The sequence below is a fragment of the Triturus cristatus genome, chromosome 9 (genome assembly GCF_964204655.1).
Source record: "Triturus cristatus chromosome 9, aTriCri1.1, whole genome shotgun sequence".
Classification (NCBI taxonomy): Eukaryota; Metazoa; Chordata; class Amphibia; order Caudata; family Salamandridae; genus Triturus; species Triturus cristatus.
Window position 1 is genome coordinate 1131419174 of NC_140592.1, and position 1037125 is coordinate 1132456298.

At 46.3% G+C, this 1037125-nt stretch overlaps 2 protein-coding genes across 3 annotated transcripts; one reads left to right on the forward strand and one right to left on the reverse strand.

The window, feature by feature from the left end:
• Positions 1-40173: 40173 nt before the first annotated feature.
• FANCM (FA complementation group M) lies at positions 40174-837447 on the reverse strand. 2 transcript variants are annotated; one of them, XM_085627037.1, is made up of 23 exons: positions 836566-837447; positions 776247-776419; positions 698254-698331; positions 662224-662382; positions 539920-540051; positions 538449-538581; positions 513663-513794; positions 495064-495162; positions 432257-432444; positions 427996-428202; positions 398922-399135; positions 289154-289311; positions 279137-279289; positions 178453-180673; positions 165789-165871; positions 165618-165689; positions 124326-124457; positions 121335-121491; positions 118947-119059; positions 103709-104293; positions 84441-84828; positions 46061-46352; positions 40174-40433 (listed from the first exon to the last, which is right to left on the reverse strand). In XM_085627037.1, the coding sequence occupies exons 1-23, from the start codon at positions 837146-837148 to the stop codon at positions 40304-40306; spliced, it is 6582 nt and encodes a 2193-aa protein (XP_085483163.1). In that variant the 5' UTR covers positions 837149-837447; the 3' UTR covers positions 40174-40303. The 2 variants fall into 2 exon arrangements, with proteins under 2 accessions (XP_085483163.1, XP_085483164.1); XM_085627038.1 differs by lacking the exon at positions 662224-662382 and having other exon boundaries at positions 836566-837440.
• Positions 584865-640095, forward strand: LOC146799481 (heme-binding protein 1-like). The gene is made up of 5 exons (XM_085627036.1): positions 584865-585255; positions 604151-604242; positions 619019-619160; positions 631950-632133; positions 637790-640095. The coding sequence occupies exons 1-5, from the start codon at positions 585033-585035 to the stop codon at positions 637959-637961; spliced, it is 813 nt and encodes a 270-aa protein (XP_085483162.1). The 5' UTR covers positions 584865-585032; the 3' UTR covers positions 637962-640095.
• Positions 837448-1037125: the final 199678 nt, after the last annotated feature.

Below are 1037125 nucleotides of genomic sequence, written 5' to 3' on the forward strand. Positions count from 1 at the left end.
AGAACAGAGGGGTGAGTGGATCAGGTCCCTCTTCGACCACCCGCTCAAACTTTAATCACAGAAGAGGGAAGAAAAATATATATAGTGATAATAGGTGTCCAAAAGTGAGTGAAAGGGAAATGCACCTTGCTTTAAAAACTTCCCTCACACACAGCAAGCTGTGTCATGCTTCATCATAGAGCTGTTAACACACCTCCGTGTTAACCCAACACTGGAGGGGGAGCAATAGGGGGGGGGGGAGACAATACAACATACAATGTGAAATCCAGGGTGAGTAATGGTGCAGAAAAAGAGATATAAAAGCTGATCTCAGGGAATCCTTATTACAATTTTAATATTAGGTCCCCTGTCCAGGATTAAAAATTATAGCAAAGTTTGTGGATGCTAGGTAGAGGAGCTCATGAGACTCCACCTGCTCCACTCTGCATGGGTGTCGACATGTTTCAGCCGGCAATTGACAATGCCCTGGCTTTCCTCAGGACTCTCACCTCTGTGACCCTGGGTGCTCCCCATCCCCTTCTTTAAGTTCAGAAGTAAAAAGGAGGAAATCACCTTTCAAAGATCCCTTCTGAAGAGGAACCTGTATAAAATAAAAATAAAAAAGCCAAAAGACACGTGACATATTCGGTGTTGGTGCCCCTTACCTTAAACAAAGACATACTAAAAAATAATAATAATAATAATGGTGCATAACCTCCAATCACTCTGATCACGCTATTAAAATCATGGGGGGCACTCCTACTCCCCATTGAGGGGTCGTGTGCTCTATTTCTTGTAAATTTAATTAATGCCCCAGTCATAATTGCATGACATATATCAGTTCAAACTAACATGATAAACGTTATTACCATGTTAACTCTCCAGTATATGATGATACTTTGATATTTTCCATCTGTGAGTACTGATTTATGCAAACAACCATCGGAGACGCCACATTCATCCAAGCTACTTGTCCCAACAATTTACTGAGTTTATATTAATCTAAAACTCAATGTGGCGGGGGAGGAGAACAACTTCCTATTAGCACTCTCTGTAAAGGTAGCAAAAAGACTCATTAAAGTGGCTCCCCTTCCTTGATGATGTCAATGGAGGCCTTCTTTGTTGTTGACGGGAATGCCTAAAAAGTGTATTTATAATGGCATCATCCCTTCTCATATTTAGCCGTAGCCTACAGTGTTAATCATGAAAGAGTACATAAAGACAGGTCCTTGATCATACGTCTATTGCTGAAGGCAATTTTTCACTGACTTGCGTTCAACAAGACATGTCACCGTGTTTATTGGCGCACTCTCATAATAAAAAAACGTCTCATTCCAGCTTGCGGTCTCGGAAAATGAATAGCGAAGCAATCAGTCAGTCAGAAAAACTTTATTTCGGCTGTCAGCCATAAAAGTTCATAACCACACAAAAAACATAAAACTTATACAATAAATACAAAGACACTAGTACATAATTGAAAATGTATGTATAAAAACATGCAAACATGGTCTAAAAAGGCACTAAGTTTAGGATGGATCACTAAACGCAGTGATGTTTAACATCTTACTCTTTATTGTTTTTTTAAAAAGTGATGGTGTCGCTATGGAATAACCTGAAACACTCTGCCATGATCTGCGGCTCAAAACTCGCCGCTATTATGCTACCTTCTCTGACAAATTGACTGGAAACTCAAAGGCGCTCCTTCAAGAAATGTACTGCTTGCGAGGTAAGCTGTTATCGCTCAATGTCGTCTCTCTGGTCCGCCGCGTAGAACACTTCCCTGTGTTCAAAGCAGCTTTCTTGAAGAGACGAGGCCACGCCCCCAAAGTGCATTGTGAACCACGTGGACAGCGTCAGTTTAGCCGGAAATACTTGAGCACTAGAGCGCTATCCCTTCCACAATGTAGGGTAATAATAGAATCCATTTTTGGCCACAATCTGTTCGATTCCAAGACAACTGATTAGTAATCCATTTAGCCTGTCAATGTGGATTATTAATATTAATAACTAATGTGTGATTCTGTGACATATTAATGCCTTCATCTAAATAAAAGTAAGAGATAAAAAGGCGCTCACTGTCAATAGAGGGCTTATGTATGGAACTAATCTGGTTCTGTTGACAAAATCTACTGGTATTCAAAAGGAATAGTGTTTCTGTCTACCCCACAAGTGCGGTGGGAGGAAGGGGACAAGGGCAGTCAATATAATTTGAACAGTCCTGCATCCTTATTTAAATCCATTCAAATGTAACCTCTTTCAATCAGTAATTCCTGATTGTGACCGATACAATCAACTTCCAGTTGCAGGCAGATATCCTATGATGTTTCAAGGGCTATTTAGAGTATTCCAGGGAATGTCATCATTCAATCCCCTGGAAAAGCTCCGTACCCTATAGATTCATTTTTGCTCTTTAACAAACAGTGCTCTTTCTGGATTGCCCCCATTCATGTTGATGTTAGGTTTTTTCAATTACTGTCCAAGAAAAATCCTCAGCCGAGTGATTTTGCTCCATAAAGTGGGTTGTCAGTTTGCTCACATTCCGTTGGCATCTAAATGTGGATCTATTCTCCATGATTCTTATTTTTACCTTCCTGGTAGTCATTCCCAGATACATTAAATCACATGGACATTTCAACATATAGATAACGAAGGAGAAATTACAATTAGTATGCCTCTTTTGCTCCCAGGGATGAGTTAATCCAAAATCTATCGCCTTGGTGTTGACTGTCAGGTGGCATACATCACACATTCCACACCTTGTGTGACCAGTAACTGGGGGGAGGAACGCCATCGGGTTTCCTTCTCCTCTGCCCATCTGTGTTCTGTTTATTTTCGGTCTAGTATGTACCAAGATATCTTTGATACTCTGACTCTTTTTAAATGAAAAAAGGGGTTTAGCCAAAGCCAGGCCATTGGAATTTAAAATTCGCCAATGATGTAGGATGATCTTCTGAATGCTACTGGAGGCTGTGTTAAAGGTAGTGACACAGACTGTTCGTTCCAGGGATGATTTTTCATTTGCCTCTAGGAGAGCTTCTCGATGGCAATTGATTGCTCTTTTCTTTGCCCTTTTCACCACCCGTGGGGGTAGTGTCTTTGTAACAGTTTCTTTTGAAGGGACTCTGCTTCTTCCCGGAAGTCAGTAATTTTGGAACAATTGCGCCATAGGCGCAAAAATTGTCCCACCGGGAGATTTGCCCTTAAGGATTTGGGGTGAAAACTTTTAAATGAAAGTAAACTGTTCCTATCTGTGGGTTTGTAGAACATTTTTGTACTTGAACCACATCCCTCTGGAACGATCGTCAAATCCAGGAATGGTAAACATTCTTTGGTGATCGTGGAGGTAAAAAGAAGGAGGGGATTTCTGCTGTTCAGCCAACCCAAAAAGGTATCCAATGACTCTCTTTCCCCCTTCCACACCAGGAGAACATCATCTATAAAGCGCCTCCAGACCTTGATGTGATGGAACCAGGGGCCCCCATGGGTGTAGATGTATTGGTCCTCAAATGCGGACATATACAGTCCAGTCAGACTTGGCGCAAAAACACTCTCCATGGAGGTACCATGGGTCTAGAGGTAAAAGGTTCCTTGGAACTCAAAAAAGTTTTTCGTTAGGGCAATTTCACCCAGATGTAAGATAAATGGTCTGGGCGTAGAATACTCACAATCCATTGCATACAAGATGTCTTCCACCACTCTCAGTGTCTCCATTTGTGGTATATTCGTATACAAGGATTCCACGTCCAGACCTACCAAGAAGTATTCAAGGGGATTGAAGTCCAAGTCCTTAAGTAACAGCAGGATCTCAGTAGTGTCCTTCAAATATGCTGGTCTTGATTGGACTATTGGTTTAAAAAAGAAGTCACAAAATTGTGACGGGGTTCCACTAATGATCCCATTCCTGAAACAATAGGCCTCCCTGGAGGGGGCCTCGTTGGTTTATGGACATTAGGGAGAGTGTAAAAATACAGAGTTACTGGTTGAGGTTGACACAGAAAACTCCCCTTCTTTTCTGAGATCCATTCATTCTGAACGGCTTCTTCCACCACCGATATTATTTCTATTTTGATGGTCTCTGTTGGATCCTGTCTCATCTGTCTATAGTTTCTTCTGTCAGCCAATAGTCTCAGGCATTCAGTTTCATATGCAGTTCTACTTTGTAACACCGTAGCTCCCCCTTTATCAGCCTGCTTTATCACCAGATTTTCATTATCTCTGAGCTCCTCCAAAGCTCTTCTTTCTTTTTTAGAGAGATTCATGAATGTTGTGGTTCTCTCTATTGAAAGTGTTTCCACTTCACGTATGACTGCCTGTTCGAAGGCCTCAAGAGGAAGTTGCCCTAGGGAAGGGGTAAACTTGGACTTCAAGCGGAATTTAGTATCACCCCTCTCTGTCTCTTTCATGATCTGGTTGGCAAAGAAAACTTTTAAATGGATATTACGAAAAAAGCTAGCTTGCTCTTGTCTTATTTTGAAGTGGTCTGGTGTATTAGTGGGTACATATCCCGGACCCTTCTCTAAGACCTCAACTTGTGTATCTTTCAATTCTATATCCGTTAAATTGATGATAAGGGAGATCATCCCAGGCTCATCCCTGGAGTTGGTTCTTTGGCCATACTCCTGATCACTCTCTGTTCCAATTCCTCCCATTGCACCCCCGTCATGCTCTTCTGTTTGCCCCTGCCCCTCCCTCGGCCCCTCCCTAAAAAAGGATTAGGCATTGGGGGTATTGTGTAATAGGGCCACCTGTCATTCCTTGAAATTGGGTTTGGTAAAGTGGGGGCCAACCAAAGTTGTTGTTAGGAAAGTGAGGGCATGGGTTATTAAACTGGGGACGGGGACCTCTGAAGAAACCCCTACCTCTCCCCCCTTCTGCGGAGCTTCCTCTCATAATCACTATCCTCACTGCTTGAGCTGGTTCTATCTGATGTTCTCTGTTCTCTATTAGTACCCTTTTTCATGTCATCAATATTTCTGTGTATATTCCTCTGTAATGTAGGGGTAGACCTTCTCCCTAGAGAATTTCTTTAAGTCCTTCTGTAATTTATCAACTTTGGATCTTAATAGATAGTCCTTGTGTTCGGCTATGTCATTGTTTATCTCCTCCAGTTTCTTTTTGAAGGTGGCGGAAAGGATTGTTGTCTTAATTCCCTGTTCATTCGCCTGGATCTTAATGTAGAGGGCATCGGCTCTTCTCTTAGCTGTATTTATAATGAGAATCAGCCAATCCGTCGTACATTTCCAGGCGATTAAAGACCAATCCTTCCTAAAAACTGGGTCCTCTAGAAAAATCAGAGGTTCGTTTGTCACCAGCAGACCTCTCGGTGCTGCGTTCCCTCTCAGGTATTCTGTTAAAATTGCCCCATGTAAGATGGCTTTTACATGGGACTTTTTTAGTTCTAACAGTGTGTACCAACCTTCCCCTTGGGTTAACACTTGATTGATTGTGGGGTCTCCGAGTAAAGATGGCCCTCTGAAGATTTCTGCAGCTGCTTCGTCCCCAAAGGACAAACCCTGACCCTCTGCCATATTCTCAAAGTGGACTACCCACTCAGTTCAAACCCATTTGGATATTTGGCTATAAGGTTGATTTAAATTAAAAATATTACCCCTGCGGCTCAGCGGCCGTTCGATACATAAAGAACACACTAGAACAAAGGAATGAGAGGATCAGGTCCCTCTTCGACCTCCCGCTCAAACTTTAATCACAAAAAGAAGAGGGGAAAAAAATATATATAGTGATTATAGGTGTCCTAAATTGAGTGAAAGGGAAATGCACCTTGCTTTAAAAACTGCCCTCACACACAGCAAGCTGTGTCATGCTTCATCATAGGGCTGCTAACACACCTCCGGGTTAACCCAACACTGGAGGTGGAGCAATAGGGGGGGGGGGGGGGGGGGAGACAATACAACATACAATGTGAAATCCAGGGTGAGTAATGGTGCAGAAAAAGTGATATAAAAGCTGGTCTCAGGGAATCCTTATTACAATTTTAATATTAGGTCCCCTGTCCAGGATAAAAAATTATAGCAAAGTTTGTGGATGCTAGGTAGAGGAGTTTATAATGAGACTCCACCTGCTCCACTCCGCATGGGTGTCGACATGTTTTAGACGGCAATTGACAATGCCCCGGCTTTCCTCAGGACTCTCACCTCTGTGACCCTGGGTGCTCCCCCTCCCCTTCTATAAGTTCAGAAGTAAAAAGGGGGAAATCACCTTGCTGAGAGTCCTGAGGAAAGCCGGGGCATTGTCAATTGCTGGCTGAAACATGTCGACACCCATGCAGAGTGGAGCAGGTGTAGTCTCCTTATAAGCTCCTCTACCTAGCATCCACAAACTTTGCTATAATTTTTTATCCTGGACAGGGGACCTAATATTAAAATTGTAATAAGGATTCCCGGGCAGTTTTTAAAGCAAGGTGCATTTCCCTTTCTCTCACTTTTGGACACCTATTATCACTATATATATTTTTTTCCAGCAAGGATAAGTGGCTGAAATGGATTTCCTTGCTTTTCAGAAGGAGGACTTCTCCCTATATGTATGGTGAAACTTTCGGCTGTTTCACCATCTCGATGGATGCAGCAGTTGGTTTCCAATATAGCTTCTTCTGCTTTGATCTTACGAGCGTGTAAACAATGTGCAGGGATGAATGAAACGTGGTCCCTCAGTGCTGGCTACTGCCCCCGCCTTCTGCATCCAGTTCTGCCTACGTAGCCCATATTGCTTGGCGTCTGCCATCCTCTTCCCCCCTCACCTGCCAATGTTCCACTTGGCACTCTCCAGCCTCATTCATTTGGTCTACTACACCAGACGGAGCTCTGCCCCTCTCCACTTACCTCTCGCCTGTGTCGTGTCGCCCCATCCCTTCACGCATCTCATTCAGCACTCAGTCCGTGTTCCATTCAGAACAAGGCCACCGGAATGTCCCCAGTTCCAGACCCTCATTCGATTGGTGCCTGACCCCTCTCTCCTCTGCCCGTCCTCCTCTTGACCACTGACTCGCACCCCTTGCGTGTATCCCGTTAAGTACCCCCACGCCACATTCCAGTGTTCTGTTCCTCACCCCCAGTCTGTCAGGCTCTAGGGAGGAACCTGTGTATCTCAGAAGACCCTGAACGTCTAACCACGTGCTTAGTTTTGTTCCCAATGACTAGGTGGTGCACACAGGTGAATGTTTTAGACACTTACGGTGGAGGAGCCAACATCTGTGGGATAAAGGTTGAAATCCTAATGGGGCTGCCTTAGTCTTGTATCCTTCTAGGGTTGATATCATTGTCAAGCAGGGCTTTAAGTGGGATGAAAAAAACTGTGGGGTCTCTCAAAAGGGCGTGCCAATGCAATTAAGGGCGTGGATAAAAACCTGTGCTTAGCATAGTGTTCGGCCCAACTTGTATTTTGCGGTTTCTGACATTGCAGCCAGAAACAACAAGTAACTTCATACCTACAACAAGTCAGGACTATTGGCTTGGTCAATGGTTGTTAGTTGCACAGGAACTAAGGCTTGTATATAATATTGAAAAAGCTTCCACTTAAAGCCCTGGTGACACCACGACAATGTTGCTGCTCCTGAGTTTCAAAAAGAGAAGGGAAATCCAGAGAGTAAATGACTCAATTCAATTCAAAAACTTTATTCGATCATAAATTAATGATCATAAAAGTACATACATACATAGGTATAAAAACATGAGGATTCAGCAAATTTTAGATTAATCATATGTCATAAAAATGGTGCTTTTCCCCAAACATATCGATTTTAAAATATATACAGCAGTAAAATAGCAGATGTCCTGTGAATTAAGTCCAAATAAAAGCCCCATGGCTGAAACAATATTGAATACATTGTATTTTTTAAAAAGTGGTTTCAGGTATATTTTTCGAAGATGGAGATAAAGAGGGCACAACAATAAAAAATGCTCCGTACTTTGTTTAGTAGTCCCGTCACACGGACAAGGGGCGGTAGTATAAGTCTTCATTACAGGATACGCAACAAGCAAATGAACAGTCCCCATCCGGAGTCTTGTCAACACAAATTGGTGAGAACGAATAGTAACCAGTTTAAGGTATCCTGGGGGCCCCATTTCTTCCTTATTATATTTGTCATAAAAGACATGTGAGGAGAACTGGACAGTAGCTGCATTACGCTTCATCATGCTAACCCTCAAAAATTCATGTTTAATCTCAGTCTTCGTGATATCTAAAACACAGGAAGGGTTATCACAAACCCTAAAATTAAAAAGAACATCAAATGTTCGAATAATATAGTTAAGCCATGGGATACGGGAACATTTATCCAAGTGAAGACAATCAGAGATTATCTTTCTTGTAAAACCAGTCTGTTCCTTCGACCAAATAGATCTCCATACTAACAGAGGTCTTAGTCTGATCAGGTCAGATAGATGTTCTAGACCAGACTCTTGATGGATCAACTTAGTTGAGGAGGAAGATGGCAAACAAAGAAGTTTTTTGATAAATTTGTTCTCCTCTACCTGGAGCATGTTGTTATTACAATGGCCCCACACTCCTGAACCATATAGTGCCAGAGCAACACATTTATGTCGATATAAATACAACATGTCTAATATCCGTCTTGAGCCTAGCTTGGATGCAAACCTAAATAAGCCAAAAGAACACCTGGCCATTTTGGCTCTTACATTTATCATTTCGGAGGTCCACATCCCCCCACTATCAAAAGTGATGCCCAAATAACAAAATTTGTCCACCACTGTTATAATTTGGTCCATTACTGTAAAGGGCCTTAAATTCTTAATTTTCTTCCCACAGGGCATTATAAAAGTTTTTGAATTATTAATTTTTAATTTTCTCCCCTTAATAAAATCTGCAAATTTATTCATTAGTTTTTGCAACCCTAAAGGGGTTTGTGAGAGCAGAACCGCGTCATCCGCATAAAGCAAAATTGGGATGGACAAGCCACCAGCAGTCGGTGCATCTGCACTTGTGGACCGTAGTTCCGACTCAATTGCATTAATAAAAAGGGAGAAAAGGAGAGGTGCAAGGACGCATCCCTGCCTAATACCGGATCCAATTTTAACACTGGGGGTGCACTCCCCCGATTGCCCATATCGTATCTTAGCTGTCAGATTCCCATAAAGTTGGGCCAGGAAATAAATAATATCTTGAGGGGCGCCCATGTCCAACAAGGTTGACCACAGAAGACCATGGTCAACCAAGTCGAAGGCACTGGACAGGTCGGCAAAACAAAGAAACAGCGAGCCTTGTTTGGCTCGAGTATATTTACATATAATAAGGTCTAGGTTAATGCACTGTTCTATAGTGCCCAACCCCTTGCGAAATCCATACTGTGAATCTGCAAGGATCCCTTTATCTTCTGCCCATTCCTCCAGACGACTCAATAATACTCTACTCATAATTTTTAGGGAAGCAGTAAGGAGGGAGATCGGGCGATAGTTTTTTGCCTCACCCCTCTCCCCTTTTTTATATACCGGAATGATGATCGATTCCCGCCAGGTCTGTGGAGCCGCGATCGTCGCAGCTGCATTAAAAACCTTTGTTAACAATGGGCTCCAAATGGAAATCTCGGCTTTATAAAGGTCAACGGGTACCCCGTCCGGGCCCGGCGCCTTTCCCCCCTTACTAGCCCGAATGGCTGCATCTACCTCTAGGACTGTGATATTGAGAGGTATGGGGATTAGAGCCATGGTTTCATTTTCCCCCCCTACAGCTAGTCCTTCGGGGTTAAAAATACTATTAAAATGAGACACCCATTGTTCCTCAGATACCTGGGCTGACATTACCGGGACTTCTTCATTTTGGAGGAAGGGACTATTTACCGTGGACCAGAAAAGCTTGGTATCCTTAAGGTCCACTGCCTTAGTCAAATTGTTCCAAGCCTCTTCCCTTAATTCCTGTTTCCTGTCCCTCAGATGAATTGTGTATTCCCTTCTGAGGGTATTAACTGCTTCCTTATCTCTGGGTTTTCCCTTGAGAGCAGCTTTGAGTCTTTGTAAGGATTTGGTACATTCTCTGTTAAACCATCCCCCATTAATCCTAGGGCTCTTTTTTTTCCTTCCAGTTAAAATTTCAGCAACATTTTTATTAATGATGTCGAAACTAGCTAGAATATCAACATTATTCTTTCCGGGTTCTAGACAGCATTCCACCTCGTCTATACAAGCAGACACGATAGTACAAAGTAATTGTTCCTCGTTTTGCCTACCCCATTTAATTCTAGGGCCATTAGGTCTATGTGGGACTAAATCTGTCACTACACCATGTAACGCCTTTTCTTTGTCCCCCCACAAGGAAAGATACATTGTTAAACAATTATGATCACTTAGGGCCGGATCTACTATTACAGGTAAAGAACACAGAGCTGCAATACTGGTAGAGACAATGAGGTAATCGATAACCGTGGCACAGTTCCTACCAGTAAAGGTTGGTACCGAATTACCCTCACTGTCTACCCTAGGTAACATAATGCATAAATCCATTTTAAGCAAAAAAGTGTTAAGGGAATCCCCATAAACCGAATGCATAAAGTGGGTCTGATCTTCCCCCACATCAACCCCATGCCCACACACCCTATTGCCACCGAATGGGCACATGTAAATGTTAAAATCTCCACCCCATAAAATATCAAAATGCACATCACTGCACCCATATAGTCTTTCCACCTCCGCTTCAAGTTCATCAACCATATCTGTATTTGAGTAGTTAAAGGCATTGTTGTAGTGATTTATAACTAAAACATTTCGCCCATTCCTATTTTGTAACCACAACAACAGTAAATGACTCTTTTACTTACGCCCTGTCCTTGTCTTGCCCATTCATTCCGACTCTGTTGTGCTGTCCCTTGTGCTGTCCCTGTTCTGCCACGGCTTGTGCCCGTTGAGCGGAGGAACATCGCACTTCGTGGTCATTCCTTCTTTCCCATGTCCACCGGATGTAGCCTGCACTACCTGATCAGCGATCTAGTCGCTGCCGCTTCTCCTCCCCCGCCCTCCTCCTCCTCATAAGCCAGGACTCATAACGGACGCGCAGCATAAACCGGGCTACAGAAGGTCAGATGCGACGCTGCCCATTACAAAGCGCGTCTAACCTTTTTTAACCATAGTCCATCTTGAATTGTATATTTGTACATTTGTATACCTGATTCGATTACTTTTAAATGTCGAATAAGGCTCATCAAAGGCAAGCCTGTCTGCGCCAGTCCGACGCTGGACACTCTGTCCATTATCCCTGCTGTTTTCTTCTTCACCTTGACACTTCTTTCCCCACCTGTTTTATTCTTTCCCTGCACTCATGGTCATCTTAAAATATTCGAGTACTTAACTCAGAGCCTTAAACAGGGCCAGTCCCTGTGAGAGGTTCACTTCATCCTCCCTGCCATCACGCCCTTCTACTGAAAAGGCAGGAAACGTTTTAATTACATCATCCCCTCACTTTATAAAATCACCTGATGAATTCCGGAGGTAATTTGATAGACCATTCCAAACAACTAAATGAGGTTATATTGTAACGCCCGTTCAACCCCTAAACATACTCTTGGAATATGGAGTCTGCTCGACTCCGAGAAACCCACCTTTTTTTCGTCACTGAAACCTGGCTTCACGAGTCTGCCCTTCCCAACGTTGCGATCGCTTTCCCTTTGGATTATCAGCTGATCAGAGTCGACACGGGCAATAAGAGAGGTGGCGGCCTAGCAATTGCATTCAGGGCCCGTTCTAAGATTAGCAAATTAAAAACCTTTCTCCTTGAATGGGGCGAACTCTGCGGGCCCGATTCACAGAACTAACTTAAGACAAAATCCTAAACTTACTACCATTTTCGTATTCACAGAAGGCACTTACTTATTTTCGTACTCACAGAAGACACTTACTCACTTCAGTATTCACAGAAGTTAGGAGTTCTAACTTTAGGACTCCTAAATGCCTTCTGTGAATACCGAAAGTCTTAAAATTAGGATTTTTCTCAATTTAGAATGGAGAACCCTACTAAGGGAACTTGGAGAGGTGCCTTAGTCTATCGGCCCCCCGGCGCTAAAACTAATTTCAGCAATCACTTGATTGAGACTATCGTGCCTCATGTACTAGCAGCCGACATTTTCTTTTAATCGGGGATTTTAACTTCCATGCGGAACTCTTATCTGACACCAATACCAGCCTACTGATCTCTAGCCTAAGTACTTTGGGTCTCCACCAGTTGGTAGCGGGACCCACCCATTCAGCTGATCATACCCTTGACATTCTGTTTACCATACCCCTCTAATAAAAGTGAACCCCCCATCCCAGTCCTTTGGTCAGATCAACATTTATTAAAGTTCTCTTTACAGTGCGCGCCCACTCATAGCAACCCTTGTAAAGAACAGATGTGGAGCAGGCCCTGGAAGAAAATCAGCCTAGCCCCGTTCTCTCACAATTTCAGCACTCCGCTCCTTGCTAACACACACAATTTAAATTCCGCAGTCGAAGCCTTCGAAAAGGCAACTTCCTATGCCCTGGACATTATTGCCCAATTGACTAAAGTCAAACGCGATCTTAAAATCTCACCTTGGTTTACTGCTGCCTTAAATACTGATAAGCTAGCAAGTAGGAAAGCTGAACGTAAATGGAGAAGCTCTAAATGTACAGAGGACAGGCAAGCCTATAAACGTATTCATAGGCGTTATCTTGATCATATCTTAAGAGCAAAAAAAGCTTACATAGGCGACAAAATAAATAAGGCCTCCAACTCTCACAAGGAACTTTATAAAATATTAAATTAATTTACCAGTCCCATATCCTGTCAGTTTGAACACCCTGCCTCACAGGATTGGGTAGACACTGTTCACTTTCTTTGAGGAAAAAATCACTACCATCTACAGCCTTTTTCCAAACCAGCAATGCGAACATTTGCACCATTGGTCCGATTGTGATCACACATCCTCCTCACTATTTTTAACGAAATTCACTTAACTTACACAAGAGGATGAAAGTACTGCCCTCTCTAAGATCAAATCAGGTTCCCTTGCTGACCCAGTCTCACCTCTCATTCTGTCCATTACTGGACCAGCTCTTCTTACAGTCCTTACTGATCTCTTCAATTTATCCTTATGTCATTCAATGGTTCCCATAAAATGGAGAGCGGCTATGGTTAAGTCTATTTTAAAAAAGCCCACTTTGGACCCCAAAGAACCGAATAGCTATTGGCCCATCTCCCTCCTTCCTTTTTTCGGGAAAGTCTTGGAGTCACTAATTAACAGACAATTCTCACCTTTCCTAAAAACTAATAAACTGTTGGACCCTTCTCAATCTGTGTTTCGGCGGCTCACAGTACGGAAACAACATTGATAGAGGTAGTTGCCAATATCAGACTTTCCTTGGACTCCGGCCAGTCAGCCTTGCTGGTCCTACTCGATCTATCAGATGCCTTCGACACCATCTCCCATGAGATGCTTGTGAATAGCCTGTGGGAGATGGGAGTCAGGGGTATGGCCTTGAACTGGCTTAGTAGCTACCTGGCTGATCGGTCCTCAAGGATACATATGAGTTTCTTTGTCTCTCGCAGTCAAGTGATAGACAAAGGAGTTCCCCGGGGTACCATTCTGAGCCCCACACTTTTTAATCTATACGTGGCACCCCTAGCTGCAGTGACTGGATCGCATGTTTTTGACACCTTGTCATAGGCAGACGACACACAAATACTCATTACTCTTGGCCCTGATCCAACTGATACCAAACTCCGATTCATGAATTGCATGATTGACATCAACATCTGGATGAAAACCAATCATTTGCAACCTAATGCCAGTAAAACGGAGATCATTCTCTTTAAGAAAGCCCAAACTCTGTGGTCTAATGATTGGTGGCCACCCAACCTTGGCCCTAGTCCATCTCCCAAATCTGTAATTTGTAACTTAGGGGTGTTGATTGATCACGACCTATCCATGGTAGACCATGTTAATCATGTGACGGGCATTTGCTATGGACTGATGCGTAGTCTCCGTATCCCACTTGCATCTAGGATGCCGCTAGTCCAGGGACTAGGTCCTCAACCAAATATCTTCTCACTCCGTTTAAGATTCTTTCTCATACATTGCCCCCTCCCTGTGGAACTCACTTCCATTACAGTTACGTATGGAAACAAATCACAGACAATTTCGCAAACCTCTAAAAACCTGGCTGTTCTAATCTTTTCTTCTCCCTTACTGGCACTCTTCCGTCTCTTTCCTTCACGTTGTTAGGGTTTAGACAAGCACTCGGTGATATGTGTGCTCAACAAAATCCTATGGCTAAAGGATTTCCCTCCCCCTATAACGCTCACTTGGCATGTCCTCATGCCGTAACTTCTCCACAAGTGAGTAACGAGTAGTGTGAGCGCGCGCACATCGATGTGCCTGCACTCCGGAAAAAACCGGACCGCCTGTGGCGGGTACAAAACAGAGCCCGATAGGGACCGGTTTCGAGGCCCCCTTTAAAAAATTGCCAGTGCTCAGCACCTATGAGACCCGGCCCACTTAAAGCCCTGTTGTCACCATTGAATTGAGTCTTAATAGATTTATTTTTTGAGCTGCAAGGCAACATAACTGTGCCAGCAAGCACTACATAACCCATGTGTCAAATTACTTTTATAACACTTAAAATGCCTGGAAAGTTAAGGTTGGTGGACAGCAACATAATTAAAAAGTTCCCTTGCGTTCAGTAAAGAAACAACTAATGGTTACATTGTTTGAATCCTTGGTGCATGGATTTGCTCTCAAATTGTTATAAATTGGCGTTATAAATGCTTTGCTTCACATAAAAGGGTTCTTGGAAATATTCAGCCCATTCTTTTGCACAATTTTGTTACAATTTGAAGGGGTTCCTGTCTTTGTAGCATATATTTGTCCAGAATATATGTTTACATTGAGCGGGAACATCCTCTGGAATTGTACCGGCCTCTCCAGTACTGATATTTGGCACCAAGTCACACTTTCACATCCAGATACACACACATCTTACATACATCTCTCTGTCCTTCACAGATACACGTCACACGAGCACACAGCCAATCCCCATCCCTCCAACATATGCATTGATAGGATCACCCGTCATTAGGTACCCCTGTGCACCATCATGTTAACACGCTTACCATTACACACACATCAAACGACTACACAAACATGGGGGCACATGTACCGTCTCACCAACACATACCATAACTTACAAATAACAGTCACACACAAAGCATCTCTAGCCCATAAAGCTCTCTCTCTCACACACATACAGTCACACACATGGTTGCACATGGCCACCGATATTAAAAAAAAGCTTGCACTGCTGGTGGTTCGGTACCGTTGCAAGCACACGAGGGATGCTTGCACCGCTGATGCATAATCTGTGCCGGTACAATTCTGTGCAAGAGAACGTGCACTTCTGTAAATCAATAATCTTTGGGCTCCTCTCGCTGCTGGTTTCTGCTTCAAAGAACTCTGCTCTTCAGTAAAACTGTTTTGAAATACTTTGGGTTAGTATACCCATACTCTGCTTACATTGTCTCGGTCCCAAAGCATAGGCAAGTGCCACAGTTTGTCCCACTAAAGACTTTTTTTTAAAGAAATTTTCTATAACATTTTCCTAAGATAATATAATGTAGTTAATGCAATTTATATAGAGTGTCTGCCCCTTTTAACCCTTACCTTGTTCAGTCACTCGCTTGAGACTTTGTCAGTCACATCCTGGCACCGCCCAGAGGGGCATTTGTCTCTCAATGTTTTTGGCATCTTAATTATATCCTGTCTCCATTGTATTAAACTGCACGAGGGGCTACTTTACAGCCGTAGCTTTCTCTGCCCTGCTGTCACTCTCTTCTGTGTATGACAAAATTTGCCAGGGTTGCTTTGGGTTTTAAATCCGGCCTTGAGCACACCATATAATACACCCCAGTTACGCGAGTTTAAACTATTGGCATTGTAAACAACAATGCCTTTTATTTAGATTCTTAAAAAGAAAACAAAAAGAAAAGGCATTGTTATTTGCAATGTCAATAGCTTAAACTCGCCTAACAGCGAGACCTATTGCATTGCAAATGCTTGTTTATTTAAGCCTCCTGCTGGGCCCATAAAAAAGGCCGAATGTGAGGGGTCATCAGGCCTCCTTTTGTTTGAGTCTCTTGGCTTGGAGCAATCAGGAGCCTCACACCTGATGCAAATGAAGTGGAGGGGAAACAAAGGCTCACACCTTGTTAGCACTTCACACATACTTGAGAGGTAGCCTTTCCCTTTGTTCAGTCCATTTTTAGGAGATATGCATGCACTGTAAGAATGTCAGATGTGTTGGTCTTTCCCAGTATTTACACAAAGCAAATTGCATTTATATAGAGCTTACTACACCTGAGGAGGCGTTGAAATAATTTAAGTACCACTATTTTTTCTTGTATAGCCCTACTCATCCCAATGCAGGGTGTTGGAGCGCTTTACATCAACACGTGCATATTACATGTACAATAAATGATATATGTTTGTAAATGAATGTACAGGATGTGTTACATAAAACTGGGGGACTGCAAGGTGTAGAAGTCACATATCTTCCATAGCTCACAGTGCTATTAGCCTTGCAATGCGCTCAAACGTACACGATAGACCTGCTAAACATATATGCGAGGGCTTTAGATATGATGTCACTTCTTGTGATGCCACTTCCTGTAAAGTCGTGGCTTGTGATGCCACTTTCTATGATGTCAATTCCTGTGATGGCTTGTGTGATGTCATGCGCCGTGATGTTGTGGCTGTGATGTTGCGCGCAATGATGTTGCGCGCCGTGATGTCACTTGCATAGGGCAGGGGTGACAAGATATTTTTTTACCCACCAAGCCACCCCAGGCAGATGCCAGCCGTATACAAGCACAAAGAAAAACGGAGTATGAAACAATGTCTTCCTCACTCTTTGTCTTCTTTTTCTAGCTCCATTATTCCTCGACCTCTTGTCAAGCCTGCCCCCTTTCCCATCTTTCATCTTTTGCCCCTCCATTCCATCTCCCCTCTACCCTCTCCTTCTCTCTCGACAGTTCTCACACCAACGTGAGCGTGCCTGCAGTTATTAATTTTGCTGATTGATATATGCAGCCTTTTCTGAAATTTCCCGAGTTAAGAGCCTGTACACCAGAAGAAATATTTCTAATTTCTGCGTAAAATACAAACATGTTGCATTCTGTGGAAATAATTCCTAGTTTCCATATTGTTACCAGAAAACGTGCCTAAAACCTCGACGTTTCCCGTCGTTGTTCAAGGCTGTACATCCAGTTCACAAATAATGAACACATCGTGACGGATTAGACGTGGCTTCATTTGCATTTGTTTCTATGAGGACTTATTTGTTCAATAAAACCATTTGTGAATCCTGCTGTTACCCATTGGCGACCTAGATAAATAGTTATGATGTAAGATGGCAGATGACTTAGGTGTGTCTTTAGAGTTATAGAGCGCTTTCAGCACTCTATTTTGTATGGGTGCATTATAGTCATGGTTGTCATGCACCTACGCACATTTATATCGTTTGCAGTGTTTTATGATTATGAACATGAATCCAGTAGACTCATTTACACATCCAATGTAGTGCAAGGTTATAATATGATCATGTATGTATCGTCATGCCTGCATATACAAAAAGCAGGACAGCTTATAGCCATATAATGTAACCGTTTCTTGTTTAAGTAGCCCGATTTCCTAGGCCCAAGACTGTGCTTGTTTTTGCACCTCCTTGGCATCTCGAGATATAGATTATGAAATGCATGTTTTCAAGAAATAGCAGTGTTCTCATCCTACTGCAGGTACTGGAATGCCAACTCGTTATTTTCAGATTGGAGAAGATACAAGAAATGCTTCGAAGACAGTTAGAAGCGAGAAGAGAGGATGTCTTTCGTGTCTGGCTGATCTGAGAACCAAGGTCAACTTGTTGAACAAAGGAATACTAATTAAAAGAGCGTGAACCTCCCCATATAGAAAAAGTTGCAATGGAAAATCTTACCAGTATGAAGCAAAGGATCGAATTCTATATTGTATGACGTGCAGGAACAGAGACCCCAGACTTCTGCTAGCTTTTGGAGAGAAAGGAGCATCTTAGAACTCGCTCCTAGCCTTAAGCATTTTAACCCATTTGACGTGAGTACTTCTCAGGAAGTCAACACATGCTGACACCTTTGGGAATAGATGGAAGGGTATTAGATAGCATCTCCCATTAGTATAGTGTAGGGACAGATTTGTTTTATTCCTAATGAGAAGAGATTTGGACTCTGCTTCTATTCTGAGTTGTATCCGGATCCTTGAATTCACCATTGTATTCATGTTATGCCAAATTACTTATATTCGGAGAATCAGCTCTGTATTGATTTTTCTACATCTATACATGCTAATCTTACGATGTTTATACATCTTATTATTCTTGGCCTTATAATAAATTGACAAACTTAAAGACGGAGTCTGTGATATTTTCAGGTATGATATTGCCATCCTGTTATGAAGTGTTTTTCCCCTCTACTACTTTTAGTAGGTAAATAAAAGATCCTGAGCGCTAATTGTAGGAGGAAGACAAGGGTGCAATTTAGCGTAATCAAATGGTAGCAGAGGATGGTTTACCTCTAAATGGTGAGAGGAAAAGAGAATTATAGGGCAGAGTAGGAAGAATCGAGGTCCGGATGCAGCAGATGGAACATCGACGAAGAGTGGCGGAAACTGGCGGACGTTGACAGTGCAGCGGAGCTAAAAGGGCCGCGTGAGTATGAAAGGTTTTGTGAGGAGTGTTAGATTGCGGTGTGTTTTATTTGTGTGATGTTTTGCGGAGTTGAGATGCATGTTGAATGATTGTGGTCATTGGTACTGGTTTGAACACTTGCGGATCAGGTAATTTGGTGAATGGGCTCAAGAGAAGTCCAAGATCCCGGGATAGTATTGTAATGTAATTGTCTGAGAAATTGTGGGAGTCGTGAAGCGCTATCGACTGTTCACTTGTGTCAGGGACCTTTGTGTGAGTGCAGGAGTAAAACGGACTGTGAGACACCCCAGGTACCGGGGGTGGATCGCAGTGAGTAGGTAACCAACGCAGGTCAGAGGTCATAGCAGATGCGTGTTCTTGTGTGAGAGTTCTATCGATCTCTTAGCGGACAATTACTTGTTGTTGTAACTAAGTTATTGAGACTGTGGTAGGACCGATTACTTGGTTAATAACTTTGGGTTATACAGTTACTTGTAGAAGCGAATGTGTGAGCGAGTGTACGAAGCGCAATTGTAAAGGCGAGTGAGCCGCTGCAAGCAGTGACGTCAGTGCGCGCCGCGCTGGGATTGGTCATTGGTGTGACGCCGCGCTGGGATTGGTTGCTCTGTGTTTGTAGTCGCATATTGGATTGTGAATTGCAAATCGATCAATGTTCATGATGCGTTGCTTTCGGGTGTTGAGAGATTTGTGCAGAGGTGACAGAGGGGTGGTGACTTGGGCTGGAGAGGAAGCTCCCCCGGAGGATACCCCTGCACATTATATGGCAAAGAATGTGGGCTTGCATACAATCGTTTGGCTTCAGAATTGGCATAAAATGACAGGAGGAAGTGGAATTGGATTTCCCTCGTTATGGGTCATTTCGCATGGAGGTTTTGTACCAGCTGAGGGGGGTGATGTCTACCCTTAAACCTCCACCCACACAATTTGAGGCACTAGATGCTTGTATGAGAGCCGCGTTAGCAAAGAAACGAGAGACATCACAGGGACGAATGAGGAGAGCAATGAAGGCATATCAAGATGCCAGATGGGATGCGCAGTTGAAACGATGGAGAGTAGACACTATAGAAGGAGAGCTTTTGTATCCCTTTCGATTGTTAGCAGACGAGACAGAGGGAAAGAGTAAGAAAGATGAGGATAGTGATACAGACGATAGTTTTCTGGAAAGGCTTTTAGCAGAACAACCTCCACCTTGTGACTCTAAGTCAGAGACAGAGAGGTCACAACCACTAGAGGAGACAGTAGGAGCAGGGCAGGTGGGATTAGAAGAACAGCCAACAGGAGTCAGGAGACAAATAGACATAGTACGGATTCCAGGAGGGTCAGGGGGAATGAGATTCCCCAATTATGAACCGGCTCAACCTGCAGGGAATATGCAGTTACCAGATGCTCTGTCAGTGCCAGTTACCATTGGACCAGTAGTCCCCATAAATACTCCTGAAGAGAGACAAAATGACAGTCAACAGTACACATGTGATAGGGAAGAGACAATATCTGGGGGAAGCCTACCCAAAAGAGAGCAGGTCTAGGACGGGTACCCGTGGCTTATAGTACTCCATTGCCTGCTACTGCAGATCCATCACGAATAGACAGTGGGTCAGAAAGGAGACCAACAGGAATCTTGGCGAATTCTAGGTCAGACCTCCGAATGTGGGTTCAACCGGTGAGAGAGTCAATGTTGCCAAGAGAAGAAATAACTAGGGCAGAACCATCCCGAGTACTGTTTGGGCCACAGGTTGTGTGTGCAGGTAATCATTGGAGGAGTAGGAGCTGGGATAGAGAAGATCGTTCAGCAGAGAAGAAGGAGCAATACCAAGTAGAACACAGAGTTGTGACAGAGAAAATGTAGAAAGGGAAAGAAACCAGAAAGTGTTGCAGAGTGCAATAAAAGCACCAATGTTGGATGTAGTTCGGTTGAAGGTGGAAATAGATTAAGTGGTTGAAGGGAATTTGCCTTTGGAAAGAATTGAGACATATGACCCAAATTAATTGTTATTTGTAGCCAAAGACATTACGAGAAAGGCAAAGCGGGCTTATGATGCCCTATGGCAGCTAGCACAAAGGTATGATGTTGATTTGACAAAGACCAAGATGATGAAGGGTGCTTGCAGAATAAATTATACAGACAAGGAGTTGGAGGAAAAGCGAACCGTTGGGTTGAAAGCCCAGATTAGAGAACTGGTATTAGGCATGCGAGCTTGGAAAGCACTAGATAGATGGGAAGAGAGATGGACCAAAAAGAAATGTGCTAAGACCGGAAAAGGTACCTCCTCACCTCAGGGGGGAGGGATGGAAGCCACTGGCAATTTTCCTTTGAGAGAAGTGCAGAATGGAGGGTATGTACATGTGCCATGGAGCAGGGGTGATTTGGCTGCTTTTACAAATGATTTTTCTCGGCTGAGGGAGAAACATGCAGAATGGTACAAGCAGATAGACCGATTTGTCAAGATCTCGAAGGTGTTGTGGATCGATTTGAACACTTTGTTTGATATAGTGGATCCAGCAGATTTGTGGGCGGCATGCAAAATTGCTATTGAGTGGCCAACAGCAGAGCCACCTAGAGACTCTGTAACGCATGGTCCTTCACCTGATGTCATGAGGAAATATGAGCAAGTAATTGCCTGGTTGCAGTCTAAGGTAGCTCCGCAGATTGTTGATTGGCTTAAAATCGATCGTACGACTCAAGAGCCTAAGGAATCAGTGCATGATTACTACGAACGATTGCTATTGGCGTTCAAACAGCATAGTGGATTGGATACTATTGATCAAAAGGATATGGGACAGTTTGTCTCCAAGTTTGTGTTAGGTTTGAAATCTGAAATTTGTTTGATGATACAACACCACCTGATATGTTGGCAGAATAATTCAGTGGGGAAAATACTGCGGTATGCCGAATATTGAGTGATCAAGTGGAATCAGCACAAAAGAAATTGCAAGACAAGGTGATGTTGGCTCAATTGAGAAGTGCAGACTACATGCAGGGGGTTGGAGGAGGAATAGGTTGAGGCAGAGGAAGTGGCCGAGGTAGGGGTCAACAAATGGCAACCCAACCAGGTCAGGGATGAGGAAGAGGCACAGACATGAGTACAAGTGAGTGGGTGGCACAACAGAAGAAGGTGACTGCCTGACATTATTGTCACAAGACGGGGCATTGGAAGCGCGAGTGTCGCTTGAATCCTGCTAATCAGACTCAATACGAGGGAGAGGGACACATGTGCGAGACTCTAAAGACAGTGACTAAACCTAGTTCCATGTATGGAGGTTGTGAGCCACAAGTACAGGTGCCACAGCCTTCTAGAATACCCACGTATAATCAGACCTATCAGCAGATGCCGTATTTTGAAATACGAGACAGATACGATCAATCTCAGGGCCCTCTAGAGTACCAGAGGGGGGTGCAGGAAAAATGCCCTCTCGATACCATATTAGAGGTAGAACAGAGTGGGCCATTCGTGGATGTGGATATGAATGGATATCCTGTCACCTTTTTATTAGATACTGGAGCTGCGCGTTCCACAGTAAGGACAAATGTGGTCCCTAATTTTTTACTTTCTGGACAATCGATTCAAGTAGTGGGTGTCAGTAATCAGAGATTGACCAACCCATTAACAGTTGCATTACCTGTCAGAATAGGGCCGTTTAAAGATAAGCATCAGTTTGTGGTGTGCAATAAAAGTCCGGTCTGCCTTTTGGGCCGTGATCTTTTGTGTAAATTAAATTGCAACATCTCATGCACTCCGAGAGGCGTAGAGCGGCAGACCTATGATGACAATGCTGATTTCAAAATGTGTGCAGAACTGTTTGTGGTTCTTACAAAAGCAGAATTGCCGCATGATTTGAGCGACTCAGTTGACCCTCAAGTGTGGGATTTCACAGGTGAGGAGATAGGGTTAATCCGAGGTGTGAAACCTGTGAAGATACAGGTGAGACCGAATGTTGAGTTTCCACGAACCCCACAATATAATTGGTCTGTGGAGACAGTGGCTGGAATAACTCCTGTTATTGATTCAATGATTGCACAAGGCATCCTAAAAGAGATACGAGGAAGTCCCTGTAATTCACCGATTATGGGACTACAGAAGCCTAGCGGCAAGTATAGGATAGTACAAGATCTGCGCAGGATTAATTAAATTGTGATTCCCTGTTGTTCTGTGGTACCGAATACAGCTGTCATTCTCTTTCAAATACCATGTGAAGCAGAATGGTTTACTGTCATAGATTTGTGTCAAGCATTCTTTTCCATACCTTTACACGAAGACAGCTAGTATTTATTTGCATTTCGGATGGGTGACCCTGTCTTAACATGGTGTAGAATCCCTCAAGGGTATACAGAAAGCCCCTCCATCTTTAGCCAGTGCCTGAAAAAGAATCTTGAAGGGCTGGTGGTGCCTCAGAAATCAGTTCTAGTTCAGTATATTGACGACCTTTTGGTAGCCTCAGAAAATAAAGATGCGTGTAGGATAGACACAGTGGCTTTGTTAAACCATTTAGCAGAGAATGGACATAAGGTGTCTCCCAATAAACTACACTACTGTTTGCCGGAAGTGCAGTATTTGGGACATCGCATTGAGAAAGGAAAGCGAAGAGTGTCACCAGACCGCATAGAGGCGATCTTTCAAACGGGAACTCCGAAAACACAGAAAGAAGTCCGCATTGTCGACAGTGGAAAGGTACCTAAGAGCAGCATTTGCTGTATGCACCATTACCAGAGTAGTATAAGCTGCCTGTTTGAATAGAGTATTCTCTGCTCAGGTAGCGGAAATCATTGCATTGATATGTGCCTGTACTATTTCACATGGAGTTCGAGTGACGATCTATACGGACAGCCAATACGGGTTTGGTGTAGTTCATGATTTTGGTCAGCTATGGTCTCAAAGGGGATTTCTGACATCCTCAGGGTCTCCGATCCGAAATGGTGAATGTGCGCCAACTATTGGACGCTTTGCAAAAGCCCAAAGCTATAGCAGTTGTGAAGTGTGCTGCTCACGGAAAGGGAGAAGATTTTGTCACAAAAGGCAATAATTATGCTGATGAAGTAGCTCGTTTTTGTGCTATACATGCATGTTTTTTTAATGGGCAATATACAGGAGAAAGCACAGAAGAGACCGAGCTCAGCATGATGTTAGCTGTAGCTGATACATGGGATGAGGTGAAGCGGTTACAGGATGAGGTCTCAGAGGAAGAAGCTGCTTGATGGGTCAGAGCAGGCTGTGAAAAGAGGGACGATGGCATTTGGTTGTCAACTGATAAGAGAGCAGTACTCCCTGTCTGTTTGTTGAGCCCAATGGCAAGGCAAATTCACATAGCAGTTCATCTGGGACGAGATGCCATGGTGCGAGTTTTCAGACAGACATGTTTAATCCACTCTTTCGTGTAATTGCTGAAGAAGTGTGCCATAGATGTGTTACGTGTCAGCAAATGAATGCAGGAAAAAGAACCGTGGTTACAATGAGTCGCATTGGGAGATCACGAGGTCCTTTTAACAGGATACAATTGGATTTTATTGAGATGCCAAGATGCAATGGGCTGAGATAAGTTTTGGTGGTGGTGTCTATTTTTTCACATTGGGTTGAGGCATATCCAACTCGGCGATGTGATAGTCTCACTGTGGCAAAGCTGCTGTTGAGAGAACTTAACCAGAGATACAGATTTCCGACTTCAGTGGAAACAGATAGAGGAACTCACTTCCATAGTGAACTCATGAAACTGTTGTGGGCTGCTTTAAACAGACCAGAGATTACATTGCAGCTACAGGCCTGAAGCATCTGGTCTGGTGGAACAGGTGAATGGCACGATCAAAATGAGAGTGGCTAAGGTTTGTTCATCGACTGCATTGAAGTGGCCAGACGCTTTGCCTTTGTGCTAATGAGCTTGCGTAGCACTCCTGATAGGAGGACAGGGCTATCCCCTCATGAAATATTGACAGGGAGAGCAATGAGATTGCCTATGGTGCCAGCTACAGCATTGATTAATATCACTGATGATATGGTGTTAGACTATTGTAGGGGACTGGCTGATGTGGTTAATTCTGTATCCCACGAGGTCGAGGCTGTGACTGCATCCACCTCAAGAGACCTGCTGCATGATCTAAACCCCAGAGACTGGGTTCTTGTACGCAAGCACGTGCGTAAGAGCTGTCTGGATGCCTGCTGGAGAGGACCATATCAAGTTATATTGGTCACAAGTACAGCAGTGAAGTGTGGAGGGCTGCCACATTGGATTCACGCTTCACACACCCGCAAAGTTCCGGAGCCTGTGGAGGAATCACCCATTTCCCAAGTTGCCAGAGGAACAACTACCTCTGAAGACTTACAGAGAGAACCAGAGCAGGGAGAAAGAACTGCCTGCGGAGGAGCAGACTACAGAGCCTGAAATTGACGACATTGTGGAAGTACCCTCTGAACCAGACCCGAGGGAACGGCCTGGCGTAGAAGGAACAGACAAAGAGGAAGAGCAGAGAGCAGTTGCCAGAACAGAAAAGTGGCCAGCAAGAAAAGAAAGGCTTAATATAAGACTTGCATCTGAGAAAAATCTTGCTCCGTTTCCTGAAACGTCTGAATCTGAACAAAGTGAGCAAGAAGATAATCCAGATGATCTAAGACGCTCAAGAAGAAAAAGAACACCATCTCAGAAGTACGCATCTCCTGAGTGGTCATATCTGGTTGCAGATGCAGAGCCCGAGGAATTCTGGGAGACTCAGAACTGGAACAGTGAGCTACGGAGGGGACACCCTCTCAATTGATATTCAGTTGTTAGTCCCGGGGGTTGAAGCCTTTGGAACCCTGACACTGCAAGTTCTGTATCCACCCAGATTGAGTGGGCTGTGATTTTTGGATCCTTATCAAGTTGTTTTCCCTTCTTTTGGTCGACAGCTTACTGCCTTGGAATTGGGAGAAATTTGTGCTGAAATCCTGCAAATGGTTCTCCAAATACTCAGCTCTAACCTCATTAGAGATGAAGCTTGGACTGTGATCAAAGAACTCATTAGGCCTTAGAAAGAAGATAACCTAGCCCGAGTGAAAGAAGATTTAAAATTAGGGTCCCTTCAATATAGAGAAGAATTCAGGATTAGGGCTGACTACTTCTCTACAATAGGCTTAGTATTGATGGATAAATCTGAAAAAATTCGAGTGAGAAATTAAATAAGGACATTGTGATTTGAGATTAAAGGTACAGAAAAGGAAAACAGAGACTTTCAACGTTTCTTTGGTGTGTCAAATACAACAGTGGAAACATGGCTTCCGAAACATCTGAACGAAAACAAAAATGTATTATTGGAACTCTCATAGCGATAGTGTTGCTTGTCATAAGCATGGTGATTGTCACATCTTTGAGTGGACACTCCCAATGATGAAAAGAATGGGGAACAGCCTACCCTCACCCCACCCAGTTCAGATGTAAATATAGAAGAAGGTCCATCTAGGAAAGATAAGGAAATGATTAAGGAAACTAGCTGTAGATTGCATGTGGATTTGTCAAAGAGTGATTTCACGCTGAATGCATATGCACGTTTGTTGTACGAGTACGTAGACACAATGGAAGCGAAAGATTGCTGTGTACCTGCAATTAACAGCATCAGTAGAGGAAGGCATACAATACCATCACTTGCTAGTGACTTATGGCATTACATGAAGTGTATTATTAAGTATGTTTTATAGTAAAGCCCACTTTGAATATTATTTTTCGAATTATGATGTGGTACTCTCTGAAGTTCCAGTCCTAAAATACATGAACAAATATGATTATTACAAGAATGTAGAGCGCATGTCTAAGTACTTTGTGCCTACTATCACTTTAGATACGTCCTATACACATGGACATAATTTGACCTGTATGTTAACTGACACTGAAAAGAAATTTGTGGATCAGATAGAAGATCGACATAGGCAAACTTTGTTTCGACCAGATCCGAAGCATAAGGTGCTGCCATGGACCAAAGAATTAGATCACAAGGCGAAGGGAAGTTCAGGACCCATAGCTTTAGACTTTCAGCAGAAAGGAAAGTTGTGCATTAGACATCCGTCCACAAATTACGATAAGATATTCGTGGGTAAAAGTGATTGTGAACACATTTTTCTGATTGAAGAGTCCATAAGAAAAGCATTATTGGATACATTGACCATAGTGCCTAGTGTTTACTTTGTATGTGGTAAGAATGCTTATGTAAAACTGCCTAAGAATTGGTATGGGACATGTTACCTAGCCATAGTATTTCCCAAGATGTTCTATGTGGAAGATTTATGGCCTTTGGAAAGAAAAGAATCTCACAGAGGAAACCGTGGTGGAAGAGCTGGAGAAATCATTGGCGATGTGTTTGCAGCTATGATACCTAGTCTAGGTGTGGTTTTGAATGATGTAAAAATTCGAAAGCTGGCAACAATAGTGGATAAACTTTCCATGAATACAGCACAAATCGTCTTATTAGTGGATGGTGAGATGGTCTCGATAAGGGCTATGGTTCTTCAAAATCGTCTTGCTTTAGACGTACTTCTAGCAAAAGCTGGAGGAGTCTGTAAACTTTTGAGAGTCCAACAGTGCTGCACTTATATTCCTGACAATAGTCGGGATATAAGGAAATATATTGCCAATATTTCAGATATTCATCAAGAATTGCGTAATTTGTCTGCTGAGGGAATCTGGGATCACATTGGCAAGGGTTTCGGACAAATTGGAAGTTGGTTTGGCAGTTTGGGACAGGGAATTATGGGTTACATCTTGAAACCCATCATCATAACTGTCATTTGTTTAATTGTATTATTGGGAGTCACCAAAGCATGCAAATGGCAAAGGGCCAGACATCAGGAGATTATTTTAAGAAAACGAGAACAGCAAATGGAAAGACTGCAGGACAGTCATTACCAGCACCTTAAGGGGTTAGAGAGATTAAGACACGGACAGCAAGCTACATCTTCTGTTTAGGTCGGTCTTTTCTACAAAGAGGAAATTCTGAAAGAATGTAATTTGGTGTTATGACACTAGTCATAAGAGGGGGGACAGATAGAGCACTTTCAGCACTCTATTTTGTATGGGTGCATTATAGTCATGGTTGTCATGCACTTGCGCACATTTATATCGTTTGCAGTGTTTTATGATTAAGAGCATGTATCCAGTAGACTCATTTACACATCCAATGTAGTGCAAGGTTATAATATGATAATGTATGTATTGTCATGCCTGCATATACAAAAAGGACAGCTTATAGCCATATAATATAACCGTTTCTTGTTTAAGTAGCCAGATTTCCTAGGCCCAAGACTGTGCTTGTTTTTGCAGCTCCATGGCTTTTCGAGAAATAAATAATGAAATGCATGTTGTTTTCAAGAAATAGCAGTGTTCTCATCCTACTGCAGGTATTGGAATGCCAACTCGTTATTTTCAGTTTGCAGAAGATACAAGGAATGCTTTGAAGACAGAAGGGAGGATGTCTTTCGTGTCTGGCTGATCTGGGAACCAAGGTCAACTTGTTGAACAAAGGAATACTAATTAAGAGAGCGTGAACCTCCCCACATAGAAAAGGTTGCAATGGAAAATTTTTACCAGGTTGAAGCAAAAGATCGAATTCTATATTGTATTACATGCAGGGACAGAGACCCCAGACTTCTGCTAGCTTTCGGACAGAAAGGAGCATCTTAGAACTCGCTCCTAGCCTTAAGCATTTTAACCCATTTGACTGAGTACTTGTCAGGAAGTCAACACGTGCTGACACCTTTGGTAATAGATGGAAGGGTATTAGATAGCATCTCCTATTAGTATAGTGTAGGGACAGATTTGTTTTATTCCTAATGAGAAGAGATTTGGACTCTGCTTCTATTCTGAGTTGTATCGGCTCTGTATTGATTTTTCTATATCTATACATGCTAATCTTACGATGTGTATACATCTTATTATTCTTGGCCTTATAATAAATTGACAAACTTAAAGACGGAGTCTGATATTTTCAGGTATGATATTGTCATCCTGTTATGAAGTGTTTTTCCCGTCTACTACTTTTAGTAGGTAAATAAAAGATCCTGAACGCTAATTGTAGGAGGAAGACAAGGGTGCAATTTAGCGTAATCAAGAGCATGCAGCAAAATTGTACGTCACGAAGGCATGTGGGAATATGACGATAAGGTATTAGGCGGTGTTCTAAATATTCCTTCCACTTCCGCATACAACAAAGGTGTTCTCTACTATGTTCTGAACACAGTCAGGGCACACAAGCAGTCAAAGCGGTTAACTGTAAACAGACTGTGATCTTGGGCAGATACCATCGCCCTCCCCATTCCTCCACTTTGGCTCGGTCTCCATACCTAGCAGAATGGGGAATCCTTACGAACAGTATGTGTAGTGTTGTTAACAGCATTTATGCACTTTTTTTACGCTGAGAAGGCGTCCGCTTCGCAGCGCTGTGCTTAAGGTGCAACCTATGCTCTTAGAATCGAAAGACCGTCGAGGCGCTTGTCGACAAAAGCGTGCTAGCTGCTGACATGGCATTTCTTGTTTGTAAACTGCGCCCCCGGCTGCCCCTGTGTGCTACAAAACACATCTAAACGCTTGCTGACAAAGTACACTTCCAGGATGTAGGCTGCCTACAAGCTTTGATTCCATCTCCCCAGCAGGCGTAAGTGCCTTCCTACTCATTCCTGCTTTTTTTCCTCCTCTGACCAGCGCTTGGGGGCAGCCTGTGATGTTTCGGAAAGCAGGACATGGTTTCACACGGAGAGGAACTCTTTAATTCCCTCATCATTTCACGGTTCGCTCAGAGGGGGCGGCAGGGTTGGCCACTCTCCTTCCCACCTCAGACGTTTAGTTTCAGCTCACTGAACAGCTTGCAAACCCTCGGCGGGGAGCGGAAGGGTTGAGTTATTCCAAAGGAAGAGAAAAAACGCGTAAACTTTTCCTCTCCTCCCCCGCCCGTTCCGGCAAGAGCTGAGGCTGGCCGGGATGGAGGCCGAGTCACTCCGGGGCTCACAGGACTAGGTGGACAGGTAGGGGGCGCCGCTTTGTTTTTAGCTGCAAGTGCAGAGAGCTGCTAGTGCGTGCGACGTGCGTGAGCTACTGGGCATTCAGTGCACGACTGGAAGCCACGCTGGAGAGAGAAAGAGTGACCAATGCTGACTCTGCAAATGTGCCCTCATATTGATATATAATTTTAAATAAAAGTGCACAAAAGCCCGTGCTACAAAACCCGCGCAGTCCATCAAGTTGTCTGCCTGTAAACAATAGGTTATGCTACATTTAGGTTTTCGTGCATTTATATATGTTGTATGGACGCACTGTTATATAACGCACTCGCGAATGAAATAGCAGGGTCGAGTAAGCTTAATGTACGGGAGGTCCACATTGCGTAGGAAATGCACAATAAACGTGGTCCCCGGTGTGTCTGCTGTCGGGGAAATGAGCATCTGAAAATACTCTGCACGTTAAAGTCACGAGCGGCTGCTTTTTAGCTCGTGTTTGGTCACATGGGTACAGTGTAGAAAAAAAATGTTTGTTTTTCCTAAGAGATCACTTTTCAACCAGCACGAAGTAAAAACCCACTGGATAAACTGAAGCGATTTTGTGAAGAAAATGTGGTTTCTTTTTTTATTTGTTCATAGATCAAAGGCCCAGAAGCATGAGAAAAGGCTGCCTATATTTATAAACAAGCGCGGTCCCGAAAGTGAAAGAGAACCTCGCTGCAGCCAGAGCATAGGGCTCTCTTATCTTTATGGGGCCATGTGTTTCTAAACACATGGCCCCATAAAGATAAAGTGCTTTGCGACAGCAGCAAAGCAAGCGAGCCAGTCCGGCTCGCAGGCCAAAGGGCGTCTACAAAAAACCCTCACTTCTAATGGCAGGCCACAGTTTAGCATAAACTCCTTATCTGCAATAAACCTCGCTGAGCGAGCTACGCATGTGCCCAGCAATGCTAGGCGAGACTTAAAAACGAGGACTGCTGAACCAAAGCCAAGCTGCTGCAAGAAGGGAGAGGCAAAACAGAAGCTAGCATTCTATGAGCCAAGGGAAAGAGGGACTGAGCAGGAGCCAGGACGTTGCAACATTTCGGCATGTCCCGTTTTAGGGTCAGGCCACCACAATGTGTACCCACAACAAAGAAATTCGAGGGGAATATTAAGATCATGCTTGAATCCTCATAACAGGTCTAAAGAAAATACTGCACTCACATGACCAGAAATTGGAGAACGGCTCACGTTGAGAAGACATTAAATGTACAGTGAGTTTCTGTTACAAGGAAGTCACCCTACACAATAACAGTCCACTGTAAGTAATTAACCTTATGATAATTCTGACCTCTTCCCCTCAGGTATTATCCAGACTTTGTCATAAAGGTGGATTATCGACACATAACTCTGTAGATGTTAACAGAACTTGCTCTGTGCACATTAACAGAAGCACAGCCCCCACTTAGGTAAGCACAGCCAATTAACCACAGTAGCCCTCATTCATTTGCATCAATTCAAAAGATAATAATCTTTTAAGATAGCTCTAATTTGGCGCACTTTATAGTCCCCAGGGTATTCATGTCCTGAAGAGACCCTCACATTTCAAGAAGGGTCAAAATGTCGTCGACAACACCTAAGGGTAGTCTAATAAAGAAAGCACCAGAGAACAGTCTGGTTGATCTGTGGAATTAAAAATAAAATACTTGGACGGACATCCTTGTACATACCAATAACTCTTTACCGATTTTAAGTCACTGTATTGTCATGTTCAAAATTATATGTTTGTTATGGTCCCTTCCCTGGGGGTTCATACTGTATTGTATTGTAATTGCATTGATATAGTGCTTACTACCCCTGACGAGGCGTCGAAGCGCTTTTTCAGCAAGTAGCACGCTACTCCGGGACCCATAGAGTATTAGTGTTGAATTAGTATAGTGAAACATGCAAGTACATTTTAAGTGGTGGATAGGTTAGTCAGTTATTTGGATTCGGAAGGATGGCAGAAGGATAGAAGAGGGGAAAAAAAGGTTTGTATTTATATAGCGCTTGTTACTCCTGATGGGGTTTTGAAGCACGCTACTCTGGAAACCCATAAAGTATTAGTGCTGAATTAGTATGGTGAAATATGAAAGCAATTTGAGTGGTGGATATTGGTCAGTTATTTGGAGTGAGAAGGGTAGCAGAGGGACAGAAGGGAAGAAAGGTTTGCATTCATGTAGCACCTGTTACCTCTGATGGGTGTTGAAGCTCTTTTCTGGTGAGTAGGACGCTACTCCGGAACCTATAAAGGATTAGTGTTGAAAATTAGTATGGTGAAGTATGAAGTAATTTGAGTGGTGGATATGTCATTCAGTTATTTAGATAGAGAAGGGTAGGTTGCGGGATAGAAGACTGAAAGAGGTTTGTATTTATATAGCGCTTGCTACCCCTTGATGGGGTTTTGAAGCGCTTTATTGGCGAGTAGCACGCTACTCTGGAATCCATAAGGATTACGGTTGAATTAGTATGGCGAAACGTGAAAGTAATTTGAGTGGTGGATATGTTAGTCAGTTATTTGGATTGAGAAGGGTTGGAGAGGGTAGAAAAGGGAAAAGGTTTGCATTTATATAGCGCATGTAACCCTGATGGGGTGTTGAAACACTTCATTGGTGAGTAGCACGCTACTCTGGAACCCATAAAGGATTAGTGCTGAATTAGTATAGGGGAATATGGAAATTGAGAAGTGAACATGTTAGTCTGTTATTTTGATTGAAAAGAATAGTGGAGAGACAGAAGAGATTTTTTTTTTAGGTCATAGCAGTAGGTGGACGCTTTTGGATAAGTAAAAATGGGTTTTTGAGGGGGAGTCAGAGGGAAGAGTTTATGAAGGTTTGTTTCGGGGGAGTGGTATAGTAAAAAGAGGTGTCAGGTGATGCAAGGAGGGGTAGAGTAGGATAGAGTCTAGAAAGGGTTATTTTGAGGATCATAGTAGTGGTATGGGGTTTGGGATAAATGAGAGTGTGGATTTAGAGGCTATATTGATAGATGTATAGGGTGTGAGATAGGGTAGTGCATTGGAAAGTGTAGTAGAAAGAAGTTTGAGATGAGTCAGAAGGTTGGGCCATAGGATATATTGAGAGAAGTATAGGCTGAGAAATAGGGTAGTGCATTTGAAATGCTGAATTAGAAGAAAGTGATAAATATATAGATACATACGTACATTGAAAGTATATAGATGCATAAAGGAGGTAAGTATATATAGATTAAAGTATTGATAGAGGTACAGGATGAGAAATAGGGTAGTGCATCGGATATGCTTTTTCAGGAGAAAGGTAACAGACACACAGATCCAAGTACATGGAAGGTACATAGATGCACAATGGAAGTAAGTACATGTTGACCAAATATGATTTTTATTTATTTACAACAACATAATTATTCTACATGACTATACAAAGCAATACACAAAGATAGGTACATATCTATAGTGAAAATAAATACTTATATACAGAGGAATATGCTGTAAATTTCTGTTTGTGTATGGTGCTTATGTGGGAAAGAGCCAATTCTTGAGTAGATTTCTGAAGATAAGGTGGTTGTCAGTGGATCTTATGTTGGAGGGTAAAGAGTTCCATAGTGTGGCTGCTTGAACAGTGAAGGGTGTGCCACCCATTGTTTTTTTCTTGTATCTTGGGATTTTGAGGCGACATGCCCCTTTAGAGCGTAGGTTCCTTTGTTGAATGTGTTTGGTGATTTTATTCCTGATGAGCGGTCCCATTCCATGTATTGCTTTGTGGGTGATACAAAGTAGCTTGAACGTGGATCTTCTGGCAACTGGTAACCAATGCAGGGCTTTCAAGGCAGGTGAGATGTGGTCTCGCGGTTTGATATGCAAGAGTAGTCTGGCAGCAGAGTTCTGAATCCGTTGTATTCTTTTGATGGTCGTTAAAGGTGATCCGTGGTAGAGGCTATTGGCGTAATCAAGTTTAGACAGAACAAGGGAGATGGTAGCTTGGACCTTGTGTGGATATCCCAAATGAGGGAAAATTCGTCACATCGTTTTTATAGTGACAAAGCTTGATCTTGCTAGTTTGTCCACTTGGGCATTCATCGACAGCTTGGAGTCCATGGTCATTCCGAGGTTTCTTACTTCTTTAGGTGGTGATCCCAGTTCATCAGGCCAGGCGGCAAGCGGGTCGTAATGTTTGCAATCGCCACACGTGAGTATTTCCATTTTTGAAGCATTCATTTTGAGATGGCTGCAAGTCATGCACTGATCCACGGCTCTGAGACAACTGAAAATTGGGTATTTTCCAATGTCTTTGGGGCATTCCAGTTGAAGGAGTAGTTGCATAGATGCATACTTATAGCACGTGAGGTGAAACTGATTGATCAGTACCGGTAATGAAGTCATGTAGATGTTGAAAAGAATGGGCGAGATGATAGAACCTTGAGGGAGCCCTGCTTTTGTGGAGTATGGTTTGGACGAGAAAGGTGGGGTATGGATGACATTAGTTCTGTTTTGAAGGTAGGACGCGATCCAGTGTAGAGCAGTTCCATCTATGCCGGCTTCCTAGAGCCTTTGTTTCAGAGTGTCATGGTCAACTGTGTCAAAGGAAGCCGAGAAGTCCAAGAGGAATAGCGCAGCAACCCTGCTACGGTCAACTGTATTCTTCAAGTCATCCAAGATGGCATGGAGGGCAGATTCAGTGCCTCTTCCCGGACGCAATCCTGTTTGGAAGTCTGAGAGTATGTCATTTTCTTTAATGAATTGTGACATCTGGACGAACACTGCTCTTTCTATCAGTTTGCCCAGGAAAGTTCCATTTGCAATGGGTCTGTAGTTGACAGGGTTCAGCGGGTCCAAGTTTGTTTTCTTCAGTAAAGGGCGTATGTGTGACTATTTTTTTTAGTTATTCTGGAAATATTCCAGTAGTTAAGGAATCGTCGATGATTCTTCTTACTGGAGTGGCAGCAGAGGTTGTTAAAAGAATTGCCTTGAAAGTTTGTGGTGGACAGGGGCCAGAAGGGCTGCCGGCAGACCTGCTTTGGCCGGGTCCATAAATTCATTGTGTGAAATGTGTTGGAAGGAACGGAGAGGCTGGGTTAGAGTATTCTTGGTTTGTTGTTTTGTACAGGGGTTAGTGTTGGTGCTTTGTTTTGTTTTAAGTACGAGTCCAATGTGTCTGCTTTGTCTGTGTAATGATTTGCCAGTTTGTCTGTGAAATCTTGAGTAACAGGATGAGTTCCTTCTAGGCAATTTGGTTTGCGAAATTCATTGTGTATTTTATAGAATTCTTTATTTGCACATTTAGCACCACTCACTGAATTAATTTGCGTCATAATTAAAATGTGTTCTATTAATTGAAAGCATTAATTAATAAATATATAACTCAGTTCGGCTGAATTGAGTGTAATGTAATACATCCAGTGGGCTACTTACCTTCATTTGAAAAATATCTAGATTAGTGTTGTTAAAATTACTTTGTGGCAGACGTATCTTGCTTGTTTATTTCTTTTTCCTTCCCTGATTAAGCCAACACAGAATAAGAATTTGTGACAAAATTAGATTGTTCTGAAGATGAGTTCCATGTGAACACTTGTTTCAATAAAAGCTGGGCTGAGGAATTCTGCACTAACTGCAGTTTTCTCAATTGGTAAGCCCTGCCGGCAGCTCCCAAGGCAGAGTGTACTGAATGAAATCCTCCGTCCGCAACCGGAGCCAGAGGTTCCAATAGGGTCCCCATGAAATTCACTCAGTATCCTACAGAGGTCCATATGGTTCATCACTGTCCTGCTTACTCTTTAACATTTACTTGAGTCTTCCTGGCTCAGCGCCTACAGCAGTATCAGATGACCCTCCAAGTGTTTGCCGACAATACTCAAATCCATTTCCAGCTGGAAAACATGGCTGTGAACCAGGTTGACATCTCCGTGGGCCTGGTCCACGTTATCGCTGGATGCAGGAGAGCTTCTTTTGTCCTAACAAAAGTAAGAGGCTTCTGGGTTTTGGGTGGAGCAGATCTCAAAGCTCCAGACTTCGACTGATCACCCACCCTAACCTGACCACATTCAACTGCATTGAAAGTATTGAACTTTGAAGTCATTTTGGAACAGTGCTTGTCCTCATCCTCCAAGCTAAGAATCAACCTGCAACTCTTGCTTCATCAAACCAAACTACTGGATGGGGTTTAAAGTACTCTACATAATCCAGAAAGCTTACTGGGGCAAATGATCTAGATACCTACAAAGACTAACACCTCACACACAGAATCCTGCACTCTGCACCTGCACAATTATTTAAAGAGCATTCAACTGGATTGAACATGGAAGCAAGATCATTGGAGCTCAGGACCACAAGCTAGCAGCCTAAATCTGCGGACCGTGAGGAAGTGTATGTATTTGAGAAGGGCCTGAAAACTGACTGTTCTGGCTTGCTTTCAACTCGACCTTCTGCACGTGGGAACTGCAATGAAGAATAATGGCCTGGGCGCCACTTTAAGGACTGGAATCTTGCTACTCCGTTACAACTAGCAGTACTTTGATATAAGGGAAAGGTGACATGCAGCACTCTACAATGCATAAATAGTAAAAATGTAAGAGCTAAACAGAAGGAAGCATACAACAGGTGTTCTGAGCGTGGTAAAGCTACATTTGTGGTGCCTCCTTACTCTGAAAACAGCAATACCAAAGGGGATGATGGACGGAGCGTTTGAGCGAATCAAACACTCACCCCCAGATAACTGATCTGGGTTTAATCCATCATTCTTTAGCTCACTCCGGTTTCGGGTTCATAACCCTCATCAGCCAGGTTATCTTGAATCCAGTGGCAAAGTGAGCAGAGAGAAAGAAGATGGGGGGGAGAAGACTTTACCTAGTCCATCTTGGCCTTCAACCAAATACAAAATGCTCATTGGCCAGAGTGCACACCCGCGCAGGAGATGGGGCATAGCGGAGTACGACGCACAATCACATGCCTGCTGCTAGGAAAACAAGCTTCCTGGGACCGGTTCATAACCCTCATCAGCCAGGCTATCTTGAAACCAGTGGCAAAGTGAGCAAGGGCAAGGAAGAGGTACATATGATGGAGAGAGAGACGTGAGACAAAGGACAGTGGAAAGCTGGCATGGGAGAGGAAAGAAAGGGCAAGGGAAGAAAGAAGACATGGATTAGGAGTGATACGTGGGTGAGCAGTCACACTGAACAAAAGGTGAATACGAGCGACGAAGGGTCGGGAGAGACAGATTGAAATGAAGAGACGCACACAAGGCAACGAGTTTGCAAAATAAATGCCAGACTGGGAATAAGAGAGAGACCCGAGAGATGAGAAGAGAAGAGAGAGAGAGACCCAAGAGATGAGAAGAGAGAGAAAGAGAGACCGAGACAGAGAGACACGGCTGGCTACACTCTATGCATAGCTATGCATGTTAATTACATGCATGCGTACTTTGCATAAAGGAGTGGATATATTCCTCGCTAACATGTGATGCCCGTGTATTCTGGAACTGCAATAACCTGTACTGTTTTATGATGTAAAAAGATTACCACACATCAAAGTAAAACAATTAGTGCAAATGTCATGATAAAATGAACTGCATATTCTTTAGTAGAACATTGGAATGTTGGGAGCTCCATTGAAGACAATGGAGTGCTCCCTGCTTCTACGGGCCAGTAAAGGCCCGCAGAGCAACATTCCAATGTTTTACAAAGGCCTCTCAGAGCCCGAGGGGATTTAAATCCCCTCGAGCTTCGAGAGGCCTTTGTTTTATTTGTTAGAACATTCTGCCTTCTAGTGGCAGAATGTTCTAATAGCCTTATAGCCCTTCGTAACAGGGCTATCCCGGCTATTAAAGTCCCGCTCCCTTTGTTAAAGTCCCTCGCCTTTGGCTCAGGTCTTTGACGTGGGAGCGGGTCTTTAATAGCCGGTATAGCCCGCTATGGCGGGCTATAAGGCTCTAGTAGTATATGATAGAGATTGATTTCTTTGGGCATTAAGTTTTATGGGTACAACACAGAGCAATTTAGTTTTGGTGGAGGAAAACTGGGAGGTGTTCGTTGCTTGCCATTAAAAATAATCCATCTATTTTCTCATCAGGAAATTATTTTGTCTAGCTTATTATTGTTTTTTGGGTCGCCCAGTAGACTTGCACCACATCAAGAAAGTGGAAAGGAATGTTTTCACCTTACTTTAAACATTTCAAATTCAAAATACTTTTTTTTAGACAATTAAGTCTATCAAAGTGCATTTGTGTCAAGTAGAATTAAAATAATAGACAATGCCACAATGTTTTCAAAAGTGTTGAGGATTTGACAAATAAACCATAGATCTTTGAGCAGGTTCCATCATTGGTGGTACTGTTAATAATTTAAAATGGAATTCAATAAGCAACTAGTAACTTGGTAAAATAATCTTTGGTTAAAATGTTGCCATGCAAAGCTTGCGATTACTGTTTCGTCTGGCTGGATCAAAGCCAATACTTTAAGCAGCAATTATATATTTCTATGTGAAGGTCTTTGGGGCAGCTAGAATTCAATGTTCCTCCCCTTCTTCATTTTGTACTTCTGGGTTATTTCTAAGTTGCTTGTCTATCCTCTCCAGGAATTATACAAGTTTAGTGAACACTTGCTGCTCCGCATTGTACAGTAGGAAGCTAATGGAAGCTAGGAAGCTAATGGCAGATGGTAATGTCAGTGACCCCTCCTTAGTCCACAGGTCCCGAAGAAATCTTCTGCGGTCTTCCAGGAGTGAAGGGCATATGCAGAGTAAGTGCGTTATTGATTCCTGGAATATATGGCATGGCCGACATGTTTTAAACTTGGGTTTAACTGCCCATGTAGGATATACATCTAATGTCAAAAAAGAGCCAATCCGAATCTGTAGGTAATACATTTTATAATATAAACCTTTACCAGCACTAAATTAAATCAAATAAAATTCAAACGTGGAAAATAGATGTCATTTGATATCAAGAGATTTTTTAAATCCGTTTCTCAGTGAGATAATTATAGCTTAGATGATATTAACAGCGTTCTTCCATTTTATCATGAGAATCATGTAAAATTAAGCAATTTTAAAAAGTGTATATTTTGTACCTAGATATCCTTGACGGTAACAAGAGTGACACCTTTTTGAAAGGAAAATGTGTTTCATTTTTTATAGTTTTTTTTTAACAAGAACACCATAGACAGACATTACTCCTGCAAGGATTGACTGGATTTACTTTCTCCTTATGGCCAGCTCTTGTTCACTTGTTTCTACTTGGACCCGCTTTCCTCCTCCTCTTCCCAACCCACCGTATACTTTTTTTTATACTGTTCACCGGTTAACATTCATGCCCCTTTAGTGTTGCCAGGGAGTCCAAATCGTCTCCCATTTTTTTCAGGCATCCCCTTCCTACATAGGCTTGTTTCTCCGCCAGCATGCACAAGTTCATGTCGTCTGCCCAAGTGTTAACCCTTGGTATGTCTGGTTCTTGCAATATTTTTCTTGGCCACGGAAAGCCCTAACATCAGTAGCAGCTTGGTATATTTTGGCAGGGTTTTATCCCCCCACACATTAAGTACCAGTAAGCTGTCTAGTTTAGCACGAGTGGTTGCATACCAGCTGCTCCTCACTTCCTCCCGACAGCCTTGTCCACGACCAGCGTGTATACAATCACCTATTTCATTGCATCCTCTCCATCTTGTACAGTACCTCTCTGGTGTAGTATGATCAATGCAGTATTAGAAGCTGCACTAGGCGAAACTCTGATCGTATTGCAATCTCTTGTGGGGCCCGCAGTGCTTCTTCCCACTGCCCATCCTCTAGGGGCCCACAACTCTCTCCCAGTCTATTCTGAGTTTACCCATCACTTCTGGCGAGTTGTCTTCTATGTCAGGGAGAATGCTTTTTTGTTTAGAGGCACTTCCAGTACCCGGTCTTCCAGTGGTGAGGATGCCTGTATTGTATCTTTTTAGATGTAGGTGCAAATATGTGTCTTAGTTGTAGGTACCAGAAAATTTCTGTGTCTGCCACTTGGTGTTCCTGTTTAAGCCTCTTGAAGGACAGAAGGCTATCCTTGTTTCAGATGTCTCTTAGTGTGGAGATTACTATCATGTCCCAATCAGCAGATCCCTCCAGCCGCCCCACTTACTCTGAGGTGATTAGCGGTCATTGTCATTGTTCGTCTCCTAGCATTCCTTTTAACCACAAGCACTGAATTGTTACGTTACTTAGCCAGTGATTGTTACATTTTGTATGCAAAACAAACCAGCACTCCTATTCTTTTCTGAAAGTCGGTTTATCAGGAAGGGTGCCTTTGAAAGCAGTCATCGTGTTTGAATTTTCTCAAAATAAAAGGATTGCAGGTCTAGGGTGGGCTGGTTAGGAGGCTATTTCCACCAAAATAAACCAAGGAAGAAATACCCAGCAGAAATCTTAAAGTCCTTGTTTGTAAGGTGGTCTGAGAATAGAATTATGGTAAATGATTTAGTGAATTTCCATTGCCCTGAAAATGTGGATTATTCTATTTAAGAGAGGCAATCAAACACACTAACTGGTTCCATCATTACTATTTGTTTAAAGATCTAAATAAAAATAAGACGTCTGTGTAAATATTTATTTACATATTTTACAATATGGACGACATACAGTATATACAGAGAGGTATCTAATAAAGTGCATTCATTAAAAAAGAGCAGCCATTTAATAGTCCGCGGCAACTAGGGTGGTAGATGCTATCTCGCTTTCCCACTGACTGAGGTTGTTGGCAACATCTGAGAATCAAAGACATAATGGATGTAGCGGTAGATTTCTTCTGCTTTTTGTTGACTGACTTGTGCGCAGGATGCTATATCGGTTACCGAGCTGTAAAAATACAAAAAAAAATGAACTTATATATCACATGCAATAGTTGCAACCTGTATTTATTTTTGTTCTGCTGGAATACATTGTTACTTTGTCCTGGAATATTGTCCCAGTGATATTCAAATCTGTCTTGACCTTGCTCCGAAAGGATTAGTCTAGCCCCGTGGTACTCATAGTACGGACCGTGAGCGGCCCGGCAGGCCTTTATTGGCGGTCCACAGAACTTGCCTTGCTGTGGCTATGTTTTTAGTGAGGCCGGCAGTAAACACAGAAGATGAATGCATGAGCATACGTAGTGATTATGTATTAAATAGGTATTCACTACTCATGCTCCTGCAGCCCTCTTCTGTGTTTACTGATGGCCTCTGTGACTTCACGGCACCCTTGGAAAGCTTCCCAAAAGGCCCTTTAAAGATCAGCTGTAAGCACTTTCAAAGCTGACTTTTAAAGAGCCTTTTGGGACGCTTCCTGTTTGGACAGAGACATTTATAGACAGAGAGAAACAGATAGAGACAAGGACAGATGGAGACAGGGACAGATAGAGATAGAGACCGACAGAGATGGAGACAGACAGGGACAGATGGAGACAGAGATCGAGTCAGACAGATAGAGACAGACAGATAGAGACAGCTAGAGATAGAGACAGACCAATAGAGACAGATGGAGACAGAGACAGATAGAGAGATAGATAGACAGACAGATATCGAGAGAGACAGAGATAGGTAGAGAGAGTGTTAGATAGAGAGAGAGTGTTAGATAGAGAGAGAGAGAGATAGATGTGTGTATATGCCGGGTCTGGTGGCTCAGTGGACGTATGTGTCTGCTGCAGGGGCCTGTGTTCAACCTCATGGTCAGTTTTATTTTTTTGCTCTAGCCCCGTCCCCACTGACCCCGCCCCTACTGGTGCAGCCCTCGGCCATAAACCACACTGTAAATTTGGCCCCCGATGGAAAGTTTGTGAGTACCCATGGTCTAGCGCCGAACTGCAAGGCCAGGTCCTCTATGAACTGAAACACAAAACCCCAGACCGGTTTCACCTTGATTGGGCTCATCCGTCAGGTGTAGTTTGGATCCAGTGGCACAGAGATTATGGGACCCATGTCTGACCATATACCCTTGCCACCTAGAGAATTGCATTAAACATACAAAAGGTGATGGGAGGAATGCTTGCAAAAAATCTAACCATTGTCAATTGATAGGGTTGTGAGATTAATTCAAGAATTCCATCCATCACCTTTTTGCATACTTCAGTACAATGCCATTAAGTGTGTCCATTATGCAGAGCCATGTGCTCACTGTGTCACTTGAACCAAGGTCCACCCAGTGGCGTCACTATGGGGGTGCGGGGGGTGCGGACCGCACCGGGTGACACCCTCACATGGGGTGACACCCAGGGGCTCAACACAGGCCCCCCGCAGCCCCCGCAGTGCGGGGCATGGGGGCCCCCTCATTACATTGCTCGGGTCGGGAGTCGGGCCGGACGTAGTGTAAAGTCGAACAGTTCAGTTAACATTCCTCTGCAGAGGCATGTTAACTGAACTGTTAGCGCCGTTTTCTATTTAAAGGGTGTTTGCGTCACTGTTGTCCTCTTTCAAATTGGCTGACTGAAGCAGCGGTAGCTGCGCGCGCCGTGGCAGAACTGTTCATTGACGTCACAGCCAATGGCTACTCCTGAGACAGGCACGAGCCTGCGCACTCTGCGCAGGTTTGATATTAAGTTGGCTGCTGGACTGGGAGGCAATAATGGCAGCGCTGATCACGGTGCATCTGGGCCCAGCAGAACTAGAGCCCTCGGGCTGATCATTAATCATGCCCGGCCATTCTGTTGTGTTGCCGCTGGGGCCGTATTTGCAGACTTACACGTGCCACTAGCTGCCAACTCTACAGGTAGCATGGTTTGGCAGCACCCGTCGGGTCGGAACTTAACGGACACAAGGCACCGCGCTGGTATTAAGGTGATTTAAGTAGATACATCTTAATTTGCAAAGCTGTTGCTCTCTATATATTTTTTAATAGCTGGTTGAACTGAAAATATTGCTATATTGTGTGCTAAAGCTCTGTGTTAAATGAAATGTTATCCTCTGATACTGGGTTGAACGATAATTAGTGTCTAACGCCCTTAATCTATTGACTTTTTTCCAAATTCGGTCCGAGCGAACATTTTCTGTGTAGAAACGCACGTATTCTGACTGTACCGGCTTCTTTCGCCTCCTGCTCCTGCCTCCGGTTAGCTTTATATTTTCTAGTTTCAGCTTTTTCCTCGGGACACTGTTCCCCTTTTACGGCCTGTTAGCCTTTGGAATATTCCCTATGGTTGACTTCAGAGCCATATTTAAATATCCATTTATTCAGTAGATTTTTACTTGATTTTTTTTACGTGGCTCGACCTCTAGAAGGTAACTATGGATGGCTGTACTTAGTCAATGGAGCACGATTACAATCAATTAGGAGCTAATACGTTGTTAATGACTACAAGTAGTGTTCGCCGTGTTTGCAAGTATTTTAGTTTTAAAAGCACCTGCTGCCGCCTTCCTTTCCTCCATAAATAATCATACAAGAATAAAAATGTCACGCTAACTGTGATTAATGTTCTTCCTGGAATGTGCTAATTTTGTCTAGTGGAAGTTCTGACTGATAGCAAAGCAAAGGGTTAATATGCTTGCTGCTAAGTACGTGTTCCATGCAGATCAGGAGTGCATATAATGTAAATAGGTCAGTGCTTTGTTCCAAAGATACTTTTTAGGTCTCGCAGACCTGCGTTGCTTTGCATATATATTTTAAGATCGTCTTAAGAGTTTCTCGTTGCTCAAATGGGTGTCGTTTCTGATAATTGTATGTTTCCCATGTCTTCATTGCTTGATTTTGCTCGTGAGAAAGTGTCACTTATAGTAATTTAAATGTCACTCATAATTCCACTGAAATTATGACAATGTCACACATAGCAATCTGAAACCTTGACAGTTATGCAGAGAGCTCCTGATTGAGTTGGGAGGCAGCGGTTTCTGGGAGTGGGCAGGGGGGCTCCGCCCTTCCAATTAATTAATGTACGATATGTATGGTAATTATAAAAGCAATTACCATCCTATTTTAAAGTATATCAAAAGCTTTTTTGGACGTCAGGCTAAGTCATCACAGCGCGACGTCTTGGAAAGGGAGGGGGTTGCAGCATTTGGAAAATGGCCTGACGTCAGAGCGGTCATGTGCTCTAAACAGTTACACGGCACATGCTTCTGTGCCTTGTGTTTTCTGTTTAGAGCTGTAATTGAGAGGCGATTTCTGGAGTTGCAGCTGGGCCTCGTTGAAAGGAAGTACCGTGGACTGTTCTGATGAGACACTAACACCTGGCAACATGACTACAAGTGACGGGTGACTGCTTTTAGTCCTCCTTGGGTAACGGAGTGTCTGTATCACTTTCCTTCCCTAAACCCCTTCCTGTCTTCCTTTACCCTACTGCCCTTGGTCGCTCTCTCCTTTAACCACTATTTCCTCTCGAGTAGCAGCAGTGGGGACGATTCATTCTACTACTTTAAATTAAGTGCTTTAACTGAAGTGTCACTGAGCACGTCTCCTGCGCTGTAACCCCAAGGCCTGGCAGACAGTGTGCCTAAGTTCTGCCTGAAAGAAATGCAAATGTAGCCTACTAGTTAATCTGCAAAGGGGAAGGGAAACATCTGAAAATGTAAAGGATGCTTGGGAGTTAGTAAGTGTACTGGCTTTAGTTGATCAAAGGTTAGTGATGGCAAATTCTTTTTGAGTGGTAGTGCAAAGAGTTAACAAGTGAGCTGTGCAGTGAGAGTTTTTAATTGGCATGGTGTTGAAGGGATAGTAATGTAAAAAAAAATTACGTACAGTCTCAGTATTATTAAAATATATATTTTGGAAACACCATTTTATCTTAACCTTTTAAGCATTTTGTAGCAGTATATCTTCTACTGCGTGTACTGCAAGTTTAAAAAAGTGAATTACATAATCTCAGTGCTTTCTGTCACAGACTGACCTTGTGGCACTAGAAATGCACAAGTAACTATTCTCCACTGCACTAAGATGTAATTCTGTGGCTCTCTGCTTACACACAGACCTCTGCAGTGTATTAACTAATAGACTTTCATAATGTACTACAGTGCATTTGCCACTATCATTTAAAAAAAAAAAAAAAATTCATTTAAGTTGCAAGTTATTTTATGTGTAGCTACCTGACGGTAAAGCTATCATAATATTTTGGCTTTTTTAGCCACACCTGTTGTACTTCTGATATTTTGAACGAACATATTTAAAAGTGCACGCATACGTGATAATGAAGAAAATTGAGTTTTGGCAAAATAAAATATTGGCCTAAGATCACACCATTTAAGTGGGGTAGCCATGATTTATCAATATTTTCTGGTTTCGCTTTGTACAAATCGGCCACTAAAAGAGTATCAAATTGTCATTCATTATGTTAAGGCTTTGTTTTCAACCTCTTTTTGCAGTTTTTATATACCGCAAACTCGACCCGAAGTAATAGAGCGCTTTATGAGCATCAGTTAAATTACACAAGGTCACATTTATTTTTTATAGTCACATGTGAAATGAATTGATATGCCCAGAAATGCAGACAATTCAAGTAAGAATTAAACCTGGTTCCCCAGTTCCTAAATAGGCAGCTCTGGCCGTAACATCACATCCTGGGTGTAGAAAGGTTGGAGTCTGAAGCCAGTATTAGAACTCTGGGCCTGATTCAGACAGGGCCTCATCACTGTATGGGGCTTTGGAGCTCGAATTTGGAACTGTAAGGCACATCGAAGGTTCACAATTAAAAGTCTTTGTAAATATAGGACCTACATTTACAAACGTTACTAAGGATTCTGTATGGTCCCGTTATTTGCTAACTGTGTCCACTGGCAGACTTGGAGCGGAGGAGGTCCATGCGGTAAGTCGTGAGGGGGTGACACCATGAGTTACCCGCACCAGGTGACACCAACCCTAGTGACGCCACTGGGTCCACCCAACTGACAAGCCCCAATCAGGGTGAAACCAGACTTGGGTTGCTTGTGTTGCAGTTCAGGGAGGACCTGGCTTGACAGTTCGGGCTTGTTTGTACCTATTGGAGCAGGGTCAAGAGCGATTTAGTCCAACCGGAGTGACCTGGTGAGCAAAATATCAATGGACTGGGATGTAGCCCGAGTAAATACCATGTGGTCCACCCATCACTTTTTTGTATACTTCAGTGCGATGCTGTATGTGTGACGGGAATGCCCAGACGTGGGTCCCATGCTCACTGAGCCACGGGAACCAAGCCCTACCCAACTAACAGGTTCCAAACAGGGTGAAGCCGGTCTTAGTTGCTTGTGATGCAGTTCAGGGACAACCTGGTCTGGCAGTTCAGCTTGGACTGTACCTGGTAAAGCAGGGTCGTGACTAATTTTCATATGGCTGGGTCTAAACTGAAGTGGTATGTTATGTAAAATAATGACGGACTGGGATGCGGCCCAAAAATGACTAGTGACTGAGATTAATGTAAGCATTTCATCGAGCACTTTTTTGTATTCTTCACTATCTACAAAGCAACAGTATCTCAACCAGCATCTACTGCATGTGTTTTGGTACTAAATATAATACATACGTTTGTTGAATGCATCCCTTCTTACCTGTTAGTCATCTGTTTCACAGTACCAAAACGGTGGCACATGTTTAGTGCAGTGACATGGTTTATATTAGGGATGCTGAGGTAGAACTGAAGGGCATCTTTTTTGTGAGCTGTAACCTCTGTTGGAACCAGAATACCAGCCTTCTTTCTTTGCTCCACCAAAGCGAGTTCTTTGAGCAAACCAGCGGTTTCCTCTTGACTGGAACTGAAAAGAATTCGGATCCCAGCAGCAATCAGGGATGACAGCATGCAATCATAATACTTGGTCCTTTGAAATGATCTCGAGGTTTCGCCTGGATAATGGAAATCAAACAAAAGCTCAAAAACGTATTCCTAATCACACTGTCAAAATTTGCATTACAAAAATATTTTTTGAATGCATGAAAATAACTGTGATAATAGAAATAAAAATATAGAGCTCATATTTATTTTTAATAAAAAAATTCCGATATACCTAATTTACACACCACACAATAAAACGGTATACAATGAAGTTACATTACAATTATAGTGGAAAAGAGCAAACAGACATGTTGACATGCGGGCTCACCGATCTAGAACAATGGGACATTAAACTACTACAACGCCAGCTCTGGTTGGTTAGTAGTGAGAAGATAACATCCAATAGGATAATGATTAGTAGTAGAAAACGCAGTCTCTCGCTTGTATGCTTGCAACTCTTATTCCTCAGTCAAGCTACTGGCCAACGCTGGCATTATGCATTGGCAATGCAAATCGGGTTTGCCTTAGTAGTGCTGCAACTGGAAAAAAGTGACTCTGGGAACCCATAAATTGGGGGTCAAGGTGAGGCAACAAAAAAGGGGGTGCAATCACTAGTGGCGAAATCACGGGGAGCAGTCTGGCAGTCAATTTATACTTTAAAAAAAAACTGTCAAACAAGGAGAAACATGGCAGTAAATCTGTTCTGTCTTACTTGGTTGCAAAGGCTGCATTTTAAAATATCTTATGGGGTCAAGTCACCTGCTGCTGAGTGTGTCCAGTAAATCTCAGGGAATAGCAATAATGGTCAGATAACTCTGGGGGTGAAAGCCCTTGCTGGAGAGATCTATGTTTTGTCATGTCCTCGTTTTCACTCAAAGTAGAATAAGGGCTAATGTCTCCTGTAGAGCACATTGTGCAACATGCATAGTTTGTTATAAAAGGCTGCTAAAAAGGGTTGCTTTGGGTAGTATTAAAGTCCTATCAGTACAGGCAACCCCAAGCACTGGGTTACGTTTTAAATCCTAATTTTGTGTCTCTCCCAGCCATGCAGTTTTAACATATAACCCATTCAACCAAACGCAATGTCCACACCTAGGCTCATATAACAAAGACTCATAAAACAAATTATTCACACACTAGTATGATTAATTGTCAATGAATAGTGAGTGTGATGAAAAGCTCTCTGACACTCTACACTAAGAGTAGTAATAAAAGTATTAAATAAAAAACTAGTAAGGGCTATTTAAATTGTTAATCGATTAAATAATCAAACATACTGATACATCTGACATCCTTACAGTGCAAGCATATCTCTTACATATAAGGTTTGTACAAAGTAAAAAATCAGCCTCCCAATCCTAGTGTCCCTTAAGTACTTGAAGTGATAAAAAGATGTGTGCCTTTGTTTCCCCCTTGCATTGGCATCTAGGAGTTAGGCTCTAGCTAGGATTATACTTGGATAAAAGGAGGACTGGTGGCTCTTTAATTTCACATTTGTTTTGGGCCCAGCTGTACGAGAAATTAAAACAAGCACTAGCAAATGCAATAGGGCTCATCTAAGTGAGCGCTATCAGCTTTGCTAATGTATTTTAGCCATGTTGTACAGCAGCTAAACAAATAGTGGCATGGAGGAGTGGTGTAGAGAAGAGTAGAGTGGCATAGACTGGAGTGGCATTGTGTAGAGTAGTTTAGAGTAGAGTGGCATAGAGTGGAGTAGAATGGAGTGGTGTAGAGTAGTATACCTGCGAGTGTAAGTAACTAACGCGTCAATAGAGACGACAGATATTGGGAAAGCAAATTAAATAAACTGTGTGTCTGTGTTAAAAAGAAGGAAAGCACATTGCATGTCCAGGAAACGCTTATAAAATAAAAAAAATAACGCATTGCAAGAATCCGAGGAGGAACACATGTACTTGGTCTATGCGCCAGGGAGGAACTAACACAAGAAAGCAAGGGAAGCCAATGGGAGATAAGCAATCCAAAGATTGCAAAAGAGAGTGACAACAAAAACAACCGATTGTGTGCAGGTTGTAAGCCCACTGAATTGTAAAAAATGGGTCTTGCAGCACAGCATACTTGATGTGTAGGGGATACCTAAAAAAGCCCCCTTACTGCGTGCAGGCGGTTGCTTATGCTGCTGAATTGTCTCCTCTTCGGGCGGGACCAATTCTTCATATTTCACTGGGGCCAGACGGATAATAGCTACCGGATCTGGGATCTGTCTGGTTCCCTCTGATTTCCAGCACTGGGCCTTAGTATACTGAAAACTTTTTGCAAGCTTGAGCAATACATACAGGGAGTCCTTGACTGTTGTCGGGTTTGTTTGAAAAGTGCACATTAGAGTCACTGGCTGTTGTAACAGTCCGTCATGATGTTTGGATTTTCTTTCCTCACTATTTCACTGGAACAGTGTTTGCATGAGTTTTCCAAGGGAGGGGCGACCAATGTTTTATTCTTTTGTGTTGCAGGCCTGTCCATGGATCCCTAGACAACTGCAAAGGAATTATAAAGGCTGGTAGTCAAAGCTAGAAATCATTTAGAAGAAACCTTTGAGAAGTCCTAGAAATATATTAAGTTTCGTCTCTGGGTAACTCTGCCTGTCCCTCTAAGAGAATGGTGCAACGGCCTGAAGCAGCTGTAAGGCTCAATAAACATGACAATGGGTGTGCTGCAGGTGAGTAGAGTCCTTCACACGAGTGCAGCTTCTGGAACACCGCCAAGAGCCACTGGGGCCATAGGTATGGCGCATTATTGGACACAAACTGCAGCTGAAAGTCTACTCACCACTTCCGTTCCCACCAAACTAGCAATTTCTTCGGAGCAGCTGATGGTGAAGGGCTCAAACAATTCAGGGGTCTTAAGTCTTCATTCGATTAGAAGTTATGCTACCCACTGCAGAGACCCGCACGGGCTGCACTAGAGTTTCATTCCAGATATTTCACTGTGACAACCCTGAATTATTCGAGCCACTCTACATCTGCTGCTATAAAAGAACCTTACTGCTTGAGTAGAGATACTTCTCACCCTGCAATAGCCCTGCTTCATCTAGAGGCTCTACCCTTAAGCTCTTTTGGCTGCCTATGCAATCTCTGGTGCAAACAAATCATTTTCTTTCTTCCTCTATCCTACAGTGATCTCAAGTAGGCATTTGTAGAAAATATATATATATATTTTTTAAAGGATCCACTTGAGTGGGATCTTTCTTGTTCCCTGCCTCCACACCGGTCATTGGGAACACTCCAACAAGCCATGACTTTAGTCACATTGTGGCTCCACAAATGTTTCACTCACTTATACATTGATCATAGTGGCTCATCTGCGTCTGAGATTAGGCCGCACAGGTAGCTGGAACAGTGGCCTGAAATCCCAGGCCTCCACTGACTCCTTCTCCACTGTCACAGATGGCAGCTCTGAGGCTCCTGGATGGCAGGAACCTCCTTTCATGTCCGCCAATCTTTGTGTTGGGCTCTCACTCCTTGCATGGTGGTGTGCCCAAGGCCAGGGACAATGACTGCTGCATCCAGGGGAGCCTCTGAGGTGCTTATATCTCTTAGTTTCATCACCGTCAAGGAGTTTGCCAGACCCAACAGTGAAACCACAGATGTCTCACCCTCCCAAGACCTCTAAAACACCACAAGATCAGGGCGATCTATGACAGCTGTGACGCCCCAGACCCCGACACTACATCCGCCACAACCATACGCAACTACACCACACCCCAACAGACCGTCCTCAGATGGACCCCGATAACAACAGAGGACACATTCAAGACCATAAAGAGCATCCACTCAGGAGCCCCGTCGGATCCTTGCCCGTACCGCATCTTACACAGAGCAGCCGCCACCATTAACCCCCAGCTTCATCGCATCATCAACTGATCCTTCGAAACCACCACCTTCCCTGACTTGAAACACGCCAAGATCAACCCCCTACTGAAGAAGTCGTCTTCAGACCAGACAGACCTCAAGAATTTAAGACTTATCTCACTCATCCCCTTACCAGCCAAGGTCAAAGCCCAACTCCTCACAGAATCCAGAAACTACTGCCATACACGCACTTCACCAGCAGACTGGACTACGGCAACGCACTCTACGGTGATGTCACCCAGAAACAGCTCAAGAAACTACAGAACGTTCAAAATGCCTATGACAGACTGGCCCTTTTCCATGAACTTATTAAGACCCCTACTTGCCTCTCAAATTACGGGAAGATTACCTAAAGGTTCCTGACCTTCTGCTTGCAAACTATGTAAAAAATAGGGCTACTTTTCTATCCACTCCCATATATTTGTGCCACACCCTTTTTTCCACTTACACCATCTCATAGGTGGCTCTCCAAGATTGCACAAAAAGAATGGCAGAGAGGTGATATTTGCATTTCCCACTTCAGTCCTACCAGGATGTAAACACTCCTTTAACAAGATTATAATATGGAACAGGAAACTTGCCAACATTTAAAGGCATGATAAAAAAGTACAATCATTTTCTAATTAAAAAGGTGAGCATGTTAAAGGAGTGTAACTTTTAGTAGGTGTGCCTATCACTGACAGACTATGGTGCAGATTTGTTCTAACCACAAAACCGGCATCTCTTTGGTCAAAAATGACCCAACCGTCCCTTTGAACTGGTCAGTGGAATGCTGGTAATCCTGAATGTGTACCCATCACTGATAAGCTAGAACCAAAGTTTGGGAGGTCAATGTAGCCTTCCGCCAGATACTCCAAAACGCTCTAAAATATAAACTAGTGTACCATAAATTCTGTCCCTTCATTCATCACGTTGAAGTTTGGCACAGGAACTATATTTTATTCACAAATCTCCCCCATATACGGGAATGAAATGAAAATCATAACACTTCTTTCTCCTTTTTACTGTTGAAGAACACAGTAGCTAACAAATGTATTTCAATTAAGTCATAGTTGATGACGCTTTTCTCCTGCCGGTGCCCCATGGAACGCAAGTCACTTGTGCGTTACAATGACCTCTTCAACAGTCTCTAACGTATCCAAATACATTTGTGCTCGCTAGCCTACAGTAGGAAACACTCTGCCACAATATCCATTATATTCATGTTTATTAATTATAACAGAAGAGTAATGGAAGGCAAGTCAGCACTCTACAGCCTGCAGTCTTCTGTGCTCCCACAGAACACTCCACGCATCACCAGAGGCTACATTCCTTATTCGAATATATCACATTCTATTACATCAACAATTCCATTACATCGCCAAGCCCATAACACATCCCCTCCCTTCAAATTATACTATAATACAATAAAAAAAAACTTATAACAGCCATAAACACTATCCATAACAACCTCTCTAAGCTCACCTCTCATACTGTAGAGCCAACACACAAACTATTACATCACTCCTTTCTCTCCACAATGTAATCTTTCAACCAACCAGGTGGCCTTCTTTCCCTCTTGACAGCAGAAATCACAGGTTCATCGCTCATGCTGCTGGGTACCTCACTTCCCATACTGGAAGATTCCTCCATCCCTTCATTTGTGCTCGTCATAGGTTCTCCACTCTCATTGTCGAGTACTCCACCTTCCTAACCAGACCTTTCACCCACCACATTGTTTCAACTCACCCATGCACTGGAACCCGATCATTTTGCCACTGATGAATCACTGATCGTGGGGCCCTCTATCCAGTCACGATCTCTCCCAGAAATCACTTAAAAATCCTTTCCTACAGCTACATACTTTACCACTTTGTTCTCTGACTGCATTCTGCAATACGTCCACTACCATCTCAGGATAAAAATACTGACTCACCCATTTGGGTACCTTACCAGGCTTCTCGATACCAACCTAATCCCCTACTTCTACATTCACTATTTTAGCACCATACTTGTCATCGTAATAATGTTTACTTTTGCTCAGTTGACCAACTATCTACGCTCGCATCATTGAACCAACCAGGGTTAGCTTTTGTCCTAGGATTTCTTCCTCCCATCTTTACAAAAGGTGATAATACAGTGACATAATTAGTTGTTACTCTATAAGCCCACAACGCCTTCACCTGTACCTCCCAATCACTGTTGCATGACATGGCTGACTGAATCACTCTCTTTATGACTCTGTTGAATCTGTCACCCATGCCATTACTAGTGGGATTGTACTGTGATGTGGTCCTATGGATAACTCTAACTCTTTAAAAATATTCCCAGGACATCTTGGATAAAAATTGCACACCATTGTCACTCAGAATGGTGTAAGGAATTACTTCAGAATTAAAAAATTCATCCCAAAAAACTTTAAAAATGATTCAGTGTCTGCCTTGTCTACAAATTCTACAACAGGCCATCTGGTAAAAAGGCCTATTAACACTACAATACATTTGTGTGTCTCTCCAACCGAGCCAAACACTGATTCCCAAGGTTGTTTGGAATACAACAATCACTAATGGGAGGCCTTGAAGTGTGTAAAGATGTGTCAGCGAAATGCACCTAGGGCATTCCCTGACAAATCTTTCCACAACCAAATCCATCTCTGGCCACCAAAACTATTTCTTCACCACAGATTTGGTTCGAACAACACCGAAATGGCCTTTCATGACACAAAATCAAAATAGTTTCATGGGACCCCCAAAGGATGAAAGATCCTGCCCCTCTAAAAATTAACTTATCAATGGAAAGTTCTGATCTAAGTTTCTCAAAATGTCTCACATCCTTGTTCAGATGCTCAATTCTAGACCAATCACCACAAATGAAACTAGACACTTCCTGCAACACACTATCCTTCCTATACTCCACAGCTGATTCATCTCTCTTGATTGCTGGTGTACAACAATCATGAAACCGTGCAACCTGAAAATCATCCCATACATCACCCATATGTTCCTCTAATGAAGCAGGCATACGAGAAAGACAGTCAGCTACCACGTTGATCTTCCCGGGCATACATTTAATTTTGTAAACATAATCCTGCATTTGCACAGAAAGTCTCGCCATTCTGGCCAAAGCTTTGACGGTCCCTGCTGTTGTCAATATCCATAATTAAAGGCTTGTGGTCACACTGTATGATCAACGTTTTTCCCCAAATTAAAGCTCTAAAGTAGTCCAAAGCCCATGCGCATGCTAATGCTTCTTTCTCAATTATGGGGTACATTTCTACCCCTGGGGACAACGACCTGGAAGGAAAAGAGATCACATTCTCCACACCCTTCATATCTTTTTGTGTTAAAAATGCACCCAGACCCTTATTACTTGCATCAATTGTAATAACATTATCTAATTTCGGATCACACCTGCTTAAAAAAGCCACATTGTTAATACAAGCTTTGACTTTCCTGAAATCCTTTTAACACCTAATCTACAAATCAAATTTCGGTTTGTTTTTAACAACTGCCCAATATTTTAAGTGATCTCTGCAAGCCTTGGAATAAATTTAGCACAGCACTCAGACTCAGCCATCCCTAAAAATGACCGAACCTCCTCCCTATTGCTATGTGCTGGAGACTTTTCAATCGCACTGATCAGAGAGTTTAAGTTTAATGTCATCTTTATTGATCCCAGGACCAAAGTAAGTTACTGTATGATCAGCAAATTTGCATTTGGAAAATTCTACAGTTAACTTGTGTCTTTCAAGAATTTCTAACACCCTCTTTAATCTGACATCAAGCATCTTCCTGTTTTCGCCAAAAACATGGATGTCATCCTGAAATAACAACACTCCTCACTGAATAAATTGTGCAAGCATCTTTGAAACACTGTTGCAGTTGATGCTAAGCCACAGGGCATTCTTTTGAACTGGAAACAACCAAACGGTGAAATAAATGCAGTTAACTGGTTAGATGTCTGTGCTAATGATATATGGTGGTATGAGGATGATACGTCAATTGTTGAGAACCACTTCGTGCCTTTTAAACTTATTACCATCTCATAATTTTTGGTAATGGAATTGATCCACTACAATTTGTTCACTTAAATGACAGAGATCCACTCAATTGACACAGTACATCCGCTCCTACGGTGATCCCATTATCCACCACGAACACCTGCTCTTCACTGTTAGGATCCAGGATGATGTGTAAATTTCCTTGGTCTAACGATCCTAACAATGACAGCCCTTTTTGTTTTAGCGATGTAGAGGTTTCCGTCAGTGACTCTGTATTTAAACCAGAAAATTAACCATCGGAACCCCAACAAGTCTGTTTTCTCTTCACTGTAACCTTCCGTTTGTATGTATGGCTTTTGAAGATGTGTACCAATACTATTAATAAACGTATCTTTCTGTACATCCTCGTTTACGATTGTATATGGTGATCTGGAATCTGCATACATTTTATGCAAACTCCACCTATTGTCATATTATATTCTGATTTGTTCTTTATTACTGAATCACTTATATTCAGAAATAGATTTCCACGAAGGTCCATTACAATGGAAGATGTCTTTGCCTAGACTGGAGTGGCTCAATATAAACCGCCTCAATGCTTATTCAACGTTTATTTGAGAGTTTGCACAACTCAGGTGTATTGAGGTGCATACTTGTCACATGCAGATCTTATCCAATCATCAACATCGTAAAATCAAGGTTGTTAACATACTATAGCTTGGCATGAAATTAAAATTTCCTTTACCCAAGGTTTATTTGGTGTAAGCAACTCAAACACAGCCTAACAACTGATTCTCAGAACCGAAAGGCCAGTTCAAGCCCACACATTCCACATAGGAATGCCAGGCCTCGAGGATTCTGAGATACCACTATTAAACTTCGGGTGAATGCTGTGCTTCCTTGCTCTACTACATTACCCCTCTGGAGCATTCTGAGATACCACCATTACCCTTCTACCTGAACTGTATTAACTGTCTGGTCAGTGATGTGCTCTCTTTCTCTAATGCATTACCCTTCTCTTGCCTCTGCTAGAGCGGCTCTCCTTTATCAGGACTCCGCTCCCTTCCGGCACTAGCTTGGCTCCACAGCTGCGCTTTATTGGAAATTACCATCTTTTGCGTGGTATTCCTACAAGTGGGCTGCGACACTCACTGTGCCGCCTACTGAAGAAACACTGTAAAACATGTCTCCAAGCCTGTCCTTGCGGCCTGTGTGTGAAGTTTTAAAATGCCACTTTGACCTAGCAAAAGTAACCTTTTGCCAAGTCTTCCTTTTTAGTACTTATAAGTCACTATGCCTCATGCTGATGCAGATAATAAAACTACACAGGGTGGGGGTGGTGACCAGGAGGCCGGTGTTTTTGGAGAACAGGACCACATTCTGTGAAGTGTGAGTAAAGTTTAATTTTCATTAATTCTGGAAAACATACCATTATATCTAATGAGGCAACTTTTTTTTTTTATCATACAATGCTAACGGCAGCACAAAACAGGACTGAAAGCAAAAAAGGAGACGAAAAATAACAGCAAAAGGGAAGTACACAGTGGCATACAAAGTGACACAGAGCACAGTCAATTCCAAGGATATCAAGGGATGTACGATGAACATGGTGCTGGCGGTAGCTAATGCAACAGTGTATGCAACTTGTTAACACATTTTTACGAGAAGTGGACATGTAACTGTTGTAAATTATTTTCTGCAATGCTCCTTTTTGATGAAAATGTTTTAAGTATTTTTTAATTAAAACCACACAACACTACGAATTTATCTTATTTACAGTATAATCAATAACTAGATAAATAGGAAAACCTGTGTATTTAGCATGCAAATACATTGAAACCAGAAGACAATTTGTATTTCTGACTGGAAGGGAGAAGATGAGGTGTAATGGCCAGGGCTGCCAACTTTGGAGTTGGGGAACCAGGTTTGAGTCTCGACATCGGCTGAACATATCCAGATTCTGATCAAATCCTGCCTACACAAAACTGAATGTGTGCAATGTAGCTGGTGCTCATGTATAGTGCTCTGGACCTTTGGGTTCAGTTTAAGCTAAAAAAAAAAAAAAAAAAAAAAAAAAAAAGTGTTCTGCCAAGGCGCCCGCTACGCTTACAAACATCTATGACATTCTCCCATTGCTTATGCTGCGACCTGACATGCAAACTTGCGCTAGGCTACGTACAGGAAGACTATGTAACAAGAGGCTTATGCAACCGTATAGTGCGTAAATGGAAAATTATATAATCAGAAACTCGTAAAACATGATCAGATTTTTGAACCATTATTATTTATTTTAAAACAGCGTGAAGAACACTTTGCTATGAATAACTCATTTTTAATACCATAGTATTCGGTGCTCGCTGATTGAAATATCTTTGAAGTGCCTGCACATGGATCGTATTTCGCTCAAACGCAGAAAGGCACACGTCATATAACATATTCAAAAGTGAGTGATACCTGATATCTTCAGGCGCAGGCTGAGTGGGGGGAGAAGAAAGAGACACAAGGGCAGTTGGAGGGAGATATAACAGGCAAGTGGAGGAGCGAGATGAAACAGGGACGGTGTGTGGGGAGTATGTGGACAGGAGATGAGAGGGAAAAGAAGCAACATTGTTAAACAGCCTGAAAACACAAGCACCCATATGGAGCGCCTGAACACAAACAAAACAGTAGGTTCTAAAACAGTAGCAGTGGAAGGTCACACGTATTTGGTCCACGCTTCAGCGGGGGGCGTAGGACATGACGCAGGCAGACGCAGGCATGCTGAGACAAACAGGTACAAAGCAAATGAGAGCGATGCTGAAGCTAGCTAATGGTAGACTAAAAGCCCACTAACTGTAAATAAAATGTCACAAAGAGACAGCGCATGCGCTGCCTATGGAAGACCCGTAAAAATGCACGATGACAAGGGGAACAATGAGACTGCAGGAGAATTAAAGTAAGAGAAGAGCAATCCACTTTGGGTTCTGGAATAGCGTGTTAATTGCAGCCGAGTCCGGCATGGGATCGCACGTGGGGAGGGGGCGTTATTTGTTTTAAAAATAATTAAACTTCCCTTTCCGATGGACGGGTCCTGTGTCTTCTCTGCTCCTGCTCTCAGGAACAGGAAGCAGAAGCAGGCAGCCAGGCTCCCTTCCCTAAACTCATCACAATGCTGCATGCAGCGTTGTGATTGGTTGGGATGTCGCCCAGCCAGCGGCTTATAGGGAGGCCATCTTCTCCGTGCAAGCTGCAATGCATGCTATATGGAGTAGGGTACAGTCCACATGACTGGTTTGGGCGGCCCCATGGGGGCCGAACAAACAGTAATTGTGCACTCAGTAGTAGGCAGGCACACCACTCCTCTCCTGCATGCTCACAGAGCAGCCCCGCCCACCCGCAACTAAACATAAAATGGTAATAACTGAGTTATTACCATTTTTTATGTTTCTGCTTCTCGCGCTGCTAGAAAGCAGTGGGGCGACGCTCCTTCGCCCTAGTGGAGGAGCCGCCCCTGGTTAATCGCCGAAAAGCACTACAATGCCTTGACCGGAGAAGTAAGCGCTATATATATACAATTACAGTATTGTATCAGGGCAGTCAAACACTGAGGTGTAACTTCATGTCCTAGAATGGAGATGCAGTGGCTACACAGTGCCTAAACAGAACAGCGATGAATCGGGTTAGTGAGCAAAAAATGTTCCCTTCCACCGAATATTCACCCGAGCAGTGTGCCCTGTGCTTTCTTTATTTGTTTAAGATGGCCATGTTACCTGCTTCTCTGGTCTTCCCTGCAATGTTCTAAGGCAGTGCAGGACACCCGGTTTGGAAAAAGAATGAATGATAAATTACCTAGCGCTTTTGTGAGAGTCTCTCACCTATTTCCCACTCTAATGCATCCTTGCTCATTGTTATTTCTAGTGTTTGACTGAAAAACCTCTCCAGTCCAGTGAGAGCGGCCCATGGCACTTCACCAGCAGAGCAGCAAAGGCAGCAACCAACATTCTATAACAAGAACACTGCATCAGCCTGCACACTGCTAGCAGTAGTGCACAGTACTGGGCACTTGGCAGTGTGAGAACAGTTACTGGCACACAAGACAATGCGGAGTGTCACTGGGCTGCAGCAGCATCACATTGGGTGCCACCTATTATTTCACAGTTAATTACAGAACAAAGGCTGCGAGGTGCACTCCCTAAAGAAAGCAAATATTAGCAAAGCCAGTAAGCCTGGCATTTGCCCTCAGACTTTGGCTTTGCCAACACCTGTTTTGTCATGGTTTTACCAATCCTTTATTGTTGGGGAAGTTGATGGGCCTGCATCAGTCAAAAACAAAGCATTAGCTAAAAGCAAATTTAAAAAAATGTAGATCTAAAAAAGCTAAGGATATGCTCTTGGTGAAAGGGGAAACACTGTCATTCACACTGAGGTCAGGCAGTGGCCGAAGCAGGCTGACCCAGCCCCATGCTGGATGCTGCAATGGGTGGAAGAAAAATGTGGAATGATACAACAAAACACCAATGGATGAAGAGAGCTGCCTGAAACCCTCTATAAATATATTAAACATGTATTGTTAGTAAAATCACAATGGCTTGGCTAAAACCATACCTAAACAAGTTTGGAGCTAAGCCATGTGGCATGTCAGGAAAATTGTGCAAATCCAGGCATAGGCTAGCGTGCTTTGCTGCCCTCGTGTCAAGTAGCGTACGGAGACGTGCAGGGGCAAAGAGTGGAGGTTGTATTGGCCTAAACTTAAGAATAAAATGAAAACAGAAAGTACTAGTACTGTGCCTTTAGTTTCGAGTTTAGACACAAAACAGGTTTTATCTGCATGGAAATTGGATTACATATAGCTAGTGTTTTTTTTCTTTTAAATATAAGTATTTACACTTACAGGATGGTTTAAGTATGCAGATCTGCATTGACAGTAGAAAACTGATGTTGTCTCCAGAGTGAAATGTTTTAAGATTAGGAACCAGTTTCACAAATGCATTTTTAAGATGGATTTACGCCTGCTAGATATTGACAAAATAACAAACAGGTGTAAATCCGTAAATTTATACCAAGGCTGTACCTTAGCCTTTCCATCCTGGAACCCTTTCCAGCATACTTTGTGGAAGTATATGGACAGGGTGTTTCTACAAGGAGGGAAACGTTTTTTCCCAATGGAGAAAAAAAAGTTTTAAAAAAGTGCAACGAGGAACTGTTCTCTGCACACAGTTCAGTATTGGGAAAATGCCTGTGCCAGAAAAAAACAGCCACATGACGTTTCCATGCGAACGCCTGGAAATGGTGACGCTTTACACGCATAGCATTGGAAAGGGTTGTGAAAGGGAGAAACGAATAATGTAGTACTTTCAAGAGACTCTGTAAATCCCATTTGATTACCACTCTTTTCAGGGCTGTTGCACAAGCAGCATTAGTGACCTACTTTTTTTTCTCTCGTGCTGGAGCCATCGCTGCCACTAACAGTGCATGATGTGTAGAAGAGATAACACTGTACAGACTGCTCTGGCAGTTGGTGCCAAGCCCAATGAGGAAAATAGGCACAGGCAGTCATAATATACTGCATTTCATGATTTCTGTAGGATTTTCCTATCTGCATGATGAGGTACCAAATTGCTTTGCAGAACAAGTGTCAACGAGAAGGGTGTTCAAAGCAGTGTCCTCTGGTAGTACTGAGTACGGGTGTCGCCTGTGATACTCAGAAAGAGTGCACCAAACTTGACACAAAGCATGTGAGTTTGTTTTATGCAGGTGGCAGGAAAGCAAATGGCTCTTCTTAATTGCAAATGATTGTTGACAGCTTTGATTTTCTTTGACAATTTACATGTCTGTTCTTGGAACATTTAATGAGAAATCATCACAGTTACATGGATTGGGGCAGTTTCTAGCGGCCAGATCACCTATTTTGGGACAAATAATGAACGAAGGGTGAGCCAGCAGATTGGGTGAACTAGTGACCAATTGGTGGACACGCGTCTTCCCTGCTGGAGTACAAAGCAGACCTGACCTGGTGCTCGTTTTCTGACCTTAATGTTGAGGTGCCCTGATGTACAAATGTTCTTGTGACCATTAGAACATCAGCTATTGAGTCTAGAATGGTGTAGGTGAAAGCAGTGTTTGGGAAGAGGTTGGTAGTTGAGGATGAGGCTGATAAGTTAAGCGATGAAGAGCAGCAGACTAGGTCGGATTTGCATTCCTAAACAGTAAAGTAATTTACCTTCAGTAATGCTCTTTCTGGTAGAGACTACCTAGCTGCAGATTCCTCACTCTTTAAGTATTCCCCATGCGTCAGACTGGATCTGGAAACATTTTTCGTAGTACCTCTGCTTTCAGGGGTGGTGTCTCTGTTGGGGCGTCGCCCCACTCGTTATTTCGGCCCCCTGGCCCTCAATAAATGTATTATAAACCTTTAAAGTGCTGCTTCTCACTGCAGTATATCTGAAGTGATCGAGCAAGGAGTGCTCCAGGCGGGTCCTGGAAAAGCCAAGCCCCCAGTGCGCCTGAGGGGGTGGGGCTTCGAACTGAAACAATATTGCCAGCCTCAGTCCGCTGTGACTGCCGCTATAGTAGTCCCCAGCACACTTGGACTGCAGCCTGAGACCTAGTGCACATGTCAGGCTAACCAGAGATTTCTCCGGCCAGCCCGACACGCACACTAGGTCTCCAGAGTCATACGGCAACAGTGCGCATTGAGACAAGGGGGTGACTCAAACCGGTCCCAGTAATGAGCAGTGACCTCCCCTGCCTGAACAAATACTGGTGCTGCAGCAACAGCAGGAGCAGCGTCAGGATTGGCAGCTTTGTTACTAGGGGCCTCTGGATCAATGAGTAAATGCACATCGTGACATGGCGAGGCTGCGCAGGGGGTGGGAGGATGCTGTCTCTCTCCTCTGGCATCCCTTTTTGAGTGGCAGGAGGAGAGATAGGTGGCAGGCCACAGGCGCGGGTTCAGTTGCAACTAACTTGCTATTGTAAAATCTATTCCAAATGACTGATTCCTGACTGAAACAAAAGCCGTAGGCTGCAGCGGAGCTGAGTTTAGCTCAGTTTTCCCACAGGTAAGTTTGTTAAATGAGTTGGTTGGTGAAATAATTCATGCCGTGCATGAGTAGGTCCATTAATTCACCAACTTAGGGCCAATGAATGAGAAATGGTCTGATAAAGCCGATATACCAAGGAAAAACAAAAAGATACACAGATACGTTAACTTAACCCATTGTGAGAAAGTGCCCTCTCTCTGCATGGTTGCCCCCACTTTTGCTGAATTGCTGATGTACTTTTACTGAGTGTGCCCTGGGCTCCTGCTCATTAGGTACCCAGGGCCTATGTTCTTTCTCTAAGACTGCATTGAATTCTAAACCCTGGCATCTCTGGCCACAGGTCAGCCCCTGGTAAATGGTACCACAGGTACCCAGGGCACTGTGACCAAAGAAGGCCTCTAATGGTTGCAGCACTTATTGTGCCACCCTTAGAGGTCCTGTACCCTTACATTCACACACTGCCTTTGCAGGCTGCGTGTTTTAGTGCAGAACAAAGTGAAGAGTCGACATGGCACACACATCTGTGTGCCATGCCTACAACCCACTGCTCTGGCATAGATCAGTCACCCCTCTAGCTGGGTGCACTATACCAGTGGTGAGGGTACAGGTGCATGAGCCCTGTACCCCTACAGTGTCTAAGTCCATTCTTAGACATTGGAAGTGCAGTGCTGCCATTAAGAGTATATGGTGCTGCGAGTTTGTCATTACGAACTCCACAACACCATAATGGCTACACTGAAAACTGAGAAGTTTGTTATCAAACTTCTCAGCATATTAAACACTGATGCCAGTGTGGGATTTAAAGGAAAATGCACAGAGAGGGCATCTTAGAGATGCCCCCTGAAAACTAACCTACCACTAGTGTCCAGGCTGAGTGGCTGCTTTCAGTTGCCACCACCAGACATGTTTCTGGACCCCTGGGTCGAGAGCCAGCTGCTCTCTGGGGCCTGAAACAATGCACATCCTGGGACGAGTTGCCAAGCCTCCTCCCCCCCAGGATGGGCAGGGTTCACCAAGGGGCAGCTTCCAAGGCTTGCCGCCTTTGTGAGCTTTTCCAGGCCACTTGCTGCTTTCAGCAACTGGTCCCCACTGGTTCTGACCCCCACTTTGGGCGGGAGAACCGGCGGGAAAAACAAGTGAGAAGGGAGGTGTGCCCACCTCTGCCAACTCCACCCCTCAGGTGGGGGAGGCGAGGTGAAGCACAACTCTCAGTCCCCGCCATCTTACAGATGGGGGGACACAGCCAACCAGGTATAATAGGGGTTGTACCCAGCCCAGGGAAGGGACCCATTGGTCCCCACCTTTTACCTACCTGTAACACCCCTAAATCTAGTATTTAAGGGCACCCCTGAAGCTTGCTTCCTCAGACAAGAAGAAACTACAAGGAGAAGAAGAAGAAGAAGGACTGAACAGCCGTGCAGCAGCTAACAAGAGGATGACGCCCATTGACTTGGCCCCAGTCCTAATGGCCTGTCTCCACCTTGAACCTGCTCCTGCGAAATCCCGGTGTGTCCTGGAGCCAGCAATCTCGAACACCCCGGAGGACATGCCTGCCTTCAACTACAAAGACTTTGTCTTCCGTGAACGCCGGATTTGTTCATCTGCAACCTCTGGCTCCGGCCGGACACTGCGAATCCGCCCCACTCTGCACCAGCCGTCCACGGCCTGAGCTTGAGTGGGCAAACACCACGAGGAAGTCACCCCGGTGATCGTGACCAGAGATCCGGCGAACCCTGACCTACCTCAAGCCTCCAGCCGACGCCTGCAGCCTAAACCCGGAAGGTCCCCCCAACCGCGACCAGGAGCTTCTAAGAAGAACCGACCCCAAAAGGCACTCCTGCACCAGACGCCCCATGGCCTTGGGTGAACAAACCAACGGTGCCTAACCAAACCCTAACTTCCCAACACACCCAAAAGACCTTCGTCCCCAAGCATGCAGTGTCTTTGCAAACCGGAGGTTCCCCATTGCAACCAACAGGGCGCCCGACGTTGAAACATCACCCTGCACCCGTCCGCCCTAGTGCCGCTGAGGGTGCACCTTTAGTGCTACTTTGTTTCCCCATTTGCCCTGAGCTAAAGTCCAGGGGCTTTGCTCCCACAACCAAGTGGCCTGCTCGTCAGCAGCTACCATCAGGAGCCCCCCTACAGCACTCTGCACCCAGCCGCCCTAGTACCGCTGAGGGTGTAACTAGAGTGCATCATTGACCCTGGGGGACCCCTAAATACTTACCTCAAAACCGATAAAACTATTTTCCTCCATAGGATAACATTGACTGTCTTTCTGTGAAAAGTTTCTGAGTGTGGAGTTTGAAAACCTAAAGAAATTCTTTAAAAATGGTACTGTTTAACAAAAACGATTTTACTTACCTGTTTACAGGAAATGTCCAAGAGTAGTAGTCAGGTATACTACTCTGTGTAAGAAAAGTAATCCCAAAAGTAATTTACCTCTAATCTTACTGAAAATCCCATTCAAAGTAAATGTACTGTATGCTAAAAAGCATTGCATTATCAGTAACACTACTGTAATCAATTCAAAGTACATTTGCAATTGCAAACCAAAGTGTGTTACAATCTGTATATTTACTGCAAAGTACTTTTCACTTACCTGTGCCAGGCTTGCTTGGTACTAGGAAATAAAATAACTAAAAGAATATTTTTGATACAAAAACAATTGGTCTGAAGTTCAGTCTTTGAGTGTGTGAATTAATTTGCTGACCGAGTGCAAATGCTTAACACTGTCCTCTGATACTGCCTTACTGCTCGACCACACTACCACAAATAGAGAGTGAGGTGCTATCTAACTTTACCTCTGCCTACCTTTGGGGATCCACTGGACTCTGTGCACACTATACCTCCCTTTGGTATAGTATATACAGAGTCAGCTTCCTACATTCATATATTTTTATTCCATCTTTTCCTTTTTTCCAGAGTGTAAAACTTAACTACGGACTCTGATTATTTAAGAGACTGACAGCAAAATGGCCGATATTTTTCAGCTGTTTTTGTATGTATGAAACACAGTTTTAGGGGAATCTATGGAAGTTTGTATTGCGAGAGTGATGTTTTGAATCAGTGATTTTGTTTGACGTTGCTATTATGATTATATTGACATGTATGCTGCAGCGAGCGGGTTGAGATGAACGCTGAGCCCCGCTGCAACATTTTATTTGCTTGCATCAGATAATCTGTGGGTGGCAGGAAGGGAACTGCCAGGGTCGCCTTTTTTCAAAGCTGCCTAGCTGTCCCATTTCTTGCATTGAACAACAGGAAGACTGTCACTTTAGGGGCCCACCCAGGGCCCTCATGGACCCCCCTTTGACTACGGCCATAGGAGAAGGGCTGAACGGGGGGAGCGAAGAAGGGATATTAATAGAAAGAAAACAAGGGAAGGGGAGCGTTGAGAAAGAGGAGATGGTCCATTGTGGAACTGGAAAATAAACATTTTCTGATACCTCTCTTCCCCTTCTAAAGGTCTGCTGGCCCCAGATCGATATAAAGACACCTTGATGGTGACAGCCAGACAGTGTGAAGGATGACTGTGCCAACGACAGACATGTTAAACGGTGTCTGTGCCAACACCAGATAGACACCTTAAAAGTGACTGCATCATCAACAGGCAGACACCTTCAAGAGGAGTGTCGGCCACAGAGAAGCACACGCACTTTAAATGTGACAGTCCGCCGCAGACAGACATGCAGACAACTTAGAGGTGACTATATCAGCCACGAGCAGACATCTTCAAAGAGGACGGGCAACTCAAATGCAATCTTTTCGGTAATGTTTTAGTTGCTTCAACTGCGCACGCGCAGCATGTTTACTGTATGCAGCCCGGTGTGATCCAAGTATGTGCCTGCCCATGAGTACATGTGCTACTTACCACATGGGGAATGGGCCTCGGCAGCGCTGGAAAGCGATTGCATCTGAATTTGAAGACAAACTGCCGCATGGCGATGTTATGCCGCTGTCTGCCTTGTGCTTGAAAAGCAGGCTTGATGGACTGACCACAGAGATCAGATTTAAACGTAAATTTAGCATACTAGGTATAAACAGCTTTGTCTTATTTTGCAGACTGTGTGAGAAATGACAAGCATAATTCCACAAGTAGATAATTTGTCGGTGCACTTTAGCATATTTGAACATTGTTAGATGCCAACGCACGATAATGAAAATAGCTGAACAGAGTTCTTTTTCTTTCAGCAGTGCATAGTAAACAACTCAGCTGTGTGTTGCATAGTTCTATTTTGTCAGTATATCCACATTTAATTAAAATGTATTGGTGGTGCATTATGCCAACCATGTTACAGTTTTCCTCACTGGAGGTTTTCAGACAATTGCTCCTCTTATGTTTCCTAACAGCAGTGGAGGCTGGTGACATGAAGTTCTGAGATTATACTCAATAAACAGCTATCTACACCATTATCATATGAAATCTCTTTATGTCATAACTACACTTTCACAACCGCCTTATTAACTTTCTTGTTTTTCCAAATTTGCTTGAAAATGCAATATTTGCCCACTCTTTTTTTTAAGGGTTTCTGGGGGAAAACCCCTCAAATGAGGGTCAGGTTTGCTAGCTTGCCATAGGTCAATCATCGCAAACTTTTATGCCTCACAACTTTCAAATGTCACCAGCTGCCACTGGGTGCTGTGCGGCTCAGCAGTGGCGCTGTTCCACTCTGGAAATGACCTGAGGGACCTATGAAGTTGCCACTCCAGTGAGCTGGCTGATGTCAGTTTCTTTCAAGACTTTCCGCATCTCCAGACATGGAGCCCCAAAAGCAAATTAGTTCATCGGTGTGCAGATTTTGTGACTTGGGGTCTTATAAAAAGGTACAGCACAATGACAGAACGGGGAGGATCAGTGCGGAATCTGCGGCTAGGTAGAGTCTCTAACAGAAAGAGCATTACCAAAGGTAAGTAACTTGATCTCCTGATAGAGACTCCTAGCCACAGATTCAGCACCTTTTGAATAGATATCAAAGCAGTACATATTTGGAGGTGGGTCTGTGAGAGGACTCCAACCAGAAAGTCCTGTAGGACAGAGTGAACAAAAGTCTCTCTCAACTAACCTCACTGTCCAGACAATAGTGCTTTGTGTACATATGGAGGGACGCCCACATAGCTACTTGGCAAATGTCTATGACAGGGACTCTGCACGCCAACACCGTGGTAGCAGCCTTGGCCCTGGTGGAATGGGTGAGTATCTTCTTCAATGTGTAGCAGATCTTAATGCAGTGCAGAAAACTCAGCTGGACTCAGTTTTGACACTGGTCGAATTCAGACTGGCGTCAGAAAGGACAATCCGGGCCAAGTCTTTATGCAGCGAAGTCAGCATCAACATACCCAGGCTTGGGGTGGGTATGGGTTTTGGTACTGGAGTAGAGGGTGAAAGTGGGTTCAAAGGGTCCAGATGATGCAGAGTGCAAAGTACTGGCGGTAATCCAGGTAATAGGACTCTCAGCTCCATTGGGCCCAAAGGTGCGCCAGAGGGAGTTGGCAGAGATCTGAAGAGCCAGAGCATAGTGGAGTGACTGAAAGCCCCAGAAACGTAGGTTGTGCTGGAACCAGCAGCGGGATTGTTTCTGAAGTTGGTCGACTTCAGGAGCAGGAACGGATGGATAGTTAGTGTCACACACACACTTCATCAGGGGAGTGGGAATGCCACAAAGGAGTGGAACTTAGCTTTGACTTCTTATATTTCTTGTGTTTACATGAAGATTTAGAGCGTGACAAAGACTTTCCTCGAGAGTGGCTCCGGGAATGGCACTGGGAACAAGCTTTAGACTTGGAGGGGTTCCGGCGCTGCGCCTTCTTGTGCTTCGCTGTAAGGTGAAGGCCTTCGTGTTCATTGACTTTCAGTCTCTGCAGCTCTTGGAGTTGTAGCTCGACCCAAGACACCAAAAGCAAACCTGGTGGGAATCTGTCACAGACAACTGTTTGCAACAGCCCCTAAAGGGCTTACAGCCTGTTCTCTTAGGGTGTGGCGCCCCTTGCACACTGTTGAAAATTTGTAAGAAAAACAAAAAGCAGTTTCTGAGAGACAGAAGAAGGTCCAGATCTGCGTCTAGAGGCGCAGAAAGAAAGAAAATGACACGAGTGAGTTGGACTGGTGCTTTTATAGGCCCTGCACATCACTTCTGCAGTGGAACGGAATCAGTGCGGAGCCGCACAGGGACACCTTCCAGCTCGCAGAGGTACTATAAAAAATCCAGGAACGTCAGGATCCAGTCTGACGCCGGGAGAATATTAAAAAGTGAGCAATCTGCAGCTAGAGAGGAATTCGGATGTTGGCAGGGTATTTGTGAGGACCACTGCTTGTCCTCTGCCAGTCTTGATATGAAGTTGTCTTATAACAGCTGGACACCTGTTGGTTTTCATCCTACCAACTTTCCTTGTTGCTTCTCTCAATAGCCACGGGACCCCCTTTGTATGGGTATTTGCACACTTTACAAACATGTTATTAATTAATTCAGGAGGAAGCATTCAGTGTTATGGAAGTTAATAAAGATCCCAAGAAGCTCTCACTTATTCGCACACCAGAATACCATGAATAATAGAGCAGTGAGGATTTGCTGCAACAATGTTCACTCATAATCGTTCTCAACTCTGAAGAGCCATATAGGAAAGTCCATCTATCACGTCAATGAACAGCTGACACACAACACAGGGCATCTGAGCGTGCCCACAAGCATAAAAGATTATCACGTACACTCTAGAAACACTATAAACCAATGAGGCAGCCACAATGTGATAAAATAGTCCACACCACAAAGCTATGAAGTGCAAGGGTTGTAGCGAGGTATATAGTACATGAAAAACAGCAATGTGCATGAGTTCATGCATGCTAGTACACGACAACATTGAGAGATGAGCGAACAAAAGTAAATGAAAGCAACTGCCTTCGATTAAGAGTGACAAAAAATTAAGATGCATTGATGAAAATTCCCATAAACTGCTTAAGAGTAGTACGCCAATAAGAAGAAAAATAACTGTCCAGTAAATTGGGTACTTCGGCATTAAGGCCACAAGTTCTTGCCATACCGATTGCCAGTGCAAAAATACACCATACACCGGAAAAAGAAATAACCACAATTTTAACAGGTTGCTTACATGGAAGGACTCTGACCAAAGTAAGCAACCAAAAATCTGGTCTTCGGAGTGCAAAGATCCAATTTAGTTTTAACTGTAATAGAATGCATCCAGAGGAGCACAGTCACACAAACCAAACTGCACACTATCTGTCACTGAGCATCTGGTTCACATTCCTCATGCCTAAATGCACAAGAACCGGTTCCCTACAAAGCCAGAAGGCGCCTCAGAGAGTGAATGGCCCTCAATCGGCATTGTAGGGATATGCAGGACACAAAGTTAAATCAAGACAAGGCGGCCAGAGGGCAGAGCAAAGCCAACTCAGCCTTCTATTCCTTTCAAAGTCAGTAATTGAGTATCACTGGATTGCGGTAGGTACAGTGCTTAGAAATGTTAGAGATGTGGTGCAAATATTTTTTAAACAATTTGATTGATTCTTCTAAGGAATACTATGGATGCCAAAGTACCACCCTCTATCGAAGATGAGGTTGACACTATGTGCCTATGTGTACTATACAGGTCGTCTCATTCAGATGACCTTTTACTCACAGGGTGGGCAGTTTCAAAGAGCCTAGGAATGAAGCTATTTTTCTCAATCTCCTGCTTCTCTGAGAGAGAGAGAGAGAAACAGGGGAAGCGAGAACGAGATAAAGAAAGAGAAGGTGGCTTAAGGAGCGTACACATCCTTCAATGGAGGATACAAGTTTGGAACAACTACTGCACATCCCCACACACTTCCCCACACACTTTAAAACCAGATCCCTCCCTCCGACATGAAAGGACTGCGGAAGGGCAGGTTGTTGTATCTTGGAAGTTGTAATATGATGTGGCACACGGTTGTTGCTGTGCATTGTTGTATGCGGGCACCATGAAATCTATGCCTCGCACCATTTGTACATGAGCATCTTCTAAGCGCCGTTTCAAATTCTGTTCCTCTGCGTGCTGACTTACCGTTGCCAGTTTGGCGAGTCAGTTGCAGGACAACAGAGTTGAAGGGACCCTGGAGAATGGGCTCTTCGATTGAAACTTAAAAGGAATAAACTTCATTGTGGATTATCTTTTACCTTGGACTTGCTTCATTTATTTCCGATGCTTCCACTACCTATTTGGCAAGAATTATGGTTTTTACTCTTCTCTAAGCAATGGAAGCCCACCGTCTGCAGTTCCAAGGGTCTTGTTGGATTGTCTTTGTGAATCGTTCAGCTACTCAAGCAGGATTCCTGCTGCTGTATTTGGCGAACATGTATGTCAAATAAAAGATCTGGAATTTCAATTGTGTGCCATAACTGTGTCTGCAGCAGCACCAATTTGGAACGGCTTATCTGTTACTGGGCCAATCAGAGTGCAGCATTGTGTTGACACGTCACTCATGCAGGTGTGCAGTACTTGTATGGCGAGCATGCCGCCTTATTGATTCAGCTGTTCTGACAAGATGGAGTAATAGTAAAGTGTGCAGAGCTCTTGTAGATGTAAAGGTATTTTCTACAGTTAATTACTTGCCGAAGCGTCAGATTGGGGGGGGAGGGTTTTGCCAATTACACTATAGTTTGGAAGATTAATAGTATTTTTGAAAAAGTTTGGATAACATTGCATTACAGTTTATTGGAACACGTAATTCATAATAATGAAGCTACTCTTCCTATTATTTTTTCCTCTTTGTTGGGCTTTTTAAAAAAAATATGACATGTCGGTGGTGGAAATGTGCAACAACCTAAACATTTTCTTGACATTCCTGAAAAACCTTATTTAGAATTACTTGGTGGCGATTGATGGAGTGGGTTATAGCCCTGCAAGGAAACTGGCAATTTTGTACAATTCTTTTGGTACTTAGAGGTAGAAGAGTTTGGACAACGTACCAGAAGTCCAAGCTCCTGGGGAGGGTGCTGGAGGTGCATGGAACATATGTATAGAGGCTAAAAAAAAACTAGCGCAACACTTTTCCAAAAAACCTACTGTGGTTTTAGAACAATGTAATTTTTATTCTAGGTTGCAGTCCTCGGAGGAGAACATGGAGCAGTACGTTGCTGCCCTCCGAATTGTAGCTAGCACGTGTTGTTTTGAGAATGCAAAAGACCAATACTTGCGGGATCAAATAGTGTTGAAATGCTATTCTAAAAAAGTGCCAGTGCATCTACTCTGTTGTACTAACCCCACATCGGAGGAGGCAGTCAAAATTGCTAAGTGTATTGAGCGATCCGCTCTTTCGGTTAAAGAGTTAGCTGGTGCGGCTGGCGGTGTGTCCTGGGTTGTGGACAACACCAGTGTGAATGCTGTAAAGAATGTTAGGAGTGGAAGGTTCAATAACTCAAACACATGTTATAGGTGTGGGTCATACAGCCACATGGGTAATAGTCCCAAGTTGCCTTGCATAAGGAAGAACGTGTAGTAAATGTATAAAACGGACATTTTATTAAAGTGTGAAAAAATACCAGTGCTGTTAAGATCAATTGTGCACCTGATGTGGTACAACAGTATTGACCTTAGGATGAAGAGTGTTAATACTGTGACTATATTAACCTTACAAGTGGATCAGTCCAACAATTGCATGCAAACTGTTGGCTGACAAAAGGGATTGTTCAGTATGGTTGGAATAGGCAGAGTGGATTTACAAATTATGGTGGATTCAGGGTCACCAGTAACTATGCTGTTGGAGGAAACTTTTAAGTTGCGTTGGAGTACAGCTTTGCTAAAAACACCTGATATCAGAACTGTTGCATACAGAGAATCAGATATTGTCACTAAAGCATATTTTGAGCATATGTAGCAATTTTCTGGTAGATCAATATTAACAAAGATATATGTGGCAGTTAATGGTCATGATATAATGGGTTAGGTGGATCAATAAAGATTAGGCATTGTGTTGAGACCAGGGACGACCATTCCGGTTATGTTGACTGAGAGTGATTTTAGTAGTGTGGAGGACATTTTACAGATGTTTCCCACAGTGTTTTACAATTGTATTGGAATGGTCAAAGGATTCAATCATAATTTTAAAGCCAAGTGCAGTGCCTGCTAAGCCCATCGTTAGGGATGTTCCACTATACGTCAGGAGCGATTTGAGGAAACACTCAGATCAGCTTTGTGCGGATAAAAGTAATTGAACCTATTAATGAAGCTGAGTGGGTCAGCGCTGTAGTTATCGCAAAAGAAACAAAAAGAATGGTCAGATCCATTTGTGTGTGGATTTACACTCTCTGAACAGAAACATTTGTTGTGGACTGTCATCCTCTTCCAAAGATGAAGGAGTTGTCTACTTCGGAAGGGGCAAACGTTTTTAGTAATATTGATCTAAAAGCAGCGCACCACCAAATTCTGCTTAACAAAAGAGTCTGTCTCTTTGTGCTTTCATTACTACTTTTGGAGCTTTTAAGTATCTGCGCTTGCAGTCTGATCTTGCATCAGTGGCAAGTGTATTTCAAAAGCTCATGTTTACGTTATTTAAGGATGTACTTGGGTTGCTAGCGTTCCAGGACGATATCCTGATTTTTGAGAAAAACATCACTGAGCATAACAGTATACAAGATAAAGTTCTGGACATTTTGTATAAGCATAGTATGACCATGTCTAAGGACAAATGTAAATTTTTAACAGACAACGTTGAATATTTGGAACTTTGTATCACTGCCCAAAAAATCAAACCAAAGGGGAATATCGTTAGAGCTCTGAGAGAAGTTCCTGCTCTAATATTAAGATCTAATTAATACTGTTCCTTGGACTAAGCGATTACTACTCCAGATGTGTTTGCGAGTATGCTCCTCTTATAGAGCCACTTAAGAGGATATTACATAAAAAGGAGATATTATTCTGTGGTACATTTAAGCAAAACGTTTTTCTCAACATTAAAAATATTTAGTCCAATGTCCCGCCGTTAAAAACTTGTCAGGGGTCACAAATGCTCACAGAAAAAGATTCCTCTGATTTCTTGGCAGATATTCACCTACCGGCCCTCTCTGAGCAAGACAGCAAAAATTTGGAGGGAGATCTCACAAATGACGAGTTAGCCAAAGCAATAAGAGACCTCAGCACGGGCAAAGCACTAGGCCCCAATGGCCTCCCCATTGAGCTATACAAGCTCAAGCCAGATAAAGTAGCGCCTCACCTGAAAGCCATGTATGAGGACAGTAAGAAAATAGGGAAATTGCCAAGAGACCAACGTATAGCCACACTGGTTACCATTCCCAAGGAGGGGAAACCAAAAGACTAATGTACTTCATACAGACCGATATCCCTGCTAAACGCGGAACCCAAGATACTCGCTAAGCTCCTGGCCAATAGACTCCGGCTGATTATATCTAAGCTGGTACACCCAGACCAATCGGGATTTATACCCCACCGTAATACGGCCCTTAATCTGCGGCGTCTCCATGGAGTACTGGGACGATGCCCCGGTATCCAGGAAGACGCGATAGTGGTCTCACTGGACGCGACTATGACATTCGACACTCTGGAGTGGGCATACCTCTTTGCAGTCCTTAAAAAGATGGGCTTCAGCCCCAAATTTATGGGGTGGATACAGCTGTTATATGCGGAGCCACTGGCCCAAGTGGTGGTCAACAACAAAATCTCAGACGTATTCACACTAGGCAGGGGTACCAGACATGGATGCCCGCTGTCGCCACTTCTGTTCGCACTCTCCCTTGAGCCGCTCGCGGCCTGGATACGGAGTGATGCTTCGATCCGGGGACTTCAATGGACCGAGGGGTGAGAGGATCGGATCTCATTATATGCTGATGATATCCTTCTTTATCTTGCCTCCCCTCCACGATCGCTGAGGGTGGTGTTGGACATCTTTGCCAGTTTCGGAAGAAACTCGGGCTTCCAAATTAACTGGAGCAAGTTGTTGCTCTATGTCCTCCATGGGAAAACCCCAACCTTACCTAGGAACTGCCCAATCCAGATAGCTGTCGAGGGATTCAAATACCTTGGCATATTCATCACCACAGATGCCAAGACTCGATATGAGCGGAACCTCATTCCGCCCTTGCAGAGGCTCAGAAGGGACACCGACACCTGGAAAACGCTGCCCCTATCCCTCCTCGGGAGGGCAGCACTTTTCAAAATGATGGCATTACCCCGATTTCTATATGCCCTTCAGAACTACCCCGAACAATGTCAATATGGAAACGGGGATGACCCAGCGTACAGTATGGATAGATGGCTGCTACCGGGAGGGGATTTTACGAGAGCACTATATACTAGGCCGGCTAGGTTTCCGCTTACTGGACCTACCAAGCATGTGGTGCATTTATGGCACGTGGTTAATCGTGCTCTGGGATGGGCCAACAGACTCACACTAGCGACTCCCCTTTGGGACTCAGAACGGTTGGGAACTCTAGGACGTACTAAAGGGTTTGATAAAAGGGATCTCATAGGTATCTCGCATATAAGGGACCTCTGGGGGCGGAATGGGGTGGCGGCATTCACCTCACTACAGCAGACATACGAGATGGCCGACTCAGAATACTTTAGATATGCACAGGTCAAACACTCGCTACAGGTCATCATTCCGGCTGGGACGTCACTACCGGAGTCCTCCCCTCTCGAGGATAGACTCCTTGATTGACACCTACCAGAAAAAAGTATATCCCTAACATATAAAAAACTCGTTCACCATACTCCAGACCCTTTGACAACACTTAGGGAGAAATGGGGGAGGGACGGTTTGGAGATTGACGATGAAGAGTGGCAAGAGGCACTTTCCTCATCTAAAGAAGTCGCCATTTCGGCAAAACTGAAATTGGTACAATTAAAAATTGTACACGGGGTTTACCTCTCGGGCGGCAACTAATGCTCATGGGTAGAAGTGAAGATGGGATGTGCAAGAGACAATGCGGGCTGGAGGGTACCTTCCTGCACATACTTTGGGAGTGTCCACTGATTCAAGACTTCTGGAAGAAAATCCTCGAGTGTGGTCTGGGGGGTGACCCTTCGGCCGAAAGCTAAAAGATACCTTTTGAACATCTGGGAGCCCACAGACTTAAATGTAAAGGGAAGGCTCTGGGTTACACTCGGGCAGATGATTGCCAAGCACAACATAGCACAGCTATGGGGGGCTGCGACACCACCAACAGTGAAGGGATGGAGGGAGGACATGTATTGGTGTATGACAAGAGAGAAAACAGTATACGTTGCCCGTGGCTGCCCCAGGAAATGGATAGCAATCTGGACTAAGTGGAATGTATACCGGGGAGGAGTGTGCGAACCCCCTATTGTTCCCTCCCCTGACGAACACTTGACGATCTGAAACCAACTGCATGTGATATTGTTGCAACCTTGATAACATGAGGCGAAACACCAACGCTTGTAATGGCCCTGTTCCCCGTAATACGCTAAATGATTATTTGTATTGCATGACCCCGTTATTGATGTTTAATAAACAGAATTTATAAAAAAAAAATATATATATATTGTCTAAAACATCCTTCTAGTAGGCCTGTATCGCCCTACACTCCCACAATATATGTACCAGGGTGCCATACTCCCCACAGCCGTGCCAGCACAGGGGACAGCGCGCTGGGTTCCCCCTGTGCAGGCGGGGTCAGATGCCAATACATGGCCACCTTAACTGCTGACTCTCTGCTGGCTATGTTACGCACTGTATGATTTGCTCGGTAGTAAATGTCTGCCCATTCTTTATTTGTCAGGTCCTTCCCTAGTTCTCTTTCCCACCTCCGCTGGCCTGCAGTGGGCGCCGCAGGGGCCTCACGTCGGAGCATATCATAAATGTCAGAGATCAGTGCTTTATCAGTGTGGAGCCACTTCTCGAACTTAGTGAGTTTTCTCGCGACGCCTGGAAGAACCTCGGCGTGGAGGAGTCAGTCCCGGAGCTGGAGGTAGCGAAAGCGCTCAGTCTCTGGAAGCCCATAGTCTGCTTTGAGATCATGGAAGGGAATGATGCCCTCCAGAGAGAAGAGATGACCTGCCGATCACCAGTCGGCTGCCCGCCAGAACGAAAACGCTCTCGCATCCATGCCCGAGGAGAATTACTTGTTGTCAAAAATAGGGGTCATGGGGGAGGGAAATGTCGTCAGGCCCCTGTGGATCGCCACCCCGTCCCATGCCTTAAGAAGCGTCCTGGTGATAGGGGAGCCCCGCAGGCCAGGAGGTGTGTGCCCTGTTTAAGGAAGGGGACCTTCCATAGGTCCAGTTGAGCTAACACCCTGTCCTGGAAAAGCCAACTCTTCTCGGATTTGGGGCGTTTCCATTCGACAAGGTACCGCAGCTGAGCTGGACGGAAATATTCAAGAACGTTAGGCATTCCCAATCCCCCAGCGTCTGGTCTCATATAACTTAGGTCTTTTTTTAAAAATTTTTTACCAACACCTGTATGATGAGGAAACACGGGATGGTAATCAGGGGGGTGAGGTTGTGGATATTGGCCCTCGTCTTAATTCCCTAGAAAAGGAGGAACTGGACAGAGATATCAGTGGGGGAGAGATTATAGAGGCTTTGCATGAGCTAGCCTCCGGTAAAGCCGCTGGCCCTGATGGGATCCCCCTGGAGGCTTATAAATGTCTGGAATCAGTGGTTACACCATTATTAGTCGATTTGTTCAATGGAATAATGCTTACTGGAGTGGTCCCAGCCTCATGGCAGGAAACCAATATTGTGGTTTTTCATAAGAAGGGGAAACCCCTGGAGAAACTTGGCTCCTATCGCCCAATATCGCTTATCAACGCGGACGCCAAGCTCTATTCAAAGGTTTGGGCTAAGAGGCTTGGCAGGATCATTGGCGGTCTCGTCTCCCCCTGGCAACATGGATTTATTCCGGGTCGTAGTACTACCGATCATATTAGAAGAGCTATAGCGTTATTTGATGCTCAGGTTGCAGGGGGAGGCGAGATGGCCATGATCCTGCTAGATGCGGAAAAAGCCTTTGATAGGGTTGTATGGAACTTCCTTTGGGGTCTTTTGGAAGGTAGAGGATTTGGGGAGATAGTTATTAGAGCTCTCAAAGCAATGTATGTGAATCCGGTTGCAAGGGTGGTAGTTATGGGTGAGAGCTCGGAGAGGATAGATATCAGGAGAGGTACTCGGCAAGGCTGCCCCTGCTCCCCGATTCTCTTTGCCTTATACATTGACCCTCTAATCCAAAAAATGTTGGGGTCTTCCAGGATCAGTCCAGTGGTTTGTAATGGCCATACCAGTAAAATTTTGGCCTATGCCGATGATCTGGCAATTATTACAGTTAATCCCCAGCAAGCACTCATGGTCCTGATCGAAATAGCAGAAGAATTTGGTAAGCGGTCGGGCTATCTTTTAAATGAGTCCAAAACTCAAATAATTTGTACTAGGAATATAGTTAAAAGTGACTCGAGATATGTTGATTCCGCAATTTATCTGGGGATCAAGATCAATGCATCAGTTAAGGAAATAATAGTCGAAAATTACCCTCCCCTTATGAAATCTATAGTGAAAGAGTTAAAAAGGATAGATGTCCTGCACCTCTCCTTGATTGGGAGGGTAAACGTTTTAAAAATGTCTTTTTTTCCTCGAGTCCTTTACCTGTTTAGAGCTATACCATTATTCTTGGATGAATCTACAATTAAAGGATTGGAATCTATCTTTATAAAATTTATTTGGCAATATGGTAGGATTAGACGATCTACTAACCTTATGTCACTGCCTAGGGAAAGGGGAGGTTTGGCTCTCCCTAATTTGAGATTATATCATTGGTCATGTCTCATGACACAAATGTCTATTTTGTTTCAACAAGAGAGTGATTCTGGTGTCATCACTTCATCAGCTCAGGATTTACCGTCCATTTTTGAGGTGTTAATTGGGGAAAAGGCAAGGGGGTTGATGTGGCGGGAAGTGGACCGTAGGTATTATAAAAGGCCCCGCCTGAAGATTCTGGAAGGGGTCTGGGAGGTCTGGAAGGCTGCCTCCAAATTTTGCAAAATTCCAAAAGTCAACCGTTATCTCCACCTGTATAACTCAAGTTTACTCCCGTATGTCGGAGCCGATAGGAATTTATTGCTCTGGAAGAATTATGGCATTAGGACCCTCGGGGATATATGGGGTGTTCAAGAACCATTGAGTTTTGAAGAAATCCGACAAAGGTTTGGCATCCCGGTCACGCATTGGTTTTTGTATGGCCAAGTCGCTCGGTGCTTAAAGGCATTGAGACCAAAGCCTTTGTTAATGGAGGAGGCCCCATTATTAGAACTGCTATTGGTCGGGTGTAAAAAAATTAAAGGGGTTTATAAGCAATTCGTATTGGAACTACAAGACGATCTAGAAAAAATGGAGGTAAGCTTAGCTCGGAAATTGGGAGATCCGGATGTTGATCTAGACTTAGCCTTATCCCTGAATAAAGAAGTTTTTAGATCTACCAATTTGAGGGCCCAACATTATAAAACAGTATTCAATCTTTATTATTCCCCTGCAAAACTATTCGCATGGGGGGTTAGGGGGGACGATAGATGCCCCAGATGTAATGCTGGGCAAGCTGACCTTTTGCATATGTTTTTCTATTGCAGCTCATTGTCTCTAATACAGAGAGAAATCTGTAAGTTCTGGGAGGGGCTGCTAGGTCATAAGATCGATCTATCTCCTACCTTGATGTTATTGGGCTGCGATCACAAGCAGAAATTGGTTCAAAGTGAGGAAGCGCTGGTTTTTATGTCGGTGGCGGTCTTACGGATTTTAATTTCGTCAGGCTGGAAAGATACTCTGGCCCCCTCCTTCCAAATGTGGCTCGCTAGACTGCTGAGTATCCATAATATAGAGAGTCGTTTATATGAGCAGAAAGGCAAGAGAAAGAGAGATTTTGGTAGGAAATTGTGGGCCCCGATTACAACATGGAGGGAGGTGACGGGTAGCTCTTCGAATTAGACTCAAAAAAAAAAAAAAAAAAAAATCTGTTTTTATAAGTCTTACTGGTTGGTATTTTATCCTTTTGTACTCTGTGCTGATTTCTTCATGTATTTTTTTTTTTTTTTCATGTATATATGCTGATGCCTTTTCTATTGATGTATTCAAACTGCAAACAATAAAAATTATTATAAAAAAAAAAAAATAACTTAGGTCTTTGCGTATCCTGGGTCGCTTCCCTCCCCAAATGAAGTGGTTGATGGCTTGCTGCAAAGCCTGTAAGGTACCCGAGGGTGGCCAAACCGGGATTGTTTGGAAGAGGTACAGCGCTCGAGGCAGAAGAGACATCTTAACTGCTGCCACCCTGCCCAGCAGGGAGAGCGAATGACGTTTCCAGTCGTTCAGGTCTTTTGTGGTGCGCTGGAGGAATTTGGAATAATTTAGGTGGAGCGTTTGAGATACCGACGCCGCTAGCTCTATGCCCAGGGAGGGGATAGAGGAATACGTTGGAATACCCGCATAGGTCGCACCATCGAGGAGGGGCAAGCGGTCGTCTTCGTGAAGCCTAATGATCGAGGATTTCCCCCTATTGACTCACAGTCCCGAGGCCTGGCCATAGTCCTCAATTCTTTCAGGAAAGCTGGGACCGATTGGGCTGGTGACTCCAGAGAAGCAATTATATCATCACCGTAGAGGCTGACAGTGTGTTGTTCTCCCCCGAAAGGGATGCCTTTTATCTCTGGATTGTCCCTGATCCTCTGAGCCAGTGGCTCAATATAAAGGGCGAAAAGGAGTGGTGACAGCGGGCAACCCTGATAGGTGCCCCGCTGAATCTCATAGGGCGTGGAGGTCACCCCATTCACCCCGATTGTGGCCTTGGGGTTATTGTAGCAACTCGAGACCCACGCTCTAAACCTGTCCCCAAAACCAAAGTGCACCAGGGTCTTGTCAAGAAAGCACCAGTCCACCCGATCAAACGCCTTTTCCACGTCCACGGACAAGAGGAGGGCGTCTAGCTTGGTGCGGTGAGCTTTATCTATAAGATGGAAGATGCGTTTGGTGTTGTCGCTACTCTCCCGGGAGTGTATAAACCCAGATTGATCTGGGTCGATGATGCCTGGCATAAGGGGACCCAAACGTGTCGCTAGTATACCGGTAAATAGTTTAAGATCGACATTAAGCAGCGATATTGGCCGGTAGGAACCGCATTTGGAAGAGTCTTTGCCCGGTTTGGGAAGCACTACTATCGAAGCCGAGAGCATCTCCTGAGGTATGGTGCCAGGGCTAGTGAAAGAGTTGAAGAGCCTGGTGAGTACTGGGGCTAAGGCTGGGCAGAATGTCTTATAAAACCCAGTGGAGAATCCGTCCGGGCCCGGAGCTTTCAAGGGCTTGAGGCGGGAGATAGCCCCCACCACTTCCTCAATGCGAATTGGACTATCGAGCGTTTCTCCGTTATGATGGTTCAATGCCGTCGTGTGTGCACCCTCAAGGTATGTGTCTATATTTGGGAGGGACGGTGAGTCACCCGCGTAGAGAGCTGCATAGAAGTCCCGACAAGTCTGTGCTAAGGCGTCGTCGTCGGTGAGCATGACGCCCTCAGTACTTGTAATTTCTTTAACTTTACACTGCTGCGTCTTCACCCTTAGACTGCTAGCCAGCATCCGCCCGTGTTATCCCCTCCTATATAGTATGAATGCTTAAGGCAAAGGGCTGCATATTCTGCCCTAAGTCGAGCCCCACCAGCAGGGCCCGTGCGTTCTTCAATTGCCGCCAAATTCGAGGTGCCCCAGTCCGACTATGTACCTTCTCCAGCTCCAGCACTTGGGCCATAAGCTCCTCCCATTTGGCCATGCGCTCCCTGTTCTCCACTGCCGATAGAGCTATGAGTTCGCCCCACACAACTGCCTTATGCACCCCCATAGCGTGGTTATGTAAGTGTCGGGAGTGTCGTTGATCGCGAGGTACTCCATGATGCGCTTGAGGAGTTGTTCCTGGACTGCCGGTTTATGGAACATGGCCTCCCTCAACTGCCATCTGCCCGTCAGCCAGGCCATGTGGGGGACCTCCAGGGTTACCACTACCGAGTCATGATCTGACAGGGCAGCCGCTGTGATATATATATCTTTGATGGCTGTCTGAACCTCCGTGGAGCCAAGAAGATAGTCTAATCTAGCATAGGTGTGGTGTACGTATGAGTAGTAGGAAAACTGGGAGGCCTGAGGGTGAGCCGCCCTCCAGAGATCCACAAACCCCCTTTCTGCCAGCCACTGTTTGCCCTCTACAGAGACCGCCCCTGTCTGGGAGTATCTACTGCTAGACCTGTCTGCGGTCGTATCCATGACTAAGTTCAAATCGCCTCCCAAAAGTATGAAACGATCATGGGAGTCCAGAACTTCGGATAGGGCAGTTCTAAGGAAGGACTCCTGGCTCGAGTTTGGCGCATAAATAGACCCGATTGTTAGAGCTAGGCCTTTGATCCAAAAGCGGTATGCCAACAATCGCCCTTTCAGTTCCGCCACTTTATCCCCCACCGACCCACTAAATTTCTGTGACACTAGAATCGCCACCCCCGCCTTCTTATCGTGCATGGAAGAGAAATATTGGTAGGGGAATACCCTGGATCTCAATCTATGCCAATCCCGAGCCAGCAGGTGGGTCTCCTGTAGCAGACAGATATCCGCGCCCGAGTTTTCTAGATAAGCTAGTATGGCGCGTCTCTTATTGGGGCTATTAAGCCACTTAGCGTTAAGTGTGATAATGGTTAGTTCCGAATTAGGCATGGGTAGACGGGGGCATGGGTAGACGGGGTAAGCCACGCGCTCCCAGTCCTGTGCTGCTGACGTGTAAACTGGGCCCCAGCACCCACCCAAGTGAGAACCCATCCCCCAAGCGCCATCTCGTGAAATCGTAGTCCCTTCTTGAGCACACCAGTTTCCCTCCCTTCCCTCCCTAACGCCAACTCCCATACCCATCCCCCCCATTTAGTCCTGTGCACATTGAACCAAGCAGTGTACCCGTGGTGACATAAGGCAGTCCAGGGCATCTTGTGGCGAAGGGGCAAGACCTTCCGTCTCCCCCCCAACCCCTCCCCCGGCCCGACATCTCAAGCAGCCGCAAAGCCCCCTTGAGCCCTCTCAGGACCCATCCTGTGAGGACGCATCATTGGTAACTGCGTCAATCGCTGCTCTCTGCTCCTGTGCCAGCGTCTCCGGTTCGGCACTCTGGAAGCCCCCCACCGTTTGCCATCGTGCTGGGGATTGGCATTGCCTGGACAGACTCTCTGTCTCCGGGTGCCGATGTGTGAGGCCCAAGAGTTTGTTGGCCTCGGAGCGTATTTGGTGCAGTCTACGATGCCACTTAAATATGATCCGAAAAGGGTGCCCCCAGGAGTACGCGATGCCAGCTTCTCGCAAGTGTGCCATAACATATTTGAATTCTCTTCGTTTCTGTAGAGTGCTAGCCGCTAGATCCTGATCTAGGGTGATGGTGAGGCCTTGGTATCGAACAGGATGTTTCAATCTGGCTTCCCGTATGATGCGCTCCTTTAGTGGGTAATCCGGAAGGAAAGCCAGTATGTCGGGCGGCGGTGCATTGGCCCCCTGCCGTAGGCCCACCCGGTGAGCCCCATCGATGTGGATCTCCATCTCCAGGGGGCCAGCTACAATGTCTCGGAATAGGCCCTGCAGGAAGGTGGTGATGTCAGTTCCTTCTGCGTCAGATGGCACACTGCGGACCTGAATATTGATCCGCCAAGAGCGGTTTTCAAGGTCCTCGGCATGGGCCTGCAGGTCGAGCTGTTCCTTCAAACGGATCACCTCCTGCTGTAGCTGTGTGACTTCTTCCTCTTTGGACCGCTCTTGGTCCTCTATGCCCGCTACTCTATCTCCCAGAGTGTCCACTTCTCTCCGAAGCTCACGCACCTCACCCACCACCTCACTTTTCAGAGTGTGAAAGTCCTCCCGAAGGGTATTAAACAGTGTCTCCAGAAAAGACTTGGTAATAGGAGTGTCCTGATCATACTGGCCAGCTCCAGCCTGGGAAGGTTTAGTCAGCATCTCCTTGAGCGTGCGCTCCTTCTGTCCCCTTTGAGTCGACATGTCACCACGTGCGCCCCAGCCAGGAAGGGCAGTGCCCTGGGGAAGTTCCAGGGGGCACCTGGACCGATGTCGCAGTTCTCAGGCGCAATACAGGGTTGGTAAGGCGCCGCTAGCCCTCAAGGTGACGCCAACTAGGGGAATGTGCCAAGACCCTTCGCTCTGTGCGCTATGCCCCCTGATGTAGGTCTAGGAGATGTGTGGCGTCTCCGAAGCAGGGCAGTCTACCTACATGGTGGATCGGGGTCCCCCCCAGGCCTACCTGCACCTCTTTCACAGAGAGTGTCAAGGGAAGGTCGGAGATCGGTGGGTATCGCCTCTCTTCTGAAGCGACAGCCGACTCACCCTTGCCGATGCTCCTCGTCGCGCCTCCTTTCCCCGTCCCACCTACGCCGTGGTGCGCCAGTGCTCCCCGGGCTCAGCCCACCTTCACAAGCCACAGTCAAGGCCCACATGGGCCGCCGGCGAGTACCCCACTTGGCGTCGGCCTCCGCATACCGCCTTCACGTTGGGCTAGCAGCTCTCCGTTGATCTGCGGTGCACCTTCTGCTCGGCAGTCAGAAGGGATTTCCAGGCAGGCTGCAGCTCCAGGACACCGCCCTGTGCACCGCGGCGAGTGCTTCCAGCCGCCCACCTACGACCAGTACCGCCAGTCAAGCAGGGATGTTATGGCCGCTCGCCGCCCTCAAGGCGTCCCTCCGGCCGCAGCGCCATTACGCGGACCCCGTTCACTGCCGGCTGTCTCTGGAGTCACTCCAGGGGCCCGCTTATGGTCCGTCAAAGCTGCGCCACTCGCCGGTGTCGTCTGGGGCACACTCGATACTTCGGGTAAGGTGGTGGCCGGGCTTCGGCACGGCAGAACTGCGCGCTGAGCTCTGGCAATGCTCCGGAGCAGACCGCCATCTTAGGTTCCTGCGGGCTCCGCCGTCTGCTGCCGGTAAGGGACAAAATGCAGCCCCCAGCCGCTAAATTATCACAGCAATGTTGCGCCACTCAACGGTATTGTCAGGGGTACCCTCGATGCTTCCCAGTGAGGTGATGGCCAGGCTCCGATGCGGCGGATCTATGCACTGAGCTCTGGCAACGCTCAGGATCTGACCGCCATCTTAGGTGCTGGCGGGCTCCGCCGTCTGCCACCGGCAAGGGTTAAAATGCAGTCCCCAACCGCTAAATCATCACTGCAATGCGTCCCGGCGGCTGGGGAGCAGCTCTGCTACCTTTTGGTTGCTTCTGGGGGAATTAGCTGTTATTTTGGGGCCAAATCAGGCATCGGCGGCTGGGGAGACGAAGCAACACAAGTCCTACCCGCTCGCCACCTTGGCCACGCCCCCCTTAAGGGGCATTTTAAAGTGTCTAAGGTTGCAAGTTCTTCTGTCCAATTGGAAGATGGCCGTTGGTGGGTGAGAAGGAATATTGTGTTAGTAAATGAGTTTCAAAGCACTGTGGTGAGGGACAAATTGCAGCAGCAGCAACCTTGTGAGTTATTGCTTCCATCCATGAATACAATAACTGGTGATGTGGGCCGGTCACGGCCTTGTGTTGCTGGTGATAACCAGTTACAGCTTTGTGCTTCTGGTGATGACCAGTCACAGATGGGTGTGGTGGGTAATGCTCCTGATATCAGCCAGGGGGATTCTGTTGGGGTCAGTTATATTGTGAGTGCATGTGCCAGAGATGTTACTGTTTGTAATTATTGAGTTATCGCAAGGAGCGGCAGAGCATTAAAAAAAAACCTATGTATTTGCAGGGATTTTCTAATTGATTTTAAAAGGCTTCTTTGTGTATTTTTTTTTTTTTTTTAAATTAAAGGTGAAGATGTGTTGTATCTTGGAAGTTGTAATATGATGTGGCACGCGCCTGTTGCCATGCGTTGTATGCAGGCGCCATGAATTCTATGCCTCGACCCATTTGTATATGAGCATCTTATGAGCGACGCTCCAGGTTCGGTTCGGACTTACCGTTGCCAGTTTGGCAAGTCCGTTGCAGAACAGCAGAGTTGGAGAGACCCTGGAGAATGGGCTCTTCGATTTAAACTTGAAAGGAATAAACTTCAATGTGGATTATCTTTTACCTTTGATCTGCTACATTTATTCCAAGACACATCCACTGCACAGGTCAATCTGCATTGCCAAGTAATGAACAAAACCCTTTTAGGCCAATTCAACATCATTAAAAAATACCGATATAACATCACACCACAGGCTCCAACTTCTTAAGTAGCCCCATATTACTGTGAAAAACAAAGTGGGGAGGGAGAAGACATACAAAGCAAGAGTTATAATTAAACACTAACCTGGTTTAATCCGATCCTTTTCCACAATCAAACAAATCCTTTCAAATAAGTTCTGCAGATGCTGAATCCGTTCGATCAGTTTATTCCTGTTGTTGCAATTTACAAATTCCGATTGCAGTTTCCTTTCTACTGCCATACGGTTGCTCACTATATAATCACAACCGTTCAGAGAGCAGACCTCTACTTTCACTGCATGAGTCATCTTCAGGCACGAGATGATTTCCGACCCAGAAGCGATCTCGCGGCTATCCGCAAGAACGCAAAGCATGCTGGGACTTTCGGTCAGTTTAACTGATGAACTTGACAGAGCAGGAGCCATCCTGTTGGAAGTGGATGAGCAAGAAAACGACGAGTTCCCTGTATTGCCCCATGTTAATAAATTTACTTCCTGGAAGAGAATACAGAGATTTTCACAATATGACTAGTAAGAGAAGTCCAATGTACTGCGTTTTGCACAATTAAAAAATACGTCATACAGATTTCTTCAGCCACATTTTTTAGCCATCAAAATGTCTTTGGCACAACCCACAGATGAAACTGTAAAGTTAAACAGGGTGGCTAATGACGAGCAGAGGTTATGATGGAGGAAGCAAAGACTAGACACATTTCTAAGCCTTTTTTTAAGAGGAAAAATTAGCAACTATGAGAAAGAAGTGCCCCAATTACAAATAGAACAACCTACTTACCTTCAGTAAAGATCTTTCTGGTGGATACCATAACCACAGATTCCCCACTTTTTGGAACTCCTTACTGTTATCTAACTGCAGATTCATTTCTCCCGCACACTGGTAGGTGGGCTATCAGCTTTTGTCACAACTTTGGACATGATGACTCAGAACCACATATAGGTGCTGGAGCAGGGTTTTCTATTGAAAATTTATTGAGATTTGAACTCCAGTTTATGTTTTTATGTCATAATTAAAAATTACTGATAACTAATTATTAATTATTAATCTTGTTGAAGTTTCTGATTAATCAACTTTACTAATGAAAGAAATACACGCGGGATTGCATTTATGTTGCTTTATTAATACGTGAACTAAGTTGGTGAGCAAATTAATTAAATATGTGTGGCTAAAGTGTTATTTGTTATGTGTTTGCGCTTTAAAAATAACGTGCTTTAATGCTTCTTTGTGTTGCAGATGGCTAGTTAATTACATACACATAAGGGTATTAGTGGGAATTAACACTGTATAATCATTATGATGTGGTAACGCTGTTTTGTGTTTCTTTTAATTAAGATGGTCCGTTTTGGCCTAGACAAAGATGGCCGATATTTACAGCCTGCATTTGTGTAGATGAAATACGACGAGAGGCCTCGCTGAATATGGTTGGAAACCACCTGACCTCGGCCTCTGACTGTATTAAAAGTTTCCGTGAGGACAGCAGCTCCGGACTTGATGCCAGTTGCCCTTGGAAAAGAATAAAGCCACAATGAACTCTGATAAACTTGCGGTGGCTTCACTATGATTCCGAGGAAGAGCATCCATGGATGTTACATTTTTTAGTTTGAGCTTCCTTCTTCCGTGTTTTTATTTTTGAGATTTTCGAGAGCGGAGATTTTCTAAATGTTGCGAGTCAACATCCTTTCCTGCTCGCTCTGCTCAATGGCTCAACGGACGTTTAGAGTTTGTTTGTTACTTTCAATGTGTAAGTTTTAGTATAAATACTGTTAGACTAGGAAGGGTCTAAGGCCACTTCTTCCCGAACCTATGCTCGAGAGGATCGACGCTGATTGAGAGGACGGCGACTCGGGAGACTTTACTGAGAGACCTGTCCTGACCCAAATACATCATTTAGCTAGAATAGGTAACTATGAGAATAATGATTTTGCTATTGATTGACTTTCATTTGAACTAATTTAGATAAAATAACCTTTTGTTTGAATCACAGTGTCGGGTGATTATTTCTTTGTCATTTATTGAGTTTCCAAATGTATTTCTTATGGTTTAAATCATGACTCAAGACTGATCAATTAGGTCGCATTGACCTCAGTTTAGATGCAGATTGATTAGGATTTCTCTCGCATATTCAGTGTGGATAGAGTAATAGAATGAATGTTAGTGTGATGGGCCCTAGTGTATGATGAGTGTATGTGCGTATGACTGTGGAATTACTCTGTCCGTGGAAGTGGGGAGAATTTATATGCTCCGATCTGCAGCAGTTTTCCTGGTAGCAGTATGATGGTTTTGATTATTGTCTTGATCTGATAGATTGCTTGTACATAGGCTTTTGGATTCATTGATTTATTGATTGATGTTGATATGTGTATTAACACTATATGTTGAGGTCGTCGTATTGAGTTATATGTAGTGTGTACGGCTTCTGGAACGTGGGGAGCTGGTGACGGTTCCGTAGTAGGGCAGAGGGAAGTGAGTGCTGCTCTCGGGAAAGACGGGATTGTTGGCCCTGTACGTATGCAGGGAAAAGCGTGTGACAATTGAAGTTGCGCGTCGCATTGTCTGGGTTCGGAATCAGTGACATTGTTGTGTGTTACTATTAGAGACATATTTTCAGTATAAAAGGAGTGTGTATGGTAGCGAAGGTTATCTGTGAAACTCTGGTCTTAAGTCCCAGGGATCCGTAAGGTTTGCCGTTAAAGCTTACTGCTGGAGAAGTAATAGGTATTCTCTGAGCTTGTTTGAAGGACTGGGCAGAGGTAAGCGCTGCTTGGTTAACGTGTGTTATAATTCTGTAGTGGGACAGACTGTTCGCTGTTCTCGGGAAAGGCAGGATTGTGTGTGGATGTACTACATTTTCTGGGGTGAAAGTGCGTGAATGTATGAGCATTTAGTTGATTGTGAGACTCTTTGGAGCATTCCTGGAGGAAGCAGTTAATGGATGCATGATAGAAGGGCAGGGTAGAGGGATGTGCTACTGTGTCAACGAAAGTAATAATTCCGTAGTGGAGCAGAGGTAAGCGCTGTTCTAGAGAGAAGCGGGATTTTTGTGAAAAACATTCTTTACTATTCTGTGGTTAGCGAAGCAGACAATGGAGATGTTTATATGTTGTAACTAATAGATTTTGTAGAATCTGAAACGAAGTCTACTGAGAAGGTTTTGTAAAGGAGGGGTAGACGAGTGACAGGAGACAAGAGTAGAAGCGACTGCAGCGACTACTGACGTCAGAGAAAGACCGCGCTGTGATTGGGCAGTGGATTAGAACAGTGCTCGCGCTAGGATTGGTGCGTTAGTGTGAGTCGTGCTGTTATTGGACACAAGATCGTACAGTTGCGGAAGGGATTAGAGAGTTGTGGTAAAAGCTAAAATGTATTACCAAACGGAGGAAAAGAAGAAAAAATCCTTGTTCGGTAAAATTAAAAGGTGGTTCGACAAGGATAAGAACATAATACCTAGAGAAGGTGAATTGCTACCTCCGACAAGAACTCCTGCATCCTTCATGGTTGCGAAATATGGGTATCATACCTGTATATGGTTAGACAATTGGGCTAAGTACACTAAAGACGATGGTGTTTTAGCGTTCCCGGAACATGGTTCATTTAATTTGGCCGTGTTGAGAAATTTACGGGAAAAGATGATGTGTCTAGAGCCTAGACCAAGGCCGACACAGTTTGAGGCGCTGGTAGAATGGGAAGATGAAGTGCATGAGCGAGAAAAGCAGAGGAGTGGAGGTAATTATAGGTATATTTTCGGGAGGAAATATGATCGTGAAACTCATCATGATCGAATGAGGAGATGGCGAGATGCTAGTATGTCAGAGGGATTATATCCTATGAGAACTGTTGAAGAGACGGAAGGGAGGAAGGGTACGGAAAAGGTACCGGATACAGAATTGAGAAGGTATGGGGCTAATGATTATGAGGATGAAGTCTTGGATGACATGATTTACCAGAGACCGCCACCATATAGACCAGAACCAGAAGAGAGAACACCAGTTGCTACTCCCATAAGAGATACTTTGCGAATTGTTAAAACAGAAATTGCGACACCTGATCTGAAAAGTGGTAGCTCTTTCGCAGAAAGGAAAGAGAGAGGGAGCGAGAGAGAGAGAGAGAGTGCAATTGGGGATGAGAAAACAAGAGAATTAGCCAGAACGACATCTGAGTTGACTGAGAAAATTAGAGAACTAACAAAGAATCTAGAAGCTGTTACAGTGCCTGTAACAATAGGTCCGGTTATGCCTATTTTTGATAAGCAAAGAATGGGTGAAAATGGTTTGACAGTTCCCTATGTAGGAAATGGATTGGTTGGTTCTGTGGAAGAATCAGGAACGAGGACGGGAGAAAATAATTTGAGACAGCTGAGACATGACACCTGTGGTGGAGGGTCAGATGTACAGCCTAATTCAGGATTGAATACTGGTTGTTTAGGAGGATCAATATTGGAACCACAGAGGATGGCAGAGCAAGTGGGTGCAGTGAAAAGGTCTACAGAAATAACAGCTGAGGATTTGAATGATTGGTTGAAAGTTCTTCAAAAGAAGGATAAAGATTCACAGGCAATTGATGTAGCCAGGTTGCGTATAGAATTGGAGGAGCTTATTGCGGGAACAATTCCTACAGAAATGTTGAAAAATCATCATGATGGTGAGTTGTTATTCATGTGCAAGAGTATTACCTGGAGGGCTAAGAATACACATGACAGGTTAAAAGGAATAGCGAGTGAACTAGGAGTTGATATGGTTAAGGTGAAAGCTTTGCAGAAGCCTTACAGGGTGGATTTCTCTGATAAGGATATTGAGAATCTAAATGATGTTGGCAGAACAGGGCAGATTAAGGAAATGATCTCCTTATTACAAAAATAGGGTGATGTGGAAAAGTGGAAGGATAGATGGTATAAGAAAAGAGAAGATTCAGTGGACAGGACGTACTCAGCATTTCCTATGAGAGAAAAAGAAAAAACTGTGGATGCTTATCCTATGAGAGAGATTCCTGGAGGAGGATATGTACATGTCCCATGGACTAGACAGGATATTTTGTCGTTCACGAATGATTTCCCTCGACTGAGAAAAAAGCCCGTCGAGTGGTATAGGCAGGTAGATAGGTTTGTGAAATTGCCAAAGGTGCTGTGGATTGACTTAAATAGTCTGTTCGATATAATTGTTCCAGCAGACTTGTGGACAGAGTGTAAAATAGTTGTAGATTGGCCTGCTAAGGAATACCCAAGGGATCAGAAAACGGGAGCTCCAGACCCAGAGGTCATGAAGAAGTATGAGCAGGTTATTGTGTTTCTGAAGAATAAAGTACCCCCTAAAGAGACAGACTGGGTTAAGATAGATAGGACACATCAAGAAGCGAAAGAATCAGTTCATGCTTTTTATGAAAGGCTGATACTGGCTTTTAAACAGTTTAGTGGAGATGAACACCTGGGTGATAAGGATTTGAGTCATTTTGTATACAGGTTTGTATATGGCTTGAGACCTGAAATCAGTGAAAGGATTCGTGAGTACACAGTTGATTGGCAGAGTAAAAAGATTGATGAGATTTTGAGACATGCGAAATACTTCAGTGATGAAATTGAGGCAAAGCAAAGAAAGCTGAAGGAGAAAGCAATGTGGGCACAGGTGAAGGTTGCAGAAAGACAAGAAGCACAGATGGTGGAACAAGCAAATAATCCAGGAAATAGGCCCAGATATGGTACAGGAAAAGGAAAGGGGAATTTAGAGGAGGCCAAGAAGAAGTTCCCATGTCACAACTGTGGACAATTGGGGCATTGGAGATCCGAGTGTACCAATCCACCATTAGTGAGTAATGAGAATAAATCATTGAATCAACAGGTGCAGAACGAGGGGTGTAATCATCAGCAACAACAGCAGAAGGTTGTCAGACAGCAGAGTCAAGAGCCAAAACCGCCCTTGCCGCAGAATAGAGGTTCTCAGAAATATAACCAGGACTCAGGATTCTACAATGATGAGCAGGTAAACAAACCGAGACGTACAAACCCGGTACAACAGTACTGGTTAAAGAATGAGGGGAGTGAGTCTGAAGGTGACTATTGACGGTGCCGAAGAGAGGAAGAAGAGTGCATACTTGGTGCAACTCTAGAAATAGACCAGGCAGGACCATTTGTAGATGGGAAAATAAATGGGGAAAGTGTTACTTTTTTGGTAGACACAGGAGCGACGAGATCAACTGTCAGGTCAGCAGATATAAGAAATCTTCCTCTCTCGGACAAAGCAATCCAAGTGGTTGGTGTAGCGAATACACAGATTAAGACTCGTCTTACTGAACCAGTAAGGGTAAGAATAGGGAAATTTTCAGATATGCACAGATTTGTAGTCTGTGACACCAGTCCAGTGAACTTGTTAGGCAGGGACTTATTGTGTAAAATGAATTGCACAATTTTCTGTACTCCGGATGGAATAGCTTTTGAGACACCAGATGAGGATGTTTTGTACAGGATGACTCTAGATAATAGAGAAAGTGAGATTGTTGGAACATATGCTGTGTTTAATCCACATGATTTGCCTCAAGAGTTGAGACACAGTAAAAGCAGCGGTTTGGGATTTTACTGGAGAAGATGTGGGATTAATGAATAATGTAGATCCAGTGAAGATTTCAGTGAAAGAGGGAATCACTTACCCTAATATCCCACAGTACAGGTTGACACCAGAGATAATTGAGGGAATAACCCCTATAATTGACAAAATGATTCAACAGGGTGTTTTGAGAGAGTTACTGAGTAGCCCATGTAATTCACCGATAATGGGGCTGAAGAAACCTAATGGGAAGTTCAGGATCGTACAAGATTTGAGAAAGATGAATAAAATTGTGGTAGCATGTTGTCCCATTGTGCCAAATCCATCAGTGATTTTATATCAGATACCTCATGATGCTGAATGGTACACGGTAATTGATTTGTGTCATGCTTTCTTTTCAATTCCATTGCATCATGACAGCCAGCCGATTTTTGCATTTCGGTTTGGACAGCGTATTTTGGCATGGTGTCGTATCCCACAGGGGTATACAGAGAGTCCTTCAATATTCAATCAATTGTTGAAAAAGTCTTTAGAAAGTTTGATCATGCCTGAAAGCTCAGTACTAGTGCAGTATATCGATGACCTACTTGTGGCATCGAAGACACGTGAAGCTTGTGAAGTAGATACCATAGCTTTACTGAATCATCTGGCAGATGGAGGGTTAAAGGTATCTCCAGCCAAATTGCAATTTTGCAAGAAAGAAGTACATTATCTTGGACACAATATTGAAAAAGGTCTGAGAAAAGTGACCAATGACAGGATCAAAATTATCAGAGGAATGAGAGCCCCAAGAGAAGTGAGGATGTTTCTGGGGATGGTGGGTTATTGTCGTCAGTGGATAAGTAATTTTTCCCTGATAGCAAAGCCACTGATTAAATTGACTAAAAGTGAGGTGAGAGACCCATTGGAACTGAATGCAGAACAAATGGCAGCATTTGAGGAGTTGAAGAGCAGAATGTGTGAAGCTCCTGCTTTGGGAATGCCAGACTATGAGAAGGAGTTTGAATTGTACTGCAGGGAGAGAAATGGATGTGCACTTTCAGTGTTAATCCAGAAACATGGGCGATTGAGAAGGCCAATTGCATACTTCTCATCAACACTTGACACCGTAGCTGTGGGTTTGCCAGGTTGCCTGAAAGCAGTAGCTGCTACATGCAGAAGCTTGGAACAGAGTGAGGGTATAATAATGGGATATCCTGTAAGGGTGTTCGTACCTCATGATTTTGCGATTCTTTTGACAAGGAGCAGGACTCAATATATGTCACATAGTCGGCTGACTAAATATGAGAAAATCATTCTGGGAGCATCAAATGTGACTCTTGAGAGATGTGTGAATGTGAATCCAGCAACTCTGTTGCCAGATGCTGAAAATGTGAATGTGGGGGATGATGTTGATCATGATTGTTTGGATGTGCTTGACTACTGCACAAAACCCAGACCAGACATAAGAGATCTGCCACTGCCTGAGAGTGATCATGTGTTGTTTGTGGATGGATCATGTTTGAGGACTGATGATGGTGTGCTAAGTGCAGCATATGCGGTGTGCAAGGTTTCAGAAGTTATGGAAGCTTCGCCTTTGAAGGGAGTTAGATCTGCACAAGTAGCTGAATTGGTGGCATTGACGAAAGCTTGCAAGATTGGGAAGAATTTGAGAGTGACTGTGATGACTGATAGTCAGTATGGATTTGGAGTGGTTCATGATTTTGGCCAACTTTGGCTGCAGAGAGGTTTCTTGACGTCGAGTGGAACCCCTATAAAGAATGCTGAAGTGATTGGAAAGTTGCTTGAGGCGATACAGCTGCCTAAAGAACTAGCAGTTGTAAAATGTGCTGCTCATGGACAAGGAGATGATTTTGTTACTCTTGGTAATCGTTTTGCAAATGACATAGCACAATATTGTGCAAAGAACAATCATTCGATTAACCGGGGACGAGAAAGGGAAATGTCTTTTTGTTCTGTGATGTTTACTAATGTCCTGGAAACATGGGACGAAGTGAAACAGTTGCAGGATGAAGCAGGAGATGAGGAAATGAGGGATTGGATCAAGGCAGGTTGTGCCCCAAGAGAGAAATATCATGTTTGGATCTATAGAGATGGAAGACCAGTCATGCCTAACTCAATGCTATCAACAATGGCAAGAATGTATCATGGTCAGGGACATCTGGGGAGGGACGCTATGATTAGGTCCTTTAAGCAAACCTGGTACAATGCAAAGTTCAGGCTGATTGCAGAGAGCATCTGTCAAAGATGTTTGATTTGTCAGCAGTTCAATACTGGAAAGAAGACAGTGGTGAGCCTAGGAACAATAGGCAGGGAAGGAGGTCCTTTTACCAGAATGCAAATTGATTTCATTGAAATGCCCCAAGTGAATAGATTGAAGTATGTTCTAGTGGTTGTCTGTTTGTTTTCAAGATGGGTGGAAGCATATCCGACTAGGAGAAATGATGGAATAACAGTGGCCAAGTTACTGTTAAGAGAGTTGATTCCTAGGTACGGGTTCCCAGTGACAATTGAGTCAGACAGAGGTGGACACTTCTATAATGAGCTCATGGGTTTAATTTGTGAAGCATTGAGCATACAGCAGAAGCTACATTGTGCATACAGACCAGAGGCTTCTGGTGTTGTTGAACAGATGAATGGCACAATAAAAAATAGAATTGGTAAGATGTGTTTAGCCACTGGAATGAAATGGCCTGATGTCTTGCCTCTAGTGCTAATGACTATTAGGTCTACTCCAGATAGAAATACAGGGTTGAGTCCACATGAAATACTGATGGGACGAGCAATGAGACATGCATTCGTGCCTGTCAACAAATTGAGGACAATAACTGATGACATGATTTTGGATTACTGTAAAGGCCTGGCTGACGCAGTTCATTCTGTGTTTCACCAGGTTGGAGGAGACGCCACCACACTTGAAAAGAAGCAAGCCCATGATCTGAGTCCAGGGGACTGGGTGAGAATAAAAGTGCACAGAAGAAGAAATTGCTTGGTTCCAAGGTGGGGAAGGCCAAGACAAGTCATTTTGATTACGACAACAGCAGTAAAGTGTGCTGGTGTGAAAAACTGGGTTCATGCAAGTCATACTCTGAGAGTTCCAAATCCAAAGGATGGGACTGGTAAGTAGTACTTTGAAGAATCAGATTCCAGTGATGATGCGGAGACTGAACCAGTGAGAAGAAAAAAGAATCCTGTAAGGGGGGGAAGGAGAAAGAGAGTCAGGTGATTCTTTTTTCTTACCAAGAGAGGCTTCAAGTGGAACATTGAGAGCCTCAGGAGAAAGTTCAGATTCTGGAAAAGTGCCTGAAGTTTCAACAAGTGGTGAAAAAGAAAGAGGAGAAAGAAGCAATTCCACAGAGACTACACATGAGTCAGATGAAGAGATTGAGAATCCACTTGAGATTACTCCTGAAGAAGTAGGGTCAGAAGAAGATAGAGAGGGACAGATTGCGGAAGACCCCCGAGGAGGTGTAGGGAACATTCCTGATAAGCTAGGTGAAGGGACAAGTAGACAGCAAGAAGATTGCGTGTCGGAGACTCGAGGAGGGACAGTAGTAGGGAAATCTCAATTGGTGGAGAAGAAGTCTGTGGAGCAAGAGAAAATTGTTGATGAACCAGAGGCAAATGAAACAGAATCGGATGAGAGTGAGAATGGGAAACCAGAGGGTCGAGTTCTGAGAAAGAGAACTTGGATTGGAGAAAGAAACAACAGAGAAGTGAAACAGAAAAAGAGCGTAAAAGGAGATCTTTGGCCTAACAAGATAAAGAGGCTGAGGTACAGACTGACACGAGCGAATTCATCGAAAGCTGAACAGGTGAACGAGGTGTCGAGTCAGAATCAAGCAAAGGGTGAAAAACAAAAGGAAACAAAAGAACCAGAGGAAATCAAGAAAATCAGAAAACCTAACCAGAAGTATAGGTCACTGGAATGGACGTACGTGGCACTGTCTGAAGAAGAAGAGGCAGAAAGTCAAGGAAATCCAGAGGGGACCTTACGAGAAGTGGTTGAGGAGGAGAAAACTGTTGGAATCCTGAAAGTTATCTTGACTGACATTGGAGAAGAGTCAGATGCTCAGGATATTGAAGATCTGATACAGTTTGATGTTGCTGAAGAAGAAGTGAAAAGTGATGAAAATCCAAATTGAATGAATTAAAGGAGTTACTTGGAGAAGAGTGGAAACAAAAAAGAAATCTAAAATTAGTTGTTTGAAATAATCTAGTATTCTAGAAATTGAGTAGTGGAGTAGTAGAGGCTAAGTCAAAAGACACTGCCAGAGTAATAAGATGGCTAACACAGAAAATAATCAAAGTAGATGTACTTTCTTGAAAAGATGGTGTAGAATATGCTGCTGCTGTACAGGATTATTAATGCTACTATGGAGTTTACTTGCTTTACTAGTTACATTTAGGGTTACAATAGACCCCTTTGGAATACATAGTGAGAATATGACTAACATAGGGAAGAGTTCACAGAAAGTAGTTCCTACTAGAATTAGTAACATATACATACATAAGGATAGGCCAATTAATGATTTCTCTAGTAATGTTTTTTCAAAGTTGTTGTACGAATACGTAAAGACAATGGAAGTAAGGGATTGCTACGTATGTATGCAATTGCCTGCATCCGTTTCAGAAGGAGTTACTTATCACCATCTTCCAGCTACGTATGGGATTTCATGTAGTGTGTTAAGTAGTGTTTTTTATTTGTTAGGGAAAGTAGATTATGAGATGTCTAATAAAGATAACATTTTTGGGCAATTGCCTATGGATGAGAAACTGAACCCTGCTAAAGAAGCTAACATTTTTGGTGAGATTTTTATTGAAACAGAAGAATTAACATTAGATTACATTTTTAGAAATAATTTAACTTGCAGTTTGAAAGAAGAAGAAAAGGCTTTCCTAGACATGGTAGAGAAAAGGAGAGTGAGCATGCATGAAAAAGCAGAGGAATATAAAATGAGTGAGACAATATGGGACATTGAAATGGGAAAGGAGTTGAAGAGAGGGGCCAGTTCAACTTTGGCTTTAGATGCACCACAGAAGGGTAAACTATGTATTGCCAGAAGGAAATCCCAATATGATAGCTATTTTGTTGGGACTAGTGAGCGCCATGATACATACTTTATTGCAACAGGATGGGGATTCAAGGGAGGAGAAGATCCAGTTTTCCCGGGGGTGTATTATATTTGTGGGAATAAGGCTTATTACAGGTTGCCTGACCATTGGTATGGCACATGTTATGTAGGCCTGGTCTTTCCAAAGATTTTTCATATAGATAAGATAGAAGATGTAGAACAAATTAATCTACTAACACGCTTTAAGAGAGAAACTTGGTCAGAAATCGTAGGAGATATTTTTGGAGCTTTAATTCCAGCAGTGGGAATTTCATTAAATGCATATGGGATTCGGAAACTGTCAACAGTGGTAGATCGCTTATCGACAAGTACCGCTGGAGGGTTTCTTTTGGTAAATACGGAAATGGTTGCCTTACGCGCCATGTCTATGCAAAATCGACTTGCCCTTGATATTCTATTGGCCAAAGAGGGTGGAGTCTGTGGAATGCTAAAGGTTCAACATTGTTGCACTTACATTCCTGACGAAAGCAAAGATCTAAAGATCTATATTAAAAATATTACTGATTTGCATGAGGAATTAGTACCACTAGAAGCTGAAAGTATCTGGACTAAAATGGCTAATAAGATGATTGCTGTTAAGGACTTTATTGCTAAAATAGGTAGTACCATGATTGGTAAGATATTGTTTCCTTTGACATGTGTGATTGTTGCTTTATTGATACTAAGATTAGGGTGTTTGTGTTGTAAAAACAGGGGAGGGAAAAAGAAAATGATAAGAGAAAATACTGAAAAGAAACAAAAGAGGTCAAAAAGAGACCCACAAGAAATTGAACTAGAAGAATTAAGGGAGAGTGTTTACTTGGAGTCGAAGAGGGATGATGAAAGAGAGTCTGGTGTGTAGTGTCATAAAAGACATTTCAATTTCTCCCAAGAAATGGGGACTAAATTTTGTTTTTGGGTTGGTTTTTGTGGTGATAATATATCACCAAAGGGGGGATTGCTGGAGCAGGGTTTTCTATTGAAAATTTATTGAGATTTGAACTCCAGTTTATGTTTTTATGTCATAATTAAAAATTACTGATAACTAATTATTAATTATTAATCTTGTTGAAGTTTCTGATTAATCAACTTTACTAATGAAAGAAATACACGCGGGATTGCATTTATGTTGCTTTATTAATACGTGAACTAAGTTGGTGAGCAAATTAATTAAATATGTGTGGCTAAAGTGTTATTTGTTATGTGTTTGCGCTTTAAAAATAACGTGCTTTAATGCTTCTTTGTGTTGCAGATGGCTAGTTAATTACATACACAAGGGTATTAGTGGGAATTAACACTGTATAATCATTATGATGTGGTAACGCTGTTTTGTGTTTCTTTTAATTAAGATGGTCCGTTTTGGCCTAGACAAAGATGGCCGAAATTTACAGCCTGCATTTGAGTAGATGAAATACGACGAGAGGCCTCGCTGAATATGGTTGGAAACCACCTGACCTCGGCCTCTGACTGTATTAAAAGTTTCCGTGAGGACAGCAGCTCCGGGCTTGATGCCAGTTGCCCTTGGAAAAGAATAAAGCCACAATGAACTCTGATAAACTTGCGGTGGCTTCACTATGATTCCGAGGAAGAGCATCCATGGATGTTATATTTTTTAGTTTGAGCTTCCTTCTTCCGTGTTTTTATTTTTGAGATTTTCGAGAGCGGAGATTTTCTAAATGTTGCGAGTCAACATCCTTTCCTGCTCGCTCTGCTCAATGGCTCAACGGACGTTTAGAGTTTGTTTGTTACTTTCAATGTGTAAGTTTTAGTATAAATACTGTTAGACTAGGAAGGGTCTAAGGCCACTTCTTCCCGAACCTATGCTCGAGAGGATCGACGCTGATTGAGAGGACGGCGACTCGGGAGACTTTACTGAGAGACCTGTCCTGACCCAAATACATCATTTAGCTAGAATAGGTAACTATGAGAATAATGATTTTGCTATTGATTGACTTTCATTTGAACTAATTTAGATAAAATAACCTTTTGTTTGAATCACAGTGTCGGGTGATTATTTCTTTGTCATTTATTGAGTTTCCAAATGTATTTCTTATGGTTTAAATCATGACTCAAGACTGATCAATTAGGTCGCATTGACCTCAGTTTAGATGCAGATTGATTAGGATTTCTCTCGCATATTCAGTGTGGATAGAGTAATAGAATGAATGTTAGTGTGATGGGCCCTAGTGTATGATGAGTGTATGTGCGTATGACTGTGGAATTACTCTGTCCGTGGAAGTGGGGAGAATTTATATGCTCTGATCTGCAGCATAGGCGCCACCCCAGCCCACTAACATCAGTTCATCAGCAGATACTTCCTGTGCCTCTTTACACAAAGACAAATGGACAGTGTGTCAACGCTAGCTCAGAACACTTTTAACTACGAAATCCCACCCCTCAGAAAGGAGAGGAGAGTGGGCAGTGAGGAATTTGCAGTAAATAGCATATTTATAAAAAAGTAAATAACTTGTTCTTCTGGTGGATACCACAGATTCTTCACATTTTGGATAAATAAAAAGGCAGTACCTTCACAAAGGTGATGGGTCAGAGGAGTGAGTACTAAACCAGGGAATTCTGCAGAACAGAGGACAACAGGGTCCTCCCAGCAGACCAAAGAGTCGAAGAAATGTCAGGTGAATATATTGTCGGATGCTCATGTAGCAGCTTTGCAAATTTCCAAAAATACCTCTTGTCAAGGTGGAAGCGGCCTTTGGCAGGGTAGAATGAACCCTAAGGCCCTCTGCAAGTTCCTTTTTTGGCCAAGGCTAAGCAAATCTTGATTTCCACTTCTCCCAGCTGACCTCTCCAGAACATTGTGGATGTGTCTGTTACTACGGTCAGGTCTGGCTGAGGCAATAAGAATGGCCTGCCCAATGTCAGGTTGGCATCAGCCAATAACATTAAATTTCCTGGCGGCTTTTTCCAGAATACACATCTTGTGCAATAGCATCGCCCAGTATAGCAGGGGATCCAGTGCCAGGAGACCAAGAAGCCTAAGAATCATCCGAGCCAGAGCAAGGACTCATGCCTGAAACATGAGAATCATACCCTCAACAGTCTGAAGATGAGCTATATTTTTGTTAAACGAAAGCCCCAGGGTGGACAGGAATGAAACTTTTGCCTGTAGGTGGTCTGAGGCAAGCCCACCTCAGCAGCCAAACGTCCAGGTAGGTTTATAATATGTTGAACAGTGACCTCTGAACCACTGACATCACCTTTGTGAACACCTGAGTGGCTGAGGTTAAGGCCAAAGGGAAGGCCGGTGAATTGCAAATGTTCTGACCCCATCACAAACCAAAGGCCGTGCCTGTGGTATTGCAGGATCACACATGAAAATACATGTTCTGCAGTTCCAAAGACATTATCCATTTTTTGTAATCCAAGGTCAATAGGACCTGGTCCAATGTCAGCATCTTGAACTTTTCTTTCCTGAGGGAGCTGTTCAATCGAATGAGGTCTAGTATTAGGTTTGGCCCTCCATCTTTCATACGCACCTGGAAGTGCTGGGAGTGGCATGTGCCCCTCTGAGCCGTGGGCATCATCTCAATGGGGCCCTTGCAAATAATGTCTGAACTTCTCTGGAGAGAATATCAGCATGATTTGCTGATGTTTGGCTACAAATAGGAGGAACATGGCAAAGGGTAGACAAGAATAGTCGGAAAAAAGCGAAGTGGACAACCTGAAGGATCAATTGGACCCTAGTTAACTGCATGCATGCCGGGGATGCAAAAACGAATTCTGCCACTTATTGTGCTAGGAGTGTACCTTTGGATGAGAAACTAAAGCAGCCTTGCAGCAGCTGCAACAAGAGAGTGGGGAGAAAAGAAGATAGAGGACATCTAAATCTGTTGCTGACCACATCCCCCACTTTGGGCTGGACTGTTGTGGAAGGTGTGAGGGCTGCCTCTGATTGTATACAAGGCCCCTTGAGAACCCTCGAAATTTCTATGTTGTTGGTGGACCTGGTGAGTGGGAGAAAGAAGACATAAAGAGCAAGCTTATCTCAACTGTTCTTAAGCTTCTCTGCTACTGCTATCACGAAAGAGCCTGGCTCCATTGAAATGCACGTTCATAAAGGAAACCTGTATGTTTCTGGAAAACCTGAAGTACGCACCCAAATGTGGTACCGAATGATGACACTATTGCTCATGGCTCAGGTGACCCCAATTGGTATTCAGACCAGCTCTCAAGATGTATTTAGCCAAATCCTGGCCATCACATACAGTCTAGGCAAAGGAGCAGTGCTTAATTTGAGCTGGTGGTTTCTGGTTCTCCGATTTGTACCCATCACTAACTTACACCTCCTTCCTTTACAACGACTTCCCCTTTAGAAACCAAGATGGACGTGCCAGCGATCTATACCTTTGTTTACATTTGGTAGGTACCATAGGCCATATATGGGCAATTGAAAAGAACTCGCAAAAATATGTGAAAAGTGGAGGACTGTTACACTTCCCAATGAGCAGTCATTTTGGTAAAATGAACAAAGATATGGAAATGTCTCACTGCAATCTGTGAAAGAGCCTTTTCTCCACCACAGATCACTGCTTTTGTTTCTATTTCAATATTATTCGACATGGACTTGGTTCTAGTGGAATGCTTTTGGCACTTATTTTTATTACAATTGTACTATTTCATACAAATAGGCATATATAACCCATGAAAGTATGTTTTTAAGATTGGACAGCTGTTAAAATTCATGAGTGTATAGGCATTCAGATTCCTGCACCACGTGACTTGTGTGATATTGTAGTGATTTCCCATTTTAGGTCCACAGCCACACAATCCATTTGTTTTTGTGACGTGATATTAATTTAGAAACACTTTGCACATATTTGTTATTCAGTGATTTCTTGGGATTTAGTCTGAACATTTTGTGCAAGGTCGAACAACATGGTGTACTGTTTTCATGTGCCCGGTAAGCAACATCTCTTAACGTTTTTAGACATAACATCATAGCACAGCTGCAGTTTTGTAACACAGTAGTTCTTATTTTATAAACTGTGTGTCTCTCCCTCTCGGGGGGCTCAGAGGAGAATTCTAGCAGCGAGACCGGTCCTGGAACGGAGGCAGCAGCCTTACGTAAACTGAGTTTACGCCTATGAAGCAGACCACCTAACTACCACACCAGGTATGGGGTCCGACGTTATAATATAGCCCTCTGCTCACATTGTGAGGGTAGGCCTAGGTAGAAATATTAGTTGCTGTGGTTGGGCTGTTCATTCTATACAGCCTGCTAGTAATGTTTATTACGTTGCTCTGTTGTGTTTGTTTACTCATCGCAGCACACTTCCTTCATAATAGACTATGATCATTTCAATAATTATTTTATATTGTAAACTTCCTTCGTGTCTTTCTTTTGTTTACTATGGGCATGCATGAGTTAGAAACAAAAAGTGATTATCCGTTTCCACCGTTCCCTTGGGGACTGGAGGTTCATGTTCTAGGTTTGACGAAATCACCTGCTACTCTGGAAAGGTTAAGAGTTCAGGTGAGGCACTGTGAGCTAGGTGAATTTGGGCCTACAGATAGTGATGTGGTGGAGAGACCCAGTTCCTACCTTCTGATGTCCTGTTCTCTCAAGGCACAGTTCTGCTTCCAAGCAGAATCCCTGCAACAATATGTAAGCAAACAATCAATTTAAACAATAATGCTAATATTTTGACAGGCTTACGATAATCAAGTGGACAGACAAATTACTTGTTTTTGTTGAATAGTCTTATGTATTCGTTTTGTTTTATATACACCCACTGAGGATAACATAGTCCACAATTATTTTTTTTTTTTGCATGTACCTCATTGACTAATTGCACATCTCCGATAATTGGACTACTGGCGCACCAACTTTAAAAAAAACTTTGCATAACTACATGTGTGCTGGCTTGAGGACATTTGCTCCAAGTTGTATGGTAGGTGATGTGTCTTGACTCAAATACCATTCTTTGGTCACGTGTTTTGTGATGAAATACATCATCGACGGTTGAAGCAGTGTCCTGAAAGACGTTCAAGTCTTTCATCCTAGCTAAGGGTTGCTTTGTGTAGCAGCTTAGACATCCCGGTGTGAGTCACTGGTGTAACATTTCACTGAACTGAACAGAACAAATTGTTTGTGTCCTGAAAAAAAAAAGTTAGGGCCTCTCATCCTGACCAGCGTTAACTTGAACTGTAAATATACAGACACCTTAGTAATTTATCTTTATGGCATGGCATGGCTTTACTTGACAGAATGTCTGATTTCTTGCACTTTGTGCAGGGTGTTATTTACTTCTTTGGCGCTTTAACTTTTTATAAACTTGTGGAAGCTGATGAATCGCATAATGAGGGTTCTCGGCTGGTAGAAGCCTATCTTGTCGTATGTTCATGCTTCTTTGCTGATTTTGTTACTTCAAGATATTCACCGGACTTCCAAACCACATTTGGTAATACAGAGTTTGTTGATCGCTTTTTCAACATCATCCTTAGTTCTTTTCTAAAGTAACCTAAAAGTTCTCAAATAATGTGTGGCATACCATTGTTAGGACTGTCCATTGTGGATCGTTTAGCAAGTTTTCGATTTCTGAAATTGACTTCCAAAGGAGCAGTTGGCATCCCCAGTCTGATCTTAGATTTGTGTTAATTGTTTTGGATCTCTTGGTTGATTTTGCCTATGAATGCCAGATTGCTATCAATAATAAGATGCCTTTTCGGAGATTCCAAGCTCTTTTTTAGTGATCATTTAAGCAGTGTTCTTGTATAACCTCTGTCGGACAGTTTTCCCAATAGGGCTTCTACTGATAATAAAGTTAATATTTCTGTAGCAGTTGTGCATAAATGTACAAGTTACTTACCTTCGGTAACGATGTAACTGGTAGAGACGATTCTAGCCGCAGATTCCTTAACATAGAATTATCCCCAGGCGTGAGACTGGATCCGCAAAATCTTATTCCAAAAACAAAGGAGCCCAGTTTTTTGTTTTAGCCATTTTTTTTTTTAAGATTGATGAGTGCTCGGAAGCTTCACTAACAATAACGTTTTGCACAAACCATGACAAAAAAATTGACAAAGTCAAAAGGCTGCCAGAATTGCCAGACCTATTAAATTTGGCAATGCTTCTGTCTGCACAATTTCCTATGGATTACAATGTAGTGTATCCTTTCATCCTCTACTTCAATAAACATAGACAAACCAATTATTTTCTATAGCAAATCAAAATTTCAGTGTTTGCACAAAGGCACATGGGGATGATTTGAGGATAAACCAGACATAACAGGGGAAGTCTGCGTTTTGGGATGATAGGGGTAACGCCAATATGGCATACTTGTTGCATTTCTAATTCTCTAATGACAGTTGCTGCCGTGCCACTTTCCAGGTGACAAAAAATAAAATAAGCAAATAATATACATTACGTAAGTCCGTCTTGGTATAGGTGAATTAGTATAGGTAAATAGTTATCTTTAGGTTCCATAGTTAAGACCGTCCCTTGGAAATACGATTAATTAATATATATATTATGAACTCTATGGATATTTGTGGCCATCACATATTGGTGTGCAACTTTTCAAATACAATAAATTATGTAATTTCTAAAAGCAAATACATACATGCACATATTCTGCAATACAAAACTTGCCAGCAGCTAGGCTGGCAGCAGTCTCAAAGTCCAGCTGATTTAACGCCACTTGACTAGCATTTTTAGAAACACACAAAGCATTCATTCGTTTAACAACAAAGCATACCGTGTATGGTGTCTGTGCCTTCGAATGGTTCTTCCGCAAGCTAGCACTGACCAGCATAGCTGCGTCTTCTGGCTGAAAGTCCAAGACCTCAGAAACTGAAGCTTTCATCTGAAGTCGGGCCTGGCACCGGTCCTTCAGAAGGAGATTGCTGGAGCTCCCCCCAGGGTCCGGGGGCTTTTTGAACCGTATAGTGGGACTAACAGGTAGGGGCTTCTGGAAGGTGGCCTGCCTCTGACCCAGTGTTTTGGAGTTTGCTTTCAAGTGCACTACAGGTGTCACTTTACTGGTGTTTTTGGGTTCCGTCTCTTCTTCACTAGAGTCATCTGGGACAATAATTCGGGATACCTTCTTTTTCGGATTTTCAATTTCACAATTTCGCTCTGCCTGTGCTTGTTTTATTTTCACCCTGCGTCGAGTGCAGTATTGCTTTCGCCCACCAATAAAACTATCTTGATTAAGAAGGTCAAAATTAATAATGGCGGCATCTTCCTCGTCACTGGATTCCATCTTGGACGCAGCTTCCTCTTCATTGTCTTCTTGAACACAGAAGCTGTCCTCCAAGTACGTCTCATCCTGTTCAGGAACCTGGAAAGAAAATAACATTGCATTTTAAACTACAACTGCAGTTTCTTTCTGTGCCATTTCCATACTCATAGCTCCTTTTTTGCCTTTTAAGGAAAAAAGAAGAAACTCTTAAGAACATCTTGTAATCTGACGTTCCTCTGACTTTATTCCATGCATACATCTGAGAGCTACAATGCTAGCTTTGCAAATTGCACGTTATGAATAAATACAGTAGAGTTCATGGCTATAATAAAAGTATTATTATTATTTTTTTTTTTTAAATCAAACCTGGGAATGAGCAGGCTAGCATTCAAGTGTAATAACAGACTATAATTTCAAGCATCCAAGGAGAAGAAATGTTAAGTTTATATGTATATATATATATATATATATATATATATATATATATATATATATATATATATATATATATATATATATATATATATATATATATATAAAATGGATATGCAACGTATGCCAAAAGGGCAGGATCCAAGCTAGAATCAGGATAACTGCATAAAATACATCTTACAAAACTGGAATTCATTTATAAATTCCAGTGATCATCTTGAAAATCTGGTTACTGTCCTTCAGGAATTAAGTTGGACACACCTTCTACAAATATTTTTCTAATTGCAATGCACAAGAAACCACCCCTAGTAAACAAACATGGCAATAGTAAGGAGTACTTCCACTGAGGAAAGGAGCATGGATTCCACCTCCTGATCAGAGAAACATGAATGATGAACGAAAGGATACATGCTTTGGATCCAGGGCATCATACTTTGTTACAAACAAACCAAACAAAAGTTATGACAATGGAGGTTTATTGTGTACAATATTTATGGTATACACATTTGGTCAGTAGGGGTTTCTATAACTTTATATACATATTTGTCTTTTGTATCTATTTTATTGACTATTTATGATGAATTTATGTATATTGATATAGTATGCACAATAAATTAAGGATATATATCCTAATAAAATGAAAAATTATTAATCATGAAGTAATACTTAAAAGTCTTTTCTGCACACTGTTACAGCTCTAGTGTGATGAGGTGACTTGTTCCCCTGTGTTCTAAATCAAGATGTGACGCTTCGTTTAAGAAATGTTTTTTAGGCAGTTGGGTTTGGTTTGTTTGTAGATGTTTTCCCCTGCACCCCGCCTCAGTATCAGTCCAGGGGCCCCCTTCTGCGTGACTTTTTATCATACTTTGTTACGCAAGACAGTCCGCCCACTGATAACATTTTCTATGACTGGTCCCCACCAGTCAATGATAACAACATCCCAGTACTTTCAGGCCACAGGAACAAGTGCCTCCGTCAACTACAAGACAGACGGTACTGCATACCACTACAGGAAGACCCCACCACACGTCTCATGATGCAGATCAAGGCCACAGTGACAGATGCCTTAAACCATGAATAGATTACCAAACATGAGGCAGACTTTCTTATTAATGACAACCCTAGACTGCCCTACTTTTATACGCTCCCCAAGATACACAAAGGGACTAGTCCACCTCCTGGAAGGCCTATAATGTCAGGCATAGGGTCGACCCTGGAACCCCTTTCCAAATTCTGTTATCACTTCCTGAAACCTTTGGAGAAAGAGACCCCTTCCTTTGTCCAAGACACATGAGACGTCTTGAATCTCATTGAGGCCAAGAATACAGAGGGTCCTCAGATGGATCATCTTGTGTATTTGGATGTAGAAGCACTCTACACAAATATACCCCAACAAGCAATGCTAGGAGTCCTTGAGGAAATCTTAAGATCAAAACACTGGACGGAAAAAAAACCATCAGTTTCATAATGGAATGTGTAGCCGTAGCACTCACTGAAAACTTCTTCCAGTTTGAAGACCGTCTCTTTCATGAGATACAAGGGGCATCAATGGGCAGCACATTCGCCCCAAGTCTGGCATGTCTGTACACATACTCACTGACACAAACCCCTACAAAGAGAATATCACCTTGTGGCGTCGTTATAGCGACGATATCCTTATCTTCTGGAAGGGTGGTCGAGAGATAATTCGTCCCTTCGTTGACTAGGTAAACAGCCTCAACCCGTACCTGAAATTCACAGCGAACTGCCCTTCCTGTACTTGATGATCAGTCTGGGTTCTGACAAATTGGAAACAAGAACCTACAAAAAAACCTACTGACAGTCACAGCCCCCTACTGTACAGTAGCTTCCATCCAAAAGCCCTACAGGACAATCTACTGTTATGGGCAGTTCCTACGCATACAACGTAACTGCAGCAAACTGAATGACTTCCAACACCAGTCCTCTGAGCTCACAGACCACCTAGCCAGACAAGTATATCTCATGAGGAACATAAACACAGCCCAGAAAAGAGCTTGAAACAATAGCAGAGAGGCACTTCTAGAAGTACATCCCAAACCGGAGTCGATTAACCTAACCTGTGAACCACGTACACGCCTGAGTCCAACATGATAAGGAGGGTAATAAAAAAGCACTGGAGGATTCTTCAAATCGGCGAACTATCACCGAGCCCCCACGAGATTCGCTTTCAAAAGAACAGCAAATCTTAAAGTAATGCTGATCAACACCAGACCCAAACGGAAGGGGCCCCAACTACAACTGTGGAACTTGCTCCCAGTGGTTGGCCACTATCCCTGTGGGCAATGGACATTCTGTCTACTTACCAGTGCAACCAAATTGGTGGCTCTGACTTATACACTCACATGTACATAATCCAATGATACCAACTGCAATGCACACAACTGCATCTACCTCATCACCTGCCCCTGACAACTCAAGTATGTGGGTATGACAACTCGTCCCGTGAAAACCACGATAACAGAGCACCGCAGTAACATCAGGAGCAAAAAGACCTATACTAAGATGTGTGCCCATTTTACATCAATGTGCCACACAGCCAATGACTTACATTGGTCCATCCTGGAGTCCCACCCTCAAATACATAAAGAAGTCCTCTTCAGGAAAGAGCAAAACTGAGTTTTCAGGCTCGCATCCCATACTATGGGTCTGAACGAGGACATCCCCTGGGGTGAGCTAAACTAACCAGGAGAATCAAGTCCTGCTCTTTTGTGTAGACAGTTAGGGGTTCCATCCACAAACCACATACTACAACGACTTTAGGTGTTTTACACAAGTCGGAGATAATGCACAACAACCATACTAAGCATTCTTACCTCAAACTACCTTTGGAGCAACATCCCACAACACCGCAGTGTTGCGATTCTCTTAACAAGCCTCTGATATATTACATCACTATTTCAGGTATGATTCGACAGACATTGGTAATGCACAATTATCTGAGTGCACGTCCACAGAGAATCCACACTACCCAAGCAGAGCAAGGTCTGCTCAAACCACATCTATTAGCATTGCCTGCATGCATATGAACAACATCCCACAACACCGCATTGTTGCTACTCACTTACGTAAAGCATGTCCTTTGTGTTCTACCTTACTAGCCCCTAATATACCGACATCGGGTTATTGGGGCAAGTCGTTGGTAATATACAACATCCTGTTTAGACCTGCCCACAAAAAATCTGCATTCGCCAAGTGCAGTCAGTGCCTCCTAATTGATATCTCGCGATATCACATTTCTGCGACCCACTCAACATGGCCGCCTTGTTATATTTCATATCGTTACCCTAATATAGGTCCAGGGAACATCTTACACTTTCCCTACATCAGCTCCCATTATTTCATATGAACGAGCCTTATAAGGACATAACTCCAAATAAGGACAGAATGCCTTATAGGAACATCACGCCTTATAAGCACTGCAGCCTTTTATTGACTAAACCTTTCACCTAGTTCCATGCTGAGGGTGGGATTTTCCCCAATCGATATTGCTAAGACGTCATCCTTAGCACATATGAATAATTGATGAGTACACTCTCCAGGAGGTATACTTCACCTCTCCCACTGACGCACAAGGTTTAATCCCCAACGTCATCCTCATTCTGAACAATGGGTAACACACGTACATAGACTGTATAAATACAGCACCTCTTGCTATCAGAAAGCAGGAGAGAACCAAGACTTCGAGGCGGACACACTGACCAGAGACGCTGCAGCTCCGGCATACCATCGCTCCAGCTGACAGTGGTATAACCATCCCTTGCGGGGTGTCCAGCTCAAGTCCAGGATGAAGTCCCACATACTCACTATTCAGGTATGGGAGTTTGACTAAATCCTAGTTGGATTCTTGGCTCATAGGCGCTTAGGCTCTGTAGCACCTACCCACATGCTAGGTACACTTAGGTACATCTAGTCAGGCATCTTAGGAGTACGCTCTTTATTTTATAAATGCATTTCATATTCATGTATGTGTTCATGACTATTGCAAAATGGTAGAACAATACTATTTCTTTTTATTCACTGTACTGCTGGTTCTATATCTCTGCTACTGTGTTAGTCGTAACAGCGCACTTATTCTACATGAGAAGAACAACGGTACAATAAATTCTTATTGTAAACACGCTCGATTGTGTCTTCTCTGTATCTCTCTGAGAACAAAACAAGCATATACGAGTAACTGGGTGAAAAGTAGTATATTGTTTCCATGAGCCTGAGATTATTGTGTTCTAAGGTTGCCAAAAACTAATCTCTCTGATAACAGGAGATTTTAGTGGCATGGCACTGCGAGCTAGCTAATGCAAACCATAGGCTAACATATGCAGCGGGAGTGTACAGAGTCAGTCTGCCACCAGACCCACAGTATGTGTTATCCGTTAACAGCGTAGGTCCTGCATGACAGGGTACTATTGGGACTACACTACAGCCTAAGTTTCCACACTAGTAGTTTCCCACACTGACAGGAAGTACGTAAATAAAGACCTGCCACAAGCGCGTCCCAGTACGGAAAACAGAGCCGGGGTAGGAGAAGGGCTAGTCGCCTCGCCGCCTCTCTGTGAGTATGCAGCTTGGAAGGTGCACACTGCCGCTCCCGGTAAGTACACACCAGTCTAAATATGACGTTTTGTCGTGTTTTAGATGTTTCTATACCCCTCACAGGTAATGAGTGAAAGTCAGCTCAGACCTACTGTAGTGAAGACAGGGTTTTGCCTGCACACATTGCTATGTTAGTATAAGCGTTTCAGAAGTTAAACGCCATCTTGCCGCTTTGCTGCTTTTGCACATGACACTACAGGTAGCTGTTATTCTAAGTTAAACTGCTTGCTTGCTTTTCTTCACATGGGAACGGTCTGTAGTTCACATCCCTAGACGTGCACCGCGACCTTAGTCTGAACACTGTGTGCAGAAACCGTCAAGGTCAAATAACAATGTATGCTGTTGAATTCAGGTTGATCGGCCCACGCTCTAGACACAACAAGCCCACAGCTGCAAATAGCTAAAACTCGGGTGCCTTTATTATTGCATTTGCATGCATGATTCAGACACTTGGAGAAAACCTTTCCAGACACAGAGAGCAGAGCTGATCCTGTGATGTGATTCACCTAAGCTGATCTTTGAGGTATGGAGTTCGCCATTCAAACCTAGAGACCTTCTATTATTATATAAAACTAGCTTATTGGGCAGGGGAGGGTGGTACACAAGGTATTATAGGACCTATTTCCACCATCATTGTAATATGATTTCTCCCTTTGCTTTCTATGATATTGTAACAATGCTGATGGTTTTATTTCTAATCATTTGTCTGCTTATGTTAGCCAAAGTACGCACCTTAGAGCACGTAGTTAAAAATAAACATTTTAAACTTTTCCGTGTCTCTGATTACTCACGTTGTGGACTGATATGAGAATAACAACGAAAAGGTATTTCTGATTCCCACCATTCCTGAGAGTACTCTAAGTCGCTTGTTCTGGGTTGTCTAATCATTGGTAGCTTCGAGATGATACAGAGAACGAAAGAGACACTGATGCTAGTTGGATAGGGGTTCTGGGTACTGAGGTGAGTTTTTTGGTACACCACAATTCACTGAGGTCCTGGTTTCCTGCGCATAGTTCTGTGCATGAGCAGAATCCCTGCAACACTACCAGTGTGGGGAGAGTGCCCTCTCCTGGTCTAATACGGGCAACTCACAAGGCGCATTTGCCACAACCGTTTCTTGTCCATGTCAACCACTCCTTCTGGAGATAGGCACTTATGGCAGTACGATGTGCTGCACTAAACTATGTGTGGGTGTGTCTTGTCTGGTTTTAACTAATGAGTGTAACACATGCAACCTCTGCCCTTAATGTCACTTTTACCGGGACACCACCCACATCTCGGGGATGTTCCCTTTCTCTGCACGTAAACATTTTACTCCACTTCGGCACAGATCCGACGAAGTATCATTGCTCGATGGACAGTGAAATTGATTGCCAGTTATAATCTTATCATGCGCTCGAGTCTTTCTGTCACGCCTTTCTACAATGTTTTCCTTGTGTTGCTTTCTCTTTCAGGTCAACTAATTCGAGGTTAAACAAACTTGCATGGCAGGTTACTACAGCATTTCTTCTCACCTAAGGCACCAGCCCTGCAGTATTGTAAGAGTTTGGATATTTTCCTAATTACCCGGTCCTGATGAATTGCCTAGAGACCCCTTAGGGGCTAACAATGGCAAAAAACATTTCGGCCTTTGCTCACAACACACACACACCCTATAGGACCATTGCACCCAGATAGGGCATACATTGTTTTTAGTTAGGTTAGCAAGTCCCATGAATAAAATGTAGGCAATAGGGCCTTCCTAAACATATTTTAACGCACTGTTGTGCACTTTACTACACTACACACTTCATTCCACACACCTCCACGCACCATATGGCTTCATCAAAAAGATCTCCGCCAAAGTGCCTGTCGGGCATTGCAGCGCCGGCCCGACGAGGAGCAGGGTCAAACGATGAAGCATGACACCTTTCGCGGTGTGTGAGGGCACTTCCTCCAAAAGGATGGTATTCCACAGACCTGAACACTCTCACTTCGTCTTCGGAACGGCACTCAATCTTTATAAAGAAATAAATGCAGAAGAAGAATGTCTATTTTGTTTACTGAACCACCATCTAAACAAGACCGTTTATTCATGTGATTTGGTAGATGGCTTTGACTCTGGAGTGTCAAGGAGATTTTCTAGCATAAGGAATATAAGTCCCCAAGTGGTAAAAATGTGGCTTTCCCAAACTCTTTTTGTTGATTTTTAAAGTTCAAAGTGGTATTAAATTTAAAACTCCTTCAGTTTCTATTAAAACACTGTGTTTTTTAACTAAGAAAATAACCTTGGTAGCTGTGATTGATGTTTTTTTGTAAATTTCGTATCAATCCTTTAAAGAGTAAAATGTGGGGTGTGTCCAAGATGGAACGGGTGAAACGTGCTTTTCGGTCTCTTAACTGGGACGCCAAGAGAGGAGCGTTCCGAGGGCCTGTGCGGAGGACGGCCACAAGGGAGCTGATCAGCGGTGGCCTTTGTCGACCAGTAAAGGCGGGTCAGCATGGGACAGGCCTGCCAGGGACGGCCCAGGCCCAGCTCCGCGAGGACTCCGCTGCAATGTGTGAAGGCCCTGACGTGGACACCTGAGGGGTGGACGACGGCAATGGCCTCCCCTGCCACGGATCGCCCTGGGAGGGTGGCCAAGAGCGTCAGGAGGCACCGAGAAGAGGGGCTGGCCTGCGTCAGGAGGCCCTGAGGAGTGCCTTGAGAGCTGCGATCCCGGCAAACGGGAAGGTGAGGAGGCCGGACTGTGCACGGGGGAGCGGGTTGATCTGGTCTCCCTTACCGCCACTGATCCTGGGAGGTAGAGGTCGGACCCCACGAGGTTTGAACATGGGGCTGACACCTAAAGCAAGGCCTTCTTAAGCCGCGTGCAAAGCGAGATCCCCGCCGCTGGAAAGTGAACAGGGATCGGGGGCATCCAGTTCCACGTGAGCACCCCACGACTGGGGTCCTGAGAGTACGGTAGGGCCCGGCAGGAGGGACGGCTGGCTGGGCCCTGCCCTTGTTATGACTATACCTGTGACTGCTACTCCAGGGTCTGAAGCACCGACATACAACCAGAGCCCCCTGGCACACCGCGCTGTGAGTGGGATTGAGACTGGTGCGCCGACGGGGTCCCTGTGAACAGAGAGCGCCTGATCCTGAGTGGTGAAGAGTGGTGAGGGGGCAGATGTGGCTACCCTCCAGCAACTGGTGGGTCTGAGAGAACTATTCGCCTGCCCCTCCACGTCGACGCAACATGCATATTGGGAGAAGACGGCGAGGAAGAGGGACGGACAGGGGCCCGTGCCTTCATCCCCTGGCTGAGAGTGAACAGCCTCGCAGGACTAGACCGCCTTACAGAGAGCAATGTAAGAAGGACCCTTGCGGTCTCCCCCATCAGCTTCTGACGGCGGCTGGATCTCGCCACTGGGACAGGACCAGACAAAGAAGGCTAAGACACTAGGGCCCCTCGGCCTGCCGACTGCCGAGATATTGCAGTTCTGCCTGGGTTGATGTAAATGTAAATTTGATACTTGTATAGCGCACTACTCACCCGCAAGGGTCTCAAGGCGCTTGTACGAATACCGCTGTGGAACCCATCCTGGCTTTCCCTGTGAGGCGTCCACTCCTGGGCACCCCCAAGGTGGAGGCCAGGCATCCTTAGCGTTGTGGGGGCCGTTGTGGAGATTAAGCAAGCTATTGCCCAGAGTTGCAGAGTGGGACTTCATGATTGGAATAGGCACCGAGGCGAGAATTATCAGGTCCGTGGAATTTTTTTGAGCCCAAGACCCGCCGAGGCGGGGAATTGAACCCTGGTCCCGGGCTAGACCTCTGCATCAGGGTCTGCCGCTCTAATCATTGAGCCACACTTCTCCACTTGATGAGGCTAGGTCCGTCGCCGGAGAGCTCCACTGCGCATCAAATTCCAACTCCCATAAGGAAGGCGGCGACGGGGAGCTCACCAAGGCCGCTGGCCCTGTTTTTGCCGCTGGGGCGGATCTCTTGGCTGCGCACTCCAACAGGGTTACGCCATGTCCATGAACCGAGCAAAAAACAGACCGGTCCCTTAAAAACATGTTTGTGAAACAAGGGGAACCAGCGTCAAATGAAAACTAGACAGTGACCGGGGGTGAACACAAGGTGGATTCTGACGATGGGGAGGGCCCTGTCATGAAGTCCTTTTGGGAATAGCTCTTTGCTTCACTTAGAGGAGACCTCCAATCCACGAAGATAAAGTTGGGGGCGGACCTTCAGGATATTCGTCGCGATTTTGAGGAGGTAGGGGAGAAAGTGGCCGCACTAGAAGACCGAGAAACAAGTCGAGGGGAAGAGATGGAGAGGCTGCAGCAAGAAGCCCTGCGTCTTAAGGAGCAACATCTGGATCTACAGTCGCACAACGAGGATTTGAAGAATCGTTCCCGCAGGAATAATATTTGCATCAGGGGAGTGCCGACGAAGGCTGAGGGAGTTAACCTCCGAGTATACGTTTTAGAACTCTTTCGTCACATACTTGGTCAAGCAAGTGAGACAAAGCTGCAGCATAACCGTGTCCTAAAGGTAGGACCCCCCAAATCAGGAAAGAATCCCCCCGCTGACATCCTGGTGTGCGTACATGATTTTTAAACAAAAGAGGACATCCTAAAGAGAGCCAGAGAGGCACAACCGCTCCAGTTCCAAGGCCACTCTCCGGTGCTCTACTTGGATCACCCTGCAAAAACACAGAGAATTCCGCCCGGTTACTGATCACTTGCGGAAAGCAGGCATAACATACTCATGGGGTCACCCCTTCTGAATCATCTTTCGCCATGATGGAACGCTCCACCAACCGAGATCCCTTAAGGAAGCCTGCGCCCTGCTCCATATTGAAGACCCAGTCAAAACGCAGGGACAGTTACACTCCCCCGACCGCATAAGGTAGAAGCAGTAAGACTGGAAGCAGGTCAAGAGTGCCCATATCAGAACGAAGCCGGACCCAAACACCACCAAAGAGTTGCAATCGGTGCTCCAATAGCTCTTAGGAGAATCCACCCTCATGGAAGCGTCTTGAAACGATGGGAATCAGTTGAAGCTGCTTTCAGATGAGGGGCTGTCAGAAGATGGAGCGACTGCAGCGGGGAGAGCATGACACTGTGGGACTGCTTCTCCTAATGCTCTGCCTGATACGTGACTGTGGTTCTCTGCATTTCTTTTCGGCACCCAATGGATGCCGCGATTGGACAACATCCCACACAAACAGGCTTTTGACGAACTCTGGTCGTACTCTGTTGTTCCAAATGCTACTAAATTGTGCTCCTTGGGGTCTTTTCCGTCTTCTTTCATTTCTCACTCCTCCACACCTCCGCTATTGCCTAGGCACTGTGTCTCGACAGGGCTCCCCATCAACGCGCCCTGCGTCCTACCTATAAGACCCTGGAGGGGGGTGGAATTAAGTACGCAGTTTAGGCCTCAGCCCCATGACCTGGGCATAGTCAGTCTAAATGTTCAGGGCCTAAATAGCCTGGTAAAGCGCAATGCGGTGCTATACCTCCTGGTGCAGTCGGGTGGCGATATCTGCTTGCTCCAGGAGACACACTTACTTGCCAAAGATACCCCCCCATGCAATTGCCCAGGTTCCCCCAACAGTATGGATCCTCAAGCCCGACGAAGAAAAATGGGGTGGTTATCCTTCTCGGCCAGAAGTTCCACGGCAAGTTAATTTTCACATTCATGGAAGATAAGGGGAGGGTCCTAGTGATTAGATTGCAATGGGGCGCCATCCCCTTCACTCTTGCCAACATATACGCACATAACGACAAGCAAGAACCCTTCATTAATAACCTGGTGACGGCCCTTCTTTCCCCTGACTCGGCCAGTTTAATAGGGGGAGACACTAACCTAGTGACGGACCCAGACATGGACCGCCCTAGCCAGTGTTCCTCCCACACGGGAGCCTTCTTAAATGTTGGCCTACAATGGCTGGCGGATGGTGCGCTTTGTGATATCTGGAGACATCTCCACCCCTCCGCTAGGGACTACACATTTGACTCTGCAGCCCACAAGTCATATGCCCAAATCGACCACTTCCTCATGACCGCAGCCCTCGCGGCCTGTGTTGGAGAGGAAAGCATAGAGCCCTGATCTCTGTCAGATCATGCCCAGATCACATTGATGCTACAATTGAATAGCGCACAAGCCCGCCATTCACAGTGGCGATTGCTCGATGCCATGCTGCAATCCACTCAAACGGTGGCAGCAATCTGCTTGGCTATAGAGGACTACCTTGGTAATAATGATTTTGAGGGGACCTGTCTTTCCTCAGTGTGGGAGGCGCTTAAGCTCATTCTTCGGGCAAATTGATAGTAATTGTGGCAGCTGAGAATAAACGGTGTTGGGAAAAGCGGCAGCAGTTTGAACAAGCAGTCTCCAAGCTCGAGTCTATTCACACACGCACGGGGTCCCCTAGGGTCTGTCGGGAACTTGAAAAGCAGAGGCTTCTTTTAAAACGCCTTGATCTTGATCGGGCGGAATACGCCCTCTTACAACTTAAGCATAAATTCTACATTAGTGGAGTTTGTTGCAGTCCCATGCTAGCGCATAGGTTGGTTGGGAAGGCATTGTCTGGATCTGTGGATTCTGTTAGCACTCTGAATGGGGAGGAGTTCCATACAGACCCTGAAATAGCTGAGGCTTTCAAGTCTTTCTATAACACCCTATACGTCGGTGTTAATGCCCCGACCGGAGACTTCGAGGCCTACCTGTGTGAGTTCCCACTGACATGCCTCCCTTCGGATCTTGCATTCCAGCTAAACCAACATATTCAAGTAAACGGGGTGGTGGAGGCAATTGCATGCCTTAAACCCTCCAAGGCGTCGGGCCCAGATGGCTTCACCCCCCCCTTTTATTTTTTTTAACCTTCTGCCAAGAGCTAGCTCCCACTGTTCAGTTCTTTCCTAGAATCCAGCTTCCTTACCGATACGATGTTAGAGGCATCCATCTCTGTGATTCTCAAGCCCCAGAAGGACCCTAGGGATTGTGGGGCCTGTTGTCCCAGCTCCTTGCTCAACACTGATGCCAAACTTTTTACAGGCATCCTAGCGGTGTGACTCAACCCCATCATGCGGGCCTACTTAACCCCGAACAATCAGGCTTTATCTCAGCGAGGCAGTATGGGGCCAATACAAAACGCCTCATCCATCTTACTGACCTTATCCAGCGATCACTGAGGGAGGCTCTCTTCCTCTCCAATGACCCTGAAAAGGCGTTTGACCGAGTCCACTGGCCTTACAGGCTTGCCACGTTCCACTGGTTTGGATTTGGGGACAGATTCATAGCATTGATACGCTGCATTTACAGCGCCACCAGTGCCTCGGTCTGGGTCAATGGGACTTTGTCCTCCTCGTTCCCCATAGCACAGGAAACCCGCCAGGGCTGCCCCGTCTCTCCGCTCCTTTACGCGCTCTACATGGAGCCCATGGCGCAGAGTTTAAGGGACAATCCGCAGGTCGAAGGGATCTGCCTCGGAGCGGACACGCATACGATTAGCCTCTATGCTGATGATATTATCGTGCCCCTGACAAACCAGTCACCCTCGCTCCTATGCCTACTTGAGGGAGTTAAGCGAAGTATTGGGTTCAAAGTTAACCTCCAAAAATCTGAGATCTTAAACCTCTCGGTCGCCCCACCCCAAGTAGCCACACTGCAGGCACAGTTTCCATTTGTGTGTGCAGCAGAGACAATACCATGCCTAGGTATACTAGTGGCTTCCGCGCCGGCGAAGATGCTGGCAGCTAATTATGGCCCCTTCTAGTCCAGACCAACAAGAAGCTCTCTGCATGGAACCGTGCGGGGTTGTCATGGTCCGGCCGTAATCCTGTGCATTCTCTTTATATTTTGGACCATACCACTAACCCCATTGCCAACGATCCTCCGTAACATACAACTCGCCATCAACCGGTTCATCTGGGATGGCAAGAACCTGCGCCTTCGCCAACAGCAAATTATTCGACCCAAGCCAGAGGGAGGTCTGGCGCTTCCCCTAACCCGCGGTATTTCCAAGCTGCACAGTTGCGCTTTATTGTAGAGTGGAATTGACCGCTATCAGAAAACCACTGGTCTTTCACGGACCAGACGATAGCTGGAGCCAATATCTGCCGGGAGATCTGGCTGCCTTGCAAACATTGGGTATGGGGGCTTTACTCCTCGCCGGTAACGGCCACAGCTTTGAAAATCTGGGATGCGGTGGCTCTGAAACACAAACTAACAACGTTCCCCCTTGCTGATGACGCAGATTATTGGTGACCTGGAGTTTCCCCCCTGAGATGAGCTCAGAAGTTTTTCAGCGCTGGCGTGAACAACGTTGCGAATGGGTGGGCTCGCTCATTGACCCCTTGGGGGTCATTGCTTTCTGGCTGCAACAGGATTACTCATTACAGGCGACAGACTTGTTCAACTATGCGCAGTTGAGGCACTGAATGACCTACCCGAGCTATGAATGCGGATCCTCTCACCCTCTAAAAAAAATGGCGAGTATGCAAAGACGGAGATAATCATCTTATTTCTGAACTCTAAGCTTTCTTCTAAGGCGAGGCCAACGCTTCCAAGACCAAGGGCCAGCTCTGCTGGGAGGTGGAAATGGGGCGCCCCCTTCTCCAGCAAAGAATGGCAGGATATATACTACAGAATACACCATACAGGGCATAACATGTCCGGCACAGAGGCAGCTTATAAAATTGCCTCCTACTGGTATTTAACTCCCGCACGAATACATGGCTGGAATAGAGGACGTTCCGAAAAATATTGGCGGGGTTGTGGGTAGACTGACTCCCTCATACACTTGCTGTGGCACTGCCCCAAGCTTGCCAGGTATTGGGATCGGGTTCTGAATGATATCGACCAAGCCTTTGACACGACTATACCGTTTTCCTGCATACACGATCCTGGGCTCAACTAATCCCTGACCTTTCCCCTATGGTCGATTAGAGGCAGACAAATGGTGCTTGCTTTGAACACCTCCCGACAGGTCCTCCTGGCACGTTGGGGCACGGAGGAGATCCTAGACCATGTGGCGTGGCTCCATAGATTATGGGTTTCGCTTGCACTGGAATGCATGTCACTGATGGCAGACAACAGGGAAGACAAATATCCAGAACTGTGGGCCCCGTTCATTATGATACTGTCAACAGAGTTCCCAGGAACCGCCCTGCCCAAAATATTTGCAAATCTTGAGACTGCTGCCCGGAAGGGATAGGAAGGGCACCCAGACTGTTGCCTGAGAGGTCGATTGCTACACCACTCATATAGTTTTCATCTTTCATCCTAGGGAATTGGGACAGTGGAATCTTGGTGAGGAGGAGATGAGGGGAGTGGCTGGGTGGGTTCTTTTTTTTCTTCTTTTTTTCTATTACTGTGATATTTCTTTGGGTCCTTTCCTTTCTTCTTCCTTCTCATGTTTCTGTAACAGTTAAAATTCAGAACTATGCTGACCTCCAGGTTGTGGGCAGAGAGCTGTGTATTAATTCATACATTTTTGCACGCTGCTGGCCAATGGTTGTAGGCGGAAAGCTGTGTTGATGTTCAGCGGACTTTAATAAAAAATAATTGTTTTATTAAGAGTAAAATGAGAAGTTAAGAAAATCCAAAGAGAAAGGAAAAATAACTGAACCAAAATAAAAGAAAAAATGTTTAAATAATTAAACATCCGGATTAAAAAGGTAAAATGGATAGAAACATGTTCTCCCAAAAATGATACCTTCCTGGAACATATACCTGTGAGAAGATAGTTAGGTCATTTTTTCTTGCTCTGCTGGGCACCAATTTTAAACGATTTCCGAATGCCGGACTCCGAACAGATTTCATGTAAATACCATGCATCTCCGAATCTATTTGAGAAAGTAATCACAACTGGTAGTAAATTTGTCACAGTAACAATTTATAGCATTACAAAGCTGATTAACAGTGGGGTAATACCTCCCTAATGAAAAAAGTGAGGGAATTCTGTAAATGAAGGTGGAGTGTGAGAGGATGAGATCCAACTACAAGCACTTCATTTATCAACCAACTCATTTTTGCGCATTGTTGCTGTAAATTAAGAACTGCTTTAGTCTACTAGTTATGTCAGATTTTGAAAAGTCACTTAATAATCAAATACATTTTGACACACAGTTATGTCACAGATTATGACAGTGAGTTCCATGTTGAGGGTGTGGTTTTGCAGAAGGTGTCACAATTGTAGACCTCCTCCCTACATTGCTACAGTGGTTGATTAAAAGTAAAGATATGGGGGAGTCCACAATCATAATCAGCTAAGGCACTCCTACAAAATGGAAATCATTATATTAACAAAGAAAACGTGAAGTGAATGGACAACCTATAAATACAACTTACACAAAGCTCAAATTAAGTAAAATTTGCCAAAAAAGGCTATGTGAAGGTGCAGTACAGTCGTCCCTCTTTAAATGGCGTTCACAATAAAAGAAGGACAGCAGTGTGTCTGTAAGTAGTGCAATTAAAAATAGGATGGCCCAAGGAATTTTGAGTTTGTACTGGAAAGATCCTTAATTCAGTTTTCCAAATTATTTAGATTAGTGAGACATCGGAAGCAGGTGTTTGCAGCAAGAGAAGAAGCAAGTAGAGGACAGAGTTTGTTCACCTGAAGCTTATGGGACGGAGTGAAATGATACTCAAGTTGCGCCCTACCTGGGAAGGGGGAGAACCAAAGTCCATTGTGCCAGGCCACCATGTATCAGGCCAGATAGTGAAGGTGCTGTCTAACGCAAGTACCTCTATTTTTTCAGTATTATTAACTTTAAGAGAAATGTTAGACACCCTTGAAAACAAAACTATGCAGAAGACACCTACTTATCCAGTCATCGGCTTTTCACATGAACAGGTAAAAAAAACCAAATAAAATCAAAGGAATGTTTTCAAGGAGCGATGCAAATGTTGAAACGCAAAGCCCTCAGAGATGAGCCCAATGAAACCACACAAAGGAGTAAAGGAAAAGGAGACAGAGGAATGGAAACTGTTTTAGTGATTTCTTGGAGAAGTGATCTGAACCACACAAGAGAACTGTCCCTTAACCCAAGGCTTCAAGACGATGCAGCACAGTAGGGGGATGGCCAGTGTTAAAGACTGAGGAAAGGCCAAGGAGAACGTGGGCAGCACAACTGTCTACATCCAGTGTCCTATGAAGATCATTTCAGACATCCACAAGAACTAACTTTATCCTGTTAGAAGGATGATAGCCAGTTTAGGCTGGATCAAGAATTCTCTTTATTTCCAAGATCTGAGTTAGTTCCAGTTTAACAGAGCTTTCAATGAACTTTGAAAAAAATGGCACCACTGTTTTCAATAAAGGTGGAACTAGTAGATAACCAGATTTAATGGAGAGAAGCTTGGTATTGGTAAATGTAGTAGAAAGAGGTTTAAAAGAGATTATTGTAGAGGTAGCAGAAGACAACACTTCTAACACTAGGAGACCTGTCACAATGGATGAAGGGACAACTAAACTATGACCTGGTGTATTCAATTTTAGTAAAGAATACGTCAAAGTTCCATGCAGATATTCACAGGGACTTTAAGTGGTTACAGTTGATCTCCCTAATTTACTAATTTGGTTCAGTGGCTACCTCTGTTGATGTGCTCAAGGTGAATGGTACAAATTGGTGGAGATTGAGAGAAGTAAAGAACACCAGGTGGGCTGTACAAGTAACTTCAGAATGTTTCTTGTTTTTCAGGGGCACAATTCTGAATCTTCTTTCTATTCTTGCCTAAGTGGATGTGGCGTTGCAAGAGATGCATAGGGAGAAGTGGTAAATGTACTGTCCGGTGTAAAGTATTGTCAGAGGATGTTAATGTAATAACTTGTTGTCTTGTATGTGCTCAGTTTCTAAAGCCAATAAAAAAAAAATAAGAATTGGAGAAAGTAGTACCCACTGCAGGACTTGGTGCAAGGACTGCTATGTAAATAGAGACAACATGGACTTAATTGACCATTTTGACACACACTTGTTTTTACCTGCATCGACAATCAGAAATATTTCCTATGAGACGTTAATAATTGAGAAAATAATAGATTCAAAAGATTTTTTCATAATTTCAATCAATGTTATAATTTTGGCTTAGGGCTTGTGGCTGCATTCTGAATACATTTACCATTTAAAGCCTGTGAGAGCTCCGTATTGTCATTAAGAAACTCCACCAGTGAGGAATGTCCCTCATCTGCTGAATCAAACGTTTCATCAGATGACACTTCATCGGCACCTTCTGAGGAGAGTTCAGCTTCCACATCGAAGAACTGCTGTGCTGCTAGCTACAAAAAGAAGAAACAACTCACTGTCAAAAGGATCAATTAGGAATAGGTGACATGTATCCAACTTCTTCCTGATGACTGCACATAAGACAAATCAGACAGCATTCTTTCATAATAAAGTGCAAGTTACTTATTAAAGTGACTTTAGTACTGATAGCCTTTACTCTTTACGGGATGAGTGACAAAGGACCAAAAATAGGAAAAAGTCAACAGGCGAGTAATTTGAACCTGCTTATGTCCAGTCTCCTTCCTACCAGAGTTGTAAGAAGACTAAAATGCACAAAAGTCTGGCAGCCTTTTTTTTAGAAATTAGTTACTTTGAAAAGGTGGATATCAAAACGCAATGCTCTCATCCATAGTTAGTGTGTGTACAAATAGGTATGCAGCAGACTAATTCATTGCTTTGCATATAATGTTGAAAGGAACATCTAAAACACCAAATACTGCTTAGGTTCTCGCTACATGTATATAGGTACCTTTCTGATTAGGGGACCATATATGTTGAAACACTGAAAATAACAGCCCACCCAACGAGCAACAGATATTTCAGGGCCTGTCTGCAAGATGGGCTCACCAGACCTGAATGGCCACCCTTTGCCCTGCCTAGACAGCACCTGAGGCATCACCAACATTACAAAGTTATTTTTGAATTAGACAACGTTTTTAAACAGTGTGAGAAGCGCGGTCTCCGTGATAATTCTGTAGAGCTTTGAGAAGGATTGAAGGATGCTTACAAAGCGCAGGTTGGCCTTGAAGAAAGCTGTAGAAGATTTGCAATATAAGATAGTGTTCAATAAAGTCAACCACTTGCTTTTATAATCTAACCTTGTATATGGCCTTTAAGCTTCTTGCAAGATTTCAAAAGTTGTTTTTGAAAATCATACATAACTGTAGGCAAAGGTTTCAGGACCCAGGTGACTAAGTTCAAGAATCCAGTAGAGTGTGTAGAACTACTTCAGCAACAGCAGGTCAATTTGCCACGTGGGACAAAACAAATCTAGTTGTGTGTTGGTGGCCCCTTAAAGTCTATTCCGTTCAGTCAAAGTCCCTGTTCCACAGTCTAATTCCACAGATCAATGGCAATATGACAAGTGACAGCTGCACTATTCTGTAGAACATTACCATCAAATTGTCTGCAAGGATGAGGGTTGTTCACCTTCTGAGGATGGCCGAAAGGACTTGAGGGTTTAGAACACTGTTTCAACTCCAGAATGTTCAGTAGACTGACATATGAAAGATGGCAAATAAGAGTCATAAACGGAAGGTCCATAGCCATTACCCAGTCGTGGTGATACTAACTTGGATTTTCAGAAAATAGGGTGCCCACAAATAAGAAGGCCTCCTGTCACTTTCCAAGAGATTAGACTTCTGACAGACTAAGAATTAAATTCCCGGCTCCCTGGGACTCAAGATGAAGTTGTATCCTACACATTGTGATATGGACAAGTGGTACTATCTATATCCATGGTCTTGAGGCTTTTAGAACAACCACACTACAGTATGAGACCTATCACAGAAATTAGACTTAATTTGCAGAAGTGATGGGGTCATCTGAAGGCGGCATAAGGTAAGCAGTATCTCCAGCTGAGTATTTATCATAGCGCCAATAAATGTGTTCTGCTGCAAAGAACCAAGAGGATCCCTTACATCCAGATGGTCAAAATATTCTGTAATAGGAATATTGAAATATCCACTCTGTAAATTTAATCAGTGGCCAGATACATTTGCTAAATAGCGAGCATTGTAAAAGTGTCATTAAATAAAAGGATTAAGTATTTTTTTTTGTTAAATACTAGATGTCATCTCTGAAATTGAAACAAAAATGCAGAGGAGACTGATATCAGAGTGACTGAGAAACCATCTTCGCTGAGGCAGCAAAAGGTTCGTTTTTGGAACTAAATGTGAATATTTAGAGACACCTGAAGGAGCTCCACTGCTCCACATTAACAAATGAGCACAACTCGAGCGCCTTGTGCACACGTTCAAGACACTACATAATACTAGTCCAGCATACCTCAACAAGTGTGGCCATTCACTTCACTCTGGCCTTCGATCTGTCATATAGCAGTGTGACTAATTTAATATATTTCGGGCCAAAGTCCATCTTGGGCAGGATCTCCAAAGAGATGTGGCCAGTCCACAGAGTCAAAGGCCTTGTTAGCAACGAGCCAGGCATTCCGGTCCTTATTCGAAGCCGCTGTTGCAGCCAAATGGTTATTCTGTCTCCTCAGGTTCAGTCTGGTCAAATGAACCGGGATGGTCATGGGTGCACTAGTTCAGTTACCACTGGTCGAATTTAGTGACTTTTTGTGGTTCACCAAACAAGGATTGTGGCTGTTGCTTGAGTAGGGTTTCACCCCCTCGAACAACAATCCAATTTATCACAGTTGCAAGAAGAGTGGGTAAAATGAGAAGTGGAAGAGAAAGAATGTGAGGATGTGGCTTGGGGCCAAAAAGAAAGAGAAGGATATATTCACTCACAGCCATTCGGAGGTAGTAAGTAGCCAAGAAGACAGAGTGAGTTTTAGAGTATGTCAAATGTGGCATGGAGTAACAAAAAAGGGCGGTTATGGGGATTAAGGATGGTAGGCTGAGAAAGTGTGCCTTGAGGAGGCGGGTAAAGGGAGACAAATTAAAGGCGATAAGGCGAGAATAGTCAGAATGTTTGTGATGCAGATAAGAGAGGGCCGTTGGGTCTAGGTATGAGTAAAAATAAATCACTTAAAGCATTGATAAGAAACTAAAATAATATTTTTAAAGTTGAGTTAGAAAGAACACAAGAAAAACTATACAGCACTGCAAAACAACTACAGGACACCAAACATTAGGTTTACCTTTCGTTTCAAATGATGACTGCTTTTTTGTCTTTTGACACCAGCAGGTTGTTTTCCAGATGTCAAGGTTTCCTTTGTAATGCTCTTTTTGGTATTATTCTCAAAATCCAAGTCATCATCGCATAAGTCGGACTACAATACAGCATAAGATAAATTATGACAGGTTTATACTACAATACAGCATAAGATAAATTATGACAGGTTTATCAACTCAAAATAGAGTCACCGATACAATATTTCTTTGAAATAATTCACTGGCAATATGACCCTTAAAAAGAAGGGAATGCTTAAAAAATGTCCACAAATCAGCATATTTTAAATGCGGCTGTATGGAATGGAAAATCTGGGAATCCTCTTACTTACTGAGACTAAAAATCAGGGATAACCTTTCATTTTTGAAAAACTGTTTTGCTATTGGCTAGAACATAAAACAGTATCTTTAATACAGGGTCTTGTAAATTTTATGAGCTTATGTGAGAATGTTTACAAAAATCTGTTCAAATACTTTAGGGGGGACCAGCATAATTATTGTTTTCACCTCAGAGGATGCTACATATGGAATATAGTACCGTCTGCCGTATGGTATAAGGATATTGCCAGTTATCATCACCTTCATAAACGTTATTTGATGTTATCAATAAAATCATACAAGTACAATAAAATCAATAGTACAGCAATGCATAAAAACTGCCATGATAAAAAGCAAGAACATATAGTTTCATCAGACATCCTAATTCATCATTGTACCGGACGAACAGCTTTATAAACCCCCACAAGATACTTTGACCTATCGTAGCAAACTGATGTGAATCTAAAAGTTGCAAAAATAAAAGTCTGGTCTGCCCTGATAAAAACCATTAGTTGGAAAAAAACGGTTTTAAGAGCTTATGACGAAGATGTGCATACAATGGGCAACTCAGAACAATGTGCAAAGTATTACATTTAAAAGGCAAGTTGAAAGTACATAAAGGAGGCTCAGTATACTAACGAGATATAACAGCTGGTGGAACAAACCTAATCTAAAAAAGGTAAAAAGACAACGCTCAAAAATAGGCATGTCAGAGAATAAATATGGCTCAATCCCAGGCACTGATTTAACCATAATAAAGCTGCAAACTAGGGGCTTGGTCAAGGATTTTGTTTCCCTCTCTACTGTCGATCTAAGGAGAGAAGTCTCCTTGAGCCCCGCAATATCATGTTTGGTGATGCTGGCAAGATTAAAGTAGAATTCAAGTCTGCCAAGGTGCATGAGATGCTCTAGAATATATACCAGCCAGGGAATTGTAGATGCACGATCCAGTTTCATGCAATCTAATATAATTAATCTGTTCAAATTTAACACATCCTTTAACCAGACATTATGCTAAAGCAAGAGAGGGAGCAACCGTATATAATCTACTATGCACGGCAGAGCTCATCGTGAAGAATTTAGGTGGGAGTCGATTGACCCAAAACCAAAAGCCCGCTGACAATTGTATTCTCTGCAATCCCTAGAGGCTCGATATTAACATAACCGCAAATTTTGCTGCCAAAGGTTGATATCGGAATACACTTTTTCAAGGCAATTAACATACATAATAAAAAGAAATGGGGGCAAAATCCAGCCCTGCCGGTTCCCCTTCCTGAGGGCAAAATGCTTAGTACATTCGTCATTACCACCATAGCGAACTGAAGCGGTCAGACCACAATGTTGATCGCTAAGAAAATTAACCAGACACCCACCCACCCCCATGGATCTCAGCTGTGCCCAGAGTATCTCGCTGTTAACCAAATCAAGTGCAGACCTGAGACCAATGAAGACAAGATGAAGAGAACCCTTCTTTGCCCTAAACATTTATTAATAATAAGATGGCGATTAAGGTTCTGCTAAACAGTACCACTCCCCTCATGAAAGCCATACTGAATGTCTGATAATATATTCTGTGCCTTAGACCACTCAGTTAACCTGTTCAGTAGAAGTTTGCCTATAACTTTTACCTCTATTTCTATTAAGCTAATGGGACTAGAACAGGAAAGATTGCTTCTGCTCCCCTTTTTATAAACGGGAACAATAATTGTATGTCGCCAAGACTCCGGGATAGAAGTACTAAAGACAGCATTAAAACAGAGTTAAAAGTGGGGCCCAGCGATCCACATGTGTCTGAAACAGGCTACCAGGGATCCTATTGGCTTCTAAAGTCTTACCCTTTGGTAAGGATACAATTGCATCTCTAGCCTCTTCTTATTCCATGACAATTTTTCATCCTGACCCACAGGAGGTGATTCGGCATCAGGGCAATCTTCCTGATACAAAGCGGAAAAATGATCCACCCCAAACCTGGGCTGGCATTGAAGCCACTAAGTCAGTCCCTTTATCTTCAACCTTCCAGAACCAGGTACCATCTTTTAATGAGCTGGCCAAGATTAAATCCTCCAAGAGTTCCTGTTAAATTCTAGCTTCCTATTATTGGTAGCTACTTTGTAAGCCACCCTACATTCTCTGACTTGCTTCCCATCACGTAGTTTTAAAATAAATAATCAGCAAGAAGTGTCTTACGTGCCCTGGTACAGGTGTTCTAAAACCTGCAGCAAAGGGGTGGTGGGCCGGACCTAGGCTGTGTCAAAAGGGCCTTACTGATAGAACGTCCGACCTTTTCATTCGCCAGCCAAATACTGTGACTTGGAGCCTCTTCATTCAGGCAGGTCGGAAATTCTATGCAACAGGAATTGACTAACTTCTTGCTAAATATTGTGGGAGAGATATTTAACTATTTCAGTCTCCGCACCCGATTGGTCTTAACTGGGGTCTTAAAGAGGTGATAAGATTCAACTGGATCACTTTCCCACCAGAGTCAAACAGATATAACCAAAGCTCCCCTTACTGCTGAAAGAGACCTTGCGCCAACTCCGGATGGAGACGCCACTCAGGATCTGCTAGGTATCAATGGCTGGGTTAGTCTACCCTAGCATTCAGGCAACCTGCTAGGTGTTGAACCACCAGGGATATGCCCTGCTGTTCCGGCCATGTCCAGAGAAGCAGAGCCTCTTGCTAAAGAGTCCACAACCCCACTCTGCCCTATTTGTTGCAGTACAACGTGGCAGTGGGTGTTGTCTGTGAACACTTGAACTAGCCTTCCTTTGATGGAGGGTAGAAAGGCTTTCAATGCCAATCGGATCACTTGGAGCTCCAGCATGTTGATGTGCAGTCCGGATCCCTCTGGAGATCAAAGAACTCTGATCTCCACCTCTCCCAGATGGCTGCCCCATCCCAGAAGGGATGCATCTGTCTCTACAGTGAGATCTGGTTGGGGAAGGGAGAGGGGTCTGCCTCTGACCCAGTCGCAGATCGTCAGCCACCACTGCAGGTCTTGTGCAGTTCCTTTCGAGATCTGGACCATGATGGAAAGTTTACCCTGATGTTGCACCCACTGGAACTTCAGGTCCCACTGCAGAGCCCACTTTTGCCATCTGGCATGTCACTAGCAAGCCGCAGGAGGCCCTGAGACTCAGCAGCCTCACCAAAAATCAGGGTAGAGGCTGAAACATCTGTATCAAAGCCTGAATATCCTGGGCTCGCCCTTCAGGAGGATAAGCCCGAAATTGCACTGTATCCAGAACGGCTCCAATAAAAGGCTCGTCTGTGAGGGAGTCACGTGTGACTTTGGCATGTTGATAGTGAACCCCAGTGAATGCAGGAGGTTCGCTGTAGTCTGGAGATGGGAGACGATAGCCTGGGGCGAGCCCACCTTAAGCAGTCAAGTCCTCGAGATCTCGTGGACTACCGTAAACTGCAGGTAGCGACTATGGGCAGGCAGGACGGGAATGTGGAAATAAGTATCCTGCAAGTCCAACACTACCTGCAAGTCCAACACTACCATTAAGTCTCCCAGGTCCAGGGCAGGCAGGACCTGAGCTAGTGTGAGCATCTTGAATTTTTCCTTTTTGAGGAAGTAGTTGAGGGCTTGTAGGTCTAGGCTAAGACGAAGGCCTTCGTCATTTTTAAGGACCAGAAATTAGCAGGAATAGCAACCGCAGCCTACTTTTGGCTCCGGAACTCTCTTTATGGCTCCCTAGGCCAAGAGAGTCATGACTTCCTCCCAGAATAATATTAAATGATCCTCCATCACCCAGTTGTAGGATAGAGTCATGAGGGAGGGGTGGTCTTGAAGGGGTGGGAGTAGCCCCTTTAGAATATCTGGAGGACCCACCTGTCCAATGAAATGATCCGCCAGTCGTAGAGGTGAAGGATGATCCTGCCACCAACTGGATGTTCATGGTCTGGAAGGGCGAGACTAGGAGGATTTGGAGGCTGAAGCTGCTGGGTGGTGGTGGTCGCTGGGGTATGGCTGGTGTGGCTGAAAGCCCCTTCTGTACCAATGAAAGGGGTGAAAGGCAGACTGGGGGCTTGCAGTCACTGAGAGGCCCAAGCACTTGGCCAAAGCTCGTGATCCCTTAGAGCGCTCCAGCACTGTGTCTGCCTTATCTCTTTAGAGACAAATGCCATCAAATGGCATGTCCATGTGCAAGGCCTGGACATCCACTGAAAAACCAGATGTGCGCAGCCAGGTGTGGCATTTGACAGCCACCGTCAAAGAAATTGCTCTGCCCAGTGAGTCAGTCGTGTCTAGACCACATTGAATGACAACTTTGCTGCATATTCCCCATCTGATATTTCTTGGGAAAGGACGGCCCGGGCCTCCTCTGGGACCTATATATAGAGCATCACAATTCCAGGAAATTACCTGGCCAATATTAGATTTGACAGAACATCTAGGGTTTAGAAATTATATATATGTATATTCATATAAACAGATTTAAGAATATAAATTAAACTACACATAAAATATATATATACACACACATATATATATATATATATACACATACACACACACAGATATATAGATACACAGATATATATGCACACACACACATACACACACACACACACACACACACACACACATATATATACACACACACATACATGTACATGCGCATGTGCAGTTCTCGCAAGATGTTCGTCCGACGTAGGAGAGAGACAGCGAGGAGGAGGAGGGCATCTCGGGGATGCCGCAGTACAGGTAAGTATGTTCTTATTTCTTTTTAAATTAATTTGTAAATATTTTTTATTGGGGGGGCGGTGGAGGCAGGTTGCGGAGCGGAGTTCCACTGAGTTTTTCCGCACTCCGTGGACCTCTGCGCAGTCGCAATATGCTAGCTCCGCCCGGTGTTAATATATACACACACACATATACATATATACACACACACACACAAACATACACACACACACATACATATGTACACATAAATACACACAAACATACACACATACAAATGTACACACATATATTCATATATATATATATATACACACCTTTTTTGACACAGTTTTCACACACACTATGTTTGATAGAGTGGGTCTTGCAAACTGACCATTCTCTATGCGAATTTGCTAAACTGAGAGTGGAGAGGTGGTTATGTCGCAGGTAAAGCAGGCTGTTACAGTGTGTGTAAACTTGACTTTCTGCCATGGGTTTGACTGGAGATCACTCCAAGGATATGGGGATATTCAGCGCTGCCTACTTCAATATAGCTAGACCCTCTGAATTAAAGATTCCTGTGCTGGACTAGACGTCAGGGAGCAACTTTCAGGGTATTAGCGAGCCACTAGTAGCTACCCGTTTGAGACCCCTGGCTTAGATGTTTCGGGACCTAACATGAAGCCTATTGGTACAGTCTATGAATGACAACACTCTGGAAGCCAATACACTGTGATAGAACACATGGTGAGAGAAGATCTGTGTAGGATTCACATGTCGAAGAATCCATTGTTGGTGCCTTTTTTAGGTCTCGCCTGAGGTAGCACATGCGCTGCACTGCGAGACATTTAGTAGGTGGGTTTTCGAAGTGCTACCCACATTTTTGTGCTGGCTACAAGCTTGAGTGCACGATGGCGTGCACGCGCACAGCTGCTCCCCGCATTCCCCCCTCCCTTCTCGCCCAGTCATCTGCCTTTCCTGCGCCAGCCTTCAGCACCATCTCCGCCCCTCCCCCGCTGCTGCGCGCGCAACCCTAGCGTGCTTTAGCGCATCATCGCGATCACTTTCGCTTTCAGAGTGATCGCGATGACTTTCGCTTTTACTGCCGCGCGGCCAATGAATGTTTGATCTATGGTTGGAAAGAGGTTGAACCACTCTTTAACTATTCACTTGTGTTAAGATATTTGGTGGTTAGGCCTTGGAGAACCTCTATTTATGAGGTGTTTATCTTGAGGTAGTTCTGCAACATCTGAGTGTTGTGTTGCTTTTAAACATTGGCTAAGTACCAACATGTGTCAGTCTGATAGTGTTTTCCAGATTTACGGTGATCTTCGTTTCATCAGGGTAGTTTTAACCAGTAAGTATGAAGTGTTGACAAATTTCTGGGAATGTGTACAGATGCACACTAAAAAGCAAAAGGGTGATCGTCGAGGCTTAGGAAATAACCTGGTTAGCAAAAGGAAAAGTGTGATGTTTTGGATCTTAATCCAGTTAAAAACATCAAGTAATTTCAGTTCCAATATCTATCAGTCTTTGGAACCATGGTAGGTGGTCCATGGTGCCAAATGCAGATGACAGGCCAAGAAGGAGAAGGACAGCCATGGCAGAGGAATATATTGTAATAATGAGGTCAGCCTAGACCCTGATTAAGATTATTTCGGTGACAAATCAAGGATGAAAACTAGCCTGAGAGCAAGTTATTTTGTTTGAGGAAATGAGAAACGTGTGATGACTGCCTTTTTATGAGTTTCCCTAGGAATGGCCCATTATTATTGGTCTGTAGTTTATCGGGCAGATTCCTCAAGTCTTTATTTTCAAAGAATTTGTTTTAATGCAAAACATTTTCAGTTTGTTGAGGATCTCTCAGGTTGAGAGGGGTTAATAAATGATTTCTGGTGACTGGAATTAAAGCAGGAGACACTAGGAGAATGTACTTAAATGTGTTTCAGTAGCTTGGTTCAGCTGGAGATCCAGTTTTTGGTTTTGGAAAATAGCTGAAAGAGTCCTCATCGATTGTCCTCGACTTTGGCTGATCAGCCAGCAACTTGATGAGCTCTACTGAGAAGTTCTAAAAGCTTGAGTTGTAATTTTTGCTTGGTAAGTGTTGTGTTTTGCTCCACTGTCTTTCTATGGTTGTGGTTTTCTTTTCTTTTTTTTTGCTTTAAATCTGTGTTGAGCCAACACACCACTTGAAGATGTCATTTTCATGTGGTTTCAGGGAAAACCACTTTTTCAAAGATTTCCGAAGGCAATTGGCAAAAATGAAAAACTAGTCATCCAATGATCATTTAGAAAACTGCTCTATTCCATATACATTCAGGTTTATTTTTTTTTGTTAAATGTGCTGGACTGAGGATTTCAGTGAGAGGCTAATAAAGGTTAATGATGTGATGCTCACTCTAAATAATGGGTAGGTAATGGGTTAATTTCCTGTGACAAAGGTCCGATCCTTAGGGGTTGTAATTACATCAGAATTATGGAATGCGGAGTGATTTGCTTCCTTGATCAGAGGGTAGAGTTTTAGAGATGACATGTGGTATCGACAGGGCAGTTCTGGTTTATCAGACTAAGTGTCAAGGTCATCCAAGATGCATATATTTTGGTATTTAGTAATGTCTGAGATGCAATCCAGGAGGGCATTTGTAAAGTTGTCATAAGGGGGTGCTTTGCCATGAGCACGAAGGAGATGTAAAAAGTTGAACTGAGGAAAAAAATGCAACAGTAAGTACTCCCACTCAAATGTTTGTGTTCTCTTTCATAATGGCAGCTATTAAACTGTTTCTTATAGACAACTGTTTTTTTGGAGGTTTATTTTATAGAGATAGGTGCCCTTTAGGAATGAGCTGATGTATAGTCAGTGCGCATTTGCTTTAAGCCAAATTTTCGTGATGAAGAGGATGTCTGGTTTGAGTTCCGGTAATAGGTCATAGATGTGGCTCTTGCTATTCAATGACCTTGCATTGGCCAAGGCACAGAAGAGGTTTGAGGTTCATCTATACCTCAAAGGGGGTGGTTTCAGTGAGTCCTATAGCTAGTGAGACTGCAGAGGTTTAAAAGAAAACTTTACATTGTTTTCCTCTTCTGATGTCATGGATTTCCAAGGAAGAATCCGTTTTACTGGTGGTTGCTCTGCCTGGAGCTCAATCTGGGGTGTCGGCTGATTCAGTAGACCGTGCTATACATGTCATTTTTTGGGGGTACACAGTTGCTTCTCAAGTAGCCGGAAGGCTACTAATGGAGCAAGTGGTGGGGGATGGTTGTTTGCTCAAGCATTTGGTGATAGCTCTATCTGGTACAGCTACACAGGGTGTAAGTTTTGCAACTTTTCTTGACAGAGGGGAAGTGGCAGTAGTGAAGGTATGTTCAGTTGGGCGTTGTGTGGCGATGCATTGACTGGATGGTAACTTGTTAGCTGTTTAGAAGATTACATATTCTTCCGATTGTCACTCTTTCACCTATGGCAGCAGAAACTGAAGGTTTATCCAGTTGGTCAGATGAGGTAAGGATTTTGCAGCATTATGCTAGGTAGGTGAAGGTAAAGGAACTAGAGCAAAGAGTGCTGAGTTTTTTTAAAGGCCAGTCACTAGATAGGTTTGAGACAAATATGGGATACAGATTCTTTGAAGAGTTGTGATTTGCTGGTGGTACTGCTGGTAGGGCGAATAGGTAAAAACATTTGATAGATCAATGCACAAAGCAGTGTTTGTGACTGACATATGGAAGATCAAAGCGTGTTAACTTGGAAACAGATTAATGTTTATATAGTACAATACATTAAATATGAACAAAATAAAAAATACAAATTAAAACCTTTTGGTGGGTGTGAGATTTGTTGGACTTCACAGCCGCCACACTCCTTTGGAGCTCAAGAGCTGTAAATATTAACTAGGGTTCTGAGTGGCGTTGGAAACAGGTATTTTGGCTCAATGGAGTGTCTGGTGCTATAGGAGGTCTCATTCAATGTGCCGGGGAGTATCTGTAGAGGGTCAGGGAGCTGCAGGCTGAAGGGAAAGTCGAGACGGGCTCAGTGTGTGAACCCGAATTAAAGATGGTGAGAGAAAACTTGCATGGGCAGGCCTTGCTCTGGAAGGTTGTGATAAGCCCTTACGTAGGAAACACACACAGGTGGCACAGCACACATTGTCAAGGAGAGGAGATAGTGTACATGAGCTGCCGTCTTACCACCCCTTAGGTTACTGGGGCATGCGTTGCAGGAGAAGTCAAGGAGGTGGTGCTTTGGAAACCTGATTTGCCTACTACCCACACCCCCAGGTCATCACAGTCCTGATGAGACCCTCATATTCCTGATACGGTCGAAATGTCGTCGACACAATTGAAAGGACAGTCTTTAAGCAAAGGCACCTGAAATGCTCTGGTCGCTCTTTCTTTATTGTCTCAACATGCATTAGACGTCCTACAATATACCAATTACCTTATAAATTAAATGTATTTGTTATGTCACTTCACTGTCACTTCTTCTAGATGTGTAGTTATGGTCACTTTTATTTATCACTTATACCTAAAAAGTGTTTCTAATTGACAAAGTATGCACCGGTGTAGATCTATATATGCAAATACTTTTCTTTAAAATCTTTTGGAATAACAAAATAAATAACTTCTGAACAGAGAGTTGCAAAAACTCAAGATCAGACTAAAATAAGTATTAAGAAATGTTCTAATCTTTGTAACAGACTACTGTTTTACATTCAGAGTTCCTTTATTTATTACATTCAGAATTCTTTTATTTTCTTTTGATATCATTCTACATGGAAATTTTATGTGATAATAGGAGAGTGTAATTACAAATGAGTTGCATGAGAACACTTGTGAGCCTATGCTTGGTACCCTGCTCACATGGATATATGGGTTGCTTTTGTTCTTTAAAATGTTCTTAAAGATAAAGCGAGTGTGACGTGCTGCTTTACTCAGACATATCACCAGTGTTGTTAATATGAAAGTGAAAAGCAGGCGCGAAGCTGAAACCTAAAGTGCGGTACCTGGGGGCGGGACGGTGATAAGGGGCTGTAAGCCGGGAGCACCATTGTTAACTGTGTTGATTGATTTGGGCGAGCCGCCCATAATAAAAGAAATGCGCTGCCGCTGTTCTGGAACCAGAAGCGTGTCTCGCGCTTGGAAAAAATAACACAAAGCGAGTCTTAAAACGACGGTGCTTTAAAGAAAATATATTATGGCGTGAGAAGCATTAATAGTGCAGCTCCCATTCTAGAATGAAAAAGACATAATTTAAAACGCAGCCACGCTGCTAAAAAAACCCAACAAAAAAACGGTTGCAGGAAAGCATGTTGTGCGTTCAATAGGAGAAAGCCCTTTAACCCCTTCAGCGCTGCGCGGATTCCTCCGCGGTGCTGAAGGGTTCGAGCGCGGGCGGGGCCATGACGGAACGGTTCCGTCATGAGCACAGCTCAACCGATGCTCATGACGGAACCGTTCCGTCATGAGCATGGAAGGGGTTAACAAAATAGTCCTCACAGACTGTAAATAAAACATACCGAGTAACAACACACATAAGAAAGCCAGTCCTCATGGGAGGTTACATCAACAGAAAAGGTGGTACTAAGGAGGGACTACTAAGCCTTTTGACCAATGAAAACCCACCATTTACAAAGGACAATAACAGGAGCCAATTAAAAAGATGGGGGGAAAGTGGGCACGACTTAATGCCCATGTCCTGAATACAGCAAACACAAGGAGAGGATGGACAGAGCGCTGGAAGTTTTCAGACACTCACCCCCAGTCACAGATCTGGGTTGAATCCATCATCGTTCTTTAGCTCACTTTGCCACCCCAGTTCAGACACAGCTATATGCAAATCAGTCTTGACCCTGTGCCTCATGGGAACAGTCCAGCAAGAACTGCCAAGCATTCTGGGACCGGTTTAGGGCTAACAGCCCTCATCAGCCAGGCTAGCTTGAATCCAGTGGCAAAGTGAGCAAGGGACCCACGTCTGGGCATACCCTGCCAACTTAGGGCAAACAAAGCAAACACAAGGAGATGATGGATGGAGCGCTGCAACTTTTCAGACACTCACCCCCAGTCACAGATCTTGGTTGAATCCGTCATCGTTCTTTAGCTCACAACGCCACCCCAGTTCAGACGCAGCTATATGCAAGTCAGTCTTGACCTTGTGCCTCATGGGAACAGTCCAGCCAGAACTGCCAAGCCATGTCTTCCCTGGACCGGAAACAAGAATCCTGGGACATAGTTCTGCATTCTGTCCTCAACTGTTCTTTTTGCATTTGTTACCCCGAGTGGGAAGGGTATGCTCAGACGTGGGTCCCGTGCTCTCCATGCCACTGGAGTCAAGCTATCCTGGCTGAAAAGGGGTGAAACCCAGAAACCAGTCCTAGGATGCTTGTTTCCAGTCCAGGGAGGACCTGGCCTGGCTGTTCGGGCTGGACTGTTCCCATTGGGCATAGGGTCACGACTGATTTGCATAAGCCTGGGTCCAAACTGGAATGGCATGGTGAGCAAAAAAAACATGGATTTAGGCTCAGATCTCTGTACGGGGGTGAATGTATGACATTGTTCTGCATTCTGTCCATCAATTGTTCTTTTTTCATATCCTGAATACAGCATGTCTTGAAGAGATAAAGCAAGCGCTGCCAAGGCGACATCTAAAAAACAATGAGTAAAAGGTCACTTCCATTGATGCCACCCCTGTATCAATGGAAACAAGGATCTCCAAAGTGGAAGGTGAGTTTGAAGGGCAGTTCAACAGATTACATGATTAGAGACCGCTGTTGCTGAATTGGACTTGGCTGGTAAGGAGCAACAAGAGCTTAAAGCAGCTTAGTCCCAACCTCGTCCGAATGGAAATGCAGATGGGCTGGAAGTCAGCCTGAAAGCAGCAAGCATACTTCTTTTGGGAAGGCCAGAATAGGGAGTCTGCTGACGGTCTCATCAGGCAAGTGAAGGAGAGATTTACTTGCAGACTTCCCACAACAGATAACGGTACAGGACATATAGGCTGCCTAAAAGGAGTTTGAGGACGTCATCTGTGCCTAATGGTACAGTCATTGCTAAACATAGCTGCTATACCAAGAGAGAGTTGATATTATATGTAGCGCATAAAAAGAGAACTCCAACCTTTCGATCCTGATATTTCCAGACTACAACCAGGCCACACAGAGCAGAAGACATCTATAGAGTATTAAAGAGAACTGCTGCAAATTAAAATTGATGCCTCATTATGGCACCAAACAAACAAGACTCAAGGTCGCGTACAACAGCAGAAAGCTTGTACTGATGCAGGTTGCAACTGCACAGGTCTTCTTGGAGATACGGTGGGTGCAAAGAGTTTACAAATATTATAAGGATTTATACCTGAATATATATATATCAGTTTACTCCAGCTATTTGAGATGCTCCTACTTTAGCCAAAGAAGATTGTTTTCTATATTTGTACAATCATGGATGTTTGACCAATGTCTCGATCACTGAGGTCTGACCCATGTTTAGAGCTTTACTTTATCTCCTTCCTGCCTCTCCTCCCAAATACTACCCCGCCCATCTTCTCTCCCTTCTGGGTTTACACTAAGAGGTAGGGATTAGAGCTTTACAAATAGTATAAACTGCGAAATGATTATATGTGCTTATTTGGGATAGTAAACAATAAGTTGTATGAGAATGTATTGTATTCTATAACGAGTTCCACTAATAAAATATTTGAAACTTAACACAATCCTTTAAAATGAACTTAACAAAACCCTTTGCAATCAAAAACCAAAAAAGGATAACCACACCAAAAGTGCGAAGGTTGAAAATCCTCAGAAATCCCTTTTGATTCCAGATCCTGGATGAAGCTGCAGCTTAACTAGCAGAGTCACAGCACTACAGAGAGAGGCCCCAATTGGTAAGATGTATTCAGAGAAAAGAAGGACTGTTAGACAATGATTAATCAGCTTGCTGACTAATGGGACACCACTTGTGGATCCAAAGAGGCAATGGATGAACATTCTGCAAAGCCAGGCACAAGATATTAAGTTCAAATTGCAGCATGGCACTAAGCCTGGCAGAAACATTTCCCCAGGTAAGAACCAGGGGCTATTTTAAACACCTTTCATGCCCGACAGCTGATGGGAACGAAGGGAGGGAAACTGAATACATCCCTTCTACACATACTAGTAACACACCCTTCAATAGGGGTTTAATCTCAGAGGTTATCAGGCACTGAGTTTCTGAGCTGGGTCACGAACAGCCTATGACACAGCTGCAAAGATAATCGTAACCCCAGTATAAAATAATCATGGAAACAGAGTGTCTATATGAGCACTATATTAACAGCAGTTTGAGGTACGTTGTACTCAAGCTAAGGCAGAAATTAGAGAAGAGTCTCCTGCAGTCAGCTACATCCATCCAGAGGTCTTGTATAACGAAATGGGGGTACATTCGATTTCAATTTATGAATACCTGCCAACTACAAGGATCTCCCGAAATCTTCAGGACATGCTGCGAAGGCAAGTAACTTATAGAGGCACTCCAGGCCACTCGCGCTCATCAGATGTACGTTTGGTGGGCCCCTTTTTTCCCTTGGCTCCTTGAAGTGCTTAATCCTCATCTGTACAGGTAATAGCCCTCTCAATATTTGCTCTTGGACAGGGTGATGTATTGACACGTGACAATACTCTGCTGGCTGATTCCACATTTTGACACATCAGTTGCCAGACACCTAAGGTCTCACACTACCCAGCCGTTCCACATTACACTACCTAAACGGAAATGTTTTGAGGGAAAAACATTAAATCCCATCCCTTTGAAATTTTCTCCCAAACCCAATATCACTTCCTTTCTAAATAATCTTAAGACCTTCTCTTCACTCCCAAGAGTTCACACATGGACTACGTCATGCAGCTTCCTTGCATTTACTTTTTTCCTCACAACTTCTGCGCTTTATAGCATCTTCTTGTCAGCTGAATGCATTATAAAAAACATTAAATAAATATAAATAAATAAACTTTGAGTGTGGGGATATCGCTGAAAATGTTCATTTTAATTGACCTTAACTCAAAGAGGGTTGTGTCGCAGGTGACTATTGTACATAGCTTTTAGGTCTTGCCTACCAGACAGCACAAGTTGTCTGGTTGCAAAAGCCCTATTATGGTCTTACAAAGAGCTTACATCCCGCAAACTGCCTACCATTTGTTGGCTTTTTTGTTACTCTAATTTGCTTGCTTCTCGTTCAATGTCTTTCCTTGTACCAGTTTGTCTATCTTGTGTTTGTCCCTCCTCTTTAAAACATAGCATCTTTACCATATCTTTGACTGCTAACTTGTATCCTTTCAAAGCTCACATTAGGGAAATATTTATCCTTTTTAGGTCGAGCCTATAGCAGCGCGCATGCGCTGCTCTGTCGAGTCTTATAGTTGGGGGCTTTCAAAGCTCACCACACGCTCGTGCGTGTGTGGCCTATTGCTTGGGGTTACCCGCACGGGCGCCATACGTTTTGAATTATCGTACCCAGTCACGGGCGTGCCGCTGCTCCCGCTAGTTTATTTTTACTTGGTGCCCGGTTTTGCGCGCCACTCGCGGGTCGTGCTGTCGTCATGGCTCATTAAGCGCATCGCTCACGTGCACCCTTACAGCTCGCGCACATGGGCCGCGCGCCGCTGCTCCCGCTAGTTTAATTTTTATGTCTCCCACTTTCCTCTTCTTAAAGGTTTGCACTTGGCTTGTGCTAGAAGACTTCCTGTCGCTTTGGGCAGCGGCTATATCCTCGGCGCACACAATGCAGCTCCTCCTATGTCTCTGCCCCCACAGCTTCCCCCCCCCCGGACAGAGACCCGAGCCCGGACCCATAGCAAAGAGACACGCTGAGTCCCGCACAGGGAAAACCCGCTAAACTGGCTTCTGAACGGGTCACTCTTTATTCATATAGGGCTTGAAGCTTTTAGGAGTTTGAGACTCACAGCATCACGGGTCACATTTATTTATGCATATGGAACTCACTGCTTAATAGTTTACCTTTTAATTTACGAATACTGATTAGCGACTCATCGTTAGATCTCGTCTGCAACAGCGCACCAATTGCATGCGCTCTCACTTGCGTCTCTCGTCCCCTAACCTCTCTCCACTGTCTGCCGGTGAAGTACAGAGGGTTGTTTACATCTCTCTGCCTAGTACATGAAACACTTTTTAATGCTTGTTACACACCTTTGTCAGTTTGCGGTCTTGCTATAAACCCAGCAGTTGCTTGTGGTCTATGGATGTTTTCCTTCTGTCAGTACATCAGTTTCTCCATTCCACAATTAGTGGCAGAGCGTTTTCGGGGGCAACTGCCTCAGATTTGACCTTGCTTACTCTATCTTTGCAGTAACAATTATTTCTTCTTAACATCAGGAAAGCTCTGAAGACCTAGCCTTTTCTCTCTCTGTTAAAGAATTGTAATTTAGGCACTATGCCCTTGCACCCTTTCTACTGTGAACCTCCCTAGTGAACAGTTACCTGCAACAATCTTAAACTGTGCAGTGTGCCCCCGCATGCTTCTTGATGTTGGCCCTTAAGCATTTTAATGAATTGTGATCCTCTCAATATCTGCACTGCTCCCTCACAGCCTTCTGTCTGTGGAACTCACGAGTGCCAGTAAATGGTGCCCTGCGCCCTTACAATGCAAACAAGCATTGGCATAGCCAATAGGTCTCGCCTTTCGGACCTTATAAGTGTTTAGCAATGCAACAGTTGATGTTGTTGCACCAAGGATATTGTGCTGCATAAATAAATACTTATAAGGTCCCAAAGACGAGACCTATTGGCTATGCCAATGCTTGTTTAGTTAAGCACTCCATGAGAGTGCATGTGGTTTCCAGCTCTCAATCTCGTGATCACGCCTGTGCCCACCTCACACTTCGTGTTGCTCACTCACACGTGCTACTCTCGTGTACTTCTCCCACCCTGTGCTGCTCTTGCTCTTGTGTGCTTCTTTATCTACGTTGATTTCAGGCTCATTTGCTTATCTTACCTCCTGTGTTCTTCTCACTCGCTTGTGCTTTTCCCCTGCCCAGCGTTCTTCTTTCATTCATGGACTTCGCTCTCTGTGTTGCTGTCCACCTTATACGCTACTTTCCCTCGCTTCCCCTGCCTACTTCTTCATCGTCACCACATCCCCAACGTCTTTTTTTTTTACTTGCTCTTTTGCACTAAACATTTAGACATTTATTTTTTAATTTATCAATTGAAGTGGCATTTGCCATTTTGGATTAGCAAATGAAAAACCAAATGCAGTGAGCCCGTATCAATCGGTAGGTGTGCATTTTTTCCCTTGTAAATTTTTGATTATCTTGAAGGTGTCCCAGTGAATCTCTGACCTTTAAATGAGCATATTACTGGCATCTTTCATGAATGTTCACCTGGACACATGTTGCCTTGCATGGATGAGAATAGTGAATCCTAGGGCTGATTAATACCAACCAGTCCTAGAGATGCAAGTAACAAAGCGGGTAATCCCATTCAGATGAATGCGCACACAAGTCAAACAGTCCACCAGCAATTCCCTCTATTAGTAGTTGTCTTCATTATACTTCAGAATTTTAAAGAGTGGAGTAGTCCCAGTTAATTAGTTATTTAATTTTACAAATACACAGTGAAGATAAGGTAGCAGGGAAGAGGTAATTAATGTAAATGAGTCCCATGATGCATTATTTTTGAGATTTGTTACTTCTTCATATTTTTTGGGCTCTCTAATTTGTGTGATATATTAACATAGGACATTTTTTTAGGACCCTACTTAAGCCAGAGTAAATAAAGGTGCCCTATGACATGAAAAAAGTCACTGGGCTTTTAAGAGCCTCAACAAGTTGGGCTGAGTTAAAATAGTATACTGCAATTTTTCAAACCTGCAATGATCCATGATAAAGACTGCTGTCCTTAAAGACCATGTTGTTTTCCCTTCACGGCATAACTTACATTGAACATAGGATTGGGAGGTACGGGGGGGTTCCATAAGGCACACTGTAGCCATGTTCACCTCAGATATCTAACTTCCAGTGAGAATTCGTGGATCACAAAGGATACTATAGATGTTTTCCTCTTACACAGTGAACAGTCTACTTCTATGACTAAGTTGTATCAAAAGGGAAAATGTGTACCTCATGAACATGCTTTTCTAGAGGGAAAGTCAACATGAATAAGACTTTTGTTATGCATTTTCTTACTCTGAGTCCCAAAAACACTCCAAGTGAATCTGTTAAAACCACATTGTTTTTGTGGTAATCCAATGACATTTCTCCTCCACTTCAGTAGCCAAAGGAGAAAATCAATCATCAGTGAGTGGACGGTCTCCAGAGAGATCACATGACAATGAAGGCAGACAGTCTCTGGACTCCGTCTGGAGTCTCCAATTCAGACTAAATCTATAAAGACTCAACCTTTCTTGGGTTTGTCCCCATCTACAAGAGGTAAAGTGAATGATAGACCAATTAAACATTTGTTTTCTTCCAGATTGGATCTGTTGAAATCCTGCCAAAAGTTTGTATTAAGGCATGTGTGTTTTGAGTGAATCCAATGCTCACTTATAAAAATGACACTATCAGTAGAATAAAGGTGCCAGGAGTAAGTCAGGACTGACTGTGAAATCATCTCTGCTCCTCTTTATGCTGCTCAGGTTGAGAGCAGAAATGTGTGGACAGAAGGGTACGACAATCCATACAACCCAGTTTAGTGAAAATAATGGGAAATAAACGTTTTTCCGCATTCCTTTTGTGGCATGATGGACCCTGCTTTGTCCCACACAATGCGGCATTACCGACATTTTATTGGGTACGTCATTGATTCCTGAATATAAGCTGCACTGCAGCTGGATGGAAATTTGTGCACAATATATTCAGGTTGAAAAAGAGATTTAATGCCTAGGGCAGGAGCCGGTGGTTCAGGATTAGGTAAAAGATTAGATTCCTGTTGGATCAAAACTCTTCAAAATCATGAAACATTGCATTTTTTTAAAAATGTTTTGTCTATGTCCAGTGCACTTCGCACCCTCATTAGTTGGAGATCACTGGGAGGGGATCATATCTTCTCACTCTCTATAGATAAAGAGGGATGCAGAGTCGGAGAACACCAACAAGCAATTCAGTGTGCTTTACAGGTACTATAAAAAGACAACTATTTTCTTGTGAAACAAACCAACTGCAGAAGTAAAACATTGAAATAAAAAGCATAAAATTCAATGAAAAAGCCACAAAATAAAAAAAAGCATGCATAAACCCTTACAATACCACAAGATATGCAGTTAATACTGCAAGAATGAACACTGGTACAGGCCATGTTCGTGTACTCAGAGAAGCATTTTAAAATGAGGGCTCACTCAACTAAGGATAGTTAGGCTGAAATCAGGCACTGCTCCAGTCACTGATGCCTATATAAGGTAAGATAGCAAACTATGGGAAGGAGGGAAAATAAGGGGACAAGACAAGACCTATCATCTATCTCTCATTTCTAAGCAAATTTGTAAGGAAAGGCCACAAACAATGCTAGTGATCCAAACTGTAAGGGACTAAAGATCTGTCTTATCCCTGTATTTCCTTAACTCATGTAAATATGTGCAGCACACAGTTGGTAACTTGCTTTGGAGAGCATGGAAAGTAAGTCATGACTAACACCTAGATTAATAGTTTAATTCAATTCAACAATCTTTATTTGATCTATACAGATCATAAAAGAGAAATAGAAGAGAAAAAAGAGAAATACACAAATACTAATATCATTAAAAAAAACTCTGTATAACAGTGACAATACAATAAAAAGCATAGTTAATAGATCATAAATAATCAGAAACACTCAAAACCAGTGCATTAAACACATACATATATAAGAATTCATAACACTATACAGCTAATTATTCCTCAAGTACTAATTAAATATATGTATGCATACAAAGCTAATTGTACACTCTAATCTATGATTCCTTTTTTTAAATGAATAGCCCGTTTCAGAAAACAGACTTCAGGCACACTTAAGAATTGTACATAAAGCAGAGCTACTCTGCATTGGTACAATCCAATTTTTCTTAGCAGCGGTTTTTAAAAGTAATTACGTGGTAGACTATATAGACTACAAAAGAACATAAAATGCAATACTGTTTGCTCAGACTCATTATCGCAAGGGCAGGGCACAATAACATTCCCATCTATAAACAACACTCTTTTAAAATATAGGGACCAATATATAGGACCTGCCCTGAAGCGAAGAACAAGTGAGCGCTCTCATTGAGTAAAATCTAGAGTTAAAAACAGAACAGGTTCTCCCGAAGCCAAAGATTGATAAGTCAAAACTGTGCTTTTAGTTAATTAATTTTTCAGTCTTGAATTTTCACAATGCTCCATAAATATTGCTTTTACCCTGTTCTCGTCTGTTTTAACAATAATTGAGAGCTCCATAAACAAGGTAGACCGATCCACCATGACAAAAGTATCTTGAATATATCGTAACCATGGGATTAAAAAAGGCCCTGTCCTGATTAAGACATTCAGAAATGATGTCCCTACAAAGAGTAACAGCCGGATTTGACCAAATACTAACCCACAGTAAAAGAGGGGCCAAATGGACCCGGTCTTGATAAATCCTTGCCTCAATTCAGAATGGATAATAAAAATCGATATAGATGGCGGTATGAGTAGCAATCTACGTAGAAAACGATTTTCCGCAGTCTGTATTGAGCTGCTTTTTGTAATACCCCATACTCCTGCTTCGTGTGTGGCAGCACTAACACACTGAGCATTATACACCTTTAGAGCTAGGTGAACTGCCCCCCATACCAGATCTAGTAAGATTACAAACTGCTCCAGCAGTTCTACAAAGTTTGAAAGTGGAATTGTTAATCTGTGGGTGACAGGTACCTGAAGAGCTCAAATTCAAACCTAAATAACAAAAAGTATCAACGCTAGTCAGTACTTGGCCCTCAATTATGATTGATCCGTTTGAGCCTTTTTTTACACTGGGCCTTAAGACATAATATGCGATTTGGTATAATTAGTAGCTAAATCAAGTTTGAGCATTAAAACAACAAAACGATCCACTAGTCTCCTCATAGCATGTGGTGTGAGGGCCATAAGAACGGCATTATCAGCATATAATAAGGCAGGCACCAGAGTGCCTGCCATTCTCGGAGTGTCCACTTCAACTGAAACTAGTTGATCAGTTAGCTTATTAATACAAAGAATAAACAACAGGAGTGCCAATATACACCCTTGCCGCACTCCTCTCCTCAACTGGACTGACGGTGAAAGTTCGCCAGAAACATTTATTCGTACTCTGGCTGATAGATCTGCATGCAGGGAATAAAGAAAGTTCACTATAGAGTGTCCCACTTCTAAATCCAACAGCATTAGCCACAATTAGATCCATGAAAGCCAAAGAGATGGGAAACCGCCTTGCATAGATATACTTACTTATAATCAAGTTTAGATTTAAACACTGCTCATTGGTTCCTAGATAGGGCCTGAAGCCACATTGAAAATGTGAGAGTACACCCTTGTCACCTGCCCACTTAACTAGACTCTCCTATATCACCCTGCCTATAATTTTAATGATGCTGTCCAGAAGAGATATAGGGCGGTAGCACTTAGGGGACATACGATTTTGCCTTTTTTTTTTTTAATGGGCACAATCGTCTATAATCCCCCAAATTAGGGAGTATCAAAAGCTAGACACTGATTAAAAACATTGACGAATAAAGGGCTCCATAGGTCAGGCAAACATTTCAACAGGTCGATGGGGACGCCATCTGGTACTGAGGCCTTCCCACCTATACTATCCTGTATGGCCAAATCCACTTCCAGAGTAGATATAAGACGAGGCTGGGAACTCTGCAATCTTCTGTGTAATAGAGCAGACAGGGTTGGGTCTTCCTCAATATAATAAATAGAAGTAAAATGGGATGGCCAATCTGTCCCAGAAATACTGTTAGGCCTCAGAGGGTTAAGCGAAGATGTCCTAGTTGTTATACGTTTGACAAGAGACCAAAAATTCTTGCTATCCTCCCCAGATGCTGCACATTCCAATAATTCCCAATCCCTTTTTATAAAGTTCCTTTTTCCTACTCAAAAGAGCAACTTTATATTCTTGTTGCTCCTGTCAGATCTTAGAAGCTACCCTGGTATGGGCAGTCAATGCTTTTCTAAGCCTGCGACTGGCCATGGAGCAAAACCCATCAAACCACTGAGGGTTCTCATCACGTAAAGAAATTGGCTTTAACAGACACTTCCTAATGATATATGCCGGGCTGTTATAGTACTGCATTTTCATCTCATGGTCACCGTCGGACATATAGTTTAAACATATACCTAAATGAAAATGTATCAGTGCAGTCAATGTTTCAATTGGGTTACTGAGCCGCCAGACCAATCTTAAGCCATCCGTGGAGTGCTGGGTGATAGAAGGTAAATTAGCGTTTCACTGTTATCTATTAATTCACAATGTAGCAAAGGGTACACAGAGCACTGTGATCCCCCCAGTCTGTGGGTACAATCTCTCCTTTAAGAAACGATGATACAAAGTCGGAACTGACAAACATATAATCAATACCTGAGGCTTTCCCAGCCCTTCTATATGTGGGTAAAGCCATATCAACCCCTCCTAATGCTTCAACTACATTAACCAGCCCATTAGCAGCTAAATATTTAAAAAGTTCGGCCCCCCTGGAGTCTAAAACAGTAACGGTCCCTTTAGTTAATTTGTCTGGGTCCCTTAGACACCCATGTAGCTCAGCATTAAATTCCTGGCACAAATAATAATGGTTGTGTGTGCTTATTAGCATCAGAGGCTTGCAATTTAGCAACAAAACTAAATAATTTGGTGAAATGGGTAAAGACCGCACTACTAAAATCAGTATTATAAAAATGTGGCAGATAATAAAAAAGTGTGTCCGGGAATACAGTTTCTTATTGCCAGAAAGGAAGGAGAAGCAGATTTGATAAGTGTCACCTCTACCTGAAGGCTTAGATTGATTTTTAGAACTAAACCATCCATAGCTCGCCCCTTTGTGATGGAGTCGCAGGGCAAGAGTAACAAGCATATCCTTCAAAGTGTGGTGCATCTGTAAGCCAGGTTCCCTGTAGTGCTTTTATACCGTAGTTGAAACAAATGTCTGCCAGTCTTTATAATCAATTTTGCTTCTTAAAACTGCTACATACCAACTCAGTATGGAGATAATACTATATTGTTTGAATTCAGGAGAAGGGATTCTATCTTGATACTGCAGGGTGCCCTCATCGATGAAAGGGCCATGATCCCCTAAACTCGGTGGTCAATCCAAATCGGAGAGCACTTCAAATCTATTAGCTATAGGTATTGCACAAATGCTAGCAGAATTCGCTAAAGGACCCATCGAAGCAGTGCCAGTATGGGATCTATCTCATGTTGGTGTATTGGAACGTACCAGGGGCAGTTGGTTGTTTCAAAGTGAAAGAGGGAGACAAGTATTCAGACTACCATTTGTCTGAGGGAGCAGGGAGGGACTAGGATGTTGTATTTGAGAGAAAAAGGGGTTTATAAAAATATCCTAAAGGATCAAAAACAATAGAGCTTCTAGACAGAGTGCTACAATCACGATTAAATAGGATTTGGTGAACAAGCCTTGGGTACCTAAAATTCACCAAAATACAGTCACCATGAATTTCTGGGGAATTTGGTCCCACCCATGCACATCTCCTGACCATCCGAATATCTCCTACATTGGAAAAGGACAATTCCCTAGTATGAACTAACCAGTCCAATGTTTTATTAAATAGTTATTCATAAGATTTATGCTGGTCTTTTCTCAGTGTAGGAACACCTGTCATTACAACCCCATACGGACAGGCAGCAGAGGGACGAGATATAACTGGTGGATTCATAGATGACTGTGAAATATTACTATTGTCCTTACTCACCTTCTGCAAAAGATGAACTGATGGCCCATAAGAGCTTGGGTCCTTTTTACATAATACACAGACTTTGCTTATCTGAGCCTGACCCACAGAGGTACCAAGGAGAACAGGAGGTACACACACAGGTGCGCTACCGACCTTCATTGTAATGTTATTTCATGGCATCAGACTAACAGGTCGTGTAGGGTCACTATTAAAAGTGTCTGTATATGGTGTCAAAGAACCGAGTTTAAGAGTAAGAGGAGTCAATTTAGCTTCAATAGCCTAAATTCTGAAAATCAGGAGAGATCATATCAGAAAGTTCCGTTTTAAATGCAACACAAAATTTTGCTAAGAAAGTTTCTAACAGTGATTCTAATAAATCACCCATTGTGCTGGACAGCAAATTCTTCTCAAATGAAGGCAACAAAAAAACAGATGGAATACTAGTTACAATTGATTCTGGTGTTTGTGCTGAGTCAATGTAGTGGGGTTTCATTTTTGCTTACACCCCTTGCCACGTCTAGGATTTTGCAGCGAAGCCTTAGCAACATTGTGAACATCCTGATTACTTGCCATAACAACTGTAAGTGGTACACCTATACTAGGGTCTGGGATTAAGCCAATATTGGTAGTGGCATTCGGGGATACAGCTAAAATCACAGGCGTAACATTAGGGGAGGAAGAAGATAACCAGAGACCCAGACCCGATCTACCTTCCCCTCCAGGGTTTATAGAAAGCCTGCGCTCAGTCAGTGCTATTTCATTACTGATAGCCGTGACTGCGTGTTCTAACATACTGTCTATTGATGATGTTTTTACGGGGGGGTGGAAACCGGACCACCACACACTACTTTCTTTCTGCCCATGTCCAGTTTCCAACAGTCGTATATAGTCCGATAAACTCCTGGGGTATAACTGGCCCAACCTTCAGCAGCACTTCAAATGCAGTTAGATACAGGCCTAAAACACTGGGAGACAGTACCTCAGACTTGTTGGGTCAGCCACCATCCGGTCTCAACAGTGTATCCTCTACAGTATCAACTAAATGTTCACGTAGGCTTATAAGATTGAAAAGCTTAGCGAGGGCCCAGCCCAGCATCGTCCCGCGGCAGCTGGGCGCAGACTGACCCGCATTTGCCCTGGTCTTCAGCCGGGCATGCGGCCGGGTGCTTCGCGCACAGCGGGATCCCCCCGAGAATTAGTAGGCGCCTCCGGGCGCTGGCAATGGTGGTGGCTTCCTGCCGCAAAGAGGACTGGGGCTTGGAGTCCAGCCCCCACCACCAGCAACAGTCTTCTCCCTGTGTTTCGCTTCGCAATTTAGAAGGGTGGTTTCATGTTCTTTTCTATGCAGTAGTAAAGCCGGGTTTTTTCTTAATAAATTAGCCTGTTAACAGCTTTCACTAAGGTAACCATGAGGTAGCATTAGGCCCCAGCTTGGCCTGCACAATAAGGATGACAATAAATAGCTAGCCACTGAAAACAATTCACCCCATTTATTTTCTTCTTTTTATCCCCTTTCAGGGCAATATTCAGGGCAATAACACTGGCTGAACTGGTCGATGCAAACAGTTAGACTATTTTTTTTTTCATAACAAAATTTAATTGTCAACAGCCATAACGAGCCTGGCATGACCAGGTTTCCCAGTAGCACAGTATACATAATAATATCACTAGGGATGTTGACGTTTTGGTTCCAATAAAACAATTGAAGATCAATTACAATTGAACATATTATTCCAACAATTAACTGTAGTGACGTATATCCGGTACTTAATGCAGATCCATCTGGATCGAAGAACTATGCATTTACAGCCATAATCATCCCACATCATTTCATCTTATTTATTGCTAATCTATTGATACCGCCGGAATAGGCTCTAGGTACAGTCCCCAGTATTCTGCCCATCTCTTCCAAATCTTGGGGTGTTTCTGGGGGTATCCTCTTGCTTTATATATAGGTACTTCCAAACCCATCCAACAATCTAGACCCTTCGTCCATACCCCAACTAGTGGCGGGGAGGCATCTTTCCATTTTTTCGCTATGTCCCGTTTCGCCAGTGTGAGGCCCAGGAGAAGTAAATGGCGTTTATAAATGTTGCCGCCAATGCCTTCAGTAATGTGGAGCATGGCCAATCGTGGTGAATATGAGATGTCCCACCCCAATACCTCTGACAGACATGTAATTACAACCCGCCAGAACCTAGAGTGTTTTACACTGCCACACAGTATGTATAAAGGTGCCATCTGTTTATCGGCATCGCAGGCAGAGAGGAGACTCAATTAGCCCAGCGCGCCAGAGCCAATATCTTGTGTAGTAAACCCTGTGAAGGTATTTGAATTGTATAAATCGTAATCGTGTTGCAATGGCCACGCCACGCGAGGACTCCAATGCTTCAGCCCAGTCTTCGTCATCCAGGGGGCCCAGATCTTCCAGTCAAGGCTTGCGCGTTTTGCTGAGTGTGGTGAGGCTATTTGTTACAAGTTTGTGATATATCTTGGTGATCTTATGTTGTCCAAGTTCCCCCATAAATACTTTAGCTTCAATAGGGTTAAAGTCTGGTATAGCCTCTTGGTGCGTGAGACATGGGGAAAAGGCATGGCGGAACTGGAGGTATTTGTAAAATTGCGATCAGGGCATTTCATATTCTTGTTGTAGTTCTTGGACGGATTTTAAGGTCCGACCGTGAAGAACATCACCCACTGTAGATATAGCTATAGCCTCCCAGCTGGAAAAACCAGATAACCCTGCCAGCTGAGGCAGAAGACCATTATGCCAGAGGGGCGCTTCTTTTGTCAGTCTGCCCCACCACCCCATTTGGTGCAACGATCGTCTCCAGATCTTAAATATCGTGGCAGTTGCCGGCAACAGCACTTTCAAAGGCGGGCCTGCATAAAGGATCGTGTGTAGTGACATATTGCCCATCAGCCAGCGTTCAACCGCATACGCGAGATCGCATCTATCCATACCACCAGTCATTCAGAATAAGGAGATGTGAGGCCGCATAATATGCCTGGACATCTGCGGTTGCCAAGCCACACAATACGTAGACTGGAAGGATGTTTTCAATGCCACCCGGGCCGTGCCCCCACCCCAAAGAAAGTGTTGAAGAGTTGCATTTAGTTGACTGAACCAGATAAGTGATATTAGGTATTGGTGGTATTGAAGTTGATATAGAAGGCGGGGCAGGAAGACCATTCTGAAGAAGGAAGATCAGCCAAATAGAGAGAGCGGTAGGTGTGACCATGGGCGGGTCTGCTCCTTAATCTGCATCCATAACGGGGCTAAATTATTTTCCCAGGACACAGGTTGGGACGATGACAGAAAAATCCTCAAATACTCAAACCCGTCCCATACCACCGTCACCTCGCATGCCCACCTGCCCATGCAACACCTGCCCCGAAGAGGCCACAGGTAGGACTTCCGAGTATTCATATACAGCCCAGACATCTCACCAAAAAGCTGCATAATCCTGAGCAGTCTAGGACCTGACCAGTCAGGTCACGTGAGAAAAACCAGAACATTGTCCGCATAGAGTGCAATGCGGTCGGAGACCTCCCTGGACCATTCAAAACCATGAAATTGTGTGTCTATCTGCACCCGGGTCGCGAGAGATTCCATGGCTAATGCGAAGAGATATGGAGAAAGGGGACAGCCCTGGTGAGTACACCGCCCTATGGGGAAGGTACGTGATGTGGAGTCTGCGATGCAGATGCGGTAATATCAGTATAAAGAAGTTGAATGTACTTAAGGAGGCGGGGGCCAAAGTTTAGTTAACTCAGGAGTGCAAAGAGGTAAGTCCAGTTGAGAGAGTCGAACGCCCTGTCAATGTCGGCCAGTAGGAGTGCTGCCGGCTTCTCGAGACGGTCCACAGTTGCAATAGCATTGTGTGCACAACGGATGTTATGTCGTGTGGCACGGCCTGGCATGAAGCCAGCTTGGTCAGGGTGGACTAGATCCGTAATATACAGTACTATCAATCAATTATGACATTTGTATAGCGCGCTACTCACCCGGAAGGGTCTCAAGGCGCTGGGGGAGAGGGGTCCGTTACTGCTCGAAAAGCCAGGTCTTGAGTTGCTTCCTGAAGGAGAGGTGGTCCTGGGTTAGCCGAAGGTGGATGGGGAGGGAGTTCCATGTCTTGGCTGCCAGGTAGGAGAAGGATCTTCCTCCGGCGGGGGCTCTGCGGATGCGTGGGACAGCGGCGAGGGCGAGGCTGGTCGACCGTAGCTGCCGGGTGGGCGTGTAGAAGGTCAGGCGGCTGTTGAGGTACTTGGGGCCCAAGTCGTGGAGAGCCTTGTGTGCGTGGGTGAGGAGTCTGAACGTGATCCTCTTGCTGACGGGGAGCCAGTGCAGGTCTCTCAGGTGGCCGGTGATGTGGCTGTGTCGGGGGATGTCCAGGACGAGTCGTGTGGAGGCGTTCTGGATGCGTTAGAGTCTTTTCTGAAGTTTGGCTGTTGTTCCGGCGTAGAGGGTGTTTCCGTAGTCCAGTCGGCTGGTGACGAGTGCCTGGGTAACCGTCTTCCTGGTTTCGGTGGGGATCCATCGGAAAATCTTTTGGAGCATGCGCAGGGTGTTGAAGCACGATGATGAGACGGCGTTGACTTGTCTGGTCATCGAGAGGGAGGAGTCCAGGATGAAGCCCAGGTTACGTGCGTGGTCCGTTGGCTTGGGGGTGGTGCCCAGGGCAGGGGGCCACCAGGAGTCGTCCCAGGCGGAGGGCGATGATCCCAGGATGAGGACTTCCGTCTTGTCTGAGTTCAGTTTCAGGCGGCTGTTCTTCATCCACTCGGCGACGTCTTTCATCCCTTCGTGTAGGCTTGTTCTGGCAGTGGCTGGGTCATTGGTGAGGGAGAGGATCAGCTGGGTGTCGTCGGCGTAGGAGATGATGTTGAGGTTGTGTTGGCGTGCGATGGCTGCGAGGGGGCTCATGTAGACGTTGAAGAGGGTGGGGCTGAGCGAAGATCCCTGTGGTACGCCGCAGATGACTTTGATGGCCTCGGATCTGAACGGAGGCGGACTCTCTGGGTTCTTCCGGCGAGGAACGAGATGATCCACTCCAGTGCCTTCTCTTGGATTCCGATGTCGCTGAGGTGCTGCACTAGGGTGCGGTGGCAGACCGTGTCGAACGCTGCGGAGAGGTCCAGGAGGATGAGGGCCGCTGTTTCCCCGTTGTCGAGCAGGGATCTGATGTCATCAGTGGCTGCGATGAGGGCTGTCTTGGTGCTGTGGTTGGCTCGGAAGCCGGACTGCGAGTTGCCGAGGGATCCGTTCGTCTCGAGGAAAGCGGCAAGCTGTCTGTTGACGGTCTTCTCGATGACTTTGGCAGGAAAAGGGAGGAGCGAGATGGGGCAAAAGTTCTTGAGGTCGGAGGGGTCCGCTGTTGGTTTCTTCAGGAGGGCGCTGATCTCGGCGTGCTTCCAGCTTTCCGGGAAGGTGGCGGTGTTGAAGGAGGCGTTGATGATGTCCCGGAGTTGGGGTGCGATGATGGAGTCGGCCCTGTTGAAGACGTGGTGGGGGCAGGGGTCGGTAGGGGATCCGGAGTGGATGATGTTCATCGTGAGGGTGGTGTCTTCGGTGCTGACCGGGGCCCAGGCGCAGGGGGTGGTGGTGGGGGGGCGTTGGTTCGGTGGTTGGGTGCAAGTTTGGTGCGCCGAAGCTGTTGTGTATTTCGGCGATCTTGCAGTGGAAGAACGAGGCGAGTGAGTCGCAGAGGTCTTGTGAGGGAGTGATGTTGTTGTTTCCGGCGCTGGGGTTGGAGAGCTCTTTGACGATACTGAAGAGTTCCTTGCTGTTGTGGGCGTTGTTGTCCAGACGTTCTTTGAATGCTGTCTTCTTGGTGGTGCGGATCAGCTGGTGGTGTTTGCGGGTGGGGTGCTTGAGGGCAGTCATGTTGTCTGTGGTCTGGTCTTTGCGCCATGTTTTCTCGAGGGTGCGGCAGTTCTTCTTGGAGTTCTTAAGTTCGTCGGTGAACCAAGAGGCTTTCTTGCTGCCGGGTCTGCTGGGAGGGGTCTTCAGAGGTGCGAGGAGGTCTGCGCTGTTGGTGATCCACTGTGTGAGGTTGCTGGCTGCTTCGTTGGGGTTCGTTGTGCTGGCGGGAGGGTTCTGGCTGAGGGAGGTGGTGAGCTGGTCTGCGGTGATCTTGTTCCAGTTCCTGCGAGGGACCTGTTGCGGGTGGTGGTGGGTCGTGGTTCTTCTGAAGCTGAAGTGGATGCAGCTGTGGTCAGTCCAATGTAGTCCGGTGGAGTGGCTGAAGGAGATGTGCTTGCTGGAGGAGAAGACTGGGTCAAACGTGTGGCCAGCGTAGTGGGTGGGGGTGTTGCTGTCCTTGTTGTTCTCCAGGTGGAAGTTGAGGTCCCCTAGGAGGATGTAGTCAGCGGAGGGGAGGGCGTGCGGGCTGATGAAGTCTGTGATGTCTTCGCTGAATTGTGTGCGTGGTCCCGGGGGTCTGTAGATGAGGGTGCCTCTGAGTGTGGTCTTGGGGTCGGTGTGTATCTGGAAGTGGAGGTGTTCGGCGGCGGTGAAGGTGTCGTCGGAGCTGGTCGTGATGCGGATGGTGTTCTTGTGTATGATGGCGATGCCTCCTCCAGTTTAGTTGACGCGGTCCCTCCGGGTGATCTTGTATCCGTCCGGGATGGCGATGGCGATGTCGGGCGCTGAGGAGGCGTTCATCCAGGTTTCCGTCAGGAAGGCGACGTCTGGCGATGTTGTGTCGAGCAGGTTCCAGAGTTCGATGGCGTGTCTGTGGACGGAGCGGGTGATGAGCAGGATGCACTTGAGGTGGTTGCTGCTGGTGCTTGGCTTGGCGGGTGCGGTGCAGGTCCGGGGGCAGGTGAATTTGCAGGCTTGGCAGGTGAAGGGTCCGTGTGTGCGTTTCGGGGTGGCTTGGTAGCAGGCGGGGGTTCGGCCGGCGTTGAGTGCGTTGAGGGTGGCGGCGTCGTAGGTCCGTCGTGTGGTCTGGCGTCGGAGAGGACCAGGGGTCCTGGCGCTGGGCGCTGTCCAGGCGCGGACGGGCGTAGACGGGCTTGCCTTTGGTGCGCCTTCGGCGCACAATCGGCACGCCCGCTGCGCGTACGCACGGTCTCCGCCATAAATGGCGTAGTGGGAGGGAGGAGCAGCTGGGAGGCGGGAGCGGGGTGGCGCGGGGAGGGGATCGAGGTACAGAAGGCAAAAGGGGGGGAGGGCCGCAGGGGAGCAGCAGCAGGGAGCGGGAGGGCAAGAAAAGACGGAAAAACGGCGAGAACGAAACAAAAACAAGCACTGGTAGCGAGCAGGTAGAGGCAGGTAGGGAGACCGGGCACACTCACGGAGAGCCGCGCGGCGGGTGGAGCGACCGTCACCGACCAGGGCCAGGTTAGGTCACAGCTCCCCGTCGCGCTGGAACACCTTAAGTATCCGGAGGGAGGGAGGGAGGAGCAGCTGGGAGGCGGGAGCAGGGTGGCGCGGGGAGGGGATCGGGGTACAGAAGGCAAAAGGGGGGGCGGGCCGCAGGGGAACAGCGGCAGGGAGCGGAGAGGGCGAGAAAAGACGGAAAGACGGCGAGAACGAAACAAAAACAAGCACTGGTAGCGAGCAGGTAGAGGCAGGTAGGGAGACCGGGCACACTCACGGAGAGCCGCGCGGCGGGTGGAGCGACCGTCACCGACCAGGGCCAGGTCAGGTTACAGCTCCCCGTCGCGCTGGAACACCTTAAGTATCCGGAGGGAGGGAGGAGCAGCTGGGAGGCGGGAGCGGGGTGGCGCGGGGAGGGGATCGGGGTACAGAAGGCAAAAGGGGGGGCGGGGCCGCAGGGGAGCAGCTGCAGGGAGCGGGGAGGGCGAGAAAAGATGGCGAGAACGAAACAAAAACAAGCACTGGTAGCGAGCAGGTAGAGGCAGGTAGGGAGACCGGGCACACTCACGGAGAGCCGCGCGGCGGGTGGAGCGACCGTCACCGACCAGGGTCAGGTCAGGTCACAGCTCACCGTCGCGCTGGAGCACCTTAAGTATCCGGAGGGAGGGAGGAGCAGCTGGGAGGCGGGAGCGGGGTGGCGCGGGGAGGGGATCGGGGTACAGAAGGCAAAAGGGGGGCGGGGCCGCAGGGGAGCAGCGGCAGGGAGCGGGGAGGGCGAGAAAAGACAGAAAGACGGCGAGAACGAAACAAAAACAAGCACTGGTAGCGAGCAGGTAGATGCAGGTAGGGAGACCGGGCACACTCACGGAGAGCAGCGCGGCGGGTGGAGCGACCGTCACCGACCAGGGTCAGGTCAGGTCACCTATGCGATTGGCTATCACCTTAGCAAGCTTAGCCTCCACATTGAGGAGTGATATTGGGCGATAGGAGGCAACATACTTATCTTTGGTGCTTTGTCGTGCTGGGGAGTTTATCTTTAGTCATGATATAGATACTGACGAGGGAGTGATTCCTGTGAGTATATCTAGTATGAATCTATGCGGTTGGGCCAAACCAAGATGGCGGCTCGATCTTGTAGAACATTTGGGGCGTGGTTGCTACCACCGCATATCACTCCAGGGCCACTTGTATCGACTAAGTGAGAAGCCTCGATTGAATATAGATACAGATTTCAGTGCAGAATCTTCAAGATCAGGCCACCACAGGTACGGTCAATGCAGGATATCCGTATGACAGTGATGGTGCTGAGGCCAATGGTCCGGCCCCCTCTGCACACCCATCCCCAGATTTGTGGTGTTATAGTCCTGAGGGCGCCAGATGTTTCTGTGGCTGCAGCTTGCTTCCTCTATGGGGAGATGCCGATGGCCCGATGTAGCGAGTCCTGAGCGAGCCCCTCGCGGCACTCCCAGTGTCTCTGCCATCTGCTGCCTCACCACAGAAATGCCTTTTAGCCGCACTGCGGTTCCGACACAACGCCGTATCTTCGCAGCAGCGGTGCATCGCACACTCCGGCGCCACCTCACTGCGAGGATCAGGGACACTAGTCGGGCCCTCATGCCAGGCTAGGCCGTTCAGACTGAGAGTGGGCCGCCGTGGCCCGATGTAGCTGCCGAGTCCCGGACAAACCCCTCGTGACGCTCCCCGTGTCCCAGTCACCGGTTGCCTCATCTCCAAAATGCCTAAGAGCAGCACCTCGTCTCCCACACTACACCGGGTACCTGTCGCAGTTGTGCGTCGCTCGATGCTTCAAGCCTGAAAGAGGATGTCTTGTCCATGAGAACAATGAATAAGAGAAGTGCATGAAGGACAAAAAAAGCTCCAGTGTCAACAAGGGGGCACTTCTCTTCTTGGAGAGCAAAACAGGTGACCAGCCCCCATCCTTATAAGGTCTCCTCCTTTGAGCACTGATGTGTCAGGATCAAGCTGCTTTGCAGGAGGCGGCGCTTCCTAAAGTCCAGCCAGGGGCAGACACATCAGATTCCAATCCAGCAGCTGGAATGGACCCCCGAACCGCGCATTCTCTTTTTAGGCGTCAGTGCGTCTGATCTCACCAGCGCAGCTCCTCCTGTCAGGGTTAGTTAGCAACGGCCAGGCCTCCCAGTCTTGTCCTCCGGCGACCCAAGGACCAAGGTCGGGGGCACCGTGGTCCGATATGGCCGCCGATCCTCAGCCGCCCGGTGCCCACAAGGCGGGAGCATATGGCCCTGATATGTTGCGGAGTCACTTGGCGCTCGCGGGTCACCCCAGGCAGCAGATTCGGCCGCAGCGCCGCCCCAGCCGGAAGATAACAGCAGGGGTCACGCACCACCTGTTAGGCCCGGAATCTACCGGGTCACTGCCACAGCGTGGTCCGAGATGGGCGCCGATGGGGACACCCGCCGGAGGCGCGCCACTCATGGGGAGGCCCCCACGCTCGTCCCGGCAGGGAGCGGCCCCCAACAGCGACACAACGCGCCGCAACAGACACTGCAGCGCTCCACCCGCCCGGGCACGCCAGTCACGCACCGGGCCTCAGCTCATCCGCGGTCACGGCCACCCAGCAGCGCCAGTCGGTGTCGCAGAAGGGCACATTAGCTGCCCTGAGGTGTCTCGAAGGGCGCAAAAGGGTATACATGAAAAGCAGGTATGCCGATGTGGCAGGATTATTGCAGGATTTCGCTGGGCTACAGGAGCTTCCCTAAAGCGCGTCCGCCATGCTGGACCACCAGGCCACGGCCCTCACATTTGGACTATTTTAGTGCTACCCAATGAGATATAATTGAGGGCTGCTAGTTTTTTTTCATTACGTTTGAGATTAGTGTGTAGTTTATAATGCAATATAAAATGTATGACTTTTGCTGACAAGATTGGATAGATATCCGAATTCTTTATTGTAATCCAAATATGGATGCTTATTAACCTTGTGACATCAACTATTTCCTTCATTTAATTATTGCAAATTAATATTTTTATTATATTGCAGTAAAACGTGTTGGTGATTTCTTGTGTGGACTTCATAAACTATAAAGAAAATGGGAAGCCAACCTTTTCCCTTTTATTTTATCAAAGATATTGGAAACCGCAATTAAAAGCCTAGACAAAGGAGGTCGATTTGAAGTTGGTTTCTCTTTTTAAAGGACTCTGTGATTCCCTCCTTTCCAGCTACAACATGGAGTTTAGCTTGGTGACTAATTTAGTCACTGGATGAGACCTACATAATATTGGCATGAAGCACAAGCGCAGGTGTGAAGAGTGTAACCTTAACTTACTCTACTAATTATGTATGAATTAGACATTATCTTGTGTGATTATTCATAATTATACATCATGTACTTCATTAAATAATTAATGTAATGTAATTAAAGCAGCTATTGAAAGCTTGATTATGAAAAGGAGCGTGTGATAATGCACATCTCCAACACAATCTCTACTGAGCCAAGAAAAGCTTATTTACTCAGTATTTATTTATTAATCAGCCAGTATGTGCACAGTAACTGATCAGGGCCGGCTTTAGGGCTGTGTGAGTGGTGCGCCGCAATGGACGCTGACCTGGGGAGGGGGGCACTGACCTCAGAGGAGAGGGCCGCTGACCTTGGGGAAAGAGGGCCGCTGACCTCGGGGGAAGAGGGCCGCTGACCTCGGGGGAAGAGGGCCGCTGACCTCGGGGGAAGAGGGCCGCTGACCTCGGGGGAAGAGGGCCGCTGACCTCGGGGGAAGAGGGCCGCTGACCTCGGGGGAAGAGGGCCGCTGACCTCGGGGGAAGAGGGCCGCTGACCTCGGGGGAAGAGGGCCGCTGACCTCGGGGGAAGAGGGCCGCTGACCTCGGGGGAAGAGGGCCGCTGACCTCAGGGGAAGAGGGCCGCTGACCTCAGGGGAAGAGGGCCGCTGACCTCAGGGGAAGAGGGCCACTGACCTCAGGGGAAGAGGGCCTGCTTTTAGAAATAACGGACGATTTAAAAAAAATATGTTGCAGAGTTCCGTGTGCTCCAGCTTTCAGGCAGCAGTAAAAATGTCAAAATAACTTGTGATTAATGTTCCTGCTAGAGAGAAAGAGAAAGAGAGAGAGAGAGAGATCGGAGTTTTTTCAAGAGGCAGTTTTGACGTCTTGCTGAACCGTGTTAATGACTTGCCCTCCGTGGAGTATGAATCTGGGGTCCCACTACTGATTCTATTGCAAAACTGTCACGGAAACAGATGAATACTTGTTATACTTCTGACCCCCATATGCTAAAGCCAGAAGTAGGTGGATAGTGCATCCATGCTTAGCTCTTAGTCTAGCAGAAAGAGGAGAAGCCTATAGAATTTGCAAAAGCGACACATTTACGATAGCGGTAGTGGTGGTGTAAAGGTTTTTGCACACAACCTGGATAACAAGGCAAAAGCTATCAGGTAACACACCAGGTTAAGTTTACAGGGTGGCTGATTTGATGAATTTATGTATACAAGTACTTTTAAATGTAGTATTTACCACTGGTTTATGTCTGCACCAACCTGGCATACTTTCACCTTTTGGTTTTAAATTGTTTAAAAAAATTATTTTACTCGTGATTGTCTTATGTATTGATGGTTACATTTTTTTGTGGAACTATCAATAAACTTGGACTCGCCATAAAGTAGCGAAGACGGTTAATGTGCCTGCTGCAAAGAACGCGTGCCGTGCAGACCACAGTTCTGTATTGTATGTAGATAACTGAGTTCATTACTGATTTTGTCACAGAGATCCTTTTGTTACTGCAGTTTATAAGCTACAACCCTAATATAGAACAGTGAAAGTTACAAACTGTCATCAAAGAGCTGCATGCAAACTGCATAATATTGATTAGGACGTTATTTTGTTTCCTCAGTCTTTCATTATCTGTTCCTAATGTTGCTAAAAGGGTTCGTTTGGGTAGATGTACGTTCTTGTTAGTTAAGCCAGCCTTTACCAGTGCTTTAAAACAAATGCAATGTATGGGAGAGAGGCGCTATGGAAAGATGAGGGGCACTTTTGCCCGGTGGAAATAAGGGAATCCGAGGAGGAGGTCATGGAGGAAGAGGAGGGGACAAAAATAATTGTCGCACAGGGCACCACCAGCGCTAAAGTCGTCCCTGCTGTAAATGATAGTCATACTTGCACCAGTGTAATGGTGCTATCTGAACAAGTCAGATTCTCAAACTTAGAACAATTCCGCACTTGCAACTAAGAACACACATTTGTATGTAGAGATGCACGACAGAAATGCTGCTGAAAGGCACACAAAAAATCGTCTGAAGGAAAAAAACGCCCGTTTTTCATATCTGATGCCCACAGCACCCAATACAATATCAATGATGCGTGTTAGTTTATTAGCTTAACATCTATCTACTCAAGGTATACAAAATACATTTAAAACAGACCTAGTAATAATACAGACTAGGAGGTAACCCACTGTGCATAACTGGGAGTCTAAAAGTGCCATCAATAATGCAGTTCTGGGGGGAGGAGCCAAGATGGCGGACGGACAGGACGTCTGAGCTCCCGGCTCCGCAGCCCGTTTGCTGTTTACATGACATCCTGATCTTTAATCCTGCCTACGGCGCGAGTAAATGTAACCACGAATGCCCTGATACTTTCCGCATTCCTCCGATGTCCCCGCCGGCCTTTTTGGTCGAGGATTCATAGAGTTTGCCGACTTTGGACTTTGCCCACGCATTCTGGCCCGACCACCGCCACCGGACACCGCTCACACGTACGGTGAGACGACCTGGGGCTGGACCGGCGCCTGGGGAAATGTGACCGGGCGTGGAGTGGGCGGCCTGGCGGAGCCTTCTTCGCTACGGAGAGAATTCCGGTACGATTGGGTCCGGGCTGGCGAATCTTCCATTGTCCTCCTACCAGCGGCCAGAGCGGTATCCGCTTGAGATCGCCCACCACCCGCATCGCAACACAGCCGAGGGCTCTCCCATTGTGTGAGCCCTGTATAGCGAGCAGCAACTCCTCTTGCCTTAACTACTGTTCCCCCGTCCTATGGCGTCGCCCTCACCCCTCCGAGGTGGGCTAACGACATAAATGGTACCGGTGCCGGTCTACCTCGCCGGAAAGGCGGAAGCCGCCATATCCCTGACGCAAGCTTCCCTGCCTACCGTCGAGCTGGAGGGTGTCCCGGTGGCGCCTTTACATACTGTCGGCATGCTGAAGCAGGGAGCAGACCTGACCTATGGTGATATCCTTCTAGCCCTGCGGGACTTGCGGGCGACATGTTGCCAACGCACTCGAGAACTGGAGCGGAAGATCGATGCCACTATGCCATCCAGGGAACTACTGCGGTTGTCTGACCCCCCCATGCCTCTTATTCCCTTCGAGGCGGATACAAATTGGCGACAGGGGGATACTGTGGAACGTCCTCTCCCTGGTTGCAGTGTCGAGGGTTCTCTTAAGGACAAAGTTGCAGATACAAAGCTCCCTTCCACTTTACAAGCTGAGACTCTGCCTCTGCAAGTGTTGCCATGTCTGCCTCAACATCGCCGGAGTGTGTGCTGTTCTGTGGGGAAAATTGTGTTTGTCACTATCGATGTGGTGATGGTCTACGACTGGGAACTCTCGCTTCTCCTCCCTCTGCGTCTTCTTTGCCGGGAGCGGCCATCTTGCTCCTTTGTTCTGCCTGAGGTACACTCCCAGCGGCGGCCATGTTTGGTGAGGTCTCCGCGTTCAGGCCAGGGTTGATGTTGCCTCCCTCGATGATCCTGCCTGACCGCCTGGCATGACCCGGACTAGAACATTTGTTTATGTATCGGTTGATCCGCATGTTTGTAATTCGCTACTGTTTATTGCGGGGGTGGATCTGTGGGGCCGCTTAGGATCGGGCCGGGGCTGGGCGATTCCCTTTAGTTTGCTGTACGTATTGGCGGGCGGGGACTAGGATGAGACTGCCAAGTGTCTGCTTTACTCGCACATTTGTAATGGAGTTTCCCCACCTGCCGCTTTGCTTGCCACTTCAGTTGTGCTGCTGATATTCAGGGTGGGGGATGCGTAAGGGGCTGTGGTGACCGGGAGTATATAAAATTTCCTCCTCCTGTCTTCTCTGGGAGTCGGAGACTGGGAGGTTATTTCCCACTCTCCAGACTCTCTTTCCTACTTGGGGTTCATTTGGGGCGACAGGCATGCCTAATGGGGGGGGGTGGGCCGTGGCCTTCCGCTGGTATGCAGGGTGGGGGGATGGGATGTGTTCTATGTCTTCTTCGTCTCTATGGCCCTCTTTCTCTTTCTTTCTCTCTTCCTCTTTGGTTTCTTTCTCTTTTACGTTTCTTTGTTTCTTCGGGGTTGGGGTTCAGAGTTAGCAGGGAGCTTATTGTGTTCCATCATTCTGTGGTATAGTGTTTGCTTTTAGTTCCTGGATGGTGGCCACCTGTTTTCTTATTAATGCCTTCCTATATGACGCCTCCTTCTGGGTGCTCCGTGAATGGTGCTGTCTCTCCTGGTCAGTGATTAGCTTCGAACCTTTTCGAAGTTCACTACATCGTACTCGACGAAACCATAAAATCAAAACCTTTTCTTATCCTGACATGATTGTTTTATGTTCTCCGATGTCATAGCGGCCGGCCCCGAGGGGTTGTAGGCAGACGCTGTGTATTGTGCAACTACCGAAATAAAGGTTTTTAAAAAAAAAAAAAAAAAAAATAATGCAGTTCTGTATAAATGTTACAGAATGGCCATTTTTTATTCCTTCAAAATGCTAAAAGGGATTTAACCCGGGGCTTTAAGTGGGCCGGGTCCTGCCGGTGTTCTAAAAAGCAGGTGCCGAGATGGGTCCCTATCGGGCTCTCCATTTTTAGGTCTCGCCAGAGCCAGCACATGCCCTGCTCTGGCGAGACATTTAGTGAGTGGGCTTTAAAAAGCCTACCACCGCTCTTTGATTGGCATACTGCGTGCGGTTACGTGCACAGGCACGAGCAGACGCGCCATCTGGCTTTACTCTCGCTCTCCCAAGTGCGCCCGCCTCGCTCCGCCTCTGTCTTCCTCGCGCTTCAACGCTCCTCCCCCACCACAGAGCGCGTCTCAGAGCCGCGGGTCTTGTTGCTCCTTCTCTCTGGCTCCCTTACTTGGCAGTGGAAGACGGTACTTGAAAGCGCTCTTGTTCCTCTTCTCTCCCGCTTCCCTCGCTCGTTGTCTTTCCTCTTCTTTTCTTGAACGTTCTCTACTCTGTTCTCTATCAGTTTTCTTCCCTCAGCCCCCCCCCCCCACACTTCTGAACATTGGCTGATATGAAAGCTGACAGCGTGAAGTAACATTTTTCACAGCCGTCCTGCGCTATCAGTGCTCCGGTGACACCATGCACGCGCTTCCCCCTTTCCGCAACCGGAGATCACGGCGAGGCACCGTATCTGGGAGGGTGCTTAATCGTGCTCCCTCTGCTTCCTGCGATGCTTTTCGGCGATTAAAGTAGATTTCAGATTCGTTCAAGGTATTCATCCGTTTATTCTGCATCCGAGTTGTTTCCTCCTTCATAACTCTCCATCTCTGTTGCAGTTTCCGCCCGTACTTCTCGCAGCTTCCCTTTGTTACACCTTGTTACCTTAGCTATTCATAAATATCAGATAACGCAGACCGCCCTTGTACTTCGTCTTTACTGACCCTTTTGATCAGACTAAGTTAATTTTCTGTTCCTACATTCATTTAAGCGATCGTGACAATGCGGATGTTTTTATTACATTTGAGCATTCTCCCCGTTTAAAGATTTTCTGAAAATACCTCTGTTAGTGAATACCGTCCGGTTACCCCAGCATTAGCACAGTAACTGCTCTGTAGCAGGGTTGGTTTGGTAAGGTGAGCGATGGGCCGGTATCTGAGTTGAAGCTGTGGGCCTCTGACTGTGTTTGTGCTGTTAAAATGCTCCCAGCGCGGACCTTAGCGCCCTTTCCGGAGGCCGATGGGACACTATTACCTCGCTTTTACCCGCAGGTAGTAGGTATCAATCAGCCTCTCGCCTGGTCGTCCCATAAATGTATTCAGATTGAGCGGGGACCCTGAGCATGTATATTCAGGTGTGATTCACCAGTGTGAACTCATCCATGTACAAAGAACCCTGGTAATATCTGCATTTTTATTATCTCAGTGAAGTTAAGAAAACATGCCTCTTTTAGAGACCCCCCCCCCTCTTTTCGTAATACTTAAAACAAAAACATTGTTTTGCGAAAAGGCGCAATTCGCAAATATGGTCCGCTTTTTTTTATTTATAGTGCCCGTGCCTATTTTTTATCCCAATCCAACTCAGCTCTGTAGGGTCTAGGCTGTCCATCCTAGTGTTGTACAAAGACTAATTTATCCCAGTGTTAGTTTACTTACGATCTAAATTTGCAGCAACATCATAACTGTTGCACTTTATCCACTCTAATTACCCACATTTTCTTGATCTTCGTTGAAGGTGATTTTTTGTGAAGTGACCAAGAAAGGTGAAATGTTTTTGTTATTTCGAAAACAATGGCTGTACTTAAAACGTTCCAGCTGTCTGGTTTGCTAAAAACATCTTCAGGGCATTCAGAAAGCTTCCCTGGGTTTGTGTTCTGCTTACCATTGGTATTGTGGTTTGTAACTCACATTTTTGGCTTTCTATTTGATGGCTTTATTTGCTTTAGGCTGTCCAGAGTGAGTTTGTCTCTCCCAAAAAGCAAATCCTTTTCACACTACCTCCTTGTATTGTTCCACAAGTGCTCTTTTCTGTAAACATGTCACATTTTCTGTTCTTTCAAAGACCAAGGTAAAATGTCAGGCTCTTTCTTCGAGTGAGATTAATGGTTACTTTTCTCACTCTCTCTGACTTCAAAGTGAGAATATTTATGTGACAATCTTGCTGGATACTGGGGGTAGTAATTTTTTTTCTAGCACACATTTAAATGAACTGTGTAAGTATTTGTAAACTATCGTTTTCTTAGTAAATCTGGATGCTTGTGCAAATGTAATAATCATATCAATTTTAAATGTGTTGTCTGTAATAGTCGTGGGCTACCACACCATGCATACTCTACGTCACTGCTATCTACTCTGCGCCACTCTACACTACTGTATGCCATTGCACTCTTACTATGCAACACTCTAATCTACAAAGCTGTATTCTGTGCCGCTGTATTCTGTGCCGCTGCACCCTAAGCCACTGCACTCTACGCCTCTATACTCTGCAACACTCTATGCCTATGTGTTCCACACCAGTCCACGCCACTACAGTGAACGCAACTTAATGCCACTCCACTCTTTGCCATTCACTCTGACACTCCATGCCACTCTCCTCTGTGCCACTAACTTCTATTCATACTGAATAGCAGCCATGCTGGTATACAACATGGCTAAAACACATTGGCAAATCCAGTAGGTCTCGCCTTTGGGGCCTTTTAAGTGTTTAACCATGCAACAGTTAATGTTGTTGCACCAAGGCTATTGTGCTGCATAACTAAATACTTATAAGGTCCCAAAAGCGAGATCTATTGGCTATGCCAATGCTTGTTGCCCTCGCTCTCAGGGTGAAATAAATTATCTCAGCTCTGCAGCAGTGCCACCCTTCACTGCATGTGATGTAACTTAAAAGAGACACAGTAAAGTTCTTTCACAGCCTCATCATTTCAGAACTGAAACATTTTCAATACTATATACAACGAAGCCACAGTTGTTGCTAATTTATCTTATGCAAATAACAGCCCTTGGTAAAGTCAATAGACCTAACTTGTCGTAGGTGTAATGTTACTTGTATTATATAACTGGATGCAATGACAGAAACAGCAAAATACCAGTCGGGCGGCGCACCAATCTAAACGCAGATTTTTAGTTTAGGTGTTTTAAGCCAAGCCCTTACTTAGATCGGCCACGACCCTTTGAGGTCCCCTCAGTTTTTTTTATCCCACTTAAAGCCCCGATGCAACCATATGGTCTCAGACAGTCTAACAACTGTAGAAGGCTATAGCCAGAAAAACAAAAAATCTCGGCTGTAGTGCTTCTGACGTCAGCGCCTGCTCAAACCATCAACTTCTTGTTAGAAAACGAAACAAAAGCTTTTGCATTAGTCGCCATTCTTCAAATCTAGCAGCGTGCACTCACTGTGTCCAGGAGATGTCGGCGTTTTTTGACCGCTTGAATAGGTGAATCAAGTTCAGGGTCGCTGGGTGTCACCTGGGGTGAGGTAACCAAAAAAAACGTCACAATAAATCACCAGCTAGAAGGCGCATTGACATTTATTTACTGCTGTCCTCGGGCGTATCCAACACTCACCTGTGGAGAGTTGAAAACATGTTCATTTGCCTTTTTCCTTTTTCTGCGAAAAACAACCTCGTCCTCACTTTCGCTGTCGTGTCCTGTCAGAAGACACAATACAACGACACCAGTGAGAAGGCGACAGCACATGGCACATCAATAACTGCATTAAAAGACGGCCTCTGATGCCAACAGAAAAGACGCACGCTTACAGCTGTTTTCACTGCAGTGTATATGTCAACACAAACCTGACACATTGCTTGAATAATACGCTGCATCCAAGCAAGAATGGTGGATCATATACAAACATATTTTCCACTACGTTCAATACATTCAACTTTTGTAGAACAAACACAACTGCCCTGTAAAGCTGTGAACGCAGATGTAATAAACCTATATTTGCATGTAAATGCAGCTGTTGCTGTTAAATTCGCATTCGTATCGCACAATTGGTCTGTTTTTTGGTCTTCAGTCTTACTAGGCGCTTTTGACTGAGAGCAAAGGTATAAATGGTTCCAGATGAGTCCACCCGATCAGCAGAAGGCTTTTCACTACCTACAAATCAAATCTAAAAGTCTGGGGGCGTCAATCGTCTAAAAGATTCATGAGCTAACCGTACTTAATTTGAGCTGGGGGTTGAGAGTGGGCAAAGGGACTTGTGTCATTTATTAGGTGTTGCTTAAGACAGCGCACCTTGGGAGACCTTTTGTTACCTTATAGGGGACTTGGAGACTCCCCTTTGCTTACCATTGGCTGACGTCTTTGTCACGTTAATTTGCTTGCCTTTTTATTCATCATCGTCCTGGAGCATCGCCACATTACTGTGCCCTTCCAATGCTTGCTTTTTCACAACCTACTTTTTTCTTTTTCTTTGAGCATTCTACAAGAGTGAGTATTTCAGCTGTCTCCCTCACATACGTCTCTCTCCTTCATGTTCTTCCCGAGTCTCTCCCACTCACCCTTCACAGTTTTCCATTAATTGCACCACCCAATCTTCTTCTGGTGTGTATCTGTTGTCCTTCTGCTTGCCCAAGTCCCTCCCTCCCTCCGCCCGGCGCCCCCCCCCTCCATTTTCAGGGTGTGCTTCCCCCAGTCCGTTCCACTGACTGCAGTTGTCTGTCTGCTTGCCTCCGGCCCTTTACTACCACCCACCCTCCGTTTTAAGACTGCTCTCCCTTTACCACTCACCTGTCCTCTTCCCCTACCCACACACTTCTCTCCCTCCATGTTGCCTTGGAAAAAAAGCTATAGGGTTACAGCAGGTGAAGGAAACAGAAAAATGAGAGTGGGTAAACAAATGAGGCTTTTAATAGCTGGGAAAGAAATTATGTCTCATATGATAGATGTTATTTGAGCCGGCACTCACAGAAGTAATGCTTTAACAAACCTTTCTCTGTCAGTCATTAGGGGCAAAGTGTTGGGCTGGCTTGAGTGGACTGGCGATACAGCACTTGAAGCTCTGGAAGGAAGCGCTAATATTGTTTTCTTTTTAGAGATGAGACTGTGTGAGCAGTGTGCACTTATGAATGCGCCCTGCATGCTATCTTGCATTGTATACAAAAAATGGCTTGGATCCCGCCCACTGCTTACCATTCGTTGGGCTACAGTACCACTCTTCTTTACTGCCTCCTAATGGGACAGCGTTCAAAGGAGACAAGGACCACCCTACACACACGGAACCAGGGTACATATTACAATACAGAAAAATAATGGTACCTGTGGAATTGGTATGAGAATGAACTTTGTTGTTTATAATAGTGATACAAATGGAGCACAATGGAATTAATCTAGGATAAGGTTTTCGGATTTTTCAAAAAGGAACAAATAGAGCTCAGTAGCAAAATGCATTGTGATTTGTATTAAGTTAAAAAAAGTCTTAACAAGGGGGCTTAGAGAACCGTGTTCGGCGTCCCAAGTGAAAGGTGAAACCTGTAAACTATAGTGACATATAGAGACATAAATGAAGGTTTCAAGAAGATACAGAGAAAGTAAAAAGCGACCAACTAATCAATTTACAATAAACATTCACAGTCTCCTGTGACAATGACTGAGGATGTGTACAATAGTTCGCTTTGCAATAGTGTTAATGACGTTTCGACCTCTTAAGAATTATGAGGTCTCATCAGGACCTAAGATTTTGGGGGGGGGGACACCTGGATTAGTATGGATGTATTGCCAGACGGTAGTGCATGCACCCAAAGGAAGCGTAAATGAGGGAAGTGGTACTTACATAGGGCCCAGCGGGTGCCCTGTAAGTTAAAGGGAGGGTCTGACAATGCCGACTGCGTGTGTCCAATTTACACGTCTGTGTGGCACCAGGATGAATTGGGAAGTCCTAAGCAGCAAAAAGCGTTGCATGTGAGAAGCAGTAATAATTACCGCAAGGTATCAGCGGGTGCGCAGCATTAAATGTCCGAATTGTAGAGGGTGAATTGCTGCTGCGTGGAGAACAGCGTTAGTTTCCTTCGTCAACGAAAATCCAAGGACGGCATTAGTAGTCGGGTAGAGGAGGTGATTACATTAAATTATGAATCACTATTAAAGAGGGTGGTTGCTAAATTGCGCAGTTGGCACCGCCTTCCTCTTAGTATAGTTGGTAGGTGCAATATTGTGAAAATGAATATTCTCCCTAAGTTTCTGTATCAATATCGTACAATTCCTCTGAGGGTACCGTTGGCATTTTTTAAATGTTTAGATAGTATAGTGCAATAGGCAGTTTCATTTGGAGTCATCGGCGAGGAAGGAGACCAGTATATTAAGTTGTGATATAAACAGGGCGGTTTTAAGTTACCAGATTTTAAATTATCCTTTTGGGCTGCATCTGCCGGTTGAATTCAAAGTTTGCTTCAGGGACCTGATTTTGGTAAAACTTGGTTTTCTTATCAAGCGGCCTGCAGCCTTGATACAGGGTTTTTGTTATATAAAACTGCCGACTCGAACTTCTATAAGAGGGTTCGATTTAAGGTAGTTAGGGACATTGTTAGGATATGGCAGGACGTTTCTAAGGCATATTCTTTTCCAAAGTTACATGTGTATATCAGGTTATGGGGGAACCCCATATTACCTGAGATATTTAATGACTCTGTTGGGAAAAGGTGGCAAAGGGTTTAGTGCAGCTTGGGCAGCTGTATGATGGGCAATGGTTTTGGTCGTTTGCTGCTCTGAAAGAAGAGTATGGGGTATCGCATAACACATTTTTTAAGTATTTGCAATTTAGAGATTACCTTATTCGCGGACTTGGCCAATTACAAATGCCCTTTTCATCAGAGGTTTTGTCAGCATTCTTTCAGATTTTAGGTCAGGGGCTTATAGGCAAAGTAAATCAGAAACTGTTAGCCAATGCTAGTAATGATAGGATGCAGATTGCACTAAAGTTAAGTCGGATGTTCAATACAGTCCTGACTAAAGAAGTAGTACAGGAATCATTGGAAACCATAGATTCAGTAGTAGCATCGATGAATTTGAAATTGCAGCAGCATCGGGTTATATTTAGGCTATATTATAACCATGAGTTTAATTCGAAATGAGCTGTGAACCAATCATTATTATCTTGATCATATTGCCCGAAATGTCAGTAGTTTGCCGCCAATCTACAGCATATGTTTATTACCTGCCCAAGGTTGAGCCTATTTTGGTCTGTTGTTAACTATGCTCTTTCTAAGTTAGTGGGTCATGATATTCAGATGACTGAAAAGGAAATAATACTGGGAGCAATACAAGAACGGGGTTGTTTTACTGGATTATTTGTTTCAATTATAAATGTATATGCTCGTTTGTGTATTGCTCGGTCCCGGATTGAAAAAAAAAGTCCCAGTATTAAAGATTTTTTGGGTCCTGTTGAGAGATATATATGAAATGGAGATGGCACTTGCTAAAGCCAGAGGCCCACACTCTTGGCTAAAATGTAAGCAGGTGTGGTCCTATGTTCAGTGGGATTAGAATTTGTGTTATATTTTAATTTGGTTTGTGCTTATGTTAACAAATTTACTCTCCATGTCTACTTCTGATGGAGTAATGCAAACTTTATCCCTTGTGCTCTCTTGTACCGATGTTGGATTGTGTTCATTGTATTTACTTATGTGCTTGTTTGTGGCGTATTGTATTATACTTATGGCTAATAAAATGGAATAATAATAATAAAAAAGAAAATCCAAGGACGGTGTCCTTGGATTTTCATCAATGGTGTCCTTGGATTTTCATTGACGAAGGAGACACAAGAATGACTTGGGCCCAGACATTCTTTTTTTTTTTTTTTGAAACCGTTTATTGCAGTTTGAGAAAGTTACAGGTATGGGCCTACAACCACTCGGCCGGCCGCTAGATTGCAAAAGCATATTGCATACATACAGTAAGAGTCTCTTGGCAGTGCAGATTAGCAAAACAGGAGAAATCAATGTTGCAGGCCGCATAGCTCCATGCCCACAGTACGGTTCCCTTTTATCGAAACAAAACAACACAAAAAACCACACCCGCAAGGCCACCCGCGATCCAAAGTGACAGCACGTGCTCCATAAGTGGGGGATCCCAACCAGCAGCAGAACTCTGGAGAGGGGAATGGGAATAGATCAGGGACTGGGGGACCGCGTGCCCAAGGCCGAGGGAGGGGGGCCATCTAGGGAGACGGAGCAGGCGAGGCAGCCGGTAGCTGTGGCGGCTCACAAATACCCCCGCGGTAGGCGTTCCAGGGGCCCCAGATTTTCACCCACGCCCCAGGCTTACCCCTCGCCACATACACCACCTTTTCACGAAACATACACCAATCCATATGCTCTTTCCAGGCCAACACCGCAGGGGGCCTCTGGGATCCCCACAATTGAGCAATGTCACGCTTAGCTATCATGTATCCCAGAGTCACCCACCGCGTCTGCGGGACCGAATAGTCATTTGGTTCCCACACATTCAGCAAGCATCTCCTCGCTTCAGGCAACAGCGCGACACGCGTAACCACACGCAGGACCTCATGCACACCACGCCAGAATCGCTCCACCTCTGGGCACTCCCACAGTATATGCATGAAAGTTGCCAACGCGCCACAGCCACGCTTACACATTCCGTCACCAGCAAAGCCCATACGTAGAAGCCTTGGCCCCGTCACGTAAACCCGGTGAAGGATCTTAAGCTGGACGAAACGAAGGCGAGCCGGGATGGCCACCTCTTTTGGAGAGGCCACCGCGGAAATCCAATCCTCGTCGTCCAGCTCTAGCCCGTCGGCAACCCAGGCCTCGCGGAGACTAGTCAGCAGGCACGATCTGTCGTTGATCAGTTTCTTATATATGAGGGAGATCGTGCTGTCTGGGACATGGCCATCCAGCACTCTGTCCTCCAGGGGGGAAGACTCCGGAATGGTCGCGACATCCTGGAAGACGGAGCCCAGCGCATGGCGGACTTGCAGGTACCGAAAGTACTCACTGCCCTGCAGCTGAAACTCCGTCTGCAGCGTCGCAAAAGTCTTGAATCCCCCCCTCGTCCAGAGATCTCCCACAGTGCTGATTCCGATCGTGTCCCACTTCTCAAAGCCCCTCGATGTCCATAGGGAGCCCAACCTCTCAGACGCATATAGCGGTGACGCCCGGGTCAAACGGTCCTTCCACCCCATAGCTGCATTAGCCGCGTGCCAGACACGCACCATGACACGCGTCGGTCCCGTCAGACGGGGGTCGGGCGCGGCAGAGTAAAGCGCTCGATTGTAGTCGCCACCGGGCAGGAGCATCTTGTCCATCTCAAACGCCGGGTTCAAGGCGGGCCCGTAAAGGCCATGATTAATTGCAGCCAGTTGGGTGGCCCAGTAATACCGTTTGATGTCCGGGAGGGCGACCCCCCCATCGTACCACGGGAGCGTCAATTTAGCAAGAGCAATGCGCGGCCTCCCATCCCAGAACAGGCGCCGCTGGAGGCCCTCCACCTCACGGAAGTAGCGTGCCGGAACCAAGTCCATAGTATTCTGGAGGGCGTAAAGGAAGCGCGGCAAGGACATCATTTTAAACAAGGCCGCTCGGCCGAGCGGCGAAAGCGGCAGACGCCGCCAGCGCACCACGTCCTCTTTCAAGCGCTGGAGGGGGGGCAGCAAATTCCGCTCATAGCGGGCCTCCGGGTCAAGAGTGATATATATCCCCAGGTACCGAAACCCCTGGGAGGCAATCTGGATCGGACAGTCCCGTGGTAGGACCGGAGCCTCCCCGGAAAGCACATATACACAGGATTTCGCCCAGTTGATGACAAGGCCTGAGTTGCGACCGAATGAGCGCAAAACATCAACCAGGACGATCAGTGATTTACGCGGGGAGGCGAGATACAGGAGGATATCATCAGCATAGAGGGACACACGGTCCTCATGCTCGGGGGTCCAGCGGAGACCACGGATGGAAGGGTGCCACCGCAGCCACTCCGCCAGGGGCTCCAGGGCCAGTGCAAACAGGAGAGGCGACAAGGGGCAACCCTGTCGCGTGCCCCGCCCCAGCGCAAATGGGGCCGAGACTCGCCCATTCACCACCACCTGCGCCAAGGGGCCCGAGTACAACAATTTGACCCAGCTAATAAAGCCCGGTCCAAATCCAAATTTCGCCAGCATCGCCCAGATGTATGGCCACTCAAGCGTGTCAAACGCCATGGTGGCGTCCAAGGACGCCAAGATGGCCGGCTCCCGCACAAATGGGACACGCGCGAGCACACCGTGCAAGCGCCGTAGATTGAGCGCCGTGTTGCGGTGTGGTATAAAGCCAGATTGGTCTTGGTGGACCAAGTCGCCCACCACGCCAACCAACCGGTTGGCCAACACCTTGGCGAGGATTTTGGGCTCCGCGTTCAAGAGCGAGATCGGCCTATAGGATGCGACCCGTTCACGGGGCTTCCCCTCCTTGTGGATCACCACGATTGTAGCCAGACGCTGGTCCGGCGGGAGGGAACCCTGCGAGTGTGCCGCCAGGAACATCGCGCGCAGGTGGGGCGCCAACACATCCGGGCGTAGCTTGTATAGTTCGATGGGGATACCATTGGGGCCCATGGCCTTGCCGGATGCAACCGAGCGAATAGCCAAGGCAATTTCGTCCGAGGTGGGAGGAACGTCCAGCGAATCCCTGTCCTCCACCGTAAGGGAGGGCAGTGCGATGTCCCGAAGCAGGGCATGGGAATCTTCCTCCGAGCAGGGGGAAACCGGGGAGTAAACTTCGCGGAAATAATCCGCAAAGCAGGAGACAATGGCTTCCGGCTCGGTGACACACGCACCATCCGCACTCTCAATCAAAGGAACCACGCGACTCGCTCTCTCCCTCTTGTCCAACCACGCAATCAATTTGCCAGCCTTATCACCCACATCATACAATCGCCCCTGCTGCTCTCGACTGAGGCCCCTGGCCGCCTCCGTGACGAGGGCCCGATAGGCCGCCTGCTTTAGGTGTAGAACATGCAGCTTGGCATCTGTTACCCCGCTCCCCAGGTCACCCTCCAGTTCTGCAATCTCGGCCTCTACCCGGGTCACCTCCTCCCGCTCGCGCCGCCGGGCATGGGAGATAAAGGAGAGGGCCTCCCCTCTAAGAACTACCTTAAAAGCCTCCCACAGGGAGATGGCCGAAGGGACCGACCCCACATTCTCGTCGAAATAACGCTGTAAGGATTTGATCAAATCGGCACGAATGGTGGGGTCGCGCAAATACCATGCATTGATTGGAGCCACCCTGCCATCCCCCCTCGGGAAGACATCGAAATGTAACAGCAATGGGGAGTGGTCTGAGATACCCCGCGCCAGATGGCGCACCTCCCCCACCCTCCCTGCATGGGCCGCCGGGACAAGGATGTAATCAAGCCGCGAGAGGCTACCATGGGCACCCGAGTGGAAGGTGTATTGCCGCTGTGCGGGATGCTTTAGTCGCCAGCAATCCACCAGGCCCAACGTGTCTAAAAGGCCGGGCAGCCACGCCTGTGCCCGGGGGAGGTCCCTGGGGGGATGGCGATCCATAGACCCAGAAGCTACCGCATTAAAGTCCCCTCCAACCACCAGCAGGCCACTCGGAAGGTCCAGGAGGAGGTGCCCCAGGTCCGCAAATGTGGTGGCTTGTAACCCAGGCGGGACGTACACTGATATCAAAATAAACACTCTACCCTCCATTCTTCCCACCAGGACAGTGTAGCGTCCCCTCTCATCATGGCGCACCTCATCGATCTCCAACGGGAGCGAGTTCTTGATCATAATACCCACCCCCCGCGAGCCCGAAGTGAAGCCAGAATGGGCCGCCAAACGATAGCCCCGCCGATTCATTGCCTGAAAGGAGTTACCTATAAGGTGTGTCTCCTGCAGGAAGACAACATCTGGTGAAATACGTTTCAAGTACTGCAGGACCACACCACGCTTAATCCTATCCCCCAGGCCGTTAACATTCCATGACAACACAGTCAAATCCCTACCCCCCATCATACATCGAAACAATCGGTCGTCCCCCACAGAGCATCTTAAAAACAACGATATAGTAGCGGGTTTGCCTTGCGGTGCAAACAAACAACACACCCCCCCCACCCCCCCATCCCAACAGAACTCCCCCCTCCCTGCACCCCTGCATGAGCCCAGACAGCCCCCCCAAAGTGCAGTGTGCCTGTCGCCCCATAGCTAAGAACTAACTAGTCCCCCAGAGGAGGAGGGAAGCCCCCAACAGACCCCGCACGACCTCCATAGGAGGGGAACATATGCAATCAATAAATGGGGAAGGAACATCGTCCAGAGCAAGGCCTATTCAGTCACCCCTCAATTCTGATCCGGCGGGCCCTCCTCGCCAGCCGCGCCCCCCCGCCCCCCCGGCCCCGATCTCCAGGCAGAGTGTCCAACCAGTCCGCAGCCGCCTCGGGCCGGTCAAAGAAGTGCGTGCGACCATCCACCTCCACCCTCAGCTTAGCTGGAAAAAGCATTGAGTACTTAAGGTTCAGGTCCCGTAGGCGACGTTTAACACCAAGAAAGCTCTGTCTCTGCTTCTGAACCGCCGGAGTAAAGTCTGGGTAGAAATGCACATCCATGTTGTCAAGCTTGACCGGTCCCTGTTGCCTGGAGGTCTGGAGGATAGCATCTCTGTCCCGAAAGTTAAAAATCCGGGCAATGAGAGGCCGCGGCGGGGCACCGGTCTTAGGTCTGCCCCCAGGGACCCGGTGAGCACGCTCCACCGCAAAAAGCTTACTCAGCCCCCGGGGCTGGAGATGGGTAAGGATCAATTCTTCCACAAAAAGATCCGCCGCCTCCGCCTCTCGTCCCTCCGGCACCCCCACAATACGAACATTATTCCTCCGGGCCCGACCCTCGGAATCCTCCAGTCGCCGGTCCATCAGGGCGCTCGCCTGGCCAAGCCGGCGCACCTCCTTCTGGAGGGCCACCACATCCGTCGTGAGGCTCGTTGCGGTGTGGGCCAGGGAATCAACCCGGTCGTTCGTTTTGGACAAGTCTGCCCTCACAAGGCTCACATCCACCAGGACCGAGTCTATTTTTTGCGCTAGGGTGTCGAAACGCTGGTCCACCGAGGCCTTCATCTCTGCGATGGCGCCCATGACGTCCCGGAGGGTCAGATCTACAGGCTGAGCAGATGCCTCCGTCGGGCCCGCCGGGGATGTGCGCGATGTCTCCGGTGAACCCTTCTGGAGAGTGTAGCGGTCCATACTGTTAGCTTGGTGCGCCGTGCCACGGCGGGTCGTCTTCACCTTCGCCCGGTCGCCATCTTGTTTGGTGGACATGCTTGCCCTCCCGCCGTCGTGCCAATCTCCTCGAACGGGCCGCTATACCAATTCACGGGCTCCGGGGGGGGGGGGCGGGGGCGACCACCGAACCGCAGGTCAACCCACAGCCGGCAGGTCCGCCGGGCACTTTGACAAGACCACACCACCGCACCCCGCTCCGCAACCCTACCTCGCTTGAGGGCAAGGAGGGCGCAAAAGCGAAAGTGAAAGTGCGGGGTACGCGAGTCGCCCAGCCTTGCCCGCCGCTGTTGTTCACTTTGTCCCCGGATCGCCCCACTACTCCAATCCGGGGGGCCGGCGAGGAGAAGGCCGCAACCTTCGATCGGTGCTCCCACCGGTGTCCGGGGTCCAATTCGAGCCCGAAAAACGGGTGGCGCCTCAGCTCGGGTTCCCCGACACAGTCCCCTCAACAAGGACAGGATATCGCCAGGATTAATACAGGAGGTCGCGGAGGTCCTCGGGAGCCTCGCACCTACGCGGCCATCTTGGTTGCGCGCTAGGCTCCTCCCTCGGCCCAGACATTCTTGATCTTCTTGAGAACTCTGGGTCGGAGTGGTAAGGCGTACAGGAGGCCTGAGCTCCACTCAAGACCAAAAGCATCTCCGAGAGAGAGCCACCATGGAAACTCCTGCACACAAAACTGCTGACATTTCGTGTTCTCTTGGATGGTGAACAGATCTAACCAAGGCTCTCCCGACTGCTGAACGAGACCTTGCACCACGTCTATGACAGAGACGCCATTCGTGATCGGTGAGGTATCTTCGGCTGAATTTGTTCACTCTGGCGCTCTGAGAACCTGCCAGATGTTGAACAACCAATCAATCAATCATTTGTAAAGCGCACTACATACCCGTCAGGGTTTCAAGGCGCTGAGGGGAATGGGGGGGGGGGGGGGGGGGAGGGTGCTGTTGCTACTGGTCGAAGAGCCAGGTCTTGAGTCGTCTCGTGAAGGTCAGCAGGTCTTCGGTTTGTTGTAGGTTGAGGGGGAGAGTGTTCCAGGTCTTGGCGGCGCGGTGGGAGAAGGACCTGCCTCCGGAAGTGGTTCTGCGGATGCGCGGGACCGTGGCCAGGGCGTGGTCAGCGGAGCGGAGTTTCCTGCTGGGTACGTAGACGGAGAGTCGACTGTTGAGATAGGCTGGGCCGGTTTTGTGGAGTGCCTTGTGTGCGTGGACCAGGAGCTTGAAGGAGATTCTTCTGTCGACGGGGAGCCAGTGCAGGTTCGTCAGGTGGGGGGTGATGTGGTTGCGGCGCGGGACGTCGAGGATTAGGTGTGCAGAGGCGTTCTGGATACTTTGTAGTCTGTTGATGAGCTTTGACGAGGCTCTGGCGTAGAAGGCATTTCCGTAGTCGAGTCTGCTGCTGACTAGGGCCTGGGTGACTGTTTTCCTCGTGTTAGTCGGGATCCATCTGTAGATCGTGCGGAGCATGCGGAGGGTGTTTAATCAGGAGTATGCCTTGCTGTTCCAACCATGTCCAAAAGATCCACGACCCTACACCCGCCTGGTTTGTTGCAGTACCGCATGGAGGTGGTATTGCACGTGAACACTTGCACCAGCCTTTGCTGGATGGAGGGTAGAAAGGCTTTCAATGCCAATTAGAAGTCCAATAGGTTGATGTGAAGTCCGGATTCCCCCAGAGACAAGAGTCCTCTGATCTCCACCTCTTCCAGATGGCTACCAAATCCCAAGAGTGAAATATCTGTCACTACTGTGAGATGTGGTTGAGCAAGGGATAGGGGTCTTCCGCTGACCCAGTTGCTGTTTGCTAATCACCAATGCAGATCTTTTGCAATTCCCTCTGAGATCTGGTCCACGTCAGAGAGATTCCTCTAATGCTGGAACTTCAGGTCCCACTGCAGAGCCCACATATGCCAACGGGCATGTGTCACCAGGAGGATGCAGGAGGCCATGAGACCCAACAACCTTAGAGTCTGTCGTACCGAAATCCAGGGCAGAGGATGAAAAATGGTATCACTGCCTAAATATCCTGGACCTGCCTTTCGGGAGTATAGGCCCAAAACTGCACCATGTCCAGAACAGCTCAGATGAAAGGAAGCATGGGTCAGAGGCACTGTGCAGGGCAACTGGATACATGGGTGGTCGACTTGCCTTCAACTGCTAATGTTATATATTTTTTAAACAGCTAATCATTCAAAAAAGTGACACTGTGGTTCCAAAGAAAACATAACACATAGTAATAATGATCCACCAGAACTAGCGTAGTTGCCATACCCTGCTGCTGACCTACAGTAGTATCAAGTATCGATACACATTATGCCCATTTGGTGTTCAGTCTTAGAAACAGGGCAAGATATTCTCAAAGGTTACTTTCTCAAATAATAATGCATTGGGATGGGGGTGTATGAGCCAAAATTGAAATAACGATGTAGACCATGAATATGAACTATATTGTTTGCCAACACCACCATTTTATGGAGATGCGCAGAGATACAGAATATCATCACTCGAGGCAAATCCCCTCGATTCCGTCAACAATGGTAGGAAATAGCATATCTTTCTCGGCACTTCTGCGCATATAGTTTATGCTATGCTGCTTTGTAATGAGTAGGAGTTATAAACAAAGGAATTTAACTAGAACCAGGAAAAAAAGGGTTAAACGTTTGAACTGAGACAAAACGATATGGATTGCAACTTCGGACTATTAGCAGAATTGTTTTCCTCTGTCAAGTTATTATAACATTCAATCCGTGAGACAATTAGCAGTGTTCTCTTGTCAGACATCCTATCCTGTGGTAATACAATATAATTGACCTTTACTTTAGATAATTTGTTTTTATTAGTACGCTTGATCCAAATAACCTTTTATGTATTATTTTTGTGTGTTTTCACTGGCACAGTATAAATATTCTTACATACCTAAATATATTTATGCTGTGCAATACAATACATGTGGCCTAATAACGTTTAATAAAACAATACTGTATGTTTGCTACAGTAATTGCTGAAAAATACGTTACCGTCGTTTGGACCACTTGGGGAGGTGCAGGACTTTTTCTTTTCACTGCTCGAAGCCACTGCTGGAAAGCTGATGCTACAAAATTCCGAAGTTAGCAATTTCTTTTTCACAGCGTCAGCATTTTCTCTACTTGTTTTTCTAAAAGGAGTCAATGCTGCCCCTTGGTCTGAAGCCAAAATCTTGGATGATCTTTGGCGGACTTCAGCGCTGCCCCGCTTCTCCCCTAGTGGTGTGAAAATTGATCCACAAAGATCAAAATTGACAGGTGATGCATATTTATCTTCCCTGGTAGAATTCAAAGGAGACAATGCTGAACCTTGATTCGACTTTGCAAATCGTACGTTGCAGCTCGATGACACGGGTGTGGAGCGCTTTTCCTCAGTCAGCCTTGACTTGACATTGCTTGGGAGAGGTGTAAAGCCGCAATTGTCTAGGTGATTTTCAGCTTGCATCGACATATCTTGTAGAGGGCTGTAAGATATGCTCTCTTCTTTCTCGATGGCACTCTGGTTCAGAACATCTAAGTTCTCACCATCAGATTCGTCAATGGAAAACCCAAGTTCGAAATTAACAGAAAACAATTCCTCTGAACAGTCAAACATGGCGTTCTTGTCTACCGATCCCTCCAGTTCAGCTGACATGCTGGTGCGAGCTGGAAGTCGCAGGTGAGACTCACTGAGGTCTCCCTTGCTTTGGGTATGCAGCGTGGAGATATCTGCAGTATGCATCTTTGCTACTTCAGGTAAGCCAGAGACAGGTCCTGATCTGCTAGTATCAGTTTTACAAGGTCTTCCATTGTCAATTAGTGAAAATGGCTCTTCTTCAAATAAATCTAGACTGTCCTGGGTGCCAAGCTCTGTATTATGCTCATCACCTGTAAGGTCTGTGTTGTGCTCATCAGCCGCAATTTTCATGACATGCCCTTCATCCACGAAGCCTGGGATATCCTCATCATTAACGCAGACTGTGATATGCTTATTGTCCGCGAGGTTTTTCATATGTTTACTGACCTTAGCACACTTATCTTCAACCAGAGCAGTATTAGAAGTACCCTTTGTTGAACGATTCTGCATTTCTTCATGTGTATTATCATCGTCACTGTCATTATCAAAAATGTCGTGCCAGTCTTTGTTGTTATATCTGTTAACAGCAGCACACTCTATTTGTGATGACTCTGAATGTTGTGGGAGCGCATCAGGTCCCAGCAAGTCAACTTTTGCCAACTTCGAATTTGATTTCACCGAAAAAGTCATAGATAATTCATTTTCCGCAGGAACACATGCATCACTTGTAAGCTCTCTTTCAGGCTTGATCACTTCATTGTAATTGTTCAAACAAGACAGAAATTGAGTCTTTTCTGTAGATTTTACTACACAATCGGGTACTAGTGTGTTTAGACGATTACCAAGCTGAGCCTCATCAATCTGGAACATTATATCCTCAAGCCGGGTGAGTTCTTCAAACGGAGGGGGTGAACGCGATAAAAACCTCTCCACATTTGTAAGAATTGATTTTACTGTGGAAAGACTGTAAATGTTAAATTGATTTTTATGAGTGTAGTAATCCCATTCCTCTTCAGGTGGGTAAAACATGGTACATGAAACAACTGCACTCTCTTCAGTAAAACTATTGTAACCAGAGTCTGCATTAATTCTAGTACAACCCTCGGATGTCTTTTTGGTCAACAGTTCATCTGAGTTACTTGCCATTTTTCCAAAAGGTTCAGCTCTAAAGACTGTGTTCTGTTTTGTAGGAACAGGATGATCCACTAAGGATAACTCATTGCACCCTTCCACATCAGCGCCGTGTGTTAAGTTGTCTATTTCTTCAAGAGATGCATCTTGATTGGCAGGCGTGACATCTATTTTACCGTGGCTGGTTTGTCTGTCCCCTGAACCAGAATTTCCCAGATTTTCAGTCAAGTCTTTGCCAAGAGAATGATCCATTTCCATTTTAGCTTCCGAGTTGCGGGATATTGATTTTTTGTTGGACTTTAAATTAGATTGTTTAAAAAGAGATGCACATTCATCATCAGACTCAACAAATGAACGGATATGTTTTCCTTTTGCAGAATTTCCTTCTTTTTCCTTTTTAGAATTGAAAATCCTTGCAGTGAATTGCTTTTCTTTTCTATCAGCGGGCACACTTCTCGACTTTTTCAGCATAACAACATCATCCTTGTGCAAGTAAGGCATCATTTCCAGTTCATAGTTGCAACCATCCTGAGGGAAAAGCAAACAAAAAAGAGATTACGATTACATCGTAAACAGAACATTTGTACTGCATTTTTGAAGAGTTGTTATTTACATCAATTTGACAGAGACCAACATAGTACCAGATATACCTTTGCTGCAGGTTTAGGGTACTCTAAGGGAAGGAAAATAGGATTTGCTTTCCTGGTTACCCCCACGTTTTGTTGGCGTTGTTGTTTTATGACTAGTCTGACTGGGATCCTGCTAATCTGTCTGCCTAAATTTGACTATGGTAAGTACTTTGGTACCTCCAAAATTGGCTACTGGTGTAGCCTTGTAAGCCCCTAGTATATGGTACTAATGTACCCAGGGCATCGGTACACCAGGGGTCTCCCATGGGCTGCAGCATTTATTATGCCACCCATCGGAGTCCACTTAAATTGTGACTACAGGCCTGCCATTGCATCCTGTGTAAGTTGGTGTCAGCACCACTTGCAACAGATATACGTTTTCTTTTATCTGAGGTCACTGCACTTTAAGCCTATGAGTCACCCCTTTGGCAGGTTCTTCAGTCCTGAGGGCAGGGTGCTTGGTTATAAGTGTGAGGGTGCCCCTACATGAGCAGGACAGTGCTACAAACCTCAGAGTCAATTCTCCAGTGTAAGTGTGGTCAGCCGTTTAATAAGTATGGAGGACATCAAGTCGTTCACGTGAAGTCTAACTATATATTGGCTGCACTGAAACCAGTCATGTTTGGTATCAAACATTTCGGAATCCTACCCCAACACCAATTGCAATGTTGGATGTATGATCCCATCTACTGGGGGTGCCACTAGGGTGCCCCCTGTATTCCCGGTAGCAGGCTTTCAGGGTCTAACAGCAAGCTAGTGCTGCTGCTGACCACATACACTTTTCTGCCCTCCTGCTGCTGAGCTTGAGCAGGGAAAGGTAGAACAATAGGTTTCCTGTCACAGGGAGGTGTGACCACCTCCCAGATAGAAATTAGTGTATTGGGCTGGGGTGGGGGGCGCTTTCCAGAGCCATCAGACTGCTTTGAAGGGCACATTTCAGTATCCTCCCCTCTGTCCAGCCCCCTTCTGGGAGGGATCCATGAATTGTTCCAACCCTTTCTTTAGGGCACTTAAGGGCTTACCTGTAGGTGGCTCTTCAGATTCGTTGTGGGACAAGATTCAAACCCAAAACCACTTCAACTTCGACTGTCTGGGCACCTGGACTTCACCTGGAACCAAGACAGCACCAAGGAAGACTCCTGCTGCTCCTGGTCTCGGTGTTCTGCAAGTCTTCTTCGTCATCTATGCCTGTGCTTCTTCCAGGTTCCTCTCTAGGCCTGCAGGCATCAAGGATGCCCAAAGTAATCTCCCTTGAAGTGAAGGAGTCACTCCCCTGCATCTGTAGGCACCGCAACTAAGTTGACCGGTCTGCTGCTCCTGACAAAAGGCTCAGCAACACAGATGGTGGTTCTTCAACTGCCTTGAGGCTTGACCTGTTCTCTCAGCAAGTTTGAGGCCAGTACCCATCGTTGGAACCGCTGGAACAGAGTCCCTGTGCACCGGGTCGACTTGCTGTTGCCAAGGCTTGTTGGCTCTGTACTCCAGAGATCTTTGGGCTACAAGAAGCTCCAGCATCTCTTCCTACCAAGGTCTCCATCCTCATCGCATCCTCTGCACCGTGGGCCTGCCTCTTTGGTGAGCTGCTTGAGTTCATCTTGCAACTCCTGTGCTTTCTACTTGTGGGTCCTCTGAAGGGTCTTCTTTGGCTTCAGTGGGCTCCACTGCCTGCTCAGGGCCTGCTCAGACTCTCCTGAAATTGGTAAGTTCCTTGGACCTTGTTGGTCCCAACGTTGCTCCTTTTTTGTTTACCAAATCTGTTGCTGCTGCCAAGGCTTGTTGGGCCCCCGCCAGACTCTGCCCTCTGATTCTCAACTTCTGACGCAGGACAGCTTGTGAATGGCTCCTGGTCTTCCACAGCCTCGCCTGGTGCTCACAGCTGCAGCGACAAGGTCACAGTCATCACTCCTGCATCTCCAGTCATCAGCAGTCACTGCTCTTCCGTGGCTCCTGGTCACCTCAGAGTGGCATAGACTGTCCCCTCTGCTTGTAGGTTCTTCTCTTCAAGAATCCGCTCGGAGCATCATTGCACAATGTCAGTAACATTCTTGGTAGTTTAATATCTTGCTGTGGTTATACTTGACCAATGAGGCATTACATGCTTCCTTCTGGTTCCTCCATGGAGGTTACTACCCAGAACAAGTTATGCCATAATCATTCGTGAATCCAAAGCCTCTCTGGGCCACTCGGACCGCAACTCTTCCTGTAAATGCAGCCGCCCACGAAGGAGAGCGAGACCGCGTCACTGCTCACATAGGCCCACTCACACACAGTACCTTTGTGGTGACAGGACCAACCTTGGGAAATCTGTAAGAAAAGACTCTCTGCGCATAGCAGAGGAAGCAAGGCTGCGGAAGGGTTGGTGGATCTTTGAATTCAGGAACTTCCAAGAGGCGGGTCGAAGCAGCGCTCACGTTGTTTGGAATCTCAATGTTACCTTGACAGCGAGTCCCTGGAAATGCAGCAAGCCGGTTTGGCATGCACTGCCTGTGTGGTGAGAGTAGAAAGGGGGACCCGCTGATCCCTGGTGCAGCGCTGTTGGCTCGGCACGCACTGCCTATGCGGTGCGAGTCGGAAGGGGGACACACCTGTCCCTGGTGCAGCACTTAACCTTTCGCTGGAGAAAGCACTTTGCTCCAAGTAGAGCAAAGTGTCTGATTTGGCCGCAGCCCCGCTGCCAGACTTACCAGCTGCAGAGTCCCACGGCAGAGGTGGACAGGAGATGTGCCAGTTTAGAGCCAGCAGCGTTTGGTTACAAGTCCCACGCAAGGTCAGATTTGGTAGGGCCAGAGCCCTAGTACTTGTACCCACAAGTGCTTTGATGTAGGGGGTGAATTTAAGGGAACCTTCTGAAGTGCACAAGGATCCCTTTCGGGCCAGCCCTGGCTTCAGACTACCAGTAAATCAGCCCTTTGTGTGAGAGCAGGACACAACCTTTTCAGATTAAGTGCGAGCTAACTCTCCCCCTTCCTGCCCCGGAAGGCTATCAGTATACAGATTAATGCAGATGAATCTCCTATCACATCCAGCCCTTCGTGTGTTGTGGCTGTCTAGAGGGAATGCACAAAGTGTAGCTGTCACCCAGCCCAAACGTGCATTGGAGACAGGCACAAGGAGTTATAAGCACAGAGAAATGTCCACATTCTAAAAGTGCAAAAAGAACAAATGGTGGACAGAATGCTGAACAATGTCAAACATTAAATCCCAGTACAGAGATTTGGGCTTATATACATCATTTGTTTGCTCACTATGTCATTCCAGTTTGGACCCAGCCATATGCAAATCAGTCTTGACCCTGCTCCCCATGGCAACATTCCAGCCCGAACTGCCAGACCAGGTCCTACCTAGACTAGAAACAAGCATCCTTAGACCTGTTTCGGCGTATTACTCCTCATCAGTCAGGCTAGCTAAACTCCAGTGGCATGGCGAGCACAGGACCCACGTCTGGGCATACCCGTCCCACTCGCGGTGACAGATACAAAAAGAACAATTGATTGATTGGACAGAATGCTGAACAATGTCAAACATTCCCCCCATTTCAGAGATCTTGGCCTAAATCAATAGTTTCTTTGCTCACCATGCCATTCCAGATTAGACCCAGCCATATGCAAATCAGTCTTGACCCTGCTGCCCATAGGAACAGTACATCTGAACTGACAGGCCAGGTCCTCTATGGACCGTAAACACGCATCCGGTTAGGGATAGGAGGTGACTGGGGGTGAATGTCTGATTTGCTTAGCATTCCGATCAATTAGTTATTTATGCTTTTGTCGCCCTAAGTGGGAAGGGTATGCCCAGCCATGGGTCCCATGCTCACTGCGCCACTGGATTCAAGCTAGCCTGTCTGATAAAGGGTGGTACCCTGAAACCGGTCCCAGGATGCTTGTTTCCGGTACACGGAGGATCTGGTCTTGCAGTTCGGGCTGAACTGTTCCTATAGGGAGCAGGGTCAAGCCTGATTTCCATATGGCTGGGTCCAAACTGGGGTGGCATGGTGAGCATTAAAACGATGGATTGAACCCAGATCTGTGAGTGGGGTGGGAGGGGGGGGGGGGGAGATGTTTGATTTGTTCAGCATTCCATCCATCATTTGTTCTTTTCACTTTCTAAAAATGACATTGCTAAATTAGTAATGTGAAATCCAACTTCACCAGTAAAGAGGATTTATCATTGCCATTCTGAACATGCCAAACATAACAAAGCTACTCCTTTCTGATCAGGAATTACCACATGAAAGTAAATAGGGTAATTCCCAGTGCTAGTCTATGAGAGGAGTAGGCCTCACAGTAGTGAAAAACGAAATAGGCTCTTTGTCACGACCAGGACATGTCAAATATAAAAGTACATGTTCTACCTTTCACTTACACAGCACCCTGCCCATAGGGCTACCCAGGGCTTACCACACAGTTGACCTATGTGAAATAAAAGGAGAGTTTAAGGCTTGGCAAGGAGTTTTAAATGCCAAGTCAAAGTGGCAGTCAACTGCACACACAGGCCCTGCAATGGCAGGCCTGAGACAGGGTTAAGGAACTACTTATGTGGATGGCACAAGCAGTGCTGAAGGTCAACTAGTAGCATTTAATTTACTGGCCCTGGGCACATGTAGTACACAGTACCAGGGAATTATAAGTAAATTAAATATACCAACTGGGTATGAGTCAAGGCTACCATGTTTTAGGGAGAGAGCACATGCACTTTAGCACTGGTTAGCAGTGGTAAAGCACCCAGAGTCCTAAAGCCAACAAAAACGAGGTCAGAAAAGTAGGAGTAGGAAGGTAAAACATATGGGGGTAACCTTGCAAAAAGGACCATTTCCAACATAATCTTTTTGTTGTTTTATTCTATCGGGCTTCAAAGTGAAGTTGTGTTTCAGGCAACAAAACATTTTGAGAAGAGTTTCAAGCTGAATGAGAGCAGGATGGCTAACCCATAAGCTACTTGACTGGCTAATGTGTGATTCTCTGAGAACTGAACCGGCGTCAGAGACTTGGTCCAGAGTGGGTGAAATGTGGGTTTAATAAGTTACAACAGAATCGCAACAACCAAAGAGGTCCTGCCCACTCCCCAGTCACCTTCAACTGCCATTCCTTCCATGAACATTCCATACGGATGACATAGTGAGCAATCTATTACATAACAGATGACATGATTTAGTAATCAAAACATAACTTCCCCTTCTCCAGACAAAAGAGAACAAAACTCAAAAGAAATTCAACAAAACCCAATGAGAACATTTGTCTATAATGAAAACCGAACACAATAGAAATAAAACTTACACCCAACTAAAAACTGAGAATGAACTACTCCTTACAATAATCTTTCATCCATACTGCAGCACAAAGAGTTCTTTGTGGTCGAACACACTATCTTGACAGGTGTTTCCAGCAGATCTTTGTGTGCAAACAAATATTTCTCGACACTTATTGTCTACAACATCCTTCCCCTCATCCTTCTGTCTCACACTAACCAGCCAGGACATACTCCACCATTCCCCTTTATGCAGACGCACAACACTGAGCTTCCCCTCCGTGACTTAAAAAGGTCCAAAAAATCCACTCATCTCTTTGGCATGGAACCATGGCTTCTTGATACACACTTTGTCCCCCAAAGACCACACACTCCTCTTCACACAGTGTATGTTGCCAAACCTTTCCTTGTACTTCACTTGATGCTTAGCAATTTTCTCTTTTACTTCCACACTCCATTCTTTGTGATCTGCTTTACCACCCTTTAACCACTGGGGATTCCTCTTAGTGGAAGCCCTACTCCCTCTCAATACACGAAGAAGGAAAAGTCAGTAATAGCATTCGGCGTGGTCCTGTGCGCCCACAATTGTTCTCTTCAATGAAACTCTAGAACGCACTGAATGCTGAGTACATGCTTCAACTAACCTGTTCATTCTGTCTACCAGCCCTTCAGCTTGGGGAAAGTAAAGTGCAATCTACGGTGTTTGACTCCCATGAAAATTCCACCATCTGAGAAGAAATGAACTGTACACCATTACTGGTGTCAACACTAGACCAAAGGAGGAAAAGGGCTAGCTGAAAGTAGGGCTTTCAGCTAGCCCTCTTCATCCATTGGTCTGGTGTTGTGTCAATCACATTTTGTTTGCCACTACAGCATACAGCTTGGGGGAGTGGGTCAGCCCACTTCAGATATTGGCTAACCACTATGAGTGTCGATAATCTGCTCTTTCAAAAGGAGCACAACTCCACACAAAGTGTTTCCTTTCAATGTAGAACCTACTAACGCAATGTGTTATATTAGAACTTTGTATTTGCTTTTTAAAATGTTTCTTATATTGGTGATGGCCCAGCAGCTCCCCCAACAATGTTTCATAAAAATTGTAGCTGAACAAAAAAAGCACTGATAGCCGAAAGGTTGCCAGCCAATGCCAGGCTGATTGGCTTTGCCAACGCTTGTTTGAGATGTTAGGAGTGGAAACATTGATTTTCTCTACCTTATGTTCTTTTTCTTTCCCCTGGAGACAGTCAAGGGAGTTCGTCGGGCTTTGAAAGGGGCTTTCTTCGGTAGGGGCGTACACAACGCGAGCACCTATGCACCCCACACACAGCGATGTTGAACCCCAGAGCTTTCAGCTGTTTTCGGCTTCGTTAACCGAGGCACGTTGTATTGTTGAATTCAAGGGTACCTGTGTGCATGGGGAGTTTTTGTCCTGCTGTCACAATTAACCTTTCTTTGTGTAGTGACCCCAGCATGTTTTAGTCTAGAAAATAACATACTGTTCACCAAAGAGAATTTAGTGAATGTTTACAAGGCCAGCATTCAGCAGCTCTGAATAGGATTATTTGTAAAATGCGGAACGCGGCCTACTTAGCCGCGCAGCCAATGTGCTCTGGCAGCGAGCACCCCGGTTTTATAAAAAGGACTTTACTTTTTTCGATGATGCGCCTGGTGTTTCTGCCCCTTCCCTGGCCGCCGCTGTACATATACTCGTGGGCAGCAGACCCCGCCTTCCGAGTCTCTTGACTCATCGAGCTTACACACCTAAGCAAACTTCTGGGAAAACTTTTCAGCACTGAAGTGTCCGGGTCTCCGCACACAACCTGCGACACAGACTGGTCACGAGGCCTGGCGCACCCTGCTTCAGTCCTTCTTGAGAACCCCTCACAGTGCCCTCAACAATATATGTATGTGTCGGTGCTTCGTTCGTAAAATCCAACGCCGAGTGCTCTCAAAAATCAGTCCGACCAAACAGACTTTATTGGGGTTTTTGTAGTTTTTTTAAACGGGTCCTTAGATCTGTACATTTTGTTATCTCACAGTCCCCTTAAACTATTCGATATCATTAAATAACATGGACTACAATTTGGAAATTGAAAACCGCCTATATGTATTCAACAATAATGAAACTGTGCATGCACAACGAACGGCAGTGCATAAACGCACAGCGTGTTCCCTGCGAAAGAGTGTACCTGGAACCAATTACAGGTGATAAATGCACTGCAAACGTCCACTGAAATGGTCGCTCAAAAGGGCAACATAGGTAAACTGCTACTGGACTCAGTTACGACGCTGCTCTTCGGCTGGAGTAAGACGCCGGCGCGTGACATTTTCTGCTGTGCGTAATTCAGTTGGGGTGCACACTAAATATCGGTCAAAAAATCGATGGCACTAAATATCGAGTTAAAAATATGGAAAACTAATATCGACATGCAAGTCTAGATTTTCTATACCTAACTGCACCTATATGTACCTTGATGTGGAACTAGGCATAGTAAATGTATACTTTCCTATATGCACTTACCTGTCAATATTTAGTGCCTTGATAGTCACGTGGCTTAAGAAAATACACTTCTGCAGCCGTCAGCCTAGGGTTGCCACCTGACAAAAAGTCGAATAAAAAGGTGATGCCAAAAATTGGTTGTTTTTTTCCTAGATCTTTGGCTTTGAGGCCAGTTAATGGATGCAATGACTTTAGCCAGGTCCAAGTGTTCGCTCTGGCTGTTGGTTGAGAGCATTGTAAGCTGTATAATACAGGAAGAAGACAGATGAAGCTTTGAAGCGGATGGTGACAAATGGGGTTGTCTAAACATATTATCCAGTCAGCATTTGATTCTGTTCAGTCCATTTTGAGGCGCTGGAGAGCTTCATTGGCCAAAAGGACACATTATCGGTTTGGTCCATCAGGATTTTTATCAGATGTGCAGTATAAACCTTTAAATCTACCTTTTTACCAACAGTTGTCCTATCAGCGATACCCACACCATCTTAGGCAGGACAACAATACATGTCTACACCTCTGACTACACAACAGAAACACAAGGCTGGAAGAGGCCATTCTTTTCCAAGACCACTTTAATATGATAAAAGTCAGAAACCTGCTTAGAGACCCCCATTACATCATGAGACATCAGCGAGGGTAAAAGGTAGGGCCAATGTGCTATTCTTCGAGATTTGACGGAACTTGGGCCTGTCTGTCCTGAAGAGCGCAACAAAAAGGTGACGCCAATTTTTGAAGCGGTTTACAATAAACTTGTAGCAACCACATGCCTCCACAAAGCTACAAAGTAAATGTTTTATTCATTTTAACTAATATTGCACTAACAGGACTCAGAATGTGCATTTTAGTCGGAATAGCTCTAGAGGAGACTTTTCTCAACATACTATTTCACCCGACCCCCTAAAAAGCTAGGAAATAGGATAGCCATGTTCAATCTCTGATAACTCATCCCGTTTAGGAGAAAATAAGCAGTCAGGTTGGTATCTTTGGCAAATATTTCAACAGTGTTTTAAGAGAGCGATGTTCCAAAGCAGGTGGAATGCATTAGAAAGACGATTTCAACTTCTGATCAGAGAAGATACGCAGTACTGTAAAGTTAGGCCTAGAACTGTTGGCTTTATGGCCTCTTACATCTTTGCCATGTACTAAGTGAACTAGTGCGAAGAAGCGTGTGTCTTGAAACTTTACAGAAAGGTATGGATGTGCTAGCAATGGGCAATACTAACAACAGTTGTGGTCATACTGCTTGTTTGGAAGGATATAGCCATGTTCATGCAGATATTCTTGTCAGATTTCAGATAACTTTGCATGAATAGTTTGTAACCCGATGTAATTTTTTTTTTTTTTAAACATTTTTACAGTAAGTATCCCCAGTTCATTGCATCGATCACTAACAGATTAAATACCCCAGGTTCTCTCTGTACATGCCCAGAAGAAGGGGGCTCTTGACAATGTAATGTTGATTCCATGGGCGCTTGATCTGATATATGCTGCCCTGCTATTTCCATTCGGACAAGGCATTGAGCAAGTTCATGAGGTTTTGAAGGGACAAGATAACTACTCCAAAGGAGTATCTGGTACATACGTTTCTATCTAATAAGCTGGAGTAGGTATTAAATATTGCAAACATTCCCTCTGATCTACAGTACATTTTAAAGTATTTTTTTTTCATTATGCATGATTAATTAAAACCGTTGCTTTCAGAACATTACAGGGTACATTTCAGAAATTTTGCATTGGTAAAACAAATAAAAATAAAGCACAAAGTTTAAAATGCTTTTGTTTTGTGGTTAAAAGACATTAAATTGTTTTGAATGTGATAGCACCACTGGCAAAGATTTACGAGCCTGTTTTAAAGTCAATTATATAAACTATATACATCTTCTGGACCTCAGAATTCTATATTTACGCTATTGGCTACTGGAGGCTGGGGGATGTTTTCAAATCAAGGCCCATCTGATGAAGGTGGACCAAAATATAATAGTATGAGATGGTTGAGATGTTGTCGCTGATGTGATGACAACCTAGTAGAATCTTTCATGACACCATCACTGTATGAAGCACTGAATTCAGCATTGCAATAAGGTAGGAAGTACTGCAGGTTTCTACTTTGATGAAGCCTCAACGGCTTCCACTTGTTGAGATCCATGTGATTATAAAGGAATTGATGAAAAAGTTTCCTCAAGCACAACATACTCCCATGCAATAAGATGTGAATTAATAAAAGCACAAATTAAGGCCAAGATATTTGAGTTTTTGCAAAATTGTTATGTAAATATCTCTCCCTAAAGACTCATTCAGATGGCAAGGAAAGTAAATGAGCAGTTACCTTATACTAATTTCTCAAACATTAAAGTGAGCAGTGTCAACAGTTCCACCTAGAACATCATCAGGGATCCACATAAACCACAGGGATGTATGCCAACACCAGGCCAGTCTGTGAGGGAAGGGAGACTCCACAGATTACAGCTCAGACTCACCATGTTTCAAAATCGGTCAAAGGGCGTAAACGAGACGCAAATGTCCGTTGCTGTGGATTCTCTTCGACAGGTGTAGGGGTAACAAAACGGACTTTCTCGATGGTCTTACACTTGTATCAAAGAGTGCTATAAAGAAGCCATCAACTGTCTACGTTATGGAATTATTGCATATGCCAGTGGGGCACAGCAGCATCCAGTGAATTTTGTAGAATAGTGCTTTTGACAGAGTTTTTTTAAGCCAGCTGCTGTCTTTTCTGAACATATTTCCTAAGCCATCTTGCCTATATATAGATGTAAGTGCGGAGATTATGGGATGCTTGCCCACCTGGTCTACCTATCTACCCATAGCTATCCTCCTCATTAAAGTTTATCTTTAACGAACCTCGTTGTGCCGCCTTTTTCTTTTCTCTCCTCACAAATACATTCCTCACCCACAGCACTAGGGCAAATACTTCTTTCAGATACTTTCTTCATTTATTATATCTCATCGGGCCGAATACAAATCTTAACCTAAATATTAACACTTATCCAACACTGGCACGTCTCTCTCTACTGCGAGAATACAATGCTTCACCCTTTCTTCTAACTTCGGCACACAATTAACAGGGCTCTTCACCTCTACTGGACTCTCACTATAGCCCTTCCAATGACTTTGCAAGAGACCAATCTCCTCACTCCCATTATTGTCTGGATAACACGATTGTGTGTAAAAGTGACCAACCAGAAATCAAATTAACGTAATCCATGCAAATTTAACACAAAAAATGTTTAAAAAAAATTATACAGCTTATATCGAAATATTACAAGTCCTTATATTTTATATAGCTAATATCACTGTATTAAAATTTAATTTCTTATTAATTTTAAATAATGCTGATTTCATTATAGTCCCATTAGTCTTGTTACGTAAAGTAACATGGTTAAAAGACAACTTGATGTCCTTCCACTTTCTTTTCAAATTGGGACATACATTTCATAAATTGTGTGTTTAGAATTATGTTGTTTCTATTTAAACCTTCCATCAGAGCACGTCTACAAGTCTGGATGCCCAATTTATATAATGGATGTCTCAACGGCTTCTCCTCTCGTTTGCTAGCTCAGGGCATGTACACACAATCTGAATGATGGTCTCGACCACATGCTTGCACAGGCTGCAAATGTTGGAGGACCTCTATTTAATTCATACTGGGGTGAGGTCCAGCGTTATTAGACCAACCAGCCTTAAAAACAAGAGTTTTTGTTTAAAAAATTGCTAATCGCATGTGTCGAGATATGTTTGTCTTTTAGCTGGCAGGTAATTATTCGGGGTCATCTCGGCATGTAGACCCTTTGAGAAAACTATTTTATGCTGGAAGCAACGTAGCGCCAGAATATTTTTATTCACAACTCTTTTAGATGTATTTAGCAAGAGTGACATGTCTGATTATTCTTTTATTTGCAGATGTTTTAAAGACGCTGCCAGATAGGATTGAGATGAAGATTTTTCCTCAGAAGACTTGATCTCTGTCCAAATTAAGTAGTATAGTTTGTCTACGTCTGATTTCCCGAATTTGAAATACATTGTTGTGAATGTCCCTTTGTTTGGATATTACTTGATTATTATGCCGAATTCCAATCAAATTTGCACCTGTCTGACATTTCTGGCAATAGGAACGTTTCTTTAACTGTATTGGCTATTATCGTGTCCAAGAGTTCAGCTTCTCTAACAAGGAGAAATTTGCATCCATAAGAAATGGTAGGGATTAACTTTACACATATTACTTTTAAAGTAGGTGTCAATGACAGCTCCCCACCCCCCATGTTCTTATACAATGAGCGAATGGCCAACCCAAGACCACTGGCTTTTGTTTTAATAGACAGTTTATGAGCCAAAAAAGTGCTGCCCTTATCAAAAAAGGATGAAGAGGTATTTGTATTGTTTCCTTTGCTACATATTTGACGTTTAGGAACCAGATGCCTTCTTTCTGGCGACCATTTTTTTTTTTTTTTTACCAAGGACGACCATTTTTTATTTTGTTTTAGTTTATTTCCAGCTTACTCTGTAAAGAGTAGTCATTTATCTTGCTTAACATTTGCTGCAGACTAAATTTAGTTTTATTGAATTAAACCATCATATTCTGCGTAAAGTAGGCTCAATATCAGCTTTGTACAACATTTTGGGGAAATAAGCATCTACCTTGCAAGTTCGGCCCTGAGAGCAGAAGTATATACATTGAATAAAAGAGATGCTAGGACGCTTCCCTGCTGAAGGCTGGTCTTTGTGCACACCTTTCTCGATACTGATTAGACTGTCTCCTAACTTAACTCGGATCAAAGTGTCGGTGTACAATAATAAAATGCTGCTCAGCAGGTTTGGTGGAATTCCCCAACGTAACAGTTTTACCCGAAGGTCTTTTCTTGGATTCAATTGACATCAACTATGAAAGCCACAATGAGTATAAAGAGCCATGGGTTGTGAAGGTTTTGCTCATTCATGAAGATAGAGCTATCAAATTGGAGGCAATGCCCATGACTTGGCGGAAACAAGTTTGCTTAAATGGGACTGCTCCAGGATTCCAACCCTTGGAGCAGCACAGATGCAAAATATTTTGCCTCTATATTTAGAGGGACTATCAAACGAGAATTCTCTGGATTGGTTTTTTTGAGCTTTTAAACCTTACTTTGTAGACTGTAATTATATATGGCGATTAATTTTGTTCCTAAAATTCAGGATGAGAGATAAATAAGGCTTGGGGCAGGCCTTTTGGCCCCAGGGAACAGTCTAAGCAACTTCTTAAAATTATTTTTTGAAGCAACATGTAGTTGTAATTTAATGGGTTGCTGACATAGGGATGGATTGCCCCTCTCTCCTGAACAATCCTCCTAAATGCTCAGAGCATGGCAGTTTATACCTGGTGATGTATTATCCTCGGACCTATTAGCCAGGGTGGCAGTTGATGAATTTTCACCATATTGTTTCTACAAGCAGAAGAACCATGTAGGTTTAGATTTGTATTATTTGTTGTACATCTGCCCTGTTCAAGATTATTTACTCTATGCCAAAATTCCTTCAAATTCTTATTCCTAGTGACAAAGAGGAGCTGTGCCCCAAATTGGTTATGTTGGTAATTTTTTGCAGCTAACTGTTTCACTTGTACTTGCAGACTGGCCAAAGGTTTTTTCTTCTATTGTCTTAGTTCACCGTTTAGAGATTTGTTTTCCATTCTAAGGGTTTGCAACATACAATCTCCTCTGGACCTTAGAGGACCAACTGAACAAGCCATATTGGAGTTATTTGGAAACTTTGAAAGGAGTTTTTCAACAAATTATTTCCACTCTTGTGAGAGAGTATCATTGTTTTATGTCAGTGGTCTAAAAGAGACACATTACTATTGTGTGGCATGTTTCCTCTCCATTTTAACTTCTTTTGAGTCTCTAAGTATAGTCCCACCATCAAGGTATTACTTTTTCTATTTTGAGGAATTTGCGATGTTGTAAGTGGTCACTTCTATTTAATGGTTGATTTTGTAACTTACAGTGTACAGTGACATGCTTGCCATTATGTAATCTGAAGTGGTGTTTCTATTGGTGGAAGTATGGGTACAAGCAGGCAGTTGGTCCTCCACAAACCTTCCATTAAGGATTGTCAAACCGTTTGTGTTGCACAATGTAAAGTTGTTTTCAACTTTTTTGTATAGTCTCTTAAAGGAGGGTGAGGACTAAATTGGAATATTCCAGTAAAGATTTTGATGAGCAAATTGCTTGTCTTAATTAGCTTGCGAAAAAAGATAGATGTAGAAATCACCTGTTAGTAGTAGATAGGCATCATTATATTCATGTTTTAAGTCCGTAACTAACGTAGATAATTTAATGACTGTTTGACCCTTCTCCAAAGACGGATTTATGTAAATGTTTACTATAATTAAGATAGTTTGATCATCAAGAGATCAGTTTAATATGTTAACCACAAGCACCCATGGCTCATTGTTTGGAATTATAGAAACGTTCAGAAATAGATCTGCTTTCTAAATTGTCTTTGTCTGAATACTTATTGAATTCAATGTAACCGATTAATGTGGTGGACTGTAATGATCAAATTTCCTGGAAACTTGAAAATTTAAATTGTCGTCAATTACATTATCACTTTCATATCATTGATAAGATTCATTAGATCTCCCACATTCCATGAACATATTTTTTTTAAAGTTTGAAACTGGAGATCTGCTTTCCGGTTCGGAAGCTGGTTTTATTCTTCAGTTCGTATTAATATTAGTTAATGTGACCTAGAGCCAACTCCAGTCGTCTAGTGGTCTTTATTGGTCAACTGAGATGCCCCTCTGTCTTCCTAATTTTTGACTCTAAGAAATGTTTTAATTTGCTGGTCTGCTCAATGGAACGTTGATAGCTTTTATGAGTAGATATTTTTAACATTGATGTGGTGGTGGCTTTCTTTTGTAATGTAGTTGGTTGAGAGCATCAATTAGACTGTGTTGCTTGTTTACATTCTAATTAAAATAGTTAGATATGCTGTTTTCATAATATTTAGTCATTTTAACTCCGCATTTTATTTTAAAGGTGGCTTTTCTCAGAAGACATTCAAATGCCATTGCCAGGGGTAGTCTAAGTAACTAATGTTGGGTCATTTATGTGTGTCGCACATACTGGTAAAAAATAAATTGTGATGATACTAAATGTGTCCAAGTGTGCCATTTCTTTGTGAGCTTGTAAATGTTTGATGATATTACCACAATTAAGAATGCCATGCCTGCATTTTCTATTTGCTTCCAAGGTAAATTAGTAGTTTTGCTGTGCTATGTTCCTGACTTTCTTGAAAATTGTTATTGACCATAGTGCTTGGATGAGGCTGCAGGTCTGGATAATTCAAATTCCCTGATCCAACAGGGTTAAATGTACTAGTTGTCGTTAATCTAGCTTCACAGGTCATTCATTCGAAGTTGTGCTGATGTAATTGGTGTAATTTATGCCTTAATTAAACAGGGCTCTATGTCTCTTAATAGGAATGATTAACTCCGGGTTAATTCTCAACTCCTAGGAAGGGGTGCAACGGATCATCCATTTCAGTTGCGTAGGTTTTTTTTCTTTGGGGTGCTTCTAGTCTACTAGGTAAATGCACTTCTTCAGCGATAATTGTAATTATCTGTGGCAAAACCTGGTTTGACTGCTTCATATTTTGGGTTTGCTTCTGGTTCGATATAATATGAGAGTTGGACCTTCTTTACAGTAATGTGGGATTCTTTTTTACATTCTTTGGTCCCGAATTTACCCATTTGTGTCAATACAGGGAACATTTTTGTAGAATATTTTATTCCAAGTGGGCTGACTGGTCTTACGTTTTTAAGTGCTTTTCACTTTCTTTTTCACTCTCTCTTGGATTAGGGTATCTAAATCCTAACTTGATCCTTTTGAACTAGGTTCTTAGTTGTCGCTAGAGAGGCTGGAAATACCAAATCGGGAATGTCCTCTCCAATTGGTGTGGCGTGTTACTGCACTGTATGCCTGATTTTCTCTTGTTGAGAGGCAACCTGGTTCAGCTCAATGTTCATTTGGACTGACTGCATCTTGTCCTTTAGAGGATGAGATCAAACTATAAAATTGGATTCACAAGCAGGTGCGTTATGCAGCAAAATGTGTTTTCTTGAGTAATCTTTATTTTGCTTTTAAAGGATGTTACTATTTGTTTTACTCAAGTTAGAAATAGGTTAAGAATGCATTTTGTTTAGTGCATCCATAAGAGTATTCAAGAAAGATGGTCTAATACAAATTCTCAGTACACTGATTATTGGAGAGCATGGACATGATTTGGGTTTTGCTTCGGCCGGACTCCTCGCCCAGAATAATAAATTGTTTACATTTTTGAGTCTGGTGTCGATACTTGAACCAGATAGAGCAATCGTATTTCAATGGTCTACTTGGATATCTAATTAGTTTGACATGTAATGAAGAGCAGTTATTGTAGTGTCCAATGTAACCAATAATGGTGACCAGCAAATGTTAGTCGGTTCCAGAAAACGGTGTTATAATAGTGTTGGTTAAAGTACTCTGATCTTGTAGGGCACAAAATTGATCTAAACCACTTGTGGCGGTGTTTACTGGCTTCCCCTTGCCTTCATTTATCATGCCGCTTTTTAGATTACCAAGTCGTTTCCCCCCTTTTTCTAGTATATATTGGTTGGGCCCAAACAATGTGTGGCATTAAAAAAACTTCTGCATGGGCTGTCCAGTTCTATCTCCAGGTTGTTACGTGTTTCCATTTCATACTTTCGAAAAGTGAGCAAGGTAGTTTCAAATGCTTCATGTTGGTTTGACTGCTACGTTTCTGTTCTTAGGTTGATTAGCTCTAAATGGTTGAGTTTCTTGCCCATTATGATTGTGAGGGCCTGGATTTGGACTACATCAAAGATGCCTATTGGTGCTTGCGAGAGGATGTGGCGCGTTGGCGGCGTCTTCCGCTCTCGCCACTCGGCCGAGCGGCCTTGTTTAAGATGATGTCCTTGCCGCGCTTTCTGTACGCCCTCCAGAACACTATGGACTTGGTACCAGCGCGCTACTTCCGCGAGGTGGAGGGCCTGCAGCGGCGCCTGTTCTGGGACGGGAGGCCGCGTATTGCTCTAGCCAAATTGACGCTCCCATGGTACGATGGGGGGGGTCGCCCTCCCGGACATTAAACGGTATTACTGGGCCTCCCAGCTAGCTGCAATCAATCATGGCCTTTACGGACCCGCCTTGAACCCGGCATTTGAAATGGACAGGATGCTCCTGCCCGGTGGCGATTATAATCGAGCGCTCTACTCTGGCACGCCCGACTCCCGTCTGACGGGGCCGACGCGTGTCATGGTGCGTGTATGGCACGCGGCTAATGCAGCTATGGGGTGGAAGGACCGTTTGACCCGGGCGTCACCGCTATATGCGTCTGAGAGGTTGGGCTCCCTGTGGACATCGAAGGGCTTCGAGAAGTGGGACACGATCGGAATCAGCACGGTGGGAGATCTCTGGACGAGGGGGGGTTTCAAGACTTTTGAGACGCTGCAGACGGAGTTTCAGCTGCGAGGCAGTGAGTACTTTCGATACTTGCAGGTCCGCCACGCGCTGGCCTACGTCTTCCCGGATGTTGCGTCCATTCCGGAGTCTTCCCCCCTGGAGGACAGGGTGCTAGATGGCCATGTACCAGACAGCACGATCTCCCTTATATATAAAAAACTGATCAATGACAGATCGTGCCTGCTGAATGGCCTCCGCGAGGCCTGGGTTGCCGATGGGCTGGAGCTGGACGACGAGGACTGGATCTCCGCGGTGGCCTCTCCGAAGGAGGTGGCCATCCCGGCTCGCCTTCGTTTCGTCCAGCTTAAGATCCTTCACCGGGTTTACGTCACGGGGCCGAGGCTTCTACGTATGGGCTTTGCTGGTGACGGATTGTGTAAGCGCGGCTGTGGTGCTTTGGCAACTTTCATGCATATACTGTGGGAATGCCCGAAGGTGGAGCGATTCTGGCGTGGTGTGCATGAGGTTTTGCGTGTGGTTACGCGTGTTGCATTGCTGCCTGAAGCGAGGAGATGCTTGCTGAATGTGTGGGAACCAAATGATTATTCGGTCCCGCAGACGCGGTGGGTGACTCTGGGATACATGATAGCGAAGCGTGACATTGCCCAATTGTGGGGATCCCAGAGGCCCCCGGCGGTGTTGGCCTGGAAAGAACATATGGATTGGTGTATGTTTCGTGAAAAAGTAGTGTACGTGGCGAGGGGTAAGCCTGGGGCGTGGGTGAAAATCTGGAGCCCCTGGAACGCCTACCGTGGGGGTATTTGTGAGCCGCCACTGCTACCGGTAGCCTCACCGGCCCCATCTCCTTAGCCGACCCCCCTCCCTCAGCCGTGGGCACGTGGCTCCCCAGTCCCTGCCATACTCCCATTCCCCTCTTCAGAGTTTTGCTGCTGGTTAGGATCCCCCATTTACGGAGCACGTGCTGTCACTTGGTTCGCGGGTTGCCTTGCGGGTGTGGTTTTTTGTGTTGTTCTGTTTGACAAAAGGAAACCGTATTGTGGGCTAGGAGTTATGCGGCCTACGCCATTGGTTTTACCTGATTTGCCAATCTGCTCCGCCGAGAGACTCTCACTGTATGTATGCTGTATGCCTTTTGCTACTCTAGCGGCCGGCCGGATGGTTGTAGGCCCATGCCTGTAACTTTTTCATCGTGCAATAAACGGTTTCAAAAAAAAAAAAAATAAATAAAAAAAAAAAGATGCCTATTGGTATCTGCAGGTGTAATTCCACTTTGACCGGAGTCATTCTAAGCTACTGTAATCTGCGGGCTTAGTAGCCTCCTAAAGTGATAGGTGGAAATAGCCTTTTTTTGTTGTTGTTTGTTACCAACCAAGTTGCTGGCTGGCTTAAGCTGCATGTGACACTCTTATTTAATTTAAAGGGCTTCTTGGAATTTTCTTTTCTTCTGTGTTGAGGGAGTCACTGTTTCTTTCTAGCCTGATCTCATTTTATATTTCAGGCATTAACTTGCAACCCCAAATGTGTAAACGTTTTAAAAATGTTACGGTATGGGGAACTAAGTGGCCATTTGTATATTGTTGGAATTCATTTTGAGAAAACTCGTCTGCAGTTTATCCCAAGATAAAAAAGAACCACCATTAGGTTGCCTGTTTGTAATCTTTAATCTTTTTGAAATTCACTTTAGTAACAAAGAGCCAGCGTCTGATTCCAGACTTTAGATCGCTACTATTTTTAATGCAACTAGTACTGGTGATTCTTAACACCTGTATGGATGTTTCTATTTACGCTTTGGGAAATAAAGATAAATTCAGTGTTAATAAATTGGGGCACCAGAGACCTGCGTCTGAAAGACCAAAAACAGGTTACCGGAGAACTAGGAGAAGTGCATGGATGCAAAGTTAGCATGGCTAATTCTTCATTACCGCCATGCTGCTATTGGTGCCAGACTCCAGCCACCTGCCCATCCTGAGGATTCACCAGAATCCTTTGCGGCTGGCCAATTCCTCCTGGGAATGGTTTGGGGAAAGCAGAGGGGCAGAGGGGTCCGCACCTGAGAAGGTGATGGGGGTACAACGAAGGAGGGCTCAACATACCAGGGTCCCATTTGACAGGGAGTTGCATTTTGCAGGGCTCAGCGGGAGCACTCCGGTCTAACTCTGGGGCACTGCTTTGTAGACTAAACGCTGCACCTATCGGCTCCTCCTCCTAGCTTGCATTCATACTCCCTCAGTGTTCTCTTGGAACTAGTGTACTGTTAGGTGAACAACTGTCCTGCAACCATGTTATGTTATTAAAGCTTTTAAAGCGCGCTTATACCCAAGGGTGCCCTGGCGCTGAGCACTGTCTAATCGGTGTCCATGGGTGCAGAGGGTTATCCAGAGAGCAGACATGTTTTTAACCCCTTCCTGAAGGAAAGGAGCTCAGTGGAGTTCCTGAGCTGCACTGGTAGGTTGTTCCAAGCTTTTGCGGCACAGACTATGAAACTGCTGCCGTCACAATTCGCTTTTTTCACTCGGGGAACGATCACTTGTTTTCCTACCAACGAGTGCAACATTCTTCCAGGGACATACTATTTCATGCAACTTTTCAGATATTCTGGACCAGTGCCCACCAAGGACTTAAAAACCGTGCAAAGCGATTTAAATTGTGCACGCTGTTTAACTGGAAGCCAGTGCAGGTGTTGAAGTCCATTTCTGAGACGAACCTTGGCGTGCCCGTTAGCAGCTTGGCTGCCGCATTTTGCGCCAGCTGGAGTCTGTTCAAGTGCTTCTTTTGAATGTTTAAGTACAGACTGTTGCAATAGTCCAGCCGTGACAAAATGATGGCTGAGACTGCAGTCCTAAAGCTGTCCTCTGGTAGAAAGAATTTTATTTTCCTCAGGATTCTGAGGAGGAAAAAGCACGTCGAGACCACCCCGTTGACCTGATCGCCAAAGGTAAGTTTATCATCCATAATCACCCCCAGATTCTTGGCTTTCACAGATGGTCCTGTAGGTTTACCCATTTCGATGGGCCACATGTCTGGCGTCCAGAGGTTAGGGTTATTCCCAAAAATAATAACCCCTGTTTTGCCAGCATTAAGTTTCAGGCAGTTTGCAGACATCCACCCAGTTATTGTTTACATACAATCATGGCATCTTGAGGCCATTTCGGCTTCTTTACCTCGCTGTAAGGACAACACAATTTGTGTGTCGTCCGCATAGGATGCAACTTGCAGCCCGAATGATCTCATCAGGGCTGACATATATGTTAAAGAGCGTGGGACTAAGGGAGGGCCTTGTGGCACCCCACAAGGAAGGGAAAAAGGCTTCGAACTATCCCTCCCCAAGTCCACCGTTTGCGTTCTATCAGTCAAGAAAGATTTTAGGAAGTTCCAGGCCTTACCCTGTACACCCGCCATCGACAAACAGTCCATCAGAATTTCATAATGGACCGTGTCAAAGGCCGCTGACAAATCCAGCATAATCAGGATCTACCATCATTTTTTATTTTCTTTATTTCAGTTTCACAACAAAGGGTCTGAAATTGTATATCCTCCTTTCACAATGAAAACCAAATGCAGCCCATTTGTCACCAACTCCTTCTTGCTACCAGCAAGTTCCTCTTACTCCTCGCTGGTCCTTTTTTTATTTTCCTCTTTCTGCACATAAACAACTCCCCATCTACCCTCAACAGATTCTATTTGCTGACACACCTACGCATAATGTTCATATTTTCTAGAGCAGGGTCTCACTTGTACCTATATTCCTAAAACGGTGTTCCTCTTTTCAAGTATACCTTCAGTCTCAACTCTTACACTCACATTTTTAACATACTTAACTTCACCGCTTCTAATCCTTTACCACCACAATCTTTTACTTGCCTTCATGTGTCACCATACCCACCATATTCCCATTCTTCTCGTAATGTATCTACTTAACCCGGTCTGGAAACTGTTCTACAGATTTGGCAATCAGCACAGCATCATCAAATGTCAGCTCCTTAGTGATGCACAACTTACTGCAAATTTGCTTTTAAACTTATGAGGACCTTAAACCGACCCCGCATGACCTGAACGAAATACAAAATTGTAATTCTGAGCCAAACAGCCTAGCTGTGATTTATTCATCAAATGTTTTCAGGTTCTCTCCCACATGCATGCGGTACTGCTCTCTTCACGTCATCATCATCTACTTTCCATCACGTTTTGCTTCATCCCCAAAAACCCCAGGAAATGCAGAGAGTGCAACAGTAGAGAAAACGTTGGATAGCGGGAGAGTAAAAATTATTACCACTCCAGAGAGTGCAACAGTAGGGAAAGCATTGGATAGCGTAGGTGTAAAAATTACTATTCCCACGCCAGAGAGTGCAACAGTAGAGAAAACGTTGGATAGCGGGAGGGTAAAAATTATTACCACTCCAGAGAGTGCAACAGTAGGGAAAGCGTTGGATAGCGTAGGGGTAAAAATTACTATTCCCACTCCAGTGAGTGCAACAGTAGGGAAAGCATTGGATAGCGTAGGGGTAAAAATTACTATTCCCACTCCAGAGAGTGCAACAGTAGAGAAAACGTTGGATAGCGGGAGGGTAAAAATTACTATTCCCACTCCAGTGAGTGCAACAGTAGGGAAAGCATTGGATAGCGTAGGGGTAAAAATTACTATTCCCACTCCAGAGAGTGCAACAGTAGGGAAAGTAATGACTTAATAAGTAAATAAAAATAACTTAATTATCAATATCAATTTAAAATTAATTAAAATTAATTACCAAATACAAATTAATTACCAATTAATTAATTATCAATACATATAAATAAAAATACATATTTAATTAATTACAATTACATTACTTCCCACCCTATTCCCCTATAAAACACAACCCACTCCAAATAATAAATTAAAACAATTAACAATTATCAATTAATCAATTAATTAAAATGAATTACCGATTAATAAAAATTAATTACCAATTAATAATTATTTAACAATTAATTATCAAAACATACAAATAAAAATACCTATTTATTTAATTACAATTAAATTACTTCCCACCCTATTCCCCTATAAACCCACAACCCGCTACAGAACTAAAACACAAAATGAAATTAAAAATAATTATTAATTTATAAAAACTAATATTTAATTTACTATAATTAAATTACTTCCCACCCTATTCCCCTATAAACCCACAACCCGCTACAGAATTAAATTACGCAAAAATTAAATAACATAACATTCATTACTTTAAAAATATTAAACATACATTACAAAAATAATATATATATATATATATATTTTTTTTTTTTAAAACCTTTATTTAGCACTGTGTACAAGACAAATACGGGCCTACAACCATCCGGCCGGCCTCAACACTTCTGAAGCTTGATAGCAAAGTATACGTCCACTCGGTGGCACGGCAGCACATAAAAGCATACGACCTATGTTACAATAAATCCACGTGCACCGAGTGGCAGGAGACAGTAAGGTTAATTTTAAAAAATTTTATGTAAGGAGATACAGAAGCTAGAACGGATCAGTGTACAGAACAGACGATCATATGATAAATGGGTAACAGCCAACAGGAGAGTCAACTAACAGTGAACACATCTAAAATGGCGGCACGAAACTATAATACCAGGATATAGATACGCAGCGAAGTGTGCCTCCCAGCCGCTACCCTCCTAACACCAGTCCCCCCCACTGACCCTAGAAAAAGACGTAAGAAAAGGACGGAAAAAAGAAAAAGAAGGCCCATAGAAACAAAAAACGTACCGAAGAAGACCGCCCACCCTACACGCATGCCGAGGCTATGGCCTACCCCCCCCTAGCTACGTGTCTGTCGCCCCATAGGAACCCGAAATGTAGAATTAAGGAAAGAAGAAAGGAAAAAGGACCATAAAATCACGGTTGAACCCAGGGAGAAAAAGAAGAGTGCACTACCCTACTACTCCCAGGAAAAGGAAAAGCGGGGAGGAGCCCACCCCAATGCCGAACTCCCGGACTCCCGCGCCGCCCATACATCCTGCGCCATGTACAGCACAGTATCAAAAGACCCACGTAAACCCGGTGGTCCCGAATCAATACCACCCAGCACTTCAGCACTTCACAAGTCCTCCCCCCGGCAGAAGAAGGAAACAGGAGGCGAAATCACAGCGACATGCAGCAAAAAACAGGTCATTAAAAACTACTCAGCCAATATTGCAAAACGTGTATCAGTCCAGGTCCCCGTCTGCCGATCCAACCAAAGCGACAACGAGCATGCCATCACCCCTGTCCGGACCGGCAGACGTGGTTCAGGCCCGTCCATTGCTGCGAGCCACCTTCAGCCAGGACAAAGAGACAAGATGGCCACTCTCGAGGAAAGGGGACAATGAAGATGTATCGTACCGCAGGGTCCCAAACGCAGCAGTAACATGCCATAGAAGCTCCAGCGATAGGTGCATTCAGGGTAACATCTGGCAAGGGAAGTGAAAGGCTAGGTCTCAACAGGTAGTTCGTAGGCAGAGTCACAGCGTTCAAAGTGAAGGGTGTCCCTACAACTGTATCCGTGTCGATGGGTTGACGCGTTACATTGTAGCCAGGAGGACTCCGCGCCACCGTCCCTCCGCTCTGCAACATTGTTTCACCTCCAGGAGAAAACATGGGCGGCGGGGGATCCTTCAGCCGGGAACGTCCCGTTGCAAACAGTGCCTCATCGAGTCTCCGGGTCAGCGCCCGGCAAGTACTCTGCATTGCCACTTTTAACGCCACGAGGGCGGCCAATACATCCCCACAGGTCGGGTCTCTCTGTACCAAGCATCGGCCCGCACTATCCCGCTGCTCCTCCGATGCGGCAATCAGCTCCGGGGCACATGGGCGCGCAGACACTGCGAGTCCAGGGTCAGCCGGCGTCTCCGCAAGAAGAGCAGGCGCCATTGTCATCTCCACTGCAGGCAATTAGTGGCGGGACAAAAGTGACTATGTATACCGGAGATCCGAGGATGTAGACACCGGAAAAGCTTCGTGCTCCACTCGGGAACTGCACAGGGCGAGAGCGCCCCACGGTTGCCGTGAGGACCGGCCGTTCGCCGCAGGAAGACACTTCAAAATGGAGTCCGCTCGCTTTTCTTCAGGGTGGCGGAGGAGAGCTAGTATTAGGGGGCTCCAACGTCGTCCACACCACTGCCAGCGCGAGGGGGAGTCCGACCCGGACGTAAGGGTCCGACTCCAGTCGCACAGCCAGCGTTTTCACCCCCGCGACCACCCGCAGTATTCCAGCTCAGCACCCCGTCCACATCCCTCGGCGTCCAGCGGCGGCCATCTACGCAGGGACCAGGGGGAGCGCCGGAGGTCGAAGCAAACACCGAGTCTGCTACCAAACCCGCCGACAAAGGTGTCAGGAGAACGCCAGTCACTTCAGTGCCGGTAATCCGCGGCGGTAGAGCGGCGCAGGTCAGGAGAATTGATCAGGATTAACAAAGGAAGCCAGACGGTCCACGGAGCCGGGAGCTCAAGCGTCCGTCCCGTCGGCCATCTTGGCTCCTCCCCCAATAATATATATTTTTAACACATATACTAACATACATAACACTAAATTTATTTTCGATATTATGGAAAACGATATTTTAAATTCGATATTATAGCAAATCTTTATTTCTTACCTTAATTTCGATATTCTGACCTACTATATTTTGGTAATTCGAAATTCTGTCCACTCTATATTTTAACTTCGATATTCTGGGCAGTCGATATTGCTGAATCGATATTTAGGGTGTTCATCCAATTTTACAAATACTCTAAACACAGGGCCAAAGTGCATCGCCTCCAAGACTCCATGCAGTAAGGATCAATCCACCAGAAAAACACGTTTCCAAGGTCAATTAATTGTATCGCTGTCGGGTCGGAAGTCTGCTCTACAAACACCAATGCCACTTGCAATCATGTAATGTAGTGTCTCGTCCCCATGCCTGGCATAAAACCATTTCGAAGATCCAATTACTATGATAAATCTGTTTGCCAACACCTTTGCAAAAATGTTGACGTCCATGTTAATAACGGATTTAGGCTTGTAAGATGCACAAATCCATCTGGGGCTAGTCTAGAGTCATTACGATCAAAGAACTTAAGTGAGAACCCAATTGGGCCCAGTGTCTTCCCCGCGGGCATGTCATTACTGGTTGCCAGCATCGCCTCTTCAGTTATAGGGAGTTCCAGGGCCTCTACATCGACTTCCTGCAATTTAGCCAATTCGAATTCCTGTAGAATAGAGCTCTATAATACTTGTCTCTGTGCAACTTACCCGGCATATAAATTAAAATATTTGATGAAGGCATTTGTGATCTTTTGGGAATTAGAAGTCAGTCCCAGGCGCGGGTCTTGAATACAGGGACAAACCTAGCTTCTGCTTCTCTATTAGCCAGCCCATAATCAAATTTCTGTTTTTTGTCCCTGGCCTCATATATTCTATACTGCAGGTCCAGCAAGCCTCCCTCGCAGAATCTAGTGACTTATTTTTCAGTGAGTCTTTCTCTGCCTCCTGCCACATGATGAAGTCCTCGCCTGGTGACTCAGTAATTTGGTTCTCTAGCGTGATACAATCGGCTACGCTTTCTTTTTTTTCAAGGTTTGTCGCTTACAAAATGATCTCGTCCCCAATGACTGCTCTGAGAGTCTCCCAAACCACGGATTCGGACGATGCTTTATTGAATTAGAAGAATTGGTACATTTCTTCCCTCAGGAATTCATGGAATTTCTCATCTAACAGATGCCATCCCTTCAGCCATCATTGGCAACTGTTCTCTCTGTCTATTGCTAGCTCTACTAGACAGTGATTGGAGATCCATCCCAGCAGGATTGGGGAGGGTGGGGATCGGAAGGGGGGGAGTTACTGAAGCTCGCAGCGTCTGCTGCACATACAAAAACAAAAAGTATAATGCACACTGTGTCTGTTGTATCAGCAGTGAGTATAATTTGGGGCTTGCTAAAGCATCACTCACCAGATATGTCTTAGCCCCATTGACTGTAACTATTTGAGGAGTTGTACTTCTTGCATGAATGGGGGACCAGGTGGAGTCCAATTTGGCATGCATCACTGATATAAAGTTCACCACCCCAGGACTATTTGTTCCAGTTTAGAAGGAGGTTAGATAGCCTCAATAAGCTAATGTCAATTAGTGTTGGCAGTACATATACTAGCGATGGTCCAGGGCCTACCTTCTAAAAGCCAGAGATCCAAACCCATTGACGCAGGGCTTCATGATGAGCTTCCATTTTTGTGAAAGGGAAAGATTTAAAGAGAAGGATAGCTACCACTTTGGTGCCATAGTGAGCCCGGAATGAAACAGCCTGTTGTACTCAAGCTTCCCCAGGAGATGTGTCTCTTGTAACTGAAAGATCTGGGAACCTAATTTCTTAGCACATTACAAAACTGCCCTTTTTAAAACTTATTCTTCAAACCATTCACATTCCAGGATACTATTCTGTGAACTTGCTGCTGGAGTCAAGTTATCTCATGCCTGTCCATGCAGAGTATAAAATCATGATGGATGAAGATAAAGATGGCTGCAAACCAACATTTAAACAGTAACTTATCTCAATTCCAACCCCCACCACATCCCACTGGAGTGTTAGAGGCACTCTTGTGGTCTGACACCCAGTGATGACCTTTGACTTTTGGGAGCATATCGAATTTTGGAGTAAACGGAGGAAGAAGTACGTACCTGGGGTCCCATCTGATTGTGGCAGGAACCCCCACGCTGTGTGTGTATCGCTGCCGCCGAATCCTCATCCACGGCGGCGGCGCAGGACTACACAACCCAGCCTGCCTAGCGTCACTGGGGCACTTCCGCCCGTCGTCGCGCCCGGAGGCGCTAAAAACCGCGAGGCTCCCTCCGAGGAGCGGGGCATATCGAATTTTGGAGTAAACGGAGGAAGAAGCACGTACCTGGGGTCCCATCTGATTGTGGCAGGAACCCCCACGCTGTGTGTGTATCGCTGCCGCCGAATCCTCATCCACGGCGGCGGCGCAGGACTACACAACCCAGCCTGCCTAGCGTCACTGGGGCACTTCCGCCCGTCGTCGCACCCGGAGGCGCTAAAAACCGCGAGGCTCCCTCTGAGGAGCGGGGCATATCGAATTTTGGAGTAAACGGAGGAAGAAGCACATACCTGGGGTCCCATCTGATTATGGCAGGAACCCCCACGCTGTGTGTGTATCGCTGCCGCCGAATCCTCATCCACGGCGGCGGCGCAGGACTACACAACCCAGCCTGCCTAGCGTCACTGGGTCACTTCCGCCAGTCGTCACGCCCGGAGGCGCTAAAAACCGTAAGGCTCCCACCGCGTCACGGGACGCGCACGGGTGGTGCCGGGAGAAGCCCGGGACAAGGGCGGGACCGTCTGTGGCCGTCGGGGGCCGGAGGAGGCCGGGCCGGGCCACCCCTCGTTGCTGCCCCACAGAGGTACGTCGAAACTGTTTAGGTTCCAAGCCCAAACTGCTGCATATGGACTGGCTGATAGTGACTGAATGTAACAGACTTTTATATCAGTCATTATAAACTGTGTTACATCGTGCAATTTGTTCCCTTCCCATTGTACAGACCTTAAACCCCGAAAATGGACACACGCAAAACTACAGCGGGCACCTTAGATGCCTACTTATTAAGAGCGGAATCCATAATAATTCAGGAAATTGAATCCACAGAAAGGAGGCTTTCCTTAGAACCCACTATTAGATCCAACAGGTTACCCGATGCCTCAAATCAAGTCACAGTGACTAATCCACCCACTCTGACTATCACTTCGGATTCCCTAAACCTTTCTTCCCCGACTCCATCTGGGCCCAAGGAAACTCCGACTAAATCTACACCCTCAAAATCAAAAGGACCCCAAACATGAGGGAAAGTCAAAACCAAAACCAAACCGAACATTGGAAGGGGGGCGAATAGAAAAGGCCAAACCCTAAACGCGGGGAAACCCGCAGTACATATAGTTACCTCTGAGATAGGCACACAAACCGAGGAACCCAATCAAGCCCTTCCTGCTCAATTAGACACTTTTGGTGAAACTATCAAGAATTCAGTCCAAAATAGCGTAAAGGCAATACAATTAGTAGTCACCCAAGAAATAGAAGATAAACTGGGTGAAATGATTTCGATACTCTCTGCTGTTTTTGAGGATAAATTCACCCAACTCAAAAAAACGCTTCTTGATGGTATAACACAACTAAACTCTCCCATAACTCAGACTGTAAACGATCAACCCATCCCTCAACAGGAACAGAACCCACCTTTTACAATAGTACACTCCAATAAACCTATTGCAAATACATCTACCACTACCACTACCAATAGTCTGTCAGACAATCGGGACCTCAAGGGGAAGTCTAGATCAACTGTAGCTGTAGCTGTTGAACCTCCCGTAAGATCTTCCGCAAGCCCAAAAAAAACCAAGACAGCTGGCCCTACAACTCTCTTAAATCCAAACAAAGAACACCTAAATCTTCCACCGGCCGCTCGGCCATACGTCCTAGTTTTAACAGGCGTTCCGCCCTTACAAAAAAATTCCACGGAAACATGGGTTTCACTAAAGAACAAGGTCACTGATTGGCTTACCAAAAAAACCTACTTCCATCCAAATCATATCAATCAGATCTTGATGGTTAGAAGAGTGGGTTGGATCGGGGACTCTCAGAAAAAATGCCCGGGTGATTGCATAGTCATAAACTTTAAATCCCCAGGCTTAGTCCGCTCCCTTCTTAGGATCAATAGAGGAAGAACCCACGGAATCACAAGCATTAATTTGGTGTCACTTGATTTCTTCTATCTCAGTGAGCAAACAAGTATTAATAGAGGGAACGGGTGTGTTGTCAACTAAAGCAGGTTTGAATACCTTGCAACACTGGAGGAGGTAGACTGACAATCAACATTTCATGACAGTCTCTCTCCCCTAAGTGTTTTCCCATCTCCTCTCATACAAAACACACATCTCGCCCTCCCCCATGTCAAGGGTAACCTTTCGGCCTCCTGTCTCCTTACTCACCTGGTACCCATAGACCATTTAGGGACTCCTACTAATTCTAATTCTTTTAGTGTGTATAAAATTGCATCCCCCCCGACAATTAGATTCCGCATGGAGGATGATATTGGTCCCAGTGCGGACCTCCCCGCAGTTAACCCAAGCATCCCCAGGACCCCTGCGACACGCGTGAATACTCTTGTAAACAACTCATCCTTAAAAATAACCTTTTGGAACGTATCGGGCCTACGATCAAAGTCCCAAAACGAGGAATGGCTAAAATTCATTAAAGAAAGTGAAATTATCGCTCTCCAGGAGACTTGGGCAACCACCCCCACCCACATAAATGGCTTTAAAACCTTTTTCAGCCCAGCATTACCTTCAACTTCAGGTAGAGCTAAGGGTGGATTGTACACGTATGTCTCAAACTTGATTCCAACTCTGGAAACACACTCTCTCAAAAATGAACCATACTATCAGATAATAAGTGCAAATATAGCCAGAATGACCTTAATCCTGATAATCAACTTCTATAATAATCTTACAGATTCTACCTTTGTGGAGACTATAAAAGAAATCTGCGTTCTTTTATTAAAACTAACTACTCTCACCAAAGGGAAAGAACCAATAATTATCTGGGGGGGGGGATTTTAACCTGACACTGTGTAAGAGCTCTGTAAACGGCAACTGTGGTTACACTGATCACCTTAACAATAATATTTCTCATTTCTTGCATTCCCAAAAGGGGTCCTCTTTAAATGAGACCATGACCCTTCTCCAATTAACTTTTGCAAACGAACTGACCGTTCCTCCTACCCCCTTCGCCCCCACCTTTAACGGCAGAGGATTTTCTTCCTGTATCGATTTTATTCTGGCAGGGAACACTGCTTTAAACTTGATCACCGCTGTTACTACTCACGACTGTGCATTCAGTGACCATTTTCCAGCCTCTGTCACCATACAAACCACCGTCTCACGGAAAAATGCAAACACAATCTATCATGACGAAAATATCTCTATGCCCAGGCCAAACGGTTACGCACTCAAATGGTCAAACATTGATCCTGCCGCCACCTTAGAAACAATAATTAAAGCGGCCCGTCCAGCCTTTGAGGCCTGTCTAATGGAGACGTTACCTCCTATAGAGATTGTGGCTAATTTCGAGAAAATAACCCTGGAGGTTAAAAACGCCCTGACTGTCCACCTTTTAGGGCAAAAAACACCCAAGGAAAAACCAAAGTTTAGGTGGTTCAACTCAACATGCTCCAGGGCATATAAAACCCTTAAAAAAACCCTTAAAAAAAACCCCAAGAAATAAACTTGAGGTTTCATCTGCCAGGCAGACATACAACAAAGCGATTGCCTCCAGGAAAAAAGAACTAAAAGAGGCACATTGGATTGCCTTACACGCTAGTTGTCAGGATAAAAATACGACCACCTTTTGGGAGATTGTTAACTCTTCCTTCCTAGCCGGTCCAAAAGCTTGCGGCAAGCTGGATACAACAATTTCAGAGCAAGACTGGGTCAATCACTTCTCTAAAATTTTCTCCATTCCAGCGGGGAAAGACAGACAGACTCACACTCCTGCACTGTCCCGAACAAATCCACCAGTGATGGATTTCACCCTAGAGGAGGTGAAGTTGGCCCTGCACGTGAGTAGTTCAGGAAAGGCCCCGGGACCGGACGCTATCCCTATGGATTTGTATAAATCGAACGTCGACCTCTGGGCCCCCCTTCTACTTAACGTCTTAGAGGCATTGGGTCACGTAGGTTTACCAACTTCTTGGTCAGACTCGATCCTAGTTCCCATTTTTAAAAAGGGAAACAGGAACTGTCCAACGTGTTACGGACCCATATCCCTTCTGGACTCCTTCGGAAAAACGGTGGGTAGAATTCTTTTAGGACGACTACAAAGTTGGGCAGACACAAACAACATTCTATCTGACCTACAGTTCGGTTTCAGGGAAGGAAGAGGAACAATAGAACAGGTCCTGAATCTTACACTCCTGAGAGGGAAGTATGTCCATGCAAAGGGTGGCAGCCTTTACATGGCATACGTCGACCTATCCGCAGCCTTTGACTGAGTTGATCATAACAAACTCTGGCTTGTAATGATACAAATGGGAATTGACACCAACTTGGTTAATTATATCAGGGAAATCTACTCAAACACGACCACTAGAGTAAGATACGGTTCAGGGGGGCAGTTAACGTCATCTTTCGGGATCGAGCGGGGAGTCAGGCAAGGCTGTGTCCTGGCTCCCTTTCTTTTTAATCTTTATATGGCCTAGAAGCAGCCTTGGTAAGGGGAAGCCAGGACCAACCGCATGTCAACTCACGCCCGATCCCCGCCCTTCTCTATGCGGACGACGCAGTTATAGTCGCCCGTACCCCCCTGGAGCTCCAGCGGGTCCTGGATAGATACGCCAATTTCATGAACCACCTGGATCTAAATATCAACCCCAAAAAAACCTTCATAATGGTTTCAGGAAAACAACCTCGTAAAATGAAAAATATTTATCTAAACGACACCAAAATAGAACACACTGTCACTTATCCTTATTTGGGGGTTGTAATAGATAAAAAAGCCACTTGGAAAAGTGCGACAGAGAATAGAAATTTACAATTTCAAAAAGCAACTACGGCTCTGAGGGCTTTCGCGAGGGGATTGGGCAAAAGAGCTTCTAAGGAAATGATCGATATTTACAAGTCAAAATGCCTTAGCACGGCAATTTATGGGGCTGGGATCTGGGGTAGTGTACGAGTCGACTCATTACAAAAGACTGAGAACTCCTTCTTGAAATCCTTGCTGGCAGTCCCGTCGTCCATCTCGACTTTCAATATCCACAATGAATTGGGTCTTCCGCACATCACCGACGTGATACGAATCCAGCCAATCCTTTTATGACACCGCGTCTGGTCTACCCCGGAATTAAAACTTACCCAAGCTCTTATTTCTGATGTATGAAAATGGATCATGGCCTACACATCACTTGGCTTGCTTATGTCAAAAATTTTCTCTCCGATCTGGGACTTGATCATCTCTTTCTAAATCCTTTAAATATAAACTTGATTCCCAGAAAGAGATTACGAGATATGTGCACAAACCACCTAGCAGATCTTCGTCTGGCACTTGAATCTAACAAAAAAACAGTACAGTCTTATCTCCCCATTCAGACTACTGATCAAACAGAGCCATACCTAAATTCCAGTCTAAGTAATTATGAGAAATATTTATTGACCAGACTACGATTGAATGTGTTCCATCGGCTAATTGCTTTTCCCGTGACCAACGACTGGACACCCCAATTGACGCTATGCCCTTGCGATGACCTTTCTGTCCAATCGACCCTGCATGCAATCATTTTTTGCAAATTCTACACCGAACCACGGAAACAATACCTCATTCCTTTCTTAAAACAGATGGGCTTAACTCAATGCCGACCAGCACTCGTGGTTCTTCAGATGCTAGAAACAGAAGCTTTGGCGCAAAATATGGCAAAATTCCTTAAATTTTGTGTCCGACACAGATCAAACCTCTAAAATGAGACTTGCTTTCTCACATGTCCTTTTTTAACTGTCCTATACAGACGGCTGTTACGATCCATTTAAACTTACCCTACGTTGATTTGGGGTTACCCTCCTATGCATCTTAAATTTGCTACAGGGGGGTTTGTTCTTTTCGTACCGTCTGAATAGCTCTTTTAGTACTTTTACCTTTTTAGCTAGGTAAAAACATCTTTTGTCAATCTTATGATGCTTATTGTATATTTGTAAATGTTTTTCCTTTTTAAATATGTAAATGCTTTCATGGTATGAAATAGTATTACCGAATAAATCTTTTTGATTGATTGACTAGCATTATTTTAATTGACTTTGGTGTGTTATTTTATCCTAGCCTGAATGTACGACGTCCTGCATATGCCTGGTTTCTCTTAAAAGGTTTCTTTCTTGTAATCTTGCAGTCTTTTAGTGGGAGCTGTCATGGCGTAGGACAGCCTTGCCAAGAACAGAACGTGTGGGATGTGCATTTGAAAGCATGAGAGATAGAGAGGTGTGGAATGTACTTTTTGGTCTCAAAGTGCAGTGTTATGAGCAGTGGTGCACAAATGTGCATTGTGTCGTATATTGAGAGATGAAGTATGTGATGCTATAAGCAGTGGTGCATAAATGTGCACTGTGTTGTACATTGAGACATGAAGTATGTGATGCTAGAGGCAGTGGTGCACAAATTTGCACTGTGTTGTACACTGGGAAGAATTATTAAGTTCTTACTACTGGCTTTGACATGGCCTCCTGAATTCTGACTCTGCCTTGGCTTGAGCTTTTTTCTGCACGCACAGACACGCTTGCAAGTTGTTTAGGTTAATCACGTTCAAGAATTGTTTTGTGAGAGATTGTTTAATGTACCCTGGAAGGCTTTCGTGAGCTTCGTAAAGATAAAGGCTGGAACATGCGAGAATGTAGAGGGAATTTGGGAACTCCTTCCTACCGTGGAATGCTTGCCTGGAAGCTGGCCAGTTCCAGTAAGTTTCCTCGGGCAGAGGGGAAGACTCTCGAACCTTCTAGTGTGCGTTTTGAGATTATAAAGCTGAGGGTTGTTGACTTAGAAACCCGGATTTTGGAATCCAAATGGGAACGAACGTGTCTACTAAGGTACAGCGGAACCCTGGTTGCTGAGGCTTTTATCCCCGGCTGTTAAATACACCGGTCAGGAGTGGGCTAAGATGCAGTGTTCGCAGCAGGTAAAGTGCTGAGTTTTGATTATTGCCATTGTGATGTGTGGTCAGTGGCTTTGATCATTTGAGGTGTTTTCTTTGTGATGTGTGAATGAGAGAGTGCACATCTAAAGTAATGATTTGGTGTATTTTTTATCTCATATTATTTGCTGCTTGTATTTCATATTCATACATGTAACTGTTGCATTTACCAAGCGTGCTATTATTACTTAAATATAAATATATGTCTCTATGTGTATTTGAATGTGATTCATTTTGCCATCTGGGAAAGCCTTTCTGTTAGCGAGCATTGCATAAATAAACCCCAAGCCTTATTCTAAAAAGAGAGTCTTTGTATTTTGTGTAAAATAAAAGCCTTTTCTAGGTGGTGTTGTGTTTTAGGTCTCCTGCTTTGCCGTGTTTGAGCTACCGTGTGGGAGATTCTGTATTATCTAAAAGGCGGAGCAAGACACCCTCCCTATACATCTTTTGTGAAAGTAGCTGTCACCGATAATATACAACTTAGGGAATATTCTTGGAGAACTATCGCTTACTCTGTGTCGCTGTAATGAATCGATTAAATGGTGGCTTGTAAATGCATATTCCAGTCTTGTCCCGGACTGGAGCCTACTTTAAATTGTTATGATTATCCCCTCTATCTCCTCCCCCGGGCCCAAATGTCTTGTGCAGTCTCTAGGATCAAGTTTAGTGTGCAGGTTACATGCTTGGGCTGTTGTCATCGGTGGTGCCACATGAGGAGGCAATGACACTCCTTTCGGCAGTCGTCTTATTCGGTTTTGTGTGGTGTCATCTCCCTCCCTTCAGGTGGGGCCCTCGTGGAAGGGCATCGTGGCCCATAGTGGTGTCCAGTTGGCTGCTTCCTGATGCTTAATAGGGAGTTTTCTTTCTTTCACCCACTTCCAGGTACTTTCTGACATCTTGAAGGATGACTTTTCACCGAACAACACCTACTGCTTTGCCTGAAACCGCAAGATGTATGCAATCTGCTTGGCCCCGAGTGTCTTTTTCAGCCCAGCAAAGGAATTGTGCTTTTGCTGCATCTGAGCTGTACAGTTTGGTAAGATCAGGACTTTGGCTGACTCGCAACGTGGAGCCTGTTTTTTTCTCGCTGTATGCAGTATAGTGTATCTACCGCAATAGTTTCTCATGTTATGCTATGCAGATTTGTATAGAGCAGCTTATCACACCATAGGGTATCCAAAATTGTAGAGTGTGGGGTCGTGCCTGGGGTGGGAGGGGCCAATGCTTGATAGACTCTTTCTAGAACAAGGTAGGTCTGAAAGAGGAAAGCTCTGCCTCCGAGATCCAGGATTTAAACCAGTCCATAAAGAATTAATCGGGTTTACTTTCCTCCAGGTCAAAAATCAATCTGAGGTTGTTGCTTTTAGATTGTCCCTCTGTATCTTCTTGCAAAAACAAGGAGAGGGGCTCAGTAGAGTCCAAAGGGACAGAGCACCAAAATATACTGTAAAGTAAGAAAAGTTCCCTTTGTACTTGTTGTCAAATTATATTGGGGGCACTACTAGAGTGTCATATCTTGAAAAGATGTCACATATAGAAATATGGGATTCACTTTCAATCTATTAAAACAAGGTTTTGTTCCTAAAAAGTGGTTCGAGGGAATGAATATTAATTATCTGTATCCACTTGTAGACATATCTTCTGTTCGAGATCAAGTAGGCTGTATAGCTCTACACATCCGGGGTTTCCAAACGCCAAATAGTTCGTCACGGGCAAACTATTTATTGTATAATTGTTCCTTCCACGTGATTTGTTTGATTGATTGTGTTATATTTTGTGTTTTTTTTAACGCATGCAATTGTTTTATTGTGTACATCTGTGCAGTAGTTCATACACTTTTTAATAAAATTCATATTTATTCACTGTATTGGTTTTACTTATGTTATGTTTATTGCTGTGTATTAAATCATCTTTGTGACAATATATTTTTTCTCATTTTCTGCATACATTGCTGCATTTTGGGTGCTTTTAATCCCATATTTCTATATGTGACATCTTTTCAAGATATGACACTCTAGTAGTGCCCCAATATAATTTGACAAGTACAAAGGGAACTTTTCTTACTTTACACCTCTGAATCTTCTGCCTGTTTTTCTAGCATGCCTGTCAAATCCCTCAGACAGTTCACCTTGTTCTTAAGAATTTGTACCTCTTCCTCCAATGCGAAGATGTGGTTCATGGCACCTCTGGTACGATCAGACAAGTTTCGGAGGTCCAGGCCAATCGACGACGACTCCAATTATATCCTCTTAGAACAGTTTTAGTCTAATGGCCTGCAGGATAATTGCTGGGGTAGCTGTCTCTGCTGGGCCACCTAGGGCTCCTTTCACACCTTCGGTCATGCGGCAGCATTGGCTCACTAGGTGTCTGGCAATTCTGTTGATTTTCCCATGTATAGAGGCCCTATGGGCCCTACCCTTGCGCTTTATGACTTCGGATGGCACCACTACCGGGCCACAAAGAGAGAGAAGGTGGGCCCCAATGGTTTGTCTACCTCCTTCTCCATACTCTAGTAGCCAGGCAGCACTTTAGTCTCTATAAGGGTGGGGGCGTCTACCTATTCATCACTTTCTTGAGACTCCCTGCCTTGACTCGGCCTCTGTGTAAACAGCACCATCCAGGCGCAGCAGAGTCCTCTGAACTCATACTGACCCCCGCCACAATGTCTGTTAAGTCCTCCGTGATGCCCCCTTAAAAAGGTTTTATGGAGTTGAGGAATCATAGTCCAGCAGGGCAATACATCTAATGGGACGCCCCCTATTTGTACACCAACTTGCTGTCCCTAGTTCCACAAAGGGAGGTGCAACTATGCCCAAAGGGGCACACTGCCCAGGGCATGTCACAATATATGCTGGCCACCAGCCAGGCTTGCTCATCACTGTACCAGGTCTAAGCTGCAGGGCAGCCAAGCATAGTCTGCAGTTTGTCTCAGCAATGCTGGGGGCTTGTCTACTCTAAGGGCATCAAAGGTACACACTAGCTAGCCTCACATTCCCCACAGGACTTGCCAGGCCCTCGAGTCAGAGCTGGCTCAGCCGATCCACTTGGTCAGGCTTTGTCTCTCACCTTTGGGGAGGAAGCTGTCACAGCTCCATCCCAGGGGCCGCCGAATAGGCACGGTCCCCGATCTTGCTCCCCCGTTGGTGGCTCATGCTGAGGATAGGAGGAGAGCCACAGGGTCTTGAGGCCAGTGCTGCTCTCTGCTCGTCTCTACCAGCTGATCTTACTGCCATATAAGCCTTGCCTTGATGTAGGCATGGGAGCTCAACCCGGCATCCCGTGGACGCAGCCCCTCATCAATCCGCTCTGGATCCTGGAGTGAGACTAATAGTAGGATTGCCCATGTTTAAATGTGCATGCCTCGAAGCCTTAGAGACTTGCAGCCACCATCTTGGGCCACTAAACCCTGCCTCCCAAAACCCCACTTTTAGCCTCTCACAGTATTTGTGAATGGCCTTTAGACAGAAATTGTAATATTCAGGAAGCAGAGGGATCAGGACTGTTTATGTGACAGACAGCAATCATATTCCTATATTCCATATGGTTTGCTAATCAGGCAGGGAAGAATAAGGGCCATAATGTCTTTAAATCCCATTCCGGAGCCACTTGCTTCTCTAAACTAGTGTGTGAACCGTTAGGCATAGCATTTGTAAGACAACTGGAGTTTTTGGAGGTAGGTTGAAAGATCATACAGGGCTATTATTTTCACCTTTTTAAATATGTTATGTAGTGACCTTGTTACCTTTGGGGTAAAGTTCAAGCTAGGTTTGATTAATTTGATGACATGGTTAGAGATTAGTCCTTCCTGTTATTGTCACTGAGAATTGATGTTTTTGCATCTCATATCTGCACGCATCAGAGTCATATGGATGTTGTACCCTTTCATGGATGGGACCACGCTAGATGGCAAATGGTTAGTTTCTTTGCCACTTCTCAGTCTGGAAGAACCATTGGGAATGGCCGCATGATTACTCACTTGGGCTTTGGCTCTTTACTGGAGGTCTCCAGACCGTTCAATGATGTGGCCCATGTCTACTTACATTGCCTCATCTTCTAATGCGGACAGCAATATGATCTTGAGCATTTTATTGCATGTTTGCCTCAGACTCACGAGAAGTTCATGTAGTGTGCCTAATCAAAAGGTGTCATATTGGTATGGCTTTTGTCATGTTGTGGGACCATTTGAGGTCTATTCACAAATTCCAGTGATTAATGGGATTGTAGGCCTCAGAGTACCATACATATGACCCTCTACAGCTGCTTACAGTTTGCAGAACTTTGGCTTCCAAGACCTTGGCTTATCCAGTGTTACACTGAGCTAATTATAGCCGGAATTACTTTCTCCTCATTTTGCCTGTTGGCTCAGACTGTACTGTGTTCTTGCAGCCAGCGCCTGCTGAATTACTTCCTTGGATCATTGCCCATGCAGAAAGTGACGCATCTGGCTTTGCCTTGTTGGGTTCCTCCTAGAAACCTAGTCTGTACCATGGGCATGAGAGTCATAGTTTTTTTTTTTTTTTACTAGCAGTTAGGTGTACATCTGCCGGAGTAGCAACCTTTTTACCCTAACCCTGTTCCTAGAAATTCTAGATCAGTGGTTTAATGGAACAACTAGATTGTTACTTGGATGGCTGCTCCTGCCTCCGGATCCACTAGTTAGGGTTCAGATTCTGTAACACCCAGATAGGGAGGAGTTTACTTTCTGATGAGCTATTTGAGAGTGTGGGTCTCCTGCTAGTCTTATAGTCAAGCTCAGGTGGAGGTGCTTTAACCCGAGTTAGATATCTTACACAGTCTTGCCTTTTGCCCCGACAATATTTGCCAATTGCCTTCCATCCACTTTCCCATGGTGGCAGCAGTCACTGTCCCCCCCCTCACTCCTATCCTGCTTGTCAGCTGGGCAAAAGATTAACTGGGTAAGGTTGTTCAACTTCACCTGAGAATTCAGCCACAGTGATTGGCTGGGGGAAAGATCTTCTGTACTCATCTCCGAGTTGCCTCAATCTCTTTTGAGGTTTTGATCTTTTGATCATAAGGCGTTGCAGGACTGTGCACTTCTCAAAAATTCCTTGGCTTCTCAAAAATCGTATTATTTAGCCATTCTCTGGGATGGCCAGCACCTAGTTTTGACTGGGACTCTCAGAACTTGCTGGTGTCAGTTTGGGAGGCAGGTGTCCAGGCACCTGGTTGTTGCCCTGGTTCTGTCAGCTGGCTCCCTTTCTCTGAAATAGTTTGTGTGTGATTGGTGGGATAGCCTACCCCTTTTCGAGGAACACCGCTGCTTAGCTTGAGCCAAGAGCCTAGTGTTTATGAAACCTGTGTTGGTGTCACCAACCTTTGACTTGAAAAGAAGGTCCCCAAATTTGGACCACAGTATTCCTTTTTGAGGTTCCAGAGGCACATCTTATTTATTTATTTTAGGAGTTTTATATTGCGCTGACCTGACCCGGGGGTATCGGAGAGCTTTACAGCAGTGTTTCATAAGAGTTACTTAGTAGAGCAGTATTAAACAAAGTTCGGAAGTCCAAGAGTGCTGAGGATACTTGAGGTAGTAGTAGAATTCTGAGGTAGCCTTGTTGAATGCTTTCTTGAGGTAGTCCGTGAATCCTGAGGCAACCTCATTTTATGCACACTTGACTAGAAGCAGGCTGAGGTAGATCAGTTTGATGCAAAGTCAAAGAGCAACGGAGATAGGGTTTGGCGTGAAGGCGGCGGTTATCCATTCGGGTTGGAGCGGTTGAGGAGGAGGGCTTTTAGGTGCATTTTTAATTTTGTGAAGGACTGCCACATGCAGTTGTGTGTCCAGGTAGTATAGGCTGGATATTACGTTTTATCATTCACTGCTTTGGATGCTTCTCATTACTACGGGCATGAGACCTTAAATAGGCATACGGTAGGCTGGCTGCTGTAGAAGATTCTCCATTATATGGATCAGAGGCTTTGCATTTTGAGTGGATGCATGGTGGACATCTGTAGTGCTTTGTACATTCTCACAGAGTAAAGTCTCTAACAGGAAAGGCTGACAAAGGGATAATGGCTTTGCATTAAAGTCTGCACTGCATCCACCCTGCCTCTGGTTTTGCTACTCCAGCCATGTATTTTCAACCTTAGCATGGTGCAAGAAGTAAGTGAGAGAGTAAGTGAGAGGTAGAGAGAGTGAGAGTGAGGGAGAGAGAGAGAGCGGGAGAGAGAGAGTGGGAGAGAGAGTGTGTGTGAGAGAGAGAGACTTTATACTGAGTCAGAGCAAGAGAACCTTGTCTGGGGCGACAATAATGCCTCTCAATAATTGTAAATATAATTAGGAGGGCTGTCACTCATAGTAGTGAAAATCAGTGGTAAGTAATTGGGTCATTAAACAAATCCTATTGAAGGAGTAGGCTACAAAGGCAGCTTTTAATGCACTGGTATCAATGCACTGAAACGAGGTCATTAACAGCATAACAACTAGGTAATGCTATCCATAACTGAGGTGTTATTAAAAAAAAGAATATCTTGATTTCCACAAATGAGGGAAAGTTAAATAGGTTTTGACAATGCACCTGAGCGATCTCCTTTCAAAACAAAAAGAATTACTGCCACTTCTCATAATTATGTTTGTAACACTGTATCATGAACATCAGAGCAGCAACGTGGAAAATCCAAACCATCTGCCTAGTCTCGGTTGCCTTGGCAATAAAGCTCAACAAGAATTAAAAGCTTTTCTCAGTAAACATATTTGAAACAGGGATCAAACAAAAAGCACATATTTAAATAAAATCTCTGAAAGCAATTTCCAGTCCTGGCTGCTCACATTTTAAATGCAAAGTATGACACCCACTCCAAGGAACACAAATAGAGGGTTATTCCGTTAGAAGCACTCTGTACATTAGGTCATGTGCCGACAACGAGCCCCCCATATTCATCCTACTCAAGCCTCAAGGTGAGTCGTGGGCGCCGTGTGGTGAGTTGATGTCCATAGGAAGCATCTAACTCACTAAATTGCACCCTATGAATACCCAGGAATCCACACTAAGAAATATATTGATAATTATTACAAGGTTCAAGCAAAAAAATGCCCTCTACTTGATTACATCTTAAATCTAGACTTTAACTTCAGTAGACTGCATCAAGCAGAAACATGGAGGCTGGCAGCCAATAGGAACCCACAAAAACTTCTAGTTTAGTTGTCATGGCTAATTATGACACATAGGTCTTGAATGGTGTGAGTGGACTACCGTGGGCTTAGAGCATAAACTACCTGCCTTATGTAATGCATTTTGTAATGCATTTTCTGGTGTATATTCTATTTAACTGCAGAATCCTTACTTTCTGAATTTCCCCCACCCTGTGAACTTTAGTCAGTTTACAATAAAGCATTTGGGCCCTTAGATGCAGAGTGACGGATTAAAAACAATGCCAGTGGCAGAGTCTAACTGTACTAGCACCTAGAAGTTACCTCCCCAGAACAGAGAAGATTGAGGGTAGTAAGGAATATGCTTTTAGAGTATTCACCAGAAAGAGTTACTAAAGGAAAGTAACTTGTTCTTATTAAGGTTTTTTCTAACCACAAATTCCTCACCTTTTGAATGGACACCAAAGCAGTGCCCTCTGAAAGGTGGTGAGTCCGAGGAGTGTGACTTTACACCAGGAACGTCTTCACGACAGCATGAGCAAAAATGCTGTGTCTGCACACCTGAGAATCTTTCAATTAGTGCCAAGTGAAAGTGTTGAGAGACATCCAGGTAGCAGCCTGGCAGGTTTTGCTGCACAAGAACACAGCTAACCAAATCTAAAGTGGAGACTCTGCCTCAGTGGAATGAGCCCAAAGGAACTCTGGAGGCTTCTTCTCAGCCAGCTATTTATAGAAAGAACTATCCATCTGGATAAAGTTAATTTCTAGACTGCTTTGTCCACCCAGTGCTACTCTACAGAAACAAAGGACTCTTAGGGTCCAGACGAAGAAGCCACCCCCTTTTCTTTACAGGAATGAGGCAGTTAAAGGAAAGCAGGTAGAGTGACTGGATACCCTACATGAAAGGGTGACACCACCTTCAGCAGAAGGGATGCATATGCCTTAAGTTCCAACTTTTCTGGGGAAAAGGTGGCATATGATCACAATGAGGAAAACAGTCTTAACGATTAGCAACCTCAGAGTACAATCTTATGCAGGCTCAAACAGTGTGTTAATCAAGAATGTTGAGAACCAAATTAAGGTGGCACTATAGTATAATAAAAGGTACAAGATGAAACCTATATAAATGCCTTTTTTTTAAAAATGCATCACAACTGGTGACTTAAACAGGTAGAGCTCATCAGGTAAATGTGGGAAGGCTGAGTGAGCCAACAAATAATCCTCAACGGTGCCCGTGGCACGGCCTCGCTGGGACAAAGAAAAAAGAAGAAGAACTACATCAGAAAGCTTTACCAGAAGTAGATCGACCTGATGGTCTGCGCATCAGGCCACAAACTTTGCCCAGCAACCATAACAGATTGACTTGGTGGATGGATGGCAAGCAGGCAAGATGGTATTTACCACATATGCAGAGAAGTCAAAACCACACAAGTAGTTCTCCTCAATCTTCAAACGTGAAAGAGTAAGTTTTGGAGATTTCACTAAAGAAGCATGCCTGTTGTTGGGAATTTCGGTCCTCTCAAATGGGTAGTAGAACATGAGGCGAATACGCAAGCTCAACAGCTGTGAATACCAAACCTTCCCAGCCCAGTCCAGGGCTATTGGAACAAGGCTAAGTTTGGTGTTGCCCAACTTTCCTAGGGTCTCTGGGTAGCAGCAGTGGGTAAACACTTACAGAATACTTGAATCCTACTGAAGGAGGAACAAGTCTCCAAAAGAACGTCGAGGAAGAAACTCCAAGGGACAAAAGACATGATACTGAGTGTTATCTGTGGTGGTGAAAAGATCTAACTGAGGTATGCCCCACTTGGCAAAAAACACTTTAAACAAACAGGCCAGATGACATCTTCCCTTGTGTTAGGGACTCCGCCAACTGAGGTCCAGGTCATCACAAGATCCTCCGCGTCACTTGGCACATTACCTGCAAGCCCAAGCCGCCCTCCTTGTTGCAGTAACATTTGGCAGTTATGATGCGTGTCAGGACCTGAACAGGTAAAAAGGTATGCAACTCCAGGAGACAGATGTAGTGAACCTGTTCCATTGGAAACCAGAGACCCATGAGCTCCACCTTGCCCAGGGGATGTGTCCAACCACGAGATGATACATCTGTCACAACAGTCAGATCTTTGTGGTACAAAAAAGGGCTGAACTAGCTGCTGATGAGGCCGGGATGGCTGCCTCTGGTGGGAAGCCAGATTCCAGGAGTAACTCCAAACTTACGGCATAGTTGGTGGAACTTGCGGGTCAGAGATAGTAAGCCTAAAGGATCGTCCACAGCATGAATATCCTTGAACTACTCCAATGTGGATTCTGCCTTGTCCTAAAAAATCCTGGAACTGTCAAATGGCACATATTTAAGGGATCCCTACACCCCCCAGAAAAACCCAGTGGTATGCATCAAGGTCTGCGGGCAAACCAGCATAGTATAGTCTATTGCACAGACAATGCAGTTTATGGTGTTGTGGTAAATAATTTAATTACCGGAACTTAATTTGATGCGGAAAATCTATAACAATAGCTCAGTAAAATAAGAGGCAGAATCCGTGGTATTAGAGGTTCGGAACGGGCTTTATTCCATAATCAATTTAAATCGATGAGCTCCATATTCCATCACCACGAAGGTTCAGGAAGTGAAGACCACTACTTTATTGACAGGTAATCATTTTTATACAATAGGCATTACAGTGAAACAAATGGAGGAGGCGTAACAATTGATAGTAAAGATAAAACATACATGCGTAGCAAAAGTGGGTGTAACTGGGTGTAACTAGAGAACGTCATCAAGTATGATGTCATAATAGGGTGGTACCATGAAAGAATTTCGCAATGTCAGCAGAAATACTTGGCAGAAATGCGCGCGCAGCAGCATGACGTGTGATTGACGTGCAACTAGGGGGTGAAGGGGACTTGACATTTAGCTCTACATGTGGCGACAGAAGTCTGGAGGGTCAAGTCAACCTAATCCCAAATCATATCTAACATCCTATGTTTAAAGAACTGTGTTATCCAAAAGAGAAGTCTCTTAGAGTAGAATCTTATTCTATACGGACTATACTGACTGTTAGTGCGTGTACAAGCGTCTAAGTGTCTACACTAGATGCGGGGGCAGAAATCTTCCATAGAACAGGGCTATGAATTACTTGCATAAAGACAGAGAAGCCGGGCCTTTTGCTCGGTAGCTGGAAGAATGTTTACTTAAACTACTTGACAGGAATGCATTGGGTAGGGAGCGGAGCAGATAATTTCGAAGGTGAAATACAGTTTGTGGCAGGCAACAGGCTGATGTCAGGCACCGTTAGCTGCGCAGAGAATGAGGACAAAGTTCATGGATACAGATGCGAGCTCAGACTGAAGCTTTCAGAGGCAGAAGGCAGGAAAAGCTTGATGGCAGAATCAGGGCCTACTTGCCTGGACTGTAAAATGTCATAAGTGAACCATATAAAGCCGGTGGCCTTTCGTACTCAGGAATGGAATATCCGGCCCATTCATGGCGGATCTGAAAGAGGACATGTTGGCGGTGGACGCACATGTGTTTGCGTCTTCATAACTGGAACTGGAGGGAACATACATGTACTTGTGATTTATACATGAAACCGTTGGGGTCCAAGATAGGGGACATAACTGACCAGAAAAATCCATATTTCCACATTCCCTCCTTGTCCCCTACTTGCCCGTCAAGAGATATCAATCTTCATTAATCCATCGATCTGTTCATATAGCATCATTTGTTCTTCTTTCTTCTTCCGTGATGAATGAAATCTTGGTGGTGGAATACACGATGTGGCACATAGACCACAGATCGCTGGTCCACATTGTAGGCATAGACAGCAACTGAATAATATGAGGAAGCCAATACCTAGGAAGGATAGGACCTTCCATCCAAAGGTAGATAATACACTCCAAAACCAACCGGACCAAGTCCAGGTGCCTGGATTCTGGTGTATCTGGCTTACAATCTTATGAAGGCGAGTTATGGCTTTATATACAGATGGAGAATTTTCTGGTATGAAAATGCAACAACTTGATCCGATGACCCTACAAGCTCCGCCCCTATCGGCCAGGATGACGTCAAGGACAAGACGATTTTGAAGCACAACAATCCGCATAGCAGACTGCTCTTCTGTTAAATTGCCTAAGGCGGAAATAGTTTCATTCACTACTGCTTCAAGGGTTCTGGTTAATCTACGTATCAGCTTACTATTGGTAACTGTACCTATATAGGGAAAGAGACCTTTATTGAAATCTGTGTATTTTTCCCATGCGGTCTCAGTATAATCGACTATTGGGAGATCTCTCCTTTCTCTATTATGTACTAAATGAGTATTTCTGTGATAATCAGGAGGAGCTAGGAAAACAGGTGGCAAAAGGAATCCGATGTAGCAGGTACCATCCCAATCTAGTGGCAAACGTATGTATGCCGTCTGACCACATATGAAGTAGGAATGGCGGGAAGCTCTAAATGTAGACTTGCCTTGATCACTAAATTCTATTACAGAGGTGCATCTACTATGGCCCATATGTATGGAACCATTCTTTCTTACACATAATTCACCTTTAACTGGAAATACTGACATGGCGGGCAAAATTGGAGTAGCTTCGGATTCGACATTCAAGATCATGAGATTGAGCGTAAAATTACCTAATCCATATACTTCATTTGCTAGATCAGTTCCTGTTCTTTTGGGAAGTCCCTCCTTGTTGGGGTGGCAGACTTTGAGTAAAACTAAGTTCAGATTTCCCCCTACCCAGTTTTTCTGGTAAACTGCAGAATTCGAATCTAGGGAATTAATTAAACTAAACCATGCTCCACAGGAGCCGTTGTGTGTGAACGGGTATGGAAAGAGAGGTAGAATTCCTTTATAGTTCTGATAGGGAGGGAGTCGACCACATATCCAACAATTTGTAGCATTGCTAACCTGATGGGAATGATGTAACATACTAATAAACGTGTTATTGCGCAGCGCAAATCTATAAGACAATTCATGCGGAGGTAATTCACTAAAAGAATGTTCAGCAGTAATATTGTAAACATGTCTAGAAATAGGATAATATGTGTGCAACAATATACTTGCAGTAATTATTAAAAGACTTAGGAAAAACAAAATTAATAACGTCACTGTGCAATGACTACGCAGTGATTTACAGTACGCATGTCGTTTCAATTTTATCCTTCTGTTTCTTTCTCTATACAGGTCTAAGGGATACATGTCAGAGACAAATTCGACCGATTCACCTTGGAGAGGACTTAAACAATCAAATTGCCTGACTTGTTAGACCTAAGTTTTAGTTTGTATTGTTCATGGTTATTCAATTCAACCAAAGGAAGTTTAGAGTCACTCGGGGAAGACACGCAAGGTGTGTCGTTTACGTCTGACGGTTGTCCATGAAATTTCTTGATATGACTTGAATGTATCCAGCCTTTTCGTCCTTCGATCTTTACGGCTGTCCTCGTCGTTAGCAATACGAGTTGAGGCGACTTCCACCTAGGATCCAGCTGAGACTTCCGATCAAAGTTCCTCACTAGAACTAAATCTCCTGGAATTACATCATGGGGTTTCACCTCGGTGTTGTCGGGAAAGGCTGCAGCTACCTGTGAACGACAAGATTGTAGTGCAGACATCAAGGAAGCCAAGTAATCTGTCAGCATATTACAGTCAATATCAGTTATTTTGCGTGGTATAGGCGTCCCCCACATATTTGGTGGTCTACCGAAGATCACTTCATAAGGGGATAGCCCTGTTCGAGAGTGTGCTACCATTCTCATGTAAAAAAGTGCAACGGGTAAGGCTACTACCCAGTCGACACCTTTCTCTCTGCATATTTTGGACAATCTAATTTTCAGGGTCTGGTTATGTCTTTCCACGAGACCTGCTGCCTCGGGGTGTCGGACACAGTGAAATTTCCACTGATAGCCTAACAAAAGTGAAACGTGTTTCATTAGTTCGGATGAGAACGGCTGGCCGTTATCTGAGTAGACAACACGTGGTAAACCGTACCGTGGGAAGAATTCTCGAACTAACTGTTTGGCAGTAGTCGGGGCAGTGTAATCTGAAACCGGGTATGCCTCTGTCCAACGGGAAAGAGCACAGACAACTACGAGAACATATTTGAATCCTCGACATCGTTCCATCTGGATATAATCCATCTGGAGGACTTCAAAAGGGTGATCAGGAGGCTGAAATCCACCCTGTTCTACGGGAATGCTTTTACCTGGGTTAAACTGACAACAGATCATACAGGTACGAACTTTTTGTTTAGCTGCTGCTCGTAAATGTTTGTTGAACCAAATGTGTTGAATGCTGTCTAGCATAGCTTTTTCTCCTAGATGTGCTGGACTATGTACAGTGTTAATAACGACTTGGACCATTGAATCAGGAAGGAACCACACAGATTTTTCCTTCGTCATCCATCCTTGATCCGTTTGGATCCCTCCTAATTCAGTCCATTTCTTTATTTCGTCTGGTGTAGCATGTGTCTGTATGTCGATTACGTCAAGAGCGGGATCCTTAACCATCATGCAATGTGTTGGTGTCGGGACTATTGTCTTTGTCATGTCGGATGTTTGAGTTTGAGCAGTCTGTTTAGCTGTTCTGTCAGCTAGATCATTGCCTTGAGAAATGATATCAGTAACTTTCGTATGAGCTTTACATTTCATAATTGATATTGCAGTGGGTAGATGTATTGCATCTAATAAGGCATGAATAAGGGGTCCGTGCTGAATGTGGGCACCGTGAGAAGTTAAATAACCTCTCTCTCGCCACAGCACGCCGAAATCATGTACAACTCCGAATGCATAACGTGAATCAGTGTATATGTTGACTTTTTTATTTGTTGCTTGAATACAGGCTTGTGTCAGAGCGATGAGCTCTGCTGCTTGAGCGGACAAGGTATTTATGCAATTTGTTTCAATGATTTCAGTGTCTGTTGTGACTGCGTAAGCGGCCACTAGCTCTCCTGTACCTGTTCTCATACATGAACCATCTACATACAACGTCAGGTCTGGGTCTGACAATGGGACGTCTGTCAAATCTTGTCTGGGTTTCGTCGTGATAGTGATAACTTCAATACAATCATGTGCAAGTGGGTCTGTTCCATTTATAGGTAACAGTGTGGCAGGATTCAATGTACTACAACGTCTGATTTCTATATGTGGCTGAAACAATGTTAATTCGTAACCAGTAAGTCGTGCTATAGTCAAGTGTTGTGTTTGTGTGCGGTTCAAGAGAACCTCTACTGCATGTGGTACTTGTACTGTCAATGGATGTCCTAATACTATGGCATCGCTTTGTCTGATTGCTAAAGCTGTTGCTGCCACTGATTTCAGGCACGCAGGCAAAGCCTGAGCTACGGGATCTAATGTACTAGAAAAATAAGCACATGGTTTGTGTGATCCTGCTTGTTCCTGTGTGAGTACTGACAAGGCAGTACCTTCGCGTTCTGTAACGAAGAGTGTAAACTGTTTATTGTAACATGGTGTTGCTAAAACAGGTGCTTGGCATAAAGCTTTCTTTAGGCTTTCAAAAGCTTGTGTATGTTCCTGAGTCCAAGGGAGAACAGTCGATGTGGCTGCCTCCTGTGTTGTCAATTGAATGAGGGGTTTTGCTAGAAATGCATACTGAGGGATCCACTGCCTACAATATGAAGTGAGGCCTATGAAAGCCCGCACCTCCTTTTGTGTCTTGGGTATCGGCATATTTGCAATTAGCTGGATGCGATCTGGTGTAAGCTGCCTTCCCTCCTTGGACAGCGAGTGACCAAGGTAAACAACTCGCTGGACACAGAATTGCAGCTTAGAAGGGGACACCTTGTGCCCCTTTTCGGCCAAAAATTGTAATACCGTCAGTGAGGCTTTCTCACATTCAGGTTCGCTTCTAGCGGTGATCAGCAGATCATCGACATATTGAAGCAGGGCAGTGTTGACTGGCATGTGGATACTGTCGAGTTCTCGTTTCAGTGCTTGGCTATAAATGCTGGGGCTTTCTGTAAATCCTTGAGGTGCGCGTGTGAATTTAAAGCTTCGTCCATTTAAACTAAATCCGAACAAGTATTGGCTTTCCGGATCTATTGGGACGCTGAAGAAGGCATTCTTGAGATCAATTACAGTAAAGAATGTTGCTTCGGAATCAATGGCTGTCAGTAATGAAGAAATGTCTGGGACTACGGGGTATTGTGGTACTATGCATTTATTTAATTCGCGCAGATCAATAACCAATCGATATACTGGCGGGGCTGTTGGATCGGTTCGTTTAAGAATCGGAATTATCGGGGAATTACATACATTGGAGTCAGTTTCCACAACCACTCCTTGGGTAATAAGCTCGTCAATTATTTGTAGTAAAGCCACTACAGCATCTGGGGGTAACTTGTATTGTCGCATTCGTGGAAGTACCACGCCTGCTTTTAATGTGACTCGATATGGTGTAATGTTCATGCAACCAACATCTGTAGGGCCTTGTGCCCATAAATGTGTCGGTAAAGTCTGTAGTCGGTGATCCATGTCTCGGGACACGTAGTGCCCTTTGAAATCACGTAAAAATAATCTTACTCCTTCCGGAGAACAACATATTATAGCTCCTAGAGCTTTCAAAGTTTTTATGCCTAACAAGTTTTCTGGACATGATTTAGTAAGTAATAAATCTGTAGTTCGTGTCAAGGGACCGATCGTAAGTGGAAGAGGCTGTGTTACTTCGTTAATGATAGGTTTTCCTGAAAAGCCAAGGGAAATATTCTGTGTGCCTGAGAGGGGTGCCCCTGGAACTTCACTACGTTTTATTGTTGTTCGGCTTGCCCCTGTATCAAGTAAGAATTTTCTATCTTGACCTAACAGTTCACTGTGTACATAAGGTCCTTCTTGATCTACAGGGACCTCAATAAGGGGTAAGCCAACTTCCCTCTCTAGGCTGTTTCATGAGTATCGTTGGTAATCAGGATAGTCATACTGTGCGGTCTGATACATCTGTCGGGTCGTTGTTTGTGTGGCAGCAATAGGCTGCGGTGGTGGAGCTGGCATAGACTGTTGCGGAGCTGGCATGGACTGTGCATGCTGCGGAGTTCCTTGTTGATTCTGATCCTGTCTAAGTGGTCTTGGTCTTTCTTTTGTGTTACCTATGGCGATATTATGTTTTAAAACGGGACAATCGTGTACATAATGACCTGGCTGTTTACAATAGTTGCACGTCCCTTTAACAGGACCTGTTGAAACACTGGACTGTGTTATACCCTTCTTATGACCGTCAACTGGCACTGTCTGGGAAACTAGCATTTTCATTTTCGTGTCTTTCATGCGTCTATGTTCATGTTCTTGTTCTTCTCTAATTCTATTGTGATGGTACTGTAGCATTTGTAACATTTGTGACGGAGTGTTACCTTGCCAGGTACTCTCGAACTTCAATACTCTATTCTTAACTTGGGGCAAGGAATTTTCAACTAATTTTGTCACAAACAAATGTGGATACGATTCGCTACTTGCTTTTATTCCACTATTTATACCAAAACATTTCTCAAATCGGGAATAGAAATCACTAGTGTCTTCATCTGATTTTTGTTTACAGGCTGAGATTGCACCCCAGTCTTCCTTTTTCGTAGTTAATAAACGTGGCAGTACCTGTACTAGTAGACCTGGTAGTGCTTTGATCTTGTCCCCGAGCCCTGAACCTGGACCTCGAGCTTTTTCTTCGTTTTCTAATGCTGTCCAATCTATCTTCTGGTCTCCCACCTCCCAATCCTTTTCCTTGAGTTTTTCGTAAATGCCCGCAGGCATTAATACCTTCAATATTGTCATAATGTCGGGGTAGGTATATTCTCCCATGAGCAACATGTCTTTAATTTCACGATGGAAACCTGCTGGGTCTTTATCATGACTGGGTACCACTTTCTTCATTTCTAATAGTTCTATTTTAGATATGGGTGTGTATACAAACACACGTTTAAACTCATTGTCATCACCCTTTATCGGGTGCACTTCGCGTAAGGGATTCTGTCTATCCATGTAATGCGTCGTTCTTTCCTTGATGGGCAGTGAGACATGTTCAGGACATACAAAAAGGATGTACTGCTTTCTGGATTCTAGTATTTCTCTAATTAACTTAGTACCGGAACCTCTCCATTTATTCGTGAGTAATTCAGTCAATATATCAGGTAAGGGACCAGGATCGGAGTGTTGGCTTTTATATAATATAAGGAGTTGTTGAATCATATAGATACCAGCTAAACGCTGTTCATCTGGGGCGAGGTTTAAAAACGTATGTACTAGTGTATCATCACCATATTTTCCAGGACTGTCAACCCAGTGAACGGCTGACCTGGCTAATTCTTGTTCGTCCATACAATCGAGTATATGATAACCCCTTCGTTCTCGGAGTAATTTGTCAGCGGTTTGGAATGAATGTTCGGAGGACCTTATATTTATTATAGGAGTTTGGAATTTTCTGTTATTATCTGGACGTATCGGACATATCGGATCAGTAAAGCATCTAGTATTATTGCAAGATCTTCCTCTACCTACATAGGCCATGGTTTCTAACTGTCCTGTGGGCAGTTCTAATTCTTCCTCATCCTCGGTTTGTTCTGGTTCGTCTACTGCTAATCTTTCCTCGTGTATTCGTTCTATTTCTTTGCGGATCTTTCGGCTCATAGCTACTATACATGATCGTTTATCGTGTCTCCCCTCTGATATATTCTTACCCCATGTGGTGAGAATCTGCATTTCTTCCGGATTTACCCCTGGTTGATCTTGATTTCTGATCACACAGTTTATGAGGAAACGTAACAGTTCCCCCTGTATTTCCACCTTTTGGTACTCCATGGCTCTGTTAATACTCTCAGGATCTCGCCCTGATTGAACAAAATGATATATATTTTCTAAATGTGCAGTCATTCCTGGTAGCTTCCCTAAATATATTGCAGCTCGTCGGATACGTAATGATGCCAGCATCATTTCGTCCCCTTTTCCGGGCACAGGGTCATATCTACAGTCTATTAGAAGTTCCTTGAGCGTGTTGGGAGTTACTAGTTTGGGCGTACGTTGGTGGGCTAATTCTTGAAAGGAAAGTTTATTTGTTCTGGGTGGCGTAGAAAAAATGCTTGATGTACCTCCGGTAGCACCACCTGGGGTGCTGGATGTGAAAGGATTCGTTGAACGGGATATAGCAACCATAGGTGTGGATGCGGATGTAGAAACAGATGTGCTTGCCGGAACTTGTGTCGGGGTTTGCTGTTGTAGAGGTACAGACGAAGGAGGGTCTTGGCGTTGAACCCCCTCGGCAGGCGGTCTATGTGGCGCAGCATTAGCATACTCGGGAGCTGCGTCGTCTAAATAAGAGGAAAGAAAAACATCTTCTGCGGTTCTGGGATGCCCTTTGGGATGTGCTTTTATCGGAAACAATGGGGGTGGCAAGTCTCTTGGTATCTCCGGAGTAGCCTTAGGTAGTCCTTCGGCCAGAAGAGGATACATACCATTCACAAGGGCATTTCTTTGTCTGTCTGTTTGTTCTGACTTTACTCGAGTACCTTCTTCAATTAATACACTTTCTCGAACTTTATTTGAATTCTCCTTACTTTTCTCTTCCTGTCTACGTGCTTTTTCTGTACGTCTATACGATTCTTTACGCCATAATTCAATGGCATCTTTCTGTGACTGTCTGGCTTTCCTTTTCCATAATTCTTCTTCTACTTTCATAATGCAACCTGCATCCCAGGTCCCAGCTGCGGGCCACCTCTGACTTTCTGGTAATTCCTTGGTGTAGTCTACCCATAGATCAAGAAATAATATGGCGTCTAGGCCATGTTTATGATACATGAAGTACCCTGGAGTGTCCCTAGGAGGAATGGGAACAGCTTCTTCGAGTACCCCTTTTCTGGTTTTGATCTGTCTTAATTTCGAAAAGAGCGGCATATTGAGACCTGATCTGATACCTAATTTTGAACACGTTTAATACCATAAAACACAATAATGAACAGTCATTCACACCACAATATACAGAACGTATTTAAAACATTTTAACATTTAACATTTAATGAATAAACAATGATGGTCTTTTAGGGAACTAGTCACTAAGCATAATACTCGATACTAACTAGGTAAATCTGAATTATATACTAGACATACTTGATATACTGCTAAACAGTACAGATACACTGCTGAAACAGTGCAGACCGGATTTGTGTACCCAAACCCGTCTTGACCGGCACAACCTATGTGCACGTCAGAACGCCTCCCCGATAATGGTACTCACCGGGTAGCTCGGAACGGAAGGCCTCGGAACTGAACTGAACTTGAACCGGACTGGACTCGACTCGGAACTTCGGAACTGGTGGGCCTCTGTATACCTCGGATCTGAAGACCACTACTTTATTGACAGGTAATCATTTTTATACAATAGGCATTACAGTGAAACAAATGGAGGAGGCGTAACAATTGATAGTAAAGATAAAACATACATGCGTAGCAAAAGTGGGTGTAACTGGGTGTAACTAGAGAACGTCATCAAGTATGATGTCATAATAGGGTGGTACCATGAAAGAATTTCGCAATGTCAGCAGAAATACTTGGCAGAAATGCGCGCGCAGCAGCATGACGTGTGATTGACGTGCAACTAGGGGGTGAAGGGGACTTGACATTTAGCTCTACATGTGGCGACAGAAGTCTGGAGGGTCAAGTCAACCTAATCCCAAATCATATCTAACATCCTATGTTTAAAGAACTGTGTTATCCAAAAGAGAAGTCTCTTAGAGTAGAATCTTATTCTATACTGACTATACTGACTGTTAGTGCGTGTACAAGCGTCTAAGTGTCTACACTAGATGCGGGGGCAGAAATCTTCCATAGAACAGGGCTATGAATTACTTGCATAAAGACAGAGAAGCCGGGCCTTTTGCTCGGTAGCTGGAAGAATGTTTACTTAAACTACTAGACAGGAATGCATTGGGTAGGGAGCGGAGCAGATAATTTCGAAGGTGAAATACAGTTTTTGGCAGGCAACAGGCTGATGTCAGGCACCGTTAGCTGCGCAGAGAATGAGGACAAAGTTCATGGATACAGATGCGAGCTCAGACTGAAGCTTTCAGAGGCAGAAGGCAGGAAAAGCTTGATGGCAGAATCAGGGCCTACTTGCCTGGACTGTAAAATGTCATAAGTGAACCATATAAAGCCGGTGGCCTTTCGTACTCAGGAATGGAATATCCGGCCCATTCATGGCGGATCTGAAAGAGGACATGTTGGCGGTGGACGCACATGTGTTTGCGTCTTCATAACTGGAACTGGAGGGAACATACATGTACTTGTGATTTATACATGAAACCGTTGGGGTCCAAGATAGGGGACATAACTGACCAGAAAAATCCATATTTCCACATTCCCTCCTTGTCCCCTACTTGCCCGTCAAGAGATATCAATCTTCATTAATCCATCGATCTGTTCATATAGCATCATTTGTTCTTCTTTCTTCTTCCGTGATGAATGAAATCTTGGTGGTGGAATACACGATGTGGCACATAGACCACAGATCGCTGGTCCACATTGTAGGCATAGACAGCAACTGAATAATATGAGGAAGCCAATACCTAGGAAGGATAGGACCTTCCATCCAAAGGTAGATAATACACTCCAAAACCAACCGGACCAAGTCCAGGTGCCTGGATTCTGGTGTATCTGGCTTACAATCTTATGAAGGCGAGTTATGGCTTTATATACAGATGGAGAATTTTCTGGTATGAAAATGCAACAACTTGATCCGATGACCCTACAAGCTCCGCCCCTATCGGCCAGGATGACGTCAAGGACAAGACGATTTTGAAGCACAACAATCCGCATAGCAGACTGCTCTTCTGTTAAATTGCCTAAGGCGGAAATAGTTTCATTCACTACTGCTTCAAGGGTTCTGGTTAATCTACGTATCAGCTTACTATTGGTAACTGTACCTATATAGGGAAAGAGACCTTTATTGAAATCTGTGTATTTTTCCCATGCGGTCTCAGTATAATCGACTATTGGGAGATCTCTCCTTTCTCTATTATGTACTAAATGAGTATTTCTGTGATAATCAGGAGGAGCTAGGAAAACAGGTGGCAAAAGGAATCCGATGTAGCAGGTACCATCCCAATCTAGTGGCAAACGTATGTATGCCGTCTGACCACATATGAAGTAGGAATGGCGGGAAGCTCTAAATGTAGACTTGCCTTGATCACTAAATTCTATTACAGAGGTGCATCTACTATGGCCCATATGTATGGAACCATTCTTTCTTACACATAATTCACCTTTAACTGGAAATACTGACATGGCGGGCAAAATTGGAGTAGCTTCGGATTCGACATTCAAGATCATGAGATTGAGCGTAAAATTACCTAATCCATATACTTCATTTTCTAGATCAGTTCCTGTTCTTTTGGGAAGTCCCTCCTTGTTGGGGTGGCAGACTTTGAGTAAAACTAAGTTCAGATTTCCCCCTACCCAGTTTTTCTGGTAAACTGCAGAATTCGAATCTAGGGAATTAATTAAACTAAACCATGCTCCACAGGAGCCGTTGTGTGTGAACGGGTATGGAAAGAGAGGTAGAATTCCTTTATAGTTCTGATAGGGAGGGAGTCGACCACATATCCAACAATTTGTAGCATTGCTAACCTGATGGGAATGATGTAACATACTAATAAACGTGTTATTGCGCAGCGCAAATCTATAAGACAATTCATGCGGAGGTAATTCACTAAAAGAATGTTCAGCAGTAATATTGTAAACATGTCTAGAAATAGGATAATATGTGTGCAACAATATACTTGCAGTAATTATTAAAAGACTTAGGAAAAACAAAATTAATAACGTCACTGTGCAATGACTACGCAGTGATTTACAGTACGCATGTCGTTTCAATTTTATCCTTCTGTTTCTTTCTCTATACAGGTCTAAGGGATACATGTCAGAGACAAATTCGACCGATTCACCTTGGAGAGGACTTAAACAATCAAATTGCCTGACTTGTTAGACCTAAGTTTTAGTTTGTATTGTTCATGGTTATTCAATTCAACCAAAGGAAGTTTAGAGTCACTCGGGGAAGACACGCAAGGTGTGTCGTTTACGTCTGACGGTTGTCCATGAAATTTCTTGATATGACTTGAATGTATCCAGCCTTTTCGTCCTTCGATCTTTACGGCTGTCCTCGTCGTTAGCAATACGAGTTGAGGCGACTTCCACCTAGGATCCAGCTGAGACTTCCGATCAAAGTTCCTCACTAGAACTAAATCTCCTGGAATTACATCATGGGGTTTCACCTCGGTGTTGTCGGGAAAGGCTGCAGCTACCTGTGAACGACAAGATTGTAGTGCAGACATCAAGGAAGCCAAGTAATCTGTCAGCATATTACAGTCAATATCAGTTATTTTGCGTGGTATAGGCGTCCCCCACATATTTGGTGGTCTACCGAAGATCACTTCATAAGGGGATAGCCCTGTTCGAGAGTGTGCTACCATTCTCATGTAAAAAAGTGCAACGGGTAAGGCTACTACCCAGTCGACACCTTTCTCTCTGCATATTTTGGACAATCTAATTTTCAGGGTCTGGTTATGTCTTTCCACGAGACCTGCTGCCTCGGGGTGTCGGACACAGTGAAATTTCCACTGATAGCCTAACAAAAGTGAAACGTGTTTCATTAGTTCGGATGAGAACGGCTGGCCGTTATCTGAGTAGACAACACGTGGTAAACCGTACCGTGGGAAGAATTCTCGAACTAACTGTTTGGCAGTAGTCGGGGCAGTGTAATCTGAAACCGGGTATGCCTCTGTCCAACGGGAAAGAGCACAGACAACTACGAGAACATATTTGAATCCTCGACATCGTTCCATCTGGATATAATCCATCTGGAGGACTTCAAAAGGGTGATCAGGAGGCTGAAATCCACCCTGTTCTACGGGAATGCTTTTACCTGGGTTAAACTGACAACAGATCATACAGGTACGAACTTTTTGTTTAGCTGCTGCTCGTAAATGTTTGTTGAACCAAATGTGTTGAATGCTGTCTAGCATAGCTTTTTCTCCTAGATGTGCTGGACTATGTACAGTGTTAATAACGACTTGGACCATTGAATCAGGAAGGAACCACACAGATTTTTCCTTCGTCATCCATCCTTGATCCGTTTGGATCCCTCCTAATTCAGTCCATTTCTTTATTTCGTCTGGTGTAGCATGTGTCTGTATGTCGATTACGTCAAGAGCGGGATCCTTAACCATCATGCAATGTGTTGGTGTCGGGACTATTGTCTTTGTCATGTCGGATGTTTGAGTTTGAGCAGTCTGTTTAGCTGTTCTGTCAGCTAGATCATTGCCTTGAGAAATGATATCAGTAACTTTCGTATGAGCTTTACATTTCATAATTGATATTGCAGTGGGTAGATGTATTGCATCTAATAAGGCATGAATAAGGGGTCCGTGCTGAATGTGGGCACCGTGAGAAGTTAAATAACCTCTCTCTCGCCACAGCACGCCGAAATCATGTACAACTCCGAATGCATAACGTGAATCAGTGTATATGTTGACTTTTTTATTTGTTGCTTGAATACAGGCTTGTGTCAGAGCGATGAGCTCTGCTGCTTGAGCGGACAAGGTATTTATGCAATTTGTTTCAATGATTTCAGTGTCTGTTGTGACTGCGTAAGCGGCCACTAGCTCTCCTGTACCTGTTCTCATACATGAACCATCTACATACAACGTCAGGTCTGGGTCTGACAATGGGACGTCTGTCAAATCTTGTCTGGGTTTCGTCGTGATAGTGATAACTTCAATACAATCATGTGCAAGTGGGTCTGTTCCATTTATAGGTAACAGTGTGGCAGGATTCAATGTACTACAACGTCTGATTTCTATATGTGGCTGAAACAATGTTAATTCGTAACCAGTAAGTCGTGCTATAGTCAAGTGTTGTGTTTGTGTGCGGTTCAAGAGAACCTCTACTGCATGTGGTACTTGTACTGTCAATGGATGTCCTAATACTATGGCATCGCTTTGTCTGATTGCTAAAGCTGTTGCTGCCACTGATTTCAGGCACGCAGGCAAAGCCTGAGCTACGGGATCTAATGTACTAGAAAAATAAGCACATGGTTTGTGTGATCCTGCTTGTTCCTGTGTGAGTACTGACAAGGCAGTACCTTCGCGTTCTGTAACGAAGAGTGTAAACTGTTTATTGTAACATGGTGTTGCTAAAACAGGTGCTTGGCATAAAGCTTTCTTTAGGCTTTCAAAAGCTTGTGTATGTTCCTGAGTCCAAGGGAGAACAGTCGATGTGGCTGCCTCCTGTGTTGTCAATTGAATGAGGGGTTTTGCTAGAAATGCATACTGAGGGATCCACTGCCTACAATATGAAGTGAGGCCTATGAAAGCCCGCACCTCCTTTTGTGTCTTGGGTATCGGCATATTTGCAATTAGCTGGATGCGATCTGGTGTAAGCTGCCTTCCCTCCTTGGACAGCGAGTGACCAAGGTAAACAACTCGCTGGACACAGAATTGCAGCTTAGAAGGGGACACCTTGTGCCCCTTTTCGGCCAAAAATTGTAATACCGTCAGTGAGGCTTTCTCACATTCAGGTTCGCTTCTAGCGGTGATCAGCAGATCATCGACATATTGAAGCAGGGCAGTGTTGACTGGCATGTGGATACTGTCGAGTTCTCGTTTCAGTGCTTGGCTATAAATGCTGGGGCTTTCTGTAAATCCTTGAGGTGCGCGTGTGAATTTAAAGCTTCGTCCATTTAAACTAAATCCGAACAAGTATTGGCTTTCCGGATCTATTGGGACGCTGAAGAAGGCATTCTTGAGATCAATTACAGTAAAGAATGTTGCTTCGGAATCAATGGCTGTCAGTAATGAAGAAATGTCTGGGACTACGGGGTATTGTGGTACTATGCATTTATTTAATTCGCGCAGATCAATAACCAATCGATATACTGGCGGGGCTGTTGGATCGGTTCGTTTAAGAATCGGAATTATCGGGGAATTACATACATTGGAGTCAGTTTCCACAACCACTCCTTGGGTAATAAGCTCGTCAATTATTTGTAGTAAAGCCACTACAGCATCTGGGGGTAACTTGTATTGTCGCATTCGTGGAAGTACCACGCCTGCTTTTAATGTGACTCGATATGGTGTAATGTTCATGCAACCAACATCTGTAGGGCCTTGTGCCCATAAATGTGTCGGTAAAGTCTGTAGTCGGTGATCCATGTCTCGGGACACGTAGTGCCCTTTGAAATCACGTAAAAATAATCTTACTCCTTCCGGAGAACAACATATTATAGCTCCTAGAGCTTTCAAAGTTTTTATGCCTAACAAGTTTTCTGGACATGATTTAGTAAGTAATAAATCTGTAGTTCGTGTCAAGGGACCGATCGTAAGTGGAAGAGGCTGTGTTACTTCGTTAATGATAGGTTTTCCTGAAAAGCCAAGGGAAATATTCTGTGTGCCTGAGAGGGGTGCCCCTGGAACTTCACTACGTTTTATTGTTGTTCGGCTTGCCCCTGTATCAAGTAAGAATTTTCTATCTTGACCTAACAGTTCACTGTGTACATAAGGTCCTTCTTGATCTACAGGGACCTCAATAAGGGGTAAGCCAACTTCCCTCTCTAGGCTGTTTCATGAGTATCGTTGGTAATCAGGATAGTCATACTGTGCGGTCTGATACATCTGTCGGGTCGTTGTTTGTGTGGCAGCAATAGGCTGCGGTGGTGGAGCTGGCATAGACTGTTGCGGAGCTGGCATGGACTGTGCATGCTGCGGAGTTCCTTGTTGATTCTGATCCTGTCTAAGTGGTCTTGGTCTTTCTTTTGTGTTACCTATGGCGATATTATGTTTTAAAACGGGACAATCGTGTACATAATGACCTGGCTGTTTACAATAGTTGCACGTCCCTTTAACAGGACCTGTTGAAACACTGGACTGTGTTATACCCTTCTTATGACCGTCAACTGGCACTGTCTGGGAAACTAGCATTTTCATTTTCGTGTCTTTCATGCGTCTATGTTCATGTTCTTGTTCTTCTCTAATTCTATTGTGATGGTACTGTAGCATTTGTAACATTTGTGACGGAGTGTTACCTTGCCAGGTACTCTCGAACTTCAATACTCTATTCTTAACTTGGGGCAAGGAATTTTCAACTAATTTTGTCACAAACAAATGTGGATACGATTCGCTACTTGCTTTTATTCCACTATTTATACCAAAACATTTCTCAAATCGGGAATAGAAATCACTAGTGTCTTCATCTGATTTTTGTTTACAGGCTGAGATTGCACCCCAGTCTTCCTTTTTCGTAGTTAATAAACGTGGCAGTACCTGTACTAGTAGACCTGGTAGTGCTTTGATCTTGTCCCCGAGCCCTGAACCTGGACCTCGAGCTTTTTCTTCGTTTTCTAATGCTGTCCAATCTATCTTCTGGTCTCCCACCTCCCAATCCTTTTCCTTGAGTTTTTCGTAAATGCCCGCAGGCATTAATACCTTCAATATTGTCATAATGTCGGGGTAGGTATATTCTCCCATGAGCAACATGTCTTTAATTTCACGATGGAAACCTGCTGGGTCTTTATCATGACTGGGTACCACTTTCTTCATTTCTAATAGTTCTATTTTAGATATGGGTGTGTATACAAACACACGTTTAAACTCATTGTCATCACCCTTTATCGGGTGCACTTCGCGTAAGGGATTCTGTCTATCCATGTAATGCGTCGTTCTTTCCTTGATGGGCAGTGAGACATGTTCAGGACATACAAAAAGGATGTACTGCTTTCTGGATTCTAGTATTTCTCTAATTAACTTAGTACCGGAACCTCTCCATTTATTCGTGAGTAATTCAGTCAATATATCAGGTAAGGGACCAGGATCGGAGTGTTGGCTTTTATATAATATAAGGAGTTGTTGAATCATATAGATACCAGCTAAACGCTGTTCATCTGGGGCGAGGTTTAAAAACGTATGTACTAGTGTATCATCACCATATTTTCCAGGACTGTCAACCCAGTGAACGGCTGACCTGGCTAATTCTTGTTCGTCCATACAATCGAGTATATGATAACCCCTTCGTTCTCGGAGTAATTTGTCAGCGGTTTGGAATGAATGTTCGGAGGACCTTATATTTATTATAGGAGTTTGGAATTTTCTGTTATTATCTGGACGTATCGGACATATCGGATCAGTAAAGCATCTAGTATTATTGCAAGATCTTCCTCTACCTACATAGGCCATGGTTTCTAACTGTCCTGTGGGCAGTTCTAATTCTTCCTCATCCTCGGTTTGTTCTGGTTCGTCTACTGCTAATCTTTCCTCGTGTATTCGTTCTATTTCTTTGCGGATCTTTCGGCTCATAGCTACTATACATGATCGTTTATCGTGTCTCCCCTCTGATATATTCTTACCCCATGTGGTGAGAATCTGCATTTCTTCCGGATTTACCCCTGGTTGATCTTGATTTCTGATCACACAGTTTATGAGGAAACGTAACAGTTCCCCCTGTATTTCCACCTTTTGGTACTCCATGGCTCTGTTAATACTCTCAGGATCTCGCCCTGATTGAACAAAATGATATATATTTTCTAAATGTGCAGTCATTCCTGGTAGCTTCCCTAAATATATTGCAGCTCGTCGGATACGTAATGATGCCAGCATCATTTCGTCCCCTTTTCCGGGCACAGGGTCATATCTACAGTCTATTAGAAGTTCCTTGAGCGTGTTGGGAGTTACTAGTTTGGGCGTACGTTGGTGGGCTAATTCTTGAAAGGAAAGTTTATTTGTTCTGGGTGGCGTAGAAAAAATGCTTGATGTACCTCCGGTAGCACCACCTGGGGTGCTGGATGTGAAAGGATTCGTTGAACGGGATATAGCAACCATAGGTGTGGATGCGGATGTAGAAACAGATGTGCTTGCCGGAACTTGTGTCGGGGTTTGCTGTTGTAGAGGTACAGACGAAGGAGGGTCTTGGCGTTGAACCCCCTCGGCAGGCGGTCTATGTGGCGCAGCATTAGCATACTCGGGAGCTGCGTCGTCTAAATAAGAGGAAAGAAAAACATCTTCTGCGGTTCTGGGATGCCCTTTGGGATGTGCTTTTATCGGAAACAATGGGGGTGGCAAGTCTCTTGGTATCTCCGGAGTAGCCTTAGGTAGTCCTTCGGCCAGAAGAGGATACATACCATTCACAAGGGCATTTCTTTGTCTGTCTGTTTGTTCTGACTTTACTCGAGTACCTTCTTCAATTAATACACTTTCTCGAACTTTATTTGAATTCTCCTTACTTTTCTCTTCCTGTCTACGTGCTTTTTCTGTACGTCTATACGATTCTTTACGCCATAATTCAATGGCATCTTTCTGTGACTGTCTGGCTTTCCTTTTCCATAATTCTTCTTCTACTTTCATAATGCAACCTGCATCCCAGGTCCCAGCTGCGGGCCACCTCTGACTTTCTGGTAATTCCTTGGTGTAGTCTACCCATAGATCAAGAAATAATATGGCGTCTAGGCCATGTTTATGATACATGAAGTACCCTGGAGTGTCCCTAGGAGGAATGGGAACAGCTTCTTCGAGTACCCCTTTTCTGGTTTTGATCTGTCTTAATTTCGAAAAGAGCGGCATATTGAGACCTGATCTGATACCTAATTTTGAACACGTTTAATACCATAAAACACAATAATGAACAGTCATTCACACCACAATATACAGAACGTATTTAAAACATTTTAACATTTAACATTTAATGAATAAACAATGATGGTCTTTTAGGGAACTAGTCACTAAGCATAATACTCGATACTAACTAGGTAAATCTGAATTATATACTAGACATACTTGATATACTGCTAAACAGTACAGATACACTGCTGAAACAGTGCAGACCGGATTTGTGTACCCAAACCCGTCTTGACCGGCACAACCTATGTGCACGTCAGAACGCCTCCCCGATAATGGTACTCACCGGGTAGCTCGGAACGGAAGGCCTCGGAACTGAACTGAACTTGAACCGGACTGGACTCGACTCGGAACTTCGGAACTGGTGGGCCTCTGTATACCTCGGATCTGAAGACCACTACTTTATTGACAGGTAATCATTTTTATACAATAGGCATTACAGTGAAACAAATGGAGGAGGCGTAACAATTGATAGTAAAGATAAAACATACATGCGTAGCAAAAGTGGGTGTAACTGGGTGTAACTAGAGAACGTCATCAAGTATGATGTCATAATAGGGTGGTACCATGAAAGAATTTCGCAATGTCAGCAGAAATACTTGGCAGAAATGCGCGCGCAGCAGCATGACGTGTGATTGACGTGCAACTAGGGGGTGAAGGGGACTTGACATTTAGCTCTACATGTGGCGACAGAAGTCTGGAGGGTCAAGTCAACCTAATCCCAAATCATATCTAACATCCTATGTTTAAAGAACTGTGTTATCCAAAAGAGAAGTCTCTTAGAGTAGAATCTTATTCTATACTGACTATACTGACTGTTAGTGCGTGTACAAGCGTCTAAGTGTCTACACTAGATGCGGGGGCAGAAATCTTCCATAGAACAGGGCTATGAATTACTTGCATAAAGACAGAGAAGCCGGGCCTTTTGCTCGGTAGCTGGAAGAATGTTTACTTAAACTACTAGACAGGAATGCATTGGGTAGGGAGCGGAGCAGATAATTTCGAAGGTGAAATACAGTTTTTGGCAGGCAACAGGCTGATGTCAGGCACCGTTAGCTGCGCAGAGAATGAGGACAAAGTTCATGGATACAGATGCGAGCTCAGACTGAAGCTTTCAGAGGCAGAAGGCAGGAAAAGCTTGATGGCAGAATCAGGGCCTACTTGCCTGGACTGTAAAATGTCATAAGTGAACCATATAAAGCCGGTGGCCTTTCGTACTCAGGAATGGAATATCCGGCCCATTCATGGCGGATCTGAAAGAGGACATGTTGGCGGTGGACGCACATGTGTTTGCGTCTTCATAACTGGAACTGGAGGGAACATACATGTACTTGTGATTTATACATGAAACCGTTGGGGTCCAAGATAGGGGACATAACTGACCAGAAAAATCCATATTTCCACATTCCCTCCTTGTCCCCTACTTGCCCGTCAAGAGATATCAATCTTCATTAATCCATCGATCTGTTCATATAGCATCATTTGTTCTTCTTTCTTCTTCCGTGATGAATGAAATCTTGGTGGTGGAATACACGATGTGGCACATAGACCACAGATCGCTGGTCCACATTGTAGGCATAGACAGCAACTGAATAATATGAGGAAGCCAATACCTAGGAAGGATAGGACCTTCCATCCAAAGGTAGATAATACACTCCAAAACCAACCGGACCAAGTCCAGGTGCCTGGATTCTGGTGTATCTGGCTTACAATCTTATGAAGGCGAGTTATGGCTTTATATACAGATGGAGAATTTTCTGGTATGAAAATGCAACAACTTGATCCGATGACCCTACAAGCTCCGCCCCTATCGGCCAGGATGACGTCAAGGACAAGACGATTTTGAAGCACAACAATCCGCATAGCAGACTGCTCTTCTGTTAAATTGCCTAAGGCGGAAATAGTTTCATTCACTACTGCTTCAAGGGTTCTGGTTAATCTACGTATCAGCTTACTATTGGTAACTGTACCTATATAGGGAAAGAGACCTTTATTGAAATCTGTGTATTTTTCCCATGCGGTCTCAGTATAATCGACTATTGGGAGATCTCTCCTTTCTCTATTATGTACTAAATGAGTATTTCTGTGATAATCAGGAGGAGCTAGGAAAACAGGTGGCAAAAGGAATCCGATGTAGCAGGTACCATCCCAATCTAGTGGCAAACGTATGTATGCCGTCTGACCACATATGAAGTAGGAATGGCGGGAAGCTCTAAATGTAGACTTGCCTTGATCACTAAATTCTATTACAGAGGTGCATCTACTATGGCCCATATGTATGGAACCATTCTTTCTTACACATAATTCACCTTTAACTGGAAATACTGACATGGCGGGCAAAATTGGAGTAGCTTCGGATTCGACATTCAAGATCATGAGATTGAGCGTAAAATTACCTAATCCATATACTTCATTTTCTAGATCAGTTCCTGTTCTTTTGGGAAGTCCCTCCTTGTTGGGGTGGCAGACTTTGAGTAAAACTAAGTTCAGATTTCCCCCTACCCAGTTTTTCTGCCAACTGTGTAAACAAAACTGAATTTGCTCACAAAGATCTTACAAGTAAGCCCTGCTACTTCAAAGCCACTGTCTCTTAGAGTAGAATGATACTGTGCCCATCCTCCCTGGGGAGTTTCAAAATACCTTTACTCAGACAGCCCACAATGGCCATAATGTGACCAAGTAGGTTTTGTGGGTCAGCCTGGCCATTGTGGGCTGTCTGAATAAAGGTATTTTGAAACTCCCCAGGGAGGATGGGCACAGTATCAGTCACCGTATCCCAGAAGGCATGAGTATATCTCACCAATAAGCCAGAAGCATTCAGAGGTCTCAGCAGCAAACTGGTATGAGAGAACCCCTCTTAGAAAGTGTGGCAATGTGCTTAGATTCTTTATGAGCACGGCAGTAGAGGAGGCATTCCAGTTACCTTACTGACCGAAGCATGAAATGCAAGGCTTTCCAGAGTGAGTTGCTACGTCAAAAAGGCTAGGTCCAGCAAAGCAGGTTTATGGCTTATAGTAATGGGGCGAATCACTGGGTGTTTTTGACCACGCCTCTGTCAAAGCTTCTGCCAAGGCTTCATTGAGAATCAACAGTGGCTTTGAAGTAGCAGGGCTTACTTGTAAGATCTTTGTGAGCAAATTCAGTTTTGTTTACACAGTTGGCAACCGTAGTTCCAACCCCTCTCGAGCCCTACAGGAACCCTCACAAAAGATGTACCTTCCTCGGTAGAGGGCCCAGTGAGGAGTCCAGTTCTGTCTCAGGCAAGATATGAAGACCACTGGAATTCTGTAGGTCAAATTATAGGCCAGCCTCAGTATGGTTGGAGGTTAACATATTGTCAGCCTCCTCCTCCTCCTCCTCATCATCATCCCCTTCATATTTAACATTCTGAAGGCCTTGTGTAACTTGTGACTCAACACAAACGTGGCTTCAATCCACCAGATATACTGGTATCGAGGCAAAGGCACTGCCAGAGAATCTTCCCACACGAACAGCTGTCCATAAGTGATCTAATCGGAGGGCATCTCATCACGGGGTATCAGTGAAATCCAGCCAAACTAAGTTTGAATCTAAAAGTGGCAGCAGATCCAGGCAGAGTCCCCCAACAGGGTCAATCGATACTGGGGTAGGTGCCACTCGCAGATGTCAGACTGTGGAAACAGTTTGGCCCAGAACTGCCAATAACAGCTGCAGCATTGCCTATCTGATGACCTCTACCTGCTATGGATGAGAAGATGGCCCAAACAAGTTGGGCAAATCGGTTCTAGGTGGTGAAAGGAGTCGGGGGGATTAACATGGTGTCAGCCCCTGGGAGTATGGACTGTGTGTTTTCTCCCTGGAATAGGAGTGATGGGAAGGAGACTCCCACCTGGTTTTCTTGTGCTTGCCCCGAGACTTGACTTTTAACTTCATCTTGGACTTGCCCGAGTATGCTGATCTGGAAGGGAGCAGGCCTGAGACCAGAGCGATATTAGCCTAGTTTCTTCTTTTTGTCTGCACACAGCTTTGCTTCCTACTCCCTGGTGGGTTACGGATGTATCAGGGAGAATTTGTAACAAGACTTTGAATGATGTTTGGACCAGACACACCACAGGCAGCAGTTAAGCAGATCTGTAAAAGACATCTGCTTCCAGCAGATGCGGCATGGCTTGAAGCCTGTGGTTATCAGGGGAGCCATTTCCCTGGCACACTATCAAGAAAAATGTTTTGGAGTTGGGTAAAGTGCCAAAAAAACGTATGGAGTTTTCAAAGAGCGTGAAAAAAAAAAGAAATTTACATCAGCATGCAGAATTGACGTCAATATACAGTTCCACCCTGTCACTACTGGTGGTGGGATTGCTCAAGAAAAAATGGTGGAACAAGGCCGCCATGGAGTCTGATGGTGCCACTTGCCGGCATATGGGAGCAATTGCTGGAAAAAGTATTCATATTCAGCCTCGCGCCTGGAGGAATTCAACAGGAAAAGAAGTGTCCATCAGAAACTATACTACTCACACACACACCCACTACTGCATATAGTCCCAACCTTTGACCCATTTTAATATCACACTTCTTACTAAAAAACGTATGTTTGTGTGTTCACAAAACAGAACTATAAAAAAAAGGCAAACCTTATACTTATTGGCATTGTCAATATTTCTTTAATGAGGATAACCTTCCTTTAAAATATTAAAAATGAAAGAAGCCCCCCTGAATTGAGCATAATTAATTTGTCATAGCTGTAAGGGATTGCCATCAACAGCACAATGCTGCAGCTCACCAATGCGACTGAAACGCATCAGGAGTTTCTTGCATGGCTGTGTTGTGTGTCAGGTTAGGACAAACATTTTTTATGGAACAAGGAAGAATTCTTTGTGCTCACCTGAGTTGATCAGATCCACCGGGCCAGCATCTGCCTGCAAACAAGCAGGACCCTGACAAGAACTGTCACCAATGGCATGGCTACTTCAATCACCTAGGCAAAGAGATGTGCTCCTGCCATTCCCTACATGCTTAAACCCTTGTGCTCACCCTTGGATTAAAGGAGATGAAGTCCAACAACAGTCTAACATGGCAGGACTGCGAGTCAACACATTTTGCAATGTTATGATAGGGTATCTGCAAAGATTGTGGGTTTGGAGACAGAGAGAATATTATCGGATGTAAGTTGCTTAAAAACTGAAATTTACCTGAAGATAGATGCACTTGAAACTTAATTGGTTTTCTCAAACATTTCAAGTGCTGAACCAGTTCCTTTATTGTAACCAGGTTTATAGATATTTATGACACAATAATAGGCAGGGACAGAGGAACAGAAAGTGCCAATAATATGAGTCTCCTTCCTAAACAGGAACAACGATTTATTTATCTCATTTGACCACAATGCTCAGTGTAGGTCCAATATCGCTACTAATCTCTGACCTCTCCATCTTGGGTACCGGCAGAAGAAGAGCATATCATCTGCAGAGAGAGACCAGGTAGTCTAGTGGCAGCACTGGAACCACTGCCCCAGGCCAGCTGTTCATATCCAGGGAGCTGGCCCCTCAATCACTAGAGCAAAAAGCAGATGGGAGAGACAACAGCTCTGTCAGGAGCCCCTTTCGACTATAAACAGATTGGAACAGGTGCAGTTTATATGAGCACAGGCCAAGGGTTGCTATAGAAGACTTGGTTACAAAGAATAATTTGAAGCCTCTTGAAAACTTAATAGAGAAACCCCTACCTCAGCGAACAAAATGCTTTCTCAAAATACAACAGTACAGTACCCAGGCGCTAGGACAGAACCTCTGCTAAGATATTTTGCTTTGCACTGTATTAAGGAGTGAAATGGGGAGGTTGAAGGCACAATAGCCAGGTGCTCTACCTGACTTCAAGATGACCAAAATTGTGGCCCTATAGACCTCTTGAGATGGAACTTGCTATTCAATGTCTTGGAGAGCTGTGCAGACAAATCTTATCCTGATAAATTACAGTCAGTGTGTAACAATATATATTCAAGACATACGCTGTAGTCTGTGACATAAACGATTGTCATCAGGGGCACAAAGTTCTTCTCCTGGACCTTTATTTACGAGCCTAGTGCAGAAGGGGAAATGTAGTCCTTATTCACCTCAGTTCGGCCCGAGTTCTAGACTACAATGGCTTTTTATAATGTTGACATTTCGGGGGAACTTTAAAGGCAAAAAAACGCAATGTTAGGTTTGAGTTCAGAGCAGTCATTTATTTTCAATATATAATCACTAGAAAAAATGCACGTGTCCTTTATGTGATATTGAATATCCGTGTACGATTGTTGGTAAATATTTGCAATGTATAACAAAGGTGATACAAGAGTTCTTTCACTTCTGGTCATTTAGGTTACTTTCAGCGCACTATTTTTTTTATTGTTTTACGTCCGTAACACAAGGGCTCGTGTTGTAAGTCGCCGTGTTCTGGTTTATCATTTTGTGGCCGTAGCACAAGCACTTATGTTTTCAGTCGCTACTGAGTTAATCCATCCCCATTTTTTGTTTTTGCATTTTTATCTAGTACGAAATCGACATGAAAGTACTAGAGTGCTTTACATGAGCACCAGCTACATTACACAAAGCCTTGTGTGTGACCTAGTCAGATCCTTGTCCCTGAGCACAACCAAAGCTCAGAGTGACCGCTGTGCAAGGACAAAGGGAGATTCTCTGGGCCATTAGGGCAGGGAGCACGCTAGAGGAGCCGAACTCCGCTAAAAGCTGCTTAATGACTAATGCATGTGGGATAAGTTTACAGAGGCAGCCTGGCTAGTGCCAGCCTAAGCGCCGCAGTAGCCGTATGACGCTCTTGCAGATGGATTATCTTCTTAAACACCGTTGCCTTGGTGTTCAATGTCTTGAAGTGCTGTCTAGACAAACCTTATTCTGATAAATTGCAGCCCATGTGTAACAATATATCCTTGGGACAGATGATGTTGCAGAGACTATTGTCATCCGGTGGCATGAAGTTCCTCACCTGGACCTTTATTTACGAGCCTTGTGCATAATGGGAACTGTAGTCCTCCTTCACCTCAGTTCGCCCAAAGTTCTAGACTACAATGGCTTTGTATATATAATGCTACAGATAAACACTGAGATTGTGTATCGACCATTGACTCCATTTTACTTTAACTACATTTTGTCAGTACGGTTTCATTTGGTGTCTGTCTGACCTTGCCTTTTCAGCTGCGAACGCATGTAGGCTCAAGGTAACTTGCGCACGCAGATTGCTTATGTTTCTCCCTTCACTGAGCAGGGTAGATACATTGCTAGAACAGACAGTGTGGAATGTATACAGTGTCCAAGAATGAGAATTCAAGCTCCCATTGGAACCTGGCCAGCTCCATTGAGTAACCTAGACGCAGAGAGTGTAGCCAGCACCTACAGGGCAGATGAAGGGAGGGGGAGCTTCTAAAAGTCTCTCTCCATGTTAGTAAAGAGTATAAAGACGAGTCCTCTTGGCGCTCTGACAGGAACTCTTCTGGGAGTAGACACACTGCCCAGGGCTTTTGTGCCCGGCTGAGACCTCTGGCCAGAGACTGGAAACAGGTTCCCCAGTCATGCTGGGCAAGGATAATGCTGATGGTAGACAGAGAGCCGGTGAAGTATTCCAAGTTCTAAATACATATTCATGAGTACATGCAGTTATCTTTCTATGCATTTATTCGTGTGTATATACATTCACTTTATGCATTTATTTTACTTGTACATTATTGCCATTTCATATATGGGAACTTGCAGCAATAAGTATTCCCCTTTACTTAGATTGTGCCCGTGTAAGAGCAGTCATGCGGCACCCCGCCTTGCCTGTCGACTGGCGCACCCGGGGAACTCAGCCACCACGAGAGCACCGGAATGGTGAGATGGCAGCCGGGGACATCAGCCAGACACCTTTGCGACCGGGAAGGAGCACAACAGCAGGTGCTTACGGCCCGACTGTAACGGAGCCCTGTCGCCAAGATGGCAGATGCGAGGGCTGGAGAGGCACAGATCGGCAGCTGAGGCGCTCTGTACCCATCAGCGACATGCCCACACGCCGGTATTCCACACAGATGTGCAGCGGAAACCAGAAGGCTTACCACACAACTGAGGGCGGTGGAAACGGCAAATTCAGAAGCAGCAGAGTGGCCTTCCAGTGAATGCTTCCTCCCCCTCACTGCGGAGCGGCCAGCAGCAGGCCCAAGAAGGGGATGGCTCATTTCCCCCTCCCCCTCCGGTAGTCTGAACCATGAGAGCGGAGGCCCGGGCACCGGGCAGCTGACGGGCACTCCTGGCAGTGGAGAGGCCGAGCACGGCAGGCGAGTGGCCCCTGCGCTGGGCTGTGGAGATCTGCGGCCTCTCCGTGGGTGGGAGCAGAGTAGAGCTGACGGACTCGGGAAAAGGTGGCGCTGTTACAGTGAGCGACCTCAGTAGTGGGAAAGAGATGTGAGGTTGCTCTTGATTGCCAGTGCCTGGAGACCTATTTGGGCATGCAGGTGTGGTGCCTCGGATGGTCAAGGACGGTAGCGACTACTGGAAATGCAGGAGACCCATGGTCCTAGCTCCTGGGCCCTTGAGGACTTGCTGAACTCTCACTGGGCCTACGACCCCCCCTTCCCCATCCTTCTATCTTGGCTGTTAAAGGCCCTATGCTTGGTGCATAGAGACAAGTGCTTGGGGGGTGTCCTCCTGACTGGGGATCCCCGAGCGGACGTACTATTCCACTGCCAGTAGAGAGGGGGAAAGTGGGATGGGATAAAAGACAGACTCCACTGCTTTGCCTCTTCCGCTTGGGAATTTTTCCCTACTCAGCTAGGCATCTGAAATACAAATCACAACATTAAAACATTCCCTTCCTATCAATGCCTCTACTTCTGCTAAACCCTAAACCCTTTCGTATATCCAACCTTAAGCTCTGCAGTGGCTAGCTTCTCACTTGTTAAGCAGTTGTGTTAGAATTATGTTTAGTCTGTTAATACTGTCCATGTAATTCTCTTTCGCAGGTGACAGAACTCAAAGACCGTTGGTAAGTAGAATATATATATAGTTCGGAGAACAACAACGTAGTGATACCAACTTAATTTCTCCCCCTCTGTCTCATAATCAGTATTCTTAAATAACATGCTTAAAAAATACAGTTATACTTATGTATTCGGATTTAGAAAACAGACTATAAATCCGTTTTTTAGATATGGGGTTTCTTTTTATATATATACTTGTTGTGATGACCTATTAACCTGCTGTTTATGTCAGTATTAAGACTGTGAAACCATTTTTGTTGCTTTTACACACTTGTATCTCTTTTTGGTCTAATTGTCTAGGATCATATGTATTTTACAGTTATTCAGTGTATCCTTCATTGGCTCTGTTACACCAGCAATGAGATCTGTTTCTATGTCTATTTGCGCAGTTTTGCACGTGACTTTGCACTAGCACTTTAAAAATTCAGGCTTCAACCTACAGCATCATGTGATCAAGGCCTCCAGTAGGCCGAAATGCGTCATGGCAGTGGTGCGTCTATGTTGGACTGAATAAAAATTTGCACTGAATATTGGGTCCGTGTTCGTCTCTTGCACGAGGATTATTGGCAAAGCTGTGAGACGATTTCTGTGGCATATATATATATATATATATTATCTACTGGCGGTCGCCAGTAGATAGTTATAGTTAGGACCGTGTTTCCATAGGAAATCCGCAACATTCTATTTGGAATAACTTTGGCGGCGGTTGACGAATCCTCGCAAATTTTTCAAAACTAATGGGGCGCTACGCTCCGCTCCTACCCTGAAAGTCTCGGGGGGATTCGTCAAGCGGGGGCTGAGAAAAAAGGGGGGTCCCAAAACGCGTTTTCCCCATGCATTTTCCCATAGGACCTTTAGTCCGAGCTACAGCCGGAACGGCTGAACAGAATTACTTGAAATTTGGCAGAGAGGTAGTCCTCAGGTCAGGGATGTGCCTTTTGCAGGTCTGGTGTCAATCTGTTCAGTAGTTCCTGAGAAAATCAAAAGTAAAATCATATATATATGTGGGCGGAGCCTAACCACACATCTCATCCTGAGATCTGATTGGCTGTCAGCACTTCATCCAAGAAGTGTTGGCAGCCATCTTGGGACCAATATACATGATAGCACCTCATTAAAAAGCATTGCAGTTAATAGAAGGTTTTAAGACTTTAGTTACATTATAAATCATTTGTTGATGGTACCATACTCATTTTAGGAATTGTGGTATGTTCTAAGGTGATTTCACCATGTGAAAAAGCCTTCTGCTGGGATATCATGATTGAGAGAAAAATATTTTCTCATGCTTTTCCCACAGAGGTTTGGAAGGTGATCTATAAGCTAAACCGAGAGCTTATTTTCTGTAAATTCACATTATCTTTCTCAGTCATGTGAGAATGAAGTCTGACATTCTCACTAAAACATGTACATCCAACAAGGGCAGAGACTGTCAGTTGATTCCTTTGTGTTCTACTGCAGCTTCCCAGAGTGTTCCAAAGAACAACTAGAGCGCTAACAGTCCTACTTATGATAAACGTATGGCACACCTGAAGCCATCTTGCTTGGATTAAAGTGGTAACTCTTAAAACATTTAATTTAAAAAGGAACAACATGAGGGGGTTCATTTTTCCATAAAAAGTATGATTAGTGCTGCAGAAAGAAAAATTAGGGCACATTTTGAGTGACTTCTCAAATCCTCTTCTATTTCATTAAAAAATTCTGACATGCAGACTGAAACATGCACTTTCAATACCAGCAGCAGTTTTCCCTGGTGAGCAGTAGCTTTACTACAGTGATCTAATGAGCAAAAAGAGTGCTAACATTTTGAATTAATGGCAAATGTGTGACACATCTGAATGCCTTTGGAATCAAGGGAAAAACTGAAAGTATTTCCTACGGAGGAGACTGCAGTAAATGAGGAAATTAGGAAACTTCATAACAAATAAGTCTGCCAAGATGGCCACCAGAGACAAAAGAGCCCAAATGTAGTCCAAAATCACCCAGATGTAGCCCAAATATAGCCCAATGACAGAAGTGTGCAAAACACTTATTATTTTGTGTTTTTGCAGTGTTATATAGTGCAGACTTGTCAGGTATTGGAGTGCTTTACATGAGCATTGGTTACATCACACAAGAACAAATTCATTTTGGTTGTAGACATGGGGAGACTAAGTGATTTGACCAGAATCACAGAATGTCGAGCTGAAGCAGAAACTCCAACCTGGTTCCCCAGTTGCAAAGTCTGCAGTTCTGGAAGTAACACCACATCCTCTCCCCTAAGTGCAACATTTAATCAAGTGGTCAACTGGATAAAAAAACATAAAGGTAACAAATAATTTAAAAGTGCTTTCTCGCTATTTGAAAACTCAGAAAATATGTCCTTATTTTAGTCTTTTCGAGCACTAACCATAATTTTGATGCCAATAAGACCCTCTCATATATGTAATTTCTAAAGGAAATGCTCTAGGTATTACAGTTTTGATTACATCATGATGACGTCAGGCGTTCCACACTTTTGTAATAAATATAGAATGTTAGCAATCTAGTTGTTCATTAGGATACTGTTGAGAGGCAGAGGCCAGGGGCACGGACTCTGAAAATTGAAGGCAGGTAGGAGGGTGCAAAGGCAACAATTTAAATACACTGAGCAGGCAGGAAGGGCCGTGGCAGCACAACAGACTATGGAGGGCAGTGGAAAGGGGGGCAGGGGCAACAAACCAACAATACAGGACTTGCAAGAGAGGCTGTGGCAATGTAATAGACCATTGTGGGCAGAAGGAAGAGGCAATGGTAGTACAACCATACATGTCAACAGACCCAATTCAGCCAGGAAACGTCCAATGTTTTTAAGCTCAAATGGGCTTTATTTGATCTGTCTCCTGTCTACAATCTCCTCTTTTTCAATGTAACTCAAAGGGGAAAATCAATTACCCAGTTTTTTTTCAAAATCTCCCTCTTACCAAGTTTAAAATGTTCGCAAGTATGGTACATTGGATCATGGAAGGAAATGGGGTAGGGACATGGACTTGGATAACAGAGGACAGGAGGGACATGGAGAGGTGCACCAAACTGACCCTGCAGGGCAGGCATCAGGGTTTGCAGCAGCACAATACACCACACAGGGCATGCGGGACGGGAGTGCAGCACAACAATCCATAGAAAGCAAGAGGGAGGGGACAGGACCATGCACATGGACAACAGAGAACAGAGGGGCAAGAGGCAGGACCATAATGGACAGACAGGAGAGAAAGCTGCAGCATAACAGACCATAAAGGGCAGGAGGGATGGATCAGGGGCATTATAATGGAACAGACAAGCCAGGAGGGAGGGAGTAGGGGTTTGCACATGTAAACAGAGGGCTGGGGGCAAGGGGCAGGGCAGGAGCAGCAAGATAGCCATGGAGGTCAGGCAGGATGGGCACTAGAAGCAAGACAAACCATGAAGAGCAACAGTGAGACTGTGATGGCATACACACAGACCATGGAGGGAAGGTGGGAGGGGTTCAGGGGCAGCTAACTGACCACACAGGGAAGGTGGGAGGGGCCATGGCAGCACAGAAGACCATACATGGCAAGTGGGAGGGTTAGTGGTAGCACAATGGCTATGATGGGCAAGAAGGAGGGTGCAGGGGCATGCACAAAGGACGATGGAGGATAGAAGGGAGGGTCAGGACCTGTGCACAGACAAGAAAGTTCAGGGGAAGGGGCCTCACAACAGACCGCACGGGGCAGGCAGGAGGAGCAGTTGCAGCACAACAGACCAGGGAGGGCAGAAGGGTGTGGCAGTACAATGGACCATGTAGGACAGGAGGAAGAGGATAGGGGCATGGCATGTGGACAGGCAGGGTGGAGGTGGCAGGGACAGGTTACAGTCATCTGACAATGCTAGGCAGGTGGGAGGGGAGTGGCAGCTCAACAGAACACTCAGAGTAGATAGGAGTGGCAGGTCCATGGAACATGGTGGGCAAAAAGGATGGAGCAGGGGCATACACAAAGACATCGGAGGACAGGGGGAAGGAGAATAGGGGCAGCAAGCTAAGCACAGAGTTTAAGCAGGAGGTCAATGATGGGGCATAGAATTGGGCAATGGAGGGCAGGAGGAGTGGACTGGTACATCATACTAAATTGAGGGCATTGGCAGCACATCAGACCATGCATGGCAGGAGGGAGGAGGCTAGTCCATGGATTCACACAACAGAGGATAGGGAGCAGGGGGATGGGGCAGCAAGCTAACTGTTCAGAGAAGGCGGGTACTAGGAACTTTATTGTATTTAAAACGTGTGTCTGTGCGAACTACTTAAAATATGAACAAGTATGCAGCATAATCTCACTTTTATTCAGGAAGAAGAGGACGTTTGTGACTGTGAGTCCGGGCTCACTTGGCAGAAACACCCCCTGACCCTCCACCCCCTATCGCAAAATGTAATGCCCGTGAAAAGGGTAGGTGAACACAGTGTTATATAGAACATAGTCCTGAGAGCACGATTGAAAATGAAAACTAGATATAGTGTATGGTATAAACTATGCACCAAAAAGTGTGATATAAGATGAACCGGGCGTGAAATATAATATGCAATACATTGTGCGCAATGACAGATTCATTGGAGAGCGCGAGATAGCACAGGCACTAGCGCGTGCTATGCGATATGCGCTTTGGAGTGTAATATGCACAGGGCAGTGTTGTGTAACCTAACTAGTCTCTAAAGTTGTAATATAAAATATGTGCTGGGGAGTGTAACGTTGCATATGCACTGTGACAAAGATATGGATCCCAGATTGTAATAAGTATGGCATAGCGCTGTGCTTTATAACATAGGCATCGAGGAAGGCACGTTAGATGGGGCAATATAACCCGTGCGAAGACAAGTGTGGCATGACATATTCACGGGGTGGTGTTACAGTGCACATGGGCTAGAGAGTGTCATAGCATATGCACTAGCTAGTGGAATACAACACAGAGGTGTGTGGCACTCAGCAGGCAATGGTGGGTGTAACACAGCATTGGGCTCTGCCAGGAGCGCGCTGTGACTCTCAAGTGATGTTCGTCCCCTTTCCAGAGAGTAAAATAAAAAGTATTACACATCCGGCAATGGATGTGTGTTTTATTAACCGTGAGGGGGGTTTCTTGCATAGTTTTGGTCGAATTTTTGTCGAATCCACTTTGAATGGCTTGGTGTGCATGTGTATTAAATGTGCCCGTCAATAGCTACCCATGTTTGTATAAATAAACGACAAGGGTGTCTACCGGGATTAGGCACGGTAGGGCATCAGACATATCAGAGCTTCACTAGTGGTGTAAATACATTCCACGTGGATTCATTGTATGCATAGTCGCCTTTTAATGAATATCACGCAAATCGTCATGGTGATAGGTACATACGGTTTGTCCAGCATGTCCTAGGTGTGTCTATAAATATATATTTTTTTAAAATAATAAAAAACAGTGGCCGGCCCTGGGGATTGGGGTCAAAAAAATATAATTAGGAGACAGGCCCTGGGGGATGGGGTCATCAGGGCCATTAAATTAGAATAAGAAAGGGAACCACACAGCCCCCCTTCTTAAAAAATTAAAATAAATAAAAGACTGGCATCGTGCCGGAGGCCACGCCCCCTCCTTGCAGCACTCTGCAAACGCGCCCCATGGCGAGTTGTAAGTTGGGGAATTAATTCCTCTTCAATACTGAGGGTCCCTGAGGGCCAACTAGCCCAACAGGCATCTCCAGTATGCACCAGGGAGCTGCGCTGCAGACAGGTGTTCTGAGGCCAAGCCCCTTTTTACACCTCTCTGCAACGCAGCTCTGTGGCGCTTACTGGAGGTACCTAGTGGTCTAGTTTGACCCTAGGGACCCTTAGGATTCAAGGGGACTTAATCTCTCAACTTAGAACAGCCACAGGGCGCGTTTACACAGTGGTTAAGGGAGGGGACGGGGCCTGAGGTGACGTGTGCAAACACGCACTATGGCACGTTTTAAATTGGGGATATAATTTTCCTTCAATACTGAGGGCCCCTGGGGGCTAACTAGCCCACCAAGTGCTTCCAGTAAGCGCCACTGAGGTGCATTGCAGAGAGGTGGTCCAGGCCGTGCCACTTTTTACACCTCTCTGCAACGCAGCTCTGTAGCACTTACTGGAGGTACCTAGTGGGCTAGTTGGACCCTAGGGACTCTCAGGATTCAAATGAACTTAATCTCCCAACTAAAAACGGACACAGGGCGTGTTTACACAGTGGTGAAGGGAGGGGACGGGGCCTGAGTTAACGTGTGCAAAAACACCCAGTGGCCTGTTTTAAGAGGTAGTTTTAATCCCCCTGCCCTATTATATACTAGGGGCTTACAGAGGAGGTCATGCTAATCACAGGGGGACCCCAACGCATAAAGTTCCCTAGTGTATGTAGGTGTTTTCACTGTATTCTAAGTGTCTTTTAACATAGCACTGGCTCTAGGACTGGTTAGTCAGACTCAGTTACCACCAGTATCCGTCTGAAAAAGTTGAGGGTACAGGATGATTTTGCAACAAGGCTTCTTTCTGCTCTTCTTTTTGTTCTTTCTGCACGTTATCCTTCTTCCTGCACTTTTCTTCGTCTTTGAGGACTTCTGTTGCTTCTTTCTGCACTTCTTTTTTTTCTTTCTGTGCATTTTTTCTTCTTTCTTCACATGTCCTATCTCTGTAGGCATAGTTAGAAATTAGCATTTAAAAAACCTTTGAAATTCACACAAAAAACCATAGGTTTCAGGGGTGTTATAGTTAGCTGGACTTTTCACTTGTACAAAACCATTGAAATTCCCCCGTTATAGTTAGTTCAGCTAACTATAACTCGCGCGCCCGCACTGCACTGCTGATGACGTCACATATTACATCACTCATGACATGGTCAGTGACATCACTCATGACATCACTGATGACATCATCCTTGTGATAAGAGTGGCAGACCTCCTCTCACCCTAATATAACTTTTGATACACACATTCAAAAATAGAGACTAAACTTTTCAAAACAATCGACATACCAATACCAGTTACAACAACCTCTTCAGTAATTCTAAGATCCACATACACATCCACTCATTCACCAACAGTCCTATACAGTCACTCATACATGTATTCACTCATCATATGTACTCATACACCTAGACATCCTGTTACACAATGCCACTCATCCATAGAGTTACTCACACACAGTCACTCATGCTAATAAAGAATCAAACATACATTTATTTGCATATACAGTTATACACACACCACCACACTTACTTCTACGGAAACTTACACATACTTAGTCTTTTAAACAATCACTTATAGAAACACATACTTATTCATACAGGAACTCTTTCAATCTCTCACTCTCACTTATATACACCAATAGTCACATATACTAGTTTAAAACATATGTAGTTACTCATAAAGAGACTATTGAGACAGTCATTCACTCACTAACACACCCATACACACACTCATCCACCCATACAGTCCTGCACACATGCTGTCTTCAACACATACAAAGAGTGAGTCACTCATTCATGCACCTATGCACTACGTAATACCCCCCCCCGAACCATGCAGACACTCAGACTGATACTCAAAAAACCAACTAATAACCTATATAGACACCCATGTAGCTACTCACCAACCCATGCAGCCACTTATACACAAAGTGAGAGACTGATACAGATATTTACATATTTAAACATTACTCACTAAGCCATGTATTCACTATGATACACTTAATCAGTCAGTTACACAATCAATTTTTCAAAAACAAATCATCCATTTAGACACTTATATACCCATTTATTCTTCCATCGACCTTGAGATATACATATATAAAACATATTTAATTTTCAGAAAAACACACATTCACTGGATGATGTCATCAGTGATGTCATTTGAGATGTCATCAGTGATGTCATGAGTGATGTCACTGACCAGGTCATGAGTGATGTAATATGTGACGTCATCAGCAGTGCATTGCGGGCACGCGAGTTATAGTTAGCTGAACTAACTATAACAGGGGAATTTCAATGGTTTTGTACAAGTGAAAAGTCCAGCTAACTATAACACCCCTGAAACCTATGGTTTTTTCAGTGAGAATATATATATATATATATATATATATATATATATATATATATATATATAGTTACATACGCTGTCGTAACTTGAAGATTATAATTTTCTGACAGATTATAGTCTTTTGTTTCTAGTTTTAAGACGTTGAGTCTTATTGCACAAGAAACGTTTTAAGAAACTATTGCACTATAATGGATACAAGTTCAAGGCGTTTAGGCATGCAAATAGTTCAACAAGGTATAGCGCTTGTAGAAAAGGAAAAACGAATCAAATACTGGTGCTGCAAATTAATGAACTGACTCTGCAAGGCGGCACCTTATATTTCTGTCCCACGAAGACTCAAAATTTAAAGATGTGCTTTTGGTCAAGAGCTCGACTGAAAACAATGCTCTCGAAAGGTCTGTGACTAAATAATTGAATCGCGCTAAATACTGAACTCGTCGGGAGGAATATCTCACTCAAAAAATCACTCACAAGTCTGCCAAGGAGATCCGTAGACTAACTCGATTTACGGGTGAAGAACAGCTAATTACTGCTTCAAGAATTACTGCAGAAGGAGTCAGGCGGAGATATGATACCTAGTAATTCCCTGACTGAAATACTGAAGAACTTTGAAGTGCGGATGCAAGATGCGTCCGAACGCTCCAAAACGACGGTTGAAGTGCACCATGCAATTAGCGCACGAGCGTGAACACCTGGAACCCCCAATGAAACTGCAATCACCACTAGAGCGCTAATCAAAGGGGAAAAGCAACCGGCAACGCCCACCATTTAAACACCGCGGGGGAAAAACCTAGAAACCTTTTAAGTGAGGATCGGCTAATTCACATGCTTGAATCATTCCCCGTCGTCATGATGGGAGTCCCTGGTACTTACAATCGTAGTGGTAGTAGACTTAAATAGTCATAATACACTAATAGTATAGACTAAAGAAGGCCTGGGCCTCTTCGTTTAATAAGCTATCCTAGTCGTTATAAAGAAAAGGACCACATTTTTGCCACACCCAATCAGCACTAATCACCCTCTAGAACACTCCTGAAGGAAGTTTAGAACCTCAGATTTTCGAGCACAAGTGCTATATACAACCTGTTGAGACATCTATGGTGAGCTTCCCCCTGGGGAGGAAGGTGGTTCGCATGTGAATCTATGAAAGCCTCCATTACTGGAGAACTACAGTTACAGGTAAGTAACTTATTTCTTACTCCAGTATTAGAACTTTCATAGATTCACATGCTTGAAACAGAGTAGCATGCAGTTTGGTAGCACATTTACCATAGTTTTGACGCTTAACAGGAATCTAAACCCTGTAACCTGCAAGCAATCATCAAACAGTGTACAAGACATAACCATAATGCTAACAGTCAAGGAAAAAACTTCCATAAGCATTCAAGACAATAACCAAATTACCATATGGAAAAGTGATACAGTTGAATATAGGTAGGAGGGTAGACAGGGGTGGCTCACCTTAATGGAACAGAAGCCGAAGTACTGCCTGACCCATTGCTGTATCATTGAGAACTGCTGAGTCCAAACAGAAGTGTCGGGTGAAAAGGTGTCTATTCTTCCACGTTGCTGCTCGGCAAATTTCCGGAAGTGATACTCCTGCAAATAAAGCTGTAGATGTTGCAACTGACCTCGTTGAATGGGCTCAGACTCTAGCCGACGGAGGTCTTCCAGCCTTTTGATGACAGAATTTTATTGCACCTGCAATCCACCTAGAAATTCTCTGTTTGGAGAGTGGGAAACCTTTCCTTGGTGCACTGTATGCCACAAATAGTTGAGAGGTCTTACGGAAAGATTTTGTTCCATCTAAATAAAACTTTAGGCAACATTTGACGTCCAATGAATGCTAAGCTCTCTCCGCCGATGTCATAGGATTCGGAAAGAAAGTTTTTAGAACCACTGGTTCATTAAGGTGGAAATCAGACAGCACCTTGGGAATGAACTTTGGATTTGTTCAGAGCAGAACTCCATCTAATCTGAATTGCAAGAAAGGTTCCTTTATTACAAAAGCTTGTATTTCATTGACCTTTATAGCTGAGGTCAAAGCAAGTAGCAAAGCCAACTTCCACGATAGGAATTTGATTTCCACAGGGTGAATTGGTTCAAAGGGGGTTTTCATTAACTGTGAAAGAACCGTGTTCAGTTGCCAGGCTGGCAGTGGAGGTCTAACTGATGGAAACACTCGAAAGAGCCCTTTGAGAAACTCTTTAATTACTCTAGAAGATCACAGAGGACAAGAAGACAATGGTCTTCTGTACCGAGAAATGGCTGCTAAGTGAACTTTAATTGAACTATGTGCCAAACCTGATTTTGCGAGAAGCAGAAGGTAAGGAAGGATCTATTCGGGAGTGGAAGACACTGGATGTAAACTCTCCCGATGACACCAGGTGCAGAAACGCTTCCACTTGAGGCGGTACGTCTTGTTGGTACTGTCCGAAGTTTGAAGTGTGGGACTTGCGATAGGCAAAGCAGTTCCGTGTACCAGTGTTGACGTGGCCATGCCGGAGCGATGGGGATCAGTTTGCATGGCTCGATTTTCATCTTTCTCAGGACTCTAGGAAGAAGAAGAATGGGAGGAAAAGCGTAAGCAAAGATGCCGGACCATGCAATTGAAAAGGTATTCCCCCGTGACCCCTGTTGGGGATGACAGCTTGTACAGTACCAGCATTTGCTGTTTGTGTGCAAACCAGTCCGAGTTCGGGGTGCCACAGCGCATGAATACTCTCGTCAGGGCCGTCCTATAACATATTCTGCTCGGAGGCAGATTCCGTGGTCTATAGCTCATTTCCACAACTTTTGGGCTTTCTTACAGAGAAGGCTAGATTTTGTGCCCCCTTGCTTATTTACATAGTACATCATTGTGGTATTGTCCGTTCGGACTAGCACTGATGAGTTCTGTATCCTGGGCAGAAATGCCTGGGGAGATAGATGCACAGCTTTCGACTAACAAATTTATATGAGATTGATTTCGAGCTTGATGCCATTTTTCGCTTACTTGGAGCTCTTGTAGGTAAGCTCCCCATCCCTCTAAGGACGCATCTATTGTGATTGGTGCGGCTATTTCGATGCAAGGACATCCCTACTGACAAACGGTCTGTGTCTAACCACCACTCTAGGGCCTTCACCATACATGGAGTTACTCTGACGATGTTGTCGAATGAGCCTACTGACTGTACCCACTGTCTGTCCAGCTCCTCCTAAAAAGGGCGCATCCTGAGAAAACAAAACGGATTCAGTGGTATGCATGACAACATCATCCCTAAATGGGATATGAAAAGTCTGACCGAAAGTGACTTTTCTTTAGATGGAATTTGCCAGAACAAGAAATCGCTGCTGACGTTCCTCTGCTGGTATGCTTTTAAGTAGACCGTGTCCAGTAGCGCTCCTAGGGCGAAAATCTTTTGTGACTGATTCTGATTGGATCTTTGCTGGTTTATAGTCAGACCCAAGCTTTTGAAAAGATCTGCGCAGGTCTTCATGGACGCTCTCGCTTCTCGCTCAGACAGGGCTTTAATAAGCCAGTCGTACAGATACGGGAAGACTTAATGTTTCCGCTGTCTGAGAAATGCTGCAATCAGAGCAAGGCACTTTGTAAAAATTCTGGGCGCAAACGATGCCAAATGGGAGCACTCTGAACTGGTAGTGGCATCCGGCTACCACAAATCTCAGGTATTTTCTGTATTTTGGGTGAATAGGCACATGGAAATAGGTGTCTTGTAGGTCTAATGTCATGAAATCATATTTGTTCAGGAGCTTCAGTACCCCTTGCAATGTTATCATTCTGAAGGTTTGCTTCTTCAGATACAGATTGATATTTTGAAGGTCAAAAATTGGTCTCCACTGCCTTAACTTTTTTTTGATCAAGAAGAAACCTGTGCCCATGCTTGAGAATGATACTTTCTCTATTGACCCCTTTTTTAGCATATTTTTTACCTCTTGCTGAAGAGCCCGGAGAGGTTTGTGGTGTGAGGCTTGTGAGGGGATTGTAGGTGTTTTATTTGGTAAATTCCAGAGTGTTTCCACATTGAACTAGACGTAGGACCCACTGGTCTGTAGTAATAGCTTGCCATTGATGGAGGAAATATGAAATGTAGCCTCCCAGGCGGGTAGGCTGAGATTGAAACAATTGGTTTGGTGAACTGAGAGCTGGAGCCAGAGATGTATCATGGACGGCGGCTAGCATCCTTGCCAGCCCTTGACGTCTTTCCTCTATTTGCGCTGACATAGGATGTCGGAGGCGGTTGTCTTTTTTGAAACTGAGGTCTGAATGACTGTTACGTGGAACAATACGCTGGGTAACGGTATTGCTTGTATCCTCCTCTATAAGAAGATTGACCTCTACCCTTTGATCCCCTAAGGAGAGTTTTTGGGAAATGCAGCGTCACCAAAGACTTGGCAGTGTCTGTGTCTGACTTGATGATTTTAAGGGCTTCCCCTACATGGCTGCCAAAAAGAACCTCTCCTTCGAATGTAAGGTCCAATATTTTGTTTTGAACCTCAGGACAAAAGGAGGTGGCTTTAAGCTAGCCCTGTCTTCGTAACACAGCTGAACCAGCTAGTTGTCTGAATCCTGTTACAGCAACATCCATTGCTGAATCTATAATCTCGTTTGGTGTTCTTTCTCCTTCATGCAATATCTTTTTTGCTTCCTCTTTAACATCTTCTGGCAATTGATCAATATAAGAAGCAATGTCCAACCACATTTGCAATCATAGCGCCCTAAAATTGGCAAAGAGAGCCGTCATTGATGAGAATCTTTTCCCAATAGAATCTAAACGCTGCCCTCTCTGTTCGGAGGCGCAGAAAGGGGTATCGTACGATTTTTCGAGCGGTGTTGAGCGGCCTTTATCACTAATGAGTCCGGTTTTGGGTTTCCTGTGAGGCACACTGAGGCGTCCTCAGTCAATTTTATACTTTTTATCTAGACGTTGAATCACAGCTGGCACATATGCTGGGTTCTTAATAATTCTAACACCTTCCTCCCAAATATAATCAATTATGGGAATAGCCCTAACTGACTTACGAAATGGTTCCTTAAAGTTAATATAGGAAGCAGTCCGCCTGTTTGGAAGGCACTGGTATGGCAAACCTTTTCGCAGCACGCTCCAACAGATTGTGAAATCCCCCAATATCCTCAGGTGGGGAATCTACCGGAGGAGGAATGGGTGAGGCTGGTGAAAACATCCTGTAGTCATCCCATTCAGAAGTTGTATCATGAAGTTCCCCTTCCTCATAAGAAGATACTGGTTACTGGAGAGGAATAGATTGTGGAGTATTCGGCACTGAAAGGACCGTAGGAGCCCTAACTCTCACTGGCGATGTCACCTGAGGAGGAGGAGGTATATTAGATGGGTCTGAAGGTGGGAAGCGCTGTCTGTAGTCCTGTAGCATAAACTGCAAATCAGTCGGTAATGCAGATGGCATTGTGCCCATTTCATAATGGTACTGATGATGTTGTTCAGGCTGGGTAAAATAGGCTTGACCATAGTATTGTTGGTCATCATCATCCTCATCATCGTCTGGTTGGCACTTGACGTGCAATTCTGAAGGGCTAAATGCAACCCCAAAGGGACCTTCACCTTCATCGTCTTCTTCAGAATCTTCCTCCACTAAAAGGGGAGTGGGTAAGAGAGGAGTAATTTTGCTGGGTGAGGTGTGCTCAGGCGTAATTTCTGATGCCAGATTATTCTTTGGCGTAGTCAGTTTCATAGTATTGTTTTATGTAATGTGGTCCTGCCCAGGCCACGAGTGAGCACCGCCGCAATATCCTTGCGGTTCGGCCGCTGCGTATTGGAGCAGCGAGATGCTTTGAGCAGGACGGAGCCTACAAGCTGCAGTGTGAGACACTCTTGGTTTCCCGGGAAAATCCTTTTTTAAACATGGACATAATGGCAAGTAACCCACATGGGTATTATCATGAAAACTACCAGCCCCATGATGCAATGTGCTTTTTACTCACCTGAGAGGAACTGTCCTATGATTGAATGAATAAAAAGGATGACGTGCTGGTTTTAAACGAGCCATTTTTTGTTTCAGTGCCTATGAGGAAGGGCGTGGTTAGCCCGAAACGCGTCAGGCCAAAGTTTGGGGAGCTGAATGCCTCGAATCTGCATGACTTGTGTGTGGCAACAAATCCGACCAGCGAGTGCACCTCAAGAAAAAGGCAACCTATTGTTTTTAGTCAGTTTCATAGATATAACTTTCGTCGACAGATGGGTTGACGGATGCGTCGACGATTGCATCTCCACTCCCACAGTCTTAACTTTACTTGCCATAGGTGATGTCGTCGACAACGATGATTTCGTTGACAGCGGGGACTTCGTCGACATCTGCGGGGTCGTCTACGGGAGAGACTTCGTCGAGGCAGGTGACTTTAACTTCATCGACGACAATGTGTCCGTCGACTGTGGTGCACTCGTCGACGGTGATGACCTCGCCGACCCTTGCTGTGTCGTTGACCTTTCTTCGACAATGTAGTCTGCATCAGCATCGACGACTAGTGCTTTGTCAACGATGAGTGCTTCGTCGGTGGTATGTCAATCTCCTTGTGAGATATTAAGGAGATGGTCGATTAAACTGGACCTCGTGTCCGCGATGTCAGGGTCGTCGTCGACAATGAGCTAGCCAAACAACCAGAAATGCATCCTCTTGTGGTCGACGGCGCTTAAGTACTTTTCTGAGAACTTCCTGACAAAATGTAAGAAGTAGGTTTTTTGAAAGTCAGTTCAAGTTACGCAGAGAGAACCTTTGCACTCAGAGGAAGATTCATGGGAGGACTTCTTGGCTCACTTTTTAGCAGGCACTTTATCACACTGTGATGACTCTCTTACCCTTTTTAGGTCCTGCCTAGCGCAGCGCGCATGCGCTGCTCGACTTTATGTAAGTGCTTTCAGAAAGCTAACCTCACGCTCGCACACACTCGTACGTGTGCTTTTGGTTTTGTCCCAGGCTATTGGCCTTTGCGTGCGTCTTTTTAACAAAGACAGCACCCAATTGGCCAAAGGCTCTTTTTGTCCCCTATGTTCATGCACACGGCTTAATGCTTGCGGTTACGCGCAGCAGCAGCATATGTTTCCAATTATCGTGCCCAGACGCGGGCGCGATAATTGGAAACATATGCTGCTGCTCGCAACCGCGCGCGCACACCAGCAGCTCCCGCATCTTTTTTTTATTTTCTTTTAGCGTGCGCACACAACTCCCGGACTTGTTGACCTTAGACTTTTGCCCTCCCTTTCCTGCCCTCTATGCTTTTTTTCTTTCACTTTCACGGCCGCGTCACTGTTTAAATGATAAACAACCCGGCACATCTTCACAACTGCATTTATATCCAGGGTTTCTGGAAGCCTCCTTCGCAAGCGGGGTGGTTATGCTTTCACGTGCAAACAGTTAGGTCCACTTTCGTATGTGCGGTGCGTGTAGGGAATGTGTGCGTCAGTGTGGAGAGGATGCTCACACGCACAGACCAGTATTTTCCCAAGTCAACGGAAACGCAGCTCTTTAACATCATGGCATACAAGTTAAGAGTACGGAACGCATGCACACTTACCCCCGAGTTCCCTGATAGAGGGTGGTCCCACTGGATTCACACGGAGTGGCAGGACGGTAGAGCTCACAGGCGCACTGTAAAGTTATTTTTGTTAATTTGAAGGATGAGAGCAGCCTGTCAGGCGAGCCTCGCTGCCTACCCTCCGGTTGACCAGAGCCGGGTGCTACCCACAGATTTCACCCTCTTTCGCTTTGAGCACTCTACTTGACACACGGTCTCTGCGACTTAAGCAGAGATTTCTCCGAACAACTGCTAATAAATTCAAGAGCGCTTGTGGTTTCCACCCCCTACCCCTCCCACATACCCGCTACCCTTCCCACATACCCCCACGACCCTGGCTTCTTCATGGTCTGAAATCGGCATTTCACGGTTTCTTTCATTAATCTTCGGGTCTGCAGGCCCCGCTGTAAACCGCCATGTTCTGTACTCGGGGTGCTCCGGGCCTCTCTTTGTCATAGATCCTCGATAGGCCAGCTCCGCAGCCCCCTGTAATCAGTCGGCCCAGTGAAAGCTGGCGTCCCCGGCCTGTGTTCATGGCAGGTTTCATATGGGAGGGATTGAAAAATCTTCACACACTTAATGCGTCTTCTCAGACCCTAGACTGGCGCTCTTTAATCACGCTTATTAACTTCTTCTGTTTTTTAAAATTACATATTCACGGCTGAACCCTTGAAAGGTGCGCGAGCCAAGACCTCCAAGCCCATGTAGCTGTCCGCATGGCAGTCGAGACTGAGCTCCCAGTGCCATAACTGACATCCCTCTCCTCCCCATGTCAGTATGTTCCTTCCAATCCCCTCTCTTTCGGTGTAGAGTGCGCCCCTACACACCACAATGTAGTGTTATCATCATCATTATTCGGAGTAACGTTGTATTGCAGTCGGAGTTATAATTTAGACAACACACTACCTTTTAACGCTAACAGAAGTGCAAGAGTGTTTAGCCATGCAACACTTGATGTTGTTGCACCAATGTTATTGTGCTGGATAACTAAACACTTAAAAGGTCCCAAAGGCGAGACCTATTGGCTATGCCAATGCTGGTTTAAGAAGCTTTTGTTTGTAGATGTAGACTGGTCCCTCTCAGAGTCTGACACAGGTTCTGATCTAGTTTTCAATTTCTGAAGCAGGATGAGAAGGCATCCTTCCCTGTCTCTGAGGGTCTTATTAGAAAATGTACGACAAATCTTGCATTCCAACGCCTTATGAGATGGATATAGGAAGTAAATGCAATTTTTGTGGGGATCATCCACATATAGTCTTTTCTTCAGGCAAGTGGCACATTCTCTGAAGAAAGCCTTCTTAGCCTTGTCAGACATAGTCCAGATATACTGAAGACCCACAAAAGTAGGAAGATGATGCTAAGAAGATAATAAAATTGTACTTTCCTGCAGAAAAAGTCAAAAATTCTTTATCCTTGATGTGAAAGCTAAGCAAAGCTCAGAGGAGACTCCCTAGCACAACGTGCAGTAGAAAATCTGAGGGTCTGAGCTTCCTTCAGGAGTTTTCTAGAGGGTGATTAGTGCTGATTGGTTGAGGCAAAAATGTGGTCCTTTTCTTTATAAGGACTAGGATAGGTTATTAAACTAAGAGGCCAAGGCCTTCTTTCGTCTATACCTATTAGTGTATTATGACTATTTAAGTCTACTACTACTACTACTACTATTATTTTAAGTACCGGGGACTCCCATCATGATCACGGGGAATGATTCAAGCATGTGAATCTATGAAAGTTCCAATACCGGAGTAATTGAACAAGCATACTCCTCCTCAGACTGGGGCTGTCCCAGATACAATTACCTTAATTGAGAAAATACAGAAACACACTGGGCCGTTGTAGGCGACTATTGACATTGTCAATGCTTTTTCCCTCTATACAGATAGCTACCAAGAACAATTTGCTTTCTCCTGGATTGGTAGGCAATTTACATTTTAAAGACTGCCTCAAGGGTATTTGCATAGTCCTACCATCTGTCAGCGGTTGGTGGTGTAGCACTTGGATGAGGTATCCGTCATTCCCGGGGTGCAGCTTTGCCATTAAATATATTGCAGATCCAACTGGATATAACTGTGGAACACTTGCAGAGTAAAGGGTCAGAGATCTATTCCGCAAAGGAACAGGGGACCCTCTCAAAATGTGATATCTTTGGGTAACCAATGACATCAGGGACACAGAGAGGTGGTGCCACAAGCGAGACAAGGGATTAAGGAATTTGCAGTGCCACAAAATAGAAAGGAAGCTCAGATGTTCATTGGTTTGTTTGGTTTTTGGAGACATCATATCTCTCACTTGAGTCAGATTTCAGCCCCTTTGTACAAGGTTACGCGAAAGAGACAGGAGTTTGAGTGGAGAGAGCAGCAACAGAACGCATTTGAATCAGCAAAAGAGGCTATACAGCGTGCCTTGGATTTGTGGCCAGTACGAAAGTGGGATGTTGAGCTGAATGTGACAGTTCAGGGGCCGTATGCCACTTGGAGTTTGTGGCAGAAGCAAGGAAAGAAGAGGGTACCTTTAGGATTTTGGGCAAAGAAGTTACAAGATGCTGGAGAGCGGTACACTCCATTTGAAAAGCAGTTGCTTGCACGTTATTGGGACCTGGTGAATACTTAGAAGTCGATCCTGGGGCACAATGTGATTTTGAGACCTGCGATTCCTATAATGCAATAGGTGATGAGTTCCCCCAAGACTACAAGAATAGGGCATGTGCAGGAAGCCAGCATAATCTAGTGGTACATACATTACAGGGCCCAAGTAGGCCGCAAAAGTACTGCAGTGTTGCATGAGCAGGTGACCCAGGCCCCAGTGGAAGATACAGATTTGTTGCAGGATGTGCCTGAGATACAGGAGTCCCCTGCGAAGTGGGATGAGCTGCTTGCAGCATTGTTTTCAGAAGACCAGAGACGTGTATAGTTTACTGATGGCTCAGCCAGGTATGTGGGGGCTAAGAGTAATTGAAAAACGGTGTTGTACAATCCTGTGACCAAGAAATTGTTAACTATTTCCGGACAGGGAAAGAGTAGCCAGTTTGCAGAACTGTATGCTGTGTATTAGGCCTTGAAACAAGAATTACCTGGAAAGTGTTTTATTTACACAGACTCATGGTCTACTGCTAATGGGTTAGCTACCTTGCTTTCCACATGGCATGCCCATAACTGGATGATACATTCAAAAGAGGTGTGGGGTAAGGACTTATGGCAAGACATCTTGTGAATGTTACCACAAAGCACGCTCACTGTATATCACGTAGATGCCCACTGCCGAACAGACTCATTAGAACGTTGGTGTAATTCCTTTGCAGATGAAAAAGCCAACATTTTGAAGGCTGAGGTGGAGACACAGGAATCTGATTTGGCAGGAATGGCTAAGCGGGCACACCAAAAATGTGGAAAGCCACAAACAGGTGGGCAGAGAATAGAGGGAAGCACATTACCCTAGATTTCATCAAAACTGCAATTATGCTATGTCCCATTTATCAGCATACATTAAACAGACCAGTCCCACAGGTGGAGAGAGGTCAGCTAGGCAGGGGAAAGCTGCCAGGGCAGATCGACTACATTGGGCCAATGCCAATTAGTTGGGGTTGTCATTATGCATGTACGGTGGTGGATACTTACTCTGGCTACTTGATAGCCTCGCCATGTAAACGAGCGACTCAGCAGAATACTCAGCAGAATACTTTGAAAACACTGAATCTACTTATTTTGTAATATGGTATTACATTGCAGATTCAAAGTGACAATGCTTCTCATTTCAAAGGCAAATTCCAGGTCTTGGCCGCGATGTCGGAGAAGGTTCTTTCCCGGGTTCTTGCTCTGCGGATGCAAGGGGATTTGGCGAGGTGTGCGGATCGGAGGATCCTCTTGGGTACATGGAAGGAGATTCTGTTGTTAAGATATCGGGGTCCGGTGTTGTGGAGGCATTTGTATGCGTGGTTGAGTATCTTGAAGGTTACTCCTTTCTAGACGGGGAGCCAGTGGAGGTTACGCAGGTGCTGGGTGATGTGTTAGTGTCGAAGGATGCCGAGGACGAGTCTGGCTGCAGTGTTCTGTATGGTCTGGAGTTTGCGGAGCAGAGATTTGTTGATCCCGGCGTAGAGGGAGTTTCCGTAGTCCAGTCTGCTGGTTATGAGTGCGTGGGTGACAGAGGTCGGAAAGATAACTTTTTAAAAACATTTTTTAAAGTGTATTTTTTATTGATTTTTAAACATGAACTCCAACAAATACACATTCTGGACATGGCATATAGGATTTTAAGGTGGAATCTGAAGCAACAAGGTATTTGTTACAGATATAGACAATAATCGCAGTATTATTGAGCAGCATGCACAGTAGACTCCTTATTTTGTGTATTGACCATTGGTCATGCGGCCACTAGGACTTGTAGGATGTAACAAAGCTAGAGTACATGTAATTCATATGTTAGACTGCACTAATAAGTCGTCATCACATCTATATTTTACCGCATTATCTCAGAGTCAACGTATAATATATGGCAACACATTGTATAGAGGCCGGAGAGATAACTTGAATCACGCATTGTTAATTTTGAACAACAGCTTTTGACAAATGCAAAATCTCAGTTAATGCGAATGTTGGCACAAGCTTTACAGATTCACATGGCCACTAAACACTATCTTGTCCTGGGAAACTACTCCCGGAGCCTTAGCTCCATATCAGGCCATTCCAGAGGCTGCAGGTCTTGATTTACATGCATTGCAGATGCACAGCCTGAACTCCAAAGATATAGCTTGAATTGAAACCGGCGTTGGAATTCAAATTCCCCCGGAGACTTTTGGATTGATTACCCCTGGATCTGGGCTTGCCTTAAAAGGTACCCAAATTCTGGGAGGGTTAATAGACTGATTACCAACAAGAGATAAACGTGATACTGTTGAACAGTGGAGAAACTGATTTATTAGTGCAAGCCAGAGATTGAGTTGATTAGATTATCATCATATCAGTTTATGGAGGAATTGTTAAGAAGGGGACTGCCTCAGCCCTTCCTACTGTAAGAGGGAAGGGGGGGATTGGCTCCACTGATAAGAATCCAGGAGCCAAAATAGGGATTGAATCCCCCAATAACCCTCCTGAACCTGCTGAAATCATTGCTACAGGAAAAAGAAAATCCTAGTTTTAATGAGACCTGGAGAGGAGAAATGGGAACATGTGCTTGCTGACAAATGTTATTTGCGACAATGAGAATGCTTGTTTGTTCTCTGTTCTCCAAGATCACAGCATGGCGTGTTTATGTCCTGATTGTAATGATCGGAGTATATTCGGGCGAGTCCAGTGGGGATAGGGAGGGTCCAGGGATGCCCATAGCCGAGGGTGTTAACGACAAGTATTGGGTGACATTATTACAGTAACCGGAGAACATGTGGACTTACAAAATGTGCTCAACATATCCCATTTCTGTATGCGGAACATTAAGAGCACCTTTTTATATTATGTACACCTGTTTAGTTGCTATACCTACTCCTGTTAATGTTCTATTACACTTCTTTACTACTACCAATGTTGATGAGGTGGTGGAGGAGAACAATGTCAGAACCCATCTCTCACTATAAGAGTGTAGTAGATTTTGCCCTGAGATAACAGGAAATCTATGGAAAAATATGACTCATATCATAACAAACAATATCTCTGTTGCAGAAATGTGTAATAGTCTTACTTGTGATCCAGCCAAAATAGGCAAGTGCCAGCAGCTTAAGCTTGACAGTTCTATGACTAACAACTGTAGAGAGGAACGTACAGTGTGTCTGTTAGAGTGATCGTATGTGTACTACTGCAGATAACAATATATCCTGTAACTATTAGGACCTATGATGATTCCTTTGCATTCAGCTTTACATTCTCGCTATGCTAGAGATGCATTTCAATTGTCTAAAGACTGATTCTGAAATGACCTTGTTATGCAAAACTGAACATATTAGTCTAGATGCGTCCATAATAGGCATTCATGTTTAATGGTGAAAAATATAAATGAAACTTCTACTGCTTTAGCTGAATTGCTATTGGAAATCCAGGGAACAAGAAAAGCTGCTTTACAAAATAGGGCTGCTATGGACTATTTGCTTTCAAAACATAACCATGGCTGTGCAGATTTGGAAGCATTGTGTTTCAATTTGTCTGACCATTCCACGTCCATCCGTTCGCATCTTAATGCATTTCATGAATTAGAGAAATTAAACACTATGTGGACAAGGGGTGGTGGGATTGGTTATTTGGATGGTTGCCTGATTTTGCACAACTTTACTATATTTTAAGTGTTATTTACAGTATAATTTGTATTTTGATATCTATTTGTTGCTGTATGCAATGTATGCCTAACTTTATATCCTTGTTTCGTCCTAGAGCTATAAGTTTTACACCTATGAATTATGCTAATTATTTGTCAATAGTCAAGGAGTGGAGTGTAATGCTACAGGTAGTTGAACATTGTTATAAATATTCCCCTTTACTTGGCATATGATTGTTAAGCTTAGTTTATGTTTTATTTTGGCATTCTAAAGTGTGTAGAGTCCTATTTTGAAGAGTGTTCACTTTGTGTCCTGGTATTTTGAAGTCTTGCTCAGGTGTTCTGAAGAGAAAAGTAAGACAGTATAATGTTGCCACTGCCAATATGCCATTTCGGAGCGCTTTAAAGGCAAACAAAATGCGATGTTGAGGTTGAGTTCAGAGCAATCCTTTATTTCAAATGTATAACATAAAAATGCACACGTGTGCTTTCTGTGCTATTGAATATCTGAGTATGATCATTGTTACTCTTCCCTTCCACTCTTGGCTCAGTCCTTCCCAAGAGACCCACTCACAAGAAAGGTAGACCAAATACGGCTCCCTGGTTCTCCCCTAAACTAAGAGAATTAAAACAAACATGCAGAAGATTAGAGAGAAGGTGGTGGCAGAATTACTCAGAACACAGGAAATCAGACTATAGAGAGGGAATCAGGTTATTGAAGTCAGAAATTAAAGCTGCCCAAGTTGCCTTTTATGCGGAGAAAATTAACCTAGCCGCAAACTCACTTTCGAATTTATAAAACTCTCTCCACTTTGCCCCAGAAACCACCAATTCTAGAGGGGGCACTGACATGATGTAACAACCTAGCGGAGTTTTTCCATCAAAGAATTCAAAAGATTTACATGCCCTTTCCAGCCTCTCAGAATGATCCTTGCGTTTCCCATACTAAAGGACTGCAACCTGAATCTCAGCTTTCATTAGGGCAATTCCTTCTCTTGGACTCAGATTCACTTGACCTGATCATGACCAAGGTAACCTCGGGCTCTCCTACTGATCCTGCCCACCCCCCCCTCCCAGTCACTTAATATAGTTGCCAACAACATTCGCCCCGTCATTTTGGACATCATAAACTCATCTATCTCTTCCGGCATGGTCCCCCTTGCCTGGAAATGTGCTCTGGTGAAGGCTCTTCTAAAGACACCCAACCTTGACCAGTCCAATCCAACTATCGTCCCATCTTTCTTCTACCCTTGCTGAGTAAGCTGCTTGAGAAACATATAAACATCACGCTGGTAGAGTATCTGGAGTCTAATAATATTCTCCACCACTCTCAAACAGGCTTCCGCCCTCAACTAGGGACCGAGACTGTCCTTTTGGCAGTAACTGAGGAGGCGAGGAAGATACTGGACCAGGGAGATACTGCAGCAATCATCCTCCTCAATTTAAGTGCTGCATTCAACACTGTCAATCATAACATCTTGACCTGTCGACTTAAGAATCTTGGAGTGGCTGGCACGGCATTGACCTGGTTCCAGGCCTTTCTTAGTGATTGTTTTTTCCAGGTGTTTTAAGGAGATGTTGTGTCTAACCGGTTGCATCTTAGCTGTGGGGTCCCCCAGGGTTCTTCCCTGAGCCCCACACTATTTAATATCTACATGAGACCCTTGGCGGAGATTGTCCATCCTTTCGGCATAAAGATTATCACCTATGCAGATGACACGTGGTGGCATTAAACCACCCCGAGAGGTCATCTAGCACCCTAGGTCCTTGCCTAGAGGCAGTGGCCGAGGGGATGGAACTCTCATGCCTCAAGCTCAATGGGGATAAGACCGAGCTCATGCTCCTCGGCAACTCACCCTCCTTCAACCCTGTCCTTCTCTGGCCGGACTGCCTAGGCCTTGCCCCAGTCCCTAAAGCCCAGATAAAGAGCCTTGGAATATGGCTTGATTGCTCTCTTAACTTCAACTATCAGGCCACCAAGCTCTCAGCCACTTGCTACGGTCTGATGAGGATGTTGCGCAAGATCCTTCCCCTCCAGGCGAGAAGGATCATGGTCCAAGCTCTTATTCTTTCTGGCCTGGATCATGGGATTGCCCTCTATTTGGGAGCTCCTCAATCTACCATTCACAAACTCCAGACGTTTCAGAACTGTGCTACTCGCCTGCTCCTTCAGATTCCTCGCAGGCAATCTGCGAAACCAGCATTAAGGAGCCTGCATTGGCTCCCTATCACGGCAAGGATAACAATTCAAGGCCATGTGCTTGGCTCACAAGGCCTTCTGGAAGAACGGCCCGGTCATCATCCAGTCTCTAATTACCCCCTACCATCCTCCTAGAAATCTCCGCTCTAGCTCCTCTCATCTGGCCATTCCGAAAAAAATACGGAGAACTAGGTGGGGCGGGCGCTCCTTTTCTTTCAACGCCGCTAACCTTTGGAACACCCTTCCTCCAAATCTGCAGAAGGAGCCTAACCTGCTAGCGTTCCGAGAACTGAAAACCTGGGTATCAAATCCTAATCTAATCCTGTAGACTGGAATGATCCGCAGTGAAGTAAAGGCCGTGCAGGCTGTAATACCTGAAAATGTCACTATCATTTGCCTTTTCATAGCATTTGAAATTTCCCGTACTGTGGCAGAAAATAGCCATGCATTTATAATATGTTTGCATACATAAAATGTTGCAGGGCTATGGGCTCCTCTTGGGCTGGGTGCTGCACTTTTTAAAATGTATCCTTTACAAGGCCATCTACATCATCACTGAATAAACCAGGAGGACTGGGAAAGCCTCTGGCGACCTTTAAACATTAATTTCCATTCCTGTAATAGGATTCATTTGATTCTCATCCCAACAGCATGGCTTACACATTGAAAGGCATTGTGCACTTATTTGCACCAGAGATTAGTCTCTAGCTGAATGCAGTATTCAGAGTTGTACAACACATCTTTTTACACCACTCTTTCAAAAAATCTATTTCTTTCTCAAGCACTTATATACATGGATTACAATGATAGTCAGCTATTGATGTTTGATAGGTGTAAGTGCATCTTCACTGCATGGCAACTGTCAACGAAAGGCTCCGGATTTCTTATGTGTTTACCAAAACCCAATATACTGGACACATTGGTAGAAGTGAAATAACTGGAGAAGGATAATGTTACCTTTATGGCACTGTCACTCCTAAGCCATAAGACCGTTTTCATTATAATTGTTGGAGCATACTGCCACTTGGGGATGTGACTGAGAACTGTTACAAAAGCTGCTGAATCAGAGCTTCACACACAATCATCCACAAGTCCACATTGCCACCTCTTCCTAACCAGCACTCAAAAGCAACACCATTGGTTACCTTCATAACAACAAACAAACCTTTGTTGGTGGGAAGGCCGAGTAATCAGCAGAAGATTGCTAATGATGGGAAAGAGCCTACACTAACCATAAAAGTTACTTTTTGGTAATACGACTCCTTATAAGTAACATTTACGCCACTGAGAATTGAAAGGAGAGAAAATGATAGCATTAAGATGAGGCAAATAGTTGCACAGAAAAGTAGGTCATAAGACAACCACAGGCATGTCTCAAACAGCAGGAGAGAAGAGTGTGTCAAAAGAGGAAGACAGACCAAGAAGAATTAAAAGAGAACAGATCTTACTGTCAGTTAGTGAGTAGGAGTAGAGCAGAGCAGTTTTAAGTCGAATGAACAGCGCACAATCTGAATTATATAAGGAGAGAAGATGCAAAGTTGAAGATAAAAAGACAATTGATTGAAAATGATCCATGACAAATGTTTAGAAATATAGGGAAGGAGTAATATAGCAAAGTAAATAAATAGAAGTGAAGAACCAATAAAATATATTTTATGGTTTTAAGACTAGGAATGATAGTTGAGCTTTTACATGATTGGAGGTGGGGTTTACAATATGAAAAAGGTAAGTGAAAGAAGGAAAGTAAACAAGGGTAATGGATATTATTGGACAGAATTTTTCACGGGCTAGACAGAAGAGTGAAAATTCATTATTAGAGGGAATTATAGAGAGAATAAGAAGAAGCAGAACAGGGTAACAGAGGAAGCGTCAAAGCAGAGCTCATCTCTTTTTGAAGTGAAATAAACTGCAACGCCTGGGTCTGAACGAGTAAAGCATAAAACAGGACTGTGGAGCCTTAGGGGAGGAAAGCCATTTAGACCTGCTGAATCTTCTTGATGGCCTGGAGTTCAAGCTGAAGGGAAGCTTGCTTGACCGCACTGTGCTGCGGGAATGCAGCACCTCTATGTACTCCATTCCAAATATCATACCAGCTTCACACATGAACACCCAAGGAAGGGAACTAGGCTTGACCAGGTGGTGAAACAAAGCCTCCGGTACTTATGCATAGGAGTGGTTACTGGTCGTGAAAGGTTCCCAACTCTTAAATGATTGCCGCTCTTTCCAAGGACTATAACAACAAAATGCATCTTAAGCAGATTGTGCGGTGATAGTTCAAAGAGAATTGTTGGCTCATCCAACAACCTTCAGCTGATAAAAGAATGTAAACTTTCAAGGCCCAGCAAGATAACGTACAAGTTTTCACCTTGAGAGCCAATATGCGAAAGAGACACTAATTCGCTATAGACCAGCACATTCGTCCAGCAAAGTTAACATGAGCAAGGAAAACATGGCTGCATTGTTATGGTTACAGTTGTGTTAAGACAAAGGCATCCATTATCACCACTCTCTAGACAAATATAAATCAGATCCAGATTGCATAGTAGAAGTACATAAAGGTTCATGGACTCATGGGCAGTATTGTTGCAAGGACAAGTGATACTTTGAGATTGGAGGGAGCATATGTAAACATGGCCTACCTCTTCATGCCTCAGGAGTTCTATCATCTCCATGACACCAATGAAATGATTGCAGCGGTCCGAATGGTCAACGAGATGCGTGGGTAAGGGCCGATTCTGCCAAAGTCTCCATTCAGACAAAGAAAGTTCATGAAAGTCTTTTGCGTCAGATTCCTAAAATGCAAAGTAAATGGGTGGTAGTGAATGAAGGCATAACTTGTTGTTAATAATGTACTTCAAATGAATAACTGTCAGCAAAATGAAGTATCTACACTTCACCACCTAGATGTTTTGTATAATCTGTGAACTCTCCCGCGTGTTAATGTATACGTCATTGGAAACGCCAAATTTGAGACATTTGCAAGCATCAGACCTCAGAAATAAGGTTGTCACAACAGAGGAACTGGTCTAGCCCAGGGTTTTCTTTCTTGCAAACCACTGGAAAATGCCAATTCAGTCCATTTCACTTTAATGTGGACAACCGTGACAACAACTGCCAGAATTCATGTATCCGTTAACTAAAAGGCCAGGAATGGAGCACTGCGTCATAACGGACACAGCCTTCCAGTAACCTTAGCAAAGAACGGAGTCTAGCTTTCTCACAGGACTAACACAATACCTGCTGCAATCACTGGTTGAGCCCCCGGACTGGTAGGAGCAAAGTTCAGCTTGGAGAGAGAGAATTTTGAGAAAGGCATGTGAGCACAGGTCTCCTTTAACAAGTATTGCCCTGTGGCTGATGGTAAAGTTGCACCTGTTTTAAAAGCAGGTCTCGTGTGTTACATTGTTGGCCTCTTTACAATGATTTATTGCATGGATTCGTAGTGAGCAAAATGGACCAACAGCTAAATAATTAAAAAGTGTGTGTGCTTCGTTTGCTTTTTTCTATCGTGTTACAAAATACCAAAGCAAATTTAGCTTGAAAGCAGTAATACGAAAATAGGATACAAAGATAAAAACCGAATGTAGGCTGAGCACAATTTAAATAACACCTGTAGTGATTGCTCTTTTTGCATCTTTTTGGCAATGACAAGGCACTATTAATTTGTTTAAAAGTAAGCGCTTAAAAATAAATAATTCACTTTCATGACACTAAGTGTATGCTTGCATAAAAAACTGTAATAAATCTAGGCTGCAGTAATGTTGCTACAGCATTGGACGCCAGGGTTTTGACCCCTCTCATTTCACAAAACGTTGCTCTCCTAGAATTGGCGTCTTTGTTTGCTTCAAATGAACTGCCGCCCTGAGTTTACGAGATTTGTTGCCAACAAAACAGACACTAACTCGCAGATATTTCGACTTAATGTATGCGCAAAAGACTAAAAAAGCACACACCACTTGCATGCGGGTGGAATGCTGAAAATAGATCACAATATTAACGCTATGTGGAGGGCACAGCCAGGCAAGGCTACAGAGCGTTTGCTGCATCCGTAAACAGAAGCGCCATATTTGAGAATTGAGAAATGATGGTACTGAATGCCGTCAACTTTAGCCTGCTCCTGGGAGAGGAAGAGAGAGGGGGGCATTCAGAATGGGATAAGCAACCCACACTTCCCGACAAGCCTGGGCACGCCCTTTGTCACAGGACTAAAGGGAGGCATTTAAACTTCTGCCAATGCTCACGCATATCTGAACGCCCCAGAGGGGGTCCCTCTTTTGAGGATTTGGAGGGATGGGGCCAGCTTGTATTGTCCCAAAAGTGTGGAGCTAAAGGCTCTAGAGAAGCTGTGGCTGACCAAAGCTTACATTCACCACTTATAGTTAATTCAAGTAACTATAACTTGCACCCTCGCCAGGCACAGGTTATGACCTCACATATTACATCACTCATGGCATGTTCTAGGATATCATTGATAATACCACTGATGACATCTGAAATGACATCATTGATGATAACACTGTACATGGCAGGGATATTATTAGGTCCTGTGGTTACTTTGCAGTTAAGTTGAAGGTAAAATATAAACTCATACACTACATCATGTTGAACATCAAAAACTTTAATGACATGAATGACTGACAATGAATCATTGCATATATCACTGCATATATGAAAGGTATTAGCATCCTAAAATATTTCCATATTGTTTGTATTTGTTACAACGTTGTATTTTGCCTTTAATTGCTGTAATAGCAGAACTTGGAAAAACAGAACTAAGTGTAGCGGTTTACTAAGAACGTCAGATGTAAGCTTTGGTATGTACTTTGGATTCGTTTTAAGTCGTACAATCAGAGAAAAGAGTTCACAATCTCACTCACCTAGATGATGTCAGGGCAAACAGTAAAGCAGTTTTCCGTAATATGGACTTCAAATAGGGCCTTTGTATGACTTCAAAGAATAAGTCGCTTCGGTAACACCTTATGTGGTACAGACTCTATCTAGCTGCAGATCCCTTACCTTAGAAGGTTCCCCAGGCATCAGACTAGATCCGGAAATCTTTTGTGAGCAGAACTCCTACATGCTGCTAGGTGGGACGTTCAGATATGCGTTCACATTGCCTCTATAGACGCCACACATGCGTGTTGACGTCAGTTACTTTTCACTACTTTCCACGCCAAAAGGGCAGAGCCACGAAGTACAGTGACCAGTGGTGTGGTAAACTAGGGCCCTGAAGGAGAAGTACCCTGTCCCTAGAAATCCATACATAGAGCGGAAAAGATGGGTGGGTGGGTTGGTACAGAATCAGTGGAGAGTTTTGACCAGATAAGGCATTACCGAAGTTAAGTAACTTGTTCATCTGATAGAGACTTCTAGCCACAGATTCCTTGCCTTAGAATAGATACCCAAACAATACCAACCCAGAGCTGGGTTTGCGGATCAATTTCACCCGAGGAAGTCCTGTAGGACCAAACGGGCAAAATGCCCATCTCAACGGACCGGACAGTCCAGATAGTAATGTCCATGTGCAATGAGGCCCACGTTACTGATATTCAGGACGAGATATCCAGGACCAGGAGTCCGCGAGCTCACACAGTGGTTGCAGCTTTAGCTCTGGTGGAAAGAGCACATAAATCCTTGGGGGTAGCTTCTTGGCCAATGTGTGTCATATTTTGATGCAGAGCACAATCCATAGATAGATGGCCTGCTTCTGCACAGCCTGTCCTATCTTCGCTCCGACATACCCCGCAAAGAGCTGGTCGTCCAATCAGAACTCTTTCGTGTGATCAAGGTAGAACAACAATGCTCTTTTTGGGTCCAGATGGTGAAGTCGCGTCTCTTCCTTAGAGGGATGAGGCGGAATGTAAAAAGAAGGCAGAGTGATGGTTTGGCCTACGTGAAATGGAGTGACCACTTTCAGAAGAAAGGAAGCTCTCGTATGAAGCATCAGTTTGTCTGGGTAGATGTTAAGATAAGGAGGCTTCAATGACAAGGCCTGAAGCTCACTGACCATCCGGGCAGATGAGATTGCCACCAGAAAGGCCATCTTGAAGGTAAGGAGCCTGAGTGGACAATTGTGCAGAGGCTCAAAGGGACAACACATCACGAAGGTGAGAACGAGATTAAGATCCCACTGGGGCATAGTGAAGGGAGAGTGGGAGGGAACATTTGTTACAAGCCTTTCAAAAGCCTATGTACAATAGGGGATTGGAAAAGGGAAGGTTAGTCAGGCAACCAGAGAAAGCAGAAATTGCAAATAGATAGGCCTTAATAGTGCCCAGAGCAGAGCCCTGTTGGGCAGGGAAAAGGACAAACAGTAGCACTTGCGAAAGGGGGGAAGAAAGGGGATCGTGTCTTTCTGAACACCATACCACAAATTTAACCCAACGGCAGGTATAAACTGTCTTGGAAGAGGGGCGCCTGGCTGCCAAGGTAGCATTACAGACTTTGGGCAGAAGGTCGAAGACTTCACTGTTGCAGCTTAATCTTCAGACAAGAAGGCAGGGCTTTGACAGGTTCGGGTGGAGAACCCTCCCCTGCTGCTGCAACAGAAGATACTTTTGAAGGGGCAGTCTGATCAGAAGACTGATGGCCATGCTCAACTGCTCAGGATACCCAACTTTCCGTGCCCAGTCTGGAGCCACAAGGATGACTTGGGTCTAGTCGTTCTTTATCGTCTTGAGAACTCTGGTCAGGAGTGGTACGGGCATACAGGAGGCCTGAGCTCCTTTCGAGACAAAAAGCGTCTCCAAGCGAGAGCCAACTTGGGAACTCCAGCGCCCTTAACTGCTAACATTGCATGTTCTCGTCGGTGGTGAACAGATCTAACCAAGGCTCTCCCCATTGCTGAAAGAGACCTTGCACCAGCTCGCAATGGCAATGCCATTCGTGATGCGCTAGGAATCTTCATCTGAGTTTCCCCACTCTCGCGTACAGAGAACACGCCAGATGTTTAACCACCAGGGCAAAAACAGTGTGTGATGAAGTCCACAAAGTAGCAAGCGCCTCTTTGACAACCGATTTTCTTGATTTGACATTGTCTGTGCATATGAACAGTTTTAGGATTACATTACAGTGCCACTGGACAGAAAACTATATTTCCAGTTTCGAGCGGGCACACTACTGCTGGAATCTTTTACTTTTAAATGGGTCCCATCTGATTTTCCGGCTTGTGTCGCGAGCAATCATTCGAAGGAAACTGTAGCGCATGTCTTTTTCGCTTGCCCTGCCTATGTCCTTGCCCATTTCTTTTGGCTTTCACCCCTAGGCAAAGAGCTAAGCACAAGTAGTCACTGCACCACTCACCGTATACTTAGACCGGACTGCTGGCCTTTATATGCATATGCGGTAGCCAAATTTAGAGGTGCTATGTGGCTGGCCCACACGTGGGCAAATTCTTTGTACATGTGAATACTTGTTTTTATTTGTTAATGCAATATGTATTTTATCCATTGCTAATTTGTACGTGTGCGTCAAGCACTTTTAGGATAATTTCATGAATTATCAACTTTGAACTTTTAATTACCATTTGTGTCCACTGTCATCAGGTTGTGCCTTATATGTACTTTTATGGCTTTGACAGCTGAAATAAACTTTTTGATAAAAATAAACCACCAGGGATATGCCCTGCTGTTCCAGTCATGTGTAGGGACGCAGAGCCTCTTGAGAAAGGGTCCACAACCCCACCCCGCCCTGCTTGTTGCATTACCACATGGCGGGAGTGTTCTCTGTAAACACCTGCACTCGGCTTCCCTAGATGTTGGATACAAAGGCTTTCAATGCTAATCGGATCGCTCTGAGCTCCAACAAGTTGATGTGGAGTCTGGATTCGGCCAGAGGCCTCTAATTTCCACTTCTTTCAGATGGAAGCCTCATCCCAGGGGTGACGCATCTGTCACTACAGTCAGATCTGGTTGGGGAAGGTAGAGGGGTCTGTCGCTGACCCAATCGCAGTTCGTCTGCGACCACTGCAGGTCCTTTGCAGTTCACTCCGAGATCTGGACCATGGTGGAGAGATTTCCATGATGCTGCGCCCACTGGAACTTCAGGTTCCACTGCAGAGCCTGCATATGCCAACGGGAATGAGTCACAAGCAGGATGCAGGAGGCCATGAGGCTGAGCAGTATCAGAGTCCGTCTCACCAACATCCAGGATAGCGGATGAAACATCAGTATCACAGCTTGAATAGCCTGGACTCGCCATTCGGAAGGAAAGGCCCGAAACCGCAGCGTTTGCAGAACAGCTCTGATGAAAGGGAGCGTCTGAAAAGGAATCGGGTGCGACTTCGGCACGTTGATAGCGAATGCAGGAGGTCTGCCGTAGTCTGGAGGTGGGGATGACAGCCTGGGGTGAGCTCGCCTTTAACAACCAGTCATCAAGATAGGGGAAGACTAGCACCCAGGATCCCCGCAGATGAGCTACAACCACCGCCATCACCCTGGTGAACACCTGAGGGGCGCTGATGAAGTCTAAAGGGAGCACAGAGAACTAAAAATGCCCATGGCCCACCGTGAACCGCAGGTGGCATCTGTGGGCAGGCAGGATGGGAATATGAAAGTAGGTGTCCTACAAGTCCAACACTACCATCTAGTCTCCAGGGCAGACAGGATTTGAACCAGAGGGAGCATTTTGAATTTCTCCTTCTTGAGAAAGAAATTTAGAGAGCTTAGGTTGCGGATAGGACAAAGGCCTCTGTCCTTCTTGGGCAACAGAAAGTAGTGGAAATAGCAACCACTACCTACTTCTAGCACCGGCACTCTCTCTATGGTTCCTGTGGCCAAAAAGCTGTCACTTCCTGACTGAGAAGAAATAGGTAGTCCTCCGTCAGCCTGTCGTAAGTGGGCAGCATGAAGAGAGGGGCAGCCTCAAAGAGGAAGGAGTAGCCCCTTAAGACAATCTGCAAAACCCACCTGTCTGATGTCATGGACTGCTAGCAGGACGCGTGATGACAAATCCTGCCACAAACTGGGTGCCCATGATGATACGTGGGCAGACTAGGAGGGTTTGGAGACTGTGGCTGTAGAGGGGATGTAGGGGGGTGGTTGGTGCACTGACCAGACTGCTGGCCACCGAACCATGTGACTGGTAGGAACCGCAGCCATGCAGAGGTTGGAGAGCTTGAGCTCCCTGGTGGTTAGGCGGTTAAAGAAGTCGTTGTACGCCCCTTCCATGGCCATGAAAGGAGCAAAAGGCAGAGCGTGCGGAGGGAACACAGAAAGGCCCAAGGACCTGGCCATACCCCAGCTGTCCTTAAAGTGATCCAGCACCGAATCCGCCCTGTCCCCTTAGAGACGGGAGCCATCAATGGGCATGTCCATGAGTGAGGACTGGACACCCCCAGGGTCAAGTCCACAGCAGATGGTGAACTGTGCTGCATCACTCCCATTGGCAATAGCCTGGGACAGTACAGACAGGCCTCCTCCGGGATGGCTGGCAGCACCTGCACAAACGTAACCCACAGTGTGCAGCCTCTTGGATTCCCTGTCTGGGGGTGCGGTAGGGAATGCGTCAGGATTTAAGTCAGGCATGGAGGCTTGGACCACCAAGCTCTCCAGGGTAGGGTGTTGGGTAAGAATATTTGTGTCCTCTTGAGCTGGGTGGTGGCAGCCAGCAATCCTTTTCACTGGAGCCCCTGTGTTGGGCTTGGACCAAGGCCCAAGCAGGACGTCAGTAGGTGCCTCACTGAAAGGGAGAAGCTGTTCTGATGGGGACGTTCTTGGCTGAATCACTTCAATCAAACATTAGTCTTGACTGCCAGCGAGGACAAGCTATGGTCCAGGAACTCAGTCCCTCAGTTCCGCACCACCATTGCGAATGAAGCTCCCACCTCTGTAGCCACGTTAGGGGGAGAAAGCCTGCCAGTATCTAGAGAAGTATCCTGTCCACTGACTTCACTCAGATCCTCAGCCCAATCCAGTTGATCTTCATAAGGTTGGTATTTTTCAGGGTACAGTGACCTCTTTTAATACTCCCGAGTCCTAGCCGGTAAGAATAGGGCTAAGGCTCTGGTCGGCGCCGGCATTGGACAACGCCCCTCTGGGTCCATGTCAGTCAGGGCTAAGAATGGGGATGGAGCCGCCGGGGCCTGTAGTGTCTGCCTCAGGATTTCCATCGGGAAAGGTGGAGGTGGCACGACCAGCAAGGATCCGGATCCATCTGTGGATCTTAGGGGCCCAAATGGCGTCGGGGCTGGAGACCCACCTGTGTTGATCCAGTAGGCGCCCCTCCTGAACCTGCAGGGCCCAAAGGCGTGCCAAAGGGAACGGGCCGCCCAAAGGTGAGGTGCATGGCCTCAAAATTCTTCCAATTGGGTGGGGTCACTCCAGCTCCAAGAAACTCTGGTTTCAACTGTGGAGCCAGGCCTCGAGTGGCGGCACTCCCTAGTTTCATCGGCCAACAGACGAGGTGAGTCGACGAACGTTTCGACGATGATTTCTTCTTGTGGTACTTGTACTTAATCAAATGGCTTGAAAACCTCGTGCTCAACAAGCGCTCCCGAGCCTTTCTATCGACCGGGACCGTGACCTTCGTGGCATCGCAAGTCGAGCCACCATAAGCTTAAGGGATCGCTCCTTCTAGGCGTTCAAGTGCATGGCGTGGAAGTTGGGGCAGGCCTTTGGGTTGTGGTCTCACTCGAGGCACCAAAGGTATACATGGTGCGGGTGCAGTCACTGACATCTGTCGGTGACCGGCACTGCAGGGCTTGAAGTCGACCTTCGAAGACATCCCTGCCACACCAGGCGGTAAACCTCCTAAAAGACTTGACAACATTTTGAAAAAACCTAGTCAAAAAGAGGTAGCTCTTCTCAGATCTACACTCGTAGAAAGAAAAAAGGGGATGTCAGCGCACCGGGGTAGTGCCTATATAGGCTCCGTGAATGTCACTTCCAGCGCGGTCGACAAGGCCACGCGAAGCTGGGCAACGTCACCTACCAGCGCACAGGAGTACGGGCTCACAAACATTTTCAGTTCCATTGTGGTGCCTGGGGAATTTTCTAAAGTAAGGAAGCTGCGGCTAGAAGTCTATCAGATATACTGTTTCATTGGCTGCATCATTATGGACAGAGTTCTCGTTGAACTGAAGGGTGACGAAAGGGGGGTGGGGGAGGGAGTTCTAGACAACCCACTAGTAAAACCCTTTCACTATGCAATGTGAGAAAAGTGGAGATGTAACTGACATATAGTGGAATCTTGAAATGGCCCTGGGGTGGTTTTATTATAGTACTGTACTTAGGCCCCTGACTTCACCAGATGGAAGAGGTAAGGTATTAGTTGGTGAGGTCTGGAAGACCATGGATAAATACTCTTCTTTAAAGACCAGATGCATAAGAGTTTCCATTTCGCTTTACACATATTTGTTGTTGATAACGCTTAAGCTTGCACTAACATTCTTCTGCAAAAGTGAAATGTCCAGGTAGGTAAATTCTCTGTGATCAGAAGACATGCAAGCAGTCAAAATGAGCTACATCAGATGTAGAATCTGTTTGCCTTCCATGGAGAGAGGTCATTATGGGTAAAGGAGTATGTCTTGAAGGTAAACCAAGGTATGAAAGATGTAGAAGGTCCAAGCAGTAGGGATGTCTCCAATAGAAAAAAAATACATGGTTCTCTCTTGATCTAGATCATTCTTGTTCTGGGGACATGACGCAAAGCATAAACTAACTACCAAGGTATCGATCAAGTTTTGCCATAACTGTGGAAATGCTTGGAGCATTATTGGCAGACTTAAGCGTTTCCTGGCTGATTTACAGATCAGGAAGGTGCTCTCCCCTAATTACTACTGCAGGGATAAATGAGCCGATTAAAGAATTTTGGCATCTGAAAAGTAGAATTCCATAAAGAATATATCAATACATTGACTTCCTCCACCTTTAATCTATGTGTCATGAACGAAAAAGGCACTAGAGGCTCTAGGTGACATTATTGCCTCCAACAAGTAAAGCGGACATTGCGACTGTTCCTACAGTGTAATCCAACCGACGACCCATCCTCGCATCACCCTTCATTAATGTTTTTTATATATTTGCTAAATACACAATAACGGTGCATCTCAAGTTGTACTATACTGTCTGTTAGAAGTGTGGGCTTCGGTACCCTGTATCATATCTCTTGGTGTTGCTGCCTGAAGCTCAATAAATAGTGTCCACGTTTTAACTGCTTGAATAACTAGGGGGTCGTCTGGCTATGGAGTAGGTATCCAGAAATACCACAGAGTATGGTGAAAAAGTCTGATAGGGCTGATGACCTGTTCAAAGCACGAAGACTGTCCATGACTTCTCCATCTAAACCCTAATATAACTTCATTTTCCTCCCTGTTGCCCCAGAGCTCAGAAGAGAATGTTGTGGTTCCTACTGTACAGGTTGTGTGCATGTCACATATGATGCACAGTTGTAAACAAGAAATTATGGCACTTTCACAGATGCTGTTGTATTCGTACAGCCAGGCATTGACTGATAAACGCCCATTTGTGAGGCTGCGTTTTGCCAACGATGGTTCAAAGAAATGTTAACAAAAAAACACAACCAGAAATTCAGTGCGTATATTATGTCAAACCTATTGATCACAAAAATGTCAAGTATGTTAATTCAGTGCTCCTCGGTGAATTTTAAAGGCATCGACGAGGAGAACATCGAAACACCTTCAGAAATGTTGAACTTACAAGTTTTTGCTCCGCGTCTCTGAACGTTTCAAAGCAGGCTCGTGGCATTGAGACTTCTTTAAAGCCGTCACTCTCTTTAATTCTGTACAAAGTATTCCAAGCTTCGAACTCCTCCGTGGTCAGCGACCAGTCTTCCTTGGGGTTGCTTTGCTTGCACACTGCAGAAGGAGACAAACGTACTGTTTCAAGCTGAGCTCGCTGTTGCCCAAATTTACAATTGTACCCAGTTTCTGATTAACACTAGATATTTTGTAAGAATCTTTCATTACAGGCGATCAAAACAATGATAGTATTTAATGATGTCTTAATCATCACCATCAGAAAAACTTTATTTCGGCCAAAATGGCCATAAAAGCACAGATAAAATAGGGTACATCACATTCAATTAAAAACACAACTAAAATAGACTACATTACATTTGGTTCATTATCATAACCATTGCACTGGGAGAGACACCAACTAGCATATTAGAGGTGCAATTTACAATCATGATCCATTGTTATCTCAATTGTCCCACTAGCTCGCCCCACAGCCCCAAGTTATTATTTAAGTGAAGAAATCATTAAGTGCTTGTGCATCATACAGGCAATCTAGGAAATCATAAAGTGCTTGTGCATCATACAGGCAATCTAGGAAATCATAAAGTGCTTGTGCATCATACAGGCAATCTAGGAAATCATTAAGTGCTTGTGCATCATACAGGCAATCTAGGAAATCATAAAGTGCTTGTGCATCATACAGGCAATCTAGAGACTTTTACATTATCTGAGGAATTAGTTTCAATGGAAGACCTGTACGCAAGCAGAGGGTGGCCATTTCGATAAACCCATACAGCTGTATTCTTGAAGCACATTTTATAGTGGGAGTATTTGAGGAGCTGGGCACCAAAGCCATTACAGTAGCACAACCACTGCAGTGGAGGAGGCTCCAACTGTCACATTGAAAATATAAACTTACAATCATGTTACAGGGACAGCTCCATTATCCCAGTAACTTACCACACAACCCCAAGCTGCTATTTGAGTGCGGGAATCATAAAGTGCATGTGCGATATGCAGGCAGTTAAAAAGCTATTGCATTATTTGAGAAATTAGAATCAATAAAATGTCTGCACGTGAGCAAAGGGTGTCCATTTGGATACACCCAGAAACCTCTATTATGGGCAAAAAACATCACAAATAATTTCAGTAAAGTGCTTTGTGCGCTACATCAGAAACAACTGTTCTTTACATTGTTCTGCAACCATGGTCCGGAGAGTGCATGTGCAGATCCTACACTCGACAGGGCCATTACAATACATCTCAACAATTGTGTTGCAGTCAAAATGACCCTCATCTAGCATCAATAGACAGTCATACAAAGAAGAATGAACTGTGACTTATATAAACATTATAGTTGAAAAAAAGATTTTCTTGAAAAGGGTCCTATGATGACTACTTTCAGTTTAAAAGAATACCAGAAATAAAACAGTAGGCAGGGCCCACTGTAGAAAATATAATACAATGGGTTGTCCCGAGCTAGGGAGCCATCTTTAAAATGGTACTACGAGTACACCACATTGCAAATAGGAAACGTGAGACAGAAAACACAATGGGTGGGGGGTGTCATATTTCAATACCCTGTAAGCCCCTCTACAATATCTGAATCCCAAATTTCTGCATATCTGGCGGAGCCAGCGAGTCCTTGCCCTTTTATATACTTGACAGATAAAAATTACATGAATATCTGTCTCCTGTGTTACTGCAATTTGGGCAACCCCGATCAGGTGAGTCCACCCACCTACTGGTGAATGCACGCAACGGAAGCACCCCATATCTGAACTGAAGGTTTAGTTACTTGGCCAAGAATGGCTGGATGTCATCCAGAGCCGATTCTAGTCTGTATTGGTCTTTAACTTCTAAGAACTCAAGTGTTAATCGACCAACTAGGGCACTCCCTAGAACCTGGATTCGTTAGTGCTCCCTGTAACTCTCCACCAGGACCTTCCTAGGGGTAGCAAGGCAGGTTTCTTCTACGTTGGTCCACAGATTGCCCCTCCCTATGGCGACACAGGTGTTCCTAATGTGTGCCAGCAAAGCGGTGGCCCCAGATTTCAGCACCGTACAGTGCAGCGCCCCTGGCTTGTGCTTTGTATATTTCTACTGCCGGGCCTATAGATTTATGGGTACAGCTCCTAAATACCTTTGTTAGACCCCCCCCTGTCATTTGTGCAAGCTTCAAGCTAGCTTTATGGATTTGCGCACCCCAGTCCAGTTTTTCTGTGAGCGTGATCCCGAGGTATTCAAAGATGGACACCCTCTCTAGCAAGTTCCCTTCTAAGCGGGGATTGGGCCGGGTACTATTGCTTGCGTTAAATACCATGTATTTAGTTTTTTGTAGGTTGATCTCCAAGCCCTGATTCCTACAAAAAAATACTAAAGATGTTAAGGGCCCTTTGGATTCCCATAGGCGATTTAGAAAGGAAGGGGGTATCATCCTCGAACATCATCCCAGGAATTTTGTGATTTGCGAGTTTGGGTGCGCCAATATCAGTCTCTGTGGTCAGTGACTCAACTAGGCCATTGATAAAAAGGCAGAAAAGTGTCGGGCTAAGAGGCAACCTTGGCGTACACCTCTTTCTACTGGCAAAGGGGTGGTTAACTCACCATTTTTTCCAAAGCGAATTTGGGCATAATTGCCTTCATGGAGACGTTCCAGCTGGTGGCAAAGATATAGTGGGACGCCCATATCCAATAGGAGTGCCCACAATTCTACCCTCGGAACCAGATCAAATGCGGTATTTAATGATGTCTTAATCCACATTACAACTAAATTGGCACACCTAAGATTGTTCATACTAAACTGTGGAATAACTCTACACATAAATACTATTCCCATAAAATTCCCTTTACAGCATGTGGTGCTCATCCACGCACAGTAGGATTGGTGTAAAAGATGATTTACTTTACATGTGGAAGACATGCTGGCCAAGCTACCTCAGGGCTTACGTGATGAAACGAACACGACCAAACAAAACAAGAAAAATATGACCTCTCAGCAAGAAATAAGAGGTGTCGCTAAACATAAATGGGCATGCAGAGTTGGCAAAAACTCTGCCTAGTCTGGGTACTATCAGAGGTTTACAATATTGAACAACTGAAACTGCCCTTCTCCCTGCACAATTTCCTGTCCAAGATGTCTCTGGGTTGGAAGTCTCAAGCAAGTAAGGAGATGGCATTGCAGGCAGCTGAACAGTCACAAAGCCAGGCATATTCGAGGAGGTCTGCAGGGCCAACCTACGGAGTAAACCACGGGGGGTGGGGGAGGACGGGTTTAGGGTGCTACGGTGGCGAGAAACACTGAGTGGGTGGGTCCTGGCTAGGAAAGCCAGGACCTAACGTAACTGGTGCTCATGTAAAGCGCTCCAATACCTTCGGGTCATGTTTGCACTATATAAATCTGCAACAAAAAAAAAAAAAAAAAAGAAGACTTGTGTCCGGCCCGAGTGTGTATGCCATATTAAAGTCCTTAAAGACAGCGGCGGGATGAGATGGACGGCCTGCAGAGCGGTGACCGATAATGCCAGCCATTGGTTGAACATTTATGTTGGCGCACGTCTCTGCTTCGCTGCACGCTGGCAGTGTTTGTGCAGCTTTGTCTCGTGCCCGGGTCTTCTGTCCCAAGACCGCCTCCGGGGCACGAGTTCCTCTGCGTGGTTTTTGTTCCGCACAGCTCGTGACCCCTGCTGCGGCTCTGCGCCTAATTCCTTAAGTGTTTCCGCGCTTTGAAGTTTCGCGCTCCAGCATTTCTCAGCAGGTTTCCTTCCAGATATGGCCTGGTGACCTCCTTCTGCTGTTTTGACACATCTGCTTTTCCACTACCCCGACCTCCCTTACTCTTTTAATTGACAGCTGGCTGCATGTATGTCTGCGTGGCTTGCAGCCTTTTAAACTCCTTTTTCTACTGCCCCTGTTTCTACAATCGACCTCTGCTGGGACTTGGAAGGGAGGGGTGGTGTGGATGGGGGTATACGGGCACAATGAGGACCACCTCACTCATCCCGCACCCTAAGCTCCTCCTCCCCTGACGAAACCGTCGCCAATGAACGCTTATATTATGATTCGAATCTGTGCCCTGCAGCTTACAGGGGATTGTTTGCATCAAGCACCAAGACTGAGCTGTTTTATGGACACCCAGACTTGTGACTTGGATATTAATCGCAGATGTCCACAAGTACATCAGCCGCACCGTGCATCTCCTCAGTACTGGAATCTGAGACTTGCTGGATACATAGCTCTCAGCAGTGGGAACCTTATCCCACCGAGCTAACTTACCAGTGAATGCACTAGGCAAGAAAATGGCCAATGATATAGTACAGATAGCTCACAACTGTGGCAATCTCTGGGTAGCTTGACGGTCAAGTTTGTGGCCATCTCAGTTTTCCATTCTCTTATGGTTTATAAAATAATTACCGCTGGGTGCAAAAAGTAACTATTAAAACAGTTCTGTGACACCACAAGAATGAAGTAGCACGTGCAATGCACGCAAGCGCTGGCAAAGCCAAAAGGTCCGTCTATAGTGTACTAACACATGTAAACAGCATTTATGCAGTGCTGTGCTTGAATGAGTTAATACACTAAAGTCAGGCCTATCACCTTTACCAATGCTTGTTGGCCAAAGTGATCGAGAAGAGGACATTGAGGCATGATGTACCAGCACATAGGAATCTAGCCATCAATAATGGAGCCAGTGCAATTTCACTACCTAACAAGAGGATACAGGAGCCCATACCCTTGCTTGCATTAGGGTCCATGGCGAAGCTGCTACCCCACCGTTCACACAGACAACAGCAGTACAACAACATAAGTTCAAAGTTAAGAAGAGAGTATTCTAGCTAGTCAATCCTTAAAACACAAGATATGAATACATATGGATGCATATGGACTGTAGAGCTATCACCTTGTGCCCTGAAGGCATTACCACACCACTGGCAAATGTGTTCTTTTCCCCTCAGTTGGCAGCATGGCCAAGACCATCTGGTGCACTCATTGTACATCTTGCACACATTCAAAACAAACTAAGAGCTCCTGCTGTGGGTAATGCTCCTCTCTCGCTGTATAAATTGTTATCACAAAACAAAAGATTGAGGCTCTCTTTGCCCAGCCAATGGCTTTCAGTGTCAAGTTAGACTCATAGACTCATTCTGTTGAGGTGAAGGTTTGCCTCTTGAAACTTACAAAAAGCTCTGGATTAGTCTCAGAGTCCGTTCTTTCTCGCTGTTGTTGGTGAATCTCTGGTTGAATCATGCGTTGCCATGTCTGACTTTAAAGAAGTCACGGAGGAGCAGGGAAAGCTCTGCTGAAATCATAACCTTAACTGTTTAAAAGTGTCCACGGGAGAGTACAACAAATGGCCATATCCAGGGGGACGTCTGGGCCAACTCACCTTATGGGGGTGTCTACAATTTAAATTTGTACTTATTCTCCAGGGATAAGATTGTGTGCAATGTTTGGTTCCAAGAAAAAAACAATAAAAAGAGTTAAAAATAAAAGCGATGCTGTACGGTCAAGCATGATTCCTCAGCCACCAATTGTATGGGCATTGACAAGATGCCAGAAAAAGTAAAAAGTCTGAATTGGTTTGGATTTGCCCTGAAACAGATTTTACAGCACCTTGTGAAACCCCAAATGCCATGAATTGGATATTTTATTTTTTTAGGTCACGCCCACAGCTAACTGTCTGCTGTGCTACTGTAAACAAGAATACATAGGGTGGCTTTGGCTTAACCCCTTACACGTGACTGGGTTTCCTCCCTATTCTTGTGTTTGTACTGCCTAAGAGCATTTTGATCGCACAGCATTCCGTTTGAATGACTTGTGTTGTTCCACTGCTGACATCACTCCTTAAATTGCAATGCATGTTAGGGACTATTTTTGCTTCGTGGTCCCATCCCTCCTCTCATACCTTTGCTTTGTTAAAAAGTACCTGGGCAAGACCTATTGGCTTTGCCAATGCTTGTGTTATACAGTGTTTCATACTGCACTTCTGTTGTTTCTAAGCTTTTAAACCACTTAATTGTACCTAATGTAATGACCTTGAAAGGATGGAACTGTGAGCACAAATTCTCTATTACCGGTCATCTGAACATCGATAACAGGTATGCAAGTCGGTGTTACAAAAATAAAGAAGCGTTTGCAATGCAATAGGTCTCGCATTTGCAAGAGTTTAAGCAATTGGCATTGTAAATGGCATTGCCTTTTATCTATTTGTTTTGATAATTAGCACATAAATAAAGTGAGCGACATTGTATTTAAGGCAAAACTGTCTTAAGTGGGGGGCGTGGCTTGGCAGGCAGGCATGGCGGACGCGCCTTAGATCGGCTCCGTCCAGCCCGCCGTTCAATATCCTTTCATTTATCCTGTTGCCCGATCCAGGACTCCCTCCTGCTGCGGCGGGGGCTCGAGGGCATTGGCGGCTGACTCCGGTGACTTCCTGGCATCGCTCGGGCCCGTGGGACGGTGCCGAGCGTGTAGGCGTGGCCTGGGCCTATCGAGCCTCTGAAGCCGCAGCCTGGATTTGCTGCGGCGGCGGAGTGGATCGTCCCCGTCGGACGGAGCAGCAAAGCGGAGGGCCGGAGCTGTGGACGGGGGCGGCGAGCGCTGGCCTAGGTGGACCCTGGGGGCCGAGGGCGCGGAGACCGGCAATCGGAGCTCCCCGGGAGTGACCCTGGACGACAGCGCGAGTGGCGGCCCAGCAGATACCCCGGCGGGGGTACGGTGCCACGGGAGTAGCGGTGAGTGGACATCAGTGGCAGCCGTCTTCCCCCTCTCCCCCCCCCCCCCCGCGAGGCGCATCCATCTCTCTGTGCCTGTTGCCATCGGAGGGTTGGGGGTTCGGCGGCCATATCGGGCCGCGTGGTGATGCGGGGGAGAGGGTCCATGGTGACGGTGCTGCGCTTCACGGCTGGTGGGGCCGGGCCACAGATGGATTCGTAGGGCTCGGACCATAACAGGGACGCTGGACTGGTCTTGTCTTGTCTTTTCCCCCCCTTCCGTTGGACGCCCCACTGGAGTGATTGGAGCGAGCGCCCGGGTGCTCGGCGGCCATTTCGGGCCGCGGTGGTCGGGGAGGGTTCTGCTGCTGGCGTGAGATGGTGGGGTAGCCGGCAGAGCGCTGCGTGTGGCGGACCCCTCTCCTGGGACTGCAGTGTGGATTATCCTTTGCTCGCTTCACTGGGGGCCTCCTTTCTGGACAGTGTGTCGGGGCCTGACGGACGTCTCTTGGTGCGCCTGGTGTGGGGGCAGCGGCCCTTGGGCTTGACCCGGTCTCTGTGGCGGGAGCCCCCCCGGGGTGAGAGACGGCCACACCATGACCAGGGATCGAGTCGGCGGGGCGTCAGCCAAACAAGGGCCTATGGACAAGTTCACGGGCCCGGCCGGGGGGGCGGCCTCGGCGTCCCCGGACAACGCGGCCCTGCTGGTAGCCATTACCCAGTCCAGGGACATGCTGGATGTGAAAATTGGTGCGGTGGGCTCCGACGTGACACTGCTGCGACAGGACTTGCGGAACGCAGTGGCTCGCATTACGGAGGCGGAGACCAGGGTCTCGGGGGTGGAGGACGACGTGACGACTAAAGAAACAGATGGCGGCCCTGGAATCCTCTCATAAGAACTTAGTGGGCCGCGTTGAAGATGCGGAAGGGAGGGCCCGCCGCAACAACCTGCGCTTCGTAGGCTTACCGGAAGGATGTGAAGGGACTAATATGGAGCGCTTTTTGACGGAGTGGCTGGTGTCCTGGCTCCCCCCTGAAACTCTCTCCAGCTGTTTCGTTGTGGAACGGGCGCATAGGGCGCTGGTCCAGAAACCGCCAGTGGGAGCCCGCCCGCGACCGGTGATCGCCAGGGTCCTTAATTTCCATGATCGCGATGTCATCCTCAGGCAGGCCAGGGCGAAGGAACCACTCCACTTCGAAAATTCTCGCATTCTTATCTTTCCGGACTATACGCGGTTGGTACAGCAGCAGAGCCAATCCTTTCTGGCGGCTAAGGCTCGGCTGCGGGAACTCCAGCTCTCCTACGCCTTGTTGTACCCGGCTCGGCTGCGGGTGGTGTACAACTCCAAGACCTTGTTCTTTGATACGCCTGAGGAGGTGTTTAAATGGACGGATGAAACTGTGCAATTTCGTTATCACACTCCCCCTGGCGGTGGATCCACCTCCTCACAGGATGGGATGTCTCGGCCTGGAGGTCGGCAGAGGGGTGGACGTGGCCGGCAGTCCAGGTCGCGCCGCCGCTCCAGATCGGATAGAGTGCGGCCTGGAGCTGGGGGAACTGCTGGGCGTCCGCCTTCCACTCCTTGACTGCTGCTGCTGCCTTGGCGGGGGACTTTATCATGTTGCGAAGTGTGTGTCTTACCTGATGCTGTGTGTGTGGGGACAGGGGGGGGGGTCCTGGGTAGGGGACATGCGTAACGGGCAGGTGCCGCAGTAGCGTCTTGCGGGCGGGGTAGTCACCTGCGACTTGTTGGTGGGGTTGAGTTGGGGATCCATTGGTGGGGGGTCGGAGATCCATGGTTGGGGTCTTGCGATGCTATCTACCGCGACAGATACTTCAGTGGTTTTGAGGTATGGGGTGGGGGGTTGGGGGGGTTGGCACTGTTGTTGTTGGGGTTATGGGGTTTGTTAGACCGCGCACGCCTGTGGGAGCTGCCAGTGGAGGGTGGCATTAAGCTGCTCCTGAAGGAGGCTCAGTGGCCTCCATTGACCGATCATGGCTGATATACATACTAGGGTGGCTGGGAGACCGGCGGTACTCCGAGTTTTGAGTTGGAACATCCGCGGCCTGCTCAATAAGATTAAACGGGGGGCGGTTCTGCAGTATGCCAAGCGGGCATCGGCGGATGTCTTGTTTTTGCAAGAAACGCATCTCCTAGGTACTAAGGCTCCCTGCCTTCAAAGATATGGGTACCTGCAGGTCTTTCACGCTGGGTTTACTAGGGGTTCCCGAGGGGTGGCCATTCTCATTCATAACCGGGTCCGATATTCACACACACGCTTGTGGGCGGATACGCACGGGCGGTATGTTTTTGTGCAAGGCAAGATTGGGGCGGAAGTAGTGATCCTCGGAAGCGTGTATGCCCCACCCCCCTTTTCATAGATCCTAGCCGAACAGATCATGAGTGTGTGGGCAGAGATGCCGTTGGCGGCAGGCGTAGTGGGCGGCGATTGGAATGACGTTATGATGGTGTCGCGGGACCGCTGTTCGGGGAGTGGGGTGCGAGGCGATGATCGCCTAACCAAGCTACGGGCGCTTGCCGAGGGCCTCAATTGGGTGGATGCATGGCGGCGGCTTAATGGGAATGCGCGGGCATATACCTATCTTTCTGCCGTTCATGGCTCATTCTCTCGGTTGGACTACATTTTCCTCTCGGGTGCCGCGGCGACACGGGGGATGGAGGCGGATATCCTCCCCCGTGGTTTGTCGGATCATTCCCCTGTGTCGCTTCGTCTGCGACTGGGGGGGGTCAGTGGGCAGTTTCACTGGCGCCTTTCGGGCTAGCATCTTCGGCAGGACGACTACTGCGCCCGCATGAAGAAGGCTCTGGATCTTTACTGGGCCCGAAACGTGGGCTCGGTGTCGGGAGTTGATATCCTATGGGAAGCTTGGAAACCTACGCTGCGGGGAGTTGACATCTCATATAGTGCGGCGGCCCGCCGAGCGCGTGAAGCGGGATTGGTTCAGGCGGAGCGGGAGATTCGGGAGCTCGAGAGCAGTAGCCAGGGGGAATCCGGTGGGGCCACGCGGTGTCCGTTGCAATATGCCCAGCAAACATATGCCTCGCTCCTGCTGGACAAGGCGAGGCAGGCGTGGTTAGCTACGAGAAGTCGGGTGTGTCAGTGGGGAGACAAATCGGTGACCATGCTTTACAGGCTGTGTCAGGGGCAGCATCATGCACAGACCCTCCCGGGGATCACAGATAGAGAGGGCCGGGTGCTGACTGACCCTGGCGCCTTAGCGGACAGCTTTGCGGCATACTACGCGGAGCTGTATGAACAGCGGGAGACCATAACCGGGGAGCTCGTGGATCGGTTCCTTGATGATCTCCCCCCTAGAGCCCTTTCAGATGAGGCGCGCGCAGACTTGGACTGCCCGCTCACGGTGGATGAGTTGGGGACGGCGCTGGGGAGTTTGTCCGTCGGGAAGGCCCCGAATGGGTTCCCGAGTGAGTTCTTCAGCAAATACTTTCTGCAGCTGGGGCCCCATTATCATGCGGTGGTGGAAGATGCTTGTGAGCGGGGGGTTTTGCCGGCCGATTGGCGTCAAGCGGAGATTGTCGTATTCCACAAGCCGGGCCGTCCTCCTGAACAACATGCCTCTTATCGGCCGATTTCCCTTCTGAATGTGGAGGTGAAGATTCTGGCCAAGGCCCTGGCCAACCGGCTCTTGCCTTATGTTTCTACTCTGGTCCACCCGGACCAAGCCGGGTTTATGCCCCATAGGGCGACGCGCCATAACATCCGGTGTGCACATGTGGCGATAGCTGCGGTCCAGCGGCGTGAGGCTCGGGCGGCTCTCCTGTTGGCCGACATAGATAGAGCTTTTGACTCTCTTAGTTGGCGCTATCTCTTTGCCTTGCTGCAACGGCTGAATCTGGGGCCGCGCTTCTTATCCTATTTAACACTTTTGTATACCGATCTTACAGCCTCGGTTCGGGTGGCGGGGGCGGCCTCGGCGCGATTCCTGGTGAACCGGGGGACGCGACAGGGTGGCCCCCTGTCACCATACCTATTTGCCCTGGCCATGGAGCCGCTGGCCGCGTGGGTTCGTATGGATGCGCAATACACGGGGTTTGAGTGGGAACATGGCCTGTCGGATCGCATTGCCCTATATGCCGACGACGTGTTGTTCTTCCTGTCGGATCTCGATAGAACCGGACCGCGGCTGCTTCGCATGATGCAGGTCTTTGGGGAGACGTCCGGGCTATACATGAACCCGAGGAAATCCACCCTGTGGGTGCTGGGCGGTCGTGACGTGCAGGGGGAGTGGACGACGTCTCTGCGGATTGCGGCCGGAGGGCTGCAATATCTGGGGGTCTTTTTGACCGACATGCCGACGATCGCCTGGGAGAGCAATGTGGTGCCGGTGTGGGAGAAACTATGTTGTGATGTTAAGCTCTGGGCGCGTATGCCTCTCACCATTTGTGGCCGTTCTGCCATCTTTAAGATGGTGGCGCTGCCTCGACTTGTCTACCAGCTCCAAAACCACCCTTATGAGATTCCTCTCAGTTGGTTTCGGAGGGTCAAGCGGTGCTCAGTCACTTTCTGTGGGAGGGGGGCTTGGCAGGGTGACGCTGAAGATTTGCTTTTTGTCCGTGTACGATGGGGGACTGGCTACCTCCGATATCTTGTCCTATTATTACGCCTCCCATCTATTGGTCCTCAACGAATGGTGGTATGGAGACAGGGGGGACCCGGCATATGGGGTGGAGAGGCGCCTCATGGACCCACATGCAGTGCATACCCTACTCTACGCGACTGCATTGCGGGCGGCACTGCCACCGGTCACTCAAGTGGTGTTTCGGGTGTGGAGCCGGGCTCTGCGTCATATTGGCTGGTGGGGTAGGCTTACCCGGGAGACCCCGTTGTGGCAGAACGGGCTCCTCCCTCAGTTGGCGACCCTCTCAGGATTCAGGGACTGGGACAGAATTGGGGTCTCTACGTTGGGATCGGTGGTCCAGGGCTGTGTGATGAAATCCTTTGAGGTCTTACAGCTTGAGTATCAAATGCCACGGACGCAGTTCTTTAAATACCTCCAGCTGCGCCACGCCCTCGCCCCTAGACTGGAGGGTCTCCAATCCATTCCTGACTACAGTCCCCTTGAGGCCCAGGTGTTTATGGGGGATCTCCAGGAGAAGAAAGTTTCTAAAATATATCGGTCCTTGGTGATTCATGGGGCCCCATCCCTGCAGGGTCTGCGGGAACGGTGGGAGACGGATGTCGGGCCGTTGGACGAGACGGACTGGACGGAGGCGCTGGCCTCCCCCGTGAGGCTTGTATAGTGATCCGCCTGCGTCTCGTCCAATTTCGGTATTTGCACAGGACCTATTACACGCGACAGCGGCTGTGGCGGGCGGGTCTTATTGCCTCCCCGGACTGCCTTAGGTTTGGGCGGGAGGTGGGGTCTTTGGTGCACACGGTCTGGCACTGCCCTGCAGTGTATAGGTTTTGGGGGAGAGTGTTGGGGTGCTTATCCGAAGTGTTGGGCTGGGATCTCCCTGTGGACCCCCGATTGGCGTTGCTCCATGTTATGGCTGATATTGGGGGCAATATCTATAAGCGCCACTTGCTGCTTCTGGACCTAACGACAGCCAAGCGGGATCTAGCCCGTGCGTGGAAGGCCCCGGTGGCTCCCTCTCTCAATGTTTGGAAACCGGGTCTGGATTTCAATATGGGTCTGGAGCTACCGATCTTTAGGGCGCGTGGGTGCCCTCGGAAACACTTCAAGATTTGGAAGCGGTGGGCCGATTATAGGGGCATTTTCCTTGCACCGGTCCCTGAGGATGGAGATTTGGGGCCTCCTTGAATGCCATGCGTGGTACGGCATACTAACTGTGTGGTGATGGTTCTGGTGGTGTCTGGCGGTGGTGCGGTCGGGAGGAGGGGGTTGGGAAGGGAGGGGGGGGTTTCTTGATCAATGCCGTATGAATAGCTCTTCATTGTTCCTCTATACGACAAAATGTCAAGTGTTGTTGCTATTTACTATGTGGCAGTCTCCCCTGGTTTGTCAGGGGCCTGCAGCCCTTGCCTACTTGATTAATAAAAAGTGTTGTTAAAAAAAAACTGTCTTAAGTGTATATCACAGGATGCAGCATCTTCCACTTCCAGAAACAACCTTATATCCACTAAAAGCTTTTTGCAGAGTGCATGAGGGCTTTATGCTAAGCTCTTAAGCCTCGACCTGGTTGCTGATGAGAGGGAGAAAGAAGCATGGGCTGTGTTGTCTTTACCCCTTGCCAATTTCCATGGGACACAGTACGGAGTTACAAAAAACAATGGACCATGAAGTCTAACCGATGAGCATGGCACATGGAATACCAATGGAGGAATGCCACTCAACGGCATAAAATGGCTCCCGCAGACTCTCAAACTCCACGAGGTATCTGCTACCCAGTGACTGGTGCAGCCTTAATATTCTAAAGTAATTATTTAGTAAATCCCCCTGGCATCTACACATATCTACACTTGAGCTTTTTTCTCCCCCATTAACTGGAATCAAGCTTTCCAAGGGTGGGTGGGTGGAAGTCATGAGACAATTAATAAAAGGACTAGCCAGAGTAGAGAAAAACAGTTATCTTTGCTCAGTTCTGCATTTCTAGCAGTCACTAACTAGAATGCCTACACTTTTTGACACACTTTGAAGGCCATTTAATGATTTTGTTTTAGGAAACCACATTGGTCCTCGTGGCCCTACATAAAAGATGGATTAGTCTGTAAGTGGTAGTATATAAAGTACAGCATGTATTGTATTTAACTCTAATTGATTGGTTGTATTGGGGCAGTGTAGACACAGTGGCATATATATTTATGTGGGTGTATGTGCACTTTACTAATACATGTTGTAACATTCTGATTGCATATTAATAAAAATATCTATTTTTGAAGGCACTTGCTTGATCTTGAACACTAAATCTCTATTTGAGCATTTTCAACATACCATCTCATATTGTGTGATACAATTTTATAATAACGAGTTGCATATTCACAGTGCTTACAGTCGCATCCTGGAACCTTCAAAAACCCATTGCGACAACCAAAATTCAGTCCTGCAACTGTCTTATTACAAACAATGATGGCTGCAGTTATAGCATTAACCAACTGAGCTTTCATAAGATAGAAGAATGTATTTCCCACCAAATATTATAACTTACATTTATTTTTCTTTGAAGGTGTTTCGGTTTATTTTTCTCTGCATTCACCTGAACTTGTAAGGTCACTAAAATAGCTATAAATCACTGTGTTCTTTTTAATCACTTCTTCCACACTCATAGACCCAGCCCCACTATGCTTCGATCATAGTTCCCATACTTTCCTAATGCACTTCAACCACTGAAATCATATGTAAGGAAGTGGGATCTAGGTCGTCAGACTTATGGCTTCTGACAGATGACATCATGAGATAGAATTGTCATGGCATGATTCAGCCTTAACCTCACTTAACCCCGTGTCATTTACAGCAACATAACAAGCAGCTTCAAAACAATGGACAATCTTTAGTTGGTTGTTGGTAATGGTCTTCCCAAGGCATACAGTTTTTACCCGATGGGCTAAAATCAAGAGCTTCCCTAAAAGAAACAGGGTGGCTCAGTTAAATAAGTATACTATTGTGATTCAAAAAAGTGGTAGCCAGTTCTCTGACTTAGTGGGGAAAATGGTTACTCTACAGTTTACTCTACGTCCACCATCTCCAAAACCCATAACTTTTCTCGAACTTCGAGTATGAAAACCCCCCTTCCGCCGCTCACTTGTCCCGAATGATGGTCTGCAGCTCCCAGATCTAGTTGTTGATGGGCAGCACCTTGAGCTGGGGTCAGATCTGCTGTGCCAGGAGCAACTTCTCCTGCTGGGCAGCGCTGCTCCCATTTGTCCTTGCTCCCGTCGCTGCTGGCAGGGGACGACCCGCTGCTGTTGCCTGCACCCTGGATGTCTTTCTCTATCGACTCCGCAAACCGCAGCTGCTTGTGGGCAGTGGGATCTGCGGGGCCTGAGGCTGGCTGTTGGTTCTAGCAGGGCATGGTCCCGGCAGAGGCGTGGCTGCTGTCACAAAAGTGCGGTGAATCGGCAGCCATGTACCAGGCCGCCATTGTTAGCAAGGAGAGCAGCAGCGTGTCTCGCAGCATAGACATAGAGGACCGAGACGCCTCGGAGCATAGAACAAGCTCTTTGCTAACATGGGGTCCATCTTCGAAAGGAGGATTTCCAAGGCTCAGCTGCGACAGAACAATTCTTGAGCGGCAATCTTTATTAGCCTGGCTGAATTAGCATACATTGCTAAATTGTATACAACGTCCCTACTATGTTTTACTAGCATATACAGCATGTGTAGATTAAGTCTTCTGTACATAGCCAAGTACCTTTGGGTGCCTCTTCTTCGTTTACACGCTAGTAACGCTTTCAAGATATATTCATTTATATTTGCAGTTTTATATAGTACGGACATTTCTCATGGTGCGGCAACTTCGAAAGTAAAAGTGGGTGTGGTCCACTGAATGTAAGCAAAGCACATTGTGGTGCCTAACCTAGAGAAAACGCAATAAATAAAAAAGTGCACATACCGTGTAACAACCAACTAAAAGGGCCAGTAGCCATGGGAGGATACAAATGACGACATGGCCCTACTAAGGAGGGACTAACAAGCCTGATAATGAATTAGAAGACAGCATTTACAAAGAACAAACACACAAGCCAATTAAAAATAAGGGAGGGGATGTGGGCGAAGCTTCTCTCCGTACTGAACTACCACAGGTCTTCACAGAGCAGCGCTTGCGCGCTGGCTCAGGCTCGACCTAACAAGGGGAAAAAGCTGCATGCCATATACTTTCAATACAAAATGTTAACTTAAAAATCATTCAGTGAAGTGGCTGTTTTAATAGTGATGTTTTTGAATGACAAGGCTTCCAACTGCTCCATGCATTTTGTTTAATACTATGGTTTGTTGCATAGATGAGAATAAATCCTAACCTAACCGAGCAATCAAATCTCAGGGAGCTACAATGTCACTTAAACACTTTATAACAGGACCTTAAACAAGCATCGACAGAGCCAATAGTTCTCACCTAGGTCACGCTGGCCCTTTTTTATTTCTCATTTCTTTATTTACCAATCTCAGTGGCAGTAAACCATTTTTTTTCCAAAAGCGGGTGTAGGAAGCACAATGGAGAGGGTGGTGTTGAAGCAACATGGAGAGTGTCGGAAGCAGTGCGAATGGTGGCGGAAGCAATATGGAAGTTGGAGGAGAAGTACACAACACGAACCAGAGAAAGCAACGTGGGGCGCAGGGAGAAGCACATCAACAAGAAAGCAACAAGTGGAGATAAGCAACACATGGGGAGAATCACATGAGGACAAACGCAGCGCTGATTGGTGGGGCAGAAGCACTCGGACAAGCGAGAGCAATAGTGTGGCAGGGGTTGTGGAGGGAGGGATGTATACGAGGGAGACAGCCAGACAACACATGGACGCTCATTGAGTCCTGAACCAAAAAGAAAAAAGTAGTGCCTGAAATGTAAGCAGTGGAAGGGCACAAGCAATGAGGTCATGTTCCAGGGAAAGGACAAACACAACAAGATGAAAGAAAGGCCACACAAGCTGACAAATAAAAAGCAAACAAATGAAAGTGACAATAAAGCCAAGAAATGGCAAGTAATGAGTAGGGTCTAAGCCCACTGTAAGATGACATAGAACTCTATGCAAACTTGTGCAGTCTGGTAGTTGAAACCTAGAAATCAGACAGAAAACAAATCTCTATCTAAAGGGCAACCTAAGTGCAGGTAAAATAAATACCCGGTATATAATGCTTAAAAAAAAAAAGCATACCCAAATCACCACAGTTACTGAAGAGGACTGAGGTATTTTAGGCAGATGTGAAAATGCGCATATGCTTTGAGCAGTCACTCAAACTGAAGGGAGCCAGTGGGCTATGTGGGTTGACCTGTTGCCTCATGGTGTGATGGACGTAGCAAACCATGAATGACAGTTTGATCAACCAGTGGATAAAGCCTGCTGACCAAAACCCCCGAAATGTATGTATATTATGCATTCATTTTTGGGAAAAACAATAAGGCGAGACAGCGAAAACTGAAGAGTCGTGTTAATGGCGAGGCCATGCACGTGCTACAGACAGCTGCAAGAGAAATAGGTCAGAGTTTTGAAAGCCACAGTGCCACGTCAAAGGCCAAAAAAAAATTAGCACATTAGAATAGGACTTGAACAACACCAGTCAAATCTGCACCAAAAAAAAAAGTCTTAAGATATGCTATATAATAGGGAAAATAATATAGCTTTGCAGTTCTGTCATTTCAGGACAGTTTGCGATTTTGTCTTGTGGATTTATTGCATTGTGTGGAATAACTATTATGGAATTGTTTACAAATGTAATAATAATGAAAAAAACATACTGTATGGCTTCTAGTAGCAGGGAGGTAATAGGTCATGAGCGTTAACATAGTCTTGTGCTTCTGGGCAGGAAGATCGTTATGAGCTTCAGGTGGAAACGGAGGAGAATGGACCATGAAACAGTGCAATATGGCGGCATTCTCATCTGACCAACCATTATAATCGTAAAAGCGTTTTTTCTGCAAAAGCAAATTATGGCATTTAAATGTAATTTCGTTCTTAAGGAACTTAACCTCTGACAGCCACCTCCAAGCCCCACCCCCTCAAATGCAGGTTGTGCTTAATCCTTGATAACGTTTTTCCCCAGAAAAGATATCCAAGCCAAAGGTGCATCCTTTTTTTCCCCCACATGCTGCGAATCATAAATGTACCTAGGATTTCCTGCCAGTATTTGATTCTGTGTATATTCTCAGCTTGAGCAATTTGCACTGTTTATATAATATGCAAAATAAATAATATACTGTTATTTGAAAATGACATGTTTTATAATTATGAATTTAGAAATGTGCTTTTATATGATGTTTTTATAATAGATTTGAAGCTTAGGGAGATATCAAGTATTTCTGCCTGAAGAAGGTGGTTGCAACAGTATAAACCACCAAAACGGGTCGCGCTGCTGCAACAAAAGCACTAAATCTTTTTTGACCAAGATCAATTCGAACTATACACAATGATGTTTTGATCATGGAAAGGTTGTCAGATTAGTGCCTAAATGACAAAACCCTAATGTCTATTACACTCTCCCATACTGAATTTTATATGTATGATTTTGGTTATGTGATTTTTCACATTGGAAGTCAATTTACGGTGCAATAATGGATGTGTTTTTTTAATGTACTTTTATGATTTTTTTTTATGGAATACACTGAATAAACATTTATACATTAGCTTTGGAGAATTTGGGACACTCCCTGGTGATAGTGGTGTGCTTGCTACAGATGTTGTATATGTTTACGGATAGTGTGCTTCAAAACAATCCAAAGGGAAATTGCTGCTTTGATTTGTCGACTTGTGAGCTATACAAAAATACACACACAACCACAGGATGGCAGGTGGTAATACCAGTGGTAACACCCTCCTAATCATTCACAACTCTGGCAAGCCCTGACTCCCTACAACCACAACCCCCTCACCCCCCAACATATACTAAACACGATATAATGGTGTTTAGATATCAAAATGATGGCTTTCTGGCTTTGTCAGGGTGTCACCACATAAATGAAAGAAGAAAGTTGTCATAATAGCCAAGTGCAACATCATTAAAATCACTAAGGATGGTACCATCTTAAGATAACCTTTATGTTAAGTTTGGGATTGTCAAAGAAGCATGTCAATAACCTTCAATAGGACATCAAATAATTCATTGTTCTTTGTCATTCTCAATAAAATATGTTCATTGTCGTGTAGAGATCATCCTTCTACATGCTGTAATACAACCTCAGGGCCCAACAACAGGAGTGCTTTTTAATGCACAGAGAGAAAGACAAGTGCCTTGATGCAAGTCAACAGCACTATAACATTTCAGCACCATGTAAAGGAGGTTCTCATTGTCTAAAGTGCCTATTGCAGCTAACTAGGAAGGAAGATTTACTATTATGAGGGGGTCTCTGAAAACTTTAAGTGCTCCGGATCCCGACTCTTAAATGCCAAGAACCAGTAATTAAAACACAATCCTCAACATCTTACTCATGATTTTAGCAAAAACAAGGATCTTGTGACTAATTAAAGATTTTATATGGTCTGTCTTGTGCCCTCACCCCTGGTACAGCCAATGCTGCTTGCCAAGGAAGTTTGTTACCATCACAAAAAAACCAAAGTGAACATCACCTAACAGATACATCAGCCAAAGCAAGCTACTTACCAATATCCTACAAGCAGCAGCAAAACCAATAGATCTGGTATTAGCCTGCCATCCTTTCGGCTTTGTGAATGCTTATTTTGAGGTATTTTCTCTAAAACGTTATTGTTGAGGAGCTGTCATGATCAATACAAAACATAACACTGGCTCAAAACAATTCTTGCTCTCAAAGAGCACACATTGCCAATAACTAGTCCTTGGCGCAGAAAGGACAGATGGGTGGGTAGGTGTGCTCCTTGCAAAATAGTAGAATGTCGTCCCTTACAATTAAGTTAGCCTATGGCTGAAGTGGGATGAGCCAGTGCATCAGGTTGTGAACTGTAACTGTATCTATTTAGCGCTTACTGTAATGGGCAAAAGAAGAATGTGAATAACAACAGCAGATCAGTGGATGAAAAGGGCCAAATGAAAGCCCTTACAGGTATACATAATTTTAGTATTTTCAAAAGGTCCTGGATAACATTGTAAAAAGGGGGAAGGATCACAGCAACCCAGTGTTTATATGATTACACCCACTCCTCGATAGCAATCTAAAGCGTTTACAGGAATCACTGACACCAGGATGAGACAACTCTTGTTCAGTCATGTAAAGTCACCCCTTACCCAAAACTCAGAACGGCGCCTCTCAGGAAGAGAAGCTGCAGAGCCCACAAGCGCCCCTCTGCTAAAAGAACAAGTCTCACTCACAAAAACACATTAAGACATTCAAGACTGTTAAAAATGCCTCTGTTGTGCATAACCCATCAGTTTAGTATTTGTGTAAAGCACTGGCCAGATTTTGAGTCCGGATCCAATGTTTTGTAGAAAAGTTAGGGACTGATCCAGTTTGCCATGTGCTAAGCTGCAGATCGCTGCTTCAGAGTCAGACCTTGAGCCGCGTCATACAAGTCCCATACACACATGTACATCCAGTGAATGTTGCTATCACAGTTAAGGCCAAAGTCTATAAGAGAATGCCTTTGAAAGTGTGCGCACCTAAATTATATCTATAATTTGCTAAAGAGAGCAGTGACAATACTGAGCAATGGTGGAACCAGGGCTTTAAGTGGGCCGGGTCTGAGCACCGGCAGTTTTTTTTTGGGGCCCTCGAAACGGGTCTCTATCGGGCTCTATTTTCGTGGCTACTAAAGGAAGTCCGTTCTTTATTTTTTATTTTTTCGGACCCGTTTTGAGGGCCCAAAAAAAAACTGCCGGTGCTCAGACTCTGCCCACTGTTGCTGCACTGTTAGGTAACCTGACCCCGTCTCCCTTCGCCATCCTCCACTTTGCTGAACTTGTTGGGAACCTATCAGCTCAGTGATCACGGCCTGACGTCACTACAGAAGGCCCCTCGGCGTGCACCTAGCTGCCTTGAATGAGTCTCCCCTCCTGCAACACAGATAAACACACGAGGCTCCGACTCTCCGAGGTGCCTTGCACGAGTGCCTTCCCCCGCACTTAAATGCCGTGGTGCAAGAAGGTTGGTATGAGGAACGTGTTTCTGAACCTAATTTCAATGTGCTGTGGTGCGTCTCTGTCCCGAAGGGTCTTGCACTGGAGCGAAGGTTGCACAGTGTGAACCTCTCTCGTGCATGCTGCTGCCAAGGTCCATTCTTCAGCCCGGTTCTTAAACTCTTTTAAAAGTAGGCGCAGCGCCACCAGGCAAGTAGGAGCCTGGCACTGTCATGGTTGGCATTCCATGCCCACGTTACTGTACGAGTCTCGCACACGGCTCCTCGTAGCTTGCAGCTTTCAGCTCATAGTTCCATGAAAACAACACGCTTCTAGATTGCTTTTCTTCGCCCTACCTGTAATGTTCCGCCCTGGGTTAAAACCCGTCCGTAGCCTTCCGTACACCCCCCTCGCCCCAGGGGCAGCCTCGAGGGTGGCCACCCTCCCCCATTGGCGCATCCTCCTTAAACTTCTGAAGTCAAAAGGAGGCTTGAACGAGCACATCTTTTGTAGGTCGGTTAGTAACTTGTACGTTTAATGGGATACAGGACGTTAAAGTGACAAGCGTTGTTAGCAACGTTTTCGAAGAATAACAGCCAGAAGTAGCCCCCTCGAGATGGTTTACTCTTACTTACCTGCTACCATTTAAGGGAGAGTGTCTTTTGGCTATTCATTAATTAATATATGCGTGTTAATTTACAGTATACAGTGTATATAACATGTATCCGCAGAGTAAAGTACAAATAGCCTGCCGGGGTCCGAGGAACCTCGTATTTGCGCAAGACGTATACCGGCTGCGAAAGAGGCTTTGGGTAAGAATAAAAAAACATTAGCGGTACAACTTGGTCGAGAGAAACGCGACCGTAACAGTGGAGTTTATTTCTCCGACTTTTGAAAAATATACACATTTAGTCAAATGCAGTCGAAGTAGCGAATGGACAGACTTCCGGTCTCGGGGGGTTTGGAACAGCGACGCGGCGGCTTTTACAGTTTCAGTTGGGCCCTGCTGTGCCCGGGATGCGTTTTGGAAAAGGGAATGGGCGTGACGTCATTACAATGACTGGAACTATAATACCCCGTGCTAATAAAATATATATATATTTCTTACTATCATTATTATTATTTTAATGTATTTTTCTGGTTTTTTTTTCCAAAACGTTGCATCGCGCATAATATACAGTGGGCGATAAAACACAAAATATGCGCAGGCCGCGGTGATTCTCGCCAGCTCTTCCTTGTTGGAAAATCCTAGATTCTTAGAGTTGGGCACCATGTGTGCAAACATTAAAAGGCCAGCGAGGTCAAAGCTACTCTTGGGTGTTTTTGTTTATGGTTTTTATGTGGGGCTGGTGAAAGCAACACCCCAACGCGTGTTTTTTAAAGTGTTTGGTATTTTTATGGGTTATACTTAATAAATATACCTTTTTGCCTATTTTATTATCCTTTGCTGGATGCGACTTCATGATTTTCTTAAGCACACAGTGCTAGTTATTTTGATTTAGACCACGCCCCTACTCGGATAGGCCACGCCCCTTCAAGGCATTAACCACGCCCCTTTTAGAGCACCCCCAGTTTTTTTTTCCCACTTAAAGCACTGGGTGGAACAATATGTGTTGTTCCTTTATGTTTCCAGTTATGGCCGATAGAAACAGGTCATCACTTCGTGCTAACAGAAAATGACCCATAGCACCTATAAAACGAATCATACTACGTTACACCTATACAGAGTCTCTAAAAGGTCTGTGAAGCCGGCGGGCTGCGGTCTTTGTTTTAGCCAGTGCCATGTTTAATACAACAGTCAGCACGGAGATACAGAGGACGCTGGGCGAGACGGTCTCGCTCAAACAGTTGCTTTGAAGTCCCAGCTGCAGCGAGATCAGCGAAATAATTGGGGTTTGAGCGGGTACTTCATGCTGATGGATTGGATTACAGCAAAACAGAGGCGCGCGCGCACACACACAGCTTGACAGGGGTGCAGTAGAGCTACTAACAGCTCCATGTTAGGAAGCGATCATATATCCAGTTCGGGGCCTCTCTTTTACAAAACAAGGATCTCGGGAGTATTCTTCTAATTGTTTCAGATGAAGTAAAGACCAAGTCCGATTCGTGAAATTAGAAGGCGGCAGTAAACATAGGGTGCCCTCCTGACATGGCGCGAAAGAGCAGCTCTTGATTTGAACAGCCAAGTAGTAGATACCAGTGTAAGGGGCTTAGACCGCTTTGACGTCATCTCCCAAGAACCTGAAACTCGCTTTCTAGGGCGGAGGTCACGGCCTTGGCATACACCTGTGCACATACGGTGCCACATCTGCAGAACGCAACAGGGAAGTCTCCAGCATGCGCAGATAAAAGCGCGACCCCGGCGTTACTTCGTTTACAACACTGACCCTGGGCTCAGCTTTCTGGCCTGGTTACCTTCAGCAGCTTTCCACCGAGGGCCTGGGGCCATATACTAGACTATGTGTCCACTTGGACAATTTGTTGTATGTATCTATGTATGAGAGTGAAAGGACGGGCGTGTGTGTGAGATTGGGTATGTGTAAGAGAGGGGGTGCATGTATGAGTGGGATGTGTGAGACGGAGAGCGAGAGGGGCCAGACTGTGTATGAGACTGCGTGTTTACGAGAGAGGGGACTTGCGTCTGGGAGAGGCTGTGTGTGTGAGAGAAAGGTGCGTGTGAGCGTATGAGCACGAGAAATTGGTTTGGGTCTGTGTGAGAAACTGTGCCCAGGTGATGGAGGGGCGTGCGTGTATAAGAGAGTATGTGCAAGCGAGAGTGTGTTCATAGTTGTATATATGCGGTGCGTTTGAGCAGTGCTTGTGAGATACTGCACTGTCAACACATTTAATTAATGCACAGAGTGATCCTGTGCAAAGCTTCTTGGACGTCTCATTACCCCGTGTCCAGGCTCCTTTTGGGCGTTGAGATGAGGCAGTCGTAGATTGATAGACGCAAAGAAAAGTAAGTGCCAATTGTTCGAGCTTTGTGTTTTGACTTAGGGTATGTATGCCCCTGGTTGCTGGGCAATCGCACGTTTGCTGGTAACAAGAATTTGAGTTTAGAATGTGCCCTCGGCTGTTAAACATTCCTTTTTTTGAAGTCAGCCCAAGTGCCCTTTCTTCCATTAAGAGTTTGGCTTTATGACCTGAGCTTAGAAGCAGACCCACCCAATCTCTCCCTTCAAAGGGATGCACCCGAGTGTCCTCTGCCCGGTTTATGGCGCTTTGTAACATCTCCAGAGAGCCCCTTTCATGTTCCCCGCTCGGGTTTCGTTCAGATCTCGGAGGTGCCGCAGACGAAGTCTCGAGGAGTGCATATGAGCGGCGCAGCCTGTCTGTTAAGTGGACCTTTGAACTTGTTACAATTAAAGAAAAAAAAAACAAGCAGGAGTGAGATGCCCTGGGAATGCTTCCGAACATGCGCGCGAGAAGCAGCAGCTGTTTGCTCCTTTTGGAAGCACATACTCGTGCTTGTGGCGCGCCCCTGCGCGCTCCCGCACGGTGTATGACACCACAAACATGAGTATGTGCTTCGAAAAAGAGCAGAACGAAGGCTAAAGGTCCTCCTATGCAGCGCATGCGCGCTGCGTAGGCGATACCTAAAAGGGCTCTGAGGGATTTTGAGTGGGCCCTCTGCTCCTTCAGGTTGCCCCAATAGTATCCTTATCGAGCCTCGGTGCCTCAGCTCTCTCAGGCACTGTGCAATAATTATGCAAATTAGTAGTAGTATGGAGTGCGACTTCACCTGCAGCTATTTTCTTTTTCATTTCTTTATATTCTTCTATCAATTCAGCCCTGCGCCACATCTTTCACTTTAAGGCCAGGAGCATTTGTCCCTCGGATAGGGCACCCATAATGTGCTGATCTCTAGGGCCGTGCAGGGAGATCACTTCATCGCAGCTGAGCCTGCAAACTTCCTTATCTCCCCCCCGCATCGATGTGAGAAATTGCTCCTGTGCAGGGCACTCCACCCCTGAACGTGTGCACATGGGACATGGGGTACACATTGCCTGGCTTCTCAGGGCTCTGGCCTGTCCCAGGGGCCTCCAGGCTCTCTGCATGGTGCTTTCTGGGTCCTCAGGGCGATGTGGGCCCCACGGATGAAAGAATGGGAAGGTATGAAGGTGATCATTTATATTTAGGTCTCACCTAGGCATTGCTTGCACAGTCTCTTCGAGACATGCTGTATTCAGGTATGGACTTGAAGCTCTGCCCATTTTCTGCCCAACTTTTCAATTGACTCCTGTTACTGTCCTTTGTAAATGGTTGCTTTTAATTCATGATTAGATTTAGTAGTCGCTACTTAGTCCCTTCTTTTCTTCATTTGTAATCTCCCATAATGACTGGACCTCTTATGTGTGTTGTTACTCTGTATGTTTTATTTCTGAGCACTGTTTTGTTAAATTACTTTCTCCTATTGCACACGACATGCTTTCCTGCAATCGCTTGTTTTTTTTAAGCAGCACAGCCGCCCTTTACCTCCTGCTCTTCTGCTCATGCCAAAATATTTTTTTTTAAAGCACCGTGGTTTTATTGGGGAGAGGAGTTGGCCTAACGGTTAGGACACTCTACCTCGGACCTGGGGGAACTGGGTTCGAGTCTCGGTAACGACGCTAAACCTCATGTGATTCTGGGCAAATCACTTAATCTCCCCGTGCCTAACAAAAAAATATGAATGTGTGTCCTCATGTAACGTAACTGGTGCTATGTAAAGCGCTCTGATACCAGATTGGATTCGGGTCAAGTTTGCGCTATATAAAACACTGCTAAAAAAAAAAAAAAAAAAGGATGCGCTTTATGTTCTTTTTTTCAAGTGCGAGGCACACTTCAGGTTCAAGAATGGTGGCTGCGCATTTTTTTTCTTATGGAAGGCTCACCCAAATCAATCATCACAGAGTCAACAATGGCACCTGCGGCTCGCAGCCCCTCATCCTCAACCCGCCCCCGGGCGCCGCACTTTAGGTTTCAGCACGGCGCCCGCTATTATATTAACAACACAGGCCGCATGCTTTATGTTGCAGCACAGCGCCCAGTTTTCACTTTCATATTAACAATACTGGCGTCAAGCTTCGTATTTTAGCAGGAGCCCGCTTTTATGTTTTTTTTTTTAAATTAGTATTAAATTGCATTTTTACAGTAGCGTGGCACGCCACACAATTTTCAACAATGGCTGCCGCGCAGCTCACCCAACTCTATTTCAACATTTTTCTATGTTTTTTTTTTAAACACCACGGCACGCCACTCCTAATCAGCAACAATGGCAGCCGAGCCCTTTTTTTCTGGTTGGCTTGCACAACTTCCTTCGTTCCCTCCGCCCCCACAAATCAAAAAAACATTATTATTTACAACGTCAATGGGTCTAACTTTCAGAAATCTGAGACCAATTGCATTGCAAATGCTTGTATTACTTGCTTTCGTTTTAAGCATGCTGACCCTCTCACCCCTACCACAACACTGCTTGCCCGGCCCCACCACCACTCAGAGATCGCTTCTTTATAACGCGACATAGGTCGTTGTCTTCTGGAAATTCCTGGTGCAGAATCGGATTGCTGTTGGTGCAGGGGAGGTTAGTGTCACAAAAATTAAACCTCAACAGGAAGCATTTACAGAAATAAAGAAAACAGGTGCCAGATTTGAAGCTCTACTTCTGTAACATATTAATCAGCCTAACTTTGTATGCGTGGTCAAGGATAAGCAAGTGTGTTTTCCCCACATTGCCACCGCAAAAAGTTAGCCATAATCCTTGATGGAGGTGTTTGCATCCTGGCTTTCCTCGAGCGCAAATCTCATGTAATGTATGTGACAAGGAGGTTCTTTCTCGTTATCTGTTACATTGAGCCGGGCAGCTGAGAGGAGTGAGCACGGACATGTTCTGTTTTTTTTTTTTTTAAACATTAAGATAATTGTCCTGCCTCACATACTCTCAGGGACCACCTGACGCCTATGAACAACCTGATCCAGATGGGAGCTTTGTCAATTTGGCTGTTATGGTCGCTCTTTGTGCCACTAGTCATGCTCCAAGGGAAAGAGACCTCACCAAGGTGGCTTCTGGGTTCACTCTGGGAAGAGTTATTGTTCAGAGCAAGGTTACTTTGCAATTAATGCTAATCAACCCTTCAATCTGCTTCTGCACCTGCAGTCTTGCTGTGCAATTCATTTGCGCTGCAAAAGGTCCCGAATTACTTAAAGTTTGAGCTACTGGCGGTGTATTATTATTTGCAACGCCAATAGCTCAAACTTTCAGTAATGCGAGACCATATTGCATTGCAAATGCTTGTTGGTTTTGGCTTTCGACCTGGTCCCCAGTGACAGTAAGCATTACTGGGGAGGGGAGTAACATGCCTCCTACCAGTGACAAACATCGACTCCCCCGGGGTCCTTGGCTCTCCCTGGGGTATTTTATAGCAATACTGGGGCACCTTTTGGTAATAATGGTACTGTTTTCATCTTGGTGGTCAGTTGTAGCCATCAGGAGAAGCTTCTTCAGGCCCATGAGCTCTAAATGTTTATACTTTCTATGCTCCCTCCTTGAACATGGCCTCTTCTGTCAGCAGTACCTAGAGGGCCCCAAAGCAGAATGATATCCCTGGCTGCACTCCCCAGGTTCTACGGCTTCCTAGCTGCTTGCAAGGCACCTGTGTCAACCAGATTTGGGGTCCGAAGATGATGGGATCCCCTCACAGGGTGTATGGGGTCCAATGTCACTGGCTATGGAGAAAAAAATCCTAGTCCCGAAGTGGAAACTGAAGTCAGAGTCTTACTGCCCATCCTTGCAGTACGGGTCAGAAGAGGTGACTTAAACTTACCTTATTGTAAAGTTTGTAAGGTCAAATCCATGTATTTACAATAATTAATTTAAGTATTTTATTTATATTAAATATAACAAAGTTAAACATAATATATTATTACAAATGTAAGCTCTTTCATAAAAAACCAGGCAAATATTAATTAATACTTAGTATGAATTGCATTATTAATTAATGTAATTTTAGGGATAGATAGTTTAAGGGGAGAACAGTGTTTTGTAGATTTCAAGGATGGTAGTGTTTAGGGAAACAAAGGATTTTTTGGGGTTTAGGGATGCAGCCTTTAATGGCAGTGTGGAGATTTTAGGGTTCAGGGATGGGAAGTGGATGGGGTAGTCCAGATTTAAAAAAGTTCAGAATGGGTAGCGTTTACGGATGATAAGGAGTTTTAGGTTTCAGGGATGGGTAGTGAGGTGCTCTAATGGCTTAGGAACAGGTAGTATTAGGGGTTAGAAAGGTATTTTTAGGTTTTTGAAGTGGGCCTTTTACATCTTTGCACCCAAGATCTGGGACAACATCCCTGCAGTGGCGGCTGGTGACATTTTGAAAGTGGTGAGCGTAAAACAATTGTCGTACTGCACTGCGGCGAGCGAGCTCGAACCCCCTACGGGGAGTTCGGGGAGGTTCTACCCCACGAAAAGTTTGAAAAAAGAGTGGGCAAATGGTGACTTTTCAAGCAAATATGAGAACTCAGGAAGGTTAATAAAGACATTGTGACTCTGTTCTAACAAAGACAATGACTGGCAAAACTGTCAATCTAATCGGATGCATATCAGACGGCGGCCTACCGCATGCTCTGTCCATCTGTACCACTGTGTGCTATTCATTCACAAGTCTAATGTGCCCCCGTAACTAATTGACAGGAGAGGATCCCGGCGCTTCCCTCCGACACAAAAGAGTAAAAATTATGGCTAAAATGTTTGTTTCTGGTGGGGATAGCCCCAGCTGCATGTCTCATGCCTCCCACTGACAAGGCTGTCCCTCGGCTGATGGCAATATTGCATGCTGCCAAGCAGGCTTTAAACTCTGCTTCACATTATCTTTTACTCTAGCTCTGATAAAGCACAGGGAGTAGGGAGCACACCATATACTGCAGGACTAAAACCTTAAAGATTTGCAACTCTTCATCGACTTCCGTTTACCGGTGCGATTTGCTTCAATGCTGATATGCACTCATATACACAATAACGAATACATACTCACAACTCACAGGTCAGCACTGCTGATCACTCACAATCCCCCAAACATAATTACTTAACACAAGCCTGCCAGATGGAGTTTCTTGCTGGTGCTGTCCTGCCTTAGTCCTATTCCTACACAGTTGAAGGCAGACTTCTACTCCCACCCCTTCAGCCTTGGGGGTTGGATCCCCTCACCTCACACTTGCCTTCTTTCACAGCCCATATCCCCGCAAATCCTCCAGCTTCGCTCAACCATGTTCCCAACCACATCCACCCTCTGAAGCAAGTAACTGACATTGAAGAAGGACACATTTTGCGTTCCATGGTAACTAAAAGAGGACTGCAAAACTGGAAAACTACCTGTAAGTCCCCTCTTCACAGCCCCCCTCTTGCACAGATCAAGAGTAAGATGATCGTTGTGTTTGATGAGACACGAGATGGATTCCTGGCAAATATTGTCTAGGACTTTAACTTAACATTTTTGATAAAGTCTTGTACGACGAAGTTTCAATATTTAGAAGCACTGCCCTGCATGAGTCGTTCACCTTTGTTTTTCAAAGGAGGGGCATTATAGTAACGGTAAATAAGAGATCTACTGTATTCTGTACTTCTACAGGAATCTACTGCATTTTTGTGTTTTAGACTTAAGCACTATAATAATGTGCACATGGGACTTTCCAGCCGAACTGTGAGATGCTGGGAACCAGGACTCGATATAAAGGCAGTGGACAGCAATAGCACAGGCCTTAACACGGGTTGTCTGTTTTCAGTCGTGGCCGGCAAGAAGGGAGGGTGGGGGCATTGGGAAGGGGGGGGGGGCAGGGTGGAGCGGGATGGTAATAAAATAAAAATAAAACTTACCTTCCTCCGGATCACGCACTGCTGCCGCCTCACCTCCTGCTGCTCCTGGCCACGTTTTACCTAGGCAGCCTCCCTTCCCTCCCCTAAGCCAATCACAATGCTGCAATGGCAGTGTTGTGATTGGTGCGGTGCAGCGGACAGCGCCCCAGCCGGGAGCCTGTAGGGAAGCCATTTTCTCTATGTAGGCTGCATGCAGCCTACATAGAGATAATGTAGAGTGCACATGACTGGTTTGCAGGGCGCACAACAGTGGACACGCCACTCCGCCCTGCCCTCGAGCAGGACCGCCCGCCCCCAACCAAGCACTTCTGCTTTCTCGTAGAGTGAGAAGCAGAAACATAAAATGGTAGTTTTACCATTTTATGTTTCTGCTTCTCGCACTGCAAGAAAGCAGTGGAACGACGCTCCCATGCCCCAATGGAGGAGCTGCCACTGCATCCCTGTATCCATCAGCACCACCTAAATGCTGCTCCAATTTAGGAAAGAGTTGAAGGCACACCTCTTGAAAGAACAGAACATTGCAATGCATTAACAGTCCACAGACCAGCACACGTTCCGATCACTCGTTGACTTCATACGTCATTGATACTGTCCTGTACTCCGCTGTCTTTTGACTCACATTTACACTATAGAAATACCACTAGATACATACAAACAGGAGTAGTTTTTTGGGACGCTAAGGGGTTTTATGGGTGCAGGGATGGACAATACAAATTTAAATTACATTAAATTAATTCAAATTAATGTTTAGTAAAAAACAAATTAAATATAAATAAGTACAATTTATGTTTAGTCTGAATATATGTTAATATAGAAGAATATATACATACACACAGTTAAATACATCTATACATATTTAAAGACATATGCATATATAATTACGTAACATATTACATCACTTATGACATGTTCTATGACATCAATGATAACATCACTGCAACATCTGAAATTACATCATTGATGACAACACTGTGCATGGAGGGGGCACAGGTAATAGTTCCTTTAGAGCTCGAACTTCAGATACAACTGTTTTTTTTACATTTCCTTTTAGTGTGTATTTGAGACCCACATAAATCAAACAGTCGATCAAACCACCGGGGTTACAACTTGGTTAATATTCCCAACTTTTCCTCTCTCGCCCACAGTAGGTTTGGTACGTTATCTATCCGCTGCCCTCCATCCTCCCCATTTCTAGAGTCCCATAGGATGTTGCGCCATCCCACCCAAAATTAGGTCAACTCCAGCGGCAATCAAGAAGAACAAGTTACTTACCTTCAGTAACGCTTTTTCTGGTGGATACAGAATCTGCCTGTGGATTCCTCACCTTATCAATATCCCCTGCGCCAGCACTCCGCGAAATGTTTTCCTAGCTCTCCACGCCGACTAGGACGTCAGCTCCGCTCGCGACTCCGCATGACGTCATAAGAGAGCCTCGTCGGCGTGATGACGTCAGTGCCACCCATTTTTTCCGTACCACCGAGGCGAACAGGTGGACCGACAACAGAGTCAAAGTATACACAGTACACAACATTTGAACAAATATACACAGTACAAAATCAAAGAGGAAAGCTAAAGAACATAAGCATTGCCTATAAATGTACCAGATAGAAAGAAGATACCATGAAAACAACATGCCAAATAAGGCATCGTTTAAGGTATAAAAAGGTGGACAACGGGGAGGAGGGTGGGTCAGTGAGGAATCCACAGGCAGATACTGTATACACCAGAAAAAGCGTTACCGAAGGTAAGTAACTTGTTCTTCTGATGGATACATCTGCCTGTGGATTCCTCACCTTATGAATAGATTCCCACAGCAGTCCCGCTCCCGGAGAGGGTGTCCACCCTTTTATACCAAAAAGTCCTGCAAGACAGAGCGCGCAAAGCGGCCCTCCCTCCTCATTTTGGAGTCCAAGCAATAATGCTTTGCGAAAGTGTGGAGGGAAGCCCAAGTCGCTGTCTTACAGATATCCAGTGCAGGAACACCTATGGCCAGAGGTGGAAGACTTGGCTCTAGTAGAATGAGCTCTATTACCTTCAGGTGGTTCCTTACCAGCAAGGGCGTAGCACAAGATGATCCATCTGGATAGAGTGCGCTTGTGCACAGCCTTGCCTTTTGATCGACCAATGTAGCACACAAAGAGCTGATCGTCCATACGCAAGTCCTTGGTCCTGTCCAAATAAAAGCTCACCGCTCTTTTAGGGTCCAGGCGGTGAAGTCTCTCCTCCTCCTTAGAAGGGTGAGGGGGGAGGATAAAACACAGGGAGAGTTATGGACTGCCCCAGATGAAAGGGAGTAACTACCTTAGGCAGAAAAGCAGCCCTGGTCCTGAGGACCATCCTTTCAGCATGTATGGTCAAAAACGGGGGTTTTGAACTAAGAGCTTGAAGCTCACTCACCCTCCTTGCTGAGGTAATGGCTACTAGAAAGACTGTTTTAAAAGACAAAAGCCTCAAAGGACAGCTATGTAAGGGTTCAAACGGGGAACCCATCAAAAAAGTTAAAACAAGATTTAGATCCCACTGGGGCATAACAAAGGGAGTAGGCGGAAACCTATTGGTAAGGCCCTTGATAAACCTCAAAACGATAGGAGACTTAAATAAAGTAGGCTTATCAGGTAGACACAGAAAAGCCGATAAGGTCGACAAATAGCCCTTAACCCTGGCCACAGCACAACCCTGCTGAGCCAAGGAAAGAGCAAACTGAAGAACATTCGACAAGTGGGCCTTTAAGGGATCAATGGATCTCGCTCCACACCATTTAACAAACTTAGACCATCTATAGGAATAAATCAACTTTGTGGAGTGTCGCCTGGAAGATAAAATAACATCCACAACGTCCGGCAGGAGAGAGAAGGAACTCAGGTTGCCCCGTTCAATCTCCAGGCATGAAGGTGCAGGCTCTGGAAGTGGGGGTGTAGAACCTGCCACTGCAACTGCAAGAGGAGGTCTGCCCTGAGAGGGAGATAGAACGGAGGTTGCGATGAGAGGTGAAGAAGATCTGTGTACCACACCCTTCTTGGCCAATCCGGGGCGATCAATATGACTTGAGCCTGGTCTTGGCGAATCTTTCTCAGAACCCGAGGAATCAAGGGTATGGGATAAAACGCGTAAAGGAGTTTTGAGCTCCAATCCAATTGAAACGCGTGCCCCAGCGCTTCCTGCAGCGGAAACTGGAGACTGCAGAACAACGGGCAGTGCACGTTCTTTTGGGAGGCAAACCGGTCCAACCGAGGAGATCCCCACATCCGGAAGATGTGAGAGACCACCTCGGGATGAAGCCGCCACTCGTGATCGGCCGAGAAATGCCGACTGAGACTGTCTGCAAATCACCTAGCCGATGTGCTGAATGTTTGTGCGAACACACAAATCTGACGGTTCTGAACCCAGGACCAGAGTCGCAGAGCCTCTCGACAGAGACAATACGACCCTACACCTCCCTGTTTGCTGATGTACCACATCGCGGTAGTGTTGTCCGTCAGGACATGAACCGACTGACCGCGAAGGGAGGGAAGGAAAGCCTTTATTGCCAAACGTTATCGCCCGCAATTCCAGAAGGTTGATGTGAAGCAACCTTTCCTCTGGAGACCAAAAACCCTTGACCTCTAGATCCCCCAGATGAGCACCCCACCCTAGAGCGGAGGCATCCGTGATCATTGTGGCCACCGGCGGAGGAGGCTGAAAGGGCTTTCCTTGAGACAGGTTGCCCTGCACACTCCACTAAGTCAGCTCCGCTGCAGCGTCTCTGGAGATTCCGACTGACTCCCTGAGATCTCCATTGTGTTGAAACCACTGACTGTTGAGGCACCTCTGGAGTGTCCTCATGTGCCAGCGTGCATGGTTGACCAACAGTATGTAGGAAGCAAACAGACTGAGCAGGCATAGAACCTTCAGGACTGGAACAACCGCTCCATCATGAAACAAAGGAATCATCTCCTGAATGTCGAGAATTCTTTGTGGAGGAGGAAATGCTCGACACACAGTAGTGTCCAGTACCGCCCCTATGAACAGGTTGCGCTGAGAGGGCACCAGGTGAGGTTTGGGCACATTGAATGAAAAACCCAAGTTGAACAACAGTTGAGATGTTACTTGCAGATGATGAAGCACCATCTCTGGCGACTCCGCTTTGAGCAGCCAGTCGTCCAGATAGGGGAAAACAGGAATCCCCGACCTTCTGAGATGAGCTGCCACCACTGCCATTACCTTTGTGAAGACTCGAGGTGCAGTAGTAAGATCAAACGGGAGGACCGCAAACAGGTAGTGCTGCGACCCAACCGTAAAACGGAGATACTTCCTGTGAGACTTCAGAATGGGGATGTGAAAATACGCATCCTGTTAGTGGATCGACACCATCCAGGCCTCTTGCTGCAGCGCCAGAAGAACCTGAGCAAGGGTCAGCATCTTAAATTTCTCCTGCTTCAGGTAAAAATTCAAGACCCTGAGGTCCAGAATCGGACGTACCCTGCCGTCCTTTTTGGGGATCAGGAAATACCGGGAGTAGCATCCCTGGCCCCTTTCCTGCTCTGGAACCACCTCTATCGCACCTTTTTGTAGTAATGCAAGGACCTCCTTCTGTAGAAGCAAATGGTCCTCTGAACAAAAACCTCGGCAAGGAGGGTAAGGAGGAGGAAATTCCCGAAAGGGAAGGTGTACCCATTCTCTACAAGGTTTAAAACCCAAAGGTCTGACGTGACAGATTTCCAACCCTGTAGAAAATGAGACAGCCGACCTCCTACAGGACTCACATGATCCAGGATGGGGGATCTAGGGCTGCTTTCCTGCGGTACCCAAGGGATTGGGGGAGGCAGAAGAGGAGGAGGAGAGATTGAGGGCAGAACCACGTTGGCGACCTTCGGCTCTTCCTCTACAAGACTTATAGAGTGGATTCTGCTGCTGCTGCTGCTGCTGAGGTTGACGGAAGCTGGGAAAGGAAGACCTTCCAAAGCCACGATATTTTTTGTAACCAAAACCTCTTGACTGGGTTTGCAATCCCAAGGATTTTGCCGTGGCTCTGCTATCCTTAAACCTTTGCAAAGCCGAATCTGCCTTTTCCCCAAAGAGTTTGGATCCGTCAAAGGGCAAATCAAAAAGAGTGGCCTGGACATCAGGGGAAAATCCAGAGGATCAAAGCCAAGCCTGCCTTCTTGTAGATATGGAGGAGCCCATAACCCTGGCCACTGAGTCAGCCGTATCCAGGCCTGATTGAATAACCTGTCTAGCCGCAGCCCGAGCATCCGAAAGAACCTCCATAAAGTTTCCCCTCTCATCAGGTAACTTGGGGGCCAACTGTTTTGCCGAGTTCATCAAAGCATGTGCATAACAGCCCAACAGACAAGTAGCATTGGTCGATTTCAGAGCCATGCTAGACGAAGAGAAGACCTTTTTAGCTTACTGATCCATTTTCTTAGAGTCCCTGTTAGCTGGAGCCTGAGGAAAAGCACCTGAAGATTGTTTGGAACAGGATGCCTGCACCACCAAAGTTTCTGGAGATGGATGAGAATAGAGAAATACTGGATCCCCTGGTGCAGTCCTATATCTTCTAGCCACAGCCTTAGAAACAGCAGGTGAAGAGAGTGGTTTACACCAAACCTTGAGGATAGGCCCTAATAAGGCTTCATTAGAGGGTAACAGAGGCTCAACTGTAGAAAAAGGCTAATGCAAAACCTCTGTCAGCAAATTTGGCTTATATTCGGCAGTAGGTAACTGTAAATCCAAAAGCTCTGCAGCTTTCCTTATAACCATATGGTAGGGAGCTACCTCTTGAGGAGGAGAAGCCCTTGTTGAAGAGAGTTCCCACTCAGGAGAGGAATCCAATCCCCTCACCTCCTGAATTCCCTCGAATTCATCTAGAGACTCTTCCAATTTGCCCTCCTCTACTTCCTCTCTGCGACACTGCTCCTCTTCCAACAGCCTCTGTGCCTCTCTCCTTGAACGAATCCGTGGACGCGGCGTCGGTGGCGTCGTACGCGGCGCCGACTGCTCCGGAGCCGGCGTCGAAGGAGGTTCCTAAGGAGGCATGAGATCCGTACGAGGCCGAGGGGAAGGCTCACCAGATGGCGCCGGGGATTCCATCAATGGCGTCTAGACTCTCGGCCCCGGAAATTGCCATGACAGCGCCATCGGCATGAAAGGTACGAAGGGTGCCTGGGCATAGTGCTGGGGCATGCACAAGTTGAAAGCCAGTGGACCCACGGGACCAGAAGGTGCTCCGGATTGGAAAGCCGCTCTTGCAAACACTCCGTACATTGCTTTTTAAAAAATGCGACGGAACCGAACCTGTAGTCGGGAACTGTGGATATGGATTCGAGCGAGTATCCAAACGGGGAGTATCCGATGTCGGAACAATCGGATCCACTGCCGAATCCACTGGTTCATTCTCAGGCACAGGAGAAGATGGATCATCCTGAACCAGCTCGGCGTCTAAAGCCGGTGAATCCCGCGGTGCCGGAGACTGCGCCGGAGCGCCTCTAGGCGAAGGAGACCTCTCCGGAGTCGCACGAGGTAAAGGCGAGGGCGCAGGAGATAGAATGTCTTTACGGCGACGTCGAGGAGCAGGCACAGGCAACCTCGAAGTCTTACCCTTCGTCGAACGGCGCAGAGATCCAGGTCTTCTTTTTTAGGTCTCGCCTGAGCCAGCGTATGCGCTACCCTGCCGAGACTTTTAGTAAGTGGGCTTTAAAAAGCCGACCACAGCTTTTTGTGTGGCCTAGAGCGTGTGGTTACGCGCACAGTAACGTGCACAGGCACCATCTGGCTTTCCTCTCAGGGCCTTTAGCCGTTGCTCTTCCAGGCACGCACGCGCACCACTCGCAGGCTCACCTCCTGCTCTCCCTCTCAGTTAACAGTTCACTTTCGCGGCCACGTGGCCACGCTTGTGCTTTAGCGCCTGTTTTTCCATGTGATGTGACTTTCTGCCTAGAGGACTGTCATTCGTGATTTGTCTCTCGATGATGATCTTTGAAAATAGTCACTATGCACGTTTGAACGAACAGAGGTAAATGACCCCTTCCGTAGTAGGGTCCTCTTTTAAGTTTGGGCCCTGTGCTTGTGATAGATTGCTTTACTCCAGCCTGCACAGATATTCTTTTATTCCATAATGCAAGACAGAGTTGCTGAAATAACTGCCTGGAAAAGTCCATTCTCGCTATCGGGGTTGGATTAACGGACTTTCAGAAACCACCTTAAAACGTCTCTTTTCAGAGCGCGCTGACAAACCGGGCATTTTTTATTCCACATTGATTGCGACATCCCAATCTAACTGCAGTCTGTTGGCAGCTTCGAGCGCCAGTAATCCTCACTGAGGAACAAAGTGCTTCACACTTACCAACCCTGTTCAAAATGCTGATAAGGGGTGTCGGAGTGTTGCACGGACATTTTTAACAAACTTTGCATTGCTTAACAAACCATGTCTACCCAGGGCGCATCCTTCCTGATTTCTTAATTTAGTTTGTTTGGGTGCTTTGCAAGACCTGCTTTGTAAGCAGCTACACCTCATTTAAAAGCTTCAACAAGGAAGGTCTGTGATGCATCTTTGTTTTGTAACTGTGTCATTGTCTTAAGGGGCAACAGAACACGTCGCACCCAAGTTGTTGCATATTTTACTGCCCTACCGCTGAAATAAAATAACAAGCATTGGCATAGCCAATAGGTCTCGCCTTTGGGACCTTATAAGTGTTTAGCCATGCAACACGATGTTGTTGCACCAAGGATATTGTGCTGGATAACTAAACACTTATAAGGTCTCAAAGGCGAGACCTATTGGCTATGCCAATGCTTGTTTCTTATGTTTTCTCGACTTCGATGTATGCTAAGTCGACGACGACGACTTCGACTTATCTCTCTTACGCCCTCTTACTTCTTCCTTCGCCTTGGCGAGAAACACCTTGGCTTGTGATCCGACGACAAGCACCATAAACAATCTTCATGGGGGTCAGTGATGGATATTTGACCCCCACATTCCCTACAGGGCTTAAACCCAGACTTCCTCGAAGACGACATCGCAAAAGCAACAGTTAAAGCTGAAGGAACAACAAAGTAACTACAAAATATGGAGAGTGCTAGAAAACCGTTACACGTCGACGGCGCCGAAAAAAAGGAACTGACGTCATCACGTCGACGAGGCTCTCTTATGGCTCCGGTGACGTCATGCGGAGTCGCGAGCGGTGCCGACGTCCTCGTCGGCGTGGAGAGCTAGGAAAAAATTCAGCGGAATGCTAGCGCAGGGAATATTCATAAGGTGAGGAATCATAAGGTGAGGAATACACAGGCAGATGTATCCATCAGAAATATTGTGCCGTTCTCTCCATAATTCCCACATTTTGAGATACTTTTGGGGGCAACACCGCTAGCTTTATATACCGCCACTTCGGCTAATGAACTATAATCCATTCCTCACTGTTTCTAGCAATCGAAATATCCAGTCTCAATAAGTCTGTGCTATCTGGCATTCCCACACCATATTCATTAGTGTGCCCCTGGTATTGCTGCATCAGGGGCATTACGGTTCACTCCCCAGTCTAATTGTCCATAGCCTCGCCGGGGTGAAGCATGTGAGTTTACGGGCTGCCATTTTAGCTTCCGTCCTCTCATCCTCCAGGGGACCCAAGACTGATTCCCATTGCTCGCTTAACCCAAGCAGCGGGTCTCTGGTGTTGCAGATCATGGACCCGTATGTACTAGAAATACCTTTCCGCCCTATAGCTGCCATCATCAGTTTAGCTTCTAAGGGGCTGTACTCTGGCAATACTCCGGCACGCGGCCAGTAATTGTCCAACGCATGTAAAAGTTGTAAAGAAAGGAAGAATTGTGATGTGTGCAAGTCAAAATGGGCCGTTTGTTGTTTGGATGAATGTAAGTGATCAGATTGCCAGATGCCCCCAAGTTTGGAGATTCCTAACAGATCTCCTTTTCCGAGACCCCGGCGCTAACCCGATTCGGAAAGTCAAGTGCCTGCCAACAGCAGAATCTCTCTGGTGAGCACCTTGTGGCACTTAATATGATGCAATGCCACCCTCCAACAAAGGATGGGGATTGACTGCCATTTTCAACTAACTATAATGTCCTTTTAACCTTTGCTTTTTCAGTGAATTTGTAAGGTTATTTTAATGCAAAGATAGGTATTATTACCATACCTAACTCTAACATTACTTTAACCTTTGTTTTTTTTCAGTCAATTTCATGGGCTTTTTTTAACTAATGTTTTTATTACCTTATGTAATGCACAACAATAGGTTATATAAGTTATTGTCATTAAAAAAAAAGAAAGTTAAATTAAAAAAAAAAAAAACACCTACATCTCAGTGTTTTTTTAAACATTGTTCAACCTGCAAAATGCAGCTACAGAACTCATCACTAGAGGGCTCTGCACTCCAGGTGAAGGGCATAGAGCTCCAGCTAGGAGTGTTTTATAAAAATATGGTAAGCTCTCCTGAGGTCATGGATTTAATGTTACTGTTTTATTTAATGCATGGCTACTGCACTCCCTGTTGCTACCCAAAAAAAGTTTCAAGAGCCTTCACAGGGCATAATGGGGTGCTTCTTCAAGGAGGAGTGAATATTAAATGACTGACTCCTGCCACCAATTTATTATTCATATTTGTTTTTTGGGGTGTCCTGGTGCCCACTGGGAACGCCTTGGTCCTTATTTTGTTGTTGTGGGATGCCCAGGCTCCTCGTATCCTTGCCGGCTCCAGTCAGCACCCACCCAGGGTGCCGGAGGTAGCCAGCAATTTTTTCTGTATTTAAAAAAAAAAAAAAGTTGGAGAGGGGGTCTCCCCAATCCCCGACCTTTTACATGCCCAGAGAACCCCATCCTCCTGGACCGTATCCATTTTTATGAGGGGGGAGGGTTGCAGACCTTTACAGGCCCCGGAAACTCCATCTTCAGAGGCCATACTCTTTATTAGTGGAAATGGGGCTTGCAGCCCTTGCCCGTGAGCCTTTTCAAGCCCCAGGAACCGCATCCGTAGGGAACATATCAATTTTTATGGGGAGCAGGCGTGGAGCCCCCTACCCCCATGCCTTTACTGGTTGCCCACCCGGGATACCCACAACACACTACGTTGGGGGCCACGAGAGGAGCCCCCACCAGCTCACCTGCAGGCACCCATCCTAGGTGCAGCAGGAGCAGGATTTGCTCTTACCTGGTGGAAACAGGTTTTTTACTCTGCTCCCACCGGGCGGGCGTAATTTGTTTACCTGCCCGCAAGAGCACAGGACCCTGGAATTTTTTTTAAACAAAAATGTTGCTGCAGTTTGTGAATCCACTGCGAATGTGAAGCAAAATTTTAAAAAAATGTTTGGCCCCAGGGAGTTCCCAGTGGGCCCCCCTCTACCAGGCCTAGGCGGCAGGGTATGTCTACCCTACCTCGATATATCTTTTTTTTTTTTTTTAACATTTTTAATAGGAAACAGACTCAGCCCAGATTCCAACGATGGCTGCCGCCACATCACTGTTGATATGTGGCATATTATCAGCTCTCATTTTGAGATCAGCAGGCCTCGCGGAGTGAAATATACAATGTTTTTGAGGCTTAACACCTCAAAAACTACTGAACAGATTAACGCCAAATCATGAAAAGCATAGTTTCTGGCCCAAGATCTAGCTGTCTGCCAAATTTCCTCTAAATCCTATCAACCATCTGGCTGTAGCCATGTCTAAATTTCCTATTGAAAAATCAATGAGGAAAGTGCGTTTTGGGACACCCCTTTTTCTCGGACCCTGCTTGACGGATAACCTACCTCTTCCCTCAACTCTCCAGGAACGAGCTGAGGTTTAAGAACATTTTTTGTGAAAGTTTTGTGAAGATTCGTCAAACTGCGCCTATGTTTTTACACAAAATAAGCCAATCTCATTCATTGAATGGAAACCATCTCAAATAAAAATACATCTTGTAAATGCCAGCATTCCTTGCTTGAGGCAGAAAATCCAGCAAACGACAGATGTCCTAGATTGCACCTATATAATAATTTAATTGATATGGGTTTTAAATGAACTTTTTTCAGTTTACAGAGAAATCCAGTTCTTGCAAGACGGTGGTTGTAACAAACTACCGGACAAATGAGCAGGGAACCCACCCTAATGAGGGTAAACAGCTAGTGAATCTCTTCTCATAGGAGCAATCGCCAATACTTTTCCAAACACACTGGTGGGCAAAGAAAGACAAAGGTTAGTAACTCAAAAAAAAAAAAAGATCCTCCATTGTGAAGCTGTGGTACAATCCATGTTCTGTACCATAGTAATAGGTAAACAGCCATCCTGGAGTTTGAGTAATATCAAGTACTCTTGTTCTCGTGAAGCTGGGAGATTCTGAAGCAGGGTTCACATTTTGAACTTCTCTTTCCTTATTTAATTGTTCAGAAACAGAGATCGAAAAACTCTGCTTTACACCCCCTTAAAATAATAGACCTTGTCCTCTCAAGAAGGTTTCAATGGCAGACTATCCAGAAAGCCCACAGGTCGCAAGTGATCTACCATCTCTGGAGGAAAGTAGCCTGGTCCCCTAAAGGCATCATAGGTGTAAAAACTTGAAAATTCAGGCAGAATTTGCTGCAGTGACAGTGGGAAATGGTTTAGAGCAGCATTTCTTAACCTTTTCACTTCTGTAGACCCCCACTTAATCATTACTGTAACCCAAGAAGCCCCAATGACTCATTATTGGGATCCGAGGAGCTCCACTGAGTCATTACTGGGGCTGAAGACCCACAAGCAATTTCAATGATTTTAACTGCAAAACAATACACAAAAATACAAAAAAGGAGCATTCATCAAACAAACGTACAACATTTTATTTAATTCACAAACAACTATAGAAAAAGAACACAATTTTAGTTGAAATACAAAGGTTGGATTTTGTTTTTAAATTCAGTTGAGGCCATCAACTGTCTATACTATATTCCGTTAGATGCACTTGTACCACTTCACGAATCAATCTGAGGATACAGACGTCATTTTTAACCTCTAATTTCAAATTCCTTCCCATTTACAGAACATTTTAAATGTTTCAGTTTACATTTTGCTTCTTTATTTACATAAACAATATTTAATCTGTTAATACTATTTAATTTTCCAAGCAGTTGCTTTGTAGGTGTCACAGACCCGTGGGTGTCCTCGGACCACTGGTTAAGAACCACTGGTGTAGAGGAATCTTTGTAAGTATGTGGACTTTCCCCACCAGGCATGCATGCCTCATACTAGGAAAAAGGTGGTATTTGATTATGTAAATGCTAAACTGTTTAGGTACTTTCGGGAAGGAGAGGTTTGCATCAATCTTTTGGACTCCATGCTAGTCGGATAGGAGAGAATAGTGCTTGGTTTCAGCTTACTCACAGACTCATGCACATTTAACTCTTGGATGGCTATAAAGCCAAAGAGTACCGAAAGAGCTGACCAGCACCTTTTAGAAGCCGACCTGGCAACAAGTGGAGGAAATTCTGGCTTGGCCCAAGGCTCCTTCACCTGACCATAGAGCCTTTGAAAAGGGAATGATCTCTGCGGATTGTGTCCCATTAAAATCATGGACTTATGAATGTCTGAGTTCTGAGTCACAAGGCCCGTCCTAAATTTGGAGGATAGAAAGTATTAACAGCCTAAAATGATTTTAGATAGTGTAACAATCTTTAGTAAAGTATTGTAAAGAAGGGATTCAGGAATTGTCAATGATCTCATAGAAGGTGGAAGTCATTCCAGTTGGGTCTCCTTTGGCAGCGTCAGCTCTATTGAATTGAATTCCAGAATTTTTATATTGTTTTGGTCTTTCAGTGAGAATGGATCAGCGCAGGAAAAATGCAGGCAAATTGGGAGATGAGGTAGGAGACAGAATGTGAATCTTCCACTGACTGTTAAAAGAAAGAATCCACTTTATCAACCATCAGCCCAGAAGGAATGTATGACAATTTGGGAAGTTCTTTAGCTATTGTTTATTTTACCATGGATCTGGAAGAGGGGAGAATAAAAATGCTTAGCTTTTTTGGAACATTCTTACCTATCCACCAATGCTCTGTGCACTACTGTTCATGAAATTACAGACCTTGTAGGATCCCTACGCCTATGTGACCACCCTCAATGCCCAAGGTTGAGTGACTATTTGATTAGGTTTGGCTCGACAGTACAGCTGTCCGCAAGTCCTATTGTTGCTAATTGATTACCATATACATAGAGTGGGCTTTGACTCCGCCCTAAAAGAGTCTACTCTCTTTATGCTATTGGATGTTTGGTGTATCATTCTGCCTTCTATGAAGAACTTGTGCTGCAATGCATGAAGAACTATTTTACATCTCAAATGTACACTGAATCATTATAGGTTACGTTCTTTATCTCATAGATGCATTGAATGCAGATACAAATCGTTTATTATTTGTGTTTTTACATTGCAGCAGGCTTTTTAAAAACAAACCTTTAACTCTGTGTTAGAAATGGGGGTCTCTGGTTGGCAGGTCTGCACCCCGAGCAAGTAGGGACCCTTTCTTCTAGTCAGGGTAAGGGGATTTACATTTCTAAACTAAACCCTGCTCACCCACCCCCCCCCTTGGTAGCTTGGCACGAGCAGTCAGGCTTGTCTCAGAGGCAATGTGTAAAGCATTTGCACATAAACAGAAATACAGTGAAAACATTACAAAAGGACATCACAGCAGTATCAGAAACATAGCCAATATCTATTTGTGCAAAATAAGACCAAAATGATAAAAATCTAACATACAGTAATAAAGATTTGAATTTTTCAAGAATAAGATTACAATATAGTTCCTTGAAGTCTATAGCTTAGTCCGGGGCCATCATGGTGTTGTGGACAAACAAATCCAACAGTTCAGGCTGACCGTGAGGTCGCGGGCCAGCTACGATGCCGGGGAGACCCACAAACAGTACCTTGGAATTACCTTGGGCTTCAAGGACTGTGTAATAAGCTCCAAAGAGGCGGGCGGCAGACATCAGTGCAGGAGTCGGTGGGTCGCTAAAGTCACAGGCATTGCAGGTCGAACTTCGTGAGGTTGAAGTCAGGAGCACTGGTGTCAGCAAGCATCGGGGCTGTGGAGCGAAGTGGAGTAGTGCAGCATGTGGTGGCCTCAGGTTATGCTGTAGGCAGTGGCAGTGACGGTGTCCAGTGGCGCTGTTGAAACCAGGGCTGCGGTGCGAAGTGGGGCAGTGCTCGGTGCGGACTGGTCACGGTGCAAGCAGCAGCACTGTCATTGCTGAAAGGCTGCCATCAGTAGATGATATGGAGTCAATCGCGCTGCCGTCGGTGGGCCAAGGTTGCTGTGTTGGACAGGGCAGTGCGTCGTGTAACTTACGAGCGATGACCCCAGGTCAGGTGCAGGGAGTGACATCGAAGTTAGCTTGGTGTGGCATCGTAGGTGAGACCAGGGCGGCGATGGGAAGCGAGGCAGTGTGATGTGTGGTGCCCACAGGTCACGGTGCAAGCAGCAGCTCAGTGACGGCGTCTGTAAGACCAGGGTTGTGATGCAAAGTGCGGGGGTGCCCTTTGCAGTGCTTTCAGGTCAGAGCCGGCAGCGGCTTCAGGGTTGTTTTTCTTCTGTTGCAGCACAAAAAACAGAGTTCCAGTGCTGTTGGCAGATGAAGTCTTTGATGTTTCTGATACTTCTAACAGGAGGCAAGCTCTACTTCAAGCCTATGGAGATACTCAGGAAATAAGTTGCAGAAAGTTCAGTCCAGTCCAGTCGTGCCGAAGACAGTAGTAGCAACTGCAGGCCAACCCAACAAAGCAACACACAGCAAAGGGGCAGTACTCCTACTGGCAGCTCTTCTTCTTGGCAGGTACCTTAGTAAAAAAGAGTTCTTAAGTTCTGGGGTCAGGGCCCCAATATTTATAGTACTTTACTCTATGAAGTTTTAGGCAGAAAGCCCCTCTTGCTCAGTAGAAACCAGATCGGTCTTCCCTGGTCCAGATTCACTACAGGAGGTGTAGACAGCATTGTGCAGAGCAGCCACAGCCTATTCAAGTGTCAGTGACAACTCCTCCCACCACTCTATTCCAGGATGGCCTACCAGCATATGCAGGGCACACCTGCACTTCCTTTGTGTGAGTGTCTCGAGTGAATGCACAAACAACCTCTGTCAGTCTAAAACCAGACAGGGAATCCACAAGCAGGCAGAGGCACACAAGATGGTTAAGCAAGAAAATAACCACTTTCTAAAAGTGGTATTTTCGAACACACAATTTAAAAACCACCTTTACTAAAAGATGGGTTAATAAATTCTCAGCTCAGGGAGCCTAAACCTTCATTCCAATCAACATTCCAATCCAATAAACTTTATTCGTCTATTTAATGAGCATTGATCATAAAAGTGTACATATAAAAAGAGAATGAACATTCTTTTAAAAATTAGTAAAAATTGACGATTTAAAGGACCCATAAAAGCCCCTTCGCAATGAAATTTGATTTATACATTGCACTTAAATTAACAATTTAATCTTGGTGCTATGTACTATAAATGCATTAATCACTCATGCGACAATATTTTTTCACCCAGCTACCATTTAATTATTAAAATAGATAAAAATAATTTAAAAGTGATATGACTACATCCTAAAATAATACCGCTTATACATATAATTTGCCGTGGCGAATCCAAAGCACATGAATATTTTCCACATTGCCATTAAAAACTCAGATGAGTAAATGGCTAAGGTTTACACATTTCTCTCTTACAATAAACGTCTCCTGCGCAAATAGGGCCACAAAAAGATGCTACGCAGAGACAGACATAAGGATCATGAAGCTACTTCAAGATTAACAAGTTAACACGACATTGGTTAAAATTGTACCACCTTAAGTGGTAAAAGATATCTAAATCTCAGTTTTTTATAAAAGTTTCAGAAGTTAAAAAAAGTGAAGATCACATTGCACTTATAACTTGTCGCATGGACATGGTGTCACCTCACTTAGGGAGTACTTTTTTGCTAGGAAACCCAGCATCAAAGGGATTAAATTACTGCAAAATCCTAAAAGGACAAACCTGTGCTGTAAGTTTCTTACACCCTCCAAATACAAAAATTCACCTTCCGTTAAGGGGACGGGTTCTGATAGTAAAATTTTACAACTGTTTTTGCACTATGGATTTCTTCCCTTGCATTAGCTGCCTTAGCTAGAAATTATGCCTTAAGTTTCTTTTTAGGGAAATTGGTGCAAGAGCTTAGGTTTATATACAGTTCAGGTACGCCTAGTGACTCAAACATGGATTTGACATATTGTAACCAAGCAATTTTATGTGCCTTGTCTAATGACAAACAATATTGTATTATGGCCTGGTTAAGATCCACTGTATTTCTTTTCCAAATTGAATACCACAGCATTATTGGGGCAAGTCTCACTATGTCCATTATCTAGGGTAAATCCAGTTCCAGGTGACAGACATAATTGGAAAACGAGACAGGGAGATGGGCAATCCTCTTCAAAAAGCCATCCTCTATCTTCTGGAGGGGAATCTATTGGTACCATTCCCCACAACCCTGCCCCATATCTTGTGGGCGAAATCGTGTTTGCGTTATAAATCTTTTCTATCATCGCTATAGGCTTGGTTCCAAGTTTCTTAATGAAACTCGAAATTGCAACCAAAGTTCTTTCCATTATTAGTGCCCTACAACCCACCATGTGCGACCAAGTTTGTTCACTATCAATAAAACTCCCAAATAGGAGAAGGTCTCCACTACTGCCAGTTTCCTAGTCCCAATATAAAAGGATGGAATCCTATTGGGAGGAAGTGCTCCTGACACCATGACAAAAGATTTGGACTCATTTACCTTTAGGTCCAAGGATGACATATAACCCACATAGGCATTTATTAGGCGTTGGAGCGCCACTCCCATCCTGGCCAATTAGGACTGCATCATCTGCATAGGCCAGGATTGGTAGTGGTGCTGGGGGGAAAGATGGCGCATCTACTGTGGATCCTGTTAAGGTGGCTTCCACTCCATTTGTGTATAGCGAAAACAGAATTGGAGCGAGGACACAGCCTTGTCTAACTCCTCTTAAGATTTTAAAGGGTCTCGTACATTCTCCATCCCTTCCAAGCCTAAACTTCATTTCTTTATCTTCTCTCAATTGAAAGTTACACTTGTAAAATGTTGCAAGGCAGCTCCAATGAGCAACTATGGAAAAGACAGCCTTTCAATAGTGAAAAACGAAATGCATAATATTTCACTATTAGGACATATAAAACAAACCAGTACATGTCCTACCTTTCACATACACTGCACCCTGCCCAATGGGCTTCATTGGGACTACCTTAGGGGTGACGTGTATGTAATAAAAGGGAAGATTAGGGCCTGGAAAGTGGGTGCACTTACCAAGTTGACATGGCAGTTAAAACTGCGCGCAGATACTGTAGTGGCAAGTCCGAGACACCATTGAAAGGATACTTGTGTGGGTGGCACAACCAGTGCTGCAGGCCCACTAGTAGCATTAGAGTTACATGCCCTGCGCATGCACAGTTAACTGTACTAGGGACTTACTAGTAAATCAAATATACCAATCATGGAAAACCAATCATAATCACAATTTACAGTAGGAGCACCTGCACATTAGCACTGAATAGCAGTTAAAAAATGTACAGAGACATAACCAGCAAAAACGAGGTCTAGTATACCATCAAGAACAGGAGGTCAGAAAGCAAAAAGACAAGGGAAACACGCCAAAAGATGCCAGGTCTAACACTCAGGATTTAAAATTCAAACCAGACCTATCGGTTTTGTCAATATTTGATTTACATGTATTTCCAGCAGTAACATAATTACATCCTGTCTAACTGAAATGCATTCAGTGACATATGAAGATGAGACACCACTCAGAAAACGTCAATACTCTATAAAGGCCACAGAATAAAAGTGGAAATACGTTTCTTATCTTTTGAATACTGCTGTGTTTTTCACACAATGCTGAAATTGAAAGACAGACAAGCGTCAAGAGAAAAAGAGGGATGAGAACCGTTCCATTTCATTTTGTCAATAGATTGGCGTCATAGAAATATTATAATGTATGACATAAATGGGGATTGGGCATGTGCGTCTCCTTGCTCCAATTTTTGGTTTAATTCTATTTTAACTCAATATCTTGTTTAAATGTACTTTCTGCTGATCAGAACACGCTTTCCTTCCTTTATATAACGAGAAGGCTTATCTATTCCGCAACAACTAAATCAGGTGACTGCGACGCTGGTTGTGGGTGAGAAGCAATAAAATATCAACGTTGGTTGTCTTTCAGTACATGCATGCATGTACATCCCTGGAGCTTAAGGCAATCAACCTGCACCGTCCACTAATGGTTCAATGGTGCAGAGCATCAGCCAGATACAACGAATTGTAAAAAAAAATCCTTCAAAGGGCATAACAAAAGAATGAGAACTGGACTTCCAGCAGTACTGAACACCACAGCAAAAATTCAAGGGAGAGAAAATGAACATGAAGAAAATACCTGTTCTAGGTAAGTCTACACTGGCTACCTGCACAACTGGTAGCTGATTTCAAGTGCATTAATAAGGGTGTTAGAGGGTTTAGCTAAAATGGAAGATGTGTCCTGCTGCTGATCTTCACTTCTTTCTGCCTCACCATGGCATTAGAGCAGCTCATCATCTTGGTAGGAGTGCTTAAAACTACCTCTCACACACCTGGTCCTGAATGGCAAGACACAGAAGGACAATAAGATCAATAATCAATCATAACAGAGCACTCTCGCCCCAAAGGCAGGAATCCCTCCTATGATATTTAAGTGTCCCTATTATTTTCAGCTCCCTTGTTGCTGTCATTTTGACCCTACAACATAGGCATAACAATCATTACTCATTATTCCTTTTGATAAGAGAAAAATAGCTGGACTGCTAGCTGGAAATGGTGCCCCAAAACTAAAGTTCCTTGGACACAAAAAATGGTTGCAACAAGAATCGGGAGTAATTTGCAAAGACTGACTGGAAGGTTCATCATAGGCATTTGGTAATTACTGTTTCCACTGTCATTGCAATTGATACCTCAGCTTTACTAAGATGGATAGTACATTTTAGGAATATAGAGTTCCCTAAGATTTTTTGCACAATTAATTAATTTGTCCCTGCCTCAGGAGCTACATGTGTTAGCAGGAGAACCCCTATATATTTACACTAGCATCAACAGTATAATAAGTAGAACAGGATTCAATGTCACAACTGGAGTCTTCATTATATGCAGTCTCCTATTCACTTTTTATTTCAGCAGCCAAGAAAAAACATACAGATAACTACATGCGGTCATGGAAAAACTACAATACCCATGAATACAAAGAAACTACAAATTCCACAAGTGCACTGCAACACAACCAATCAACACTAAGCAGTCCGTATAAGTCATCATGCCCAACAGAAATCCTAATCTTGTTTGCTGCTCGGCAGCCATGTTAAGTACACTTGACTTCTTTCATATTTCCAAATTTGTAATGTTGATTTGGGATTTTCTTTAAACGTATTTTGCACATTGTATAGTGTTTGATTCGTGCAGACTTTTGTCGGCAATATCGCACTCATATTACATTGATAATGCCCCTTAATTCTGGTTGTTGGTCTTTCCTAACGGTCACTCACAGTTACGTCATATTGAGAATGTATTTATCCACACACTTACAATCATGAGCGACCGATCATACCTTTGTGAGGTTTTCCGCACACGGAGTCACTCCTCTCTCTTAAACAAGCCTGATTTAAAGCTTGTGTTTTTTCCTCCCAGCCTGATCAGTGTTACCTTCAATCTAACATCTGGCTGGTATCGCTACCCCATTCCTCGTCCACGCCTCAAACTCAGTCTTCTCGCTTCCAATTGCATCAGAAATACATGCTCTAATTCCATCTACAAAACACACCTTTTACACACTGGTTTGCTATTCTATTGACCCCCTGAGCAAGGCATAACATTCGGGCAGAATGCCTTAGACCAACATTATCAGGGGAAGAATAATAAGCGACTACTGTTAATTCTTAACAATTGTTATTCAAAATAACCAAGATATGAAGATTAACTTGCAAATAAGAATTAAAAAGCATATACTGTGGCAGTTGCAAGTATCCTATAAATGAAAGGGGTGAAATTAATATTTCTAAAAGGGGCTTAAATTGATACAACCTTTTTACACACACACACACACACACACACACACACACACACACACACACACACAATATATATATATATATATATATAAATCAGAATACGCTGTGTACATACTGTCCTGCCTATGCGGGCTCCGGTATGTTGGTAGTACAAAATGATCTGTTCATAAAAGGATGCTCCAGCACATGAGGGCCATTACAAACCAGGACAATACCTATCCTGTGGCCCGTCATTTTAAGGACAAACATGGTGCCGATACACATCTACGGTACTATGTAATTGACTCTGTACCAGCCAGCAGAAGAGGTGGTGATCGAGAATCTAACTTAAAGAAACTGGAAACAAAGTACATACTAGAACTAGACTCTAAGCATCCCGGAGGCCTCAATATTACGAAGGATCTCAATACATGTTTTTATTAGATGCACTTAATTATACACTGAGTTTAGGTGTTAGTATTATTTACACATGGTGTATATCTATTTATTCTGTGCTCTTCTCTATATATATATATTTTTTTATAACCGACGATCCAATATCTCACTTTTTAGCAGTTTTGAGTATTTATGAATAGGTTATATGTACGCACTTTTTGAATTTTATACTCGTATTTATATGGGTATTTACTGTGATAATTTTTAACATAGGTTTATCGACTTATTTATGATATGGTGGAATACGAATTCGGATATGTGCGTACTTATTTATTTATTTTTCATTTACCTGTTTATCTAGTTATGTATTTATTGGATCAATGTATATTTATAGTATATTTATAGTACACTTTTTACATCTTTCTAGCTCCCAACTCATGTCAGACCAGCTACACTTGGCATACAATGGTATTTAAACCGGGATTATAGTGATTACGTACATCACATTGATTTAGGGCACTAAATCCTTTTAAACTGTATATAAACTATTTCGGGTCGGCGTCGAAAAGTCATTGATTTCCTTTTGGGCTGTCGAGCTGTTAATTTGTATTATGCATTTCAAACAGAAAATTCTATCAGTACTTCATTTGCACTTTTATTTATTGCGCTTACACATAAGCACGAGCACATTATTGGCCATAGAGAAGTACTTAACAACTCAGAACACACAATTACACTGTTATTGTTATCCACATAACTACCTGTATATCAATACAGTAGTGTCTGGGAACGTCATTTGTCACATTGCAAATAACGTGGTTTAGGTTTTCAACATGAAAAGTTTTTCTTTCAAAGTTGCTTTTTAACCTTAAAACAATATTTATATTTTAATTGTTATTTACCAGACCTCTAATATACATTGTCATTCTATAAGTAACAAACAAAGTAAATGCAACGATCTTGAATGTTGGATAAACGTGATGCTGTGTTCTGAAAAACGACATTATGAATGGAATATTTCTTCTATGTCAGCACATGTGATTCCTATTTTGAGCACTTGTCACTTTAAAAGTATGGCAGTAACGCGTACCTGTTGTCATGTGATCAAGGCCTGTGGTGGGCTGAAACGCGTTGTGGCGAGGCTTGCACCTGGAAATAAACATCCGAGAAAGCACATTTCGGTGGTCCGTTCGAGCAACGGAATTCATGAGCGAGAACACGAACACACACGAACACACACTTTTGAGTCATCTTAATCCGGATTATGTTACAGATTCAGTTTTTGGCCCTGACAAATCTACCTTCGAAAAAATTGTACTAAACGATCTAAAGCAGAAAAATAATACTCTATGCCTTATGCCCCAACAATTGAGACCTTTATTGTTATTCCTATCAGTGCAAAACTAAAATATAGATTTTAAAAGAAACTCGGTCTAAATAAGATGCTTTGGCGAATTTAAAAAGAGCATATTTTGAGGATTTCCTTGATATTTCAGGTCAGGAAGAACATAATAATGGTTCCTGATTTAGGAAGATCAGATTTGTTTGATTTGCCTGGGGACATTGCAAAGATAAAAACTGGGTGAAGGACAATTGTTCAGAGAGGCGGAACAGTGACAGTGTGCCGAATTGATCAATCCTTCGGTCCAGAATTATATAACGATTCACTCTGTACCCTCATACAGGTTTCACTTCCAATGGTCTCACCTCCAATGGTTCAATAATGTTTGGGCGCAAACCCTCCGGATGATATTTCAGGAAGGGAACATTAGGTCACTGTTATCTTTTCTTCTGTGTAAATATGATTCTTCCACTATTTTAACATGTATTTGTGATGAATTTCCAACCCAGACTTTGATGCACTTTTTTTTTTTTGCAGGCACAATAAGCACTTCGCAAATGATATTTAAGGTCAATTTTGAAACTGCAGGGATTTAAGCAATGTGGACCAACTCTGTATTTCTTGCAGTCTCTTCCAAATGTATCCGTTTTTAAAATCGGCTGTATGTTACCTCAAACGTATGTAGTTTTGATTTTAAAATTCCTGCTTACTATCTCCTTTTTATTGTTCTTCTGATTTCATGGTAATGGGCAGCCGTTTTTTTAATTTGTAATGTTGTAACGCATTTATACTGCATGAAATGTATATTGCCTCTTTGATATATTTGTATTATTTACTGTTCTTTTATGACAATTTTTTATTAGCCGAACAAAGCTAGATTTGATTCGCATTCAGGTGATGCTTACGATGACAATATTCTGACATTTCTGGTGAAGAGAAAATGTATTAATGATGATGAGGAAGAAGGAACTTTTAGTATTCAAGTTCCTGTTTCAATTCTGGCTGATACCCTTGATCCCGAAGACATTGTGAGGCCTAGGTCTTCAGAATGGACTCCCTCTCCGAGAGCAGCTCCGTATATTGAGAGTAGATTAAGGAGAGCTTTCCCTAAAGAAGTCAGGCTTAAACTTCGGGCAGAAGGCCTTAGACCAACATTATGAGGGCAACTCTATAATACCCTGGATATAGACCCTAAATTACCTGCATTTCTAAGTCAATATATTAAAGATACAAAAAAAGGAATTGATAGATCCTGGAAAGCCTGCCAGCATAAACTACTAGACCTGACAGGCTATATTTCCAAGATTTAAGATCTTGGTTTCACAGATAAAACTCAGGGTGTTAATGTTAACCTGTAATTCTAGCTGGCTCGACTCTAAGAGCTATATGCCTTTTGAGCAATAGCACAAGTGCATCTGAACGCTGGAAATCTATTTTGATCATGATTTGACTCAACTTTGTGATTTGGCAACTATGGAAGCAGGATCTTCAGCTGGGGGAATCATTTTTGAAGATCCTTTTGTTAAAGAGGTTACAAGATTTGTTGATATGCTCACATTCCTTGACAAAGCCTAATCAGCCCTAAAGAATGAGTTTCTGACTCACTTTTTACCAAGGGATAGCAAAGGCAGGGGCCGCTCCACCAGCAACTTCTTGTACTAGGCCCCATACAGAGGGTTTCCTCACTGCAGAGGCTCCGGGACTGAAAATCAACGAAACACCCCTTTCACCCCATCTGGAGACCGTGGCCACAGAGGACACTATCCATGTGGAAATTGCTGAGGAAACGTTTCACACTCTACCTTTTCAGATGAGCCTACAGTTTTCTTCCCCACTAGGTTTACAAGGGAGGATTCAATGTATTCACTATTTTCTTAAACATCTGGCAGACTCTTCAGCATGGGTTCTTCAAACTGTTTTAAGTTTTCATTTGGGAATTTGATACATCTTCCACTCAAATAGTTTTGCCCAAAAATATATTTTTTTACAGAACAAAAAAAAAAAAGTTCATAGACCAAGAGATAGCTTTTGTCATTCACAATCAATAGAACAGTTTAACTTCCCTTCATCCCAAATGGTTTCTCAGCAATGGCTTTCTAGTAGATGAAAAAAAAGTGTGATATTTCGATTTGTCATAAACCTTAAAGATTTCAACTCTTGCATTCTTTACAAACATTTCAAGATGGAAATTATCCATCTTCTGAGAGACATTTTAAGAGAAGGAGACTTTTTGGTCTAGCTGCGTGTCAAAGGCGCTTACTTCACGGTTCCAATTTATGCCCCACATTGGCAATTCATACAATTTAAATGGAGAAGTCACATTTATGAATTTCTAGCTCTCCCATACGGTGTTTCCTCAGACCCTTGGTGTTTCACAAAGTTAATGAAACCGGTTGTTGAATTTCTAAGAGCTCGAGGAATAGGTTTCAATATTTTGAACGATATTCTAATAATGTCTCAAGAACCAATAAGAAAAAATCTCTGAACCATCAAGAAGGGAATTTGCAAAGTCCTCACAAAGATTGGATCACACTTTGTTGGATTGTCATATTAGTTAATCTACTAGCTTCTTCAATTCAGGCTATTTTCCCATGTCCTTTGCAGTATTGTACCCTCCAAAGGTAAAGGATTCTTGATTTAAGAAAAGGCCTTTCTGTTTCAGACCAAATTATACTTTTCACATTAGTTCATCAAGAGTTACAAGAGTAGCTTACATGGAGGCCCTGCACGGCAGGGTCATTTTCTGTCTCATTCCAGACATGGTAATCGAATCAGATACTAGCCGGTCCGGGTGGGGTGCAAGATGTGGAGGAATAACAACAGGTGGCAAATGGTCCCTTCAGGAAATCTCTCTTCATATGAACTGTTTAGAACTCTTAGCAGGATTGTTTGCAATTTGTTCTTTTGAAAACGGACAGCATCTCTGCAGTACAAAAGGTCAACCATCTAGGAGGTGCAGAATTGTGTTTGTTGGCAGAGATATTCCTCATATAATTTTGGCATCCTTGTCTCATACACAATATTTCAGTTCAAGCAATGCATTTTATCAAGAAAATTAACAAAGTTGCGGGCTGGAATTTGAGACAGCTCAGAGACTCCACAGGGTGGAAACTGAATTAATTATTTGCCATAATAAAGCAGATGTGGGGTCCTTGTCCAACAGACCACTTTGCCTCTCATCTGACATTTCAACTTCCTATGTTCTTCAGCAGGAGGGCAGATCCTTTCTTGAGGGATGAAATGGTTTGAATTATGCCCCCTCTCCTTTATCTATGATTTTGAGAGTAGCCCTACAAATTAGAAGACAGAAATCAGAGGTGATTTTAATAGTCCCTCTTTGGAGAACACAGAATTGGTTCCATGTTATTCTGGAATTATCTTGCCAATCTTTTTGCATTCTCCCAACATATCCCTCTCTTCTTCTAGATCATTTGAATCAACCTCATCCATCGATTACTCAACAGCTACTACGTCTAGTGGCCTGGAGTCCTTACGGAGATGCTGGCAGGTACCAGGACTTCTGTAAAAAGCTCATAATTTTATTGATCGACAAAGCCTGGTCTGACTCAACTCACAAAAGCGATCAATCAGCTTGGAACAGATGGCCAGACTGGTTCTTGAAACAAGATGTAGATCCTGTGGCAGTGGTCACCTTTGTAGTAAAATTCTTAGCATGTCTTGCAACTTAGTCTTATGCAGATTACAAAGCTGCCCTCCCTCAGGTCATTTTGTGACTGGTGGGTCTTTACTGTGTAGCATCTGATTGTGTTGTTTTGTGCCAGACCAGTAAGAGGTTATTGCCCCTTTGTGACTCACCCTTTTCACTCGAATTTTGCCAGCCTATATGCACCCTGCATGTTTGAGGACGCCCATAATATTCTTTAAGAACATCTGCATGCCCACCTCTGAAAGTGGACCATATCCACTGGGTAGAACTCTCAGGCTTTCAGATTGATTAGGCCTTGTCTGTTGAACTCAAACCCCATTCCAATAGAGAACTTCCAAATGGCAATGTTTAGCTTTGTTCTTGCCTTCTCTACCGCACTTTGTAATACTGATCCTCTCCCAGGGACATAGGGATCATTTCAGACCAGATAACATTTGCTGTACCCAATAGCCTTGCCACGTCCGTAAAACCATTCTTCAAGTCAGCAATTAAATGTTCTCTGCCCAGTTGTTACCCTTAAGTGAATGAAAATTATGTTGGAACTGCCATGCTTCCTTGATTGCTCAGCCAATGAGTGGACTAGCTATCCACAGTTCGTTCCAGGCAATCTAAGCTACGGTAGTTTGGCAGCCCATTTGTGTCCAATGAACCAGACCGTTTTATTTCTGAAGTCCTTGTCACCTGCCAAAATAAAACAAGTCACCATCTAAGTGTTTTTTCTTGCCCTTACAGCATGCGGCTTCTCCTAAGGTGTGTCTGCATTTGATCCCCCAAATGCCCACTTTCATGATTTCTTGGTTAGATATGCCATGCTGTGCTGCTGTAGACCCAGAACTATCTCAAATAAGTGGGTGCCAAACTGGGAGATTGGTAGCCCTGCTCTGTGAACTAAACATTGCTGAGAAATGTGCCATCCTGGCCCTGAGAGGCCCTTTGGAGATTTGATAGCCATGTATGCCTTTTACAGGCCTACTGGCTAGATTTTGAGTGATGTCAGACAGTCTAGACAGACCAGTATGCCTACCTCTTCATGGTCACTTTTTATTTTCCTGATCCATATCACAACATAGTTGTTGCCCATTTATACATATAAGGCTCTGGGGCATGAACCTACTCGTCTGCTAGGGCTACTAACCTGGTCACCCAAAGAGCACTAAACAAATTGTGGTGATGGCTGCTTTGAACAGGGATCTATCAAAAGTCGCATGACATTCTAGCTTTGTGGCTTTCATCATAGCTGCTAGTCGATGGATGTCTATTGTCCACCTGCTGTCTTTCTGATACTGCTAGGCAACATTACCCTTTCATTACAGACCTCAGGTAGTGACATTTGGTCAGTTTGATCGTGCTAAATTTGCAAGGGCCGGCAAGTGCACCCATGCCCAGAACATGCTTTTACAACCATTGGCTGCCCAGGCAACGAAATGCCCCACCACCGCCTGCCATTGTGCGTCATGCCTGGGTCCTGTAAGACTCATCCCATGCATGAAGATCTTCAGGTCCTTACTAAATTTTTGTGCCATTTTGGTGCCAGTGCAGTCTCTACCAGCATGTCCAACCATTCTCTATTAAGTCCTAGAGTTCTGTGGGGAATTACCTCATCTGCTGGTTCCTGAATGCTACCTAAATGTCAACTACTGAAACCGAGATAGGGTTTGGCAATTGAATTAGAAGCCCAGTGTGACATGTCTAGCTTTGATTTCAATATCGGACCATAACTGCACTTTAATCAGATTTCTCATTAATTGTAGTACCCACAGGCAGTTTGCCACCTTGCTGTTAACACTGTACCATTGTCTGACTATAAAATAATTTTCATGTTAAGTTTCGAACATCAGATACAACAAGCATTGGCATAGCCAATAGGTCTCGCTTTTGGGACCTTATAAGTGTTTAGCCATGCAACAGTTGATGTTGTTGCACCAAGGATATTGTGCTGCATAACTAAATACTTATAAGGTCCCAAAAGCAAGACCTATTGGCTATGCCAATGCTTGTTTAAAGGGGGGCTCTAAACTGGTCTCTATTGTGCTCTGTTTTGTGCCCTGGCACAAGCGGTATCGATGTACACGAGCTCACACTGCTCACTTCTCACTACTGGAGAAGTTACGGCATGATGTCATGCCAGTGAAGCGTTGTAGGGGGAAGGGAAATCCTTGCTTCTTACATCTCCCATGTGTCTGCTTTTTAAAACACAAGACTCCGACCATTGTTGCGAGTGAGGGGGGGGCCCTATTGAATAGCGCACACTGCAAATTGACATCTCTTTTTGAAACTCAGGAGCAGCAACATTGTCTTGGGTCACCATGGCTTTAAGTGGAAGCTTTTTCAATGTTATATACAAGCCATAGTTGCTGCTTATTTATCTTATGCAACTAATAACCATTGACAAAGCCAATAGTCCTGACTTGTTTTAGGTATGATCTGGATGCAATGACAGAAGCACCAAAATACAAGTCGGGCGGCACACTATGCTAAGCATAGATTTTTAGCTTATGTGTTTTAAGCCACGCCCTAAATTACACTGTCCATGCCCCTTTGAGAGACCCCCCCACCCCCATTTTTTCAAACCACTTTGCCTGTCATTTGTCTGTAATCATCCGTTCTTAATTGCACAATAGTCTCACACCCTGGTAGATTGCAAAGCGATGGGGCAAATCTAAGCATGCCTTTCAGATTACGAAGTCATGAGTGGCAGATCTGAGCAATCACTGAGAATTAGTGGGGATGAGCACATATCTGGGCATGCGCGGAAGACTAGTGCTGAATGACTGCTACAGTATGGGAAGTGGCATGTGTGAAAAGTGTACATCTAGTACCTAACACCACAATATGGTTAAACGTATTGTCACTGAGAAGTTAATGCCCAGTTGTGCCGTCCCTCGGCAGTGCTGTTTTTTTACTCTTGAAAAAATGCATATATGCCTAGAAAATGAATGGTTACCTGGCCAGCTAGACAGATCTTCAACTGGTTCTGGAGACATTTAGGCTTTGTGCTGTTTTTGAGTGTCCCCGGATACCCCATTAAAATAAGACCAGCCGAACTCCCATGGAAAGTTGCAAATACAGTAATTTCTGCACATTTTTTCCGAAGGGCGTCTTTCTGTTCCCAGGGTTACCAATGTTTACAGAACTGGGAACACATGGGAAAGTGAGTGAAACAACAGGCCGAAATCCACCCTCGTCTCACACTTTGGAGCAGAAGGCAGTGGAATGTTGATGCCCATTCAAACCTTGGCCGCTCCATGGAAAGAAGCACTACTTCCTCTGGGAGATGGGAGTCTTTAATTACCTTGCTTGTCAAGCCCTTGCCTTCTTTGGATTGGCCCCTTTAAAATTAAATTCGGTAAAACGAAGCAAGCAAAGGCAACTAATATAGGGTTTCAATGAGTTAGGCAAGATCTGGCAAGCCTACAACAATCTGCAGTTTACATGTCTTATCTAAGCAAAGTTTTATTTTCGATATAAAAATTTGTAAATAGGGGGTGACCACATACGTATACCTGCACTGAGAGCAGAGGGTTTGAGGTCTTTCGTGTAGTTGGCACTATAAAAACCTCACAGGTCAACAAATGAAGAACAGAAGTAACATGGCTAAGGTGGGGGAGTTGGATGGGGGGGTTTTCCTTGCTTGCGCAGTACGTGCTCTTACAAACCAGTCGGGCCTGGGAGGGTAAACGCGGCCATTAGAGGAAGTGATAGCGAGTACTTGGCCACTCAGCATGGCCGGTCCCTGCACAAGAGTTACAAGGCTCTGGGGAGCGAGAGCTAGGGTGAGGTAAATCATCATGGGCCTCCTCGTAACGTGCATGTCCAAACTCTAATGAGGGACATTTACTCACTCACTCAAGTCACTCAAGCAGCCTGGCCCCAAATACTCTGGCCTAGGGTGGCACACAGACAACAGCACACACAGGAGCGCCCAACTCACCATACAGGCATAAGAGCAACCACTTACGCCCAAGGAGGCGCACTCACACTGCAGGCTGTGAATGTTGTCGCTGCGATGCCACACTCACGGCAGATTGTGCGCTCGACAGAAGCGAATCGAACAAGCCCGGGAGTTATGTGTGCGCGCGCAAAAATGAAATTTAAAAAAAACACGCGAGTGGTGAGCAAGTTGTGTGCGCGCGTAAAAAAAGGATTTTTTTAAAAAAGCACGAGAGTGGTGCACGCGTAGCAGCATCAAAAGTGATTGCGCTCCAGATGGCGCCTGATCGGGCGCTGGAGGCTGCGTGCGTGCACGTGCGCGTAACCGCAAGCGCTAGGCCAGCAAAAGCTGTGGCAGCACTTTTAAAAGGCCGTTACTAAATGTCTCGCAGTGCAGCGCATGCGCTGGCTCAGGCGAGACCTAAAAAGCAGCGAAGATGGTAAATAGTTCAAGCATAGTGATACATTACTAACTATCTCTAGGCATACCAAGCTGTGCCTAATAGTGCTCCAAATCCCTCACTTCCTAGTGAATCAGTGTGCAAGTCTAGTTGACATGAGTCTACCCAGCATGGTCATAAGATTAGGATAATGACAAATGGGGCTTGAATGTCAGCTGGGCCCGCTGCCTCGGACAGACCCTGCAGGCAGGGATGACCCTTGCTGCAAAGTTAGGGCTGGTAGAGATTCTTGTACTACCTTGTCTACAACCTTTTGTCTACAACCTGGGATCTTAAGCAATGTGCAATCAGTCACTCTTTTCAGCCTGGTCTTCACTCTGTTTTACCCCATTCTGGACTGCAACATGGGATCTTAAGCAATACGTTATTGACACTCTTCCCAGACAAGTATATACGCTGGTTTACCGCTTTTATATCTTAATGTACCAGTAGCGGCTGGTGTCTGGGCAAAGTGGAGGGTGGAGCAAGAGGAGGGACCGGGGACAGACAACAAAAAAACAAATAATAAAAGAACTTACCTGTTTGATGCTATTCGCTGGCTCTGTCATGGTGCACTGCAGGCACAGCCTCCCAGAATCCCCTGGGCCAATCCTGACCCTGCTTTCATGCTGTATAAAAGCAGCGTCAGGATTGCCCTGAGCGCCAATTATTTTCACTCCCAGTCAGACTGTGCTTGCTCTCTCCAACCCAGCAATACAGCTTTGGTGGAGAGAGCTTCAGTGCACATGATGGTTTGACCGGCCTGAGACGGCCAGCCAAACTGTCATGCACACTGACAACCAGTGCCCCTACCACTCCCCATCTGCCTGTCATCCCTATGGCTCACTGCCTAGACGATTATACGGAGGAAAAAACCCAATAATAAACACAGATTTATTACCATTCTATTTTTCATTATTTGGCTGCCGGCATATGGGCGACGCTCCTCCACCATAGCAGAGGAGCCACCGCTGTAATGTACTCTGTCTCTCTGATCTACTGACATGCATGTTGTCCTCCCCCTTTATCCCATCTTGTATCCCCTTTGTCTCTGACCTGATAGTGGGCATGTTTGTTGTTATGCCCCACTGCGACTTCAGTGTATGGCCTACGTTCTCCCCCTCTCTGTTGCTTCCTGCCCGTTTTTGCAGATGTCCCTGTTAGGAGGTCCAGGCAGGAGGCTCTTGTTTCGCATTTCTGTGGATGTGCTTTTTAGGAGGTCTGGTGAGGAGGCTCTTGTTTCGTGTCCTAGGATATCATTTTCCACAGTCCATTCCTGATTATCTCTTGCTGATTTTAATCCAATACACTACACTAGTTGACATCTTTTCTTGCTCTGCCAGTATGTTGTTTTGCCCATTTATTCTATAATGTATCCTTTTTTCTGTGATCTGATAGTATGTCTGATCTTTTCTATCTCTGATCTGATAGTATGTCTAATCTGATAGTATCTCTTCTTACCCATTAAAATTTCTTTGTATGTTTGTGCGCAACTTCGTTGGTTGGTCCATGACCTGTTCTATGCCCCCTCTCGCTGTTGCCACCACCAAGTCTGTGAGGTTGTCCTTCTTGTGAGAACTACCCTTTGCCACTCCTACCCCTACCCTTGGACCATGCAGGCAATGATCACAAAACGTGTTTTTGCCAATCTGCCATAGGACTCTTTGTCCTCATTAAATTATTATTAACTCTACCATGTCAGCTGCTGCATTCGCTCCTGCTCGTTGGAACAGCCTCCTTTATAGGCCTCTACCTACTCTCTCCATCTCACCCCCATCAAGGGCCCAACAGATGCTGCTTCGTTGGACGCCTTGTTAGCCACTACAGGAATTGACTCTTTGTAATATACTACCCCTCCAACCTAACCAACAACGCTAAGAGAAATTTTAAACATAAGATCTTCCAACTTAGAGAAGAAACCCTTTTCACCGACTGCTACTTTTGTCACTACAAGGGCACCTTACTCAACGACCTCATCTTCTCAACCAACCAACGTGCGAAATGGAGGAATGTTTTTTCTTACTCACTTAACACCACCATAACCAAGTAAAATCCATCATGGCCACAAAGATACGATTGCACCTTCCATGCTGTACCATGGCAACGCCACAAATTCCATCTACAAAAATGGCACCGTACTCCTTCAATCTTCTGATCATAAACTGGCACTCTTCAATAATCTCTTCTCCTTCCTCAAACACAAACTTTAAGCTGCCTCTCCCCTTCCCATCCATTCGCCTACCCCCTCTGACTACCCCATAGCCATTCCCCTCTGCCCTACTATTCTACCAATCCACCATTCCCCCCCACACCCACCCCTCTCCCCATGTGGTCACCAACCGGTCCACGGACCCCACTGCTGCCCATCGCACCCCCCCTGTGTTGCCAACTCCATCTCCCCTTCACCTACACCAGACTGATATCACCACCGACAATTCCAACTCCCCCCTTCTACACCAGTCTGCCATCGCTCCCCACTTCCAGAGAGCCCACCCCCGTGTCCACACTCCCCTCAATAGTCTCCACCAATCCACCACCACCTCTCACCCATGGCTCTGTTGGTGAACCTCACTGACGCCAGCTCCCTTGTTGCTCTGAGTCTCCCTAAACCTGGAAACTCTCAGTAACCTGGCCTATGTCTAAATGCTCAACACTATTAATTCTTAACTGCATCTGGTCCGAGCAGACAGATATTAAGTATCACCTCCTGCCTCAAACTCAAGCGGCCTCTCCACTCAACTCACCACCTATCTAACAACACCCCCACTATCTCCAACCACTACTCGGACTGTATCCCTGCCTACATTAGGAGTGCTCAGCCTTCCTGGAGGACCTTACCCATCCGTAACCACTCCACCCGACCCAATAGGCTAGTGAGACAACTATCAAACGACGATGTACTCAACCTTCTAGGCTCCTATAACCCTTCCCCTGCAGATCTGTCCTGGCCCGCCACCAAGATCGAGACTATCATCTCTCACCCTTCCTGGTCATCCCACCCCACGACCAGGTCTATAAACAATTTGAACCTCACTTCAGTTCCCATCTCCAACATGCCCTCTAATACACTACCTATAACATACCAATGAAAATGTGCATTACTAAATAGCCACTCAGCAGTGTAACACACGGCTGATATAACTGCATTTATTGACCAGGACCTTGACATCTTCATGCTCACTGAATTCTGGTTAAACATTCCTCCGTTCCCTCCTTGGACATTTGGTCCCACTTTGATATGGCCTCATCAGATTAGACCACCCAGGTAGCGTGGGGGGTGGCCAACCTGTATTTACAGAGCTTCACTCTCTGTGAAACAATCTCACACCTCTTCTCTGGCCTCTTGCGAGTACCTTAAGATCGACATCTACACCTCCGGTAACTCAAAGTGCTCCCTCCACGCATTTTATCAGCCACCTGGGGGGCAACCGCTCTTTCACTGAACAGATCATTAAGTTTATCTCCTCCAACATCGACAACTATAAAACTCAGATCTTCCTTGGGGACTTCAACATCCACTGGAATAATACCAATGACCTGCTCATGAACTGTTTCAAATCCTTCCTCCAAGACCTCAACGTCTTCCAAGCCTGCAATGGGCTGACCCATAAGAAAGGAGCCACCCTTGACCTAGTCATTGCTAATGAGAACACCATACAAGTTGACTCTATTCTCCCTTGAGATTGGACTGACCACCACTGTGTCACCTTTCTCCCTAAATATAAAAGCAATGACCTCCAAGGGCCAACAAAGCACTGGATCCACGAAACAGGAACATTAACTAACTTTCTATATCTACAGCTAGCTGCGAAACCTTGCTCCCGTACCCCACTATGAACAATGCCCAAGACCTCTCTGATCACTATGTCAAATCAATGTCAAATATCATGGACACCATAGCCCCTAAGCAACTAAAAAGAAACCTGTCCTAATGATCCAACCCCTGGCTCAACAGTAATCCTAATGAAGAACGGCGACTCCCTTGATTTGCAGAAAGAGCATGGAGACACACTCCCTCCGTGACCAATCTCAAACTCCTACGTCAAAGATGCAGTGCCTACAATAGGCGCATTAGGAACTCCAAAGCAGTGTCCTTTCAAAACCAACTAGACACTGCTAATAATAGAACTAAGCAACTGTCCCGAAATTATCAGAAACCAATCTATCTGCAGAAACGATCTTGCCTCAACAAACAACAAAGCACCCACTAATTGTGGAACTATTGCCTCCTTTTCACTGCGAAAATGTCATTAATTACTAACGACACCCAGACTGTTCACAGTCTTCCGCCCCAGCCCCTCCTACTCCCCTACACAACGACCATGAAGCACGCCCATATAATCGCCCTATCTCTCCAAAAATGACATCACCTGGTTCTGCTTCATAACCTTCGATGAGATTGGCACACTAAATCTTTTTACCTCATTGAAAAATTCTAACCACTTCATTAATCCCCTCCCTTCCATGCTACTAAATTAGTCCATTCACCTCTAATCCCACATGGACTAAGACAATCAATGCCCCTCACCCCAAGGCTCCCTACTTGACTGTGTGCACTTACAGCTCCACAATCACATTGAACAATTCCAACTCCTAGACCATTGCCAATATGGCTTCAGTTTGGGTCACAGCACTTAAACTGTCATGGTCTACATTGACGATGATGGCCTACACTTGCTAGACCAGAATGAGCCTTGCGTCTTGATCCTACTGGAACTGTCAGCTGCCTTTGACACCATCAACCATGCTACCCTGCTCGACCTCCTAGAACAAAGGATCGGCCTCTACAGCACAGTGCTAAATTGCTTCTCCTCCTTTCTACACAACAGATCATAGCACTTTCTAATTAATCACACTATCCAAGCTGGCTCCTGTATTGCTGGGCATCCCCAAGTCTCTATCCTCTCCCCAACATTGTTCAACCTCTACATGGAGCCCCTAATCGATATCCTCAAAGGCTCCCACATCTCCTACCATATGTATGCTGATGACTCCCAGTTCTACATGAGAATAACCTCCCTCGAGAACATCCACACTCTCCATAACACCCTAAAAATAGCCCAACAATAGTTGACTGGCAATCACTTAAAACTCAATGGTGCTTTAAACTGAATTCTTACTTGTCGCCCCACCCACTATCACCTGTAACGTCAAAGAATGGCTCCCCCTTCTCTCCACCCTGAATTGCACCCCACACCTCGTCGACTCCACCAAATCCCTTGGTATTACTTTAGACAAAGACATCAAAAAGCAAAAACACATCAGTACTATCACTAGAAGAGCTAACCATCAGCTACATAACCTTAGGAATCTTAAACCTTTCCTCCACGCGACGGACCTCACAACTGCGACTCAGGCACTTTTGCTTTCAGAACAAGACTATGGTAGCGCTTCTCTAGTGGGCCTCCCTAAAACCTTATTTGCTCCTCTTAAGGTTACACTTGATCCAGCAGCTAGGCTCAACACGGGATCTAAAAAGAGTGATCACATCACCCCTGACCTTCGAGCTCTGAATTGCCTACCTTTCTAAGCCAGGATGCATTTAAAAACTGCTTGCATGACTAAAAGCGATTAACCACAAAACCCCATCCTACCTATCGCAGAAATTGAGACTTTCAGGTGGAAACCGATCCTCCAGAAGTGCGAGGACCTTACTCCTCTAGCCATAAAAATTCAAAATCTACATCTGATCCTTCTTTAGAATGGCCCCAAATATCTGGAACTCTCTTCCTGCTGAGTTGAGATGCAATCCATCCACATCCTTCTTCCGTAAAGAAGTAAAAAAGGTTCTTTCCAACAAATTCCTCTCTCACTGATGACTTATCCCTATCTTGTTCCCTGTTTAGATCCTGCCCTCCGGCTGTCCATTGCCTCCTGTCACACTGTAACTAGCCTGAGATTTGGACCTATGTTACAGTACACCCTCACGTAAAACTTTGCATCTCCACCTCGGGGAAAACTGGGCAGCAACTCTCCCCACCCTTGCATCCCCTTCCACAACTATCTCTGAACTATCATATACAGTATCTTTTGTATCCTCCTTTGATTTATCGCTGATGTGCATTTTTATTTACAATTTGTTTCTCGAGTTTATATATCTGTATTCACTCCCTATGTACCCCTTGTTTTTGCTGATGTGCTCACTCTATAGAGTGCTAAGTTGCCATGCTCGTTCACTGCCTCGGGGATACTATGCTTCTACACTTCCCACCCTGGCAATTTCCCACTTTAACTACCTCACAACCTTACGTCAACACATCCTACTGTCTATCAGATTTATCTGTTTTATAATGTTTCTATGTATTTTTATTTACGCTTCATGTAACTTGTGTACTGTCTGCCTTTTTGCTTCCATATTCCACTGTATCCATTTACTCTTTTTTCTGTTACAATATATTTGATCTATTCTTTATGTACCTCATATTACTGCTGTTGTGCTTACTCTGTAAAGCGCTCTCATACCTTTGGGTCAAGTTCGCACAATATAAAAGTCATAAATAAATATCATGCAGTGTTTGTTTCTCTTTTTTGCTCATGTTGTCCGTGCAGGCACTCAAGGCCTTAACTTTATCTTGTGGTAGCCTGCACACCCTTGCGCCTGAGGTCAGCTTCTATATCAATAAATATCAGTTTTGTTGCAGGTCCTTCTGTCTTTTCAGCAGCTAACAGGGCTACTAATGCTTTGTTAGGCTGTTTGCTAAGACGCTGCTGAACTGTTCGGACTGCTTCATCCCCAAAAAAGAAATCATCCAGATAACATATTATACCACACTTGCTCTATCTACACTGATGCAGATGTTTGTAAAGCGCACACATTGCACATCTCTGTCTGCCGAATCTCCCTGTGCAAAATGGCTGAGTATAAACTGGAGTGGCATGGTGAGCAAAAGAACAATGACTTTAACCCACATTTCTTGACTGGGGGTGAATGTTTGATTTGTTCTACATTCCGTCCATCATTTGTGTGTCTTTTGCTTTCTCGCCCCAAGTACGCCGGGTATGCCTAGACATGGGTCCCAGGCTCATTGTGCCACTGAACTCAAGGTAGCATGGCTGATGAGGGGAGATACCACAAAACCGGTCCCAGGATGCCTGTTTCTGGCCCAGGTAGGACCTGGCTTGGCAGTTTGGGCAGGACTGTTCCCATGAGGAGCAGGGTCAAGACTGATTTGCAAATGGCTGGGTCTGAACTGGGATGGAATGGTGAGCAAAAGAACAATGACTTTAACCCACTTTTCTTGACTGGGGGTGAATGTTTGATTTGTTCCACATTCCGTCCATTTCTGTGTCTTCTGATATAAGCGAAGGTAACAGCAAAGAGCAGAAAGGAGGACATTGTAGCAAGAGTGGCTTAAGTATAGAAGACCAAATCAGTACTGGAGAGGAGGTGGGATTAGAGGGAGATGCTGTCATGAAGCGGACTATAAGTTGGACCGGAGGCCAAAGCTGTCACAATTTTTGACTGCCAAAGGTATGGGTGACCCCTTCCAGTCGCCACGTTGCTGCCAACATAGACAGAGCCTTAGCAGAAAGTGCCTTCCGGATTAGGCCCCGGGAAGGAGGAAAAAGCCAATGGGCAAAAAACCTTTGAGATGACTTTTGGGCGCAGTTGAAGCTTGAGTAAGACAAGGCTGAGGATCCAACCAACAGAAGATGACTTGAGATTCCGAAAGGAGCCAAGGAAAGACTGGAGCACTGGAATGGCTGGAGACAAACTGCAAATTAAAAGGAGAACACTGAAGACTCCTGGAGGAGCCAAGGAAAGGCTGGAGCACGTGAACACACCACAGGAAACCTGAAGAGTTGTATTGCAAGGAGAGAATAGAAAACCCTTCCTTGTATAGGCTCTAGACAGAAATTACATCACAGGAAGTTAGACCACCATATTGGATTGGAAGTGTCCTATTGGAAGAATGGACAAGGGACCATCTTGGAACGGGCAGTAATTCCTATACCAGAAATTCTCTCCAGAGGACTATGGGAAGAACAACAAACATGGAGATGCCAAGGCCTTCGGACTGCTTGCATTGAGGCAAGTATGTTTAGGGCCTACATCAACCTGCCGGTGCTCTGCAATCTTTCCAGCGATCTCTCTTGCTCCTGCTGGAGCGCGCATCCTGCCAGTCATAGGGGGCCAGATTCGGGCAGGACGCCACGGATGCTAATTCAGCTCAGCAGCAGGCTGTTGATTCATTCACTAATTTTCAGACTTGTGCTGTGACCTACATTATTCAGATGGAGGAAAGACTTGAAAAGCTTGAAAATGGTAGGAAAACTTTAGTCTCTGCAGAACGCTGCAGTGAGGGTGCTGCTCAACATCCTGAAATTCCATTCCATCTCCAACAGTATTAGGGAGCTCCATTGGCTTCCGGTCAAGCAACGCACTGTATTCAAGGCATTGCGTCTGATGGATAAAGCATTATATGGAGGGGGACCTTTGGATTTTCAGAAACTTTTTTCATGGCAGGACCTAAGATCAGCCAATAAAGGACTAGTTCAGGTCGAAGGGCTTGATGGGGGGGGAAGAAGCCTCTCCCACCAGGAAGCTAAGGTTTGGAATTAGCTGCAGGTTGTAACTAGACTACAACCAAATACACTCCTGTCAGGAAAATGCTTAAGACTAGGTTATTCCCATCCAAGTAAAAATGCAATACTTCCCTCTCTAGTGCAGTTCTCGTTACATTCCTAGCGCCAAGACGCCTCGGCATTCGTGTGCTCTATAAATGCTTTACTTACTTACTTAGGAGAGCATCTGACACTTATTTGCTAGGTTTGTGTGGTGATGACTCTGTTTTGCGATGCTCCACAAAAACGTTTTGAGGGCCAAAGTGGCCAACCCTGATGACTCGCAACCTATATAGCTAAAATGTGATGTAAAGCTACCCATATGGAAGAGATTTGGTGGCAATGATGGTGGTGGGACAATCCTGTAGTCTTACAAGAGGAAACCCATTGTAATGTGATCCTCCAATGAGCCACTAAAGCTAAGAAGCAAGTGCACCAGACTTGGAGGTTGCTGTTTTGCTGTATTTTTACTGATGTTTCCCCACTGATTCTTTAGGAGAAGAATTATAGAAAATAAGAAGGGAATCTGTGGCTACTAGAGCTCAGGCCAGCCTGCTGTACCCATCGGTACAACTTTGCGGGTTCAGGTGGTAGTGGGGACTCCAATCTTTAGAGAAGTTGAGACTGCTGCTGCCTACTTTTAGTCTATTTAGTCCACTGGGGTTTCTGACTGCAATATGCTTAGTACCTTGCATTTGCATTTCGTCGCGTGGTTAGCACCTCATTATCTACGTGTTCTACTATATTTTGGATTGATAATCCAGCTGTTTGCTCCTGGAGCCATTACTTTCTGTGAAATGAATGTACCCCCTGTTACTTAGGACCTGTGACTGTTATTCTAACAAAACCATTACCTTTTTCCCATAAGGGAGTTTATTCTATTTATCCATTTCAAGGTTACCCAGAGCATGAAAAATATAAACAATATACATGGCAGAGATTCTTTTGCCATGTATGATAGTATTTATGACCAGTTTTGTTATTTCATCATTCAAATGGCTGCAATGTCTGCAACCTATTTTTTATTAGTTAAACCTCAGTAAATATATTTGATAAAAAAATGCCATGGGATTTGGAGAAGATGCATTTATTTAAACGCATCCTCTTTGCAAAAGAAGTGTCTTAAACCCCGAAGGTCCCCAAGAAGTTATTGTGAGCACTAACAGGTGAGTTGTAACACTCTAATTAAGTATCAAGGTTACGGATAAATGATGGAAAATAAAAGGTATTTGATCTCACCCTTGACCAAATGACTACCAACAGATTAAAATTAGATTCCTTTAATAAATATCTGGGTATTTTTTTATCTCAAAGTCAGTCAATACAATAATGAGGGCTAACCGACACAGGCTACTTGCGTATACTCTAAGGGGTCTATCTAAGTGCAATCAATTATATTTATTCAGGCGGCTGGGTTAGATAACGGTGCTAAAAATCAATGTCTTGCCTTGTTTATTCATTTATTAGCTCACAGACTATTATTTGCACTGAATTCTATAGGATCACTGGGCCACGCAATCACATTACACTGCTATCAGGTGGCTCAACTGCTTTTCTTCACTGAGTGTGCAAAGAGGGAGAGAAGGAGAAGAGGTCCATATGGGACAGCAGGCTGTGTGGAGAGCACTCTGGGACCTCCTGCGGTGAATGAAATGTACTACACCCAAGTAATCTACATGTGAATGAGTGACTAAATTGGTAGCACAGATCTGGAATCCAATGGCAATAAAAAATATGGCAACGGTTACTTACTCATATTCTGCCATACAGTTTAATTCATGGGTTTACATTTCCTCTGTAGGGCTTAATGTGCACAACCTGGAGATAGGTCAACTCTGTGCCAATTTGAACAATGTTTGGTGGATATTTCCAGAGTTTTAAACAATGTAAGGGCATCTCCTCGAAAGGAACAGATATATTAGCATATATACACATATAACACCTAGGCACTCATTAGCCCATTAAAACTGTAGCCAAGGATTATTAAGCCACAAGAATGGAGCAAACATTGCAGGCTCATAATACACATTTCAAGGTACACATCTCCAAGTGTGACAATATTCCCCATAAGCTACAAAAACATTTCCGTCATAATCTGGGGAGAGGTGAGGAAATTCTGGGTAAGCAAGTAATCACACTAACATATGGTCAAGTACCAAATTCGAAATGAACATAGCGTTCAAAAGGTGGATTTGGACTCTAAAGACAACTAGTTAAAATGATGCTTCTCAATATCCTTTCTTGGGCATTCGCTTCTCTCAGAGGTGAAATACTGTGATCGTGTAAATACATTTTTACATAATTCTTAAGAGGAATAGTCTATAAAAAATATATTGGGGTATCAAAAAACAAACTGACGGGGGGCGTGGTCTCGCCGGGCATGGAATGAGATGCGCGTTGCTCCTGCTCCGGGCTGCCGCAGCGATCATCGGCCTCGAAAAGCGGTGTGGTGGCGGCGACGGAGCCCGGAACGGCGCCCATGTAAGGAGGACAGCGGAGGGCTCTTACCGGAGGGCTTGGTGTTGGCCGGGGACGACTGCAGGCGTTGCATCGCGGCGAGTGAGAGGGGCCTGGGGACTGCCGCGCGGCCCGCCATCTTGATTGCCTCCCGTCTGCGCTCCAGGCGCCTGGCGACACACAGGCGGGGGAGAGCCTGCGACTGCGAGCGGTGGGCGGAGGTCGCTTGGAGAGCCCTTTACCGCCGCGGACCTCGAGCTGCCGGATCATCGACCCTGGAGCCCCGGGGACGGAGCAGCGGACGCCATTTTCCCCCTGCCCTGCCTTGGTGAGCCGGGAGCTGCCGGGAGCGCCGAGACGCGGCAGAGGAGGTGGCACTGGTCGGTAAGAGGCAGCGGCGGACGCGGCTGGGTGGAGGAGACTGGCGGACTCCGGCTGGGGACCCTGGGCGCTACTTGGCACTGTGGAGAGGGTGCTGGCCGCCATCTTGGGTCCTGGTCGCGGCTGGGGCCGGGTGGCGAGGTCGAACCCAGCAGCGGCTCCGGGTGAGAGGTGGCTGGTGAGGACTGTCTGCCTGCGATCTGCTTGCTGTACACTCTGCGCCTGGTGAAGGAGGTGAGCTTTGCCCTGGGACGCCCTGCTTCTGCCCTCCGCTGCGGAGCAATGGACCGCTCTTAGACAGCTGGGGGCCTGCCTGCCTGTGCATCGCCGGTGGAAGTGACTGGGGGGAGAGGACACAGGCGACCTGTGGGGGCCTGGGGGACCTGGGTTGCGGCTAACGGCTTCTGCTCCCCCTGCACCGCTTTATAGACTGGTTTGAGCCTGGCAAGTGACTGTGGAGGGCCGGGGACAGCGTTGAAGGAGACGATATCTTCGGGGCAGTGGGTCGCCCCCCGGGGGTGGTCTGCGGGCCCCTCGCTCGACAGCCGCGTTGCCTGGTTGGAGGTCTGCCTTGTGTTGTTGTGGGCCCTGGCGAGGGGGCGCGTGGCTCTGTGGCGCTTTTGGCCTGGCTGGCCGGGGAGCTGAGGTGCCTATGTGGGCCTTGGAGAGCTGAAAGGGACCTGACGCTGTGCGATGTGGAGACTGCCTTGGCGGGGAGAGTGGCACGGAGGCGGGCGGCGAGCCCCCCCCCGCGGGAGTGGATTTGCTGGCCCTGAACTTCTGGTCTCTCGCCTGGGCCATATACGACCTGCTGCAGCCGCCCGGAGGAGGGATTGCCTTCGGGGGGGGAGCACCCTTGAAGCATGACTCGCACGAAGCCAGGGAAGGAGCCACCGGTGGCCTCCAAGGATGCCTCGGTCGTCGACCTCTGGAGCAAGCCAGGCGCCACGCCGTCAGGAGCGGGAGCCTCTGCCGAGCCGGTCACTCAGTCCTTCATGGCGCTGTTCATGCAGGAGCTCAAGTCGGAAATTGGGTCACTTCGTACTGAAGTCCAAGCGTGTGTCAAGGACCTATGGAGGGACATGGGGGAACTGGGAGCTCGAGTGGACGACATGGAGAAGACTCTGGATGCTCGCACGGAGGACCAGGAACACCTATGGCAGCGGCTGGCGACTTTGGAGGAACAGCATGTCGAGCTCCAGATTAAACAAGAGGACTTGGAAAATAGGGGGCGCCGAAACAACATACGCATCAGGGGTGTTCCAATTGGGGCGGAAGGCACTGACATCATGGCGTTTGTGGCTGACCTGCTGCATGATATTCGCGGAGACGACGACGCCTCGCCGCCGGCCCTGGATCGAGCGCACAGGGTCTCGGGACCACCTGGGAGGCCTGGACTCATCCCCGACATCCTGACACGGGTCCACTTCTTTGTCGAAAAAGAAGAAATCCTCAAAGCGGCTAGAGATAAGTCCGAACTACTTTACAAAGGCAAACCTATCCAGCTGTTCCAAGACTTGGCCCCCACGACTCTCCGACGCAGACGGGACTTCCGACCTGTCACTGACAAGCTGCGGGATCTTAACATCCGCTACCAATGGGACCACCCCTTCGCCCTCATCTTTCAGTGGGAATCCAAGAGCCGGGTGCTACGTTCCTATCGAGAGGCGGCCCAACTACTCCAAATTCAAGACTCCCCGCCGACCAGCCCCTCGCGGCGGCCTGCGAATCTCAGAGTCCCGCTGAAGCCGCAGTGGTCTACGGTACGCCGCTCCCGACACCCTTCCTCCCCCGATGGCAGCAGAACATCGCGAGACAAGCAGGATATCATACAACATATCAAATCCATGGAAGGTGGCACGTCGCTGTCAGGCTCACAGGCGTCTCTTCTCAAATTATCCCTCACGAGCTGGAAAGTCCTTCATGAAGATACTCAGAGTTCTACAGCCTTCTGGCTTGATTCGCCTATACTCGCCTCGGAGGCTTTCCCCTTAATGTCCTCGGCGCCCAATCTGGAGACGCACTTCTGCCCGTTCTTCGGCGCACCACCCACTCTGCTGAAGCGGTGGCCCGGAGCGGGCCCTTGGCGATTTAGACTCAGACTGGCGATGACGGACCCCCACGCCTATCTTTGGGAGAGTGACATCTCCGGGACAGCTTGTGCCATTGTGCCTGGCTACTCCCTAGACTGGAATAGGCTCTGTTGGCCATGTTGGCCGGTTACGTATATTTGTTGTTCCACCTGTTCTTCCCCACTCTTCCTCCTCCCCCTTCCTTCGGTACCCTCTTGGCAGGGGGGGGGGGGACACGCTAGCGCGTGGAAGATTTGCGTGGGCATAGCCTTCCGAGTGGACCTGGGATAATGACCACTGAACCTTGCTGGAAGATCCTCTCCCTTAATGTGAAGGGGCTCAACTCGCCCAACAAGCGCCGCCAAATATGGCGGTATTTGCTACTTCAGAACCCCGATATAATCTTCCTTCAGGAGACCCACCTTCTTAGGGCTGACGTGGCCCGTATGGCCCACCCACGCTTCCCTCTGCAGTTTTGGGCCTCTGCGGCCACTAAGACAGCAGGGGTGGCTATTCTCTGCAGGGCGGAGTTAGCTCAAGGGGCTAATAAAGTGTTCAGTGATAGTGAGGGTCGGTTCTTGAAAGTTGAGGTCAGGAGAGGACATCGCACGCTCACCCTGTGTAATGTTTATGCCCCCAATCAGGGTCAGGATGCCTTCTTACGCAAGCTGATTAAGGAACACCTCGAGCCGGTGAATAAGGACCTCATAGTTGGAGGCGACTTCAACTTGGTGTGGGATGCGGAGCTGGATCGCTGCGGGGGTGCCTTTCATGGGGTAGGGGCTATGTCTGCGGCTGTGAAGAATTCACTGGGTGCTTTAAATTTTGTTGATATCTGGCGCTACCACTCCCTGGGCTTACGAGACTATACCTACTATTCGCACGCGCACCGCTCTTACTCTCGTATAGACCTGCTGCTCGTCTCACACTCTCTGCTCAAAGACACCATATCGGCGACACATTCTACTATTTCAATCTCCGATCATGCACACGTGGAGTTGAGTTTGCGTGAGCGCCTCACCCACCCTCCGCGGTCGTGTCGCTGGCGGTTCCCGGACCATGTCCTTCGGGACCCCGTGGATAGGGAGGAAATTCAGGCCGCTATCCTGGCATACTTTGAAGCAAATGACCTTCCAGGGACCCCCCTTCCCCTTTTGTGGGACGCGTTCAAGGCTACCATACGAGGTACCCTCACGGCTATAGCTGCTGCGAGAGCGCGTGAGGCGCAGCTTTATAAGACCAAGCTTACGCGGGAAGTCAAGACGCTCGAGAAGATGGACCAAGAGCGTCTGCTGGCAGCACACAAACGACGCCTGGCCGTCCTTAGAGGCCAGCTTCGGGCGCATAGAACGAACAAAGCGAAGCGTGCTCTGCTTGCGCTCAAGCAGCGGCTGGGTTAGATAACGGTGCTAAAAATCAATGTCTTGCCTTGTTTATTCATTTATTAGCTCACAGACTATTATTTGCACTGAATTCTATAGGATCACTGGGCCACGCAATCACATTACACTGCTATCAGGTGGCTCAACTGCTTTTCTTCACTGAGTGTGCAAAGAGGGAGAGAAGGAGAAGAGGTCCATATGGGACAGCAGGCTGTGTGGAGAGCACTCTGGGACCTCCTGCGGTGAATGAAATGTACTACACCCAAGTAATCTACATGTGAATGAGTGACTAAATTGGTAGCACAGATCTGGAATCCAATGGCAATAAAAAATATGGCAACGGTTACTTACTCATATTCTGCCATACAGTTTAATTCATGGGTTTACATTTCCTCTGTAGGGCTTAATGTGCACAACCTGGAGATAGGTCAACTCTGTGCCAATTTGAACAATGTTTGGTGGATATTTCCAGAGTTTTAAACAATGTAAGGGCATCTCCTCGAAAGGAACAGATATATTAGCATATATACACATATAACACCTAGGCACTCATTAGCCCATTAAAACTGTAGCCAAGGATTATTAAGCCACAAGAATGGAGCAAACATTGCAGGCTCATAATACACATTTCAAGGTACACATCTCCAAGTGTGACAATATTCCCCATAAGCTACAAAAACATTTCCGTCATAATCTGGGGAGAGGTGAGGAAATTCTGGGTAAGCAAGTAATCACACTAACATATGGTCAAGTACCAAATTCGAAATGAACATAGCGTTCAAAAGGTGGATTTGGACTCTAAAGACAACTAGTTAAAATGATGCTTCTCAATATCCTTTCTTGGGCATTCGCTTCTCTCAGAGGTGAAATACTGTGATCGTGTAAATACATTTTTACATAATTCTTAAGAGGAATAGTCTATAAAAAATATATTGGGGTATCAAAAAACAAACTGACGGGGGGCGTGGTCTCGCCGGGCATGGAATGAGACGCGCGTTGCTCCTGCTCCGGGCTGCCGCAGCGATCATCGGCCTCGAAAAGCGGTGTGGTGGCGGCGGCGGAGCCCGGAACGGCGCCCATGTAAGGAGGACAGCGGAGGGCTCTTACCGGAGGGCTTGGTGTTGGCCGGGGACGACTGCAGGCGTTGCATCGCGCCGCGGCGAGTGAGAGGGGCCTGGGGACTGCCGCGCGGCCCGCCATCTTGATTGCCTCCCGTCTGCGCTCCAGGCGCCTGGCGACACACAGGCGGGGGAGAGCCTGCGACTGCGAGCGGTGGGCGGAGGTCGCTTGGAGAGCCCTTTACCGCCGCGGACCTCGAGCTGCCGGATCATCGACCCTGGAGCCCCGGGGACGGAGCGGCGGACGCCATTTTCCCCCTGCCCGGCCTTGGTGAGCCGGGAGCTGCCGGGAGCGCCGAGACGCGGCAGAGGAGGTGGCACTGGTCGGTAAGAGGCAGCGGCGGACGCGGCTGGGTGGAGGAGACTGGCGGACTCCGGCTGGGGACCCTGGGCGCTACCTGGCACTGTGGAGAGGGTGCTGGCCGCCATCTTGGGTCCTGGTCGCGGCTGGGGCCGGGTGGCGAGGTCGAACCCAGCGGCGGCTCCGGGTGAGAGGTGGCTGGTGAGGACTGTCTGCCTGCGATCTGCTTGCTGTACACTCTGCGCCTGGTGAAGGAGGTGAGCTTTGCCCTGGGACGCCCTGCTTCTGCCCTCCGCTGCGGAGCAATGGACCGCTCTTAGACAGCTGGGGGCCTGCCTGCCTGTGCATCGCCGGTGGAAGTGACTGGGGGGAGAGGACACAGGCGACCTGTGGGGGCCTGGGGGCCCTGGGTTGCGGCTAACGGCTGCTGCTCCCCCTGCACCGCTTTATAGACTGGTTTGAGCCTGGCAAGTGACTGTGGAGGGCCGGGGACAGCGTTGAAGGAGACGATATCTTCGGGGCAGTGGGTCGCCCCCCGGGGGTGGTCTGCGGGCCCCTCGCTCGACAGCCGCGTTGCCTGGTTGGAGGTCTGCCTTGTGTTGTTGTGGGCCCTGGCGAGGGGGCGCGTGGCTCTGTGGCGCTTTTGGCCTGGCTGGCCGGGGAGCTGAGGTGCCTATGTGGGCCTTGGAGAGCTGAAAGGGACCTGACGCTGTGCGATGTGGAGACTGCCTTGGCGGGGAGAGTGGCACGGAGGCGGGCGGCGAGCCCCCCCCCGCGGGAGTGGATTTGCTGGCCCTGAACTTCTGGTCTCTCGCCTGGGCCATATACGACCTGCTGCGGCCGCCCGGAGGAGGGATTGCCTTCGGGGGGGGAGCACCCTTGAAGCATGACTCGCACGAAGCCAGGGAAGGAGCCACCGGTGGCCTCCAAGGATGCCTCGGTCGTCGACCTCTGGAGCAAGCCAGGCGCTGCGCCGATGGGCGCCACGCCGTCAGGAGCGGGAGCCTCTGCCGAGCCGGTCACTCAGTCCTCATGGCGCTGTTCATGCAGGAGCTCAAGTCGGAAATTGGGTCACTTCGTACTGAAGTCCAAGCGTGTGTCAAGGACCTATGGAGGGACATGGGGGAACTGGGAGCTCGAGTGGACGACATGGAGAAGACTCTGGATGCTCGCACGGAGGACCAGGAACACCTATGGCAGCGGCTGGCGACTTTGGAGGAACTGATTTAGATGATAGTCGTGCACAGCTCCAAGGTAATCTTTAGGTTAAAGGCGTAAATCGTGCTCCTTCGTTTACTCCCTGCTTTGGAGTATGTGCTATGAACTGAGGAAAGCACTAGCGCTGATCAGTGCTAGTGTCACAAAGGGCACTGATTTTTGGTGTGCTGGATTCACCAGCAAATTTTGATCAATAAAGTTTTCCAAACTTGAAATTGCTCTTCATTGCAGTATTTTATTCATACTTATGAAAATATATTCATGGAAGTATTCAATAGTTTATACTTGGTATTCAATTCCTTTTACAACAATCCATATGTTCCCAACAATCCTTATATTCCTATTCCAATGCATTTCGGCCTGCTGGCCTTCATCTGGGAAATCTATGAAACAAAGAGTGGTATCTATCACTAATAATTCTTCAAAAACAAACAATGTTTAACTCACTAAATCTTTGTCACATATTATCTGGCACCATCACGTGATATACATACTATGCTACGTTCGACAATTGAAGTAGCCATTTACATTTACGCGTACGGATTATTTTCCGATGTTAAAACCAAATGCATGCGTGTTTTTTCTGCTGTTTACTGGAGCCTAGTAACATTATAAATTAATCTCGCAGTCAAATTGGCTAGCGCAGCGCGTTAACTAACAAGCATTCGTTGACGCTTTAAACCAATGTTAGCAGTTCTAATGTTAAAAAGGTTCAAGTTGCCTCGAGTGGGCTGCAAGCATTAAATGTAACGTGGTAACGTTACTATTTCAACTTACAGACAGGTTAAGTGGCGTGGCACATTAGCCGACAAATGTTTGTAAGCGCTTAAAGCAAATGTTCGCGGTTCCGATATTAAATGAGTGCAAGCTGCTTCGGGTGGGTTACAAGCATTTAAACGTAATTCCTTCTTACCGAATATGCAGGAGACTGAATTCTATCAGCGCTGTAAGCAGAACGTTCTCAGCGCGATGCAAGTTGGCGTGTGACGCATGTGGGCTGTACTACGATGTTTTGAAGTCGCGCATGTATCAGTTAAAGGGCCAGTGTCTATATGTGTGTTTCATACTAAGCAATACTAACACTTGATGACAATGATGATAGTTACAATATATTATACCACGGAAACAGTATATCATAATGTACAATTAACATAATCATGACAGAATATTAATAGATTTATAAATAACAGATTTATAAATAACAACTAAATTCAGTTCTTTCATTTATCCCCTGAGGACGCAGGGTTTGCAAGTGGAATATCCAGTGATTTTCACGTGTCAATAAAGTCTTTCTATTATCTCTCTCTTCATTTTTTTCCACAATTTCCAATATACATGCTCTGATCTGGTTAATCTGATGATTTTGTTCAATGAAATGGTTGGCAACCGCTGATTTAAACACTTTTGTTCTTATATTACTTTTGTGTTCAGTTAATCTTGTTTTTAGTTTACGTTCAGTTTTTCCCACATAGGCTTTTCCGCATGGGCATTTTAGCATATAAATAATGTTTTTTGTGTCGCAGGTACCATTAACCTGTAGCTTGATTTTGTTGCCCCGCATGGGGTGAGTGATGGTGTTACCCTCCATGATATTGTTGCAATTACTACAGTTTCTGCATGGGATAGTGCCTTTGAAGGTTATTAAAGGTTTTGTGAGAGTAGGTTTCTTTATGATTTCACCGAGATTTTTAGCTCTGGTAAATGCAAATGTGGGTTCATCCTGGAAGATGTTATTGAAGTCCAGTTCTGTTTTGAGCATACACCAATGTCTTTTGATGATTTTCTTGAATTGTGGAGTGATAGTAGAATATTTACTCACGCATGTAATTTTAGTTGTTTTTACACTTTTTTGAGAAGAGAGTAACATCTGTCTGTTCTTGGCTGTGGCTCTTTTGTGGGCATCCTGTAACACCTCATTTGGGTATCCTCTTTTCTTAAATTTGTCAATCATGATTAGTGCTTGTGTCTTGGATTCCTTCGGGTCTGAGACAATCCTTTGTACGCGGAGTAATTGTGAATATGGTAAGTGTTGTTTGAGAGGGGTAGGGTGGAAACTTTGGTAGGCAAGCAAATTGTTTCGATCAGTTGTCTTGGTGTATAGAGTAGTTTCAAACTTATCACCTATTTTAAGGATGGTTACATCCAGGTAATTAATTTGTTTCTCATGTACTACATGAGTAAATTGAATCCTTGGATCAATCAGGTTTAGTAGTTGGATGTTGTTGATCAATTGGTCTTCTGTATCTTTCCACAAGATAAAGATATCGTCTATATATCGCAGATATAGATGTAACCCTTGTTGCCATTGAGGATTTTGTAGAATGTATTTATTCTCATACTGGTGCATGAAAATGTTCGCGTATGCTGGGGCTGCTGGATTTCCCATGGCGGTGCCAGACTTTTGTAGGAACCATTTATCCTCCCATTTAAAGAAGCTGTGCATCAATGTGAAATTGAGTAATTCCAGTAGAAATATTTTCATATTTTCGTCATATTCCATCTGAAGTAAGGCAGTTTCCACGGCCTCTATCCCTAGTGAGTGGGGTATAGAGGTGTAGAGTGCTTGTACATCAATGGTACACATGAGTATCTTTTCGTTGGAGTCCAATTTCACGTTATCCAACTTATTTAAAAAATCTGTAGTGTCTTTAATGAAAGAGTTCATGTTGATGACGTAAGGTTGGAGGTATTTGTCAATTAGTTTGCCAATAGGTTCCTGTATGCTGCCACAGGTTGATACTATGGGGCGACAAGGTGGTTGTAGGAGGTTCTTGTGGATTTTTGGTGTAAGGTAAAACCTTGGTGTTTTGGGATGATTCATAGTCAGATATTTTTTCATCTTGTCATCCACGCATCCTTTATTGATGCCTTCTATGATGATGGTTTGTAGTACCACTTGTATTTCCTTGGTGGGGTTTTTATCGAGTTCCATGTAGGTATTCTCATCATTAAGATGAGCTTGAGCTTGTGAAATGTAGTAATCTTTATTCATGATGACCAGAGCGCCACCCTTGTCCGCTCTCTGACAAATGATGTTGGGATTGGATGCTATGTTTTTGAGAATAGCTAGTTCTTTCTGGGTAAGGTTTTTACTTTTAGTTTTTTTGCGATAGTTGATCTTACCTAAGTCTTGTTTAACCAGTTGTTCGAACAAATCCAAAGTTTTATGGCTAATGGGAGCCATGTAGGTGCTGGTGGTAGTGAGACCTTTAAGGGAATCCTCCTTACTTTGTTGTTGGTCCTGTTGTTCTCCTACTATGTTAGAGAAAAAATGACGCAATCTGAGTTTTCTCATCAGTTTAAAAAAGCTTATATTGACTTCTAGGTGGTTAGTATGGGCAGTGGGGACGAATGACGTACCTTTTTGCAGAATTTTCATTTGTAATCTGTTTAGGTGGATATCAGAAATATTGATGACTAGGTTGTCTTGGTCTTCTTCTGGTCTTTCTTGGACATCATATATCTGGTCTGTGGGGGTTCTTTCTCCTTCACTTGTTCTAAATTTTCGTCTTGACCTCCTCGGTCGTCCCCTTCGCTGGGGCCTTCTCCTAAAAAAGGCTGAGCTGAAGTGATTGCAGTAGCTGTAGGTGCTGCTCTAGTAGGTCTTTTTCCGGACGCATCTGATGTGCCATCTGTATCAGAGAAAGAAGTATCAGTTTGTTGTGTATATGGGTGGTTTTGTCTTTTTCTGGCATATACCTCTGCCCAATTATATACTTCATTTAACTTATAGTCGATGGTATCGCGATTATCGTGGAAAACTTTATTGATCAAAATTTGCTGGTGAATCCAGCACACCAAAAATCAGTGCCCTTTGTGACACTAGCACTGATCAGCGCTAGTGCTTTCCTCAGTTCATAGCACATACTCCAAAGCAGGGAGTAAACGAAGGAGCACGATTTACGCCTTTAACCTAAAGATTACCTTGGAGCTGTGCACGACTATCATCTAAATCATTGTATTAAAGTCCTGCCTCATAGTTGTAGCACGCAGATTAACAAAATGCAATATGATGAAATTACGAAACTTACGGAGACAAAAGCAGATACCTTCGCATACTCCAACGAGGAGTCCGCAAAAATATATTCACTCATTCAAGAAGAAACCTTCACATATACAACAACTAAATCCAAAGATCAACAAATGAAACAACTGTTGTACCTGTCACGTAAAATCATTAACCAACGACTTCACGCAAGTACCATGATCAGATATCATAAAGCGTCTAGAATCCCAAGGGGACTGAGAATACTGCTAAAACCATCACTATGCAAAAATTCGAAAAAATTTACAGATAAATGGTATGCAATCCTGAATAAATGCTCCCTGGACCTTATCCTGTTGATAGTTGAAGAATTGTCTCAAATACTGGAGGAGCTTGAGAATGATTTAACCACAGTAAAAGAAGAATTAGGTAAAATGATGACAACTGAGGAACTCAATAAAATACTAGAGGACACCAAAACACAACTGGCAAAACACACGGAGGAGGTCAATGAAAGAAAACTGCGCAAATACCGTCGCGATACCATCGACTATAAGTTAAATGAAGTATATAATTGGGCAGAGGTATATGCCAGAAAAAGACAAAACCACCCATATACACAACAAACTGATACTTCTTTCTCTGATACAGATGGCACATCAGATGCGTCCGGAAAAAGACCTACTAGAGCAGCACCTACAGCTACTGCAATCACTTCAGCTCAGCCTTTTTTAGGAGAAGGCCCCAGCGAAGGGGACGACCGAGGAGGTCAAGACGAAAATTTAGAACAAGTGAAGGAGAAAGACCCCCCACAGACCAGATATATGATGTCCAAGAAAGACAAGAAGAAGACCAAGACAACCTAGTCATCAATATTTCTGATATCCACCTAAACAGATTACAAATGAAAATTCTGCAAAAAGGTACGTCATTCGTCCCCACTGCCCATACTAACCACCTAGAAGTCAATATAAGCTTTTTTAAACTGATGAGAAAACTCAGATTGCGTCATTTTTTCTCTAACATAGTAGGAGAACAACAGGACCAACAACAAAGTAAGGAGGATTCCCTTAAAGGTCTCACTACCACCAGCACCTACATGGCTCCCATTAGCCATAAAACTTTGGATTTGTTCGAACAACTGGTTAAACAAGACTTAGGTAAGATCAACTATCGCAAAAAAACTAAAAGTAAAAACCTTACCCAGAAAGAACTAGCTATTCTCAAAAACATAGCATCCAATCCCAACATCATTTGTCAGAGAGCGGACAAGGGTGGCGCTCTGGTCATCATGAATAAAGATTACTACATTTCACAAGCTCAAGCTCATCCTAATGATGAGAATACCTACATGGAACTCGATAAAAACCCCACCAAGGAAATACAAGTGGTACTACAAACCATCATCATAGAAGGCATCAATAAAGGATGCGTGGATGACAAGATGAAAAAATATCTGACTATGAATCATCCCAAAACACCAAGGTTTTACCTTACACCAAAAATCCACAAGAACCTCCTACAACCACCTTGTCGCCCCATAGTATCAACCTGTGGCAGCATACAGGAACCTATTGGCAAACTAATTGACAAATACCTCCAACCTTACGTCATCAACATGAACTCTTTCATTAAAGACACTACAGTTTTTTTAAATAAGTTGGATAACGTGAAATTGGACTCCAACGAAAAGATACTCATGTGTACCATTGATGTACAAGCACTCTACACCTCTATACTCCACTCACTAGGGATAGAGGCCGTGGAAACTGCCTTACTTCAGATGGAATATGACGAAAATATGAAAATATTTCTACTGGAATTACTCAATTTCACATTGATGCACAGCTTCTTTAAATGGGAGGATAAATGGTTCCTACAAAAGTCTGGCACCGCCATGGGAAATCCAGCAGCCCCAGCATACGCGAACATTTTCATGCACCAGTATGAGAATAAATACATTCTACAAAATCCTCAATGGCAACAAGGGTTACGTCTATATCTGCGATATATAGACGATATCTTTATCTTGTGGAAAGATACAGAAGACCAATTGATCAACAACATCCAACTACTAAACCTGATTGATCCAAGGATTCAATTTACTCATGTAGTACATGAGAAACAAATTAATTACCTGGATGTAACCATCCTTAAAATAGGTGATAAGTTTGAAACTACTCTATACACCAAGACAACTGATCGAAACAATTTGCTTGCCTACCAAAGTTTCCACCCTACCCCTCTCAAACAACACTTACCATATTCACAATTACTCCGCGTACAAAGGATTGTCTCAGACCCGAAGGAATCCAAGACACAAGCACTAATCATGATTGACAAATTTAAGAAAAGAGGATACCCAAATGAGGTGTTACAGGATGCCCACAAAAGAGCCACAGCCAAGAACAGACAGATGTTACTCTCTTCTCAAAAAAGTGTAAAAACAACTAAAATTACATGCGTGAGTAAATATTCTACTATCACTCCACAATTCAAGAAAATCATCAAAAGACATTGGTGTATGCTCAAAACAGAACTGGACTTCAATAACATCTTCCAGGATGAACCCACATTTGCATTTACCAGAGCTAAAAATCTCGGTGAAATCATAAAGAAACCTACTCTCACAAAACCTTTAATAACCTTCAAAGGCACTATCCCATGCAGAAACTGTAGTAATTGCAACAATATCATGGAGGGTAACACCATCACTCACCCCATGCGGGGCAACAAAATCAAGCTACAGGTTAATGGTACCTGCGACACAAAAAACATTATTTATATGCTAAAATGCCCATGCGGAAAAGCCTATGTGGGACAAACTGAACGTAAACTAAAAACAAGATTAACTGAACACAAAAGTAATATAAGAACAAAAGTGTTTAAATCAGCGGTTGCCAACCATTTTATTGAACAAAATCATCAGATTAACCAGATCAGAGCATGTATATTGGAAATTGTGGAAAAAAATGAAGAGAGAGATAATAGAAAGACTTTATTGACACGTGAAAATCACTGGATATTCCACTTGCAAACCCTGCGTCCTCAGGGGATAAATGAAAGAACTGAATTTAGTTGTTATTTATAAATCTGTTATTTATAAATCTATTCATATTCTGTCATGATTATGTTAATTGTACATTATGATATACTGTTTCCGTGGTATAATATATTGTAACTATCATCATTGTCATCAAGTGTTAGTATTGCTTAGTATGAAACACACATATAGACACTGGCCCTTTAACTGATACATGCGCGACTTCAAAACATCGTAGTACAGCCCACACGCGTCACACGCCAACTTGCATCGCGCTGAGAACGTTCTGCTTACAGCGCTGATAGAATTCAGTCTCCTGCATATTCGGTAAGAAGGAATTACGTTTAAATGCTTGTAACCCACCCGAAGCAGCTTGCACTCATTTAATATCGGAACCGCGAACATTTGCTTTAAGCGCTTACAAACATTTGTCGGCTAATGTGCCACGCCACTTAACCTGTCTGTTAGTTGAAATAGTAACGTTACCACGTTACATTTAATGCTTGCAGCCCACTCGAGGCAACTTGAACCTTTTTAACATTAGAACTGCTAACATTGGTTTAAAGCGTCAACGAATGCTTGTTAGTTAACGCGCTGCGCTAGCCAATTTGACTGCGAGATTAATTTATAATGTTACTAGGCTCCAGTAAACAGCAGAAAAAACACGCATGCATTTGGTTTTAACATCGGAAAATAATCCGTACGCGTAAATGTAAATGGCTACTTCAATTGTCGAACGTAGCATAGTATGTATATCACGTGATGGTGCCAGATAATATGTGACAAAGATTTAGTGAGTTAAACATTGTTTGTTTTTGAAGAATTATTAGTGATAGATACCACTCTTTGTTTCATAGATTTCCCAGATGAAGGCCAGCAGGCCGAAATGCATTGGAATAGGAATATAAGGATTGTTGGGAACATATAGATTGTTGTAAAAGGAATTGAATACCAAGTATAAACTATTGAATACTTCCATGAATATATTTTCATAAGTATGAATAAAATACTGCAATGAAGAGCAATTTCAAGTTTGGAAAACTTTATTGATCAAAATTTGCTGGTGAATCCAGCACACCAAAAATCAGTGCCCTTTGTGACACTAGCACTGATCAGCGCTAGTGCTTTCCTCAGTTCATAGCACATACTCCAAAGCAGGGAGTAAACGAAGGAGCACGATTTACGCCTTTAACCTAAAGATTACCTTGGAGCTGTGCACGACTATCATCTAAATCATTGTATTAAAGTCCTGCCTCATAGTTGTAGCACGCAGATTAACAAAATGCAATATGATGAAATTACGAAACTTACGGAGACAAAAGCAGATACCTTCGCATACTCCAACGAGGAGTCCGCAAAAATATATTCACTCATTCAAGAAGAAACCTTCACATATACAACAACTAAATCCAAAGATCAACAAATGAAACAACTGTTGTACCTGTCACGTAAAATCATTAACCAACGACTTCTCGCAAGTACCATGATCAGATATCATAAAGCGTCTAGAATCCCAAGGGGACTTAGAATACTGCTAAAACCATCACTATGCAAAAATTCGAAAAAATTTACAGATAAATGGTATGCAATCCTGAATAAATGCTCCCTGGACCTTATCCTGTTGATAGTTGAAGAATTGTCTCAAATACTGGAGGAGCTTGAGAATGATTTAACCACAGTAAAAGAAGAATTAGGTAAAATGATGACAACTGAGGAACTCAATAAAATACTAGAGGACACCAAAACACAACTGGCAAAACACACGGAGGAGGTCAATGAAAGAAAACTGCGCAAATACCGTCGCAATACCATCGACTATAAGTTAAATGAAGTATATAATTGGGCAGAGGTATATGCCAGAAAAAGACAAAACCACCCATATACACAACAAACTGATACTTCTTTCTCTGATACAGATGGCACATCAGATGCGTCCGGAAAAAGACCTACTAGAGCAGCACCTACAGCTACTGCAATCACTTCAGCTCAGCCTTTTTTAGGAGAAGGCCCCAGCGAAGGGGACGACCGAGGAGGTCAAGACGAAAATTTAGAACAAGTGAAGGAGAAAGACCCCCCACAGACCAGATATATGATGTCCAAGAAAGACAAGAAGAAGACCAAGACAACCTAGTCATCAATATTTCTGATATCCACCTAAACAGATTACAAATGAAAATTCTGCAAAAAGGTACGTCATTCGTCCCCACTGCCCATACTAACCACCTAGAAGTCAATATAAGCTTTTTTTAAACTGATGAGAAAACTCAGATTGCGTCATTTTTTCTCTAACATAGTAGGAGAACAACAGGACCAACAACAAAGTAAGGAGGATTCCCTTAAAGGTCTCACTACCACCAGCACCTACATGGCTCCCATTAGCCATAAAACTTTGGATTTGTTCGAACAACTGGTTAAACAAGACTTAGGTAAGATCAACTATCGCAAAAAAACTAAAAGTAAAAACCTTACCCAGAAAGAACTAGCTATTCTCAAAAACATAGCATCCAATCCCAACATCATTTGTCAGAGAGCGGACAAGGGTGGCGCTCTGGTCATCATGAATAAAGATTACTACATTTCACAAGCTCAAGCTCATCTTAATGATGAGAATACCTACATGGAACTCGATAAAAACCCCACCAAGGAAATACAAGTGGTACTACAAACCATCATCATAGAAGGCATCAATAAAGGATGCGTGGATGACAAGATGAAAAAATATCTGACTATGAATCATCCCAAAACACCAAGGTTTTACCTTACACCAAAAATCCACAAGAACCTCCTACAACCACCTTGTCGCCCCATAGTATCAACCTGTGGCAGCATACAGGAACCTATTGGCAAACTAATTGACAAATACCTCCAACCTTACGTCATCAACATGAACTCTTTCATTAAAGACACTACAGATTTTTTAAATAAGTTGGATAACGTGAAATTGGACTCCAACGAAAAGATACTCATGTGTACCATTGATGTACAAGCACTCTACACCTCTATACCCCACTCACTAGGGATAGAGGCCGTGGAAACTGCCTTACTTCAGATGGAATATGACGAAAATATGAAAATATTTCTACTGGAATTACTCAATTTCACATTGATGCACAGCTTCTTTAAATGGGAGGATAAATGGTTCCTACAAAAGTCTGGCACCGCCATGGGAAATCCAGCAGCCCCAGCATACGCGAACATTTTCATGCACCAGTATGAGAATAAATACATTCTACAAAATCCTCAATGGCAACAAGGGTTACGTCTATATCTGCGATATATAGACGATATCTTTATCTTGTGGAAAGATACAGAAGACCAATTGCTCAACAACATCCAACTACTAAACCTGATTGATCCAAGGATTCAATTTACTCATGTAGTACATGAGAAACAAATTAATTACCTGGATGTAACCATCCTTAAAATAGGTGATAAGTTTGAAACTACTCTATACACCAAGACAACTGATCGAAACAATTTGCTTGCCTACCAAAGTTTCCACCCTACCCCTCTCAAACAACACTTACCATATTCACAATTACTCGGCGTACAAAGGATTGTCTCAGACCCGAAGGAATCCAAGACACAAGCACTAATCATGATTGACAAATTTAAGAAAAGAGGATACCCAAATGAGGTGTTACAGGATGCCCACAAAAGAGCCACAGCCAAGAACAGACAGATGTTACTCTCTTCTCAAAAAAGTGTAAAAACAACTAAAATTACATGCGTGAGTAAATATTCTACTATCACTCCACAATTCAAGAAAATCATCAAAAGACATTGGTGTATGCTCAAAACAGAACTGGACTTCAATAACATCTTCCAGGATGAACCCACATTTGCATTTACCAGAGCTAAAAATCTCGGTGAAATCATAAAGAAACCTACTCTCACAAAACCTTTAATAACCTTCAAAGGCACTATCCCATGCAGAAACTGTAGTAATTGCAACAATATCATGGAGGGTAACACCATCACTCACCCCATGCGGGGCAACAAAATCAAGCTACAGGTTAATGGTACCTGCGACACAAAAAACATTATTTAAATGCTAAAATGCCCATGCGGAAAAGCCTATGTGGGACAAACTGAACGTAAACTAAAAACAAGATTAACTGAACACAAAAGTAATATAAGAACAAAAGTGTTTAAATCAGCGGTTGCCAACCATTTCATTGAACAAAATCATCAGATTAACCAGATCAGAGCATGTATATTGGAAATTGTGGAAAAAAATGAAGAGAGAGATAATAGAAAGACTTTATTGACACGTGAAAATCACTGGATATTCCACTTGCAAACCCTGCGTCCTCAGGGGATAAATGAAATAACTGAATTTAGTTGTTATTTATAAATCTGTTATTTATAAATCTATTAATATTCTGTCATGATTATGTTAATTGTACATTATGATATACTGTTTCCGTGGTATAATATATTGTAACTATCATCATTGTCATCAAGTGTTAGTATTGCTTAGTATGAAACACACATATAGACACTGGCCCTTTAACTGATACATGCGCGACTTCAAAACATCGTAGTACAGCCCACACGCGTCACACGCCAACTTGCATCGCGCTGAGAACGTTCTGCTTACAGCGCTGATAGAATTCAGTCTCCTGCATATTCGGTAAGAAGGAATTACGTTTAAATGCTTGTAACCCACCCGAAGCAGCTTGCACTCATTTAATATCGGAACCGCGAACATTTGCTTTAAGCGCTTACAAACATTTGTCGGCTAATGTGCCACGCCACTTAACCTGTCTGTAAGTTGAAATAGTAACGTTACCACGTTACATTTAATGCTTGCAGCCCACTCGAGGCAACTTGAACCTTTTTAACATTAGAACTGCTAACATTGGTTTAAAGCGTCAACGAATGCTTGTTAGTTAACGCGCTGCGCTAGCCAATTTGACTGCGAGATTAATTTATAATGTTACTAGGCTCCAGTAAACAGCAGAAAAAACACGCATGCATTTGGTTTTAACATCGGAAAATAATCCGTACGCGTAAATGTAAATGGCTACTTCAATTGTCGACCGTAGCATAGTATGTATATCACGTGATGGTGCCAGATAATATGTGACAAAGATTTAGTGAGTTAAACATTGTTTGTTTTTGAAGAATTATTAGTGATAGATACCACTCTTTGTTTCATAGATTTCCCAGATGAAGGCCAGCAGGCCGAAATGCATTGGAATAGGAATATAAGGATTGTTGGGAACATATGGATTGTTGTAAAAGGAATTAAATACCAAGTATAAACTATTGAATACTTCCATGAATATATTTTCATAAGTATGAATAAAATACTGCAATAATGAGCAATTTCAAGTTTGGAAAACTTTATTGATCAGACTTTGGAGGAACAGCATGTCGAGCTCCAGATTAAACAGGAGGACTTGAATAGGGGGCGCCGAAACAACATACGCATCAGGGGTGTTCCAATTGGGGCGGAAGGCACTGACATCATGGCGTTTGTGGCTGACCTGCTGCATGATATTCGCGGAGACGACGACTCCTCGCCGCCGGCCCTGGATCGAGCGCACAGGGTCTCGGGACCACCTGGGAGGCCTGGACTCATCCCCGACATCCTGACACGAGTCCACTTCTTTGTCGAAAAAGAAGAAATCCTCAAAGCGGCTAGAGATAAGTCCGAACTACTTTACAAAGGCAAACCTATCCAGCTGTTCCAAGACTTGGCCCCCACGACTCTCCGACGCAGACGGGACTTCCGACCTGTCACTGACAAGCTGCGGGATCTTAACATCCGCTACCAATGGGACCACCCCTTCGCCCTCATCTTTCAGTGGGAATCCAAGCGCCGGGTGCTACGTTCCTATCGAGAGGCGGCCCAACTACTCCAAATTCAAGACTCCCCGCCGACCAGCCCCTCGCGGCGGCCTGCGAATCTCAGAGTCCCGCTGAAGCCGCAGTGGTCTACGGTACGCCGCTCCCGACACCCTTCCTCCCCCGATGGCAGCAGAACATCGCGAGACAAGCAGGATATCATACAACATATCAAATCCATGGAAGGTGGCACGTCGCTGTCAGGCTCACAGGCGTCTCTTCTCAAATTATCCCTCACGAGCTGGAAAGTCCTTCATGAAGATACTCTCAGAGTTCTACAGCCTTCTGGCTTGATTCGCCTATACTCGCCTCGGAGGCTTTCCCCTTAATGTCCTCGGCGCCCAATCTGGAGGTGTACTTCTGCCCGTTCTTCGGCGCACCACCCACTCTGCTGAAGCGGTGGCCCGGAGCGGGCCCTTGGCGATTTAGACTCAGACTGGCGATGACGGACCCCCACGCCTATCTTTGGGAGAGTGACATCTCCGGGACAGCTTGTGCCATTGTGCCTGGCTACTCCCTAGACTGGAATAGGCTCGGTTGGCCATGTTGGCCGGTTACGTATATTTGTTGTTCCACCTGTTCTTCCCCACTCTTCCTCCTCCCCCTTCCTTCGGTACCCTCTTGGCAGGGGGGGGGGGGACACGCTAGCGCGTGGAAGATTTGCGTGGGCATAGCCTTCCGAGTGGACCTGGGATAATGACCACTGAACCTTGCTGGAAGATCCTCTCCCTTAATGTGAAGGGGCTCAACTCGCCCAACAAGCGCCGCCAAATATGGCGGTATTTGCTACTTCAGAACCCCGATATAATCTTCCTTCAGGAGACCCACCTTCTTAGGGCTGACGTGGCCCGTATGGCCCACCCACGCTTCCCTCGGCAGTTTTGGGCCTCTGCGGCCACTAAGACAGCAGGGGTGGCTATTCTCTGCAGGGCGGAGTTAGCTCAAGGGGCTAATAAAGTGTTCAGTGATAGTGAGGGTCGGTTCTTGAAAGTTGAGGTCAGGAGAGGACATCGCACGCTCACCCTGTGTAACGTTTATGCCCCCAATCAGGGTCAGGATGCCTTCTTACGCAAGCTGATTAGGGAACACCTCGAGCCGGTGAATAAGGACCTCATAGTTGGAGGCGACTTCAACTTGGTGTGGGATGCGGAGCTGGATCGCTGCGGGGGTGCCTTTCATGGGGTAGGGGCTATGGCTGCGGCTGTGAAGAATTCACTGGGTGCTTTAAATTTTGTTGATATCTGGCGCTACCACTCCCTGGGCTTACGAGACTATACCTACTATTCGCACGCGCACCGCTCTTACTCTCGTATAGACCTGCTGCTCGTCTCACACTCTCTGCTCAAAGACACCATATCGGCGACACATTCTACTATTTCAATCTCCGATCATGCACACGTGGAGTTGAGTTTGCGTGAGCGCCTCACCCACCCTCCGCGGTCGTGTCGCTGGCGGTTCCCGGACCATGTCCTTCGGGACCCCGTGGATAGGGAGGAAATTCAGGCCGCTATCCTGGCATACTTTGAAGCAAATGACCTTCCAGGGACCCCCCTTCCCCTTTTGTGGGACGCGTTCAAGGCTACCATACGAGGTACCCTCACGGCTATAGCTGCTGCGAGAGCGCGTGAGGCGCAGCTTTATAAGACCAAGCTTACGCGGGAAGTCAAGACGCTCGAGAAGATGGACCAAGAGCGTCTGCTGGCAGCACACAAACGACGCCTGGCCGTCCTTAGAGGCCAGCTTCGGGCGCATAGAACGAACAAAGCAAAGCGTGCTCTGCTTGCGCTCAAGCAGCGTTATTATACAGAAGGCGACAAGGTGGGCTCCGTACTGGCTTGGCGCCTGCGTACACGGGCAGCCAAGGCCCACATCGCAAAGCTGCAAAAGGCAGATGGGTCATGGGCCACCACGGAATCGGCAAAGCTCCAAATGTTTCGCGATTTTTATGCGACTTTATATACAGATGACCCGCCTGCGGCGGATCTGATATTGTCTACTCTGGGCGCCTGCGATTGGGAACCACTAAGCGAGCGCCAGTCCGGGCTCCTGGAGACCTCCATCACCTCGGCAGAAATAGCTGACGCCCTGCGCGACCTTCCGTTGGGTAAAACGCCAGGCCCTGATGGGTTGCCGGTATCCTTCTTTCGCGCCTTTTTGCCGCAATTACAACCATATCTTCTCCGTCTTTTTAACTCGTTTGAGGAGTTGGTTGGACCCTCGCCGGACATGGCAATGGCCGAAATAGCCCTCATCCCAAAACCCGGGAAAGATCATACCCTTTGCTCCTCTTATAGGCCCATCGCCCTGTTAAATACGGATCTCAAGCTGTACACTAAACTTCTGGCTAAACGGCTCAGCGTCCATCTGCCCAATCTCATAGAGCCAGACCAGGTGGGGTTTATCCAACATCGCCAAGGTGCCGACAACGTACGCCGCATAGCGCACATAGTTGGGAAGGTTAAACATTGGGGTATCCCAGCCTGCTTGTTATCGCTTGACGCCGAAAAAGCGTTCGATCGGGTGGACTGGTCGTTCCTTCGTGCGGTCTTACGGAAGGTGGGTCTGGGCCCGAAGATGGTGGCGCGCATTATGGCTCCCTATATCTCACCGGTGGCTAGAGTGCGCGTAAATGGTCAGCTCACGCAGCATTTTCCCATCTGTAGGGGCACCCGCCAGGGCTGTCCCCTGTCACCCCTGCTGTTCGCCCTTGTGGTGGAACCCCTCGCCATCATGATACGTCGGTCCCCCGACGTCCGCGGTATCTCTCTTCGAGGGGTGGAACATAAGATCGCCCTTTTCGCGGATGACCTCCTTCTCACTCTATCTGACCCGCTGCGTTCCTTGCCGGCAGTGCACTCGCTGCTTCAGGATTATGAAAGAGCCTCTGGGCTTAAAATCAACCACACGAAATCCTGGGCCCTTAATATTACGATCCCGGACTCGGACCTTGTGTTGCTACAGGCCTGCGTTCCTTATCAAGGGGCGTCCCGGTCAGTGCGATACCTGGGCCTCAACTTGACCCCCGACCTGGCCACCTGGACGCAGGCTAACTGGCAGGAGTATAAACTCTCAGTCCTGGCCGACTTGCGTGCGTGGAAAGCTTTACCACTCTCTTGGCTTGGTCGACTCAACACGGTGAAAATGTCTATTCTGCCGAAGATCCTTTATCTCTTTCAAACGCTGCCGACACCTATTCCGGAGCTCCTGATCCAGGGGCTCCAACGGGAAATTGTTGCCTTTATCTGGGGCGGAAAGAAATTGCGTTTCTCTAACAAAATTCTGAAGCTCCCTCGGGATAGGGGCGGACTTGCCTGCCCAAACCTACTTGACTACTATTGGCTATTGGGCGTCGCATCTCCGCTATGTACTGGAATGGGGAGCATGGGAGAGTGAAAAGGTGTGGTTCCACATGGATCGGGCAGTCACCTGCCGCCCACTGTGGGACCACGCCTGGCTGCCTCGAGAGGCGCGCCAACGCAGCGCCTACTTGGCTGTCCCCACAAAAACGGTCCTTGAGATCTGGGACAAGGTGGCAGTTCGCAAGGGCCTTACCACCTTCCCGTCCCCTCACACTCCATCTGCAGTTCCCTCCGGCGTGTCGTCCGCCCTATTTCGCGAACTGGACAGAAACCGGTTGCAGGACGATAGGGAACCTATTCACAGGAGGGAACTTTAAATCCTTTCCTCAATGCCAGCAAGAATTTGGGCTCACAGGGAAGGACAAATTCCAGTACATCCAACTCCGTCATTGGATTCAGGGCTTCTCCCTGATGCAGGCGGCCGCGCAGCCCTACACCCCATTCGAACAGCTAGCGCGTACCTTCGGCACCTATAAGGGGCTGATCTCCCGTATATATAAGGTGCTGCAGCATGCACAGCGCCTGGATCCCCACCCATACCAACAGCGATGGCAAACCGTCTCCGGCTCAGGTGTTACCCCCTCTCAATGGGCAAGGCTTTGGAGAGACATTCCTAAAACTCTACATAGCATCCCCCAACAGGAGTCAGCTTACAAGGTAATGACCCAATGGTACTACACCCCCGTTCGCCTTCATAAGATGTTTCCTAGGACATCTCCCCTATGCTGGCGTTGTACTCAGGCGCTGGGAGACTTCATGCATATTTGGTGGGCATGCCCCCTTCTGGCCCTCTACTTGAAAGAGGTCCTCAGCCATATCAAAAAGGTTCTGGGGTATCCCCTGCCTGAGAATCCGCTTGTAGTCATCCTAGGCCTTAGACCAGCGACTATACGAGCTATGACGGGTCGTGATCGGCACCTTAGCCTCCACATGCTGTGTGCTGCCAAACAGACGGTGGCGCTTTACTGGAAGAAACCCGAAACGCCCTCCATCAATGTATGGTTTACCCGCTTTTGGCATGTGGTGGCGAAGGAGTCGCTCACGGCACGTCTCCAATTTCGAGATACCCAGTTTAGGAAACTTTGGAAGCCCTTGGTAGATCATCTGGGACGCCTGGAGCATGTTAGACTGCAGCCACCACGACTCCGGGCCCTTAAGCTCTTTGACGATGTGGTGCGCCCTGTGGACCCAGGGGGTTTCTGGGGGTCTGCGGACAATAGGTAGGGTATACCAGATACTGCCACCCCTCTCGGGGGGGGGGGGGGGGGGGGAACCCTGACTCTGAAAAGTTGAGCCCACGGCCACCACCGGATAGCGATAGTGTGGCCCGCCCTCCTTCTCCCCGCCAAGCCCGCCCTCTCTACTCCAGTCTCTCCCCCCTTCTCCTCCCTTGCCCCGACCCCTCCTCAGTTGGTTGACTGCTGTATGGACATCCTTTGATTCAGGGAATGTAGCGGAGGGTTCGCCCGCCTCCATACCAAGGTAAAGCTGGATTGCCCTACTGCCTGTTTTTCTATTGCCATGTCTAGCCTAATAGCTGGTGTGCCACTTTATGCCCTGCAAGTCATTGGCAAACGATTTGGTGCTTCCATAGAACTCTGCTCCTGCCACTGTGACTTACTCAGGGGTAACTCTGTTGAAGAATGGGATAAGGGCATGGTAAAGAGATCCTCCTGGCACCATCCACCTGGATGGCCGCTGACTGTGGGGAGGTGTTGCCCGATCTAGGGCGGCATAGCCTCAGGTCTGGCTGGAATTGCAGTAAGAAGGGTTTGGAAACCAGGAGGCTGCCCTAGCGCCATGCACCGTACAGGGCATATCGCCCTCTTAGGGCGCGGGCGGCGCCTTTTGCATCTGCTATTGCTTGCTGGTACCCCCGCACCTGTCTGATATTGTACATCTGAAGTACTGACCAGGCTGGATATAGAGCTTTTGGGGCGGGGGATTCTGTTCAAGTGGGCGATTGTATCTAGACCTGTTCTTGGGTTATAGTATGGCCTCATTGTCACTTAGACCCCTGCATTTCATTATCTGAGTTTTTTGGCTGCCGGCCTATAAGGTTGTAGGCGAACAAGCTGTGTATTGGTTATGGTGGGAACCTTAAAAATCAATAAAAAGTTGTTCTATAAAAAAAAAAAACTGACATTTGTCAACTTCCTGATGGGGTTTAAAATCAAACTGGTGAGCAAGGGGAGTTTAATATAGCGCGGTCAAGTAAGACCAACTGCACATATGCGTCTTAGGGATTTAGTTTGATTCACAGATATTACATCGTTTCATAAAATAGTAAACCAAATTCTTAACTTTTAAGTTTTCAACTTTCAAAACCCAATTTATTAAAGACAAAGATAAGTGGAATGGAACTTGGATTGGTAGTTACATAAAGTGAGATCAAATCTCAAACTGTGAAGCACCTTGACAAATCAACAAGTAGTACTACAAAAGCCACCCATGTTACGATATTCTATTGATGATGTAAAAATTGAAAAATAAATCCACTGTTTGATAATGTTCCTTTGGAACAAGAACAGGTGTAAGCTTAGAATCAGGATGACTTGTATGTGTCAAAAATGTATATAACAAATACTGTAAATGTGAACTGTTGCAAAACATAATTCTGTAGGGGTATTTTATGCTTCAAAGGTTTAAGGACTAAGCTCACTACTGCGTACCACTAACTATCCTAAATATACAGCTGCAGATGCTAAAAGGCAGTACGACCTTTCCATACAGCTTTCTTGCATCTTTAGTTACACTAACAGAAGAGAGTATAGAATATGAGACCTGTGACTGAATGTAACACCTATGTTAAAGTACATTTTTTTTTAAAATACATTTTATTCACACTTCCAAAAATTACATTAAATGTTAACATACAATATGTAAGTCCATTTCCCATTTTGTCTATTATAATGGATTGTAAAGTCATTATTGAAAATTTAGCTAATATACTATATTGCCTGAAACATTAAACTGTATGCATCAACACTTACTTCACTAAAGAGGTCATTGGGCATAGAGACCAGTGTGCCTAAAAAGTGTCCTGACAAGTGCTTTTCTTAAAACCTGCTCTAACATTGGGAGTTACACTACATTCTTCCAGCAGGTTTTCCTTATTTAAACAAAAACACAACCTAAAGAAACCATCTTCAAGAAGTTGCTATCTTTAAATTACGTTGATGAAATGTCAACATTTTCACACCGACTAACACTGACTACTTGAGAAATACCCCAGCAAATCGGTAGGTGGCGTGATTCGGCTCCACGAGGAGTCATCTGCGCTAAAAGTGACGTGCGTGGTGCCTTTATAGGAGCCACCCCAGAACACGGACGTCAGTCATTTTTTTTTTCCGTGCCACTCAGCATAGATCTGGGAAGAGCTAACCCTTAGTCAAAAAAAAGTCAATGTTTTTTCTAAGTCTTTTGAAGTTTTTTTCTTCTATTGTGGCAGGAATGTCATCTACAATGGCTGGCTTCAAGCCCTGTGGTTCCTGTCACCACTTGATGTGACGGACTCGCCCAATGTGCCTCAAGTGCAACCATGACCCCAAGGCCTGCTCCGATTGCCGCGTTTTGCACCCGAAGGCCTTGAGGGAGCGATCCCTCAAGCTCTTGGTGGCTCGACATGCGATGCAACAACGATCCAGTTCCCGGTCGAGATGAAGGTCCCGGGAGGGTTGCGACGTCCGAGAAGCTTGTCGCACTGAAAGTCGCCAGGCCATTCGGATAAGTCCCGCCACAAGACGTCGAGGCGTGCTTCGACTTCACCTAGACCCATTTCCGGTGAGACAAGGGAGCATCACTCGAGGCTTGGCTCCACGGTTAAGACAGTGCTTGGGCCGACTCCACACCTCCCAGAGTTTCCGGGAGCCAGAGCGACCCATGCCCACTTGAGAGTTTTAATCAGGCTACGCACCTCATATTTGGGAGGCCCATTCCCTCTGGCATGCCTTCGGGCCCCACAGGCTTGGGAGGGGCCCCTAGTGGTTCCACGCTAGTGGCTCCAGTGTCAGTCGGGCCCCAGGGATCCAAAGAGGGATCCGGATCAGCCCTGGTCATGGTATGTCGACCTTCCCCAGCACCAGTCCCGAGGTCGATGTTCCCAGCACCCATCGATGGCGCATACCCTATTTATATCCACCGACTCCAATACGAAGCAAGAGAGGTCTCAACTCTTGGGCTGACTGGAGCCATGCCTTCGAGGCCGGAGTCTTAGCCCTATTCTTATGGGTTAGGATTCTGGCAGAAATGAGAGGGGTCGTTGGACCCTGAAGAATACAAGACATATGATCCCAACATGGACTGGTGTGTGGATTTGGCAGAGACCAGCTGACTGGATACTTCTCCACATATTGTCATGCTTTCTCCCCCTAACGTGCTACGGAGGAGGGAACTTCATTCCCATTGGGGGTGAGGAGGGCAGCTGAGGTCCTGGACTTTAACTTGCCCTCGGTAGCTGTTAAGACTAACGACCTGACGGAAGTGCTCCCACTGAGAGTGTCCCCTTCAGAACCCCTTTTCCCCTTTAACGAAAAAATTTCTGATGTCCTGCTTGGGACCTGGTCCAAGCCTAACACAGAAGCCTCTAATTCCCGTGTAATTCCTAGCGCATTCCCGACTGCACCCCAGGTCAGGAATCCAAGAGGCTAGACAACTAAGGCAAGAAGATTATTTGTTTCACCAGCCGACCACTGCAGTTCGTGAACACTGCATGCCTATTGGGATGTTATTCCCACTTTCTGTGGAATAGGGTTGCGCAGGTGCTGCCAACGCACTCGGAGGAGCCCGGGCCATGCACTCCAAGGCTGTTGCTGATGGGAGGGATGGAGCCAACTTCACTATTAGGTGTGTACAGGACACCACCGACTCACTGGGCAAAGCAGTTACGTCGACAGTGGCCCTACAGCACCACGCCTGGTTAAAGACTACTGGCTTTTCTGGGGATGTTCAAATATCGCTCACGGACATGCCCTTTAATGGCTTCCACCTTCAGAGACAAGACAGATTCAGCAATGGAGTACTTTAAGGACAGCAGGGATACGAACAGGTCCTTGAGCCTCACCATGGGCCCTCATCACCCCCAATCCACCTATCCCTCCTTTCGTGGCCACAGGAGCGGCTTCCAGCCGCATCTTTACCCACCCAGCCATCACATCACACAGGCTTCCAAGCCTCTGTGCGGCCGAGGAAGTGGTACCCACAGATCCCGTGGGTCAGGCAGCCAGAGGTCAGGCCAGTTTACCACGCCCCCGGAAGCCGCTGCTTCCAAACCCTTATAGTCTGCTCTCTTACCGTCATGGGCACCCAGTTTTGGGGGTGGGAGGTAAAGGGGGTAGGTTCTGCCATTATCTGCCCCACTGGTGGTCTAGAACATTGGACTGGTAGGTTTTGCCGATCGTCGGAAGGGGCTACTCCCTCCCATTCAAGACTACTCCTTCCTCCATGCCACCTGCTTACTACAGGTTGACGGAGGACCCCCTATCCCTTCTCCACATGGAAGTGACTGCACTTTTGTCCAAGGGAGCCATAAAGAGGGTAATAACGCCAGAAGTGGGTCTTGGTTGCATTTCTTGTGCCCAAAGAAGGAGGCCTTCTTCTTATACTCGAGCTGCACTCCCTCAATTTCTTCCTCAAGCAGAAGTTTAAGATGCTCACTCTTGCTCAGGCCCTGTCTGCACTGGACCCAGGAGACTGATAGTACCGGGGTGCCGAGTCTTCCCCTAGCCTTACAACGTGCTGTTGAAGGCGGGCCTCCCCCAGGCTGTTGTCTCTACTACCCCTAAACTACGGCAGATCTCCTGCATTCGCTGAGGTTCACTACCAACGTGCCAAAATCACACCAGACTCCCTCTCAGAGGCTTACCTTATTCGGAGCTGTTCTCCACATGGTGTATTTTCAGGCCTATCCTCCCAAATGGCGAGTCCAGGGTATTCAGGCTATGATACCAATGTTTCAGCTTCTCCCCTAGATGTCCTTGAGAATGACTCGGAGGCTGCTGGGGCTCAGGACCTCCCGCATCCTGCTGGTGACGAATGCCTGTTGGCCTAGGTGGGCTCTGCAGAAATAACTGAAGTTCCAGTGGGCGCAGTATCAGGGCAATCTCTACAACATTGTCCAAATCTTAGCGGGACCTGCAAAAGATTCGCAGTGGTGGTTAATGAACCACAAATGGGTCAGCAGCAGACCCCTCTCTCTTCCCCAACCATATCTGCCAGTACTGACCGATGCATCACTCCTCGGATGGGCCGGCAATCTAGGAGAGGTGGAGATCAGAGGCCTGTGGCAGAATCCAGACTCCACATCAACCTGTTGGAGCTCAATGCGATCAGTCTGGGTTTGAAAAGCTTTTCTACCATCCATCAAGAGAAGGCCAGTCCAAGTGTTCACTGACAACACCCCTGACATTTTGTACTGCAAAAAACAGGGTGGGGTGAAGTCATGGAGCCTTTGTTGAAAAGGCCCGGCAAATCTGGACATGGCTAGAGCAGAAGGACAGATCCCTGGTGGTTCAACATCTGGCGGGCTCTCCGAACGCCAGAGCAGACGGATTCAGCCGAAGGTGCCTAGTGGATCACAAGTGGCATCTCCATCCGGAGGTTGTGCAAGATATCTTTCAGCAGTGGGGTAAGCCTTGGTTGGATCTGTTTGCCACTGAGGAGAACACGCAATTCTGCGTGTGCTGAAGTTTTCGAGGTGACTCACAATCTGAGACACTTTTTGTCTCGAGCGGAGCTCAGGCCTCCTGAACGCCTTTCCGCCCATATCACTCCTGTCCAGAGTTCTCAATAAGATCATGTACAATCAGGCCCAAGTAATCCTTGTGGCCCCGGACTGGGCATAGAGAGAGTGTGATAATCTGAGAAGCAGAGCAAGGCCATCAGTCCTCCAATCAAGCTACCCCTTAGGGAGGATCTTCTGTTTAGCAGCAGGGAAGGGTTCTCCACCCAAATCTGTCAACGCTCCGCCTTCTTGCGTCGAGATTGAGCAGGGACAGTTGACAGCTTTCAAACTTCCGCATAAAGTCTGCAATGTTATTCTGCCAGTCAGGCAATCCCTCCACCAAATCGGAATGGCCTGTCCTTGGGACAAGTTTGTGGCATAGTGTGCAGAGAAACAAATTGACCCTCTTTCTGCTCCCCTTTCACAGGTTCTTCTGTTTGTTCTTTCCCTTGCCAAGCACGACTCTGATCGTTAAGGTATACCTTTCTGCTATCTCAGCTTTTCTGCTGTTACCTGACCAACCTTCCCTCTTCCAGTCCCTTATTGCACATAGGTTCTTGAAAGGTTTGTAAAATATGTGTCCTCCTCTTTTTCTTCATTATGCCTCAGTGGGACCTTAATCTGGTCCTGATTTAGGTTCTTGAAAGGTTTGTAAAATATGTGTCCTCCTCTTTGCCTTCATTATGCCTCAGTGGGACCTTAATCTGGTCCTGATGTTTCTGATGTGCGCTTCATTTGAGCCCTTGCACAACTGCCCTCTCAGGCTCTTTACCATCAAGACAGCCTTCCTGGTGGCAATAACATCTGTCTGGAGGGTGAGTGAGCTTCAGGCCTTGCTATCCAAACCTCCTTGCATGAACATCTATCCAGAAAAAATGGTCCTTCATAAGAGGGCTTCCTTTCTCCTGAAAGTGGCCACTCCCTTTTACATATGCCAATCCATCGCTCCTCCTTATGCCTCCAAGGAAGAGGAGCAACTTCACCGTCTGGACCCAAAAAGAGCATGGTCGTTCTACCTTGACCGTACATAAGAGTTCCGGGTGGACAACAAACTCTTCGTGCGATATGTCGGAGCGAAGAAAGGACAGTCCTTGCTCTATAACAAAAATGTCTACGCATTGGCTAAGAGGCAACCCCCCTGAGGGTTTGCATGCTCACTCCACCAGAGATAAGCTGCAACCACTGCAGTAGCACACGGAGTTCCAGTCATGGATATCTGCCAGGCTGAAATGTTTGCCAAACACTACTGGCTGGACAGTCAGGTCCGTAGGGATGGGCATCTTGCTTTTTTAGTCCTGCAGGACTTCCTCTTGGGAAATGGTCCACAGACCCACCTCTGGGAGGTATTGCTTGGGTATCTAATCTAAGGTAAGGAATCTGTAGCAAGAAGCCTCTATCAGATGAACAAGTTACTTACCTTTGGTAATGTCTTATCTGGTAAATACTCTATCTAGCTACATATTCCTTACCGACCCACACATCCTCCCTACTCTGCGAAAGGATTTCTAGGGACATGGCTTTCCCCTAGTATTCCACACCTGGTCAGTGTGCTTCATGGCTCCGCACTTCCGGCGTGGAAAGTCATGAAAAGTAGCTGACGTCAGCAAGCTGGAGTAGCACCTATATAGGCACCGCACACATCACTTCCAGCAAGGACGATGCTGACGATGCCACATAACGGCACGCAGGGGTACTGCTCGAGAAATATTTCAGGATTCAGTCTGACGCCCGAGGATAATTTCTGCAGCTAGATAGTGTCTCTACCAGATAAGGTGTTACCAAAGTTAAGTAACTTGTTCTTCTGCAGCTATGTTCAGACTTTGTAAGTACATACATAAATAAACACCTTACTGGTTACGATGTTTCTCCATAAAAGAGACTAAGTTCTTTGTTCATGAGGCCCAATCCACCACCCTGATCCTAACACAGGCACTTGTGACTGGGGCCTCAAATAAAAGTACAACGTAAACAGTAATTTTCCCTATTTTGGTCAACTGATGTGCACTGCATGCCACAGAGGCCCATGTTTATGGTTGCTACTTTTGATACTGAAATGGTAAAACCATTTTTAAACGTGTAACCTTTATTGTTCTTCTTCAAACTATTAGTGGCAATTGAAGACTTTAATAGTATTACTAATTTTCGTTGTTCAGTCTAGCATAGCCAGCATTGCTCTCAATGTAAAACTTGAGCTTGTTCCATGTTACCAATAAATGAAACATGGTACTTTTAAGGAGCTTTGGTTTGCCTTTGCAATGCCCATGTGACCAGGCTATTAAGAGTTTAGACATAGCACATATAAACATCTTTAGTCACTGTGTCACCCCCTAGCCAGTCATTGGGACATTTTACATAAGGAGAGTATAGACTTTACATTGCGCAGCTTCAACTGACAGGTGAAAGAAATGATTTAGCTATAGACTTCAAGATAGCAGACAAAGGAGCAGAAGTAGGGAAGAAAGAAAGTGTATCTGCGTTAGGACGGAAACAACAGAATATCAATTTTGTAATGTTGCAGCAGAAGGATTGAGAGATGTTGTAGGAATAAAGAGCAAATTTGAAGTTAGTAATTTTATTCTGGAATGTGAGGGACAAGGAACAAAAAGAAATGAAAATGTGTGTCAGGAGCTCAGACAATGTAAAGAAAGACTAAAAGAAAAGAGGATTTAACAAAAGGTGAAAAAGAGGGGGCACCAAAGGGCTTGGAAACAGTGAAGGGCAAGTCAGTCAAATATCCAGCAAGGAGATTGAAAGTAAATCAATGAAGAACAGATGATAATTTAGCCATGGATTACTATGTGTTCAGAGCAGTATGGAGATCAGCAGAGCTAAAGAAGCAAAAAAGAGTTGCAAGATTTCTAATCTGATTTACAATGAACTGATTCTAACTTTTTCAGCAACCACCTTCTAACTGCTTTTTAGTGCGTTTATTTTGCAGCACTGATTCTACAGTTATGGGTTCATTCTTCATAAACACTATCTCTTTCATATGAAAGACACTAAGGACAACCTTTTTTGTGGAAAGAGTGATGGAGTGATAATCTATATTATAAGGAATAAACTACCCTCTGCCATTCATTAAAACGATATTGTAAATCCTCTCAGAGTTCAATGACCTTAGGAACGAAACCCGAACTTCGACCTCTTTCCTGTGACTTACAATATCTTTATAAAGTACAGCAAGGAGTACTCTATCCTATGTATATCTGAAACAGAATGTGCTGAAGGAAGCCTATATGAATTGGGAAAAGTGAGAAATTCAGATACACACATATGAAGAGTTGCTGATGGACAAGCAAGCTGTTTCAGAATTTGAGATAGGACAGGAAGATAGAGAATAGGACCATGGAAGCCTGAACAGAAGGATGAATACACATTTAATAGAGATATATGGAATTATATCATGCCTGAACGAATTGGGGCAAATGCAAGTAGTGAGAGTTGCTAAAAAGGGCTGTGGTCGGAAAAAGTAGTTGGAATAAGAGAAACAATTAGGGGGTCCAAGTTACATGCAGTAAAGATCACGTTTAAAAACTGGTAATTAGATTCTGAAACTGCTTAAAATATAGAAAATGAGACACAGATGGGGCACGAAATAGAAATAAAGGAGCAGGAATGGAGTAAGCGGGATGGGTAGAAAGATGAACACATTTGTCCGATATCGAGTAGGTTCTGATTGTAGACATGGTTCTAAGCAGGAGGGGGGGGAGCATTTTATTTCGTTTGAACTTGAAAAAGGGTGGTAAATACGTTTTGAGTATCCCACAGTGACCCGTGGTTTAGATGTGGAAGGTACTATGGGTGGACTTCGGACTTACCCATAGTTAGCACCTTACTAGTGCTTCGTTAAACTAACCAGGGTCATCAGACAAGTACCTTGCTCAAGGGGGGAGGGGAATATATATATATATATATATATATATATATATATATATATATATATATATATATATATATATATATATATATATATACATACACATACACACACACACACACACACACACACACATATATGATTTGCCTTTATTCAACCATTCTTTTCTTTCACTCGGATAGGAGCATCCCGCGCGCCCTTCGGCGACACTGACACTCGGGATGAGCGCGTGACGTCCTGCACCTCGCATCTCAAGCAGACCACAGAGGGGTTAATTGGCTGCAAAGCACTCTCGAGCCTCCCGCCGTGAACTCAGATTGTCAATTACTGGAAAAGAGAACAATCATTCATTTGAAAACCTCGCAGTCTGTAAATCGATTCAGAAAAAAAAATGACAGCCAGTCAATTTGGTAAGAAACACAAGGCTCTGGCGCGATGCGTTGGAACAGTTGCTAAGAGGGGCGCTGCGGAGGATAAAGGGCATTTAAGTAAAGGGGGCAGGAATGAACGTCAGAACGCTGTAGTTATTAGACTGGGGGAAGGTTGGTCACAAAGCTCGAGGGGAGACACCCCTTGAAACGCAGTCTTTACCACGTAGGTAAGTAAGTTTACCTTAACTAGCCACGCCTTTACCTTACAGGTATTATTTTATAATTTTTATTTATAACAATTATGTTATTTAAAAAAAGGGTCCAGGTGCGGGTCAAGGGAGGTAAGGGTAATTTTATGGTTTGGAGTGGGTAGTGGTAAAGGAAGAGAAGGGTAATTTTAGCCTTTAGGAGTGAGTAATGGTAAAGGGACATCAGGAGTAAATGCAAAACATGGCTGTTTGGAGGAGGGGGTATAAATAACTAGGTCCACCCAAGTGGCCCGGAGACCATCCTAAAAAGATCCAGCATCACGAGCCGGAAGGCTTGGACATGCGCACAGTCAGCTGATGTAATAAAAAATTCCACCTTCATCTTTTTAGGTCGAAAATGGGCAGCTCATGCACTACGAGGCATGCTGTATTAGAGTATGCACTTAAAGCTCCGCCCACTCTTCACCCATATTTTTCATTGGCTTGTGTCTTTGTCCTTTGTAAATGCTGTCTTCTGATTCGGTAATCAGCTTATTAGTCCCTCCTTAGTACCACATTCAGTGGTGGTGCGTCCATTGGGGGCGTTGGGGCGTTGCCCCCCCGCCCGCAGCTCCCTCGGCATCTCTGAACTTAAGTAAACTCTCAGTTTACTTAAGTTCAGAGACGCCGAGGGAGAACTGACAATCATGTCAGTCAGTATGACGTCGGACCGCCCACCCCCTTCATAGTCTTAAGGGGGTGGGCGGTCTGGCGTCATGTTGACTGACAGGCATAGTCTGGGGCAACAGGCAGCAGCACACAAGTGCGCATGAGTGGGGACGGAGGGCGAATTTTTGCACCATGCCCAGTCATGCGCACTAGTGTTTCCACAGGCTGGCGCATGCCCATTAGGAGAGCGAGGGTTGAGCCAAGGCTCAAACCTCGGTCTCCTAATGGGCAGGCGGGCGGAGCGTAAGCCTGCTCTAAGCCAATCCTGGCACTGCTCCAGCCCCAGGATTGGCTGAGAGGATTCTTGCCAGCAGTGATGGGCTGTTCCAGTGTAGGCGCCAGAACGGGCCCGAGGCGGCGCGGACCTGATCAGGTAGGATTGATTTTATTACGTTATTTAAAACCCCCCCCGTGACACCCCCTAACCCCCCTACACGAGCCGCGACTGTCTCTGAAGCATACCCAGCTGCGTGAAGTGGTATCGGTGCTCAGATCATAGGTGTCAAGAGCATGCTTATGAACCCACTGTACCTCGAGCAGGCACGAAAATTCAAGTGCTGCGCACCCTGAAGGAGTGAAATTGTTTTTTAAAAGGCTTTTTCCTGGGAGGCTTTGTTTTATTGGTGTACATAATGGGTGGGTTATACCGTGCTTCCTGTGTTACTACAGAAGCGCTATCCAGGCAATATATAAGCTGCGCCATTGATTGCAGTGATAAGCAGAGTGTGTTTAAGGAGACCTCATAGGGAATGAATGATGGCCGAGAACCAGGGAGAGGACGGAGGCAGCCGGCCAGCTGACAGGTAAGTGAACTTTGTTTTTAACCGCCTCTTTCCTCCCTCCCCGTCCCACTACCACCTCCTGAGAGCAGCTGACCCCTGCGTACTGTATTTAATATTTTGTTCATTTGAAAGCGCACTGGTTTTTCTGTCAGAGGACGCAATATGCCTTAAAGTGACGTGCAAAAACTACAGACCGGATTAGGTCAGCCTCGCAATGTCCTCTATTTATTTAATTGGAAGCGATCTATACCGCACAGCGAGCCTTGAACAGAGGAAAAGTGGTAAATGCACCGTAGACAGTTTTCTGTAATGCAGTTATGTTCTGCATTCAGAATTGTCTTCACGTTGGAAAAAGTAAAAAAAAATCACTGTCTAAAGTACTGGGGCATGGTTAGGAAAACTCACGTGTGTAATGGCTACAGATCTGCTTTTCTCAAAGCTTGCTTTCCTGCACCTTTATCCAGAAAAGATTAAAAATAAACAATTTGTTAACTGTGTGCGCTCGCAGACGTGTGGTGTATACGTATGTGCTTAGCTACTGTTGGTGCAAAAGGTAGAGTTTGCCGAAGGGTCCGCTGAACCCATACAATGCTGTTTTTACCACCCCAACAGCAGTCAAGGGGACCATCTCCTTGCTGCCCCCATAGCATCCTTGCTACACTACTACGTACGTGGGAACATTTGTGCGTTTCAGGAAAATTGTCAGTGAACAGATGTCTTCTGGTTTTTATAAGCTACAAAGCCTGTTCGTAAAAAAAAAAAATTATCTGAAAGAAGACTCTAAACTGGAAACCATTCTACCAATTCACCACAGTTCCCATGATTGAAATGCCCCAAGCTAATAAAAATGAAATGGGAGTGACCTGCCACTGGAATTGCAGATCTGCAGATCACTCAGTAGTAAAACACGTTAGAGTCCCCTCCTGATGTGATGATATGCAAGTTGTCTACCGCTCCAGTGTGCAGTTTTAGTTTTAGCCCTGGTCACTGAAAGGGAGTTGAATTTTCTGATCATCTAATACTTTAAATGCCCAGCTTCACTCCATTTCAGAGAACCCCCTAGCAGTGCTCTCCCCTCTGTACCCTCTCCCTGCATTCACTTGCAAATTGTGTTCATGTGTGTGTGAGTGACAGAGAGAGACAATCAGGTTTGCTCGCCACCGGGTCCCAAATATTTGCGCCCTACCACTTTCAAATGTCACCAGCCGCCACTGACCGCATTGTCTTCAATTGTAACCTCTCATGAGGAGTGGACCTTTTACTTCTGTTGTTACACCGTCTGTGTTATTCAGTCTGTAAGCACTATTTCTGTAGTGAGTTTTGTCTTACTGCAGGCACGATGTGCTGTGCAGCAACATTCAGCGCGCCATGCGTGCTTTCACTTTCCAAGCAGCCGGGACAATGGCGGGCGCTTCTTTGGAATGCCATAGGTCTCACATTTAGGAGAGTTTGAGCTATTGGCATTGTAAATGACAATAGCTCAAACTTTCGCAAATGCAACACCTATTGCTTTATAATTTTTTTGGGGCGGGTTGTTTCCAAGCGCCCCATGCCGCGCTTGCACTTAATAGAGGCTATGCACCTTTATTTAGACGCGGCTCTTCTAAGGAAAGGGGCGTGGCCTCTATTAGGTGCAAGCGCATCAGGGGGCTCTTGGAAACAAACAATATTGCAATTCAATAGGTCTTCATTTGCGAGAATTTAAGCTATTCACATTTACAGGGCCAATAACTCAAAGTCTCGTAAATGTTAGACCTATTGCATTGCAAACGCTTGTTTAATGCAGCATCGGTTTAGACGATGATGAAGAGCTTGGCATCGGGAGCCAAGTCAGCACTCTGAATGGCCTCAACAGTGAGGCTCATTTCCAAAGGGAAGAAGAGCTTTTTCTTTCCTTGGATGGTTTTTATAAGTAGATCTTTCAGGAGACTGTTCCCTGTTAGGTGCCTTAGCTGAAGGAGAAGAGGAATGTTTTCTGATGGTATTAGGATGCTTCAGTAATATGATTTGGAGTCTGTGTGGTCATGTTCGGATTTCAGACACCACATGTGGGTGTTGTGTGGGTTTAACAAAAACATCTTATAGCAAAAGCAACAAGGCTTAAACCCTGAAATCTTAGGAGGAGACATTTAACCAAGTTGTGGTTGAAAAGCGGAGGAATTTTGCTAGTAAAGTACAGAGAAGAGATCCGGACTAAGGTGCATGAAAAACAGGAGCCGATGCCACTGCGATGGCTGGTGCCTTATAAACTCCAATACTGTGACATCCGGATAGGGCGGAGATGCGACTTAGGCAGCCCTGAAATCTTAGGGGAGACATTTAACCAAGTTGTGGTTAAAAAGCTGAGGGTATTTCTGGTAAAACACCAAGAAGAGATCTGGACTAGTATCACTGAGCTGCAGGAAAAACAGGAACCGACACTGGTGTACTGATTGGTGCCTTATAAACTCCAATATAGGGACATGCGATGAGGGTGGAGGTGTGGCTGAGGCCGCCTGGCATCAAACTGGAGAGCTGTTGCTGTGGATAAAGTTTCAGTATCCAGTCTGGTGCCTGGACGATATTCACAAGGTGAGGAATCTGCAGGAAGATGTACCCATAAGAACTTGCTGATGAGATGAAGGAATATGTACTGCTGTGAATCAAATGTTATATATACACTTTCTGTGCAACGAGGTTAATCCATAGAAAAAGTCAATAAAAAGTAATAAACGGTGCTTTATAAAACAAACTCATTAATCAGACATTTCTGGTAAAACATCTGATTTGTATCACTTACATATTTGAATACCAGGCCTGGAACGGAATGCAATCATCCACAGAGATGAAGATGCCTTTTGGAAGGGTCAACACTATTTTGCAGTTGTATTACTATAGCCTAGGGTGGTAGAAAACGTGAAGTATTTTTGCTGCTAATTTGCCAATGCAGACCAGGTCAAAGATTTGCGTCTAAAGGCCACTAACAATCTTAATTTCAAGATGACCTATTATACTGAATATATCGTAAAGAAAAATGCATGTATTAGATTTTTCCTACCAGGCAGCTTTTTAGCTGTCTCAAGGCGAAAGCCTCTTCGTGAACCGTACCAAAAACTTACAGTGGACTTAGAGCAAACCCATTGCTTGGCTTTATTGTCACAATCATTAGTTCCTTCCTATTCAATGGCTTGCCTTCACCTTCTTGTGTTTGTCCCTCCTCTGGAGCATAGCCTCTTTACTATCCTTTTGATGGGATTACTTTTATTCTTCCACTGGTCATATTCAGGGACCTACTTTTTCCTTTCTTCCAGCACATCCATGAATACACGTTTTCTAGCTCTCTTTCGAGTGCTGCTAAATTCCCCCAACAAACAACGCCTCTCGTGCACTCAGTGTTGCCCCTTAATCCCCCGCTCAAGCACGTACTTTACTTTTCACACCCACCCCACCCAATTTTTTAATTATTGTTTTATTGGCTGTCCTCCTGTATCCAGCCTCAAAAACCTCGGCTGCTCCTTTGCCCCCACTGCTTACCCTCTACTCCTTCCTCTAGAGTATGTGGCTATGGATCAGCCCACTGCACCAACTGGCTAACTTCACTGCGCGTAACACCACATTGCCCATTCACAAGGAGCACAACACAAAGTTGTTCTCTCCAGTATTATGGCAAAATGCACTTTTTGTGATTTACATTTTTTTGCCTTCAGCCAATGTTTTTTTTTTTGACTGACGAGGGCCTTGCTGCTTTCCAAACAAAGTTTTTCAAAAACCATGACAAAACAAGCATTGACAAAAACAAAAGGCTGGCAGCCAATGTCAGGCCTATTGGCTTTCCAGTGCTTGTTTTTGTTTGCTGCTGCTGCCCTCTATCCAAACAAAAAACGAAACTTGCTTTTTGCAGATGATGTACAGCAGACTCACAATGAATTACTGAAATTGTTTATATATGATCCGGTGTATGTGAATATATGAACATAAGAGAATTAGCTTTTCTTGAAGGAATATTCTAAATTTTAATTCTTATCTATAAAAAAGTGAAGACATCTGAATAAAGTTTTTAAGTGACGTTTGCATACCGAAGGGCATGGTGCCTTGATGTAAAATGTAAAAGCTGTTATTGCAAAAACCAGCCTAACTGTATTTAATTATGCTGACCTCGCTAGGGCCAGATGGCTCAATTTTACGTCAGTGTAACACAGTTATCCATATTAACCGGTTTTAAAGGGGTAGCTCCACTTAAGAACACAGACAAAAAGCATCTTACTTGTCCCATTGAAGAGAGCGGATTTTCGGTGCACTGAGGATTGCCTGGCGTTGTCTTTTGCTTCATACGATGCTTGGGTGATGTACATTTTGTGCACCGCCGGGTGCAGGCCTTCTGGAACCATGCGAGGGCTGTGCGGGTTGAAATGGAGCATGGCATTCCCCAAGATGGCTTTGTGGATGCTTCTTTTGATGCTCTGGCTTTGATTGTACGTCTGCAGGAGAGAAAATTGAAAAAAAGCAGCATGGCTTTAAAATGTCATTCCCGTAAAAGAGGGGCTACAAGACAGCCCGGAGTCCGACGGCGACGCATCAACATGTGTTCACGGCTAACATTTTCTCATGTACTTCAGTCAAATTTGGGAAAAAGTTATACTCATCTTGGACGTGGGGAGAAAATTACCCTCTACCTCTGACATAAGAATGGGATTTATTGATAACAAAAATACCTTGGATTCTATTGACCTAAAAAGGTTGAAATTGCTTAATCGGTTTTTAATGTTATGCTTTCTGGCGGCAGCAATGGTGGCGGAGCAACGGGCAAATGGGGCAGAGGTGGTGACCTGAGGAGAATGCCTGTCCAAAGTTGGAGGTACGAGGAAACACCTGGAGAGGGAGCTCACCGAGGAGGAGGACATACTGGCCGTGTTGCAACACAGAGGACAAGAGCCGGAGCCACCAAACGAGTCACTACTACAGGCACAGCGCCGTGCTGGAGAGCTATGGGACCGACTGAGCTGTTTTACTAGGTACGAATACCACCAGCTATTGCATCGGGAGGGCGACAAGTCGGGGAGATTGTTGGCATGGCTGCTGAAGTGGGAACGGCCACCCCTGCTCATACTGACACTTAGGCGCCCCGATGGAACCACGGCCATTACACAGGCTGGGGTCAACAATCTGCTGTAGGACCATCTGTTGGCGATATATAAGGAGGACCCCTTTGCCGCTCCAACCGAGATACTGAGGTTTCTGTGTGATGTGCCCCACCCCGCCTCACTGAGGAATAGGCTGCTGACATGGGCGTAGCGCTCCAACTTGATGAACTGCAGGAAGCAGTGCAGAGTATGGCTCGCTGTCCGTCCCCGGGACCTGATGGCCTCCCAGTAGAGTACTTCCAGACCTATGCTGATCTTTTGCTCCTCCTATTATTGGAGACCTTACAGGAGGCCAAGTGGCTGAGAGTTTTGCCACTGTCCATGACGGAGGCGCAGTTGTTCTGCTCCCAAAGCCGGGTAAAGATGTATGTGACCCTGGCTCCTACAGACCGTTACTGATGTTGGGGGTGGATGCTAAGTTGCTAGCCAAGATATTGGCGACATGTCTGGGCAGGGTGGTAACGCACCTGGTTCACGAGGAACAATGCGGGTCCATGCCGGGCAGGGGGATGCACATGAATGTAAGTCGCCTCTCACAAGTACTACACTCCGTGGCAGACGACAAAGCTTGGGTGGCAGTGGTCGCCCTAGATATTGAGAAAGCGTTTGATACTCTACGGTGGGAGGTCCTGAGGAGAAAGGGGCTGGGTCGTGAGTTTATATCCTGGGTCAGCCTCCTCTATTGTCAGCCGAGGGCTCGCGTCCGTAATGGCGGCCTGATATTGGAAAGCATCTCCATTGATAGGGGCACAAGGCAGGGGTACCCACTGTCCCAGCTTCTTTTCGCTTTGGCGATGGAGCCATTGGCGATCCAGCTGTGGCGGGATATGGCCCAGTGGGGAATCACTGTGGATAGTCGTACCCATGTAATCTCTTTGTATGCGGATGATGCACATCTTTACATCTGCAAACCGGAGGAGGCAGTACCTGCACTCCTGGGTATATTGGCATCTTCTGGAACAGTATCGGGCCTACATATTAACCGCCAGAAGACAGTTATAGACCCATTGGCGGCCTTGGTGCGGGGGTTTGCAGCGTATCTTCCAGCTGTGGAGCTTGAATGGGACTGTGAACATTTTCGCTACCTGGGTATACAAGTGGCCCATTCACTGGAAGCTCAGTATGAACTGAATATGAGAGTAGTCATTACGGGTTTGAGGGAGTCCTTTCGGGTCTAGAATAGGTGGCTCTGGCAAGGAAGGTTATGCTTCCCCGTTGCCTCTATGTCCTCCAGGACTCCTTTTGTTGTATCCTGAAAAACATTTTTGATACCCTGAATAGTCTTCTAGTTTCTTTGGTGCGGGCTAGGGAGCGTAGCAGGGTAAAATTTGAGGTGCTCAAATTGGATATGAATTAGGAGGAGCTGGGGTCTCCCGGACTTTAATCTATATTATCTTGTGGGACTGCTGCAGTATGTGGCGCAATGGTGTGCTGAGGGTCGCAATGTTGAGAAGGCTCTGTTGGCTGACGGGGGCACTGGCATGGAACTGCCGAGATAGCTCATGATGGGTTCCCAGACCCCTGTGGACTACCAGTTTGTAACTGGACAGGTTGCGGAGGCCTGGTAACGAGCTGTTACCATGGCTGTGTGTGGGCCCCCATCCGCTCAGTCACTCCCCCTCCAGTGGCTTCAGGGTTTCCATTGGATCTCACGAAATGGTATGAGGAGGGCTGTATAACGGCTGGAGATATGTCTATTAATTGGACCTTCCTATCCTTTGACAAGGCGAGGGTGTGGTTCCAAGTGTCGGATGGTTATTTCTTACAATACGCAAAAATATCTTGTACAGCCCTCGAAATATGGACCTCCTTTCCCGAAGAGCCTGAGGAGACACAGACCTTAGCGCTGTTGCTTGATCCGGGTTCCACCAGAGGACTAATCTCCCGCATATATAAAACCCTGAAGGCGGATCGTAGAACTGAAGTGTCAAAAATGCAGGACAGATGGACGGCAGACTCACCGTCGCTGCTCACCGAAGGTGAGCAGAGACAGGCATTCGCACAAGTCCGGGGAGGTTGCGAGTAATGCAAAGTTTAAGCTCACCCAGTTTTTCTATCTGCATCGCACGTATTTAACACCTCAGAGACTGGCACACTTTAATGGGGGGCACTCTTCGCCATGCCCACGGTGCAGTGTGGCCCCGGTGACATTCTGACACATGACCTGGACTTACGCACGATTACAATTATACAGGCAAGAGGTACTAGGTGTACTACAGACGGTCACAGGTGTGAGTTTTGAAACGTAGGTCAGGCAGTGTCAATTAGGCGTGTTCCAGATTACCAAGATGGGTACTCGCATGGGACATACATTTGCTCTTCTGGGCCTAGTACTGGCTAAGCGTCACATCTCCATACACTGGACCTACAGTATGCCCCGCTGGACAGATAAGTGCATGGCAGACTTGCACGCACGGGGCGTGGCTGCGGAGTGCCGACTGAGAAACTTAGCACTGATAAAAATGCAGGGCTTGACCTGGAAATGTGGGGAGATATGTTGGAGAGCATATAGACAGCTGAGGCGAGTGGGGCTGAGGTTACCATGCAGACACTGGACTATGCCACCCCAGTGTCAACTTTGGAGTATGACCTCCTGATGGATTGATTGAGCCATTGTACAGTCTGTATCTGTATGAGATGGATGAATTGGAGTGCTGGTGACTGGGTTAGTGGCGGGGTGGGTCAACAACCTGGAGTGTGGGCTCAGGAAGTCGAAAGAGAGCCAGCTTCTCATGCAACCTCCAAATGGGGGCCTTGATACAACAGCCTTCATAGACTGTTATCTCCACAGACTGTACTGTTATGGACTGATGCCCTGGTTGCATTTCCTGCCGATTCCCCGTTCAGAGGCACTGCTGTAGCCCTCCCCAGGGAAATGAGGGGCTTCGCCCCTGTCCGTGCCGGCTCATCTGTCTGCTGCTTGATAATCATTTTTTGGGGTCTTTTTTTCTCCTCTCTGGGAATAATGCCCGCCACCAGTCGCTGCCAAGGTTCTTTTTTTTTTCTTTGTATGTTTCCTTCAGTAAAGTTATATTGCTAACACTGCACATAATATTTTTCTCTATGGGAAATGTTCTATATGTCACACAGATACCGTGCGCCCATCAAAGAAGCTGCCGAACGAAGCATATGGGCATACATGCAGACCGCAGAGACACCCTGCACTGCTAATCTAGAGTATATGTCAACTGGTGGCCTTTTCTTTACCCTTCCCTGACGCACTGTGGCCTGATGGGTCGTCATGTAATGTGATATCTGTGCAGTACTGGAAAAAAAAACAAGTTTAAAAAAAACTAAAAATAAATTGCTTTTTCATGTGGACCTTTTTAAAGAAGTCCTTTTCCTTTTGCAAACATTCTGCATGCAGTGGTATGTCTAGTAGACATGATACGTGAAGTGTTGGCTACTTTGTTTTTAATGTGTCTTTTTAAGGAATATTTAATCAGCATAACATATAAATGGGCTGAACTTATAATTTAAAATCAATCATAAGAGGGTGCTAACTTCCTTCCTTCCCCCAATAGACACAGTTTTCAATACTGTCCCTCTTTTGAAAAAGAGCACAAACGGGGGGTACCATGATGTCCTCTATACACGGAAGATATGACCTGCCTCTTGTAATGTTGACTCTTAGGAGTGCTGTGCTACCACATCAAGCAGCTGTCCCTATGTAGGTTACTGGTACATAGCGGTATCTACATTACTTGTTCACAACCACTGCTTACGGTAACCACAGCTACACCTATCACAATGGCCAATATTCTCCCTTCCTATCAAATGTCTTAGAGTGAGCAGCTTTTAACAAAATGGCACTCAGTCTCCACAGAGCTCATACACTACCTCGTTTGTTAGCAGACTTAACTATTCTGAGGCAGCAAGCTGACAGCATCCTGTCAGGACTCAAACTTCATCCAATAACTTATCTTTAATTCAATTCATTCTGCTGTCTATGCAGCCTTTGACGCACAAACCTCCTTTTCATTCCATTGTTCATCGGCAGCTCCAAAAAATACTTGCATGGTGTGCATCTAATTCATCAGACCTGTACTTTTGGTGGTACTTGTAAGAAACTGGAAAGTTAGTTTCGGGGGCGGGGTGGGGGGGGGGGGGCAGGCGGGTGAGAACCCACCTCAAATAGTAGAAACAATTTTTCTCAGTGTAAATCACAAAAGTCACCAAATTAACCTGTGCTCAAACCCCTTGTAGCTGAGGCACAGTGCGGCCAACCTTAACTTAGAGTTAACATGTAAAGTATTTATGCAGTGCTCAAACAGTAACAAAGTGAACACACAACACAGGAAAATCCCAAACCAATTGAGAAAAACAGAGTACATTTAATGAACGAAATAACACCACAAAGACAAAAATCCAATAAGTAGAAATGAAGCTGGAATTAAAAATATTGTCAAAAAATCACAAAGTGGCAATTGCGGATATCAGGTCACACTAGACTGGGTCAAAGTCAAAAGTTAAGGCCAACCGCAATGGATCACCCATCAGATACATGCACCAGCATTCGTCCCGATGTAAAGTTTACCTTCCGATTTAGAACATTTTATGGAGAAAAAGAGTTCGTCGAGCCGTCGACAGGGCAAGCTGGATCCAAAGTGGGTATGATGACGGTAGGCTGCTGAAGAACAAGGTCCATGTGCAGTCGCCGATAAAGGCGAGAAAGCTCCGATCGGACAAAGTCTGTGCCCAAGAAGACCGTGACATCGATTGGATGAGGTTCTGCGTAGATCCCAGTGAAACTCTCTACGTACGGACTTGGAACCTTTTTTGGAAGTCAGATCCCCTTCAGCAGGGCAAACCATCAATTTGAGACTGACTTGCAATTTGACAGCTTCGGCAGCGACCCCAGTCTCCTCCGGTTTTCCAGGCAGAAACTTATTGCGGTTTGGGAACAGGAGGAGTACACTCTAACACCAACCTAGGGTCTAGAACAAGGGAACACACTTGTGGGTTAGGACTCACTTCAACAGAGGCCACCAAGAGGGGTCCAGGGCAGGTCCAGTTGGAAATGATCAGCTGGGCAGTTGTAGGGAAAGGGATCTTTAGAAGCTTGTTGTGTCCCTGTAGCTCAAAGAAGAGTTCAGCCAACTGACCCTTGGAATCACTTCTGGAGTCCTGGGTATAAGGCAAACTGGTCCAGTCTTCCTTCAGGTTCTTCAGACAGCAGAGCAGTCCCCTTTCTGATTCTTCACAGGTCCAGGAGTGTTCTGAGGACAAGTACACTTTTATGCCCAATGCCAGCCTGTTGGTGGAGGACAAGTATTTGTGCACACCCTAAACCAGTTCTGGCCAATTCCTCTCCTCTCACTGGGTTTAGAGAAAACCTGACGAGAGAGACAAAAGGGAGGTAGGCTTAGGTGTGAGCTTCATCTGCCAGTGACAGGGTATGCATCCTTTGAAGCTGAGGACCCTTCCAGCCCTCAGGCCAGTCTTTGAAGGGAGGAGACCCACTGCACCGAGAATCTTATTCCACTGTTTGTGAGGAATACACTTATCATTGTTAAGGTGACAGCTGGACACTGGCAGGAAAGCCTTTTGGTTTTAGGCAGGAACATTTCTAAGAGTGTAATTTTCAAAATGGTCATAAAGAAATCCAACATTACCACCATGTTGGATTTTAAATGTTTTAAATTGCCATTATAACAAGTGTTTGGGTCGCTATTCTAGCTAGTTCCAAACTCAATTTAGAACTCATTAAATGTAACAGTGTAAACTAGTGTTAACCTATGAGAGCCAGCCACGCCACAGTAAAAATGCAACTTTGGAGGCTTTTCACTGCCAGGACAAGTAAAATATTAAAAATAAATGTCCTATCTTTAAAAACCATGCACCTTTCTGTAGAGGCTTTTAAGACCTACTTTGCAGGTGACTTATAAGTATTAACAAGCATTGGCATAGCCAATAGGTCTCGCCTTTGGAACCTTATAAGTGTTTAGCCACAGCTATTGGCTTTGCCAATGTATTTAAGCTATGCTGTAAAGCAGCATGGCTGCTGTGCAGCATGTTGAAAAGTTATAATAAAAAAAGTGTTATAAGTATTTTTGTTACCTTATATGTAACCAATAGGACATTATATAGAACTGAACGACCCTATTAAAAAAAGAATTAACATAAAAAATGTTTACTAGTTTTCTGGTTCTTGCAATGCTTATTGAGAAGAAGTGAAATTAAATGTATTATTTTCCTAATATTACAAGTACTTCTCTTTACCTGTTTGTAACTTCCGGTGTAACGCTTTAGACATCAGTAAGACCAGTAACCTTTCTCATATGGTGGAAAAACCTATTCTTAGTCTTCCATGGTACTCCCTGGGGAGAGGAGGGGCTTCAGCTCATTGTTAAATCTCTTTGCATGTATGTATAAGTGAAACACACAAGCGCAAATAGGGATGTTCGCAATTGCAAAACCCTTTTGAAATTGGGAGAAAATGGTTTTGTGCTTGTACCACCGGGCCTTTGGGATAGACCAAAGCAAACGTGCATGGTGGGTACATGATGCGGCCCACCGGACCTTTGGGATAGACCACATCAAAATACTGCACGGGGGGCACATGATGAGGCCCAGGGTCTTTGGAAAAGAACACAAGAAGGCACCTGCAGCTGAGAAAGAACATGCAAATGAGAAGAATTCCCTGGATTGGCTGTTCATTACAGACATGCCCAGAGGCCAACAAATTAACCACATTTCTACCTATGCTGGGCACGGCACGTGTACCCCCCACAGGTCCTTTGTCCCACAAATTCAGCATCACACCGAGAATCCCTCTCAAGCCGCTTCCAACTGTATGTAGTGCTAAGTTAACAAGTAGATAGACTTCCGCCTTGCATTCCGCCTCAGAAACATACAGTGAGTGAAAGTACAGTGGCCCAAAACCACATAGCTACAATGCCCGTCAGTGTGGCAGCCTGAAATACTGTGACCTATGTAAGTGGCACGGCCTGACGGTATGGCAGCCCAAAAATACATGGTACATGTAAGTAACACACCCTGTCAGTAAGGCAGCACAAAATAAATGGGGCAGGTAAAATGTCCTGTCTGCATGGAGGCCCATAACACATGGTTCAAGAAAGTAGCATTGTCTCTCAGTATTGTAGCACAAAAACATATGGCTCATTTAAATAGCATATCTTGTCAGTACACAGGCCCAAAAACATGAGATGTATGTAAGGAGCGCAGCCTGTCATCCTGGCTGCACAAAACACCTAACGCATGTGAGCATGGCCTGACAATATGTTGGCCCAAAAACACATGGCGCATCTAAGTAGCGCGAACTGTCAGTAAGTCAGCACAAAACACTTGCCGCGTGTAAGGAGCATGGCCCGTCAGCCTGGTGGCATAAAAACACGGCACCTGTAAGTAGCATCATCTATATGCTGGCGGCTAAGAGACACATAGCGTGTGAATCACGGCCTGGCAATAAGGCGGCCAAATTACATGTAAGCAACACCGTAAACCTTGTGAGTATGGAGGTCCAAAAACACATGGGGTGTGTAAGAGGCATGGTCTGTCAATATGGCGGTCCAGAAACACAATGCACATGTTAATAGCATGGCCTGTCCAACTTTGTAAAACCAGAGCCCCTCTCCCACCGGAAGTCCCAAGACAAACCACATCAAGAAGAAACTCAAAGACCATGAAACTTCTAGCACCAGACAAGGAGGTGCGGGGGCCACATTGTTTACTATTGACAAGGTAGGCACCACAGAAGAGGAACTCGGTACAGAAACGTGCTGTGGTCGAGGGCTGAAGAAATGGATGCGAGAGAGGCACTCACCTGCTGCCGGCACCAGCTTGAGTGGCCCGATCTAGCAGATTTGGAAAGATGTCCTTACTTCATGGCAGCTGAGAGTCTTATCCCCGCCCACGCAAGGCAACAGCAGAATCCGAAGGAGAGGTGTCCCAGACCCTAAAAGCAGCGCCGGCGGAGTCCGGAGGGCACCCTCCTTGGTCCGCCAGACACAGCACCCGTCAGCAGGCCTTGCGGCGGGCACCGATGCCTGGGAACCATCTTATATTGAGGGAGGGGTAATTCTGGAATGGAGGGGACAGCGAGCAGGTGCAGGGGGTAAAGTTGGAACAGGGTTTAAGTGGGTCTGTGACACCTAAGGCTGAGGGAGGCGAGCAGGGGTGTGCAGTGGGAGTACACATTAGACGGGAAACAGTGGGCAAGATCTTGGCCCCCTGGGTATGGGAGGAAACAGGGGGTCCTCTAGGGGCGGAAAGGTCAGAGAAATAGGGATAGTACCCCAGAGTGATGTATCTCTGGGACTGGGAGAATAGTGCACAGAGTTCTAAAGCCCGAAAAAAATGAGGTTCAGCAAAAATGCCCAAATATTCAGGATTACCCTGCAAAAAGGATGAATTTCCAACACTACTTCTCCCAAAGTCATACCTATCCGACTATAAGAGGAAGCACCTTAACCTTGTTACAAGTTACAAGCATGTGAAGCCCTCAATTTCAAACTTATCCCTTCAGCCACCTGTTTATTTGGAGGTGTGCTGATTTATAGACCTCCAGGTTCTAAACCCCCTTTTCTTACAGAACTCCTACTAGAAACTTTTTTAGCTGATGACTGTATGACCATCTTGGGAGATTTCCACTTTCACCTAGAAGATTCAGATAATCAAGATTCTTGCTCCCTCATAGAGGTTTCCTACAAATTTTGGATTGTCACAACTGGTATCCGCCCCCACCCATAGGGCGGGCAATACAATGGATAGTATTTTTACTAATGTTACCAGATTAGCTAATCAAAATCCATACCTAGCAACTAGTATGATCATAGCGCAGTAGCCTTTGCTCTCGTATCCTCACCTGCAGTCAGAAATAACAAAACTCCTCGTTTTTGGGATAAGTCAAGAAACTGGAAGGAGGTCTCGGCCGATGTACTGGCCAGAACTCTAAATAGTATACCCTGCAAAATGCCAAACGATTGAGACAGGGGAGCGGAGGTTTTTGCTGAATGGCTGGAGAGAGCAGACAACAAATTGGCCCCTTTTAAGGTAACCCCGCATAAAAGACACCTACCATCAGCCCCTGGTACAACGATAGGCTAGGTTGCTTAAGCAGGCATGTCGCAGTCAAAAGCGGACATGGCGGAAGATCCGAGATGAGCAAAAAAATCTGACACAGAAAAACCATTAAATAATATTAGCTTGCACGAACAGAAGAAAATAACTATTGTACGCACAAAATTGAGAATGCTTCTTCCGAGACAAACTTTTCAGGTAGGTGCAGCAGCTCTCTACCTCGCAACCGAGAGAGGAGCCAGAGGGCTCTCAACAGTTTTGTAATCAATTGTAACCTTCTTTCATTCGAAGATCATAGACATCCATGCAGGTTTTGAGGTTACCCCGAATATGTCCATGCAGTTAAGTGGTACTAGCGGGCCTCAACTGACACACCAAGGGATGTCATCGCAAACATTCCAAGAGATGAAAGTCCCATCGGTCTTTCCTACGCTCTCACCCAAGATGGTGGAACAATATCTTCTTAAAACAATTCAGGATCACCTCTAGACGCCTGTCCACCAGCAGTCCTTCACTTGGCGGCCAGTGTTATTGCCGATCCACTCTCCAAATTAATGAATAAAGTGATCATATCCAGATCTTACCCTCGGAGTTGGAAGGAGGCTATCTTTAGGCCCCTCCTAAAGAAACCGAATCTGGATAGTACAGACTGCAAAAATTATCGACCGATCTCCCTGATGCCTGTTCCAGCAAAGATTCTGGAGAAGCACCTAATATCCATTTGATGGAAATCGCAGAACAGCAGCATTGGCTCAATGACTCAGTTCGGCTTTAGGAAACATCATTGGACAGAAACTGCATTAATCTCAGCCACTGACTGCATAAAGCAGTTAGTGATGAAGGACAGGGTGTGGCGTTGATACTCTTGGACGTATCAGCTTCATTTGATACCATTTCGTTGCTGTTGGAGTGACTTCAAGGCCTGGGTATCTCTCACCAAGCCCTAGCCCTTCAATCCTCTTTTCTCAGGGAAAGATCACAAAAGGTGAAGGTACAGCAATTTTTCTCAGGTCTTCTCCCAGCCTTGAGGAGTGCCGCAGGGCATTTCTTTGAGCCCCACACTCTTTAATCTCTATGTTGCCCCCCCTAGCGGCAACAATCCAGTCATTTGGAATGAAGGCAGTGTCATATGCAGATGACACTCAAATTATGGTGTCTATTCCCAAGAACTCATGCTTGCTAGCAGAGAATGTCTCACGATGCATGTCTACAGTGGCAGAGTGGATGTCCTGTAACTTTTTCAAACTTAACCGGGAAAAGACGGAAGGGATGTCTTTTGGTTCAGGAGCCTCTGGATGAAATAGCAACTGTTGGCTGTGCTCTTTAGGAACTTGCCCGACCCCGGGGAAAAAGGCTAAGAACCTTGGAGTTCTGATTGATTCCGAACATAACCTCAATGCTCAAGCGAATCGTACAATAGCAACTTGCACCTGATTATAAGGATGCTTGAGAAAACTTTGCAGTTTATTCAACAGTCTGCCCGTAAGCAGGTCGCTCTTGCCCTGGTAATGTTCAGACTGGACTACTGAAACTCATTGTACCTGGACTCTAATAAGAACACGCATCATAGACTCCAGGTAGTAAAAAATGCACTTGCCAGACTTCTTCTGCATATCCCCAGGTGTCAGTCTGCCGCCAGGGGATTGGAGACCCTCCATTGGCTTCCAATCAGAAAGTGCATTATGTTCAAATCTCTTTGCATTGTACATAAGGCTCTTTTTATCCCTTATCCTACAAGATTAAAAGCTATGTTTAGTTGGTATACCCCAGGCAGACACATTTGCTCATCGCTTCAATTCCAGCTCACGGTACCAAGAACCAAAAGAAAGAAATGGGGCTACAGAGCATTCTCAATGGCCACAAGCAGGCTCTGGAATACCCTTCCACAAAACGTTAGGGCTAGGTCTCAGTTCCTGCCTTTTAGGAACGTTCTTAAGACCTGGCTTTATCCTCCGTAGACCTTTTTTGTTTCTGGAGATCTAGCAAGCATCCTCCAGAGGGCTGTCTATAGCACCTTGATGCCTTTGGGTATTTGTTGCGCTCTACAAGTTCTAAATTAAATTAAATCTCTCTTTGCTATGCCACCTTCTTATTCACTGGACACAGATGCCATCTGGGATATGCAATTTAGAATTCCCAATCACCCCATTTCAATTAGACTATTCATGGCACTTCCATGTCATTTGCTGCATTTAGCCAACATTCAAATCATATTTCCCATCATCCAGCATCTACTTTCCTCTTAACATGATTCTTCTATGTTCTTTTTTCCCTCTGAGATTATGTTTTTACCAGTCTTGCCCCCTTTATCAAGTTCTGTGTGTCTAACGGTCAGGGATTTTTGTTAAAGACTAAGTGCCAGAGTGAAAGTTTAGCTCAGAAGCCCATGGCTAGGGCTACTGAACGTCGGCATGTCAAATATGACAGTTGCTTTGTCTTGATTCCGCCTCATGACAATTTAATACAACACGACCAACTTCCTGTCCCTTTGTCCAACTCTTGGCGGTTCCTCCTTTTTCACTTTGTAATTTCTTTACCACCGTTCTCTTCTTTTTTCTTTCCCCTGTGTGTTTTTCACTCTTTTGCTCTGGTCTGAAAGGGAACAACAAGTGTTGCATCCAAAAATGAGTGCTGGTGGGTTCCACCTGCACCAATGGGTTCACACTTACCATTGATGGTTTTACCCTTTAAGTTCTTCTGGGTATCACTTGGACTGAGGAGAAGAGAGAAGGATCCTCCATATTGCAAGTTCCAGGGTTTTTCCCCCACTTCCTTCACAGTTCTCATCCTCCACCACCTCACAAATGGGAAGGAAGAGGGAAAGATCACTCTCCTTGCTATTCCCAGAGCCTTTGATTGCACAACTGAAAGGGAACCTCTATTTAAGAAATGTATCAGGGCAGTCACCCTTCCTTAGGTGTTTCCTGACGGGTAGCACTAATCTTGGGTTTTGCTTCGTCGTTTGCCCTGGTGTGGTGATTGGTTCCCTTGAGAGTGTTACTCCTAGAGCCTCCATTCCCACCCTCCAGGGTATATGAAGGCTTCACTGCTTCTTTCCCCATCTAACTTCACAGGTTAGATCAGTTCAAGGGTGGACTGTGCATCCTGGACAGCCCTGGCTTCCCCTCCATGCCTGGGCACCCCATACTGCGAGTATGGTATATGCTTGAGTAGTGGCAGCACGTTGGTTGGCTTCCTTTTCAGCTCGTATACCACAATCTCTCACCGGAGAAGTCAGCAGCAAATAACACGGCCATTTTATGGGTGCAGTCCTGTTCCCTGTACAAATTCTATGTGGAGCGGAGGTATGTGACCTAAAGTGGTGTGTGCTACATCTGCACTAAATGAAATGTGTTTGGCTTAATGTGAGCTGAAGAACACAACCCCACTAGGACCGGACTAACAGACAGGGCATGCTCTTAAATTCTGAACAAACCTATCAGCATTGCCCTAGGAGGTATCCGGCTGATGCATTACTGAAACAGAAAAAGGCCTTAGGGCTAAGAACCAGCACATTGCTCAATGATTCGTGACCATATGAGATGACAACTTGGTAAGTAGAGGGTGATCGGTTTATATGGAAAAATGACACTATAACAGGTAGTATCTTAATGATTCTACCACCCATTTAAAAGCTAAACAAACCTTTTCCAAGATGGCCTATGGAATCTCATAAGATAAGAGTTTCGGGCTAATAACGAATGTTCTTTCCTGGAAATTCTGAGATCAATTAATGCAGTGCTTTATGTGTTAAAAAAAAGAAAACACCCAAGTGACAGGACCCAAGGTGATACTGGGCACCACCCCTTGCACAAGCAAGCAGAGCCTGAAAGACAGTGTCTGTGCTACCTACTAAGTCCACTCATACAAGAGGAACATTTTGGACCTTTCTAGGTCACTTTATGCTGTAATATAGCAACAGGCTTGCTGATTTTGTTAATTTCCAAAACTATATTGAACTGTAAAACAATCTACCAATGCACACCGTTAAAAAATCAAAAGGCAGCAACACCATGTGGTGGAGTCTCACAAATAAGTGCTGGTGTTTACATGTAAGTACCAGTGGCAAGCACCAACATACACCTGCGCAAACTAGGCATTGGAACAGCCCCTAACCAAACTCCAGAAAAATCTTTTTGCTAAACAAAAGATAATGTAAAGTCAGGACAATGTAAAACAGATGAGGATGAGAGAACTTTCTTTAAGGCTATAAAGACTACTCCCTGCTTCGGACCCCTGGGTATTTAATTAGGTTCAGAATTCTTCACTACATCTTTGAGCAGTGACGCTACATCTGAGAAAAAGGGGATGAAGCGCTGGTTACATTCTGCAAAACCTCAAAAGGATACATCTTTCTTCATGACAGGTGTAGGAAGTTTCAGGGATTCACGTTTATCCACTTGAAGTTAACATGAACCATGTAACCGCGATACGCAACTTGCTAGAACACATTTAGGGTTCTAAGGATCTTTTCCAGATGTTCTTGCTTGGAAGTGCTAAACATCTATGATATCTTGATAAGCTGATGGAAAAGCACAACAGCAATGTAAAATATGGTCTACCAGTCACTGCAAAGTGGCAGGGGCACATGGCGTCTGAATGGAAGAACTCTGAAATGAATTATGCCACTGGGTTGGAAAAGGCGGTCTAATTACAATCTGCAGGATGAAGGAGAACCTGCCAGTATCCCTTGGTTCAGTGGCTTTAACACAAAATGATGGGCCCACGTGCAGAATATTAATTGGCCCCCAAGTCTCCCATATCGCACACATGTTTACTGGCATTGGGCTGAAGGGCCCCCTAAAGTGTTACAGGACCCTACTTGACCGCAGGGGTTAGTGTTAGGCTACTGCCTTGGTTGATTCAGGAATGCTAATCTATGTAGCTAATATATGTAGCCTATAATTTCGTCACACAGAGCATAGAGTAGGTGTCAAAAAATGAACACGAGATTACTCGTTTGACGTCTATGCAAAAACGGGTGAAGCCATCTGATTTTGGGACAACTACTAATGGAGAAGTCAAGTGACTTTTTGAAAGTTTAATTATATCAAGGAACAACATTGTATTTAATTCCTCGGCCATGTCTTGACTTGTCATGTTTGAAGGTTGTCAGCAACAAGTTTGAGAAAGGCTTGTGATCATTCTCAGACAATGCATAATCCACTCAAGTAGCAGTTTCTTTGTTATGCCACTGTTCCAGTGCCAAATCTAATATGTTCTTGGGCTGATGTCGAAAAAGTAATTCAAACTGGCTAAACCCAGTGGGCGCCTGACAGGTTCTTCAAAGAGCAAACATTATGAAATATACCATCTTGTGATAAGTCCTTCTTGAGCATATTATTTATTCTCTGGTTATAGAATTTGAGCAGCCAATGTGTTAGTTGGCGGTATACTGCAGTCTTAATTGGTTTGATTTTCAGGAAGTGACACAGTTGTTTCATTAACTGAGACAAAGTTGGTTTACTGGTCTGTCAAGATTTTGTTGGGTAGTAAACAGAAATTAAACTTCAGCAACATGGGCGTCAGTAAGACCCCACATCAGTAATACATCCAGATATCTGGCGGCATAGTACACAATCATCTTCTGTCTGTGTCGCTGACTGGATGAATCTAATGGCCCTACAGTATCAATACCTATTCTCAGGAATGATATCATTATGTGGCCTAATGGTCGCAACAGAGCTTTCTTTAAGCAGGTGGATTCTTCAGCTGACAGACTGGACATTGATCACAGTACAGCTGCACTTCAGTGTACATTCTGGCCTAACAGAACCTCTGTAAAATTATATGTTGAGTCTTCTCAGCACCTTGATGACCCCTAATCAGATGGTTACGGATTTAAGTATTTTGTAAGTACCAGAATTTATTTTCCTATTTTCCTTGTGAATGAGGTACTATGCAATACAACAAGGCCTCTCTCCATCTAGAAAAACACACATCTCCCTCTTTCCTAGCTTGTGAGAAAGCATGTTGTAATAGGGGGTCCATCTCTGGAGACAACCAAAATGAAGGGCCATTCTCTAAATTCCAAAGTAAAGTGGCTCAGGTTTAGTGTAAGCTACATGCCTGCCTCTTTCTGTTACTCTAGTTTGTGGCTGTTGGCTTTCTTCTCTTTACAATTCTTAGCAATACCTTCCTCAGTGTCACGAGAGAAAGGGGCTTCCATCAGCCAACCATGTGGCAGATTTTATTTGAAGACCAACGATTGGAAGTGTGCAATATCAATACCCAAGACTGAAAGATTTAGCAAGAATGCCAGCTTACAACCTTCATGGCCGTGATATGTTCTTTTACCTGTTGCATGAGGAGAGTTAGCATATCAATATATTGTTACAGCACAAAATTGTTTTTTGATAACCTACTTGGTGTCAATAGAAGACTTTAGTCAACAATCCGCCATATCTTTCGTTAAATAGTTTAACTGGCAAGGTGTTTCATTCGCTTTTAGCCTGATGTCTAAGAAGTCCTGTCTATTAGTTTCCTCACACCCAAATCTTTCAAGAATCCATTTCTTATTCTGTCAAGACTAGGGGTGTCATCTAGGTTTGAAGCTTGGTTTGTCTTCTGATTTTCTCTGTTGATTAGAGGTGTCATAAAATGACCTCATTGCTCAGAGGTCCATGCCACATTCTGGGCTACTCCCTCAAACACAAGTAAAATGTATTCTGGATCATTTGCTGATGTGAACCTCTGGTGCACAGTGGCCAGCACACTGAGGTAGGCTTGGGAGGCAGAAAATACATCTTATTGTATCAGTCATTCTTCACTCTTTTCTTGGGCTCCGAAATGGCAGTCTGTCTGTAGCTGAACAGCTTGTTGGAATGCTTGTTGATCACCTTCCACCTGCTATTGGTGTATTGAGGATTTGACTTGGATGTCCCATCGTACCTGCTGTTGCCGCCTGCTGCCACCGCCTTGCCCGGCCATCAGCAGTCTTCCCTATCCCGAGAGGTGGTAGGCCAAGCAACAGGACTGCTAGTCCCAGCATTCCAAGCGGCGCCTGAGCCGCCAACGTCACCATAACGCACCAGGAGGCGCTTAAATTGCGGCCAGAGCCCCATCGTACCTGCTGCTTGCCGCCTGCCCCTACCGCCTTATCCTGCCTTCAGCGGTCTTCCAGGTCCCGCAAGGGGGAGGCAAAGCAACCGGACTGCTAGTCCCAGCATTCCAAGCATCGCCTGAGCCGCCAACGTCAAAGCCCGGATGAGGCTGGGCTGGGCCCATTCTCTAAGTTCTGCCTACTGGCTCAACTTTAACGCTCGCCTCCTCCCAGAACTTTTGTAAGTGACTATTGGGACTGTGGGGAAATTTCCCAAGCGGCACGTAAGACACTAAATTTCACTTTATTATGTCTTGACTTGATTTTGAGCATTATTGGATTATGGCCAAAGTAAGGCGGGTGGATGAGAGGGAGGGTACACCAAGGTCAATGCAGAATTCAACCCTTGACAGTTTTTTAACGCAAGCTGCAAAGGTTATAGACAAGGAAATACTTGTGGTTCAACGTCATCTATCAATAGAGGGGATCTCTGATATTTGCCTGAACCAGGACCTACTACTGATGGGCAAAAAAGGGCAACTGTATCAGAGAGTCATATTTTAGAACAACAGTCAAATGACCTAGCTAGCTCTGAGCTGCCCTCGCATCAATCCCAAGGTTCAATGGTACCAGGCCCTCCTACTAAAGAAAGAGGAAGCTTAAACACCTAGAGCCTGAACCAATAGTAAACACAAGATCAAAAAAAAAAAACAGAGACAGGCCCTTACTGGGGATAGTAACAGGTCCTATTGTTGTATCTTCAGCTGAAACAAGTCCCGAACCCATGATTCCGTCCACCACAATTTTATCCCCCACAAGATGTCAAGCTCCTTATGGATGGTTTCGATGAAATAATGCAAAAAAGATTATTACCCATGCTAAATAGGCTTGATAATCTGGAAAATAATGTGGAAAGTGTGAAAAAGATACTTTCTTCTCAAATCAGGGAACCAATTAGTTGTGGTTCATCAAGCTCTGGGTTTGGAAACCAAGGAGGAGTTGATAAGGGGGGTAAAGTTAACAGGAAAGTTAGCAATAAGGTCGAAAAGCACCATGGTAACTTAGTGCACCCTTTAGTAAAGGCTAGTGATCAAACGAGCGTTCAAGCCAAACTAGTTGACAGTAGTAGGGGGTTTAACAAGCAACATAATCATGTTGGTGACAGATCCCACTAGCACCAGTTTGACACAAAACAGGAAAGATTCGATTCCACTTAGGCAGTTAAATAAACAACTGAATGATGCTCCTTTATGTGAAGGCAGCTATAATAATGTAACTCTTCACCTTCCACCGGACTGCTGCCCTTATGTGGTGATCTTAACAAATGTACCACCACTTAGAGGGGAGAACAATGAATCTTTTAGCCAATTAAAGAATAAGGCGTGTCACTGGCTCACACAGAATACTGATTTCTCTAGTTCCAGCATTCATGATATCCTGTATATACGCAGAGTACACTGGGTTGGTCCCCTACGAAAAACAGCAAAGGGAGACTGCATTGTGATCAATTGTAGATCACCATACCTTGCAAGGCAGATACTCAATAGTTGGAGGAAACAACCTGGACAAGAACTAGAATATAAAATTGAGTTAATGCCCCTTGGTTATTTTTATAGGCATTTTAAACAGACCAGGTCAAACTCCCCAAAAATTGTCCACACATCTTACAACTCCGTGAGAAGACAAGCTCATTTCCCCCTGGAAGTCAGTAATAGAGTCGAAGCTCTCACTGACTTAGATAGCCCTGACTGACTAAATCAAGGGAAAGGGGCCTCGGCAGATAGTGTAGCTATAATAACCCATGTTGTGGGAAACAGTCATCAACAATATGGAAGGTAAGAAGCCAGTTACCATCCCACATACAAGGCACACCACCCATGAAAGATCGCAGATACCAACAAATGGTAATTCTATACAGAGTCAAGGGCAATTGGGAAGTGAGTGTAACGATCAAGTGCTACAGATTATTTCATGGAATATTGCTGGTGTTAGATCTAAACTAAGTGATCCAGAACGCGGTAGGATGGCTGACAATCACCATATATGTCTATTTCAAGAAACCTGGGCAACAGAACGGGTCCACAAGACCATCAAAGCTGGAACGACCCGCGGGAGGGCTGTAAATTTGGGTCAGGACACCGTTGAATTGTAGAATCAAGAACCTGAAAGTAGATTCACAGGAGATTCTTGGTATTGATTTGTCGTGGCCAAAAAGGGGCATCCATATTAGACTAAGTAATATTTACAACAGGTTCAGTAGCCATCATAAGTCCTCAGAAACAATAACAACGTTAGTTGATTGCTTAGAGAAATGGAGTGGAGGCCCTTCTCTCATTTTAGCTGGTGATTTTAACATAACATATGAGCCGGTGGAGTATATCCAAGAGCTAGTGCAGGAAGAAGAGCAAGCTAGGGGTGTAAAAAAATTCACTAATCCTCCCATTAAAAGACTCACTAAAGTAGGCCAGCAGGTACTGTCCCTCACCCTTGCACAAGGGGTGCGTGCATGTAATGGGCGGACACCAGCTGATGAGGCAGCGGAATTTACTTTCAAAAGGGGTAATACAATAAGCAGGATAGACTACATCATGGTGGACCTTGACATGTGGCCCTACGTCAAGGATATGACAGGCTTAAACCGTGATGATAGTGACCATAATGCCCTCTGCTTGGAATTAACTGGCCTTCCAATCTTTGAGAGTCAAACACCTAACGATATAGTAACTATTGTCACAACAAACAATAATAGACGTATTAAATGGCCTTGTGTGGTAGCTGATGGCAATTAATCTCGAAAATGTATGATAAAGTGGCCCTGGCCCTAGCAGTACTACGCGAATTAGGCTGCAACGAAGATGAATCTATTTTGGCTAGCTATCAGAAATTGTCCAATAGCATTAAGCAATATTTTTTATAAATCTATTAGTTTTAACACTTAAAACGAAGCAATGCCCCATGGTACAATGAGGACTGTAGATTAGCAAAGCTAACCTAACAGAAGCGGTAAAGCAAGCAGCCCAAGATGCCATCACGAATAGTAGAAAGTCGTATAAGAGGGCTCAGGCAGGAGCAATCAAGAGCTGGGAGGCCAATAACTGGCGCCCACTGGTTGAGGCCTCCAAACAGAAAGATAGTCAAACATTCTGGCATTTACTTGCTATGGGCTTAGCTAGGCAGGTCAGTGAAGATGATTTTTACAATCAGCCACAGGTCTGGGAAGACTATTTTAAAAACCTTTACGCTATGTGTTAGAAGAAGAAATTATGGTACCCTTAGGCGAAGTGAGCTTGGCACCAACAAAGGGAATTGATGAAGGGTTTTCCCTAAAACAAAACCATGGCAGCAATTAGCCTACTTCAGGTAGGAAAGGCTCCTGGCTTAGACAGACTTCCAGGAGATCTCTATAAAGCAGTGCCCAATATTGGGGGCCCTTTGTTATAAAAGGTTTTTAACGCTATCCAGCGAGGGGTGGCTATTCTCCTGACATGGAAAGGGGCAGAAATAATACCAATTTTTTTTAAAAGGAGAGAAAGGGGACCCCTCAAATTATAGACCTACAAGTCTTATAGACGTCTCCCAGAAACTATTTTGTAAAGTTATTTTGCTCCGTATCCAGAACTGGATGGAAGAAAATAACATTATATCCCACCTGCAGGCTGGCTTTAGGACATCCACAAGTACCCTAGTTCAAGTATTTAGATTCTTGCTTTTAATCTGGAAGGAAGTTAAGCTCCTGAAGGGTCATTTCATTCCATTGATCGCAATAAACTGTTGGCAAATTAAGGAAACTAAAACTACCTCATGATCTTCTCCAGTTACTAGTTCGCCTGCATGATGGTAACTACTCGAGAATTAGGTGGAAGACAGATGGCAGTCTCTCAAATAGTATTGCAATCTCCAAAGGGGTACGCCAGGGGTGTGTGCTTGCCCCAAACCCTATTCACCCTGTACATCAATGGGCTGATCCAAGAGTTATATGACTGTTGAGGCGATCCCCCTAGACTAGCGGGCGGTCCCTTATCCTCATTGTTGTTTGCAGACGACACACTCCTTATTTCTAAGACTCCGAAGGGTATTCAAAATACCTTAAATAAGTTTGCAGAAGCGTGTAAAGACCGGGGCCTTTAAATTAATTGCTCCAAAACTAAATATATGGTCTTTAATCCCTATAAATGCTCAAAGGGGAAGTTGATATTGTGCACCCAACAATTAGAACAGGTGAAGGTATTTGACTACTAGGGAGTCAGAATTAGTGATAATTTAGCATGGACTCCCCAAATCCAAAAGAGTGAGTCATCACTACAACTCGTGGATTGCGCAATAGCAAGGAGGCTAAGATGTTCATCATATCGCCCAATATCTCCTGTACTAGAGATACATGGGTTAAAGGATTAGGTGCAGCCCTGTATGGTGCTAAACTGTGGGGCTTGGAGAACACTAAAAAGTTAGAGGTAGTGGAAAATAAATTCCTTAGGGCAATTCTTAATGTCCCAATCAATACCCCAATTCCACCACTGCGTCTTGATCTGGGAGTCAAACCTATCTCACACTTTGCTGTTCTTAGGGCACTGATGTTCTGGGTCAGAATCTGGGTCAATAACACGGAGATTCATGTAAAAAAGGAAGTAGTGGAACTATTAAACCTACAAAGACACAAAGGAGAATTGCTCTGGTTTAAGAGGGTTAAAGAATGGCTGTATCACCTGGGCATTGACATGATGTGGGAGGCCCCTGTCTCTATTACAAAAAGAATGGCCCCCTTGCTGAAGAAGAAATACTGGCATTTTATCAATTCCTCTAGTAATAAGACCGTAGCACATGGCACTTTAACTATGCAATTTTTAAATGTTAAGACTTGTTTTAACTTTGATACGTACATGGATGAAATCGAACCACCACAGGCACGAGCACTTTATATCCAGTTCAGGCTTGGGACCTTACCGCTAAATGCTTGGGAAAGTAAATGGGCCAATGCTACTATCACTTCTATGTGGCCAATTTGTTTGTCTGTACAAGAGTCAATCGATCACTTCCTTTTTATGTGCCCTGCATACAGTAACATAAGGAAATCATGGATAATCCCAGCCTGACGATTGCTCTCCTTTTCGCGCCCATCGGAAGCGTTACGTATATTTTGCTCGGACACAATACAATGGCTTGTTTTTGCAATTACAAGATATCTGTTAAATGCCTGGTGGCAGAGATCAAAAGCCTGGGATGGATGGACTCACATGAACATGTCTTTATCTTTGCATAATCAGTTTAAGAACCATAAATACATATTCTCTTTTAATACTGACCTCTTTTAGCCAAGGATACAAAATTAATGTTTTTGGGAATGCTCTATTTATCTATTTTGGAATAATGTACATTTGTATTTTGTTTATGCTGTTTTATGATCATGCTATTGGTCGATTAATAAACTAAACTAAACTTGGATGTTGACTTTCCATTTACTTCTGAATGAGTGACTCAATAGTATGATGAGGTTAAATAGATCCAACTTCTGATACCATATGTAAACGTTTGTGCACCGGAAGAATGACTCCAGCACCCCACAGTAAGTTAAGTGTTTTTTAATGAAATTGTAATTTTGTTTGCCTGTGTTCCTTACTTCAGACACTGGTGATGAATTTCATACTATACCCCTCTTGCCCTTGGGGAAGGCAGAGGAAAATAGAACACACACACACCCTTGCCACTAGGGCAAGATTTGGGAGATAATATACACTACTTTGCACTGAAGCAAGAGCACGAAAGTGGGTAAAAGGGAGAAAATACCCACCTACCTTCCTTGGGCAAGGTGTGAAAAAGTCCTACATAAGCACTATTGGAAAGATCAAGAGTTGAACGAAATGTACATTCCAGGTAACATTTGCTTTTATCATTTTCTCAGAAAGTCATTAAAAAACCCTTCAGCTTCAACAAGGCAGTTAAAATAACGCGCCCCTCACCCCAGCAGGAAAGGACGAGGAAAAGAAAGCTCTGCCCGATCCTTAAGCAAGTTGGGGCACCACGACATACTCTGCCCTGGTGCTAGGTGGAGGTGAACAATACAACACCCCACCACTGTACAAAGCAGAGGACTTGCACATACCACCCACATCTTGTGCTACGGAGGTGTTGCAGAAAAAACATAACCCCACTGGCCTTGATTAAGGTCGGTGGTTAAGGCCAGCTGCCCTGCCAACCTCCTAGCAACAGAAATATGGTGCTAAGCCAGGTTGTATCTGCCCAAGTCTTGCTTTGCAATCAATGTAAGACCTAGGCTTAATCACATTTTCATCAGAACCCTAATTGCAATTCTGTACAGGGCACCTTACAGACGCGCCAGCCGCTTTCAGCCCAAAAAATAATTATAGTCAAGGTGGTCCAGAAGAGCCAACAAATGACCCACTAGCCCAGGGGTCTTCAAACTGTGGGGCGCGACCCCCAGGGGGGCCGTGGAGTGATGCAAAGGGGGTCGCGCCTTCCCAGTCACACTTCTGCCCAGGCCCAAGGGCTTCAGCCCCGCCCCCCCACACTTCCCCCGTCCTGTGTCTCAGCCCCGGCTGCTGCAGTGAAACTTGAGCTGCTGGGGGCTCAGCTGGGCAGTGTCTGGATTCCTATCTCCGGCCGTGTTTTTTCACAGGTCTTTAAAGACCATTTGCATTTTAACATGCCTTTGTAAACTGGTTACAGAGGCTTAGTTTTTTTTGCTGGTTCCAGTACCCCCTGGGTCCCCACTGGGCCTATTCCTTACATTTGGATTTTACATTCACTGCCATAGTGTGAGAATGAATTTCATGGAAAGGAATACAAAGTTGGCTTCCTGGGGGCGCCGTGTGTGAAAGTTTATTGTGCTTTTGAAGCACCTGCTGCGGCGTTTCTTTCCCGGCAATTACCAGGCCTCACATAAATGTCAAGATAACTTGTGTGATTAATTATCTTCCTGGAGAGAGATCAGAATTTTGTATAGTTGAGGTTTTGAATTACGTGGAGTTAGTGCAGAGGGTTAATATGCCTGCTGCAAAGAACGTGTTCCAAGTAGATTACAGAGTGCGTATGATGTAAACAGATTAGCAGGTTACTGCTTTCAAAAGAGACAGCCTTTTGTTACTTGCAATTTATAACTTAAAGTCCTAATATAGAATAGTGAGCTATTAACTTTCATCCTAGAACAGCATGCACACTACAAAGAATACATTATTAGACCATTGATTAATGTTGCAAAAAGGGTTAATTTGGCTAGAAATCAATTCTTATTATTAAAGGAAACTCCCAACTATGCTGTTTCTTTTTCGACTCTGAGTTTGTGCTTCTCCACACCAAGCACTCCTGAACTATACTGCCTACCAGTATGGATGACATGTGACTCCTATACTTTTAGTCCTTTGGCGTATGTAACATTTCCTATACACTGATTTACACACTTATGATTGATTGTCTCTGTGTAATGTGTGTGTGATGCAAAGTGCTCGGACATCCTACACTGGTATGAGTGGCGCTATATGACTAATTCAATGCATCTGAGAGTGTGGGGTTATGGAGACTTGGTCACTGTTAAAGGGTGCTAGTGAGAGAATCCGTGGTGGGGGTGGTCATTGGGGGGGCACCAACAAACATTGTCGCACAGGGCACCACCAGCACTAAAGCCGGCCCTGGGAAGTATGCACAGATAAGCGCTGAAAATACCGCTTTAGGTGACAGCTTTTTTTTGTACCGACTGGGCCATCAAAATAATCTGCTGGTAACCCTAACCATAGGACTGGAAGTTTGTTGCAGGATCAGCACATTATTTATTTCCTTCACCCTCTATCCCCGATTAATGCCGCAATAGTTTAACTTAGATCTTAAAGTCTACGCCCCCGTCAATAACATGCTGAGTTACTTCATGGGTCTGGGAATGCACCCTGCATTCAGACAACTCATTCCTCATTCTCGCCCTTTATTGTCACGCTCACCTTGCACTCACAGCAATCACAATGCACTCACACTGATCACCATTCACTTGCACCTTTCACCCGCTCACCTTGCACTCACAGTGATCACTCTGCACTCAAAATGCACTTGTCCTGCTCACACTATACCTCAACCTGCAGTCACACGAGTACACTACTCATCCTGCACTCATGTGACACTTCACTCACCTGTCCCCCTCACTACTCAATATGCAACTCACTCAAACAAGCCCATCAGTAATCATACATTCATTCATCCCATTCTGAATTTGCATCCGCACCCAAAATGAGAGAGGACAGCAAGGGAGTGAGAGAATTTGATTGAAGAGGTCAGGGATGAGGAGAAATGTGAATTGCCGAAGAGAAGTGTGGACACGCAAGAAGTGAGTGTAATCCAAAGGTGAGGGCTTCTGTTAGAACAAAGGGGAGATGTGAAAGAGGAATGGGGGACTGGAGAGGTGTAAGATACAAATAGACAAAAATTTGAATGAAGAGACGAGGTGAATGAGAAGTGCTGAGGGGCACGGGAGGTGACAGGGCCAGAGAGGCCATGAGATAAATGTGAGAGACTGTTATAGATGAGGGCAGTGAAAGGACAGAATGGCAAGAGGTGATTAAAGGTGAAGTGAGAGGTTGAATGGGGAGAGTTCAGAAGTTGTAAAAAGGGGTGAAAGAAAATTACCTGCAAAGTGAGAGAGGGATCCGGGGTTAGGAGAGGAGAGAGGGATGGAAGGGAGGGGGTGAGAGGAAAGCTGCATGGGTAAACGGCTTAACTCTACACAAAACCGCCAGGGTTTTAAGGGACCCCTGCTTCTTCCGGTCAGGGCCAGGTGAGCTTCTAATGTGGCAGCACGTATTGCTGCAGAGTGGAAGGCCCTTCACAAAAGTTGACTTGAAATCTTTCTGATGATAATTGCGGTATTTTGGTTATAAATGGGTACTGATTGGGGGAAATCTTTCCTCAGCGTTACTGTGTGTAACAAATATCAAAATAATGAAGCAATGCTATCCCAAAATACGCGGCATCACATAACCTCATTTACATTTTCATCCCACGCAATTTAGTCAACAGGTTTAGACATTTTTGTCAGGAGGGGGTCCTTACGCCTCAAAATGTTGACAGGGGGGTCTCGGCATCCAAAAGTTTGAAGACCTCTGCACTAGCCTCTTAAAATACATCCTAAAAAACCTAAAGTTGAAGGAGATTTATGATTGACATGGGTATAACAATGGCTACCTCATAACGCGTAAACATCGGTTAAATTAACAAGTTATGGTAAGTCTAACCATAGCCTGCACCAACTCAATCCTCACTCAAACATAACTTACTCACCACCGTTTCTTGATCCTACATAAAACACGTTTCCATAAATTGACTCAACCTTAACTTCTACAGTCTCTCATTCATATCTCTTTTACAACTTCAAGTGATGGTGGGAGTAAGAGTTAAGCTTACCTACCAACCCATCAGTTTTACTCCCTTACTCTCACTCCCCCATATAACATTTAGAATATCAAAATGCTTTTCATCCTTCATAACAGATGGAGAGTGGGAAATCAGGACGAATAAGGACAGTCTGTGTTCGTAGGTAAGGTAAAGCTGTTCCTGTAACTCCACGAACATTTATAACAGATTGTTTGTATTTATTGCCAGAAAAAACATTGTAGGACGTTAAAGCGGACAAAGTGTTAATAATGGGTACCACTCACAACTTGAAAAGTTAGCAAATTCCGCAGGTAGGAATCGCAAACACCCATCACTTGTGAAAGGTGGACATCATATGTGAATGAGAAACTTAGTATGTATGTTGGTCAGTGGGTACAAATTTGTATGATTGTGTGACTAAGTACCTATTCTGATGCTGAATTGAAATGGTAATTGCGTAAATATTTCCTTTTTTGGAGAGGTACTGGGTTGAAGTTATCTTATGTTACAACATACTTACTTTACGCTAATGTATGATAGTATTTTGGTATTGTATTGTGGTGTTACAGGTTGTTATTCTACAAAAGTCGAATTCAATTCATGTCTAAATATTATAGACTTAAGTCTAGATATTCAGGACTGCAGAATGTGGAATTGAATGTGTCATCTCAGCCATCTACCTTTTCTACTCTTATCAAACACTCTGCTTTATTCCCAGATCAAAAGGCCACCTCGCAATCCCCAACTATCATGACCTGCCTTGAGCCCTGTCCCTACAGTTCTTTACACCTGTAACACTTTGATAACTCACAGAATTTTCCCTTTTCATCTAAACATGCTCTGCTCCATAGTCTTCAATACATGGCCTAAAATCTCATTTTCACTATATCGCCCACCCTCTCATCCCCATTCTTCCTCAGTTTGTTACTAACTTGACTTAAATAACTGTGCCACCTACTTTCCTGCTAAAGTTAACTCGGGTGAAGCCCATTATTGCACTCCACAGCTGGACTGAATAAGCCACCTTATAAGACGGATGTTTTCCAATTGGCTCCATGGCTCAAAACCCAAGTCATCCAACAAGACAAGTGATTTTTGGTACCATTTCTTACTTTTAATTTACTTTTTTATAGCCTTACAAAACAAGGTGATCATCACTATTTTGAAGGTATGGAGGAAAGAAGTTCCAGAATCTGGTGCCAAGCTCATTCATTCCTTCCCCTGCAAATGCTCATACCGTGTCCTTCTTTGAATTACAGAGCCCAAACTTTCAACCTGTTCAACCATGTTAATCCTACATCCTTTCCCTTAGACCCTCTCCCACCTGCTTTTATACCCAAGGTCTACTCCTCCTGGTCTCCTCTCTGGTTTTTCACTTTAATACAAAAATGTTTGAATTTCACTTTTCCAAAGTAGATTACTCTAGGTTCCACTCTTACCCTCCCATCCTTTCTACACTTCAGGAAGGTATTCACTAGACATAGAGAAGACTGCTGGATGCCAACTTTCTCCCCATCACCCTAACAACTCAGCCATCCAACGACGCAACTGAAATTGAACTCCTATCTATCAGAGGATATCTCACATCTGCACTCTGCTCTAAACCTTCTTATGAATACTACTGCTATCCTCCACTGTCACTGACACTTAGGTCACCCTTTCTTTCTTAACTAGATCTTCTTTGGGCATCTAAGGTAGCGTTTTGCCTGGCTTATGTTTGTATCCCTTTATGGTACTTTTTCTTTCTCTTGATCTGGACCCTTTTAAATATCTTCTACATTAAGAAGGGTCACAATATTTTCATAATACATGATCTGCCTCAACTTTACACAATCCCTCCAACTCCATCGACTAATTTTAACAGAATCCAAAGCAAACTTGAATTTACTTATCCCTACCCCATCTGTCAAAACGGTCATTCTACTGTGTCCATCCTTACCTCAGTGGAGATTCCTGCAAACGTAGTATTATTTTTTACTCCTCTCTTTATTTCTCACCATATCTGTGCCAACTGTTAACACTCAATAATTGTGAAATACATGCCACCTTCCACACCATGGTACCCAGTCGATAAATCTATTATCTTCTCTTGACCACACAATTGTTTTTTCCATCTCATTGATTTACATATTGTATGCTATCATGTCTCTCTAGCTTTCAGTGTTTCTATCCATGTACTGTACAAGTTACCAAACTCATCTCACATCTCCGTTTCTTTATCTCTGTAACCTTTCTCGTTCACCTAAAATTCTATTCCATCTATATTGTTTTCAAAAGTAGCCAGTCTTTTTTCCACCTACAATGCATCCCTCATCTTTCTCTACATTTCTAGACATCAATTGTCTTCTTCCCAAATCCTTGTCATACAACCACCTCTGAATTCTACTGCCACCCCCTCTCTCTTTTTTATCCACCTCAAACTCTGTGATCACTTTCTGCTCAAACTTAACTCAGTCTGTGAATAACTCACATGTAACAATCTAGTTGTACATTTATACTGGTATGATGTATGCTTTGACAAAGGCAGTAAATAATATTGAGATGAAACAGAGGGTAGAAAGATAGAGCTATCTACTCAATATCTGGTGACTTCAGTTCGAAGACACTTTTGCTGTACAGTGAAAATAATATTTGATAATAAAGAACAGAAATGCAACAAGGCAAAAGACCATTTTCCGGCTTACTAATACTTTAGTTTGCATTTGTTTCTATTCTGAATTTTTGGATTTAGTAAAGTACCAACTCACCCGTTCTTCCCGACCTGCTGTAAGGATAACAACAATCCTCCCCTGTCGCTTCCGTCCAGTTCGGCCCATGCGCTGCACAAGTCGAATCGGACTTTTCTGAGCATCAAAACACACTATGAGGTCAACTTCTCCAATATCCAAGCCTTCTTCCCCAACGCATGTAGAAACTAGTGTATTATAACCACCATCTCGGAAGCGTTTCATGACCTACGAAGAAACCAAAATAAAACCGGAGGGAGTTCAGTATTGTTATTAGTGTCTTATTTTTTTAACCATATACATTCTAACTTCAGACTTACTTGCCTGTATGGATCCTACTATAGTTTCATATGATGATCACCTAACCTTCATTTGTAAAAAGAGAGCCATAATAAAATTATTTTATTGTGGTTATTGTTTTATTTAAGAGCCGGCAGTCTGTTATTGTTATTCATAGTATAAAAGCTCATTGTAATTTTTGGTATAATAACTATTATGAAATACTCAGAGTAAAACACAAACATTATCCTTTGAAGCCCTGTACATACAGCAGTGTTGGTGGAAAATCAGAACAGACTAAAAACCATAATTAGCCCGGCAAACATTTTCAAGGCACCTCTATACGGGAGGTTGACCGTCACTGGAATGGGGTTGAATGTTTGTGGCAGAATCATGGCAGCCCACGCTACGTTGAAAGCAGCCTCCAAGTCTGCAGCCAAATGTGAAAACTATCTAGTGGAGGAATGACCGCTCCGGCCATGAAGGAAATTAAGGCAGCTGAATCATGTTCTTTGGTGATTTGTGAGTAATACAGCTAAAGAAATCTTAAACAACATTAGGTTCAGAAGAAAGAAATTGCGCTGGGTCTAAGAAATTAACCACATTGATTAATGTGCAAACAGATGTACAGTCAAAGTGCTCCCCAGCTGTTGTTTTTCTAATCACATAAAAACTAGGGGGTATCATACTACATGCACACACAGGCTATCATCTTCGCTGCTTAAATCTAGGTGGTCAATACTAGACATGCTGGTATTCTCATCCTCCATCACCACAAGAAACGCCATTTACCAAAATAGTCATGACAACAAGTTAAACAAAATAATTGTCAAAACACCAAAGTAGTATGGTGAACGCTTGAACATGCTCATGATTGGTACAAACAAAAAGAATGAGTAAATGTAGTGACTTCTGCACTCTTAGTCCATCCATCTGGTAGTCATTACGCAAGGGATGTCCAACTCTTATTGCGAATACATCGACATGTGCTTGAGTATCGGAGTGTGTGGCATAAGCTCTAGCCAAGATCCACGCATGCAAAGACAGGCCTCCAACATGCTACTTGGCAACGTAGCCGAAGGTCCTTTGTCTGCCATCTGATAAGAGGTATAGGCAACAAGCAGTGGAGTGAGCAGCAAGTGTCTGTCGGATGAATGAAAAGGGGTGGAGAAACTAAGAATCACAAAACGTTTAACATTTCTGTGGGCTCAGTTTTGGGTGCTGGGTGGGTCTGCTCTCTACAATCGGGGGGGGTGGACAATGTGCGGGCAGATCGATTGAGCAAGAACATTCCCTCGTCAAGGGATTTCTCCCTCCTTCCCAGTTTGTTCGACCAGTTGGTGGGTCCGTGGGCCTCCCTGTGGTGCACCTGTTTGCGGACCTGCACAATGCCCAGGTGGTCATGTTCTGTTCTCTGGGCTGGTGTCCCGGGGCTCTGGGAGTCAACGGCTTGACCTCTCCTTGGCCTCAGGGTCTTCTGTATGCCTTACCCTCCTTTCCGCTGCTCCAGGCCTTTCTGGTTCAGGTTCGGAGGGAACATGCTCAGGTGGTGCTGGTTGCACCCCGTTGGCCTTGGGCGAATTGGTTTCCTCTCCTGACCAGGTTGTGTTGCGGCCGGGAGTGGGTCCTTCCTGTGGTTCCGTCTCCTTTGGTGTTTCCAGCCCTTCCCCTGAGCTCCTTGCAGAGGTTACACCCGACGGCCTGGCGGCTGAGTGGCAGGGCTTAGCTGTTTTGGGGGTCCCTGGTTATCTGGCGGTTACTTTGCAGGATTCTCAGAGGTCCTCCACCCTTCTGTCCAATGCTAGGCATTGGAGGGCCTTTTTTCGGCCTGGTGTGCTGTTGAGGAGGTTGATCCCACGGTGGCTGACCTCTTTTTGGTGATGCAGTTCCTTCAAGATGGGGCTCATCTGGGGTTGTCGGTGACTTTTCTGCGGGTGCGGTGGGCGGCCATTCAGGCTTTTCAGGGCTCCTAGCATAATTTGAGGGATGACGGCGGCCTGATGCCTCGTTTTTTTCAGGGTCTGTTGACTTTGTTTCCTTGCCCTGCCCGTTCCTATCCTTCTTGGAGTTTACAGCCGGTGTTGGATGTCCTGTCCGGTCCTCCACTTAAGCCCCTTGAGGGTCTCGAGTTAAAACTCTTGACTTTTAAAGCTTGTTTTTTGGTGGCCATCAACTCGGCACAAAGCTTGGGTAAGTTGCGGGCTTTGCCTTGTAAGTATCTCTTTGGATCGGGTGGTTTTGGTGCCAATACTGTCCTTTGTCCCCAAGGTCAATTCGGCGTTTCATCTCAGTCAGGAGGTGATTCTACCTGAATTCTGTCCTGCTCTTTCCTCGGCTGTGGAATCTCGTTTGCACTGACTGGATGTGTGACGTGCTTTGTCGTAGTGCCTGCAGGTTGTGGAGTCCTTCCGGAAGGGGGGACGCTTTGTTTGTTAATTTTGGTCCTGCTAAGAAAGGTGTGAAGCCTTCAATGGCTACGTTGAGTCATTAGATTTGGTCTACGGTTTTGCTGGCTTACAAGCTGCGTGGGGTGGAGCACCCGGTTGGGGTTCAGGGCCTTTCGACTCGCGGTATGGCCACTACAGTTGCCGAGTTGCAGGGTACCTCTGTGGTCGTCTTCTCCTTCTATGTTTGTCCATCACTATCGGATTGCTGGTCTGGAACGTTTGGATACTGTCCTGGACCACATGGTCTTGTCCTCTATGAGGGACTAAGAGATGTTGATCTGCTGTGTTTGGGGCACGTTATTAAATTTCGGTGTTCTTTATCACTCAGTTGTCCGTCTGTTTTCTTTTGCTTGTTATGTCCTCACTTGTGCTGAAGAAAGGCGATGGAGGGACGGGAAGTAATGCGTCCATTACTATTGATAATGAAATTATTCCTAGTCCTACTCTCTTGCCTTCCTTCTAGGACCCTCCCATCCTCCCTGTATGGCACATCTGAGTACTAGTTCGGCTTGTTTATGTACAGGTGGAGGTGGGGGCGAGCAGAGTTTTTATGGGCTGGGGGTAGGTCTGGGGGGAGGCAGTAATGCCATTATCAATAGTAATGGACACATTAGCCATAACTGTGCTGAGACGAAGATGCATAAGGGGTAGAATGAAACGAAAATGAACAGTCCTTAATGATACAGTCCAATGAGTTGTACATGTCTTGGCAATAAATCCTCCAACGGTTAGACCACTAAACGTACAACACTGTATCTGAGTGACAGAAGAACAAGTAATGACCAGACAATTTGACTCTTTACTAACAATCATAACCTGGAGCACCCTCTCTGTGCCCTATAAAAAGCATAGCTCCTGGCTAACAGGAACCCTTATTCCTATTTCGGTATGAGGGAGGATTAATTCCTAATTACATCCTTGTTGAAAGCAAAGCACAGCTCTTCTGTAGACAATGCCCATGAGCTAGCCAATCGTACACGCGAATGCCTGCTACTAGGAACACAGCCTAAAATCTCACATTAAAGCATGTAGTCAAAGGGCCTATGAAGCAATGAGTTTAGCATCATTTCAAAGAGCAAATTAGATGCTGTTTACTAGTTGGTGGATCCATGCACAGTAGGCAATTACAATGTCAACACAAAGAAGGATGACACTTTTTCTGAGATATTTATAATCCATGAGGACAAATAGGTCTTGAATCAGTAAATTAATTCATAAAGGGGCCAATTAAAACAGTTGTGAATATGTGGTCAATAGGACAAGACAAAGGTCATCTTAAACTGCAAGTTACAGCACCATTAACACATCCATAGGAAGCACCAAAAACACAACCCACAATGTGTTAAAATGGTTCAACAATACACATCAAAATACACTGCAGAAAATACATGCCAACTAATGTTAAGCAAGGGGCTGATTCAAAGTCCCCTGCAAATATTGGTACTGTCCACGACAGATCTTAGACAAAAGGCATCTAAAAGTTGTCTGTACGTGAGACCTAAAAATCACTCTCTAATCAAGATGCTACAGAGCGTGGTTATCTTTAGGTACCTTACCTCAAGCTGCTCCTTTTGCGTAAATCCTCTTACTCCATTTCCTGTTGACGAGTGTCCAACAAAGGTCATTACTTTCACAACTGGTAGGTGCTGGTTGAGCATTTCAGCAATCTCTTGTACACTGTCTCGAAATGAAGAAAATATCATAACCCGGGTATCAACAGGACCTTTCTCCGATGCACCTTCACCTGTTTCAAATTAAGAAATTCTAATGTCCGTTAAATAGAAATATAACTGCCTCAGGTCAAAATACTATACAAGTTAACTCCACACATTTTATTTATGTGGATGCATACATAACACAATTCAAAACATTATAAGTTTCTCACTATAGTGAATTTGCACTCCTTAGTCAACAGTCATCCAATCTGTCTTCGGACTGAGGGGAAATACTACTGACACAAGGAGGGTAGTAGCGAACCTGACACATCACAAAGTAGAAATAAACATTTGAAAGGCAAGGTTGAGGTGCAACACTACTGGGGCCACATCACTATCCTACAAACCATTATCCTACTACTAAGGTCAGTTCTGTTCTCTCTTGTCTATAACATCAATGTCACAGATGCACAAAGATGGAGAAAGCTGGGGGACTAGTGGGATTTCTAGGGGTAAGGGAACTGTAGATCTAAGAGTGCAAAAGTAACTAATGTGAACAACTTGTTTTACTGAGTGAGAGAGTGTGAGTGTGTGTGTGTGTGTGTGTGTGTGTGTGAGAGAGTGAGTGTGTGAGTGTGTGTAGGTTCGTGCTAATCCTAACATCTGATGATAATCCTCAGCATTGGTTGGCTAAATAGAGCATCATTTATGGAGTGCTGGTCTAATGGCAGGTTTCCATAAGCCAGGGAGTTGACTGTAAAGCTTAACATCTGACATGCTTTGTTAGCCCCAATTTCATCTTCATAAATAGTGTGAGACAGAAGAAGCCCCCTGACAGACGATTACTACAGGAGTCACGAAATATTCAACATGCATTAGAAGCGATGGTGGACCACTTGCTACACTTGGGGGCTGCAAAGGGGTTGACACTTGAGGGAAGGGCTCGAAGACTGTTCGAGCAGAACACAACATTTAAATACCTACAAGAGGATACAGAGTTAGGGAAGTGAAACACGTGCCAGAACAAAGTTTAATTAATCTTGCAGGTACACCTGTTATTGTCTTTAATTGTTGTCATCATCAGTCCCAGTATCTGCTAAAAATAAGTGAGACCTCTTATAAGCTGATGAAGGTAAGGCATCAGAAACAAGTAACAGAAGGATCATCTAAGACAAGACTCATGAGAGAAGAGAGAAAATGCAGGCCCTCTTCATTTGACACTGAACTTCTGAAATAAAGTCTCACTACTTCTATTGCGTTTACCACTGGAAGTCTTATCAAAACATTTTCCTCCAAAGTGGTTGGGTCACACCAAAAGAGACTCCAACATTGGCTTTAATATGAGGCCTGATTCATCCATTTCTTAGGAAAGGAAAGCTTAGAGGGGAATACAGGCACAGAGTCCAAAGGATACCAGAGAAGTCAGAAAGTGCTAGTTTCTCTCGAAGGGCTTTGTTTGAAGTTAAAATCTATGAAGTTCTGTGGCTGGTTCCGAAGTCAGATTGTGAGGGGTCTAGGAGGTGAGTAGAATCTATGGGGGTTGGCGAGTCATGAACTGACCAGCTTTTCCAGGACTGCGGCTGAGCAGGGTGGAGGGAGATTGGTCTGTAGTTTGCCTTGGTTAGGGATTCGGGGGATAGTTACATGATAAGGGGTAGGATGGTAGCATGCTACCAGGAGTCCAGAAAGGTGATGGTACAAAATGACATGTTGAGTATGGGATTGAGTGCAGTGTAGATAGGGCGGAGTCTTCTAACAAAGATGTAGTGAGAGGGCGATGGAGATTTGATAAATCGCATTGTGTTGGTGACTTCCGTGGTGGTGACTGCGGCCCAGCAGGTCAATGTGGTGCTCGTAGGGGGAATTCTTTGATATTGGAAAACATCTCTTTGGCATAGTTAGAGATGTTGTATATGCTGAAAGATAGCAAAAATGGCTTGGTGGTTTCGAGATGTTGGATGGTTGATCCGCAGGACCAACTGTCCGCAGTGTTATGGGTGTGGCGCTAGCAGCGTTCCAGTTCCAATCACGGGTCAGAGTTCCTCGGTGTACCAACTGGCCTGGGACTTGGTCTGGAGTTTGGAGGTCGTTTCCATAGGAGCCAGGAATACTGCGCTGGAGGTTGCTATGTGTTGAAGTCAGAGATGGTGGAAGGTGAATTGGTGGGCAGAGGGGTGCGGTGAGTGAGGAGTTTGGAGATCCATTTGTCTTCAGAAATACTATTCCATTGTGGTTGGAACTGTACAGGTTTTGGTGGGCTTAGCCTGGTAGGGTAGCTGGATGTCAAATTGGATGAGGTAGTGATCAGATCATGTGAGTGGGATGGGGATGGCCACCAAGTTATTAGTTAAGTTGGCAAAGATGGGGTTGAAGAGGTGTACACCCACGTGGGTGGTCCGGTCACCCCTTGGGTGAGGCGCTATTGGGTGAGGCACTCGATGTTAAGGTCTTCTAAGTGGTTGGCAGAGTTGGGGTTGGTATGGTCTTCAAGTTGGACGATGAGGTCAACCAAGTCAGAGGAATGAGCTGGATGCTCGTGTCAGCGGAGGGTGAGGTGAACAATGGAGGAACTGAAGTTGGATTTGGGTCCAAGTGGCAGCATATGGTAGAGGCGTTTGGAGTATTGATTTTGAAGGCTAGGTGTTCTAACTAGCTACTGTTGTTGGCCGAAATGGTAGTCCAGTTGATGCCTTCTTGGTGGATGATACCTATGCCGCTGATTGTGTAGCCAGAGGTGTGGCAGTGACTATGTCACTGGCTGTCGCTGGCTTAAGCCAGGTTTCTATAAGAAAAAAAAGGTCGGGAGAGCGAACCCCAAGAAGGTCAGACTTTGATGGCGTGCTTGACAAGTGAGTGGATGTTGAGAAGAAGGCAATTGAAGGAGGGGTCAATTTTAGAGTTGATGTCTAAAAGGACAGGACCTAAAGGTGTTGCAAGTGGTGTGTGGGAGGGGTGGTGGTACTGCAGGATGGGCACGAGTAAACGCACGTAAGAAAGGCAAAGGCACCTTCCGTCCTAGAGGGCGAGGCAAGAGTGCAGTGTAAGGACTGGTGCCCAGGGTTGAGTTTGAAGCATGCATGGACAGAGTAGCCATGTCTGAGGCTGTGGTGTGTATTCAGTGGACAAGGGGTCAGAGAGCAGGCGCATAAGAGCTTGCCTTTGGTGTACCTTCAGTATACTAGTTATGCGTCATTGCTGCAGCCACCATTTTGAAGGCACAGAGGAGTGAGAGTAGTGTAGGAGAGAAGATCCAGACAGCGATAGGTGGGGGAGCAGGAAGTGCTCGAGAGGAGCACGATGGGGAGAGAAAAGGTGGCAAAAAAGGAGAAAGAGGACACAAAACAGTCAAAGAAAATGGGGGGAATAGAGCAGAAAGGTAGGGATGAGGAAAACGTGGCTAAAGAGTGACAAAACTAGTAGAACAAGAAAAGAGGCACAGAACAGATGAAAAGACAGCAGTGCAGCAGGGTGGAGAAGTCCCACCAGTGATTTATTCTCCTTGTTCAACTCCCACATGTATGACCTTTCCCTTACCATCCCACTGGACTAGACCCTTGGTCTCTAGATACCAGAGTAATGGGACACAGTAGGAGGCCCACCAGACAGATGAACCAGACGGTGTGCACGCTGGGCATGGCATAAAAAAGTTGGGCCGGGAAAGCATATATGTACCTACAATTTTAGAGTTAAATAACGCTCAGATTCCAGTGACTACCGAGGGTATGTTACAATTTCTCAAATTAAGATTTACCACAGTAGGCTAGTTATACCATTAGGGACTTCTTTCAACATTTTTCTATATTTTAGATTATTATATTCCATTAGGAGTATACCGGGGTGGTACCCTAACAAACATAAGACACTAGCTGTCCTGATCGAGATAACTGCAGCGCAGGGAAAACGGAAGAGGATAACAATGATTTAACAGTGTAAGTCTAAAAGGTCAAACCAAGAATCAATTTGTCACTCAGAACATGGAAAAGGATGAGGGTCTTGTCATGCCTGAGGATCAGTGGTGGTTCTTCTGCTCCCAGACGATCTACGTCTCACTGAAAAGCAGACATTGCCTAATTAATGTCAAATACCTGCATCAGATGTTGCTGTATAGATTTGGGCTTAGAACTGCACAGAAACGTCTCAGATGCAATGCCGAAGTAGCCAACTTCATGCACATGGCTTACACAGTGCTTTAAATGGGGCGGTACTCACCGGTACTGAGTACCGGCACTTCTTAATTTTCGGCGCTTGAGTACCGGAAGTTCTCTTTGTCCAAAGAGAGGACCGGTACTCATGGGCTTTAAGCCAAGCTCAGTGATATTGGCATTTACAAACAAGCATTTGCAATGCAATAGGTCTCGCATTTATAAGAGTTTGAGCTATTGGCATTGTAAAATTACAATGCCTTTTATTTATGTTTTGGTTTTAAAACAAATAAAAGGCATTGTCATTTATAATGTCAGTAGCATAAACTTGCATAAAAGCAGTGTGCGGCGTGCAGCAGTGTGCGGTGTGCAGCAGTGTGCGGCGTGCAGCAGTGTGTGGTGTGCAGCAGTGTGAGGCGTGCAGCAGTGTGAGGCATGCAGCAGTGTGTGGCGTGCAGCAGTGTGCGGTGTGCAGAAGTGTGTGGCGTGCAGCAGTGTGTGGCATGCAGCAGTGTGTGGCGTGCAGCAGTGTTTCGTGAAGCAGTGTGAGGCATGCAGCACTGTGTGGCGTGCAGCGGCGTGCAGCAGTGTGTGGCATGCAGCAGTGTGCGGCGTGCAGCAGTGTGCTGCATGCAGCAGTGTCGTGCAGCATGCAGCAGTGAGTAATGCAGCAGTGTGCAGCAGTGTGTGGCGTGCAGCAGTGTGTGGCGTGCAGCAGTGTGCGGCATGCAGCAGTGTGTGCAGTGCAGCAGTGTGTGGCGTGCAGCAGTGTATCGTGTAGCATTGTGCGGCGTGCAGCAGTGTGTGGCGTGCAGCAGTGTGTGGCGTGCAACAGTGCGTGGCGTGCAACAGTGCGTGGCGTGCAGCAGTGTTTCGTGTAGCAGTGTGCGGCATGCAGCAGTGTGCGGCGTGCAGCAGTGTGCTGCGTGCAGCAGTGTGTGGCGTGCAGCAGTGTTTCGTGTAGCAGTGTGAGGCATGCAGCACTGTGTGGCATGCAGCGGCGTGCAGCAGTGTGCAGCGTGCAGCAGTGTGCGGCTGCAGCAGTGTGCTGCGTGCAGCAGTGTTGTGCAGCATGCAGCAGTGAGTAATTCAGCAGTGTGCAGCAGTGTGTGGCATGCAGCAGTGTGCAGCATGCAGCAGTGTGTGCCGTGCAGCAGTGTGTGGCGTGCAACAGTGTTTCGTGTAGCATTGTGCGGCGTGCAGCAGTGTGTGGCGTGCAGCAGTGTGTGGCATGCAGCAGTGTGTGGCGTGCAGCAGTGTTTCGTGTAGCAGTTTGCAGCGTGCAGCAGTGTGCGGCGTGCAGCAGTGTGCGGCGTGCAGCAGTGTGCGGCGTGCAGCAGTGTGTGGCGTGCAGCAGTGTGTGGCGTGCAGCAGTGTGTGGCGTGCAGCGGCATGCAGCAGTGTGTGGCGTGCAGCAGTGTGTGGCATGCAGCAGTGTGTGGTGTGTAGCAGTGTGCGGCGTGCAGCAGCGTGCGGTGTGCAGCAGTGTGCGGCATGCAGCAGTGTGAGGCGTGCAGTGGGAGGGGGAGTGGGAGAGGGGGGGGAGGGAGAGAGGCGGGAGAGAGGTGGGAAGAGGGAGAGAGAGGGGGAAGAGGCAGGGAGAAAGAGAGAACAAGAAGAAGAAGAGAGAGAGAGTTAGGGCGAGAGAGAGAGAGGGAAGATGGAGGGAGGGAGCGAAAAGAGAGAGTGATTGCGTGTGTGTGTGTTTAGTTAAGTTATGCTGAATGTTTGCCCAGCACTTTATGCACTCTGTAAGATTAACTCAAAGCCTTCAGGAGGGACAGGCGAAATGAAACAGAGGAACAGAGACAGGGGAAAAGAACAGATATGGAACTGAGGAAGAAAGTGCAACCTTTAGGGATGGAGTGGTTTTCTCCAAAAAAAGGTATGGACTTGTCTGAAGCCTGGGTGTTGCTGAGAGTTTTGTTCTGCGCCTGCGTTTGCCTAGATCTTACACAGAGTGTTTTTATATCTGTTAATTAGTTCTTCTCATTAATACACTTAAAATGTTTCAGTGAAAAATAAATTATCATTTTATGAATCAGTTGTTTCCTAATAGACAGATACCCCAATAACATATGTGAAACAAGATATATACAATATTGCACGTGAGGTGATTACATAAGAAGGAAGAAACTACACGTACCCACAGGAGTCAGTAAGAAAAGTTCACTCGTGTGTGCATTAAACGTGGGCAAATCTATATCACAAGGATAGAAATCTGACCACTGTGCTAGGTTTTTACTCCGAAATATTTTTCGCGAGGGCAGTGGGGCGGGGGGGGGGGGGGGGGGGGGGACAGTGAATTGTTGCACGCAGGGGGCGCACGTGATTAAGGACAGCTGGTAGGCTGCACTAATGTACGGTTTACCCTAGTTTAATGTTGTACCTGATAATGTGAGACGGAGAACTCAGCTGCAGACCCGTGCTCAGCACACCCCCTCCTCACCCCTCCCCCGGGCAGCCGGGCTGTGTGCACTGTGTGGATATACCTGGACCACGACATCGGTGTTTGTAACAAACTGAGACCGGTCATACACTTGTCACACACCAGCTGCCATTAAAATGCCATTATCCCACCTTGATCAACACTGATCAGCACGGCACGTGCTTCATTTACTTAACACTACATAAAGCGCTGCCGCCTCTCGTCAGGGGTGCCAAGCGCTACATAACTGTAATTTTTTTTTTTTTTTTTTTTTTTTTTTTAAACCGTTTATTGCAGTTTGTAAAAGTTACAGGTATGGGCCTACAACCACCCGGCCGGCCGCTAGAATGACAAAAGCATATTGCATACATACAGTAAAAGTCTCTCGGCAGTGCAGAGTAGTAAAACAGGAGTAATCAATGGTGCAGGCCACACAGCTCCATGCCCACAGTACGGTTCCCTTTTCTTGGAACAAAACAACACCAAAAAACCGCACCCGCAAGGCAACCCGCGATCCAAAGCGACAGCACATGCTCCATAAGTGGGGGATCCAAACCAGCAGCAGAACTCTGGAGAGGGGAATGGGAATAGATCAGGGACTGGGGGACCACGCGCCCCATAACTGTAATTTTAATGCAGTTCAATGCAGCGCCTAGGCGGATGCCGTCTTATTTCAGGAAGATTTGGAAATATATGCTATTTCCAGGAAGCCTGTTGTAGGCATATCAATTTCAACTATATCATGGAACAAAGAGATGGTCACGAGACGTCCTCGGGAGGCGCGTGCTGCCTCCTACCTGGCGATGTATCCGAGTGTGGGAGAAGTCAGATACTGCAACGACGCACAACTTAAAAAATAGGAAGAGAGAGGCTTAGATGGAGGCAACGGGGGCCTGGATGGGTTAAACAGAGAAGGGCAGAGAGAGAAACAAAGCAAGGTAGAAAGGGGAGGTGAAAAGAGAGAAAAAAACGAGCGAGGCATGCAAAAAGAATGGGAGAAAAAGAACAAGGGAAGTAAGACAAATATAGAGCTCAAAGAAAAAGGAAAGAGTGTGAGACAGAGAGCGAAGAAAGAGTAAAATGGAGAAAGTGAAATACAACCAAAGAGAAAAACAACGAATACCAGCGAAGAAAGAAATATAGGGGTCAAAATGAAGAGAAAGCGTAAGACGGAGAAAGGAAAGAAATAGAGAAAGTGGAATATAACGGAAAGAGGATGGAGTAAGATACAAAAAGAGAACGGGGAAAGAAGATGCAAAGTTAAAGAGGAAGAAAGAAAACAAGCGCGCACTGAAGCTGACGGAGTGGGAGGGGGAGTGGGGGCGGGCACGCAGGCTGCCAAATGGTGCGATGAATCACGGCTAAAGTGAAAGCAAACAAGTGGTTGCAGGACTCCAAATGGTGCGCGCGCCCGGACGGGTCACATGCACTGTAGTTGGAGGCCTGCAAAGCCACTGTTTGCACTTCCAAAACGCGCTTACTATAAGTCTCGCCAGAGCAGCGCTAAAGCGCTGGTCAGGCGAGACCTAAAAAGAAGAGCAATACAGCTGACAACGAGTGGGTCCGTTTTCCTGAAGCACTCTAAACGAGCGCTAATCTCCCCTTTCAATGTGCTAATGGAGCCGCGGCCGGCCCGCAGGCATTCATTCAGAGTTGGCAGGAAGTTTGGGAGGGGCCAGACTCACACTGTGATGCCTGAGGCAGTGTCCAATTCAGGTAGTGATGACCGTGATATAATCTGCTAAGTGGCACCGCTGTCTCGAGAGCCGTGCTTGTTGTGCCTTTTAAAGACACGCAGCACTTGCTTTCAGACTCGCGCTGTGTGGGACACAAACTTTGGGGATCCCCCACGACAGGGGCTAACAAGCATTTACAATGCAATGGTCTCGGCATTGGTAAAGTTAGAGCTATTGGCATTGCTCATGACATTATTTTTGTTTCTGTTTTTGTTTTTAAAACATTTAAAGAAACGGCATTGTCATGAGCACTGCCAATAGCTCTAACTTTAACAATGCCAAGACCGTTGCATTGTAAATGCTTGTTCTTTCTGTTACGTTGTTGGAATGGGTGGTTTTCCAACAGTGATGCAGTGGTACTTCCATGCTATGCCTATACTCTATGGCTGCCCTATTCTTATACGTATAGTATGCAACTGCTTTCATCAGAAGTGGCGGCTTTGGTTAACCTAGTGTACTGAAATATTGCAGCTTTGCTGCGTTCAAAGCACCATGGCATTCGTTATGGTCTTTGTAATTTTTATCTCAATAAAAAAAAAATGGTCTTGCAAAATTAGACGTGGAGATATTTAGTGCTTCCATCTTTACAATAAAGGAAGGCATTTGACTATGAACCGCTAAATGTATTCTGAGCTCCAAATATTCAAAAGGTAAATTAATCAGAGAGCTACATATATGCATTATTTTCAAACGTTACTAGCTTTTTCTACATATATTATGCAACGGTTGGGATAAAGACGACGAGGAAAAGATGCACTAAAAAAATACAATCCGAACTTAATTTGGATTCGAGTAGTTACTTTCACAGGATACTTAGCATTACAAAAAATCTCAGAGTATAAAGAATAGTGATATACTGAAGTCCTAAGTCAATGAAGGAATTGTCAAGTTAGCTGGGTTTTGGCAATCCTCTCCTACTCTGCTAAAGGCAGATTTGAAGTCACTGGCCAACGAGAGAACATGTGACCCCATCTCACAGGTTCTAAATGAGCTACACTGGCTTCCACTCCAAAGCAGAATTAAATAGAAGATCTACAGACAGGCAAACGGGGTGATTCACCAGGGAAATCCACCTTATCTGGCTAAAATGTCTTCAGCAGACAAAAGGGTTGTGGAATAAAGAAGCTGCAGCTGAATGGAAACCCAAAATTCAAACCTCTCTGGCACTGAATAAATATAACACAGGAGCTGCAACCAAATCTTTGGAATGGTCTTCTCCTATAAAGAACTCTACCTTTCTTTCGGGAACTGCCAAAGAACAGTGCGGTCTTCATCTGAAATATTTACCATCTCTTAAAGCCTATCTGCTTTATCAGTTTCATTTTTGGCCATTTCGTGGTAAATAATATATTTCCACTAACTTTTTTACTGTTTTCTTTCAGAATGCCTACTAAAATATTAATACTTCGAGGTGATGCCTTTAAGGTGCAGCTACGCTTTAAAAAATGTTAAATACTTAACATACTTTCGCAAAAAAATCGATATGTTCAATTATTTTCAATGAATAACAAAATATAGCAAAATACCTTTGGAAAAATAAGGGAACAAGGTCGATTACAAACCGGTTGATTCTATATGGCAGATGCTACATGGCAGATGTTGAGATTGCTTCCTCGCTCTAGCCAGACTAGTGTTTGCTACATTACCTGGCACTGAAAACAATGCTGATGACATCAGCTCATTTATGACGTTTTAATGCTGGATTTTTTACGAGAATTAATCGGGACAGGCAAAGAGGAAGTTACAAGCTTGTCCTGCAGAAAGCGTGAACACAAGTTTAGCTGGCTTTACAACGACACTTAAAGCTATTTCTTTAATTCAATATTAAAATCGATCGTTGTTTAAAATCAAACGCAAATTAACTTGTATATCCATGTTTTGTAAAAAAAAAAAATTTTTTTTTAAAAATCAAAAGTTGTGTCTTAGTTCTGACCTAAATAAAATCCCTTCGGACGTTCTAAACAGTCGTTCCACTTACAACAGGTTTACAAAGCTGAATCACAGTGCATTTATACAGCTTCCGAGATCTGTGTCGTGCTAATCCAAGTGGTCCAGTCAATCACCCATGACGCTCGATAAAGGGAAGGCAAGAGAGCCTTGTCATATTGTTAAACGACATCCCGGGCTGGGACTATTTTCAGCGATTGGGATCATACGAAAATTGGGTTCTAACTTTGTTGGAAGCCAGCAGAGGGGCTTTCAGCTGTTTTTCAAGTAAGTGGAAACGGATGCGGTCTCATGACACGAGTTAGGAGAACGTGTTCTGATATACATCTGGAGAAAGCAGCAGAAAACACCCCAAAATTCACCATATAATCCAGTGAAGACATGTATAAAGTAAGCATTAGCAAAGCCAATATATCTCGCCGTCCCTAAGCCTTTCTGTAAAAGTTGTTACCAACCACATCTTAGTTAAACGTCTCCACCGGATGCAACGGAGCCTTCTCCACCTTTATTTAAAGGAAATAACTGGGCTGTAGATATCTCCTCACAACAGGACCCTAGTACGACTGTACCAGCTGCACTGGCCACAGTGATGTACTCGAGTTGTAGCTTCAGCAGCGCTGACTTGCCCTCGTGTCACAGAGTGGATCACTTTAGCCCATCCCAGCTTTTGAGCCACAATCGCAATGCTTGCTGAAACTGTAAGCGCAGATGTGCGTAACGTTGCAGACTGAAAAAGCAACAAAGGCTGGAAGCCCCCCTAATGACGAGGAGCCACTGCACAATTATGCTGTAGATGTCCTTAGAAACTGTCTGCATACGCCTTGTTGCGATTTTCCAAACTTCAGTGAGATCACTGACGTAACATCTTACTGCAGCCAAATACAAATTCTCCCGGGCAGACGGAAAAGCAGGGGGTGGGGGGACAGGGGCTGACAGAAAATCACGGGATATAGAAGGGGCCTGTCAGACTATACCATAAAAACAAGAGCTTTATATGAGCACCAGTTAGTTACGTTACATAAGGACACATTCATTTTTGGTAGGCACAGGGAGATTACGTGATTTGCCTAGAATCACACGATGTTGAGCCGACGCCGAGACTAGAACCTTGTTTCCCAGCCCCAAAGTAGTCAGCTCTGGCCGTTAGGCCACATCCTCCCTTGAGACACCCCGTGTTGTGGGTGAAAATCTCATGTGTTCAGAAATGTGACCCGTTTCCTCTAGCACCGAGGCAGACGCCACTTCAATACACTACTAATTTCAGCAGATACCGATACAGAGCCACAGGGTGATAAACAGCTTTGTACGGATCGCAATTCAGGTGGGGAGCTTAAGTAAGGGAATGGGAGGGAGTAACAAGGAGGGCATGGGGAGGAAAGCAAACGGAGAGGAGCAAGAACAAGGAGTAGAGTGCAATGTGGTGCTAGGGAATATAACCACAGGAGGGTGGAAAAACAGGGGCAAAAGCACAGGAGGGTGAGCGCATCAGAAGGAGTCAGAGAAGCACACAAGCAACAGGGAAGGAGAAGCACGAACACGGCAGTGGAGGCAGCACAAGAGGGACACCAATAACAAGTACTGACACTGGAATATGCCGTTCGCCGACAACTTTACATCTTAAAAGAAACAGTGCATTACGTAGTGCACAATTATGAACTCTCGCGGGATTCCTTACAGCGGGTAACTCTCGTCCACTGACGTAAGGCGGACAATGCAGAAATCATCAGAGTGAGGCGGACGCGTCCCTCGGGCCAGGAGCATGCAAGCCGGCGCAGATTTAAAAAATAAATGTAGCTAAGCCCCGGCACACAAAGCATCTGCTGGACAACTTCGCGCACTTACATAACTTTACATCTTAAAAGAAACAGTGCATTACGTAGTGAGGCGGACGCGTCCTTCGGGGCCAGGAGCATGCAAGCCGGCGCACAGGAACCCCTTGGACGGAATTACAATTTCAACCGGAGCTTTCCTGAAAAACATATTATTTCTCTTGCTTTAATGAACCCGGTGGGATGATAGCAAGAGGAGCGCGTCATTCCGACTGATTTATTAACAGGCCCACCTCACAGAAAAGTAAACAAAGAAGCACACCGAAGCACACCACCGCCTTTCTCCGAGGCCAAGCAGAAATGCCTCGGAGAAACGCAGCCTCGGTTTCGGATTCGGGGGCGTGTTTCTTTTTCTCTCCTCTTGCCATTGGCTGGAGGAGAGAAAAACACGCCCTGCGAAAAGCAACGAAAAAACACGCCCCCCGATCCGAAAAGGACGGGGCTTCAACGGAGTGACTGGACCTCTTCTCCAGTGGCTGGCCAGCATTTAAGAGGCCAGCCAATGGAGAACAGGAGAGAAGAGGGGCGGGTGCAAGCCCCTCTTCTCAAAGTCACTCAAACTCATTAAATCTCGGAGCGAGACTGCGCAAGCGCAGCCTTTCGCAGCCGAGACCTAAAAAGGCAGGAAGTGTCGCGGTCAGGAGGTGACAGGCCGAACACCGGCCTCCTCCTGTAATTATCTAACTAGACACAGGGGCGGTAATGAACTCTTGGAGGCAGGGCGAGCAGGAAATTCTGATTTAAAAAGTAAGTGTGTCAAATGAGGTAAATACCTTGACCCTACTTTAAATCACAGAGCATACACAATCATCACTGTAGGGTCCAGTAAGGTCGGATTTGCGCTGCCTGCATTCTCAAGAGGTATAGCTGCAGGCACTAAATTGCACGGGCGGCAGATCAAGGAAGTTATATATTTTACTGACACCACAGCGCACAACACAAACGGTGCGACCACTACAGAAGCAGGACTTACTAGCTGCTACCAAACTGCACATAACTGGCGCCAACCCGGCCCGCCTTTGAGTGCCATGTCTCGGCTGTGCAGCCATTGGTCGAATCATTGCAGCCACTCTCCTGACGTGTGCACGTGATCCAAAATGCTGAGGGTGAATGCATCTCTGCAGCTGAGCCAGCCCCCAGTGCAGACTGGCGTAGACAGCGGCTTTGCTCAGAGTGCTAATTATAATACTGCAGTCCTCCAGCCTTACATCTAAGTACAAGAGGTGCAATATGCGTGATAATTATTTTTAATGCGGGAAATTACCTTCAAATGAGTTCGGCTAACATATGATGCGTGACACTTGGCAGGACTGCACTCAGGCTCTGTGTAGTCCATAGCACTGTAGGTGTGAGAACAGGGCCTGCTAACAGGCATATCTCGTGACTCTCAGGAAATCTAAGAGAAGTCTTCCTGCTGGCAGATCAGAGTAGGGCAGCACTTGTTTGAATCCAGAGTGAGGAGAAAGGTGGTGATAGTGATACTTGAGGCACAGCACGTGGAAATCAAGGTTTAGTAATGTGTGCAGCAGCGAATGTAAGGGTTTCTATAACATGTACTGAACATCCTGTCTGTCTGCGTGCACGAGCGCTTCTATGTTATATTATGTTATGTCACTGTGCATGTTCTTGCATGAGTGAGTGTTGGCTGCAGTGTCCAGCATGGCAGATATATAGTTGCAAGCCCGATAAGCCCTGCATCACCACACTCTGCACTTGAAGCGGAGGTGAAAGGGTGCTTTTTAAGCAAGTGCAAGGCCACTCTCTCTGCAGTGCAGATCTGCTTTCTCCGCAGTGTTTGAACACAATTGTGTTTTGTTTTATAGTGGCCGTTTTCTCTTGGGTTAATGGAGGGGCTCTGGGAGGGGTAGAGGTGGGCGGACCAACAAATTAACAAGGAGAGGCCAGGCCGAGCCGAACCAGGAAGTCTGTCTAGGCCTTAAAATCCTGTGCATACTTAAATCGAGCATTGAAAACATTACCATTGACATAAATAAAATAAAAAATCATCTGGAATCATTTCACCTTGGTGCACAAGTTTATATAACCGCCTTGAGAGGCGTTTGTGCTCCCACCGTGACGACAATGCCATTCGTTATCTAGGAAGCAAGGCACTTTTCATGTATATATCGTATATGGCCTATTTTCTTGAAGCAACATTATAGTGTAATAAATCTAACACAAGATGTGATTGCACAGCACACATCCTGAATTCGTGCATTTGAGTATACTTTAATATCTGCAAATGAAGAAAAAGGAGGTTTGGTGAGATAAAATATTTGTCTATGATCACACAATTTGGTCATGTGGGGAAGCCAGATTTAATCCCAGAATTTCTGCTTTCACATTGTGCAATACAGCCTTGAGATGGCTATTTCTTTCTTTCTCTCCTGTATTACAACAAAGGCCACTATTTTGTCTTTATTCTTTGCACATGAAATTAGAGTTTAGTTGGCAGGCAGATGCACCATCAAAGTTCAGTTAATTTTTGGCTTGAGGGTGCATGAGGACCTGGACCTGAGCCACAGCCAGGCATCGTGGCTCAGGCTTTCAACAGCTTGCTCGACTCCAGAAAGAGGGAATCAGACTTTACAGCAGGTAAGGAGTTTTGAGGCAAAGCTGTGCCATCTAGGAGGGGCTGGGGGATGTCTGCTAAGTGGCAGTGAGACAAGAGGGTTAACCATAGTTAAACCTTTCCAAAAAATGTTAAGGAAAATATCTTGTGCGAGTCTTATGTGATCTAGGTGTTGCACCATGAGAAGCCCACTTTAATGATAAATGTACCCTTTTGTACGTATAAGGGAAATGGAATACTCAAAATATACCAGAAATGATTTCATATCATTATACACATCTGCACACCAATTAAATGTCAATCACATTAAATGTGTGGCCCTGGCCGGGATCCCTATTGACTGCGAATAGCCCCGCCCCCTAACAATGCCCAAGCCCCGCCCCCTAACCCCGCCCCAAGCCCGACCCCCTAGCTGACATCTCAATTTGTTGAGTACCTGCACTTATTTTTTTCCACTGGGCTTACAGAAATTTTAATTAGAATGCTGAAGCTGGCAGCCTGTAACAATTCTTGTTCATGCCAATGATGGGTTTACACCTTATACTAAACATTAACTTTAGCAAAAATCACGTCATAAGAGCAGCATTAAAAGGTAGGCAGGAACTAAATCACCATGTTATCTGCCACTATAGTCAGTGCTTTGAATGGGCCGGTACTCACTGATACGGAGTACAGGCACTTCCGAATTTTTTTGCCGTCAGTACCGGCACTTCTCTGTAGCCAGGGAGAGTACTGTGACCCTGATTCACTGCAGGGCAGGCACAGGTTAGGTTTCTCCCCCAGGGCATAGAGCCGGTAATTAACAGACGTGCAGTTGCCTTTTACAGAGCTCCTGGTGGAGATTCCAGCCGCGCCCATTTGAATGTCCCCAAACTGCAGGGGTTTGAGAGGGCTTGTGTCATGCTGTGATTAACAGGACAGGGTCTCTAGACAGACCCTGCACTGACAATCAGGTGCGCAGTGACCATTCGGGTGAAAGTGCCAGCATGACTTTCATTTTGTGCAAGGAGTTAACCTGTTTCTTGAAATAAAAGCATTTCTCATGTGTTTTCATTTGTGCTGCAACTGGTACAGAAGTCATTATGTAGGATCATATTTTGCCCCTAGCCCCTCCCACTTGTCACACCTCTGTTTTAATGGGTATCTGCACTTATTTTTTCCCATTTAAAGCACTGACTACAGTGCAGGCAAAATAAATCACTTTATTACTAAAGAGAAAGCAACTATACTTAAGAGGATGTGAAGAATGTGCGCACGCCTTGTGCAGTCACTCAAAGTGAAAGGAGCCAACGGGCAAAGTGGATGACCAACAAGTCCCTCAATGTATGTGTGTTATGTATGATTTTTTTGGGAAACAAAAAGTCTGGCGAGACAGCTAATGCTGTTGCAGGGAGGCAATATATGTTTCTGCACCCAAGGCAAGCAAGGAGGCTCACTCGAGTGGCGGGCAGTAGAAGAAGGCAGTCTGCCTCTGGTTTCAGTATCTACCATTCCCACAGCCAAAATGGTTGAATTTAATGAACTAGTTAGGGGAAACTTAATTCTATTTCTAGGTTATAGTTTTTTGTAATGCAATATTTTTCTCCTTCTTTTCTGAATCATTGGCCGCCGTTCCAATCCGTTCCCAAAGATACGGCCTTTGTCAACGGTAATGATTTAGAAATATGTACTCGGTGTCAAGGCCAGACCTAAATCGCATACATCTCTCAAGCCGCAATACCATCAAAGGCCATCTTTTGGGTACAAGGCTGTTTTTGACTCTTGTGTATTTTTAATTTCCACATTATTTGCTGGGAAAGTAACCTTTCCTTTTCAGTTTACTTCCACTCCATTCCGTTTGGTTACCTATAAACAGAATGCTCTGAAGCTGCACCTAAACATGTCCAAACATTTGTTACGTTCTAAAACACAGTTATGAAATGTGGTTCCTAAAACGATTTAAAAGTATTACCTGATGACTGGTATACATATTCAAATCATGCATGGTTAATATATTAATTGAATTCAGACCTGCTCAACACGCAACATGTAAATGCGCCGACGTAAATCTGACACAGCTGGGGCAGGGAGGCGACTATCGCGTGCAAAGCTGGACCAGGAGGCACCAGCGAAATAATCCCGCTGCAAATCCGCTCACGCGCCTCACCTCAGGCACGTCATAATCCTATCAAACCGTGGCACGCTCAGAGCGTCAACATTTATCTCGCCACGATATCGCACGCTGTTAATGCCGGACGGACCCACAAGGGCTAGCGAAACGGCGGCGCTTTCACCTCACCGCCGTGACCTGTGGCGGACAGACACCAACACCCTGCGAGTGCATCGACCTACTTAATCTGGAAGTGTCCACTGCGCTGAGAGTTATATACAATATGATTCCGTGTTTTTATGTTACAGAATTTGTCCAGCGCTGCAGACCCCTGACGAGGCCGCTCAGAGCTCTGCTTTGCATCGGGCCATGGGGGCCCTGGTCGGAGCGTTTGATTAGTTGGATGAATTATGTCCAATGCGGGAGATGTTGGGTGAGATGCGCGCATTCGAAAAAACCTACTTCCCAGTTTGTAAAGTCTGTAATCTACATTTCGTGATTATGCCGGATGGGCACGAGCAATGGCATTTCACGATTATGGAATGAGCCAGATTTTCGGCTTCTCTTGAATTACAGGAGATTGTGGATTTTCTTTTTTGCGCAGAAATGGAGCTGCAGGTCTCCTACCTGGATGGAGGAGGAGCAGCTGCCATTTTGGAACAGTGGGGTCGTCAAAATGGGTGGCAGCTTAGAATGCAAGGATCTACCTTTGCAATAGGCTATGAATTGTTGGTGAATGGTCCAATCCAAAGCTTAATGAGCATTGCACATTGCTTTGAAGGTGACAGGGGTGAGAGGGGTTGTGTGTTGCAATTCCACACTTGTAGAGTGAGAGGCTGCCTGGCAGCTGCCTTCTGAATTTCATTACAAAACCGGAGACTATCATGGTGCATTGCCCTTTATAGATCAATACATCACAAAAAAAATTCCAATTAAGAATCTTCTCAAAGAGTACAAGTCTTGTGCATGCTCTCCTTTTTCCCTTTTATTGGCTTTTCCTCACAGAGATAAGTACATTTCTAATAGTATTTATCTTGGTTTAAGTGTTTTTAACATAGAGGACATACCATATTATTTTATGAAACGTCATTTTTGTTAATGATTACTTTAATTGGACCACTTGGCAAATAAAGCGTTTCAAATTAGTTACTGGCTTAGTCATCTATTGTGTTGATTAGAATAGATTGTCCTAGAATTTTTTGATTTATATGCATTCTGCACTAGTAGAGATACATCAGTCTCAAAAGCATTCCTCTCGATTTGTTGATTAATTAAGATATAATTTTCTAAGCAGTTTAAATTTAAGTGAAAAAAAAGAACAATTGTTACTTACCTGTAAACAGGTGGTTCTCCAGTATTGGTGTCTTTCATAGATTCACATGCTTGAATATTCCCCGTTTTCGGAGTGGGAGTCCCACGGTAAATAATATAGCAATATATACAGTGATAATATATATATATATATACCTATACATACGTAATTATATAAAAACAGAGATATAAGCATGTAGAAACCTAAAGAAATGTCCCTATATGAAATTTCCATAGAGATACATGGAAAGGGAAAAAAAGACATTCGTAGTCTATCTCTGTCATTATGTTAGTCCAAACTACAGCCAATCAGGCGCCAGCTCCTCTCTAGAACCTTCTCCTCAGAGCTCCTCACCTCAGATTTTCGTAGCACCAAAGTGACCTTAGAGTGTATGAGGAGAAGAGAGCCGCTGAAGGGAGGAGGGAGGGTCGCATGTGAATCTATGAAAGACACCAATACTGGAGAACCACCTGTTTACAGGTAAGTAACAATTGTTCTTCTCCAGTATTGGGGTGTCTTTCATAGATTCACATGCTTGAATATAGAATAGCTAGCAGTAACAACCATCATTGTATCCATGATCACACAGCTTCGAAATTGTAATGACACTTAATCTTCTATGCATATGACAGTACTGAATAACTGTAACAGTATAAATGCATCATTATGTCACTTATAAATGGAAACAATATGGAGGCGGGAGGAAGAGGCTCACCTTATTTAAAAAAATTGCGTAGCACTGCCTGTCCTACTGCAGCGTCCTCTTCGCTTAAAGTTGTCAAGCAGTAGTGCTTAGTAAAGGTGTGTCTGGTCGACCACGTAGCTGCTCTGCAGATGTGTTGCAAAGGTACTCCAGCAAATAAGGCGGTAGATGATGATACTGCCCTAGTGGAGTGTGCTCTCACTGAAGACTGTAGGGGTTTGTTTGCTCTTTGGTGGCAGAAAACAATAGCTGCCGAAATCCAGCGTGCAATCGTCGGTTTAGTAACCTGACGTCCTTTATGACAACGTCCATATGCTATAAAAAGTTGATCGGATTTTCGAAACGAAGTTGTCCTACTGATATAGAATTTTAGGCATCGCTTAACATCCAAAGAATGCAACCTTTGCTCCGCAGGTGTCTGAGGATTGGCAAAAAAGGTCTTTAATATTACTGGCTCATTAATATGAAAATCAGTAGGCACCTTAGGTAGGAATGATGGATTGGTGCGTAACACTACAGCATCCGGTTTGAACTGCAGGAACGGAGGTTTGATGGTAAAAGCATGAATGTCACTGACACGACGTGAAGACGTTAATGCCAGAAGTAGTGCTACCTTCCAAGTTAGATATTTTAAGTCGGCCTTGTGAATGGGCTCGAATGGAGGTCTCATCAATTGCGCCAACACAACGTTAAGATGCCACAAAGGAGGAGGGCGTCGAATTGGCGGGAATTTCCAAAACAAACCCTTGAAAAATTGGCGGATTATTCTTGAGGAACAAAGGGAATTTGATCCATCCCGCCGAAAACGGGAAATTGCTGCTAGGAAAACTCGCAGGGTTGCATGCGACAACCCAGAATTGGCTAGGTGCAAGAAGAAAGGTAGTAATTGGTGCGCCGTGGAATGTATCGGGTGGATTCCGTTAGAAGCACACCAATGGCAGAATCTTTTCCATTTGAACTTGTACGTCCTGATTGTAGAGGGTGCTCTTGCTTGGGCCAAAATATCCCTACAATCCTGCAGGATGTCTAGATGGGCGAACTCATGGTGTTCAGGTTCCAGGCCGATAAGCTCAGTGAGGAGGGATTTGGATGACAAATTCTCCCTTCGCTCATCGTGAGCAGATCTGTCCGATGTTGCAGGAGGATTGGTTGACATTGGGACATCAGGAGCAGTTCTGAGAACCACGGTTGTCGGGGCCAGCGTGGGGCTATTAGAATCAGGTGGCAAGGTTGTCTCTTCATCTTCCAAAGGACCCGAGGTATGAGGGGAATTGGAGGAAAGGCGTACGCAAATTGATTGCACCAGTTTATCAAAAGGGCATTCCCTTGCGACTCTTTGTGGGGATGCCAGCTTGCATAATTCCGGCATTTCCGGTTCTCCGGCGTAGCAAAGAGATCCAGTTGCGGACGACCCCATAGTTGGAATATCCTCTCTAGAGTGGGTTGGTGTAATTCCCACTCGTGGGTCGATGAGGAGGACCTGCTCAGGGAATCCGCTAGGACATTGGATACTCCTGGTAGATGTACTGCTGTAATCATGATTTGATGACTGAGAGACCAGTCCCAAATTCTTTGAGCTAACCTGGACAGGCTTGGGGATTTTGTTCCGCCCTGTTTGTTCACATAGTGCATACAGGTTGTGTTGTCTGTTTGTATTAGCACTGATTCTCCTTGGATCAAGGGCAGAAATGACTTTAGAGCGAAATAAATTGCCATCAACTCCAACCTGTTGATGTGCCAAGTTCTTTGATGTGTTGACCATCTCCCTTTTACCGAGAGATCCTCTAAATGTGCACCCCATCCCTCTAATGAGGCGTCTGTCGTGATTGTCCTGTCCGGTGGCACCGACAGAAAAAACGTGCCTTCTGTCAAGTTGGCTGGATTTGTCCACCATGCGAGTGCTGACCTCATTTGATCTGTGACACGTACCATGTCGTGGAAAGAACCCGTTACTTGACGCCACTGAACATCCAGTGCTTCCTGAATAGGCCGTGTTCTGAGCCTGCAATGAGGAGCTAAGGCAATGAAGGATGACGCCATCCCCAGAAACGATTTTAACAGTCTCACAGAAACTGACTCTTTTGACCTGATCAAAGCTACCAGTCGTAGAATCTTTTGTAGACGTTCTTGGGAGAGAAACGCTCTTGCTGATATCGTTTCCAGAGTTGCTCCCAGAAAATCCCTTTGTTGAGCAGGATGTGGTTGGGATTTCGTTGCATTTACGGAGAGACCTAATGAGCGAAACACGTTCTGGCACAGGAGTACGTGTTGTTCTAGGTGAGTGCTTGACTGAGATTTTAGGAGAAAATCGTCCAGATATGGAAAAATGTGCACTCCCTGAAGCCGCAGAAACGCTATCACTGGAGCTAGTACCTTCGTGAACACACGAGGGGCCGAGCGCAGACCGAACGGTAACACCTTGAATTGGTAATCGTGTTGACCCACTCGAAAGCGCAGGAACTTCCGATGCCTTTCTAAGATTGGAATATGAAAATAGGCATCCTGGAGATCTATGGTTGCCATGAAATCTTCCTGCGAGAGTAGACGCAAGATGTCTACTAGCGTCATCATACGAAAGGATTGTCTCTTTAGGTATTTGTTTAGTGCCCTTAGATCGAGGATGGGCCTCCACTCCCCGTTCTTCTTTGTGATCAGAAAGAATCGGGAATAAAAACCTTTTCCCCTTTGCGATACTGGCACCACTTCTACAGCTCCCTTCTGCTGTAGAAGTCGAACTTGATGTAAAAGTTCCTTCATGTGAGCAGGTGGTGGTCCGGAGGGTGGTGCGGAAGGAGGGAATTTGGTGAATTCTAAGGCGTGTCCTTTCTTCACAATGTCCAACACCCAACGGTCTCTTGTGATGGAGGACCATTGAGAAAAGAACCGAGAGATTCGACCTCCAACCCTGCATGTCCGGAAAGAGTCACTGTCTTTTAGATGCGTTTCCTCTGTATGAGGATTTCCCTCTATACAACTTTGAGGACTGTTGTCGTGAAGATTGCTGTTGCTGGCCACTCGAATATCGGTTGGATCCTTGATTATAGGGTCTGTATTGATTACTACCCCTTCGAAAACTGGAGGAGGTGCCGCGTCCGCGTGCACCACGAAAACTCTGCCTTTGAAATTGTAGGTTTCCTAAAGATCTAGCTGTCTCAGTGTCCTTCTTTATGGACTGGAGTGCCTCATCAACGTGAGCTCCAAATAACGCTTCGCCGTCATAAGCCATGTTAAGGATCATGGACTGTACTTCCTGACGAAAGGATGTTGATTTTAACCATCCTTGCCTGCGCAGAACAGCCGCTCCGGCAAGCTGACGGAACCCCGTGCAGGCGATGTCTACTGCACAATCAATTATCTCCGTCGATGCCGCTTCTCCTTCTTGAAGCAACTTCATTGCTTCTACCTTAGATGGCTCCGGTAACTCTTGCAGCACATCTGAAATGTCAGCCCACACTTGTCGGTCATAGCGACCCAATATGGCCAAGGCATTAGCTGCTCTTACCACAGTAGAGGCCATTGAAGAGAACTTACGCCCTATGGCATCCATTCTACGTCCGTCACGATCCGGTGGTGCGGTGACAGTCGACATCGGATTCCTTGCCTTACGTTGCGCTGCCTGCGTTACGACTGACTCAGGTTTGGCCTGTCCTGTGAGGCATGCTGGGGTTCCTATTGGTGCCTTGTATTTCTTCTCTAATCGAGGCAACTGTGCCGGCAAGGTATTCGGTGTCTGCATCAACTTCTTGCCTTCTTCCCATATAAAATCCACAATAGGAATAGCATGAGTCTGTTTAAAAGGTTGACTTTTGAAATCATAAATGAAGCAATCTTCCTCTCTGCGCTCTGTTGTTAGTTTAAAACGTTGCGCTGCTCTCTCCATTGGTTGGTGGAAATTTGCTATGTCCACTGGAGGTGAATCCCCTGTTACTATCTGAGAGGGGGATGGTGTCTGTACTTGGTAATTGTCCAACTCCGCCATATCATCGGCATCGTCATCCCCATTATCATCTGGGATTTCACCCTCTTCTGTATCTTGAGGGACTTCCTGCGGAGACTCATAGTGAGGCAACAACCTCTCTGGGACCTGCCTTGGTGGTGCAGACGGCAGCAGAGGTAAAGGATTTACTATCGGAATCGGTGGTATAGTTGGAACCACAGGAGTTGACGGGACATCAGAACCTTGTGGAGATAGAGGAAAGCGTTGATTATAGTCATCCAACATGCGTTGGAGATTAGTTATGAGCGATAATGGAAGAGTCGCCGTTGCTTGTTTCACAGGCACCTGCTGCATGTAAACTGGATCTTCATCCTCACTGCTTTCCTGGCATTTAATTATCAAGTCGGATGGGCTTTGCGCCGTTCCAAAGGACTCCGGTAAACCCTCGGACTCCTGATCAGAATCCGTAGCAAATAAAGGTGATGGAGGCTGCGCCTCTGATGAATGCGACGCTGAAGTTGTGTCTCTCCTTGACTCTTGGGCAGACGATACCCTGTTCAACTTTATTCTTATGAAAGAACCTGACGTCGACTGCTGCATGGTATGCACTGTGGACGTCTTCGGAGAAGGCCTCGTCGACGGAGCCGTTGGAACGATGGTCGACGGAATAGGCGCCGGCGCCATTGAAATCGCCGTCGACGGAGCCGCCGTCGACAGAGCAGCCGTCGACGGAGCCGCCGTCGACGAGGTCTTAGTCGACGGAGCCGTCGTCGACGAAGCCACCGTCGACGATCCCGTCGACGGGGCCTTCTTCTTCTTCGTCGACGGAGAGGGCGCCGACGAGATCGACGACGTCTTCGTCGACGACACGGGTAGCGTCGACGATGTCTTTACCTTCTTCGTCGAAGATGTAATGGGCAAAATTGAAGTCACCGCCCTTGTAGTACTGATGGTCACCGTCGACGAGGATAACGTCGACAGAACACTCGTCGACGACGAAGCAGCTGATGTCGTCGTCAGAGTCACCGTCGACGAACCTGATACAGCAGATCTCGTCGTCGGCAGCATCGTCGACGAGGCGGACAGTCTTTTTCCTGAGGACTGGGAAGTAGACGCCTCTGCAGCCTGAGAACAGTGTCCCTTAGGCGACAAAACAGTAGGTGAGACAGCAGAAGTGGCAGCTGTCAGAGTCAAAGATAGTTTCTTTTTCTTGAGGAAAGGAGATGGTAACTCCTGCACACTACTGCGCTTAGAGGCTGGTTGAGAACGGCCAGAAATAAGACTTTCCACATCAGAAAGTGGGTTATCTTTATCCTTCAGTCTCTGTAGCCATATTAACAGGCGGCCTTCTCTGTCCTTTAACGTCTTTGTAGAAAAAGTTCTACAAAATTTACATTTTGCCACTTCATGATCTGGGTACAAACAGTAAATACACTTACTGTGTGGGTCCTCAGAAAATAAACGCAGCTTTCCACACGAAGAACATGGTCTAAACAAAGATTTCTTACTTGAAGACATTCTGACTGACAAAAACTGAGCAGAGCTCAGGGAGACTCCCTGTCACACGACGTGCGGTAGAAAATCTGAGGTGAGGAGCTCTGAGGAGAAGGTTCTAGAGAGGAGCTGGCGCCTGATTGGCTGTAGTTTGGACTAACATAATGACAGAGATAGACTACGAATGTCTTTTTTTCTCTTTCCATGCATCTCTATGGAAATTTCATATAGGGACATTTCTTTAGGTTTCTACATGCTTATATCTCTGTTTTTATATAATTACGTATGTATAGGTATATATATATATATATATATTATCACTGTATATATTGCTATATTATTTACCGTGGGACTCCCACTCCGACGACGGGGAATATTCAAGCATGTGAATCTATGAAAGACACCCCAATACTGGAGAACTTACTTTACACACCCTCTCATCTACCGCGAGTGCTGATGGCTACAGCTTTGTAAAATAGACAGAAGTTTCACAGTGTGACATTTTCTTTCCACAAACAGTACTGCAGTCAGATTTATCAACGGCAAGCTAGGACTGGGCACATCAATCCTGTTAAATATTGCGAGATCGAGGCACCATCTTTATTTGGGCTGATTCATTACAATTTGAATAGGAAACATGAGGGGGTTATATAACACGTAGGTTGTTTGGGAAACATTTACTGATTTAGAAAGCCGTTATTTCAATAGTATTTCTATGGCCCTTCATGTGGCAGTCATCTAGTGTGCAATTTGGCATAGAATTAGAGTATTTCCTCAGGAATATTGATTGAAGGAATTTGAGGGTTTCCCTTTTGAATATTTTACAGACGTAAGTCTTTAAGATTTTTAAGACAGTAGGGCCGAGTCAACAGGATTTTATGGCATGGCACGGAGGCTAACATTATGCAAATCTCCTCTATTGCTGGCTCACAGCCGCAACAATTGCAGAATATAGAACTTCAACAACATTCCAATAGGATGTACAGTCCCCCCTGCATGCAGTGTTCTTTGTTGCAGCTGCTCACAAGATAAGTACAGCTTTTATCATACTATAGCCTTATAACTCGCCGTAGCGGGCTATATCAACCATTAAAGGCCCGTTCCAACAAGGGAGAGGGACTTTAGTGGCCAGTATAGCCCAGCTACTTAGGGCTATAAGGCTATTAGAACATTCTGCCACTAGAGGGCAGAATGTTCTAACAAATAAAACGAAGACCTCTCTGAGCCCGAGAGGGTTTAAATCCCCTCAGGCTCCGAGAGGCCTTTGTAAAACATTGGAATGTTGCTTTGCGGGCTTTTACCGGCCTGTAGTAACTCGGAGCACTCCATTGTATTCAATGGAGTGCTCCACATTCCAATGTTCTAATAATACTTACTATGTGATATTTTACCTTTAGATATCCCACCCGCTCCAAAATAAAATAAGAATATCCCCTCCTACTCTTGTACTAACACCTTCAACCAGGTTAATGTGTAACTTCCCAATGTCTTTTCCTAACCCTGGGAAGGAGGGTGGTTGTGTTTATATACAACTTCTCCTCTCTTACAGTATTGGATTGGAGGTCCTACTACCTCCGCACCTGGCACAACCTTTTGGCGTTGTCCCTCAGCTCCTTGTGGCTGAGAACTACTCCCTCGCGGTGGACAGGTCATTTCTTTCAAAGATCGCACCCACGCCAATTGTTGCTGCAAGCCCGCTTTCTTTGAAAAGCCTTGCCCTGCTGCCATAGCAGCAGGAGCTTCTTGGAAAAAACAAACCTATGAGCCGACTCTACACAAAGACCACCTCGCAAAGGGCACCTCCTGCTGGGACTGCAAGCTGTGCGTAGTGACACACCCATCGGCAGCAGTCCGGTGGAGTCATCTCGCGAGGGTGGCCTCGGAAGGGAGTCCGCTTGCATAACAAAGACGCCGGAAGTCCTCCTCTCCGCTCAGCGGCTGCTGGCCCATGTAAATAAAGGCAATGTGCGATGCGCAACCATCGCACCGTTTATTAAATAAAAAAAGACAAAAGGACCCCACAATTAGAGGAAAGACCCTTAAGAGATGATCAGGCATGCTCTGTTCATGCCGAGGCCATTTTATGAGATTAAGACACCCTAGTAAAGACACTACAGCTGTCATTTAAACTGACTGGGCAAACTGCTTGAATTCTGGCAGTTTTAGTCCAATGAACTGCCAGAGCAGCTGCTTCCTTACACCGATCCCAGTAATCTTAAATAATATTTACCTTCTTCCATGTCCCTTGAACCTTCAGAGATTCCTATGGAGGATAGACTGGAATGACTTATAAATAAGGGGTTGGATAAGGTAATGGGGTCACAGGATGACACAATTAATAAAAAACTGGAGGTTCTCTCAAAGAAGGGTTGGCCAGTTGCTGTTTCAAGACACCCTGAAGGGGCAGATGGGGCGGTTAAGGCACAGAGGAAAAAGGCTGCAGGGGAAAACCTGCCTAAGGATATTAAAATAAAAAAAAGCCCCAAAACAAATGACTCACACTTTGGCGGTGACAAGGATGGTGCCTCGGGCACTGCAGATGGGCAAGAAAAATGCCCAGAAATACCTATTCCAATTGAAAGTGATGAAACATTAGAGGATGAAATTAACTTATTCTACTACTCCGATTTTGACACAGATATTGAGGAGACAGAGGTGAGGAATACGGGTACAACTGACGAGGCATCAATGGCCTCCGGGTCAAAAATGGGCATTGTGGACCCATTCGGAAAGAGTATGTTTGACCCGTTCAACATCAAACACCCCTTGTCTCCGGAGTGGGCTCCATCGCAGCATACTGCGGAGTAGCTCTCCTTTTGGCTTTGGAAGGAAATCCCAAAAGAGGTCAGGTCCTGTCTTAGATCTGAATGTCCACGCCCCTCCCTCCACGATAAAGTTGTGTCAACCCCAGAGCTAGACGCAATGGTGGTGGCATTTAATCGCCAAGGGAGGAAAGGACCCTAGGAAAGATATCATTAAAGGCTTCAAGTCCTAACAAGACAGTCTACTTGACATTACTGGCCCACTCACAAAAAAGTTTGAGATGGCTGAAGTGGCTTATCTTGAAGACACCCTCATCAACCCCACAGAATTGCGCCAATGGGCTCAAAGAGTCACCTGCCGCCTGGGGAACCCAAATACTGCACTCTCCAATGAGAGAAGGAAAAGCACATTGCTAAAAATAGATCCCAAATTGGTCGAAATGCCCACTAGAGAAGAAGTAGCTGCCTCCCAGGGTCTACTCTTTAGGGACGACTTTATCAGGAACATGGCTAAGTACATGGGAGTATTCAGCTCGATTCAGAAGTCACAATAAGGCATTAAGAAAGTCTTCTAGGGTAGGGTTTTTGGCATGGCCGGGAGAACACAGGGTCGGTTCCTCGGCCGCGGCCAAAGCTCTTCAAGACCCTACCTGAGACATGGCGCAAAATTTGTGCTCCCAAACCTGGCTCCACACTTGTCATTCTACCCACATAAAGAAAGACCTCGCAGGAGAGGCTTCAGAGGCGAGCGGAGAAAAAGAGACATTTCAGCAGGTAAGAGCTATGGAAGACCTTTCAGATATCCCTATGAAGGTGGGAGGCAGACTTGTGCAAACTGGAATTTGATGAGTCAGGACCCTTGGGTCCTAGAGACTGTGAAGGGATACAAGTTAGAATTTACAGATACACCACTACAAAGGAAAATTACCCCAGAAATGATATTATCACAATAAGATTCTATGTTGGTAACACAAGCAGTAAAGGATTTATTGACCAAAGGTGCATTACGAGAGGGAAGTGAGTCAGGTTTTATCAGCAATATCTTTCTAGTGGAGAAAAAGTACAAAGGGATAAGACCAGTGATAACCTTAAGAGTTGAATAAATGGGTGGTCTGAAACCATTTCAAAATGGAAGGGGTGCACCTCCTTAGAGATGTGCTAAGGAAAGGGGATTGTCTAACTTGGTAAGATCTAAAGGATGCATACCTGAGCATCCCAATTTGGCCATCACACCAAATGTTTCTCCAATTCACCTGGATGGGCACATTTTGGCAATTCTGTAGTCTCCCTTCGGACTTTCCTCAGCCCCTTGGGGTTTCACTAAGGTTCTTCATCACGTAGCAGGATGGCTGAGGGCGAGACTAATACTTTACGATATTCTGATAATGGCACAGTCCAGAGAAGTGGTCTCACACCACACAGATCTTACCATGAGCCTACCAGAACACCTGAGTTTTGTCATAAATAGAAAAAAATCTTCCATGGTCCAAAACAAGAAATGCAGTTCTTGGGTTTTGTCATAAACACAATAAGGGCAGAATTGAAATTACCAGGGGAAAAGTTAAGGAAACTTCGGAAAGAATTGAGGAAAGAAATTTCCCTTGAAGGCTCTTGCAAGGACCATAGGCCTGCTGTCCTCAACAATCCAAGCAATCTACCCAAGTCCCTTTTACTACCAGGCATTCTAAAGATTCAAAGCCAAAGCATTGAGAACCTATCACTCTTATTCTCAAATGCTGTCTCTGGACCTAGATTCAAAGAAGGAACTACTTTGGTGGCTGAGGAACGCAGATGCATGGACTGGCAGAGCCATTTTTGGGGAAGACCCAGAGATAGCGATAGAATCAGACACAAGTTTAGAGGGATGGGGTGCAAGATGTGGCGACTCATCAGCAGGGGGATGCTGGACAGATCAGGAGAAAGAGTTGCACATCAACTGCTTGGAATTACTGGCAGGTTGATTTGCAATTCGCTGCTTCACCAAAGACTAAATGATGTGTTCTGTGATGTTATGCATGGACAATGTATCTGCGGTCAGAAAGATCACAAAAATGGGAGGGCTCTCACTCCAAGGGTCTTGCAGATTTAGCCACGGTTTTCTGGCATTACTGTCTGAGCATGGGCAGATCAGTAGCAGTGGAGCATATCCTGGGATTGAGCAACAGTTTTGCGGATTGGTTCTCCTGGATTTCAGAGACACCAGCAATTGTAGGTTTAACAAGGACATTTTCCTCAGCATCCAGTCGATACGGGGACCCTTCGGGGTGGATCTTTTTGCGGACAGACTGAACACTCGACAATCAAAACTTTTCAGCTGGAGGACGAACCCTCAGGCCTTAGGGCGTGGATAGCTTTCTTCAGAATTGGCATGGCCTAGCACCTTATGCTTTCCCTCCTTTTGTCATGCTACCAAGACTACTGTTGACCGTTCACAGGAACACGGAGGTCACTGTGGTGGTAACACCACTTTGGAGGTCACAGGCCTGGTTCCCAATCCTACTAGAAATGAGCACAGACTTATAAATCTTAATTCCAACTTTCGGGGAAATAATTACACGCCCAGATGGAGAGTTGCATTCTCTTGTAGAGCACAGACTACTGACGCTGATGGCTTGGAGGATTTCAGGAGACAGAGGCGGATCCCAGGCCTTTCGGCAGATGCTTTCAGACTCATATCAGAGTCATGTGCACCTAGCACAAGGAAAGCATATAGACTGGCTTGGAAGAAATGGGTTTGTTGGTGTCTTCGAAGGAACTAAATTCCTGTTTCAACTGATTTAGTACATGTAGTTAATTACTTCTCCAATTTATTTATATCAGGACTCTCTTATAGAACAGTAGTTAATTACTTATCCGATTATTTTACCTCAGGACTCTCTTATAGAACAGTTACGGTGTACAGATTGGCTATTGCAGCAGATCACTCCCTTGTAGACGGAATCTCTGTGGGACAAAACTCACTGACTAATAAATCATGCCAAGTACGCAGGTACTAAACCCACCTTATGCAAAATACGCTGCATTATGGAATGTTAAGATGTCCTACAGGTCTTAAGTTGGGGCAAGATTTCTGGGTTATTCCTAAAATGTATCTCTTATAAACTCACTGTCTTGCTATGCCTGGTATTTGTTTAGACAGACCTCAGACGTAAAAGCCTTATACATCACAGGCAGGGCATTCCAACCTGAAGGGTTTTTTTTTTTTACTTAAAAAGACGAACAAAGACCATGTCCACTTCTATTTTCTTCCCCTTCTTAACACAGAATGAAAGACTTCATATGGCGAAATGCTAGAAGGAATATGAGAGAAGGACTGAGTATGAGAGGAGATACAGAACAATTACTACTATCCTATAGATCGCCTCAAAGAGCAGTGTCTTCTCCCACCTTAGCAAGATGGGTGAAGGAAGTAATGAAAGAAGCAGGTGTAGATATTACTATGTTTTATGCACACTCCCTTAGGGGAGCCTCAGCCTCCAAAGCTTTCTTCCTGGGGGGAGGTATGCAAGATGTCGCCAGGGCTGCGGACTGGTCCACTGAAAGTATGTTTCAAAGTTGCTATTTTATACCTCTTACAAGTGCTACTGACAATGTTTTAAATGCACTCTAAACTTGCATAATGTTAGCCTCCATGTCATGCCATAAAACCTAGATTTTTCACAGCCTGGTGGGCAGAAAATCTGGATTTTATTAAAGACACAGAGCCTAAGATTATCCCTCCACATTGGCACCCTCCCTAATGGCAAAAAGTTATTGATTTTGTATTTTTTTTCTTTTCCAGATTAAGAGGTCTTTACTGATTAAAGTTTTCATTTGGACGTTATGGATCTTAGAAACTATCTTGTTTGCAACACCAAAGAAGGGAGAACACTGGGGGGGGAGGGGTTTACGGGGGACTTTACAGCCTATGAGAATTGCTGCTGTGAGCTGGCAATAAAGGAGATTTGCATAATCTTAGCCTCAGTGGCTTTAATAAAATCCAGATTTTCTGCCCGCCAGGCTGTGAAAAAACTAAATTATCCTCTATTGAGCTAAATCAAGAGGTTATTTGTAGGTTTACTGAAGACGGCATTAGAACCTCAATTAAAAAGGCAGTGGAGGCTACTTTACTTAAAAGGGAGAGGGATGAACCTTCAGATGAAGATTTTCGGACCTTGTCTGAGGAAGAGGACATTAAGATGAATAAGACAGGAGGCAAGATGAGCACAAAAACAAGCATTGGTATAGCCAATAGGTGTCGCCTTTGGGACCTTATAAGTGTTTAGCCATGCAACAGTTGATGTTGTTGCACCAAGGATATTGTGCTGCATAGCTAAACACTTATAAGGTCCCAAAGGCGAGACCTATTGGCTATGCCAATGCTTGTTGGTTTGTGGTATAATGTGCTAATGTTTGTAAAGATGTGATATATGAAAACGAATCGATTTTCTGAAGAATAAAAAATATATTCTCCCGAATAAAATTAGACCAGGTAGTCAGTATTTTGTTTATTGGCGCCTTGACCTTTTATTGGTGACTAAATAGGTATCTATTACTATCATTGGCAGCATGGCAGGGGCAGTGTGTGGTGCCAGCTGCAGTGGCCTCCTGACGAGAGCCCTGGCACTTATGTTTTTTTACAAATTAATCACTGGCCAAATACACTGTCTGGGAGCAATACAGGAGCAGCACGTGGTGTGCACTCGTTACAGGAGAACAAATAAATGCCCACTGGGTTCACCCAACAGCAACAGAGAAATATCAGTCTCTAAGCAGATGTGGCACAGATGTGTTAATTCTTAAAAAGGTTGTACAATATCAGGCTGTTTCGTGGTGGTGAATGAGGACAGTTTCTTGTAAGTCCTGAAGAGGGTGGGTCTTTTTGTTCAAACTGGGACTAGTGTTGCTAAAATGCCAATGGACCCCATTCAGGCAGGAGACTCCCAATTTCTGAAGCAAAAAATTGCTTTACTTTGGCAGTCTCCTGCCTGAAATTGCCTCAGCTTTAATAGAAGACAATGGGAGAAATACATTCTCTTGCATGACTGGTGGTTGGGGGTCAATTTAAAAAATAAAATTAAATTACCTTCCCGGGCCCCGCGCCGTCTGCTACTAACCTGCACTCCACACAGCCTCTCTCCCTTAAGCTAATCACAACGCTGCAATGGCAACGTTGTGATTGGCCGGGGCGGCGCCAGGCGCCTTTGGGGAGGCCATTTTCTCCATGTAGGCAGCATTGCAGCCCACACGGAGAAAGGGCAGAGTGCGCATGACTGGTTTGGTTTCAAACAGTCAGTGCCCTCAGCAGTGGACAAGCCACTCCTTCCTTACATAGCGCAGACCCGCACGCCCCCAACCAAACACTTCTGCTTTCTCGCAGTGCGAGAAGCAGAAACATAAAATGGTAGTTATTACAATTTTATGTTTCTGCTTCTCACACTGAGAAAGCAGTGGGGCGACGCTCCTAGTGGAGGAGCCGCCCCCGATTCTCTCCCACCTTCATTAAAAAGTTTGCATTTATGAGGTGGAGCACGGTTCTCGCCCAAAGCGAATCCAAGAAAGCAAGCCTTTAACTCAGGCACCCTGGGAACGCATACTGAAATTTTGGAATCCCAAAATAATACGGACACCTCCATAACCCTGCACATTCCGATGTTTCACTACAGTACAGAGATTGTTAGTGGCCCACAAGTAATTTTGTTGAGGCTACAGTGATGTTCTTGCTGTGCTCTTTTTGGGTAGATATGTGGAGTTTCACTAAGGTGCAAGGGTATGGCACTACGTAATGGAGGATCAAGCCCACCCCCGACATGGAAGACAAGGATGGTTTCACTTATGATAATGTCGGTGTTTGCATAAAAGCGTCAATACAATGCGGCCGTTCCACTCGGTTATTCACCTTGCCGCCTATTGGCATGCTTGGTTCTACGCCATGTGCATGGACAGATCCAGGCTCCAGGATAGGTGAACACTTTATATTATACAGTTTCAGCGCCTCGTCAGTGATAGCAAGCGCTACATAAATGCAATTTCAAAGTGTCACATTTTCCAGCGTGACGTGTGAATAGTTCATCTGGCTGCTGTTTCTATCATGGTACCTGCGGTTTTGCGCGACTACCGGGAAAAGCAAAACTACAAGTACCGGAATGCAAAGAAAACAGAGGCACAGAACTGTATGAACTATTCTCACCTAAAATGTATCAACATGGGCTGCACGGGTGCTTGTGGTTATATGGATTGTGCTAAGTAGGCCAGGATGTGTTATGTCCCTTCATCCGCTTAATGGGGTCTGCGAGGCACTAGAGTTGCATTGCGCAGAGACCTCTATGGCGTAACTCACCCGTGAAAGCTGTAGTCACAGTTCTTTTTTCACCCAATAGAGCAAGCCGGAGCAGCACAGCCGGTAGGCATGATGAGAAGCTACTTTTCTAATACGTCTATCATGCCCTTTTCTGAAACAAGAGCCCGAGAGCTTATTTGCCACAAAACACTTATCTAAGATGGCAGCCGCATGGGATTGTTGGGGAGCGGTGGAATCAATCTGGTGACTCCACAGCAAACAGGGCGGCCTTTTAGCCCCATGGGCGTTGCGGGCCTGCCTCAAATTTAAAATATATAGATATATATATATATATATACACACACACACACATACAGTGCAAACTCGACCCGAAGGTATTGGAGCGCTTTACAAGATACCAGTTGCGTTACACAAGGACATTCATTTTTGGGTAGGCACGACCCAGCATCACATGGTGCTGAGCCAACGCAGAGGCTCGAACCCGGTTCCCCAGCACCCAAAGTCGGCAGCGCTGGCCTTAAGGCCACATCCTCTACATACCAAATGATAAGAAAGAAAGCTATCGTTCCAAGGTGGGTAGGTCAATTAGCGCTTACCATAGAGTTCTCCGTAGCTTTTAAAACCGCAAAGCAGCCCTCCAAAAATGCAGCCAGTGAGAGATGAGGTACCCCTCAGTTACACTGAACGAACAGAAAATGCTCTTGTTAGCCCGCAGTTGAAGCGACCAGTTGTAAGCGAGACCGTACAAATATCCATCCATTTTCACTGCACTGTTGTACCTGAAGTTATACCATCCCCATTAATGTGAGCAACCCTTACCTAACCACAACGAAGCGCCTCAGGTCTTGTGAGGCGTGTGAAGCACTATACCGATAACCGGTGCAGATGCGGAGTAACACAGGCAGGCGGAGAGCTGAAGGCACCCTAATCCAAAGCAGCACAAGCTAAAAAAACAAGGACTGACAAAGCCAATGAGTCTTGCCTTTGGTAACTATTGGCTTTCCTGATGGTTCTTAGCCAATGCTGTACATAATTGCTGGTGCTGTGCAGCATGGCTACAGCAAATAAACTGTAAACAAGCGCTGTCATAGCAGTTGCGTCATTTTGTCAGTTCGCACCGATCACATGCCCATGCCAACAAAATTATGCAAGCAATTGTTTTTTTATTGATGCACTGGTGGGAAGTGAGCAACATAGAATGATAGGGTTTGGGGGAGTAACACGGCGGCTGCAGAGGGGTAACGGATACAACACAGAGGGCGGGGTTGGGGAGGAGATGCAACTGACAGGAGAAGGAGTTGCAGGTGGGGGAAGCAAAACAGAGGGTAGGATGGAGGGAGCATTAGCGAGGCGGGGTGGGCAAGAGAGGGGGCTGACGAGAGAGTAATGTAAAGCAGGTGGGGGAGAAGCACACAGACAGGTAGGCAACCATGAAATTATGTGGTGGGGCACAGAAACAAGGGGTGAGAGAGGAGGAGGGAGAAGTACACAGGCAGGACAGCAACACGGAGCACCGAAGGGGGAAGAGAAGCTCACTAGGGAGGCAGTTGGATAACACACGTGCTCTTGCTGAGTGCTTAAGACAAAAGAAACAATCATTGGCCGCGAGCGCGAGATTCCATATGTGGTGGGGGAGGGGGAGAAGCGGGAGTTGTGTGCGAGCGCGGCCAAAGCTTGGAAAACAAGCATTGGCCGCGCGACGCGGGCGGAAAAAGTGAAAGTTCCAGATGGCGCTTCGGGCGCTGAAAGCTGCGGGCTGCGCGCGCTCTCGTGAACGCAAGAGCTAGGCCGTGTGGCAGCACTTTCAAATTAATAAAAGAATGGTTAAGAAAAACATTAGATAAGGGGGCTTGCAGTTTAATGCGAGCAGAATGCTCTAGAGCTTTTCCAGAAGAAAAGGTTAATGTTACCCCAAATCTAGATCAAGAAAGTATTTCTTTTTAAAACTGGAAGAGATCAGTGGTAAGGAATAGAACGCTCTCGAAAACAGTGCCAAGACAAATTAATTGATATTTTAGTTCCATTGGCATGAATTGTGGATAGTGCAGAGGAGGCAGTCTTGAAAAAGTTAGATATTGATGTGGGGTTATTATGTCTCCCTTCCTTAAAATTTCTACACTTAAATAACGCACAGGTTTGTAAAACAGAAAACACTTTGTCAAAAAAGAGAGGTCTAAATCAGAAGATTGTGCAATACAAGTAAAGTTTCAAGGCACAGTCCACTAAGGTCAGCACTGAATGTTGCGGACAGACTAGTTACTGGTACCAAACGAAATGAGCACATTTCCCCAGTCCTAAAATCTCTTAAATGGTTGCACTACAAAGCTCGAATTCAGTTAAAGATTGTCGTTCTAGCGTACAAAGCCCACATGCCAACACCCCCAGGTATCTAGCGCAAAAGCTTGAATTATCCTGTGGCGAGAGAGCCTCAAGAAGCGCTAACAATTTCCTCCTGAAAGCAAGTGTCATGTACAAAAAGAGAACTTGTCGTCGAGCCTTCTCAGGTGCTGCCCCAAAGATCTGGAACTCTCTTCCTCCTGAATTGTGCAGAATCTCATCAATAACGGCTTTCAAACTTGAAGCCAAAAGATTCCTAATGAACAAATTCTTGCCTTAATTTGGGCTATGTGCATTTGCTTATAACCACTGATCCTTCAACTAGTGCACCAACATGTGTTGCATTGACCCCACAACTTTTTTTTTTTTACCAACTTGTGTTTTTGCTCTCTGCTCCTTTCGGCTGTAAGGTGTGCCGCCCGCAGTAGCCTGTTATTTACCTGTTAATTTTATTACTCACTGTGTACCATTTGTCTGTGATTATTGTGACTACAACTGTTTGGTACTTTTACTTGATATTGTTACTGGAGTCTTATTCTCCCTTTCATCCTTGTGTAAAGCGCTCTGATATCCCTTGGGATCTTGTTTGCGCTATATAAAACTTTATAAAATAAGACGAAGCAGGGAGACTGTGTAGTTATACATTTTAGAAACCCCCAGATCGTATGCTGGCTATTAAGCCAGGAGCACAGCCCCCGAGAGTCCCACACTGAGATTCAAGCATTACCACTGGACCATTTTTATTCACTCTGCCATATACCAGATAGGGCTAGTACCTCTTCAGATTCTGTCAGACGACCACTGAACCACCAGAATAACGGTTGTAGGTATCCCTCTTTCAGACCCTTGCTCTGTACCTGTAAGGAATAGATTTGAGGGCCTAGAAGAAGTAGATTGACAAACAGAGAGAGGGAACAGACCTGGGGATGAGACCCACGGGGTATTACGGTGAATTTGAGGAGACCAGCTGGGAACAACCACGTCAGTCCAGTACTGGGGTAGGGACAGATACACAGGATTTGGCCATGATAATGCAGCAGGTAGATGGTGACATGACAAGGGTACAGTCCTTAGGTCTATCAGCCTCTCTTACCCTTGATCATCCAAAACCCAGTGACATGGTGATAAAACAAACTATTTGGACAAATACCAGACAGCCATGTTCTTGAGCTCTCTATTGATAAACAGAATCTAGGAAGGAAGCTAAAGGTCCTATCCTGGAATGTTGCCGGCCTGAAAAGTAAATTGTCTTGTCCTGACTGGGGACTTTTTGTGGACCAGTTTGATATTTGCATGTACCAGGAAATATGGGCACGGCAAGATTCTTTTAGGGTGGGGTTTGCGTCATTCACCATCCCAGCCACCTCGGGAGGGAGGGGTACACAGTCTGGGGCTTTATGTATTTGGGTAGGCTCACACCTTGGTTGTACAGCTAAACAGTTGGACTCTCTGTCCAATTATATCCAATGTGTAATACTTAGCTTCCCCACCAAGCTGGAACTGGCTCTTAACATTTACTCCCGGCCCTGTCAGTGTGAACAACGAATCTCCAACTTTTGATCAACTGAGATCTTTTATTCCTTCCGTCCCCCCATATACAAAAATACAAGGGTGATAGTGGGGGGGTGGGGGGGGGAGACTTTAATTGCCAATTTGAGCCTCTACCAGATGACTGACACTATCCCTACTGAGGAGGATGCATATTGGTTAATTACCGAGCCACAAATTCCCTCAATCGAGGCCTGGTCCACGCTGGCAACCCAGATTAATGCACTCACACTGACCCACTCCTTGAGAGCATGTAACGGTCGTACAGACTCGGACACAAAAGGGAACCTAACATTTAACAAAGCTGGCCAAGCCTCCCTCCTTGATTATATTCTAGTGGAGACCAGGTTATGGCATAGAGTTCTCGATTTTGTTGTCCTTCCACGCCATGACAACGATCACAATGCTTTATCTCTGGTATTGGAATTGCCAGACTTAGGAAGTGCTTTGACCATCAGTACCCCTGTAGACAACAGATTAACGCTCTCCAATAATAGGAAAATAATAAAATGGGGGGCAATACAGCAGTAACCAGGAAAGCTGTCCTCATTATATGCAGAAGTAGTCCCGGCCCCAGTAGAACTAAGAGAAGTGGCTGTATCGGCGGGCACTGCCGTTACTATTAATAAAATTGCAGTTTTGCATACAGGGTTGATATCCGAACTAGCTGATGTATTTTATCCAGAGATGCGCACCAAGGGGAAAAAAAAGGTCTACCCAATCATGGTTTAATGATAGTTGCTGCAAGGCCAAACAGGTTTTATTGGAGGCCATTAAAGCCAAAGACAAGCTACTCATCAAACAAATGAGGGCGCTGTACAAAGAGACCATACGCCTAGTGAAAGAGACGTGGGAAATGAACTGATGGGATGCTCTAAAAACTGCCCTAGCCACCAAAGATCTAAAGGAGTTTTGGTCTATAGTTAGCACGGGCAGTAGTGAGGGTAAGCCAGCATTAGAACCCAATAAAGCAGCAGAAGCGTGGGAAGAGCACTTCCAGGCCTTATACACTACAAAGAAAACGCCCGGCCCCCATGTTGATCCACCCGTAATTCTGCTTAGGGACAATCTTGTAGAAGCTACTGAGTTTACTCTGCTAGAGGTGGAAATGCGATAAATAAGCTCCCCCCTGTAAAGCACCGGGATTGGATAAGATTCCGGGGGATCTCTTCCGGCACAAACCGAAAATCTGGGGACCCTATCTACAGGTTCTATTCCATGCCATCTTGAAGGGTATGCCGATCCCCGAAACCTGGGCAGGGGCTGAAATAGTTCAAATTTTTAAAAAAGGCTCACCTCTCCTGCCAGCCAACTATAGACCGATCAGTTTGATTGACGTCACACAAAAACTCTTTGCACAGGTAATTCTTGATCGCCTTCAGGGGTGTATGGATGATCATGAGATATTAGGCACATATCAGGACGGAGTCAGGAAGAACACTTCCACCGTTGATCAACTATATAGACTTCAACTTATATTTTGGAAAACGGTGAGAATGGAGGTTGGCAGCCTCTATTTGATTTTCGTGGATCTTAAGACGGCCTTTGATCTGGTGCCCAGGGCAAACTTATGGGAGGTACTCCGAGAAATGGGGATCCCCCTTACCTGTTGAGCATACTTATAAGACAATTTTGCCCAGGTAAGGTGTGGGAAAAGAGGTGACCTGAACGCACGATTCCCAGTTGACAAAGGAGTAAGGCAGGGCTGTGTGCTCGCACCCACCCTGTTTTGCCTCTTTGTCAATGCACTGATTGCCCAACTCACTGAGGTCAGGGATAACGACGCCCCCAAACTGTTGGGTACCAAGGTCCCAGCAATGATGTTTGCTGACGACACCCTCCTAATGTCAAAATCTCCAATGGGCGTCCAGAGGGTCTTGGACAGTTTTGCCATTTTTGCAACAGGGGATTGGGGATCAATACTCAGAAGACAAAGTTTATGGTCTTCAATCCACCTAAGACATTGCATCCCAACCCCTGTCTAGATGGCATCATGCTGGACAGGGTGACGGTATTTGAATACCTAGGGGTCACCCTGACAGAAAACATGGAGTGGGGCCCACAAATTGCTAAAGCCAAGCCTAAGCTAGCCCAGACTACTGGAGAAATTATCAAACTACTGAGAAATTCTTCCTCCAAACCTGCTGGGCCTATAGTGGAGATCTACCAGGTGCACGCCAGGGGTGCGACAATGTATGAGGCTGAATCATGGGGGCACTGCTGTTGTGGAGATGTGAGTAAAGTAGAAAAAAGTTTTATGAGACAGATATTGGGTCCCCCCTTATCCCTTTACTGCTGGACCTAGGAATTAGACCCACTGGGAAGGAGATAGGTCTCAGACCCCTAACCTTTTGGCACAGACTATGGGTGGCCCCGGAATTGGCAGTCTACAGAGCGGAATTAAAAGAGCTATTGAGCCTTCCAGGAGCAGCAAAAATCCCTTGGTTTATCCATATAAAAAAGAATGTAGCAGGCTGGGAAAACCAAGCCCGTGGAGCAACCCAGAGGAAGCGTGTTTTGCAATCTCCCGTTCCGAAGTGGTAAAAGCCTACCGAATGAGTAAGCTAGCAGAGGTGCAAGGGAGCCCGTCCATAGGACACCTGACTGTTAAATTCTTATCCTTGAAGGACGAGAATTTATTCGAGCCCTTTTTAGATGACATTTATCTATTCCTGGCAAGAAAATTATATGGCCAGTTCAGAATGAGCACCTTGCCGCTCCGTGTTTTTTCCTGCAAATGGTCAAACACGGCCCAGTGAGCATGTCCAGCCTGTAATTGGGAGGAAGAGTCAGAGCTTCATGTCATCTTTTTTTGCCCTGCATATAAACTAGCGAGGAAGCGCTGGCTTGTCCCACTGTGTAGGAATCTAAGGTTTGTACATTGTATAGAGGCATTCAGAGCTTTAAAGTAGGACACCTGCAAGCCCATTGATTTTGCTGTATCACAAATCTTGACCTTAATGTGGCGTAGATGCTTGACCTTTGCCTGTACATATGCCTGTCCAGTAACAAACAGCACATTGTCCCAGATTTTCTAGGATTTTTAAAACTAATTTAAAAAACTCATCGCTTTTAACTTTAAAATCAATCAAGTTTTTATTGTTTTAAATGTGTAAATTTCCTGTTCTTATGTTGGCTTTAACGCAACTATAATGAACCGCCATTATGCGACTATCTTATTAAATTTTTATTGTTGCCTATACTAACTGTATCTTTATTGCCACTATTGATGGGTCTTACCAGGTGCTTGCTTTTCTAAGTTATTGTCTCTTGTTTTGCACCCATCCCGTACATGTATTTTAATGAGCCTACTGGACTTAGTTATGCGTCAGTGCTGATCCCTCTTTTTTATGTGAAATACAGAGGTGATGTAACTGTATCTTTTCAAAGAGGACTAGCTATGATTTCTATAATTTTAAACTGTTATGAATTGTAATACACTGTCTATTGTTAGTATACTTTTATGGTCGCATAGACAAAACGTTTTTCTGAACGGAGCGGAAAAATAAAGACAACGGTTGGCGACCACGGATAAACTTGACAGAATGAAACAGTTATCTAGTTCACAGACATTTTATATTGGAAGGGATCCTTCTTTTTAAGGATATTGTGCAGGAAAGGGACTGGTGGGTAAAGTTATTATGTTTTTAAATTATTTTCAGTTTTCAAACGAGTCCAGGCATTACAGTATGATGGGGATTATGATAATAGCAACTTAGCTGGTATTTGCCACTATGAAATACAAATGGAAAATGTATTTGACAGATTCTGCAAACAGGTACAGTTTATAATCTATAATCTATTTCCACTGTGGGATAGGAGTACACCTACATCTTTTCCATTGTTTAACCCAGAGAGTCATTGCTAATCAGTAATCCCAGCAAGATTTGCCTGCAGTGGGCTCCCTATGTCTCTGGCTCATGATGTGTGTGGTGGCAAAGATCAGTATGTATCTACATCTTCCAAGCAGGTGTTAAGGTCCCTTAGCCAGTGTGCATATCTCGGTGCATGGCAATTCTATATTTTCCCAGCAAGAGTGCCCTATTTGACAAATTTACAGTCTAGCTTAGCAACTTTAACATCTCAATAATGCTACCGGGGGAGATGGGTAAATCCAGGGTGGTCATAAGCTGAAGTTCTTTATAAATTCTGTTGGTAAAGTTAGATGCTTATTTCACACAGGACCTGCGGATGGAAAGCCAGACGTTTATACGTTTCAGCTGGAGAAGCATTTTGGACCAATTTTGTTTGTCTTGCATTTGGTTTAGCTTCAGCTGCTTGGCTTTTCACCAAGGTGCTGTGTCCCATGGTAGCTTATATAAGGGAAAGAGGTGTTCATTTGCTAATATATTTTGAACAGGATTTGGAACGGTTAAAGAAGCATTTAGATTGGACGATACCTCTTATAGGAGGTATTGTTTCACCATAAATGAAGAGAAATAATTCAAATTCGGACAAAAACATTTGATTCTTTGGGTTTTCAGGTGAATACTTCTCAAAGATGAAAATGTTCAAGAGATTAGTTTAGTACTGTTGAAGGAGGAGGTTATGCAAATTTTTCACAAGTAAATGGCCTTTTATCTTCATCTATTCAGGCCATTTTTCCTGGACCTCCAAGTTACAGGGGTCTACGGAGGTTAAAGACTTAAGGATAAAAGAAAGGTTTAAAGACTAAAATAGGAAAAGGAGTGCATGCATGGGACTTATATACTCTTTGAGAGCATTCTTAATTGAAATATTTTGTTTGTGATGGATTGCTGGTATTTAAAGAGTCGCATTCTGGAGTGACTATAAAAGGTTATGCATAATGCTAGCTTCTATGACTTTAACGAAATCTAGATTCTCAATTAAGGGTAACTGGAGAATCTACATTCTCTGTAATTTCCTTTGTATTAATAAGGAAGTTCCAAGGTAATACGCTAACATTTGCTGTACACAACCACAAGACATGCCACAATACAGGTTACACATAGTGATGTATAATCTAGGCAGGGTTCTTGCACATTTTTGTCCTTTTCCTGTTGTTTTTAGATCCTGTATAATGACAATTACTGAATGGATGAAAGCCAACCTACTGCTGCTGGAATCTGATAAAAATCGAAGTTCTGTTTTTTGGAGATGCGATGACTAAGTTCTCGTCATAGTGGCATCTCTCTCTTGGACCTTGCCCTGTACCTGCTACTTTGCTTCACAGTTTGGGTGTCATTTTTTATGCTTACCTGACGTGATGTTCACATCCGGGAACTGATCTGTTTCCTTATTCTGAAGATCCTAAAACATATTCTACCTCCGATTCCCACATCATTCAAGCAAGTTAGTTGAGGTACTGGTCCTAAGATTTGATTACTGTAACACTCTGTATGTGGGTCTTCCCTGCTACCCCAAACTCAGATTACAGATCATTCAAAATGCTGCAACACAGTTTCTCTTATCCATTGCTGAACATTCTTGCAGCTCAATGCTTATCAAAACTTTGCAATGGCTTCCCGTTCAACAAAGATGCACTTTCAAGGCACTCTGCTTTTGTCACAAGGCAGTTCACTCAACTATACAAAGGAACTTAATCTCTTCTTTGTTTTCAAGATACACCCCTTCCTGGGCTCTGAGCTTCTCTTTCTTGGTTTCGGCTCCAGGGTTCTGCAGAACTCGGACTGGTGGGTGTGCGTTCCCAGTATTCACAGCCAATGCCTGCATGCTATTCCTCTCCTCAACCGTTCTGAACCATCTTCAATTCCAGAAAATGCTGAAAACACATTTGTTCCAATACCCTATCCGTCACAGAAACGTTCTTTTTTTTAGTCTTAGCACCAGGATACTTTCTAGTTATTGCACGCTTTACAAACTAAATCACATAACATATTTGTTTTTTTTATATTTTTGTTTTGACTTCCTATTTAGAGCACAGTCCAACAACCAGAGAATTGATATGAGATATTGGTCTTTCAAAATTACTCTAATTATGCCTTCCTTGAAAATGAAAAAAGTGACAAAATATGATCTTACTTTATCTTAAATTACTATTATTCTGTCAATGTGGCATTAACAATAGCTATTTTCAAGCAACCAAGACAACACATGGTAAAACTTTCAGTTAATTATACCGTCACCTAGCAATAATGTCCCAACAGTCAGAATAACTATCCCAATCTAAGACGAGCGAAGCTGAAAGAAACCATTGCAAAAATGTTTTTTTATTGGAAAATGCCATAGGAGTACGAGAGCGTGAAATAACTATGAATCACCAAGGGCGGTAGATATACATTAGGGGGGGGGGGGGGGGGGGGGAGGGGGCGTTGCACAAACCTGAAGGATATTTAATTACATTTGGAACAAATCATGAATAATTTGCAATAATTAGTCTACGCACTTACTTGGTTATATGATCGACATAATGGTAGCGCCTGAGAAACTAATCACAGGTCAGACACCGAATCCCACTTAATTAAGATTAAACTGAACACTATTTAGTGTGTTTAACAGCTCTACTGGGTTCCAATGGGTTATGAGGGGGAGCAGACTGAATAATAGGACATTGTAGCCACATTTGAGAGCTGATACTTCCCATATAAGAAAAATCTGGAATTCACTTACATCGATTGTAATATCCTTAAAAACTACCCAATCTTAAGAAAGATTCTAAAAATTAGGTTATTTACTAATTACATCTGTTTAAAATTTGCCCTTTCTGCACGATCACTCCAGATTGTTTTGCCTTTTTTTCTGAACCTTATTTTTGCTGCCAATAGAACTCTGTTCACTTTACCCCTGCTAACCTGAGGTAAAGTGCTTGTGCTCTTCCTTTCAACATGGTCAAATTGGTGGACAAATGTCTGTTTTTCTATCAAAATCTTTAAGAAAAGGATTAGCACAGTGCCATCCACGCCGAGATGGAGTGGTAATTGGCTTTTGTCATTTTACAGCTCGGCAAGGACAGCACTGTGCTAGACCTATGCTTAAAGACTTTGCTGTACAAATGGCAAAAGACCTTGTTCTTTTCTATCTCGGCGTGGATGGCACTGTGCTAATCCTTTGCTTAAAGATTTTGATAGAAAAACAGACATTTGAGGTGAGCAGATCTAGAGTGTCGCTGGTGTTGAGAGTGCTCCATACAGGAACTGCTTTCCACCTAAACTTGAGAACTACCCAGAGTTCTCTGCTTCTTTTTTGCATAATTTATTTGTCACTCTATGCCTGAAAGGGTATTTCTTTGATATATATATATATATTCCAATACATTTTTTATTATATACAATCCGCAGTTAATATATTAACCTAATACACAGGAAAACTGTCTTTGTACTCAAGATCAATAAAAAACACACACCAAAAACCTCCCCTTTAAAGAAAACAAATACAACAGTGCCACAAATTTAAAACACCAAATAGAACCACACAGGAACATTAGGAGGGGGAGCTCGAGGGCAAGCAGAATTCTTTGCAGAATAGGGGGAAGTCACTCTTCTCTGATTTGCTAATCAACACATTAAATGGTGATTGTATTTGCCCTACAGAGCTCCAGAATTAATTATTTTTGCTGATCTTGTTTTTGTTGGCTAAACAGTTCTAAAGTGAGTGTGCTCTGCCCTTTCAACATGGAAACATTGGCTTGCACCCAACTGGTACATTTAATTTACTTGTAAGTCACTAGTAAAGTGGTACTACATGTACAGGGCTTGTAAATTAAACACTACTAGTGGGCCTGCAGCACTGATTGTGCCACCCACTTAAGCAGCCCTTTACACATGTCTCAGGCCTGCCATTGTAGCTTGTTTGTGCAGCTTTAAACTGCCATTTCGATCTGGCAAAATAAACCTTTTACCAGGTCTCAACCTTCCATTTTAATATATATCGGTCACCCCTTAATTAGACCCTAAACAGCCCAGAGGGCAGGCTGCAGTGTACTTAAAAGGTAGGACATGTGCATCACCACTTACACTTGAATAGACTGTGTCCAGCCTCTACACAGAGGGCTGCAGACCCCCTGCAGTTAGTCCGTAGCCAGGACAGGGGAGACAGGAGACTTCAAAGGGAAACCTCCAAAAGCTTCTCTCCCACTTCAAAGGCACAACTGGATATAAATAACAAACCTCAGACACCAACTCTTCAGTGCACTTCTGCACTTGTGGATACTCTGCCAGAAAGGAGGACTGCAGTGCTGGTGCAAGGATTACCACTCTGCTGACCTGCTTCTCTAAAGGAACTGCTACCCTGCTGTGCTGTCCTGCTGCCCTCCTACCTGGGGAAGAAGGACTGGACCTGCGACTTCATCTTGAACCCAGGACACCAGAGTGACTTCGAGGGTTAGTCTGCTGGCCCCCTGATCTGAGCCTCAGGGACACAAAAGGCTCCCCAACATCCTGCAGCAGTCCCTGCCTCTCAAGTCCTGGACCCTGTATGGGGCTCAAGGGTGCTGAAATCAAGCTGCTGGGTTCTTTGCAACAGCGAATGGGCCATTCACACTAAGACCTCACCGATTGCACAGCAAATCAGCGAAAAACGCCACCAGTCTGACTTCGCAGCATTGACCACACGCAGTGACCGTCAATGCGAAACTCCTGAAACGCCTGCTACACCAGCCAGTTCTTCGCGCTTTCCCAACAGCCTCCAGTAACAGGTGTCCCTGCAGCACTCTTCAATGCAAACGGGACTCTTGGCACGAACTTGAAAAGGTTATCTTCAGCAAATCCAACCTGGTGACTGTATATGACCTGTGCTGCAACACAGCCTGAAGGTGTGACTTTGACCCAGTTCAGCGTGACCAGATTTCCAGAGTTTGCGCTTTGTGCTTCTTGGTGTTGTATTCACTAAATTCTTTAAAAATTCAAATCAAGGTATCCAGAATATCTCCAGGTCAAGCCAGTCCCTTCCACCCGGTTCCTGAGACTTGTCACCAGGGTCTCCCTCCTTTAGCAATTGCATTATCTTTCCTAACCGCTCTCTCTGGCTTGTGGTAGCCCCTGGAGTCCTGATGATGATCCCACCATTTTTATTGGGATTGAACTTGCTGAACTGGGCCGTCCTGTTCATGTGTTAGTTAATACAATTGTTAAACCATGCCAGATACTGGAACGACCTTCCTCTTTGCCTCCGAACATCATCCTCCCTCCCGGAATTCAGAAAGGGACTCATGACCTGGCTCTTCGACTGATCCCATCAAGGGCCCAGTGTCTGGATACCCTCGCGGGTAATAAGCCAAGCTCTACAAATCTGTAGTCTTGTTGATCATGATTTATCACTTGAGTGTATCACCTGTAAAGAGAGCACCAAGCATGTTTATTTTGCACCAATATTCACTGCACCGCTATGGGTCTTAAAACTGTTTTTCATAAACTCCTTTGAATACATTTTATTTGCTATTTGGTTTTGCATCTGAAGTATTGTTACTAGGAACCAGTGTGTTTTTGTTATAGTTATTACACCAGGTCCCCAGTGATCCTTGGGTCTCCCTTGTTGAAATATTGTTAACTCTGGCATTGAGTTAAAGGTGTCTTGGTCAGAGTGCAAGATCTGCCTGGCCACATTCTGGCCATCCTGAACTGTTTGAGAAAAGGCGTTACAAAGGTCCTATAGCAGCAAGGGCAAACCTTCATGCACCATATGGGGAAACAGCAGACAAGAAGAGTTCAATTAATATAATGCCAAACAGCAGATGAAAAAACTTTCTTTGTGATGGTGAAGTGTGACATGGGGCAAACTCCAGGCTGGCGCCACAACTGAATCCATAACAGACATCCTCACTGGAGATGACAACTGCACCAGTTTATCATCATCAGAGGAGACCTGTGAAGAAGAGTTAAGGCACGACCTGGTGCTGGAGCAGGCGGATTGCACACTGGGTCTAATGACACATGGGGAAAGACTGCTGGTAGAAGTTTGAATAGTGGCCCGATGATATCAGGGGGCCGGAATGCGTATGGGAGTGGAGGAGCAAAGTTCATGACGTGCAGCATGGCCAACTTAGAGGCTGTAAATTGCTGCAGAGTCAAAGACGGGTCTGGCAACTTGGCACGCACTGGCGTCAGAGATGGCACTGGAACCAGGAAGGAAGACAAAGATAGAATCTGGTTAAAAAAACATCAACTGTGTGGTTTCTCCTTGGGCAGGAGCATCTGAACATAGAGGACCTATTCTTGTGCTTCTTGTGCCTTTTCTTTGCCGTCGACTTTCCTGAAGAGGTAATTTCTTTTTTTTTCTTTTCTTTTTTTTGTTGACATTTTTGCTAATACAAACCACTTCTACAACAAAACAGGCCAGTTTGCTGTCACAATAAATCAAATATACGGGTTGGTTACATTCCATGCATTAACCCAGAAACAGTTTTTTGGTCGTTTGGCGTGAACATCTTCGGATCAGCACAACACAGATTACATACATCCGTAATTACGCATCAGCAGTCAGCATGCAGAATAGCACATCCACAAGTCCCATAGTCATATCACCCCTCTTCACCACTCACGGACCATCGTTCTGTCCCACATCTGTAACTTCGTTTTGTCCCTGAGCCCATGTCAGAAATGGTTGCCAGATTTCGCGGGGTCGAGAAGCGAGGGGGGCAAGCTCCCAGAATACAGTTAGTTGTGCATGCCCATAGGTAACATCCGCTATCCAACCCTTGTGAGTGGGGACCCTCCTCCCTCCCCAGTGTAGCGGTATTTGCCGTTTAGCATATAATAAAAGCAAAGCGTGCAGTTTACGCAACTTGGGTGGGGTGTTTTTGACATATCCTAATAATCCAAGAGCCGGGGAGGGGGTCTCCGCCCCTCCAACAATTTGACTCGCCGTAACGAACACATTGGCCCAATACCCCGCTATCTCCGGACAGTCCCACGCTATATGCAAGAAAGAAGCAGGAGAAAACCCGCATCTCCAACAGCTGTCATCTTCTTTGAGCCCCATACGATGCAGACCTACAGGTGTTCTGTATACCCTGTGCAAGAATTTAAAGTGAATCAGCCCGAGTTTATAATTGGGAGAGAGTTCTCTTAGCTGTCCACAGCAAAACTCCCACTGCTCTTCAGTTACTGGGACGGAAAGTTCTTCATTCCAATATTGGAATGATTTAGGCTGAACCAATGGACCAGATGCCTGCATATGCGTGTACAATCTCGTAACGAGCTTGCGAGGGGAAGGGGATTTTCCAACACCAGCAAGGTCGGAGGGGCAGTGGGGAAGCTCCCACAGAGGGCCCGGCAGGCCGTACGTAATTTATGATATAAAAACAGCTCAGTGAAGGGTACCGTCCCATCCCCGTTCACAGTCGGTGGTGGTCTGAATTTGTTTTTTGGAAACAAATATGCAAAAGTGTGAAGAAGCATATTCTGTATTAATGCCTTGCTGATTGCGTCCTCCACACATGGCAGCATTGGATTACGGGCTACCGGGATCGAGGGAGCATACAGCACAGGGATTCCAGCCCGCTTGTGCAGCTCCTCCCATGCCCAACACAGTGTTCCGGCGGAGTCTATGTCTCCACGTGGGCGCTTCGACGCTTTATAAAGGGCTACTTTGAGAGGGATCGGTGCTACCGCGTCCAGCTCCACCGCCACGTGGGGCTGGAAGGGCGTTGGGTGTACCCAAAACTGCAAAAATTGGGCGTGAGCACAAAGTGCATAAAGATGCATGTCCGGCGCTCCCAATCCTCCCTGCCTGAGCAGGAGTGTTAACATATCCCAGGATACTCTGGCCTGTCCGCCTGCCCATGCCAGGGTTATAAGCTGTGACTTAAGGATCTTGTAAAAATGCTGCGTGAGCGGAATCGGGACGTGGCGAATAGATACAAAAACTTGGGCAGGATGAGAAGAGGTAGATATTAATCGATTCCAACCTCAATTTCTTCTGTTCAGCAATGTAAGTTAATCCAGGTGCCATCAAGTAGCATTTGGTTTAAGTTTTAGAGTTGTGTAGCAAAATCATCACAGGCAAAAATGGTGTGGATCTGTTGTAGACATCTATTTGAGACATGTTAAACAAAGTTTGAAGCTTGTCGTCATTGGGGGCAAAAAACCCAGCACACTGCCATGGGTTGTGTAAAATAAAACTTCTGTTTAAAAACAAAATAGGAAGGAAGCCCTGCATATGTGTCGAATGGAACAGTAAAAGAGGAACTGAAGTCAGTGTACAGGGATGGAGCCTCTATGTGGCTCTGTGTCCTGTACGGATGTGGAACAAAGTTGTGAAGGAAGCCAATGGCGCCACCTGACGCTGCGCATAAGCTATTACAAGAGTTTCCAGATCCAGTTTGGGCTTCGGGACAGTCTCAAGGTGAAGAATCTGCGATTAGAAGTCTCTATCAGAACACGTAGCTTGTCGCAGGAGGCCCTCAGCCTCTTTGGAAGAGAGGACTCGTGAAATGTGTTATAACTGAGGCTCCCTGTTTTTTGTTTTTACTGATTTTTACAGATCATACAGACCGAAAACATTCATTTTCTTGCCTGTATTTATTTTTAAATGTGGATAAAAACGGAAATTGGGTTGCTTTTTGAGTAATTCTAAATACTGTCTGCCACGACTGCCAGGCCAATAGATGTGTGGATCGTTAGATAAGGGGGTTAAAAAAAAAAAGAGGAATTTTAGTAAAGAGGCTTCAACAGCAGTAGATTTGCACAAGGTTGATACTGAAATTTGCATATTTTCATATAAGTACACTGATTTATCTTCTGCAGGTGTTCACAGCACTTAAACGTGGCAGACATTCAAGCAGGAGTGCTTATTTATCAGTTAAATATATGTGGCAATATACTAACTTCAGCTTAATGTTTGCACAAAACCCAAAATAAATATGGATAAATACAGATAAAATTAGCAAAAAATAAATATGGATAAATACAGACGGAAATGGCAAAAAAATAAATACTATAAAACCGGGAGCCCTAGTGTGGAAATGTGGATTTTCCTGATCAGTTATGTCCCCTATCTTGGACCCCAACGGTTCTATATGCATGTTACAAGTACATGTATGTTCCCTCCGGTTCCAGTTTCTAAGACGCAAACATATGTGTGTCTACCGCCGACATGTTCTCTGTCAGATCCGCCATCAATGGGCTGGATATTCGATTCCTAAACATGAAAGGCCACCGACTTTATATGGCTAAGTTACTCCATTTTTTTCAGTTCAGGCAAGTAGGCCCGATTCTGTCCTCAAAGCCTTTCCCTGCTCTCTGTCTTTGACAGCTTCAGCTTGAGCTCGCATCTGTATCCATGAACTTTGTCCTACTCCCTGTGCAGCTAACGGTGCCTGCCTCGGCCAGTTTTCGCCTGCCTGCCAAGAAGTTGTATTTCACCTTCGAATTATCTATTTTGCTCTTCAGCCGATGCATTCCTGTCTAGTGATTTAGGTAAACATTTCCCTTAGCTCACAAGCAAAGGACTCAGCCTTTCCGTCCTCCTGCAAGTGATTCATAGCCCTGCTGCCATGGAAAGTTTTCTGCCCCTCGCATCTCATATAGACACTTAGACGCTTGTACACGCACACACAGTTAGTATAGAATAGATTCTGTCCGAGAGTCCTTCCTTGTGGATAACATAGTTCTCCAAACATAGGATGGTAGATATGATTTGGGATTAGGTTGACTTGACCCCCCAGACTTCTCGTCTCCACATGTAGAGCTAAATGTCAAGTCCCCTTCACCCCTAGTTGCACGTCTATCACACGTCATGCTGCTGCGCGCGCATCTATGCCAAGTATTATCTTATAGATCCACCTATGTCTGATAATCTTAACCAATCATGTTTCTTTTATTCCTTATTACGCCTAGTTTCGATTACGTACCTATTTTGTCACTTTTCTTATCAAATGTTACGCCTTCTACATTCGTTTCATTGTAATGCACTTATTATAAAAATACATGTCTGTCAATAAAGTATTGTACTTCACTTCCTGAACCCTCGTGGTGACGGAACCTGAAGGCCGCGACTCGAGTCGGCCATTTTGAATGGAATAAAGCCCATTTAGAAAACCTCTTATACCACGGATTCTGCCTCTTGTTATTTTGAGCTATTTACTTTATTTTAAGATTCCGTATGAAATTCAGTCCGGTATTTTTATTTACCACATAATGGCGCCCGAATAGGGACACTTTCTCATCTCACGCGCCGGCGGTGCGTTGCAGGCCCGGTCTCCTGCCACAGCTGGACGGACCATAAACGCGTACCAGCAGGATTTCCTGTAAGCTCCCTCCGGTCAAGCGGGGGCGACGGAGGCTGCGATCAACCCAGACGAGGCGGTGAGAAGTGCGAAGTATCCCGACCAGAGCCTAGCTGAGAGAGCAAGATCCGAGGTACACTGAGGCCCACCAGGTTTTCCGAAATCCCGATGTCCAGAGGGTCCGCTGTCCGCAGTTATCGAGTCCTGTCCATTCTCTGAGGCCTTCCGTTTCAAGGAGCTACTCGGTGAGTACCATCACCGGGGAGGCGTGTTTACGCGCACATAGGTTGTGCCGGTCAAGACGGATTTGGGTACACAAATCCGGTCTGCACTGTTTAGCAGTGTATATGTACTGTTTAGCAGTATATCAAGTATTCCGAAGTATTCAGTTATTGTCAAGAATTCAGCGTGGTGATTAGTTAGGCAGACTGTCATCATTGTCGATCATTGTTATAATGTTTAATGTTTAATGTTTAAAGTATTCAGAAATGTCTTGCATATTGTGGTATGAATGACTGTTCATTGTTCACTGTTCATTTATTGTGTTTTTCGTATTAAGAAAATTCAAGAGTAAGTATCAGATCAGTTGTAAATATGCCGCTCTTCTCGAAGTTAAGACAGATTACTACCAGAAAAGGGGTGCTTGAAGAAGCAGTTCCTATTCCTCCTAGGGACACTCCAGGGCATTTTATGTACCATAAACATGGCTTAGATGCCATATTGTTTCTTGATCTATGGGTAGATTATACCAAGGGATTGCCGGAAAGTCAAAGGTGGCCCGTAGCGGGAACCTGGGATGCAGAATGCATCATGAAAGTGGAGGAAGAGTTATGGAAAAGAAAGGTCAGACAGTCACAGAAAGACGCTGTTGAGTTATGGCGTAAAGAATCTCATAGACGAACAGAAAAAGCACGTAGACAAGAAGAGAGGAGTAAAGAAAGTTCAAATAAAGTTGAAGAAAATCTATTAATTAAGGAAGGTATCCGAGTGAAATCAGAACAAGTAAATAGACAAAGAAATGCTCTTATGAATGGTATGTATCCCCTTCTAGCCGAAGGACTACCTAAGGCTGCTCCAGAGATGCCAAAAGACTTGCCACCCCCATTATTTCCAATTAAGGTACATCCAAAAGGGCATCCCAGAACCGCAGAAGATGTTTTTCTTTCCTCATATCTAGACGACGCAGCTCCCGAGTATGCTAACGCCACACCACATAGACCGTCTAGCGGAGGGGTTCAACGTCAGGATCAGGTATCTGTCCCCGTGCAACAGCAAGTCCCGACACAAGCTTTGGCAAGCACATCTGTTTCCGCATCTGTCTCCGCAGTCGACTCTACAGGGGTATCGACACCCATAGTTGCTGTGTCACGTTCAACGAACCCATTCACACCCGACGCCCCAGATGGGGCCACGGGAGGGGCTAGCAATACCTTCACACCACCTAGAATAAATAAACTTGTCTTTCAAGAGTCAGCACATTCACGTACACCTAAATTCGTAAGTGAACGTACGCTTAAGGAACTCCTTGTTAATTGTAGATATGACCCGGTGGTTGGTAAAGAGGACGAAATGGTCCTGGCATCATTACGTATCAGGCGAGCCGCCGAGTATTTAGCGAGGTTACCAGGAATGACTACGCATCTAGATAACATATATCATTTTGTTCAAACAGGACGAGATCCAGGATGTATTAACAGAGCTATGGAATTCCAGAAAGTAGAAATACAAGGGGAACTGTTACGTTTCCTCATAAACTGTGTAATCAGAAATCAAGATCGTCCGGGGGTAGACCCGAATGCAATGCTTACTCTTACAAGATGGAGTCAGAATATATCAGAAGGGAGACACGATAAGCAAAATTGTATAATAGCCATGTGCCGAAAAATACGTAAAGAAATAGAGCGTATTCATGAAGAAAGATTGGGAACAGACGAGTTTGAGCAAGATGAAGTGTCCGAATCAGGGAATTCCGCAAGACAGTCAGAGACCATAGCCTATGTAGGCAGAGGAAGATCCTGTGATAATGCTAGATGTTTTTCTGATCCCATACACTCTGTATGTCCAAATAATAACAGAACGTATCCGACGCCTGTAATAAATCTGAAATCTCCTGAACATTCGTTTCAAGCCGCAGATAAGATACTACGAGAACGAAGGGGTTACCACCTCCTCGATTCCATGGATGAGCAAGAATTAGCCAGATCAGCCGTTCACTGGATTGACAGTCCTGAAAAATACGGTGATGAGACCGTAGCACACACGTTTTTTAATCTCAGTACAGATGAACAACGCTTAGCTGGAATCTATATGATTCAGCAACTCCTCATATTATATAAGAGCCAACATGCTGACCCTGGTCCTTTACCTGATATATTAACGGAACTACTCACGAACAGATGGAGAGGTTCTAGTAACAAGCTAATTAAGGAGATATTAGTGTCACGTAAACAGTATGTCCTTTTTGTAAATCCAGATTCTCTCTCCCTGCCCCGCAGAGAAAGAGCACCGTACTATATGGATAGACAAAATCCTTTACGAGAAGTGCACCCAATAAAAGGCGAAGACAATGAGTTTCACCGTGTATTTGTTTACACACCCATATCAAAAATGGAATTATTAGAAATGAAGAAAGTAGTACCTAGTCACGACAAGGACCCAGCGGGTTTCCACCGAGAAATTAAAGACATGTTACTGATGGGAGAGTACACCTTTCCTGATATTATGACGATATTAAAGGTGCTTTTGCCTGCTGGCATATATGAAAAACTGAAAGAAAAAGAGTGGGAAGTAGGAGACCAAAAGATAGACTGGACAGCATTAGCAGAGGAAGAAAGGGGCCGAACTGCAGGTTCAGGGCTCGGGGATAAAGTTAAACTGTTACCAGGTTTACTAGTACAGGTACTGCCACGTTTATTAACTACAAAAAAGGAAGATTGGGGTGCAATCACAGCCTGCAAACAAAAGCAAGATGAAGACACAAGCGATTATTATGCTCGATTTGAAAAATGTTTTGGTATAAATAGTGGTATAAAAGCAAGTAGTGACTCATATCCACATCTATTTGTGACAAAATTAGTGGAAAATGCATTGCCTCCAGTGAAGAATAGAATATTGAAATTCGAGAGTACCTGGCAAAGTAACACTCCGTCGCAAATGCTACAAATGTTACAGTATCATCACAATAGAATTAGGGATGAACAAGAACAGGAGCATAGACGCATGAAGGATACAAAAATGAAAATGCTAGTTTCTCAGACAGTACCAGCAGATGGTCACAAAAAGGGCGTGACACATTCTGGTGATTTTTCAGTTCCTGTAAAAGGAACCTGCAATTACTGTAAACAACTAGGCCATTATGTACATGATTGCCCAGTCCTGAAACGTAATATAGCTACAGGTATTGCAAAAGAGAGACCACGATTAGTTAGACAAGATCAGAATGAACAAGGAGCTATGCAGCATGGACAGTCCATGCCAGTTCAGCAACAGTCCATGCCAGCCTCACAGCAACCCATACAGTTTGTGCCAGCTGCACCACCGTTGCCTGCTACTGCCACACAAACCACAACACGACAAATGTATCAGACCGCACAGTATGAATACCCTGAGTATCAGCGTTACGCATGAACCAGCCTAGAGAGGGAAGTTGACTTACCACTCATCGAGATTCCTGTAGATCAAGAAGGACCTTATGTACATAGTGAATTATTAGGTCAAAATAGAAAATTCTTACTCGATACAGGGGCAAGTCGAACAACAATAAAACGTAGTGAAGTTCCAGGGGCACCCCTCTCAGGCTCTCAAAATGTTTCCCTTGGTTTTTCGGGAAAACCTATTGTTAATGAAGTATCACAGCCTCTACCACTTACGATAGGACCTTTGACACGAACTACAGATTTATTGCTTACTAAATCATGCCCAGAAAATCTGTTAGGAATTAAGACTCTGAAAGCACTAGGAGCCATAATATGTTGTTCTCCGGAAGGAGTAAGGTTGTTTTTGCGTGATTTTAAAGGTCACTATGTGTCTAGAGACATGGATCCCCGACTACAGACTTTACCAGTACATCTATGGGCACAAGGCCCTACGGATGTTGGCTGCATGAACATTACACCCTATCGAGTTACATTGAAAGCAGGAGTGGTACTACCACGAATGCGACAATACAAGTTACCGCATGATGCTGTAGTGGCTTTGCTGAAAATCATTGACGAGCTGATTGCCCAGGGAGTAGTTGTAGAAACAGACTCTAATATATGTAATTCACCGATAATTCCGATTCTTAAACGAACTGATCCTACTGCCCCACCAGTATACCGATTGGTTATTGATTTGCGTGAACTAAACAAGTGTATTGTACCACAATTCCCTGTGGTCCCTGATATATCATCATTATTGACAGCAATTGATTCCGAAGCAACATTCTTTACTGTAATTGATCTCAAGAATGCCTTTTTCAGCGTCCCAATAGATCCGGAAAGCCAATACTTGTTCGGATTCAGTTTAAATGGGCGCAGCTTTAAATTCTCACGCGCTCCCCAAGGATTCACAGAAAGCCCCAGCATCTACAGCCAAGCATTGAAACGAGAACTTGACAGTATCCACATGCCAGTCAATACTGCACTGCTTCAATATGTCGATGATCTGCTGATCACCGCGAGAAGCGAGTCAGAATGTGAAAAAGCTTCTCTGACAGTTTTACATTTCCTAGCCGACAAGGGGCACAAGGTGTCCCCTTCTAAGCTGCAATTCTGTGTTCAGCGAGTTATTTATCTTGGTCACTCGCTGTCCAAGGAGGGAAGGCAGCTTACACCAGATCGCATCCAGTTAATTGCTAACATGTCAATACCCCAGACACAAAAGGAGGTGCGAGCTTTCATAGGCCTCACTTCATATTGTAGGCAGTGGATCCCTCAGTACGCATTTCTAGCAAAACCACTCATTCAGTTAACCACACAGGAGGCAGCCACATCGACTGTTCTCCCTTGGACTCAAGAACATACACAAGCTTTTGAAAGTTTAAAGAAAGCTTTATGTCAAGCACCTGTTTTAGCAACACCATGTTATAGCAAACATTTTACACTCTTTGTTACAGAACGCGAAGGTACTGCCTTGTCAGTACTCACTCAGGATCAAGCAGGATCACGCAAGCCATGTGCTTATTTTTCCAGTGCATTAGATCCCGTAGCTCAGGCTTTGCCTGCATGCCTGAAATCAGTGGCAGCGACAGCCTTAGCTATCAGACAAAGCGATGCCATAGTATTAGGACACCCATTGACAGTACAAGTACCACATGCGGTAGAGGTTCTTGTGAACCGAACACAAACACAACACTTGACCATAGCAAGACTTACCGGTTATGAACTGACATTGTTTCAACCACACATAGAGATCCGACGGTGTAATACATTGAATCCTGCTACACTATTACCTGTAATTGGAACAGACCCACTAGCTCATGATTGTGTTGAAATCATTGAAATAAAGACGAAACCTAGACAAGACTTGACAGACGTTCCATTGTTAGATCCAGACCTGACGTTGTATGTAGACGGATCGTGCATGAGAGCAAGTACAGGAGACTTAGTGGCCGCGTATGCAGTCACAACAGACACTGAAGTTATTGAGACAAATTGTATAGATACTTTGTCAGCCCAAGCAGCAGAACTTATTGCTCTAACACAAGCCTGTATTCAAGCCACAAATAAGAAAGTTAATGTATACACTGACTCACGTTATGCATTCGGAGTTGTACACGACTTCGGCGTGCTGTGGCGAGAGAGAGGTTATTTAACCTCCCATGGTGCCCACATTCAGCACGGACCCCTCATTCATGCTTTGTTAGACGCAATACATCTACCCACTGCTATATCGATTATGAAATGTAAAGCACACACGAAGGTTACTGATACCATTTCTCAAGGCAATGATTTAGCTGACAGAACAGCTAAACAGACTGCTCAGAATCGCACATTAGACATGACAAAGCCAATAGTTCAGACACCAACACAATGTATGACAATTAAGGATCCCGCACTTGACGTAATTGACATACAGACACATGCCACAGCAGAAGAAATAAAGAAGTGGACTGAACTAGGAGGGATCCAGACAGATCAAGGGTGGATGACGAAGGAGAAATCTGTATGGTTTCTCCCTGATTCCATGGTTCAAGCCATTATAGCTACAGTTCACAGTCCAGCACATTTAGGAGAGAAGGCTATGCTAGACAGCATTCAGCACATTTGGTTCAATAAACATTTACGAGCAGCAGCTAAACAAAAAGTTCGTACCTGTATGATATGTTGTCAGTTTAATCCAGGAAAGAGTGTTCCCGTAGAGCAGGGTGGATTTCAGCCTCCTGACCATCCTTTTGAAGTCCTCCAGATGGATTATATTCAGATGGAACGTTGTCGAGGATTCAAATATGTCCTCGTAGTTGTCTGCGCTCTCTCCCGTTGGACAGAGGCGTATCCCGTATCAGATTACACTGCCCCGACTACTGCCAAGCAGCTAGTTCGAGAATTCTTCCCACGGTACGGTTTACCACGTGTTGTATATTCAGATAACGGCCAGCCTTTCTCATCCGAATTAATGAAACATGTCTCACTTTTGTTGGGATATCAGTGGAAATTCCACTGTGTCCGACACCCCGAGGCAGCAGGTCTCGTGGAACGACATAATCAACTTTTAAAAATCAGATTGTCCAAAATATGTCAGGAAAAAGGTGTGGACTGGATAGTAGCCTTACCAGTTGCGCTATTCTACATGAGAATGGTAGCACACTCTCGAACAGGGCTATCCCCGTATGAAGTGATCTTTGGTAGACCACCGAATATGTGGGGGACGCCTATACCCCGTAAAATAACTGATGTTGACTGTAATATGCTGACAGATTACCTGGCTTCCTTGATGTCTGCACTACAATCTTGTCGTTCACAGGTAGTCGCAGCTTTTCCCGACAACACCGAGGTGAAACCTCATGATGTAATTCCCGGTGATTATGTTCTCATCAGAAATTTTGATCGGAAAACCCAACTGGAGCCAAGGTGGAGGCTTCCTAAGTTGGTCCTGCTGACGACCAGAACAGCTGTGAAGATCGAAGGAAGAAAAGGATGGGTGCATTCCAGCCATATAAAGAAATTTCATGGACTTCCTCCTGACACAAACAGTACTCCCCGTGTGTCTTCCCCCATTGACTCAAAGCTACCTTTGGCTGAGGCCAGTAGCACCGAACTCTATAAACAGAAACTCAGGTCCAGATCCAAGCTGTCGGACGATTTGATTGTTTAAGTCCTCTCCAAGGTGAAGCGGTTGAATCTGTCCCGACATGTATCCCTTAGGTCTGAATCATGTAGAGTCCAGAATCATAATGAAACGACATGCTTATTGTAAATTACTGCGTAACCACTGTATTGTGACTTTATTAATTTTGTTTTCCTTGAGTTTTTTAATAGTTACTGCAAGTATATTGTTGCATATGTATTATCCTGTTTCTAAACGTACTTTCAATATAACTGGTGAACATTCTTTTAGTGACCTACCGCCACATGAGTTGTCCTATAGACTTGCGCTGCGCAATAACACCTTCATTAGTATGTTACATCATTCCCATCAGACTAGTAATGCCACCAATTGTTGGGTGTGTGGCCGACTCCCTCCCTATCAGAATAACAAAGGAGTTCTGCCTTTCTTTCCACATCCGTTCACACACAATGGCTCCTGTGGAGCATGGTTTAGTTTATTAAATTCCATAGACCCAGACACAGCAGTTTATCAACAACATTGGATATGGGGAAATCTGAATCTAGTTTTATTCAAAGTCTGTCACCCTAATAAGGAGGGTCACCCCAGTAGAACAGGAACTGATTTAGAGAATGAAGTGTATAAATTAGGTAATTTTACGCCTAATCTTATGATTTTAAATGTCAAATCCGAAGTTGAACTAATTCTGCCCACTATGTCAGTATTTCCAGTTAAAGGTGAATTATGTGTAAGAAAAGTTGGTTCCATACATATGGGCCATAGCCAATGCATTACTACAATAGAATATAGTGATCAAGGTAAATCTTCATTTAGAGCTTCTCGCCATTCTTACTTCATATGTGGCCAGACGGCATATATGCGTCTGCCTCTAGATTGGGATGGTACCTGTTACATAGCATTCCTTTTGCCACCTGTTTTCCTAGCTCCCCCTGATTATTATCGAAATGTTCATTTAGTACATAAAAGAGAGCGTAGAGATCTCCCAGTTGTCGATTATACTGAGACGGCATGGGACAAGTATGTAGATTTCAATAAAGGTATCTTTCCCTATATAGGTACAATATCAAATAGTAAGCTGATACGTAGACTAACCAAGACTCTTGAAGCTGTAGTAAACGAGACTATAGCCGCCCTAGGCAATCTGACAGAGGAACAATCAGTGATGAGAATTGTTGCTCTCCAGAATCGTCTTGTCCTTGACGTCATCCTGGCCGATAGGGGCGGAGCTTGCAGGGTCATCGGATCCAGCTGCTGCATATTCATACCAGAAAATTCGCCATCTGTATATAAAGCTATAACACGACTTCATAAGATTGTAAGCCAGATACACGAGAATCCAGGCACTTGGACGTGGTCCGGGTGGTTTTGGAATGTGATATCAGCCTGGGGATGGAGAGTTCTATCCTTCCTAGGTATTGGCCTTCTTATGCTCTTCAGTTGTTGTTTATGTCTGCAATGTGGACCAGCGATTTGTGGTCTGTGTGCCACATCATGCATCCCATATCAAAGTTCTCGTTCAAAATGCCGGAAGAAGAAGGAAGAAGAAATGATGCTCCATGAGCAAATCGATGGAATGATGAAGATTGATATCTCTTGAAGGGCAAGAAGGGGACAAGGAGGGAATGTGGAAATGTGGATTTTCCTGATCAGTTATGTCCCCTATCTTGGACCCCAACGGTTCTATATGCATGTTACAAGTACATGTATGTTCCCTCCGGTTCCAGTTTCTAAGACGCAAACATATGTGTGTCTACCGCCGACATGTTCTCTGTCAGATCCGCCATCAATGGGCTGGATATTCGATTCCTAAACATGAAAGGCCACCGACTTTATATGGCTAAGTTACTCCATTTTTTTCAGTTCAGGCAAGTAGGCCCGATTCTGTCCTCAAAGCCTTTCCCTGCTCTCTGTCTTTGACAGCTTCAGCTTGAGCTCGCATCTGTATCCATGAACTTTGTCCTACTCCCTGTGCAGCTAACGGTGCCTGCCTCGGCCAGTTTTCGCCTGCCTGCCAAGAAGTTGTATTTCACCTTCGAATTATCTATTTTGCTCTTCAGCCGATGCATTCCTGTCTAGTGATTTAGGTAAACATTTCCCTTAGCTCACAAGCAAAGGACTCAGCCTTTCCGTCCTCCTGCAAGTGATTCATAGCCCTGCTGCCATGGAAAGTTTTCTGCCCCTCGCATCTCATATAGACACTTAGACGCTTGTACACGCACACACAGTTAGTATAGAATAGATTCTGTCCGAGAGTCCTTCCTTGTGGATAACATAGTTCTCCAAACATAGGATGGTAGATATGATTTGGGATTAGGTTGACTTGACCCCCCAGACTTCTCGTCTCCACATGTAGAGCTAAATGTCAAGTCCCCTTCACCCCTAGTTGCACGTCTATCACACGTCATGCTGCTGCGCGCGCATCTATGCCAAGTATTATCTTATAGATCCACCTATGTCTGATAATCTTAACCAATCATGTTTCTTTTATTCCTTATTACGCCTAGTTTCGATTACGTACCTATTTTGTCACTTTTCTTATCAAATGTTACGCCTTCTACATTCGTTTCATTGTAATGCACTTATTATAAAAATACATGTCTGTCAATAAAGTATTGTACTTCACTTCCTGAACCCTCGTGGTGACGGAACCTGAAGGCCGCGACTCGAGTCGGCCATTTTGAATGGAATAAAGCCCATTTAGAAAACCTCTTATACCACGGATTCTGCCTCTTGTTATTTTGAGCTATTTACTTTATTTTAAGATTCCGTATGAAATTCAGTCCGGTATTTTTATTTACCACACTAGTTATAACTGAATCCACCAAGACTCTGCGGAGAGAAACAGACGGATGTACAGAGTTCGCCTCCGTGGATGGCTGGTTAATTCCATTGTTGATCGAGTGCATGGGGGCTCCACGATCAGCAGCCAGCAATATGGAGGCGACACGGGCCTATTTGGGAGTCGCACTCGTTAGGGACAGGCTTTACCGGCAGCCCCGGCTGGGAGCTGTTCAGAGCTGAGTGTTATTCGCCTTGTTCTCAGCGTGCTGCTCTTCAGGGCGCCGAGCAAACTCTAGGTTACACGGCACTAGAACTCGGTTTAGTCGCTTGCTAAGCTTCGACGGTTCATATGGCTCCTAAAACATCGTGGAAGCCCAGCTGTCACAATAGACAAGAATTATGTAAGTTAATATCTGTTGCATAAAAAGTGACGACACTCAGTGCCAAACAAGACGTCTGATGACGGTGGGAAACAATTGCCATTACATATTCTCAGAACTATGTGATCACTGGCTTGCCCTCACTGCAGGCACCAGGAACGAAATTTAAGTGGCCGCAAATAAATGCACTCTTATGTTTTCGCTATAGACTGGTATAGTAAAGTCGGTCTGAAAAGAATATAGACCTAGTGGCAAGGTGGGAAGTAATACTACAAAAATAAGATCGGCAGAAAAGTGCAGCATATGCAGAAATCTCTTTTTACCAAGCTTTGAAGCCATTAAAAGAGCCTCCACAGGGATGCGCAAAGTAATTACCTTCATTTTGTGTTTCAGCCTGCAATGCGCGTTTCATTTTTTACAATTTCCATCAGTAAGTGCGAGCGGCTTTTGGAAAGAAAATTACCCATAGCTCGAACACGAATGGTCGTCGCTGTTATGTTCCCCTTAATGCTCGAACACAGTTGGGCATCACTTTATACAACATTTAATAGTTGTAGATGTAAAAGTAAATGTGTAAATGGGGTGCTTCTGTCTGGCAGACTGTCTGCTGTAAGTGTAGCCCCCTCTTTGCATACTGCCCCTCTGGGACTACTTTACTTGTATGATGAACAGAACTTCGTTTCTTTACTATCCGTATACCTGAATTGCAACATCTGATGTATTCATTTTCAGTTCATCTCTGAATTTTGCTTTTACTTTGTGTGTTCATAATTTAATTTTACGTAGGTATTTCTAATTGATGCTAACTTGTTAATTACATGATTTATGTATGTCTTACTGTACGCTGGGTCTCAGGCATTTGTTGTGCAGTGCATTACAAGTAATAAGCAATCAAAACAATGCAATACTTAGTTATTGTATCAAAGCGGGCACGCCCATTGAAAAGCAGCACCATCTCAAACATGAGCATTCAGTACTATGGAACAAGTAGCACTGGTGGCCAGTGGCCCTCTGAACTCTACCTTCACTCCTCCTCCAGGACTTGAAATGCTGCAGCACAACTTCTTCCAACTTCTTTAACTTTGGGTGGCTATAAATAAAAGGCGGCTGCGGTCCAGGCCCTGCAAATGCATGATGGCAGACAATATATTAGACATCCTCTGTCATCCTAGATAACAATGTAAGTTCAGGTAAGTTACTTTCTTTCAATTTCTTGTATGCGGAGTTTTAATTCAATTCTCTACAGTTTACATACCTCAAAAATACCTAAAGCAAACTTATTTTTGTGGGTACGTCATAGCAGTCATCTGGGCCTATACACAGCAAAATGTACTGAACACCGAATTCTCTGGGTGGCGGGGATGCACAAACATCAATCACTTGACGAGCTTACCAACAAAACAGCTAAATAGGAACAAGTATTGACATACCAACATAAGTGGCATGCGTATGCTTTGTTAATGGAGTTTTATAAATCACGCTACTACCACAAGGCCCCTTGGTATTTACAGGATCAAAACTCAACACTGAATTCTTAGTTACTCTGGAATATGTCTAAGAATATTAGGCAGAGAATACCACAGAGCAGGAGACAGAACTGCCATGGACAGATCTCCGATTCTAGACTTTAGAGAAGAGTGAAATTATTAGATCATCTCAGGGTACGACCCAGAATGTACCTTCTCAGTTTTTGACCCAGAAAAACATGGACCGAAATGGACACCTATTTGTGAACCAAGTACAACTCTTTAAAAGTAGTGTCAGGGGGAGGCATCAAGATGGTGTTCTAGTAGGAGCAGAACTGCAGAGTTTCCATGAGCAGCAAGCGCTCGGAAGGCTTTCCCTTCAGAGCCCATTGCTGGATGACATTCTCTGGCAGTGCTTAATTTGAGCCAGTAGTTTTAGACACCTGCACTCATTTTTTGGGACCGGCATTTATTTTTCTTCAACAGACTTTGATCCAGAGCAGGGCAGAAAAAAACACAAAAGAAGGAGGAAATGAAAGACAAAATACTTTGACAAATACAGAAAGCAAGGATGAAAAAGAACCTTGAAGAGTGACCATGAGGCAGGGAGTGACCAGTGGCGGAATAAGGAGGCAATAGGTGGAATAAGGACTATGTAGCCTTGGTATTGGGTACCGCCTGCTGTGGGTCTTCTGAGCAAAAACTTAAGCTCTGGCACCTGGTACATATTTTACAAATAAAGCACTGGTCTCTGGAGAACTTGAAGCAACCAAGAAACGAGACATCGACTGCTGAAAGAACTGCATGGTGCGGCTCAATGCAACAAGGTGAACGAGGCAGCTCAGAAAAATTGAGGGGTGTGGGGAGCTCTGGCAAACAGTCATCTTTAGAGAGGTGGAGTCCTGGCTGCTGTGCGAACTGACTCAACATGTAGATGACCTGACTGATTGAGCAAACTAAGGGCACTGTCCTCTGCTCAGATATGAAACTGGGCAACGCCTTCTACTGATCTAAAGTCCCTAAGAACCGACTTTGTCTTATGTAGGCCCAACTCAATCTTGATCAATGTAGGTCGCCATCTTCTCACTCTTCAACAATGGAAGTAACCAACTTGAACCGATATAAACAGAATCATTCTCATGTCTGCTATTAGACGCAGATGACGTCTGACCGTATCTTTCTAAAAAACTCTGAAAGCGTCAAGTCATCCGATTGATGACATAGATAAAACCCATGATGTGACATGTGTCTGGGTCAAATGTCTATTCTTCTTCATGTCATTGTTAAATAAGAACACATACAGACATATAAATTAATAGTGTAGCCTGAATGGACGTCCTTTCACCCTATATGTTCCAATGGAAATGTCTGGCCGCACACCTTGATTCTCATCCTCTAGGTCAGACATTCCTAAACCTATGTCAGAAATTCCAATTTCTGATAAGAATTTTTATATAAGGACTGCCACCCACTCATCAGGGAAGGTCCTTCACCCAGATTATCGCCCGAGATTCTGCCCGAGACGGTCTCACCTACTGCCAGCACACTTCGCACTTCACAGATACTACATCCACCCGAAGCTGATAAAGCAGAGTCCTGGAGAAGGACCGATCTACTGCTACCGCAGTGTGTGTTGACCCTTCGCAGGGAGCACGGTCTTCAAGCCTCTGCTTATAAACACAGCCTTTGCTGTCAACAAGGTACGAACTGCAACCTTTCTCCCCAAAAAACTTTAGACCGCAAGTTGCTCTGCCTTCCATATTCTCTTACTATAGCACACAGAAGTAGACATTAAGGTGTTAGATTTTAGATGACATTTAAAAACATGCTAGAAATGTTCTTTTTATTCTCGTTATTTAGAACATACATTCTTACTGTTTTGAAAAAATTTCTTTGTAGTTATTTTAGAGGTATGTGTAACAGATTATTAATGTGGTAATAAATACTTTTAACTTAAAAGTGTTCATTCTTCTTAACAGTGTATATGATACTGTTAATAACGAAATAAGGTTTTTTGCTGTTTCCATGGTGCTACTGATCCCTTTAAGGAATTGTTAGTAACCCAAAAGCAATACTATTATGTGAATTACACATTGAATAGCGTCTTGTGGGCCTACAATAACCTTTCATGTTTATCACTAGTGCACTGACCCAAGTTCACTTGTCTCACCCAATGGTGGGAAAGCATTCCTTGTATAGTTATGCCAAAGTCGTAACTTACGCAACAGTTGGCACCCAATGTGGAACAGGTATCTTGCGATTATGCCTGGAGTAGTTTTTTCACTATTCACACAAGCACCGGAACCAATATTCCATCATTACGGAGACGTCCGTAATACTCATGGTTACCTCCTACGGGAGATAAGGGATCACCTATTTCCGTGGGTTTGTCAAGCTTGATACATAAAAGGTTATTTCCCATTCTGTGTATTTTCTAATTCTTTGATTCCAATTTTCAATTTAATCCATTCAACATGGCAGCACCTATTGTGATAGGGGTAAATTGCAGGGTAACAACCACTCAGCATCTCAAAGCTCGAGGTGTCCCCGTTGAAGGGGGCACTTACTTTTGTAACAGCGGCACATCCAGCTTATGCCTTTGAGATATTTTACCCATGGGTGTAGTTCAAGCCTATTGATGCTACATCAGTGCAGTTTCAAGACTATACAGCAGTAGATCAGCCGGTAAACTATATGGCTTACTAAGACTTGGAAACCCCTTTAACTTACAAAGAACATCGAAATTGGTTTAGTGGTTAATTGCCACCTACGCACAGAAATGTCCGTTTGGGGCCTCTGAACAATGAAAGAGCTACATGGCCAGTTTTGGCTGGCTAAACTCCCATTCCTTGCCCTGACAATTTAAAACAAGCTGAAGTGCTAGGGGTGTTAAATCACACAGTTGTCTTACACAGCAGGCTTATCCAGTTTGTACAACATACGTTGAGCTCCAGACCTGCCACTCTCGCACAAATACAAACTATTAGTCCACAGACTTTTAAGGCTGTCAGAGGAAAAGCACCCACAAAGCGTAATAAAATGGCTTTCTGGATTACTCGCAAGACCAATCAGCTAGAAGCAGTGTATTCATACACTACACCCAAAATAAACACAGAATATTGACTATTTGTCTCTCTCCTAGACATACTTTGACAGGTACAAAATGAGCATGGTCCTGCACCAGCTATGGATTTAGGAATGACATCAATGGGGATTTTTTTTTTTACAGTATCCTCTATAAGCCTAAGCAATATCAAGAGGGAGGGGTGTGGCGCAGCGCCCAGAGTGTCTGACTACAGAGCGCAGGGATCAAGGTTTGATCCCCGGTGGCAGCTCAGCATCATGTGATTCTGGGCAATATCTCACTTAATCTCCCCGAAAGCCCCCAGTTCCTTGAAAACTTAAGGGGTGATATGTTCACACTTCAAAATATGGATTAGTACCAAGAAGGATTTTAGGGAGGCGTTCATTTTAGTCGATTGTAGTCGATTTGCAGCATTGGTGGTTAATTGGATTCAATTATTCAAAGGGGAAACCTACAAAGAAAAAACAGCTTTGGGGAAAGGTAGCAGTCTTACAAGAGAAGATTCCATTGGTCCGTGTAGGGCATAATTTGGCCCATCAGCGTGATGGCATTCCTGCTAAAGGGAACTGTGCAACTGACCTACTAGGCAAAGGCTGCAATTTAGACTGTCCGAGTACCAGTCTTAACCAGATCTCAAACGAAGATCGACACAGATCTTTTACCAGCCATAAATCCAACTAAGCAAGCTGGGAAACCTCCTGCAGATATTCCTCCCAAATAGTCCTAACCCTAATTCAGATACTGTAATTAATCTGTGCACAAATACTTTAGACAATGCCTCTTAAATTAAGCCTGGTTGCTCTGTGCCAAGCTACCGGAGGGTGAGCAAGGTGCGGAGGGCTGGGGCGGAAGCCAGCTCCAAGTAGAGTGATGGAATGGTGGAGCCTGAGAATGCCTCTTTTGAGGAATCACCTGCAGCAGTTGAGGGGGACACCCCTGAATGTATGCTCCCTGAGAGAGCAGAAAGCAGTGTTTCCTCTCTTGGCCTAACACCAGAGGATCTGAGGGAGAGGAAAAGGGAGAGAGAATTCGAACTACAGATGTTTAAGTTAAAGATAGAGGCTTAGTAAAAAAGGCTGACAGATTCTTAGCAGAGAAGAAACTACTTCCAAAGAATCTACTTCCGGCTCTTGGACCGAGTCTAAAAAAGCTGGACATCAAGGTTAGGCGGTCTGAGTCCAGCTGTGATGGTGGCAGCATACATGTAGTACCTGATCGAGAGAAAAGGGTTACTACATTTGCTCATGCTTGAACATTGCCAAGTTTAAATTTTTCCCTTTTTTCCTTTTTGAAATGGAGCAAAAGCCTTGTTGAAAAGTGTTTATTGCAAAAGACGAGTTCCAAGATGCCCTTAATCCTTTACTTCCCTGTAGCAGTTAACTGACCTTTGAGAATAGCCCTCTGTAATCTAGATTCACAGGAAAGCCGAATCAACTCAATTCTTCTGCAGGTGTTTGACTTCCACAGTCAAAGCTATCCCAGACAGCAACATTTCAAATTGGTAACCTTTCTTTTGCACCACCCTTGGTACAAGGAGCCAGTGCGGTTGGGGAGATGATGCATCAAAGGCATGATTGCAATAATTCTAGTATTTAAAACGAGATTGAAGGCATCAGGCCTTCCTGCCTGACTTTGAATGGGACAGCTGCTTACACTCACCTCTCAGTTACTTATAAGGGTAGTGGAAAGTCTTGAAAAACGTTTCCCTTGTCTTGCTGATAGTGCGCCCATTATCTTCTTAGCAGAGCTCTTTATCGACTGTAATTTAAGGCTTTGGAGGCCATGGCTCAGGGTTTGGTGACTCCTGGTCATGGGGCAGAAAGGATTTGCCTTTGTAGGAATCATATATGCAACATACTATCAAAATTAATGTTTCACCTTCTCTATTAAAAAACGGCAGAAAGTATTTGCCTTTATGTTGCATATGATTCCTACACATATCAAAATGTCACCTTCTCTATTCAAAAGCTATCACAACGGAACCTGTACATTGTTGTCCATCGAAGGTAGCTACATGCTTTTAATCATTCTGCTAGTTTGATTAAATGCTGCCATTAGCTTGTGCAGTAAAGCACTCAACCCAACCCTCAAGCCAACCTTTTAACTCCTCTTTATTATCAATGTGCAACATAGAAGGAAACAAAGCATACAGAACAATTTTGTCTCCTAATTTCCATTTGACCCCATCACACGTTTAAAGTAACGTTTAAGTCACAATGTAATAGTCTTGGCAGAGTATGATTATTTCTCTATCATAAGTGAGCCCTACTGGGCTCTTCAGTTCAGGGGCCAGTTTAATTTTATCCCTCTAATATAGCAGCCACATTATAACAATGCGGGACAGGGTTCCTGGAGCAAGTTGTTCTGAGTCTGTTATTTGAGACCTGTCCAGCGGGACACAAGGAAGAACCTGAGTGAATTTATTAAACCGAACAATAGTCAGATCCAATTTTGTAGGTCCCTTTTTTGGTTCTGTACTGGAGGCACAAAGGGCCAACACAGTGCCTCTGAAAGCTATCATTCAAATTGTTGAATTAAATTTTTAGATTCTCAATGCTTCATGTATCACATGTCACTGTGTCTTCAGGCAATCCAATCATTGCATGGCATCTACAATTACACTTTTGTTCTCTGTATCTAGTATATTAATGGACACTTTATAAGCTTTTGTGTCAATTGTCATATAGACATGTTGCTTCTATTTCAGTATCTGACTCTTTAACTCAGTATTTTGGGTATCTGTGGCTTTGTAGGAGTACCATTACTGTCATCCACCACGTTCAATAACACTCCAGAGACTTGTCAGAGCTCTGCTCAATACTGGGGTCTTCCATTGGCTTACATGATAACTTACCGGTGGATACTGCTCTCTGTAGTTTGTAATGGAATTGTCTGATTTAGTGTTTCAAATCTAACTATAGTGTCCAATGTGCTGCTGAGTTATATAAATTGATAAACTGGAGAAACTCCGACCCAAAATATGATTACAATAACTTTATGATTTCGTAGTACAAGGTGGATCCACAGGTCAGTAACCAGCATAAAACAATGAGAGAATGCCCAAAGGACAATTCTCAAACATGGTGCCTCTATTGGAGGTCAGACCTAATCGCTGGCCTCAACGGATGGAGAATCTGAAGAGCGGCAGCATCATGTTTCCACTGTTTTTACCAAGTCATTTACCACTTTTTACAGATGCCCTCACCCTGCAACGCATCCCACCTTTGACACACTTCAAGCATGCACTTCTAAGGCTTGCCCAAAACTAGACAAGGCAGGTAAGTGCTCAGGCTTTCGATTGGACCACACTGTAGAAGTCCACCAGGCACACGAAGGCTTGCGCATTACTGGACAGTGAACCTTTATAAATAAGCTCAGACTTGCAAGTAATTTGGAGATGGTTTAAAGAGCTATAGAGCCACACTGATGGCAGCATTGTAAAATAAAAATACCATTTAAAAACAAATATTTACTGTCATTTCTTTTGGAGTGTTTGCGAAATGCTACCACCCTGCAGTGGCCTCAGACAGCCACCAATGCATCGACTTTTAAATGCCACACAAGCAAGCCCAATGAAATTATGCAATTTGTTTAGCCCATAGCTTTTTGCTCATAACTTTGGATTTGCGGTATTTCCCACATAATCCCTTAACGGCTGCAGAATTTGCACATTTTAACACAAAAAAAAGTTTCTAGCTCAAACAGATCAAAAGTTCCTAAAACAGAGGCAACACGCTGCTGCAAAGTGGAAGGTACTTCACAAAGGATAACTAGTCATCTTTCTGTTGCTTATTGCCATATTTGGGTGTCTGATAGTTACTTATGAGGTGACAGCTTACAAGTCCCATATAGACTTAACATGTAAAAATTACAAAATAATGCAGTAATATGATCACATTGTATAATTCCAGTGATGCTGCACACAAGGCAAATTTTTGTATAGCTAAATGTGTATTATAACCTTAGCGACGAGGGGGGGGGAGGGCGCTAGGTGGCGCGCTAGCAAGATGGTCGCCAGTGCGTGAAGCTCCTACAGCTTGGTGCCATAATCCTGCAAATTCTCCTGACAGCAGTGTGAGCTGGGGCTGCAGACACCACCACCCGCTGCATGAACGTACCCCGCGACCTCCCGGAGAAATTTGGAACTGGGGACGGCTCGCGGCCCCGGATAGGACCCCCTGTAGCTGGCACCGGTTAAGACCACAGAGCGGGCGGCGGACTGCAGCCGGCCGCGAGGGGCACTCCAGCCCGCGGCGACTCCCGCGGTGGAGGTGATCTGGCGGCGACCTGCTGGGGCCACGGAGGCTGATAGTGGTGCCGGTGGCTGACTGGTCCGGGACACCAAATGGGAACGGCGCTGAGTGCGAGGCTGGCGCGGTGGTGCTGACTGCCTACGAGAAGCGCTACGGGCCACAGCCCGGTGAGACACCGTTGGGAGAGGAGCCTGTGGCGATTTCCCCGGGGAGAGGAAGGACACCCTGGTCAGGATCGGCCCCCAGTGCTGTAAGGTGTGTTTCCCTTTGGAGCTGCCTGGGTCCGTCCCACGGAGCTAACACCCGGCGTGCTGGGAAATCTGGGGGCCGTGGCGGGGAGACCTGAGAGGCAAGGCGGACCTCCTCGTGGACTGAGGCGCAGCGGTGGATCTGGCTGAGAGTGCTGATAAACTGTGACGGGCTGCCCCAGCACTGTTGAGTGTGTCCTGGTGCCCTAGAAGTGGCTCGCTCAATGACTGTGGGTCCGCAGACCCGGCAAGGACACTGAAGCGGGCGGCGATTGTGGAGCGGGGAGCTGCCTGCGCCCGCAGCGGTGGCAATACCTGGAGCCGACGGGCGCCCCGGAGGCTCCGACCGGGCGTGGTGGGGCTCCAGTCTCCGCGTACCCGACATGAGTCGGAGGTGGTACGAGAGCTACATGCTGGCTGGTGGGAGCTGGCGGTGACAGGTCGGTGGGAGCTCTGGACGCAAGGGGAGTCCCGACTAATGGCAATGGAGGGGTGGGCCCAGGTGTAGCTGAATCTGTGGAACCCCTTGGACAGCGATGTGGTCGTTGTCGAGCTGGTAGTGACCCCACCGGCTGAAGGTCCGGTGGCGGCCTGCGCCAGTAGCGGGGGTGGTACATTGCCGAACTAAGTTGAGGCGAGGCACGAGGATCGGAGCAGAAGGGAGTCGCCTGTCAGGGGACACGGCCATCCTGTGAGGCTGCTACGAGGCGGACCTGTCAGACTCGGGGACCTAGAGGCATTGGTCCGTAGACATTTGTGAGGCAGTGGCAGTCATTGAGAGGACCCCGTGAAAGGCCCCCCACTCTTCCCTTCCCCTCCTCAGCATTGGCGGTGGGAGAGTGATGTAGACTCTCCTGTACTTTTGACAGGGCGGAACCGGAGACTGGGATTGCCTGTCAAGTGGACAACGAATGCAGTCGGCACAACAGTTGGCCATGGGTCGGCTGCGGAACAAGCCGAATGAGGCGCGACTGCGAGGGGAGGGCCCTGGTCCGGCACCGGGACGCACTGGAGGCGGCACGGAACCACAGGCGACAACACTTGAGACCGAGATGGATGCCATGCTGGCAGCGGTGGATCGGCTGGGCACCACCCTGGAGGAGACTAGGGCCTCCTTGGTATCCCGCATTGACAAAGTCACGGTTGACTTCACCCTGCTACATGCGGACCACCGCAAGTTAGTGCACTCCGTAGCACAACAATGCCAAGAGCTCCAGGAAGTCCAACCTGTGGTGCGCAACCACACCATAGGCTTACAGGACTCGATCGACCGTGTTCACACCCTGGAGGATCGTGCCGAGGATGCGGAAGGTCGCTCTTGGCGCCACAACGTTCGTGTGGTGGGTCTCCCGGAAGGCGAAGAAGGGCGGAAACCAGAGCAGTTTGTTGAGGGATGGCTGCGGGACATTCTCCCTCAGGGGGTGCTCTCCCCAAAATTTGTAGTGGAGCGAGCGCACAGGGTCCCGGCGCGGAGGCCTATCCCCAGGGCTCAGCCGCGTCCCTTCCTCTTCCGACTTCTCAATTATCGAGACAGGGACGTGGTACTCCGCGAGGCTCGGAAGCTGGAGGCCACCACGGTGGGTGGTAGCCAAGTGATGCTTTTCCCGGACTACATGGCGACGGTCCAGAAGCGGAGGAGCAACTATCTGGCAGTGAAGCGACAGCTGCGCAAGTTGCAGATTCCATATTCACTGTTGTTCCCATCGTGCCTCAGGGTGGCCACGAATGAGGGGACTCGATTCTTTGACGCCCCGTCAGACGTCTGGGACTGGCTGGAGGAAGCAGGGCTGCACAGGGGCCAGGGGCCAGAGGCCGCCGGACCCGGGAGCTGGCGGACAGCAGGAGAGAAGGTCGAGGCGGCGTAGGGAGGCTCGCAGACCGGTGGGGTTGGGCCCTGCTGTGGCGCCCAGTCTGGAGAAAATGCGACTGGAGCGTCAGGAAGCCCTGGAGGCAGTGGCCACCATGGGGTCTGTGAGCAGCCAAGGAGAAGTGGCAGCCCGTGAAGATACAAACCTGAGACTAGCAGATCGTCCTCCCCATCTATCATGCTCTCAGACGATCAAGTGCTGCCAGTGGTGACACCCCAAACTGCTGATCACATCATGTGAACTGAATGTGGGGAGGTGGCGGGAGCTGCTGGCGTGTGGGGTGGCGAGAGTGGACCTGGGTGCCGCGGTGACTACTGGTCCTCTTATCCCCTGCTCTACGAGGGGTAGCACCTCACGTCGGCACACACAAACCGGCTGTGAGGCCTTGGGTGAGTGGGGTGGCGGGCAATGCAGCTCCGGGGGGGCACACAGGATACACGAGGACAGCGGCGGGTGGGGTAGGTAGGCACAGTTCAGCCGCTTACACATGCTCAGCACTATTCGCCTCATAGGAGGCACACAAGGCGCATGTAGGGGTAGCGCAGTGACACGGTCACCTGCGTAAGTTACAGTCGCACCGCGCACCCGCTAGCCAACAACTGGCTCAGTTTCATCCATAGACATTTGGCTTGTAGTTTGGACGAATACCCACTTTGGGGTTTGCCCTGACAGTTACACAGTTCTTGACATTGACTGTTATTAGATGCGCCCAGCAGCGCGCCAAAGTTCATTTGTTAGCTTTTTCGTTGCGACATACCGGCATGACATTCGCAATCGGGGTTTTCCCTCTGACCGACCCGACCCTGGCCCCGAGGCCCATACACACCTTGCTTGCTTTAGATGGCTGACACAGACGTAATCACATGGAATATACGGGGTATGCACACACCGGCGCACCGCTATTCTGTTTTCGCCTATCTGCAACGGCATAAGGCAGCCATTGCCCTACTTCAGGAGACCCACATGACACAACCTGAGCTCAGCCGACTGCGCGTCCGTTGGAGGTGCCAACTTTTTGGGACCGCATACTCCGCACACGCCCGCGACACACTGATCTGGGAGAGGGCGGGCACGCCGTTTACATGCACGGAAACGGTGGTTGACCCCGCCGGGTGATACACTTTGGTCCGTGGGAGGCTCAATGGCCAGCACATACTGCTAGGCTCTCTGTATGCCCCAAATGTTGAGTAGCCGTCGTTCTTAGATCACTTATCCGCGGTGCTGGCACCATACGCGGGTCTCCCCTGGCTACTGGGCGGGGACTTTAACTCAGTCCTTGATACACACCTAGATAGGTCCTACCCGCCCCTCCGGAGCACGTAGGCGGTCTCGAATGCGAGGAGCCTTACGGACTGGCTGTCGCGCTGGGCATTAGTTGATATGTGGCGCAACCTGCACCCCGGTGACCGCATCTACTCGTACTACTCGGCGGTGCATGACCTTCATGTCCGACTCAACAGGGTGGTGGGCTCTCACGCTCTCACTCCCCTGGTAGTCCAGGCGGAATATTTTGGCAGGACCCACTCGGACCATAATCCTCTTAGATTGCATTTCCGATGGGATCCCGGTCGGCCCCCCGTCCCTACGTGGCGACTCCAGCCGGCAGCCCTGGAGGATGCTGAATTCCGCGCCTCTGTGGTCACGGCGATCGAGCAGTTCTTCGAACTGAACGAGGGGACGACGGATAGCGAACTGACGGAGTGGGATGCACATAAATCCACCATTAGGGGACACTGCTTGGGCGTGTCGGGGAATATCCGTAGACGTCTTGCACTGTCACTTGCTGGCTTGGAGTCTCGCCTTCTCTTGTGCGAGCGGCATGGAGAGGGTGGAGGTCAGGACTCGGTCCGGCTGGCGCGGCTCCGGGCACGGCACGGCACGCTGAATTACTTGAGCGACAGAGATGTCACAACTATGCGGCTCACTCGGCCCGGGTTCATGCTACGTCCGACAGGGCAGGGCGGTTACTAGCCTGGCTGCTCAGGCAGGAGACGGCACTTGTCCCGATAGACTATCTGTGGGCCCGACGAGACGCCAATGTACACGCAGCGGAAGATCCATCAGGTGTTGACAGCACACTACACGACCCTGTACCGTTCGACGGGGCACCGGCAGGCGCAAGACCTGGATCGATTTTTGGAGGCCGCCCTCCTGCCCACAGTCCCAGATGAGCACCAGGACACACTTGAAGGCCCCCTCACTGGGGAGGAGGTAGGAGATGCGGTGGTCTCTTTGGCTTCTGGAAGGGCGCCGGGACCGGACGGACTCCCGGCGGAGTACTATAAGGCCTATCGGGAGACGCTAGTGCCCAAGCTACATGCTCTCTAACCTTGCGGCTCTTGAAGAGGGCAATCTGCCCGCTTCCATGCGAGAAGCTTACTTGGTCTCACTACTCAAGCCTGGGCGAGACCCTACCAGCCTGGGGTCATACCACCCCCTTGCCCTACTTAATGCGAACTATAAGATCGTGGCTAAGACATTGGCGGAACGACTGGCTCCAACGGTGTCGGAGTTGGTACACGGAGACCAAAACGGTTTTGTACCAAAACGCAGCACCTCCCTTAATTTGCGGCGGTTTTTCCGCGTGGCCACTGACAGGGTGCAGCACTGGCCTAGGGCGGGCTGTCTGGTCTTAGATCTTGAAAAGGCCTTTGACTGCCTGGAGTGGGGGTACCTGGTGGCGACGTTGTCGCACTATGGGTTAGGCCTCGGGTTTCTTCAGATGGCGGCCCTCCTTTACAAGAACCCTGTGGTGAGGGTGAGAACCGGGCCATACATCTCTGAAGCCATCCCAATCGGCCGGGGTACCAGGCAGGGGTGTCCACTTTCACCCCTCCTGTTCGCGCTCGCTATAGAGCCTCTGGCCACCACGCTTTGCAGGGTGTTGACGGAGGGCATCCCTTTGGGCGATGCGTCGCATTAGGTCTCGCTTTATGCGGACGACCTTCTGGTCTTTGTTAGAGATGTGGCGCACATCCCGATAGAATTGGAGCGCACCTTGTCTGACTTCGCTGCTCTTTCTGGTCTCCACGTAAATGCTGCCAAGTCTTGCCTTTATGCGTTTCGGGCTGACACCCGAGACCCGTGCTACCATCTTGGGGGCGTACCGGTGAAATGGCAACCTGACACCTTTCGTTATCTGGGTATCCAGATATATCGGCAACCGGCAGATCTCGTGGAGAGCAATCTGGGCAAGGCGGTGGTCAGGGCACAGATGCGGTTTTGGGGCACGCTTCCCCTCACGGTCACGGGGCGAATCGCCTTGATCAAAATGGTGGTTCTACGCCAGCTATTGTACTATTTCGCTAACTTGCCCATATATATACCGCATCCTTATTTGCCACCCTTGAGCGATCGCTGCGGGACTTTATATGGGGTAATGCGCGCCATAGAGTAGCGCTACCCAAGCTGTACCTCCCCACCGACCAGGGGGGACTCGCGATGCCGTGCTTTGCACATTATTATCTGGCGGCGCAGTTGCAGTGGGTAGCTCGGTGGTTGGCAGACATGGGCCGAGATGACACGGCGACTACGGCACCCCCCTTCCCCCTGGCTGACATCATCAAATTGATCCACCCGGCCGCGAAGGTGTCGAGGCCGGTGCCCCTCCTTGTGTTGGTGGCCTACAAGTGCTATCGCCGTTCTCTCTATCTCACCCGGGCCCAAACACCGTATGCCCCAGCTATCCCGATCGAGGGTTCCCCCAGCGGGCGGAAGGTACTGAGTTCGACTGAACTCACAGACTGGCGTGCGGCGGATATCCACACACTGGGGGATTTGTACCGGGATGGTGCCCTCCTCCCGTTCGCCACGTTGGCGGAGAAGACGGGGTTGCCGCCCGGCCATTTTCTCCGTCGCCGGTCACTGGTGGCGACGTTGACGAGCCGTTGGGGTGATCTCTGAGAGGAACCGGAGCAGCATCTCACGATGCAATACCTCCACGTCATGGGACGCGGGAGACACATGATTCGGTGGTTCACTGCCTCCTTGCGTACGCATGCGGCAACTAGTTTGGTTCCACTGCGTCGTAAGTGGGAGGCGGACTTGACCCGGCCCATGGCCGACAAGGAGTGGGATAGAGCGCTGCAGGGCCCGACGAAGATCCCCCGGATCCGCCAAATACAATTCTTTATTCTGCACAGAGCGTATCTTACGCCTGAATCCGTCAACAAGTACTTCCATCGTGCAGATGCGGGCTGCCCACGCTGCGGGGAGCTAGATGCCAGACTGGTCCACATGCTGTGGAGCTGTCCCGCGCTGGACCCGTACTGGCAGATGGTGCATGGGGCGCTCCGCGCATGTACGGCTTGTCGGCTACCGTTTGAATGGCCGGTCTACTTGCTACTTTCACAGAACCCCCTCCACGAAAGCCGCCTCTCGGTTCATCGACCTGGGGCTGGTGGTGGCAAAGCGGCTGCTTACCAAGCGCTGGAAGGCGGCTGATCTGCCCCATGTGCGGGCATGGCGGGGCTCCCTATTAGTGTGGGCAAAGGCGGAGGGCACGGCCCTCCTACGGGAAGAAACGCTAGGCCTTAGGAAGACGCCAATAGCGAGTCAATGGGAGGCGATAGTACAGGCCCTGGTGCGACTAGACGGGAATATCGCAGTGGCCTACAAGGGAACACGGTGGGGACGCCCCCCGAGAGGGACCAGGTACTGGCCAATCTGGGGGTGAGGCATGAAGTGCTGTGTTGGGGAGTCTGGTTGTTGGGGAGGGGCGTATTGCGAAGGTGACCATGATGTTCAAACAGCATGCACAAGGGACATCGGGGTGGGGGAGTCGGAACAGGGGGAAGGAATGAGGGGTTGATAAATCATAGGCCGGACATTGCTGTTGCTGTTTCATTTGGGCATTTGATGTTCAGCCTCACTGTTACATAGTTTGCTAACTGTTTATGGAATACACACTGGAGGCGAGTGGGAGGCATACTACCGTTTCATCTTGGGGAGGCCTCCCAGTGGCAGGATACCGATGGGGACACTGTGGCTGCGGTTACAGTTGGGAGGCCCTCAATGCTGTCACGAGATTAGGCGATGCCCCCGCTCCTATTAGCTAATATGCACCTGGCTAGATACACATCAATAATTCTATTACATATGTATGACGCTGTGGTTCCAGAGTGTTCTGTGTATCCTGTTATAAGAAATGCAAATAAACCGATTTTATAAATAAATAACCTTAGCGACAAGGGCGAGAAATAATTTTCAATATTCACCATGCTGGCTTCGTCCGCACCAAATACTTTTTGAGGGACGGTTGTAAACATGGTACTCTTTATGAAACAGTCAGACAATGATTTTGCCAAATAAACTTGTCTTTTGAAAATCTATTTACATGAAAATGTTTTTAGTACTGTGAACGGGTGACAATTTTCATTGTGCAGGCACTCAGGAATGCTCTGTTCAACATGCCACTAAAAACATATAAACATAAAAATATGCTGCAGTGGGTTTTAATGCAATTGCTCTGATACATATAGCGAGCTAAAACCCTAGGGTTTAGGAATCACAGGCAATTATAGGGAAAGCCTAGGCGGTGTAGGTTCCTTTCCCAACCCAAGTTATCAAGTTGAAAACAACTTGCCATGGTGCAAGTTGTTTTTAAGCCCACCTGAAACCTGAGGGCAATCTTAGCAGCTTTGTTTTGTTCTAGGTCTCCCATAAAAAATGTGTGTGAAGTAGGCCCCAGCTCTGCACTCGATAGCTTATCATTAATTTGCATCCAGGCTCTGAGTGAATGTGGACAACCAGCTTCACTGATGCGTCAAGTGACATGGGGGGGGGGGGGCTCTCTAGATGGTCCTGCACATCACATAATCTGGATACAGTGTAATACCATTGAGATCACTACTCATTGATGGTGGATTACGAGCACAATCTCAACTTTCTCTCAATGGTGTGTTCTGTTAAAAGGTTTTATACGGCGTCATTAGTATGGTTGATAGAATACCAGGCCTCAGATGTTTTGGCTGAACCCTATTTATGCTGGCTGTAGAACTCCGTGCTCCTTACCCCTTCTAACCAGAGGTAAAGTGCTTGTGCTCCCCCTTTAAACACTATGAAATTGGCATTGACCTGATTGGCTCATTTAACTCATCTCTAAGCCCCTAGTATATGGTACTAACTGCAGCCAAGGCTTCTAAGTTAAATGTCACGAGTGGACTGCAGCACCCCTGGTGCCAACCACTACAGTGAGAGAGTAAAGCATGTCTCCAGGCCTACCACTGTAGTCTGGCTGTGTAATTTTAAACAGCCAAGCCAACCTACCAAAATAAACCATTTTGACAGCCCTAAAGCCTATTTTAAAATGTATATGTCACCCCTAAGAAAGCCTTACTACCCATTAAAAGGATGACATGCAAAGCTTAATGTTAAACATGTCCTTAAAGTCACATCCTGTTTGACAAGTCTGCTGGGTTTAATTATAATATTCGGGGCACACTTCGGAGGAGGGAATCAGAATATAAAACGTTTGGTGCCTATCCACTGTCTGGGTACTGAAAGTTCTACTTTAATTTTGCCAGACCTCTGTATCGGAGTTTATAGGAGTTACAGCGACTGCCTCAATCTGCATTTTAGTGTTAGAAGTGGAAGGAAATGAGGATTAACATGTGCATTCCCCTTGGTCACCCCAGACTCTGGCCATCTTGAAAATGCCCAAAATCGGTAGGTTTAGCCCTTGAAACCTTTACCCCATTTGTTAGGGAGTCCCCAGGGGTCTTTGCCACCCACTAGCTTGTGCCAGGAAAACATTTTGCACCTCCTGGCACCACCTTCAGAGCACTCCTTGACCCATAAAAGACAAGATGAGATTGAACCTGCTGTCTGAGAAACGAGAAGAGCCTAGAACACTGAACATGCTCTTCCTCTTACACTCTGGACAAAGAAGTGGACTCCAAGGGTAATAAGGCAGATTTTTGGCTAAAGTTAAAGCGACACAACAAATTACAAGAGGCCTTTTTCTGCAACTGTCCAGCTGACCAGTGGCGACTGGACTCTGCTGTGGCCTCCGCCCGACACCCTGTGAGTCTCTAAGTGCCTTCCCTGAGGTCCTGGGAAGGGTTAGAAATTTACTCCTGTGGTGATTTGGGACTTAAGACTAATGTCAGAGGGTAAAATATTTCACCAGGACGAACCAGGGTTAGTGTATCTGACCTGTGCTTCATTGTTGTCAGCCTCAAATTGAGCCTAGGCCGTGTGCTACCGCAAGCATTGACTATCAGTGGCACTTTGTTCTTCTTGGGGCGGTTTCCATATGAAATGTAAAAAAAAAAAATCATATCTCCGGTTCTTCTTATTGGGCTTTTATCTTTTTGGTATCATTTTGTTTATTACATTTTACTCTAGTTTTCTAATTTGTTTTCGGATTTTAATTCTTTTGCACTTTGTCTTTATTACTGTTTAGTACTGCATAAATACTTTGCACATTGCTTCTAAATTAAGCCTAAATTTCTAGAGCAACGCATTCTCAGGACACACAGAGATGATCCAAATACACTAATTCCAACATGAGCTCATTAAACTGAGTATCACACCTGCTCGTGACCTGCACACATGTGGACGTTACAGTCGAAACATGCCATTTGCAGGTCTGAAGAGAGAACATTATTAATGAGCACTATTCGGGGTATACTTTGGTTATATCCATAACATGAATGGGGACTCACAGGGCGTGCTGCAAGTAATTAGGATCTTGGACATTCATATTAAGCTTCCCCTGAGCTTACACTATGAATGCTTTCTGATATGTATTTGCGTGAAGAGAAAGGAATTTTGTTATGTTTCGCAACTGAACACAATGTACATAATTTGAGCAGATCATGCACCATTTATCTGTACCTTTCGTATGATATGTTCCTCCTTATATGTCAATGTTATGATTAATTGTTAGACTTAACACAAGGTACAGAGTGATTTTTTATATTGATTTGTACTGTCTAAGATTGTAGGATACTTGTTGTACGAAAGCAGTCCTTAGTTTATGTTTATATTTGAAACTCTTAATTTGAGCACTCGCACTGCGGTGACTTTATGTGTTAACAATGCTGCGGGACAGCTGAAACACATTACGTGAAGCTCATTAAACTGAGTATTTGGATTATCTCTGTGTGTCCTGAGAGTGCGTTACTCTAGAAATTGTGGTGACATTTTGGTTGGTGCGCTTCGCCGACGAACGCACCACCTTCCAAAGGTCTGCGGATCCAGCAGAAGCAAAGGCACTTGTGGTATTGTAAATTAAGCCTTTATGCTCTGTGCCATAGCTCAAAGGGATTGAGCTCAGGTTCATTTAATAAACAGTACACCCTGACAAGGATTGTGATTATTAATTGAGGTGGGTACTTACTCCCCTCAAATAATAACCTAATGTCTTACAATGGTTTTCCAGGAATGTCCTTAGTACACAATAATGAGACGCGTGCCACTGGTGTTCAAGATGCTCATACGTGTGCCTAATCTTCCACTAACACACTACAGAGCATTAAGCTTTGCTCTGTCAGATCCAACATCAATAAAAGTTTCCTGAAATTGAGTTATCTACTTTATAATAATCAAAGGTTTATGTTGGGATAAAGTACCAAGAGTTCATCTATCAACACAATGTTGCATACACTGTTTAACAAGCACACTCATACTATCAGACAAAATAGGAGTAAGAAAATAGGAAAATGGATAGACCATTGAATCAAAGAATACCACTGACCAAGGCTAGTGTTGAAAAGAAGACTCCCATTTGCTTCAGACACCCTTGATCCTGCAAACATGGATTCCAACTGCTGATAAAGATTCATGAAATCATGATTTCGGCTAAGTTCACCCCTAGCTCGTGCTGCACCTTCAGAGTAAAAAGAAACATTATTAAGCAGAGAATGAACAATGGACTTCGTTTTGTGGATAAAAAAACAGAAATATTCGTTTTGCATATTTTTCAGCATTAACCGTGATTCTAATTCCAGCTTCTGTACTTGACCAAACTGTAGGATTCTGACCAAACTGCTATCTCTTGAAATTGAGAAAAAGCATTACGGCCTCATAACTAAAGCAAATATCTCTGCTAAAAACCATTATGAATATTGCCCTCTCAGAAAAATGTATAGGTAAGTTAACTACAGAGAAATCCCTCAGTTTAAGTTTGAATGTTGGAGAACAGAGAAAACATGAAAGACCATTATCAGAACTAAAAATGTGAACTCTGTAGTCTCTGAATGACCGTTCTGGAAATATAAAAAGCTAATCGCTGTATCATGTACTCTTGATCTGGATATAGTACCAAACCGGAACCCACAAAGAACATGTTTTTACAATCTACATTCCACCACTCTACTCTGAATCATCACAACGCTCTTTGATGGAGTTAAGAAAGGATCTGGAAGTTTCACCGTATGTTAAAAACATCCTTGTACCTCCATGCAGGTCTCACTCTCAATGGAAATCATAACAAGGAATCAACTCAAAGGGTCAAAAGCTCCTTTTTGATAATCTGTATCTCAGGGTAGTCAAACTCAGATCTGGAAAGATGCAATTCTTGGATCCACACAGTGACCATCTCTCAAAGTCTTTTGTCTTCCAGCTCAATCAGCACCACTCCTATATCGGATATCTTTTCACTCAAGATTCAAATAGCAAACTGTTGAACTCTAACAACTGAAAGCAGGTGTTTAGATACCTAGCACTAGGATGACCTAAAGGTGCTTAAGCTCTGTTCTTTCATTGTCCTCCTGAGTGAAGGTAAGCATACCCAGGCTTACAGTTTGGTAGCCTCATTCTCCAACATTTCCACGATATTTGCAAGGTTGACTAAAGACGAGAATGAACAATCTTGGAACCCTGCTAGATCTGGGAGCATCCTCTAAATGTTTGATACAGCCCTCCACATTTGTCATCCTAAACTCTATGGTACTCAAATACTTCTCTGTTGTGGACACACACTTTTTTAATATCTTCAAATGCCTGTTCTAGGGAGGATATCCTCTTTTCCTTGAGCGTCCCTTCAGGTCCAAGACTGCTGGCATACCCATCGTTTCCCCGCATATGCAGAGACAATATTCTGTCTGTGCCTGCTCTGAAGTCTCGACTTTGCAATTACTGGGGAATTAAGTCCTGTGAAGAGAATAACCACCCCCTTATCTTTCTTTGGCCTTGTTATTGCCTTTGAGGGGCTGAATAACTAATCTACAGGTGTACGTAGGACCCCACCTCCTAGGTTATGCACAAATCATCATTCATGCCACTCCTCCTCCATGGATGAGACAACTAAGAATTGCCAGGAGGTTAAGACCTGAACCTCCCATCTAAGTCAGCACTCCCCACCCCTACAACTAAACCCTGTGGGCCTCATTTGCAAATGACCCAGGCAAGAGCATGGCTTCTAGTTCCCTCTCAAACCACCCCACAAACATCACAAAACAATGAAGTAATATAGATGAGTACATATATTCCCCCTTTCAATACAACCATCTTCACAAAGCCTTTTGGGGCCAATCAGAAACCACAAAATGTATGGAGAGAAACCCCATTCCTCTTGCCTCCTCAAGGCTCTAGTACACACCTCTACAGGGTACAGCTTGTTAGACTCTTTCTCTTGCAAATTTCACTAAGGACATGACACCAATAGAATGCTTTCCCACCCAAGACCCGTTAATCTCACTCACTGGCTTCTAACGACAGCTTTGTGGTGTAATCACTTGACCCCTCTCAAATTTTGCAGGCCATCTGGAGGTGTTTTATCACTGCAGGTTGTTCTTTCCTGCTGGTCTCTACATCTGCCTAGCTCAGTTCTTCTGTTGCAACATTATGATCCCTACCTAAGCGAGTAAGGGTCCCCTACAGACTGCTCTTCCCCTTCACATTTGCTCTTGTACACCTGGCCCAGGAACTTCTTGGCTTCTAACTAGGATTTTACTATTGTTTTTCCATGCCACTGGAATATCAATCAAAAGAGTGACCCCCATCTATGTGGCATTTTTGGCTCTTAGAAATGCAGTCATTAAACAGAATGACTTTCACCTATGTAGTTTCACCTCAGTGAAGTGCTGAAAAAAAAAAATGCTTCAGGTGCATGAAGCAGTTTGTGGCTGTGCGAGTTCTGAAATAAAGGCGTCCTTCTGAACTCCGACGCGTTTCTGGATTTGAAATATGAAACCACTAAAAGAGGGACAGTCTCTGGAATGGTATAAAATACTCGGCTGGCCAAACAGTTTTTTCAACTAAGGGGGTCCTAAAACAGTTTAACGGCCCATGAATAGGACCCCTGAAGTACAGGACTTGTCCAAGTGGAGAAACTGTTTATGGAAGTAATATCCAAGTTACAGGATAAACTAGAATCCTGTCCAGGCAGGAACGACAATCCTAGTCAGGGTATGTCACAACACACCTGTTCTCACCCGCTGGTACCTTGGCACAGAGCAGTCTGGCTTAACTTAAGAAGCAATGTTTAAAGTATGTATGCAACAATTCAAACAGAAACAGTGAAAACACCACAAAGACTCCACACCAGGTTAGAGAAATAGAGTATAAGTTTATAAATAAAACAAAACCAAAATGACAACAATCCAACAAGTAGAAGTCTAGATATGAGTTTTTAAAGAATAAAGGTAAAATAACTCTTAGAAGCAATAAGCTCTTAAATGGGAAATCTGGTCACACTGGACCAGGACAAAGTCAAAAGTTCAGATTGACCATGATGGAGAGCGGGCCAGATACAGGGACCCACTTTGTCTCGCTGAACCAAAGTACCTTGATCAAGAATGCGTTGTCGTCGACGGAAATGCAGCTGAAAAGATGTGTCAAATTTCTTGGCGCAACTCTGTCAATGTGTTGGGTCAGAGTGTGATGCATTGGTTCCAAATGTGATGTGTGGCTGCTGCTCCCACAGTAAGCGATGCGTCGATTTTGAGGGCGATGCACTGGTTCCAAAGGCGATGTACCAGGTTGACTCCATGCAACGAGGATGGCGTGATTCCGACTTATGCAAAGGCAAAAATCCACTGTTCCAATGATGTTGCGTGGGTTCTGGTTGAGGATGCATGGGTTCTAGTGGACGGTGTGTGGGTTCTGGTTGAAGCAGCACTTTATACCCACTTCTAAAGGCCGATGACTGGGTTGGCACCACTTGGCAGGGCAAGACTTGCATCAAGCAAAGTCCAGATGCTAGTTCAGGATGAGTTGGAGTCTTTAAACTGGAGGCAAGCCAGCAAACCCTTGGAGTCACTCTGGGTTCAAGTGATGCAGGACCAGTCCTTCTTGCCTAGGTCGGAGAACAGCAGTCAGTAAGGCAGCTCTGCAAGGCAAGAGTCCAGCAAAGCAGCAATCCAGCAGAGTAGCAGTCCTTTCAACAGCACAGCAGTTCTTCCTGGCAGAGTCTTTACAGGTCCAGAAGTGTACTGAAGTCATAGTGTCTGAGGTCCGGTACTTATACCCAGTTGTGTCTTTGAAGTGGGGGAGACTTTAGAGAAAGCTTTGAAGTGCACAGGGGTACTCCCTTCCTGCCATGGCTCCAGACTCAATATAAGGGGTATGCAGCCTTTTGTGTGTGGACAGGACAAAGCCTATTCAAACTTAAAATCCAACTTCACCAAAAGTTGCGATTTTAAATTGTGAGTCCAGTGACACCAAACTTGAAGTCTATCCCTGCACGACTGGGAATTACACTTAAAATATGTAACAAGGCAATCCCACCATTACCCTATGGGAGAGAGAGGCCTTGTAGTAGTGAAAAACTAAATTAGGAGTTTTTCCACTACCAAGAAAAGTAACCTTAAAAGTACATTGCACCCTGCCCTGTGGGTCATACAGGGCCTACCTTAGGAGTGACACATGTATAAAAATGGAAGGTTTAGTCCAGGCAATAGTTTTATCTTGCCAGTTCAAAGTGGCAGTGTAAAAATGCACACACAGGTTCTGCATTGGCAGTCCTGAGCCATGGTTAGAGGGCTATTTAGGTGGGTGGCACAACAAGTGCTGCAGACCCACTAGTAGCATTTAATGTACAGGCCCAGGGCACATGTAGTGAACTTATCTAGGGACGTATAAGTAAACTAAATATGCCAATTGGGGTGAAGACAATGTTACCATGTTTAAAGGAGAGAACACAGGTACTTTAACACTGGTCAGCAGTGGCAAAGTGTTCAGAGTCCTAAAACCAACAAAAGCGAGGTAAGAAAAATGGAGGAAGGCATGCAAAATGTTCGGGGAAGCCCACCCTAAGGCTGTCTGGTCTAACACTACCAAAAGGGAATAGCATTTAAAAGAGAAATAGGGATTGAACAGTCCACACAACTACATTTTACAAGTTCAGTACCCAGTTTGAGCTAGTTGTGACCCTCCTGGGCCCTACCCTTTAGGTGAGGTGGTGCTCTCACATCTAGGAGTGGCGGCTCTTGCTTCAATTCCACACACTCCTGTATGTTCTATAGTGGGCAGTCACCACATAAAAAGAGACTTACAATTTCCACTTACCTGTCCCAATCACTGAAAAGTAACCTACTGCCGCAATGAGGATGGGTGACACCAGTGGAGCACCCTCAATCCTTTAGATTTTCATCTCGAGGACCATGTGAAACGCTAAATAAAAACTAATGGAGAGCACCTACAATTAAGGTTCCCAATCCGGATTCCGTAGCAACCACAGCACCGAAACCGCCCTACGTGCCGTCACAGATGACATCCGCACCCTCCTCGACCGCGGCCACACTGCAGCCCTGATCCTACTCGACATATCGGCAGCTTTCTACACCGTCTCCCACCGCACACTCGCCGCCAGACTTCATGGCGCTGGCATACAAGGAACGGCCCTCGACTGGATCCAATCGTTCCTAACCAGCAGAAGTAAAAGGATCAGGATGCCACCCTTTCTCTCCAAAGCCACGGAAATCAACTGCAGAGTGCCCCAGGGATCATCGCTCAGCCCCACCCTCTTCAACATCTACATGGGCCCCCCCTCGCCAGCATCGTCCATCAGCATGGCCTCAGCATAGAATCCTACGCCGACGACACCCAGCTCATCCTCTCCCTCACAGAGGACCCCACCACCACCAGACTCAACTTCCAGGAAGAAATGCAGAAAGTCGCAGCCTGAATGAGGAACAGCTGCCTGAAACTCAGAGAAGACAGAAGTCCTAGTCCTCGGGACCACCCCGTCTGCATGGAACAACAGCTGGTGTCCCACCGCCCTCGGCAGCCCCCCAGCCTCCACAGACCACGCCAGGAATCTCGGCATCATTCTCGACTCCTCCCTCTCCATGAACCGACAGGTCAATGCAGTCGCTTCAAGCTGCTTCAACACCCTCTGCATCCTCCCTAAGACCTTCAAATGGATCCCCACCGAGTCAAGTAAGACAGTTACCCACGCACCCATTACAAGCAAACTGGACTATGGAAACTCCCTCTACGCCGGCATGAACAAGTCTCTACTCCACAAGCTCCAGACAATACAAAACATCGCCGCCAGGCTCGTCCTCGGTATCCCTCGCCACGAGCACATCAGCCAACACCTACGGAACCTCCACTGGCTCCCCGTCGAGAAGAGAATCCCTTTCAAAATACTCACCTATGCCTACCAATGCCTACACAACACTGGCCCCCAATACCTCAACGACAGAAACAACTTCCACGTACCCAAAAGGAACCTCCGATACGCCAATCTCGCCGAAACACGCCGCATCCACAGAGTCCAATCAGGGGGAAGCGCCTTCTCTCACATCGCAGCTAAGACCTGGAACGAGCTCCCGATCAACATCAGACAAGCCACCTCCCTGAACACCTTCAAGAAGGCACTCAAGACCAGGCTAAACAGAACTGCTGACCCCCCGCGCCTTGAGACCCTCACAGGTGAGTAGCACGCTTAACATATACCCTGATTGATTCATTGATCCCTCAAAAGATGTGTGGATGTGTCCAGGAATGGCTTCTGGAGGCAATTTTCAGCAGAAGGCGAGACCTGAAGTGCCAGAAGGGAGGATTTTGGTGAGCGGAGCTACCAGTTTGCAGACAAGGAGTGTACAGAAGCAGGAGTAGTGTTAGTGATTTTGGACACTGGCACACTGAAGAACCAATTTTGAGGGTGACAGATTTTTAAAAAGCCTGTTCACTATCTGAATCATTGTATATTGTTGTTCCCACATCTGAGCAATGTAAATAACAACAGGAGGCAGAAAACTCAAGAGATATATAGGGAAGAGGAAATCATGCCACAATCAATTTCCCAGCGGGGCTAAGGTTCATTAAGGAGGGCACAGGATTTGTTTTGTACCAAATGGAGGTTGCTGAGACATATGTGAATCTCTGGTGGACAGCCTGGTGTCTTACTATTGACAGGTGTCATGGTGGTGTCCCAAGGCCAGGTTAGGCATGTGCGAGGGCCACCCAAGTTAGCCAGCTACCCTCTGCGTTACTGCTCTTTGACTGGCAAACAAATGTGTATGCTGAACTACATGCTCCAGAAACCTTTGTGGCAATTATAGCGTGCATGCTGTATCACCCGGAAGAGGAGTGGGAGGATATAAACTCCTCCTGCACGCTACCTCGGTGCTTGCCAATCAGAGTTCTGGATTTGTTTTGCCGGTGAGGACGTACCTGCTCCCTGTGCTGCTGACCGGTATTACCGATGCTCTTGTCTGCACCCAACCAGAGCGCTTTCCAACTGCTCGCTTCCTGGGGTGTACCCCCCCGTGGCGACAACATCGCCCTGTACATTCTGTGGAGTTGGGGTGCAGCTTGCAGCTTCCTGGATTTCCACACGACTCCGCCCCATCTGCTCAGTGTTCGCTGGCAGCTTGTTACGAGCTGCATTTCTGCCTGCCCTACAGTTCCTCTCTTCCTGTTCAGGAAGACGAGAGCGGTGTGGGGAATCCTGCATTTCCTAGACATATGTTACGACAGCTCCTGTGAAGGAACAAGGAGTTGTCTTTATATGCACATTCTAGGGTGTGCACGCAAAGGAAGGGGACAAGCGCATAGGTTGTATTTAACGTGTCTCCTTTATATATACAGGCCTTCCCGCACGAAGCTGAAACTTCTCTCCCACACCTTGGCGATATGCTTCTTCCAGAGGGGATCTGGACGTGGCTGCCGTTGCAGTCGACAGCGCTATTGTGTTTGTTCCCCTTTCCCTGTTTTTTCCCCCAGAGAGCTTACATCCCGAGTAGTGGTATTTATTTTAAGCTTGGCGTGGTAGCACCTATAGGAATCGGGGACCTGGCATCTTTCCCTCATTCCCGCTGGACAACCGAGCAGGTTAGTGTGCATGCAGTGGTATGACCTGACAATAGGTCTGGAGAAAACCGCTTCGAGAGATAGAGAGGCAGCAGACATTATTTGCAATGGGGGGACCGCCAGAGTTGGGTACCCAGTTTGAGCTAGTAGTGACCCTCCTGGACCCTACTCTTTAGGTGAGATGGTACTCTCACATCTCATCTAGGAGTGGCTCTTGCTTCACCTCCACACACTCCTGAGTGTTATATAGTGGGCAGTCACCACATAAAAAGAGACTTGCACTTCTTTGAGAAACAAGGAATTTCCTCTTACCTGTCCCAATCACTGAAAGGTAACCTACTGCCGCAACAAGTATGTGTGAGACCCCTGGAGCACCCTCAATCCTTTAGATTTCCAGGTCCCTACCTTTCAGTATTGATAGATTCTTCGGGGCATTACTCACCTTCTTCTCTTAACCCTCTTCATCTTTTTGTATTCCTTCTTTAAGGGGCCCCAAGTCCCACAGGTGTGTCTGTGTCCGATACTTCATGCATCTCTTTCTGTAGTGGAGTGGTTGCTAGTGAGGGGATAGCATGAGACCATATTCCAGAGTGCTTCCATAGGCATATGTTATAGGAGTATAGATGGAAGATGTAGCTGCCTTTGTTGGAATCAGGATGATATTTTTTGGCAACCTTCTTGCTGCACTTTTTGATGGTGTCAGGTATGTTAAAGGTGTAATCATTGCTTTACAGCTATTTTCTAGTCTTATTTAAATTGCATTGTGTTTGTTTCTGTATAAAACTGAATAAAGATCAAGGTTTTAAAAAAGAATCCGCAAGATCTTCGGGTCGCAACACATTTTCTTCTCTTTGACTTACTGCTAACTATCTTCTATTTCAACTGGAAATGATGTACACCTCGTAGAACAGAGGTCGTGTGGAAAGTTTTGCTGATGTCAAACTGGCACTACTATGTGTGTGTGTTCTGTGTCATCGGCTTCAAATTCCTCATGCTGAAGAGGTGACTGAAAGAGCACTTGTAGACAAGCCGCAATAGTTTCATCTTTTAACCCTATGAAACACTACCATTTTCAAACAATATTTTCTTCTTGAGAAATTCTGCAAGTCTACAAACTTTGCCCATGTAACAACATTCTCTTTTTCCAGGGACAGTACACTGATGCAGAAAGCCCCCCTCCCCACCCTGTGTCTTTTTTCAGTTTCTTCCAGGGATCTCTTTTTTGCTTTGCTCAACCTGGATACCATATTTTTAACACATGACTTCCTCTGTACTCCCTACGTTCATAGTTTATAAAGTCTGACCAGTGATACCTTCCACGGTGCTCCCATAGGACCACATACCCTTTAAGTTCTTGATAATCCATCTACACAAGTTGCCGACACACATCTCATTCCAAGTACTAAACAATCACAATGGGCCCTTTCCCATTCAATCTGCCCACTCGAGCTGTAGGAATAAGATTGCAAGCTCCACAAGAACCCCCAAATGAATACTCCAGGAATCCCCATATAGACATTCCCAGATGAAAGCCCAGAGGGCCCCCCCAACGAGGGGAGCTCTAGTCCTTGATAGACTGAGTTACACTGGTTCCCAATCAATTACCTGATCTGCAAAACTCATACTGGTAGGCTATAATGGAACTTGAATATACTTGTCTGACCAGGGCTGAGTCTCAGCATAATTTTCCACACTGCCTACTAGCAATTGGCTCCTATGCCAAATAAGGTCTGACTACCCCAGAATAATGTGCCCCAATTCCCCTAATATCTGCAGTTATTTCTGGCACTGAACCCACCATGTCCAACTACCTCCTGCCTGTTCAGGGCTGGATGTTGAGGCACTATGCAGAGCACTACGGGTTCAGTCCTACAGGGCCCTTTCAGCAAAGTCAGACTAGGTCCCATGTGAATGTTCCTCAGATGTGCTGTTTGTGTCTCCTCTTCCACTCGAACCTCTAAGGCACCCACTTACAGTCAGCACTAAGCAGTCACCAGGAAAGTTGTGATTTATTCCACTTGCTGTTTAAGGGTCAGGATCATCACGGAGCTGTACCAAGCTCACTTTGAAGCTCTAACCATTCAAGAGGTTTGGAGGCCCATGGAGATTCGCCTTGCTCAGCCCTGTCCTACACACCCAGTGCTTTCACCGATGAGGTCTAGTCAACCAATGCATCGACAACCTTCATCTAGTGGTCACTTTCGGACTCTTTTGACCTCCCAGCCTGCTCTCAGAATTTTGACCAGGCTCTCCGGTGCCTGGGAGCCAAGGGCTGCCCCTCCTTTGCTGCCCCAGTGCTCCTATTGCAGCTCAGGCCTATTCTCACAGACTGCTAGTTACTGATGAAGGGATAAACCCAGAAACACGTGTCTAGAGATAACAGCACTACCTGCACCAACTTTGGTGAAAACTACAGCAACCTTTAAGTAAGCATACTGCATTTACCAGAATGCAATATGGTGAACCGTGCTGGGATGAGAGGCAGTGTGCCCCCCCATGTTTAAAATGCTCCCTTGAGCCAATGAGCTCCCCTTGGATGCACCTGTGTGCTTGAGTGGTACTGTGACCTATGAAGACTTAGGCAGCATTTCAGCAGCCCCAGATAACTTTTCTCTGCTCTCTACTACTTCTGGCTCTACTGATGTGGGGCTAAACCTAGTGACACATGTCTAGAGATGACAGCACTACCTGCAAAAACTTTTGTGAAAAACTACAGCAACTTTGAAGTAAGCATACTGCATTTACCAGAATGCAATGGGGTGAACTGTGCTAGGATGAGAGGCAGTGTGCTCCCTCCCCCTTGACTTTAAGCCTTCAGAACACAAAGATGTATTCTTTTTTAGAGTTATTGGAGGGGGTGTTCCAAGCCGAGTTGTGCAGTTTGTGCTTATAATGGACAGTTGTTAAACTGTTTGCACTAGGTGCAATCACCATACTATTAAAATGTACATATTGAAAACACTTTTTTGATTTTAAGCTACATTTACGTGCACATTTTGTGGCAGCCTAACTTACACTGTGTAATGCAAATTTAAAATATTTACTTGCATATACACGTGCTTTATTTGATGGGCAGGGACCTCCTAGCACTAAACATACACAAGGCACTATTCCCTGCTGAACCAAATAGAATTCAGTTCAATGGGCTTCTGCTGCACGCACACATACATCTGCAGTGATCACATTGACCAACCAAGGTTTCATAATACAAAAGTGTATTTCCCACTGATTTTTTAAAACTGGCATTTACTTTTCATTCAAGGTGTGCATTATTTTATATGCGATTACCTGATGGTGAAAGATCAAAAAATAGTCACAGTAATGTTTTTTGTTTTTTTTTAGCTATGCCTTTGATTCCACTTCCATGCTCATTTACAACATCCCCATTGCACTCAATATTACAGTATCCATACTTTGTCATGCCCTTCAACCACTAACAAAGTCAGTGACGTTAGCATATGTTGTCCCTTACCTTCACTATGTACCTTTTTTTTACTTTTAGACATTGCGTCAAATTAACCTGTGATCTATATTTACTTAATATAGTGCACTATTCATCTGAAAGAATTGTACAAAAACACTGTCATCTTGTGCTAAAGGGGATTGAGAAAAAGAAAGTAATCTAGTCAGTTGCTTAATTTCACTGTGAGTCACCAAGAAACCTGGGTTCAAATACCGGCTCACCGGCACGACTAAATTGTGTGATTTAAGTCAAGTTACTTCATGCGTCTAGTTTACTTGATGGTGACAATTGAGAACGCAGTATTTCAGTTCAAGATGGATCCTGCGTAAAAACATCACTTAGAATGATTCAATAGCCTGTAATGTTCCTCCATTCAGATCAGAAAAAGCTTTATTCGGTAAGATATTCACGAACCATAAAAGAATATACATTTTACATTGAGCATTAATACTGTACATTTACAATACTGGAATTTTTCCTAAAAGACATTATTGCTGGCAGAATATAAAATCTGTGCAAAAATAGCAATCTTAAGTACATAGATATTCAATTATTTGTCGGTTTACTTTTCATGAAATTAATTTTTTTTTGATAGTTTCCATCACTAAAAGGCGAAGAAGAAAGGCCCCCCAGCAGCAGAATTAGGATGCGTTGGGGGGTATTCCCAATTCATCGTAGGGTACATTTTTTAGTAGTATCCGCCTTAGAGTCGTTTAAAAAATATATTTCGTTTTATGGTGTATTTAAAAATACTTTCCAAAAGGCGGTGTATAATCTAAAGATTTACTCTGTGGTGTACACAGAATTTCAAAAACTTGATCATATTTCTCGCCAACAGTTCTGCATCTAACATTTGGAGGGCCATAAGGGCAGGTCGGCATTGTTTTAGACCCATCAGTTTCAGCAGAGGGATCAGGTACAACTTTCTTGGTTCAACATAAAATTTACAAAACATGATTACGTGCAGAGTAGACTGAACTGAGGAATCATCGCACGGGCAGAGAGCCAGTTGATTTGACCAATCGTTTATCGCCGGAAATGTGATTAAATGGTGGAAAATATTGAATCGGAATCTTGTTAGTAAAAATTTGTCATAGCTACTTGAATTCAGGGTCAAATATGGCTCAATCTTGTCAGTTGTTTGGATAGATAAAGAGTGCTGTACAGAGGTTTTGTTTATTTCTAGAGCCAAGCGTAGGTCAGCCAGATGGGTTAAGCACTCGTTTCGTAGTTTCTTTCTGGGGATAGAATTTAATTCCTGTGGGTTAAAATAGAAGTGCTCGTGTCCCAGATCAGAAAGGAATTTCTTTACGTATAATAGCCAAGTAATTTTAAGCCCATGATCTAGATTCATACAGTCAGTAATGAGTGCCTGTGTAAATTTTAGCTCTATTGTGGTCCAGATGCGGTGCCAGAGAAGGATTGGCTGTGTCCTAATCACGTCTGTAATGTATGGAAGACCCAGTTCACTGTGAATGTTGTATGTAGGGGTAGACGGTGGGACGGCCAGTAAAAATTTCAGAAAATTGTTCTCTGCTATTTGAATCGAGTCCACTTGTGCGTTTCTCCAAATCCCTGCCCCATAAATAGCCGTACTAAGACATCTTGAGTGATAGATATCGAGCAATTCCTTTGGTGGTCTCTTTCCAAGTCTCCGCGCGAAAGCGACCAGTGCCATAGTTGTGTTTTGAAATTGGAGCTTTTTCATCTCGATTGCCCTTTTCCAGGTGCCTTTATGATCTACTATGACTCCCAAGTATGGGTAAGTGGATGTATTTTCTACTATGGTTTTATTTAGGTAGATACCTTTTCCTTTACATATTTGTTTCCCTGATGTCATTATGAATGTCTTTTTTACATTGATATTTAAATCCAGTTGATTCATAAACTTTTTATATCTGTCTAAAGAACGTTGTAGTAAGAGGGGTACAGGCGACTATAATTGCGTCGTTCGCATAAAGGAGAGCGGGGATTGAGCGTGCTTGGATTTGGGGTAGGTCCTGGCAACCCTTCAGCATAGCTACTTCTAAGCCGTTGGTGTATAAGGTGAAAAGGAAGGGGGCGAGGACACAACCTTGCCTGACTCCCCGCTCTACCCCAAATGATGATGTTAACTGCCCCCCTGAACCGTATCTTACCTTTGCGGTTGCGTTAGAATAGATTTCCCTGATGTAATTGACCAATTTGGTGTCTGCTCCCATATCGATCAGTATGCTCCACAGTTTGTTGTGTGCCACACAGTCAAAGGCTGCGGAGAGGTCTACGTATGCCTTGCAAAGGCTGCCAACCTTTGCTTGGACATACTTTCCTCTCAGCAATGTAAGGTTTAAGACCTGTTCGATAGTGCCTTTTCCCTCCCTGAAACCATACTGGAGGTCGGATATTATGTTGTTTGTCTCCGCCCAGCCTTGTAAACGTTCCAGGAGGATTCTTCCTATTACTTTGCCTAGGGAATACAGTAGGGATATGGGTCGGTAGCACGTTGGGTTATTTCTGTTGCCCTTTTTAAAGATAGGGACTAAGATAGAATCGGACCAAGAGTCGGGTAGTCCCACCTTGCATATTGCATCTAGAACCTTGAATAATATAGGGGCCCAGAGGTCAATGTTCGATTTATAGAGGTCCATAGGAACCCCATCGGGGCCCGGGGCCTTTCCAGATCTACTTGAATTTAGAGCTGACTTGACCTCAAGAAGATTGAGATCTAGGTCTAGTGGGTTAGTCGAATTGATTGGGTGAATATATTTCTGTCGGCTTGTCCCTACTGGAATAGAGAATATTTCTGAGAAATGTGTAATCCATTCGTGTTCCGTGATGGTTGTTTCAATTAGGCCATGTTCTTTTGGGCCTGAAAGGAAAGAGGAGTTGACAATCTCCCAGAAAGCGGCGGGATCGTTATTTTTACATCTGTCATGTAGGGTGACCCAGTGTGCCTCTTTTAGTTCTTTCTTCCGGCAAGTTAAAGTCTTTTTATATGATTTCCTTGCTTGTGAGACCTCTGATAGATCTCTTGGGGATTTTTTTAAGGCTTTTTTAAGGGTTTTATGTGCTGCTGTACATGCTGAGTTAAACCACCCAAACTTAGGTTTTTTCTTTGGGATTTTCGCCCCTTTGGAAGTCCCTGTCAAAGCTTTCTTAATTTCAGATGTTATTGTATTATAGTTTACTACGATCTCATAAGGAGATGAGTTTTCAGTTAGACACACTAAGAAAGCTGGATATGCCCCTCTAAGTATGGTCTCTAAGGTGGCAATGGGATCAATGTGAGACCATTTTAGAGCGTAGCCATTTGGTCTGGGCATCGATAAGTTATCTTCGTGATATAACGTTTGTGGCTTTTTTTTGTGGGGCAGTGATTCGGATAGTGATGGATAATGGGAAGTGATCGCTGAAAGCGCAGTCATGAGTGATAAACGATGTGACCACTTCTGTGGGGCTATTTCCCGCTAAAATAAAATCTATGCAAGATGACAGACCTCTACCGTTGAACGTTGGAGCGAAGGCGACAGCAGGCTCGAGTAATTCGTTGGCAAAGGCTAATTGCAGAAGGGTCATGGTCTCATTAATTAATGACCCTTTTTGAGAGTGTGGGAAGTGTGTGATGTTATTGTTTTGATGGTCTACGTGACCACATCTGTCGTTTTGGGTGTGCTTGCACAGTGTCAGATTAAAATCGCCTCCCCATATAATTATTGGCTCTTTCCCTGAGTTGATGTTATTTTGATCTAATAAAAAATGGCGTATTTCTTTTAAGGCCTCCATAAACTTGGTATCTGTAAGATTGTTATATATATTAACTATCAAGATAGGTGGCGATTTTGTGATAGTTATTCCTGTTATCTGGTATTGTGTCTCATTTTTCAGGGCTTGAGCCTCTAGGGTTGGGATTAAATTTGAGACATAACACACTAAGGCGCCCTTTGCTCTGCCTGATGTTGTTGCCAGTGCTGGACTAAAGAATGTTTTGAAGCCGTTTAAGTAAATGGGGGTGGTTGCCCATGTCTCCTGTAAACAAACTAGGTCGTTTTCTTTTATGAATGATAACCACCCGTCGTTGTTAACTTTTGAACGGAGGCCCGAGACGTTCCAAAAGAGTATTTTTAAGTACGAGTCCATCAGGGAATTACTATTTGTACTGTTAGAGACAGATTGAGCGGTTTGTCTGGTTACGGAAGAGTCCTTGAGAGGAGGAATACTTCCAGATTTATATGGTCTATCTATAATGGGAGCTGTGGTTTCATGCGCACCGTTGGGGTTTGGGATAGGAAGATGCTGGGGTTGGACTGTACGGAAAGTGTGATAGGGAGTGAGATGTACCTTGCTTTTTTCTTGACTGTGATTTAAATCGTGTTTTTTTTTTACTTGGCTATGATTTAGATCGTGCGAATTTTTTACTCCACTGTCTGTCCGAGTTACGTTGTTGAGGGTAACATTATCTGACGGTGTTAGTTGTCAGTCCACCTCCTCTAATGTTGTAAGCTGTTCGAACCTATTTTGAGAAATGGTGCAGCCATTCCATCTGTTATTAGGATTTGTTTCTGTGGGGTAGAAATAGTCAAGCGATACCAAGTTAATTACTGTTTTTGGATTTGTTTTTTCCCTTTTGGCCATGAGTAGAGATCGCACTAGTCTCGGTGATTTAAAATTCACTACAATACAGTCTCCTGTGGTGCTTTTGTGGGAGTGGCCGATCCAACCTACTCTCCTAACCATCAAGATCTGGTTAATATGATTTGGGTGAAAATATTTATATTTGGTAAGCCAATCCGTGACCTTGTTTCTAAGTGAGATCCATGTTTCAGTTGATCCTTCATTTAAGGGAGGTACACCTGTTAGAACTAGAGCATAGGGGCAAGCAGCAGGTGGCAGATTTAAAAGATCTCGGTTTGATTGGGGGAGAGAATTAAGCCGGCTCGTTTTATCCTTTTGGTGTCCTTCGTCGGTTCTTATTGGTTGTTCCACTGTTCTTGATGGTCTAGTATCTCCTATTGTTCCCTGATTGTTACCTGGTATTACTATAGAAGGGAAAGTGTGGGTGTTTGTTGTAGGATTGTTAGGGGGTTCCTTGGCAGGTGGTAAGGGATGTGGCTCTTGGGGGATAAGTTGGTTATTGTCATCTTGGGATCTGGGTAAGTTAGGTCGTATTTTATTGTCAGTTAGTAGTTTCTCTAATCGGACAAATTTATCTTCGAAAACTGAGGAGAGTATAGAAATCATTTCGCCCAGTTTTTCTTCCAGTGCTCGGTTCACTGATGTTAGTAGTGAGTTTTCGCTGTGTTTGGAGATCGTCTCTGTCATTGCAGTGTGTGTTTCTAAATGTACAGGAAAGTTTTGGTGGTTCTTCTCTGTCTGCGTTCCTGTATTACATAGGACTGGGTGAGTTGGGATCTTCCCCTCTTTTTTTTGGGAACGCCCTTTTGTAGTTACCCCCCTCCCTCCAATCGATTTTTGTTTATTTTTCCCCCGAGTTAAAGGTCCTTTCTGTTGTAGTGAAATGATTTTTGGGGGTACTTCTATGATCTCAGGAGAATTTTGAGAAGAGGCAACCAGGGGATCAGGTGAAAATATCAAAGTTGGTGTTTTGTTTAACAGGGAAGAACTGATGGTATCAGGTTCTCTATTTACTCTGTTGGATGGATCTAGCGTCCTCTCAGTGGATAGTATTTCCTGATCTATTAACGATTCGGCTCTTAGTAAATAGGCATCTAGTGTGCCCACCGTACATTTACGTTTTTCCATGTTTTGAAGAGGAGATTACGTTAAATAATTAATGCAAAGTCCCGCTTCAACCAGTTAGCCACTATGTGTCCTGTGGGAGGGCTGATGGACACCAGTCCGAGTCTGTTACTCTCTGCACAAGCGTGGCACTTTTGTGTGTAACGTACCTCTTCTTACCAGTGTCTTTCTTGCGGAGCAAAGGGGGGGTGGCCCGGCCCGGCCTCTGTCTGCCCCTGACGGCCACAGACGGCCCGCCCTTTGCCCGGGCTTGGCCCGGCGCGACCCGCGCGCGATCCCGCGACGCGGGGGCTGGGCTTCTCTTTAATGCGCCTCCGGGCGCGGAAACAGCGTTGGCGGCTTTCCTGGCGCTAGGGAGCCTGGGATAGGTAGTTCCCACCTCCACTCCGCGGCCGCGATGTCTGGAACTGCGGCGGCGGGAGGCGGGAACAGGCTGGAGACTTTAGCTGCAAGGAAGGAGGCACAGTTCTCTGGTCAGGTATTCTCCCCCAAATGTTTGCCTAGCGCCCGCTCTGCCGGGGCTGGGCTTCTCTTTAATGCGCCTCCGGGCACGGAGACAGCGTTGGCGGCTTTCCTGGTGCTAGGGAGCCTGGGATAGGTAGTCCCCACCTCCACTCTGCGGCCACGATGTCTGGAACTGCGGCGGCGGGAGGCGGGAACAGGCTGGAGACTTTAGCTGCAAGGAAGGAGGCACAGTTCTCTGGTCAGGTATTCTCCCCCAAATGTTTGCCTAGCGCCCGCTCTGCCGGGGTTGGGCTTCTCTTTAATGCGCCTCCGTGCGCTGAAACAGCGTTGGCGGCTTTCCTGGCGCTAGGGAGCCTGGGATAGGTAGTCCCCACCTCCACTCCGCGGCCGTGATGTCTGGAACTGCGGAGGCGGGAACAGGCTGGAGACTTTAGCTGCAAGGAAGGAGGCAATCACTTCATCTCCCTGTGCCTACAAAAAAATGTATGTGTCCTTGTGTAATGTAACTGGTGCTCATGTAAAGCCCTCCAATACCTTTGGGTCGAGTTCACGCTCTATAAAACTGAAACAACAACAAAACTCACCTTCAAAATGACTTGCATTGTAAGTAGCTCGGCCTGCTGAGCTTCTGGGGCCACGTGGTCGCCCCTGGCTCCCCTCCCGAGAAATGGCGCCAAACTCTGCCTTTGCGGCTGGAAAGGGAAAGCCGGGACGGAGAAGAGGAGACACAGGGCCCTACCTCCCCACTCTTCACTCCGGCCACTGCGAGGCGAGTTTTACCTGTAATTCGATCTGTTCGTGAAGCACTTACATTCTCCCGGAGGGCTCATCGAATTAACGTCGCACTAATTCGGTTACAGATGTACGTTTCATGTTAAATGTCCATGAGACTTGGCAGAGGGCCCTGTGATATGTAAGAACGGTTCTCCGGAGTGCTACTGTTTTACATCAGTAAATAAAAGGGACATTTAACGGGGCTCCTCTGTGAGTTACTGGAGGGTCAATGCATAGTGGAATTCAAAGTTGTAATGGTAATAGAGGATAGAGCAAACAAAACCGGGCACCTGTAGAAAATATGAAGGGGGAAACGCCATCAGGATTACTCACCAGCATCACACTACAACGAGGCACAGATCTCGGGTGTGGACTATAACCAGGAAAAGTTTAACATGGAGGACGTCAGTTTTCGGGAGCCAGAGCAAAAACACTCCATAGCTCTCACGGACATTAACGAGAACAGCTCTATGTAACTGACATAGGTTAGAGATGGCATAACCCTGGAATTATTCGTAATAAAAAAAGCTTTTAGCATCATTTTGAAGATTAATAGTAACTAAACTTCTGCCACACCCGGAGAGGGCGATTGAAGCACGCCACTACACCACTGGTTGTGTACCATTTAAAACATTCAGATAGCGTTCGTAATACTGAACGACTAGGAAAAACAAATGCACAGTGCAAACCGGTGAGCATGATCGAATTTTCTTCAACTGCAAAAGTAGCATTAGAATACTGCATTTAATGTTTTGTAAAACAAAACACACATAAAAAGGGGAAAAACAGTGCCTAGCGAGGATTTTATTGTGTGCTTCTTCACACTTCAATACAGGCTGCTTCTCTTGAAGCGCAGCCGCTTGCTTCCATACAGGGTCTCTTCTTTTCAAGACAGAGTTCCTGCAAGCCTTAGCCAATAAAGTCACAACAGAAGTGGCATGGGAGACTCGAGGCACTGTATCTGCCTCTTGCATTGTCGCAGAGTGCCATTGGCAACAGCATGCTCGTCAGTGGTCATGAACTTAGTTAATCTACACCATAAGCATCAGTTTGACTCCATTAGCTGCCAGCTCATTTGGTGAAGAAAAGCATGAAGCTTAATTCAAAGGTATAGGCTGCCATTTAATTGGATAGGCAGGACACTGCTGCAATGAGGTTGGATGGAAGAGAGCTATTACTGTAAGTCTCGTCAGAGCTGGACTATGCTCAATGGTGTATAGTGCTGTATGACCAACTCCATCTTCTGGCTCTTTACTGTCAAATAAAGAATACGTTACTTACCTACAGTAACTATCCTCTGGTGGAAACTATCTACCTGCAGATTCCTCACCTCTTGAATCCCCTTCAGACTGGATCTGCAAAAATTGAAATTGGTCTCGTGCCACAAGTGGCAGCAACACAGCTCCCACCTGACCCAGGCATCTTCTCCAGATAAGACACCACACAGCCATATACGGCACAACCCTGGTGCGCCAACGATGGATCCTTCTTTCTGCACCCTTTCAACATGGATCTGGAGTTATTTACTATCGAACACTACTTTCAAAATGTGTGATTTTGCAGTGTAATGCTAGTATGTCTCCCACGAAGATTTTAGGGCTTAAATGGTGTAATTCCTCTAACGAGCAGATGTTTATCTCAAACCCCACGCTGTCTGTCCATCTGAAGATTGGGGCCCAAAAAAAACGCAGGGTTGTGGGAGAAGTGAGCCATGCAGCCCTCGTGTATGCCCAAACCATCAAACATCTTCATGACATGGGTGAAATGTTGCTTTGCAAGGTGTACTTGTTCCGGGCAATAAATACAGGCAGCAGGGGGAAGTTCAAATTGACAAGTCTTTATTGTATGGAAAAAGCCCAGGTCCTGCCATCCCTTTCTCCAGAGGTTCCCAACTCCAACTGACGAAATTAGAGCTGGCAACCATGGAAAAGGAACACAGAACGCGGGGCGTACTGAAATGTACGGGGTGTGCATGCTTTGCTGATTAACAGTGTAACCGTAGGGGAACAGACCCAATATACCCTTGAGGGCTTGGGCAAGTTTAAACAAAAAGGTAATGTACCAACAAGGGATTTTGTTTGAATGAATTATATCTTTTTTGATTTTAGGAAATTAATCTGTAGATGAGTTCAAGACAGATACTCAACAACATGTCAATTAGCTGAATTAATCAAGTATGAAAAACACACACGGGATAACTATTTTGTGAAATAATCACAGATCTTTTTATATATTAAATCAATAAAAAAGGAGTACAAGTAGACAATTAAATGTGCAGTGTAACATGAAAAGAGACAAAAGTGAATGTTATCCACATTTCATGACAAAAAACATCCAACCAAAAGAAAACACAGGGATCTATCTCGTATTAAGAGAACAATCAACTGTACATAATAAATGTTATGGATGTAGATGATGTAGTCGACGTTTCGGTCTGTGGTGGTATCAATCCGTCAGACCATCTTCAGGACAGTAGAGATTTCTAAAAAAGACTCTTATTGAACTCAGTCAAAGAAAAATCAATTTCTTCTCCTCGTCAAATGGTTTGTGCTGGTTCCAATCCTAGTTAGATAAGGACGATCCTTTCTAGCATCTGTGGAGGGATATAGTAACACTGCGGGGCAGCACCATGAGTGGAGTACTCTTGTGTGTCGAAAGGAGGAGGAAACTATCCTTCCTGATTTATAGTTCTTTATTTGGAACTCTGCAGTGACAATTTCTGTCCGAGGGTGAAGGAATTCAACAACCGTCCGCAGGCAGGAACACGAACCTAACTCTCTTAATACGAGATAGATCCCTGTGTTTTCTTTTGGATTGGATGTTTTTTGTCATGAAATGTGGATAACATTCACTTTTGTCTCTTTTCATGTTACACTGCACATTTAATTGTCTACTTGTACTCCTTTTTTATTGATTTAATATATAAAAAGATCTGTGATTATTTCACAAAATAGTTATCCCGTGTGTGTTTTTCATACTTGATTAATTCAGCTAATTGACATGTTGTTGAGTATCTGTCTTGAACTCATCTACAGATTAATTTCCTAAAATCAAAAAAGATATAATTCTTTCAAACAAAATCCCTTGTTGGCACATTACCTTTTTGTTTTGTTTGCTGATTAACAGTCAGCAAGCATGCAGCAGAATTAAAAGCACATCTAGAGCTGTCATCACTATAATGGGCCCACAATTAACGCCAGACCAGTCACCGCTCCTGGTCCCGCTCCATAGTTCACTGTGGTTCGCCTTATATAAGTGTTTCAAGCTGGCTGCTTCCAACAGCAAGTACAAGTCATTCCACAAAAAGCACAAGAAGCACTGCAAGAGGGATTCTTCCACTTATCATAACTCCGACTCAAGAGAGAAGTGTCAAGTCAGTGGCAACATTCTCAGACTCAATCCTTGACATTGTTCTCAGAGCCTGTATTGGTTAAGATGTAACCAGTGCCGGACTCTGTTCCTATACTGGCACTGGAGCCCTCTATTCCTCTTCTGGTGTTTCCAGGACCTGCCGCTAACCACGCTCAAATTGTGGCTATCACCCAGGCTGTGCTGGCCATCTTCCATTCCACCCAGATCACTCTGGTGCACCTTTAGGACCACAAAGAGCCATCAGGACTTCTAACCAGGCTTCTGAAAACATCACCATCGGTGGCACTGGTTAATACTGCTCTGGCTCCATCAGATGCTGAAAGTCGTAGGGCACTGGCATCACTGCCAGACCTGTCTGATGCCTCCAGCATAGACTTAAGATCAGATACAGAAAGTGAGGACATTTCCAAAGACGAAGGCCACTTTCATCAGATCAACACGTGAGGTGCAACAGGTGACTGAGGTGGATTCCCCTTACAGCCCCCAAGCCTTGTGATGAATACTCCTGCACTGTCTGAATTAACAGTGCTCATTTTGCAATGTTTGTCTTCCACAACCGAGAATGCTTCAAAATCAGGCTTACCAGCAGCCCACATTCAGAAAAATCCTTGCTAGCTTAGTTTGAAGCCTAAAGTCAACACCTTCCATTTACCCATGTTATAGCCTCAAGAGACACGAAGGCAATGAACAGCTCAAAGACATCTAAGATTATCTGAAGAATTAATACAATGAAAAAATACTTTACTTTCATGAGCATCATAGGGGTACTGCATAAACAGCTACTTGTCCGTGGGACAAAATTATACTGAAAATTCCTTGCCTTGTAAAATCATCTGGTAGAACTGCAATAACAAATTTCTAGAAATGATTGGGCCTTTGACAATGTTTGTCTTTTTTTTTTTTTTAAAGAGATGACTGACAAACCACAGGGTCCAAGTTGATCCTGATATCTCAGAGTGGATGTACAGGGCCTTATGTATAATGAGAAAAACGAATTGAGCCACTGCATCAGAGCAGAATAGATGCCGGCTCTTCAAGGAGGATCCTAAATTAATCCTAAAGGGGAGAGGATGTAGCCTTACGGTTAGAGCGGTCGACCTCGAAGCTGGGGAACCAGGACCTCAACATCCTGTGATTCTGGGCCAATCACTTAATCTCCCTGTGCCCAACAAAAATTAATGTGTCCGTCTGTAACGAAACTGGTGCTCATGTAAAGCGCTCTGATACCCGATGTCTCGGGTCTAGCTCGCGCTATATAAAACTCTCAAAAAAAAAAAAAAAAAAGCTGGGAGAGTAGGTCTTTTCTGATGTGAGCCCAGTGGCTCTTGGGAAGCATTTCATTAAAGAACTTGAGAACTATTGTGCACCTTTGCAGCACTTGACAAGACCCAACCAGCCCTGAATAAAGATATCCCTGCTAATGTTTTTAGGAGGGTAGGATATACGGCTGTGGATATTTTCAAGGGTCCCAAATGGCACCCTTTTGACAGGGGGTGTGGGGGGGGGGCGATATCAGTTGCAAGAGAAGAAAATATTCAATATCTTCCACTTCTGGGATAGACTTATGAGGTAGTTTCCAAAGGGTCTACTGCAGAGGTGGCGTCCCTGTGTTAGGTGAACTTTTACCTTTATTCATGCTAAACAGTAACGGGATACTGAGTGTCCAATGCACGGTCCTGAGCAAGCTCTTCAAAGCATGTGTAAGATAAATGCTTAAATACGCAGGAAAACAAAGGATGTGCTACAAACTAAAGATTAAATCCAGGGGCAAGCCCTTGCAGGTCAAAAGACAGAAGGCAAATTCAATCAAATGAAACATGGTGGTAAACCCATAGGGGTGCATGAACCATCATTTAAGGACACAGGCAAGTGTAAAAGGTACAGATTGTTATTTTTGTTGAATTTAGGACATTAACAATGATCCAGTTTTGCATACAAGAATATTGATAGGTACACTTTTCAGAGGTTAGCTGCTATTTAAATATTTATGTTCTAAAACAAGGTGTTTTGAATCAAATATTGCAAACAGGACTTGACAACAAATCACCGCTTTTTAGGTCAAGCCTGGGCACCACATGTGCTGCTCTGCGAGGCATGCTGTATTCAGGTAGGGACTTTAAGCTCCGCCCACTCTCCGCCAATATTTTTCATTGGCTTGTGTCATTGCCCACTGTACACGGTGGCTGCTAATTGGTCAATAGGCTTAGTAGTCCCTCCTTAGTACTGCTTTGTCTCATTTTGTAACCTCCAATGGCGAAACCCCCTGTTACCTGTGTTGTTACTTGGTAGGCTTTAATTACAGCTTCCGAGCACTATTTTCTCAAATAGCATTGCCCTGCCTGCTGTTGCAGGCAGGACACACTCCCTCCTAAAGCTTTTATTTTAACAGCACGGTCGTCGAACGCATTTGCAATGCAATAGGTCTCGCATTTGCAAGAGTTTAAGCTATTGACATTGTAAATAACAATGCCTTTTATTTATATGTTTTAAAAAACACATAAATAAAAGGCATTGTCACTTACAATGCCAAAAGCTCAAAATGTCGTAAATGTGAGACCTATTGCATTGCAAATGCTTGCTGTATTTTGTACCAGAGTTGCACACATAGTTTGTGCATTAAGGCCAAGGAATTCTCCCTTACAGACCTTTGTTCAGAAGGCTGTACAAGGATCCAAATTTTGCCATTACACATTTGAATTCCAAAAACATTGGCTTACTTGTCTCCCAGATTTACACTGCCTTCTTGAAACATTGAGCAGGATATGACAGGCCTTCACCTAAAATGATGTGATGTGTTTTAAACGGTTGTCTAACTACGACCACAGAAAACAATGACCAGCAAGTTAGCTTCCTATTCAGAGTTTTCCGGGGCCCCTAAACTCCAGATCAGAATTTTTTTCGATCCAGTGGGGTAACGACACTTGAGGGACCCCCTGCAAGGTACATAGAGGGGCCCCCATTTAGACTCAATCAGGATCTCTCAGGCCAGGGTACTGTGCTGAGGGGGGCCCCTGGAGCTCAGGGGTCCTCCGCACCGCGGGGGCTTATGTTACGCCATTGGTTGGATCTCAACCAATTCCCTTGGCTTATAGATAACTGAGCATTTATTTAATTCCTGTCTTAATTCAACAAATTAAGGCATACACATATTTCTCAGCCTCGTATTGATGAGAGAAATAGATGCATGGCTACATGCATATGACTGCAGTCAAAATATTTAGCCGCTTAGTGAGGAATGACATTTTTCAGGATCACAGCTCATCTGTATTCTTAGTCAAAGAAGTGTAAATGCTGCAGCGTTTGTAAAGTAGAAAATGTTTGCATTTTTCCTCCATACATGGACAAATACACTTTCCAAGGTAGATGATCTTTATGAATTACTGTTTACAAGTGCGCATAAAAATGCGCCAAATGAACACATTTGTGGAATATTTCAATTTAAAATGAGGAATAAAAAAATATGTTTACCTTTTGTTCCATCCATGATTGTACGAAGGAAGACATAAAAGGAACGGCTCCCCATTTGGAGAAGTAATTCATATCCATGAAACAAACTTATACAAAGAGCATAATCACCTTCAAGTATGCCTTGTTCACAACCCTAAAGGGACAGAGAACAGCAGCTGATGACATTCAAAAAGGTGCATATACTGGTACACAAGGTGTCCCTAACACAATTACATTCAGTCAAACAAAAGGAAAACATTTAGAGTGATGGTTTACGTGGCACCAGTCCTGAAAGGACTAGTGCCACAATCAGAAAATCTATTTTTAGAGAAATGAACATCAAGGCAGCTATGTGTTGGAGGTAGGTTGTCTAAGAATGCTACTATTTATGTTCATGGCAAATTACACAGAAGCACAGCTCTGGGCAGCCCTCCGGCAGCTCGTACCATACAGAATAGTCCAATGGATATCCTTCCTACTTCCTACCTCGGAGAGGCCACCAAAGCACAGGCTCTGAAAGGAATGTTGGATATGAGGAGGGCTATAACATATGGGGAAACTAGATCAATGATGGACAGGTTAAGGATTGTTCTTGCACTTAACATCTATATGGTTAAGAACACGAAACAAGAAGTGAACACGATTATAAAGAGAAAAACCACAAAACGAAGAGTTGACGATCTTATTTTGAACTGGCTTAGTACTACCTTTGAACAACATACCCACTAGGCACAACAAACTGCGCAGTTTATCTACTGTCTCAGAACACTGAATATCAGAGGTACAGGAAAGGTCTGACAAGTTACTTGATTGGCACTTAGTCCAAACATATACAAGAATAAAGATTTCCCATCTCTGGCAAACAAGAGGTCTTTAGATTGGTTTAAATGCCTTAGCAGCTTACTTCACAATACCAAACAGTTTGTGCGGCACCTCTGCAAGGCCAGTAACTCTTCTATTTACAGCTAAAATTCTACAAATAAAGTCCCAGGACACTCGTGAAACCTATGGTGTTCCTACATCAATGACTCAGGTAAGATTGTTACTATGGTTGTAAGAAAGGACACCACAAAGAATGTAGGTATCCTGATTAGTCCAGGATCTTTCACATAAGTCCTAGGAGAAGACGAGCAGAAAGTTAGTCTTCCTTCACTCCCTCATATCCTAATATTTTTGTAGTAAATCTGGGCGATGGCTATGCAGTTAAATACTGATCAAAACTCTGCTTTGTCACAAACAAGCCACTACACATGACAGCAACACATGGCAGCAATTGACAGACAAACTTACGACTAGATCGACATCATCAATAAAGACAACCAGGTGTGTAAACAAATCTAAAATACACCAGTTATAGAAAGAAAGGGTAATGGCAGGATCATCTGCTCTCCTACTTTAAACAATAGAGTATGTTTCTTGGTTAAATGTAGGACAAAGACCATCTCTGCATCGTGTGCCTTTTCCAAGTAGGAAACAATGAAAACATGTTTACCTTAATGTTTGTCGGAGGGTTCTTTCTAAATTGATCTCTAGCAAGAACTAGCTTGTATTTTGTCAGATTAGGAATATCTTTACTTGACAATAATTTATTACGAATCAGACGACCAGCAACTGCCTCCAAAACCTGCAGGTAAAAAAAATATTTTTCAGTGATCTGACTATACATCTAATATCTATATTCTCAAAACATGAGCATGAAGGCAATCATTTGGTCAATAATGATAAATACAATTTCACAGGGTACTTTTAAGTAGTTTAAATGGCGAGTTAAACAGGTTTTCAATAGAATAGATTAAAATAATTAGGACACAATAACACCACCATTTGTGCAATCTCACCCTCTCCCAGTTGTACCCTCGGATTTCTATCAGAGCACAAAGCCAGCGCCTCTCAGAGCCCAGTCAGAGCAGCCTAAAAATAAGTTAGCTAGGTGGTGGTATAATTATGTTTGACAGTGGTCTGAACACCACCAGTGGAGGTGCAGAGATGTGGAGGATAATATCAAATGGGGCGGATGGTATTCCAACATAAAAAGCTTCAAGATTGTACCTGGGAGTCAGACATCCATCTGGGTCAAATTTAGTTTCCCGGGTTTGTATGTTAAAATTCGGATACTCACCAGCACAAGGCCAATATCACACTGGTAAGAGAGTTACTTAGCGAGCAGTGGCTTTAGCTCTTGGTCAGTGTGATCTGCAGCCTTGGGTCACAGAGACTAGATTACATGCTGTTAAAGAGATGACCCACAATAATAAATCATAGCAATTTCAATTTACTTAGGCTAGTTTCCAGTCTCAAGTTTTCCAGTCTGGTCTCCAGTAAAGAAAATAATGGAATTAAAGACCTTGAAACAACTTTTTAAAAAAAACGTTTTTGGACAAGATTCATCTTACTTTAAAAGTAGACTTCCTCCCTGTGGTCCCAGTAGCACCTTGAGAGCCAGTGAGTGTTTATTCAGCTGCGGACATTTAAGCAGAGCGGTGTTTGGGGGTCCTTCTACTAATTGCCACATGCTTTGTAGAGTAATGTATCTGACCACCTGAGGAATATGGAACAGCACACAACATTTAATTAAGTTCGAATCTGACTTTTCTAATTACTGCTGCTCTGGAAGTGTGTAAGCAATACATTGGGTCTAAGGGTATACTGAGATTAATAAATCAGTTTGCTCTTGTTGCTGTGTGCTTGATGGGTCCTGCCGGGGTTTAGGATTACCTCTTCAGTCTTGCTCTTATAGATGGATGTCCAGTATGGTCTACATGACTTGAAAAGTACTGTATGGCATCAGATTCAGCCAGTCTGTTTTTATAATGGTGGGCCAAGAGCTGCAAAGGAGATTATTAAGTGGGTAATCAATTTGAAATATACACAGGACATACAGCCAAGGTGGAGGATTTTAATTGAATGATGAAAGACCATATCATCTTAACTTCGGAAGGCAAGCCAGTACTAAATGGTTTTGTGTAGTGTGTATGGTGCTTCTACCCGATTGTATTTCAGGTTGCTAAGATCATCAATAAACTATGATTTTGATCCAAGCTTCTTCTGGAATGGTAGATGTGGAATTTATTACTGCTGCAAAGAGTACTGGTGCCTATTATGGCATTTTAGGTGATACAAAGATGCGAGAGGGATTAACCGGAGACTTGAGTCCAATCTGGGACAGGGAGCTGGGACCCTAAAGAAAGAACAGCAGTGTTGTGCACCATTGGAATTTTCGTATGAGATACACGTGTCCTAAATTATTGTTCATTTGCACGGTCAGAATACTGCAAGGGTTTTGGTAGTTTATTTATATTGTGGGAAACAAGAAATGACAATATCCTACTTGGGGTCTCATTCCTAGTGGTCTGGTAATCCTGCCAGTAAGTCCACCCCTGCTGGACTTACCGAGGACAACAAGTAGGACTCTGAGTGTCCCCTTGCAAATGGGGAGCTACAGCTGAAAATATGCAATTCTGATCCATACACCTTACAAAGTTAATTATTTAACGCAGGTTTTCACCACAGCTTGAATCAGAAGTCAAAATCACTTGAGGCTACATTCTCACTGTGGCTAAATATGCCTTTATTACAAATGACCTCTTAATTCTGATGGTACCGGAAACAGCGAAAACCTAGATATCTTTTTAGTTTCATCTGGCAATTCCAGCTGCTGAAAGCGTCAGATGAAAACCTGTGTTAAATAATTAACTGTGTAAAGTGTCTGGATCAGAATCTAGGTGTCTTTTGCTAAGTTTCAGTAAGAAAGACCAACAAGGTGATTGATCCCTCTAGTGCACTTGGGTATGATTTGAAGACTTATGTAGGTATAGTGAATCACTGCAAAACTGACACAAGGTGTTGGGAATATATTTGTGATCTTCCCCAAAGAAAGGAGGACAGCACGTCCATGACGTTTCTCTTGAATATCCAGTTGATTTAGCCAATTGATCAGGGTAGGATGGTGTACTGTATTAAAGGCTATGAAAAGTTGTAGCCAGAATAGCATGTGGACTATTAATGTGCAAGAATGCAGGTGGAAGGTGTAATGAAGGGGGAATGAGAAGGAATAAGAAATCATCTGCAGAGTAGTGTCACCAGGAGAGGGTTAGGGTGAAAGTCTGAAACATCTTCAGACAGGAATTAGGTAACAGGAAGGGATGGAGCACCAGCAGCAAAATGGAAGGTAATACTAGGTGATGACTTCTTGGATAGCAGAAATAATTTTGGAAATAAGTAGGCAGTAGAATAGGGAGGTTGGAGCATAGCAGGGGGTGGGGGATAGCAGGAATGAGGTACTGGATGGTGTGCAGGGCTATGAGATAGAAGTCCAGGAGTAAGGAGCAGTTTGTTGAGTAGTGTCACCAGGGGAGACACCGCAATGGTGGGAGGTGAAGGAAGTGAGGTTGTCTGAAGGATCTGCAGAAGGAGTTGAAGACCTCTGGGAGTCAGCTGCAAGCAAAGTGGTCTAAAAAATGCTTTTGTGTCCTGCTGTCAAAGACCTACTGTACAGAGCATAGAGAAAAGATGCAGGAAATGGAGAAAGACATCCTAGAGTTTATCATGTATGTTACTCACTAGTGGCATGGTGATATAGACAGACAGTTTGGAAAGACAGCATTCAAAGAAGAAAACTTATCTGGCTGTAACAGGAGTACAATGATGGGGAAATAAATCAGAAAGGCACAATTCTGGGGAACCAGAACTTCAAGACTATAATATTGGAGAGCAAAATTTAGAGGAACATAGGAAAATGCAACTAAGATGTTAAGGCACCAGCATACGTCACTTAAGCAAGCTGGTGGGATAACAATTCATGCTTTAGATGTGGAAGGAACCCTCTGCATTCCGCTGATGGCTACTTAACTTAGACTAGCCATTGTGGGCACACTTAATAATATGAAGTGTCCCTTGACCTAATTGACTGGCCAGTTGGCTTAAATGTGGCCACAATTCCAGAGATCCTTCACAGGGTGTACGTTACATACCCCCAGAACTGGTAAACAGTTCCAGACAAGGTGGGAAAAACTCGGAGGTGCACAGTCTTTACAGATATCTGGGTGTATGGGGTTACATCATCTGCACTAAAGACAGACAAGACATAACAGAGTAGCCAGAGATGGAACGGACGCATCATACTCCCCGAAATGAAAGCCCACTTCAAAGGATAATTTATGTGAAATCTTGGTTTCAGTCCCAACATTCCATAGTATATTACAGAAAGTCTGCCAATTGGCTTATCAGACCTCCATTTACACATGTAGCTTTAATGGCAGATTGTCTCCCTCTTATGTTCCGCGCTCTTTTCCCTGCACACCCAGGCACCGTTACCTTTGGTCGGATTACCCACCAACGGCACTCTGTCTGGCAGCAGCACAGTCCCTCACCATAGCCATGTATATTATACATTTTGCTGCACTCCATCCCATAATTTATTATTTCTGCTGAGTCTCCTGCTTTCGTATCCTGCTTAAGTCCTCCCTGGATTGATATCTCGCTGTCCAAGGTTTATTCAAGGTGTCCAAAGAGAGCATTTTGAAAACACAAAGTTTTCTTCACCCTTCTGTACTAGTAACAGGAGTTTTTTTGTCACCTGTCTTTTTCCCCCTTGGATATTTTCTTGAAGGCACGAGCTGCCCGAAACCAAGGACCTGTCAACAGCACCCTAGCTACTGGAAGGAGTCGACTTTACCACTGACAGTCACAAGAGAAAGCAAAATATGAAACCAGCAACTAATACAAATATTTTAACAGTTGATGCTTTGAATTATCAGCTTCAGTTAAGAAACTACCTTGTTGCACAGAAAAAGTCACCCCATTTTTTTTAAATCCAACATTGTCCAATTTCAGTGGAGCTTTATTGAATTCCAGTGCTAATTCGTTGTGTCTTTCACTCAGTTGCAATTTGTCTGTATGCCTCCTCACAGGGTCTAGTTCCTTCTGGTGGCAATGACTCCAAAGGTTAGACGTTTTGTCATTGCAGGTACTGTGCTGCACATGACAAAAGAAAAGTGGACAAGCATTCTTATTATAGCAGGGACCCTCTTGAATAAACTCCCATAGTTTAAGGGTAAACAATGTATCTTATGGAAGCTCTTCAAGCCTTTTGAGGGGGCGGGGGTGTATGTATATATATATTTGTTTTTTTTTTAACCGTGGCAGTAGCAGTTATAGTTAGGATTCCAAGAGAATTAATTCCTCTGATTTTTGATTGGTAAAAACGTTGCCACTGTTTGACCAATCTCCACGAACCTTTGCAGACCTATTCCTTTCTCTACATTGACGGATGATGCAGAGTTTCGTGATGATCAGTTAAGGAGGTGCAAAGATAAAATGCGTGTCCCAAAACAAGTTTTCTACCAATGCATTTTCTTTACACTTTTTCAACAGACATAGCGGCAAATGTCTAAACGTATTTTGATGACATTTTCTGGAATATAGATTATGGTATGGAAAGGGTCCTTTCTGTTAGTAGGTCTAAATTGGTTCATTCATTTTTTAAGTAATAAGGGACAAAATTTAATGATATATTCGGCCACGGTATACACTAATACTTGTGCGGTATACCGTGGTACATAGTGATGACAAAACAAAATACTGTTGGCCAATGAAAGGCCTTGCAAAATAAAAAGGCAGCCATATTGTTTGGACTCCACTCTATGCCCACCCACTTTACGCCACTGTTCTCCACTGTATGACATACCACTCCACTCCGACACGAAGCCTGACTCTACAACATGCCATTTCACTGTACAATTCACTACACGCCACTCCAAGACACTGTCCACTGAACACCACGCCACTGCACTCTACGCCTTTCCACTCTTAGACACTCTACAATACACCACACTACACTACGCCACTCCACGACACAGCGCTAGACTATACGACATGCCATTCAACTATACAACACTTTACTCAACTCTACGACATGCCAATCCATGCTACACCACTCCGTTCTACTCCCACTTTGCGCCACTCCACTGTAAGACCCACTGCTCCACAACACGCCACTCCACACTACGCCATTCCACTCAACAATGCTCCAATTCACTTTATGTCCCTCCACTCTTGCCACTGTACTCCACTCCACGACATGCCACTCCACTCTACGACATGCCATTCCATGCTACTCCAATGTACAACACCACTCCAATCTACAACACACTACTACACTCTACGCCACTCCACTTCACATGCTCCCCACTGTACGCCACAACACTCTACCCCATGGCACTGTATGACAACTGTACTCTACGCTCCTCCACTCCACTGTACGACACTCCACTCTACAACACACCACTGCACTCTGACACTACACTCTACGACATGTCACTTTACACCCCTCCACTGTATGATTCGCCACACAGCTACACTCTACGACACTCTCCTCCACTGCACTCTGCAACACTTCACTCGATGATTTGAAACTTTTTTTTATAAACATTGAAATTCAATGAAAAACTAAGGTTAAAGAGTAGTTATTGTTAGGAAAGCTTCATTTTTTATTTCAATGCAAAACTGACAAACTACACAAACATTAGAATTTCTAAAGTTATAATTTGCTCCCCGCCCAAAACATGCTATTACTCAAGCAACTTACACTGTGTTCTGAACTCTCCAGCCAGACTACATTAACTCTAACTCGACCCTCTACCATGCATACTCTTGTCATAAATTATGTTATTTCAAATGGCAGGACTGGTCTTACGAATGCTTTGATTAAACATGCTTAACTAATGTACTGGATACGATATAAGCTACGCATAGTTACTGTAGTCTGGCTAATAAGTTCACAACACTGTGTAAAGAGGTGAGAGAGTCAGTAAGTTTTGTGTGGGGTGCAAATTATAACTAAGTTATAAATATAGCTTTAGAATGTCTAATGTTTGTGTAGTTTAAGTTTGTTTTATATAGAAGTACAAGTTACTTAACTTCGGTAACACCTTATCTGGTAGAGACTATCTAGCCGCAAATTACTTACCTTAAAATTATCCCCAGGTGTCAGGCTAGATCCAGAAATATTTCTATGAGCAGTACCCCCTGCGCGCCCGTAGTTGGTGTCGTTTGGCTACCCATGGAGTTTCCGGCCACGGCATAAGAGGCGTGCTTGGAGCCTATATAGGCCCCACCCTAGAGCGCCAACATGAGTTTCTTTTCGCAACTTTCCATGCCAGGAGAGCGGACCCATGAAGAACACTGAATACTGGTGTGAAAAACTAGGGCCTTGAAAGGGTAACATCCTTGACCCTAGAAATGCGTTAGCAGAGAAGGGCAGATAAGCGGGTCGGTAAGGAATCTACAGCCTGATAAAGTCTCTACCAGATAATATATTACCGAAGTCATTAAATTGTTAATCTGATAGAGACTTCTAACCCCAGATTCAGAACCTTAGAATAGATACCCAAGCAATTCCATCCCCGGAGGTAGACCTGTTGACCAATTTCATACGAGAAAGTCCTGCAAAATGCCCATCTTGACGGACCCGACTGTCCAGGCAGTAGTGCTTTGTGAACGTATGCAAGGAGCCCCATGTTGCTGCCTGGCAGATGTTCAGGACTGGAACTCCGCAAGCTAATGCAAAGGTTGCAGCTTTCGTTCTGGTGCAGTGAACACAAACCTTCAGAGGGTTGCTTCTTAGTCAAAGCGTACTGTTCTTGATACAGGGCACGAGCCATCTGGAGATGGTCCACTTATGCAAGGCCCGTCTTTTCTTCGCTCTGACATACCCCACAAATAGTTAGTCGTCCACCCGGAAATCGCATGTGCCGTCAAGCTAGAATGACAATGCTCTTTTTGGGTCCAGCTGGTGAAGTCGCTCCTCTTCCTTGTAGGGATGCGGCGGAGCATAAAAAGTACACAAAGTGATGGCTTGGCATACATGAAATGGAATGACCACTTTTGGTAGAAAGGAAGCTCCCATATGATGCACCAGTTTGTCTGGGTAGATGCTGAAGCAAGGAGGCTTGGATGATCAAGCCTGAAGCTCACTAACATTCCAGGCAGATGTTACAGCCATGAGAAAAGCCGTTTTGACGGTAAGCAGCCCAAGGGGACAATTGTGAAAAGGCTCAAAAGTAGTGTACATAAGAAAAGTGAGGACGAGATTGGGGTCCGACTGGGGCATAATTGAAATGGAAGGTGGAAACAAATGTTGAAAACCTTTCAAGAACCTATTTACAATAGGGGATTTGAAGAGGGTTGGCTTGTCAGGCAACAGCAAAAAAAGTAGGAATAGCCAAGTGATACCCACTTAGAGTGGTTAGAGCAGTGAGGATAAAAAGGAGAACGCGAGAAAGGGGATAGATCTGTCTTTCTATACACTATGCCACTAATATTTCCTACATTAACAAAGTAGGTCACACACTGCTCGTCATACCCGCAAATAGCCCCATAGAACTCTGGATAATGTAGTAGCAAAGGTGAGTACGCCTATGCCACGAGTATGTCACTATAATGCCATCCCTGGACACGTGTTTCGAGGTAATTGCCTCTCGTCAGCAGTGAGCAGGTAGGTATGTGGGGTGCCAAGTAGACTGCCAAAATATTAAAGGTAAAATACCTCTACCGGCGCGCAGGTGCGGAACCAACGCTCATCAGCCCAAATCGCTCGAAGGAGCTTAAATACATTAACAAAGTAGGTCGCACACTGCTCGTCATACCCGCAAATAGCCCCATAGAACTCTGGATAATGTAGTAGCAAAGGTGAGTACGCCTATGCCACGAGTATGTCACTATAATGCCATCCCTGGACACGTGTTTCGAGGTAATTGCCTCTCGTCAGCAGGGAGCAGGTAGGTATGTGGGGTGGCAAGTAGACTGCCAAAATATTAAAGGTAAAATACCTCTACCGGCGCGCAGGTGCGGAACCAAGGCTCGTCAGCCCAAATCGCTCGAAGGAGCTTAAATACATTAACAAAGTAGGTCGCACACTGCTCGTCATACCCGCAAATAGCCCCATAAAACTCTGGATAATGTAGTAGCAAAGGTGAGTACGCCTATGCCACAAGTATGTCACTATAATGCCATCCCTGGACACGTGTTTCGAGGTAATTGCCTCTCGTCAGCAGGGAGCAGGTAGGTATGTGGGGTGCCAAGTAGACTGCCAAAATATTAAAGGTAAAATACCTCTACCGGCGCGCAGGTGCGGAACCAAGGCTCGTCAGCCCAAATCGCTCGAAGGAGCTTAAATACATTAACAAAGTAGGTCGCACACTGCTCGTCATACCCGCAAATAGCCCCATAGAACTCTGGATAATGTAGTAGCAAAGGTGAGTACGCCTATGCCACGAGTATGTCACTATAATGCCATCCCTGGACACGTGTTTCGAGGTAATTGCCTCTCGTCAGCAGGGAGCAGGTAGGTATGTGGGGTGCCAAGTAGACTGCCAAAATATTAAAGGTAAAATACCTCTACCGGCGCGCAGGTGCGGAACCAAGGCTCGTCAGCCCAAATCGCTCGAAGGAGCTTAAATACATTAACAGAGTAGGTCGCACACTGCTCGTCATACCCGCAAATAGCCCCATAGAACTCAGGATAATGTAGTAGCAAAGGTAAGTACGCCTATGCCACGAGTATGTCACTATAATGCCATCCCTAATATTTCCTAACAGCAGGCGAATACCATCTTGGTGGAGGGATACCTGTCTGTCAAAATAACATTACATACTTTGGATATTGAAAGCTGTCAACTGTCGCCTGTTGCTGAGGCAGAAGATCCTCCTAAAGGGACAGCCAGATCAGAGAATCTATGGCCATGCTCAACAGCTCGGGATACCGAACTCTCCGTGCCCAGTCCAGAGCCACAAGGATGACTTGGGCCAAGTTGTTCCTGGTATTCTTGAGAACTCTGGGCAGCAGTGACATGGGAGGAAAGGTGTATAGGAGGTCTGAGCTTCACTTGAGACTAAAAGCATCTCTGAGCTAGAGCTACCTTAGAAACTTAAGCACGCAGACCTGCTGACATTGTGCATTCTCAGCAGTGACGAACAGATCTAACCAAGGCTCTCCCCACTGCTGAAAGAGACCTTGCACCACCTCCGTATGGAGACACCATGTGTGATCCACTAGGCATCTTTGGCTGAGTTTGCCCACTCTCATGTTCAGAAAGCATGCCAGATATTGAACCACCAGGGAAATGCCCTGACGTTCCAGCCAGGTCCAGAAATGCAGAGCTTCCTGATACAACCACACCCAGCCCTGTTTGTTGCTGTACCACATGACGGTGGTATTGTCCATGAACACCTGAACTAGCCTTTCCTTGATGGAGGGTAGAAAGGCTTTTAATGCCAATCGGATCGATCAGAGCTCCAACAGATTGATTTGTAGTCTGGATTCCGCCAAGAGACTAGAGTCCTCCGATATCCACCTCTCCCACATGGCCACCCCATCTCAGGAGTGATAGATCTGTCACTAATGTCTGGTTCATGAAGGGAGAGGGGGTTTGCTGCTGACCCAATTGTGGTTCGTAAGCCAACAGTGCAGGTCTTTTGCAGTTCCCTGCAAGATCTGGACCAAGTCAGAGAGAGTCCCCTGATGCTCCACCCACTGAAACTTCAGGTCCCACAGCAGAGCCCTCCTATTCCATCAGGCATGTGTCACCAGCAGGATGCAGGAGGCCATGAGGCCCAGCGGCCTCTGTCAGTCTCTCAGAAACCCAGAATAGAGGCTGAAACATTGGTTTCATAGCCTCAATATCCTGGACTCGCCCTTTGGGGAGGATAAGCCAGAAACTGCACTGTGTCCAGAACGGCTTCGATGAAAGGGAGGGCCTCAGAGGGAGTCAGGTGTGACTTTGGCATGTTGGTGGTGAACCCCAGCGACTGCAGGACGTCTGACGTAGTCTGGAGGAGGCAGACAACAGCCTGGGATGAGCCCACTTTTAACAGCCAGTCGTTGAGATAGGAAAATAATGGTATCCTTGATCTCTGCAGATGAGCTGCAACCATTGCCATCACGCCGGTGAGGCCAACGGAAAGCAGGGGAAACAGAAAATACTTGTTGTCCACCGTGAACCTCAGGTAACGCCTGTGAGTAGAAAGGACGAGGATATGAAATTATGCGTTCTACAAGTCCAACGCTAGCATCCCGTCTCCTGGGTTGAGGGCAGACCGGACCTGAGCTAATATGAGCATTTTGAACTTCTCATTTTTGAGGGAGAAATTAAGAGGGTTGTAGGTTGAGGATAGGACAAAGGTCGCAGTTCTTTCTGGGCACCAGAAAGAAGCAGGAATAACGACCACAACCTACTTCGGATGTTGGCAACCTCTCTGTGGTGCCCTTGGCCAAGACAGCCATCACTTCCTGGCGGAGAAAAGATAGGATATCCTCCATCAGTCTGTCGCAAGTTGGTGGCATGGGAGTAGTAGTAGTCACAAAGGGGAGGGAGTAGACCCTTCAAACGATCTGCAAAACCCAACTATCCGATGTTATTGACCGCCATTGGGACAGGTGAAGGCAAATTCTGATGCCCACTGAGTGCCCATGATGGTAAGGGGGGAGGGGGCGGATGGACTGACCCAATCACTGGCTGTCCGACCTACAAGGCCTGTGCACAGTGTCACTGGCCACCCAGAAGCTGAGAAGCTTGCGGGGAGGAGTGGCTGGGGGGATATATAGGCACGGCTGGAAAACCCTTCCGTAGCCATGAAAGAAGCGAAAGACAGATTGGGGGTGACCAATAGCCACTGATAGGCCCAAGGACCTGCCCGTGGCCGTTCTTTCCTTAAAGTGCTCCAGCGCTGAATCTGCCTAGTTTCTGAAGAGACGGGAGCCATTAAAGGGCATGTTTATAAGCGAAGCTTGGACATCTCCATAAAAGCCAGTCGTCCTCAACCATGCATGACATCATAAAGCCACTGTCGATTAAACCTCTCTGCCCAGTGAGTCAGTCGTGTCTAGTCCACATTGTATTGTGAACTTAGCTGCGACCCTCCCATTGGCATGAGCCTGGCCTCTTCCTGGACCATTAGCACCACCTGCACAACTGTTTCCCACAGAGCATGGAAATAGCGGCCCAAAAGGCACGTGGTGTTCACAGACTGCACAGCCAGGCTGGTGGAAGAAACCATCTTCCCTAAGGTATCCAGCCTCTTGGATTCCGGTGGTGCGGTTAGGAATGAGCCACAATTTACATTAGAGGTGGAGGCTTGGACCACCAAACTCTTTGGGTGGAGTGTTGTGTGAGGAAGTTTGGATCTCCTGGGGTAGTGGTGGCAGGTAATCGTACTGTTCACAAGAGACCCTGTGCTGGGCTTGGACCAAGTCCAAAGCAGGATGTCAGTAAGTGCCTCATTTAAAGGGAGAATCTGTTTTGATGGGGACTCTCATGGCTGAAGTACTTCAGTCAAGACATTCATCTTGATTACCACCGAGAGCAAACTGGCCTCCCTCCTCATCACCATTGAGAAGGATGCTCGCTCCTCCGTAGCCACTGTAGGGGGGAAAAACATGCAGTATCTGGAGAAGTGTCCAGTCCACTCCACTGTCTTCCCTTAGAGGATCACACCAGTTCAAGGTATTATAAGGCTGGAGGAGCCAAGATGGCGACCGGAGCAGACGCTTGAGCGCCCGGCTCCGTCGGTCCGTGGCCTCGGACTACTATCCTGATGCCCATCCTCGCCGATTCTCGAGGTGCACCGTGTGCGAAGACGCGCTGACCGCGCTGCTGCTTTCCCGGAGTCTCAACCCGCCCGGATGCCCGAGTTCTGGGTGCTTTTGTCCTCGGCACTGAAACCCTGCGCCCTTACGGCCTTTGCCGGCCTCCTGGAAGCTCCGCAGTTACCGGATCAGCTAGCGCTAACCTGAGCCCCGCGGTCCCGATCTCGCCTCGCACCATGGATCGTTGCCGGATGAGCCCGGGGAGAGACGGCCGGACACCTTCTGCACCCTGTGCCTGACGGGCTGGAGCGGTGGGGTGGGCCCCGGTGCGGTGAGTCTCCTGCCCCGCTCTGAGGACCGAGCTGTGGGGGGCTGCTGCCCCCTTTGCCTATTGCCTAGCCAGCGGCGAGGGGGACCGGCGAGAAGATAAGCGACTGTCGGCCTTTCCTGTTGCGGCGTAGACCTGAGGGGAATTGACCACTTGCCACGACCCCCCCCCCTGGCCATTGCACCGTATAGCGGCAAAACATGGCGTTGAGTGCCTGCTCGCGGCTGGGGGGTGATACTCCGGTCTCGCACGCTGCCCACTTCGCCCTCCCTCTTCCGGACACCAGCTCCACGGTGCCGTCCCGGATTGCTGCCGATGTTGGGGCCCAGCTTCCGCTGACATGCGGCTCCGTTCTGGCTGTCCTGCGGGACTTTCAACTACAGATGTGCGCTGGCCTGCAGGCGCTGAGTGAGAGGTTTGACCCCATACTGTCGGCTGCGGGCCGTGAGCGCACTGTTTGTCATCCACAGGGCGTGGGTCCTCCGGTGCTCTTGTCCTCTTGCGGGGACGCAGCGGCGGTGTCTGATTGTGCTACACTGGTGCCTTCATCTAGCGCTCCCGGCGCCCAGGGTCCACCGCTCTCCACCTCAACTGCGGATACTTTGTCCCCCTGGTCATGGCTGCCTGCTTCATTGTTCCCTGCCTCATCGCGTCCGCGAGGCTATCCTGCTGAGCGATACTTAACGGCTTCGAGGGACCGTCCGCGGTGGCCCACTGCTGCCTTTTTGTGGAACTCCTGTACCTTACTTGCCAGGTTTGGATTTTATGTGGTGCAACAAGGGACCTCAATCGATGGTCGGCGGCCATTTCGTGATCCTACTTCCCCATCCTCTCACAAGCGGCCATCTTGTCTTTGTCTGCTCGGGACACGGGGCCTTCACGCAGGAGCTGGTTTAATCCCAAGCCCGCGATCGGGCCAGGGCTAGTCTGACTTCTATCGCCATGGTTTATGGACGGGCTGGCCTGGGACTGGGACTGTATGTATGTTTTGCGCGCACTTGTCGCGACTTGTATCCCTTGCTTAAACTGTGGTGCCATGGTATCTTTGCATGCCGTTTTTGGCGTAGAGGGCTCTCAGTGTGTGGGGGCCATAACTGGCTGATGGTTCGGGGCGCTCTGGTGTCTAGTGGGCTCCTCCCCACCTTCTTTTCTGTTTTCTTCCCTTCTTTACTCTGTTCCTACTTTCTCTCTTCTCTATATTTCGGGTTCCTTGGGCGACAGGCACTATGCTGGGGGGGGGGTAGGCCGTAGCCTCCGCATTGGTGTAGGGTGGGGGGGTAATACTCTGTTCTCAATTAGTTCTATGGGCCTTTCTTCTTTCATGTCTCTGTGCTCTACTTTCTTCGATTCGGGGTCCGGGTGTGGGGTGGATCGAGTGGGGGCGGCTCTGGAGGGGCGCGTACTTGCTCATGTGACTATCCTGATATATCTCTGCACCGCCTCACTGATTGAGATTTTACTCCCATTGTTGTTCTTACTGATGTTGCTGCTCGCCCGTGTGGTGAAGCTATCTTGCGGACTCGAATCTACTTTGCTCTTATCCTTCATTGACTTTTTTCTCTGATAAAATTATCAAAAAACTTAAAATTAACCTTCACTTCTCCTTCCCCGGGTTTCAAAGATATCTCCAGTATGTGACTCATAACCTGTTGTTAATCCTGACCGTTGATGCACGGGGGCTGTAATGTGGGTATCAGTGCTTTACTGTATCGTGGCCGGCCTGACGGTTGTAGGCCCGTATTTGTTCTTTTAAGATGCACGAATAAAGGTTTTAAAAAAAAAAAAAAAAAAAAAGGTATTATAAGGCTGATATTCCTCAGTGTCCAGCGACCCCAATAACAATAGGGCTCAGGCTCCAGACTGGAAGACATGGCTCTAGTCAGTGTCTGCATCAGCAATGCCCCTCCAGCTGTTTATCAGAGTCGGGGATTAGAATGGGGACGGCGTCTGGAACATAGACATAGGGACCATGCCAGAGAAGGTAGAGGTGGCACGACTGGCATCCATCCGGATACACGAACTGATCCAAGGGACCCGACAGGCGCTGGAGCTGCAAGTGCAGAACCAAAAGGCCGCAGTCGAACCCTCGGGCCCTGAAGGAGTGCAATGGGGAACAGGCCTCTGAAATATGAGGCACATGGCCTCATAGAATTCACTTAGCTAGGCGAGGCTACTCCTGCTCCCTGAAATTTACGGAGGCACAGAGACGACCCAGGCTCTGTCTCAACCGCGGAGCCAGGCCTCGAATGTGGAAACTCCCTCATCTCGTCCGACTTGAAGAAAATGTCGAAGAGAGCTTCAACTTCTCCTTCGTCTGGTGGTGGTGTAACTTACCTAAGTGACCAGACTTTGAGAGCAACGAGGATCTCCGACTCCGCGACCTCTCCCTGGACCTTCCTTCCTATCGACCGGGACCTTGATTGTCACGGCACTGCACGTTGAGCCGCCAGGATCTTGAAGGACTGCTCCCTCAAGGCCTTCGGGTTCACAGCGCGCCAATCGGCACAGGTCTTCAGGTCGTGGTCGTGTTGGAGGCACCAGAGGCCTACCAGGTGCAGGTCTGTCACTGACATCGATCGATGACAGGCACCGCAGTGCTTGAAGCCGGCATTCCTTGAGGACATCCCTGTCACACCAGGAGGAAAAACCTCAAAAGACTTTGACAAAAGTAAAAAAATTACGCCGATGCCGGTGATGCCATGCAGAGCCGAAACATATCACCTACCTGCACACAGGTGTAGTGCTCCCAAAACAATTTCCAGATACCGTCTGACACCTGGGAAAGTAATGTCTCTATCGGATATTTAAAAAAAATGAATCTTTCCTAACTATGACTAATCTATAATCTTTGTTTTTTTAAATTGAATTTCGATTTTTTTCAATTTTTTGTTTTGAGTAACAATGTGTTTCAAAGTGGAGTGTCGCTGAATACAGTGGAGGAGAGGGTCGTAGAGTAATGTGGAGTAGTGTGTTGTGGTGTAAAGTGGGCTAATCTTTAACCTTTGTTTTTCTCTCTCATATATATTATATACACACACACACACACGTAGAGGGGAGTGTCGCGAGTGTAGTGTTGAAGAATGAGAGTGTTGTGGCGGTGTGTGTGTTATATATATCAAATCAATACCCTTTGAGGCTTCGAGTGACGTATAAATTATGCATAAAGGCTCGCCAAAGGCAAGCCCGTCTATGCCCGTCCGAGACCTGAACGCAGCCAGCGCCAGCCATGCTACCGGTTGGGATGGCGAGGAGAAGGTTATATGCTGGTATCGAGACTAGCTGTTGTCCTGCAAAAATTAAGCGTTTCTCGAGCTACACCAGATTGATCTTACTATGACTTTCCTGCCAGACAGTTGCCACTCCTGTGGTCAGGTGCTAAATTATGCGTCAGGGGTGCATAAAAAGAGCAACTCTGGGATAACAAGCCCACAGGGCACAACGCCAAAGCATACTGACACAATTAGAGCATGCCTAGTCAACTGTAGAGAACTGCTGAAGATATCTGGCTGGTCCTAACTGAGTCCACTTGGGACGCCATGTTTTTAACAGAAACCTGGCTCAATGCGGATACAGTGGCAGCAATCACCCTTGCCATCCCGCCAGGTTTCAAAATGTGGTATTCAAATAGAGAGGGTAACAAACGAGGGGGTGGGGTGGCTATTACTTTCAAAGATTCATGGGAGTTAGTGTCCTCAGCCCCACTCAATATACAAGGCATTGAAGGCCTTAACTTCTGCCTCCAAATCAATCCCTCTTCATCCTTTGCGGGCACACTCATCTACATACCACCTGATTGTGTAGCAAACATCTGTCAGGATCTATGTAACCACATTGCTCAAAAATCGCTAGCTTATGCCAACTTCATGGCCCTTGGTGACTTTAATTTACATGTGAACGACCCCAACTGCTCAAGGAGTTCAGCTGATTTCCTCCTTGGCAGGTGCCAATCTAATGCAAATGGTATCTGCTCCTACGCACAAAGCAGGCCACACTCTGGATCTAGTCTTCTCTAACATCTCTTCAATGGTTATGGAGACACCCTGTCCCCTGGTTTGGTCGGATCACTATCTGATTCCTTTCTCAGTTATGCTGACCAATTTCGGCCAGGCCAGAGGCAAGTGCTCCACCATAAAAAGAAATTGGAAAATCTGACTGCAGCAGCGCTAGGTCCTATTTTACAGAACAATCTCCCCTCTCTATCCTCAGACCCCAATGCAGATGCTCTTGCAATGAATCAATGGATCTCCACGGCTGTGGAGGCCGTTGCCCCAGCCAGAATGGTGAAATCTCGTAGACTTTCCCCATCGGCCCCTTGGTTCTCTGATTCACTCAGAGAAAAAAAGAGGAGGTGCAAAAGACTAGAACGCCTGTGGAGAATAAACTATTGTGACCAAGCTCAAGCAATCTATAAAAATGCTCTGAAAGTCGCTAAAAACTGCCAGGAGAAACTACATTATCTCCTGTATCCACAAGGCAGATCCCTCCAGTAAAGAAGTGTTTAAGGTAGTACAGACCTTTTTTAAGCCAAAAGCAATAGAGACTGAAGTGCATCCTTCTCCAGCTCTATGTGAAAGCATTTCTAGCTTTTTTGATAATAAAATCCTAAAGGTCTATGACTCCTTTTCAGCACCCAAGGCAACAGAGAAACCGGACAAACCATTTGGAGGTGCGGAGGTTCCTTTGTTTACAAATTTCCTATCTATTTCGCATCAGGATGCAATGGCTGAAATTAAAAAATGGCCCAGATGACCCATGCCCCCCTAAACTCTGGAAAATGCTATCTCACTCTCTTACTGATAAGCTAGCTCATGTCTGGAACGCATCCCTTGAAACTAGAGTCTTTCCCAACAAGTGGAAGCATGCTACCCTTCTCCCTTTGAGAAAGAAACCTGCTGGTGACCCAGGAGACCTCAACAATCTCATGCCAATCTCACTGCTGTCCGCTCCAGGAAAAATGCCGTGAGGTGGCAGAGTCAGTGAGATGGGCGTTAGATTCAGGGGCATCAGCAGTGCTGGTGCTCCTGGATCTGTCTGCAGCATTCGACACCGTCAACCATGCCCTGCTGGTTCAGAGACTAAAAGATACGGGCTTGGGGGAGGGGGGGGGAAATCATATCTCAGCGGCCATACCCAAAGAGTCGCCTTACGACCTTTTGCATCAAAACCTAAACCTCTGTGGTATGACGTTCCTCAGGGCTCTGCGCTGAGCCCTTTACTTTTCAATTTGTACTTAGCCCCACTCTTTTCTTTGATTGTCAACTGGGGTGTGAAGGCTATTTCTTACGCTGACGATACCCAGTTGGTTTTCTCTCTTCGAGAGCAGACGTCAAAGACTTTTAAGAATTTTAACGGCTGTTTGCGAGACATAGCCCTCTGGATGAATATAAACAAACTAAAGCTCAATGCGGGAAAAACAGAGGTGCTGTTTTTTGGAAAGGGCCCAGTGCCTGCTCCAGATGTGTGGTGGCCATTAGAAATGGGCCCTCCGCCTTCTCCCAGCTCTAGTATAAAGAATCTGGGGGTGAGATGGGAGGCTGGACTCTCTTTCTCGGCCCAAATCCAACAGGTCTCCGCTAGGTGTTTTAGCAAATTAAAAAACCTCCGTAAAGTTCTACATTTGTTGCCAGAAGACTGCCGCAAATCCGTAGTCCATGCCACTGTGACATCCAGGCTGGACTACGCAAACGGCTTATATCTCGGCCTCCCTAAATATTCGATTAGATGTCTGCAGATGGTGCAGAATGCGGCTGCGAGACTGATTAGACATATTCCCTCTCTGCATTATGTCTCTCTGCACCTACAGGAGCTACACTGGCTCCCAGTAACTAAAAGAATAGAATTAAAGGCCTTGACTCTGGCCTATCGTGCTCTTTAGGGAAAATGTCCCAGCTACCTTAAACAAAGACTTTGCTGCTATAAGCAAAATCGATCTCTGCGGTCAAATTCTCAGAATCTGCTCTGTGTTCCCCGCTTTGCGAAAGCCCGTCTGGGTGGTAGGGCATTCTCAGCAAGAACAGCCAAAATGTGGAATGCCCTGCCTGGGTACCTCCGCCATGCAAACAGAGACCTGTTTTAGAAAAGCGTGGAAGACATGGCTTTTCAGCAATGACTAGGTCTGGCCCCAGTACCCAAACTTCCCTGCATGCGTTACTTGCTACTAGAGCGCCGGGACACCTGTGTCATTGAGGTAGCTGTTTGCGCTATACAAACTCCAGTATTATTATTATTATAATAAAATAAGCAGAGAACTCTGGGTAGTTGTCAAGTTTAGGTGGAAAGCAGCTCCTGTATAGAGCACCCTTAACACCAGCGACACTCTAATTTTGCTCACCTCAAATGTCTGCTTTTCTATCATCTTTAAGCGTAGGATTAGCACAGTGCCATTGCCATCCATTCCGAGATAGAAAGGTACAAAGTCTTTTGCCATTTCTAAAGCAAAGTTTTTAAGCATAGGACCAGCATAGTGCTATCCATGCCGAGCTGTGCCAACTGTAACAAAACTGATGCTTATGTAAAACGCTCTGATACCTGATGTCTCGGGTCTAGTTCGTGTTATATAAAATTCTTTTAAAAAAAAAAGTTTTTGTCATAGAGTTTTATATAGCACAAACTAGACCGGAGACATCAGGTATCAGAGCATTTTACATGAGCACCAGTTTTGTTACAGTTGGCACATTCATTTTTGTTAGGTACGGGGAGATTAAGTGATTGGTACTGAATCACAGGATGTTGAGCGTAGTTGCTGAAACTCGAAACTGGTTCCCCAGCTTCGAGGTCGACCGCTCTAACCATAAGACTACATCCTCTCTTTTATCACTCCGGGCACAGTAATACAGCTTTGAATTGGGAAAATACCAACCAATCCAACCTGAAATGCATAAAAGCAACCCCTGACAAATGTTGCGCTCTCATCAGAGCTCTTCAGATAGGTATGCTTTGTCGAGACACAAGGGAGCACCCAGTACATGTTCCACCTAAACTTGAGAACTACCCAGAGTTTCCTGCTTCTTTTTTGCATAATTTATGTGTCACTCTAAACCTGAAAGCGTATTGTTTTGACTTATTAAACCCACCAGCTTGGGGACAGAAAGGATAAAAGGTTTGGAAGGCATGGATGTGCTAACTAGGCCGTTGACCTTCACAAATGTTCTCTTTTCGAAATTGGGGATAGCGGAGGTTCTCTAAATTTCCTGATGTACCTACTGCTACTTATTGTTTCTCACCTGGGAGTTAGGGTGTGTGAACCCGAATCTGAAACAGTTTGTAATGTTCTTTAAGTCATAGCCTTCTAAGCCAGCTCTGTGACCTCTCAGATGTCAGTCATACCCTAGTTCTGGACAGAACACGATGCATGGCTTGCCATCGCACCCCATCTCCGGAAAGTCATCAACATCTCCTTCGAGACAGCAACCTTCCCGGAGAGCTGGAAGCACGCCGAGATCAACGCCGTACTCAACAAACCCAAGGCAGACCCCAAGAACTTCCGGCCCATCTCCCTGCTCCCGTTCCCGGCGAAGGTCATTGAGAAGATAGTCAACAAACAACTGACCCGCTACCTCGAGGAGAACAGCATCCTGGACCCTTCCCAGTCCGGGTTCCGCAGCAACCACAGCACCGAAACTGCCCTCATCGCCGCCACCGATGACATCAGGACCCTACTAGACAACGGAGAAACAGCATCCCTCATCCTCCTGGACCTGTCAGCCGCCTTCGACACGGTCTGCCACCGCACACTACGAACATGCCTCCACGGCGCCGGGATCCAAGAGAAGACTCTGGACTGGACCACCTCCTTCCTCTCCGGCAGAACACAGAGCATCCGCCTTCCGCTCCGAAGCCACCAAGATCATCTGCGGCGTACCCCAGGGCTCATCCCTCAGCCCAACGCTGTTTAACATCTACATGGCACCGCTGGCCCACGTCGTCCGACCTCAACATCATCTCCTATGCCGACGACGCCCAGCTGATCCTCTCTGTCACCAAGGACCCCCACACCGTCAAAACCAACCTCCACAAAGGAATGAAGGCCGTCGCCGAATGGATGAGCAACAGCCGACTGAAACTGAACTCGGAAAAGACAGAGGTCCTCATCCTCGGATCCACCCCTTTGGCCTGGGACGACTCCTGGTGGCCGACCGCACTGGGAACAGCTCCAACACCCACCCACCACGCACGCTACCTAGGGGTGATCCTTGACTCCACCCTCTCCATGACTAAGCAGGTCAACGCAGTCTCTTCCTCCTGCTTCAACACCCTCTGCATGCTCCGCAGGATCTACAAATGGATCCCCACCGAAACGAGAAGAACGGTCACCCAGGCCCTCATCACCAGCAGGTTGGACTACGGAAACGCCCTCTACACAGGAGCCTCGGCCAAACTCCTGAGTCAGCTTCAATGCATCCAGAAAGCCTCTGCACGCCTGATCCTCGACATCCCTCGCCGCAGCCACATCACCCGAAACCTGCACTGGCTCCCCGTCAACAAGAGGATAACCTTCAAGCTCCTCACCCACGCACAAAAGGCACTCCACAACACCGGACCAGCGTACCTCAACTGACGACTCAGCTTCTACACCGCCAGCTCCGCTCCGCCGACCTTGCCCTCGTCATAGTCCCCCGCATCCGAAGAGCGACCTCCGGCGGCAGATCGTTCTCCCACCTCGCCACCAAGGCCTGGAACACCCTCCCCATCCACATACGGCAGACCCAAGACCTGCTGACCTTCAGAAGACTCCTCAAGACCTGGCTGTTCGAGCAGTAGCAGCATTCCCCATTCCCCACCCCCCAGCGCCTTGAGACCCTCATGGGTGAGTAGTGCGCTTTACAAATGATATGATTGATTGATTGATTTGGAAACTCGTAATTGGGCACAAAGTGCACACCTGCTAAACTACGAACCCCATGCAACACCGCACATTTTCACCTGTTTGTGGGGGGATGTAAGATGGCTTTAAAAAAAATACATTTCCAAGCCCTACTCCCGTCATGCGAAATACTGTTCAAATAATGTGTTCTGTGGTAAATACACCATCAGGAAACGCACCTTGTGCCTCCAACCTAGTGGAAATGGACAGATACTCCAGGCACGGTCTATAAAACAATTTGCGGATACTTTCCTTTCTTGCTCCACTTTTTATGCAACCAAATATTCTCTTTGCATATCTCCACATTCTTGCCAAGCATGTTTGATAATAAAAAGGTTGACATGACAGCCCCAGGCTCACTTCTCCTTTTGGACTCTAGCCACAACTTCAAAAGTTGAGGGGTTAATCCAGCTTCCGTAAATTTGAAAGGTTAGGTGAAAACCCTTGTCATTTGATTTTATACGTTTATGTTAACTGTATCTCGAAGTGCGCCCGCCCTTTAAAACGAGGTCATAATTATGTCAGAATGACAGAAGAACAGGTTTCAATTAACTAAATCACTTATCGTATGTAATACCTTGGAGCGAAGCATCAGATATTGTTTAATTCTTAGAAACGAGAGCGGTTGCTGTTTTAATTTAATCTTCACGACTACCCGAACAAGCAGCATTTTTTCCGTACAGAAAAGTAGGTCAGCACAGGAAAGACTGCATTCGCTGAAGATGCATAGCATTGTGTGATCTAATCACCTTCCGCCCAGCGAGCACCGGCCGCCTATTACTAAAGACAGCAGGGCGCGTGCTGCAGTCACCTGGAGCGCAGGAACGGGATTCTTTGTGGACAGTAAACATAACCTACTTGGGAAACGCGAAATGGGAGGCAGCTGCAAGATGGCGGCGAAATGTCACCAGTGGCGCAGATCCTTTCTAAAACAACCACTAAAAGCTGATACAGGCTAAAAACACAGTGGGCTTTGGAAAACACAGGGAAGAAAGGGGGTTCTAACGCTCAGGCTGCGCGCCTATATCTTTGTGTGTCAAAAATAAAGCATTCAAGCAAGTACTGGTGAGGGGCATTTACGAACGACGTGAATCCAATGGCGTAACTGTCACATAAAAAGAACTGATGGCTTAAATAACAGACGTGAGGAAAAAGATTCAATGTGTTTGAGAGGCACGACGCCGTGGGTATGCACCTAGTAAAAATTATCGATCAGCAGATGAGAAAGATTGGTGAACTCGTGTTTTTTCTTCCTTATTTAGCAGCCTGTGGTCCCAAAAGAGACCCTCAAATTGGTTATTTCTCAGGTGAAATGGTGGACGCAAGACGGTTTACACGAATTATTAATACAAAGTGGCGTGCACAGTGGTTCCCTATGTTTGAGCGGTCTGTCTTTCAGTGTTCTTCTACAACCTCACCTGACACATTGACACGTTGCACGTAGTAACAGGCCATTCGGTTAGGAGACAGTATTGTAAAGCAAGACATACCTTTTGTAAGCAAAACTAAAATAGTAGGTCAGTTTGCCAAAAGTTTACATTTCTCTACTTTCTTCCCTAGTTTCTCACCCATTGAAATGGCCTTTCAAACTTCGGCCAGGATATGATGGCACGGTCCTTCAAAGCTACAAAGCACGCTGATCTTGTCAAAGCCAGTTCTTCCCAAAACTCTTGAGGGTGTTGAAGTTGAGATTGTAATTGTGCTGGGTCTTCAACTTCTAAACAGGTTTGTGCCATGTTTTCATGCAGGTTCTACTAGTGCCTCTATTTGCACTGGCGGGGACAGTGATGAGGTACTGGAATCGATTTTGAACTTTGGATCCAAGACCTCACCTGAACCATAAATTTGAAGCAGGGTTTTAGACCTGCCTTGCCTTGAATTCAGACTAATTATTGTCTGACAGCAATGCGTAATGATTCTGTAGCACAATTTCTATGTTTTTACCACTGCTCCTAACACTACCTCAGCTTAGCTGCAGTAGCTGTTGAACAGTTTCAATTAAGCTTATTTTACTTCTACCACCCCTCTGGAGCCCGAACCTCTGCCTGATTACTTTATGTCAAGGGTTCAGATTCCTGGGAGTTGATTTGAGAAATATTTTATCTAAGTCGGTGCATGGGTAGACTTGTTCACTTATGGCCCAGTTTATTCCTTGCCGTTAAACTTACTCCGTTGCAACATAAGTATTCAGAAATAGCAGATAACAATTTGTTTTTATCGGCTTCTGATAATGCAATACAATTGTTCCTTCTCCATCGAGAACTATGTTTGGGAATGTCTTTGAGGGTTAAGTCAAATGAGATTAAAGCATGGTCTAAAACATTTATAGGTTCTATTGTAGGGTTGGAGAATGAGTGACATAAGTTCCTAGAGGAAAGTAAATAGTCTGTACAGTAATATGTAGAATGATCATTAGAATAAAATGTTATGTCCTTACCAGTGGGGTGAAAGAGCCCCTAACTCATTGTCAGTGAAATTGCTCCCCCATCCTCGCAGCTCCACCATTAAGTGAGGCCTGCCCCAGCATTCTCGAGTGTTGGTGATCGAGGCCCTCCTCCACCCGCAGGTTTCCCTGCGCCTCATCCCTGGTGGTCCAGTGGACCTCTGTCTCCTTCCTCTCGCTCCACTCTTTCACTTGTTTTTCTACCCTCTTATTTTTTTACCTTTCTGCGCTTTTCTGCATCTCTGTTCTTTTCTGCTACATTCTGCTTATTTCCACTTTTCCTTTACTCCTTATTTCCTCCCTTTACCTTTCCCTGCCGCTCCTGCCCACGCAGACCCTCCCCCCGCGCGACCAGCCCAATCCAGCTCCTCTCCCCGCTCCCGCCTCCCAGCTGTCCAGCCCTCCCCGACCGCTACTTAGTGGCAGATGCTGTGCAGCCGAGCGCAGCAGGCGCGCCAAAGGCAAGCCCGTCTGCGCCCGTACGAGACCCGACCACGACCAGCGCCAGGAACCCTGGAACTCTGCACCGCCAACACTGCGACCAAGCGGCACTCCACGCTCTCAGCCCAGGCCGCAACAACAACTGCAAGCTAGCATTACCAGCCGACACCCACGGACCTTTCAGCTGCCACCGCTGCCGGCACACCTGCAGCACCGCCAAGACCATGGACCCAGTACAACCCACCCGCAAGAACACAACCGAACGGAAGACCCTGCAATGCATCCTCCTCAATATCCGATCCCTCCACAACCACGCCACCAAAATCTGGGACCCCCTCAACAGCACCACCCCAGACGTAGCTTTCCTCACCGAAACCTAGACCAACACCACCTCGGGACCGGACATCGCCATCGCCATTCCCCAAGGATACAAGATCTCCAGGAAGGACCGACCCACCCGCCCAGGAGGAGGAATCGCCATCATCCACAAATCCACCCTCCACCTGAGCACACTCCCCGACGAGCCCACAGACCTAATGGAACACCTTCACTTCAAGATGCTGGTCAGCCCTACCTCCACCCTCAGAGGAACCCTCATCTACCGACCCCCTGGACCCCAATTCCATCACGGACATCACCTCCCCGCATGCCATAGTGTCCACCAACTACACCCTACTGGGAGACCTCAACTTCCACCTCAACAACCAACTGGACCCCAGCACCACCCCCCTCCTGGACAACCTCCATAACATTGGACTCCGCCAGACTGTGACAGAACTCACGCACTCAGCGGGGCACACCCTCGACCCCCTGTTCAAAACAGGAACCTCCATCAACTTCAGCCACACCACACCACCAAACTCCAATGGACTGACTATCGATGGGTCCACTTCACCTTCAGAACACCCACCATCCACAGACACCAGCACCTGGTCCCACGAAGAAACTGACCCAGAATCCCCGACCACCAGCTAACCTCATCACTCAGCAATTCCACCCCAACCATGGCGGAAAACGATGACCCCAACACCGCAGCCCGAACCCTGCACAGATGGATCTCCGACAGTTCCAACACCATAGCCCCCCTCAAGAAAAACAATACACACGCCAAGAAAGCTAGATGGTTTACCACCGAACTTTGAGAGTCCAGACGCCCCTGCCGCCGCCGCCTCGAGAAGGCCTGGAGGAACACCAAATCCACTGAAGCCCACAACAACTTCAGAGCCGCCACCAACGCCCACCACCAACTCATCAGAAAAACGAGGAAAAAAGCGATTGAAGACAGAATCTCCACTCATGCACACAACAGCAAAGAACTCTTCAACATCATCAAGGAGTTCGCCCAACCCACCAGCGAATCCACCGACATCCCTCCCTCACAAGACCTCTGTGACAAACTCAGCACCTTTTTCCACCACAAAAACAAGAGCATCTACGACAACTTCGACGAAGACAGCCAACACACTGAGCCCTCATCAACCACCCCCGACACCCTGAAGCCAGCGATCGACAACTGGACAGCCCTCACCACTGAAGACTATGAAGTCAATCCACTCCGGGGCCCCCACGGACCCCCGCCCCCACCACATTTTCAACAGAACTGCCAACACATTCGCACCCATGGTCCGCCACACCATCAACCGCTCCCTGACAACCGCCTCCTTCCCAGACGACTGGAAACACGCCGAGATCAACCCCCTTCTGGAGAAACCCTCGGAGGACCCCACCGACCTCAAAAACTACAGCCCCATCTCCCTGCTCCCGTTCCCCGCAAAAGTCATCGAGAAAGCCATCAACAGCCAACTTGCCACATTCATCGAAGAGCACAACATCCTCTACTTCTACCAATCCGGCTTCAGAAAAAAACACAGTACGGAAACCGCCCTCCTCGCCGCAACAGACGACATCCGCACCCTACTGGACAAAGGAGAAACAGCAGCCCTCATCCTCCTCGACCTCTCAGCGGCATTCAACACAGTCTCACCGCATCCTAATAAGCAGACTCCACGACGCAGGGATCAAAGACAAAGCTCTCGTCTGGATCTGCTCCTTCCTCTCTGGCAGAACGCAGTGGGTCAGACTCCCCCCTTTCCTCTCTGACCCTACACCAACCACCTGCGGAGTCCCCCAGGGGTCCTCCCTCAGCCCTACGCTCTTCAGCGTCTACATGGCTCCGCTTGCCCCCATCGTCAGAACCTACGGACTCAACATTGTGTCATACGCAGACAACACCCAACTCATCCTCTCCCTATCCAACGAACCCAACACTGCCAGACACAACTTTCGAGAAGGTATGGAAGCTGTTGCCAAATGGATGAAAAACAGCTGCCTACAACTAAACACCAACAAAAGGGAAGTACTCATCATGGGCCCAAACCCCGATGCCTGGAACAACACCCGGTGGCCCCCCGCCCTCGGAAGCCCACCCACGGACCACGCACGCAACCTGGGAATCATCCTGGACTCAGTGCTCAAAATGGACCGCCAGATCAACTCCGTCTCATCCCCCTGGTTTCACAACCTCAGTCTCCTACGCAAGACCTTCAAATGGATCCCCCTTGAACACAGAAAGACAGTCACTCATGCCCTGGTCACCAGCAGACTACTACGGCAACGCACTATGCCGGAATAAACAAAAACCTAACCCGCAAGCTACAGAACATCCAAAGCACCTGCGCACACTCCACTGGCTCCCCATCGAAGCTAGAGTCACCTTCTAGATGCTCACCCACGCTCACAAGGCCCTCCACGACACCGGACCAGTATACCTTAACAGCCAACTCAAATTCCACGAACCTCAAAGGACCCTACGATCAGCCCAGCTCTACTATGCCGTGGTCCCACGCGCCAGAAAGACCAGATCGGGAGGCCGCACCTTCCCCTTCCTCGCAGCCAAAGCCTGTAACGACCTTCCGCTCCACCTCAGACAGACAACATCGATTCCCATCTTCCCAAGAAACCACAAAACCTGGCTCTTCGACAGACACCCTCCTTGATGGACTGGAACCTGCAACCCCCCCCCCCCCGCACCTTGAGACCCTTCCAGGTGAGTAGTCGCGCTTAACAAACACCTGATTGATTGATTTGATTGAATAATCAATGAATGTATTATTACGTAGGAATGCTTTAAACTTTACGTGGGACCTTTGGGAATGTAATTTCACTGTCGAAATTCTACTCAAATGGGGGTCAGATATTTTATTAACCTCACCTCCTATGATAATAGGTACATTTCCAATGAGCAAAGTTCTGGGGGGGAAAACGGTTTTCCAAAGATTAGAATCATCTTGTGTAGGGGCATAGATATTAAAGAAGTGCATGGTAGATTTGTCAATTAATGTTGGAAAATACACATAACGACCATCAGAATCATGTTAGCAGTACAAAATTGTACATTGTAAATTCCAAGAGAAAAATATGGCCACGCAATTTTTAATGTGCCTGTGCAGGTGATGAGACTGTTACCAAGCCACAATTTCTTTAGATAGGCAAAAATATTATCAGAAGTGGTCAGTGGGCCAAGCTTTTTCCCACAGGATGCACAGTGAGTGCAGCTGCAATGTGTAAGGAATCCAGTATCTGCACGAATGCTTTTAAACCAAAAAAGTAACAAGCATTGGTAAAGCCAATAGGTCTCGCCTATGAGACCTATATCCTTTGCCAGTCTTTTTTTAAGCCATGCTGTACAGCATCATTACTGCCATTCAGAATGGCAAAAAAAAATGTGATGACGCTGCATCATTTTGTAGGCGAGCACATGTGTTTAAAACGCATGCACATGCCTCCAAAAGACCAGGCCATTTATTTATTTCCAATTACCGATTCGAGATAGATCAGTACATTTTTAAAAAAGTAGTGTGAAAGCGCTTTAAAAAAACATGAAATAGGATGAGTGACTAGCAGGAATGGGCAGAGGATAAGCAACACTGCGGGGACAAGCAACATGAGGGAGAGATCACAGGGCAAATTGAGAAACACATGGGTGAAAGAGCAACATGGAGGACGGTGGGCGAAGCTCATTGGAGAGAGAGAAATGAGCGTCGGTACGGGGAGAGAAGCAAGTGGGCGAGAAAGAGCAAGACAGCTGGACTTATGTAGTGCTTAAACAAAAAGAAAAAAAGTTGTTTCCGAAAAGCAAGCCCAGAAAGTATAAAAGCCAGCCAATCAAAGAGATGAGAGGGACAAATGCAAGATGGATAGGATGAAACAAGGAAAGCCATCGAACAGAAAGCAAGCAAACAGGAGTGCCAGTAAAACAAGTCAATGGCAAGCAATGGGCAGTCTTTAAACTCAAACCAGGTAAACTCTTGGGAATCCCACAGTATGTCTCTGTAAGCAGACAGCTGTCCACTTCAGTTGAATCTTTCAGGGAAGCTCTCAAGACCACAATACTCTTGTCTTCAAGTGGTGTCAATCTCCACTATGACTAAATCTGACAAATGTGTATTCTTGGGGATAAGTATACAACTGAAGGGAATCTAAGGGGAATAAGAGTAAAGAAAGGGCAACTAGGAAAGTGGGGGGGGGGATAAGTGCACAAAGAAGCTGACCTGGGGTGTGCCAAGCCATAGAGCGGTAGTCGCCAAACTTTTTAAGACACCCTTCCCTGGTATAAAAAATGAATAAAAGAAATCATCAGGGTCCTCTAGAAAAAAATACATTACTGATGCCTGTTACAGAATTGATAATTTTAATTTCACTAAAACACATCACTGTTAAGCATGATATTTGTCTCGGTTCTCTACAAGCCTAGTAAATGCTCCTCTTCGCCAGTGCCTGGTAATCCCTATAAGATATATTCAACATTCCCTGCCCCAAGTTTGAAAACCTCTGACATAGAAACACCGCCTTAAGACACAGAGTTTGGAAGCCGTCAAGATGGCGGTCGCACTTTGAGAGTGCTCTGGATCCCTCCGTCATCCGCCTTCTATCTGCCACCAACCGCAACCATCCACCCTCGTTATCAACTGCTGCAGTCTCTGGGCCTTACCTGCTTCGCCCCGGAGGGCCAGCGCCCAGGATCGGAGCCCTCTCAGCAGGTTCTGTGTTCCCGGCCCGCCGCGGTATCTACAAAATGGCGGCCCCGCTGGCGTCCCGCTCTGGCGCTGCGAGAGCTCTGACACCGATGACTTCTCCATGGTGTGGCCCGCCCGGTTGCTGTGACAGCGGAGTGGCAGAGGGGCGCTCAGGGTCAGAGTCTCCATCGTTGTGGCTGCAAACCGCGGGGAGCGGCTTTCCCGGTGCCGAGGTGAGGAGGCTGGTGCCTGTCAAGGCCCGTCGGCCGGAGTGCGGTGAGTGCGGAGCCCGGGGCGTGAGGGTGCTCGGCTGCCCGTGTCAAGCAGCGGTGTCGGGGGAGGCTTGAACTGTGGCGGGCCGCGCCTGGGACCTGCGGGCCCCCGCGGGTCTCCCACGTGCTGCTGTGTGATTATCCCCCCATCTCCCTGAGCGACGAGGCCTGAACTGCGGGGGGTGCGGCCTGCGGGGGCCGCGGCGGACTAGACTGGTGCCGTTACTGCTGCTGGAGGGGGGGCTGGAGAAGGGTAGCTCTGTCTGCCCAGCAACGCCCATGCAATAGCTGAAAGAGAGAGGCCAGGACTGTCTTTGGGGAGGCCTGGACGGCTGGGGCTGTGGGTCTTGGCCCACCTTAGCGGCGGCCTTCCCGCCTTGAATACTTTGGCGCCCTTCCTCCCCCCTTGGCCCACACCTGATCTACCATCGGAGGGGGCCCGTGGCCATGGACTACTTGGGTGCCTGCCTGTCGCCACTGCCTAGGGGGGCCCCGCGCACAGCTCTCTGCAGTTCAGCCCCGGGGACACCGGGGCCTGCTTCGGGTCTGCGGCAGACTTTTGGCCTGTGGGGTAGTAGTGCACGACTTAGCCTTTGCTGCTGGGCCCCCTGGCCAGTGCTTACGGAGCCTCCCCCCTCCCGCCTGCCGCGGGTAGGGCCAGGAGGCCTGGAGGTGCGTGGTTGTTCGGCTACCAGATCGGGGGCGGGCCCTGGGTCCGGCTGGGGGCCTGATCGGGCTCCCGGGGATGCTGGAGGCTGCGGAGACGAGTCTAGGGGCCCGCTGATTGCGCTGTGGAGGGCCCTGGTGAGTGGGGTTGGGGATCGGCTACCACGTCGGGTGGCGGGGCGGACGGGTGACTTAGAGCCCCCGCCCCCCCCTCCTCTCCCTCCATTGTCGCCATACGCTTCTGCTCCCCCTACAGTCTTCTATCCGTCTTCAGAGCCGGCGACTGGCTAGCTCCTTGACCACCACTGGTTGCGATCGCCTGGGCCGCCCGGGCCCCCTTCCCGGCACCGTGGGACGTCCTGTGGGCACTCAGACGCTCTCGGATCCTCGGGAGCCAGGGGTTGGGGGTGTTTCCCTTGACCCTCGGCCGTTGGAGGCCTCCGGAGAAGGGCCGTTGGAGTGGAACTCGGCCACCGTATCAGGTGTTGGCGAGAAGACGCCTCCTGCCCCTGCTTGTTGGTCTTACGGACCTCGCTTCCCTCCTCACCGCGCTCCTGGTCGGGGGGCGTCCTCAGACCGGATGGTAGGAGTTTGAGGATCCCCTTCACATCTGCTTTCGGGCCTCTCCCCCCCTTGAGCAGCCCGTTCGTTCCTGCCCCCTCTGGGTGAGGTTGCTCTGCTTGGACGGGGGGACTGGTCTTGGACATTGCTGCCACAGTAGTCGCCTGAAGGGGTGGCCCTTTTCCACTGGAACACTGCCCACGGTCCATCACAGCGCTTGACTTGTCGAGCCGGGCCTGTCTCCCTGGGGCACGGTGGGGGATCTTGGGCGCCCGGACCGGAGTATCGACGGTCTGGGTGTCGACGGCTCCCCCTCCTCCTCCGCGGACAGTTTGCTCGCTCGCCCGGTGTCGAGAGGATCTGGCTCGGGTGGCCATGGGCAAGAGTCGCACCCTGCAGGCTTCGGCCTCCCAAACCCAAACGAAAATGGACCGATTCACCACGGCGGACAGAGACCCTAGCGGCGGGGCACTCGCTGGGTCGGGCGTGCACGGAGGCGACCTCACCACCATCCTGCAAGCGATAGGCGCATCGCAAACATCTGTTAAAATAAGATCGGAGAAGTAAGGGTCGACATGGCCCTCCTTCTTCAAGATCTGCGCAACGTGACGGCTCGAGTCACGGAGGCGGAGGCCCGTATCTCTACTGTGGAGGACGACATCGGCCAACTTGAGACCCAGGTGGCGCGTCTTCAGACCCAGGCCTCGGAGCTCCACCGCCGGGCTGAGGATGCCGAAAATAGGTCACGTCGCACCAACCTCCACCTTGTGGGCTTTCCTGAGGGAGTGGAACAGGGTCGAGTGGACACATTTGTGGAAACCTGGGTGCGCTCGTGGATGCCTAAGCACTCCCTTTCACACTGGTTCGCCGTCGAGCGGGCCCATCGCTCCTTGGCTCCTAAGCCTCCGCCCGGAGCCCCTGCCCGACCCATAATCCTCGGGGTCCTTAACTTCCGGGATAGAGATGCCATCCTAGGAGCGGCCAGAGCACAGGGCCCGTTGCAGTTTCAGAACATCCGCATCATGGTTTTCCCGGACTACACCAGGGAGTTGCAGGCTCAGAGGCGAACCTATGACGAGGTAAAACAGAAACTCCGGAACATGGGTCTTCGCTACGGCCTTCTCTTTCCGGCCCGGCTCAAAGTCCTCTTTCAAAACCAAACGATCTTTTTGATACCCCTCAGGCGGCTTGGACCTGGCTCACGGAGGAGCGGCCCCTACTGGATCGGTCGTCCTCCTCCCCTGACCAGAGGGCCCCTTCACGTCCGTTCCCGCCTAAGCCTAAGCCTCAGAGGCGCCGGACCAGGTCCCGTAAGAAACATGATCGTCAGGGGGGACGTCCCCGTCGGATGTGTTGCGTCTGGGTGCCCTTGCTCCCGGGCTTCGACTCGGGGCTCTTGTTCCCCCGACCCGCCTGCCCCGCTGCCGGATTTGAGCGACAAGCCAGGCCCCGCAGAGGCTTCCCGTCAGGTGATATCCAACTCCGACCTCTCCAGGAGCCCGGCGCTCCATGCCTCTTAAGCTCTGGTGCATGACTACTCCTACAATCTCTCAGGCAGAGGCGACGCGGCCTCGGGATTTCTACCGGTATTGGGACCAGTCCTCAAACTTACTCTCTAGCCGGCTGGCAGCAATCGTTGCACATTCATCCCACTTGTGCTGGTTGAGGCGGGGGATGCCTTGATCCCGGGGCTTACACATGCTGAACGACTTACTTGCTATCCCTGATGTATGTAGCCCAAGGTGTAATGGCAGCGGAGGTTGAATCTGTATCCGTACATAAGGAGGGGGGTCCATCTTCACCATGTTCTTGTTTCGCTAACCGTTTTAGCTTAGCACCTAGTCTGTTTGAGAGGCTGTTGTTTTGAACTGTTTTGTTTCCAGGGCGACAGATGCTTCCTTTTCAGAAGTGTAGGATGGGGGGAGTTGGGGGGAATGGGAGGGGGGAGGGACCGTTGTCCTCCGAATGTTTGTTGTTTTTAGCTGCCCACGGGCCGCTGTTCCTTGTTTTCATTGGTAGACGCCCACGCACAACTGCCCTCGATGATGTCATGAGACTCACCAGCCCACGCGCCCCATGCGCAGCGGCCTCACGCACAGATCATTGTCTCCCTTGGGTCCTGGGGGTGCCTGCACAGCTGTTGTGCCTCCCACACACTACCCAACAGGATGGCGCCTACTCTGCATAGGACCCTGCACATACTTTCCTGGAACGTTAATGGGCTATTGGACTGGATTAAACGCACCGCGGTTCTTCGCAGCGCCCAGAGTCATGCCCCTGATGTCCTGCTCCTGCAGGAAACACACCTGTTGGGCTCCCGATGTCACTTCCTTGTTCGATAGGGTTTGGCACTCTGGTTTCACTCGAGGCTTCCGGGGGGTGGCCTTACTGCTTCGGGAGGGGCTTCCCTTCACCTTGACACAGGCCGAATCTGACTCACAGGGCCGGTATGTGGCGCTGACGGGCAGGATCGAGAGGCTTCCCCTTAATCTTCTGTGTACCTACATTCCTCCCGTCAGCTTGGCCCCTACCCTTCATCAACTAACGCTGGTATTCGCCTGCCTTCCAGAGGGTCTGACGGTGGTTGGGGGTGACTTTAATGCGGTCCTGCAGCCCTCGCGTGACACGACGGGCGCCCCATCTTTTTCCCGTTTGTCTTCTGCGAAGCGACTATCTGACCAGTCCTCTGCCCTGGGCCTCTGCGACGCCTGGAGAGTGTGGAATCCCTGTAGGGAACAAAACACGCACACCTCAGCAGCCCACAACACGCACTCTCGTATTGATTTGCTTCTGTTACGTGCCACAGACTGTCAGTTGCTGTCCGGGGCCGCGATCTTACCGAGGGGCATCTCAGACCACTCCCCCGTCTCCCTCCGTCTCGGAAACCCCTTTAACGGCACCCGCACGGTATGGCGGATGAATGCCTGGTTCCTGCAAGATGCGAACTTTGTTGAATCCCTCGGGCAAGAATTGAAACATTACTTCTCCACCAATGTGGGCTCGGTCTCCTCGCCGGGGACCCTGTGGGAGGCCGGCAAGGCTGTGATGCGAGGGGTGGGTAGAGGTCTGGTCCACGCGAAGCGTGCGGAGCAGTCCGCCCAGCTGGTGCGGCTGGAAGCCCAAGCGGCGTGGCTAGAAGGTGCCCAAACGGACCATGATGATGCGGACTCCACTCGACAGCTCACTTTGATCCGGGAGGAGATCTGTCAGCTCTCAATGGAATCTGCCAAAACGCTCTGGCGCTCCTCGGTCGCACGCGTGTATGGCTGGGGCGACAAAAATGGCAAACTGTTGCATAATTTAGTGTCCTATCCCAGGGCCAACCGTATTATTCCTGAGATACGGGGTGAAGGGGGGGCTCCCTGCGTCACCTCCCGGGACATTGCTCGTACGTTTGCCGGCTACTACCCGAGCCCCCCAGTCTTCCCTGGCGGCCCTACTGGCTGACACTGGGACTCAATTGCCCCGTCTTCCCCCGACAGATTCTGAATCTCTCGACCGCCCCATCTCAGCAGATGAGATTCAAGGGGCAATTTCACTGTTGCGCTCCGGCAGAACGCCCGTGCCCGACGGTTTCCCCCAAGAGTATTATGCGACCTACCAAGACACTTTGGTTTCGTACTTTGAGTTGTTCAAACATGTAATGGAGGCGGGGTCCTTCCCACCCGAGACAGACGTGGCCACTATAGTAGTCCTTCCAAAGACGCAGCCGCCCTCCCTTGCTTGCACGGACTACCGCCCTATCTCCCTCATTAATACGGAGCTCAAACTCTTTGCCACTGTAGCGGCTCAGAGACTTCGCCACCTCTTGCAAACGCTGGTGCACCCTGACCAATGCAGCTTTATGCCTGCCACGGGTATGAGGCACTACATACGTCGCCTCCACCTTGCTCTGGCACACCGTCACCGCCTCACCCCGTATCTTGCCATGCTCTTCCTAGACTTCGAGAAAGCCTTCAATACGGTGGATTGGGGATATCTGGCAGAAGTGTTGGAGAGGATGGGGCTCGGACCCATGTTCCGTCGTCTCATCCGGGTCCTGTACTCAGCTCCTAGGGCTAGGGTCCTTATCAACGGCGTGCTCTTGGAGTCATTCCCTATCCAGAGGGGTACCCGCCAGGGCTGTCCTCTCTCCCCGCTTCTCTTTGCCCTGGCGATGGAACCCCTGGCTTACCTCATCCGCCAAGACCCCCTCATCCGGGGTTGGGCCTGGGATCTGACCCAGATTGACAAAATAGCCTTATACGCGGATGAAGTTCTCCTCTTTCTGGCGGACCCCGAGTGCTCTGGCCTGAGATGTTTGGATGCTCTTGAGGCCTTCGAGCAAATTTCTGGGCTCAGACTCAACTCTGCAAAATCCACGCTGGTCCCCTTGCACCCATCACGTGAGTGCTTCGATTGGCAAACATCTATCCCTCTGCGTAGGCAATCCTTTAAGTACCTGGGGGTATGGATTGCTCTACATCCAGAGCTTGAGTGGGCCTTTAATTTCACCCCTCTAGTGACTAGGGCAAAGGCGGACCTTAAGAATTGGCAATCTCTCACTCTGAACCCTCTTGGCAGAAGGGCCCTTTTCAAAATGATGGTCCTCCCCCGCTTCCTATACATACTACAGAATGTTACCTTGTATCTCCCAGGGAGCTGGTTTCGGGAGCTGGACGGGGTCATTACCCGTTTTTTATGGGGAGGAAAGAGGCCGCGGATGTCTCTGGCACACTGCCGCATACCACCGTATGACGGGGGCATGGGTGTGACTAATCTTCACCTCTACTACCTGGCCACATGGCTTATCGTGATCCACGACTGGTTCGCGGGCGGCTGGTCCGACCCGGCTTACAGAGTGGAACTCTGGGCGTTAGATTTCTCGCAGCTCCAAGCCTATCTGTATGGGAGCCCAGTGCCGCAGGCTCTCCCCCCGGTCACCAGGGTGGTGCTTGTGGCCTGGCGTGCTGCGCTAAGACATGTCAAATGGAACCAGAAACTGACCAGACAGACGCCTCTGTGGAATGGGACGTGGCTGGCGGAGGTCTCCTCTCTCCAGGTTTGTTAATGTGAAGAAAACTGCAATTATAGAGGGGAGAGAGAGAGAGAGAGTGTGAGAGAGTGTGAGTGTGTGAGAGTGTGTGTGTGTTTTTTTGTTTGGAGGGTAGAAACCTTGACTTAAAGTATGCACAAACAAAACAGGCTCAGAACAGATATTTGTTTCAAAGAATGAGTCCTATATGCACCAATTATCCGGTTGCTTTAACATCCAGTGATGTTAAAAATATGTTAATATCATGAGTTTAGTTTGCTGTATTTCAGTTTAATTTTGTTTTGAATGGTACTGGGAATTGTACATTTTCAGTAATTTCCGTAAAATACTTCCGTTGTTCCAACAGATTATATCTTTTCATGCAGAGAACTGATAACGTTTTACTAGATTGACATTTTTATGCAACTGGGATAATGACTAACTGAATAAATGAGGAATTTGTAGAGTTCACTTTCACCCATTTGGGTATCCTGCCCCCAAAGTTCCCACTGCCTTAGGAGTACATAAAGGAAGGCTTAGTACTTGAATAGTCAAGTTTTGAGGGGGGGGGGGTTCTCCAGGAAAACGTGTTCCACTTGCAGGAAACGTACACCGGTCTAATGAGTTCCAGAACTTGGCAGCAAATAAAGTGAAGGCGCAACCACTCATACGCAATAGTCTGATTTTTGGGGGGCTGCTTATCAGATTGGTGTTGGAGGATCTCAAAGTTCTGGAAGACACAATGCTTACAAGAGATTCTTAAAAACTCAGGCATCCATTTGCTAAGGGCACGAAACACAAAACACCCTGTTTTGAACCAGCATATTTTCCGCTTCGGGAGTAAATGAAGATTTTTTCCAAGTGATTGGATACAAATTGGCATTGTGGCAAATTCAGATCAAGGGGTGCTGCAACATTTTGAACTCTGCAGTCTGAATTTTGTATTTGGTTAGGCCCAAATGCAGAATGTTGCCATAGACCAATTCGATGCAGCTAGCGAATATACAAGGATTTTTCTGTTTGAATGTGGGAGTAAGAACCTTCGACACAGTTCTCAGGGTAAGGAAGAAGTAGGCCACAACATTGGAATACTGATCCTCAAATCAGAGGTTGGTGTCTAACCAGACCTCAAGGCTTTTAGCGGAAGCGGGGACCGGGGTAAGCTTAGTTCAGCTAACCACCATTGATTCGACCAGATAGGCACAAGTTTACCAAAAATCAAGATCTTAGTTTTAGGACTGTTAAATTTTAAGCAGTTACTATTCATCTAGTTAACGACCACTTATAAACAGGATTGAAAAGTGACAAGTGCAGGTCTAGTTGTCTGTAATGAATAAGATCAGCTGTGCGACTTCCACATACAAGATGATTTTAAAAATAAAGGATTTGAGACATGATGCCAGAGGAGAAGTGTAAAAATGTAACAGTGTAGCTGCTTACAGCAGAGCACTGTGGAATATGAAGATTTAAATTCTTGAAGCTGAGGTGGAAGGGGACACAGCCCTGCGGAATACCTTGATTGAATTTGCTAGGAGCTGGTATAAGGGGAAAGAGAGCGACTGAAACCCGCCTGCTAGAAAAGAAGCCAGCCATTTAACAGCTTGAACACAGACACCAGTGTGACTCAGCCTTTGTAGTAGAATGGGGGTAAGAGACCAAACTGAATGCTAGCTACAGAAAGGTCTTTAAGAATGGGTGGTGAATAACAGCCTTGATCAAGGGCTCTCAAGACTTCAGTGACTGCCAGGAGAGTCAATTCCGTGATATAATTTAGTCGGAGGGCGGCAACTGCATGGTGCTGGATGGAATGCTTGATTTCATTTCAGCTACTGGCAATTGTTCAAGACCGCACTCCATTCCATTGTTCTTTGCCCACCATGCCACCTCAGTTTGGACCCAGCCATACGCAAATAAATCTTAATCCTGCTCTAGTGGGTACAGTCCAGCCTGAACTGCCAGGCTATGTCTTCCCTGACCCAGAACACATGCAACTTAAGACCTGTTTTGCTCTTATTGGGGCTCTTCAGTTGGGTGTATCTAGGTTCCAGATACACAGTGAGCACGGACCTATGTCTGGGCATACTCGCTGTCAAGCTATACCCGACTGCTGATGTGCCCCCAATAAAGGGTAGGATAAGGCCAATGAGTGGTGCTTGTAACAAAAAAGAAACCTGGGCATGGGGTACTGGCAATACAAGTGGTTATGTATACACTCAAGTACACTTTGTGAATTTACAAAAGCACAGTCCGGTGTGTCACTTTGGAGTAGGACAGTGATCACTAGCCCACCAGAAATTATAGAAGGAGTGTGTTGGGACCAAGAACCCCTGCATGGTGATGGACGTGCACCCCTTGCCCTGAGTGCACCAGCTGCATTGATATCTGGGTCCCTGGTTCTGATCTTTGTTCATGGGTAAACATGGATCATGCCTGTGTGCCATGACCTGGGTGTGTCTCCTGGTCTTGTCGGACCGAGAAGAGCGCACCAAGCGCTACCCTTAGAGTGGTAGAGGGCTTATGACTAACATATCCACCACTCAAATTACTTTCATATTTTCACTATACTAATTCACTACTAATCCTTATAGGTTCCGGAGTAGCGTTCTACTCACCGAAAAAGCACTTCAACACCTTATCAGGGGTTGCAAGTGCTATATAAATGCAAATGTTTTCCCTTCTGCAATCCCTCCACTATCCTTCTTAATCCAAATAACAAACTAACATGTCCACCACTCAAATTAATTTCATATCTCACTATACTAATTCACCGCTAATCCTTTATGGGTTCCGGAGTGCTACTTGCAGAAAAAGCTCTATGACGCCTCGTAAGTCGTAGTAAGCGCTATATAAATGCAAACCTTTATCCCTCTATCCTTCTCAGTCCAGATAACTGATTAACCTATCTACCACTCAAACGAGTTTCATATTTTCACTATACTAATTCACTACTAATCTTTTATGGGTTCCAGAGTAGCGTACTATTCGCCGAAAAAGCACTTCAACACCTTATCATGGGTAGCAAGCGCTATATAAATGCAAACCTTTTTCCCTCTATTACACCACTATTCTTCTCAATCCAAATAACTAACTTTCATATCCACCACTTAAATTACTTTCATATTTCACTATTTAATTCACCTCTAATCCTTTATGGGTTCCGGAGTAGCGTGCTACACGCAGAAAAAGCACTTTAAGGCCTCATCGGGGGTAGTAAGCACCATATAAATGCAATTACAATACAATACCTGGAGTTCAGTAACATGAGCACGGTAGTGGCAGCATACCCATTTCATCTTTAACTGATTTGTGGGAACAGGCTTTTTTAGGTCTCGCCTGAGCCAGCGCGCATGCACTGCTCTGCGAGGCTTTAAGTAAGGGCTTTTGAGCTTTGAACACACGCTTGTGCGTGTGCTTTTTTTTTTCTTAGCCCACAATTGGCCTGTGCATGTGTCTTTTTTTAAAACACAGCATGCAATTGGTGCAAGGCAGGTGATTGTCCCACCTTGTTTGGTTGATGGCCTAGGGTCCGCGGGAGCGAGCTCTAACCCCATCTGTTTCCAATTATCGCGTTGGCGGTAATTGCAAACAGATGGTGCTCGTGTTTTTTAGGGTGTGCCTAGGCAGCGTGCAAGTGCTGCAGTAGGAAATGACCTTTAGGAATGTTTCAATTAGCGTGGCCACGCGCTTGTTTACATTTGCCTGCTTGGGAGCAGCTAGTTCAGCAAGGCAGACTCGTTAACAGTTGTGTGAAGAATGTGTGCGCGCATATCAGCCATACATTTTCCGATCTAAAGTTTCCAATGTTTTTGAGGCTCTAACGCACCCCATATTTAAGAGAAAACTCTTTAAGCAACAAGTCCGCAATGCTACGAAGCGCGTAACTTTGGCAGAAGCGTTATATAAAAAGGTCTTATTGATAGTATTGAAAGTAGAATCGTGAAGGCATCTCATTACTATTTCTAGAACTGGTACATTATCAAGCATGTAATTATTTGCCCAGCTCAGCTGCATTGTCTTCCTGACTGCCTCTGATTCGCTCTTTTTTTTTTACCATGTCTCGTGTTTCTTTCTTTTATTTGATTGCTGTAACAGGCCGCACGGAAACAGTGTCCAACACGTGTTTTCTCAGAGATCAGATAACCATTTTCAAAAAAAGAAAGGTGCCAAATGTCTAGTGAGACCTCTGGAGGACTATATATTGTGCTAGATACAGTCGGATTGGCTGTCTCCAGTCATGCCTGTCACCTGCTTTCTCAATGTTTGTAGATAAGGGATTTGGGACCTTCGGGATAAAGTGAGTTGTCCAGGATCACACATGTTGGACAAGTGCGAAAGTTTGAATTAGAACCGGTTCCTTGATGGGCGGCTTAAGCATTTGCTCCATAGCTGTGGTGAACAGAGCTCCTCTGGTTGAAGGAATCTGTGTGTGTGGTTTGAACAGGGAGTGTCATCTGGTCACCATGCGCACACATACATTTTTAATGCGTCTTCCGATATGTCAATTTAATACCTGTTGTGGTTAACCGGCTGCTTCAGCCTCCATTCCCTGGCAAAAGCCTAGCTGAAGTAATCATCACACAGATGCTTCGCTTTCTGTTTCGGAAAACAGAGATACAACACCTTCAGAATCTTATAGTGCTTCGAGGTCATCGGAGTACCACTTTAGGGCTTTGGCAAACTGCACTAAACAACAACAGTTTTTCAAGAGGGCACTCTTTGCAGATGAGGGGATTGAGAAAGTAAGGTCACATTTTGACAGATGGATCTACAGAGACCACTTAGCGCCTCACTTCATTTGCACGACTGGCTTTAGCGCTACATAAAATATGCGCACAAACGTGCCTGATAAAGTACAAAATCAGATGGCATCATCTCACCCAGCCCAGTTAACTTTCTTACATTCAGATACTTGCATTTTTTTCATAAATGCAGGAAAAATGTGGCCGAAAGAGAAGGAAAAGAAGGACCGGTGGAGCTCCTCACATTTACAGGGGACAGCTCCATAGTTCCACAGAGGACACAATAACCCCCCTCTTTATCGCCACCCATGCCCAGTGGTGCAGTCCACGGACCATTCTGCTGGCGTCTGCTTCATTTGTTAAACATATAAAAATAATTAGAAAGCTGGAGAGATGCTCCGTTTCACAATCCCAAACCGTTTTGTAGAAATGATAACATGTAATCATTATATGTGCAGATTTGAATTTAAAAATGTAAATAAAAGATTTGTTGGGAGATGTGACAAAGTTAAAATAGGCAAACTTTTAAATTACATAATCTAGTCCAGCAAATTTGGCGTGAGGAGATGGTGTTCGGTGAAACTAAATCATTAGCTAGGATGCTACACGTGTAACCCCTCCCCCCTGCTATTGAAACCTGCCCGCGGCACACTGACCAAAGCAAACTCAGGCTTTCATCTTTCACAGACTCGGAACAAGGAGACATTTCAATGAAAGGTAACAGGGCGGCTTCTTCTTTGCTGAGCAGTCGGAGCACTGACCTCTTGAGCAAGCGCTTTATGAACGCGTTCGTGTTATTACATGGCTAAGAAAATAAACACTCGGATGTTTTTAGTGTAATATAATTGCCGATGTCACAACCATGAACGTGGGGCACCACCCTCCCTCTCGGCATTACTCTGCCTGCATGGATTATGACGAATTACTTGCCATGTAGTGAAACAGTAGATATCACATTTATCACACTCACGACCGCGTGTGTGCCTCAGTGATCCAGGTGTGTCATCACCATTATGGAAGGGGAGAGCGTGCGTGCATTTGATGCGGTGGTCTAGAATTAAAAGGCACATACGTTATTCACCCAATGTGTTTAGCGCCAAACTTATCAGCTTGCACCGTCTCGGCGTTTCTTGACACACAGAAATGTTTGCGCTGACGCAATGATTCAGGGAGGGAACCGCAGAGAGGCATGGGCAGCGGTCCGAAGGGGTTAAGAGGGAACGGAGTGCGCAGCAGGGAAAGGCACTCTTTCGATGACAGGTTCTGTCTGCAGCTCCCGCCTCTGGGAGCGGAGCGCGAGTCCCTGTAGCCCGGGCGGCACTCAGCAGTCTACCCTCAGAGGCCCGGCCTATGCTCGCGCCCATCAGCAGGCCACGAGCAAAGGTGGAGATAACAGAAGGCCATGGGTTGCACCCCACTCCCCCAACACACACACTTTCTCTTGCTGGATATACCCCATGCACCCCTGATGCAAGGTTTGGTGGGCTATTACTCCGGAATGCGTGCATTTAAAATTGAAATTTCAAACGGTTCATTTGCAAAGGCAGGCCAAGTCCTTTGATTTTCCCAATGAAAAAGTTTCCATTCCAAAATCTAAATGTGTTGCTATTAAAACCGTTGTAATGATTTCCTTTTGTGTGTTACTTCAGCTGAACACGTGCGTTCTGAGGCCAGGAAAGGACAAGACTGGAGGGGCCCAGAGTCATGTAGAAGAGTGCAGCAGGTGCATGGTCTCTGCAAAGGATCCATCCATCCATCTCTACTCAATGCAACATAAATACACTCCACATAAATGCACTCTATACCACATACCACCAATAAACATAAATGCACTCCACACCATGACACAATTTCACTCAACACCACAGTTCCAGGCCACACAATCCAGCTCCACACATTTTCAATACACACCGCATAATTAACACCAAACAACATATTTCAACTCCATAACTCCACAATCCACAACGTACCTCCAATCCACACCATATAGTGTCACCACCTGAGCACCAAACATCAATCACCATCACCATTTTGCATCAGTGCACCACGTTAGCATCACGTCAGTCTGCCCTTGAAATCTGGCATCCGTTGATTCTCCCCTAGTGTCCATCTGCTGCTCGTGTTCTAATTAAATTAAACAAAATTCACATAATATAAATAGGTCAGTGAGTCACTCCTTTTGTCAGAGAGATCCTTTTGTTACTTGCAGTTTATAAGTTAAAATCCTAACATAGAACAGTGAGCTATTAACTGTCATCTAAGAGCTGCATGCAAACTGCAAGGTAAAAATTGGAGCGTTATGGGTTTTTTCCCCAATCTTTGATTATCCTAACGTTGCAAAAGGTGCTAATTCAGATGGAAATCAATTCTGATTATTAAAGAGAAGCCCAATCATGGTAATACGTTTTACATTCTCAGTTTGTGTTTCTCCAGACCAATCACTAATAAACTGTATTGCCTACTAGTATGGTTGCCATGTGGCTCCTACACCTTGTAGTCCTTTGTCTTATGTAACATTTCCTGTACAGAGATTTACACACATGATTAATTGTCTCTGTGTAATGTGTGTGATGTAAAGTGCTCCGACACCCTACACTGATATGAGTGGCGCTGTAAATCCAGTTAAATGCTTCTGAGAGAGAGTGTGGTTATGGACACTTGAGGGGCACTGTTAAAGGGTGGTAGTGAAGGAATCCATGTCAGAGGGAGTCATGGGGGGGGCACCAACAAACATTGTCGTACAGGGCTCCACCAGCAATAACACCGGCCCTGCTCTTGAGGCCAGTCCGCCTCACCCATTGGTACCTCCATTGGCCTTGTTTCAGCAGTAGTAGCTGCAACTCACCAGGAATCGGCAATGCGGGGTTTGCAAGCACACCAAACTAAGTTCGCAAACTTCAGTCTCTCTGCTACATACACAAGAACATGTGCTGCCTGCTTTTTTTGGGGGGGGGGGGGTCACTGGAATTATGCAGCAAAGGAGGACAAAATTATGCAGCAGTGTTGACTAAATTATGCAGCAAAAAAAGGCTGTAGCGTAATGCAGTATATTTTCTGATACTTTATTATTTTGACATTTTACACATGATAACAGTCTCTGGAAAGATTTTGCCTTATTTGTACCAGTGTAACATACAACTACAGCAGTTAGAAAGGTGATCAGTCAACCTTTGCTAAGTGCCGTCCACATAGCATCAACATAAGTGAATTTTTTTTGTAACTTTTGATCCGTTTGAGCTACAATTGTTTAGTTAAAATGGTCTAATTGTGCAGCAGGTGATATATTATGTGGCAAATATGGCAGGGCCAAAGTTATGTGGAAAACATTTGCAAACTAAGATATTTTGCCATTCATGTTTGAACCCTTCTTGTGGAAAAAGGGAGGAGAAGTGCTGATGACAGAAACTCCATGGCTCAGAGAAAAAATGTCATGTGCTTCCACTTTTAAGCATATTTGGGACATTCTGTGATTGGAAACATGTCTTTTAAAGTCAATAACTCCTATTAAACCTTAAATAATCATGTGTATCCATTGGTTGAATTAAATAACACTAAGCTGTAACTGGTTAGTGAAATGCCAAACAAATACAGAAAAGTGGGATGTTTTGAGCATTCTAGCCACACCTCTGACTCCGCCCACTGATCTAATCCTCGGGTTATTCCCGCCCTCCGATTATCTGCCCACAGTCCCCCCTACTTTTTTCCCCCACTTCGACCACTGATCTCCGTGACTGGGGAACTACTGAGGGTAGCATCTCTCCTAGGACAGAGAGAAATCTGTCTCACAGAGGAACTGCACCAGTCTCTTAAATAAATGAGCTACCAAGCACAGCTTCTTCTAGGGCAGAGAAGGCGGGCGTCAGACGTCCTCACAAGTGTTAATAACGCAAGCAACACCTCTACCGTGGCAGTGTGCGTGCGCCAGACCCTCTCAGATGAAGCAGGGGTTTAGCAAGGGCAGGCTATGACTGCACCGGTCTCTGTCCCAAATGAGACCAGGAGGTCGGCATCTCGCCCGGGCCGGCAGATACTTAACCAGCCTCTCTTACAGATAAAACAGGGAGTGCAGAATGGCCCATAAGAAAGAGTGACTACTTTCCACGTACAAGCAAGGAGTGCAGCATCCGCCATGGGGTAGACAGACTGCACCAGCCTCTCTCGCGGGTCAGGTAGGGAGTGCAGCGCCTTTCCTAGGGCAGACAGCGAGTGCGTCAGACCCTCTCACAAATAAGGCGGGAAGTGCAGCATCTGCCTTGGATAGTAACTAGATCTTCTTCTCTAACAGATGAGGCAGGGAGTGCAGCATCTCTCCTGGGGCAGGGGGTGAGTGCGTCAGGCCCTCCCACACATGAGAAGGGGATCCTCCACCTCTCCTATGGCAGGCGGTGACTGCCTCCTCCTCTCACAGAGGAGAATGGAGTTGTAGCAGGTCTCGTCGGGCAGGGAGTGAGTGCGTGAAGCCCTCTCACGGATGAGGCGGAGTGCTGCAGTCGCGCGTCTGGCGCCTCCCCCTGTGAAGAAGGGGAGGGGCGCGGCAGAGACAGGCTCGGCCTATCCCGGCCTGTAAACATCCCCTCCCCGTGCGTGTCTCCCGCGCCTCCTCCCTGCAGGATCGCTTTAAAGCCGGGCTCGGCCTCTGGACTCGGCGGGCAGCGGGCGCTCCTCCACGCAACTCGCCGGCATGCAGCGGGAAGGCTGTCGCATGAGCGGGGCCGGGGGACCCGAACCCCCGGCCATGATCACCCTGGAGGACCTGGACAGCATGGCCGAGGACGCGGGCTCCGACTCAGCCTACAACAGCAACGGCAGCCTGGAGGAGGAGCCCATGGAGGACGAGCAGCAGGAGCGGCTCCTCAGCTACTGGCAGAGCGTGGGCCGGGGCCACCAGGTGGACGTGCCCGAAGGTAAGACGGCGGCGCGCGGGAGGGCGGAGGGAGCAGCTGTCGGGGCTGGGGACACCCCAGCAAGCCTCACACCTCGGAGTAACCCCTATAGAGAGGTAGGACACACAGCTGTCTCTGCAGGGAGACAGCAGCACTAGTCACACACCCACTCAGCCTCCCAGCTCGCAGAGGCACTGACAGATGTCGGTGCTGAGGGAGACAGCACAGGGGCGTAGCTAGAGCTTGTGGCGCCCGGGGCTATCCCTCAGATTGCCGCCCCTGGCATCTGTAGCCCTGTGATTGTGTGAGCTTAAGTCTCGGAATCGAATTTTGAATCTCACCTCACTGTCAAATTTCGGGCACAACTGCTTCTCACATGTATCATTGGAATGCTAGTTTTACACTGCTCAATTAACTAGTGCAAGTAAGTGTTAACTATCTGAACTTGCAGTTGTAGAGGGCTGCGCACAGCACCCTGGGGCCACTCGCTTAATTAAACTGGTGTGATTTTTTAAAATACTTTTAAACATATTTGTCATCCTGCCTGACTGTGACTACTATGGGTGTCTCACAGGTTCTACCGAGGCTTGCCCAGCAATCATGCTATCACACACATGCTCACTGTGGTGGACGGAGTCCGTGAGTGAGCTGACTAATGAATTTATGGTATAGGCCTGAGGCAATTGAGATTTGTGTTAGGGTCTCTCACACCCTGTTATAGTCTGGGCCCAGGTCTCCTGTGGGACAGAGAGAGCAGCATGGAGTTTAGCGATTCTTCTCGCCTGGTTTATTATTTGAGCTCTCTCTAAACAGCCGCAATGCCACATGTTCACAGACAGGTACTCTCATCAGCGTGCGTCGTGACTGTGACTCGAGACAGACTACTTTTGCACTTACCTGCTTTATCTGGATCTGAAGCTGGGGTGTTAGATTTAGGGGTCTTTCGACACCTGCAGTGCTGCAGGCTTTAAACAGCAATGCAGGGTGGACTAAATACCCGACTGAAGACCAAGCTGCTTCTCTGCCATGGGCAGAAAAAAAAATGCAATCTTTGCCTGAAGTGTCGTCTGGTGTATTTACACTTGGTGTGTAACTTGTCCCTCGCTGTGTGTCACTAGAGATATTTTTGCCAGGACATCAGGGCAGGCTCTGGTGATGCTCATGCCACTACAACTCTGAATGCCTCATGTGCACCCAGCAATGCCCCTTCTACATTGGTGGGGTCCAGTAAAGATCTGTGTTCTCTACTAAACTGTTGTCTTGTATTGTCAGTGGCTCTTATTGCACAGCTTCGCTCCAGTGGTTCTACAGCCTAACCGTAGGTCCTTGCTCTTTTTGGTGTTAATTCTTAGAGGAGCCATGTGACTTGCTTTCTAGAGGTCCATAGCTGTCATTTTAATTATAGTCAGCTGAAGCAGGCGTTTGCAGCAGTTTTAGATCTTCTAAATGTTTCTCGTTGCTCAAATGGGTCTAATTTCTGATATTTATGGTTCCTCATCTTCATTGCTTTATTTTTACTTGCAAGAAAGTGTCAAATGTCACTCATAACCACACTGAAATTATGAACATGTCACACATAGCAATCTGAAACCTTGGCAGCTATGGATGGCACGTGTCATGATGTCATTTGCTGACTGCCTAACTTGGTTAGTCCCCCCTCTTCTTTTTATAGGACTTGTGCCCACTGCCCTGCCACTCACCAAAGATCCTTTCCTCCCCTCGTGACAACCGTTTATCTCTTACCGCCCTCAGGCTCCAGTATTCACAGTGGTGGCAGGGTCTCTCCCGTAGAGGTTGGTTCTACTGCAGCCTGCAGAAATCGCTCAGCAATGCCACTGCCCCAGACTTGACTCCTCAGGAGAGGCCAGCAGTGTTGCCAGATTTTGAGATCCGTCCCAAGCCCAAAGCTACCCGAGTACAAGCCCAAATTCAGCCCAACCAGAGCAGCATCAGCCCAAAAACCAGCCCAAAGATGAAACTCTGATTTTACAAAACTAGCCTTCAGAAAACATTTTTAAATTAATTCTAAAGTCCATTCAATATACATTTAGTAGGAGGAGGTACACTGGGCAACAATGGGCTTCAGCAATCATGCCTAAATTCTATTAATAACACTCATTTTGATGACCAGTTCCCACTGTGACCCTCTGTCACCACAAATACATAATGTAACTGATGGTAAATCAGTGCAAAAAAGCAGGAGCTTAAAAGAGCCCAAAGTAATCCCTGCCATTGCAGCCCTCCACCAGCCTATTTCTGTTCATGGTGAGGATTGCAGTTTTCTTTTAATTACAATCCAGAAGCTCGAGGTCAGAAATAGAAAACTAGGCTGGACAGGGGGTGGGTCTCAAGTTTTCCAGGATTTGCTGGGCCCTCTTAAAGCCCTGGGTATGCAGATGAGGAGACTATCTTAATCTACAAGTACTTTTAGAGAGCCAGGTCCTGCCAGTGCCAAGCACCAGCAGTTCTGAAAAACAGATGCTGAGACGGGTCCCTATTGGACTCTTCATTTTTGCCATCACTCTGGGAGTGAAAAGAAATCTTTACTTGGTGGCACTACTAGCAATCATCAGCCTTTGATGTAAAACTAGACATAGCTGCTAAAGTTTCAGATTGCTATGTGTGACATTTTCATAATTTCAGTGAAATTATGAGGGACATTTTCTTGTGAGCAAAATCAAGCAATGAAGAGGGAAACTTATAAATATCAGAAATTACACCCATTTGAGCAATGAGAAACTATCTTAAAAGTGCTGCGAAGCACCAATATCTCAAAAAGACTTAACTCAGTCTCTATTCCATAAAAATAATCATCAATAGCTGAGTGAGCGGTGCCCGCTGCCTGAGAGTTCACACTTCAGTAACAATTGCAATGCACCACAGTGGCTCTAAGTCTGGTGTCCCCTCTGTCCCATGTACTAGCCATTGTTTTATGGCACAAAAACAGTAAAAAGAAGTAAAATTATTATTTCCATTAAAATCTCTACTGACAGATGTGTATTTACATTTCGGTACACTGTAATAGGAAATTGAGATTTGACATGGTGCAGTGGATGTAACTTTGCTGCCATTGAATTGAAACAGACGTGAATATGTTTCTCTGTGCAATCTGTAGAGCGGCAATGCACAGATAAGCACCTCGTGTGGGCTGCTTAGCACCTCATAATCAACATATTGGTATTAAAATCAGAAATGCACAATGATTCACACAGACCTAAGTGAGTCGGGCTGCCACGAGATTCCGGAGGACGCACTACTAGAGGCAGTCAGATCCAGTTGTATACTTACTTTACATGACGATCCTGCCTCTGAGATAAGAATGTGTGACCACCTCTCACCGGGCAATGATTGTGAATGCTGGCGTTGCGCTCCGCATGCTGAGGCACCAATTACTGGGGCACAGAGCGAAGCATCAAACTAAAAAGAAACAACTGCCACGACCTGCACTCAAAAGAGAGAGAATCAGTCTGCCATATGGACATACACTTTGCTGCAGTATGTGATGTGAAATCACATGGAGGCCGCAGCAGCCGGTCGGGACTGAGTCTTGCAGCAGCTGCAATAATGTTGCAGCCAGGCAGCCTGTCTGAGCCCCCAGGATAGTACATGAAATCTTTTCTGCACAGTGTGCAGTACCAGTGCTGGAGACGCACACTGTGCCAGACCAGCGCACAGTTGCTCATCATGAAGCGCTTGGGCGGTGCTCCATCCCGCTTGTGTCTGCATGTCAGCGCGGTGGTTTGAGAGGAGCTTTAGAGGCGTGAATTTGTGTTTTAGTGCGGTAATGCAGAACACCACACTAAAATGCGTTAGCCTCACCCCTGATGTGTGTGGAACTTGGCAGGGCTGCCTAGAGAGACTTTTTTGTTATGCAGGTGCCACGAAGGAGCTAATCAGAAGATACGATCACCTGCTAGTGATCTGAAAGTGCACGCCATGGGGATCCACAGCAGGGCAAGAGGTGTAAAGGACAGAGGGTAGGCTCTACATTTAAAATGTCTGCAGTGATTAATGCTGCTGCATGGGCAGCTGCTGCCAAGCATTACCAGCTTCTAGACATTTGTTCAAGCACATAACAAATAAAAGTAAGTATTTTACAAAAAGTTTTATTTAACATTTCTAATGGCATGGTATAGTAATTTCACAGTGTCCTAATTATAGAACTGCGGTATTTTCACTATTATTTACCACAAAGTCATTGTTGTCACATATTCATCTACTGTAGGTAACAACCATTGATAAAGCCAATAGTCTGGGCTTGTTTTAAGTGCATGCCAGTTCTATTACATACTTGGATGCAATTACATAAAGAAGCACCAAAATGCCATTCAGGCGGAACAGATTTTTAACTGTTTAAGCACACCCTTTATTACATAGGTAAAGCCTCTTTGAGAGACCCCCACTCCCCCACCTCCCCAAGTTTTCTCAACCCACTTAGAGCCCTGGGCGTACCGTTTACCCATTAAATTCACAACAAACTCCAGGTGTACTCTTTATTTTTTAGGAGTCTTTACTAACACATCCTTATGTATAATAATTATTAAACTGCTCACACGTGTTCTGATCAGTAGCAAAGTCTCTATAAACACCCCCTCCCTTTAGCATTATGTGAGTAGCCCCTGACAAAACATATGAAATAAGTGCTACCATCCTTGCATATTCAGTCAGTTCTCAACACATTATTTTGTGCGCATGCTATAATAAAATTTGTACAAAGAAATGTTCTATTAGAAATACAAATAAGAGCTTGATCGTGAACAGCCAGTAAGAGGACTCAGGAGTATGCATGCACACTGTAAAAGTATCAGGAGTGAGCTTTTTTTTTAACCCCTTCTTCCCTTAAAAGAACTGTACAGGTTCGAGAAGCACTGTGTCAAATCTTAAGTTACATTAACTACTAAGTTACACTGGATTCCCATTGCAGGAACTGAATCCAATAAAATAAAATACTAGGGCAGGTGACCTAACATCCAACACAGGGCATCTTGAACTCTGGGGCCACCTCTTACTAACCCTTAGAACAGGCTGATGGCTGCTGGCATGCGTGCCACAGGCAAAACATGTGCGCCCTGAGGCAAAGCAAGAAAGAAAATCCTCCATCACACAGGCCTTACCTCCTGTCACCTGACAGCAGCAGAACTGTCCGCTCTCATCACCTTTCCACGATACATGGCATTACCCACTCCTCCTACAGCCAAGCCAGCGCACGCCGTAGCCCGCAGACCAAGGGCACTGTCACTGGGGAGGAGAGAGCCATATTTCTTTAAATATGGCGCTCTCCTGTTCTCTTCTTCTTTTGCTTTCTTGCCTGCTGTGCTGTGTTGCGCAAGATTTTAGTAAAACTGCCCCACAGTTAACCTACACGGCATCGCCGTAACATTACACTATCTGTAGCATCATGACTGCACAATGTATCAGTCACAGTATCATAACAGCACAGAATATCAGTGCATCCTCTTTGCCTAACAATAGCATAATATATCCGCGTCCTCTCATGGCATCATAATGGCACATATCTCAACGTACTATATTAGCACAAAACCTCAATGCACATCATAGCCAAATCATGACTGTTATTTATGTCAAATTGTCAGTACGCTTTTCTATCATCATAATTGAGCAATACATCGGAGTAACCTCGAGGCACACTATTTCGGTGTAACCACATAATATCATGATAGCATCTAAGTGAGGCACGCAACACCCATTGGACTCAAAGGGATTCAGCCCCCCCCCCCCCCCCCCCTCGTGTGTGGCAGCCCGGGCTGAGACAGCTCCCGGCGCACACACAGCCGCACCCGAGCACTTCACAGGTCTTTAAAAGACCATTTGCATGTTAATGAGGCCTCGCTGGTGTTTCACCCCTTCTAAGAGCCCCTGCAGCTCCACTCTGCCTATGGCTTAACAGATTCAGCCCCCCCCCCACGAAATTTTTTCTTAGCCCCCCCCCCCCCCGAAATTTGGCTCTAGTTGCGCCTCTGATCTAAGTGCATCCTTATACAATCAAAACACCACACTTTCTCAATGTGCTCTCACGGCGGCATCAAAGTACAGTACCTGGATTTCTGCTCGTAGGATTGTGCTTCTTTCCAGGTGTCCAGGTCCAACTATTTGCGCAAGGCCTGCTCAGTTTCCAGGTCTCCCTGTCACAGCTTCCAAGTGCAGAGGGTCACATCAATTAGAAGGAGGCAGGCCAATGTGCCTCTGAAGATGTGTGATAATTAACTAGAAACCGAGAAGGATGGTTTCACCGTGCGCCTGCTGCATCGTAACTTAGCCTCGAACCTACCAGTACCCCAATGCGGAAGCGGCGGCGGCGGCCGAGACCACGTTATTTAGGCCGCGCAGACTCGCACGTCCACCACGCAGCCTCGCACGTCCCCCACGCAGCAGGTGCTGGGACACCCGGCCACAGGCAGAGAAACACTCTTGGGGGCAGGACGGCACCATTTACAGGGCCGTCATTGGTAGCGCGCTTTTGCGCGCTACAAGATTGACGGCCCTGGAACGGGACCCACAAACGCGGTATGTCGTGCACCGCGGTGCGTGCACTGCAGGCAGCTTACAAGCATGTGTGGTTGCACTTAATACGGCGGCCATGCGTCACTGGTGGCCCGTGGTGGCGGCCTTTATAATTTATTTGGGAACACTGTAGTGACTGACAGTAGTGTCAGTGAGTGTCCCCAAATAAATTATAAAGGCCGCAGCCACGGACCACCAGTGACGCGTGGCCGCCGCCCCCAAAACAATGCCGCCTGGGGCGGACCGCCCCCACCGCCCCCCCCTAGCTACGCCACTGAGACAGCAGCACTAGTCACACCTCCACTCAGCCTCCCAGCTTACAGAGAAACTAGCAGAGGTCAGTGTTGTGGGAGACAGCAAAACTAGTCACACCTCCACTCAACATTCCAGCTTGCAGAGACTGACAGATGTCAGTGCTGAGGGAGACAGCAGCACTAGTCACACCTCCACTCAACCTTCCAGCTTGCAGAGAGACTGACAGACGTCAGTGCTGAGGGAGACAGCAGCACTAGTCACACCCACTCGGCCTCCCAGCTTGCAGAGAGACTGACAGATGTAAGAGCTGATGGAGACAGCAGTGCCAGTCACACCTCCACTCAGCCTCCCAGCTTGCAGAGACACCTGTATTGAGCTATCATGACATATTTCACTGCTGGAGCTGAAGTGCAGTACCAGTGACGCCTCCACCAAGCTTCGCAGCTTGCAGATAGATTGACTTATGTGAGCGCTTTGGGAGACTGTAGTACCAGTGACAACTTCAGTTAACCTCGCAGCTTGCAGAGAGCTACTATGTTATGCTAGGTTGATTTGTATAGAGCAATAATCACCCGATAGGGCATCCAGTAGCTTGGGCAAGGAGTGTAGGTGCGTGTGTGTGGCCCCAAGGTGCTTCAATGGAGAGCCAGTGATATCGCCATTCTGCTTCGCAGATTGCAGAGCTACCACTGAGAGATCAGTGTTGAGGGAGACATTAGCGCCGGTGACACCTCCACTGATCCTCCCAGATTGAAGAGGCCTCTGTAGAGAGCTATCATGACAGATTTCACTGCTAGGGCTAGAGTGCAGTACCAGTGACACCTCCACTGAGCCTCGCAGCTTAGAGCTACTGCTGAAAGGTGTCCCTACTGGGAGTAGACAGCAGTACCGAGGAGGCCTCCAATGACACCTATACTGGACCTCAGAGCTTAGAGCGGAATCTGTAGAAAGCCAACTCTTCCGAGGACAGCAGCACTGGCAAGACCTTCACAGGGTCCTCATCGGAGCCTCACATTCAGCCATCCCTTGAGAGAGCGTCCACAGGCATCTCTGCACCAGCGGAAACTCCACAGAGACATCTTCTAAACTTCGCACCTCTGAGAGACTGTCCATTGACAACTGTCAATTCCCGCACAACTCGTGACTCTTCTAAAGAGCCTGTTGCTAATTTTTCCAGACAGCATTTCTGCACTGGCAAGGTCTCTACAGAGACCTCTACTGAGCCTCATGCACCAAAGACCTCCCTACAGAGTTGTCACTTTCAGAGACACCATTTCTGCACCAAGATACCGCTGTTTACAACCAATATTATCGTGTCCATGCCGACAGTGAGCAAACTATTGAATAGCATCACTATGATTCATTATTAAATTACATTTGAAAATTTACCCGGGATTTCAATGTTACGAAGTTCTTTAAACCAAAGACCGTATTTCCCTACAGCAGAGATGAACGTTTATCACAAAAACTACGAAATAGACCCCATAAAATCACGTGCATAAATCACCCGCAATGAAAGTTTGACATTACACCCATAACCTACTAGTAAACAATCACGTTTAAGATATCGGACAGCATGCATGCATGCATGCTTTCAAAAATCATATTTTAAGACATTTGGTCGACCCCGGGTCAACGGACAGTATCCAAGATCACGTCAGCAGGCTTACATGGAGAGGTGCAGGCACCGTCTACATACATGCATACATGCATGCATTTGAGAGCCCTGCTTACTGACCAGAGCATGCGCAGGCTTGTCTCCAGGGAATGGATTATCCGGTCTTTCTTCTTAAACTGACATCTGATTAACGTCTGCAAATAGAGGATTTAGCAGGAATCGTTACTGTAAGTGCCCAGTGGCAGAATCCGGAGACAGACTGCTTCGTTGAGACAGCAGGAATAAGCAGGGGAAAACAAAACAAATTGGCTGCAGTAGGAAACAATATTGTTATGTATCTTCACATTGGCACACACAGCCAACTGCAGGAATCTGCAATATTGTACCCGTCATTTTCACCAATCATTAATCTGTGGCAATAAGATAAACTTGTCTTCCCATTTCCATTTCAGCTTAGAGTTCCATCAAACGCTCTTCATTTTAGACCCCGTCACCAGGTGATTACTGCTGCCTATGCTTAACTTCCGTCAAACAATTGGGAGGCTACCAGGATAAGTCATCTACCGACTCAAGATCGAGCATAAATTCTTCTTAACAGTTGCTTAACTTTAGGGACCCCCCCCAATCCACGTATAGCTCTTCCATCTTTCAGATCTACCTACAGCTCTCTGACCCCACCCAAATAAGCTCCTGAAATGGAAACATTTAAGGAAGTCAACTGCAGGCTCTGTATTTAGCACTAACACTCTGGGTGTCCAGAGCTGACCATCAAGAGCTGGAGCCATGCCTGATATTCAGGATGTCCACCTCAGATAAATTTACATACAATGGATCTAAAAGGGAACCATTTAGACCTCAACATTCATCTTGAACTTCTGGGCCACATGGACCAATGATGACTTAGATGCTACACTGGGTGCAACTAAGTCACTGTGTCACCTCAGCACTTAATTCCATGAAACAAAGAGCTGTCTACAACACAGAACTACATTTCGCAGACTTGAAAAACAGAGCAACGTGAACTTAATTAAACATACTTCAAAAATGTAAATTGTTACCAGAATACATCATTTTATTAGGGTAGTCTTCACCTGTTTCCCATTCAATAAATGGGACCCAAACACCCCAGCTGCTTATCACTATTGTATCCACCAGCCTCCACCCCAGACAGATCAGTCTATACCTGTGAATAACTTAGTTATCTGTCCAGCACACATCTTCCTCTAGAGCGGCATCCTAGCATGATAACAATTTGGGAGAAAGGTATTTTTGTTGTGTTTGAGAAAAATTGATGCTGTTATGCGTGCCAGTGTTTATTGAATTAAGTGAGATTGACACAGCAGCCTTTGTGCAATATTTATTTCATGTACCCGATTGAAGAATAGTGGAATGATGGTTGTACTACACCACTTGTAGCGGATGAGGTGCAACCCGAAGGAGTAAGCAAATGACAATAATTGAATCAATTGTGTATACCCAGATGGCAAATCCCGATGATAAAAGAAACGGCAGAGTAAAGGATCTAGTAAGATTCTGTGGTGGCCACCCAGAAGCAGAGATGGTGCAATGCAAGAAAATCCACACCCGCCAGAGTAAATGGGTCTGCGGAGTCAACAAGGAAGCACAGAAGGCCACCCCAAGGAAAACCCATGACAAAGTTCCACTGACTGCTTCAGTACATGATGCAACCGGATGATTAAAGAAGTATAATTTAGATGGTGCAACCTGATAATTAAAGAAACATCTCAGTATAGAATGTAATAGGAATTGACGCACTCCACCTAGAAGCAGCAATGGTGCAACCTGGTGATTAAAGAAGCACTTCAGCATAGAATGTAGAATGAATTTATTGGATCCACCCGTAAGTCGAGAATGTGCAACTCAAAGACATCCACAAATGCCACAACAGAATGATCTTCGGGGTCCACAGACACGGATGCGTGAATTCATTTTCTTGCAGCCACTTGTCTGAAGCAAACGCTTTAACAGCACACCATTTCAGCTACGCAGTAGACATGAAAGAAATAACGCCTTTTGATAATTCTGTTTGTCAAGTGATGCCTCATTTCTCCCCTCATGCGGGCATTCACGTTGCATAGCCATCGGCTCATCAACCTGTGTCAGCACTTCCCTGCCTGCAGTATTCAGTATTTCATACACAGCACAGCACCTGGGCAACGTTTTTGCAATCAATTGAAGTTTGTGCACATAAAACGACACTGTCAAGTGTCCTGAGTTAGCCCCCCAGGGCTCTACTAAAGTTGGAACGTGGTAACTTGCTAGGAGAGTGGCATGATGCGTGTCTGGAACAAACCAGACAGAAATAAACGCACTGCCAGTGAGGGCCAGGCAAATGTAGGTCATCAGACGGATCAATGTGCATTGTGCTTCAGATACTCGGCCCCGCTGCTGTTGCGCAGAGACAGCCACCACTTCTCAAAACATCCATTTATACACACGTTAGTGGAAACAAACACTGGCAAAACCAATCGCTCTGGCATTAGCCGATGCTCTTTTGGCTTTGCCAATGATTCTTGGTTTGGGAATGTTTTTTGTATGAAGACAGTCTACAGGTGAGTGCCACGGTGTTGGAGAAGCTTACGTAAAACGAGCGTTGTCTAAAAAGCAAATACGTATATATTTTTAATGTAAAAGCAGACATTGCACTGGTAGGTCATGTTACTATAGGGGATTGCTTATTGACCGGATTTGCACATTGTGCAGGAGCAGAATACCCTCACTTGCAGTCAGGTAAAGTCAATGGCTGAAGTGGGGTACCATGCTGTATGCTGTGGTGGCCAGAAGCAAAATGGGAATGACACTACAGAAGTCAAATGGATGAAGAGGGCAGATTGAAAGCCCTTGTATGCAAGCATGTGTATTATAGATTGCTTCTTAAAAATGAAAGGTCTTGGCTAATTTCAGGCCTAAAGTTTCAAAGACACAAATAAATCACACACAGACTCCACTGCCTCGGCCTCTCATTGCACCTTCTATATTAATCGGCATATATACCAAAACTTTTCAATAATGAAGGTTTCTTGCTCATATGGAGACAAAGGGTGCACATTCCTCCCTATATATTTTATGCTGCAGTTTTGTAAAGTGCTGCATACCATCACCATGCAGGAGCATCAGCCTCCTTCGGCAAGGGTACAGAAGGGAGAATCAATCAACCAGAGAATCCAATGGGACAGGTCCTCTTACAATATGTTGTGGGACAAGTTAAAGCCTTAGTTGGTTCAGACTATCCGTTGAGGATGTCAATGTGGAGCCAATAGCCGGCCTTCGGCATTAGACTTGTAGGACAACTTGATTGGGTGGCGGCAGACGAACTAGTAGTGTCAGGGAAACAAGACTATCCATAAGATCTGAAAACACATTTTTCTTCTACATCGCCTGGTCTTCATTTACAGATAATCATGATGGAGCTTGTGGTTTTACTTTGGCACTGTGGCATTGTACGTTTTCTTAAAATTATGCAGAACCAGAATAGGTTATCATATTTATTATTTCACATTCGTGGTCAAATGAGGGTTAATACATGTAGGCCATCACACCCATCTCTTGTTGGTGGGTAAAGGGTTATGGCTGTTATCGTCACAGTTTAAGTCTTTTCCCAAAACATAAAATCTCATATGCAGTTAATTTTCCATCTAGTCCACTTTCCTCTCTTCTCATTATAATATCCAAGTGAAGACATGGACATAATTCTCTTCTGTTGTCCAGAAATTCAGATTGTTCGGAGAATCACACATTGTCTTCTTTTATTCCTGAGAATAACAGCGGTTAGGGAAGATGCTATAGATACCTGAAAGGGAGAATGCATGCGGTCAGGATAAGCGTTCCCGTTTCCAGTTCGTGCCCACCTAACCTTATTAAAACTCTTTCCCTAGTATCTAGCATCCCATTTGCCAGAAACGGAGAATGACTTGGGGCAGGATATGAGGTCCAGCTTTCCAGTTCGTCCCCATCCATCCCTCCCCGTGACTGGAAACATAATCCCTCTTACGTAGGAGACAAAACTCCCCGGTCTTTTAGAGTGTCTGTTGGTTGGCCAAATGGTCCCCTGACTACTCTACTCTAGAGGGATTGGTTCTAAACTGCTTCTGACTACCCTTATAAGAAGCCCGAATCTGCACCTTTGGCATGCAAATTTCCATGGCATTCTTAATGATTCTCTCTCCGCAACCATTCTGCTATCCTGTCCTCATGACGGCTGGCTGCGAGAACGGCTGCTTTTGTGGTGGCACCTTATCAAACTCTTACCCTACCCGCTCAAGAGGTAGGGTGGATCCACTACAATGCATTAGTTCTGTTGCAGAGTGGAGAAACTGCTCTGAGATGCTAGGATCGGTGGGGTTTACCAACAGCCATCTTGTGAAGCAGTTCTTACTCAACATGCACAACGAACAGAGGCCTCCTGTCCACTGAAAGGAAACAACTTGGAGGTCATTGCCATTCTAACATAGGAACAGGTACACGGAAAATGGGTGGCTCACATATTATTTAAAAAAAAAAAATCATAATTAATATATTCATGCATATATACCAAGAGGGGCTTCCAGTCCGGCTTCATTCATTTGTCAATTAAAGAATCATTCACATTTTGTTTCTGTCCACCACAACCTAAAACAATGGATTTAGGGCAGTTGGCTATCCCACTTCAGCCACTGTCTTTCTTCGCCGTGAGTGATGACATTTTGCTCTTGCACATGTAAACATCTGCCTAAAATGTAGTCCACTTCAGTGCCATGGCTTTTAAACCAATATATGCTGTAAATTCATATTTTCAGTTTAATTCATTTTTTGTGAAGTATAATCTTTCACTTACTTTTTTTGCAAGCATATGCATGCCATCATAAGATAACACTTGTTATTACTTTTATTTTTTAGTGTCAAATGAATAGCTTTGCATAAAAGACAAAAAAGGCAATAAATAAAATTTCAGGGTTACCAAGGCCAGATCTGTTGGCTTAGAAATTCGCGTTGCAATCTCTTTATGTTCTCATGCATCATAGGAGGGAATTGCTAATGTACAATATTCTTCTGTTAAGTTTTCACTGGTGGTCTTGTTTTTGTATGTTAGGTAGCAACCACACTCCCCCAACCAATCCTCGCCTTCCTGCCTGCAGATCAGAATGTATGCACCATGATTTCAATCAATATCTCACACTGTTCATACGTTCAATGACTTCATCCTAAATATCACTGTGGACATCATGACGCATAAATGTAGCGTGAATCTCATGGTTTTAACAGGGATCATCTTCTAGAGAATCCGATGTCCGTAAGAAGTTGCCAACCAAAATAAAGCATTAAACTCATCAGAACTTACGGTGACAAGGTCAGCAATGAAGACTTCCCAGGTTCGTAATAGCCGGAAGAAAGGAAAATATGAGTGGAGGAAGTGGTCGCACATACCAACTAGCTTGTCAGCAATGGAGTCTAACTTATCATACATGCTAACGAAATGTTCCTCAAATGCCAAAACTTGCACAAAAACATTTTAGCCCCTGATTCCATTAACCAACTTTCTTGAAGCCAAATGAACTACATGCACATGCCAGAGAAAATCCAATGGAATACATAAAGTGTTTACTTCTTTTTTTGTTGTTGGAAAAAAGGAGCGGCAGCAAACTATAAACAGGGGGGGACATTCACAGAAACAGGGCACCAAATAGTTGACGATCAATTTCTTTAGTTGGTTTTCAAATAGATAAATGTTGATCAGTAGCTCTAAATCTATAGCATTTGACATAATGAAATATGCCTGCATAGGTAACAGTACTCTTCTTGTTTTGCTCTAATCCTACCTCTCAGACCTGCACTAAACTCATTTGCTTTTCATCGTTCAGCTACCTCATCACAAAAGGTTGGCCACAGAGCTCTCACCAATATAAGTAGGTGTTAAGAGATCCACTCCGAAAGATATGCTGAAGGCACTCTGCTACTGGGAACAATATTGGTATTCCACAAGTTGAAGACTTTCCTAACATCATCAACTCATGAATTATAAATGATTTGATCGGATTTAAAATTGAAATCCTCTAGCTATCTAATAATAATTCTCTTCTACTCACCATTCGTACCAACCTATTCCCACCAGCAGGGTCCGACATCTCCAACTCACATTCTATACCACACTCTTGCTTCTCACATCAGTTAACTTACAAAAGCTGAAACCACTAAATTCTTTCCATGAAGACACTGCCAGTGCAATCTACACAGCGTTTTGAAGTATGGGTTAGAAACTGCAAAGAAGCTCCAGACTGTTGAAGGTCTTGCAGTTGTCTAGACCCTCAGCATGTCAGGCCAGGATCAAATGTGGTCTGGCATAACATTCCTTCACTGGCTTCCCATTAGGAGAAGATATCAACTTGGCTTCTTTACAAACCAACTCATCAGCTCAACCAACTAACTTCTACTGTCTTTACCCTAAGGAGCAAAAACATGAGATCTGCATCTCAACTCAAGAATTCTGCTCTTGCAAAGGACCAGATAGGATGCTTGTTCTTAATCTGTTGCAGTCTCTCACCTATGTACCAACTTCAAGAAATTAGTGCTACATGTAGGTCTGCTTTCTGAAAACGTTTATCTTTATCAATCCCATGTATCTTCCTCTCTTCTCTGTGGTTGTCCAAGCAGCTTGAAGCTACCAGAGATAATCAGGCATAATACATACACTGCAAAACCAAAGGGGATGATGGACGGAGTGCTGAACATTGCAAGTACTCACCCCCAGTCAACTGATTTGGGTTTAATCCATCATCATTCTTTAGCTCACTCCGCCACCCCAGTTCAGACATGGCCATATGCAAATCAGTCTGACCCTGTGCCTCATGGGAACAGTCCAGCCCGAACTGCCAAGCCATGTCTTCCCTGGACCGGAAACAAGCATCCTGGGACCGGTTTCTGGCTAATCAGCCATCATCAGCCAAGCTAGCTTGAATCCAGTGGCAAAGTGAGCAAGGGACCCACGTCTGGGCATACCCTGCCAACTTAGGGCGAACAAAGCAAAACCAAAGGGGATGATGGACGGAGTGTTGAACATTGCAAGCACTCACCCCCAGTCAACTGATCTGGGTTTAATCCATCATCATTCTTTAGCTCAATGCGCCACCCCAGTTCAGACATGGCCATATGCAAATCAGTCTGACCCTGTGCCTCATGGGAACAGTCCAGCCTGAACTGCCTGCATTCAGGCAGAACTACATTCTTCCAGAGGTATTGTTTCTTCCTTCCATTTACCTTGAGGTCAATATCAAGCTCCCAAAATAATCAAGTTCAAGGGTATTACAAACCCACCAAGGTAGTGGTCTTTTTACCACCATACACAAATAAAAGTGATTTACAACTTCAAGTAAAATCCACAGCAGAATATTCGCTCCAATTTACTAAATCATCAAACACCTTACTGTTATTTAGCAATTGTAGAGATCGCATTAATAGAAACGTTAAGTTATATTAGTCATTCATCTCTTACATCGCACCCAAAACGTGGAAAGATCGTCCTCACCACATCATATCCTCTTCCTCCCTTCTTGAGCTCCGCAAGAAGCTGAAGACGTAGCTCTTCGGATAAGCATCTTGGGGACTAAACATCTGCTCAAAAGCCTGAATGCCCTCTCGGGTGATTAGTGCGCTGTACACATCATAATCAACATAACATAACATCCCAGGCACTAATTCACCCAACTATGTGCTTGGGAAGGGGTGGAATCAATGGTGGCAGCAGGGGAGTACCAGCATTGACATCATTGGTCTCCTAAAGCGTTTGTTCTATGTGCATTATTTTATGCTGAAAAAAACAATACAGTTCAGAAAAAAACTATCCATTCATCCCATGTAGTTCTAAACAATCTATATCTTAAATCTAAAAAGGCATAATTGTGTAATTTGCCTTTTCCCTCTCTTATTTGTGTCGGGTGCATATGAATACCTGCAACACTTGAAAGTGCTCTGTTAAACATCTTTGTAGTAATTATTCTTAGCACATTCACATCAGGTTTTCATTTATTTGTGGACTCGTTTTGTGTGTTCCCTTGATCCAGGTCATGCTCCTCTCACCAGGTCCGAGCCTCGCAGTCATTCCCGGCACCGCCTCGCCTTGTTCCCTTGTGTGTTCCACGTCTCATGTGTACGTTTTGATCTGTATACTATTTTGGTTGGTTGGTCCAGCAGCAATTCTGCTGAGGGGTTTTAATAAATGAGCTTTAAAAAAAACATCCCTACGTTCATTTCTACAGTATGGTTGTGGTGTTTTGTTCAACCTCCTTCTTATGACATTCTTGTGTTCAGCAATTCACAACTTTACCATCATGCTCTAGAGTTACGCCCACAAAGCCATTTTATTTGTGATTTTGCATAACACAATCACACTGCCATACACCTACTTCACAGTGTGTCTTGTAGTTGTGTCTATTGTTTCTTTTATGAGGGCCCCAGCCATTGGTCTCACATTTTGATCAGTGTGAAATTGTATTTCAAGCCCCTCAGAAAATCAAACCAGAAGGGAGTAGGTAAGTTCAGAAAAGTTGTGAAGAGCCTGAATGCTGGTGTCTCTCTGGCTACTGTGTATTGCTGGGCCAGTGCACGCGGCAGAGGGGGTGTGTTGGGAGGTATTGGTTCACAATCAGCTTTCTCAGATCACTGCTTTCCATAAGGGTATGGTCTTCATTCCTGAATTATAGACCGCTTCTTTACACTTCCAGTGAATGTCTGAGATAGCACCAAAGCTGAGCACCACTGGCTTCTGGTAAACTTTCCTTTGTCTTTTTTTTCCCCACCTTATTGTCTTCCAGCAGGTTAAGGAGGACTGGCTAAATGCCAGTACCCTACTTGGGATGGAGCGAGGGGCTAGAGGCCAGCCACTGGGTTTACTTGGTTCACCACTCCCAAAGAGCTAGTTAATAGTGGGCAGCACTTTAAGGTCAATTCTCTGTTCCACTGGGAGGCAATGGACGATTTTCAAATTGGGATTTACGACTGGTCCGCTTCCTGAGGTTAAGACATGGCGTTGCAGTTTAGTTTTGCATTCCCGTCAGTTTCATGATCTACACATTGGGAAGGTCTGCAAGGATGGTGTTGCAGTAACCCGTTAAAGTAGTATCAAGAAACATTTGTTTGAAAAGGGCAGCGTACACTAAGAGGATGCACACGTTTTTACGGATTCGAAACCACAGAGGGTTTCCAGAGTTTGAGGCTCTGTTTAGAAATAACTAAAATCATAGGTATTAGAGTAGAACGTTACGCTCCTCACAAATTAGAAATATTAATGGAAAACAAGTACGGGACTAGACAGACCTTCCATGTTAAAGGTTCTGCCCTCCTGGAATGGATGTGCCTTTGTTGACCTTTGGGTGACAGAGGTCACGAACACCTGGCTCTTGGTCCACACATACTTTGTTAAACAAAAATATCCAATTCATGTACCAATCCCCCTTCAGTGATTTGGTTCACCTTTTCTCCTTCATCCCTCACCTTTTTTTGTATTTCAGTATGTCACTGTCATTTATAATATGAAACTACTAGGTAATGTAACATCATGGGATGACCCTACTCACTTGGGTACTAGAGTACAATGTATCACACAAGAGTCATCGCTCCGTTTTGTGATTTCAAGTGATAAGCAAACTATGGAGCATATTCTGAGTGAATCCTTTGATTCTTGCGCATCTACAAGTTAAAAAAAAGAAATATTTTCATGTGAGCTATCTTTCAATTGCATCAGGAAGACGATGCCCCTTACTGTTTAAAATACTTTGTTTCGTATAATGAACAGTTAGTTGCCTTTCTTTATGTAGTTTGAGTGCACACCTTGTATTTTTATATCTTTCCCATTTTCATTTCCCCAGATGTTCATATTCCAATCAACGTGTATGGTACAGAGAGCACAATAAAGAAAACAACAAATATCCGCATTGAACGTAAATTAACAGCCATCATCCACAACAATGCATTCACTGCGCATCCCTGATACTGGGGCAAAATTCCTTTTTTCGAGACTGTGTTGTATGTGAAGTACCATAGGACATTTGTCGTGTCCACTGCTTCGTACATGTGTAGCAGTAAGGTCACCTTCCTTATAGTGAAGTCCTAGATTCCATCCTGTCAAAGATGTAGCTACGGTCACTTGACATTAGAATGTCAGGCCGACTTGAAATGTCACACTGCAAATACCAGAGGGAACATGCCATCCTCAATCACAGGCAAACAGAGCGGCCACTCTTATGTAAGAGGAAAAAGGTCTGCGTTTTCAAAAATTTGCTGGAAAACGCAAATCTGGGGAAAACAGGTGCTTGTGTAGGTATATGACCAAGTAGTATGAAAACTGAACCATAACAAATACCTTTCAAGAAAAAAACTACCAATGTTTAGAAAATGTTCCCTCCCAGAAAGCTACAGTATTTAAATGGTAAATGTTCCGTCATTTTTTATAACCTATTTACTCTAAAGTATCACCATGGAATAAGTGAGAATCAGGTATATTAACACAATTCTATTGTCAATTTCCCACAGAGATGGCAGAACCTATCCAGCAGCTGACGAGAAATAATCGCCCGCAAGAGAGGGAGACGGTGCCTTTTCTGGTACTACATCGCAAAGAAAAGGTAATCCAAATCCCTACTCTTCGAAACGCTAAAGGAAAATGTTCATCTGACCTTGCAAGTCAAGAAGCACTGTTTTTTCTGGTCACTGTGGTTTTGCACACTACAGTTCATAGTGATGGCTTAAAAATTATTAACAGTTTATGAACACTGATGCACCTAATAGGAACAGCCGCGTATTAGAAAATCTATCCTCGTTCCTAACCCAAACATTGTCTTCAGGCCATGTTGACATCATTCAAGGCAGGTGAAGGAGTAAGAGGTAAGTTAATAGCACGGTAAAGGATAGGAAAACTAGAAGGAAGCGGCAAGACTTGGAGGGAATGTGATAATGGTAAATGCAGCATGGAGTTAAAGAAACCGCCATGGTTATTCATATGAAATCAAGAGGTAGATGGAGTAGAACGCTTCTAAGCAGAAAGATGTAAATGATGAGCGAGCTAGCTAGGGTATGAGGGTCCTTAGGATCCAACCATTTCTCACAAGTACACAACAAATCTATTCAAACACAGAAAGGTGCAGAAAGTGAATCGAAACCCACACTAAAATATTAAACATACAAATGAAACTTATCTTAGTCAGATCATGCTGCTTGAAAAGAGATCTATAATGCTGCAAGCAAATCCACTTCTTTGGGAAAAATACAAACAACTAGCACAGTAAAATCTACCAAGATCCTGGGCATTGTTTAACATTTCTGTTCCATACAAAAGGCAGCAATATATCATCACTTTCGGCTTGTAAGAGCAATATGTGAAATGGCCTCAGAAGAGCCCAATCCTAAAATGTTCCATGGCCTGTCAAAGTCTTGTCAACCAGATCAATATGGAATACACGACTTTTAGAGTTATTCTAAATGCGCTTCTTGAAAGTACAGCCAGGAAAGAAACACTGCACTGTCACCGAGTTATGATAGCCTTCATTTATTTTCCCTATTCACAATAGTCTTAGGAACAAGTGTGATAGATTCATATTGTCAGCAAACAAGGAACAGGTTTATGGTCATCCCTGCTTTGCTAGAGCAGCAATGCTTCCAAACAGGAGCAAAGTGAATGGGATTCAAATCAAGAAGTATGTGCCCAGAGTTCATGATAATTTCAGAGAGGAGTAAATGACAAAGAAACAAAATCAGTAACAAAAATTAGATGGTGCGAAAAGAGCGCAAGTGAAACACCATGTATATCACACACAGATTCGCTCCAAGATGACTCAGGACAGCAGATGAGAAACCTATCAAATTCATGCTGTAAAATTAGTCATTTGAACATGTCCAAGGTATTGGACAGGATTATATTTTATTCCTACTTCCTTTGTTCTCTTCAACACCTCACTCAAAACCAAATTTACGGTAAGGATGGAGTTGTAGCTCCTACAGGTGACATTACAGACATTTACGTGTTCAACACAGTTTCAGTGTCTAATGTTTAGGAACATGTGGTTATTTCTCCTACTCAATTAAGACTCTCAGGACTTAATGGTTGCTATGACTTTCCCACTGGTACTAGCTGTTGCAGTTTAAATCTCACACTGTTTGAGCCACTATTTAATAGAATTGAGCAGACCATGTTTATTCGATACATATACAATTTAATTGAGGAAAACATTAAATACAATATAAGTATTAAAAAAATACATTCCAAACCCAATGTCTTGTTATAGACCATTTTATATCAACATTAAGCTACTAACAGTAAAAAAAGAGATATCCAAAATTAAATAGAAATGGTTGTGACAAGGGTAGACCAAAGGTTAAAAAAAGGACATAGTAGTAGCTGATGTCACAACCCAGTAGAACATTCACCTTAGAAGAAGTAGATCTCCTCGTACCTCAAAGTTTGTAGTTTCTTTTTCTCAGTGACCAAAGATTCATGGTCTACTGCAGACGATGTCAGTAGTACTGCTTAATTTGACTACATGCAAGTATAACCAAACAACAGGACACCATAGTGTCAAAGACCAATTCACAGAGATAAGGGTTTATGTCCAATAAGGTCATCGCTTTTCCTTCTAATCTTATTCTTCTTACATTAGCCAGATCAAGGCACAATGCAGTCCATGATCAGATTTCGAGATCACAAAGTAAGGCTTTTTATATTTTTTCCTGGATGAGTGTGTTGCCACACCTACCAGCAGTAAAAGAACTGAAAGTAAATTGTCCCCGATAACCAAGTTAATAGCACAGTGAGATACAGGGTACCCCATGAACTCAAACTCAATCAATAATGCTCTCCCCGTACATAGAATTTCTCTGTTGCAACCAAGTTCCAGAACATGTTTGACAAATTAGTCATCATCAAGCAAAAGAGGCTCACATTTAAACTAGCTGCAAGTAGAGCATGCATTCTGAATGGGTGATAAGACCTTGTTGATGCGCCTGACCTACATATACATCAGGAATTAAAACAAGTTATGAGGCAGTAGATGTCTATCCCAATGCTCCTTATTGCCCCTACAAACTAACAAATAAGAAGCAAGCAAAGTGGAGTGACAATAAAGCGAACCAATGGTAAGCAATGTGTGGGCTCTAAGCCAACTGTAAGCTGACATTAGGGGCCTGATTACAATGTTGGTCGGAGGCTTTCCGACCGACATTGTGGATTTACACTCGGACCACCGTATACAATGATGGTGGTCGGAGTGTTAACCGTCCGGGGGAACAGACTTGGCTCTGAGTGGCTCAAGGAGCCCGACGGCCAGTCAGAACGGGCTCATAATCCCTTAGGGATGGCATTTCTGCTGTCGGGATTATTATGTCTGTTTCCGACAGCCTCTCCATGTCGGCCTATCCGACATGGAAAGGCTGTCGGAAAGTGACTTTGGGGGCGCAGGGCCCCCTTCACCTCTAGCCCTCCAGTTGTGGCCTGAGGAGGCACCTGTGGTGCCCCCTGAAAATCCCTGCTTTGTGTGCCACACCGTGTAGGGACTTTCACAAACTCCTATTTTTCAATGGGGGCTTGTGCTGCGGGCAGTTTCCACACAAGCTCCCATAGAGAAATGAGAGTTTGCGACCGCACCATGTGCGGTTGCATCCTAATTCGGTTTGCGGAACCGCCAATCTATGGTCGACCGAATCCCACACCGAGACATGTCTATCGAAGGCAACTCCAACGACATCGTAATAAGGCCCCAGGTCTTATCGCCAAAAGACCGTTTGCACTGTCTGGTAGGCAAGGTCTTAAAACCCGAGCATAGCACCCTTATTTGTGACACTGATTTGTGTATGCATGTAGTCTGTTTAGTGTGACCCTGGGATAATCCCCTGGCCTCGGGTCACAATACAAAATTGCTCCAAAGCTACAAACCACAGTGACTTCCAGTGCACAATAAAATATACTACTTTAATCCTCAAATGTATTGTTTAGTACCAATTACTCAATTTCCACACTTTTTTCAATCCAGAAAAAGTTCATTGTTTTTTATTTCTCAGGCATAGTATTTTCATGAGCATCTCAGTACATCATCATACCTTGAGCTCACAAGCATTTCGCTTTCATATGAGACTTATTTGGTTCAATAAAAACATCCCAGTACATTTGATCAGTGGAACTTCATTATTTAAGTGTGGCAGGTAAATACTTTGGAAAGTTACACTGCCAAACACATTCCTCTACAGCCATTTGAAAACGAATCTTAAAGACTGGAAGTCATCACGAGGGATGCATTTAGGTTTTTGTTTTACCGACTCATTGTGGCCCCTGACTTGTATGACTCACTTGTAAAAGGGTTTCTTCTTCGAGACTGAAATGTGACATTTCCGTGGGTGGTCTGTTAGGCGCTACAAATCTGAACGGGAAAAGGTGGGAGTTTGCATTGGCTCATGCACTTGAACGGATGAGAGAGTAAAATGCATTACATTTGAATTTCATTGCGAGTCAAAGCCAGCATTTCAAAAACTCTCAGGCGGCAGGCGATTAACGTGGGCATACGTAGTTAATTATTACCTCGCAATCATCTAACATGTTTGTAGTATAAAGGAACTTGACCTCCTGTTTTATACCCTAGTACCTCTGTTAATAATACAACTCACCCTGTGCCGCGTGTGCCCACTCATACTTACCGCCCTTGAGTGTCTATGATGTTGTAAATACATGACCCTGCACACAGCCATTCAAATACTACTTCATGTAGATAAATTATCCGCACAGGACGGTTGTGTTTCGCCTCCATCTTTGCTTATGATGTATATCAATCAGGTTGTAATGTACCTCGCGCACTGCACCAATGAGGAACACTTCTTGGTGGCAACTAGATATACACACTTAAAAATTATACTTTGTGTCACCCACCCCCCATGCGCTTTTAAAATCTATTAAGTTATCTGAATTTTGTAAACAGGAGTGGCCTGCCCATTAAGACAACAAATAAAAATTATATCTTGCTACAGTACATAAATCCTTTAGGTAAAATGCAATCAGATAGGTGACTCTAGCAAATGTTTTTTTGAAATTGAAATCGATTACCTAAGCATCAGGGGATGCCCACATACCAAGTGGTTTAAACAGCTTTAGAATAGTGATAATTCATTGCTCCAGTATGATGGTACCACACTGGCGTTTGCAGCTAGGGGGGGGGGGGGTGGGCGAGGGGGCATACCCCTGGTTTTGGTATAAGTCCAAAGCCCAATCAGTGGCTTTTGATACTGGCAGAGGTAGGGTATATGGAGATCTCACCAAGCTAGCTGTGCCTTAAAAGCTGTTCCTGACAAACCTGTTGAGTCTTCCTTTGGTCCACAACTCCCCTGAAACCATTCAGAGAGACCATGCGAGATCTTGAGCCTGAGAGGCTATGGTAAGCAACATTGGTTTCAATCGGTATGCCAATGCATGATGTAAACAGGTTTCGAACATCTGTGGTGTGCACATGTATCCTTAACCTCCAGAACTATTTCAGTCATAGTATCAAAAGACTACAAGTGAGTTGATTAAAAAAAATATATATTAACCAACGACTTAGTCGGCCGAGAATTTCTATGTATTAAATGTGACTCAATTTCAACAGTATCCACTTAAAATAGAGTTCCATGTGGCCAAGTTCTTGCACGTTAAATTTTGGTTTTCCATAGTACCATTTTATTCCTTCACTCAATCCTAGGCACCACCATATGGTCATTTCAAATACTATAACTACTCCTTCGGGTTCTATTATTCTGCTAGCCCTAAACACTAGTCACATTACTGGAGGTTGTTTTTAAACTGTTTTAAAAAATACTGGAATTACAGAGTAGCTTTTAGAACTTGTGAAATAAACACAACTTCGTCCATGTCTTTTACAGATGCAAGGCTTCTGTTTTCTGCATGGAATATCTGTGACAGATACTTGGATCTGATGACATGATTTCAGCCTGCCATATGCTGATTGATTGATTGATTGATGCTGGTATTTATAAGTTACCCAATGGTGCAGAATAGGAATAACTAATGAAGCCTGTCTTGAATATCTGGGTTATTGCTTACGTTATATAGAATATTACATCATTAGTTATTTTTCGTTATGGCTGTAACATAATAATGTTTTGTTTGAATAAGCTTTTATTGGGCTATCAAGCCAAGTTATACAGCATCCTGAATGTATATGACATGTTAATTTTATATAACCTTGCCGCTAGGCACTCTTGCAATATATTCTCAGGCCTAGGCTTTACATGTTTTTGCTTCTTCTTACAGTGGATTGTATCAGTAGCTTATGTTATGTTAAAAGATATTTGTAAAACGCAGCGGTCACTCCGGGGAACATCATGGCGCTGAAACTGATCGTTTAGCGGACAGGGTGATTGAGGCTGGAAAAGGATTGTTTAGATGAGTGCTCTACATAGTGCATCAGGGGCCGTGAAAATCCAGGTTTTCAGGGTCTTCTTGAAGAGAGTTTCTGATTGGATGAAACGGAGGTTATTAGGGAGTTGGTTCCAGGCTTTGGACCTTATCACTGCAATTGATTTCCTCCCTTTTGAGACACATCTGAAAGCTGGGGGTTTTAATAAATTTGCGTTGGAAGATCTGAGGGTGCGGCATGGTAAATAGCGTGCAAACCTGGACCGAAGGTACTGGGGGCCTGAGGATTGAAAGCTTCTAAAGGTAATAGTCAAGATTTTGAACAGGTTTCTTTTAAGGATCGGTAACCAATGGAGTGCTTCCAGAGCAGCCGATGCTGATGATTTTCTAGGCCATTTTAGTACTAATCGGGCTGCAGCATGTTGTACCATCTGAAGTTTGCGTACGACCGATTTGTTGGCTCCTGCATAGAGGCTGTTGCAGTAGTCAATTCTAGATATAATTAAGGCCACTGCAACGGTCTGTCTCGCCATGCTGGGGAGTAGGTCAAATAATTTTTTAGTGATTTGATCAAGTGGAAGCAGGTGCCAGCCACTGACAGCGATTGCTGGTGGAAGGTCAGAGCTGCATCAAGTTTGACCCCCAAGTTTCTGGCTGCTGTTACTTTATTTGGGGTTAGAGGGGGTGTCGGCCAGCCACCATAGACTGGGGCAAAAAGCATTCCCTTTCCCCAACAGCATGATTTCATTTTTTTCTGAATTACACCTCAAGTGATTGGCTTTCATCCAGTGAAAAACCGCTGTGAGACATTGAGGGAGGTTTTCCTCAGCCAATGTAGTGTTTTTATCTATAACCAGAATTAGCAGCGTGTTGTCCGCATACGAGATGGTCTCGATGTTAAAGGACATCAAGCTAATCAGTGTGGCCATATAAACCTTAAAATGCATTGGACTCAGGATGGACCCTTGCGGGACCCCGGAGAGCAAAGGCTTTTCTGCTGACTGGTATTGTCCAAATGAGATGACTTGCCTTCGGTTTTAAAGGAACGATTTTAACCAGGCCAGAGTAAGGTGAGAAATGCTGTAGGGTTCAAGGCGGTCTAAGAGAATGTCATGCAAGACCGTGTCGAAAGCAGATGATAGGTCCAATAGGACCAACACAGCGTTCCTTCCCTGGTCAAGGGCGGCTTTAAGGGATTCAGCCGAGTACAAGAGGGCTTATTCTGTAGAGTGCTGTGGCCTAAAACCAGATTGGTTTAGGTGTAGGATATTTGCTCCTTCCAGGTAGGTCATAAGTCGTGAGTTAACTAGTTTTTCCATGATCTTACTTAAACAGGGCAGTAAAGAGATGGGGTGAAGGTTAGTGAGGGTGGTGGGGTCGGCGAGCTGTTTCTTTTTAAGCGGTTTGACTGCAGCGAGTTTCCACTCATCAGGAACTCTCGCTAGAGACAGGGAAACATGTATTATACTGTTGATGACTGGATTGACAGGGTCTATCAGAGCGTGTAAAATTAAGGGAGGGCAGGGGTCAAAAGGTGACCACGATTTAACAGCCAGGGTAGCCTGACGGGTTTGGTCTAGACTGACATTTTGGAAAACTCGAAGGGAAGGTCTGTTTATTTCAGAACACCATCTTGATACTTGTAGAAGGGACATCTTTTTGTAATGACTCGACCTTCTGCCCCAAAAAGTCCGCTATGCGGTCACAGAAAGACTGTGATAGAGGAATCTCTTGTTTAAGTGACGTGGTGTTTAAAAAAGAGTTGACTATCTTAAAGATAGTTTTTTGGTTAGAATTAGCCAGTTTGAGCATTTCGGTGAAGTGGTATTTTTTGGCAGCTTTTATGTTTTGATGGTAGTTTTTTAAGGGCAACCCTGAACTCGGTTCGTTCTGTCTGGTTATATTTTAGTCGCCATCAACGTTCCAATTTCCTGCAGTGGCTGTGCATGTCTTTCAAGTTTTGAGTTTACCATGGGGCAGAGGGTTTCTTAAACGGGCGGTTCTTTTGAGGACAGGGGGATGCAAAGCAATCCCTCAGGGTGGATAGCCACAGTGTGAAACATTTGTTGTCTTCAACTGGGTCCCCCGACAGTCTGGGCTTGCATTCTAAGGCTTTTAGATTGAGATCAGGATGGGCTGCCATATCATTCCACCTGGGCTTTGACCTTTGGGTGGTGGGTATGTGGCCTTTGTGATTTTTCGTGTGCTCACACCTTATTTCTAGAGGTATACACGTTTGATCAGACCAGGTAAGGCTAACTGGGTCCTTAACTGTGAGGGTCGTGAGGTTTGAGCAGATACCATCCAGGGTGTGACCAGCATTATGGATGAGAGTAAGTATGTTCTGTTCTAGGCCAAGTGTAGCCATGGTTTCTCTGAAATGTGTTGCACCAGGATCACTTTGGACATCTAAGTGAATATTAAAGTCTCCAAATAGGGTGAAATTGGCGAATCTGAGAGCGAGTGAGCTCACAATATCTCCTATGCTGTCCAAGAAGATCTTATTGCGGCCTGGTAGGCGGTAGACCAAGGCTCATGAGAAGGTAAAAGAGTCCTCTAGTTGGAAGCAGAAGCAGAAGCAGACACTCTCTGCCCCTCTGAGGTCAGATATTTCAAATACTGAGCATTTCAGTGTGCTGCAATAAATAATCGCCAGACCTCCTCCCCACTGGTCTGTCCTGACTGTGAATAAGATAGTGAGGGGGGAGTGCACAAACGATATATGGGTTGCACAAGGATTTAAGCCAGGTTTCGGTTATAATGAGGCAGTCTAAATTGTCACTTAGAATAAGGTCATAGATGTATTGAGCATGTTTGCATAGTGATCATGGTTTGATGAGACCTCCTCGTAAGTAGGTCGGTTCGGGGCTGTTTCCTGTCGGTGTGTCTTGTATGGGAAGACTGTTTTGCAGTTTCTACAGCAGATTGGGCCGCTCCATTTAGCAACATTGAGGGGATTTTTACATTTGTGAGAGCTGTTTTTAAGGGCCAAGAGAAATTCTCTAGTGAAACATGTACCTTGTAAAAATTGGGCAGCATTTCTGGCGCTAGACGAGTTCCGGAAGTGGACAGGCGCAGAAGTGCTTGCCTTTGGCACACCCGCAGCACGTCCGCTGCACGTAGGCACCATCCCCTGGTTAAGTACAGGGAGGGAGGGGGCTCAGGGAGGAGACTAAACAGTCTCCCTCCCAAGAGGACGGCCGCTAATGGCCCCACGGAAGTGAAGAGAAAGCTGAAAGTTGCGTCCTCCCTCCACTCAAACAGCAAGATTGTTACGTGGACCGGGGTAACATTAGCAATTAAGATTAACAGCGCTTGAGACTCGGCGAGTGACCAAAAATAAAAGAAGTACACTAGTAAAAACAGGCAGAGGTTACTTAAAACACAGTTAACAATTAATTAGTTTAAAATAGACCGGCCCACAAAGGTACCTGTCCGCAGCTTATGTATGTTTTATGGATCTTTAACATCCACAATTAATTCGTTTGACTGATAATGGATAGTTTCCTGTAACCAGTGGCGTGCATATGCTAGGATATTACCAGACATCTGAGCCTTCTAGAGCTCTAACTGTAACTTTATGCTCGATTGCTCAACCAAGCATATTGCAGTCTATTTCTGGTTTGCATCCTTCATGGGCTCCTAAGATTCTCTCCCCCTCAACCCCACCCTCCATTATGGAAGATCACTTCATTGGCCACCAGATATAGGTGGACAACATCCATATTTACCGCATGCCTGAGAAAGTATCAGCGGAAGACTGTATGAAGTTCAGCTGTCCCCATCATGAATGTAAGAATACAGAGATCATATTCAATGAGCCCTTCTCCCCTCCCTATCAGCCGGCCAAATGAATCCGACCAGTACAGAAAATCTGCAATCTAGGTGTACTGTTTAACAGTGTCCAGCCAACTCTGCTAGCTATGTAGAACTCCCATTCATTAAATAGCACTGGTTCTTGCTTTGACTACTGCAACACCTTAAACAGGGCTTTAAAAAAGCACCTTTAACCCCTTCCCCGCTCATGACGGAACCGTTCCGTCATGAGCCACGGTTGCCGTGTGCTCATGACGGAACGGTTCCGTCATGACACGCCCGTTGGCGGCCGCTCCGCCTACGCGGCGCTGTTTCCCCGCCTGTGCGGGGGGACAACGCAAATGGGCGGAGTCATGACGGAACCGTTCCGTCATGAGCACAGCTCAACTGTGGTTCATGACGGCGCGGCTCCGTCATGAGCACAGGCCCACCGCGCTGCCCCCCTGCCCCCCCCAGCGCTGCAGCGGAATGTCCGCAGCAGCGAAGGGGTTAAAATCTACGTCAAACATAAAATGCAAAAACAAACAGTGCACTGAATGGTGAGCAGCTATTTCACAAACGTCTGTAAAAGTGCTAATGCAGATTTTTGAGCTCATAAGCTAGTGCAACATTTTCATGCTTGCATATAAATAGGATTATTTTCAATAATAATATGATTATTATTATTCAATAACCGATTACAGACATTTTCTGTACTGAAACTCCTATTATAAGCTATCGGAAAGTTGAAAACACCCCAAACTTTATGGGATATTCTAGGGCTCAAAAGTGGGCAAGACACTGTGGAACAGGAGGAGTTTTACTTTTCAGTTGACAACACATTACTCCTTTGCAATACTTCTATCCTGCAGCCTGAGAAGAATGAGTTGAGTGCCCCTGTGGTTACAGCTATCCCCAGGCTTTTGGGGCACAAACTGAAGTTCCAGGTGGTGAACGCTGTCTTTAACTTTCAAGTACATAATTATCTTACGTTAAACAAGTCGCATTCGATGACAACCATACAGAGTAATTTGTTTTACTTTGTTGTTGCACTGAACAGGTATTTGGAAAAAGTGATCTGAGGCCATATTACTTGACTTGGCTAGAACAGTGCTACTTAATAGAGATGCTCACCTTTCAACAAATCTGCAAAGCTGCTGAATTAGGTTGACCTTACCCATGATTTGGAACTTGAATGCTACTTTAACAAATTCAGTTAAATTGCTCCTGCTTTGCAAACTGACACAGACAACGGACTTACCACGTGCAAGTTTATGGCTACTTGTTATTTTCAAACTTGTCAAGTAAGGTTCCCAATTTTTTAATTTTTTTAAAGGTGCAATTATACTTTTCTTGTCAGGAAGCACTACAACTGAGGAAATTACTTTCTCACATTACATTTACCTGGAGTGACACAGGAAATAGGTTGTTGAGCATGTTAAAGCAGAGCTCCAGATGCAGGTTAATTTGAAATAGTCAGGTTCAGATTTCTGTCCATTTTCTCTTTGAAAAAATTACGCCTTAAGTCTGTAAGCTGTGGCAAAAAGTATGCTTTCAAAAAGAAAAGCTGGAAGTAGTACTGCTGCCAATGAGCCCAATGTCGATGTTCTATACATGCACTGTTCTGGTTACTAACATCGATGTTAAGGAACAGTATCATGTGAAACTGTCCCTTATTTACCACTCATGCTAGTCTTCGAATTCTGCTTACTGTGCATACCGTTGCTAAAAATAAACTAAATTGCATATGAATGTTTGCTTAATAATGCAATGTATTAAACAAACTAAAGAAAAGCAAACCTAATTTGATTTCTACGTGTTAGCCTTCTATTTACCTTCATGTTATTGCTTGACCTCCTCAGATGTGCCCACAAAATGCACCTTTCGTTCAATTTGTTTTTAAATTTTAACGCTTTATCCTAAAATTATACAGTTGCTACTCAAGAATTTCCTTATGCTGGGTGGACTCACTATACAGAGAGAACTCGACAGTTTCAAAAGATGTGAGTTTCTTAAAGGATGTGGGCAGCTATGCCTGCAGTATGGAAACAAGGACACAAGATTTCATATCCAGCATTGGCAGGTGTGGATTATGTACTATTTCAGGGATGATTACCAGAAAAGAACAACATCCAAATAATTGTGGATTCCCAGATATCATTAGGGAGGTCTGATGAATTCAATTTAACTGACATCGGCTAGAAATGGGAGATTCTAAATAAGAAAACATTTAGAGTAAATAAGAGGTGGGCTTCTACAACAAAGAGACGGGTAACCGGAGGGTCTTTATTTACTGATGGAACTAGGCCCTAAGTAAAAGGTATGTTTATCACAATTATTTCCAAAACAATGTTAAAACAGTGTAGCTTAGCCGTTGATAGCTCAAGGTATTACTTGAGGATATGAATAAGGTATTATGTTATCAATTTTATTATCACTGGCAAGTTTGCTTTAAAGAAAAGAATTGGCGTTAATTTACGATTGGAGGGAGAGGAATAAAGTTATCAGGGGTAAGGCCAGATTAGTTGACTATGGAGATTAAGAGGGCTTAAACACATGGTGTGCTATCATGTGAAGAAAATAAAATGGCGTCTCCCACCAAACAACTTTCACTATGCTTTGTAAGCAATAATTATAACCAGCATCATGCTCAATAAAACAGTTGTTGCTAGTCTCGCTTACATCGCCTTTGCTTCTCGAAGAGCAGTCTTTCTCTCAGTAGGTCGACTCACCTCTGGCATCAGAAAATACAATCAATTCACCGCAGCCCTAAAATAACTCCCCTGTTTTGCCTTAAAAGCCAGAGAAAAATTCTCACATATAAAGGCCTTCATCGACAAACTACTTTATCCAAATAATCTACACAGCATTTCAGGAGGTTTACATTGCGTTATAAGTATTTTCAGAGTGCGCTATCAACCTGGAGGGTGCCATGGTGCTGTAGCAAGTACAGCCTGGCCTACTGAGGTCTCAAGCAGGCTATTCAAAGAGCCTGGTCTTCGGTTTCTTATGGAATTCAAGAAAGAGGAGGAGGAGGCTCTGATGTGTTAAGGCAGATCGTTCCAAGCCTTGGGAGCAACATGTGAGAAAGCCTGGCCCCAGTTCTGGTTCTGTGTATGCGCTGGATGTTTGCAAGTAGGAGTCCGGTTGAGTGGAGGCGCCTAGTAGGTTTGACAAATGAGATGTGGCTGTTCAGGTAGGCAGGTATTGTGTAGTGCTTTGAAGGTGAGCATCAAGAGTTTGAACTGGAAGCCAGTGGAGTTCTCCGAGGTGCAGTGTGATAGGGGTGCAGCGTAGGAGGTGGAGTCTGGCTGTTGAGCTCTAAATGGTTTGGAGTTGTCTGGTGAGTTGTTTGCCGATCCTGTCTTATAGGGTGTTACTGTAGTCCATTTGTGACTTTGGTCACCATTAAATAGTTCCAGGGGAGGAGAGTGTGGTAAGTAGGAAGGAGCGTGTGGGAAGCAGAAGGCGGGAAAAGCAGGAAAAGGCCAAAACAGGGTGCAATGCAAGGAAAGGAGCAAGAAGCAGCAACAAGTGGTCAATTCGAGCAAAAGGTGGAAAAAATAATTTAAAAAAAAGAGCAATAGTGTCGAGAAAAACCAGCAGAAATGAGCGTGTGGATGATGAAAAAGAGAAGAGAGGAGTAAAAGAGGAAAGAAGCATGGGAAACAAGGAGACAGCAAAGTTACAATGGGCAATAAAATTAGCATGAGCAAATTAGCTACATGTTCCATTTCAAATACTGCTGCAATAACTCCTGCTCAATTTCTGTACCCAACCATCAATATCAGCCTTTTGCCAGAAACTTCCTAATCTGAGGATGCCATTGCGATTAATCATACACCTGCATCTCCAGACTTATGCGCAGGGTATGAACATCTTACCTGCTACCACCTCTAAAAACCTTTTAGTTCAGCTTCTTTAATACTTATCCACTCTTCTTCCATCCCCCATTCAACGCCACTTTCCTCTATCCCGCTCCCATGGCCGGCCGGCCGACTGCCCACTACCTCATTCTTCTTTTTTTAACTGTTGAAAAATTTCGGTTCTCAGGTCGTTATATGTGATAGACCTAAAGTACAGCTTAGATTAAACTGCCGCAAAGTACTGATCTATACTGCTGAGACCTGCTCAAGGGATCTAATGAAGATCAGAATCCTTAACATTTCCAGCAGTATTATAAGGAATTTATTCAGAATGAAAGTTACTTCTCAGTTTGAGTTCTTAATGAGAAAACCATCAAGAACCTCCTTGAATGAGCTGTAAGGAGGGAACCACATACAGCACAACCCAACTGGCAGATCAAAGTGCTTGTCAAGTAAACTTAGCTTTGAACAGAAACCTCTGTAAACAAACTGTTTTTTCGGTTCCACTCATTTATGAATAAGAGAGAGAGAGGGACTTGTACATCACTACAGCCTTTATAAGGGAACAGAGATTCTGATGGTGGGGGAGAGATCATATCGACTAATTCTGTGTTTTAAGCCCCAGGTGCACTTCTGCAACACGCGTTTTTTAGGAAACCATTTGGGGAAAGAGTTAAGAGAGAGTGAGGATCCAGCCACGATTACTGGAAAAAGCAACACGTTGTGAGCTTGAGATGCAGCAGTGGACCGGGTATTTGCTCTACACTGCTGCAGCTAGGCTTACTGAAATAAAGTCATCTCCACCAATCAGATATTTGGCAAGCAGCGGTTCAGACAAGAGGCAGCGACAGGCACATCCATTACTATTAATCACAGGCAATACTGACATGTCCCCCTACTCTCGTCCTTCACGTTTAACACAATGGCTGCATATACATAATGCTACTTTTACAAAATAATGAAGGAGCTAGATAGTCACCAAGTGCCATCTGTTTTGGGAGATTCAGACCAGAACTTCAGAAACAGCACTTGACGGGTGTCAAAATATACAATAAAGAAAGAAAATGAGCGTTGGATTTAGTTTATGTTCACTGTCAGCAGGTATCACGAAAGACAAGAAAGTGGTGTAAAGGAATATTTTGTGGTGTAATATTTTTACTACTGCATTTAAAAAAAAGTCACTTAAGACAGGCATACAACATTTAATCGTTTTTCCTGTTTACTTCAACATACAATAAACACACTTGCTATGTGGTTAAATCAACCAAATATCCCTGCATTAAAGCTGTTTGCCATCATTGTGATGAATGCGCGGCGAGCTATCCATGAAGGCTCTTTGTTTCTTTGCAGTGCGGTGAAGTGCTCTATGAAAAACGCCAGTATGGAAAAGCTAAATGGGCCTGTGTCAAAATGCAAGAAGAGCAGTATGAGCAGAGCATATGCCTGGGATTCATGAAGATCATGAAGTACATTTGTGAGCAGAACTCTTCAGGTAACAGCCTTCCCTACTGTCGCGGAAACCACAATAGTGCCACCATGTAAAACGAACGAGATTGCGACATAATAGGGCCAACTCAGATAACTCATATTTAATATGCCTTTTGTTGTTCCGGTTAACAATAATCAATCTAAGAAATTATAATTTATCCTCCTTCAATCGACATGAAGAAACATAACACAGATGTCTGGAAGTGAGGGACTATCAGATGCCCATGTTTTTGAGGTATTCATGCTTTACGCTTCTTTACATCTTACGAGTAAAAGGATGGAAGCTCCCTCTAGGGACACCATGATCTGCCCAAGAAAAAAGTGAGTAGACAGTCAAAGAAAAGGGGATGACCCCTTCTTTAAAACCAGGAGCCATCACCAGGAGGAGACTTGAGGAAGGAAAGATGGTAGCGTGCACTCAAATAGACAACACTTTTTAAAGTAGTCTCTGAAAGACCAACAGGGAAACATAGAACGCTGACGGACAAGGGATCCCCATTTAAACCCGTGCAGCAGTCATCGCAACCATAATGGCTCTGTACTGCAATGGAAGCATTTGGCCCCTGACATCAAAAACCTGGCCAGGGCTTTTGTTTAGTTTCAACTATTTGCGCTCGTGACTGTATGTGGCTTAGAATTGAAAAGAAAGGTACAAAAATGATTCAATGGAGTCCAATTTCATGAATTTGAGTGTTCCAGTTGTTCATGAAGGAAAACATAACATAACGTGTATTTTAAAGCACACGTTCACCCGTGGGCATCTTGGCGCTGAATTAACTCAATGGTACTCATTTTATAGACCTCAGGAGGATGAAAGGCTGACGTGAAATCCCCGGGATTTGAACCTTTGAACCTGTGACCATGAGGCCAAACACAGGCCCCTACAGTGGACACAATAGTCCACTAAGCCACCAGACCCAGCATAAAGAGCAATGAATTAGTGTATTTTTCTGGTCACTGAAGTGGAGTTTCTGAAGTCATATTGTCTCATTATCCAGTTTCTAATGGCGTCTGATCTGCTCTGGTTAGAGTCAGTGCAGCACAGAAATATGGGAGGGTGAGGGAGACAGCTCGGCGTACAGCAGCAAAAAGGAAGTAGTATTTCCTCCAAGTTGGCAAGATCTTACAGTTTGTGACCTTCATTTTGTATCCTTCCAGATGTAGGTTACATTTCAAGAAAAAAACAGCATGTCTTCACACAGGGTAATACTTCCCAGGACTTTCTTAAAAACAAAGAAGGCCCTGCACAACCTGGAATAGCATGGCGATGTGCATCTGGCCAATGAATTAATGTGTTTATTTTGCTTGGCTGTGGGGCCTTAAGCTCTGCAGAACCATGCAGGTCTAAGGAAGGGGCACTGAGGGGTAAAAGGGATACACAAGCAAAGTATAAAGAAAACTGAAGCAGTTGTTTATTTTATTTCCTGCCTCTCTCTCACTGGCACTCCTCCAGCACATACATCTCACATTTATTAGGTTTTGACCTAGTTGATGTTTTAATGCCATATGCCAATATATTGGCAACTGTTTTAGAGTGGCTTAAGCATCCAAATAGCTTCATTTGCAAGGCCTTTAGTTTCTGCATATATTGAAAGATTCCTTTGATGCAAATTAATGTAACGGCATGCTGTAAGACAAGGCACAGATCACCCACAAAGTAGCTTTTGTTCAGGCCGAATCTGAGAAATACTTTGCCTGGGGATGCTGTTTATCTGCCTCAATCTCTACTCTGTCACACTGTGACCGTGTGCTAGTCCATATTAGGGTAATATCAATTACGGCTGCAAGAAAACCCAGTACTTGGTTACTAAGCACACACCATTGGTCTTTGTTAGACCTGACCCTTTTTGACAGGTTTATCCCCAAACGTTCTGATTTTTGCCTTGTATTTTGTTGACCCTGTTTTCATTGGCTATAGGATTCTGGGCACTTTACCACTGCTGGTCAGTGGTAAAGTCCATATGCTCTCTGTATAAAATTGAGACAATGATTGGTTATACATGATTGGCATATTTGATTTACTGGTAAGTCCCTTATAAAGTGTACAGTGTGTGCCAGGGCCTGTACATCAAATACTACCAGTGGACTTGCAGCACTGGTTTTGCCACTCATGTGAGTAGCCCTGTAAAGGTATCTCAGACTTGCCACTGCAGTGTCTGCACGCGCAGTTGTAAACTGCCATGTTGACCTGGTAAGTGCACCTACTTGCCAGGCCCCAATCTTCCCTTTTCTTAAATTTAAGGGACCCTTATGGTAGGCCCAAGGTACCCCCATGGGCAGGGTGCAGTTTATGTGAAAGGTAGGACATGTACTGGTGTGTGTGACATGTCCCGATAGTGAAATACTGTGCATTTCGTTTTTCACTAATGAAAGGCTATCTGTCCCATAAGCTAACATGGGATCTTCTTTGTAACATCATACTGGTATAACGTTCCATAGGGACAAGATGGAGAAATGGAGTTTAGGCTCTCTGAACTCAGAATTTATTAACGCACCTTTGGGTGAAGGTGGTTTTTAAATTCTGTGTTTGAAAATGCCAATTATAGAAAGGGGTCATTTTCTTACTTTACCATCCTGTGTGCCTCTGACTGTTTGTGTATTCAGCGTCTAGTGGTGGAGTGACAGGAGCTGGGAATGTGCATTCACTCTAGACAGTCACGGGGGGGGTTGAGGTGTTCTCTGCCATGCCTGGGTGATTCATTGCTGGTCTAAATAGACCAGGTCTGCATTTAGAGTGGTGGGAAAAGATTTGCTTGCACCAGAATAGGCTGCTTCTCCTTTTCACAATGCTTTCTCCACCACCTGTGGTCATGCTGCACCAGGGAGCACAGGACTGGTTTTGACTGGGTTCAGAGACCCTTGCCACAAAAAAGAGAACAATGACAAAATGGGGTATAAGTATTGGACCTAAAACCCAAGAACTTTAGATTACTTCCAGGAACAAGAGGACCCTGCCAAGAAGAAGAGCGGAAGGACTGTGTGATGATCACAGCCTTTTCTGAGTGAGGGGTGGGTTGGCCTGCAGTTGCTCTTTCTGTCTAGGGTGGAGGAAAAGGACTGACCTTTTGCCCTGCTGTGGTATCCTGCTTGGGAAGAATATCCAAGGGCTTGTGGCCTGCTGTTGTAGAAGACTCAGGGACATCAAAGTCTTCCTTCTAGTGTTTTCACTTTATTTCGAAATTCCAGGTGTACTACGTGTTGGAAGTTTGCGAGTGCTGTGCTTACTTGAGACTTCCTGGTGCTTTATGTACTGGAAATCTCCTAGTGCTTTGCTTGTTGGAAATTTCCTGGTGCCGTACGTATTTGAAATTTCCTGGTGTTGTTCCATGGGAAATTGCCTGGATCCCATTCCCCCCCTCCCACCATGACGTGCACACTACCAATGCACCTCCAGCCGTGCCATGCTGTGGGGTTCGGGGATTAAAAAGAGACTGCAGAGAATGGCACGGAGCGTGGCCACTCACCAGCTGAGTGAGTGTCCCCAAGCATCACTTAGCAACCACAGCTGCAGTGAGGTCTCAGCAAGTGCCTGACGAGGCCCACGGAAGCTGGCGAACCTCCCAAGACAACGGAAAAGGGGAAGCCTTGCCTGCCATGGCAAAGCCCAGCGCGGGAGACGACAGTGCAGAGAAAAGGCCCTGTGCACGCAGAGCAGGGATGTCCCCCCCCCCATAGAGGAGCCTCTGTTCGCACCACCACACTAGGCAGACATGCCTTTCACCAGTGGAGGAGTGGGGCCGTGGGAGTCCATCCGTCCACCTCTCCCCCCCGCCGCCCCCTCTTTGAGGAATTTGTGGAGGCATTTTACATTTCCTCATAGCGGTACACGAGGTCCTGGAGGACTCCAGACCCGCTTCATACAACCTTGCCATCAATTTGACTGCGAGGCCACCTGTCCCCACAGTTGGTCCGCAAGTTCGTGGGACGATACGTGGCATACGCGGGAGACCCAGCGAGGTCGCACCGCAGACACCAGCTGTGGGTAGCCTCCCATGTGTTGGTTGGTGCGAACGTTGGGCAGGGAGGGGGTACCTGGTTGCCAGGAAGGTAGAAGGACAGGACAGACCTACGAGGAGGGTCCGACCCTGTGGAGGCTATCAATCGCCGTTAATACCGCTAGAAGGAGCGTAGAGGCTCCTGTATCATGACTGGAATCCCTAAAGTACCGCATAGCATAGAATAGACGCACAGATGCGCTGTGTCTAAGGGTTCCCTGCAGTGGTAGGGGATTTTACCCCATGTGTTTTTTGGGGATATATATATAGATAGTGATAGCTAGGTTTGTCTGAATTATCCAACTGCTTCATATGTTGTACTTTGATTTATAATGTGCTCATGTTTCATGACACGTGCAACCTAGAAGGTTTGGTTCATTGCACTAAATGTGATGTTATGACCGTCGCCTTATAGCAAAGTGATTTATGACTTATGTAATGTTGTAACTATTGCCTAGTTGGCACGCAGATAATTGATTTATGTGACTGTTGTCTAATGTGTTTGGTGTATAATACAAAGGATATTTTTGTATAACCTTGTGTGGAGTCTCTTCTGTGGTGTGCCTAGTGTGTCACTGTTGTGTGTGTGTTGCGCAAATGCCTTACACATTGCCTCTGGTATAAGCCTGAACGCTCTGCCAAGCAACCAAGGGGGTGAACAGGGGTTATCTTGTGTGTGTAACTCCCTTACCCTGACTAGAGTGGTAGGTTCTGCCTGGCTTAGGTGCATACCCTAGCCAACCAGAAACCCAATTCCTAACAGTCTGCACATGCACTTTAGTCAAGATCTCAATTGTATATCTCTAACTGCTGAGTTAGAAACAGTAGCTTCATGTGTCTTCAAGCGAGAACTCACTGCCTCTTTACCTCTGCTTCACCATTAGAGTGCTATTTTTATTTCTCTCTCCCTGTAACACTTCTAGACCTACATCTTTTCTCTCTGCATCAACTCTCAAGGTTCTACTCCTCTTCTCTCTACCTCATCTCTCACCTGTACCTCTATAGCTTACTCTCAGCACATCTTGCTCAGTCTCCCCCTCTAACTATCCCTTTCCTCAGAATAAAACATTTGGAGTTGCAAGAGCGAATACACATCCAAACACAATGTTCCATGCTGTTCCATACAGGATCTACGTAGCCATTTCTATTTCTGCTCTTTTACTAATTAATACATTATGTATTCCTAACCTTACATGCCTCTAGCCACATCTAAGCATTGCAAAACATAACCACCAAATGCAACATCAACTGAGCACCTTGACTTCAGGGATTGATACAAGAACTGTATGAGACATCCAGACTCCACACGTTATATAATCAAACACACACAGCTAATGAAATGCATATAACTTAACAATATATAGATGGAGGGTGGCAGCTGAGTATGTTTCAAAAATATATTGTCATGTTCAGCAGAAAATCTTCCTTCAACGGCACAAGGTTTTGCATCTTTTTAGCATTCCTGACATGCTTCAAGCAGATATTCTCAATGATAGCCACCCACAGGCAAGATACCAGAGAGCAAGCCCATTCCAAGAACAAGACAATTCATTGGGTAAACTGAAGGCCAAACATCTGCCAGGTTCCTTGAGAACCACTTAACATAACTTCACTGAGGATCCCTATAATTCATAGGTAGCGTTTCAAGTCTTCATTTTCTATTTATCAGTATCTTCACTTTTGTGTAAAAATAACTAATCATGATGGTGTGTTTTCTGGTGCTTTCAAGAATTTATGTTTTTATCACTCTGTTCAGTAGAGGTTCTTATTTTAGGATGAGTATAAAGTTGGAGTCGGGGAGCAGGATTAAAGTACATGACATCTCATTTTAGCATGCCAATTCCTCTAGTCAAGCCAAGCCAACTAATCAAAATGAATGAGTAACTGTTCTTCTAGACTGCTCTCGCCTCTGAGTTTCATTGAAATTCCTCTTTACCCTCCCAGTAATTTATGGTTACAAAACTGTCCCTGATGGACCACTGATCAACAGCTGTGAGCAATCCATGAGAAACCATAAGGGTCAGCTGTATCCCCCTCCTTTCTCTTTGTATCCCATATTGTGCCATATATTGTGCTATTGTGATTTTAGCTTTTATGGAGGTCTGCTGCCTCTTTCTGACTTCGCAACCCAGGGTACCCCCCATATATCCATAACCAGACCCTCTCTGGCATCACTGTGTATGGAGGGGAAGGGGGGGAGGAGGTTCAAGAAGGGGGGGTGGCTTTGAACAGCCCTATCTCATCAAATGTGGCATTTGGCAAACAATACACATCCTTTACATCGGCAAACAATACACATCCTTTACATCAAGCAACAAACAACTATTCTGTGTTGCTCATTTCCTGCACACTACGCGTGTTGAAGCTGGATGTACTTTCACAATAGAGATACAAACATCCACTTTGTAGACAAAAAATGGTTTCTGGTTTCATCCCTGACAAAGCTCTACCCTCACTGAGTGACTGCATTCACTGCAGGCAAATGTAAATTGTCAACTTTTAATTTACTTTGTTGGGATTGGGAGAGGCTTTCCGTTCTATGAAGCAGCTTAATGCTGTACACGTTAATTCTTCAACAGCATTGCCCGGCACATATCAAAGGCGGATTCTTAGGCAGCAAAACATTTCCGTGCAAAATGTTGGAGACATTGTAGCACTTTTGGTTGCTCAACCCCTGCACAAAGCCAGCTCACCCATGACTCTCTCTCACTCATGTATGTATGTATGAACACCGAAGCACTTAGGAATTCAGCCCTGTCTCACAATTCACTCGCTCACACCAACTCACCCTCAATCATGCATTCTCACACCAACACACTCATGAATTCACTCTGTGTGCACACTCACTTAACGCACCCATGTCTCTCATATATTCATTCACTAATTTTTACATGCACTCAAACTCATCTAGCGCTCTCACTAGCACTCACACCAACAGTCATTCTTTCACTCCATCTGACCAGGCACCCAGACACACTCATCCATCACCTTGATATGCTCTCACTCAAACCAATGCACTCAACGTACAAGTAGCCAGGGAGCTTGTGTCGGAGAAGACATATATACTCCTCCCAGGGGGAGAGAAAGGCATGGCATGCAAAGAAGAATGGAGAGGGTAACACAGAGTAGACAAACGAAAGGACTGAGGAAGAGAGGCACATCACAGCCAGTTGGAAAGGTCGTAAACAAAAGCACCGCAATGCAGCCTCCTGACGAAAACAGGAGTAACAGAGCAGAGAAGGGTACAGCTCACTAGACAAATGGCAAGACGCTGCATGGATATAAAAGCCTTGCCGCACTTTCCATTTACCATCATTGTTCCACAGACACAAATCATGGGTGGGGACGAAGAAATTGGCATGGTTTTCACATGGTTCTGTAATTAAGGAGTGCATTCTTCCGAATCTCAAGGTTCCTTGCATGACTGAGCAGAGGAAAAAGTTGGGGCAGTTCCTGGTGTCGCCAAGGGTGGCAACCCTACATAATCCAGAGGCCTGTCGCTGTTCCCCATGCACTTCTCTAGCCTGCCTCACCCAAGGACTCTATAGTAAAGTTCTTCCACCAGAGGGCCGATGCTCTCCTCATGCCCAGTCCTCATCTGCAAAGAAAACTGAGATGCAGTCGTTAACCAAAAAGAACCATGGAGCAAGTCTCCCTGTGGGTGGAAAGCAAGGGGAGAGCAGGGGCTGGCAGCTCTCTGCATCCTCGTGTCATTGGTCAGTGCACTGTGTCAGGACATTGACCCATGCTCTGTATGAAACTCAGACACAGTGGGAGAAAATGCCAGAAAACACACTGGCATTTAGCAGGGATTCAGGGGATGAGCCTCACAGGAGCAAGTGAAGGAAACGGTCAATTAGACTTCTGAGAGATGAGCCGCTGGAACTAGCAAGGAAGCGTACAAACAGACCCACGAAAATAACCCAAGTCTCACAGCACCCATCTTCGAGGACTTAGGGGGATTATCATTGCCCAAAGTTCTGGCCGGTTCTGCCGACATGTCGAATCCTGGGTTTTCTATATGCACAGACCTTTCCAAATCAGTCTGCACATATTATTCAGAGCTTAAAAGAAATTACAACATGAGGGATTCAATGTTTATCTCTAGAATTTAGGCACTGTATACTAGTTATAAATTCTGATTAAAGAGATCCCTTCCTCTCTATCTAGTGCCAGTCTGAACAGGCTAAACATTACCCAATTGCATATTTAGGCACAAGAGCTATGCTTAACTACAGAGAATTCCTTCCCTAAGAAAAAATCCCAATAGCTATGTAACCCCGTGATCTGTTTCATAAGCAACAACTGAAGATAGGGCATGTTTACTTTTCCATGGAAAAATTAAGTTAAAAACATCACATTAATAATTGCTGTTGGGGTTGCAATTATGCTGCTTTGACGAACGTTACTTTCCTTTGGTAAAGCCTTTTTGGTAGAGTCTATCTCCTTAGATTATTCACCAGGCATCAAACTAGAACTGGAAAGTTGAAAGCAGTCCCCATCCGTGCTGGCAGGTGTCGGTGATGGCTGCACAACATTACTCCGCTCCTGAAGTGAGGTGCGCAGTCCTATATAGTCACCAGCCATTCGCGCTGACATCTGATTTCTTGACTTTATCATGCTCGCAGACGGGGAGCCAAAATCAGAATTGTTGTGACCAAGATGCAAATTCCTACATTGAGATCTTTTTAGGTGAACAAGATTCCAGATCAGAGAACAAGGAGGCTCTGTGAGGAAGCTGAGGTTATATAGAATCCCTACCAGAAAAGGCATTATCAAAGGTAAGTTACTAGCTCTTCTGACTGAGAATTCTAACTGCAGATTCCTCACCTTAGAAGCGATACAACAGCAATACCTCTCAGGAGGAGGATCTGTGTACGGGCTCAGACCAAAAGTCCAGCAGGACTGAATGGACAAAGTGCCCCTTTTGATGGGTTTGGCTGTCTAGACAGTAGTGCTTCGTGAATGTAGAGTGATGTCCACATAGCCACCTAGCAGATGTCCAGTGCAGGTACTCCACGTGCCAAGGCGGTGGTAGAAGCCTTGGCTCAGGTGAAATGGATCCGGAGGCTGCTTCTTAGACATTGTGTAGCAGATATTAATGCAGAGCACAATCCGGTGAGATATGGTTCTCTTCTACACTGCCTTGCCTTTCTATGCTCCTGTGAATCCAATAAGGAGCTAATCGTCCACACGGTGTTCTCTGGTATGATCGATGTAGAAGCTGAGAGCCCTTTTCGGATCCAGCCAATGTAGACTTTCTTCCTTCATACAAAGGTGAGGTAAATCAAATTATGTTAGCAGGGTGAGGCTTTGCCCCACATGAAAAGGAGTCACCCGTTTTGGCAAAAAGGAGGCACAAGTCCTAAGAAACCGCGTGTCTGGGTAGAAAGTGGTGTAAAGTGGGTTAAGAGCGAGGGCCTGAAACTCATTCACCTTTCGTGCCAGAGTTATGGTCATTATGGCCAGCTGTGCAAAGGCTCAACTGGAAAGCACAAAAGGAAAGTCAAGACTAAATTCAAGTCCCACTGGGGCATGATAAAAAGGAGAAGGAGAAAAGAAATGCTTTAACTCTCCCACAAAATGCAGCACAACAGATGGTTGAACAAGGAATGCTGATCCTGCAAGCATAGGAAATCCAAAATAACCAGCAGGTACCCGTTAACAGAGCTGTAATTAAGAGTGTCTACCTGCTTTGGAATTAAGAGTGTCTACCTGCTTCGCAGCGCACCAAGCATCAAACTTGTCCCAGTGGTAGGCATATACGGACTGCGTGGAGGTGTGCATGACTGCCAGACTGACATCCACTACCATGGAGGCAGGTCAAAACCACACAAATGGTGACACTCAATCACCAAGCATGGAGATGAAAGGAACACAGGTTTGGATGCCGAACTTTGCCCTGCTGTTGAGACAGGAGATCCTCCTGATGGGCCAGCCTGATCAAAGGACAGCTGGTCCAAGCAGATGGCTTGCAGCTCCAAAAGGTTGATGTGGAGCCGGCCCTCCGCCAGAGGCCTCTGATCTCAAACTCTTGCAAGAGGCCACCCCAGAACCCAAAAGCGATTTCTCAGGCACCCCTGTCAGCTGTGGGTAAGGAAAGGGGCCTGCCACTGGCTCAATCATAGATTAACAGCCACCACTGCCGATCTTTTGCAGACTTCTCCCAAATCTGGACCAGATCCGAGAGACCCCCTGATGCTGCACCGACTGGGACTTCAGATCGCACTGCAGAGCTCTCATATGCCACCTGGTGTGTTTCAACAGGAGGATGCAGGAGGCCATCAGTCCTGGCAACCTCAGGGTCATCCTAACTGTGGTCCAGGCAGAGGTTGAAATATTAAGATCACAGACCGAATGTCCTGGACTCTACCCCCCTGGGGTTAGGAGCAATCCTTCACCATGTCCAGAATAGCTTAGATGAAAGGAAGTATCTGTGAGGAAATGATAGCGTGAGCCTCTTCAGGAACAACTGGAAGGATCTGAGACACTGAGTCTCATAGGGAGGTGAGCCTATCGGCTTAAAGGCAGGTTACATTCACAGAACGCAAGGCAAGAGTAGACTATGAAAGGACTTGTCTGCCAAAAGTGTCAATCCATTTTGGCTCTCTGTCAGGAAGAGTATCGAGAAACACATTTGGGTTCACTTTACTGGCCGAGGCCTGCACCACCAGACTCTCAGGGGTGGGATGTTGAGTGAGAAAATATGGGTCCCCAGGTGCAGAGCAGTTAGCTAGCTAGTTGGTTTATCGGGGGCCCAGAGCAGGACCGAGACCAGGTCCCTAAAAGGTTATCAGTAAGTGCCTCATTAAATAGAAAGAGAGGGTCCAAAGAGGTCTGACAAGGTTGAGGACTTTAGATAACACATTGGTCTTAACCTTTAAAATGGAAGCTGGCGATCTCAGCAGCCCTTTGCATCACCATATCAAATGATGCTCGCTGCTCCGTAGAAGGGCATGGAGGATACAGAACGCGTATCTGATGGATTGTCATAATTGAAAGGAATTAGTGGTGTCGAATGCGACATAAGCAGAGGTCAATGGGATGTTATACTGGAGATGGACAGCACTATGGGATGGCTCTCTTTGTCCTGCATCAGTGAAGTCTGCATCTGCGTCAGTAAATCATGCTCGGTCATGGAGCTAGTAAGGGGTCTGGTCTCGATACAGCAGGCTCAACGGGCACCGAGGGAAGTCCTGCCGGCAGAAATACAGAAGGGGGAGGGGGGGTGTGTCTCTTGGCTCCCTTGGACTCAAAGGCACAGCAGAATGAGCCTGTGGCACTATTGACCACATCAATGCCTCCTGAAGCTGATGGGGAGTCTCCCCGAGCCCAGGAAACTTGGGTTAGCGCAAGGTGGTATAAGGAACAGGCTCCGTGGAGCGACTTGGGGAGCGAATCCTACAAGTGTGATGATGCCCACACACCATCTTTGGGAATTTGGAGTGATGCAATGGGGTTTAGTCCCACTTAGACAACTTCTTTTTAGAACTACCCAAAGCCTTAGACCTCGACAACGACTTGTTATGGGAACGGCTTCAGGCGTGGGACAGGGATCCCCCGTGACTTCAGCCAACGTGGAGTCTTCCAGTGTCTGGCGACTAACAGCTCCCCATTGTGCTCCTGGATAGCTTTAGGGTGCATCTGGGCTCAGTCGCTGCAGGCTGCAGTCATGGGACAATCCCAGGCATAGTAAGTGGGGATCAGTGACAGACATCTGTTGGTGACATTCCCCACAAGACTTAAACCCTGTTGATCTGTTAGGAGACATTTCCCTTGCACACTGGAAATTATTTTATGGAAAATGCTTGGAAAAAGTAGTCTCAAAGACATCAGGGGTAGCTCCGGGTCCACAGTTTTGGCATGGAAAGAAAGGCAATTATGTCATGGGTGGTGCCTATATAGGCCTGTGCACATCCCTTATGGTGGAGACATTGATGCAAATTCATCGCCGCACCTCCACACACAGAGGTACTGCTGTGAATTTTCTAGATCCAGTCTGACACCTGCATAATACTCTAAATCGAAGAATCTGTGGTTAGAAGTCTCAATCGGAAACCAAGTGGTGTTAAAGCAGTAACACTGCAGTACAATTCTGTTCTTATCAGTTTCACGCTAAAACCACATTGTCATGTCACTATCGTTTACTCATTTCTATTTGGGTATAACCAGAAACCAGAAAGACTATTTATAAGCAGCTTTGCTGAAAACAGCCAATCCATTGATCATTTGGGTCAACCAAGTGGCTAACAGCATATCCTGTTGGCACTCTTCACTGAGGTAGTGCAGTGTTTAACATAATTTTAATTTTATACATAGAACTAATTTTGTAAACATCAGATCTCGACACTAACACTTTACATAAAAAAGAAGACTATGACTGGGATACAGAGTTAAATGCAAATAGAAGCCCATCAGAAACGGCCTTTCTAGATCTGTTCACGCTATCTATTGAATACTTTTACTTTAGACAGCCAGACTCCACCGAAGACTCTAAGCCTGGCTCAGAAATAAAATGGCAGGTGCAAACTACAAAGCTCACCTCTGTTTTCGTTATTTAATATTAAAATGCCACCACACTGTAGAATTCATGAATATCTGAATTGTAATCGAGACGCTCAAGAGAATCAATATGAACTGTAATACAGAAGCTAGATTCTTTCCTCACTTATATTTGATGGGGCGTTTATACATTGAGTAATGCCATATTTCGTTTGAAACTTATGATCTACAATGCATCTAAACTTATCTCGGCTGGAGCTTTTTGAAGTAATTTGTTGGTTTCAACTTCTTTGCAGGTGTGTATCTGGGAATGACCATTCCGATAGCGACTGTTGTTCACACTAACAACTCCCAGTCAGAGCTCACCCGGTCTGTGACGGTGGCGTTCTATCTACCAGCACAACTCCAGGCACTGCCACCTCAACCTTTGGATTCAGCCATAATCATTGAGGAGTGGCCGCCCACAGTTGTTTATACTAGGTATGTAATCAATATTGATTATCTCGCTCTCTTGTATGTGTTCTATATTACACAGTGAACATTATCTTTTCAATGGAACCTTTAACACATAGGTTCTATTGAAAAGGTGTTGTTTTAATGTGGCTATAACTAACTCCGGTGGCTGGATCTGCAACAAATTTAGCAAATTGAAAGCAAAGTCAGCTAACATCCATCATGCCAAGTTTTGTGCAGTTCTATGCCTGGGAATAAATTCTAAAAGGGGTAGTGGAGTAAACACATTTTTTCATCAGTTTTAGCTGCGATAGAAAATTTTGCTCGGGCTTAAAATAAAAATCCCTATATGGATGTATGCCAAAATAGAAATGTAACTTTAATGAGAAAGCGTGCTTTCACCTGTTCCATGTAACTCAGTTCAGTAGTTTTTGAGGTATTAACAGTTTAAAAAGTTGCAGAGCAGGCCTCAAAAGGTTAACACTTCTGTATACTTTGGCTGTTTTAGTTGGCTGAGGAACCACATCAGCAGAACCAAAGTCCAGTTTGCAGACCCGAACACACTGGTTGAGTTCAAGAGAAAATCTTCTTGTGGCCATCATTGGTCACTGCATCCACGGAAAAAAAGGCCATACTAGGGGGCAGGGTGAGCAAATCCTGATCCCCAGGATTTAGAGACATGACCCTCAATCCCCCCCAGCTGCCCCATCGAGACTAGTTTTCAGGGCCGCAGACTCAGCAATGCAGTGAGGATCTCGGTTTCGAGAACATATGACAGCACTTGCAACCCATAGCCACTATGAAGAGACTGCAATCTATGGACCTCTTAACCCCAATTATCTTGTTAGGGGGAAAAGCCACACCAGAGCCTGGTTTCTTAGCCCACATAGGGTAGTAGGTCACATACCTCTACCTCAGTAATCAGAAACGTAAACCTCAGAGGTGCATCTCGTCATACTTTCGCCTAAGCATGTACATTTGACTAAAACATTTTTATGTCTGTCCAAGACTCGCAGGTTATTTTGGTAGGGATCTTCCATACTGTAACTCTAGGAATAGGTGCACACCACACACAAATAATGGTGCAATAAATGTTTGTCAGCTTCTAACGGGAAATTCAGGTACTACTTGTAACATTTAATGAATCAATATGACAAACATTATAAAGACACGAGCAAAAAATAGAGAAAATAAAATGAAAAACAGAAATTAAGAAATGTAATTTGTCATCAGTTAAACTGAAAACCTTTAACGGTCGATGTAGTCCAAAACACCTAATCTAACGGACTCTGTTTTGTTAGTCATGTCATGTGCTAGTAACATTATTATTAGTCCACACTGAGACACAAACACATGCATACCTTAGTGACTGCAGGTAAACGGGTATGCCCCCACAGGGATCTCCCAATCCAGATCTTTAGCATCCCTTAGAGGAGAACCATCTTCGCTCTCCTTAGATGTACAGCTGAATTTTCCTGGAACTGGTTTTGGCATACAAGCTGAGGCTATAAGGTGCCTACTCAGGCTGCAGACCTCTTCTGCCCAGTTCCAGCAGCGCTTCATTCAGCTGCCGACGTCATGGAACATGCAATGTATTTTTTTAAATATACCTCAAACAAACTCTAAACTGGCACTGCAAATCTTAGTAGTCCATCATAATGAATAACTTGAAAGTCATACAATGAGAAATTAATGGCATATCCGAATGCACAATTAGGGCTCATCTTCCAGGTGGAAGTAGTTAAACTGGGGCAAAAGCATGCTATTTACAACTAACTCAAAAATATATTAATGTTTTTTATGTAATTATACTGCTGGTTCTTCTTCTTCCTCCTCTTCGATCAGCTGAAGCATGCACCTCTCTAAAGGCCACTAAAATGTGCAACGGACCTGCTCCACTTAAAAACTAACAACAAATGCAAAGTGATTTTAGTTAGGAACACTAGGTAATACACAAACCATGACTTCAGAAGTCTGAGTAAAAGCAAACAGACTTGATCAAGGCTTGAATCTCTGTGGTTTCCTCCATATTGGATGGCTTATCTAAGAAATGTTCAAGCCCTACATCTACTCAGCGTAACCTTTTGGACTGCTGCTCTGCACTTTCGGTGCCTTACGTTCATAGCTTCAGCTGCTATGATGGCATTTACAGCATACTTCTCATCTTAAGTATAGCCTCAGCTATTACTTACCTTACCTGATCAAAATATTGATTGAAAAGAGAAATTTCAAGAACAGTCAATCACCTGTTGAGCTGCCATTACTATCCAGCATCTTAAGCCTTGATATTGTCCGAGAAGACGGAACATGTGTCCACTGCTATATTTCCTTGGTTGTTCATCTTTCAATTGCAACTGTAAAACCCTGACAACTCTTGAAGAACAAATTAATGTTATTACTGACTATATTATAAGTCTAGACAAACCTTTTAACAGTGGTTGATGACTTTTTGTACTCAATCTTGGTGTGTGCTCAAATGTTTTCGTATCATGTTGGAGTAGGGACTATGCTTTACGCCTTGGGTAGCAGGGTGCTTGGGGTTGTTAAAGCAACACAACTCTATTCCAAATGCTTCTTGGTTGCATAGTTCTCGTTTATCCATAGTGCCATATAATAAGAGGATGTGCAACTGTCTTTGGTCACTGCTATCATTTTAATAGTACATTTTTGTTGCAAAGTCAACCTGTGCCCTGGGCACCCCCCAACGTTTTGCTGACTGATGCTGGTGGTAACTGACTCTGACTGACTCTGGGCTCTGCCTAACCAGGGCTAGTGTTCTGCTGAAAGAAACACATTAGAATACAGTTAAAACACCTACATACACTAGGTTACAGAATGGTATGGTGGGGTACCCCTGTGATTGGCATGACCAACCCTATAGGCCCGTTGTATATAATAGGGCAGGGGGATTGAAACTACCTAGAAGTCCCTAATACCCTGGTACATGGCAGTTTAAAGGCCAGCAGCTTTTTTTGCACTTGCATGTGTGCACTGCTGAGGCCTCTTTAAAAGCAGCACTGGGTACCAGGACTGCTTTTAAAAAGTAAATTGTGCACAGACTCGACGTTGGTGTTTGGGGCACTTAAAAATGGATAACCTACAATGTTTAGGCATATTAGGGACCCCCAGGGTCTCCCCCACGTATCCCGAGGGTGGGGGTCAGGTATTTATAAGGTACACCCTTATAAAATGAGTTTTTATATGCCTGGGTAAAGTGAAATTTCACATTTCACTCCCCACATTGTGGTACAGTGCTACTCAAATTAGACTTTGATGCTAGGAACACTTTGGAGGGAGAATCTGCAATCTTTCTACAGATGATTCAGAACCCCTAAAGTCTCCCCTAGTTGGACATGGGGTGGGGTTCTTGTAGATATAAGACAAGTACTTATAAAATATGTTTTTGTAAGTCCTGGTGCTGGAAAAATGGCCCAAGTCATTTTACCCATTGCAAATCCCCTGTTACATAGGTTAACATGGTAGGAAGTTATTGATTAATAACTATGGATAGGAGAGGGATAGAAATGCCATTCAAGGACTTCCCAGAATGGTATTAATAAATCCAACAATATATTGTTGAATTTCTCCTAAAGTGTACATACAAGAAGTTATAAGACTTTGTTTGTAAATCCAAATTCAGCCTTCCAGTGGTCTGCCCTGATTGGTCAGAGTTAAGTGGATTAGTCAGGCTGCCTTGAAGAGGTGATAAAGAGCCCCTGGGGTTAACCAGCTCTGCTGGCAAGGCAGTGTGCTGTTCCATAGGAATGCCAGGCCAGGGAGAGAAGTCATAAACTATGCTCTTCAAAAGGGAGAGTAGAGACCATTGTCATTTACAGCTCTGAACTTACCACCTCAGGCAGATGGTAGGATTAAGGAAGGTATGAACAGATGCAGGGGGGAAGAGTAAGTAAATTAGCCGTCCTAGGGGTGTGTTTAGCCAGCTCTCACCTCCTTGCTGGAAAATCAGCCATTATGTATTTGGAAGATTTGATGCACTCTGGGACAAAATAATGCCACACACTACAGAATGTGGTCATAACTTTGAGGAGTTACTCTGCTCCCATTGGTCAGAAGTGACCTCCTGCATGACCCAGAGAACTTGGAATAAGTATCTGAGAGGGGCAGAGCCCTCCAGATCTGATGCTTGAAACTTACTGCAGCAAGAAGTGCCCTGCTGAGAAGTTTTGCTGTGCAAAGATTTCTCAGGCTTGACCTCTGAAAACTGCACCATCTGAAACTACAGCCCGGTGCTGAAAAAGAACTAAAGAGTGGACTCCCTGAAAGCTACAGGTTAAAAGAGCTCAACTGGAACATAACCAACTAAATCTACACCTTGGAGAACCATCAGTGGATTTGTAAGGGTTTTGTATCAGTGGATTGTGGGAACTGACGTCCTCAACTTTCAAGGACCATCTTGGAGCTTCCAGACCCTTGGAGTAAGTTTGACCCCTTGAGGTACTTCAGAAAGAAGTTCAAGAAGTTTGGTCCCTCTATGGAGCAAAGTTCCATAGAGGGACCGACTCAACCTGGTCAGCCAGGCCTCCTGCCTTCAACTGCGAGCCAACTGCGAGCCAGCCAAGCCATCCAGGTTTGTCCCGCTAAAAGCTCCATGGGTCCAACTTCCAGAGTTTGACCGGGACTAGAAGAAAACTGAAGCCGGCGAACCCTCACCGGATACGGCTACATGAGGAGCTTCGAGAGACCCTGCAAGAAAAAGCTCCAGAAAAGTTTCTAAGTCCGCTCGTAGAAAAGGTGACCGGGAGCAACCGCAAGAGCCAAGCCGCCTGCCTTCCATCGCGTGTCAGCCTGGATTACTGGATTGTCCCCCTCGTCACAAGTCAAGCCGGCAAACCCTCACTGGATCCAGACTGGCTGGGAGCTTTGAGGGCCCTCAGGAAGAAAAGCTCCAGAAATGTTTCTAAGCGTGAAGGTAGAAACTGAGACCGGGACCTGCCGGGAGCTGTAGCCGCTCAGGGCTCCATCGAGCCCGGCCTGAAACTTTGACTTTGGTCCGGTCTATCGCGAGCATGTATCACAATATGGTGCTATAATCTTCTAAGTGCTATATTTTATTTAAATCTTTGAAAATTCATATCTCCGGTTCCCTACATTGGATTTTTGTTCTTTTGGTGTCATTTTAAAGATAAAAATATTTCCTATGTTTATAAATTGGTGTTGGATTTCTATTATGTGTTGTGTCTTAATTATTTACTGAAATGGTGTTTTTAATGCTTTACATACCTGTCTTTGAAGTTAAGCCTGTCTGCTCGCAGCCACGTTACCAAGGGTTGAGCATAGGAATAATTTTCTAAGACCTATGCTGAGTCCTACCATGTGTTAGTGGCCTTATTGCCAGTGGCAGACCTACATTTGCCCCTACCAATAACCCACTTTCCAACAATTTTACACTGATATTTCTTAAATTATTCCTCGGATACTCTATCTGGGAAACTTTCTGTAGTTGTGAACCTTGTATGTCAAATGCGAGGATAGAAATTGCCTTCCTACGTGCGGTCACTTTAACATGTATTGAGATTAAATATGCTCACGCATTCAACTGATGAGACTCAATTCTGCACCTAATGCGGTGGCTTAACACATGTTTGAGTGGCTCGTGCATATGTTCTGAACAATCTATGTACTAAGCAACAGATGCTTAATATTTTACACTTACTTTTTGCAGGGCATTCACTGGCGTAACCAATGAAGACTCCATTATCAGACAAATTAGCTTACTTGCAGAGCTGCTGGAGTCGCCGGAACTATGCCTGCAAGATACCTTTATTGTTGCAGGATACACAAACCCCGCAGCTGCAAATCGACAGAATGAAATTTGGTTCCTACAGAGGTCATAAAGGACTATCATGTATTCTCAATTCCACCCAATGACGTAGCTTTCATATATCCCTAAATACACGCCTATGTTACTTAGGCATGACTCTAATATTAATATTTTTTCCAAATACGGGTAACATAGGGTGCCATTTGGTTAAATGAAGAAGACAATCAAAACCATATTCTACAGTCCTGCACAACTAGAAGTATTCAGCTCTGTTTGACATTTTTATTAGTTTTCTTTACGTTTATGTTAATGCTTTTCTAGATCAACTGGTCTTTAAATACTTTAAGACCTACACTGAATACAGTGCAAACCGTTGTACTGTCCAGCTACTGATTTACCAAATCTTTTGGCATTTTATTTGTTGTGCCACAATTGCTTTCTCCCACTTCTTTACTAGCCTGGAAAGTACCTGTTTCATGGTCAATCCCACTGAACAGTAAGGTCACAGCATTGGAGTTCTTATTCCCACAAGTAACATGGAGTTAGTAGTCTGCTCCCTTGCTTTTTCTCTATCTTCTCAGGTACACATGGTGAATTCCAGTCTCATCCTTTTTTTTGTCCCTACCACACTACCAGTTATTTCATTCACCATTACTGAGAGATGCCATTTGGAAGGTGTGTGGGGGGAAAGGGAGAGAGGGAGAAAATGGTGGCAAGGGTTCTACTAGTTTCACTGCCAACATTCCGCTTGGCAGCAACAGCTATTGCCTGTTTGTCCAATTATTTACCCATACCATCAACTTGGATCCTTAACTGCAGGATGGCTAATTAACAACTGTTAACATCCATAATGTAAGGCAGCAATAATAATGTATGGCTATTTTAGCTGTAGTGAATTAAAAGGGGAACATACAAAGAAAGAAATCAAAATGAAACGCCTCCAACACTTTCCACCGTCCATTGGAAGGCCCTTTTTCAAGATTTCTGAGAAAAGATCATTATCGTTAAGGCAAACAGCTGCTGGTCATCCCTGTCCCCGCTCTTACTCCCTCTCAATTTTTCAGGATCCAGAGCAGCAGACAATCATCTTTCAAGTTTGTGCTGAACTGTCCCTGCCCACTAATAACTTCTTCCCTCTCTGTGTAATAAAATAAAAGATAACTGGAATCCCTTATAAGGGCAATATGGCCCCATCCTCATACCTTGGAGTTGAGGCCATTCGATTTTTTTTTTTTTTTAACTCCAAGCAGAAAAAATACGAAATTATACAATTTTTATTAGTATCATGGAAACACAATTAGTTGTTTATTATGAAATTATCCTAGATAAATCAGATACCTATATCCAATACTTGTCTGAAAGAGTGCCTTTTTGATCCAAGGCAATTTATAGCAACATACCAGTTCTAGCATTCACCGATTTGTTAACATTGCTATCAACGAGAGACGTGGGCCAAATGAATTGCAAACCTTGCTCCAGATGGTCAACAAAAACCCCAGGGTACCACATCCAACGGCTAATTGTGGAAAAGCCATTTTTGTTCAGTGCTCTAAAGAATCGTCAAACAAGATTTTTCGATTGACGCCAATAGCTGTACGTTTGATGGCTGATCCAGCAATGATGTAATAGATGTGTTTGCTAAATAGTATAATGCTACAAGTTTATATGCATCGTGGTGTAGATATATGTGGTTCTGTGCTCATAAAACGACTGTCGCAAATGTATTTAGTTTTGTGATACATGTCATTCTTTAACTAGTTCAGTGGATAATGTTAATATTTATTAATATTTTAACATTTAAAGCACGACTGCATCAGCTAAGCAGCACACTGTGAACCAATATTTTGCGTGGGTTAAGATTAACACCGTGTGGTAAAATGGAGGCATGTCTATTCTTATTGCCTCTATTTTGCTAGAAATATTTGTAAATGCACTTTGATTGATGCACAAAGGACCAAGATAATATACAGGGTTTGCTCAGTTGCTTATGGGCACATGCACTATACAAAACTAAAAATAATGAATAAAAATAAATATTTATCTATTAAACTACAGTAAAGTCTATTTTGATGAAGAATTATTTTAAAAAAGGCCAACTATAATAATATTGCATCATTATTTTGTGTAAAATGTATTCATTGCAAACTTGCGACTGTTTTATAGGCAAGACTGCTTTGTATTTTTTAATAAAAAACATATATAACTAACTACTTGGAATGGTTTTGCTTAGTCTTCGACAGTGCTGGTTCATCATAAGATGAGAGTGCTTTTATGATGGAAACTGATTTTACACCAGTATAACAATTTGAAGTTTGCTGAGCAGGTCCACCGTTAGCCAACTATGTGCTGTTTTAGTATGTAAACATTTCATTACTCTTTTTTCCCCTTTAAGTAAATCTCAAACTACTTTCCAGCATTCACCTGCGACAGTCAACCTACTTTACAGCAAGGCTAGAGGAGTACACACTATGCATTTCTAAATTACGTTCTTTCTCTTCAGTGGCAAAGAATAACAGAACAAAACTTCTTCCCACAGGAGTACCCCCTCGGTTGCTCACTTTACTACACTTTTCTAAAAGGTACAATAGACAAAGGCTAGCAGAGTGAGATCAACTTGACTTTTGGATTCTTTAAGATACATTTCGACCCTGTACAGCATTCAGCTGCCTTTTGGCTAGGTTTGTGCAATAGAAATTCAATGTGCATGCATACATAAATTGCAACTTTTCCGAAATATTTATCAATTTATTGACCAAAGCTCCAAGAACTCGTGTAAAGTCCTAAAATGGGAGCGCTTCTTTATCTGAACACTTTCATCTAATCAAGGAAAGGAACGGTGTGTGGTTATGTTGCTAGGTACTTTACAATCTATGTAAACCAGATGGATAACAGCCATGATCTATTCCTTTAGTCTCCCATTTGTTGTGTAGGGAATGCAACTTCATATTCTCGTCTATTACATCTGTGACTATATGGTATATGTTGTACACAAACGTATTGTGTGGTTAAAAAGCAAGATTTATGGGATATGGCTAGATTCACAATACGACGAGTCGGTATCTTCCAGATGCATTCTGGGTTCCACGTTCTAGTGCCGGAAGTAACAAAAACACTAAGGATAAACCCACCACAATACAATACATCCTTTTCCCTACAAACTATTAATATATAATTTAAGTGGTAAGTAGCTTCATGGTATACCAGTTTACTTGAACTTTCATTAAGGTAATATATTTTGTATGTCACTTACTGCTGCCTGCCTGAGAAAATACACTTACAGGGTAGCCGGAGTGATTGGCACATGAAGGACCCAGCATAACAAGCAAGAAGGTGCAGAAGAGGCTGTGGTGACTGTAGCTTTGGTAGGGCATATGTAGATCCGTAGTTCTCATGCATTTTATCCCAAAGGAAAAGCCCCTTTAAAGTTGAATCAAGGCGACTAATAAGGCTGCTAGAGAAAGGGGAAAATGTAAGGTGGAGAAGAGCATTAAACAAGCTGAGAGTCGCATTCCACCTATAAGGGAGCATGGGACTCCTGTATGCCTTCCCGCTGTTAACTCTTCTGTCCAGAGTTCTGAAAAGATCAAGAACGACCAGGCCTAATCATTCTAGTAGCTCTGGATTGGGTCCGGAGAGTGTGGTACTCATAACCTATGGCCATGAGCATTTGTCCTCCAATCAGGCTGCCGTTTTGGAAGGATCTTCTGTCGCAGCAGCAGGGCAGAGTCTTGCACCAGGACCTAAGCAATCCACATATGCATGCATAGATATTGATAGGTGTCAGCTGACTGCATTTGATCTTCCTCCTGGTAGTGCATGTTATACCTGGGGCTGGCCTCCTCCTCCAAAGTCTGTACGCTGGACATAGGGACAAGTTTGTAGCATTGTGTGGCACCCTTAATAAGGACCAGTTGCAGGCCAAACTGTTGGGTGTCTTATGTGTTTTATCTTTGGCCCAACAACGACTTGCAGTGGGCAGGGTTGAAGGTTATCTGTCAGCTCTTTTGGCTTTTTTGCTTTCACTGGAACAAACGTCCTTATTCAAATTATTTGCGATTAGATTTCTGAATGGTTTACTCCAAATTTCCATTAAACTTTATTGGTTCTCACTTCTCTTATGTGAACCCATTTTGAGCCGTTGCGCAGCTGTCTAAGCCTCCTTTCCCTGAAGACGGTCTTTCTAGCTATGATGACCTCAGCTTGTCACGTGTGCGCTTCACCCTCGGTCAGTCCAGCTGCTCCACACCATACCTTCTTTCTGCGCAATCTAGTACTGAGGGCTAGAGCAGCCTTTCTACCAAAAGTTGCTACTTCCGGGAGGCACCTTTATGGCACAATGGACACCTGCCGCAGTAGGCGGCTCTGCCTGGATTTCGTAATTGGGACACTATCGGGATCTCTACCTTGGGGGATGTTATGTGGGGGTTTGTGTTGAAATCCTTCCAAGATAAGCAAAAAAAATGTTCTAATGTCAAAAAACCCAATTTTTTAAATATTTGCAGTTCCGACATGCCATTTCTCCTAGCATGAAGGGGTTGGAGGTGCTGGCAGAGTTCAGTCCGGTGGAGGCAAACGTGTTCATGGGGGATCTCCAGGATCACAAGATCTCCCAAATCTACCAGTCCCTGGTCACGCATAGCTCCCCCTTGCTGCAGCATCTTAGGGAGACATGGGAGGGAGATGTAGGCCCGATGGAGGAGGAAGATTATTCAGAGGCTCTGGCCTCCCCACGTGGGCAGCTATTGCGCTGAGCCTTCGGCTTATCCAGTTCAAATACCTCCATCTGGTATACTATATCAGAGTCAGGCTGTGGAGGGCGGGCTTGGTGGCATCCCCGGTGTGTCTTTGATGTGCGCATGAGGCGGGTACCCTATTCCATACTGTATGGTACTGTTCCACACTGGTACTGATTTGGAAGGGAGTAATGGCTTGCCTTTCGGAAGTTTTGTGTTGGGACCTTCATGTTCACCGAAATTGGTGCGCCTACATATTATGGATGGCATTGGGGGCAACATTTATAAACGCCACCTCATGCTTCTGGGATTTACCTTAGCCAAAAGGGATATTGCCAGGGCCTGGCACCATCCGTTTCTGCGTGGAAGAATGGCCTGGATTTCTGTATGGGCTTGGAGGCCCATATCTTTGTGGCAAGGAGGTGCCCACGTATGCACTTCAAAATTTGGAAGCGCTGGGCGGATTATCGTGGCCTGGAGCTAGAGCCTGCCCCGCTGACTTTAATCTTTCCCTTCTCTTCTTGTTTTCCCTTCTATGCCCGAGTAGTAGAAAAGCTGGCTCATGGGTGATGACGCTGTGTAAATGTATGCTTAAAGTCTTTGCGTGCTTTGAGACAGTGTGATTGTGGGGGTTATAGTTCTTTTGTTCTGCTTCTTTTGTATTGCCTTTCATTTTTTTTCTCTATTTACATGAAAATAGTCAAAGTCAAAATGGTGTATGTTGATGCTTCAGAAGTCTCTGGGGTACAGAGCTCCACTCTATGTGTTATGTGACAAATAACATTTGTTTAAAAAAAAAAAAAAAGTTGCTACTTTGCCTTGAAGGGACCGGCCCTGCTCCTTGCGGCCTTCTAGCGGCCCGACCTTGAATCGGGCACACCAGCAAGGGCCTGGCCGCAACTTGAAGATTGATTCTCCAGCTCTCCTGGCTTTGACATACTTACCTGGAAGTGCTCACTGCAGCCGTGGATTACCTCCTCTTCATCAGTAAAGACTTCTGTGCTGGGCCCCTGGTGGTGCTTGGGGAGGCACCTGCCTCCACTGTTTGAACCTGGCATCCCCTGACAGCCGGAGACGTTCAAGGGTAAAGGTAAGGGGCGATAGGCTGTGGAGTCACACAGCGGGTTTTGCTTCCCACCCCTACTTCTGAACTGCTGCCCGACCCCTCCTGCTTGTAGACCGTCCGGATTTTGGCCTTACCTACTGCTTTAACTACCTCCTGAATCCAGAGAACCTTGCCTGGGCGGGCCACCTGGTGGTCTACCAATAACATCTTAGGGGTAGGGGGTGATGGGCTGTGGGATCGTGCAGTGGGCCCTGTACACCCCTCTGCCTCTGAAACACCACCCAGTCCCCTTACAAGCAACTTGGTCAGGACGGACTGTGGCTGATAACTGGGCCCTTCATCGGGCCTAGATGCAGCTCGGGCCTGACGCAACAATGGACCCTCCTGCTGACCTTACCCTTTCATCTTTTGGCACTGGAACAATGGTGCTTTGCCCTTTAGCTTGACTCTTCTTGGTCTCCACTGCTCGTTGGTGCTCCTGCCAAACCCCTGACCATGTCTTGACGGGGGACTGCCTTTTCACTCCAGAGACCCTGCCGACACTGAAAATCGCGGATTAGTTTATATACCTGCCGACCTGGAGGAAGCTTGGGTCCCCCCCATACCTTGTTGCAGCTCACCCTAAATCCTACCACTCGCTGTGGAGTCCTACACACCACCAGCAGCCCTCTAACTGGAGGGCACGGACTTGGGCATCTAGTCGACACGTGCCCAAACCAGGCGCCAGCTACACATAGCTAGGGGCCTCTCAGCTGGAATATGCCACGCACCAAAACCAGCAAAGACACTGCAAATAGCCTAACCAGAGAAAATCAGTTTGCTTCTATGTGGCTTAAGTCTGGGCCCCCCAACCCCGGCGCCCATGGACCCTTCACTCAGGACGAGACCGCCCCCTCACACAGGTCTACATGAATACTTTTCTCCAAGAAATCAAAACTGAAATCGTCTCTCTAAAACTGAATTCAAGACCTCCCTCAAAGACCTGAAGCGAGATATCAGTGATTGGGGGGACGGGTCGACGACCTAGAGAGCACAGTAGACGCTCGATCAGAAGACCAGGAGAACCTGTGGAGGAGAATGGCTATTCTTGAAGAACAGCACACTGAACTTCAAATAAAACAAGAGGATTTGGAAAATAGGAGCTGTAGGAACAACCTCCGCATCACAGGGGTCTCTAGAGGAGCGGAAGGCTCAGACATCATGGCCTTCACGGCAGATCTGCTCCACGAGGTTAGAAGCGATGATGATGCCTCCCCACCTGCCCTTGACAGAGCCCATCGGGTTGCCACGGCCCCTGGTCGTCCCACCTTTGCATCGGACATTGTAACAAGAGTGCCTTTCTTCACCGAGAAAGAAGCTATTTTGAAGGCCTCACTAAGCAAAACAGAGTTGACTTATAAGGGACATGCAATCCAACTTTATCAAGACATTGCCCCGATAACGCTACAACGCCACAGAGACTTCAAACCAGTCATAGATAAGATATGTGAATTTGACATTAAATATCAATGGGGCCACCCTTTTGCTTTGATCTTCACCTGGGAAGGTAAGCGTCGGTTATTACGCCTCCTACGAGAAGCTAAACAGCTACTACAGCTTCCAGTGCCCTTACACGAGGCCAGTCCCTACCCTCGACCCACCCATCTCATCTTGAGAACTTGCACGCCCGGAGTGGTCCATGGTGTCACGGCCTAGATTTAGGGGCTGGATTGGGGAACAGTCCTCCTACCAAGCCAAGCAAGGTATTATTCAGCACCCACGGTCCATGGACGGTGTGCACTCGCCCACCTCCTCAAGCAGCCTCTGGATGACGTTGGCCAGTCTCCTGTTCTGATTATAACACGGATAGTCTGCCCGTACCAAATAAACCTTTAGTACGGCTATCTTACGCTCACATGTCCTACATTCCTGGCAGCGATGAACTCAGACTCTGCATATACAGGCGCTCCGACTACCCTAGCGCTGCCATTCTATACAGCTAGTGTTTTATTCCACTGTGATAACATACTACAGAGGACCCGCCACTATGATGGACTGGGACTCTGCGGTGTGTTCCTTTACCCGCCCTGACACTCGCTGGGAGTGGGGGACGGACTCTGAGATCCATGTTGATTTTTCTGTTTTATGCCCACCCTGTCCAATCCTAACCTTGGGATAGTGACTTCTCCAGAATGGTCCGTGCTTCGGCCATTGAGCTATTCCAAAACTGGAATGGATTTTTGTTAGCCCTGTTGGCCTCTCATTGTTGATGGTTTTTCAGTGTTTTATTCTTTCTCTCTTACACTTGGGGGAGGGCAGGGGGGTGGAGGACAGGTTTATAATGGATTGCTCTCTATCAGGGGTTGGCTCATGTGCGGGGTTCATTGCCACTTTTTACTGCTGCCTCTATCCTTGGCCTTTATCTTCCTGGGTCCTTTTTGCTCCCTCCCCCATATAGACGATACATCTGTTATTCGCCATACCTGCCTGTGGCTCCTCCCGGAACACACGTTGACCCCTGGGGACGACACCTCTGCATAACAATCTTATTGTAGCAATTGCCCCTTTGCTGTTGACAATGGGCACCACCTCTTGTATCAAATTTCTCTCCCTTAATGTGAGGAGTCTCAATGCTCCAAATAAAAGGCGACAGGTCTGAGCTATTTACTCATTCAAGACCCAGATATTATCTTTCTACAGGAGACTCACCTCTTGCAGTCTGACACACATCACATGGCTCATCCTAAATCCCCGCTAAATTTTGAGCATCTTCCCCAACAAAGAGTGCTGAAGTTGCAATTCTTCGCAAAGTGGTACTTCATCTTGTTAGCTCGCAGGTGGTAAGAGGCAGGGAAGGCAGGTTTTAAAAATCGTGAGAGGGATAGACTAAGCCTGGGGGGTGGGGGGAGATTATTTTAATATGGTTTGGGACTCTTACCTAGACCGCTGTTCTACATCCTTCCAGGGTACCGGAGAGATGTCTGCGGCACTGAAGACAGCCTTCGCAGACCTGGGTCTTGTAGACGCCTGGCGCTACCAATTCCCAGACACACAAGATTTTTCTTATTACTCTCATGTTCACCACTCATTCCAGCATCTTTTACCTTTTTCGCTCTCACTCCCTCATACAGGACCTAGTATCTGCCCTGATCTCCGACCTCTCCATCTCGGATCATGCTCATCTGGAAGTGCTATTGCAAGGACATGCCAACATGGCACTGCCCCGACCTCTTTGGCGACTGCCCCCTATATCTTACGTGACCAGGTCAATATGGCCGAGATACAGCGAGAGATCTTGGCCTACTTCACCCCCAATGACCTTCCTGAAACCCCGCATTTTGTTCTGTGGGATGACATCAAGGGGCAGTCCGGGGCATTATTACCTTAATTGCAATAGTGCGCATTGGAGGCCTGATTAGTTTAAACTAGCCTGGCTAGTGACATTAAAGCGCATGAGCGATTTGACCTCTTGATGCCCTCTAGAAACAACAAACGGCACCTAGCTATACTCCGAGGTCAACTGAGGGTGCATTGGACAAACAAGGCGGAGCAGACACTGTTAGCACTGAAGCAGAGATACTATGAGGGAGGAGATAAAGTGAGGTTAGTCCTTGCCCGTCGATTATGCTGGCGAGTAGTGAAAGCACATATTGCAAAGGTTAATTTGTAGAGGGCACCTGGGCCATATCAGAGCACGACAACAAGCATTGTACGCTTTTTATACAGCTCTATAAGAAAAAGATCCCTCCTCCCTTGGCGAAATTCAATCTCTCCTCTCGGCCTGTCCGGGGACCCCCCTTGAAGCACCAATCACGTTGACTGAAGTCCAGCGGGAGCTAAAGGGTCTACCAGTTAGCAAAACTCCGGGCCAAGATGGTCTCCCGGTCCTTTTTTATCACCTGTTTGCGACGTTACAACTCGTTCTCCGATAGCACGGGCCCCACCTCTACAATGTCCATGGCTGAGGTAGCCCTCATCCCTAAGCCTGGTAAGGACCTTGCACTATGTTCATCATACCGCCCCATCGCACTCATCAACATAGACGTTAAAATCTATACTAAAACTCTGGCAAATCGTTTGAAACCCTTCCTGCCCGGACTGATAGACCCGGACCAGGTCGGATTCATACACCTGCATCAGGGGGCTGACAACATACGTCAAGTTGCTAATTTAGTGAAAAAAGCTAAACGGAGGGATATCTCTGCTTGCTTTCTCTCGCTAGATGCTGAAAAAGCATTCAACCACGTTGACTTGGTCTTTCTATGGGCGGTTATCCAGAAAATAGGTCTGGGCCCAGTCATGATCTCTCAAATCATTGCCTCCTATACGGCTCCCCAGGCACAGGTCAGGGTCAATGGCCAGCTCACCCATCCCATACATATACACAGGGGCACCAGGGAGGGATGCCCTCTCTCACCCCTGCTTATCGCCCTTGTGGTCAAGCCACTGGCAATCGCTATCCGCCAAACAGGGGACATCAGGGGAATCCCCTTTGGGGGCACTGAGCACAAGGGAGCACTATTTGCAGATGATCTCTTACTCACCCTGACTGACCCTAGGAATTCTGTCCCTGCACTGATATCACTCCTTAGCTCCTTTGAGGCAGCCTCAGGTTTTAATATCAATCTGGCCAAATCCAGGGCACTAAACCTATCGATCCTAAACAAAGATATGCCATAGTTGCAATCACTCACCCCTTTTCAATGGGCACAACAGTCACTCCGCTACCTCAGTCTGAACTTAAACCCCTCCTTATCAACTTGGGCAGGTAAACTGGCCGGAGTGTAGGAAATCAGTACTAGAAGAACTACAAATCTGGAAATCGCTCTTAATCTCATGGCTTGGGCAACTTAACGCGATTAAAATGTCTATCCTGCCGAAAATCCTATATATATTTCAAACACTACCAACCCCTGTACCAAAAGCAGATATATTGCGCCTGCAGCATGACCTTACTACGTTCATCTGGGGCGGGAAGCGTCCAAGATTCCCAACAAACTCCTTTGCTACCTAGGGATTGGGGAGGTCTGGCATGCCCCAATCTCCTGAAGTACTACTGGGCATCACGCCATTGATTCATCTCGGAATGGGTGGTCCGCAAAAGCGAGAGGTGCTTGTTCCACATGGATCGGGTGATGGCCTGCAGACCGCTCTGGGACCTAGTTTGGCTCCTGCGGTACGCTCAGCCTCGTAGTGTTTACATAGCTATCCCCACGAAAACAGAGCTGGATTTCTGGGACTAGATTGCAGTACAAAGAGGCCTCACTTCTTTTCCTTCCCCCAACACTTTGATGGCACATAACCCTGACTTTCCCCCGGCTCTACAGCCACAATCCTTTTCGGCATGGATAGAGGGCGAGTGCTGCACGGTCCAAGATCTCTTTGAGGGAGATAAGTTTAAAACCTTCTACCAATGTAAACGTGCCTACCATCTACCTGACAAGTCTAGATTGCAATATTATCAAATCCGACATTGGCTGCTCACACCCTTAAACAGCCAAGGGGCATCCCGGCCACTTACCTCCGTTGAATCGTTAGTGCGCTCCTATGATGGCTCACGGGGCCTGATCTCTCGTACTTACCAAGTACCACAACATTCTACCCTGATTAGACTTCACAAACACAATGGCATGCAGAAGCTGCAGAAGAAATCCCTTCGAAACAATGGGAGTAGCTACGGCGTGACATTCCTAAAATTCATAGAAGCATACCCCAGCAGGAAGCTGCCTACAAACTTATGACTAGATGATTCTACAGTCCCCAGTGCTTACAAAAGATGTTCCCTGCCTTGTTGTGTAGTTCCTAGGACCCAACAGGACCTGCCCGCTTTGGATGATCTAAACTGGAGGCTTGGTGGGCAAACAGACTCTGGACACCCCCACAGGATTAGTCAGCAGTTAGAGCAGCTGGCTCTATGGTGCCACTACCACCCTTCTGTATTCTACAGTGGTGTATGTAGTTTCTGGCAACCACTGAACATGACAACCCTGATTCCTAAGGTATTGTGGAAACAATACGGTATCTTTCGCTCAGTCACTCGTGCTTTGCTGTTCTCAGAATACACATAGAATGACGATTGGAACGGTTTCAATAATTATTTCTTGGTCAACCGTCAGTCTAGTGTGAAACATATTAGCTGCGACAATCCAAAGACAGGAGTAGACAAATATAATCGCTAGTACCAATATCGTAAAAAGTAGATACATTTCTACCATAGTGCTAATAAGATGAATAAAACCAGTAAAAAAACAATAGCATTGGCGTACTCCTACGATGGGTAGCCTACCTAAATGTACCTAGCCTAGGTACGTGGGAAAAGCCTGTGTATGTAAATGTCAGGATGGATCCTAATGGAGCCAAGAAACCCCCGGGGAAGTACTAACCCCTCACCTGATGGTTCTGAATGAAAGACCCCGTCTTTGCATCGAGGATGGCACCCCACAAGGGATGTCAGGTCTCAGCCTATCGAAAGATCAGCCTGCAGAGTCTCAGTCCAGCCTGGAAGGAATTCTCCTCTCTTCTGTAAGGGGGAGTGAGGGTCTTTTATACTAAAGTGGTCATTCCAGGGTTTTTCCAGAATAGATGTTTTTAAAATATTCACTAATTCTTTGCTAATCCTTTCCTAAACAAAAGCACTCATGTACAGCTGGCTGTTGGCCATGTATGAAAAAAGTGGTGACCCTTATTCAGAATAAATCTACTGTGCCTGAGGACATGTTTATCTACGTCAGGTACAGGAATTAAGATAGGATACCGAGAGCCAGGTTGTTGAAGAGAGAAGTAAGCTACTAGGTAAAATGCCCCGTGTTTTAGGACTTATGTCGCGTGGATGGGGCACAATGTAAGTAATCGGTATGTACATGATGGGACTGTCCTAAACAACAGGACAGCCTCCCTCATCCTCCTGCTGGCTCTGTCAAGACGCAACGGGGAACTTTATACATATCTGGTGGCCCTGTCCATCACGGACTCTCTACTAGAAAGAAGTTCTGAGCTACATCAAAAACACCATTGGCTTCCCCATACCGAGTACATACACTGTGGTACTATTGGGAGTTCGGCCCTTAGCGTTCACCGCCATGACCCACTCCGATTGGCCTCTTATTTCACATATGCTTAATGCCGCTAAACAGCTACTAGCCCTCCACTGGAAGAAGCTCGCTGCACCCTCTAACGCCCAATGGTTTACTCGTCTCTGGCATGTTATGGTGATGGAACTTCTTTCATATCAAGGGACACATACTGAACCTAAATTCACACATATTTGGACCCCTTTTCCGAATTTGAAGCACACATGTTTCGCCCCTCCTCAACTTCGTGCTCTTGAACTTTTTGAAGACCTGTCCTGTCAATAGCCCAGGTTGTTGAAACCTCACAGGAAAGTCCCCAGCCTGATGCTACGGAGGGCTTGATACCCACCCTCTATGGGGATTCTTGTTTATTCTCACTCGGGACAACTCCCCCACCCACGCATCCATCTTCTTCCATTGGATCCTTCTCATTTCTCCTCTTATCGTTCCTTTTGACCGCCACAGCTAGGGGCCTCTAGCAAGGCACAGTTATGCTTCTAGCAGATATATTAGAAAGGTGATGCATAATGTTCCGTTGCCTTCATACTTGTGTAGCTTCAATGCAAAATGTACACTAGTGCAATGCCGGTCTTATGTCCTCATGCTGTGGTATACGATTTCAATCTTTCAATAAACAGATTTGAAAAGAAAAAATGGGCAATGACTTGACAAAGCAGATATACAGGGACATCTATGCACAAAACAGCTTTGGTTGAAGTGATGAGGAACAGCATGAAAGAGGGGAAGCATTGAATCTGCATGTAGAACCATAATATCTTGCTATCCTCGAGTTCATCCTTCAAGAAAACTACAAGGCAGGATTAAATATAACTAATAATAGTTTTTATTCAGTGTTGTGGATTTAGATATGCTTTTATGTGACTGAGGAACGAGTTGCTAACCTTCGTTAACGCCTTATCTGGTAGAGACTATATCTAGCCATAGATTCCTTACCTTTGAATGTCCCAGGCATCAGAATGAATCCGGAAGATTTTTTGTGAGCAGTACACCTGCGCACCAGAGGGTGGTGGTGTTTGGCTCCACGTGCGTCGTCCGCACCGTGATTTCCACAGCACCTATATATGCACAAACTAGGCGCGCCGACATCAGTTTCTTTTCACAACTTTCCACGACAGAAGCACAGAGTCTTAAACAACTGACCACTGGTGTGGAAAACTACGGCCCTGAAAAGAAATAGCCCTGTCCCTAGAAATCAGTTAGCAGAGCAAGGAGGATGGGTGATTCGGTAAGGAATCTACAGCTAGATATATTCTCTACAAGATAAGCTTTTACCAAAGGCAAGTAACTTGTTGATTTGATAGTTACTATTAGCCACAGATTCCTTACCTTTGAATAGATACCCAAGCAATCTCTCCGCGGAAGTGGGTCTCCAGACCAATTTCACACAAGGAAGGCCTGCAGGCTCAAACGGGCGAAGTGCCCATCTCTATGGACCTGGCATTCCAGACAGTAATATTTGTGTCAAAATCGGTTTTATTGAATTTTTCTCAGGGAGTGCAATAAGCGCATCACATAAGCAAAAATCGCCATAAATACATTTCGCCCAGTTACACAGATGGCAATTGACGGATACAGCTTTCACAAAAAGGTCCATGGCGAATTAACGTTGGCATATGACACAGCTTCAACGTGGCACGTCGCTTTCATACCCCGCGTTGCGTTACAATCTACCCTACCTTGAGAGGAACAAAAACAGAAAAAAAAAGGAAACTTAAGTGTACCTAAGAGAAACTAAGAACAAAACCCTAATTGAGATGTCATGGTGCTAGATTGAAAAGAAAAGACATAAAATAAGGGAGTAGGTGAGCGCAGGAAGGAGCCCCCAGGACTCTACTCGGGGGATTGCCGCACCAATAGGAGGACCTGTACGATTGGAGTAATTTAATTAGGAACAGGTTGAGGGCTCTGAGTCACGGGTTGCAAGCCATTAAAGGAAGCCCCTCTGATAGCTAGGTGACCAGCGAGGACCAAATGTAATCAAAACCTTTCCTGGTGTCCTCAATTATATCAGTCATGCACTCCAGGGATAAAACCTTCCACAGTCTCGCATGCCATTGAGTTAAGGATGGGGCCTCGTGTTTCTTCCATGCCGCAGTGACTGCCATTTTGGCGGCCCCCAAACAAAGCCACATCACTGATTTGTCTCCCTGCATCTGTCGTTTCAGCTTGGGATCACGGTTCCCAAGTAGAACTTGTTCCATGGAACTGGGGATGGGATAGCCTAAGATGAGTTTAATTTGGGACAAGATTTCCTTTCAGAAAGGTTTAATAACAGGACAGTCCCACCATATATGCTTAAAATCGCCTACCAGCCCACAGCCCCTCCAGCACCTATCCGACGAGCCGGGGAAAATCTTATGGAGTTTCTGAGGGTACAGGTACCAATCATACATGAGTTTATAGTATGCTTCCCTGAGATACATTGAGCGGTTGAATTTCACAATGTCTTTCCCCAAGTGTTCCCAGTGCTTATCCTCCAGAGGAGCCCCTATAAGAGCATCCCAAAAACGTTTGTAATGTGGCATCGCTCTAGGACTCATCGATTGGATCAAAGCATAAAGATAGGAGATACATCCCTTGGAGGAGGAGCCAGACTGAGCGAATTTCTCTATAGGGAGCAACTCCTGTTGCCGTTTGGATGTGGATCCCCCCCCAACCTGACATCGCAAATTACTGTTAGCTCACGTGTTGTCCATGTCAGGCGCCAGGGGTAAAGGCTCACATGACGTCCGGGCACCAGTGTCCCATCCAAATGCAGAAGATGCAAGTCCTCCACTCCATACAGATCTCCAAAACATCCAACCAGACCTACTCTTGGGTGTAGGAGAGGGGTGAGTAAGAACAGCCCTCTCAGGGCAGCCGTACCTTCTGTCAAAGGGATGCCCGGGGGGCCATCACTCCAACAAGACCTGGCGACGGGGATCTCGCTGCTCTCTCACACACTGGCCTCATTCTGGAGCTTTCGCATTTTTCCTGTCCATTCTGCACCATTGACCTATGCTGCATCGATCCGGACAGCCTTCCCCTTCTGGATCTGTTGAAGTTTTGACAAGTTCCAGACCCAGCAAATCTACCGCCTCCGAAAGTTCCACGCAATGTTGCTGCTTGTTTTGCCACAGGAAGGCAATCCCGAAGGGATATGTCCATCGGTACCTGACGTTCTGCTCCCTGAGATGTTCAGTAACAGGTCTGAACTGCTGGGGACGCATAAGAATGGCCTTGGCTACATCCTGGTAGAGGGTGCACGTGGTGTTTTGGCAGGTAAGTGTGTCGGAGGCCCCAGCTTTTTGCAGGACTAGTTCTTTTATCTTGAAGGAGCTAAACTTAGCCAGGACATCCCGCGGGCGACGGTTCTCCCCAAGTAGGCGCGGGCCAACTCTATGTACTCTCTCCAACTGGACCTCCGGGCCATCCTCCCCGAGGGCAGAAGAGAAGAGGCCCACCATGAATGCCTCCGAGTCTGGCCCCTCGCATTCCTCCGCCAGGGCCCGGACTCTTATATTGTCGCGGCGAGAGCAGTTTTCCAAATCCTTGCATTTGAGTAGGGAATCTCGTAATTGCCTGTGTAGGTCAGCTGTGCTTTCTTCCAGGGATTTAATCTTTCCCACCACCTCCTGTTGTTGCGACTCCACATCAAGTGTACGTGTACCCACGGAGTCCACATCTCCTTGGACAGTCAATAGCTTCTCACGCACCTCCTTACGAAATGTTTCGAAGGAGGCTTCCATGTCTGCCTTGATGTCCGCCCTTAGCTCAGTGCGCAACTCCTGTTTGAAGTCGCGTAAGGAAGACAAAAGATCTTCTCATGTCAACGCCATGGTCGCTCCCTCCTCGGTCTTCCCCCAACCAGCCGACGTGAAGTAGTTTGAAGCCCTGGTACTGGGGTTCTTCTTGAGTGGCATAGGGGGCACTCGGCTCGGTCAGCTCTCGGGCGACCCCCAGGAACGTGAAATTCGCACCTTCCCAGCAACCGCTAGAAGGGACCCCCTTGCTCACTCCTCCGCTCTAGGTGCCAGTCTACTCCTCCGCTCCAGGTGACATGCCAAGTCCGCTTCCTGCGCCCCTTATCGTCAGCCCGCGGGAAACAACAGGCTCAAGAAATGATGGTAGCCAGAGACCCCCTCAGCATGCTCCGTTAACTCGCCCAGCGGGGTACTTATCTCTACTTCCAAGCGTCTCCCAGGGGTCACACGCCTGCAAGGAAAGGCACCCCCCGGCAGCCATGTTGGGGTCAGGCCCCCTTCTGCTATGGAATTTCAGTGTGGGTCAGCTGTCCTCCTCATATGGCTGACTTTTCTCAGGACAGGGTCACTTTATATGTAGCCTCGTGGGGAGAGAGGAATGTAACCCCTCCAGAGCTACCCCTGGAGCACCGCCAAAAACCCCAAGGGAGATCACATACTCACTCCGTGTGGTTTGGTTTGGTCCGGTCCCTCCGGACCCTGCATCACTCGGCAGCCAGCTGGGCTCTAAGCCGAGGGGCATGACATCTGTGTGCAAGGCGGGCGCTACAGACCACGCTGCCAGAGCCGGCCGGGCGCGATTCTCTCTCTGCAGCCGTCCACCATTTTGTGAAGCTCCGTGGCAAGCCCAGTCCGGTCCTGCGCACCTCTTCTATTCGCCACCGGCGGCTACCGAGCAGCCCAGGAATGCAGGCGCGCTCCCCCGCGAGCGCCAGCGGCAAGGTCCTCTGGTATGCAGCTGCTACAGCCGCCACGGGAGCTCCTCAATCCTGCGCCCTCACTCTCATATCCCGGGCGACCGCCATTTCTTTTAGCGTCTCCGCTCCACCACGTCACCTCGGGTCTCAGCTGAGCGCTCACCAGGCTCCCAAACGTTGCCAACTAATTCCCTGCAGTCAGCGCTGCTGCTGCAGCTCGGAGCAGCATCCGCCGAGCCGATAAGATGCCTTTTGCCTCACAATCAGCAGGGCCTGGGAAGGAGCCGATCGGAATCACGTCCGATCGGCCACGTTAGTTGGCCACGCCCCTTCAACAGTAATATTTGGTGAACATGTGCAGGGAAGCCCACGTTGCTGCCTGGCAGATGTCCAGGACCGGAACTCTGCATGCAAACACAGGGGTTGCAGCTTTAGCTCTAGTGGAATGAGCTAGCAAACTTTCAGGAGGTTGCTTTTTGGACAGTGCGTAACAGATTTTGATGCAGAGTATGACTCATCCAGAGATGGTACGCTTCTGCATGGCCCAACCCATCTTCACACCAATATACCTCACGGAGAGCAGGTCATCTACCTGGAACTGTTGAGTTCGGTGAAGGTAGAACAATGCTCTTTTTGGGTTGAGGTGGCGGAGTCGTTCCTCTTATTTAGAGGAGTGTGGAGGTGTATAAAAGGTAGGCCCTGTGATTGATTGGCCTACATGAAATGGGATGACCACTTTCGGTAGAAAGGTAGCCATTGTGCGAAGCACCAGTTAGTCAGGGTAGACTGAGAAGTAGAGCGGCTTGGATGACAAGGCCTGCAGCTCACCCACTCTACGAGCAGATGACATCACTACAAGAAAGGCTGTTTTGTCAGAAGCCTGAGGGGACAATAATGGAGAGGATCGAAAGGAGCACACATTAAAAGAGTCAAAACCAGATTAAGGTTCCACTAAGGCATAAGAAATGGTGAAGAAGGTAAAAGAGGGACAAAACATTTTAAGAACCTATGTACAATAGGGGACTCAAACAATGAGGGTTGGTCAAGCAGCAACAAAATGAATGAAGGAATGACTATTTGAATAGTGCGAAAAGCTATTCAAAATTGAGGGTCCCAGGGCTGTCAAAGAGGTAACCGGGAGGAGGAGGAAGAGGGAGAGAGGGCCGTGTTTGGCAGAACCGGTTTTTAGGGATTTGCGGAAGTCAGATTCGGTATCTATGTTTCTGAGATGAAAAGGAACGCGGTCTCAGATTCTGGCTGTGCAAACTAAGGAGGAGGTCCCATGATGTCAGATTTTTTTTGTTTTGTTTTTTAAGCGGGGTTGCTATGAGGTGAGCTTTTCTGGAAAGTAGATTTCTGCTTGGCTCTAGTGGCTTGGCCTTGGAGACGTGAGGTTTCATCCAGACCAATTGTTATCGCTCAAAAAGGAAAGAGGTTAGCCATTTGAAGGCCATGCCCCTGACACTACAGTTAAAGTGTTGTAGAAGGATATCATGGGTACAGTGCCTTAAGCCGGTGACAAGTCTAGCAAAATGAGTGTGGCATTGTTTCCGTTGTCCAGGGACATTTTTAGTGAATCAGATTTCTAGCAGCGCTGTTTTAGTACTGTGTCGCAACCGAGAGCCTGATTGGGAGGGGTGCAGAATGTGACTGGTTTCTACAAATTCAAAGAGTTGTTTGTTTACTATAGATTCCAGAATTTTTGTGGCTGCTTGGATAAGGGATGTAGGTCTTAAGTTAGCGCGAGTCCTACTGTCTGCTGTGAGTTTCTTCACTATCGGGATGACACTGGAGACCAGAGTACTCGGATTTCCACTTCTCCCAGATGCTGCCCAACCCCAGGGGTGACGCATCTGTCAGTATTGTGAGATCAGGTTTGAGAAGGGAGGGGTCTACCTCTGTTTCCATATCGGCGGATTTCGTGCCAGTTTGAAACGATGAGTTGAACACCTGTGCATTGACCTTAGTTATTGGTCTCCTTATTTGTGGGGGGCATGGGTCTGGTGGCAAGTCAGAATCACACAATAGAAGGAGACTTTTTAGTTCTTCCTCATTAGAACAAAAGGCAGAAAGAGCAGATATACAGCCCTTAAGAGTGCCCAGAGCACATAAGGAAGAGTAAGATTTCAGAAAGGGGAGCACAAAAGGTATCAATGACAGTCCCACACACCATACCACAAATTATTTCCAATGGCAGGCATATACCATTTGGTGGCCTAGCTGCCAAGATGACATTACAGACACTTTGGGGGGGAGGGAGCGGAGCGGTCAACTCTCCATGCAAGAAGGCAGTGAGTAGACAGGTTTGGGTGGAGAACCCTCCCCTGCTGATGTGACATAAGATTCTCTCGAGGAGACAGCCTGATCAGAGGATCGATAGCCATACTCAGTAGCTTGGAATACCAGACTCTCCATGCTCAATCCAGAGCCACAAGGATAACTTGGGCTCTGTCGTTCATGATTTTCTTGAGAACTCTGCGCAGGAGTTGTATGGGGAAAAAAGCATAAGGGGGCCTGAGCTCCACTCAAGACGAAAAGCGTCTCAAAGCAACAGCCGCCTTGGAATGTCCAGCACGTGAAACTGCTGACACTGCGCGTTCTTGGGGAAGGTGATTAGATCTAGCCAAGGCTCTCCCCACTGTTGAAAGAGACCTTGTACCACCTCCGAGTGGAGACTCCATTCGGGATCTGCTAGGCATCGATGGCTGAGTTTGTCTGCTCTGACGCTTAGAGGGCCCACCAGGTGTTGAAACACCAGGGACATGCACTACTGTTCCAACCATGTCCAAAGACATAGGGCCTCTTGACAAAGGGTCCACAACCCCACCCTGCCCCGTCTGTTGTAGAGTACCACATGGCGATGGTGTTGTCTGTGATCACTTGAACTAGCCTTCCCTTGAAGGAGGGTAGAAAGGCTCTCAACACCAGTCGGATCGCACGGAGCTCCAGCAGGTTGACATGGAGTCTGGATTCCACTGGAGATCAGAGACCGCTGATCTCCACCTCTCCTAGTTGGCCGCCCCACCCCAGGAGTGACGCATCTGTCACTACTGTGAGATGTGGTTGGGGAAAGGAGAGAGGTGTGCCTCTGACCTAATCGTGATTCGTTAACCACCACTGCAGATCTTTCACAGTTCCCTGCAAGAGCTGGACCATGTCGGAGAGGTTCCCTATATGCTGTACCCATTAAAACAGCCTCAGGGTCTGCCTCACCGAAAGGACAGAGGCTGAAACATCGGTATCATAGCCAGAATACCCTGGACTCGCCGCTCGAGAGGATAAGCACAAAACTTCACTGTGTCTAGAACAGCTCCAATGAAAGAGCGTCTGAGAGGAGTCTGGTAGGACTTCGGCATGTTGATAGTGAACCCCAGCGAGGGAAAGAGGTTAGCCGTATTCTGGAGTTGGAAGAGGACAGCCTGGGGCGAGCCCGCCTTCAATAGCCAGTTGTCGAGATAAGGGAAGACTGGCACCCCTGATCTCCACAGGGGAGCTGCAACTACCGCCATCACCTTGGAGTACACCAGAAGGGCGCTGGTAAGGGCAATGGGGAGCATGTTGAACTGAATTTGCCTCTGGCCTACCATAAACTGCAGATAGCGCTGGTGGGCAGGCAGGACAGGAATGTAGGAATCCTGCAAGTCTAACGTTACAATTCAGTCTCCTGCGTCCAGGGCATGCAAGGCCTGAGCCAATGTGAGCATTTTGAATTTCTCCTTCTTGAGGAAGAAGTTGAGGGCTTGTAGATCCAGAATAGGATGAAGGTCTTTGTCCTTTTTGGGAACCAGAAAGTAGCGGGAAGCGCAATCACAGCCTACTTCTAGCTCCGGAACACTCTCTACGGCTCCCTTGGCCAAGAGAAACACAACTTCACAGAGAATGGACAGATGATCCATCATCAGCCGGTCGGGAGATGGTGGCATAGAAGGAGAGGTTTTCATGAAGGGGAGGGAGTATTCCCTTCGGACTATACACAAAACCCACCTGGCCGATGTAATGGACTGCCAGTGGGGCGCAGGTGATGGCAAATCCTGCCACCAAGTTGACGCTCATGGTGGTAAAGGGACACATTAGGAGGGTCTGGAGGCTGCAGCTGCCAGGGGGAAGAAGGGTGGGGTTTGGGGACGGACTGACAAGATAGGTGGCTACCCGAGCCATGAGGTCTGTGGGCACCGCACCCTCATCTACGCAGAGGATGGGGAGCATGTGCAGCTCGGTTCCTGGAAGGGAATTAGTGCAGTTGGAAGCCTCTTCTATAGCCAAGAAAAGAGCGAAAAGCGGATTGGAGGTGACGTGGGGTCACAGAAAGGCCCAAGGACTTGGCTGTAGTCCGACTGTCTTTGCAGTGCTCCAGCAACAAATCTGCCTGGTCTCAGAAGGGATAGGTGCACTCGAAGGGCATGTCCATAAGGGATGCCTGGACATCCCCCGAAAAGCCATTCATCCTCAACCAGGCATGGCACCTCAGGGCTATGGCCTAAGAAACTTCTCTGCCCAGTGAATCAGTCGTGTCAAGTCCATAGTGGATAGTGAACTTTGTTGCGTTTCTCCAACTGGCAACAGTGTCACCAACCCAAGTAGCATTACTGCTGGAGTAATTGAATTAAGGTTTTATTGCAGCTAACTAGGTCGGGTTATGTAGCACACATAAGGGATAGTGTCCGATCTATGTCTCTCAGCGTTCTCCGCCATCCTGGGCTGTGTTCTTCTCTTGCGCTGCGTCAGCGTCCACTCTTGGCCCTCTTTGCTTCACTCGTCCCCTCGGAAAAAGAGATTAAGGAGAGGCTGTCAGCAATATGAACTCTGCCTTCAATTACAGTAGACTGCAGTGTAACCCCCCCCCCTCGGTTCTTGTGTGACATTTTCCTGGCCCAGAGTGAATCCCGGTGTTACTCCACACTGTCGGAGAGTGCAAACATAAAGGGGGACCTTAACCTCAGGTGTCCCCCCCCCCCCTTGTGGCCTTAATCTGGGGTCGGGTCTTCAGCTGGCTCGGAATCACTAGTGCCCCAACTCCGGAACAAACCCTTCAGTGTCTGAAGGTGATAGAGGATTGTGGGAGCACTTGCGCTACTGTGTCCCACAGTGAGTGGAAATAATGGACCAGTAGGCATGAAGTGTTCACTGATCGCAATGCCAGGCTGGCAGGAGATAATATCTTCTTCCCCAAGGAGTCTAGCCTCTTGGATTCCCTATTCAGGGAGGCGGGGAAGCGCATTAGGAATGTGCCATGGGACGTTGAGCTCTCCAGGGTAGGATGTTGGGTGAGGAAGTTTTGTTCTCCTCAAGAGGGGAGGTGACTGCGGGCGATTGTCCTATTCGCAGGAGCGCCTGTGTCAGGTTTGGACAAAGTCCCAAAAAAGACATCAGTGAGTAGTGGTTTGGATGTGGAGACTCCTGGTAGCAACACTATTCATGATGTCAGTCTTGACTGCCACCGAGGGAAACTGAAGGTCAAGGTCCTCAGCCGCCCTCCACACCACCATTGTGCTGGGGGCTCCCTCCTCCATAGCCACAGTAGGGGGAGAAAGCATACCAATATCTTGAGAGGTATTCAGTCCACTGGCTTCCCACAGTTCCTCACACCAGTCCATGCTAGAGTCTTCCTCATATGGCTGGTATTCTCCAGGGTCCAGCGACCTCTCCCATTCTTCGCCTAGTCCTAACCCAAGGAAATGGGGCTCAGGTTCCGATCTAGGAGGCAAGGCTCCTTTCGACACCGGAGTTGGAGCCAGGCAAGGCCCATTCGGCTCTGTATCAGAGTCGGGGATTAGAATGGCGTATCACATGGCTGATAGGGCTTTGTCGACATCGCTAAATTAGCATGGCTAGTGCCGCCACGATGCTGCTTTTGTACACGTTACTACATAACATTATTTTGCAAGACTGTTTATGCCTTTCACATGAGAACTGTCGGCTGTGTTCGTTTTTTGCAGTTTCCTGGGGTTTAGTCTGAACACTGTGAGCAAGGTCGGTAAACAAATCCTCTTGTTATTCTCTTCTGGTCAGACCTTAGCACCTAGACAAAACATACCACGGCAGCTGCGGCCGAAGACTTGTGTTTTGATACTAAGGGGATGCAGGGTTTGGGGAACACACTTGGAGAGGGACCCTTCCAGGGAGAAGAGCAACACCCAGCTTCGATGTAGAAATCTCATCACGATTCCTGAGAGATCATGGAGTGTTCCTAGGAACTTCCTCTCGACCAAGACCTCGAGTGACGCGGCATCGCATGCCTGGCCACCATGAGCTTGAGGGACCACTCCCGCAAAGACTTCGGATTCATGGCAAGGCAATCAGAGCATGATTTCAGGTTGTGGTCCTGCTCCAGACACCACAGGCAGACAAGATGCTGGTACAGTACCGACATCGCCCAATGACAGGCTCCGCAGGGGTTCAATCCGGCTTTTCTAGATAACAAATACACACCAGTAAGACAAACCTCAAAAACACTCAACTAAACTTCGAAAAAATGCAATCCATCAGTGACTGAGGGATAACTCTTCTCTGGATCAACGCTGGCTGGTGCAGAAAGAAAAGAACTGATTTCAGCGTGCCAAGGTGATGCTTGTATACGTACCACGGACGTCACTTCCAGCGCGGACGATGCACGCAGAGCCGAGCAACGCCACCTACCAGGGCACAGAGGTACTGCTCACAAAAAATCTTACGGATCCTGTCTGATACATGGGAAATTCAATGGTAAGGACTCTGCGGCTAGATACAAATACAGCTATCGTGCACAATTATTAAGTTTCGCTCCTCATGCCACCTGCATCCTTAAAAAAAACTGTGCTATCACTCACCTGGATGTAGGCTTTTTGAATTGCGACTAATGCATCCCCAAGAGGAACAACAAATTTCTCAAGGTGTCTTTCATGAGAATATGGTTGAATGTCTGGGGAATCTTCGGACCGTAGCTCTATCTGTGCAATCAGTAGGTTTGAAATAACCTGTTGCACAGCCTATAACAAAGAAAAACACAAAGAAAGGTACATATAAAACACTTGCTGGGGGTGCTCAGTAGTCTGAAAGCTAACAGAGAACTCCAGATTCCGACACATTGTGTAACTGATGGACTACTCCTTTCTCCTTTTGGAAAGGGGCAAGTAGCCACACCTAACAGAAGTTTAAAAAAGTATTTAATTTAGTTTCCAGACGTTTTACAGGTGGTACTGTACACACAAACATGCCAGTAGTGCTAAAGCAGAAGTTTAATTTACACAAGCATATTTATCTTTGATCTAGAGTAAACAATTATCGAGGTAAATTGGAAAATTCCTCTAATGTTGCACAATTGCAACTGAAATACATATACAGGTATCTTACCAGTTAAACATATGACTAGTGGGTATGCCTGAACTGCAAGTGATGCAGTCCATAAGTAGTGTCGGTGTTCTAAAATCAAATGCAGACTTCAAAGTGAAATTAAAACAAATGTGACCGAACTCTATCTGACTGGATTTGTGAGGTAAACATTAGAGCAAGTCTCAAAGTATAGTCTCTGGTACTGCAGAAGAAGAAATGTTGACATGCTTGGGGTCTACATAAATGTAAAGCCACCCACCTGTGTACAAGGCCTTTTCTGGCACAGACTGCCATGGTCCTGTCATCTCAGATGTAGAAGAAGGGGGATCAAGAACCAGACAGTACTTTCTCGAATTTAAATGGTCAGTCTCAGACACTAGATTGGTTGGAACTAGTACCTCATAACTATTGCATTTTTTTTAAAAAATCTGATAAAGGATGCTGTAATGGGATATACTAAGTTCCAGGATTTGACAGCTCATTTTCAGATAACCATCTTTATACTTGAATCATACTCATTTATTTGACACAAAATCGGCACTTCGACAAGACATGCTTTACCACAGTAAAAGAGACTACATACTGTCCTAGAAAATTTGGGCAGTAGGCAGATAGATGTTTGCGGGTAAGATGCATAGAATCTGGAAAATAATCAGACCAAACAAACAATTCTCAGTGGACATGCAGGATAAACTAATAGATTTTTACACATTTACATTAGGGAATAGTGGGGAGGTACAAAAGACTTGCAGGCAGCTTTTAAAGGGCGATATGGAGCTTACTCATGAGGTAACATTTAAGTAGACGGAATGAGCAGAAATATGAAGCAATATCCGGAGGAGACGAGAGGTTTTGATTAGATGAGCGAAGGCTGCATGAAGGTGCATCTTTATCCAACACTCCAGTTAGCTAGTTGGGGGAAAGACCGTCTACACCTTTGAATACAAAAATGGGTACTTTGTGCATAGCTCTCATCTCTATTGATAACCAGACAATTTTGCACCACTACAGAGATAATGAGTGTGCACAGCCTGGCAGTTGCTGGTTGTGCTGCCAAGGTTGGTCGCATGTATGTTCTTAAGGAATAAACCAAAAGACTATGAATTCGGGTGGAAGTGGGCTTCTTCAATGGTGATGAGGATGGGATGTTTAATATCCGACCAACCCTAAATTGCTATTAAACGGTGGGCAAGTATCAGGATGAACAATTCCACAGCATTCGTGTGGTGCACTAGTTCGGTTTTATTGCTGTGTATGTGAGGGGGATTTTGGAAAGGGAGATATTTTGTATTGTAGTAGATTATGTAATAGGAAATGTGCATGTGAGAGTAGTCCTAGCAACGCTTGCTAGGCGATGAATTAGAATATGGAATGTAGACTGGATGGCTTTGAGTGTGCACAGCCTGGCAGCCAGTGTGCTCAGCCTGGCAGATGCTGGCAGTGTCTTAACAGGGTTGGTTGCAGGCATATTCTTAAATAGTAACCAAAAAGAAAATCAATTCTGCTGGAAGTGTGCTTCTTCAACCACTTAACTGAGCAAACCTGCTGACTTTCTCAGGAGACCAAATGACTGAGGAGCAAGACTCAGTCCTTCTTGAAACAATGACATTTAGAACAATGTGATCCCTGTATAATCCTTCTGTGGGATTACCACCAACCTAAATAACTCTCCCCGGCCTCCTCTCTTTTACAGCCATTGAAAGCTCATCTCTTCCAAATGTGCCTATTACAATCCCCCAGACTACCCTTGTGGGCCGTTAGCCTGACAGCCATTGAAGCGTGGAGGGGACCAACCATACATACTGTCCTACAAACTGTATTCCTCAGTTATATCATGAACTAATATTGCTTTACTACTGCCTTTCGGTCGTTCTCTGATACTTTTTGTTGCATTGGGAAGTTCTGCTCCGCAAAAATGTTAAATAAAGTAATAAACAAGAAAAGAAGAAATCCCAAAATGCTCAACTGGCACATGAGTAGGATTTGCGAGTAAAGAGCACCAAGATACGTGAAAATATTGATTAGAACAACGGGGTTTGCAATGACAAGAGTAAAGAATGTAGATGGTTGAACGTTTCAAATACAAAAGACAGGTCAAGGAGTATTAGTTTACAAGACAGTTAATCGTGAATATGAAGTTGGAAATATAACAAAGTGCAGTTTCAGTGGAGTGTAGAATGTAAATCTTGTGGCTAACAGTCATGTGTTCATCCATGTCAGGCAAAAAATATCAGTGGCATCCACTATTTTGAAGGACCTTGCTTGTTTCAATAGAAGGTGTGGTGACATTTCAGTTCTTCTTTCACATTTTGAAGATCTCCCCTTATCTCCTAAACATTTGAGAAGAGGTGCCAATTTCCCCTGACCAGGGCAGCAGGGCACAGTAGGCCTCACCTGGGGGGAAGGGGAGTGGGGTAAGGGCCATTGTCCTCACATCACTTTATATCAGCGACACTTACTCAGGGGGTCTGCAAAAGTTATTTTTCAAAACAATGAAAATTGAAAAATGTTGAATGCTCTGTAAACGTGAAGAAATTTGAAATTGGTGGCTACAAATTAGGGTGGTATCCTTTGCTCGAGTTATGGGAGCAGTACAAGTACAGAAAACGGATTTCAGTATGAAGACAACTGGTGGACCAAAATGAACTATTGGTATACAACCCAAAAAAGAGACAATGAATTAAGAGCACAAAAGGGAAAGTGATACGCTAGAAACTAACATATCACTTTGTCTTTTAGAAACAAAATTACTTTTTGGAAAGTTTCAACCTTTCCTTTAATACAAATGTGCAGTTCTGTACATTCTTTGTTCATGAATTAAATATTTCATAATTTGTGCATTTGTTTGATGTGTACTTGTTTCTGTTCGATTGTGTATTGTTTTGAGGTTCAAATCGTTGGAATTGCTTAGTCTGAGGTAAAGGGCTCCCATTTGTGATACAGTGGGGATTCACAGAAGTCAAAAGGTTAAGAACCAATAATTTACATCATTCCAGCTGTTTCAGGGTAGTGGATTTTTGAACAAATATCGTCATCAGTGCTGCAGTAGATATTGACGACAGTCAAGAAAATCAAACAATCAAGAGGGAAGTTTGTGCACCTGTAGGAGCGTGGACAGAATGCATGCAAGTGGATATGGGACGTGTGTGCAAGGAGCACAATTATAACCTGCCAGATATATATCTCGCTTTTAACCCTAAACTGCTCGGCCTTTTCTCCCCCAGTGCTAAACCCTTTTTTTGGCTATTTGGGGGAGTCTGTGCTTAGGGCTCCATAACAATTTTTTTCCACATAAGGTATCCATGCCAAAATTACGTCTTTTAAACATCCTGGGGAGTCTAAAGGTACCAAGAGTTTGTGGATTCCCCAGAACGGGACCGACAAAATAGGCAAAATATAGCTACATTTTGAGTTTTTGGGAAAAATAGGAAATAGTGGTCTGTTTTTTCACCTCAAAAATTCGATCAATTAATAGTTTGTTGTGATAAAGTCACCATCTTCCAAGCTTTCAGGAAGGTGCAGAGCTAAAAAAAAAAAAAACAATTTTTTTTACCACAGTTTTGGAATTTTTCAAAGAGATAGCTCATTGTTCCTATTTTTTGTGTTCTCAACCTACTTTAAGTTTTGGGTGGAAACCAATGTGAAACCCATGGGTGGTCCAGGAAATATATAGAATTCTGAAAAGTCTGAATTCAGCAAGGGGTAATAAGTATAGATCCCTAAAGGTTTACTCGAACAAACTGTTGAAAGAATAGCCATTTGTGACAACATTTTCATCTGAACCTTTTTGTCATCATCTCGGATTAACAAAAGCAATATACCATTATGTCTACTAGACTCTACTATTGCGGGGAATTATAGGGTTTGTAAGTCCCCTAAGAACCCAAGGTACCCAGAGCAAACAACTGGGCTGCCCCATACAATGGTTTTTCATTGTGTACACAGTATATACCAATTCATATGGTGAAATATGGGTATCAAGGAACCTATGTATTTCTGAAGTGGGCACAAGATATGGGGTTTAGAAGCAATGGTTATTTGTACATCTCTGAATTTGTGGGTACCCATACTAGCATATGATTTAGAAGGTATTTTTCAAAATATCTTCTTTTTTACACACTTGCTTACATTTCGAAAGCACAAAGCCAGTGAAATCCAATTGGCAATAACAAATGTTCTACTATTCAATGCTCCCACATGTCTTCCGATAAAAATGGTACTTCATTTGTGTGGGTAGGCCTAATGCCTGTGACAGGAAACACCCCAAAAAGCAATATGATATACATCACATTTTCCCACTCAAAACTGACCCATTTTTTCCAGTGTGGGTAGCTGTGGATTTTGGGTCCTAGATCAGACAGCACCTGAGGAAACCTAGCAAACTTGCACATTTTTTAAAACAAGACACCTGGGGGATTCAAGGTGGGGTGACTTGCATGGCTGTCACCAGTTTTTTTTACCCAGAATCTCTTGCAAACCTTAACTTAAAAAAACCAAAAACATTTTCCTCACACTTGTGTACTAGAACGCTATGGAATCTGCGGGGAGCAAAAAACTTCCTTTCACCCAGCATTCCCCCAAGTCTCCCGATTTCCAATCAAAACTGACCTTTTCTTCTTTTTTGCAAAGTGGGTAGCTGTGGATTTTGGGCCCTAGTTCAGCTAGCACCTAGGAAAACCTAGCGAACCTGCACCTTTTTGAAAATTAGACAACTAGGGGAGTCCAGGGGTGACTTACGTGGCTTTCACTAGGTAATTTTACCCAGAAGCCCTTGCAAACATCAAACTTTGGTAAAAAAATAAATAAAACTCCTCACATTTCTGTGCCAGAAAGTTCTGGAATCTGCGGGATGCCACACATTTCCTACCACCCTGAGTTACCACATGCCCCGATAAGAACAGTACCCCATCTGTGCTACGTAGATAGGTTAACAAAAGGTGTAGGTGCTGTATTGGAGGCCATGCTGTGGCGCCACCCACGCAAATCTATAACCCACAGACATGTTTGAAAACTAGACAACCAGGGGATTCCAGAGTGGTGTGTCTTGCGTGGATCCCATGAGGTTTTCTAATCCACAATGCCCTGCAAACCTCAAACTTTGCCTAAAATTACTAATTTTCCTTACATTATTTTGATGGAAACGCCATGAATGTCCAGGAATACACAAAAGTCCTACCACCCTGCGTTAATAAGGTCAATGCCTTGCGAGGGGACTCCACTGACCAGGTTTGATCTGTTCTGGTCGCTGGCCCTAGGCTCAACCACACAAGTGGGGTAATGCCGGGTGGTAGGAATTTTGTGGATTCTGGAGTTTTTTTCACAGAACTATAGGGGAAATGCATGATTTTAGGCGACATTTTGAGGTTTACAGGGCATTGTGGGTTAGAAAATCACATGGAATCCATGCAAGGCACCACCATGGAATCCCCTGGTCGTCGAGTTTTAAATAATGTCTGTGGTTGGTAGGTTTCCATGGTTGGCAGCCATGCACGGCCATAATTCTCGTAGCTACACCTATTGCTGATCTCTCCACGTAGCTTTATAGGGCCTTTTGTGTCAAAGTCTCTTGGCCTACCCACACAAGTGAGGTACCATTTTATCGGGAGACTGGGGGAGTGCTGTGTGCTACGAAGTGTTTGGCTCTTCACAGATTACAGAAGTTTGCTCACAGAAATGTGAGGAAATTGTGTGTTTTTAGTAAACGTTTGAAGCTTGCAGGGCATTGTGGGTAAACAAATGGTGTGGGATCCATATGAAGTACACCACTGTGGCCTCCTCTGGATTTCTAGTTTTCAGAACTGTCTGGGTCTGGTAGGTTTATTCAGGTGGCAGCCTACTCAATCCCAGAAAGAGCAGCCATTCACCATTTTGGGGGTCAGCCACACTCTCTTGGTCCATACGCAAAAAAACGACACACTCAAGAATCAGATGTCCACTCCCTTGCCATTGGGATTCGATGCTTAAGTCCGCAGGGGAGCACAAATAGTGTTGTTCTAGTGTCCTCATTTTGTAACTACCTTCGCTGCACAACATCTTTCTTACTCTGTATTTATGAATGTACTTCTATGGAACGATCTGTAAATATATATGTACTTCCATGGAACGATCCGGCATTATATGTAAAGTACTCGGTTATCTTCGGGTTTCGCTAGCGCTATATAAAACCTATAAATATACAAATAAATAAAACTCCTGCTGACTACTGTCGGAATTTTTTTAAACCACACTATCATCAAATAAATTTGATGGAATCTTCGTTTTCATGTCTTTGGGCCCAGCAGACAGCTTCATTTATTGTGCAGAAAAGATAATGTTAACTTTATTGATAAAGTTCTTACAAAAATGCGAGCCCAGTTTGTGTTTTACTGGGGATGGACCATTAACTTTCCAGTATATCGTAGTTTAAAGATATCAATATCTTTTTAATGCTTATTTGGATGATCGATTGTCTGCACTGCTCAAAAAATGACTCCGATCTTAAATATCTAAAGACCTCAGTCAGTTTACTGAACTGTGAGCCTATTAGATGGAAATATCTCTTACTATGACAGAGAGGTAACGTTGAAAAGGAGTTAAATTTAGAGAGGCAATCCTTGGAATTGGCATCTTAATTTGAGGAAATAGGGTCTGCGTTTCATTGTTCACTCTCATGATGTGCACAAAACACTTTCAAGAACAAAAAAGGCCTTTTGCTCATAACATTAAATTATCATCATACATCCTTTATTTTGGTTTATATAAAACCATAAAAAGTCAACATACAAGAAATACATTCATTAAAAATGTCAATACAATTTTTTTTTAAATGCACATGATGTAAAACTTGGTAATAATAAAGAACAAATTACATCCATAAAATATCTCGAGACATTATACAGATACAAATAATCTATTTACAGCAATAAGCCTTGATCTAAAATACCATACTGATGAGAGATATTTTGCAGTAGACAATATGATTAGGCTACTAGTATTTGTTTTAAACACTCTCAATGCAGTATAACGCACCCTAAAGCCCACCAATTTACAAATAGGCACAATCCACCATACACATGGTCTCTTATAGGTGAGATAAAAAATAATAAGTGTTCTATAGCGTCCACAACCCCACAGCTTATAGGGCAAGTGTTTGACACTTTAGTATTGCCATTCTAGTAAATAAAAGCATATAGAGGCAAAGTTCGATTCTAAACTTTATCTTTATATGAAGTACTCGTGCATAAGGCTTAATAACCATGTCTAGATGATAAAAGCAGCTGTCAAAATACCCAAGGCAACTTTTGAAAATGTCTTCCTTAGTACATAGTTCCAATAGGCCATAGAAATGGTTTATCTTGCATTTTGTGGGATCTCAAGTGGACAATACCAAATATCTCCCAGTCCCAATATAATTAACCCCTTTTTTTATTTGGGCACCCCAGGAGATCTTATCTACACAGGAGCCCACCAGTAAACATTGTAACCATTCCCTATTTGGTTTTAACTCGTCAACTGTCCAAACCCTTATCCAATATAGAATTGGTTTCAATACAACAATGTCTGCAATGGATCTAAAATTAAGATCCATTTGAATGGGCAATGTTGGCATGCTATGAGGTAATCTGAGCAATGATTTAATAAACGTTTTCTACATATTGCAAAGCAGCCTGGTTACAATGACTCTATATATCTCCATGCGTCAGCCCCAAACAGCGCCACACCCCCCCCACAGGCCTGGCTTTTATATATTTCGATAGGAGGAGAAAACAAAAAAGGAGGCTCTGGTCACAAATCTTATAATAGAGTCAGCATATTGTTTTAAAGGTGGTCTACTCTTTTACATCAGGACAGGCCATCTATGGGAATTTTCCAAACGAATGCCCACATAATCTAATTTATCAACCTGCTCAAGAGCTTCCTCATATATTAAAATATTTGTTTTCATCTTTTTCCTTGGGTCACCAAAGACCATATACTTAGTTTTGTTTTGAATCATTTCCAATCCATAGTCTCTACAGAATGTTGAAAACTTTCTAGGAGTATCAAACCTTGTGGTGATTTGCATAACAATAAGGTGTCATCAGCGAATAGTAAACATGGGACTTTCTGATTACTTGTCATCGGGTAATCATTCTCAGAATCAAAAAGATATGATAAGTACCCATTTATGTACAAGAGGAACAGTGTCAGAGCCAATAAACAACCTTGGCGTACTCCTCTTTGGGTCGAAAATTCATCTGAAAATTCGCCCGCCAGACCCTATCTGATTCTTGCAAAATTGCCAAAATATAGCTCTTTTACTATAGACAACAAGCCTACTGGGACACTTATCATTGCCAATGTCTGCCATAATTTTGACCTTGGGACAAAATCAAACGCAGATAGCAAGCCACGAAAGCAACAAAAAGTCTCCCGTTTTCAATATCCACCGTTTACCAGTTAATGGCAAGAAAAGGTACGATCTGCTCAAATAAACTAATTTTGTATGAAAACCTGCCTGTAAATGAGAAAGTATCTCAGAATCATCTATCCAATCTGAAAGTCTACTAAGAATTTGATAAACTATTTTCTGTATGTTATCGATTAGACTTATGGGTCTATAGTTACCTAGAACAGCTATGTTCCCTAACTTATAAATATTGATTATTAAAGCGCCTTTCCAGGAGTTAGGAAGTAGCCCTCCTGCCAGAACAACATTAAATACGGAGTTAAAATATGGGCCCCAGATCTGGAGTTCACTCGAACAGGGGTCTACAAGGATTCTAAACTACGGGCTTTCCCTGGTTTCTGTGCAAGGATAGTGTCAATGGTTTCCTTAAGGGAGAACAATATTGAATCTTTATCGTTCACATCACTATTATATTGTGATGGAATTTCTTGTGTGTCAATTATTGAGTATGTTTCCTCATAAAGACTCTCAAAAGTGGAAGATCCACTCTCCAGGAAAAATGTGGCAATTTGGCCTTACTTTGTCAGTGAGCCCATGATGGGAGACCAGCTCTTAGAAACGCCTACTATCTTTGCTCTAGATGCCACTAATAATATGTCCCAAAAAGTATCATCATACTGCACTTTGCTCTCTTTCCTAGCAAGCATATACTTCCATCTGGCTGGAGCAATTCTACGTCTATCCTTGGATTTTAAGGTAAATTAACAGCGCCCTGTGAACTTTTGCACCTGGCTCCAAACCACACATTTGACCTATCTTTTTTGGGTCCGACTCTCTCCCAGTAATGTTTAACAATAAATTCCCCATGCTGTAAAAAGGTTGTTATGGGTGATAAGTAACTGTCCTGGACTATGTTATTTCGACTGACACGCATCTAGCTCTTCTTCTGTCACGAGCAGGTATAGCTTAGCTACAAGGTCCTCAGAGTTTAGAAAACCTCCCGTTTTACAGAACGTTGGTTACTATCCAGCACCACCGGGATCTAGTCAAATTGGTTTTCAAAGATACCTATCCCCTTATATGTCATCTTTCCCCAAATTAGCAAAATTGGGAAATGGTCACTATCGTGGCAGTCTACTATTTCCAGACCAGATAGTTCATGCAAGATTCTTGAGTCCAATAAGATGTAATCTATATGGCTGGTATAAAAGCCCCTTGTAAAATTTGGCTTAGCTTTGCTATTTGAGGGGAATCTCCCATTTCCTGGTATTAAACCAAACGTAACCAAGATATCAATCTGAAAAGCTACAGCGCTCATGTCGGAGCGATGGGCAGAAACAGAAGCGAGAAGGCTGCATGGGTGTAATAATGGGGTTTTATTGCAACAAAAGTGTCTCGACATTTTTCTATACCAATGGCCTCTTTGGAGTAAAAAAAACTGTCCTTAATGCAGGTAAGCCATGGGGAAGGCTGAAGTTCCTTCACTTCTTCTTTTGGCTCTCTTCTAGATATAGTGGTGGCCTTTAATAGACTCACTCTCGAGTGGTGCCCGACGGAGGTGGAAATAAAGGAAACAAAATAAAAGGAGCAGTAAGTATCTTAGTTTTGCAACTGATACAAGAGGCTTCCACCGCACCACAGTGAAGGGTCTGTTCGATAGAGCTGTGACGGGGTAGGGAACTGAAAAGGCTGTGAAAAGGCCATAGAACTCATGGGTGTACAAAGGCAATAGAATGAATGGGCTGTGAAGAGGCAATATGGAAAGGAACGACTCGGTTTCCATATTTCTCCCCAAATTTTCTCTCTCCAGAGTCATGTACCACCTTCGGCCGCAACTCTGCAGAGTTGCAGCGGCTCCTGCACATCCTCTGGGTTCCACCAGTCCTCACACCACACGTCTGCGCTCCTTCCCTTCGACGTCTTCCTCGGCAGCACCTTGTTCGGTAACGGCTTCCCTAGCGGTGTCTTGCTGGACAGCGTCCTCTCTGGCAGCGTTTTGCTCTGTAAGATGTTCTTGGACACCCCAGCTCCCATTCAGCTCCTTCATTACTCCAGCCTCGATGACTTTTCTTCAGGCTGTCCTATCTTTCGTCTCGCTTGACTGTCTTTTCTTTCCCCCCTCCACCGTTCTCCACGATGCTGATTGGTTTAAGGTATGTTCATGCCCGCCCCCGGAGTGGGCAGTCTATTTCTTTGAGGCAGTTTCTTCTTGTTTAAGGAAACCACGGTAGTCCTTTACCGTTTTGTGGTAAATAATTTAATTACCGGGACTTAATTTGATACAGAACATAATAAAAATAGCTCAATAAGTAAGAGGCAGAATCCGTGGTATTAGAGGTTAAGAACGGGCTTTATTCCAATGGACGATTTCGAAATCGTGGACTCCAAGTTCCATCACCACGGAGGCTCAGGAAGTGAAGTACATACATTATTGATAATTAATAACTTTTATACAATAGGCATTACAGCGAAGCAAATGCAAGAGGCGTAACAATTGATAGCAAAGATAACATTTCACATGCGTAGCTGAAGGAGGCGTAATTGGGAGTAACAAGGAAACGTCATTGGTTGTGATGTTACATATGGGTGGACCTATGAAATAATTTCGCAATGTCAGCAGAAATACTTTGCAGAGATGCGCGCGCAGCAGCATGACGTGTGATTGACGTGCAGCTAGGGGGTGAAGGGGACTTGACATTTAGCTCTACATGTGGCGACAGATGTCTAGAGGGTCAAGTCAACCTAATCCCAAATCATATCTAACATCCTATGTTTAAAGAACTATGTTATCCAAAAGAGAGGCCTTCTTGGAGTAGAATCTTATTCTATACTGACTGTTAGTGCGTGTACAAGCGTCTAAGTGTCTACACTAGATGCGAGGGGGTAGGAATATTCCATGGTAACAGGGCTATGAATTACTTGCATGAGGACAGAGAAGCCGGGCCTTTTGCTCGGTATCTGGAAGAATGTTTACTTAAACTACTAGACAGGAATGCATTGGGCAGGGAGCGGAGCAGATAATTTCCGAAGGTGAAATACAGTTCTTGGCAGGCAGCAAGCTGATGTCAGGCATCGTGAGCCGCGCAGGGAATGAGACAAAGCTCATGGTCACAGATGCAGGCTCGGACTGGAGCTTCAGAGACAGAAAGCAAGAAAAGCTTGATGACAGAATCAGGGCCTACTTGTCTGAACTGTAAAATGGCATAAGTGAACCATATAAAGGCGGTGGCCTTTCGTACTTAGGAATGGAATATCCGGCCCATTCATGGCGGATCTGAAAGAGGACATGTTAACGGTGGACGCACATGTATTTGCGTCTTCATAACTGGAACTGGAGGGAACATACATGTACTTGTAACATGTACATAGAACCGTTGGGGTCCAAGATAGGGGACATAACTGACCAGAAAAATCCATATTTCCACATTCCCTCCTTGTCCCCTACTTGCCCGTCAAGAGATATCAATCTTCATTAATCCATTGATCTGTTCGTATAGCATCATTTGTTCTTCTTTCTTCTTCCGGGATCTTGAATGAAAATCTTGATGTGGAATGCACGATGTGGCACACAGACCACAAATCGCTGGTCCACATTGCAGGCATAAGCAGCAACTGAATAGTATGAGAAGGCCAATACCTAGGAAGGATAGAACTCTCCATCCCCAGGCTGATAACACGCTCCAAAACCAACCGGACCAAGTCCAGGTGCCTGGATTCTGGTGTATCTGGCTTACAATCTTATGAAGGCGCGTTATAGCTTTATATACAGATGGCGAATTTTCTGGTATGAATACGCAACAGCTTGATCCGATGACCCTACAAGCTCCGCCCCTATCAGCCAGGATGACGTCAAGGACAAGACGATTTTGAAGCACAACAATCCGCATGGCAGACTGCTCTTCTTTTAAATTGCCTAGGGCGGAAATAGTTTCGTTCACTACTGCTTCAAGGGTTCTAGTCAATCTACGTATCAGCTTACTATTAGTAACGGTACCTATATAGGGAAAGAGACCTTTATTGAAATCTGTGTATTTTTCCCATGCTGTTTCAGTGTAGTCGACTATTGGGAGATCTCTCCTTTCTCTATTGTGTACTAAATGAGTATTTCTGTGATAATCAGGAGGAGCTAGAAAAACAGGTGGCAAAAGGAATCCAATGTAGCAGGTACCATCCCAATCTAGAGGCAAACGTACATATGCCGTCTGACCACATATAAAATAGGAATGGCGGGAAGCTCTAAATGTCGACTTGCCTTGATCACTAAATTCTATTACAGTGGTGCATCTACTATGGCCCATATGTATGGAACCATTCTTTCTTACACATAATTCACCTTTTACTGGAAATACTGACATGGCGGGCAAAATTGGAGTAGCTTCGGATTCGATATTTAGGATCATAAGATTAAGCGTAAAATTACCTAATCCATATACTTCATTTTCTAGATCAGTTCCTGTTCTTTTGGGAAGTCCCTCCTTGTTGGGGTGGCAGACTTTAAGTAAAACTAAGTTCAGATTTCCCCATACCCAGTTGTCTTGATAAACTGCAGAATTTGAATCTAAGGAATTAATTAAGCTAAACCATGCTCCACAGGAGCCGTTGTGTGTGAACGGGTATGGAAAAAGAGGTAGAATTCCTTTATAGTTCTGATAGGGAGGGAGTCGGCCACATATCCAACAATTTGTAGCATTGCTAACCTGATGGGAATGATGTAACATACTAATAAAAGTGTTATTGCGCAGCGCAAATCTGTATGACAATTCATGCGGGGGTAATTCACTAAAAGAATGTTCAGCAGTAATATTATAAACATGTCTAGAAATAGGATAATATATGTGCAACAATATACTTGCAATAATTATAAAAAAACTTAAGAAAAACAAAATTAATAACGTCACTGTGCAATGACTACGCAGTGATTTACAATATGTATGTCGTTTCAACATTTTTCGGGTTTTTTCTCTATTCAGATCTAAGGGATACATGTCGGAGACAAATTCAACCGCTTCACCTTGGAGAGGACTTAAACAATCAAATTTCCCGACTGATTAGATCTGAGTTTTAGTTTATAATGTCCGTGACTACTTGAGTCAACCAAAGGAAGTTTTGAGTCAATGGGTGAAGACACACGAGGTGTAGTTTTTATATCCGATGGTAGTCCATAAAATTTCTTGATATGACTTGAATGTACCCAGCCTTTTCTGCCTTCGATCTTCACGGCTGTCCTTGTGGTGAGCAATACGAGCTGAGGCGACCTCCACCTAGGATCCAGCTGAGTCTTTCGATCAAAGTTCCTCACTAAAACGAGATCCCCCGGAATTACGTCATGGGGTTTCACTTCAGTGTTGTCAGGAAAAGCTGCAGCTACCTGTGAACGACAAGATTGTAGTGCAGACATCAAGGAAGCCAAATAATCTGTCAGCATATTACAGTCAATATCAGTTATTTTACGTGGTATAGGCGTCCCCCACATATTTGGTGGTCTGCCAAAGATCACCTCATACGGGGATAGCCCTGTTCGAGAGTGTGCTACCATTCTCATGTAAAAGAGTGCAACTGGTAATGCTACTACCCAGTCGACACCTTTCTCCCTGCATATTTTGGACAATCTGATTTTCAAAGTTTGATTATGTCGTTCCACGAGACCTGCTGCCTCGGGGTGTCGGACACAATGGAACTTCCACTGATAGCCTAACAAAAGTGAAACGTGTTTCATTAGTTCGGATGAGAACGGCTGGCCGTTACCTGAGTAGACAGCACGTGGTAAACCGTACCGTGGGAAGAATTCTCGAACTAGCTGCTTGGCAGTGGTCGGGGCAGTGTAATCTGATACTGGGTACGCTTCGGTCCAACGGGAAAGAGCACAGACAACTACGAGAACATATTTGAATCCTCGACATCGTTCCATCTGGATATAATCCATCTGGAGGATTTCAAAAGGGTGATCAGGAGGCTGAAATCCACCCTGCTCTACGGGGATGCTTTTTCCTGGGTTAAACTGACAACAGATCATACAGGTACGGACTTTTTGTTTCGCTGCTGCTCGTAAATGCTTGTTGAACCAGATATGTTGAATGCTGTCTAGCATAGCTTTCTCTCCTAGATGCGCTGGACTATGGACAGTGTTAATAATGACTTGGACCATTGAATCAGGAAGGAACCATACAGATTTTTCCTTCGTCATCCATCCTTGATCCGTTTGGATCCCTCCTAATTCAGTCCATTTCCCTATTTCGTCTGGAGTAGCATGTGTCTGTATGTCAATTACATCAAGAGTGGGATCCTTAACCATCATGCAATGTGTTGGTGTCTGGACTATTGTCTTTGTCATGTCGGATGTTTGAGTTTGAGCAGTCTGTTTAGCTGTTCTGTCAGCTAGATCATTGCCTTGAGAAATGATATCAGTAATTTTCGTATGAGCTTTACATTTCATAATCGATATTGCAATGGGTAAATGTATTGCATCTAATAAGGCATGAATGAGGGGTCCGTGCTGAATGTGGGCACCGTGAGAAGTTAAATAACCTCTCTCTCGCCACAGCACGCCGAAGTCATGTACAACTCCGAATGCATAACGTGAATCAGTGTATATGTTGACTTTTTTATTTGTGGCTTGAATACAGGCTTGTGTCAGAGCGACGAGCTCTGCTGCTTGAGCGGACAAGGTATTTATACACTTGGTTTCAATAATTTCAGTGTCTGTTGTGACTGCGTAAGCGGCCACTAATTCTCCTGTACCTGTTCTCATACATGAACCATCTACATACAACGTCAGGTCTGGATCTGACAATGGGACATCTGTCAAGTCTTGTCTGGGTTTCGTCGTTATTGTAATAACATCAATACAATCATGAGCTAGTGGGTCTGTTCCATTTACAGGTAAAAGTGTGGCAGGATTCAATGTGTTACAACGTCTGATTTCTATATGTGGCTGAAACAATGTTAATTCGTAACCTGTAAGTCGCGCTATAGTCAAGTGTTGTGTTTGCGTTCGATTCACAAGAACCTCTACTGCATGTGGTACTTGGACTGTCAATGGATGTCCTAACACTATGGCATCGCTTTGTCTGATTGCTAAAGTTGTCGCTGCCACTGATTTCAGGCACGCAGGCAGAGCCTGAGCTACGGGATCTAATGTACTAGAAAAATAAGCACACGGTTTGTGTGATCCTGCTTGTTCTTGTGTGAGTACTGACAAGGCAGTACCTTCTCGTTCTGTAACAAAAAGTGTAAAATGTTTTCTGTAACATGGTGTTGCTAAAACAGGTGCTTGGCATAGAGCTTTCTTTAAGCTTTCAAAAGCCAGTGTGTGTTCCTGAGTCCAAGGGAGGACAGTCGATGTGGCTGCCTCCTGTGTTGTTAATTGAATGAGTGGTTTTGCTAGAAATGCATACTGAGGGATCCACTGCCTACAATATGAAGTGAGGCCTATGAAAGCCCGCACCTCCTTTTGTGTCTTGGGTATTGGCATATTAGCTATTAACTGAATGCGATCTGGTGTAAGCTGCCTTCCCTCCTTGGACAGCGAGTGACCAAGGTAAATAACTCGCTGGACACAGAATTGCAGCTTAGAAGGGGACACCTTGTGCCCCTTTTCGGCTAGAAATTGTAAAACCGTCAGTGATGCTTTTTCACATTCAGGTTCGCTTCGGGCGGTGATCAGCAGATCATCGACATATTGAAGCAGAGCAGTGTTGACTGGCATGTGGATACTGTCAAGTTCTCGTTTCAGTGCTTGGCTATAGATGCTGGGGCTTTCTGTAAATCCTTGAGGTGCGCGTGTGAATTTAAAGCTACGTCCATTTAAACTAAATCCGAACAAGTATTGGCTTTCCGGATCTATTGGGACGCTGAAAAAGGCATTCTTGAGATCAATTACAGTAAAGAATGTTGCTTCGGAATCAATAGCTGTCAGTAATGAAGAGATGTCTGGAACTACAGGGTATTGCGGTACAATACATTTATTTAATTCGCGCAGATCAATAACCAATCGATATACTGGGGAAGCCTTTGGATCAGTTCGTTTAAGAATCGGAATTATCGGTGAATTACATATATTGGAGTCGGTCTCCACAACCACTCCTTGGCCAATAAGCTCGTCAATGATTTGCAGTAAAGCCATTACAGCATCTGGGGGTAACTTGTATTGTCGCATTCGTGGTAGTACCACTCCTGCCTTTAGTGTGACTCGATATGGTGTAATGTTCATGCAACCAACATCTGTAGGGCCTTGTGCTCATAAATGTGTGGGTAAAGTCTGCAGTCGGGAATCCATGTCTCGAGACACATAGTGACCTTTGAAATCACGTAAAAACAATCTTACTCCTTCCGGAGAACAACATATTATAGCTCCTAGAGCTTTCAGTGTTTTTATACCTAACAAGTTTTCTGGACATGATTTAGTAAGCAATAAATCTGTAGTTCTGGTCAAGGGTCCTATCGTAAGAGGAAGAGGCTGTGATACTTCATTAACAATAGGTTTTCCTGAAAAACCAAGGGATATATTCTGTGAGCCTGAGAGGGGTGCCCCTGGAACTTCACTACGTTTTATAGTTGTTCGACTTGCCCCTGTATCAAGTAAAAAATTTCTATCTTGGCCTAATAATTCACTATGTACATAAGGTCCTTCTTGGTCTACAGGGACCTCGATAAGGGGTAAGTCAACTTCCCTCTCTAGGCTGGTTCATGCATATCGTTGATAATCAGGATAGTCATACTGTGCGGTCTGGTACAGCTGTCGTGTCGTGGTTTGTGTGGCAGCAGCCGGCAGCGCTGGTGCGGCTGGCACAAACTGTATAGACTGTTGTGGAGCTGGCATGGCTTGTGCATGCTGCGGTGCTCCTTGTTCATTCCGATCCTGTCTAAGTGGCCGTGATCTTTCTTTTGTAATACCTGTGGCGATATTACGCTTCAGGACTGGGCAATCGTGTATGTAATGTCCTGGCTGTTTACAATAGTTGCATGTCCCTTTTATAGGTCCTGCTGAATCACCGGAATGTGTCGTACCCTTTTTATGTCCTTCAGCTGGAACTGTCTGAGAGACTAGCATTTTCATTTTCGTGTCTTTCATGCGTCTTTGTTCATGTTCTTGTTCCTCTCTAATTCTATTGTAATGGTACTGTAACATTTGTGATGGGGTATTACCTTGCCATGTACTCTCGAATTTTAATACTCTATTCTTCACTTGGGGCAAAGAATTTTCAACTAATTTTGTCACAAACAGATGTGGGTATGACTCGCTACTTGCTTTTATACCACTATTTATACCAAAACATTTTTCGAATCGGGCATAGAAATCACTAGTGTCTTCATCTTGCTTTTGTTTACAGGCTGAGATTGCACCCCAGTCTTCCTTTTTCGTAGTTAATAAACGTGGCAGTACCTGTACTAATAAACCTGGTAATGCTTTAGTTTTGTCCCCAAGCCCCGAACCTGGACCTCGGGCCCTTTCTTCATTTTCTAATGCTGTCCAATCTATCTTTTGGTCTCCTACCTCCCACTCTTTTTCCTTGAGTTTTTCATAAATGCCAGCAGGCATTAATACCTTCAATATTGTCATAATGTCGGGATAGGTATACTCTCCCATGAGTAACATATCTTTAATTTCTCGGTGGAAACCCGCTGGGTCTTTGTCATGACTGGGTACCACTTTCTTCATTTCTAACAATTCTATTTTTGATATGGGCGTATATACATATACACGTTTAAACTGATTGTCCTCGCCCTTTATTGGGTGTACTTCTCGTAAGGGATTCTGTCTGTCCATGTAATACATCGGTCTTTCCTTGATGGGCAATGAAACATGTTCTGGACATACAAAAAGAATGTACTGCCTTCTGGATTCTAGTATTTCCTTAATTAACTTAGTACCTGAACCTTTCCATCTATTCGTGAGTAATTCAGTCAATATATCAGGTAAGGGACCAGGATCTGAATGTTGGCTTTTATATAGTATAAGAAGTTGTTGAATCATATAAATCCCAGCTAAACGCTGTTCATCTGGGGTGAGGTTCAAAAATGTGTGTGCTACTGTATCATCACCATATTTTCCGGGACTGTCAACCCAATGAACGGCTGACCTGGCTAATTCTTGTTCATCCATAGAATCGAGTAAATGATAACCCCTTCGTTCTCGCAGTAATTTGTCAGCGGCTTGGAACGAATGCTCGGGGGACCTTATATTTATTATAGGTGTTTGGAAATTCCTGTTATTATCTGGACATATCGGATCAGTAAAACATCTGGTACTATTACAAGATCTTCCTCTACCTACATAGGCTATGGTGTCTGACTGTCCTGTGGGCAGTCCTGATCCTTCCTCCTCCTCGTTTTGTTCAAACTGGTCTACCGCTAATCTCTCTTCGTGTAGGCGTTCTATTTCTTTACGGATCTTTCTGCACATGGCTATTATACATTTTTGCCTGTCATGTCTCCCTTCTGATATATTCTGGCTCCATCTGGTAAGAGTTTCCATTGTTTCCGGGTCTACCCCCGGTCGGTCTTGATTTCTGATTACGCAATTTATGAGGAAACGTAACAGTTCCCCTTGTATCTCCACTTTCTGGTATTCCATAGCTCTGTTAATACATTCAGAATCTCGCCCTGTCTGGACAAAATGATATATATTATCTAGATGCATCGTCATTCCTGGTAACTTCCCTAAATACACCGCGGCTCGTCTGATACGTAATGATGCCATGATCATTTCGTCCTCTTTGCCGGGCACAGGGTCATATCTACAATCTACAAGAAGTTCTTTAAGCGTGCGGGAATTTATGAGTTTGGGGGTACGTGGGTGTGCTGACTCTTGAAAGGTAAGTTTATTTACTCTGGGTGGCGTAGAAAAAATATTGGTAGCACCTCCGGTAGCCCCGTCTGGAGTATCGGGCGTGAAAGGATTCGTAGAACGTGATACAGCAACTATAGGTGTGGACACAGCTATAGAAGTAGCTGTAGGAACAGATGTGGGAACGGACGTGCTTGCCGGAACTTGTGTCAGGATTTGTTGTTGTAAAGGTACAGATACAGGATCTTGGCGTTGAACCTCCCCGGCCGACGGTCTGTGTGGGGCGGGGTTAGCATACTCGGGAGCTGCGTCATCTAAATATGAGGAAAGAAAAACATCTTCTGCGGTTCTAGGATGCCCCTTAGGATGTACCTTTATTGGAAATAATGGGGGTGGCAAGTCTTTTGGTATCCCCGCAGTAGCCTTAGGTAATCCCTCGGCCAGAAGGGGATACATACCCTTCATAAGGGCATGTCTTTGTCTGTCTACTTGTTCTGATTTTACTCGTGTACCTTCTTCAATTAATAGATTTTCTTGAACTTTATTTGAATTCTCTTTACTCTTCTCTTCCTGTCTACGTGCTTTTTCTGTGCGTCTATACGATTCTTTACGCCATAATTCAATGGCGTCTTTCTGTGATTGTCTAGCTTTCTTTTTCCATAATTCTTCCTCTACTTTCACGATGCAATCTGCATCCCAGGTCCCAGTTGCGGGCCACCTCTGACTCTCTGGTAATTCCTTGGTGTAGTCTACCCATAGATCAAGAAATAATATAGCGTCTAGGCCGTGTTTATGATACATGAAGTACCCTGGAGTGTCCCTAGGAGGAATGGGAACAGCTTCTTCGAGTACCCCTTTTCTAGTTGTGATCTGTCTTAATTTCGAAAAGAGCGGCATATTGAAAACTGATCTGATACTTGGTTTTGAACAAACTTAATACAATAAAACACAATAATGAACAGTCATTCATACCACATGCAGGACATATCAATACATTTAACATTTAACATTTACATGAGCAACGATGATGATGACGATGATCTAAGAAAACTTAATCACTAAACATAATACTCGGCATTTAACTGAATTATTCTGAATTTATATACTTGATATACTAGATATACTGCTAAACAGTACAGATACACTGCTGGAACAGTGCAGACCGGATTTGTGTACCCAAACCCGTCTGGACCGGCACAACTTATGTGCACGCCAGAACGCCTCCCCAGTAATGGTACTCACCGGGTAGCTCGGAACGGAAGGCCTCGGAACGGGACTGAACTGAACTGGACCGGACTGGACTCGACTCGAAAACTTCGGACACGTCGGGACATCGGAAACCTGGTGGGCCTCTGTATACCTCGGATCTTGCTCTCTCAGCTAGGCTCTGGTCGGGATACTTCGCACTTCTCACCGCCTCGTCTGGGTGTTGATCGCAGCCTCAGTCGCCCCCGCTTGACCGGAGGGAGATACAGGAAATCCTGCTGGTACGCGTTGTTGTCCGTCCAGCTGTGGCAGGAGACCGGGCCTGCAACGCACCGCCGGCGCGTGAGATGAGAAAGTGTCCCTGTTCGGGCGCCATTTATGTGGTAAATAATTTAATTACCGGGACTTAATTTGATACAGAACATAATAAAAATAGCTCAATAAGTAAGAGGCAGAATCCGTGGTATTAGAGGTTAAGAACGGGCTTTATTCCAATGGACGATTTCGAAATCGTGGACTCCAAGTTCCATCACCACGGAGGCTCAGGAAGTGAAGTACATACATTATTGATAATTAATAACTTTTATACAATAGGCATTACAGCGAAGCAAATGCAAGAGGCGTAACAATTGATAGCAAAGATAACATTTCACATGCGTAGCTGAAGGAGGCGTAATTGGGAGTAACAAGGAAACGTCATTGGTTGTGATGTTACATATGGGTGGACCTATGAAATAATTTCGCAATGTCAGCAGAAATACTTTGCAGAGATGCGCGCGCAGCAGCATGACGTGTGATTGACGTGCAGCTAGGGGGTGAAGGGGACTTGACATTTAGCTCTACATGTGGCGACAGATGTCTAGAGGGTCAAGTCAACCTAATCCCAAATCATATCTAACATCCTATGTTTAAAGAACTATGTTATCCAAAAGAGAGGCCTTCTTGGAGTAGAATCTTATTCTATACTGACTATACTGACTGTTAGTGCGTGTACAAGCGTCTAAGTGTCTACACTAGATGCGAGGGGGTAGGAATATTCCATGGTAACAGGGCTATGAATTACTTGCATGAGGACAGAGAAGCCGGGCCTTTTGCTCGGTAGCTGGAAGAATGTTTACTTAAACTACTAGACAGGAATGCATTGGGCAGGGAGCGGAGCAGATAATTTCCGAAGGTGAAATACAGTTCTTGGCAGGCAGCAAGCTGATGTCAGGCATCGTGAGCCGCGCAGGGAATGAGACAAAGTTCATGGTCACAGATGCAGGCTCGGACTGGAGCTTCAGAGACAGAAAGCAAGAAAAGCTTGATGACAGAATCAGGGCCTACTTGTCTGAACTGTAAAATGGCATAAGTGAACCATATAAAGGCGGTGGCCTTTCGTACTTAGGAATGGAATATCCGGCCCATTCATGGCGGATCTGAAAGAGGACATGTTAACGGTGGACGCACATGTATTTGCGTCTTCATAACTGGAACTGGAGGGAACATACATGTACTTGTAACATGTACATAGAACCGTTGGGGTCCAAGATAGGGGACATAACTGACCAGAAAAATCCATATTTCCACAGTTTGGCTCTCTTCCTGATTTGCGTCATCGTCATGGATTGTGGCTCCAAGCAGGATTTTGGGACGCTTCTTTACATTTCCCTTCCCTAACTTTGTCTACAAGAAAAGGGCCTCCAGGATATCTAGACAGGTAATCTACGTTAGTCTGTTCCTTTCCTTTTCTGTGGATAATAGTAAAGCGGAAGGGCTGTAACGTTAGAAACCAATTCAAGAGGGGCATGGTCTGTGTATAGGAGAAACTCCCTTCCTTCCAGATAGTAACGAAGGGACTCAATAGCCCACTTGATGGCTAGGGCCTCTTTTTCTATGACCACATATCTGGTCTCCCTTAGGAACAGTTTGCAGCCAATATAGATGATTGGTCCTTCATGATTTGTGTCATTGGTTTGGGACAAAACGGCCCCAAGGTCGCTCTCGGATGCATCAGTTTGTAATAGAAAGGTTTTGTTCTAATCGGGAGCTAACAAGAAGGGTTTTGAAGTGATGATTTGTTTTAAGCGCTGAAAAGCCCCCGTTTCTGGTTGTGAGGGTTGTCTACGGTGTTTTTCGGTACGCACGTTATTGTTGAGCAGATTAGTTAAGGGAGCAGCTATCTGTGAGAAGTGTGGGATAAACCTTCTATAGTATTCCACCAGACCTAGAAAGGCCCTGAGGCCCTTCTGGGACTTGGGGAAAAGGTATTTGAGAAATCGCAGCAACTTTCTCTTCTTGGGACTTTATACAACCCTCCCCTAAAAGGTATTCTAAATATTTTACTGATTTCGCGGCCAAGTGGCTCTTGACCGGATTGATCGTCAGTCCGCTCTCGCCGAAGGCTTGGATGACTCGGGTTAGATGTTAAGTGTTTCTTCCAGGTGGGACTATAGATGATTATATCATCTATGTAGGCAGCTGCAAAGTCTTGGTAGGGCTGTAGTATAATGTTCATTAATCTCTGAAAGGTAGCTGGTACCCCATGTAATCCAAAGGGTAGCAGTTTATACTGGAACAGGCCCCTAGGGGTACAGAAAGCCGTTTTCACCCTATCTTGTTCCTTCAATGACACCTGCCAGTATCCCTTACACAGGTCTAGTGTACTGATATATTGGGCTTCCCCCAGTCTTTCTATCATTTCATCAACTCTAGGGAGGGGGTAAGCATCGAACTGGCACATTTTGTTCACCTCCTTAAAATAGATTAAAAAAATCGTATAGACCCATCCGGTTTAGGTACTATTACTATTGGAGAGCTCCATTCGCTTTTGGAGGGTTCTATGACTCCGAATTCCAGCATTTGATGGACTTCATTATATATTGCCTCCCTTCTAGCTTCGGGAATACGATAATGGTGCAGCCGGACTTTCTTTCCTGGCAGAGTATGTATCTCATGTTTGAGGAGTGTTGTTCTGCCTGGAACTAGGGAAAACACATCCTGAACTGGGTCTAAGGTGTCCCTCAGTTTTTGTTTTCGGACCTCCGGTAATTCGGTATCGATACTCTGTTCTGCAAGGGACTTGGTCCCCACCAAAACAGGAAGGGGTCCTTCCCATTTTTTTCAGGAGATTGATGTGGAAAATCTGAGTGTTTTTCCTACTAGGATCCACCTCGAGTTTGTAGGTTACGGGGGTTACCCTCTCTATAACTTTGTATAGGCCTAGCCACTGACTTAATAAAGCATGCTCCGAGGTGGGTCTCAAAATGAGGGCGCTATCCGCTCCATCCCTACCCTGGAAAAAGGTTTGTCAATTATTGGTAGGGGTCTTAAAGGAAACCGATTGGGAATGTATCCGCTGTTCTTCTGGCAGACTGTGCATTCTCTGCAGTACCTTCGGACTTGCTGATAGATCCCTGGCCGATAAAACCTGTCTAAAATGGCCTTCTCAGTCTTTTCTGTTCCAAAATGTCCCCCTAAAAGGTGGCTATGTGCTAGGAATAAAACCTTTTCCCTGAAAGGAAGGGGTACTAGTAATTGGATGGGCATGGTCCTCCCTCCCTTACGATGTAACAAGCCCTTTTGTTTGAAGAATTGGGGACCTAAATGGTGAGGGTCTTTTTGCTTGGTAGCCTGTTTCCATGCTTCTTGAAGAGTGCGATCCTCTTGTTGGGCCACACAAAAGCTTCTATTGTGGTTACCTACCTAAAGTCCTCTATTTGTCAAAACAAGTGAAGTCCAAATTTTCTCTTTTCTTCTGTTTCTTACTCCTTTGGCCCTTCCCTATAACCCAGTCCGGGTCCTGTACTTGAGAAAAAGGGGCAGTGATGTCTGCATGGTGGTGAACCCAGCGCTGTATAGGAGGATGTAAAGATGTAAGGAATTGCTCCAGGTAGATTTTCTTGAGGATTTCATCTTCGGTGGATGTGAGAGGTTTAAGCCATCTGTCTGCCACGTCCTTTATCTCGAAACAGAGTGCTCTGGGGTTTTCTTGAGGTCCTTCTCGGATCTGTCGAACTCTGATTCAGTAGGTTTCTTCGTCTATACCCATACGTTCCAGGATATACCTTTTTATATCCGGATACGGGGTAGTACCAAGGGGGTTGGCTGCCTGATACGCAGACTGGAGATCTCCCGCCAAAAGCGGGCCCAGATATTGTCCTCAATTATCTTCTGGCCACATGGCAGCCCTTGCCATTTTCTCAAAATTAGAGAGAAAGAAGTCTAGGTCCTCTCCTGGAACGTACTTCTGAACCACCAATGAAGGTGTGGCGGTAGGGACTATGGCCTGCCCGAGGGGCTCGGCCATCTGTTTCTTTGAGGCAGTTCCTTCCTGTATCAGGAAATGAAAGTCCTTCTTTACTGTTTGGCTGTCTTCCTGGTTTGGGTCATCTTCATTTTGACCGTAATTAAAAGGATGCATGGTCAAGGTAAGGGGAATGGATTGTGGCTCCAAGAAGGGTTTTGGGGCGCTTCTTTACAGTTCATCTTGGGTGGTTTGTACTCATGGAAAGAGGAAGGGTTTCCATAGCGATAGCGTCTTCCCTGGTTATCTCCAAAAAGGGGGCATAAGGCTTAAAACAGGAGTTAAAATCCCACACTATAATCACTCGATGGGTGGGTGAGAAGTCACCCTAGGTCTCATAGAATTCTCAAGGTTCTTGAGGGTTGAGAAAAAGGGCTAGATCTAGTATAAATATTAACTACTAGGTAGGGAAACCCATTCTTTGAAGTAATTCTTAGAGCTAGTATATCAGGGGAGTCTATTTTAATGTAGTTTACCTTACAACCCAAAGAGACCTTAGTCCAAATAATAAGCCCCATATTTCTACCTGCAGTAGAAGGAGTAGCATTAATGCAATAAGAATTAAAACCTTGTATAAAGAGAATAATTATTGACCACGTTTCCTGAAACAAACACATATCGGGACTGTCAATATAGAATCCTCAATCCGAGTCCTCTAATTTTGACCTCAGCCTGCAATATTCCTAGATATCAGAGAAGGAATGCACTACAGTCTGGCCTTTTAAAATGCGTGGATATGATGTGTAGGTATGGCCTTGTTTCACCAAGAGATACTTTATATGACCACTGCATTAATTGTGGTGAACTGTCCTTGGTTCAGTTCAAAGGTCAGAAGGTCATTTGTATCTCCAGGATCAAAATGTAATGTAATGTCTGGGAATCAAACTATATCCGATAATACAGGTTCAGGAAAATGTTCCCTCTCTGGGCAAATATTTCCACAAGTTAAAGCCACTTGATGCAATGGACCCCTTATATCCGCGTTACCCCTCTCCCTAATCGTAAATGCCTCTCCATTTGGCCAAAACTTCTTGAAAGAGATGCTTGAACCACTTACTGGAAAGGACCGAGCATCTAGAGCTATCTAGCCCTCCACCAAGTCAGGCGAGATTAAATTTAGTTCAATCATATCCCAGCTGCCCATCAGTAAAACACGTCTTTTCACTAACAATATATCCAAGGAAATGACAGACTGGCATTGCCTCACATGTCTAATCCAGTGGAGCACTTTGTTTTTCAAAGACTCATTGTTCTCAAACGAGGCCCTTGGCCGGTTTGGAATTTTTGTCATCTAGTCTGTAGAAAGTATATGAATATTAGAATAATTTCACCCAATCTGAGGAAATGAAGTAACAGATGTAGCTTTTGTACTAACTTGGCCTTTGGGGGTGAACCCTAGGGGTTGGGCCTTTAATCAAGGGGCAATGAGAACACACAGAATAGCAGATGGATCCGGCCAATGTCTTCTAGCAAAAAATGTTGCTTCCCAGACCGGGCATTTGATCAGCCCCAAAGAACGAGAATTTTCACTAGCCGATGAAGCTCTGGTATCTAATGAGGCAATATGATTTAGGATTGGCCTAATTTGGGCTTGTGATGCAGTAAGTTTGCCCAAAGAGTTCAACATCGAGCAATATACCCTTTAGTGATGCTACCTCGCTTCGCAGATCCTGAATTAAGCCAAAAGCCTCTCTTAAAGTAGGTAAGCTTTTATCCAAGATGTCAACAGAATCTGTGATTATAATTGAGTCTTGTGAGCAAGGTTGTTCTAGGACTTCTAGAACAGCGAAGCGATTCATGCATTCAACATTATGGACTTTAAAACCATTCATGGGAGGAGATTCCACACTCTTGCGGACCCCAGGCACTGGGCTTGAAGACTGCCCAAGTTCCCTCTCCCCTCGAGTAGGGGTAACAAGTTCAGGGATACTCATGAAGTTCTTACCTGTTCATCTGGGTTCCACCTCTCCTATCAAGTAGTATATTTTGCTGGTCACACAATTTGAAGATCTAGCAATGTGCTGCTTGGGAAGTTTAGGAATGTTATGTTTGACTGCACATCCAGTGGGGCTGTTTTGAGCTTTACGCTTGCCCATTGTTTATGCACAAGCATTGAGAATCAAATGGAGACAATGTAAACAGGAGCCACACTCAATCAGCTTCAAACAACATAGAGCGCAATTGGTAACGTTTAAGAAAAGGGTCACAATACCTGGAGCTTGGATGGGGAGACCAGCCCAGCCACTGCCGGGTTCTGAAGGGCATGACTGGGCCCACCTTTGGCCCGGGCATCGCAGGCACGAGCAGCCAGTTGCTTAGAGTGCTTTGTAGCTTGAGCAGAAGAGGCCACACCCCCTCAGTGCCACACTGTGCAACTGCATCTCCTGGCCCGTTGCCTGTTGGATGTTGAAGTCCTCTGGAGTCCTGGTGGGCTCATTGGCAAAGACCCCCAAAGAAGTTAGTTGGTGGCGTACCGCACAGCCGATTGCTGAGAGCGCTTTGTAGCAAGCATAAGAGGCCACACACCCTCTGTGCCATATCCTGGCGTGTTGTCTGTTTGATGCTGGCAAAGACCCCCCTCCAAAGATGCTGATTTACGTGGATAATGTGTGGGAATCCATCATTCTTACTGATTTTTTTTCGTTCTTTTCTCCATCATTCTTACTGATGAGGGCACATAAAGCAAAGGTGGCAAGATTTTCCTTCTAGAAGGCTCAAGTATGGGGGTTTAAACAAAACCAAACGTCTACACAACCGAAGGGAAGATCCCGGACATGACCTATACAGTCTAGAAATGTGCTAGTACCGACTGCCCACCCCCACCAACAACACAAAACTCAAGCAGCTTTCTTGTTTTTAATATATATGTTTAAGTTAAATTTGGGTGAAATGAGGTACAAGATGGCCACACTGATGGAAGCGCTGCGGGCCACTCACCGTTCCCCCAACATCCTGCAAGCCCCGTTGGGTGTGGGGGGGGAAAATGGGTGGGGGAGCGGGTAGACGGAGCTGCCTGAAGCACATTGGGTGGTGAAGTGCGAGCGGACACTGCCGGCCCTCATAAATGCTGAGAGTGCTGGGTCCTGAGCAGATTCATGGAGGCGAGCGCCCTTGCTGATGTAGATGGCGTCCCCAATATCTGCTTGACTTGCTGCAGGTCAGAGCATGTTCCGAACCCTCCCTTCAGGAGACACTGGAGACGGGGGCTACCAGTGGTGACGACAGCCCGGATGCAGCAGCCCTGTGAGTACAGGCTGCCGAGGAACTCGCAGAGATGGAGTACAGGCCTCAGCTGCTGGAGGTGGAGCAGACGGCAGCAGCGGAAGGCAGGGAGCCTGACTGGTGAGCGGCAAGGAGATGCACTGCTGTACGGAAGGAGGTGAGCTGCGTGGACAAGCTGACTGTCCTTACCCTAGGGCTGGAGAGGTCTTGAGCAAGCTCGGGGCCCTGGTGAGGGCAGGGTTGAAAGTAGGCCAGCTGGGGCACAGCTGAGAAACGGATGTGATACAGACCGTTTATGCCAATGCCCAGCTGCAGCTGAACACTGGCAGAGTGACCGCCCCAACGAACAGAGGAAGTGGAATGGGGGAAATAGAGTGGAAACTTATGGGGCAGAAGGCATTTGTACCCCTCCCAATACGGTCTACACTCCCGATGGACTGGGGTGACCTCCCTCCGCGAAGGACGCACTGGGGACCAGACACCAGGAACCATGGGTAACATGCCCACAACGGTGGACGCACAGGAGCAGCCCTCATAGGGTACCCTCCAGGCACAGCACAAAAACTGGACCAGATACAGAGCGCCGTTAACGCCACCCGAGAAGCCCTGGAAGGCAAAATTGATAAGGCGGCCATCGACCTGGACATACTCCAGGATGATCAAAGGAAGTTGACAGACCAAGTTAAAAGTCATGCTGGCACTGGGTACAGTCTCCCCACAGCTGAGGGACACTACCTCGCGGGACAGGTGGAGCAGCTGGACATGCGTAAGGAGGACGTAGAGGGGAGCAGCCAGTACAATAACACTAAGATTGTTGGCCTTCCAGAGGAGTCAGACCTGGTCTCCTACCTGGAATAATGAGTACAGCTGGACGTGGTGCTGCAATGGCTCTCACAATTCTTTGTCTGGGTGCATTCGCATAGATTGCATGAGAGTCTCCCATCAACAGGTGCTCCACCGCAGCCGGTGGTGGCACACCTTTTCACTACAGAGATAGGTACTTGGAACTGCAGAGAGCGTGGATGCTTGGCCTGATCAAAGTCGACAGACCCACAGTTGCCATCTTCCCGGATTACACTATGGCAGTCCAGCACAGGAAGCCCTCATTTCTGACCGTCAAAAAAGAACTTCGGGAGGCGAGAGTCCTTTACGCCCTCTTGGCGGAGTAGAAGGGATGGTTCTCTGATGACCCTGAAAGCGCCGGGGAGTGGCTGGAGGAACACAAAGCTGAAAACAAGGCTGAGACATGGACCAGGCCACCACTGCCTTGACATCCAAGCCTACGGATTCACAGACAGCCCTGTAGAGAGCTGCGGCCCTGGATGCGGCATCCACCATCCACACCTGTCAGGCAGCAGAGCCTGGTGCGCAAGGGATAGACAACTTCTTGCTCAACGGACTCAGTCACACTGTAGTCTTAAGCTGCACACCTAAAGTCACTCCACAAACAGCGGATAACCTCTGATATAGCTATAATTTTCACCTTATTGAACGGTAGCAGCTTGCGAGAGCAGCAAGTGGCAGAACAGGGAAACACCAACCTGGTTAAGAACTCCCGACCTCCGAACTGGTATTGGGGTTTTGAATGTATTCCACATGTTTGTGTTATATGAGTTAGGCCGGCCGGCCGTTGCCAACTCAGTCTGGGGTGGGGTGGGGTAGTTGAGTTGGGATGGTTTCTACATCCAAACTTGCTTGAAATGGTTGGGGCAGGCTCCTGCTGAGGGTATTAAAAGGAGGAGGAGGACTGGAGAAGAGGTTGCTGGTTGGTGCTTAGGGGAGTGGATGAACCTACTATAGCTCGGAGGGGTGCCATTAGACGATGCCCGTGAAGCTACATTAGGATCCAGGCCCAAAACACTAAGTATACCATTATCACCTGAGAAAGGGATTGGTGGCCAAATGTTGTAAAATATTTGATTACCTGAAGCACAGAGGTACGGACATTGCACTTCTGCAAGAGACCAATGCGACTGTGGACTGGATTAAAAGCCTACAGCGCAGATGGCATGGTCAGATGTATGCGACCTCGTACTCCGCGTTCTCTTGGGGGGGTGGGGGGACGGACCATGGTGTGGGTGCGAAATGGAGTCCCCTTGGTGGTCACTGGACCCAGAATTGACAGGGAGGGGTGATAAGATATCCTGACTTGAGTATTGGATGGACTGAGAGTGGAGCTTGGCAGTAATTTATCCCCCAAATATTGCAAAGACGCACTTCCTCATGATGCTGTCGCCGCTTTCTAACCAAGAGCAGTCAATGACGTTTCTCCTGGGGAAAAGGGGAAGACTACAACTGCGTGGCGTACAGGCCACCTTGCGAGAGACTTTAGAGCGGGATTGGGAAACTGGGAGCTGAGTGATCCCTGGAGACTACGAAGTTTGGGACAGCAAGAATATTCATTTTACTCTCCGTTGCACGACTTGCATGTCTGGCTAGACATGATATTGAGTACTCAGGAGAGTACGGGGCAAGTTGAAAGCATGGAGTACCAGAGACGCTCGTATTCTGATCACAACCCCCTTCTCATGTGCCCTAAGTATGGCATGCATGTGTCCCCAATTCCTACCTGGAGGCTCAGGATTGAGTTACTAGATGAACCCACATTTAGGGATCCACTGGCAAATATAGTACATGACTACGTACGAAACAATGACCAAACAGCGTCTAATAGCAACATCAATGGGGTGCGTTTAAAGTGGTGGTGTGTGGATATTGCACAGGACATTCTGTTGTGGTCCAGCAGTCACTGACGGCGGAACTAGTGTTGGCAGGTGACCCCAAAAGCACATGATCAGAAGCAGCGCAAAGCCCACGCTGAAATTCTGGATAAGCTATAACTCCTAACCAGAAAGGAATATTTTAACTTGATTCACGTAGAGGAGGGCAGAGTGGAGGGACTGGATGATGAGGGCAGAGTGGAGGGACTGGATGATGAGAGCAGTGGAGATGGGGGGCATCCCATCACACAAATAGGACTCCTACTGGAGAAATGGCCTACATGCAGCGGGACCTGCATACAGTGTTCACAAATTATTAAGAAACTGTTAATGGGGCACATGTCCCTAGCTGGAGACAATAGACTCATCTTCCGCATCTAGCGAGAGAGAAAGAAGAGGCTCATAGTGGTATGATCACAGAATCTTAAATAAGGGGAGCACTTCAGGACCTGGCACGCAGAAAGAACCCAGGGCACTGTTGGATTCTATTAAACCTCTATACTGGCGCTGCGGCTGGCAAACATGCACAATCAGACTGTTCCCTGGGGGAGGCATCCTTCTACTAACAGGAAAGACGTGATAGTGTCCATACCTAGCCTGCCTGGTGAGGTGCTGGAGAATGGGTCTTCTCTCCCCCTGCCCATGATCAATGTGGCTTATAAAATTCTCAGTAGGGTGCTGGTTACCCACCTGCAAGCCCTGGTACATGCAGACCAGAATGGCCTCATCCTGCCCCTGTGCTAATCTCTGCCGTTTGCATTGGGTGATGGGAGAAAACCCACTGACGCCTTTCCGTAGGCACTGGTACTATCCATTGCCATTAGAAAGATGTTCAACACCCTGACCTGGAACTACTTGGGAGAGTTCATGGACAGGATGGCGTTGGGGGAGGGGTGGCACAGGTGGGTGTTGCTTCTTCATACGAATGCTAATGCACAGGTCAGCATGGGCCCTGCATCTCTAACCTGTTTGAAATCCACTGGGGCAAACAACATAGCTGTCTGCTATCCCCAATGATCTTCATCCTAGCAGTCGAACCGTTTGCTAGTATGTTGAGAGCCGAAGGGCATGGGAGAAGTACTCACCTAAAGAATGGAAAGCATGTCATATCACTGTACGCAGCTGATATGATACTGTATCTGTGGGAAGCATGCACAGGAATACCATGGGCGATGTAGGTTCTTGTGGACCTGGGTGTCTGGACTCCAAACAAACTGGGCCAAGACCTGTGCTTTTCCTCTGGCAGTGGAAGTTCCGGAACCACCTGAGGTAGTGGTGGACAACGGGATTCCATGGGAAGCGCAGGTGTTTGACTACCTGGGGGACAGGATTTACCACAATGATGCAGATCTTCGGGACGGCAACCTAGGGGTCCCGTTACGGGCCTGGATGAGCAGCATGGCATTCTGGTGCACTATACAGATTCCAATTATGGCCAGGGTTGCGGTGACAAAGATTATCATACTACCTAGACTAGTTTGCTAATCTCCCAGTTTGGGTCATGAGGTATTGGTTTCACTAGCCTCAACATATTGTTGCAGGAACTGACATGGGATGGGAATGGCATCAGAGTGTCCTTGCGGACTCTTCAGAGGCCACCAGTGCAGAGGTGACTTGGGATACTGGACTTCAAACTTTACTTTCTCCCAGTGCAATTGCAAAAGATGGCTCGTTGACTGGCTGGTTTGGACAGGGAGGACCTGGGTGAGTTAAAAGACAATCTCAGGGAAGGAGCCTTTACTGCACTGCTCTTGGGAACAGAGACACACCCTAAGAGAAAGACGGAAGCTACTGGTGGTGGTGCTGTGCTGGTGGAGAGGGTGACTAAGCGCCTGGGGGGTGACAGTTGTATGCACCGGCAATACCACTGGTCGGGCTGCCACCGGTTGGGGGTGGAGGCTACCTCAGCACACCGAATAAAGGCTTGGTCAGAGGCAGACTTGATGACATTAGGGGACTTCCATGAAGAGGGAATTCTCCAGTCCTTCGACGATCTCATGGAGGAAGGTCAACTACAAACTGCACAATTTCTGGCATATGGAGCGCTCACTCAGGCACTGCACCTACTCTACTGCAACCTTCATAGAGAACCTTCTGTCCACGTCTTACTTTAAATGGTCTTGACATTTGGCAGTGGCCAACACCTTATGGTGTGGCTGTACGCATGTCGGTGGCTATGACTGGAAAAGGCTTCTCTGAAGCCCGGCCAGGCAGGATGTGATCGTGGGGAGGCAATTTGTAGGTAAATACACCATGAAGGTGTTGAGAGACACATGCGTTAAGTTAACACAATGACACTACCTCCACACTACCTACCTTATGCCACACCAGGTGAACATTATGTAGCAACTTAACAGTAGGGGCTGCCCTAAGTGTGACCACCCTGATGAAGACTTTGGACACATGGTGTGGAGTTGTCCAGTGATTGGGCACTTATGGGATTTGATGACGGACGATCAGGAACGCACTCTGAACCAGCAAGGCCTGAAGACGGCAGAGATCTTAGGGCTGTAAAAAGTGGCCAATACGTTTCTAGACCTGCCGGTGGGGGTGGCCAGTAGGAGCATAGACAAACTTTGGAAATCTGCAGAGGGTCTACCACATAGCAGATGGAAGATAGAGGTACTGACAGGGGCGAAGGAGGTAGTGCTGCACATAGAGGACTGCAGAGTTTGTAGCAGGAACCCACAGGCAGATTTGTGGCAGGAGGTAGTAGCTAGCTTCACAAGTGGGGACGGAGAGGAGCCATAAGCACCCTGGAACATGAGGATGATGTTGGCAGGTTGGAAGTGAGGCAATGGGGCCCAAGCGGCTGCAACTCCATGGAACAGACAAAGGGGGCATACCCACATCTCCATGAAGTATTAATCCATCATTCCTGTTACCCCACTCGACGCATTACCACAACAACTGGGAAATGCAATAAGCTTGGGACTGTGACTTGTTTCTATTACAGTTATGTTATTGATGTACATCTTGAGAGTGAAAAATTGAGCAGATTTTGTAACGTGAAGAGGATAACAATGGCATACCGATTCTATATAAGGTTACTACTGTACAATGAAAACTTTTTTTATTTAAAAGTTTGTTTTCGGTGGTTGTCCTTGCCTGAGAACATTTTGGGTTCACAAAACACCCTAGAATACCAGTGATTAACCTATTGTTGGGTTTGTTCTGATATATAACAATCATGACAATTTGTATTCTTTGTATTTGGTAGGCAACAACAACATTTTACTTTTCATTTTGCGAACATGGAACTTGAAGGATTTGGCTTGTCACAAATTTAAGAACTCAAAAGTTATTAACCTGATATATCTAACTCCAAACCATGTAATATTAACTGTATTTTAATTATGCCGTGGGTGTGGAGAGGTAATTGCTGAAATTAATGTATCCAGAAGCATTTAAAGATCTTTTACTAGTTTATCTGGGGCAAAGGAAGGTCCTAGATTTTGCTAGGGAGTCGGAAAAATGTATCCAATTGGAAAATAATATGTAGGGAATAGTGGAGGACGCTGAATTATAAGCAAGACATTTACAACGGTTCTCTTACTCCTGGGATCATACTCAGCCTCATATTCTCAACTTCTGGGTACACATCACCAAGTGGCAGGCTGAAAAACTATTTTTCAAACTTGCTGAAGTTAGGTTTTCGACTGATACCACAGATGTGCCTTTGTCTGTACATCCTCAATCAATCCCCTTTACGGTGCTCACATCATTCAACTCAATCTTTTAAAATGCTGTATTTTTATCCTATGGGAACACTTTCAACAACTGATGTAATAAGAGTATGGCATCAAAATCTCAACCAATTTATTGACTCCCGACTCTGGACCACTTGCTGACTATGACAGTTTAAAAAAAATTCAGTTAAGGAAAAAACCTATGTTGGCAGGTTTACAAAGCATGGGAAAAAAGTCACAGTCTCTTCTACGTTGGGGAAACGGTTAAACTTTTTATCGGAATTCACAAAGAATGTTAGAAGTACTCCAGAGAAACCATGATGGGCATAGTTGTTTTAGACCTAAATACTTGCATAAGTTTTCCTAAAGAATGATTCTAAGAAGATTTTCAATTTTACATGTGAAAACGTAGAGCAAATGTGCACATTTTAGGAATGGGGTAAAAAAAAATTACTGGTTAAAAAAACACCCTTACACAACCCCTCGTCCAAAGTACAGGAGTGCTTCCTTCTATTTCCCACCATGAAAACGCACGTTTCTGCCATTAATCGAAGTACACTGTATTCATAGCTGGTGAAAATTTAAAAATATGTTAGGGATGTTCAGACATTTTACAGATCGATGCACCAAGATTGTCCACAAATTACTACCTAAGCTTAGAATTGTTAATGTGCAAATTCCATATTACAGGTGATATTTAGGTATGAGCAAATCTCATTTGAAAGGGTAAAAGTCCAAAGTTACTGAGTGTTAATTGGGAATTGAATTTAACATGGGGTAATGCTTTTTCAACCCAAAATCTTTTAAGAATTGTGCCTTAATGTTTTATTTGTGAAATAGAATTCCAGCACATTTGATTGCCTCGAAAGGTGCATTTGACCTTTAAAACTACAAATAAACATTTTTGTATAACAGAAGGCAAGCTTCGTTCGGGGCAATATGGCCAGCGAAGCGTGGATTTAAATTTTATTTTTATTTTTTTAAAGAAAAGTCCCATTTGTGAATGCTTTCATGTAATTGTATTGTGTTTGTATATTTAGCCTTTAGTTAATAAGATTCGTTGGGTGGGCACACTGTAGTTAGTAATATAGAACATACTGTTAAGTTACAGGAAGAGTAGGTAATAATGACATAGTAAACAATGTAAAAGATTACGAGACCGCACTTAAAAAAACAGAGGTAAAAAAAAATGTTAATGAGTCTGGTCACAAATAATATGATTCACTTATGTGTACGACAATAGGATGCTTACCTTTGCATCACTTCCTGGAGTAGCGCTGAGAGCCAATATCCGAAATTGGTTTGTGTAATTGCTCAACTCTCTCACAACCTATATGAAATAAAATACAAGCATTGACAGAGCCATATGTTTCTCTTTTGTCATTGGATAGGCACAGAAAACACGACAGGCACACAAATAAACAAACAAAATCCTTAAATGACTACAGAACCGATGATGCACATCACTCTGCCAGTTACTCAATACAATATCAACATCCCCTTTATGGCCATCAGACAATGCATTTCAAGGAATTACTGTTTACACTACGGAGAGAGCTAACTCTGTACCAGTTTACTTGCAGATAGCGGAACGCTCATGAGAAGTACAGCACAGAGTATTAAAGAATATTTACTAAGAATAGTATACACTTTATGCTAAACTTGTCCAAAGAGCGACTACTCACTTAAAATAACCAAGGGCTGAAGGTGCTAAAAAGCATACTACCTGCAGCCTTCATAATGCGGTGAAAATTTACAGATAGCAAATCTTCTGAAGCAAAACAAGGACATGCACGTAAGTTAGTACCGAGTGCACACAGTCTTCTATGTCAAGTACAAATAGTCATGCTGAGACGATTCTGTCTAACTCAAGGTGCTTACAATACTTGGTATGTAATCTGTAGAATCTTTGCCCTGCTGAAAGCTTTATGCAGTACCAAAAAAAACATGTGTGGAATATAATGAACACAAGTCAAATGTCATCTGCACAGAGTTACTCTTCAATACAAAGATTTATAACGTGTTCAATACCCCTACACACCTATGATGCATTAGGAGCACATGCATATTAAACTCCTAATAATTGATACTGCTCTGAGGGATGGGGAGGGGGGGGGATATGTATATTCAAGCTTGAACTCTCCTCCACAGTTAGTTGGAAAGGCGCTTTAGTATACCGCCCGCCTGGGCCCAAAAAAAGAGTTCGGTCAGTGCCAACTGGAACATATTGCACCCCATGTTTTAGCAGAACACATTTTCCTTTTGTTGGAAGACTTCAATTACCATGGGGAAGACTCTCTTAACACAGAGACAAGCCAGCTGTTTTACGACTATCAACAAGTCAATGGATCCACTCATGTTGCAGGTCATACATTGGACCGAAGTCATGCATAAGACCAACACACTCTCCAACGTATTAAAATAGGAAATGTAATGGCTAGACAATACAGACTTTTTAACACACAAAGTTTCGTATTTATTATAACACATGTAAAGATGTGGTCGATAAATACAAGTAATTATGACATTTGGTTAGTGTACTTGTATTCTTCAGAAGAAGCACAGTTAATGTGTGTTTCATCACCTCATGACCTTTTCAAGGCTCGAGAAAAAAAGGTTAAGATATCAGGATTCAATTAATAGTCCACAGCGCCCTATATCACTCATTCTTAATGGAAACCCGTCACCAAGGCCGAACAGTCGTGTCTATTTATAAGATTCTTATTCGTGGTATCCAGTCATGGATAATAGGAACGTTTGTTGTGTTAGACTGATAGGTATTAAGCTAAGAAAGATTTAAATCGTCCAGTCACTCTGGTTATAACGGGTTCCCCAAGTTTGGGATAACACAAATTCGTAGGGCAAGCAGTCTTAGAAAGCCATTGCTGGTTACACTAACAGGGAGTTCATAGTAATTTTTAATCTCAGTCTTACAGGGCACTGAAGAATCTGTGCCGTCCTTCTACGTCACATGTGACTCAAACCATTAAAACACCTCCATCATACTTAGCTTTTTTCTCCACTAACGATTTTTCCCACAAATATTTTTTTTGCTTCCATACGAAGTGCAATAACTGTTACCACCAGTAATTCACGTTCTATTGCATACATTGGACCTAATTTTTACTAATGCCACATTCTTAACTTGTGAACCTCCACCCCCCCCCCCCTTACTCTGGATGGATCATTCACTTAATCATTTCCAGATTCCTAAGCCAAAAGTATAAACCTCGTAAAAAACACGTTTCTAGACATTGGCGGAAAATCACTCCTGACTCTTGCTAAGGAGTTGGAATTCTCTGTTCCCTCGGTTGATGCAGATGCAGTTCAAGTGCTCTCAGACTATAACATAGCCTAGATCTCAGCTTTGGATAAAATTGCCCCTCTTAAATTGTGCACCACCTCGAAGCAGAGCTCAGACGCTTTGGTACACAATAGAAAGCTTCCTGCAAAACATTTGAAAGACGGTGGCGTCTTACTAACAATCTAACAGACAAAGAAGCCTACAGGGTATCCTTAAACCAGTGCCATCGCAATATGAAGAGAGCCCAGATACAATATTTACTAACCAAATTGCACAGGCTGGTAATTTTATCTAAAACTCTTTTCAAAGTGCTTAATACTTTTGTAAATCCTGATGTTTGTTTCCAAGAAATGCATGCATCACAAGCACACTGTGACTCTATAGCCTATCACTTTGAAGACAAAATTAAAAGATTTATCAGAATTCTTCTAATTCTCCTGATCAGGTATGTGAGGAGTTTGATTTCAGTGTACTCCCCCCCCCCCCCCCTCCCTCACCCCCCCAATTCTGCTACCAGCCTGGGTACATTTAAATGCTTCTCATTGGACGCAATTCAGAGAGTCCTTGTTTCAGCAAATTAAGGCTCTCCTTTAGATGTTTGCCCTCTGAGAAGTTTGGCAGATCTCTCCTATCAGGTCGCCCCTGCAATCTGTTCCCTGTTTAATTCATCAATCAATACAGGGAAAATTCCATCGGCCTGGAAGGCAGCACAAGTCAGACCCATTAAAAAAAGGCTAATCTGGCAATGGCCCAATCTTGCTAATTATCGACCAATCTGGCTACACCCTTCACCCTTTATTGGACAAAGTGTTGTGTGCGTGCAAGCATGTTTTCCCCGTGCTCGCACTCTTTCATTCCTATGTGTATTTGCAAAGTGATCACGAGCGGGACACGGCTGTGGCGTGCTCATGCCCACTTCATAAATCACCTTGTGTGGACCAACGAGCTGGTCACGTGTGGGAGGGGGGTGTAAATGTTTGAACGTTGTGGGAAACGAGATATATATGTGGAGATGGATGTAACTGCCAGAATTCTTTACCTTGCCGCAGAACCTGAAGGTCATGCGGGTTTGCATTTAACACGGATCTTCATGAAGATATTAAGTCCGTGTGTTCCTTGTAAAATAAGATGTCCTTATTTTACAACACAAGGTGTTGCAGGGACTCAAACAAACAACTTATGGAATATCCAGAGGTAAATATTATTCTAGATCGGTCGCAATCCAGCATCAGACCATCACGCAGAACAGATACAGCTCTGGATGAAATCACTTGACCATATCAGAAGCTCTCGTAAAGTACATTTACCATCTATGCTGGTGCAGCTCTACTTGTCCACAGCATTTGATTCTGTGTCTCATCCCAGTCTACTTCGTAGGCTGCAGGAGATTGGTATTTACGTAAAAGCGTTAAAATGACTTAGTGATTTTCTCTCCAGTAGGACTCAAACTGTAATTCTGTACTTCTATAAGTCTCGTAACATCATGCTGGATAGGGGTGTAATGCTAGAGGCACTCCCACGTATTGAGACCACATGATGACCTTTGACTACCATTATTTTATTTAACTTTTAATGTTTTACTTCATCCTAGCATGAATGTACAACCTCATGTTTCTTGCATGTGCTTTTTTCCTTAAAGATTTCTTTCCTGTCTCTTTGTAGTTTTAGAGTGGGCGCACTTTCAGAGAGTAGAACAGCCTTACCAGGAACAAAACATGTGGGAAGTGCATTTGAATGCATGAGAGGGAGAGAGACATGTGGAATGTACTTCTTGGTCTCGGAATGCAGTGTTATATGCAGTGGTGCTCAAATATGCATTATGTTGTACATTGGGAGATGAAGTGTGTGATGCTATAGGCAGTGGTGCACAAATGTGCATTGTGTTGTACATTAGGAAGTATTATGAAGTTCCTACTATTGGCTTTGACATGCCCTCATGCCATCTTGAATTCTGACTCTGGCTAGCTTGAGCTTTTGCGCACACAAGCATGCCCCCATATTTCTCAAGTTGTTTAGGCTATTCAAGTTCAAGATTGTTTAGGGAGATTGTTTTCTGTACTGCTGCAGACTTTCGCAAGCTTCCTTTAGATAAGGGACGGGACCACGTGAGAGCGCAGAAGATACGTGAGAACTCTTGCCTTTGGAATGCTGGCATGGACAGTGGCCAACTCCAGTAAGTTTCCTTGGCGCAGAGGAGGGCCTCTCGGAAACGTCTAGTATGCTTTGAGATTATAAAACTGGGATTTGTTTGACCTGAATGGCGGACGCGTCTACTTCAGTGTAGCAGTTCCCGGTTTACTGATTCTCTTGACCCCGGCTGTGAATCCCCCAGTCTGGAGTGGGCAACATGCAGTGTTTTCAGCCGGTGATGTGTTTTCTTTGATTATTGACTTTGTGATGTGTGAGAGTTTCTCGGTGCATGTTCAAGTCTCCACTGGCTATAATCATCATTGTAATGTGTGAGTGTGTCTGTGTGCACATTCAAGACTCCAGTAGTTATAATCATGCGAGGAATTTTCATTGTGATTTGTGAGTGTGTCTGTGTGCACATTCAAGTCTTCAGTGATTGTAATCATGTGATGTATATATCTTTCTGATTTCTTGGAGTGGACGTTCATACTATCTGCTTGTATATTGTTTCATGTATTTTATTATAACATATATATATATATATATATACACATATATACATATATACACACACACACATATATATATATATATATATATATATATATATATATTATCTACTGGCGGTTGCCAGTAGATAGTTATAGTTAGGACCGTGTTTCCATAAGAAATCTGAAAATTCTATTTTGAATAACTTTGGCGCAGGTTGACGAATCCTCGCAAAATTTTCAAAACTAATGGGGCGCTCTGCTGAGCTCCTACCCTGATAGTCTTGGGGTGATTCGTCAAGCGGGGCCGAGAAAAAAGGCGGGTCCCAAAACGCGTTTTCCCCATGCATTTTTCCATAGGACCTTTAGTCGAAGGTACAGCCCGAACGGCTGAACAGAATTACTTGAAATTTGGCAGACAGTAGGCCTCAAGTCAGGGAAGTGCCTTTTGCATGTATGGAGTAAATCTGTTCAGTATTTCCTGAGAAAATTGCAGTTAAAGCACATAAATATCTATAGCCGCACTATAACGTGCGCGAGCGTAATTCTGATTGGTGGTTACATGTCAGTCAACGTTCGAATCGGTCGAAATCAGGAAGTGTCGGCCGCCATTTTGTTTGTTGTGGGTGCGAGAGTGAAAAATAGAGGTGGCGAACGTGAAAAGGGGGCAGGGTAGAGAGTTCCTGACCCCCTAGCCTTTGTCAGGGGGTCCCTAAAGGACCCCGAAGGGTGAAAAAACATTTGTTTGTTTTTTTAAATGCGCGCACGGTGCAAAACCTTAAAAAAAAAAAAATACAAAAAAAACATACATAACTTAGCATTTAAAAAACCGTACAAATTCACTTAAAAAACCATAGGTTTCACACACGTTATACTTAGGAATTAGCATTTAAAAAACCTTGCAAATTCACTTAAAAACATAGGTTTCACACATGTTATAGTTAGGTGGACATTTCACTCGTAAAAAAACCAATGAAATTCCCCTGTTATAGTTAGGTCAGATAACGATAACTCGCGCAACCGTCACTCTATCACAAGGATGATGTCATCAGTGATGCCACTGACCATGTCATGAGTGATGTAATATGTGACGTCATGAGCACTGGATTGTGGGCGCGCGAGTTATAGTTATCTGACCTAACTATAACGGGGAAATTTCATTGTTTTTTTTACGAGTGAAATGTCCACCTAACTATAACATGTGTGAAACCTATGGGTTTTTAAGTGTGTATATATATATATATATATATATATATATATATATATATATATATATATATATATTCACTGAAAAAACCATAGGTTTCACACATGTTATAGTTAGCGGAAATTTTACTGATAAAAAACCAATGAAATTCCCCCGTTATAGTTAGTGCAGGCAACTATAACTCACGCGACCGCAATCCTCTGCTGATGCTAATACTGTATTTAGACACTTATTTGCCCATGTCTTCTTCCATACATTTTTAGCTATACATATATTACAAATATTTTTTTTTCATAAAGACACATATGTCATCAGCAGAAGATTGCGGTCGCGTGAGTTATAGTTGCCTGCACTAACTATAACGGGGGAATTTCATTGGTTTTTTATCAGTAAAATTTCCACTAACTATAACATGTGTGAAACCTATGGTTTTTTCAGTGAATTTGCAAGGTTTTTTAAATGCTAATTCCTAACTATAACGTGTGTGAAACCTATGTTTTTTTCAGTGAATTTGTACGTTTTTTTAAATGCTAAGTTACTTTACGCCATTCGTGGCGTGCGCGCCCACTTAACGCAGTTCGTTCCGTGCGCGCACGGTGCGCTTCGCGCACCGCGCGCCCACTTTACGCAGTTAGTGCCGTGCACGCACGGTGGGCATGCGGTGCGCTACGCGCACCGCGTGCCCACGTTACGCTAGATGGGCCATGTACGCACGATGCGCTTCGCGCACCGTGCGCACATGGAGGACATATGATGCACTTCGTTTTGAAAGGTAATATTTTAATTTTTCGTAATATGTTATAAGCCATGCACAAATGGTGCCCTTCGGGCACCATTTGCACACGGGGTGGAGAGAGTGTGGATAATTTTATTTTTTTATAATTTGTTACCGTACGCGTACGGTAAGCGTAATCGGCGAAATTACCGAAAAAATAAAAATTCCGTTTTTGGCCTTGGGGGATCTTTGGGGACTCCCTCAACATGGCTATGTGTGTGGGAGCTGTCTAAACAGCCCCTTTACATCTTTTTGTGCTTTATATTTTAAACATCACTCTCAGTGCGAGAGAGAAAATGGCGGCCGCCGCTTCCTGGTTTCGGCCGATTCGAATGTTTACTAAGATCTAAGAGCCAATCAGAATCGCGCTCGCGCACGCCACCGTACGCGTACGGTAAGCGTACCGTAAGCGCACCGTAAGCTGGCTCAGATATATATATTGATTTAAAGGCTATTTTCTCAGAATCTACTGAACAGATTTACACCAAACCTACAAAAGGCACTTCCTTGACCTGAGGACTACCTCTCTGCCAAATTTCTAGTAATTCTGTTCAGCCGTTCGGGCTGTAGCCCTGTCTAAAGGTCCTATGGAAAAATGCATGGGAAAAACGCGTTTTGGGACCCCCCTTTTATCTCAGCCCCCGCTTGACGAATCCCCCCGAGACTTTCAGGGTAGGAGCGGAGCGTAGCGCCCCACCTATTTTGAAAAATTCGCGAGGATTCGTCGACCGGCGCCAAAGTTATTCAAAATAGAATGTTGCGGATTTCCTATGGAAACGTGGTCCTAACTATAACTACCTACTGGCGACCGCCAGTAGGTAATATATATATATATATATATATATATATATATATATAACCGCTCCACTTGCACCAATGTCTCGCACTCACGAACGGGTGCTGTTCGGCGGGGGGTGCTCCCGCCAATATTAACGCTGCACGCCTCCTCTCACTTCAGAAAAGACACAGCACTCGCGGGCGATTGTCAATAGATTTATTTTGACTCACAACGCTCCAACCAGACGCGTTTCGGCAACGCCTTCCTCGGTGGTATCAATATATATATATGGGCTGTTTCTGAGACGCAATTAATTAATGCAGGTAAATGAAGTAAATTCACTGTAATCACCCACTGGAGGGAAGAAATTAGGGGAACTTTGAACCGCAAGGACCACAATGCACCAGACTCACTATGGGCGTCCACTAGGGGGCGAAGACTTTATAAATGAGTGGATAAACTTGTTGGTTTCACTGCCCTCAACGATGTCAGCGGCGCACCGTTGAAAAAGTTCAAGGCGAACGAAACATGTCAGGAATGCCGACTGCATTTGAAATAAAATGGATACATTTGTCATTGTGGAGTGCGGCTGATTCTCTGTAACAGGAGGATATATATATATATATATATATATATATATATATATATATATATATATATTTTCACTGAAAAAACCATAGGTTTCACACATGTTATAGTTAGCTGGACATTTTATTGATAAAAAAACAATGAAATTCCCCCGTTATAGTTAGTGCAGGCAACTAACTATTATAACTCACGCGACCGCAATCCTCTGCTGATGCTAATACTGTATTTAGACAATTATTTGCCCATGTCTTCTTCCATTAAATTTTAGCTATACATATATTACAAATATTTTTTTTTCATAAAGACACATATGTCATCAGCAGAGGATTGCGGTCGCGTGAGTTATAGTTGCCTGCACTAACTATAACGGGGGAATTTCATTGGTTTTTTATCAATAAAATGTCCAGCTAACTATAACGTGTGAAACCTATGTTTTTTTCAGTGAATTTGCAAGGTTTTTTAAATGCTAATTCCTAACTATAACGTGTGTGAAACCTATGGTTTTTTCAGTGAATTTGTACGGTTTTTTAAATGCTAAGTTACTTTACGCCATTCGTGGCGTGCGCGCCCACTTAACGCAGTTCGTTCTGTGCGCGCACGGTGCGCTTCGCGCACCGTGCGGGCACAGTGAGCACGCGGTGCGCTTCGCGCACCGCGTGTCCACGTTACGCTAGATGGGCCATGAACGCACGATGCGCTTCGCGCACCGTGCGCACATGGAGGACATATGATGAGCATCGTTGTGACAGGTAATATATTAGTTTTTGTTTTCTGTGATATGTCATGCACAAATGGTGCCCTTCGGGCACCATTTGCACATGGGGTGGGGAGAGTGTGGATAATTTTTTTTTTTATTATTATTTTTTACCGTACGCGTACGGTAAGCGTAATCGGCGAAATTTTCGAAAAAATTAAAATTGCCTTTTTTGCCTTGGGGGGATCGTTGGGGACACCCTAAACATGGCTAGGTGCTTGGGAGCTGTCTAAACAGCCCCTTTACATGTTTTTGCCCTTTGTTTTTCAACCCCCTGCAAGAGTGGTTTCGACCGATTCGAGTGTTTACTAAGATCTAACAGCCAATCCGAATCGCGCACGTCACCGTACGTGTACCGTAAGCGCACCGTAAGCTTGCTCAGATATATATATTGATTTAAAGGCTATTTTCTCAGAATCTACTGAACAGATTTACACCAAACCTATAAAAGGCACTTCCTTGACCTGAGGACTACCTCTCTGCCAAATTTCATTTAACTCTGTTCAGCCGTTCGGGCTGTAGCTGTGTCTAAAGGTCCTATGGAAAAATGCATGGGAAAAACGCGTTTTGGGACCCCCCTTTTATCTCAGCCCCCGCTTGACGAATCCCCCCGAGACTTTCAGGGTAGGAGCGGAGCGCCCCACCTATTTTGAAAATTTGGCGAGGATTCGTTTACCGGCGCCAAAGTTATTCAAACTAGAATGTTGCGGATTTCCTATGGTAAGAGGGTCCTAACTATAACTACCTACTGGCGACTGCCAGTGGGAGAGATATATATATATCTATATATTTCACACTATACTTGTGTACCTCCCACCGCTTCACCAGACCAGAGGGCGCGTCGGCGTTCTAGACCACACAAGCAAGGTCCAAATTAATTCATCACTCAACCTCACACCAGTAAGGATGTTGACGTTGTGTCTTCGGAAAAAATCAATTTAATTGTCGGCTGTTGTCGGACGTGTTTCACCTGCCCGGCGAAACGTGTCCGGCAGCAGCCGACACATTGATTTTTAGGTCTCGTGTCTAGCGTTGCAGTGCGCAGCACTGCTCGCGCAGCGAGAGACCTCTTGTAGGGGGGTTTCGAAACGGATCTAGAAATCCCACACACTCGTGCGTGTGCTTTTCCTTTTGGCCCAGACTATTGGTCTTTGCGTGCATCTTTTTATAAAAGACTATATTAACAAAATGGGGTGACCCTGTGTCCCTAGGAACCTGGGTATTTAATATATAAAGAACAATGGTTCCCTTGGGTAGAAACAATGCGTATTGTAGTTAGCCGTAGTTACTTCAGCATACCATATGATAAATTTCTGAAAACAAGAACATTTCTTAAACAAATGGGGGAAGGATCAAGAACACAGAAAAAGGGGTTTTCATTAATTTATGTATCAGAATTGATAGCATTCATAATGCGAACCAAATTACATACAACAAAAATACATTGCAAAATGTTTGTACTTCCAAATTCATACAGTGATACACAATGGTGAGAAAGTGGTGCTCAGTGATGATATAGATACACAGTGCAGTGAGGTGGTAGTGGTGGGATGCGGTTTGTTTTGGAGGGTCAAATTCAAGAAGCAGTAACAAGTAAATTAAACAAATTCTATAGTTGATAGCGACTATGTCCTGCAATCTGTGCCACAATAGATAGTCGACGTTTCAACCCTATGGGCACTTGGTGGAGAGTCACAAGCGGGTCTTCAACAGGACTGTGGAGGAGGAGAGGCTGCCCTAGAAGTTCAAGCGCGGTCAAGGCAATTGATTGAAGGTGTTTGGTTTATTTCTAGCAAGATGTCAACTGTGATATGAATTGCACAGAAGATCAAAGAATGATTGTATTCTGGTAAAACGGAGTCCTCACGAAACACTTCTTAAAACGTATGAAAATAGTTTACAGTCCCCCAAGCCATTCTACTGTAATATCTCTAGGGAAGAAAGGAAATGTATTCAGAAATTGGGTAACGATATAAATGTTACTATAAAACCAGCCGATAAGGGCGGGGCTACTGTTCTTATGGATACAACATCTTACCGTAATGAATGTTTGAGACAGCTTAGTGACCCTAAGTTTTATTCCTGGATTACACTAGATCCTACACCAAGACTACGAACACAAATTGGCACTCTAGTTAATGAAAGCAGAGAACACAATTGGATCACTAAAAGTGAGGCTGACTTTTTACTTCAGAAGGATGCTAAGATACCGGCATTTTACGTTCTCCCAAAAATACATAAATCACAGGGACCACCTCCAGGGAGACCGATTGTGTCAGGTATCGGCTCTATTCTTGAGCCGCTATCTAAGTTCGTAGACTTCTTCTTACGTCCTATAGTGGCAGAGATGCCATCGTATTTGCAGGACACCAAAGAAGTTTTATCTCTGTTAGAAACCATTTCTTTTGATCCTACAACAGAATTGATGGTCACATATGATGTGGAATCACTTTATACTAACATTCCAAAGGATGACACTCTGGAAATCATTGAACAACTACTTAAGAGCCATCCTAGAGAAGATTCCACACCAAACTTTTTGTAATGCAATGTGCCCGATTGGCACTTAAAGAAAATGTTTACAGGTTTGAAGGTGACCTGTACTGGCAAACGACTGGCACTTCGATGGGCAGCACGTGTGCCCCTAGTATGGCCAACCTTTACATGTACGGTTTTGAGACCAAGATCATTTTTGAGACCCACAATCCTTTTGCAAAATGCCTTAAACTGTGGAGACGATACATAGATGATATCCTGGTCATCTGGGATGGTGACCAGGAGTCTCTAGACCGTTTCTCTCAATGGCTTAATATTCAAGACTAACTTGAGATTTACTGGTGAATGGAGTAACAGTGCTGTATCTTATTTAGACCCAAGATTATACCCTAAGAATGGGAAAATACATACTGAACTGTATCAGAAGCCTATGGCTAGGAATTCATTGTTGAGCTACTATAGTTTTCATCCACGGGCCTTACTTAATAACCTTCCAATAGGTCAATTTTTAAGGTTACGCAGGAACTGTAGTGAGCTGTCACAATATAAGATACATGCAAAAAATCTGAGCGAAGAACTACTAGCTAGGCACTATCCCAGTAAGTTGATATCTGGGGCACAGAAGAGAGCTCGTAACAACCATCGGGAGGCTCTTCTTGAGTCACATGAAAAACCTGATAATAAAAGAATGGTCTGTGTGACTACTTTCAGCAATTTGTCTGATAATGTGAAAAAAGCCATTAATCAAGCTTGGCACATTCTAAATATTGGTAATCTATCCTTAGAAAGACCGTTGTTTGCCTTTAAGCGGAGTAGCAATCTTCGTGATTTATTGGTACATACAAGACCAAGAGTGGAGATAGAGGACAACAGACAGATGACACTTTGGGGGTCCACACGTGTTGGAGGACATTCTCCGTGTGGATCTTGTTCTGTTTGTCCCTTCACTAGTAAGATGACTCAAGTGGATTTGGGTCTCCAGACCCCATGGCTATTAAACACACATACTACTTGCAATACGAGTGGGGTCATATACATGATTAAATGTCCCTGTTCGCGGATCTATATTGGTATGACCACCAGGAAAGTTAAACTCAGGATGGTGGAGCACCGTAGTGCATTTCGGTGCAAAAAAACAAATACTAGAATGACTAAGCACTTCTTGCACCAAGCACATACTGCACATGATTTCACTTGGACTATCATTGATAAACCCAAATTTGACATCAATATGGGGCCTCTGGACAGAGTACTCCTTCGAAGGGAACAAAGATGGGTGTTCCGGTTGAAAAGCCACATTTTGGGTTTAAACGATGATATACCTTGGAATATACTATAATCAATATGATCGTTTTGTGATCAGAGTTCGTACATCTGTTCCGTGACATTTTTAGAGTTACACTCCTCTGTATTCTATCCAAGTAGAGTGGTCCTCGTTTTTACACTTCATCCTGGCATTTCTGCGGTGGCACCCACTACATCTATATAGGGTAGTTTATATGGTTACATTACCCGTCTTTATAGTCATTTTTGAATACTCGTTTAACATCCACATGGTCTTTTGTTGACCAGGCTGTAGGGTTTTGGAATCCTGTTTAAGTCTGGTAGGCTGCCTCGCTACATACGTTATGGGCTACATTACTTAGTGTTTCAACAAGTTATCTTTATTTTAGATTATGGCAATCTGCGATGTTTCACATTAGAATGACATTAGGTACTCTGTGTGACTATATTACCCATGATGCAGTATTTTGGGATTAAAGACCAATAATTGCCGTTTTTTCCGAAGGTTCGGAAAACCCATATTGAGGCAGGTAATTAGGAAGTGCCGTATATTGTATGTATATTAAGAGGAGGTGATGTGCGTTGATCATTTGGTTATACTTTATTTTATACTTTGTTGGATATCTCGCACGGGACATGAACCGGAAGTTGTCTTTTTGACTTCCGTGTCGAATCCGGGAAAACGCTTATATGGCGTGAGACGACAGCCAACGGTCCTCGCGCTCCTGATCATTAAATGCAGAGCCCTACGTGCGGATATTCGGTGAGTGTATACCACCGTACTGGATGAGTGTGTTGATACAATATTGACGGACCACACGTTGTGAGCTCTGTAGTGTAGGGTTAACCGTCACGTATAGCCAGAGAGTAAAGAGGTTTGGCATGAGGAAGGCTGACTGTGCCTGAAGTCAGCAGGTTTAGTCTAGATGCGCTGTAAGCTACGATTTAACCTCGGTCACTGTATACACGTTAGCGTCTAGACAGAGGTGTTGGAAGAAGATCGACGGACTACACGTTATGAGTTCTTAATGTGTGGTTTATCGGCATGGATAGCCGCAGAGTAAAGGGGTTCACTGTGCCTTTAATCAGCGTGTATAGCATTAGACGTGTTGTAGACAACGACTCAATCTCTATCACTATGCACACGTTGTTGGCTACATTGAGATATTGGCTTTTTATACACCTGTTTCAATACACCTGATGATGAATGAAAGAGAGATAGAAATGGGGAAATAGGATGATAGTCTAGATATTTTTCTAGACACTAGGTCTGTTTAACGTTACTACGAAGTCGGTCCCTCCATGACTTATGTGTACAATTCGATCCTACCTTAGGTACCGACACATTGATATGGACCTGAATTAGGTAGAAGAGGAGATTCTCATCTAATATTGGTGAGATGTTTTAATTATGTTTGTTGTCACAGTGGTGATGGTTGTTGGCACAGTGTTTTCACCATTGGGGGACACGATGTTGGTCATCATGATGTGTTGTATGTATTTAATGAATTCTCTTTATACATTAGAGAGAGAAGACCAGACTGCAGTTGGTCTTTTTACTTACATACATGAAAAGATATAAGTATGTTTTTTTTCACTTTATAGCAGAGTGACAAGACAGTGGTCCTGATGAATGCTATGAACTCTACGTCACTTAGCAGAAACATGTTGACCTAGTCAGATAGGAAATATTTTTTACACCTATCGTCACACAACTTTTTATTGACATCCATTGGGAATATTATTAAAGTTTGGTTCCCTTAGGAGATGTTTTTAAATCACTTTTGATTTGCACTCTGCCCCTCAGTCAATGTTTCCATTGGTATAACAAAACACCTCACGCTCCTCTCCATTGGAGAGTTGTAGCCCACATAGTGCACCTTGCGGGCACTATGTACAAGAGGGAACCCAATGATGAAGCATGTCATCCTAGTGGTGAGTGAGGGTTCTCGTCTTTAAAAAACACATGCCTTATTTTAGATAATATAAACACATTGTGTTGTGAAACACACAAGTTATTCCCATTAGGTACCTGTTGTGAGTAGGACTGATTCTGTTTAGCCAATACATTGCATAAGAAGGTCACCATGCGTGTCCCACCAATTAACAGCAAGCAGCACAGTGCTCATGCACAGCAGAGCATTCACCAGGATAAAGAGATCTCTGACGCCTCTTATTTAAGGAAAATAAACTTCTAATACAGACAGCACAACATTTTAATGCAGAGCAATGCTGTACTCCTAATAACTCCTCTTAAAACACAGAGCTTTCTTCTGCAGGGAGACACTCTTTTTAAAAGACTCAAAGCATACAGCAGCACCTCTTTTTTTATTCAAAAAGCTTTCTGAGACAGGACCCACCTTTTTTGACCACAGAGAGCTTCTGAATATAGATAGTAATTATTTAATACTGAGACAAGGTTACACATCCGGCACCTCTTAAATGTTTTTTTTTTCTTCTCACAAGCAGTACCTCTTTTCAATATTGAGTCCTCGTCTACAGAATCACCTCTCTTAATTTAGAGAGCCTTCTGCACCTCTTTTCAATACGAAAAGAGCATCAATATAGACAACTACTATTTAATACAGAAAAACACATGCATGCACACCAATTTAATGCAAAAAGCTCTTTAAACACCTAGTGCCTCTTTTTAACAGTCATCAACTTCAAACAATTCCCTGCTTTAATTATGCGAGCTGTCTATTAGAAACAACATCTCTTTTCAACACAAATAACCTGTTGATGCAGGCTACGCCGATATTTAATACAAAGATCTCTCAAATAAGGACAACATGTATTAAATGCAGTGACAATATTGTACACCTAACACCTTTTTTTTACAGGGAGAGTCCTCTAATACACCCAACACGTATTTTTAATACAGGGTCAGCCCCTGCATATCATTGGTTGGCTTTCTTGTCAATGTCATTTGCTTGCTTCTTATGCAATTACTATATTTTATATTGAATGATTTGTATCCTTCCGATGTCTACATTCAAGGACTTACTTTTTTCTTTTACATTTATTATTCCATGGGAGTGCAGGAGCTTGTGTTTGGGACCTTTAGTCATGCAGCACAATATCCTTGGTACAACATCATCAACTGTTGCATGGCTAAACACTTATAAGGTCCCAAAGGCGAGACCTATTGGCTATGCCAACGTGTGTTACCTTTGGTGTTGTTTATACTAAACTGGCTTTACGGGCTCCACCTACTATGCGGTCCTTGGACCTCCAAGAGGTGCAGGGCCTACGCCTTACAATCTATAACTGGGAGACGAGGGCTTTTCTCTCTGAAGGTGGCCCACAGCTACTTTCTTCAGCATTCAGACAGGGTACAGCCCTACCACAGCGAAGCATTAATTTTCCTCGAGACTTATGCCCCAACTGAGGACAGACCCCTCCTGACTGAGCCTTTAGCCTCATTATAAATTGCTGGTCTCCCAGCACCCTTGAACTGTTCAGACATGCCTCAGTCTTCGCTTCTTACATGGAGGAAGATTCTCACACCTTCCTGCCCTGACGATTTTACTGAGGCAAAAGACGCCTCTAGTCACAGAGCGGTTAATACGGTAATGGCACCCCTTGAGAGGCCATCTTCTTCAGGACCACAGTTGCAGAGACTGAAATCCTCAGATCGTGTACCTCTGTCACAGGAAGCCAAGAACAAGGTTCAATGGTTGTTCGGGTCCAACCCGGACCTAGTCATAGATTGCGATTCAAGCAGAAGCATGTGAGGTACCAAATGTGGGGATGTACTCCTAGAAGGAAAGTGGTCAGAAAGAGCTTCAGCTATATGTCAATTGCCTAGAACTCTTGGGAAGGCTTGTTTGTGGTCTGGTGCTGGGCCAAGGGTCATCTTCGATGCTGCATCCTGCTGAAGATGGACAATGTCTTGGTGGTACACTATATCAAGCACCTGGGTGGCATGAAATCTAAGGCTCAGGCACAAAAAGATCTCAGTGATAGCAGAATACCTTCAAGGAACATCAAACGGTTTGGTGGAGTGGCATATTGGATACTACCACGATGTAGGACTATGGAAGTTAAGAGTAAGAGTGTTAAATGAAACATCAAGCAGATGGGGACTTTTCAGTGGACCTCTTTGCCGCATGATCGGACGTCAGATCCAGAGATACTTCTGCTGGAAATCAGACCCGGGAGTGACAGCAACGCGTGCATTCCTACAGGATTGAGATCAAGAAACTGGCTACGCATTCCCTGAGATTTCACTATAACGCGATTATCCGCACAAATGAAATGGCAAAAAGGGGTCATAACCATAGTAATCCCGACATGGAGCTGACGTGTGTTATCCAGATCGAAGGGAACTATCTTGGGTTTCTCCCATCCATCTTCCCCTAGTCGGAAACCTACTAGATGTTAACGGCATGGAAGTACGCATGGACCAGTGGCTGTTCTAGCGCCAGGGGCAAGAAACGAGAAGATGTGGGAGGAGAGGTAGATTGAGTGTGTAAAAGGTAAGAACAAATGAAATGGCAGGAGGCATGAACTTTGTCGGTGACCGATGTTGCTAAGGCATGGCATACTTCCTGAGATTGTGTCATGTTAGTGGTTAAGGAGTGTGAAACTTGTTGATTATTTTGAATCTCTCCTTTTTGAGGGAGGTATGCAGAGGAAATTCTATTCAGGTACATTTCTGCAAAGTGAAGGGCTATTTTGGAATTCCAGAGATGCTGCTGAAAGATCAGTGCTGGGAACTGGGATAAACAAATTCTATTTCTGCTCAATGTGTTGATTTGTCCTTTTTTCAGGTCAGACCTTAATGGTACACTGTGCCAATAACAGCAAGCATTATGATGGTGTTTTCCCGAAATGACTCGTGGCAGGCCATCTGCTGGTCCAAGCCACTATCAGGGAAAATAAAATGCAGATGTTAAATTAGTGAAAACATTCTTACTGCGGACATTGTATTAAATAAAAGTATTCCCTCCAGCTACTGGCTAGAACCTCAGCATTTTATTTTATTTCAGTTCCTGCTCTCAGGGCCCTGACCTACAGAACGCACAACAGTACAATTCGTGTTTGAGCCAGGCTGTATCACATGCTTTTGTGTTGTAGGAGTTTGCAGCCTGAGAGCAGGTACCAGTAAAGGAGCCCAGGACAAGGAGAGGTAATCTGGTGAGAAGGTCATAAGACTTGCTGTGACTGAAGGAGCTCAAGTAGTTACTTCGGTAATTCTCTTTCTGGCCGATATTCTTATCTAACCACAGATTTCTCTTGTTTTAAATATCGACAGGCACTAGACTGGACTAGGAAGATATTTCAGCATAGTCTCTGTGTACAGATAAGGGGTATTGTGCAACTCGTCACCTACCTGGAAGGGATGACTGGAGCTGCATATAGGGACAATCCAAGCACGCTGTCAGTTTCTTTTTACATACTGTCCACGCCCTTGGATGGGAAGCCCAAAAGTGATCATTAGTGCCCGTGTGCAGATCTCTAACTTGGGACCTTTGTCAATGTGGTTAAATAAAGTATCCACCAGAAAGAGTGTTACCGCAAGTTACTAACTTCTTTTGATTTATACTTCTAACTGTAGAGTTCTGCGGGGTAAGTGAAGAAAAGGCAAAGCAGTATGTTCCCCATGTGGTCAGTCTGCGGAATGACTCGGACCAAAATATCCTGCAGGACCGAATTACCAAAATGCCCTTCCAGTTGCACTCAACTGTAAGGCAGATGACACTCAACTCCTCATCTTCATTGGTCCTGACCAAGGTCTGGTGAAAGAACAGTTTGCGCACTGCACGAGGGGAAATCGCTGACTAGCTGGTCAAGAACAGTGTTGTTTAGCAAAGCGCACGTTAGTTTCAGCTGACTGGTGGCCCTCTGATCTTGGACCAGACCCCACTCCTAAACAAGTGGTGACAAACGTAAGAGTGATATTTGATTGGAAATTCTCTATGAGAGACGAGATCAATGCCACAATGAAGGAGGTCTTCCCCTGGTTAGCCTCCACCTCTAGGAAAACCCTGGTCCAGGCAATTATAACTAGCCGTCTGGATTATGGGAATGCATTGCTACTTGCTGGCTAAACTACAGGTCGTTCAGAATACTGCTGCCTGATTAATTTGTAATTTACCAGCATAGTTGTCTTTAGCTCCCATATTAAAAGAATTGCATTGGCTGTCCATTAAAAAAACGGGCAATTTACAAGCTTTGTTGATTGACACACAAGGCCCTGTATCAACCTCAGCCAGTGTACCTGTGTTCAAAACGGAGTTACTATCTGCCTTCCAGACAGTTAAGATCTCCTATTAAAGCTTTTCTTCAGATCACACTCATTTGTATTGCCAGATTTGCAGCAGAGCATTTCCCAATCTAGTTTCACCTGATTGGAACAATCTCCCACTCCACATCCGCACTTGCCCCAATTTCACTAATTTTAAGAAGATGCTCAAAAAATGGTTTTCTAGACAGTCCTTCCTATGCTTGTACAGTGCAGCACCAAGATACTCCTTCGGTAGTGAGATGCGCATGTTAATAAGAATTCTTAAAAGGCAGTCCTTTTCCGTGAATGTGTGCACTCTTGCCCACATTGCCGCCTGACACATCCAGGGCAGGTACCCTTTCGGCGTTGCCTCGGTGGAATAGGCCCTAAACCTTTCTAGAGGCTGCTTCTTAGCCATCAGGTAACAGATCTTCATGCAGAGGACGATCCACCAGGATAAGATTATTTTCTGCACAGCCCTGTCTTCCCTCGACGCTGAGATTCCCACAGAAAGCCAATCTCCACTGAATCGTATTGAATATGATCAATGTAAAACTGAACACTGTTTTGGTGTTCAAACAATGAAGACTCTCCTCTTCTTTTGAGGGGGTTGGGTGGTGGGGGCTAAGAACGTTGGAAGACTGATGGATTGTTTGACATGTAAAGAGTACACAACCTTTGAAAGAAAAGTCGCTCAGGGCCTCAGCTTGTCCAGAAAGACGGTGTTATAAGGCGGCACGAATGACAGAGCTTGAAGTTCACTTACAAGACATGCAGAGGTTATCGCAATAAGGAAACCAGTCAGCAGATGCAGGACAGAGCTGTGTAACGACAAAGGTAGTATACATAAAATAAGGACCAAATTGATGTCCCACTGTGGCATTATAAAAGAATTTTGGGTGGCAGGGGACATGTGGACCATGCAATTCAGAAACCACATCATAACAGGTGATTTAAACAAGGATGGTTGGTCCGATAAAAGCAAAAACTCCGAAACAGACAACAAGTAATCTATAACAGTGCCTCCTCAAAAGTCCTTGCTGGACCAACAACAGTAAAAACAGCAACACAGTTTGGCTTGTAATGGGTCAGTGTTAGGGGTGTCACATCTAGCCACAAACTTGTCCCAGCATCTGGCGTAAAAATGTTTTATAGAAGGACACCTAGCTTCCAGAATGACGACCACTACTTCAGGAAGGGGACTGAATGCAGTCATCTGCTGCCGCTCACCCCCCACTCAAACTCCACAAATGGAGGAGTAAATTGTGAAAAGTGAAATGCAGGCCCTGCCCTCAAGCTGTAACAGAAGATCCTCCCAAAGTGGCAGTTGGATCAAAAGACAGGTGGTCGTGCCCAGAAGTTTTGGATACCACCTTTTCCTGGCCTAATCTGGGGCCACTAAGATGACCAGAACCCAGTCATTTCTTATCTTCAGAACTCAGGGCAGGAAGGAAAGGTAATGGCAGGAAGACATACGGAGTCCTGAGATCCACTCTATGTTGAATGCATCTTGGAGAGAGAGACTCCTTGGGAACGTCAATGTGCAAAAGCACTGACACTGCTCGTTATCGGCGGTGGCGAACAGATCAAGCCAGGACTCTCCCCACTGCTGAATGACATCGCCATTTTTGCCAGCTGAGTTTGTCCACTGAAGCATTTAAAGATAACACCAGGTGGTGTACGATCGGGGAGATGTCCGAACGATTCAGTCATGTCCAGAGGTGCAGGGCCATTTGGCACAGATGCAGTACCCCCACTCTGCCCTGCTTGTTGCAGTACCACATGGCAATGTTGTACGTGAGGACCTCAATCAGCCTTCCCTGGATGTGTGGCAGGCTTCAACACCAAGCGAAAGGCCTGCAACTTCAGCAGGCTGACATGAAGGTGGTTCTCAGACAGTGAACAGTCTTATCTCCATCTCTCCCAGATGACATCCCCAACAGTGACGTGTCTACCACCACCATCAGCTCTTGGTGGTGCAGAAAGGGGTCTGTCACTAGTCTTATTGCGGTTAAGAAGCCACTACTGCAGATATTTTGCAGTCCACTCCCAAACATGGATGAGGTAACTACACTGCAGACATTGGGACTGGTTCAGACGGTGGTAGGTCCTACCCATCAGGCTGGCCATACTTTAGATTTGTTATTTACCAACTCAACTTAACTTACAGTTGAACAATCTCAACCTCTACTCTGGTCAGACCATAATTTGTTAAAATTTTGCATTCACACCGAAAAGGCCATCTCCTTGATTTATAAAAAGCTAATTAATAATATGGAGGACCCACTCTAGTCTCTCAAAGAGAAATGGATAAGAGATGGCCTTGAGCTTGAAGAGGAGGATTGACGGGAGGCAGTTTCCTCCCCGAGGGAGGTGGCAATTCAGGCCAGACTGCGTTTAGTGCAACTCAAGATTCTCCATAGAATCTACATAACAGGATTGGTCCGTATGGGTAGAGCGGATAGTGGGGAGTGTAGACGTAAATGTGGGAAAGACGGCATCTTCATCCTTATCATATGGGAGTGTGAGCGAATACATCGCACCATCAGTGAGGTACTCACAATCGACTTGCGTCCGGAGGCGCGCAGGTGCCTCCTGAACATTTGGGAACCAACAGGCCTCATCTCCTACACAAATCTATGGGCTACACTGGCGGTAATGATCGCGAAGAGAAACAACGCATGACACTGGGGAGCCCTTCAACCACCCAGAATAGAAATATGGAAGGAAGACCTAGACTGGTGCATGTTCAGGGAGAAGTCAGTCTACATAGCCAGAGGATGTCACAGGAAATGGAACAGGGTTTGGGGGCCTTGGAACTCATACCGAGGGGATATTTCTACCCCACTGGCACATTTGAATTAAGATGAGAACCTTGCACCTCCCTAATTGTTCCACATTGGGTACTATGATTTGAATCTCTAATCCAGAACTAAAATACTTGAAATGTACGGTGTCTCCTTAGCATGTTAAATATGGTATGTTATGTCGATGATACTTTAATAAAAAGAAATCTAAAAAATAAAAATAAAATCTTTGAATTCCCAATGATGTTCCCATAATTCGCCAGGATAACGACTTTACCTGGATTAGGCCCTGGTGTAAAGTCCCCCCAGCATCTTTCTCCGCCCACTTTAATTCTGAAGCCATATTTCACACAGACAACGTAGACCAAGCAGCTACGGCTTTTGAAGATGCTATTACACTCGCCTTGAACACAGTAGCACCTTTGTCAAGGGTCAAGGTTAAAGTCAAAGCATCTCCATGATTCACGTCAGCATTAAGAATTGAGAAACTCTCCAGCAGGACTGCCGAACGGCATTGGAGGAAAACTAAAACTATTGAAGATCGAACCAGATATAAACTGGTCCACTGTACTTATCTAAATAACATTAAACAGGCCAAAATGTTGTACATAACCGAGAGGATTAACAATGCCGCAAACTCCAGCAAAGAGCTACACAAAATTTTGAAGGAGTTCACTACCCCCCCATGCCAACCAACGCACCCTCCCCCCACACAAGAATGGGTCGACACAGTATCCTCCTTCTTTGACGAAAAGGTCAAAGCTATATAAAGATCCTTCCCTCAAGACAAAGTTAAAAACGCTGACTTTCACCCAGTTGTGAATAGCCATCCCGTGTTGCCTCTGCTGGAAGAATTTAAAGCTGTGACTAGTGAACAAGTATCAGAAGCCATAGCAAAGATCAAATCAGGATCTCCCGCAGATCCTCTCCCACCCTGCTTTTTCACGGAATTAGCACCTCCGTTAATAACAAACCTAACAGAGATTTTTAATATGTCATTAGACCAAGCTATGGTGCCGACCAGATGGAAAACAGCTCAAGTTAGACCCATCCTGAAAAAGCCTACCTCAGATCCCAGCGAACCAGGCAACTACCGTCCCATCTCGCTGCTGCCTTATTTCGGGAAGGTGCTGGAATCCTTGGTAAATAAACAACTTACTGTCCATCTGGAATATCATGGACTTCTTGATTCATCGCAATCAGGGTTTCGCTCGGCACATAGTACCTAAACGGCAGTAGTAGAGATGGTCGATAACATCAGGCTGGCTCTGGATAAAAGAGAATCAGCTATGCTGGTTCTTCTGGACCTGTCAGCCGCCTTCAACACCATCTCCCATGACATTTTAGAACAGCGGCTCTGGGAGCTGGGAGTCAGGGGAAAAGCCCTGGACTCGTTTAAAAACTACCTAAAGGATCGCTCAACTACTATACACATAGATACCCTGGCCTCACGTAGTAGGCCAATAAGCATAGGAGCTCCCCAGGGATGAATCCTGAGCCCTATGCTTTTTAAACTCTACGTAACACCTTTGGCCAGGATAATCAGGTCCCATGGGTTTGAGGTCGTGTCATATGCTGATGACACTCAGCTGTTGATCACGTTCGGTCCTGACCTTACAGACACAATGATCCGGTTTAAAAACTGTATGATCCACATTAACAACTGGATGGGCAATAACAAATTACAGCTCAACGGTAGCAAGACAGAGATCATGCTGTTTGGCAGGGCCAAAGAGTACTGGTCTAACAGCTGGTGGCCTCAGGCATTGGGCCGATGCCCATCCCCTAAACAAGCAGTCCGTAACGTTGGAATAACTATTGACAATATGCTAGCCATGAAAAATCATGTCAATCTTGTGTTGGGCACTCGTTATGGGATCTTGCGGAAGCTACGTAAAATCTTTAAATGGCTACCTATCGAAGCCAGGAAACCTCTGGTCCAGGGTCCAATTATAAGTTGTTTGGACTATGAGAATGCCTTATTAGCTTCCCTAAATGAAGATCTCTTTTCTAAATTACAGATCCTGCAGAACACTGCTGCCAGACTTATCCTAAATTTTCCACCTAGATTCCCTTCAACCCCTAGTCTGAGGTCCCTTCACTGGCTTCCAGTAAGAAAGAGAGGCCATTTTAAAATCCTATGCCTCACCCATAAAATCATATATGGTACTGGGCCCGGGTATTTAGCGAAAAAGCTTAAAAGATACCAGCCAGGAAGAATGTTAAGGTCCAGTTCAAAATCACTTCTTACTCAACTGAGGGTCCGCACTGTACAAAATGGGAGACGATCCTTTTCTTTTCTTGCCCCCCACCTCTGGAACAAGCTTCCGTGTCATCTTCTCTCCATCACTGACAACCAGCGCTTTCGCAAAGAATTAAAAACGTGCCTGTTTGATCAGAAATAACGCTGTCCGGATATATGACCATCAGCCAACTGGAGTCTCCGCAAGCGCCATGAGACCTATCTGGTTCATTGGTGGGGGGTTGTCGATTACTTCTCAGGGATTATGCTGCTGAATAGTGTGTGTGATTTCGTGGATGTTTGCATAAAAACTCGATAAAGTGCGTTTAAAAAAAAAATGAGACCTATCTGGTGATATGAGCGCTCAATAAGATTCTCTGACTTGACTTGAGGTCCGATGGGTTTCTTAGTGCTTGTCTCACTTAGTTTTCAGAATCCACCGCAGAGCCTGCATGAACCATGTGACAAGACTGACGAGCAGGATGGAGAGCTATCCTTACTGAGACCATGGACTGAAACATTCAGATGATATCCTGAATGTCCTGCACTCTTTTCTGGACAGAGGGATCAAAACTGCACCATTTCCAGGATGGTTTTGATGAAAGGGAGCTTCTGAGAAGGGCTGGGGTGTTACTTCGGTACATTGATCGTGAAAGGTGGTACACCACCTTCTAGAGATGATCTACGACTGGTTATGGCAAGCCCGCCTTAAACAGCCAGTCATCTAAATAGGGTAAGACTAGTACCCCAACCTCCGAAGGTACCTTTGTGAACACCCAACGGGGACTGATTAGGCCAAAAGAGAGTACAGCAAACTGAAGTGCTTGTGGCTCCCCTGAACCGCAGGTAGCGTCTGTGGGCCTGCAGGAGAGGGGCATGGGAATGTGCATCCTGTAAGTCCAATGCCACCAGCCAGTCTTCAGGATCCAGTGCAGAGAGGACCTGGACCAGAGTTAGTTCTTGAATGTTTCCTTCTGCAGAATAAGCCAAGGTGATTTAGAGCTAAAATTGGGTGATGGCATTTGCCATTCTTCAGCACTAGGAAATAGTGGAGGTAACACCCAGTTCCAATTTCTGAGGCCAGACGCTCTCTACAACTTGTTTTTCCACAAGAGCCATTCTACAGCAAAATAGGCAAATGGTCCTCTGAAAGCCACACTGATGTATGATGTAGGTTGAAAGGGTGATGGGCAGAAACTAATGGCAGGGCAAAGGCCCTTTGGACTATCTGCAGGACCCACTTGTCGTATGTTTTTTTGTCAAACTCTTGGGGAAAATAAGTGATCATGCTTCCCAAAAGATGGCTGTGTGCCGCTATGGATAAAGTAAAGCAGCATGGAGGCTGGTGCTTGAGGGGCTGGGGATGTGAAGTTTATTGCCCCTACTATCCCCGAGCATTGCTGGTTGTTGGGGTGGTGGGCCTTGACATTGTCTGAAGGCGAAGTCTTGAAAGTGGCTGAGTTGTTGTGAATACGGTTTCGCAGGTGAGGAAGAACAGCTGCTCTGCTTTCCTTCAAGGGCTCTAGGGCGGAGTCAGCCTTCTCACCAAATAGGTGAGATCCGTCGAAAGCCATATTCATGAGGGACGCCTGAATGTCACCTGAAAAGCCAGTGGATCTCATCAATGCGCGCTGCCAGAGCATCACGCTAGTGCTGAACCCTCTAGCCAAGAAGTGTGTTTTGGCCAGTCCTGAGCAGATGACATACTTGGCTGCTTCCATTCATCCTGGATAGTAAGTGGCAAATGGGGAACAAATTCCTCTGGTACGGTCTAAGATTTCAGATAACCAGTCACATAATGCATGGGAGCAGCGACCAAACAAGCATCCAGCGTTAACCTGACCATAAGGCGAGGATAGCAGAGGGAAACATCCTTCTCTCAAATGCCTCAATTCTCTTCATCTGCTTCTCCAACGGGGTCATAGGGAAGAAATTAGGGTCAACTCTGCTGGTGGATCCTGTACCACCAGGCTCTCTGGAGTGGGATGCTGCGTAAAAAAGGCAAGGTCACCAAGATTTGGTCTATGTCAATGTGACACTTGTTTATTCTGACGGACAAGAGCAGGGTTTGGAACAAGTGCCCATGAGTGTGTCAGTTAGGGCTTTTTGAAAAGACAACAGAGGCTCTGATGAGGAGTGCCCAGGTTACAGATCCACCGTGTGGACATTAGTCTTTAATATGATTAGATGCAGTTGTATACTCAGGACTTCAGCTACCCTTCTAGTTATAATGGTGAAGGAATCAGACTCTTCTGTGCAAGAACTTTAGGGGAAACTAACTTTCAGGGAAGGTATCCAGCCCACTAGCCTCTTGTAGGTCCATATAAAAGTTGTTGTTATATTGTGAGGAACATTCATCACCATCATCCCCAAACGGTGGTTTGATCTGGACAGAGTCCGATCGAAATCGATCAAAATCGCTGGCAGAGCATGCAAGGTCAGCCTCTAGGCAAAGGTAGTGTCCTGTCAGAGTGAGTTGGAGTTGGATGTGCATAAGCTGAATCGCACATGGCTTCGGTTAAGATCGAGATGGATTTGGTTCAGAGTCAGACAGAACTATGGCCTCAACATCCTCCTCTGCAACAGACATGCCTGAAACCAGCATGGATCATGATGCCCAGTGTGGTATTGGTCCAATGTCGGAGCATAACCTGAAGTAGGTTTGGACGGCACAGCTGGTGCCGAGGGCAGATGAGTCAGCAGTAACAGGCTAAAGGCCTCTGCAGATGCATGCGGCCTGAAGGCATGTCAGAGGGAACAGGTAGGTTAAAAAAATGACATTATCGAAGGTCCTGGAAATTCAGGGTGCATCGGGATCAACTGCGGAATTTGATCCTCATTGAGTGACCAGGAGCGATACTGAGGAGGACATCCTTGCAACAGACAAAGAGTTGCAAGGCTGGGACGAGGCCCGCTTGGAATTCTTGTGCTTATTTTTGGAATTCGACTAACCAGAAGACTTGGGAGTATGAAGAAGACGCATCGCGGGAATGGCCATAGAGCGGGTCGGTGTCCTTGACCTTGAGTGGGAAAAGCCTTTGCGTGTTCAGCAACATACAGCTTGGATTTACAGTCCCAGTTGGTTTTTGGGTTTACATACTTTCCATATGTCTTGGGAGTCATGGCTCGAACCCAGGCAGCAGAGGCCCAACTCATAGGGATCTGTCACAGACATTTGTTTGAGTCAATCCCTACAAGGAGGGCTTAAACCCTTTAGTCTTAGGATGGAACAATTCCGTGCACACTGGAAATAATTTGGAAAAAAATCTAATGGACTGACTGAGCTAGCTCCGGATCCATGTATGAAGTCTCAGACATAAGGCAACTGACATTAGTGCGCTTGGGAGCCACCTATATGTGGCTCCAGTCATTACTTCCGGAGTGGAGTAGACACCGAGCTGCACAATGCGCAGCGCAGAATCAGCAGTTTGGTGTATGCTTCAGAAACTCAGTGCCCCAGGAGTAAGATTAAAGACCTGCTGCAAATTAAAGAACAGACTCACTAATCTGGAGGAAAGGAGGAAGAAACTTCCTTGTCTTAGGTGGAGAGAGTGGTTGCTGTCTGAGTGGAACCTGCAAGTGCACTTTAGTCAAATCTTTAGCCAATCAAATCAGGAATATTTATTTAGCGCACATATCACCCGAAGGTCTCATGGTGCTTGCAGAATCTCAGGAGTTGGATTTAAACATGGCCGGTTAGGAGTCGAACAGCCAGGTTTTTAGCTCCCCGCTTAAGTGATTATGATTTGAGATAGCGTGCAAATGCAGAGCCAGTTTATTCCCCCCCATTCTGGCACAACGGATTTTGATGGATGTTAAAAGAAATTTGTTTCTGGACCTTAGAGCCCTGCATGGGCGGTAATAATACACATTTGTAAAGCTCGAACATCACCCGTAAGTGTCTCTAGGCGCTGAGGGACGTCGGTAAGATTAAGCAAGCTATTGCCCAGAGTCACATGGTGCTGGGCTAATCTGCCGCCGGCGATTGAACCGTGATCCCCAGATTCTAGAGTCAGTCGCCCTGGCCGCAGCGCCACACCTCTTGGCGGTACCAACTTTGTTTCTTCTTCCAGTAGCCGGGACCAGTGCTGTAAATGTTCTTATGAGTTAAGCAAAGAATCTTGAAATAAGTTTGTTTTCTGACAGGAAGCCAGTGGAGGAGTCTCAAATTAGGGGCCGAAGGGGATCCAGAGGGGGGATTCAGCACCAGTCTGGCAGCAGTGTTCTGCAGGACTTGGAGCCTAGTGAGATGGTCTTTATTTATTGAGGACAACAATGCATTACCGTAATCCATGCGGTTAACGATCAGGCCTTGGACTAATGGTATTCTGGCTTCCATTGGGAGCCATTTAAAAACATTGCGTGGGTTTTGCATAATGCTGAAACAGGAACCAATTAGGTGATTGACCTGATCTTTCATAGACAATTTATTGTCTATTTGAATGCCTAGATTCAAGACTGATTGTTTTGGCACTGGGCAAGGTCCCAGGGTTTGAGGCCACTAGTCATTTGACCAGTGTTCATGTGCTTTGCCAAAGAGGACTATTTCAGTCTTTCCTCCGTTTAGTTGCAGATGGTTTAGATTCATCCATCTGTCGATGTGGGTCATACAATTTTTAAAGTGTGGTTTCGCGTCAGTAGGATCCGGGCCAAGAGTGATCAGAACTTGAGTGTCATCGGCATATGATACAACCTCAAAGCCGTAGGATCTAATCACCTTGGCCAATGGAGTTACATAAAGATTAAAGAGCGTCGGGCTTAGAATAGAGCCCTGAGGTACTCCCATCCATACAGGTCTGTTGCTGGAAACTATGTCATCAATTTGAACAGCCGTGACTCGGTCAGTTAAGTAGCTCCTCAGCCATTTGAGGGCTTTCCCTCTGAGACCAATCTCCCAGAGTCTTAGATCTACAATTCTGTGGGAGATGGTGTCAAAGGCAGCGCATAGGTCTAGCAGGACGAGAATAGATGATTGTTCTCTGTCCAATGCTAGCCTGATGTTATCTGTGACTTCTACCAGTGCTGTTTCAGTACTGCGTGCGACCCTAAAGCCGGACTGTGACGAGTCCAGAAGACCATGGTTTTCCAAATGAGCAACGAGCTGTCTGGTAACCAGCGACTCAAGCATCTTCCCAAAATAGGAGAGGAGCAAGATAGGGCGATAGTTTATTGGGAGATTAGGGTCGGCGGTCGTTTTTTTTTAGGATAGGTCTGACTCTGGCGGCCTTCCATATCTTAGGGACAACAGCTTGTGACAGTGAGTTATTAAATAAGTCAGTGAGGCGGTCCAAAATTACAGGTGCAATTATTGGAAAGAAACGAGGTGGTATGGGATCCACAGGTGAACCAGATTTAATTTTGTTCATAGCTCTGATCACATCTTCCAGATTGCACAGAGAAAATTCTTCCAGAATGGGAGGGGAACTAATGGAAGTGGAGGAGTAATTTTGTGAGATATTAATGACAATGACATTCAGCTCATAACTCTTTGCATTTTGATACTTGTAGTAAACACAGAACAACAAGCACCAAACACAAAGAACAAGAGAGACTGGGTAGGTTAGATGAGCTGGAATAGGGCAACTTAACCTGATTTGAACCTCTTTTAACTGATCCTTGTACCGAGGGCGTCACCTCTTCCAGAATGCTCTTCTACCTCTCACACCCCTCTGGCTTAACAAGCAAAATGCCTCCATATACATCAATGTCTTCAGTCAGCTAGCACATCTACACCATCCTCCCCAAAAAAGTTCCCTTCCATTGACTTCAATAGCACCAACTTCCACAACTTTTCATCTCTCTTCCAACAATACTTCACTGCCACCAACTTCAATGGCCTCCCAGTCTCAACAATGATTCACACCCTTAACCTAGCACAAGCCTCCAATGTACCAGCATAGCCAATCAAACAAAAGGTTTCAGTGGATTCAAAGTTCTGCCGTCATCCTTTCAACAATAGTTCCAACTCCATTTTGACAACACCATTAATGACAAAATAATGTAGGTATTTTCCCTAAAATGATTTGAAAGGTGATCTTCTAATCAAACACACAAAAAGCGAGGGGATGGAGGGGAATAAAACACGGGAAAATGCTGTGTAACATTGCAACCCATCATTTTTAGCTCAATGCTGGTAATCCAAGCAGTTGCCATTGGAAAAAAATTACCAGTGCCATTCTGGCAATATAAAAGACGACTGTTACTGCTGGGAAAATTGAACACTCAGTGCCAGGGAGCGTTAACATATACTACATATTCATCAGCCCCTCTCTCCTTCTGAAAGGAAAATGCACAGACTAAGACATGCGACGGAACAGTGCAAGTGAACATACAAAATAGGTTATGTCATGCAATCAACGTGGATCTCACTCCAGCTGAAGTATGAGGATTGCATTAATCTCCCTGCACTTGGCACAGCAGAATCCTATATTTGCCCAGTACATGCATGACACTTTCTCTCAAAGTCACTTTTGACACACTGTGTACATTTTCCCCCTTTAAGAGTGAAACACAACCACATTAGGAGTTCCCTTACCTCTAATCCTGTTTCCAACAATTTCTCGGAATTATCTTTTCGGTCCAAGCCTCTAAAATACTTCTTCCTCAAGATGGCTCCTATTCAAACTTTCGATGAAGAAACAGAAAAGGACATATTGCCTTCCTCCCAAACCATAATGGTCTCCTCTACAGTCTGTGATGTGGTGACATCCTAACCTTCTTGTATGTTATTTTCTGCTGTCTCTAGCCCCTACGTCCTGATTCACACTATAAGAGCAGGATCTCTCAGTTCCATGCGTCACAACCACTCGAGTAACTGTGGTGCTGGGGTTTCCTCCTTGTTATTTGCTCCTGGTTTCCTGCGTTTTACTGCTTCATCACCTGGAATACGGCTCTGTCTCCTGGAATCATCACTCCATCTCCTGGAATACTGCTAGTGCTGAATCCAATCATCTGCTCCTGTCTGGGGGGTTTGTGAGCACCAGGTTCCTCACCAATGCTCTGCTTTGGCTATCCTGTCTGACTAGAGGTTCTTCCAATCAGTGACCCTTCAAAGGAGACACCCGTCAATTCCACATGAAAATCTTAAGTCTTAAACAACACATTAGCTACAGGAAGGAGTCACCCTTACTTCTGGCAGCTTCAACAAGATAAGGTGCAACCATTGTGCTTAGCTATTGATACATGTGTATGCAAGCAAGAATGCTTTAGCCAATCTTTTTTTAACAACAAATTTTATTGATTTTATTGTACCCAGTAAGATACATGACGGCTAATGAAAACAATAGATGCTGAAAATATCCTCACCAGGATGTCTGCAGAACATCAGACCTAACAACCCACCCCTCCCTCCGCCCCCCTCCCCCAACCCTGCACCACATGACCCATGAGAAATGATACAAATTTGTACAATAAGATTAGTTATGCATCCGTAGCAAGCTAACACATTAGATTGGTTAATCTTAGATAATCAAACGTTCAATAGGGTCCTGATTAGCAGGCTGTGTTAAGATAGGTCAATGCCCTGAAATTTTGCCCATCTGACCCAAATCTTCCCATGTTTTTGTGGGCAGCCCGTGCTTGAAACACCGCCACTTCAGCCGACATACATTTATCTAAGGCCGATTTCCATGCTGCAACCCCAGGGGGAGAGGAAGCCTTCCAATGCTGCACAATGTCTCGCTTGGCTAAGGTGAGGCCCAGGAATAGGAAGTGTCTCTTGTATCTGTTACCCCCAATAATGTCTGTGCTATGGAGAAGTGTCAGCCTAGGGTCTGCTGGGAGGTCGGTGTGTAGAAACGACCCGTCAACAGAGTTACAACGAAGACATGTGGGGGACTGTATAGCCCCCATCTTCCAGAGGCGAAGGAGAGTATAGTAAAGACCGCAGAGTACCTGGGGCTGGCTAGGGCCTACGTCCAGTCATCGTCAGTCAGGGCTGGTAGGTCCGCCTCCCACGCTAACCAGATCCGATGTATGTTAGTTTTGAAGTGCGTGGTCAGGGTCTGATATATTTGGCAGATTTTGTGTGCCCCTAAATCGCCCATAAGTACTCGACCTTCCATGGGGTGAAATTCAGGTAGTGACTGGAGGCGTTTGATCAGGGGTAGACAGAGCATGGCGTTACAGGAGGTATTTGTGAAATTGAGATTTGTGTAGGTCAAACTCCTCCTGCAGCCTCTGGAAGGATTTAAGTTTGGGTCCCCGCATTATGTCCCAGAGTGTGGATATCCCTATATCATCCCATCTGCGAAACCCTGTCAGGGTCAAAACGGGTCGGAGGCGCGTACCCCGCCAAAAGAAGTAACGCCTGTCAGCATGTCCCACCAACCCATGGACCTGGACAAACATCTCCAGATCTGAATCACCGTTCGGCAGGCCGGGGGGAGCACCTCTAAGGACGAGTTACTGTACAGGAGATCAAGCAGCGGGTATTCCACAAGGAAGAGCCTTTCTACTGCATAGGCCGGATCAGCTTGAGAGTTGTACCACTATTCGTTAATTACCAGTAGCTGAGATGCCCAATAGTACGCCCGAACGTCTGCTTCCGCAATCCCGCCGCAGTACGTGGATTGAATGCACGTCGCCAGGGATACCCGGACCGCCCCTCCCACCAAAGGAACCTGTTGAGGAGCACATTTATTTGGAGAAACCACGACTGTGGGATGGGATATGAATAATTCTGTAACTTGTAAAGCAAGCGCGGCAAGGAGACCATTTTAAAGATGGTGGACCGACCATATAGGGATAAGTGGAGGTGGGACCACATTGTTGTCTCCTCTCACACCACTGAGAGCAGGGGGGCTATGTTGCGTGTCCACGCTATAGTGGGGCATCTGGTGATATGAACACCTAGATACTTGAAACCCTCCTCCGCGACGATCTGCTGTGAAGCCCAAGCTTGGTTCCTCTGATCGCCGCATATGGGGAAAACGAACAGATTTGGACGAGTTGGCACACAGGCCAGTCGTCTCTCCGAAGACACGCAAGATCTGGAGCACCCTTGGCCCAGTGACCCAAGGGTCAGAGATGAAGAATATCGCGTCGTTGGCATGAAGCGCAATCCTCTCTGAGCATTCGGGCGACCAATCCAACCCCCGGAAGACCGCGTCCAGGCGCACCCACACTGCAATAGCTCTATAGCTAAGGCAAATAAAAGCGGGGAAAGAGGGCAGCCCTGTCTGGTCCCCCTGCGGATGGGGAAGGGGGCCGAGTGGTAGCCAGCCACGCGAACCGTGGCCGTAAGATCAGTATATAGTAATCTGCACATAGGCGCGAAAACGGGGACCTAGGTTAACCGCTTCTAGGAGTTTAAAAAGATAGGTCCAGCTCAAGGAGTCGAACGCCTTATCTATCTCTGCTAGCAGGACAGCTGCGGGGCGTCCCAAGCGGTGGGCCTCTGCCACAGCAATGTGGGTCCGCCTGACGTTATGCCTGGTAGAGCGTTGTGGCATAAAGCCAGATTGATCTGGATGGACCAGGTCCAAAATACAGGTGCGCAGGCGATCGGCCAGGACCTTACCTAGCAATTTCGGCTCGAAATGCAATAGGGATATGGGGCGATACGAACCTGCATCTTCCGGAGGGCGGCCCGATTTAAGAAAAACAACTATTTTGGCATGTTGCCAGTCTGGGGGCAGGATACCCCGTTCCAGAGCCATGTGTAGCGCTTTAAGTAAGTGTGTGCCAATGGCCCCCATATGGGGGCGCATAAAATCACAAGGGGAACCCGTTCAGGCCCGGCCTGGGTGCGTATTGGAAAGAGCTGCCTGCAGCTCGTCCAGCAAGATGGGTTTGTCCAAGGCATCACGCTGCTCGTCTGAGAGGCGTCGGGCGGGGGAACATCTATAAGAAACACATCTATGAGAGGTTCAGCCAGTCCCTCCTGGTCGCTGTATAGAGCTGCATAAAAATCTGCAAAGACCTGAACTACTGCCCCAGGGGAGGTACAGGTATCGCCTCCAGGGGATTGCAGGAGAGGGACTTGTGTCGGGGATGCCCTAGCCTGGTACAGTCTATGGAGCATCTGACTAGATTTGTCGCCCCATTGATAAATCCTGTGTTGAGTCGCTAGCCAGGCTTCTTTGGCATGGTCTGTGAGCAATTGATGTAGCTGCTGTTAGACATGTAACAGGGTGCGGCGGGTACCGGCGTCAGAGCCATCCACTAGTGCGGTTTGAAGAGTGAGGTCTTGTATCTGAGCCATGCAGCGCCGTTTTTCCCCTGTGCGATAGCTGATATCAGCCTCACGAATTGTAGGCTTGAAGGATTCCCATAGAATGATCGGGGACTGAATGGCCCCGGAATTAAAACTAAAATACTCTGTGGTGGCTCGATGGAGCATCTCCTGGTATCCAGGGTCCCTGAGCTGCCAAGGAGACATGCGCCATCGACATGGGGCACCGCGGGTCTGCAGACTGAGTTTGAGTTGGATCGGTGAGTGATCGGACAGGCTGCAGGGCAGAATGGAGGCGTGGAACGCTCTGTGAATATAGCTGTGCGGGAGGAACAGATAGTCCAGACGTGAGAGGGTGGGGTGAACGTGTGGAAACTAGCTGCAATGGCTGTTAGCATCAGCTGAAGCCATTTTTGCGTGGCAACCATTTTAGTTAGCCATGTTCTCACCATGTGCTTTCTCCCTGTTCACTGTTGCCTGCCTTTGTATTCTGCTTGTGTCTTCAACTTTAGTTAACTCTTTCAGCACTGAGCCAGAGCCTTGCACATGCTCAGAAAGACCTGTGGCTGCCAATACCCCTGTCCTACTATGTAACTGTCAGGCTATTCTTACTGATGTCAGCAATATTGTCTCCCCTCCTACTTTGGTGAGTAAGCCATTTTTGTATACCCATATTAGTCAACAACTATTCTTGTATGTGCCAGTACCTCCCCTTGGTCTCATGCTGACTATGCAACAAATGCATATAAAAGGCCCCTGTTCTCTGTACTCCTTAGACTGTCTCCTACAGTGGCCTGAGGGTACTGTATGACGCAGTCTCGCTCATGTGAGGTTAATAAATACTTCTTTTGATATTACAGCTTCCGTGCCAATCTCGGTTTATTGGTCTGAGGACTAGTGCGCAAAGAATGGTGAACCCCTAGCACCGGTAGGCCCTGGTGAGGTCTACTTCTACAAACTGATGATGCGTACGTGAATCCGGCCTCTAAGGGATGGAAAGCCCGCCATGTGTCCACCCAACCCAAAGTGTGCGTCAGTATGTTCAGTTTAGACTTAGGAGGAGGGGCGACGGGGGATTGAGCCCACCACCTGTCTGAGCGAGCCATGATGTCATTCCAGTCCCCACCGAGGATCGTTAGGCCGCCCGGGAGATCCCCCCCACAGCTGCGTCAGTCTGTCGACAAAAGTCTGGCCGAGTGGTGGTGGGGCGTAGACATTCCCAATCATGATCTGTTCCCCAGCCAGAGTACAGGAAACAGTGAAACGGCCACCCTGATCCGACCGGTGCTTCGTATATTGGAATGGGACTCTAAGATGTATGAGAATGGCTGTACCACGTGCCCCCCTCGAAAAGCCGGAATGGTAGACTGTGGTGTAGCCATAGCAAGTGAGACACAGGGCCTTGTTGACAAGTAAATGTGTTTCCTGTAATAAAAAGATGTCGGCCGAGTAACGTTTTGCCAGGTGAAGAACCACCCCCCGTTTGACTTTGTTCAACAGGCCTCGTACATTCTAGGAAATAATGTTAAGATCCCCCTAGGAAGCATCGTCTGCCGTGGGTGTCATGTCCCATCTGTAAGGTGTAGAGCGAAAGGCGATGCCGAAGGCACAGGACTCAGTGGTGCGGAAACAAAAAACAAATACAAAACCAACTCATGAACTCTCCCCAATCCCCCTTCCACCTCCCACCCCCATACTTCCAAAAACTCAGAGTATCTGTCGCGGTAGAAGCCCACCCAGGGTCCCCAACAGGATGACCCAAGCGGTTTCTCTAAAGGGTCCCCCCCACCCAACTTACCCAACATCACCCAAAACGTGAGGGGCGTGCCAGGTCCGATTTTCTCCAAGGTCAATAGTGAAAACCCCTTCAGTTTCAGGTGAGACATGCCCGGGGATCACAACCCACCCCCGGCTGGCGAACCATAAAAGACAGAGGGTCCTCAGCCCCCATCGTCCCAGTCTTCCGGACCCATCAAAACGTAAGGGGCATGCCATGTCTAGGGCACTCCTATGCCAGTGGTGCCAAGCCGTTCAGATATAACCAGGACCTTCCCACGGGAGACGGACATCAAAGGACCCCCGAGTGACAAACAGTAAAATGTGAAGTCAACTTGCCCCAATAGACTCAGGTAGCAGTGCCCGGCAGCTCTTGGGTACGCCAATTTGAGCAGGACCGGTTAAGTCTTGATGTCGGTGCTCTGCCCTGACGGCCACTCCGGTGCGAGCCCTGGGAGAAGTCCGAGTCTAACGGGGGCGGTGAATGAGGTTTGAGGGATCGTCGCTCATCGGTCCAGGCGAAAACTTCTTCTGGCATCTCGAAGAATAGTGTTTTTTCTTTGTACATCACCTTCAGCCGAGCTGGGAACAACAGAGCGTAGGACAGGTTCAGTTTGCGTAGTTGTCTCTTGGCAGGCACAAAGGATTGACGCTGTTGTTGCACCATCCTTGTATAGTCAGTGAAGACCATGATGGGATGTGAGTCGAAGACCATCTTGTCCTTATGTAGCCTGGCGTATCTAAGGACAGCGTCGCGGTCGGCATAATTAAGGTGGCGGGCGATCACGGCCTCGGGCGCTCCCCCAGTGGCGGTTTCTTCGTCAGGGCGTGGTGAGCCCTCTCTACCACGAAGCAGGAGGACCTGTTTTCGAGGGGGGGAAAGAGAGCCGTGAGCCAGCCTGAGATGAATTGGTCCATAGATGACCCCTCACAGCCCTCCGGGAAGCCAACCAGGCAGATATTATTGCGGCGGGTTCGCCCCTCGGCATTCTAGAACCGGGCAGCCAAATTCTGAGAGTGCCTGGTCAGTTTGTCCACTTTCAGCTGGAGCGCCGCGACGAAGTCCTCGACAGTCGACACCCTGGTCTCTGCTTCGGTAATGCAGTCCATCGCTTTCCGCAGGTCCTGGCGGAAGAACGACCCCTCTGTGCCTACAGCCCCGATCTGGGCCTCAAGGGCAGTCCATGACTGATGGATTGCCGCCAGCAGCTTCGCCGTATCGGATGACAGACCCTCTGCAGTCTCCCCCCCGGGAGGATTGGCCGTGGTGATGTAGCGGTCAACTGTAGATTGTTTGGGGACAGACGCCCTCGGCTTATCCTTGCCCATGGAAACCGGTGATAGCTAGTTCAGGTGTCCCACTAGGCGGCCGATGGAAGGCGAGGCAGTGATGAACAGCAGACGTCTACAAGGGGCAGCCTCCCGCCAGACTCACCTGCAGGGCACCGCTCCGGCGTCCTCGTGATTTGGCCGTCCCGCCTCCAGCAACCACTCCTGGGTTCGCCAGCCACGGCACCGCCAACAGGCCAGGTTCGTCACCCATATGGTCACAGCGTCACCAGGGCCGGTTGCTGGGAAGGACGAAGGCCCAGTTCTGGCCGCGGGACCCAGCTCCACCAAGGAGCGGCAATCCCAGGGTCTCCAACTATCAGTCTGACGTGAGGCCCCCAGGATGATTAAGGGCTTCTCACCGGCCCAGCGCCGAAGCTCCAGATGTCATGGGCAGCGTCGCAGCAGCTCACACGGCAGCCAGGACGCCGGACGCCTTCCGCCTCGCCCCCAGGAAAATTGCGCCGCCAGACGAGGGACTCCCAGAGCTCAGCCAAACTGGAGGGTCCCTCCAGCTGCGTCGTCCAACAGCACGCCGATCACAGGCCGGCAATCCCTGTTCGGGCCGCGCCGGGCCACGATGGACGAGATGGGGGGAGGGGCGCCCCGCGAGGATGTCACTGCGAGACCCCGTCACTTTGCTCCCAACAGGGTATGTGTGGGGCTGCGTCGAGGCAGTGCGACCTACCGCCAGTGACGTCGGTGGCGGTATCAATAACCCCTACGGCCGAGAGGCCCACCGCAGCCACGGGCTCCAGTGCTCCGTGCTCCGCGCTCCGGCAGCGACGCAGCCACAGGCGATCGGGAGGTCGGCCGCGATGAATCCAGTCCTGCGGTCTCAGCAAATTGCACCCAAAGGATCACAGCTGGAGCCCCCACAAGAGACTCTCCAAAAGCACGCTTGGGGTCAAGGATAATGCAGGATAAATGGGCCAAAAAAGAAGCGGACTGCGGCGCTCTAGAGAGACGCGTCCGCCATGTTCGGCATTCAGGCCACGCCCCGCTTTAGCCAATCTTGTCTCTGAAACTAATATCTGTGAATGCCTAGATGCTAGAGAAAAAGGTCATGCAAACTCCAACCAATTTTGTAGAAGCATATTAATTTTAAATGAGATGTTGAGAATCAGTTAGTCTGCTTGCTCTTATAGAAGCAGCCACGGTTCTTTTAAGCAACCCTTTACAGAGCTTAAGGTTGTCTTTTGTAGATGGAGATTATCTAGTTGGTTATGAAGTCCTGGGTCGGTAGTCCAGGTCTTGTAGTTCAGGTCTTGTAGTTCAGGTCTTGTAGTTTTGGTTTGGGGGTGCTAAATATGCCAGAGAAGGTTGTGAGGTATAGCATTCTAATTACTGGAGTTTTATGTGGTGGAGGATACAAGACTTGATTTTTTCAGCAGATGTGATTGTCAACCGGCTGAGGGAGAGATTTCCCCATCATAAAAGGGAGAGGTGGTGGTACAAATTGTAGGTTGTCAGAACTAAATATTACATACAGTGGTCATCCTGCTAAATTAGTTAATCCTTTGATAAGTGTTTAGTAAATAAGGGGTTGTATGATGGTGGCCTAGATCTTTAAGAGAAAAGAAAGGTTTTATACGAGATGGAGCAGTGAACCTGTAGGGATTTGCGGACATGAATAAAATTGGGTCTGTTAGGCCCGACATCCTTGGTGTGGTCTTCCCCCAAACATTTTTCTTTGACACTCCCATTTTCTGAATTTGATTAGGTTGACATTAGGACTCTGTGCAACTTACAACTGCTAATCAGTGCTAAGGTTCTTGTCCTACCTTCAAAAACATGGTAAAACTGGCCTACACCCAATTGGCACGTCTAATTTACTTTGAAGCAACTACATTTATGGTACTACATGGTACCCAGGGTATGCTAATTAAATGCTACTAGTGGGCCTGTAGCACTCATTGTGCCACCCTTTAAAGTAGCACTTTAAAACTGGTCTCAGACCTGCCACTGCAGCATGTAGGGCAGTTTTAAACTGACTGTTCAAATAAACCTTGGCAGGCCTAAACCTTTCCTTCTAATACATGTAAGGGACCCTTAAATTAGGCCTGAAAAGCCCAAAGGACAGGGTACATTGCATTTAAAAAGCAGGACATGTGGGTTTAAGTTTTACAAGTGCTGGTAGTGAAAAACTCCTACATACGTTTTTCCCTACTGTAAAACCTACCTCTCCCTTTGGATAACATTGGGTTACCTTATTACATTTATTAGGTGCTAACTTTTGATTGGGAGCAGGCAAATGTCATGTTTAGACTCAAATTGATTGTAATGTTGTATTTTAATTCACAATTCTGAAAATTCCATTTTTATAAAGTTGGCATTTTCGTGCCCTTACCATTTTTGATGGTTGTAGACAGGATGGCCATACTTCCAAGATGCCTAGTGGGCAGGGCTGTTCCCTGCACTACTTAAACTTCAAAGGGCATGCCTCCAGCATACACAAGGGAACTGGACACTTAACATCGGTCACTCAAGACTTCTTGAAGCCTTGGCAGGGAAAGGAATAATTTTCCAGAACCAAAGGTGGGGGTAGTCCAAGATCACCCCCCAATTCACAAGCTGGCAACAGGTATAAATACTAGAACCTCAAACACCACTTCAGTACACTCCTGGACCCATTGAAGACTTCAAAAATACTGCCTGGACCCCCTCCCTTCCCGAGAGGACTGCCCTGCTGCTTGAAGGCCTGGCTTGCTGCTTGAAGAACTGGACCATGCCCTTGAACCAGAGACCTTGAACCATGCACCTGGCATCTGCTAACATGAGTGCTAATGCCCTCAAATGGTGCCCCCCAGGTCCTGAACCCTTGTAAGTGGTGTTAGAGGTGCTGCTCCTGCCGAAACCATCGATACAGAAGAAAAATGGTCACAGATGGACACCTTTATAAAGAACAATTGCTAATGCAAACGTATTAAAATCGCTTACATTGTAAGGTTCTACTCAATATTGTTTATTCATGTTGAACACCCAAAGGAATGTTCAGAATCCAGCAAACATCTGGAAAATATTTACACACAGTGCCCCGAAAAAGAAGGGTGAAAGAAAAATTGGTGCACAGACTGAAAGTTCAGTAAGAAGGAAAAGGTAGTGACATTATATATATCCACATCATTATTTACACTAGGGAGTCTGTCCAGCCTATCAATTACTACAGAACCATGTTGTTAATTCGGCACAGTGAAAAAACACTGTTAATCACAATTGCGTAGACAGCAGAAAATTCAACGTTTTGACACCAAACAATCGTAGGATGGCCGTGATCCTTACAAGGGGGTCTTACTCAGGACTGAAAAAAAGGGGGGGGGGTCACCTAAGATTTAAACAAAACAAAAAAAAAAGAGAGAGAACCCTGAGAACAAGGAAAATGTATGATACACGCAACTAATGAGATTCACAAGTGAAGGGAAAAACATTATCGTTGACCACCAATGACTGGGGTGGTTAAATGATGGTAGTGGGCCCGTGGGCTCCTGTCGCAGAGAGCGACCGGATGGCAACCTAGAAAAGAGGTTGTGTGTGCCATCAAAAATGTCGAGATAGGGGGAGGAGCCTAGCGCGCAACCAAGATGGCCGCGTAGGTGCGAGGCTCCCGAGGACCTCCGCAACCTCCTACGTTTATCCTGTCTTCATCCTGCCTCGGTTGAGAGGACTGTGTCGGTGAGCCTGAGTTGAGGTGGTACCCGTTTCCCGTTCTCGAATCGGACTTCGGGCACCGGAGTGGGCACCGATTGAAGTTTGCGGCCTACTTCTCGCCGGACCCCGGATTTGCGCTGGGGGGTGATCCAGTGGCAAAGTGAACAACAACGGCGGGACGGGCCTGGCGAATCGCGTGCCCCACACTTTCGCTTTCACTTTCGCACCCCCTTGCCGTCTCTGCAAGTTAGATCGCGGAGCTCTTTGTGTTGGTGTGGCCTCGCCAGGAGACCCTGCCTGCCTGCCGGCTGTGACCCAACCCGTCGACCTGGGGTGGCCCCCCCGGAGCTCGTGGCCTTGATTGCCTGCCCTCTACGGCGTAGCTGGTGCGGGTGTGTGACCCGTGGCGATGGCCACGAAACAGGACGGAGATCGGTCGAAGACCAAGTCGACCCGGCGTGGCGCCGTACAGCAGGCCAACATCATGGACCGCTATACCCTCCAGAAGGGATCTCCCGGCGGACCGCACAAGTCCTCTGAGGGCCCCCCTGATGCCCCGGATTTGCCCACAGATCTCACCCTGCAAGACGTCATGGGCGCCATTGCTAAGATGAAGGCCTCGGTGGGCCAGCGGTTCGACACCTTGGCGCATAAGATCGACGCGGTCCTCGTGGATGTCGGCCTGGTGAGGGCTGATCTCTCCAAGACCAACGACCGGGTTGATTCTTTGGCCCGAACCGCGTCGGGCCTCACGACTGAGGTGGCGGCCCTCCAAACGGAGGTGCACCGACTTCGTCAGGCGAGTGCGCTTATGGATCGGCGCCTGGAGGATTCCGAGAGTCGGGCCCGGAGGAATAACATCCGCATCATCGGAGTACCCGAGGGACGGGAGGAAGCGGCGGCGGATCTTTTTGTAGAGGACCTGATCGCTACCCATCTCCAGCCTCAGGGACTGAGTAAATTCTTTGCCGTGGAGAGGGCCCACAGAGTTCCCGGGGGAAGGCCGAAGGTCGGAGCCCCTCCGCGGCCTCTCATTGCCCGGATTTTTAACTTTCGGGACAGGGACGCGATCTTGCAAGCCTCCAGACTGCAAGGGCCGATTAAGCTGGAAAATATGGAGGTGAACTTTTATCCCGATTTCACTCAAGCGGTCCAGAAACAGAGACTGAGTTTCCTGGGTGTTAAGCGCCGGCTCCGGGACATGAACTTAAAATACGCCATGCTCTTCCCGGCCAAGCTGCGGGTAGAGGTGGATGGTCGCACGCACTTTTTTGATCGTCCCGAAGCGGCCGGGGACTGGCTGGACACTCTGTCTGGGGGTAGTGCTCGAGATGGTGGGGGGGGGGGCGGCGGGAGGAGACGGCCCACTGGATCGGGACTGAGGGGTTGATATTGGGCCTCACTCTGGACGACTATGATGCCACTTTTGACCAAGCTTCTGTCTTTGTTCTTTCCCCTCCCTTGGAGGTTGTGTGGGGTCTAGAAGGGGTACTCTTTCCTCCTCTAGGGGGTCTAGCTAGTTTCATTATATAGGGGCGACAGGCACACTGCAAGTTGGGGGGGGCTGTCTGGGCTCATGCAGGGGTGCAGGGAGGGGGGAGTTTTGTTGGGGTGGGTGGGTTGGGGTGGGGTGTTGTTCGTTTCTACCACAAGGCAAAAGCATCGTTGTGTTATTTCTAAAGTGCTCTCTGGGGGACGAGTGATGGCTTCTGTTTATGATGGGGGTAGGGGACTGAGTCTGTTGTCCTGGAATGTTAATGGATTGGGGGACAGGATAAAACGAGGTGTGGTCCTGCAGTTCTTGAAGCGAATTTCGCCCGATATAGTTTTTCTGCAGGAGACACACCTCGTTGGCAACTCCTTTTGTGCCATGAATCGACGGGGCTACCGCCTTGTGGCCCATTCGGGCTTCACGTCTGGTTCAAGGGGTGTGGGCATTATGGTTAAGAACTCGCTCCCGTTGGAGATTGATGAGGTGCTCCATGACGACAGGGGACGTTACACGGTTTTGGTGGGTAGAATGGAGGGCAGAGTGGTCGTTTTCGTGTCTGTTTATGTCCCGCCGGGACTACAGACGACCACCTTTGCGGATCTGGGGCGCCTCCTCCTTGGCCTTCCGGAGGGGATTCTAGTGGTGGGGGGGGATTTTAATGCTGTGGTTTCCGGAACTGTGGATCGTCACCCCCCTAGGGATCTCCCCCGTGCCCAGGCGTGGTTGTCTGGCCTCTTGGATACCTTGGGGCTGGTGGATTGTTGGCGTTTGAAACATCCCACGCAGCTACAGTACACCTTCCATTCAGGGGCTCATGGTAGTCTCTCACGGCTAGATTATGTCCTGGTTCCGGCGGCGCACGTTGGGAGGATAGGGGAGGTGCGCCATTTGGCACGGGGTATTTCGGACCACTCCCCGCTCTTGTTGCACTTTGATATTCTTCCGAGGGGAGAGGGTAGGGTGGTCCCGATTAATCCCTGGTACCTGCGTGACCCCACCATTCGCGCAGAGCTGGTTAAGTCCCTTAAGCGCTACTTTGACGAGAATGTGGGGTCTGTGTCATCGGCGATCTCATTGTGGGAGGCGTTCAAGACGGTACTCAGGGGAGAGGCCTTGTCCCTTATTTCCCATTCCCGGAGGCGCGAGCGGGAGGAGGTGACCCGTGTTGAAGCTGAGATAACCGAGTTGGAGGGTGATCTAGAATGGGGGGTGACGGATGACAAATTACATGTTCTCCGACTCAATCAAGCGGCTTATAAGGCCCTCGTCACGGAGGCGGCCAGGGGCCTCAGTAGAGAGCAACAGGGGAGACTGTATGATGTGGGTGATAAGGCTGGTAAATTGATTGCGTGGCTGGACAAAAAGGAGAGAGCGAGTCGAGTTGTCCCGTTGATTGAGAAACAGAATGGTGTGTGTGTCACTGAACCAGAAGAAATTGTCTCCTGCTTTGCAGACTATTTCCGTGGGGTGTATTCCCCGGTGTCCTCCCGCTCTGAAGAGGATTCCCACGCCCTGCTCAGGGATATCGCGCTGCCTTCCCTTTCGGAGGAGGACAGAGTGTCGTTGGACGCCGCTCCAACTTCCGAAGAAATTGCCCTCGCCATACGTTCGGTCGCTTCCGGCAAGGCCATGGGTCCTAATGGTCTTCCCATCGAGTTGTATAAACTGCGACCGGATACGCTGGCGCCGCATCTCCGTGCTATGTTCCTCGCGGCCCACTCGGCGGGTTCCCTCCCGCTAGACCAGCGTCTAGCTACTATCGTGGTTATCCATAAGAAGGGGAGGCCACGGGACCGGGTCACATCCTATCGGCCTATTTTGCTATTGAATGCGGAGCCCAAAATCCTCGCCAAGGTGTTGGCCAATCGGCTGGTCGGCGTAGTGTGTGACTTGATTCACCAGGATCAGTCCGGCTTTATCCTTCATCGCAATACAGCGCTTAACCTGCGGCGTTTGCATGGGGTGCTCGTACGTGTCCCGTTCATACGAGAGCCGGCCATTTTGGCGTCCTTGGACGCCACTATGGCGTTTGACACGCTTGAATGGCCTTATATTTGGGCGACGCTCGCGAGGTTTGGGTTTGGCCCAGGATTCATCAGTTGGGTAAAATTGTTGTACTCTGGCCCGCTGGCGCAGGTGGTGGTGAACGGTAGAGTGTCGGCTCCGTTCGAGCTGGGCAGGGGCACGCGGCAGGGCTGCCCGTTATCGCCGCTCCTTTTCGCGCTCGCCTTGGAGCCCCTGGCGGAGTGGCTGCGGTGGGAACCTTCTATTCGTGGTCTCCGCTGGACCCCCGAGTATGAGGACCGCGTATCTCTATACGCTGACGATATTCTCCTGTACCTGGCTTCCCCACGTAAATCACTGATAGTACTGGTTGATGTATTGCATTCATTTGGTCTTAACTCCGGCCTTGTCATCAACTGGGCTAAATCGTGCGTCTATGTTCTCTCTGGGGAGGATCCTATCCTTCCGCGGGGCTGTCCTATCCAGATCGCCCCGCGGGGATTTCGGTACCTGGGTGTCTTCATTACCCTGGACGCGGAGGCCCGATATAGTCAGAACTTGCTTCCCCCCCTCCAGCGCCTGAAGGAGGATGTTGCACGTTGGAGGCGCTTGCCGCTCTCGCCGCTCGGCCGGGCGGCATTGTTTAAGATGATGTCGCTGCCGCGTTTCCTGTACGCTCTGCAGAACACAATGGACGTCGTCCCGGCGCGCTACTTTTGCGAGGTGGAGAGTTTGCAGCGCCGACTGTTCTGGGAAGGTAGACCGCGTATCGCCCTGGCGAAGCTGACGCTCCCGTGGTATGACGGGGGGATCGCCCTCCCGGATATCAAACGGTATTATTGGGCATCCCAGCTGGCTGCGATTAATCACGGCCTGTACGGGCCCGCTCTAAACCCGGCCTTTGAAATGGATAAGATGTTACTGCCGGGTGGTGATTATAACCGAGCGCTTTACTCCAGCTCGCTTGACGCACGTCTGACGGGCCCCACGCGTGTCATGGTACGAGTGTGGCACGCGGCTAATGTGGCGATGGGGTGGAAAGATCGTTTGACCCGGGCGTCGCCACTATACGCATCTGAGCAGTTGGGCTCCCTGTGGACCTCGAAGGGCTTTGAAAAGTGGGACATGATAGGCATCAGCAGGGTGGGTGATCTCTGGACGAGGGGGGGATTCAAAACGTTCGAGATGCTACGGACAGAATTCCAGTTGCAGGACAGGGAGTACTTTCGGTATATGCAGATCCGTCATGCGCTATGCTCCGTATTCCCGGACGTTGCCTCCATCCCGGAGCATTCCCCTCTGGAGGATAGAGTGCTAGATGGACATGTACCGGACAGCACGATTTCATTAATCTATAAAAAACTTATCAATGACCGCTCGGGACTGCTGACTAACCTTCGTGAGGCATGGGTGGCCGATGGATTGGAGCTGGATGACGAGGACTGGGTATCGGCGGTGGCCTCCCCGAAAGAGGTGGCCATACCGGCCCGCCTTCGCTTCGTCCAGCTCAAGATACTCCATAGGGTCTATGTTACGGGGCCAAGGCTACTGCGTATGGGCTATGCTGTGGACGGGTTGTGTAAGCGTGAGTGTGGTTCTTTGGGGACCTTTCTCCATATTTTGTGGGAATGCCCGGAGGTGGAGCGATTCTGGCGTGGTGTGCATGAGGTCCTGCGGGTGGTTACGCGTGTGTCGCTGCTGCCCGAAGCGAGGAGATGCCTGTTGAATGTGTGGGAGCCAACCGACTACTCGGTGCCGCAGACGCGGTGGGTGACTCTGGGATATATGGTGGCCAAACGCGACATTGCTCAACTGTGGGGTTCCCAGAGGTCGCCGACTGTCTCGGCATGGAAGGATAACATGGATTGGTGCATGTTTCGGGAAAAGGTGGTGTATGTTGCGAGAGGTAAGCCTGGGACATGGGTGAACGTATGGGGCCCCTGGAACGCCTACCGCGGGGGAATCTGTACCCCGCCGTTATTGCCCGATCCGTCACCGGCCCCGTCCCCTTAGCCAGTTTATCTCCCCGGTTCCGGGCACTGAGTCCACCTAATCCCAGTCTTGACCTTTTTCCCCCCCTTGATACTCCTATGGATTGGTAGGGTCCCCCCGCTAGGGGAGCACATGCTGCTGTTTCCGATTGTGGGTTGCCTTGTGGATTTGTTTTTTTGTTGTTATTTATATTAAAATGAAACCGTTATGTGGGCCCGGATGGTGTGGCTACCACCGCTTCTAACTCCTGTGCATTTCCCTTTGCCGCGGCATGCGCGCTATTGTTTGTATCACATGCTCCTCTTGCTTGCTAGCGGCCGGCCTGAAGGTTGTAGGCCCATCTTTGTATATTTTTTTTAATTTTGTAATAAACGGTTTCAAAAAAAAAAAAAAAATGTCGAGATAAATAATCAATTTATCAGCCTTAGCATTATATATTGTTGGCGTATGCTAAACGCGCTAAAAATAGATATGGGCACTTACTTATATTTAACAATCTATTTTGAAGTTATTGTTCATGATACATGGCCCAAAATCAATCAAAAAGTTCCGAATTGCAAGGAAAAGGACAAAATGTTTGCCACTCTAACACAGAAGAAATGACTTAAAATGATAACACTGCCCTAGGCGAAAAAGGGGAAAAACGTAGTTTGTTACCTCGAGGAGAACAAAGTCAAAAGACCGTCTCACAAAGGAGCGCTGCAAAAGGCAAATTCACAAGCCATAAGCGTTCCGGGTTTCTGAGGAAACACAGGGACACACGGTTACACACCGCTATGACTGAATAGAGCTCTTTCTAGATTTAGCCGGGACGTAGTCAATTACCTCAAGGGAACGTGCATCCGGTCCTCGCATCGTAACCGGAGCACTGCTACTAGGTTTCTTTAAATACCTAATCACACCATCACGTAGCATCGCTAGATGCTGCCAAAACGTAGCAAAAGTGATGACATGGGCTGTTGCAGCAGCATCTTAGAAAAAAAGACTATTTGGTTACAAAGTTTAGCAGTTTCTCAGCGAAAAGACACAGGATGACAAACCATGCAGCAGAATGATGTATTAAATTACATACAGTATGATTTGTACAACATTGCGCTTATAATGCAATGTGTGAATGGTTTCACCTGCATAGTAGATGAAAAATAATCATTGTTATAAAACGTGCCTTTCACATCCAGCATGTTACAAAAAATAAAGTGCAGCATGTCATTTTGAAGGGAAGACAATGTCAAATTATCATTCAAGAAACTATATAATAAATGGTAAGACACCGTAATACAAAGTTTAAGTGAGGAAACCACTTAGTAAATGATAGAGCATTGTAATACTGAGTTTTCAAGGTAGTGTGGTTTAAAAACGTACATAGTACTTATTCTGTAATTAGGCAAGACAGCTGCGCGCTACTGGCATCTAATTCATTGAGCCATTTCCAAGTGTGTCAATAGATGCATCCATTTACACTCGCGGACATTCAGGATGGATTGGATGTTACCCCCCCTTAATACCAAGTGTGACCTTTTCTAATACGACCCACCTCAAACTCTTAAAATAAAATAGAATCCGAATAAAATCTCTAGGGAGCGATCATCTGGGTCAGCGATTCTGCAGACCCATGGGAGGTGGCGAGAGCCATAAAAGGAGGGAGATGGAGCCGGGAAAGAGGAGGGAGGAGTACTGTGGGAGAGAGGGGGCTGGGAAAAACAGCAAGAGTAGGTGAGTTTAGCATAGAAAGAGATACAAACAGAAAAGAAGGGAGAGTGATAGAGGAAGAGAGGGAGGACGACTCGAAAGGGAGAGTTGTGGTGGAGGGAAAAACCGGAAGGGGATAGGAGGTGAAAGGAGGAGCGGTGAGATAATGATGAGAGATGGGTGAGAGGAGGAGAGGAGGTGAAGGTCCGGAAATGGAGAGGGGACAGGGGTCATGGTAAACAAGCATTTGTAATAGGTCTCGCATTTGCAACAGTTTGAGCTCTTGGCATTGTAGATGACAATGCCTTTTCTTTATGTGTTGGTTTTTAAAACACAAATAAAAGGCATTATCATTTAAAATGCCAATAACTTAAACTCTCGCAAATGCGAGACCTATTGCATTGCAAACAGCCTGTGTCATCACTGCTGCTACGTTTTGGCAGCATCTTTTGACTGTCAGGGCGCATGCTACGGGATGGGGCGATTAGATATTTAAAGAAACCTGGTAGCAGTGCCCCGGTTACGATGCGACGACCGGATGCACGTTTCCTTGAGCTAATTAACTACGTCCCGGCTAAATCTAGAAAGAGCTCTATTCAGTCATAGTGGTGTGCAACAGCGTGTCCCTGTGTTTCCTCAGTAACCCGGAACGCTTATGGCTTGTGAATTTGCCTTTTGCAGCGCTCCTTTGTGAGACGGTCTTTGGACTTCGTTCTCCTCGAGGTAACAAACTAAGTTTTTCCCTTTTTTCGCCTAGAACAGTGTTATCATTTTAAGCCATTTCATCTGTGTTAGAGTGGCAAACATTTTGTCCTTTTCCTTGTTTTCCTACAAATTCAGAACTTTTTGATTGATTTTGGGCCATGTATCATGAAGAATAACTTCAAAATAGATCGTTAAATAGAAATTAGATCGTTAAATAGAAATAAGTGCACATTTCTATTTTTAGCGTGTTTAGCATATGCCAATGATATATAAAGCTAAGCCTGATAAATTATCTCGAAATTTTTGATGGCACACACCACCTCTTTTCTAGGCTGCCATCCGGTCACTCTCTGCCACAGGAGCCCACTGGCTCGCTATCATCATTTAACCACCTCAGTCATTGTTGGTCGACATTAATTTTTTTACCTTCACTTGCGAATCCCATTAGTAGCGTGTATCATACATTTTCCATGTTCTAAGGGTTCTCTCTCTTTTTTTGTCAAAATCTTGGGTGACCCCGGCCCCCTCCTCCCCTTTTTCAGTCCTGAGGAAGACACCCTTGTAAGGATCATGGCCATCCTACGATTGTTTGGGGTCGAGACGTTGACTTTTCTGCTGTCTACGCCATTGTCAGAAAAGCTACAGCGGTTCTGTTGGTGACCGAATAATTCCTTCACAAAGATACAAACAATTTCAATGGTGTCATTCAACTTTTTTTTTTTTTTTTTTGTAAATGTGTTTATTCAACGCAGCAAGTCAATGACATTACAGTTATGGACATACATATCCTCAGCAAAATCAGGAAGTTTCAAAACCAATCTGGCACTGTAAACATCATAATAACGAGTATCAATTTTCGTTTACCCCCAAATCACTTTTTCTGCGAACCTAAACAAAACAAACAGTGGTACATACAGAAAGTAGCAAATAGAGAGAACGTACTTTTCTAGCGATTGAGGAACAGAGCCTGCCAAGGAGATATCGCACAGGTAGTGACCATACATAGCAGCAAAAACAGAGATACACCTAGGGGTCTGGCTGCGTTACAGTGTGAGAGGCGTGGGTCGACGCCCTTTAGGACACAGACCCCGGGATAGGCAGATCATTACACCACTCCCCCTCAGACCTCAGAGCCCGATCTCAATTCCGCCACCCAAAGACTACAACAGCGCGCCACGAACAGGACCAGGGTTTCACAGTACATATGAGCATCACCGCCCCGGTGTCATTCAACTTTGATACTGATGGAACACGAACCAAACGAAAATTCACTTTATAGAATGTCAATTTTACTTTTTACTGATTAATGCAATTAGAATGTTTACTTGTAAGGCTGCCAAGACAATAGTGGCATATATAACAGTTAAGTGCTCAGTGACTGGTGACGTGAAAATATTAAATACAGGTGTGAAAGTAAGATATTTACACATGAACCAAATGGATTTACAAATGAGAAAAAATGGTCAGAACAAAATAAATCAATGTCTCCGGGAGATGGCACGAGTGCTCGTTATTTTAAACCATGAGCCTAATTAAAGCTGAGCCAACGTTTTTTGCCGACGTTTCGACCCGGACAACAGCCTAATTGAAAGAGGTCTAAGCGGGTCTTCTTCAAGGCTAAGGTGTTGTAGACAGCCTAAATGAAGGGGTGAAATTCCTCAGAGAAACCTCTACAAGTCGAGGCTAGTGGTTGCCTGATGGAATTCAGGAACCGCCGTGGTCCTGCGAGTCGTCTAATCACTATGTGGGATTGTTTTGTAATGCGGGCAGAAGTCATAGATCAGCCACGGTGAAGCAGACATAAGTTATGCTCCCCGGAGGGAAGGCGCTCAAGACTTAATGATGCGTCCTCCGACAGCGGCAGAAGACTGCCCGCATTACAAAACAATCCCACATAGTGATTAGACGACTCGCAGGACCACGGCGGTTCCTGAATTCCTTCAGGCAACCACTAGCCTCGACTCGAAGAGGTTTCTCTGAGGAATTTCACCACTTCATTTGGGCTGTCTACAACACCCTAGCCTTGAAGAAGACCCGCTGAGACATCTTTCAATTAGGCTGTTGTCAGAGTAAAAACGTCGGCGTAAAACGTTGGCTCAGCTATAAGTCTCATGGTTTAGAATAATGAGCACTCTTGCCATCTACCGGAGACATTGATTTATTTTGTTCTGACCATTTTTTCTCATTTGTAAATCCAGTTGGTTCATGTGTAAATATCTTACTTTCACACCTGTATTTAATATTTTCACTTCACCACAGTCACTGAGCACTTCACTTCACTGTAATATATGTCACTATTGTCTTGACAGCCTTACAAGTAAACATTCTAATTGCATTATTCAGTAAAAAGTAAAATTGACATTCTATAAAGTGAATTTTCGTTTGGTTTGTATTCCATCAGTATCAAGGTTGAATAACACCATTGAAATTGTTTGTATCTTTGTGAAGGAATTATTCGGTCACCAACAGAACCGCTGCAGCTTTTCTGACAAATACACAGGTTCTGAGGGACACAGGGATATCCCATTGTATTTGTAAAAAAACAAAAAGTCTACGCCATTGTGGTTAACAGTGTTTTCTCGCTGAGCCGAATTAACAACATGGCTCTGTAGTAACTGATGGCCAAATTGTCAGGCTGGACAGGCTGCCTTGTGTAAATAATGATGTGGTTGTATATAATGTCACTACCTTTCCTTTCTTACTGAACCTTCAGTCCGTGCACCAATGTTTTTTTCTCCCTTCTTTTTTGGAGCACTACCATGTGCAAATATTTTCCAGATGTTTGCTGGATTCTGAACATTCCTTTGAATTTTCAACATGAATAAACAATATTGAGTAGAACCTTACAGAGTAAGCAATTTAATACGTTTGCATTAGCAATTGTTCTTTATAAAGGTGTCCTACTGGGACCATTTTTCTTCTGTATCAATAACTACCCTGGTCCCAGTGGCATTTCTGGGTAATACCCATTTTTTGTAACTAAACCTAAAACATGGCACTTACAAAATGTTTCACCAAAAAGTGTCCTGAGAACGGACAGAAGACCCGGACCTACATGCCAGCCGATCCACTCGAGGTGCATCACCAGTTGGCCTGACTTTGCGGTAGCTCCTATTACTCAGCAGCAAATTCTGTTCAGCTGGACATCTCAGCAAAGTTATCAGGCCTCACGGAGCCCTCATTGGCTAGAGACTACAACTACGCCTCACTGAAGATTGTTAGCTTCCACAAATGTGACTAAGTCTGAAAGTAAAAATCGTCCAGCAGCTCAATGACACCGCCTCCTGCTAGGTCACCGTCTACTGCCTTGCACAACTGAACTCTACCTTCTCAGGAACTGTTCTTCAAATTTTTTTCTGAGTCCGAAGGTAAGCAGAGACTGAGTCTAATCCACCTTGTGTTTCTGACCAACGCTCCATCGCATTCAGCCTTAACTTCTGATTTTGCCCTGGTCTCACCTAACTAGATACCCGCGGTTGACACTTTGATCTTTTAAGCGCTATTTTGCACTAAAACTTAAAAAAAATCATAACACCAGGTTTAAAGATTGGATTTAATTTATTTTATTTTCTTCATTCATTGAGTGTTACACTATTTTTCTAAATTGGTTTGAAATTTTTCTTATGTTGTGCTTTCACTATTACAGTTTGTGTGCATCAAAAATACTTTACACATTGCCCTTAATTTAAGCCTGACTGTTTTTGTGACAATTACCAGTGGGTTAAGCACAGGTTAATTCAGTGACTTTTGTAATTAATTTTAGCAAGGACTGTGGTTGTGGTTTGAGTAAGTTTTTCACCCCCTCAACCAATAATGCAATTTCGTACAGGGCCGCCTTTGTTGCGCATCCCTTTACAGGCGAGTGCAATGCCGCCGCCTCCTCCTCCACTAGTGGTCCCGTATCTTAACAGTGAGATTGATAAAGCAATGTCCTCCACGTTTTGCTTTCCTAATGCAAGGTATGCAAAGTAAGTTAGCAGATGTAGATCTTAATAAGCTGGATAGATTCTAACTTTTTGAATAGTTTATAGCTGTATAAAAGTCATGTGGCTTAAACAGAACAATAACAGACACAGGACTTAAACCATTCATCTTTTTTTCAGGGGCCAGTGAAGACTGAAGATGGTGAGACACTGGTAGAAGCTGCTGATCTGTAGGAGACATGTTGTTGAGTTTTGAAGGATTTGTCATGACAGTCTGAGTTTAGGGAAGCTCTTCGTAAACAGCATTGTAATAATCCAGTCTAGACAGGATAGTGGTTTGAACTATTGTTTTCCTGCGCTTGGTTGGTAAAAAGGGAAGCATTTGCTTCAATGTTTTAAGTACAAAGATGTAAGTGAAGAATGTTTTTGAAATATGTTGTTGGAAGCAAAGGCTTTAATGAAAGATAATTCACAAACTTCTAGCCGAAGGGACCAGAGGGGGAGCAAGTACCACCTCAGTTTGCTTCTAGCCAGAGTTAGAAACAGAGCCATCTTCAAATACCAGGATATCCTTTTTTGATAAATTCAATCTTAGAAAGCGGTTGTTTAGCCAGAGAGCCAGACAAAAGATGCACTTCTTAAAGCTGGATAGGAGGAGCAAAATATCTCCATTCAGTCTGAGGATGTGTTGAGCATTACCCTGGAAAGGAAAGTTTAGCCAAAAGAGTGAATATTGAAAGCTGATGGAGTAACAGAGGTTAACAAGTGTGAGAGGAGCACTGAGCCCTGAGGCACTACGCACGGAACATCTTTAAAGTTGGATTGGAAAGGAAGCATAAATACAGCCTGAGAATGATCCAATAAAATAAGAAATAAGCCAGGTGAGATCGTGCCACTCACACCAGCTACTTTATGGCGCTCAGGCAAAATGGCAGGGAAAGCTGTATAATGTTGCAGAGACGTCAATAGAATTAAGATGACAGATTTTCCAGAGTAAAGGCAAATACGGAGATTGTTCAATACTCAGACTAGAAAACTCGGTGTTCTACCTGAAGCAAAAACCTGACCGGTAGGGGTTTAGAAAATGGGTGGCCTCAAGAGGGATTGATAGCTCCATATATGGACATAAGATTCAAAGAGTATGGTCAGGGGAAGGGAAATAGGGCTATAGCTGGACAGAAATAAAGGGTTGGCCGGACGTTTTTTGAGTAGGGTTAGGAACTTGACCTGATAACAGTGACTGAATGTAGAGCCAGAAGAACAAAGTACAGCCCATGATATGTGCAAAGTTTTAAAGATATTTTGCAGGACAAAGTTCAAACAGGGAACCGGAGGTTGAAGATTTCATTTAGGTAAATGTTAAGCCCTTTTCAATGGGAGTAAAGTCTAATAAAATGTCAAGAGAAGTATGTGGAGCTAACAGAGGCATATAATGATGGGAAGAAGAGATGATAACAAAAATCAGTAGAGTGCTAATAATTTATTTTGGAAACAACTAGACGTCGTCCAAAAGAAACTGGGCTTGTTCATAAGATGAAATGCCTTCAGCTGGGGCATTAAGTCTGGAGTATATAAAAAAAAAAATGTATCTTACTAAAATAGTTGTCATAAAGGTTATACTATGTGCTGTGTATACTCTTTCTATATTTCTTTACTGCTTTCAAGTAAGAGGCTACTTTCTCTGCTGATACATTGGATCATTGTCTAATGAGTTGAAGCACGCAGGAGATGCAGCACGCAGACTAGAGTGGTAGAGTAGCAGTTTGCGACAATATTAGTTGGGGCAAAAAGTAGATAGAGTGTGTGACATTTGGGGATGGGAAATTAATTTTGCTCAACACCAGAACCAAGTTGCTTTCTGATGTGAACAAAAAGCTTTAATGTCTATTTTTCCTATGGAAAACTAGACAATTAGGAAAGCTAGTACACTTTTATGCTCTCGGCCAATGAGGAACGAAAATAAAAGCTCTTCACAGTGACAGTTGTTTCACTAAACAAGTGCATTTTAAATAAGTACTACTGGAGCTTAGTGTCACTAGAGTGTCAGGAGTAATACATTCTCCCCTGTGTTCCCTAGAGGCACTGTTTGGTCATAGCCCACTTAGTTAGGAGTATAAATATAATAAAATACAGAAAGCTCTTGAAGTGCAACTAAAAAGTGAGAACTTGCCATCAACAAAAAAAATATTTTTTTGTGTTGCATTGTCCAATTGTATTTTTTTTTGTATATGTAGTGTATGCTTATGCACATCCCCAAAAATAGTTTTTGATGTCTGATTAGGTCTGTTCTGTACATGCAATAGCACTGAATTTGTTTGTAAATTTGTTAAACAGATTCCCAAAAAAATAAAGTTTCCAAAAAAATCATATCAAAATTGATCAAATAAATGGTGATCACAATAATTGAGTTGTGTGATGACAAAATGAAGTCAATGTGTGAATGGGTGCCAGTACTGGCAATTCTGGTGTTGTTTGAACTTTCTAAAAGTGCCATTTTCAGACCCGCAATTTAAAATCAAACTCTACCAAAAGATGTGTTTTTAAATGGTGAGACCGGAGACCTCAAACTCCAATTATCCATCAGCTCCCAGTGGAAACTTGCACTTAAAATAAAATAAGTTTTAGGACAATCCCCATGTTAACCTATAAGAGAGATAGGCTTTGCAATAGTGAAAAACTAATTTTGCAGTTTTTCATTACCATGACAGGTAAACCTCAAAACGTGTATGTCCTACTTTTTAAGTACACTGCACCCGGCCCTTGGGGTTGCCTAGGGCCTACCTTAGGGGTGACTTATGTGTAATAAATTTATTTTATTTTAGGAGTTTTATTTAGCACTGACCTGACCCGAGGGGATCAGAGAGCTTTACAACAGTGAGACTTAAGAATTACATAGTAGAGGAGTCTCAAACATAGAGTTTGGGAGTCAACAAGTGCTGTGGATTCATGAGGTAGTAGATGGGTCATGAGGTAGCTTCATTGAATGCATTCTTGAGGTAGTGCGAGAGTTTTGCAGCAGCCTCGCCTTCTGGACCTACTTGTGAAGTGGCGAACTTTAGTGGATCAGTGCGATGCAGAGTCAGAAAGCAACTGAATCAGGGTTGGCGTGGAGGTGGCAGCTATCCGTTTGGGAGGGAGCGGTTGAGGAGGAGGGCTTTTAGGAGTTTTTTAAATTCTGTGAAGGACGGGGTGGTCCTGATATCTGATGGGATGGAGTTCCACATTTTGGGCGCGTTTCCGGCGAATGATCTGGCCGCGGTTTTTTGTTTGCGTGCTTTCATTGGGATTATAAGGAGGGAGTTGGAGCTCCTGAGGTTCCTTGTTTGGCCAGCCCTCTTTAGTTTGGCGGTCAGATAGTCCGGTTTTCCTGTGTGTAGGGCTCTGTGCCTGAGGCAGGCAGTTTTGAAGTTGGCCCGCTGTTCCACAGGGAGCCATTTTAGTTCTCATTGGGCTGGTGAGATGTGATCATATTTCCTGATTCCGGTGACCATTCTGGCTGCCGTGTTGAGGGTTGTTTTGAGGGGAGCTAGGTGGGATTTAGCGGTGCCAGTTAGGGTTGCGTTACCATAAGTCGAGTCTGGATAGCACCAGTGCTTGTGTGGCTTGTTTGAGATATTTGGTAGGGCTGAATGGTTTAATTTTGTGGAGAAGTTTCAGGTTAAGGAAGGCAGTCTTTACGGAGTTTTCGATGTGGTGGGTCATTTCCAGTTTTGGGTCAAAGGTGATTCCCAGAGATTTTACTGAGTTAGCCATGGTGGGAGTGCTGCTTAGAGCATCCATGTCCTTGAGCCATTCTGTAATTTGTTGGTTCTCTTCCTTGTTGGAGATTAGGAGGATCTGCATTTTGTCTTGATTGAGTTTGAGGTGGTTTTTGGACAGCCATTGTTGAATTTCTTTTAGAGTGTTATTTAGTCTGGAAATGTCGTCTGGGGAGGAGGTTTCTAGATAGATCTGGGTGTCGTCAGCGTATAGGTGGAAGGGGATCTTCGCGTTTTTGAGTATAGTGGTGATGGGTTGTATGTATATGTTGAACAGTGTCGGAGAGAGCACTGAACCTTGGGGTACACCCCTGCTGACTGGGCGAAGGTCGGATGTAAAGTCTTGTTTTGGCATCGCAAGTGGTTTAGCTTGCCAGGTCGACATGGCAGTTGAAAACTGTTCACACAAGCTCAACAAGGGCAGGCCTGAGCCATGTTTAAAGGGCTACTGAGTGGGTGGCACAATCTGTGCTACAGGGCGACTAGTAGCATTTAATTTACAGGCTCTTGACACCTATAGTGCACTTTACTGGGGGCTTACAAGTAAATTAAATATGACAATTGCGGATGAGTCAATGTTACCATGTCCAGAGTACAGAGCATAAGCACTTTAGCACTGGTTAGCAGTAGTAAAGTGCCCACAATGCCAAAACCAGCAAAATAGGCAGTCAGGAGGCAAAACGTCAGGGGAAATCACAAAGAGGATGCCAGGTTAATACATTTGGTTCATTTCATATCCCACATTTATTAAGGCACCGCAAGAGGGTAGATGAAACTTCTTCAGGCAGGCTTCCAACTGATGCTCTGCCTCAATCACGCTCTGGTTCTATGATGACCTATTGATGTACTAAGTAATTAATGCATTCCATTCAGCACAAGACTGTCAGTAGAGGGGCACTATGTCCCTTATTAGGTGGTCTTTTCCACATGTTCAATTCTATTAAGCGCCCTTGCTGAACCTTATGAAAAAACAGAAGAACAAGAACCACTTCCCGCTTGATCAAGTCATAGTTCTTTTCAATCAGTCCGGATTTGTGTAGCAGGGATAATCACCCGTGAAGGTATCCAGTCATAGTACTTTTTGGCCACCCAAGAGAAGATAGGGTTTATCCTATGCATTCACAGCTGGGGAGAGTAATCACACAGTTCCTCCTAGGGGGGAGAATAACGTTCGCCCATTGTTAGAAGTAAAATAAGCTTCCTCCCTACTGGGCATATGGCGGAAAAAGATTTGACATACCCAAGCAATGGAGAAACTGACTGCAATATCGGCAGACAAAAATGCCTAGCTGGGGAGGGACTTGGAAGCCATTAAAAACTTGCATTAAGATTCCGAAGAGACGTCAGAGGTTCAATGAAGATACCAACATCAATAATTCACAGTCATCACCCCCAGAACAGAAAATGTGCCATTATCGCTCCCTCCTTTCACAGTGACCAGACTCCCGTATCCTTCCTACCCGCCACCTCTTCTTGTGCGATTCCCTCTGTACTGCTCGATTTTCCCGGCCCTATTGTGTTGATGGGTGATTAGGGTGACTTCAGTCTATTACCATTCAAGCCTAAGGGTTAGAGTAGTGAATGGAGTCTATTTACTAGGCACTTCGACATGATCCTGTGTTCTTCCCCATAGATTAGGGCTTGCACACATATCCTAGGGGATAGATTCGTTAGTATTAGGGATAACCTGCCCTGTAGTGAGGGTATTTCATGGAGCCGTGCTGAATTCAGGCCTGGTAGGCCTCAAACGGGAGAGACTCCATCTTTCTTTCTGCTCCGGCAGCTTGAGATGCTTCTAGGTTAAAGGGAATGTTTTAGTTATGAGGTGTTATTCGCTTGGAGAGAACCGGTTCAGACCGGCCCTTATCGAAGGATTGTATTTTTCTTCATGCCGAAGACACTACATCAGGCCGGCCGGCTGGGAAAGTGTCCTTGGTACGGGGAGGTACAAGAATTTGGTGGGCGGCAGGTTACGGGCCGGAATTTTCCATGAGGAAATGCACCTCTATATTAGTGAAAGTCTGAGGCAGTTACGACGCACTTACTTCTGTCCGTAGGCGGCATCTAGCCGTTAGCAGTAAAGCTACTACTTATTCCAGGGAAGACAGATGACAAACTTGAAGGCGGAGAAAAACCGAGAGACAGATACTCTTCTAGCAGAATTGCCAGAGAGGAGAGAGTAGCCGATGAGGAAGAGGTCCCAGTGACTCGGAGAAGGGAGACTACGGAGGTGTGACCTCCAGGCGAGCCGAGACACAGACGAGAAGGGAACCTAGATGACCATTGAGTGCAGGCTACACACGACTAAGGTGATGTCGACCCCTTTCTTATTAGAGTGTACAACCTAATCTTTCACTTTTCTTTGCAGGTTATGTGTTACACAGTAATGTTATGTGATTGCGTATATAATAAATAATAAAAGTATCCAGTTTGTAGTGAATCAACATGTGCTGCGTGTTCTTGTATAAGAGGGTAGCCTATTCTTCTAGTCAGCTGTGACTTGACATGAACAGATGTTAACCCTGATCAGGTAAGTGGTAACTGAACAAGGGAGAGAGGAGCCTCTCGAATCAGAGAACAGGTTGTGCTCAAACTGGCAGTTCTTGTGTGATCTGATAAATAGTAAATCTGATTCCCCTGTTGTATGTTATGGTAATCATAGGATGAACTTGCTGAGGCTGCCGTCTGGGTAGGAAGTCCTGGGTCCGTGAGGCTAAGGCTGCCGTCTGGGTAGGAAGTCCTCACTTGTGTGTATGTATGTATGTATGTATATATGTATATATGTATATATATATATATATATATATATATATATATATATATATATATATATATATATATATATATATATATATATATATATATATATATATATATATATATATATATATACATATATATACATATACATATACATATACATATACATATACATATACATATATATATACATATATATATACATATATATATATACATATATATATACATATATACATATATACATATATACATATATATATATATATATATATATATATATATATATCCCTGTCCTTAGGTGCTATATATATATATATCTATCGGTGGTTACTTGTTGTGAATAGGCCCTAGGGAGAGGGTAACGTTCTGGCTGGGTTAGAGAGGCTCTGATGAGCGGGTCCTATCTGATCCGAAAACCCAAGCAGAACACCCTCACAGCACACCGGTGTCAGATTGTTTGTATTAATTAATCTGTTATGTAATTCAAAACTTTACTTTGTGGGTGAAAATAAGATCAGCCTCCAAAGTTGAGGAGATGGCTGTGCTGGGGAAAAGCCTGCGGGAGGTGTGTGCATGCTGCAGAGAGTAAAGAATGATTTTGTCTCCCGGTTGGGTTAACTACTGTAGCACTTTGTGAACAGTCCTAGGGTGAGCTATTGGTCAGGGTATGTGTATCGGCAGTGTGTGTGTGTGTGTGCTTGTCTGTGTATGTCTGTAGGGGATGTGCTTCCGGATTTTTTTTAAAAATAAAAAAAATAACATTCCTTATTGTGCTGCCTTTCATACTTTGTGTAGGATCATTAGCAGTGCTGTACATGGTAAATATGGCAGTGCAGGTACTCACTATTTAGAGCACCTATTTGCTCCTGAAAAGTGCAGTAACCCTCCTATTAAATGTATTGCAGCAGTGCTGAGAAGTGCAGGTACACTCCCTCTCAAATAAAAGAAGTGCTGGTTCTCAGTACCGAACAGTAACTGCCCATTTAAGGCACTGATCATTGGGCGATATAGTGTGCAGAGGATGTGTGTCTTTGCAAATTATGAATGTCTGTAGGTGTGTGCGTCCACAGTGGAGGGTAGGTTTGTGCGTGTCTGAAGAGCAGCTGAAAAGGTAGTTTATGAAAGTAGAGGCTGCCCTCGAAAGTGGGAAAATATGGAACCGCTGGATGGAAAACAGGGGTGTTTAAAGTACAGGGGGAGGGAGGATAAACCGAATGTCACTAGGTGAAATAAGGCTGGTACCAATTACTATAATGCTTAAACAGGGCAAGGCCCAGAGTAAATGTCACAATAGTGAAATGCAAATGTGAAATGTAATGTTATCTGTGTATTACCAATGCTTCTGTGTATGAGACACTGTATACTGCAAATGATGAAAGTTTAATAAAAAATAAAATAAAAAAAGTGTGTATGATTATTTTTGCACACGGAGCCTTAAAAACAGACAGACTGTCTCTTTCTCGCTCTCGTCGCAGAGTCTGCATGTATACTTTCATTCTGCAAATTCTAATTTGTGCTGTTGCACTTTCCTCGGGTGATCTACGGTACATTTGTTGCATTTCCTCCTCCTTTCATAATTTTTAGGGCGCTCCATAGTCCAATACAAAAAGATGAATCATGGTCATCCGAGATAAACCCATGAATATGTCAGGATCGGCAAGCGTTGCGCCTGCCTAGACTACAATTCCCACAATGTCCTATGAAGCGGGGGCGGGGCCACGGCTATATAACGGACGCAACGCGCTAGGTGAGGCGTGCCATTTGAGAGGATTTTGATGATTGATGACGACGGACACAGCTGTGACCATGATTGGACGTTCCTTGTGCTGCCTGCGACGATGACCCGACGTTCCTGGGAGGCCATTTTGATCCTTTACCGGCGCCCAGACGATCGGACCTTTCTTACATCGGTGGATCGGATCCTCTGCATCAGCAGTGCCCCCGGTGGTGATCCCTGCATCAGCGACGCTCGTGGCTTCCTCCCAGCAGCAGAGAAGGACTGACCCCCATGATTCCTGCCTAGCAGCCAGCCAGCAAGTCGACCTGGTAAGCGCCATTTTCTATCCTTTGTGATAGATGGGCCCTGCTTCCCTGCGTTACTTACCTTTTATACCAATTGTTGCTTGATTGCCTGCTTAAACGTGCGCTGCTTGATTTTATAATCTGATTACAGTGTATTTTTGATGCGCTCTGCCTGATTGATTTTGCATTCAGATTGCATTGTATCCTTTATGTGCTCTGCTTGATTAATTAATTTTGAACTGAGATTCTTCACTTGCGCGCCCTGCTTGATTGCTTGATTCTTTTGCGCTCCGACTTTCGGGGGGAGACTCGTGCTTCGCTCCGCCCTCTCTCCCACTCCTCTGAGGTGCTGGGCCTGCGCCTGCCTGGCTTGACCGGGGCCAGGCTGCGCACCGCAGTGGAGAGGGACTGAGAGTCCATACCCTGTGCGGCTGAACCCCAAAGCTCGGCCTTCGCCCTCTGGCTCGCCTAGCCACCCAAGGCGCTCCACTGCACCCCCACCAAACAGCACCAACCATGGAGTCAGACGTCACGGCTCAACCCGGCAACGCCGAAGAAGACGACATGGAATGGAAGACCAAGGCAAAGAGAGGACGTGAGTCGGGCCCGAACTCACCAGAAAAGGCATCAAAACTTCCCCGCGCACCCCCTGCAAACAACGCGATTCCAACCTGGTTCTCCAAAGTACCCAGGACAATGACGCCCATCCCCAGGACAACACGGCATCTGAACCCGGGACCTCTTCATGCCCCACAAAGCGACTACGGATCCCTCCCATCATCCTGAAGAACTTGGCCACCCACAAGGACCTCGTGGAGCTACTGGACGAACACTGCATCTCCCCCTTCACAATCAAGCCCCGGCAGGACCACGCCAAGATCATGCTCACCACACCGGACGACTAAAGGAGCGTGACGAGCATGCTTACAGACCAGAAAATGGAGTACCACACCTTCTCACTGACCACTGCAAAAGCTCAGCGCTTTGTAATACGCGGGCTCCCAGCAAACGCAACCCTTGGGCACATCACTGAGGACTTATCGGAACTTGGACTTCCAGTCAAAAATATAACGCAGATCGTCTCTCCAGCGGACAAGAACAAGAAGTTTCCCCTCTTTGTGGTAACCCTGTCGGCAAGCAAGGATGGGAAGCCAGCAGATCTCTCATCAGTCACACAGCTCTGCAGTTGCACTGTCACCACAGAAGCACCTAGTGGGAAACGAGGACCGGTCATGTGCTACAACTGCCAGCGCTTGGGGCACACCTCTGCTTTCTGCCACCAGAAGCCAAAGTGCGTACGCTGTGGAGGCGAGCACACCTCTAACCAATGCACTAGGAACCGTGAAACCGAACCAGCAATATGTGCTAACTGCACAGGACCCCACCCAGCAAGCTACCGCGGCTGTCCCTACCTGCAGAAGGCAAAGAATGATGGACCGCGCAAACCACCCCAACCACAAAAGACTTCCCCACACTCAACTGCAACAGACCAGGGACAAAGGAAGAGTTACAAACCTGCATTTGCACACAGGATCCCAACTGGCAATCCAACCAACAGCCACAGCGACGCGCGTGTGGATGGAAGAACATACGCAGAAGTAACAGGACCCAAACAGAACAGCCCACCACCGCCACCACCAACGCCACCACCACCAACTGCCCCAGCACCATCCTGTGAAATAGGCTCAGCCATCAACTGGCAGGAACTCATCACGAAGATTGCGAAAACAGTCGCAGACATGAACATCCACCCTCTGGTGACAATGGTGGCGAATCTCATCGCCGGACTTTTCCACGGTGAAGAAAACACACACAATGGCAGCAAAATCTAAAGGAAACTCCCTCTTCTTGATGTGGAATGCTAACAGCATTCAGAAGAAAACTGCAGAACTCCTGCACCTGATGGAAACCATGGATGTGAGCATAGCGCTTATCTCCGAGACCCATCTCTAAGGAAGCCAGAAGCTCAACTTAGCAAACCACAGGGTGTACCGCACAGATCGCACCACCGGAGCCAAGGGCGGAGGAACAGCGGTGATTGTCGGCACAAAAGTGAAGCACCACGAGATCTCACTACCACCAGTGGGGAGCATTGAAGCAACTGGCATACAGATCCAGACATCTGCAGGCCCCCTGCGGCTGATTGCCGCCTACTCACCCCCAGGCAAGCTAAGCCCAAAGGACTTGGATGCTTTATCGGACCCCCACATCCCAACACTAATTGGCGGAGACCTAAATGCCAAGCCCCAGTGCTGGAACTCTCGCGTGGCAAACAGCAAAGGACACGCTCTACTTGACCACTCAAAGAAGGAGGACTTTGTAGTGGCTGGCCCAACTCAATCAACACACTATTCAGGCTCTGCACTGCATAAACCGGACGTTCTGGACATCGTCGTCATGAAGAATCTCTCCCAGTCTATGGAGTTGGAAACCCTAACTGCACTGACGTCCGACCACAACCCAGTGTTGATCACAGTTGGCGACGTGCTTGAAGACCAGCAACAGGGCACCAGACACAACTACAAGAAGGCAGACTGGAGCCTATACAAGAGAAGCCTGGAGGAGACACTGGCCCCTGGCCCCCTACGCTGCACTGAAGACATTGACCAGGCGGTTCACCACTTCACAGCTGCAGTCCACACTGCCATCGAGCGCAGCGTTCCCAAGCAGAAACTCCAACGCTGCTCTATCTACGACCTCCCGAAGGGCATCAAGCAGTCGATTGCTGACAAAAACAGAGCCCGGAGAGAGTGGCAAAGGAATCGCACCCCCGACCTGCTGAAGAAATACAACGAGCTGACAAGACAGCTGAAGATGCAAATAAGCCAGCATAGAGGTGAAAAGTGGTAAGCAGCTACGGCTAACTTAAAGGACTCGGACAACTTTCTCTGGAAAATGACCCGACGCTTGACTGGGATGAAGGAACCAAACCCACCGATACAAGGGAAGACTCACCTGGCATGAAGCAACAGGGACAAGGCTGAGGTCTTTGCTGACACGTTGGAGGCATCCTTCAGGCCTAACCAGGCTAGCAAACTGGCAGCAGAAGTTGAGCAAGAGGTCGCTAATTACCACCGGGAGCACACACCAGAAACCGAAGCTGCAAACATTGAGGAATGCTCCACAGGCGAGTTATCGGCCCTGGTAAAGACACTAAAAAACGGCAAGGCACCAGGAAAGGACAGAATAGTCAACCAAGCCATCAAGATGCTCCCAGACGCTGCAGTGGATCACCTTGCTGAGATATTCAACGCCTGTATGCAGCACCAGTATTTCCCTAATGCCTGGAAAGAATCAAGAATCATCGTATTCCCCAAGGCTGGGAAACCACTACGAGATCCTGCAAATTACCGCCCTATAAGTCTGCTATCTGGCCTATCAAAGCTCTTCGAAAAAGTTATCCTTGCCCGACTTGTGGACTTTGTGACAAGCGAAAACCTCCTAGCCAAAGAACAGTTTGGGTTCCGGAAAGACCACTCGACAAATCACCAACTCCTCAGAGTTGTGGACATCATCAGCCATGGATTCAACATCAACAAGTCCACTGGAGTAGTCTTTCTGGATGTAGCCAAAGCATTCGACCGAGTATGGCATGAGGGACTGCTTTGCAAACTTATCAAGCTCAAGTTTCCAAGCTATCTGATTAAACTGCTGTCTAGCTACCTGTCAAAACGGACCTTTCACGTGGCGGTACGAGATGAATGCTCAACGCCATGCCCAATCCTTGCTGGAGTGCCCCAGGGATCAATCCTAGGACCATTCCTCTTTAACATATTCACAAACGGCATCCCCACGTACCTAAAAAAGACCGATCTGGCTCTTTACGCCGATGATGCAGAAGTCATCTCCCAATCCTTCAGCGAACAGGAAGTGGCTAAGAACCTTGAGGCATCACTCAGCAGACTCTCCGAATGGTACAGCGACTGGCAGATCACCCTGAACACTAGCAAAACCACAGCAACACTATTCACCAGGAAGCTGAACAGAAAACACCCAGCGATCCTCCTCAATGGGGATGAGATCAAATGGGAAAATAGCAGCTCCTACCTGGGGGTGACTCTGGACTCTAAACTCACATGGAGAGACCACATAGAGAAGACCTGCCAGAAAGCAGCAACAAAACTGTCTGCACTATACCCACTCCTGAAGACCAAGTCGATGCCCTTGCAGAGCAAGGTGCGAGTAATCACCGCAATAATTCGACCAACCATGACGTACGCTGCACCAGTTTGGAGTGGCTGCCGCCCGCAGCTTCGGAAAGACCTGCAGAGACTACAGAGCAGGGCCTTACGGATTGCAGCAGGTGCTCCACTCTTCACAAGAACAGCAGACCTCCACAGAGACCTAGGCGTTGAGATGTTGGACGACCATCTCCGCAAACTCAACAGGACATTCTACAAAGGACTGGATCAAAAAGACAACCCACTGATTAGGAAACTTGCAGACATTTCTACAAACCCATTTGACCGCTACCCGAGGCCCATCGAAGCGCTAAACTTGTGAAACTGAAACAGCAACACAGCATCCAGAAACCCATCACTGCCTGAGGGCAAATCGCCCCGGCAGGTACCCAAAACTCATCACTGTCAGAAGGCAACCGCCGCGGCAGCCATCAAAAGCTCATCACCGCCAGAAGACATTTGGCAGACGAATACAAGACTCTGCGACTAAACTTGTTGACACTTCCGCAAACCATATTGACCGCAACCTGCGGCCGTTCACAGCGCTGACCTTGTGATCCAACCTCAACTGTGACAAAGCGTCACACATCAATAAGACAAACGAAACAGCGACTAAAAAACTCAAAATGAATGTGGAGTAATGAGGCTATCGCCTCGGTATCCAAAAACTCACCGCTGTCAGATGGAATCTGACAGGCGAAAACAAGACACACTGACGAGGTGAGGCGTGCGTAATTGTGGATGCGAACCTGTCGCATCAGAGCTTCCTGTTTCCTGGCTGCTACGAAGACGCGTGGACGCGTCTTTTTCTGGAGGCTTGAATCACCCGCGGTTCCTCCGGTGATTCCGGTCACGGCTCGTTGGTTGTTTCCTTCCGGCTGCTGCTAGACGGAAGACGAGCCTTGGCAAAAGTCACGTCATTTTCCTACGGGGACCGACTGAAGAGGGACGTTTGTTCTGCTTCCCTCCTGGGCGTCCAGCGCCACAAAGAACTTTGCCTGGCTTCCCGCACGCTCACAAGTAGGAGTGGAGTAGTGCTCAGGCTGACAGTTAATGACTCTCGGCGCTTTGTTGTCTCTTTGCGCTCCACAGGAGGAGCAGGATATTTCTGTATTGTTTCTTTGCGCTCCACAGGAGGAGCTGGATATGGTTTCTTAGGCAGGAGTAGCTCTCATTTTCAGGAGCCATTTCAAGTCTTGCTTGACTATTTTGCGACTGCAATTCCGTTGGGTTTGCTACAAGCTCCAGAAGCAGGAGCTGGGATACCTTAGTTGTTTTTTCTTATGACCTTTCAAGTTTGGGAAAGGAACAGTGGAATTCACAGTGACTGATTAACTGGGGATTACACACGCTGGCCGTTGTTACTCATTTGAGACCATATCTGCTCTAGTAACTCTTAAAGTCTCTTTGGAGGAGTAGGACTGTTAGGAGTGATTACCGCTTTTTCTGAATTATGGAAAAGCCGATGGTATGGTGTGACATTTATGGTAATTAAACTACCCTAGCGAGAATTTATGAGAGTAGTGTTGCATGCCTTTGTATCTCATGGTATTGTTCTTTGTATTTCAGAATCTACTCCCCGCTGTTCCATTCCTATCCTTTCCTCACTTGATCACCCTAATACTCTGAGCAGTAATTGTAGGAGTTGGGGGTATCATAGGGTGGACCCCTTATTGCGTCGCACAAATCCTGAGGAGTACCCGTCTTCGGACAGGATCGTTACAGAATAAACCATCAATTACCGCGGTTATTGCAACAAAAATAGGCACATGCCTCGGTTGGCGGTAGGTCGCATTATTTCTGGTAGCCCCATTCCCTCTGTTCACTGCTGATGCACTGATTATCTTTTAATGAGTCTATATCTTACCTCTAGCATGATCCCACACACACTTTCAGAAGTGGGTCGAAATATTTTTCTCTTATCTGTAATCTCGTCAGAGAAGCCAACAACTGAATGGGAACTCCCATATCACTCCTCTGAGCTGGTCTACTACACTGGTGCACAGCAGGAGGACTACAGGCTTCACTGACTTCAACCAATCAGCATTTACCAACAGCGGCTCATATTCTGAAAATCCTCAGATAATTGTACATTACATCGAGAGGTGCAGAGGGAAAACTAGCCATTAGAGGCAGCCTTCTGATGCCAAACACATTTCCTCAGACAGAAATGTTACTGTGGAGAAGCTTTGAGGTATAAGCACTTCTTTTTGGAGGGACCTGTACTCCCTGCCATTGTTTTCCTTTCCTTGGCTGGCTATCTTCTAACATCAGACCTGTGTGAACGTGGTCTTTAACATGGTCTTGTGGCTATGTCCCTAAGATGAGCTGTGAAACAGAACACACCTGCCACAGAAATCGGAATGTATCCTATCAATCAATCAATCAATAAATTTGTATAGTGCGCTACTCACCCGGAGGGTCTCAAGGCGCTGGGGGGGGGGGGGGGGGGGGGGGGAGGGGAGGAGTCCGCTACTGCTCGAACAGCCAGGTCTTGAGTTGCTTCCTGAAGGAGAGGTGGTCTTGGGTGAGTCGGAGGTGGATGGGGAGGGAATTCCAGGTCTTGGCTGTCAGGTAGGAGAAGGATCTTCCTCCCATGGTGGCTCTTCGGATGCGTGGAACGGCGGCAAGGGCGTGGTTGGTCGATCGTAGTTGGCGGGTGGGAGTGTAGAAGGTCAGGCGGTTGTTGAGGTCCCTGGGGCCTATGTCATGGAGGGCTTTGTGTGCGTGGGTGAGGAGGCAGAACGGGATTCTTTTGCTGACGGGGAGCCAGTGCAGGTCTCTCAGGTGTCCGGAGATGTGGCTGTGGCGGGGGATGTCCAGCATGAGTCGTGCGGAGGCGTTCTGGATGCGTTGGAGTCTTTTCTGCAGTTTGGCTGTGGTTCCGGTGTAGATGGTGTTTCCGTAGTCTAGTCGGCTGGTGACAAGTGCCTGGGTGACCGTCTTCCTGGTTTCGGTGGGGATCCATCTGAAGATCTTTCGGAGCATGCGTAGGATGTTGAAGCATGAAGACGAGACGGCGTTGACTTGTCTGGTCATCGACAGGGAGGAGTCCAGGATGAAGCCCAGGTTGCGCGCGTGGTCCGTTGGTTTGGGTGCGCTGCCTAGGGCCGGGGGCCACCAGGAGTCGTCCCAGGCTGATGGTGTTGATCCAAGGATGAGGACTTCCATCTTGTCTGAGTTCAGTTTCAGGCGGCTGTTCTTCATCCACTCGGCTACTTCTTTCATCCCTTCGTGAAGGTTAGTTCTGGCGGTGGCGGGGTCGCTGGTGAGGGAGAAGATCAGCTGGGTGTCGTCGGCGTAGGAGATGATGTTGAGGCTGTGTTGGCGTGCGATGGCTGCGAGGGGGCTCATGTACACGTTGAAGAGGGTGGGGCTGAGTGAACCTTGTGGTACGCCGCAGATGACTTCGGTGGCCTCCGATCTGAACGGGGGGAGGCGGACTCTCTGGGTTCTTCCGGCGAGGAACGAGATGATCCACTCCAGTGCCTTTTCTTGGATTCCGACGTTGCTGAGGCGTTGAACCAGGGTGGCAGACAGTATCGAACGCTGCGGAGAGGTCCAGGAGGATGAGGGCCGCTGTTTCCCCGTTGTCGAGCAGGGTTCGGATGTCGTCAGTGGCTGCGATGAGGGCGGTCTCGGTGCTGAGATTGGCTCGGAAGCCGGACTGTGAGTGGTCGAGGGATCTGTTCGTCTCGAGGAAGGCGGCCAGCTGTCTGTTGACGGTCTTCTCGATGACTGTGGCAGGAAACGGGAGCAGCGAGATGGGGCGGTAGTTCTTGAGGTCGGTGGGGTCTGCCGATGGTTTCTTCAGGAGGGCGCTGAGTTCGGCGTGCTTCCAGCTCTCCGGGAAGGTGGCGGTGTTGAAGGAGCAGTTGATGATGTCCCGGAGTTGGGGTGCGATGACGGAGTCGGCCTTGTTGAAGACGTGGTGAGGGCATGGGTCGGTTGGTGATCCGGAGTGGATGGTGTTCATCGTCCGGATGGTGTCTTCGGTGTTGACTGGGGTCCAGTTGCGGAGGGTGGTGGTGGGGGGCGTTGGTTCTGTGGTTGGGTGCGTGGTCTGTTCGCCGAAGCTGTTGTGTATGTCTGCGATCTTGTTGTGGAAGAACGTGGCGAGTGAGTCGCAGAGGTCTTGTGATGGAGTGATGTCGTTTTTTCCGGCGCTGGGGTTGGAGAGCTCTTTGACGATGCTGAAGAGCTCCTTGCTGTTGTGTGCGTTGTTGTCTAATCGTTCCTTGAGTGCTGTCTTCTTGGTGGTGTGGATCAGCTGGTGGTGTTTGCGGGTGGCGTGCTTGAGGGTGGTCATGTTGTCTGTGGTCGGGTTCTTTCGCCAGGCTTTCTCGAGGGTGCGGCAGTTCTTGGAGTTCTTGAGGTCGTCGTTGAACCACGGGGCTTTCTTGCTTCCGGGCCTGCTGGGATGGGTTTTCAGGGGTGCGAGGTCGTCGGCGCAGTTGATGATCCATTGTGCGAGGTTGTGGGCTGCTTGGTTGGGGTCCGTTGATCTGGCGGGAGGGTTTTGGTTCAGTGACGCGGTGAGCTGGTCGGTGGCGATCTTGTTCCAGTTCCTGCGGGGAACCTGTTGCGGGAGGTGGTGAGTTGTGTTCTTTCTGAAACTGAAGTGGACGCAGCTGTGGTCTGTCCAGTGAAGTCCGGTTGAGTGGCTGAAGGAGATGTGCTTGCTGGAAGTGAAGACTGGGTCAAGCGTGTGTCTGGCGTAGTGGGTGGTGGTGTTCACCAGTTGCTTGAGTCCGAGGTTAGCGAGGTTGTCCAGTAGGGTGGTGGTGTTGTTGTCGTTCTCCAGGTGGAAGTTGAGATCCCCTAGGAGGATGTAGTCGGCGGAGGGGTGGGCGTGTGAGCTGATGAAGTCTGCGATGTCTTCGCTGAATTGTGTGCGGGGTCCTGGGGGTCTGTAGATGAGGGTGTCTCTGAGTGTGGTCTTGGGGTCGGTGTGTATCTGGAAGTGAAGATGTTCGGCGGCTGTGAGGGTGTCTTCGGAGTTAGACGAGATGCGGATGGTGTTTTTGTGGACGATGGCAATGCCTCCTCCAGTCTAGTTGGCACGGTCCCTCCGGATGATCTTGTAGCCGTCCGGGATGGCTATGGCGATGTCGGGTGATGAGGAGGCGTTCATCCAGGTCTCCGTGAGGAAGGCGACGTCCGGGGATGTGGTGTCGAGCAGGTTCCATAGTTCCACGGCGTGTCTGGGGACGGAGCGGGTGTTGAGCAGGATGCACTTCAGGTGGTTGCTGTAGGTGCTTGGCTTGACGGGTGTGGGTGGGTTGCGGGTCCGGATGCAGGTGAATTTGCAGGATTGGCAGGTGAATGGTCCGTGGGTGCGTCCTAGGGTGGCTTGGTGGCATATGGGGAAGCATCCGGTGTTGAGTGCGCTGAGGGTGGCGGCGTCGTACGTCCGGCGGGTGGGATGGCATCTGCGGGGGCCAGGGGGTCTGGCGCTGGGCGCGGTCCAGGCGCGGACGGGCGCAGACGGGCTAGCCTTTGGCGCGCCTTCGGCGCGCATAGGGCGCGCCCGCTGCGCGCACGCGCAGACTCTGCCATAAGTGGAGAGTGGAGGGGGCGGAGCGAGGGAGGAGCAGCTGGGAGGCAGGAGCGGGGTGGCGAGTGGGGAGGGGAGCGATGCGAGGAGAGGCTGAAGGAGCGGGGGTGGGGCCGCGGGGGAGCAGCGGCAGGGAGCGGGGAGGGTCAGCGGGAGCACGGAGAGGAGAGGACCGGAATTCAATCAAGGGCACAACAGTGGACAGGGGGCACAACAGCACGGAGAGAGCAAAAGCAATCAGGGGCACGGAGAGAGCAGAATACAATCCGGGGCAACAGCACGGAGAGAACAGAATTACAATCAGGCACAGTAGTGAAACCAGGGGGGGGAACAGGGGCACAACGGCACGTAGAGAGCAGAGTACAATCAAGGGCACGGAGAGAGCAGAATACAATCAGGGGCAACAGTCAGGGGCACAAGCACGGAGAGAACAGAATACTATCACAGAATACAGGCAAAGCAAACAAAAGTTACTAGCGGTGGCGGCAGTGGCGGCGGCAACGGGGACTGGGCACACGCAGGTGGGCCACGCGGCGGGTGGAGCGACCGGCACTGACCAGCTCAGGTCAGGTCACAGCTCCCCGCCTTGTGGACCCCACCTAAGTACTCAGTGGAGGGAGGAGCAGCTGGGAGGCGGGAGCGGGGTGGCGAGTGGGGAGGGGAGCGATGCGAGGAGAGGCTGAAGGAGCGGGGGTGGGGCCGCGGGGGAGCAGCGGCAGGGAGCGGGGAGCGGGGTGGGTCAGCGGGAGCACGGAGAGGAGAGGACCGGAATTCAATCAAGGGCACAACAGTGGATAGGGGGCACAACAGCACGGAGAGAGCAAAAGCAATCAGGGGCACGGAGAGAGCAGAATACAATCAGGGGCAACAGCACGGAGAAGGTTCTACTCCAGAGCGAGAAAACTCAGTGGGTTAACACACTCACTGCAGAGATGTGTGTAAAGTATTGGTACAATAACATACGACGGGAGAGAGAACAATAACCGTGGTAATTGATGGTTTATTCTGTAACGATCCTGTCCGAAGACGGGTACTCCTCAGGATTCGTGCGACGCAATAAGGGGTCCACCCCATGACTACACCATCCTCCCTAGGAATAGATGAATCTCAGCCGGTTACAGTCCGAGAACTACTGCAAAGTATAAAGGGGCAACAGCCCCTGCCTTCTATTCCAGCAGATAAACGGGTTGATGCCCCTACTGCATTGAGGTCTACTTGTACTCTGTATTTCGCAGGTTCCAGCCCTAGTCCAAATACCTCCTCTTAGTAGTGGCATCATAAGCACTAACTCAGCAGAGTCCTAGGTTTTAAAAGAGGAAGCTTCAAAAAATAAACTTTACTTCTAAAAGGCACCAGCGTCTCACTCAAAACATCTCCCAATTCATCCACCAATAGACATCTGTGCCCGGCACCAGAAGTGCGCTTTTCACTACAGGAAACAGTCAGGGCTACTGCCAACTCTTGGGTGGTCAAAGAATGGAGAATCCTCTACCGTGCTGGTCATAACCTTCAAAAGATTGCAGCAAGGACACTGCAGGGCATTTAGGTACGGTGGTACAAATAACCAATCAGGAATCGGTCTCTGGGCGAAACATCTGTACATGTAGCTTGACAAGTGAAGCAACTTTTATTTACACCCATGCTGTGCAGGTAACAAATGTGTGTAGGAGAACAACTTCAGTTTGCACTGCACACCAGTACTCACATGCATAGCGATGCTTTGAGCGCAGCACAGGTATACTGGAGCGGTGCCTACTGACAAAAAAATGGTGCTGTTGCTCCAGCTCCCTGGACACTCCCAGCACCAAAACCACCTGCAGAGCTCAGAGTCTTGTCCATCATAACTATTCACTGACAGCAATTGTCAGTGTAATGATTTCTAGTCTCTCCCTGCAAATTGGCCGCAGCTTGCTTTGTGGAAACTGATAACCAAGCTATTTGGAATTCGCTATTACAGGTCATTTTTGTTGTCTCTTTGGAATGTTGGGCATACAAGTGGAATACAAAAAAAAACTCATTTTGTGGCAATTCAGTTTTAGAAAAACAAAATAAAAAGCTACCATTTTTCCTATGCCGGAACACATAAATGGTTCAAGGAGTACGCGGAACAGATCAATTTCTTTACAGTACAAGATTTCTGAAGAATTCTGTGCAGTTGAATATTTCAAAAATGCCACAACCTTGAGCTCTGCAGCCGATCAATACCCTCGCTCTAACTCTCCCGACTACCACGGTTTTCAGACCAAATGCTTCTGGAAAACCCTTTCCTCCCAGGCATGTATGCGTTTGCTTCGTTTCCTTGACCTTCTCAACAATATGAGAAAACTCCAAATCTACTACATGGGCATTTTCTCAGACATGCTGTATAAAAGGAGGCATGGTAACATGGTTGGACACTGAATTAGTAATGCTATTTATTTAAATAGCCAACTCTAGCTGCATGTAATACTTTGTGCACTTTTGGAATAGAAAGTCAAGGGAGAGGAAGCTACCGCAGATTCCAGATGGAGGAGCATAACATGCTCTCTAGCAAAAATGGACAGCATGCACCATAACTAGCTATCCTGTTAGGTCTATGTAATTCTCCACTAAGCACTTTGAAGTGAATAAAAAAAGGTACGATGCTGTCTCTGTATATGGTATGCCCACTAAGTGGTTATACCGTGCACACAGTCCAAGGGTTCCCCAAAACTTTATAGCGCTCAATGTAAAACCCAAAGTGCTCCATTAGTGGTAGTGTGGGCAAGCAGCCTTAGGCCTAACACAGAGGTGTGCAAGACATTTATTGTACAACATTGATCAATAAGGGACACGACTCAAAAAGTAAATCCACACCAATTTTATAAAAATAAGCTTGGTTTGTATTTCATTTTAAGACCAAGATCTTTGCAATTAGGGAAGTATGTTATTATATAGAACTCCTTTTCGAATCAGTTAAATGTTATTCTATGGGGAATACAATACTGCGGTTTAACAGGTACGTACTACACTTACAAATCCCGTCTTCGGGCCCAAAGGTCAGCAAGGATCAAGGGTGAGGCGAGTACCAAACGTACAACACCAGCGGCGCAGGGGCAGCCGGGTGCAGGGTGCAAAATCCGCATCGGGCGGGAAATGCTTTTCAAGGGAGTTTCTTCTTTTGACAAACAGGCTACGTGTGTCGTACCAAAGGTTGCAAGAGGAAGACCAACGGCTGCAGAGGTCAGTAGAGGTGTAGGGGTTGAAGGGGCAATGTCGGCTCAACTCATCAAAGCCTAGGGGTTTCAGGTGCAGGGGTGTCTTTTGACGTCCGAGTCTCCTTACCGGAGCAGGTCGCAGGCAGGGTGAGCATCTGGGTGCAGGCGTGTCGTGGAGGTCAGGAGCGGTCAGCCAATGCTGGACTCGAGGGCAGGATCACTGATGAGATTTCACTTGGCAGGTGGGCCACTCAGACTCGACCCGTGGGCGTCGGGTGAAGAATGACCAGGGATTGCGGTTCTAGCTGGATCCAGAGCCCTTTGAGTCATTTTCTTCTGGACAGGTCTGCTGTCCACGGGAGATTGGAATCTTTTTCAAAGGCAGCAGTCATCCCAGGGTTTTCAGAAGTCGCTGGCTGTAACACAGGTAGCAGGTTCGCAGAAGTTGGAGACAGACAGGTAGGGCTGGGGCCAAGGCAGTTGTCGTCTTCAGTATTTTCTGCGGGGGTGTCTTCTTACTTCTTGGATCATCGCAGATCTAGTTTCTAGGTCTGGGGAAGCCACCAATATACTAAAATTTGGGACTTTTTAGGAGACTAGCCGGTATGGCCAATGGGCACCTTACCTGGGGTGACTACAATCTCTATCGTGCCAGCCGCCTCTTTTAATTTTCAGCACCAGTGAGATAAACGAAAGTATGAATATAGTGGATATGTTGGAGTTGATCTGCGGCTAACGGAACAGGTCAGAGAAGAAGAAAAGGAGCTTTGATAGTTAATCTCTAAAATTCCACTGAGTCAACTGTAACTGAAAGTAACAAAAGAAGGTACAAGCTTTGCTTGATTGACAATCATATTATTCCTCTGTATCATATTTGGCTAGCCTTACATAGGACCATATAAAACTGCCAGAGATGCTCCACTTTCTAAAATGCCTCCCAGAATAGAGCGCCCTCTTTTGTTTGAATCGGTTTCACTGGAGTTTACTCATGTAGTCGGCGTGCTAATCTTGTCCTGCTTTTATTACTAAACTCATCGGAGCCCATCTTCAGATGGAAGAGAATAATCTCTACCCCGCTTCTGAAGATCAGACTAATTCGGACCCTCACACATCTGTTTGCCTGTAATGTGTAGGTGGAAGTGTTTCAGTATATCTTTACTCTCCTTCCTTACGTTCTTTCTGTAACCTTTCCAAAAAAGACCTTACCTGCAGCCCCACTGCCTCGCTGGACTTCTTGCTCCACTGATGGCACAGGCTCCCAGCCTCCACTGCGGTAAATTCTGAAGCTGCTCTCATACATAAGAGCAGCTTCAGGATTGGCAGGAGCGCCGAGGATTTGCGCTCCCAGGTAGACTGTGAGCCTGCGCTTTTTTGTCTCCATCACAGCAACGCAGCTGGGTCGGAGAGAGCTTCAGTGCACATGACCTGAGACGGCGGGCCAAACCGTCATGCGCACTGATAGTAGTGCCCACCCCTACCCGTCGGTGCCTATCATCCCCCTAGCCCCGCCGCCAATACTGGGCCTGGAAACGGAATAAAACGATAATCAACCAGTAGGCGAGTCGATGCCCCAGCCATGCAGAGACCTATGCCAGTGATACTGTAAGCTCTTGCAACTCCACTAGCTATGCTAGAGAAACCTTCTTAGCACTTGGGAAATCACCAAGTGCCAGCCTCCGCACACTCTGGATTGCCCTGCAGAGATTTGAGTCGCTTTAACGTGCCACTTCCAAAAACGCTAGTATCATTCTCTAAAGTATCAGCTACACAGCCCAATAACAACGTACACAAACAAGCAATGATGGAATCTTTTCTTGTAAAAGCGAGCTCCGTCGGCGCATTGGGACGCATGGGACACAAACATACACAATCTGACAACAAAGACTGACATGCATGCGCCTCGAGACCCAACATACGCAGTTCATCATTTTAGTGGTATATTCAATACCGTTAAGTTCGGCTCCCTCCTAACTCATCTTAGAGCACTTAGCCGTCCCCCCTCCCCATTCTCAAAAAAAGACAGTAGAAACTCTGGCTACAGCCCTCAGAAGGAGCGGGGGTCCCTTCCTCACACCACATCTTGCCGAGATGGATACTGGGCAGAAGCCCCCAGGTGGGCCGCCATACAACCGACAATATTAGTTAGGCCCCGTTTGGGCGATGCTATGCGGCTTATAGAATGATAGAGAATGTTGCAGTAGATATGAAAATACACGGATGCCATAGCTTCGCTGCCCCGCTGAGACAGTAGATGTAAGAACCGGCTGTAGTTGCTGGCACGTTTCATTGACGCCATGAACTGTGGTAGTCCTTGACTGGCATACAGATGGGGATATGCACCATACATCGCTCCGAGTGCAAGATGCAACTAAATGATGCATATTTATTTCTGTGTTATGTTGAAAAATGAATGAAGACTTACTGTGACAAAACAATAAATAACAGTGATCTCTGTACTTTATTTGCTACAAAAATTAAGTTATCAATAACAACGCTGGCTTAACTTTTATTATTGATACTTGATTAAATGAATTTACCCAGATTTTCAATGGGTCGAAAAAAAATATTGGGTGTGATAGCACTGCCCATAAAGCAGGTGGGTCTTATGTTCCTTTTCAAATGCATCGTACAGGTAAAGAAAAAAAAGATTCGGCTCTTCACACAGGTACTAAAACTATACTATAAAATTCCTCCTGGTGTACAACTCCTCCCTTCTCCACCTCCCTTTCTGGACCCCGCCCCCCAGCTTAACACTTAGGGCCTAATTATGATGTCGGTCGGTCAGCTTCCGACCGCTGGTCGGACTTCCTTCCTCACCTTTGAAGACTTTATTCTCCATATTGATCATAAACTTGACAAAGAAGCTCATGTGGTCTTTGAAGGTTGCACCCATTTAAAATAGGAACCATTAATCCTCAAGCCCCACACATACAGGGGTGTGGAATTGTATAAGATAAATACTTGTCCAAAGGACAGAATGCTTTGGAAATCTACTTGGCCCATTTGGTGCTGAGCACTGAGGTGACAATTTAGAGCACTGTTCCCAATGTATCATATATGTGATACTGCCATCTTGTATTATGTCCGAGGTTTCTCTCAATATGGAATATTCCTAATTATATCAGACTCTGAAAATATTACGCTTCCATTGAGGTCAGACCTTTGATGAGTCACCAGCTCTGTTAATGAATGGGTTCTGTTTAGGGCAGCTTTTTGATCATAGTAGGGCTCTAAGTACACCCGCACGTTTACTATGCCCGAGTTCTGATTACAGCAGAGTTCAAGATATATCATTGTAGTAACTGTACCAATGCTCTCATAATTTCTCAAGTTTCTGAGGAAGCATTTTGGGAATTGCTCCGGCAAATTTGCTTTTAAGCATTAACTGGGTTTATCAAAATTCTACTGTAAATCAACCCAGATTATATTTGCTCTCCAGTGCTTATGTTGCCAACTGAGCATTAATGAGAACACTCTGACTGACCTCCACAATGTGTAATTCACTGGAAAATCATTTGTCTTTTTTCCTGTGCATCAGTTCCCATGATTGTCACAACATACCAAGCACACTCCTCTCTCTCAAAGGCATTCCGTGGTACTGTAAATTAGCAGGCAGAGTACTGTGCTGCTGGGGTGTGGTGGGGGTGGGCGAGTCTACTTGTGCAGGTAAACAAAACAGAGGAAATTTTGTTGACTTTGACCCCAAACACTAAGTCACAGACTTTGGGAGATAGGGATTACACATCCCCGAGTGTGTGGGTATTCACAACCGCATGATGGAGAACTCACACAATGGTGTTCTACAACATAAAATCCTGATTAGAAAAAAATTAATCGGGTCTCGAGAAGTACATTGGGTAACAGTCCCTGAAGTATTTAAGGACTTCTTGATTATAAACAATGACTAAATCTGAATCAATAATGAATACTTGAGTTACGGCGGAGTGATGGACAAGCTGGGTGGATATTACCTGACAGTAAGCATGGTTTCCCAAAGCTTTGTGTGCTTCATCAATGACGAGACATTTGATCTGAGATGCAGGACAGGCTCCGCGGGTAAGGTCATTCACCATCACTTGCGGCGTTAAGAAAAACACTTTGCGGTTCAGCCAGATCTCTTTCCGATTAATGGCCTGGGTAGTACCTGCAAAGTACAGTAAACACAATAACTCACAAGAGGATTTTTGACATTCTCTGTGTCTGAGCACAGGTGGTATCACAGTGTTTGTAAATCTCAAGACATGGATTACGTGCTAGCATAAGTACAAGTAGACTTTACTGACTACTTTATCTCCGTTACGTTAACCATGACTGGACAGGGCATTTCAAATTGAGAAGCAGCTTCTGTGCCCTCAGATACTGGATGCCCCGTCTATTCACAATCAAGGAGATAACTGGCTTGTGACATACCAGAGACATATGATATTTAAACTGAAAGAGATAGTTGTACATAGATTGCAGTATAATGCTAAAAGGAATGGGGAAAAGAAACGTCCACCAGGGCCAAGTGGTCTGTCCATTTCCAAGACATCTCCATCAACGTGTCTTCACTAAGGGGCTGAATTCGATTTTGGCTGAGACAGTACACTGTAGGAACAGTGACGAAGTACCCCCTCTACCAAACTCTCGATCTGGCCGCACAATTTACAATTAGATGGATCACCAACGTTTATATTGAAGGAGTAAAATTCAACTGCCTGAGCGAGTAGGGGCTTATCTATCAGAAAGGGGGGAAATGAACCACATAAGTCACAATACCAGAGTCTCAGAACCTTTTGTCCCGGAGACCCTCAACCACACGTTCACAGACGCGGTTTATGTAATCTCCACTTAGTGTGGTTCGGTGGATAGCGTCATCATCAGGCCTTGTCACTTGAGTGTCCTGTTCTACAAGTGACATCAAAACCTTCACCAGGAGGGAGACCGGCTGTTGACAGTGGTAAGTGATTTAAAATTATCTCCTATCCTTTATGTGAATCTTTATTGGAGGAAAAGAGTAGGATTAGGATAAGTCTATAAACAAAACGGTGTTTAGTGAATGAGTCACGACACCTAGTGGTGAGGTCGACATGTGTTGGTCTGGAATGGCCCCTACACATCTATGGCCTTCGTCAGGAACAAATAAATATATATGGAGGTCTTGTACTTCGGGGCTTCCCAGATAGTGTGTGATTGGTGAGGAATATAACTTAAATATACATTTTATTTGCATCATGGTGTGGAGAAATGTAGGACAGGGGTTTAAGCTTGGCTTTAAAACTTCCTGTGCAGTGCTCCTGCATGCATCTCTCTAACCGAATGTTGTCAGAAGTCATCTGACCATCCGCTATATTTACAGTGAGCAATCAAATAGCTTTTTCTTACTGTCCGTTACACCCGTAAAAAGATAAAAATTACCCCAACTCCATGAGAGGAAAAAGACCTATGGTGTGGTGGTCATTAGTTTTCAACAACAAGACTCCCGCTTTTGGAATTTGTTTTTGAAAAATAAACAACTTTGGAAAGGTTTGATGGCCGGCGTCATGTTTGACTGAGGGATCCATCAAGCTGCCTTGATGACAGTTCCTCAAAATGTATAAAGATGTGAGCAGGGCAGACAGACCGCTCTAAATTTAGTGGCTGGAGTAAAGGCAGAGTGGCATACGTAAAGTCCTCTGCCACCCTGTATGTATTTACTCCATCCACCAAACCCTAAATTAGGGCCTTAGTCTTCAGTTTTGCCTTCAGGCATACATTATTTATGTGAAAATCTGTGTCCCTGTTGGAATTATTACAGGACTTGGTGCTTGTAAAAATGATGAGAGCATGAATTAATAGTTGAACAAACTTCAAGGATGGCTATATTCATTAGTGATGAATGTACAAGAGAGAGTTCGGACAGATGTAGACAGTTTACAACACTTTTACAGACTGGGGTTGCAGACAGCCATAATGATGTCATAAAAATGCCAAGAGTTACCAATATTATCAAAATGCATGCCTTCCACGGGTGTCGCCCACTCTGCTGAAAATGGCCACCATTTTTTGCCCATATTGAAGTCTACACCATTATTACTACACCAAGTTAGGTCTCATCAGCCAGGTATAGCTTGGTTCAAGTGACAGTGTGCATGGGACCCACAGCTGGGCATATCCATCACACCTAGAGCAACGGACTAAAGTTAACAAAAACTGATGGATGGCATACTTCAATTAATCTCAGTCAAACGGAGGTGGCATGGTGGGCGAAAAACAATGGACCGGAGTGCGGCCCAGGGCTATTGGTAATGGCTGAACTTAATTCAAAGACTCGATCCATCACTTTGTTGTTGAAGTTTCCACCCTAAGTGTGATGGGTTATTGTGCCACTGAAACCAAGCTACACCTAACTGAAGAGCTCCATCAGGGCAACACCGGTCCTGGGTTACTTGTGCTCCGGTTTAGGGAAGACCTGCCCTGGAATTCGGACTGGACCGCTCCTATTGGAGCGAACTTCAAACTGATTTGCATATTGCTGGGTCCAAACTGAGGTAACATGGTTGACAAACTGTGGACTGGAGTGCAGCCCAGAACGATAGCCAATGGCTGAGATTGATTCAAGCACTCTATCCATCACCTTGTTGTTGTTGCAGTGGCCACCTTAAGCGCAACAGGTATGCCCAGACATGGGTCCCGCGCTCACTGTGCCCCTAGAACCAAGCTACACCAGACTGAAGAGCGCCAATCATGGTGTTGATTGCTTGTGTTCCAGTTCAAGGAGGACATGGCCTGGCACTTTGTGTGAGGATCGGTGCTCGAGGCACCTGCATAACCTACAACTACCAGGATGCAACAGGAGAGAAGGCGGAGCCGAAGCTATTTAGGGAGGCGACGCGCGCAAACTCATGTGCGTAATCCTGGATTCGAACCTGTCGAACCAGTTTCCCGGCGACGCGGACGGAGGCTCACAACCTTGGAGGCGGCAAGTTTTCAAGGACTTCGTGTGGTTCCAGGACGGCGTTGCCGTACTTTTCGTGTGCTCATTCGTCGTGTAGGAGAGAGGAGGCTCATTCCTAACGGCTCTCGTTGATGGAAACGGACCTCTCCTGATCGGGCGTTCCCAGCAGCAGTTCCAGTCCGTGAGTAAAGGGGAACGTTTAAATCCGGAGCCTTGTCAACCCCAGCGCATCTACGTAGCAGCGGAATTCTAGCGATACTCAGAGTAGCGGTTACGCTCGAACTCTCAGTGCGAGCCACAACCACATTTGTTCGTATTCCTTTCATGACATTGCTTATTTTCTGATCGTTAACCCATAAACTTTCACGTTCACGCAGAGTGAACCTTGGGTCAATCAAAGTCCTCCCCGTGACATAAAGGCCATCAGAGTTCGATACCTAAACGGGAGGAATAACATTTGAGACCTTTTGTTTTTGTACACGTTTCTAGACAACGAGCCTTGATGAAACAATGGAGATACCCTTTCTTTATTTGATGAACTGCTGGTACTGAGAGGGAGAATCATTCGAACCCCTGGTGCATTGATACTTAGGAATCATTTGTTTTCACTTACGGATTTGTAGAGTTACAAACAGGTGTGTTGGGAACCAGGTGTGTTTCATTGCTTTAGTGTAAAAAGACCTTCATAAGATTAACGCTGGTGTGTCTATTTTATGTGATATGAGGTAATACCAAGTTATTTTGAGGAAGACATAAGTGGCGTTTTGTTTTAACGTTACAGGTACTGGAGAACACCTAGAGAGAATTAACAGAGTGTAGTGTTGCATGCTTCTGTTTTTTAACAGTGTGTGTTTGTATTGCAGGTTCTACTCTCCGCTGTTCCCTTCCTACCCTTCCCTCACTTGATCGTTCTAATACTCCTTACAATTATTGTTGGAGTTTGGGGAGACCAAGGGGTGGAACCCTTGTTGCATCGCTCGAACCCTGAGGAGCACCCATTTTGGGACAGGAACGTCACACTTTGGGCTCGACTGTTCCTATTGGAGCAGGGTCAGGACTGATTTGAATGTGAATCGGTCCAAACTGAGGTGGCACAGTGGCCGAAAAATGATGGACTGAAGTGTGGCCCAGAACGATTGCTTATGTCAAGCACTCCATCAAAAACCTTGTTGCAACTTTCAAAAAGTGGCATTTTCAGAATAGCAATTTAAAAAATGCCTTCACCATTAAAGAAGATTTTAATTTACAATTCAAATGAGTGGAAGAAATGTTTCTGTACTTGCTCCCAAACTGAATTATTAGTTATAAAGTGAAATAAGCTAACCCAGTGTTAGTTTATGGGAGAACTAATCTTACTACAGTGAAATACTATGGGGGGCATTTAACACTGAAGTACATATCTTACTTTTTTAAAACCAGACAGAGTCCTAGTGCCAACAAAAATGGATTCAGTAAACAAATTGGCTACTAAAGGCAAAAATCTTCGCAGGGATGGTCATTGACAACATGCACCCCCTTCCCTTCTGCAGAAATTAGCGAGATGTACCAACCCTCATGGGAGGTCTAATCTCTAAGGCAGAAAAACCTGGTGAGACCATCAGCACTGGCGTTGTCATTCCCAGCGCGATGTTCCACCGTAAAGTCCATTCCCTGTAGTAAGATGGTCTGGACCACCTCAACATTTTTGGATTCTCCTCATTCATCTGCACCAGCCATCTGAGGGGTCTGTGGTCTGTCTGAACCCAGATGTGGGCCCAAAACAAGTTTGGCCTCAACTTCTTCAGTGACCAGAACACTGTTAATTTCTCCCTCCACCTCTGTTCCTTGGGAAGTAGCCTCCAACAGATGAAGGCTACAAGTTGGTTCAAACACTTATCATTAAGCATTGAGAGGACAGTCCAAATGTCATGCTCTGAAGTGTCTGTCTGCAATAAGAATTCCTTCAAAAAGAGCCTTGAGAACTGGTTCTTTGCACATGGCTCTCTTCAGGGTATCAAGTACTTTCTGGCACACTTCTGTCGAAATTATCTTCTTGGGCTACTTCTTGGAAGTTAGCTCAGGTAAGGGGGCAAACATATCTCCTGTAATAGCCAGTGAAGTCCGTAAAAGCTCTCACCTCAAGTCTGGGTCTTGGGGATGGGAGGGGGGTGTTTACCAAACAAGGACGGTCTCTTGCTTGGGCAGGTGGGGCAGTACTTTGCCCCCACAGGCTGGGTGGTCCACGTATACAACTGATCCCTGCTCTATCTGGCACTTACTGAACTTGCTAGTCAAGCCTGCCCTTTACAGAGAATGAAGAATTGCCCAGAGGTGGGGCAGATGACTATCCCAGCTATAGCTGAATATAACAATGTAATCCAGGTAGGTGCCACTGAAGTCCTACAACCCAGCTAGTACCTGGTTGACCAACCTCTGGAAGGTAACAGGGGCATTTCTAAATCAAACAGCATCACTCTAAATTGAAAGTGTCCCTCTAGGGTGAGGAATGCCCACCTCTCCTTAGCCCCCAGTTAAGGAAATCAGCTAGTACCCTGATGTCAGGTCAAAGGTACTTAGAAACAGGGCAGCTCCCAACCAATCAATGAGCTTATCAGCTTGGGAGATTGGGTGAGCATCAGTCTTGGTTACCGCTATTAAGGCCCCTGTAATCCACAGAGAAACTTGGTTCTGGAGTGGTGGCTGATGGGGCAGCCTTGGGTACCAGTATTATGGGACTGGACCAGGGACTACAGGTGGGCTCAATTGCCTCCAAGCATCTTGGACACCCCATTCTTAATGCTGGCTGTCACTTTGTCAGACAGCCTATACAATATCTTTGCTGACAAATATGCTGTTCCCAGAATATATATCATGGCTACACCAATAAGTGATCCCTGGTGTCAGTGAACAAAGAGAGGTGTACTGCGCCAACAAGGGGAAACAGTCCCTCTGCTGCTCTGGAGTCAGGGTAGAGGAAAGGACAACTGGCTTATCATGCTGTTTGGAAACAGAAGGTCAGGGAGGGGCTTGCTCTCCTCCTCCTCCTCACCATCATCTGTCATCAAGAGTAGCGACTTTCAACGTCTCAAAGAGGGCCTTGAGGCAGTTCACATGTAAAACCATTAGGGGTTCCTAGATGTCTTCAGGTCCGCCGGGTAGGTAACCTTCCCTTTCAGATCCTTGAATCATGAGGACTGGTCCACTAGTCCTTTAACCCCTTCAATGCTCATGACGGAGCGGTTCCGTCATGAGCATCGGTTGGGCTGTGCTTATGACGGAACCGCTCCGTTATGAGCACAGCCCCTGGGGGAAGCGCTGGCTCTCGCCCCCTGGGGCATCGATCTTGCCCCCACAGAGGGGGATGGCAGCGGAAGAGTTTCCGCTGCCACCCCCGAGCCCCACCACGCTTCCCCATGACATCAGCGCGCACAGCGCGTGCCGTCATCAGGAAGCGTTGGACGCGCTGGAATTAATTTCTTCCAGCGCGTCCAACGAAGGAGGTACGTGTTTTGCCTCCAGTGGGGCGGGGGGGACAAATTCAGATGCCTTGAGGCATCGGGGGAGAGGATAGAGTATTTCGTCTCCCCTGATGTCTCAATGCTGGGCATTCCTGCACAGCGTCGCAATCGTGGAGCAGGGATGCCCCACTATACACCAGGGATTTTTTTTAGCGTAAAGGAAGCGACCCCTTGGGCCAGGGTCGCTTCCTGGGGGCCCAAATGTCAATTAAGACTTTTCTGCCCCCCCCCCCCCGGGGCAGATCGGTCTTTTGTTTAGCCGTTTCTGGTCCCAGGGGGGGCAGAAAAGCCCACTAGACACCAGGGATGTTTGTTTTGCGCAAAGGAAGCGACCCCTTGGGCAAGGGTCGCTTCCTGGGGGCCCAAAATTCAATTAAGACTTTTCTGCCCCCCCCCCCTAGGGGCAGATCGGTCTTTTGTTTAGCCGTTTCTGGTCCCAGGGGGGGCAGAAAAGCCCACTAGACACCAGGGATGTTTGTTTTGCACAAAGGAAGCGACCCCTTGGGCAAGGGTCGCTTCCTGGGGGCCCAATTTTCAATTAAGTCTTTTCTGCCCCCCCTAGGGGCAGATCGGTCTTTTGTTTAGCCGTTTCTGGTCCCGGGGGGCAGAAATCCCACTAGACCCAGGGATTTATTTGTGCTTCGAATGGGAAGCGACCCCTTGGGCAAGGGTCGCTTCCCAGGGGGACATTATTATTTTAGTGTACTCTGCCTTCCCTGGGGGCAGATAGCCTAGTTTTTTGGGCAGAAACCCCCACTAGACACAAGGGAAAATGTGAAAAATATGATGGAAGTGACCCCCTGGGCAAGGGTCACTTCCGGGGGCCATTTTTTTTAAATTGGGAATTCTGCCCTCCCCCGGGGGCAGATCGGCCCCTTTTTTGCCCTTTCTGCCCCCAGGGGAGGCAGAAACCCCCACTAGACACCAGGGAATTAGTTTAAATAAAAATGGAAGTGACCCCTTGGGCAATGGTCGCTTCCAGGGGGCAATTTTATTATAATATGTATTTGGCCCCCCCGCCCCGGGACAGATTAGCCTGGTTTTTTTTTTCCTGCTGTTTTCTGCCCCACCTGGCACACAACCCAATTGACCATTTGGGTAGTAACATAGCATGTTATAATGTTTATTGTTATATTTTTTGTGAATTGCAATGTTTTTTTTCTTTTTTACTTTTTTGTTCTAGGTGAAGGCTTTTGCTCTTTCCAGTTTGCGGTTTCGTTACTGGTGGCTCTACTGTTTGTGTAGTTTGGTAAGAGACTTTTTTTTGTACAATGTAAATGAGTTTGATTGTTTCTGCATGAATTTTTATTTGCAAATGGTGTAATAATAGCAGTATGTTTGGTTGTTGAGTGTCAAAAACTGTTTGCATTTGTGCTCGATGTGTATTTTGTTGTCCTGTGAGTAATTTTTTTTTTTTCTTCTTTCTAGTTGGATATCGTTGGTTTTTGCTGTGTCACTGCAGAGTAGGTTCTGGTGAGTGTAGATGTCTCTTGTAAGTGAATTCTATAGTTTTTGAGTACATTGATCTTTGTGATAAAGGTACACATTTCTCTACTTACTTGGTTTGCACATTGTTGGTTGTTGTTGACTTGTTTGTGCAGTCTTCTATCTTAGTAAGTATAATGGCTAGCTGCAGGATTACTGCTCAGCAGGTTGTTGGTTTGCTTTTTGAGTCTTCCTCTGACCATGGTTCAGAGACTGACTCTGCATCTGAGACAGAGGAGGCAGGGGACGATTCTGGCAGTGAGTTCTCTCTCCATATGGAGTCATCGGATGATGAAGATACTCTTAGTGTGGATGAAGTGCCTGTGTTAGAGGAGGAGACTGATGTGCTGATAGTCCGGCAAGAGGCATCTGGGCTGCAAGGCTTCCCGTTGGTGTAGTGCGGCAAGAGGCTCCCGTTGGTGTAGTGCGGCAAGAGGCATCTGGGATGCAGGTTGGGGCTGCAAGGCTTCCCTTTGAAAGTGATGACCTCTGGGTTGCCCCTGGCATGGTGCAGCCGGCATTGCCAGACTTTACTGGTGTTCCAGGGTGTAGAGTGAATACTGAAAACTTTTTGCCGATACATTTTTTTCAGTTGTTTATGGACGATGTGTTTTTGGCAGAGATTGTTGAGCAGACTAATTTGTATGCCGAACAGTTTTTGAGGGACAACAGTGCCAGTCTTAAGCCACACTCTAGAGCTACCCGGTGGACTCCCACAAATCTTGAAGAGATGAAGAAGTTCTTGGGTTTAACTTTTTTGATGGGCTTGCTAAGGAAGCCATCAATGTCTTCATATTGGTCTAATAGTCCCTTGATGGCAACTGCTATTTTTCCAGCAGTCATGAGTCGTGACAGGTATTTGCTTCTGCTTCGGATGATGCATTTTGTTGATAATGGTTTAGCGTTGCCACGAGATCACCCTGAGTGTGACCGTCTTTTTAAGATTAGGCCTGTCCTTGATCACTTTGTTGATCGATTTTCTGAGATCTATGCTCCTGGGAAAGAAATTGCAGTGGATGAGTCTTTGGTGTTGTTCAAGGGCCGCTTGGTTTTTAGGCAATACATTCCTAGTAAGAGGGCACGCTATGGAATTAAGCTGTATATGCTGTGTGACAGTAGGACTGGATATGTCTCTAATTTCAGGGTGTACACCGGTAAGGAATCCAGGATTAACCCCCCCTGGTTGTCCGTCCACTTTTGGAGTGACTGAGAAAATTGTTTGGGAACTTGGTAGAGGATTTTTTAACAAAGGCCACCATTTATATGTAGATAACTTCTACACTGGTGTGCGGTTGTTCAGGGAATTGGCCAAAGTGGACACTGTTGCTTGTGGCACAATCCGCTCTAACCGTAAAGGATTCCCAAAAGAAACTTGTTTGTCAAAAGCTTGTGCGGGGACAGTGCAGTGCGTTGCGTTGCGAGGAGCTTCTTGCTGTGAAGTTTTCAGACAGGAGAGATGTCTACATGCGGACTACCATCCATGATGAAAGCACTGCACCTGTGACTGTTTGGGGTCAGGCCGCTGAAGCGCGCAAACCTGTGTGCATTTTAGACTATAATAGGCACATGGGTGGTGTTGACAGAGTAGATCAGAGGTTGGAACCTTAAGCTGCTCTTCGTAAGGCTTACATTTGAAGTTGGCTATCCATCTTTTCCACTTGGCAACCTTTAATGCTTTTGTTGTGTTCCAGGATTCTTGCCCTGAGTCAAAGATGACTTTTGCTAAGTTTCAGGAGTCTGTAATAGGCAGCCTTGTTGTAGTGGAACAGGCAAGTGTTCCTAGAGTTGGAGTGGTGGAGGATGTTGCTAGATTGAGAGATCGCCACTTTCCTGATCACATTCCTCCCACACCCTCAAAAGATTTTCCCAGTAGGAGATGTAGAGTCTGTTGGCGAAGAGGTACGCGGAAGGAGATTCGTATGTACTGCCCCGACTGTCCTTCTAAACCTGGGCTGTGTGTCCCTGCTTGTTTTAGAGCGTACCACACGCAAAAGAATTTTTGGGAGCATTCATGAGTGGTAAAGTGAACTGCCTGGTCTGTATTCTTTGGAAAATTTGATTCTGTTTCAAGGTCGGCGTTAGTGAAATGTATTTAGTTTCTGATTTGGTGTTTGTAGATTTGTATCTATTTGCGATTTGTTTGTGTTTTTATTTTTGTCTAAAAAAATCCGAAATGTGATCGCGGTGTGTGTAGGCTGGCGCTTGGCTGTTGATGTGTGTGGACTGGCACTTGGCTGACGGTGTGCGTGGAATGGTGCTTGGCTGGCGGTGTGCGTGGACTGGTACTTGGCTGGCGGTGTGCGTGGACTGGCGGTGTGCGTGGACTGGTGCTTGGCTGGTGGTGTGCGTGGACTGGAGCTTGGCTGGCGGTGTGCGTGGATTGGCGATTGGCTGCCGGTGTGCCTGGACTGGCGATTGGCTGGCGGTGTGCCTGGACTGGCGCTTGGCTGGCGGTGTGCGTGGACTGGTGTTTGGCTAGCGGTGTGCGTGGACTGGCGCTCTCCTAGCGGTGTGTGTGGACTGGCGCTCGGCTGGCTGTGAGTAGTGACTTGCTGCTGGTCACTACACACACTGCTAGCTGAGTGCCACTCCACGCAATCCATCTGCTTGTATATTTGCTGTGTCCTGAATGTGGGCGTATGAAAGTGATGGGTCCTTGAATGGCCCGGTGTGCTGGTGTGAGTTTTGTTATGTGATGGGCCCGCGGCTGACGGTGTGAATGGTTTTGTATGTCTCACACGTATGAAAGGTGTATGAATGGCCTGTAAAGAGGTTGGTGCCTTGTCGTGGCTTTACAGCTCAGGAGCTGTGAGTCAATGGTTCAGTTTCTCGCCCTTTCAATTATTAACAGTGCATTTCATTTTTGTGAAATCACTTGCTAATACAATTGTATATACTGAACCATCACTCACCCTCGTGCCAAATCCAACCAGTAAGTGTGTGTACTTGAGGATTAGATGGCTGTGCAGTAATATTTGTCTTTCTGAAGCAGGGTGTACCTTGTCCCTTTTTGTGAATTTTGTAATGTGTTGCTTTTGTGCCTGGTGGTGCGAATGGTCTTGTTTGTATCACGAATGAAAGGTGTGTGAATGGCCTGTAAAGTGGTTGGTGCCTTGACGTGGCTTTACAGCTCACGAGCTGCGAATCATTGGTTTGGTTTTTTGTGCATTTAATTATTGACAGTGCATTTCATTTGTGTGAAATCTCTTGTTAATAAAATTTAATACACTGAACCATGACTCGCCCTCGTGCCAAATCCAACTAGTATGTGTGTGTGTTTGAGGAATAGATGGTTCTGCAGGAATCTTTGTCTTTAGTTTCTCTGCCAAGGTACACTTTCCATGTAAGAATAACCCACCAACTGTAGATGTTGTCGGAAACCCATGGGAGTTCATGGTGATGTCTCTCTTGTGAATTCAAAAAGTTTTTTTATCCCCAATGTCCTGCAAACTTTAAAATGTCTGTCACATTTTAATTGCAATATTGTTCCAAAATTCTCACGCTGTAGAAACAAACAAATAATTATGTCTAAACAATCTGGTTTTGCAAGGGGTGTCACCTGGGTTTTTGGCCCGGTTCTCGGTGGCCATCTTGGGAAACCTACAAAACCCATACATTTCTGAAAACTAGACATCCGGGGGCTTCCAGGGAGGTATGGCTTGCATGGATCCCCCAACGTTTCCTTACCCCAAATCCCCTGCAAACCTCAATTTTAGCTGAAAGAAATCACTTTTTTCACACATTTTGGTGTGGGAAAGTTGTGGCATCACCGGGCTCACACAAATTTACCACCACCCAGCGTTCCCCCAGGTCTCCCGGTAAAAATGGTGCCTCACTTGTGTGGGAGGCCCAAGTACCCGCGACAGGCAAGGGCCCAAACCTTTTTTTGATAGGCAATGTTGATTTCGCCTCACAACATTTTGAGCCCTTGCCTGTCGCGCGCACTACCCCAAATAGCCCAAAAAAGGCTTAGCACAGGAGGGGAAAAGGCCTAGCAGCGAAGGGGTTAAGGCCCGGGCTCCACAGGCACAATAACCCACACTTTCTGCCAGGCAGATACTCCACCTGGCCATATCAGTGTTTCTGGTCATACTATTGTTTCATAACCTCCTGGCTGGCCCCCAGAATCTCAGTGGCCTCTTTCCAGAATCACCTCATTTGAGCCCGGAGGGCCAAAATGTAGATCAGTACATTTTGAGGGGGTGCTTGAGAGCTTGCTCTCATCCTCCTTTATAAGGTTGAGAGGTCCACACACAGGGTGGCCAAACAGACGGTCAATGGGATTGAATACCACTCCCTTCTGAGGGTCCTTCCCGTGCGGAAAAAGAAGGCTTTGATGGAGTACATCCCACTTACTCAATGTGTCCTGATCAGCCTAAAACATGCCTTCAGGGTTTTGCTGAATCTTTCAACAAGCCCATTAGTCTGGGGTTGGTATGGAGTGAAGAACTTTTGTTACCCCCACACCCGGCTCACAGGAACTTCATATAGTCAGAAAGTTGGTGCTCATGTCAGAAACAGTCTCTTTGGGTAAACCCATTCAGGTAAACATCGCCATCAGAACCGGGTCACTGTGCACATAATCACAGTCCTCAGAGGAATGGTATCAGGGTTCAGAGTCCACCAATATAAGGATGAACCTGTTGCCAAGAGCAGTCTTGGGGTCCGGAGGCCCAACAATGTCAATATACATCCTTTCAGAGGGGGTTCCTACTGCAGGGAATGGAAGCATGGGGGCCTTGTGCTTTGCCCTGGACTGCCCACTGGCCTGGCAGGTTATGCAGGATCTGCAGAATGCATCGGATTGCACTCTCATCCCGGCCAATAAATGTGGGCGACCAATCAATTAAAGGTTTTGGCTTGCCCCAGATGTCCTGCCAAGGGAAAATCATGAGCCAACTCCAGAAGGAAGGCCATGTAGCAGTGGAGGACCAACACATGGGTTGCTCCAGGATCTGGGACCTTACACTTGCTATACAAGAGACCATTCTCCCAAAAGAGAAAGTGATCACCAGACGAGCGGCAGTTGTCTGTGTCTCCGCCTGGCGCCATACACTCTCAAGAGAAGGGCACTCAATCTGTGCTTTGCAGAACTCTGCCTGGGACAACCCCCGCCCCCTTCAGTCTGCCACCTGGCTAACTCAGGAAGGTCCCCCAGAGCAGCAATGTCTTCCCCTGTAAGTTCTAGGGTGTCCTATTAGGATCAGTCACCTCCTGGACTACGAGACTATCTAAGGAAGGTTACCCATGCCCCTGCCATTTCTCTTATTGGTAGTTACCTGGGCCATTTTTTCAGGTTCCATTTCCTTTGGATTCCCTTGGTGGGCTGCCATGGACCTTCTGATCAGGTACACCCACTCAGGCAAATCCAACATCTTCATGTGTGGCCTGAGCTCTACCTCTATCCAGATGGTGTGCTCTAGGTCATTCCCTAACAGACACTCAAAATCTTTGATACCTTCGGGTCAAGTTAGTGCTATTTAAAACTCCGGGAAAATAAAACCACTGCCCATTGATGGGGACCCACTGCCTATACTTCTTGGTATTGTCAGGTATGTGAGCCTTTGCCCAGACACTAGGATAATCTCTCCACTCCTCCCCCAAAACTAACTAGGGCAACCTACTCCAGAGCGCTACATTGCCTTACCAGAGGTAGGTTCACTAGTAGGAGGAGGAAGCTTCCGGTGCGAATAGATGGGATCCCCCTTACAGTGCCCATTTTGTTAACACTCATTGCACTTGGGCCAGAAGTAGCGCGGGGTATTTTCCTTATTAAAACTACCTTTCTTTTGCTCAGGATTGGACTGGGACTTCCTCCCCCTGGAAACATGTTTGGAGGCCTTACGAGAACTTTTTTGGTTTATCTTTGTCTCTCTCTCTTTCTTCTAGAGGGTACCCTGTTCAACCTCTGGCGTCCCCCCTCCCCCGGTACCTTCTTGTCGACCCCGGTGCGGAGCAAGAGTTACACTTCTTTGGCAAGCTCTCTGAATATAGTGAGCTTAGGAATCAACTATGCGTTGGTGCAGTTCTGAAAAACAATTACTGAACATGTGCTCTTTGAAGAAAAGATTGTATAGCTCATCATAATGATTTGTGTTACTGCCCTTCACCCAACCACACCAGTGTCTTACTGAAATACTCTAAAAACAATTTTTTAAAGTAAAATCGACCCAAGAATGGTTAGACTGCTTCTGACTGTGTCTAAACCTTAACCTGTACTTGTACTTGTCTGGGGTGAGGTATTGTAATTTAAAGAGAGAGACCCCTTTCAAAACCAAAGGGATAGGGTACTCTTAACAAGTAAAATGTAAATTCCCTTTGGAACAAATCTTAATAACATGTACCATACTATGAAAACAAAATAAAAGTAAACAGCATTTACAAGAGCCCAGACTAAAGGGTTAAATAAAATTCTAACACAGAAACTAAAGATATATTATAAAGATTTCTTTAATTAAAATTGCATGAAAATCAATAGATTCACACAAAAGCAATTGTCTCATTAACACATACAATCTGTGTCAGACAAACTTGATCACTTCCACATGTAGGACAGAAAGTTTTTTATAAAAACATCAATACATAAATACAAAAGAGAAAACACAGTAATAGACTCCCATCAGTCAGTACATATCATCTGTAGTAGTGAATTAATGGTCTGTTTTAAACTTCTATTTGTACAATGACTCAACCATATTCCAATAGAGATTATGTAAGTTACAATTGCGTCGACGCGTTTTGATGGGTTATTCCAAAAATGTGTATACCACAACAGTGAAGAATTTGCAGGACGTAGGCTGCATTTGAAACAGCACACTGCGGAGGCGAACCATCCATTTGTCCCCCGAGGTTGTTGCATAACAGAGCTCCGATAGTTGGTCTATCGCCAGATTGGTCAAGGGGATAACACTTGGACACTTTATAAAGTGGAAACTACCAACATAAATACGGACCCTTTCACTGGATAATATTTATGTAACACAAATAAAAAGGTCCCTCACATGTGGCAGCTCTGTCTTTTATAAGAAACTTCTTTGAATAAAATTGAAGATATCAGACGATTTGAAAATAACATACGATCGAAACTGAAATCTATGTATAAGGACCATACAGAATCAGGAAAATAATATATTGAGAAAACCTTATTGTATCATTTGTCTTGAAAAAGATGGAAATATTTGGAATAACCCATCGAAACGCGTCGACGCAATTGTAACTTACATAATCTCTATTGGAATATGGTCGAGTCATTGTACAAATAGAAGTTTAAAACAGACCATTAATTCACTACTACAGATGATATGTACTGACAAAGACTAATGATGGGAGTCTATTACTGTGTTTTCTCTTTTGCTTTTATGTATTGATGTTTTTGTAAAAAACTTTGTCTTACATGTCGAAGTGATAACGTTTGTCTCAAACAGATTGTATGTGTTAACGAGACAATTGCTTTTGTGTGAATCTATTGATTTTTATGCAATTTTAATTAAAGAAATATTTTTAATATATTTTTAGTTTCTGTGTTAGAATTATATTTAACCCTTTAGTCTGGGCTCTTATAAATGCTGTTTACTTTTATTTTGTTTTCATAGTATGGTACATGTTATTAAGATTTGTTCCAAAGGGAATTTATATTTTACATGTCTGGGGTGAGAACATATATTTCACAACCAGGGCTTCTTTTATCGGGCATATTTCATCCAGCCCCTCTTTCCCAGAGCAGATAGGGCATCCTTCTTTGAATTGGGCATATATGTTTCCACAGACTAGACCCCAAATCCTCATCAGGCACTCAGTCTTTGGGTATATGGACCGGTTTACCTTCCTTAGGCACTCCACTGTCACTGCCATTATCTTCACTGGCTGCGGGAGGACACACTGCTCCATTCCCTGGATCTGGAAGGGGACCCCATTCTTGAAGGCCCGCTCTCCTTTGGCTCTGGGGCCATGATCGGGAGGTCCTCTCCTTCCTCCTCCACTTCCTCCTGCCCTCTACATAATCATCCTCCTCTGTGATACGGACTGCAGCAGGTGGGCCGCCTCCCAGGCTCCAAGGGCTATCTAGTACTCCACTTTCTCGGGTCCTTAGGCTACCTTCATCCCCCTCTCCTTCCATAACTTTTTCAGCTCCTCTGCCACAGTGTAGCCTTCAATGTTGGAGGTCTCTTTCCATTTTTGGGAGACAAAAACATGAATCCCAAAATGTGAGGCATGAAGTGTATTGGAAAAAAAAGGAAAAATGGCCAATTAAAAATTAAGGAGAATTGAAAAAAATATATATTTTGATGTGAGATGCTAACAAGGGAGTTTTGGTTTAACACAAATCAGTGAGTGGCACTGCCTAACACAAATACTGAATCCCACCACTGAACACCAATATATAAAACTGGGTTATTAGTTGAGAGGGGTGATATTTATAAAGTAATCAACAATACTTGTCAGGATGAACCACAAGAGTCACTAAATAAACCTGTGCCTAACCCTCTGGTAGCTTGCCACAAATCAGTCAGGCAAAGTGTCAAGTATTTATGCAGCCCTCAAACAGTAATAAAGTTATAACACAACATAATCTCAAACAAAGCTAGAAAACAGAGGATATTTTCATAAGTAAAATGAGACCAAAATGACAAAAGTCCAATCAGTAGAACCGAAGTATACATTTTTAAAGCTTAAGGTATAATCGCGCCTAAAGGTGCAAAGCACCACCTGCAGGTATCTGGTTACGATGGACTGAGAAAAAGCTACAAGTTCAAGCCGGCCACAATGGAGGGCAGGTTGGGTACAGGACCAGGTGCGGTCCACTGCGAGTTGTACCTTCTATCCCTGGTGCGGGGCTGCACAGTGCTGCGTGCAAGGCTCTGGTCCGGTCCATCGGCCGCCGATCGGGAGCTGCAAGGTGCTGCTTCGGATCCAGTGAAACAGTCAGTTGAGCAGGGAGGAGTACACTCCGACTCCCGCCAAGGGTTTAGGACCTGAAGGACAGCACTTGGGGGCCATGACTCATTCGTGCAAAGGCTGTCCTTTTTCTCATGGACTGAGAAAAAGCTACAAGTTCAAGCCGGCCACAATGGAGGGCAGGTTGGGTACAGGACCAGGTGCGGTCCACTGCGAGTTGTACCTTCTATCCCTGGTGCGGGGCTGCACAGTGCTGCGTGCAAGGCTCTGGTCCGGTCCATCGGCCGCCGATCGGGAGCTGCAAGGTGCTGCTTCGGATCCAGTGAAACAGTCAGTTGAGCAGGGAGGAGTACACTCCGACTCCCGCCAAGGGTTTAGGACCTGAAGGACAGCACTTGGGGGCCATGACTCATTCCTGCAAAGGCTGGCCGAGGGGACCGGGTCAGGTCCAGTTGGGTCTGGTCTGCTAGAAGGCAGGAGAGGTCTTTGGAAGATTGTTGTGTCCCTGTAGCTGAAATAGGAGGTTAGTCAACCGACCCTTAACGTCACTTCTGGGGTCCTGGGTTAGTCAACCGACCCTCAACGTCACTTCTGGGGTCCTGGGTTGAAGTCAAGCAGGTCCAGTCTTCCTTCATCAGACAGCAGGGCAGTCCTTCTGAATTTTCTCAGGTCCAGAAGTGGTCTGAGTGGAGATTCTGAGGGTGCTAGTTTTATGCCCAGTGCAAGCCTGCACATTTGAGGGTCCAACACTCAACTGGTTCTTGCTATTTCTTCCCTTATTCCTGAGTTTGGCTCCAATCTGTCTAGGGGGACAAAGGGAAGGCAGGCCCAGGTGAGAGCTGCATCTGCCAGTTATGGGCAGGCCTTTTCAGAAGTCAGGAGGGGCTAGGTACAACCTTCAAGCTACCCTTTGAAGATCAGGAAAGGAAGAACTTTCCCCACAGCCAAGGCCATTTAGTCCCATCTGGAAGGAATACACATCACAACACAAGAGTGTCATTAACCAGACCTTCTAGCAATTTGCAATTTGCAAAATAATCACAAAATCGGCTAAAGAGCACGATGACCGAGATATTGATCTTTTTGGCCACGAAAAAGGTCTCCAGCAGGCAGCAAAAAAGTTGGTGACATCTTATTGGCTGTAGCGCACACGTCACTACGTGACGCCTTACAGCCGTAATGGCTGCCGGTTTACTCCTGCATTTAAATTGAGGGGTAACACCCAATACACCCTTGAGGGCTTGGGCAAATGGAATATAATAGTAGAAGGCCAACAAGGGATTTTGTTTCAACAAAATTCAATACAATTGTGATGTACAAAGTAACTATTACATAAGTACTAGAGGGAAATTAATCCAAACGTAATTCAGTTGGATACAACAAATGATGAAAAATAATGTAAACACACACGGGGTATTTTTTAAGTGAAAGAATCACTGATTTTTGTCTAGAAACAATTCATAAAAAGGAGTACACATGACAAATAAATGTATAATGTAACATGAAGGGAAAGAAAGTTCAATATTATCCACAAATCATGACATTACAAAAAATCCAATCCAATAACTATAACAGAGATATATCTCGTGTTGAGAGAGCAATCAACTGTGCAGCTATACTGTGGAAATGGACGATATAGTCGACGTTTCGGTCTGTTGAGGCGTCAGTCAGTCAGACCATCTTCAGGACAGAGGAACAGTACAAAAAGACTCCTGTATAAATATGATATCTATTAATTACATGAAAGAAACCATAAAATTCTCTTTGTGGTCAACAGAGAAATTAAGGGGATAGCCCGTGTGTGAAAAAGCAAACCTCTTAAAAGGGAATTGTGGGAGAAACACCTTTAGCCCAAGGAACAAAGACGATGTTATGTTACTACATCATTCAGTAAGAAAAGGAGGTGCTTTAGTACATTGATAGTCGTGTCTACTTAAGTTAGACTGAAAAAATGAGATGCGCTTACTCGTAGTTTATTATGGTATTATAAAGGAGTAATCACTTCCTCTTTAAGCATGGATTATGCTTCATCTAGAAAGCGAAGGACAGTGGTCATAATGTGCCTTAGAACCAAATAATGAATAATGTATGTGTGTATTTATTAAGTATATCGTACCCGATTTTATTTGGATAGGCGTATACCAAGTGAGGCCTGTAGCAGGACAACCAGTGGACTTCAGAATGTTGCCTATTCTGGTATTCTATGATTCAGAGGGCCAAGTGGTCCTTCTTGTGAGCGATTTTTCACTCCAGGAAATCTAGAGAATTCAAGTCAATCATGGTGAAAATTAGATGGGCACATCACGCTAAAATTCTGTATACAGCCATTGATGTATGAAAGTATACTAGCGAGAATCTACAAAGAATTTGCCAGTCCGTTGAGTGACCAGGAAATGGGCGTAGTAATACATTACACGACCCTTCTATATTAATATATGCTGTGCGAGGAAAGGCAATTGATGTAAAAATTAACATGGTGGCAATTACGTCCAGTTTAACCAAGTCAGTCAAACGCACAAACAATGCATAGAGCCATTAGCATTGGGAATGCGCTGCTAAAGATTAAAAAAATTAATTTAGAAAGGCAGTTAGTGACTGGACCACGACTACCCGAACAATACATTCAGAAATCTACCCTTATTTAAAAAGTGCAGGCTGGGGAAGGTGATCTAGTTAGAGATAACCTTCTAAGTGAAGTGGGTAAACTTGGCCCTACATTATGGGGTGGTCAGGACCATTACTTACGGTTTTAGTTTCACAGAGCCGAGGAAAAGTTAGAGTGCCATCGATCGGTGGAAGCTCGGTCAATTTCAACAGTTCGGCGGCGTGTATTTAAAGACGGTTTAATGACCACAGCTGTTAACAATTAGGGTGTTGGTTAAGTTAGTCAAAAACTAATCGAAATTAGGCGGACATCTTGTAATGTCTGAATAGATAAACGCAATGGCTATTTTGGAGTTTTTATGCCATCATTGCGAGCAGCGTTTACAATAGTTTGTAGAATTGTTGATCGACGCAATCAGTAACAGTTAAGATGAAGAGTGTGAGGTATAGTGATTCTGTGTTTTAGAATTACTCGAAAGAGGCGCCTTACACGGCGGACATCTTGGAACAGTTAATGTTAAGAGAACAAAGTCGGAATAAGCTCAGGAGCGAAACCCTGAACGGCAGACATCTTGGAGCGGTAACAATGTAGCGGGGATTTAGCTATTTCAAACATTACACATATGGAATTACGATATGTGTTATGTGTTTAAGATGACAATAGTTTGTTTTAAATGACAGTATAAAGCGAAACATCGCTTGCCTGTTATTAAATTTTTGTCTTTTGCTCAGGATTAAACTAGAGAAGAGCGAGATTAAATAGTGACAGAGAGTAACAGAGAGCATAGTGACAATACATAACAGCTCATCATGATGTTAGACAGGGTCAACTCATCAACTAATGCGGCATGATAAACCAAAATGCTAGACATCTTGTGGCAAGTTGACTAATTGTTATACATAGATTGACAGTGTTAACAAAACGATATAAAAAGTACAAAAAATACACGCATATTACAGATGCTTACAAAGATGGAATGCGAAATCAAAATCACATGTTCATAGAAATTTGTGCTATTATATAGCATTGTTAAACATTAAAACAGTGAATACTTCAAATATACATATGTATAAACAACTTGGGTTCTATCTCATACATAAATCAAATTTGGGTGGAGACTTTATGAAACAGATCTAAGTAAGACATGCCAAAGAATGCCACTCTGTAGCCGTGTTTAGACCTTTCTTTATATTGTCGCTCTTGCAGATCCATTGGTTTTCTTTAATCGTCAATATTCGATCGACATTGGCTTGTCTGATGGTGGGTTTAACTACTTCAATGACTAGCCATAGCATCTCTTTTTCGGTGTGTTGGAAACGTGTATAGTGCGGCAATAAGATTCTATCATGTTGCACCCTAGCTTCGTGCACCGGCTTGATGTAATGTTATCATGCGTGCACGCAGGCCCACTGCGGAATATGCTCTCGTTAATTTTTGCAGCATTTACAAATTCCTTTCCCCTTCCAACTGTTTTAAATCAATGTGAGCACGTTTCTTGTTTTTTTCTTTACTGCTTTCCGTGCAACCTTTTTCCTTCACGGAGCTTTAATGAAATAACAAGGGATTTAACGCCCCAATGAGGCACAATTAGACACCACCAGATGGCTTGCAGAGTTACCTGCTGTGAGAAGGTGGCCTAGTATATGCTGTCCACTAATTAAAGTGGACACCCTGTACCAGTCCACACGACCCTTATGATGTATGAGGTCAAAGATAACCTTATTGAAAGCTATCCTAGTGGTAGCTATGGAGAGCAGCCTTTCCTACCTACAATGGCGGATCAATGAACACTTCAAGAATCGACACAGGGGAGGAGCCAAGATGGCGATCGGGACGGCAGCGTAGGCTCCCGGCTCCGTGAACCTCCACATCCCGCACAGATATCCTGCATGAGATCCTTAGCCTGCGCTATATGCCCGTGTTGGTGGCTGAGAGCGGCAACCGATCGTGTGATTCTGAAGTTTCTGGCGGCGGTACCGCCGGAGAAATGTCCATTTGAAGTTTGCGGCCTGTGCAACCCTGGAACCGGGACCTCGGGTGGACAACATGGCCGGGCGGCAGTTCAACAACAGCGGCCATTGGTGACTGGGTGGAGTCGGAGTACCGGAGCGGTGCGAATATTGGCCTGAATTTCGCTGTGGTCATTCCTACCACTGAGCGTAGCGGAACGAGTGCATGCCCGGGGTGGCAATTCCAGGATTCTCCGGTAATTGCCTGAGCCTTCGCCGGTGAGCTGCCCGGACGCTGCCCGTAACGCGTCCCGATTTCCGCGGGCTGCTCCCGGATTTTCGCGGGCGCTGGTCCGAGGTGGGGAGGACTGTTACCTGTGGCCACACACTGGATATATATTTTTGTCTGCCCCCGGAACCCTGTTCCAGTGACATGGAACTTGATGCGCCTGGGCCTGAGTCCCGGTCCCAATCTGGGATGAACCTACCCGGCGGCCATCTTGCTAGGATGGAGTCTATCATCCTGTCCACTGGGTCTCAGCAAGATTGGGAGTGTGTGCCTGAGAGGAGCGGAGCGGGCGCCGGGAGCTGGGCTGGGGTACGGTGACCTTCTCGAAGCTCTCGGTGCCCTTCATTCCACCCTGGTTCACGGCGCCTCGGTATTGGGGAGAAAGCTTGATAGTGTTGCTTCAGCGTCGGAACAGTTGCGATCTGCCTGTCCCCAGGCACACAGGGACTTGTCACACTTCACACAGGAGGACAGTGTCGTGGCCGCCCCTGTGAATAGGGGAAAGCTGGAAACTTCGGACAATGTGCCAACTTGTGATCGGCTGGCTGTGGGTCCGGTCTGTTCCGGAGGTTTTGGATTTGAGCGGGGGGTGGTGGCTTTGTCCCACGCGCAACCTCCGGCGACCCAGGCAATATTCCAGCAACAGTCGCCTGCTCTGGCTGATTCCGCCTTCCTGGACCTTGTGTGCAGTACAGATCCTGGGGCAGTACTGGGAAAGATGGTCCTCCATAATGTTGACTGTGTTGGTGTTCAGAGACGTCCACCCTACATGTGTGTGTCGCTTCCTGGTCTTTTTTGGACGCTCCTCTCCCTTGTAACATTGGACATGGCACTGGGTCGATGGGTATGCATGGGTGGATTCGCAAAGAGTGGCCAAGGATAAGGCTGATCCTTCAGAGGTTGTCATCTAACAGGCGGGCGGGCACAGGGGTTGCGTGCTCTCACGACATAACTAATAGTGTAATAGGTGCATAATGCTCCCCATTTTTTCTTTGACATGGTCGATTTTGTGTTTGTTTACTGTTTGCTTTGGGGAGGAACATATTGTGCGGGAGGGAGAAGCCGGGGGCATGTTTTGAAGGCCCTCCTCCAGTTTATTAATACTCTCTTTACTCCCCCGTCTGGTGGGGTTTCCTTTCTTACTCCATTTTCTCTGTTTCTTCTATATTTCGGGTCTGGTTCCGGGGCGACAGGCACACTGCTGGGGGGGGGGGCCGTACTCATCTGCAGAGGTACAGGGTGGGGGGTTGGGGGAGGGGATTCTTTAGTTTTTTACTTTGTTTCTATGGCCTCCTTTTTCTTCTCTTATTCTTCTTTGTCTTCTTTTCTGGGGTCAGCACGGTAGGTCTCCTTTGCCGCCAATCACTGCTTTTTTATGTGGGCCTCAATTTCCGTGGTGATTTCTGGGTCTTAGGGCAGGGGACTGCAGGCGCAAATGGCCGTGATATTCCTCCACATCCTGAACCTCCTATTTTAGCGCCATTGCCTGGATAGATTCCTGTTTATTGTTGGCGTTTACTATTCTGCCTGCCATTTTTTTTGCTGCTGGGAAATTGTTTGGCACCTGATCCTTCTATCCCTTATTATAAAATGAAAACCTTTTGTATCCTGGTCCCTATTTGGGCTGTTCAGTGGCCAAGAGTATGCTAGCATGGAGAATCTGCTCCCCGAGGTGCTGCCTGTGATTAAAATTTGCTTCTGTTACTCTGACTGCTTAGCGGCCGGCCCCGGGGGTTGTAGGCCCATACTTGTCTTTTGTTGAAATGTCAATAAAGGTTTTTACAAAAAAAAAAAAAAAAAAAAAAAGAATCGACACAGGACTCGAGGCATCTGCTTCATGGACATGAATGCTAGCCCCAGTAGCATAATAATTTCATAGGCATGAAAGAAGAACTTAAATGCAATAGAACATGTAAATGGGGTGGCCATTTTGCAATGGAAGGGCTTTTCTAGCCTTAATTAGTCAGCCTTTTCACAACCATGTAACATCGGTCTATGCCTCATCTGACTCCTAACAATATTCTTCCTCGACAGCTCACCACACTGGTTTCATCTTCCTGTACATTCAACACGTATCCGCTCCCAGATATGCTTCCACTAGGGCAATCTTATTTACTATGTAATTTTTATCCTTAATCCAGTGCACCAATGTCCACCATGGAACTAAACAACGGAGGTTCTAGCTACGGCATACTGTTAAAAGCAGACAGAAATGTTTTAAAATCAGCCTAGACTGGCCTATAAATTCCGCCACTACTCCCAGCTCCTAGATACCATGCCCCCAAGGACCTGATAAGCTCAGCACACCCATTGGCATTTTTAAGCATTTAAGACTCACAGAGATCCTACCAGATCATTGCGTCAACTTCCTCCCTTCATGTCTCTCAGTCTGGCATTCTACTCTCCCCTAGAAGCGGACAACACCCCTCTCCACAACTTTCCCCATCCCTACATACAACGCCATGATCTAACAGATTTACCCATGCTCACATAAACCCTAACCCTCGACCGCCAACCTCAACTAAGTCCTAACACCACCGTAGGCCCAACACCCCCCCCACCCCTGTAGACCAATCACTCTTCTTACATTCTACCATGGCCTCACTTACTCGTCCCTTGAAAAGTCATGGTCCTAACTCCTTCCATAGTAAATTCTTGCCAAATCTCTCCAAACATGACGCTAAAAACAACAAACACAAGCTTCTCAAACATCAGTCAGAATCACTAATAACAGACACTTATCACAGTGCAAGTCATGGTGGCTGCATAACAGACCTCATTTTCTACTCCAAAACACCTGCCAAATGGACAACCAATTTTCTAAGTAACCAAAGCCACCAACATCCCATATGGATCCAAACTCACCATATCCCTGTATCAAAAGTTTGCTGGCGAACTGTTAATAACTATCCACAGAAACTGAAATATCCTCATCCAATCCACTGAACACAACCTTTGCATTTTCGACTGTCTCTTCCCCACCTTCCTCAACTCCCTATCCTCTAACTCCAACCCCTTCACCCCTCTCAACAGTGCTGAACCTGCACTACCCCAGCTGCACATGCAGCCAAAACAGCGCCCGCCCACCCACCAATCTCCACTTCACCCAACACTCACCCCCACACCAGACACACCCCCAACAATCCCACTAAATACTGCACCTCCACACACGATCTACCCTTTAAGCTACACAACCCATACACCAACAACCCAATCACCTTCCACACAGGTTTCCTAATCCCAGAACCTCAGTCCAATCCCAACCTCTACCCCACCACAGTCTACGATGCCCACCAGTCACCCCCCCGCCCACCATCTCACCCTGAACTAACCAGAGCCCATTTTATCATCTCAATCACTCCCCTGGAACTTAAAATTAACTCCATACTAGACAAAATCACCGCTTTACATGAGGACCTCAAGTCAAACCCTAACTCCCCCTCAGGAAGGATTCAGCGAATTCAGGCTTAGTTTTGGAGGAATGTGCCTCTCCTACGAAAGGTCTTGTATCTAAAAATTAAGGAACCTCCTATACTGACCACACGCAGCACACAACCTGTAACACAGAATGCCTTTAGAAAAATGGGAATGTACCACTAGACACTGCACTGGGAAAGGGTGGAATGGCTATAAAGTTTATTTCATGTTTGTAAAGGTTATACAGCATAACACCTTATATGTTCACAAATGTGAAATTGAAAAATAAACATTCTAAAACTAAAAAAATTAAAAAAACCTCACCTTCTTATTTGTTTACCCTAAACTCACCCTCGGTCACTTCTCACCCCGTGGCGGACTATCCCTCTCAAACAATACTATCTCAAACCTAAACGTGCTACTCCTGAAATGTCTCATAATGAAGTGGAAGCTATGCTCAACTCGTATGCCACTGCCACCAACAAACCCGCCTACCATGAAATCCTGGTCATCCTCAGAACATGCAAGCTCCCTATGACCAACCCCCCACCCAAACCACCACCCCAACTCACCTTCATCCAATTCACGTAATCTGAATCCAAAGCAGGAAACACAAACTACATGCTCATAAACTGTCGAACTGCAGCAAAGCACGCCACTCAAATAGCAGAAATCATCCTACTTCACAAAATCGACCTATGCTTTCTGACGGAAACTTGGCTTAACGACCACTCATCAGCCATCTTGGATCTCCTCACCAGGTTTCTCTATCATCTGTCACAACTGCAAAGATCGCTCCGGTGATGGTCTAGCAGTCTTACACAAAAATAACCTCCACCTTACATCCTTCCAGACAACTGAATACTCAACCTTTGAATACCTAAGAGTTACCCTTCCCTCTAAAGGCCTTAACCCTCTGAAACTCTACATCACCTATCATCCTCCAGGTGAAAAGCATCAATTCCTAGGAAGAATCAACGGACCTCATAACTCAAAACTCCTTGAAAGATTCTACAGACATCATCCTAGGAGACCTAAACCTAAATCTGATTTATACCAATGGCACTACGGTTCAAACAATAGACTCCCACCTAGAATTGAAAGATCTCAATCAACACTGTAAAAAGCAAACCCAAAATAAAGGTACAACTCTTGACGCCATCATCTACAAACACGAAGACATGTCCCTACACTCCATTCTTTCCATGGACTGGTCTTGACGACCAAACCTACCTGCGAAAATATTGGACAAGAAACCTGTACCAAATCAAACAAGCAGAGCTAGAAACCCTAATTAGCTCCTAAATCATTCCCCAACCCAACCTGTCAACCACCGAACTTACCTCTCACTACAACACCAAAATGACAGAAACCCTTGACAACTTCGCCCCCCTAAAACCCACCAAAAAAGCAACAAGCGCCCTATACCGATCATGATTCAACACAGACCTTAATAATAAGAGGCAACAACTCAGACTGACAGACAGAAAATAGAGAAAACAACCCTCTCTAGCTCATCTCTCACTCCTCCGAATATAACACCTAAAATATAAAAAGCACATATACAGTGGAAAATCCGCCTTCTTCAGAGTCAACTAGACCATTCCAGAAACAGTCCTAAAGACCTCTTCAAGATCATCAAAAGCAATACCTCCTCCATTCATGAATATCCCACCCAAAGCTGTGAAGAGTTTGCTAGATTCTTCGCAGACCAGATATCAAACATTGAACTCTCGTTAAACCCCCTCCTCCCTTCCCCGAAAGACCCCGCATCCAACGCCGGTCCCTCAAATACCCCCTCACCAACTGAGATTGACCACTACAATATCAACATCTTAGTATACCATAACCACAGCGCCAACCACCTCCATTCTAAAATCAACGCAAACTGGCTCAAATTTGCAACCATATCTGAAAAGGAAGTCAGGGAAACAGTACTATTCATAAAGCCGACCTCTCACCTCTCTGACCGGCTCCCCTTCTGCTGTGTCAAAAAACTTAGTCACAGCGTTACTTCAAGTGGACGAATATCATCTAATCCTCCCTATCCAGCAGCTCCCTGCTGGACTGCCTTAAACTTAACCAAATCACTCCACCCCCCCCCCCCCCCCCCATCGCCCAAATTCTAACACCATTGATTCATCCTGACCAATGCGGCTTCATCCCACGGCGAAACAAATCGCAAAACTTACGCAGGCTATTCCACATACAAGACAGGACGGGTATGCAGTTCCCCAATGCGGCGTGCCCAATATTAGATCTCAAAAAGGCATTCGATACGCTACCACGGCCGTATTTATTCAAGGTCCTCAGTAAAATTACCATCGGACCGGTCCTGCTGGCATACACAAAACTCCTCTACACACGCCTCTCCTCTAGAGTCAGAATAGGCAAATATATCTCCCCAACATTTGCAGTGGAAAGGGGAACCAGACAGGGTTGCCCGCTATCTCCTCTCCTGTTTGCCCTAGCGGTGGAACCCCTGGCGATGCGCCTAAGACGGGAGGGCGAGGAGTGGGGAATTCCACTAGCAGACACGGTACATTGCCTGTCTCTGTACGCAGATGACCTATTAATTTATGTCCGAGACGCTACTCAAGACCTAACGTATATCTGGGGGGCACTCAGAGACTTTGCGGCCGCCTCCGGCCTCGAAATGAACTGGGAGAAATCCACGATATACCCACTGAGCCCTCACTTGGCCCCATTCGAAGTGCAGATCGGAACTCAGTCACTTGCGTGGAACGCTGAGGCGCCCAGGTATCTGGGAGTGAGATTGTACCATACCCCGAGGACCTCTATGAGGGGAACCATCGTAGGGCATTGGCGGGGCTTCGAATGGTGGTGGGATTCTGGAAAAATTTGCCCCTAGCCCCTATAGGACGAGTGGTACTGGCAAAAATGATAATGGTCCCTCGACTACTTTATCATTTCGCCGACCTCCCATTTCAACCACCATGTTCATTCTTTAAGGAACTAGATATCCTACTCACCGAGCTGATCTGGGGAGGGAGCCGACACAGGGTTGCGCTATCAACATTATACATGCCCACGACGGGAGGGGGATTGGGAGCACCATCATTTGAGGCATACTTCCTGGCGGCCCAACTACAATGGTTGTCATACTGGACAGCGGGACGCCATACAGGGGAGACCACCACCGTGGAGGGCCACATAGCGCTGCCGGCAGCCCATAGGATGCTGCTACCGGGCACCAAGCCCATGCATACCCGGCCACTACAGATGTTCATAGCCCGCACTTGTACGATGAGAATACATCGCATGTCCAAGGGTAGACCCCCATACTCGCCCCTACTCCCGCTGGTAGGTTTCCCCAGAGATGAGACATACTTCACCGCAGGTACACTCAAAGTATGGACTGACCTGGCAGTCACAGAGGATGAATCTCTGTTTGAGGAAGGCCAACTCAAAACATATGCCCAGATGACGGAACAATACGATCTCCTGCCTTGGCAATTTTTAACCCGCAGACAACTCAGACAGCAGCAGCCGGTACTGAAACCCAAACGAAGGGGAACCCCCGACACACCCAAGGACACACACCATTTTGCACATGGGAATGGGACGACATCTGGTCACGTGGCTCTACAGAACTGTACGGGAACTAATTCTCCCCTCCCTACAGCTCTTACGTCAAAAATGGGAAACAGAAATAGAAAGGGTAGTCAACAACAAAGAAAGGAATACAGCCTTAGAATACCCTAAAAAGGTCTCCAGGAATGCACGGTTTTGGAACATACAGTTCAATATCCTCCACAGAGCTTATCTCGCGCCACGCAGTCTTCATCAGTTCTACCCAGACACACACTTTGCATGCCCCGATGTCAAACCCCCGAAGCAGACTTCAAACACTTGTTCTGGGACTGCCCCACCATTCAAAACTACTGGGACAGGGTCCATCGGACGCTCAGGGCAACGACCAGCATCACGACTATGTCTACATGGGAAGCATGTGCTCTTGGGATCTTCCGCAGGCAGAAGACCGAAAAAATACAGTGCCGTTTCATATCTCTGGCCCTCCTATTAGCGAAAAGGGGAATAGCCATGCACTGGCCGTCCCCAACGGGACCCCCAGAAGCAGCCTGGATAGGAGCTATGAAAAAATGGGGAAAGGCAGAGGAAGAGGTACTCAGGGAAGAAGAGGTAAAAGGACTCCGTAAGCATCCTATCTCATTAGAATGGGTGCTATTATTGCATACGTTCACGCATGCATCCTAGCTCATTAGAATGGGCGCTATTATTGCATACGTTCACGCATGAAACAAACCCACCTGAGACACCCGCAGACTTCCAATCCCAGACCCCACCGGTATCTCTGACTAGCTCCAACACAGCAACACCGCAAGAGAACCCCCCAATCCAGAGCCAACCTTGGGTAGACGACACGCCGGGAATCCCCTCCCTAGACTGTACTGGAGCACCCTGTGAATGAGGCTCACACCCCTAACCCTCCCTCCATATATGTACTTCCATACCTCCACACCTCACAAAATAAACTATATCATCGACAATATCGATCCTATTGATTTTAGGTCCGATGGCTCCCCCTTCTTTTCAGCACAGTTTACCCTAATTGTTGAAAGTTCGCGTTGGCGGACATAACTCCACCAGTTTGTTGGGAACACATTTAGACAAGAATAGGCATGCTAACTTCGGGAAGTCTACACATCAGCGAAAAATTCAAACACGCCCATCTGCGACAAATACTACCCGAACATGAGACAGTGTCGCTGACAAGCTCAGAACAACGAGAAGACTATTCCCTAACAGTCTTTCACCATGGACTAAATAGTGGTAACATTGTGAAATAGTAAAATATATGTTGATGATCGCAAGTACTTCACACCCATTTGTAATTGTGTTTTAATACTTTGAAATGATGTACGAAGTCATGAAGCAATAAGAGATGTAAAAACCCAATAAACAAATTAAAAAAAAAAAAATCACTCCCCCCCCCCCCATCAATAAGCCCAATGCCTATCCAGATGACCTCAATGACTACAGACCCATCACTAAACTCACTCTACTTGCCAAAACCATTGAAAAATGTGTCCTCTCAATCAAACATCCACATTGAGAAATTCAGCTTACACAACACATTCCAATCTGGATTTAGGAAAAGCTGCAGTACAGGGACTGCAATCCTGAACATCACTGATGACCTACACAGATCCCTCGACGAGGAGGTTGCCTGTCTCGTCATCCTCTTGGACCTCTCAGCGACCTTTGATACTGTCAATCACAAAAACTCTTCTCAACACCCTCGTACAACGGGCAGGCTTTAGCGGCACCGTCCTACAATGGTTCTTATCATATCTGAACGAAAGATCTAACCTAATCAAAATATTAAGTCCAAATCGACAATAACATCAGTCATCCAAGGAGTCCCCCAAGAATCAATCCTATTCCCTACCCTCGTCAACATCTACATGGAACCTCTTGCTCAAATCCTAATACAGACTAGAATTGCCTACCATCTATATGCAGATGACACCCAAAGCTATATAAAAATCAACTCACTCAAAGACACCCAACGTCTCAATAACACTCTCTCTCGGATACACACCTGGCTCAACAACAATCGCCTTAAATTAAAGCCCAACAGAACGGAGCTCCTACTCATCCAGCCTACAAACAATCCCAACCGCATCGACCTCTGGCTCCACAGGCTAACTGCACTAAACTGTAACCTATCTACATCTAACTCCATTAGACAAAAGCCTGAATTTGAAAGAACATTTCAATTAATCTGCAAAAAGTGCATTCAAATAAATAAAAAAATTGAACCATTTATCACTTCCAAAGACTTGAAAACAGTAATCCAAACCCTTGTCCTATCCAAGCTGGACTACAGCAATGGCGATTACTGGCACTCCAAAAACCCACCTTCTGCCAATGAAGACCACTCAACGCAGCGGCTAGACTGTCTATGGAGAGAGACGATTTGACCATATCACTCACATTTTAAAGAAATTCAACTGGTTACCAATTGAAGTGTGTATTAAATTCAAAACAGCCTGTAGAACACACAAATCTCTCTACTCTAAAAACCCCACCTACCTCGCTAACAAACTCAATAAAGCAGGCCAAAGAAGACTTCTACGAACCTCCAACACCCTTCGACTCACCCCTTCCAAATTCAAGAAAACCAAATCCTTGACCCGATAATTCTCCGGAAATGTCTGAAAACTTTGAATGCCCTTCCTAAAGCACTGAGTGACAATCATACTTTCACTTTAAAAAAAAATTGAAACTGTTTTCTCAACAAATTCCTAAACTTCCTACCCCACCTACCTAGCTAGACCAATCTGTATCCATCTCCTGTAAACGAGCCCCATGTACCTGCTTCCTGCCTTATACCATTATGACTTTTTTCTCCCACTATGCCTCATGTAAATCTTGTAAGTGATGCACATGTAACTCATTTATCCAACTCCAGCAACCGAGCCATCTGTACCAGCTTCCTGCCATATACTGTTAAGACTCCTCTCTCCCACTTCTGCTATCCCTACTGTAAAGGTTGTAAATGAAGCACATGTAGCTCTTGTAAAGCCATTTCCTATGATTACAGTTCCTGTAATTGATCTGTATGTAATTCTTGTTAAGCGCTCTAATACCCTTGTGTCTATTTTTTTTTTTTTTTTTTTTCTTTTTTTTTGTCCTCATCTCACCATATAGCACCTGCAATAAAGAGCAGTAAGCCAACTATGATCCTGAGCTCCCTCTGGCATCTGCATTTTGCATTAGCTATAGACCTACCCAGGTCGGCTTCTTCTGAAGCTAGGTGTAATCATAGGACCTGGGGGTATTAAATCAATCTCAAATCTCTTCCCCAGCTTAAAAGAGGTGACCACATGCTAATTTCCATACCATCCAAATGACCAAGATCTAATCGGGCAGTACTAAAAGAAGTCCGCAGCCATTTTTCGTACAGTGGAGGTGATGGATCTTTCCATAGCCGGCATATCTCCCTTCTAGCTATAAGGATTAAATACATAATCAGACCTTTCTGTTTTGCAGACATCCAGTCTATCAAATCCTTATCAATTCCAAAAATTACTATCGAGGGGCTCAAGTTGATCTTAGCTTTGAAAATGGCTTGGAGCGCATATTCTACTTGCTGCCAAAAGGGCCTCAATATCAGACAGTCAAAAAAGATATGTAAATCATCGGCCGGAGAAAATTCACATCTTGGACATTTTGCAGAAACTAGGGGAGCAAACTTGGCTATTTTCTCTGGGGTATAATACAACCGGTTTATGACATAAAAATGGTTCTTTTTTAACGAGGCAGTTTTGATGGATTTGTATAGTATAGCCAATGAGGATTCGTATAAAAAACATTTAAATAAATTAAATTAAAACACAAATAAGAACATCTTATCTTTTGTTTGACGAGTTTGGAACTTTCTTGGAGCATATTCGGTGCTGAGATCCAGTACATTTTCCTAAAGATTTATCAAATGCTAAAGGAAACTGCCTGACGATCTGATTGCCTAATTCACTCGTCCACAACTAGCACTTGTTCAGGAAGGCATGGATTTAAAATTATCTGTAACCTTTGTTGGTGTACTCATCCAAGCATACAAACTTATTTTCTTGCAACATACATTTTTATGCATGGGTACCGCTCGAGACCACATTCTCATAGACCCCAGGCACTTTAAAGACCGCGACTTCCAAGACAAATTTCGGGACCGAACACAACAATACTTTGATAAAAATACAGGCTTGGTGGGCTCACACAGTGCTCTCTGGGAAGTTTATAAAGTAATGGCCCAGAGCTATGTGCAGGTAGTGATTGGGGATAAGAGAAAAGAACGGCGCTCCCTCTGCGATAACACAGAACAAGAAATAACAGACCTGGAGATAAATTGGGGCAGGAAATGGCGACTAACCCGGCGCTGAGACATAAGTTGCATCTGAAACAGGAAGAGCTCAGGGACTTGGATGAGAATGCGGCTTTTGCGCACGCCGTAGCCACGCAGACAACTATATGAGCTTGGCAATAAAGCCAATAAGTTAATAGCATGGTTAGAGAGAAGAGATAGGAGCCGAAACTGGGTCTCGGACCTCCTTAATTCCGGTAAACCCCCGAGGAAGACCAGAGCGGAAATAGCTGGGGCTTTCGCAAATTATTGCGAGGCATTATATTAGAAGGTCTCTAGCAGGTCAGGAGAAGACAGCACCGAACTGCTCAACGATATCCCCCTTCCAATGGCTTCGGTGTAGGATAGAGAGGCAATAGATGGGGACTTAATGACAGAAGAAATCGTAGGGGTCACTCGAGATTTACAAAACGGGAAGGCAGGGGGCACAAATGTCCTCCCTGCAGAACTATACAAATGTGTAGAGCAGGGGTGGCCCAGCCGATGCTAAAAATGTTCACGACCGCACAAGATGAGGGACGACTGTCAGGAGATCTACGAATGGCAGACGGCCTCCGGAGCCATGTAGCTCCTACAGGCCAATCTGCCTGCTTAATTTTGAAGTAAAAGTTCTGGCAAAGGTGCTGGCCAATCAGCTGGGCCCAGTAGTGTCTACCATAAGCCACCCTGACCAGTTAGGATTCATGCCACACAGGTATTAGGCTGAACCTACGCCATCAGTACAGAGTCATGCAGGTGACAGCGGCCCGACCACCAAGACTGCTGCATTGCTATCACTCGACACGCGAATGGTGTTCGATACTATCGAATGGCCATATCTTTTTGTGGTCCTTCCTAGGATGGGTTTTAGATCTATGTTCTACACGTGGGTCAAACTCCTATATTGAGATCCACTAGCAAGGGTCAGAGTAAACCGGAAGATATCTAGAGGATTACAGCTACATAAGGGCATGGGCCAGGGCTGCAAGCTCTCCCCCTTGCTCTTTGCACTAGCATCGCTTGCGGTGTGGGTCCGTGGGGACGCACATTTTCGAGGTATAGGCATGGGGGGTGGCTGGGAGGAATGAATTTCTCTATATGCGGACGATATTCTGCTATATGCAGATAAGCTCCGCCAGACTTTTCACAGACTTATCCATATATTTCAACTTTTTGGCAGTTACTCGAGCTACCATATAAACTGGGATAAGTCCCTAGTTTTCTCCCTGGTGGGCAATATAGCGCGAGGTTGCCCCGGAAATGGGAAAAGATATGGACTGCATGGGTCAAATACAGAACTGAATCATGAGGAGTAAGGATGGTTGGAACAGGAGGGTGGTGTGGGTAAGTAAGCAAGAGCTCAACATGGACACTCTCCTCCTTTTATTATATGATTTATGACAGGAGACCAAGTTATAAATGGATCCCCTGATTTGTTGCATATTATACTTTATCCTGTAAATGTGATATATTGAAAGTTGTAAGAAGCAATGGTTCAATAAAAAGAATGTATACATTTTTTTTTATCCATGTAGACATCGCTTTGAACTTTACATTAGCAAGAAAATACCCAATGAATTGGATTTTTCGAGCTTCACAAAACCACTCTGACATCCAGTTCTTGAAGTTCAGGGATCGCTAGCGTAACAATTATATCATAAAGCTCTTCAGTAATAATAGTGAAGAGGAAGCTTGAATCAGCCAATACTTCTGATTTAAACCCAATACCCCTATGCTACAGGGTCATCTTTGTAATACTACTGCACGTCTAATGACTAATATTATGTATTTCACTTTTCCACAGTCAACTTCAGCATTAACTATTTCACCCACCTGTGCCACTGGGGTTTGAAATTAGACTACGCACTGTGGCAAATTGGCCATGTTTACCACATGCATTTCAATGCTTACCTATAGCCGGACATTTCTTTAAAGATGCAATGTGAAATGTACTACCACAATGATGAGAAGCCAATCAGATTCCACTATACCTTTCACCACTCGCATCTTTTGAACCCTTAATAAAGACTCTGCATATATCCGTATTATTTCTTTCCTCTTTGTCGTCATTGACTTTTTTCATGTTTAATGGCTTTAGATATTTTAATAGCCTCATTTAATTTGGGGTCCCCTAAAATCCACAATTGTTCCTAAATCCTCCTTGAATTAGTATGGACCATTAACTGATCCCTAATCATTTCATCTTCTGAAATACCAAAATTACGTGACATGGCCAGAACCCTCAAAGCAGTGAGAAAATCTTTAAAAGATAAATTATTTTTCTGTGCTCTGGTATAAAAGTAGAACATTCCTAATGCCAGACTACTTCTGGGTTTTCACCTTTTTTCTAACCTTTGCATGGCTTCATTGTACTCATTAAGATTGCCTGCTCTCTCTACTGGTGCACTGGGAGGTAGTCATCTAACAATTTATTGTACATCTGAAGCAAGGCAATGTAGTAAAATATCTTTTTTCTGTTAACATGTATTCTCTCCCCATCTCTAACAGTTAAATATGTGAAAAAAATTCCTCTTTTCACCACTTCCGTTGTATAGGTGAATCGCCTTTGCTTGTAGGAATTTTTGAGGTGGGAATCACATGCTGACTAGAAAGCTTAACTATGCTCCAAAATTGGAATGAATACATAATGAAAAATATAGTAAATTAACAATCTGAATGAACAATACACAGAGAATGGAACACTACAAATATGAAAATGACGAGCCTGCATCACTGTAAGAACATTAAAAAAATAGCATGCAATTATACAAAAATAATAAAAAAACTGTTAATGTTCAAGGTATACATTTCCTGTAAATATATTCGGATTATGAAAACATAGCTATGTCATTAACATACTGGTGTGCATGCGTCAGTTATGAATAAAACATACACTTTGCTTAAGAAATTTGAAGCTAAAAGTAAAAAATGAATATACATAAAATACAGAAATTTCTATTTTACTTGTGTGCACGTGCCAATTATTACGGAAGTGTGCACATCGCTGTAGAAATCATTTGAGGCAGTTAGATTATAAAATATGCATACATGTCGCAGTAAACATGTACAAGAAATGTTGTACTGGGAACTGAAGAATTTAATATGTAGAAAGACTCCTAGTATGAATGATTCTGTAGGGCAACTTTTACTAATAAAAATACTACTTCAGTGACATACATGTGTCTCACGCAGTGCATGCACATTGCAGAGTAGGTGCACTTGTTGAATAGGTGAAGTTCCTGGTCTGTTTGGCAGGGGCGTGACCGGCTGCGCAGCGGAATGGCCACTTTCTGAGCGCGCTCCGCCGGCCGGGAGAACATCCTTAATATAATCCTGCACTTCGGGTGGGTCTTGGTCCGCCGGAACCCGTTGTACCCTGAGCTGGTGGTGCTGGGCCCCATCGTTGCATTCCGCCGACGTGCTAGTGCCGAGACAAACACCGGGTTGCGGCCAGGCCGCGTCCCGGCGTCACTGGGCGGGCGGAGCTGAAATCGAGACTGCGGTCGCTGACGCGGCGAGGGCCTGGTGCCGGAGTGCTGGGCTCCGGCTGCCTCCAGAAGATGATGCGGAGGGCTGTCGGGTTTTGATATTAACGCGGGAGGAGAAGCTTCCTCGGCGGTTCGCCTGACTGTGCTGCGGCCAGGAGGACCGGCTGGTGGTGTCCCTAGGGAGCTCTGGGACGAGCGGACCCCGGCGGTGGTATCGGTGGTGCCCGCGACTGCTGGCGGCCTCTGCGCTGCTCGGCAATTGGACTCGCAGGTGTCGACGCACGAGACTCGCCTGGATGCCCTGGAAAGCCGACACACGGAGTATCACGAATTTCAAGTTTAGACAAAGGAACAGCTATTCCACATGGATAAACTGCTGGGAGTCATCAGAGCTAAAAACGAAGATTTAGAGGCAAGGTCGCGACGCAGCGACCTTCGCATCACGGGGATTCCGAGACGCGGCCATCTCTAAAATGGAGACCTACGTAACAGAGCTGCTGCACGAACTGTTCGATCCGCACCTCTCCCCAGTCTTTGTGGTGGAAAGAGCCCACAGGTCGCTGGGCCAGAGGCCTCCTGTGGGTGCCCCGCCCAGACCCATCATAGCAAAGCTCCTAAAATTATCAGGACAGGGACCTCATCCTCCGGAAGGTAAGGGAGAAAGGCAAGATTACACACAAAGGGAACGCCATCTCCTTTTACCCAGATTTCACCCCGGCGGTGCAAGCAGCGCAACGGGAGTTTATTCAAGCAAAGCGGATTCTTTTGCAGGCACAAATCCCGTACTCACTGCTGTACCCAGCGAAGCTAAAGGTGTCGGTTGATGGGACGTCACACTTTTTCACGGATGCGAAATCTGCACACAAGTTTGCTAAACACGTCTGTGGGAAACAGAAGAAGGGGCATCGAGAAGATAGTGGGAGGGCGGAAGCTAACTTAAGTGACAATGACTAATATGGATATAACATGATCCGCTCTCTGGCCAATAGGGTTGTGCTAATGGGAGACTTGCACATTGCCGAGAGAGATACTGCCAATTGCTCTGCTCAACATCATTTCATATTATGCAGTGCATGGGTGGTTTTGTGCGGATAGCCTCACCCGCAGTATTCCCGGCCACCTTGCGTACAGCAAGGAAGTACGCCAGTGTTGCCGCGCCCTGATGGGAAGGATCCCGATTGTCCTGCTGTGGGTTGCATGCTTTGGTTATTTTAGGGGGAGTTTGCTACAACCTGTTTGGGGGGTTGGAGTGGGTGGGGGGCAGGGGGTAGGGTCTATGTTATTGTTTAATGCCAGTGTTGGAGGTATGCTATGGGCAAAACTATATTGCAGCTGGTCGTAGTATCACGCCGTGGGTATATGCAAGACAACTGGAATAGTAAACCTAGTTAATGTCTGTTAACACTCTAAATTGCCTCACTTGGAATGTTTGTGTGCTCAATGATGGTAGGCAATCAAGACTGGTCCATGCCTATTTATCACGCCACAACGTAGACATATGCATATTGCAAGAAACGCACCTGAATGTGACACCTTCACAGAGACTCCGCCACAACCGATGGGGACATGTATATTCTTCGGTACATTCTAACTATGCACGGGGGTGGCTGTGCTGGTTAAGAAGGGGTTGGACTGGAGGGAGCGGTATACACAGGGCGACCCTGAGGGCCGGTATGTTTTGGTGCAGGGACTCATATGTGGTATTCTTGTGACTATTGTGGCTATATATGGCCCCAATGTGGATTCTCCGGATTTTTTTCATACCATTTGGTCCAAGATTAGAGCAGCTGGTTGTTCGACTGTGTTATGGGGTGGAGACTTTAATGCTGTCCTAGATGATACACTTGATAGGAGGGGGAACTGCCCGCACCTTACACCCGGTGGCTAGCGCCGCCCTGGGGGCGATAGCGGCCGATGGGGATCTTATTGACATATGGCGCGAAAGACATCCCCAGCTGAGGGAGGGCACCTGCATTTCTGATCACCACAATGCATGGTCACGTCTGGATTACTGGTTGGTATCCCGGAATGTCGCCACTTGGTCTGTAGATGTTGCGCACATGCCCAGATCACTTTCGGATCACTCTCCGTGCATGTTGCGGCTGGCACTGCCCGACTCACCACAGAGGGTTTTTGCCTAGCGTCTCCCACCTCAGGCTCTCCTAGACGAAGCCTTTAAAGAAGAAATTAGATCCGACATCATAGAATACTTTGATCTGAATACGGGCTCGTGGATACCGAAGCCTCACTATGGGAGGCTTTTAAAGTAGTAATTAGAGGTAAATGTATTGCCAGACAGGCGGGTGTTTTAAAGGCAATAAGAGGGACACTTGCCTCTATGGAGACCAATATCAAGGCGCTAGAATTAGAATTCTATGCAACAGGGGACCCGACACTTACTGGCTTGCTTAAAGCTAAATTGTTAGACTACTCTGAGGAGCCACAGCGGGAGGTCAAGTTCCTGGGGAAATACGCAGAGGCCAGGAGGTATGGGGAGGGTGACAGACCGGGTCGTACGCTGGCAGGTATGACAAAGGCAACCAGAACAATCATTCACGAGATACACACTGCGACAGGTGAAGTGCTTAGAGGAAGGGGGGAGATTTTGACCGCCTTTTCTGACTTCTATACCAATCTCTACAAGGCCACGCAGGAAGGCTGCCCTGAGGGTACGCAATCATTTTTAGACTCAATCGCACTAGCCTGGTTCAATGATAACTACAGAAAATACATGGATCTCCCGTACACTGTTGCAGATGTTGCACAGGTAAAAAAAAGTTTGCCCCTTGACAAGGCCCCCGGCCCTGATGGTCTGACCACATCTTTTTATAAAACATATGTAGACGAATTGGCGCCAAGGCTGCTGGAGGTTTATGGGGAAGCCCTGGAAATGGGAATATTACCCACTACCATGAGGGAAGCTATAATAATTACTCTACTAAAACCAGGAAAACCAGACTCCGAGTTGGATTCGTACAGGCCACTCTCCCTGATAAATGTAGATGTCAAAATATACGCGAAATTGATTGCTAATCGATTGCAGCCACTGCTGCCCATGATTGCACTTCCTGACCAGTCGGGGTTCATTCCGGGGCTATCAATGTCGCACAACCTACAAACCATTTTTTCAGTATTACATTATTTGCATCCCGACGTACAGGCTGCAGTAGTGTTTCTAGACGCTACAAAAGCCTTTGACACCCTGGAGTGGCCTTATCTGTTCACAATCCTAGGTCGTATGGGGTTCAGCCCCCTTCTTATCAACAGTGTACGGCTACTCTACACTTCCCCCAGCGCTCGGATCAGGGTCAACGGGCTGCTCTCTGATCCATTCCCAATATCACGTGGTACAAGACAGGGATGCCCCCTTTCTCCACTATTGTTCGCAATAGCAATGGAACCACTCGCTGCGCGCATCCGCCAGCATCACACGGCACAAGGTATAGGATTTAGTTCCAGATGCCTTTTGATATCGCTATATGCGGATGATGTAACTCTCTACCTTATGAACCCGAAGGACAATCTGGACCCCGATTTGCGGGAATTTATCCGGTTCGGAGGACTGGCTGGGATAACTATTAGCTGGTCAAAGTCGGTTGTCTTCCCCTTAACAGAGGGCACGCCAAGATCCGAATCCGAGTACCCGCTGAAGTGGGAAGTAGAAGCAGTAAAATATTTGGGAATATGGATTAGTCGGGACGTGCAGGAGCTCTGGAATCTAAATTATGGGAGAGCTATGTCGTGGCTGGAGGAGAAGGTCAAAATATGGACGAAACTTCCCCTGTCCCTGACTGGTAGGCTGGCCTTAGCTAAAATGATCATCCTACCCAAGTTTCTGTACTTGTTTGCGAATGTTCCGATTCCTTTAACATCACATTTCTTCAACACCCTCAGGTCACATCTCGTCGCACTGGCGTAGGCGGGTGGGCAGGCGAGGGTATCCTGGGATATGCTGACACTCCCACAGCATCAGGGAGGCATGGCTGCTCCGGATATGCGTTTATATGCGCTCAGGCCCAATACCTGCATTTCTGGGTACACCAGACACCATTCCAGCCTCTAGTGGCGGTAGAGCGCGACGTAGTTGCGCCCACTCCGCTTAAAGTGGCAATTTGCAAACCTGCTAGCCACCCTAAGGTTGACATAGATACCGCAGGCACGCTGAGATGGGCTTGGGTGGAGCTGCGTAAAAGAGCGGGGGTCCCGTTGTTGTATGCCCCGTCGTTATCATTGACGCAAAATCCATTGCTACCATGTGTCGTAGATGGGATTGACAGGTCTTTTGTGCAAAAATTAAATCTTCAAACTTTTGCTGACTTGTTCCCTGATAATTCTTTCAGACCCCCTCCTTCTGCAGACGGGGACCGGGATGTGTCTTTTTCTGAGCAATTCCTGTATCATAAACTCCGTGCGACATGTAGAGCTCTTAGCAAAGACTTTCCGAAAGCCCCGCCGGTTCTGACTGCTCTGGAAAATGTAGTCGGCTCTCCATCCCCCCGCAGGCTGGTAACACGGATCTATAAGAACATGCAGGACTCGGCCCCTGTGGTCTGCCCCAAATCCCTGCAATACTGGAATGAAGAGATGGCTACCCCGCTGACCGAGGACCATTGGAGGTTCTGCTGCGGGCAGCTCACTGAGTTGTCACCAAACTACAGGTTAAGATTAATTCATTTCAAGTTTCTGCACAGATTTTATAGAACACCTATTGGTCTTCATAGGATGGGGCTATGTGCAGACAATAGATGCTGGAGATGCGGTTTCTCCCCTGACACGTTATTGCACATGGCATGGGAATACCCGAAATTAACAGATTATTGGACAAAGATATTTACCTCAGTGAATCAAATAATTGGAAGGTCCGATTTGCCATCTCCCATAATAGGACTATTGGGATTTGTTAAAGACACCCTGCCAAAATGCGTAAATTACATGCTCTGCTATTATTATTTGCTAAAAGACAGGTGGCGGTGTGCTGGGGTGGGAGAAGACTGCCATCGATTGAGGGCTGGCTTGCTGCGGTAACATTTGGGCATACTCAGCTATCTACTTTTTGGGAGCTCATGCCTTCCACCTCTAGGCCTCGTGACATCTGGGAGCCCTTTCTGCAATGGGCACAAAATCAGAAAGACGCGGCTGAGTAAATAAGCGGGAGCTCTTGTTTCGCGGTGGCACTGAGGGATTGGGTGTTGGGAGTCAGGTGGGATCCCTTGGTTCCTCACATGCCGTAACAAATAGTACGCATGAATGTACAGGTATAAATGACCAGATTGTATAACTGCTGCAATCCTGCTGGACTGTCTTGATGTAGAACTGCAGAAGAGTGACTACACACCATTGTTGACCCTCGTAGGAAAAACAGATGCAGGTTTCATAAAAGTGTTATGCACGGGGTACTCAGACACATGTGTGATTAGACGATGCATTTCTTTTCTCTATGTTTTGTCCCACGATTGCACAGATGATTGTGGGAAGATATACTGTCCAACTGGCTTGTTTTGTTGTTGGAATGTGTTCTATGTTAACGCAACTGTCCAAAAAATTTTTTTTTAAAAAGTTCCTTCTCTGTTTAATTTAACGAAAATTTATTTCATGCATTTTTATCGAAGTAAATAACCTGAAGAGTAGAAAGTAAATATTTAAGGATGGTAAATTGCACATCTGACAAGATGAAAGAAACACAGCCACCAACCGTCAGAGACAGGGCTCAGATCCTAAAAAAAGAAATGCGGGCTCTCACCAAGTTAAGCAGGATGGGTGTGACATCACTGCGCATGACATCACAGGAAGTAACATCACAGTTTGTGACATCATAAGTAACATCACCAAGTGTCACATCGCATGTGGCATCACAGGAAGGGGCCATCACAACCCATAACCTCACAGGAAGTGACATCAGACCGTCAGACCTCACATATGTTTAGCAGGTCTATCATGAGTACATTATAGCCCATTAGAATATTTAACAAATTAGATTTTGCATTGGGGTAGTGCCAAAATATTGATGCAACGCGAACAAAATCTGAGCTTCAACCGATACATTGATTTGTTTTAAACCCTGACACAAAGAAATTGGCAACAAGGAGAAACGTGGCAGTAAATCTGTTATGCTTAACGGGTTGCAATGTCTATATTTTAAAATATCTAATGGGGTTGAGGCACCTGCTGCAGAGATTTATGTGTATCTCAGGGAAAAATAATTATGGTAAAATAACTCAGGAGGATTGCATATTTGCTGGAGACATCTGTGTTGTTCCTAGTTCTAGTTTTGAATCAAAGAGTTGGCCTAACGGCTAGGGCGGTGGACATTGAATCTGGGGAACTGGGTTCGAGTCTCGGCAATGACGCTGAACATCTTGTGAATCTGGGCAAATCACTTAATCTCGCCATGCCTAACAAAAATGAATGTGTGTCCTCATGTAATGTAACTGGTGCTATGTAAAGCGCTCTGATACCAGATTTGCGTCAAGTTCGCGCTATATAAAACACTGCAAAAAAAGTAGCATAGAGGGTTAATAGGTCTCCTGCAAAGCACATTATGTAACACACAGATGACAGATTTTTATTTTATGCAATTGGGTAAGAGGGTTACTGCTTTTAAGACTGAGATCCTTGTTACTTGCAGTTCATGAATTGTAACCCTTCTAATATAGCACAGTGAAGTATGAAGGACATGTGGCTCCTACACCTTGTAATACTCACTGTCTTATTTAACACATCTTTCATATTGATGTACACACAAATGATTTACTATTAGTGTATAATGTACACGTGTGAAGTAAAGCGCTCCGACACCCCGTATTGGGATGAGTAGTGCTAAAGCGCTATAAAAGAAATAAAACAAAATAGTGGTATTTAAATTGTTTTTTGAATAACTACAGGGGCGACCAACACATATACTGGGACTGAACAGAGTCAAAAGCATTTCTCTCTTAAGTACTTGAAGTAATAAGCTGAGTGCCTTTGTGTCCCATCCATTGCATTTGCATTTGCATTTAGGTGTGAGGCTCCCAGCCAGGATTCTCGGTTCTCAGTGGGGAAAAAGTAGAGATGATGAGAGCTGGTTTTGAATAAGAATTACCTCAAAACCCTCTGTTTTCGTGTAATGGCAAGCTGCTTTTGTTCACTTTTATAGTCAATTAAAGGTAGATTAAACAGCTCTCAAATAATGTTAGAGTGCTTTCTTTATCTATGTGCTGTTTTTAAGTTCACATTGACAACGTTGAGAAAATATACTTTTTCTACCCGTTATGACAGAAAAATATCAGTCATGGCAGTTAAATTCTGGCCAGGTCAGGTAGTAACCTATCTATCACAAACACACAAAAGGTGATGGGAGGAAAGCCTGGAAAAAGTGTAAACCAATGGCAATCGCTCTGGGTAGCTTTCTAAACCATCATTTTCCACCCACTGTGCCACACTAGACAAAGGCATGTCTGGCAGTTTGGAATTGGCTGTTCTCATGAGCAGGATCAGTACTTATTAGCATAAGGAAGGCTAGAGTGGCACAGCGGGCCAAAAACGTTGGGTTGGAATGCTACCCAGATAATTGCCAGTAGTTAGACTAATTGCACACATTCCTCATAGGGCGTTACCCTATCTGCCTGCAGAGCAGCTTAGAATCCGGACTCCTTGGGGCTTCTAAAGATGGCCCAAGGGAGAGGACAGAAGGCCAAGTTATGTTTCTTTATGAAAGACCTGATGTGGGGCTCAGACTTAAGGCCCAGTAGAGGCGAGGGAAGTGCAGGGGCTCGACTGTTATATCTATTACAGTGCTTCTAAATGGATGTGGTGATGTGGTATGTAGCGCTATACACAAAAATGCCATAAAGGGACAGAGGGACAGCCTGCTGGGATCTCAGAGTAATGGCCTATGGAGTGGAACAGCGGCCCTTTTTCAACATCTGCTTTGTTATAGCAATAAGGAATTGAAGGCAGTATACAGTGCAGGAGTTTCTTTTGTAATATAGCTAAAAGGGTTCAGAGGATTAGCTGCAGTAGAATTGGGGTACACTGGTTTAAGTGCACCACAATAATATATATATTTTTTTGTACTTCCAAATCAGAAGATGGGAGGAGCTTGCATTAGAACCCATGGCACCCTTGCTACATTACTGTATTCTGCAGTGCTCCTAAATGGCAGGCCACATGTAGCTCTATGTGGAACTCATATAATGGCGCTGTGGAAAACCGTTTGGGACCGCAGAGTGATGGTCGAGAAAGCGAGTACAGGGGCACAATTGTTGAAAGAAGGGGCAGACGAACAACCTCCCAGGGACCTAAAGTGCAAAAGCCGGAGGGTGGACCTGGTACGCACAGGGGTTATTTTATTTAACATCTGGTATTTGCAGTCCTTTAAAATGGCAGTCTGTATGTAGCGCTATATGTTGTATACCTATTGGAGACTTAGAAATGATGGCCCTGGGGAGGGGGCGAAGAGCAGGACCACAATGGTTTCTTTTGGTCAGGGGGTGCCAAACTATTTTTATATTTCTTTTTGTATTCAGTTGATTGAAAATAAACCATCAATTAATATTTTTGGTCACCTTTTCTTTTCTCTTGATGCATTCAAGCGATTAGAACTTCCAGATCTAGTGTGGATGAAGGACTTAATAAAAGTAAAACCTTAAATTATTTAACAAGCCCGCTCCCACCCCTTTTCCCGACCATAACGTTTTGGAGGCGGCTCGATTTGAAAACGTTTTGTACAGCAACCTAGGCACACAAATGTTTGAAGACCTCTGCTGAAGAATGCTGGCATATGCCTGTACCCCTAGCCCTTTTAGTTCCAGGAAGTTCTGGGACGTTTGAGGGCCAGGGGTTCTCTACTTTCCGCCACTACAACTCGCACTGCATGCAATGCCCACAATATTCTCTTCAATAGAAGCTACAGCACACATTGCTACAGAAAGCATAAAACTAATAACTTTGTCAAGGCTTTGGTGTTTACTAGTACATCTCTGAGGTAAAAGAACACCGTAGACACACCACAGTTTTACAGAACTGGCAGTCAGTTTTCTGCATTTTCATGCTGGATTAATAGGGATAAAGCTTATAAAGTTTGAAGTAAACACACAGAACTGCCTGGCACCAGCCAGCTTACTAATCCTTTGCAAAGTCGTCTCAATTTAATCAAACAGATCAAAATTTGTTCTAAGATTAAAGTACGGAATGAAATAATTCTAAAGAACAAAATTCTTTCAAATTAGACTTGCATTACAAATTGTAGAGCAAGTATGAAAAATAATGATGACTAATGGATTTTTGCTCATAGTAACCAAACTGTGCCACACTATATATTCGTTAAAGAGCAGAATGAGTGGCCGGGTAGTGGGCAACAAGTTTTTTCTTAATGACACTAATTTGGACTGCAACAGTGTAAGCTTACAATAACTTAAACAGGTCCAGCACGAAGGACAGACTGAAAGGCTTGTGCATGCACTCACCAACCCCGATTAGGTCTCGCTTACCAGTTTGAAATGGTCTGTAGGCAAAAGCCTCTTTATGTACAATACCTACAGCTTACAGTCCTCCTACTGTGTACATTGGTTGACGTCACTATCACTCTCCTCTACTTCTTATTGGATGTTTTCGTGCCTCCCTTGGAGCATATGGAGCAGGGCCTCATTACTATGCCTTTGATTGGCTCATTTTTTTATACTTCCACAGCTGACATTCTGGGAACAACTTTTTTCGTTTTCATTAAGCAATTCAAGAGAGTGCATTTGTTTTTTTACTCTCTCCCTTGTGTACTGCTTCCCCTCCTCCAAATACCCACCCGCCTCCATGCTCTCAGTGTTGCTGCCATTCCCCTCCATGTGCGTCTGTAAAAGCACAGCAAAAAATATATTTTTATTTTTGACAGGGTAGGACTAGAGAACAGACTTGAGAAGTTGTGGTGGTATTACCTCTGCATTCCACATACTACTTAAATGCATAGGCCTTGGCACACAAAGGCTTTTACAGCACTGGGCGAGGAGTAAGCCGCTGAATCACACACTCAGCTGCCGTTTGAGACAGGTGTACTTAGCATGACTGCAAAGGGGATGTCACTTTCCCTTAAAGTTCATAAATCTGCTCCCTGATTTACTGCAGAGGCTTGAGCACGTTTTATTTCCGAGACTTTTGGAATGTAAATTAGACATTGGCTAGCTTTTCCCTTAAATTCGGACCCTTCCATTTTCTGTCTAAGTTGTGTTGAGAGTTTCCTGTTTGAAAAGTATTTAAAAATAAAGCGGGCCATTTATAATGACTGAAGATATTACCGTACTGAAACACCTTAAGACACGGGTTTACTTTATCCTCCAGCATTGAACTGTTTTGTCTTATTACTGGTAAAGTCAATACCATGGCCCTCACCGGTGACAGGCCACGCTTTACAAATAATGTTGCAGGATTGATTTAAGTTGAGACCTACTCGCTTTTGCCAGTGCTTGTTTTTGATAGGTGTTAAAAGCTCATGGTTTAATGATGATTTTACCCCGCTTTCTCTACATGCTTCAAAACACACACCTCTTGTTCGCCAGGTCTTGGTTCCGGGAGATGGATGGTCTGATCACAAAGTTTTTATGGAGGGGTGGGGGGGAGGGGGGAGAGGGGGGGGGAAAAGAGGCCCAGGCTGACCCAGTGTCGCATTCCACCTTTTGACGGAGGTCTTGATCTGACGAGCCTCTATTTGTATTATTTACCGACCCGACTACTCACGCTTCACGACTGGTTTAATGGCGGATGGTCCGATCCGGCCTATTGCCTGGAACTGCACACTCGGGGCTTCGCCTCCCTCCAGGTGATGCTCTATGGTGCGGCTGCCCCTAGGGCTCTCCCTGAGGTTTACGCATGGAGTGTTCCTGGCTTGGCGGGGCTCATTGCACCACACCCGCTGGTCTGGCAGGCTGACGCAATATACCCCCCTGTGGTGTGGTACCCGGCTCGAGGAGGTGGCGTCCTTGGCAGGATTCCGGCAATGGGACCTCATTGGGATATCCCTGCTGGGCGATGTCTGGAGTGGTACCCACTTGCGCTCCTTTCAAGACCTGCAGGCCAGACACTCTCTCCACCCCTCCCAATTTTTCCGCTACCTGCAGCTGCGCCAAGCACTCTGCTCATACATCCCAGATGGTACTTCCTTGCCGGAGTACAGTCCGCCAGAGGCGCAGATTATGACTGGTGATTTGGGGAAAGGGGGGGGGATTTCTAGAATATACCGATCACTCACTAATACCCCCAACTCCCTCTCTCACCTGCGTGATAAGTGGGAGGGCTGGCTTGGGGTTCTAGAGGATGCAGACTGGAGAGATGCCTTGATGGGCCCTAAAACAATCACGGCCTCAGCGCGGCTTCGGTTGGTCCAAGTTTACTTCCTGCATGCTGCCTATCTTACACCGCTGCGCCTTCGTAGCACAGGGCTCCGGTCGGATGCCCTTTGCCCCCGCTGCTCCTACCCCAGCGCAGACTTCTATCACATGGTGTGGCTTTGTCCTGCGATACAGAGTTACTGGGAGTCCTTAACAGGAGAATTGACGGAGGTCTTGGGCTGGGAGGTCCCTCTGGCTCCTAGGCATATTCTATTGGGCATCACTGATGGACTGGACGGTAGCAGAGCCGAAAAGCTTTTTCTTAACACAGCCTTGGTGGTGGCAAAGAGGGATATCGCTGCCAATTGGCTGACAGCTACCGCACCAACATTGGCGCGTTGGCGCAGGGGGTGGACTGGTGTGCCGCCCAGGAATGACCTCTTTATGTGGCCTGGGGATGCCCCGGGAAATTTTGCCGAATGTGGGGGAAGTGGGTGGGAGTGATAGAGTTTTAAGGTGGGTCGGTTGGGTCTACGGAATGCCCTGGGGATGTGGGCCTTTGATTCGCTTGTATGTCACTTTTTTTATCAGTGTGAAATGTGCTTACCCTGGACTATTGCCATGCGATGTAATTCTGAATGGTGCTGTTTGTTTGGTTAAATTGAAGACTCAATAAAATTGATTATCAAAAAAATAAGCTCATGGTTTAAACAATATCCCAAAGACTATCCCACATTCGGTAACACAGGCCACACTTGGTGCCAGTAACCTGTTTTTCTCCAATCTGTTTCTGATAAGTCTGTTCTACTTGTGTAAAAGGAAGAGGTCAGCATAACTGCACCTACTGTGCATAAAGGAAGCTTGGCCTACTACTGATCTTGCTGTGTGTGAAAGAAGCATTTCCTACCACTGTTCAACCCTAGCATGCTCATTCTGTGACAGAAGCTGGTCATGCTGCTGTACATGCTATGCAAGGAGTAGGTATACATTACTTCTGCTTGAGGAATTTAGGACAAATTCTTGCACTACTGCTGCCCAGGGTGGGAAGAAAGTCTGTTTTACTGCTCACTGTGCTTTGTAGTGTGAAGGCTCAACCATGCTCCACAACTGCTCAAGCAGTTGCACAGAAACTTTCCTCAACCCTTTAGTAAGCTTCGGCACCCTTTTTCCCCAGTGATGGCAACCATGATGTGTCAGTTGTGTGTGTCTAAAATGGCTCTGCACATGCTGTGTGTTTGATCCTCGCTATTTTTGATTATGCTGTTTGTTATGTACACTTGCCCTATGTCAGATTGCACTTTGTGGATGAAACGTACTACTAGTAATGAGAGCGGAGGACGAACCTTGCCCTTCCCATCCCTCTCGTCATTTGTCTGGAGGTCATATACTTATACTGTGTGGATGAAACCTGACTTCTGTTGCTCATTAAGGCGTTTAGAGGATGCTTGTTGTACTGCTAAACATGCTGGGGCATAACATTCTGGAACACTACTGCTTGTAAAGTGTGTGGATTATTCTTTCCCTACAACTGATCATATTTGTGTTATTTGTCCTCGTCCTAATCTTGATCATGCTGTGTTTAAAAGGAAGCTTACACTACTGTCCCTCCTGCTATTTAGGTAGTGAGATACCCAAATGCTATATCCACTTTGGTGAAGGATGTGGTAGACAGTGGATGCTAGAGATGCCTGCCCCTTATAACTGCTGCGGGTTGAGGAGCAGGAAGGAGCAACTCCAGAAAGTGATAATCCTTCCTCAGGCTTGTGGCAGTTGCGGATGCAAAGATCTTCCAGGGTGATGAAGGGCCCAACAAAGAATAAAACATGCTTGCCTTGAGCTAACTGGGCTTGTCCAGGCTTCAGCAGCAAAGATAGCTAGTTTACACTAGCACGCCTGTCGGAAATTGGCGTTCTCACTTGACCTTGGGAGTATACAAGCAAGTTCGGGGGGTCTCTTCCACGGCCATGTTAAAAAAATTAGCACAAAATAATTCATAATAAACAAACTAGCGCGGCAACACTGGTAGCATGTTCGCTTGATTTTTAAAAAACAATTATAGGGGTTCAGGAGATATCCAAGTGTTATTTTAGACAATTAGTGCAGGATTTTCATTTAAAAGTGAGGAGGGTCATTAACCTTGGTCACACCTTAAATATACCTGCACATTTCCTTCTTGTGCTCAGTTTCAGTATGTTACAAAGTTGCCTTATAGCCCTGTGGTTTCTAGCACACTCTTAACTCTATCTTTCCATGCATCCTCTCTTCCATTGCCAATGTAAGTCCTCTTTCTCTAATAGTCTATTCTCCAACTGTTTGCGTGTGTCTCTCCATCTGTTTTCTACATTGAGCACCCCTTCACTCCCCTTTCCCTTATTTTTCCCTACCTGCTCTATTCGTTCTCAGTTTCTCCATTTTTCTAACTCCTCTTTTTGTCTTACCTCTACCTTCACTTTATTTCCATCTTTTCTTCTATCTTTTCTTTCTTCTCTTATTTTCTCGCACTCTCTCTCACTTCTGAATAATTACCTCCCTCTGGTTCCAGTCCCAAATTCTTCAATCGCTCATTGGCCTACTGTTGCTCCTCACGCTTTCCTCTGTGCTTTTCCAATGAACAGAGAAAGGTGTAAACTTGCAGCAGACAGACAGAAAGTACATAAAGGAAATTCTACTTTGAACAGGATAGCCTGGTTAATAAATAGTCCGTCTATAAAAAGCTCTTGCTTAGGTCAAGGCCGTCTAGCTCTGCACCTATGTTTTAGAGGTTCAAGACTCCTCCTGCCACTTCTTTTCTACCTTCAAAGCTTTTAACAACCCTGTCCAGCTCGATCCCTTTTTTGCAGGTCTTCTGTAATGCTCGTAAATTCCGACACTTTCCTTTGAATGTGCAGGGAATTTACAAAGGGATCAAAGATGCACTAAATTCCTTAAATATACTTTACCCTCCTTTTAGTGTGTGGCTTTGTCCCATATGGCGGCCTTTAAGGTGACTGTCCAAACCAGTCCAGTCACATACTGAGAACGCTAATCCAAGTTTTTGAACAACAATATCATAAAATGTGTCAACTGTGTTCTGTATTCCTGGAGTGATTCAAGTGATCTCCCGGACAAAGAAAGCAACTTCTGACCTAGGCAGAGTTTTATATGACACTGCATGAACTCATATTATGCCATAGACTTATTTGAAATCACATGTCAGATAATATGGTAAGGCAGAGTGTATCTCATTCTTACATTTTCTTGGAGGTATGACACTGCTGTATCTGTACATAGCCTTGCATTGCTTCTGGCTGGTTCGAGTTAAGAAGGGTTGCAGCAGGTTTACTACAGGAATATCGAGTTTTAAATAAATGTGCAAAAAATAACATGGCCATAATATCGACACCCAGAATATTACGAAGGTAAGCATTTAGGTGCGTATAGGATTACTGTAGTTAACTCTGTATAGCTGTAGTTTGACAATTCATATATCATCAATGTACACAGGTGTGAATTTAAGAATGAAACATCTATATTTGCCTATAAATACTTACTGTCCCAATATTCTCGCTGTCGATATTTTAGTCACAATATTTTTGCATGTTATTTTTACTAGTATATTTCTTAGAGAATTGTGCTAAGCAGACAAAAGCTGACAGCAATACTGTAGAATCTTAAGGACCACTTTTATGTTTGGAGGAAACTTGCAGCTGTGCACAATCGTATTTGTGAATAAGGAACCGTCACTAAATAGCAATGAATATGTTTTTATCACCATTGTGGTATATAGCTGGTGATACTGCACTATACTATTCACTATCATGTGTGCTTGTGTTTAATTCATTAAAACCAAATAAAGAAATAAAACGATAGTTCTTCATGGACAGCGAGGCATGCTGCGCCTGATCATTCTACCAAGAAGGAACGCAAAAAATAAAGTTCATAAGATGTTTAAGTTAATACTTAATGGTCTAACATTTTATATTGTTTAGATCCTTACTACGATAACTAACTGCAATATTTCGTCCTCTCAGTGAGTAAGTAGCCTATTAAGTGCATACAGTACATCTATAGCATGAACCAAACAGCTGACGTGGGACTTGAAATCTTGCCTTTGAAACTATATCTAACACACCCCATTTTGAATTTTCTCGGTCCTCACCCCACTCCCCCAAGTGACCCTTGTGCTGTAGTTAGGGTCCTGCCCAACTCTCTGGTCCAAATACCCCCTATCAACCTTACATGAACAAACCTAAATCCTATAATGTTTAGTGTCAATCTCTGTGGTTTTACAACTTACATCACTCTGTTATTTTATTCCAAGTTTCCCAAACATCAAACCCTTTAAGTATTTCAAAGAGGTTTGACCATCAGTGGACTTAAAAATCCATTGAAATCAACTCTTGGAAAGCACCTTCATTTTCGACATTTGAACTAATGAAGCCTGCGCCCCAGCTGGTTCAAACTGCAATATCATGATCTGCTTTCTTTGCATCTACCTGCGGACTCAGCCTTCATATCAGAATGTGAAATGAGAATTTATTCGGTTTAGAAAAAATTCACACAAACATCTGCAGGGAACCCTTCTAATACGTTCACTTCTGCGACACAGACCTTGTTCTGAAACATTCAGATTTCCCTGAAATTAATCCCTTGCATCAATCCTCTCACAATTACTGCTGAGGAGATTGAAAACAATCTCCTTGCCACATTAGGCACACAGGATGCATTCCACCATCAACCACAGAACGTGCATGGAGCATTGCCACATACCGGTCTGATCTGCACACATTTCCTGACTTTAGATAAAACTTTACTTGAGAAAATAGCGGCTTTCACACATATCCAAATTACCCACACAAAATGGAACTTTGTATTTCCAAACTATTCCTCACGACCACTACTTGCTGCACTATTCATCACTGTTTCGCACTTCTACTGGAATTCTAAACATAACCTCATTCTTCCTGATTTCAACCACCCAAAACGGTGAAAGACAGACACCACACTTCTCCCTCTCATCAAGTGATGAGTGTGGTGTTAAATGACAAGCCACAACATTTCTCCAATGCCCTCAACACAGACCATTATTGAACTAAGAGCACTTTGAATACATTCCACCAAAACTTTGTTTAACAACTCCAACTTATGGTTGTATTGAAGATGATCTAAAGGAGTGCGAGAATGTTTGATGCCACATTTGTTAAGATACTCTGTATTGGCCATTGATGTGTACTAGTGTACACCATTATCCATAAAAATTTCACACAGTACACTCTTTATAGCAAAAAAGTTGTTAAAGAAACATATCAGTGTTGGTTCAACCACTCCCTTCGCTTCCCTCCAACGAGACAGATGATCAATCATAATAATAAAATCATTCATATGTATGGGTAAAACATGAAAAGACCATAAGAAATCAACTGCCACCTTCTGACAAACTTTAGCAGGACACAGAACCAAGGATGGTACAGTCACAGAAGTAGCAGATGTATGTCACTACCAGCACATTGTACACAATGTCTCACCATCTACATCCATATCTGCCCACCAGAAATTATTGCCTATCCTGCGTTTGGTAGACCTCATATCCAGATGTTGAGAATAAGCAGTCTCAAGAATAGGCTGCCTAAAATATTATGGCGGAATGAGTTTCACTCCTTACCAAAATTCGATTCTCTAAAGACAGCTCTTTAGCTACTTTGAAAAAGATTGAAGTTTACTCTTTAGCATCTTTTCTTTTTGTCAACCACCCATGACCAAAGGCAATATTTCTTTTAATACCTCAACCAAATGCAGCTCCTTGCACCAATCCAGCATATCAGTACAAATAATACAATATTTCACTTCAGCGATAATGCACTCTTCAACTTCCTCTTCAACTGAATCAAGTTGCTCCTCTCTAGGTAACCTAGACAAGATCCACTTTCCTATTCTTTCCACCTGCAAAATATGATAGCTCAAAGTTATATTCTAATAACTAGGTGGAAAGTCTGGACAGACAAGTGTAACTACCACCGCTTATGCCCTCTCTGCCACGACCCCCTCCTGCGCCCCATGCGTAGTGGTCTAGCGCGTGGGGCTCATGTCGTATTTCCCCTGTGGAGCTTTATGGCATGCTATAATACTATGACTGATGTTCCCCAAAACTGGTGATTCCATTGCGCTTGAGTATTTTCAGGCGTCACCCTGAATCCCAAATTCCATTCAGCTTGAATCTCTGCAAGCATCCCCCAGAACCTGGGGACCGATAGATTATGTGCACCTGCTGTTACTAAGGCTGTGGTGTGGTTTTCCATTGAATCCCTGAAATCTTCCCCCAGAATCCCGTGAGCCAATGGCAAGCCTTGCTTCTGCTGTTACTGGGGCCTTGGTGTTGTTTTGCATTATGCACATATGAGCAAAAATTATACATTTGATTCCTGTTATTTAGTTACAATCATCAAGTTGCACCTGCCGATTCTGTAAGGTCAAAGCAAGTATACTAACACATGTTTTCTCCAAGGTTCAAGAACCTTCCAGATGGCCTTGTGCCTCACATGCCGCACAAGATCTAGCTATATCTGTTGAGTCTTCGAGAGGGTAAATAAACCCTGCATAATGGTTTGACCTCGGTCCCTGCGGAACAAGCTTCACCCCTCCCACTCACCTGAAGAACCATTTCTGGAAGTGAGAAGTGCTCCAGTCTCTTTCCAAGTCCATCTGAACCAGTGGTTCCCATGGCTACAGCTCCCTTGACGTCTTCCTCCTCTCTCGCTCCTACAAAGCTACTCTGGACCACCCTCCATCGCCCCCTTCACGGAACTCCTCAAGTCAAAGCCTCGAGATCTTCTTCGAACTTCAGTCAAGTGGAAGAATTAGGATAAGTTCTTGATATCAGGTTAGCGCACACTAATCCTCCTATAGTAGTAAGCAGGACAGAGAATCCATGTCTTCAAGAACAACAGACTTTTCCTCCATGATTACTCCAGCGCTTCTTGTGTATTTATACTCAGGACCCTTCCTGAAACCTTGGCGCTACAACGGTTAGCGCGCAAGGATTAAAGACTTGAGCTTTGTGTTTCTCTGATTAACAGCAGTACCAAGAGAAAGCACTTCAGTCTGATATATGCATGAACTTTGTACCCCTCCCGGTGTTCCCAGTGTATCCTTGGGAGTGCAAGTAACTCCAACCTGTGTTCCAAGTGTATCCTTGGGAGTGGACATAACTCCAACCTTGCTACGAGTTTATCCCTGGGAGTGCAAGTAACTCCAACCTTTGTTTCGAGTTCATCACTGGGACTGACATCTGTGATTTTGGTCATTCTGCTCTCATGATGTGCTAGTGATGAAACCTTGCATTGAGTCATCGCAAAACCAGAGGTTCTGCTCTAGTGTACATCCACCTCGCACATGTAGAAGGTCTCAGAAGTGACTGATCCGGTTACACAGTGTCGCTCAGCTGCAGACCAGTACCAATACCGCAAGTTTCTCTTCTCTTACTTTGTCCTAACCCACATTCCCCCTGGGGGGCGTGAGGGATTCAAGGATCTTGGTCCCTTGACCTTGTGTGGCTCTGAGAGGGATAGGAGGCCCAGCATCAGCTCCAGGGTCGTCTCCGCTGTAGGGAAGAGGTAAATGCACAACAACGAGCAGTTGCTTTCCTAATTTGATGACAGACAATATATCCACTAAAGGGTGTTGATCAGAGAATAGATAAAAGGCCCAACCACACATATGGTTTGAACTTTTTGGCACCCCGTGCACACGCAAGAATCTCTTTTTCTATTGCAGCATATGTGGTTTCTATCTCCTTTAAGTACAGTGAAGCAAACCCAACTATCTCTTCTTAAAACCATACCACTGAGACAATACTGCCCCCACACCGTATGGATTGGCATCAACAGTAAAGAATGGTTTACAGTTGAAGAGCAGGAGCAGACACAATGCCTTGTTTAATCATTTCAAAATGTCCCTGGCAAATCTGTGACCATACAAAACCAGTATTGTTTTTCAATAACTTCTTAAAGCATATAGTAAGATTTGCATAGTTTTTCATAAACAGAGTAGAACCCCCACATTTCTAAGAAAGAAGAAAGTTGATTTCTATCTGTAGGGTGCCGAGCTTTAACTATACTATCGAAAAAAACAGGTTTTGGTTTAACATCTTCAGCATATAACATGTCTAATATATTCTACCTCTTTAACAGTAAAAAGGCATTTGTCTTTCCTAAGTTTGACAGCAATTAAACAGTGAAAACATAGTTCAGGACAGTATTATATTTCCCTGATGTCTCCACAAAAACTAAAGTGACACCAGTAAATTATGAATTCCTTGCAGCATTTTGGTGATTACTTTAGAATACAAATGCTATAGATGCGAGGCCAAATGGCATTCTGCAAAACCATCTGGTGTTACAAAGGCTGTGAGATTACATGAACTCTTGTCTAATTCCACCTCTCAATCACTGCATAAATGCAACTCTCCATTGTCTTTCTTGGCTACACAACAGGTGAAAGGCATAGCATGGCATAAACAGCTTAAATTACGCCATCTTTCAATATTTTATTGAGGGTAAGAGAGTTCTTCTCTAACACTAAATGGAACAGTATGTAAATTATGTTCAACAGGCACACATCCCTTTGTCAACTTTATCTCATGTGAGAAATTTCTAATCAAGCCAAATGTTGTCCTTGAAAACACCTTCAAATGTAGAAGCCAGTTGATACTTCAAACAAATAGTAACTGCTGATGTGTGCAACTTTTCCTCAAGAGTCACAGGACATTTGCTGTCCGGTCTGATAATTATTCCAAAGGCTGCTTGATGACACCATCCCAAATCATTAATACATTTATGAGCTACATCGAATTTTACATTGATGATCCTATCCTGAAACCCTATGTTGGCCCAACAATAAAGTAAATCAATCCTGCTGGGACTGGCAAAACATCAAGTTGTGGAGCACGGAGGCATCCTGTCTTGTATCATAAAAGAGAGCCACAAATGGGTAGTTTTGCCTTAAGACGCAAAGCCTCTCTATTTTGACTGTGGCAAGGTACCAAACAGGTCACAAGAAGGAAATAGGCGTAAGAAGGCAAGCAGCACTTTTGAGCACACAGGATTCCACTAAGCCATGCAAAATTAGCCCAAATTAAGGCGTAGAGCACGTAATTTAAATAAACCACACCCAGTAACTTTAAAGCAGTATTGTGGGTGATGAGTGGTAACTGGAGCTAGAGGGGTGAAAGGCAAGCAACAGAGTTACCAACAGTGATGTGGCACGTCTAAAACAATGATGCAAGGAAACAATATTAGGCATAAATGCCTCATAGCCTAAAGTGGAATCAACTAGGAGGAGAGTTAACGCAGGAAGGAGTGACAATCTTCTAAATAATGTGCCGTAACTGTTACATGGAGTCACGTGCTACTTTGCAAACAAACTTGACTAGTTTTCATTCAAAATGGGCCCTGGGAGGTTTAGACCCACAGGCACACGCTCTACACAGAACCCAATTGCAGGATGGTGTACAGTGGAATATCTTGAACTGTATTATCCTGGGTTGTAGAATGAACAGTTTTCTACCCTACTTCAAGAGTCATTAGGATATAGCTAAGAATGAATGAGTGTGAAGACAGTCTCTGCCTCTTCTGGCCGACTGTGTCTACGAATAATGAGGAGGCCTATGATAGGCCCAGCCCATCTGACTGTACTTACTAACGATACAAGTTATACGCCTACATATTGTTACTGGCTTTTGTAACTTGGCACAACACACTTCTTCACAAATGAGTCTACAGGAAATAACCCAATCCTGAGATCATATTTACAGATATATCTACATAGTATGGGCTTCCATTACAACTTCTACTCCCTCTACGTTGTTTTTAGGTCTCGCCTAGACAGCGCTTGCGTGGTCTCTTCAAGACATGCTGTATTCAGGATATGGGCATAAAGCTCTGCCCACTCTCCGCCCATCTTTTTAATTGGCTCCTGTCCCTGTCCTTTGTAAATGGTGGCTTTTCATTAGTCTATAGGCTTAGTGCTCCCTCCTTAGTACTGCATTGTCTTTTCCGGTAACCTCCCAAGAGGACACTCCCTGTTACATGTGTTGTTACTCCCTAGGTTTTAATTACAGCCTCAAGGCACTATTTTCTCAAACTGCTTCAGGCAAGGCACACACTTGGTCCTAATGTAGGCTGGCAGTGGTTACTTTGCTCACTAGAACAGCTCACATTTATATGAGACAGTCTATAAATTTCCCTTCATCAGCTCCACACAGAGTATAGCCTAATCCGAAATGAATGTAATGATTCTTTTGTCACATTTCAAAGCTACTAATTGTATATATGGACATAGCTATTTGAATATACTTGTAGTACTGTTTTGGATGCAATGCATTATGGGTAGGGTGGATTTGCAATATCTTCTGCAGGGTGCAGTACCATATGTGACCAAAAGAGGTCCACAGTGCTGGTACTTTGCTCACTAGGGACCTCTAGGAGCAGTTTGTGGTACTGCACCTAGACTTGCAGTACTGGTGCCTTGCTCACTAGGGACCTCTAGGAGCAGCTTGCGGTACTGCAACGAAACATGCAGTGCTGGTGCCTTGCTCACAAAGGACCTCTAGGAGCAGCTTGCGGCACTGCACTGAGACATGCAGTGCTGGTGCCTTGCTCACTAGGGACCTCTAGGAGCAGCTTGCGGTACTGCACCGAGACATACAATGCTTGTTCTTGGCTCACTAAGCAAACAGTTGCAATGTGCTAGGTCTCGCATTACTGAAAGTATGAGTTATTGGTGTTGCATTATTATTTGCAACACCAATACCTCAAACTATCAGTAATGCGCGACCTATTGCATTGCAAATGCTTGTTACTGTTTGTAAGCTATGTTGGACCATACTTTTTCATTCCACAATACATGCTAGATGTTAGAATAACTTCTAATTAGGCCTTGAGAAAGTCCATAGGATAAAACACGTTGGCTGTATGGACAATTTGCTCCCTTTATGCATTTCTTTGCGCTAAATATAGAGATGTTCCTAACCGAATAACTGTTGAGTTTGAACTTTGTTGTAATACTGCATTTTGTATGTGCTAAATTGCCATTTTTGTTTAGCTTCGAAACCCACTGATTGGCTGATTTGTACACGTGAAACAAGAAAACCTGGATTAATCGCAGCATCCCCGCTTAACACAGTGTAATCTAAGACAAGCATTTTATTTTACCAATCCTCCTTTTAATTCACTATCGCATATGAAAGCACCTTCAAATAAGTGATCTCAGAATACGAGCTGTACAAGAACCTATTGTGTGAGTTAATATGCTATAATGTTGCTCTATTTAGAAGAATCTTGAATTGGGGAGAGGCTAGGCCGGTCGACCTCAAATCTGGGGAACCAGGTTCGAGTCTTGGCAAGGAGGCGTAACATCCTGCGATTCTGGGCAAAAGACTTAATCTCCCTGTGCATAACAAAAATGAATGTGTCCTCATGTAACGCAACTGGTGCTTGCGTAAAGCGCTCCGATACCTTTGGGTCAAGTTCGCGATATTTAAAACGGTTAAAAAAAAAAAAAGGAATCTATGAATAAAGGGATCCCATGACAATTTTTTTGCCTCTTAGTTCACTAATGGCATTGTCGCAAGGGTAGGAATGGTTATAAGTTCATATTTAAAATCTGTCACTTTTAATAAGAACCTCTCTGTGCAGTGCTAAGTGAGGTATTAATGTCAAGGCTTCCACATAAAATCTTTTGAGTTCTGAAAAAACTATATCATATTTTACGTGCTGTTGGTTGTATGATTTACATAGCAAACATTTTCAGGGGTAGGCTCATGCATGGGCTGTAAGAGTCAAGTCATACTTTTGGCTGGGTTCTGGCTCGGCTCGCCATAATAATTTGTTGGCTTGACCACCTCTACCTGCATCCCATAACACTTCAACCGTGCAGTGGTCATCATGCTATACATGTTCCAATGAGGCACAGGGTCAAGACTGATTTGCATATGGCTGGTTCCAAATTGGGGTGGCGTAGTTGGCAAAAGAACAATGGATTTAACCCAGATCTCTTGCCTGGGGGAGAATGTTTGAATGATTCAGTATTCCGTCCATCGCAGTTACACTTTTCGCCCTAAGTGGGACGGGTATGCCTAGACGTGGGTCCCTTGCTCACTGTGCCACCGGATTCAAGCTAGCCTGGCTGATGAAGGGTGACATACCCCGAAACCGGTCCCAGGATGCTCGTTTCTGGTCCATGGAGGACCTGGCTTGGCAGTTTGGTCTGGACTGTACCCATGAGGCACAGGGTCAAGACTGATTTGCATATGGCTGGGTCCAAGCTGGGTGGCGTAGTGGGCAAAGGAACAATGGATTTAACCCAGATTTCTTGACTGGGGGAGAATGTTTGAATCATTCAGCATTCCGTCCATTATTTGTTGCAGTTATACATGGTAACACTTCACACAAAGCCTCACAGCAAAGACAACACTCTTTCCAGCAAACGCCCTCACGGTGTTACGAGCTACACGCGTGGACAAGCGCTTCGGCACACCACATAGGGGTAGTAAGAATTACACAGAAAGTACAACACAATCAAACGTTTTCTCACCCGTCATTTCAGCCATGTGTTCCTGCGGGATACCCATTACATTGTAGCAGGCTTCGATCTGCTGGGCCACTAGAGGCTTGGTAGGGGCCATAAATACGATCTTGCCAGATGGATACCACCTGTAAAAGTTGTACATGACCACAGCTGCGATGAAGGTCTTGCCCAGGCCAGTGGGTAGACAAACCAGGGTGTTCTGCAGCAGGGCGCTGTGGACGATGTTGAACTGATAGTCTCTGATTGGCACATTGGTAGGATAAATCCAGACACTCCCGGCAGCCAGATCGAACCCTGGCACAGTCTCGACGACTGCCTGCGAGGGCCCCTCCCCAGAGCACACTTCAGCCTGTTTTTCCGAAGCCTGGTAACCGGTGGGGGCCAAGGTCTTCTCCGCCTCATAAACCGCAACCAGAAGGAGGTCATCATCGTCCTCCTCTTGCTCTACTTGGAAGGCCGGTGGGGCAGAAAGCCGAGGGCCTGCAAAGCACTGCCCACCTTTACCGGCGACTGGCTCGCTATGCCTGCCCCTTGCGGACTGGGGGCGAGATCCCCAAGTCTGGAAAAGGGTCCTTTGCTTTCCGCTCATTGCCCTTCGGAATAATGGTGTTTTCAAGCACCGTGTACCGTTCCCCTCCTGTCCCAAGGGGCTGCATAGGTTCGGGCCATCTGATGAGATGGTGGTTATCAACAAGCTCAGAAGGACAACCGTGCCTTAGGGAATATGGTTCACATTCTCCGTCTGGAAACGACGCTGCAGTCTGGGCTGTCAGTATGGTACTAACTGTGAAACCTATAATACTGGCTACACTGTGTTTCGGACTGTCACAATTTCGGAACACACTTGAATACGGCGCTTCTTTCGTAATGCTTAGAAGAAACGGAAGTGAGATCACGCCTCTTGTAGTCCTTCTTTAAAGTGGTGTAAAATGAGAAAACTCGATCATTCACACTAAGTTTAATTGAGCCGCCATCTTGGAATGGCTTTCTTTCGCGAATGTTTTATGAGCGGAGACCTCTGGTTGCTTCCATAGTACCTTATGCAGATGTATTATTTATACAGTTTACTTTTGGCTGAAAAGCCGTCTTATTATTATATGGAGGCAGAAGTCGATTTGTTGCAAGGCTGGGTCCTTGCCAGTGTTTTGCAACTCCTCACCTGAATCTGTCGTGACAGCTGATTTTTTTTTAGACATTTTATGTTTTTTTTAAAGTGGTATTGCCGTGATAATGTGTGTTCTATCTGCCCGTCCATCCACCCGCCCATTCATCCAGCCATCTATACATTGAAGTATTAAAGTGGGATAAAAAAAACTGGGGCGGGGGGAGGGGGCTGCTCTCAAAGAGGCGTGGCCGATGTAATTAAGGGCGTGTTTTAAAACCACATAAGCTAAAAAACTGTGTTTAGCATAGTGTAGTATTTTGATGCTTCTGTCATTGTATCCAGATACATAACACAACACCTAACATTACGCCGACAACAAGCCAGGACTATTGGCTTTGTCAATGGCTGTCAGTTGTGTAAGATAAATAAGCAATAACTATGGCTTTGTTATATATAAAATTGAAACTGCTTCAGTTCTGAAATGATGAGAATGTGCATGAACTATAACAAGTCTCTTTGAAGTTACATGATACATCACAGGCAGTGAGGAGTGGAACTGCTGCAGCGCTAAGATTTATTTTTCACCCTGATGGGGGAGGGCAGAAATGGAAAGCTCGATACAGACCCATCTCAGCACCTGCTTTTTAGAACTGCCGGTGCTGAGCACTGGCAGGACCCGGCCCACTTAAAGCCCATACACGCACACATAGATTTACTGAAAAACATAAAGTTTAAAAGGTTAAAGTGACGTTATAGTTAGGTGCATATGTCAGTGACAACATGAAAGTTTTGAACTCAACAAAGCACAGAAAATCACTGGTTATAATTAGAAGAATTAACTATAACATGCGCCCCTGCAATGCACTACTTGTGACCTCACATATTACATCACTCATACAGCTGGGCGGAGGAGCGCTGGCCCACTGCTCTCTGAGCAGTGCAAAGGAAAAATAACATGATAACATAACATTATTATTTTATTTTTAGTATAGAGCCAGATTAGGGTGGGTCTTAGCTCGCGTCAGAGGAAGGAGGAGTGGTTGGTGCACCATAAGTGCTCATGACGGTTTGGCCAGCTGTCTTGGCCCAGCCAAACCGTCATGCGCACTTAGTATTTCTCCACCTGGCTGTGTTGCACAGCCGGGTGGAGATCTGTCCCAGGCTCCCAGGAACTGTCAAGCCCAGCATCGCAGGATCCGGTTGCAGCAGAATATGGTCCACCTCCAGATATGACCCACACCCAACCACTAGAAGGAACTGGGTGCGCGAAAGATCAGGCGGGGGAAAGGAAGGGAAAGGACAGCAGTGGATAAAAGGATCTGAAACAACAAAACCGACAGGGATAAAATACAATAATTACCACTACTCTCAATATGGTCTCACTAAGATGTATGTGTACCTGTATCAACCAAAAAGCCACAACACCTGAACACAGCCGGCTCGCCTAATGCCCTCTTAGAACCTAGTAATCAAAAGAAGACAAAATGTAGTCACGCACATTAAGGTTTAAGTCATGCACAACGCTAGCAAGCCCACTCCTTGTATCCCCTTACATGTACCACTTGTTCGTGGGGGGCGGCCCTCCTTCCGTGACTCCCAGTGAGCATGAATGGTCCCGCACAAAAAGAGCAAAACTCATAAAATCCACTGGAGATGAAGAAGCTCTCCAAACGCTGTAACCCCTTAGTCTCAAATGTTTTTCCCTCGTGTTTCCTTCCTTATCCTTTATCTCCCAGGTTGGCCCTTTTCCGCCAGCACCTGTAACTAAGATATTCCCCACTAGGCACAATGGCTACTTTGGCTTCTTGGCCTCGAAAGTGTCGACGAATTCATCAGCTGCGTACTCATGTTAACATTCGGTTCCCTCACCGATGTTTCAATTCTCCATTGGCTCACACCCCGAGATTTAAGGTTAATGGGGCACCCAACCGCGGTTCGCTCACCTTACGGTCAATGCAGTTACTTTCACTGAGTTGCCCCGCAACTCTCCTGTTATTGTCTCGCTAGGAGACACCCTCGATATATACAAGTCGGTCACGCTGCCAGTGCTACCCGGCGTACTCACGGACTGCCCATTCTTATGACCGCTCGCGTCTTCCTCCAAATCTTCGTCACCGTTCGGTGCCGTAATCCAGACGGCACTCCGCGTCCTCTCTCCTCCGCTCACCGCCGAGGAAGAGTACAATCCCGGTTTCAAAATTATGCGCAGCTTCCTGTGCTCCCCCGCTTCCTATATCCTGTGAGCCTCGGGGGCTCATGGGTTTTGTAGTTCTGTAGGTCTCGGGAGGCGCGGCAATGGTCGGATCCTGACAGTTGGTCCCCCTCCCCTAGCGCCTTCCAGGCCCAGGTTTCAGAGGGAATCGGCGGTGAAACGAACGTATGGCTCTGGGCGCGTGTACATTCTTCCACGGTTCCCATGAGTCATCTTCTGCTGGATACCCTTTCCAGGAGATGAGATACCACAGTTCTCCTCTCCTTAGCTTTGAATCTTTGTTGCTTCGGACTTCGTATTCCAGGCCTTCATCCCGTAGTACTGGAGGTGGTGCTCATTGGCGGGCCCCACGCGCTGGCTTTAGAAGACTGCCATGGAACACTGGGTGAATGCGAAGTGTACTCGGCAACTTCAATTTGTATGTCACTGGATTGATTTGACGGAGCACCAGGTAAGGTCCTATGTAACGCGGATGAAAGATGCTTTGTATCTTAAACCGTATGTTCTTTGTTGACAACCAGACTCGATCCCCGATCTGGTATTGCGGTCCCTCCCTTCTGTGTCGGTCTTCCCATCTTTTATAAGTCGCTTTGGCTTGTGTCAAATGCTTTTTTACCTGGCGATGTACCGAAAGAAGTTTCTTCGCTTGTGATAGAACCATGGGTTGGTTTCGTACTTCTTCGGGGATGGAGATTGGCAGAACTTTTGCTTCAAACCCAAACGTGGCATGGAACGGAGAGAGGCCAATGGAGCTGTGCCACGCATTGTTGTAGGCCAATTCCGCCATCCAGAGCATGTCGATCCAGGAATCCTGAGCCTCTCTGGCGTAACATCGAAGGTACTTCTTTAGGGTTTGGATCAACCGCTCCGTTTGTCCATCTGTCTGAGGGTGGAAGCTGGTTGACAGAGATGATTCGATTTGCAGTGCTTTACACCATAACTTCCAAAACCTCGCTATGAATTGCGGGCCTCTGTCCGAAATAATGACTTCTGGTAGGCCGTGCAACCGGACCACGTGGGTTAAGAGGAGTTGTGCCATGGCGCTGGCTGTGGGGAGGTTAACACAAGGGATAAAATGCCCCATCTTCGTGAGTCCATCCACCACCACCATGATGGCTGAATTTCCCTTCTCCTTGGGTAATCCTGTGACAAAATCCATACTGATGTACTGCCATGGGCGACGGGGAGTGGGTAAAGGTAGAAGCATTCCTTGCTTTCCCCTTGTTTCGGTTTTTGCTCTTGCACATACTTCACATTGCGCCACCCAGGACGTGATGTCGTTGGGGAGAGATTTCCACCAGAAGTGGCGTTGTACTATTTGCATGGTCTTTCTTCTTCCTGGATGTCCTGCTAATGGGGAGATATGACACCATTCGAACACTTTTTTCTGTAGTTCTTTTGACGGCAGGAATACTTTGTTTTTATAGAAAGGTAACCCGTCTTTCACTGACCGGTCTACCTTGTCTTTTGCCCAGTTTTCCCAATCTGCGTGTGGATGCTGTCTTCTTATCTCCGATAGGACATTTTCAGCTCGTACTACACACAGTACTTTCGAGGGATGGATTATGGGTTCCATCTTTTGGTCCTGAGGCACATGATCGGTGGTTTTCTGTCTGGACAAGGAGTCCGCTTTTTTGTTATCCACTCCTGGACGGTAGGTCACCACAAACTCGTACTCTGCGAAGAACAGCATCCACCTCATTTGTCTTTGGGAAAGGTGTCTCGCGGACTTCATGTATTGGAGGTTTCGGTGGTCCGAATATACTGTGATGGGATGTTGGGCTCCCCATAGGTAATGCCTCCATTCTTGAAAGGCTTTCTTAATTGCTAATAGTTCTTTTTCAGCCACCGTATAATTTCTTTCTGCGGGGTTTAGTTTTCTGGACATATATGCCACGGGGTGTAGCTGACCGGTGTCTTGATCCCTTTGCGATAGGATGGCCCCTACTGCCTCCTCTGAGGCATCAGCCTCAACCACGAAAGGGTGTTCTGGTCGTGGATGCGCTAGTATGGGAGCAGTCGTGAAAGCGGTCTTTAGGTAAACAAATGCTGCTTCTGCTTCGTTGGTACATTGGAATGGCACCCCCTTTTTAAGCAGTCTCGTGATTGGTACTGCTACCTGAGAGAAATGTTGGATAAATCGGTGGTAGTAGTTTGCAAAGCCCAAGAAGCTTTGAACCTCACGAACGTTCTTAGGAGTAGGCCATTCTTGGACTGCATCACCTTTCTCTCAGCCATGCACAACCCTGCTGGACTAAGCATAACCCCTAGGAATTCAACCTGAGTCACTCCAAATTCGCACTTACTTAATTTGCAATAAAGCGAATGCAATCTTAGGGTGTTTAGTACTCGGAGTACATGTTGGATGTGTTCTTCTGTGGTGTCTGAGTATATGAGGATGTCGTCAATATAAACTACGACACAGACATCCACGTATTCTTTCAGCACGTCGTTTAGAAAATACTGGAATGCCGCCAGGGCGTTACACAACCCGAACGGCATTACAGTATATTCGAATAACCCATATCGGGTTTTAAACGCTGTTTTCCACTCATCCCCGGCCCTCACACGTACCAAATGGTACGCCCCACGTAAGTCCAAACGTGTATATATTTTGGCTTCTTTGACTTGGTCCAACAGGACCGGGATGAGTGGTAATGGGTATCTATTGCGAACGGTGTTTCAGTATCATGTACCTCAGTCTTTGCCAGAGAAGGTAGAAGCCATCCGGACTCCTTATCCTGTTCCCCCACTACCTTGGTCTCTGTGTTACCTAGAGGGGCCAGCGTGGACACCGCTACCTTCTTCGGTCTAGTCCAAACTTCGTTGGGCTTCGGTTTTGTGGGACAGTCCCTGACGTAATGTCCTTTTTTCCCACAGTACATACATAAGCCTTGTACCCTTCGGCTCTCTCTCTCTTCTCTGGTTAACGGACTCTTTACTACTCCTATTTCCATAGGTTCAGAGGAGGCTTCAGGGCTTAATACCGCTTTGCGTGACGGTCTCTCTCCTCTGTACACTCCCCTTTCCCACCTTTTCTATTCTCCTCGTTCCATCATCCTCCCATCTAAACGCAAAGTCAAATTAATCATGTCGGTGCAAGTGCTGGGCTGGGGGTCGATTTGCGCCAGCACGTCCTTCATTTCATCACGTAGTCCTTGATAATATAAGGACATACGTTTTTCCTCCGGCCAGGCCATTTCTGCTACCAACCGTTGAAACGTGGTTAGATAGGTAATCAAATCTCCTCTCCCTTGTTTTAGTTCTAGTAATTCCTTGTCTGCACTAAGCGTGGTGGCTCTTCTGTCGAAGACTTTTTCGAACTCCGACCTAAACGCATCCCAATCCGATAACACCTCGTCATTGTTTCTGACAAGTGGAACAGCCCAATTAGCCGCATACCCCACTAGATAGGAAATGGCGAATGCCACTCGGGAGTGATTAGTAGGGAAGGATGCTGGTTTGCAGGAAAAATGAAGCAGGATTTGAGTTAAAAAGACTTGCACCTTCCGGGGATTCCCTGCATATCTCTCGGGACTCGCCAGGGGTATGGGTGGAGGCACAGTTACTTGAATCTGAGATGCCACTGGTGAGGCGTCAAAAGGATTCCGTGACAACCGCTCTACTCTGTCTCTTAAAGCTGCGGTTTCTGCTTTAGAAGCGGCTAATTCCTGCTGAACTGCCAATAGCGCCTGAAGGACCTCATCCATGGTGGCCATGGTCTACCGCAACCGAGCCGGGCGAAGCTATAATTCGTGGGCGCGTAATTCTGTCAAGCCCAGCTTCGCAGGATCCGGTTGCAGTAGAATATGGTCCACCTCCAGATATGACCCACACCCAACCACTAGAAGGAACTGGGTGCGCGAAAGATCAGGCGGGGGAAAGGAAGGGAAGGGACAGCAGTGGATAAAAGGATCTGAAACAACAAAACAGACAGGGATAAAATACAATAATTACCACTACTCTCAATATGGTCTCACTAAGATGTATGTGTACCTGTATCAACCAAAAAGCCACAACACCTGAACACAGCCGGCTCGCCTAATGCCCTCTTAGAACCTAGTAATCAAAAGAAGACAAAATGTAGTCACGCACATTAAGGTTTAAGTCATGCACAACGCTAGCAAGCCCACTCCTTTTATCCCCTTACATGTACCGCTTGTTCGTGGGGGGCGGCCCTCCTTCCGTGACTCCCAGTGAGCATGAATGGTCCCGCACAAAAAGAGCAAAAATCATAAAATCCACTGGAGATGAAGAAGCTCTCCAAACGCTGTAACCCCTTAGTCTCGAATGTTTTTCCCTCGTCTTTCCTTCCTTATCCTTTATCTCCCAGGTTGGCCCTTTTCCGCCAGCACCTGTAACTAAGATATTCCCCACTAGGCACAATGGCTACTTTGGCTTCTTGGCTTCGAAAGTGTCGACAAATTCACCAGCTGCGTACTCCTGTTAACATTCGGTTCCCTCACCGATGTTCCAATTCTCCATTGGCTCACACCCTGAGATTTAAGGTTAATGGGGCACCCAACCGTGGTTCGCTCACCTTACGGTCGATGCAGTTACTTTCACTGAGTTGCCCCGCAACTCTCCTGTTATTGTCTCGCTAGGAGACACCCTCGATATATACAAGTCGGTCACGCTGCCAGTGCTACCCGGTGTACTCACGGACTGCCCACTCTTATGACCGCTCGCGTCTTCCTCCAAATCTTCGTCACCGTTCGGTGCCGTAATCCAGACGGCGCTCCGCGTCCTCTCTCCTCCGCTCACCGCCGAGGAAGAGTACAATCCCGGTTTCAAAATTACGCGCAGCTTCCTGTGCGCCCGCGCTTCCTATATCCTGTGAGCCTCGGAGGCTCATGGGTTTTGTAGTTCTGTAGGTCTCGGGAGGCGCGGCAATGGTCGGATCCTGACAGGAACTGCCTTAGTGGCCAAAGAGGCCACTCAGACCAATCATGACGCTGCTGTCATGCTGGTGACAGGTACGTCGTGATTGGTTTAGGGGAGTTTGGGATCCTTGGTGCTGCTGGAAGCCAGGAAAAGAGGGAGGACGGAGGAGAGGCAGCAGCCAGCAACCAGCAGGTAAGTCTTTATTTTCTTCTACCTCCTGCCACCACTGTACTCATGACATGTTCTATGAAATCATTTAAGACATCATTGATGACATATCAAATTACATCATTGATGACATCATCCAAGCTTCTTTTGTACACATTACTCTATAAACTAGTATGTTATCAGTGATTACAAGCTTTATTTCAGCTCAAGGCCATAAAAGCACATAAGTAAGCCTGATAAAACATTGACAATCATAAATAGGGCTCCCATTTTATGGTATTTTTTTTTTTTACATTTCAGTCTGTATTTATCCATATTTATTTTTTGGCCATCTTATTGGTAATTATCCATATTTCCTTTTAGTTTTCAGTATAAATGGAGTCGCAAAATGGTATATTTCCACATTTATTTAAGTTTTGGACGGTCACTCATATGTGGATGCCTGTCACGTGTTAGCAAATTAAGCAGCCACATGTAACAAAACACTGCAACCACAGGTGCCTATTAATATAATACTACAAATAAATGTTAACTTATGCTTGCATTTAAGGACATCTCATCCTGTGTTTTTAACTCCCTATGCTGTCTATCTACTCAGTTGTTGCCTGGAATACTTAAAAGACAGCATGGAAAGTCTCTCACAAGAAGCACCATTCACAGTATTTTTCCGCTTTTAAAAATAAATACAAACAGGAAACACACAGTAGGTCTGGGGAGTCCACCTCGGCGTCTTTTAACACCCCCTCCACTGTGGTCCTTACCCAGGTTGTAAGTCTGTAGTGCTAGAGGCACTCTTGTGATGTGGCACCCTGTGATGACCTTTTACTACCATTATTTTATTTGACTTTGATGTGTTATTTTACCCTAGCCTGAATGTATAATGTCCTGCATATGCCTTGCTTCTCTTAAAAGTTTCTTTCTTGTAATGAATGAATGAATCAATATTTCTTGAGCGCATGGCTTCCCAGTGCTAGAAGCAGGACATTCAAGAACACCGAGCAGCCTAGGGGAACAGTAAAGTTTTAATTAATTTCTGGAAGGTCAGATGGTTAACCTCCAGAAGAACCTGGAGGGGAAGGTAGTTCCACAGGTTGGCGGCATTATATGAAAAAAGCCGTATTTTCTGGACTACCGCCAGATGTTGATGATCCGACCGCAAGGCCCTATTTGCTAGGTAGGGGAGCAAGATGGAACGAATAATAGGCGGTCCCTTGCCTGCTAGGGCCATGTGTGCAACGCACAAAGCCTTAAACTTAATTCTCTCCTTAATAGGGAGCCAGTGGAGGGTGGCCAGGGTGGACTTTGTCGATTGGCGGTGAGGGATTCTCAGGAGCATGCGCGCAGCACAGCTTTGAACAATCTGTAATTTTGCAGCGGTAAGGCGGGGAGCTCCTAAATAAAGGGCATTGGCATAATCCAGCCATAATCTTACAGTGTTTTAGTGGGTGCTGTCACGCAGCAGAACAGCCTTGCCAAGAACAGAACGTGTGGGATGTGCATTTGAAAGCATGAGAGCGAGCGAGAGGTGTGGAATGTACTTTTTGGTCATGAAGGGCAGTGTTATGAGCAGTGGTGCACAAATGTGCACTGTGTTGTACATTGAGAAATGAAGTATGTGATGCTATAAGCAGTGGTGCACACATGTGAACTGTGTTGTACATTGAGAGATGAAGTATGTGATGCTATAAGCAGTGGTACACAAATGTGCAATGTGTTGTACATTGGAAGTATTATGAAGTTCTTACTGTTGGCTTTGACATGGACTCATGTCATCCTGTTTTCTGACTCTGCCTGGCTTAAGCTTTATCTGCATGCACAGCTACGCTCGCAAGTTGTTTGGGTTAATCACGTTCATGGATTGTTTTTGTGCGAGATTGTTTAATGTACCGTGGAAGGCTTTCGTGAGCTTCGACAAGATAAAGGCTGGAACATGCAAGACTGTAAAGGGAACGTGGGAACTCCTTCCTGCCATGGAATGCTTTCTTGGAAGCTGGCCAGTCCTAGTAAGATTCCTTTGGTGCAGAGGGAAGGTTTCTCAAACCTTCTAGTGCGAGTTTTGAGATTATAAAGCTGAGGGTTGTTGACTTAGAAACCAGTATTTTGGAATCCAAATGGGGACGAACGTGTCTACTTCGGTGCAGCAGAACCCTGGTTGCTGAGGCTCTTAACCCCAGCTATTTAATCCCCCAGTCAGGAGTGGGCTAAGATGCAGTGTTTGCACCAGGTGAAGTGTTGAATTTTGATTATTGCCATTGTGATGTGTGGCCAGTGGCTTTGATCATTTGAGGTGTTTTCTTTGTGATGTGTGACTGAGTAAGGTGCACATCCAAAGTAATGATTTGATGTATATATGTCTTTCTGATCTCTTGCAGGACGTCCTATTATATTTGCTTGAGTCTTATCTCATATTATTTGATGCTTGTTTATTCATGGTATTATTCATGCATTTAACTGTTGCATTTACCAAGTGTGTTATTATTTCATGCATATAAATATATATCTCTGTGTATTTGAATGTTGTTATTTTGGCATCTGGGAAAGCCTTTCTGTTAGAGAGCATTGTGTAAAATAAAACCCCAAGCCTTATTCTAAAAAGAGAGTCTTTGCATTTTGCAAAATAAAACCCTTTTCTAAAGGTGTTGCTGTGTTATGTCTCCTGCTTCATTTGGTTTGAGCCACCGTGTTGGAGATTCTGTATTATTTGAAAGGCGAAGCAAGACAAAGTCCCCCTGAGGATCTTCCCTTACCCATAGGTGATATGGTTGCCTTTGGAAAACTAACATAACATGCGTGGTAAAGTGGTTGCATGGACCAGGTCTCTTAGAAGAGGGAAAAATAGAACTGCTCAAAAAACTCACACCACTCAGGGCAATCAAGTTTTAGTGCCACATTCCAAGAAATAAGATTAGTCTGGGGTCCTGTGGTTGTAATTATAGTAACCCCCTCCATGGTGCTCTTTTGCTTTTGAATGATCTGTCGGAATGCCACCTCTGTTCTTGGTGTGATGTTTGGTGTGATGTTTGATTGAGGAATGAGATTACTCCCTCCCATGGGGTTTGGGATGTATGTTCTAATATTGCTGCTAACCATGGCAGTAGATAGAATGTCGTTTTGGCCCAGATGCCGTTCTCTCAAGTCAGGGTATACCTGTCGGCAATTTGCCTCTCCATTGTCGGTATAAGGTTTCGTGGTATTTCTTATAGGGTCAGCCCTGCTGGATTTGGCCCCCGGGACATTTTCCCTTTCAAAGGCATACAAACCACTAGGGGTAAGAGACCCGCTTAACTTTGAACCAATCATGAGTGAACTGTCTTGTGAACCATGCCCTTTTGTTAAAGGTCAATCAACCACTTCCAAACAAGCAAAATGGTTGTAATTCGGTATGGTGTAGTAGTCTTCACCCCCTTCTCTGGTTTTTGTTTGAGGCCCCATGGATTCTATCAGGCCTGAATATGCCATTTTGTTATGCATATGGCAGCTGGGATGGAAATGATAATGGTGTGTGGTGCTCACGGTTGGCGGAGGGTCTTGGTCTGTAGAAATAACCCAGTGGTAAGAGGGCAATTTGTGACTCCCCTGATGGCCTATATGCAGTGTCGAATAGAAGCTTCCACACCACACCCAGATTTTTAAAATTAATTATGATGCAGTCCCCAGGGCGATCTGCCCGGCCCTGCCCAATCCACCCCACTCTGAGTGTTATAAGGATGCTGTGTGGGATACAAAACAGAAAGTTCCTATTTCTTGCTAGCCAATTCAGGCATTTATTGGAAAGTTCCTCTTGGGTTTCTCTCCGCCCTTCCCGTAGCTCAGGAACTCCTGCAAGGATGGTCACATAGGGGCATGCTGCAGGTGGTAAGTTTATAACAGGTAGCTTGTTACTGATGCTGCTACGTGGGCCCACTGGCCTACTTGAGCTCCCATTTAGGAACTGTAAGTCCCCTTGATGTCCTATTGGAAGCCCAGAGATTGATGTAATGACTCTGGGTGCTTGTGCAGGGGCAGTGGTGGTAGGCCTCCTACTCACATAGTTCGTTGCTAGACTCCTAGGGGGAATAGCGGGGTTGCAGCAAACGTCCTTAAGTCCTCTCATGATTACCTGCTTCAGAGTTTCATATGATGGTTCATCGCGACCAGCCGTGCCAGGACTGGTGTGAGTTCTGTACACAGGATATCATTGACCCTTTCCACGAATTCCTCCACTAAATGGGCCAACCAGCTAGGAGGTGTGTCAGGGCCCCTTCCCACACTTTCACAGGGCTCTTCATCAGGCATGGCAGGGCCTGCTTTGGAAGCTTTGTTTGTGCCTGCCTTGTTCTGTTTGCTTGAAACTGCCCTCTGTGATTTTTTTGGAGCTTGATGGATTTCTGTGCAGCAGGGTTTCGAAAAGTTGCCTCCATTAACTGCACTTGCAGATGTGCAACGAGCCCCAGCAAGGCCCTAAGCATCGTTACTATGTAAGGCCTCTTGATCATCAATGGCTGGTCTTGATCCAGGTGATCCATCTGGTGGATGATTGGAGGCAGCTGAACCCTTTCTGTCAACTCTATCTCCGTTGATACCACCCCTATCACCCTCTGTAGTATCCGGTCGATTGAGGTGGGTTTGGATTGGGGAGTAACGACCTGTGGCCTTCCAGTGCATTTACGTTTGCCCATGGCTGTCTCACTAATGTGCGCAGTAGTTAAAAGTCGGAGCCAGCTGGAGTAAGCAAACCTCAATAGCAACAAATGTGAGCCCTATGTCTGTGCGGGATGTGTGCTCTGTATCCTGGGTCCTGTAATCTATGTAGTCTGTATAGTGGCATGGCAAAGAAAATTCCAAGTAAAAGCTGCTTTTCCTCCCAGACGCAACGCAATAGGCTGAGGCTAGTTGAGGCAAGTTGAAACTGGTTGGGAGGCCAGGATATAATAAGTGCACTTAATTTGTTTGTGTGCTCAGGAAAACACAAAAGTTATGACGCACCGAAAGCCAAAATCATTGTAAGCAGCACAACTGCTAGTAGGCCAGCTAAACACCAGAAAAAGGAGCACACAAAAAACCAAAAGGGGGGAGTCTCTGGCCTGGTGAGGGCATGATTTGAGCCAAAGTGTTCCAGGCTGCTCTTACTGGCTGCAGCTCGCGAGGTGACCAGCAAGCCTCCGAAAGTAACCCGGGGTGGAGCTCAGCTCCAGAACAGTGATTTTTGGTCGTAGGGTTTTTGGTGAAAGCAGGGAGATTGGCGCTCAGACTCGTACGCGTTTTGTATACTATGCTTGGAGAATGCACGGTGCTGCCAGGTCGGGGGAGATACCCTGTAACCCCCATGTATGCGTGAGTCGGCAAACCCACACTAGTTAAGTGAACAAAGTCCTGGGCACCCGTATCGAGGATATAACCAACCTGGTTGTTTTCATTTGTTGTTGCTACATTAAATATCTTTGAATTTACCACTGGTGTTGACCACAACAATTTGGACTATACGAGACATTCAAGCCATTGTTATATCCTCGATACGTGTGCCCAGGACTTTGTTCAGCTCCAGAACAGCACCACTGAAGCGGAAGAAAGCCAAAGGGAAGCCAGCCGTGCTCCCCCCGATTCCTTCGGATTCCTTGCCTCACCGTTCAGCTCAGCGTCTCCCAATTCGGCAACCATCAGATATGCACCTCGCAACTCAAAAACTAGTATGGCATTAGAGGCCTGAAAGTAGGTACAAAAATAGGTCGGAATAATATGAAGCATCATTAATGCCATCATAGACACAACTTCCTTAGGTGTACCAAGCATGTGCTATGTGCAATATTGACCCTATACCATACACTTTGCAGGTAGCTCAATTACATTAACAATCAACCCCAGATATGTGGGAAACCCTTACTGCACATGGTGTTCAATATGTATACAACTGTTCAGACAAAGCAAAGTTCCACAAGATACTCAACATCTGTTCCAAAATTAATGCCCTACTACGGACAGCTTTTATCTTTATCAAACACACACAGTCACCAAACCTACAATGAGAAATTAAGTTCATATGAGCATAAAAGTGCCTACTGTAAACAGTGCTTATACAGAGAGTTTTCTCTATACCACACTGTTTGTATATAGTGAAACTCTCATGAGAAATATACCAAAAAGTAGTAAAAAGTATCTACCAAGAACAGTGTTCACCCTATGCAACACTTGTCAAAAAAGACACTATTTGCTTAAAATAACCAAGTTCTGAAGGTGCTAAAAATCATGTTACTGGCGGCCTTCATATTATGGTGAAAACTTTACAGATATCACATCTTCTGAAGCAAAACAAGCGCATGTACATAGGTACAAATGTTATGTAGAAATTGTCACACTGAGACGATTCTGTCTAATGACTCAAGGCCGCTTACAATAGTTAGTGCCTACTACATAGAATCTTTGCCCTGTTGTCACCTTTTTCTGCAGAACCAAAAAACTTGTGTGGAACACACTGGACCCAAGTCATCACCTGTCATCTGCACACAGAGTTACTCTTCAATACAATGATTTAGAACACGTTCAATACCTCTGCACACCTATGATGCATTAGGAGCACTTGTGTTTTATAAACACTACACCCATTAGCTGGACATAGGCTGTACAAAATTAGGTAGAAAAGTAATATGGTAGTTACCTGCCACTATGTAAACTATAAAACAAAGTAACACACTCATTGGATGATGTAGTCAGTGATGTCATTTGAGATGTAATCAGTGATGTCATAAATGATGTCATGGAACATGTCATCAGTGATGTAACATGTGAGGTCATAAGCAGTGCATGGCGGGGTGCCAGTTATATTTAGCTCAACTAACTATAATTGGTGAATTTCTGTATTTTTTTTTTAGTGAATGTCACTTATAATTTCACCTAACTACAACATCACTTTAACCGTTGTTTTTTTCAGTGAATTTCTAAGAATTTTAAAAAACAAAAACAGATCTTTTCGTCACACCTAATTATAACAGTACTTTAACCTTTTAGGTTTTTTAGTATATTTCTAAGGTGTTTTCGTATTTATTTTATAGTACAAAAACAGACCTTCGTATCACACCTTGGGCAGTGTTTACTTTGTACAGAGAGTTTACTCTATACCATCACTTTAACCTTTGGTTTTGTCTAGTGCATATTCTATACTACAGCTGTGTAAAAGACCATGAGGTAATGTCTCCAGTGACTATGTGTATGTGTAATTTTGACAATGTGATTGTACCTCAAGCGTTTTCATACAGAAATCAGTAAAAAAAATGAATCCTCATAAAGAAAAGATGACAAGACTGCAGATAAAGAGTTGAATCTCCACCAAACACGGGTACTTCCTCTTAATTATATGAAGTAAGCCCCTTAGATCCGAAATGTATTCTTCTGGGGTTTCTGAATGAGGTAGATAGCCCTAGACCACAGTTACTAATCAGCGCCATAGGCCTAGTGGTTGCGAAAAGAGATATAGCAAGAAACTGGGCCACACACACCTCACCAACGTTCCATGAATGGAAGAGAGGCATGGACCTATATATGGCAGCAGAGCAGGTTACAAATAAAAAATAGAGGGTGCCCCGGTAAGTTTTGCAGGGTTTGGGGCAGCTGGATGCGACACTACGGGTTTGATTTCCTGGACACATTCACTCAGCCAACAAATGGAGAAGAATAGCAGGGACTCCCCCTCCCCCCCCCCCTAACAGGGGTAATGGATGTATTTCAAGAACAGGAAAGGGATGGGGTTAACCAAAATGGGTGGTGAAATGTAGGTATGTGCTCTAATGTGATATATAACATACATACATGTATACAAACGGACTGAGATGTCTTGAATGTTGCTGTCTATCACACGTCCAATGTTGTTGTGTTTAAAGGAAACCAAAAACCAATAAAAAATAGATATTTTAAATTATATGAAGTAAGTGCTTTTTTGTTTGGTGGCGCTATCCTCAAATTCCTGTGCATCAAGAACACACTGTCAAAATCGGTGGGAATCGCAATCAGGCCCCTTTGGTAAGCTTAGCTGTCCATCAACCTGCAAAATGGTGGGAACACCGTGTCATACTACTAACATGGAAAGGGTGAGTCCAAATGGGCAGAGCTTGTAGTTGACTTTGTGCATGTGCATACTCAGCAGTAATTAAAAGGGAGAACCATGGACGGTCCTATCAGACCAGGAGATGACAAGAAATAACCCATTTGTCTTGGACAGTCACTACAGAAGAGATTGCTCTCCAACAAATCAATGATATAGCCACCTTTGTTTAGGAAAGAAGAACATGCAGCAGGATCATCAAGGATTTCCGATCATTGGGGGTGTGGCCTGACGCGCAGCAAAATGGCTGCTCTTTGAGTGAGCTCCACCGGCCGGGATCCTATCGGTAATTAATCTTGCACTCCAGAGGGGCATGGCCGAGACCCATGCACAAGAACTTAATGCCTGCCGAGCGTAGCATCGCTTGAAGCGATTTGAGACCCGCGCCTGACCTGAGTGGGAGCTGAGCGAGGCAGGAGCGGACGCGGGGGGCCGCCGCCGCCATTACTAGTGCCCGCTGTGGCGAAAATCGAGCTCGCAGCTAGTGCGGCGCGCTGTCGATCATGGCCGGGGAGGCCCCTACAGGGCACTACCAAGACACGGACTGCATCGGTGCGCTGTGCCTGACTGGGCTGCATCTGAAGGTGAGGTTGCGGGTCTGCGGCCAGGCGAGCAGGAGGCTGCGTGGGAGGCTTCGTGGATAGGACCAGGCCCTGGGAGGAGGCTGCAAAGGGGCGAGGCTGGAGCAGTGTGGTGACCCGGCGGCGATATCGCCCACGCCTCCCACACGGCCTGAAGTTCCGACAGATTGCACGAGTGGAGGCACACAGGGTGAACCCTGCTGACAGCAAAGTGGGGCTTTGGTGGTGCGGGCCTGCGGCTCGGTGACAACGGGAGCTGAAGGTGGCGCAGGGGACTCCATGAGGCGCCGAAAACCGAGCCCTGCCATGGGGAGGTCCCCTGAAACACAAAAGGTGCCCACACACTGCACAATTCGGGATAGCAGCGCTACCCCTGGAGGGTGACACGGAGGACGCGCACTCAGGAGACAGCGCAGATGGCAGTGAAGAAGGGGCTTCTGCGGCGTGGGGCCTGGGCACCCCGAGAGTTGAGTTGGTGGTCTGGAGATTGCGGGCATTTGCTGAGTCCTGGAGGGGACTTGAATGTCGATTGCACAGTTTGCAGAGTGCCGGTAAGCCCTGCCTGGGCGCGTGGCGAAATAGGTCAGGTTGGCTGAAGTGTGGACCCTGAGGTGCCATTTTGGGAGAACACCCACGCAACACACCGCAGGATAGCGCTCCCCCGGTATACAGTTGGAGGACGAGGCGCAGCGAACAGGCTCCTAGTGAGCACCTCCCCGAGGTGCGGCGACACCGTCCGTGGCCGAGTGCCTCACAATTATACGACACATGGGGTGGTTCCCCTGAGAATTAGGGAGGCAGCGTGAACATGTCTTGGCCACATCTAGAGGGGAAGTAAGGGCTCCCACAACCGCAGACCGGACACCAATAGGAGCAACTGGTAAGGACCAGAGGGCGCAGAACCTAGCCGACCACGCCTGAGACGTATGCGCCACATGCACCTACAGCACCCCACCGTCGACATAATTCGTGGTCGGCTCGAGCCATGGGGAAGCAGGATGCCAAACAGCCTAAGCTCAATTTCGAACAGCGGAGGACCACGCGGCTTACGGAGCCTGACCTAGATGTTGGGGCTGAGAGGTCACAAGAGCCGCAGATCGAAGACGGAGGCAAGAACCTTCGAACACTGATGCTCGAAATGCGGTCTAGCCTGCGAAACATAGAGATGAAACTGAACACGCTCACATCCCAGCTGGACGCAGTGAAGACCCAGGTGGGAACGCATGAGACACGTCTGGATGTGCTAGAAAATAAGGTATCTGATTTATATGAGTTTCAGGTCAAAACAAACGAACAGCTCCTCCACATGGATAAGGTGCTGGGGATCATCCGTGCTAAAAACGATAATTTGGAGGCCAGGTCGCATCGTAATAATTTACGAATCACAGAGATTCTGGAGACTACTGCGATCCACAGGATGGAGACCTACATTGCGGACCTCCTCCACAAACTTTTTGACCTTCACCTGTCTGTGGTGTTCGCAATCAAGAGAGCTCACAGGGCCTTGGGCCCCAGACCACCAGTCGGGGCCCCACCCAGGCACATCCTGGCCAAAAGTTTGAGCTATCAGAACAGGGACTTGATCCTGTGTCTAGCCTGGGAAAAGGGGAAGACTGAACACAAGGGTAACCAAATATCCTTCTACCCAGATTTCACACCGGCGGTGCAAGCAGCGAGAAGAGAGTTCCTCCCTGCTAAACGGATCCTGCTGCTGGCCCAAATCCCATACTCTCTATTATTCCAAGCCAAGCTCAAAGTATCCCATGATGGCACGATGCATTTCTTCACGGACGCCAAGTCAGCCCCTAAGTGTGCAAAACATGTCGGGGGAAAGCAGCGTAAGCATAGTCCTACACCTGAAGCTGCCGCTGAGGAGAGACTCAGTGACAATGACTAACTAGTTCAGCAGCAGGTTTACTTATGAACAGATATCTTGTTATAACTTGATGGGGTTATGTGCACTGTTGTTTCTTAACTGTTTGAACTGTTCCTAACCGGCTGGCATGATGGTATTAGTGAGGTGGTGGAGTCACACTACATCTTTATTGGGCTACAGGTCTGGGTAGGGGCGGGGGGGATGTGGACACCAGAACTGAGGTAGATTCACATGTCGCTAGTAATGTCGATACCTCCTAACGCTGATTCTCATTGTATTGACTCGGTGGGCTTTCCTATAGCAGTACCAACTCTGGCATGCCTTTTCTGCAGTACTCTCGGCCACCCTGTTTCGGCAGGGGAGTATGCCGATAGCCCTACGCCCCTATGGGAGATCTCTCTGTAGCTATTTGCTTTATGTTGTTCTTGAGGGGGGGTTCTCTACAACCTGATTGGGGGGTTGGAGTGGGTGGGGGGCTGTGGGGGTAGTTCTAATGTTGTCTGTTTGTAGCCAGCCACTCGCTATACATACCAGGGCAGGGATATGGAAGACTATTACCTTTTTTGTGTCATGTCGATCCCCTCCTCAGCCCAAGTGTGTTAAAATATGCCTTATATGGTGGGCCTGTATTGCCTTACGTGGAACATAAGAGGCTTCAATGATGGTAGAAAGTCCAGACTGGTCCATGCCTATCTACAAAGACATGATATTGATATTTGTCTCCGGCAGGAAACGCACCTCAAAGTTACACCCTCACCTAGGCTGCGGCACACCAGATGGGGTGCTCTGTATTCCTCTATATATTCTAATTATGACCAGGAGTTGTGGTATTGATACGTCGGGGTTGGATTGGAGGGAAAGGGATGTACATTTGGATCCGGAGGGTAGGTTTGTGGTTATATTGGGTGTGTTGTGCGGATTCCCTCTTGTTATAACTGCTGTATACGGACCCAATACTGATTCCCCTGCCTTCTTTCGGGACGTATGGGCACAGGTGAGGGCAACTGGATGTGACACCATTATTTGGGGGGGGAGATGTCAATGCCATTCTAAATGACGAATTGGACAGACAGGGGACATCTCGTACTCTGCACCCCCTAGGGGGCTCCGCCCTAAAAGCCATAATTTCAGATGGAAATCTAGTTGACATTTGGCAGGACAGACACCCTCACACTAAAGAAGGCACATGTATCACTGAGCACCATGGAGCCTGGTCGAGGCTGGACTACTGGGTGACGTGGCCACCAGGGTTGGGGATGTGCTGCATCTCCCGCGGTCCTTATCCGATCACGCTCGATGTCTGTTGAAGTTAACACTCCCTGAGTCGCCCCCGAGATTGTTTACCTGGCGTTTGCCTCAGAATTCCCATCTGGATGAGGCTTTCAAGGAAGAAATCAGAGCAGACATTGCCGAATACTTTACACTTAACACCGGTACGGTAAACACTGAAGCCTCCCTGTGGGAGGCGTTTAAAGTGGTGACAAGGGAGAAATGCATCGCTCGACAGGCAGGGGTGTTAAAGGTACTCGGGGGATCCCTCACATCTCTAGAGGCTCAAATTTGAGACTTGGAAATGGAGTTCTATTCCTTGGAAAAGCCCAAGACCATGGCCCTCTTGAAGGACAAATTGCTCGCCTTCGAAGAAGAAGCCCGGCGGGAAGTTAAGTTCCTTGGTAAGTACGCTGAGGCCAGGAGATACGGGGAGGGAGACCGGCCGGGGAGGACATTGGCAGCGATGCTCTAAGCCCCACGCTCTGCAGCATTTATACCAGAACTGAAGGGGCCCTCACATACGATTATTAGAGGACAGACCGGAGTTAGGGATGAATTCTCCAAGTTCTACTCAAATCTATACACTGCCACTCAGGTGAGCTGTCCAGACACCTTGGAGCCCTTCTTGGACTCTCTCGAACTGCTGTGGTTCATGCAGAGATACAGGGATTACATGGATTTCCCATTCACGGCAGAGGATGTAACACAGGTGATAAAGAGTTTGCCGCTAAACAAGGTCCCAGGGTCCGACGGCCTCACAACCGCCTTCTATAAGGCATACGCTGAGGAACTGGCGCCCCAACTGCTAGCGGTATATAAGGAGGCCCGAGAGTCTAGCATCCTGCCACACTCCATGAGTGAAGCCATTATCATTACTCTGCCTAAGCCAGGGAAACCTGACAACGAGATAGACTCCTACAGGCCACTGTCCCTGATAAATATGGACGTAAAGATATTGGCAAAAGTGATCACGATTAGGCTGCAGCCCCTACTTCCTCTGATCGCATGCCCTGATCAATCAGGATTTATCCCTGGGAGATCCACGGCTCACAATCTTCGGTCCTTGTTCTCGGTGCTGCACTTCTTACACCCAAGCCTGCAGGCAGCGGCAATATTTCTCGACGCTACGAAAGCGTTCGATACGCTGGAATGGCCGTACCTATTCGCCATTCTCGGACACATGGGCTTCAGCCCTCATTTCATTAACTTGATTTGCCTTCTTTATACCCGGCCTACGGCCCGGATAAGGGTAAATGGCCTCATCTCGGAACCGTTTGCGATCTCGCGGGGTACAAGGCAGGGCTGCCCGCTGTCCCCTCTGCTTTTCGCAATTGCAATGGAACCGCTGGCGGGGCGAATAAGGCAGCACCATACGGCAAGAGGCATCGGGATCAGCACACGCAGTCTGCTGGTCTCTTTGTACGCCGACGACGTTACTTTATATGTGATGGACCCTGCGGCTAACTTGGACCCACTGCTTAGGGAATTCATTAAATTTAGGGGACTCTGGTATCTCTATCAACTGGACGAAGTCCATTATATTATCCCTGACAGACGCCACCGTCCCAGTCCAATCTGAGTTCCCCTTAAAATGGGCTGATGAACCTGTAAAATATATGGGGATTTGGGTTAGTAGGAACATGCAGGAGCTCTGGGCTCTGAATTACGGACATACCATCACGTGGCTAGAGGAGAAGGCAGGGGCATGGGCTATGCTCCCACTCTCACTTGCCGGGAAGATAGCGCTCATCAAAATGGTGCTCTTGCCAAAATGTCTCTATCTCTTTTGCAATATTCCGGTTCTCCTGAGGCACGCTTTTTTCAAGCCCCTATGTTCCCTGCTAATTTCTCTAGTGTGGGGAGGCGGGCAGGCTCGAGTCTCGTGGGAACTTCTGACACTCCCGCTCTGCCAGTGGCGGGCTGGGCGCCCCCGATATGAGGCTTTACGCCTGGTGTGCCCAACCCCCGTTTTTACATTACTGGGTTCATCCAACCCCCTTTCAGCCGCATGTGGCGGTTGAGATGGACTTGGCAGCGTTTCTCCCACAGCAGGTACGTCTTTACCAAAATTATAAAAGGCCTCGGGAGGGATTAGATACTGTGGAAACCGTGCGGTGGGCATGGAATGAAATGCGAAAAAAGGCAGGAATCCTTGTTTTATATGCTCCCTCTGTTCCACTGGCACACAATCCTCTATTGCTAAATGTCGGGGATAGTATAGGGAAAGCTGTGGCCCCAAAAATTTACTTGCATACATTTGCGGACCTGTACCCAGAGAGCATTTTTCACCCTCCACCGGTGGCGGAGGAGGGCCAGTCGATACCCTTCACGGAAATGTTCGTGTATTACAGGCTGCGGGCTGTCTTCCGGGGCGGTGCACGCGGAATTCTCGGCCTCACCGCCAACACTGCCCGCTCTAGAGAATATATTACACTCTGCTTCGTCCCGCCGGCTCATCATGCGGTTATATAAGCACATGCAAAACTCTGCCCCTGTTTCAAAATCGCACGCATTGCAAGAGTGGAATGCTGAGCTGGAATGCCAAATCACTGAGGAGCAGTGGGTGCATTGCTGCGGGCAGCTTACGGCCCTTTCACCTAACTATAAGCTGCGCCTGATACACTTTAAGTTTTTGCATAGATATTACAGAACACCAGTGGGGCTCCATCGCATGGGTATTCGGGAGCATGATAGATGTTGGCGCTGTGGGTTTTCGCCTGCGTCTTCCCTGCACATGGCATGGAGCTGCCAATGGCTTATGGCTGGCAGACTTCTATTCCACAGTTTTTAACACCATGCAATGGATTCTGGGAACAGCGGTAGATCCTGACCCTTTGCTTGGGCTCCTGGGGTACGTGAAGCACACACCGGTTGCACGCAATGCTGTTACTGGTTGCCAGACGCCAGGTCGCAATTGACTGGGGGGAAAGCGGACACCCTCAATAAAAGGTTGGCTCAGATACATTACATATGGACACACACGGCTCTCCACATTCTGGAAGCTGATGCCATCGACTTCCCGCCCTCGGGACATATGGGAGCCATTTATAAGCTGGGATCGGGAGAGACAGCTGGAGGCAACTATACTGGAAGGGGAGGAGAGACAGGGAGTAGGTTAGAAGCTGCTGTGAAGACCGAGGCGCAGTCATGCGGGAGCCACTAGGTACATAAACAGTCAACTAGGTATGGTAAATTCACACTTTTAGTTATGAAGACGTGACGCCTGGACTGGTACTGAGTACACAGACGTAGGCTGCCACTTTTTACATGTTATGGGCACAACACCTGTGGTTTGGGAGCCGGAGATCTGATTGGACGCCATGTTATGTCCTGTACAGGCTAGGGATATTAGATGTACACAGTTAATGATTTGACTGGCTATTGGTTATTGGCTATTGGTTTGTTTTTCTGTTGTATGTTGGCACTCTGATCATCTATGTACCTTCAAATGCCAATAAAAAGAATTAAAAAAAATTTAAAAAAGGATTTCAGATCGTTTTTCAACGTGAAATTATAGAGAAATTACACTTGCTTTGCCTTGGCCAAGAGCAGCAAGTTGGGATGATTTGTCCTTTACAGAAGTGGGGCTTTAACTAGGGCACTTACTATGTTTATATTAGTAAGTGCTTCCCTTTCAGGTTTAATTTCTGTGACATGAGCATCAGGGACAGAATGGAACCTCACCAGTGTATTTAGCCACGGTTTTGCGTAAAATGTCTACCCAACAGGAGTATTTTTTCTGGTTAATTAGTAAGTGCTACCTTGTTGGGGTGAATGTCTAAGGCGTATTCTACACTACACCTGTGTAAATAACCACAAGGTAATTTTATCAAGTGCTGTTCAGCAGGAGTAAGCTGGATGCGTGTTGCTGGCTCCCAACTCCACCACCGGCCACAAGTCGCCCTATTCAAGATAATTTAAACAAGGCTACTCTAACCCAATGTGGGAAAGGGGAATGTGAGAAAGACACTGCTCCGGCTATTAGAGAAATAAATACTTTTGCACCCGCCCAGGAGCAATGATAGAAACCCACAATACAACAGGTTGCTCAGGGACAGAATGGAATGTATTTATCTGTATTCATGCATAGTTGCTGGCCAGCAAGGAAGAAGCCATTGCACACATTTCAGCCTACTGCTTCTCTGTGTAGCTGGTTTCCAGGTCGTATATACACTTAGTAATGTAACTTTAGCAAGGGCCCGGAAGGACCCCCTAACGCAGCTTGGGTAGGTGCTTTTAAAAAATGGGGAGCGGCGGAAGAAGAGGTACTAAGGGAGGACGAAGTGAAGGGAATTCACAAACATCATATATCCCTGGAATGGGCACAATTATTAGACCAATTTACGCACGAAACAGCGCACACAGACTCACCTATGGCCTCTCGATATCAGACCCCGTCCCTATCCCCCATAGGACCGGCAGAGGCAGGCACCGGACCAGACTCTAGTATCTAAGGTCAGCGATGTGTGGAGGCTACGCCAGATAATCCCATGTGCTGTGCTGAGGCGATCCACTGCACCCCCCCCACATACACAACACCACACTGTGAAATGACAAACAAAACCAGCCGCACACCGGCGGTGTACATCGCTATACATTCCAGCAGCTCCCCAATAACCTCCCCAGTTTACACCCCCAAAAAAGTTGATAGTTCTTCCTTATCTTCCTCATCGGTAGTTCTGAGACCGATGGTTTTTCAAATAGGTATGCATTCCTTAAAATGCATTCCGCCATTTTGTGTATTTCACTCAGAAAAAAAAGAGTGAAAACAAGAAAAGGGGGCAATGAGGAGAGTTACAGACCCCCTTACATTTGTGAGGGGGTCAAAGAAGGACTGTAAAGTACAAAGAAAACATTTATTGATTTTAAAAAAAATCACGGGGTACGCGTACGGTAAGCTTACGGTAAGCGTACGGTAGAAAAAAAAAAAATGAAAATCAGATTTAAGTGTTTAGATATTAGGGGGCTCTAAAAAGAGCCGTTGTGTTTATGAAATGATTTTTTAGTGGTACCTACAAGTAAGTACCGATGCAGAGTCTAAGGTTCAAGAGGAAGACTCTGTTCCCTTCATCATTGAAGTGCACACCATCTCCTCTATAAATGTCTTGCATGTCATAACGCAAGTTGTTGTGGTAAATGGCACCCATACCATAGTCACGGAGGAAAGCAGAAACAGATTTGTTGACGTGCTTTCTTGCTTTGTCATCGCACCGCGTGCCCACCGTGCGTGCACGGCACTAACTGCGTAAAGTGGGCGCGCGGTGCGCGAAGCGCACCGCGTGCTCACTGTGCGCGCACGGTGCGCGAAGCGCACCGTGCGCGCACGGAACGAACTGCGTTAAGTGGGCGCGCACGCCACGAATGGCGTAAAGTAACTTAGCATTTAAAAAACCGTACAAATTCACTGAAAAAACCATAGGTTTCACACACGTTATAGTTAGGAATTAGCATTTAAAAAACCTTGCAAATTCACTGAAAAAACCATAGGTTTCACACATGTTATAGTTAGCGGAAATTTTACTGATAAAAAACCAATGAAATTCCCCCGTTATAGTTAGTGCAGGCAACTATAACTCACGTGACCGCAATCTTCTGCTGATGACATATGTGTCTTTATGAAAAAAAAATATTTGTAATATATGTATAGCTAAAAATGTATGGAAGAAGACATGGGCAAATAAGTGTCTAAATACAGTATTAGCATCAGCAGAGGAAATCTAGTTGACATTTGGCAGGACAGACACCCTCACACTAAAGAAGGCACATGTATCACTGAGCACCATAGAGCCTGGTCGAGGCTGGACTACTGGGTGACATGGCCACCAGGGTTGGGGATGTGCTGCATGTCCCGCGGTCCTTATCCGATCACGCCCGATGTCTGTTGAAGTTAACACTCCCTGAGTCGCCCCCGAGATTGTTTACCTGGCGTTTGCCTCAGAATTCCCGTCTGGATGAGGCTTTCAAGGAAGAAATCAGAGCAGACATTGCCGAATACTTTACACTTAACACCGGTACGGTAAACACTGAGGCCTCCCTGTGGGAGGCGTTTAAAGTGGTGACAAGGGAGAAATGCATCGCTCGACAGGCAGGGGTGTTGAAGGCGCTCGGGGGATCCCTCACATCTCTAGAGGCTCAAATTCGAGACTTGGAAATGGAGTTCTATTCCTTGGAAAAGCCCAAGACCATGGCCCTCTTGAAGGACAAATTGCTTGCCTTCGAAGAAGAAGCCCGGCGGGAAGTTAAGTTCCTTGGTAAGTACGCTGAGGCCAGGAGATACGGGGAAGGAGACCGGCCGGGGAGGACATTGGCGGCGATGCTCTAAGCCCCACGCTCTGCAGCATTTATACCAGAACTGAAGGGGCCCTCACATACGATTATTAGAGGACAGACCGGAGTTAGGGATGAATTCTCCAAGTTCTACTCAAATCTATACACTGCCACTCAGGTGAGCTGTCCAGACACCTTGGAGCCCTTCTTGGACTCTCTCGAACTGCTGTGGTTCATGCAGAGATACAGGGATTACATGGATTTCCCATTCACGGCAGAGGATGTAACACAGGTGATAAAGAGTTTGCCGCTAAACAAGGTCCCTGGGTCCGACGGCCTCACAATCACCTTCTATAAGGCATACGCTGAAGAACTGGCGCCCCAACTGCTAGCGGTATACAAGGAGGCCCGAGAGTCTGGCATCCTGCCACACTCCATGAGTGAAGCCATTATCATTACTCTGCCTAAGCCAGGGAAACCTGACAACGAGATAGACTCCTACAGGCCACTGTCCCTGATAAATATGGACGTAAAGATATTGGCAAAATTGATCACGATTTGGCTGCAGCCCCTGCTCCCTCTGATCGCATGCCCTGATCAATCAGGATTTATACCTGGGAGATCCACGGCTCACAATCTTCGGTCCTTGTTCTTGGTGCTGCACTAATTACACCCAAGCCTGCAGGCAGCGGCAATATTTCTCGACGCTACGAAAGCGTTCGATACGCTGGAATGGCCGTACCTATTCGCCATTCTCGGACACATGGGCTACAGCCCTCCTTTCATTAACTTGATTTGCCTTCTTTATACCCGGCCTACGGCCCGGATAAGGGTAAATGGCCTCATCTCGGAACCGTTTGCGATCTCGCGGGGCACAAGGCAGGGCTGCCCGCTGTCCCCTCTGCTTTTCGCAATTGCAATGGAACCGCTGGCGGGGCGAATAAGGCAGCACCATACGGCAAGAGGCATCGGGTTCAGCACACGCAGTCTGCTGGTCTCTTTGTACGCCGACGACGTTACTTTATATGTGATGGACCCTGCTGCTAACTTGGACCCACTGCTTAGGGAATTGTTTTTATCTTTTTTTTTTTCTGGGCTGGGCTGGGCTGGGCTGGGCCTATAAACACCCCCTTCCTTCCTTTGAAGGACACCCACAAACGGCCATGAAATTAAATTCAGGGGACTCTGGTATCTCTATCAACTGGACGAAGTCCATTATATTATCCCTGACAGACGCCACCGTCCCAGTCCAATCTGAGTTCCCCTTAAAATGGGCTGATGAACCTGTAAAATATATGGGGCTTTGGGTTAGTAGGAACATGCAGGAGCTCTGGGCTCTGAATTATGGACATACCATCACGTGGCTAGAGGAGAAGGCAGGGGCATGGGCTATGCTCCCACTCTCACTTGCCGGGAAGATAGCGCTCATCAAAATGGTGCTCTTGCCAAAATGTCTCTATCTCTTTTGCAATATTCCGGTTCTCCTGAGGCACGCTTTTTTCAAGTCCCTATGTTCCCTACTAATTTCTCTAGTGTGGGGAGGCGGGCAGGCTCGAGTCTCGTGGGAACTTCTGACACTCCCGCTCTGCCAGTGGCGGGCTGGGCGCCCCCGATATGAGGCTTTACGCCTGGTGTGCCCAACCCCCGTTTTTACATTACTGGGTTCATCCAACCCCCTTTCAGCCGCATGTGGCGGTTGAGATGGACTTGGCAGCGTTTCTCCCACAGCAGGTACGTCTTTACCAAAATTATAAAAGGCCTCGGGAGGGATTAGATACTGTGGAAACCGTGCGGTGGGCATGGAATGAAATGCGAAAAAAGGCAGGAATCCTTGTTTTATATGCTCCCTCTGTTCCACTGGCACACAATCCTCTGTTGCTAAATATCGGGGATAGTATAGGGAAAGCTGTGGCCCCAAAAATTTACTTGCATACATTTGCGGACCTGTACCCAGAGAGCATTTTTCACCCTCCACCGGTGGCGGAGGAGGGCCAGTCGATACCCTTCACGGAAATGTTCGTGTATTACAGGCTGCGGGCTGTCTTCCGGGGCGGTGCACGCGGAATTCTCGGCCTCACCGCCAACACTGCCCGCTCTAGAGAATATATTACACTCTGCTTCGTCCCGTCGGCTCATAACACGGTTATATAAACACATGCAAAACTCTGCCCCTGTTTCAAAATCGCACGCATTGCAAGAGTGGAATGCTGAGCTGGAATGCCAAATCACTGAGGAGCAGTGGGTGCAGTGCTGCGGGCAGCTTACGGCCCTTTCACCTAACTATAAGCTGCGCCTGATACACTTTAAGTTTTTGCATAGATATTACAGAACACCAGTGGGGCTCCATCGCATGGGTATTCGGGAGCATGATAGATGTTGGCGCTGTGGGTTTTCGCCTGCGTCTTCCCTGCACATGGCATGGAGCTGCCAATGGCTGGCAGACTTCTGGTCCGCAGTTTTTAACACCATGCAACAGATTCTGGGAACAGCGGTAGATCCTGACCCTTTGCTTGGGCTCCTGGGGTACGTGAAGCACACACCGGTTGCACGCAATGCTGTTACTGGTTGCCAGACGCCAGGTCGCAATTGACTGGGGGGAAAGCGGACACCCTCAATAAAAGGTTGGCTCAGATACATTACATATGGACACACACGGCTCTCCACATTCTGGAAGCTGATGCCATCGACTTCCCGCCCTCGGGACATATGGGAGCCATTTATAAGCTGGGATCGGGAGAGACAGCTGGAGGCAACTATACAGGAAGGGGAGGAGAGACAGGGAGTAGGTTAGAAGCTGCTGTGAAGACCGAGGCGCAGTCATGCGGGAGCCACTAGGTACATAAACAGTCAACTAGGTATGGTAACTTCACACTTTTAGTTATGAAGACGTGACGCCTGGAATGGTACACGGACGTAGGCTGCCACTTTTTACATGTTATGGGCACAACACCTGTGGTTTGGGAGCCGGAGATCTGATTGGACGCCATGTTATGTCCTGTACAGGCTAGGGATAGTAGATGTGCACAGGTAATGATTCGACTGGCTATTGGTTTGTTGTTCTGTTGTATGTTGGCACTCTGATCATCTATGTACCTTCAAATGCCAATAAAAAGAATTAAAAAAAAAAAAAAAGGATTTCAGATCGTTTTTCAACGTGAAATTATAGAGAAATTACACTTGCTTTGCCTTGGCCAAGAGCAGCAAGTTGGGATGATTTGTCCTTTACAGAAGTGGGGCTTTGACTAGGGCACTTACTATGTTTATATTAGTAAGTGCTTCCCTTTCAGGTTTAATTTCTGTGAAATGAGCATCAGGGACAGAATGGAACCTCACCTGTGTATTTATCCACAGTTTTGCGTAAAATGTCTACCCAACAGGAGTATTTTTTCTGGTTAATTAGTAAGTGCTACCTTGTTGGGGTGAATGTCTAAGGCATATTCTACACTACACCTGTGTAAATGACCACAAGGTAATGTTATCAAGTGCTGTTCAGCAGGAGTAAGCTGGATGCGCGTTGCTGGCTCCCACCTCCACCACCGGCCACAAGTCGCCCTATTCAAGATAATTTAAACAAGGCTACTCTAACCCAATGTGGGAAAGGGGAATGTGAGAAAGACACTGCTCCGGCTATTAGAGAAATAAATACTTTTGCACCCGCCCAGGAGCAATGATAGAAACCCACAATACAACAGGTTGCTCAGGGACAGAATGGAATGTATTTATCTGTATTCATGCATAGTTGCTGGCCAGCAAGGAAGAAGCCATTGCACACATTTCAGCCTACTGCTTCTCTGTGTAGCTGGTTTCCAGGTCGTATATACACTTAGTAATGTAACTTTAGCAAGGGCCCCGGAAGGACCCCCTAACGCAGCTTGGGTAGGTGCTTTTAAAAAATGGGGAGCGGCGGAAGAAGAGGTACTAAGGGAGGACGAAGTGAAGGGAATTCACAAACATCATATATCCCTGGAATGGGCACAATTATTAGACCAATTTACGCACGAAACAGCGCACACAGACTCACCTATGGCCTCTCGATATCAGACCCCGTCCCTATCCCCTATAGGACCGGCAGAGGCAGGCACCGGACCAGACTCTAGTATCTAAGGTCAGCGATATGTGGAGGCTACGCCAGATAATCCCATGTGCTGTGCTGAGGCGATCCACTACAACCCCCCACATACACGACACCACACTGTGAAATGACAAACACAACCAGCCGCACACCGGTAGTTCTGAGACCGATGGTTTTTCAAATAGGTATGCATTCCTTAAAATTGTATATATGACAGCAGGAAAAAGTAACAATGGGGGATACACCATTACTCCATGGTCATGGGGAACTCATCTAACCAAGCTCTAACAAACGGAAACAGCATCAGGCAAAGGGGTAGCGCTCAGAATACTCTACTGTGCTATACTCAATGTTTGACATATGCCGTAATTTAGTGACCTCTATGATCTATAATACCTGTTCGACTTCTTATACATGCTTGTCGTTTTGTAACAACGGTATCTTCATTTGTAATATGAAATGCTAAATACCAATACCGAAATTAAACGGCCCAGCCAATGATTAAACGATGGAGGAGCAGGGTCCAACCAAGCTGTTGTTAAGCACAATTTAAACACTGCCATTGTGAGAAACAAAAACATAGAGTGTGCCACCGGGGAGATTTCCTGTTCATGAACTCCTAAAATAATTAATTGCAATGTGACCGAAACCTTCAATTTCAATTTGACCTTAAAAAATCATTTAGCTCTCGTATTAGGCTCGCTAACCCTGGACAATCTGCCAACATATGAACTAAATCAATCCCGAACATTAGACTGCGGGGCCAATTTAAACCACCAACCCGCCCCATTTGCTGATTCTTTGCCGGAGTTATATATAGATTAAACCAAGGTTTATAATGTTGGACTTGTAGATTAGCAGACAGCAGCGTCGATCGAGCAAGCTCCAAAGAGAGGAGACTGTCCCTCTCCGTAACCTGACAGCTTGCCTGCCACCGGGCCACATGTTTTTTATTTATTTTATTTGTGTATTTTATAAAGCGCACAGCTGCCCCGACGGGGCGTCCCGGCGCTAGCAACTCAAGAAACAGAGAGCAGAGGAAATAGCAAGCCAGGGTTAAGAAGAGAAAAGATGTGTCTTCAGGGATTTGCGAAATACTGATTCGGTTTGGCAGGTGCGTAAGGCAAGCGGAAGCTTGTTCCAATACTGAGTGGCGAGAACCTCAAAGGATTTTCCACCTGCTCGAGCTCGTTTAAATCGAGCCTGCCATTTAACAGTTTATAAATCTTCCCAATCGGGTGTTTTTCTCCCCTCATCAACTCCACCAGTTCTACTTTATTAAACCCTTCACCTCCACCCTTTTTCTTCCCAACAAAGGGGCTCATTACAATGGCGGACTGACTTCAGTCCGTCCGCCATCGTGCCGGGGCATAGGACCGTCCGCCTGTAATGCGGCGGTCCTGCACATGAGATTATGATGCGACCACCCCCGTGGCAGTCGCATGATGTATCTCTGACATTGCAGAGGGTGCTGCTGGCTGCAGCACCCACAGCAATGTCCGAAATGCACTGTTTGCATTTCCCTGCACTACGTGGCAGGCACCTCATGGCGGCTGCCACCTGGTGCAGGGAAAGACCCCAGTGCACACCCACCTCCCCCAACACAAGGGAGGCCTGCTACAGACCCCCAAATGCAAACCCCACCAGCCCGTGACACACACCAGCTGGTGGGGAGGCCGCATCATAATATAGCGGACGGTGCCTGCTAGGCACCGCCACCATATTGTTGATGAAGGGTGGGTCCGCCAGTAAATCATAACAATTGCCTGTGGCAGACCCGTGGCAGACTGACTTTGCGTCTGCCAGCACACCGCCCACCATTGTAATTTAGCGGGTGGAGAAGTGCCTTACTATGGCAGGCTGCCGGTGGCGGTTTCACCGCCCTCGTAATGACCCCCAAAATCTCTACTTTGCAAGAATTTGAAAAATTCATTATTTCCTAAAGAAAATTTTCTTTTCACATCCTCAAATGTGGCAAAACCCTCTTTATTGAAAAAGTACCCAAAGATACAGGGGCTGCTTTCCTTCCCCAAGTGCTTGCTGTATGAATTGTGAAAAATATCTGGTAGAAGGGGGTTATCTTGGAGGACAGAATCGCCCAATCCTGAACTTTTTCCGAATGCTGGTCCATACCTGAGCTGCATATAATAAGATCTTGAATCTTACTTTTTTAAAAATAGTTAAATTCAAGCTGTCGGAACAAAGACCGACGGGCCGCTTCTCCGAGGCTTAGCTCGAAACACAATGGTACAGTACTGCGCCCTGCCCCTCTGTGACCTGCATCAAACAGTAGGGGAGTAATTTGTTGAAGGGCGGAAGCCAAATAATACAACCTTAAATTTGGTACAGCCCAGCCCAGGACCTTACGATGGCGGTTTCACCGCCATCGTAATGACCCCCAAAATCTCTAATTTGCAAGAATTTGAAAAATTCATTATTTCCTAAAGAAAATTTTCTTTTCACATTCTCAAATGTGGCAAAACCCTCTTCATTGAAAAAGTACCCAAGGATACAGGGGTTGCTATTCTTCCCCCAGCGCTTGATGTATGAATTGTGAAAAATATCTGGGTTATCTTGGAGGGGAGTGTAAAAGCAGAATTGCCCAATCCCGAACTTTTTCCGAATGCTGGTCCATACCTGAGCTGCATATAATAAGGTCTTGAATCTAAGGGGCTGATTAGCATGGCGGGCAGCCTATGTCCGCCCGCCATAGCCCCGGGAAATAGGACCGCTCGCAATGCATGCGGCAGTCCCGCATGTGCAATTTGGATGCGCCCGCCACACAAGCGGGCGCATTCCGCATTTCTAACATTGCGGCTGGCGGTGCTGCCAGCAGCACCCGCCGCAAGGTTAGAAATGCAAGTTGTGCATTTTAATGCACAACGTGACAGGCACCGCGCGGTGCCTGCCATGTTATTCATGCAAATGCAGGGGTGTACCATAGGTACCCCCCATGTGCACCCTCCACCCCCCCAAACACGCTGGGTGCCCGCTACGGGCCCCCAACAGCAAGGACCGCTTGCCTTTCCATGGCGGCAATGCCGCCATGGAAAGGCGAAAGACTGCCTGCTACATAATATGGACGGCAGTGTCTTCCAGACACTGCCTCCATGTTATGGGCTTTTTCCGCCCGGTTGACAAGTCGACTGGCGGAAAACCAGCAGACGGTCTTTTCAGTCCGCTGGGGTCCCCACCGCCATAGCAATATGGCGGGGGGAAATTTGTGGCGGGCGGTAGATTATGGCGGGCAGATCGCCACCGCCATGCGGGCGGTAGCGATCCTCCCGCCATCATAATGGTCCCCTTACTTTTTAAAAATAGCTAAATTCAAGCTGTCAGAACAAAGACCCACGGGCCGCTTCTCCGAGGCTTAGCTCAAAACACAATGGTACAGTACTGCGCCCACCCCTCTCTGACCTGCATCAAACAGTAGGGGAGTAATTGGTTGAAGGGCGGAAGCCCAATAATACAACCTAGAATTTGGTACAGCCCAGCCCCCCCGTTCTCTTGACAAACAAAGAAACTACAATGCCCTCCGGCTCCGGGGTCTACCATAGGCCCAAATGAATCTTCCCATCATACTGTCCAGCATCTTAAACCAATTATTATTTGCCTCCAACGGGATGGCTCTGAAAAAAATAAGATCTTAGGAAGAAACATCATTTTTATAAGATTGCTCCTACCCATCAAAGTTAATCAAAGGTTATTCCATCTGTGTAGATCAGTTTTAGTTCTGTCTATTACTGGTCCCAGGTTCCCCTCAAAAATGTTATCCATGTCTGCCGAGATCTTAACCCCCAAATAAACAGCATCTGACAAAACTTGTGTATCCTCATAGCAAACATTATCATTATCATTTTAACCCGAGATTCAACCAAATCGACGATCTTCTGCTTCAATCTGCTCAACTGCCGTAGTGGGATCTGGAGTGAAAATTGCAAGATCATCGGCCTTCGCCAAAATTTTAGTCTCCCAGCCCGAGGTGGAAATTGGCCGGATTAGAGGTTTGTTCTTAATTCGATAAATCAGAGGCTCTATATAAAGGCAAAAAACAGGGGAGAGCAGGGGCACCCCCCTGCCTTCTCCCCCGCTGAATTTTAATTAGCTCTGATTCTCCACTTATTAATCCGATCCTAGCCATAGGGTTAATGTATAACATTTTAATCCACCCGATAAACTCCCGCCCCAATCCCTTCTTTTCCAAAGTTGAACAGAGAAAGGGCCAAGAAACCCTATCAAAGGGTTTCTCGGCATCCAAAAACAGCAATGCCATGGCTCCCCTCGGATTTTAGCTATATAAAATAAGGTAATCACCCACCAGGTGTGGTTTGTTGTTCCAAACCCCGGGATAAAACCATGTTGTATAGGTGACACAATTTTCCTTATGACCTACGATAACCTTGAGGCCAAAATGTTTGCGAAGATCTTTGTATCGCAGTTGATTAAAGTAACTGGGTGGTATGAGCCTAGGTCCTGTACTGGTTTGCCCTTTTTCGGAAAAAACAAAATCCTTGCAGAGGCCCAAGAGTCGGGCGAGGGAGAACCTTTTTGAATATCCAAAAACACCTCAAGCATAAATTTACTAAAGGTGGTAGCAAACACTTTATAAAACTCCCCAGGTATTAAATATACCCACGCAGCCTTTCCAGATGAGAGCCCTGAGATTGTAAGTGTCATCTCAGAGTTGGCTGATCCAGAACACGTCTATCATCTCATCCAAACCTTCCAATATAGAAGACTCTAGATACAACTCTATTTCCACTAGTTCAGAAGTCTCCTCCTTCTCGAGTTGCTGGTAATACACCTGAAAAACTGATCGTATCCCTCCTACATCTGAAATGAGACCAAATTCCGGATCATTGATCTGTTTGAGCTCACCAAAAGCCACCTGTTGTCTGGCACGAAATGGTAAGGTGCCCCCCACTTTATCATTATGTTAATACGTTTTGTTTTTCCAAACGGTATATTTATCGGCCGCCTTCTTGGTAGATATATCCCCTATTGGAGATTTAGCAAGAATAACCCTAAGCTGGGCCTCCTCAATATCAAGCTTCACCAAGACTGCATCGACCAACCCAGTCTCCGCACGAGAGAGACCCTGATAGAGCCCTTGTAGTTTCTGCTTCTCCCTCTTTTGCCTGCCCCAGCTAAAAATTATCATTTTCCCCTGATCCCTGCTTTCAGCACATCCCATATGTAGTAAAGGTGGTGCTGTTGTGATTTGGCATCCTATGATGACCCTCAACTACTACCATTTTAACTGACTTTAGTGCGTTATTTTGTCCTAGCCTTAATGAAGGATGGTCCGGCATATGCCTGCTTCTCTTCTTTCCTGTAATCTTGCTGTCTTTCAGTGGGAGCTGTCATGGAGTAGAACAGTCTTGCCAAGAACAGAAGGTGTGGGATGTGCATTTGAAAGCGTGAGAGGGAAAGAGAGGTGTGGAATGTACTCTTTGGTCTTGAAGTGCAGTGTTGTGAGCGGTGGTACACACATGTGCTCGGTGTTGTACATTGAGAGATAAAATATGTGATGCTATAAGCAGTTGTGCAGAAATGTGTATGGTGTTGTTTAGGTTATGTGAATTATGAGTGCTTACTATTGGCTTTGACATGGCCTCATGTCATTCTTGTCTTCTGACTTTGCCTTGCTTATGAGTTCTGACTATTGGCTTTGGCATTGCTTCATGTCATTTTGCTCTCAGACTTTGACTATTGGCTTTGACAGGGCCTCATGTCTGACTTTGACATGTTTCTCTGCGTGCACAGCAGTGCTTGCAAGTTGTTTGGGTTATTCACATTCAAGGTCTTGCTGTTTTCTTGAGCGATTGTTTTTGTTTAATGTACTCTGGAAGGCCTTGTGAGAGCTTCGTCAAGATAGAGGCTGGAAGATGTGAGAATTGAGGAAGGGATGTGAGAGCTCCTTACTGCCATGGGGATGCTTGCTTGAAACTTGGCCAGTTCTGGTAAAATTCCTCTGGCGCTGGGAGGAGGTCTTTCGCGAATCTTCTAGTGCAGGGGACTCCAACCGGTCGATCGCGAGCTACCGGCAGCTCGCGTAACCACCATGAGTAGCTCGCGCCATGCATCTAAATTTGTAGCCTATTATTGTCCTTTTTTATTATTAGGCCTTTTTTCACAGCCGTTGCCTGCCCTCACCAAACCCAACTGCTCAGATTGGCCTAACTGAGCTTAGCTGGGGCGGGGCAGGCCAAAGATGATGACGCTGTTCCTGAACTCAGCCTACACGCCACCTGCCTTTCACTGCCTGGCACCGCGCTCGTGATCCTGCAAGACGTGTGCCGGAGCAAAGCAGAGGGTGAGCTTGAGCAGAGCAGCAGGTGGGCCGGAGTGGAGCAGCAGGTCCTTGGAAAGCCTGCTAGCATGCAGGTGGTGCAAGCAGTATTGAACTGCTACAAACCCACGCTCATTATATTTGAGCAGCAGATCTATCGGTAAGCACTGGCCTGGCCAGTAAACCTCTTTATGCTCTGTTCTCCAGATGGTCTGTATTAATTTAAATAGTATTGAGAGTTGATTTTATTCCTTGTTTATGTTATGTGGAATGTACAGTTGGTTACCTTCAAGACTTTTAAGGTACATCTGAAAACGTTTTTGAAATGTGAAATCTTCAGATATTGGGACGTGGAATTAAATTTAACAGTGGATGCAAACTTGCAGTGTCTTAACTAAACTAGAAATATGCTTTTACCAAAGGAAAATTGTATTTGATTTTTACATAAAAACCTTTGTGCTGAAAAAAGTTTGAGTGTTCTGTAGTAAAAGAAAAGTCATTGTATGGCATAAGATTTTTTTATCCCTGTTAAGGTGTGGTAGCCAAGATTTAAAACGGAGTGAGTATTCAAAGATTTACGGTTCAATGTTACCACTGGTTATAGTACTATTGCTCCCGGCAACAAATAACTTGCAAGCTTTGGATTTCTTCCCTCCCCCCGCCCATGTCGCTTGGCCTTTTCGTAAGCTAGCAATATACTGCTTTATAGTGCCTGGGTCGTCGTTTCATGACAGTTCTACTTTTAAGCAGTTCCTCACCCTTTTACACATGGGACACTACTGTGACATACCCTCGCTTGTCTTCACCAATTTTAGGATCGTGGGTGCATCTGGACCATTGCTGACCATTGATTTGAGTGGGAATGTGGCCACACAGTTCATTTGTGGTTCTAGGTCTCACTGTAGGAGACACAGGCTCAGACTACCTGGTATTTTAATTTTACAAAACACACCCAAAAGTACTGGCATCAACCTTCGGATTACCTATAATGAAGTTAGGCTTCATGCTTTATTATAAATTGGTTGAAGCCTTCTGTACTTTAAACTTGCTGCAGCCGCTGGTATGCCACAGGTGCTTGATGGACTGGGTCTTGTTTATAGCCAAGTCTGAGCCCGCCGTGTCCCATCTGCTCCCGAACTATTAATGCTAAATATATTATGCTAACTACATTTCGGCTGAGTGAAAGAGGCCCAAAGGATGCCTTTAATTTAGCAACATTGCCTGACAGTTTGGAAACATCCAAAAAGACGACTAAAAGACAAAATTGAAAATGTATTTTTTTCCCGCTTTCCAGCTCTGGGTTGTACATTAGCAGAAGCAGGGTGTTGCCAAGTTTCAGTTTTCTTTACCGAAGGCACAACATAAAGAAAACTCTCCCCATCTGCACTCCTAATAAGAATGTAAATTATTTCACGCTTCAGAGCAGCTTTGAATTTCTGATCCAGTTTTAACTCTTTCTTACCCTCTTTGGAGAAGTCCATATGCATGCTCGTCCAAATTACAAATGTGTTTAATATTCAGGGATAGTTATGTGTGTTTTCAATATTTAGCACAGCAGTAGCTCACCAACATTATTGCAAATAATCTCTGTGCCACCATCCCATTTCTAATATGTGATGTCCTTTTTCGATCTATTCAAAGAATTTTTTTGATTGATGTTGCATGAAATCTAACACAACATTTCTTTGCAAATACTCTGTAATAGACTTGCACATCAGCCACATTCAAAATACATTTAAGGAAAATGGTATTTAGCTTCAGAAGAAGGAGAGTGGACCCTTTTGTTCAAATCACAGCATGGGCTCGGAAAAAATTAGGCTTAAAGTCAATGAAACTGGGCGTGGGAGGGTCTCTCGAAAAATTGCGCGAGTTGCCTAACCTTCAGTAGCTCACGACGATTTTCACTGCTCAGAAGTAGCTCTCACTATACGAAATGTTGGAGACCCCTGTTCTAGTGTGTTTAAAGCTGAGGGTTGCAGACTGAGAAACTGGGAGTTTGGAAACTGAGCAAGAGCAGACGTGTCTATCTCAGAGTGACCCTGGTAGCTAAGCTCTGAACCCCCCGGCTGTGAACTCCCCCGGCCAGAAGTGGGCTAAGATGCAGTGTTTGCACCAGGTGATGTATTGAGTTATGTGGTTATTGCCATTGTGATGTTTAGCCAGTTGCTTTGATCATCTGAGGTGTTTTCTTTGTGGTGCGGGAGGTGCACATCCAGAGTAATCCTCTGCTGTATATATATGTATATCTTTCTGATCTCTTGCAGGACGTCCAGAATATCTCATGTTATTTGCTGCTTGTTCATTAATCAGTATTATTCATGCATTTAGATTATAGTTTGCTACATATATTTGGATCTTTGCATTTGGTATCTGAGACAGCCTTTGTTTAGAAAGCATTGTGTAATAAACCCCAAGCCTTATTCTAAAAGAGAGAGAGTTTTACTTGTTCCTTTAACCCCTTGAGTGCCCCGCCCTTTCCCCGCCCTGTGCCGGCCCTTTCATTAGCGGGCGGGGTTCATGACGAGATAGTCTCGTCATGGGCACAGCGCAACCGCGGCCCATGACGAGACCATCTCGTCATGGGCACTCAAGAGGTTAAAAGTGTTTGATACCTAATGAATCTGCATTTACTGATATATTTGGCCTACCGTTCATTAATAAACTTGTGTGTGTTATTTCAAAGCTCCTGAATTTGTTTTTCTTGCCTTGCCTTGCCTAAAGGGAGTGCTGTGTCCTTTCCTCGTCTTTAGGAAGTGCTGTTTACAGTGTATTTTTAAAGATACAGTGGTATATTTGCCTCCCAAAAAGGGAGTACAGGGGTTGGGTGTGTTCTTTTAGTGAAAAGCAGATTCATTACATCTTACTATGCTCAAGGGGGCAGTCCCTACATTCTCGGTTATGAATAGCGGTAACCATTTCCTCATCTAGTACAGATAGTCTTCATCTAAGAGTAACCCTCGCTCAAACAACCATGCCCTGTTAATCTGTGAAATTGCTTGAATATCTACCTCCAATACTGAGGGTTTATGGTCGGACATTACACAAGGGGGAGAGGAGTTGGCCTAACGGCTAGGGTGGTCGACCTCGAATCTGGGGAACTGGTTTCGAATCTCGGCAATGACTCTGAACATCCTGTGATTCTGGGCAAATCACTTATTCTCCGCGTGCCTAACAATGTTTTTTTGATGTGTCCTCATGTAAGGCAACTCATGCAATGTAAAGCGCTCTGAAACCTGATTCGGTTCAAGTCTGCACTATATAAAACTCTGTAAAAAAAAAAAAGGTCTTCAAAAATACGTGACGCCTGGAGCCATCCCCTAGATATAAAAAAGTAATCAAGGCGGACATGTGCTTTATGTGGAGCGGATAGTATGTAAAGCCAGGGTCCGAGGGGAACTTTTCCACCCAAACATCATTTAACCCATGGGTTTGAACTAGATGTTTTACTGACCGGAACACCTTAGGCTTGCGTCCATGGTAGGCCATGGTATTTACCCTTAGGGAGTCTCACTTAATATTAATATTAAAGTCCCCACAGATAACTAAAGGGAACACCCACCCAGCTAGTTCAGTGCAAATCCCATTGAGTAGAGTAGTATCATCAATAACAGGACCATAAATAGAGCTAAGAGTAAAAGGGCCGTGTGTATGCATAATTTCTGCAACCACCCATCTCCCATGATTATCTGCCCTGGTTTTATTATAAAGAATCTTGCCCTTACAAGCCAGAATTTCTACCAACCATGCGGGATCCTTGCAGAGCCTTTCTGAGACCCTTCCACATGGGTTTCTTGTAAGCAAAGGATGCCTGCCTTCAAAAAGTGCACATCCATGTTGACCCTTTGTCTCTTTTGAAAGTTTTTTAGCCCACAAATGTTATTTGAGCGAATTCTTAAATTAGTCATATTTTATTATGCTGCAAAACTTGCCAGAAACTCTGCTGCCCACTCAACCAACCTCTACCCCATGACTTAGATCCCTCCCCCACCCCCTTTCAACTAGCCCTCCCTGCTCCCATCCCCTATCACGAGCAAAACGGTCAATCCTGACCCTCATGATGGCTCCTACCAACCAAGCCGCTGCTGCCCCTGTCCCGGCCCCAAACCTAACCCCACCCAAAAAAAAAAAGCCCCGAAGGGAGGCCCACCAAAAGAACCCGTGTCCAGAACAGAACACACAGAAAAAAAGTAAGAAATCCCCACTCAGAGAAGCCAAGCATCTTATCCTTCTGATAAAGATAACCCCGAAGAAAAACAACATCCCTCCTTAAAGAAGAGGGCCATGTCTATGAAACATCAGTACAAGCCACGCATGACAATCAGCCCATTCCAGTCACGTTAGAAATCTCCTCTAAATAGTCTTGTGCTTTGATCTCAGAGAAAAAAGTCCTTGAATATAATCTTGAGGCGGGCCAGACTCAATAGATATACTTTACACCCAAGTCACTGGAATGGAGAAAAGAGCTGACGGAGCTACCACCTCCGTTCTACCGTTGCATGACAAAACTCCGGGCGAACAAAGAAGGTATGGCCCTCAAATGACCTTTGCCTCAGGTCTTGCCTTGTCAAAAATGGCTTGGCGCAGAAAATAATTGCCAAAATATACCAGAACCACTCTTGGTTTCTCTTCCTGCTGAGATAGATTTTTTTTTGAGCATCAGAGGAAAATATTAACTCTTTGGACTTCAGATTCCCAGTCCCAATGGGCAAGATCGGGGGAGGCTCCCTTAAGTAGCTTCAACATGAAAGTTCTGATGTCATCTCCCTCCGCCATCTCTGCTAGACCGAGGAACCAAAGGTTATTTCTACGCTGGCTGTTTTCAAAGTTCTCCAACTTCCACATCACATCTGCAAGCTGTGTCTCCTGTACATTTTGCCGTTGCTCGACCGCCACCGCCACCTGATCACTGACAGAATATCGACAACAGAAATATTGACCTACAGAAATATCGTGACAAAAATATCGTTGTCAAAAATATCGACCTCCTATTTTCATAATGGCAAGTACAAAAATATCGAAAAAAATATGATTGTTAAAAATATCGAAGTAGAAAATATAGTTTTTTATATGTATAAAAAATAATGTAAAATAAATGTAAAAAAATACATTTAACTTAAAAAAATTTGATTTATTTGTATATTTTAACAATTATAAGTAAAATTTCATTTACAAATAAATTAAACATACATATTTAAAATGTAATATATATATTCACTTAAAAATAATTAATAAATAATAATTGTAATTAATTATAAAGGTGCCGATTCCAATCCTGTAAAACCCGGGTACGAATGGTCGTACGGAGCGTATTCTCCGTACGACTCGTACCCGGGAAATCCACCTTACAAACCAGCAAGTACGATTCGTACAGAAATACCATTTCCGTACGAATCGTACAAAACTACGTACGGCTATAAAATACCAACAATTCTGATCCGGGACATCGCGTCCGTACGGAGTCAGGCAGCGTTTTACGGACCAGCAAGTACGATTCGTGCCTACGTCACTCCGCACGGCTCATTTTTTACGGCAGCCAAAAACTCCCGGGAAATTGAGTACGACGCGAATAAGGAGCACCGGTACGCGACGGACAGCCATGGACCCCATCCTACGTGTCATCCCGGCCCTCCTAGCCTACGACCTGGTGCACCGAACCCGACGCACACGCCGCAGAAGGTGAGAACAACACCCATGGGTCAAGGGGGGGTGAGGGGCATGAAACATACCCCCTACACAAATTAAAACATACCATATGGAGGACATACATTACCTCCAGGGTCTGGCAATTCGGGGGGCGAGTCCACCAATCCCTGCGTACCGCAACAACAGAAGTGGACGTGTACGCGTACCCGTCACCATTACAATGGTGGTACAGACCGTACCCACGCCCTCAGAGCGTGGGTATGGTCCGTACCACCATTGTAGTGGTGACGTAGGGGTACGCGTGGTACGGACCGTACCCACGCTCTGAGGGCGTGGGTACGGTCCGTACCACCATTGTAGTGGTGATGTAGGGGTACGCGTGGTACGGACCGTACCCACGCCCTCAGAGCGTGGGTACGGTCCGTACCACCATTGTAGTGGTGACGTAGGGGTACGCGTGGTACGGACCGTACCCACGTCCTCAGAGCGTGGGTACGGTCCGTACCACCATTGTAGTGGTGACGTAGGGGTACGCGTGGTACGGACTGCACCCACGCTCTGAGGGCGTGGGTATGGTCCGTACCACGCGTACCCCTACGGCACCACTACAATGGTGGTACGGACCGTACCCACGCCCTCAGAGCGTGGGTACGGTCCGTACCACGCGTAGCACAGACATGTAGCTCTCCTTGTCTGAATGTGTGGCAGGGAAGCCAAGGGGAGTGCTTTTGGAGGGACTGGGTAGTGAGGCATGTGGACTCAGACTGTGGCTGCATGTATGTCTGTGTGCCCCAGACCCAGTGGGTGTGCCTTTATCCCCCTGAGTGTGCGTGCCAGGAGGTGTGTGCTTGCCCTTACGTGGTGGTGTGCTGCCTGTGTCTGGTGGGGTGCGTGCTTGGGAATGTCTGGGTGTGCATGGGACAGGCATGGGAGTGGGAAGTGTGGATGGGGCTGGGGTAGGGGGGGACGAAGCGCTGCAGGAGACTCACTGCTGCCGTCAGTGAAGAGTCCATGGACCTCAGCAACATCCGTTGGTCAGACATTGTTGCTGACATGCCCTCCATGAACGACACCATCTGTGTCAGCAGTGTGGTGTGGCCATGGAGGACATTCAGCATCGATGTCTGGCCAACCTGCAACTGCCGCTGAATGTCCACAGACTCTGCAGTGAGGGCAGCAGGGGTGACAGGGGCAGGGGGTGCGGTGCCTGGCACGAAGGAGACATGGTGGTGCCCTGCACGGACAGAAGGGACCGGAGCAACTGGGAGGGCGGTGATGGGAATGGAGGAGGCGGGGACAGATGTTGTGCTGCTGCCAGGTGTTGCAGCAGCCTCCGCCCCCCTCGATGAGTTCAGCCTCGGACCCGTCAGCGTTGTAGTCGGTCTCGCCACCAGACAGGTCCTCCGCCTGACTCCCCTCGCCCTCCGTGCCACTTGCTCCGGCAGACTCGGCAGCACTGGTGGCACCGGTGCTGGATCCCTCCTCCAGGTCAGTGCAGGTGTCTCCCTCGGTTTCCTCCGATGATGCTGTGGGCAAGGTGAAGATACAGAAAATAATCAGTCACCTGTATACATCTGACACATGAATCAAAACAAAATAGGTCACAGTGTATATCAGGCAATGCATCATGAGTAACATCTAGATTACTCCGCACATATGTAAGCCCTGTACTCCCCAGTTGGTTGACCCACCATGCCACTTGGAAACAAGGAAAAATAGGACACAACAGCCAAAAACTTGAATTAGAAATATACTGAGAAGCTAGTGTCTGGGAACAGTTGAGCACAGCAATACTATGAAGGCATGCCACCTCTTGTTTACTGTGAAAGAAACAGTATTGGTGCACCCAAGGCTAAATAACCGACCTCAATGCTGAAGGTGTCCCCACACTCAGAGACCTGTAAGTACTTTTGAAACCCAAACAAAATACATTTTGATCCCTTGGGAATCCCACCACTTTACACAATCTACATGTTTAGAATGTGTGAATATGCCACTTTGTGAACAGAACACACATGTGCCTGTCTAAAAGAAGTCACACAAGGAGGTGCACACAAAACTACATTTACACAGTCATTGTATGAGCTGCCAGCCTTATTCAAAGAAGCCACTGTTAGAAAGAAATGGGGTTTCAGAAAGTACATATACATGGGACCACGGCGGTCTGGAAGACTTGACACCCGTAAGTTGGTATCAGCAACAACCAAGGACTTACCCAAATGCCACCACACTGTGAGAACATGGATATGTATAATCTGAAAAACAGTCTTATTCGAACTGTGCCTTTCTTTAAAATGTGCCAGCGTGTTCCCTGAAAGTGTAAAGGTTGTTTCTTGTGCACTTCCTTGGGAGACATCTGTCATGCAGGCACATTATTGTCCTTCACAACAAAACATCAAAGTCAAGCATTGAAAACATGAAGACATGTTGACAAGTGTAGTGATTGCCAAGGTACAAGACTTTTTGACTAACAACTTGAATCATGCCACCTGTCACATGGCCATCCGTACCATGATGACACAGTTGGCAACACATCTGACCCACTGCCTGTCATGTGGAGTGGCACACATGTCCAAACACAGGACAATGCATAAGCTAATGGGCCTGCAATTGTGTTGGAATAAGGCACACCTGCACTAAGGAGACACCCTCATGGCAAGCCAGAATGTCCACACAGATGTCAGCACACAAAGACAAAACTACGTAGCATCTGGACCACACACTGGTGCCAAAAATGGATGAGCAGGAATCATGTATTTAAACTTTTGACACATGCTGCAAAGCACAAACATTAAACCCTGCACAACATCACTGGGTCACTGCATGTTGAGTGTCTGTCCAGACAATTATCACACACAGGTCAGACCTGGCAAGGAGACATAAGGTTTGGACATGTAGGCCTCGCCTGCACAAACCCCCCATACCTGAGGCAATGTGATTGAGACAGATCAAGAAGTGACACCTCTTAATCAGGGTTTACAAAAATGTGCATCAAGAATTCCCAAATGTACTCCACATCACCTTGTGAGGCTGCCAACACATATTTGTGACAAACAACCATCAACAGATAGTTGTGAATAGACACACAGGCACTGCCCAGTGTGAGTATGCACAAGCCAAATGGGGTCACCCTGTCCAGTGGACACATGTAGCACACTTTAGATGAATACAAATGAGGCCAGGGAACAATGCCACAGAGGCCAACCTATGCTGAACACACAGAGAATGGGCACAGTGTTGGATGACACACATGATTACGAGGCAAGGGTGTCACAGGGGACTGTAGTGGGCACATTGCTCCATGGTCCTGGAACGATCTGACTGTAACATGAGCAACCGTCCCGGCACTATGCATATCTCCCACTCATGCACATCAAGTCTGAGGCCACAACATCGGTCATGCATGCTGCAAGTCTGTTCATTTGAAACCTCACACTCCTATGTTGAGACTCAGCATCGGTGCCAACAAATATGGACCCCCAAATGACTGAACAGGACAGGGCACAGGCAAGGTACCAACACATGTCACAGACCACCCCCACACATGATGCAGAAAGCAATGTGCACTTGGATTAACTGGCAGCCTAGATGACCATGTGAAATAGTGATTACACACAGACCAGGGAACACATGTCAAGGAAGGGAATGGAGGAAGAACAGCACCGGTTGACTTGGGGGAACAGGATATGCACTGCACATATAAACCCTGGCAGTGTATCCAGGCGACTGAGCACTTCCAAAAGCTGGTGACACACAACAAACACACATATACCTACCCCCTCCTTGCTGCTGTCTCTCCTGTAACTGCCTATCAATGTCAGGGAAGACCACCGCCAGGACACGCCTCATCTGGTGGGTCAGGCGTCGGTGCCCGCCGTGGGGGCGTGGAGGTGAGTCCCCCAGCTGGACCCGGGCGATCCTCCGGGTCCAGCACCGGATGTCCTGCCGCCGTTTTCGGACTTGTGCTAGGCGCCAACTGCGACCCTCCACCGAGCTCACGGCCCTGACGGCCCGCTTCCAGATCTCCCCCTTCTCATAGGCAATTAGCTGTGAGGATGACAAAGTGAGACAACATCACTACACCTGCTCCATGTCAGAGAGACACACATTTGAACATCTTTGATATGTTGAAGAGGGCATAGGATGCTGCCAAGGAATAGCATCTTTGTCATATGGACATTGGCCTCTGTGGAAGCCCCAATGCACTACATGGCATTGAAAGTACACAGGTGGCATGAGGGGTGCTACACACTCCATGATCATGGCACACACTGTGCATCACAAGCAACACCAGGCTGATGGACAGCACCTCCAAGCAGTTACGTGCCCCAGGCCACTGACGCAACCTCAGCAGAGTACACAGACAAACACAGGCATAGATCAATCACATGCCATTGGCAACAGCGGATACAAACCTCACTCTGCACATGTGCCACTTGCCTGTGGGGTGTCACAGGTGTGGGGCTAGCTCAGCAAGTCAGACACACAGCACGGCTTACTTGTCACATCAGATGGGTAGAGCTGTTGCCTCCTCCATGCAGCTGTGGTGCAAGACTTCACATAGACACTTACCCACATGACAAGGAACATTCACACACATCAATGTCCAGGGGGCGTACACATCACTTGGACACTCTCACCACAGCTCCACTCAACTCACACACATCTGTGGGTACAGTCACCTGTCACACCGGGGGGACCACTGAATCACCTCAGGACTATAGACAAAAAATGCCACAAAGGATTAGCTAGGCGGCTGAATGTGTCATGTACTATGCAGTGAATGTCACAGTAAGCACAATGCAAGTGAGGAGTGCACACATGAACTACATCATGCTCTGCATGGGAGACATAAGCCATTCCCCCCCCCCCCCCCGGGACCCACTCTAAACAACATTGCATGTCTGTCACACCTGGACACAATGCCAGAAGTGACAGTCACAAAAAAGGTGCACAGTCAAAGGTAGTGGAGTCAGCACTCACCTGCTCCCCTGGTCTCCCATACAGGCTGGTGTACTGTGGGAGGATGACATCCAGCAATGCCTCATTCTCCTCCTGGGTGAATGGCTGGACTCTCTCCACAGACCTTGACATGGTGCCAGAGGAAGCAGCACTGTTGTCAACAGGAAAGTTGTGCAGGCAAGTGCCCTCTCATGGGTTCTGGCTGACTTATATCTGTCTTGCTGAGGGGCATTCATTTGGAGGAGTACATAGTGATTGGTCAGATTCATTCGCATCTTACGTTTACTCCAATCCCTCTCCACATACACCAGTGACAGCATTTGCATTGTTCAAATTTTGAGCATCATGTCAAGTCAACAATCACTTTGCAACATTGTATTTTGTGGCCAACTGACTTTTCCAGGACACCTGATGGAAAAATTTGAACTGAAAACTCTGTATCCATGACAACCAGCATGCATTTAGTGCCTAATACTTGTCCCTTATGTGTCCCCTATGTAATTTTCAAAATCCACACACAGGTACTGTGCGTTTCACACGTACCCCTACGGCACCAGTTGCACAGTGCGTTTGACACGTACGTGTACGCACTGGTAGTACACGTACCCGTACGTGTACTACCAGTGCCTACACATACGTGTACTACCAGTGCCTACATGTACGTGTACTACCAGTGCCTACACGTACGGGTACGCACTGGTAGTACACGTACCCGTACGTGTACTACCAGTGCCTACATGTACGTGTACTACCAGTGCCTACACGTACGGGTACGCACTGGTAGTACACGTACAGGTACGTGTACTACCAGTGCCTACACGTACGTGTACTACCAGTGCCTACACATACGGGTACACACTGGTAGTACACGGTCCGTATCACTATAGTAGTGGTGCCGTAGGAGTACGCTTGGTACGGACCGTACACACACGCGTACTCCTACGGCACCACTACTATAGTGATACGGACCGTACACACGATGTGTGTACGGCCCGTACCACGCGTACTCCTACGGCACCACTACTATAGTAATACGGACCGTACACACACGCGTACTCCTACGGCACCACTACTATAGTGATACGGACCGTACACACGCTCTGAGAGCGTGTGTACGGTGTGTTTCACACGCTTACACTGGTGATAGGAGGCGCACACAAAAGGAATGGAGGTCTCCGACTCGCACAAGGCTGTACATCAAGTCATTGTCATTGCAGACTTCCATGTGCAGGGCCTAGGTGTGTCAGGCAGTGATATTGCACATGTCTCCTCATGTAGTTGCACAATTGATGTGTGATGACCTGTGTACACATGTCATGTGTGATGGGGCACTATGTGGCACACTTCCCCTTCACACTTTGCACATGTGTGCCTGTAGTACAAACGTGTCAAGCACAGCATCACCGGTATGGTACAGCCACCACCACCTGCAACTGTCCCCTGATGCCAGGGACAGGGACACTAACAACTGACATTTCACAATCAGTGTGCCCCGATGTGACTATGTCATGTGAGTGTCATGTGTTCCCATGAGCTTGTTGTTAGTATTCCGTCAACTACATCTGCTGTTGCTGCATCCAACATGTGTCTGTGTGGAGATGGGCATGGCACACATCTATGCACAGCATGCCACATGTGGATTCCCACGTAAGCAGGGTCTGTATGCATCAGACATGATATTTTCACATTAGGACATATCTGCGTCGTCTCAATGTCTGTGTTTCTGTTTTCACGTGTACCACTTCTTCGTAATGTGTTGGATCTGTACATTTGACATTCCATGTGACCTGTGCATCTAGCTTGCCGTCAGCTGTCTGTATGAGATGACATCCTTTAAATGCAGCTATGTGGATGTATATCACTCCTGTAATGTCTCTGCCTGTTCACTCAGACTGGCCCCCAGCTCGTTTGAGGGCATGTCATGTACACTTGCCAATCAACGGGTGTATCTGGCTTTTCGTAGGAGTATCACCAAGCTAGCATACGTGTCCTGGATGTATTGCACACACCAGACTCTGTATTTATCAGATGTGTAGTAGCAGTTGAGCATGTGCTCTGTTCATTGACATTGATGTTGTCATGCTCTCAATCTTAGTCATTCATCACAATTTTCTGCAGGGCACTGCCTGTCCCCCGACCAATGCCAGACTTGGGTGCCATGAGGGAACGTGTCTGCATCCGACGTTACAGATTCACTCAACAGTTGATTGAGGACTTGACCGCCAAGGTGGCACCACACCTCACCACACCTCCAACTGCGACACAGGTATCCTACTGCGCTGACCCCCAAGATGAAGGTGATGGCAGCCCTACATTTTTTTGCCACAGGTACGTTTCAATTCACCATAGCTGATGTTGGTGGCATGTCACAGACAATGTTCAGCCGTGTCCTGCGTGATGTTTTGGCAGCCATGTTGGAGCACCTTGATGAATTCATCCATTTTCCAACTCCTGAGGAGTTGACAGGTGTCAAGGGTGATTTCTATGCCCTGGGAGGGATGCCCCATGTCATTGGGTCCATTGATGGGACACATGTGGCTTTGGTACCACCACAGGCACAGGAGGTAGCCTATCGCAACCGTAAACATTACCACTCTATAAATGCCCTTGTGGTGTGTCTTGCTAACATGCTGATTTCCCATGTCTGTGCACGTTTTCCAGGGTCAGCACATGATGCCTACATCATGAGGCGTAGCAGGGTGCCACAAATGATGCTGCGGCTGCACAACGAACGAGCATGTCTTGTTGGTGAGTATACTCTGTTTGTCCTGTGTGTTGCGGTATCTTTGGCTCTTACGGCATCTCCTGACCCACTTTTTTACATGATGTTTTCATGTAGGAGACTCTCGCTATCCCAACATGCCATGGCTGATGACGCCTCTCCGCAACCCAAGATCAGCTGCAGATCACCGGTACAACAATGCACACGGGCAGACCAGGCGAGTGATTGAGAGGACGTTTGGCCTCCTGAAGAGCCGATTCCGTTGCCTTCACAAGACAGGCGGGTCCCTCCCATATGCACCGGCGAAGGTCTGCAAAATCTTCCTTGTGTGCTGCATGCTGCACAACATGGCAGTGAAGAAGGCAGTGCCACTCATCCTGGAGCAGGATGAGCAGGAACATCCACCCGTGGAGGATGAAGGGCTTGGTCACGAGGCAAGTGAGGAGGAGGAGGAGGATATCCGGAGTCAGCTCATACGCAACTTCTTCTCATAATGGTGAGTCCCTGGGTCTGAGTGTGCACGCTTGTAGCCTTGGGTGACATGTGTTGCAATGTGTGTGCCCAGCTGACTGTATGCTAAGTGACTTAGATGTGTGTTCTGATGTGTCACTCGAGTGATGATGTCATTCCACACTTTCTTTTAAATTAGCATGGGGACAACATTGTTCATGTTTAGTATATTACCATGTATGCGGAGAAAAATCATTTAGCTGACTTCTTGTGTGTCTGTCATTCCCAGGTTCTTGCGCATGTTGTCTGCTCGTGTCTTCGTTGTCCTCCTGCTATTCCTCATGAGTATTGCAACGTGTGCTGAATCAGCGTTCCATGCTCGGACATGGGGAAATGTCATTTTGGGTAAGGATTGCAGCAAGGCATTTTGGGGGTGGCACGTGTTTGGAATGTGTGGGGACTGCTTCTGTGCATGTTGTGTTACCATGCATACATGTGGACTCACCATGGGGCACATAACATGTAGCATGACTCCCATGAATTGACAGTCACCCTTCGTGACAGTCATCTGTAATGGTTTTTGGATTCTGATGAAGGCATCAATGTGTGTAAAATTTCCCTCTGAAACATACGGGATGCTACGGGTGGACATAGTGTGGGACATCCCCATGACAGGCTCAATGGGGAATTGCAGCCTCTCCGTGTGCAGCAGGAGGTGTTTGGCTCATCCCCTTAACTTGTGTGCCAGTTCATTTGGATTTACAACATCCGTGTTGTGAAGGGGGTGTCCAGCGTAGGTCCCACATGTTAAGTCAAATGACCTGTGAGTCTGTTCATATTGATGCATTTCCCTTAGTGTGAGCTTGAGTAATAAAGGTGTTCCTCACCCTCCGAAGTGCCTCATCTCTGTCAATGCAGGTCTCTTGCCACTTTGCATGCGTCATCTCTGGCATAGTTGTCAGATATTGTGCATATGAGTGTATGTGTAGTTCGGCAACATGCATGCAGTTCTTCATGGCTAATAATCTCTATTGTGCATGAAGTCCATGGTTGTGTATGTATTTGAGGAGGTTGCTCCCCCCAACGGGCCGTCAACGCCTTCTGAGGGTGTGTCTCCTGTGTGCAGCTCGGCCTTCTGTTTCCTGATCCTGTGTCAGTCATCTTTGGTGATTGTTCATCCATTTTCTCTGGGTGAGCCATGAGTAACCTGACACTCCTTCCTTTACATACGCCTGTTGCAGTTGTCCTTTCTGACATCCTTGTCTTTGTGTGCTACTTTCGGCCTAGTTTCCAGTACATGTCGCCTGCTGCTGCGGGCCCTGCGGCAAGGGCCCACCAAGTTCCCAGATTCTGCAACCCACACGCCTCCAAGAGGCTCCTCCCTTCCTCCCTCCACCCATTCATTAGGCTGTCATCAGCTTGTCTGTGCCACTGTTGCTGCCACGCGGTGCCAAAGGCAGGACGGTCAGCGCATGCAACGTGCACATTGCACGACCCTCATGTCCTTGCATTACCCACATCACACAACAGTCTCATGTTGCAGCCACCCTCCAAGCAATGTCCAAGCGAAAATCAACCGCCTGCTCTCAGGCATACCCTAAGCGCACACACCACACCTTTGCATGCTGAGTGTGCAACTCCAACTGCCTACACAGCGCTGCCCCGCCTTCCAGGCCCTGTCACATCAACCAGGTCATGTCCCTCCTACTCCACACCGCCTCCGTCCACCAGCATGCCATTGGACTCTGTTACCTCCTCAACATAACAGGCCCACACATCACCTTCATGACAGTGACCTGGATGAAAGCATCCTCAGCACACTACTTCTTCATTGCCATCTCAGACGGATACAAGAGCACCCGCAGGGACGGCACTAACAATCCCGGAGGATGAATTGATATCTATTCCCAAGTACTCACTCAGGGTCACAAATCCGGTTTGGCACAAACCCCCTGCAAACCCTCAGAGTAACACTCATCTACAGATCTCCAGGCCTACATCCACAATTCTGCAAAGCCATCAACACGTCCATCGTCACGCACGCCCTCACATCCATAGGATACATGTGGCTGTGGGCCAGGAACTTCTGGCTGGATGAGAACCACACCAGCATCCATCATTGGTCCATCCACATTAGCATCCACGTCTCCGACGGGCAACACACTGCCACACACCCTGCTACCAATCCCCCAAAGATGCTTGATGTAAGTCAACGCAGACATGCTGTGTGGGAGACTGAAACCAACACCACCGCCACACCCTGCAACCTCACACACTGGATCAGCAACTGATCCAACAATCTAGCCACGTTGACGGACTTTCCTGTGACGCACATCAACAATTAAGCCACCTGGGACAAGGCAGACCTACTGGACTCATACACGTCTAGCAGGACTCTTGTGCACAGCTTGCAACACAAATAACCATCAGTGGCCTTACAACCCTGGCAAACGGCACACACAGCCATCACCATATCATCAGCAAGGACAATTGGAGATCCTTCAGATGGGGCAGAGGCCAAAAAACCGCACGACATCAAGGAGCACATCAGCATTGTGAGTGCACTGACATCAGCTCTCCATCCAAAAGACACGCCACCCTTGCAAGGCTGAGCCAATCCCTTGCAACTTTCTACCACTGCAAGCTCATGGACATACACGCAAGCCTTGGCACACAGAGGCAGAACGCACTATTATACGCGGGACAAACCACCCTCAGGTTTTGGACTTCCATCATCAGCAGATACAACACCCGGCTCATGTGCAATATCCCCTGGGGATCTCCATCAGGACCCTTACCACACAACATCTCAACCACATCATTCCCCATCCTTGTAGCCCAAGTCCAGCACATCATCTATGTATCATTGGAGTTAGCCACATTCCATGGTAGATAGAGGCATGCAGTGACCCAGGCCCTTCTTAGACAATGGACGGCAGGAACGCTGGCTCTCAAGGAACCTCAACGTGCTTCCCTAGCCAGCAAATGTCATCAGGAAGACAGTCAACAAGCAACTGACAAACTTCCTCCACGCAAAGAGCTCCAGGCAACCTGCACAAGACCGTCTTCCACAGTAATCACCCCACTGCAACCGTCATCATTGCCACCAACACTGACAACCTGCTCAACAATGGTGAGGCCACCCCCCTTGACCTGTCCACAGCATTATGCACGATGTGCTCACACACTGTCAGCTCACACATCTCCAACACTGTTATCCAGGGGATGGACCAGGATGAAATCACCAAGTAGCTCACCAGCAAGGCCATGGGAGTGGGACTCAAGCCTTCAGCATGTAGTACAGTGGCGTCATCTGGCACATGGCCCAGGGCTCATCTCTCAGCGTGTCAATCTTCAATGTGTCCATGACCCCCCTCTCCACCATCACATGCGCACACAACCTCATCATCATCTCGTATGCCATTGACAGGCAGCTGCTCCTCACCCTCACCAAAGACACAGCCATTGCCAGTTCCAACCTTCAAGAAGGCATGAGGTCCATTGATGAATGGCTGAACATCAGCCACCTGAGGCTGGACTTGTACAGGACTGAGGTAATCATCTGAGGATTGTCCCCTTACAGCTGGGTCAACTCCTTGCGTCCCACCCGCCAGGGCACTTGCACCAGCACCCAGTGGCCATGCACACGAGATGGTGTGCATCATGGACTCGTCGCTCACAATTGCCATGCAACTTACCAGCATCTGTACCTCATGCTGCAACACCCTCCGCATGATGCACATGACCCACAGATAGATCCACTCCAAGGCAAGACAGACCGTCCCCCAGGTCCACGACACCAGCCGTGCCAACTACAGCCCCACCCTCTACGGAGCAAGTACAGACAAACTCCCGGAAAACTTGGCCACATCCAGGGTGCATCTGCACACCTCACCTTCAACATCCCGCGCCCCAGCCATATCACCGTCCATCTGAGATAGCTGCAATGGATCACTGTCTGCTGCAGGATGACCTTCACACTCCTCACCCACACTCAGGAGGCAGTCCACAACCCTAGAACCCAAACCAACCTTGGGCGTCTGTCATCCAAGACCCCGTTGGGCCAACTCCGTGCATCGAACCTTGCCCTGGCCACCATTCTTCACATCCACCAAACTCCAGCATGCAGGACATAGTTCTCCCACCTGGCTAAACATACCTGGGACTCCCTCCCCGGGAACCTCCACATGCGCCATGACCTCCACACCTTAATGATACTCTTCCAAATTGGTCTGTCCGCACAGTATTGTAAGCCCCCCCTCAGCAGCTTGAGGCCATCACGGGTGAGTATTGTGCTCCATGTCTGTATTGGATGATACATTGTGACCCATGTGTGTCCTGTACCGGACTCAGATCCCAGGGTATGGATGGCTGGAGTTAGTTCAACACTCAGGCATAGTTTGACATTTCCCCACACATATGTTGTGGACTCATGCAAAATGACAGCAACATCTAATTAAAGAAATGTAGTTTTATTCTCGGTGGGGGGGCGTGTATTGTGGGGGAAAATTGGTGCTTTACAGTGTGCCTAGAATCCAAAGTTCACAGGGGGAGATGGGATCCTTGGCATTTGAAGTCATCAGAGTCCAGAACACAGTGTTTGTCATCATTGGTCATACTGTGACCAGCAAGTCCATGTGGCAGAGAATGTCAGTGAATGAGGTGCTGCTGTTGCGCATGAAGGCCAGGTGCCAGGCCAGGTGACCTGGGAGATGTGAATGGTCCGCTGCCTCTCACGGTCTTTTCCGTGGACGACCCACCTTCCTCGCGGGACCCTCAGATGCAGGTCTTGACGATGTTTGGGACGCTCCGTCGGACGAATCCTCGTCCTCCTCCCTCCCTGTGGCTGGTGTTGGTCTTTGCCTGGTGGCACAGGGAGGGTTTCCCATGTTGTCGGCGATCCGACGGAGTGAACGGCTTATGTCCGTTTGCACCGCCAGGAGCTCAGCCAGTCTTGCCTCCATCCGTCCTAGGTGTTGTTGTTGACTGGCGTGTTGCTCGACCTGCTGGCTCTTAATCTCTGTGAAGGTCTCCACTACCTGGCTGATGGCCCTGGTGTCACGCCGGTATGCGTCCATGATGTTGCGTATGTGTGACATACCGGTCCCTTCAGCTGGCTGGTCAGGTTCTCGCCTCCGCCTGCCTCCACTCCCACCACCCCTGCCCACACGAGCCTGGCCTGCCGTTGTGGGCACATCAGGTCTACGGGACCCCTGAGGGATGGCAGTTGCGGGGTTGTCTGCCTCCTCCTGGGTGCCCGGCAAACCTTGTCCCTCCAGGTCAGACTGGCTCAGTTGTTCAGTGCGGGCAGGGCTCCTGGGTGTCTCCTGGGATGTGGCAGGAATGGGGGTGGTGGTTGGCACAGATGTACCTGAAGCAGGTGCTGGAGGGGCTTGGACACCAGAGGCTCCAGGTGGGTTGGGGTCATCCGCGGAGTGTTGAGAGGCGTCGCTGCCGGTGGGATCAGGTTCCTCCCGAGCCTGGGACTGTGATTCTTCCCCCCCATTGTTGGGGAGATCCATGACGTTGCCCTGTGTGTAAGAGAGAGACAATGTTAATGCTGTTTCATGCGACATCCATGTTTCATACATATTCAAGTTGGCACAGTTCCTCCAGGTAGTTGTATGTGCCTAGCATTCCCCTCACTGTTCACTTGTGGATGGGTATGTTGCGGGGGACAGATTGATATGTTCTCCTGAGTGTTTGACATGTAGATTTTTGGCTTGGATGCTTCTTTGGCTATGGATTGATCTTGTTTTGTCACATGTCCATTGTGAGAGTGGGTAAATCCATTGCCTGCCCTGGGGGTGTGTGCTTGTGTAAGGGGTGTGTGTGACAGGGCCTGCTGGTGGGTGTAGTATGATTTGGCAGTGGGTCTCCCAGGTGATGTATCTGTCCCCTCATGGTGCATGCTGCCATGACAGTGAGTGTGAGTTCCTGTCCTAGATGTCTGAGCTTGTAGTGTTGGTGTTTGAGTTTACAGTGGTCACAGGAGGGCCTTGTGCTGCCTACAGCAGGGCCAAGTGTCATCTACCTTGTCAGTACTTTGCCAGTCCCTGTGCATTGAGCATGGTGCATGGGTATGTCCCTGGGCCATATGGGCTGATGGCAATGGTGTCTGATTCAGAGTTGAACAATGTGTTTTGTGAGCCCCACCCTCCCAGCATCCCGGACATCCAGTCTTGGCTTTGTGCTTCGTGTAGCCTGGGACATGGCATGGCCTTGTTTTGTGGATGGGGCATACACATGTTAGTGGCATGAGCGTTGTTTGTGAGTGTGGTGGTGTCCGGTGAGGGCTTGGGGGTAGTTGTGTGCATTTGGTGTAGTTGGGGATGCCATTACCCCCATGTTACGTAAGTTGTTTATGTACTCACCAGGCTCTGAAACTCCTTCGACTCCGTGTACTCCCACCGGCGGAAGCATGCCCATCACCTTCTCCTCCCAGGGATGGTAATGTACCGGTCTGCGGGGCAGCCCACCTCCAGTGATGTTGCTTTGGGCATAGTCCTCGTTCATTTTCCGCTTGACTGCCCTCCGCAGATCGTACCTCCTGGCTTGGCATTCATTCCTGGTCTTCTGATGGGCGCAACAGCATTCACCCTATCGACAATCCTCTGCCACAGGCGTGATTTTTCGGCTATGTTGGTCTGTCTGACCAATGTTCCAAAGAGCTGTGGCTCGACTCTGATGACCTCATTGACAAGGATATCCAGCTCCTCCCTTGTGAACTTTGGATTCTTGTCTGTGGGCATGGTGTGTGGTGAGGGTGTGGATGATTGTGGGTGTGTGGGTGTGAATGTGAAGGTGTGTGTGGGAATGTGAAGAGGGGGTATGTGTGAAGGTGTGTGTGTGAAGGTGTATATGTTAAGGTGTATGGGTGCAGTTGTTGGGGTGTGCTCTGTAGCTGCTGTGAGTCTGTTGCAATGGCTCATGGTTTGTGTGTGTGGGCCCTTTTTATTGGTCCATTTGTGGGTGGGCCTGAATTTGAAATTTTGGTGGGTGTGTTATAAGAGGTGGTTGTGAGTTTGGGTCTCTGTTTACCTGTTTGGATGTGCCAGGTCAGTAATGTTGATTTTTTTTGTACTGTAGACGTGTTTTGTGGTGTTGTGCGAGTCGAATTGACCCTCCTTGTGCTGTTTTACAGTGTCCTGGTTCAGTACGAGTCGTTTTCGCTTATGTAAGGTGCGTCCATATGCGATGTTGTTGTACCGTGCTCGCATATGCAATGTTGTTGTAAGGTCCGTACATACGCGATGCTGGGGTACGGTGCGTCCAAGTACGGGGCTGGGGTACGGTGCGTCCAAGTGCGGGGCTGGGGTACGGTGCTGGGGTACGGTGCATCCAAGTACGGGGCTGGGGTACGGTGCTGGGGTACGGTGCATACAAGTACGGGGCTGGGCTACGGTGCGTCCAAGTACGGGGCTGGGGTACGGTGCTGGGGTACGGTGCGTACAAGTACAGGGCTGGGGTACGGTGCTGGGGTACGATGCGTCCAAGTACGGGGCTGGGGTACGGTGCGTACAAGTACGGGGCTGGGGTATGGTGCTGGGGTACGGTGCTGGGGTACGGTGCATCCAAGTACGGGGCTGGGGTACGGTGCTGGGGTACGGTGCGTCCAAGTACGGGGCTGGGGTACGGTGCATCCAAGTACGGGGCTGGGGTACCGTGCTGGTGTACGGTGCGTACAAGTACGGTGCTGGAGTGCGGTGCGTCCAAGTACGGGGCTGGGGTACGGTGCTGGGGTACGGTGCGTACAAGTACGGGGCTGGGGTACGGTGCGTACAAGTACAGGGCTGGGGTACGGTGCATCCAAGTACGGGGCTGGGGTACGGTGCGTCCAAGTACGGTGCTGGGGTACGGTGCGTCCAAGTACGGGGCTGGAGTACGGTGCGGATATGGGGGTGGTACGGTGCTGACATACGGGGGTACGGTGCTGACATACGGGGGGGACGTACGGACATACGCGGTGGGAGGGTGGGGCTGTGCGACTCGTATCCCGGGCACAAGTTTACCCAGGATACGAGTGGTACAGAGTTCGCTCCGTACGGGATGTTTTACATACGCTTGTATATTCGGAAGGGCGGTACGGATCGTACTTGTGCGCTCGGACTTCAGTTTTACGATTTGTATGTAAAACTGTCCGGGTACGTCTCTTAGACCTTTTCCCGAAGCGATTCGTATGTATTTTTCACGTACGAATCGTACTTCACCGGTGGGACGGGACTTGTACGATTCGTACGTAAAAATATACGGATACGAGTCGTACGTAATTTTTTTTTACCGGATCGGAATCGGCACCATAATGTAGAAAAAATATAAAATGTACATAAAAAGATACATTTTTGAATTTTACCAAAAGATTATCAAACAAATAAATATTTTGTAATAAAAATTAATTTGAATAAAAAAATAATTATTACATAAATGTAACACATCTAAATTAAATAAAACCAATGTAATAACACATAATTAACACAATTATCAATTTAAAAATTATTAATAATTGAAAAACAAATGTAAAAAGGTCAAAATTTTTGTAGTAGCCAAACATTACAGCTATACAACATAAATCCCCAAACAAAACAAAAAAGGAACAATTAGGTGCCGATTCCGATCCGGTAAAAAAATTTACCGTCCGACTCGTATCTGTATTTTTTCACGTCCGAATCGTACAAGTACCGTACAAACGGCCAAGTACGATTCGGACGTGAAAAATACCTACGAATAGCGTCGGGAAATTTCTACGAGAGGGAGTCGGAATTTTTTACGTCCGAATGGCCTCGTTAAAAGTGTACGAGAGGGAGCCGGACATTTTTACGTGCCAATCGTAAAACAAAAGTCCGAGCGCGCAAGTACGATTCGTACCGCCCGTCCGAATACACAACCGCATGTAAAAGGCCCCGTACGGAGCCAACGCTGTAGCACACATGTACACGGGCAAACTTGTGCCCCCCTACCCCCCAATATGTCAGCACCGCACACCCCCCTGTCCGCACTGAACCCCAGGCCCGCACCTGTACGCGCCGTACCCCCAGTACGCACCGTACCACCGCATGTACGTGCCGTCCCCCCCATGTATGCGGGTACTCCAGGCCCGCACCTGTACGCGCCGTACCCCCCCAGTACGCGCCGTACCCCCGCATGTACGCGCCGTACACCCCCCCATGTACGCGGCTACTCCAGGCCCGCACCTGTACGCGCTGTACCCCCGCATGTACGTGCCGTACCGCCCCATGTAAGTGAGTACCCCAGGCCAGCACCTGTCCGCGCCGTACCCCCACCGCCCCATGCCCGCACCTGTAAGCGCCGTACCCCCACCGGTCGAGGCCCGCACATGTATGCGCCGTACCCCTACCGCTCTAGGCCCGCACCTGTACGTGCCATACCCCCGCATGTACGCGCCGTACCCCCCCATGTAAGCGGGTACCCCAGGCCTGCACCTGTACGCGCCGTACCCCCACCGCCCCAGGCCCACACCTGTATGCGCCATACCCCCACCGCCCTAGGCCCGCACCTGTATGCGCCGTACCCTCGCATGTACGTGCCGTACCCCCCATGTACGCGGGTACCCCAGGGCCGCACCTGTACGTGCCGTACCCCTACCGCCCCAGGCCCGCACCTGTACGCGCCGTACCCCCACCGCCCTAGGCCCGCACCTGTACGCGCCGTACCCCCGCATGTACGCGCCGTACCCCCACAGCATGTACGCGCAGCACCCCAACCCCGTACCCCAGCACCCTCACCCAGCATCGCGTATGTACGGACCGTACCTACGCGAAAAATAATCATCCAGGACACTGTAAAACAGCACAAGGAGGGTCAATTCGACTCGCACAACACCACAAAACACGTCTACATTACAAAATACATCTCAAAGACTGACCTGGCACATCCAAACAGGCAAACAGAGGCCCAAACTCACAATCACCTCTTATAACACACCCACCAAAATTCAAACACAGCCACACCCAAAAATGGACCAATAAAAAGGGCCCACACACACAACCCATGAGCCTTTGCAACAGACCCACTGCTGCCAGACCCCACACACAAACAACTGCACCTTACTGAGCCCTTAACTACACCTTAACTCACACACCTTCACACAACCTCCTTCACTAACACCCACACTCACATTCACACACACACCGTCACATTCACACCCACACACCCACAAACATCCACACCCACACCATGCCCACAGACAAGAATCCAAAGTTCACAACGGCGGAGCTGGAGCTCCTTGCAAACGAAGTCATCAGAGTCGAGCCACAGCTGATTGGAACATTGGTCAGACAGACCAGCATAGCCCAAAAAACCAGCCTGTGGCAGAGGATCGTCGATAAGGTGAATGCTGTTGTGCCCATCCGAAGGACCAGGCATGAATGCCAAGCCAGGTGGTACGATCTGCGCAGGGCAGTCAAGAGGAAGATGAATGAGGAATACTCCCAGAGTCATATCACTGGAGGCGGGCTGCCCCGCAGACCCGTACACTACCATCCCTGGGAGGAGAAGGTGATGGCCACGCTTCTGCCGGTGGGAGTACACGGAGTCGAAGGAGTCGCAGAGCCTGGTGAGTACACAAACAACTCACGTAACAAGGGGGGAATGCCATCCACACCACAAATACACTAAATGCACACTACTTCCCCCAAGCCCTCACCGCACACAACCACACCCAAAAACCACGCTCATGCCACCAACGTCTCCATGCACCATTCACAAATCAAGCCAATGCCATGTCCCAGGCTACACCAACCACAAACCCAAGACTGGATGTCCGGGAGGCTGGGAGGGTGGGCCTCACACAACACATTGTGAAAATGAGAAGCAGACACCAATGCCCTCAGCCCATATGGCATAGGTACATACCCATGCACAATGCACAGGGACTGGCAAAGTACTGACAAGGTAGCTGACACTTGGCCCTGCTGTATGCAGCCCAAGGCCTTCCTGGGACCACTTTACACTCAAACACCAACTCCACAAGCACAGGTAACTAGCACAGGAACTCACACTCACTGTCATGCCAGCATTCACCATGAGGGGACAGACACATCACCTGGGAGACCCAATGACAAATCACACTACACCCAACAGCAGGCCCGGTCACACAACCCCCATTACACAAGCACACACCCCCGGGGCAGGCAACGGATTTACACACTCTCACAATGGACATGTGACACAAGACCAATCCATAGCCAAATAAGCATCCTAGCCTAATTTCTACAGGTCAAACACTCAGGAGAACATCTCAATCTGTCCCCCGCAAAATACCCATCCCCAAGTGGACATTGAGAGGAATGCTAGGCACATCCGACTACCTGGAGGAACTGTGACAACATGAATATGTATGAAACATGGATGTCGCATGAAACAGCATTAACATTGTCTCTCTCTCACACACAGGGCAACGTCGTGGAACTCCCCCCAACACTGGGGGGGAACAATCACAGTCCCCGGCTCGGTGTGAAGATGACCCCACCGGCAGCGACGACTCTCACCACTCCGTGGATGACCCCGACCAACCTGGCCCCTCTGGTGCCCAAGCCCCTGCAGCACCTGCGTCAGGTACATCTGTGCCAACCACCACCCCCATTCCTGCCACATCCCAGGAGACACCCAGGAGCCCTGCTCGCACTGAACAACAGAGCCAGTCTGACCAGGAGGGACAAGGTTCTCCGGGCACTCAGGAGGAGGCAGGCAACCCCGCAAATGCCATCCCTCAGGGGTCCCGTAGACCCGATATGCCCACAACGGCAGGCCAGGCTCAAGTGGGCAGGGGTGGTGGGAGTGGAGGCAGGCGGATGCGCGAACCTGACCAGCCAGCTGAGGTAACCGGTATGTCCCACATACGCAACATCCTGGACACATACCGGCGTGACACCAGGGGCATCAGCCAGGTAGTGTCAAGACTCACAGAGATGCAGGGGACCCTCGACGAGATCAGGAACATGCAGGCTGAGCAACATGCCAGTCAACAACAACACCAAGGACGGATGGAGGCAAGACATGCTGAACTCCTGGCGGTGCAAAGGGACATTAGCCATTCACTCCGTCGGATTGCCGACAACATGGGCAACCCTCCCCGTGACAGCAGGCGCAGACTAGCACCAGCCTCAGGGAGGGAGGAGGAGGAGGAGGATTCATCCGACGGAGCGTCCCAAACATCATTAAGGCCTGCATCTGAGGGTCCCCGGAGGAAGGTGGGTCGTCCACGGAAAAGACCGTGAGAGTCAGCAGACCATCAACATCTCCCAGGTCACCTGGCCTGGCACCTGGCCCTCTGGCGCAACAGCAGCACCTCATCCAATGACATTCTCTGCCACATGGACTTGCTAGTCACAGTCTGACCAATGATGACCAACACTGTGCTCTGGACTCTGATGACTTCCAATGCCAAGGATACCATCTCCCCCTGTGAACTTTGGATTCTATTCCCCCGGTAGAGCACCTAATTTCACCTACCAAAACATGTACCCCACCGCAAATGAAAATAATATTTGGTTCATGAGACGTTGCTGTCATGTAGCTTAATTCCACAACATATGTGTGTGTACATGTCAAACTATGCCTGAGTGTTGAACTAACTCCAGCCAGCCATACCCTGGGATCTGTGTCTGGTACAGGACACACATGGGTCACAAGGTATCATTCAAAGCAGGCATGGAGCAGAACCCTCACCTGTGATGGCCACAAGCTGCTGAGGGGGGGCTTGCAAAATTGTGTGGACAGACCTATTTGGAAGATTATCATTAAGGCGTAGAGGTCATGGCTCATGTGGAGGTTCCCTGGGAGGGAGTCCCAGGTATGTGTGGGCAGGTGGGAGAACTATGTCCTGCATGCTGGAGTACGGTGGATGTGAAGAAAGGTGGCCAGGGCAAGGTCGGATGCACGGAGATGGCCCAACGGGGTTTCGTATGACAAGATGTACAAGGTTGGTTTTGTGTCGGGGTTGTGGACTGCCTCCTGAGTGTGGGTGGGGAGTGTTGAGGTCATCCTGCAGCAGACAGTGATCCATTGCAGCTATCTATGATGGACGGTGATGTGGCTGGGGAGCAGGAAGTTGAAGCTGAGGTGTGCAGATGCACCCTGGATGTGGACAAGTTTCCCGGGAGTTTGCATGTATGTGCTCCGTAGAGGGCAGGGCAGTATTTGACACGGATGTTATCGTGGACATGGGGGATGGTCTGTCTTTCCTTGGAGTGGATCTATCTGTGGATCGTGTGCATAATGCAGAGGGCCTTGCAGCATGAGGTACAGATGCTGTGGACTGACATGGCAAATGTGTGCGAGCAATACATCATGCACACCATCTTGTATGTGTGGCCACTGGGTGCTTGTGCAGGGCTCTTGCGGGTGGGACATAAGCACTTGACCCAGCTGTAAGGGGACAATCCTCAGATGATCACCTCAGTCCTGTACAAGTCCAGCCTCAGGTGGCTCATGTACAGCCATTCATCAATGGATCTCCTGCATTCAGGAATAATGGAACTGGCAATGTCTGCGTATTTGCTGAGGGTGAGGAGCACCTGGCTGACAATGGCATTTGAGCTGATGAGGTGCTGTGTGCATGTGATGGTGGAGATGGTGGTCCTGAACACATTGTAGATTGACACGCTGAGAGATGATACCTGTGCCATGTGCCATACGACGACACCATACTACATGCAGAAGCCTTGAGTCCCACTCCCATGGCCTTGCTGGGGTACAGAGCCGGTGGGGAGTAGGAGGGACATGACCTGGTTGGTGTGACAGGGCCTTGAAGGCGCGGCCCCGCTGTGTAGGCAGTTGGAGTTGCACACTCAGCATGCAAACCTGTCGTGTGTGCGCTTAGGGTATGTCTGACAGCAGGCGGTAGATTTGCGGATGGACATTGCTTTGAGTGTGTGTCAGATCCCCACAATTCTTACCTCGTGTTTATGGGGGGATCCCACAGGGATGACATGGGCAACCCCCGCCTGTGCCCTTCTGCTACTGGAAGGAGCGAATATACTAGCCAGGGCAAGGAGGGGACCGGGGGAGGTTGCCAGGAAAGGTGGTGAGAGCGGGATAGTGGCTGGCGTGATGGGGCACCCTTCGTGGCTCCGAGGTTGTGTGGAAGTCCACGCTACCTAAAGGCAAGAGAGGAGACAGGGTTAACTAAAGCACTGGGGTAGCGGGAACATACCTCTCCTAGGATCACCAGGGATAGATATAGAGATTTGGGAAGCAGGAATCCCTACTTGGTTACCTGCTCGTAAGGTGTTTGTGTGTTGGGGAGGACGTCCGCGATGTCCGTGCAGTCTAGCGGATCACCATAGGAGAGCGCTCCTGCGCTGTGTGCCGGAAACCAGTAATGGCGACTTCGTGCCGTCGCACGAGTTGCCCAAAGCAAGGTTAAAGCGCCACTGCGCTCCTCGAAGGAAAACAAAGTAATGGCGGTTCCGTGCCGTCGCACGAACAGCCTAAACAAATAGAAAGCGCTCCTGCGCTGCGGGGAAGGGGCAAGGCAGTGGCGACTTCGTGCCGTCGCACGAGCCGTCAAGGTAAAGAGAAAGCGCCACTGCGCTATTGAAGGAAATGAAGTAATGGCGGTTTCGTGCCGTCGCACGTACTGCCTGTGCAAAGGTAAAGCGCCACTGCGCTACTTGAAAACAAGGTAATGGCGGTTCCGTGCCATCGCACGTACTGCCTGTGCAAAGGTAAAGCGCCACTGCGCTACTTGAAAACAAGGTAATGGCGGTTCCGTGCCAACGCACGAACTGCTTAGGCAAGAGAAAGCGCTCCTGTGCTGCTGGAAACGGGCGAGGTAATGGTGTCTCCGTGCATTTGCATGAGTCGTCGGGAGGAATCTTTAGGCGCCCTTGCGCGGTCCGGACTGACTGTCCGGTTGCTGATAGAGCCTTCCCTACGTTCCTGCGTAACGGCGAAGCTCTGTGGCTGAATCCGAAGCGCCGTGTCTAAGGTTCTCTGCCGTGATAAGCAGTTGCCACCGGAAGTGACGGCCGGCTGGCCGGTGGCGTCAGCTACGCGCCGTTGGAAAGACTAGACTGTAACCTGTCAGGGTTACCACATGGGAGGAGTCTCGTTGCTAGGGATGACTGCCCCGCTTCCGGGCTGCTGGCGAGAGGCGCCAGGGAACATGACAGCACCCACCCCTAAAGCAGACCCACCCGTCGGTCACAGAGGGGCAACAGGACGAGGTTTCTGTGGGTGTCGGGCATGAAAGGCTCTGACTAATGAAGGGGCATTGCGTACGTGAGAAAGGGGTTCCCAGGACCGTTCTTCCGGGCCGTACCCTTTCCAATCCACTAGGTAAAAGAGTTTCCCCCTGGTCCTACGGGAATCAAGAATGGCCCGGACCTCGTATTCCACGTGGTCATCCACGGGAACAGGAGGAGGGGGCACCGCGTTTGAGCTGTCAGGATGAGCAGGACGCAGGAGGGAAACGTGAAAGACGAGGTGGATTTTCAAGTGAGAAGGTAGGGAGAGTCTCATGGATACAGGGTTGATGACACGGGCTATGGGATAGGGACCTACATATCGGGGTAACAGTTTCTTGGGCCCATGTGTGTTGAGGTTCTTGATGGATAACCACACCTTGTCGCTCACGACATAGGCTGGTTCGGTTTGTCGGTGTTTATCAGTGTTGGTCTTATAGTATTCTTTGGCCTTTGCGAGTTCGAAACGGGCTTGTTGCCATATGGCGCGGAGGGACGCGTGGTGTTCCTGTATTGTAGGTACTCCACATGTCTGGGCCTCTTCCCAGGGAGTTGTTCTGGGATGGTGTCCCTAGAGGCAATAGAACGGTGACACCCCTGTTGCCGCATGTTTACTGTTATTGTAGGCGTACTCCACCATCCACAATACCTTGGACCATTCGTAAAAGCGAGCAGACTTCCCTCCAGAATCCGGACACGAATTGGGTACCTCTGTCTGTTATCAAAACCGACGGAATACCATGTAGCCGTACTACGTTCTGCATGAACAGGGCTGCTAATTCCGCTGCTGATGGCAGATGTGTTAATGGAATGAAATGCGCCATTTTCGTCAGGTGGTCGACGATAGTGAGAATGGTAGTGTGTCCTGTGGAGGTCTTGGGGAGGTCTACCACGAAGTCCATTGAGACAGTGTGCCATGGGCAAGGGGGAACCAGAATGGGGTGTAACAACCCTACTGTGGGTTCTGAGGGCGTTTTTCCTTGAGTACAGATGGCACAGCGGGCGATGTAGGCTTGTGTGTCACGATTAAGGGTTGGCCACCAGAAATGTCTCTGCAGTAGTTCCCTGGTTTTCTGGTATCCTGGATGATCGGCTAGGGGGTGGTCGTGGCACATGACCAGTGCTCGTTGTTGATGAGAGGGCAATGGTAAATAATATTGCCCGTCCTTGAACAGGTATCCGTTGTTTTCTGTGAGTCCTTGGATGTCTCCGGCCCATTCGTCCCTGGTTTTGTGTTGTAACTCCTGGTGGAGTTGCGTCAAGAAATCGGAGGACGTCACTACTCCCTGGAAGCATCGGACGGGAATAACGGGAACTGGTTCTGTGGGAGGCGTCTGGTCTTCATTTTCCTCTAAGCGTGACAAGGCGTCGGCTTTGGCGTTCTCCTTTCCGGGTCTATATGTGATCTGGAAGTCGTAGTCGTTAAAAAAGAGTGTCCAGCGTAGTTGTCTTGCCGTCAATGCTCTGGCTGAATGAAGGAACTTTAGATTCCTGTGATCGGTGAAGATGGTCACCGTATGTTTAGCGTCTTTGAGGTAGTGTCGCCATTCCTCAAATGCTGCTTTGATGGCCAGGAGTGTCAGGACACGAATTCCAACAAAAGGATACCAAACCTCGGGAGCGAAGATATCTCTCCTCTCTCCCCTCAGGGCACGACCAGACTCGAAAACAATCTCGACCTCTGATCTGCTGCCCCACTGGGAGGTAGGAGACAGCGTAGGACCACCAGACTTCAAGGAGGGACGGCTGGGAAGTAGTGTTGTCGGGTGTGCGTTTTTTCATGCAGAGATGTCAGGAGCGTGAGTCTCCTACAGAGAGAGAGAGAGAATAAGTGACGTGAAAGTAATGCACCCCTTTCTCTTCTTTCCCACCCGCCAATCTATCTACTTCTAGATCCACTCCCCTTTTCAGGAGGTATGCTCTTGCGGACTCACCAGTTCGGTACTCTGTGAGAGGAGTCTTAATAATGTAGCAGGAGAAGGAAAAGCAGTCACTTTAGTAAGAGAACTCACGTTTAGGCGTAGTGACAGGTGGCTCCAATGTTCGGGTGTCTTAAATGTTCATCTGGAGAGAGCATCAACCCAAACTCTTGAAAAGTTCCAGCCGCGAGAGAGTAACACAAAGGAAAGGTCCAACACTCTATAAGTTCCAGCCGTGGGGGAAGGTTATCACAGAAATGACACCAAGAGGAAAGTCCGGTCCTGCAGTGACGGGTAGGGGAGCAACAGAGTCCGACCCTCTCCGTGGTGATTCCGAAGGCAGGGGTAGGATATCCTGGAGTTTGTCGGAAATCGGGAGGCCAAAGGGGAAAAGGAAAACACAGACCGGAATCCAAGAAAGAACGTGAAATCAGGCGGAGATGCAGAAAGTTCTCAGCTGCAAGGAAGGCCAAATGGTTGGTTCGCTAGTCCGCTGGATTGTGCGGAGGAACGATAGGCATGAAAGGATGCAGGTTTAAATATATCAGGGCAGCACAGGTCCGAGCAGGATGGCAGCAAACGCGCTGCCTGACGAAAAGTTCCACGGCAGGCAAAGGTCCGATGCACAGCTGCGAGGAGGCATGGTCCATCCAAACGGAGGGATTGTCAAGCACCGGCGTGTAGGAGAGAGACGCTTATATCTCCGCCTCTCATGTCAGGTGATCTCAGTAAGCACACACCTCCTCCTGCCCTTTCCCCCTGTCTTCTAGGAAATGTAGTGCACCTAACTACCTACAGCCCAGGCACGGGTTCTATCGTGTAACAGTTCCCCCCCGTAAAGATCTCCCCACTGGTCTGGGTTTGCTGGGATGCAGGGCGTGGAATCTTCTCACCAGAGACGGGGCATGTACCTGAGCAGCTGGTTCCCATGTTCTATCGTCAGGGCTATAACCTACCCAATCGACTATGTTATGTTATGTTAAGTGTAATTTGTAAAGCGCACTGACACCGAAGCTTCCTGGCGCTGATAAACAGAGCAAATGAGGGGAGAACGTAAATGATTAATTCTAAATAGGAGTGGGAAAGAGATGGGTTTTTAGCATTTTCCTGAAGTTCAGAAGGGAAGAACAGGATTTGATTGGGAGAGGGAGGAGGTTCCAAAGCACCGGAGCTAGGTAGGAGAACCGACGAGCACCGAATCTCTTGGTTTTACTCCTTGGGGTAGTCAGTAGATCGCGATGAGCAGATCGGAGATTGCGTGTGGGACAGTGAGGGCAGATGAGGGATTTTAAAAAGGCAGGGCTAGGACAGTGAAGTGCTTTGAAAGTGAGGCATGCCACCTTAAAGGCGGCCCTTCGATCGATTGGGAGCCAATGAAGGCTCGTGAGCAGAGGCTTGGCTGATTGCCATCTGGGAGTTCCATGGATCAGGCGGGCAGCCTGATTCTGGACAACCTGTAGGCGTTGAATCAAGAATTGTGGCAAACCGTGGTAAATGGCGTTGGAAAAATCCAGACGGGAAAGTACCAACGAGATGATGGTTTGAGTGAGTGCTGCTGGGGGCAGAAAGTGACGGACTTTGCGGATCCTTCGGAGTTGATACATGCAGGAGGAGACCACCGCTCCAACTTGAGCCCTGAGAGAGAGCTCTGTGTCAATAACGACACCTAGACTCTTTACTGTTTTTGCTGGGGTAGGGGGGGAGCCGAACTCTGGAGGCCAGAACTGAGGGCCCCAGGAGATGTGGCTGAGTCCGGGAAGAAGGAGCTCAGTTTTGCCGGGGTTCAGCTTTAATTGGTTCTGGTTCATCCAGAGTTGGATGTGTGTCATAGCTCCGTGAAAGGTTTTGATAGCGTGTGGTGAATTGAGAGAGAAAATAATTTGTAAGTCGTCAGCATAGTTATAGGTGACGATATCCCATTTCAGAAGTGAGGTGATAAGGGGCCGAAGATAGAGGTTAAAGAGGAGCGGGGAGAGAGAGGATCCTTGGGGGACACCACAAGAAGTGTAGGTCTTATTTGCAGTATAAGGACCTAGGCGGACCGCCTGTGTTCTTCCCGTGAGGAAGGATTTGACCCACTCAAGAGCAACGCCCTGGATGCCCGCCTGCCCGACACGGTGGAGAAGAATGTTATGATCCACCGTGTCGAACGCGGCAGATAAATCCAGTAGGGCGAGGGCTTGGGGAATACCCGCGTCTGCGTTACTCCTGAGTGTGTCAAGAACTGCCAAGATGACAGCTTCAGTAGAATGGGTAGGTCTGAAGCCAGCCTGAGTCGGTTCAAGATAACAAGAAGATTCAATAAAACTTGATAGGCAGCGGGTGACATGGGCCTCCATGAGTTTAGAAAAATAGGGGAGGAGGGAAATGGGGCGGTAGTTCGATGGCTCCGCCACATCAGCACCAGGTTTTTTTAAGAGGGGTACCAGGATGGCGTCCTTGAAGGAGGTGGGGCAGATGCCGGTGCTGAGAGAGCTGTTGAGTAGATGTAAGATGCTATCGGGTAATTTAAGACATATGCTCCGCAAGATGAACGGCGGGCAGCAGTCATTCGGGGAGCCAGATTTTACGCGAGTGGCTAATTCCGCCAAGGAGATGGGATCTAAAATAGGAAAAGATGTGAAAGTCGAGGGATTGTTAAAGGAATTATCCGGAGATGGCAATTGGGGGAGTGAAGGGATAGATTTTTTGATTGTGAAAATGTTTTCTAAGAAGAAAGTGTTCAGGGTATCACAAGCTTCCTGGGTGGGGGTCTGGGCAGGGAGGGTTCTCTCGTCGATAGTTAATTCGTTCAGGACTCTGAACACCTCCTTAGATTTATCAACTGCAGAGGAAATCCTATTGGAAAAGTGATCAGTTTTAGCTGAACGGATGGCTATTTTGAAGTCTTTGCGAGCGGCCAAATAGGATTGTTTGGCTGAATCAGAGTAGTCATGTCTCCAGGTGCGTTCTAACTGGCGTGTTTTTAGTTTCCGGGCTTTGAGGTCATCGGAGAACCACCTATGAGAGTTCCGGTGTTTGGTGCGGGGAAATTTGGCTAGAGGGGCAAACCGATCGCTAGCCGACTCAAGCCAAGAGGTCATATCTCGTTCTAGCCCGTCGATGTCGGTGGGGTCGAGGATGGCAGGGCAGGAATCGGCCAGGGCCGTGAGGAAGCCCTGGGGATCGTGAGAGCTCCATTTACGTGAGAGGCCGCCAGCCATCAGGGGGATAGGGGTCTGACCGGCGACCGTGATGGTGGTGTCCACCAGGTGATGGTCAGACCAAGCGCACGGAAATATGTCTGGTGGGGATAACTTCAGGTTGCAAGACCAGATCTGGTCCAAAACATGTCCCCCAATATGAGTGGGTTGAGAGACATGTTGGACGAGATTCAGATTTTTAAGGGTCTCGAAGAACTCAGTGGCATAGGGGCCGGCGTTGATATCGCCGAACCAGTAATTTAGGTCCCCAAAAATAGCGAGATGGGAGTGCAGTGTAAGAAGGGAAGACAGTTGTTCACTTATAGTGGTAGGGAAAAGCGGCATGGGATGTGGGGGACGATATAGCAGAAGAAGAGTGAGGGGGCCGGTGTCCGTTCGCACATTGATGAGTAAGTTCTCCACCTCAGGAAGGGGGAGAGAGTGGGAGGAAATGGAATTAAGGCGTTTAGAGATGATAGCCGCTACCCCGCCTCCAGGCCGGTCGCCAGGGCGGTCTGCGTGGAGGATGTAATAATCGGGGGGAAGTGCCACTAGAATATCTGGCAGGGATTCTGAGGTAAGCCACGTCTCTGTAAGGAGAAGCAAATCGGGACTAGAAGTGGAAAGCAAAATAAAAATATCCTCAGAATGTTTTACTAACGAGCGGGTATTCAAATATGATACCCGGATGGACGAGGTGTTCCTAGTCAGCGTAACTGGGGGTAAACGGCCGTCGATGGGGGGTAGGTCGGGGCGCATGAGGCCAGCAGAGGAGATGCGATACAGGACTGTGGGAGATGGTGCAATGACGGCATTCTCAAGATCTCTGAGTGCCTGAGATGAGTAACTGATGGGGTGGCCAGCGTGGCATGCCCTCAGGCCCGTCCTGGCGCGGACGGGCGCAGACGGGCTTGCCTTTGGCGCGCCTTTGGCGCGCCAAAGGCGTGCCCGCTGCGCCCGTCCGCTGCGCGGACGTGGGAAACACATGGTTTAAATAGAAGAAAACCAACAGAAAGGGACGTGGCCTGTCGTAAAGGGGGCGTGGCCTGACCAGGCTTCCCCAGAATGACGTGGCGTAGTGTAGCGGCCCGCGACAGCGTTTCAATCGGCTGTGCGGGGGTGGTGCTAGCAAGGATATTGTCAGAGGGTAAGTAAAAACACACAGAAATAACTTTTTAAAAAGTGCTCGTTGCTCCCGGCTTTCCGCCTCAGGAGTTCTGTCTATCTGCCGGCGCTTTGAATGTGGCGCGTTTTAAGGCGGAGGGGGCGTGGCCTGTCGTAAAGGGGGCGTGGCCTGACCAGGCTTCCCCAGAATGACGTGGCATAGTGTAGCGGCCCGCGACAGCGTTTCAATCGGCTGTGCGGGGGTGGTGCTAGCAAGGATATTGTCAGAGGGTAAGTAAAAACACACAGAAATAACTTTTAAAAAAGTGCTCGTTGCTCCCGGCTTTCCGCCTCAGGAGTTCTGTCTAAATATTGTAGTTTTCCTTGCACCCGTCTAGAATCTACAATACGCCTGACTTCATACTCTTCTTCTCCGTCAATGAGAAGTGGAGGAGGTGGGGGTTCTGAACAAGATGGCGTTACATAGGGTTTCAACAGAGAAGTGTGAAAAACCGAATGAATCTTCATTTCCTCGGGGAGATTCAACTTCATGGCCACAGGATTGATTACTTGTTTCACCTGATAAGGCCCTGAATATCTGGGTTGCAACTTGCGTGGTCCTGGCAGTCGCAAGTGTTTAGTGGCTAACCACATTTGGTCGCCTTCTTGATACTCGGGAGCTGGTCTTCTCAGTGTGTCTGCGTGTTTTTTCATTCTGTCTTTAGCCTCAGTGAGTGCATGTATTGCTTGTTCCCAAATTTGTGTTAGCAAAGCATGATGTTCAGCAACGGCAGGGAATTGTGCTACAGAAGGGGGCAGGGACAAGGGCAAGAACCTTGGATGATAGCCATAGGAAAAATAAAAGGGAGATATCTTGGAGGCCGAGTGATCAGTGTTATTGTAGGCGAATTCCGCCAACGGTAGAGCCTGTACCCAATCCCCTGTGACAGTACTTAACAAGCATCTCAAAAACTGTTCCAGTGTCTGATTGGTGCGTTCTGTTTGCCCATCTGTTTGCGGGTGATATGCAGAGGATAGGCGATGGTCTAAGTGAAGAGCGTTGCAGATTCCCTGCCAGAATTTCGAAATGAATTGGGGTCCTCTGTCTGAGACAATGACTGAGGGCAGCCCATGCAAACGCACCACATTCATGATAAATGTCTCTATTAGTTCTTTAGCTGCGGGGAGTTTCTTGAGAGGTACGAAATGTGCCATCTTTGTTAGCATGTCTACTACCACGAGTATGGTTGTATAACCTTGAGATCGAGGTAGATCTGTTATAAAATCCATACTGATGGATGACCAGGGTCTTGAGGGAACAGGTAGAGGGTGCAACAACCCTGCAGGAGCACAACGAAGGGCTTTCTGTCGGGCGCAAACGGGACAAGCCTTCACATACTCCTGGATGTACAAAGACATGTTGGGCCACCAAAACCACCTCTTGCACAACTGTAAGGTTTTCTCACCCCCAGGATGTCCCACGAGAGGTAGAGCATGACACCACTGGATGATTTCCGTTTGTAGTTCCCTAGAAGGAATATACAATAATCCTCCATGATAGAATAGAGTGTTTGTGATTTTATTCAAAGGGTCTAACAACCATTCGTCTTGACTGAGGGCAGTGTAGGCGTTTAATAATCTTTCTATAAAAGGGGTGACAGATTCTTCTTTTGTTTCCCCCGTTGCCACAATCTTGTGACTTGGTATCAAAGGCATAGACTCTTCTATGGTGTGTCTTGCTTCCTTGCCTAGGCGGGACAAAGCATCCGCTCTGCCGTGTCGTGCCCCGGGCCTGAAATTTATGACAAAATCATACTCACAAAAGAAAGCCACCCATCTCATCTGACGAGGTGTGAGTGCCTTTGCTGATCTAAAAAACTGCAGGTTCTTGTGGTCTGAATATATCGTGATGACATGTGGAGATCCCAATAGATAGTGTCTCCACTCTTGGAATGCCAATTTAATCGCTAGGAGTTCCCTCTCTCCGATTGTGTAATTTTGTTCGGCGGGAGCAAGTGTCTTTGAAAAATAAGCTACAGGATGAAGTGTTCCTGTCCCAAGGTCTCTCTGCAGTAGTACACCACCCACCGCATACTGAGAAGCATCAGCTTCAATGTAATAGGGCTGTGTTTCGTCGGTGTGTCTCAAAATCGGGGCTGACACGAATTTGCTTTTTAAAGCCTGGAATGAGTCTTCCGCCTTGTCGTCCCAATTGAAGACAACCCCCTTTCTTAATAGTCTGGTGATTGGCGTGATAAGATCTGAGAAATGGTCTATGAAACGCCTGTAAAAATTGGCGAAGCCAAGGAAAGATTGCACATCCTTGACGGAGGTGGGACTGGCCCAATGTGTGATGGCCGATACTTTCTTCTGGTCCATAGTGATGCCATCAGGGGAAATCACAAATCCTAAGAAGTCAACTTTTTCTACGTGAAAAAGGCATTTCTCCAGTTTGGCAAAAAGATGGTTGCCTAGGAGTATCTGGAGAATCTTCTTCACGTGAGAGACGTGTTCTTGCATGTTCTGAGAATACACTAAAATATCGTCTATATAGACGATGACACACACATCAAGGTATTCTCGCAGAATCTCATTGATGAAAAATTGAAACGCTGCTGGAGCGTTACATAGGCCAAACGGCATTACGCAGTATTCGTAAAGGCCAAACCTTGTGCGGAATGCCGTCTTCCATTCATCTCCCTCTTTCACTCGGATGAGATGATAAGCACCTCGCAGATCTAGTTTAGTGAACACCTTAGCCTTACGGACTTGGTCCAAAAGACCAGGAATTAGAGGGAGAGGATACTTGTTCTTTATGGTGACCTTGTTCAGGGCTCTGTAGTCCAGGCAGGCGCATAAACCCCCTTCCCTCTTAGGTATGAAGAAAAGAGGGGAAGAGACGGGCGAGGTAGAGTGTCGAATAAAACCCTTTTTCAGCATTTCATCTAAGTATTCCTGTAGTTACTTGCTTTCGGGTTCGGTCAAGGCATAGACTCTGCTCACTGGTAAGACTGCGCCCGGGACTAAGTCGATACGACAGTCAAACGATCTATGGGGAGGAAGAGCCACCGCCTTTATCTCGTCAAAGACCGCAGCATATTCTTGATATTCTGCCGGTAAGGCGGGGATAGGGGACTCCGCGAGGGCACAAGTAACAGAGGTAGTGGTAGGAGTGGCGTTCTGGTAGCAATTTTGCAAGCATTGGGAGACCGGAGAGTGACCCTCCGTGTCACCCAATCAATATACGGATTATGTTTCTGAAGCCACGGCACTCCTACGATGGCCCCAAAATTCGGAGCTGCTATCAAATCAAACTGGACCGTTTCAGTATGTCCGTTATCACATACCATTACCATGGCAGGAGTTTGATAGGTGATTCTACCGGACGATAGCTCGGTACCATCTACTACCCCCACTGTCTCAGGCTGTGCCTTGGGTATGAATCGTATGCCTAAAGTCTTGGCTAACGTAAGATCGAGGAAGTTACCCGTAGCCCCGGAGTCTAACATGAGCGACAGTGTGGTTTTGTTGGTAGTGGATAGAAACAATACCACTGATAAGGTTAAGTGCTTGGGCGTGATAGAGGAAGTATTCGCCAGATATTTAGATACCACTGTGGGTGAAGGACTTGAAGAACTGGTCTCCTGTTTCTCCAAGTCGACTAGTTTTCCGCCTGTACGGATGATCCTGTCTTTCCACCAACAGGCCTACTACTAGTCTTTGGTCTAACCGAGCAATCTCTAGCATAATGGCCCCCTTTCCCACAGTATAAGCACAGATCGAGTTTTCTACGCTTCTCTTTCTCCTCTTTACTGAGAGGACCTCTGATTCCCCCTATCTGCATAGGCTCTACTCCGTCTTTTAGCTCCTTTCTCTCACTGCGTGTCACCAATAAGCGAGAAAAAGCCCCCTTCGTACGTTCTCCCTTCCGCTCATTAAGTCTGTGTTCCATCTTGACCACCAGATCAATGAACGAAGGACAATCTTCTGGTGGATCCACTATTTGTGAGAGGATATCCTTCAAGTCGTCACGCAGTCCTCTATAAAACAAGGAAGTGCGCTTTTCTTCGGGCCATTGCGTCTCCGCCACCAGCCGATTGAAAGTAGTGATATAAGTTACCAGGTCAGTGGAGCCTTGTTTCAGCCCTAATAGCTCATTATCGCTAGCCTGCATGTAGGCGTGCCGAGCAAAAAGGCTTTTCATGCGTTCCTTAAAGCGGGCCAAATCATACAGAACCGGGTCATCGTTTTCAATTAAAGGAACCGCCCATAAGGCAGCATTGCCAGATAAATAGGATATGATGAACGCCACTTTAGCAGCGTCATCCGGGAAAGATGCTGCGCGACATAAAAACTGCAACTGACATTGGTTCATGAACACGGCGTATTTCTGACTGTCTCCAGAGAACCTCTCAGGCATAGCCAGAGGGGTTTGAGGAGGAGTGAGCACAGTGACGTTCACCGGTGCGGGCTGAACCCCGACGGGGGAATCTGCCACCAAAGAAGGCATTTGAAACCGGGCCGGCTGTATGTACGTCTTTTTTGTCTTAACGGACCCATCTGGGAAACTGACGTTTGACTTGGTTTGAGTTTTGATAGTGTTTAATTCCAAGTGTAGTAGGATGTTCTCATCCTTTACCGCTTGAAGTTCTTGTTGTAGATTGTGAACTACTTCTGCTAACTGCGACATAGTGACTACCTGGTGAGGGTCTGCCATAGCTTCTGCCCCGAATATTTCATCCTTATCCATCTTCGCTCGGGGGTTATGAAAGACGTGGGCTTGACAATCTGTCAGGACACGAATTCCAACAAAAGGATACCAAACCTCGAGAGCGAAGATATCTCTCCTCTCTCCCCTCAGGGCACGACCAGACTCGAAAACAATCTCGACCTCTGATCTGCTGCCCCACTGGGAGGTAGGAGACAGCGTAGGACCACCAGACTTCAAGGAGGGACGGCTGGGAAGTAGTGTTGTCGGGTGTGCGTTTTTTCATGCAGAGATGTCAGGAGCGTGAGTCTCCTACAGAGAGAGAGAGAGAATAAGTGACGTGAAAGTAATGCACCCCTTTCTCTTCTTTCCCACCCGCCAATCTATCTACTTCTAGATCCACTCCCCTTCCACTCCCCTTTCCAGGAGGTATGCTCTTGCGGACTCACCAGTTCGGTACTCTGTGAGAGGAGTCTTAATAATGTAGCAGGAGAAGGAAAAGCAGTCACTTTAGTAAGAGAACTCACGTTTTGGCGTAGTGACAGGTGGCTCCAATGTTCGGGTGTCTTAAATGTTCATCTGGAGAGAGCATCAACCCAAACTCTTGAAAAGTTCCAGCCGCGAGAGAGTAACACAAAGGAAAGGTCCAACACTCTATAAGTTCCAGCCGCGGGGGAAGGTTATCACAGAAATGACACCAAGAGGAAAGTCCGGTCCTGCAGTGACGGGTAGGGGAGCAACAGAGTCCGACCCTCTCCGTGGTGATGCCGAAGGCAGGGGTAGGATATCCTGGAGTTTGTCGGAAATCGGGAGGCCAAAGGGGAAAAGGAAAACACGGACCGGAATCCAAGAAAGAACGTGAAATCAGGCGGAGATGCAGAAAGTTCTCAGCTGCAAGGAAGGCCAAATGGTTGGTTCGCTAGTCCGCTGGATTGTGCGGAGGAACGATAGGCATGAAAGGATGCAGGTTTAAATATATCAGGGCAACACAGGTCCGAGCAGGATGGCAGCAAACGCGCTGCCTGACGAAAAGTTCCACGGCAGGCAAAGGTCCGATGCACAGCTGCGAGGAGGCGTGGTCCATCCAAACGGAGGGATTGTCAAGCACCGGCGTGTAGGAGAGAGACGCTTATATCTCCGCCTCTCATGTCAGGTGATCTCAGTAAGCACACACCTCCGCCTGCCCTTTACCCCTGTCTTCTAGGAAATGTAGTGCACCTAACTACCTACAGCCCAGGCACGGGTTCTATCGTGTAACAAGGAGTTCCTTATCTCCAATGGAGTAGTTGCATTCCGCGGGTTGTAACTTCCTGGAGTAATATGCTACTGGGTGAAGCATATTGGTCTTGTTGTCTGTCTGAGACAATACTCCCCCTAGGGCGTTCTGCGAGGCATCGGCCTCCACGATGAAGGGGCGTGTAGGGTCAGGATGTTTCAGGATTGGCACCAAGGTGAATCTGGTTTTCAGTTCTTGGAATGCATGTTATGCTTTGGTGTTCCATGCGAAATGCACCCCTTTGCGCAGGAGACAGGTGATGGGGGTGACAATCCGGGAAAAACCCTCGATGAAGCGGCGATAATAATTCGCGAACCCTAGGAACCTCTGGAATTGTTTCACGGAGTTCGGGGATGGCCACGTCAAAATGGCGTCGACTTTTCTGGAATCCATTTGAACCCCTCTTGGTGTTAGAATGTGTCCCAAGAATTCCACCGTTGTGGTGTGGAACACGCTCTTCTCTAGTTTCACGTACAGCCCGTGTTGTTGCAATCGTTGGAGAACGGCTCGTACATGTTGGATATGTTCTTCCATGTTCGCGGAGTAGAGTAGTATATCATCGATCTACACGATGCAGAAGCGGTCAATGAAGTCCCGCAACACCTCATCGATGAAGTACTGAAATGCGGCTGGGGCATTGCAGAGTCCGAAGGGCATGACGCGGTACTCGAATAACCCGTACCGTGTCCGGAAGGCGGTTTCCCATTCATCACCCTCCCGGACTCTGACTGGATGGTAGGCCCCTCGCAAATCCAGCTTGGTATATATGGCCGCGTCTTTCACTTGGTCCAGTAAGTCAGGAATTAAATGTAGAGGATACCTGTTCTTAATGGTTATGGCGTTAATCGCCCTAAAGTCAATGCATGTGCGTAGATCACCCTCCTTCTTTGCCACAAAGAAGAGAGGGGAGGAGACCGGTGATTTAGAGTGCCGGATGAACCCGTTCTGAAGGTATTGTGTGAGGTAGGTGCGGAGATGGTCGTTCTCTTTCTCCGTGAGAGAGTAAACCCTACTACAAGGGAGCACGGATCACAGGATCAGGTCGATTCTACAGTCGAAGTGACGATGTGGAGGCAGGGTATTGGCTCCTTGTTCCTCGAAAACCCGGGCCAGGTCCTGGTATTCGTGGGGTATAGCTTCCTGTGTGACCAAGCCCATGCCGTCTCTGGGTAGGGTACAGGCTTGGACCTCTCTAATCACGGTTTTCCCCTCTGTGGGGTAGCAGGATTGGGCGCAAAAACTAGAGTCCAATATCGTTTTGCCAGTAGCCCAATTAATCAGGGGGTTATGCTGTACCAGCCAGGGGAGGCCTAATATCAGCCTAAACTGAGGAGCATCGATGATGTCGAAGGCGATGGTCTCGGTATGCTGATTTTCCATCACCATCCGTAGGTCTTCTGTTTGGTATCGGATTGGTCCTGAGGTTAAGTCCGTACCGTCTACTGCCTTTACTATTTCAGGTCTCTTTTTGGCTCTTTTCAGTATGCCCAGACCCGTCATGTAACGGGCATCGATGAAGTTCCCGGTTGCTCCGGAGTCGATTAAGGCTATGACACGCCAGGAGGATCCTGTAGACGACTGTAAGAGCACCGGCACGCCCATATGGTGGTGGTTGGCGCAGGTGTTCGAGGTCTGCTTCTTCTCGGTTTGTAGTCCCAATAGACAGACCCCATTGTCTACTGGGAAGGTCCCGTTTCCCGTTCTTTCTTCTCTGGTGATTGATAGAGCAGAAGGGGTCCTCTCCTTGGACTGGCGTGGCTTGGCCGGACAGTCACGCACAAAATGACCGTTCTTGCCACAATACAGGCATAGGTTCTGTTTCTGTCTCTTTTCTTTTTCTTCTTTAGTCAAGGGAGCACGAACACCTCCGATCTGCATGGGCTCGGGTGTTTCACGGGGTTTTGGGGTGTCCCTGTATACCGGGAGTCTGGTCTCACCTCCTTTGGATCTTTCGGTTTTCCGCTCTTGTAGACGATAGTTTTGTTTCACTACCATATCGATAAACGGACCTATGTCCTCTGGTGGTTCGGTCATCTGAGAGATGAGGTCCTTTAGCTCCTCCCGGAGGCCCCTATAGAACACCGATACTTGTTTTGCTTCTGGCCAGTGAGCCTCTACTACCAACCGATTGAAGGTGGTAATGTAGTGCAATAAGTCAGTGTTGCCCTGTTTTAAATTAAGCAGTTCGTTGTCCGCGGCTTGCACGAACGTATGGCGGGCGAACATTCGTCTCATGGTCTCCTTAAACACTGGGAAGTTGTATAGCAAAGGCTCGTCCTTCTCTACCAAGGGAATGGACCACTGAGCGGCGTCACCTCCTAAATAGGAGAGAACAAAGGCGACCTTTGAGGCATCATCCGGAAATGCAGTCGCTCTGGCCATGAAGTGTAGGTGGCACTGGTTGAGGAATATGCTGTACTTCGTACTATCACCGTAAAAACGTTCTGGTGCGGCCAACTGTGCCACGGGTTGGGCTAGAACTTGCACAGGGGAAGGAGTAGTCGAGGGAGTGGATGCCGGACCCCACGGGTTAAACAAGGGAGGTCTCAATGTTCCTGTTGGTCGGGTTTGTTGTACCGAGGGCGCGCCCCAGGTTCCTGCGTGTCCTGCACCCATCTGTCCTTGTGAGGCAGTGACATCGTTTCTCAGGCTCCGATTCTCAGCTTGGATGCTGGTTAACATCGCTGCTATGTCCTGTAACGTGACTTCGGGGCTCTCCATGTCGTCCGGGTAGGATGATAAGCTTGGGCTTCGGATTCTGTCAGATCCCCTCAATTCTTACCTCGTGTTTATGGGGGGATCCCACAGGGACAACATGGGCAACCCCCGCCTGTGCCCTTCTGCTACTGGAAGGAGCGAATATACTAGCCAGGGCAAGGAGGGGACCGGGGGAGGTTGCCAGGAAGGGTGGGGAGAGCGGGATAGTGGCTGGCGTGATGGGGCACCCTTCGTGGCTCCGAGGTTGTGTGGAAGTCCACGCTACCTAAAGGCAAGAGAGGAGACAGGGTTAACTAAAGCACTGGGGTAGCGGGAACATACCTCTCCTAGGATCACCAGGGATAGATATAGAGATTTGGGAAGCAGGAATCCCTACTTGGTTACCTGCTCGTAAGGTGTTCGTGTGTTGGGGAGGACGTCCGCGATGTCCGTGCAGTCTAGCGGATCACCATAGGAGAGCGCTCCTGCGCTGTGTGCCGGAAACCAGTAATGGCGACTTCGTGCCATCGCACGAGTTGCCCAAAGCAAGGTTAAAGCGCCACTGCGCTCCTCGAAGGAAAACAAAGTAATGGCGGTTCCGTGCCGTCGCACGAACAGCCTAAACAAATAGAAAGCGCTCCTGCGCTGCGGGGAAGGGGCAAGGCAGTGGTGACTTCGTGCCGTCGCACGAGCCGTCAAGGTAAAGAGAAAGCGCCACTGCGCTATTGAAGGAAATGAAGTAATGGCGGTTTCGTGCCGTCGCACGTACTGCCTGTGCAAAGGTAAAGCGCCACTGCGCTACTTGAAAACAAGGTAATTGCGGTTCCGTGCCATCGCACGTACTGCCTGTGCAAAGGTAAAGCGCCACTGCGCTACTTGAAAACAAGGTAATGGCGGTTCCGTGCCAACGCACGAACTGCCTAGGCAAGAGAAAGCGCTCCTGCGCTGCTGGAAACGGGCGAGGTAATGGTGACTCCGTGCATTTGCACGAGTCGTCGGGAGGAATCTTTAGGCGCCCTTGCGCGGTCCGGACCAACTGTCCGGTTGCTGATAGAGCCTTCGCTACGCTCCTGCGTACCGGCGAAGCTCTGTGGCTGAATCCGAAGCGCCGTGTCTAAGGTTCTCTGCCGTGATAAGCAGTTGCCGCCGGAAGTGACGGCCGGCTGGCCGGTGGCGTCAGCTACGCGCCGTTGGAAAGACTAGACTGTAACCTATCAGGGTTACCACATGGGAGGAGTCTCGTTGCGAGGGATGACTGCCCCGCTTCCGGGCTGCTGGCGAGAGGCGCCAGGGAACATGACAGTGTGGCTGCTACATCAGACTGTAGTGTGATGTGTGTTATGCAAGGACATGAGGGTCGTGCAATGTGCACGTTGCATGTGCTGATGGTCCAGCCTTTGCCACCGCATGGCGCCAACTGTAGCATAGACAAGCTGAGGACAGCCAAATGAATGGGTGGAGGGAGGAAGTGAGGAGCATCTTTGAGGCGTGTGTGTTGCCAAATCAGGATACTCTGTGGGCCCTTGCTGCAGGGTCCACATCAGCAGGCGGCATGTCCTTGAAAATATTCCACAATTTGCACACAAAGACTAGGATGTCAGAAGGACAACTGCAACAGGCGTGTGTAAAGAAAGGAGTGTCCGGTTCCACATGGCACAGCCAGAGACAATGCATGCATAAACACTAAAGATGAATGACACCGGATCAGGGAACTGAAGGCCATGCTGCGCACAGGAAACACACCCTCAGCAGGTGTTGATGGCCCATTGTGTGGACCAACATGCCAATATACATACACAACCATGGACTTCATGCACAATAGGGATCATTATCCATGAGAAACTGCATGCATGTTGCTAAACTACACATGGACTCCTATGCACAATCTTTCACAACTATGCCAGAGATGCCACATGCAAAGTGGCAAGAGACCAGCATTGACAGAGATGAGGCACCTTGGAGTGTGAGGAACACCTTTATTACTCAGGCTCACACTAAGGGAAATGCATCCTTTTGAACAGACTCACAGATCATTCCTCTGACCATGTGGGACCTACAATGGACACCCCCTGCAACACACAGATGTGTAAAATCCTACTGGGCAGGCACAAAAGTGAAGTGGGTGAGCCAAACACCCCTTGCTCCACACGGAGAGTCTGCAATTCACCATTGAGCCTCTTATGGGGATGTCCCACACTATGTCCACCATCAGCATCCCGTATGTTCCTGAGGGACGTTTTACACACATTCATGCCTTCATCACATTCCACAAAACATTACAGATGACTGTCAGGAAGGGTGAATATCAAGTCATGGGAGCCATGCCACATGTCATGTGCCCCATGGTGAGTCGACAGGTATGCATGGTAACACAACATGCACAGGAGCAGTCCCAACATAAAACAAACACGTACCACCCACAAAATGCCTTTCTGCACTCCTTACCCAAAATGAATTTTCACCATGTCCGTGCATGGAACGCTGATTCAGCACACGTTGCAATACTCATGAGGAATAGCTGGAGGCCAACGATGACACGAGCAAGACACTGTGGATGACAGACACACCACAAGTCAGCAAAGAGCTAGTTATCGGCAGACATGGACATGTACTCTACAGGAATTATGTTGTCACCATGCTAATTGGACAAATTAGTGTCCCAGCTAAAATGTGTGGAATTACATCATCACTTGTTATGACTGCCAAGATTTTTCCGCAGGAGCGTCAGGAACCTGGAGAGAATGCCTCAGCCTTCCGACTCTATCAGACTCTAGAGTGTCAGATGGCACGCTAGGGGAAAACAGGGAAACAAAACAAGGAAAGGCGGGGGGAAAACTCCGGTAGGGTTGATGGCTCCACGTTAGAGATAGTTGAGGCAGTACCCAGCTGTAAAAAAAGACTGTGTTATCTCTTGTCTTTCACATTCTCATTACAACCCAGTTGTCTGAATAAAACCCCCTGTCTCACATACCATGGTTATGTTACTTCTAGTCGTGTAGGGGGTAAGCGTATTAAGTTCAGTACCTGATGTCCTGTACAACAGAAAAACAACAAATTAGAGAGGAGTCCCCACTATGCTCTAAAACATATGTTATAAACGTGTGCGACTTACCCCACGTTTCTACTGGAGAATTGTGAGAACAAAGGATATAAATCCACCTTAGGTCCACAAAGAATGAGAACCGTGCTTGTTCTGCGAATGTGAATGGTATAATCTGCCAAGGAAGTAAGGAAAACTAAGCACCCCCCTCGATGTCACCATAACATAGCTTGTATATATATAAACATAAAAAGGGCAGCGCACTGCGCTGTTACCGTGATTCTGAAGCAATGAGCCTTAACTGCACAGTGGTCCACGCAAGTGTCCCAAGAGAAATAACAGGACAATATCTTCTCAGGGAAGGCCAGGGAACAACCCTCGCAAGTATGCAGAGCACCCAGGCTATGCCCGATGTGGAGTACACAGGCAGTGCCCAGCCAGCAGCGAGGAGAGAGCCGGCTGCGGGACGGAGCACAAGGTGAGGGAAATGAGGGAAAAAATGAAGGAAAGGAGTAGCTGGGAGGAAGCGAGAAGCTACAACACTGCCTTAAGCCTCTTCTTGATGTATACGAAGCATACAGCCAGTGCCCGGCCTGGCGGTGGGGATAGAGCCGGCCGCGAGGCGGAGCACCCGGCTGAGGGAACCTCGGGGAGGAATGCCGAGAACGGCTCCAAAGATACTCTCCCGATGGAACCGGGAGATCAAAGGCAGTGTCCGGCCCGGCAATGAGGACAGAGCTGGCTGCGGGGCAAAACACCAGATTCGGGTAATTCAGGAAATGACTGCGAGCCAAAACCTCCTACTACGAAGAGGACGCTAGCAGAAACAGGAAGTACGCAAACGGAAGTCAGGCACAAGCGGAAAAGACGGAAATGGGGCTAGGAGCAAGAACGCTAAGCGCATTCGTGTGCATCTAGGCTTCTTAAATACTCGAAGCATCATGGGGGCAGGACCACGGGGCATGACATCACTTGAATGACACATCAGAACACACCTCCAAGTCACTTAGCACACAGTCAGCTGGACACACACATTGCAACACATGCCACACAATGCTCAAAGCGTGCACACTCAGACACAGGGACTCACCATTATGAGAAGAAGTTGCGGATGAGCTGACTCCGGATGTCCTCCTCCTCCTCCTCCTCACTTTCCTCGTGCCCGAGCCCTTCATCCTCCACGGGTGGATGTTCCTGCTCATCGGGATCCAGGATGAGTGGCACAGCCTTCTCCACTGCCATGTTGTGCAGCATGCAGCACACAAGGAAGATTTTGCAGACCTTCACCGGGGCATATGGGAGGGACCCGCCGGTCTTGTGGAGGCACCGGAATAGGCTCTTCAGGAGTCCAAACGTCCTCTCAATCACGCGCCTGGTCTGCCCATGGGCGTCGTTGTAACGGTGTTCTGCAGCTGTTCTGGGATTGCGGAGAGGCGTCATCAGCCATGGCATGTTGGGATAGCCAGAGTCCCCTACATGGAAACATCATGTGAAGAAGTGGGTCAGGAGATGCCGTAAGATACAAAGATACCGCTAAACAGAGGACAAACAGAGTATACCCACCAACAAGACATGCTCGTTCGTCGTGCAGCCGCAGCATCATTTCTGGCACCCTGCTACGCCTCATGATGTAGGCATCGTGTGCTGACCCTGGAAAACGGGCACAGACATGGGAAATCCACATGTAGGTAGACACACCACAAGGGCATTAATAGAGTGATAATGTTTGCGGTTCCGAAAGGCTACCTCCTGTGCCTGTGGCGGTACCAAAGCCACATGTGTCCCATCAATGGCCCCAATTACATGAGGCATCCCTCCCAGGGCATAGAACTCACCCTTGACACCTGTCAACTGCTCACGAGTGGGAAAATTGATGAATTCATCCAGGTGCTCCAACATGGCTTCTAAAACATCATGCAGGACACGGCTGAACATTGTCCGGGACATGCCACCGACATCAGCTATGGTGAATTGAAAGGTACCGGTGGCAAAAAATGTAGGGCTGCCATCACCTTCATCTTGGGGGTCAGAGCAGTAGGATACCTGTGTCGCGGTTGGAGGTGTGGTTCCAGCCGGGTGGTCAAGCGCTCAATCAACTCTTGCGAGAAGCGGTATCTTCGGATGCAGTCATTTTCACGCATCGCACCCAGGTCTGGCATTGGTCGGGGGAGAGGCGGTGCCCTGCAGAGATTTGGAAGGAATAACGATGAGCGAGTACATCACAACAACAATGTCAATGAAATGAGCACATGTTCAACAGCTAATACACATCTGCTAAATACAGAGTCTGGTCTGTGCAATACATCCAGCACACGTATGCCAGCAAGGTGATACTCCTACGAAGAGCCAGCTACAATAGTTTATTTGCAAGGTCGACGTGACATGCCATGAAACGAGCTGTGTGCCAGTGTAAGTGAACAGCCAGACACATTACAGGAGTGACAGACATCCACATATCTGCATTTGAAGGATGTAATCTCATACAGATAGCAGGCGGGAAGCTAGACGCACAGGTCAGATGTCATTTAAAAAGGGCAGATCACACACCTTTCCATGAAGGGGTACATAACAAATGCTGATAACCCAGACATTGAGACAACGCAGATATGTCCTCAGGTCGCAATACCATTTTCGATGCATGCAGACACATGTCACGTGGTTTTGCACATGTGGCATGGTGTGCGTAATTGTGTGCCATGCACATATGCACACAGACACATGTTGGATGCTGCAACAGCAGATGGAGTTGACGGAACACCAACTGCAAGCTCATGGGAACACATGACACACACATGACATAGTCACATCGTGGCACGCTGGTAGTCACATGTCAGGTGAAATTATCCGTGTACCTGCCATCAGGGGACAGTTGCGGGTGTTGGTGACTGTGGCATACCAGTGATGCAGTGCTTGACACGTTTGTACTACATGCACACATGTTCAAAGTGTGAAGGGGAAGTGTGCCACGTAGTGCCCCATCACACATGACATGTGTAAACAGCTCATCACACATCTATTGTGCCACAACATGAGGAGACATGTGCCACATCACTGACTGACACACCTAGGCCCTGCACATGAAGGACTGCACTGACAATGACTGCCCGTACACACGTGAGTACGGGCCGTACACGCGCGTGTACGGGCCGTACACGCGTGAGTACGGCCCATATCACTATGGCCTACGGTAACACAACTATGGTGATAGGGGCCGTACTCACGCGTGTATGGCCCGTACACGCGTGAGTACGGCCCATATCACTATGGCCTACGGTAACACAACTATAAGGGCCCGTATTCACGCGTGTACTGGCCGTACACGCGTGAGTACGGCCCCTATCACTATAGTTGTGTTACCGTAGGCCATAGTGATAGGGGCCGTACTCACGTGTGTACGGGCCGTACAAGCGTGAGTACGGCCCCTATCACTATAGTTGTTTACCGTAGGCCATAGTGATAGGGGCCGTACTCACGCGTTTACGGCCCATACACGCGCATGTACGGCCCGTACTCGCGCGTGTACGGCCCGTACTCACGCGTGTACGGGCCGTACACGCGTGAGTACGGCCCCTATCACTATAGTTGTGTTACCGTAGGCCATTGTGATAGGGGCCGTACACGTGTGAGTACGGGCCGTACACACGTGTGTACGGGCCGTACACACGTGAGTACGGCCCCTATCACTGTAGTTGTGTTACCGTAGGTCATAGTGATAGGGGCCGTACTCACGTGTGTACGGCCCGTACACACGTGTGTACGGCTCGTACTCACACGTGTACGGCCCCTATCACAATGGCCTACGGTAACACAACTATAGTGATAGGGGCCGTACTCACGCGTGTACGGCCCGTACACGCATGAGTACAGGCCGTATCACTGTAGTGATGGTGCCCTAGGGGTACGTGTGAAACGCGCCGTACCTGTGTAGGGATTTTAAAATTACAATGGGGACACATGTGGGACAAGTATTAGGGCAGAAATGCATGCTGGTTGTCATGGATACTGAGTTTCAAGTTCTAAAATTTACATCATGTGGTCTGGAAAAAGCAGTTGGCCACATTATACATTGTTGCAAAGTGGTTGTTGACTTGACATGATGCTGCAAATTCGAAAGATGCTAAGGCTGTCACTGGTGTATGTTTAAAGGGATTGGAGGAAACGTAGTATGCAAATGAGTCTGACCAATCACTCTGTACTCCTGTAGATGAAATAGGCCAGCAATGCAGATATAAGGCAGGCAGAACCCATGAGAGGGCACTTGCCTGCACAACATGTCAGTCGATACCACTGCTGCTGTATTGTCTCCCTCTGGCACCATGTCAAGGACTGTGGAGAGGGCCCAGCCGTTCACCCAGGAGGAGAATGAGGCCCTGCTGGATGTGATCCTCCCACGGTACCCCATGCTGTATGGTCGACCAGGGGAGCAGGTGAGTGCTGACTCCACTACCTTTGCCTGTGCACCTTTTTTGTGTCTGTCACTTCTGGCATTGTGTCCAGGTGTGACAGACATGCAATGTTGTTTAGAGTGGGTCCCAGGGGGGGGTGGATGGCTTATGTCTCTCATGCAGGGCTTGATTTAGTTCATGTGTGCACTCCTCACTTGCATTGGGCTTACTGTGACATTCACTGCATAGTGCATGGCACATTCAGCCTGGCTAATCCTCTTGGGCATTCTTGTTCTATCGTCCTGCGGTGATTCAGTGGTCACCCCGTTGTGACAGGTGACTGCACCCACAGATGTGTGTGAGTTGAGTGGAGCTGTGGTGAGAGTGGTGAGAGTGTCCAAATGATGTGTACGCCCCCTGGACATTGATGTGTGTGAATGTTCCTTCTCATGTGGGTGAGTGTCTATGTGGAGTGTTGCACCACAGCTGCATGGAGGAGGCAACTGCTCGACCCATCTGATGTGAGAAGGAAGCCGTGCTGTGTGTCTGACTTGCTGAGCTAGCCCCACACCTGTGACACCCCCCTGGCAATTGGCACATGTGCAGAGTAAGCTTTGTATCCGCTGTTGACAATGGCAGGTGATTGATCTGTGCCTGTGTGTGTCTATGTACTCTGCTGTGGTTTCGCCAGTGGCCTGGGGCATGTGACTGCTTTGCGGTGCTGGCCATCAGCCTTGTGTTGCTTGGGATGCACAGTGTGTGCCATGATCAGGAATTGGTTCGCACCCCTCATGCCACCTGTGTACTTACTATGCCATGTAGTGCATTGGTGCGTCCACAGTGGCAAATGTCCCTATGACTAAGGTGATATTACTTGCCAGCATACTATGCCCTGTTCAACAAATCAAAGATGTTAAAATGTGTGTCTCTGTGACATGGTGCATGTGTAGTGATGTTGTCCCATTTTGTCATCCTCACAGGTAACCGCCTACCATAAGGGGAAGATCTGGAAGGAGGCCGTCAAGGCCGTTCAATCGGTGGAGGGTCGCAGTCGGTGCCTGCCACAAGTGAGGAAGAGATGGCAGGACAGCCGGTGCTGGACCCGGAGGATCGCCCTGGTCATGCTGAAGGAGGAGGCTCCCCGCAAGCATGGCGGGCGCCGGCGCCTGACCCACCAAATGAAGCGTGTCCTGGCAGTGGTCTTCCCTGACCTGAATAGGCGGATACAGGAGTTACAGCAGCAGGAAGGGGGTAGGTACATGTGTGTTTGTTGTGTGTGGTCAGCTTTTGTTGCTGCTCAGTCGCCTGGAGACACTGCCAGGGTATATATGTGCAGTGCATATCCTGTTCCCCCAAGCCAACCTGTGCTGTTCCTCCTCCCTTCCCCTCCTTGACATGTGTTACCTGGTCTGTGTGTTATCACTATTGCACATGGTCATCTAGGCTGCCAGTTCATCAAGGTGCACACTGCTTTCAGCATCATGTGTGGGGGTGGTCTGCCTGTGCCCTGTCCTGTTCAGTCATTTGAGGGTGCATAATTGTTGGCACTGATGCTGAGTCTCAACATAGGAGTGTGAGGTTTCAAAAGAACAGACTTGCAGCATGCATTACTAATGTTGGGACCTCAGACATGATGTGCATGAGTGGGAGATATGCATAGTGCCGGGACGGCTGCTCCTGTTACAGTCAGCTCATTCCAGGACCATGGAGCAATGTGCCCACTACAGTCCCCTGACACAGCCTGCCCTCCTAATCATGTGTGTCATCCAACACTGTGCACATTCACTGTGGGTTCAGCATGGCCCTGTCTCTGTGGCATTCTTCCCTGGCCTAGGTTGTATTTTCACATGTGTGCTACATGTGTCCACTGGACAGGGATACACCAGTTTCCTTGTGCATACTCACAATGGGCAGTGCCTGTGTGGCTATTCACAACAATCTGTTGATGGTTGTTTGTGACAAATATGTTTTGCCAGCCCTACAAGGTGATGTTGTGTCAATGAAGCGAGTTTTCAAGCACAGTTATTGTAACCATGAATAAGAGGTGTCACTTCTTGATCGGTATCAGTCACATTGACTCAGGTCTGGGTGGGTGTGTACGGGAGGGGCGTACATGTTCAACCCTGATTTTTCATTGCCAGTTCTGACTTGTGTGTGCTAATTCGCATTACAGAAAGTCACCGTGCAGTGCCCCTGTGATGGTGGCCAGTGCTTAATGTTTGTGCTTCGTAGGCTGTGTCAGTTTTTGACAATCATGTATCCTGCTTGTACATTTTTTGCACCTGTCTGTGGTTCAGATGCTACACAGTTGTGACTTTGTGTGCTGACATCTGTGGGTACATTCTGGCTTGCCATGAGGGTGTCCCCACAGTACAGCTAGGCTTTTTTACAAAACACTTGCAGGCCCATTAGCTTATTCATTGTCCTGGGTGTGGACATGTGTGCCACTCCAGATGACAGTCAGTAGGTCATATGTGTAGCCAACTGTGTAATCAGGTGACGGATAGCCATGTGACAAATGACATTATTCAAATTGTCCCTTGGCAATCACTACACCTGTCAACATGTCTCAATGTTTCATATGCTTGACCTTGTTGTTTTGTTGTGAAGGACAATAATGTGCCTGCATGACAGATGTCTCCCAAGGAAGTGCACAAGACACCACCTTTACACTTTCCTGGGACCCGCTGGCACATTTTAAAGTTAGGCAGAGTTTGAACCAAACTTGTTTGGAGTTCATACATATACATGTTCCCACAGTGTGGTTGCATTTGGGTTAGTCCTTGGTTGTTGCCGATACCAACTTACGAGTGTCAAGTCAACCAGACCACCGTGGTGCCATGTATATGTACTTACTGATACCCCATTTCTGCCTAACAGTGGCTTATTTGAATGAGTCTGGCAGCTCAGACAATGATTGTGTACATGTAGTTTGGTGTGCACCTCCTTGTGTGACTTCTGTCATACAGACACATGTGTGTTCTGTTCACAAAGTGGCATATTCACACATTCTAGACATGTCCATTGTGTAAAGGGTTGTGATTCTCTAGGAATCACAATGTATTTATTTGGGTTTTCCTAAGTACTCACAGGTCTCTGAGTGTGGGGACACCTTCTGCATTGGCATGTGGTATTTGGCCTTGGGTGCGACATTACTGTTGGGTTCACAGTAAAGAAGAGGTGGCATGCCTTCATAGTCTTGCTGTGCTCAACTTATCCCAGACACTAGCTTCTCAGGATCTTGGGATTTCAAGTTATTTGCTGTTGTGTCCTAATTTTCATTTTTTCCAAGTGGCATGGTGGGTCAACCAACTGGGGAGTGCAGGGCTTACATATGTGGGGAGTATTCTAGATGTTACTCATGATGCCTTTCCTGTTATGCACTGTTGCCTATTTTGTTTGGACTCATGTGTCAGATGTATACAGGTGACTGATTTTTTCCTGTCTCTTCATCTTGCCCACAGCATCATCGAAGGACACTGAGGGAGACACCGGCACGGACGTGGAGGAGGGATCGAGCACTGGTGCCACCACTGCTGAGGAGTCGGCGGAATCTAGTGGCACGGAGGGCGAGGGGAGTGAGGCGGAGGACCTGCCCAGTGCCAACACTGACTCCGAGGCTGACGGGTCCGAGGCTGAACTCCCTAAAGGAGCGGAGGCTGCTCCAACAGCTGGCAGCAGCACTCCATCCGTCACCGCCCCCTCCATTCCCATCACCTCCCTCCCACTTGCTCAGGTCCCTTCTGTCCGTGCTAGGTGACCACATGTCACCTTTGTGCCAGGCACAGCACCCCCTGCCCCTGTCCCCCCTGCTGCCCTAACTGCAGAGTCTGTGGACATTCAGCGGCAGTTGCAGGTTGGGCAGACATTGATCCTGACTGTCCTCCATGGCCACACCAGACTGCTGACCCAGATGGTGTTGTACATGGAGGGCATGTCATCAGCGATGTCTGCCCAACGCATGTTGCTGAGGTCCCTGGACTCGTCACTGACGGCAGTAGTGAGTCACCTGCAGCGCTGCGTCCCCGCCTACCCCTGCACCATCCACAAGTCCCACACCCATGCCTGTCCCAAGCACACCAAGACATCCACACACACGCACCACACCAGACACAAGCAGCACACCACCACGTAAGGGCAAGCGCACACCTCCTGACACGCACACTCAGGGGGAAGCAGGCACACCCACTGGGTCTGGGGCACACAGGTAGGCACGCAGCCACAGTCCTCGTCCACATGACTCACTCCCCAGTCCCTCCGATGTCCCTGCCCTTGGCTCCCCTGCCCCAGAATCGGAGAAGGAGGCCTACTTCGCTGGGCTGGGCCTCAGCCCCACTAGTTCACCTGGCCGCAAACGGTCAAGGCACTCCACGGGTAGGGGAGTTAAGTCCCCCAGCCTGTCCACCACCTCCCCCAGTAGTGCTGCAGGCCATCCCTCCGACCCCCCCCACCTCCTTGGGGCCTGTTGTTTCTCCGGATGCAGGGGAGACGCTTGAAGATCTGGCAGAAGTGTGCAGCGCCAAGCTCGCCTCCACCTTTGGCGCTGCCCCACCCCCTGTGGTGGAGTCGTCCGTCCCTGCACCCACCACACCTACCCTTTCCCCTCCTGTCCCTGCGGTGCCTGGTCCTTCCCCACATGATGCCCCCCCCAGTCGCTGAACCAGAGGTTTAGTATGTGCAGGCAAGCTAGGGGAGACGCGTGGCCATGTGTCCCCCCCAAGGACTTCACATCTGGACTGGCCATTGGCCTTTGTACATAGTGTTCTTTACTACATCTTATTTTTTCATGCTGAATAAAGCATTTTCTTTTCCGTTTTGAAAAGTCTTGCATTTCATGTATTGTTGTTGATGCTGAGGCTCCAGGAGTTGGGGTTGTGGGAATGTGTTATGTTTCATGGAAATGTTGTAGTCTGCATCTCATGGGGTGGAACCTGGTATCTGCGTGCCCTCAAAAGGTTTCTGCAAAGAATCTTTGGTCGTGTCTGCTCTTTGTGTTTGGAGACATTGTCCCTAGGAGTGTTCCTTCCTCTGTGGCACCTGACATCTCCCCTGCAGAGGGTTGCACAATTGTTGTGTTGCCCTGTGTCTACATTTCCTTTCTTGGTGATGGATCCCTTCAACTCTGGCCATGCCTGCTCAGCAATGTCTCCGGCTGCATCGTCTGTGCCATCCTTGGTACTCACTGTACTTGTGTTTAGATTATTTTGCCATGCCTTCATGGAGAAATTGTCCCTTTTCCGCACAATACATGTGTGTAATCCCAGCCTAGCACTCATATGTTATTTGTTCTGCTGGGTATTTGAACACCTGACTCACAATTGTGGGCATTGTATCTGTGGGCACTCCACCCTATTCCTTCCATAACAGACAACATCTTGGTGGCTGTCCCAGCACCTGTACATTCCTATCAGTCCTGGGATGTGCATGACAGTGTGTGTTCCCTTTGTCTCTCTTAGTTTAGTAGGCATTGACATGACCATACAGTCTTGTGGCATGATCTCTGTGTTGTGTGTGTATTGTGCTTCATCCGCCAGGGGTGGGTATGCATGTGTGATTTGTCCTCACACCCACATGTGGTGTGTCATGCAGTGGGGGAAAGACATCCATCCTCATGAGAGTAGGACACTGCTGTTAGTGATGTGTTGTTATGGCACTATCAACATAGTCCAAATATCGGGATGCGTACATACACTTATGGAATTGGGATCATCTGATAAGGATGTACACACCCCCATGTCTGTGTCCACTGCTGGGAGTGATAGGCACCCACCCCTCACATGTCTCTGTACACTGCTGGGAGTGATAGGTACCCACCCCTCATATGTCTGTCCACTGCTGGGAGTCCTCTGCACCCACCCCTCATGTGTCAGGGCACTGCTGGGAGTGATAGGCACCCACACCATATATGTCTGGGCACTGCTGGGAGTGATAGGCACCCACCACTCATATGTCTGGGCACTGCTGGGAGTCCTCTGCACCCACCCCTCATATGTCTGGGCACTGCTGGGAGTCCTCTGCACCCACCCCTCATGTGTCTGGGCACTGCTGGGAGTGATAGGCACCCACCCCTCACATGTCTCTGTCCACTGCTGGGAGTCCTCTGCACCCACCCCTCATATGTCTGGGCACTGCTGGGAGTGATAGGCACCCACCCCTCATATGTCTGTCCACTGCTGGGAGTCCTCTGCACCCACTCCTCATGTGTCTGGGCACTGCTGGGAGTGATAGGCACCCACCCCTCACATGTCTCTGTCCACTGCTGGGAGTCCTCTGCACCCACCCCTCATATGTCTGGGCACTGCTGGGAGTGATAGGCACCCACCCCTCATATGTCTGTCCACTGCTGGGAGTCCTCTGCACCCACCCCTCATGTGTCTGGGCACTGCTGGGAGTGATAGGCACCCACCCCTCATATGTCTGTCCACTGCTGGGAGTCCTCTGCACTCACCCCTCATGTGTCTGGGCACTGCTGGGAGTGATAGGCACCCACCCCTCACATGTCTCTGTCCACTGCTGGGAGTCCTCTGCACGCACCCCTCATATGTCTGGGCACTGCTGGGAGTGATAGGCACCCACCCCTCATATGTCTGGGCACTGCTGGGAGTGATAGGCACCCACCCCTCACATGTCTCTGTCCACTGCTGAGAGTCCTCTGCACCCACCCCTCATGTGTCTGGGCACTGCTGGGAGTGATAGGCACCCACCACTCATATATCTGGGCACTGCTGGGAGTGATAGGCACCCACCCCTCACATGTCTCTGTCCACTGCTGGGAGTCCTCTGCACCCACCCCTCATATGTCTGGGCACTGCTGGGAGTGATAGGCACCCACCCCTCATATGTCTGTCCACTGCTGGGAGTCCTCTGCACCCACCCCTCATGTGTCTGGGCACTGCTGGGAGTGATAGGCACCCACCCCTCATATGTCTGTCCACTGCTGGGAGTCCTCTGCACCCACCCCTCATGTGTCTGGGCACTGCTGGGAGTGATAGGCACCCACCCCTCACATGTCTCTGTCCACTGCTGGGAGTCCTCTGCACGCACCCCTCATATGTCTGGGCACTGCTGGGAGTGATAGGCACCCACCCCTCATATGTCTGGGCACTGCTGGGAGTGATAGGCACCCACCCCTCACATGTCTCTGTACACTGCTGAGAGTCCTCTGCACCCACCCCTCATGTGTCTGGGCACTGCTGGGAGTGATAGGCACCCACCACTCATATATCTGGGCACTGCTGGGAGTGATAGGCACCCACCCCTCACATGTCTCTGTCCACTGCTGGGAGTCCTCTGCACCCACCCCTCATATGTCTGGGCACTGCTGGGAGTGATAGGCACCCACCCCTCATATGTCTGTCCACTGCTGGGAGTCCTCTGCACCCACCCCTCATGTGTCTGGGCACTGCTGGGAGTGATAGGCACCCACCCCTCACATGTCTCTGTCCACTGCTGGGAGTCCTCTGCACCCACCCCTCATATGTCTGGGCACTGCTGGGAGTGATAGGCACCCACCCCTCATATGTCTGTCCACTGCTGGGAGTCCTCTGCACCCACCCCTCATATGTCTGGGCACTGCTGGGAGTGATAGGCACCCACCCCTCATATGTCTGGGCACTGCTGGGAGTGATATATCTGGGCACTGCTGGGAGTGATAGGCACCCACCCCTCACATGTCTCTGTCCACTGCTGGGAGTCCTCTGCACCCACCCCTCATATGTCTGGGCACTGCTGGGAGTGATAGGCACCCACCCCTCATATGTCTGTCCACTGCTGGGAGTCCTCTGCACCCACCCCTCATGTGTCTGGGCACTGCTGGGAGTGATAGGCACTCACCCCTCACATGTCTCTGTCCACTGCTGGGAGTCCTCTGCACCCACCCCTCATATGTCTGGGCACTGCTGGGAGTGATAGGCACCCACCCCTCGTATGTCTGTCCACTGCTGGGAGTCCTCTGCACCCACCCCTCATGTGTCAGGGCACTGCTGGGAGTGATAGGCACCCACCCCTCACATGTCTCTGTCCACTGCTGGGACTCCTCTACACCCACCCCTCATATGTCTGGGCACTGCTGGGAGTGATAGGCACCCACCCCTCATATGTCTGTCCACTGCTGGGAGTCCTCTGCACCCATCCCTCATGTGTCTGGGCACTGCTGGGAGTGATAGGCACCCACCCCTCACATGTCTCTGTCCACTGCTGGGAGTCCTCTGCACCCACCCCTCATATGTCTGGGCACTGCTGGGAGTGATAGGCACCCACCCCTCATATGTCTGTCCACTGCTGGGAGTCCTCTGCACCCACCCCTCATGTGTCTGGGAACTGCTGGGAGTGATAGGCACCCACCCCTCACATGTCTCTGTCCACTGCTGGGAGTCCTCTGGACCCACCCCTCATATGTCGGGGCACTGCTGGGAGTGATAGGCACCCACCACTCATATGTCTGGGCACTGCTGGGAGTCCTCTGCACCCACCCCTCATGTGTCTGGGCACTGCTGGGAGTGATAGGCACCCACCCCTCACATGTCTCTGTCCACTGCTGGGAGTCCTCTGCACCCACCCCTCATATGTCTGGGCACTGCTGGGAGTGATAGGAACCCACCCCTCATATGTCTGGGCACTGCTGGGAGTGATAGGCACCAACCCCTCACATGTCTCTGTCCACTGCTGGGAGTCCTCTGCACCCACCCCTCATATGTCTGGGCACTGCTGGGAGTGATAGGCACCCACCCCTCACATGTCTCTGGCCACTGCTGGGAGTCCTCTGCACCTACCCCTCATATGTCTGGGCACTGCTGGGAGTGTTAGGCACCCACCCCTCATATGTCTGTCCACTGCTGGGAGTCCTCTGCACCCACCCCTCATGTGTCTGGGCACTGCTGGGAGTGATAGGCACCCACCCCTCACATGTTTCTGTCCACTGCTGGGAGTCCTCTGCACCCACCACTCATATGCCTGGGCACTGCTGGGAGTCCTCTGCCCCCACCCCTCATATGTCTGTCCACTGCTGAGAGTCCTCTGCACCCACCCCTCATGTGTCTGGGCACTGCTGGGAGTGATAGGCACCCACCACTCTTATGTCTGGGCACTGCTGGGAGTGATAGGCACCCACCCCTCATATGTCTGTCCACAGCTGGGAGTCCTCTGCACCCACCCCTCACATGTCTGTGTCCACTGCTGGGAGTGTTAGGCACCCACCCCTCACAGGTCTGTGTCCACTGCTGGGAGTGATAGGCACCCACCCCCATGTCTGTGTCCACTGCTGGTGTTCCTCTGCACCCACCCACCCACCCACTTGCCCCCTTGCTGTGGTACACTGCTGTCCTGGGCATACACCACCTCCAATTTACAGCTGATGTGCTGCACCAAGCCGAAAACCAACATTCGTGGCGTGTGTACGCCTTGTATCCATCATGTAATGGGGCCGTAGGGGTACGGGTGGTACGGCCCGTACCCCTGCATTCATAGGGTGTGTACGGGCCGTCCCACGCGTACCCCTACGTCACCTCTACAATGGTGGTAGGGCCCGTACCCACGCTCTGAGGTGCGTGGGTACGGTCCGTACCACCATTGTAGTGGTGATGTAGGGGTACGCGTGTACGGACCGTACCCACACTCTGGGGGGCGTGGGTACGGTCCGTACCACCATTGTATTGGTGATGTAGGGGTACGTGTGTACAGACCGTACCCACGCTCTGGGGGGCGTGGGTACGGTCCGTACCACCATTGTAGTGGTGATGTAGGGGTACGCGTGTACAGACCGTACCCATGCTCTGGGGGGCGTGGGTACGGTCCGTACCACCATTGCAGTGGTGATGTAGGAGTACGCGTGTACGGACCGTACCCACGCTCTGGGGGGCGTGGGTACGGTCCGTACACGCGTACCCCTACATCACCACTGCAATGGTGGTACGGACCGTACCCACGCTCTGGGGGGTGTGGGTACGGTCCGTACCACCATTGTAGTGGTGATGTAGGGGTATGCGTGTATGGACCGTACCCACGCTCTGGGGGGCGTGGGTACGGTCCGTACAGACGTACCCCTACATCACCACTGCAATGGTGGTACGGACCGTACCCACGCTCTGAGGGGCGTGGGTACGTCCCGTACCACCATTGTGGTGGTGACGGGAACGCGTCCACGTCCACTTCCGTTGTGGCGGGACGTGGGATTGGTGGACACGCCCCCCGAAGTGACCAGACCATGGAGGTAATTAATGTGCAGGATATATATGTTTTTTGTGGGGTGTGGGTTATGTTTCCTGCCCCTTGCCCCCACCCCCCCCCCCCCCCCCCTTTGCCCCTGGGGGTTGTTCTGACCTTCTGCGGCGTCTGCGTCGGTTTCTGTACACAAGGTCGTAGGCTATGAGGGCCGGGATGACAGGTAGGATGGGGTCCATGGCTGTCCGGATCGGAATTGTGGGTAAATTTTAGCCGGTCGGTGTTTTGTACGAATCGTACGGAGATGGTATTTCTGTACGATTCGTACTTGCGGGTTTGTAAGGTGGTTTTCCCGGGTACGAGTCGGATGGAGAAAACGCTCCGTACGACGGTTCGTACCCGGGTTTTACAGGATCGGAATCGGCACCTTAATGATCAAGTAATGATTAATTAACGTAAACTAAATTACTTTCCACCATCTACCACAATAAACACCAAAAACACACCTAAAAATATTTACACAATTTCCAAAACTAATTTTACATTAATAAATTCATATCAATAAACAACAAATAAGTAATGAATTTAAAAAAATTTACTTCCAAGCATTTACTACTAAAAACACCACAACTCACATCAAAATTATTACACAAATGACAAAATTAAAATGTAATTAATCAATTAGCATCAATTAACAAAGAATTAATGAATTGCAAATAAATTACCTCCCACCATGTTCCTCTATAAATGCCACCACCAATTTCGTAAAACAACATAAAATTAACATAATGAATTAACAATTAATTAATTAATAACAATTAACAATCAAAATATAATTAATTATGAATACATTCATTCACACAATTAACACTATAAAATAATAATTAATAAATATTATATAGAAATATATTTATTAAAATTAAATTACTTCCCACCCTACTCTTCCATCAACCCACAACCCACTCCTAAAATAATCACACAATTGACATAATTACCAATTAATTAATAATAATTAATAATACATTAATAAATAGTTAATAATACATTATTTCCCACAATTAACAACATACAATATTAAATAAATAAATATGAACTATGTAAAAATATTAAAATTTAAATATAGTTTACAATACTTCCCACCCTATTCCGCAATAAACCCACAACCCACTCCTAAAAAAAATGACACAATTAACATATTTACCAATTAATTCATCTATAAAAATTAACAGCCAATTATTAATTAATAATAAATTCATTGCCATAACTAACACTATCAAATCAAAATGAAATAAATACTAATAAATACAAATTTATATTCAATTTATTATAATTAAATTACATCCCACCCTATACCCCTATAAACCCACAAGCCGATACGGAACTAAAATGCAAAATTTAATTAAAATAAAATGAATATTCAGTTTATTATAATTAAATTACTTCCCACCCTATAAACCAGCAATGGAACTCAAACGCAAAATGTTATTCAAATAAAATTAATAACTTCTAAAAATATAAAATCAAAAAAATGCAATACTTAGACAAAAAAAATAGCACATACATTAAAAATACATACTAAAATACATAACACTAACTAAAAAAACAAAATTTTTAACAACTATGGGCCCCATTGCGCACCGTAATGACTCCAAATGCCATCAAAGCCACCTCAATGCACACCTTCTCAGCCACAACAAAGTGCACCCTTGGGACCAGTCACTCCAAAAGTAAATGCCTTGGCAAGATAGATGACACATGGTCATGCTGTATGAATTGTCTGCAAGTCACACCTATGTACTGGCCAACTCAAACACATCTACACTCACAGCCATTGGAACTGTAGGTATCCTTCTAGTCTCTGGAGACGCAGTGTCCATGTGGTGTCCCCTGACCTGGCTGTGAAGGTGTGTCTTGTAGATGACAATAGGGGAGATGTGGACATAGTACATAGCAACAAGCACACACAATATCACCTATACATCATTGACAGTGTACACCTGACAGTGACCAGAATGGACACACACATAGCTGACACTGTAGCATGGTGTCATTAAAAAATGTGCAGTTGTGAGCTGCATTTCAATCCCACATCGGTCTACGTTGTACGCATCATTCATACAAAACATCATTCACTGTCATGGACACCCCAAACACAATGACTAACCTGGACTGCATCTGAGGAGGACTGCAACTCACAGCAGCTGAACTGTAACACACACACCTCTGCCCATCACTGTAATGAGCATTGAAAAGCAAGAGAGCGCTACTGTGCCCAATGCCTCTCACTGTGGAGGAATTTGTCAAGATAGAAGGCGTTAGCACATACAAAAGTCTGCACCAACTTTCATTAGCTATGCTAACACCATGACTTGTATGAAAAGAAATGTGAACTAGGAACACAGACAACAAATTAGTATCTCACATTAGATCTCAGGCATACCGTACTGCAACCATGTTGCACAGACACACCAATGTGACGCACACAGGAAAGAAAAGAATCACACAACACATGCCCCAAGCTCGCCACATACCCCAAGTGTAATTGTACGTATGTCATTGTTAAAGCACAAATGTGTACAGGGATAATACATCAGTGTCAGGCATGTGATGGAACCTGAGTGGCAATGGGCATCTACAGAAAATTGATCAATACATGACCTGGTCATGCACACAGCTTGACGTGCACATCGAAATGCTCCAGGTTGCCATTACAAATGCTCCAACAATATCAACCTCTGTCTGTCACAACTTAGGACAATGCAATGTAGTACAGACTCTCATTATGATGTTCAGTGTCAAATGTCATGTGTGTGAAACATTGAGGTCCGTAGAAACATAACATACATTGTGTGTCCCCTCCAAACACAGGGGAAGCTGAGGACACAGCAGGTCCTGAGGAACAGTCCCAGTCCCAGACTCTGGCGGATCCTGAGCTCCCCGGCGTGGATCACTCTCCGTCCTCTTCGGACGATGACCTTGACCAACCTGGCACCTCCGGCGTGAGCCATTGTGCAGCCCCAGCAGCAGTAACATCAGCACCCCCCTCAACCACTCCTGCCACATCGGACACCAGACAGAGTCCACATGCCGGCACGGACAGGCCCAGGCCCCAGAACAACAACGGAACAGGTACACAGGCCCCCCCGGAAGCAAGGAACAACACCACCGGCGCAAACACTCAAGGGGGCCCAGTGTCAGCTGGGCCGGCAACGGCAGGTCCTGCCCGTGTGGGACGGGCGGTGGAAGGGTGGGCAGGCAGAGGATACGGCCTGCCGAGGGGGCTGGACTGCATGATGAGCCACACCTGGAACGCATCATAGATGCGTACCAGGAAAGTACCGCAGGGTTTGGACAGGTCGTGGGGATCCTCAAGGAACTCAAAGAACAGCAGCCTGCCCATCATGCCCGCTTGGACTCCCACATGGCCCGGGTGGAGTCCAAGTGGGACAAATTGGATGAACTAACAGCGGTGCATAGGGACATACTGACATGCCTCCGCCAGATTAGCACCAACCTGACCACACCTCCCTGTGCACCCACAACATCCACAACTTCCACAGGGAGGGAGGAGGACTGTGGCGGAGAGTCCTCGGCACCACACCAACAGAAGAGGGGTCGTCCGTGGAAGGGCAATTGAGACGCTGATGGCCATGCATATCCCCCAGGCACCCAACACTTGCTCCTGTTAACGTCCTTTGTGTGCAAACCAGTTGACCTTGTCGATCTACATCCAAATCACCCACTTGACATGGAGGGTCAAAGTTGTGACAATGCACCAAATGACTGTGGATTCTACTCTGGACATTTCAACTACCAAGACTACCAACTCAACTGTGAACTTTGGATTACCATCACACTGTACAGCATTGCAAATTCCGTTCACCATCCTTACACATGTTTGAAAATAAATTCACAATCACACATTACTTGCCTCTGTCGTGATTCCTACTTGCTTTGTGCCATGGCGATGATGAGCTGCTAAGGAACACTGTGCATGCAAATTAATACAGCAATGCGAACACCGTTATGTGAGTCATGTGAATGTGACACATATGAGGGAGACACACCACTAGGACAACACAACACATACTCACCAGGGCCCCTAACTCATCGTCAACACTGATGTCAACAGGAAATACAGTGGAATGCACACACACAACACCCATCCTGGGTAATTGGCAAGCAGTCCACAGGTACAGGATGCAGATTACTGTTTGATGTGTGGACACACACGGAGCACATCACAAAGTGAAGGGCAGGTTTATTAAATATTCACATTGTGAGAATTCCACAACTGATGCACGTAAACCTCACGTGACAGCGATCAGAAAATTAAACATGTGGTGAGCGATGAAAGTCCAGGGGTGTGTGGCACATCATTGGTTGGGACAACTAGTACTTGCACTCTGGAACAAGGATCTGTGTCTTGGGGTTCAAATAGCACCACACAGCATCCAAAGTACCCTGTGAAGGACAGGCAGAAAACACAATCAAAAACACAGATTTACAGCAAACAACAACAATATACATGCCCAAAACAAAACACTAACTGCCCAGAAACATCCTAACAATCAGGTAAACACTGTTTGGGAGTACATATTACCAGAAAGGACACATCACAGCAAGCATCCTGACAAGTAGCATACAGCCACACTCAATCAGCACCAGTGCACCACCAACATAGGTTATGCCGACACAATACTTTGACAACACATACCTGTATACTGACATTCATGAGAAGAAGTTCTGGATCCGCTGGCTCCGAACATCACCATCACCCTCATCATCACTGGCATCATGCCCCAGGCCACGACTGGTGGAGGTTGGTCATCATCGTCCTGGATGAGAGGCAACCGCTTCCGCACTGCCAGGTTGTGTAGCATGCATCACACAATGATGATCCTGCACACCTTTGCAGGTACATATGGGAGGGCCCCTCCTGTCTTGTCCAGGCAGCGGAATCTGCTTTTCAGGAGGCCAAATGTCCACTCAATCACTCTCCTGGTCCGACCATGTACCTCATTGTAGCGCATCTCCGCTGGTGTCACAGGGTTCCTGAGGGGTGTCAGCAACCACGGCATGTTGGGGTATCCGGAGTCACCTACAGACAGACAATTGCACATTAGTTGAGTGTGAAAATAGGGTGCAAATCAACTTTAGCAAACACACACAATGCTAAGCAGTCAGTACACACCGACAAGCCAGGAACGCTGGTACTGCATTTGTGCCATCATCGTTGGGATGCGACTACTCCTCATTATGTAGGCGTTGTGCGCTGAGCCCCGGAACCTTGCACACACCTGTGAAATGGTCATGTCCACCAAGCAAACCACAAGAGCATTTATAGAGTGGAAATATTTCCTGTTCCGGTACGTCTGCTCATGTGCCTGCGGTGGTACCAGGACCAGATGTGTCTCATCGATGGAGCCAATGACATGTGGCATCCTGCCCAGGGCATAGAAGTCCCCCTTGATGTCAGCTAGTTGTTGTGCTTTGAGGAAATGTATGTACTGTTCGAGGAAATGCAACATTGCCTCCAACACATCCAGAAGCACACGGCTGAACATAGTCTGTGACATCCCACCAGCAGTAGCAACAGTGTGCTGGAAAGTACCAGTGGCAAAAAAGTGTAGGGCTGCCAACACCTTCACCTTGGGGGTCAGCTCTGTAGGGTATGTCCGGCCAGGTTGCAGATGTGGGGCCAACTGCTCTGCCAATTCTTCGATCAGTGGCCTGGTGAAGCGGTACCGTCGCATGGAGTCATGTTCAGCCATGGTGTCCAGGTCCGGGAACGGTCTGTGGACATTTGGTCTCCTGCAGTACATAGGAGAGCAAAGACCGTTTGTCATTCCCCCTATCTATGTGCCAGTGTACATGACAATTAGCACATGATACCACATTACAGGTCACAAGAACATGATGTGTGTGCTGTTGGGTATGGACACACATATCTGATACATGCCCATCATCTGACATCTCAGCTCTACAGGGCCACACAACAAGGTCCCTGTTGTGCTGTGAGCAATCAATGGGCTCCGTCACAGTACATCAGTTCGAGTGTCATATACCAGACACACACCACAGTGACTAGTGAGGACAGATGTCTACCCCACATCACAGGTTCCTGACAGACACACACAGGGACCTTGTGTCGCAACATGAACACCATCATGATGTGGTGTCCCATTTGCACAACACAACGCACACATGACACACACATGAAGTGCCCCCTGATTTCATGCCAGCTCACACATGGATGTCTGTGACACACAGACGCAACATCAACTCACATTGACAATAGACAGGGATGTTGTGAACATTTGACATTGAGCACATTGAATCTGAGTCATCTCTGCATGGAATGCACACATACTGTGGATGAACATCACATATGTGGCACTGTGACACCCTATGAGGAACCTACCATTCCACTGAAGAGTCAAGGTGTATGTCACATGACATATACAATGTACACCGGGAACTGTGTACATGCCTCATGCACTGAAATGTACTGCTGTCAAACACAGTGGTTATGTGGGCAGCCAACATTGCCTCCAACACATCCCGAAGCACACGGCTGAACATAATCTGTGACATCCCACCAGCAGTAGCAACAGTGTGCTGGAAAGTACCGGTGGCAAAAAAGTGTAGGGCTGCCAACACCTTCACCTTGGGGGTCAGCGCTGTAGGGTATGTCAGGCCAGGTTGCAGATGGGGGGCCAACTGCTCCGCCAATTCTTCAATCAGTGGCCTGGTGAAGCTGTACCGTCGCATGCAGTCACGTTCAACCATGGTGTCCAGGTCCGGGAACGGTCTGTGGATATTTGGTCTCCTGCAGTACATAGGAGAGCAAAGACGGTTTGTCATTCCCCCTATCTATGTGCCAGTGTACATGACAAATAGCACATGATACCACATTACAGGACACAAGAACATGATGTGTGTGCTGTTGGGTATGAACACAGATATCAGCTACATGCTCATCATCCAACATCTCAGCTCTACATGGCCACACAACAAGGTCCCTGTTGTGCTGTGAGCAATCAATGGGCTCCGTCACAGTACATCAGTATGAGTGTCATATACAAGACACACACCACAGTGACTAGTGAGGACAGATGTCTACTCCACATCACAGGTTCCTGACAGGCACACACAGGGACCTTGTGTCGCAACATGGACACCATCATGATGTGGCGTCCCATATGCACAACACAACGCACACATGACACACACATGAAGTGCCCCCTGATTTCATGCCAGCTCACACATGGATGTCTGTGACACACAGACGCAACATCAACTCACATTGACAAGAGACAGGGATGTTGTGAACATTTGACATTGAGCACATTAAATCTGAGTCATCTCTGCATGGAATTGCACACATACTGTGGATGAACATCACATATGTGGCACTGTGACACCCTGTGAGGCACCTACCATTCCACTGAAGAGTTAGTGTGTATGTCACATGACATACACAATGTACACCGGGAACTGTGTACTTGCCTCATGCACTGAAAAGTACTGTTGTCAAACACAGTGGTTATGTGTGCAGTCAACAATTGTGTCTGTCTTCAATGTGGACTGACGTGGGTGGACGGAGCAGCACGCACACCTTGCATGCACGCCTTGCACAATGTCTTCAATGTGGACTGACACGGGTGGACGGAGCCGCACGCAAGCCTTGCACAATGTCTTCAATGTGGACTGACGCGGGTGGACAGAGCAGCACGCAAGCCTTGCACGCACGCCTTGCACAATATCTTCAGTGTGGACTGACGCAGGTGGATGGAGCCGCACGCACGCCTTGCACGCACGCCTTGCACAATGTCTTCAATAGGCACAGACGCGGATTTGAGCCTGGTACGAATCGGTTTCTTGAAAATCCGTTGGCTGTCTGCAACAATGTTTCAGACTCGTCATTGCAATGCTTTTGAATATTTCAAATGATGCCGAAGGCGTGTACGAGACGTGCAATGCGATGGATTGGCCAGATTTATAGGATGCAAACGTGTCGGACCTATCGCTTTTGACACATGGGACTGAATCTGCCTCTTCAGCACGGATATAAGTCTGTCTGTTCACCTGGGAGCTCACTTGCCTGTACTACATGATCAAGATTGACATCTCTGCTAGCACTGCTGCTGTCTCTGCATCCTCTGGCTCCAAGAATGGCACGTACTGTGGAGAGGGCCCCACCCTTCACAGAGGAGGAGAACAAGGACCTGCTGGACAGCCTTCTTCCACAGTACAGCAAGCTGTATGGGACACCAGGGGAGCAGGTGAGTGTGCACTCCACATCCCTTATTCATTGTGTATGTTGTCTTACTGGCACCAATGAAATTGTGTTCAACAGTGTCTAGCATGCTCACTGAGTAGTTCATACCCCAAGGGTGTGTAGGTCCCTGTAGTGGACAGGTACTGTGCATGAAAAGCGCATTTTCACACAGTTGTAATCCTCAGGCAATGTTTTCCTGTTGAAAATTCAGGACAACTGTCAATCACCATATCTGCACTACCTGTGTCCATCATATTCCCTTGCAAGAAAGACATGTATATCCAACTGTGTGATGCACAAACATGTGGCATGTGTGGTAAATGGCTTTTTCTACCCTTGTCATCCTCACAGGTTGATGCCCACCAGAAGCAGGAGATCTGGCTGACCATTGCCCGGGCTGTTCATTCTGTGGGGGGCCACAGACGCCGCATCTGCAACTGCCAGAAGAGGTGACAGGACCTTCGTGGCTGGACCCGGAGGATTGCCAGAGTCCAGCTGAAGCTGTCGCCTCCTCGCAGAAGGGGCGGATGACAGACACTGACCCCCCACATGTTCAGGATTCTGGCGGTGGTCTTCCCGGACCTGGATGGGCAGTTAAAGGCCAGACAGCAGCAAGGAGGGGGTAAGTGCCAGCATTCTCTGTGTCCAATGTCTCACATGCTCTTTGCACGCCCACATCCTGGTTACACTTCCACAGATCTCCTGTCTGCTTATATAGGAGTCATGTGGCAAAACTAGGTCATGTCCCATCCTCATCTGATACACAGGTGTGCCCCTTTCAGTCTGTGACTTGTGTAACTTGGGTTGTGTGTCCCTGCTGTTGTACAAACTTTACGTTGTGAGTAGCATCTGCGACCGGTGCATTGTTTTGTCTTCATGAGTGAGGCACATGATTTCCATGTGTCTGCACATTGCCTGAAAAAAAGACATGTACTCTGTGTGGGTAATTGATATGTGTTCCAATTGATGTTTTGGCACACCATATGTGCCAGGGGTATTTGACACAACGCCATGTAGCAGCAACGAGAATTTATGGGCCTCAGAAAAATTTACATCATGTGTTTCACACATGCATGGACACATGCCTGGTATCCAGGGTAATCCCATGTTGCACATGTTCCTGGACAGGTATGACTACTCCGGACATGAAGTACACTCTGTTCTTCTACTCCTGTGTGTCAGCCTAACATTAATGCATTGTGAAGTGTGCTATATGGTGTCTGCATCCGTGTCATTGTGAGGTGGCCTAGCCTCTTAGACTCCTGTGGTGTTGGTCATTTTGGTTTGTGCAGCTAGCTGGGGTGTGGGCAATGGATCATCACAATGGGTTCATGCATAGGTGTGGAATCACTTGACGGTGCATAATGTTATATTGTACATCACAGTGCAGGCAGTCTCAATTCATTATCATCATGCTGTGATGTCATCATGCTTACAGATTGGTGCTTGCAGTCAGCCATCTGTTGCATTTGTATTACGTGTTATCATCAGATGCCTGAAGATGTGGTTAGCATTGGGTGTACCTGTGCACTTGACATCTGCAGGGCTTAACTTCTCATACATGTTAATGGTTGTGACACAGTGCAGAGTGTTTAATTTTGGATGCACTGCCCCTGAGACTGAAGCCAGTGCTGGCTGCTTAGCCATACTGGGCCGTAGCATGGTATCCCGCTTGCTGATGTGTATCCCGCAGTGATGTCAGTTGTACAGCATGCACTCTATTGTGGCATTGACCACCACAACATGTGCACATCATTGTGTCTTGTGAGTGAAGCATATCCATTTTACTGACAATGATTTTGGCCATCCCTTCTCATGACACATGTACTCAGTCAGTGGTAGGAGATGGCATGTGTTAGTCTTGGCAGATTTAAATCACGAGTCCTGAAGTTCTGATATATGTCTATGTGGTGCTAGTGCACACATATGAGAAGTGGCATACAACATGTCCCAGACAGATGGGTCCATGGAGGGGCAGGATATGAGGGGCATGGTTGACTGGCAGACTGACAGGTGTCATTTCCAAATAATGTCTCCACTTTTTGCAATATCTGGCACTTGATGCAAAGCCGTACTCTGTGATGTGCTGTACTGACTGTGATGTGTCAGGTGAAACAGGTGACTGATGTGGATCTGTTTATCCCGATTGATTGCAGATACATCTACGGCTACTGGAGGAGACAGCTCCACGGACCAAGAGGAGCCGCAGAGCCAGAGTGGGTCAGCTTCAGAGACGTTTGAGGGACACAGTGGCACAGAGGGTGAGGGGAGCCACACGGAGATGGCCTCAGCTACAAACACCTCTGCTGAGGAACACAGCATCTCCAGTGAGGACTCCCTTGTGGAGGCGGGTGTCAGCAGACCTTAGACAACACCTAGCGAGTCTGTCCCCACCACCATCTTCACCCTCCCATCTGCTGCCATCCCAGATGTCCTTGGAGGCCCCCGTGTGAGGGAAGATGTCTCCTTTGGTCCAGGCACTGCACCCCCTGCCCCTGTGTCCCCTGCTGCCCTCAGTGTGGAGTCTGTGGACTTACTGAAGCAGCTCCATGTAGGGCAGACAGCGATGCTGAGTGTCCTTGTGAGAAGTTGGCCTGGCATATGCTGTCTCCTAGTTATAGGGGACACCTTGCACCAGTCCAATTCGACTCTTATTGATGATAGGTTTAAGACAACCTTTAAAGAAAGCTATCCTAGTGGTAGCTGTGGAGAGCAGCCTTCAGGCTAAGTCTTGAAGGAGTGTTAAGCTTATTGTTTTACCATAGATAACCTCTTGAATGACCAAATGAAAGAGTGGCCCACACAGGTATATATATAAAATATATGTATTTATTCTAGACAGAATCCCACAGTCTCTTTATGAGGCTAGTGGCAAAGTTACAATTCAAACAAGCATTTATAAACACAATAAATAGCACTGGAATCACAGGGCCCCAGGGGGGGACCAAACCATATATTAAAAAAGTGGTATAAGAACCACGACAACTCTACAGACAATGCCTAGGGCATTTAGGATCGCTGGCCCCTTAAGAAACCACCCCAGGTTATGAGGAAGGGGACCCACGGGAGGCGCGTGCAGTGGAAATAGCTGCTATCGGGATCTCTATTATATCCTATGGAGAATGTCGCGGTTGGATTTAAACAGATTAAAGACACTTCTAGCAGGACTTCAAAGTTAAAAACTTAGAGTTAAGCTTTTGAGTAGCCCACTACCACGAGAGTACCGAGGTACCACTGTTACCTGCCCCAGGGAAGCCGGGTGCATAGGTCGTTTTCGATGTCGGGTCGCGGGCTGATTTTCAATGGGAAAATGTACAAAACTGCTGCTAGCCAAAAGCGTCGATGATGCCGTGAAGATTGAAGTTGTAGAGTTTGTAGAGAAGAACCTGAAAGCAGAGGGGACAGAGTCTGGGTCATGGCACAGTGACCAGGGAGCTCAAAGGAAAGAGCCCTTCAATGTCGGGTGCTTCAAGTGGAAAGAGGTATAGCTTGGATCTGCAGTCACAGGCTCCGAGAGGCTTCAAGGAAGGCCAGCTTCTGGAGGACAACGGTCCCACATTGGATGAGGGTCGCTGTGGTGTTAGTGTCCAGATTGGATCTACTAAGCCCTGGCAACCACAACCCACACAAGATAAACAAATCAGCTACTGGTGCAGACCCACGAGGTCTGTGAGAGGTCTCCTTTGGAGAAACTGGAGAGCAGGCCTGGAGCAACCAGGGAAACTCTTAAAAGTCGAGATTGACCTCCGCTAGGGCCCACAAGTTGAGAGACAAGGGACTGCGGGAGGCGGCAATTTGGCGTGCGTAAAAGGGAGCCCACGGGCCACCGGAGGGGGCTAGGGTGCTGATCTTTGGCACAATTGCTGCAAAGTGGTTGGCTCGATAACGGGCCAAAGCACAACTTCCCCACTGATCAGGGTTGTGTGCTATGCAAGAGGTGGCTGGTGTCCTGGGGTATTGGGGATCTCGGTACCCACGCGGTCCACAGTGCTCAGACTTGCTGGTCACACTCACTGGCCTCTGGGATGCTCTGGAAATCCACCTCAAGGTTGCTGGGAGTCGACGAAGTCCATAGAAGCAGCGACGTTCCAACCGGGTCACTTGCAGTGTTTCAGGTGCCTGCCAAGCAGGGGGATAACTCCTTTATCCCAAGGGAGATTTCTTCAGTCAGCTGGGCAGCAGCTCGTCGAAGGTCAAGTCTGTGAAGTCCAAGAATAATCTGAGGCTCTGGGGCCACGTTATTCTCCTTTATCCCTAAGATTAGGGGAGTGTCCAGAGTAGTGTCCACCAATGAAAGGTGAGGCGGGAAAGGGTGGCTACATCCTCTCCCCTTTGTGTGTTTCCCGCCTGGGCGAGGGGCAGGATGCCCCTGAACCGGTTCCAAGCGGTGTATGCAGAATGTAGGCGCTGTAGCTGCCTACGTGTAACTCTGAAAGGCATCCTAAGGTGCACCCACCCAGTTCCAATCCACATATCCTGTCTGGGGAGATGCTAGCACCTCCCTGCCACAGGAGCCCTATTGTCCAGCTGGCGAGGCTGGGATTTTCCCCAGCAACAGCCAGCCAGAGTCGTGTGGGTGGCGGGTAGTAGCCATTTTGTACTACTTGTGCACTTTTAAATTGGTGTCTAAATTCTGCCGCTTTTCCCACATAACCCCTCTAGCAGGGGGGAATCGTGCCCTCATGCCCATGGCTGGACTGGGGGTATGATTCCTACATGTTTGACACCAAACACGATATGGTTCTGTGTAGCCATTCTAAAGTTATCGCGTTATCGCGATAGACTTATAATGCGTTTAAGAGTATATGGTATGGCTACACTACAAACAACCCAGCAATGATTTTACGAAGGTTGCAGAGGGGCCGTACTCAGGTAGGGGTCCCTCCTCACACATACCTCAGCACCCTGCCTTGTAGGATTACCAAGGCCTGCTATAGGGGTGACCTATGCGAGTATATGTGTTGTAATGGGGTGGGATATAGGGTACCTATATCCCTGTAAGGGGTGCTGGCACCACCTTACCCAGACTACAGTAGTGGTCTGGTGGTGTCAGTTTGTATGGCTGTCCCAGGGTGGCACAATAAGTGCTGCAGCCCTGGTAGGCCTACTGAGGGACCCATGCCCTGGGTACCTAGGGTACCATCTACAAGGGACTGCCAGGGTATCCTCAGTATCCAATTGGCTTGTACCTAGGGTACTCACATCGTTTAACAGAGGAAGCAGATAGGCTGGGGTCCTGGATAGCAGGGCCACAGCCTGGCTAGAGTCATAAAACAGTCAAAACAATCAGCAAAAAGTTGGGGGCAACTATGCAGTCGATGCCACTCTCCTACATAACCCCCCCCAAACGCAGGGACATTAAACTAACCTTGACCAGTTGAGTCTTCATGTTCTAAGTGGAAATATCTGGAGAGGCCATCTGCATTGGCATGGTTGCTCCCAGGTCTATGTTCCACTGTATAGTCCATCCCCTGTAGGGAAATGGACCACCTGAGTAGTTTGGGGTTTTCACCCTTCATTAGTTTTAGCCATAGGAGGGGCTTATGGTCTGTTTGCACTAGAAGTGAGTGCCACACAAGTATGGCCTCAGCTTCATCAAGGCCCAGACCACAGCAAAGGCCTCCCTCTCTATAGCTGACCAACGTTTCTCTCTGGGGGTCAACCTTCTGCTAATAAAAGCTACTGGTTGATCCTGGCCCTCCTCATTCAGTTGTGATAACACAGCACCTACCCCCACCTCTGAAGCATCAGTTTGAACTATGAATTCTTTGGTGTAGTTGGGGCTTTGGAGCACTGGAGCAGAGCACATTGCCTGTTTTAGGTCATCAAAAGCTTTCTGACAGCTGACAGTCCACTGAACCTTTTTGGGCATCCTCTTAGAGGTGAGGTCATTCAAGGGGGTCACAATGGATCCATATCCCTTTACAAACCTCCTATAATAACCAGTCAGGCCTAAGAAAGCTCGGACCTGAGTCTGGGTGGTTGGAGCAACCCAGTCCATGATGGTCTGGATTTTGCTCTGAAGTGGTTGAACCTGGCCTCCACCCACAAGGTGACCCAGGTATACAACCTGACTCTGCCCTATCTGGCACTTAGTAGCCTTGATAGTGAGCCCAGCTTTTTGCAGGGCTTCCAGAACTTTCCTCAGGTGGATCAGGTGATCTTCCCAGGTGGAGCTGAAGACAGCAATATCATCTAGTTATTCTGCACTAAAGTCTTCCAGGCCTGAGAGGACTTGGTTCACCAACCTTTGAAAAGTGTCAGGTGCATTTTTCAAACCAAAGGGCATCACAATAAATTGATAATGCCCACCAGGGGTCGAAAATGCAGTTTTGGCTTTTGCAGACTCAGCTAACCTTATCTGCCAGTAGCCAGCTGTCAGATCAAATGTGCTCAGATATTTGGCTGAGGCCAATCTATCTATGAGCTCATCTGCTCTGGGAATTGGGTGAGCAACAGTCTTAGTGACTGCATTGAGTCCCCTGTAGTCAACACAGAACCTCATCTCTCTCTTACCATCTTGGGTGTGAGGTTTTGGTACAAGGACTACTGGGCTAGCCCAAGGGCTATCTGAGGGCTCAATCACTCCTAATTCCAACATCTTTTGGATTTCTGTCCTTATGCAGTCCCTGACGTGGTCAGGTTGCCTGTAGATTTTATTCTTGACAGGCAGACTGTCCCCAGTGTCCACTTCACGAGTGCACCAGGGGGTCTGACTTGGAGTCAGAGAAAACATATGTCTGTAAGACTGAATAACCTGTCTACAGTCAGCTTGCTGCTGGTCAGTGAGGCTGCCTGCCAAGGCTACTCCATCAACTGACCCATCGTCAGGGTTCTGAGAGAGCAGGTCTGGGAGAGGGTCACTCTCTTCCTCCTGTCCCTCATCTGTTGCCATGAGCAAGCCCATGTCAGCCCTGTCCACATATGCTTTCAACCTATTGACATGAAGTACCCTGTGGGGACTTCTGGGAGTGCCAAGGTCTACCAAGTAGGTAACCTCTCCCTTTTTCTCCAAAATGGTATGGGGTCCACTCCACTTATCTTGGAGAGCTGCTGGGGCCACTGGCTCCAACACCCATACCTTCTGTCCTGGCTGGTACACCACCAAGACAGCCTTTTGGTCATGCCAGGCTTTCTGTAATTCCTGACTTGCCTCCAGGTTTTTAGTTGCCTTCTTCATATACTCAGCCATCCTGGAGCGGAGTCCAAGTACATAGTCCACTACATCCTGTTTAGGGGGTTTGAGAGGTAACTCCAATCCCTCCTTCACTAGACAGAGTGGCCCTCTGACAGGGTGGCCAAACAAAAGTTAAAAGGGGCTATAACCACCCCCTTTTGTGGCACCTCCCTGTATGCAAAGAGAAGGCAAGGCAGAAGGACATCCCATTTTCGCCTAAGCTTGTCTGGGAGCCCTTTGATCATACCCTTTAAGGTCTTGTTGAATCTCTCAACAAGGCCATTGCATTGAGGATGGTAAGGGGTGGTGAACTTATAGTTAACCCCACACTCCTTCCACATTGCCTTGAGGTAACTACTCATAAAGTTTGTACCTCTGTCAGACAATACCTCCTTAGGAAAACCCACCCTGGAAAAGACTCCCAGGAGGGCCCTTGCCACCACAGGTGCTGTGATGGTCCTAAGTGGAATAGCTTCTGGGTATCTAGTGGCATGATCCACTACCACTAGAATGAACCTGTGCCCAGATGCTGTTGGTGGGTCTAGGGGACCAACTATGTCAATCCCCACCCGTTCAAAGGGCACCCCCACCACAGGCAATGGTATCAGGGGGGCCTTTGTGGACTTGCCTGCCTTGCCACTGGCTTGACAGGTAATGCAAGAGCTGCAAAAGCTCTTACAGTCCTCGCTCATTTGGGGCCAATGAAAGTGAGGGACAATTCTGTCCCAAGTCTTGTTTTGGCCCAGGTGTCCTGCTAAGGGAATATCATGGGCCAGTGTGAGCAGGAAGCCCCTAAACTGTTGAGGTATGACCAACCTCCTGGCTGCACCAGGCTTGGGGTCTCGACCCTCAGAGTAAAGGAGCCCTTCATCCCAATAAATCTTATGGGTCCCACTGGCATTCCCTGCAGCCTCAGCAGCAGCTTGCTGTCTGAGGGGTTCAAGAGTGGGGCAGCTCTGCTGCTCCAGGCTCAAGTCTGCCGTAGAAGGTCCCCCTGCCCCCAAGAACTCAACCTGATCAGGTTCCAGTTCATCTGGGGCAGTTCCTTCTTCAGGAGATAGATCCTCTTCTGCTAAAAGAGTCTCTACAGACTGATCCTGGGGGGAAGGCTCTGCCTTACCTCTGCTACTCCTCCTCTTGGAAGGTCCTTGGTCCATTTTTCCAGGATCCAAGGCCTGTTCAGTTCCTTTCAGCTTTGCTTTTGACCTTGTCAGGGCAAACACTTCTGCTGGTATACCCAACATTGCTGCATGGGTACTTAGCTCCACCTCGGCCCATGCTGAGGTCTCCAAATCATTCCCTAGTAAACATTCAACAGGTAGGTCTGCACTCACCACAACTTTCTTGAGGCCAGTTACCCCTCCCCAGGAGAAGTTCACAACTGCTAGAGCATGGTTAGTACTAACGTTGCTTGCATTGGTCACTTGGTAAGTTTCCCCAAGTATGATCTGGTTAGGGTACACAAGGTCCTTAGTCACCATTGTGACACTGGCTCCTGTGTCCCTGTAAGCTAATGACTCCCTTCCATTTATTTTTGGCTGTTGTTTGTATTTGCCCAGACCACTGGGGCTCACAAACAGGGACAGGTCCCCATCACAAACTAGAACAGCCTGAGTAGGAGTTCTGACTAGGCCAGAGTCCTCTCCAGATCCCAGGGTCAACCCTACTATGCCCTTGTTCTGTGTACCACCACCTATGGTTGCACTAGGGGGAGCAGCTGCCTTAGGGGCAGGTGGAGTGGTACTTGTGGAGTCTTTGGCCTTATTACAACCTGAAGTCCAATGGGTTTTCTGTTTCCAGAATTTACACCATGGCTTCCTTAGCTGCTTAGCCTTGTTGGACTGGGTATTTTCAGATGCAGATTTTTGGGGGCCTGTTGAAGACTGCTGGTCTTTTCCCTTCTCCCCACCCTTCTCAGAGTTCTTGGCATCTTCCTTTTTAGTTGCACCCCCCAAGGGCTGGACCTTCTGCTTAATCCTGGTTCTGACCCATTTGTCTGCCTTCTTTCCCAATTTTCGGGGAGAGGTCAGATCTGAGTCCACCAGGTGCTGATGTAAGAGCTGGTTCTGACAATTAATAAGAATCTGCTCCCTCATTATGAGACTATACAATCCTTGGTAATCATTTACCTTACTGCCAGTTAACCAACCTTCCAGTGCCTTGGTAGCACAATCAACAAAATCTACCCAATCTTGATTCTGTGCTTTTCGGGTGTCTCTGAACTTAAGTCTGTATTGATCAGTGGTTAAGCCAAACCCATCTATTAAAGCATCTCTCAAGATATAATAATCATCTGCATCCTCTTCTCTTACAGAGAGGAGCTTGTCTCTACCTTTGTCTGCAAAGGAGAGCCACAGGATTGCTGCCCACTGCTCTACTGGGACCCTTTGTACTTTACAGGCCCTCTCAAGATCAGTTATCCATTTGTGGATATCATCCCCTGCATGATAGGGGGGCACAATCTTGTGGAGGTTCCTATTGTCAGGGACTTTCTCTCTAACTCTAGGGGTTTCATTACTGCCACCAGGGGTCTCTAGATCCCACTTTCTTGAAGCTTTCTGAAGCTCCAGGGACTCCCCGTCTAATGCTAACTGTTCTCTCCTGAGCTGTAGTTTTGCCTGCTCAAACTGGATCTGTCTGCATTTCCTCTCTTGGGAGGATTCTCTCCTCTGAGGAGAGGCAGAGGTCCTTTTGGATCTCCTAGAATGGTTGGACCCCTCTGAGGGGATCTGTTCCTTCTACTTGGATCCACCACTTTCCCTTTAGGGATGGAGAGAGTGCCTTTTGGGCCATCACCTCCATGTTGTGAGTGGTCTGGTTCTTCCAGGTCAGAATCATTCTCCTCTTCCTGGTCCTCATCAGAGTCCACTCTGGGAGTGTCCTCTTCTGAGGGATGCCCACCCAACTGGTCTACCCCCTCAGTCACTAAAGTCTGCTTGAAGTCTGCTATGAGCAGGATTTCCCTGAGATGTTGAGTATTGGCACCCTTGTTTGTCTTAAGTTTCCTAGAGGTGCACATCTCCCTAAGATCAGCAAAGGAAAGATGATCATATTTGTCGGCTGGAACCCTTTGGGGTCCTTCCAGAGCCTTATGGGCACCTGAACCTGAAGACATTTTCTAGTATAGTGGTACTGGTGTATCTACCTACACTAGGTGTGCTACTGAACCCTTTCTTGAGTTGTAGTCAAGGTGTGCTAAACCCTCTACACAAAACTCCTAAGTTCAGTAGAACTTATTATATTCTAGCTTGAATTTATATGTACCTTTGGTACCAAGTGGCTTTCACTTTAGAAATTCAATTTGTTATCTGGTAAAACAATGGCAAGCTTGAATCCAACCACTGCACACCAATGTGAGAAGTTGGCCTGGCATATGCTGTCTCCTAGTTATAGGGGACACCTTGCACCAGTCCAATTCGACTCTTATTGATGATAGGTTTAAGACAACCTTTAAAGAAAGCTATCCTAGTGGTAGCTGTGGAGAGCAGCCTTCAGGCTAAGTCTTGAAGGAGTGTTAAGCTTATTGTTTTACCATAGATAACCTCTTGAATGACCAAATGAAAGAGTAGCCCACACAGGTATATATATAAAATATATGTATTTATTCTAGACAGAATCCCACAGTCTCTTTATGAGGCTGGTGGCAAAGTTACAATTCAAACAAGCATTTATAAACACAATAAATAGCCCTGGAATCACAGGGCCCCAGGGGAGGACCAAACCATATATTTAAAAAGTGGTATAAGAACCACGACAATTCTACAGACAACGCCTAGGGCATTTAGGATCGCTGGCCCCTTAAGAATCCACCCCAGGTTATGAGGAAGGGGACCCACGGGAGGCGCGTGCAGTGGAAATAGCTGCTATCGGGATCTCTATTATATCCTATGGAGAATGTCGCGGTTGGATTTAAACAGATTAAAGACACTTCTAGCAGGAGTTCAAAGTTAAAAACTTAGAGTTAAGCTTTTGAGTAGCCCACTACCACGAGAGTACCGAGGTACCACTGTTACCTGCCCCAGGGAAGCCGGGTGCATAGGTTGTTTTCGATGTCAGGTCGCGGGCTGATTTTCAATGGGAAAATGTACAAAACTGCTGCTAGCCAAAAGCGTCGATGATGCCGTGAAGATTGAAGTTGTAGAGCTTGTAGAGAAGAACCTGAAAGCAGAGGGGACAGAGTCTGGGTCACGGCACAGTGACCAGGGAGCTCAAAGGAAAGAGCCCTTCAATGTCGGGTGCTTCAAGTGGAAAGAGGTGTAGCTTGGATCTGCAGCCACGGGCTCCGGGAGGCTTCAAGGAAGGCCAACTTCTGGAAGGCGACTTTCCCACGTCGGATGAGGGTCGCTGCGGTGTTAGTGTCTGGATTGGATCCACTAAGCCTTGGCAACCGCAACCCACGCAAGATAAACAAATCAGCTACTGGTGCAGACCCACGAGGTCTGTGAGAGGTCTCCTTTGGAGAGATTGGAGAGCAGGCCTGGAGCAACCAGGGGAACTCTTAAAAGTCGAGATTAACCTCCGCTTGGGCCCACAAGTTGAGAGACAAGGGAACGCGGGAGGCGGCAATTTGGCGTGCGTAAAAGGGAGCCCACGGGCCACCGGAGGGGGCAGGGCACTGATCTTTGGCACAATTGCTGCAAAGTGGTTGGCTCAATAACGGGCCAAAGCACAACTTCCCCACTGGTCAGGGCCATGTGCTATGCAAGAGGTGGCCGGTGTCCTGGGGTATTGGGGATCTCGGCACCCACGCGGTCCACGGTGCTCAGACTTGCTGGGCACACTCACTGGCCTCTGGGATGCTCTGGAAACCCACCTCAAGGTTGCTGAGAGTCGATGAAGTCCGTAGGAGCAGCAAAGTTCCAACCGGGTCATTTGCAGTGTTTCAGGTGCCTGCCAAGCAGGGGGATAACTCCTTTATCCCAAGGGAGATTTCTTCAGTCAGCTGGGCAGCAGCTCGTCGAAGGTCAAGTCTGTGAAGTCCAAGAATAATCTGAGGCTCTGGGGCCACGTTATTCACCTTTATCCCCAAGATTAGGGGAGTGTCCAGAGGAGTGTCCACCAATGAAAGGTGAGGCGGGAAAGGATGGCTACATCCTCTCCCCTTTGTGTGTTTCCCGCCTGGGCGAGGGGCAGGATGCCCCTGAACCGGTTCCAAGCGGTGTATGCAGAATGTAGGCGCTGTAGCTGCCTACGTGCAACTCTGAAAGGCATCCTAAGGTGCACCCACCCAGTTCCAATCCACATATCCTGTCTGGGGAGATGCTAGCACCTCCCTGCCACAGGAGCCCTATTGTCCAGCTGGCGAGGCTGGGATTTTCCCCAGCAACAGCCAGCCAGAGTCGTGTGGGTGGCGGGTAGTAGCCATTTTGTACTACTTGTCCACTTTTAAATTGGTGTCTAAATTCTGCCGCTTTTCCCATATCGCCCCTCTAGCAGGGGGGAATCGTGCCCTCATGCCCATGGCTGGACTGGGGGTATGATTCCCACATGTTTGACACCAAACACGATATGGTTCTGTGTAGCCATTCTCAAGTTATCGCGTTATCGCGATAGACTTATAATGCGGTTAAGAGTATATGGTATGGCTACACTACAAACAACCCAGCAATGATTTTACGAAGGTTGCAAAGGGGCCCTACTCAGGTAGGGGTCCCTCCTCACACATACCTCAGCACCCTGCCTTGTAGGATTACCAAGGCCTGCTATAGGGGTGACCTATGAGAGTATATGTGTTGTAATGGGGTGGGATATAGGGTACCTATATCCCTGTAAGGGGTGCTAGCACCACCTTACCCAGACTACAGTAGTGGTCTGGTGGTGTCAGTTTGTATGGCTGTCCCAGGGTGGCACAATAAGTGCTGCAGCCCTGGTAGGCCTACTGAGGGACCCATGCCCTGGGCACCTAGGGTACCATCTACAAGGGACTGCCAGGGTATCCTCAGTATCCAATTGGCTTGTACCTAGGGTACTCACATCGTTTAACAGAGGAAGCAGATAGGCTGGGGTCCTGGATAGCAGGGCCACAGCCTGGCTAGAGTCATAAAACAGTCAAAACATCAGCAAAAATTTGGGGGCAACTATGCAGTCGATGCCACTCTCCTACAGTCCTCCATTCCCACACCACTCTGTTGACTCAACTGGTGTCCTTCACGGAGGGCATCTCATCCAACCTGTCTGCCCTACATCGGACCATTCAGTCCATGGCCTCCACACAGACAGCAGCAGTGTCCCTCCTCCAACTGTCCCTCACCCCTCCTACCTCTGCCACACCCACAGTCCCTACTACCCTACCTGTCCAACGCACACACACACCGGCACGCACCACAACAGACCCAGGCAGCACACAATCATGCAAGTCAAAATCAAAATCCACAGGCACGCACACTCCAGGGACTGATGGCACACACACAGGGGATGGGTCACAGACGCACAAACAGGCATCCACGAGCACTCCGCAGACCTCAGATGCCTCTCCCTCCAAAAGCCCCCAGGCCACCACTCCACAGGTCCCCCGCCACACCCTGCCCCTGGTTCCCCCACACACCAATACCGCATCCCCCAAATGATTAGGCCATCCCATCCTACCACATGCACTTCCACCCCCACCTCACATGCTCAGCCTGTTCCTGTCACTGATGTGGGGACCGTGTCCCCCCCCGTCCTGTCAACCTCACCTGAGCCTCTTGGAGTTTTGCACTGCAGTGGAGGCCCCGTCCCAACCATCTGACCTGCCCAGTGGTGCTGGTAACAACCCCGTCTGAATTGGGCCATGCATTGATGTCAGCACACACCCCATTGGACTTGGGCCCTGCTGTGGTGACGGTGCCCACAGTGTCAGACACCTCCGCTGCAGTTGCCAGTGACACTCCTGCACCCACCAGCCCTCCCCTGCCCCATTCTGCTGTCCCCTGATCCTGTTACTGCGATGCCTGGCCTGGCCTGCCCCTGTGTATGCACCTCCAAGGGGAGATCTCCCCTGCCCGTAGCAGTGCAGACAAGCAATGGTTGACGACTTGTCACATCTCACCCTGTGAGGACTCAAGAAATGGACCTGCGAATTGGCCTTTTGACATTGTGGTCTAGACGGTTCCAAAGAGTTATGTCCCCAATAAAGTCAATTCTTGTGTCCAGTGTTGTTGCATCAAATGTACATAATGTTGATGATGAGTGTCATGGACTTGCTGCTGCACAGGTGTTACAAAGGTATGACAGAATGGTTTTTTGATGGGATGTACTCCATGTGGTCCATGAAATCTGTGTACTTTTCAGATATGTATCCATGATATTCTCAGCTGCAATTTCAGGGTGTGATGTTGGCTACATGTTGTGGGACGGATTTTCTCGTTGGGGTTGCTACTTCACATCTTTAGCATACGCTGTTGCACATAGGTTGTGCTTACATTTGGGCATATGGAAAGATTACCTGAATTGGACAATCTCCAACGGACAGGCGTGTTTGTGCATCCATGTTACACAAGTCATCTGTGTCATCAGTCCAATTTGGTCTACATGTGTGTTGCATATGTGCAGATGACTGAGGGAGGACTCCCGTACACAAGCTTCTGGGACCATAGCTTTTCTTGAGTTGTAATAGTTGGATCACTGGGCAAGTGTTGTGCTGGCAAAATTTGGCACAGCTGACCTTCTCCAAGAGTGCAGTCCCCACATGGCATTGTGTCATTCCATTACATTGTCTGGGCACATGGTGTGTGTTGTGTGAGCATGTCTGTGTGTTCACTTCCCTTTTTTGGAGGCAGCCTGTGTTCCAGACAGATGTACCTGTTTTGTGGACTTGCTGACTTGGCCTGTGTTCATCTAACTTCTTTGCCCTGCCTTTTCTGGGATGTAGGTGCAAGACAAACTACTGGTAATTAGGCTGTCATCCCTGGCTGTTACAGTAGAAAATTCCAGGGATATTGTCCAACGCACGTGGGACACATTCTGGATTACCATTGGCACTTATGTGTTACCAACATCATGTTGTTTTCCCTATGTGGTATCTTTCATTGACAAGCTCACTTGTGTGTGTGTGTGTGTGTGTGTGTGTGTGTGTGTGTGTGTGTGTGTGACTACTCGCTATCATCAGGGTCATTGCTGCTATTTTGGAAGGTGTCGACATTTGTGCGTTGTGGCTCTCATTTGGTTCAACATTGGTGTAGGTGTCTGGCAGGGTTCCGAATGAATTGTGTAGTTTTCAAGTAATGTCGATGTGCAGCATGCTGTGCAGTGTGGCAGACCTTCACAGGTGTTGTTGTCAGCTCATGTGTGAGGATTTGTGGGTACCTTGGATCCCCCCACCACCCCTGGGATTGTCATGTGTGCATGAGCAATATCACCAACCCCTGTGTGCCTAGCTGATGCACATTCTTGCAGATCAAGGTGTGTGGTGTTGATGTTGGCAAAATGGGAGTTGTTTCATGTCTAGGCCCATACCTACTTTTTGCTCATTGTTTAAAAGCCATGGCCAGTGATCTGTGTTTATGGAGGTGTGATGTGAGTTTGTGGTCCCGGACACATGACCCAGGATGCACATCTGACTGTGCTACGCAGTATGGGAAAACCTAGCTTTATCATCACAGTGGGATTGGCGTACAGGCTAATGTCACCACAAATTAGGGTACTAGAGGGTAGTGCTGTGTTGGGTCTGTCTCTTGCTGTGTTGGTTGCTGTTCCACCCACCAAGTGTCACATGAATCCTTTGTGATCCCGCTTACCTGACAATGCCTGCTTGCCCCCCAAAGGTGTGCCCAGTCAAAGACTTACTTTTGTATGGCACTGTGAACACATGTGTGTCATTGTAGTTCAGCCCAATGTCATGCGTTGGGCACTAGCCTGGGGACACTGTGACACACACACGTGTTGTGTATGATATATGGTGTGTGGCTGCCTTTCTGTGTTTGTGTATCTGTGCCTCTGCATTGGTGTGGCTTTAGTGTTCCATTGGGGGGGATGTTGTTTGTGGGATTGTCCCTATTGTCCAAGTGTCTTGTAGGTCATCCGCCTGCACATTGATCATGTTTGGTATGTCCCATTGCTGCCATGGTATGTGACTTTGTCACCTAACATCGACAGTCTCCACAGGATTCAGCAGTTTGTGCGTCTGTTTGTAGAGATTTGTGTGTATGCATCATGATGCTCACTTTTCACATAGGCTAATTGTACACTGTTGGCATTGTCAGGGGTCATGGCCAATGCTTGTCTGCACATGGCAGAGGAAGTTCTTGTGGTACACCGCATTCTTTGCCTCTCATATCTATGTATGTAAGTGACACAACCACCACATTGCCACTACATTGGTTGTGGTGTTGGGTGCAGTAGTCACAAATGCTGGTCTGGTGATGCTGCTCTTGTCATGTCCGCACTAACCATTTGGTCACTGTTGTGATGGGGGTTTTGTACCCCATTACCACAATGATCCGACAATGCTGGCTTTTTGGACCCCACACTCACCTTTTGCTGACTGTAGTGATGTGGGGTTTAGACCCCATTACCACAATGATCCTAGAAATCGTGTTTTTGTAACCCCACAACAACCTTTTGGGCAGACATGTGATGTGAGTCACATTGTATGTTCACTGTCGGGATCTGGGTTGTGGCCATTTTGTACACACAAACATATGATCTTGCCAAGATGTTAGGGGGATGGTTTGCTTGGTCAACCTATGAATGGGGAGGGTAGTGGTGCAGGGCATACAGCCCCCTATGAGTGGGGAGGGTAGTGGTGCAGGACATACAGCCCCCTATGAGTTGTGGGTAGTGGGGCAGGACATACAGCCCCCTATGAGTGGGGAGGGGAGTGGTGCAGGGCATACAGCCCCCTATGAGTTGTGGGTAGTGGTGCAGGGCATACAGCCCCCTATGAGTTGTGGGTAGTGGTGCAGGACATACAGCCCCCTATGAGTTGTGGGTAGTGGTGCAGGACATACAGCCCACTATAAGTGGGGAGGGTAGTGGTGCAGGGCATACAGCCCCCTATGAGTTGTGGGTAGTGGTGCAGGACATACAGCCCCCTATGAGTGGGGAGGGTAGTGGTGCAGGACATACAGCCCCCTGTGAGTGGGGAGGGGAGTGGTGCAGGACATACAACCCCCTATGAGTGGGGAGGGGAGTGGTGCAGGACATACAGCCCCCTATCAGTGGGGAGGGGAGTGGTGCAGGACATACAGCCCCCTATGAGCGGGGAGGGGAGTGGTGCAGGACAAACAGCCCCCTATGAGTGGGGAGGGTAGTGGTGCAGGGCATACAGCCCCCTATGAGTTGTGGGTAGAGGTGCAGGACATACAGCCCCCTATGAATGGGAAGGGGAGAGGTGCAGGACATACAGCCCCCTATGAGTGGGGAGGGGAGTGGTGCAGGACATACAGCCCCTATGAGTGGGGAGGGGAGTGGTGCAGGACATACAGCCCCCTATCAGTGGGGAGGGGAGTGGTGCAGGACATACAGCCCCCTATGAGTGGGGAGGGGAGTGGTGCAGGACATACAGCCCCCTATGAGTGGGGAGGGTAGTGGTGCAGGGCATACAGCCCCCTATGAGTTGTGGGTAGAGGTGCAGGACATACAACCCCCTATGAATGGGAAGGGGAGAGGTGCAGGACATACAGCCCCCTATGAGTGGGGAGGGGAGTGGTGCAGGACATACAGCCCCTATGAGTGGGGAGGGGAGTGGTGCAGGACATACAGCACCCTATAAGTGGTGGATGGGAGTGGTGCAGGGCATACAGCCCCCTATGAGTTGTGGGTAGTGGTGCTGGACATACAGCCCCCTATGAGTGGGGAGGGTAGTGGTGCAGGATATACAGCCCCCTATGAGCGGGGAGGGGAGTGGTGCAGGACATACAGCCCCCTATGAGTGGGGAGGGTAGTGGTGCAGGGCATACAGCCCCCTATGAGTTGTGGGTAGTGGTGCAGGACATACAGCCCCCTATGAGTGGGGATGGGAGTGGTGATGGGCACCCCCACACTAGGTGTGGTGACTGCTGGTAGTGGGTACCATGCTACCCCTGTGGTTTTGCTGTTGGAAGGGATTTAACCCCCCCTATGTGTGTGTAGCATTTCGCGTGTTCGTGACGTTAATTCGTGGGGGTGTCTGACTGTCCGTTTGCGTTGTGTGCGTCTGTTCCTGATCCGGTCATAGATGTACAGTACTGGGATGACCTGCGCGATGGGATTCATCGTTGGCTCGTCTCGTACTTGCTGCTCATTGCTCCGTCTCGTACACGTTGAGAATTGTTCCGTCTTGTTGCCGTGGATCGTGTTGTGGCGCGAATTGGACCTGATATGCAGCTCTCCCGGATGCTGTGACGTGCTGTTAGTGGCGACCCTTCCGGCGCGTAGGATTTGCGCATCGTACTTGTCAGGCCGGAAACTGCTGAGGGCACTGCTTCCGTGCGACTCAAATCGGCGTTCGGAGGTACAGCTTGTACAGGAAATGCTGCTGGATTCGCAGCCTACGTGTCGGACGGAATTGTGTCAGTTATGCACATCGTACTTCATCGCCCGGACGGACCGGCTCCCGGGACGAGTCGGTCGCAAGATAAGGCTACGGACAGCTCTCGGAGGGCTGTCCGACCCGGATCGGAATCGACCCCTAAGTGTGAATCTATGTCATTTAAAATGTGTCCAGTATTCTGTTATCTTAGGACAATCCCATTGCAGGTGAAGAAGTGTGCCGGGGGAGCCACAACCCAGCCCAAAAATCTGGGCTCCTCTCCGGGTTACCTATATGTAAGCGTACAGGTGTTAGATACCAGTAAGTGATTATCTTAGTGGCCGTTTTTATGCTGGTGGGGTTGCGTGCTGTATGGCGTGCTTTATGGTAGATCGGCACCCACTCTTTCAAAGTCAGCGTCCAACCCAGTTCCATTCCCCACTGTTTCTGGCTTGCAATCGACAGGGGCTGAGAGGGTTGAAGTAGGAAGGTGTTTAATTCGGTGATAAGGTATTATCTGATTTTTTAGTTACCAGCCACTTCTCGTAGGATGTAAGATGTCTTTGTAACCCTGAGCAGTTTACTGGGTGCATAAACCAGTGACGTAGTTGCATATAATGCATTCTCTCTGACTCTGGTAGTGCATGGGTAAAGTGTAATTGGGCAAACAAAAGTATTCCTTCCTCATCAAACGTATGACCCGCTGAGCGGCACCTGTTTGTCTCCATGGGACAAATGCTCCATGATCCATGCCTGGGGAGATATCAAAATTATCGAATAGGGGTGTCAGTGGAGAGGGGAATGATGTGAGGCCTCGTCTGATCCCAACTTGGTCCCAGGCATCCATTGTCGCCTTGGTGATAGGGGACACATAAAGGCTCTTCGGACAGTGTATCATCTTTAAGAAGGGAACCTTCCAAAGATGCAGTCCTGCTATCGCTCTATCCTGGAATAGCCAGCGCTTTTCTGACTCATCTCTATTCCACTCCACCAGGTAGCGTAATTGTGCCATCTGATAGTACTGCTGTAGGTTAGGTAGACCTAGGCCTCCGGGGACTGGGGGTTGGTAGCTAAGGTCTTTTCGCGGTCTGTTTCCCATCTAGACAAATTGATTTATTTCCTTCTGCAGGGTGGGTATCATCCCCACAGAGTTTGGAACCCTAGGCAAGGCAGTAATTTTTAAGGCAGCTACCATCCAAGCCGTTTTTTTTGTAAACAGATTTTCTTCAGTAATATCCAAGCATGTAGGAGCAAAACAATGGGATTCTAGAGCTTACATCATGTTTTTGACAACAATTATCGATAATCATATCTGACGGTCGTACATTACCAGTTGCAGATTCTCACCATGTGTGGACCTTTCACAAAATGGTAACAGTATTTGTTGGTCAAATCAGAGTTCTCAGGGGAGCTATGCTCTACATCCCTGTGATAGGAGATCGACATCTCAACAGTCCGTTCCAGTACGAACTCGCAAGAATCACAGCAAACAATAAAATAACGAAACCCTCTCTTCTCCCCCTCCCCCCCATTCAGCTCTTCCCCACCACCGCCTCCCCAGGCATGTCGCTCAATCATCTATGTCTCTGTGGAGAATAGTATCCAGTCATGCAAGGCATCAGGCACAATAGTTCCAGTAGGAAGGAATCCAAAAAGGGGAAGCCGCTATGCAATATATGCTTTCAATCCCCCAGACTACGTGTCCAGAGAGGACAACGTTTCAACCCCCCACACACAGTTCTACTCATTCAAGAGGTGGTTCATTATCATCAGTCGGGTGCTTGAGCAACTCTACTAACGCCACCCATGCTCTCGCTGTGTCTAGCATTTTTTCATTGCCTATTCTCTGGGCCATTTGCAGTCCAAGAATCCCTTCACAATCTGCCCATTTTATAAATTCCCGCAGCCACCTCGAGACACTAGGGGCAGTGGCCGCCTTCCAGTGACTGGTAATGTCTTGTTTAGCCAGGACTAACCCCAGGTCTATAAATTTGAAGGTAACTTTATTCCGGGCAGTGTGAGGAAACCAGTGTAGTAGGCAATATCCCGGGGTTAGTGTGCTGTCTCTTTCCGTTATGTCGCCTAGCTTAGTCGATACCTCCCTCCAGAACCCCTCTAGTAATGAACACTCCCAGAACATATGTAAAAATTCGGCATTTTCTAATTTACACCCACGGACAGGCTGATTGGGCCCCAAAATACTCATTAATCTTGTGCGGGTGAGATATGCCATCATATTTAAAGAGTCTCTCGCTTGCAGATTTCTAGACAGCCCCCTGGCGGACTGTGAAAATACTCATTTCTCTATTCAAATGTCCCCCTGTATCTCCCTCGCAGGAATTCTCATTTACCGCCCTCCAGGAGCTATGGGGCAATTCCATAACTCACTTCTAGAATGCTCCTTGGCCATGGTCAGTACACGGCCCAACCTCCTAATTTTAGGGGACCTTAATGTCCATTTCGATAATAGCAAAGACGAAACAGCCACTGAACTGATCTCAGACCTGGCAGACAACCAACTCCACTTGCAAAACAATCTTCCCACACATAATCGTGGACACCTGCTTGATCCCATCTTCTGCAATTTTCCCGACCTTGTGGTGGGTACACCGATCCCTGTACCATGGTCCGACCATCTGCTCATCCCTTTTATTTGGCGAATCCAGTCCACACCTCCTTCTACCCAAGTACCCAGCAGACCTTCCCGCCCTTGGGCGAATCTGGACATCGACAAATGGAAACAAGCACTAGAGGACACCAGGCCACATCCCGAATTGAACCCTCATCTGGCAGATGCGAAGTTCACGTCCTGGATTGTTAAATCGCTAGACACAGTCCTTCCCAAAAAACTGCATCGGAAACCTAGGAAAAAAGCCACCTCTCCGTGGTTCACCCAAGAGATACGCCTCCTTAAGAAAATTTGCAAGCGAGCGGAAAGAGTTTGGAGGAAAAATTTTGATTCTAATAGTAAAAATGACTACAAACATACTATTCTCAATTACAAAAAGGCTCTAAAAAATGCTCAAATATCCTTTTTCAATAAAAAAATTAGAGAGGCATCCTGTTCGTCCAGAGAAACGTTTCTAATTGTGAAAGAACTTTTAAAGACACCTACGCCATCTGTCACGCATAATCTCTCGGACAACCATTGTAATGAGCTAGCCACGTTCTTCGACCTTAAAATTCAAAAAATTCTCCAACACCTTCCCCCTCTTCTCTCTGAAGACCCCATTCCTCCTCACCTGCCGCAGTGCCAGAATGGGGATTCAGAACTCATCAGCTTCCTTTCCATCAGTGAGGCAACCTTAGGGCCCATACTTCATTCCCTTAAAAGCGGTTCCCCGCATGACCCAGCGCCAGTGAGACATCTAAAACAGGTCGCCCCCACCATCCTAACACCTATGGTGAACCTGATAAATTCTTCCATAGAAAGTGGAACGGTTCCCTTAAATTGGAAGAAGGCTGTGGTAAAAGCTTTAATCAAAAAGCCTAATCTCGACCCTGGTAATTTGGCCAACTTCAGGCCGATCTCCCTTCTTCCAGGTATTAGCAAGATGGCTGAAAAGTTTATTAATGGTCAGCTAACAAATTATCTGGAATCCAACAACCTGCTTAAAACATCTCAAACCGGTTTCCGCCCGGGCCAAGGCACTGAGACAGCGATGGTGGCGGTTGTCGAAGAGGCTAGGAAGATCATTGATGCAGGAGGATCAGTGGCAGTGATCCTTCTGGACCTCAGTGCGGCATTCGACACCGTCAACCACGCTGTCCTGGTACAACGGCTGGAAAACCTTGGGATCTCGGGTCTGGCCCTCTCTTGGCTCAAATCCTATCTCCACAATCGCTCCTTCCAGGTAGCGGATGGCGATTTTATCTCCAGGGAGACCCCGGTACGTTGCGGAGTGCCCCAGGGCTCGTCCCTGAGCCCGACGCTCTTCAACGTGTATATGTCGCCCCTGGAGAAAATTGTCGTCCCGTATGGCATTAAACTTCTGACCTACGCCGACGACACACAGCTGGTTGTCTCCCTCAGTCGGCCAGAGAATTTTACCACCGACCTGCACTCCTGTCTGGAGGACGTAGTCAGCTGGATGAACGCCTCACAACTAAAACTCAATGGGGATAAAACTGAGCTAATGGTAATTGGCAATCAGTCCCACTTCCGACCGGAGTCTCTATGGCCCCCGTGCATGGGTCCCCCCCCAACCCCTAAAACTGACATCAAAAGCTTGGGGATTTGGTTGGACGATAACCTGTCCCTAAGCACCCAAGCAAGGAACACGGCTGGAATCTGCTTTGGCCTACTCCGTACCTCCCGCAAGATCCTCCACCTACTTCCCTTCCAGTCAAGAAAGCTACTCTTACAGGGCCTCATCCTTTCTAGACTGGACTACGGAAATGCCCTATATCTCGGCGCACCGAAAAAAGTCATAGCCAGGCTGCAGGTGGTGCAAAATGCTGCTGCCCGGATTCTCACAGGCACAAAAAATCGCTGCTCTGCCAAACCGGCGATTAGAGCACTCCACTGGCTGCCCGTGGAGCAAAGGGTCCAGTTCAAAGCCCTGTGCTTAACCCATAAAATTCTCCATGGGAAAGCCCCGCCCATCCTTAAAGACCTCGTGGTCCCTCACACCACGAGTAGAACTCTTCGTTCCTCTAATGCCCACCTCACCCAAATACCCAGGTTCAAGAAAGCTCGCTCCGGAGGCCGGCGGTTTTCCTATCAGGCGTCTAAAATTTGGAATGCCCTTCCTCCGGACCTCCGCGCCCAACCCAACCTTCTATCCTTTCGTAAATCTCTAAAGACGTGGCTGTTCCCTTAACCTCCCTTCGCTTTCGCCTGACTTATTTGATTTTCCTCAGCGCTGGGACGCTCTCGGGCAGCCATGCGCTTTACAAATCCCATTCAAATCAAATATGCTCTGTGGAGGACAAAAAAATTGATTAGCTGGAATTGCGCATTTCTGGAACTTTTCAATGATCTTTCTACTAGTGCCGCCCATGGCTTCTCATCTATGGGCATCCCGAGGTCTGTCTCCCATTTAAGACGCAGGCTCTCCAAGGGACTTCTTATCTCCTGGGTGAGCCACCTATAAAGGTAAGTGACTGCTATAATCGTCCCGGCCATTGATACTACATACTGGCATGGTAAAGAGATCGGCGGTTCTACCATTCCCTTCTTCCAATGCTTACGGATGGCTGCCATCAGAGCGGCATGTAAGAGAAAGTCCCTCCTGGAAAGCTCGTAACGCTCTAATAAATCATTAAAGGGTAGCAGGGTATTGTCCTCGTAGAGGTAGTGGAGATCCCCGCCTCTTCCCAGATCTGTAGTCCCTGACAGTCTCCCCCGTGGGGTAGTGCCTCGCAAACCAGCGGCGGAATCTCAGGCGCATATGGGGGTCCCTACTGGGCTCTTTTACTAGCCCAGTTCCAGCATTGGCCCATCGCCCACAGGTCCCCCGGAGCTTCTCTTTCGCTCAAGGGGAGTCGCAGCAGCACACAAGAGAGCTGTCCCAGATCCGGATCTGTACCCCCATGGTCCTCCCCATTGCGAAGCCTTCCCGCCATCCATTTCGTGAACCACTGCAGTTGAGCTGCGTGGTAGTAGGCCTCAAAATCAGGCACTGCAAAGCCCCCCTCCTGTCTAGGTCTCATCATGGTGGCAAGCGCTACTCTGCATCTCCCAGAGCCCCATAAAAATCCTGTGATCATGGTGTTAAGTTGGGTAAAGAATTTTCGCGGGATCCATAGTGGTAACGAGCCAAAATAATAGAGCAAGCGCGGTAGTGTGACCATCTTTATCAGTGCCACCCATCCTGCCACTGAGAGCGGGAGAACCCCCAGAATTCAAAGTTACTCTTGGTGGCTTGTATCGCTCGTCCGACGTTACCTTCCAATAAGTCGGCGGCTGTGTGATAAATACGTACTCCCAGATAAGTCAGACATCTGCTTTCCCATACTACATCTAACGCATCCGGTGGGTCATTCCTTCCACTTAAAACAGGGAAAAGGCACGTCTTGTTCCAGTTGACCTTGAGGCCTGCCACTCTTCCCAGCCTGGCTAGTAGGTCGTTGGCACCTTGTAGATCTTCTGTAGAGTTGGCGAGGAACATTAGAAGATCATCTGCATATAATGCAATAAATTGGGATTGGCCCATCCCGTCCAGTCCCCGGTAATACCACTCCGATCGCGCATGAACAGCCAGCGTGAACAAGAGGGGAGACTGCGGACATCCCTGTCTCATTCCTCTGCCCACAGTGCAGGGCTCTGAGATCACACCTCCCGTGCGCACTCTGGCAGTGGAGCTCTTATACAGTATTGCTGTCCAGGCCACGAATCCTTCTCCTAGCCCAAAGGCCCTCAAAACTCTAAAAAGATATGGCAATTCAAGGCAGTCAAAGGCCTTCTCGATGTCAATCGATAAGATGCACGTCTCATCATTGTCACAAGTGGGGGCGTCCAGCAGCCGGGGCAGTCGTCTTATATTCATGGCCGTGTTCCGGGATGGAATAAAACCCGCTTGATCTATGTGCACAAGTGCCGTCATGTGAATCATCAGGCGGCTAGCTAAGATGCAGCTTAATATCTTATAATCTAGGTTGAGCATGGCAACGGGACGGTATGCAGTGCGATCCCAGGCTGGCTTATCCGGTTTTAGGAGCGGTATAATTACCACTTTCCTTGTTGATACGGGAAAACACCCATCTCGCTTCGATCTATTGTAAAGGTCCATCAAGCGGGGAGCCAAGGCATCCACATATGTGGAGTAGAACTCGACTAGGAGCCCGTCCATACCAGGGGTTTTGTTTCTGGCCATGTGTTTTATGGCCCCCCTGATCTCACCTAGTTCTATATCCCAGCCTAGGGTCTCCGCTGCATCTTCATCAATTTGAGGAAGTTCAATACCATCTAAAAATCCCTCGCCTTCTAACACCATTGGGTCTAGTTGAGTATAGTATTCCAAAAACTGTGTATTGATATCCTGTTATCCATAATGAGTCACGCCATCCCTCCCCTTTAACTCTAGGATCGTCGTCCAAGCCAGTAACACCCCAGATTTGTCCCTCTCACCGTGGGCCCGGGCCGCATAGGCCCTGTGGTCAAAGCATCTCAGCCGTTCAACCTGTACTGCTAGCGTTTCCCTGGCTTCCAATAGATCTGCTTGCATGTCCACTCTTCCCAGTCTATCTCTTTCCACCTCCCGCATCTGTTGTTCAGCTTCCTGTACATCGCTTAGGAGGACCCTCCGTACGCCCACTGCTTCGCCAATACAACAACCCCTTATGACAACTTTGAAAGCATCCCATTCAATGTGGGGGCTGGTAGCCGTGTTAGTTTTATTCTGGAAATACTCCTCTATAGCAGTGCCTATTGTGATTCGAAATACCTCATCCTCTAACACCTCCGGTCGGAGACGCCAGCTAGGAATTGTAGGCCCAGTCCACACCCAGTTCAAGCATACCAGTAGGGGGTTGTGATCAGATATCGTCATAGCTAAATACTCACTCAAAGTGATCCCTACATGTACGTCCGGGGAGCAGAGAATGGAGTCCAATCTAACATGTAGCTCATGTAGAGCTGAAAAATAAGAGTAGTCCCTCTCCATCGGATGATGGGCTCTCCAAGTGTCTGTCAGCCCCCAATGTCGCTGCCAATCCCGCCGGGCCTCTGCAACCCTGTGTGTAAGAACGTCAGGGAGTGGTGGGTGTGAGCGGTCCAGATTGACATCAGTAATGCTATTGAAATCCCCTCCCAGGTGTACTGATCCAGTCAGAACCTGAGCTAGTGTCTGTGAAAGCTGAGCTAAGAATGCGGGTTGGTCAACGTTAGGGGAGTATATACTCCCTATAGTTATATCCCGGCCATCTAGGTGCCCCAACACCGCCACAAAGCTGCCCACTGGGTCTATTATATGTCTGACACATTGAAAGGGGACTCCCGCCTGCACCCATATTAGGGTCCCCCTAGCAAAAGCTGAGTACGTGGTGTGGAACACCTGCCCTCTCCAGCGGCGCTGTAGTGCTGTCCCTTCCTTCTGCGTTAGGTGGGTTTCTTGTAATAATGCAATTTGCACCCCTCTTCTTACCAGATAAGCATGGATTTTGTGCCGTCGGCTCATGGTGTGCATCCCCCTAACATTCCAGGTTATGCATTTGATACCTATGGTGGAACCCATAGAACAATCCCCAGTTCCTCTCGGTGTAACTCTCCCATAGCGACATGCCTGGCCCCGAACCAATTTCCCCCAACAGTAAAAACAACCCAACTCCCGTTCCTCAGGACAGGCTTACACAAACAGGTCCCCATCCAAACTAAGGCACTCAAACAGTGAATCATGGAAGTGGCAGAACGTGTTCGATACCATTGGACCCCCCCACAGACATATAACACTCGGCAAGCTCCAATAGTGCAAGTGTGTCCTCCGGCAGTTCTCAATCTGAACCTCTAGAACCAAGGGCCAACATTCATCAACACGCAATCCTCTGCACATACGACCTGTTGTCTGGTCAGCCGAACACGCCATCCGCTGTTTGTGGTGTAACGTTCGGGAGCTCAGTATCTGAGAGCCCATGTACACTGCTTGATCTCGAGCTCCCAGATCTGTCCCGTTCAGGGTCCTTCGTATTGCTGGTCGGGCTTGCATCTCCATGACTAATTTCCGCTTGCACCGCCCTATCTCGTTCTTGGCGCCTTTCAGCAGGCGAAGGGGCCCTCTGAGGAGGCGAAGAAGAGGTTGATTGCTGTCGGGGTGAATCGAAGTGTGGAGAGCGTGATCCATTGCTGCGTCGAGTTTCTAGCCAGTCCCAAGCTTCATGCGGGATAAGAAAGAAATGTGTCTCCGCATCTGCAGTCACTCTAAGGTGAGCCGGGAACAACATGGCATAGGGGAGATGAAACTGACGCAACTTTCGCTTACCAGCCAGGAAGGAAGATCTCTGCCATTGCACCTCCCTAGTGTAGTACGGGAAGATCATCACCCTGCTGTTTCTGATCTGTAGGGACTGCTCTTCGCGGGCTCGCTGTAGGAGGAAGTCTCGATCCCGATAATGTAGCAACCGCACCACCAGTGGGCGGGGCGGGCACCAGGTTTAGGTAGCCTGGCCGGGACCCTATGGGCATGCTCTAGGGCATAGAAGGGGCCACCTCCGCTTTTAGCCAAGCCTCGAAGAACTGGACAGCATCTGCCCCCTCCTCACGTTCCGGAACCCCTACTATGCGCAGATTATTTCTTCGTGAGCGCCCCTCACTCTCCTCAGCCCTCCCTTCGAACACTTTGATCCTGGTTTCCACAGCTTTCAGGGCATGTTGTAGGGTGACGACCGTTTCCGGAATGTCCTTCATGGTGTTCTCATTGGCAGTCACTCTCTCCTTAAGCTTGCGGTGATTGTCCTTTAACAGTGTAAGATCCGTCCTTATGGTGTCAATCTTCATCTCCAGCACTTCTCTCGAGGAGGTGATGGCCTGCATGATGTCGGCCAGGGTAGGGTCCCCGGGTGTTCTCTCTGATCACCCACCAGACGCACTCTCATCTTCGTCAGTGGGTTGCTCCGGCTCGTCCATCCGCAGGACCTCAAATCCCTTTTTTCTGGACACTATTCCCATCATGTGGCCTGTTGGAAGAAGTAGTGGGATGGCGCAGGAGTCTCGTAAACCCTAAACCCCCGAGCCAGGGTATGGTTGGGCGCATGACAATGGGTGCAATACCGTCCGTTCTCTAGCACAAGTGGACGCCCCACGGTAAGCGAAATCGCACCTCCGTACAGAGGGCAGTGGAGAAGCCTCTCGCACATGGACCGGAGGAATATCTTTGATACATAAGGGCTCTAGGCGGTCACCTCAGGTCTCGCAGGGATATGTAGCAGGCATCCAATGGGTCCGCAGCGTTAGCCTAGTCAGCAGCGTACGTCCAATGCCATGCAGAGGTTCAGCAATCAGGCAGCAGCGCAGTGTCACCCCTTAATCGCCTTCCTTCAACAGAGTCTGGTTCTGGCACCACTTATCTGTATATGAGGCTTGGGCAAGGACCAAAGCACTCAGATTACCAGTCCCCAGCCTCCGGGGTGTTGCTCAACTTGCACCCCAGGTAGTCCAATGCGCCCCTCGGTCTCCTCTGATTGCAGGGTGTCTCTACTCCGCGGTCAGCCTTCCGCTCCAGCAGGGAGCGCCGCGTTTCTCCCAGGGCCTCTCACCGGCACGGGCAAGTTCTGGGCTCCACGTGTTCTACCCCCCTCGGTTCACCACAGGTCCGCGTTCTCCCTGGTCTCTTACATTCACTATTGTTGAGGCTCCCAGCCGGCTCCGATCCCCCGCCGTCAATTAGGCATCCCTGAATCCAGGTTCTATGGGCAGTTTACAAGGTGCCTTTTCAGGGAGAGCAAGCTCTTCTCAAACGCCGCTCCCGATCGGCGATTGACAGCACTACCAAATCCCGCCATGAGCTCCCCGCGCCGCCATCTTACAGTCAGGCTTCTTCTGCGTGGCGCTCTTTAAGCCTCACCTAGCCTCTGCTCACACTGTTCATCTGTCTGGTGGGTGGGTTCCCGCCGTTTGCCAAGCCCCGCACACCGCTACGCCGATCAGTAGGCACACCCAACGCATCGGCCTCCTTCACCAGCGGGGGTTTCTGTTGCTGTCACAACAGAGAGTAGGAACTAACCTCAAGCTTGGTACAGCAGGAGCGATGATGGACGTGAGTAACCCTTTCCCCTTTGTGCGGCACACCTGCGAGTATTAGTACATAAGACCTCCACAGTTGATGCCGCAGAAGGGGGGAAAGGGAAAAAGGGATAACCAAAATAACCAGGCAGCTATGGACTGTGGATGGCACTCGGGAATCGGCACAATCATACTCCCTATCTCCCTGTGTTCCTGCAGAAAGACACACACAAAGAAAGTTAGTGAGGACCCTATCTCTGCTTCCACAGTGTATGAAATGATTAATAAAAAGGGTTACACTTACTCACTGAATTTGCCATTCGTGAATCTTTGGGGCCTGGAAGGATAACCACTGATATCAGGAACCAACAATGGGGTTGCGCTACTTATCTCCACCTCGGGAACCACCAGGGAGCAGGAAGCAGCAGCAGTGTTTGTTGACACAATCCAGGAGTCTGATGTATGCCAACACAGTAGGGAGATGCGCGCTCCGCGCTTGGTTGCAAGGGAACTAAGTTTGTCCCAATAACGGGACTAGGTTTATTAGGAGTCCGAGCCTTCCCGAGGCTCCTCCTATGAATAGTCAAAGTAAAGTGAGCGCTCTTCGCGCATGCGCAGGGGATCCAAGCCTCTCAACGGCTCTGTGTTCCTGGCTGGCAATAAAAGGAAAAGAGAAGCACTTCTCGTGCTGGTGAGTAGTATCCGAGCCTCGCACCGGCTCTATGATCCGAAAGGTGGAAACACAAAAGGTACGCGCAACTCGCGCATAAAACAAAGAAATCCGAGCCTTGTACCTGCTCTTCTAGGCAGGGTGATAGTTTCGTACTGAGTGCCTTAACTGACGTCACCGTGAAGCTCGGGCAGCCGCCCGGGGTCCAATATATCTTTACGCCACCTTAGGCAGATCACAGCGTAGTGCGGGGTGAGCGTACAGCGAGAGTCGCTGTAGTGTGGCAGTCATGAAAGCGGTCGCGTATTGATGCGCAGGTACCGCTGTCCGTCTGGTGAGGCTCAGGCTGGATCAAGTGCACCAACGGACGATGAGGGAATCCGTTCTTCCGGAACGGCTGGAGGTCTGTAGAGCGTTCTGTGGTATCTTTGTTAATCTGATTCTCCAGGTGACGAGCCCCGATTCCCAGGAGAGGGGCGGTTACATAGGGAAGGGAAAACAGAGAGGAAGGACAAGGACAGACTGCCCTATAGGCAGTCTGGGAGAGGTAGTGCATCTTTCATCCGTCATACATGCTGACTAATATCTCGCCGTGACAGAACCCCCTCTCCATGACCGACGCCTCGGCGGTCCACCAGGCTTAGTAGGGAAGCGCTTGTGGAACCGTCTAAGGAGATTCGGACAATGTAAGTGGGCCACAGGTTCCCATGATCTCTCTTCCGGGCCATACGCTTTCCAGTCTATGAGGTATTGCAGTCTACCCTCACACGCCTGGAGTCTAGAATTTCTTGAACCTCGTACTCTTCCTCCCCCTGCACTTCCACAGGGTTAGGTGTCTCAGGCGTTCTAGTGCCGGTATGAAAGGGCCGTAAGAGGGACACGTGAAATACGGGGTGTATGTGCCATCTAGTAGGGAGTTGTAGTTTTACCGCTACGGAATTAACTAAGCTGACTATGGAATAGGGTCCTACATATTTGGGTTGTAGCCTTGTGTTGCCCTTAAGTCTCAAATGTGTCGTGCTGAGCCATACTCTGTCCCCTACTTGATAGGATGGTGCTGAATTTCTCCTTCTATCAGCATTCTGCTTGTCTCTGGCTTGGGCGATGTCCAGATGTTGTCTGGCATCGGCTAGTACTAAATGTAAGTGGGCGTGATGCTCTTGTATGGTAGGAAGTGTAGATACCCCAGGTTTCTCGAACGGTAACATATTTGGGTGATATCCATGTAGGCAGAAGAAAGGCGAAGTACCCAAGGTGGAGTGTTCTGCATTATTATAGGCAAACTCTGCTGTCCATAATAGGGTTCTCCATTCTTCGCTGTACTGTAGCGTGAAGCATCTGAGGTACTGCTCGAGGGTCTGATTTAACCTCTCTGTTTTACCATCCGTTTGCGGATGGTAGCTTGTAGACAATCTGGCATCGATTTTTAAGATGTGACATAAGGCCTTCCAAAACCTGGATGTGAATTGGGTCCCTCTGTCGGTGATAATAACGGAGGGGATTCCATGTAAACGTACCACGTGTTGAAGGAAGATGGTGGCTAATGCGCCAGCTGTAGGTAGTTTTGTTAGGGCTATGAAGTGCCCCATCTTGGTGAGATGGTCTCTAACCACGAGAATAGTGTTATGCCCTACACTGGGAGGCATGTCAACAATAAAATCCATGGATACCGTGTGCCACGGCGCAGGGGGTACAGGTATGGGTCTTAGTAACCCACTGGGTCATTGATGGGAAGCTTTGGCTTGAGCACAGATGGCGCATTCCCTGACATACAGCTCCGAGTCCTTCCGTAACGTTTCCCACCAGAAATATCTTGACAGGTTTTGGAGGGTTTTTTGTTTTCCTACATGGCCCCCTAAGGGTGTGTCATGTATCCAGTGTAATACTTGAGATTGCAAGGACTCACCCGGGACATACAACTGCTTGTCGTGAAACAACAACTGCTTCTGTAGAGAACGGTGTGCTGGGTCTTGAGCCACCCACGCCGTTTTGTCTAGGTCCTCGATCTGCTTCTGGACTTCATCCAAGAAGGCGTTAGAAGTGGTTGCGGCCATGACATCTGCCAGAAACGTAGCCTTGTGCAATATATGCGGAGGCTCTTCAGGTGGTTGTATCTCTAAGTCAGGAACAGGCAGAATCCGGGATAAGGCATCGGCCTTACCATTCTGTGTACCAGGTCTGAATTTAATTACAAAGTCAAAATCCGCAAAAAATAATGACCAGCGGAGTTGCCGGGGGGTCAAGGCTCTTGCACTTTTTAGAAAGAGTAAGTTGCGGTGATCGGTATATATTTCTACTTTATGCCTAGCCCCCATTAAGCGGTGCCTCCACTCCTCGCATGCCCTTTTTATGGCCAACAACTCTTTGTCTGTTATACTGTAGTTGGCTTCGCTTGACGACAGTTTCTTTGAGAAATAGGCAACTGGATGGAGCTGTCCTGTTTCGGCATGTCGCTGGGACAAGATGCCTCCTATAGCATGATATGAGGCGTCTGTTTCTATGACGAAAGGGAGACTGACATCCGGATGGGGTAGAACGGGAGCCGTGATGAAACATGTTTTCAGGGTCTGAAACGCTTGTTCCGCAGCCTCAGTCCAATGAAATACAGCCCCCTTCCGTAGCAGTAGAGTTAGAGGTTGAATGATCCGGGAGAACTCTCTTATAAACCTCCTATAAAGATTCGCAAAGCCGAGGAAGCTTTGCAATGCTTTAACGCTAGAAGGGGAATTCCATTGCAGAATCGCCTGGATCTTTTTCTCATCCATGCAAAGGCCTTCAGGACCAATAACATACCCCAAAAAGTCGACGGTGGTGGTATGAAACAGGCATTTCTCTAATTTGGCATACAAGGCATTTCGCTGAAGGCACTCCAACACTTCCGCTACATGGTGTTTATGTTCGTCCAAGGTTTTCGAGTAAACCAAAATGTCGTCAATATATACAATACATGACACGTCCAATAGTCCTCTTAGCACCTCGTCCATGAAGAATTGGAAGGCTGCGGGGGCGTTGCATAGACCGAAGGGCATCACCGCATATTCGTACAGCCCAAATTTTGTACGAAACGTCGTCTTCCATTCGTCTCCGCTCCTTACTCGTACCAGGTGATATGCGCCTCGGAGGTCCAATTTAGAGAACACCTTGGCTCCTTTTAACTGGTCTAGGAGCACCGGTATCAAGGGCAGGGTGTATCTATTCTTCTTGGTTACGCTATTGAGGGCCCTGTAGTCAATACATGCCCTCAATCCTCCCTCGCGTTTCGGTATGAAAAACAGGGGAGAAGAAGCAGGAGACGTAGACGGACGAACGAACCCCACTGCTAGCAGTTTCTCCAGGTATTGATGCCGATAAGTGGTCTCTGCCTCCGTAAGCGCATATATCTGGCTGCAGGGTATGCTGGCTCCTGGTTCCAAATCTATAACACAGTCGTAGTCTCTGTGAGGGGGTAGCTTACTGGCTTCTTTTTTGCTAAATTCTTCCTGGTAACGTTTATATTCCATGGGGAGCTCAGGGACGGGAATATTCTCTTGTGTGCTACACCCACTGGCCAGTAGGACTGCTGGATTGTCCGGAGAGGTAAGAGACTGAACAGGGTCATATGTGCAATGCTCCATACAAAAGGAGGAGGTTAACGTTACTGTCAGATCTGCCCATTGTACGTAGGGGTCATGTAGTGTAAGCCATGGCATCCCTAAGATCAGTTTGAAGTGAGGGGCATCGATAGGATCAAACTGTATGCTTTCACAGTGTACCGTTCCGATCCGCAGCAGGATCTGCTGTGTATGCAAACAAACTGGACCGGACGACAAATCGGTCCCGTCCACGGCCTTCACGGGTTCAGGGATTCTCTTCTTAAGACAGGGTATTCCTATTTCTTGGGCGTACATTTGATCTATGAAATTGCCTGTTGCTCCAGAATCCACTAAGGCATGGCCTACCACAGGCTCCTTTCCTGGCCATTCCATAGTAACGCAGATGAACAGATGGGGCGCCAGGAGAGGCATAGTATTAGCTCTCATAGGGAAGACCTCTTCCGCCTTCTGTCTCAAACAAGGGGCCTCTGGCTTGTTTGAGCATAGCCGTTTCCTGAGGCCTCCGGCAGCCAATCCACCACAGGCACGTTCCTGATTTCTTTCTGATCCCTGCAGGTTGCACTGGTCTTGGTTCTACAGTCTTTAATGAAATGACCGGACTTCCCACAATACAGACAGAGATTCTGATTGCGTCGACGGTTCCTCTCTCCTATACTCAGAGGTCCCCTTATGCCACTGATCTGCATAGGTTCTGTTCCGTCGCCGGACGATGAAGGTCTGTCGGGAGATGGTTTAGGCCTAGGTGGGGGGAACCTGCCTTCCGGACGTTGCCTATCCCCTTTCCGTTCTTGTAGCCGGTGATCCAGTTGGACCGTAAGATCGATTAATTCATCACAGGTCGCTGGCCTGTAGTTCACTTGGGCTAAAACATCCTTCAATTCGCCTCTCAGGCCTTGGTAATATAGAGAGGTTCTCTTTTCTACTGACCAATCGGTTTGGACGACCAGGCGATTGAATGTGGTGATGTATGTCAAGAGATCTTGTGAGCCCTGCTTCAGGGTTATGAGTTCTCTATCTAAGGAAAGCTGGTGTGCCTTCCTGTCATACAATTTACGCATCTCCTCGCAAAAAGCTGAGAAGTCTTATAAGACTGGGTAATTTCTCTCTATCAATGGAAAGGACCAGCTGGCTGCATTTCCTCCTAAATAGGACATCATGAACGCGATCTTAGCTTGATCATCCGGAAATACCGCGGGTTTACACATAAAGTGTAGCTTACATTGCCCCAGGAAAATGCCGAATTTTTTGGGGTCTCCGAAAAACCTTTCAGGTGGAGCTAATGGCAATTGTAAGGGTTGTATAACCTGGATGGTAGAGGCCCCCCCCCACTCCCGCCTGGTCATGTGACGGAATGGAGGAAGCGGGAGGGGGTAGTGTCCAGTTTCTGATATATAAGGGCCCTCCAGTGGTTGCAGGAGTTCCACAAGACAGGCCAGCCACTTCACGTCTCATGGTGCCCATCTCATTCCTTAATTCAAGGTTTTCCCCTCTAAATGCATCCACTTCCATTCTCAAGGCCGTTAATGTTTCCAGCACGGACGTAAGGACCGTGGTGGCATCCATCGCTCGGGCTACAAAAGTACGTGGGCTCGTCACTCTGTCACAACAGAGAGTAGGAAATAACCTCAAGCTTGGTACAGCAGGAGCGATGATGGACGTGAGTAACCCTTTCCCCTTTGTGCGGCACACCTGCGAGTATTAGTACATAAGTCCTCCACAGTTGATGCCGCAGAAGGGGGAAAAGGGGAAAAAGGATAACCAAAATAACCAGGCAGCGGCAGCTATGGATTGTGGATGGCACGCGGGAATCGGCACAATCATACTCCCAATCTCCCTGTGTTCCTGCAGAAAGACACACACAAGGAAAGTTAGTGAGGACCCTATCTCTGCTTCCATAGTGTATGAAATGATTAATAAAAAGGGTTACACTTACTCACTGTATTTGCAGAGAGGAAGGACAAGGACAGGCTGCCCTATAGGCAGTCTGGGAGATGTAGTGCATCTTTCATCCGTCATACATGCTGACTAATATCTCGCCGTGACAGTTGCAAGTTGCGGCCGCCATTTTGTCCGCAATCCAGCCAGAGTGCCAGCAGGGAAGAAAGTTGCCACTTTCTCCGCGCCACGGCTCCCCAGCGCCTCAGGAGTGTACCCGGAGGGTCACCAGGTATTCCGCCACAAGTTATGGTGCCAGGGGCCACCCCAGCTTATCAGGAGTAATTGCGGTGGAGGAGCTCCGAGGTCTGCTGCTCCCTGCATCGGCGTCAAGCCACGCCCCCCCCGCTACCCATCCAAGCCATGAGAGCCAGTGATATTTCCAGTGGGATAAATCGTTTCTGAGTTGACAAAGTAGTGTGCCATAATTCACTGAGCCTGTCGTTTGGAATGAGGAAGCTAATTGGATCCTCAAGTATGGAATAGATTATATGCCCATTGAATTGGGTACTGTTTTTAAGTTGCATCACTTGTGCCAGGGGCAGTGAAAGGTTAAGGGCCTAAGATTTATTGACATTGACTTGAAATCCTGCTGCCTGCTGAAAGAGAGCAACTCAGACAGAAAAGACGGAAGAGCAGAGCTGTCTAGTGACCCCAGAACGGGAAACAGCCATTACAACGCAGCTGTTTCTATGCATGCCATTATAACGGATGTTACAACTCATGCTCCATTACGGGTAGCCTTTACTATGCTTTTTTTTTTTACTAAGCATATGCTTTCACCACGCATGCTTTTACAATGAATTTTGTTGTAAAGGTAAGTATGGTAAAGGCATATGTGTAGTAGTAGTAAGGGTATATGAGTGGAAACAGCTGCGTTGGTAGGAAATCCACGTTGTAAGAGGAAACAGAGAGACTCTTCCACTTCCTCACAATGACGTGCACATTCCCTCAGATGAGCTGCCTGCACGAGGAGAGAGGTAAGGAGGATTGGACCTGGGGTAGGGGGCTACTATTTTAGGGGTTTGGGTTAAAGAAGAGCTGTGGGACGGGGAGCGTAGGGGTAGTGTTTTAGGGTTTAGGGAAGGGTATGGGCTGGGGGCCACGTAGGGGTAGGGTTTTAGGGTTTAGGGCAGGGAAAGGGCTGGGTGCTGCTGGGGCTATGCACAGGTAGGGTTTTAGGGTTTAGGGCGGGGGAAGGGTATTTTTTTAGAAGTGTTGGGGCTAGGGATGGGGTGTGCCATGGACAAGGATTAGGGTTTAGGGTTGGGGTCAGGGAAACCTTTGTCACACACATGCCTTTAACATACATGCTTTTACACTGAAATTCGTAGTAAAGGCATGCGTGGTGAAGGCATATTTGTTGAAATAACTTGCGTGGTAAAGGTTTGCGTTGTAATGGTATTCGCATTGTAATGCATGTGTGGTAAAGGCATGCGTTATAATGGAATGTGATGTAACGTCATACATCCCACCAAAACATTGTTTGCATCAATGCTAATTGTGTGTTGTTCACCCCGAAAGTAATCCCAGTAATGTTGGGGTTATCTCGCACCTATTGGGCCATGGGTTTCAAATAGAGAGCAAACAACAGGGGCAACAAAGGGCAATCCTGCTGTGTGCCTCTGCTAATAGGGAAGGGCACTGATATTTGGCCATTCACTCTAACCGTCACACTAGGGTGGCTATAGCAACCTAAGAACCATGCTCTAAATCTCTAACTGATGCCGAAGTGGGATAAAGTTGCTTCTACGTATGGCCAGTGTTCCCGATCGAAAGCCTTCTCAGCGTCAATCATTAGTAGCATGGTCTCCCTTTGTGAGCGTTTAGTTTTATCTATGAGGTGTAGAATGCGCTTAGTATTGTTTCTACACTGTCTTTGGGGAATAAACCCTGCTTGATCCGGTTTGATAATGTTTGGCATGTGAGGGCCTGTCTGGAAGCTAGTATACTAGTATAGAGTTTTATATCTACATTTAGGGGAGATATTGCGCAGTATGAGCTGCATTTCTGCTTATCCTTCCCAGGTTTTGGGATAACCACTGTGGCTGCTATTAACATGGGGGGGGACGGGGTGGATTCAGGTCTGGTAAATAATCTAAATAGCTTGGTCAAGATCGGCACAAAGACTTAGCAAAAGGTTTTATAGAAGATAGCCGGGAACCCATCAGGTCCCAGTGATTTCAAGGGTTTTTGGTGAGAAATGGCTGAAATGACTTCTTGTAAACGAATAAGGCAATCCATGGAGGTTGCTTGTTCCAGAGATAGTTGTATTGTGTTTGCCTCTCGTAAATATTTGGAGGAGCGTTCATGGTCTAGAGGTTGCGCAGTATAAAGTTCTTTGTAAAAGTCAATAAACACAGAAGCTATAGCTCTACCATCTATTATCTCCCTGCTATCTGGTGTTTTGAAACGCACGAACCCCAGTTGCCTGTCTCTGAATTTTGTAACTTATTGGCAAGAAGGCGCCCACACTTATCTCCCCCTATGCAGAAAGAATGCTGAAATCGAAGTGCTGCATATTCAACTCTATCTAAGCCTATACCCGCCAACTGAGAGCGAACTGCCTTCAACTGGCACCACTCTCAGGGCTGTGGTCCTTTGGTGGATTCGTTTGAGCTCCTTCACATGGTGGGGTGAACAGTCTCTCTTTTCTTTGCGAATCGTATTATCTGCAGCTGAGATAGCTATCAATTCCCTTTAATGACAGTTTTAAGAGTATCCCAGAGCATGGCAATAGAAATGTCTGGAGTATCATTTAGATCATGGAAGGTGTGTAGGGCCTGGGTAATCTGTGTCACTACATCAGAGCGGCGCAAAAAGGTCTACCGTAATCTCTTCTGTCGTGTGGGACGTTCTAACGGAGGAAGTTCTATGGTGATGGATACCGCTGCATGGTCTGATATGGCTGAGAGTTTGATTTCGGATGTATCTTTTGTCCCTATAAAATAGTCAAGTCATGCGTAAGTTTGGTAAGCATGGGACAATTTGTATATTCCTGCATGTGTGGGTGAAGTTCCCGATAAAGGTCTTTTAGGCCCATGTCTCGTAGCCACTGAGCTCCAGGCTGAGTTAAAGTCCCAGTCTGATCGTGTCTGTGTGCTGTTCTATCTAAATCATTATTAAAAACTAGGTTGAAGTCGCCCCCCCAAGAGGATCCTCTGTTCTGAAGTGGACATGATTTAGGATATTGCTTTGCATATAAATTGTTCTTGTCTCTAATTTGGAGCGTATATGGAGCCCACAATGAAGGAACGGTTCCCTACGGTTATGTTGTATGCAAGGAGCCTGCCTTTAATTTCTGTGACTTTAGACCTAATTTTACCACAAAAGGAGTGGGATACCAGTATAGTTACTCTTGTAGACTTAGTCACCTCAGAAGAGAAGAACTGGTGGGGGAAAGCCCGGGAACAAAGGCATCTGCTCCTGAATGTTCGAGATAGGATATAACCGCCTGGTGTTTGACTGTGTTATTGAGACCCTTCACATTTAATGTGAGGATCTGTACAGTGGTGCAGGTCATGAAAGCCAGTAGTGTGCCAGAAGTACGGCGATATTCAAGGTCCTTGTTGCGTTAGTCATGCATTCATCTCCGCTCCCACCTGGCCCCTGCGATGATGTGTCTGGTCTATAAAGGGGTGGTATCAAAAGTTAATACAATCCCCCACATAACATAGATAACAACATAAAAATTAGGTCTATCAAGTCCGAAGCTGTCACATCAAGCTTACACTTCCTTCAGAAACAGTGACAGTGGGTAATCAGCACGGCCTCCATTCCCCATTTCCCCGCCCCACCACCTGCCCCGTCACCTCAGAGATGAATCTAGATGCCATGTGCTCAGTGACATCACAGGGCCCCCGCCTTGGCTAGCCCACTCGTCAGCAATTTTACCACAACTTGTTGTTCCATTACGATTGTCTCTGGATCAGGTTGCATGTCTCCAGGCACCGTTTTACGTCACAGCCAGAGCGGATTTTGGCAGGTCTGACGATCTTGGGAGCTCCTCTGTTGTTCTCCAATGGTGGGGTCATAGATACCGAGAATCCAGCAGGTTTCCTCCAGTGATCGCATTTGATGTAGTTTTCCCTCTAGGCGAAAGATTAACCGGAATGAATGCCCCCAAGAATAGGTCACCCCCATATTATGCAAATGGGAGGTCACTGGGTGGAAGTCACACCATTTCTGTAGGATTTTCGCCTCTAGATTCTGATAAAGCGTCGGAGTGTGTTCCCTAAAGTGCACCGGATGCGTTTTGTGGGCCTTTCGCAGAATATTTTCTTTTAACTGAAAGTCATGGGCACAGATTAGGATATTAGCCGGGGGGCTGATGCAGGTCTTGATGAGCCTACTCTGTGCACTCGATCAATTTTGATCTAGAAGTTCGATGGCGTCTCCAGAATATGGAGAAAGAGATCTCTAACATAAAGGGCGATATCTGAGCCTTCTGCCTTTGATGGAACTCCTTTGATGCGTATATTATTCTGCCACGGTCTATTTTCTATGTCCTGGGCATGGGCCTGCAGGTCAATTTGCTGCTCCCTAAGGCAGATGATTTCTTGCTGTAGGAGTTCTAGTTTCTCCTCGCGGCTATTTTCATGATCCTTGATAGCAGATACTCGTTCCCCAATGCATCAAGGTCCCGTCTGACCTCATAAATGTTGCTTAACTGGTCTTGTTTGACCACACGGAGATCATCTAGCAATGACGTGAATAAGGCCTCAAGAAAGTATCGAGTCACTGGCTCCTCTGTGCTGTTGCCATCCTGGAAGTGGCTGGAAATGGATGTCGAGGAGCATTCCCCCACCGGGGTGGCAGGAGGCTCGGTGAGCATGTCTTTTAAAATGCAATCTTTTTTTCGTTCCAGCGGTGGCCATACTCCAAGTACCAGGGAGGCGTTGTCACTACCCAGCTCCATTCGTCGTCCGTTCCAGGTGTTACTGGACAGGTGAGTAGTAGTTCAATTTACATTAAAGAGTTCTGCTGGCTATCTGTGCACTCCAAGGGGCTCAGGGAGGGCAGAGTGGCGTGCGTAGAGGCCGTCCGAAGGGTCATTGTCGATTTTGGAAGGTCACAGGGCCAGGATTAATGTCTGCTCTACCCCCCCCTCGGCTGACATGTGGTCACAGAGAAGGGCTCAGTGCACCACTGCAGACAGTGCTGTGAGATCACACAGTGTGGAGAAATGTTTGGGTGGCAAGAGCCTTTGGGCTAGCTTCTTAACAGGTGCCGTCCAAAAGAACGAAAAAGGCCTGGCTTCCCGGGGGCGTAGTTTCGTGTTGCCTGAGGAGCCCCAGAGAAATTATCACTTTGGTGGGTGAATCAATGCTCACCTGGGGGCTTCCCCAGCTGTATCAACGTGAGATGTCTCTGGTAAGCACGCTCAGATGATATTGGTGGTAACCCGGGGGTTAAGCCAAGCGCAACCAGATTCACTTGCAGCTTGGGTTCTTAGTTTTGGGGTCTTACTTGCATTGTAGCCCTTGTGGAGAGAGCATCGGTCCTGTTTGGGAGAGCCAATCTAGGTGCAAGCACCTATCCCGATTGGGGGAATATACTTAGGGCCTTGTCTCCCTGTGGTCATGAGATTGTGGGTCTGGGCTTACGTCCCCTTGTCTGTTTGTGAAGGGTTCCTGACTCTGTCACCTCCGGGGCCCAGGTGCTGGAAGGCAACAGCGTGTCTCGGCACCCCGTGTTTGTTCCGGCCGGGCCCCCCACCCGCTCGTCACCGCTGGAGCTGATCGAATCAATTGCAGCTTCTCGGAAGTTGTAGGGGCAAAGGAGGTTGGTCGCAGGGGTGAGCGCCCCGGATTGTGGAGTTCCTCATAGAGGCTCCGCGTCCAGATCCCCGTTGGCCGATCATGTGCCGTCCCCTCGCACGCAGCCAAGCTCACCTCAGTCTTGGCCGTTATACGCGGCTTCCCGGTACCTCGCAGGAAAGCCGAACGGCAGGCAGCAGTCATTCTCCCACCGCGGGGGTTATTTTCTTTTCTCATACATGGCAGTGACCGCCATCTTGTCGCTCTCAAACCCCCTCACTCGTGGGCTCTCATCAGAGGTACTGAGTGGGTGCAATAGTCCCCCGGGCCTGTCGATGTGTGCCAAGGCACCTACGGCACCACTGCACTCCTCCTGAACACTTGGCTGGGCAGTTAGGGTGCTGTACTAGGCTTGGGCCAGCGGCAGGTACACAGAGACGGTGAAAGAGGTCCTACTCATCCACCATCTTGGCAACGCCCCCCACTTCAGGTCATTTAGAGAAGTAATCGATCATCACAATTGCATATGTAATGCTCTAAATGGGCCTGACACATTAAAAGCTAACTAACAGGATGCATAGGGGGTGTAACGCACTTAATGGTCTCATCACACTTTACACACTCTTCACAGTTCCTACCCTAGTGATCTGCCACGCGATCCATACCTGGCCACCAAAATTGTACCCTAATGAATCCTTCAAAGCTTACATGCTTGTGTGCCCTTGGTGACAAACTTTCAGATGACCCCCCCTGACTGCTTAAGTAGACACACATTTGCAGTTCCTGAATAAGAAACCATTAAACACACTCAGTTCATCTGCCACCTGAGGAAAAGAGTGCAACTCTCCAAGTGACGGTCTGATTGGTTGCCAGCCTACCTGTGTATATTTTTTCACTTTTCTCAATATCTCATCACCAGCATCCTCTCTGAACCATGCTTCCTCTGTCAAAGGAGCATTTTGTAATGCACATATTCGATACACATTTGCAACCACATCAAGATCACCTCCAGCTTCCTTATCTTCAATCTGATCCAAATAAGGAGACCTGGACACAAAAATCTGTACATTTGAGGCTTTTCCAGGGAATATGCAAAACATTGAAGCAACATTCCTGCAATTTTGAGCACAACTTGGCAATGTAAGCTGTAGAATTCAACCCACCCCAGGTGACAAAATATGGACGACTGTTTTATGGTCAGTTTGCAACTAAATTTGGTACCCCATCTAAAATGACAGAAGTAATTCCCCTAAAACATATGCGCTGGTATCGACTGTAATGGTGCACTCCTTGCCAATCATAAATCGTCTCAATGTGGGAGCCTTTGTTATACTTTTCTTTATTAACTTGAATGCCTCTTCCTGTTGATCTACCCATTCGTATTTCTGGTCTTTGCAGAGAAGGAGTCTAATGGGTTCCATGATGGTTGAAAAGTTTTATAATAAACTGTGAATAATGCTTGCACAGGACACAAAATGATAGCAATTGAGCCTTGTAGCCTGCTCTTGGGGCCATGTTAATGGCATTGATCACAGACTCTTTAGTAATTACACGATGTGCTAGAAAACTGTGACCAAGACACTCAACTTGCTCCTAGAACAGTATACACTTATTAGGAGAAAATGTTAAGACATTGTCTTCTAACTGGGAGCATACCTTACTCAATACTTCATAATGTTGTTGAGTATCTTTGGAAAAGACAAGTATTTTGTCCTGGAATCATTTTGCATGGTCCTTCATGTCTTTAAAAATGTGATACATGGCTCTCTGGAAGATAGCAGACATGGATGCCAAGCCAAATGGCATTCGCTTGTATGGAAAAAGACCAAAAGGTAATGAAAGCAGTTAATGATCTCAAATCGACTCTCAATTCAACCTGGTGGTAAGTCTGTCTTAAATCCAATTTCAAGAACACCGCAGCTCCATCGAGAATTGCTATAAGTTGACTCACCTTTAGTAGGGGATGAACTTCAATAATGATGTTTGCTTTACTTGCCGTGAGGTTGACACACAAGCCAATGTCTCCATTGCTTTTTTTGCCATAACAATGGGAGACACCCACTCTGATGATTCTGCTTCTACAATGATGTCCTGTGAAAGGAGATCTTGTAATAATTTTTGTACATCTTCTCTCACACTTAAGGGTCCACCCCTTAGCTTTTGCTTGAATGGCACACATCTGTCTCTTAATTTGATGCATTGTGTACAACCTAGTAGTTTTTTTAAGGTCTTGGGAAATTCTTGTATCAGTTTGTTACTCAATTCATCCTCCTGTATCATTAAAACCGGATCCGGAGAATTGGGATTCTGCACAATTTGCAAAAGTCTTTGGTCTTGCCACCCCAGAACACACACACCTCTTGAGGTTAAATACATTTTGGTGCATGCACTTCTTCATTTTAACTCAGCATTGGTACACAAATAATAGATAAAGTTAATTGATCTTCCTTCAAAGCCCTCAGCCTTAATATCGGGGTTAATCAGTGAACCAACCAATGGGGTGAACTTCCTGGAAAACATATCTTTAGTAATTATGGTATATGGCGATCCTGAATCAGCTATAACTTTCTAGCTCATTTTTCAAGAGTATCAAGGGACATATTGGGGGTTTGTCTTTTGCATTATCAGAAAACGATTTGACATCTCTGACCATGAGAATCATTCCTTAACTGAGTTTCACTTCACATTCTATTAGCTCCAGATTGCTATGGTATGCGTCATTAGAAATTTGAGCTACTCTTGGTCTCAGTGAACGTTTGCCTTCTTTACAGAACCCTGCCAAAATGTCCTGTGCGTCCACAATTATTACATCCTTGCCAAAGGTAGGGAATTCCTGAAATAGCCAGATGTGTTAATCTACTGCATCTGAAACAAATTAGTTTTTCTTCAATTGTTCTTGGTTTAGTCGCTAGTTTTTTTCCAGGTTTGCTCATCATACTACATACGTTACTGTTCATGTTAGAGGATTTTTCATCATTAACTTCTTGTATCCATTAAACCGATTGTTTTATAGTCTTGCTGATTTAACTACTATGCCTGATTACGATGTCGGTCTGAAACTAAACCACCTTGTCGGAATCTGTTTGACCGACTCGCAGTTGGAGTTTCTGACCGACTGATTATAATGCTTCCGAACACCGTTCAGAAAGTCTCAGATTTACTTCAATTGGAGCCTGCGTTCCGACCGATAACACAGGCTCCCATTGAAACAAGCATTGAAAATGCAATAGGTCTCACCTTTGATTAAGTTAAAGCCATTTGCTTTGCTAATGGTATTGTATAGCAAAGCAAATGGCTTTAACTTAATCAAAGACGAGACCTATTGCATTTTCAAGCTGGTTATGGGCAATATAAAACAGATATTGCACTCGGCCCTGTGGGCTCCACACCCCTCCCAAAAATTTCTCATTACTCAATATCTTTCTAACTACCCTGTCATCTCCAATGCCTCTCCCTCACCCAAAAGACCAGTAGAGCGAGTACACAACCTGAGCTTACTCATTCGAAATTATTGTTGCATTTTATAATTCAACCAGGAGCCAATGAGGCAATGTCTTTTGTTACTAGAGCCCACAACACAATGGCTAGTTGACTGGCTCAATGTGTTAAATTCCAGGCTAGACTCCTGCAACTCCTCCCATGGAGGGCTTCTGAAAAAGGATCTCTGAACTCCAAAGAACACAGAACCTTGTCACTGGGCTGATTGTTGGCCTAGACCAGTGATACTCAGAGTACGCCTGGGGCCTTGGCCTTTACATGAGCGCCCCCTGGTGAACAGTAGCAGGACTGCTGTTTACTTGCTGAGCACTAATATTCCGATTTTCTTTTCTTAAATAAACGTGCAAGAATTTATTTGCAGGTTAAATTAAGTTATGAAGTAACTACGGCGGAGTCCAGCACCACTTAACTTTAGTTAACCTGCAAATAAATGCTTTCTCATAATTTTATTTTTTTAGACCTTACACAATCCCTGACCCACCCAGATACCTTACTGCCACCCTGCTGGCATCAGGGCGGCCCTCGGTCACACCACAGACCGTAATTTGTGGTCCGTGGGCAAATGTTTGCGAGTACCCATGGCATAGACCAATGGCATTCAAACTTTTAATTCTGACGAACCCCCACCCCGTGTAAAATAACTACATTAGGCTCAAATCCAAATAAAATGTCATCATGAATGAAATAATTAATATATAAAATGTTAAATATTGGAAGTAGGCTATAGCGTTTGGTTGGTAGGTCTTTGGGGCACAGCCTTCAACTATTAAAAGAAACTGAGCCACAATGTTCTACAACTTATGACATTCAATAAAAGTATTTTTAGCAATTAAGCCGAACATTTCATATGTGATTGCGCGATAGTGGGGCATTTTAAAAGAATAGCCCAATAGCCATGTTGTGCTTCATTTTTTTCTTATAATGTATCCCATACTTGATAGGAAAATTATATTGTAGCAAATGAGCGAAAACGAATGAGGGACGTAAGATGCAGCAGTGGGTATACAAAATTGCCAAAAATGTGGGATGAAGAAAAATATCAGCCTATAGAAGACAAACCTATGTTTTTTTGTGCAAATGGTCTGCCCAGTGAAGATTTTGCATGGTTGAAAAGGCTTTCCACCCTTCCTAGTCCAACGCGAACACCAAGAAACACGTGAATCGTGAATCAGAAAAAAAAGAAAGGGAATGCAGGAAAAAGGGTTTCACTGTATTTTTCTGCAGTGCACAAAAATATGAAGAAAACCAATTCTATTTAGAGGGCCAAGAAGTTTTGATAAAAATTAATGTTTCTTTTTTTCACATCGTACCTAGGTATCAAATGTTCCCACATCATGTACCATACCTGCATCCTGTTTCGGCATTGTAGCCAATAGCATTTAGCATGCGTTTATAATGTTTTAGAGCCAACTCTGGGCTAGCCCACTGGAATTATGTGGTAAATTAGGATCAAATTATGTGGCACAGTGGCTGAATTATGCAGCAAGCAAAGAAACTTTTTAGATATGTTAACGCTATTAGTGCCACTTTGACTTGCATAATGGAGAATGCAGAAATAGGCAACAGAAAGGTGACCAGTAAACGTTTGTGAGGGACCTTCCAGTGCGCGGCAACTGGTGCAGCTGCACATGCAGTCACTTTTGGGCTACAATTCATTTTTTATTGAAATTTTAAGATTATGCAGCAGATTGTGGATTATGTGGGAAAATGCCACAAATCCATAATAATGCAGAAAACACCATGGTCACAAAAATGCTTAATTCCAATGACCCTGACTATAGGTTCCAAAATACAATGCACTGTTGGCTAAACTAACAAGACATGCAGAGCTGTTTCAGGACACATTAACATTTTGGGTACTGCAAAGGCGAGTTACTGATGGCCCATTACAGAGTAGCTCGCGGCCAATTGTTTTATTTCACTAAATCACTGTGCTATCTTCCAGTGAGAAGTTTGCATTCACGGGCGGGGGCAGAAAAAGTGCCCATCTTGCCCACCAAACCCCCACCCCTTTCATTTCTCCAACCCTCTTTTGGGGGAGAGAGGAATGGGGCCCAGGCCACTGACAGTCACTGGCCAAGACCACATCACGTGCACATTGACGTTTCTGCACTGGCTCGCTCGAGAAGAAAGAGTGGATCTTAAGCACACGTGCTTGGCCCGGAGCACTCCACAGCAGCTCACGTGGGTAAATATCCAAGGTGTTAGCCCCTAGAAGCCACCCGGGCACCCGAGGTCAGCAATGCATCGCTGAACTCCCTGGCTATTCGTCCTGCAAGGTGCAGAACATCTGACAGGCGCTCCTTTTAGGCGCTACACTCTGGAGCCCGCTCCAAAGATACCTCAGATGTGAGGAGAACCACACTAAACTCCCCCGAGGGCGAAAAGCCACCTCTTCTGCCAGCTACCCCAGACATCCTGACATCGCGCCCGGTCCTAAAGCCCTGGGTCTGTACTGGCTACTTCGATTCGGCGGGTTGCTCTTTTACAAGCTCATTGACTCCTGTACAGTAGTGGGGGCGCTAGGCCCGCATACTTAGTGAAGGACCACACAGACACTGGATCAATGGTGATTAACTGGCCAGAAGCACGTGCGCTCGGCCCCTTTTATTATCAGGGTCACCTGACTGGTGACGCCTGTGGTGGGTGGGTGTTTAGTGTGGGTTTACAAGCATCAGGAACACTAGACTGTATCCAGCCGGATACTACATCCCTCCCAACTTTGGATAAAAGGAAATATATGAAGTCCAACCTGTAAAGGAAAACAGACACCCCAAAACAAACCACAAATAGCCTTAACTTCAGGCCGCAGTCCGGCGGTGTTGGATTTCTTGGACCACCACTGTTCGTGACGTTCGGGTTTGTCTTGGCAAACTACCTGAGACCGACCTGGTCTATCTGTAACAATGTCTATGTACAAGAGTCCTTCATCAGGATACTGGGAGCTGTGATGAGATCCACTCTGTGATGATTCTTGGCATGAGGTTTCCGCCTGGAGGTGACGTGCTAGCTGTTCCAGTATCTTGACGGCCAAGATGCTTCCGACTTGCCTCTTTCACTTGGGCACCTCTCTAACCGGCGCCTCCGTGTGGGCTTTCCTGCTGGGCGGTCATGGGACCGTGTGGACCGCGCGGGCCCTGCGTGGGCCGCGCTAAGGCGTCGCTTCCGAACTGCCAATGTGACTCACAGCCTAGTCGCTCATGTGTCCACCGAGGGTGATGTTTCCATCTCGGTGTCTTCGCCATCAGGAATCCGGTTCTGTGTCTTCCTCTCAGGGTCGCTGGGCAACCAGTCTCCGGCTGCGGCCTCCGTGCATCCTGCGCATGTCGAGGAGCTGCTGTCGAACATCTCTCCCATTCGGACTCCAACTTCACTGGAATTCCGCTGAGGGCCCTTGCCCCTGGATTTCCACTTGACCACGTGGGCTGTGCGGGCCTTCGTGTAGGCTACGCGTAAGGGTCGCTTCAGAACTCCCAACAGGGCCACGGCCTAGTCTTGCTTTATCCCAAGGGGTGGATCTTCTAATGTCTGGTTGTGCTCTACTTCCGTATGCTGCAGGCTGACAGGGGTGCACAGACGGTTCATGGGCGGCCTGCCTTCTTGGACTCCGGTTGCCTGGAGTGTGTGGATTCCCTGAGGTGTTGTGCTGCTCCTTGGTGGTGTTGATGACTTCATCATTATTCTTTGATGGGGCAGTAGGCGGCGGTCCGATGTCTCGGGGTGTTCTCTTCTGTGATGATGCAAGTACTCTGCCCGGTCACTTCGCCACATTGTCCCTCGCATGCCTGTGTTGGTTGTCTGCCCATGGCGCGGTGCCACTGTACCTTCCTCCTTTGTAGGCTGACATCCTGTCATCCTCTTCTTTCTTCATGGCGTCTTGCCACTCACTCTCCTACTTTTCTTTCCTTCTTTGCAACGCGGTCTGGTCCTCGCATTCTTTCTCATCCTAACCAGGCTTCTCCGTGTAGCGTACACTCTACACGTTTCCCTCTGGTCTTGTCCCAGCAATAGGACACTGTCTCCTTTTCAAACTGTGACTGGACAGGTTGTCGCGACCTTCCTCCTTTGATTCCTTCTAACTTCTAATTACTGATGTTGAACTTCTCGTCCGTCTCTTTCTGGTCCTCTTCGCGGACCTTTCCTGGGGTCCTCTTTGCGGACATCCTCTTCGTCATTCACATCACGGACTTCTTCTCCATTCTTCTGATCAGACCTCTTGTCAGACCTCTCCTCTCTGACGACCATCTGGCTGGTCCGCTTCTTTCCTTTGGCGACCATCTGGCTGGTCGGCTTCTTCTCTCCTCTGGCGACCATCTGGCTGGTCGGCATCTTCTTTCCACTGGCGACCATCTGGCTGGTCGGCTTCTTCTCTCCTCTGGTGACCATCTGGCTGGTCGGCTTCTTCTTTCCACTGGCGACCATCTGGCTGGTCGGCTTCTTCTCTCCTCTGGCGACCATCTGGCTGGTCGGCTTCTTCTCCCTTTCCCGGGTCTTCGTGCTTCTGGTGGTTCGCACAATCATATTGCTGTAGCGTGCTTCTGATGGCGCTCTTCCGCTACCTCACTGGGTGCACTCGCTGCGAGTTCCTTATCTTCCTTCGTTCCTGGAGCAGTGCCTGCTGTTCTTGCACGTCGTCGCACTTGCCTGGTGGTGAGTTCCTGAACCACCGTTTGTTCAGGTGGTGGTGCTCCGGTCTCTTCCTTCTGCTGCAGCGACAACCTGTGGCCACTAGGTACCGCTGCGCTCTCTCTCGGCCTCACCTCAGTTCAGTGCTTCTGGTGGTCTGCGCCACCGCTTCGTCGACCTGCTCCTGGTTACTCCCTTTTGCGCGCTCGTGTCTTCGCTCTGATTCTCTTTTTAGGGTTCCTGTCGCTGTATCCCGTTAACTGCGGGGTACTTGCTTGCTGCAACTCTTGCGATAGCCCCGTTGCGCTGTGGGGCTACCTGTCCTTCGACATCTCTTGCGCTGTCTTCACCTCATGCCTTTGGCAAGCTCCCCTTGGCCGCCTCATGCATCCCTCGCTCCTGACACATGGGTCTTTTGCTGAATGCACCAGTGTTCTTCTGCCACTCTGTTCCTGTTCTGCTGCACCTTTATTTGCCTTTCACTTGACCTCCGAACTGCAGCAGCGTGCAAGTTGTCTTGCTGGGTACCATCCATTTATATAATTTTATGCCTGAGGAGCCTTCACTGTTCTGGGCACATGTTGCTATACCTTTTTCTTGCAGCTGGTGCAGTACTGCTCCTCGGCCCCTAGATGGTAGGGGAGCGCCTTCACAGGCACCGGCAGTCTTTCCCTCGCTCTGGGCCTTTCCTTATCAGCTGCCGGTGCTGTGCTTCGGTGCAGCTTTGAAGCTGGGTGCAGAGCCTCTCTGGATGGGCTCCAGGCAATGCTCTCCTGCTGCCAGGCACCGGGTAAGTCCTTCCTTGCCTTATAGGCAGTGTGGGGGGCGCTTTGTTGCTGTGGGTGAGCGTCTCTATTTCCTGGCGCACCTCTAATTAACCATGGGCTTAGCAGCCCTCTTTCGTTTCCTCGGTTCACTGTGGAGACCACCTGGGGGCACCTCGCGCTCTTCGCGCTTCATTCCTCATGTTGCGCCTCCATGTGCCTTCGATTCACCGCCTGCCACCCGCTTATTTTACTTTGCTCTCCCCAACGCTGGCCGCATATAGTCAGTTTAAACGGCCAAGGGCCGCACGCTGCCTCCTCTTCGCTCTCCCCGCCCGCAGCAGCCTCATTCAGCTCACATGCTGCGAGGGGAGCGGGCAGAGGAGACAGGGGTCGCTGCTCGATGCTGCGGCTGCGGGTGGGCTACGCTCTACAACAGTGAGCCACTTTTCGTTTCCTTTCTGTCCATTCTGCCCCCCCGCTGCAGGCCTCCTCGCTTCACGGGCCGCGCGGGGGGGTGCTAGTGCCGCTCTCCTTTCTTTCACGGGCGGCACGCTTTCATTCTTCTGCTCCCCCTCCCAAACGCAGCAGCTTTACTCAGTCTGCACGCTGCGCGGAGCAGTGGTAGGAACTACAGTCTGGGCGAACCGCAGCCTTACTGCGGGCTAATGTTCACCTGTTGCCGCTGGCCTCCTCACATTCGGGTGGGCTCCGCTTGGTTCTCGACACGCCCTCCGACTGTCGGGGCGTACAGCACTTCGGCGCGGGGTAAAATGCAATCTCCGCAGACACTTAAGGAGCGGGGTGGGCTCCCGCTGACTTCTCATAAACTTCCTGCCGCGTTCTCGCTTTCGGCCGGCGGGCCCTTTTATCTACGCGGGTGGGCTCCGCGTGGTTCTGCACGCTTGCGGGGTGGGCACCCGCTCCGCTTCCTCGCGTTTGGGGTCACTCGGTCGCGGCCGATGCGGGTGGGCTCCGATCGACTTGCACTATTCCGGGACACTTCTCCACTGGGGTCAGAGCGGCAGGCTCGACGGGGTCGGGGTGGGCAACGACTTCCTCGCCTTCACCCTGGGGCATGTTGCACGCCTGCAGGTCTTCGCGGCGGTGCGGGGTGGGCTCCCGGTCACCGTCTTCATCGGCTCACACTTCCCCCACCAGGAACCGGGGAAGCGAAGCCTCTGCACAAGTGGGATAAGACCCACTCGTCGCCATTATACAGTAGTGGGGGCGCTAGCCCCGCATACTTAGTGAAGGACCACACAGACACTGGATCGATGGTGGTTAACTGGCCAGGAGCACGTGCGCTCGGCCCCTTTTATTATCAGGGTCACCTGACTGGTGACTCCTGTGGTGGGTGGGTGTTTAGTGTGGGTTTACAAGCATCAGGAACACTAGACTGTATCCAGACAAATAATACAACTCCCATTGCTTAGCGCTAGAAAGTGCTTTGGCAGCGCCATAGAAAAAGTCTTAAAATAAATAGAGGGGACAAACGAATACAGGCAAATTGATATGGGTGAGTTCATTAATATGAACACGCGGACAACGAAAAGTGGCACACTGAGAGGAGGCAGGGGCCACGGCGGATGCAGGAGAGACATACTGCTGGAGTGACAGGCGAAGAACATGACAAACTGAAGAGGTGGGTAGCCAGAGTGCTGGAATTACCACGCTGCCGCACCGGCCTCTTTCACCGGCCATGACCCACCTCTCCTCATCCTGTCTGTCTCAGTCCTTTTCATTTCCTGAATCCACGGTCTCCCACCTCTCCATTTCATCCTTTTCCTAAAGCTTTTTTACCCTCTCATTTTTTCCTTGCCGTTTCCTTACTCTGTCCCCCTCTTACCCTTACTTGAGAGATCTTCTTTCTGTCCATCTTTGTTCTCCCTCCTCCTGACTCCCTCTGCCAGCCTCCTCTTTCTGTGCCTCCCTTCCTCTCACCAGCCTCCTTTGTCTTTCTTTGATCTCGCCCCTCCTCTGTCCCACTCTTCATATACCAGCTCTCCTTTCTCAGCCCTGGGCAACTGTTCCTCCTTTCTAGACCTTGCCCTCTACCCTCACTTTTCCTATTGTCTCCTCCTTTCATCAACGCCCCCTTACCTCTGCTCTCCCCCTTCAGGGTCGATTAGAGCGACTTCGTGGAACGTTTTAAGTGCTGGTGAATTATATATGAAAGTGTCGAGAAGAGAAGAACAAATAAAGAGGCGGGTGCAGGCCAATTGTCCGTGTAATCCGATTCCCAGGGGGGGGCAGTCTCGAGTGGGCTCCTGGGTGCAGTGTGCTTCTGAGAGGCACTGTTCCCGAGTAGAGTTCGGCTCCGAGGTGGCGCCTGTCTTCAGTGCGCTTTAGTTTCGAGCGCGGCTCCCATGCTTCTGAATGTGTAGCTTGAGGCAAGATTTAAGCGCAGTCTGGCTCCGTGCGAGCGCTAGACGGGAGATCCCCACTTATGGGTTTCCTTATCCCAGTGTCCCTCCTCAGCTTGACTCAGCAGGATCCACTGCCCCTCACGCTCGATGCTCCTCCCTAGCTTCCTTAGCACACAATAAGATTAAATCCAGCCCAGGAGGCAGCAGGCGGGGCGGGCATTGTTTCATCAGCTAACCGTGGTACCCAATCAATCCTCCCGCACACACATGACGCCCAACACTTTAATTCAGAATCATGGAGTTTATGCTGAAAAAACACCTATACAAAAATACATGCCTGTAGTTAATGTTCCCAAAGATCCCAACATGTATAAATAAGTGACGTTTCTGCATGTCCAACTTTCAATGCACTGTTTTTGTGCTGGCGTTGAGTCCGTTTCTAAGGTGCATTCGATTTGCCAACTAAAGTTAAACGAGGAGCAGGGAAAGATAACGAGATGTGTCCAGGATAACACAGTTGGAAAACCAGAACAAGCGCTCGCCAGGCAGCCGTGGTTTATTTTTGCATCTCGCTTTCACTTTAAAGTGAAAGCGAGATGCAAAAATAAACACGCGCCGGAGTTTGTCTTTATGGGGCCATGTGTTTGAAACACATGACCCCATAAAGATAAGAAAGCTTTTGCGACGGGAGGAAGTCAGACGAGCCCGTCCAAGTGGGCCGTCTGAAAAAGGGAAAAGTCTACGTCACAAAGTGCTCTTTCCCAATGGCTGGCCACCGTTTAGCATAAACGGTGACGTCAGCCAATGGGAAAGAGGGGCGGGGCTTGAAGCCCTTACAGAATTCCCTCAGAATCATTAAATCTCACCGAGCGAGCTGCGCATGTGCGCAGCCACGCTAGCCGAGACCTAAAAAGGGTTTGTTTCAAAAAGACATGGTGCCTGCCACACTGTGCATGGTTCGACAGGGGGGACCCTTGAGTACCCCTATGGCCCCCAATCAGAAGCCTCAGGATGAAGGGGGGCCTGCTAGGGGCCCCCAAAGTCAGTTTCCGACCGCCTTTTTGTGTGGGACGGTCCAAGTCGGAAAGGCTGTCTGAATCTGACATCGTAATACGTCGCTCGGAAACACAGTCCGAAGAGCTGTACGATTCGGCTTCGACCGACTCAGAGTTTCCGAATGCCTTTTGGAATCGATTCGGAATGACCGAACGGTTACCTTTCCATCATAATCAGTCGGTCTGGAATGTTTCCGATCTACCTATTTTTTTTTTAAAACGTTTTTATTGGCATTTATATGGAAAGACATACACAGGCACAGGTGGTATCGCCAGCAGCACAGAAATATTACATAGCAAGCTTGCTCATTCGCAGCCCTCTCGACCTCGCAGTCTCGTGGGTGCCCCGGCCATCCGACCCTATCCTAAGTGGGGCCGCAGGTGCGCTCCCGGGGGCAGCCGCTGTGTATGTCCTACCGGAGCGCGCCCTGATCTCCGCGCCGCAGGGGTGCCATGCAGTGTAGTTGGACCCCTTTGCGTGGTGTCGCGAAGGTGAGAGAAATGCAGCCAGTGAGTAACTATGAACGAACTGGGGGCAAGGAACCAGGGGATGGGGTGCACTATGTCGGCTATCAGGAATGCTTGTGGCTATGCGCTCGAGAGCTGGACCAACGTGAGAGAGCAAGAAAAAAGAGGGGGGGGGAGTCGGGGAGTCCACGGACGCCGAGAGGAAAGGGCGTGCCGGAGGGGCTGGGGCATCAGCCGTAGCCTATGAGGGGTCCGGCGGCAGGGCATGCGATGCCTGCCTCTGCGGGGCACCGGGCGCTTGGACGTTTCCGATCTACCTATTACGATGGGTTCTGACAATGGTTTAGGAAAATCTGAATGCCGTTCTGAGCCTTTCCGACCGACATTGTAATGAATCCCTGAGTATAAATGAGGTAGTCGTCAGATGAGGGATACGGACAAGAAGGGAGTAGAAACTGTTTATTTACAGTGCATAGATATAAGGAGCTGCCATGAGGACGCAACAGGTCTGTAGAGCACCCGAATCCTCCCTAATTCCACTAACTGTCCTGCATTCCCAAATCTCAACATTCTCCAGTCTGATCTCACCACATTCCAGAGTGGAGAATGCCAGCAAGCAGAACAGAGGTATCAAGTAATTCTTGAAATAGGCGTTCACATGGCAGTATGTACCACGGTTCAGCCGAGTCGAGTTTTATTCGTAAGTAAGTACCAAATGTACAAAAAGGTTGGTGTTCAGTGAATAAATCAAGAAGAACAAAACCCAGGTATGTAATCAAACCAAAACCGGGAGAAAGGCAGGAAGTGAAATTGTGAATCAGCACAACAAGGTGATTGGTTGATACAAATATGAGACAGCAGTTTTCAAATATACACAATCATAGATACAAAAATTCAATGGTTGTATCCGCAGATTAAGCAAAGTTCTGTCTGTCCCTATAGTTAAGTCGACGACGTTTTGACCCTCTCTGGGTGCTGGGGTCTCATCAGGACTAACAATGGCAGATGTCTAAGGAAGAAATGGCTTACTATTTAAAGCAAATTCAGTGATTTATTAAATTTAATATTCTTTTAGAGTAATCAAGTACATACTGGCTAGTGTGGGAATTGTGAGAATCCCGTCTAGTGTCTGGCAGTTCCGTGATAGATGGCTGTACCTACAGATAGAAAGAATTATCAGAGGCAGCTAAGTTGATAAAAGTGGTCAGTAGTGGACTATACTCACTGACACTTACCTAGAGTAATCTGAGGTGTATTAGCCAATTAAGACATGCAGGTATCAGTCTAGTATCTCAGATGATCGTGAGATGACGGAACCCAGAGGGGGCAGAACAGAACATTATATTACTTTTCCCTTTACAAAGCAAACAAATCAAATAATAATTACAAAACAACTGAAAAAGGAATAATAAATAACAAAATAAAAACAATATTTCAATTGAGATTCAAATTATCTGTAAGCCAACGTCTTTAAATAACAATTGTCCTACATAAACATCAATAACGTATAGTACAGTCACAAAGTCACATGACTCAAGTAATTATCTATAACGAATGGGCAATCATATGCGGTGATCACTACTGCGATCTCGCCTGAAAACATCTACATTGCCTTCTATTTGGTTGGTCCTAATACTAGTACCGGCAGAGCTGGTGCTTGACATGGACGTTCACTTGGAGCTTTAATCCGGGCCTGCCACCTCCTTGCACCTTACCACCCTTTCAGCATTCCACCAATGCTGACCATTGACATGGATGCCATTACCATTAACCTTGTCAGACACAAATCCTTCCTAACTCCACTACCCGTCCTACTTTCTCAAATCTCAACATTCTCCACTCCGATCTCACCACATTCCACAGTGGAGACTGCTGACAATCAGAACAGAACATTAGATACTTCCTCCAGTTTAGGGTTTCAAATGAGTCAAAATGTTGCCTGAATTTGTATGCTGCGAGTGTTCACCATTAGTAGATCACAAATCACTTTATCAATTGACTCTCCAAAATTACATGTTGTAGCTAAACCTCTCAGTGCTGTGAGGAACTCATAAAAAAACTCTCCTTCCCTTTGTTTCCTGCTATAGAAATAACAACACTCAAGAGTAATACTTATGGGAGGCTTGAATCTTCTCTGCAGTATCAATAACGCCTCCTCAAAGTCATTATACTCCTCGTCTTCATCAGGTGCCTCAACTTTCGGCAAGAAGGATCTAAGAGAATCCTTTTCCTTTGGGGCAGGTGCGTCTTTGATGGCCTTCATAAGACATTTTTTTTATTTGATACCCTCTGACATTATCCTATGACCTAGATAATCAAATTTGTTCCTGAGAATTTTGCACTTATCTGATCTCAAAGTAATTTCATTCTTCTGGGTTCAAATTTAGCTGCATTAACAGCCACTAGATAATTTTATGAAACTCTGCAACTGATTTTTACACTTCATGGGAGGCTTTCCTGCTTGCTATAAAAATGGTGTTACCCGAATCAAATATTGAATTGAAGCCATACTGTAGATCATCCAATAAGGACCAGGTACCACTCAAAAGCAGACTTTTATAGGGCAAAAAAAATCTAAATGAAAAATAATAATAAATGTACTCTGAATTATTGACACAAAGATCAAAGTACCTGAAATGGCAATTATGTGGTGTGCCTGTCACTGATTGTTTAGGCAAAAATTAGTATCCACAGCATAATGTCCAAAAATCTCATTACTGGGGTGCCTGTCACTGGATGTACGGGCAAGCGTAGACGACAACTGTAGTTTGATTTTGACCTCAAACTACTGCAAGATGTGCCTGTCACTGACAATACATGCTTAAAACACACACTCCTCAAAAATTATGCAGGTGTGCCTGTCACCAAAGGGGCAGGCTATTGACAGTGCTCCATGAAAAGTGATGTAGGTTTCAAAATGGCCACCACAACATCCGAGAGCGTGATGAAGTACGTCTTCCTGGCCTGGAATGTAAGCCGGAACCCAACCTGAAAGTCACTCTGACAACAATGAAGCCGCTAAACACATCGTGCACATGCGCACACAACAGTGTTCCTAACTGCTGCCCGTGCAGGTGATGGAGCAAGGACTCGTAGAAAAGAGACATGCTCGGAAGCAATCCTCTCATTTAACTTCTAACATTGTATTAACCACGTATTGTGTAAATTAAAACGCACAACATTGAACATAAAAAGACAGAGAAGCTTGCTTATGTGTTTTATTAATAAGTAACTCGAGCGAAATCTTAAAATGGCTGCTAACGGGAAATCTTTATTGCGCAAGCGTCAACTGCATCTACGCAGTATGACGAGCTGTCGCTTGGAGGGAATTTCTTGCGCAGATGCTATTAAAATGGCTGCTTTGAAACTCACATGCTTGGCATCTGCTCTGCTGAAACTAAACCAAGCTGTTTTACCAATGCTAATGCGGGGAAAGCATTAATAAGTAAATGGGTTTAGAGTGGAGATAAGTGGTGTACAGTGAAACCATTTATTCTTGAGTTTAATATTTTTCTTTTTTACTCTTTTATTAGTGTACATTTGGGCCTCTCGTACGAGTCTAGAGTCGATTAACCACCTGACCTACGCTCATGCTTAGTGGGATTGAGCCGGACGAAGTGACGAGATACTTGAACACAGTGCAAAGACACAAGAGATAGATACACTGGGAACAAGCATCGAAGACCTCTGGATGAATAGAAATACATGATAAAATATACACTTGTTTCTAATATGATGTGAATACGGGTGGGAATAAAGATTTGAGAATAAAAATTAAGGGGTGGGATCCTTGAACAATGGACTGAAAGACTAAATTGAAAAATAAGCATGGTGTGATGATCTTCCCCTCTTGCCTGTCCAATCAGAGTTAGTATTTTTACGATATTGAAACATTAATGGGTGGTGCATGAATATAGAAAGGTATAATTGAGGTAGCTTTAGTTAGAGATGGAGATGAAGACGGAGATTTGCTGAATGCTGCAGAGCTCGGGATGCTGTTGGAGATGCTGATGAAGAGTCGAATGCAGAGTCATTTACTTTAACAAATTAATTTTAGAAGAAGATCGCAGAAGAATCTTGAGGAAGAGAGTGTCAGAGAGGGGTGCTACGCAAGCGTCGGTGTTAGAGAGGTTAACTATCCTGTCCTGATTCCTGTCCTGAAGACTTTGTCGCATGATTTTTCCCGGGGGACCCTTCCCAGCTCCTTGGCCAGGGGGTTGGTTTTCACACCATCCTAGGTAATTATACTTTCATGAATGTGCAAATGTACTTTTCTCTCTAGCCTCTCCTTTCTAAGTAAAGTCATTGCAGAGTATGATATATTTGTTTGATTGATTGATTAATTGAATTTTCCTTCCTATGAATGATGGAGACTGTACTGTACTTTGAAAGTGGTTCATATGAAATTAATTTAGATAAAGACTTAAAATGATCCCGAGTCTGTGATCCTTTCATTGCAAAGAGAAATCATTTGTGTTATTTCACCATCAACTAGTTCAACTAATGGACCATTGACCAAAGGAAAGAACGTTTTGATCAGTGAAAAAATTAGTTGAGAACAAGAGGTAACTAATCTTGAAATGGTATGAATCATTAAAAAAACCTTTGACTCCAGTGGTTAGTACCAGGCTGTGTGTAGGTGTGTTTGTGGGCTCAGGTGAGTATATGATATTGGAGTATCTGCTGCTGGCTCACCGCTGGATCAGTTTTCTGGTAGCAGAGTTATGGTTATTTTTGACTAGTTTGGTGATTAGTATTGATTTCTGATTATTGATTTATGTTTAACGAAAAGAGTTAGTGTCCCATTTTATGTTGTCCGGAAAATCCCCGGGAGAAATGAATAAGCGGGTGGTGACAGAAGCCATACTGCAGTGAGGTTACTCGTCTGTTGGAATAGCACTGAGAAGGTATGCAGGCCTGGCAGTGTTAACTTAGGGACTATTTTGTGTAAAGGTTGAGTGTGAGAGATAGCTTAAAGGGTTCGCTGGTGCCACTTTGGTCTTATACCACCTAGAAAGGGTAACACTGAAGGAGTAACAGGTTCTCTTGAGCTTGAATGAAGGGTAAACAGAGGTTTTTACTCGCAGTAGACAAGGAGAAAATTTGAGTCTCCAGTATCAGTTGGAAATCTATCTTTTGTTTAGTGGAAGAGGCAGAGTAGCAAATGTTTTTATGTTGTTACTAACGAAAAGTCAGTTAAAGAAAAGTAAAAAGAAATACGTTTTCATATTACCTTGTGAAGAAGGTGATGGTGTTTTAACTTTCCCAGAACATGGTATGTTTAATGGGAGAATTCTTCAGAATTTAAGAATGCGAATGAATGATTTAGATACGAGACCTAGGATGACGCAGTACGAGGCATTAGAAGAATGGGAGACTGAGTCATATAAACGAGAGAAAAACAGGAGTGGAAGATACATGGGTCATTTTCCTAGGTATTTGCGTGAGTCACGTGAGGGACAGATGAAGCAATGGAGCAGAGCATTGGTATCTGAAGGTTTATATCCAGTGTTAATGGCTGAGGAACAGTCAGGGGGCAAGTGTAAAGAAAAAACTAAACACATGAAAGTGACAGGTTATGGTGAATCAGATGATGAATTCATGGAGGACATTTTACTTAAAAACCCTCCACCGTATCAGGAAGGACCCAGTAGAGTCACCCCGAGTGCACCAGTCCTGGGAACACCCTTGATTCCACAGATTTTACATGATCCATCAGTTAATAGGGTACTTCATGATAAAGAAAAGGAAGCTTTGAATAAAAACAGAGAGGAGTTAATACAGAAAATAAGCCAATTAAGTTTAAACCCTGAAGCATTGATAATACCCGTAACTATAGGTCCTGTTGTTCCATTTTATGGAGACAAGGTATATTGCGCAAAATCCCAAGCTGTAACAACTTGTTTGAATAATCCTAGAAAAGAAAAAGTGTAATAACTGATGACCAAGCCAGTGAGTGCGATTCAGTAATTTCATTAATGTATCTGCCGATAAGGGAATCGGTAACTGAAACCCCAAAAAGAGTTACACCTGGTAGTTCAAAAGAAGGAAGGTCAGGGACATCCTCAGGAGTCAGAAGTGCAACAGCAGTAGCTCCAGAAGATCTGGACAGATGGGCACAAGGAATAGAAAAACAAAGCTCAAACCCAAAGATTTTGGGAAACAACCTTTACAACGCAGTCATTACATCGCACTACATTTACAACGCAGTCATTACATCGCAACATCCTTTACAACGCATGTCACTACAACGCAGCCATTACACTGCATGTCACTACAACGCAGGCATTACATCGCATGTCATTACAACGCATACCATTACAACGCATAGTACCCCTACACTATCCAACACTTACCCTGCTGTTGCACCCCCTGGAGTTAGAATAATAATTTTTACCCCACACTATCCAACACTTAACCTACTGTTGCACCCCCTGGAGTTAGAATAGTAAATTCTACCCCTACACTATCCAACACTTACCTTAAATGCAATGTCATGGTATGCGTTGTAATGGTATGCGTTGTAAAGGTATAATGCGATGTAATGGAATGCGTTGTAAATGTAGTTTTAAAAAATGTGTTGTAGTGGCATGCAATGTAAATGTATGCGTTGTAAAGGATGTTGCAATGTAAAACTGTGTTGTAAAGGCATGCGTTGTAAATGTATGCATTGTAACGTCATACAATACTGTTCAGTATTGTATCGTGTGTACCCTCCTTCCTGGTTGTCCGCCTACCGCTCCGCCCCCCGCCCTCCCTTCCCGCCACCGCCGCTTGTCCCCGCCCCTTTTTCTTCTGTAACCCTCCCCGCTCCCGCCTCCCAGCTGCCCCGCCCACCCGCGCACTTCGCCTTAAATGGCGACCGTGCGAACGCGCAGCGGTCACGCGCAGCGGGCGCGCCGATTGTGCGCCGAAGGCGCGCCAAAGGTAAGCCCGTCTACGCCCGTCCGCGCCTGGACCGCGCCCAGTGCCAGGACCCCTGGCCCCCGTAGAGCCCGACCGACCCGCCTGACGTACTCAGCCGCCACCCTCACCGCTCTCAACACCGGCCGACACCCAGAATGCCACCAAGCCACTCCAAGACGCACCCACGGACCATTCAGCTGCCACGCCTGCAAGTTCTCCTGCAGCCGGACCAGCCCCGCACCAGCACCCGCCAAGTCGAACTCCAGCAGCACCCACCTCAAGTGCATCCTCCTCAACACCCGCTCCGTCCACAGACACGCCATCGAACTCTGGAACCTCCTCGACACCACAGCCCCAGACGTTGCCTTCCTCACGGAGACCTGGATGAACGCCTCTTCAGCTCCCGACATCGCCATCGCTATCCCAGAGGGCTACAAGATCGTCCGGAGGGACCGAAACGCCAACCAGATGGGAGGAGGCATCGCCATCATCCACAGGAACACCATCCGCCTCACGACCAGCACCGACAACACCCTGACCAGCGCCGAACACCTGCATTTCCAGATCCACACCAACCCGAACACCACCCTCAGAGGCACCCTGATCTACCGACCCCCTGGACCACGCACGCAATTCAGCGACGACATCGCCGACTTCGTCAGCCCGCACGCCCTCCCCTCCGCTGACTACATCCTCCTGGGAGACCTCAACTTCCATCTGGAGAACAACAACGACCACAACACCAGCACCCTGCTCGACAACCTCGCCAACCTGGGACTCAAGCAACTGGTGTCCACCCCCACCCACCTCGCCGGACACACACTCGACGCCGTCTTCTCATCCAGCACAGACATCGACTTCAGCCACGCCACAGAGCTTCAATGGACGGACCACAGCTGCGTCCACTTCACCTTCAAGAGAACAACGACCCACCAACACCAGCAACACACCGCCCGCAGAAGCTGGAACAAGATCACAGCAGACCAGCTCGCCACCTCCCTGAGCCAACACCCTCCTGCCAGCTCAGCGAACCCCAGCCAGGCCGCCGATAACATCACGAAGTGGATCAGCAACTGCGCGGACGAACTCGCCCCGCTGAGGACCCCGCCTAGCAGACCCGGCAGCAAGAAGGCCCCATGGTTCACCGACGAACTCAAGAGCTCCAAGAAGAACTGCCGAGCCCTCGAGAAAGTCTGGAAAAGGGATCCGACACCGGACAACAGGACCTCCTACAAACTTGCCACCCGGAAACACCACCAGCTGATCCGCGCCGCCAAGAGAACAGCATTCAAGGACCGGTTGGACAACAACGCACACAACAGCAAGGAACTCTTCAACATCGTGAAAGAGCTTTCCAACCCCAACGCGGGAAACAACGACATCACCCCTTCGCAAGACCTCTGCAACTCCCTGGCTTCATACTTCCACAACAAGATCGCGGACATACACAGCAGTTTCAACAACCAACCAACGCACACCACGACCGACCAGCCAGCCCCCCCCACCACCACCCTCCACGCCTGGACCCCGATCAGCACAGAAGACACCATCCGCACGATGAACTCCATCCACTCCGGATCACCAACCGACCCCTGCCCCCACCACATCTTCAACAAGGCCGACGCTGTCATCGCACCCCACCTGCGAGACATCATCAACACATCCTTCGACACCGCCATCTTCCCCGAGAGCTGGAAACACGCCGAACTCAGCGCTCTACTCAAGAAACCAACAGCGGACCCCACCGACCTCAAGAATTACCGCCCCATCTCGCTTCTCCCGTTTCCAGCCAAAGTCATCGAGAAGACCGTCAACAAGCAGATGGCCGCCTTCCTCGAGACGAACGGATCCCTCGACCCCTCACAGTCCGGCTTCCGAGCCAAACACAGCACCGAGACCGCCCTCATCGCCGCCACCGATGACATCCGAGCCCTGATGGACAATGGAGAAACAGCGGCCCTCATCCTCCTAGACCTCTCCGCGGCATTCGACACGGTCTGCCACCGCACCCTAATACGGCGCCTCAGCAACATCGGAATCCAGGACAAGGCGCTGGAATGGATCATCTCCTTCCTCGACGGAAGAACACAGCGAGTCCGCCTACCACCTTACAAGTCAGAGGCCTCCGAAGTCATCTGCGGCGTCCCCCAAGGATCATCCCTGAGCCCCACCCTCTTCAACGTCTACATGAGCCCCCTCGCGGCCATCGTACGCAAACACCACCTCAGCATCATCTCCTACGCCGACGACACCCAGCTGATCCTCTCCCTGACCAACAACCCCGCCGCCGCCAGAGCCAACCTACACGAAGGGATGAAAGAGGTAGCCGAGTGGATGACGACCAGCCGCCTGAAACTGAACTCGGACAAGACGGAGGTCCTCATCCTGGGCTCCTCTCCCTCCGCCTGGGACGACTCCTGGTGGCCTCCCGCCCTGGGCATCGCACCCAAACCGACAGACCATGCACGTAACCTGGGCTTCATCCTGGACTCCTCCCTCTCCATGACCAGGCAAGTCAACAGCGTCTCCTCGGCGTGCTTCAACATCCTACGCATGCTACGGAAGATCTTCTGGTGGATCCCCACAGAGACCAGGAAGACCGTCACCCAGGCCCTCGTCACCAGCCGACTGGACTACGGCAACGCCCTCTACGCCGGGACCACCGCCAAGCTCCAGAAGAGACTCCAGCGGATCCAAAACGCCTCAGCCAGACTCATCCTCGACATCCCACGATCCAGCCACATCTCCGGACATCTGAGAGACCTTCACTGGCTCCCCATCAACAAGAGAATCACCTTCCGCCTCCTCACCCACGCACACAAAGCCCTACACGACCAAGGCCCGAGCTACCTCAACAACCGAGTCAACTTCTACGCTCCCAAACGCCACCTCCGATCAGCCAACCACGCCCTCGCCGCCGTCCCCCGCATCCGCAGAGCAACTACAGGAGGAAGGTCCTTCTCCTACCTGGCCGCCAAGACCTGGAACTCCCTCCCGTCCGACCTGCGCCTGACCCAAGACCACCTCTCCTTCAGGAAGAAGCTGAAGACCTGGCTGTTCGAGCAGTAGCGGCACCCCCCCCCCCCCCCCCAGCGCCTTGAGACCCTACGGGTATGTAGCGCGCTTTACAAGTGTCACTGATTGATTGATTGATTGATTGATACATTCAAAGATTTTAGATATTTACAAACTGAAAGTAGAATTGGAAGAAATGATAGACGGGAATGTGGGAATAGATAGATTAAACACTTACAATGAAAAAGAGTTGTTGTTTATATGTAGGAGTATAGCTAGGAATGCAAGATTGTTTCATGAGAAATTGACAGAACTTGCCTCTGAGATGGGAATAGACATAGGGAGATCAAAAATGTTACAGAAACCATATAGAGTGGAATTTACTGACAAAGATTTAGAAAATATGAATGTGTCTGGAAAGAAGTTACAAGTAAAGAAGTTGATAAATATCTTACAAAACTGCGAAGATATTGACAAGTGGAGGACAAGGTGGACAAAGAAGGAGGAAGCACAGGCAAAAGAAGCGTCTACTGCATATATGTTAAAAGAGTCAGGGAAAGTAGACAGATTGTGCCCTATGAGAGAGGTACTTGGAGGTGGATATGTTCATGTTCCATGGAGTCGTCAAGATATTTTGTCATTCACAAATGATTTCCCTAAACTGAGAGAGAAACCAGTTGAATGGTATAAACAGGTTGAAAGGTTTGTGAAAGTTTTGAAGATTTTGTTGAAAGACTTGGATGGTCTGTTTGACATAGTGGTACCTGCTGATTTATGGACAGAATGTAAGATCACAGTTGATTGGCCAAGTGACGAGTATCCAAGAGACTCGAAAACAGGAGCACCCTCAGATTATGTGATGAAGAAGTATCACCTAGGGCCTCATGTAGGTAGCGAAATACCGGTCGGTAACGGCCGATTTTCGGTAAATATGCCGTTACCGACCGGTATTCAGACAAGTGAGATGTAGGAGTCCAAAAACCACTTTTCGGTAAATATGAGGCGGTAAATACCGATTCATAGTTACCGAATTCTAAAATACCGATTCATATTTACCGAATACATAATTAACGAATCGGTAAATATGAAGTGGTAAATATGAAGTGGTAAAAATTTAAAATGACATGTAGGAGCAGTCGGTAATTAAGAAATCCAGGAAAATCGGTAAATAAGAGTCGGTAATTAACACGGATGGAAAGCAGGTGGTAACCATCAACAATGCACATAAGCAATCCCAAAATGCAACAGCGTGGACAACATGGCCGCCATGTACGTCATTGCAAGGCGCCTACGTCTACAGGCAGCAGGACTGAGGGTGTGGCGACGGGAGGAACAAATCTACAGACAGCGCATCACACTATTCCAGCTGACTGATGCAGAGATACATGAGAGGTACAGGCTACACCCCGAAACCATCATGGACCTGATAAGGGACCTGCACCCACTCCTGGACCAGCCAACAAGAAGGGCGCACGCCATACCACCACATGTGCAGGTGCTCTGCAGCCTACATCTACTGGCATCCGGCAGTTATCAGGTGGTGACAGCTGCGGTGGGTGGTGTATCCCAGAGTTGCCTGTCCCGTTTCTTCAGGAAGTTCCTGGATGCCATGATGCAGAGAATGCACCACTACATAAGCTTCCCAAACACACAGGCTGCACTGCAGAAAACAAAAACAGACTTTTATCACATGGCACAGTTCCCCCATGTCATCGGCTGTATTGATGGTACACACATCCCAATCTGTCCACCAGCTGATACAGAGCACATCTACAGGAACAGGAAGTCCACCCACTCCATCAATGTGCAGGTGATCTGTGATGCAGGGAACATCATCACAGATATTGTTGCAAAGTTTCCTGGGAGCACCCACGACTCTTACATCTTCCAGAATAGTGGGATCTACACACGACTGAGTGCCGGCGAATTCGGAGAGGGATACCTGCTGGGTAAGTAACAGTGACGCCCCTTGAAACCTGCAAATCAGAGTGTATAGAGGCATGTAACTGATGGTTCCCTTTTACTCATCCAGGCGACAGTGCATATGCATGCCGGTCATTCATCCTCACTCCCTACCTACACCCAGCAACCCAGAGTGAGAGACGATACAACGTGGCCCACAAATCTACACGCAATGTGGTGGAGCGCACGTTTGGACTACTGAAGAGCAGGTTCCGCTGCCTCCACAAGAGCGGAGGCGCACGCCAGTACAAACCCATCACCTGCTGCAAGATAATTGCCACTTGTGCAATGCTGCACAACCTTGCCACGAAAAAAGGTACAGATGTGGAACTAACATATTTTGAGGCCAACGAGGATGAGTCAGGCCAGCCAGTGGGCAGCGCAGCTAGAGTGCCAACTGCAGTCGATGGGAGAGAGAGACGGGCAGAGATCACATGCAACTATTTCTGAGTAAGTGAGGGGACACAGCGAGTTGTGAGAAGTCATGACGTAGTTTAATGTGGCACCACGCCATGAACACATGAACAGGCCAATCTGGCAATATGCCATCTATACAATGAGTATGTCCAGGGTTACGTCACCCAATGGCAAGTGGATAAGCAGGGCCACATCAATGTTTGCGCATACGCGCTGCAGTGGTGGATTGCACGGCCTGTGCATCCTCACTAGAGCCAACCCCAAGCCGCCTGCTGCTCCTGCGTGCTTCGGGGACGGGGGGTGTGATGCTGCTGCTGGTGTCGATGCTCTCCGCAGCATCCCCTGCAGCAGTTGTCGACGCCTGACTACTCAATAGCACCCCTAGTGCACTTGTCACCTGCACCATCCCCCGAGACAGGTCGCTGCAGCACTGTGTTAGGCCCTCCTGCATCGTCACAGAGCGCCGGCAAAGTAGGGAAGTCGCAGTTGCCAGACGGTTGAGTGCCCTGCTGGTAGTGTCCCTTCGCTGGCGTTCCCGGCGCCGTGCTTCGATGTCAGCATCTAATTTGCTGCACAACTGCTGGATTGACTGGGACATGTCCCGAATGCCCGCAGCCATGCCGCCAATGTTTGTGTCCATGTTGACTAAGCTTGTCTTCATCACCCGCATGTGCCTCTGGACTGACATAACTGCCTTTGATTGCAGGCGCTGTTGCTTCAACATTTGGCCCTCGAGCCCCAAGAAGACACCATGGCCGTCAGTGGGTGCTGGTGGACTCTGGACACGCGACCTGCGGCGCCCTCTTGCTCCCGTCTGTGCTGCCTGTGAGGTGTGGGGCACAGTGGGATGGCTCCCTTCCTGGGGCCCGGTGCGGTCTTCTGGGCCCATGCTGTCGTCTGACGAGGTGTCGAAGGCTCGTAGCCTGGCTGCTGGACGCCTCCTCATTCTCACACCTGCAAGCGGAGATGTGGCCGGTGAATCGAACATGAGTGGCGATGCTGGCTCTGGTGGTGGTGATGCTGGCTCTCGGTGAGGTGATGCTGGCTCTGTGTGCGGCGAGGCTGGCTGCGTAGGTGGTGCGGCTGCAAGTGGGCCTGCTCCCTGGTCTGAACTCGTGCTGGCTAGAGGTGATTTTTGTGGCCGGTGTGCCGTCTCCCCTGCAGCATGCCCTGTACTGCATGATGTCACATCTGTGGACAGAAAAACAACATTGGCTCAGTGTCCCCGAAGGGCTGCATTGCAAGCGTCACAATAAATCATTTCACATTCCAATCTGTCCTCTGTCTCCTTGTGCCTCGAGTGCGTGACATGCCTTGTTGCCCTGTGACATTTACGTCATGGTTAGTGTTGCCCTGACTACATCTCCCGGAATGCATTGCCTGTCTGCACTGACACGTGTGGACTGCAGTGTGATTCTCGTTTCACAATGGGGGATGTGGGATAGGGGTAGGGGAGGCTACATTGCTGTGCTTTCGTCTTACCTTGGTGTGTTGCGGCTCTGGCAGAGCTGTCGGCGTCCCCAAGACCCACGACGCTCTCTTGCTCGAGTGTGGCCGCCACCAGCTCCTCCAGTTCGGTGAGGGCAGGTGCCCTGTTGGTTCCACCTCCGGTCTGGCTGGCCTCCTTCTGGATGTCGCCCATCTTCCTCTTGGTCACAATCCTCAGGTCATACCAGCGCTTTTTGAGGACCTCAATGTCCCTGTGGGTCACTCCCACAGCATTGACCTGCGCCTGGATGGCCAGCCATATGTTGCGCTTTTCGGCCTCAGGCACTTGCAGGGATTGCCTCCCAAACAGCTTCTGGTGCTGCTTCACCACCTCCTCCACCAGCACCTGGAGTTCCTTGGGGCTGAATTTGAGCTTCCTCCTCCTTTCCCCTCCGTCTTTCTGTGTTCTCTGGCTGGACATGCTGTTCGTTTCCCGCTCGCACATGCAACTGCTCCCTGCCTCTCCTCTGCACTCCAGGCCTCTCCAGGGTCGGCTAATTATGTACACCTGCCTGGGTGTGGCCACTTCGGCTAATTGTGTACACCTGCCTGGGTGTGGGCAGTTCCTGGTTGGGTGGGCTGTCGTTGCACAGGATTAGCTGTTTCGTCAAGTCATGTGATGTTATTTACCGAATCCGTACGTACCGATTCGGTATTTTCCGAATCGGTAGATACCACCTCGGTATTTTCCGATTCGGTAGATACCACCTCGGTATTTTCCGAATCGGTAATTATCACCTCGGTATTTACCGAATCGGTGAATTCCGATTCGTATTTACCGAATGTTACCGAATCGGTAACTGTTACCGAATTTTTACCTACATATAACTTACCGATTCTAATTTACCGATTCGGTACGGCTCGGTATTTAAGAACCGGTAAAATTTATTTACCTACATGAGGCCCCAAGTAATTACTTTCTTGAAAGGGAAAATTTCTCCTAAAGAAACAGATTGGGAGAGCCGAATGAATCTGTTCATGCGTACTATGAACAATTATTGCAGGTGTTTAAGCAGTTCAGTGGTTTTGAGAACATTGGAGAGAAGGATATGGGTCATTTTGTGTATCAGTTTGTGCATGGTCTAAAACCAGAAATTAGTCAGATGATTCAACAGCATATGCTGTGTTGGCAGAGAAAGCCCATACATGATTTTCTAAAATACACGAAGTAATGTGGGGACGATATTGAGGCAAGGCATACAGAGCTAAAAGAGAAAATGATGTGGGCACAAATGAAATTGGCAGAACAACAGGAATTTAAATGAAATAGTCAGACTGATGGTCAGATGAAAGAACAGAATCAGAATGATAATGTGGCGAGTGGTGGTAAATCAAGAGGACGAATGAGTAGGGAAGATGCAAATAAGAAGTTTCCTTGTCATGGGTGCGGAAAGCTTGGACATTGGAAAAACAAGTGTAAGAATATACAGAATAATAATGGGCCAAACCAAAATTTAAATCCACAGACGCAGAATGAGGTGCTTATGAATCAACCGCAGCAGTTAGTTAATCAGCAGTGTCAGGTGCCACCCGCCCCATGCCAAATTTTGTGAATAATCCAAAGTACAGTGCAGCTGCAGGATTTCAAGGAAGTGGTAAGAAAAATTCTGTGATTTCACAATACCTTTTACAGAATAACTATGAAAGTGAGAATGAGCAATGACGGTGCCTGGGGGGGTGGGGAGAGGAGTGCGTACTTGGTGCATCCTTGCCGGTAGATCAGTCAGGTCCATTTATTGATGGTAAAGTGGAAGGCAATGATATCACTTTTCTATTGGATAATGGTGCTACCCGTTCTACTGTGAGAACAGCAGACATCCCAAACCTACCCCTCTCGGAAGAAGCAATCCAAGTAGTCGGAGTTTTGAATCGACAGATTAGAACCCCAATTACAGAGCCTATGAAGGTGCATATTGGAAACTTTAAAGACATGCACAGATTTGTAGTCTGCGATTCTAGTCCAGTGAATCTATTAGGAAGAGATCTGCTGTGCAAAATGAACTGCACAATTATTATTATTATTATTTTTTTTTTTTAAACTTTATTTATGGTTTTACACAATTACATAACAAGGTGGTATACCACCACCAGCAGGGTTAGAGGTGCAGCTGAGCAATAAATGCATACAATCCAAAGTACGAAAGGTACAGACAATATCCCTTGAGCAATTGGAGAAGCTTATCACAGCAGCGTAGGCAGCCAGCATCCACACCCGAGACCCAGCCCACTCATCTGGTCCCATGACATTCAGGTGGTCTTCGCAAAGCCAGGAGGAAGCACCTATGCAGTGGGGGGCTGTAGCAGCGTCGGCCCCACTTCACCCCCACCTCCAGTCGTATTCAGCGCAGTCACGTCCCCTTCGGGACCATGCGTAAGGAGATACCCCACCAGCGGCCCCCATATGTCCCTGGGCCGCGAGGTTTGTTCTTGGCAAAATATCATATCGGCCAGCCATTCTTAAAATTTCGGGGCTCGGCCCCTACCCCACCTGCAAGCTACCCTCCGCTTCGCCAGCAGCAAGGAAATGGCAACGTATTTTTTGTGTTTCAGAGGTATATGTGCCGTGTGTCCCAGAAGCGCAAGCAGCGGATCCCTCTCCAGGTGCACATCGAGCATGTCTCCCAATGCCGCAAACACTTGCTCCCAATAGTCACGCACCGTGGCACAGCCCCAGGCCAGGTGTAAGAATCCCGCGCCCGACTGACCGCATCACCCACAATGATCATTGTCAGCTAACTGAAAACGCAGTTTCTTGACCGGCGTGTAGTATATCTGATGCAAGAACTTAAAGTGTATCACCCGGAACCTACTACTAGCCGAGATCTGTGCTGTCAGCTGACTGCAGTATCTCCACTGCTCCTCAGTGACCTCGCTCCCCAACTCTTCCCCCCAGCGCGTCCGGGACAAATTGTCTCCCCCCACATCGCACTCCTGTATTGAGGCGTACAATCGGGAAACTAAGTGACCACCATCTGCCGAGCGCAGCATCCGGTGCAACGGTTCAGAACATTCTGGCTCTCGTGGGAAATCAGGAAGTATCGATCTCATGCCCTGTCGCAGTCGCACGTAGAGAAATATATCAAGTGGCATGTGGGGTACCTCTTGCAAGAATTGTGCAGAGATGCGAAAGGTGCCCTCATGAAAGAGATCCCCCCAGGTCGCGACCCACACTCGCTTACAGAGATCTTGAAACCCCTTCTCCTGCAGCAACGTCAAGTTTGGGTGATATGTAAGTGGCAATCTAGGGGAGTATAGAAACGAGATCTCCAGGATGGCCGTCAATCGACGCCATGCCTCTACCGTACCAGTGATCGTGGTAGGTGCCGCAACCGGCATATTCTAGGGACCATATAGGAGGCCATTGAGAGGTATGGGGTCAGCAAGCCAGGCCTCCACCGCCACTTGCGGCATGTACCGTGGCGGGAATATCCAGTAATATGCGTAGTGCGCCTGAGCACATAAGAAGTACAACTCGAGATCAGGCACATCAAAACCCCCTTGGTCATACGGCTTAGTTAGCACAGACCATTTCAAACGCGACTGCTTGTCCCCCCACACCAATCGTATCAACTCTGAGCGCAACATGGCAAAGAAAACCCGCCCCGGGTGATAAGGAATATTGAGGAACAGGTATAAGAACTGCGGGAGTATCTTCATTTTAATGAGTGACACACGGCCCGCCATGGATAGAGGCAGCGCGATCCACCACGTTACATTGGTTTTGAGTCGGTCTATAGCTGTGCCATAATTTGCCCTAATGATCTTCTCCCTATTACGAGCAATCTGAACCCCAAGATATCGAAAGTCCTCTAGACACCACTCCAGTGGGAAGTCAAGAGGAAAGGGAGTGACGGCTGATGTGAGCGGGAATACCGTGGATTTTCCCCAATTAATACCCACTCCGGATAGCCTTTCGAATCGTATAAATTCCCGCAATATGGGGTTGATGTTATCTTGCGGATCTCTGATATAGAGCGTTATATCGTCCGCATACAGCGATATCAATAACTGCCGCAAGCAGTAGCGGAACGCCTTATCATATGTACCTGTCGCAAACGGGCGGCTAGCGGCTCCACGGCAAGGGCGAATAACAGGGGCGACAGGGGGCACCCCTAACGAGTACCCCTGGAGATTGCTATCGGGGAGGACATATGGCCATTGATCAATATGCGGGCAGTCGGCTGGTTATATAACAGCTGGAGCCAGGAGATATACAGCTGAGGGAATCCCATCCGCCGAAGGACCCCGAATAGGTAGTCCCACTCCACCGAATCGAATGCTTTAGTAGCATCAAGAAACACCGCAGCGAGGGGGAACTCCTGGTCCACCATCAGCACCAGAGAAAACAAAGTACGAAGGTTGTGTGAAGTCGACCTCCCGGGTACAAACCCCGACTGGTCCGGCAGGACGAGCTTTTCCATCAGCAGTGCAAGACGATTGGCAAGCACTTTAGCCAGAATTTTGGCATCGCAATTGATCAAGGAGAGCGGCCGATAGAAGTCACAGGATTCCGGGGGTTTCCCGGGCTTCAATAACGACGTCACTACCGCTTCCCTCATCGAGGGTGGTAATATACCCACTTCCAGGGACTCCTCATACACCTCCCTGAGGACCGGCGCCATTATATCAATGTAACATTTATAAAATTCCGCAGGCAACCCCTCCGAGCCCGGCACTTTCCCATTCTTTAACTGCATAATCGCCTCTCGTATTTCATCAAGCTCAAACGGGTGACACAGAAATTCACGTTGTGCATCCCCAAGCCAGCCCAACGCGATGTCCTCAAGGAAGTCCTCCATCTCTAGTTCTCCTTCCCTCCGGGACGCGTATAACGCACCATAATGTTTTACAAATGTGTCGAGTATATCCAGCGAGTCTCGATGGACTACATGAGCCGGACCACATACCTCTAATATGTAGGTGCCAAAACGGGGAGGGCGCGTCGCTTCTGCCAGCGCTTTCCCAGGCCGTTCCCCCTCACCATATCTGCGGGCCACCCAGTGCTTCCCCCGAAACTGCAGCTCGCGTTGTGCCTCAGCTTCATACCTCGTGAGGGTATCTCGAAACTTGCTATGTACCGTCCTGTCCCGACCCTCTCCCATCTGCCTCTCCAACCCCTTAAGTTCCTTCTCCAGGCTCTGAAGCGTACGCAGTATGTCTTTTAACACTCCACAACTTTTAGATAAGCAGTATCCCCGAATCGTTACCTTAAAGGCCTCCCATATCACCTCTACGCTCCCGACCGAGCCCTTATTCCTCGCAAAGAAATCCTGGATTTCCTCCTCAAGTTCCCCCTGGAACACAGCATCGAGTAGTGCCATGGGCTGCAACCTCCAGCGCGGCCTGGTAGCAGCATAGCCCGGGAGACAGATCGACAGCTTCACAGGACAGTGGTCCGAATACGTTCTGGCCAAGTGCGTCACAGCATGTATGCCTGTCCCCAACCCTCTAGACACTAGGCAGTAGTCTATCCTTGCCCAGCTACTTGTGTGGGAGGTGAAATGCGAGCCTTCCCTCCCCAGGGGATGCAAATGCCTCCAACTATCTAGCAGTCCTCCTTCCTCAAGTATACCAGTCAATGCCTCCCTGGATTTGGTGTAATGATGCGCCATGGGGTGCGACCGATCCTGACTCGGCTGCAGGGTGACATTGAAGTCTCCTCCCCATATTATGTGAGTGGAACCGATGGTCATGATTTTACCCCAGACGTCGTTAAAAAATTCGGGGCTGTCAGTGTTTGGGCCATAGCAGTTAGCTATCGTTATGCAGTCGCCTCCCAGCCGCCCCCATGCGATCACATAACGCCCCTACGCATCCGAAATTGTCCCCACCGGCTCATAATGCAAGTGTTTCTTAAAGAGGATCGCCGTCCCACGTTCATAGGAGGAAAATGATGAGAACAGACGATGGCCCGCCCACCTACTCGCAAAGGTTGGAGTAACCCTGGGGTCTAGATGCGTCTCCTGCAGCAGTGCCACCTGGATCTGCTGCCGATCAAGATACGCCAAAATCTTCCTACGCTTCCGCGGGTCACCCAAGCCTCTCACATTCCACAACAGCATTTTAATCACGCCATTACCCTCCCGAGCCATTGGCACCATCAGTACAGGCTATCAGTACACTCTGCATCCCTGCATGTCTCCACCTGCATTCTCCAAAACAACCCTGCGCATATGCAACACATTGCGACAATCCCCAACATTGCTCTTGGAATCCCCCGTCACCACCCTCCCCCACCCACTGAAGCATCCCAATCATGCCAGCATCAATAATCCCCCCCTCCGCCCCAACTCCCAGCAGCTCCCCAACTATACGCGATGCCCGGAGCATCGCCCATTCTCCAGACAAATCAGACAAAAACAAAGGCTGTGAACTGTAAGTAACAAACATGGGGTACTTCCCTTAGAGGCTGTCCATCTAGGTGCCGCACCATAACCTCCAGTCAGCTCGGACCCAGCCGCCAACAGCCACCAGGCCCGGACTCAGACTAGAGGGCGGCTGATGAGATTAGGATGTTCTACTCCCTTCCGCCGTGTCCCGCCCAATGACAGCATAGAAGTTCCCAGCCCCCGCGACCCAGCGGGGATTGTCAGGATTTAGTCTAGGCGCCTGCCTGGACTACAACTCCCATGATTCCGTGGGTTTTAACTACATTTCCCAGAAGCCCCGGGCGCCGGAAGGATATAGCGAGGCAAGACCGATAGGGGAGTGTTCGTGATTCGGAGGAACTCGGCGGGAGACGCTGAGCTTGTTCCTGTGTGTCCGGAGGCTGCGCAAGGCGAGTCGCGACCGGAGGAGAGGAGTGGGACTCCCGAGTCAGAATCAAGGAGCCGTTGGGTTGTCCGAGACATTCGGAGGTTTTGGAGGACGAGCGGAAGCTCGGGCAGGTATCAGGGGATTCAAGCTGGTATGCCTGGAAGCGGAGAGTTGGGACGGGATTATTTACGTTCCGGGATTAAGGGGAGCTGGTAGAAGCCTCGATTGTATGGAGATCTGCAAGTGGCGGAGTGCGGTGGGGAAAACCTCCTCATTACCGTCTCGAAGGTTGTGAGACAGTCAGGCGGAAAATTGGAGACAACGCGGACGGCGGTAGTTAAACCCTACGCCCTCCCGTGTTGATTGACTTTGGATTCTGGAAATGTGCTTGTTAGAATCATTGGAGTATATGAAGCAATATACGCCGAAGGTTGCGTGACACTTTCAGTATTGTAAATAGTGAAGTGTTTGGAGGGAATAGACCAGGAGGTGACCCGCATACGAAGTTACAAGGATGTTCCCGCAGTAAGGGGGGGTACGTGAATCTCCTAGTTTACATAGGTATAACGTAGGTGGGCAAGGAGAGCAGTATCCTATAACCGATATTCTTGTGTTCTGTAGGGGAAGGAAGGCACCAAGAAGGACAAGCTGAGGTAAAGCCGACAGGCCAAGCTAGCACAGGTAACTTTCATTTCATTAGCGAGAATAACTGAGAGTAGGAAATTGGCGCCTGATTAACCTGTGTGTTTTGTTTTTCAGCTTCCCTTCCCTGCTGCCCCTTCCTTTCCCTCCCAGGGTTTTTTCCCCCTTTTGGGGTTTTTCCCTCGCCGTATCAGTCGCATACCCTGTAAGTATTTAACCATCAGGGTGTGTGGCAGGTCCGGAAGTGGAGCTTATCACTGCGAATGGATCCTGCAGAGTGAAAACCTGACAGGGATGGCATCAGTCTATACGTTTCGCCCCCTCAATTCTGCGTGTAGCTGCATGGTCGCAAGTCTCTTCAGCGATTCACTTCTCCTGCCGACATCCTCCGTGCCCGTCAACAGCCTTACTCCGGCGTGGGGGAACGTCTCGACTCCGACTGCGACGACGGCAATGCGGCATTTCTTCGGACCTGTTTCAGGAATTCCTCCACATGCTGCGGATTAGTGAAAAACTTTTGCGCTCCCTGATGGGTCACTCGCAGACGGGCTGGGTATAGCAAGGCGTAATCTATGCCCGCCTACCTCAGTTTCTGTTTCACCGCCAAGAAACGACGACGTTCCTCCTGCACATGTAGTGTGAAGTCTGGGTACATGGTGAAAGTCACTCCGTTATAAGACAGCTGCTTCTTCTCCTGAGCCACCCTTAGGGCCACATCCCTATCTCTGTAATTGAGCAAGCGGGCGATGATAGGCCGGGGGGTGCCCCCAGGTGGCGGCCGCGGTCCCAGGGAGCGGTGAGCACGCTCTACCACAAACTGCGAAGACAGTGAGTCCTTTCCAACCACTTCTGTGAGTAGCTTTTCTATGTATTCTTCCAGTCTACCCGTGTTGGTGCTCTCCGGAATCCCCAAAACGCGTACGTTGTTGCGCCGACTGCGCGCTTCGATGTCCTCATTTTTAGCAGCTATGACTTTAAGCAGCTTGTCGAGTTGCTCCGTTGCCGTTTGCACATGCGCTGCAGTGTCCTCCACATCAGAGATGCGCTGCTCCGCCTCGGTCAACCTGGTCTCATGCCCCTCAACTTTCCGTGCTATTGTATCCATGCGGGTGGCCAGGGTATCCATTTTATCAGTAATCGCAGCAAATCCTTGCCTCATATCAGCAAGTACGATTTGCAAGTCATTGTCCGAGGACTTCGTTTGCCCCTCCTGCGGGGTGGCACCCCCCGTGCCCGCATCACTCTGCTGTTGCGTTCCCTGTCTCCGGGCCTCAAAGGTCAATTTCTGCTGGCGAGCCTCCGATTTCCCCATCCTGCAGGCACTGCCTCTGCCGCTGGAAATGCCCAGTCGGGGTGCCCCCACCAGGCAATCGCTCGTGGTAGTGTCCCCGTGCACGGCGCACTATTCAAAGCCCCAGCCCGCCTCGCGACAGGCCTGGACACTGACCTCAATCCTGTCCTTCCGTTAGTGATCCACCGTAGTCACCACTCGCCGTCCGCATCCCTGTCACAGCCAATGAACCAGGACTGTATCCGCTGTGCGCCGCAGGGTGACGCCCAGCACCAGCGTGCACCGTCGCACCACTTCGCTCCGACCAGTGCCTCCTTTAGATATCAGTGGGCACCATCAACATGCTCCGGCCGCAATCCGATGCCCAGCCACTGCTGCCCTATCTCTTCATCGTCAGGCTCATGTCTCCAGCGGCCCCCAGAGTCCTCACTCGCCTCCTCACTGTCCGGCACATATGCTGCAGTCTCGTGATGTCTCCCCGCCCACAGGGGGCCACAGGCAAGGGGTCACCACTCTCACCCCCTTCAGTATCACTGCAGCATCCTACCTAGCTCCGCCGCTGGCCGCGAATGGGGAGCTCACCAACAAGCCACAACGCTCCCCTTGGGCTCCAGAGGACAGCAGACCACTCCTTCACTCGATCGGCCTGACCGCCGGGCAGTCCTCCGCCAGTTGTCTCCAGCACTGAGTCCCGCTCACCGCCGCAGCCTCCTCCGCGCCGCCGGTCCTCAACAGTCAGCAGATCGCAGTCCTCATCCCCTCAGACAGGGCTACGGGGCATCAGGCAGGAGCCAGACAATGGTGCGTGTAACAGCTACATTCCGGGCCCAATCCGCCATCACCAGCTCCCGGTCGTGTCCCCGTATCGCAACCGCCACCACAGGCAGATCGATAAAAGGGGACCTGCACGTCCACGCCGCAGTCCGGCGGCGCTCGCTCCTGGCGCGACAGCGTCTTCCGGATGTCGCCGCACGGCCTGTACGCCACGTGGAGCGCCGGCCGCTAGCTTGTAGGATTACGCCGGCCGCCGGTCCCAGGCCAGGCGCCGCCTCACTCCGCTAGTAATCCCAGGAGCCGATCACCTCCTCCATGAGCTCCACCACGGCACCCAACAAGCACCGGAAGGGTCACCCGATGCTCACCGACGCCACAAGTAGCCACCCGTCCGGCAACAGGCGCGGGAGAAGGATATTTTAACGGATTAATTCATCAGCCTGCGGGAGCTCCTCTAAGAGGCAGCCATTCCGCTCGTGCGCCACCTAGCGCCCCCTCAATTAACTGCACAATTTATTGCACACCGGATGGTGTTACTCTTCAAACCCCTGATGAAGATATCGTATACAAGATAATGCTTGCAAAACAGGGCAGAGATAGATGAAATGTATTCATTAATGACAAAAGATAACTCACTAGAAGAGCTGAAAACAACCATGAATCCAGAAGTATGGGATTTCACCGTAAAAGAAATAGGGCTATTGGCAAATGTAGGCCCAGTGAAAGAGACTGTGAAAGAAGGTGCAGTTTGCCCCAACACCCGACAATATAAAATGAGTCCCAAAGTCAAAGCAGGAGTAGCTTCCGAGATTGACCGAATGATTAAACAAGGCATCTTAAAAGAGATAATGAACAGTGCATGTAATTCACCTATAATAGGTCTTAAAAAGCCTAGCGGAAAGTACCGGATAGTACAGGATTTAAGAAAGATTAACAAAATTGTAGTGCCTTGTTGTCCTGTAGTACCAAATCCAGCAGTGATTTTGTATCAGATACCCTGGAATACAGGATGGTTTACAGTAATTGATTTGTGTCAAGCATTTTTCTAAATTCCTTTACATCCAGACAACCAGTATCTTTTTCCTTTAAATTTGAGGATCGTATGTTGCATGGAACCGAGTTCCTCAAGGGTATACAGAAAGTCCTTCAATTTTCAAACAGATTTTGAAAAAGTGCCTAGAGAAGTTAATTATGCCCAGAAATTCAGTCTTAGTGCAGTATATTGATGACTTACTTGTGGCAGCGAAATCCAGAAAGACTGTGTTACTGATTCAATTGCATTACCGAATCATTTGGCTGACAGAGGACACAAGGTGTCACCAGAAAAATTGCAATTTTGCTGAACAGGAGTTCAATACTTGGGTCATCAGATAGAAAGGGGAGTGAGGAAAGTGACCCCTGAGAGAATTAAAATAATCAAGGAGATGCAGTTACAGCAAACACAAAGAGAGATCAGAATGTTTCTTGGAGTGGTGGGATACTGAAGACAGTGGATTGTAGGCTTTTCCTTACTAGTAAAACCATTGATTCAGATGACACAGAAACGAGAGAAAGATCCAATAGTTTGGGATGATGAAAGTGTGGAAGCATTTGTAAAGTTACGAAATTGTTTATGTGAGGCCCCTGCCCTAGGTATGCCTGATCATACGAAAGAATTTGCACTGTTCTGTTGTGAGAGAGAGGGTTGTGCGCTTTCAGTCTTAACCCAGAGACATGGATTAAGCCGACGTCCAGTCGCATATTTCTCTGCTACTTTGGATCCTGTGGCTTCAGCATTACCTGGCTGCTTAAAAGCAGTAGCTGCTATGAGTCTGGAGCAAAGTGAGTCAATTGTAATGGGACATCCAGTAAAAGTCTATGTTCCACATTCAGTTGAGATACTGTTAACAAGAACTCGAACACAGCCCCTTACCCCTAGTCGGATGACCAAATATGAAAGGATAATTCTGGGAGCAGAGAATGTGACAGTGATTAGGTGCACAATGGTGAATCCTGCTACTTTATTGCCAGATGCATGTTGTGAAGAGGTGAAAGATGAAGCAGATCATGATTGCTTGGTTGTGACTGAAATGTGCACTAAGCCCCACCCTGATATACATGAAGAGCCTCTGAAAGAGCCCGACCATGAACTATTTGTCGACTGCTCTTGTTTAAGGCTTGAGGAAGGAGGACTTAGTGCAGCTTATGATGTTTGCAAAATATCTGGGGTCATTGAAGCATCCTGTTTACCGGGAGTCAAGTCTGCACAAGTAGCCGAATTGATAGCTTTAATAAAAGCATGCAAAATTGGGAAAAATTGGAAAGTGACCATATTTACTGATAGCCAATATGGTTACGAGATTGTGTATGACTTTGGCCAGCTTTGGATGCAGAGGGGATTTCTGACTTCTTCAGGGTCCCCCATTCGAAATGGGAAATTTGTAAAGGAACTACTGGAAGCAATACAATTGCCAAAAGAAATAGCAGTGGTCAAGTGCGCTGCTCACCAGTCAGGAAATGACTATGTGGCGGGTGGTAATCGATATGCTGACCAGATTGCTCAATACTGTGCGAGAAATAATATGGCAATAAACACGAAAGTTAAAATAAATGGAATCAGCTGCCAACTTATGCTATTCTCAGCTTTCGAAACATGGGATGAAGTGAGACAGTTGCAGGATGAGGTAGAAGTAAGTGAAAAGGAAAAGTGGATAAAATCAGGTTGTGAAAGGAGAGCAGAAGATGACGTGTGGGTATACCCTGATGGCAGACCAGTCATGCCAGACTGCTTACTTTCTCAAATGGCAAGAATGTACCATGGAGACACTCAGGTAGGCAGGGACGCTATGATCAGAATATTTAGACAAGATTGGTATAATCCAAGGTTTAGGGTAGTCGCAAAAAGTCTTTGCCAGAGATGTTTAGTTTGTCAACAAATAAATCCAGGCAGGAAGTCGGTGGTCAGTTGGGGAAAAATCGGAAACGCAGAAGGCCCATTCATAAGATTACAGCTTGACTTCATAGAGTTACCACCATGAAGGGGAATGAAGTACGTCTTTGTCATAGTGTGTTTGTTTTCACGATGGGTGGAGGCATACCCTGCTAAGAGAAATGACAGTATAACAGTTGCAAAATTGTTGTTAAGAGAGTTGATTCCACACTTTGGTTTTCCAGTAACTTTGGAATCAGATAGAGGACCTCATTTTAATAATGAAGTAATTTGATTAACCTGTCAAGCATTCAAAATTGAACAAAAACGACACTGTGCATACCGCCCAGAGGCTTCTGGAGTGGTAGAGCAATTGAATGGAACAATCAAGTCAAGACTGGCAAAGGTGTGTGCATCCACATCACTGAGTTGGCCAGACACATTGCCTCTTGTACTGATGGGACTCAGAAGTATTCCTGACAGAAACACAGAATTGAGTCCCCACGAGATTCTCATTGGAAGAGCAATGAGACAAACATTTATACCAGGACATAAATTGCTGAATATATCTGATGATCTGGTATTAGACTATTGAAAAAGATCGGCTGACCTAGTGCGTTCTGTCTCTCACCAGGTTGGAGAAGACGCAGTTGCCAGGCAGCCGGATCAGGCGCATGATTTGAATCCCGGAGACTGGGTGGCAGTGAAGAAGCACACCAGAATGTCGTACCTAGCACCCAGGTGGGATGATACACAGCAGGTCATACTGGTCACTACTACAGCAGTGAAGTGTGCAGGTTTGCCAAATTGGATTCATGCAACCCACACAAAATGGGTTCCAGCCCCTGCTGAAAAGAGACCGCAACTGACACAAACAGTTGAGGCGAATGAAGGTTGTGCATTCGAAGAATCTAGAGTAACAGATTCTGAAGAGGCTGACAAAGAACAACCGAGCACAGGTCAGGAGGACTGGATACCAGTGGTTGATATACCTGAGGTGATTATTCAAACAAGAAGCAGAACCAAATTAGAAGGACAAGAAACTAGAAAGGACCAGATAGGTGTAGAAGAACACGCTCAGGAAGAGGTGAATAAAGCTACTGGAGACCCTGAGCAGGACCAGAAAGGAAAAGAAGAACATACTCAGGTAAGCAGATCGATCAAAAGACCTGAGCAGGGACAAACAGGTATAGAAGAACACATTCAGGCAGCAGGAGAACCAATTGTAGTAAGACCCGAACAGGACCAGTTAGGTGAAGAAAAACAAGTTCGGGGGAAAAAGAACAATTTGAAATAAGGCCCAAACAGGAACAGATAGAGGAAGAAGAACATGTTCAGGCAGATGAAGCCGCAATAACAAGACCTGAACAAGGACAGATAGAGAGGGACAACGAAGATGAAGAAAACTAGATTGTGCCACAACATAACAAGAATAAAAGAGCTCTTGAGAGAGACAAAGAAGGTGAAAGTGCAGTGCAAGTTAAAAGGGTCAGAAAAGGAGATATCTGGCCAGGTGGAGTGAAAAGGTTCAAATATAATTTGAGGAAAACAACTGAAAATCCTGAACAAGTGAATGAAGTTACGAGTCAGTCTGAGCAGTCAACTGTGAAAAACACTCAAAGAAGTCCGAGACTAAGAGTCTTGAACAATAAATTCAAGGATCCTGAATGGACCTATGTGATTCTAGAAGAATTTGAGAATCCAGATTTAAATGAAGAGACAGACGAAGAAGTAAATACAGAACAGATTGACGACGGGAAAGTGAGACCTCCTTGAAGTAACAAAGAAATAAAATTAATGAAGCAAAGTAACGAAAAGAAGAGGAATCTTCTTAGACTAAAATGGCTGAAAGCAGGGTTGCTGAAAGACCAAAACGAAATTGTGCTAAGAAATGCTGTCGGGCTTGCATAAGTAGCATTATATTAATGGTTATAGTACAGCTATTTCTAACAATAGCAGTTCCTTTTTATTATGATAACAGACAAGAAGAATGACACAGACAATAATGAACAGATAGATAACATGAAAGGAGATAGAATAGAATTAGAAGCAGCAGATGAGATAGATTTAAATCATACAGTAACAGATAATGACACATCTTTAAACGTATTCACAAAATTGTTGCTCCAGTATGTAGACACTATGGAGATTAGCGATTGTTATGTTTGTATGAAATTACCAGCTTCAGTAGCAGAAGGAGTCACATACCATCATTTACCATTAACTTATGGTATTTCATGTAGTATACTGACAAGTTTATTCTATAGAACAGGAAAACTACAATATTATTATTCAAACTTAGATGTAGTATTTTCAGAAATTCCTATTCGAAAGAATATGAATCCAGTGTTTAGTAGTCCAGATGCACAGTTTATGGGTGAGTTTTTCTTAACCATGAAGTCGATAGATATAGCAAAGGCACACAAAAATAACCTAACATGTACTTTACGTGAAGAAGAGAAAGTGTTTTTGAATTTGATTGACGAAAGGAGACAGGATTTCCAAAGAAAAGCTGCAGAACAGAAAACCCATATACCACCATGGGCTGAGAAAGAGAGAATTTATACAGCTGGCAAAGCCCATGCTGTGATGTCCCTAGACTTTGTGAAGACAGGGAAAACCTGCCTCCATAGATTAAAGACAGACTATAACAATGTATTTATTGGTTCCAGTGCATTTGAACATAACTTCCTAATTCTGGGAGGTTGGGGACTAAAAGGGGGAACAGGTCCAGTATTTCCTGGTGTTTACTACGTGTGTGGGAATAATGCTTACTATAAGATGCTATATCATGTAAAAAGAATCACTGGAAGCAATAAAAATACTAATGAACTAACACGGAGAAACAGAGCTAGTTTTTCAGAAATAATAGGTGTTAGACCCGGCCTCGTGGCATGGCCATCCCTGACCCCTAGCCACACCCCCTGACCCGTACACCTCATTCAGTCCCTCAGTACACGGCCTAGCCGGTCCTGCCCACCAGGACCCACACACACCCGACCCGGACTTCCCTGTCCGTGCCCTCCATCTTCCCAGCACCACCGGGCCCGCGTGACCACTTCCTGCACCTACGATGGCCGCCCGGCCCCAGCACAACCCAGGCCTAGAGGCGCCACCCCGCCTGGAAAACATCGCGCTCCCATAGAGTGAGAGAGGGAGGAGCAGTTTCCATCACACCTCTGGCCTCCCCTCGGGAGATGGGTTTCGATCGGCCCTCTGGCCTCCCTGAGGGCTGGCTCCACGCCTGCTGGGTGTCTGGGACTCCTCCCGACCCGGCCCTGAAAGGATCAAAGGACAACATGGCAGGAAACTCCAACGAGCGGCCCTCAGGCGCTAAGACCCCTGCCTACACGGACCCCGGACATCAAAGAGGAGCTGACCTATATCAAGGGGTGCTCTGGGGCTATCTGGCAGATTCGACTCTGGAACGACGAGAGCCCTGCTGACGTGGTCGCGGCCCCCTTGCAACCTTGGAACCTCTGAGCCTGCTAAGTGACTCGCGGCTCCCCTGAAGATCGTAAGACTTTCAAACTTGTGCTTGAGCCCCGCTGAGTGACTCGCGGCTCCCCTGAAGATCGTAAGACCTCCGAACTTGTGCTTGAGCCCTGCTGAGTGACTCGCGGCTCCCCTGAAGATCGTAAGACCTCCGAACTTGTGCTTGAGCCCTGCTGAGTGACTCGCGGCTCCTAAAGACTCCTCCGGTCCGGCTGGACCGCAGCGTATCCCCCGGCTCGAGGATTGTGAGCTGTGCGTTGGGTACGCCCCTGCATCTATCCGGATCCCCAAAGACTGTCCCGCTACCCCCTTCCCTACCGAGACTCTATGAGCCCGTGCTCTATTTGTACATATCTACCTTGGTGATCATAAAGATCTGACGAAGCTGAATAGATAAAGATCTGTTCCCAAGAACCTACCATGTGGTGTCTCTTTGTCGTGTGGTGCCGTGTGTGCGATCCTAGATACGAGGCTCTTCCCCCCTGAAGAGTCTCCCGCCAGTGCCCGGCTACGATACCCCGAGGGTAGGTCTCAGGGTGTTCAGGTAACCTCCCTGACTCCTCTGGGGTCATCTTCTAACATTGGTGGCAAGCGACGGGATTCGGGCCCATCATCTAGAGATCGTACCATAAGCAGCGGACGTACCACCGGCAAAAACGGCAGAAGAAAACGCCATGAGCCTCACAGAAACCAACGCAAGTGCTGTGTTCCAGGCGGAGCAACTGGAAGAGTACACGCACAAAGAACTGAAGCAATTCTGCAAAGAACTAAAAATCGCTACCACTGGTCTCAACACCAAAGAAGATATGCAGAAGGCACTGAAAGCTTGGGTGGAATCCGGAGCCCCCCGCCCAGAAGGAGCGGTGGAGCTCCACGACGAAGCTGGACTCTCCCCAAGAGAAAGCAGCAGCAACCAGGTACCAAGCTTCGTACCAGACGGGGGTCTATCCCCGGAAGAACTCGCAGACAGAGAGAGAAGTCATAATCACGAACTCGAACTGGCCAAACTGAAAATTGAGGGCGAGTTGAAATTAGCTGAGAAAAAGCTAGCAGTGGAACAGATGCGAGTACAAGGCGAGCTGGAAGAGAAGAAACTCCAACGAGAGCACGAAGGACGAAGACTTCAACTGGAGCACGAACGAAGCTTGAAAGAAATCGAGCTCAAGGCAAGGAGCGAAGAGACTCGACCCCCGGAGAACCGGGGGGCGCCACCACAGGTGGAACAGAAGGTCCACATCCCCAAAGATGTGGTCAAGGAATATTACAGGAACGATGACATCCAACAATGGTTCAAGGCCTACGAGGTCGCCATGACCTCCCACCGAGTCCCGCAGAAATATTGGGGGGCCGGGTTGTGGGGCCGATTTTTGAGCGAGGGGAGAGACACCCTGCTCGACCTACCATCCTCCATGCAGACCTCCTACAGCCACATGAAGGAGGCCCTCCTCACAAGGTACAGCCTCACCCCAGAGATGTACCGCCAGGGGTTCCGGGACTGCAAGAAGATCCCCGGCACCACGTGGGTGGAGTATGTGAACTTTTTCAGCCGTGCATTCGACGGGTGGATTAAGGGCAGCAAAGTAACAACCCTGGACGAACTAACCGACCTCATGTTATGGGAACACCTGGCGGCGAACTGCTTTGTGGAGCTACGCCAGCATCTGCTCGACAGCAAGCTCACGGATCCGAGGAAGCTGGCTGTCGAGGCGGATCGCTGGACCAACACCCGGGTCTCCCGGGGCCCTGTAGGAGAATACCCCCGAGCCAATCAGGGACCACCCCGCCAGAGAGGGGGGGGGAACCAGGGAGGGCGAGGGAACCCCAGTCCAGTCCCCCGAAAAGCCAACCTCCGCACTTCCCTGCACCCCCACCAGCTGTATCCGGTCCACCCGTGAGACGGGGGCACCGGGTGACCATCACTTGTTTCCGTTGCCAGAAGCCCGGCCATTACGCCAATGACCCCGAATGCCCCATGGCCCTGCGCGTCCCCACTACAGCCCCCCGCGCCAGACAGATAGCCAACGTAGCCCTAGGGGAGGAGATTGAGGAGACCGTAGAATGGGAACCCGCCGCCATGGCCTTGGTATCATTAGGAGAAAGAGAAATGGTCCCTGGGAGCCTCCTGCCCTCTAACACGAAGAAATATGGGCAGCTAGTGACGATCAATGGCCAACAGGTAGAGGCCCTTCGTGACACCGGGGCGAGCTCACCGGTGTCCTCAGCCACTTAGTCCACGAAGACAAGATCCTCCCCAACCTATTTTGCCCTGTAATTACAGCCGACAACACTGAGAGTCTCTGTAAGGTAGCCCTGGTGCCTTTTGAATGGGGCCGAGTGGTCGGTAAATTGAAAGTAGCAGTGAGAACCTCCCAGCCGGTCGACTGTCTTCTGGGGAACGACCTGGAAAGTTCTCCCTGGAAGCAAGTCGAGCGCAAGGCCCACCTAGGGATGATGGGTCTCCCCGAGTGGGTGTGCGCCACTACCCGATCTATGGCGGCCCGACTGTCCCCCCTTGGGGAAGTCGAGGACGCACCTGCCAACGAGGACAGGATTGTCCCAGCCGAGGTCCCCCACATCTCCCCCCGTGGAGAATCTGTCACCAGCAACGAACCCCTACCGTCCGACCCCGCGCAGATCGCAGAGTTAGGCGATCTGCCCGAGTTGGCCCAGTGGCGCCACGAGGGAGGTCCCTCCCGAGAGGAGTTCTGCCAGGAGCAAGCCACCTGTCCCTCCCTGGTCGGACCCCGGCAGCAAGCCGAGGCCCAAGCCGCGGGCGACCAATCTGGAACACACCGGCTATATTGGGAAAATGACCTTTTGTACAGCGAGCAGAAGTCGGTGGAGCTAGGATCAGCCCGGGTGCTGGTGGTACCCCTACGCTTCCGAGACTTCCTCCTGGACTTGGCTCACGATGTCCCCCTCGCAGGCCACTTGGGCCAAGACAAAACCTACAGCCGCCTAGTGACTCACTTTTACTGGCCTAAAATGAAAGCAGATGTAGAACCCACTGCAAGTCCTGTCCCACGTGCCAGGCTAGTGGGAAAAGTGGAGGAAAGCGCAAGGCTCCCCTCCAACCCTTCCCGGTCGTCAATACCCCGTTTGAGCGGGTCGGGATCGACATCGTGGGGCCACTGGACCCCACAACCTCACAAGGTCACCGCTTCATCCTCGTCCTAGTGGACCATGCCACCCGATACCCGGAGGCCATTCCCCTACGCACCATCACCGCCCCCGTGGTGGGCCGGGCGCTGATGGGGATCTTTTCCCGGGTGGGTTTTCCCCGCGAGGTCGTAAGCGATTGCGGGACGAACTTTATCTCCACATACATGACGTCCCTGTGGCAACAATGTGGAGTGTCCTATAAGTTCACCACACCGTACCACCCCCAAGGAAATGGCCTAGTAGAGCGGTTTAACCGGACTCTGAAGGGGATGATCGCGGGCCTGGAAGAGCCCCTCCGGCGCAAGTGGGACGTCCTGCTCCCCTGCCTCTTGTTCGCCTACCGGGAAGTTCCCCAGAAGTCCTTGGGGTTCAGCCCCTTTGAGTTACTCTACGGGCACCCCGTCCGGGGGCCACTCAGCCTGGTCAAGGAAGGATGGGAGGCGGCGCCCCGAGGCCCCCCCCGAGATGTGTTCCGATACGTTCTGACCCTCCGAAACCAGACGAGGAAGTTTCGAGAACTGGCCGAGGCCAACCTGGAGGCGAGCCAGGAGGAAATGAAGCGCTGGTACGACCAGAATGCCACTCTGGTCGAGTTCCAGCCAGGCCAGCAGGTATGGGTCATGGCCCCCGTGAAACCTTGCGCCCTCCAGGATAAATGGACCGGGCCCTTCAAAGTCGTTGAGCGGAAGAGCCCGGTCACGTACTTGGTAGACGTCCAGTCCCCTCGGAACCCCCTTCGGGTCCTTCACGTGAACCGCCTCAAACCCCACTTCGTGTGGACGGAGCAGAGTCTGCTGCTGGCCACCGATGACGGGGCCGAGGAGGAGTCAGACCCCCTCCCTGACCTCCTGTGTACCAAGGAGAAGGATGGCTCCGTGGAAGGAGTGAACCTCTCTCCATCCCTCACTTCCCAGCAACGCGAGGACTGCCGCCAGCTCTTAGGGCAGTTCCCCGACTTATTCTCTCTCGTCCCCAAAGTCACCGACTGGTGTGTCCATGACGTGGACACCGGAGACAGCCCGCCAGTGAAGCAACGAGCCTACCGAGTCCCTGATCGAGTCCGGTCCTGCATTCAGGCCGAAGTCTCGAAAATGTTGACCTTGGGAGTGATCGAACCCTCAGACAGCCCCTGGGCCAGCCCTGTGGTACTGGTCCCGAAAGCAGCGGTCCCCGGTGTCGCCCCAGAACTCCGATTCTGTGTGGTCTACCGGGGACTCAATGAAGTCACCCGAGCCGACGCTCACCCCATTCCCCGAGCAGACGAGCTCATTGACCGTCTCGGGTCGGCTCATTTCCTCAGCACATTCGATCTAGCCTGCGGGTACTGGCAAATTGCGCTCACAGAAGGAGCCAAGGAGAGGTCCGCCTTCTCCACCCCGTATGGGCACTATCGCTTTTGCGTGATGCCCTTCGGGATGAAAAATGCCCTGGCCACCTTCCAGCGACTGGTAAATAGAGTCCTGGCCGGGCTGGAAAAGTTCAGCACCGCATATCTGGACGATATCGCGGTTTTCAGTTCCGAATGGAGTGAGCACCTCCAGCACCTCCGGAGGGTGCTAACGGCCCTGCGCCAGGCAGGCCTCACAGTAAAAGCCAGCAAGTGTCAGATTGGGCAAGGTTCGGTGGTCTACCTAGGGCACCGAGTCGGAAGCGGGCAGGTCGCCCCTCTGCAGCCTAAGATCTACGCCATCCTAGCCTGGGAACCACCCACTACCCAAACGGAGGTCCGAGCCTTTCTGGGCCTCACCGGCTACTACCGGAGATTCATCCGGGGGTACGGCAGCCTTGTCGGTCCCCTCACGGAACTCACGTCCAAGAAACAGCCCAAGAAAGTGCAGTGGACCTCTGCCTGCCAGGAGGCATTCGATGCCCTGAAAGCGGCCATGTGTACTGCCCCTGTGCTCCAGGCCCCCGACTACTCCAAGGAGTTTGTGGTACGAACCGATGCCTCCGAGCATGGCATTGGGGCAGTCCTGTCACAGGTGAATGACCAAGGCCTAGACCAGCCCGTAGCCTTCCTCAGCCGAAGGCTGTTACCCAGAGAACAGAAGTGGAGCACCATTGAACGCGAGGCGTTCGCCGTAGTCTGGGCCCTCAAGAAACTCCGACCCTATCTGTTCGGCACCCATTTCAAAGTCCAAACCGACCATCGCCCCCTGTGATGGCTCATGCAGATGCGAGGGGAAAACCCCAAACTATTGCGGTGGTCAATCTCCCTCCAGGGGATGGATTTAACCGTAGAGCACCGCCCTGGTACTGACCACGCCAACGCTGACGGCCTCTCCCGGTTCTTCCGCCTCAGCGAAGAGAACCCCCAAGAGGATGGGTAGTTCTCTCCGGCTTTCAGCTGGGGGGGACGCGTGTTAGACCCGGCCTCGTGGCATGGCCATCCCTGACCCCTGGCCACACCCCCTGACCCGTACACCTCATTCAGTCCCTCAGTACACGGCCTAGCCGGTCCTGCCCACCAGGACCCACACACACCCGACCCGGACTTCCCTGTCCGTGCCCTCCATCTTCCCAGCACCACCGGGCCCGCGGGCCCACTTCCTGCACCTACGATGGCCGCCCGGCCCCTACACAACCCAGGCCTAGAGGTGCCACCCCGGCTGGGGAACATCGCGCTCCCATAGAGTGAGAGAGGGAGGAGCAGTTTCCATCACACCTCTGGCCTCCCCTCGGGAGATGGGTTTCGATCGGCCCTCTGGCCTCCCTGAGGGCTGGCTCCACGCCTGCTGGGTGTCTGGGACTCCTCCCGACCCGGCCCTGAAAGGATCAAAGGACAACATGGCAGGAAACTCCAACGAGCGGCCCCCAGGCGCTAAGACCCCTGCCTACACGGACCCCGGACATCAAAGAGGAGCTGACCTATATCAAGGGGTGCTCTGGGGCTATCTGGCAGATTCGACTCTGGAACGACGAGAGCCCTGCTGACGTGGTCGCGGCCTCCTTGCAACCTTGGAACCTCTGAGCCTGCTGAGTGACTCGCGGCTCCCCTGAAGATCGTAAGACTTTCAAACTTGTGCTTGAGCCCCGCTGAGTGACTCGCGGCTCCCCTGAAGATCGTAAGACCTCCGAACTTGTGCTTGAGCCCTGCTGAGTGACTCGCGGCTCCCCTGAAGATCGTAAGACCTCCGAACTTGTGCTTGAGCCCTGCTGAGTGACTCGCGGCTCTTAAAGACTCCTCCGGTCCGGCTGGACAGCAGCGTATCCCCCGGCTCGAGGATTGTGAGCTGTGCGTTGGGTACGCCCCTGCATCTATCCGGATCCCCAAAGACTGTCCCGCTACCCCCTTCCCTACCGAAACTCTCTGAGCCCGTGCTCTATTTGTACATATCTACCTTGGTGATCATAAAGATCTGACGAAGCTGAATAGATAAAGATCTGTTCCCAAGAACCTACCGTGTGGTGTCTCTTTGTCGTGTGGTGCCGTGTGTGCGATCCTAGCTACGAGGCTCTTCCCCCTGAAGAGTCTACCGCCAGTGCCCGGCTACGATACCCCGAGGGTAGGTCTCAGGGTGTTCAGGTAACCTCCCTGACTCCTCTGGGGTCACCTTCTAACAATAGGTGACATATTTAGTGCATTGATACCTTCAGTGGGAGTCATTCTGAATTTGCTTAGAATCTGTCAATTGTCAACAGTAGTTGACCGTCTATCGACTGATACTGCTGGAGGTTTCTTGATGATTAATACAAAAATTGTTGCAATCAGGTCTATGGTTTTACAAAATCAACTTGCGCTTGATATATTATTTGCAAAAAAAGGCGGAGTCTGTAAAATGTTGAAAGTGCAACAACTTACATACCGGATAAAAGCACAGAAATTAGAGGATATATAAAGAATATTACGAAAATTCAAGAATTGAAACCACTGGAGGTTGACAGTGTATGGGAAAGACTAACAAAAGGTGTTTCTTCAATAAGGACTTGGTTTACTAACCTTGGGTAAGGTATTATAGGTCAAATAGTATTTCCATTAGTTGGTATACCAATAATAGTCCTAACAATAATGATATGGCGCAAATGTTGCAAAAAGGGAAGGAAATATGAAGTAAATGGAAAGGGAAAGAAAAGAAAATATGAAGAGATACAGCTAGAAGAGATGAAAGGAGAATTATATAAAAGAATGAAAGATTTGAAAATTCAAGATGAGGACAAGAATGAAAGGAATGGAAAGGGAATTAAGATGTGCTAAAGTTGGCATCTGGTTGGGATGGATGATTTTGTGATGGCTCAAAAATGGCATCAGAGAGGGGATTGATGGAGCAAGGACTCGTAGAAAAGAGACTTGCTCGGAAGCAATCCTCTCATTTAACTTCTAACATTGTATTAACCACGTATTGTGTAAATTAATACGCACAACATTGAACATAAAAGACAGAGAAGTTTGCTTATGTGTTTTATTAATAAGTAACTTGAGCGAAATCTTAAAATGGCTGCTAACGGGAAATCTTTATTGCACATGCGTCAACTGCATCTACGCAGTATGACGAGCTGTCGTTTGGAGGGAATTTCTTGCGCTTGCGTAGATGCTATTAAAATGGCTGCTTTGAAACTCACATGCTTGGCATCTGCTCTGCTGAAACTAAACCAAGCTGTTTTACTAATGCTAATGCGGGGAAAGCATTAATAAGTAAATGGGGTTAGAGTAGAGATAGGTGGTATACAGTGAAACTATTTATTCTTGAGTTTAATATTTTTCTTTTTGACTCTTTTATTAGCGTACATTTGGATCTGGTACGAGTCTAGAGTCTATTAACCACATGACCTACGTGCATGCTGAGTGGGATTGAGCCAGAAGAAGTGACGAGATACTTGAACACAGTCCAAGGACACAAGAGATACATACCCTGAGAACAAGCATTGAAGACCTCTGGATGAATAGAAATACATGATAAAATATACACTTGTTTCTAATATGATGTGAATACGGGTGGGAATAAAGATTTGTGAATAAAAATTAAGGGGTGGGATCTTTGAACAATGGACTGAAAGACTAAATTGAAAAATAAGCATGGTGTGATGATCTTCGTCTCCTGCCTGTCCAATCAGAGTTAGTATTTTTAAGATATTGAAACATTAATGAGTGGTACATGAATATAGAAAGGTATCATTGAGGTAGCTTTAGTTAGAGATGGAGATGAAGACGGAGATTTGCTGAATGCTGCAGAGCTCGACATGCTGTCGGAGATGCTGATGAAGAATTGGTTTTCACACCATCCTAGGTAATTATACTTTCATGAATGTGCAAATGTACTTTTCTCTCTATCCACTCCTTTCTAAGCAAAGTCATTGCAGAGTATGATATATTTGTTTGATTGATTGATTAATTGAATTTTCCTTCCTATGAATGACGGAGACCTTACTGTACTTCGAAAGTGGTTCACATGAAATTAATTTAGATAAGGCTTAAAATTATCCCGAGTCTGTGGTCCTTTCATTACAAAGAGAAATAATTTGTGTCATTTCACCATCAACTAGTTCAACTAATGGTCCATTGACCAGAAGAAAGAACTTTTTGATCAGTGAAAAGATTAGTTGAGAACAAGGAGGTAACTAATCTTGAAATGGTATGAATCATAAAAAAAATCTTTGACTCCAGCGGTTAATACCAGGGTGTGTGTAGGTGTGTTTATGGGCCCAGGTGAGTATATGATATTGGAGTATCTGTTGCTGGCTCACCGCTGGATCACAGGACTTAACGTGTGAGACCCACAGCGCTCGTGACTCACTACATCCAAACGTGGCACACAATAGAGCTGCATTACAAAATGCTCTGAAGTTGCCGAAGCAGGTTACCAGCAATCACCAACGATTCCTCTCTGGCTAGCTCTCCGACTTCATCGAACACACTTCAACATCAGGAACCAGTAACCACACATTGACGTCTGGAACCAGCAACAGGGTCATGGAGTGAGCTACTCTGGTGCTACTCATCACCAATATGTTACGAACGAAAGACCAAGAACCAGAAATACGGTAGCTGAAGTTTTTCAGTACAACAGAGAAGCCCACTGGAATAAGACCCTCCACATTAAAGTCCTGAAGCAACTGACACAAATAAACGCTGCATTGAATCTTTCATGTAGAAGGGTTCCACAAAGACCACCAATAAACATTGCCTTAATAACAGCTCTAACATTCCTTCATGTGTATTTACAGCCCTGCCAAGTACCACGCATCAGGAGTTAAAGTAACGCATTTCAGCATGGTGGTCCGCATAACCGCACTGAAATGGAAAGTCACGCATTTAGAGCATCTCCTGGGCTGTCAACAAGCCGGAGTGCTGCTAAATTAGCACACTAACAGAAAGCTGGCAGCACGCAGTCTGCGCTGCTTGCAGGCTGGTTTGGGGGCTCTGGTTTAGCTCATTCTGGGCTCAGGCAGGTTACAATGTTACTAATTCACCTAAGTATGTCATTCACAAACACACATAAGGGGGGGGCTGGCTGCCCGCTGCACGGGCAGGTGGGGCGGCTGTGCAGACAGTTTCCTTTTACACCACGTTGTTGACTAGTGCCCGACTGCCATAATGTAACAACTCCTTCAGCAGTGACCCGGGCCGCAATGCTGCAGTGAGTCCAGCAGCACTGACGCCAGGGGCGTAACTTGATCAGTATGACTGGGGGGGGGAGGGGAGGGGAGCGCTAGTCGTCAACTCTAGTCCTGGACTGCGGCCGCTGTTCATGGTGCAGGTGGAAGTCGTCACTGTGGGCTGGCCCATACCGTGACAGCGCTGTAGTGCTCGAACTACTAGTAAATGTCACACTGAATACCTTCTAAGTAGCGGCTAGATTGTCACTTTATCGAGACCTGATCTGTTTATTCAGCCAATAGTTGCAGGTTGTAATGTAGTTGGTCCGATTCTCGCCCATAGAGAAGCTGACATTTATTAAGGCACAAGAGCACTTTAACTTTTTTCCTTTGTTTGAGCGCGCATTGAGCATGCTGCAATCACTAGCTATATTACTATATTAAAATTAATTTTAACATTGTTATCCAGATCTGCAGTGGTACTTTTTTTTAAATAAAAAAACAATGTTTTATTTGACTATTGTTTTTAACATTGCTTCTCTGCTGATAACATTCTAGTAGTCTTCATATATGACTATGCAACACGTTTGCATTTTAGTATCTGTGCATGTGGTGTAGTCTAAAGTGCAATGTTGCTTGTGAAGCAGCTCAGTGTGATGACATACACAAATGTATGCTGTT

Excerpts from the sequence above, each read along its gene's own strand:
- LOC146799481 (XM_085627036.1), top strand. The coding sequence starts at position 585,033 with ATGCAGCGGGAAGGCTGTCGCATGAGCGGGGCCGGGGGACCCGAACCC. Across the intron at positions 585,256-604,150 it reads CCAGGTGGACGTGCCCGAAG|AGATGGCAGAACCTATCCAG; the intron begins GTAAGACGGCGG and ends AATTTCCCACAG. Across the intron at positions 604,243-619,018 it reads TACTACATCGCAAAGAAAAG|TGCGGTGAAGTGCTCTATGA; the intron begins GTAATCCAAATC and ends GTTTCTTTGCAG.
- FANCM (XM_085627037.1), bottom strand. The coding sequence starts at position 837,148 with ATGAGCGGAAAGCAAAGGACCCTTTTCCAGACTTGGGGATCTCGCCCC. Across the intron at positions 776,420-836,565 it reads ACACATGGCTGAAATGACGG|GTACTACCCAGGCCATTAAT; the intron begins GTGAGAAAACGT and ends TGTACTTTGCAG. Across the intron at positions 119,060-121,334 it reads GCTCTCACAGGCTTTAAATG|ATTCGGAGATGCATGGTATT; the intron begins GTAAATGTATTC and ends TTTCTCAAATAG.